Raw genomic sequence first — 946,582 nt, 5'->3', positions numbered from 1 at the left:
TTAAAATATATGGTAAAGAGAAGCAGCAGCTGGGGAAAATAGTTTAGGAGATGCACTGATCCATTTTTTTCCCTCCCATTACTCCCTTGCCCTATAGGGAATCTGATCTCTTCAGTTGCCAAAACACTAGCACTTCACTTTTTCATTTCCTCTCATTTACTTAGAAATAACTCCTTAGAAGACCTTGCTCTGGAAATTCCAATCAGATCTCACTTCCTAAGTTTAGCCTTCATTTTCTGATTTCTCCCACTTGGTATGATCTATCCCTCCTTTAAATTCTCAAAAGCTCTTTATTTTTAACTGTCATATACACTTATAATTCTCACTTTGGAATTTGAATACAGTACTTATTTATTTCTCCTACTAGAGATGGTATATTCCCAGAGGGCTCATGCCTTATTCATGTGAGCCTCCCTTGCAGTCTAGCACAGTGTGTTATTGGGGCTCAATAAATATTGAAGAGTCTTTGTTTTATGGATAAGTAGACAGAAAGCTAAGGCAGATGAGTAAGGAGCTTTATTTCTATCCATAAAGCATAACAGAAAAATGTATTATGAATTTTTCACAAGTATTTGCTTTAATTAATTCCTCATTTCCACTTATTTTTGGACTAAATTTTTGACTGAAATTGTGGAATGAAAGAAGTAAAATATTGACAGTGAATGTCTTAAATGTTAGCATTTATCTGATGGGTTGCAAATTATTTAAGAAATGATTTGCCTATAAAAAGTTACAAAACATACACTATTTAAGGGACACTACTAAAATATTTGTTAGTATACATTCCAAGATATTTGAGTTCAGAATGGTGAGGAATGCTACATTTCTCTTTTAAAGAGATGAAATTAATTTAATCCAGGGTCATTTATTTTCATAATTCTTGTCACGCATCGTCTCTGGTCCTGCTCCCCACACAAGAACGCAGGATATGGCGAGGCCAAAAAGGAACACCAATGGAGCCATGGATGGGGGGTTCATACCACTATAGTCTCGCTGGCAGCTGGGTTGGAGATACAGGAAGCAGGAGCCACATGATGTGCAATCTCCCTTCTGCATCTCTGCCAACCAACCCGCCAACCAACCCCACATGCTAGCTTAGCCACGGCAGTTGTATTAGTGGCTAATGGCTAACTGATTACAGCTGATAGCCAACTAGTCACAGCTGATGGTCATCTACTACCTGAGCCATCACCTTTCCAACGTGAGGTCGAGAACCTGGAAACTGTTCTCTGGGACTCTGTCCCCACAATTCTTATACATTCTAGTTTACATAGTATTTCCTAGAAATTAACTGGGTTTGAAATATTCCTAAAACTGGTTCATCCCTGGGCTTGTATCCTTATCGGTGAAACAAAAAAAAAAGAGTAGGAATAGATGATATTTAAGTGTTAAGGGAGGTTACTGAGAGAGGATGTGACCGCTGGTTGACCCAGGAACTGGTCCCGGGCAATCAGAGGCTTCTTCCCCCCTCTCCTGTCCTTGGAATGTACATTCCACCCAGTTTTTCCATACTTGGAGCCACTTCAAGGAAGCAGGCTTGAGAGAGTAATGTTATCGAGACCACCTGGACTGTATATGTGAGTGAATCCTGTTAAAGCCTCTATAAACTCTTAGAATTTTGGCAGCAGGTGCAAAGATCTATTTGACAACTGCCCAAGATAAGCCTCATATATAAGTTCCCCGCCATCTACCAATCTGGAGTGGGTGCCTCTTTCTTTGGTTTCTCTTTGTCCTCTGTGTACAGTCCAGTTTCAAATTTCACCAGGGGAAGTTTTGAGGTTTTGAACTAGCAATAAGGTCTTTTCTCTATGTCATTTCTATGTACAGATAGAAACCTTAAATTGCCAATTTTGAGTAACTCAGCAAAGGTCACTGAAGTTAGTGGAGCAGCAAAGCATTCTAATATCCATTATCAATAACCCTTTAACACAGATTGGTTATGAAGTGAATGTAGTTCAGGGACACAATTGTACTTTAATATTTTTAGCAAAATTTTATTCAAAGTTATTCATTTGAGGGTAATATGAATGAGAATTGATGATGATAACAGTTTTCATTGTATGTGGAAGAAGTGATTAATGAGTGCCTTATAATAAGAATATTGTGTTTAATAGAATAAATCATCTTCATTTTTTTTTTTTAGGTATAGCATGGACTATATTTTTAGTGGTGCCATCTGAGGATAAAGTTTCTGCCAAATTATCATTCAATATAATAAAACTTTAATTTTCTCCACCTAAATAAAATCTCACAGCTGAAATGGCTTTTTAAAACTAACACTCTATAGGTTTCTTCCTGGTTTCCCTTACTATAAAAAGAATCTATTCTTACTTTTAAATTTGAGTATCTTAAATATGCAAAAGTATCTTATTTTTCATTCTAGTTGAGAAGAATATACAGATTTCTATAATTTGTTTTATTTCTATTTCCTAGGCAAGATTATACTAAAAACATAACCAAATGAGTAATGGTTTAGTTTTATTTACTTAAGTGTCAGTAAATTTGATTTGTATAAGTTTTTGTATTTTATTTAAAATAGGTTACAAATGAATCACAAATGTCTAACTCCAGGTAAGTTTGATGAAACTTTTTTAGTGCAGTATATTATAGTGACTTTCAAATAACAAATTAAGTGTGTGACATATATAATTTTAAATCAATCATTTGGGATGATATAAGAACTTGAAATCTGCTATTTAACAACAACCTTCTGTATTTACATATGTGGTCAGTATTTTATAATGCATTCAAAAGTTGCTAAGTCACTATACTGTTTCTTCTATTATTTGTTTTATTTCTTCAACAAAACACATAGGATTAAATTATGTTGGTGGAAGACAAAGAAACATATTCTGCTTTTTACATCTTCTAGGAGAGATTAGTATAATTATGTGTAAACTCGTTAATTCATTCAAAATATATAGTATATTACCTTGGGAAGTTGACTGTGTCATGTACTGTGAAAAAATACTGAGATGAATAAAATGGTTAATGTCTTCAAAGGGCTTACAGTGTAGTATGGATATAAAAACATATACCTACAAATTATTGTAGAGAAAAGTTAATAAAATTCTATGGAAGTCCAGAAGAAGAAAACAAAATTTTAAGAAATTTTATTGAACAGATTAACATGAATAAAAAGCTTTAGTGAATTTTCTCATTAAAATTATTTCCTAAGTTTAAATCTAGCATTTTGTGAAGCTGCACAAATTCTTTCAGTCTCTAGGGAAGCATCTGAAAAGTACTGTCATGATTATCAACAATAAAAATAAGCATTTGTAGAGCAGCTGCTTTACATGTGTGTCATGAAACATGGTCTCAAACCCTAGTGACTTTTTCATTTAATTGGGAAGGTAGTACAATACATAAAAGGTAAATTATAATGAGTTCTGTGTGATGAGATCCAAAGGACCGGCATATTACAGTAAATATGACCGGAAATAAAGGAGGAAGCAGTCTCGAGAAAAGCCTCACAGAATAGGTGGTGTAACTACGCTTTGAAGGAAGTATAAATGACTGAGATGAGAGCTCTGTCATTCTATCATTGATACAACCATACACAAATGGATGTGGATATGTTCCCCAAAAACTTTATTTATGGACCCTAAATTTTCTATTTTCATATATCATAAAATATTAGTTTTTTGCTTTTCAAAATTAAAAAATGTAAAAACCATTTTATTATAACTTGCAAGCTATATATACGAGGTGTGATCAAACAATACAGCAAATGTTTAAATAAAAAAATTATTACAGTAAAAGACACATTGCCATTAATCCCCTTCAAAATACTCCCTCTCATTTTGAATATACTTATCCCATCATTCTTGCCACTTTCTGAAGCAGTTCTGGAAGTCCTCTTTCATGAGTGTCTCTACTTCATCCTCCATCATGACAATTCTCTGTGTCACACATCACTTCTGATACGGTAATTTCTGTCAAATGAAAACCTTAGGGTGTGTCCTCATTCACCTTATTCACCGGAGGATTTGGCACTGTGTGACTTCTGGCTCTTGCCCAAAGTCAAAATGATTCAGGATATGGAGGCAGCCACAATAGTGCAACTAAAGACACTCACGAAAGAGAACTTTCAGGATTGCTTCAGAAAGTGGAAGGAATGATGGGATAAGTGTTCAAAGAGAGAGGGAGTATTTTGAGGGGGGATAAATCGCAATGTGTCTTTTACTGTAATCGTTTTTTTATTTTTTTATTTAAACACTATCATAGTGTTTGATCACAACTCATATTTGGCCCAGGGGCCACAGATGCCAACCTCTACTCTAGAAAATGTTTTGCAGGAAATCTATACAAGAAAGCTTATACAATTATTGTTTGTAATAACAAAAAACTGGACCTACCGTGTTTCCCCAAAAATAAGACAAGATCTTATACCATATTTCCCCCAAAATAAGACTGAGTCTTATATTAGCTTTTGCTCCAAAAGATGCATTAGGACGTATTTTCAGGGGATGTCTCATTCTTTCATGTACAACAATCTACATTTATTCAAATACAATCATGTCTTCTTCTTCTGGAACATTGTCATAACGTACTAAAAGCATCTATCTGGCTGACGATCTTAACTGGGGCTTATGTTTGGCATACATCTTATTTTCAGGAAAACATGGTAGCTCAAATATCCATTGAAATAGAATGACAAAATAAATTGTGCAATGGAAAACTAAACAGCAGCGACAATAAATGAGTCACAGCTATTAGATAAACATGGATGAATCTCAAGCACATGTCAATGAAAAGCCAAGACACGAAAGAATACATATACTAATAGTCTATTACACAGGTTTCCAAAACAGACACTGCTAATGATATAACCTTTAGGGATACATGCACGCTCTAATGAAAGGAAAGGAATGGTAACGCAAAGTTTAGTACATTGGTTATCTCTGAGTGAGAAAAAGAAGAGGAGATAAAAAATGGGCCCACAGAGAGCTTCAAAGATGTTGGTGATAGCCTACTTTTCCCCCACCAGTTTTATTGGTATATAATTGACATGCAGCACTGTGTAAGTGACTTACTGTCATGATATGATCACCACAACAAGTTAACATCCATCATCTCGTATAGATTAAAAAAAACAAAAAAACCCTCCATTTTTTTTTTGTGATGGAACTTGATTTGCATTTTCATAATTGGTCAAAGTATTTTTGAAATACAAGTTTTGGACTTAATTCCAGAGCTAATTTATGAGCTCCTCAGGTAAATAATTTTCATAATTGCATAAGGACAAGACACTGTTTTTGTCCCTTTGTCAATGCTTCACTCAGATTATCTCTCAGTGTATTCTTTAAGAGATTGAGTTAGGTTGACAATATCAACACCCCCAAGACCACCCCAGAGTAATTTAAACCAATAAGAAATTGTATTTTGTTCTCTCATGAAACTGGAAATAAGCAGTCTGGAGCTGCTATGACAGTTCAAAGGTGCCCAGACTTTTGTGTCTTCTTTTCCTGCCATTTTTAATGTATGAATTTTAGCTTCCTCATCATAGATGGCTCCTATGTTCTCCCGCATCATTGATATATTCCTGGCAGGAGGAAGAGGAAAGAGGAGAAAAGGCAAAATCTGGGTGCCAATTAAATCTGTTATATTTAATAAACTTTCCCCAAAGTTCTAGCAATGATTTCCTCTAACCTCTCATTAACTAGTTCTTGCCATCTGGCCACCCCTTGCATGGTGAGAGTCTGACAAATGTAATTTTATATCTGGGCACATTTCCCTATTTCCCCCACAACAAAATTGGGATTCTATTACCAAAGAATTAGGGAGTAATGTGTTTTATGTAGATAACTGGCTGTTTGCTACACCCGTGTATCCTTTCTACTTTCAGTGTTTCATTTAGAAGAAAGGAATTATCCTGGAAAAGAGAAGAAATGAGACTTCAGAAACCAAAGGACAATTTGAAAGGCAACATCAGGAAATGGACTATCTGACAAAAGTAGGTATCTTTTAGCCTAATATAAGTACCATGTTTCATTGGTTAAAGAATCTCTTGAAGGTCAAATGGCAGTAAGTTAAGAAGTGCCTTTATTTAAAAATACTATAATTTGAAAGTAACAAAATATCAAAATGTAGTGTTGATTGTTATCTTGAATCTGTTATATTTGCAGCTGCAAGTGCTAAAAATCACTTAGTCTAAAATTAGTTGTATCAAGAATCATGAGCCAAGAAAATTTGCGTCATTTGTGTAATTTGTGTTTAAAAAAATTCTCCTGACCCAGCAACTGATCTTAATATAATCAAATAACAATTTGTTTCATTTCAAAAACCATAACTTGATCAGTCTTACCTATCTAAAAGAAGACCAGAGTAATGAATTCTTCCCATTTACCTATTCAACCCCTTCTGAGTGCATATTTCAGCTCTAGAATTAGGAAAAGGGGATTCTGGAAAAGAAAGAAAGAAACATGGAGGCATTTTAAATAGCACATCAAGTAGGAAATGTGTTTTCTGTGTACGTTGTTTCAAATGGAGATATTGATGGGGGCAGAAAGATGGAGACAAAGGGAGACGAGGCTTTACAATGTTAACAGACTAGGGAAACCTTTCAATTTACCTTCATTTTTGTCTCCATTCACTTTCGGTCCAGTATCTTTTTACGTTCTTCCCTCTTTTTATTTCCCCTTTCATTGTTAATTTTATATCATTCATTTTTAATTTAGTGTGAATGCATTTCTGAACCTAAGCTAGAGTTACCGGAATACTATTTGAAAGAGCTGTTTGTTCTGTTCAAAGGTCATTCTCTACTGCCAGTTGCAAATACACTGGAAGAAAAAGGGACCTGGAGCACATCCTGCGAGGGCTCACGTTGTTATTCTCCTTCCTAAGGTCCCTGCTTTATCCATCCTTGGCTTCTCCACCATTTTCCCTGTCTTTCAGGCTTCTTTCTTCACACCCGTACCTTTACCTCAGATGTTCTGCTTTTCCTCTTACACTGTATAACCACCCACTAGTCTAGCGCTTTGGTCTCGTTCCTCAAGCACTTTTCATTTTGAATCATTTGGCATCCAGAACGTCTGAGGGCTGAACCTTCTATGGATAGGTGGGATGCATATGAATGTAGTTCTCAGAAACAGCACAGGGGGGCTGGGCAATAGGTAACTATGGATCAGAGGGTACCTTCTGACTAGCTGGAGGACCTCAGACATGTTTGGCAAAATTTCCTGATAGTTGGCTACTGGGGAGCTGGATTCAGGATTTAGGTACTTCAGTGCCTCATATTTTTAATATTTTAACATATGTGATTATAATAGTGAAGATTAAACTGCCACTGTGGGCACTCTATAGATACTCAAAAAACAATAGAGAAGACAAAAACTCTAAGCACTATGGCATGGACTTAGGTGAACTTCTTACTGTGTTTTAGTTCATTTACACAAGAAGTTATGTAAAGCTACGTTAAGTAAAATATGTATAAAAATGCTTTGTGCCTGCCTAGTACATTGCAGGCACTAAAGATGCAAATATATAATTTCATTATTATATATTGATAATTATAGTATGAATATTTTATATTTAATGCATTATATCATTTTATCATAAGTGCTTTATGCAATTATCTCATTGTTATAACTTTAGTGTTCACGGGGCAGAGTTTTCTATTTATACATTTCCCAAACTGATGGGAACATTAGTGTGGATTTTTATTAAATCCTACAGAGAATTATAAGTCATATATTCACCTAGAATTTGTGTTCTAAGTTGCTATAATTGAAAATATCAGAATAATTTCTGCCATTGACCCAGAAGTTGCCTCTTTGCCTACTAGTTTCTCTGCTGTTGTGTCTGGATTTATATTTAAGCATTGGCTTTCATTTTTATCTCCAATTCAGCCAGGCTGGAAGAGTTGAATAGTAATACCAGCTGGCATAGAGTTGAGCCTGTATCAGCATATTGATGTTCCTGCATCAGCATATTGAGGCTAGTGACACCAAAATGTCTCTCTGTCTCACTAAACGGCCTCACATAGGCATTAAACAAGTGTGGTGACAAAAAAGAGCTGACAGGAATCACACCCTAGAGTGGATGAACTGTTGCTCATTGGAAAGGGGGAATGTTTCACAGTGAGGCGTGCATTAGCACAATGACATGAAACACATCCATAGATCCCAACTAGTCATAATCAATAAGAATGAATATGTGACTGTCTCCTGGTCTTTGATGATTAGCTATTGAGACCAGAACACTTTTGGTTCTGAATGTGATTAAAAACAAATCTCCCTGGGGTGAAGAGGTTTATAAAATAAAAAACACAAAAAATAAAAAAGAAAACAGAAGCTGTTGCTCAATCCTGATATGAAGATAAGTGGCTAATCAATTATTTTTTATTTAATTATATTTTTCATTGAAGAAAAGCAAATATACACAGTACAGCTCAGTGGATTTTCCTGCATCTGTCGTATTCATGTAACCATCACCAGGATTGCACTGGCAGTATCCTTCTTGCCTCCTAACAGTCATTCCCTACTGCTTTTTCCCCAAAGCTAACCACTAACCTGAACTCTTACACAGATTAGTTTTATTGGTTTTTGAACCATAATTCTATGCTATTGTTGAGAGGGTTTCAAGTGGGGAGTATATTATCAGACCCATGTGGTAGAAAGATTATTCTGCAGCAATATGTAGAATAAACTTGAGGCCAAAGGCCAAGAAAAAGATGATTGAAATAGTTCAGGGAACAGAGGATGAGGAGTCAACAAGAGAGAAGAGTAGGGCTGGAAAAAATAAACACATATGCATGTCCAGTTCATCTGGAGAATGAGGGATGCAGACTGACATACCATTTTCTAGCTTTGACAACTGGATGAATGTGCAATTCACTGAGAAGATGGAGGAGGTTGTAGGGGAAAAGACGTGAGCTCAATGTTGGACATACTAGTGGGTTTTGAGGTGAGATGTGGCAAGGAGATCGGTAGGATTCAAGACATTAGGAAGTCAGAATGCCAAATCCTCGTTGATTGACTGTGTTGGGGGAAAGACACATTACAGAAATAACCCTGTGAGTGACGCTCCTCGGACTCAGACTGGGGCAAGCTGGCGAATAGGGCTGACATTCACTGAGCCAGGAGCATTGATGAGTTTCGGACACACCGAACTTGAGGCACTTGTGAGGAATCCAAATAGAGACAGGTTATGGTTCGTTAGCTATATGGATCTGGGTTCAAAACATGGATCTAATTTGAAGAAGGGTAAAATAAGGTATTTAAAAGCACTCTGGAACATTCAGAGTGCTCCATAGACTACTATTAGCTATTATTTTCTGTTGACTCAGTTTAAAAAGGGCCTGATAGTGATATCCAACTAGTCCCTGATTAATTGCTGGAAGAGAAACATCATTTGTGGTTTTGTGGAGGTAAAAGAAGACATCAGCATTTTGTCACTGGTAACAATGGCATCGGGCCAGCCTTAAAAGCTCTTTCAGCCAATGTTCCTCAGAAATTTTAACCATGAGGCCGTTCAATTCTGTAAGACAAGAGTGTTAATTTATTTTAAAAAATTGGTTACTATCAATTGTGACACTAAAAAAAATGCCTTTAGTTGGCTCAGTAATTGGTTGGAACTGAAGATTCTTTTATACAATCTTCAATAAAAAGCTTTGTCATCAAGACAAGTTCTTTGCTGTGTCACAGAAAACTAGGAATGGAACACTGTCATAACCTTCATTTTCTTATCCCAGAGATCCACCTGGGAGTCAGGGAAGCACCAATAAGGAAGTAGTGTAGCACTTGATTTTGAAGTGTGGACCACGTAGATAAGATCTGAAAAGTCTCTGTAAGAATATCACTGGATGTTTTACACAAGTACAATATCTTTAAGATCCCTGAAGAGATTATTCTTTCTCTTGAAAGAGAGCCCCTGGATTCTCTAATAAGTATGGAACCAAGAAAAGGTAGAACAACCTAAGTGTCCATCAACAGATAAATGGATAAAGAAGATGTGGTACACACACACACACACACACAATGGAATATAATTTAGCCACAAGAGGTAAAGAAATCCTGCCATCTGTGACAACATGGATGGACCTTGAGGGCCTTATGCTAAGTGAAATAAGCCAGACAGAGAAAGACAAATACTGCATGGTATCACTTATTGTGAAATCTTTTTTTTTTTTTTAAAGAAAGTCAAACTCATAGAAACAGAAAGTAGAAAAGTGGTTGCCAGGGGCTGGGTTGGGGGGAGGGAAAAGGAGAGGTTGGTAAAAGGGTACAAACTTTCAGCTATAAGATAACTATATGTAGAGCTCATGGTGACTATAGTTGATAACACTGTATTACATAATTAAAATTTCTTGAGAGAGTAGAACGTAAACGTTGTTATTAAAAAAGAAAAAGATAAATATGTGAGGTGATGGATATGTTAATTAAGTAAACGGGGGAAAACCTTTCATAATGTAAACATATAGCAAATTATCACGATCTACACTTTAAATATCTTATAATTTTACGTGTCTACTATACTTCAGTAAAGCTGACATAAGAGAAAATGGAAAAAAAAAGAAAAAAACGAGAACAAACTTGAAGGAGAATGATAAACTGGACAAGAGAAATAACTGATTCATTACACCAGGCCCTATACTGAGTAGTGGGGATATCAAATATAAATATGTCTCGTCACTCAGGCTCCTGATAGATTAGTGGAAAGAGAAGCCTATAAATAATTACCATGCAAAAATATTAATTATGATAATGAAGAGATAAGCAACAAACAATAGAATAGGAGAAGAGGGTACTTAATACTCCCATTAAAAAATACTTCATAGATAAAATGGTATGAAATAGGAATTGAGGGATGAGTTGAAATGCAAATAAATAGGAACGCTTGAAGAGGCTCCCACTAGCCAAATTTATAAGTTGAAATAAAAACTGTCCATAATTATTTAGAGTACTTTGAATAAAAAAACATCCTCAGATCCATAGTGATACTCAAGAAAGAGAGAGTAGAGAAGGAATAGGAGTGGAGGTGGTAGGAGATGGAAAGCTAATAAATGTAGAAGGAATGATAATACATTAGAAAACCATCATATGAATTCCCCCATATAATACTTGATTCAGACATGACTTCTGAGTAGATGCTAAAACCATTGGGTAAAATAAGTGTGGAGAATGTGATATTTGAACAGTGCCAAAGTATCACTTCAGAGTTTACCTATTATTACAAAGGAAAAATTGTATCTTTACAACAGAGTGACCTGGGGACACTGCCTTAACTGAGTGATCAAATTTAGTCCCTCATAGAGTGAGACAAGGTGATATCATGTGCCTTTGGATGAGGTATCACCAGATATACACATCACTTATGAAGTATTTTGGGCCCAAACGTTAAACCTGAATCTATTCAAATCTCCAAGCCTACCTTCCAGTTTACAGGAAACACAGGGAAGAGAGGAACAAGTTTGGCAGCATTATGAGAAACAATCAAATTCAGGATGTATTCTACAATACATTCTACAATAAAACTCTCCTGAATTTTTGTGGCATAATGTCTTACAGAGAAAATGCTGTCCTAGATTAAAATAGATTCAAGAGTCATAACAAAATACAATGTGTGGGCCTTGACTGGATCCCTGTTTGAAAAAAAACAAATAGCTATTAAGGACATTTTGGGAAAAGTTGGGAGAAAATTTGAATATAAACTGGATATTTAGTTATGTCACAGAATTGTTCATTTTCTTAGGTGGGATACTAGAACTACAGTTATATAGGAGGGTAGACTTATTCTTAGGAGATCCATAAAGTTTAGTCTGTGACACACTTTTAAATGATTCAGCAAAAAAGGTGTATATTTGACATGTTAAAAGTGTTGAAACTACATGGAAGATTTATAGGATTTCATTGTACTATTATTTCAAGTGTTTTGCATTACTAAAATTTTTCAAAATAAAAAGTTAAAAATATTATTAGCTAGAAGAGAGTTTAAAATGATATTTGATCCTAACAAAATTACTTTTGTTACTCCACATTTCTGTTTCATGATGTTTATAAATGAACCATAAGCTCTATCCATACTAGTTATTTCCAAAATTCTATTTGCACAATTTACTTTTCCTGCACAGGCATACTTAATGCTCCTTATATGATATTATGAGTGCACTGTTTCATAATGACGATGTATGTGGGTTAAGTTCCCTTGTCTCTGTTCCTAAATTCCATGAACAGGGACTTTGTTCCTTTCACTGCCATGTCCCCAGGGCCTAGAACACCATTTGGCCCACAGAGAATGCTCAAATAATACTTTCTAAATCATTCTGAAAATTTTTCAGACTTACAAAATGTTGCAAAAAACAATACAGATTTCTATTTACTCTTTGTCCCCAAATGTTACATCTCACATAACCATAGTACAATTTCCAAACCCAGGTAAATGACACTGAAAAATGCACAATCTACATCAAATAATCCTTTTTGAATGAATGAATTTGTAGAACAGACAAAATAACAGTTGCTACCTCAAGCACATAACGCTTAGTAAGGGTTCACTATCATATATATTAAATCATATCATTCTGATTATTTCTGCCCTTCTAAAGTTTCTATGTAGAAGGGGCATAGGGACAACAATCTGGTTGGGAGGAGAACTATGGGGCTTGAAGACGTATTAAATAGCGAGCATTATTTGTATTTAGTTTATTTGGCATTGTTGTCATGCCTTCCCTGTCAAATTGTCTAGGTCCTGGATCACTCTAGATTTAGGCATAATAGGGAGCCATCTCCATTATGTATTCAACATTTACTGAATCTCTACTATAAGCCCTGAGCTACTCCATGGGGGTTCAATAATAAATTATCAACCAACCAACCAAATATAGAAACAAGTATATAGAAGCCAAACAAAAAACAAACACAAAAATCCTTCCTTTCAAGGAATTAAGTCCGATTGGAATGAAAGATAAACAGCCAGTGATTAAAAATAACTGATAAAGCAAATGTGCTCACAGAATTACTGTTATAAGACCCTCACTGAAACAAGTGTCAGGTAGCAGGAAAAGCTGCAGACACCACTTAACAGAAATTGCCGAGAATTACCAGAATTCTGAGAAAGTTATACTCACGTTTCCACCAAAACAAAGTGGCACCGCCTCAGAATGTGGAGCATCATGGTCTCAGAGGGATACTGCCTCCAAGATAAAATAGTCTTAAACAGTCCTTTTCAGGCTGGCCCAGGGCTTCCTGTGTCAAATCTCTGGCTTGCTTCTGATTTTACGGTCCCAGACTCTCGGTAACAGCCTGCTCTCCATGGCCTGACATCAGATCTTTTTGAACCTTAGATGAGTGTGAATGTTGGCCTGTATTACTATAACAGGGTGGTTTTAAGTCGCTCCAAGATCTGCCTAATATTGCCTGAGCCCATTCCAGGCTCCAGTCCTGGGTCCACTGTGGGACAGCAGAATGCTCAACATGTCACCACAGTGTAATGTCTCTTAACGGACATCTTCAGACTTTTTGTTGTTATTGTGGGAGACAGTTCTTTTCTTAACTTTCTGTAGATGGCTCTCTCATGCCATGTATAAATGGAGACTCAAGCAAAAACAAGACAAGCAAAACTCAGCAGTAACGTTATTTTCCGTTTGTTGCCATTCAATGAACCACAGCAATTTCTGAGTGCAGAATTTCCAGAGAATTTAGGAACGACATATTGCCCAAGTTCTAGTATCATATAGAGATTTTAACCAAATGAGGATTGAGGTTTATACCCCTATTAAAATCATCTACTTATATATTTCAAATTCAGTAACACAAAACCAAAAATATACTAGTAACTAAAACCAAAACATTAAATCAGGCAATCAGGATATTTGATTCATGCTTTGAGAAATACAATAAACACCCTCTGATTATAGATAGCATTTCAAATTGGTAGATTACAAGTCCCTCATGAATTAAATTCTTTCTACTCAAAAACATTGAGTCTATATAACAACTTATCATTTTCATGATTTTAAACAGAGCATTTAAGTTGCAGTGATTAAATCATCGAATCCATGCAACCTCTTAGAGTGAGCATGACTATGGTGAACATATAAAAATTACTTTTCAATAATGCAAATGAACATCTTATACTTTTTGCATTAATTTGAATATGTAAATTTTTCAACTGAGTTGATTTACATGAGGTCATAATTATAAAACATCGAAGAAATGGCTTTTAAATCAATGCAAAATATAAAAGGCACACATGAATGAATATGTATAAAAAACTGCAGCCACAAGCTATTAAACATATAATTTAAATGATTTATTGCTTTTGCTTTCATTTTTTTCTATGTTATTGAATCGTTATGGGGATCCCTTGAGTTCAATTATAATTACACACATACACATTATCATGTTTCACATATATAGAGTACATATATGGTCTTTAAAGTTGAATTAATGTAATATATATGCAAATTTAAATGTGTAAAATTCAGGTAATTAAAAGTTATGATTCCCTAAGCAACATTAACATTCAAATAGTTATGAATCACTTCATTGTATGTTAAATTTATATCATAATACATCTTTCTGGCAAGGTGGATTTATGGTGTATGTGTGAATTCTTTAAATTTCATAACTTACATTCTTAAAGTATTAGGCATACATTTCTAAGTATTAAATTTTTTATTCTATGTTTAAAAGCTTTCCTTGTGTCCTGGACAGCCAATGTATATACTTGTCAAAATCCTCAGTGTTGATTAAGATTGAGGGCTTTGCACAAAAAACATTAGGTAACTCATTAGAATAATCATATTTGCTCATTGATTTTCAATGTAAGATTCAGAGAAAGCTGAGCAGTGGGTAGATACAACAAAATTTTTAAAAAGATAAAAATAAAAGAGCTGAAGCATGTCAATAGGGGAATACTACAATAAATAGGGGACTACTCCATAAACTCTTGTTCCCTGAGGTGGCAGCAAGGTATACTAGTTGCTAGAGCAGGTCCTAAACAACCTTCTAGGCCAAAGTCTGTTTTGCATTTTATTGTATCTCCCAAAAAGATATGTTGAAGTCCTAAGCCCTGATTCCAGTGATTATAATCGTATTTGGAAATAGGATCTTTGAAGATATAATCAAGATGTGATGAGGTCATCATATCTTAGGTTAACCTAACTTAATATGACTTGTGTTCTCATAAGGAGAATCCCATGTGAAGACACAGATACACAAGGGAAGAACGCCATTGGACAATGGAGGCAAAGATTAAAGTGCAGCAGCTGCAAGCCAAGAAATGCTAAGAATTGCAGGCAAATGACTGGAGGCTAGAAGGAGGCAAGGACGGATTCTCCCTTACAGGTTTCAGACACCTGGACTTCTGACTTCTAGCCTCCAGAGCCATGAGAGATGCATTTCTGTTGTTTTAAGCCACTTTGTAGTACTTTGTTTAGGAAGCCCTAGGAAATGAATCAGTCTCTATGAGTTACCTTGAGCATGTCTTCTGTTGTAACGACTGGTTGTCTGAATTCTGGATTCCAATATGGCTGATCTTTACATTTTCCTTATTTCCATCTAATATGAAGTGAACTGACTTTTTGTTCCTTGCAACCAAAATATCAGTATCAACTGGAACAGAAGGGGGGCTGTATGCAACCGAGGCTAATAGAAAATGAAGGACACATGGGATTGGTTATGTTGAGGATGCAGTATCATGGGCAGTGAGAATTCCGGCTATATTATCCATGAAATGTGGGTAGCCTGCACGTTGCAGTGATGGAAGAATTAATTAAGCCATAGCTGTTGTCTTCAGATACTTAGATAATATACCCACCAAGTCTTAGAGGGTTTTTGTAACTCTATAGACTAGGTCCAAAAAGCCTGTAGAATTGTAGGGTCAGATGAATTCCTGATTAGTCCATATCTCCCTGTAAAGATTTAAGACATAATTGGCACAGTTTGGAATCCAAATAATGAAAAAATCTGAGAAATAGGAGAGATGAAGTGATTTGCTTAAGATTGCACCAATTTTCTGTTATGGCCATTTTACTGGAATTAAAAAGAATAAAAAATAAATAAATGTGCTCTTCTTATTATGAGTCAGGCAAAAAAAAGGTAAAGAAAAGTTAGTTATTGGAAATGTAAAAGGATGTATTGAGGATTGCATGTATAAACATTTAAGCCTGAGGTAGGAATAAGATTTGTGACAAAGGCCTCATATTCTCCACTGAGTGTGAGCTGTTGGACCAGTGAAGGACTTGTTCCTACAGCAGTTTTATTATTTTAATGAGTGTTTTGCTGAAATGTCCCACTAGGGCATGGGTCAAGAATTGAGACTAATCTAATCTTTATGATCTTCACAGAATGGCTCAAAAATGGAGAATGTCGTACCAAATCTAATACTTTAGCATTATTCATGGCATCCATGGGGGAATAAAGCTATAAAAATATATGGGGACAATGATCAAATACTTATATGATTTTTAACACTTTGCCTGAAAGAACTCACAGAATTTGGTTCAACACTGTTTACCTAAAATATTCCTCAGGAGAATCTAAGTTTCTACACTATATATTCCTGGTCTGGTCCATGCCTTAAATGGAGGATTCAAAACAAAGTGGAAACCTTCAAATTTGTCACATACTTTGTCCCATTCTCTGAGTGATTATACATAATTAAATACTAGACCTAAGTTTGCGTTATTAGTTTGAGGAGTAGGGAAGATAAAGGATTCTCTGGTCTTCTTTTGGCAGAATAAAAATCACACCAAGTTTTGCCCCTACACCAAATAAGCCAACAAACAAGGTAGCAAATGCAAGTACTCACCTTAAAAGCTTCTGTGCTTCTTTGAGCATCTTCCAACATTATGTAAAGATTAGTCCCACTCTAGACACAAGTTTTTTACTCTTCACCAAGAACATGCAAATGTTTGGAAGATGCTAACTGGTCAAGTATAGGCAAGGGAGGGAAAGAGGGGAACATACGTTTTTCAAAGGTCAACTCTTCTAATCCTTTCAATCCCACTGTGATATGGGAAGACTATCTCCATGTTGCAGAAGTGAAGATGTTTATTTACTCAATCAAGATCGCTCAGCCGGTGACAGAGCCTGCTTATGTCTGACTTCCAGCCAGGTACTTTTCTAGTGCATCACCCAGCCTCTGTATTAAGAGAACATTTACTCATGGATAAAGTGATTTTTGCTTAACAATTTCCATGCATATTCTGTTTTCTTCAGATCTTGCAATCCTTTTCTTAGGATAACACACACACACACACACACACACACACACGCACACACACCACAAGTTATGAAAGTGACAGTGGTCTGCTAGTTGGTTATGAAAGTGACAGTGGTCTGCTAGTTGGTGATTCCCAAGTTTCGTAGGTGTCTCTGATATTCTTAATAAATCAGTTCTGCCAATGAATACCTGTTTAGACATAGAAGCTGGATGTTACCTATTTTGAAACAATGATGATAACCAATGATAAGACTCATTGAAGCTCTCTGAAATTTGATATTATATAAAGCATTCTCTTTGAATTTGGAAAATCCATATTTTCAAATGAGTGTGTGAAGTCTTTAGAAAGCTGATCTCAGTAAAAGGAATAGACCACTATTTAATCAACGAATATAATGCAAACTTTGCTATTTTAATTTCACCATTTCTGCTTTCTCTTTTGCTTATTAATCAAAAACTATTCTGTTTTTTAGCTTGGAGGAGATGATGCTAACAAAATGTACTGTAATTGTTTAGAAGTGATTTTCTCAAGAGATCCAGGAAGCTTAAGTAGTTGAGTTTCCTATTACTTCCTGCCCCCTGGGTTTTATATTAGTTCTGCACTGACTTTCTTGTGTTGCGTATTTGTAAGAGTAAACAATTAGGTAGGAGAGGCTCCAGGGGACTATTCTTGGCAGTAGCAGGTTGTGCTTAACCACCTCTCCTTGCATGCACCTGATGCTTTTGGTTATTAACAGAGTTTGTGGGAATCAATGACTACAATATCTCTTCGCTTAATAGGTGTACGCGAAGGAAAAAGGAATGTAATAACATTTATATGCAGGTGCACCCTATGGTCTTAATCCAAGAAGCAGAATTCTGTGGCCTTGTTGACAGCTGTTTTACGTGTTCCATGTTTTCACTGCACAGGTTGATCCATGAATATTCAAACCATGATCTGCCTGACTATACCGCCCATGGGAAAAATCAACAAAAAGCGATGTATAGGGTAGAAAGTAATGGACAGCAAAGGCTATTGCCAATGAAGTAGCAGGAATCAAGTTCAAACCAACCAGAATGATGGGAGAGACAACAAGTGGAGGATTTTTTAAAAATGAAAACATGACACCAGTGTTGAAGTCATAAGCTCAATGAAAGCTACTGGATACTTGGAGGACATTGGTGACCTCCAATTCATCCACGTTGTCTGAAAGCTGGAAATTAAGTCAGGTCTGTTCAGAGAAAATTTAAAGTGTGAGATTTTGTATACTTGCCCTGCCATCTTTCTAGGGAAGAAATGACTTACTTTTATTTCTCTCTCTTTTCCTTTCCTTTATTACCTACCTTCCTTTCCTTTTCCTTTTCCAGCTCTTCATCCTCTCTCTTCTTTTCATCTTCCTTTGGTTCCCTTTTTCCCCCTGAAGCTACGAGGCCTTCTTTGCTGCAGGTGTGTGTGTGTGTGGGGGGAAACCGGATGGCTCTTTACGATAAAAAACGAAGGAGACATTCAGAAGAAAAAATCAAGTTGATGGGTTAGGGACAATGGCTAGCCTGCGTATGGGAGAAGGAAAAGGAGGAGGGTTTAGGTGGGGAGGGCTGCAGAAGTGTGAAACTAAATTGTACATGGGACTTCTGGAGGAGAGGAAATGTATACTAAAGGTTTGTTGCTATGGGATGTATGATGTAATCCCTGTATCTATATTTCCAACCAAACTACTGTAAAGGTCAGACTGCGTGTGTGTGTGTGTGTGTGTGTGTGTGTACACATACACATCTTTTATGTCAACACATGTGGCTGGGCATTAAATAAGAGGAAAGATGACCCACTAAGACCCGAGAAGGAATAATGTGAGGAAATTATTGAAAAGTAGGAATCACTTCCTTTACTGTCCTCTAAATGATCTTTTACAGCCAGATGAGACTACTCCCTGCTTCCTGAACTTTTTGCCTTCTTACCTCTGCACTTTTGTGCTTGCACTCTCTCAGCCTTAATATCCTCTGTCACTTCCATTCCACTCAGCCATCAAAATCCGACTGGTCTTCGAAAATTTAAATGCCATCTTTCCCTTAAAGCCTTCTTCAATTCCCTGGCTGGAAATGATTTTTCTCTAATTCCTATTCCTGCAATATGTTTGCAGTTCTTTTAAGTCCCTCATCACCCACTGCCTTGCGTTAGAGCCACATAGCGGGCCTCTTTGCTGAGAGAGCGTGAGCTCTTCTTGTGAAGGGTTCCTGTTCTGTTTATCCCTGTGTCCACCTACATCCTGGGTCAGTACATTCAGCAGGTGCTCAGTAAACATCTAGAGAACAATGCAGGCCTGGCTCATCAAATATAGTTTTTTTCACCTGCATTTTCTCTTGTAATTCATACGTTATTTTTTTAAAAGCTCTTTTGTGGGTAAAATTTCCTTCTCATAGTACAGCATTGAAAGGTAATATTGGTAATAACCACAATAGTCAACATAGTTCTAAAACAAGCAAGATGAAAAAATAATCAAGAAATCACTTGGAAGATACTACTGTATTCCAATAACTAAATTACAATAGGTGCACATCTATTCGAGAAATGCATTTACAAAATAAAATTGTGTGGAAGTAAAAGTCAGAAAAACGGTCGTTCTAAAGATGTTTATATGAATGGAAGGGCTCCATGCTGCTATCTATCTTTGTCTTAGATTAAAAGATGAATTGTAAAATGCAGATTATTCTAGAATCAGAAGATATAAGTAAGCTGAGGTAATCATTAGATGTGGTTTCCACATTTCCCTTGTAGAAACAATGGATACTGACGCTGTACACATTTCTCTGTTTTCATATTGTTTCCATGCCCTATGGCAAGAAGGAAGAATAGAAATTCTGATTTGAGACACTGCTTGGAAGAAATAATAGGATCCCAGAGAAAATGAATGAACAATAGTTATATATAGTAACATAGATTAATCTCAAAAACACATTGATTAGTGAAAAAACAAATTACAGAAAAAATGTACAGGATGAATCGCCTTACATAAAATTAAAAAAAAAACCCAGATAAAACAATATGTTGTTGAGAGATATATGTATGGTGTTAAAATAAAGAAAATAGAAAATGTTAATGCAGTTTTTAAGAAGTGAACTTTATACCTTTGAAGAGATGGAAAGGAAGGGAAATTTAGGAGGGAATACAGGGGTTTCAAGGATACAGATAACATTTTATTTCTTAAGCTGGGTGATGGATTTTTAAAAATGTGCCTATATGTCATATATACTTTTGGGTATATGATATAATTAATGTTGAAAAATGAACATATACTGTAACTTCACAGCCCCATTGTAAAACTGGTGTATATATAGCAGTCCAGTAAAGAATTATGTCAAGGGTTATGCAAAACTACAAGATAGATATAGCATTTGGGAATATCATTTTTAGTCAAGGTGTTGGGAAAAAACATTTTAAAGTTAAAGCATACTGGGAATTTTTATGGAATAAAACAAAGCATTTGCAAGACGTTTCTGAGACAAAATCCAAGCCTTGCCAGGAAAGTTGTTGTTTACAGTGAGCCATTTTAAGCTTGATCCCAAACCACCTGGGACACTCATTCATTATCCTCTCTATAGTAATGGATGGTGCAGGGAAAGAACTGGGGAAGCCTCAAGGAGTCCAGGAGAGGCATTTAGCCTGATCCAACAGGGAGAGTAGACTCATGCCTTATCTCAGAACACAGAAAAGGGGTATTTAAAAATATAACTCTATAGCATATGGTGTTGTATGAGCTTGCTTTCTTTTGCTATTTTAGAGAACAGGGAGCAAATTCCTTTAGAGGTCTTTGCTGAAATAGCTGTTATTTTTGGTGCCCCCTAGAGGTTATTGGGGATACAGTAATAAGTTAATGTTTAGTCCTTCAGTGACATGCGTACTAAACTATTTCTAGAAGAGTGGGTGAGGGACTCCGGAGAGCTTATGGGGGCAGATAACACATCTAAGGCACAAAAGGCTATGAAAAAGGGAAAAGAGTTTTTAGGACACAACCAGCAGGCATCCTTATAATGCAGGAAGACTATTAACTTCCTTTGTCCAAAAGGAAACTAAACTATCTTTTGTCAAAAAGAGGAGTGTCAGTCTTCCTAATATACATACATCAAGAAACAGTAAAAGCTGTCTCTCTAGAGGAGCAGGGTAAGAATATTCAGAAAGCTTTGTTTCATTCATCCAGCAAATATTTATTGAGAGCTCAGTCTGTGCTAGACACTGTGCTAGCCAACGGAGTTACAATGATGAGTAGAAGTATGGTCGCTGCCCTTTGAAAAATATGTCTAGGAAAGAAGAGGGAAATTCGTCGGGTGACATACAAATAAATACATACTGAAAATAGTTAAAAGGCTATGGCATAAAGGTACATGGTGCTAGAAGAGGAGGTGTTACATAAGAAAAGGATTAGATACAGTGGTGGAATGGATCAAGAAGAACTTCTCTCAAGAAGTGACACTTGAACTGAGATCTGAAGGATGAGTAGAAATTAACTGGTTGGATTGTCGGGAGGGGAGGGGCGTTGTGTTCTAGGAGAGAAAGAGTATATGCAGAAGTCCTGACATAGGATGTCATATGCATGGTATCTTTTAGAAAATAAAAGAAGCCTGGGTGACTGTAGTGCAGAGAATGAGGAGAGCAAGGTGGGTATGGGAAGGGGCTTCAGGATTTAGGTCATTGTCTTAAAAGCAATAAGAAGCCATTGAAGTCTTATAAACTGGGGAATGATATGATCAGATATATGAAAAAAATGTTATGACTGCGAGAATAGATTGAAAGATGCAGAAACAGGGAGACCAGGTAGGGTGAACTGTGAACCAAAGCAGTGGATAATGGTACCTTAGCCTATCATGCTAATGGATAGAAAAATGTTCTGAGAAGTACCGAGGAGGTAAAACATATAGGACTTGAAAATGGATTGAATGAGGGATGAGAAAGAAGAATTGTCAGGGATGACTCTCAGGTTTCTGGCTCAAGAAGGCTTTGCCACAGACTTAAGGCATACATAAAAGAAAGGTCGTAAATTTGATTACGGACATGTTGAGTTGAAGATGTTAGTAAAACAACCTAATAGAGAGATTGAGAAGGCAGTTGGTTACATGCAATTGCAATTGAAGAGAGAGGTTTTGGTTGCAGGGAGAGAGCGGTCCGGGAGTCATTGGTGTATAGGTGGTAGATTAATGCTGGGGCCCAGGTGAGGCTTTTGGTGAAGGGTGTTAGAGTGAGAAGAGAGGAGGGCCTACGACTGAGCTTTGAGGAGCTCTAAGAAAAGAGTGAAAGGAGTGGTCACAGAGCTCATCACCTACGGCAACTGTGCATAACCCAGCCTTTACAGCCCCAGCGGAATACATGGCACATGAAAATAGTCATTTAAAAATCACATATTCATTCTCAAGAAGTACCTCCTGAGTGGCAGCGATTGAACTAGATACTAAAACAAATCCAAAGAAGAGAAAGTCATAGACTCTGCCCCCAAATATCTCATAATCCGGGTTAGGGGTCATAGGGGCATCAAGATGTCGGGCTCTAGCTCCTCTAGTTGATGAGGAAAATATGGGGCCATGGAAAAATCCATATCCCACTCTCAGAGAAACAACCATTCCTTCCTGCTGAGCCTTTAGGTTTCCAAAACACATTGCTATTATCCTTCTTGGACAAGGCTGTCACATTGATGCTTTGAAGAACCAACAGTCAGCTTGGCAATCAACACCCCCCTGGAGACGTCTGGGCCTTTTCTATGCAGGATGGCCACATGGAAAAAAGGTCAAGTCTTGTTAGAGTGTGGTCCTCAACCTTGCCTTGATTTTGGAATCATATGGGGAGTTGAAAAAAATTCTGATGCCCAGATCCTGACTTAATTGGGCTGGGATGCAGCCTAGGTATTAGGATTTTTTTTAAAGAGTCCGCAACATGATTCTATTATGCAACCAAGGTGGAAAATCTCTGGTTTAGAGCAATTAAAACCCAAAAAATTACCCTTCCTTATCCCTACCAGCTTTTTCCTTGTATGCTTACCTGGAACAGACCTTTGATTGTCCATCAAATCTGAGCTTAAATCACCTACCGATCTTGAGTCCTGTTCATCACATTTTTATCTAATACCTGATTTCATCATGTCTTTATTCTTAGCAAAGCCCATAGCTACAATTTAAGTTTCATTCCAAATAAAAACAATAATTACACTTCTGCCCTTGGCCTCCATACAAATCTATATACTTTATGTACTCTGAAGTTTATTACAGGAATTTCTGCCCCTCGTACCATTTGGGAACGGGGACCAAGGCATTTCAAGCAGTTTGTGTACTGGGGCTTTGGAAGGGTAGAGAGTTTGGGGAGCTCAGGAATGGGGAATGAGCAAGGGAACCAAATTTGGACAGTGATTCATGTCAAATTAGCAGCAATCCTAATTTGATGCTGACTTACCATTGTGATACTCAGTTGTCTCCTGACTCTGGTCACTAATGGATGGGAAAAGCAGCTTTTCAGAGTTTGTATCTAGATAAATCTCAAGTCCCCTCAACTTTGAAGACAGGGGTACTTGACTGATACAAACTTTTAGATTCAGTTATTTTGATTTTGACATGCCCTGATGAGGCATCACTAAATATTCATGGCCTCTAACATGAATACCTTCAGCCCTGTGGAGGTCCACTAGCTGGAGACCACAAGAAACACACTTGTAGTAAACCAAGATCAGTTTATTGCTTGCTGCAGCACACTGGTAGTCTACCTGGTAGCCGGTAGGCCAGCTACTAGCTGACAGTTATCAGGACTGTGTTTTCTTTCTCACCAGACAAGTTGGGGTCAGGGTAGGGATGACAAAATGATCAAGGATAGATTACGGATGAGGAATGGAATGGACGTTAGGAAACAGGAACAGAAAAAACTAATCTAAACTGACATACTATGTCTGCCACATCTGTACAATTCACAAATTCACAAAGATCCATCAATCATTCTAAGAAATTGTATATTCATTGTCTAAAATTTCATTTGTACTTGAGTGGACCATAATACAAACACTTCTTTTAAATAAATTGTGTATTTCTTTCTCCCTCCTCTCTTTTACCTCATTCCTCCCTCCCTCCCCCCCCTTTTCCTTCCTTTCTTCCTATTTTCCTTCCCTCCCTCCTTCCTTTCTTCCTCCTAAACCTCATTCATTAATTCAAACCATCTGCCCAACAACCAACCAGCCAATACTTTATTATGCACCAGGCACTGGCCTAGTGTATTACTTTTCTATTGCAACATAACGAATGACCACAAACATAACAGCCGAAAATAACACAGTTTGCAGGTCATAGTACTGTAGGCCTTAAGTCCAGATATTTCATGACTGGGGTCTCTGCTTAGGGTCTCATAATGCTAACATCAAGGTGTCAGCTGTGCTTACTGCCTGTCTTGGGGTCCTGAGGAAGAGTCCATATCAGGTTTTACAGAATTCGGTTCCTTGAGCCTGGGTGATTGAGGTTTATAGGTGTTGGTCAGGGACAGCTCTCAGCTCCTACAGGCTGCCTGCAGTTCTTTGCCATGTGGTCCCCAGGCGCAGTTTACAACGCTATTATTGCTGCTGCTTCCAGGTCAGCAGGAATGTGTCTCTCTGACTTCTTCCTCTGCAGCCAGCTGGAGAAAACTTTCTGCTTTTAAAGGACTCAGGTCTAACCAGGATCACCTCCCTTTTGTCATATAACATAACAGAATTGCAGCTTCTGCCCACACTCAACAGGGTGGGGTTGTATAAAAGGGCAAAGATCATTGGGAGTCTCTTGGAATTCTGTCTGCCTCAGCTAGATAAATACAAATGTCAATAATCAATAATACCTGCCTACAAGGAGTTCAAGGTCTCGCTTAAGAGTCAGTCACATAAACATAATTTAAATCCACAGTATAGTAATACAGCTACATAATTGTAGAGTAGTGGAACAGATGAGGGAATATTTAACTTAACCTGAAACAGAAGGATGATGGAGTATATCCAAATTGCTTTATAGAGGAGGAGATGTTTCAGCTGAGGTGAGTGTGGAAAGCAAGCTGGATCATATCTATCTATCTATCTATCTATCTATCTATCTATCTATCTATCTATCTATTATCTATCTATCATCCATCCATTCTTCCATCCATCCATCCATCCATCCATCCATCCATCTATCTATCTATCTAATCTATGATCTCTCTTATAAGAAATCAAATGCCTAAAGCAGATATCGTAGATAGTTCTTCTTTCCTCCATTGGGACAGCATCTCCCAACAGCACAGAAAAACAGATCATCTGAATGCTCTCTGAGGGCAGACTTGAAGTGGGACTCTTTTTAAAGCACTTAGCACAATGCTTCACACTTAATAGGCATCTGAATAAATGTTCTTTGAGTAAGTTAATAAATAATTATGCTGTCCTTTTAAACTGCCAAATTGGGTTCCACAAACGCCCTTGGTAACAGGTGCCTAGCCTCAAACCCCCAACACTTCTTACTCCTGTCTTATCTAAGGTGAAATGGGCAGTGACTCCTTTGGCAAATCATTCAATATACTCCTACTACTAATCATTGTCTTTTTAGCATGACCTTTTGCTACCATTTCAACTGATGTTCCTAGGTCTGATGAATTGTACCATACAAAAGTAAAATTCTATCGTATATATAATATATTCATTTATCAAAATGACTAGTCACTTTGCCATGGAAGCAGATTAGTTATCGGGCAAAGTTATTTTTACTACCTTCTAGTGGTTATTATGTAGAATCTTATTAGCTTCTAAGTTTTTATAATTGTATTTGTAACCAGGCAATGAATACTTATTATCCTCAGAGCATTTTCTTAAAGCTTTGAGTTCTGCTTATATTGTTCCAGTTTTGTACTTTATCAAGGGAACATTCTAAAAGTAAAAATACAACAGTTTAATGTACCTACAAACCTTCCTGTCCAAACCCAAGTTAAGGTCCTACACACAAACTCAGAAATACATATCCATTTTTATTCAATTAATTACTGTAAGTATTTGTTTTTAAAATCATGTGGTGAAATAGATAGCTTTTTATCCAATTAATTTTAGATTGTGCTTCAGACATCCAAATTCAATATACACTTTTTGCACAAAAAGTCATTTTGAAACAGTTGCTGTTTCATTTTTCTCCCTCCATGGATTGCCGTTGTTTACTGATCATTCTTTCCTGTCAATTGCTCTTAAGCATTTAATGCTAATTTTTCCCAACTATTGTTAGTTAAATGTTGTTCTTTTGATTTTATAAGGCAGTCATATATCATTCAAGTGTCTTAATGCTGACGTGCTGTCCTAATGTAGCTAATGCAAAAATATCTCATTCCCCTGAAGAAGAGGAAAAAAATAAGAATCCAAAATATCTGTTACTCTGGGCCTTTCTTGTGAGAAGTTCTACTGGTTGAAAGCCCAAGATGGCAGGGCAAGATAAAATGATGTCCTTCACATGATGGCTACTTACAAAAATCCAGTGTACCGCACACAGAGGAGTGGGTGATGGAGGTTTGTTTGCTTGTGGGAGTTAAACCAACACTAGATCTTTGATGGCTGCTCTTTCCTGGATCTGTTTCACCAGCTCCTATGCTATCACTTATCTCTATGTTATCTGTCTAGACTCTACTATCAGCTCCCTCTTCTCTCTCTACTAGACACCAATAGCAAAGACCCATACCTCCCCAACACACACACACACACACTGCATCCCTGGCAACCTTCCATCAAGAATATTTTCTACACATTATCTATCTGTATCTATCTATCTATCTATCTATCTATCTATCTATCTATCTATCTATCATCTATCATCTGGAGACATACATGAGCAGTGAGAGATATTGAGAGAGAGAGAGAGAGAGAGAGAGAGAGAGAGAGAGAGAGAGAGAGAGAGAATAAAATCCATTGCCAATATAGAAAAGACTAGCCTTACAACCTGATTTATCATATGAAACATTAAAAAGAGAGAAAATAGTCTTTACAAATTGTACTTTTACCTAGTCTTTTCTTTCCAAAGCTAAAATTAAACTAAGGTTATCTGTCTTGCTACAGAAAAGTGAAAGTATATTTTTAAAGCTTGCCTCCTTAAAATGAAATGTAAATGTTTTGAAGCTTAAACCCATTTGAAAAATGCAAACATTTCAATTTGCTGAGAGAACTAATAATTATCTACATTGATTTTGCTCCCAATCCTTTATCTGTGTCTCCTCCCATGTTAATGGCATTTCCATCCAGGTAGTTTTCTAAGCTAGGACACTTTGAGTCATCCTCAATTTCCTCCTCTGTCATCCCTTCATACTTAGTCACTAGATCCTATTTATTCCACCTCTGGAATGTATCTCAAATTTCTGCTGTTTTGTTCTACTGCTATTCCTTTTATTTGTGTCTCATTTTTCTCTTGGACCATAGTAATTGCTTACTTAGTCTTTCACAGATTTTTTTTCAACAAATATTTATAGAGCATTCACCGCTATGTGTTACCTATTTTTTAAAACCACCATCATTTCATCTCCCATCTAATAATATGTAAGCTCAAGATCCTATATCCAGCTATACATTTGATATCTCCATTCAGCTGTCTCATTAGTATTTTACACTTTATCCAAAGCAGAACTCAGAATTCATTCCTCCTGAGTCCCCTGCTTCCAAACTGGTTTCTCTCTCAAGACCCCCTTTTCAGTAAATAGAACTGTCAGCTCTCCAGTAGCTCAAATGATAAACCTCAGAAACATCTTTGATTCATCCCTTGTTCATTCTCCCTATCCAATCTTTCTGCAAGTCCTATTGATTTGGTTTCCAACATCTATCCTGAATTAGTCTCTTTTCTCCATCTGTGAATCAGACCACCTGGATCAAATCCAAGTACTGTCATTTACTAGCTATGTGACCTTGGGTAATTAATGTCTGCAAGTCTTGGTTTCAAATGCAAAAACCAGACCTTTTAAGAGAAAAAAAAAAAACAGGTATTATTTAAAAAAGCATTCTAAAAGGTGGCTTTACTTATCAAGAGCCAAAGTCTGACTGAGTGGGGAAAAATGTGTACTGATTTGGCCTTTTTATCTCATCTAAACTGATTTTTCTTGACAGGGGAAAGAAAAGGGTGTTACTAGATTCTCAGTGGGAGTGGTACCAATGCCTAAGGGGGTGTTTGGGCTTCTCACATGATGGGGAATCTCTATTGGCATTTATTTGCTGGTTGTAAGGATAGAATTGTCTTCCTTTCCACATGACTTTCAAATATTCTAGTACATTAAGAAATTGCATTAACTTTGATGTGTAGTAGGATATCAAGATAGAAAGGAGTTTTCTTGAGATAGTTTGCATTATAGAGAAGTATTCTGACCTGACATTTAAAAAGAAGACCTAGCTCATTTATCAGAATCATACTTCCCTGTTTTCTTTCCTCCAAAAATCTGTAATTTGTCATCTCTGCTTCACTTAAGGTTACTCCCCTCTTTTTTTATCACATGTATATTTATGTCAGGTCTATTCTTATACTTATCCTACCATTATTTTTAATTTTAGTATCCACTAGCACCTCTGCTCTTTCACTTTCTTCTTGAAAGGAATAGCTCTGAACTTATTTCTCTTATGTCCAAACAAGTTATTTAAAAGACAAGCATTGGACTACTTTATGTTGTCTGCTGTAGTCATGTCTGAGCATTTACGTACACAGTATTCTATTATTATTTTCTTTTTATATCTTCTTTACATTGCAATTAGGGCATTATGTCAATTTCTGCAAAATTATGTGTGTAGGTAGGTTCTATTATCTATGCCATTTAACTTGTGATTATTAAAGGGATTATTTCAATGTATTTATTCAACGAGAACAAGTGCTAGGTCTGATGGGGTTGAAAGCCACTGATTCAGTTGCAAATATGCCCCTAAAAAAAGGCCGGAGAAGACCTGAAAGGGCTGTCAGACGAAAAGGGCACAGTTCAGTTGAATAAGATGCAGATCAGGGGGACATGAAGGTTGAGGTCATAACACAGCAGCAAAGGAGCCTGCAGAAATCAAGAGGTACACCTGATTCTAGCTGAGACTAACTATCTGTGGGGCAGGGAGCGCTCTGAGAAAAGGAAACTCCTCACGGACCACATCTCCCTCAGACAATGCAGAGATGCTACATAAAGTCCCTTAGCTTAGATCACGCTAGAGGAAGACAAAGCAAAAGGGCAGGAGAGAAGCATACATTTGAATGTCTACTCCAAAGAGACAGGGGTTAACTGAGAAGTGACTGAGTTAATTTAAGTTGGATACTTTTCATTTTCCTCTATCTCAGGAAATGGAATCTTAAAGGCAAAGTTTCATTCTGTTATTAGAAAACGAAGGAAGTTATATCATTCCATATTGAGTTTGTGGACTGAGGTCTGTACATTATTCTCTCCACTCGTCCGTGTCCATGCCCCCACCATCTCTTGCCTGGAAAACTGCACTAGCCTCCACCTGGTTTCCCTGCTTTCTCTCCTCCTAATCCTAATCTACTCTTCATGGAGCTGAGTGAGCTTTTAATATCCATCAGTCGTGTCTTTTCCTTGGTTAAAACTACCCACTGGCTCATTTGAACCTGTTATCATGGCTCCGAATGATCTGACTCCAAACACCCTTTCTTACTGTTTTCTCTATCTCTAGCCCGACAAGGTCTTTCCCATTCCAGACCTTTGCACTTGTTCTGCTTAGAAAACTCTTCTCTAGGATATTTGATGTGGCTGATTCATTCTAATCCTTTGGCGTTCAGCCCTTTTGCCTCTGCATAAGTCTTTTCTGACTGCCCAATGGAAACAACTGCCTCCTTCTCACCATCCCTGTCACTTATGTTTTGTCACCACCCTCCTTATTTACCCTGATAGCACTTGTATTAGTCTTTGTTGACATCCCACTTGATGGTAACTCCATCCTTCCAGTTGTGGAGTCCCCAAACCTTGGCATCAACCTTTGTTCTCACTTCCTCTTATACCCCACATTTATCCCACCAGGAAACACTGATGGCTCTGTTTTGAAAATGGGAGCACTCTGACCACTTCCCACCCCCTTCTCTGCTATCACCCTATTTTGGTGTGAGCCACTATCATCTCTCACTGGGTTACAAAACCACTTAACTGGTTTTCCTGCTTCTATGTTTGCCCTCTTACCGTCTGTTCTCAACAAAATGACTGTCGTGCAGGGTCTCAGCTCCCACTCTCCACCCAAGAACGCAGGACACGGTAAGGCCAAAAAGGAACACCCACGGAGCCATAGATAGGGGAGTCAAACCAATATATTCTTGCTGGCGGCTGGGCTGGAGACACAGGAAGCAGGATCTACATAATCTGCCTAACAGCAGTCCGCGCTTGCCAGCCACCATCTTCTCGCTAGCCCACATTCTTTTTTTGCTAGTGTAGCCAAAGCCATTATATTAGTGGCCAATGGCCTACGGGTTACAGCTGACGGCCAACTAGCCACAGCTGCTGGCCATCTGATCACAGTTGATGGCCATTTACTACCCGAGCCAGCACCTTTCTATGTGAGGCCGAGAGCCTGGAAACTGTTTTTTTGGGGTTTTGTCCCCACAATGACCCTTTAAAAATCCTCTAGTGGCTCCCCATTCCTTTAGAGTAAAATTCTTACAATGGCCCAGACACCCAACTATTTTACCCTGCTGCCATTTAAACTCTAGAGAAAAAAAAATATAGTCTTTATTGTTCACTAAAGTATCTCAAGTACCTAAAAGTACCCGGTAACATAGTAGGAGCTTAATACATATCTTTGGATTAAATGAATGAATCTTGTTTACTGATTCATTGTTTATTTTTCCACTGTTGAAATGTAAGATACTTTGGTCTTGTTTAATTTTGTAGCCAAAGCCCTCAGAACGGACCTGGTACACAGCAGGTAATTGACAAGCTCTTGTTAAAGAAATAAGTGAATATCTACTATGAAAAGATTATTGCATCTGCTTACATTATATTGACTTAATGTATACTTACATTACGCATGGTTTCCATTCATCACGCACAGGCAACTATCTATGGTGAATGAAGAGTATTATACAATAAAGCAAAGAATAAACTTTATATAAATAGAACTTTATGGGAAGCAAGCAGTATGTAGGATTAGGGTTGCCCCAAAGTTACAATCACGTAGGGAACTGGAACACATTCAGTATATATTCCTGTTCTTTCTGCAGTTTGCTCTGCCCGTATAAACTGTCTGCTTAACTTCCTCAGGAAAAAGAAAGCTACTGCTTTACTGGTTATTTGTAAAACTGCTTACCCTGAGGCATTTTTTTTTGGTTGTTTTATTTTGTTTTTGTTTTTGGTTTGTTTACAAAAATGAAAAAAATGTCACTTCTGTGTAGAAGCGCACTTTGTATTCTTGAAGGAGAGATTCACACTTTCAATCACTTACATAATCTATTTTGTTTTTCATGTGGATTGAAAGGCATTCGTATCTATCTATATATTCCTGTGTGCAAATGCAGGGGATCCAAAACTATTCTCTGTGATTGTTTGGATTGTTAATCTCTCCAGGGTTTCCTCAAGATTCTCGGAGACAGTTTCTGGCACCAAAGGGAAAATGGAGAAGTTGAGATGCAATTTTATCTCCCAGTTGAACTTGATTAAATGGGGACTGTTGTAATCAAAAGTTTGAATCCTAGGGGAGTGCAGTGTTGTTAACGGGTGTGAGAATATTTGAGAAGAAAAGGGAGGAAGAGTACTGAAGTTAAGGCAGAGAATCAGGCAAGAAAATAATTGTAGTAAAGCTCATTAAGGCATAAAATTAGGTGAACAAATTGCTTCACAGATAGTGTTAAGCTCACTGCTAGACTGGCAAAGGAAGTGGAAGAAAGCTATTTGAAAACATTATTTTTATTATTTTAATAATTTGTGTAGGAATTGTAGTAACCGCAATCTGTTAGCTAGAAACAATTGCCAGCTGGTGTCATCGTGGAGTAACTATAGTAGGCTGAATGCAAACATGTTTTTCCTTTTTACCTGGAGAGCATTCAATTGTAGAGTTTCTATTTATTTTCACCTGAATGTGAGGTCTGCCCCTGTAGATAAGAAAATCTGTTTATTGCATGATTTAAGAGCTTTAATTAGTTTCCCACCTAGTTCCCTAACTTGATAGGGAGACCACACCTGGGACAGATAGAGTTCACACAACCAGAGTTACCTGTCATTAAAAACGAATACTTGGGTCCAGGCCTGAATGATTTGTTTCATTGCTTGATTCTATGCATTGCTTTCCTTGTGGTTACCTCCAGGAAATTGTGGCACTTCGTTAGGTATTTTACTGAAAGCAAAAACAGATCTTCTGGGATAATGTTCTTTGAAAAAGATTGAAGGGGCCCTTATTTATAGGAACATACAGTTTGTTAGCAACATAGCTGTTTTATTTGTTTGTTATAATGTTTTCTTCTAAATAATTTCTTTTAACAATGATATCATCATGTTAAGTTGTTATTGTCTTTCCCCTGTTTATCTGGAAACTCACAGAGTAGGTACCAAAATACTGCAGGAAGTAGAGATTGCTCAGCTTTGACTATCAAGCCAGAGGGAGAGGGAAAATAATTTAATTGTCCTATTGCACTTCCATTGTCTCTTCCTGCCTCTTGACTCAAAAGGTCTCAAGAGGGGAGAGAAGAAATTATGGGCTCTGTTGTTGATATTCATTGGATTTCTTCAGCAGTGATTTGAATGTATTTCAGGCCTGTTAGTGGCTTCTAATCCTGGCTCTGCTTTCCCCTAGCTTTCCTTGGTTCAGTTTCCTCATCTCTGAAATGGGATATCATACTCCTCTTCTCTCCTTAGAGTGTTGCTCTGAGAAGCAAATGAGATAATGGCTAGGAAAGTGCTTTCCACCAGACTAATTACCATCAGTGCTCAGGTTATATACACATCTGGGTATCTAACAAGGTTATAGTTTTCCATGTAATATCAAGTGATTTTATGGAAAACGAGAAACTTCTCAAATAAAATAATATAAAAGTATGATACATTTTTACTTTGCTAAAGCAAATGTATGTAGTATAAAATAAGTAATACCATTAACTAGATACATTCAGGAAATAATTGTTGGGTTTTTGTTCTATTTCAATTTCTTGCTTGCAAAAGTAGTGTGATGCCATTAATAGGATTTTAAACTTTAAGTGAAAGAAAAAGAAATAGAATCAAATAAGCTTTAAAGAAGCTGATTCATCTTACCTAACACCTTTCTTACTAATATAGGCTCCTACAGTATCAGGTAGGGTACCGTTTGTGGTTGTTTATAGAATTGGAAAGAGAAAAGGAAGCAGAGGAAGAAGCTTCGATGTGAAGAATCTCACCTGCCTAGAACAATAAAAATAACTTCCTATGGGCAAGTGTTAGCGTCCTTGAAATACATCTGGATCTTAATTGACAGCCGTGAAGGAGACAGTCTGACAAATGGAAGAGATCAGCATAGTGTCTCAGGAGGAGACAGGTACCTCATAGATCCATAAGGAGTCCAGGTGGGAAAGTTGTCTGCTGCGGAAGCATGGCTGTGCCATGGAATGCCAGGAGTGGTGGACTGCGACCGACCGGGAGGGTAGCAAGGAGGGACATGATGACCTGGGCCAGGAAATCAAACTGTATTGTCTCCAGCTTCAACACACGCCACTCCCTACCCTGGTCAAGAAAATCCAGGAATTTACTCCACTTTGATGGTACTAGGGTTTCCAGGCTGGAATTCCTGCCTGTTCTCAGGAATTCCTCCCCCCCTTTCCCGTTCCCAAATCCCGAGATATAAACTGTTTTCTGTTCTCCACGAGGAATCGTTTCCACAAAGTGAGGGCCGATACTACCAACCACCTGGGTTCAAGGAGCTGATTTTCCCGATTAACTTTTCTCAGGATTCAGGAAGGGAAAATCGAAAAAAATCCCCGAGAAAAAGGGAATTCCCGCCCGGAAACCTTAACGATAAATAGGAAAAATGTCTAAAAGATACGTTGTGAGGAGTACGTCTATTGCCCATTGTGGGTATTACTGGGTTCAAGGAGCCGATTTTCCTGATTTCCGGATCAACTTTTCTCGGGATTCGGGAATGGGAAAGTGAAATAAATTCCTGAGAATGGGCGGGAATTCCCGCCTGGAAACCCTAGATGGTACATCCATTCATTATCTGAAAAATAGAAATTGCTATTACATAAAGATTTGGTTCTTAGGTAAACGCAAAATTTAAATGTTTGAAAAAGTTTTTTAAAAAGCGGCACACAAATAAGAGTTTATTTAGCTTAAGAAATACAGGTGAAGTGTAGGTCTTATCAACCACATCGGGGGGAAGGGGCGAGTCTTGCACACTTAGGAACTCAGTATGTATTAGGTAGTATGGTGAATTTTAGGAGGTGATCCCTAAACTTCTTCCGTCGCAAGGCTGTGGGCAGGGCTGTATGGTGCTGGAAGAAATGAAGTGTGCATTGAACACAGAACCTAATACACGGTGGGGCCTAATAGATGATGGTGTCTCATCATGAATGGATGCTGGTTGAATAAAGTTGTACAGCTGGACACACTAAGTGTGTAGTTAAAGGACTGGAATAAAACTTGAACACCAGTTAGCATGCCTTGGTAAGAAATTAAAAGCAATCTGGAGCCAATTTCTCCCGCTGACAGGGGACCAGCTAACTCATGTGGAGCCCCGTTTCGGTGCGTCTGCCCAGCGGTGTGCAGGTGTTCTCCCGGTACACAGGCCTGCCGATTTCTGTGCCTTTACAGACTGAGAAAGCTGCCGATTTAGAGGTCTCAGATCCGCGCCAGCGACGCTCTCCGGGGGCCTCTCCTTGCTCTGCCTTTGCTTTTCTCCTAAATCTCTGCACACTGGAGGCAGAAGGGATTCCCATCCCCAGCTGCATCCCTGAGTCCCGCGGAGCGGCGGACTCCTCCCCTGGAAACTCCTCCGGGGCTGGGGAAAGCTTTGGCGCATGCTCCGTACCTAGGGCAGGTTTTTTTGCTGCGGGTAGCAGGGCTCCTGTCACACCGGCTGGCGGGTTGTGGCGGTGCCAGCCAGCGTGTGAGAGTGCCTGCGTGCCCGCGCCTGGGCGGACCGACCCGGAGCAGCAGTGTGACTCGCCAGGACAGGCAGCTCCGCACAGGCACCTCGCCCGCAGCCGCCGCGGGGGCTCCTCTGCAAACTTGCGGCGGGCACCTTCCACCCTCGCGGCTCCTGCGCGCCGCGACCTGAAGGCAGAGGCGCCGGCGTGCGTGCGGGGCTCGGGGCCCGCGGCGGGCCGGGGCGGCGGGGCCGGGCCGCGCCTTCGCCCTCGGCCGGCGCCCTGGGGAGCCTCCCGCAGCCCCCGCGCTCGCGGCCGCGGCTGCCCCGCCGCCCCGGGCAGGTCCCGGGTCGGAGCCGCGCTCACGAGCGCCCGAGCGCCTGAGCGCGGGCGGAGGGCTGCCCCGCGCCTGCCGAGAGCGCCCGCGGCGCCCGGGCGGGAGCCGGAGCGGGCCGAGCCGGTGCCCCGGGAGTGCCGGGCGCCCCACGCCCCGCGCCCCACGCCGCCGCCGCCGCGCGCGCCTCCCCGCTCGGTTCGCAGGCCCAGCTCCGCCAGCCGCCAGGGCCGGAGCGCCGCGGGGCCGCCAGCCAGCCGCACGCGTCGGCGGCGGGGGCATGGAGGAGCGGCGGGCTCGGAGCCGCGCCCCGGGGTCGCCCAAACTTCCGAGCCGGCGCCGGTCCGCGCCGCTGCCGCCGCCGCCGCTTCGCCTGCCGGCCTGAGAGCGGGACCATGGATGAAAGGTTCAACAAGTGGCTGCTGACGCCGGTGCTCACTCTCCTCTTCGTGGTCATCATGTACCAGTACGTGTCCCCCTCCTGCACGAGCTCCTGCACCAACTTCGGGGAGCGGCCCCGCGCCAGGGACGCCGGCCAGCCCGCTGCCCCGGAGCCCGCCCGCCGGGCGCACGTGCCGCTCGAGCACTGGCAGCGGCGGCCCCAGCTGCCCCCGCCACCCCGCGGGCCGCCCGAGGGGCCTCGGGGGGCCGTGGCGCCCGACGACGAGGACGTTGAGCCGGGGGACCCCGAGGAGGAGGAGGACGACGACGGGGAGGAGGACGAGGAGCGGGACCCCGAGGCCCCCGAGAACGGTTCCCTGCCGCGCTTCGTGCCGCGCTTCAACTTCACCCTGAAGGACCTGACTCGTTTCGTGGACTTCAACATCAAAGGGCGCGACGTGATCGTGTTCCTGCACATCCAGAAGACCGGGGGCACCACGTTCGGCCGGCACCTGGTGAAGAACATCCGGCTGGAGCAGCCGTGCAGCTGCAAAGCGGGCCAGAAGAAGTGCACGTGCCACCGGCCGGGCAAGAAGGAGACGTGGCTCTTCTCCCGCTTCTCCACGGGCTGGAGCTGCGGGCTGCACGCCGACTGGACGGAGCTCACCAACTGTGTGCCGGCCATCATGGAGAAGAAGGACTGTCCGCGCAACCACAGCCACACCAGGTACTGTCCCCTGCCCCGTCGCGCTTCTGGCCACCTCCCGCCCTTGTCTCCCTAGTCCCGACCTCGGGCTGCTCCGCGCGTGCTTGCTGGTCCCCCAGCGTCTTCCCGCAGTTGGGGCAGAGGCTTCGATAGGGGCATAAGAAACCTCTGGCGAGGGCCCTGGTTTTGAGCTCGCTCCTCCCCTGCCCGCATCCCTTCCCGTCACCCCCCTTTCACCTTCAAAGGTTTCCGCAGCCGCCGTGGGTGCCCTGGCTTGTGCCTAGCCCGGTGTGGCGTCCCTCGGCGCCGACAGTCGGAAGACCGTGGGAGGGCGGGGAGGCCTGGGTTAGACACGCGAGGTCGGATCCTGGGCGTACATTCTGCGAGTGGAAACTCGAACCCAGTAAGAGGCAGAAGAAGCTGGGCGTGGAGAGGCAGGGCAGGAGTGTTCCAGGATGGCGAAGCCGGAGTCTAGTTCCTCTATACGTGGCTCTTGAGTGGCTGCTGGCCAGCTCGGGAAACAATTCTCTTGGTGGCACTTTGAAGATACACGTTCAAATTCCTGCTCTACCTCGATAACCCTAATTCTGGAGATGGTTTTTGTTGCTGAGCAATGCCAGGATTTTGACACATGCTGCTCTCAGCAAGATTTCCACTCCCCCCACCCCCCACGCCAATCCATCAACTCATTCCACAAGTATCTGTTAAATGCCTACTGTGTGCCTGGAAGTGTGCTAAATGCTAGTTGAATATAAAAATTTAATAAGTAAAAACCCTTCCTTTCAGGAGAGAACGACATTCTTCCCCTCTCCCCCTTTTAAACCGTAATACTGCTGAGAATTAGGAAAGTTTGACATCTTAATAGCCAATGAAACTACTCGCATTATTAACATCCGTTGAGAGAGGCATGGGCTTAAGACTTTGGTTGAATGTTCTTTCTGCCCATTGCAATTTGAAGATTAATCTGACATACTAGCTCAAGGGACTGAAATATTAAAAGCTTGGAACACTACTTTATTGAAGTTTTTATCTCAAAGGTTTCAAACAATTTGGTGTAAGGAAATAGGAATTTAAAAACTCAAGCTCAATATGTTGATATCAGATAGCTTTTGCATTTGATGTTATGGAAAAGCTTCCTTTACTGGCAGCTACCCAGATTCTGGAATTCACCACCACTGAAGCATCTAATTCTACTTCATTTCTCCAAGAATGAGCAAAATTTCATTATGGGATTTTTTTTACTCTGGCAGTTTTTCAAATGCTTTCTCTCCTCCCTGCTCCTTTCCCTGTTTAATGGAAATTGGTTAGACTGAAAACTTGGTTAGACTTGGAATGAAGGCGTTAGGCTTCTTTCTTAGTATATTTTAAGGAACTTGCACTTTTAAATATTTCTAGTTGTGTAGTATTGTAGATCCTGCCCCTCTATTTTAGTTTAAAACAGTTTTTTTTTCTTTTTCTTAATTGAAAGGTAGGCTTTATTTTAAAATTTATCTCAGAGATGCTAGTAATTGTATTTTACATCTCTCTCACTCTCTCTCTCTACACACACACACACACACACACACACACACACGCAGAACCTATTTTCCAGGTCTTCATCAAACCTAGACCTTACCATTTATTTATTTGTTTATTTATTTATTTTTCAATTACTGTTGACATCCAACATTATTTTATATTAATTTCAGGTATATAGCACAGTGGTCAGACATCCACATAATTTATGAAGTGATCCCCCCATCAGTCCACAACCTGGCACTATACATACCACTTGGCCATAAAAACAGTTTTCAATTGATTATACTTCCAAACTTCCTAACAAACAAAACTATTATTTTAGTGAGAGAATCTCTGCCATATTTTACCCAAAATTGTACTTTTGGGATTTAGACCTTTATGTATTAATTTCTGAATGATCCCAATGAGCTTGATAGTCTGATTGCCAGCTTCCATTTCATCAAAAACTAGAAACTTTGATTATCACATGGAAACATCTAATGACCCTTCAGTGGGGATCAGCATTATTTTCTACTGATGTATATAAAAGTTTTAGTGAACAGATGAAAATTTTGGAATAATTAGAGATTATGGAATCTAAAAATAATGTGATTTTTGCTTAGTGGTGAAATGCTGCTGCAGCTATAGACCCAGCATAGATTACAGCAGTAAGGTCTCATTTCTATAGGAAATACTCAAATCTCTCTACTCTGTGACGTAGGAAAATCCCATTTTGGCTATTTGAACACATGGTTTCTATTGCACAGTCAAATGTTTGTTTGTTTGTGTAGTGATGGACCACAAACATTCATTTCTTCCTGAATCACAAGTTATCAGATAATGACCCTGCAGTGGTTTGCTATTATTATTATTTTTTTTAATTTTGTGGTAGTGATTTTTTTGGGGGCGGGTGTGAGGTGTAGCTAGCACATTTTATAATATTCCTTTTCTTCCTTACTCTCTCTCCCCTTCCTGATATTCTCAATTGCTTTTATTCTCTAGATGCTGTAGTAAGGAATAGTTGTGGTTTATGTGAGGTGCCCTGTGTCAAAAGCTATAGAGAAAAAGTTGAAGAGATGTTCAGTAACATCTTCCTCACACAGAAGATTGAATTAGTTGTCTGTCATTGGACTGTCTGTGTACGGCATTCTACAGTCAACTAGATTAGGTTGGATAATGGAGGGTACATTTCCACAATGCAAAATGGCAGATAATCTATTGCTACATAATGGGAACAAGGTTCTTCAAATAGGGCTGACTCTAAGCAAAATCAAGATGTAGATCATGTTGATTTTAGTTCCGTAGTCTCTTTGTTTTTGGTCCCCCCTCCTCCCACAATATCCCCCCTTCCATTTCTCACAGGGATCAGTGCCCTTGTGAGTAATGTAATGGATAAGAGCAAGGATTCTGTAGTCAGATGGATATGGTTCTTGTGCTTAATTACTAGCTGTCTAACCAGGACTAAGTTACTTTTTTCTGAGCCTCAGAGTCTTCATCTTTAAAACATAGGTAATAATTAGTACTTCTCCCAGAGAGATGTTATGAAAACTAAGAAAATGCATGCAAAATGCTTAGGATAGTATCTATTCATATATAATGTGCTGGTATACAGTATTTAATGCTTAATAGGCAGGGATATAGTAATACTTAGACATCAGTTGTTAACTATAATAAGAATATTTTCCCTAATCAAGACCTTCTTTTGTAAAAGGAACTTGGGTCAGTTCCTTAGAGCCGCTCAGTGTAAATGGGTCAGAAAAAGTTTTAGTAATGCTCTTTTATGATTGTTTGTATTGAGACAGAATCCTTAAGTTCCAAACATAAGAAATAAATTGAAAATTATGGACATGTGGGCATCAGCGATTTCAGGGGGCAGAATGGGAAACAAGGATGGAGGCACACAATTTAATTGGGTGTATCTTCTGTTGGTGACAAGAAACTCTGACTGGACTGGTGAGGGAGGAGGTGGGTAGTGGGAGATGCATGGTGGAGTTGAAAGAGCCATCATATGGATTATATGAACCCAGGAAGGGGCAAAGCATGGTGACTGGCCGTTTGGATTTAGCACAGAGGGCATTTCTGACCACGGAAATTGTTTAGAATAAGACAGAAAGCTAATAGGAAGATGGCACATCTGATTACCTCCTTTTTCATATCACTGATGATTTCTTCCCATTACTTTTCTTTTGCATTTATCTCCAATTACGTATTTCTTTGTTATTGTATGTTTTCCTCTTTTATCTGCATGCCCAGGTCTTTAGAATACTCCTCTTTACTATTGTTGAGGATAGAATCATAACATCTTAGGGCTAAAAAAGACTGATGAGATAATCTGGTCCTAGAATTTATATGGCAAATGGGTAATCTAATTTTACGGAGGTGAAATTGTATGTCTGAGGTTTTCCCAGGGCACTTGGGTCTTCATTTTAGTAATTTATATTCAATGTTTTACATAGAATTTCTTCTGTTTACTATGAAAAGTATGGTGGAGAATGCCTTAAGCACCTACTATGTGCCAAGTACTATGATAGTCCTAGGAATGCTGTTTTGGACAGTGTCAGCTCTAAGAGCTTAGGCTATTAAGGAAAATAGACCTTGGTATTCTTTGGAGAGTACCATTCTCATTCTTAAATAATCCTGGAAAAAGATTCAATTGAAACCTTTTGTAAGGTGGGATGGCAATTTTTTCTCTTTTATGGCCTGCGTTCTCTTGGTCCTGTTAGAACAGTTGGAATCTTATGAATATTATATTTGATAGGACACTCTGTGCTGCAAATGGTACAAACTTAACTCAAACTCAGTTCAGCCAGAGGACTTGATAACTAGACAATAGGACAGGTAGCGGTAGAGTTGGTTTCAGGAATGACTGACTGGAACTGGAGATTTGGGGTCTTTCTTGTCACATTCTTTTGCATATTTACCTCATTCTGTCAAAGTGGTTTATTCCACAAAATGGGTAAATGGGTGGCATATCTAATAACTCCACAATTTGAGAGGAAAGCAGGTCTTCTTTGAGTTCCAGTTTGAAATCTTGGGGAATGACTCTGATTAGTTCAGGTTGGAGCTTCACTATTCTTTCAGCCAATCAATGTGGCCCGGGAGATGAGGTTCTCTGATCCACCTTGAATCACAGAACCACCTCATGACTGGTGGTGTGTGTGTGTGTGTGTGTGTGTGTGTGTGTGTATGTGTTATCACAAGAAGGGGAGCTAGCATAGATACAGTTCCTAGGTGGACCAATGGGTTCTAGATGGTCTTTCTACATGTGTCAATTATAGGTGTAAATAAATGAGAAGATCTCTTCCGTACATTCTATTTAGAAAAAAATTTAAGTCAGACCACAACTCCAGTTTATTTGCAGCATCTGGGAACCATGCCACAAGAGGACTAATTGAAGGAACAGATAATATTTAATATAGAGATGGGAAAAATAAAGAGACATAAAAGTTGCCTTCAAATACTCAAAGGAGGAAGATATGGAAGATGGAGGATGCTTGTTCTGTATTTCTCCCAAGGATTGAATTAGGGTAAGTGAGACAGAAATGATGGGATAAAGATTTCAACTCAGAGTAAGAAAGAACTTCATAAAATTTGTAACTGTCTAAAATGAGAATGAACTCTTTTGTGAAGTGGCAAGCTCCCCAGCAGTGAAAACTTTAGACATGGCCAATTAACCACTGATGTTGTAAAAGGAAATCCTTCCTGGGAGAGAGCCTAGCCTGTATGGCCTTTTATTTTAAGGCTTTGTGTTCTCATCTAAGCTGAGTTCAGAGTATCTTTCTCCTTCCCTTTCCTGCCTCATCTAGAGAAAACAAAACCAAACCCCAAAGAAAAAGAGAAAAAAAGGATTATAAGTGAACTAGTCAGTTCTCAAACATTTGTAAATATTTTTCCAAGGAAACTTTTGGTCAGGCACAGTCTGATGGCATAGACTGTTTTATATATTCCGGGCCAAGAGCAATAAATGGGTCTTAGGTACTAGAACGTTTGCTTCTTAATAATAAGCATAAAAAGGTAAGATGAGAAAATATACCACAACTTGCCACAAAAAGCCATAACCACTTTGAAACATCACCTGGTTATTGCTTTTCCTTTAGGCAGCAGGCTAAAATATATAGGGAGGCTGCAGAGCTCTGTTTCAAAGACAATCTAGAATATTGTGGCCCATACTGCTTTCTAAAGCATAATCTTTTTGATGTCTTTTCTAATTAGAAATGTAGAACTGCAAAGAAGGTTAATTTTCACCATCAGGTTTGTGTGCAGTGTAAAACTAAGGAGATACTCGATTGTTCTGTCTATATGCCATATCCACTTACATGTTACAGGGTCACTTAATGTATTGCTTCTGGTCCAAACCACCAATATTTGCTGTAAATCAGAGGGAGGGTGAATTAAATCCATTCAGTTTTTTTGAGTTGTGGAAATAAGACTGAAACTGGTAAACTAGTAAATGGTAATAGATGATTTATTTATTTTTATTTTTGGCCTTTTTTTTTTTTTTTTTTTTTGCTGGTTACCTTGGGATTTTTGAAAGGGTTGATTTTTAGAGAAATATGAATATTCATATAATAATTGGAAGCTAGGTAAATTCAGTCGCTAACAAAGTAGATTTGCTTAATCTTAGACTCTTATGTTATTATTCCCCAAAGCTAATTATTATCATCTCATTTTGACTAAGGACAATCAGAAGCTTATAGCATTTGAAAGTTATTTATGCTTGATAATGAATTAAACAGGTTTAATTGAGACTGGCAAATCCTAATGTGATTTTAAGAGTCATGAAATAAATTAACTATTGGGCCAAGAAATAGGTTTAGTATGAAAACAATTAAATGGGGAACCCAAATTAATATTTTGTAGTTATCTTGTTTTTGAGTTTGTTAAATTATGGATGCCATAGTACTCTGCCAATATACTCTGTTGATTTTAATTGGCTAATATAACTTTATTTTAATTATAGCTAAGCATTTATGTTTTGGGAGGTCTACTAAACATGCAACTTAGACAATGTTATTTGTTTTTATCTTCCTCTAGCAAATACAGTTGCTCAGTGAGACACATATAAAGTTCCCAGCACAGAGACTGATTTACAGAAGATGCTCAATAGATGTCAGCTAAAAGTATATTGTGTGTTCCAGGTTATCTTATAAAAATATCAGCATAATTTGACAAGACTGTGGTTTTTTAAAAGGTGGAATTATCTAATTTTTTGTGTCACGATCTCTTATTTCAGATGCAAATTCTTATGTCTAATATAAATTGTTAGCCGCTGCCTTTCACAATTAACAAGATGTCACGTCCTCTGATTCTCTAGATGAGTAAAAGTCAGTATGGTGGCCAGGGCTTATTGGATCACTCAAAGAGGTTTCCACTCTTGGACGTTATGCCACAAATCAGAAATTCATTTGGATACAAACAGATGTACTTGCCTCTTGGAAAGGCTACTCTTACCAGTCATTTTCACTTTGGGAAAAATCAGCTTAAATGGAGAGCATGACGACTATGATGTAGGATGGGAGGATAAAAAAGCATAAGTAATGTAGATGTTGGATTACTACTGGTCGAGATGTTGTGGAGAGCAACGGGAGGAGACCCTCAGTTAGGAAAAAATTTTCAAGAGAAATTGGAAGAAGTCAATGACAAATTTATCACCTAACTGAAAATAAGTAAAAATCGTGCTGATGCCCAATTTGTGAATGTAATTAGGGTAACGCTTAAGAGCATGGACTGTGAAGTCAAGCTAGCTATATTTTAATCTGGCCCAACCACTGTCATAGAAACCTGAACAAGTCAGTTACCTGCTCTGTACTTCAGTTTTCTTCTCTGGAAGATGGGAGGAATAATAATACTATCTGATGGTGAGGGCTGATAGTACATGTGGTGCTCTAGTACATGTGGAACTTTTGAACAGAGACCTACACATAGAAGAGTGAGCTATTATGTTCTCATTGGACTCGTCTTATACAGTCATGCTGTTTTGCATAAAAAGAAAAGTGATAGATAAACCTGTACTATCCTTTTGGAATCTGAAACTTTTCATCCTGAATGATGCAAAAATGAATTTGCAAGCCTTTAAAGCTATAAATGATTAAAGTAAATCTTAATTCTTAAGATACCACGGACACTCAATGGGTACTTAATGAATATCGCTGCATGGACCAATATTTCTTCAGCATATCATTTTATTTTTTTGTGAGAAATTCATGAAACAGCAATAAAAATGTTTAAGCACATACAATTAACATTCGTAAATGAAGCGATCTTGCATAGAAATTGAAATAGTTGCCTGTGGGAACATAAATATTGGTAGTTCATTGCTATTATTCGTATCTTACTGTGCTTTCATTGCTAAGTGTTGTGTCATTTGTTGTCAGAACCTTGCATTTAATACCAGATGTTAATGGTTGCCCCTGCATTCTAGTTTCTTTGTAAACACGGGGGTAGAAATGCTAACCACCTTGATGTCCTCCATATTTATTTGTTAGTTTTACAGAATATTTCTTCCAAAGAATTCAAGGTTGTGGATGTATGACTTGTAAACCTGGATGATAGCTTCTATATTTTGTGGACTTCCGTTAGGAATTTGTAGAATTTTACAGGAGTACTTCAAAAGTGAAAACATACGCCTAGACAGAAGAGTAAATATGACCTTAGAGATAGATATGTAGTAACTTAACCTGTGTGTGGAAATTTCAAGGTAAGATCAATATAATACAGTAACGAACAAGGTGACATGCCAAGAGGAGAGAACAGACGGTGATAATGCAGGATGTAAATTAGGAGAATGCTACAGAGGAGGGAGAGAAGGACGAAAGTAGTCAAGGTGAAGAATGAAATCCTAGAAGAACCAAATCAGAAAAGGTAGGGATGACAGTACAGATGAGAACTTTTTCTTGTGTGCAGTGTTTGTCTCATTAGTACATTTATGAGAAGTCATCAACTTATGAGGCTGTCTGACTTGGGGCACTGGTATTTAAATCCTGCTGATGTTCTTTTATTATATTTACTTATGCATTTTTTCCCTGTATCTGGTTGCTATTTATCAGTACCTGTATTAGTTAGAGCCCTGGGAGTAAACAGAGGCACCCTGGGTATTGCGAAAAGACCTGGAAGGGGTAAAGGCACCTACATTGGACTTGAGGTACCTTGCAGGTAGTAACATGGGGAAACTGTTAACCATCCTGCTCCTGAAGTGGCAGAGGGAGATAAGTGTGTTGGCAGCATCCATTGTTTATAGAAGCTACAGTCTCAGTTGTGGGAAGGACTTCCCCATAGGAGCTGCTGCTAGAAGTATGGAGCTGAGGTAGAGAGGAAGGGGTGGGGGAGGAAATATCCTGAACACCGTCTCCTTCCACTAGCCCATCTCCTTCCATTGTCTTCCATTGGCTGAATCCACCTGGAAGCTAAAGGACAAGAGAGCTAGTTGAATACATTTTATACACTTCAGCAAAGCAGAAAAAGATGGAGAATAGATTTGGGGTTGCAGGGGTAGAAGGTATGGAAATGGAGAATAATTAGTGCAGTACCTTAAAATAGTTTGAAATTTCTTCTCATTCATTTTATGAATGCCCCATTCAGTTCTACAAGTGAGACTGAGAACAAATGCCCTTTTAGTACCTGGACCACATGTCTTCTGTATGGACCATTAGTTTCCACCTAAGGAATGGTGAATGCAGCAAAGGAACTTAGCAAAGGAGCAATCACCACAGCCAAGTGGCTTTTTTGCTGAGTAATAAAAAATAATGCTAACTTCAGGTATTTTGTCACTTTCGACCCCAGAATCAGCTGGTAATAGTGACAGATTTGGGGAGTTAGATCTGTAGTATGAAGCATAGTATACAACACACATTTTATATTACATCTGTGTGTGGTCTTTTATGAATTTGGAGTTATATAACAATATTAGTTGAGGCATGACAAAATAGTTTGCAAAACTGGCTGTAGTTTGCAAAAGCGTATTTATGAGATGCTTTCTGTTGCTTAATTTTCTTCTAAGGACATTAAGAATGTTAAGAGTGATATTTGTGTGGCTTTATGTCTCTGAAGGTCAAAAGTGAGAGAAGAAAAGTTATTCTATTATATTTCAACTTGTTCTAATGTTTTCAGTTTTAAATGGCTTTTAAAATACTATTTTTATATTTTGGAGGAGATATGTGATGCTTGAAAATATACGTACTTGCAACTCTCTGTGTAAAACATTATGAACCCTGAATCTCCCCTAACATTAGATACTGAAAAATATTAAATAAAGTTGGTGTCTGAGAAAACTTGACACAAGAACTATCAATTCACTGCTTTAATTCCAACAGTCAAAACACCATGAACAAAAAGCTGTTCAACATGTGTACTGTAGATGACAAAATAATATTCGGTGCATTACCTGTACCTAGTACATCTATTGGGATTGCTGTGGATGTCTTAAGTTCCTTTCTCCAATCCATAAGAGGGAATTTTGCACTTATGGAAAGAACATCATTCATGAAGAACATACTAACCTCCATCCTCTTTTTCAAAACCCCTCCTTTACACACAATGCTCATTTTTGCTCTCTAGGACACCATTTTGTGAAATGGCTGGAGTCAGCGAAGGTCTGTAAACACGAGGATCGTCTTCAGGCCCTTACTTCTGTATGAAAGTTACTTGCCATGATAAAATTGCCTTAGAAATTGTTTTCTGCTGGCTGTGAACGTTATTAGCTCTAAGGAACCTGTGCTCTATTCAACTGGATTTAAGTCCAGTTCACTCAGAGCATCTGGGAGAGGTGTCAGAGAAGCTTTTTCTTTCTCATGTAGCTTCACTGTTTGTCATTGTAGCTTCCATAGATGCAATAAAAGAGGTAGATTAATAAATAGTTGTATTTCTGATATATCTATTCATAAACATTTTTATCAATACTTCTATTGATAAATAAATATCAAAAGATTGTGTATAAAAATATCGGACAAAAAATATATCGGACAACATGAAGAAATTTAGGTATACTGGAAGTTTCAAATTTATTATCTGATGCATTTAAAAAATATTTATCAAGTACCATGGCCCATTCTTTGTCTTTTAAATTCAGACTTAAGCGTACAACACCGCCACCGATAAATTTCTTTGCCCTGAAAGTTTTATTCTCCAAGTTCCTTATGTGTGCTATAAAGAATAATTAATGTAATGAAAAAATCAATATTGTGTATAAATTATTTAGGCTTTACTATCATTGTAATTTTCTTTTCTACACCTATTGATTGGCAACAATTCATTTGTTAATTTCTTCCTAATAAGATATTCGTTGTATTAGGTCTGTAGTAGTGCTGTCCCTGCACTTTCACAAATAAGTCATGAATTATTAATGATACATGGAACAAGTTAACTTACTAGTGAGTGCTGTGAGATAGAAAACGGGCAAGGGGGAGTCATTTGAAATGCTGCCTTGTAGAGACACTCTGTGGGCAGACAACTGCTGGTAACTAAATGAGTGGATTCTTGCAGGATATTAATTTATATTTTAAAATTTTATGTGTATGTTTCTTTCCAGGTATATATATGTACGTTTCCTTTTTCAAGTTAATTTTTAAATCCACAGTTCTCGTGTTTTGGGGAGGTGGGGGATGGCCATTCATCCCCAACTATCTGTAATAGGGCTCTGAATGTGTTTATTAAATGCTGCCTTGGCAGTTGTCCAGTGAATTACTTCAGAGGAGTGGGAAAAATCTGAGACCTTTTGGAAACCCAAAGAGATTTGAGTCTAAGAAATTGAACTGCCAAAATTCATGGCAAAGAGAACCTTTACATCAGCTAATTTTGACAAGAGGCAGAATAGTATCCTGAAAAGAGCTCTAAATTTGTGATCAAGCAACCAGAGTTTGAATCCAGGCTTCCTCATTGACTTGTTTACTCATCTATTGTCTGTGTTGTCAAAATTTAAGTTTCCTGGAGATGGTGACTGTTTTGTTTCCTGTTGCATGATCAGTGCCTAGAATAGTGCCTGGTACATAATGGCTGTCAAATAAATGTTGACTGAATAAATGAAAGAAAGCAACCATAAATAAATGTACTAATTTATTGGACAATTGGATCAGAATATGTGTCCTATCTCTTTTTTCAGAGTTGTTGTGGTTTAAGGAAATGATTATGAAGGCAATTTGTAAAGCATAAAGTACTATACAAATTTAAATTTACATTGATGGTGAGAAGCCTTTTGATATAGAATGGAAAAGGAAGGAAAGTTGGATTTTGGAAATGCAATGAATATATAATTCGGCTTTTATAGAGTTTCAAAAATTGGAAATGACAAAGATGCAATTGAAAAATATGCAAAATATGCATTCAGCTCAACTACTTGTTAGAGTAATGAGCAGTTTCTTTTAAAACAGGATATAATATATCATAAAAGGCTTATCAAAATGCATATGTCTTTTCCTTAGACCATCAGAAAACCTTTTTTCCCAGGATTTGGTGCAGATCAAGGTACAAACGTGTTTTTTTTTTCTTCCATTGCTTTACCTTTTTGAGAAAGTTATCCTAAAATTGCTATTTTTAGTTTTATATTCATAACTTAATCATTATTTTCACATGACAGCTATAAATTATAGCTATCAGTTAACATGTGCTGAAAGTGAGCTGAGACGATAACTCTTCTTCATTTAAGCTGATTTAGGATGTGATACTCCACTGAGCTGTTCACTACATACTCGATTGTGCAGTTAATTACAAAGAAAGCAAAAAGGTACGTTAGAAAAGAAAATCTTTCAGAATCTAGAGTTTGTGTTGCAATAAATATCTATTAGCAGAATAGTTTTGCTTAGTAATGAGATGGTTTTTATATGTGAGGCATGCCTGGTCACTTTCAGGAGGATATACACATTTTCATGGGTGTGGAGCTCCTTGGCTGTGGTGGAGTTTTGAAAAAGCTTACAGTAAGCTGATGGAAAACCAAGAGGTGTGATGACTGGCAGTAGAAGGTGATCCAGAAGAAGAAAGAGAGAGGCATTATCATTTATTGAACTCTTTATCTTCACAGCAACCCTGTGAGGCTTGCAGAAGTATCTCCATTTTACAGATGAGGAATCTGAGTATTTATTAGGATATTTATTAGGATGCCATCAGTGGCATTCAGCAAAACACTCAAAGTCAAATTGGCTTAATAATAAGACATTTTAAATTTCATGAAAAACCCAGAGAGAATTGGTTGATTCTGTCTCTAGCATTGTCCAGATCCAGTGAAGCAGAGAGGCAAAGAACTTAAGTTCTGAAGCCCAACTGTGGATATAAATCCTGAGTCTACCATTTATTACTATGTGACGTTGCACAAATTGCATAAATTCTTCAGGGGTCAGTTTCTCAATTTGTAAAACAATTATGCAAACATTTTTTTTTGGGGGGGTAATGTTTCTCTTTTTTTTTAAATTAGTTTCAGGTGTACAAGACAAGGTAATACTTAGACGTTCATCATTTATATCCCTTACACTGTGGATCCCCCTCCCCCCATCCATTATCCCTCCGACCTCGCACCGAGCCATCACATTATATATATAAAATTATAGTTGGCATTCATTATTGTTTACCTTTGGTGTACAGTGCCATGATCGGGCATCTACAGTATCCCTGAGGTGGTCTCCCAAATGGGACACGTGTCCATTGGATAACCTACAAAATCTTTACAACATTATTGATTACGTTCCCCAAATTAATTTTCAAAAACCCTGAGGCCATCTTGTGGTTACCAACTGTTTCCTAATCCCTTCACCTTCCCCCTTATCCCCCCCCCACCCATCTAACAACTCTCAGTTTTTCCTCTTTGTCCCCAAAACTGTTTCTGATTAGATCATTCACTTATTCTTTTCTTTAGATTCCGCATATAAGTGAGATCATATTGTACTTGTCTTTCTCTTTCTGACTTATTTCACTTAACATAATGTTCTCTAGATCCATCCATGTTGTTGCAAATGGTAAGATTTCTTTCTTCTTATGGCTGCGTAATACTCCATTGTATAAATGTACCACAGTTTCTTAATCCAGTCATCTACCGATGGGCATTTTGATTGTTTCCATGTCTTGGCTATTGTGTATAGTGTTACAATAAACATAGGAGTGCATACAGATTTTTGAATTGGAGTTTTGTATTTCTCTGTATTCAACGCAATTCCTATCAAACTACCAATGACGTTTTTCACAGATATAGAACATATAATCCTAAAATTTATATGGGACCATAAAAGACCTTGGATAGCCTCAGCAATCTTGAGAAATAAGAACAAAGTGGGAGATATAACGATACTTGACTTCAAATTATACTACAAGGCTACAGTAATCAAAACAGCATGGTACTGGCATAAAAATAGACACATAGATCAATGGAACAGAATAGAGAGCCAGAAATAAATCCATGCCTATATGCCCATCTAATCTATGACAATGGAAGCAAGAATGTACGATGGGGTAAAGACAGTCTGTTCAATAAGTGCTGTTGGGAAACCTGGACAGACACATGCAAGAAAATGAAGCTGGACCACCTCCGTACACCATATACAAAAATAAATTCAAAATGGCTTAAAGTCTTAAATGTAAGATCTAAAATCATAAAATATCTAGAAGAAAATATAGGAAGAAACTTCATAGACATTACCCGGAGTAAGATTTTTACTGATATATCCCCTCATGCGAGGGAAGTAAGAGAAAAAATAAATATGTGGGATTACATCAAACTAAAAAGTTTTTTCACAGCAAAGGAAACCATCAATAAAACAAAAAGGGATCCTACTGAATGGGAAAGGATATTTGCCAATGATATATCTGATAAGGGATTAATATCACAAATCTACACAAAACTCACTCAACTCAACTCCAAAAAAACAAACAACCCAATTAAAAATTGGGCAGAGGACTTGAGACATTTTTCTAAAAAGGACATACAGAAGGCAAACAGACATATGAAGAAATGCTCAACCTCACTAACCTTCAGAGACATGCAAACAAAAACCACAATGAGATACCACCTCACTCCAGTCAAAATGGCTATCATCAATAGATCAACAAACAACAAATGCTGGCGCGGATGTGGAGAAAAGGGAACGCTAGTGCACTCTTGGTGGGATTGCAGATTGGTGCAGCCACTATGGAAAACAGTATGGAGGTATCTCAGAAATCGGAAAATGGAACTACCCTATGATCCAGTAATTCCACTCCTAGGCAAACATTTTATACTTGGCACTAGTGATGAGGATCATGTAAGTTAATGTGCACAAACATTTAGAGGACTACCTGAAGCACTCATTAAATGTCAGCTATTGTTATTTTACTGAGGACCCAGGTATTTTCCCACATCTTTTTTCTACCACCTTGAACTTGCTGACTTGGGCCATAGGCTACTTCTCCTATGGTTGCAAGAAGGCTGCAGCTATCCAAGTGGCTGCAGAATTTACTGGCCAAACAATGACTAGAGCAGAAAGAGTCCCATTCTTTCTTCATTCCTAAACCAATCACTGGCAACAGGAATGGGACCTCCTGGATTTCTTCTTGATGGGAATAGGATTACCCTTCCTTGAGTCACAAGGGGACAGCAGAACAAAATTGCAGCTCTCTCAGCAAGGGAAAAGGGGGATGTATATTGGAGAGGCTACCAATTGTATCTCCATCCTGTTTTAGGGTGGAGATTAAATTGTAATCTCCACATGGGATTAAATTGTAGAGCTAGATTTCAAATCCAGACTTTAGCTTCCAAGTTCTAGCCTGTCAATTATTCTGACTTACATCTGCTAAAAGTGTTGCATTTGTATGATTGGTCAAAGAACTGGGGTTATTGATTGATTTTTTTTCATTCATTCATTTGTTGGTTCAGTCAACTTCAACATACATTTATTGAATGCCTCCTCTATATGGATCACATATAGAACAGTTTCAGAGAAATCAGAGGGAGGAGAAATAGTGTATTTGACAGGTATTTGAGCTGGTAGTAAGAGTACCAGCAGGAACAAGGCAGGACCAAGGTAGACCTTGTGCGTTACTATAACCTTGTTTTCTAGTTTTTGTTTTTCATGCTTTGACATCTGGGGCCTTACTGACCCTGAGAGAACTGTCTCATTTCAGAGTTAGCTAATTCCTAGAGATAGTAAATGAGCATGCCTTTCACATGAAAACCAACCAGTCCAAAGCCTATACCACCAGCCACTTCCTTTATCACACTCTTATACTACAGATCACTATCCCTATGTCCTAATCACCTCAGGGCCAGTTACCAGACAGATTGGGAGCACCCTCTATACTCCAGAGCCCCCTAAAATTATTCAAACTAGCCAATTGTAAACTCCCTTCCCCTGCCTCCTTATTCCTTCCGTTGGAAACCACAATAAAGTCTCTCACCCCCATTTTCCCCTGGTTTCCTCTGCCTGCTGAACTTCATATTGCTTCCCATGAAATCCTGTGTGGCATGCTGTGTCTCCTATTTCTAGGTATCTGAGTGTAAGTCAGTCATTTTTGTCTACCTGTCTTACCATCACCGATTAAAACAAATCCTGAGTATCCTTAAAACAATTACCAAGAATACAACTCAAACATACGACAGAAATTCTAGTTAATTGGAAGCATTAAAGTGGTAAAAAGTGGGTTCTGAAACAGTATAGAAACCAGTTTCCAGACAGGTGCAAGGTCACGTTGAGACTAGGTCAAGGATTAGGCTAATCATTGCCCTCACACCCATTGTCAGGATTGTGGACTCGTTCGGGGACTGGAGAAGGGCCAAGTCTTAAAGTCAGATGGTTCTAAGGTGTAGGAGACATGGAAATAGGAAGAGGAGGGAGAGAAAGGAACGGTTGTAGAGTTGCAACAGCAAGCAAGACCGGGGACAGCTGATTCTTTACCATTTAACAATGTTGTACAAACGTTGACTGGTTGAGAGATATAAAAATATCTACTTTTATTTTGAAGTCACTTCTTTCTATAGCTCGCTAGCTGGCTAGATTGATTGATTCATTCATGATTGTACAAAGCCCAATACCAGGCATTGGGAAGTACACAGATTGAGGAGACTTGTCCTGGCTCTCAAGGAATGAAATCATAGTTAGGTAAATCATAGACAGAAATGACCTGGAAATATTTACATTACAACATTTAAGTCAATTCATGGTATTGTAATCAGAACTATATATAAAAGTTCTGAAGACGGTCTGCTAAAAGAAAGGAAGAGTGAATATTTGTAGGAATGAAGAAGGCAAGGCACAAAATAAAGGCATTGAATTGGTTGAAGAGACAAGGTGATATTGGGATGGACATAGGTCAGTTTATAGAGGGCCCTGAATATATACTGCACTGAGAAAATTATTTTTGATTCACTATCAAATTTAGAATAACTTTAAATTCTTAAACAGTGATGATTTTACAAGTCTGGCCATAAATTCTCTGATGCTCTTCAAGAGTTAAAGCTTAATTCCTCTCTCCACCCCCAGTATTGACTTCAGTGACTTGATTCTAATGAATAGATTATAATCAAAAGGATGAGCTGCCACGTCTGAGGTTAGGTTATAAAAGGACTGTGGTTTCTGTGTTGGTATGCTCTCTCTTTTCTTTCTCCTGGATCCCTTGTTCTGGGTGAAGCTGTGTTCTGAGCAGACTTATGAAGAGGCCCATGTGGCAAAGAACTGAAATTTCCTGCCGACAGCAGTGTGAGTGAGTTTGGCAAGGGATCCTTTAGCCTCTGTCTAGTCTTCAGAGACTGCAGACGTGGGCAACTGCTTGACTGCAACCTTGCGAGAGACCCTGAGCCATGTTTGGATGCTAACAGGTATGATAAAGCAAGGAGAGGTAATTGTAGGAGCGATGTGTTTAAGAAGATGAAAGATGATCTGATTGCAGAACACAGGTTTTCATCTACTTCCCTTTTTAACAGAAATGAAAGCAGAGCATTTGAGTGCAGATACAGGAAGGTTGGAGAATTAATAGTTGAAAGATGAAGTTGTTCTAATCTTACGGCATCGCCTTTCTCTATGAAGTATGAAGCAAGGTCATTCATTAGCTGAGATTGGGGAGGAAAGGAAGGAACGTTGGAAATTTGAGGAGAGCAGAGAAGGTGTGAATAATTATCTCGGAAGTTGGGAAAACAAATTCCCTAGGGAAGTAAGCTGTCTGGCAGTATTGAGTTCTGTTTTGAGACCTGTGATTATAAATTTGAAACCAGTCCAGTTAGCATGGTTCTGTGATTTTCTTCAGCAACATTCAGCTGTTCTAGTGGAGGCACGGAGGAAGTGCACAGTTGGATTTAACCAGGTTTGGGGTTTTACCAAGGGAGGAGCAGGGAAGTTATGGCTGTTTGCCAGGGAACATTTATAGTTCCAGATCATGTAATTTAGGCTGGTTAGGAGATAAACAAGGATACAAGGGTGGGTGACAGATAAGAAGAAAAGTGGTAGGGTCAGTAGTATGTGTTAGGGTGCATGGTAGAGGTCTTACTGAGGTTAGGGAATTGTAAGAGGTGCTGGTGTAAGTTTTCTGGACTATGGGATGTGATGGACAGAGAACAGGGTGTTTCAAATGGAGATGCTGGTATTAGAGGTCAGGAGGTCCACGGTGATATCGCCTTGGGTAAAGGGTTATGAATGACATACACTCCAGAAGACTGTGGGAAGTTAATTTCTCAGTACAGACTGCTAGGCTGTTGAGTTTTACAGAACTGTGAGGAACCAAGAAGGGCCAAAGGGGAGAGAAGAGAGCAGAAAATAAAAATAGATACATAGAAAAGAAGTAGTGATAGGAAGTTAAAGAAAGAAGTAGAAGAACCCAAATATCCCTCTGCAGAAAAGGAGATCAGTTCCCTAACCTTCAATATTTCATTAGGACGTAGAAACTCCTATGAAAGGAGATCAGAAGGCAGCTTTCCATGAAAGATTGTCTCATGACTTTCACCACCTTTCTATGAATCGCTCAATCATAGTTATCAAGAGACAGTTTTATTCAGCATTCTCTCTTTATGAAAGCAGAAATGGGAATAATATTTGTGAAGTTTCTGTCTAAAAGCATTTTTTAATTTAAGCCTTGATACCAAAGGGACTGAGATTCTGTTATCTAAAAGCTTCCCTTGTGAGGGACAGCTCTGTCCCTATGTTGACAGAGAAGACAGAGTTTTTCAATGGACAGATAACCTCACAGGACATATAATCTGACCATTGGCTGTGAGCTGGGCCCTCGAATCCGGAAAAAAAAACACACACACAAAAAACAACAACAAAAAAAACAAAACCTCGTGAAACCATGTGTCAGTATATGAGTAGATAGGTTTCTGAGAAATAAACATTTCTTGAGGACACAACTCAAGAAAGGAGGATTAGACTGTTTCAGACCACTTGTGGTTTGGATGAGATGGGCTGGGAGAAGGATGCATTAGGGGATAATTACTATGGTTTCCAAAAGGTTATGCATTGCTTATACGTAGAAGGGGCCTCGTTCATTGGTAGACTGGTTTGTGTTTTGTCTATAGCTTGATTCTTTTCACATTGGTCGAGCTACTTCCATTTATTCAGAATATGATATCCTCTTTTTCTATTCCGGAGAAGGATTGCAGGCAGTACAATAAGTTACACTGGTGATAGTGACTTTGAGATATCAGAAAGGTCAAGAGGGACCAAGGAAGGGCCTAGGAATGAAGATCCAAAAGTAACCCCAAAAAGCTAAAATAGGGAAGTACAAACGGTGGATGTGCACAGCAACTAGCATTTATTAAGTCTAACGTTTGGTGATATGACAAGTTTGAGCACGCAGAGGTGGCTAAAGCCCTGCTGATTAAAAAAGCTCACTTTCTTAATGGGAGACAACAGTCTGAATGACTAAGATACAAGATGAATAGGTTGGGAGTACTAAAGACTGTGTTTAGACACTGGAGATAAAAAGGGGAATCAGATATTGTTTCTGTTCTCAAGGTACTTACAGTGGACAAACTGAAAAATGGACAATTGTAACATGCCTAGGAATGTGCGGTAACATAGGTGAAGTGAGAGCACAGTAAAGGGATGAGGCATAGCCTGCGTGGGCAGGAAAGGCTTCCGTGGAGGAAGTGGAGCATTTTTAAGGGTTATCAGAACTCAGAATAGAGTGGTTAATTTTGCCTAACGGGTATGACAAAGACTTCGGGAACTGTGCACGACTTAACCTTGTCAAGCAACTTCTTCAAAATCATTTGCTCACCATTCCTCACCAATTTGTCTCCTGGATATGTACTGAGGACATGCTGTTTGCTGCACTTTGACCAGTTATTAAGTTGTACCCTACGTGATTTATTACTAAAAATATTGGAAGCACCAAAGTTTGTGAAAAATGATTACAGTTTTCTTTAAAATTAAAGAGGACTCAAGGTGACCCCGGGGATCACTCTCATATTCTGTAAATGCTTTCTTCAGTGGGATACAAAGGGGTAGATTTACAGTGTGTCCCGAAGGAAAAAGGTTGATTACTCCATTTTTAGCATATATAATTAGGAACAGATGAACAATACTATTCAATTATCATATAGCTTAATTACTTCTGAATGTGCATATTAAGGTACATAACCTTCCTAGGCTAACTGCCGACCTCCAAAGACAATTTAATGTGGATTCCAGAATGAAAACAGGACAATTAAAAGTATGAGTAAAAATAAATAAATAAATACATAAATAAATAAAAGTGTGAGTAAAACCAAAACCAGTTAAAAGGAACAGAAAAATGTGTGTGCCAGGCATCTAACTTTAGTTCATTTGTGCAGTTAAACGTGAATTTAAGCTTTTAGTATTTTGGCTGCTGTGGCAAAAAATAAAATACTTAGAGAGCTTTTGTCATTGGGTTAAATTTTCCTCAGGAAAAGAAAAAGACTCTTTTTTTGACCTCTGCAAGGAATTTATTGCTTAAAGGGACGTGGGTTGACATCATGAACAATGCTTTCACAATAGTTTTGCAGAAGATACAGAAAAATTCTTCAAAAGGCTGTTACTTATATCAACTCTATAAAACAGAGATATTGGTATATCAGCACTAAGTGACTAAAGAGTGTAATGGAAAACATCTCAATCACTATAGTTGACAAAGATATAAAATACTTTGGAATTAGGTGTTTTAGGGATCACTATGACCTGTGTAAAGAAAACTATAGCACTTCATTGGAGATATACTTGAAGCATGAATGAATAGAGACATGTTTCCTGAATGGAAAAATGAATATTGTAAAGATGGTAAACTTTTATTGTTCATTATAAACTCAAGAATTAAAAAGCTAGCCGGCCTTTATTTGATCAAATCATTCTGAAACATTCTGAAAAAAAAATCACAGGATACCAGAATGTTATTAGAGAAGAAAAGTGATGAGGTAGAGTTAGTCCCAGATATAAACCATGTTAGAAATGATAATTAAAACTGCATCTATTGCAGTATACACAAATAGGGTGGAAAAAAAGGATGGAAAGCCCAGAAATTGGTACAATTATATTTATGAATTGAATGTATGATGTAGTAGCTATCACAGAACAATAAAGAAAGGAATACTCTTTTAATAACCAGTTTCTCAACCACAGTGAGAAACACAGCAAACTCTCTTAGGTCCATGTTTCATATACTATAACTGTATTTCAGATAAGTTCAATAGTTAAACATAAAAAGTATAATATAAGCTTTGGGATAATACCAAATTGGGCATATTTGAGTTTATTGAATAGAGTGATCCTTTCCCAAATACAAAGGGATAAAAGAAAGCCCAAGGGAAAGCCTGAAAGTTTTATCTGTGTTAAAAATGTGAACTGTATACAGTGAAAACAACATACAAGTAATTGAAGTAAATTGGGAAAGAAGAGATCAGAGTTTCTGTGGGTCTGGGTTGGCAGGAATACCACAGACATATGTACTCCACGGTAAGATTAGATTACATTCCCGATTTTTCAGTTGAGGATACAGGGTTTTATTGAGATGAGGAAGTCATACGGAGCAAAAGCAGGTGCTATGGATTCCACCAGCTCTCTTCTGTGTGTGGAGTTTCTAGTAAGGTGGGTGTGCTGGGGCTGCTGCTGGTGGCACTGTCCCCACGGGGTGGGGTTCCTCCACATCTGAGAAGCTCAAGTCTTGCTGTCCCTCAGCCCTTTTATACTTAGGGCTTAAATCAACTCCCAGGGACAAAATGGATTCCCTTAAGTTAAAGGAGACATTTACAAATATCAAGCTTTCCTGGTGCTTGAGTGACACTTAGCCTCTTCAAAGTCATAGCTTCATCTATGGGGAGAAAGCCAACTCCGAGCCCAGGTGTCACCAAGAAGTAGTTTAGCACCTTGCTTTTCAGAATCATGTAATGCTCAATCCACAGTAAACAGATTGAGGAAAAACATACAGAGTGTGACAGAAAAGAATGAATAACTCTCTTAAAAGCATTCAACGCAGTAGAAAAACTATTTACAGTCTTAATAGGTAATTGAGGAAAACTTCGTACAGACAATTTTCTCATTAAGAATCTCAGGTAATAATTAAACAAATAGAAAAATATTAATTTCATCTGTAAGCAATACACCTAAAATGTAAATTAAAAAATAACAGCAACTTAATACCTACTAAATTAGTAAACGTTGAAAAATGTAGGCATAATAGCCAGTCCTCATGAAATTGTGGTGAAATGGGTTCATTTGCAAGTTTGCAACCTGCCATTGCTGATTTTTGGAAAGTAGTCTGACTACATATCAGGAATAAACCTGCTCATAGACATTTGTGCCAGGAACCTCACCCCTGGGGATTTAGCCTAAGGAAATAATTCAAGAGAATAAAACAATATTTTCACTAAGTTATTCCACAAATATTTTAATGGCAAAGAAATAGAAAACCAGGGAACACCTAGGAGTTTGGGTGGTAGGAAAATGGTAAAGCTGTGGCACAATAAATTGATGGAATATTCTTTCCCCATTAAAATGATAATTATGAAAACCAAAAAAAAAAAAAAAAGAAAACCAGCAGAACAAGAATTTTTGAGGCATTGTTAAATTAAAGAAGACACAATCTATGTCTTTTCAGTGATAAGCTTTGTATCCCTATTGCCAAGTTATACAAGGGAATATAATAAAATGAAAAAACAGTAGTGAAAGTGTGGGCAATTTTAATTTCATTCCTGTTTTCTTTATTATTATTAAAAGCATCATGGAGTAGTGGTTAAAAATGTGGACTCTTAGATTGCTGGGTACATATGCCAGGTCTTCGACTTACTAGCTGTGGGGAAAGTTACTTACCATATTTGTGCCTCATCTGTAAAATGGGGATAATAATAGTGCCTACATTATAGAACTGTGAGGATTGCATGAGTTGTAGTTGTGACATGCTTAGAAAAGCGCATGGCGTACGTAAAGCATTATGTCAGTATTAGCTGTTAGTTGATTCTAATAAGATATAGAAGGATATAAAAAACCCCAAATAGGTAAAACATTGTTCTTCTCACAAAATACCATTACCCAAGGCATGACAAATCAATGTTGACTTCTGATAAGTCTGTGTAGAGAGCAGAGCTGTTGGCTGGACTGTGAATACAAGGAGTCTAATTTTACCCATTTCTATACCATGCTGGTTCATGGTCGGCAATCAGTAAATGTTTATTGATGGAATTGCCCGGATATATGGCTTTTTGCCAATCTGGGTTAATAGCCAGAATTTAGGTCTCCCTAGGTTGTTCCTCCTTGACCTTGCGGCTATCTTCAGCCTTATCCCCCTCTCCTCCTCTGTGCCTTTTTTCAGATTACTAGTTTTTCAGGACTCAGTACAGATTTGTCTGTTGAGGCTGGATTAGAAGCTCTTTCTTGGCACAGACATGAAACCCTGTTGATATACGAGTATCTGTCAAAGAATTTATCATATTGTAGTTATATTCTTGCATTAGTTGAAGCTCACCTACTTCCTACTGGCAGAAATCAATCTAACTAGTTCACGCTAAAAGTTATACTTATTTAAGATGCTGGCAGGCCACGGTGACATCTCTGTCAATAGAACAGACAATAGAACAATAGTGTCAGGAAGAGTCTTAAGAATCTGGTCTTCTGGATATGGGAATGCATGACCCCTCATTCTCTGTCATTGACACGACTACATGTTCATCCATTGGCTTCTTTTATACTGTCACTACCTAACTTGTTCTGTATAGGTCTAATTATAAATTTTTGGCTGAGAAATGTGATGGGCCCACCTCACCTGCCCCAACTGGAGTGTGAGGGTGGTAGGAGGGTGATTGACGTGCACAAAGCTGTCTTGTAATCAGATGTAGTCTACAGAAGGTTCTTTGAGAAGGGACTAACAGCATGGCAAACTTCCCAGAACATGTTCAATGTGTAGCAGTCTTCACTCCCCACTGGATTCTGAAACCATAAGGTTTTCAATGGCAGATGGGTGTCTTATTCATCCATGTATTCTAAGCAACTGGAGTAGTTTCTGGCATCAGAGAGTGCTCAATATCTATTTATTGAACTGCAATTTCAAATATCTGCTAGTTCACTCATCATAGCAAATGCTAAATTGCAGTAAAATTTCCAGTGAATGCCTGCACACTGTTTTAAACTGTTGATTACAGAGGAAGGCTAGGGAGGTGCAGGTGAGAGAACCACCATCCTATTGTGATTTTGTTGGCATCTCTTGTATTTTCATCATTTCTCTTATGCAGGGTGGCTCTGGCTCTTGAAGTTAGGTAAAAATGTATGAAAGGATCAATGGGAATGTATATGAAGTCATGGGAAAACATGGGTTTTGGAGTCTACAAATTAATTTTAACCTTGTGTTTTATCATTTACTACGTATATGAACTTGTAGAAGTCACTAGGTTCTCTTGAGTCTCAATTTATTCATCTGTAAAATGAGATAAATAATTTAATCTTTAGGATGATTAGGATGGGATAAATTTTTAGGATGGGGTAAATTTTTAGGATGGGGTAAAATGAGATTGTGAAATGAAGTTTCTAGGATGTAGTAAGTATTAGTAATTTAATTTCTTTTCCTTCCTCTCTCCTTGCATCTTACCTCCTTAAATGCTTTGAGAGTTATTCAGAATGGAGTCTTAAAAGTCCTGATTTCTGTAGCATGAAAGAGACTGTTTTGGCCTGAATATTTCATGAGACAAGAACTTCCAGGAAACTGCTAAAAGGATTAACATTGTAAGATGCCTCCTGTGGTCTAAACATATCAAAATAATAGCAGAAGAATTACAAAACATATAATAAGTGTCACAAAGGGAAAATAGCCTTTGAAAACAATAGATGAAAACTTAAAAAAACAGATCTCACTATGGAAGTATTTTAACACCACAGAGGAAGGACACATTTGCAGGGCCAGGCATTTGCACTGGTTGAGATAGAAAACAAATATCAAGAATCACAAAGAGATAAGGTTGAATAATGATATCCACTTGAGAAGATAGAAAAGAAGACATAATATCTATAAAAATATTCAGTGATGATAAATGACTGCAGCACATGGAAATGCTGCAGAAATACCAAAAAACAAGACAGGCTACAACGGATAGGCTTAGAGCACTGGAATAAAGATTTACATTAGTTGTACGCTGTAACACTAAGTGATTGATTTAAAAATACGTAATGGACTGCATGATCTGGAAAATAGATTGAGATAAATCTGTGAAGAGGAGGGACACGGTTATGGGCTGAATTGTGTCTCCTCCGAATTTATATGTTGAAGTCCTAACCTCAGCACCTCAGAATGTGATTGTATTTGGAGGTAGGGTATTGGAAGAGGTAATTAAGGTTAAATGAGGTCATTGGGGGTGGGGGGTCACTAGCCCAATATGACTGGTGTTCTTATAAGAAGAGATTAGGACACCGACACATACAGAGGGAAGACCATGTGAAAACAAAGGGAGGAGATGGCCATCTACAAGCTAAAGAGGCCTCAGAATGGAACCAGCCTTGGTAACACCTTGATCTTGGATTTCTTCCTCCCAAATTGTGAAGCAATACATTTTTGTTGTTTAATTCACATATTCTGTGGTACTTTGTTATGGAAGTCCTAGAAAACTAATATGGTTACCAAAAGAAAAAGTGATCATGAAAACTATGGGAAGGAAATTGGGACTTCTTATAACCTGGAAAAGAAGAAATAAGAACTAGAAAAAATGTTGAAATGCCTTCTATCAATATTCCTAATTAATGGTATTAGAGATGCTTGCTGCAGGACTATGAGTGGAAAAAATATGAATGACTAGATGAATAACTTAATGTTACTAAATGCATACATGGTTATGTATATAGAAAACCCTAAGAAATCAGCTAAAATTATTATAGTAATAAGAGTTCAGCACAGTTATCACATAAAATAAATCCGTAGTTTCTAGTGCTTCGTAACTTATAAAGTGTAATAAAAATTAATCTCTTTATAAATAGTAAAGTAGCATTGAATAACTGCCAATTAATTTGATGCAGGATATGAAAGCTACTTAAAAGAATTTAAAATAATGGGAGACAGTAAAAAAAGCTGGGAAAAAGAGAGTAATATTTTACTCTGGAATGATCCTATTATACTAAGTATGCTAATGATTGTAATCTTTTATTAAATATAATTTAATATAATAATAGACATAGATGTGCTTTATAAATTACAGAGATCTGAATGTTAAATATTGTTCTATATTAGAGTTTAGGATAGCAAAGTTAAGACTCAAGATGAATTTTAGGGGAAAGTGTATTTTAAGACAGTCTAAAATATTCAAGGATTGAGATCAACAAAGAGTGCCTGATTGCTCTGTGATCAATCATATTGATTTCTTGATTAAATGACATTTGCATTGGATCTGTCCCATTTCCTATTATAGAATATTGTTATTCCCAAAGTCTGTGGAACCAACGGGCTTGGTGGCTCTTCTGTCTTATATTTGGCTGTCCTTGGGTAATTACATATTTCTGCTCAACTTTCGCTCTGTAAAATGTGGATGGGGTTGTTGTGAAAACTAAGGATCCTGAAATATTACATCATAATTAAAATCACTTTCATAGACTATTTTCAGCACAATATAATAGCAACAACAAGAAATGGGAACTGTGGGGTAGTGTTAAAGACTGAATTATGCCCTCTCTCCAGGGAAGTATGATGAAATACTCGCCCTTAGTACCTCAGAATGTGACTTTATTTGGACATGGAGTGGTTACAAAAGTAATTAGTTAAGATGAGGTCCTGCTGGAATAGAGTGGGCCCTTAATCCAATATTACTGGTGTCCTTTTGAGAGGATGGCCGTGTGAAGGCAGAGAGACACACAGGAAAATGCCATTTGATAACGAAGGCAGAGATTGGAGTTATGCTACTGCAAGCCAAGGACCGAGAAAGAGTCCCAGCAACACTAGAAGCTAGGAAGAGGTGTGAAAGGATTCCCCCACACATTTCAGAGGGACCGTGGCCCTGCCAAAACCTGGCTTTCAGATTCCTAGCTTCCAGAACTGTGAGAGAACAAATACCCATTGTTGTAAACTGCCCCAGTTTGTGGTATGTTGTTATGGCAGCTCTAGGAAACGAACCTAAGGATTATGCAGTTTTTGCAATCATTTAAAGCATATTCTTGAATATTTTAAGGATATGAAAAAATAATCACAATATATTAATTACTGAAAAAGCAGTTTATAAAAATATTCTGTATGTTTTGACTCCTATTATCTGAAAAATAACATAAATATACATATGTTATATTCCTTCAATTTGTCTTCTGTCCATCATGTTGTTAAAACTGGTTTTCCCTGGTTAGGAGCATTTTGGACAACTTTTATTCTCTTTGTTATATTTTTATGAATTTTTCAAATTTTATAAGGAGACAAAAGTCTATAAATTTTAATTTTTTTGAAGAAAGAATATATTTTACTTGATATTATCTTTCTGTGATTTAGGCAGTTATGTTCCTTCATGAAAAATGCACAATTATAAGCATTTTTTCAATTTAAATTTCTATTCATGGAACTTGGCAGAGCCATTCCCAGCTCTGTCACACAACAGGCCAACGTGAACAAATTAGTTGAAATGTATAAAATATGGGAGGCTGACATACCTAAAAGACATGTATTACAAAAGCATTAGAAAGTTATACATTAAGATATAGCAAGTAACTCTCATCTGGAAACTGGGTAAGGTTAGGAATGAATGTAGGAGGTTCTGAAGCTCATGGAGATTTACTGGCCTATAATGAAATTATCTGGCCATGACTGGGTAGGAAAACTGACTAACAAAATTTGGGCACCAAGAATTTCGTTTTCTAAATCTCAGACCTCCTAAAATAGATACTGTTACAACTAGTCACAGAGGCTTTATACTTGTTTGCACACCTATCTTAAGACTATTTTATTTGTAAGTATACTCCCAACCATCCCAAGATTTAAAAAAAAGTCTTCATTTCCCTTTGGGAATTTAAAAGTATGTCATTCGGAGTTACTGATTTACTAATTGAATTTAGACATATTTAATTTAGCTGAATTGAGATACACCCGAGTAGGTTGGTTCTGTGGGATTCTTGGTACAGCTTATTAGGGGCTTATTAAGGAGCCAAGCAAACGTAGAGTGAGACTAGGAGTATTTGGGGTGAATGTTGCCCTGAGAGGTGCAGAATGGAGATGTCGGTAGAAAAGGTTTCTTGTTGCTACTACTGAGTTATAATGTATGTTGGCACCTCTTGGCCATCTCCCTTCCTTTTGGGCAACCAGAACCTCTTTGAGGCCACCAAGGAGTGGAGAAGACAAATAAGGAAGTAAATGGCCACAATTGCTGATAACCCCAGCCAATTCATAACAGCCACATAGCAAATGAGTTCTGTTCTCTTCCAGTCCAAGGTTTCTTCCTGGTAGCAATGGTTATGTGTGTGCCATTACAGAATCATGAACACTTGGCTTATTTTTATTGGCTGCAGTCACTGTATTTGGAGGAGCAGCTGACCCTGGGCCCCAAAGTTTTCCAGTTGCTGGACCCCCTGAATCACCTTTCATTTGCCACCTAAGCCCTTCCCCAAATGAACTCACTCTTTGTCTGGCACTTAAGCCCTCCCAAATTCTATCCCAACCTTGAAAAGGAACTCACAAGATTAAGTACTTCTCCATATTGATTGCTTATTATTGTTTTACATGCTGTGCTTTTTATCCATTATAAGGGCATTAGCATGAGATGAGAGTCTCATTACCATACCAATGAGGAATAATGTTTGTGCAAACCATTGTCACCCATGACTTTGTTCCCTTTGTCATGTTCTAACTTTCACTCTTTCTTTTTCAGTAGCTAAAGAATGTAAAGTGTTTCCCATAATCTGGATATTTTAAGACACTAACATTCTGATAATTCCTTCAATCATCCAAATAACCCTTACTGGTAGGGTTGCTATTATTTATTTTATTGCTGTTATCCCTGTTTTGCAGATGAGGAAATTAGGGCACAAAGAGGAAATTTGCCTAAGGTCACAAAGATAGGAGGTGATGGAGCCAAGATTTGATTTCAGGAGTCTGTACTCTTACCTATATGTATTTGCATTAGGCTCAAAAGCCCAGAAACTTAGCTATGTGCATTTGCTTCCTTCCAATATGTCTTTAACTGTTACCTTCATCTGTCACAAAATATTCAAAGGTATACTCTTCTAAGTCGATTATAGTATAATATATTTCTATTAGCATAATCTCATGAATATACTTTTGCAAGCCCTCTAACCAAATATATATATTTTCTCCTTAACCTAATATATTTCCCCACTCACATTGTTGTATGGGAAATTACACCAGTGCAATGGTAGTCTCCCAGTTGATGACCAGAGACAACTACATAGAAGGGCTTGTGGTTAAAATTACGACACTACATTCACATGGTTTATTAAATCAGTTAAATGAGAATCAAGAGGAAAAAGATGGAGTAAGTTAATGCACTTAGGATAATATGCAAAAGGAAACCCACAACCTGAATTCTGCGTTATGCAGTGTTCATATGTCTTATCTCTTTCTTTGCTGCATCAGCCTCCAAACTGGTGATGTGATTATGAGGATGAGAATGGGCGTTGAGTAAGAGACCCCAGTGGACAGATGGAAGGTGTCTGGGAGCATACTTGCTCTATCAGGGAGAAGCAAGGTCAAGTACATAGTTGTTAGCCCAGAATGGTGTGATTTTTACTTTAAGACTTGTTCTTTCTGAACCTTCCCATCAGAAGTAATACTTCTGCTTGTTCCATCATACATTCCATTTATTCTATCTTTAATATGTCTTACAGACAGGGTTTCCAGGTGGGAATTCCCACCCGTTCTCAGGAATTTTTTTTGCTTTTCCATCCCTGAATCCTGAGAAAAGTTGGTCAGGAAATCCGGAAAATTGGCTCCTTGAATCCAGTAATACCCACAATGGGAAGTAAACGTACTACTCACTATGTATCTCTCAGACATTTTTCCTATTTATCGCTAGGGTTTCGTTCTCGGGAATTTTTTTCACTTTTCCATTCCTGATTCCCGAGAAAAGCTGGTCGGAAAATCGGCTCCTTGAACCCAGGTTGTTGGTAGTTTCGGCCCTTACTTTGTGGAAACGATTCATCGTGGAGAACAGAAAACAGTTTATATCTCGGGATTCTGGAATGGAAAGTGGAAAAAATTCCTGAGAATGGGCGGGAATTCCTGCCTGGAAAGCCTACTTACAGAGTACTAAATTACTATCTATATTTAACACACAAGCTACTCATTATCGATACTAAGTGTATCCTATGACTTTTGCCTCTTCTCTTAAGCTGTTAGCATGCTTATTATCTATGAATAACATTTCTTGAGTTTCCTACATTCTATTTGTTTTGCTTGTTTTTTTTAAAGAAGTATTGAGTACTCTTAAATAATAGAGCAAGTGTGTATTATTCAAGTGCGATAGATTTACTCGCCTGCCATCAACTAGTGAGTAAAAAGTATCCAGATAGAATAGAGTGAGCATTGCACAAATGGTCTTGTGAATGGGTGACTTTTTTGGTGGAAGTATCAGGAAAGGTTTTGGAAAAGGAGAATTGGAGTCAAGACTCAGGCTTTTCGTACTGGCTAGTTTGTTTTGAACTGCTTCCTGTCAACTCATGAAAACTTTCTGTCTTCCTTATCCAGAGCTATAAAACTGGGAAAGAAAACTTTCAACTAGTTTCCATTATTGAGGAAAACCATTGCGGAAATCAGGTTTTGAGTATATGACTAGGGTATATATAAATTCTCTTCCCTGGAAAGGGTTTGAAATTATCAACTAGGGTTTATTGCCCTAGGAGTTTTGGCGTGATGTGAAAAGGGCAAAACTGTTAAGGCCACAATCGCCTTTATACCCAGCTGTCTCTTAATTTTCATGAGTGAAGGATGCAGATAAAAGGTTTGTTTATGTGATGAAAAAATCGTTTTGAAGGTTATTCCAGAAGAGCTAGTTTGCTGAGAATTCTACGAGGAAGTACTGTAGATCAGGATTCTCTGTTGTACCTCCCTCTTGGAAACGTTATAGAAAAGGAACACTTATTTGTTTTAGAAAATTAAAAATGTGGAGTTTATGGAAATGTGAGTTGTATGCATGGCCTGATTAGGAGATTTGGCCTATAGCATAAAATTAGGCCTTATGCCTAACCTCATGGACTTAAGTTCTCATATCTGTCATGAAGGAACGGAATCATCCCAGATATTAAAAGGAAGAAAAGCAAAACGTTCAGGAGCTCTCCTTAATAGTTTTTAGATGTGGGGCTATTGCGCTCTTGATTACAGTTTCTAGCCTGTTGTTCCACTGAATTGCCAGGAACAAAGATTTTAGGTGTGCAGTTATTAACCATCTCCAGAGGGCCATCCTTTAGGACAAGGAGACCACTGGGGACTTGAATAGGAGAACTGATTCTAGGCACTAAAAGTTCCTGTGGACAAAATACACTTAGGATAAGATGCAAAAATATCATTTAGCCAAACTCCTTTGGCTGACAGGCCCTGTCAGTCAGCTTCCTTATTTCGGCACTCCTTATTCCTTGTTTAATTGAATAGATGTGAAAGAAATAACTAAAATAAGAGAAATGAAGGGACAATAATAAAGCAGATGTGTTTTATTCCCTTTCACTCATGGAATGTGTAAGCAGCTTTGATCTAAAGAGCCCATAAGCATGTAATGTCAGTGAGGATGGATAATGCTTTGGGATGATGTTTGGGGTTACTTTGTATTTCTACTCTTGACTAGGATTAATTAATTGCTGGTTGAAGTTATTATGCTTTCCTGATTCTCCCTGAATATTCCCTTTTTTCCTTTCTTAAATTTTCTTTTTCCTTCAGATGACCTTCAAATGTTGGTGTTATTTAGATATATGTTCTTAGTTCTGCTCTTATTCTAGACACTCTCCTTGGAAGATCTCACACATCTTCATGGTTTTATCAACCCCTTGTGTGTTTTTTGGTTGATTGAGAAGCCAAGTGAGTCCACCTGAACATGTATTGTCCTGGTGACTTGGACGGCTTTAGAGTTAGAACATAGGGAAGTACAAGGAGGTGACAGCTAGCATAGTCCTGGAGGTTCTGAAGTAAGATCTCACACCTACTGCAACAGAAACCCTTACATATATTTGTCTAACCCTATCTGATTTGGTATATTTGAAGTAGGGCCTGAGAATCTCTGTTCACACATTCCTGAGTTGCTTCTGATCACATTTATTGAGTGCTTGCTGTATGACAGGTCCTGTGTGCTATGTTAGGAAAGCCAACCTTTTATTCTGGAAATTTAAAAGCCTTGTCTGTATTCTCTAGTTAACACGTCAAGTTTCTGGCTGTAGTGGGACCCACAGGCAGGATCGCAACTTTGTTCTAAAAACAGCTTTGAATGTGCTTAGAATTAGTAGAGTTGATTAATTATTAGTTTCTGTCTCATGAGGCATTAGCAGTGTGGTGGCCGAGTATTTCAAGGACAGGGATTATTTTGATTTTCCCACAGAAGTCCTCTCACGGACAGCCGCTGACTTTGAGCAGTGCTGTGTTGTGGTGTACCCTGGGTGGGTTAGCTTTAAAGTGCTTCCTGAGATAACTAGATGGAAGAAGTCAATTCCTGTAGCCCAGATGTAGCTGAGGAGCTCCTCCTCCCTACTCCTCCAGGAGACAGCTGATGGTTTTGCCCCACATGGGTGCAAACCTCTGCTTTCAAGTTCCTGGAGCCCCACTTCCATTTGTTAGTTTATGGGTAATTTAGGGGTTCATGTGGGAATTACGTCTTATACCATGCAGTCTCTCTACATCTCCAAGTTCTCCCCCTTTTCTGTCTTCCCTGCTTCCCATTCCCTCTCTGTTAAGAGCTACATACATTCCCCTCGTTTAATGTAGAGAGCTTAATAACAGTCATTTTTTTAATTTGAGTATGCTTGGGGACTGATCTTTCCCTTCATCCTAAGAGATTTATCAAAGTATTTTTTTTCTGTGCGCTGCCTAAGAATAACTTTAGAAATAAAAATTGCTCTGTCTCGCTTTCTAAGATGTCTCCTTCAAAGCTGTTTCTTAAAAAATGACAGTTTGCGTAGTGGTACAGGCCCTATTGTGAGTTTATTCTGGCCACGATTGGTTTAGTTTCTGCAAGAAGATCATTTCTTCTCAGGGAGGATGCTATGGCAGGCAAGAATGAATCTGGATAATCTAATAACTAAGTTATGGAGTGGGGAAGCTGCAGCATGGTTTTGCTTTATATAATTTGGGGTTTGATTTGTTGAAACATTGTCTATTCTGACTCTTGTGGTGATATTATAATAAAGTCATTTAAAATGCTTGGGATCTGTATCTTTGTTAGTTTGTATGGAACCAAGAATGATTGGGAACCAAGAATCAAAGTTAATATGGAATATTTAGTCCTTTCTTTAAAAGAGTCATCTGAATGATTACCTTAGGCAGTAATAATGGTCGTAGGTATAATAGTACATGTTATGGGTCGAATCATGTCGCCCAAAATTCATGTATTGCAATCCTCACCTAACCCCGAGTTAGGACTCTGAATGTGACCTTATTTGGAGAGAAGGTCTTTTCCAAGTTAAAATGAAGTTACTGATGGTAGGCCTTAATCCAATAAGATTGTTGTCCGTGTAACAAGGGGAAATCTGGAGATAGACTTGCATACAGAAAGAACATCACGTGAGCGTGAAGATGGCTGGCTACCAGCCAAGGAGAGAGGCCTGAAACAGGTCCTTTCCTCGCCGCCCTCAGAAGGAACCAACCTAGCCAACGCCTTGATCTCTGATTTCTAGCTTCCAGAACTGAGACAATAGGTTTCTGTAGTTTAAGCCACCTAGTTTGTGGTCCTGTGTTATGACCGTCCTAACAGATACAGTATGTCTTGGCAGTTTTTATGCAAAGTGTTAGACTGACTAATCCAGCTCTGTAGTTTGAGAGGAGAAAATAATAGCCGAGTTTTAAAGATATGTCCACCAAAATGAAGAGTATGTAAGTTGGGGGAGAAGGATGGTAACTTTTTGATAAATGCAATATGTTGTCCTACCTAGTCTTTTCTAAACCTTATTTGGCAGGCAGTCTTTTTTTTAAGTTTTAAAGGAGATAATTGCAGAACTGCTTTGCTTTGGTTGAAAGGGCATGTATGTATATAAGGAGGGAGCTGGTTGCTGTCCCCCTCTTCACCCCTCCCTCGCTTTTAGATGACCTGGAACCCTGGGTCTTTTAAGAGACAGCAGGAAAACTCTTGGTTCCTACTTTGAATTGACCAGAAGGAATCATGACTTAGGGTTAATCAGACTCTTTGTGTGCTTTAGGATTTTCTACCATTAAAACCAGTTATATTGTTTTATATATATCAAAATAATTTTTGGGAAAGTGATTAATTATAATATATATGCTATAATGGGGGAGATGTTATTATATTTAGCTGGGGAAGGTTTTAGGATCTATGAAACATGGGGTGAATGCTATGGGGAGAAATAACTAATTATTGTGAACTCGGTCTTTCCCTGATTCCTTTTTCTTGAAGTAATGCCAGAAGCAGCTATATCCCCATATCTGCATTCATTGTTGGCCCTATTGGTTAAGCTTTGGGCTTTTCAGTGAACTCTGTAGTATTGTATTAAAAACTGCTTATAAAAGGATTTACATTTAATGAATTTCTCTGCAGCTTTCTCTGAGCTCTTTATCCTGTGCTATCTAGTCTGGAACTTCCCCCTTCAATTATCGCTGCTCTCAGATTTTCACCTTCCTTCTCTCTGGTGCCTTATTCTCTGTAGTTATTTAAAATGTTCAAGCCTTACCCAATTTACCAAACTCTCAAACACCCTCTTACGGCCCTGCAACCTTTCTCAGCTACGTGCATTTTTAAAGTGATTGCCTTATTTCGCTCTTCCTACCCTCAAGCAAGGCATTTGAGGGCTAGTTGATATCAGGGCTTGGGAGAGCATCTGCCACGAGAAGTGTGCTGTTTCTGATCTTTCTACGCTTTCATCAGCACACTGCCATCAGCTTTCCTTTAAAAGCGTCTTGATATCCTTTGCCAGGAACTGTAAGTCTTGGAAGGTCAAATCTGCAGATCTGCTGTCTTTGCAATGAACTCAAAACAAGTTCTTCCTGCATCTTACTTTACTATTTGAAGAAACTATTCTAGTCATTCAAACTGCTTCTATTTATTATCCTTTAGATTGTTTGTCTTAGTTTAATGCTTAGGATATTTTGTCTTTAAAATGATCTTTTTGCTGTTTATTTTTGTTATTTTATGTATCATATTATTTTTTATTGTTTGCATTTTATTGCAGAAAGAACAGTTAACATGAGATTTGCCCCCTTAACATTTTAGGTGTACTATACATTATTGTTGATTATAGTTACAATGTTGTCCAACGGATCTCTAGAGCTTATTCATTTTGTTTGAATGAAACTATGCCTGTTGATTAGTAATTCCCCATTTTCCTTTTCCCCAGTCCCTGGAAACACTATTCAACTTCTTGCCTCTATGAATTTGATTATTCTAGATATCTCAGATAAGGGGAACCAGGTAGTAATTGTCTTTCTGTGAATGCCTTTTTTCGTTTAGCTTTATGTCTTTAAGGTTTATCCATATTGTTGCATATTGCAGAATTTCTTTTTTTTTAAGGCTGAATAGTATTTGATTCTGTGTACACACCCCCCCCCCAACAAACCAGTGTCTTTATCCATTCATCGTCTGTGGATGGGCATTTATGTTGTTTCTACATCTTGGCTATTACAAATAGTGCTACAATGAACATAGAAGCACTAATCTCTCTTTAAGATCCTGATTTTAAATCTTTTGGACAAATACCCATAAGTGGGATCGCTAGATCATTTGATAGCTGTATGTTTAGTTTTTTGAGAAACCTTTGTACTGTTTTCCGTAGCACCTGTACCATTTTGCGTTCCCTCAACAGGGGGCCAGGGTTCCAATTTTTCCATATCCTTGTTAATACTTGTTGTCTTTTTTTAAAAAAAAATCATAACCCCCATCTGTCTTGTGAAGTGACATCTCATTGTGGTTTGATTTGCATTTTCCTGATAATTAGGGATTTGAGTTTTTTCTCATGCACCTGTCGGCCATTTGTATATCATCTTTGGAGAAATGTTTGCTCAATAGCGTAAGCCATTTAAAAATCGAGTTACTAGTTTGTTTTTACTACTGAGTTGTAGGAATTTCTTAACATATATTTTGGATATTAACCCCTTATTAGATATATGGTTAGCAAATATTTTCTCTCATGCCACAGGTTGCCTTTTCACCCTGTGGATTGCTTCCTTTGCTGTGCAGAAGCTTTTTTGTTTGATATAATCCCTCTTTTTTTTTATTTTTATTTATTTTTTTTGCCTCTGCTGTTGGTGTCATATCCATGAAATCATTGCCAAACTAATGTCAAGGAGCTTTTCCCTGATGTTTACTTCTAGGAGTTTCTCAGCTTTATGTATTTTTAATGTTTGAATTTCTTTTCCTAATTCTTTTAATACTCTATATGGTAATTATTCTTTTTCACCTGTCTTGTTTTTACTCCCTCATTTTTTGATGCTCTGGTTTTGTTTTCATTTATGGTCCTTTAATTTTCTACCTTTGATTTTTTTTGTCTTTTATTCTGATTATTATTTTTTACCCATTTATATTTTAGCAATGTGATGAATTTTTCTTTTTGTTTCTTTTTGTTATCTGTTTTATAGGTTTTAATTTTACTAATACTTGCACTGTGATATTCAAACCCTTTCATGTTATTTGTCTGTTTCTTATTTTCCTCTTATATTTTATTCCTTTAGTTTCTTTTATTATTATTTTTAAAAATTACAGACACCTAATCATTGTGCTGGGGATGAACATTGCAGGAAGTTCTCAGTAATCACACAGGGTTTGGATGGTTTTCTCCTGCCTGTCCCAAACAGTTGCCCCTTTGGGTTTGTAGAATATTTTTTTGTTTCATTTTAGTGTTGATTCTCCAGGAAAAAATGATATCCAGGATACCTGCAGAGTCGCATATGATACATTTCTTATCCAAGGGCTATAACGATCCTCTTTATGAAAGAGATACATTTTATATTAGAATTAGTAACATTTTCTCTCCTTGCATCTCATATCAGTCAGTTGTTTATTAGGAGCTAGATATTCTCACATCTATTCTCTGACACAAACATTGGGACCAGCAGTTTGCTCAACAGTGTGCCACACAAGTCAGCAGGGGAAGGCCCCTCTGAAGCCTGGCAGTGCCGAGGAAACTTCCAAAAGACCATTCTGGAAGGAAGCTTTATAGTGAGACCACAGTCCTGCTTCTGAAATATGTTTTACCTCAGTCTACTTAGTATGTAAAGCTTGACCTTTCACACCTCTTAGCAGATTTATGGGAGAATTGTGGGTATGTCTCTCTTCTTTCTCACATTACTGGCTACATGTGAGCTGGGATTATCACCAAGATAATTCTTCTTTTTTAAAAAAACATCAAATAGAAGTATGGATGAATGAAAGTAGACTTTAAAAATAGAAAGGTGAGGTAACTTAAAAATCATGCTATAGGAGGAACAGTTGAGGGAATTGTTTAGTCTAATCATAATAAGAACTTAAAGGAAGTTGTTTGCTGTCAGCAGATATCCTTGGGGCTGTCATGGGGGTTGCTAACTAGGGCAGAACTAGAGGCAATGGGTGGAATTTATAGAGAACCAGCTTTGGCTGTGTTTATGGAAGAAAAACAATTTAAATATGAAAGCTGTTCAAAAATACAAAATGCTGCTTCAGAGTGGACCATGTAGGCTAATTTCAGAGGGAGATTAGAAGACTATGATTTTTTTTTGGTCTTATGTTTATTTTTACCTCTGCTTTTATATTGGATTTTAAGTGATCTGGTTAGCTTATTTCAAAATACGGTATTTGAATTTGAAATGAATTTTCTCATCTAATTTTAATTCTTTTAATAGTGAAAAGGAAATCCTTTCTCCTCAGTGTTATCATTGGTTATAAGTCATCCAGGTGGTGGTTGTTGTCCTGGTAACCAGTAGGATTCATGGAATGTAAGTTAGGGTCATGCTAGGCAAAAGATATAATAAGCATTGGATTCGAATCATTTTAGAGCTAATCCTTAGCTATCCAGAGATTTATGTTATCTCAATTTTCTTTAAGAAGGATAAGTAAATATATAATAAAATACACGATTTCAAATGTTTAGTGTGATGAGTTTTGACAAATATATACACCGATGTAGCCACTTCCTGAAAGTTCCTTCATACCTCTTTTTAATGGATTTCTCCCTCCTCCTGTTCTCCCCCCCCCCGCCCCGCCAATAGATCAACAACTTTCTGACTTCTGTAGCTATTGATTAATTTTGTCTGTTCTTGGGCTTCATATAAATGGAATCATACATTTATTCATTTGTGTCTAGTTTTCTTCACTCACCCTAATAATGTTTTGGAGGTTTATCATCCATGTTAACTGCATTTCATTGTATGAATACATAGTTTATCCATTTGCCCCTCTGGAGATTTTGTTTTCTGAAACCTAGAGGAACAATGCTGAACATATCCAAAAGACTTTGAATTTTGTAGGTAAGCTTCCTCTTGACTTCATTACCTAATATTGTCATATTTTTACTTAATTTTGCCTATTTTTATTGAAAGAAACAAATAAGAAGATAATTGTATAATGTCAAATGCTCATGGAAAGACTTCAGTGAACGTTAGCTTTAGTGATAGCAATGAGCAGATTGCCTAATTTTGCCCCCAATACTTTTTAGTTCTATAAGATAATTTTTAAAACTTGGTTTTTCTTCAGCTTCATTGAGGCATGGTTGACATAAAATAGCTCCAAATATTTAAAGTTTATAAAATTTGATATATTTTGACATCTCTTTGTACCATGAAACCATCACCACAACCAAGATAATGAACATATCTGTCATCTCCAAAAGTTTCCTTGTGCCCCCTTTTAATTTTTCTCTCCTGCTCTATCTTTTCCCCAACTTCAGCAACCACTGAATAGCTTTCTGTCACTCTGTCACTAAAGATTAGTCCACATTTTGTCGAGTTTTAGTAAGGGAATGTTAAAATAAGTTATGGTATATTTATATTATTAAAATTAAAATAATGCTTTGGAAGAGTATTTAATTCCAGGAGAAGTACTCATGATATAATGTTAGGTGAAAAAATGACATCAAATTACAAATATAGATCAATTTTAAATTCACACACACAAAGTACCTTTAAGATGAATAGAAAAAAGAAACATTAAAATGTTATAGTTATTTCTGGATATGTGGGATTACGGGTGATTTTATTTAATTGATAATTTTTTACTTTCTAAATTTACTATAACAGAAGACCTTTTTATCCGAAAAAAAAAAAAAGAAATCTGTGAACTATATGATCTACAACAAACTCTTTATAATTCATTTCTACTACGTATGCTGAGGAAACTTTCACTTGGGGATTTTAACTGTAAATAGTTAAGCATGTGTTCTCTAGGCTAAAAGAAAAATTCTGATAGAGAAGCATTTTTTTCCCCCTGTAAGTCTTGGAGTGTCTTGGATATTAATATAATTTCTCTTGGTAATCATGTTAGTAACTATGGTATGTAAAATCATTCCTACAGTATCTGACTGCTTATCCTCCTGGAACTGAACTGAAAGCATTAAGTGAGCTCTCATGGTAATGAAGGGCACAAATCAGAAGAAAGAATACATGAGAAAAGGATTAGAACAAAAAGAGCTAAAACCAGAATTCTACATCCCTGTTATAATGAATCCTATAATTTGACAAATGTAAGCAGGTAAAAAAATGGCGCTTAATGAATTAAGGATGAGCTGCTGTTCTTTATTGTCAGTTGGGAAGAAAAACTATTTTTGCTTGAAATATGGAAAACTTCAGCAAAAAGAGCACATATAAATTAAAATATTTTGTTAGATGTAAGCAAATTATCATTTTAAAATAATGTTCATAGTAAAGAGTAATTTTTCTTCTAGGATTTTGCATAGGACTTATAGCATGTCTAAGTTAATAAGAATTACAAAGTTAATATATTTATTTTTACCTCTCAATTGAAAAAAATAGTAATTGCTTATCATGTGTTAGTGGGACTCTGCTCGCCACTATGAAAAATGCAAAAATGAGTAAGTAGTGTTCACAAGGCACAGGGAATTTACTGCATTTTTTTGGGTGTGGTACTTGGGCTTTAAACCAAGTACCCATTTACATCAATACAGTTATCAATTCCATTAAAATTAGAGTTTAGGTTGTTTTTTTTTATGAAGTCAGAATCATGTTTATAAACATGTTAATAAACAGAAATCAAATGCACAGAATTGACTCCAAAATGGCTGAGAAGATAGAAATTGATATTTGTTTAACCCACATATGTTGGAAATCAAACAGCAGGTTAGTGTTGCCTATTAAAAAAGCATTGTGAAGGATCTAGTATTTTTAAGGTCATTTTTAAAAGATTGTATTCTATAAACAATACATGAAAATAATCACACATTTTTTTTCCTTCACTTATTTTTCATAGTGTTATTTCCCACTTTTGGATAGGTCATTCTAGAAAACACTTTTTCCAAAGAAGTAATAATTTACTATTTTGCCTCCAAATTCCAGGATTAGTGTAGATAAAATGGGACTGATTAAAAAGACTCTGGGATCAAGTCAATAACTCCTAAGGCAATTATTTCAGTACTGAACCAAAGTGTAAAACTGATGATAGTACATGCAATACAATATTCACGAGGCATGGATGGTACCTTGCACAATCAGAAGGGTATATAATTTTTTTTTCCCCTGTGGCAAAGGTGTGTGAAATGTGGCTATGGGCAATTCTGATGCACATGACCAAATCTTATAGTATTTTTCTGGAAGTTTATAAATGTGGTAAATATATGTCAGAAACAATGACATATCATGAAAGTACAATTAATGCAGTTAAATATTTTATCCTTCTTTGTGCTTATAGTCTGTTTTTCTTCACAAATCCTCCCACTTACTAAAGTGAACTCATTTTCAGGGATGCATTATAGAAATCAAGAAACAGTAATATATTTCAGTAATGTCTTTACAAAAAGATGTTTCAAAGTTAAAATGCCGATGCTTTTCTGGGAGCTTAATTGTATTTAAAAATAAATGAAATTCTGATGACTTACATCTTTTACCTCCCCCAAATCTTTCTCTAATGTAAATGCTATTTCATATAAAACTCCTTAAGCAGAACTTGACATCTTTTAAAATCATTCACTATCATAACATAATATAGTCTGCAAATGTTTTTCACTTCATTTGAAATGTTTCTATGGATGAACACAGATCCTATTGATAGCAGCGATTGAATGCCTCACTCTGATTGCATAATGAAACTAATATCACTATGAAATAAAATAATGAGTTCTCAAAATTTACAGTGCTCCCCAAAACTTTTCACAGATCAAAATAAAAACTTGTAGTAAAAATAGTGATGGAGTAAAAATGTTCTTCAACCACTTTATATGTAGGCAAGTGACCCCATATATATGTAATATATTAACAGACAGGGTAATTTCAAGAATAACCTTAAATGCTTGTAAGTGGTTTACTGCAAGTGATTAGAATTGAATCTCTAAATTATTTAATTTGAGGAGATGTCAAAAAATACTTATTATGATTTAAGTACTTGAGATTATTTTTTGTTTTTATAATGAATATAATTTCCTGAAAAAATAATGGACTGTTCTTTGTAATTGAAAATGAATTGTTTTCCCTTTCTAGGCATATTCTAAACAAACCATTTAATTCAGATGGGAGATGATAACCCAGTTTGTAGGTTATTCAGACCCTCTGTTTCTCTTCTTTCTCTGACTGCTATCTGCCTTCTGTTCTCATATTAGTGCTTACCAGCATCCTAATGGGATTGGGTGATAGAAGGGCCTGAAGAAACAGGTTAGATGAGTCAATATTTTTCTTATTAACGTTAGGAAAATGTTTTGCCTGAAACCTGTTAGTTAAAATCAATTTTCAATGTACTGTTCATTTTAATTTATAGTATGTGTCTTTCACTAACTTAGGTGATCCTAAACTTAATTGAAACTAAAGGCAGTTTGATAATAATGAAAAACTTTGAAATCAGACACAGTGGGGTTTAAATCACAGCTTTGCCATTACTAACACCAAGGCTCTGATAAGATACTTTAATTTATTAGCTCTTATTTCTTTACCAGTTCGTGGAGAATAAAATATTTGTCATACAGAGTTGTTATAAGAGTTAATAATAATTTATGTTAAAATCTGGTGTATAACGTATTCATGGTTTTTACCTCTGTGTGTCTCTCAGTATATTAGAGCATATTCAACCTCAGAGACCCATTATTTGTTATAAGACTGCTAAGTATACTATGAAAAGTAGTTATCAGAAATATCAGTGGCCAAAATTTTAATGCATAAGTGGAATTTGTTCATATAATTCTATGAAGATGATAATCCTAATCATAGAAAAGTACTCATAACTTTTGTTTAATGCACCGATTTTCACTACAATTAGGAGGTAAAAACAGGAGAAAACGTTCCAAGTGAGTACTCTAGAGACCTCAGTTTTAATTCAGGTTGTGTTCACTGTCAAATAGTCCCGTATAAAATATCTCAATTTATGTACTTTTTGGACTAGATGTGATCCTGAAATTGCTTATAAATAAAGGTCTTTTTAAAAAGTAGACATTTAAATAAATTAGAAAATCTTGATGTTCAAGGAAATCAGACAGAAACTTTTGATCGATGTTCCCTTTTATATTTTTGGATTTCTTTAAGATACAGTTATAAATCATGTCACAGAGATTATGTTTCATTCTTCTTATTCCTGCCTGGTTCTGCTTGCCAAGAGTCCTATGCTAGCGTGGGAAAAAAGCGATTTTATAAATGAATTCATATCCAGGTTTAGTCACCTGATACAGAAATCTCTTGGAAAAATTGTTTTTCAAGTATGTTATGGTTTATTTAAAGTTATTTTAAAAAATCCAGAGAACACAGGGCTTAGTGCTTTGTCATAAGGAGACACTTGGATTAGCTAGTGTTGATCATTAAATGGAGTTGAACCATGAGTCAGGAGGGAGGTAGCTTTGGGGGAATCAAGCTGCAAGAGAAAGTTGTTGTGCCATCTATTATCAACAACACAAGTAAAGTTCATTGTATTTTCCAGATAAGGAATAGAGATGCTGAGAAAAGAAAAACTAACAAAATGGTTAAGTATGGTTGAGGGACTATTTATTTATGTATTTATTTATTGATATTTCAATGACAGTTGACATACAGTATTATATTAGTTTCAGGTGTACAACATAGTGATTAGACATTTATGTACCTAAAGAAGTGCTCACCCCAATAAGTCTAGTACCCATCTGACACCATATATGCATATCACAATATTATTGACTTATATTTGTTAGGCTGCACTGTACATCCTTGTGACTCTTTTTAGTAACGGGCAATTTGTACTTAATCCCTTTCACCTATTTTACCCATCCCCCAACCACCCTCCCATAGTGTGACCATCAATTTGTTCTTTGTATTTATGAGCAATCTTTTAAAAGTCAAACTTTTGTTTTCTCAGGTTTCTGTACTCATTCCCATATATTTTAATTGCAAAAAGCCACCTGTGTTTTGCCATTCTTGATAGTGATCAATGGAGCACATAATGAAGGATGGATTTAATTCCTAATCACTGTAGGGAGTGTCATTCATAAGAGATCCGCTTTCATTAATAAATTAAGGCTGTGTGTTTGCCCGGTTTGCCCTGTGTTTTTCAAGTTACTCCGAATCTCTTATTGATAGCTAACCTGCCCTTTGACCAGTTCATTAACTGTGTCTTACAGATGATGCCAGGTTTCAACTGTCTTGATAAGTCATAATGAGACTGAAGGCTCCCTAACCATCATCCTAAGTGCATGTTGGACAAAACTATTTATCTAATGAGAGAATTATGGCAAAGTTAATGGATTAAAGGCTGGAGTGTGTGTATGGAACATGGTCAAGTAGAAACACCTCTGAGTAAGGTCTGGGGAGAGAGACAGAGCAAAGAGAAAGGTGAGATTATGCTGGTATGTAGCTGCTCTTGACTTCTGACTTGCATACTAAAGCTATTTCTTTAATGAACATTTAGATTAATTAAGAAAATGCATTTAAAGATTGGTAGTCTTGTGTAAACTTCAAAAAAGTGAAAACAGCAATCCAAAGAAAATGAATTTCAGGAAAATCAACTTTAGTAAGCATAAATAAATGATAAGAAAAGGCCCTGTAAGTGGAAGGATCTGTACAAACTTAGATTAATTCTTAAAGCAACACTTGTAAGGGTGATAAAAGGATGAGGAGAACAGGATGAAACACGGTAGCTACACAGAACTGCAGATTTGAAATGCCCCAAAGAATAAGGATTAAAAGGGAATATTAAACTAGGAATAAGGCATATCAATGATGGCATGTAAGGATAAAACGAGGAAACATAGGTGAATAAAAGGTGAAATGCACCAAAAAGGACAGAATCTCTTTAGGCATGTATGAAAAAAAAGGAAGATTGAGAAAACATATCCTCTTATTAGATGCAAAGAAGAGACTTGCAGAAAAACAAAAAGCAAAGTTCAGTTGTTCTTTAAGAAACCTTAGCCTTTATAACCAAATATAATGTATAATGTAAAATGGATTAGGAAAACATGGTTGGAGGGCAGGGAAACAAACTAGACTTGGCAGGGAATTGATCAACGATCATTTAAATAAACAGGTCCTGATGACTTTCCAATCAGAATGCCAATTATTGATGATTCTGGCTCTGAGGTGCTAAAAATAACTTTTTTGTTACAGTAGAAAACTATACTTAGTGATTTTTCAGGTAACTGTGAACTGTTAATACCAGCTTCATTATGTTTTATGTCAAAGGACACAAAACAAAAAGTTTGTGTTTATTATGAGTGTAGTTCATGATCATTGAAAAAAGGGCCTTCATTTGTATAGCTTTTTTTTTCTTGTTTCTTTACAGCCTCAGTAGTGTGACTCCCCATTTTCCTAAATCAAGATACTATGGAGGAAAAAAAGCGCATCTCATTTTAAAGTGACTTGCAATCACAATAAGAATTATCAGTCTGTCTCAAGTGAGAAAAGCCAGTCTTGTATTTCCCAAAACTTCCAGGGCATCAGAGAGGAATAAATCAAAAGATGAACCCATGCCAGCACCCTAGTCTTATTTTTAAAAAGTAAACATCTTATTTGGATCAATTAAATAAAATATGACACATGGCATTTCAAAAAACTATTTAATCCTCCCCTGAGGAGACAGCTTTTTATTATATCCACGACAGACTACAATGTACAACTTTATATTTTACCATTACGGGGATTTGAAGAAGCTCACAAACTTCCATGAAGAGCTGCAGAGATTACTGCTGAATAATGACTATACATGTAATTGAATATATATTTTCTCTTTAGCTGCCTGAGACTGCACTGACTAAATCAATCCAGATAAGACATGTTACCTGAAGACAACTAGTTATCTGAAAACAACTAGTATGACTAGCAGTGAACCTCTTACTGGTGAAATTTTGATTGAATATATATATTTTTTGAATAAGTTAATAAAGCAAATAGATTTCTGGTGAAGCTCTACACTTTATCTGGAAGCTTCAGAGGATGTTCCCCACCAATTTAAAGAATAGTTCCTATGTTATAAAAGCAGCACATTGAGCAGTAATAGCATTGGGAATGAGACGGAGTTCCCATCCTGTGATTTGGGACAGGACACTCCATCTTCTATCTTCATGTTACCCTAGGCTTACATGCCCAGGAAGCACCCTCTCAGGCACTCTGATTCTCTTTTGAGTTCTTTTTGAAGATTTGTGTTAAATAATCTAAGTAAAAGACCTAAATGCACCAAACCATATATATATATATATATATAATATATCCTTATATATATCCATATATATGTATATATATATATATATATATATATATATATATATATATATATATAATCTCCTTAAGGGGAACTTGAGTGAGGAAATGTTGATAGTAAATCTATCATTCCCTTTTGGCATGAAGTTTAATGACTTGAACACATTTCTAAGTTGATGCCTTATAGACACTAAAGGTGTCCATCAATAAGAAAAACATGCATCAATTATTATTTTAAAAATCACTGTATTAGTTTCCTAGGGCTGCTGTATCAAAGCACCACAAAGTGGTTGGCTTAAAACACAGATATATATTCTCCGAGTTCTGGAGGCCAGGAGTCTGAAATCAAGGTGTCTATAGAACCATGGTTCCTCTTAAACCTGTGCGCAGAATCCTTCTTTGCCATCTCCCCACTAGTCCACCTGGGGTTATCATACACATTTTTTCTCCTACCACATGGGAGGTGGGTTGTGAAAGTGGTTAGAAGATGAAGCAATTGGTTCAATTTCCAGGACATCTAGTTTGTCGGGACTAACCTAATGTTCTGTATATAAAATATATCAAAAACAAGCAAAGTGTTGAATTTGAGAATTTTATATTTCAATAAATGGAATTTCTGCTATTAAAACTACCAGTATGAAAAATTCTGTTTTAAATTTTAGTAAATTACATAGGCTAAACTTAAAAAAAAAATGTAATCAGTAATGCTACCTTTATTAATGGCAGTGTCATTTGAGGAATTTCTAACCAGAATGTACTAAATGAGCTTGATAAATGTCCTTTTATAAGTTTCTTTTAATCAGGAGTAGTTAGTACACATTACTGCACTGGTAAAGGCTGCCTGAATATAAGGCCAGGTGCTTAATTTTGAGGGACACAAGCCCTGGCTTAGCATTCCTCCCTGTCTTTTGCTCGCTGACTGGTTTTGGCCAGATAGTTCGCCATTCTGAACCCACATTTTCTCAATTGTAAATTGGAGCGGCTAATACCTACTTCAAAGATTTGTTTCGAGAATAAAATGAGACAATTTATCTAAAATGCTTTGCATGCTGTGTGGCACTTAGTAATTTTTTAGTGAATAGAGGTGATTAATAATAATGCTAATGTTAAATAATGTCAGATAATTTGCGATTTGGTGTAAGCATCAGTTTCAGAGTGGCAGAATCATCAGTTTTATTTGCATTCATTGAATTGTTTCAATAATGCATTAAAAGGTCAGGGGAGGTATAGGGAATAAGACAATTTGACTTCAATTGGTTAGTGTGCCATGTTTGGAAAAAAAAGCCCTTTATTTATTTTAATTTCTAAAGATAAGTATAATTATAACAGGTAAGTTTCAGTGAAAGTAAAGACTTTTAAATCCTCCAAATTGTTCCTCAAATACTGTCAGAACTTGGTGAACTCTTCCTAAAATATTTTAATTTTCATTTATTATCGACTGATATCACTATTCAGCTTAGTGTAACATCAGCAAAATGTCGAGGATCCTGCTAATATTCTTACGTTTAGTGCTAAGTAATTTTATGAGTAAAGGAGATGGCCTCATACAAATCAATGAAAAAAGATGAGGGTTCTAATAGATGAACAGATAAAGATAATGAATAGATGATTCACAAAGGAAAAGTTAAACTGGAAAATAACCAAGAGAAGAAAAATGTTCTTTGTAATAAGGAAGTAAAAATTAATACAGCAAAGTATTTTATTTCTTGCCTATTGTGATAGGATAACCTTTTGCTACAGAGAACTGGGGTCTAGTGACACTGATTATTCACCATGCTTATTGGTGGCAGTAAAATTGGTGGAACCCTTTGAAAGGCAGTTTGAGAATATGTGTCAAGAGTCATATAAATATTTATACCTGCAGACCCCCCAATTCTACCTTTGGGAATTAACTCTAAGAATAGAATACAAAGATATAAAAAGGTATATGCAGGAAAATGTTCATCACAATGTTATTTAAAATGAGGGAGACTAGAAGCGACATTAATATCTGCCAGCATCTAAATGATTCAATTAATATTTCATTTATATATTGTGTAGTCAATACATGTGATGTGTGTGTGTATATATATATATATGTATATAATTTAAAAATGCTTGTAGTAGTGTTGAGGAAAACAATATAAAATTATTTGTATACCATGATCAAGGATATGGTGATGGAAGGAGAACTGACTCTGGGTGGTGAACACACAATGCAATATATAGATGATATATTATAGAATTATACACTTGAAACCTATGTGCCATATTTGCTGTGTGTATCGTGCACCCACGTTTTCGGCTCAAACTTTCAGGGAAAACTTTCATTTCAACTTTTTAATTGAAATTTTTATCTGTTACACTAGGTATTTGTTTTTTGTATTGTAAAGGTATTTTAGCATTTATTTTTTTAACATACTTATGGTACAAGAAATTTTACGTAACGAATAATTACAAAACACAAGAACAGATACAAGAAATTTTATGTATTGGTAACAAATTTACAATATTTATGGATCATTGAAGGCCAAGAACTCCTCATCGTTGCAAGTTTGTTGTAAGTTCAACAAAACCGATTATCATATTCCAGAGTATTATTTTGCATATGGATATCGTTATTGATTTCTAGAGTTACACTTTTAAATCGTAAGCATAAATGAAAGAATTAAAAACATTTATGTAGATATGGAATTAGTACTACCCATATATAATGAGCATCCTTATTTTTCCCTCACAAATTTGGGCAAAAAAAGGTGCACTATAAATGGGAAAATATAGTAATTTTACTAACCATTGTCACCCCAGTAAATTTAATTAAAAAACCGCAAAGAAGACCACACTAAATAATTAGAATACTAAAGAGAAAAAGAGTTTTATAAAAATATGCATGAAAAAAACTTGAAGGAAAACCCAAATAATAGTAATAATTACCTAATTACTATTTTCATTATTTTTTCCGTCTATATTCTCCAAATTTCTTCGCTATAGTTATATTTTATATAAAATGTTTTACAAATTTTTTTTTAAAAAGGACATTCTCATCTCATTGAGATTTACTATTGGCAAATGTATTCTTGCCTTGTGGACAAGTTTATCTTGGCCTCCAGGGTGAAAGCTGAATGCTTAAATAGATATTAATTAGCCCTAGTTTCAGCAGTAGGGGAAGATGATGTCAGAGGTTAATACAAATTTTGATTGGGATAATTTATACAATGAAAATTCATGTCCATGCTATTCTGGCAAGTTTTCCTTTAAAAAAAAGTTAAGATTTTTTTAAAAGGCTGAGCATGGCAGTAATTTTTAATAATGGAAAACTGATAATGGAAAAATATTTCTGTATATACTAAGTACTAGCTTTTATGGCCAACAGCATAAGTACAGTTAATTTATCTTGGTCTGTAACTTATCATACTATTTTTTTCTGTCAGAATGTATGAAAATTAGGATTGCATTTGATCTTCCAAAAATGTTTCCCTGAATAAATAGAGAGGAATCACAAACATGCTACATTGTTTGGTGAATAAGTCATAGAGTCATGAAAACTTTTTTAAAGCTCCCAGAAGATGTCCTTTAGTCAAAACCTAAAGGTGGTTTTTTCAGTGACTCTTACGGACTGACTGTTTGTGTTCCCCCAAATTTTTAAGTTGAAACTTAACTCCCAGTGTGTCTGTTATAGAAAGGGGGCCTCTGAGGAAGTAATTAAGATTAAAAGAGGTCATAAGTGTAGGGCCCTGATCAGATACGATTAGTGTCCTTATAAGGGGAGATACAAGAGTTCCAGCTCTCTCTCCCTGTACTCACACATTGAGGAATGGCCATAGGTGTGCAGAGAGAGAAAGCGGCCATCTGAAGCTCAAGGGGAGAACAATTACCAGACACCCACCCTGCTGGCTCCTAGATCTTGGACCTTCCAGCTTCCAGAACTGTGGAAAAAATACGTTTTTGTTGTTTAAATCACCTCGTCTGTGGTATGTTGTTATAGTAGCCCAATATAGTAACTTTTGGAATGATCAGGCACGTGATTTCTCCCTCTTTTAAACATGCGGAATTTCCGTTTAGCTTCCATGAAGTTACATCCTTGTGTTTTCCTTCTGTTTACCTCATCTTACATTATAGAGTCATCTAACAATCTGCAAAATATCTACGTAGTATTTATTGAACTTTATATAGTAGGCACTATTTTAAGCACTCTATAGGTATTAACTCACTAAATAATTGTGGAAGCCCTTTGAGGAAGGTAGGGCCATCATCCCTATTTTGTAGATGAGTAAACTGAGACACAGAGAGGCTAAATGACTTGCTTAAGTCACATAGTAAATGGCAGACCTGGAACTGGAACCCAACGACCTGGTTTTATAGTACAGGGGCTTTGCTCCTGTACCCTCCTGTTTTGTTTTTACAGTGCCCCTCAGTGCAAACAACAGCTGAAAACCCAAATGTGGATCCGTAAAGGTAGTCATTCCTATGAGAAATCCAGAGAGTGAAAGGTACACAGCTAGCTGATTAGGTGGCATGCAAGGAGGGTGTTTCAGAAGACCAATAGGATTGAACATGACTTGTTAAAAGCAAATTTCACAATGGTAGTGTCAAGTTCCTGGTGATATTCTCAGGCAAGATCCTGGTGGTTTAGGGCTGGGTTTGCCATGTTTACAATTAAAGGTGCAGCGGAGTTGGTTTTGAGAACACTGTCAGCTCCACTAATGGAGACTTTGGGTATTTTTCTGAACTTCATGTTCTGAGCTTCATTTCCTTTTCTGTAAGGCAATGCATAATACTGCCCCCTTCATGCTCATTCAGTATTTGTGTGGAAAAAAGTATTAAGTCTCTTAGCACAGTGCACAGGCAAATATAGGATTGACGTTCTGCTCGGAAAAAAGGTGCCTGACAAGAAACCACATGTCAGTGAGCAGAGGCAGTGACCTTCAGGCAGATCAGTATTTCCTGAGAAAATTACTTCAGATCACTCCAACATATGGCAAGGAGCTACCATTTATTATCTGGGTATCTTGAGCAATTACTGAACCTCTGAATCTCAGTTTATTGATCTGTAAAGCAAGGATAATTACATTTACCTTGCAGGTTTTTGATGAGGATTAAAATTAGTTAATAATGTTTTTAATTGCTAGCCTACTCTTATTTTTAAGTATTTGATGCCATTTAGTAAATGTTATTGGTGGAAAAATCTTTGGCTGTGATTTTTCAAGTTTTCCTTTTCATTTGCCATCTTACTTGGAACTTAATTTTTTCTTCCTGCCATTCCATGAGATAATGAAATTATAGAGATTTTAATTCCCCAACGTTTAGAAATTAGAGGCAGTTTATCAAAGAAATTGTATCCTGAAAAATAAAAGAGGAGAAAAAGAAATTTATAAAGCAAAATGTAAACTGGCAGAAAGAGATATTTCTATTGGTTTAAAATGAGGCAAAACTAAGTAGAAATAGGCATTAGTACTGACATTCCAGAAAGCAATGAAATATTTGCGCAGGGACCTGTGAGATAATTTGTCATTTTGGACTTTAAAGTAGGAGTTAGAAAAGCACTAGTGAACAGCTGGCTGACTTTGGAAAATGGTGTTCTCAAGAGAAGATGTTTTATATGTCAGAGGAGGTAGTCTTCTTTGGACAAGAACCTTAAAGGGTCATAATTTGTGATAACATATTTGTTTCAGGAAGAAAAAAGTAAAAATGTTATATTAATTACCTCTTGAATTTTTTTGATGTCTCATATAACGAATTATTAGTGTTCACATGGACTGAAAAAATCACTTAATATAAGCCCTTTCCTCTGACCGGGATTGTATATAAGCCATATTAGACAGATGGGTCAGCTCAATGAAACAGACATCTTTGAAGACTTACTATGAAACTGACACTTGCTCAATGTTACATGACGTAGAGAGGGGAATACACCACAGTCCCTTTTGTCAAGGAACAATGAAGACAGGAACAGGAATGAAGGGGGAGAGGACTAAAAGTTATTGTGGCACTAACATGGTACATGCTGTAAATTATTGGTACATACAGAGTGCTTTGGGAACATGAGGAGGAAATGAAAATTCTTAGGAAGAGTAGAGAAAGTTTCAAAGTATGTGACACTTGAGCAGAAGGTTAAGAGCTGTATCAAGTAAAGACAGCAATATGTATAAAAGTATAAATGCTGTCAGCAAATGCTGAGGACGCTGGTGTGCATTCGTGATTGTGAGGAATGATGAGATGAGGCTGTAGAGGAAGGTTGGGAAAGGATTTCAAAATGATTGGGTGGTTTTCACTTGGGAGATGGAATGGATCCAAGTTAGGGCACAAAGAGGGAGTTGGGTTTGAGGAAAGAAAAAAACTAACCTGGTGTTGAATATTTTGAAACGGAGTACCCTGGAGTATATTGGGGAGGGAGGGAGAGAGTAGGGCAAGAAGCAAGAAGTTTGAACTCTTATAAGAGGCCCAGGGAAAAAAAGCCTGTGAATAAGATGGAGGAGAAAGGAAGGCTTGGAGAGGAACATTCGTAGAGGTAGGAAGGCAACCAGGAATGTTGCGTATTAATGACTTTGAGAGAGAGCGTTGGAGGAGGGAGCAGATAACATTAACACAATCTAGCGAGACATCAAGTAGGATGAGACAGTAATTAGCAGGTAACTAATTGGAGGCATTCCTGAGAAGGATTTCAGAGATGCAAGGGCAAAAACCAGGCTGCTTTGGGATGATGAGTGAGTGGAAGATGAGGAAGTACGGATAAAACATGTCACTTTGGCAGGGAGAAGAAAAAGAAGGGAAAGAGTTCTGAGGGAAGGGCTTGTGTGTATGTAGATACAGGAGATCTGAGCATGGTCATGTTTGATCTGAGAGCTAAAGCCAGGAGGAGGGTGGATGCAGTTGTGGCTAGAGAGGGAAAATTTATGGAGGAATTTTCTAGAGGATGTGACAGAGGTTGGGATAAAGAACACAAATGAGAAGAATAGTTCTTGAAGAAGCAGGACACATTTTTCTCTAAGACTGGGAGGAAAGACACAGGGATCAATGAAGGTGAAAAGGATGAGAGTGGATTGATTGCATGAATGCCCTAGTTTTTAAACTCTCTTACCAAAGGGAGCATTTGCTAGCGTTTATTTTATTTTATTCTCTTTTGTTGGAATTATTTAGTCTTTTTGTTTGTGTTTTAAAGGACATGGAGATACCATGTTAATACATCATTGCAGGTTTGCAGAAACTAATTTTTGTCCATAGCTCCAGCATCTGCTGATTTGAAATTGGTTTTCTTAGGGAGAGAATTCCTGGCCACATCTTTCCAGTGTGTTTCTTATATTATCAATCTGCTATCAGAATTGGGAAATTACTTATGGGATTGCCTGGAGTTTATGTCTTATTGGTTATACTGTAATTTGTAATAACAGTAATTTCAGGAGTTATTAAATATGTGCATTGTACAAAATAAAAAGAAAAGAATCTATTGGCCAGGAACCAGAAGCTGCAGATGTTAATATCTTAGGTTCATTTTATTAGGTTGAACCATTTGACCATTTTTGATGTACAGAAATAATTTCTTACAGTTCAATGTGATAATGTCAAACTCATGAGAATATCTGACCAAATACATCCTTCCAGTGGACGGATGCAGGGCAGTGCCCATAATGGTTAGGAGCCAGGACTGTGTCACCAGAGAGCATTAGGAACTATTCCCACCTCCATTGCTTATTAGCTGTATGACCTTGTGTATATTATTATTTCATATCTTTGGGTCCCAGTTCTTTTAAAATGCAGTAATGATAGTACCTAACTCATATTTTTAAGAGAAGTAAATGAAATAATTTTTGTAGCTCTTAGCAACGTGCATGGCACGTAGTAAACACTCAATAAATAGCTGGTAAAATGAATAATTAGAGCAATAATAACTTAAAATCTAAATAGCTATGTGAGATTTTAGTAGAAGCATTTTGTTTGTAGTAGAGGATGTTGTATATAATGAAAATGCTGAACATGCTAGAAATCAACATACACTAAATCTGGTGATATTTATAGGTTTTTAAAGTCCTGAACAGTTTAAATTAATATGGTTGCCCTGGACACCTAGAAATGATTATGCTGTGCTAATCAATGTATGGATGACAACTTAGTTTATAATATTAGTTATGTTCTGGAAGCACTTAGAATTGAGTGAATGGATGGCACAGAACTCTGTGAGTTATTTAAGGGTCAGTTTTATTCTCTAAATGTGAGGGCTATTTCCTTTATGTAAAGAGATCCAAGTCGTCCCATTCTTCTATTCCCGACCGTGGGATGCTACATATTATGTATGAGTATCTAGAAAGGTGGTGATTAATTTCAAGAAGAGCAAATTCTGCTAACAAATTCTTTTCCCCTGTGATCATGAGTTCATTTAACTTCCATTTACTCTCGGTTATCTATTGGAAAATAAGAATAATAACAGCCTTCCTTATAGCTTGGAGCTATTCTGAGCACAAATAAGGGAAAATGTGGTATTTAAGCATTTGTTTAGTCAACACTCTTTTATTTATTCTCTGATTAACACTGTATCTGGTTTGTGCTCTCAGAGGGGATATAATCTATAGTAGGGTGGACAGATACACAGACAGTTGCATTTTAGGTGGTAAATGCAATAAAAGAGACATGCAGGCTTGCAGTAGAACCCAGAGGACTGGGCTATCAATGAAGGCTTTTGAGAAAGGGAGGTGGTACTTGAGGCTGGTATAGGTTCAGAATTTCAGGAGGAGGAAATATCTTTTTTCTACAAGATAAAGCTATGATTGTGAATCCTAGTTTGAATGTCTTTACTTCTTTTAAGTTTAATTCCATAACTCCTTGAATTTAATTTTATGAATATATACATTTGCCAAATAACATTTATAGTCATTGAAACAAGGGTCATCTTTCATTTTAAAAAAGTTGTTGAGTGCCTGTTATATGCTGAGCATTGGGCTAGGTGCTGCTTGAAATATGGAAAGCAATAATACATAACTTTTGCCCTCAAGATGTTATGGCCTAATTGGGGATTCTAATGCATTAAGGCAGAATGAGATGAGTACTCTAATAGGGGTATGGGTAATAGTTTGTGAAGCCCCAGATAATGACATGTCCATCTTATATGGAAAGTTTCATAGAAGAGATACTAGGACTTTTTCTGGATCTTGACAAGAGAATGGGACATGGAAGTGAACTAAGCTTCAGCAAAGGCAGGGAAGCATGACATTGTACCGATTCTCTGAGTAGTTGGGATGGATAGAGAGTAGTGTTTGTGAAGAGATGCACTGGAGAAGTAGGTTGGAAAAGGATACAGAGCGAAAATGTAAGGGTTTACCCTTTACAGTGTCTGCTAAGATCCCTACTATACTCGTGGAGTTATTGTTTCTCTTGGGAGTGCAGGATCTAGGAACACACTTTACTGCTCTTTAGTTAAAAGAATGGGATGAAAACTGAGTGATCAGGTCCTTAGCTAAACCTTTACGGATGGCACTCATTGTGACTTGACAGGCGAGGGAGGAGAGAGAAAGTTGGAGGCTGTTGCCAAGACCTCCTGAACAGGTGATAAAAGGCCTTTAGTCCAAGATGGATGAAGAAAGCATGTACGGAATCTTCCCTTCCCACACAAAACTCAGAGAAATATGTTAAAGGAAATATGTATCCCTGCTGAAAGAAGTAAACAGATGGGATTCAGCAGAAACACATTAGAGGGCAAAGGAAAATTCTCTCAGATAAAAGAAGTCAGTAGGGAATTACAAAGACCTGAGCAAGGCCACCATCATGAAAGACATCACTTTAAGAGATTACTTAATCCAAGGATTTGCTCCTGAGGAAATAGAGATAATAGAACAGTCTGAAAAAGGCTTTAAAAAGAAAATATTTAATATCCTCAGGGTGATAAATGTTTTTATATTCAGAATACAAAAATATATGTTTACAGCATAAGAATAGACATTTAGGAAAAACTCATTTAGAGATCTTGGAAATAAACATTAAAATTATTAAAATGAAAAACATAGCTAGTGGGCCACATAACAGTCTGTAAACAGCTTAAAAGTAAACCAGTAGTTTGGAAGGTCAACTTAAGGAATTTCCCAGGATGCAGCAGAGATGAAGATATGGAAAAAATTGTAGAAAAATTTAAGAGATGTGAAGGATGGATTCATAAATTCCAGCATCTATTTAACGAGAGGAAAGTACAGACGGTAAAAAGACAAAAAAAGGAGGAAAAATGGAGTCATGGGAATATAAAAGAATCAACTAAATTGTTGAATTGATTGGTTGAACATGTGAGAAACTTGGAGCACTTGTCAAATATCTGGGTATAGAGTGTGACAACTGAAGAATAGAAGAGGATCCTAAAAGAATAAATAAGTAGGTGATGGGGTTACAGAATAATGGAAGGAAAAGAAAGCTATGGGCAAAGCATTTCAGTTTGGTTTTGGACCTTTAGGTTTGGAAATACAGGAAAAATATCTATGTGGACATTCAAAGGAGAGGTAGTGAAGAGATCTCAGAGGCAGTGCTTGAAGAAATTCAAGTGCATAATATAATGGAAAATGTGATAAAATGTGATGTGAAGAATTCTATTTGATTTTTATTTTTGTATTATGTGGTTTAACGTTACTAAATCAAAGTTGGTTGTGGTACAAAGAGGTCTGTTCCATTAAAAATTTATCACAGTTAAGATGAAAGGCAATGTATTTTATGTCATCTAGCTGTTCTTTCTCATATTTTGTATTTGGATTATGTTGTTGAGTTAGTTTACGTTTGATATGTTAATTAACAATTGTTTTTAGTTATTCTTAATGTTTTTCCATATAAACAGTAATGTGCTTTTTTTGTTCTATTCCACACGCTTCCTAAAAGAAATGTATGATTAAGTCGTCATGGCTACTAAATTACTCAAGAAGTCCCCCAAATAATCTGATGTCAACATAAATAAGAGATGGGAGGATGAATTTATAAATTCTATCCATATTTTAGGATCTGACACCAAACTTCAAACAAGGCTAGAATTATCATAATCACAAATTCTTAAGAAAGGAGGAGAGTTACTGATGTTATAGAGTTGTTCTTTTTTGTTTAGAGTAACATGCTGCTCTCATGGGGCAGTGAGCATATAATAAGTACAATATTTTTTCGTATGCCATTTCAGTGTATGTTGGTATGTAAATCTTTCTGAGATTTTTTTTTTTCCAAGCAGACTAGTATGCAATATTTCTCTTGGTGCCTATCCAGGTAGTATGTTAAACTATAGTGCTCTTTTCAGAAAATGTCATCAAAATAATACTATAGGATTAATTTATGATTATCTTTATAATGATAATTAATGTGTCCATAGCTTAATAAAAAAACTTTTTCCCCGCTAGCCTGGGAATATATTATTATTAAACTGCTACTGCATGCTATGATGTACATAGATCATCCTATTGTGCTAAAGTTCTGAATCTACCGGTGTTGATGGTTCTTTATTCAAAAGTATAGTTACTAGCAGGGTGTTTTTTTTTTTTTTTTTTTTTTAGTTGAAGAGTTTAGATATATTACCCATGAGTTCTTAAATATATATAAAACTGGGAAAACATTTTATGGTCTTGCTGGCACTCTAAGATACATGATTTGAGTTCTGGGAACACAATTCTGAGTCTTTAGTGGTGTCTCAGGAACAATTCCTGGTGTTTTACTGTAGCTGCTGTGGATACCATTGCAGTGATGCCTTGCCCCTTGGTCTCAGGGAAAAGTCACTTCAAATGGGATTAGGTTTTCTGCTCAAACTTGTCTCGTGAATCCAGAAAGCACCAATGAGAATTATCATGCCCATCTGCTTGTTTGTCACATACACACCAACTGTGTTTTATATGTATATAAAACATATTCTTTAAACAGGGCATGCACACTTTCCAAGCATGCATGGATAGTTCTAAGAATTTGTACTAACATGCTGCTTTCAAGATTCTCAACTTCCACATTTATTCTTTTCTGAAATTGCCTGAGAAAGGGCCTGCTTTTGTATATTTCTTCCCTCATTTTACAAAATACAGGCCTATTTTTTATCTATGTGCAATATTAATATAGTATTGCCCCAGGATTCGAGTCCCACCCCCCATGCACCAAAGGAAGGGATGATTAGAAATAGTAGTTTTGGAGGAGGGTGTCTTTAATGATTAATTAAGGAAACTTAAACCTGGTGGGTTTCTTGCCTTTCTGTATGTTACATATATTTCTGATAAGGATGAAGCTGGGCTTTGCAAAGCAGGTTAGTGGGGCTGATACTTTTAAAAATAACATGTGTTTTCTAAGACTAATAAAGTTTTAAAGATACATTGGATAAAACTACAAATATGTATTTCATGTGGTTCCATTTAGATTCAGTGTAGTTTACAATATGATAATTAAAACCTGTTTTATCAAAACGTGTTATAAAACATTGATTTCAGTTAAAGTCAATCCTTGTCTTATTTTGACTTACAAAATTTTTAATATTTACTATATTTTATTAACAAAAAATTAACTTTTAAACTTGTAATGACAAATTTGAGGTGAGAAAAATATGCAAAGAGAGTGCATAATTTTTTTCAAAATTCTTTTAGGGGGAATTTTGAATAACAGAATATTTTGAATAACACTGAAAAAAGGCCTTTTTGAAACGTCACCTGGTATTGTCTAGAGGCTTTGATTGGCCCCTTATTCATACAACCTGACCTCTTTTGGTATAGTACACAGGCTGCTTTTAAAGGCCCACAGTGTACTCTGTATTCCCTCTGCACTGTCTTAACCAGCAGGACTTGTGAAGCTCACCACTAGTTTATGGAAGGCAATGCTTCTAGGAAAGAGTGCAGGCTTCTAGAAAAGAAATGGTTTATTCCAGAACTTCTGTTTTGCAGTGCCACTTGCCAGAAAAGGTGTGTGACTAGTCAAGACTACTGGCTGTACAATGGTGACAAATGATACCAACATCTTAGTGCCTTACAACTGTCAAGATATAGTTCTTGCTCATGTTACATAAGCACACCTGGGTCAGCTGTCATTGTACTGTTGTCTTTACTTGAGAACTTGGATGGATCAGCCTCTATCTGGGAAAGAGAACACTGGGAAAACTATAGAGGAGCCAAAGGTAAATGTTCTTAGTGTACTTTCTCATAGTTTGTGAGGTCTCAGAAATGGCATGTCCCTTCAGCTCACTTTTCAATAAGCAGAGCAAGTTCATTGGCCAAACCTGGTGTCAGTATGGTTCTTTTTTAAAGAGGGGCAGTGAATATTGTCAAAACAAAATTTACACTGGACAGAATTAAACAGGGAAGGCAGGTTTCATTCAAGGCTATTGCAATAGGAGAGAGAAAGATACCTGAACACAGTCTGTATTCAACTCCACTGAAACGAAGGGCGGGAGAGTTTTAAGAGCTGCAATGGGGGGACAGGGATTGTTGACCATCTGTGTTTGCTAATTGGCTTTACCAAAAGGAAATGTAAACTTTCATATCTTTATGACAAGGGGTAGTTTCACAAGTTGGAGCAAGACATCCACCTAAGTTAGGCTTCTATCTCTACCTTTTCACAAAGGCTGGGGTCTAGGGGCATTATCTTTCTTGAGGATTATATTTCAAAGAGGTGACTCCCAGATCTTGAGAAATCATTCCAGGGTTTTTTAAAAAAGGGCAAGAGGTTTTCAAAAAGTTTACATCTCAAAGGGACAGAGAAAGAATTTACAATTACAAGTTTTCTAAAGTAAATGCTTCCAAGCAATGAGAGGTCAGGGGCCTAGATTCAGAAAGAAGACTGTCTAAAGTTTAGTCAAGTTGAGAGGAATGTTAAGGACATTTTGGTCAATATTTAAGAACAATAATACAGTCTACCACTGTGTTTTGTATGTGTGTGTGTGTGTTGCTTGACTAAAAGCAACAAAAACCAATGATGGCTGCCTTAATCAGAAAAATGCACAAAACTGATGTGAACTGAAGAATCAGATTTGAAAAACGACCTAGCAGGTCCTAAGAAGGCAGCCCCCGTTTTTTGGCAGGAACAATACAGTCAGAACTTCTACTGCTGGGCAAAGATGTGGCCACCACCAGATGCTTCTGTAGTTTCTATGAATAAAGGCTGGCCACTCCTTTAATTTTGCTCCAGAGTCAAAGCCTGGGTTGGAGTATCTGACTGGCAGACCCAAGGGCAGTGATAGATACAAGAGGATTTGAGAACTTCACTCATCCACTCATCATACATCAGTGGAAGGAGCTTAGAGGGGAAACAGTTTCCTCCATGTGGTGATGGCTGACCACTCGGGGACCAATGATAATCCCCTGGGTAATGAAGTGGTTTGAGCTCTCGCACACATCGATACCCTGGCCTTGTGTATTGGGGAAAGAGTGAGCTCCCACTTTGGGATGGTAATAGGAAATGGGGTAATGCGTTCCACAAAGACTGAACGTAACTGGAATTAACCTCTTACACACCCACTTAAAGGAAAAGTTGAACAGACAAAACAAAACAAATTAAAGCAAACAGAACACAGAAGAAATGTGCAACCACTAATGTCCACTACCTGAAAGATGAAGTAGCTGTGAAGAAAGTTGTAGCAATTACTTACCACTTCTTTTCTGCCTCTTCTGTGGCCCCTTTGATGGCAAGAAACCCCAGCAGACTGCTCTGAGCACTCGATTCCTACTCTCTAATCCCTGGGCTCACTGGGACAGCCTCACAGGTCTCTAAGTGGTCAGCCATCACCACGTGGAGGAAACTCTTTCTCCTCGAAGCTCCTTGCACTGTGATGTGGTGAGTGGATGACTGAGGCTCTCAAATCCTCTGTGTCTATCAAGTAGGAATATAAACATCTGTCTTAACATATTACAGATTTCCCAATTTAGTTTCTTTAATCGCGAGGCAAGGGGGCAGCCTTTGGAAGTTGCAAAAATTTGAAGTTGCAAATACTCCCTGCTTCTTATCCCTGAGCTTCAGCTTTCCCATCAAATAAATGGTATTTGTGCACATTTTGCAGGGAGTTTTGGAGAAGGTATCAGATAATGTCTGTGGAGCAACAGCACCGGTACATAGTAGGCATGAGTAAATGGTAGCAATTATTAGGAAAGGGGCATCTTTAACTCTTCTTCTTTGCCCTCTTTCAGAGTTATTTCTCCACAGCAATAATAATCCCACTCTTTGTTCAGGAGGAAGGGGCTCCTTTTGAATTGGCTTCTGGGGGCTGCAGAATGCCATGCGCTCTTGCTCTGTCTTTCCTCATAGCCTGAGGGTTTCCCATATGACTTGCCTGACCTAAATCAAACAGGGCCAGAAGGGGCTGGATTTTGTGCAGAACAGATTGGAGCATTTCTGCCAGGCCGCTGGGTCATTGACTGAGCTGCAGTGCTTTGCAAATACGAAGCATCTTGAGGAACGGTTTATTAGACAATTTTTACTATGTCCTCACACTAATGTTGCATTAATCATGCTGCATCGTGCAAGTACCCAAGTGTTTCCTGAATAGGTAATTAATTAAAATGTTATATGCAAGTGTCAGGTACTATGTGAGGAATTTTATGGAAATTATTAACATTTCTATGAAAAATTCTTTTTGGGCCTATTTATAAATGTATGCCGCAAGATGTGGCATCTCTGATATATAAATATACTGTGTGTGCATGTGCACGTGTGCGTGTGTGTGTGTCAAGTGCTGGATGATGATTAAGATTTTATTGGTGTGGGCTTAGATTATAAAGCTGGAAGTCAATACTGAAATTTTTCCCAAGTGTCATTAAAACTTAACACCATTTTTTTTTTCAGTTTTAAAGAATAACTGCCTTTAAAAAATTGAACTAATTGGAAAGTTTTATTGGCAGTAATAGTGTTTCTGGTTGCCTTGGTTACGCTTGGAATATTAAAATAATCTGGGCTTTTAGACAGTGATAACTAGTCTCCTATTTATTTTGGGCCCATGATGGTGCTAATTAACTCCTCTCTAGGGTGTGTGAAGAGGAAATGTATGTCCTGTGTAGAAGGAGAGATGGCTATAGCAGCCAGCACTTTGGATAATTTCTGAGCCCCAAAGCAAATAGCACTATTAATATGGTGAATCATTATCTTGCCGACACATACATGAGTTCTGGATGTTTCTGGTGCACAAAGGCACATGTTTGACCAGTCGTTTCAAGTTACGGTTTTAGGAGGGAGCAGGGAGCCCCCAGTGATCCTAATCTACATCTGCTATTTTTTCCTTTAGTTCTTGTTCTCCACCCCTACCCCTTTCTCAGAGATAACCCGTGCTGAAAGGAGTGATGGTCACAGACCACTTCTGAAGAGGCAGTGGTTCTCACGTGATTATTTATGGCCTGCACGTGGACCTAGCACTGTCATGGGCTGCAACCTTATCCTAGAATCAGAATTTCAAAGCTGAAATGAAACGTAAAAGTTTGTAGCTCAGTCCACATTTTTTAGATCAGGTGACCGATGATCCTAGAAGTGAGATTTCCATTCTGAGTTCCTGATTTCCAGTGCAGTGTTTTTCTCTCATTCTGGGTTAGACTGAGAACCGTCTCTGCTTTTCATGTCAATCAATGTTCCTTATTTAAATAACACTGCTACAGGAAAATGGTGTGGTACTGTTGGAATTTTAGAAGTTGTCTGGGTAGAGGTATGGAATCACAGAGTGGGAAGGAACCTTGAGGAAATATATAGTCCATGCCAGTTCCAGGTCCACCAGGAGTGTTTTTAATACCTCACATGCTTTCTGCTGATCTCCTTCCAGTGATGAGCTCTCAAAATGTGTGGGGACGCAGTGTGAGGAGAGCAGGGCTCAGAAGCCAGGCTATCTGTTTAAATAAGCCTATTTTGCTTATTTAACATATTTTCGTTAATCTACCTCGTTAGACTTACTGACTGTAGGATTGTTGAAGGATGAGAACACGGCTATGAGGAAGAATTAGAACTTGCTGGTGATAAAATAAAACCACCTGGTTTTGATTTTATTGTTTCAGGACCATCACATAATCCATACTGATAACTGAAGTGTTTTAATTGATTAGCAGGTAATTAACAATATCTAAAATAAACAACACAAGAATGAAAAAGGGAAAAATGGCGCTTATACCGTGTGCTGTGTTCTACCTGTCACTCACTTATATTCAATTTTCACCATGAGGTGAAGAAGGTGTTATCATCATCATCTTACTCGTGTAGATGAGGACGTTGGGAATCAAGAAGGTTCAGTGTCCTTCTGAAGGTGACACAGTTGATAAATAAATGGTGATGCTAGGATCTCAACCTAGCCTGATGCCTCCCAGGGAGAGAAAACTTCAAATGGAGGATAGCAGCTTGATATTGGTGCAGTTCCGACTACTGGATGTTTTCTTCCTGTTGCCTAAAAATAAGTCATTTCATGTGATCCTGTTAGTGAGCTGTTTCTGCCGGAACAAAGATGTAGCCAAAGAATTTTCTTAAGTTTGTAGATCTCCTGAAGTTTACAAAGGATGGGAGAGTGGATTTTTTTTTTTATTTTTTTAAAGCTAATGACTAGAGAAAAGCCAATGAGTAAGAAAAAACTTAAGACCCAGATCGATAAAGGCCTCATGGCACGGTCGGGGAATGCAGTGCTATGGAGGAGGAAAGTGGTGATGAGGGAATAGTGAACCCATTTGACTGCATAGCTGATGGGTGTGGGAAGTGGTAGGAATACTTGCATGTTCCAGAAGCCTAAAAAAACCCCAAAGCGATTAATCAGGCAATTGATAGGAAGTAAGGCCTTGATGTAGGACAGAAACTTGCTGGAGGGAACTGCATTGAATCTCTGAAAAGAGGAACAATAGATTAAGGGGTTTGTATGATTTAACACACGTGTGGGGCAATGAGATTGTATTGAAAGTATTTAAAAAAAAAAGTCAGAAATATGTAATGTAAAGCCAGGCTGTAATAAGAAGGACTTTAAATATATCTACATAGAGATTAAATGAACACCTTTTAATGAAGAAATGTAGAACTTAGATTTTTGGTAGAGACTACTAAATCATATAGTTTTAGGATCAGGTATGACAGGAAAGTCTCTGATGTTGAATTAAAAAGCCAATAGTATTTTATTAATATGAAACCTTACAGAACGTGGTTGAAGGCAGTGTACTAATGAGCATGAAATCTTGAATTTTCACAAATTTATTATCAGTCTCCTCCCTCCTCCTTCCTTCTCATCTCCCACCTCTTGGATCTGTCTTGCACGAGTAGTTTTCCAGTTCAGAGTTGGTATGGTGTGTTCAAAATGCCTCTTCTTTCTTTCTTTCTTTCTTTCTTTCTTTCTTTCTTTCTTTCTTTCTTTCTTTCTTTCTTTCTTTCTTTCTTTCTTTCTTTCTTTCTTTCTTTCTTTCTTTCTTTCTTTCTTTCTTTCTTTCTTTCTTTCTTTCTTTCTTTCTTTCTTTCTTTCTTTCTTTCTTTCCTCCCTCCCTCCCTCCCTCCCTCCCTCCCTCCCTCCCTCCCTCCCTCCCTCCCTTTCTTTCTTCATAGGGAAGCATGGCCCAAGCTGCAGGGGTTGTTCTCGTGGCACAGAATACCCTCCAAGAGTTTAATTTGCCCCCTCTTTGAGTCAGCATCCAAGAAGCGTGCTCAGGCCTCTCCAGTTACTTGAATATCTTTTCTTTGACAGTATTCTCAGTGGGCCACCAGCCAATCTCACAATACATTAGAACTTCTTGGCAAATTATAACTTTTGTTTTCTTGTCCGCATGTGATTGTGTTGTTTGTCTGTAACTCATATAACAGAGGGGCCCAAACTTTATTGGTTCATAGAGCCCTCAGTTTCTCAGTAACTTTTTCATGTTGCCCCTAGGCAAAAAACAAACAAACAAACAAACAAACAAATAAACTTAAGACAGTGAGGGGGGAGACTTAAGATAGGAGACTAGTCCTCACTGTCTAAAGGCCCACTGATTCTGCTTATTAAGTAGTTGTTAAGGGTTCAGACAACTTAATGAACAGTTATGTCCTAACAGTGCTAAGCATTTTATATATATATTATTTCATTTTAATCATTCAGCAGTACTTTTCATTCATCCATTCATTCAAGAATCATTTACTGAGCAGTTATTATGTGCTAAGCATTGTTTTAAGTGCTGCAGATACAGGGATGTGAGCAAAACAGATGGAGCCATATCCTCAGGAAATTTGCAGTCTAGAATCGGAGACAAGTAATAAACAAAGAAAAGAATAGATATGTAGAGTAAAGGGGAAACAGAATGATGGACATGTCATTTTAGATAGGGTGGTCAAGGATGTAATTGTGAAATTGGTGGTATTATCCCCATTTAGGGAGGAATGAAAAACAACTGACACAGAGATTAAGTGTCTTGTCCATTCACCTTAGCACAGTTTTAAAGAACTTAGCTGGGATTCAAATCATTCTAATCGAGGAATTGATGCAATAAAACTAAGAGCCTTAATTAACTCAAGGATAAAGTTAATAACATTTGTTGAAGTATGTGAGTTGAGATGTCATTGTGTTTGAGTACCTGAAATTTTCTAACATGCATTCCCACCTATGAGGAACTTGAGAACTACAGAAAGATCAGTCTCATTTGCATACTTACCAAGGAGATGAAACACATCAACATAAGGGTGGTATCCCTGAATACCTCTTTGAAGGGGTAAATTCTGAGGATGGGAAAAATTGGGGTCTAGAGGATAACAATATTTATTTAGTTCAAAAAAAATATCATTTTTATTTTAATTGGCAGCTAGTAAATAAGAGAAAAATCGATTAGGAATAGCATTACAAATTAAACAATTTAATTTCACTTTATGTGAAAGAAAAGTAAAATATTACACTCACCTGAATTTTGAGTATAGGAAAGAGATCATATAATAAAGACAACATATAAAGGATAGTTATACATTTTAATTATTATTATGACCAGGTAATTGGAAAAGAGAGCAAGAGTTTGATGGACAGAGGACGCTGAGCAAGCTCCAAGGGGAATATGTTAGCGATCGGTAAATCACTTGTCACACTGTGTTTTGGGCATCAGAGTAAATTATCACCTGCTAATGCTACTCTTGGAAAGTTTTCAACAGGTAAGAATAGTCTTCAGTTCTTAGTGCTATGGGAAACACGTTGCAAATGAAAAGCAGATAAATACCAGCTCACATTTATTTATTCTTTCTCATATTTGAGTTTTAATTTAAATATGAGAAAGTTCTAAGCATGGAGATTGGTATTAAATAAAAAGTACATGGCTATCCAATTCTAGGACTACTCCCCAGAGGCAATCATTTTCAGATTTTTCTGTTTATACATTTATAATATATATATACATATATATACACACATATATATATTCACACACACATATGTGTATATATACACACACATTATATATTTATATGTTTATCCCTAATTTGTCAATTTTAGACAGTACCTATTGAATCCCCAATCATGAAAGAAGAATTTATCTTACAAAGTTGCCCCTCAAAAATTTTGTATTTATGTAATTTTATAATTTTTAAAATATATATATGTGTGTGTATATATATATCTATATATATCTATATATAGATATATATATATAGTTTAAATTTTTATTTTGAAATTGAGATATAATTGACATATAGCATGATATTAGTTCCAGGTATACAACATAAAGATTTGACATTATAATATACTATATATATTGTGAAATGATCACAGTAAGTTTCATTATCATCCATAACCATACATAGCTACAAATTTTTTTTCTTATGATGAGAACTTTTAAGATTTACTCTCTTAGGAACTTTCAAATATACATATAGTATTATTAACTATAGTTACCATACTGTACATTGCATCCCCAGGACTTATAACTAAAAGTTTGTACCTTTTGACCATCTTCACCATACATACTGTCTTAAATCTTCAGTTGGAGTTTGTAACTTTAATATAAAATTAACACCTCTAGACAGTTTTCCCTCTTTTCATTTCTAGTTCAATTACTTTTATATTTCAGGATTTATATATTTAAATAGTTGAAAACCAAAAACCAGTAAACAACGTTTACAATGTTATGACCAACTAAGTATTATTCACTGTAGAATTAACTCTGTGATTTGACCTTCAGAGAAGTATGTAATCCTGTGGAATGGCACACTTGCTTCTCAAAGGAGAATGTCCAAGAATTATAGTAAAAGAGAAACTTCTCTCTCTTAAAAAAAAAAAGAATCGGTATTAGTTCCTCAGAATCAGGCTAAAGTTTCAGATTGCTTCAAATTTAGAGCATAACTTTCTATTTTTCCTGGAGTTTCTAATTTTGCTTGTTGACACAATGAATATGTTTTCTTTACCATTCCATTAAATATTCCAGTGTAAAAAGCATGGGTTTTATTAAATTTATTCTTAAAGATGTTATTTTTGGGTTTGCATACCTGCCATCTTAGAAATTTTTTCACAGTACTGCTAGGTAAAGTTTGTTTCTATACTCCTTTTCTTAAAGTCCTTTTTGTAATGTTTTCATAATTGTAATTTTCATAAAAGGCATATGGGGATACATGTCTCTGTCCTTCATTACTGTAAATGTCTTTATTTTGTTCTCTTATTTAATATTTACTTTAAATATTTTATTCATATTTAGGTGGGTGGAGATGATTGTAATACACAATTAAAGAAATTAGTAATTTTGTTGGTGTTATTGAGGACTGGGATTTTCGGCATGGAGAATGGGTGTTAAGAGATATAAGATTAATGAAATTAAGTTTAAAACTCTGTAGTCCCAATTTTGAATTAGAAGCATTATTATGAACTCATGAATAATTATGAAGTATTTGTGTGTGCATGCATTTATGTGTATTAATGCATACATGTATGTGTTATTAGTTATCTCTGAAAAACTGCAGAGACAGGACCAGTCAAGTAGCAATGAAAACCCCCAGCACCTGGGTTGTTGTCTCTAAGTGCTATTTTTCACTAAGATGAAAGAACTAGAAGAAATGGTCGATTCCTGGTTAGGGGTAAGAAACAGACAAGGGAAGCCTACCATATCTTGTCATTCTAGAAATCAAGGAAGCTATCAAAGACTGCTGGGCCATGTCAAAAGGGTTCAGGAGCCAACTTGTATAAACTTCTGTGGGACAAAACTGGGAAACTGGGATGGTTTACACATCAGAAAGAATAACTGGAATGAATTTAAACAGGGATTAATCCATGGATTCATAATAAAACAAACAGCTCTCTCAACGATTGCCCTCCCAAATTCATGGAACACCTTTGTAAGATATGAAGCTCAGGGTTTTGTTTGTTTGTTTGTTTGTTTTAAAAAAACAGGTGAATAAAGGTAAAGAATTTATCATTTATTTTGCCTTTCTTATGTAAACAGTATCCCAGGATAATCAAATATTTGATGAGAGGAAGCTTATTTTTATAGAAGTATTCCAGATAATAGATGAAGAAAGAGTAATAGAACGTAAATACCATCTTTATGCAACACTAATGGATGACTCGATGTAGGCAGTGACTAACAATGGCTGCTAACTTTACAAAAAGAGACAACCAGACATTATGTACCTTCTAATGGAAGCACACACACACCATGTTTGAAGTGGTGTTGCCAAAAAAAGAATCATATTAGATCAAGCTTTTATAATAATAACTCTATCAATGTACAAGACATGTATAATAGAAGAATGTAGTGAATGATGCCACGGAGAAGCAGTCAGCAAAATACAGTCTTTGAGAAACTCTCCAGGATAAGCAATGTGATTTCTTCGGCAAATTAACTTGCAAGGAAGAAAAAAGAGATGGAAGGGAAACCAAGAGGCTTATCAGCCATTCATAATATATGCTCCTTGTTTGGGTACTGATCCAAATAAACAAATTGCACTTTAAAAATGATCATTTATAGAGCAATCAACTATAAATGCTCTATATAAATGCTGGGTAATGATATCAAGGAACTGATTTTTGGGAGCTGTGACTTGGGTATTGTGGTTGTGATTTGAAAGGGGAATCCTTGTCTTGTAGAGCTACACACCTGAATGTGTACTGATGGAGTATTATACTGTCTGGGAATTTCTGAACCATTATGTGGATTGGAGAAGTAGGTTGGGGTATATAGGGAACAAGACTTGCTATAAATTAATATTTTCGAAGCTGGGCGTTGGGTACATGGGGGTACACTATACTATACTCTCTACCTTTGTATATTTGGAATTTTTCATTATTAAGGTATAGGAGAGTAAAGAAGGACAAACAAGTTTGGGTTAAAAAATAGAAAGCCAGCATGTGCTTTTTTTTTTTGGATTCGGAGACGCTTTAGCGGTAAGATCTCTTTCCTCTGAGGAGGGCTGGTTTTGAGCTCCTTGTAGATGGGTGGGGAGTTTCAATGGGCAGACTTCACTTGAGGATGTGTGGGATACGCCTGTTCAAATGCTCAAAGAAGGCGGGCTTCACTTTGGGGGCACCCACTTCTGCCCTGGAACTGTAATCTGCCTTGGTTGATTCTTTGCAGAGCAGATGTTAAGTTTCATTTTGAGGCAAATGTCTTGGTTATCAGTGTCTGTGAACGTAAAGAGTGTTCTGAAAATGATCTTCTAATAGATTCGCCTGATTATCATTATATAGCCCGCTGGGGACCCAGTCAGCCTGAGAACTCTTAGTTTGGAGTGAATTTCTCTTTTACCAAGCATGATTCCCATCAAATGCCCAGGAAATGGCTCTGTCCTTGCTCTTTGGAGGCCAAGAATACTTCTTTCCAGGTAGAAGCAGAGAATATGAAGGTTGGAATTCTCTTCTGAAAAACGACACTATTGCTTCATGAAGTACAGGTCTGATGAAGTTAAAACTAAACCTGGATCTTTATTTTTCTAAAAATTACTGGCCAGGTCTTACATAGAGGAATATTTTGAAAGCTAAATTGTATTTGCTTTGTGCCAAATACTAAGAAATGGAGATCCTGGCTAACACTAAGGAAATAAGTCTCTCAGTAGATGAAATTAGTGGATTAATCAAATAAAATAGTAGAGCAGTTCAGATTTTTACATAGGTAGTTAGGAAACAGGTTTGAACGTGAAGTTTCTAAATTGGGAAATGACACAATCATCTGAGATGTAAAACGGTAAGATGGTAAGGCTAAATGGATACTCTCCAAGGTAGGAGATAGAAATGGGAGCATTGAACATGAGTATGCCCTGGGCAAAGCAACTTTAAAAAAAAGAAATCCAGACTACATTTTTGATAGTCAGAATCCTATTTAAACTGGGTCCTTTCACCACTCTAAAAGACTGTTCTGTTGAAGGTCATTACTAACTCTACTTTGTAAAAACATCAGCAAATCACTGCATCAGTAACCAAACTCTTTATCCTTGCCATTCTCCCTGCTGCAAACTAGCATTGTGTTTGTATTGTCAATTGAATATCCTCGTAATGCTGTTTTTTCACTCCTTGGGCTCATAATTTTAAATCATTATTTATCCTGCCATTCACTTCACACATATTTGTCAGTGCCTGCATGCACCAGGCTCTGTGCTTGGTGCCGGGATTACTTGTGAAGGAGATAAACAATGTCCCTGCATTCATGGAATTAAGAGTCTTGCAGAGATCATCCTCGGCCCCTTCCTCTGTCTTGGGCCAACGTCCAGGGGACTTCTACTAAGTCAGCCTCTCTCAATATTATCATTTTTTCCTTGGCATCTCTAAAGTAGTACTCACCACAGTCCGCCTTAGATTATAGTTAGGCGTCTATCTCTTCCATTAGGTTAGGCGTCGATCTCTTTCCCATCTCCCAAAGCCTTATTTATATGTTTTATGTTACCTGGTTTTAGGATGCAGTCATATGACTTCTTAGACACACACACACACACACACACACACACACCATCGAACCAACAGAACCCTCTTCCTGGGCAGTAGTGATGGCCCCCAAAGCAGGTGACTGGATGCCTTATGCTCCACTGTGGCTCTCAGCCAGCAGCTTGATGCTTTCTTCTATAATTGTCAGCTTCCTACCAAGAGGAGAGTGAAAATTAGGTCTGCCTCCCTTCTCTGATATTGAGCATTATTGTTAGAACAATTCCATCTCAATTACATTTTTTTGTTGCTTTTGAAAATTAATAAAAAGTAGCTTTTATTCATAAAACTTTAGGAGTTCCTTCTGAAAGACAGAAATAAGACAGGGTTAATAAATATTTATAAAAAAAACTTTTCAAATGTTCTTAATGATATCAACAGAATCTTGAAAACCGTGATTAATTGCTGCATGGCAAGCATTTGACATGTGAACAATAAGAATGATTGAGTACTTGTATATACCTGGTACGGAGCCAACTCTCTTATATGTAGCAACTTATTTAGTCTTCAGAACAACTCTATGAGGAGGTACCATTCCTATCTGTATTTTACTGGAGATTAAGACCCTGAGGCTTAAAGATATTAAATAATTTGTTCTTAGTTATCAAGTGAGAAATCTGAACTAACCATAACAATCGTATCAAAGTATTAAATATAGTATTTTCTCCCTCTCTCCCTCCCCCCTTCTTTCTTCCTTATGGTGCTATCGAGAGTTTATTTACCATGATACACTTAATGTAAAAAAATTCTGCTTAAGTTAAACAGTAGTGGCTGATTGGATTTCAGTTGTTAAATTTTACTCTGCATGTAGTAGAGAAATACGTTGTTATTACACGTTAAGATAATTGAATTTAGAGATTTCATTTTCTATGTTTTCTATAAAATTCTAAAAAAGTTTCCTACTCAAAATTTGTGATATATTACAGAACATTTCTTTTTTAACTCGCAACTATGAGAAACTTTGGAGGCACATTTCCTCAGAAGAGGAGCAGTTGGTCTTTGACTGTATGCCCATTTATAGTTCTTACTGCAAGTCATTTACATTTACATGTTTTAGCTATTGAGTCGTGCTCTTAAAATGTCAAACGTAATTATCATAGTGAGCAATGACTGGAAAAACGTCCCTCCAAATATTTTCCTGAGGAAAGAAGAGATTTTTTCTGCCTTGTTTGAGTTCAGTAGCCAGAAGCTTTCAGGTTATCTAGCTGTCCTCCAACTTCCAAACAGACCTCCAGCAGAGTTGCACACGGTCTGCATTTCAGAATCTCTTGCTGGCAATCCCCATCTTGAAACTACACAGGAGGTATGATATGCTCTGGAAGGCTGATGATTCTAGATGGAGATGTTCACTTCCATTTCAGAACACTTGTGACCACCCCACAGTCTCCTTGAACAGAATCTACACCTCTGAACCAGCCCTGGGATCCTTCAGACTGAGAATGATTGGGAGTTGGTAGGCCCTCGACCCTTTGAAAGCTGTTTTCCTAGACTAAAACAAGACCCTGGATTTATAACACTTTAGTCCTAGTTTGTTTCAGTTTATCTAGTTATTTTTCCTGCAGGCTATCCTAGGATTTTCCCTTGATGATTTTTTACCCAGTAGTTATTTTTACTTAATAATACCTTATAGATTTAATAATTTCTGGTTTTGAAAGCACTTATCCCTACGATGTTTTGTTTTATCTGCTCCATAAGGCTATGAGTCAGGAGAAGCAATTTTGTTAGATGAGAAACTACAGCCTGGGAGAAGTTCAGGGACTCGTGAGGACACAACCAGTTGGTGAAGGAATCAGAACATCAGGCTTAGATTTGGGACTGTTGGTCCTGAGACTAGACCATGCTGTTCATAGAAAACATTTTCAAAATCACACTTTTCATGAATTGATTCCTTCAATTTGAGTTTCTGAGGCTTTGCTGTACTGTCAGCTCTTGACTTTTGCTGAAATGATGTCGAACCCTGCATTCGTTATGATTTCTTGGGCACAATGATTCCAGCAGTTGATAAAAGTATGTTGAGCCATCAAGCCAGTGTCTTAATGATTTAAGACAAGAATCCTTTATTCCTAAAATAATTCTGCTCACTAATGTGATCAGAGAGCTCAATTTCAGTTTGACAGAGGTTTCAAAATAGAACTGCATGAAGGAAAACTGCAATTAGATATTCATGGCTAATATTCTTAAGCTTGTGAAGTAGAATGCTAATGAAGGAGTATTGATTTTGTTTTCCTTTAATTATACTACATTTGCTGTTGTTTCTGCTGCAGATTGAAAAGTACTTGATATTGTTACTTTGCCTTTTCTTCTGGTTCAGTACCTGCTGTGAATAAAGGCTTGGAATTCTTTGCAAACTGCAGCGGACATCACAGTTAAATGTAATACACCTGTTGTGAGTCAGCAACTACAGTTTTTAAGAAAATTCCTCCGACCATTACTTAGTTACAAAATGTCATAGTCTTACCTTCTTATCTTTGAAGGTTCTCATCTGAACTACAGACATTTGTGAGATTAGGAATCAAAATAGAACAGCAGAAAAATAGCCAACCCAGTTATTCAAACGTAAATTATTAGCTTCCTTTGAAAGTTCTGTAATTTTTTCTATATCCAATATTGGGAGATTCAGGATTTCCATTTTGTGGAAGAGAGCTGTTGTCAGTGAGCTCCTTCTGGGTGAATGAAGTGATAGACGTTGTGTGAGAACTGATTCTAGATGGCAATAGAGACTAACATGGAGCACAGCCCCGTTGTTTTTCTGTTACTGAATGTTGTGGATAATAACAATCATTTTGATAATCTCCATTTTCTTGGAAAATGATCGAATTGAAAATATATGTTAGCAAATTACAGAGTGCTATGTTAAAGCCTTTGTGGGGGGGCTCGTATAGAAGTTGATTTTTCTTCACTTTAGCTATTGTCTACGTCCAACTTCATGATCAGTGAGAGAGACTAAAGTGAAATACGTTGATTTCCACAAGGTCTCACCTCAGTGGCTGTGACCTGGGGAAACTTAGATGCTTCAGGGGGAAAAATCACTGGATAATCTTCACTTTACTCCATGTGTCTTAGAAATGGCTGTGGGTACCTGGAGCTGTTTTACAATTCTCCTCCCCAGTCCCAAGGGTTATAAATAAATAATTCAGTTATAACCGCATTAGAGAGCATAGCTGAGCCCAGCTCTTCTCTGTCCCTTTCAGTTTGAGGCCCAGATCATGTGTTTCAGGCTCTATTACTCTATCCATGGCCACATTGTAAAAATATCTTTTTCTAAAGGAAATTCTGACACACGCTACACCATAGATGAATCTTCAGGACATTATGCTGAGTGAAATAAGCCAGCCAAAAAAGGGCAAATACTGTTTGATTCCACTTAAAAGAGGTACTTAGAGTACTAGTCAAATTCATGGAGATAGAAGTAGAATGGTAGTTGCCAGGGGAGGAGGCGGTGAGGATGGGAACTTATTTACTGTATGTGGAGTTTCAGTTTTGCAAGATGAAAAGAATTCTGGAGACGGATGGTGGTGATCGTTGCACAGCAGTGTGAATGTACTTAATGTCACTGACCCATACACTTAAAAATGGTTAAGATGGTAAAATTTATGTTGTGTATTTGGCCACAGGTAAAGATAATTTAAAAAGTCTATTATACCATCTATTATACTTAGATTTTTCTCTCCTTAACTAGATAATCTCACTTTTTCTCATTGTTACCTATAAAACATTCATACTGGCACTCAAATATAAAATTTGGAAGTTCCCTTCCTCTCATCCAATCCAGCCTCAAATCTAGGTGGTTTTATTCCTGAAATACGTCTGTATTCCATCCACTGCTTTTAGTTCCTGCCACAGGGGCTTTAGACTAGACTGCTCTGCTCTCTCCCCTGGAGTCCTGTGACAACTCCTAACTGGTCTCCAAGTCTTTTCTAGATTTTTTTGGTGCTCCTTCTGCATGAAATGTTCCTCCTCCCTTGTTTCACTAGGCTGGCCTCCTGGTGTTTGAGGCCTTCCTGCAAAGGTCACATTTCACAGATACCGCCCTCACCATAGATTCTAACAGGCTCTTGTTCCCCTTCTACCCTAGCTTCAAGTATTCTGTCTGTGTCACTCCTCTGTTTTTTTCAGCACGCTTACAACATGAGGTCCGTTTCTTGTTTGCTTGGTCCATCAGCGACAGTCTTTTCTAGGAGAAGATGAACTGCATGAGGGCAGGGATCTCATCTTCTCTGGTAAACCCCCAGGGCTCCAGCACAGAGTAGAGAACATGATAGACATTCAATGAATTCATTAAATGAAACAACAAAAATTTGTATTTGTACAACCTTTCTCACTTTAACAGTTTTAAAATAATTTCTATAAGTGTTTTAGATATATTACATAGCTCATTATGATACCATAAAAACATGGATTTGAAAAAATTGTTCTTGTAGTTTGTTTCAAAGGTATTTTAAAACATACACTCTTAATAACTAATAATAAAAGTGGGGAATTGTACTTTCAGAGAAGCAAGCTAGGATCAGCCAGTTACCAATTTGGATGTTGCAGAGTATTGTTTGTCACATGACCACGCTGACTTTTTTCCCTGTGAAATTGGGATGATGATACCTGTCCCATTCACTGTAGAGTAGTTATAAAGATTATTTTTCTATTTTTTTATTTATGAAGTGCTTTAACATTTACAAAGTGTTTTCTTATTTATGCTTCATAGCAACCTGGTGAAGTAGGTATGATTAACTGCCTTTTATAGTAGACAAACTTCATTTCTGATATTCTAGAATTAGCGAGTGGTAAAGGTGATACTCAGACAAACAGACAAGGTTCATTGTGTGCATGTCTTTATTCTGTCTTTGGCATGATAGCTGCCTACTCACTGTACTACAGATGAGGGACAGAGACCATTTTGAACATTCTGAAATGCTATCACAACATAAATTTTGACTTATGATTTTTAATCATGGTGAGTTTTACCTATATAAGTTTGCTGCATTTTCTTACAAATTGATAAGCACCTGGGCAATATACAAAGTCACACAAATATATGCTTCACATAATTTTTCAGTAGCAGTAGTTCAATTCCAAAATTGTATATTTTGCTTGAATTTAGAGATGGAGAAAAAGGCACTTGAAATTATTCAGCTTTCTGAATATGGCTCCATGTCTCCTGCAGTTTGCTTTTGCTGAATATGCTTTAGGTCACGTGAGGTTATTTACTATGTGATATTTCCAGTTAGAAACATTTATTCATACATATAAGAGTCCATGCTAAGAAAAGTGGAATAGGTCTAAATGAAGCCATACACCGTATGTATATGCATATATATATATATATATATATATATATATATATGTATACTTTATGTGTATATATGCATACATAGTGTATATGTATAGATGTATATAATGTGCCTATAAGTATACACACAAACACACATCTATGTATGTATTCATATATACGTATGTGTATATGTAACTTTTCCTTCTGACAATGAGCAAAATAGTCTGGCTATTTTTCTTGAGGCATCATCTTTTGTATGTGCAGTGAAAACAGACGAGGTTCTCACAGAGTGTGCCTTTTGTGAAAATAAAAGAAAAGAAAAGTAAGATGGCTCAGAGCACAAAGTATACGTGCTCCATCATCTACAGTTCACAGTCTGAGGACGGTGGAGCTATAAAATTTCATTAGAATTCACCCTATTGGGTCGTCTTGATAGGAGGAATTCTGAAAGAGAGAGCACATGTGGTTGTAGACGATGACTGAATGTTTCTTTAACCTGTCTCTGGTGACCTTTCTTCTGCTGAGCCTTATGGCACACGTACACAAGTTTAAACTTTGGCTTTATATTATTATGCACCCTGTGGTTGTTCTGTGGATGGGTCTTGAAAGTTTGATGTAATTCCAAGTAATGCCTGGATGCTTTTCCACTAGGGAGACCTTCGTGTGTGGGTATAAAACTCCCTAGGTTTTTAAGCCTTATCTAAAGATAGTGGAAAATCCAAGTAAATTGTGTACATCAGGGTCGCGATTTTCTATTATTTTTGACTCTGTGGACAAATGTGTAAAACACTTCTGAGGGAAGCTGTATTTTCCCCCCAAATGTTCCTTCAAATATATGTTTTTAATCAGACTCTGATATGTCTCTTCCTTTTTCTAGGTCTCTGTGTAAATACTCATAACTTCCAGCGTATGTTCTTCACCTTTATTCACAATGGTCTGATGGAGCACTTTTTATTTTATTGTCCTTCAGGTTCGAAGGAGATGCCGCCCGTGATGATGGCGGCTGTGAGGGCAGATGGGATTTAGGAGGCCACTGTGATGAGCAGAGTCTGCAATGTTCTTTGCTCTGAGAACTTTCTTGGTTTGTGGCACGAAACTGTCTTAGCTATGATCAGAACTGATTTACTGGGGGTCCAGGCTTTCATTCTCACAATCTATGTGACACCATTACTACAAGGGCGGCCTCCCAACACATTCATTCTTTCACCTGGTAGCAGTGGCAGGTGCTGCTTATTAGCATTTTTCAGGAAAAGCACATTTTTGAGGTTGTGCTTCAGTGTGCCTTTAAGACACTTTTCTGCTGTCTTTTGTCACCTTGCATCAACTTTTGTGACATCACGTTTCTACTCTATATCTGGTTAAGAGTAAATATGCTGCTGAGAACACCACTTCCAAACTCTTCAAATGGTTAATAATATAAACAACTTTTACTCATTTACTGCGTCTCTGCTAAGTGCTAGACATCTTACCTATGCTATCTCTTTATTCTTTGTCAGAAAGGTAGAACATTATCCTTGTTTATCCTCAGAGTGTCACTTTGTCCGAGATTTCCCAGCTAGTCAGTGACAGAGCCAATTCAGGACCCACCGGTTTTCTGTGATGTTCCATAGTGCCCCAGGGATTCACATTTGGGGTACATAATAGGTTCTGACACTTGACTGTTGGCTCTATGACTCCTCTTAGTGAAGTATGACTCAGTGATTCATCTGACCGGTTTCCAAGACTATTTTTGGCAGATCTCCACCACCTGGATTGTGGATTTGACACCAGGAACTACCTTTTGATTGGTAGATTGATGCCGTGTGGGTCTTCCGTCCTGTCTGTTGACTTTTCTGATTTGGCCGGCTACTTCTTTATCTGTCAAGCTGCTGTCAAAGGGCTTGCTCCCTAGGTAGCAGAATTCAGTGACAATTTCTTTCTCTCCATTGATAATGAATACCTGGAAATGAGTTTACATTCTTCTAAACAGAGGTTGGTATCTACATTGACCTCTTCTGGCAACTGCCAACTTTTAACCACTCAAATTTCAATCATTTCATTTGTAGAGTGCTAGTGGTTATACACAGAATTACTGAAAGTATGTGTGGTATTAAAAAAGAGGTAGATGCCTATATTCTGATGTGTCCCCTTCCCTCTGTCGCCCTGGGTCATGGAAATAGCATCTGGCTTCTATCCCTGGGATGATCATTTAAATCATATCATAAGTGATGCTTACTATATGTTATTTCATTTAATAAACTTGAGAGAACTTGACATAGTATGATATATAGGGCTATAGTTTAATAAATGTGATGTTCATAGTAACTTTTAGATAAAGTTGAGTATCAGTCAATTTATATATAACAATTTTTTGTTTCAAAATTGGAGTAAAATTTCTAGAAAATTAAGTAAAATCTTGGTTAAGTTACTTAATCTTTTATTTATTTATTTATTTGCCTCATCAGTAAAACAGAGATAATATTCACGCTTCTTATTTAGGTATTGTTAATGAAAGGCAGTATATAGAAAGTGCCTTGTTTGTCATCTGGAACATTATTCCTCAAAATGGCATTTCTCTTCCTCATAAAGTATGAATGACTGCAAAGTAATTCTTAATCCATTTTCTTTGTACGTTTGCTTTCTCATTAGAGTTATCAGTATATAATTGTTATTATTGTTATAAGATGACTGCATTTAGGGTATTTAATTGGAAGAGTTCATTAAAGGATATGGATATAAGAATCTGTTACTTGTGCACTAATTTAAAAACTTTCTCCCAACATATTATTTCATATTTTATTTAACATTTGATAAGATTAAGATCCATATTGTCACATCATTAAAGTTATGTAGCTGTAGCCAGCAACAATATTCTTCTTAATACAGGTATTTATATTGCTTTATTCAAGGGAACCATTTTAATTAAGCAAGAATGAAAAATGTATTTCAGTTCATGTTTCTTCATCTAGGACTTCCTATAAATAAAATTTTATGGCTTGATTAAATCTATAGGGATGATAGGACTGTAAAAGAAATGAGAATTGATTATTTAATTATCATTATTTTAATTTTAATACTCCTTTGTGTTTATTGTTTTATTGAGTTTTCTTTCAGAGGTGCTTAAGAACTGTAGACTTGAAAATGAAAATGTTCAAAACAGGTGGTAAATGGGGACAAAACACAAGATGGGAAAATAGACCACGGGGGTCACAATAGAGTCTGTAATAGCAGATTCAAATCAAATCCCATTTAATAATAAATATAAATTCCTGGATTATCCTCCATTAGTTTTCAGCCTGACACTTTGCACTAGGTAAGGTAAAAGTCACATTTTGGCTTGAACTTCTTTCTAGGAAGGGATGGATGTAGGGCTATTTCTCAAGAGTTGTTGGATAAGAAATTTGTCTATGAGGTCCTTCTCTTTGAGGGCCACACTTTCTTACTTTCATCCCAGAAGCACTCTTTGTCTCCTGGAGGTTCAAGAATCAGTCAAATTTTGCTGCCGTAATAACCCTCACGTCTCAGTGGCTGATACCAGCAAAAATTTGCTTCTTGCTCGTGTTACTTGCGGCTGTGGATGGGCTGTGGCTTTTGTACAGGCTGCTGGGTGACTGTGGGCCTATTCCGTGCATGTTATTTTGGAACACAAACTAAAAGGAGCAGCTCCTATTTGGACATCTCCTGGCGATGAGTGTGAATCCTAGAGGCTGAATCAACTATGCAATTGGATTTAAAGCCATGACATGATGTGATATACATGATGTCTGCTCACAGGCCATTGGCGGAAGCAAAGCACATGGCCAATCCTGTAGGCCAGAGGTAGGTCAGCGGCAAAAGGAGACAGCAGATATGGATTTGTGAGCAGTGATGCAATCCACCCCACACGGACCCAGCTAGAGGTTAAGGAATAAATTAGGTGATGAAAATTCATATGTATTGTGAATTCCCTCATCTGGCATTTATGGAAGCATGTAGTAGACTGTAAGTGTTAAAAAAGATAAATGGTCCAAATTTGATGTCCAAATGAAAGTTATATAGAGTGTGATAGGATCATATGTGTATGTAAGTATGGATACCATATCCATCCATTCATTTGTTGGTTTCTGCAATAAATATGTATTAAGCATTTACTGTGTGTCAGCTGCTGTTCTAGGTACCGGCTCCCTTGCCTTTTTCCTGTTCTCTGCCTGAGCATCCTATCCTCCTTTAGTCCCAGGGCTTCAGTTACCATGTCTATGTTGATGCCTGAATTTATTCTCAGGCACAGAGTCTGTGCTGAGCTCTACATTAACTATCTTCCAGGTGGATACCTATATTTTATTGATATGTACCCCTCTAGTACCTCATGTCAAAATTGAAATCTTTGTGCCTCTCAAGACTTACTCTCCCTATGAGCTCCCCACTCATACGTTTAATTATTGGTTTATTCATTGATTTACTTATTCAATCAATATTTACTCAGTACTTAACCATATGCTAGGTGCTGCTGGAGGTGTTGGGGATTCAGCAATGAACAAAACAAGCTTCTTGCTTTTATAGAGCAGACGCTTAGAAGTGGCAAGATGAGACATCAGTAAGCAGGTAATAGGTAACAAAGAAAGTACTGATAGTGAGAAGTACTATAATATAAAATAAAATAAAGTGACGGACAGGGTGGTGAAATAAGGTCTGTTGAGGACGTGGCCTTTCATTAGGGACGAAGGAACCAGCGATGTGAAGACCTGGGAATAGTCTGCTTCAGGTACAGGGAACAGTGAGCGCAAAGATCTGAAGATGGGAACAAGCTCGAGGTATGCAGTAGCGTACAGGAGGCCAGCCTGGCGAGTGACACTAAGTAACTAGGTCGGGTTGGAGAGGTGGCCAGACTCCAGACATGATGGGCAGGTTGCAGAAAATGTGGTCCTGTGTGATGAGAAGCCCTTCATGTGGCCATCCACTAAGCCAGAAGCCTGGGCCTTATCTTGGATACCTCTTTCTTCTTCATTCCTATGGCTAATCAATCTCTACCACGTTCACTTTTTGTTTTCCAAAAACTTCTTTGTTCATGCCCCTCACTACCTTCCCATTGCCACCTCCCCAGACCAACTTTTTTTAAAAAAGAATTTTAGCTTTATTGAGGTATAATTAAAAATAAGTACTTAAAATGTAATCGTGGTGATTTGATATACATATACATGGTGAAAAGATTCCCGGACCTAATTAACACATCCATCACCTCGTATGTTTATCTTTTTTTTGTGTGAGAATATTTAAGTTCTACTCTCTTAGCAAATTTCAATTATACAATACAGTATTATTACCAGAGTCACCATGTTTTATCTTAGATCTTCATACCTTATTTAAAGCAGAAAATCTGTACCATTTTACCAACCTATCCCTGTTTCCCCAACTCCTTAGTGCCTGGCAATCACTTTTCTTTTTTTTTCTTCTTCTTTTTTTTAAATTTATTGGGGTGACAATTGTTAAAGAAATTACATAATTTCAGGTGTACAATTCTGTATTACATCATCTATAAATCCCATTGTGTGATCACCACCCAGAGTCAGTTCTCCTTCCATCACCATATATTTGATCCCCCTTACCCTCATCTCCCTCCCCCCACACCCCTTACCCTCTGGTAACCACTAAACTATTGTCTGTGTCTATGAGTTTTTGTTTCTCATTTGTTTGTCTTGTTCTTTTGTTGTTTTGGTTTATATACTACATATCAGTGAAATCATAGGGTTCTCTGCTTTTTCTGTCTGACTTATTTCGCTTAGCATTATACTCTCAAGATCCATCCATGTTGTCACAAATGTTCCTATATCATCTTTCCTTAACACCGAATAGTGTTCCATTGTGTATATATACCACAACTTCTTTATCCATTCATCTATTGAAGGACATTTTGGTTGTTTCCATGTCTTGGCTACTGTAAACAAAGCTGCAATGAACATTGGAGCACACGTGTCTTTATGTATAAATGATTTCAAATTCTTTGGGTAGATACCCAGGAGAGGGATTGCTGGGTCATATGGTAATTCTATTCGTAATTTCCTGAGGAACCTCCACACTGCCTTCCATAAGGGCTGCACCAGTCTGCATTCCCACCAACACTGTATGAGGGTTCCTTTTTCTCCACAGCCTCTCCAACACTTGTTGCTATTTGTCTTGTTGATGATAGCCATTCTGATTGGGGTGAGGTGATATCTCATTGTGGTTTTTATTTGCATTTCTCTGATGATTAGTGATGTTGAGCATTTTTTCATATGTCTATTTGCCATTTGTATGTCCTCTTTGGAGAAATGTCTCTTCAGGTCCTCTGCCCATTTTTTTTTCAATTGGGTTGTTTGTTTTTTTGTTGTTGAGTTTCATGAGTTCCTTGTATATTTTGGATATTAGACCCTTATCGGAGGAACTGTTTGCAAAAATCTTCTCCCATTCAGTCGGTTGCCTCTTTATTTTGTCGATGGTTTCTTTTGCTGTGTAGAAACTTTTAAGTTTCATATAGTCCCATTTGTTTATTTTAGCTTTTACTTCCATTGCCTTTGGAGTCAAATTCATAAAATGCTCTTTGAAGCCAAGGTCCATAAGTTTAGTACCTATGTTTTCTTCTATGCAGTTTGGACTGTTATCTGTCACCATGTACCAAAATTAATTCAAAATGGATCAAATACTTAAGCATAAGGCAATCACTTTTCTACTCTCTGTTTCTATGAGTTTGGCTTTTATTTTAGACTTCACATATAAATGATACCATGCAGTATTTGTCTTCCTCTGTCTGGCTTATTTCATTTAGCATTGCTTTGAAGATTAAATAAGATAATGCAAGTACTTAGAAAAGTACTTGACAAATATTACCATTGTTATCATTAGTACTAAAATAGAGATATGAATATTTTTATCAAGAGTTATCATGACCAAATATGATGCTTTTTAAAAGGCAGTATTGATAGCAAATTAGTATAGAAATATATTCAATTAGAATGAGTATAAGGTTAGGAAGAAGTGAAAAATGGGACAATATGTAGCAAGTTTGCAAGAAAGAGATTTTCTGAGCTCTTCCAGAAGTAGTATGACACTATAGAGCAGGGTCCAAACTGCGGCCCCCGGGGCCAACTGCGGCCCATGATCCATTGTTAATTGGCCCACAGCAAATTCCAAAAATTTATTTAGTTTACTTAAATAAACCAGGTGAGGCAATACGTACTTCATCTGGAGTGAGTGGCCCGGCTGTTTGTGTATTTTACCACATATGGCCCTTGGTGAAAAACGTTGAAAAAAGTTTGGACAGCCCTGCTCTAGAGTCTTCAGAAAAATCTTGGAACACTTTTCTGCCTTCTTCGATGCTACTTATTTCTCTGTCCAGCAAATTGCAGAAATGCCAATTCCATTACTTCCTCCACTCCAACCCTATCTCTAGTGCTTCCTCTGGTACTTCTGATGCTTTTGGCTCCAGGTTTCTGTTCAGAGCCAAATGAGAGAAATCAACCTTGTCATGGCCCAGAGATCTCTTCTTAGGTTCCAGGCAGGATCAGATGAGCCCAGTGGATTTTTCCACCTCTACCCTGTCACTAACAAAGGTGCTTGCATGGTTTTTTTTTAAATTAAAATTATTGGGGTGACAGTGGTTAGTAAAATTACATAGGTTTGGTGCTTGTGTTTTTACTGCTGGGATAGGATCATCTACTCAAAGCTTAAAGAAATCAGAAGGAACATTGCTTGACAGTTTAATTCCATTCCTGCATTTTTAAACTCCCAATGGGTACTAGATTCTGTATTTCTTGCAGATGTCATTAAGGTAGTGTAAATAACTAAGCACAAGGAATAAGTGGTTGAGTAAAGGCAGAGGATACAAAAAGTGGATGGAGCTTTGGTGTAAGTTTCCCCGGGAGAGATGTGAAACAGGTGATGGGGAAGCTAAGGATAAACAAAAGTGTTGAATTCTCAGAATGGCAATTGGTTATGGTAACATTCTTCAAAACTTGAAAAGATGTTACAGATTTTCAAAAGAAATGAGGGGGTGCAGGGAGTTAGAGAGAGAGAGAGAGAGAGAGAGAGAGAGAGAGAGAGAGAGAGAGAGAGAGAGAAGAGAGAGGTTGAAAATAATAAAGACCTAGTTTATGTCATAGAATTGGAAGTTGCTTCAGTAATATTTGAGTGTGCATTGCATAAGTGTACAGAGAATTTAGAAAGAGGGGTAATGAAGTTTCTTGGGGATTTCAGTAAGCCCCTTTCTAGCCATCTTATTATTTGGGAAATTGAATAAACTCTTCCAGGACACAGAACTAATTAATACACCTGATAATCTGCTACTTCATTAAATGGAACTCCTTGAGGAGCCCATGAAGCTTCAAAATGTGCACTCGAGGAATAATTTCATTGCTTTTCAGTAATAATAACAATTGACATGAGCTATTGGACAGTTACATGTGCTGGGCCCTGTGCTCAATTTTATATAATTCTCCTTTAATCTGCACAGCAATCCTAGGAGGAGGGTTTTCCCCAGCCCATTCCCCCTTATTTGCTGCCATTTCACATATTGCAACAGTTTCCCTGACATCCTCATCTCATTATCTACATTATATTGTAAAATGAAAAGGACCTAAAAATGTGCTCACAGGAAATACATTGTGTCTGCCTAAGAAGATTGCCTTGAAGCTAAACCAAAAAGTCAGATGTAAACAAGACAATATATTTGAAGGTATTCAGTCCTGTTCTCTCAATATTCAAAATAGCTTCTCTGATACATTTTTGTCAATTATAAACTCAGGGAAATATGGAGGGTCTCTATTTTCTAGACTTGTGTTTTTACCCAGAAAATACATCATATTGTATTCCTCGTTTCTTTTTATTCTATTTAGCCTTATAATAGTTATCTATCATTCCTATTAAATAAATTGATCCTATTTCCAAACTTTAATTAACATTTTGTTATTGATTAAACCTAGAGGTCATGTGTTAGTCATGGAATTAATGTGAATATTATGTTTAATGGTTATTTTAAAATGCAATTTTATTGATTCCAGATATAAAGCCATTCCTTCCTTCAAGAGAGCAATATGTTGGTGGAAGTAATGCCTTCACTGTTACTAGTTCAAGATGCGCCTGCTGGTTTCAAGGATTTTCTTTTTGAAATGTCAAAACTAAAAAGGGAAACAAAAATAACATTAACAGACCCACGTAGGAAATTATATTATTTGAGGATGTCAAATTGGAAGATGGAGCATGTTTTTCTGCAGACTTCCCTGCTTCCTGAAAATAGCAATGAATAACAGAAAATCTTTAATGCCATCTTTGAGCTTTTGCTTGATAAAAGGAACTACCGTAGAGCTTCGAAGATTTAAAAAAAAAAAAAGAAAACTCTTTGCAGAAAGAGTTTATCCTTTCCAGAGCATCTTCTCGTCTCTGTGCATAAGTGCACTCCCAGTGGCAGGCTTAATCCATCTTCACAGCCCTACATATCTTCAAGTGAGCACATAAATTCTGTCAGGAAGGAGCTACGACCTCGTTGTGAATAACTGCAGGCAGCACTGTGTGTGTGGCTCTCGTGCTTGATGTAAAACATGGCTGCGGATGATCACTGTACTTTGGTTTTTAGGGTGATATGATAACGTGGGTATGAGCTCTTTGCCGAGATGGTCAACATCACTGATCAGTGGTTGTCAAGCCAGTGCCCGAAGAGCATCACTTGGCCCATTTCCGTAAGTTGTCATCCAGCCCTCAGTCACTCCTCATGTTCAGAGATGCCTTACATTGAACCCCCCTGTGCCTCAGTTTCCCTATTTGCCAAAGAGGGATATTATTGTATCTCTCACGTTAAATTGTTCTGAGAGTAAATGAAACAGAGCACCCAGCACTTCTTGTGCAGTGTGTGGGACATAGCAAAAGATGCTCTTGATAAATGTTGGGTTAAGGTAATTTTTTTTTCTCTTAAGACTAGGCTTGAGTTCATCAATCTCAGGAACTAAATGATTTCTTTCTATTTTAGATCTGCTTTTACTTGTGTGCTTTGTCCTGGAGTGTAAGGCATCATTTTGTACTTTTCCCCGTATAATCCTGAGAGCATAGATGTGAGTGAAAGTGAAGAGTGATTTAGTGCGAAGTGTCACACTGGGTCAGCACATTTACTGCTTCCTCTGTGCAGTCCCTATAAAAGGCTGACATGGCCATCACTGGTGGCCTTCCACCCTCCTGTTCAAATCTCTCCTCTTATTGAGTCTCTGTCGTCTTTGTCCTTGTCACTTTAGTTTCTTAGCTGGTCTGTCCCTTTTGGCTTTGCCTATTTGAATTGTGACCCATATAAATTGTCCGCTGGGGTTTTTGATTAGCATCTCCCTAAGTGCCTCCCCTCAGAATGTTTTCTTGGCTCTGTACTGTCTGGAAGGTAAAGCAGACAGAGAGGAGAAAGGTGTTGTGTTGACTGAAATCCTCACAACAGACCGATTGGGTTGGCATTTCTTATCCCCTTGTACAGTTGGTGCAAAACAGCATAAGGAGAGTAAATAACTTCCCAAGGCCATAGGACTAATTGATTTGCTGGGTCTTGAGGACCGTGTTGATGGTAGTTGGTGACTTGGTAATTGTGCAGCTCGAAATAGGAACTTAGGAAGACAGTACTCACCCTCCAGCATGGTAGTGCCTGTGCGGGGAGAACCCTGCTAGGTAGGCATCAGAGATCTCAGAGGGACCTTTTGCAAGAGGATGGTGAATGAAACACAGGTCTTCAAATGTGGCCAGCACAGTTGGTTTCTACCCAGTCATCATTTGTCCTTCTTTCTTTGTTATAGGACCCCAGTATTTAGCTACCATCTGAATCAGATGGCTTTTCTCCAGCCTCCCTGGCAGCTAGATGTGGCCATGTAACAATTTTGGTTGGGAGTTGGGGGTGAAGTATTACATGAAGCTTTTGAGAATATTGCTTAAAGGGACCTGACTTAGTTCAATGCCTATCTCCATTCTGACTTCCCTCCTTCTGGCAACTCAGACGTGATGATCTTGAGGGAGGAAGCCATGTACTAGGAAACTGGTCCCTGATGACACCCTGAATCTATCATACCAGACCTGAACTGCCTCTCTGAGCTACTTTTATGGTGGAAAGAAATTTCTGTCTTTTTTCACCAAATGTAGACAAGAAACACAGTTAAGTCTATGTTAACTCTACAGTTCAGCAGCACAGCATCGAGAAGAAAACTATGAAAATAAAAGATAGGAGAGAAAAGTCCTAAGGGACAGTGCACACAGGTGTGAAGGGCTAAACAAACACCAGAAAATCTGCCAAGGACTCAGGTCCTGAGGAAATGACAGAGGGACTCTGGGCACTCAGGAGTCCAGGGTATAAAGGGGACAGGCAAGCAGGCTGCTTGTACCAGCCACCACTGGGTCCAGGATACAGGAATCCTGTCTACACTGGTGGCTCATCCATTCATTGTCAATCCTGAGGCCACTGAGAGTGATAGCCAGGAGCCCCGCTCTGGGAAGTGCCAACCAGGTGTGCAAACAACTACCATTTGTGCGAAGGGCCATATGGCTTATATTTGCTCATTGCTACCAACCACCACTGCAATGGACCCTGGGAAAATCAAAGCTCAGCTTCGCACCATTGCTGCTGGGCCTTTGGTGTGGGCCACAGTGGAGTCCTCTCAAGCTTGGTTGTTCATTCATTACTCCTAAACACCATGGGGCTGAATTTATTCATGCTCCACATGCCTGCTTTCCTTTGATCAATACTATAAATCCAAGTCTCCCTGGTCACTCATCACACCCAAACTATTGTCTTCATGAACCAGCCCAACACTGTTCTCTCTCCATCTTCTTTTTACGTCCCCAAATGTGTTCCCATCTCCTTGACTTGAAGTGCAACCCTAAGGACGTGGCTTCTCCTGCAGCTCTCTCAATGGTCAGCTGCCAATCCTCTCACAGCCTTTGTTTCTCAGGGTCAAGAAGTGCCTTCCTGGCTCTGAAAAGCAACATCCTGACCAGTGTTTCTGCACCATTCTGACGTTCATGTCGCTGGCTCTCTTACGCTTCATGTGACACCCAGATGGATCTATATGATTCATGGAGGACTGGTTCATTGACAGTGATATGACTGGTGATCTAAATATATTTGATAAACAGATGATAAAAGCTTTCTTTGACTATTAGGGCTAATGTACATCTAGATGCTATTATATAATATATACATTAATTTGCTTTATTGAGTTAAAATAGGTCTTTGGCAATATTAAGTTGTATTGTCCATGAATATGGCTGAACAATTAAAATGCAGGTGAGATCTTGCATCTAGAGTATAGATGGCTTTACTTCAAAAAAGAACAATCACAGAGGGTCTCTTGATAGTTACACATTTTCCTTGGGATCACAATTATTACTTTTAAAATTAATTATGAGCTCACCAGATGGGAATTAGCATGCTATTATGTAGCCAAGTGCCTAGTCAGCATTAATTCATTTTACTAACTGAATATTAGCTATAAAGAAATGAGAACCATTATACGTCTACTGATTTTTTTGGTTCTGATGTTGGAATCACTTCTGTGTGTATCATTTTATTTTTAATTTAAAAAACCAAAACACTAGACTATACATTGTTCTGAGACAAGGCTGAGGCTCTTGCAAAGTGTAATGTGCTTTATTTTAAAATTAGACCTGAAATGTCGAAGATAGGCCTACCAGGAAACAACCCATTGATAATCTCACATTTGGTAAGAAAAGCCTAGAAATGCCTTTTAGTCAGCATCAGTGTCAAAGAACATGCAGGTTCTGGTTTCATGTGATTACTTGAATAGCTTGCTAGCAGGCCAGATGCGAATAAGATTAAAATTACATTTTCTCAGAGTAACAGACTTCTGTACTCCTTGTAGAAATGGAACAATATTTCTGACACTGATAATGAATTACATCTATGTGTTTTAAGTCGTCAAAGAAAACCTTCTCAGGAATTATAGAGTACGCTTGGCTCCATACTCTCACTTAAAATTCACTTCCCTTGACATAAAGTGTTAGAACTGGAATGGGCAAAGATATTTCAGCTCTGTGCTTCAATGCCCAAAAAATCTCCCATATTTGAGGGTGGATCCAACAAGCAGGTTTAACCATTAGAGCTCTACATAGAGTACACTCTGTAATGGGTATCCACTTCCCTCACAGTAAAATCCAACAGCCCAACAATGGTTTTCAAGGCCCACATGGTCTGACTCCAGTTGCTTTTGGGACCTCATTGCCTACCAATGTCCTGCTACCCAGCTTCTTTCAACAGGCCTGGCATGTTCCTGCCGTAGGACATGCACTGGCAGCTCCCGCTAACTGGAAATCTCATTCCCTGGATATCCACATGGCTAATTGCCTTAAGTCTGCCTTAAGTTGATGCTCAAGTATCGTATTCTCAAATTAAGACCTACCTGGACTGTCCTAACTAAAGTTACAACTTGCCATCTTTCTCTCCCTTCCCCAAACCCTGGCACACCCAGTCCTCCTTATTTTGCTTACTATTTCATTTTGCTACATTACTAGTTATTTTATAACTATATTATTTTCCTGTTTATTATTTCACTTGCTTTGGTACGTCTCCCTCAAGCGACACCAGGAAAAGATCTTTGTTTTGCTCACTGATGTATCTCAAGTACTTCGAACAGTGCCTGGCTGTATTTATTGAATGGCTGACTACAGAGTATAGCGTACGTCCCATCCAGGATACTTCTTATTTTGAATTCTCCATAAGTTACCTTTTGTTCAATATGTGATCCAACTTTGCCTTACTGTAACGTTCATTCATCCCTAGTCTGATCCCACCATCCCCTTTTTGTGTGTATTCTACTGCTACCCATGGGCCTGTCAGGACAGAACCCAGGCCAAAAAAGTTATGGCTGTGAGTTCATGGCAGGTGGCCATAGTATTCTGCCGAGTTATCTCTGAGATTAGAGACGTAGTTGATCAATGACAACCTGCCAAACATCTGTTACCACATCCCAGCTGAGCATGGGACTGGGTGTGTGTCCCTCAGATGTCTGCATGCAGTGCACCTGTTTCACTCTGAGCTCTGGTGTGTCTCAGAATTTCTGATCATGGTGGCTAAATAGGTGAAGCTGTTTGGGACCTGATATAAGGGGCAAAATTCCTTGCCTGAAAGCAAGCTTGGCCTGCAAAATAGGCATCATTAGAAATTCAGATGCGAGCAGATCTGCTTTCCAATTAGTTTCCATTTCAAATTTCTAAATCCCTTGCATGGAGGAAGCCATTCTAGATTAGGCTAGTTGGAATAATGATATCTTCCGCCCCAGGTTTCTGTGACTAATATTGGTATTTACTTGTGAAATCCACAAGAAACTTAGCAAAATAGGAAAACTTAGAAATTGATACAGAAAGTGAAAATCCATCATTTTTATAGAGAGTTGTGTTTTGGTGCCATTACATGAATGAGGCTACATTAATTTTTAATTCCTGTTGCACAGGGTCCCTTCCAGTGCTCAAGGTATGTGGTTCTATGAACCGTATAACATGTTGGTGTTAGCACTATTATTAGAGTGTAAGCTTCAAATATGAATGGAAAGATAGTAAATGATGAGCTGAGGACTCTCTGATTCACTTGATTTTATGGCACTTAGCAAACACCATGTGGAAACTATATGAATGCTTTTTCATGAGATTGATTAGGATGGATATTTCATATTTATTAGGTAGTAAGAGTAGCAGTTTCTATTCAGGTTTCAATATAAAATTTATTTCTATATATTCGTTGAACTTATTCAGTGTTGTAAATGCACAAAGAAATACTTGTGTGTGTGTGTGTGTGTGTGTGTGTGTGTGTGTGTGTATGTATATGACATGCAGGGTGTCATGCGGGGGTCTCAACTCCCGCTCCCCACATAAGAGCTCAGGATGTGGCCAGGCCAAAAAGGAACACCCATGGAGTCATAGGTAGGGGAGTCATACCACTATAGCCTCACTGGAGGCTGGATTTACACGACGTGCGACATGCTGTCTGCTTTTCTGCCAACTGACCGACTCTCTGCTCGACTCGACTCCCCAATGCAGCCACGGCAGTTATATTAGTGGCCAATGGCTCAAGGGTTACAGCTGATGGCCAACTAGCCACAGCTGACGGCCATCCAATCACAGCTGATGGCCAATTACTACCCGAGCCAGCACCTTTGCATGTGAGACCGAGAGCCTGGAAACTGCTCTCTGGGGCTCTGTCCCCACAGTTTATATATATATGTGCATGCATGTATGTATATATGTATGTATATGCCAAATACTGGATGCTGTATCAAATAAATTGTGACTTGAAATTAAGAATTTTTATATTGTGAAATAAAATGAAACATTTAAATTTAAAATTGTTATGACTTTGAACAGCCAAACATCTCAATATAGATCTGTTTTAAAATAAGCACTCTAAGATGAACACCTGCGTATTGCTGAGTACTATGATACACTGCAGTAGCTGTAAAAGATTATTTCATCCCCTAAATCTTCCTTTTAATGTCTTTTAAAAAATGAATTGATCTGACACCAATGAAACTTGTTATAATGAATCACACCAGAGAACTGTGTTTTAATGCCTTGATGCCCCATGAAACGGTTAGAGGGGGTGAAAGGGAAACACATTCAGGTACTCCTCACTTTCATTTGAAATTTCTGATCAAAGGTTTTAATGCTTTCTGTCTACTGTCCCATCTGCATCCACTTCCTCTTTCTGTAACTGCACTGATTTCATCAAATGCCTCAGGTCTTACTCCCTGCTACCCAAATCATCTACAGCCATCAACAGTGCTGTGTCGTCTCTTCCATCCCATGATGCTATGGCACTTGGCTCACTATCCTGTGATAATTTGCCCTTCAGCATCCCTGATAACAACCTTGAGATACTGAATTGGAACATCCACTCCCATCCAACTCCTCCTTTCAGGATGCCCCTAAGAAGGCAGACAACTCGGATCTGTTACGTTCATTCCACCATCTCTAGCCTCCCAAGAGCTCTCGAGATTTTACACCTCTGAAAATTTTGGGAACCGATCTCAAAAGTTAGATAGTCCAATCTTGCCTTGATCTGATGGGGATTTAGAATTGACTTGTCTGTTGTGAAAATTACTCAGATCACCAGAGTAGAAAGCCTGCACCAGTTTCTTGTAATTCTCAGTTCTGCTCTTTATTACTGTGTCTCTGACTTTCCAGAGATCTTTTTCAGCATGTGAGAAGTTCCAAGATGAATTTGGGAAGCAAGTTCATTGTAGGTCATGGAGAAGATTCAAGAGATTGATCAATGATAAAGGCCTCCTCCCATTTATCAAATTTATTTATTTTTTTCTTTTTTTTTTTTTCTTTAAGGAGGGCGCAGCTCACAGTGGCCCATGCAGGGATCAAGCCGGCAACCTTGATGCTACCAGCACCATGCTCTAACCAACTGAGCTAACCGGCCACCCCTAATTCATTTTTCATCACTCACTCATTCATTTTACTGTCTGTCTTTGACTCATGGTGCCAGCCACATTTCTCCTTATACAGGCATTTGGGGCTTGATTCTTTTCTTTAATATAAACCCCATTCTGTAAACTATTTTAGACTACATTTAGTCTGTTTTAAAGTTAATTTATTTCTACCATCTGCTTTCTGTATTTCCAAATTAGAGCTTCACACCCCATTCTGACTGGGACAACTTTCTTGTGAGCTGACTTGTTGACATGGGAAGGATGCTATTGTGTTTCCCTGAAAATAAGACCTAGCCGGACAATCAGCTCTACTGCGTCTTTTGGAGCAAACATTAATGTAAGACCTGGTCTTATTTTACTATAACATAAGATGGGTCTTAATATAATATAGTATAGTATAGTATAGTATAGTATAGTATAGTATAGTAATGTAATGTAATATAATAAATAATATAATGTAATGTAATATAATATAATATAATATAATATAATATAATATAATATAATACTGGGTCTTATATTAATTTTTGCTCCAAAAGATGCATTAGAGCTGATTTTTCTGGCTAGGCCTTATTTTTGGGGAAACACGGTAGAAGCTATACACTCTATACCAAAGACCTTGGATGAAGCTTAGAGGGAAACATGGGCAATGGATTTAGTCTTGTATACTTTCTTAGTGAACGTGAGTTCAAACCAGAGTTCATAATTATAGTATTTGAAAAATTTATAAAATATGAAATGCCACGCAGAATTCTAACCCCTTTATTGGTACTATATAAAGAAATGAAATAAACCAGAGCCTCTATACATCCCTTTAATCTCACATATCCAAGATTACTATTTGTGTAGTATTTATATTCATAACCATATCTTAAAGTATTATATATGATTTTAAAGAAAAAAAAGAAGCTGGACATCTATATCTATCAAAAGGAATCCAAATGAGTACCAGGTGAAGAAGTTTGGGTACATTCATACTTTAAACTTATGTGATTATTAAAGAAAGGCAGTATTAAGGTTTAAAAGGAAGTTTTAGATTAATATGTGCCATAAGATTTTGGATAAAATGTGCATATATTGTCAAATCATTACAAAAAGGAAGAGATGACACACACCAAACCAAACTACTGCAATAATTTCTTCTGTTGCTTTATTTTTGAAGAGTTCAAAAATATATATTACTTTAATAATTCTAAAGTAATAAAATATTAAAAGACTGTCCTCCACATATTCTTTATTATTTCCCTTCAACACTTAATCATGTTAAATATATTGGTCTTCAACTTGCATTTTTCATTTACTATATCATAGACACTTTCTCATTTAAAAATCATTCTTTTCCTGGCTACAAAGTATCTACTATATGTATTTGTCACATTTTATTGAATAATTTTGCTGTTGGTGGACTTTTAGGTTGTGTCTAAATTTTTGCTATTACTAGCAGTGCTTCACTGAACAGTATTGTCTCTAGATATGCACATATATAAGCTATTATTTCTGTAAGATGAATGATCAGAAATGGGATCGCTAGAAATGTGTATTTAACATGTTAATACCCTGCCTAATTTCCTAGGGTTCAACTGATTCTCCAGAGACTAAATGGTATCAAGTATTTTAGAATAAAATATTTTCTCTCAATCAGACTAGGCTGCTTATTGTTGAGGCCTGAGGATTGGTAACTCTATTTTTTGTTTAATGTGGTTGACTTTGAGAGGAAGCACTATAAGTATGCAATTTCCATATGGTTTTTTACTTAAAAGACAACATTAGCCAGTGTTAAATGGTGGTGATCCTTTTATTTTCTATTATATAAATAACATACTTTGGCATCTTCAGTTGACAGGTCACTAGGTGAACTGAGAATTATTGTTCTTTGTTTACTTCCATTATTTTGGAAATAGTTGTTAATACCATAGGTAATAAGGACAACTCTTTCCACATACAGTCACCTTCTTGCAACTAATTCCAAAAATTAGCAGGAACGCTTTTTGGAAAATGGAACTACTATTTTTTAAAATTACTGCTTCACTAAACCTCTTATTAGTCCCATGAGTTTATACAGTCTCCAAAATGGTATAAGAGAGCATATCTGATATTTTAATTTGCCACAGGATACAATACAGGTGACCCTTGAACTGTGCAGATCCATTTATATGTGGATTTTTTTCAATAAATAGGTACAGTATGGTAAATGTATTTACTCATCCTTAAGATTTTCTTACTAACATTTTCTTTCCTCTAGATTACTTTATTGTTAGAATACATAAATACTGTACATAACATACAAATTTGTGTTAATTTACTGTTTATGTTAGCAGTAAGGCTTCCAGTCAACAGTAGGCTATTAGTAGTTAACGTTGTGGGGAGACAAAAGTTATATGTGGATTTTCGACTGTCCGGGTGATGTTGTTCAGGGTCAACTACTATCATAGGCTTTTCAACTATAGAAAGTAAGTCTCAGTACAGATTTAACTATAGCAATGGAGACGTAATGCTGAAATCAGTAGAGTGATATAGCTGGAAAGACATTATCTATATAATTCCTTGGTCTTACAAGCAGTGGAATTGAGAAATTGAGATGCTAAGTAATTCATAGAAATAATGGGTTAGCAATACCGAGGATTACACTAGAACTGGGTCTTTGACTCTTAGGCCAGTGTTCTGGCCACCCATACATACTAGATTTTGTAGGGAAGGCCCGAGGTCACTGAGTAAATGCAATAAAAGGACACCGTTGTGTAACATGTGGTTGATGCTTTCCAAGAATTTGCTGGTTGCCCAAGAGGAAAAAAAAAAATATTTGGTTATTGTTTATTCCGAGATTGTACTCCAAGCCCATCATCTGTTATACACAAAGAGCCATGAAAATAGATGGATTTAGGAATAGTGGATCTGCCAGTAGCAAAAATAGCTGATATCTTTTTGGGACAATTTGTGGCAAGTAAGTAACATTTGTCCATAGTGCTATCAGCACCCCGTGTGGCCCTGATCTTGTCTCATGACACCCACCCACCTACCCAGGCTTTTATATTCCCAAATACTTCAATCTTGATCTAGCCTAAGGATGTTGTACTTGCTGTTTTCTGCTGGCCATACTCTGCCCCTAGAGGCAGCATGCTGTTGTCTCCTCTGTATTCAGGTCTTGGCTCTCATCTAATTGAGAGAGGCATCTGTGACCATTCTGTACACAGTAACAGTGCTATTACTTCCTGCTAGACTTGATCACATTGCTCTTCTTAATTTCCTTTGTTGAATTATCACTGTCTACGAATCACGTCTATTTATTTGTTTGTTAATTGCCTGCCTCTGCTTAGTAGATTGCACCTCTGAGAGAACTGCCCTTGTTGGTTTTGTTCAATGCTGTAGAATACAGTGGGTGTTCAGTACATTTCTGTTGAGTGAATGGTCTGATGGAATAGTGCTTTGGTTGGGATATCTCTCTTTTTCCCGGTGTACTGTTTTGTTACACAGGTCAAACATGATCTGCCCAAACTCTTACTAATACTTGGGACAAGTTTTCAGAAACAATTTCAAAAGCAGAAAATAATTTATATTAGGAATTAAGGAAGTGACAAATATAAGCCAAAAATGTTTCTAAATATTTTCATGTTTCTAAAATTTCTAATGTTGAACGTCCTTCACCCAACTGTGGTTACTAGGAAGAGAAGAGATTTTTCCTAATAACCTTCCTGGGGAGTGCATTTCACTGCTAGCCATTGTGGAGTCATAGTCAGTTTTGCCCTCTCTGGCATGTCTGGAGTTGTGATCTTGGATTTCTGAATTATTCAGCAATCCCCTGCTCATATACCATAGATAAACTTCTAACATTGGGCCTTACCACTATCAATCCTTAGCTAGTCCTGCCTCATCTGCCCACTTATTCCAAACAATGGTCCATGTCCACCCCTAGTGATTGCACCATGACTACAATTCTCAGCTTGCTTTTTCATGTTCACATAAATATATGTACAACAGGTTTGTTGAATCCGACCTTTTTAGTTTGCACAACTGAATTAGCTGTTCCAATTTTTCAGAGATCAGATTTATCTATTGTTTAAATATCTTTTATATTGTGAGAATGTCAAAACCTTTTAAATATATTGTTCTTTATTTTATTAGGCACTTTTTTTTACTCTAAAAATCTTTATTTTCTTCTCCTCTAGGAAAAAAAGAAAGATAATAAAGAGAATGTTATTTTCTTGTGGAAGTATGACGCCATCCGTGGCTGTTTTTATATTGTGGTTCTGGGAAACTTAAAATTTTACATTCATGTTGCGTGGAACTCACCTAAGTGTCTACACATTGCAGTGATATACTGCAGCTTTTCCTTTACTTCCCTCTTTTTTTTTTGTCAAGAAAATACAAAACCTTTTATAGACATTAACTCTCAACAACCCCAGAAGACAAAATAAAAGGCAATAGAAAGAAAGTTATAGAATGGATGGACAGTTTTCTTGACATCATATAGTATATCAGAACAAGAAAGTTCTGTTCATTTCACAATTTCTCAAACCAAACTATTTCCTGATTAGGATGATTCTACCAATTTGGAAATTTTCTACTAACTTAGAAACTTACATCAAAAGGAGCTTTTATCTGACTGGCCAATTGCTGACAGGCACATTAATAGGAAAATATCTCCAGGGGAAAAATTAAAAGAAAGCTTTTTGTAGAATTTTTGAAATATTATAAAAGAGGAATATAATTGAAATACTGGCCTCAGTTTTAATTCAGCAAATATAAGAAAACATGAAGTCATTATATATGCTAGGCATGTAGTAGGTATTTAATATGTACTTCATAGTTTGGAAAATTCCTATGAAAGCCTATTTCCATTGTGCATTATATGTCTATGTTTTAAAACTTGAAATCATCTTAAACTTATTTTCTTCAAAAGAAATGTATTATTAGGGTCTGATAAATTTCAGTGTGTATCCGTCTTCTGTTATTACAATGTTTTCCTACAAAATTTAAGAAAATTAGAAAAATTCTCTGTATCTGTTTGTTGATTTAATTCATATGTGTTCAAGTTATATAAATGTAGTCAGAGAAAACCAAAATACATTCAGGTTTGAAAATGGGTTTCAAATGCTAAGTTACTTCCTAAATTTGAGTTGTTTTATTCTTTATTGGCTGATGACATTTTTGGGGGCAAAGAGGGCAAGAAGCTGGAAAGCAGGGGGACAAGTGGTGAAGTGGGCTGAATCAGAGATTTAACACAGGTTTGCTATGTCAGTGGTGAAGAATTCTGTTACCAAACACGGAAAACTCACATGTCCAAACAACAGTATTTCATTTTTTTATAGCTCTATACAATAAGTGACTAGATTAACTATTGAAAATATATTTTCTCTCTCCAGAATCCAAAAGAAGAAAATTTCACCAGCTAAATTTATTAACTTGTACTGCTAAAGCAGATGGTATGATAGGAAAATATTGATTTTTTTCTATACGGACAGAGCAGCTGATAACTTATTTTTGGTTTGACTTAATGTATAAACTGTGAGTTAGGTCGATGGATTTCTTATGCTATTTTATACTGGCTTTTCTTGGACTTTACAAATCAACATATTGACTTTTCAAAGGAAAACAATCTAATTTAACCCATTGGGATTTTCAAAAGACAGTTGCAGATTTTTCTTAAAATTTAGCCCCCTTGTACATGCACTTGTCATCTATTTCCCATCATATAGCCGTAAAAAGGGCATGATTCAGTATTGGGACGCACCAATGCCGTGTCCACACATAATACTTTTTTTGTGGTCCCTGTGTTTCTTTGCTATTTCTTGTGAATTTACAGTGGGTACATTCTTAACTGTTTGCCCAGACCTACAGATTCTGCATTATGCTTCTTTGGAGGTCTCCTTTTTCCTACTTGTGATGATAGTTGAGATGAAGACCATGGTAAATGAATTCATGTCCCCTACTCTGTGAGCTATGACTGACTCCTGCCTGCCTCAGTGTCAGATATTTTGATATCAGTGAATAGTGAATCTCGGTGTATATCTGTCTCACTCAAAAGCATTGCCCCTCTACAAAATAATGGTTTTAGAGAAATAAAAAAACTTAGGGAAATTACTGGAATAGCTTTTGTAGGTGGGTCTAATACATATATTTTTAAGTTATGTGCGTTTAGTCATTTTCAGAGATAAGCAAAATACATTAACTTTTGCAAATAGGTTTCCAAATGCTAACTTTGGATATTCTGATAATGGAAGAATGTTCCAGAATATATGTGTCATAGACCTCTATGTTCTATTTCATTACACTTACCTTGATTAGTGGGCTTCTTTTACTCTGTTTTTTATTGTGAAATATTTTATGCCTGTAAAAAGGTATAGAGAATAATGTAATGCTATCCTTAAATCATCATATGAGGAGTAAAACCTGAAAAATACAGTTGAAGATCCCTGTGGATCCCCTCCTGTTCTCATGACTTTTCTTCCGATGCAATCACTATCTTCAAGTGTTTATGATCATTTTCTGTATATTTTTATATTTTTGCTATGTATGCATGTGTATCTAAGCCAAAATGAGATGAACATTTTGAATATTTTAAAACTTCATTAAAAAAGGCATTGTGATACCTGCCACTTTCACCATCTGATTTTCAGTTTAACATGGTGTTTTAGAGATTGATCACACTAAAATATATAGATATCATTTATTTGTTTTTATTGCACTATGCTTTTGCATTGTATGAATTTACCAGATTTTGTTTATCCTTCCTCTGTTGATGGGCATTTTGATTTTCCCAATATAGACAGTTGATACAGTCTGCATTTCCATGTACACATGTCTGAGATTTTCTCTAGGGCATTGATCCAGGAGTGGAATAGCTGGGTCACAGGGCATACATATCTTTAACTTTACTAGTTATTGCCAAATTGCTTTCCAGTTTATGCTTGCATCATCAGTGTATAAGAATTCTAGTTACTCCACATCCTTATAGCAGTGTATTTTAGACTTTTTAATTTTAGTTGTCAATCTGGTGCACATAAAATAGTATATCATTGTATTTTGTATTTACTCTTCCATGGTAATAAGATGAATCATCTTTTCATATTATTATTGATCATTTAAATTTTTTCTTCAATCAATTACTTTTAAATAGCCTTTATCTTTTATGGTGGTTGTCTTATTTAGGATGCTATAACAAATATACCATAGACTGGGTGGCTTATAAGCAATGGAAATTTGTTTCTCACAGTTCTGGAGGTTGAAAGTCTGAGATCAGGGGTGCCAGCACAGTTGAGTTCTGGTGAGGGTCCTCTTCGAGGTTGCAAATTGCCAACTTATTTTGTCCTTATGTGCTGGAGAGAGAATGAGAGAGAGAGCTCACCAGGGTCTCCTTTAAAGAGCATTAATCCCATTCATGAGGGCTCTACATTCTTGACCTAAATACTACCTCCCAAAGTCTCCATCTCCTAATACTATCACATTGGGGGGTAAGATTTCAACGTATGAATTTTGGGAGTACACAAACATTCCGTCTATAATAATGGTGATCTTTCTTTTATTGATTTGTAAGAATTATTTATGTATTCTGGGTTCTAATTCTTTGTTCCATCTATGGCAATGGTCTTTTCCCTAATCTGTGGCTTCTCTATTCACTTTAAGAAAAATGGTGTCTTTGGTTAAACTATAATTCTTACATTTGATTAATATATTTTATCCATCTTTTTCTTGTAGTTTCTTGTTTAAGATATTATGCCCTAATTCAAGGTCATTAAGAACCTCTCCTAGAATTTTACTTTCTGTTCTTTCATTTCTATGGTTTGTATTTTTCTGGGTATGTTCTACTTTTATAATCTTATAAACCTGTGTTACCAGTTTACAAGTCTGCACTAGTCAGGCCAGGATCCAGAATTCCCCCCATTAACCATTTCTACAAGAAATTTACTAACCCTTAGCATTTTTGTGAGCTAGTAACTTTTGCAAAATTTCATTTAGGGATGGGGTGTGTGGGAGCTCTGGTAAGGAGGAATTACATGGAGATACACTTGCTCACGCACCCCACCAAGCGCCCAGGAGGTATAATGTCACTTTATCTCGGACTACTTCTCTCTTGAGGAGTCGTCTTGCCATTGTTTCCTCCAGACACTTAGAGTTCTGGTAATTAAAATTTACCATCTCATTACAATAAAAATGTTATATTGTTTATAAAGTCCATAAGGTTGGGCTACCTATCCCCCAAAACCATTATTTTAAAGTTGATTAACTACTGTGGCTGTACATTATTGAGGGCCCACAACTGGTAGAAATGGACCTGAGCCCGGAGTTGTGAGTAGGTAGCTTTGCTGTGACCTAATAATTAGGAGACCTACAAATAGTAGAAATATGAGTATCTATCTCTAAAATATTAAAGGGGAAATCAAACGAAGAGGTTTATTATTTGAAAGTAAATGAAGATGACCATTATAACTTTTAAGAGCAAAATTAAGAATTTGAGGTATTCATCTTTGAAATACAACTGAATTCTGAGAAAAAGAGAGACGTGCTGCTTAGAATGTAAGCTCAGCACTGGCAGATGTTTGGTTACAGCCTCCATGTAGCTTGTTTGATGAATTGTTTGTGATCCCCACCCCCTCCCTCACTCCTACTCTACCATGAACCACGTTTTACTGTAGTGGGAGGGAGGGGGTGTTCAGAGATGAAGCAAGGTTCCAGGATGGGGGAAGGGTGGTGGTAAAGGCAACTTGCTTTTCAGGCCCTTCATCTCTCTTTCTAAATGTGTGCATCACAACAGCAGCTTCAAAATATCCTAGACCTGTTTTGTCTGATTTGTGATGCTGCGTACCAGCAATATTCTCCGTGAAGCAGGACTCCGTTTTTGTGATGTATCATGTGCCTATGTATGGCTTTCTGTTCAGCCAGTGATTAGTAATTCTTGGTTGTTAATGGGTAATGAGATACAAGTTGGATAGCTTGGAGAGAAAATCATTGGTCATTCCATTAAATTGAATCCTAAATGTGAACTGCCGATGGCAGTGAGTTTATCCAACCAATCACATAAAGAAATGTTGCCTTTCCCAAGGGTTACCAGTCAAATTTATTTCTTGGTGATATAAAATTGTATGTATTATAATAATGTGAGAAATGCATATTAAAAAAGACTTAAAGGGAAGCTATTAAATGGGAGCTTCAATTTTGCTTTTTATGTAAAATGTTATTTTACTTTGTAGTTTAAATTTTTTTGTCGTTAAAAGTAGCTTTTCTTTTGTGGTTTTTCTTTCTCCTTTTTTTTTTTTTTTAAATCCAAGTAGTACATGCTCATTGTAGAAGATCTATAAAATAGTGCAAAGAAGATGAGCTAATAGAACTTGGACTATAGAGGGAGATTTGATTGCTCAGTTTCTGGCTTTGTGTTTTTGGGTGAATCACTTTGAAGTCTCTCTGCTGAGGTTTTCATCTTCATAACAGGGTTAAGAATAGCTACACACAGGGTTGTTATGAGTATTAACTGAGAAAATTGTCCTTAACAATTGGTAGCTTTTGTTATTAGCCTATTTATGGGAGGTAGTATACCATAGTAGTTAAGCACATGCTTTTAGAGCTAACTAACTGCCTGGCCTCACATCCCACTTCTGCCACTTGCTAGCTGTATAACCTTTGACAAGTTTTTTAACTTCTGTTTCCTCATTTATAAAATGGTGATAATAATAGTATTTAATCATACTGGTATTCTGAGAATTGAGTAAGATAACACACATAAACAACCTGAAACAAACACTACTATGTACATAGTAAGTAAATGTTAGCTATTGTTGTGCAATTTCTGGGCAATTAATGCAGACATTCTAGCCTATTTCATTTGTTTGTATTGCATGTAAGATTTTTTTCTCTATTCTTTCACATAACCGGTACACTATGCAGTCCTTTCAAAGACTACACAATATACCACTGAATGAGCACGCCATGATTCACTGAAACTCAGTATTGGCTATTAAAGGCTTCTTTCCTTCTCTCTCACTAATAAATAATAGTGAAATATTATTGTGATTACCATTTGTTGAAAATTCTGATTCTTTTCCAAGGGCTGAGTATTGTATTCATTTTTACAATACTTCATATATATAAAGAAGCCTAGAAAATAATGAGACACTCATGACTCAACAACCAGATTAACACAAGCGAATGTGTTACCATATTTACTTTAGATTTTTCCTTTGCCAAGAAATATGTCATCATGGAGCGGGGAGAGGTGAGAAAGGTGGTGATGACGGACACAATCTGTCAAATGTCTCCTCTGAGAAAGACTTGAAGCCTTCCTCCATCCTAGTCCCCTACTTCCTACAGTAGAGGTGACCTCTGTTACCATATATTATCCTAGCCTAAGCATGAACAGTCTGCCAATTCCTGTTTTCTCTAAGCACACTAAGACATGTTATAATTTCAAAAGGAATTTTACTAAAAACAAAGGGAAAGCTAAAAGCAAAGGAAAAGAAAACAAAGAGCTTGAACAGTCCAATTGTCGTCAGTGCTTGTGTTATTTTCCTGCCTTTGGGGCCTGACTCTCCTGGTCCCCTCTGCCTACAGAGTCACCTGTATCTCCACCCTGTCTTCTCTCTAATTCTGGGATCCACTTGCAACTCCAGGATGTGTTTCTGGAACCCTCCCCGTCTAGGTCTTGGATGGCTTATCCTTTCCAGCCTTGGTCCAGTTGTAGGATGTCAGCAAGCAAGACTGAAACCAGCAATTTTCTAGGGCTCAGTATAGGAGAAGCTGATGTTGAAACTATACCTAGTCAAAGAAGCAAGAGACCTGACTTAAGTAAAGGGATAGAAGACAATGAGCATTTATTGAATGACATATCACCTAGGTGTTTTACATATATAATCTAACTTCATTCTTCCTCAAACTGCAAGATAGGGTTTATTTTCCCTCATTTAATAGATGAGAATCTCAGAATCTTGTGTTCAAGATCACCACCGCCTTTTATGGGTTAACCAACCCATCTTTTACTCATCTGTCCCTCTCCATCGGAGTGCAAGTTCCAGGAAACAATAAAAATTGTTCCTGTTTATTCAGATCTATTTAGGCTCTTATCATTAAGGACTTCATTTATATTATCTTAATCTTCTCGATAACCTAAGGAAGTACCTACCTACCATCCATCTATCTATCTATCTATCTATCTATCTATCTATCTATCTATCTATCTTACTTTTTATTTTATACTGAGGCATGGAGAGGTTAAGCAAATTCTCACATAATCTTGCAGTTAAGAGTAGGGCAAGAATTTGAAACCAGATAGTTTACTTTAGGGTCTGTACTGTTAAAAACTATGTTATACTACAGAGAAGCAGTAGGGGTGTGTGTGTGTGTGTGTGTGTGTGTGTGCATTTGCTGCATATATATATATATATATATATATATACATATATATATATATATATATATATATATATATATATATATATTGCTGTTTTATTTATTTATTTATTTATTGCTGTATTTCTAACACATAGAATAATTCCTGGCACACAGTAGGAATTTGCTGCATGAATGAATTTGTATGTCACGGTCCCAATATGGAAGATATGAAGGACATGGTGCTCTCAAAATAATTCAAGGTGAATTTATTTACGAAATAACTCATTATAAAGATACAGGATAGAAGATCCATGATAATTTGGGGACTTAGGTCTGGCAGCAGCCATGCTCTTCACCCTCTCTTTGTCCCAGAGATAAGGAGTCAGGGCAGGAGCCGAGGAGGGGGGCGGTTACTAACACCAGAGGAGAAAGAGAAGTGTAGAGCAGTACACCTTGAGGACCAATGACTGTCAGGGGAAGGACACAGCAGTTAGGGTAGAGTTAGGGTAGACCCTGTGTAGAGCGAGCCAGGAGAATAAATATGCCTCACACTCCTCCCTCCCTCCCTCTCGTGTCTAGCCAGGGCTCCCCATCAGCCAAACCTAAGTGGAAGCCAAAGGGAAGGATCCTCTTGCTGTTGTCCCAACAGGTAAACTTCCAGGGTGGCTAGCAGCTTGGAGAAAGGTGGAAAGACATGGCGGGTAGGGCAGGGATGAGATCTGGCAGAGAACCACTGTGTATGATGCCTGTCTCTTTCTCTACTAATCTGGCTATTTCCAGGACCTCACGTTTTCTCTGGGAACATGCCAGTTACTGGATGTCAGACACCCAAGTCACTTGTTGCTATGTAGGGAAAAGATAAGCATTAGGGATATGTTTAAATGCATAAGTCAGGAACTGGCCAGAAATGGAGACTGCAAGGAAGAAATTTGGCCTGTCTTTTAATTAGTAAGGCGCTGTTAAAAGACTGTGGTTTAAAGAGCTTCTGAGTGATTTGTCTTGTGCTATTTGCTGTCCATCACTTGACAGATGGGCTTTCCTGGTGCTGAACCAAGCCTGAATATGCACCATTCTTTCTTTATCACGGCTTTGATTGCTCTTGGCAGGGATAGTCTTCATCCCCAATTTTGTTTTTCCCTCTAATCCCCAGCCCACAGTACTTCTCAGTGGACATTTTTAGTTAAGAACCTAGAGCTGTTGCTCATGGTTGAGTCCTGTGTGCCATTCCCCCCCCCCCACACACACACAAGTACCAGTGGAACCCTAAGCTATCGCCGTACAGGGGTGCATCTTTTCACATGAAGGTGTGCTGGGCACCGGCTGTGACCTCTGGACAGTTCCTACCCATCTTCCCTCTGAATAGCCTGCCTAAATTAAGAACCTTACATATATGTATGTATGAGGTCAGACAATTAAGTTGGAGAACTCATCCTAGGAAAAGTGCTACATACCTCATTGCTGAATATCACTACAGTCACCTTTGAAGTACTCCCCTTGGGAAGCTATGCACTGATGCCAGCACCTAGTCCACCCTTCAAAGCAATTTTGGAACTCTTTCTGGGATCTGTCATTGTATTACACTTGACGTCCTGAATGTCATCAAAATGTCTTCCTTTCAATTCCTTTCAATTTTCTTTATCTTCGGCTAAAGAAAGAAGTCATTGGGGGTCAGGTCAGGTGAGGAGGGAGGGTGTTCCAATACAGTTATTTGTTTACCAGCTAAAAACTCCCTCCCAAACAGTACCGTATGAGCTGGTGCATTGTCGTGATGCAAGAGCCATGAATCGTTGGTGGAAAGTTCAAGTCGTCTAACTTTTTCATGCAGCCTTTTCAGTACTTCCAAATAGTAAACTTGGTTGTTTGTCCAGTTGATACAAACACATAATGAATGATCCCTCTGATGTCAGAAAAGGTTAGCAACATCATTGCAACAAGCTCGTGACTTTAATTGTCAGACCTCGTATTTCTAGAATGACACAAACTCGAATAGCTTGCTTGGTTCACTGATGGGCTTGTTCTCTTCCACTTCTTGCCTAAAGTTCCTACCTTGGATAATTGCATCGTTAAATTCTTGGCATTTTCCTTCTCTTCTTTTTTGTCTATTTTTCCTTCCAATATAGTTTTATGTACCTTGTGAAGGTATTTTAAACATAGAGCACTGTCTATATAACATGAACAAATTGCTGTAGGTGACAGAGGTTGCATTTTCTGAGAACAATATTTTGTGATTATTTCCTGTGACTGTATTTTGAGACCTATTCTTTCAACATGGCATGTTGATAAAAACATGGATATTGGAGGTAGATAAACTGAAGCTCACAGTACGATAGGTAGGATTTTTAAATTCTAATAACTTCATTCATTCATTCATTCATTCATTCATTCATTCATTCATTCATTCAAAGAACATTTAAGGAGTGCCTGCTAAGTGTTATGCACTTTTTTAGGCTCTGGCAAATTGGACATGGACAAAGCAGACTGCAGAAGCCTTTATGAGACAGTAAAAATAATGCCTATTTTAGAGAGTGGTTGTTAGGATGAGATGAGATAATATAGGTAAAGCAACCAACATAGAACTTACACATAGTAGTTGTTTAATAAATCTTGTTTGTCATTATTTCCCTGCAGACAATCAACATGATATTAGATGCATTTTAAAGATTTTTGCAAAAGTTCATCTGGAGGGAACATATTTTTGAAAGACCTTTTTAAATAGACAATTTTAAAGCATTTTAAAGCTTTACATTTTCTGATTTGTTTTCTTGGCTTGAAAGTTGTAAGGAAAGACACATTTTTTAAGGGTGTAAGTTAGAGTAGTTATTTCTAGACATCTAAAGTCACCTTTCTTTTTTCTGCCACTTAAAGAGCTTTAATTAGAAATGGTGGTGATTTTCCTTACCTCTAAACTATCAGCTTATTAGAGCTAACTAGGTTATTTGTGATGATCTGCTCCATATGGGTACTTTATCTTAAAAAAAAAAAGGATTTTAAATTCTTTTCCTGATAGTAATGGTTTTATATCCCCTAATAAATCTGTGACATTTTATCTGCCCTGGGACTTCTGTAAATTTATGTAAATTTACATATTACACAGCTAAACCATATGATGTAAAAATTTTAGGCTGTTTCACTGGCTTCATGAATTTAATCCTGTAATTGTTGGAATTAATGTGGTCTGACAATGTCATGAGTTTCCTATTTTTTATTCCTTAGGGTCAAAGCATCTTGCTTGGGATAAGTGTGTGGATACTGAAACTATGGCAATCTACTGCAAAACACTAATTTCATTAAGAAATTAAATTTCAAGAAATATTCTTAAAACCATAAAAATATCGGAGCACAAATGAACATTAGTTTTACCAACTCTATTAAAAGTTTTTACTTGGCTGTTAATGGTTTTTGCAAGCTGGCAAAAAAATTTATGGAGGCCTTCTATCCGTAGGTGGCTAAAGGAAACTCAGTATATGACATATTTAGCAAGAACACATTTTCTGACTGAGTTAATAATTGAAATATCAACTAGTTCATACTTTGAGCCATGCTATTGATGACTTTTAAGTTATAAAATACATCTGGTCATGCTGAGTATTGTCTGCTTGCCTTGTTAGATCCTCCGCTTTTTGCCCTGGCTTTTTTTCCTTTTGTATTTACTCAATGCAGGCTGCCACAACAAAATAAAATAGACTGGGTAACATAAAAAAACAGAGATTTACTTTCTCACAGTTCATGAGTTGGGAAAGTCCAAGGTCAGAGTCCAGCAGGGTTTGGTGTCTGATGAGGGTTCTTTTCCTGACTTGCAGGTGGCAGCCTTCTCACTGTGTGCTCACGTGGCCTTTTCTTGGTGAGTGGATATGGAGAGAGCAAACTCTTCAGCGTTTCCTCTTACAACAGCACTAATCCCATAGTGAAGGCACCACCTTCATGACTTCATTCAACCCTAATTACCTCTCACAGGCCCCATGTCCAAGTACCATCACATTTGGAGAGAGGACTTCAAAATATGAATTTTGTAGGGACCTAAACATAACACCTCGGAAACTGATTTGTACAGACCACATCAAATCATGTTTTGCCTCTGGCTTACTGTGGAGTTTGGCCACTGGGGAGCATCAGAGGAAGATGGGGAGACGGAGAAAAATGAAGTCAAGGGTTGTCCTGAACTGGCTGTGTCCCTTGACCCAAGGTCACAGTGCTTGTCAGGCAGAAGTCCATACATCTTCTCTCTTTCAAGGTCCCTGTAACCACTCCACCTCTCTCCATTCGGGCTCAGTTGTGGTAACAGCCATATATGACTGGTCTCAGGGTATTGCCGTACCCCTGTGCTTTCTCTGTTTGCCCTGCATCCTGGTTCATCTTTGTAAGAAGTCACTTTACTCAGCCTCTCTCATATTACTCAATCTGAGTGATCTGAGGGTTCCTTTTGTTTCTTGCTACAATCTGATATACTTAATTTAAAATATTTTAACATTTGAACATCTTAAATATTATTATACATTATGTTGAAGTGAACAGACAGAAATAGCTGCTAAGAAAGAAAAGAAAATTTGCATTCCCTATGTCTCAAATACTCCTGCCTTCCTCCACCATAAAACAAAACAAGAAAACAAAAACTTTCCCCCCCCCCTTTTTCTGTGGAGAAAATAGATGCTGCTTTGTTGATGGGAATCCAATTTATGACACTGTTTCTTTCGGATTGATTGGAAAGCAGTTAGCATCAGAGGAAGTATTTTGGGGAGATAATCAAATTTTTACCTATCTATATGGGGCAAATATGACAATTATTCAAATTACTGTAGGTGATCATCACTCCCTGAAATTGTCACTTATTTATTTCATTGCTTGTGTTTTATTCTCATCTGTAGCATTCAAGCTAGGGATTATGATTGTTTATATACTATGTAGTGTTCTAGACACAAAGCACAATGCTCATGGTAGCTTCCAATCAGTATTTTTCCAGTGAATTTTTTATCCAAATTCTATTGAACTGCAGTTGGAGAGAGGGTGGGGAGGTAGGATTGTGGGGAATGGAGTCAGGTGAATGCTCTAAATCAAGTTCATTCAGTAGGCAACAAACAGTAGAGAAAAATATGGTGCAGACTGTAAAGAGTGGGATGGGTAAAGTGGTGCCTCTGGGGTCTCGCAAGGTGATAGATGGTTCCCAAAAATCTCATGGATCAGAGGGAAATAGGCCATAGACCCTTGGCCCCCTGGAACTCTAGACAGACAGAATGTTGATGAGCAAAGCTGTAAGATGTAAGCAGCCTGGCAGATTATATGCACATATATGCCGGTATACAAAAATCAATAAGATATAATCTCTTACATTAAGTTAGTTGTCTCTTTAGCTCGGATTACTGGAAAAATTATTATATTCTCCCCCTCAAAATGGAAAAAAAAATCAATCAACGTTAGGTATAATATTAAATTTTCTATTAGATCGATAAATTATTTTAAATTTTATAATTGATTCTAGATGGCTGAACAACAAACTATGACATGTTTACTTTAAAATTGTTCAAATTCTGAAATACAGGTAGAGAAATTGACAGTGCAATTGGATAAAAACAATGTTACCTTTTTGTGGCCACCCCTAAGACATTAATCTCAATTCTTCATCTAAAACTTCATAAGACAATTCTGAGACGCTGAAGCAAATATGATTTCCCCCTTGCCACTTTCTGATGTAATAGGGAATAAATTGATTTCCTTTCTAAGGAGGCACAGATCACGTAAGAAAAGGGAGTAGAGTCCTTGAAATGGACTTTAATAATTTCCAGGCCTGAGAAGACGGTACAGATGATGAACAACATTTGTTATGGCACAACATCAGCTTCATTTTCTGTGGGCTGAAGATTAAGTACACAGGAAATTAAAGAACGTAGTAAAGCTCATAGAAAACCAGAGGCAAAACAGCTAGAGCAAGGTTAATATGCAAGCAAAGAGTTAACAAGATCAGTGAAGGCTAACAGCAGTCTCTAACTTGCTTTCATGAAAATTGTCCACTGAACTCATACTAGGTAAACGAGCTCAGTCGTTTTACCTCAGTCCTGGAGGATGTAACTCTTAGAGAGCACTGCTCTTTATAGAGGGGCATGTTATTAACAACTAGTAATCGCCCTGATGGCTGAATCAGTAATGGTATAATTAACATGAATTTATTTACAGAGAATTATTGTATGTGTTAGCGAATTTTAGATGAGTAATTAGGCCATTTGAAACTTGGGACCTCTACGCCATTACTTTTTTTTTGATTTCCATCTCTTTCCTTTCAGAAATTAATTTTTTGTTTATCTGGAAATATGCGTTAGCGCACACAGTTTAAAGATAGAGCTCTTTTTTTGTGGAGGGGATGACTGTTCTTGTAGCTTGTGTGTGTCTATTTCAGTGGGGTTATGGATATGAATTTGGTAAAAGGTGTCAAACTAGGAGCTTTTGTTGCACTGTGGTATCTTGAAACTGCAAAAATTGACGGTGTTATGTGTTTCAGTTTAGAAATATCATGTAACCGTGTAATATGCCTTGGTATTTGTTGATGATTTATAGAATGCATTTTTTTGTTAAATAGCCTCTTACTGTAAGTCGTGGTTGTTTTGAAACATTTTATTTCATCAAAGCAAAACAAGAATTTTTTTTGGTTTGAATTTTCAATATTAGTATGTCAGTTATACAATCCAATCAGGACAAGAATGGGATAGTGAGTGAAGCTGATGGAGAGACGCAGTGATGGGTGGGATGATGAGCCACCCTTATTTTGCAATAGGAAGTGTAATAGTGGCTGTTTAGCCACTATTATATATATAATAGTGGCATCAGCCCTGTTGCCCAGGTGACAACACGTAGGCATTCTTGTTGCTTTGGACAGCACAGCACCCAACTCTAGAAGAAGACAACCAGTTCCAATGCCCTTCACAATATGGTTGTCCCCACAGTGGCTCAAACCCACCACTGACAACATTCAGCTAATTTCTGCCTCGGTGTAGACAGGGTTGAGGTACGCAGAACACTTTTCTGATGCACTGGTCTGGGTCTGAACCCAAGAACCATCTCTCGTATTGACATTCATGGATGGGACCAGAGCAATTGCTCTCAGAACAGAAAACCTATACTTTGTGGTGATACAAAATAACCCTTTGAATGTTTCTTCTGGAATGAATGCAGGCAAGAGCCTTTATGTTTTCCATTTTTTAGGTCATTCCTTTATTTGTATCTAAGTTGGGGGTTTGTAGGAGAAGGAAGAAAATTGCTTAGATGTTGTAATAACATATACACTATAATTTTCACCAATAACTATATGACTGACTGAAAGTTGCTACCATATAAAGGTACAAAATGCTATCCTTGGATGTCTAGTTGAGGAACTTTCGTCTCTCTCTCTCTAAACTGTGACAATTTCTTTTAGATGGAAGTTAGTTCTTTACATACTCTCAAGCAAAATATCCCACTTTCATTCTTCTTTTTTCCCTCTTCTCCTCTTCTTCTTGCAGAGTATAAATTAACTGAATATATAATAAGAGCAGGACTCAGCCTAGTAGCAGCAAGCTGTCCATCCTAGTGGCACACATAACTCATTTCACATGTTACCTGTGGGTTTTCAAGATATTCTAATTTCTATGTCAGGATATTAGCCTCTACGGCGCTTTCACTTATCCTGTGGCTCTTAAGGCTAATGATTGCAAATGAGGCTCGAGAGCCCCATCACTGTGAGCACTGCTGGTTTGGATAGGAACAGTAAGATCTTGAAGCTTGCACCAAATTCTAACATGAGAAATTTGAAATCAGCTGTATGACACCTATTAGAAATTAACAAAATACCCTTGCATTTTTATGTACTTATATGTTCACAGTCCCATATTCTAGGCAGAATATAAATTATCTCTGTTTTAGCATAAAGGAGTATAAGGTTAGAGATAGCCAGTGCTTGGCCCAAGGTTACAGGGTCAGCTAATTTCTTCCTGATTCTCTAGACCAGTGATCTTTCTACCGGGTTCTTCCGGTAAGAATCTTACACTCTCTGAAAATGAAAGTCCTCTCCGTCATGCATTACTTAGATTTCTTTCAGTCTATTCTTAAATAATTTGGGCAGACTTTTATGTGTGTTTAAGTGGAGCAGGTTTTGCATTGTTACTGGGAATGCATTTAATTTTTTCAAAGGGTAATTGAATTATTCCAAAGTTGAAAGCATGGTTTATACATAGCAATATATCAGCTTGTAAGTTGGCAATTGAGGGAGTCACTAAGAATAAAACATTTCCTCTAAGCGTCATAAGTATTTTGGGAGCTTAAAATGTGAATTTTGATCACAGGCATCCTTTGTAGACAGTAGACTTAATTGGTCATACCTGACAGCTACAACGATATGCAAAGCCATTTGAAAATTAAATGTGCATCAGATAGAGTTTGGCCTAATTAAATTATCTGGGGGACATAAGTATGTAGAAATGCTGATGCTGTTACTACAAATTACCTACAGTAGGAGGTAGAGACAAGTTATTCTGGGAATATTCCTCTTAGAAACCTCTTCACGAATTATCAAATAATTTCTAAAGTCTACAAACTAAGAAACAGCAGATTTCAATATTCTAAAAATAGTGTGTTTTTTCCCCCCAAAGTGGAACATTTTTACTGGAAATGAGCATCATACTTTTTAATGGTTTTCTCACTGCATATATAGGATTACTTCAGGTAATTATAATATATTGAATGCATCTCCCTCTCTCTCTCTTTTTTTTTTTTTTTGGAAGGGACAAACCATACATACAGAGAACAAACTGATGGTGGCCAGAGGGGAGGGAGGTGGGAGGATGGATGAAAAAAAAGAAGGGTTTTAAGAAGTACAAATTTCCATTTATAAAATAAGTCACGGGGATTTAATGCACAGCATAAGGAATATAAAAAGTAATATTGTAATAACTATGTATGGTGATAGATGGTTACTGAACTTACTGGGCGATCACTTCATAAGGTGTATGAATATCTAATCACTATGTTGTACACCTGACCTTGATATAATATTGTTTGTCAACTACAGTCTTTAAATAAATAAATAAACAAGCGTAAATAAATAAATGGATTTGGTGGACTAACTTACAGAATTTAGAGCATTTAAAGACACGTAACAACTGGATTTATACATATTTCAAAGGAGAAATACCTTGAGCAGTTTCAGGATTTAGATGAGAAAATTAAGACATTACATTATCTTTTGTTTTGTTGTTGTTTACATTTTTGTCAAGAACTGTGAACTTCCTTCTAAACACATACTACTTACATGGAACAACACCCTGTAGTTTCAAATTCTGTCATATACAGTGTGATCTTTTCCTGTTTAAAGTAATAGGATGGCACAGTTATGTCCTTTGAGACCCTAATCTAGGTTAGACACCGTGGTGTGAGTGCCTATTTGTGGCATATACAGAGAGTAAAAAAATATTAAACCAAGATACGAAAGGATGTTTTTATCAGGTACACTTCAGGCAAAGCACTTTAAAAATGGATGTGATGGATAAGAGTGAGCTCATCTTGAGATCGTGCACATTAATCATTGGCCTTTAGACAGCCAGTAGCTTTTGGGTGCTCTGTGGTCACTGTATCTAGTTAATATTTTGCATACGTATTTTATTAATATATTGAAATTTTTAGTGAGTTAAACCTGTGGTTGTCGGGATTCATTGCTTTAACTTGACACAAGCAAAAACTGTTTTTAGCCAATGTCTTTGAAAGGATAAGCCCTAAAACATTGATTTTGCAGGATCCCATATTTTGCAGGTTCCATAAAAGAGCAAAATAGGTTTATTTTTACCATTTAAGTGTGGATATTCTTTGCGTATCAGATGTATTTTTCCTGTCAATGTACCCTATTTACTACAATCATTGGGAAAAATATTTATCCATCTTTTGGTCTAAAAATAGCTAATAGCAGCATTTGTGGAGATCCAGCCAAACAACAGTAATCAATTTGATCTGGTCTCTAAAACAGGTGTCATTTTGATAAATAGTCCTAATTAAGCTGAGATTTCAGGTACAAAGCTGACTGAGTTAATGTGTTGGTACCTATATGGCCATGGCCGGACAAGTACAGATGTTACAGTGGGGTAAAGGCAGCACTTTATTAACTCACTCAAGTCTCCAAGTTTTGCATTTCTCATTATTTGATTCAAGTTTCTGTGCTATGACAGCATTGGCTTTAGGTTTCATTTATTCAGTGTTGCAGGAGGCAAAGGCAGCTATGGAAGTTTCAGCTCTTTCGGGTCATTTTTACTGATCCCTATCCTGCAGTGAGAGACAAGTGCATAAAAGTGATTAATTAGACAAGAAGCCTCATTGTTTCCAATCCATGATTCATATTCCTTCTGCACAACATGGGTTTAAACTGCTGAAAACAAAGGTCTTTTTATGTCTCCTTACATTAATTTCAGAATAGATTGTCTAGGTAAAGAATGTGCAGGATGCCTTCACTACTTGCTGCTTCACATTTAGACAGACTTTTTGTGCAAAATGATACAGGGACATGACCTTCTCTCCTAAATTCACATTGCTTTGTGATCTTGCAGTATCAGATTATACCATGGACAGTTTTGCAATTGAGTACTCCAAGAGAAGATTTGTGATTTCTTTTTTTTTTTAATTCTCCACTAAATCATTTTTAAGAATTTGAGGGTGGGTAGTGACTTTGGGGGAATATTTTAATAATCTCAGTGAACTTAATTCAATTGCTTCAACTTTCTAATGCAGAGATCAGCAAACTTGTCCTCCAAAGGACAAATATTAAATATTTCAAGTTTTGTGGGCCATCTGGTCTCTTTTGCAACTACTTAACTGTTATTGTGACATGCATGCCGTCATCGACAATACATACATACGTAAGGATGGCTGTGTTGCAATATAACTTTATGGATACTGATATATGTATTTCATAGAATTTTCTCATGACGTGAATATTCTTTTTTTTTTTTTTTTTTGCAACCAATTAGAAATACAAAAAATATTCTTAGCTCATGGGCCATACAAAAACAATCAGTTGGGTGGTTTTGGCCCGTGGGCCAGTTTGCTGACACCATTCTAATGTATTTCATGAAACTCTGTGCTGCATAAATAGTACTGCATTTTGTGCTGGAGTGGACACATAGGAAATATTAAGTGTTGTCCCTGCCTCCAAGGAACTGTTCATTCAGATGAGAAAAAGTCAATTGCATAAAAACACATCAATGTTATAAAACAGAATGTAATCAAATGCTAAAACGCAAACCATTATAGCCAGTCCAGGAGAAGGAGGAGGAATCAGGGAGAGGGAGGGATGAGGTTAGAAGAAACTATTGCCATAGAAGAGTGTGGGTGTAGGTGCGAAGAGAGTGATGGGGGTTGGCAGGGAATCCTGAGAAGGCAGAAGTCTTGGGAGATGTGGAGCTCAGACAAGAACTAGTAGAAGATGCTTTTTGAATTTAGAAAAAGTTTCACGAGGTGATAGTGAGAGAATGAAAACCCAAGCTACTTGGTTTCACTCTTTTCTATAGCCACAAATATACCCAGAGTCAAGATGAATTATAAGTTCCATGTTCTATGCTAGAAAACTCAGGAGAGGTACTGATTTTTTTTTCCCTTTGATTTTGTGAGGCTCGTCAGTTGGTTGTTGAATGGCACCTGCCATTTTCATTGCTGTGTATACCTTTGGCCATTTAGTAATCACTTATTATACCGCCTTCTGTGAGGTAAGAACTGTACTGACATATTAGTCAGCTTGGGTGGCTATAGCAAAATACTATAGACTTGGTGGATTAAACAATAGACATTTATTTCGCACAGTTTTAGAGGCTTGCATGTCCAAGATCAAGGCACTAGCAGGTTTGGTTCTTGGTGAGGACCTCTTCTTGGTTTGCAGATAGCCATCTCCTCACTATCTTCACATGGCGAGAAAGAAAGAGAGAGAGAGAGAGAGAGAGAGAGAGAGAGAGAGAGAGAGAGAGAGAGAGAGAGAGAGATATCTGTCTCTTCATATAAAGGCATGATTCCCATCCTGAGGGCTCCACCTTCCTGGCCTCATCTAAACCTAATTACTCCCAAAGGCCCCATCTCCTAATAGCATCACAGTGGGGGGTTAGCACTTTAACATGTGAATTGGCAGGGGTGGGGAACACAATTCAATCCATAACAGCGGGATAGTGGGAATATAAATAACAGGATAGGACATAATTACAGCCTTCTAGGGGCTTGCTATATCAAAAGGAGACCCCATTTAGGTCTTAGTACCATAAAGTGCTAAGTGCTAAAATGAAGAGAAATATTATCTGTAGGAGAACACACAGGAAGAAGTGCTTAATTCTGCTTGTGGGTCTAGGGCAAGGAAACAATTCATAGAGGGGGCAGTATTTGGGCTGTGTCTCAGATGATGAGTATGAGTTAACCAGGTGTAAGAGAACAGTGTGAACAGCAGGGCTAGAACTGGGAAAGCATGTGGTATGTTCAGGAAATGCAAGTAACTCAACATGGCTAGAGCATAGGAAAACATGTTGGATTGGCAGGAAAAGAGTGTTAAGCGGTATAAGAGGTTAGGATTTTGAAAGTTCTTTCATGTCATATTAAGGAGTTTGAACTTTATCCTGGGGTAATGGTGAGTTGTTGAAGGACCCTGAGTAGAATAGTGATAAGACCAGATTGCTCATCTCTTTGGGCAAAGTATGTAAGATAGATTGGCAGGGAAACAAATTGAAAATCCATAGTTTTAAACCATGCAAAAAGTGATGTAAAGTTAACAGGCAGTGAGAATGGGAATGAAGAGGGTAGCAGCAGGGGATGAAGGAGTCTTAATAAACTGTCAAAGCACTGCTTTGGAGACTGTATAGATTATACGATCATCAACAAAATGGGGATCAGTGGATTAACCTGGTGGGATCACAGGTAAATTCAGTTTTTGGAGATGCTGATTTTGATATTCCAAGTGTAACTACCCAGCCCCTTGGGTGAAATATGGGCCTGGAAACACATATTTGGGAGTCAATCAGTATGAAATTATAGTTGAAGCCTTTAAAGCCGAGGAAGCTGGGCTGGGAGGATGAGCTGTGTGAGAATGTGAGGTCTTAGCATGGAACCTTATTGGAGGCCAATATCCAAGAAGAGCAGAAAAGCTGCATGGAAACCAAAGGAAGACAGAATGGGAACAGGGAGTGGAGGCACGAGTGGAGACACCGTTCAGGAAAACCGAAGTAACTAAAGAGAATGATTAGGTGGTGTTTGGAGGAAGATTCAAGGTCAAGAGAGGCTTTGTAAAAGATGGGCGGATCTGAGCATGTTTACAGGCTGAGATGATGAAGACTGTGAAGAGTAAAGACCAATGGGTTCCTGGTAAAGCAGAGAAAGGAGATAATTCATGGCACAAGGTCCCAAAGGGGTTTGGAGGGAGACAAGGAAGTACCTTGGATAGGAGGGGAGTTTAAGGTGAACAAAAAGAGATGAGGATACTAGAGACTGACAGCTTTGGAGGTTGGGGATGAAGCAGCTAAAGGAGCTCCCGCCTGAAGACCTATATCTTGTCTAGAAGAGACGTGGTAAGCCCACTTCCTCCAGGTGAAGTGGAAAAACAGGTGTAAAGCGTAAGGTGGGAATACCAGGTAGCAGAGTGGAGAGGGGACTTTGCCCAGGAAGGCCCCATAACCTCTAGATAGTGTGTGTGTGTTGGGGGAAGGATTAGAGAAAAGGGCGGGGGGGGGCGAGGACAGTGCCTCTCATAACCTTGAATGTGCTTATAGATCATCTGGGGATCATGTTAACGTGTAGATTTTGACTCATTAGTTCTGGGGTGGGGCTTGAGATCCTGAAATGCTTACAAGCTCCCTATTCTCAAGTGATTCTCATGCTACAGGTCCAGGACACTAAACTGAGTAGCAAGAAACCAGGGCACTTTCTAGAAGTTGCACTTGCATATACTCACTATTTTTACTTAGTTGATGTGTTTATGAGGGGGAGGGGCTTTGATGAGGAATGATGATGGAGAATATAGGGGGATCAAGGCCCTCTGAGGCGTGCCTTGGTCTCTGGACTGACCAGTCATAAAGGGCAAATAAAAGATGTTTTCCCCCTTAAAACTAGAAATGAAAACATTTTTGGCACCAACGTGAATGATTGTGTACTACTCACAGCAGTGTTTTTCTGCTTGGGTGTAAGTGAGGTGACCATAGACAGTTGGAGCAAAGTGGGATGTGGTAGGACAGTTGAAGAAATATGCCATGTTGATTCACTTTGGAAAAAGATAGAGCTCGCGGTCCAGGGAAGGAGGTTTAAGGTATAAGGGGGAGGAAGTGGAATGTCAGGAGATGTGTTCTCTCGAGTGTGAATTAGCAGTATAAGATGACAGAGGTAAGATAGCTTGAGAGATGACAGTGGCCACAAGTACCTGTCAGGGTGGGTTGCTAAAGACTTGTTCCAATAGATGGCACAGTTGGGCACTAGAGAAAGATAGATGCCGAAGTCCTCTCGGTTGTGTGAATGATCATAGGATCATAATAATGATGTAAAGATGATGTTGAGTGTGGGATAGGTAGATATCATGAGTCTCTGAGGAGAAATATGATACAGGATGGGAAAGCAATGGTTTGGAAATGGCAGAGAAAATGCTTCACAAGAATGATTGTATATGTACAGGTGTAAGAGAATGAGTATTCTCCATTAAAGAGGGCTAAAAGAGGAAAGTGAATCCTCAGGAAAGCAGGATCTACGTAAGGTAGGGAAGACTGAGCATTATGAGATGAGCCTGACAATATGCAGTGGAGGGCGTGGGCAAGAGTGGAAGTGGCCAGGGGTGTTTTCAGAGAGCCCAGAGAAATGGACTGGGTGGGGACTGGCTGTGGGAGGAGCCAGGAGGAACCAGGAGGAAGGGAAAAGCAGTAAGAAGATGAGAATGGGAGAAATGATTGGTGTCTAAAGAAGAGTACCCCTGGGGAAATGCTGAAAGATGACAACAAGGAGAAGAGGCAGAGATCCTGTTGATTGGTTTTGGGGTTCTGACTGAGAGTTGGGTAAAAACATTTTTGGAAATGAATCAGCAAACAATCCAGGGTGGTTGTGTTGGGGTGTGTAGGCCTGGTATCTTTCATACTGTGTGGTTTTGGTTGGCCAAAGAGGTCAGCTTATTTATGTATACCAAACAAGAAAAATTTAAAGGATTATTTCTAGAATCTTGATAGGTATTAGGCATTCCTTTTGAGTGACACTGCAGAAGAACCTATTGCGTGATTGATACATCTGTTTTCCCTTATTAAAATATTGGATTTTATTTAGATAATGCTTTTCCCTCTAATTGTGGTGTGGAAATATTTCTTGCCCCTACAAATTGGAAAACAGAAAATTACAATAAAATGAAGTTCTTACTTCCTGCCCTAATTGGGACCACTATCAGGCTATCAAGAATAGAATTTTCATCCAGAAAAAGGCCCTTTTCTTTTGAAGCCGTATAACATACTGCATGTAAAAGGCTTGCCATGTTTACCAGAATGAGTAGGATATTACAATATTAGTTCTTTGTTCTTTTTATTCCTTTAGTTTTGTGTAGTAACTATTACTGTTCCTTTGAAAACAATAGCCAGTGGGAAATGTAATATTGAACTTGACAAATACAGAGCATTCATTTTATTATAAAGGGTTTGAAATGCCTAAGAAAGAAACTATAGTTTAAAGAGCTCCAGCAAAATAAATCTGAAATAGAAAGAGATACAGTGATGAAGACTAGAAAAGATACCTAACAAATCAAAATGAAACCAGTTATGAGGAAAAAGGAAAGCAGAAGGAAATTGGGAAAATAACAAAAGAGATAATGAAACAATAGACAGGATGTGTGTTTACCTGGAAGCTTTCATCAGAAATTAAATTTTATAGGAGTGGAGGAGTTTGAGAGTTTGGAAAGCAAGCTCATAATAACTTTGTTCTGGGAGGTTAGGAATGGGGTCCCTGCAAATCTGTAAACAGGAAATATGAATTGTGAAGGAATTTAAATTTAATCCAGGGAGCTTTGGGGGATTTTGTGTAAAGGATTGACATGGTCAAAATGACAGCAGGGAAGACAATTAGCATTCAGGCTGCAGGTGCAGAAAGAAGCTAGAAAAGGCATCTTAGGGGAAGTGTATATAGGAAATATGGTTACCTACTGCGTGTTGGAACAGACAGGCCTTGGCACAGCAGCACACCCAAGTTCTGGAATGGATGCTGACTTAGGAACAAGACCCTTCCTTTTGGGTCTTTGTTTTTTCATCTATAGAAAGAAAGAGAGAGAGAGAGAGAGAGAGAGAGAGAGAGAGAGAGAGAGAGAGAGAGAGAGAAGAAACAAAGAATTCACCCAAGCCTGGCAAGGTAGAAGGAAAGTCTTAGATATTGCTTATAGTCCAGACTTTCTTTGAAGATAATTGGATGATATATCTCAAAAAACTTAAAAACATTCATTTTCTATGACCAAATAATACTGCTTCAAGGAATTTATTATCAATAATAATAATTAGAGATGTCTTTAAGATTTATGCCTATGGATATTCATTACAGCATTATTTATAATATCCCAAATTTGGAAACAACCTAGACATATAACAGTAGCACGTTGCTTAAATAAATCTTAGCTGATGTATCCAATGTAATGCATTACATTTATTAAGATCATGTTATAGAGGAATATTTAATGTTGCTGGAAAGTCTTTATGGTGATTGTTAAGTGTAAAAGAAGCACTTCCACAAATAGTTTGTACAATATAGAGAAAAGGTGTGAATGGATGCTAGATATTTTGTTACTATTTAAGGTTACAAATAGAAAAATGCCTATCAGAGGACTATCTGGAAGTCTGGCTTTTAAGAAGTCCTCCGGTTGAACTGGCAGATAACCAGGATTTGTATTATGTAGAGTAGGAAGTCAACTGATGTTTGAAGATGGGATTCTCTATAGCACCATCAAGCAGAAACTGTATTTTTACTCATAGCTTGAGTACTGCAAATACAGGGCAGACTGTGTTGGGCCCAGACATGAAATCAGCATAGAGGAGGCCATGTGCTGGTTCCAGCAGAAGTATGATGAGATCACCCTTTGTGGCAAATGCATTTCTGTTTCTATTCAAAAGGCCAATAAAAAAGTTTTCAATGAAATGTTAAAAAAAAAAAAAGTATGGGGAGGCATTGGTTGTTTTTTCCCTTGTTCTCAGACTAATACCCCCTTACCTACATCAAAAACTCCTAATCCTTTGAGTTTCACACCAAATAGGTAGACCACCTTCATCTCCAAATCCATGTTGTCATCTACTGATTTTCTGGTCGTCCTTCTTCATTCATTGACGATTTTAGCTCCTGATTCTTAGTCTTATTCAGCTCCTCAAACCTGTGTATTTCTATTCTCAGTGACTATAGCTCCCATCCATTGATCCTTCTTTGTCCTCTACCATTTCAAATAATCATCTCTTCCACTGCACTCTCCAGTACATTCTCACTGTCCATTCATTACCCCCATACTCTCTTCATTTTTCTGCTTATAGCTTAGATTCCATGATTGTCCACCATTATCATTCCCTTGAAACATCCCTCAACTTCTTCTACCGTTTTTCCTTTGTAATTTATCTTTAGGAAAACTCTGACACTGTGAATCTGTTGTTCACTGTCTCCTTGCCAGTGTCCAAAGGGCTGACTATTCCTAGAGGAAAAACAAACAAGAAGACTGCCTGGTTTAATTTTAAACACACGATCACAAACATCAAATAGCCAGTCAGTGCTAAATGGCTATCTTACTAAATTTCTCACTTTCCCACTTCCTGAAATGGCTATTTCATATCATCTGCTCTCCTCAAAATCTCTTAGAACACTTCTTCCCACTTCTTTTATATCTGATGACCTTGGGTCTTATGTTATTAAGAAGATAGAAGCCATCAGTAAGAGACTTATTTGTCTTCTCATTACCAAATTTATAAACCTACTTGCATTATTCTTCCCTCTTACACTGTTTCCCCAAAAATAAGACCTAGCAGGACAATCAGCTCTATTGCGTCTTTTGGAGCAAAAATTAATATAAGACCCGGTCTTGTTTTACTATCATATAAGAGTCGGTCTTTATAATATATAATATAATGTAACGTAATGTAACGTAACGTAACATAATATAATAAATATAATATAATACCGGATCTTATATTAATTTTTGCTCCAAAAGATGCATTAAAGCTGATTGTCCAGCTAGGTCTGATTTTCAGGGAAACATGGTAGTACAACGGGAAATATTTCTCCGCTTCCTATCAAAACTAATTCTTTTACTTTCACTGGATTCTATTCCTAATTTCCTGCCCTCTGAGGACTTCTTTCTCTAACTTATCCCTTCTCTCTGCATCATTGATCTGTTCCTCATTACCAATACAGTGTGTAAAAACAAACCTAAAATCTTTGGCTCCATGTTCCTCTCAAACATCTGTTCCATTTTTGTTTTCTTAGCAATCACCCTCTTTAAAAAAATGTTTCCATGTTTTATCTCTACTACTTTACCTCCAATCTTGTTTTTAACCCAACACTCAGATGAAACTGCTTTTGTCAAGGTCACACATTACCTTCACATGGCCTAATTCAGCGGCCACATCTTTGCTCTTTTTGTTTTCAGACTTCACTGAGCACTGGATTCAGTTGACCACTCCCTTCTTGAAACTTGACCTCATTTTGGTTTCTTTAACCTCAGACTTTCTGTGTGGTTTTTTTTTTTCTTATCTCACTTGATGACTTTTCACTTCTCTGCCTCAAAGTTCTGGTGTTCCTATCAGCTAAACCTGGGCCTTTTCTCTGTCTTCTCTCTATCTATACTTCCTCTCTAATAGACCTCAAGCTCTACCCATGAATTTATTATTGTCTCCAACTGCCATCTTCACATCTCCAGTTGATTGTCTCTTAGACTTGTCAAGCTTAATGTGTCCAAAGTGGAACCTTGGACACCATCCTCCTCCAAATATGTTCCTCTTTTAGTCTTATCTCCATAAGGACTACCAGCATTTATCTAGTTGTTTGAGCAAAACATGGGGAGTCATCCTTAATTCGTCCTTTTCACCTCTCACATTCAATTGATCACCCAAATCTATAGCTTTCACTTTCTATATCTCTCAAAACTTTCAACTATTGTCTATTTCTATCAACATCCTAAGCCATGTGGCATAGTCCCTTACTTGGACTACTGCCACCGTCTCCTTACTCTCCTTGCTCCCAATCTTGCCACCTTTCACTCATCGTCAACCAAAAGTGTTTTATTTTTTAAATTGTATCTTACTTTGCCTCTTAGATGAACTATGGGCTCCTTATTATGGCCTACAAAACTCTTTGGTCTACCATTCCAACCTTATTTTGTACCTCTATCCCCTTTGCTTCTGAGACCTCATTCTTTAGGTCTCAGATTAAATGGAGTTCATTCCAAGAGGCTTTCCTCAACCTCTTCATCAAGTAGAACTTCTCTTCATCACTATTCTCTGGCACCGAACTATTTTAGTTCTCTTTACAACACTTAGGATCTCAAATTATGTGTATTTCTATGTTTATTGTGTGTCTCCTCTACTAGGCTGGAAGCCCCCTGAGGTCCAAGTTGAAGTTCTTCTGATCACTGTTTCACCAGTACCCAGCACAGTGCTTGTGCATAGTCGATAGTATATTCCCATTAGATATTTGTGAAATAAATGAGGATTTGCCAAGCATTGATTTTATGTGGTGTCGACGTGAGGAGAAAAGATTAAAATGTTCCAGATTGTAAGGTGATTCCTGTGACTCCTGGGTAACACAGGATAAGTGATAAGAATTGGTGGCACATTATGAGGAAATAGAAAATACAACAGCAATGTTTAGAACTTGAAAAATGACAAAATGATTGTATCTTTGCAGGGATGAGGAAATAGGGCAATAAGGTCCAAGGAAAGAAAACTAGGAGCTTAGTATTCTCTACCTTTTATGGGAGATCTTATACTTAAAAAATCTTTTCAGGCAAACTGACTCAAAAATAGAATTCATAAAACTAGTCAGGATAGAATACAGAACAGAAACCACAAAGACGTGAAAACCGAGAAAGTTTGTAGAGATACCAGGTCCTCAGTATCTACATAAATACAGTGAATATATGAATGCATGCCACAAAAATGGTTAATTAGAAGGTTAATTATTTTCATGACTGCTGCTTATTGATTATCAAAGGATTCCCTTATCGATTGTCTTATGCCTTAGAGTGTTGATATGAAAGGCTACATGTGGCTACAGAAATGAAATTGATCATTTAACAGCAGTTGGCTTATCATATTGCACTACTTTATGTGAAAGATGCTATCCGTAAAGGCAATTGTTATGGGTAGTTTAATAAGGCAAACACTGTTAGAGAATACAATTTAACTGTATTCTTAGCAAATACATTAGTTTTTGCAGTGCATTCATTTGTTTTATTAAAGCCAATTATACATTTGTTTTTACTAATTTTTACTGTACAAAAGAAATTTAAAATACTTAATAGTCAATTACTGTGAGTATACAGATAAAAATAATGAATGTTATCACACAAAGAGTTTATATAAAAGGTAAGGCAGACTCTAATATAGCATACGGAAATTTGTCAGAAATTAATAACTTCTATTTTAAGCTGTTTTAGAGCTTTCGGGGGGAAGGAAAGCCTGTAAATCAATGACATTCCTACCTGGGTCCAGGTAGATGGCAGACATGATTCTATCTAAATGGAATCCTGGTAAAAGCCATAATCAGTGTTCTCTCAAGAGAGCAGCCTTTTTCCTTAATAGCACCATTAACACAATAGACAAGCAAATTCTTCATGCTTAGATCTCTATATTTAGTCACTTTGAAATATTTGATGCTTTTATGAGTCATCAGAAAGGAGCTCTAAACTTGCCTTCAAGTGATAATGTAGAATGACATATTTCAAATAAATATCGGGTCAGGGAATGGTGAATATACTGATAATAAAATCATGGTTAGGAGTTAACCAGAAAACATTTTTTGTTCACCAACCTTTCCTGTAGCACTTAAAATATTTCAAGTTCAGTACTAGATACAGAAAATATTTCAGATTCAGTACTAGGTATGTACAATAGATGTAGTCCTTACAGTATAAAGTTGATAGTCTCAAGGTGAAATGAAGCATTAAACAGGTTGTCTCAGCAACGTGTGACACTTGCTGTGACAGAGGAATTAAGAGTACCACAGGATTCGTCTGTGTGATTTTTTACCTAGCATAGGGATCAGGGAAGGCTTCCTGGAGGAAATAACAGTTAAATCGATCCTTTCATTTAAGTAGGAGTTGGGCAGAAGGGACAGAGGAAAGAGCCTGTATTTAGGTCCTGGAGCCTTTGAAAAATGGAAAGAAGTCCAGACTGCCTGGAGCTTGGAGTGTTAAGGAAAGTGGCAGAGCTGAGTTCGGGAGAACAGATTTGGATGGCCTTGTGAGTCATAATAAAGGAGTTTGTAGTTTATTCTAAATGCTGAGATGCCACTAAAGATTTTAAGGAGGGTTAGAAAATGATCGCATTTTATTTTATCCTTTTAACTATTCTAGCTGTAGTGTAGAGAATGGTTGGGAAGGAAGTAAGACCTGATATAGGTAAACGAGTGAGTGAGGATGTTTCTATGGCATTCCAGGCAACCGAGGATGGAGACTTTCTTGGGCAAAGGCGGGGGTGGGCTGGGATGGGGGTAGAGACCAGTGGATAGATTAAAAAACTGTTTGAGTTAGAATGACTGGTAGGCTGGTAGATAGATGGTTCTGAATCTCAGAAGAGTGGACTGACCTGATATACGCATATGTTTGAGAGTTATCAGCATGAAGATATACTGTAATTGAAGTCATGGGAATCCGAGGAAGGCCTATAGCATGGGTCTTCAAACTGAGGGGTGCTTCTGGGGATAGATTAATAAGACTCCAAGTTTTAGGTGGGCACACAAATAATTTTAAAGGAATCTAGTCGCTGAATTTTCAACTTCCATATGTTGTCTTCCTAAGATCAAGATTCCTGAGAATCCTTCTGTGGTCAGGAAGGTTCTTCCTCCCCACATCTCCTCTCACAGAATTCTCTTCCCTTTGACAAAAGAAGGGCAGACCTGCAATTTATTCTGAGTTGTTGTGGTGCCTCTGTGGGCCCCACACAAAAGTGGTAACATTTACATGAAGAAAGTGAATGACCCAAATGAGTAACAAAGGTAATAAATCCTTTAGCACTTTGTTTTTTTTGTTTTTGTTGTTGCTTTCCATGAAATGAAAGGAATGACTGTCAGCTGATGTATCATTAAAAATAATTTTTGATGCTAGATCACTTTGATTTTTGGTATATGATTTAGAAGGAGTTTAAAGAATCGAGTGACATTGCTATAATAAAACTCCTTCCATTTCTATCTATCTACTTATATAAAAATGTTCTAGGCACTTACAGAAAAAAATGAAAAAGAGGAATAAACTTGATGCAGAACATTGATTCTAGCAATAAGTTATATTAATCATAGGCCCATGAGATAATTGAAAAAATAAAAGCCATTTTAATTAATTAATAGTTCCATCTAAATTCTGTTTCATACAATTAATAAATATCTGTCAAAATATAAAGTATGCTGCATTGTGTTTATCAATTGTATATAATGGTAGTTTAATGAGAACTCAATCCAGAAGAAGAATGTTACCATTTAGAAATTTATGGTCCTGGGAGATTAAAAAAAAATTAAGTTTACCAACATATTTCTTTGCAGAGGTGTATGATAAGGTGATTAATAAAAGAGTTTCAAGCATAAAATATATTACCTTGGGTTGAAATTTTGTTGAAGTAGAACAAAATTATGAGTTCAAAGAGAAAAAGGAATGATGTGATATATTCTAATGTTAAAGAACTTATTTATATATTTTTTTAACTGGATCAAGGTGGGAATGAAATCACTGTGGTGACTACATAATTTAAACATTGGACATGTTTAAAGGAATGAATGGTTATATCTTTAAATGGTCATATCTTTAAGTGTTCTTAAAAAATTTACAAATTGGAGGCAATTATGTTCTCTGTCAGTGATATCCTATATAAAGTTATGTTGTAATATTTGGATGTCAACTTAAAAATGTGAGAGAGGTTTTTCAAAATCATTTTAGAGGGTAAATGAGAACAAAAACTTGAGGACCACTGGCTTAGAGAAGGAAAGTCGGTGAAAAGAGAAAAGGGCACAGGTTTGGTCTCCAGAAGCATCTTTACTCAAGGATCCTTCTATCTTCACCTGTGTAATAAGGAAAGGAGAAAAGGCTTGGTAGGTGTAGGTGTGTGGGCTGTCCCTATGGAATTGGAGAGGAGGCCACCTATGAGAGTGCAGGGAGGATGGGGGAGAGGTCGCCCAAAGAGAGTATAATATTTGAATTATCTGTTGTGGAGAGCAAGAACATTGCTGATGGGTGAGAAACCATTCTTGAGGTCAGCTGACCTTGATCCCAGAGTGATATCAGTCTCTTTGGTATGTGATATTTTTATTGGCAGGAAGTTCTTAGCGTCAAGGGATAACATAGGCATTAAGAAAAGTACTGGCAACTACATAATATTAAGGGAGCATGGACATAATTGGAGGCAGAGATGATAAATCATTTACTCAACGTTAACTTTGGGAATGGCAGATAGAATCTCAACGTCTCACTTTTCCACTGAAGATTTTATAAACTTACCTGTACTTCTCTATGGTACCTCTTACATTGAGTTTGCTTATAAAGTACACCAGAAGTGAGATGAAAAGTTGGGAAAATGGTGTGTGTATGCCACACTGCCTGATCCTAAACTTGATCTCAACCCATAAATATCCAAACCTGAAAATGCACTTCCAGGCCAATTTCCCCTCTGTGCTTGAAATTTAACATTTCATCTCGTTCCTGGAATTTGTCTCCTGCCTACTTCCACCTATATAACTAAGTCCTCTGGATCATTTAAAGGCCAGTCCCTCCGTGAAATTTCTAATCTCTACTTGTACTTATAATTTATACCAGCCCTGTCCAGGAGAAAAAGACGAACGACAAATGAGGGCACATATATAATTTTTATTTTTCTAGTAGCCACATTACAAAGGTAGAAAGAAATAGTTGAAATTAATTATAATATGCTTTATTTAACCCAATATATCCAAGATATTGTCAGTTTAATATGTGATCAATACAAAAATATTAATAAGATGTTTTATATCCAGTTTTTGTGCTCAATCTTCAAAATCCAGTGTATATTTTACATTGATAGCACCTCTCTATTTGGACGAGGCACATTTAACTGGTAATAGCCATATTTCAGCTGGTTGCTGCTGTATTGGACAGTGAAAAATCTGTATGACAAATATTAGTGCTAAAAATACCATTTTTACTTGCTGATTTTTTTTTTGAGTATTCTTAGTTTTCTCAGCAGACTATAAGCTCCTTAAGGACAGGGATCATGTTTTAAACTTCCTTGATATTCTCAAGGTGCTCAGCATAATGCACAGCCACAATAAGAGGTCTCAATGTGGCCTCAATCTACCTCGTTCATTGAATTATTTTGAATAATGAAACTTTTTGTTTAATCACCTTACCGATACTAGTCTGTTGACTGGCCCTTTGGAAATAGTATAGCACTTTTTGGAATAACAAAGCTGTCAGTGTTTTAAATGATGGACAAGGCTGCTAATTGCTGCTGCTCGTATAATTAGACAATCGTTTAAATTTGTGAGCATCCTGGGGGTGGGACGGTGATATCTTTTCAGTTACATCCAGTCACGACAGCTTTTATTTTCAGTATGAACATCTTTACATACATACAAATTAATAGTTCTTTGAAAGGTATGAGATATTCTTTTAAAAAAATTATGAGTTTCAATTTTCCCCAGGGTGCTTGTCAACTTGGTGAATATGTCACACTTATATTTGACTTATCTGAGAACCTAGCTTGAAAATAAATTGGCTTAGCTGTACCAACTGGTCCCTTAGAAACTTTCCGTTTTTTGAAGGGGGCGGAGTAGAGGGGTTTGCCTCCATTCTGGAAATGTCATTATCTCCGTCTGCTAAGCCTTTATGTTCAGAGCTGTGGCCTTCAGGATAAACAAAGTGAAAACCAGCCCCTTGAGAATCTTAATTTGTTCAAATTAAAATGAATGTGGGAAGATAATAAAACTGCTTTAAAAAGTTAGTCTGAACTTGAGCACAGTATTTTAGCCATTCCTTTGGGGAAATCACATCACCCTTACATGTAGGGTCAGTAGGAGAACAGTAACTATTCTAAGTTGTAGGAACTTTTTTTTAGCCTTCACCATTGTAAATACAATGATACTAATTCAGTAGTGCAAATTGTTGAGCTGCAGCTCTATGCCATTAGAAAATCTCTTAGGCATACTGAGTCGGGGGGAGGGTTGAGAAAGTGATCAATTTTTTTTCTAATGACTCTATGCTAAAATAAAGTTATTATATCAGAATCAGTTTTGTAGTAGAAATCCTCATAGCAATTGCTGAGAAAAGAGAACAATTTTTCATGAAAAGAGAACACTTTTTTCCCCACTGTAATTATGACCACTGTGTTAAAGCAATCAAGAAGGTGTGCTAATTTATTTCTAACTGATACAATTGATTTCCTAAAAGCTTTATGGGGGATAGAAGATGTCATTGTGATGAATTCGAAATGCTTAATCCTATCACAATATAAAGCAAATTGTAGTCCATCTATTTTGGTATTAATCAAATGGAAAAAAAATCCCAACTGTTTTCTGCATCTAGTTCTAGGTGATTCACAGATGGGAAGAGGATTATACAAGCTAGTTTTAAACATTTACCAGAAGAAATAGAATTGAAATATGAAGTCTCTGGTGCTAGTTATTGATGTACATTCTGCTAGGAATTGAAGTCTATGGGTGGCCCACAACAGAAGTCTGCCAAATATGATATATTCAGGACATAATAATGAACTGTTGTCAGTTTCCCTCAAGGGAAATTTGGATGTATTGCACTTTCTCTCTGAGGTAGGTGTAACTGTGTTGGAAAATAAAATTTTTGTTACTGCTAATAACTCTTAACTTTAAATGTTAGTCAGTTGTCTATGCTAGGAAGTCAGCATGTACTGAACATTCATTTTAATCTCCTTCAGCAGCAGTGAAATTTTACTTCATAACCCACTTAGCCGAATGCGATCGGCTACTGTGGTGCTAATTTTGTGTGCTATTGCTAAATCATTTCAGAAGCTTGAAATCAGGCTTCTAATGCTGATTTGGAGTCACCATATAACATTGCAAACAGTGATTCTTGGATTTGACTGATAGCAGGCCCCTCGGTCATCATGTCTAGTTTAGACCTTACTTCTTAGGTAAGATTTAGATAATTGAATCACTCAGAGAAAGTACAAGAGGTATGACATTAATATCACAACTTTAGGGGCCCTGAAAGATGTAACAATTTTTTTTTTTTTAATTTCAAGTCTTTTGTCAATTTAAGGTAATGGTTGTCAATTCAGTTTCCTCAGTGCATTCATGATTTCCACTTTCTCGTAGATTCCAGTTAATTGCGAGGGATCTTGCTAGTGCCAAGACATGAAGGTCCTCTCTGGTCCTTTCTCTGAACCCTGTGTGTTGGTCCCTACAGCTTGCTACAAACTTTCCTTGTTATTATTATAACGTCTGTGGGTCTAGCACTCCCTCAGTACCTCACTCGGCTGGTATTCCCTGGACTTATTTAGGGTGCTTAGACACCCCATGCAAACTGTGGCAGTCTCCTGGTCGGGTTGGAAAACAGCATATTTTTCTTCCAAGTAAGTCTCTTGTCTATATGAGGGCCTTGGATTTTCAGAGGCAAAAGTCAAGAATTTGCCTCTTTGATTCTTCTCTGAAATAGAAACTCCCAAATGCCTACCTGTCTCTTAGATTGCAATAATGTGGGAATGGAAGAGTGTCCTGGGCTAATAGGAAATATAGAGGGAAAAACCACATCAGTTACTATGTCAAAAATATCATTCTCTATAAGAACAAACTGAGCAGAGTCTTGGAAATGTGAAAACAGGTCAGAATTGGTCAATCTGAGTAAAAGAAAGCAATCTACAATACTAATTATTTGTATCATGCGTACATATGTGAATGACTGTTTTGTTTGGCTTATGCCAGTCATTTAGTTTCTCTCTTTTAGAGCAGAGCCGTATTTGTAAGGATCACCTGATCCAGCCATTTCTTTTAACAGCAAACAGGGACCCATACATAACTAGCATGAAGTCACACAGCAAATATAGGACATGAAACCAGGTCCTCTGACTCAGAATTCTTTGCCCATCTATTCCCTCCTTGCCTGAGAATGGTATTATTTTGCAATTGAAGAAAATTAGGTTAGCTAGCAGGATAAACTTTTTGATGCTAATAGGTTGAAACATTGAAATACATTATCAAGGACATTTGCAGTAGTTATTTTAAAAAATGGTTAGGCAGCTACCTTTTTGCTCTGGCCTGGGGACAGTCCTGTGAATCAGGGACAATATGGCTTATTGAAGTCGATTTCTTTACCCTGGTTTGTAGATTACATGATTTTAAGGCAGATACTTCCAAAAGGGTTTACAGATATAGACTTGATTGATATATTTACCACAAAAGCTGCCCCTGTAGTTTCCGTAAATTCACTGTGTTTATTTCCTTTGTGTATGTGTGTATTTGTGGAGGGAACATCAATTTGCCCTTTCAAGCAAATGTAAGGATTTTTCAAGATGTTTAAAAACAGAAGAGTGAAATTGTGTTCAGTTCCCTAGAGAAGATTGGACTGCGTCTTCCTCACGATGGAATAGATTTCTGTTGGGAGAGGATTTATAACTTTATGGGCCAGATAGTGTAAAAGATGTGACAAGCTTCAAAAATAATTTTTCAGTGGGACTATTTCTTGGGAATGGTAATTGATTTTGCTTAGTGTCTGTTAAAAACAAACCTGGAGGACTCTGTTGCATAAAAAGAAAAGAAAAGAAAAGGCTTGAGCAAAGTATTCACGTATTCATCACGTTTTTTTGTGAGGATATGTAGAGATTTAGACAGATTTTAGAGAGATTATTTTGTATTTCATTACTCCCTGGGTGGGAGAGATACATTTTGGAAAGCCAATCAGACACTGTCTTTTCCTATGGTAATATTTAAAATCTTACTTTTCAAAAAAAATCTTCCAGAAGACGTTTCTTTCCCATTCTGCACCCTGAACACCTCTCCATTCCTTGGGTTCTTCCCTTTCGGTGACAGTATATCTACTAAACACTATTTGCGGTAGTGGAAACACCTGTTTGAATGCAGCTCCTTCTTTCTTTCCTTCCTCCCTCCCTCCCTCCCTCTCTCCCTTCCTCCCTCCCTCCCTCCCTCCCTCTTTCCCTTCCTATTTTGTAGTGAATAACTTTGAACTGTCCACATCAAATAATGTGACAGCACAACAGAGCCTATTTCCACCCCTAGCTTTCCTGAGATATAAATGACATCACATTGTGTAAGTTTAAGTTGTGCGACATGGTGATTTGATGTACGGTGTACTGTAAAATGACTATCAACAATAAGGTTAGTTAACACATCCATCACCTCATATAATTACCTATTTGTGTTTATTGAGAACATTTAAGTTTGACTTTTTTAGCAACTTTCAAGTATGCAATACAATATTGTTAACGGTAGTCACCGTGCTGTATATGAACTAGAACATATTGCTTGTATAACTGAAAGTTTGTACCCTTTGACCAATATTTCCTCATTTCACCCACACCCCTGCCTCTGGAAACCACCATTCTCTGAATTCAGCTTTTTTGTAGATTCCACATCTAAGTGAAATTATACAGTATGTGTCTTTCTCTATCTCACTTATTTCAGTCAGCATAATGCCCTCAAGGACCATTCAAGTTTTTGAAAATGGCAGAATTTCCTTTTTATGGCTGAATAATATTCCTGTGTGTGTGTATGTGTGTGTGTGTGATCTCACATTTTCTCTATCCATTCATTAATAACAGAGGCTATGTTTAATATGGTTCTTTTTATTGAATCTGAGAATCTAAAGTAAATACTGCATACTGCAGCTTCATATTTCAGTATACTCAGCTAGTTGAGGGAACTCTTAAAAATTTTGTGTAATCTTTTAAGGTTATAATAATAGAGTATTAGTTATGTTTCAGATATACCTTCCAGCTGGATCCTCACTCTGTGTTAACTCTAACATTAATCCCACAGAGATAGAACCTAAAATTTGTTTTTTATTCAGAATTAACATAATGCGAGAATATTTAAGATTATCACCTAATTTCCTATAGTATGTTTTCCTTTTAAAGTTTACAGGTGTATGTAAACTTTCGTTATTCAAATATTTGCCATATGGATTTGTAGACACTTTTCCCCTAAACTCATTGTGAATCAACATCTCACCATAATCAATATGTACGTGTGTACAACAAAAACACTTTGTTGTTGAGACTGATCTCAATAGGCTGATCTCAGGCAAGAGGATGTAGACCGAATGGGCTGCAGTCTTAAGTCCTTTGTTCAGGTTGTTTACAAAGTGTTCACATTGTCTGTAATGATCTTTCTCATCCTTTTTCCCCCGAGCATTTGTCCCTTCCTGAGTGTCAGTTCCTTTCTACCAGGAGCTGGGAACGCTTCCAAGTAGGGTCTCATTTAGATAGCATCTTTACTATATCTAACATGTTATGTCATTGTTTATTCACATTACAGTATATATTCTTTGAACATGTAAAAGGAAAATATAATTCCCATTTGATATTGTAAGGAAGAATTCCTTGTGCCTTCCATCCAAACATACCCTCCAAACACTTCCTTATGTGGTGAAGAATTAAGTAATTGGTGTTTCAAATGATTTAATTTATATTATTTGGAAATCCTGGGTGGATTTGAATTGCTATAGAGATGTTTACAAGTGTGTTATTTATATTCAGGGAAACCAGATGGGTAATTTGGATGGGAACATACTAGTTTTCCCAATTAAAATAATAGAGTGATAGGTACCCACCACCTGAAAATTGCCATGCAACATATTTTCATAAAAGAATTGCCTATATTTCTGTTCTGAGCACATACACATATAAATTCTATAGTAGCCTATACTAGTAAAGTTATCTTGAAACCTTTTGCATGACTAATTCTCACATTTCCCATCGAGTATAATTAATGTGGCTATCTATTCTATCAACCAATACATTTAAAACCTATTGTGGATTTCTTAGCAGTTTTCTCAAATGCTGACTGCATTTCTTCCTTCTGTCTCTAAACTGTCATTGTCCTGGGATCCTCTCTTTCCTTTTTGCCCTGAAGACAACTTTTATTCTCATTCCTCTGCTGAACTCTTCTTTATCTCAAACCCTGTTCACTTTCTCATCCTTTTATCTCCCATTTTCAAGTAGCTACTTTCCTGCATTTGTGTCCCAGTGTCACTTCAAATGTGACATAGCAGGAAGGAAAGGTGTTATCTTAACAGCGAGCCCCAGAAATCCCTTTTGGGAGGCAGTGGACTTTGTCTAGGAAAATGCCCTGTAAGTCAGTTGATGCTGCAAATTGAGATCCTGAGAAAAAAAGACTGACAGAAGACAAGGTGAGAAAAGTAGCTGAATCATCCTGAATACACGATGAACAGAGATTTGTGGATTGAAGGGAAGGAGAGAAAAGGAGTTGGAGGAGAGCTAGGGAAGGGAGAAAGTTACTGGAAAACTTACAGAGAAGTAGAAACAGAGTTGACAGAAAGGGCCAAAGGACTTTATAAGGACAGGTTGATTTTGTAGTCAAATTTAGGTTGTTTATGTTCTTTGCAATATGCATGTTTTCAACTCTCCAGTACCATCTGCTACATACACAACAGCCTTCTATGGGCATATTTTTCCATGTCAAGATCTAGAGACAATTAGATTAGAACAGCATTATTCACAATAGCCAAAAGGTGGAAACAATCCAAATGTCCATCAACACGATCAGTGGATAAACAAATGTGGTATATCTACAAAATGGAATATTACACAACCTGAAAAAGGAATGAAATGCTTATATATGGTAAAACATGACGATTTTTGCAGACTTTATGCTAAGTGAAAGAAGCCAGACACATTTTTGCAATATTTGGAACGTATCCTTCATTTTCTGGATGTATACAGACTATAAATATAAATATCCCATAAAATGGCATATTGCGTAATATGCTTTTTCCTTTCAATGAATATGTAGTAGACACCTCTCCTGATTAGTACCTAGTGATCTGTCTTATTTCCAAAAAGCCTGACCCTTTAAAAACACAATCTGTAGTTAATCATTACAGTTCCTGTTGGAAAAGCTCAGTTGGAATCAGTCAAAGAAAGTGATATCATTTTAGGCCTCTAAGTTCTAAAGATGTGGAAAAGTTCAAAGGGATGGACAAACTCCAGACAGAAGCTCAGAAACTGTTTAGCTGGAGGAACCAAAGAAAGGAGACTTTTTGCCTCAAAGGAAAAAATTTTGCTTTAGAAGAAGGAACTTAAAGTTGTTCCAGAAAAAAGCAGGCTGTGTGTTCTGAAAACCTGAAGATAAAAGCTGACTAGGTTCATTCCTGACCTTGTAGCTTTCTCCATAGCAGAGAATAGGAAGCCAACATTCAGCAAGAATTAGAAGTGGATTTCAGCTGTTTAAAAACCAATTGCAAAAAGAGTGAGTCAAAGTAAATGGTGAAAGTTAGGTTAGAAAAGACATTCTATTTTTCTTATTTTGGAAATATTCCTAAGTTTTAGATTTTTAAAAAATGTATTCAACAAGCATTTAATATCAGCCACCCAGCTGGACAAAGGGAGACACTAAAGACTCAGGTAAACCAATCTACACAGAGAACCCATGGTCTTAAACGAGGGCTATTTGACCTCCTATACCACAGACATACTGTGAGAGCAGTTTTCATTTCATCCTGTTTCATTGCAGAATGTCTTCCTGAAAACAAGGATAGAAATCATGTAGAAAAATCTGAGTAACTCAGACTGGCACATTAAGAGCAAGTAGTTTAGAAGAGACTCCCATACAATGAAAAATGTTATAAAATCCCTAATAAGGCATTGAGTATGGTATATGGGTCCTAGGATTTTCTTTTTAAAATTTAAAATGTATATATGTTTGTCTAATATACTAAAAACTCTATTAAGCATTAAATACATGCAACTGAATTTTAAATCTTAATAGTAATAGTAAATTTAATAATAAATTGTAAAATTAAAAATAATTTCCTACTTAAGATTTTAGGTCTTTCAACTTACTTGGCATGACTTCAGGAGATACCGTGTTTTTCCAAAAATAAGACCTAGCTGGACAATCAGCTCCAATGCATCTTTTGGAGCAAAAATTAATACAAGACGCGGTATTATATTATATTATATTATATATAATATAGTATAGTATATTATATTAGTATATTATATTATATTATATTAGTATATTATATTATATATTATATATTATATTAGTATAGTATATTAGTATATTATATTATATTATATTACATTACATTACATTACATTATATTAAATATAATATAAGACCCGGTCTTATAGTAAAATAAGGTCTTATTTTTGGGGAAACACGGTAGAAGAAATGTACTGTAACAGTGTGGCAGGCTTTCTGGTTATAATGTTTTAGGGGATTCAGCAAACAATTTTGATTCTGAGTTTAATGGGGACTTACCAACTTTCATAAAAAATTCGCTCATAGAAAGTTGAAACTCGCCTTTGTCTCCTCTTGATAAGAAATCTGTAGAAAACTTTATTCATATCAACAGCTCTAGGATTCCTGAATTGCTTTTTGCATCTGAATCACTTGCGTGCTTTTCTGATATTGATTCTTAATCCACAGATTTACAAATCTCTCCATTTATTTCTACCCCTGTACCTCCAATTGTAGACACAGTGTTTGACCTTAGTTCTATCATTTTGGGTATGCCATTGAATAATTGCTACTTCCTTCACAAATACACTCACAATTGACCAACTCATGTCCCAGGAGCTTTTAATGTCTTTCTTTTTGTATGCTTAATGATAACACACATTTCCTAAATTGTTTTAGTAGTGGTATGTATATTTTCATCTTTCTGTCTTCCACTCGGCCATATAAAAGCAGAAAGAAAAAAGCCTAATTATTCAAATACTTACACAGATGCTGGTGTACGAACAGTGGTAGTGCTGTCAGGCCATCCCTCAGCCAGATGTGATACACATCAGGTGATATACACACACAGAATTGGTACTAGAGAGAGGGTGGAGTTTCACTGTATAATAAACGAAAGTCAAAGTTATATGAATCTTGAAGACTCTTGTCATGTGTATATTAAAACAGTCTGTCATCTCAAAAGTGCAGTAGGGATGGGAACTAAAAATTTCATGTTATTTCAACAGTGCCCGAATTATTAATATACCGTTATCTGTTGTGACCTCCAAGACTGTCTTTCTTTTTCTAAAAAGAGGGTACTGATTTCTATCTCACAGAGTCACTGTGAGGCTTAAGTACTCTGCTTACAGGGCGGACTCAGCACAGTCCTAGCTGCATGTGGGAGCCAGCAATGGAACTTCAGCCTCTCCTGAGCCAGTGGATAGCGTGTACCTGGACAGCAAGGATGGTGTCTTTCATGCTTATGTGGCCTTTGTACAGGTTGCTACATAATTAAACATTATTTTTTATTTGTTAATATCGCCCCAGTTAGGATGTTTAAGGTGATTTAATAATTAAATTGAATTTTAGATGAAGAGTTGTGAGACAGATACAGTAAGTTTATAGATTTTTAGATAGGCTGTGCATGCTCTTTGCAGAGATAATTCTCACTTGGATGTATTAAGAGTTACAACCAATCCTTGGTGATCCATGGTGACGGTTGCTACATATATTGTCACCAAACTAGAATGCTTTTGAGAGCGAAAGAACATGCTATGAATATTTACGCCTGGATCATAGGTGAAATCTGGAATTGTCCCCGGCAAATGGAAATAGATGGTCATTCTATTCGTGACTAACTCTTCATTTGGGATCCGGTTTAATTTAAGGTGAAGCAGTTCTCAAAAGGGCTTCTTGTTTCTGTTGAATTAATGAAAAATAAGCACATTCTAGCATAAGTTGACTTTTTCTTGTGGATGGCCTTTCTCATAGTCATTAAGGATCCTTCTGGAGGCAGGTGTTTAGCACCCCTTGACTGTTCTTAATTGAACAATGGTACCAGGACCTTGAGATTAAAGGGTTTATTAGAGGTCAGAGTATTCCCTTCTCCAATCATAATATCCTTGGCCCTAGAAGAGCTTTCACCATCGACCTGCTGCATATCCACGGGAGGGGTATAGTTAGTCATGCAGTTGCACGTGGAATATAAAGGTCTATGATTCAAAGTCAAAGATAATCCAAAGATTATCTGCAGTTTTCCCCACGACCTATGCTAATGTTTCTTTCCAGAAGTGCTATATGGATTACCATATTTATCTGAGAAACAGCCTAGCCTGGTGGTCAGAGCAAGGACTCTAGATGCCCGATGGCCTGGATTTGAATCGTTGCTGCACCCACTTACCAATTGTGTGACCTTGGCAAGTTCCTTAAATCTTTCTCTTCAATTTCATCATTAATAACATGGCGATAATAATAGGACCTACCTCACAAAAGAGCTGTGAGGATTAAATGAGTTAATACTTGCAAAATGCTTCAAACACTGTGATGCTTAGCAAGAGCTATATAATGTTTGTAAGTAAAAAAATATAACCAACTTTTCTACGTATAATCAGATACTGGTGATAATTAAGCCGAAAAGGCCCACAGGCATAAATATGGGAGGAAAGGAAAACAAAAGAACAGTGAGGGCTATAGATAGCACTGGGGCTTTTGACAGAACAGTAGGAAATACATTTGTCAGGAGATTTAAAGATGGAAATATCTGTGTTATAAGAGCCGGTATTTTATTGGGATAATTAACCCAAGAGACAAATGTAATTTTTCCTTTCCCTTTATTCTTTGAGTGCCACTGAATTTTGCAGGGATGCCGCTGTGATCATTTTTGTTATTAATATTGTCATCACTATCATTAATATTTTAATCATTGTCATAAAATGTTAAATTCCATTTGATTTTGACAATTCACTATATCAGTTCAATGCGGTGATGCAGCCTCAGACCTTAGAGGTTTTGAAATGATGGTTCTTTATTGAAGTCTGGATGAGACCATAGTGGATTTAGTATGTCTGTAGTTGAGTTCTCAGAATAAAACCGGAAAATGAAAACATTCATAGAACTGACAGCACAGCATCTGGCAATGACTGCTTCTAAATCCTGGACAGAATGGTCTGAGAATCACTGCTACAGAGTGATCTGAGAAAGGTCATCTTATTATCTAGTTCCCAGTTCTCATGTCAGATGTTAGAAAAAAAAATTAACAACAAAAATCAAAAGTTTAAACATTAGAAAAACACAAAGCTACAGAGGGATATGGGCTTTGGAATTAGGTAGTACTGTTAGGAGCCACATTTTGGCTCTGGGATCAATTGTATGTGCCTCAATAATATGTTAATCTCTCAGAGTTTATCTGTGAAATGGGGTTGACACTCCATCATACAAAGAAAGGATTAAATGGGATCCTTTATATCAAAGCAGTTGTGCTTAGTGGCACTTGCTATAGGCAAGTTCCTTTTGCATCCCGGTCACTAGACTGTTCCTTGATCATAGAGACCATGCCTCTTTATTAGCATATCCCCAAAGCACCCAACTCAGTGTCTGACATACAGTAGATAGTAAGTACATATTTATTCAATATTGAGTGAATAATGGTCTAACTAAATCCATTAATTCATCAATCATTAATTAAATAACCATTCTGTCAGTTACTATGCTAAGAACTTGAGAAACAGAGATGAACATGGCATGATGACCTCCCCATAGGGACCTACAGACTGGAAGAAGACAATATACACTATAATGTAGTGTCTGTATAAAACACTAGGTGCACACAGATGAGGAAGTGCCTCACTCTAACTGGGGAAGTCTGGGAGAGCTTCGCAGAAGAGATATTTGAGCTAAGTCCACCAAGCAGATAAAGTGAGAAGAAGGGTACTCTATGTAGAGGGACTTATATTTGCAAGAACTTACAGGCAGGAGAGAGCATCCTGTATTCTGTGAATTGCAAGTTTTTCACTTATCTGGAAACCAGAGAGAGAGTGTGTGTGTGTGTGTGTGTGTGTGTGTGTGTGTGTGTGTGTTTGTGTCTGGGGAAGGTATGGGTGTGATGGAATCTGGAGTGAAAACGAAGGCAGAAGGATAAATCAAGACAGGTCTTGTAAGACATCTTCAGGGCAGGCGCCTGAACTTTATCCTAAAGGTGATGGAGAACCTACAGAGCATTTTACACAAGAACAGACAGGACCAGATTTAGAAAGGGCCCCCTGGCTGCCACGTGGACAGTCAGCTACCAGTTGCCTTGAAAATAAGACCTACCCGGCCAACCAGCTCTAATCAGCGTCTTTTGGAGCAAAAATTAGTACAAGACCCGATAGTATAGCACAGCACAGCACAGCACAGCACAGCACAGCACAGCACAGCACACCTTAGCATATAACACCTGGTCTTATATTATACTAAAATAAGGCTGGGTCTTATATTAATTTTTGCTCCAAAAGATGCATTAGAGCTGATTGTCCGGCTAGGTCTTATTTTTCAGGGAAACATGGTAGGTGACTATCGTGATTTTCCAAGTGAGACAAAAGAGGATGTCGGAGCACATAGCAGCTCTGGGAAGAGCAATGGGATAAATTTAAAAGATCTTAGGATATGAGAATGATAGGACTTTGGGACTGATTAGATGTAAAATGTAGAGAAATCCAATCACGGTTTGACCTCTTGTACAAGTAGAGATTCTTCTGTATTTTAAGAGCCATGGAAAATATTTTGCATTCCCTTAAGATTTTCTAACATAATTATAAAGATAGTGTTTGAACATCTGAAGGTCACCACTCTAACATATCATCAATTTATTTATTTATTTATTTATTTATTTTAGTTTTCATTTTTCCCTAGCTCATGTCTTTATAAACATTTAACTTTGATTATTTAATTTTGGATTTTCCATCCATGTTACTTCTCCCTTTTCTACCAGCAGTTGTTTAAATTGGGGGGAAAATAAGTAACTATTGATGAGCATCTCTGTCAGAGAGAAACCACAGACAAAGAGGAGATAAAATTTCTGTTTCTTAGTTCCAAAAATTTTATATTATTGTATGAATAATATAATATATTATTTTATATTATATAAAATATAATTTTATATTATTGTATGAATAATATAACATATTATTTTATATTTTATTTTATATGAAATTTTATTTTATTGTATATGTAATATAATATATTATTTTATATTATATAAAATATAATTTTATATTATTGTATGAATAATATAATGGTTATACTAAACTATGATTTGGATATATAGCAATATTTTCCATATAATATTGTTTTCTTGGTAGTGTCTTGACTTGAGTGGTGACAATATTGTTTCCATCTGTGTTTTGTACACTGAGAAAATGAGTCAAGAATCTGACTGCGCCTTTCATTTATTGTATCTTTTCTTACTACCACCAAAAACAAAGCAAAACATTTAATACTACTGTATGTGAATATACTTTGATGTCCTTGCTTAAATCATTTAGTTGCTAGTTTGCTAAGATCTCAGCTTGAATGACTTTTAAAATATTTTCTTTTCATTGTGTGAATTCTCTTATAGTTCAGTCTGTTTGTTTCTTATTTTAATCTCCTTTTAATGGGTGACTTCCTGGGCTTTAAGGTAAGAGCCAAATGGGATTTATTTATAGGAACAGAGATTCATATATTTGAGCACTTTTTCTTGAAGATTGTTTGATTTAACAAATCCATTACATTCAAAATGTTTTTGTCATAGCCTAAAATTTTTATATTTAGTTACATAGAAATTCATTAGTAAATAACAATACATTTTAATAAAATATAACAGGAATTGGTTCTTTGTTTAGTAGTTGGAAAGCTACTGTAAACACTTTAAACTAGTATATATTTTTTCAGGTGTATCTTTGTAAGCAATGTTAGGCTTCAAATTGTTGGGCTAAAATAAGATATAGGAAAGTACTAATTCCAAAATGGGATATGGAGCTGTGAATGAAAGATAAATAGCTTCACCACCCCCAATAAATAAAAAAAATAATAAAAATAAATAAATAAATAGCTCATACACTGTTGTTTTTTAAATGTTAGTAAATATCCTTGATAATAGTTTAATAGTCCCCTCCCAGTATTAAATGTCCATGAATACAAGAAAACACAGTGGTTCTAAATTGAGGATGAGAAGATGGCACAGTGAAATGAAAAAAGCGCAGGAAACTTGTTTTCCTCAGCTCTGGCAGCTGAATAATTTTGCATGAGTCACTCAACCTGCTTAGGTCTAACTTTCTTATCTAAGAAGTCAGGGGATTGAAACAGTTGAACTTCAGGGCCTTTAAAAATGTTATTCAAAGCTTTGTAAGTACTGTAAGGATAGAAATATGTAGAGGCTGTAGATCTATGGGGAAAATGGTCCTTGGTGGATTTTTGTTGTTGTCGTTGTTGTTGTTTACAGTGAAATATGTAAATAAAGGTATTTTATGGTCCTGTCCTAGTGGACTAATCAACTTTAACCAGTTCTGGTGAATGTGTTAGAGATTTACAGCAAGTACACAGGTCACTGGGACTGTTTTGCACTGAAGAAATGGAGAGGGATCAACTGTGTTTATAAAGGTACAATGAGAGTCCTAGAATCATTTTAGAAAGTAAATGTACATTACCATGAAAGTGAGAAGACTTATTCCTTGTGGTTTTTATCTGGAGTGAATGAATGTCATCTGAATAGTGAATCACAGTGTCATTCAGGAATGTTTCAAAAGTATGATGTTAACAGCATCACAACTAGATACCTTCATCCACAGACATTGAGAAGGGCCATTTAGCTATTTGGTTACACTGAAATGAAGGTGAGGGAACAAAAAAGATAGTAGCAGCTGAAAAATATTTAAAAAATAGGATGAATAGAAGGCACGCACTTTCTGTTTAAAAAAATACGTGTGAGGGCAGAGTTTTGACATCTGTCCATCTTTTGTCCTAGCCCAGATGTTTTTGGCTGAACAGTCAGTCAGACAGAGGTGTGTACATGTCGGGTAAATCTGAAACCATGAAGCATCTAGGTGGATATTTATGCCCTCTGTGTCCGATATGTCTGAGGATAGTATGTGCCTTCTTGGGGAAAAATCAAGGAAATTATGACCAAAACTAGATTTTAATTGCTCTTTGATTTGGTTCTTAACCAGACTTAATGAAATGAAAAATCAGGCGGCAAAAAATACAAGAGTAAGGTTCTCTGTGAACAGTCTTCATAAGCAGCACAGTCAGTGTGCACTCCTCTACCTATCATGGGTTCATCACAGCCGAAATGAGTCTTTAGTCAGCCTACTTGACTATTGTACCATGCATCTATCAGAGAACTGGGAGCGGTGCTTTTTCACCTCTTAAAATAACTAGAAGTAATGGGAATCGAAATCCACAGTTAATTCAAAATAGGATGCCTGATATTATCAAATGCTGTTTATTAAAGCATTTGAGTATAGCAAGTTTTAATTTTGTGTGATCTCCCTGCATGTAGTTATGTTATTAAATATTAGTGCCTAACAGTGATTTTTAACCTGTTCTGTACCTCGGACCTCTTTTTTGGTCTGTAAACGCCTGTGGATGACTTCTCAGACTAATGTTTTTAAGTGTATAAAATAAAATACATAGGATTTCAAAAGAAATAATTGATGGTAAAGTACTATTTTCAAAATTGAACAGAATGAAAACGTGATGTGGGGTAGATGTCTTAAGTACCAGGATTTTCAAGTAATGATGAATGTAATTGGTATTGTGAGACAGCTGTTAAACCTAATGTGGTATGAAAATATATGTTAATTCTATTGGTGACTCAGTAACAGGATTGACTAATACAGTGATGACTAGTTGCAACATTTAAAATTGAAGGAAATGGTAAATTTCCACTGGAGCTAGAGAAAATACAAATGCATTTATTTATTTTTCCTATTCAAATGAATGAACTCCCTGGGCTCTATCCCTGGTCCCCTTGAGAGTTCAAGGACCACAGGTTAAGAACCATTCATTGAGGAGGTTTTCCTGGTCTGCATTCTACAGTTGACTTAACTTTCACAGAGCACACAAAAATGGATATAAATGCCCACATTAATATAATAAATGAAACATCAATCGATCCTGCAATATTTATTATAATTAGAAAATACTAGATCCCAATGGAAAATATTGATGTGCTCGGGTCTATCTCTCCAGGCCTAACCTTGTCCTTAAAATATAAGACCATCAGTTAGTTAGAATGGAAAATCATTTAAAAACTGTGAACAAACTTTCAGAAAATGAGGATTTTTTAAATGCCTGTGATGGATCATTCTTAAGTATTTAATGAAACAAAAGATTTGGTTAAGATTATATACGGCAGGAACCAAGATTTAGACATTTGTTACATGGAGTAGACTGTTGGCTTACTACAAACAACAAAAAACAGATTTGGAGAAACATTGAACCACCATTGACCCAGGTCCAGGTCTGAATATTTCATTATGATTTATAATGTCTTGATGAACGTATTCCCAGGGGGAAATCCAGCTTCCCTGACAAAGAGCTCTGAGTCATTGAGGGGTCAGGGAATTCACTGTGGTGGTAGCCACATGTCTGGGCTCAAGATGGAACTTGGTCTTCAGAGGGGTGAGAACCACTCCTGACCCACCTCACAAGGCTAGGAGCCAGCTGCAGTGGGAGACAGCCCTTCAAGCTCCTCTCCACTCTTAGCTGTATGAGAATCTTGGAGAATTAGTAGCTTTATCTGGGTAGTGTGAGGGGGGTACAGTTGGCTGGACATCATACCTGGAACACAAACCTATGCCTATGATAATTTTGTTTGTTTTAATCTCAGATCATACAATTCCTCCTGGTAAAGAGTCTATCTTTCACATTCTTACACATATCACTGTGGCTCTCTGCAATGGCTGTGCAAATATTAGAAGAGGTGTGGAAGTGAGGTAATGAATGAGATCTCCAGAATAAAGATCACAGAAGGAAATGTGCCTCTTGTTCACACACAGGACCATTTTTTAACTAGCTTTCACTGAAAGGTGCTCCAAAGGCTGTACAATAAATTTCCAACTTCTCCCTAGCTACAAAAAACTTTCAGATTTCTGTAGAAGTGTTTTGACTGGTCATGACTGGTCCACACTTGAGGGGCAATTCACATGGCACACAGGCCACAGAAAATTAGATTACTTCTATTTCCAGTACCACCAACTAATGAACAACCTGGTTTCTCTTTAAAGACTCCCTATCTATAAAGAGGAGTCTGCCCCGTATGGATGGCTAAAAACTAAAAGTAGACTGGTTAACTCTGAGCTCAAACCTGTGTAACTCCAGGTCAAGCCCTTTCCGCAGCTCTATTTACAGTACAGGGCGGTGAGTTCTGGTGAGGTGAGAAGGTTTGAAGTTCTCCAAAGCAACCCAATGTTGCCATGGGTTATTTCTAAAAAAACAAAGGTATAAGGATGACTTTCACGGCTTTTAAAAAAATTATTTGCAAGTGTTATAAGTTGATATTTCAAAATGCTGAAATTTGAAAATAACTTTTAAAAAGTTCTAATTAAGCAATAATAACTGGGAATTGACATTTTCTACCATTTACTGAGGAGTTACCCAGCTAATAACCCCCTCTTTTCAAATTCCCAACCCAAAGTCATTACATAAATATAGAATGACATTGTGCTACAGTGTAGGAAATTGGGGTCTCAGCATCTAACCTACTTCCACCCCTCTCTCAGTCTCCCTGCAAAGCACGATTGGTATCACCCTAAACAGAAAAAAGCTTTACTGTTTCTAGAAAATTTTGAATAGAAATTGGCATTCTTTAAGCAATCCTAATTTAAGTAATACACTACAGCTCTACTGACTCGGATTCAGTTAGAATCCTTGGAAACACTCCAGTTACATTCATAGTACGCAAAATTAAAATTCCTACTTAGGAATTTTAAGAACTCCAGATAGAACTACACATAGGCTGATCCAAAAAGCAGTAAAGGTTTAAGATGCAATGATTTAAGATTATGGTGAACTTGCAGACATGCTCTGTTGGAGGGAAGAACAAGGGACAGGACCAGTGTGACCTTCTTCCAGTTTTGTCCAGGACAGAGCCCGTTCATGCTTTTTGTCCAAGTTTTGCATTTTCAAAAAGTTTCCTCATTTGGATGATAAAATGGATGTTTACTCCATTTAATTGTTCAAGGAATTCCATAGTTTCTCAAGATGTAGTAGAGGGAGTACTAAAGTATTAGGTTAGTACACAAGTAATTGCGGTTTAAAAGGTTAAAAACAATTGCAAAAACCGCAATTACTTTTGCACCAACCTAATAGAATCAAAATATCTGGCTTCAGACCTCTACTAACTGAGGAATGTTAGGCAGGTTGCTTAACTTCTCTGTGGCTTTTTCTTTATCTCTAGAATGAAGATAACAATCCCTACCTCACAGAGTAGTCCAGGTGTTTAAATAATAACTCTGTATGCAAGATCACCACAGTAATTCTTGGCGAGAAATAGGCGATTTAGTTTGGTTGGTTTGAATCTACTGCCAATTACTGGTCTCGGGTGCTCATATATTGATTCATCTGATGTTCTTGGGAAAATGTAAGTTGTTAATTCTTCTTCCTTGGGCAGAGTTCTATGGTTGTTTAATTGACAGCACTTAAGACTGGGAGAACCAAATTTCATGTCTGCTACTATCTCCCTGTTTGACTTTGACTATGGGCATATTACTTGAGATTTCTAAGATCTCTCACTTTCTTTGTTTTCCTTCTCTTTAAATAGTTATAAGAATTGGCTAAAGTGGATACACTATAACTAACATATTTGACTTCAGATTTTGATTAGTCATTTATTCATTCAACAAATATGTATTGAATATCTATTCAACAAATTTCTGTATGCCACATACATTGCAAGTACTAATAAACCAAAGGTGAACAAAATAAATATGGTGCTCGCCTCAAAGGAATTGTCAGTCTGGCTATCCAAAGTTATATTTTCTAAACATTCATGATAGAGAGGACTCTCTCTTCTTACATATCAACAGGAAAGAATATTTTAGATTTCTTCACCTAATCCTATATAACAATTTCTAAATCTTTAAATCTAACTAAACTTCCTCTGGTATCTACTTAAGTATTTTCCTTTTCTGCTTTTTCTCAGCGGGAAAGGAGAAAATCTATTCTTTTGACTACATGAATACCTTTTATGTTATCACAAATCTGTTAGGCTTTGTCAAGGCACTGTATAGTGTAATACCATGTAGTTGCCTTAACTACCATGATGAACTCAACTATTAGGTTCCATCTTTTAATTTTCTTCATGTTGATATAAACTGTTTTATAAAATTTAAAGTGTGAGACTGATTTTGTAAGTGCTATGTTGTAACATTTGCAAGGTAGTTCCTGTTAGGGTGAGAAATTGTGTTAAGTTGAAACATCAAGAGGAGTGTGTGTGTGTGTGTGTGTGTGTGTGTGTATGGGGTGGGACATATTGTTGTCTCTGCTGGGAGATTTGTTACTTTCACTATGAAGCTGGGAGGACCTTTTTGATAGAAAGGAATGGATGTGAAACAGATTCTGGGTATTTACATCATGAAAGAGCCCAAAGGAATGGGCTTATCAAAGGCTGAGCTGTGAGTGGAGAAAGAATCAGGCCTTAAGACAGATAACCAGGTGTAGCTGGGTTCCCATCTTTGACCCCAGGACACAGTCTGGTTGCCCTTCGCTGCATTTTGACAAATCTTGCTGGGAGGAAGGGATTGTGTGCAGAGAGCCAAAGACCAACAAGGCTTATCAGATGATTCTCCCAGTGGCTGAGGTAGCTGATTAGAGCAGAGGGGCTAAGTTCAAGGAAAAGATAAAATCTAACATAGCTGTGTTCTGAACTGCCAACAATTACCTACATTTATCAGACTGCAAAGGACATCGGATCATCTTGTTTATCCTCTTGCTGCAACAAAATTGCACATTAATGATTCTGGATGGAGGTGTGTCTCACATATCAAATCACTGTAGAAAGAAGGCTCAGCTAGAGCTAAAGACAATTTTCCTTTGGGTCTAGTATTTCCTATATTATTTTGTTAATTCCATCCTGGTGCTACTTCAAGGAAATGGACATGATTTTTCTATTATAGGTTATTTAAATAAATAATCCCAGAGATGCACGTTTCAGAACAGGCAAGAACAAATGTTTCATAGAAGCAGAGCAATGACCACCTCTCCCATCTTTGGTTTAACAAGATGTCCATGTTTCTCAGTTGTATGCATGAGGCAGTCGCATTTTATGTGAAAAATAGGTTCATAAAGACCTTACATTTTTTAAAACACATAATTCAACACTAATTTTTCTATTGTAATAAATTGCAATGCAGGGAGATGCATTTTCGGACTTTATAAATCTACTACAATTTAGAGTAATTTTACTTTTAAATACACTTTTTATGTATCTCAAAGTACAGAAAAAACAACACATGAATAAATAAACTATAAAACCTTGACCCTTTCCATAGCTTTTTATCACATCTAATTTCACTGCACGGATCTTGATTTGGGGGCACGTTAAACGGCATCACCATTCGTTGCATTTTGGGATATTGTTATGAGGGACAAAAATAATTATAATGTATAATAGCACTGAACATTAAAATAATAGTACAATAGTCACAAAATTGTGCAGGAATGATCCCAGGCTGTAAAGCCCAGGGTGGTTCATGGCATACTTTTATTTGTGCTATTTCTGCGAACCAGCTGAAGTGCTGCTGCCTTGCAGAACGGCAGAGATGCTGCTGGCTGTGGTCAACCAGCTCAGCTGGCAGCTTTGAAGAAATGTGATTAATGGATGGTTTTGAGAGAGAGAGAGAGAGAGAGAGAGAGACAGAGAGAGAGAGAGAGAGAGAATGAGAATGTGTGTGTGTGTGTGGGGGGGTTGTATTACTTTAAATTTTTCATGTTGTTATATATAAAATACAAGATGTAGTATATATAACAAATGGTATAACAACATTATACCATTTCAAGTTGGCACATTTCAATGTTATATAATAAAGTGTATCTTATATCTATATCCACTAATGGCCATCATGATTATTGATGTATTTTAGAAAGGATTTCTTTGTATTCTCCAACAAAGTATCTTATATATGTTCTTATACTAAACATTATTGCTGTGGACGGAGTTGGGCCACACACACCCTCAGTATTCACATACTGAAGCCCTAACCTCCCATGTGAGATGCCAGAAATCTCTCTCTCTCTCCATATGTGTACAAAGAAGAGGTCATTTGAGCATCCAGTGGGGAGGCAGCTGCCTACAAGCCAAGAGAAGAGGCCTCAAAATGAAACCTACATTGCCAGTACCTGATCTTGGACTTTCCAGCCTCCAGTACTGTGAGAAATAAACTTGTGTTGTTTGAGCTCTGACTCCCCTCCCCCCACCAGTCTGTGATACTTTGTTATGGCAACTTGAGCAGAGTAACACACATATCATCTTTTAATATCAAATATATCTAAGTCATTACTTCAGTTTTGAGTCTTCTCTTATAGTAACTGCTTATACATATTGTCTCTTTTCACTTGAAACCTGTCATTCTTATTTAATTTAAAAAGTGGAATTATGAATTTTATCCTTGTTTCCAGGAGGATATTCCAACTAATAAACATGAATATGTTTATTGAGATTGGTATTATAAGGATTCATTCAATCACTCATTTAGAAATATGCTCCGGGTATGTAAGGAGCTGAGGTAGGCACCTGGCAATGGAAGATAAAGAAGACATGGACGCTGTCTTCAACAAAATTGTTGAGTGACAAGGGAAGAGAAACAAATAACATTGTAAAGCGGACCATTGTGGCTGGCAAGAAAGGAGGTTTGAACAGAATGGAGCTAAATGACATACTCTCTCTTTGCATTCTGTCCCATCAGCTTTTCAGTTCTTTGCCAGGACCAAAATCTGCCCTCTCTTCACAAAGGGAAAGTTCATATGCTTTCCTTTTCCCTGGGATGCTTTTCCCCACCCCTACACCTAACTGACTTCCAGGGCTCAATTTAGGTGTCATTTCCTTCAGGAAGTTTTCTTGAAACCCATGGTTATGGTGGAGTCTCCTTGTTCTATGCTAATATTTACTTATGTTAATATTTCTGGTACTTATCACAATTACTACTAATGTTTTGGTAAATCTTTACCTACCAGTTGTACTGGGTGGGGGAATGCCCTGATTTTGTAGTGTTTGCTGATTTCAGTGGTGTAAAACTCCCAGTGTAGTGATAACATGTTACCAATGTGATGTCCGTTGAATGTAGAGTTGAGAAGAGAAGCAGAGTAGCAAATCATTATATAGAATTTTCACCATAAAAATGCAAATATGTATTTAAGTAATTCAAGGACATAGAAAGAATATAGGAAATAATGTGCTTAAAATATTTATTTTGTTTTTCATATAACTAATCAAATGTTTATGTAATTTAATTTTTTTATATTGACTGTATTTAATGACTGGCTTGCAAAATTCTGACAATTTAGCAAACAGCTCTGACAACTGGTAGTAGCTGGCTCCTGCACCCCACAGACACTCAGATAATTATGTGTATAAACAGTTATTTAATGTCTGTCTTCTCTATGAAAACGTAAGCATGTTAAAGCAGGGACTGAGCTGGCCTTGATCTGTTAGTCAATTTTGATTGGGAAAACAAAAGCCATTTAGGAATTCCAAGTAGAAAAAGTTTTACACAAGGAACTAGAGGGTTACACCACCTTGGAAGGTCATGGAAGCAGGTGGTTGAGTGCACTTGACATGTAGGAAACTACCCAGAAGCTGAATCAGCAACTCTCCCAGTCACAGTGGGTACTGCCACTGCTGATTTTAGAGATTCTGAAGAAGTAGCCTTTTGTCCAAGTCAGCTTGCTACTGCCAACAGGGATGTCCAAATCCCATGTGTGCAGTTCTCATTGGATGACTCTATCCTGGTGCCTTGGTGGGAAGGGCATTCTGAAGAACGTGGTTTCAGGGTTTTCTGCAAAGCACAGAATCTGCATAAGGGAGCAGAGATGACACCAGGTTGATGATAGACAATCTCTTTTGCTCACTAACATATCTCCAGCACTTAGAATATTCTCTTGCACATAGGAGGCGCTCAGTACATGTTGGTTGAATGATTGAGGCCCAGGTGTTGAAAGTATATAACACAGCCATGATAGTAAAGTGTAATTGACCTGAAAGCCAAGGATTTATTTGGACGTCTCACTTAATTATCCTGACCTAGTACTTGTAGCATTCAGATAAACAACTTAGGAAATAGTATCCTGAAAAGTAATGTATAACTTAGTTGCTTGGAATTTAAAACATATTTCTGCCTATAGATGGGAGTGAGATCTCTAGACTGGTCTATAACAGATCATTTTACTCATAAAGTTGCTGTAATATCACACTAATAATGTAATAACTCACTACCTTATAGAATATTTTGCAAGGGAATGCACTGAAAGTTTCAGTTCTGGTGCTAGATCCACATTCTCTGCTTTTGCATCTCTGGCAACAAGTATATGAATTCCTCCTCCCCAGTTCCTGTTTAGACTTTAAGGAGCAGGAGTAGGAACATTGTGATGTAGTTTCAGCATTAGTTGTATCGGGGAAAGTGAGGTTCTGAGTGCCCCTGTAGTAAGAGATAAAAACGTTTTGGATGTAGAAGGGAGTTCTAGCATCTATAACGGAAACGTACATTCTTTTCAATGTAGGGACATTGAAAGTGTTTTATATTAGGATTTTCTGTATTATGCTTATTAAATTAACATCAGAGTTTTCATTGCAAAAGAATAAGCCATATAGTTAAAATTAAATTAGGAGAATAAGCTATATTAAATTTGCATAGAGATTTTTGGTAGTAGGTCTTACCAGGTGAGTGAAACATACCTTGGGGATATTAACTCTGGCAGTTCTTAAAAGAATCACTTTGTAAATTACTGGCACAATGAACTAAAAGATACTCTAAAGAATACTAAAAAGTGCCGTAAGTTCTTGGGGACAGGGATCATGTCTTATTCATTGTATATCCTTCAAGAGTTAGCACTATTTTACAATGGTTGCCTATTTAACAATCAGGCAGCCAATGAATATCAAATGAAATAATGCAGATTGTAAAAAAGATAAATTTAGAAAAGGAAGCATACCCTAATCTAAACTAAGGACCCACATGATATTCCACTAGAAAAAAGTGAATAAGAATTAGATTTATAGATAGGAAAATGGATATACGATAACAGAGAATTAGAGTTTGGAAGCGAATACTGTTCGCCAAATAATTCGAGTTTTTGTTTTTTTGGATAGGATGGTCCTCAACTGGCCTCCTTGCAATAAAGTGGGGCTGTGCCTAGCTCTGGCCAATGATTTGTTAGGAGATGTAATGCTTCTAGGTGATGCTTGTAGCCTGAAACATTTAATTTTATTTTAAGACACTGGAACTCTCTTTTTCCTTTATTATGTTGAGTGGTAATGTTTCTGATGGTGACCATTCTATCAGCCTAGGCCTCATGCGATGGATAGGTAGTATCACTGAGAAATAAGCAGTGTGACCATCTGATTTATCATTCAAACCAGATCACTTTTGAGGCTTACAGTAGGCTCTATTAATAATTTAGCTGAGGCAATAAGCATAAACCGGAGCTGTCCTGACCAAACCAGGACATATGGCCACTTAGAACTAAACCTTTGTTATTTAAACCACTGAGATTGGGTTGTTTGTTTTTGCAGCATAACCTCCTATCCAGACTGATCCATGGATTCAATGCCAAAACTGAAAACAACATTCTCTTTTCTGATTTATTGACTTTAAATGAGTGTGTATGTATGATTTGGATTGCAAGTGACAGATACTCAACTCAAGTTCATTGGGGCGAACACAAATGAATCTAGCAACACTTGGAATCCAAGAAAGTTTAGAAAGTAAAACAATAAGAGGGTACAGATGGAGCTGAGCCTCAGGAACAGCAAGAGCCGGGGGATCAGATTGAAGGCTGCTAGGCCTTCTGCCTCTATTTCTCTCTGTGTGGAAGCCTTGCTGCTTCTCACTAAAGCCAGGTTTCCTCCACAGAGGGGCAAATCAGGGCCACCAGCAGCTTCTTTGAAATTCTAAGTCTAACTGTTTCCATCATTAAGAGGGACAGATTTACAGATAATCTCTGAATTGTTCTCCTCTTAACCAACCAGCCGAGACCAGGAGGTTGAATCATGTGGGACCAAAGCAGTGTCCCTGGGAACTACGTTGGGATGAGGAAAAGAATAGAAAGGCTGGGGTGTGAGGAAGACAAAAAATCCTACATATTTACTTCATATGTGCTCATGGATACGGGCAGACACTATTAATAATGCGCTTACTTAGAGCTTTTTCTGGTTATTTCTGGAATTTGGAAAAACTTATAACATTTTTTCCCTATATTCTCTTTTGTGGTTCCTTTTGGATAAAAGCCTCACGTTTGAAAGTATCTGGGTGGAAAAATGATGAGTTGTGGGGCCAAGGGACTGTGTAAAGCTAACTGACCCACCTGGGCATTGAACCAGAAATTCTGCTCTCCATAGAATTATATTCTAATCAACTGAACTGATCTGTGGGAAGAGAAATTACACAATGACATTCAAAGTGACTTTTTGAAGCTGACCATAAACTTCCACTATCTGCAATTAGCTAACTTAAGTTTTTTTATTTTTATTTTTTTAAACACCCCAAACTAAACAGTTAGATTACATCATCTTAAGGCAAAAAACATCAAAGGTTAGATTGTGGGGTCTATGATTTGGTTGCAGGCACGAGCAATAGGTTCATATCCTGTTGTCCTCCTCTCCGGCCTCATATGTTTAATGTAAATTTTGGGGCTATAGTAGAACGCCTGCTTCCAACAAGGTTATGAGCCAAGCTCGCCTATGGCTCGGAAGGTACCTGTGATTAAGGGCTATGTCATGATGAAAATAATTGCTTTAATTAGCCATTAAACAGGCTTCAGGGTCAACATGACGATGGGTTTCTTTCTGTGTTTGATTTAGTAGAAGCAGTTAATGATTTTGTTTTTATTATCTTTACCCCCTGCTTCAGAATTATTTACTTAGCACATAGAAGGCAACAGATATTTGTTATTATAAAATCAATTTCATGCCTGACTAGACCATCTTTTCCACCTTTGTCATTACTCTTTGAGCTTTGGGTGTTATCTTGGGCTCATTTATGTTTATACAAGTAGATGGCAATGGGCCCTACCAATAATTATTTGGGGAATTTGAGTCATACAGCAACAGGCAGTGCATTTTCATTCTCAATTTCAGAGAATTTCCATGTATTAATTTCCCCCCATTTCTACTGAAATGTTTAATCAATAGAATAATGTTTCTAAAGTAGGAGTATCACATCATACTTTCTCCAGTGATCTCCATGATGTTAAGAATGGATCATGTATCCAGAGTAAATATTCAATATGTAAAAAGAGTGAAACACACATCCATCAGCTATCATTTTGGTTGAAAGCATTGTTCCTTGAAATCTTTGTTTACTGAAGTTGTGTTCCTTTGTTGTTCCTAGCTTTTGTGTAAGGCTCGAGGTGACAATCATGGCTTTTCTGAAATGTCAGTAGCTGTGAAGTTAAATAATGTGAATACCACTAACATTCTTCTTTTTCTATTTTTCTTTTTTCTGGTGGTGGTATTGGTTCTGAACTAATTAATTCCCAAACATATGTAAAATTAAATTTGCAAATCTCTTCATGCATATTAAGCACATCCTGGATCTAGCCTTGAGGGTATGGGGTAGGAGTGAGTTGGCCTGGTTCCTTTTGGATGTGCCACTATTCTCATCATGCCTTGCCATTCCCATCATGCTGTGATAGCATCTACCTGCCCTCAGTCACTGGCAGGGGAGCTTTGCCTGTTTTTACAGTTTCACAGGGTAGAAATAAATTTCTACCCCAATTGTTTAAGCAGCCCACCATTTTCCCACTGAGTCAGAACTCCTGCCTTCCTCCATCCCCTATTTCCTGCTCCATGGTGGTGGAATCATAATACTCGTCTGCCTAATACCCTGCTCCCAACAGGCCATTTATATGGAACCATCGTGCCACTCTATGATCCCATCGCAAAATCTTTTCCACTGATTAGCTTTGACCTTCAACACTCAGCGAACATTTATCGAGCAAGTACCTAAACCTGGCTGGGAGTTCTAGCTCAGTACATTAGTGACTGTATGATGCTCAGCAAGTTGGAAACGGTTCTGAACCTTAGTTTCTATTTTTATAAAATGGGACTAATATAAATGTTCACCTTATCTACATCACAGTTGTTGTGAGGACTCAAAACAGTAAAGCATGTGAAAGTATCTTGTATACGTTGCTATATAGAAGTTAGTTATTTCCTTTCCCTGGAGGTATACACCTAGATTTCTGATGAAAATTAATCTCTGTAATCTTGGTCAGCAAATTTGTCCTAAAAAATTCTATACTGATGTTATAGTTTAACATTTGATGTAGGTTATGTAGAAGGTTCTTATGCTTTTAAATATATCAGAATCATCTGGGGTGCTTTATAGAGGTGTATTCCTGGGTCCTAGGCCCAAAGATTCTGGTTTTAGGTTTGCTTTGGGGCTTAGGAACATGCATTTTTAACAAGCACTGTGGATTAGTTAATTGTGACTGATTCATAAAAGGTACCGCAATCTGGGAGGGTTGCAAAAGCAGAAATTTATTGTGTCACAGTCTGGAGGCTGGAAGTCTGAGATCAAGGGGTCAGCAGGGTTGGTTCCTTCTGAGGGCTGTGAGGGAGAATCTGTTCCAGGTCTCTCCCTTAGCTTCTGGTGCTTGCTGGCAATCTTTAGTGTTCTCTGCTTTATAGATGTATGAACCCAGTCTCTGTCTTCATATTCCCATGGCATTCTCCCTATGTACATGTCTCCAAATTTCCTCTTTTTATAAGGACAGTCATATTGGATGGGGGTCCACCCTAATGACCTCATCTTAACTTGATTATCTGCGAAGACTATTTACAAATAATGTCACATTTCAAGGTTACTGGCAAACTTTAACATAGAATTTTGGACTTTGATATGTGAAGTTTTGGGGGATACAATTCAACCTATGAAATACCTTAAGTGATTCTGATCCAGGTGTGTGTTGCATTACATGGTAAGAAACAGTGTACTGCGGACTGCAGGCTGAATGTGAGACTAGTGGCTGCACAGAGCTCTGTTTTCTTTACACTAGAGAGGAGCAATGGAGAATGGAATGAAGAGTTGGATAGTATAGCTGGAGAAGAATGGCCGCGTATGAATAGTAGATGAACTGAGATCTTAGAGATTGCTTCCGAGGAACTCTGGAGGAGGCATTATTAACACTCCTGTTAACACTGTGAAAGCTGTTGGGCCACATACTCAACCCTGCAACAGGCCTGTGATCTTTGGGCACTGAGCCCAGAGTCCACGCTCAGAACCTCAGCCTACTCAGACAGTTCTGAATTTTTTGGTAATTTCTTCCATAGCCCCATGTGTACTCCAGAACCAGCAACTACCATACCTAAGTGTAGGCCTTTCCAAAAATATCATCTCTCTACCAGATCCACATAGATGAACTACTTATGTGAAACTTTGAATATGTGGTGGCCAGTCTAGAGCTTTCTTCATTACGTCAGTTATCTACATCATTGAGCGAAGCCTAGGGTGAGAGTTCTGGAAGATACCTGAAATAATTGGGAATGCTTTATTCTTAGCTGGCATTCATTTGGAGACCATTACTTTATATTTTAGAATTGCTATTGAGGTTATATTTTAGCTCTAATATCGCAGAGCATATTTTCAGGAATATTTCCAACAAAATTGAAAAGGACAATTTATGGATACTGTGGTCTAATACTTGAGAGTAAAGAGGATTGTATGTACTTCTCATACACCATGGTTCTGCTTGGGCCAGATAACTAGAGCCTTCTATCCAGTGCTTCGGGAGAGGGCTATTACACTTGAGGGGACATGACACATAGGCATTGAAAAATCATGGAAGATATAATCGTGAGAGAGACTTCGCCGTAAATGTATGAAAGAAACAATAGATTTGAAAAAATGCATTATTGTATAAAACCAAGTTTTATAGGAGATGTAGGTCTTAGGAGATGTAGGTCTTACAGAATGGAAAGAGGAGAGGAGAATTCAGGAACAATCAAGGTAGATGGAGTCAATTCTCCATGAGAAGGGGCCCTTTCCTTCTCTCACCCACTTCCTTAGGTTAAGTCAAAATCTAAGACCCAAACATTTTTATTTTTATATATTTTACTTTTATGTCTGTGTTTACTTTTACATGGTAGTTGTTGATATACAGGTTTATATTTTGTGTTCTACTTAACAATATATGATGAACATTTTCTAGGTTGTTCATATTTTAATGTCTGAAAAAAAGACCATCAAGTGGTTGTACTCTAGTTCTGCAAGCTGCACCTATGTATTGCAGTGACTGTAGTGAAACTACACAATAGAAGGGAAGGGCCTAATGGATAAATTGGTACAGGAGGAAATACCTATAAGTCTTTACCTCCCCTCCCACTATTGTTGGGCAAACATTGATAGGGGAGTGGGTTTACTCACCTACCCAGTTCTCTGTCCCTGAATCCTATTAACTCTTACTACTGGAAAGGATGAAATATCCATTTACAGGTGCAATCTTGCTTCGGTCTGGGACTGCTTCCACCACTGTTGCCAAAGCTTGTGTTTTGACATATTTATGTAACCTTTTCGACTTTCTGGAATGCCCTTCCTACATCTCTCTTCGTATTTCCAGGCCCCACACAAGTTCAGTCTACCCAGTGGAGCTTTCCTTAACTAACTTAAGGCATCTAGCTTTCGCTGATGTCTTGGTTGAGTTTTCTCCTCTGTTTTTGTCTTATCTGATCTGCTGTATTAATTGGTAGCAATCAGGGATCATGTGTTATGTTTCTGGCTTTTTCTTACCCCTTCTATTATAATGTGGAGCCTCAAATAGGTGCTCATTAAATACTGTCTTTTTGTTTCAAAGCTATTTTAATATGAAGGCAAAGATTGGAGCTCTTAACTAGTAACTAAGAAGTTTAAAAAAACGAACATCTTCAGAATGGTGACAGATTTTCCAAATGTCCCTGGAATAGAGAGATGGTTAAGTATATTGTATTAATTACATGGAATGTATGCATTCATTAAAATTGTATCAATGATGATTATGTATCAGCATGAAAATATTGCAAATTCTATTTTAATTTTAAATGAAGAAAACAGAACATAAAATTGTATTTTTACTGCAATTACAGCTGTAGAAAAACATGAATAAAAGCTGTGAGAGAATGCAAATATGAAAACAGTTATATTTTGGTGACAGATTAATAAGTGAATTATTTTCTTTTGGTACTAGAATACTATTTTTGTAATAATTGAAAAACATACAGTGATAGTTTGGACTGTGGTCAGCTATGCGAAAAAGTACTCAGTTTTTGAGAATGGAAAATGAAATGAGTTATATGGAGACTTCAAAAGCCTTTAATGCATAAATTAATTCTGATAGCCTGTGCTTTTAATTTTTATATGAAATGATAATGAATAGTCACTTAATATTTAAGATATTTTAAAAACATGGTTACCATGTCTTAGGAGAATCATCTTGAAATCCTGCCACTTTTCCATACATATATATATACACCTATAATCAACTGCACATTTCAATTTGCCCCCAAAAGCAAAACTGCCAGTAGGATATCTAGAATTCAAGACTTACAACAATCTTGATACCTTATACTTCTTTTATTCAAAATCCACATTTTTGGGGAGGGCTCTCGTATTTTTGTTTGTGTGACGAAAAACAGTTTCTGGTGTTTGAATCATCATGTCCTTTTCGTACATAACAATGTCCCATGGGGTTTTCATCAGGGAAGAAAAGGCAGCACACTGGCATAAGATTTTGCGATGATTATCTCATCATCTCCTTTCATTTGCAATGCCATTGGCAAAACTCTTTTTAAAAGAAGGTTCAGCAAAATGATTGGCACTCGGTAAGTGGTTGATATTGAACAGGGAAAGCCAAGAGCTAACTTGAAGTCTTTTTATAATGTTCTTTGTTTAAAAAAATGAAGAGAAAAAAATCCAAAATTAGAATACTAAGAACTACAGCAGTCTCGCACCATACTGTTTTAATTGGCTGTTGCTCATGAGGAGAATCAATAATGTCTTTTGAAGTTTCACATCAACTGCTTAATTTTGATCAAGTCTTACAATTAATCAACTTTGAATAAAATGAATCAGCTATAATTTCAACCTTAGTTTGTTTTTTTAAAATAGCTACAGTGCGATAAGTGATGTATAATCTAAACTTATTCAAAGCCTTATAAATTATTTTAGCAGTATTTGGGAGGAGCTGCAACTTATCAATTAACTCATGAATTTCAGCAATCACATTTTTAATACCTTTTCGGAACATACTTATTGAAATGTTAGTGTAATTTTGGGTTCTTTCTTCAGGTATTTTGCCTGTTCTGTTTTAACCATTAAGTAAAAATTATAGTAGTATCCAGTATATTTTCAACACTGTGCCGGGCACCATAGAGGCAGAGAAGTGAATCAAAAGCATCATAGGGTATGGATTCCATTTTCAAAGAACTTACAATTTAAACACAGGAGCAGGCAAACTGGACATACACAAAACAGAGAATAATTGACTTTCAAAGTGTCTTGTTAACTGATTGTATGTAAGGTAATTTCAGAAAAGTAAGAAAGCTTGAGTCGTCTTGAGCTACTTAGAGGACGTGAAACTTGAGTGGAGACTTGAGAGATGGTGTGGCTGAGACTGCTAGTTTTACTCAATATTTGTTATTCTTTATTTTAGATTGGAACAGAATTTAGCTGCCCAGCTGAAGGCTACACTTCTCAGGCCTCTTGTATCTAAGTGTGCCATGAGACTGAATTCTGTACAACGGGTTGTAAGCAGAAGTGTGTGTATGTAGCTTCTCGATCATGCTATCATAGCAAGAAGTGTGCCCATCCCTACTCCTCTTTGTCTGTTTTACTGGGTGAGACACAAATGAAATAGCTGGGAGCTGGAACAGCCATCTTGGGATATGATATTGAAGTTGGGTAAATATGGCAGATAAGATAGAAGGAACCTAAGCCCTTATTAACCTCATCAAACAGAATTGTCATGGCAGCCAAGAATTTATACATAAGAGAAATAAACTAATATCTAGGTTAAGCCATTGTTATTTTGGGTCTCCCTATTAGAGTAGCTAACCTATATCGTAACTAATATAGATAGATAGAATTTAAATCAGCAGAAGAATAAAGAAGGACATTCTATGTGTGGAACATGAACAGAGGCCCTAGATGGGCATTAACATGGTGAAACTGAGTTATTAATTCTTTACCTCAGCATGTCTCCACTTATATTAAATAGCAAATAAAATTATAGGTATGACTTATTTAACTTCACTGTGGTCAGGGAATATACTTTGCATGATTTGAATCCTTCTAAATTTATTGAGACTTGCTCTATGTCCTAACATATGGCTTATACTGAAGAATGTTCCCTGTACTTTGGCAGAATGTATATGCTGCTGTTGAGGTGTATTGCGTTCTACAGATATCTGTTAGGTGTAGTTTGTTTATAGTGTTGTTCAAAAATTTCTGTTGCTTTATCTTTTCCCGATTTTTCTATCCATTATTGAGAGTGGAGTATTGAATCCTCCAACTGTTATTTTTGAATTGTCTATTTCTCCCTTTATTTCTGTCAGTTTTTGCTTCATGTATTGGGATTAAGTTCATGTATGTTTGTAATTTCTTATATTTTTACATATTATTATAATTTCTTATAATTTAATATGTTTTCTTGATGGATCAACACTTTTATCATTATAAAATATTCCTCTTTGACTCTAGTCACAGTTTTTGTCTTAAAAATTTACTTGATATTAGTATAGTCACTCCAGTTTTCATTTCATGTAAACCCTACCATATCAGTTATTACATTAAAATTAAGTGGATTGAATACACTACTTGAAGGCAGAGATTGTTTTTAATTTTTAGGTTTCTACATATCTTGTTTTTGTTTCTCTCTCATCCATCTCTGCTTTCTTTTGTGTTAAACATTATCTAGTGTACCATTTTAACTCCCTTGTCATTTCTTTTACTGTATATTTTTGAATTATTTTCTTAATGATTGCTCTCAGGATTACAATGAACAACAATTAACATCATTTATACCAATGTACTTTGGATTAATACCAATTTAATTTTAATATTATAAAAAAATTTAATCCTATATAGTTGCATTTTCCAACCCTTTCCTTATGCTGTTTTCTGTCTCTGTCTCTGTCTGTCTCTCTCTCTACACACACACACACACACACACACCCACACAAACCCATAAACACAGATTGATTATGATTGCTTTATGCAGTTGTTTTCTAAATCAGGAGAAAATGAACCATCACCAATAAAAATATATTTATGTTGTCTTTTATTGTTATTTATGTAATTTTATTTATTAGAATTCTTTATTTTTTATATGGATTTAAGTTCCTTTATTTCATGCTGAAGAACTCCATTTATTATTTCTTGTAAGGCAAGTCTACTAGTGATGAATTCTCCCAATTTTTGTTTACCTGTGAATGTCTTTAATTTCTACTTTATTCTTGAAGGATAGTTTTGCTGGACATAGAATTGTTGTTTGACAGGGTTTATTTATTTTTTTTCCAGCACATTGAATATGTCATCCCACTGCCTTTTTGGCTGTCAAGGTTTCTTATGAACAATTGGCTATTAATCTTATTGAGGATCCTTTGTTCATGATGAGTTGCTTCTCTCTCTGTGCTTTCAAGATTCTGCCTTTGTCCTTTGAATGCTTGGTTATGATGTGTCTAGGTGTGAATCTCTTCGCATTTATTCTACTTAGAACTTGTTGAGTTTCTTGCATGTGTAAATTAATACTTTTTGTTAAATTTGGAAGCTTGAGGCAACTATTTCTTCAAATATTTTTCTGACTCATTCTCTCTCTCCTCTACATTGGGACATTCCATATACATGTATTGGTATGCTCAATGGTGTCTCACAGGTCTCTGAGGCTCTGTCTATTTTTCTTTTTCTTTCTTTCTTTCCTTCTTCCTTTTTTCCTTCTTTATTTCCTTCCTTCCTTTCTTCCTTCTTTCCCTTCTTCCCTCTTTCCGTTCCTCCCTCCTTCCCTCCCTCCCTCCCTCCCTCCCTCCCTCCCTCCCTCCTTCCTTCCCTCCCTCCCTCCGTCCCTCCTTCCTTCTGTCTCAAACTGGATAATTTCAACTGACCTATTTTGAAGTTTGCTTATTCATTCAATATGTTGGAGCTTTTCAAAGCTTATATGGACATCTAATTCCCCAGATTATCCTGTAAGGCCTTTTCATTGGTCTCTTATTTGCCCCAACTTTTGTTCATCACCTCAGACAACCACAAAGTTAGACAGTTTCCTGTAATTGTTATTGACAAACACCCTCAAGATAAAAGGATTCAAGGGAACTTTTTTTTTTCTTTAGTGGATGAGCTTTGAGTCAGGTCAAATACAGAAGAACTTTCAAGTGGGATTTTTCCAAGGAAGCACTGCCCAGGTCAAATAATGACAATTCTTCACGATGTAGCTTTGAAAGAACTCCAACTTCCCTTTGGTGGCTGCAGGCTGCTGATTTTCAACCCAAATGTGAACTGCAGGGCAGGGAATGACATATCAAAATGCCACAAAACTCTTAGTGATATTCAGCTCTTCTTGAAGAAATGCTCCCCAGCTTCTTGTAAGCATTTTGTTAATTTTTAGAGTTACAAGAAAGTTGACAATTTTTGTTAGTTTTCTCATAGTTTTTATGGAGAAGAAAATTTTCAGAGGTCTTTACTCTGCCATTTTTGCTGGTGTCACGCTCTCATTTATTTTTATGGATTTTTCTGTGTTGTTACTTGTTATTGGTTGTGTACTTTGAGATAAATTTTAACAAGTTATTTGAAATCTCAGTGGAGGAATTTTGCTTTTGTCCTTTAGAATTATATTGGCTGGAACATGTCATTTTGTTTGGAGTTGTAGTCTGTTGTACTGGGAATACCAAATTTGGATTCATAGGTAACATATTTAAAAATTCAATTCTTATTGTTTACAAGCAAATATAGTCTTTTTAAAAAAATTTATTTATTGGGGTGACAATTGTTAATGAAATTACATCATTTCAGGTGTACAATTCTGTATTACATCATATGATCATTTAACTAATACTTATATAGTGATTAATTTGACTATTCATTCTTCACTTTACAAATATTGGTGCCATTCATTCTCAAACCCTGTGAGTACTGTCCCATTATTAACCTCATTTTGCAGGGGAAACAGTAACAGATAGGTCAATAAACTTGCCAGAGTTCATATAGATAGTGAATGGCTGAAACAGAATACAAATTCAGGCAGTCAGGATTCAGAGTTTTTGCCTTTAATCATTATGTTATGCTGCCTCTCCAAATAATTACATTAATGATTATATTCAATTTATTCTGATATTTATGGAGCATATAGTATATCCTAGGTACTGTGTATATTACAGTGAACAAGATAAGTATGGATTCTACAGTTATGGAATTTATAATTGAGGGGCAGGAGAATATAAACATTAAACAAATAACTATACAAATTATAAGTGATACAAAAGGTAAGTTTCAGGGTGTTGTGGAAATACCCTGAAAGTATTATAGGAAAACTTAATCTTGTCTGCAAGGGCCAGAAAATGTTCATTTCAGAAACAAATTGCCAAATTGAGAAATAAAAGGCTGAGTAGGATTTATCTAGACCCCAGCCACGCCATTCCTGAATTGAATTCTGCTACTTCTGTCAGTTCCCAATCTACTTTCTTCACTGCTTTGTTCCCTTTTCTTCTTTCTTGCCTTTTTAATCTCTTAACTGCTCTTTTGTCTTTTTGAATATCACATAAAAGGGTAGTCATTGGCATTCAGTCAGTATGTTTCTTTCATTCTGTGTTGGGCATAATTTGGCAGTGGTTGGCAATTCCCAATTGTGTCTGCAGTGGTTTGATGCTTAGGGATTTCTTCTCAGTGTCACCTCATAAAACTGTATTTGTGTTCTACTTTATTTTCAAAGATTATTCATATTTTACTTTTCCAAGAGGCCTAGTACATTTTAGGAAATGGTCAAATTGTATAAAAATGGCAAGAAATTATAAGTCCCTATGATGTTGTGATTTTTTGCTCTTGGGCTTCAGTTGTTTGTGGACATTGCTTCTGGGTTTGTCAATTCTTTGCCTCGGTGCCCTCAGACACCGTATTACAGCTGGGCACCGTATTACAGTGATAGGTTCTTATTGTCTGTCAACACAAAGCTTGCTTTGTGCACAGTATTAGCTCCTGGATGGGTCTGCAAAAGTGATGTGTCACTGAAATTTTCTTTTTTGACATGTCTTTTACCTGGTGGTTAATGGTTGTGGGGAAGTATTTTTTTCAAGAAACAAACCGTTTCTCTTGGCCCTATATTCTAGTCTTTGATGATATATTTGGAAAAAAAATTGCCAATGGAACATTCTTTTTTCCTGTCCATTTAAAAAATATCTACCTTTTCTCCATTCTAGGTTTATTATTCGTATCAGTGATGTGTAACTGCAGTCTATCAGGTATTACATTGTAAACTGATTGATTGATTACCTTTAACACAAGAGACTCACTGTAGAGAAAGAAGAGATGACAAATTCAGGATGTATTCCATTCAATAACAAATGAAATAGAAAAGTAAATTTTCACTAAATTGTTTGGACAATCTGAGTTGCGAAAGAGTATATATTTTGTAATCAATATAAAATTAATTATGTGTTTGTCTGTCTTGTATCAAATAACACAAAACCCCCTGAATGTATTTTCAGCTGAAGAGTAATCTAGAGGATAGGTGTAGTATCGTCTATCTTAAAAGAGGCTTTGTGACCTAAGTGAAATTTATACTGGTGTACTCCAACACAATAGTTATTTTCTAAAGCAGCAGCTAATACTGAGGGAGAATAAAAGGTCTATGTGACTGACATTCCAGAGAAACAAACCACACATAGTCAGAGACCATATCTTTATAAAACAAATGGTGTTTGTAACATAAGATTCAAATGAAAGTATTCAGGAGAGGTGCTGTGCATATTGGATTCTAATAGTGCAGCTTCTAACTGTAGGTATTGGATTCTAATAGTGCAGCTTCTCTTAAGGGCAGCTCTGTTTAGCATACACCACGGTCACAATGGGAATTAGTATCTTTAACGGTGGTTAATGCTTTGAGCTCTGTAAAGAAAACCAGCCAATTTCTTATAAATTTGAGGATTGTAGTCATGAGGTGTAAAAACAAAGGTGCACACTTTTTTCAGTACCAACAAAAGAAAACAAATGAAATTGCAATAAAAGTGATTTAGAAAACTGTGAAGAGAAAGACTGTTAGTAATATCACTTGAACCCTACAACAGAATTCTGAAGATCATTGTGAAATTTTTGTCCTTATGACTTTAAAAACAGCATAGTATCAGCAATCTGAAGTGGTCAAATTGCTTGCACTAAGAAGTATTTGCTAGACATTATAACATTACTGGAATTATTTTTAGACCGAGACCTGGATTCTAGTTCTGATTCTGGTAGTAGTTATATAATAATAATAGTTATAGGCATAGTTCCCCAAATAAAAAACAAGGAAGTTATATTGGGTTCTGCTTAAGGTTGCTTAGAATTGTGAGATCTTTTGGACTTCCCCCATAAAGAATCAGGTAACTACGGTTATATTCTGTATAACTATTATTCTAATGGACTAATTAACACTACAGGGGAGCTGAGAATAGTTGTAATAAGAATCTTCCAGTGGGTCCACTTGGTCACATGACTGGATTTAGGACTGCTGTCTGTGATAATACTTACGTGAAGTTCTAAAACTTGGTGATGGTTGGGAAAATCATTTATTTTAATAAATGTTATGAATCCTTTTGATGGGTTAAACACTGCTGTACTTTAATCTTCTAATTTTCTCAGTAACTATTCTAAAATTTTCAAAATGCCTTCTAAGTGTCTACTTTGGTCTGCAAAATGAGCCTGGGAATAAGGCTTGTCGTGAGCCCTCCCCCTTGGCCAATCATGCATAGGTATGGGAGGGTCTGAACAGGGGTGGAGGGAGGAGGTGACTATTCTGGAGTAAGTGTCCCTTGGGAGAGAGAGAAGGCCAGTGGTCAGGAAGTCCAGTCAAGGTCAGGTGTCCAGGAGTCCAGCGGGATGTGCTTTGGTAGAAGCATAAACTAATGACAGGTGAAGGTGAGTATCCAAGAGTTCAAGAGGTCGTGAAGTACATGAAGATCAGAGGAGATGTTTCAGGAGCTATATCCATGCCTGCTGAACATGGGGTCCATAGGGCAGAGGAAAAGCTTGATATACTGATTTAACCAATGAGAAATGCATGAGAGTTACGGAATGAACCAACTTACCCAAGGTTGTTCCCCATGCAATGGGACCAGGAATTAAACTTACATCCGTTGAGTATATCTGTTTAATTCCTTCTCTCCCTCTCATTGTTAAGATTAGGGTGCTCTATGTATGTTAAAGAATATATAAATTTTCATGTAAAGTTTTTATGTGAAACATGGGATCCTATGATTTGAAGACTCATTTTCTCATGAAGTACCAGACTTGAATGCAAGTTTGTGAAACAACGTCCTGGTTGGGATCATGAAAACCTAAGGCTGCATATTTGCTCGCTCATGTTCTTTCCTTGCAAGCAGAGCGTTAGAATTCAAGGTTTACACAAAGGGCTGTTGTGAGCATGAATTTTTAAAATGTGTTATTGTTTAACACAAAATTGCAAATAAGCAACACATGCTTGGTTACCTGAGGGCATCATTGTTGGCTAGAAAAATCCATTCACTCCACAGCTGTCCCTAGTTCCAAAAGTCCCTGATGGATAACCTGGCTCAGCATCTCTTGAACATCTCTTCCTCACTGTGCTCCAAGCAGCTGCTATCTCAGACTCACCATTTGCTTCTCGCGTCAGAGAGATGCTAATGATGCAGGATGAGTTGGTTTTTTCCTTGAAGAAAAATGCCAACAAATGTTTGATCTATCAGTTTATTCATCTATTCATTATTTGTTACCTTTTTACTTTTAAGTAATAAAGCATTCTTATTACCCATCTGGATTAAATCATTGTTCTTCTTGCTTAGTATCACCCTACAAGGCTGCAAAGTAACTCCCTGTCAATTCTCGGATTTTGACTAGTATGATGCACACTTTATTTTTGCCCAAATGTGTGAGGAAAAACTAAGGATGTGCATTATACATGCGTAGGACTAATTCTGTATCTATATAAATATTTTTAATTTTTTTATTTATGTTTATGAATTAAAAGTGTAACTCTAGAAATCAATAACAATATTCACATGCAAAATAACACCCTGGAATATGATAATCAGTTTTGTTGAACTTAGGATGAACTTGTGACGGTGAAGAGTTCTTGGTCTTCTACGATGCATAAATATTGCAAATTTGTTACTGGTCCATAAAATTTCGTGTGCATCTGCCCTTGTGTTTTGTTACATAAATTTGTAATTACATAAATTTGTAATTATTTGTTACATAAATTTCTTGTACCATAATATGTTAAAAAATAAATGCTGAAATTCCTTTATAACATAAAAAACAAGTACCTAAATGTAAACAAATAAAAACTTGAATTAAAAAATTAAAACGAAAGTTTTTTTACCCCCTGAAAATTTGGGCCAAAAAAACGTAGGTATGCATTATACACAGGCGCTCCTTATAAACAGCAAAATACGGTACCTGGTTTACGCAAAAGTGGTTATTTTATAACTACAAAACATTATTTTCATGATAGTTGAGGTTTTGTTTCCTCATTTTTGGAAATGTTTGTGTAATATTTGGATATACAAAATATATGTAGCATAATAATAACAGGGACACCTGTGAATCCACTCCTTCAATTATGAACTAAAACAATACTATTGTATCTTGTCCTTCTTTCTTACTCCATCTCTGTACCTCCTCTACCTTAAAAGTCAGCAAAACCCTAAATTGTTTTTTTAATTTATACTTTTATCACATAAGCCTGAATCCCCACACACTATACAATTTAGTTTCTTTTATTTTGTAATCTCAAAATGGGTATTGATGTATGTAATTTTCTATGATTTGCTTTTTTTCTGACAAAAATGTTTCTAAGAAATTTCTGTGATTTGCTCTTTATAGAGCAGTGCTTTTAAAACTTTATCGTGTACACAAATCACCTTGGAAGCTTGTTAAAATCTGGATTCTGATTCAGTCCATCCATAGTGGGACCTGCGGCTCTACATTTCTAACAGGCTCCCTGGTCTTGTTCATCTTGCTGACTTATATCACCCTTGGACTTGCAAAGTTATAGGGCACGGATTATTCACGATTAATAGATGGTACCTTACTTTAAAATAAATAGTTTGTTTATTAAGATCAGGCATGCTTTCCTGGAAACGTACATTTTCATTATGTTTATTTCTCCCACCAAATGTTCATGGAAAGATGGAGTTTGTGAAAATAATTACGGGGCTGGCTTTCTTTGACCTAAGAGCAACAATGAACCATGTGCTTGTCGAAACACCACTTGAGTAATCTTAAACCAAGTTTCCCACTGGAGATGCTTGGTTGGGTTTTTTTCTTTCACAATTCCTGTGGATAGAATACTGGTCATCTTTTTTGGAAAACTGGGATTTTTCAGGTCATGGTAATGTATGTTGGCTATGTATATCTTGGTTTCTTGGGCTCTGGGACTTGAATGTATATTTTTACTTAGTGGTCTTGCACTTTATCACTTCATGAACCTTTGGCTTTGGTGAAGTCCTAATAGTCTAAGATAATCCACCAGTAAGGAAGGAATGGGAAGCTGCCTGGCAGAACTTTGAGCTGAAAGATCTCCAATTCTGATAATGCGGATGATTTATCATCCCTGTGCTCTCCAGCCCATAAATTTTAAGGAGCAGTTGACACTTTTGATTCTCTTAAAGATATACTGTTTAGCAATAATTTTACTTTCAGAGAGTTTAAAAGATACTTGTTACTTAGTGCTATTTAGTCCAGTTCTGAGTTCACAGTGTTTAACTATGAAACTACAATCAGCTTCCACTTTAAGAAGAGCTATTTAGCCTTTGAGAAAATGGAAAACATGGCCACATATTACATGTTATTTAATAAAGTATTAGAGAATAGGGACTTGGGCTTTTCGGTTCTAATAGTTGTCTACCTTAGTTAGAGAAATTAGTTTCTGAGGAATGTCATGAATTATTTCACACAATATTTACCATTACTCTAAATAATGGTAAGTGTGGTGTAGATTTGAAAGTCTTCCTAGCTTGTTTAGAGACAGCACAGTTGAGATTTAATGAAAGTGTTATGAGAGAATGGGTTCTTGTTTATGCCGCAGGAAAGAATTCAATGATGCACTGAATAAGCTGAGCCTGTGGTGAATTTATTGAAAGAAAGAGGATAGGACAGTGTATACCCACAGGGTGGGAGTGGGCAGGCTGGGAGAATAACCCTTGGGCCAAAGAGGGTTGGGGCTTGGGAATTTATTATTTTCGAAATGAGGGTGCAAAATACTTAAGACTTAGGGGTGGCCTTATAAGCATTCCCAGACCAGTATTTGCTGATCACTCCTTCCTGTTGGGGGAAGGGTTTTTTGTCCTTATTTGGCCATTGTCAGAACTGTCATGGCAACACAGGGGTTGGAGATTTTCCCTCCCTGTAATGCTAATAACATTATAATCTATTACAGTTAGCTAAAGTTCACCTTGAAGGGCAAGATGGCTTCCTGGATCTGCTGTCAGCCCCCGAAGTCAAGTTGTCTGCTCTGTTAGCTACACCTTTTCTTAAGAATGATCTCATCTCCCTTCTTTGTTTTCCCTTACTTTCACCTTCCCTTCCTTCCCACTCTCTCCTCCTGGCCCTGTTCTTTCTGCCTAAGGTAACAAAAGGACAAGAGGTCTTTTCATTTAAGTGAAAGATATTCATTTCAAATCAGTTTAAGCCAAAAGAGGAATTTCTGTGCTCATGCGACTGGCAAATTCTTATGGTTCTCTAGCTTCAGTCTTGGATAGATTTAGGGCTTCACCAAGTTATCAACTGCTTCTCTTTCCACAGCTCGGTGCTGTTTTCCTTGGAGTTGGCTATATTTTTCCCAGGGAGTGGCCAAGTCGGCCACCTACAGATTGAGGTTGACATTGTCTAGTAAGAGGCAATCTCAGAGAGCATAGTGAGCTGCCTTCTGAGTAGCTTAACTAGTTGGTTCTTTCCTTCTCATCTATCCTTTATTTTAACTTCTCTCTCTTATTTAACTATTTAACTCTTAATCCATTAACCCTTAAATCACTCTCAGTTAGAATGTCCTCATATTTCCTTCCTTAATTACAGTCTCTCTTTCTCTATATACCTAATATAATTGAAAGCTCTGGGTATGTGTGTGTGTGGGGGCAGCTGGGGCTTGTTGATGCAGTCATTTAAAATAATATTATGTAATATTTAACATTATGTAACAATGTTCACAATACATTAAGTTAAAAGGCAGATCCCAAAATAGCTATAGACTGTGATACCTTTTAAAACACATACGAGTAGAATACCTAGATCTATAAGCATAATGATATGTAGATAACAGCAATGATATCCAGTAGGATATATTCCAGAGAGTTAACGTTGATTCTAGCTAAGTAAATGATAATTCCAAAAATTTAGCTTAGTATCCTTAAGTGTTTTCTGTTGGGCAGTTTATCCTTTCCAGAAAAGGCCCCTTCACAATCCTCATGGGAGATATGCTGACATATGCTCAGTACTCATGGGTACTGAGAAGAGAGCAAGACTGGGAGTTTTAACACTGGGTACATAAACTTCCACTTAATACTGATTTCAGGATGGCACAAATGCCTGCTCTTCACTATGCCTGAGGAGAGATGATGTGTGTGTGTGTGTGTGTGTGTGTGTGTGAGAGAGAGAGAGAGAGAGAGAGAGAGAGAGAGAGAGAGAGAGAGAGAGAGAAAGTTGTGGGGAGGAGTTGCTAGGTTGAGATGTACAAAGCAGAAAAAGATGATCTGGGAGAGCAATCAAATCTCCCAGCTCCCGTGGCAGCTCCATCAGGGCAGAGCCTCTCTCTTGAGGACCTTGGAACACAAAGAAATCTTGTTACTAAGGCACAACGAAGTAGAAATTGACTCCAACATTCATATCCTCTAATCCCCAATGTTTTCTCATAAAAATAAATCAGATGAGCTTCCATATAACATTCTACAAGTCCCTGTCCAATTCCTAATTAAAAATCTAAATGAATCTTTTTTATTAAGGTGTACTTCCAAATGTATAATATCTATGAAATAAATCTGAGGTATTTCAAGTGGTCTCAACCATAAAAATGTATGGGGAAATCTTATATAATATCTTGAAATATTTTAATATTTGGCTATTTTAAGATCCTTAAGGATTATTATCGCTTTAGAGATATTTTAAGATCTTTAAAGAGCATTAACCACATACAGCTCAATATATCGTTATTTAATATTGAACTATACTGTATCTAGAAAGTAATTTAACAAAATGGAATAATACCTAACATGAAATTTAAAGTAACATTGGTGGTCTATTTTATTTTTCCTTTTAGAGAATTTAAGACTCCGGGCTGAAAGTCATTACAATATATTATATCCTGACTTTATACAGGGATGAGTCATCCCAACAGGTATTGGGTGCTGTGTCAGTCTTCCTTCTTCTTAGCTCTTATTTCTTCCCTCTCCCTCTTTTTCTTTTTCTTGAATTCTTTACTTTCTTAGTGAAAATAACAACAATTTATTTAAGGTTTATGAAGTGCTAGTCTCCATTTAAATCCTTTGCATACATTAGATAATTTAATTCTCACAGTAATCCTGTGGGGTAGGATAGTCATCTCTATTTTTCAGATACTGAGGTTAAACCTTCAAAGTTTAAGCAATTAGGAAGTTTAGAGCTTTGTCAGCTATACTGCAGAGGTTCTCAAGATGTTGTCCCTGGACCAGTAGCAGCAGCAATGTTTGGGAACTTAAAATGCAAACTCTTAGGCATCAGCCCAGATTTACAGAATGAGAAACTTTGGCAGGGAGGGGCGTGCCAATCTGTTTTAACAAGTTCTTCAAGTGATTTTGATCCATGCTTATGTTTGAGAACCACACATGCCACTTCTTTCTGATATTGATCTGAAAATGATAGTCTCTGTTGTTGACTTTCCCCCTTGCTATAAATATACACATGTGAATTTGTTCTTTGTTCTATTTTATCCTTAATAAATTACCGAAACTTTTTGGATTTGAATAGATTTCTTATCATTTATTCTGATGATTTTTAAAAAAATTATGTTTTGGACTAAATGAATGAAAAGTTACCAGCTAGACTCCAACAATGCGGTAATATATCTAAAAAGTGTGCACTAAGTTTAATTCTAGGAATATAAGCATGATCAGTTATCTAGAAAACTGTTGATATGTTTACTGGATAAACAAACTAAAGGAGAAAAATCCATACATGAATTGAAAAAGTTTTTGACAAATTCAGCAGCCATGCCGAATAAAAAATTAAGCAAAATAGGAATGAAGGAAAAATACTGCAGTATGATAAAAACTATTTGCTAAGACCAATTGCAAACGTAATCCTAATAGTAAAACATTAAATCAATATCCACTGAAATCAGGATAGAGAAAAGAATATATCCTATTGCCATTATTATTTAGCATTGTTTTGAAGTTTGAAGTAAATGGAAAAAATCAGGAAAATTAAATAACAGCTCTAAATGGTTTTTAAAAGTAAGGTCTTTGTCTTTTTTCTGATGACATTTCTTCTATACTTAGAAACCCAAGATATGCCAGTAAATATGACTAGAGTTGATGAGGGAACTTTATAAAGAGCCTAGATATAAGAAAAATATTTTTAAAAATTATATACTATTAATAGACATTTAAAATGGAAATAGTAAAAATATCTCAGTCATAGGAATGGCAAAAGCTGTAAAATATTTAGGTATAATTTTTAATAAGACAATCACAAAATCCATATAAATAAAATTACAAAGTAGTATTGAAGGATGTGAAAAAGATATAAACAAAGAAAAGGACTAATACCCTATTCATAATATGTAAACATGATGAAATTTTATTTAAAATATCAAGTGATTTTTAGAATTTAATAAAAATATTCAAGGTTAGGAAAAATCAATAACTGAGTAAAAATTAAAATATGAAAAAGAAGAATAATTAAGAGCTGTTTTTCTTACCTGATACTAAAACATATTATAAAACAACTGTAATAACAACAATACAGTGTGGGAATAGATGTGTAGACTAGAATAAGTACCCTGACAGAGATCTCAGTATATATGGAAACTTAATATATGCTAAAGTTTCCATTTTATTTTACTCTGAAAAGGTTGATTTATTTAATAAATTTTTCCCGCACAAGTGGAAATCACAATAAACAGGTACCACTACTTCATACATACATGAAATTAATTTCAGTTGAGTAAAAGACTTAAATTTAAAAATAAAATTCTGGAAGAGAAATCAATAATTCATGTGGTAACATATACATTGTGGAGACCTGTCTAAGCAAGACAAGAAATCTAGAAACTACTAAAGAGCTTTTGGCTACATAAAAATGAAAAATTTGAGTGTGGCAGATGCTACAAAGACACTACATAGACCATAGCTTTAGAATTTATTTACAGTGTATAAGGCATGTAATAATAATAATAATAATAATAACAACGGTGTCTGACAAATTGATGGTTTTCGTAGCCCACTTTCCCAAGAAAGCAGAATCTGAGGCAGAATTAAAGAACTAATGCTTTATTTGTGAGGTGCAAACCCAGGTTAGCAAGGATGATGATTAGAGGAAGGGAAGATGTGATGTGATCCAAAGTGATGTGTTACTGCTTCACAAGACACAGTAAGACACAGGCAGTTCGTTGGCAGGTGTATTTGCTCAGCATATGGGACTTTGCAGATGAGTTGCAAGGAGAACTCAGCTTTGGAAAAGTCCATGGGAGGGAGATAGGAAGAGAAATTATCTGCCTAGTTCCCTTCTGTGTCTTGTTTCCTATTGGTCAGTGCTTGCCCAATGGGCAGTTAGCTTTCCAAGTGTTTCATAAGACCACTTTTATGGCTCTTCCACATGCCATTTCTCATGCCCCTCATTGTTTCATTCTAGTTTGGAAGTGACAAAGGATCCAAACACTCTGAGCATGCAGCTAGTTAGTCCAGTATAGTAGTACCTAAAGCAGATGGCCTGACATGCATGGCTGATTACTGGCTGGAACCCAGTGGTGCCAGTGGGGTCTAAGAGTCAGATAATATGACCAATGGGATCTGAGGAGGAGCAGAAGATTTGCATCTATTAGGTGAAATGATTCCTGGTACTTAATGTCACCAGTATCAGTTCACCCCAGGAGTGGTGGGCCCTGTATCACCTGAAGGGAATATTCTTGTCTAGATAAATGAACCAAGTAAGTTTTTTTACTGCTTTGGATTATACAGCTCTTAAAAAACACATGCCACGTGGCTACCAGCCCCCTGTGTTAGCCTTGCCACTTGGCTACAAGCCACCTGTGTTAGCATGGGCCACTTGGCTGTTATATAACAAGCCCCATTCCCTTTTGGGAGCAGAGATTTACAGTCCCGCTGCTGCCCAAAACAGTGCTTCTCTCTGTAAGTTCCCTTAACAAACTCTTGTAATTCTGGAGTTGTCAACCTCTTTCTTCAGTCTTCTGCCCCCAAGAAAATTTTCCAACAATATCCACTACAATAGCAGGGAGATATAAAAAAGCGTTTCAAAGAAGTTCCAATTCAAATGAACAATATGACAAGGTGATTGGCCTCCTCAACAGATTTGTTATTCAAGGCATCTGCCCCAGGAAGAGTGTATAATCAAGAAGTGTCAAACCTTGGAGTTCTCTGTGTCTTACACAAGATTCTACTACCACTGATCTGGTTGAAGCTACCATAATTTCTCTGCTGCCTGGATTAGGAGAATGTAGACTTTGAATGGGCCTCCCTACTTTACACTCTACCAACTCTGAGTCTATTCCCGTTATAGCAGCCACGGTAATCCCATTGCAGTGGAAGTGAGAGCACTTCATTTCTTTGCTCAAGACTCACATATGGTTTCCCATCTTCCTTAGACAACAAGCTAAAGCCTTACAATAACCTGTAAAAAGCCCCACATGACATGGTCTGTTACCTCTCTAATCTCATCTTCTACCACTCTCCCTTTGTTCTTTTAGCTTCACTCACACTGACCTCCTCACAGGCCAAGCATACTCTGCCTTGGTGCCTTCGTACTTGCTGAATGAGGCCAATGATGCCTGTTTCCTGGTTCTCTGCTTGGCTTGTTTTCTTTCTTTCTCTTCATTTACACAGAAGTCACCTTTTCAATGAGGACTTTCCTGACCACTCTTCAAAAAATCTCAATTGGATTGTTTGTTTTTTTGTTGTTGAGTTGTATAAGTTCCTTGTATATTTTGGATATTAACCCCTTATCGGAAGTGTTTGCAAAAATATTTTCCCATTCACTTGGTTGCCTCTTTATTTTGTTGATAGTTTCTTTTGCTGGGCAGAAGCTTTTTAGTTTGTTATAGTCCCATTCATTTATTTTAGCTTTTACTTCCCATGCCCATGCATTGGGAGTCAAATTCATAAAATACTCTTTGAAACCAAGGTCCACTTTGGTACCTGTGTTTTCTTCTATGCAGTTTATTGTTTCAGGTCTTATGTTTCGGTCTTTGATCCATTTTGAGTTAATTTTGGTATACGGCGACAGATAGCAGTCTAGTTTCATTGTTTTGCACAGGGCTGTCCAATTCTCCCAGTACCATTTATTGAAGAAGAATTCATATTGGTGCAGCCACTATGGAAGGAAGTGTGGAGGTTCCTGAGAAAGTTAAGAATAGAATTACCATATGACCCAGCAATCCCTCTCCTGGGTATCTACCAAAAAAATCTGAAAACATTTATCCATAAGACATATGTGCTCCAATGTTCATTGCAGCTTTATTTATGGTGGCCAAGACATGGAAACAATCAAAGTGTCCTTCGGTAGATAGAATGGATAAAGAAGTTGTGGTATATATACACAATGGAATACTATTCTGTCACAAAAAGATGAAATAGTACCATTTGCAACAACATAGATGGATCTTGAGATTATAATGCTAAGTGAAATAAATCAGACAGAAAAAGCAGCGAACCATATGATTTCACTGATATGTGGTATATAAAACGGAAAACAAAAGAACAAGACAAACAAATGTAGAAAAAACTCATAGATATAGACAATAGTTTAGTGGTTTCCAGAGGGATGGTGGTGGTAGATGAGGGTAAAGGGGATCCAATATATGGTGATGGAAAAAGAACTGACTCTGGGTGGTGAACACACAATGTGGTATATAGATAATGTATTACAGAATTATACACCGGAAATCTCTGTAACTTTACTAACAGTTGTCACCCCAGTAAACTTTAATTAAAAAAAAAGAATTCAACCTCTACCCCTGGCATTTTATATTCCTCCACCATGTGTATTTTACTTTTAGTTTTAGCATTGAGTAATACAGCATACTGTGTGTTTTACTTACTTATTTTGTTAATTGTCTGTCTCCTTATTGTATCTGTGTCCAAGAGGGACCTATGCCTTTCATTCACTACTGTATCCCCAAGCTTTAGAACAGTCTCTGGCATATAGTGGATACCTAATAAATATCTGTTAAATGAATAAATGGTACAAGAATAAGGACTGGATACTGCCAAACTTAGTGTTATTTAGTGTTGGTGACAAGAGTTGGTGTTTGTATGAGGAGCTCAAAAGAGACACTCATGACTTCAACTATCCCTAGTGTGGCCCATGTTTGAGATATGATAGGAACTGTTATCTTTTTGAGCATGGACCAAGAAATAAGGAAAATCTGTGTTAGGGGAAAGGTGGAGAAATCTTGCTGGGAAAATGAAGTGTCTAATTGGGATTTATTAGATTGATGCAAAAGTAATTGCGGTGTAAAAGGTTAAAAATAATTCCAAAATACACAATTACTTTTGTACCAACCTAATAGTTTGATAATAAACTTCTGCTTTCAATAAAAACATTGACAGACCTGACAAGTGAATAAGATAAATGCATTTATTCAAAAAAATATATTCTCAGAAGATAAATATTTCTTGATCTAATGATATGAAGAGTTATTGAAATATTGTTTTGTGCTATGACAGACCTTTCTGTTAATGACTTAAAGCTGGGAAAAGAAGTGCTGCTAAGAAAACCAAAACAACAATGTGATTGATTTTTGGAAAACTCATTGAGGCAGGATTTCAGTCAAATGAAATTGATAAAAAATAATGATCTGATTTACCATCCAGGAAGACACCAATGATTATTTTTTTGGCAAAAAGCACATTTTGGTTCTTACCATTGGGTATTTATTGAGTACATACTTTTTGTCTCATTTGTCAAAGTGGTGTTCATTGGAAAGCTACATTACAAGAAGCTAAGAGCTGTGCTGCAAAAAAATTTTTTTTCTGTGATTAAATATGTTTAGAAAACTTTAACTTCTCAGATTGTAAATATTTAAGAGGATTTTTAAAACTATGTTATAATTCCCATGTCATGGGAAACTTTTATTATAAAACACTTGTTAACTTATTTGAGAATGGTATTCAATGCAAGCCAAATTAGGACAGCTAGCTATTAGGATTGCTAATATGAAGTCTTCAAAATTCAGAGAAGTACATATGTATAATTTTAGAAGGCTTACATTATTTTAAAGTGACAGTTAATTTTAACTTTTTGATATTCATTTAGCATTTCTACCTAAAAAGAAAAACATTCTCTGGTTATTTTATTTTAACAAGGTACATTTTGGTAAAGTAATTTAAAATATTTAATCCTTTCCAAGGAATGGAATGATTCATCATGGATTTGGGGGGCTATGTCTGTTCAATGTTTGTTACTAAAAAGAGCCATTTAAATTAAAAGTGCTTTATCAAAGCCAAACCATTTTTGATTATTAAGGACATGTAAAAATTCGTAAAAAGAAATGGATGTATTTTAAATTCTTAATTTTAGTTAAGTTTCTATTAAGTTACAAAATTGTATGTACAGTACTTTAGCTAAATAGCCAGTAGATTGACACATACTTCCTGAGCTTGCCACTGTGCCAGCACATTATAGGACGGGAACCCAGAGAGATAAAATCTTTGTCCCTGAGGCGAACTTGTTCTAATGCAGAATTCAACTTGGTGAATAAAAGCAAGATTATTAGAAGAACTTTAATCTTCTTTCTAATTATGAACTATAAAAGAAAAGCGATCTTTCTGATTTGTTCAATTTCAAATGATTTCAAATTTTAGAATGGAAATTATAAATAACTTAAAATGTTTCTTTGACAAAATAATTTATGCTAAACATGAATTGCTGCTTTTATATTCTGTATTATTATGTCCTAATTTTCAAGCCACGGATTTATTTTACAACTAATGGATGATGACTTTCAGTGACAATGAATCCCATAGTTTCTCTTTAAAAATGAATGTAGAGATATTAAGAAGGTATGACACCCTTCCCCCAAATCAAGATTTATATTATTGATAAGATATAAAACAGATATTTATGAAACAATAGTGCCTTGCAGTAGAGCAAGAACTACTTGTAAAGTTGTTAATAATTAGGTTCAATTAGGAGTTTAACCATTCAATACGTTTTGGAAATTTTATCCAACAATTATTTGATACTGCTTTAGAAAATAAAATAGCAGCTCTAATAACAATTTCTGAAGGTACGGACTACTGATGGTCACCTACTCCTGTATTGGGGCTTTTAGAGTTTTTCTGTGATCTGATGCCTTATTTTGGAAGCTCAGAGCAAGGTCAACCAAGAACATTGGTAGATTTCAACACTTAATAGTTGGGCATATCCAACTTAACATTTTAGGGACTCCTTCAGATAGAGAGAGAGAGAGCATCATATAGTGACCTTAGGTGAACTGATCTCTAGGTGACTCTCATAAGAAATTTCTATATTTGTATACGCATAAATTTACACATGTCTCACCTAAGTCACAACTAGTAATATACACACAACGTATGTATACATATACCTCTCACATTTTGCCTATATAGAGGTATTTATCCAGAGTTCCATTGTCATTAATGTAATATTGAATAAATATTAAATGTTTTTCTTTTAATAATATTATGGAGACTTGATTCTCAGATATTCATATCACAAGCAGCTCTGAAGCAGTTTAAGGTTAATTTTGGTATTGCTTCTGGAGAATATCGATACGAAAATAAACTGGAAATTGTTCAGAAACCATTGTTTCTACGAAGCCGAATGGAGGAGGCTGAGATGTAAGGACTTCCTTTAGTAGTCCTCTGCTGTTATCACAGGAAACTGATGCCTACATCACCTCCATTAGAAATTCCCCCGATTAAGGAAAGGGGGCGATAGAGGGCATTAGTTGTCCATGTTCTTTTCTTATCTTGGCATTTTTAGGAGTCTTTAGGTTTCCTAGACTCATGGTGGTGGCAGTATCTTTAAATTATAGTTCAAAACATAAGATCTATTACAGCTTAGGGACCCAAAAATGGGACTATTAATGTCTAGAGGAATGACATTACCTTTCTTGGGTTTTCAAGCTTAGATTGATTTGGTAATGCTGTGTTGGCATTTATTCTGTCTTGTCGGTGGGCAAGACTCTATGCAATGAGAATTCTACACAGAAAATGACTTACATACATTATTCTAATGTGAATGGTTATTTAGGGAACTGATATTATGATCATTATTTGTTACTAATACAACGTTTAGGTTAGTTTCAGAATAGTTTCTATATAGGTATCTTGAACTCTTTCTTTTGATATTTCAGGTAACATGTCCTAAATACATTCCTAATTTATGGTATAAAGTAATAATTCAATGCAGCTACAGTTACTGCAGTATTATTTCTTGGTTCACAAGCTATACCTTAAAGGAAAAAACAACCAAAAAACAAAATTTTGTCATCCCAGTGGAGTTAAACTAACTAGAACAATATAGACAGGTAAAGGAATTGATGGACATAATATTCATATGAGAGGTTGTGAAAAAAAGCCTGCAATTATAAGCTTATAAGCTTATATAAAATAGCCTAAAGGAGGTTATTTTATTCCATGGCAATTTGTAGGGTAACTTGACTTTTCAGACTCTTTAAAAATACTTGAAAAATACTTTTAGACTCTTTAAAAATACTCTGATGTTATGGACTGTATGTTGCAGGTACTAAAAATGTGGATGTTGGTAATGAAAGTAGGCTTTTTCTTTTTTTTCTAAATGAGGTGTGTGTTTATAGAAATACCATATAGAATGAAGGCATGTTATAGAAACCCTGCCTGATCTTTACTAGGATTGACGTAATTCTCTGTAATTTAAATTTTCCTTTGCTTGCTGTGTGAATAGAATGAGAGTTATTTTAAAGGAGTTGTAGCAAGAAACAAAACAACTGGATTTTTGTAATCAGTTGTTTTTTTATTTTTTTATTTTTATTTTTTATTTTTAATAAGTAGTATGTGGTTAAAACCAGGGTCGTAACAATCACAAAGGGTGATCAATAGACGGGGCTTTACTCTCCAACTGTTTCACCAGATGGCCATAGACTGATATTTTGTACCTTTTAAGCAGGCTACGTATAATAAATAGAATGAAGATACTTCCGTTTAAACTGTATTAATTTGATGAAAATACCTCAGATATTTTCCTTTTTTGGTTTTTTAACAGAGATAATATGTCTTTAGTATTTAATAGTTTATGCTCATTTAAGTTTTTTTTTTCCCCCCACAAAGACAAATATTCAGTGTCGGAACATAGAGGTGTTTTCTTTTTTTTGTTTTTCCCCCCAAGTGTCAGTGTGATTTACAAGTGGTTGCTGAAGAGAAGCTATGTTAACATAACAACGGTTGATGCAATTGCAAATCTTTTTGTTTTAAGGCTCAGGGTTGTCTCCAAGGAGCAATTCTGGCCTACGTGCAGATGTTGAGTTCTCTTTAAAAAAATAGTGCTGAGCCTGATACAGATGTTCCCACATTGCCCAGCACTTTGATTAACCTTTTATGAAGTATCTGCCTACAGAAATCTGGATTAGTAAGTTCCCATGTGTCTTATTAAAAGCCTGCCAGGCTTTATTGAACATTGTGTTTATACTTTTTGTTCTATGGACAGCTTTGGTGTCTAGTAAGTATAAAATGGAAAGCATTAGCATACATTAACAAGGATGTCTGATGTTGGCTGCTGACTTGAGTTTGCAGGGGGAACCATCATGGTTTGATTAGCTGCTTGTCATTAAAGGATGACTGTAGTTACACAAATAGGAGGGGCTATGATTTCCCATATACAAGTTACTAATGGAGGACCTATTTTACTTCCTTTGAAGGCATGTTAATAGTCTTCTGGTGTGATCAAATCCTTGTGGGATTGAGTTTTCAAGTGTGTGCCCATATTCTAGCATAGATGGGAGCCGCTAGCCATATGTAGTTATTTAAATTAAGATGAATATTAAATACAATTCAAAATTCAGTTTCTTAGTCACAATAGCCACGTTTCAAGTGCTCAGTAGCCATATGTGGTTAGTGGCTACTGTACTGGATAATGCAAAGAACTTCTCTATTGTTGCAGAAAATCCTATTGGTTAGAGTTGCTTTGTACTTTAAATACATGACTGACACATATGCTAGAGTTTCCATTTACAGTCTACATTCTTACAAGCATTTCTTCAATGGGCTTGTGATGCCTTTACATTTATAGTATTAAAATCAAAAGTATCTATCAGCTTTTCCCTAGAGGAATGCTCATGTCTTCCAGCTTAATATTTGACTCCTTCGGTGAGAATTTAGACTTAGAGATTTAAGAATAAATTCTTGGAATAATAGCTAAAACTTTTTTTCAGATACTTGGATAACCCTCAAGAAAAGACTCCTGAGAAGTTGATTGCAGTCTACATATCTTTGTGATCTGCAGAACTATGGAGAGAAAAGTTGGCATACAATTCCCAGTGTTTAGACAATACCAACACTTTCCAGGCTTTTTTATAGGATGTGTAATTAATAAAATAATTTACTATTTACATAATGACTTTAATGGATGAGCTCGTGATTACTTTACCCTGAAATTACTTTTCTTTTTTGCCTATTTTGAGTGAATGGGTTCAAGTGCTTTCATTTTCCCAACTTGTATTTCTTTTATAATACATAATATCTTTTCAGGTGATGTAGGTTTAAATGTTTTACAAAGAACAATTTCACGCATGTTGCTGGATCTACCCTTCTCCATATTTTAAATTGATTATCCTTTGGTTTACTAATTACACAATTAATTTAATATCCTCTTTTCTCACCTGTTTATTGCATCATCCTACAAACTGATTTTGTCGTCCCCAGTTTATCCCTTCTTCTGTCTACCCTCAATGCTGCTACTGGGGTCATCTTCCTAAAATGTACATTTGATCATGTTTTGTTATATTCCCACAGCTTCCTTGTCCCCACAGTAATGAAGTCAGAGTCTTCAGCATTTTGTTCAGGGGCTGATCATAGACTGTCTCCTATGTATCTTCTAACCTATATTTTCAACAAACTGTTTGTTTAACCTTTCCTCTTCCTCTAACGTGTTCCTAATAAATCCACAAATCTTGATAATGAACACTTCCCTTTCTGCATAGGTTCCTAACCGCATCTGTGTCTAGTTGCTCTCTGCAATGACTATTTTATTTCACTGGAAAAATTGAGGTTGTGTTCTTGAATTCTTTCTTTTCTACCTCTAACTTGCTCTATATTTCACCTGTTTTCTTTTTCTTCCACTCTTCTCAGAGAAAGACATGTCTCTTCTTTTGTCTCATTCAAAGTTCACATTTAGTCCTGATCTAAAGCTGAAGTCTGAATTCTTACTCAAAAAACTTCTGTGGTTTCCCCATAGAGTGTAAGTTAAAGTAACTAAAGCTCTTTACTTTGCATTCAAGGTGTGTCATGATTTGGTCCACAGTTACTTTGCCAGTGTTCATTTGAATGGCGTTCCTTTCTTTAGTGGTCTGTGCAAATGAAATTGATTCTCTATGCCTTGCTTTGCTTACTCTCTGTCTTGCCTCACGCTCTTTCTTTTAAATGGCGTGTTTCTCTCCCTCTTCGGTAATGATTTTTGAGCATCCGCACAAAAGCTGTGTCCCAGATGAAGGCAATTCTGATTGCCCCAGTGTGCAATGCTCACGCCTCGTCTGCACTCCTAGAACCCTTTATCTTCACTTCCACTGGCGTCCATAATCCGCCTACTGGAGGATTAACAATTGATTGCTGGTTCAGCTTTTCCTATTCCCCACAATACCTACCTCATAATCTTGTATTCAGTACGTGCTCAAAAAATGCATTTTGAATGAATAAGTGAATGGAAGCACTTATTTCCAAGCTTAAACATTTTCTTAAACATTATTTACAAATCTACACCTATTTTAAATGAAAATTTCTTAAACACACCTGCTAATTTAGCTGTTGAACTCTGGATTAGGTTGGATTAGGTTGGGGAAGTGATTAAATTCTTAATTTTAGCTGGTTAGATATGATGTGTTTAGACAATGACTGAAATGTTCAAGTTTGTTAGATTTAGACATGGAGCGATATCTTGTTACATAGTGGTTATTTCGTGGAGTTTTATTTGATGTGCTTAAAAACTATGGTCTCAGAATTTTCAATAGAGTGGAAATAGAAAGTTTCAATGAGATAAACAAAAGTGTGTTTGCACTCATGTGACCATGGTTTTGTATGTGCACATACAAAACACATAGTATATGATGGGAGGAAGGATGTGGAGAAATGGAAAATCAGAAAGGCAAACCTCATACAGTTATGTTATTAGAAGGCTTAATGCTAAGATGAACAGTATGAGGTATGTTTTCCTCCGTAGGCTCACTGACAAAGGACACTGTCTCTGAGATCAAACACGTGATCTGATTGTGTTTGTTCATTTCACAGAAGGCCCTTTAAGGCTGAGTGCTTTGTCCTCTTCTGGTGAACATCCTATGAATCCAGAAACATCTCTAATAGTCTGCTACCTAAATAAAGATAAAGCAGCACCCAAATTGTTCTACAGCAATAGCAATTTTTATTTTTCAAACTACTAAAATCCTTTTCACCTTTATAGATATTAGTTGACCTACCACAAGAAATGAGGTTATCCTGGTTGACCTTTGTGTCCTCTGCCTATTTTAGGGCAGGAACGAACAGCTCAGCACAAGTGAAGCTGAGAAGCCAAGTTCCTTTTTTTTTTTTTTTTTTCATTTAGCAAAGTGTTTTATTCAAAAGCTTCTCGGCACCATCTAATTGTCAGAAGCTGAGTACCTATTCTTTGTGGTGGCAGCTTACACCTCTACCAAACACCTACCTGGAATTAATTGGAAGAAATTTCATATTGCAGGGAAAAAATATAAAGATTCATAATGCGTATTGGAGACAAAGGAAAATCAATATACCTTTTTAACCTGTAAGTTCAATAGTGGTAGAGAAAACTGTATTTTGAAATGTTTAATTTTTTAAAGTAAGCTAGAAGATTTATCCAACTTAATTCATTCAACTCTCCTGTTTGAATAATTGTTTCTGATTCTTTTACCCTGGGGAAACTGAAAGACCAGATGTCATATTTCTTTGGGCTCTTTCTCATGGTAGGTTAAATGCCTGCTAAATTCCGAGCCTTAATCCAGGCCCTGGGAAATTCAAAGACAAATATGAAGAATCTTTGCTTGCATAGAATTTGCAATCTGTTGAGCAAGGTAACCAAGTAAAACAGTAATGGAAATATGGTCACATAATGTAAGTTTAGAATGCAAAACTCCATGAAGGCAGGATTATGTCTATCTTATTCACTGCCGCATTTCTTGGTTTCTGGCACAATTCCTTGTACGAGGCAGATGCTGAACAAATGTGTTAGATGTTATTCAGGATTTTGCAGAGACGGATCTTGAATAAGCGCTACCTGGTCCAGGTCATAATGGGCTTCCCCCACATGGTGCCACCTGAGCAAAGTCTATAAGAATGTGTAAAAGTCACCATCCTTAGAGAAAATGGCCCCCAGATGGGACTGATTTGCAGGATGATGGAACAGAGTAGGAAAAGCAAAATAATGTGAGGAAGCATGCAATGGATCTGTTATATGTAATGTCAAAGGGTAAGGATATAGAGGCAGCAAATCCCTATTACGAAAGGACTTGGGGGATAAGTTAGGAATTGTACTTTAGAATGAAGGTTGCCAGGAGCCCATGAAGCTTTTAGCAGAGTGGAATACTTAAGTTTGTACTGAAGAAAAAAATCACTGTGACATTGATATTTTGAAGGAAGACAGTAATGGGATAACTCAGACCAGACAACTAAAATCTTCCAAATTGTGGAATATTGGTATCTGGCACAATCTCACCTACAGAGACAGAATTTCTAGAACTGTTAAATCAGTGGAAGGAATTCATCTTTCTTTCATGAAGAAAAATTTAGAGAAAATGAGTATTTACTATTTATCTGATGTCTTTTTTGTCACATCACTTTGGTTTTATATAAAAATATATATACTTCAATATGTTCACAGAGTAATCATGTTTGTCCTATTAGGTTGCAAAACTAAAAAAATAATGATAGAAATGAATCATTGATTTTGAAAGATTTTTAATATTAGTAAAACTATAATGACTTCATGAGAATTTTTGTTTTAGAATGTTGATTAGACCATACTTTGCATAGATGTTGAAAAATGCCAGAAACACCATCAGAGAGAAGTCATTAAAGTCTAGTGTTCTAGAAGAAAGAGACATTTGCTTTTTCTATGCAGTGGTTCTCAAGTATAGCTACCGTGTTTCCCCGAAAATAAGACCTAGCCAGATAATCAGCTGTAATGCATCTTTTGGAGCAAAAATTAATATAAGATCCGGACTTATTTTACTGTAAGACCAGGTATGATATGATATGATATGATATGATATGATATGATATGATATAATATAATATAATATAATACCCAGTCTTATTTTACTATAAGACCAGGTATAATATAATGTAATATAATAATAATATAATATAATATAATATAATATAATATAATATAATATAATATAAAGACCTGGTCTTATATTAATTTTTGCTCCAAAAGATGCATTAGAGCTGATTGTCCGGCTAGATCTTATTTTTGGGGAAACAAGGTGTGATTAATGGGAACATTTTTGAGAGTGACAGGGCATGCTGTTAATTATGCTCAGCAAGAGGTATTAACTGAGGTAGTCTCTGGCCAAATCTAGATGGACGGTTATCTCTTAGAGCAATCCATATAGCATTGGATATATATGTGTTTTTGATATATTTGTTATTTACAGTGTTAGCTTTTAATTCTTCTCCAGTATACAAACTAAACAAAATTAAACATAAAACAACTCAATATAAAATTTGCCTTTGTACTATATTTTGGTCTGAAACACTTTGGCAAGAGGAAAGAGCAAAGGAAAAAGAAAGTTTCTGGTTATCTTGTATTTAAACCCTAAATAATAAGCTGAAGTAGAAACAATATCTGAGCCCTATCAAACTGACCCAAATGTACAGGTGATATAGATGGGTGATGTGGGGTTACCACTGTAAAATGGAAAGAGCTTTGACCAATCAGCCAAAGACTCAAGTTCTGGTCTGGGTCTGTCTTTTCTGTAACTTTGTGACCGTGAGACAATACTTAACCTCTCTGAACCTCAGTATCCTCCTTGTCTTTCATGTGAGAACTGAAATTCAAAAAATAAGGAATAATATTCTAAAATTAGAAAAATGTTCAGTCTTTCCATTAATGCAAGAAATACATGTTAAATTATAATGGGATCACCTTTTAAGCTCATCAAATTAGCCAGTATAAGTAAAAGAAAGAACATCATCAGAGTGCATGGCAGTGTGTGTTGCAGTTTACTGGTGATGGAGGGGTAAATTGATAAATATACTCAGGAAGACATTATGGCAATATGTATCAAAAGCCATAAAATTAAAAAAAAATGTTTGTCATACTTTTTCACTTCACAATTCTTTTTCTAGGAATTTACCATAGAGAAGTAAACAGATTGTCACAAGGAGATTTATGCACAAGGAGATTGCATTGTTTAGTTATTTATAATAGCATAGCAACTGGAAAGAAATGTCTAGTATTAAAGGATTAAATAACTTATGGCATATGCAGCTGATGATAAAATTACATAGCCTTTTAAAATTATACTCTGGAAGATTATTTAAGGACCTGAGCAAATGCTTATAAAAAGTTGTTAAGTAGATAAATGATTCACAAAAATTGCATATGTAGTATGATAATTACTTTGCAAGAGAGTACATATATAATATGAAAAAAAAACATGAAATTTATACATATGAGATTTATCTGTAATGACTAGAAGGATAAACACCAAAATGTTAACAGTAGCTGTCTCAGTGTCATGAGATTAGAGGTGACTTTTGTCTTCCTCTTTATTCTTTTTGTTTAGAAATCTTCTTCATTGAAATGTTGTTTATGTATTTTACAAAGGACAATCATATAACAATTTTGATTACACAAAACTTTGATAAACTAGATAATTTATAGTGCTAGCTCTTATTCTAAAGTTTTATAATCTATTAATTGTGTTTTAAAACAGATTGACACACTGGCCCTCAGACCTACTCTGGCCTGCTACCTCATTTGTAAATAAAGTTTTATTGGAATGCAGCCATGCCCATTTGTTTACATATTACTTATGGTTTTTTTTGTGCTACAGTGGTAGAGTTGAGTAGTTGTGAAAGAGAATGTATGACCCACAAAGTCTAAAATATTCACTATCTGACCCTTTACAGAAACAAAACAGAAGATAGACTCATGGATACAGAGAACAAATTAATGGTTGCCAGAGAGGAATGGAGTAGAGGGATGGGCAAAAAAGGTGAAGGGGATTACGAGGTACAAACTTCTGGTTATATGGTAAATCACGGGGATGTAATGTACTGCATAGGGAATATAGTCAATGACATCGTAATAACTTTGTAAGGTAGCAGATGGTCACCAGATTTATTGTGGTGATCACTTGTATATAAATGTTGAATTACTATGTTATACACCTGAAATTAATATAATATTGTATGTCGACTATAATTAAAAATTCTTTTTCTGACTCCTATTCTAGATGTTGAATTGGAAATTTCCATCTTTAAGAAAATACACTAATTCTTTTAAAATATAGTTTCATATCATTTCAGATATATTTTGATGCTTAAAAGTCTATGAAGGTCTAAACTTTGTTTTAATAATGTTGTGAATATTAAATTCACAGGGCCAGGAAAGAGCAAGATCTAGCTTGACACTACTTTTATTGAAGAATCAGAGAAATTTGGAAGTTTAGATCTAGAGGGGCCTTAAGAGATCTGAACCTGCTCTCATTCTTCTGTGTCCTGACCTTACAAGCCACACACTGTTATTTCCAGTCTAGTTTTATGGGAAGGAAAAGAGGCTATTTTTCTTTTTTTCGAAATGGCTAGCCCACTTTCCAAGTGAAGGTGAACTATTTCATTCATTCATTTCAATAACGAATATTGCGTGAGGCATTCTGTGGCTGCAGTGGAGGATGAATGAAGAGTTCCTTACCTTGAGCAAAAGGAAGAAACAAAATGGAGAAAGAAACACATGCTGGATATGGGGAAATCAAAGTGCCAATATGGCACTGGAAGGATATTTGAGAACTGAAGAAATTGTGATGGGTCTCTAGGAATTTGAAATATGAAGGTGAAGTACATGATAAATCTGTGAAAGAACTGAGTTAGGGTTTTACACTGATTTTCACCATGATTTTTTCTCACCTTGTTTTGTAATATTTTATCAGATTTGCCTGAGCTTTTAATAAATAGAACTAGGAAGATTTAACTTAAAAATGTAATTTTCAGTGTTCAAATATATTTAACTTTGACCCATGTTTTCTACCTAAAGCAAATTTCATTTTGATTGATGCTCATATTACTATTTAGTCACGGAGGAATTACATTCCTTGATGGATTGTTTTGAGTGTGGAGTTGCAGATCATCTAGAATAAATAGCAAAGGGCTCTACAGACCCCCCTGCTTCTAGATATAGTCTCTTTAATTCTCCATTTAGACGTTTATTTGATTTAAAATGTCTTTCCTTCAGAGACATGATTAGACCTAAGGAGCATTTAATTGTTATATAGTAGTGCCAAGGTCTAATCAAGTGACCATCTAATAGACATCTGCCTTAGTTAATGGGAATAATGATGGTGGAAGTATGGAAGGTTGATCATTTTGAAGCTGGAGATCTCTTTGGAGGGCACTGTGAACTCACTGATTGCCTGGGGAAGAAGACAGAACAGAGAATGACATATAGGTTGGAAGGCTTCAAAGCTCAACTGCATGAGTGTCATTACTGGATGATTTTCTAATGATTTTCCTGCTCTGAGTTTTCCATATTTCCATCCTTCCACATACATTGAATTTTTAAAGAGATTAGATGTATCTAATAATTCTTCTGAAATTAATTTCCATCTATAGATTATGAGCATTGTGAACCTGGATCTTTTTATGGCTGGAAAACCTAATGGCTTTTTTATTTGGAAAAAAAAATTATGATAACACTATTGACAATGATAAACTATGTTGTCAAATATTATGATTCATATTTACCTGCTACATTTATAAATATTTCTGAAAAATCCATATTTATCTCTTAAGAAATCATTTAGTTTTGAAGCACTTCATGAATGTTTTAATTTTTATATTTAAAGACAATATACTTTGATAGCAGATATTTAAATACAAAGAAGATAAAAATACATAATTTATGGTTATGCATTATTCTTTATTCTTGTCAAATCTTAGGCAACTCTGTATTTGAAGAAATTACACAATTTATGCTTTAGGATCTATATAGATCATACCATGTAAATATACATATTGCATATAGAATTTTTAATATATGCATAGGTGAAAATAATGTAAGTTTTTTACATTGTTATATTTATATAAAATAATATATTTAGAATCCAATACCAAATTCCATATAAATCATTCATACAGTAGTTTCATATCCTTTGCAATTGTTATACATAAAAATATTTTTTTTGTGGTATGTACTGTAATCTACATGCAATCCACAGAATGTATATAATATACCTTGGAAATACATAATTAGTTCAAGATTGGTTTGTTACTAGCCTTGCTATGAATTGTCTTGGTTTACTATTACCCCCCTAGTGAAAATGAGTCCAAATTAGTTTTGCTTGGAATGATCTGCCTGAAGGTGAGTTAAGTACTGTCCCTCTTAGAGCAAAATTGCTAGTTAGTACTTTGTCTTTTCCAGGAGCATCACAAGAGTGCCATTGACCGCTGGTGAGGGACTCCTTGCTCTGAATCAGTTTCTTTGTTCAGAAGCCTGTGTGCTTGCTCTGCACATAGGCCCTTCCTGCTTCAGTGTGCAAATCCATAGCTCCTTTTTGTGTTCCAAGATTTCTGTCAGGAAATGTTTAACCCAAGTAAATAAGCTCTTCACATTTAAGAAAAAATATATTTACCTCCCTATAAAATTGGATTCTAGAAGATAAGAAATGTTGACTTTAACACATAATTTTTGTCATCATCATTTATACCAAGCAACTTTGAAAGTGCCTTATCTAGAGCTGATCCTAGTTGGGTGCAAAGTAGACAGGAAACATTGATTCAGATAAATACAAGGAAGATACAGACAGTTCAATCAATGTTAAAATAAAAATGTATACATCAAATAGATGATTTAATAGCATTTTAACCCTGAGGGGAATAATTATGGAGGAAAGGGTGGTAGTAAGCCATGAAATTTGTTAGTCTTCTAAATTCAATTAGTCTAAAGAGGCTTAAGAAAGATGAGGGGTTTTAAGATATGCTTCAACAAAAGAAACGCTCTCTCTAATATATCTTTGGTAGCAAATTATTATTTCAATGTTTTACCTGAATTCATAATCTTGGGATGTTATTTAGACACATAGACATAGTTGTTCTTAAAACCTGAGGGAACAATAACCATACATTTCTGCAAACAATAGGAGTGATTATTAAATCTTGTTTCCTGGGAAAATTGGAAAAAAGAAAACATATCTCACTAAAAATTGGTAATTTCCTAATTGTGGAAAATTTGGAACACTAGTTATTTTTTTAATGCTACGTTTTGTTTTTACACGTGTGTTGTGAGTCTGTTAAAAAAATGCCAAGGTATATTGTTAATATAATACATTAGATATGTTTGAGATTATTCCTGAGGATGAGATCTATTAATTTTGTTCTTTTCATTGATTTATTGACATAAGAAATGATTTAATGTATTTTGAGTTATTCAAAATTTATAATAATACGATAGCTTCTCCAGTGGGCAGTATGTATAACATGAATATTAATTCATGACACAGAGTGGGATTTAATAAAATAAAATTTATCACCAAGAACAAACTCCTAGTTTATATACATATTTCCTTAATTTACATTATATGTGATACTGCAGGAATGCTATAATTTGCTTTTTGAAATTATAGCTCTTCACGATGAGAGGGAAGCTTGATTTGATTAATTATGCTTACAAGCTGTTAGGGAGGTGGGTGAATCGGTTTTGACTTTAGTTTTTGCATAATTGCTGCTTTTTGGATTTACATCACTTCCATCAGTTGTTGAGAAATGAAGAACTAATTTATTTTAAAGAGCGATAAGATGAAGAGTCGAGGGTATTAACAGTAAGAAGTCATGACGTTGAGCTACTACTTTAGTATAGTGATCAGTAAGGTGGGGAGAGAAAGTATTTATTAAAATGCTAGTGTCATACTTTATAGATACTTTTCAATCGTTAAGTATTGAAAAAAGGCCCTTCATATTTAGAGGGCTGATTCCTTAGATGATTTTCACTTTACTTAAATGAGATGTTACATTAAAAGGAACACAGATTGATTCCTTATATACTGCTTTTTGAAAGCACTTGTGATGATCTTTCTATTTGGCATTCATTGCCCTACTACAAGAGTAATTGAGATTCATTTCAGTTTTTCTTAGTCAAATATTATAATTAGACAGAAAATATTTAATACTGGTACCAAGACAATGCTGTAGATGTGAGGCATTAGGAAAACAGAAAATATAGGCAACCCAATATCCCAAATGAGGCACCTGAGTGGCAGACAGTTTAAAAATTAGTATAATGGTCATTAAAACAATCAACATTGTTTCCTCTTTTCTGTCTGTAAGTAGGTATTGCATCAGGTGGCAGACGTATATAAAAGACAGTGCAAGACATTAACTCGGGGAAGCTAAAGGCTATGTTTATTTCTCAAGTGCCATTTTTATTCTTGTTTCCATTTCCATTCCAATCTTATTCCTTTCTTTTATGTCGGGGATTCAGCAAGAACCCCTCTGAACAGCTATGTTTAACTAAGATTAGCTTGTTCTTTCCAAGTTCACAGCGTCATAAACACGCATGCTAATCTGGGAAGCAAAGATTCTGTCCATGACAATTGGCTGTCTTTTGGCATGCATAATATAATCTGTTACAAAGGAGAAATTGTATACACGTGTTGACTGAAGAGTTTTACTGCTAGGAAATCCAGGAATTTCCTGGGAAGATTACGAAATTAACCTTTGTCTAGAGGGAAAGAAATTATATTTGGCATGTTTCTCCTACATTTGTACAAAATATTTGCACAGTCGTCAACTGTGGAAACACTAATTTAAAATATTTTCTAAGTGAATTAGCTGCTCAAACATATACTTGGCACAGTTTGCGGATATTTAGTTTCCTCACATTTTATTCTAATATTGTTCTAGGTTACACTGCACTGTGACGCTGTAGCACTTAGACTTTTAACTTCTCATTTATCACATTCTGGCATTTTTGATTTGTTTTTCTCCTTCTTTACACATTTATGAGGGAGGGGCATTTATTTTAGCATCTACTTGGTTCCATACTGAGCATGGCACGTAGATAGTGCTCAACAAATACTGTCTAATAGAGAGATGACAGTCAAACTTTATGATAATCTAAATGACTGGAGGCTTCATTTTTAACTGGGATAAAAATGTAACATTTTAAGAGGTTGGTGTTAATTTGTTTATTAGAAGTCTTTCATTGAATTCTTCTTCTGACTACTATTAGTTTATTTAGCAGAAATTTTCATATATGAGGTGTGACAATTAAGTTCGCGAACTCATCCTAGAAAAAGTGCTACATACCTTATTGTTGAATATCACTACAGTCACCTTTGAAGTACTCCCCTTGGGAAGCTATGCACTGATGCCAGTGCCTAGTCCACCCTTCAAAGCAATTTTGGAACTCTTTTTCTGGAATGGACATCCCAGCTGTTATCATATTACTCTTTGATATCCTGAATGTCATCAAAATGTCTTCCTTTCAATATTTCCTTTATTTTGGGGGAAAGAAAGAAGTCATTAGGGCCCAGATTAGGTGAGTAGAGAGGGTGTTCCAATACAGTTAATTGTGTACTGGCTGAAAGCTCTCTCACCGACAGTGTGTTGCATTGTTGTGATGCAAGAGCCAGGAATTGTTAGCAAAAAGTTCAGGTCATTTTCATCTTTTTTATGCAGCCTTTCAGCATTTCTAAGTAGTAAACTTGGTTAACTGTCCAGTTGGTACAAACTCATAATGCATAATCCTTCTTTTTTTTTTTTGAATAATCCTTCTAATATCAGAAAAGTTTAGCAACATCATTGAACATCATAAAAGTTTGCGAACTTAATTGTCAGACCTCATATGTCTGGGTACTTAAATCAAATTCTGTAGTACAGTGGGACTCCAGAGATGGGTTGAATATAAACACAAACTTTTTGAAATAGTTTGCAAAATGTTGCATGCATGTGCATTTTTCTGGAGAGAGGATCAAAGCTTTTATTGGATTTTCAAAGAAATCTGTGACTTAAACAAGATTAAAAATTACTGAGTTAGAGAGTAGTTGTTTTGGTGAAAAGTCCAGATTTTGTCAGTTATCACATGTTCTTTCTGTGCTTTGTCATTTGAAGTAAATTTTGATAAAAATTTCCATAAGAATATATGTTCCTATTCAACACTGCATTCACTGTTTTAAAATTTAAAAACACACCAGTGTCCTTACTTTTAACTATAATAACAGATTTTAAACGAGAGAAATAGTGTCCGTGAAAATCAATAACTAAAAATATTAACTGAGAAAGTAGGTTACAAAACTTATATACGGTAGTTATATTGTATATAATTAAATGTATGTCACATAAATAAAATGTTTCTAAATGTATAGAATAAAACCAAAGAAGATAGCCTCCAGTTATATGCAGTGATGATCTCTGGGTGGTAAGTCTTACAAGATTTTGTTTTCTTCTCTTGGCTATTAAAATCTGCTCTTCAATATGCATTTTAAAAAATACACCCCTTTCACCATGTGAGAACACTCTGATCTTGGACTTCCAGCGTCCAGAATTGGGAGATAGAAATTCCTGTTGTTTGTAAGTCCCTTCTCCCCTACACACACACACACACACACACACACACACACACACACACAACACACACAGTCACTAGTACGTAGAAGGTTTTTCTCTTTGAAGGTCTTTGCATTTTATCAGGCCACTTATCTGTCTTCCAACATTTATGTATAAACACAGGCATACACACATACTCATACATATACATGTGTCCAACAGAGAGCGCAATCTTTTTCAATGACATTAGAATAAATTAAACATCACTGATAAAAAGTTTTATTTGTCACTTTGTTATGAGGATCGTACACTTCTATTGTTTGTGAATCTATCCTTTGCTTAAAAGTCCTAGGTTGGCAACAGGCTGAACGGATAGCTCAACTTTTTGGAGTACAAGTAAGAATTTGGGAGGATTCCGGATGTAGATGAGAAGGAGAAAACAAGTTAACTGTACCAGCCAGTGATGAAAGCCATGGAGGGTGCCCATATTATCCATACAATTAGCAAGGGCAGTGGAGGGAGGTCTGTGGCTGCCTTCCTTTCTCCCCCCTCATGCACGCACAAACGCATGCACACTTGCAAACATGCACATCTGCATACATGCACACAAAAGCACATGTGCACACATATATCCACATCTCTCCACATCCTTCAACATTGCATGGGGCACATTTTTGAGTTCTTCCTGTCTTTTCCCTTTAGAGTTACAATTATCCTTGATATTCATTTAGCTATAGTTCACTTATAAAAAGGTGTCTTGTTTGTTGGAAGCTAGAGGGTTCCCAGCAATTATTATGTTGCTTTGTGCTGCACCTACCCTTCCCAGTATAAATTAAATGGATCCCTGTAACCATTCCCCACCTAAACAAACAAACAAACAAACAAATAAATAAATAAATAAATCTCCAGTAGTTTTTTTATTTTCATCAGCCCGTAAGTTCCTTTTTTTGTTTAATCTACCTTGAGGGTTTGGGTTGTTGTTGTTGTCTACAGAACAACACAAAATCATATAATAAGATTTATAAGTGGAGATTCAGAAATATTTTTACCTCAGGTCCAGATACTAATGAAATCAAGAGGACAAAAAGTATCCTAGTGAGAGAACTTGATAGCTAATTTTCATATTTGACGTTAAGCTGTAAAATATCACCATATTATGCATCATATTTATGAAAGGAATCCAAGTATCTGACTCTAACTCATTGTTAGGGAATCACCAGGAAAGGTAGATTTGTGAGCCTTAAAGAAGAACCTTGGTAACGTTGACATCCTATGTGTTCTTTAATTTCTGTCCTCCTATTTCACCTGCCACAGCTTTATAACTGTGGAATGGCAACACACATATATCTCTCAAGTCATCAAAATACATGCAATTTAAACTTTGGCAGGGGATACTTTCCAGAAGTCTTAAGATGACAAGTTAGGGATGGAGTTAGACAAAGAAAAGAGGCCACTGCTTCATCCATTCTTTGATACTACCACTGGAGTTGTCACAGGAATCTTGGGTTTAAAGCAGGTTGAAATGGTTGTTCATTTTTAGGCTGGCTTGTATCCATGCCCCATCTTGTTCAAAGTAAACTGATTCTTTTTTAAGAAACCACACTCTCTCTTCTGCACATATATCATATATTTGAAGTCCATATATTTGATGTGGACATGATTCAGGCCTGCTCAAATAGGACATTTTGCAATGTCCTGTCCAGAGAATTGATTCAGAGATGATACACGAGATACAATGTGGTTTTCCTGGGGCTGGTGAAATCTAGGGAAAATGTGGGTCTCTAGTTTCGGACAACCATCTAGCTACAAAGTAGAAGTTGCAAACCAATGTGTAAGACGGTGGGCTTCACGATGGAGAGAGAGTGGGTTCTGCGGACATTGTTTGAGCCCTTAAATAAATCTCGGTTAGCTTTTTCATTTTCATCAGCCAATAAGTTCCTATTTTTGTTTAATCTACTTTGGAGGTTTTTGTTTGTGTTGTTGTCTGCAACACAAAGATTCCTAAGTTATATAAACCTGTCCCCTCCTGAAAAACACACATCCCTGTATTAACTGGAAAGTAAAATAGAGCTCGTTCGTGCTCCATTACAGCACTGTGTCATCTGACCCATCACTGACTTTTAGCTTCTTTGGATTTTTTTCTGAGAAGTTTCTAAATTCTTAAATTAGATGCTTATAGCCGAATAATATTCAGCCCTTCTTTTCTAATACAAACATTTCGGGGTTTAAATTTCTTTCTAAGTAATAATTTAGTTGGACTTCTCAGGTTTTGATATGTAATATTTTCCTATTTCCATTATGATTAACGATGACGTTAGGGTAGGGTTGGGTAGTTGCTGGATGGAGAGCTCACTTACCACCTTGGATTCTTGTTTTTGCTTTCTATTATTGTCTTAGGATTTCCTTTATTTTCTTATTACCTTGCAAACTCAGCCATGCCCTAGAATGGATTTTATTTTTAAGAATTTAATCCAATATTTCAGGAAGTTTATTTTATCTGCTATCTTGTGAAAAAAAGAAATTATCCTCCATTGTCTGCCCATTTAAGTCCTTATCATTCTTAAAGGCTCTGAAACTATCTCTTTATTAAAGAGCTCTTCCGTCAGACAAAATTAATCATCCCTTGCTCTAGATTCCCATATTACTTACACCTCCATGGAGTACTGAGTTCATTCTGTCATAGTCAATTCTCATTTATATATCTTATCTCAGATGATTTTTCTCCACTTTGCCCCAACAATATCTTCCCTCTTTCTGCCCGTCTTCCTAAATGTCGTAGATTCTTCCTAAGTTGGATACACATTTCACGTCCCTCATGGTTTCAGATATTCTCCTCCTCCCTGATGTACTCCATTTCTGAACTCCTCTTGCTTTCTTACCTTATGTCACAGAAATAGCACATTATGATCCATAATCTTGCCTTGTTCTCTAATTTTATGATGTTCTCAGATAGAAACCAGAAAGAGGTTAATATAGTGTTGTTCTACCTCACCCAGTTGGAGTCTCCTTCACTTTAATTGTAGATGAGATTGGCTTGAACCACCATTGCACGCAGAGCACACGTTCAAAACCCTCACCCAGCTTTTAGGCCTTTTCAAAGCTGGAGTAACACTGTGGCTACTCTGTCTCCAATCTCCTGTTTTCTCAGGTTAACTATTTATGGGTCATATGTACATGCCATGATTGCTGTTTTTGTTCTCTCCACATCAACTCAGGAGTGAAATTCATTCTCTTACTTAATTTCCACAACGAAACCCACTCACAAAAGAAGGCAGTGATTGTCTATACTATACCTTACTAAGATACTGGGAGGTTTGTATCCAGCAGTGCAAGGAAATGGAACTTTATTATTTTAACTTTATTTCCATACATTTTCTTAAAAATCATTCCTCTGTTTCGTCATCAGGAATAATTTTCCTGAATACTGTTACGCCAAATGTTGCTCAGCCTTACGTCAAATTCTTGGCTTCTCTTTTTCCCTGAACTTTTATTCTAGTACCCCCAAATTCTGATTATCTCTAATGCTAAGTATTAGAAAAAATTTTCCCTTTATTCCTGTAGATGCATACTCTCAGGTTCTCACTAACCCAAGTAACCTACCGAGTCATTTTCCTAAACCCAAACCTCTGGGGCAGCTGTCTGGAGGATAGTATTTTCATTCACTTCTGCCCTAATTCACTTCTGGCAACTCCTAGCTAGCTTCACGCTTTCTTGCAGGCCCTCTTTTTAGCAATGTGATCACTAGGAGGTAGTAACCCAGATGGCAAGATGCAGCCGTTGCTAATTATTTGGGGTGGCACGATTGAGCAGGAGAACAGACCTCAACAGCAAAATTTTTTAGCGTTCTCTCAGTTGGCTCTACCTGTTTTCTCAATCCTAGTGCTTTTTTGTTGTTGTTGTTCCTAGCATTCCAAGATAAGGAAAATTGGAAGAGCTCTACAGGGAATGGCTTTTTTTTTTTTTTTTTGAGGGAGTCATGTGAAGGTAAGATGCAGAGCAATAGGAATAAAGAGAGAAAAGGAGAACTGTATATTTCATGTCCTTGAAGTCATGTAACTCCACAATCCTAGGTTCAACAGACTGCAGCCAGTCATCTAATGCTTATTCTATTCCAAAGAGGCAAATCAGTGTATACGTTTTTGGAAGAGGTAGATATTTTGTGTGAAAAATAAACCAACATCATGAACAATAGTTACCCACGTTTACATTATGGAGTGAGAGAAACAAATCTTAGAAGACGATAGAATTAGTATTATTCCATTTAAGTAAAATATAAAAACAGGTAAAACCCAACTATGTTTAAGGTTACATGCAAAAGTAGTAAAAATAATTTTGGGACGTATGGGTATGTTTTACTTATTGGTATTGAGAGTCAGATGCATGTATTTCCTTTTATTATCGTTCCTTAAACTATACAATCACATTTATACATTTTTCATATATCTTTTGTATGTATGCTATATTTCAACATATAATAAATACATAAATTAGACGACAAAAAAAATTAAAAATACACTAAAATCAACAAAGCAGAAGGTATCAGAAACTCAAATTTGCCTTCTGGTATTAGATCTGTGGATGAACAAATCTTATCTAAAATCTTATCTTGACCTTGGGAAAACATAAAGTACAATTGCTGCTAAACAAAAAGTATTTCTTCTTGTTAATATATCAACTGTAGAGGAGAAAATCAGTGACTCATATCATACTACACCCAGTGTCTGCACAAAGGATTTAGATTAATTATTCTTGGAGGTTCAGGCATATTTGTCTAAGATCTTGACAACTGCTATTGGTTGGTTATGACCCAAGCCATTACAAAGAAAAGTAAAGAAACAGACCCTCATAATTTCTGTGGAAATAGAAAAGTTGAAATATAGTCAATTATTAATAGCTGCCAAATAAATAAGAATAAGCATAACACATTATTTAACCTGATAGCTAAGGAGCTATAGCTTGAAGTGCAAGAATATGCTTTTAAACACTTTATTTACATTCAGAACAATAACTGCCACTATTTACATTTATTACATTTAGGTTTTAGGTGAGATCCTCTTTCAAAGATTAAAAGTGAAAAAAAACCCAACAACCCAACAAATCTTTTTGTACAGAATATGTCAAAGCTCATGATAAAATTAAAGCTTTATGTAGTAGAGAGTATAATTTCCCTATTTGTATGCATTCATTGCTTTTTTTTTTTAAATTTATTGGGGTGACAATTGGTAGTGAAATTACATTGCCTTTTTTTTTACTTGGTTCCCCTTGTTACCCAGTATAACAAATGAAAATACCATTTTGTTTATAAAAGACTGTTTGTGTTAATCATACAATTATATGTACTTTCACAGGCTTAGGACCTTTCAGATGAGGATATTTGTATTCCTCTGCATTTTCAATAGCAAGCGTGCTAGTCCTTTGAATAGGCAAAAGAATACATACCCAGGAGATATGTGACTTTTTCCAAGTTGCATATGAAGTCAATGGGTTTCCTTTATTATAAGACCGTGTTCTCTTTTTCCCTTTTGTAAAGCAAAGCAAGAGTTGACGCAGTTGTGGAGCAAACGAGACATGCTTCAGCACTTGGCTTCTTTCCAGAACCCTGGAGTACTCACTTATGTTTGTATTTTTAAAATTATTATTATTGTGTTAATATTTACAGTTTGTATTGAACACATACTTGGAGCTCATATTTGTGATAAGTGCTGTCTTCTTAAACCAGTGCTTGTGGACCACTATAGGTATAAGATTATATACATGCAGATATACATACACACACTGCACACAACCATGTGTGAGTATGATGGTGAGTATGTGAAAGTCTCTCTTTAAGAAAGAATCAAAAAAGAATAATCAACTAAAGAAAAAAACACAATTCCCCAACGTCCCAAGCTATCCCAGTGTGCTCATCTCCATTTCCTCCTAGGGCTTTCTCCACATACAACTTATTGGTCATGGATTTGGAAGATGTGGGAAGAAGTGTCATTCTGTCAGTGGAGAGGGTCTTTGTCCTGCCCAAACCTAAGGCTGCTCTTCAAGGAAGAAGCCCACTATCCGAAAGTTACCATTTGGCCTCTTCTCTCCTAAATGATGAGAAAATTGCAAGTCACATCCAGTTTGTTAGTTTTATTTCAATTATGATAATTTTAGCTGAAAGCTAAATTAGAGCTTAATTTTAGTCACAGCCAGCAGGAGCAGATGCTACTTTTCTGGCTTCTGGACATTTCTTCTCCTCAACAGAACAAACACATCTACCCCCCTCCTTCTCTTTTTTCCCCAACCTTCTCTATTACATATAAAGCAACATGGGAAAAAATGGACAGGCATTCTTAAATCACAAAAAATTACTCTTTAGATGTTGGTTACCTGTTAAGTCCAAATTCTGATGATGACATTCAAAGGAAGAACAACTTTTAGAATACAGCTATTTATAAAGGAAAATGGTAATTCTGGTTTAATACCTGTCCTTAGCTTTTTAAAATAATAGCTTTATTGAGATATATTATATACCATACATTCCATCCATTTCGAATGTACAACTCAGTAGTTTGGAGTCTATTCACAGAGTTGTATAACCATCACCACAATTAATTTTAAAACATTTTCATCAGTCCAATAAGAAATCCCATTCCCATTACAAGTTTCTCCCCATTTCCCTCCAGCCTCCCTCAGCACCAGGCAAACAATAATCTACTTTGTGTCTTTATGCATTTGCCAATTATGGAAATGTAATACAAATGGAATAAAACAATATATAATCTTTTTGTAACTGGCTTTTTAAATTTATCAATGTTTTCAAGGTTCATCAGGCTATAGCACATATTGATACTTCATTTTATTGTCAAATATATTCCTCTGTATGGATAGACCACAGTGTATTCATCCATTCATCAGTTGATGGACATTCAGGTTGTTTCTATTCTGGACATTTAGGTTGTTTCTGTGTTTTGAGTCTTATGAATAATGCTGCCATGTACATTTATGTACAAGTTTTTTTTTGCATGGTATATATATTTATTAATCTTGGGTGTATACCTAGGAATGAAATTGCTGATTCACGTGGTAACTCATATTATGTTTAACCTTTTGAGGAACTGCCAGGCTGTTTCCCAAAGCTGTCACACTGCTTTTCATTCCCAACGGCTGTGTATGAGGTTTCCAGTTGCTCCTTATCCTTCTCTTTGAACTGGGTTTTTGTTGTTGAGCCACACTAGAATAAAAGTCTGTACTTAGGCTCAACATTATAATGTCAACACCAGAACCAATAATTATCAAACTTGTTACAACTTTTGCTGGTGCATTTTAAGGTTTAGTTGTATAACACTTGAGAAGTCTTTCTAGGGCTCCTTGCTAGGAATCAGAAAATTTACCAATACTAGAGCTCTCTGAACACTGGCTGCACCAGAAATTGCTTTCTATGAGTCTGTGGTTTTGGCTTCTGATGAAGTTTGCCCTGAGTGATTCAATGGCGAGGGCATTTTTGGTTACTCCAGAAATGACTCCTTTTTAAAAAATATATATTTTTTAAAGAACTCTCTGACATACTGCCTTGGTGTTGTGTATTGGAGAATTAATATGCAGCTTTATGTGGAATGCTCCTTTTGTCCTTAAAAGTCATTCTCATGCCTAAGTGAACACTTTCATCTTTTACTCACTGTTTTCTTAGCAAGACGATTGTCTTATGTTCTTTCCCCTTTGGATTCTGAAATTGTTGTTTACTTCTCATTCCCAGCTCCAAGTACATTTGAAGGTGTTTCTTGACCCAAAATTGAACTGTTGGAGGAAGATAATCCAAACCTTCACAGTGCCCTGTGTGACATGTATATCGTCTCCCACCCCAAAGCTTTCATTGGAAATGTGAGAACATTCAGTTCTAATAAGTTTTACTCTTCACAACTGTGCGTAGCTGTGTGGTTATGGACATAGTCCTGCTGAGGCATTAATGTGTACAGAAAGCTGACAGAGAACTACAGAACGTTGGAAAATGGGCCTTGTTATCTTTGAGATCGGCTTGAGATTCACCACAATGTGGATTCCCACTTTAATTTTTTGCTGACATGAGACTGTGTCTTATTGATTTTTGTTCAGGACAGCATTTTAGCTGACTTTAGTACTGTCAGCAGCCGCCAGCTCCTGCACAGCCCAACAGCTGGTTGGGGGCTTTCAGGGAAACAGCCACGATTTAGGGAAGAGCGAGGATGTGGGGTCCCCGATTTCCTACCATGAGTGGGATCTTGGGGCAATCTGTTGTCTAAAGCATGTGGTGCCTTGGTGAGTCTGTTTCTTCACAGAGACTGATGCCTCTGTGCCAAGACCCATCATGGTAGGTCAGTTTGGTATTTGATGCTGGTCCATATGAGACCAACCTTTGCCTCACACTTTCAGATATTATAATCTGGATTTCTGACCCTGTCTGAGAGCTGAGGAATGCAGCAAGGATTTTTTTTTGCCTTGGTCTAGGCCTTGTTCTCCCCATGATTATTCCTTATTATTGATTCCTGGTTATGATGATAATCAGCATGCTTTTTTGCTTTTTTTGACTCTGTATTGTAAGTTCAACTTTCAAAAAAAAAAAAGACAGATATAGGGTTGTCTTCTTTTGGTTTTCTTATTTTCTTATTTAATGCAATAGAATAATAAGAAGAGAATGTTCTTCAAGACGTACTTTGAATCTTCCAGTGGCCCTTTCACTGTGTTCCAGCCACACTGGCCGCGTGGCTGTTCCTGGAACACAAACCCTTCTCAGGGCCTGGGATCTTCATATTCCTTCTGCCAGGAGTGCTTGCTATCATACCTCCTTCCAGTCTTTACTTAGCATCATCTTCTCTGAAGAACCTACTTAAGGTTGCAATCTGCTGCCTTCTGGTACTTTCTATTTTTCTTCTTTATTTTGGATAGCATTTATAACCATCTAAACATGGTATATCTTTTATACCTTATCTTGTTTATTTTCTATCCCCTTCCCCCAATAGAATATAAACTTCTAGTCAGGGATTTTTGTCCATTTCGTTCAAAGCAAAGAACAGTGCCTGGCATAAAAATAACTCAATATTTGCCACATGAATACCATGTGGATTTAAATTGGGTCTTCTTCTTCCTTATTATAACCTACTTATTGGCACAAAGTATATGAGGTGACAAGTCTCTTTTAAGTGAACCACACTGAGAAACTAAAGGATACTTTATCAGTCCTCCATGCCCCTACGCCAGCCATGAAAATCTGTAAGCAGAAGGTAGAAAGTTAAACTCCAAAAGGAAACTGACAGAGGCAACTGTTTAGCAGGACTAGGCTGACGGAAGTTGCAGAAACACCTTCTGTAGACATCTTCAAAAACTTTATTGTGTGGCTTTAGGATAGGGGTATAAAGTACCCTTTTCCTTCATTGTCCTAAATTAAAGAATTCTAAGGGAAGTACTTAACAATGCTGCTGGATATCACCATGTGTGGTTAGTACCTGTTATGGGTTAAAATTTTGTCCACCTCCCAAAAGAGACATTGGAGTTCTAATCCCCAGTACCTGTGATTGTGACCTTATTGAAATAAGGTTTCTGCAGATGATCAGAAACCCTAATCTAATAGGGACTCTGTGCCTACAGGTCAGGTGAGCCCTTATCTAATTAGGGTGAGCCCTAATCTAATAGGGACTCTGTGCTTACAGAAAGGGGGAATTTGGACATGGAGACACATATAGAAGGAAGACTGTATGAAGACCCAGGGAGAACAACATCTACAAGCTAAGGAAGGCTGAGGCCATTTATATTCCTTTCCTAGACTCCAAAACTGTGAGACAATAAATTTCTGTTATTTAAGACACCTAGTTTGTGGTACTTCGTTATGGCAGCCCTAAGAAACTAGGACGTTTTAAAAATTTTTATTACTGTATATTGCTTGGGCATATATATTATTTTGGAACTGATTATTTATTTAAATCTAAGAGCTTTAGATTTTAATTATCTTGAGAAAATTTCCATCTATCACTTATTCACTAGTAAAATTATGATGTGTATGGTAACATTCTTAGACATTTAATAAAAAGTATAGTTTTACTGCTTTTTTAAGTGCATAATTTAGAAGGCCGACTTTACGAATTAAAGGACAGATTATGTTTAACTATTTAATGCTAGACTTTAAAAAGTATTTTTGTTAAATACTACTTTATAAATGTAATTCATATAAATGACACCCCTTCAGAGTTTTCTGAGGTAAGGAAATATTTTTACACAATCTTACACCCTTACGTTATTGGGACTATGAATGGAGTTTGGAAGTAAGGGTTGTTCTTTGAGGGGCTAAATTTGATCATTTAAATTGGTTGAGAAAGTTTTTAAGACATTGTGAAATTCATTTAAATTGACAGACTGCAATGTTAGTAAGAAGTGGGTTTGTATGTTGAAATCTTTTCCTTCCTATATTCATTATGCATCTTAAGATATGGTAATATATACACAAAGCTGTATTTTTAAAATACTTAATTTAGTTTGAAGTTATTGCAGCATAGAAAAGATCTAAGAAGAGATCAGAGGCTTAAACTTCCATTATGGTAATGAATTTGGAGGGAACCTTGTATACTAAGTGAATTATAGACAAGCCAGTGGTAAAACTATACTCAAGTAATAATACTGAATATCGTCCAATTTATTTATGAAGACCCGTACTTTTAAACATATCTGATATATTTGGTTGCTTTGTTTCATGTTTCAGGTTTCTTTACTCAGAATTTTATATCGTAATTTAAAATTTTTTTACACTTAAAAATACGTGATAGTTTTGTACAATACATAAAGATTGTATTGTAGATATATGGCTTTTATAGGCCCTGTAAATTTTGGATCTTAGTTATAGGTCTAATTTTACTACGACCTAACTGGTGACCTTGAGAAAGTCTCTTCATCCTTTTGATTTCATTATGTCATCTATAAAACTCCATCAATCTATTTAATTTGCCCCTTGACAGTCTTTGTGTAGCCTGATAAAGTTTAGATGTGTGCTATTTTCTCCCAAGAATTTAGCATCTGTGTGGTGCCATTTGAAATGTTCTCTTGGTTTCAGTGGGCGTTCTATCTTGTTCTGCTACTGGCTTTAGTTTCCCTTGATCATGAGAGGCCCTCTCTGGACATCTCATTTGAAAAAAAAACTCCTTGATCTCTGAGAATTTGGAGAATGCTGTTATGACTTAAGGGATTGCCACAAAACAAATTGAAGGCACTTCACATTTTGTAAGGGGATTGCTTAGTATTTAAAATATGCATTGGATTGCACAGTGACTACATGTTCTACAAGGAACACATAGGTAAACATTTATTTGACAACATCTACTTGAGAAAAGGAAATGGAAAGGCAGGCACCTTCCTGGTACTTAGTTTGGGTCATTGGCTAATATTTAGGACCATAGCTGCACATATGACAGCTGAGCTCAGAGTCAAAGCAGAGGAGGCTCTCTGCAAAGATTTCAAATTTATAATTCAGACTATGGTGTACAGGTGGCTTCCACAGAATACCTGTGTCCTTTCCTGGCAGATCATTAACCTAAAGTGATGTAACACTATAGAGTTATCCACTGTAAGGACTTGTGGTAAAGGTAAGATACAAGCAAAAGAAAAGCGATCAGGGGAAAGGGACAGTCTGGGCACCAAGTCTCTCCTTTCTTTTTTGAAGTCTGCATTGCTGGATGGTTCTGAGGGGTTTGGGGAAGCCCTTAGCTTCCCCCAGCTGCTGACATGCTTTTGGAGTAACAGTAGTTCTGGGATTTTCAGGATAAATTGGCAGGGGTGGAAGCCCTAGTTGTATCCAGGGTAGAAGTATTCAGTGCATCATCATGAGCAAATTCTGCATGATGTGGATTTTGGGGTAGGTGCTTTATAAGGTTTAAAGACTCCTTTTATGGCAAATCATAGCACATTTACCCTCGGATAGATGAAGGCGGAACTCTTTGTTACTTACAGCTCCCCCAAAGAGCAGACTGCTAGGCAGGGCCACACATGGGGTTGTTCCCAGGGACAGGTTAACAGCAAGCTAGAGCTGCAGGAAGCAGCTTATGTATGTATGGCAAGTGGGGTTGGCTTAGCTAGGTTTCATGGGTTCTTTGTGGATTCGATAATTTGAGTAATTTTTCAGCTCGAGGGCATTGGGCAGGTCCCTAGTTGTCTGGTACCTGGCCCTGGGGCAGTTAGAGCAGGTGCATTGTAGCCCAGGGTGTGAAAGCATGATAGGGGCTATGGTTGGGGTGTGGACTTATTCAGCTGGGAAAGGAGAGCTGACTGGCCTCTAGCCTGGGCCTCAAAAACGGATCAATACAGCATTTAAAAAACAAAAGCAAAAGTATGTTACAGTAGGTATAAGTTCTTTATAATTGTTCAAATACCTAACGGATGTTTCTTAGCTCTGCCATGGGTTGGTGAGTGACAGGGGAGGAATAGTATTCAAGGACTCAAAGACGTTAAAAGCACCACTCAGCATCCCCTAAAACTTGTGTGCACATTGGTCAATGTATGGTGTTGGGCATCTTGACGTCCCATGGAGGCTGAGGAGCTTGTTGACACGGGAGGGTGTTGGTTGTTGCTATTTGGGGGTAGCTTGTGCAGGAGGTGTCATGTGCTTATTGAGAGTTATCCCCACAAGTAGGACAGCTTTGAGACCATGCCAACAGATAAGGTGGAAACTATATTCAGGGTAAGGTTTTGCAGGTTGAAAGGAGTTGAAAGGTTTCTGGAGTCATTGAGGTCTGTTCTTGAACAAGAGGTTCTCCCAAGTGATGGTATATTTATCATAAATGCCATACCAGTCATTCAGTGATTTGAACAGATGTCAGTGATCAGCCCGGGTGGTATTGTGCCCCAGTGACACACTTGACTGCTGGCTTTGCCGACTGAGCAGCACAATAGCTAGTCCCAAAGGAACTGGACTCCATTTTCATTGCTTTTGTCTTTGGTTCTCTGGTACCACTGTCTACTTACTGCCTACACCAGCTGTCTTTTAGCTATAGCTGGGATGAAGGTTTCCATGGTGATTCTAACTTTTGAAATAAAACATCTCTGAAGGGGGAGTTTGGGCTGGTACACATGGCCCCAGTTGACTAAAATCTCTGCTTATGGAGCATAGTTTTATAAATCAGATGGGGATTTGTGTAATGCTCCTCTCTAGATTTATTTCCCCCAGCCTCTTCGATGTCTTGCATAATTCACTCTGTTGGTTTTTTTTCAAAAGATGTGTAGAAAACAAAGAAATATACTCTTCAAGTGTGTGAGTGCTAGAATAATCTTTGATCAGGCTCATGGTGTCTTATGGACTTGGCCTTTCTTTAGATTATTCGTATCTGGGAAGTAATAAACCTGTGTTTGCCATTTTGAAACACTGTGAGTTCTCATTAGTTTATCACTATTTTCTGAGTCATTTATTATTACATAAATTATTACATTCTGAATCATCTGGTAACAAGCTAACAGTTTTGACTAATTGGTAATGATATACGAGTATTTTTGTTTATTATTCACATTATCATGATTATTTTTATATTGAAACACTACAATGTGTTTATTCTTACTGTATTTAAATGTGTGCTTTAAAAAATTACAACTAGTTCTATAAGATTTTTAACAGAAAAGTAATTCCTTCCTTTTCCCACCTGATTTCTACTCTGCAGACACAATTACTTTGAATGCTTTGAGCTGCTTCTACTATTTGCCTCCATGTTTATAATAACACGATTTTTCAGTTTTAGATTATTACCTACTGACCTCCTGGTTGCTATGAGCTGAATTGTATCCTCCCAAAACTCGTATGTTGAAACCCTAAACCCCAGTACTTTAGAATGTGACTATATGAAGAGAGTGACTATATAAAGAGGTGATTAAGATAAAATGAAGTCCTTAGAGTGGGCCCTAATTCAATCTGACTGGTTTCAGATCGGGACTTCTAGCCTCCAGGTCTGTGAAAAAATACATTTCTGTTTAAGCCCCCAGTCTGTGGTATTTGTTAGAGCAGCCTGAATAGGAAAAACACATCCTGTGTTTCTCCTTTAGTCTCAAATACTGCCATACTCACAATACTTCTGACACCAGAGGTGTGGCTTTTTTCCCCACACAAAGCAATTCTCTGTGACACTAGTTGTCTCTTTGCCTGGCTTTTCATCTGTATTCTTTGTCACATCCTGTATTATATAATAAACTGGTAAATGTAAGTACATAGGAGTTTTCCTGAGTTCTGCAAGCTGTTTTACCAAACTGTTGTAGTCAAATCCAAGGAGGTGGGGTCTGGAAGTCTCCATAAAAATCACAAAATTATGGAGGGTAGAGAGCTTCTGGGTTGGTGAACACATCCGCATATTTCAAGGATGAGGACCCACCCTGGAAGAAACTAGAAGGGTTCCTAATGCAGGAGCTTTATTACATTGGCGTGATCCATTATTAACTCAATCTTTAGCCCTCCTCTTCCTGGAGCATGAAGGGTGTTGTGTAGAGTTCCAAGTTTCTAATCATGGCTTGGTCTTTCTGGTGACCAGCCCCTACCCTGAAGCTCATTAGAAGAAGACACTTCTATTTTTGTTTATTATTCACATTATCATAATTATTTTATGTTGAAACACTTCAATTTATTTATTCTTACTGTATTTAAATATGTGCTTCAAAAAATAATAACTAGTTCTATAAGATTTTTTAACAGAAAAGTAATTCCTTCCTTTTTCCACCTGATTTCTACTCTGCAGACACAATTACTTTGAATGCTTTGAGCTTCTTCTACTATTTTACCCAGGAAATTCCAAGGCATTTTTAGGAGTCCTGCATCAGGAACTGAGGTCAAAGACCAAATGTTCAAATAAAAGATGCTCCTAGTGCTCTTATTACTAAAGAAATTCCAAGGATTTCAGGAGCTCTGCTAGGAATCAGGGGTAGAGACCACATATATATTCTATGTATTCTTATTTCTCACATTACTAGCAAATTAATATACTGGTGTAGAAGAAAGGTAAGATATTTAGCCTTGTGTCTCTATCCTGAATTTGCATGTGCAAACATCTGCAGTTATTTTTGTACGATCAAGTCAATCTTTGGAATTGTAATGTTATTAAAACCCATTACTCACAGGTCAGCCAAGAAGTATAGAAGTATAATATAATTACATAGCCTTTTGTTCTTCCTGAAATTAATAATTATCTCATTTTTCATTTAGTCAGTGTTCTACGACCAGTCACTACTTGATTCTCAACTCTGATGAAAGTATGAATTTCTTTACTATATGTCCAAACACGTGAAATAATGGATGATATTTATTTTTCTCTTGAAGAATTTTCTTCTGGATTTTTCTTTCAGCTTCATTCCAGAGTTCCTGTTTCGCATTATGTCAGCAATTCCCATGACCTACCACTTATCTTGAATCCTCTATTTCTAGGTTTACGTCCTTATTTTAGTAGAACACATCCTCTAGTATCATCCTGAGAAAGGATTCATGGACTGTAAAATTTTCTTCTACTCTTGTAATTGATTCTGACTTGGAAAGCATGTTTTCATTGTTTCTGGTTTCCAAAGTTGACATTGAGATATCTAAAAAATTTTTGAATTTCTGGTCCTATGTTGTGACCTCACTTCTATCTTCTCTCTTAGAACATTACAGTTCCCAGTGTTCTCATATTTCATGATGATATACACTAGATGATGCATTAGATGTTGTATTATTACATGACGTGCATTGGGGTATATATTTTTTTATGTTTTTAGCTCTATATTCAGTGAGTTCTCTCATTTTGGAAAGTCATCCCCCTAGAATCTGGACAATAAAAAATTTTTTTTCTTTATTAATTTCTTCCTCTCCATTTTCTTTCTGGCTGCCTCCCACTAGCTTCTTTAGTTACACCAGTGCTTTTCTCTTCACCTCTTTTTAATTGCAGAGCTATATAATCAGTACACCTTTCTTGTCATTTAGTGGGATTCAGGAAGGAGTGGCAGGACCCGTACGGGTTCCATCTATCCCATTTCTGGAGGAACATCATTACATTGAAATTCTCTTGTAAAACAAGACTCACTTTTGGAGTATTGGATAGTGAAGGGTAGGGAGTGGCCTTGTATTTCTGGATTCACAAATTGGTGATTTTCATTATGTGTTTGCAAAAGAGGTACTGTGCCTTGGAATACAAATGTTGTACCAAACCAAGGCTAGAGGATTAGGAAAATAGTAGGGAAAATTCAGAGTGCTGAGTATGCTGGCTTCTCTGTGAAATCTTTGGTGATATCCTACAAGAAAGAAAAAAAAAATGAGCTGAAGGTGATCTATTAAAAAAAAAGAAAAAGAGACACAAGAATAATCAGTTTTTTAAAAAGATACTGTTCTTGGCTAGGGCCTGAAATCTGTGTTGATCGATTAAAAAGCCATATACTCGCCCTAAAACAAACAGAGGTGGATGTTTATCAGGAGCTGAAATGGAGAAAAAAAAATGAGCCTGAGCTTTGAGGATCTCCCCAAATCCTCTCCTTAAGCATTTGGACCTGCAAGGTGATAAGGCCGCAGGGAAAAGAATGTACTGTGTGGGCTGTTTCCTTGCCCACATGGTTTCTAATGGCCTCGGAGGCCTTTAAACTAGAAGCCTGTGGCCTGGCAGGGTGAGGACAGTTCCTAGAACCTCAGACTGTCTAGAAATCAAGTAGACCAGGACTTCCAGTTTTTGAAGAAGTGGGTTGCCAAAGAAACTCATGGTAGCCTATGACTGTTAATCTAAAACAATCCTCAGCCCTCCCCTTGTCACTCCTCAATTTAAACTAACAATTAGTTACTATTGTTTTTCAAATCTTGAGAAGGTGTTCTTTATAGTCATCTCATATGTGTGGAATTGGAAGACAGTGGAAAAGAATGATGCTCTGTTTGTATGACCACACTCTGGAAGACAGAGGATCAAGAAAGTCTTTCCAGAGAGCAGAACTGGGGTTGTTCAATTTGCTAATGAAGAAATCTAATATCCAGGGCAGAGTCCTGCTGTTTCTATCCAGCTGGGGATAATTTTTTTAAAATTATAGTTTATTGGGATGACAATTGTTAGTAATGTTACATAGGTTTCAGGTGTACAATTCTGTAATACAACATCTATATGTCACATTGTGTGTTAACCACCCAGAATCAATTCTCTTTCCATCACCATATATTTGATCCCATTTACCTTCATCTACCACTCCCCTCCCCTCTTACCATCTGATAACCACTAAACTATTGTCTATGTTTATGAGTTTTTGTTTCTTTATTTGTCTTCTTCCTTTGTTGCTTTCAGTTTTATATCCCACATATCAGTGAAATCATATGGTTCTCGACTTTTTCTGTGTGGCTTATTTTGCTTAGCATAATAATCTCAAGATCCATCTATGTTGTTCCAAATGACACTATTTCATCGTTTCTTATGGCAAAATAGTATTCCATTGTGTATATATACCACATCTTCTTTATCCAATCATCTAGCTAAGGACTCTGGTTGTTTCTATGTCTTAGCCTCCGTAAATAAAGCTGTAGTGAACATTGGAGCACATACATCTTTATGAATAAATGGTTTCAGGTTTTTTAGAGTAGCTACCCAGGAGAGGGATTGCTGGGTCATATGGTAATTCTGTTCTTAATTTTTTGAGGAACCTCCACACTGCCTTCCATAACGGCTGTACCAGTCTGCATTCCCACCAACAGTGTATGAGGGTTCCTTTTTCTCCACAGCCTCTCCAACACTTGTTACTATTTGTCTTGTTGATGATAGCCATTCTGACTGGGGTGAGGTGATATCTCATGTGGTTTTTATTTGCATTTCACTGATGATTAGTGATGTTGAGCATCTTTTCATATGTCTATTGGTCATCTGTATTTCCTCTTCGGATAAACGTCTATTCAGGTCCTCTGCCCATTTTTAAATTGGATTGTTTGTTTTTTGGGGGATCATTTTTAATTATCTGTGCAGTGTTTTCCAGTTTTCTTTTTTGAATTACTATTTTTTTCCATTTTAAAAATTGCTGTTATTGTGTCCTTATTGACTATTGTACATTAGGTATATTGGAAATAGATTCTGTATTTTTTAGACAGACATGCAGTTGTGCTAGGTACTGAGATGTGCAGAACTAGGCAGGTGCTGTTGGGGCCCTCGAATCAGTCTAAGGTTTCCTAAACACTCCAACACTTCAAAGTGTTGTTTCGTGTATGTGTCTGTTTCTCAAACCCTGCACATCAAACCCTGCACATCAAACCCTGCACTCTCCCTGCACATCACAATGCATTTTGTAGCTCTAGGTTCATGGCTTTAGTCACACAGTGCTATATAATAGATGTTCAGTATATATTTTTTGAATAAATATTGTGTTTCTCCGAAAATAAGACCTAGACAGACAATCAGCTCTAATGTATCTTTTGGAGGAAAAATTAATATAAGACCTGGTCCTATTTTACTATAATATAATGTGATATGCTATAATATAATAATATAATAATACCCAGTCTTATGTTATTTTTTGTTCCAAAAGGCGCATTAGAGCTGATTATCCAGCTAGGTCTTATTTTTGGGGAAACATGGTATATATAGTTATCAACATTTTCATTCTTAGGTCAATATTTGCAAAAAAAATGTTTTGGATTTTCTTAGCTTTCAGATTGTATTTTAGAGATATTTTGGATGTTTTATTCTTAGACATAATGGCTAAATTAACAAATAAAAAAGGTCTTTGAAATTAAGTCTTTTCTGGTTATACGTGGAAAAATCAGCCATCTGTTTCCAAGTGTGCTTCTACAGTATTGGAGGAAAATGGCATTCATTTTTTATGGAATAAAAATAATCTATAAAATGCTCTTTTTTTATTTAGAATCTATAAAATGCTCTTTTTTTATTTATTTGTATAGAATTTGTCCAGTTTTCAAGTGGGGAATATAAATCTGATGCATTGCTTTGAAAAACATTTACTATGTTTAAAAAAGTGATTGAAAATGTTAATGGTATTAATTTAAATTACTGCATAGTCAATGTATACATTAAAACAATAAAATAAATTAAAAAATTAATCTGATTAAAAATTATTTTGAACCTGAGGCATGCTTTTGTCTGCTATTGGGAGGGCTCTTATTTCATTTTATAAGACTCGTTTTTCTTCAGTGTGTGTACCTCCCACCATGCAAATCTTAAAATGAAGCAATTTATAAATATATGTACATACATATATATGGGTAGTTTTCAATATATCAGAAGCAGGCCATATACCGTGTTTCCCTGAAAATAAGACCTAGCCGGACCATCAACTCTAATGCGTCTTTCGGAGCAAAAATTACTATAAGAGCTGGTTCATATCATATCATATCATATCATATCATATCATATCATATCATATCATACCTGGTCTTATAGCAAAATAAGACCGGGTCTTATATTAATTTTTGCTTCAAAAGACTCATTAGAGCTGATAGTCCGGCTAGGTCTTATTTTTGGGGAAACACGATTTAAATTTATCGTACTTTGTAAATAACTTTATGTACAAATTCCTTTCAATGAAGAAACCACACCAACAAGTTCTTTGTGATGCTTTTCAAACTGAGATACTCATATCTTGGAGATCGATGGTAATGTGGCAGGGGTATTGTGAAGCCCTGGGATGACAGGGAACACTTGCCATGTTTATCTCGGGAGTCATTTTTACTGTAATTTTTTGTTTTTGAGGTTGAGTGTTTATATTAAGTATTCCTTCCTTAAATGGTAAGTAATTAAAACATTTTTATAATTAAAAACATTATAATATAATGTTTATATAAAAACATTTTCATAATAAAACATTTTTATACTATGTTATGGAATTGGACAAAAATTCTTATGGACTTTTTAAAGCTAAAAGTTGAAACTTAGAGCGTATGTCTTGATTGCTAAGAGTAGGGCTCCCACACTCTGTGGCATGCATTTTTATTCTCCTCTACTGTTAGTATAAACTTTTTAAGTAAACTTTGCTAGAAGTAAATATTTAATATGTCTATTTTTAAAATTTTACTGGGGGATATTGGGGAGCAGTGTGTTTCTCCAGGGCCCATCAGCTCCAAGTTGTTGTCCTTCAATCTAGTTGTGGAGGGTGCAACTCAGCTCCAAGCCCAGTCACCGTTTTCAATCTTTAGATGCAGGGGGCACAGCCCACCATCCCATGCGGGAATTGACCCAGCAACCCTGATGTTGAGAGCTCACACACTAACCAACTGAGCCATCCAGCCGCCCCTCTGTAAGCTCAGTAGCAGCTCGTTGTCTTCAATCTAGTTGTGGAGGGCACAGCTCACTGGCCCATGTGGGAATCGAACTGGCAACCCTGTTATTCAGAGCTTGTGTTCTAACCAACTGAGCCACCTGGCCACCCCATCGTATGTCTATTTTAATTACCACATGTAGAAGTGACTTATAATTTACATATTTTAGTTGATATAATGTTGCTATAAATCAAGAATTCAGATGAACATCCTGAAATTTAATGCATCCATGTGTATGTTTGTTACCCTCTCTCCTACTGAATTTTCCTAATATCAAAAGAGAATTGCACACTAGTAGAAGGGGTTTGTTACTTTTCAGCGTCAATAGCAACCAGACTCATTAGTTTTCCACCCAAAAAAGTTCCATGATTTTCATCAGATTCATGAAGGTATCTATAGTGAAAATAATATTAATAACTTACTGATTTAAAGTTAAATTTTTAAAAAAACTTAAGTATAGTTGGCATACGATATTATATTAGTTTCAGGCGTACAGTATAGTGATTCAACATTTACATATCTTACAATGTGATCACTAAGTCTAGTAATCATGTCACAGTGCAAACTTATCACAATATTATTGACTGGATTCTCCCTTTTTTTAACTTTGTCATTCACAGATTGCGACATCTATAGGCATATGGTTACTTCCCATATTGGAAATCATTGAAACTCAATGGCAGTTTGTATTTCTTTGCATATTATTTGTTTTATTTTAGTTATTTGTTTACCACCCACATCTCATTTTTCTGGACTATGAATTTCATGAAGGGTAAGGACTGCATCTTATTAGCTTTCAAGACTCAGTAGGTGTTGAGTTGAACTGGATAGCAAACACATTCATTGAAGCATTGCCCTTGTAACCAATAGAACATTCTGTTGCATATTAGTTTGAACTTAAATGATTCAATTATCATGTTTGCTTGCTAATGTCATCCTTCAATTGTGTTTTAGAGTTGGATGTTTTGAAGACAGAATCCAGACAAAGCAATAATCTGTCTTTACTCAACCCAGACCTAAATGTTAATTCTGATTTAATTTAATTTTCTTCTGCTCATGGCACTGAAATTTTCAAATGGTTCATTTAGTGCTTAATTATCAGCTAAATATTTCACCCTATCTAGAGAGAAGCCACGCTGTGTCAAGTACAGATCATTTATCTGGGCACATTTCTGTTCTCACTATTGTTAGGCTTTGTGTTATTGAAGAAGAAATGCTTCTGTCTGTGACTCTAATTTAGAGATAACTGATATATTTCAGAAAGGATTTCTAAGTATTTTAGGGCTAAATGTCTTGATTTCAGACTTGACATCTGTGTGCAGTATACTCAATATTGTACTACTTCTTTCTTCTCTTAATGGGACTTGTCATACTGCCAAATTAGCCAAACGATCATGGAAACTTTCCTTTCATCCGAAGGGAAATATACAGTATTAAAAGGAGTTCTTACTCTTCGTCATCAGTGGCAACTGGACTTATTAGTCTGTTCCTTTTCTGCCTGAGAGATGTGCTATCTTGCTACTCCTCACCTTTCCTGTATTAGTTCCTTATTGCTGCTATAACAAATTGCTACAGAAGTAAAAGGATCAGAAGTCCAACGTTTGTTTCACTGGGCTAAAATCAAGGTGCTGGCTAGGCTGCATTCTTTTCTTAAAGCACATAGGAAGAATCCATTTTCTTACCTTTTCCAGCATCTAGAAACTACTCTCTTTCCTTGGCTTGTTGGCTCGCTTCCATCTTCAAAGCCAATAATGTGATGTCCAGTTGTTCTCTCTGGACCTCTTCTTCAGCCTCTCTCTTGCATCACTCTGACCTCCTCTTCAGCCTCTCTCTCTTCCACCTTTAAGAACTCTTGTGATTACATTGAGCCCACCTGGATAATCCAGGGTAAACTGTTTTAAGACTAGCTGGTTAGTGATCTTAATTTTCCTTTGCCAGGTCATGTAGCATATTCATAGGTTCTGTAGATAGGACATTGAGATCTTTGCTGGGGGTTGGGGCAGGGGTACAAGGTTATTCTTGTGACTACACCTCCCATTATCTTTTCTTTCTAACTCTTAAACATTCAATTATCTTTCTACTTCCCTTATTTTCTCCCTGTTACTACTTATTCATAGTATCTCTTATCTGTTTATTACATTTTGTTTCTTTCTAATTTATTTAACATACACCTATATAGTATACGTTATATAGGGGTGTGTGTGTGTGTGTGTGTATGTGTGTGTAGGTCCAGATGAAGCTTTTTAAAAATACTAAAGCTTTAATCTTCATAAGAACTCTATAAGGTTATCCTAAGATAGACACTATTTTCGTCCTCATTTTACAGATGAGGAAATGAGTGTCAGAGAAAATAGTAATTTGTCTAATTATTTAACAATCAATGTAATCCTTTATTCATACAATTTACTTATGATTAAAATAAACTGAAAAAACTGTAGAAATAATCAGGAGTAAAGAAATGCTTATTTAAATGTCTTTTGTGAGGTAGGTACAATTGTCGTCATTTCTAGGTTGAGTCTCAAAAGTTAGCAGACTTGTCCAAGGTCAGACAGTTGGCAGTTGATAAATAGTTGGGATGTCAAAACTTATGACATTTGTATAGTACTATACTATCCTGCCTGATGAATATTTATAGATTTGGTTATGCATTGCCACCGCTCTTTCTCTTTGTTATCGATTGCCTACTTTTTAAACATAGTAAGTGGGCATGTTGCATTTTGGAATATGTTTATTGAATATATATTCTCTCCTATGGTGGTTCATAGCATACCCTGATCCTACATTGCCCTCTGTCACAAAGAAGTGTTGAGTTTGTATTTCAGTTCCTCCTGTTGATGTTACTTTCACATTGGATGTTTCTGTTTCATGAAGGTCATTGCCTGTGAACAGTGTCCTTGTGTTCTGGAACACCATTCTGAGAATCAGTATGATGCGCCTACTGATGGAAGTGTTATGTGAATGCCTGTTGTGTCCATAAATAGATGAGGAATCTTAGGATGTAATCTTTTGTTTTCTCCCTTATTATTTGCTTGTCCACATGTAAATAATAAAGACAAAATATGCAATTCTTTTTCAATTGTGTGAGAATAAGATTTGAACAAAAGTCATAGAACACGGTCACATTTTCTAGTAAAATTATCTTCATATGTTATGTTGAAGAAACATTTGGGTTAGTAATAATATCACCGCACAGTATGGAAGAAGGCAGCATTTGAGAAACATACTAGAATAAGGAGTGCTAAGAGACATTTTGCTGTTTGTTTTGTTTTAGAGACATATTTGCATTGAATTAGGCAGGCTTCAGAGAAATCTTCCTTAAAGTGAGCTCACAGTGCCTTGTTTCTCATAAGGCTATCATCAATCCTTGAAAAATGCAATTACTTTGAAAACAAAACATAGCCTCTAGCAATTTACCTGAAATATTCCTATTCATATTGTTCTTTCAGAGCTTTGTTGTTATCAGGCTAGACAGCTTTTTTCTAAAGCATGTCTATCTTAGTGACTAGATTAATTTGTGTATGTGTGTGTGTGTGTGTGTGTATCTAGTGCCCAGTATTATTTATTGGAACAGTATAGGAGGTCATGTTGCTAAATGGTTTCAAAACCACTAGGTGTGCAAGAATTTCATTTGGCCAGTAGAATCCATTTCTGCCACACCCATATTTACCATTTACATTTCCTAGTGTTTCATTCATGTGTACTAGAAGACATTGTTTACCATTTTGTATTGAATTGTTCATTTGTATTCTATACTGAGAGATTAATGTATATTTGATTCCTTGTCTACGATAAAGTTCTCTGTTGGAACCAGCTGTGCTTGTGACCATAGTAAATATTACTTAAAAAAAAGGCAAGAAAAACAGGTACTGTAATTCTATGGTTGTATAGTCTTGCTGGAGGATTGGAAATGTGCTAAAACTTGAGCACATTTTACACTGACCCAACACACACTAAGAGTGGACCATCAATCAGTCTATAAGACAGCCTCTTACTTGGCCCCCCGTAATCCCAGGCTACTAGTATTAATGGCCTTGTGTAACAATCCCCTCCTCGGAGTAACTTTCTTCTAACTTACGGAATACGGTAACATTGAAGGAATTTCAATTCCAATATTAGGTTATAAGAGAATGCAACTGCTGTCTTGATAGTGGATAAACTCTATTGGCTTCTCTGCTTGTATGCTTTGATGAAGCAAGCTGTCATGTTGGAGAGGTCCCCATAGCAAGTAACTGAACATGGTTTTCACACAACAACCAGCAAGGAAAGCAATCCTGCAAACAACTACATAAGCTTGAAGTGGGTCCTTCTTAAGTCAAGGCTGCTGGTGAGACTGTAACTTTGACACCTTCATTATAGTCGCTGAGAGAAGCACAGGACCCAGATAAGCTGTGCCTGAATTCCTTATCCACAGAAGTTATTGTTTTAAGCTGCTAAGTTTGCGGCAATTTGTTATGCAGTAATAACTGCATACAGCAGATAACTGATACAGCCTGTCCCTGGATTTATCTGTCCGAGCTCCATTCTGTCGTGAAACATATGGTGACATTGCCAACAAAAGCATGTGATAGGTGATCATTCCTCCGAACCATATTCATGCCTCATTATGTTCTTTTGCTGTCTCTTCTTCACCTGAGACCCAGACTTGATGAGATTAGCATTGTTTTACCAGTCATTGTTCAGAAAATTGAATTTCATAAATGGAAGTAGCAGTCTGATGAAAGCATCCCTGTGTACATATAAGTTTGCAATTTGGGGATATTGTAAAATGTTATACTATGGGATCTTCTAATATTTGGAATCTGTAATAAATTCCTTTCTTCGTACTGGACCACAGATTAACATTAATAGACATCAATAATATAATCAGAAAAGATTCTGGGCAGTGATACCACATTGTTTTTGGCTTTAGAATTCAGAGGAACAGAGCATATATGTTTTCTGTGATTAGGAAAAATTCCACTCCTCCTTTTGCTATAACTCTTTTTGCTATATCTTTTTTCCCCCCAATCACCTTTTAGATCCCAACTAAATGACTCTCTCCAGATACTTTATACCTGTCTCCCTTCTTCACTTTTCCGCTTCCACTATGACGAGGCTGGGTACCTTCTCTATTTGTTTTCCTTTCCAGAGTGCTTATACTGAAGAACTATTTTTTAATTATCGCTATCTCCCAATAGGCTTCCAGCCCATTAAGGAATAAATCTCTTATCCATCCTGTATCTCTAGCACCTAGCACAATCTTTGGTATAGAGTGAGCACTCAGTAAGTAGTTTTTGAAGAAATAAATAAATTTGAATGTCAATAATATGCAATCAGAGAATTTTTACCAATGAAGTCAGCAAAAATGTGGAAGGAAGTGCTTGTTCCAGAAAATCTACAGATCACGGAAAACCACTAACACTTGCTTTTTTTTTTTTGCAGTATTATCATAGCACTCTACTGAAAGATTCGAGAATTTAGGATATAGATTCTGCAAAGGAGAAAGCCATCTAGGGAGGTGTAACATTCAAAATCCATTAGAGTCAGGTTGAAGACCTACTATCGTAGTTTTAATTACTGAGCATCGGGATGTATTGGCTATTCACATAACACTGTAAGCCGTGGGTTGTCATATTTAGAGATTCTGAGGGAATGTGCCTCAAAGTACTTCAGCATTTGAAATAGTACTAATCAATGACTCACGATGTGAGATGAAACTTAACTCTGATTGTAACCTAATTGGCAAATGTCTTCCATAGCAATTTTTCCTCAGAACTATTATATTTGTCAAAGTTACTGAAACCAATGTGTATACTTGTGGATTTAATGAAAACTCGCTGAATGTTGCGTTGTGAAAGGTCCCGCACAGAATGACCTTGAGTTGTCTTCACGAGCACTGCAGGCATGTATTCTGCCAGCCAGAGAACCAGCACCCATGGCAGTTTGAATAGCGTAGCTTCAGTAAGTCCTCAGCTGATTTCCAAGACACTCTTCAAAGTTCTGGGTACTTATGGAAACAACCAATCTCTTCATGTCTAGATGTCTGGAGGACACACATACTCTTGAAGTTTAGAGTTTTTGCTCAAAGAGGAATAAAAGTGAAGAAAAGCCTGATAACTAATCAAAGTGTCCTTAGTCACACATGACAGTTAGGTTTTAGTGATTATGTCATGGATAAAAGTCAGGGGTGTTTGAATGCAGATAACCAACAAGCTAAGCGATTTAAGAAGTTCAGGGTTTACAAAATTAAAATTTCATGACAACTTACGACCTGGAACACTCTGTCTTTGATTGACTACTGATACCCTAAATGTTTTGCTCTCCATAAACAGAAATTTGTAAATTTAAATGAAAGATCATTCATTAACATTCGTTCTAATATTTGACTCTAATTTTCTTCCAAATATGCAATAATCTTAAAGTATTAGTCCAATTTTCAGTTAACATTTTCTGAGTTTTTAATGGGGATTGGTCTACTAAGTTAAAGTTAACATGTAAAACAAACTAGTCGCAGGTTTTTTTACCTTTTCCCATAATTTAAAATAAGCAGGTCAAGAGTCAAGTGTGTTTGTATGTTCTGTGTTATACTTTTAAGGAAGTTATTGTGGGGATTGGTTTGTTTGTTTTAGAATCATACTGTTCTTTGCTTAAGTTTATTTCTCGCCCTTTCCAAATAACTCTATCCAAAAGTGCTGCATAACATTTTCAAAAATTGAAATAGAATGTCACAACACCTTCTGAAAAAGGAAATATTCAGGGATGTTATATTCCAACTCCATGAAGATTGAGATTCATTCAATTTCTGAAAATAATACCGATGGTGTAGATTGGTACATGTTTTAGCTTGCCAGTCATCTTTCTTTAAACCAAGTTTATTTTTCAAATATGTGTTGTTGGACTTTATCACAATGTAAGACAAAAAAATTAAACCATCTTGTTCATTTCGGTTCTGCAAAAGTAAAAGAGGAAGAAAAAATAATTAAAATTTATTGAGGTGAAAATGGATAGTAAAATTACATAGGTTTCAAGTGTACAATTCTGTAATACATCATCTGTATATCACATTGTCTGTTCACCACCAGAGTCAGTTCTCATTCCATCAAATAAAATAGGGTTGAATTTTTAATGCTGAGATCTTGATATGTTTGTTAAATAAAGACTAAGGAGAATCTATTAATATGGAAATGTTGGTCTAAATGTTGACTGGAGTAGTCGTAGAGGGTACAGAAAATGAACAGTCTATTTATTTGAAAGGAAATTATATAACCCCAGTTCAGATGGTATAATAAGTGAAGATAAAACCTTCTCTCCTTAGTTGTTGACTAAGGTGCTGCAATAAATCTTACACTGTGCATCTGAAGGGAATAGGTGGGTATTTGAAAAGAATATCCTACTGTGTTGTAAGTGTAGACTTCAAATCAGTCATAACCATCAAAATTTCCTTGCCTGGATTAAATAGTATTTCTTGTTCTTGCAATTATTTATATTAATCCTATAGCTACATTAATCAGGCCACTGAAATTAGTATCAAAATAAATCCAGTTCCCCAAATATATTGTTTTTCATCATGCTCACAACAGATGTTAAGTCTTGAAAAGGTATGAGCTGATCACGTCTGTGATTCCAAGTTAAGCACAGAAAAAGCCAGCTTACATGTTACCGTCACGGTCTGTACTCTTGTGAATCCCTCAGTATTTGGTGTGAGATGATTCCGCCAGTGTTGATCAAACCCGCTTATAAATCTGGCATTGTGATAAGTCACTCTGGAAAGTCTTGGTATAACGTTTGTCTGTAAAGCACAGAAGAGGGTCCTCTCAAGTGGAATTATCATTTGTTAGCAAGATGATGTTTCTAGAATTAGAATCTGTAAAATGTTCAGTCTCCAACTATTAACTTACATGTTCGCTTTGCCTCCTATTTAGTGCTACATGGTCTTCTGTTAGACATAGATAAGAACAGAATTGACACTAAACAACTCTAGGTAATAATAAACTTTTACTTACCTAGATGTTATTTTGGCTTTCCTTTCATTCACATAGATATAATAATGAAATTGAAAATTTTTGAGGGCATTTTAACACCTGCTACTGTATTCTCTTCGTCCAGCACAATGAAGAGAGAGGGTTTACAATCCTCTAACATAATTAAAAATCAATTTATTAGTTACGCTGTAGCATTCTCATTTTCCTGAGTCTCAAAAATGTTCCCTGTTACCTGCTCCATATCCTGTTTTATCCTGAAATTATTTTTTCTTCCTTCCTTTCTTCCTTCCTTCCTTCCCTCCTTCCCGCCTTCCCGCCTTCCTGCCTTCCTGCCTTCCAAGGAATTGTTTAAAAAAAAAGAAGTTTTAATGAGAGCCCTAATCTTTACAGATATGGTGAGATAGGCTCCAAAATGCAGCTTTGTTGAAACTGCTCCTTTTAAAACATTTTTATTAAATTTATTGAGGTGACATTTGTTAGTAAAATTATATAGGTTTCAAGTGTACAATTCTCTAATATATCATCTATATTTGCAATGTGTTCACCACCCAGAGTCAGTTCTCCTTCCAACACCATACATTTGACCCCCTTTTTCCTCTTCCACTACCTCTACTCCCCCCTTACCCCTGGTAACCACTAAACTGTTGTCTATGTTTATGAGATTTTGTTTATTTGTCTTGTTCATTTGTTCCTTTCAGTTTTATATCCTATATATGAGTGAAGCCATATGGTTCTCAACTTTTTCTGTATGACTCATTTTGCTTAGCGTGGTAATCTCAAGATCCATCCATGTTGTTGCAAATGGTAGTATTTCATCTTGTCTTATGACAGAGTAGTATTCCATTGTGTGTGTGTGTGTGTATATATATATCACATCTTCTTTATCCAATCATCTATTGAAGGACACTTTGGTTGTTTCCATGTCTTGGTCACTGAATAATGCTGCAGTGAACATAGGGGTCCATATATCTTTATGGATAAATGCAGACTTTTTTTGGTAGATACGCAAAAGAGGGATTGCTGTGCTATACAGTAATTCTACTTTTAATTTTTTGAGGAACCTCCATACTATTTTCCATAGTGGCTGTACCAATTTACATTGGTACAGTGTATGAGGGTTCCTTTTTCTCCACAGCCTCTCCAATACTAGTTATTACTTGTCCTGCTGATAATAGCAATTCTAACAGGTGTGAGGTGGTATGTCATTGTGGTTTTAATTTGCATTTCCCTAATAGCTAGTGAAGTTGACCATTTTTTTATATATCTGTTGGTCATTTATTTTTCTTCTTGAGAGAAGTGTCTGTTCTGGTCCTCTGCCTATTTTTAAATGGATTGTTTTTGTTTGTTTGTTAGTTTTCAGTTGTATGAGTTCTTTATGTATTTTGGATGTTAACCCCTTATCAGATGTGTTATTCTCTAATATCTTCTCCCATTTGGCTGGGTGCCTCTTTGTTTTGTTGATGGTTTCTTTTGCTGTGCAGAAGCTTTTTGGTTTGATACAGTTCCATTCATTTATTTTTGTTTTTACTTCCCTTGCCTTTGAGGTCAGATTCATAAAATTCTTTCTGAACGCAAGATCCACAAATTTAGTACCTATGCTTTCTTCTATGCAATTTATTGTTTCAGGTCTTATGTTTATGTCTTAAATCCATTTTGAGTTAATTTTGATGTATGAGTCTGGCGATTAGTTTGCGAGCTCATCCTAGGAAAAATGCTACGTACCTCATTGCTGAGTATCACTATGGTCACCTTCGAAGTATTCCCCTTGGGAAGCTATGCAACAACGCCAGTGCCTAGTCCACACTTCAAATTAATTTTGGAATATTTTTTCTGGAAAGTCGTATTACACTTGATGTCCTGACTGTCATCAAAATGTCTTCCTTTTAATATTTCCTTTGTCTTTGGGTAAAGAAAGAAGTCATTGGGGGCCAGGTCAGGTGAGTAGGAAGGGTGTTCCAATACAGTCATTTGTTTACTAGATAAAAACCCCCTCACAGACAGTGCAGTGTGAGCCGGTGCATTGTCATGATGCAAGAGCCATGAATTGTTGGTGAAAAGTTTAGGTCATCTAACTTTTCATGCAGCCTTTTCAGCACTTCCAAACAGTAAGCTTAGTTAACTGTTTGTCCAGTTGGTACAAAGTCATAATGAATACTCCCTCTGATATCCAAAAAGGTTAGCAACATTGTTTTGACTCTTGATTTGGATTGACGGAACATTTTTGGTCATGGAGAATTGGCTGACTTCCATTGTGCACTTGGACACTTTGTTTCAGGGTCGTATTGGTGTTTCATCACCAGTGGTGTTTCATCACCAGTGACAACATGGCCCAAAACATCGTCTTGCCTCCCAAAAAGGTCTTGGTAAACTTCAACTCTCATTTGCTTTTGTTCATTGGTGAGCTCCTTCAGGACACCTTTTTTTTTTGCACACACCTTTCTCATGCCAATATTTTAAGTTAAGATTTTCCTACCTGTTTCTCCATCAAAGTTTACTTGGTCAGCTATGCTTCTCACAAGTCAGCCTACAATTTTGAGGCACAATTCGATGAATTTTTACAATGGTTTCATCAGTTCTACTTGTTGCTGGCTGCCCTGACCTCTCTTTATCAATAACACATTCTCTCCCCTCAGGAAAACATTTAATCCATTTGCATACTGCCATTTTCTTTATGGCATTATCCCCATACACTTGGACTAACATGTCCCTGATTTCACTTTCACTCTTGCCAAGTTTAACAAGAAATTTAATGTTTGTTCATTGCTCTAATTCAAGCTCAGGCATTCTTGTGATGGCACACAAAAACACACAACAATAATGAATGCCACTCATCAAGACACCGCCACACTTCGACACGAACACAGGTGTGACACACTGATATACCAAGGTTATGAAAGATTACCAAACTGTTTGTACAATGCTGCCAATGTAAGCACATCATGGCAAGTTCACAGACTTAATTGTCAGACCTCGTATTGCCATATCGCCCTTGAATGTACCTGATCTAATCCGAAATTGTTTTCCAATTTAAATATTTCAGAAATTACATTGAAAAATTTTTCATACCACTTTGTTTTTAGCATTAGTAGTTTATTGAAATACAGTACCCTGAAATAAACCCCATTAAAATGAAATTAAAGAACTACTTGCTATCAAATATACAATGTTATATGTCAATGTTTTCAATTGTACTACTCCAGACTATTCTGATTCAAGTTACGTTCAGATGCTCATGAATTTACACAGCAACCTAAACTATGTAAATAGTTCGTCATAGAAAATATCAAAGTCCATTTAAAATGAGAGTCCACTGAAAAATTTAAGCAACTCAACAAAAAAACTAACCAAAGTGATTATGTGTCCACCTTTAGGAATTGGGATGAAGTGGATATAATTGGTCAAATTTGGACAATTTGAACATTGAAAAAATAAATATAATAATGGATTACAACACATTAAATAAAAAGTAAAATCATGAGTCTATAGTGACATGTATGTATAATGTATATATATATATATATATGTATATGTATATGTAGAGAGATCCTTTTTTTACAGAAGAATGCTAACTAGTAATTATAGAATAAAAAAATAACAGTGTTGCTCCCCTCAATTCAACAGTTGATGAGTCAAGGATCATTAGTGGATTGTAAACCTTTTGGAGAAAGGTGGTTGGGAACAGAATACACACATGTTCTCAAAGTATGTCATCACAGATTACTTATCTCTTACAAAGTGAAAATTGTACCTGTTCAGTGGAGGTCGCCTTATCCATGTGATCAAACTTAGTATCACTAGTAGTAGAACAATCTCATATGTCTGCTTATTTGATGTACTATCACCTAGGTGATATTCTTACCAACTATGTTAAACTGAATCTAATCTTGAGGAAACAGACAAATCCAGAAAGTGGGACGTTGTGACAGCTTGCCTGGATTTAAAAAATTAATATCATGGAACATGCACAATAAAAGAGAGAATATTTACATTAAACAGACTGAGAAAGACCTGACAACCAAATGCAATGCATTAAATTTAGATGCTGGACTTAAAAAAAAAAAGAGAGAAAACTGCAAAAAACATTTTAGAGCTTTGGGAGCAATTTGAGCAATTTGAATAAAGACTATATAATGGATCATAAATTGAATTAATGTTAGTTTTCTTAGGTGTAATGATGGTTTTCTAGTTACTTAGGAAAAAAATTTTAGAACATGCAATTGGTAGGAACAATACATATAAAGCAAATGTGGCAAAATAATTAATGAATTTAAGGGAAGGGTACTCTGGTGTTTACTATATTGTATTGTCTAGGTGTCGGGCGGGGCGGCAGGCGGGGTCTCAGCTCCGGCTCCCCACATAAGAACGCAGGACATGGTGAGGCCAAAAAGGAACACCCACGGAGTCATAGGTAGGGGAGTCATATCACTATATTCTCACCGGCGGCATCCACCTCTCTGCAGTCTGCTCTTGCTAGCCCCCAATCTTTTCTGCTAGCATAGCCACAGCAGTTATATTAGTGGCCAATGGCTTACGGGTTACAGCTGATGGCCAACTAACCACAGCTGATGGTCATCTGATCACAGTTAATGGCCATTTACTACCCGAGCCAGCACCTTTCTATCTGAGGCCGAGAGCCTGGAAACTGCTTTCTGGGGCTCTGTCCCCACACTAGGTTTGAAATTTTGCAAAATGAAAAGAAAAATATTAAGTGTGGATTAATGGTGTGCATGCTCTCTGATAGATGCTTTAGTAGGTCCTTGGTGCTCACTTTGTCTTTGCCTTCAGAGCAAAATTACAATGTTTGGAGAAGGGTCTTTGGGAAGGTCTTAACTAGTCAAAATGAATGGGACTCTAATTTTCACGAGTGTGAATGTACTTTTTTAAAATGTAAATTGTACCATCTGATGACTTTTTATTTTATTTTATTTTTTATTAGTTGCAGGTGTACAAAACAATATACTAGTTAGACGTTTATCATTTATACCCCTCACAAAGTGACATGTAGCTTTACCCATGGTCCTGTTGTCCTCCTAAAATTGCTTGTATATTTGATGCAATTATTTGTGCTCCAGAATTAACTGGCAGTCAGAGTATTGAATAGCTTACCATGAATACATTTAAAAATTTTTTGATTGGATTTCTGTGTAGGAATGTGGAAAACTATATATGCAGGTTAATTAATGAGTACATATTTAGAAAACCTGGGTTCCTCATTAAAGTTTTCCTCTTAACCATTAACTGGTTCTCCAGCTGTGGTACTCACACCAGCAGCTTCAATATCACCTGGGAAACTTGTTAGAAATGCAAATGAATCAGAAACTCTGGGAGTAGGACCCTGCAATGTGGCTTTAACGAGGCTTCAATGAATGATATTGACTTGTCTTCTCACTGACACAGATTCTGGAATTCTTCATACCACTGCTCTGAATATGCTGAAAGCACTGAAAAATTCCAGGAGATTTGGACTAACAAGGAAGAATAGCAGAATGTGGGTTAATACCTCAAAAGATAACACGTTGCAAAAGAATTATATCCATTATTCGTCTTCAGCAGGGGTTGATAAATCTCCTACACCCTGGGCCAAAGGAAGACTTGGCAGAAAAGATGCTAGCCATAAAGTAGGAGTGGACATGAGGTACAGGAACAGGGACACACTATCGCCACCCATCCTACCACTGGGCAGGGCTGAGGCTCCATGGGAAAGTCTGGGAAGTGACTTAGTCAAGGTCATCCAGATGGAAAGTGAGGACACACTTCAGGAGGACAAGGTAGAGATGAAATCAACAGGATGCCTGGCCAGCTCACAATTGCTCTTTAACAGAGTCTGGGAGAGTAGGAGTGTGGGGACAGAGCCAGGAGTGCAGTTTCCAGGCTCTCGGCCTCACGTGGAAAGGTGCTGGCTCGGGTAGTAGCTGATCATCAGCTGTGGCTAGTTGGCCGTCAGCTGTAACCAGTGAGCCATTGGTCACTAATATAACTGCCGTGGCTACGCTAGCAGAAAATGGGGGCTAGCAAGAAAAATGGGGGTTAGCAAGAAGATGATGGCTGGCAAGCGCAGATTGCAGTTAGGACGGCAGGTTGCGGACAGTGTGTCTCCTGTTTCCTGTGTCTCCAACCCAGCCGCCAGCGAGAATATAGTGGTATGACTGCCCTATCTATGGCTCCGTGAGTCTTCCTTTTTGGCCTCACCATATCCTTCATTCTTATGTGGGGAGCGGGACCAGAGACCCCGCAGGCCGCCCCACATGACAAGGAGCTAGACCCATTGTTGAAAGATTGGGTGCTGGTACAATCCAAGGATAGAAGGGGAGGTTAAAGGAGACTCTACTTTGAGGATAAAAGAGGTTTGGTGTTTCAGGTGAAAAGAGACTCCACCGTGTCGAGGGGGAACAAAAAGACCCAGGATACCCTTAGTGTGTGGGCCAAAAGGGTGGGCACCCTTTGGGTGTTTTGTTGGAGTTACGGACAAAAATAAGGGAATGGGAAATATCTTACTTAGTGCCCCTTTGTTGAGGTACAGGACAAATGGGATTAATATTGAATCCTTCTGGTGTTTCCTTTAGGAAACATTAGACCTTCAAGCTGGTTGTGGGAAAGGAGCAGAGGAGCAAGGCGAATCTCTAACATTAATACGGGCAGGAGGAGCCAGTGAAGGCACTGAATAAATTTCAATCACCTACTGTCTAAAAGAGAGTTGCTAATATCCTGTCAGGCTAGGCTTCTGTTGAAACCATGGTAGGCCAAAGTTTGCGGGGGGTGAGCCATCGTATGAACAGCTATGGAGAGGTTAAGCAAGGGAGGGAACATCATGGTTCCCAGGAAACAGACAAAAATCTTATTGGAAACACTGTACAAGAATGGTATACTAGTTAAATAAAAGTGATAATTATGAAAATTAGGCTATTAATAGAAAATGAGTTGATTATCCCAATTTAGAAAGTGCTTTGATATAATTATTGGATGTGGTACAGCTGTGAGTAGTGAGGGGCACACTTTTATCCCCAGATTCAAACAAGTCCTAACAATAATTAAATGACCTGACTCGTCAGTTGAAGACTATGATTTTAGCCTAGTCTCTTGATGACTTACTTTATCACAAGGCTCTGCTGATCCTACCATAAAAAAAGAAAAATGTTATTGAGTGACTTTATTAATTTTTTTTTAAGTTTTGAGTAGTGTATAATAGAAAAAATGTGAGAAGTTTTTAAAGATTCCCTCTAAAAAGCTGTTAGGGAAAGGAAAGATGGTTCATCCTCCCATGTCTGAATTTGGATCTCAATTCACCATTTTAAAGTAACACCTTACGACCCAGCAATCGCTCTCCTGGGTATCTACCCCAAAAATATAAAAGCATTTCTCTATAGAGACACGTGTACTCCAATGTTCATTGCAGCTTTGTTTACGGTGGCCAAGGCATGGAAACAACCAAAATGTCCTTCGATAGATGAATGGATAAAGAAGTTGTGGTACATATACACAATGGAATACTATTCAGCATTAAGGAAAGATGATGTAGGAGCATTTGTGACAACATGGATGGATCTTGAGAGTATAATGCTAAGTGAAATAAGTCAGACAGAAAAAGCAGAGAACCCTATGATGTCACTGATATGTGGTATATAAACCAAAAACAACAAAAGAACAAGACAAACAAATGAGAAACAAAAACTCATAGACACAGACAGTAATTTAGTGGTTACCAGAGGGTAAGGGGGTGGGGGGTGGGTGATGAGGGTAAGGGGGTCAAATATATGGTGATGGAAGGAGAACTGACTCTGGGTGGTGAACACACAATGGGATATATAGGTGATATAATACAGAATTGTACACCTGAAATCTATGTAAATTTACTAACAATTGTCACCCCAATAAATCTAATTAAAAAGAAAAAAAAATAACACCTAACTAGCCTTTTTCCATCTGACAATTGCAACTATTTGAAAACAATGCAAAGGTGAATTACCCATCCCTGGACGTGCTAAACGCAGAGTGGATTGCTGGCTTGTTTGGGTTGTAGAGGAGATTCTTGCTTTGGGAAGAGGCTAGATTGATAACCTTAAAGGTGTGATTGCCCACATTCCATGAGAAGCTGGGAGCAAGTGAAAACAAAAATAAACAGCAACAAGAAAACACTTGCACATGAATGTTCATACCCGCTTTATTATTCATAGTCTCCAAAACTTGGAAACAACGCACACATCCTTCAGTGGGTAATAGTATGAGGCACCCATACCATTGCTACTCAGCAATAAAAAGCAATCAACTATTGATACATGCAACACATTTGATGAACCTCAAAGGTATTATGCTGAGTGAAAAAAGTTGGTCCTAAAAGATTACATACTGTATGATTCAATTTATAAAATGTTCTTGAAATAACAACATTACAGATATGGAAACAGATTAGTGGTTGGCAGGGGTTAGGGATCAGAGAGGCAGGTTGTGACTATAAAGGTGTAGCATGGGTGATAGAACAGTTTGGTGACTTGACGGGAGTGGTGTCACCACCATTACATGAAGCTACACATGTGATAAAATTGCATAGAACTACACATACACGCAAATGAGTGCTTATAAATATGAATACATTTGATGGATTGTACAAATGTCAATTTTTAGCTTTTAATATAGCTTTAGAGTCATGTAGGATGTTACCAGTGAGAAAGACTGAGTAAAAGGGGCCATGGAATCTACCTGTACATTTTTTTTTGTAACTTCCTGTAAATCTATAGTTATCTCAGAATTAAAAGTTTAAAGAAGAGAAGCTTGACCCAGAAGTGGCACACATCATTCCCTTAGGCTTAATTGAAGAGGACTAATTGCATGGCCACACATACGAGTAGTTGTAGAGTGCTGGGAAATATGGAAAGGGAGAAAGGACTTCGGTAGACAGCTACCCTTTTCTGCCACAATAAAATATGCTAGGAGTTACTGCTTAATGGATACAGAGTTTCTGTTTGAGATGATGAACAAATTCTGGAAATGGATAGGGTGTTGGTTGCAAAACAGTGTGAATATATTTAATGCCCCTGAACTACACACTTAAAAATGGTTAAAATGGGAACTTGTATGTTATGTATATTTTGTCAGAAAAAAAATGTTGGAGGAAAAATGTTGGAAGAAAAATATTTTAAGACTTTAAGTCAATGACTGGTTGTGCTCATCCTAGACAAAACACAGGATGATGTCAGACCAAGAGGAAGGAATAAATGATCTCAATTTATTTTAAGATTCACTTATAATCTCCCTTGTAGATGGTAAACGTTGTATAATACAGAATTTCCAAGGGCTGTGAAACTCCTTTTTTGGATTTTATAAATACTTATTTAAAGGGACGTGCTACAAATTCTTTGACACAGATTCTTACTTCTCCTCCAAAGTGATCCAATGGGGTTAGACTTGTTCCTCTCCTTTGCTAGGTCAAGTTTAAGCCACGTTTTTGGTTAGAAGTCTAGGCAGAGATATTTGAGATGTAGTTTGCTGGCACGAAGGGGTGGAATTCCTTTATTCGACTTTCAGATTTTCTACCTTAACACACTCATTTTCAGAATATCCCACCCCTGTGCTGCCGAGGCATTGAACATTGAGACTCTGGGTGGCTTAATCTAAAAGTATGTCTTTTGTGGTCATGCGTGTTCTTGTAGTGTTCTTTTTAATCATTCCATGCCAGCCTGGCACATTGGCACTGGAAGGGTATCAGGCATTAGGCCTGACCTCATCCAACAAGTATTGGTGGCATTGTCTCTCTTTTTCTGCTCTGTGCTGGGTACTGGTAAAAAACAAAGGACTATAAATAAGGAGTTCAACATCATACTTGATATACTCTTCTATTTATATTGAATGACACTTCTTTGTGAAGACACTGTGTCAACCATGACACGTAGCATGCACTATGTACATGTTATTGTTTCTAAAACTATCATTTGTAACTGTCTAAAATAGGAAGATTAAGGAGAAGTCATGAGTATGCAGTGTATTTTCAAGTCTAGTAGCTTTGTCAGGCCAGAAACTATGATTTAGTTGTAAAAAATATGGTCATCATGTATATTGAGGAAAGAACAGATATTTCAAGAAGAAACTGGGGTTGTTGTGTTCCAATTTCACAACTTACTGGCTAATTCACTCTGGGTGAGTCAAAGCCCTGAACCTAAAATTTGCTAGGTTTAAATGATCATCATTTAAAAATGATGATCAGAGTAAGACTGCATCACAAGGTTGATGTCATATTAAAAGGGATAAATTACAAAGAAATCCTTTGGACCACTAACACCCTTTAAAGAGATATTTAAAATGATCATATCTACTCCTGAATTAGTTCTGCTCCTTCTCTAGAGAGAGGATGAAAGGAATGGAGGATCCTAAATTGAATGTCTTTTAATCCTTTTCAGGTATATGTAAATCAAAAACATTTTCTCATACTCTTATAACTTACTATTTTTAAGAATTACCTGGGGACATTGTAAGGCTGAAGAATCTAGGGCCCCTGCCCAGAAATTCTTCTTTAGTGAATCTGGAGTGGTGCTTCTCAATCTTGAGCTCATATCAAATCACCTAGGGAGTTTTAAAAATTCTCCATGCCCAGGCTGTACCCTAGACCCATGATATCAGAATTCTGGGATGAGACCCAGGAATAGGTACCCCAGATGATTCTACTGTGGATGGTCCAGGAACCAGCACTTTAACAACATGACTTTAAAGAGTAAGTTGCTAAATTGAGCTGTGAATAATTATTAATACGACTCGCATTTTCCTGTTATATAAAGGAAGATTAGTACTTGTTATAACATAGAGTAAGAGCAATATTTAAAAATAGTATTGTAAAAGAAAAGTGAGGTAAAAAACATATCTTCATTCTATATTCTAAAACTTTACATAATTCTAAGATTACACTCTTAGACAATGGTGAGATAAAACAATATTTATTGAAAAAATGAATGATAAAAAGATTTGTATTCTCAAATCTTTTGATTACAGGATGATAGGGTTTAAATTTATTACTGCAAGTCTGATGTCTGCATGTTTTGTTCTCTGTGCTTAATGTGTTTAATTAAATATTGATCCACACTTTACTTAAATCATAGCTGTTGACTCTGATGCAAGTACAGTCTTATCATGGTTATTTTCTGAGATAAACTCCTAATTTCCTGCTTCTGAATTCTTACTGGCTCTTTTTCCTGTTCTTTACCACTGTCTGCTTCTGAGATGTTAACAATGATGAAAATGAAAGGGATGCAGATGAGGTAACATTAAAGCTCTTTGCAAAATATAAGAACAAAAACATATATTACCCATTAGTATTGTTTATACAAACAACTCATCGTGTTCTAGAGCTCAGTTACATTGAGGTCACAGAAGAGGAGTTAGCTGGTAACACCCAGCCTGATTGGCTAGGCTTGTGTTAAGATCCAGTATGATTTGTGACCTAATCCCTTTACCAGTTATCAACTCTGCTCCCCGCTCCCCTCTAATGACTGTCCTGACTCTACATCCACACTGAGAAGCACCTTTTAAAAAAGTTTCTATTGGTAATTCAGTGAAAACTCATTCCATAATTTTTAGTCCCCCACCCACCCTGTAAATATATGAGGTCAAAGAGAATGTTCAAGGAGCACAATATGTCACTCTGAAAACTTCCACAATGTCCCACGTGTTTTTGCTCAACATTCCCTATGGTGGCTTCACCTCCACCCTCACGTCACTTCTTTCTACCCCAACCCATTTCATAGAGCCCAGCATTGCCCGTCACTTCTTTTTTGCTTTCCTCACACAATCTAAATTTCTATCTCCTTTATTATGTGTAGTAGTTCATTAAACTAAGGTTCTCTTTCTGTACTTGCAGACTGAAACCTATTACCCACTCCAAAATCAAGGGCTCTCCAGTCATAGGGCCACTCTATTTGGGTTGAAGATGGGGTGCTTATAAATAGCAATTTTTTCGGAACTCAGTAATAAAAGGAAGCCTGCCTTGTAGCAAGGATTGTCGTCTCTAAATGCCTATTATATTAAGGTTTACTGTATTTGAAGAAATGTTTTCAATCCAGCTGGTAGACATGTTCAATGAAAAAAGGACTTCTCACATCATAAGCATTAATCCAGAGTCAAGCCAGCAAGCCTGATGTTCAGAGCTTTTAAAAAACCATAATTTTCTCCTTCATTTTAAATTACATGGTATAATTCAGGATCTAGAGTATAATTCTTCATTTGAAAAGAAACATAATAAAACTGAATAAATATTGGATTTTTGTCAGTCTATTTATATATTTTCTCTCCGTAGTGAACTATCAATTATGGGGATTGTTCCATCTATTTTCCTCTTTCTTTTTCATTTTTGAGTTTGGACAAAACATTCTGGATTCACAAGGGAAAGGAAAGGAGACTAAATTTGAGTAAATTAGTTATGATATTGGAAGGATTGTGTAAAGGTTCAAGAGCGTAACATATCAAAACTGTTGACACGTGTCAGTGTTTTTTATTACTAACAATCCAAGTCTTTACAAATTTCCCAATTCCCACTTCTTGGCGTAAACATGTAAAGGACAGATTTTGCTCCTAGGAAACATTTATCTTATTAGCACTGGAATCTAGGAGAGACGTAAAACTCCATCACTGTGTGCCGCGTTTGGAAATAGGATGATTAAATCTGTGAGAGAAAAATGGTGCCTCCTTGAGTCTGCGTATGTGGGGAGTGGGGTGTGTGTGAATGCACAATCATAGATTTTGATGTGGACTCAGTGCATTTCAGCACTGTTATCTGTTTCCTGGGAGCAAAACCCATATTGTCTGGTATTGGGGGATAACCCTCTTGCCGCATGTAGAGAGAAGGACTGAAAACACTTCAAGCAAAACCATCAAGCGGCCACTGGTTGATTCCCGTCAGGAGCAACTGCAGGAGAGTTCAGAAGGATATTTGGTTATTGAATCAAAAGATCAGCCCTCCTTCCCCAGTTTTCTGCACAGTGAAGCAGAAAGCAGATGCCTTTACATACCCAGTTGCCTTAGGTGTTGTTAACAGCTGGCTGATGACTCCGTATGCGTATAATCTGGGATCCCATGATATGGCCATCGTTTGAGCTGCCACTGAAACCTTTCTGGGAGAAGCCTAGGGAAAGAAGATGCTGAAAGTTATATTTTTATCTGTGCTCCTTCTAGCCTGCCAGGCACATTTGTCAGCACCTCACTGGCCTCTGTCTTCTGGGTAGCAGTCTCTCAAAAAGAGTGATGAGCACAGGGATGAGGCTGTTAGATCTCTCTTCAGTGTGATTTCAAGGGCTTCACTACACTTCAGGAAGTACACAGCAGAGCCACGGACATAAAGCAGGGTGAGTCCCCCACCCAAGAAAGGGAAGGAAAAAAAGAGGAAGCTTTATAACATTTTTGCCTGGAGAAAATGCGTGGGGAAAGCCAGAATGCCAGAGCACTGGGGACTATTTTCCAAATGAGATCTTTTAAAACGTGTTGTGCTTTTTCCAGTTCTTAAAAAAAAAATTAATAGAAGTTTGGTGAAATTTCCTGACAGTATAATTATATTGATGAGTTTGTAGATGGTTAGAAGCCTGGGGTCTCGAATTAATATGGCAAGTCACTTCTCTCTAGCCTCAGTTTTTCAACAGAAAATAGGAGGATTGATCTAGGTCAGTGATTTGTCACCCGGGCTGCACATTAGAATCATCTGGCAAATGGTAAAGGCAAACACAAAAGAAAACAAGCAAACAAACCTATTGATGACTGATTTCCAGCCCCATGAATCTTAATTTATTTGGTCTCAGGTCGGATGGGTCTAGGTATTGCTCTTTTAAAAACTCTCCACCACCCCAAGTTGATTGATTCTAATGTACAGCTAGGTTGAAAACCACAGGTCTTATAGCTAATTTTCAGCAGCAATATTTCTTCCTGGCTTATTTGCAACTTTTCTTTTCCCTTAGAACAATGACATTTTATCAGTTCTTTTTTTTTAATTCTTACTTTTTATTTTAAAACAGCAACATTTGCAACATATGAAAAATTTATGTAAGATGTATGTAAGTTATGAAACATAACAATAATATGAAAACCCATGAATGAATCTTTCAACTTAAGAACCAGAGTATTAGCATTACTATTGAAATTGCTTAGGTGCTCCTCTAAAATCACTGCTGATCGTCTCAAGGTTAATCAGTGTTGTGGATTTTGTTTTCATCATTCCTGGTTTTAAAATATTTATTATTATTACTCTATGCATATATGACTAAGCAATATTTTGCATACCTTTGCTGGATTTTGGGGCATTATGAAAATAATTTTATACTCTATGTCATTTTATGCAATTTGATTTTTTTCACTTGAAATTGTTTCTGAGTTATTCCTGCTGTGCATAGCCGAATTTCATTCATTTTTACAGGTGTGTAGTATTCCATCTGTGTGACTGTAACACAGTTTGATTTTGTCCCTCCTGACTCTGGGCATTGGGTTACAGGTTACTCTATTCTATCCCGTATCATGAACTCATACTACTGTAAGCCTTTAGAATTTTTGCCAATCTAATTTGTATAAATTTGTATTTCATGGTGGTCTTCATTGGCATTTCCGTGATTATGAAATATCTTTTAAAATGTTTATTTGCTATTTGAGTTTTCACTTTCATGAAAGGCCAGTTCAGGTTTATTCCTCTTTTTTCTAATGGTTGTTTTTAAATTTCTTCATCAACATGTAGTACTTCTTCATACATTTCTAACATCAATTCCTAGCAAGCAATATATGTGGAAATACGATTTGTATATGTGGCAAATATAATACTGTGGTGGCTTCATGAGAAATGATTGATTTCAACAGTCAAAATCATCAATATTTTATTTTATAACTATGATTCTGTACCTTCTTTAAGAAATTGCCCAGTATCCTAATGTTTTATATCCAGCCATCTTACTAAATTCAGCAGTTCTAACAATTTGTAGATATTATGGGGTTTCTAGATAGGTAGTCATATCATTTGCAAATTATTCTAATTTAATCTTTCTTTTTTTTCTATCCTGTATTATCTTATTCTTGTCTTCTAGTGCTTTTAGGAATTCTGGTATAATGTTAGATAGAAGTAGTGACACACGTTATTTTCTTGCTGCTGGTTTTAAAAGAAATGCTTGTTGCTTAAATAACATTTCAACAATGAAGCATGATGTTTGCTGCAGAGTTGTGACAAATGCCCTCTATTAAATTAGTGAAGTCCTTTTCCATTTCTAGTTTGCTAAGAGCTCTGTTTCTTTGTTGATCGGTTTTATCAGTTTATCGTGTTTATAAAATGTGTTGACCATGTTTTATCAATTGACATTTTGGCTGTCATATAAAACAAAACCCCATATACTTTCTTCATGTTTACTGCCACTTACTCATGTTTATTCCTAAGACCTGGAACAGTGCTTGGTAGTTAGTTGCTCAAGAATACTTGTTGGGTGATTGAATGATGGATCTCTCTGCATGATTCAAGCGATATATATATATATAATATATGTATATATATATGTATAAAGTAATTTATATATATGTTATATATATATTTGCATCACAAACACCTAGGACTTGTTTTTGACCATAGCTGAAAGTCATTTATTAATAATATAAGGATCAGTATGGATCTTCAAAACTTGCAAAATATTTAAGTAATATATGGTGTGTCAATTCAGTAGGACTTAGGCAGAAATTTAAATGCATTTGAAAACCATTATGACACAATGAAAATGCTTATGGTATAATGTATAGTGAAAAATGTACAATAAAACATCATGTGCATGGTTTGAGTACAACAAAGTAATTACAATATATAAACAAGGAGTCAACAAGAGTAGGCTAAAATGAAAATACCTGTTATATTAGATTGTTGAGCATATCGATGATTTTTCTTGATCTCCTGGCCAAACTTTTGTTTAATGTCACAAAATGTTTTTATAATCATTAATAAAAAGAGCAGAAAGATGCTACTAGGGCTACTGTAATAAATGACCACAAACTTGGTGGCTTAACCTAAGCAAATTTATTCTCCCGCATTTCTGAAGGTCAGAAGTCCAAAGTCAAGGTGTCAGCAGAGCTGTGCTCCCTCTGAAGTCTCTAGGGGAGAATTGTCCCTGCCTCTTCCAGCTCTTGTGGTTTCAGGTGTTCTTTGGCTTTTGGTTGCATCATTCCAGTGTCTGACTTCAGTCTACATATGGCCTTCTTTTCTTCTCTCCATATTTCTCTTTTGTATGTCTCCTGTAAGGACACTTAACATCCAATTTGGGGCCCACTCCCATAATCCAAGATGATCCCATCTCTAGGTCATTAATTGTACTATCTGCAAAGACTTTTTCCCCTGAAAAGATCACATTTACATGTGCCTGGAATTTAGGATGTGGACATATCGTTTTGAGGACCACCATTAAACCCACTGAAGACATCTACCTTTCTGAAACTAAAGTACATGATCTTCAAATGTTCCAATATTTGGGGACCATATATAGTGTGCACATAAATTGAAAAACATAATATATATACTTTTTGAAAAACATTTTTAAAAAGGATTTTGGCTCTGTATTACTTTTATTTAAAAAAGAATGAGTATAAATAGTAATTGTTGCGTAAATAATTTATAAATCTAACATTGGTATGAAGCTTTATGAAGGGTAAGCCTTCTGTTTTCTGAGTCTCATTACTTGAAGTCCTCACCCATTTGAAAATAGGGCCCTTTAGATTTTTATTCATGTTGTTGACAAATATGTGATTTAAGGAGATGTAAAAGGACTCTTTTATGTAAAGCTGTGAGTGTTCAGCAAAATCTTCCTCAAGCATTCTCTACTTATTTCAATCATGTCTGTTCTCATCAATTTGATTGAAATAAGTGACTGGGTTTTTTCCCCAATGTAATCCCTGGGGTATACAAAACATGGATTGCCTGGCACACTGACGTCGACATTAAAAACCTGCTGTGTCTGAGTATCACTTCTAAGTTGCAGTTATCTTATTTTGTCATGATGTTTAAATCTGCCTTCCTTCTCTTATAGAATTTTGACCCCATTAATCATGCATTCAGGGAGAAATAAATGAATTAATTTTGTTAGAAGGAGCATTCATTACAAAGTGTGTGATCCAGTTTCTTGCACCCAAGCACGTAAACATTTTGATTAGACCAGTCCAAGTTCTTTCTGTCTAGAGGGAATGGATCTCTCTTAACCTTTATTAGTCTTTTCCTAAAGCGAGTATCCTGTCATGTGTCCTTACATTATTATATTATTGTTTTACTTTGTATAGTATTTTTGTTTGTTTATATTGGTTAGTCAAAAAATAAAACAAGTCAAACAAGGGCTTTTAAAAGACATTGGGAAGAGGCTCTGACCTAATTGACAATCAGTAATTAGAGATTTTTTTTTAAAAATATTGAATTTTTAAGGTTATTTTAATGTGCTTTTTATGTGTTCTTTTATACCTCTGGCAAACTTCATGTCTTTAGCAACTTTAGCTATTGGTATCTGCTGCTTAAGGTGGGATTTCCTGTTTCTGTGATTTCATCAGATTTCTCCTTCTTGTGTCACTCACTGAATCTTTGACCCGTCTCTCTCTGTAGATCCTATTCAAAGCTGTAGGTTTTCTAAGAAAGAAAAATTGTGAGGGCCTTCAAGACTTTCCTACAGGAGGAAAGTACATGCAGTACCTCTCTCTTGTTCATTTTAATTTCAGTATTTTGAGAAAAGCTTGGGTAGCTCTCTTCAGCCACTGGATATTTGCTATGGAACAAAGACCTAGGACGAAGCCATTGGAGTCTCCAGTGATAAAAACCATAAGCCTTTGGGTGTCATGAAATAAATGGTCAACAGATGTCCGAGAACCTGGGGTCCTGACTCCCCTCTTCAATGACACCAGTGTCCCCTTAGCACTGCCTCACATTCAATAGCTATGAAACAAGGGGTGGAGTGTAATCCATACATTTCCTTCCAATTCTGAAATTTTATTGTTTTTCTTTTAACTCACTTGCTGATCCAGATAGACTGCGTTAATTTTATATGTCAACCAAGTTACAAAGAACTGTTACTTATCGTTATAATTTCAACATCTTTATTGTCACACAAAGAAGATCTGCCCCTGCACCCTTCTTTAACTTCCTTACATGCCAACCTCCTCCTTGGTCACCATGCTCTAGCCACACTGACACCTTTTCTTTCCTTAACACAGAAAGCTCTTTCTTGCTTCTGGGTCTCTGCACTTGTTCTTCCCTCTGTGTGGCACCCCATTCTTCTGGCTCTTCCCTTCCCTTTTCACTTCTCCTTCTTTAAGATTTAGCAAAAATGCCACCTTCTCAATAGCATTGCCGGAGCACTCTGTAAAGACCTGCCCCTTCATCCATTCACTTAAACTCCTACTTGCTTCCCATCACTTTGCTCACTTTCTTTATAACCTTTATCATGATTTGTAAAGATCTTCCTTCCTTGTAATGATCTTGATCTTCCTTTCTTTCTCTAGTCTACTTCCACTCTTCATTCCAGCATGTAAGTACTTTGAGGGTAGAGTCTTCTCTGGGTTATTCCTGCTGTATCTCACCGCCTAGCAGAGTATATAGATAAATGAACAAGAAAAAAAAGGTGGTTTTTTTCCCCAAAGAGATCAAATTATTTTTCAATAAAGCAGATTTAATAAATTATCATGATCTCTCTAAGAATCTCTGTCTTCAAGTCTGTGACCTGAGTCAGTTGCTATAGCAGGGTGCTTATTTTGGTTCTCAATTATTTGTCTTTATTAGTTATTAATATCTCTCAACATGAGATAAAAGCCAATTAACATTTACCACTTAAACTCTAGAAAATTACAATATATTAAGTACACTTGACCTTGAATGAAAATTGAATGCTCATATTTACTTGATGTGGAAAATATACTTTATGGACTTAGACAACTTAGATGTTACTGGTGAAGGTTTTCCTGATGGGTATTACTATTTGTGATACTAACATTCTATTAATGATGTGAGCAACTCTAGGAAGATAAAAGCTTCTCTGGGTGTATATGTTTTTAAGACTATATTTCAGTAATTTCTGCCAACACTTCTCTCTGGATTTATTTACATATTTTGTCTCTAGTATTTTGAGTTTCTGGCATTTTATTTCTTTAATAATCTGTTTTCTGAGCATTGCAAGTCAGGCAATATGGTAACCATGCCCCCAGAAGCATATGGAACTCTGAATGATCAACATAATTTAGGCTTCCACTAAGTAGGTGGTGTGACTCAAGTCATAAGAGCAGATGGAGTTAAAAAGGGTGGATAATAATAATATCCAAGAGACTAAGCTAAGTAGAGAAAAATAAACTTGCCTCCATGGCTTAACTAAGATACATGTGTGTTTTATCTTTTACGGAACAAATGTGCAAATACACTACAAGTACCATTTGTGCTTTTTATGGATTGATATTTAAAATTGCTTTTAGAAAATTAATGACAGACGCTGATTTGTTGCTGTAAACTCCTTTAAGAGGCTCTTGGTAAACAGACATATGCTTGGGAGCTATTACGTTGTTCTTCATGTCAAGCGGTTAGACAGCAAAGTGATTCAGTCAGGAGATAAGTTTGTTCTTTAGTGTCACATTGATATGACACTAGTATATTATACCCTCAAAATGGACTCTAAGTTTTGGTAGGAAAAATTTGCATTTCTTCAAAGTGTCCAAGCCTGGTAGCATGGTAGGAACCTGACAAACCAGGGATCGAATCATTGATCTGCCTTTTACCAGTATCTATGACATTTATTGATTATGACATTATCTATGATCTTCAGCAAGTTTCTTAGCCTTTATGAAGCTCCTCATCTATAAAATGGGGAGAATAATACCAATGTCACATAATTATTACGAAGATGTCGTGAGAAATATTATAAATTCCTGGAATATAGTGCCTACTCAATAAATGTTTATTTATTCCCTGTTCTCTGCTATCCCTCTCCCTAGAAACTTTGACTTTTGAAATTTAAGGGGTTGTTCTTTTTAAGAAAATGTAGCTTAATTTTAAAATAAAATAATTACACACCCATATGTAATTATTGGTGTTAGTTCTCAAGTGTTTTTGCTGTATTTAATGAGATCTCCTAGGCACAGAGTTAAAAGCACTAACAAATAGTAGGAGTTCAAGTAAGTAAGTAAGTAAGTAAGTAAGTGAGTAAGTAAGTAAGTAAGTAAGTAAGTAAGTAAATACAGTAGTTCTTGAGATATTTTCTCTAAATAAGGAAGCAATGATTCCTGTGGTGGATATAAAACTTGTAAATTAATGAACCAAATGATACATAAAGGCAAAGACTTAGCACACAGGTGCTGGCATCTGTGCAGTTTCCATCTGACACACATCTTTAGTCAAAAAGGTTTAAGCATTTTTATAAAAAGAACAAGGAAATTAGGGACTGTGACCAAAAGAAGTGACACCACTGAAGAGGGAGAGAAATTCCAGAACAAAGCAACTTGTTATAGGGCCAGAGTTAATCAAAATCAGACAAATTTTTGTTATAGGATAACATGCAACTTAGGGTAACAGAAAGAGAGATACATAGAATAAAATGGCTGGTAGAATTTAACTTTTCCTTTTTTACAATTGGGAAATCTCCAAAGGAAGCCTATTTTACTTTTTTTGCTGAGTTTTGATGGGATTAATAGACTGAATCATTACTTATAAAGTTAGTCTTGTTCACGTCATTTTACAGTGTTGGAGAAGGTTTGAACAGCGACAGAGAACCCCAAATCATGTTTCCACAAATGAGGTGAAGAGTATAATTGAAGATTGGACTTGGGGCATCAGGTTAACAGTGTACCAGGTGCTGTCCAAGGTGCTGAGCATACTGCAGTGAATGAGACCCATCCCAGTTGTCTTCCATCTTTCAGTCTTGGCAGGAGTTACCTGAGGTGCTGCTGTGAATCCCACAGCAAAGATCCCCACAAAATAGATCCTTGTTTCAGTAATATCTGATCAAGAGAGGAGGTGAGGACTTCCATGAGGTCTCGGGGGGCCTTTTAGGCAATCAGTGTTAGATGGATTCATCATGCATGTAGGCAAACCATCCAACAGTTTACCTCATGATTCCTGGGAATCGTTCTATCCTGTGTCTTCCGTTCTACTTTAACCATACATTCCCAAGACCATGTCCTGAATCTTAATTAGTGTCTCTCTGGATGAACTGCACATGATGCTTTGCAAGAAGGCCCTTAGTTGTCGAGTGGGTTGGGGTTTAAATCGAGCCTTTGTTATGGTTCCCCAGCTCCGGGCCCTGGCACAGGGATATGTCTGTTCACAGACAGGAGCACCTTTTAATTTGCCTAAAGGAGTGTTTCACTTACTAAGCCATGCCTAGAGGAATACTTGTATTTCACAAGTAGTGACTTTTTTTTTTCTATTTTTTACAAAGATACTGTATGAACTAGCAATATCCCTGCTGGCTTGCACAGTTCCCAAACTTGACTGATAATCAGGAACAGTCTTACTTCGTGGCATCTCCAGCTAGTCTATCTCTAAAATTTGAATTCTGGAATTTAAGTTGTCTTTCAATATTCCTGGTCTCTCACCCCAACTCTCTCTACCACACTTTGCCTGACTATTGCATTACCAAGCCTTGTTGATAATTCAGTATTACTCTTGCAAATATTTAACCTCTTAAATATATTTCTTACTGTTCTCTTTCCATCCTATGCTCTTCTTCAGTCATTGCATAAACTTCATCTGAATTATTATAATGGGTTTTCTTGACTGCAGCTCCTAAAATCATTCTCCACATTGCCATAAGTGGCCTTGCAAAAATTTTACTTTTAAGTTTGCTGTTCAAACTGACCACATTTTCTGAAGAAACATTTTCCAAGTGTGGTTGACACATCCCCCAAATCAGACAGTACCCAATAAAAATGCAGATTCCATAGTCATATTCCAGATCTACTGGAGTACAGTCTCTGGTGTGGGGTATAGTGGGATTTAGGACCTAACTTGTAATAGCTTCTTTAGGTGATTCTTACAAACTAAAAAAGTTTGAGAACTGGTAAAATATTGCCTAGAATGGGTCTGGGCTTTATCAAACAATTCTTGCAAGAAAAAAATTTCTAGAATTTTGGACACAGTCTAGTACATAAATGACCATTTTCTCTTTCTTTCCTTTTTTTTTCTTTTGCAGAGAATCAAGGGGAAAGAAGGACATTATTCTAAAACAACTCTTTATTAGAGTAATAAGGAGTTGGTGGTTTCTGTAAAACCATAGTCTTGTAATAAAAATTGCTTTGAGAGAGAGATTGGATTCATCCTTTACTCAGGCAGAAATGTTCTTTTTCACATCTTTTAATGAGTGGCTGTCAAGCACTCCAAAGCTCACTGATTCATAGAAGATTTGTTTCAGTGTTGGTCATTAACAGTTTCATTTTCTTGAACTTAAACTTTCATGTGCATGTACATGTGTGTTTGTGTTCATGAACAACATATGAATTGTATAACAGATATTAGTTCCAAATTGTCACACTTTTTAAAAGATGACAAGTTTAAAAAAATATTTTTGGGGACCTGCTTTATTACTTTATATGAAAACTGTAAGTTCTATTTAAAACATTTGTCAAAATGTTCAGGAAAAGAATCCAGCCTTTAAATGAAGAACTAATTTGGGGCAAAATAAAGTAGCTACAAACACCTTCATATTTTGAAAAATAAATGCCTCCTTGCTTGACTTTATTAACTTTTACATTCATGTATTTGTTTATTTTCAAAGAACATTGAGGTACTAAGCTAGATTTTGGTGATATAGAAAAGAAATAAGTATGACATTGTCACTACTCACAAGCAGATCATCATCTAGTTTGGGGAGAAAGAAATGGACATAATGAAGTGTGCTAAGTTTAAATCTGAGATGTTCAGCAGGTCAGTGGAGTATAGGAGCTGTGTTCAAGGAATCTGAGCAGTGGTAGCTTGAGCTAGACATAGCATTGTGTATAATTTGATCTGTTTGAAAATGAGTATCATGTAGAAAAAAAAGAGGACCTAAATGATAGTAAGCTGTTTTCCAACATTTAGTAAAAACTACGACTGCAGAAGCTAATGATATCTGCATTGTGTGTCGCTCTTCGTCAAGCATGCTTGAGGCAAGCCTGTCTTTCAATTTGTATAATCAGTAGACACTGCTATTTACTTAGTGGTGATTAGCAGAACTCTCATCAGAGTAACCTTTGAAAACCCAACTTTGTATTCATAAAGTTATATTTTTCAACTCTTCATCTGATGACAGATTGTTTATGTAAAATTCATTTACCAGAGGACTCATTCCTTCTGAGGCCAGTAGCTCTTTCGGCAGTGGGGTTAAAACTGCAGGCTATGGAATCCCCATTCCATCACTCACTAGGTCGTTACTCAACGTCTTTGTGCTGCAGTCTCATTGTAGTACGGGAAGAATAATTATACCTACCACACAGGAAAGTTGGGAGGCTTAGAAGAAATAATTGATGGAGAGAACTCACACAGAGTGTGGCCCATAGAAATGTCTCCCTCCGTGCTCACCATGTGGTGGGGACAGCTCTGGGGGAGTGGAGTAGCAGTGGCTGTGGAGTCAGAAAGCCTGGCTTGGAGCATCCCCTCTGCCATGTGCTTGTTCTGTGCTGTGATTGCCTCCTCTTCACCTTGTTGCTGAGGGAGAGATCCCTTGCCCTAGGGTTATGGGGACAACTGACACTGGAAAGATGAGACTGAGAGTAATTTCTTAGTTACATACACTCACAACCCAGGGAGGAGGACAGTATACCCTGCAGGGGTCACACAGGGCTTGCACTCAAGAACAGAATAAACAGGAGCTGTGTGGGAGGCAGGCTTTGTAGTACCAAGAGGGTGGGGTGTCTCCTGCGCGAATGGGAGGATGTGATTGCCTTGTTTGAATAATTTTGTGGGCTGGCAGGGAACTGAACCCTGCTACTCAGGGAGAAACAAGAACTGGATTCGGTGCCCTGGATAAGGAGGGTTGCTCAGTTAGAGGACCTTTTCTACAGATGCAGTGTGGGGAGGGGAACTTGCAGTGAGGCCATTCAGTTTTACCAAGGCAGCACGTAATATCAAACCTTAATTTTAGGCCTTACACCATAATGTGACTCTGAGAAAATTCACTTTCATCTCATTGCAACTATGTTTCTTTCATTGTAAAAAAAAAAGTAATGACTTTAAATGAATGTGCCTTATGAACGAACGACATACTCCACAAATATGCAGTGTTGTTAAACAAGCTATTACTGAATATTGATTTAGGAAGTTTTGCCTGTATTCTGATTGTAATTCTGGAAAAAATACCTTGGTAAATGCCATTGTATAAGTCAAGGTCTCTCTTAATTTCTTGTTGAAACTTTCTTTCTTTTAGAATCAAAGACTATATGTTAATATAGAAAATTAATGAGTTTTAGTAAGACTTGTGATAATATAACCAACATAACTGTCAAACTTAGTCATATCACTTTAGTAATTGAAGCCCAAGGGCCATGTATTTCTGGTAAAGGTTGAATATAATCAAATTTACCTTATAAATAGCAGACATCAGTTGGTGTTTCTGACTAATCATTCTGATTTACTTCTCAGATCAATATTTGCATTTGACAAATAAGGTCAAAGTTATGAAGAACTTTACAATTGAGGATGTTTCTTCTCTGTACTTATTCACTTCCCTCAATCTAGGATTTATTTAGAATTTTTTTTTGACACAGTCTGTTAATGGGAATAAATAGCTAGGCTAGACCAAAGTGAAGAAATACATACATATATTTAAAAAAATTTGCTGTGCATGTTTGTGTGTATGAGTGTGTGTATAATAGCATATTCTTGCTGAACCTACAGATTAAGTGTGAGTAATTCACCCCCATAGTGTGGTATGTATTTGTACCAACTGATTAATATAGGGCTAAGGGGCCTAATCCAGAAAAAGAAAAAAAACCTCAATGTCAATTATTGAGATTCAATCATACAGATTGAGATTCAGCCAGATAGAGGCAAGTCTGAGAGGTGGTGAATAGGGTGAGGATGGGAGAGAAGGACACAAAGGAACCTAATTGCAAGGGAGATGTTAAGAATCCATTCTGGGAGAAGTTTCTGGAACAATGAGCTATACTTGGCAACACAGGCTGAAGCTCAGAGAGGAACTGTGTCTGGGTCAGGTATGTGGTAGTTGATTGACCCTTCTCTTTGCTAGGCAGGCCCTTGATAGTTTATGTGTACCTGAAGGGTGAACCCTTTTGGTATAAAATCTAAAAGGGCCAAATCATGGGGGCCAAGCAACTCTGTAGTGTGACCTCTGAGAGGAGAAAATAGGGGAAGAGGAGCAGTTCCCAGCTGGCCAAGAGCAGTGAACACAAAGTGGTTGGGAAGAGCGAGTTGGCTTTGGGGTGAGTATTCCTGGAACAGTCGTGTCTAAGGGAGATCAGAGCATGCCGAAGCCTGGCAGGGCCTCGATGCCTAAGGCAAGTCAATATAGTCCCAGAGCAGCGTGAGAAAAGATACCGAGGAAGGGAAGACAGTCCAGGGCAGATGGTAACTCACAGCAGTGCAGAGGTGGCACTGAGACAGCTCCTGCAGGAGCTTAGAGCACCTGAGAGACACCTCTTAAAAACTCCTTGAGATACCAGAGGCAGAAATTAAGCATGAAAAGTAGAGGCTATTTGAGACCCTGAAGTTATATTTGAGAAAAGGGACCTATGGCTGAGCCATACTTAGATCTATTAATATAACCATATTTGGTATTACAATGAAGTGTCCTTAGTCTTTTAGCCTGTGAGGACAAAGTTATATTTGTTTGAGTATTCAAATGATAATAACTCTGAGCTCCTACCTTGCTAGCAGTAAGTCTAACTGTGCTTCTCAGGAGCTCCTCCGAGGCTGTTTCCAAGATAGGCAGGGGGTTTACTGAAAACCAAAGGCCCGTTCTCATTAGTCTAGCCTTCTCCTAAGTGCAGGCAGTTAGAGTATGGTTTCCGTTGCCAGCAAGAGTTTTTGCTGTTGCTAAGAAGCTCTGTCTGCTGCTGTGGCTGTAGCCATTGGTAGAAATATTCCTTCCCTCACCTGGTGTTAAGCCTAGCCAGAGCTGTTCTTCTTTCTTATAGTGAATTTGATCTCAGGGGCTTCTTCATCTTGGAATTCGAGCTAACTTGGCAATGTTTAGTAACATAGAGCATCAGAGAGCTGGCTGTGAGTCTGCAATACCTTTCATCCCAGAAGACCCCTAAGATGCAACTGTGTACAGCTCCCTTCCTACAACTTCTAACCTTCAGATGCTGATGGCTATGGGTGAGGGACAAAGCGATTCTATCCACTTACTTACCGTCAAGCTCAGATTCTAGTTAAGTTTAAGTCTCTTGTATTACCCTAAGGTAAAGCGTTGAGAACTTGCTTTGGATTAATTTAATTAAAATGAGGTTTTAAAGTGTTTCTTTCCAGGTTAAAATAAATTTTCCCTACGGAGAAATTCTAGCTCCAAAAAAGAATATGTGCCAATATTTGTCAAAAGACACTTCACTACCCTTAAAAAAAAATAGTCTTCCCCTGCCCCACCAACTATTTCATGTTCATTAGCTCTCCATTAACATTTGTCTTTGCTAACTTGTTCACATTGAAGCATCGTATTGGTTGTAGGAATGAGTTAAAATCTAGTAATTCCAGCTCTCCTCCAGCCAGATAGCACTATGAGAAAGTGGATAAAGCACTCCCAGGCTTGGAAGACAGAAGTCCCTGGATGGACTAGATGTCTACCACTTATAAACTGTGTGACTACAGAGAAGTTACTTAATCTCTATGGACATTTATTGAATAGTGGGGTTTGGATAATGGTCCTCAAAATTTATATAATAGTCAAGGGTCCTCCCTTGGTTTTTATGAGAGACTTCTAGTTGGCCTTCAAATCATTCCTTTTTCTAGTGCTTTCTGCCAAATGCTGTTATATTTATTTTCCTGCCATGTGAAGTCATTGTTTTACTTTTGAGCCAAAGACTATTGTGTATTCTGTGTCCCTAGCATTTTTCCAAGTCAAGGCCAAGTTAGTTTAAACTAAACTAATTTAATTAGTTTAACTAACTTGGAAATTTGGTTAAACTAATTTAGTTTCAATTAGTTAAAATTTAAACTAAATTTTAAATTTTAGTTTAAAATTAAACTAAGTTTAGTTTAATTTTGAATTAAAGTAAATTTAATTTCAAACTAAATTTGAAATTTTTCAAAATTTCAAAGAATTTTGAAAGTCTTTGTCATGTCTTACTCTGTAAGTGAATAGTAATGCTATCAATTGTCACAGGATTATCTTATATAGGGAAGTATAATTATTACCAATGACAATTATGGTGGTAACAAGAATTATTTTTTTCAATGCTTACTGTTTTTCAGGTACTGTAATTTGCATAAATTATCTTATTTAATTAAGGTGTGCATGAGGTATGTATAGTATATCCATTTTATAGAAGTTAAGTAACTTGTCCCAGTTATTTATCTAGCAGGTAGCAGAGCTGGGATTCAAACACAGGTCCAGCTGGGCTCTTAGAATTCTGTACATATGAGTATACTGCATGCAGAAAAATACACTAACCAAAGTTCTAGTATGATTTGACTGTAAAGACATTTAATTCTAAGCAAAAATGAATTAGGTAATAAGAAAAAAACTAGGAATAAATTATTTAGAAAAGGAAAAAAAAAGATCCATAGGAGATAAAGAATCCTGGAAAGTTGTTTTATAGTGACACAGATTGACCAAATGCCTTCCGTGACAAAGCAACAGATCAATTTGTGTGAAAAAGTACTGATTTGACAGGAAATCAGGCAGACTAATTATGTGAGTAAATATATCCACTGTTTTTTACACAATGCCTCACCGAAAACAGTCTGGGAAGAAAACTCTTATTGCAGACAGTTCCTGACATAACTTGGGACTTCTCCATTCTACTGACATACTCTCACCTCTGAAATAACGTGGAGAATGATGCCTTCACCCCATGTGAGCTCTCCTTCCAGATGTCTCCATTTCTCTCAGCCTCCATGGTGGCATCTCACAGGCAGTTTTTACCTCCTTCTCTCCTCTGACTCCTGTTGGTTACTTGCCTTTTGATTCTTCTGTGGATGCTGGGCTTTGATGTTGAACCAGACAGACACAGTCCTTGTTCTCCCGATGCTTGCTGTTCCTGGACGTCACCTGTGGCTGAGGCTTTGATTCTTGTGAGAAAGATCTCAGCCAGAGTGGCGTCTTGCTATAGTCAAATTCTAGTGGAATCAGGGGAGACAATGAAGTCTGCCTTAGACTTAGGGGAGGCTGCTGAGGGAAACAATCCTAGATGAATTCATCATTCATGTAAGCAATCCATTCACCTTTGTTTCCTACTGATTCTTGGATCTTTACTTGCCTTTTCATTCCTCTGCTTCTATGGACCCCAAGCTTTTATTATGTCCCCTTGGTTATTATGAGAGACTTCTAATTGGCCTTCAAATCATTCCTTTTTCTAGTGCTTTCTGCCAAATGGTGTCATATTTATTTTCCTGACTTGTGAAGTCATTGTTTTACTTTTGAGCCAAAGACTATTGTGTATTCTGTGTCCCTATTATTTTTCCAAGTCAAGGCCAAGTTCCTCATTTTGTAATTCAAAGATCTCCATCAGTTGTTCACCCTGTCCCTATTCACAGATCTTAGCCCCAGTCTTATCGCTTTTCAGTGTCATCCATCCACTGAATCGAGTTCCATCTGATTCATTATTTCACTCCCCACAGCCATTTATTTTACTGATATTCACCACAGCCCTGTCTGCTTTAGCTCTCTCTTTGAGGGTGTGTGTTTATTGATAGATTAATTTTTTTACCAGACCATTTGACACTAAGTTGTAGGCATGATGCATCATCCCTAAACATTTTAGCTGCATCTCTTCAAAACAAGGATGATCTCCTACCAAACATTGTCACATCCAAGAATTCAGCACTGATTCGATATTACCTTAAACTCAGGTCTGTATTTACATTTCTCTGATTCGCGGGGAAAAAAGTCCTATGTAGCTATTTTCCCCCTCTCTAGGATCTAATCAAGGAATTGCATGCATTAGGTAGTCAAGTCTCTTTAGGATCCTTTAATCTAGAACACTCCCGCATGATGTTTTGTCTTTCGTGACATTGATATTTTTGAAGAGTACATGTCAAGCATTTTGTAGAATGTTCCTCTATTTTGGATTTGTCTGATGCTTTCTTCACCATTATGTTCTGGTTAAACATTTTAGCAAAATATTATATATTAGGTGATATTGATTGGTTTACTTTTTTACTTTTTCTTTCCTCATCTTGCTCTCTTGGCTTGAATGTTCTCTCACTTCCATTTCATGATTACAAACCCTATTTTCCTTCAGTTCAGAAAATTCCGAAAATTATTATGTGACCCTTGCGCTGCACCAGGTGACCTGGGTGCACGAAGGAAGTAGAAGATTCTTCTTCCAGGGCAGCGCCCTGATCCACACCCTCCAAGGAATCTTCTCTGATTAATTCTGCTTACAATGATCTCATCCTTCCTGAATTTCTGTAGTCCTATAGTCTATAAACTGTAAACCTGTTTTCATTATTAACGTTCAGCCTTATTGGATGCTATAATATTTTTGATGTATGTGAGTCTTCTTGTCCAACAAGACTCTAAGTTCCTTTAAGGCAGATACATGTCTTTTACCATTTTATTCTTGTCCGTTAACAGCACTCAGCACTGTGCTAGACCAAAGGCAAGTACTTAAGAAATAATAGTTGAGTGTTTTCATAATGCCTTCTTTACTTTAAAACTCTTTGACTATTTTTTCAAATGTAGATAATTCTTGGTAGTCTTCTGCATTGAAAGAAGCTGTGGTATAGACGATACATTAATATGTAGCTTTAAAATGAATTACATGACTTTTGAAAAATCATCCTTTATATCATCCTTATTATGTTTGACCATGATCAGTTTGTGTTTCCTGAGAATAAACTTGAACACTGTGGAAAGATAATCAGGAGTGTATTGTGATTCAGATTTTTAAATTAACCATGAATGATCTTCAAAGCAAATAATCCACATTTTCAAAATTAATCATTTAAACCCTTTGCTTACATATAAAAATAGATGGTTGAACCATCATGCTATTCTATACAGGAATCATTCTTCTCATGGAGCTATTTATCATCTGTCTGTGCATGTTGGTTGAAACATTTTCTCTTGGAAATCAAAATGATGGCTTGGAAGGCAGACAATTATAGTGTAGCCAAAAACCATGTTGTACAGAATCCAATGGGGTGGCTGAGGTTTTATAAAGGTTTCTTAAATTTTGCATTGTACTTTATTATTCTAGATGGAGGGAAAAACATGTTTATAGTCATGGACCACCTGGATCTCTCCAGTTACCCCAAGGCCCCAAATATTGTCTGCCCCATGCAGAATCAATCAATTATTAAGACTAAAGCTTTTATACATCACTGCTTATTTGCTTGTTTATTCATTTACTGATTTTGGATCCACCAATGCACTGAAGCTTTGCATGGGGCAATAAACAGGGAGTTCCATAAACCCTGTCTTTTCTTTAATTTTGTGCATTAGGTGACATTTTCAAGTGATTGTGCCGGGTCCGTTGATTACTAGCCATCTGGTGTAGCCTTGGCCTCTGAGTTTTAGAGCCATAGAGCCCCCAGCAGTAGATTTACCAACAATTCTGGTATGAAACAACCATTTGGCCCTCTTTGATGGCCTTTAAAGTGTCACTACCCTCTGGTCTTGACTGCCATAGTTTCATTTGTGATTTGTTTGCTGGAAAATAATTATCAAGGTATTATTTAATCATATACTTTTGATCACATCCAAATTATTGTTACATTTGTGTTTATGGAACTTAATCACAGAGCAAGTGTGAGAGAATTCTATATGGATGTCCAGAAGAATCAAAATAGCTATGTTGAGTTAGTAGTAATAAGTTAGACATGGTTCTAAGAGTAGTGAGTCCATGGATTGTAATTAGAAGAGTTTAATGTTCACAAAGATGGCTTGTTGCATAGTTTCTGAAGGATTGCCATCACATTTCTGCCTAATAAATTAAATATATTCTTCATGAATATAATAAGGCAGTATTAATTTGCTAAATGAGAAGGTGGTTATAAGGAGTAATTAGCTAAAATGATTTCAAAAGCCTCTGCAAATAAAACTAGTTGTATAAACAAACCTTCAAATTACAGTGGGCCCTCGTTCCTAGAGCTAATGAAAAATGTGATCGTACCTGAAACTTTTGACAATAGGAAAGGAGAAAATGTCATTCATGCTACGCTTTTTAAAAAGTTCCTGAAACTTCTTACCATTGGCTACGTCCTTATTTAATGTAGCTGGGAAAACTTTGTGGAAATCTTACGGATTTGTTAAATATTTAATAAACTTATAGGTTAGAAATAAAGAGGTATACCAAATTGATATAAATAATTGGTAATTATTTTAAAAACCTGCCCCAGTAGGTGTATATAGGATTTTATTTTTCTCTCTGTATGGAATACACTGATATGGAGGCCTAGCATTAAAAAAAAAAATATTCAGGCTTTTATCTAGTGAGGTAATTAGTGAATTCCAGTCCCTAAACTTACCTTTCCTCTACAGAAAAACACTATGCATGAAAATATGAGTATACAATATTTAAGCTCTTAATTAGCACAATGGATGAAAACTATTAGAAATGGAAGGGATCTGAAAAACCATCTAGCTGAAACCTTTTGTTTTATAGACGAGAAAACTAACTTAGGACTAGGTAGCTGAAGGTGCTTGACCAAGATTTTAACACTGATAGAATTAAGATTTCAACTCTGGTTTCCTGTCTTGTAAGCCATTACTCTTTCCACATACCAAAAGAAAACAGAACATTTTAAATAATTTTATGCTTACTGAGGACCAACTCAGCAAGGAGGTCGATAAGAGGTCACCAAACCAAACTGTCACTTTTGAACTTGTCTTGAAATTTCTTTTCCTTGTTCCTGCTCTTTCAGGTATTGTTGATGACAGTAGCACTTCAGGGCTGAACTAATTTATTTATTTATTTTTTTGCCATTTGAATTTCAGTGAAATTTAAGAATGCCTTTAGTATAGATATAAACCAAGGCTTTTATTTTAAATTATCTGTGATTTTATTATCATTTGAAATATTGCATAGGATATTAGTTATGTCCAACAAGCATGAATTGAATGATCTTTCATGAGAAGCTCATGATCTGCACATAAGAGCTCATAGATATTAAAAATATTTGTAGATCGTTAAAGGGACCATACAATATGCTAGCTCCTTCTTCCCCTCTTAAATAGACTCTTCCCTTTTTCTCATCTACCACACTTGATCTGCCACCAAACCCTGTTGATTGTTACCTCTTAAGTGTAGGCCAACATGTGCCCTTTTTGACCCTTTTCCCCAGCCGCTCTGGGGGATTCAGGCTGTATTACCTCTGAGCTGACTGTTGTGACAGACTCTTAACTGGCCACTAGTATCTGTCATTCTCATTGACCCCATGCAGTTCAGCTTTCTTAACATCACCACATTATTTTTCTAAATTTTCAATCGCTGCATGGCTTCAAACCTGTTATTTGTTCCTCTTCATTGAGAGGCTAAATTTCTAGCTCCATTGCACCCACTTATAACATTCTTTGCTTCTTTAACACTATGTTCTACCTCCTAACCTGATTCCTGTACCTAATACCCCTGTCACCCCCACATCTCCGTTCATGTGATCTTTTTGACTAACTCGCCAATCCCCTCTCCTCCTCACTCCCACCAACAAGGCCAGCCAACACTTTCATATTCAAGATGCACTTCTTCCTCTACGCTCACTTGATAGAAATACATTCATATTTGTTACTTTTTATTCCCAGTATGTATAAGTTCAGAGACCTATTTTTTTTTGGCTATGTATCCCCATCACCCTGCACTTTGAGGAGTTCAAATATCATTGATCTTCATTCTTTGTGGATTCCATATTTGAGAATCCCCCTTAGAATTTATTTGAAGCACCCAAATAAATACTCATGGTGCTTTCATGATCATTTACAGACATGCACAGAGTGACAAAAATTTCAGTCACTTGAAGTGCACATTTCCTTCTTATTAAACAAGGTGACACTCTGCTTTATTTTTTCAGCTCTCAAATTGTAAACAAATGTCCTGTTAGGAGTCCAGTGCCACATTTTTACATTTTTATGCATTTTGTTGGTGATTTTCTTGTTTAAAATGGCTGCCAAACATCATGCTGAAGGTCTGTCTATTGTACCCAGGTGCAAAAAGACTGTAATGTTTCTTATGGAGAAAATACTTGTGCTAAATAACTTTTGTTGAAGAATGAGTTATATCCTGTAACAAAGACCCTTTTTCTTAGAGGGTGGGTTTGAAGGAAGGGATGGCATGCTGAAGAAGTGATATGTGATCTGAGATCTGAAGGATTAGTGGAAGCTAAGTTGGTGAATGAAGTTGGAATGAGGATAAGAGAGAGTTTTGACTTTATCAAATGGGTCCATAGCCTGCACAAAGATTCTGTGGCAGAATGGAACATGGCACATTTAAGGAACTTAAAGTAACTGCTCTGGCCAAAGAGCAGTGAATATAAGGAAGATTGATAGGAGAAAAGGCTGGAGATGTAGGAGGAAACAGACCCTGAAGGACTCAAAGACAGGATTGATGATTTGGATGATTACCCTACAAACAGTACGAGGCCGTTCAGGGGTCTTATCTTTCTATGTTTTTTATTTTTTATTACATTTATGGGGGTAACATTGGTTATAAATATTATATAATTTTCAACTGTACAAGATTATAATTTGACATCAGTATAATCTATTGTGTGTTCACTACCTGAAGACTAGTTGCCTTCTGTTATTATATATTTGAATCCCTTCATCCGCTTCACCACTCCCAACCTGAATGAGACAAGGTATTTGCACATGATAGTTCTGATTAGGGGTTAATATAGAAAATATGTAAAGAAATCATTCAAGGATTTAAACATGGTAGTGACATAAGCATATTTGTGTCTTAAAATGATCACTTGGCTTCCAGGATGGAGAATGGATTATAAAGGGGTGGAAGTAGCCAAGAGAATGACCTAGGAAGATCTCAGATAGGAGTTTATTGTAGTCATCCAAGAAAGTTCTAAGTGTGCCAAGGTTTACTATAAAATTTATAAACACTTAAGTGAATGATTTAAACAAATTTAAATTTGTTGCCTTTAATTTTAAAGGCTCAATTTTTTTCTTAATAATTATTACCTTCCTACTGATGCTATAAATTTTGAAATAATATTCATGGACAAGCATATATTTTTGAATAAAAAGGATGCTTGCTTGCCAGTAAAATTCTTGATCATTCCACTTTTTGAAGAAAGAGAAGCAAAGCACTTCAGAATTTAAATTTGTAGTTACTTTTAGTTGTGGTAGTGAATATGCAGTTACTCTTTTGGAAAAAGAACTCAGCCAGCGGAATCTGGGACAAGAAAGGGAAATAGGCTTGTTTAGAGAAAGCGATAATAAAATCTCCTGTCATCTCATGTAAGGGATATTAGTCCTGAACTTCCAAGTTAAAAATAAAAATTTAGGGGTTGGGTGAGGAAAATGAGCCAGCCAGAGTTTAAAAAGGCCAAGATGTTCTCTGAATGGAAGAGGTCAGTAGGTAGACATCCCAGATGCTCGTAACCGTTTGTAGCTTGTAAGACCAGAAAATTGTTCAATAACGAAAATAATTGTGGGGAAGGAATGATCTCAGTCTTATGTTCTATAAACTTTTTAATAAGGAATACATTTTAAATGATTAGGCAAATCTAGAGAAACTGAAATGTGTTTTTTTCAGTATTCTCAACCTCACTTACAGACTGTAACTTCTGTGCTCTCATAGCTTCCTCTCACTATCGTCACTGAGGAAGCAGGGTAAACCAGATGTCTGGTTGTAGCTGCGGCTCCTTTACTGCTTGAATTTCTTCACAGTTTTTCTTGTGGTCCTTAATGCCTACTGAGAGGAGTGCTTTAGTTTCAGATAGACTCAGCCAGTTTTCCTGCCTTTTTCTAGAATGGAATAGCCACAACTTGTAATCAGGAGTTCAATAGTATTTAGGGCTCTAACATGCCTTGAATAAGGGGATATGTCAACTCTTTCAGGCTCTACCAAGGGATCAAGCTTCTCTTCCAATCTTAACTCCTGTCCTGCTTTCATTTTGACTTTTGACAGGGTAAGGACTCTTCTATAGTTTGAAGTCTCAGTTTTAAAACAGTATGGTATCATTTTTATAAAGCTATACCTAAAGTCTGATAAATTATTAGGTTGGTGCAAATGTAATTACAGTTTAAAAGGGTAAAATTAATTGCAGAAACCATGATTAATTTTGCACCAACTTAATAACTTTAGAGGTGAGACACTGCATATCTGGTAGAAAAATTATTTGTATAAAACTTTTTACTCCTCATTGTGTAGAACACGAAGAAAGGAATGGATTTAGCTTTTTGCCAATAATCTTTGTAATGAAGAATTTAGAATGTGATCCTGTTATTTCAATGTTTCCTGCCTTATGGTACATTGTCTAGTACTATGATACAGAGTAGAATACTGCAAATTGAAATTCATTTTTGTACAAAGTGAGACTTAGATCTTTTAAAGAAAAAAATATACACAAAGATGAGAGAATTGTGATATCAAATATACAAAATAATTCAGCTTTTCTATCCTGTGTAAAAACTAATGGATACTTTTTATGATTTTATTAACTGTAGGAAAAATTAAGTATTGGAGGTGGCTGAAACATTAAACTATTATTCCCTCTCCCCATTTGCACCAAGAACATCTTTCTATTAAGTCTTTATTTGTCCACTTATTGCTTTGTGGTCTTCTCAAAAAGAAGGCTTTAGGCTAATGCACTTATATTATTGGAAGATATTCGTTTGCCCCACAGGATGTTGGGGAGACTCTATTTCTTTTTCCAGTCATCTGAGTTAAAAGATAAATTATGTTTTTGTAATAATAATACTATTGTAAATTTTTTCATAGTACATACTCCTGAAGAACAACAAAGAGAGGTGATATAGCATCCCTGTGAGGTTTCTAGCAACTGTTTTTATAAAAAAACAAACTAGTTATGTCAAATTTATCTTTAATAGCAGACTGAACTCTATTCTAAATTCAAAGTAAAAAGTCTAGTGCTAAGTCTGCTGTTATAATATTAATATGTTTTCTCTGTCTCTTTTGGGTCCCACGTTCTTTCCTCCTAGCAAGCCAAACTACCATTGGCAATGCATTAACAGACAGCATCCAGAGATCAGACTTTTAATACTGAGTTAGGTAGTAACCTCACCTCATGTGTTCTACCTCATTGTTTCTTTTCACATTGCTATCATTGAACTTATCTCATTAAAACTGTATTTTTTGTTTGTCTTGACCCCTGCCGTCTCCCAGTCTCAACAGCGTTGACTCCTTGAAGGCAGAATTTTAAGAATATTTATTTACTTTTATATATCTCATTCTAGGCACACTGCCTTGGACGTAGTAAAGAGTAGATGAATATTTAGTGAAGGAGAGCCATCAGGGATAGGACAGAGAGAAGGAGGGAGGAAAGGAAAGAGAAAATGAAGAAAGTAAGGAAGAGCTATGGAAGGGACAAAAAGATGGAAAGATCCACCATGTACTAGCTATAAGGACGTTTGCCTGAACTTGTTTTTTGTTTGTTTGTTTTTAATTGGTAAAATGGGGGAATGATACACACGTTCTGTGGTTAACCAGGGATTACCTGAGATAACACTTATAGAATATATGTACTATGGTTAATTATAGTACTTTCTTTCTAATCCTTCCCTTTGAAAAATCCTGTATTTCCTCTAAAAGTCTTCTCAAATCAATCCTGGCTAGCCCAGTTTGGAAATTCCAAGACCTCAGCATATAAATATATAGGTTATACTACACTAAAGTGAATGTTTTCTTGATGTCGTCCTTTAGATCTTTCCACTAGAGCCATGTGGTGTGCTGGAGCCATTTTTCCCCATCTCCTGATCAGTGACATCCTACTGGTAGCTTGAAATCAGTCATGGAAATTGACAAACACATTTTCTCCCCAGAGATGGGTTGTTAAATATTTACCAGCACAGCACTTCTTTTGTCCCTCCTGCATTTGTCCTATAGGTGGCTCTTGGGAAAGAGCAATGGGTGTCCCATTTTTCAGTATCCCTATGGTAAGTCAACACTTATAAATGGGGACAACATTGATTTGACTAGGGACAATTACAAATGAAAAGAAAATGTATGGTAAAGGCAAAGCCAAAGAAACCAAGGAGGAATATACAGTCATTGCTGTATATTCTCAGAAATATCTTTTAGACTAGCCAATTTACAATATAGCTATCTAATTTTAAAGCATTCTGTAGATTTTCTAAGGATGACTTATCTTTTATAATATCCTGTAATGTTATTACCATGTTATTAAATATTTCTGAATATCTTTTTTTTTCTTTGATCTACCTATTCTTTTGAATAATCCATCTTTGTCTATCTTAATACATTACTTTTTAACTAAGGCTAACTCCAACATTCTTATCAAGCATATAAGCAGTCCACTCTTTTGACCCACCAAGATGAATTGTTTAAAAATGTCCTTTACAATTCAAATTATTTGTGCATAAGATACTTTTATTGCTTCTCCTACAGAAAGATAGATGGAATATTCATTCTTCTTTATTCATTGAGGGCCTTTTAACCATAGAAAAGTAGTGGGCTGATTGCTAGAGAATCCTGAAATTTTCCTGCTAATAAAAACAAATAAGACATAAACAATTATTAAATTCAGCATCTTTGCCTGTACTTTCCCATGTATAATACTTTAGAGTTTACACAGAGCTTAAACAGAATAACAATGATACCACTTTTTAAGCATTTACCAGGTGTCAGTTTTAGGGTAAATTGCTTTATAGATATTATTATTTTATCCTCACAACCACCTTAGGTGATTTTTAGACCAAGTATCATTATCTTCTTCATTTTACAGATGGGAAAATAGAGGCTTAAGCCTGTTATGATTTTCTGAATAATCTAGTTAGATTTATAAAACTACTAGACATGCTCTTTGCTTTTGTATAGGAAAATACATTTATGTCGTTTGAGCAGGTTCTACCTTTTTTCTAGTTGACCTTGTGCAAGCCACTTTACTTATCTTTGCCTTCCTTTCTTTACTGTAAGGTGAGGATGATTATCCAACCTCATAGACCTATGGTGACTATTAAATGTAATGATGTGCACAATGCTCATTACATACAAGTGCTGAACATGTGCTTTCTACTCTTGTTCTTATCACAGCTCCTGTTATAAAAAAGTTGTCCAGTAGCATTCATGCATTCTCATTTTAGTTCTGAACTATCCATTAATTTTTTGTTTTGTTTTTAGTTGACTGAAGGAAGTTAGGTTGCTGTAGTAACACCATTGTTTTGCATTTCACAATTTTGAAAACACACTCTAAGGTGACACCCCATGAGTCATGTCCTTCTATAATCCCTCACCCTTGAGCAGAGGGTGGAAGTTGTGACTTTCTTCTAGTAGCAAATAAGATTTGGGAAAGGTGATAAGATGTCCCTCCTGTGGATATATTATGTTGTAAGGCTTCGCAGATGGGAGTGTCAGATACTCCTGGTAGCCCTGAAGAAGCGAGCTGACGTGTTGTGATAGGCCAGTGGAGAAGGCCACGTGGCATGGAAGTACAGATGGCCTCTGAGAGCTGAGAGTGGCACTCAGATGACATACAGCACGTAGATAGGGACCTCAGGAACTGGGTGTTATCAAGTGCCAATGAGTTTGGAAGAGGACCCCCAGTTCTATAAATGAATGTAGCCTGGCAGATACCATAATTGCAGACTGGTGAGGCCCTGGGCAGAGGACCCAGTAGGCTGTGTGCGGACTCCTGACCCCCAGAAACTGCCAGATGATAAATGTGTATTGGTTTAAGCCACATTTATTGTCATTTGTTACACAGCAGTAGATAACTAATACACACATTGATTGAAATTTCTGAATACTTAAGTTTGACCTATTTTTGCCACATTGGTATTGGATATTAAGGTATACCTGACACTTAATGTGTAATTAGAGCCAAATAAAAGCTAGCTTTTTAATTTTTAAAAGAACTATTAATACTTTTTAATTATCAACAAATTTAAAATATGAGTGAAATTAAAGAGATAAAATAGATCCTTTCAGACTCAAAGAGATGTTAGGGTTAGTTTAACCCTTTTATTTTACAGATAAGAAAATTGAATCACCTTTGCACTACATTCCATTGACTCTGTATATTATGAATATTTCACTGAGATTTTTATAAGGTTGCACTGAAAGACGTCTTTAATTTATATAAGTATTCCTTATATTGTTTATTTATAGAAGTGAGGGAATGCATAAAGTTGCGTTGTGCCAATACAAAGAACATACTTTTATGTTTGGCTTATTTGTATGAACTAAGACCCATACCCATTATAGAGGATCAATAGTTGTCAGTGTGGAGGTAGCCAAGAGTCAACCATATCCACGGACTGGTGCCATCAGTCATGCCATCCCTCTTCTTAAGGGCTGACTGACTGACTTCTGAGTTAGGATTGAGAAACTCAAGTTTATCGAGTTTACTTGTGTGTATACTGTAGAGTTTGCAAGCTTTAGTTGAGTCATAGACTCATTATGCCTATGGAACAATGAAAACTCTACACTGTGCTATTTGAGGATTTTCCTCAGTGATCTGGCCTAATTTATTGCTTCAGCTCTGTGAGCCTCCACGCCAGACTCAATGTTTCTTATCAAGGGAAGCTGACCTTATATCCACCTCTGGGTTTTGTTCACATAACTCACTACAAGTTTGAAATCCATTTTTTTCTTCAGACAGGGAAGCTCAAGTCCTCCATCTTTTCAATGGAGGACTTTTCAATGGTTCTGCTCATCTGAGCCAGAAATGCTCCTTTTGATTTGGTAGTGCTAAAGAGACACACACACATACACACACACACACACACACACACACTCATACACTCACATACTCACACACATACTCTGGACTCCCTAAATAGACTATACATTCCCTGAGTTTAGAATACCATATACCAATTTTTATCCCCACAGTATCTAGTTGTACCTTGATAGATATTAATTTAATGTTTGTTAACTGGTTAATTCATCAATTACTGTGGATAAGGAAATGGGTAATGGATATACTCAGAGGGGTGATGTCAGGAACTTGTTACAGTTGGTGAGAACTATGGAGTTGGTAATGGCTATGATTAGAAATCTAATAACAGGAGCATATCTGGAAAGGGATGTTGATGGGAAGACAAGGCCACAGGGAATAAGTGACATGAGAACAGGTATTGAGACTTGAATGCCTGAAGGAAAATCCCCCAGTGGAGCAGGGTATTATGGTTTTGGAATTGGGAGAGTTGCATAATTCTCTTGGAAGGAGGAAAACATGGTTTGTATGTTCCACTCCTTATCACTAAAATGTGTGTATCACTAAAATGTCCTTGAGTTAAAGCCCATCAAGATTTCAGGGTATTTTCTTTTTCTCCTCCTGAGCAACCTACCTCTTGGTTTTCAGACCCAGAGTGTTAATTTGCAAAATGTGAAGACAGTGTAAAGAGCTAAAATCTAAAAAAAAAAAAAAAAAAAAAAAAGTCCCCTTGCTGGATATCCCTTAGTAAATTGATAACTCCCACAGAGCTACACACATCTGTCCTGCCTCTACAGGCTGAAAGTGCCTGAATATACTCAATGAATCTTGGTGAAAACTATCGTTCTCAGTTTCATATAGCTTTATTTGTCGACAGCTGTAATGATCACAAGCATACACGTTCGTGAATCAGAAATACCTTATCATGACTTTTTAAATTTACCATATAACTTTGTTTAATAATATGTATATTAAAGACCTCATTAATCCAAACTCTCTGAACTACTCAGAAATCTTTAAAGTGGAAATAAACATATGTTTATACATATTAACTGTCTATATAAGGTCCAGGTGGATGTATAAGCTGTAAGACCTTGGATTTGTTATTTAGCTTCTCAGATTCTCATCTATATAATGGGGATGATAGCATTTACCCCATAAGACTGGTAGGTGGATTAAGTGAGATAATATATGTAAACTGCTTAGAACAGTCTGATATATATATACATACTATATGTTTTAGTTATCATTTGGTGGTTTGAAATGGTTGATGTTAATGTGACTGATCATTCTTAGGTCTATTTGTTTATTGAGGCATGATATACATACAATAAAATGCACAATTTTGAGTGTGCAGTTGGAAGCCTTTGACAACTGTATACACTTGTGTTATTTACACTCCAGTTAAGATACAGAACATTTTGTATCACCCTGGAAAGTGCTCACTTGCAGGCAACCTCCTGTCTCCCAGAGAGAAAAATATATTCTTGTTTCTGTCACCAAAGATTAGTTTTTCCTGGTATAGAGCTCCAGATGAAGGGAATCATGGGATATGTACTCTTTTGTGTCTTGCTTCTTTTCTGCATCATATTTTTGACATTCTCCGATGCTGCTGCATGTGTCATTTGTTCAGTCCTTTGCATTGCTGAGGGGTATTTCAGTTAATGGATATGCAAGTTGTTTTTTCTCCTCTTGATGGACATTTGGGTTATTTCTAGTTTGGGATCTCTTAAGAATGAAAATGCAATGCGTATTATATACATCTTTTTGTGGATACATGTTTCCTTCCTCTTTGGTAACACCTGGGAGTAGAATCACGGGATATAGGTTAGGTGTATGTTAGCTATTAAAGAAAGTTAACAATTTCCAAGACGGTTTTACCATTTTTATATCCTCACCAGCAATGTATGAGATTGCCAGTTGCTCCATGTCCTCACTGACCTCAGTCTGTCTGCCGTTTCAGCCATGCTAGTGGGCATGAAGTGGATCTCAGTATAGTTTTCATTTCCATTTCCCTGTTGACTAATGATGAGGAGCTTCTTTTCGTGTGCTTATTGGCCATTCATACATCTTCCTTTGTGAAGTGCTGATTCAAGTATTTTGCCCATTTTAGCTTGTTTGTTTTTATTATTAATTACTTTGATGTGATTTGAATACGTACATACAATTAAATTATTTGTATCCATACAGAACACTTGTTATGTGTTTATTCCATTTGTCAAGGGAAGGAAATCATTATCAAAGTAGCGTACTTATCCTCAGATAGACTCAGTAAAGTATCAGTACCTTTGTTTGAGAATTTCACACAAAAACCAGAGCCCAAGCAGGTGTTGCTACCATCTGAGAGAGATAATAATTTGCAGATGCTACATATGGTATCTCTAGTAGCTCAGATTCTACATTATGTAGCTCTCTACATTTTTACACTTTTGTGACTTAATCATTTCCTTCCTACACTTGTTTTAATTTGTCTCTTCAAGGAGAAAAAAAATCCCTGTGAGAATATAAGAATAATTAGTTTCTATGAGTTGGATATTTGAAACAACTATTTTTTTAAGGTTTGGGGAGCAACTCTTTTTTGCAGGGGCATTACCTTCTATGTACAATAATGTAGTTGTGCAAGTTGAATGCTTTCATTAGCTTATATCAGGGTCATTACAGTAGTGACGGCTAAGAAATGTTAATACACACTTAGAAAATGTGTTTGTTAATGGCTCTCAGGCAAAGACTGTGACAGAGCTGCCCCTAATTCCATAAACATAAGGCATATTAATCCCTTTAGTTGACAGGTGCTTAAATGGGCAGATTGGATGAGTAATTGGGTTGTTCTCCTAATCCTTAGCTTTGAATATAAATGAGAAATATCTGGATGTTTTTATTTGTCTTCAGTAATGTCTTCTAATTGATTTATTTTAAAATGATCTGTTTCTGTAGAACAGTGATTTGTTTCAGCATCTGTTGTTCATATGAGAGGAGTTGCAATTATAAAACGTTTCTAAAAGTTTATACCTTTTAACACTCAACTCTCTTTCCAAATCCCATATAAAGGACTGGTGAAGTCATCCTCCAGTTATTTCATTTTTAATAACATTATTTTGGAGGGAAACAAACCTATTCCCCAGGAATAAGATGAATTCCTTTAGAGGCTGCTCTGTGCCTTATATGCCCCCAGGATACAATTGAGTGTTATACTGTGTGACCCAAAAATTTTGAGGTATTTTCCGAAAGAGCCTTAATATGCTCTCAGGAGGCATCACACCTGTCCTGGAAAGACCCAGCTCAATATTCCTCTTTACTTGACAGTGGAAGACATTAGTTAACATTTTAAAGAGTGGGCTGATATGTTTCTGAACCTTTTGTTGCAGACGCTCATCTGTCAGTGTGATGAAGAATTGGGGAAAAATTAGAATAAGTGAGAATTGTGGCATGAGAGGAATGGAAGACATTTTATAGAGCAATATAGAAAGAAAAGTTTGGAAGGAAAAGTTGGGGAGTTCTTCAGTGCCAAATCCAGCCAACTAGCCAAGAAGCTCCTGAAAGGTCAGTACCCTAAAAATAGCAACAATGCAGCAAACACCTTTCCCTGGAGCCACAGGGCTTTAGAAGACAGTGGATAGCTGGGGGAAAAGGTCAGGTAATAAAATGTGTTACTATATCCAGAGAGACTCAAGGGGAGAAAACACCTGAGTAGCCACATTTTGTATATGTAATTTTTTCTTTTCCCCAAATTTAGGTCTCTTTCTGTATTACATGTCCACACATACCATAATGTGGGCAAACATTTGAAATCTTAGTTCATACAGTATCTGTGTAAATTTTTAATATATTACCATTTTTAATATTAACATTAACGAATGTTAATGTTTTATTTGGGGGGAAGGTGAACGACATGTTACTACATGTGGCAATATGTTGTTACCATTTTTGTTCGTGATTGTTGGGAACTCCTAGAGGGAAGGGTCCATCTCTTTCATTTATGTAACTCCTGGATCTGCCACCTTGGGTTCCTTCTAGAACATCAGCTGATGGAATGAAATTTGATTCAGGAGCTTTCTACCAGACTTGAGTACTTCTTAATTATGATCTTTTCCACAGAATTCTTCAAACCTCTTTTCTCAAATAGTAAGTACATCCACAGGGGTGCTACATTTTCTACCTCTTTTGCTGGTATACATTGCTTTTCTCATGGAAAAAGATTGCCTATAACATAGCAAGACAGGGATTTTTGGAATGGCTGTTCCCACTGGTGTTAAAAGGCCTGACTGTATGGTGAGAGACAAATTTGGAAGAACAGTAGGACATTGGAGGATTGTTCACATTTTCTTGCCAGTGCCTTTAGTGCGGTCTTTAGTTACTTTTTAAAGAGATTCAAATCCATAAGCTCTCAGGGCTAAGTTTTGAACCAATTTACTTTTCCAGCAAGAAAGGGAAACTTCAAACTTTGGAAACTTAGGACAATAGGAACAGTTCTCAAGTTTTTTCAATAAAACTGGGAACATTTTTTTTTTCCAATTCACTTTTCAGCTATGTGATTAGTTTCCTTGAAATTTGTAATCCTTTTATGCTAGGTTCCATGACTGTTTAAGGAGCTGGAATACTAATGGCATTAAACTGTTTTGTTGATTTTGGTTAATTGAGTTTAATTACAATTTCAGCCTTTAATTGGTTTAATATTTTTATTCAGACAATCTAGTATCATACGTAGATATTAGGACCTCTCTAATATGAAAAAAGAAATAAAACAAAAAATGTAGCTAGTACTTTGAAGAATATAAGACCTTGTACCATAATTCTTAGGCTCAGTGATACTGATTTATTTTTTTTCACATTTAAAAAATGTATTACATTGATTGGGGTGACATTGGTTAGTAAAATTATGTAAGTTTCAAGTGTACATTTCTATAATACATCATCTATATATTGCTGATTTCTTTCTTCTCAAATACCAGTGAATACAACCATTATCTATTCCCGTAAATTTTACTTAGCTTCATGAAATTATAGTACTTAGTTTTTTTACATGTCTGTGAAATACCAGTAGTGTCCATTAGCTGTAAACTGGATCAGCGAAGTGCCCTGTGAATCCACCTTGTATGGGAACTTTGAAATTAACAGAATGTTTTAGCTTTCATTTGCATTTCACAACCAGGGAGCTGTTCACTGTAGATAAATCTAACGGTAAGGTAGGAACTGGATCTCAAATTATTCTCAGTTTTCTTTGGAATGGCTTGATCTTTAAAAATGTGAGTGTTCTGTTCAGCTCAAAGAATTGTAAAATATAAAGAGCAACACTGACATTTTATTTAAGCAAAGCGTATCTTGATGCCTTAGAGGGTGCGGGGAGTGCAGATCTTCGAGTTAGATAAAGATGCATATCAGGTATTTAGAATCTTTTGTTGTCAGAAGTTACTATTAAATAGGTTTTTGATTTGGCAGAGTCCACACTATTTTCTTGGGATATTGTGGAGGAAGTCTCCTGTGTCCTCTTTTCATATTGACTCATTATGTCAACATTTATTAAACTTTTTCTGTAGACAAGATACACATATAACTGTACAATTGAGATACAGTTTTGCTTTTTTCCCCCCAATGGAAGCTGCATCCTAATGATTATTCTCTATTTCAGCCTCTAGATATTTGTATTAACATTATACAGAATCGTATACCTGAAACCTATGTAATTTTACTAACAATTGTCACCCTAATAAACTTTAATTAAAACCAAACCAAACCATTATACAGTGTAGTAACTTACAAATAATTACAGTTTTATAGTATTTGACTTTCAATCCAGGGAAGGTTGAAATGGATATATTTGTTAATATTGAAACTTAATGTACTTTGCTTATATTGAAACTGAAAATATTCTTTGAGAAATTTGAAGCTTAAAAAGAGAGAGCTATTTATAAAGTTTCTATCAATTTCATCTGATGAAAGATAAGCGATAATTTGTCTCTTCAGTGATAAATACTTCCATACATCTGTAGGCAGGGTAGTATACTGGTGAAGATGTTAAACGTGGCTTTGTGTAGATCGGGATCGTGTCTTTGCTCAGTAATTCACTAGCTGTTTAAATTTAGGCGGCTTTCTTAAACTTTTTTGTTTTTGTTTTTTGTTTAAACTGGTGAAATGGGAATCATAATAATATTTACCTCATGGAGGTAATAGAGTTGTGATGATTCAATAAGCAAGAACAGGTGAAGTGCCCAATATTGAGCACATATTAGGAACTCAATAGATGTTTATCATTTGTATCCCACATCTGGCACAGTATCCTGCACGTACTCAAAATTACTTATTGAATAAATAAATCAATGCTTTAGGTTCTGAAAACAAAAATTGATTCTGAAACACCTGGCTGCATAAGTTTTATTCTCTTTGGTAATCTGTTAAACATATCCCTGAATAAAGTGCTAATTACTTATGTCAATAAGATTTTTGATGACATAATGAGCTCAAGACACTGCTCTAGTTGCTGTGGGACATGAAAAACAGAATAAGAAATTATCATTGTCCAAAAGGAATTTACATTACAATTATGGGAGAGGGGAATAAGACCTGAACATTTGAAAAATTGAAGAATAATGTTGAATTTAACTAACAAGTGAAATGATAAAAGAAAATGACAAAAAATTCTAGTAAGTGATGGAGATACGAATTTTAGTGTTTAAAATTTCAAGTGTCAGGATTCAGGGAAGATTTAGTAACAACTCAAAACTTTAATATTCATAATACTTGTGATTTGTAGCATTCTTTTCAATACTGATAATGGTAAATATGTTCTATTCTTATCCCAATATTCATATTTCAAAGTAGATTGTATATAAATAGTACAACATTTATGCTTCACTGCACAAGGGCCAACATGGCCTAGTTGGATATGCAAAAACAAATGAAAAATAGTTCTCAACCAGGAGCACATTGCACAGTTACAAACATACTGAAATATAAGATGCACTAGAAGTTTATTCAACTAATGTATCTTAGTTGAGGAAAAACTGCACATCATTTGTATGTACTTATTATTGAATGGGTAGTGGTTTGCTAGGGAAACAAAGGTGAGAAAGCTATAGCTCTGACCTTGAGGAGGAAAGGGTCTAAATGGAGGTGAGTGACAGATACGCATACAGATAAACACAGTGTTAAGACATAAATGTTCTAACCAAATTTGTGCCTCACAATGCTTTGTGAGGCCAGAGGAATTTGCCACTTGAGTTACTATAAAAAAGAAATGAAGAAAAACAACAAGACTATTCTGAGTAAACAATGACCTCTAATGGGGAAATCATGGAAGACATCATGAAGGAGAGAAAGTATTTGAATTGAATACTGAAGGGAGGTTATCTCAATGAATCCCCCAAATAGGAGATATTTGTTCATATCTGACATACGCAGGGTCAGATTTTTATGAGGAATCCTGTATAGAATACCCCATGATTTTATTCAGCCCCTAGCACTGTGTGTGATCATACCAGGTGTTAATAAATATTTGGTTGAATAAAATAAATATTGCATTTACATTGTGCATAACAGAAACAAACTGGGGTTAGAAAAATGTTGAATAGCCCTCTTATTTCTCATTTATCTTTGAATTCCCTGTAGTCCCCAATACAGTGTCTTGCACATTGTAGATCTCCAGTATTTTTAAAATTTATGACTATTGGAGGAAAATTGTGATAATTAGGCTTTCGTGATAATCAGTTTTCCATGGCTGCTGTATCAGCATATGGTAAATTTCAAAATGTGTTTGTCATTGTGGTACTGGCAAAAGATGAGAGATAGATCAATAAAAAAGTAAAACAATACATAGGAACGTCTACTTATTGAGTGCTTCTTACTTCCCATGTGCTGTGATAAGCATTTCATATGAATCCTCTCTAGTCTTTAAAATGATCTGCAAGTAGATCTAGCTTTCTTTGCAGATAATGGAATTAGATATCAAGAAGTGAACTGACCTATTCACGGACACAAAATCAGTAAGACCTGAAAATAAATCCAGAAACAGAATTCTCCTAAAAGGATCTATTAAACAAAAGAAAATAGTCTACGGTAATATGGTCTTCAAAACAAATGCAAAAATAAAGGTTTAATTAGTAAGTGGAAATGAAGTTAGTTTTAGTGGGGAAAAAAGTTCATTTCTTACTCCAAACAGTATTTCAATGTAAATGCCCTATGAATTACAGATCAAATGTAGAAAATAAAAGGAAAAGTATGAAAGCAACATAAGGCTAATATTTTCCTCATATCTGTATGTAGGAAGACATTCTGTATATAAAAGCAGTGAAAGGAACAACAATGAAAATCATGATGGATTTGACTGCATAAATATTAATAGCTTCTATAAATCAAAAGAATCGAGATACCATGCACAAAGTTGTAAAGCAAATGGCAAAATTTGAAAAACACAAAATTTCCATCAGTAGGTTAAAATCCATGATATTATAACATAATAAGAAAAAACCCAAATCTCCCAGTTAAAAATGGACATAAGAAATGAACAAGTAATTTCCCAACGAAGTACAAATTAACAACTGTGTAAAAATATGTACAATCTTACTGATATTCAATAAAAGAAAAAAATAAAATAAAGAATTAAAGCCATAATGAGATACCTAATATTCTCTATCAAATTGGTAATCATTGAAAAAATAACCTTTGTCCTGGGGAGAAATTGTGGAAAAAGAAAAACACTCCTATACTTTTTGGATATTTGTTACAGTATTACCTCCAATTATTAAAAAATTGAAAAAAAAATAAATGTCTGTAATAGAAAAGTGTTAAACTGTGGTTTGTTAATCATAATTATCGTTAGCCAAATTATTCCAATTATATCCAATAGAATGCTAGTTTAGCCATTTAGATGCTAGTTTTACATTTAGATATAATATTTAATGATACAAGAAGTGCCTCATAACATTCTGTTTAATAAATAACACATTCATAGATAATGTCACTTTGTTAAAATAGAAATATAGATAAATAAAACCTAGAAAGAAATACATTTAAATGCTAATCATGTTAGGCTAATATTAGTTACATTATGAAGGTCATATTTTCCAAATTCACTATAATTAAGAAATGATAAAAGAATAAAATAATAATTCTTTTTTAATAAGTAGCGAAAAATACTTTGCTACACAATTCGAAATTTTATGTGAAACTTAGCACTCATAGCTAAGAGTGAACATATTGCATTTCTAGTCGAGTTCTTCAACCTTACTATCAGAGAACACATAAACCATCATTGGTGGGATTTAGGCAAATAAGGCAACCAAGTGAAGGCCAACCAAAGTTCAAAGGTAAAACTGAGATGCACAGTAAGTTATTCTAGAACAAGAAAAGAAAATGTTTTATAGAAAGATCTACATGTTGAAGACATTAACCAATTTTAAAATTTAATGAATGAAATGTGAAAGATTTTGTTTGGAGGAAAGTAGAATACAAATCCCCCTAACATTCAGTGAAGATTATTATGCAGCCAAGAAAAGCAGTGAGGAAGCCGCTTCTCTAGTACCCCACTGCCAGTTAAGGAGCAAATGGTTGCAAAGAAGAATGCTGCTAAACCACACACAGGAGTCAAAGAGTTTTCATGGAAAATATGTTAGGACTTAAATAGACTGATATGGGGAGAAGAACATATTAAACAGAGGAAAGATATTTTCAAGTGTTCAGATGGGTGAGGTAATATAGAAATTCTGGGAATGCAAGAATTTTGGTGGGGCTGGAACCAAAAAAAAAAGATTGTGGGGGAATGGCAGGAGTAAAAGAAGTGAACAAGGACCAATTCCTGTATTGAATTAAGATTTCATCTTGCAAGATATGAGAAACGATTAAGGTTATATGGAACAGGAGTGACACACTAAGATTTATGTTGTAGAAAGGCCATTCTACTACCAACCTGGAAGATGAATTAGTGGGAAATCTGTTTAGAGGCAGGATACTGCAGAAATTCTAGTAAGAAATAATAAAGATGGGAATAAAGGAAGGGGCAGTGGGATGGATAGAAGATGAAATTCAAATGTAAAAACGTGATAGAAATAACAAGACTAGATGAAAAATGAATAAGGGTGAGTGTGAGGAGCAATGAAGATGACTTGAAGTTTCAGGGTTTGGTGACAAGGGAATGTTGGGTTTTTTTATACAGACAGGACATGTAGAAGGAGAAACAGGTTAGGAAACAGAGAGAGGTGGTGTACGTGGCGCAGGCGTGAGATGTCTCTGACAGGTCCAGCAGAGGACTGAAATATTTTGGGGGCCCTGGAAAATGATCTAGATTGGAGGTAAAGATTCCAAATCAAGGGTTGGAAGGAGAGCATATCATAGGGAGAATTTCGGTAAAGAAAAGAGGATGGCTGTTACAACTGTGAGAAACATTAACATTTCGAACAAGAAAGATTAAGAAGATTCTTGGATAGAAATGGTCAGGTGCAATGTCCAGAGAGCTAAGAAGAGGATTAAAAGAATCTATGAAGAAGTCATACATATGAAAGTCTCCACAATAAGAGAGTGTCAAAAGCCATAGAGAAAATGAGTGAGAAAAGTATTAGATGTTTTCAAATAGATGTCTTTCATTCAGTAATTCATAGGCATTCAGTAGAAATTTCCCCAGCTCTGTTTGAAATTGTTAGTTTTTATAGGAAAGGAATTCACTAAAACCTACAAATTTCCATTTCAGAATATGTTTTTGCATGTCTTTACATATATATGTAAATGTAAGCCTTAGACATAGTATTTAATCAATATTTATTGAATGACAATTGAATAAAGAAAGTAGAAAGAATGAAATATAGAGAGAACTTTCATGCGGCTTCCTCTCTTCTCACTTTTTTTGAAATCACTCTCTGCCTCTGTTACTTTCTATGTACTCTTGAGAGTGATAATGTACTGTCTTGTTTTTAGGCCCAGAGAACATGTCCATCAATGAGCTGTAGACACGTACTACACATGAGCATATTATGAGTCCTCCCTTATTTGAGGGGCCTTTTTGAAGGGGTGCTTTCTGTGTTTCACTCTCATTATCAGCTGGCGTTGTTTATAATTGAAAAATGAGATTCCAGCCTTGGACTCATTGTTACATCTCTTTATTAGTATTATTCATTAATTAGTCAAAGTGTTTTTTAAATTCATGAATAATGGTACTATGAACACTTCTGAAAATAAAATAATCTGGAAATAAAGTGAAAGGGTAAACTGGAAATACAGTGTAAAATTTAATTGCTTAAAGCACCTATTTTTATCTTTAGAATGAGCAGAAAATAAACTGGTACCATTGTGGCATGAAGGATGGTTTTAGTAAATGTGGTCAGAGAGGAAATTGGGGGTGAAACAGATAGAAAACCAATATATTGTTTTATGCAATATACTTAAGAATTTTCAAACTATCCATTAAGTCTTACAGAGTATTAAGTTTGAGAATTTATAGAGGATATTGGAGCAAAAGTATTTTAGTGAAGAAGTAATCTTTACTATTTAATTTTAACAGCATTCAGTTATTCGCTACATATTTGGTTTTGTGTACCTCCCAAATCCTTCTTGAATTTGCTTTTAAAGGTTACAGTTGTGCAAATAATATAATATTTGGTGGATATGGAAGGCTTGAATATGTGTTATGTTACAATTGTTATGATCTGTGTTTGGGATCTAAAATGATCTAAGATATACAAACATCAGCAGCCTAGAACCTTACCAGCTAATGATGCCTAATATAGTTGTCCTGTAAATAATTTTGATTATGGTTGCTGTCTAGCATTTGACTTACCAAAATCCATGGTGGAATTCCTTTCTTCCTATAGCTAATTTTTGATGAGCTGAAAAATAGACCATTAGAGCTTATGTTTAAATTATGAATGCATATCATATTTACAATCATGTTAAACACAAGCAACAAAGTGTTACATGAATTAAACTGGGCTATAGCCAAATTTCTTTCAGAAGATGGCAAAATCAAAACTAAGAAAGTGACTGGATGTTTCTTTAAACCTATATAGCGAGTTTTGCTGATATTTCTTACAGCTCTAAAATTCTTGACTAAAGGCCTTGTTTAGTCATACCTTTAAGAAATAAGTAATATTTTAATAATGCATTTTAGGAGATAAATTAAAAAATAAAATTACAGGTGAAAATTACAATCCTGAACCATATAAGGATGGTTCAGTAATGGCAAATCAATCAACGTGGTACACTACATTAACAAAGCAGAAGATAAAAATCGTGTGATCATCTCCATAGATGTAGGAAAAGAATTTTACAAAATGTATGATAATAACTCAACAAAACTGCAGATAGAGGGAACATGCTTCAATATTATAAGGGCCATATATGACAAACCCACAGCCAATATCATACCCAGTGGTTGAAAGCTGAAACCTCTTTTTCTGAGATTGGAAACAAGAAAGGATACCCACTCTTAGTGCTTTTATTCAACATAGTATTGGAAGTCCTAGGCACAATAACCAGACAATAAAAATGAATAAAAGGCATCCAAATTAGAAAGGAAGAATGACATATTTGCAGATGACATGCTACCATATATAGAAAACCCTAACGATTCCACCAAAAAACTATTAGAACTCATAAATGAATTCAGTAATGTTGCAGGATACAAAATTATTATACAGAAATCTGTTGTGTTTCTATTCTCTAAAAATGAACTACTAGAAAAAGAAATTAAGAAACCAACCCAATTTACAATTTCATTAAAAATAATAAAATATCTAGGAGGTAAAAGAGCTGTACTTAGAAAATGTAAGATATTGAAGAAAAGAACCGAAGAAGACACAAATGGAAGTACACACTGGGCTCATGGATTCAAGGAATTAATGTTAAAAAGTCCATACTACTCGAAGCAATCTACAGATTCAATGCAATTTCTATTAAAATACCAATGGCATTTTTTTTTTTTGCAGAACTAGAACAAGTAATACTAAAATTTATATGGAACTACAAAAGACCCTGAATATCTGAAGCAATCTCTGGCTAGAAAGAAGAATAAAGTTGACAGTATCATGCTCTCTGAACTCAAACTATACTACAAAGCTATAGTAATCAAAATAGTATGCTACTGACACAAGGACAGCACACAGATAAATGACACAGAATAGAGAGCTCATAAATAAACCCATGTTTATATGGTCAAGGTGGCAAGAATATACAATGGGGAAAAGACAGTCTCTTCAATAAATGGTGCTGAGAATATTGAACAGATACATGCAAAAAATGCAATTGGATGACTTACACCATACACAAAAATAAAATGTATTAAAGACTTCAATGTAATACCTGAAACCATAAAACTTCTAGAAGAAAACATAGACAGTAAACTCTTAGACATTGATCTTAGCAGTATCTTTTTCAATATGTCTCCTCAGGCAAAGGCAAAAGAAAAAAATGGGACTACTTCAAACTAAAAAGCTTTTGCAACAAAACCAAAAGGCAACGTACTGAATGGAAGAAGATATTTGCAAATGATATATCCAATAGGGGGTGAATATCCAAAATATATGAAAAACTCATACAGTTCAACATCAAAAGATTCCTGAAGCTGAACAATAATGAATGCCAACTATAATTATATATATGTATATATATGTATGTATATACTTACAAGAAGCAGAGTACAGCATTAGGAATAGAGACAGTGGAAATGTAATGGCTGTGTGCGATGTCAGAGGGATAGTGGATGGGGGGAGGGGGGTTCACACAGTGTGAGGGATATAAATGATAAACGTCTAAGTAGTACTTTGTCTTGTGCACCTGAAACTCCTGAAACTAAAACAAACAAACAAACTTTTTAAAAAATCCAAATGCAAAAGTAAACGTGCAATCACTCATCTTGATGTTTTGCTTGTATGTCACTATCTGAAAGTAGAAGTAAAAACTCTGAAAGACAATATATATATATATATATACACACATATATTAGATTAAAAAATGGGCAAAGGACCGGAATAGATATTTCTCCAAAGTAGACATACAGTTCACAAATAGATACAAGAGAAGATGCTCAGCATCACTTATCATCAGGGAAATTCAAAGCAAAACCACAATGAGATACCACTTCACACCGATCAGAATTGCCATTAGCAAAAAGACAACAAAGAGTGCTGGCGAGGATGCAGAGAAAAGGGAACCCTTGTGCACTGTTGGTGGGATTGTAAATTGGTGCAATCACTGTGGAAAACAGTATGAAGGTTCCTCAAAAAATTAAAAATAGAACTACCTTATTACCCAACAATTCCACTCCTGGTTATTTATCCCAAGAAATCCAAAACACTAATTTGAAAAGATATATGCACCCCTGTGTTCGCTGCAGCATTATTTCCCATGGCTCAGATATGGAAGCAATAATGTAGGTTTCCTTTGATAGGCGAATGGACAAAGAAAATGTGATATATATATTTTACTTGGCATAATGCCTTCTAGATCCATCCATGTTATCTCAAATGGCATGATTTCATTCTTTTTTATGTCTGAGTATTATTCCATTATATATGGATTTTTATAGGGAATATAGTCAATAAATCATAAAAACTTTGTACGGTGACAGATGATCATTAGACTGGTAGTGGTGATCACTTTGTCAAGTATGTAAATGTCAAATAACTATGTTTTACACCTGAAACTAACATAATATTGTATGTCAACTATGCTTTAATAAGAATGAAATAAAATGAAATTTTCACATGGATCACTCCTGCAGAGAGAAAAAAAAAATATTGTAGTTTACTAAGTGTTAAATAAAACAATTAACAAATGATTTTTATTCATATTGATCCTTAACTGATTAGAATAATGGAATTTTGGACTTTGAAGGGATCTTAATATCATTTAGTCTGTTTTTTTTTAATTTGTGTATGCAAAATATGGGGTACAAAGATGTATAGTTATTCAAATTCAAATTTTAGCTAGGTTAGTGATTTCAGCTTCAATTCTTGCTGGGTAAATATGGGCCAATTTTCATTTTGCAAAAAAGTGACTGTTAGGTGTTCGAAAAGTGGCATACTGTGTAAGAAGTGATGCAGCTTTTCTTAGAACCCTGTGATATTTGAGCAAGAAATTAAACTCTCCATCTCTTTCAAAAAAAAAAAAGATTAAAATAAAAACATGTTTTGAGGAGTCAACATATTTAAATTTTCTTAACTTAGCCTCCATAGTTATAATAATTAACTACTCAAAAAGGTAGATTTAAAAATAGGATATTTTACCCTGAAAAAAATTCAGGCTAGGATATTGCTGCCTTATAATTATGGTTCTTCAGGGAATGGGACGACCTGCTCAACCATTTTGAATCTTCTCACAGTGTATCATTAATCAGAAAATTACAGTTCCTGAGGGAAGTTGTCTGGGAACATGATGTTCAGTACAGATGGGGTGGGAGCAGATGAGGACAGGAAGGGAGGTAGAGCCATCTTACTCCTTCCCCGGAAAATCTCAGGAAGCAGTGAGGAGCCCCCAAGTCATGTTGATGAAAAGGACACAGTATACAACTCTTAAGCTTCTCATAGCTCAGTGATGCACTTCCACTATCCTAAGCTACAGCAATGTTCATTGATTTTTGAAGGAAAGGAAAAATAAAGTGCTCTGCTTTTGTTTGGAATGAAGAGCACACCATTTCTGAACTCTGTCTTTGCTGATTTTGCCTAATGAAGCAGCTTAGGCACCACGTGACTTGACTAGCTGGAGTTGGGGGAAATAAGACCAGCTTGCATAGCTGTCGAGATGTGCATATTGGCACAGAAGACGTTTGATTGGCTTTAGAAAATAATGGTTGATGTTCTCTGTGGATCTTGTAAGAGAATCTTACTGAAAAAAGACATGTTTCATTTATGCCACTTCCTTCTGTTACTGGCAGCCCTGCAAATGATCTGGAACAGGTGGGCATACCAATAAGCAAAGAATGTGCTTTATAGCCTGTCATACTCCACTTATCTTATTTTGATGAAGATATATAAAGGGAAAAGTGCATTTGTACGTGCTCTTGTGTGAGGAATCTCTAAAGCACTAACGCAGTAAAAGGTGCAATTTCTCTTTGGTAAGTTAGTTGACTATTCAAATTGAGAATAATTTTCTTGCAATTGCACAGTGCTGTTTTTCATCGATGGCACTCATCATTTGGGACAGGGAAGGGAGAAGCACTCTATCAAACACAGATAAAGAAAAGCCACACCACAACCTGCTGTTTCTGCTCTTTTGGATGATCGAGCTTGTGCGCAAATGAAATCATGACAGATTCATTTATATGAAATGGCCATTGCTGATCTCCTTGCCAGAAACTAGATTGCTTTTTTATTTAGGAGATTTGCAGAGCAGTCCTTAGCATTTTTAGTTAGTGGCAAAATGGCACCTGGCCAGACTGCCTCTTCTAATCCAGTTGGTATTGCCAGTATCTTGGGATGCATGCATTAAAATATATTCGCAGTCAAGTAAAAAAACATTTTTTTCTGTTTAAAACTTTTAATATTTTCGATACTTGGATTGAAGGATGCTCTATTTAGCCCAGTATTAAGATTAATAGCTGAAATGGTATAAATTGTGCAGTTAATAAATATAGGATTATGAATAAAAAGACAACAATGAAAACAACCTATGGATGATTTTTTTCATTATTGGTATTGATCATCTCTGACGTGCTTAAAGTATTTTCACTGCTGGTTATACAGGTCAAATTTATGGAGCAACAGAACTCAATAAATTGATTGATTGGAGAACATAAAGGTATTAGGTAGGCACAAAGAAGAATCCTTCTTTAGAACAGTGAACCAGCCCAGTGCTCTTTTGGGATTCTTCTTTTACTAAATCCCACTGTCCCTTAGGGGGCGTCCCTGCTTCCTTATCGCCAGAGGCATTGGCTAACTTTTCTGTTGCCGGCACACATTCAGAAATTCTTAGCAAGGGGACAGGAATTAGAGGAATTATTACCAGAGGAGTGTAGCTGTTTTATAGTTTTATTTTGCACTTTGCTTCTGCTCCTTCTGCTTATATACCTACTGCTGGTGTGCTTAGTGGACCAATATACATTTATTTCTTTATTGAGTGTCCGCTATGCACAAGGTACCTGTGTTAGGAGCTCGGGGTTCAGAGTAAAACAAACAAAGATCCTTGCTCCATTGAGCTTATATTCTACTGCAGCACTCTTCTTTCTTGCCCTATTTCCTAGCCAGTTGAGAGGGAGGGAGAGAGGGAGGAAGGGAAGGAGGGAGGGAGGGAGGGAGGGAGGGAAGGAGGGAGAGAGAGAGAGAGAGAGAGAGAGAGAATCAAACAGTGAAGATAAACACATCAAGTTTTACTACTGATGAAATTGATTAGAGAATGCAGCTTTCAATTTAACAGCCCAAAGGGGCTTGCTAATGAATATTTTACTCCTTTACTAGACTTTAAGGTCCATGAGAGGTGGAGCCATATCTGTTTTGTTGACTACCATGTATATAGGGCCCAGCATACTGAAAAAAATATAATATCATGTAACATAAAATATGTATAACAATATAAATATGAACATACATATAGATACATATATGTATCTATATGTATGTATATATAGTCAATTTCAAATAATACATATATGCATGTATATATGTGTATGTTGTACCTATACATTCATATATCTATATATCTATATCTATACAATGAGTATCTATATCTAGAGAGAAAGTCTATTCCCATTATTTGTGGCAGTTGTATTCTATAAAGCTGCTATGAACACTGAATTAGTGAATACCACTTGCTCCTAGGGGAAATGCAGGTTTAGATTCCTACAAGCCTCTGATCACCACATTTTTATCACCTGATCAATACACAACCCTGTTTTATGTTTGTTTCAGTATAAAGACACCTTGTTTAATATCTATTGTTGATTCATTAACATTGTACTCAAGGCCAACAGTACTATAACTCATGCCTGAAAGAAAGTTTGTCTAACACACGTCTTTTCTCCGTAAGGCACATCACAGCCTTTTTGAGCTTAGGAAACAGCACTTCAGCATTACACTTGGGGGTCATTTTCAGCAGTGAAGTGACCAAAATAATAATAATAATAATAATAATAATAATGCACAGAAATATAAAAACACATGGCACTAGATAGAGCATTGAAAAGACACTTATTTGCAATATGAAAGTTGAAATAAGAAGGAGTGTTGCCTTGTTCAACTTCAATTAGGGACATGTCTGTCGGGTAACTCAACACACCACTCTGAGCATGAGGTCTGAATGATGGCAAAAGCACTGCAAGTATTGATTTTGGCATTACAAATAAATTTTAGCAAATGGTTGATTTTGCACATATGGAATCTGCAAATAATGAGGATTGACTTTGTATATAGATACACGATAAATTGTGTCTTCTTTCTCAGTGAGTTCTGAGTTGTGGATTTAGCTCTGGATGAGTTGTAATCCCGAACTGGAAATGCAGTTTCAGGCTCAGAGCAGGGAGGAAAGCTAAGCCCTGCTCCCCAAGTGCTGGGCTCAGCAGTCTAGACCTCCTCTCTCTGCCATATCCCAGTAGGCACCGTAAGAGATGCAAAGGGTTCAGTGATTCCATCAGCCCACCTGCATGTCCCGACCATTTCCCAGGGGTTCTGAATAATGGGCTGGAGATGAAATGAGTGGAAGAGAGAACCCAAGCAGCACTAGTGTGTGTAAACATGAGAAAACAAGCTGTCTGAGTTCTCCCAGGCAGCAGTAGGGCTTCGCTCTGTTTTGGGCCGGGTTCCTGTTTCTCGACTATGACTCCAGTCTTTACTGAGTCATTGCTTACTTTAGAAACCTGCTGGCCCCAGCATTCTGAAGACTAAGCCCTTCCTAGCTGGCTGGCAGTCCTTCAAGGAGGTGGGGACCTGACCCGTGTCTTCATCTTTGCAAGCCTAAAGATCAGCACCAGGGCATGGAGGGTCCCCCATAAACGCCTTCTTGATTGATTAACTGTCTTGAGGCTTCTCACAGATTTGAAGTCAGACTTTTTCAAGTGTCGGTTGAATAGGCAGATGCCTGCAATTCCTTTATTGAGGAGAAAAGCCTTTCATTCGGTAATTATAGAGGCAAAGAAAATATCATAAAAATATTCAGTTGTAACAATTTAGTGTGAATGCTTTTCAGTTAAAATGTAATTAGTCAATACATGTAAATTCCTAATTATGAGTTCCTTTTCTGTTTTGATGTGAAACTATCCTTCAGGTGTCTGTAGCTCGAGGAGACCTTAATACTGAAGCTGCATAAAAGTGCAGGGAGAAAATGGAACAGCCAGTTTAAAAAAGAAAAAAAGAAGTAAATCTGACGAGTTTGCATTTGATTAGGCCTGAAGAAGGTGTAGTATTTACAAAATCACCAGCTCTACTTGGTATGATATTTTGATGATAGATAAAGAGATCGAGAGATAGGTAGGTAGATAGATGAAGTTGCATGAGAGAATGTTTTAGTTTTCAAGGGTTGCCCTAAGAAAGCACCATAAACTGGGTGGCTTAGAGCAACAGTCTGTTGTCTCACAGGTCTGGAGTCTAGATGTCCAAAGTCAAGGTGTCAGCAAGGTCATGCTTCGTCTAAAGCCTATAGGGGAGAATCCTTCCTTTCGTCTTTTAGCTTCTGGTATTTGCCAGTGATTCTCGGCATTTCCTTGGCTTGTAGTGGCATCACCCCAATGTCTGCCTCCATGATGACATAGCTGTTTTCCCTCATGTGTCTCTGTGTCCGCATGGTATTTCCCTCTTCTTATGGCACAAGTCATGTTGAATTAGGGCCCGCTCTAATGACCTCATCTTAACTTAATCACATCTGCAAAGACCCTATTTCCTGATAAGGTCACATTCACAAGTATCAGGGTTTAGGACTTCAACATATCTTTTGGGGGACATGATTCAGCCCCATAACAGAAGGTTACTACATAGTTCATGAAAATCTTGCATTTAATGCTGGGGCACATCCTTACTGTCACAAGTTGCCTGTGGACTACTTCTCCATTCCTCTTCTCCTAAGTGTTTTCCTCAAGCTCTCCAGCCAACAGCAGCAAACAACACAGAGCTGACAGTTGCCTGTTCTGGAACTTTGTACTCTCACTAACTTCATTTTGGCTAGGCTGGGGGAAGAGTCCTGGAAATTACCTGATGAGTACCTGCATTTATATAAGGGGATTTATGATACACCTTTGAGGGGAAAAGAGTCATCTTTTTGTGTCTGGGAGGGTCTCTGTGTTAGATCTACTTTCCTGGGGGCTTTGTACAGCGTCCTCTTCCTTATCATGCCTCCTTTCTGCCATCCTGTTTCCTTATCAGATTCATGGTAGACTTACTGAATGCACTTTAGCATTACACTTAGATGGACTCTAGTGGACAGGAATGTTATTCATTTTGCCAGTTAGTGGGTATTTGGGAAAGAGCTATCTTTAAAGCAACAAATGCACCCTTTAAATATTTAAAAAGCGCTTATAATTGAGGATCAAATATGCACTCCTTTGGATTTATGACTGTCTTGTGACAATAGTGCTATGTTTGCACTTTTTACTCCTCCTTATGTTCTGTACACTGATATGTCGAGCAGATCTTCATAACCTAAACTAGAAAAGCCATAGAAATGACTCTTTTGTGCTTTTTACTTATAAGCATGTTTTTTCTTTTGTTTGGGAACCAGTTCTCCATAGTCAGAGGGCAGTAGAGTTATTCCCACTCTGCCTGTGTAGAAAGAAATTGAGTGAAGCTACCTCCTGAGGTTTACACAGTTAGTGAAGGAGAATGTGTTCTGAACCTCAGTTTTCACCACCTCTCATGCAATGTAACCTGTTTTTCTCCCACTTGTAAGAAAATTTAGCCACGAATACTAGTCTTTTTATGATGCTTTATTGGGAGTTCCTGACAAGTACATACTAGACTTGTCACATTAAATCTGCTGGAGGTTAGTTATGAGTGGAAATCTGAGTTGCATAAGAAAGCTAATAACAAATGTTAATATTAATTATCACTGAATTATTAAACCCCCTTTTTTGAATTGTTGCGCAAAAACACCCTTTCATAGGTTAGCTGTAAAATTACGATTGCTTTATTACCACAGATAAAAGAGAAGAGAGATTTGTAAAATATTAAGTCATCCGTTCATTCATGACTTTCTCCTCTGTGGAGAACTTTAGGGTATTGTGAATGCCCCACATTCTCAGGGACAGTACTGCTTTACAGTTTGTTAGAGTTGGACTTCATTAGCTTTCCAGTTTACTCCAGGTAAAGACCAAGCTCCTACTTAGCATGGTATATAAAGCCTTTTACGATCTGACCTCTGCCATACTTAATGACATGCGGTCATCTGAATGGACCATTTTCCTTCTCACCTTGGTGCATGCTGTTCTTTCTGCCTGGAAATCCCTCTGATTTACCCAACAACCGACACTCATCCTGATTCACCAAGGAGAATTTAATGTCTTTCGTCTCCATTTTCCCATAGTATTTTGTAAACAGCTCTAGTACAATAGTCAACATATTGTTTGTTTGCATATCTGTTTTCCATGCTAGATTGCAAGCTCTTCGAGGTCAAACACAATGCGTTCTCATCTTTGTATGTCTAGTTTATAAATTTAGGTGTTAGTTGAGGGCCCCCTCTGGCACACAGATAGGTAAATGTTTATTGAACGGATACTTGTTTTCATGCCTTAGCTCATTTTCTCCACAATTCAGTTTTTCATAACTTTACATAATTTATTTCATCATTTGTGAAATAATTATCACTGCCTTCTGAATGTATTGCATGTTTCATGCTTCCCTGCATAACACTGATTCATTTTAGCACAATTTATCTTTGAAGTATTTTTGTAATTAAAATAAAATTACAGCACACTGTTAATATATGCTCTTTCCACATACTCTGGGCCAGTGAGAGCTGTGGCAGGCTGTACTGTACATTCCTGGCCAGGCGGCCTTAGCACATCATACTGTAAACTCGCTCAGCCAGTGAGCCCACTGCACTATTCTGGGTTGAGTGTGTTCTGTAACACATGTGGTTTGGTCTGCACAGTTCTCTGTCGTTGTCACGTATTTTGTACTTTGATGAACTTTTCTGTAAAGCAAGGGTATCCTTTGGGATATTGAAATGTGAGTTTTATAGTGACATACGAATCCTCCAAGTGATGTTCTAGACAATAGGACATAATATTTATCAGAAAAGTAGGGATTGTTGGAAGTCCCTTGAAATTGTAAAGGGTACTTGTACATCACTGCCGACTGGGCAGGATGTTCAACAGTTAAGAGTGATGTCTGGAAGAAACTACGGAGGAAAGTGTGTCATGATTCCAGGAGATTTTGAGGAGGATGAAGGAGCAACTCCCACTGTGTGATGCATTTCCATAAGGACTTCACGTTATGTGACTTGCATTAGCACGAATTCTCTTAGAGCTTCTATGTAGGTATGCACACACTGTCCCCCACTCCTGTCCTCTAAATGAGGTTACGTATACTCTTGGAATTGAGTGCAAGCCAGTGCAGCACATGAGAGGAGGGACTCAAAAAGATCATAAAACAAACTAGCAAGAGGTAATAATGAAAAATAAACACTCCCATTTATCTTTTACTTTTAAAGCATGTTTTCTCTTTATTACTTGCTTTCTTAAGCATCTAGATATACCACTTAGCTTATGTAATAACTACCATAATATTATAAGTAATATACTTCTAATGTGGACATTAAAGGAAGCATACATATTTAACAGTAAATAAGGATATGGAAATGAAATAAATATGTAATTGAAACAAAAATTCTCAATAGGTAATAGAAAAAATAGAAAAAGTCTGTCTTTACTATTTTTTTAGGAATCCATATATTTTTCCCAAAGTTTTATGGGTTTTTTGGAAGGTGGTCGTTCAGATAGAACCCATGAATTTGCAAGTTGTGCTTTCTTGAAGGATGAGGGTCGCATCTTTTTATTCTAATTCTGCTATTTCACTGGAAATCAAAATGGGCTATCCATTCATAGACTTTAACTCAATTTTTCAGATTCATTCATTCATTCCAAAATTTTTTACAGAATGCCTGTTACATACTTAGCACTGTTCTGGGTTCTGTCCCCACTTCCACCCCCCCAACTCCCCCACCCGCCCCCAAAAAGTCCCTGACCTCAGTGAATTTATTTTCTATTGGGAAGGCATGAAACAAACTTAAATGGTACATGCATTCAGGCAGTGAAAAGGAAGTGAGAAATAAAATGGGTCAATTGGCTGAAGAGCATGCTGGGGTGGGGTGAGTAGGCAAGGTCTCTGAGGAGGTGACATTTGAGTACCTGGATGAAGTGAGAGAACCAGCTATTTGAATTTCTTCGGAAAGACCATTCCAGGTAGAAGGAGCAGCAGGTACAAAGGTTCTGTGATGGGAGCCTACGAGACAAAGGTAAGGACTGACACTGAGCCCAGTATGGCTGGAGCAGAAAGGAGGCTGGGCCTTGTTGGCACTGGTAATTTTACATTTTGTTCTTCCTGTGATAGTACACTTCTGGACAGTAGCTAATGTAAGTTATGTTTTACTGGCTGTTGTGTTCAGAATAGACTATAGGAGTTGGATAACATGGAATTAGGATGGCCAATTATGAGGCTACTGCAGCACTCCAGGTGACTGCATAATAACATAACCTGTGGGGTTCCAAACATACTTCATTCCCAAAACACACAATTATATCTTGGCTGCAATGATCCAAATTATTCATGTGCACTAAATACACTAAACCTGTATCCTAATTTTATACTTCATGAAGACTGGATTCAAAACTACCACGGGGACTCTTCCTATTCATATTACCAGTGTATATTTCCTATAAAGCATCATCATTCTCCAACTAGTTTAGTATGATGAAATCCAATCACGATGACCACACTTATTAGAGATAATGGTTTTCCACCATTGACGTTACCCAACAAATGAATTCCAGAACAGTAGACTATTTCCAGTTAAAATTAAGACATCTCAATTCCTATTCACTCTTATTTTGATAAACTTGCATCCAGCCAATTCTTGTTTAATGAGTATACCTGTAAATAATTTCATTTACCAGTTTCCAAACACAAACCACAATCATATAAATTAGAAGAATTATAAGCTCTAATGTCATTTGCTAGTATTTCATGTAGAAACACAGTACACATTCAGTGAACACAGTCTCATGTGGTTTTTTTTTTTGACAAGTATTCTTTACTTTACACGATAAATTTGCAATAAACCCTGAACTGATAAATGTAAGAAAAGAAACTTATAATGTATGCCTTATGGAAGATTGATGCCTCTTGTGTTCATCGAGCCATACTCCAGATAGGTCCTATTAACCGACTACACACATCAAAATAATGTACGACTGAGTTATGTAATCCTAGAATAGCGTGTGGTTGCATTACAGCGGGTTGGCTGGCCTGGGCTACCCTGTGAGGCAGGCGAGTGGTGAGTCTGAGCACCGGCTCTGGGGGAGACCACCCGGGACAGAGCCCGAGCTTGGCCTTTTAGGAAGGTGTGACTTTGGGCAAATAACTTAAGGACGCCTCTCCCTTCCTCACTTAAATGGGAATAAACACAATATCAGCCTGTTAAGGTTGTTGTGAGGATTAGATAGTTAATATGTTTAAAGCGCTAGAACAGCAAACATGGCAAGTACTAAATAACTGTGAGCTTTTATCGTTATATCCTGCAGTTTGCTGCCTGAAGCCTTGGAGAACTTTGCGATTCTTCTTTTGAATGAAACTTCCTAGCGAAATCTCTCTTTGGCATATATGACAAAAATCTGCCAAGTCCACATGGAACTTTTCAAAGATAATCTGTTTCTATGACATAGGGGTTCATGCATGGGTTTTCATTATTTAAAAAAATAAAAGATAACTAAGAACAAGTTCATGCCTTTGTTGTGGCTTGCTCTTGTTTTCCAAGATTTTCTTTCTTATATCTAAAAAGCTGAAAATATCAAGCATTAGCATTTGTAAGTCATGGATATGTAAAATAATTAATTACAATTAATTATTTTTAATTTTTTAATTTTTATTAAATTTATTGGAGTGACATAGATTAGTAAAATTATGTGGGTTTCAAGTGTACACTTCTATAATACATCATCTACGCATACGTGTTACATTATGTGTTCACCGCCCAGGGTCAGTTCTCCATCACCATGTATTTGATCCCCTTTCCCCTCTTCTGCCATCTCCCTTCCACCTTTACTCTCTGGTAACGACTAAACTATTGTCTGTGTCTGTGAGTTTTTGTTTGTTTATCTTGTTCATTTGTTGCTTTCAGTTTTATGCCCCACATGTGAGTGAAGTCATATGGTTCTCAACATTTACTGACTCATTTCACTTAGCATAAGAATCTGAAGATCCATCCTGTTGGGGCCAGCCTTCCCTGATAGACAGGATCATTCTTCTGTCAAGAATATACGAGTAGCTGCTAGAACAAGCTCATGAGCCTTTTTCTTTTCTTTTTTTTCTTTTCCTTTTTCTTTTCCCTTTTTCTTTCCTTTGGCTTTGGCTTTGGCTTTCTCCCTCCTTCCCTCCCTTCCTTCCTTCCACAAATATAGGTAGAGATCTTTAACTCCACCCCACTGGCCTTCTAAAGCCCTGTACGAACAAATCAGGAGGGACAGTAAATAATCATCCTCTATCAACCCCAGTCAGCTGATGTGCACGTGTAATTTGGTGTCAGGGCCAATTAGCAGAATGAAATTTTATTTGGAATATATATCATTAGTGGTGGTTTCCAAAACTTTTCAATTGGTTAGATATTAGAAAATGCAACTTTTTTGTTTAGGTAGGTCAGTTTCATTCATTTATTGCATATGACTTTACTAAGTACCTTCTATTATTTACGGCTCTGTGGTTGGTATTATGCATGTTTCAAAGGCTCTATAAAATAAGTATATGCCCCTGAGAAACCCAAGGGATATAAAGGAAATCTTTATATTGTAACTCAGGATATAGAATTGCCATTTTTGTAGGTCAAATATTTGCAGTTCCATATGATTCAACCCAAATTGTGTGTGTGTGTGTGTGTGTGTGTGTGTGTATATATATATATATTTAAAGCTAAAATAAATTAGTGGCACACTTGCTCTGACACCCAATACTGAAGAGGAGCGGAACTGTGCTTCAGGCAGGGGTCTCTTCAACCTGTCACAGCTGTGTAATTATGTAAAGCTAATAAGCTTCATAACCTCATTTCAGGGTTACTATTGTTTGCATTGCCTTTATTTGTGTTTTTAGAATCCAGCTCATAAACCCTATAATTAGGAAGAAGTATCAAAGTGCCTACTTACACACTTTTTATTTGTTTTCTAGGGTTGTAATTGTCTGTAAGTGCTTGCATGGCTGACAATTCAGCAAACAGAATGGATTTCAAATACCCTCATTGCAGCCTTCTTGATAGTGCTTTCTGTTTCATTTCTCACCTTGAAGCTATTCAGTTTTTCCTAGCTTTAATTCCACTCAAAAGTAGGAAAATGTTTATTTTTCAATTAGTCTTATATAGCTTGATAGTTTCCTTTTGCCGTTTTAAAGGGACCAGAGGAAATTAAAATCAAAGACAGTAAGTCATTTGACTTCTGGTAGTCAAAAGATTGCTACTTTCTTCTCTGTATTGGAAGAGTTTTGAGATTTATTTCTTAAGTCAACTGCCTCTAAAATCTTGGCACTATATGCAATTAGCTGATGACAGCCCTTCTAAAGCTGGTCTCTGGTTCTCCATGTGCCTTTTAAAGAATTTCTTCTTCTCTTGTTGTTCCCATAAAGAATATGTTGCACAAATCAATTCAATTGATTTTGATGATATGCTCTTAGTCCTGGAGAAATGATAGATATGATGACCCTGTTTTTGGGAGGTTTTAGTTCTGTTCTGTATGACTTTAACATTGAAAAACCAGTAGAATTGTTGTTCTCTACATGTTGAATTATCTGGGGAGATTTATAAAATCCTGAGATCAGGTTGAATCCAAAAACAATTACATCAGAATTGCCTTGGGTAGAACCTGGGCCTCAGGAGCTTTTACAACTCCCCAGGTGATTCCATCGTGTAGCCAAGAAGGGGAACCATGGAATTAGAACATAGATAATTGGATGAATGTTTAGTTGGTTGTGACATATAAATTGTTAACCAATAGAAAAAGCATGGCACATTGGATTTAAATGGACTTGGGTCTGAAATTTAGGTCTCTCACTTGTTATGTGACCTGGATTAGTTACTTAGATAATTTTGAGCTTCTTTTTCATCACTTGTTACATTTTACAGAAGACAGTGTTGCTATGAGGATTAAGTGCATGGGAGTATCATCTGTAAATCTCAATGAATATTAGCTTCTTTCTCAAATACAGAGTTTATTTCAGAGGATACTTCAGTGATTAAATATGTAGTTTTTCTTTCCTGGTGGTTATTTATTGGTTCATTTATTTTATTTATAGCATGCATTATTTTATAATATATATTTATAATATATAATTTTTATAACATATTATTTATATTATGACATTGTTATTTTAATATTTTACTTTATGTTAAAACAGTTTTAGGATTGCAAAAATATTGCAAAGATAAAACTGAGAATTTCCATATACTCTTTGCCCAGATTTCCCTAATGTTAACATCTTGCATAGCAATGTCTTATCAAAATCAGGAAATTGACATCGGTCCAATGCTATTAACTAAAGAACAGACTTTATTTCACCAGTTTTCCACCAACATCCTTTTATGTTCCAGGATCAAATCCAGGATCCCACATTACATTCAGTTGTCACATTTCTTTAGTTTCCTTCCTTCTGTGGCAGTTCTCAGTCTTTCCTTCCTTTCATGACTTTGATACTTTGAAGAGTACTGGTTAGTAATTTTGTAGCATGCCTCACAATTTAGGATTGTTTTATGCCTGTTTATGGACAGAGTTGATGCAATTTTAGAGTGATGTGCCGTTTTGATTATTAGGGTAATGTGTGCAGTTCTTTAGGTAATTAATATAGTTAGTGAAATGAGACATACTATAAGGAGATGTATTAGTTTCTTAGAGTTGCCATAATGAATATTACACACTGGGTTGCTTAGACAACAGAAATTTATTTTCTCAGCGTTCTGGAGGCAACAAGTCTGAGATCAAGATGTTGACAGGGTTGGTTGGTATCCTTTGAGGCCTCTCTCCTTGACTTATAGATGACAGTCTTCTCCCAGTGTCTTCACATAGTCTTAACTCTGTGCATGTGTCTGTGACCTAATCTCCTCTTCTTGTAAGGGTGTAGTTATTGGATTAGAGCATACCTCAATAACTTCATTTAACCTTATTTACCTTTAAACATTCTTATTCCAAATACAGTCACGTTCAAAGGAAGAGGGGTTAGGACTTCAATATATAATTTTGTTGTTGTTGTTGTCGTTGGAAACATACAATTTAGCCCATAACAGATGCCTCTCAAATAGGGACATGCACTAAAATAGAAGAGGCAAAGGATTTTACCAGGGTGGTAAATGATCTGCAGTGTTCCTTAGACATAGAAGCAGTTTCTTGGCGAATTGAAGAAAATAGTCATAGCAGACATAATGAAACTCAATGAGTACAGAATACTCAATGGGAGAACCAAGCTGTTTAACCATTAAATAGAAAACAGTTGGTTAAAGAACATAACAGAGATGAAGGGAGGTTTGGTCCTTGGAGTTATAAATGACTTTTAAAAAATATCACATGCCAATATTCCAGCTGTAAAAGTCAACATGATATGGGGATACTGCAAGATATTTAAAGGTATAGAATTTTTAAGGAAACATTGGAAAAAGACTTAGTCAGCCAAAACAATAAATTATGGATGGGGGATCTAATTATCTCCAAGTACTGTATGTGAGGGAGTTCTGAAACCAAGGACAGTGACCAGCTGTTTCAAAACTTCACACGAACAGAGTTCAAGTAAACAGGCCTCCATGGTAATGAATAAGATTTAGATTAGAATACAATAAAATTTTTCTGTTAGAAACAATGGTTAAATACTGGAAAGGTTACAGAGGAAAGAAGCGCGATAATTATCAAAAGAACATTGGTCTTGGAGTTATGTTTTAAATACCTGCTCTACCATTTAGCTGAGTGATCATGGACAAAGAACTAACCCCTGTGATAATACCATTGGCCTCATTATTTTCGAGGACTAAATGAGCTATTATAAGTAATTTTAAAAGATTTACTACTGTAAATATAGCAGATTGAGAAAAGAACTTATTGCTCAATAATTGTTAGTTTGATTGATTGTTACTTTTATTTCTTAGATGTATCTAAAGAGTACAGTCAGTATTCTCTGCTCAAACTGAACTGGTATATATACGGTATTATTTGAAGTCCAGGGAAATGATGTTACCAGTTCTTTTAGCTCTAAAACTTCACATTTTCCATCACAAAGTGGTTTTGGGGCTTAACTTCCTAACCCTCTAAGAATCCAAGTAGAGAAAATATGCTGTAGAGTCAATGGAAAATTATAGGGGCTAGCTAAACTCTTTGCTGTCAGAAAAATGCAGGGGGTTGTGTTTGGGAGAAAGCATGAATTATTTGACAAATCATAGTTTATAAAATTCAGCTATGGTTAACCACTGTGTGTTACTGGATTTCACAGGAATATTTTTCTATTGTAGATTTACAATGCTTAACAGATAATAAACACTGACAGACAGTATGGAAAATCTAGGGGCTCATTCATGGAATCCAAATTGACGTCGATCACTATGCTTTCACAGTTCTGATGTAGTGTGCCTGCTGTGTATTCTCTCTCTGAGACAACATTGCAGCTAGTGTCTAAGCATAGCTGTGAACGTTAGAAGATTTGGGCTCTAATTTTGGGTATTACCCTTTTTAGTTTGAGGAAATCACATAGTCTTTAAATTTTCCATCTAGGAAATTAGAAGAACCCTAATTTCTGATTTCATAGGAGTTTTTTTTTTTTTTTTTCAATATAATGCAGATGTCTCTCACGGCTCACTAGCATGGGAATACAAATGATGTCACATTTAACAGTTAAATTCAGACTGTTCCTCTTGTCTGGACTGCTGTAGTAGGTGAACACTCTCCCTTCTGGAGTCTTTAGGATTACCTAATATTTTTCCAGGATGGTGTCTCCATCAGCCTCTGATGCCACATTGGGCACTGTCTGGCCCTCTGCTCCACTGCAGAGAGCTGACTGCAGCTCCCTTGGGGCTACAGTCCTCACCATGGCCATGATTAGAGCTTCCATCCAAGCATCTGCTTGTGTTGCCACCTGAACTCCTGCTGCTGCACCACTGCTCTCTGTGCTAGTCTCAGAGGGTCCTGCTCTTCTGTTTACCACCTTGGACTTCTGCTCATTCCCTACAGTGCAAGCTCAGTCACAGCCCAGGAGAAGTCCACCACCTAGACCGACTGCTCATTGGCCACTAGCTAGGGTTCCTTTTAGAGGTTATAGGGCCATTCAGCCACTGCATCTGAAGCTGCTTCTCTGCTCAACCACATAATCGCCTTGCTTGATCACAAGGTGCCCCTTTGCTAGCCCCCCGCCTGCCTACATGTTTCAGAGGCATATTTCCTTCACTATTTAGGAATACCCTCGAGGTAGATTCCTTTGGATCCAGGTCTAAGAAAACAACACTGTGAGAGGATGGAGATCCCCTCTTCCCAGTTTAGTCTCACTCTCCAAATCTCACTATCTGTCTCGCCAGGGTGATTGACAATGGGAATGCCCAATCCCTTTAGATTCCACCCTCTGTTCACAGTGGTTATAACTTTTCCCTCCCAAAAAAGTCACATTCCAGAAAGCTATAGTGTGACATTACTAAAACTCCTCCTCATATCTTCTCTCTCTAAATTACAAAACAAAGGACAGGCCTTTTAACTGAAACATTTCTCAGTGTCTATGAATTTCATTTTTATATAATGCCATGTTTTAGACTTCTAGGATGAGCTTTGTCAACACTAGTGTAGTTTTTATCCAAAGATCTTCCACCATCTCAAAGTTCTCAGGCTCTGCTTACCTGTGAGCAAACAGCTTGAATAAACATACACTTGTCCACAAGAACAAACAATGTTTGTCAAGGATTGTTTCTCCAATTAAAAGACTGTGTTCAGAGATGCAGCTCTTGCCTATTACATAATCATCTTTTTGCAGGCCAGCTTAGTTCCTCACAGCCCCGGCTTCTAAAACTTTCCACTGTACATATATGGTGTTTTTTCTTTTTGTTTTTCATTTGCATAACCCAATGGTCAGCACTTGTATCTTTTCCAGAACAAAAGCATGGTGCGCCCTAAAGGCAGATTCCACTCTACCATTTCATCCCTCCACTGTATAAGCTTTGAAATTAGTGATTTTTCCCCTCTTAAGATTCCAGGTTTTAATCCCTCTTCTGAGAAGAGTGTAATTCTGCCCCTCCCCAGCACATGTCCTGGAAATAAGACCTTCCATTTCTTTTTCTCTTTTTCCGTTTACATTTGGAACTAAAATATTTGCCAGAAATGATCCCTTATTCCCACCTTAAGCCAGCTAGTGTGCTCTTATATAATAAGTAATAGATTCACAAAGTTCTTCAAAATTATGGCAAATGAGGCCTGTGTGAATATGCAAATTACCTTAAAGGATATAGATTACATTGACTACATATTTTTAAATGCTGACCCAATACTGAAAAACTTTATTGTATTTTATTTAAAGATGTAAGTCATCACATCTTTAACAAATAATGAGAAGTTTTATTTTTCCTTTCATCCATTTGTTATTTTCATTTAAATATCTTCTCTAGTATATTGTTAATAAAGGGGAAAACCCATTGTATTGAATTATGGTTCATTGGCTAAAGGGGGCTCCATGTTGTTTGAATTATTTACTCTTTTGTAGCATTTGCATTGTCCTCTGATTTTAGAAGTTTATTTGTAATGCAGTAATATTATAATCAGACTTACTCTGAAAAAGCTAATGGAGCTAGAAAATAAAAGTTGCACAGGTTTCAATCAGGAGGATTTCATCAGTTTCTTCCTGCTAAATCTTCTTTAGCGAAAGGTCAGCAAACTCATCTTCATTCTTGTAGAATGTGGGCAGAAATGAGAAGAAAGTGAGAGAACAAAAATGAGAGAATGAAAATTACTTATAATTATATCTCTCTGCAGTAATAATAACTTTATTACTATGTTGCATATGTGGCTTGACATTCTAAATGAGCTGTATGAAATTAAGACCAGTAAAATTATAAAGACAATTCCTGGCAATTGTATAAAATAAAAGGTCTTAAGCTCTTTTTAAAATATTGAAAATCATAAGAGAATAGTGCATGGCAATTTTTTTTTCCCTGTTTGACTTTAAATCCTAACTAGGCCTATTTGGCTAAGAAACAGTAAGGAAAATGAATCTGGGAACTAACCAAAGCTGCAGACTATTTGCTCTTTTTCAAAAAAAAAAAAAAAAGAAATCACTGATTCTGTATTCTACGTTTTTATTTCAGGTAAAATAATTGTATGACAATAAAATTCTCAGTTCTGATTAAAAACATAAACAAAAATAAGGGTCTGTAACAAAGTGGTACTTAATGTTCTAGTTCCTTGACTCAGCGATGGTGGCATCTTCATTTAGTGGAGAATGTCATCTAAATAAATATTGCTGTATTTTCCAAAGCTACATAGGTATGCCTGTGATTAAGTTTTGATTAGGAGATTGATTACCTGGTATTTTTTAAATAGAATCCTGTAATTCAATCTGACGTGTCCTTGTAAAGAGAGGAAATTTGGGCATCCAAAGAGACACCAACATTGTGTGTGCACAGAGAAAAGACCATGTTAGGACACAGTGAGAAGGCATCCGTGTGCAAGCCAAGGACGGAGGCATCAGGAGAAATCAACCTGCCTTGATCTTGGTATTCCAGCCCCCAGAACTGTGAGAAAATAAATTTCTGTTTTTTAGGTGACCCAGTCTTTGGTATTTTGTCATGGCGACATGAGCAAACTAGTACCAACCAGCAGCAAAAGTCAACACTCAAATATATTTCTTGATAAAGTTGCAAGTGAAGGATATTAAAGCAGGGAGGAGGCCTCCACTTTCCTTTCTGTTTTTCTCTTGTAACTCTTCTTGCTACCCTCATAAATTCGTTGTGGAAACACACCTCAGGTCAGTGCAGTGGTCTAGAAGGCCATGGCAGTTACCAAACATATCACGAGTGTTACTCAAACAGCTCCAGCCACCTGTGATTCGTTCCCTCTTTGTGTGTCTCTTCTTACCCACCTTTAGTTCTGCTCTTTGAGTGCCCAGCTTACAAACACAAGATGCCCCTCCACCCCAGCGTCTTCACGCATATCCAAACCCGGCCAGTTCTGCAGCACATTCATTTTCTTTCTTTCCTGGAGATTTCTCTGATTACCCCATCTACATTGATGTCTTCTGCTCCAGCCTCAATCCCTTGTTGTTCATGTTATTCCCTGAAGTTGCTTACTTATTGCAAAGTATCATTATCAGTTTCAGTTCATTATTCGACCTCTTCCATGTTTTGTCTTCTTCGGCTTGAAAATTTTGTATTTTCTGAAGGCAAAGAGAGTGCTATCAGTTCTTTTTCTCATTTCCACTGTTCCCCATCATCTTCGCTATTTGCCCATCCCTGAGTGTCTAGGGTACCACTGAACACACAGGGATTGAGTTAAATTCAGAGGATTTGACAACTCTGATTTCTCATGACTGTTTTGGGTGGAAAGAAGTGATCAGAAACAGGGTGGATAGGAACTATCAATATCTGTTTTTCAGATATAAAGAAAATGTTTGAATGCAAATATAGATTTATTATGCTAGATTAAACTTTTGCCTTTTTTTACACAGTATGTTTCTTGCTGTAATCAGTTCATGCTAGGGAAAAGAGAACTGCTGTTGATGGTTTAATACATCTGATGAAAAGGCACTTCAATTATTTCAGGAGAATTTTTGTTTTCCCATTAACTCCACTGGGAATATGTCTCCTGTTAAAAAGTATGAGGATTGGTCTCTTTTGTAATTTTTCTTTCTTGCTTGTGTAAATGCACAATAAATTCCTTTGACAGTCAGAGGCCCAGACAAATGTTATTGGAAATCTCTGACCTATCTTAGGGAGGAGTAACACTTTTAACAGTGAACTCACCGGGGGACACTCTGTTATGATGTCATGACTTTTTACTCTTTACAAATGTCAGCAACATTCATCTTTTAAGAGTTTCACTGCTCTAAACCTGTATTTCTTGCCACCGTTCATTCATTCAATATATACTCCACTGTGTCCAGGGACTTATGTCTATTTTCAGCTCAAGCTGGTTCCTGTGTCTTAATACACTCGATTTATTGTATAATAAGTCAATTTCCTTTTTCCTTCACCTTTGGTATATGCAATAAGAGCATTTTGTAGGTTTAATATATGCATACATTTTAAGTATACTCTGAAAAAAATCTCAGATTGTGACTTCGTATTTCATCATGTTGCCTGTTCTCATGTGAAGTTCTTATTTTACAGGTAAGGTCCACAAAGCTGAAATGACTTATTTAAGGTCCCATAGCTAGGTAAGGATGGAACTATAATCCATATTCAGATCTCGTAACTTCCGATATTGTATTTCCTTTGCTCTCTTTTACTTTCTTATTTGGCTCATGTTTGACCCACATTAGCTCATCATAGAATAGCTACTTGGGTATTCCAATGTTATTTACATTTCTTAATCAGAGAAATTGGCTTACCATAAGCACCACTTCCATAAAAATATATTGACTCCATTCACAGACTTCACAGTTGTTCCAGACCAATAACATCTGTAGGTGATTCTAATGAAACTTCTCAAGCATCTTGAGAAATTATCTGTACAGCCTGGTGGTTCAGAATTCTTAGGCCTTTCCCGCTCTAAAATATTATAGTTTTATGTGGTCTCTAGAGGCCTCAATTAAATCTTGTGTTTGAGTGCTCGTAACATCTTCTAGCGGAAAGAGCAACGGGATAGCACCCAGAAATACCACGGTTCTAGTTCTGGCTCTGTCACTATGTGACCCTGGTCTTCTTTATCTTCTAGAAACATGTAAGAATATCCACAGAAAGCTGTTATTAAGATCCAGTCAGATAACGTGTGTGAGTGTTTCTAAAAGTATACAAATGTAAGGTATTATATTTGACCTGATGTGGTAATCACTTAAGTTATAGCAAGATGCATTTTAAACATTATCTGTCATTCCATTTGTCATATGGAAACAGAATGGTAACTACAGGTATACCTCATTTTATTGTGCTTTGTTTTATCGCACTTTGCAAATGTTTCATTTTTACATATTGAAGGTTTGTGGCAACCCTGAGTCGAGCAAATCTATCAGCGCTTTGTGGCAACCCTGAGTCGAGCAAATCTATCAGCGCCATTTTCTCAACAGGCTCGGATAATGATTAGCATATTTTAGCAAAAAAGTAGTTTTTAATTAAGGTGTATACATTGCTTTCTTAGACATATGCTATTACACACTTAATAGACTACAGTATAGTGTAAATATAACTTTCATATGCACTGGAAAACCAAAAATTTCATGTGACTCACTTTATTGCAATGTTTGCTTTATTGTAGTGGTCTGGAGTCGAACCTGCAATATCTCCAAGGTATGCTTATATAATTTTAAAGGGACATATGCTTTGTGGTTTTTAAAACAATTCAAAAAATGTATTGTAAACCACAACAAAGAGACATTGTGCATACGGGATGAGGACATAGAGTCTGGGGCCACACTGCATGTATTCACTTCATGGCTTTTGTGCTTAGCTGCTGTGAGACGATGGGCAGGTTACTCAGCCTGTCTGTGCCTTAGTTTTCTGAAAACTGTAAACTTGGAATAATGAGTCCTTACCTTGAAGGGCTATGTGAGAATTGATCGAATTAAGATATGAAATGCTTGGAATGCTGTCTGGCACAGTGCAACTGTTAGCCCTAACTTACAAGTAGATATGTGAGAAGAGTTTGCAGGGTTACATGATTATCTAGTTAGATTTGCTACTATAACAACCTAATTAGATGATTCTGCAAATAAGAGGATTCTAGTTATGTGCTAAATTCATGTCAGCCAGTCTGGGTCATTTTGGGTAGTCAGTGGTCAATTTCCTCTTTTGCTTTGGATGGGTAGACACATCCAGACAAAAACAGAATATATATTAGAACTCTTTTATGGGTATGGTGAATTGGGACAATTTTCAAAAGGCCTGGGGCTGATTTGCTGATGTATTGATATGCACCCCTTCATACCAGTAAGCAGTCTTCAAGCTGATGTCGCCTGTCTGTGTCTTCTTTTCATCTTTGAGGCTAGCTGTGAAGTTTATTTTCCCTTATACAGAAACAAAGGGGGTTCTCAGTTCATGATGGCAGGCTGAGCACATGCTGTTATCTCCTCTTATTGCTGAGGATTTATTAATATACTACGGAAGAAATAAGAATGGCATCATCACATACAAGTAAAGAAAAGGGAATAGAGCCTAATATTGGACACTGGAGTTCCACAAAGATCTACATGACCTGAAACGGAAGAAGGCTGTCTAATCAGAGCAGTGGATGCTGCAAAGGGTTGACCTAAAGAACCCCAGCAAGACTGTAGCCTGAGACGCTATAAGAAGGGGTTGGGAATGAGAAATGCAGCTAAAAATAGGGACCACTGAGTAGATTAATTAATCCCTGCATATGTATTGCATGTGTACACACACACACACACACACACACACCCCTACCTTTTCTCCTTTTCACTTTTCTATCTAGATAAAAATAGAATTGAACACACGCACGCCACATACACACCCCCATTTTTGGGGTATGGGAGAACCAAGAAAACAAGTAGAGAAATTGTTATGCCACAAAGTAAAGCTTTCCACGTGGTGGTAAATGGGTAGCCATTCACGCAGTGGCTGCTTCTCACTTGCTCATCCTAAAGTGGAATTTTCCAGTTGACATGGCTTACCCATGAACACAGAGGCCCCATTTGTTATTATGAACGAACAGTAAAGAAACCCAACATAGCTAAGGAAACCTTCAACATTACAGAAAGACAAACAAAAACGTGTAAAGGAAGCAGGTGATTGAGATTTCAGAACACATGGAAAATGCAAAGTTCTTATTGATATCCTCAGAGAGATTTAAGATGTTACATTCATAAAACGGGAACAAAATTCTGTAAAAGTGAATACTCATAGAATAAGAAAGAGCTCCTGAAAATAAAAAAAATACTATTGATATGCAAAATATAATAGATTTGGAGGTTATATTTTAGGGAATCTGCAAGAATGTGGAACAAAGACAAGAGACTGGAAACATGAGAGAAAGATAAGAGACATAGAAGTCAATTTAAAATGTCTGTCTAATGTTAAACTAACAGAAATTCCAGGAATTAATGACTGAAAAATTTGATGGGAATAAATCTTATACAATATAAGAAAATTTCCCAGAATTAAAAATTATCACAAATTTTCACATTGAAGAGAAGGCTATGCAGAGAGAGTAACAATGTCATTTTAAAATCATACTATATCAAGTTTAGTAGAATTAAACTTATATGTAGAAGATAAAAGAAGTCCAATATTTCTCTGACTGCTCATCAGCATACTAGATCCTAGAAGTCAATGAAACATTGACTTTCAAATCTGAAAGAAAAGATTTCCAGCCAAGAATTTTATATCCTAATAAATTATCAATCAGGAGACTAGGATAATTTTTAGACTTGCACTCCTAGAAAGTTACTTGACAATGCACAGCAGTCAAAAATGGGTGAGACATTATAAAGAGTTACAGGTTTCAAAAAAAGAATGCATCCAAATGTCATTGCACGATGACATTTCTATAGCACAACCAGGGAGACCGGATGGTAGAAGAGAAAAGAGGATGTCACAAGGGAGGAATCTGGGAAAATGATGGAATCAATATAACAGAATACGGTTAACAGCAAGAAAAATATTTGAGAATATGATAAAGAAATAGAGCAGAAAAATTAAATTTGAAATTATCAAAAAAGTAAAGTCACAGGAAAAGTCATATTCAAATATGAAATAACTAGTCCAAATTAGATTAGGAGATTAATTATTGGGCTTCAAGAAAAACGGAAAGGTTTCAATCAACAGAAAGAAGGAATAAATTGAATGGTGTTAAGGACAAGGTGAGAAAAGTGTACTTCCAACAAGAACAAAGTAAGGAAAATATACAGGAAAGTACCATATAAATATGAAGCCAACTAAAACGGCTAATTTGGGGCATTATGAACTGTAAAAAAAGGAGTAATTCTTAGCATATTTTTTTCAAAAGTCACAGGATATGACAGTTGAACCATAACACCAATTTCTATTTAAAATTGTGTTATTCACTTGTTTACTTATTTATTGTTCTTCCTTACTAGGATGTAAGCACTAAGTTGGTCTGGTTCCCCACTCAATTCACAGCATGCAGAAGCGTATTAGCCCCACAGTGGGTACTCAGTAAATACATGCTGCCTTAATGGAGAATAAACAATTTCCCCCACAGTCATAACAAAGTAAGTGCTCTTTACTAGGGTTCAGCTCCTGGAGTTGACCTGTAGGCAAAGACTTAATGCTAGTTATGGGACAGAATATAGCTCTTTTTCATCCTGACACTGTAAAAGTCATCAGCACCACTGATTACATGTACAGAGTATGTACTGGGATCCTGACACTGCTTGGAGTGTTTACATAGATAAGCTTACAGACCCCTCACTATGAACTCCCTGCACTATTATCATTCTCACATTACAGATGTCTGTTAACATCTGGGCGAAACTGATGAGGACAGGTAGAGACAGTATAGAATGTAGGGCAGCGGCCTCTTCTTGTTATTATAGGTCCTCTGGGCTACGTGCTTTTTAAGTCACGGGCATGTATACTTTGGTCAAAATTTAAAAAGAAATGGCCTAGGTACATGGAGTTGGGGTGTAATGAAGGGAAGTGCTACATAATGTAACACAGGTAGACTTTATGACTTCTTGAGAGTGACCAGAGTGATAGCCTACATCACATGGCATGCAGATATCAAAGCACTAGCCAGGTATTTTGGAGTGGACCCTAATGTGGGAACAAGCCAAAAAGGGAAGTTTTATTGTAGTGAGGATTTCCCACTAATGAACATTATATGTTTAATTAAAATTGACTTAAACATTGAGGTCTCACTCTTGTTTCTGTGAGCTGAAAATATGTGAGTGTCAAGAACAGCCTAATAATTAAGTCATTATTAATCTTAATTTCTTAAACTAAAATCATGACATTTTAAATTTTATACATAGAACACAAGTGGGTTTGTATGTAGTGACATCTTATACTGTGCTTTCTGGGTTTAGTATGATACCTAAATGATAGGGCTTCTTCTGTAGGAATATATTTAGTAGAGTTCAGCATTTTATGGGCAATAAAAGGATTTGAACATGATCAAGTGTATAATTATATGGTATATTAAACAGATATTGTTACTCTGCTATTTATATATGTGACATCTCTTGGGGTAGTGATGTGAGACCAAAGGTTTCATCTGGTAGTTTCTTATAAATAGACTGAATGGATGGCATTCGCTGAAACAGCATTTTTAAAGATTTTTTCCCCTCAGTTTCAAATTGCACTTGCAGCTTGTAAACATATTCTTTCAAGATCACAAGATGTAAAGCATACTATACGCTGTCTAAATAAAAGAATAATCTAAATGTCACAGCAAGCTGTTAAAAAAAAAGAGGGGTATCAAATCTAGTGATCGACCGCTGCCTTGTTAGGGGTCAATTGCAGAATCAGAAATGAATTGCCCTGCATTAGAGATGCTTGATGCTACAATAGGTTGTGGAAATTGAAAAGAAATAGGTAAAAATAATAGGTCAAACCTATTATATTGGCCTTTCTTTGGCATAATTTTGTGCTGAAAAGCATTGAACCAGATATCACCCAATGTTTACTGAAGAAGAAAACACTGAGGCTATTATGTTTTTTTATGAAATAAAACAATCAGTTGGGCAGAAAGTGTGTCAGAGGGATGCTTGGCATCTGTGTTGGTAACCAGTGTCTATGACAACCAAATAAGTTTTGTTCATTTCTATTTAACATTTATGTTTTGTAAAAAATATTAGTTTGAAATCTTGTAGATTATACATTGTAAAGCTAAAATGCCTTCTTTAAAGAGCAGTTAAATCCACTATTATCGAAGCATTGCTTATTAAATGGGGACTTACAATAAGCCCCAGGAGAATACACTACATTATATATTTCCCTTCATATCACTTGGGAGAAATAATAATTTGAAAAACTTATGTTTATTTTTTAAATGCAAGTCAGCTGTCAATTGTAATATCTATACTTTTTATAAAAAATGTGTTCCAAAGTAAGCTAATTATTATTTTTTTATGTATAGAATTTCTTTTTAGACCAAGGGATGGAAACTAAATTTAATCAGCAGCATTTTATTATGTGTATTGACCAACCCACCAGTAACATCTTCAAATATATATGCTTTTCTATGATCACTGCTATTTAATAATGAAAGAATTCTCTATGTGGGAAAAGCCTGATGCAGGGTTACAAGTGGGAGTATTTTTCTCCTCTCATAATGATAAGGGAACATGGTTGACAAGATCTGTGATGTGACCTCCATCTTAAAAAATAATCCTTGGCACTCCTAACACCCTTGAACTAGGCTTTATTAATCTTATTCCAGAGATTTCTCTTTTATTACATTCATACAAAGCTCTGGCAATGGAAAAGAGTAAACATGTTGATGGGTCCAGAAGAGCTGTGTGGGTGAGATCCATTAGTTGAAGTGGAATATTTTTGATGCATTCTTATTCCAAGAGACCGCCAATGCTGGTGTGGACGTTAGGGCCCACCAGAATAGTGCCTTCGTTGTATAGATGTGGAAAGGAAACTGAAGTCCGGGAAAGCAAGCAGTTTGCCCTCTAAATGTGGTCCTTCCCCTGCATTCCTTAGTTCAGTTAGTGAAATTACTATTTACCTCTTTATCTAGCCAGAATCCTGGCAGTGCTCTCTTTTTTCACACCTCTTTTTCTAAGCATTCCCCAAGTTCTCTTTTTATTTTTTAATTTACTGGGGTAAGAATTGTGAGTGAAATTACATAGATTTCAGGTGTACAATTCTGTATTACATTATCTATAAATCCCATTGTGTGTTCACCACCCAGAGTCAGTTCTCCTTCCATCACCACATATTTGATCCCCGTTACCCTCATCTCTCACCCCACACCCCACTTACCCTCTGGTAACCACTAAACTATTGTCTGTGTCTATGAGTTTTTGATTCTCATTTGTTTGTCTTGTTCTTTTGTTATTTTTGGTTTATATACAACATATCAGTGAAATCATAGGGTTCTCTGCTTTTTCTGTCTGACTTATTTCACTTAGCATTATACTCTCAACATCCATCCATGTTGTCACAAATGTTCCTATACCATATTTTCTTACTGCTGAATAGTATTCCATTGTGTATATATACTACAACTTCTTTATCCATTCATCTATCGAAAGACATTTTGGTTGTTTCCATGTCTTGGCCACCATAAACAAAGCTGCAATGAATATTGGAGCACAGGTGTCGTTATGGATAAATGTTTTCAGATTTTTTGGGTAGATACCCAGGAGAGGGATTGCTGGGTCATATGGTAATTCTATTCGTAATTTTTTGAGGAACCTCCACACTGCCTTCCATAATGGCTGCACCACTCTGAATTCCCACCAACAGTGTATGAGGGTTCCTTTTTCTCCACAGCCTCTCCAACACTTGTGACTATTTGTCTTGTTGATGACAGCCATTCTGACTGGGGTGAGGTGATATCTCATTGTGGTTTTTATTTGCATTTCTCTGATGATTAGCGATGTTGAGCATTTTTACATATGTGTATTTGCCATTTGTATGTTCTCTTTGGAGAAATGTCTCTTCAGGTCGTCTGCCCATTTTTCAATTGGGTTGTTTATTTTTTTCTGTTGAGTTTCATGAGTTCCTTGTATATTTTGGATATTAGCCCCTTATCGGAGGCACTGTTTGCAAAAATCTTCTCCCATTCAGTTGGTTGCCTCTTTATTTTGTCCATGGTTTCTTTTGCTGTGCAGAAGCTTTTAAGTTTCACAAGTCCCATTCGTTTATTTTAGCTTTTACTTCCATTGCCTTTGGAGTCAAATTCATAAAATGCTGTTTGGACCCAAGGTCCATAAGTTTAGTACCTATGTTTTCTTCTATGCAGTTTATTGTGTGAGGTCTTATGCTTAAGTCTTTGATCCATTTTGAATTAATTTTTGTACATAGTGACAGATAGCAGTCCAGTTTCATTCTTTTGCACGTGGCTATCCAATTCTCCCAGCACCATTTATTGAAGAGGCTGTCTTTCCTCCATTGTATGTTTTTAGCTTCTTTGTCAAAAATTATCTGTCCATATTTATGTGGTTTTATTTCTGGGTTCTCAATTCTATTCCATTGGTCCATGTGTCTGTTTTTCTGCCAATACCATGATGTTTTGATTATTGTAGCCCTGTAGTACAAGCTAAAGTCAGGGAGTGCGATACCTCCAGTATTGTTCTTTTTTCTTAAGATTGCTTTGGCTATTCGGGGTCTTTTGTGATTCCAAACAAATCTGATGATTTTTTGTTCTATTTCTTTAAAAAATGCCATTGGGATTTTGATGGGGATTGCCTTAAATCTGTATATTGCTTTGGGTAATATGGCCATTTTAACTATGTTGATTCTTCCAATCCATGAGCACGGAATGTCTTTCCATTTCTTTGTGTCTTCCTCAATTTCTTTCAAAAATGTCTTATAGTTTTCAGCATATAAATCCTTCACATCCTTGGTTAAGTTCATTCCTAGTTATTTCATTCTTTTTGCTGCAATTGCAAAAGGAATTGTTTTTTTGTATTTCTTTTTCTGAGATTTCATTGTTAGTATATAGGAATGCAATGGACTTTTGTACGTTGATTTTGTAGCCAGCAAATTTACTGTATTTGTTGATTGTTTCTAACAGCTTTTTAGTGGAGTTTTTAGGGTTTTCTATATATAGCATCATGTGATCTGCCAAGAGTGATAATTTAAATTCTTCATTCCCAATTTGGATGCCTTTTATTTCTTTCTCTTCCCTGATGGCTCTGGCAAGGACTTCCAACACTATGTTGAAAAGCAGAGGTGATAGGGGACAGCCCTGTCTGGTTCCTGAATGTAGAGCAAAGGGCTTCAGTTTTTCACCATTAATTATGAGATTAGCTGAGGGTTTGTCATATATGGCTTTTATTATGTTAAGGTATTTTCCTTCTATTCCTATTTTATTAAGTGTTTTAATCATAATTGGATGTTGTATCTTGTCAAATGCTTTTTCTGCATCAATTGATATAATCATATGATTTTTGTCCTTTATTTTGTTTATGTGATGTATCACATAGATGGATTTGCGGATGTTGAACCATCCTTGTGCCCCGGGAATGAACCCCACTTGGTCGTGATGAATAATCTTTTTAATGTATTGTTGTATTCGATTTGCTAGAATTTTGTTTAGGATTTTTACATCAGTATTCATCAGAGATATTGGTCTGTGGTTTTCTTTTTTTGTGTTGTCTTTACCAGGTTTTGGTATCAGGGTAATGTTGGCCTCATAAAATGAGTTAGGGAGTACTGTCTCTTCTTCAATTTTTTGGAAGAGTTTGAGCAGGATTGGTATTAGATCCTGTTTGAAGGTTTGGTAGAATTCACTAGTGAAGCCATCTGGTCCCGGACTTTTGCTTTTGGGAAGATTTTGGATGACTGATTCAATTTCATTACTCGTGATCGGTCTGTTTAGATTTTCTAGTTCTTCATGATTCAGCCTTGGAAGTCTATATGTTTCTAAGAACTTGTCCATTTCTTCTAGGTTATTGAATTTGGTGGCATATAGTCCTTCATAGTATTCTTGCATGGTCCTTTGTATTTCTGTGATGTCCATGATAACTTCCCCTTTTTCTTTTCTGATGTTGTTAATTAGTGTCTTCTCTCTTTTTATTTTAGTGAGTCTAGCCAAGGGTTTGTCGATTTTGTTAATCTTTTCAAAGAACCAGCTGTTTGTCACATTAATTTTTTTCTATTGTCTTTTTGTTCTCTATTTCATTGAGCTCTGCTCTGATTTTTGTCATTTCCTTTCTTCTGCTGACCTTGGGTTTTACTTGTTCTTCTTTTTCTAGTTCTTTAAGGTGTAACATGAGGTTACTTATTTGGGATTTTTCTTGTTTCTTGAGATAGGCTTGTAATGATATAAATTTACCTCTTAAAACTGCTTTTGGTGCATCCCAAAAATTTTGGTAGGATGTATTTTCATTGTCATTTGTTTCTATGTATCTTTTGATCTCTCCTCTAATTTCTTCTTTGACCCAGTCATTCTTTAAAAGTATGTTGTTTAATCTCCATGTATTTGTGTTTTTTCCTGCTTTCTTTTTGCAGTTGATATCCAATTTCAAAGCCTTGTGATCAGAGAATATGCTTGGTATGATTCCAATCTTCTTAAATTTGCTGAGGCTGATTTTATGTTTCAAGGTATGGTCTGTCCTTGAGAATGTTCCATGTACACTCGAAAAGAATGTATAGTCGTGTGTTTTAGGATGAAGTGCTCTATATATGTCAATTATGTCCATTTCATCTAATGTGTCATTTAGGGCTGCTATTTCATTATTTATCTTCTGTTTGGATGATCTATCCATAGCTGTCAATGATGTATTTAAGTCCCCTAGTATAATTGTGTTTTGGTCAATTTCTCCCTTTAGTTCTGTTAGTAGTTGCCTGGTATATTTTGGTGCTTTCTGATTGGGGGCATAAATATTGATGACTGTTATGTCTTCTTGCTGTATAGTCCCCTTTACCATGATGAAATGTCCATCTTTGTCTCTTGTTATCTTTTTCACCCTGAAGTCTGTTTCATCTGATATCATTATGGCTACACCATATTTTCTCTGGGTACCATTTGCTTGGAGTGTCAATTTCTACCCTTTCACTTTGAGTCTGTGCTTGTCCTTGTAGCTGAGATGTGTCTCTTGGAGACAGCACATGATTGGGTTTAGTTTTTTGATCCAATCTGCTACTCTGTGCCTTTTTATTGGTGAGTTCAGTCCATTTACATTTAGGGTGAGGATTATTGATACGTGAGGATCTCCTGTCATTCTATCTTTAGTTTTCTGGTAAGGCTGTGTCTCCATTATTTCTTTGCCTTTTTGTTGTTGTCTATTATTTCTGTGTGGTGGTATTCTATGATGTTTCTTTCTGTTTCTTCTTTTATTACAGTATATATTTTAGTTCTGGATTTTTTTTGAGTAGTTACCCTTAAGTTTATGTAAAAGAAAGTGTGATATTTAGAGTATTCCATTTTCTTCAGCACCCTTACTTTCTCCATTTCCATATTCCAGTTCAGGCCTTTACTCTTCCCCTTTTTATGTTGCCACAAATTGTCCCTGTTGATGGTGGTCGAATAGCCTCCTTTAGTATTTCTTGTAGTGCAGGTCGTGTATTAGAAAATTCCCTCAGCTTCTGTATGTCTGGAAAGGTCTTTATTCCTCCTTCATATCTAAAGGATATCTTTGCTGGATATATTATTCTTGGCTCATGATTTCTCTCTTTCAATAGTTTGAATATTTGGTTCCACTTCCTCCTGGCTTGTAGAGTTTCTGCTGAAAAGTCTGATGATAATCTAATGGGCTTTCCTTTGTAGGTTACCGTCTTCTTTTCCCTGGCTGCCTTGAGGATTCTTTTTTTTGTCATTGATTTTAGACAGCTTCAATACAATGTGCCTTGGAGAAGGCCTGTTGCGATTGAGGTAATTAGGTGTTCTATTTGCTTCTTGGATTCGAGGATCCAGTTCTGTCCACAAGTTTGGGAAGTTCTCATCAACAATTTGTTTGACTATATTCTCTGTTCCCTTTTCTCTTTCTTCTCCTTCTGGTATGCCCATTATTCTTATATTGCTCTTACTGATAGAGTCAGAAAGTTCTTGTAGAGTTCTTTCATTTTTTTTAAGTCTCAAGTCTCTTTCTTCTTCCATCTGTGTAATTTCCAGGTTTCTATCTTCGATGTCACTGATTCTTTCCTCCATCTGGTCAACTCTACTACATAAGCTGGCTATTTCACTCTTAATTTCTTCTATTGAGTTCTTAATCTCCAGAAATTCTCTTTGGTTCTTTTTTAAAATTTCAGTCTCTTTCGTAAAATGCTCATGTTGTTCTTTGATTGTGTTTCTGAGTTCATTAAATTGCCTTTCTGTGTTTTCTTGCATCTCGTTGAGTTTTTTCAGAACTGCAATCTTGAATTCTCTGTCATTTAAGTCACATGTTTCCATATCTTTAAGTTCCTTTTCTGGAGACTTTTCACTTTCTTTCTGAGCTGTCTTGTTGCCTTGGTTATTCATGGCAATTACTGATTTATTATTTCTCTTCTTAGACATCTACAGGAGTGGCTTCTGCAACAGGTTGATAGGAAGAGGTCTTTCTTTTGTTTTCCAGTACTTTTCGGTAGAATGTTTTATTTTCTCTCCGACTGTAGCCTTTTATTTCCTCTTTCACACAGCAGTGCTATGTTTTCTCTGCACTATTCCAGCTTCTCACACAATGGGGGGGATTCCCTGGGAAACAGTCTTCTCTTCTGTTAACAGTTTGCGTGAGTCATCGGGCGCCACGTCCCTGTGGGGATGCGGAGAGCTTTTGAAGTTCCACAGCTCTTTCTGCACCAGATTCAGATCCCACATGTTTCAGCTGTTCTGTTTACTCCTGCAGGGATCCGCCCAGATAGGTGGGGCCAGGGTAGGGGTGAGTTGAGAGAGGTGGCCCAGAGCAATGGCGGTGACCACCACCACAGCTGGTCCCGCTTCCACAGCCCCCTCCCCTTTGCCAGAACTACTTGGGCTGCGAATCTGTGTCTGCTGTCCACAGTTCTCAGAACAGCAAATATTCTGGTGTTTGATCCGACACTGCTACTGGTCTGCTTCCAGCACCTGGCAGGTAGGGGCGGGGCGAGCTCTGGGAGGGTCCGGAGGTGGCGGCTAGTCTAAGTGCCTAAGGCTTCCGTTCTCTGCTTGGCAGTGAGGGCTTAAACCACCGTTTTCAGCCTTCTTCCCTCAGTCTTTTCTCCGAGGTCTCTACTGTGAGCGTTGGGTTCAGTTATGTTATATGCTGCCCCCTCAGCCCTGTGGGCCATAAGCGGAGCCCTAGTAATCCGACTTCTTCCCTCTCCCGCAGCTGCGGTAGTTCCGGGATGCAGCGAGCTCGGAGCACTGAGCTAGGTCTGCGTCCTGTGCCTGCACGGCGAGTCCATGCACTTCTTCCTTCCCTCCTTCCCTGCTCACATGATTTGCCCCCCTTTAGGTGAATTCAGTAGTGGGCCTCTTCCTCTTGCCTGTCTGCTATGCACGGAGTCTTTTGTGGAGTTATTGTTGTTCGATTAGTTGTAAATTCCAGGGAAGATTTACAGAGGCTCACCTCCTGCCGCCATTTTGATTCCCCAAGTTCTTTTTTTTTTCTATCTCTTTAACTTCCAACTTGTTCATTTCCTAACTAAAGCCCCCAATGTCTAGACTATTGTAGTAGTCACTTACCAGTGTCCTTTCAATAATCTGGTTACCTTACATTCTATTCTCCATGTTCCATGCTTCATACTCCATTCTGCACCTCTCCTGGTCCTCAGATAAGGACTGAGGAAAGTATTAACTCCTATTTTATCCCCCTCAACAAGTTTACCAACTGAGAGATTTCTAGAGGCAGAGCTCCCTGGGTCATCAGCTTTCCTGCATTCTCCCGATTTATAATAGTCCAAAGTCAGTCCCTTCCTCTACCCCTTCTTCTTTTCCAATTCTTCCCTTCTGGTCTCAATTTTCTGCTACCAGAAGGCCTACCCTCACATACTCCTATCTCCAAAGTGTTTTTATTTCCACCTTATTATAAGAATTGGTGCTCTTCTTCCTGAAGATGCAATTGAGTTGAACTGTGAAGACTCTTCACCTAATTGGCCGTGGTACAGTAAATACTTCTGGTTGAAGCAAGAGCTGTTACTCTTCCCACATCCATTTATTTTTAGGAATGGCCTAAAAACTTGAGGCTTATATAACTTATTTTCTCTCTTGGCACAAAGCTTCTGGGTTACCTTTACCAATTATGCCACTAAACATACATTTTACAGTCTTCAATTCTATTGTTGAATAGATCACATAATTGTATCTGTTCCTTAAATAGTCAGCCGTTGTCATCCCCATATATGGCACCAGAACATCTCTTTCCAATGCAAATATAATTGTATTTCCGCCTTGCTTAAAATTCTTCAATGATTCTTAATCACCTACACTACAGATCAAAATACTTAGCATGGTACCCCATGCTTGTCTTAGTTTGTCTCTGGCTTAACTTTCAGTCCTCATTTCACACCATTCTCCTGAACGCAACTTTCTTATGGATATTTCCAGTGTCTACTGCAATGCATGGTACCTAAGACATACTTAAGACATACTCAAAGGAAATTCTTATCCACCCTAAATCACTTGTGCTTGTAATGAATAATGTCCCTGAAGCTTTTGCCTCTGTCATTCTTTGCCCCTGTGCCTTTTGTGCCATTAGACAGAGGTCTGTCTAACGGTCCTGCAGTTTCATATCCTCCCCATCCATTTGACTTTCTAGACTCAACTCTCCAAATGGCCTTTCCAGGGGAGCCTTCCAACCCAACCCCCAAGGTTACACAGCAGAATGCCCTTCCCTTTATTTCCCCAGCTCTACTGTAGAACTTAGGTTGTACTGCAATGGAGTGTGCAAGACACTCAAGTCTGGCTCCATTAGACTATGGGAATATTACTTTTGTTCATCTTTCTATGTCATACTTCCCACGTTAGCAGACATGAACTGAGCATAATTGTTGGATGAGGTATAGTTTTACGTCTTTTTCTCCCACCTTTGGGATGAGTGGATATAGTCTGGAAGCCTTTAGAATGGTCATGCTGAGTATGAACTATTGTCCGTAAAAGATCCTCTCTCACCTTCCATTCCAGGAAGACACTGTGAATGCTCTTTATGACATTTACATACCAGGCTGGGAGAAATAAAAATTATGTCTGTGCTATGTATGATTCCAATTTTTGTAGCATTCGTATAAAAGAGGATGCATGCTTCTTGTGACTCAGTGTTCCATCTCCCTTACTCAAGTCCACCTTGTGTGCAATGGCTTCCTTGTTACCAAATAATACTACTAAACAGACCTTTTTATAGTATGGACCCATATTAAATCTAAAATAGATAGATAAACAAACAAACAAACAAACAAAATACATTTATCTCCAGAAGACCATATTCCCATATGTATATATGTCTATCTATAGATCCATCTCTGTATCTCTCTGTCTATCTATCTACTGTCTATCATCTATCTTTAAAATCTTCAGAAGACTATACCAATATAGATGTCCTTTAGTAAAGAGAATGCAGGTGATGGGCTATCTAACTATTTATCTTGATAGATTTACCTTTTAGCGGCAGGCCCAAAGACATTGAACAACAATGGGTGCTTCTGTTGAGCTTCTCTTACATAAAAAGAGATCATAGAATTTGAAAGTTAGAATTTCTATACAGATCAAAGGTGTCATACATTACATTATATTGCTTGTTAAAACTCAAACTGGACTTATGAAAGCTATAGATCAAGTGTAGATCTGGATTTAAAAAAAAAACACACATCACAGAGCAGCCCCAGGTTAGGGAGTAATTTTTATTCCTGTCCTTTCCCCATGTTTTTGCCTTCTGCTTCCAAAGACCCCTCTGGTTCTTCCATGTGGTGTCTGCCTTGCTTTGACCTCAAACAAATGTTTTGCTCAGTGGTAGTTCAGGGAATCTGGAAACCTGTTCTCTGAGAGATAGGTACATGTAATAAATTTGAGTTGTCTGGAACAAAGTCATTTTGGGGGGAGGGGTGTACGATTTTCTTTTTATCAGGTTTATGAGCCCTTTTGATGGACTGATACTTTCTTGATTTCCCACTGGTATTTGCCATAGGAACTTTTATGATTTATTTTGGGACTTATTTAAAAACTTGTCTATTTATCTCAACAGAACCTTGATGGTGGTATATGTCACCATAGTTGATTTTTTATAGAATTATTGTAAGATCCACTTATTTTTAGATAAAAGTATCTTTATATATTTTGTGTTGACTAGAGACCCCTGATTGCTTACTTCTGTGCTTTTTTTTTTTTTTTCTATCCTGGCTGGACTGGAATGACTATTGTATATTTTTTTCCATACCTTGGAGACTGGCCATCTCTCTTTCATTCTTCATTACAGATATTTAGTCGTCCCACAAGAAGTTGAGACAATTGTGTTAAACGTAGAAAATTCTCAAGCAGTTTCTGGCTAACTTTTCCTTAAAAACTGTGCCTATGATTAATAAGAAATTATGCTGTAGCAATGTTTTCTCTGCTGAGAGAAAGGCAATAACTGTCTTTGCTCATTATGAAAGAGCTGTGTCTGAAAGTACAGTTGTGTCCTGTCATAGAACCTTTGACATTTTTGCTGAAGAGGTAAAATTATGCTATGGGCAAAACAGTCTGAGTGGGGTATCAAGTATGCTGGTGCTAGACAAATGCTCTGATGAAACTTGTTAAGTTATGAGGGGCCCTTCAACCCCCTATATGAAGGCCCTCGTTGGAACCAACAGCCAATTTTTGCCATGACTAAAGACCAAACAATACTATGGAAACAGATTTAGTCTCCTATAGCTGCAATTATACCTATGCTATTTTATTTCTGGCTTTTTCCGAGTTCCATAGAACAGTATTTACTCTAACATTAAAAAGTCACCTGATTTGGGGGGGGGGGTAGATGGTCACATTACCCATTATTCTACAACTTCAAAAACTAAACTCAATAATAGATAATTGATAACATAATTTATCCTTTAAAAAAGCCAACATATGCTTTTATTTTGAATTTCTCACATCAGCAAGGATGGTTTTGTATCTCTTTATGTTTTAGTTTTGCTCTATTTAAAGGGTAACACACATAGTCATATTATCCCTCCTTGAGTGTTCATGTCAAATCTGGGAAATGTAGAAATGTCTTATCTTTGCTTTCTAAGCAATGATATTAGTTTAATTCAGATGCTATACTTCAGACTTTTAGCTAAATATTGAAGTGTGCATTCTTGGCTCCAGCTTCATTAGCAGTGATTAGCTAACACAAATACATCTCTGATTTATGCAGGTCTGAAAATGATTCTGAGATGCTGTCTTGAGCAAGGTTGATTGTTTTTGTACAGTTTTGTCCTCCTAGGACATCTTCTTTAAACACTCTGATTAAGTCCCACCTTTGGGACATGACACCTCTGGAGCAGACTGCTTGTACTCTGCAAATTAACATTATAGATGCAGTTCAAGAAATTGAGAAGACTGAATTTTTTTTGTGATAATGAGAGATTGGGACTAAATTTACAGAAAAGCACATTTATACCCGGAGAACTTTTTTTTTTTAAGAAACTGTAACTTGTAAATGAATTTCTGACATTTTGAAATATTTTGACAGCCCTTCATTTGTATAAAGTTTTATGTGTGGCAGTCTCATAGACTTATTTTTGTTTAGTCTGGTTTTTATGTGATCATTTTTAACTCTGTTGAATTGGAGAAAAATAATTTAACATTTTTTTTTTTGTGTTTTAAAGACTCTAGCTGGCGCAAGAAAACTCCGAATCCAGCCAGGGATTTTTCTATGGTCTAATTTGTGCATTGCAATAAGCATAAAATTTGCATCTAGTTTCATTTTTCACTCTCTTTACTGGTATTTATATAATGCAAAATTAAATGTTGCAGAGCGTTAATTAACCAAGGAGAACCATAATCATCAGCAGAATCTCTGTAGTAAACCTATGAAATTCTTATAGGCTCAGAACTTGAGGGTAAATAGCCATCTTTTGGAACAATCTCAATTGAATTTGTCCTCCAACCAAATGACACAGCTGAGCAGTAGAAACCCAAGTGTTGAAGGAAACATTTTTCCATACTGCGGGGAATTATAAAGGTTCCCCTTTCCTCCTTCAAAAGATTGCCAAAAAAACCAACGACAGGAAAATGATTGAGCTTAATTTTATTATTTTGTGGGCAGACTGGAAATTAACATGGGATAATGAAAAAAAATCTGACTTTTAATGTCATTACAGTTTTCTTTTTAAAAATGAGTTTTTGGAAGATTATCTTAGTGTTCTGAACAAGTCTTAATTTTATTTGAATTACCAACTATTTGGATTCTGTCATGAATCAAAAAAGGAGTCTTGTGTCTTAAAATAATGTACATTTTTCTAATGCACAGTAAAGGGAATTGTTAGATTATTTGGGGGCAATATGGCTGTCCCCAAGGTCTTGGAGAAATTCTTTTTCACATGGCTATTTATTCTCCCTTTAGTACCAGAACTATCTGTATTGGGATAAAACATATTCCTATTTCTTTGCCCCTTCCCCCAATGCTTAGAAAATCCATAACAACTTCCTACCCTGCTATCTAGGAAGATAAGACTTGACCCTTACAGGGATGAGATTTTACTCTACTTGCAAGCTCACAAGTCAACCTGCCACAGTTTTATGGATGCTGGCAAAAGACATGAGACCCTGGGGTCAGACGCAAAGGACTTCATTACTTATGGCACAATAAGCAGCATTGCTTATTGTTGGGTATCATAGTATCGTAGTCACTTTGGTTCCCCTTCTTCCCTCCCCTCCCCACCAGTATCCACCTGCCCTGCCCCAAGTTCCATGGAGGTGATGAGGAGTGGCCCAGGTAGATGATGTGCACACAGTTAGTTTGTAGCACAGCTGAGGACCCCTGAATATACAAAACCCAGTGTTTTATGATGGACTCTGAGTAAACCTGACTGACCTTTGACCTGGAGGGAAACACTATCTTCGTCTTCTGAAGCTGTTTGCAAGACAAACACCCTTGAAAAGTTAGGCTGGAACCAACGCTGATGCACGATGTGTAGAAACACCTTGGAGAATTGTCTCTCCACACTGCCAAGTCAAAATGATGGCTCTGCCTCAATCTACTTCTCCACAAATAGTGTATCTGTGGTGTTCTTTTAGTAGCATGTGGGGGTAGAAGAAAACTTGTTCTATATAATATTTTTATTGCAGACATAAGTTATCTCATGAACTACTGGCTGCTTTGCTCATTTGAAAGGCTTTAAATGTCATCACATACCAGGAAATCAATGATGGGAAACTAGGATTGCATCACAGCACCCACCTAGCACACCAAACTTCTTCTTACCCCTACTTCTGGGTAGTCTGGAAAACTTAAGTATTTCAAGAACAACTTTTGCTAGTTATTGTAAAGAGTCAGGTTTGGTCAAAACATTGATACAGAAAAAAAGTGCCTTCAGGGTAACTATACTTTCCTTTCTGGGTCTCCTCCCCTTAATATTACTCTCTATTATCTTTCCTTGTTGGGTATTATTGGAAGGAATTATATAAGATCTTTGATAGACAAGGGAAAGACTCTCTCCCTTACTCTCATCCGGGCTCTCTCACCCCTAACTAGCTCACCTTCAGCTTTTGGAGCACATGGTTTCCACCATCTTAGTAGTGTTGGCTCTTTGGCCAGTGGATGCTATCAAGAGTTGAATGTGTTACACTAGGTGCTTTCATGGGGTCAGTGGATCAAGGGTCTAGGATTAGGGCATGTGTTAGGAACTGATTGTACCTCTCCTCTGAACCATTAAGGAAATCATAGTAGCGTCTTTAGTGATGCAGAGTGGAAGTATCCACCAGCCTCGAGAAACTAGTGTTTGAGACCTTGGCCTTTTTAATGTTGGTAGAAGAGGTACCGTATATGAGAGCAGCTGTTTGATTTGGGGGATAATTTAATGACAAGTGTAGTACTGTGACAATTTGATTTTGCTGTGTAAACCTCACATTAATTTTAGTCATTTATGTGAACGACTTAGCATTTATCTCTAATTGCCATGCAGCACAATGATTATTCATAATACTAATAAGTGTCAGATCAATGTTTTTAAGTTGCATTGATTATAACACTAAAATCTGCTCATGTGTGAAGTTCCCTCTTCATTTGGATGGGTGTCTACTAAAGTAGCAGGGCTTTCTGATTACAACTTAAAACATCAAGTTTTTTTCTTTAAGTAGATGGACTCGTTTGCATTAAAACAGGTAACATTGCAGCCAGTTTATGGATCACGATGGACAGTTGAATCCTCCTCTTGAGGACAGTGGTTAGAAATAGCAGGCATTTCAAGACGTTGCATCTCGTAACTAAGTATCTAGTTTGCCTCTTGTTTCATGTCTGCCACTTCTGTTATTATTGAGGAATGAGATTATTGAACCTAAAAAATGCCATGTCTGCCTTCTTGCCAGCCAAGGAGAGGAGAAGACAGTTTGTTTGATATGCTCAAATGAATTGAAGTTCAAGGAATTAACTGTGTGTAGGAGGAGGCATGATATAATTTCCTCCATTAACTGCTTTCAGGACACAGCTTTCTCCTCTACATTTTTGTCTGTCAGTCTGACTATTTGCTTTAAAATTTATTTATTTGGCATTATGTTAGAATGAAAGAAAACTACACAAGGCATGTTAACAGGGTAAGAATATTAGCCCCAATAAGTGTTAGCCCCATAGAATAATATTTTCACCACTGCCAGGGGATGACTAAACATCAATCAGTCTACCAAATATTTATTGAGTATCTACTATGTAGGCAACACATTTGTGTCCTCGGCACCTGATAGATGAAACAAGTTTAAAATAAATTAGGTACTTATAGGGCTTTTACTTGGATAGCTGGCTAGTTTTAGTACTTTCAGTATAGTTTTGAAATAAAATTTTACTGGTTAGAGCATTTAGAACTTTGTATTTATTAAAACCAACATGAACATTTATCCACAGTCAAGTTATCTCCTGGATTTTATGTCAGTTTAAAACTCTTTAATGCTGGTTTTATAGTGGAAACAGAAAGCCTGTACTTCTGTGAAACAGATTTAACCAGGCCAGTGGAATTACTATAGAAAAATATCTTTTAAAAGCTGATGGCTAAACCTAGGCCTCTTAAGTTAAGTACAGTCTCTAAGTTGTTCCTGACAGAATGAAGAAACTGTGTTATCTTTTGTGGAAGTCAACTTCTCTGAATGCTTTCTTTTTATTAAAATATAGCTGACATACAATATTATGTTAGTTTCAGATGTACATCATAGTTATTCAACAGTACCCACCTGGCACTATACAGGGTTATAACCACCTTATTGATTATATTCCCTATGCTAAAGAAGTGTCACATGATAAGTCCAGCAACTATCTGACACAGTACCACGCTATCACAATACCATTGACTATATTTCTATGCTGTATATTACATCCCCAAGACCTGCAACTTTGAACCTCTTATTCTTCTGTATGTTTCCCCCTTTTTAACTTTTCAATTAGAGTTGACATTCAATATTATTTTATATTAGTTTCTGGGGGGTTTGGGGTAGGGTAAAAAAAGTGAATGGATTAAGAAATACAAATTGGTAGTTACAAAATAGTCACGGGGATGTAAAATATAGGGAATATAATTAATAATATGGTAATAACTATGTATAATGCCTGGTGGGTACCAGTCAGGGAGATCACTTCCTAAATTACCAAATTTTGCCATGTGTAATGCGCCCCTGTGTATCATGCACACCCACGTTTTGAGCCCAAACTTTCAGGAGAAAAAAATCTTTTGTTTTAGTTTGTTAATTCAAATTTAATTTGTTTACATGCAGGTACTTGTTTTTTTGTGTTATTAAGAAATTTTAGCATTTATTAATATTTTAAAACATATTATGGTACATACAAGAAATTTTTATGTACCAGATAATCACAAAACACAAGAACAGATACAAGGTGCAAGAAATTTTAGGTACCAGTAACAAATTTAATATCGTATCAAAGAAGACCAAGAACTATTTGATGTTGCAAGTTCGTTGTAAGTTCAACAAAACCGATTATCGTATTCCAGGGTATTATTCTGCATACAGGTATTGTTATTGATTTATAGAGTTACACTTTTAACTTATGAGCATAAATAAAATAATTAAAAACATTTATGTAGATGCAGAATTCAGAATTGGTACTACCAATGTATAATGTGCATCCTTATTTTTCCGTCACAGATTTGGGCAAAAAAAATGCATTATACACGGCAAAATATGGTATATAATTGTCTAACCACTATGCTGTACACCTGAATGCTTTTTACTATGTGTACGTTGGTTGGACGCTGAGACTTCAATGGAATTATAAAAACTCAGCTCTTCTAGGTAAATATTTGAGAGAACAAATTTATTTTCTCTCTTATTATCTGGGTGTGGTGGAATGAATACAGTAAGCATATCACGTATAAAGTGACTATATAATCAGTGTTTTGCTCCTTTTGTTAAAATTACTGCTTTATAAAAACTGGAGAAGACTAGACTGATCTAGTTGTATAATCAGCATTTTGACCCTTTGCTATAAACCATTTCTGCTGTGTAAAAATGAAGATGAGTAGATTAATCAGAACATGGATTATCCATTTGTAATCAGTTTTGAGATAAGGCAGAGTTGCCCACTATACCCAGATTTGAATGTCCAGAAGCCCTCTACCCCAATTACACAAACTACTGATGTGTAAATGCATTTTCCTAAGTGATAATCAAGTATATTTTTCTTAGTGATGATTTATACAATATTTAGTCTTATTTATATATTCTGTAAATATCTACTGTGTGTATCTATTATACATGTTTCTAACTTTGTCAACTCTAATAGTCTTAGATTTTAAGTTCCTAGAGGACTGTTTCACTTCTGTCTCATTTATTTTAAAGTCATCTGAGGTAGTGACATATAATTAGGGACTTTCCAAAAGCTCTCCCCAACCCCCTCAATCACCAGTGATGGTGGTATTTAAACTGAGTTTTTCTTAGTCTAATCTGCCTTTCCTTATGACTTCAGTTATATGAAATTATAAGACTTCACTTATATTTACTTCTAATTTTTTTGGCATAAATCATGGCTATTACATACAGACCTGATTTTTAATATTTTTTTCAGTTTCATATGAAGAACTTGGTTGCTGTCTAGAGTTTTTCTTTGGAAAATGTAGCCATTGTATATATTTATAATAATTGCATATATATGAAATAAATTATTTTTTAAGAATTATTACCATAACAATCTCAGTATATACCAATAATGTTTAATCTCTAGAATTTGTATTTGAAATATTTTAATAAAGGAACAAAACTGTAGGCAAATATGCTAATATGTATAACTTTAAATTCCATGAGTTACAGCAGCTTAATCGCTGGTTAGAATCCCTCCTCTTATTTTGTCCTTGCTCTGAAGTATATTTCACTTATTTTTTCTTTTAATGGAAAATTTCTGTCATTTGAATATGGCCAGATTGACGTTTATCTTTAAAGCAGTTAGGGGAAACACTTAGGTTAAATTGCAGAAATGCTTAACATCACAAGCTTCATAATCCCAGGATTGGCCTCTTTAAAAGAATCTCAGACCTAAAACAACATAAAGTGATTTCTTCTTGCACCTACTGGCAGCTCAGGTACTAGAAAGAGGAAATGGTTATTTGCTTGGTGACAACGTGGCAGTTACATAAATGTGATGTACAAAGTGAACACATAAATAGTATTTCAGAAAGAGAGAATCATCTGGGTCCCTGTTGATTATAGTATAGGTGCTAGACATTTTAATGGAATTGCTTCTTAATTACCGAACTCTCTTTGATAACCATGAAAAAAAATTGGATTGGACAGTATTGATTCCAAGCAATTCTGTTCCTCTTTAGGGATTGTGAGCTGGCAAAACACATACAGATGGGCAGACAAGACTGCTTAGTTTGCCCTCTGCTGAATTTGATCAATAGGAACCTATTTCTGTATCAAGGAGAAGTGGCTTTGTTAATTTAGGCCTGGAAATCTCATCATTAGATATTCTTGAGTCAAGAAGATTTAAACTATTTTAGTGATGATATAAATTGCTTGCACACATTTTTCATGGTAAAATTTGTTTTTCTTTATGTTCTTTTCTTTTAAAATTTGTCAAGTGTTACTTTGAGTTTTTTATTTTTTTATTTTTTCCTCAATAAGACTGCTAAGAGGGCATTAGCTAGTGGATAATACCCCTATTCCATGTAGTCTGCTAGGTACCTTTTCTTTACTTTTTCTGTAGTATTGCTTTCTATATGCAATACTACAGAAAAAGTGAAAAACTGAGGGAAATAGAATAATAAAAAGAGAGTCATTTTGGCAAATAGCATAACAGTGTTTTTTCTTTTATCATTATCCAGGTTACAGAACTCCTGTTTGGTATTATGTATTCTCATACTATGATCTTACCTTGAGTCATTCAAAAACATTTACTGAGCCTTACTGTGCTCAAGGGTAACTAACTGGCTGACAATTTGGAATCAAGAATACATTGCATATTAGGAATGCAAAATTATTTTTTCTATTTAATGCATTTATTCATATAATCATACTTGTGGTAATAAAATTACATAAGGTGTATGGATGGCTGTGTGACATCTGATTTATGATAGTTCCATCTTATAAGAAAATACCAAAAGAAGTTTTTTCTTAGAAGTTTTCTGCTCAGTTCTTCTAATGAAGCCATTTCTCTGGGTACTGAGATAAAATTCAGACTCACTCAAAGGAGCAGGAAGTAATCGAGAGGAGACAAAGCCTTGGCAAGCAGGTGCGTTTCAGACTCAAGGTGCTGTGGCTCTGATTTGACTTTCTTTTTTAACATTTGGAATAGATTCCAAGAGACTGTCCTCTCCAATCTGTTACATTTGTCAGGTTCTCAAGACAAAAAAAAAAAAAAAAAAAGGAAAAAAATGATCTTTGAATTGCAGTTTGAGATTTCACATTCCCAGATCGTATTCCATTTCCTGCTATACATACCCTGAGGGAGCTGGGACATTATTAAAACCATCAGGGAAGTGGAGACTGCAGTAGACCCTGATAAAAATGAAGGTATTTGTGAGAAAGAAGTGATGTGACAAGGGGGAAAACATGCAGGAGAGACTGGAACATGGGAATAAGTACTGTTCTGAGATTATAAATTCATACTCATTTGACTTTTATTAATTTTATCATAATAAGGAAGAACAAACAAATTTCTATAGGAGTCAGCAAGTATGTGAAGAAAATTATGTACATTTTGTCTTGTTTGGAACCCAAAAGACCTGAATGACCTCACAAAAGGGATGCCAAGGTCATTGGGTTGATGATAATGCAGATCACCTTGGTCATTGCATTGGAAACGTCCAACTAACTGTGAAAGGTATACTGGTTTCAGGGTAGAGTATAAAGCAATTAGGAGAAATACTGAGTATATCTGAAAATAAAGGTACAAGTCTAAGTAGGTCCATTTATATTCCTGATACCAGGATGAGGCATGCAGTTTTAGAATAAAGATGAGGTATCAGATTTCTACTGTTGCTGTGTTGCATTGTGTTCATTCCTACATATTCACTGGGATAAAGGGGTGATTTCAGTTTTCCTCTTGTTTTGAATAATTCTTGTAAGATTGCCTCGTATGTTCCTTTCCTATCTTTAGGCATAAACATGGCTCCTAACTCTTCCTGAGAATGATACCCTCCATGGCCTCCATGTAGAGATTGATCAGCATTCATATTTGCTTTTGTGACTTAAAAATGATAAATTGAATAATGGTGTGATTAAGATCTGCTTTAATTAACCGGTTACAGCGTGTGCATATATTTGTAAACCACCTTTTAAAATTCAGTGTTTGAAAGTTGTAGGAGTGATTTGAAGTTTGACCTGAGAAACATTTTGAAAGGTTATTTGCTTGATTCTCTTTGTAACTGTAATGATGATTAATGAGCAAATCCGTTTACTTTAAATAGTTTTGAAGAGCTAAATGTACGATACTGCAATTAATGAAGGCAGGATTTCATGAGATTCTTTTACCTGGAGCTCAAGCTAGAACCAAGTTATTATACATGACACAAGAGCCAACAAATAATTCGCGTGAAAGGCTGTTATTTTCCCCAGGATTGACCCATTCTTCTGCATGTTTTAACCCAGCCACTGTGCCATTATGAATCTGGGAGTAGAAAGCAAACCCAACAAAGGACAAAGAAGTCTGGCTTCAGACTCTCAGACGTTTACCAGGAATTTAAACAAGTTAAAGAAGTTTAACGGTGAAAGTAATTTCCTTGTTTGGACTTCTTGTTTTTTTAAGTTGTTGATCAGTTTATATATAGGGGAAAAAAATCTTTTAATTTGGTGACTAAGCTTCATCCTGGAACACTTTCCTTCTCAGGGCTAATAGGCTTTCTGTAAGACTCCATGATGGTTTGTAAATATATATTTTGTTGGTTTGCTTCTCCGAGCCCTGCAGTTTAGGAAGCATCTTGCTGTTTTCAGACTTTGAAGACAGCGGGGTCACCCAGCCACTGGTCCGGTCTGTCTGTACGCGCTCCAAGACAAGACGCTGGCAGTTATTGGAGGTGCATCTGTTTTTCTTCTGAGAAATACATGTCTATGGGTATTGATTTTTTATGTCTTGATATTTCATAGTCAACTGTGGGAGGCGATTGCTTCGTGTAACAGTGGCTGTAAGAATTAGACAGTTTATACGACTCTAACGTCTGTTTGCAGGTAGTTTTCCGTTAAGGAAATAGTGCTGGCAGTGTGCCAGTTTAGCACAGGCCTCCTTGAATCCCTCTTTCAATGGTGAGGTTCAGAGCATCTTGTCAAGAAGTATAACTTATGTTCAAATAATGCATGTGAGCTGGATGTCTGCTGCCAAAACCCAGCTGCCTGGGGGCAAAAACAAAAAAAGCATCATAAGTACGATTGAACAACTCACTGTAGGCTTTTAATTATCTGAGATTTACATAAGCAACTCTATAAAATGGGAGATACGCCCAATTAAATGACAGTAAATTTACTTTGCTGCAGAATTCCATAATTTACATTTTGGTTTCCCTGAATTGCATTAATTATCTATTTGGTAGCATATTTAAAAGCATCTGGGTAAAATTTAGCCTACATATATTTAAATTAACTACAGTGATTGATTTATCTGTATATTTATTCATTATATTTATGTGCTAGACCTTGGAGATAAGAAGACATAAAAACAGATTCACATTCTTCAAACATTGACAGTTCAACAACGGTGATAAACATGTAGGTAAAAATTATAATTTATTGTGATAAGGAAGACAACAAAATATGTTTAGCGTGGTTGTAGTATTCATTTGTTCATTTAATAAATATTACCTGAGCCTCGACTGTGTGCCAGAATAGACATGGCGTATAGTGGGTGGCCTTGAGTAGAAATGGCCTCAGAAGTAAAGGCAGGTCAAATGTTATTAGAAGAACATGATCACTGGCATACTCATTTCTAACACCATGAAAGACCACCTGATTAAAATAACCACATACTGGTGAAAAAGTGTTTTTAAAATCTTGTAAAATGCATTGCTAAGCTAACACAAAGGGAATGAATGTGAAGAGGCCGAAACTAAAGTGAAAGCTAGAATTCTGCAAGTGGACAAGCTCTAAATTTTGCTTTCATGCTGAGGGTATTTGCCAAATCTGTGATACCTTGAACTTTCACATCAGGGCCATGTGGCTTTACCAGACAGTTGGGGAACGGGTAATGCTAATGTTATATAAACTATTTCTGAGAAGAAGAGAGAATAATCTTAAACTTGTTCTATGAAGCAAGCATAACCATGATATAGGAACTGAGCAAGAGAGCAAGGACAGTAGAAGAAAGAAAAATTATAAGCTACTCTTCTGGTGAACAAAGACGCAAATGTCTAAAATTTTAGCACAAGTAATCTAGACATATCTAAAAAATGTTGCATATAATGTTATCTCAGGAATGCAAATTTTATTTAATATTAGCAAATTGATTAATGTACTGTATCACACAAAACACTAAATAATTTTTTTTAATTCAGATTTTTAAAGAACAGATTCAGGAAAATAATTTAATAAACTTCAGCATCTATTTATGAATTAAAAAGAATAATTGTTGGCAAACTAGGAGAACAATGAAACTTCATTAGTCTGGTAGAAGGAACCTGTAGAAAACCTACATCAAACATCCAACTAATGGTGAAATTTTGAAAACATTCTTTTAAAGGTAAAGAACAAGATAAGAATGCCCATTGTCCACACTTCTATTTAACATGCTAGAGGTTTTAGCCAATGTAACAAGACAAAAAAAAAAAAAAAAAAAAAAGAGAAAGAGAGAGAAGAAGAATTGGAAGGAAGAAACAAAACTGCCATTGTTCAAAGCTTATATATGTAGAAACCTCAAAAGGATATATAAAAAATTACTGGAATGAATAAGATAGTTTAGCAAGTTGCTGGATATAAACTCATTGTATAAAATCATGTTGTATTTCTATGTGTTAACACCACGAAATTATATAGCAACACATATAAAGTCATAAGAAATAAATGTGCAAAAGGTTTCTAAACCTATATTCCTATTTGAACAAATTGAACTAGGGAACAAATATAGAAGATTATAAATTGTACTGCAAAAAAATAAAGAAAATCTTAATAAATGGAGAGCTTTAACGTAGTCTAGATAGGAAGATGTTAATTTTTGAGAAGGTGATATGTAGATTCAATGACAATTTAATAAAAACTTCAACAGAGTTGTGTACATTTGTATAACTAAATAAAATTTTTAAAGAAGTTATTTGAAAAAGGAAAATGTGAGAAATACCCAAGATAACTGTAAAGAAGAACGAGGTGAGATAGACTCTTTTAAGTAATCAAGCTTATTAAGTCTACGAGATCCGACAATTAAATTCGCGAACTCATCCTAAAAAAAATACATACCTCATTGCTGAATATCACTATGGTCACCTTCAAAATACTCCCCCTGGGAAGCTCTGTACCAAGTCCACCCTTCAAAGCAATTTTGGAACTCTCTCTGGAATGGCCATCAGAATGGTCGTCATATTACCCTGGATGTCCTGAATGTCATCAAAATGTCTTACTTTCAATATTTTCTTTATCTTCAAATAAAGAAAGAAGTCATTGGAGGCCAGATCAGGTGAGTAGGGAGGGTGTTCGAATACAGTTATTTATTTAGTGGCTAAAAACTCCCTCACAGACAGTGCCATATAAGCTGTTGCATTGTCATGATGCAAGAGCCATGAATTGTTGGTGAAAAGTTCAGGTCATCTAACTTTTTCACGCAGCCTTTTCAGTACTTCCAAATAGTAAACTTGATTAACTGTTTGTCCAGTTGGTACAAATTCATAGTTAATAATCCCTCTGATACAAAAAAAGTTGACAACATTGTTGCAACAAGTTCGCGAACCTTTGTGTATTCCAGTTTAGATATGCCCACCACTGGAGGTATAGAACTATGGAGTAAAATGCAAAGTGCCTCAACAAACTCAGGCACTTATGAAAACTTTATTTATAGAAATGGCAAACAGAATGTATTGCAGAATGGGGTTAAATGTAAATAGTAATAGGGCAAATGATTAATCACGTGATAAGATTGAAACTGGGTGCCTGTCGCCTTACAAAAAGTAAATTAGAGTGATTAAAATTTTAGATGTGAAAAAGAAAACTATAAAATATTTAGAAGAAAATATAGGATTATGGTTTTGTGACCACAAGGTACCAAAAGATTTCTTGAACAAAGACACAATAATGCAAAACAAAAATGCAAAGCACTGAGTAACAATTTAAATTGACCATATTAAAATTAGGATATTGTTTTTCAAATGACATTGTAAATAGGGTGAAAAGACAAGCCACAAACTGGCAACACATAAAACTGACAAATAACTAGTATCCAGATGACATAAAAGAACTGCCTCAATTCAATTGAAAAATTAAAGACAATCCAACAGAAAAAAAAGAGAAAATTAAAAGACTCACAAACATATGATAGGATGTGAAATGAAAATTGAAAACAATGAAATGAAAATTAAAAACTTTTATCCACCCACTAAAGTTACCAATCTACAAAGTAAGGTTAGGTTGTGATAGGAGCAGAGAACCCTTATTCGTTTCTGGTATTTCTTAGTAATTTTAAATACACACTGTCATAATTCTAAATACTATTTTTAATATACATCATAGAGAAATTCTTGCACACTGTTGTACAGAAATGTTCACAGCATCATAGTTTGTGTTAATTATTGTAAAAAGTGGAAACAACCTACATGTCTTTCAAGAGTAGAACATATAAATATATGGTTATATATTTATATTATGGAAGAAGAGGAACCAGTTTTCAAGACCTAACAATGTAGTTAAGAAGTAGTCTCAGTAGAATTAGATTACCTGCTGGAAGGTAGAGTAATGGAAAGTGAGAAGAGTGCAATGATTTTGAATTCTGATTTGGGCAGTTATGTCAATTGTGGTGCCATTGACTATGATATATATTTTTTAATCATTGCTATATGTACTTCAAGTTTTAAAGGCATAGATGGCCAGAGAAGCTGTCTGTCTTTTCTCAATTAATTTGAAAACAGCATATAATTATCCCTAGTATCCATGATAAATATTCTATTATATTGGCAAGCAGTTCACAATCGTGTGTGCGAGCACCAAAGAGAGAGAGAGAGAGAAATTTGAAGGGCAAAGCTAGTAATAGAAAAAAATACTCCCACTGAATAGTCATCAGTATTAAAACTGCACACATCCACCAGATTGGTAAAAATTAAGAAGCTGGATGATACTTGGAGTTAGGTGGTAGATGGGGACTATCATCCACTTGTATTGGGAGAAGAAATTGGTAAAACTAGTCTGGAAAACATTTTAGTATTGCTTAGCAAGTTTGAACCTGAGTGTAACTCTTGAATCCAGCCGCTTCATTGCTATGTGGAAACCTCAGAGAACGTTTGCATACTTGTACCAGGAAATTTACATAATAATATTCTTAACAGCGAAACATGGAAACAACCTAAATGGCCAGTCAGCAGTAGAATCAAGAAATACATGGAAGCTTACTCATTCAATGGGATACTACACAGCAATGAAAATAACTGAAACACAGCTCATGCCTTAAACATGGATGAATCTTAGACAAACATAATGATGAATGAAAAGAAGAAGGCCTTCAATAATACATAGTTCATGACTTCACTAATGTAAAGTTAAAAAACAAAACTTTAAGTATGTTATTTAAGAATGCAATCCACAGGTGACAAAACAGATGCTAGGCTCAGGGAAAGCGGATGGAGGCATGATGAGAAGGGTGGTGTGATTGGGGTAGGAGTAACAAGAAACTTCTAAGGTATGGTACAATAGTCTAGTGTTAAAAGTGGGTAGTGCTTACAAAGGTGTTTATTTTGTTGTAATTCTTTAAAATGTGCATATGTTCTCTCTATATTGTGATCTATATATTGCAGTCAATTTTACAATAATACAAATTGTGAAATGAAACAATAAACTGAAATATTAATCTCTGAGCTGTAGAATTACAGATAATTTTAAATTTTTTGGACTTTTTGGTTCTTAAGTTTTTCAGATAACGATGATGGTCTAAAAGAAATGATACACATCATGTGATCATTTTTTAAATTGGAAAAAAATTTGAGCGGCGGGGCACATGCATCACACATGAAAGCTTCCTGGTTGTAGACAAAAAGGTGGTGCCCATGAGTAGAATTTAATTTTTGTATGCATCTTAAAAAATATTAAGGAAAAGAATTAGACAAAATACGCAGTATCACTTGAAACTAGTTTCTTTGTTTCAATTGTTTAATCTTTATATGTTTGTTTTTAGTTTGTTCTTTCTGACTACAGTTTGCAAGTTGAATGGGAGATAAGCTTATCAGAACTCAGTGAGAGTGGAGTTTTCTGGGGTTTTTGCTTTTTAAATTTCAACTTGACATCATGCCGTGCTTTTCATTTTGGGGGAGAGAAAAGGGCACAGTCTGAGTACACATGAGTTTGTCTATCAAGAGGTTTTTTGCATAGCAGTGGTTGTATTTATCAACTTTTCCCCTATGTGTGAGTCCACTGTGCTTGCTTGCGTTTAATGTATCACACACATGTACCTCATCCTTGTTGCTTCTGATAAGTTTCAAAATGTGATTTTACTTTCCCACTCTCTTTGTGCTCTGTTTGCCTTTGAATGGAAAGGTATCACTCAGGCATTGCCACTTGATACAATGTGAAGGAGAAAGACTACAGGACAATTTGCAGGAATGCCATACTGGCACTGTCCTCGGCTTAAATCTGCCCGTAGTCCTATTTCTGTTTAATTAATCTTATAGGAAAAGAGAAGCAAGATCATGCTACCAAATGGGATCCTTTTGGATTTCTGATTATTCTCTTATGATTGTGTACCTGGTCCTGGTCATTTTTTACCTTTTCCTGAGCAGAGTTTCTAATAAAAACCAGAGGCTAGACAGGCTTAATTTATTGAGCACCTACCATGTACAAGGCATTGTTCAGACTGTACAAATATACAGGACCTCCTCTTTTTCCTCAAGGAAGCTATCATCTGAAAGGACAAAAAGGCATTTAATAATAATTATTATTGTGAATGGTATTGCAATGAACATGGGAGCACAGATATTTCTTTGAGGTACTGATTTCATTTCCTTTGGGAACATACTCAGAAGTGGGATTGTTGGATCACATGGTAATTCTACTTTTAATTAATTTTCTGTGTGTGGAACATCTATACTGTTTTCCAAAATGGCTGTACCCATTTCCATTCCCACCAACAGTGTAAAGAGTTCTTTTCCCCCCCACATCCTCGCCAAAGCCAGCACTCATCTGTTATCTTTTTGATAATAACTATCCTAACAGGTATGAGGTAGTATCTCATTATCATTTTGATTTACATTGCCTGATAATTAGTAGTGATGTTGAACACCTTTTCCTATACCTGTTGGCCATTTGTATGTCTTCTTTGGAAAAAATGTCTATTCAGGTCTTTTGCCCATTTTTCAATTGTGGTGTTGTGTTTTGTTTGTTTGTTTGTTTTGCTATTAATCTATAGATTCCCTTACATATTTTGGATTAATCTTTCATCTGATATATAGTTTGCAAACATTTTCTCCCTATTCATTAGGTTGCCTTTTAGTTTGCTTCCTTTGCTGTGTATAAGCATTTTAGTTGGATGGAGTCCCATTTGTTTATTTTAGCTTTTCTTGTCTAACGTTTTAGTGCCATTGCATCATTATTCACAAGAGCCAAGATATGGAAACAACTAAGTGTCCATCAACAAATGAATGGATAAAAGAGACTGGTATATTTATGCAATGGAATATTATTCAGCCTTAAAAAAGAAGATCCTGACTTTTGTGACAGCATGGATGAAACTTGAGGACATTATGTTAGGTAAAACGAGCCAGACACAGGAAGAAAAATACTGCATGATCTCACTTATATATGGAATCTAAAAAAATTGAATACATAGAAACAGAGAGTACCAGTGGTGGTTAATGGTGCTGGGAGGTGCAGAAAATAGGGAGATGTTAGTCCAAGGATACAAAGTTGCTATTATACAGCATGAATAAGTCTAGAGATCTAATGCACAGCATGGTAACTATAGTTAATAATAGTGTATTGTACATTGTGTACTGGAAATTAGCCAAGAGAAAATTCAGGTTCTCTTATCATACAATTACAAAGAAAGGTATTGTACACCTTAAGTATATACAATATTTATTTAATATAATAATTATTATAATAAATGGTAATTGCAACCACAGAATTAATTCAGCATTTCCTAGGTGATAGTCTTCATATATTAACTCATCTAGTCTTCATAATCAGTACATCACATGGGTGTTATTTGGCACCATTTTGCAAATGAGGAAATTGAGACAGGAAAATGAAATCATGTGTCCAAAGTCATACACCTACTACAGGGTACAGTCAGAATTTAAAAGCCTGATTTTTGACCCACTGTTTGTACCCATTTCACAGATGGTGTTCAAGTTCACTGAGAAATAAAGCACAGAACAAGGTTGGTGCAAGGGCTAGGTATGGACTAAGAAGTGTGCTACTCAACATTCCAACTAAAAGCCAGGAATTTAGAACTGACTTCATTGAAGACCCCTGCCCGAGGTGGTATATTGAGTGCTATGCAGTTCTGTGTTTCTTCATGTTCACATCCAACGGCTGTGTCTTCCTAATGATTACATTTTCTGTTTTCTTTCAACATACCTTATCATTGGCTTTCCTGAAGCTGTTTGCATGTTAAAATATCAGAAATTACTGCACATGTTCCTAAATGAGAACATCTAGCCTTACGTTTAAGAAAATCACAAATCATATTTAGAAACAAATGTACAAACAATATATAGAATGATGTGCTAGGCATCTTGAATGGGCATTTTTTTCCTCATAAATTATGAGAAGGCTTGGAAAGTGAGAAATTGCATTTATTTAAAATGAAATAAGTGTGAGTAAGTACACAGAAATCGAACTGATGGAACATTTATTTGGTTATGTGGTCATTTAATTGAATAATTTTGTATGGCCATTTGAATTTCATTTAACAAGACACACACACACACACACACACACACACACAGACACACCACTATGTGGTCAATTTCATCTCCTTTTTCTGCAAGGAAAACAAGAACACTGAAAGTGAAAGATATGCTAACACAAAACTGGGTTTGAATGATTGTTCCTACTGCAAGTTTAAGTCCACCCAACACACACATACTGGGGGAAGTTCTTATCATCATAAACAACAAGAAAAATCTGTAGATATACTATGGAGCCCTTTTTATAGAGACTATGGAAGCCATAATTTAGAATTTTAGACGTTTTTAAGGAGTAAAATATTTATCTTGGGTCTTTTGGCATTAAAAGTAAAATACAACAGTTCACAGGAAGCTACGCCTTCACTGAGCTCCTCTCTTTGGCAAGACCTAAAAAAGCCATTTTCGATTAGTTTTCCATATTGATCTCCTTCAAGGCAGCTAGTAAATAATTTCAGCACCACTGTTTTCTTCTTGTTTATTCATGTCTTTTACTAGAGAAAAGAAAGATTTGCTAATGGAAAAACAAAAAAACAAAAAACAAGAAAAACAAAATATTTACAGCATGCTGTGCCTTTCTTTTGACAAGGGCAAATGTGGTAAGGAAGCTTTTTCTCCCTCATAAAATTGTTTACACGAAACAGTGGGAAAGAGCTAAAGAATAACAGTTTTTCTTTAACAGCTGGAGGTTGTCTGAATGGAGCCTCAATTCCCATGCATGTTTTGTAATGCAGATTTCTTTGAAAATGGTCTTGCCAGTGCACCTTAAATACATTTTAGAATTATTTTACCATGAAATTAGTTTTCTCCATCATTGGCTTAGCTGAATCCCCCCACCCCTCGCCTTTTTTTTTTTTTTTTTTTTGATCAATGCTGGGACATTAAAAATAAAGCCCTGGCTGCACATGCTATTTTTGTAAGTTCCTATCAAAAATTCATCCTGCAGCAGGCCAATGTGCTTTGAGAGTCAGGTCATTGTTGCAGGTTGGTTACTTGGTATCCTGCTCCCCCACCTCTCATCCTGAGTTTTAATTCTCTACTACTAGCCTTCCACTGGCCTACATTTGGGTATTTATTTTATTTACTTTACAAATAGAGAAAAAAAGGCGTTTCAGGAGAAAAAGTAGCACAGAACTTTGTTGCAATTGAATGAGTCATATTTAGAATTTACTGCTTTAAGAAGCAACTCATGATTTGGAAATCATACTAGGAAACTAGATGGTGGTGATGATATTGGTAGAGGTGGTGATGGTGATGGTGGTTTTGGTTGTAGTAGGAGTGATTATGGTGGTGGCAGGGTCCTGGCAGTAGCTTTACAAGAATCTTATTTAAGCTTCTAGGAAATATGGTTGGTTCAACACTTTTCTTCATTTCTGCTTACTTCACAACAGATAGTTCTCTTTCTATGCTAATATTTCCCTGTGTTTAATAACACAATTTTAATAAGGGAAAGCTTTGTCAAATATGCTACATATATATCAAAGATTCTTCAAAGTCAACAAAATAAATTCCCAATTATTTGTTTGGTACACATCCAGTATTCTTGGGAAATGAGAGTTATAAACAGGAAACCAACCCGTAAATTTAGTGTTAAATTTAGTGTTAAAAATCTCCCCATATTCACTTTTCCAATTGCTGTTGTACTTGAGAGGATTGTCTCTGTACCATTACTAGTTATAGTTAGTACATTTTTTTATTCTGCATTTTGAAATATGAATCTATTACAGAAGGACCACACTGGTGAGGCATTGGAGATGAATAAGTTAGGAGTAGTAATTAGTTTTCAGGTATTCCATTTGAGGATGGCAGTGCATTTTTCCCCCAAAATAATTTTCTCCGAAGCAGTTGGTTTATAATAAGAACAGTTTAGTTTGATTTGCACATTCTGAGTGCACTGTCTTTATCTTCTTGACACATTATTTCCTAATTACATTGTACTGTTTTTTTCTGCTCATCATTTTCACAAAAGATATCCTTTTCTAAATATGTCAGCCTGTGACACCTACTCCTCATGTCTGGAATGTGAAGCCCTTCCCATGTCGACAACAACAACAAACAACCTCTCATTCATTCCACATACCCCTTCACCCAAAGCTGTGCCTCTTCCGTAATCATGGTTCTTAAAGGTGTTGTAAAAGGTGTCTGCTCTTGTTTCTGTTGTCCCATTCTTCTCTTCAACTCACTGCAGCCTGGCTTCTGTCCTGACCACTCCACAAAATATCTCTCAATATTAGCCGGTGACCTTTTTTCTCTACTAAGAGGCCATTTCTTGGATCTTACTAGCCACCTAGGTGGCATTTGATCTTGTTGTTTATACCCTTTTTGGCAAACCATTCAACTGTTGTCCAGCTTAAATATCAGTTCTTCCAAGATGATTTTCAGGACTCCTCCAAGTCTGGGAAAATACTTCCTAGCATCTGCATTTACATCATGGCACGTACTAGATACCTGTTTTCCTCGAGTTTCTTTTGGTTTCAAGTAACAGATCTATTTTACAGCTTAAGGAAATGGAGGATTTATTATCGTAAGTCAGAGTTACATCTTGGGTCAAAAAGCAGGAAGTGCCGCCAAGCCCTGTGGGGACTTAACAGGAAGAGACAACTGTAGGAACCAAGGCAATTTATCTTGGATGCGCTTTGTCCCCCGGAGCCAAATAACTACTGCTTCTTTCTGTATTTTGGCCCTACTTTTCTCCCCTCTACAGATAAGCTTTCCCTGCTTATTGGCTTCTATTTCCCTCCTCTGAGTTGATACATACCCAGTTCCTGTTCTCTATTCCAGGGCAGAAGGAACAAGTGGTAGAGACATGGCTTCCGGCTTGCACCCTGTGTGAGCTGTGGGCTGCTTACAGAGGAGAGGGGTCATGAGCTGGGCAGGAGCACTAATAGATGTCCATTTCAGTGCTCACTTAACAATCTGGTGAATGACTAACCTTCTCTCTCCCAGTATTCTCTCATTTTCTTAAGCAATCTAAACTCTCAAAACAGGACTATTTCTCACTGACAAGAAAGTGATTTTATCCAGGATAGCTTCAACATTCCTCTACACTTTCTTTATTCCCACAGTGGGATATATAGGCATACCTCATTTTATTGTTCTTTGCTTTTTTGCTTTTCACAGATATTGGATTTTTTTTTTTCAAAGTGAAGATTTGTCACAACCCTGCTTTGAGCAAGTCTATTGGTACCATTTTTCCAACAGCGTTTGCTAACTTCATGTCTCTGCATCACATATTGGCAATTCTCTCAATATTTCAAATTTTTCATTATTATTTTATATGTTATGGTGATCATTGAGCCGTGATCTTTGATGCTGTGATTGGGGCATCATGCACCATGCTCATATAAGATGGTGAACTTAATGAATGTGTGTGTGTTCTGACTGCTCCATTTACCAGCTGTTCCCCCATTTCCCTCCTTCTCCTCAGGCCTCCCTATTCCCTGAGACACAACAACATTGGAATTAGGCCAATTAATAACCCTGCAATAGCCTCTAAGATTTCAGGTGAAAGGAGGAGTTGTGCATCTCACTTTAAGTCAAAAGCTAGAAATGATTAAGCTTAATGAGGAAGGCATATCAGAAACCAAGACAAGCTAAAAACTAGGCCTCTTGCACCAAACATTTACCGAAGTTGTGAATGCAAAGGAAAAGTTCTTGAAGGAAATGAAAAGTGCTACTCCAGTGAATACATGAGTGATAAGAAAGCCAAACAGCCTTATTGCTGATATGAAGAAAGCTTTAGTGGTCTGGATAGAAGACCAAACCAGCCACCACATTCCCTGAAGCCAAAGCCTAATCCAGAGCAAGGCCCTAACTCTCTTCAATTCCCTGAAGCTGAGAGAGGTAAGAAAGCTGCAAAAGGAAAGTTTGAAGCTAATAGCTGTTGGTTCCTGAGGTTTAAGGAAAGAAGCTGTCTCTATAACATAAAAGTACAAGGTGAAGAAGCAAGTGCTGATGTAGAAACTCCAAGTTTCTAGCTAAGATAATTAATGAAGGTGGCTACACTAAACAACAGATATTCAGTGTACATGGAACAGCCGTGTATTAGAAGAAGATGCCATCTAGGATTTTCATAACCAGAGAAGAAAAGTCAATACCTGGCTTCAAAACTTTAGAGAAAAGGACTGACTCTCTTGTTAGGGGCTAATGCAGCAGGTGACTTTAAGTTGAAGCCCATGGTCACATACCATTCTGAAAATCCCAGGGCCCTTAAGAATTATGTTAAATCTACTCTGCCTGTGCTCTATAAATGGAACAAGAAAGCCTGGATGACAGCATATCTGTTTATAACATGGTTTACTGAATATTTCAAGTCCACTGTCGAGACCTACTGCTCAGAAAAAGATTTCTTTCAAAATAGTACTGCTCGCTGACAACACACCTGGTCACCCAAGAGCTCTGAGGAAGATGAACAATGAGATGAATGTTTTCATGCCTGTGGACACAGCATCCATTCTGCAGCCCATAGATCAAGGAGTAATTTCAACTTTCAAGTCTTATTGTTTAAAAATACATTTCATAAGGTTATCGCTGCCATAGATATTCCTCTGATGGGTCTGGGCAAAGTAAATTGAAAATCTTCTGGAAAGGATTCACCGTTATAGATGCCATTAAGAACATCCATGATTCATGAGAAGTGGTCAAAATATCAACATTAACAGGAGTTTGGAAGAAGTTGATTCAGACTCTCATGGATGACTCTGAGAGGTTCAACACTTCAGTAAAGGAAGTAACAACAGATGTGGTAGAAATAGCAAGAGAACTAGAATTCGAAGTGGAGCCCGTAGATATGACTGAATTGCTGCAGTCTCATGATACAAGTTTAACAGTTAAGGAGTTGCTTTTTATGGACAAGCAAAAAAAAGAAAAAAAAAAGTTTCTTACATGGAATCTCCAGTCTTCACTCCTGGTGAAGAGTCTATCAAGACTGTTGAAATGAAAACAAAGGGTTTAGAATATTACATGAACTTAGTTGATAAAGCAGTGGCATTGTTTGAGAGGATTCACTCCAATTTTGAAAGAAGTCCTGTGGGTAAAATGCTATCAAAAACCATCACATGCTACAGAGAAATTGTTAGTGAAAGGAAAAGCCAATCGATGCGGCAAACTTCATTGTTGTCTTATTATTAGAAATCGCCACAGCCACCCCAGCTTAGCAACCACCGCCCTGCTCAGTCAGCAGCCATCTACATGGAGGCGAGACCCTCTACCAGCAAAAAGATTCCGTCTTGCTGAAGACTGAAATGATGGTTAGCATTTTTAGCAATAAAGTATTTTTAAAGTATGTACATTGCTTTTTTAGACACAATGCTATTGCACACTTAATGGACCTACAGTGTAGTGTAAACATAAATTTTAAATGCACTGGGAAACCAAAAAGACATTTGTATGACTTGTTTTATTGCGCTATTCACTTTATTGGGGTGATCTGGAACCGAAGCTATAATATCTCCGAGGAATACCTCTATCGTCCTTATCGAAAGAGCTATTTTTATCTAAAATGAATTTCTTACAGAGTCTTAGCTGACCATCATCTTACTATTTTGGTTTAAAAAGTGGGGAGAATAGAATCAGTTATTGCTACAGTAAGGCAGTGTAATAAACAGTGGCCCAAATCTCAGAGGCTCACAATAGCGTGCGTTGTTTTTCTTGCTCGTGGGTACGTAGGAGCTGAGGTCTGGCTGAGTTTGGCTGAGCTTGGTTGGGTTTGGTGCAACCAGGTTTGGGTTTGTTCATTCCAGGAAATGGGCTGAAGGGACAAGGGCTTCCTGGGACTTGCTCTTCTCAGGCAGAATCCCGAGCAGAAATATTAGATGCTTCTGCAGGTCTGGGATCAGAAGTGGCAGCTGTCCTATTCTATTGCTTAACCAGAGACAGGCCAAGTTCAACGACTGTAGTCCTAAATTGCTTAAACAATTTCAACGAAGTTTTCCATTTTCCGGTAAAGTTCAAATTCCTTAGCTCGGTATGTGAGTTCGTGAGGTCTGTAACTGCCTCTGGCTGAAATCTTGAGTCTCATTTCTCTTTGTGATTTGTTCTCACAGATGTATAGTTTAGCTCAAACCGAATTGAATCACTGTTGAACCTAGCATGTTATTTTGTACCCTCAGTTGTGTGCTCTTGCTGATTTTCTTTGCCTTTATCTAGCTCACTCCTATTTAACCTTTAAAACTAAGTTCAAGAAAAGACCTCCTCCTAGAAGCCCTCTATGATTCCATTTCATAAATGCACCTCCCCGGTGCTTCTTAGCATCTTGTGTTTCCCTGTATCATTGTACTTATCCTTCTGTGCCATATCATGGCTTTAACTATCTGCTTCTCCAGAAAGAATTGCAAGTTCCTCAAGGTCAATGGAAACACCTTAGTGAACATGTGTGTCCCGAGGAACTACCACCGTGGCTGCCGTTTACAGGCTTTCAAACAATGTTTATGAAAGGAAAGGAGAAGAAAGAAAAGGCGAGGAGGTAGAAGGATGAAAGAGAGGGAGAGAGGAAAGAAGGAGAGAAAATTGGTTAGTTGGGGGACAGTTCATTCACTGGGTTCATCCCATAAGCTTATATGTTAGGTATTTCTTTTATTTTTATAATTAAGAGATGGTAGACCTTAACCAGTACATCATTGTTAGTTCAGTTTTGTAGGCATTATTTTTTCATTGAGAGCACCTAGATATTTAGTACAGTAAGCATATGCTCAAACCCAAAGTCCCTCCCCAAAGCCAAGTTTGTGCGCTTCCCACTTCCCTGGTTACTGCCTTGCCTGGTGAGGTCTGCCTGAACATGGGCAGGTCTAATTACACAGGAGCACTCTTACCCTGTTATTGACTGATATAGTTAAATGCACAGCCTTGAGTGCCCCTGCTAGAATGCTAATAAGGAAACGAAGACTTAGTTGTTATTAGGTCATTTTCTTACTGGAAAAAACAAAGAAGGATGAATGTAGCCAGGGTTGAGTTCCTCCATATTCTAGGCATGTATCAAAAGGAGTTTATCTGAGCTTCTCTAGAGCTTAAGTGACTGCATGACACATCATGGTAAATAACATCTTTAAAAAAGTACATGCTGATTTGTTTTAGAATGCATGTGCTGTTTAAAAATAGGTAGGGAGTTTGACACACACCTGATTGCCTCAGAGATGGAATCTGAAGTGTCTGGCATCCTCTTCCGGGAAGGTTTCTCATCACCTCACCTCTCGTCTCCAGCTGCTCGGGCAGCAGTTAGGTTACAGAGGCAGCGTCCAATTACCCAGAATATCTGCCCCTGATCTTGGCAGGGACTTACACTTCCTGGCTTTTGCAGATGATGGATGGCACTTTTTGTAAAATGCGATATCTCTGAAATACTGAGAGGTGGAGTCCAGAAAAGGGTAGGTCTTTGTTCCCACAGGACAGTGTACCTGAGAACGTGGCCAAAGTCAAGAGGCCACTGACTGAGGGCTGAGGTGTGATTTCATCAGAATCCAGAGAGGACAGCCTTGCTCACAAATGTGTTGGCTGCGATTAACTCTCATGTGAGAACCTGTTGTTGTTGTTTCCTCAGTGTGAATTTCTTCCAGTACCTGATTACAGCCTGGTGGAATGGGAAGCACCTGGCCCAGTGTTGGGAGCTTCCCCATGTTGTCACTTGGTCTCCCTGATCGCTGCAAAGGGAGCAGAAATTTGCAGACATGGCTGTCGACATACAATGAGCAGTGAAAGTCAATGAGAGGAAAATGGTCCAGTTTTGCTTCATTGATCTTTGCTAGTCAGTGAGTCCCCTTCATTTTATATACCCCCCCTTCAATCTTTTTCTTAATGTTACTATTCTGCATCAAGCACTGAAGTAAGAGTGCCAGTTCCTCTAACCACAGGAGGTTGCTCGTGAATGCAATGTGTTAGGTTTGGAGAGGAGCACAGTGAGATGAAACTGAAGCCAGGGGGAGAGGATCCTAGCTCCTGACATAGAGACAGTGTCTGATGCAAAGGATAGAGGGTAAGGGAGTGATGGACTAGTATTGAATAGGTTAATTTAGAGATGGAAATGATTGTGTTCCAATGGATAGGAACTGTTAAAAAGAAAAAAGAACTGGTGACAGGTCCCATAGATGAAGAGCAAGTGTAGGTTCCTGGGAAAGGAGTAGGGCCAAATCTGTGTGGGCCTAATTATAGGATTTGGGAGATATCTTTGGCTTAACACAAAGTTATGGCTGTTTTTGTGAGAATACAAAGAAAAAATAGCATTCAGTCTACAGTAATATAAATGTAATGTAATAAGTTAACCATTTGGAGTTCTTTGCATGTTTTTGGTCACCGCACTAGGTAGAAGAATAATTTGCCTATAATGAAGAGAAATCAGAAACCTAGAAATCATGACAAATTAATATGAAAACGATGAAAGAAAGTTTTAGTAACTTACAATAATTATTATCTCAAGCTAGAACTTGTTTTAGTTATTTCTTTTAAATTACCATTGGATTGCTCTTTATATTTTAGATTTTCAGATGATAAACTAAGGCACAGGATTTTTTTTTCTTTAATTGTATAAGATTAAATAGAAGCTAAATACAATGCTTGGATGAAAACTCAAGCCCTAAGTGTTTTGCCTATTGATTGGCTACTGAAACATACTGCCTTGTAGGGATGCTGTTGACAGTTATTAGAATTTCTCCAAGTAGGAAAGGCAAGGTTCAAGGTTAACGCGCAGCTCTGTCTTCTCACCAAGGAGGCTATTGTTTTGTTCTTAAATAGGCCCTTTCATTTATATTTTGCATTTGGAAACTCCTGCTTTGATATCCTATACCAAAATGTCCTGCACATTCTTGGGTTTAAGCTGTGTGCAATCCTCTGAGCTACCATTACTCTTTAGTGTTCTACTTTTTTGCTTTTGACCAAGAAGGTGAGCAATGACTTACAAGCCTTCTCCCTGGTCTCAGCAATGCCTTTCACCAGGACAGGATGGGCTCATGTAGCTCTGGGCATAGGAAACAGGGATAACAGGAGGTTGACAGTTATTAAAATCAGTTCCATGAATGCATGGTTTCCTTAAGGCCTTGGGCACTAATACAAACATAATAGTTTAGTTGCTTGATAATAGATATATAATGTATCCTTCAAGCTAGGTTTTGCAAGTTGTTTTTTATGTCCCTGTAAGCCTTAGCCTGCTCCTTGACCATCAGCAGTCTGTTAAGGCACATGTCAGCAGAAGCTATTTGGCTAGAATATAGCCCTGAGAAAATAGCAGCATTACCCATCAAACCATTATCGCAAAGAAAAAACTAAAACCCTCCTGCATTGTTCTGAATTTATTTTGCTAATGGTATGTGCTAGTTAATTAGGGACTTTGCTCATTTCACAATGGTCACAGAAAAAACAAACAAACAAACAAAAATCATTTGAAATCATTGTGACTTTGTCTCTTGGTAAACTTGGTAAGGCACAAAGACATCTGCCATCATATTCCTAAAGGAGGAATTCAGAAGTTGAAATGAAACTTATGACAATTAGCTCAACCTCATCCAGAAATGGCCAAAAGGAGGAAAGGCAGGAAGAACCATGAGATAAAACAAACAGACAAATAAACAAACGCAAACAAACATCAATCTGGTCTCTCAGCCCCGATCCTCAAACTGCTTTAGAAGAACATTTCCTCACCTGGTGAAGTACACAGTGATCTTGGCAGCTGGTAGATTTTTACTTGAAGAAAATAACCACCATCTGAAAATAAGATTTCACTACCCTTTTGGGGAAGGGGATGAATGGTGCTTCTTCCCCTTCACCAGCTTCCACATGAATAGCTGGTGAAATAAAGAATAAATATGACACAGACATTATAAAGAAGAGGCTATCTTCATGTTTGCTGGAGACTTAATACTCCAGGAACACAGATGATTAGGTTAATTTTTCTCCACAGCTACTCAAAATTCCTAGATAAATATGATGGATGGATTGTCCAAGGAGATGGGGAGCTAAGGCTTGAATCATTCCTGGAGACCATTTACTACCTGGGGTGACATTAGATCTTGTAAATGTTGCTAAATGTGGCTCACTAGGAGGGGTTTCTTGTGGTGTGATATCTTGAATCATAGAAAAAGAAATGTATTCATACTGTTAACGATGGGAAACCAATCTCTGAGGAAGAGTTAATATCAAAGGAAGGTGGAGGGAGCTTCCCATGACAACACCTTGATTTGATACTGTCCTTGAATTTCTCTAAATAATTCAGAGCATCTCACACATACCAAGGGTTAGAGAAAGGTATAAGGAGGCATTTTCTGAAAGTGAGGCCTATTTATTATTGGACATAAGTTATTGAGAAACATTAGTAACTTGTCAACTTCCTGTGTATTTTTTTTTAATAAACTCCTTTTAGTAAAACATTGGTCATATAGCATTTCCTTCCATTGTCCTCATGAGGACCCAGAGACTAACAGAGGCCAGTTTCTCCCACATATCATACTCTAACTAGCACTACTAGAAGTAAGCCTTTGGCATTCCCCACCAGCTTACTCTCCGTTCATATTATTGCTTCATTTGGTTTATATGGAAGGCAGTATGGATGGATGGGATAAGAAATGAGAAGCATATAAACTGACTTTTTATTTTGATCATCAGATCTCTTTAGCAATGACAACGTCAAGTTATGCAAAACAAAAAACTTAAAAATTACCATGTCCTTTAATATGTGACAATTCTCTATGCTTTATTGACACCTGTGAGATTTTTAGGCTAAGGAAATGTGTGCATTTATGTAGATCGGTTTAGGTTCTTAGAGTAGCAGAACTGTCATTGCTGCATTCATGCCCGTATGGTTCAAAGGAGTGGCTATTTTTCGTGACTAAAAAGCAAGTCTTATATATGCTGAAAACTGTGCTATCAGTTTGCTACATTATTTATTAAAAACAACAACAATATCATCAACAACAACAACAACAACATATAAACCCCTCTCCCTGCCTGAGTATAATGAAGGCCTGAATAGGGAAGGGGACTAGCTTTTCCATCAAGAAATTTTATTCTAATTAGGTATGGCTATTAGTTTGTAACTAATTAATGTTTGTTTAGGAAAAAAATAGCACCTAGCTTGGTGCCTCAGGCTTAGATCAATGAATACACTCAATCAATGTGTGTCGAATAAATGACAGATGTGGACTTTTGAAGACCTGGGATTAAGACTTACTATTTTAAGTAAGGATAGATGGCTCAGTCTTACTAGTATTCACTAACAGTCTTCTTCTTGGCCAGGGATATACAAAAGGGAAATTATGCAGAGAGGAGTACGTATTAAGGATGAGAAGAGAAGGGAGCATGGAAAATGGAGAAGGCAAGGAATAATGTCAGGAGTCCTAAGAGGGCGGAAGAAAGGAACATTGGGAGTAGCTTAATTGTAAGACAATTAAGTTCACAAACTCATCCTAGAAAAAATGCTACATACCTCATTGCTGAATATCACTATGGTCACCTTTGAAGTACTCCCCTTGGGAAGCTATGCACCAACACCAGTACTTAGTCCACCCTTCGAAGCAATTTTGGAACTCTTTCTGGAATGGCCAACCGAGCTGTCATCGTATTACCCTTGATGTCCTGAATGTCATTAAAATGTTTTCCTTCCAATATTTCTTTTATCTTTGGGTAAAGAAAGAAGTCATTGGGGGCCAGATCAGGTGAGTAGGGAGGGTGTTCCAATACAGTGATTTGTTTACTGGCTCTAAACTCCCTCACAGACAGTGCCATGTGGGCTGGTGCATTGTCGTGATGCAAGAGCCATGAATTGTTGGTGAAAAGTTCAGGTCGTTTTCGTCTTTTTCACACAGCCTTTTTAGCACTTATAAATAGTAAACTTGGTTAACTGTCCAGTTGGTACAAATTTATCATGAATAATCCCTCTGATATAAAAAAAAAGTTAGCAACGTCATTGCAATTAGTCCGTGGACTTAATTGTCAGACCTTGTATTTAGAAAAATATAACAGATGAGGAGGACAGTGGAAGCTGGCAGGGGAGCTGAGTAGAAGTCCCTTATCCCCCATATGGTTCTTTAGATTCATTTCCAGTCCAATTGTTTACTCTTTGTTCCTGCTTGGAATGAAGGCTGATCTCACTTTCAAGTAAGTGCATTTCCATTGCTGCCATCAGGCTAGTTTTTATATGATCAATAATAATAAGAAGAATAATATTATACCTACTATTTATGGTTAGCATTTGCTTTGTGCTTTTCACTCTGTTTTATGTTCACAGCTCTAATTTTTACAGCTCCATAATGGAGATGTGATTACTCCCATTTCACAAATGGAGATTTGGGGGCGAAGAAAGATTAGGTAATTTGCCTGGGGTCACACAGTTTCTAAGTGATAGTGGAAGAATTTAAAGCCAGATGGATCAGACTTTAAGTCCTTTCTCTTTCCATTTGTTTTATGCCTGACATTACAGAGAAGGGAATAATAACTGAGAAAAGCAGCTATGAGAGAGGTGTCTTGAATTTCAGCACTCATTCATTCATTTATTCATTCATTTCATTTGACAAATACTTGTTAAAGGTCTACTGTGTGCTAGGCGCGGAGGGTGGAATGTTGACAAGAAAGCAGTCCCTGTGCCAAGGAGCTCTCACTCTAGCTGAAGAGTGTCAAGGAGACAGACCATTATGTATCCTAAAGAAATGATGGTTAACAAGGGTGAGTAGAAAACTCTGGAACAGTCAATTCAGCCTTTCGAAGTCCGGAAAGGTGGTGTTTCCTGGACTGGTTCCTAAGTAGTTAGCCTAGAGGAAGTTGGGAAGGATAGACAACAGCATTATAGGGAGAAGGAATAATGAGTCTACACCTTGGTAGGTCCAGGGAGATCATATATCTACAAGCACTGAAGCATAGAAAGCAGAATACTGAGAGATGAAAATGGAGAGGAGAACAGAGGTCCAATTTTGGAGGGTCTTAAAGGTCATGGAAAAGAGTTTGAATTTTATTCTCAGAGCAATGGGGACCATTGAATGATTTTAGATACACAAAAGGCTCTGGTTTGTACTTTAGACTGATGACTCTGGCTGTACAGGGAATGGAGTAGAATGTATTAAGACCAGAGGCAGGGAGACCTGTTTCATTAATACAGGTAGGAAGGAAGGATAACCTGATTTAAGGTAGTGGCAATGGTTAGAATTAGATGGATCTGAGAAATATTGATGAGATGGAATGAATAGAACTTGCTGATTAATAATATGGACAAGTGGACTGATTAGTCAGCTTAAACTAATTTACACTGCTATTAAAAAACAGCATCTAAATCTTTGTAGTGTAGCAGAGTTTATTTCTCTCTCACATAATGTCCACTGTAGGTCCAAGCAACTCTTGCAGGAAATTGTTCTACATACTCAATAATCTAGTTGCTCCAACCTTGGGATAGCTCCATCTCCACATGAGAACTTCTCTGCAATCACATGACAGGGGGAGAGGAAAACTCCCCCTGTTGTGCACATGACGCACTTCATTTTGCTCCCATCTCATATGGGCTCACCCAATGACAAGGAGGCACTGATATTGTCTACCATGGCGACTAGTAAGTCCTGCACTTTAAGAATGTACGTGTGTGTGTGTGTGTGTGTGTGTGTGTGTGTGTGTGTGAATGGAGCAGAGTTTGTGTGGCAGCAATGAATCAACTTTCCAAGTTTGGGGCTGGTTCATGAGCTGAGAGAGTGCATACAGGCCTTGGTGGCTTTTAAGAATTTGGCTGCTTTGTCCTGAAGATAGTACCGATGTTGATTAGAGTATCTCTTTGCATGTCACTGGCTGTTTTAGGCTTTTGGAGCTTGCCCTCGTCACGTCACTCCTACTCCCTGCTTCCACTCTTGCCCACCTTCTGCCATTTTGGCATAAGTTTTCCTTTAAAAATGGTTTGTGGCGAAGATTTATGCACTCTGGGAAGTGACTCACCAGCAATCCTCAGTCATTGGGTGGGCTGATCCAGATTCGGGGTTCATCTGAATGTGGCCCCAGTATATTCTGGAGCCCCCAGTGCCCAGGTGCTTATGAAATGTTTACATGCACTTGAAAATGGCAGTGTGCTGAAGAGAAACTAAGTGATGTGGATACCTTTTGTTTAGATTCATTCTAAATCATAAATAAGATTGATTATTCACAAAAACTTTCTTCTTCTAAAAACCTTTATTTTCTATTTTTAACATGGGATTTAGAGTTTAATGTGGAGAGAGAATTTCTTTGTTTCCTCTACCACCAACTACATCACGGACATCTTTGTCTTTTGCTTTAGATACCAATTAATTTGAAGTTATACGAACTTCTTTCTGACGTTCAAGAGTACATGGTCTAGAATTCTTTTCAAGGTCGTTGAGAAAAATGTATGATATAAAGTGATAATTGAAAAGAAATGTGTGTGTTGATTACAAAAGGCAATCACAACAAAACCTGTGCTTCTTGCCTTTCTTCCTGCAGAAGCCAAGTGGGAAGCGGTGCGTTTCTTTAGAGAGGATTCAGGGTCTGCTTTTCTCTAGAGAAGGCCCACAGTAGGCTTGTAGTAAACGTTTGTAGAATAAGTTAAGAGTAGAAAAACAAAACTTAAAGCGTTTCTCATTTTCCACCAGCAGCTATGCTTAACCCCCAGGCAGGTAATAGTACCAGCAGTTACCTCAAAATGTAGATTTTCTTAGTTGCCCTCCCCAAATGCACGCTGCTATCAGAAACACCTTGCAGACTCATCCTGTTCCTTGTCCGGTTCTGGGATTTTGAGCAATTTGCATCCTCTCTGAGCCTCCAGTGATTAAGTAGAAAAGAAGAACCAGGGTGGTGATCCCTGCCTGGTCTGTCTCTTAGGTTTCATGGGAGGCAGGATGAAGTAGTGTGCACGAAGTGCTTTGGAAACTGGAAAGCACTGTCTGACGAGCTCTAAAGGGAAACTAATTATTTTTTAAAATTCTCCTGTATCCACAGTTTCACCTCGCTCACCTGTGTGTCTTTTTTCCATTCTTTGTTCTCTCCATGTCCTCCTCACCTCTGCGCTCTTCACAACACGCTCACTTCCTTGCTCTTAGATCTCCACCCTCTGTACTTCATCAACTCCAAAAATAAAAGCATACAAATGGAGGAAAATACCCTTACTACTGCTGAAAGTTTCAGCAATATGCTCTTTTCTCTTCCTCCCGTCTTGTCCTCCAGCATATTATTCCGAGTGCCTCCCATGCACTGTGGAGGCTTTATAAATATTCCTATTCATAATAACACAGAGAGTTATCTATTCTACACCAGTGATGATATTTACTAGTTCTCTGTAACACTGATCTTCAGGGTCCTTTCTCCTGGGGCAAATGCAGGCTCATTATTTTGGTCTGTCAGTCTGCTTTCTTTGCCATGCCTCCCAGTGGAGACGGATTTGGAGGCTGGTTATGATCCTGAGATCATTAGCTTTCAAATGTGGCTCCTTGAAACCAAACAGAATATATGTTATGCTCATATGACAATATTTTTCAATATCTTAGGATTCACACTCCTACTTTTTCCATAAAGCTCAGCTTGGATATAGCATTGTCGGTCCTATGGGGACTAACTTTTTATTTGGTCTCCTCAACAGTGCTGTTAGAAGCCCATAACAATGAAATCACTTGATTAAGGTCATTTCCTGGGCTGAGGCAGTTTAATCTGTCTAGATCCTGAGGAGCTTTCAAAATGACTTTGCTTCAATCCCAATAGTAATGGTCTTTTCTCCACTTCAAGTCAATCAATCATTAAGTATAAGGAAGTAGGCAAAATAGAAATCTATGTGAAAGTAGAAAACTAAACAGAGAGATTATTCTGCATGCGTATGTTCCTTTTGGTCATTGATATTATAATATTCAAAGAAGAGCCTAGGAAAAATTGGGAAATAGAAAAACATTTACAGGAATGCTCTTGCCTTAAATACTGATGACTTTTTTTTTTAACTTCTTTGATGTCCTCCAACAAATGTTTATTTTTTCTCTAACATTACTTTTAGCATGCCACACACTAACAGAGGTTTTTAATCTATCGATAGATTTGGTAATAAACAACGTTTATTGAGCACTTACAGTGTGCCAGTACTAGGCACTGAAGATAACATTAAGCAAAAGCAGATGTTGTCTCCCTTTCATGAACTTATAGTCATTAATGAGATAATCATACTAATGAAAGTATAAAAACAAACTGAGATCTAAATTCTGAAGGAAAGGAATTTGGTTTTATGAATGTATTTAATCACGAAAATGACCAGATTTTGAGGAGATAGCAGTCAGGGAAGTGATCCTAGAGATCTAAAGGGTGAGTAGGAATTACCCAGGTGAAAGGTAAAGCTTAGCAGGAGAGTAGCCCAGTAAGAGGAAATAGCGGGTGCAAAGGCCCATTGGTGGTAAGGGCCTTTGAGGAACTGAAAGAAGGGCAGTGTGTTTCCAGCTCAGAGCACAAGGGGCCAGTGATTTAAGATGAGGGTGGGGAGGTGGGTAAATCCAGGGCACCCAAGGAGACTTATGTAGACTCTTGATGCAAGATCATTTGACGTGACTAAAGCATTTTCAATAAGGATTGTGACGTAATCAGGTTTTTACTTTTAAAAGAGATGTTTAGCTTTATAGTTAAGGAAGGATAAAATATACTCTCAGAATTATGAAATATATTAAATGTGAGAAATTTTGGAGTTCTTTGGCTCACTATCACATCACCATTATATTATATTACTGTGTATCTTTGTGGGCTATTTGTCTCGCTCAAGATATGAGCATCCTTGAGAGAATATAATTTTTCCTCATATCTTTTTACACATTAGTGCCTAACACAGTGCCTGGAACATAGTGGGTGATCATTAAATTGTTTTTGAGTAAATGAATGGATGGATGGAGAGACATGAATGAAAGAATTAACATTAGTATTATAAGCACATATGGAGTTGTTCTGGCCTCGTTCATATACTCGATGATAGTCTACTTCCTTGATAATTCTCTGTACAGTAGGAATCCCTGAAAAGATAAGTTAGAGGTACAGAATGATTAATATCAGTGGTGGGAGCCTGGAATTAGAGCAGCCTTCATTTAATCTGTGATGTTCTCTACTGTAAAGCCAGTAAAATGGGATGATTAGTGCTCAGTAGCAAAAATGCCACTGGGTCAGACTTTACACATAGGCAGAATTTCCAGTATAGGGAATGTAAATTCTGTCCAAAGTTGGATAAAGGGAGAGAATAATGACTGGGAAAGAGATAAGACAGTATCTGGAAAGGATCCGTATAAGATGAATACAGATAAGGTGGATGAGATTGGACTCTCTTCAGTTATGCTCAGTTTGTTGTGAAGTATCTCAAACACATCAGAGTTGAGCTTTGTTTGTTCTTAAAAGGAAATCTGACTTCTTTTGTGTTATTTTTTTGTTTTCCCTCCCAAAGAAAATAAAATTGCTTAGAAAAAATAAGAAAACTCTAATAGAGCTATGTTAATTAGAAAGGTAAATTGCATGGGGATATTTGCGATTTCCTGGAGCACATGTTGAGTTAACATTGGTTTGGGGTTGTGAGCTATTTGTCTTAGACACTTGATAGGTGACTGCTAAATAATCTTAGAAAATACTCTGTGCCAAATTGCATTTCTAAATGTGATATCCCTGCAAAAATAAATAAATAAAAATTGAATTTTAACAGGGACTGATGCTTTTTGGTGGGGTGGGTCTCCAGGGGGAGTCTTCTGGAGATCTCAGATTCAGAACTCGTGGATGATCTACAGTTCCACCCATTTAGATGATATGAATAAATGATATGAATGTCATATTCATGTAGAATATTAGATGTTAAAGGGTCATGAACAAGGGCCAAGTTTGGTATATACACGCCATAGCTCCTAGCATTAGCCTTTACCTTATTTTAGAGCTGTAATCAAAATTTTCCAAAAGTGGAGCAAATAATGAGATCCTGCGTCACGTTCAGACTATTCACATTTGGCTAGTAATCGCTTTTCAAGGTGATGTTTAACATGAGTGCAGAGTTTCTGCAGCTGACTTTGTGTATACATTGATATTATAAGGCATGTTTGATGTTTTCTGCTAGGGTTTTCTATATTGTTGAATTATGTTTAGAATGTAAGACTGATTTTTTTCATGTGTCATTGTGAGTAGCTGTGTACCACTGACAATGTCTAGTGTGAGCGGTCCACAACATTACATATTAACTCAAGTTTACGTGGCAGGAAAAAAACATGATTTAACCGAACAAATCCGCACAATCAAATGCTTTCTGTGTAGGAGATAAATGGTTTTCTTTGCAAAATGTTTCATTTTTATTGTTACCCACACTGATCCTTTGTGTCTTTTTTTGTCTCCCTTTGGCTTCCTCTCTTTGGATATGGACGAACCCTGTAAACTTGGCTTCTTCTCCTGTAACAGGTAAGAATGAGCGTTTTGCTGCTTATATTTTCTGTGCTCCAGTTATATTTAGTGAGAAACATTATTTATCTCTTCCACTGCTGTACTATAATATTCTGAGAATATGTGCCTGAACTTGAAAACAGAGACCTTTCAGGATGCCTCACAGATGAAATCTCTAAATTATTGATGACATACACTGTATGGTATTATTTAGATCATGTGTTGGTATTTGTATATCAAGGTATTTTAGTAAGAGTGACGGGCTCCTGAAAATTAGGCTGTAAATTGGTTCTTCATTCCCCATTGACTTCTGTCATAACTTTTGATGGAATGTCCATTGGCAATGCTGCCTTATCTTCTCAAAGCTGAGCTTACTCTGATCTGTAGCTTCATCGCCATCAAGTTGTTGGCTATTTTAAAGATCTGGAAAATGCACTTAGTGAGTAAGCACGTGGCCCGCGAAAACTTTTGTTGATCAAATCATCTTTTTTATTGTGAATAATCACTACCATCCGTATGGTAGTTTTTCTTTTTAAAGCAGAACACACATGTAACTAAAATAGTATTATTGGTCACTTGAAGTCTTCCACATCAATCTTACTTTTAGTGCATGTGAATATGTTTCATGTAACTCATTACAAAATTTTGGAATCCTTATAAAGCATTTTATTATTATTATTATTATTATTATTACTTCTTGGGGCCAATAGGTACAAAAAAATTTCAAGAATGTGTGCTAATGGTACAATATGTCAAAGACAGTATATGTGGCCTTTGGTGTATGTGTGCCTTATTTATTCAGGAGGCAGATTAACATAGTGTGTGATGCTCAGAAATATTCATGAGAAATAATAAATGATATTGCAAAGGACATGTTAACCAAACCATTCCTTTAGGTTCTCTATGATGTATCTTTATATCATCGAAGTAAGAGGAAATAACATTTCTAGCCTCTATTAACTTTCGTCCCCAAAGAACTGCCTTTGAAGTTATGATTTAATGTTATATCTTCAGCTTTTATCCAGGCTTTTTATAGCAAAATGACTACTTACAGAACAAACTACAGTTAGTAAATAGCTCTTCATGTTACTAGATGGCTCTTAATTCATCAAGACACACAATAAACTCATAAGATTTTGCACCACAAATTTTTTTTTCTGTATAGACAACATAAGTTTTTTCTCAAATTAGTAAAAAGTAAAGAAAAAAGATGGTGTTTCTAGTTTTGATTATCAAGTATGAGACTTATAATTTAATTTTGTTCTTAATTATAGTAACTAGCTCATCATAGTTCCTGTTTTCAATATTTTTCCATGTTTTCTGAAAAAAATACCAATATATTAATAGTTCTGCTTATGTGTGTTGTAGTGTTGTGAGTCTCTGTCTTTAGCAAACAGTGTAAATGATCAATAATGTTAACATGAATCATAATAAGAGCTAACGTCCTTTAAGAGTTTTCCAAGTGCTAGCACTCGTGTTAATTTGTTTAAATCACATACACATATATATATACTCATACTCCCATACTTCCTATCTGTTTAGAGCAGATTGTGTTGATTTGGGGGTGAAAGAGTACATTTATATCCTAGCATGTCAGATAATACTATTCTTAAAATGTAACTCAGCCAATCTTTTTTCTCTTTCTCATCATTTCTGCCTGTTCCTTCTTATGTATAAATATAAATCGCACTCTATTTTCTTGTATGGAGAAAATTAGCTCCATTTAACCCTTCTACTCATAGGCAATTTATTAACCTTCCTTTGCATTTAAAAAAGAAACCCAGACATGCCTTAAGTAGACTCATATAGGGACAAATATATTACGTTTCGGAGGATTAGGTCTTTCAGGTATATAGACAATACTTAATAATACCAGTTCATGGAATTAGATTCTTTAAAACCTATTTGAATTTAGCAGCAGGTAAGCTTAATTCAATAGGGAAACATCCATAATTAACTCAAACCCAGAATCTTAATCTGGAACTGTTGCATGTTTATGATGGACAACAGAATAAGAGCATTTGACATGTGTTTTCATGGTAGAATCCTAAAGAAGACAGTAGAACATAACACACACTGATCTAAACCTGAGAATGAATTGAAGTCTGAATTGCTGCAAGGAGTGCAACCATAAACAAATATTATCAATGCACTTTTCAGGGTCATAAATAAAACTGAATGTACAGGGAAGAATTTTAGGGGTATTAAAATGACTAAAATTAAAACAGCGTTACAATGCTGAAAGAATTATGAGATGACTATTTTGCATTGACCAGACTAAGAATGCATTTAAAATATTAATACATGTATCACAGTGCTGAACATGCAAGGATATTTTTAAATTTATTTTTATTTATTTTTCAATTACAGTTGACATACAATATGATATTAGTTTCAGGTGTATGACACAGTGATTAGACATTTATATAACTTATGAATCGATCACCCCAGTTAATCCAGTACCCATCTGACACCACACATAGTAATTACAATACTACTGAATATATTCCCCATGTTATACTCTCCATCCCTATGACTATTTTGTAGCTACCAATTTGTACCTCTCAAGCCCCTCCTCTTTTCACCCATCCTACCAACTCTGCCCCCCATTCTGGCAACCATCAAAATGCTCTCTGTATCTATGAGCATTTTTTCTCTTTTGTTCATTCATTTATTCTGTTCTCTAGATTCCACATATATGTGAAATCATATGACATTCGTCTTTCTCTGTCTGACTTACACCATTCAGCACAGTACCCTCCATGATTTTGCAAATGGCAAAATTTCATTCTTTTTTGTGTCTGAGTAATATTCCATTGTACATATGAACCACCTCTTCTTTATCCATTCATCCATTGATGGACACCCAGGACACATCTTGGCTATTGTAAACAATGCTGTAATTAACATATGGATGCGCCTGTCCCTTTGAAGTAGTGTTTTGTTTTTCTGTGGATAAATACCCGGAAGTGGGATTACTGGGTCCTTCTTTGTCTCTTAATATAGCTTTTGTTTTAAAGCCTATTTTGTTTGGCATAAATATTGCTACCCCAGCTTTTTCTTTCTTCATTTTCACGAAATAACGTTTTTCCATCCCTTTACTTTCAGTCTGTGTGTGTCTTCTGATATGAAGTGAGTCTCTTGTAGGCAGCCCATGTAAAGGTCTTGTTTTCTTATCCATTCAGTCACACTATGTCTTTTGATTGGAGCACTTAATTCATTTACCTTGAAGTAACTGTTGATAGATAAGAAGTTATTGTCATTTTATTATTCATGTTTTTTATCTTTTTTTTTCTCCTCCTTCTCCTCCTCCTCCTCCTCCTCCCTCCCTCTTCCTCCTTCTCATCCTTCTCCTTCTCCTTCTTCTTCTGCTTTTTCTTGAAGTCCCTTTAACATTTCTTGCAATACTGGTTTGGTGGTGATGAGCTCCTTTAGCTTTTTCTTGTCTGAGAAGCTCTTTATCTGACCTTCAATTCTAAATGATAGTTTTGTTGGTTAGAGTAATCTTGGTTGTATGTCATTGCTTTTCATCACTTTATATGTTTCATGCCAATCCCTTCTGGCCTGCAAAGTTTCTTTTGAGAAATCAGCTGACAGTCTTATGGGGGCTCCCTTGTAGGTAATTGACTGCTTTTCTCTTGCTGTTTTTAAGATTCTCTCTTTGTCTTTAATCTTTGGAATATTAATTATGATGTGTCTTGGTTTGGGTCTTTTTGGCTTCATCTTGTTTGGCACTCTCTGTGCTTTCTGGACTTGTATGTCTACTTCTATCACCAGATTAGGGATGTTTTCCATCATTATTTCTTCAAATAGGTTTTTAATTCCTTGCTCCCTCTCTTCTTCTGGTACCCCTATGATGTGAATTGTGGTATGCTTCATGTGAACCCAGAAGCCCCTTAAACTATCCTCATTTTTTTCTTCTTGATTCTTTTTGCTGTTCTGATTGGGTGTTTTCTGCTACCTTGTCTTCCAAATCACTGATGCTGTTCTCTGCTTCATTGAATCCAGTGCTGGTTCCCTCTAATGTATTTCTCATTTCAGTTATTGTATTCTTCATTTCTGACTGGTTCTTTTCTATGTTTTCTATCTCCATTTTTATGTTTCCTATCTCTTCATTCAAGTTCTTCCTGAGATCATTGAGCATCCTTATAATCAGTGTTTTGAACTCTGCATCTGGTAGATTGCTTATGTCCATTTTGTTTAGTTCTTTTTCTGGAGCTTTGTTCTTTTTTTTTTTATTTGGGACATGTTTCTTTGTCTCCCCATTTTTGGAGCCTCTCTGTGTTTGTTTCTATGTATTAGGCAGGGTTGCTATTATCTCCTGGTTTTAATAGAATGGCCTTATGTAATAAGTGTCTGTGGGACCCAGTGGTGCAGTTTCCCTGGTTACCTGAGCTGGGTGGTCTAGGTGTGTCTTTTGTTTGGGTTGTTTGTGCTCTCTTGTTGTAGTTGAACCTTGGGTGCTGATTGCAGTCAGGGGGAGGGATGGACCTTGAGGCTGATTGTTTGTGAGGACTGACCCTACAGAGCAGGATTTACTTCAGCAGGGTTCTGGTGCATGCTCAGTCAGACTTTTGAGTGTGTCGTTTGTAGAGGTGGTTGGGTGATGCTCTGGTGTGGTCTGAAGCTGGCCACTGGGCGTGTTGGTTCTGGGGCCTCTTGGCAGGGGCTGTGTTGCAGGCCAAAGTCAGCCTCTGCCTGTGCCCTACCCAGGGCCATATAGGTAAGCTACAAAGTGATCTGCAGATAGCTGTCACTTCTGTTGGGCTTGCATGTGCCTGGAAAAGGCTAAGCTGCAAACTAAGGCCAGCTTCCATTATTGCTAGGCTCAGGGCTGCTCAGCAAGTGGTATGGGGCACATTAAGGCCAGATACTGCTTGCTTGGAGTTTGTGAGAGATTTAGGAAAGTCTGCAGCATGAGACAAGATAGACCCATCATATGGAAAAGCCACTAGAAGTGGCTTGGATGGGCCCACAAGTTGGGTGGGGCATGAGAGAATCACCAGGTAGGGCAAACAGTGTTATCCGGTTTAATGGAGACTTAGATACAGAGTCCATTTGCGCTGCCGTCTGGGTCAGGTGAGGGCTCAACAAAGGAACAATGGTGCCTGCCAGCACTTTTGCCTGGGAGAAAGCTGCCCCTCCAGCCCTTGCCCTGAGACCAGACAAGTCAGTTCCTCCCTGTGTGTCCCTGGCGCCTTTTGATCTTCTGCCCCAGTGCTGGTGGTCAGAATGAGTGAGGCCATCAGCACCTAAGTCTGTGCATGTGCCCTTTAGTTGGAATGCCTGGGACTCCGCAGCCTTCTGTCTTACTCAGCCCTAGTCTCTACTGATTTTCACAGCCAGAGTTATGAGGACCTCTCTTCTCAGCACTGTAACCTTGGGCTGGGGAGCCTGGTATGGGGCTGGAACCCCTTGTTCTTCACAGAGGATCTTTTCAACTGAAATAGCCCTCTCAATTTTTAACTACCACACTCAGGTGCGGGACAAGTCTGTTCTATGTTTACACCCCTCTACCAGTCTTGGCATGGCTTTCTCTGTATGATCTTAGTTATAGGACTTCTCTTTAGCCAGACTTCAGGTGATTCTCAATGTTATTCTGTAGTTTACTTGTAATTTTGATGTCGTTGAGAGAGGAGGTGAACATAATGTTTTCCTACTCTGACATCTTGATTAGAACCTCAAAAATGTTGAGCATATTTAAATGACATTGTTATAGACTTTGTCTTTCCAAGTACCAAATTATTGTATTTGATGGTTATGAGGTCACTTGAGAGACATATTTTATTGTCCTACTTGTATCCTCTGGTATATAAATAGAACTCTCCAGAATATCTACAGAGTGGTAATCCACTAAATATAGGTTGTTTTTCTCACAGCATTTGCAGGGTAGTAGGCAAATTTGTAGATAACCTCACACTCTGTTTCTATTATTGTATTAACACAGTCAGGTTATGCTGCGTCAAATCTTAGAGCATGTTGTGCTAATTGTTGTCCTGGCAATAAATACTGAATAAAATCTGGACAGCTTGAAGGAGACATCTATGTGAACCATACAAGGGCCCTTTCTGCTACTCTGTATTTAGGATGTGAGTGTGTAGCTTGTGACTTTTTGTGAGCCATTCTGAATACTTACCATAGTGAGTTTCTTGAGAAGTAGGCTAGGGGGACCATAGGGTATAAGTTAGTTTTTAACATAATTTACCTTCTTGGACCAGTTCTGAAAAAGACCCATGTTAATCTGAATATAATACTTGGTAGCTAATTAAGTTCAAGAGAGATTCCATTTATTTAAGGGAATTATCCCATTGTTTTTTGCTAACTTAAACACATTTTTTTGAGAAGCTAAAAATATTTGTGACCATTGCTGAAAGTTGTTCCCCAAACCATATGCATACTGCTTGGTATTTCTTCCCATGGTTACTGTTTCAGTGTTCTGTGACAGGTCAGAGGGCCTCAGTGACACATTTCAGACTACCATAAATAAAAAAAAAAGCAGGAAAAATGGAGAGATATTTTGCTTTTAAAGGGAGAAAAGGGATTTTCCTATAACAGAGTTATTAATAACTTTATAATTGTCATATTAGTGTGCATAAAATACCCAGGACAGTTTAGAGTATGGTTGTGAGACTTTGAGAGGAGCATGGTAAAAGTGGGGGTTCTCAGTTGTCTGCCCCTGAATGTGGCATCTTTCATAAATGGATTATCTGCCACCACCTGCCTACATCTCTAGCTTGCATACTAAATGGTGTGTGGGCCCCACTAGGGCAGTTCTGGTAATAAGTTATACTTTAGCTGTTAGCAGTATTTCCTACTAGCCAACCCATATAAACAAGCCCGCTTCCAGACTCAAGCATGTGCTAAATAAACCCTTCAGTGAGATCATAGTTATGAGGCCAATACTCATTCTGCTCCCATTTCCAGATCTCTCAGTTCCAGCCACTTGCTTATAGGTGTGTCTCAAGGATATCCCGGACAACTTTGTTTTTATTTGTTTATTGTCTCCCACCCAGATAATTAATCCGTTGTACAATATGAATCATAATTAATGTTTATTAATAAATCCTTTCATGGTACTTCCCCAATTATTCTCCTTACCCAGGTAATCAATATAAACAAATACACACCTTACATTTTGTTAGAGTCATGCCTCATTCTAATTTCTACCCAGTACTTGGCTATAGCATTCAGCATTCACCCAAGTTATATTCTCACCTTGTCTTTCTTCCTTGTCTGTGCCTCCTTTGGAAGTGCTTGGCACGTAGTTGTGCCTGGCACATACAAAATGAATTGATTTTAACTGAATTTAATATCTCTTATACATGTTCTTATTTAGCACTGAAAATCTCACCTCTCTCTGAAAATTGCAACTGAGTACTCTTGCACCGCTCTTCTGCTTTCAGTGTTGTTGGTGTATGAGCCATAGAGGCATGATAGCCAATTGTTAGTAAATTAGTCACATTTAGCAGGTATTTTTTTGTTTCAGACTAGCTACCTAATACGGTGAAGCTATGGCTTTGGGGTGAAGGCTACTGCCCTGTTGGGTCATTTATGTTAATCTTCACAGTAGCTTAGTAGGCATCATCACAAATTATTTATTTCTCCCAGGTATGACAGAGACATTACTAAACTCTTACTTTCTAAGTCTATACCCAACAGAAAAATGAAAAACCTATCTAAGAATGAGATAGGTATATCTAGCTTCAGCCCAAATTTTGTTACAAGGGCTTCAATTCTGGCTCCGCTTATGAACTTATGAGGGGGGTTATCTTAATGACGGTGGGGGTCCCTACATTTATCCTTCTCAAAGGTGTATTTACATTCTAGAGGATGAAACTTCCTGATTTCTTTTTTCCTCTCTAAGCTGTGGATTGTGGTAAGTCAGGTTGTTTTTTTTTGTTTTGTGCTACCTGGTATTTCCTCTGTGTCTCAACTCTTATTTCACAGATGCCACCCACATTGGGTTAGCCCACATTCACCAGGGACATGGTTTATTCCTGCTGCTTTTGCTGCTAAATCCACATGGGCATCCCTCTATTCCCTAGGCAGTAACACTTTCTGTAGCAACTGGACAGACTCTTAGTTCTTTCAACAGACTTTAGAGAGATTAGCATCTCATTTTACTTTAAACTTGTTCTATTAAGGGACAGTTGTCAAGAGGCTGGGCTTAGGGCTATTGTGTGATAACTATTCTGTGTCATAGGTAGATCTCTGTCCCTGATCCTGACCTGGTCCAATGTTAGGGTGCATAGCTTTCAATTTCTTCTTACCGTGTTCCCCTGAAAATAAGACCTAGACGGACCATCAGCTCTAATGTGTTTCTTGGAGGAAAAAATAATATAAGACTGGGTATTTTATATTATATTTATTATATTATATTACATAAGACCTGGTCTTATATTATATTAAAATGAGACCGGGTCTTATATTAATTTTTGCTCCTAAAGATGTATTAGAGCTGATGGTGTGGCTAGGTCTTATTTTTGGGGAAACACAGTAGTAAGTGGAGTACTTTGCCTTTTAGGGCATTCTGTATCTCTCTTCTTCCTTGTAGAGTTTTGAACCTAGTGTCTACAGATAGATGATTAGTCCCAAGATATCTTTACCATTGCTAACAGGGAAATTTTTCTTTTTCTTTTTTTTAAGAATGGCCTTTACTGAAACCCTAATACATATATGTGGCTGTATACTGAATTTGAACTCTTCTATGACTTTTAAACACAAATTAAGATTGATTTGAATCTTCTTATATATTGACAGGAAGTGCAGTAGCTTTTCTTTTGGGGATCCTCCCTTTTTAAAAATTTTCATGAAATCTGAGGGCTTATTCACCCCAAATGGAGGCTGAAAGTTCAGTTTAATTTCCATTATAAAAGAAGAGAGACAGAATCCTCTTCAGTTTGCTAATGCTTTTACTTGTGGCTGCCAAGTTGGGTAGCTGTTGACAAAATCAAGCTCCCTGCTATGACAGATGCTGCTAATTCACATCTCCGCACTGGCCAAGGGCACTCTGCCAATGTTGACTTTTGAGGGAGGACAACTTTAATTTCTCAGAGCCATGCTCAGAGAAAGTTGCCCTTCACTTGTCTTCTCAAGGTCATTTTGTTGTTGTTGATTGTTTGTTTTATTAAAGGTTATAGGTGTGACAATTGTTAGTAAAGTTACATAGGAGATGAAAGGTCATGGTTTTTGCTGTTCAATTCATTCAGTCCCTTTTCAGGACGAGATCGACTGTTTTCTTAATGCCCCTAGAGACCTGTACCTAGAAGTTGGGTAGCTTTTGTCTTTCTGTTCTTAAAACACAAAAGGTCTGACTACTGAGGGAGATTACCTTAATGGCATTTCTCTATTTTAATTTCTCAAGGGTTCCCTTTGAGATTTCAAAGTAATTCTCTGACACCTCTCTCAATGGAATTTATTTTAAAAACACAATATGAAGCACTTTGCTTCATATATACTTATTAATCATTAGGCTTTAGAATATTTTACAGGGCTTAAAGTTACTCATTATTGCATTTATTCTTTATAACCATCCTCGAGATCTGTGAGATCATATTCCGTTGTGACAATGTATGGCACAGTGTGGGATAACTTTTCTTCAGAATGGAATTGGCACTTATAAGTTCAAATAAATTAGTATTACCCTCTTTATAATGATGGGGGAAAAATAATATCTCAATTTATGAACTTAATTATGTTTCCTCAATACCAAAATATTAAATATGCTGTGGTTTTGCCTTGCTAAATAACTCTGTAAAAAGGGTAAATTTTCTCTTTCTTGTTTTTTTTTTTTTTTTTTTAATGATCTTGTCTTTTTAATGTCAAATGACATGCTGGAAATCAGAGGAGTAGAATGATAAAAAGATAGAGGCAAGTATAGATAGTTATGAGAGATATTGTGATTTATTAAAATCCGAATGTCAATGTCTCACATTTTTAAACAAAGTATTCTTATAATTTTTCAGAATGATTATATGAATTACCTAAGATCTCATGGTCATTGCTTGAAAGCTATTAGTACAGATTCAGATTCAAATATACTGTCCTTAATCTCTGTTCAAGTCTTTCCACTGTGCCCATGATTTTCAGTATTTGTGATGTATCAGAATAGCCTCTGGAGCCTATTATGATTAGAGATGCCTGGAACTGCCATATATTTACTAAATCACAATCTTTGAAGATAGGTAGGTACTAGGAATTAGTACTTTTATCAAGCTCCATTGGAAATTTTATAACATCAAGTTTCAGAATCACCCAAACACACATACATACGTACAAGGGAAAGGATGAGAAAAGGAGAGAGTATAGTTTTGAGCATATGCCCCAGCACCTCTACTAGGGGAATCCTGTTTGTATGGGTATTAACATAGAGGTAATAGGATGACTGCAGTATTGCTACTAGTCCCAATAATAATCTACATGTCAGCATAACAGATATTGTTAGGAGACCTTTCTTTGAGACTTCTCTTTGATTCATGCTTAAAGTATATACCAATATAAAGAATAATTGGCAATATCTTTGCTCTAAGAACTAGTTGAGTTTGACTGCATACAGTGGTGTGTCTAGTTACTTTACTCCAACCTTTCCATTTCTCGAAGCCTCACCCCTGTTTCTTCCCCTTCCCTAGCTGCTCTGCTGCTTTTCTTCTCTTATTTGGTGTTAACATTTCACTCCTCCTGACTGATATTATATTGTTTTCTTTTCCACCGTCACTTGAAGAGAGATTTTTATGTTTTTTTCCACATCCCATTTATAATACCTAGTTCCTATTAAATAGATTCAAGAATTTATTGGTACAGAATTTGTTACTGGAATGAGAATTCCCTCTTTTTCAATACTAGCATAGAAGATGCTATGTCATGAGGATTTTTGTTTAGAGGGCTGTTGCCACTTGTAAGAAATTTTCTTCCCTTTGGTTATTATTTTTTGGTTCGTTAGCATTTGCCAATATTTTATAATAGACTGCATTAAGAGAAAGCTATTTTACAATTTCCTCCTCAGAATTTTAACAGTGCCTTAAACACTAAGAGCTTGTGGTTTTCCATCTTGGTGGAAAGAGTTGATGAGGAAAATGGCCACAGAAAGAAGGGAGAGATTGTTTTTGTTTTGTTGATGGCTTCTTTTAGTGATTACTTTAGTCCTGTTCAAGCTAAGATTATTAAGAGTTTAATGAAAAGAGCATATTGCCTCTTTACTTAAAGAACCATTTAATGAATATTCTAATATCATTCCAGCCCAGGGAATGACTTCAGAGGGCCACAAATTGTTAGTTATTTAAATGTGTGGCCAATACCTGAATCTTCATCCATTTGCATACCTCTAATACTAGATTTGTAAAAAATTATACATATGGAACAATGCATGCTTTAAAAAAAAACTCATTAAGAGTTGAACTTATTTTCAAATACTTGCTACCCTTTTAAACAGGGAAGTGGTTTCTCTCACCCCTTCAGAATAAGGCTTGAACACCTACATAGCAGGCATGAGCAACCTGCTCCAAGATGTCCTTGCCTTAGCCTCCTTGGTTTCCTGGGCTGTCCAGGGGCAATGGATAGGGGAAGAAGGATCCGTAAGTGGAAGGTGGTCCCAGGACTGCTTTGCTGTTTGGGCCGCATTAGAGGAAGAGGGTGAGAAGAAAAGGCAATGAGCCAAAGAGCACGTGCCACAGTTAAGAAAGCTCCAAGGACCGGGCTGCTTTCCAATCCAATTCTACATGAAATCCTTTTTATCTCATTCCTAAATGCTGTACCCCTGGTTCTGATGGCCACATTTTATCCCGGCTATTCGTTTTTTTCTTTGAGTTTGGGCAGATTTCATTCTTACTGGGAATGGAGTGAAAACTATGGGGAGAGAATGTCTAGAGTCCCTAGAAATTACTCTGCGAAGCTCTGAGACCTTGTTTCCAAAGGTCGCCACCATCAAGTCCTTCCCCTTTGAATGCTCATGCTGCTTTACCCATAGGAGGAAGAATCTATATTTCTTTTCCTTGCATGGGCTGGCCTTCTGCCAGGCTTCAACCAAACGAATGTGGCAGATGTGACAGTCTGGGTCTTCTCCCCTCTTGAAAGCTAGCTGACAAGTAAGAGATCTACTACGTGAGACTAAGATGCCCAAATGAACCTCATAGAAAGGCCATGCAGAAAGCTATGGCTGCTACCACACTCCTCTCCACCTTTTCTAACCATCCCAGGTGAGGCGCCATACAAAATAAAATCTGGGCTGGGTTCAACTGGGTTGTGCATTTTCTGCTCCATGTCGTGTCTTTTGGTATTGAATGTCTCACTAGATTTGCCTACTCTGGATGTTCCACATCAATGGAATATGTGATCCTTTATTACTGGTTTCCTTCACTTAGCAACCCTGTTGTAGGTTTTCAAGGTCCATCCATGTTATGACATGTATCAGTACTTCATTCCTTTTTATTGCCAAATATTTCATTGTATGGAGAGACCATAGTTTGTTTATCCATTTACAAATTGGTGGACATTCCACCTTTTGGCTATTATAAACAATGCTGCAGTGAATATTCATGTACAGGTTTTTGTATGGATGCATGTTTTCAGTTTTCTTGGGTATACACCTGTGAGCAGAATGACTTCTGTTTTAAAAGTATCACTCTGTCTGCTATGTTCAGAATAGACTGAATTGGGTCAGAGACAGAGGATATTACAGTAATCCAGATGTGAGAGAGTGGTGACGGCAAGGATAACTGTCTTGACCAACCACAGGTCCAGGGACACGGACCCTTGGTGACAGCCACTGCTCAGCATGAGTGCCATCGCAACATGTCAACAAGTCTGCCTGCCATCCTGGAAATGGCACAAAAAGCCTCATGTTTAATGGATTAGCACTTTGTGGCATATGTTTTCTAGAGAGTTTCTATTCATAGATTTAATGATACTGTACCAGATCAATATGAATTCTATTAAAATACAACAGTCCAATAATATTAGAACCATAAGACATAACTGTAGTCGGCTTGCAAAGAAGAACGTTGTGGGCCGTATTATTTAAATACTTTCACCCATTGTAGCTTTCCCAGATGTGAAATGCATCGCAGCTTAGGACAGCTCTACGCAATCTTTGTTTTCCTACGGTAGAATGAAAGTTTGAGTAGAAGGAATTGTGGCAGGAGATAGAGATAGAAAAAAAGAGCCCACATATCTTCTGACTACAAAATGTCTTCTAGAGGTATTATGAGAGAGAGAGAAACAGAGGGGGGGGGAGAGAGAGGAGAATGTGTCACAATTCACATTTGTCAAGTTCTCATGTTCATGGTTGATAAGGTCATTGGTATATTTGCTTATGCTGCTGTTTACAACCTAAAGGTCTGTTTGCCAAACAGAAGGGTGTCTATTCCTTGAGTACACATAGGACATAAATTGGTTTCTAAATAAGGGAAAGTGGGGGAAAATGCACTGAATGCTTGCTACTGTGTATATTAATCCTTTTCATGCTAACTTCATTAAGTCTTCTGAGTGGATGCTGTGGTTAAGGGAATGGATCTTGGAGCCAGACTCTCTGGGTTCACATTCCATGTACTGATGCATTAGCTGCTGTCCTTGTGCACATGATGGAACTGTGTGGTGCTCTGTTTCCTTACCTGTAAATGGAGCTAATATTAATAACTTACTGCACTGAGCATTTGATTGTGAGGACGAATTACATTCAAAGCATTTAGAGCAGAGCCTGGCTCTGAGTGAGTGCTCCCTGAACCAATATGAACTAAGTTCTTCCAGAGAGCCTGAGTTCTTTCCATTAAACTCACATGCTGCCTTTTCCCAACATATATAAGGATAACATATGATACACGGTTTATTGCTTTCCTAATTTGTCTATCACACTTCTGATATGCTACGAAATCCTGACAAATGTAGAAACCTAAAGTTCCATAAAGCATCAAATGAGTCCAGCTGAATTTATTAGGAATTGAGCCAATTTGTGAACTTGGCTTTTGACCCATACATACCACAAAACTTTTGTCATCAAGCACAAAATTGTAATGTTGGATGAAGCAAAATTCCAAGGGCAATGAGACGTAAGTCATGTTGTTTCTTATACTCTTACTTAAATTTGTTCCACATTTTTCTTCTCTCTTTAGAACTATAACCAAATATTTGGACCATAAATTACGACTGTGAAAGCTCTCTATGACAGATATCTAACTTTCCTCCCTCAAGAAAAGCTGGAATAATAAACAACAGTGTTCTATCAACCCTCAGGTACCCTAAACTCACTGTAGGGAGTGCAGTATTCAGTTAGCTTACCATTCCTGACCGGATTGGAGATTTATTTTAGGTGATATCTGAAATGCCATTTTCTGATATCTTATAGTTTCACGATTCTGGGCACCTAGCACTTAGTAAGTGTGAGTATGATTGATTGATTGATTTGATATCCACAGCTTTCTGTTAGTGAAGGGCCAGCATATTTTGCCTTGTCCATGCATGTACAGGTTTGACTCACATTCTTTTCTTTCATTTGCAGTTTTGGACACTCTAAGTGGGAATAGATCAGAAGTTTCAACATGTAGAGGGGAATAGTTCAAAGTACTGGGTCCCTCCTGACATTTTCTCAAAAATGAGCTTTTTTACTATTAGTATGAAAAGAACCTATTTATTAGCAAGCAGGGACAAAGCAGACATACAGTTTGTTCTGCAAGTTTGATGAAGTCCCAGCTCTCCATTCTTTTAGGGTCTACAACCATGACCTTGCCAGACAGAGTCACTGGAATCAGATAAACAGCATTCCAAAGTACGGATTCTATAGAAGTTTCTGTTGGTGGCTTTTTTGAAAGAAGAGATCATCCAATACCATATCTGGAAACAGGAACAGAAACTGGCCTACCTGGTGCAAGTTAGAGACCTCAGTAGTTTGTTTGTTTGTTTGTTTAAATTTAAGTTTATTGGAGTGACAATTGTTAGTAAAGTTACACAGGTTTCAGGTATACAATTCTGTAATACATCATCTACATATTACATTGTGTGTTCACCACCCAGAGTCAGTTCTCTTTCCATCACCTTATATGTGACCCCCTTTATCCTCATTTACCACCCTCTCCCCACTTACCCACTGAACTATTGACAGTGTCTATGAGTTTTTGTTTCTTTGTATATCTTGTTCTTTGTTGCTCTCAGTAGTTCTTATACCTTATTTATTCAAGGAGGGGACTCTTTCTAAAATATTTCAGCCAAAGCATGTATCTTGAACACCAGTGAGAGCCCAAATCTAACATCCTTAGTGTGGATGAACAAACCATGAATTTCACCAATGAAAATCAATTTCTGATATTCATTATACTAACTAGCAAATCTTCTGGTATTGACTGAGGCATGGATAACTGACCTCTATATGGTGGTTGGACCAGTGAGAGCTACCATTCCTGGAGTGGGGTTCCTGATTGGGTCAGTTCAATGCAACTGGAGTATAACTTAACCGAATCCCTAAATCACATAACTAAATCTACCAACTGTCTATGTCACTTACAAAAGAGCGTTTTTATCTTAAATGAGCTCTGAGTGAGCTCCATTTTGTGTATATTTCATGTGATGACAGGAACTACTCTGTATGTATAGCTTGTTTTCTAAATGCTAAGATTAAATGAAAAGAGAGAGAAATTTTGGAAAGCTTCATTTTTGTTGTTAAATGCACAACAACTCCCTTTTCCCAGGATGTTCATAAAGCAGTGAGTCAGCACTTGTTTGGAACTACCCACTGGTCGACATCTGCCGCATGAGACCTAGGTCAGGGTAGTGTCTGTGCTGATGTTCAACTATGAAGATAACATATATACATGGAAAAAAATTAGAGTATTGCACACTAGAGTATCTAATTAACAATGAAAGCATATGAGAGTGTAACAGTACAGAGGAAGTAGGGGGAGATCACTGGGACTTGACATATCCCAAAAAGAGCTCATGGCGGAGGTGAGCCTAACAGAAATGGTAGGATTTATAACTACAGGAACAGGGGAAGGCATTCCAGCCTGGTAGGATAGAGATCATCGTTTGGGTTTTCATGTGTGTGAGCATGGTATGTCCTAAAACAGTCAAGAAACCATCCTGAATGGGTTAGTAGAATAGAGGAGGTTTGGGCTAATAATAGTAGCTCACATTTATTATGTGCTATGCCATGTGTGAAATACTTTATATCTATGAATACATTTAATGATTCCCAAAACCGTATGAAGTAGTTGCTACTATTATCCCACTTCTCAGAAGATGAACTAAGGCATGTCAAAGTTAAGTAACTTGCTCAATGGTCACATAGCTGATAAGAGACAGAGGTGGGATTTGAACCCAGGCCGCGTGACTCTAAACACTGCAACCCTCACATTTTAACTATGACCCGATTTTGCCTGTCCTGTGGCTGGTGACGGTGGTAGCTGATGTCCGAGTATTATGGGCACTCTCGGAAACTGCAGATATTTGAAGCAGATTCTGAATGGGTGTTAGCAATTGCTTAGCAATGGGTTGCCAGCAGAGATGAGCAAGACTTCGGATGTAGACTGGGAAAGGAGACATCAAGTGACACAGAGACAGAGTCAGAAACAGGGAGAGACAAAAAGAAAGTTAACTGAGAGAGAACCAGGAGGAAAGTGGTTATGGTACAGTGACAGGATGGCATACGTCTTCACCTCACTTACACTCAGTGGCACATGCTCTCTATGGATGCGATCTAGTCCCAAAGTGCCTAGCGTGATGAAATATGACCTTTGCCCCTTCGAAAATGAGGCTTATTTATTATTTTGCTCTTAATGTCTTATGATCATGTGTGATGTCAGACCCCAGCTCCAAAGAAGTTCAGTAGTGATAGAACAGCTTACAGAAATCTATGGAATGTATAAAATTCTGTTGTACACTTCTCATGCAACAGAAATAAAATAACATTAGAATTTCAAGGTGAAACTGTAAAAATAAAATTCAAACTAATAAATGACTGACAATCTGGCTTCTTTGTCTGCTGCTTTTGGGAAATACTGCCCCCAATGAGAACTCTCTGACCAAAGTACTCTTTTATACACTCAAGTACTAAATTTTGGTGATATCCTCTCTATGAGGGTGCAAATGATGCTTATCCAACCTGATAGAAACATTTCCAAAATTTTCTAAGTGATCTCCCAAAGCAGCTGAAAATATCTTTAATGTGGAACAAATTTATTCCTTTGTAATTGCCTCCTTACATCCCATGTAATCACATGGGAGAATTCCCAAAAGATTGGCAGGCTGCAGTTTAAATTCATCAAAAACATGTGAGAAAATATGAAGAGACACGCTTCCATTAAAATGAAAAAGCACTAATAAGAATAGCAAGTAGGTCATGAAAGCGGGCCCCTTTGTAGAGCTGCTCTCCCCACTTTCCTCCCAGTAACGAGCCCTTTCAGGTGGAGCTCTGTGTTTGGAAGTTATTTCTAAGAATTCTCAAAATGAAACTCAGGCTGTAAGTTGGAATGTCCCACTGAGTGTTCTCTGGCTAGCCGTGGGGCTGTCCAGCTTAAACGTGCCTTTTGGCCACACGTCCCCCTATAGCCCTCTCTGTCACCCAGAGAATACTGACATATGCAAATCACTCTGAAAACACTTGGATTTAAATGAATTGAGGGAAGTACGTTTACAGGGAGATATTTACTTGCTTTCATCTATTCTAAAAAACAACAACACTGTAATCAAGACAGCTTCATATGGTTAGACCTCTAGTTATTTAATGAAGAAATTTTGGGGGCTCTTTTAAAAATCAAGCACACAGAGAAAATATATACATAGAATTACATCTCTCCTTTCCTCTCTAAAAACATATGTCACATCAAGACATAAAACGAAGGAAATGGCAGAAAAATGGTTTATGCATACTCTTTCCACATAGAGCTTGTCTAGGATTTTTACTGCACTAGTGCTTGCAATTAGATATATATTTTTATTTATTTATTTTTAATTTAAAGCTGCTGGTTCAGGCTCTTTCTGATATTAGTGGTTCTGAGTTTCACTTTGCCGCTGTATCTGTGGGATGTTGCACATGTAGAATCAATATTTCTTTCTTTACCTGCTTTGCCATTGTGTGACCTTGAGGAAGTTTCTTATTCATTTTAGGTCTCAGTTTACCCACCTCTAATAAGGAGCTAAATAATGCAGGATTTTTTTTTATAAGACTTGAATAATAGATGTCTGAAAAAGCTTTTAGATTTAGGATTTGAAACCACTGTATAGTTGGCAGTGATAATAATAGTAATAGCTTGGATTAACAGAGAACTTCTCTTCCAAAAGCTCTAACCACTTTTATATCATTCTTTCATTTGTCCTCAAAATACCCTGAAGAGGTAAGAATGAGAAAGTATCAAGCGTCCTCATTTTGCAGATGAAAAAGTGAAGCAGAGAGATGTCGGGATGAGTACTAATTTTTCAAAAACGGTTTCGGATTCCAGGAGCTGTTCCTGTTTTTAAAATGGCAAACGTGTTTCCATTGCATGTTATATATGAATGGGGAGCCTTCCCATGTGCCTGCCACTAATTCATCCCTTAAATAGGATAAGAAAACTTTCTTTGCAGTTATCACTTATTTTCCTATTGAATGCTGCCCTTCCATTTAGACGGTGATCATTATTTCAGTGCTCAATGCAATCAGGGAATGGAGTGATCCATATTATTTCTGTCCCCTGTGAAACTGATTACATTGTCATAGTCCTGGGTAAGCACTTGTAAGATACGCACAAATATTATTATGCTGCCACACAGGTTATCCATATGCTGGCATTATGGCTTTCAGATGATTTCCAGCTGTAGCAGAGTGTAACTGAAAACCAATCACTCCTCTCCCGAGAACATCACAATTTCTGCTGCTGAAATGGAAATTGACAGGAGGAGTTAGATACAGCTGTACCTGATTGTCGAGGGATAAATTATTTTGTGTAATTGTTAGAGCCTTGCTAAGACCTAATGGAATGAACATGTTGTTTTCCACACCTGTGGGTAAGGCTAGTTCTAGCAAATACCGTGTGCTTGGATTTAAAGATACGGGAGACTGTCAGCCTGTTGACAATGAGAAAAATTAATTTAAACTGCTGATAAGGAAGCAAAACATACACAATGAATTAAATTTAATAGACTGAGAAAATACGTTTCTCCTTACTGTTTTCCATGTGGGAATATGTCAGACTTCATTTAACTCAAATAACTGTGGACATTAAGGACTGCTACACTGCAGCCTGTGTTGGAGAATTCTGCGTGGCAATTCGGTGCATCAGCCATGGATGGGCACTATTTTGGTTAGCCTTACCTTTTAATGTAAAACGAAATGATGTGTGTCCTGGGCCGAATCGAGAGTGGTTGGTTGTCGGTGACAAATTTATTATAACATCGATCCTGCTCGCTCTCCCTTGTGGTTTTGCCTTTCAGGTAATGAACAGTGAAGTAAGGCCAGACCCTGGTTGGGCTATACCTTTCTGAGATCTTAAGAACGTATGTCTGATCTGTGGACGAGGAGGTAGAGTTTTAAAACTAGGATCTCAGAATAACATGTTTGCTTTCAATTTACTGCAATTAATATACGGTACTGGGAAATCTTCACAAACAGAGCTTGACTCTGTTTTCCTAGCTCTCTATTTAGGTTTCTAGCATAACATCTAGTAAGCAGGGTTCTAGCCATCGTCACCACTTCCTCACTATTTTCCTCTCATTTTATTAGTAATAACTTTATTGTTCTGTAAAATGGTACAAGCATCTTAAAAATTTAAACAATTGAAAAAGACAAAAAAAAATGAACATAAATATACAGGTATAATCATTACTATCATTCCAGATGTTTGCCCTAAGCAGGTAGGTAGAGAGATTGATAAAAATAAAATTGAAATCACTTTAGAATGTATTATGACATATATACTATTTTAATATTAACTATTCAGTTTAATTTTATGTAAAGTTAACAAAAGAAGCTGAATAAATATGAAAGAATTGAAATTCAGGCAAATCCTTCACAAGGAATATTGGAACCTGAAAGAATCCAAAGTTAAAAATAAGAGTCAATGAAGAAATTTAGTTTTTAATTTATTTTTTGGCAAATTTGAAATTACAATGCTTATTATACATACATGTTTAAATTTTAGACTTTATTCACTCCCTGCTATGAAAGATGAGGACATTAATACATTTTTACTCTTTTGTACCCTACCACCCACTATTTTTATCAGTTACATGATTAGTTTTTACATGATTGAGGTTTATAACATTTACCTTTTGTTGGGTGATATTAATTCCCATGGTTTCATTACTGTAATGGGACATTTAAATTAATAAAATGTTCAGTTCAAGCCTTTATACTCCCGGTTTTCCATTTTCTGTTTTTTGCTTTGATACATTTCATAATCGGCTGGATCCATTAAGTGAAGCAGTAGCCATCCCCCCACCTCTGTTGTTTTGGACCTCAATTCTATAGGATGGGTTAATCTTGTTTCTTACTCAATATGACACAATCTCCCCTTTTTTAGAAGAAGTATTATTATTTTATTATAGTTGTTATTGCTGTTTATTCTTTTATTCCCTAATTTCATTTTCCTCAAACTACCCTATATAATCATTCTAATGTGTTTGATGAATATCCCATGTGTTTCATGTACATCCTTGTAAACATGTACTGTTGTATTTTACATAAGTGACACTGTGCTAACCTAACTGAATTTCTTGCCTCTTCACTCAATAAGATATTTTTAGGTTTTATCTATGCTTCTGCATGTATACACTAGTTAGGCACTTTTATCTCTGCATAGTGTTATGTGTAATTTACTGTCCAAAATAGGACACTTTTGAGGCTAAAATGGCCCTATTAATAATAATTATACCAGGATACAGTAGGACTGACCCAGGCCACCGAGATGTGTGGTTACCTTGTCTTTAGTGTATCTTCTCCACATTTTATATTTTTAGAGCTATATTCATGGAAACTTATTTTGTGTCAACTTTGTACCACCACTCATCATGCTGAGACTGACATGTTTGTATACGTCCCTCATACATCTGTGAGAACTTCTCAGGAATTTATATCTAGAGGTTGAAGAGTCAGAGGTGTACATATGACTGATTTGTCTAACCAGCCAGTTGGTGCTCCAGAATGACTGCAGCTGTGTAAACTTCATCAGTAAGGAGAGCATGAGGATTCTCAGATTCCCATAGCCCTCCAAGAGCTCACATTAGGCAGCTCTCAAGTTTTTGTCAGTCTGCTGGCTTTAAAGTAATGTTCAATGTTATTTGAATATGATTTTCTCTAAATAATAATGAGTTTAAACTTGCTAGCCTTTGAGTTTCTTCATCCACTGAATTGCCTATACATATACATAGCCTGTTGTTATTATTATTATTATTATTATTATTATTATTATTATTATTGCATTTCTTGCTTTTCTCTGTTCGATTTTGATTTGTGGGCATTCTGGATGTGATTTCCTTGTTGGTGTTAGTGCAGACATCTCTCAGTCTATCTTTTTTGTTGTTGTTAACTTTGCACATGGTAGCATTGGTTGAACAGAAATTCTTATTTTTATTTGATCAAATCAATCAATGTTGCTTTACGTCAGTGCTTTGGGGTTATGTTTAAGAACTCCTTCTGCATTCCTAAATTATTGCAATCTTCTCCTACATCATTTACTATTAACTTTATTATTTCCTACATTTTGATTTGAAATCCACTTTTGTGTACACTGTTAGATAGGAATACAGTTTTATTTTTCAATGCATAGTGTGTTAATTTTCTTAACATTACTCAGTATGTAGACTGATATTTATCAATTGATTGAGGTACCAACTTTATTATATAAAAAAGATATATGATCATTAATCTCTTTTTCTTGCCTTAGGATCATATATTTATTACTGACTTTGTTTTAAAAATATCTTTTCATCTAAGTTTCCTGTATTTGCTTGTGTTTTGCAGTATTGAACTAGTTATTATGAAGCTTTTATTGAAATTTTACAATATTTTATTTATTTAAATTAAAAAAATTAATTACAGTTGACATTCAATATTATTTTATATTAGTTTCAGGTGTAGAGCATAGTGGTTAGACATTTATATAATTTATAAAGTGACCCCCCCCAATACGTCTAGTACCCACATGGTATCATACATAGTTATTACAATATTATTGACTTATTCCCCATGCTGTACTTTATATCCCTGTGACTATTTTGTAGCTACCAATTTGTACTTCTTAATCCCTTCATGTCTTTCATCTAGTCCCCCCAACTTGCTCTCATCTGACAATCATCAATTTGTTCTCTTTATCTATGAGTCTGTTTTGTTTGCTCATTGATTTTGTTCTTTAGATTCTACATATAAGTGAAATCACACGGTACTTGTCTTTCTCTGTCTTTTATTTCACTTAGTATAATACCCTCTAGGTCCATCCATGTTGTTGCAAATGGTAACATTTAATTGTTTTTTATGGTAGAGTAATATTTTATTGTATATATTTACCACATCTTCTTTATCCAATCCTCTATTTGATGGACACTTAGGTTGCTTCTATATCTAGGCTATTACAAATAACGCTGCAGTGAGTATACGGGTGCATATGCCTTTTAGAAGTAGTGTTTTGTATTTCTTCAGCTAAATACCCAGAAGTGGAACTGCTGGGTCAGAAAGTAGTTCTATTTTTAATTTTTTGAGAAACCTCCATGTTGTTTTCCATAGTGGTTGCACCAATTTGTGATCCCTCCAACAGTGCATCAGGGTTTCTTTTCTCTGCATCCTTGCCAACAATTGTTGTAGATTGAGTTTATCAAAATCTACCAAAAATTCAGCTGGAATTCTGATTTTGATCGCATTTTTTAAATTTACCCTTTTAAGGGAAAACTAAAATGATGAAAAACTTGTATCTGTCACAGTGAGCTTCCCAATTCTTTTTGTGTGTGTGTGTGATACCCCTGATAAATCTAGTACTCACCTGGCAACATACATAGTTATTACAGGATTATTGACTATATTCCCCATGCTGTGTTTTCCATCTTGTATTGAATTTTAGATTGTTTAGGGGAAGATTGGCTTCTTTTTAATGTTAAGTGTTCCTAACCAAAAAAGCATAACTATTTATCCGTAATGTCTTCTGAGGTCCTTCAATTGTATTTTTTTGTTTTTTTTTTCTATTTAAGGGACTTATGAATGCTTTTAAAATTTCTAGATACTTCTTAAGTTTACTGTTATTGTTAATGGTATCTTAATTTTTAGTTTATTTTCTAGTAGTTCATGGTTGTGGTAGATATATGCTATTGTTTTTGTTACTTGATCCTGTACCTGTCAACTTCACAGAACTCTCTTATTAATTCTAGTAGTTTGTTGATTTTATTGATTAGTCTGTGTGGGCAAAAGATCATTTCTTTCTTTCTTTGTTTGTTTCCCATAGTATTAACAGATCTTCCACTACAGAAGTAATGATAGTATTGCTCAATGGTTTTAAGAAAAGCTTCATGGAAATTGTCCTCCCTTTGTTCTTGTAAACTTGGGAATATATTTCTGTTACTTCAATTGGATGATTCTAAAATTATTGTAAAGCCTTTCCTTTCCCTTGAAATTCTGTGGGCTGCTCCACTATTACATAGCAATGTGTATTGCTTTGAATAAATCTGAGATCAAACTGTATTTTTTTCCTTTTAAATGCTTCTCCCCCCATATCCAAGACTTTTATTGGATATCTATCTATATCTGTCCTTATCCTTGAAGTTCAGTGACTTCCCTCAAAACATTTTGGCCTTGATCTTTCTGCATCCTTTTTTTCTGGGACAAAATCTGAATATTCAAGTCTTTATTTTAGGAACATTTTTTTCTATTATATCATTGAAACTTTTTCCCCTCATTTATTCCTTTTGTTCTCCTATTTCTGAATACCAATAATACTCATTTGGAGTTTTCTTTGTTTTCATGTTTATGCTCAATTCCACTATCTCTGCTAATTTTATTTTGTTCTGTGTGATTTTCACCATGATTCTGACTTTTTATAAATGTGTATTAATCCTAATTTTTGTAACTTTTTATGTTTCTTTTCCTTCAACTTCTTGTCCCAGCTCTGCCAGCTTATTGTTTATTTCCTTATGTTCTTTTAATTATTCTTTGAACTCTTGAATCTCTTTCTTGTGCTCTTTTCTTTAGAGCCATCATGCTGTCAATAATTTCTTTGAGGCAACAGAGAACTCTCTGAACTCTGCTTCTGTGCCCTTAGCTATTACCTTTTGTAATGTATATTTTCCAGATGACTTGCTATGTGTCTTTACTCCTCCTTCTCCCAGATCTTATGCCTAATTGTGCTACCAGATCCTCTTATGTAGATGTTTGCTCATGCAGTAATGGGGGTAGCTATTTGCTGAAGGAAAGTACATGCGGACAATGAAGCAGAGTGATACATGAAGCTGAAACAACCTGAATCCTCTTCTCACTCAATCTCACTGAGGATGCTTCTCTCTGATGGTAACACAAGAGATTTCTGTGGCTCCTTTACTTGTCTGATTTCTGTGGCCTATCTTACTTTTGCCATGTAGCTCTTGCATATGTATCTCCTTAATTTCCTTAGCTTTATATGCCCTGGTCTCCCAGAAGAAAAGATGGTTGATAAACAATCGAAATAGGTTTGTGGAATGGTTTCTCCTTCAGCGTTCTCTCCCTGATTTTCTGTGGTACTTAATTGTAATTTATAGGATCATTACCTGTCTTCTGTGTGGGTGGCCATGACTTTAGATCTCATTACTCTAATCCAAGGACCCGTGAATATTATTTTCAAGACTATCTAGGTAAGTTAAGAACATCTGTATCCTGTTTTAAGTCTAAAGAGATATCTGTCTGCTCTCAGGTAGACCTCATCTTGGTCTGGGCTTCAAATTACATAGATGTGCTCATAAAATATATTGCACATTTTACACAAATTACACTTGTGTGAATAAGGATATATTTATGTGAAACTGTCAAGTCCAGTTATTAGAAAATTATAGGTTAAAATAATGTTGGTGCATTATGTATCACTGCATATTGTAAGACTAACCAAGAAAACCTAATAACCTAAATCCATTCATTTATCAAATATATATTATTTAAATAGATAGTATGAGCTAGGAACTGTTCTAGGCAGAGGGTATATACAGGGAAGAAAAAGAAAGAGGAAGAGGGGGAAGAGAAAGAAGAGGAGGAGGAGGGAGAGAAGAGGGGAACCTTTCAACCTTGTAAAACTTTCATTCTAGTGGGAGTAGATAATAAAACAAATAAAGAAATAAGTCTATTATATTAAGTAGTATGAAAAGTACTGTGGGAGCAAACTAAAGTAAGCCAGCATTTTAAACATGGTGAAGAGGGAAGTGATCTCTTCACCTCCTATAATCAAAGGAGGACATTTTTGAATAGAGTCCTTAATCAAGTGAGACGAAATGAAAAACGGTGTGTGACTATCTGGGGAAAAGATTCCCAAGCATAGGGGTAAGTTCAAAGGCCCTGAAAGGAATGTTCTTGAAATGTGTGGGAGAGTAGAGTGCAGAGTGGTTTACTGAGGTGAGTGAGGGGACAGTGGGAGGAGATGGAGTTGGAAGGGTGATCAGGAGTCTGCTTATGAGCCTTATGAAATGTGGGTAGGATTTGGATTTCATTCTCAGCAGGATGGAAAGCCAGTGAGGGATGTGAGTTGGGGAGCAACATGACATAACTTGTTTTTCCAAGGATCACTCTGGCTGCTGTGTAGAGAATAGATTCTGGGAGAGCAGTTGTGTAATGGGGGTGGGAGGAGGAAAACAAGGAAATAATTGTAGTAATCCTGTGATTGGGTGACACTGCCTGACCTAGGTTAAGGGGAGTGGAGCAGGGTAGAATTTACTGGATTTGGGCATACATTGAAGGTAGAGCCAGTACGATTTGGTGATAAATTCAATGTGAGATATAAAAAGTTTGAAAGCAGTCCAATTCTAACATTTTTCTTGGCCTGATCATTGGAGTGAATGGTGATGCAATTTACCATAGGTAACTGCTAAGGATTGAGTTGTATCCCCACCCTCACCCCCATTCATATGTTGAAACCCTAACCCACAATGTGACAGTATTTGAAGATAAGACCTTTAGGAGGTAATTCAGATTAAATTAGGTCTGGATGGGGGTGGATAATTTGATAGGAATGGTGGCCCTATAGGAAGAGGAAGAGAAAGATCTCTCTCTCTCTCTCTCTCTCTCTCTCTCTCTCTCTCTCTCTCTCTCTCTCTTCTCTTTCTCTCTCTCTCTCTCCACCTAAACAAAGAAGAGGTCATGTGAACATACAACTGTATAGTAGCCACTGGCAAACCAAGAGAATAGGGTTAGAATGAAACCAACCCTGCTTTACCTTGACTTTGTAGTTCCAGCCTCCAGAGTTGTGGGAAATACCTTTCTGTTATTTTAAGCCACTCAGTCTGTAGTATTTTGTTATGGCAACTGAAGCCAACTAATACATAACCCTGAGTAACGTATCTTTCACTTATTTACTCAGTTATTTTCAGGAGGCATTTTAAATCAAAGTATTAGATTTTTCACAAGTTAAATTTGAGATTCTATTGGATGTGCAAGTGATATTGTCTAGTAGCAAGCAGTTCAGGGGAAAAAGTATTAATGAAGGCAAACTAATGGTAATTTATATTTTAAAAAAATCTAGAATAGCAATTGAAAGTTAGCTATCTCACAGCAACACTGATTATGCACTAAAAATAAAGCATCTTTTCTGAACTTGGTAAGAATTCAATCTATCTTTATGTGAACCTTTGCCTCGGAGGAAAGAGTTTTGCAGTTGGTGTGGCAGCTGGCCTCCTGACTATACTCCTTTACTGGAGTTCACATTCACGTTAGCTTTAAGAATAATGTTTGTTTCTGAATACCAAATATTGGTAAACCTGAATAAATCACTAACATGCAACTCTAGTAAAAATAAGATCTGTGGTATTTCTTAAAATTCCTTTATAGGAACTGAAGAAAGCAGTTATATTTATCGAATCAGTATGCAGCCCACTAGGAGTATTCCCTTTGTCCAACTGCTATCTCCTCTAAGAGACTGTCCAGACTCCCTAAAGCAGATACATAGAGCCTGTGTGTTATGAACTCTTATTTCACCTTTGAGCAGAGTTCCATTTACTAGTGATAGTATTGCATTACTGTTATAACATACTGTACTGTTTGTCTCGATGATGATGATGATGATGATGATGAAGATAGTTACAGCATTAACATTTATATCATCCTTATTATGTGACTGATATTACCCTATTTACTTACCCTATACCTCTCATTTTTATATTCCCACATCTATTGTGCACTTAATAGATGCTCAATAAATATTTATTAAATAGAAAAACATTTTCCATTCCTGATATATTTTGATGAAATTTAAATATTCTTAAATTTGCATTTTTTGAATAAAGATTTAACTTATATTTTCAGGGTATTTTTTTCTATGCATAGGGAAAAAAATAGAAGAATCCTTATTTGTTCAGAGCAATCATTTGCATTAGAACTTCAACAAACACACTGAAAATAATTACATTTGTTCTAGTCTTGATGGATTCACAACCTAAATAGATTTCAAAGTTATTAGGTATTAACTTTAACTGTTGACACAATAATGCAGTGTAACAAACTACTCAAAAATCTAGTGGTGTGCGACAAAAAGAATTTTTTTCTTACAGATGGATCTGTGGGATTTCTGGGATTCAGTGATCAGATCTGGGTTTAGCTGGTTTTGGTTTGAGGCCATGATGAGGTGCAGGTCAGTTCCATATATTTGTCATTTTTCTGTGACCAGCGGATTGCCAAGAATATGCTCTTTTCAGGGCAGTGATTGGAAGCTCCGAGAAGGACAAGAGACCTTGCTCAGAACTGGCATATCATCACTTCCACCTACATTCCATGGTCCGAAGCAGATCTTATTGCCAACTCAACAGTGGGGCAGAGAAATATACATCTCACATGAAGGTCAGGGTAAGGGTTTAGACCAGAAAGTGGGGACAATAATCAAATCTACCACAGTGGGCTTTTAAATTTTTCTTGACATAGAAGATTGGATAACTGTAGTGGCCCATGCACCTTTATTACAGCCTCTTTTCTCTGATCATTTTGGATATTCTTGAAATGCTTCTTTTCCCATGATGGATATATCATCTTCTAAACAAATTTTTATTAAAAGAAAGCAATGAGACCTAGAATATTCTGAGTTTTTTCCTGATTAAAATCATTCAAATATTAATTTAATTAAATGTCTTACATGAGGTAGTGGGCATGTCTACTAATTAATTCTTATTCCTTTCTTATGGAAAACAGTTGTAATAGCACTAGTTAATTTAGTTTCTTAGAGCAGGGTATTCAGAGAAGCAGTACTGTTTAATCTATGTAGTATATTAGGTACCTGATAGAGCAACTTTGAAACTATTTATTAAAAAGTATCGCAAAATAATATTGTCTTGTGTACACACCACCATATCTCCTGCCTCCCCCTCAGGTGGCAAAAATAAATTCTGTAAATGTTCTCTTGTATTACTTTCTTGGTATAAGCAGCTATTAATCTTAAATGAGTAGTTAACTGGATACTTAAATTGTAGAAATTAGGATATCTGGATTAAGGCAGCAATAGTTAAATTATTCATCTATATTGTGTTCCTATTAAAAACAACTGTCATATGTAAAGGAAATGCCTAATAGCATTTTTGAACTTCTTATTTATTGGGCTGTATTTTATAATGCCTGCCTATCCTTCGTTCAAAGTCCTCTTATAGTTTTCAGGTTGTTTTATGAAGCAGCATTCACGCAAAACTCATTTCACTTATTTCTAAAAAGGACAAGTTTCTATTTTCTGGAACATTTTCCCTATCCTTTCTATGTACAAGCTTTCAGAAAACATTTGTTTTCATATTTTGGCTGAAAATGACTTTAGAATAGATAGAGAGTTTATGATCCAAATATGTGCATTCTGTTTTATTGTATTTTTTTATTGGTAGGTTGTCTCAAATGATAAAATACTTGTTTAAAAGCTATTTACTTAGCACAGGGTAATGGAGTTCATTCTCCCCAGGTTTCAGATGTGTTCCTAGTGGGCAGTGAAGAGAAAAGCCTAGAGAATCTCCTGGGTCTAACGCATGGTTAATGGTGCATTTGAGTCACTTTGTTAATGACTGGTGGCTCAGTTCTCGTTGACTCCAACGTTGTCCTAGTTGGTTGGTAGGAAATTGGTAGCATTTGATAGTCTGTCTGCTAGATAAGAACTGTCGCTTCAACCAGTGATCTATACACTCCCCCTAAATTATAGGACAGAGATTTGCTATTTTGAGGTAGGTCTTGTCACTCTGCTTCGAATGACTACATCTAAATTGAACTCTTTCTTGTGCTGACCTACCACTGGGAGACAGTGGAGCACATGAATGAGTATTTCTGGGCATGGCCCAGAAATGGGCATGGCTTCTGACAACGTGATTAGTAGCGAGCTGGCCACTGAAGGATATATAAAGATGAATAACAAATAGTTCTGTCCTTGGGAAGTTTAAACTTACTTGAGGAGACAATGTTTAGTTGTCCATTTATAGCTTAGGATAGAGTATGGTGCAATGAATAGAAGCACAAACTTTGGAGTTAGGCCAAATGGCTGATATACTACCTATGTGAGCTGTTAGCTGTGAAACTAAAGGAAATTACTTACCCTTGCTGTGCCTCAATTTCCTCATGTGTAAAGTAGGCAAAATAGTAGCATTTACCCTACATAGTTATTCAGAAAGTGGAGTTCCTGGTTCTGCCGGTGGTTAAAGTATAAGCTGATACACTTAGATCTCATTTTGAAAATTTTGGTGCTACTTTTTGATCTCTTGATGTGAAAACATAAGGATTCTTTGATGCCCCAAGCCTTACTTCTCTCTACTTCTCTGAACTAATGATTGTTCATTATTAATTTATTATATTATATTAATTCATATTATATAATATGATATAATTCATATATATAATTCATATAATTCATATTATTATATAATTCATATTATTAATGAGTTCATATAATTCATTAATTCATGTAATATATTATATTATATTAATTATATTTATTAATTCAGCTTATCTTTTAATTTGAACGTCCATTCCCTGTTTCATCAACGTTAGGCAATATTTTATGATTCTTCACTATGAAAGCTGATGGAAATAACATCTGTAGACCTTTCTCCATCTTTTCCTCTTACTCCCCAATTCTGTTAGTGTTACCATTATTTTCATTTCATCATGGTTTATAAAATTTACCTCCTATTCTGAAACCTTAACTTAAATATTTTGTTTTGTCTATAAGTTACTTCTAAAGTTATGAAAAGTTATCAACATCTATATTGTGATGGTTATGCAAATGTGGTTCATTGAAGAATCAAATAGTGACTGATCTCATAGAAATATGGAAACTGTTATCTCTAGTTTTATACTACGTTGGAGAGTATATTTCAGGCTTCAAGATCAAATGCATTTCTGTTTTAAAAATGACATTAGATGTTCACAAGCATAACACATTTTATTTCATTTCTTATGACTTCCTTGATTAAATTATTATTATTATTTGGGGGGGCATGTCTAATTACCTTTATTCCCCTCATGTACACTTTTCCTTACTACTGACATTAAAAATGACACTAATTCATCTATCTATCTAGCCATCATCTTTTGAGTTTACTTTATATTTTAAGACACTTACTTAAAGCCTGCCCATCTGCTACTCCAACTTGGTTGGGATTCTCTTTAGGTCTGCAGACCAGTGTCATGCAGGGAGCAACGTTCAATAATATCCTGGCTAATATCTCCTATTCTTATTTTTCTTTAATTTTTGTTTTTGTTGTACTTTATTCAACAAGTACTTTTTGAGCATCAACTATGTGCCAGACACTGTTTCAGATACTTTTGATACACTTCCATGTAAAACGGACAAAATCCTTATCTTTGTGGAACTTTCCTCGAAGTCGGTAAAACAGAAAATAAACAATAAAAATCTAGGTAAATTATATAGAAATATTAGGTGATGAGTGCTATAGGGAAAAAACAGACAACGTAGATGAGGGTAAAGGAAACCAGCAGGGCTGGCGAAGGACAGGGTTGCAATTTTCCTTTTTATTTAATGCACTTCATATTTTAAAGAAGATTAAGGTTTATAAAAATGTACAGAGTTCCCATGTAGCACCTCCCCCACAGTTCCTCTAATTATCTTGAATGAGTGTGGTACATTTGTTACAATTGAAAAATGATTATTTATTATTATTAACTAAAACCCACAGTTTATATTGTTTCACTCTTTCCTCGATCATTCTGTGGATTTTGATAAACATATGGTGTCCTACATACATCATTAGAGCATCACATGGAACAGTTTCACTGCTCAAAAAATCTACTGTGCTGCACTTATTTCCTTCCCTCCCTTGTCCCAAACCCCCAGTGACTACTGATCTTTGCACTTACTGTCTCTGCAATTTGCTTTATCTGTAACTTCATATTGTTGGAATCATATAGTATGTAGTCTTTTCAGACTGGCTTCTCTCAGAAATAGTTATTTATTTATTTAAGTTTCCTTCATGTCTTTTCGTAGCTTGATCACTCATTTCTTTTTACCGAGGGTTGCCATTTTTGATAAAGCGAGTAACGCAGGTCCCTTTGTTGGAGCACATAGTCCCATAACTTCCTACAAAAATGTGCTTGGGGAAGAAGATTTTCTGCGTCCTTGAATGCCTGAGCGTGATAGTGTTTTAACCTCTGATTTGGTTTGGCATAAGCCTCTAGTCTAATGGAAGATCCCCTCAGTACTTTGAATGCACCATTCCATTGTCTTTTAGCATCTAGTGTTCATAGTGAAAAATTTAACACTCATTACTTGGTAGATAATCTTCATGTTTTCTTTTTGTCTGGACACTTGTAGGACTTGCTTGCTAATCTTGATTGTTCTGAAATTTCACAAGGATGTGAAGAAGGAAAATTTTATTTTCATTCTGGTCTTAAAATTTTCTTCTGTTATTTATTTAATTACATCTTCCCTGCCATTTTGTTTGTTCTCTCTCTTTTTTTTTTCTGGAACTCATATTGGTTCAATGTAGACGTCCCGAGATTGAATACCTTCTTCTCTTAAATTTTATCTCATGTTTTCTGTCTCTATTCTAGAAAATTTCCGAAAAGTAATTTCTAACTCCTTATTTGAATTTTTGCCTTGATAATTATTTACTTGTAATTATAAAAGATGATTATATTTTTCCTTTTTGTATATGAGTCTCATATTATTCTAATTTTATTGTATCATGGCAATAAATTCTTCAATATCTACAGGGATATTAATTCATTTTTGAAAGTTGACTTTTGTTGCCTGATTTGTTTCTTCCAGCATCAATTAAATTTAGAGTGTTTGGGTGTGAAATAGGCTAGGAAGTTGACCCTCAATCCCCCTCTCTATCCACACAGTTTCCCACAGGCAAATTATTTAATTTCTATAAAAGAAAGAAGTCTTTAGTTTGTTTTGCCTTGAGGTGAATTCTGAACTGCTCATTGTTGGCAGCTATTAGAATGGAAATGGGAGATTATGGGCTGGTATATTTTTTGAATTACTCATCTTATTTTCTGTTTTACCCCAATCCCTGCTTGGTTACTAGTGGATTCTGAACTTTGTGGTTGCTCTGGGGCTTTACCAGGAAGATTGGCTCTTACCTCTGCAGCCAACAAGGCACTCTAGCTACTAAAAATATATTGACACAAAAGCTTTGAACATGTTCCTAATGTTTTATACTAAATAAACACACATGCACAACAAAACAAGATACAAACAAACAAACAAACAAACAAAATGCCTCTATTTTGGGCCTTTAACCATCTGTTTTAATATTATTTCAGATGTAATCTGTGACTTTGAAAGAACTTCAATTGGAATTATTATTCTGCCTAGTTAGAATGTTTTTGTCTCGTTGTCCATTTTATTTTGTAATGTACCTATTGGTAATAAGTGTGACGAGAATCAGTAAGTGACAACAAATCTAAACATATTAACTCACTTGTTCTATGACTGTGTCTTATGTAAACTCTAAACCGGGCATTTTGTTAGGCTCTGGGGACAGAATAGTGAAAAACATTGTTCCTGAGCTCAAAGATTTTGTATTTCACTCAGCAAGACGTACAAGTAGAACCACACTTACCATTCTGTGTATTCACTAAGCTAGAGGTTTCCCAAGACACTATAGAAATGCAGGGGCCCATCCTTAGCTAAAGTAGGTGTTAGGAAAGGTTTTTGGTAAGTTGCTGAGTTGAATTTGGAGGATTTTTAGAGTTAGCCAGGAAATAGGAAGATAGAATATATACTGGGCAAACGGAGTGGCTCAGCTAAAGATACAGAGGTTCCTGATCTAGAGGATTACACCTTGTTTATTGTGGTGAAACTGTGTGATGCAGGGAGGAAAATGAAAATGAAGGTAGATGAAGACCAGGCAGAAAGCAGGAGGTCAACCACAGTGAGCCTGTGTGATGTGCTGACGAGCTTGGAATTTCTCCAGAGGATGAGGTGCATGAAGGAGGGATTAAAAAATAGGTGAGTGCCATGATCAGAATTGCATTTTAGAAAGGTCACCTGGATGCTGTGTGGAGACTTAGAATTATTCCCTTGAATCAGTGTGGTGCTGTGGAGGTTTTATTTTATTTCTGCTGAGATCCAGCAGTGATAGTTAAGGGCTGGACTGCCTGCTCACCTCCTCCTTCTCACCTCCTCCTTCTCATCCTCTCCAAATTGGGAGGTATTAGTGAAAATTCTCAGCACATCGGTAACTCATCCTTTCTCTAGTACCAATTGTAGGGAATGTGGTTGGGATGGTTAGAAACATAGAACTATGACATAAATTTCTGCCTCATTCATGGGAACCATTTTGCAAAACTCATGGTATTAAGTTGAATTTTTCCTATATTTGGTTGCAGCTGGTAATTATTATTGCTACTGTTATTTGCTACTGCTTATATTTTTTGTCTTTATTCTACTAGAAAGCAAGTGCCTTGTTCTAGTTTCTCCTCATCTTGCCTTAGATTGCACTCTCCAATTCAGTAGCCTATAATCACGGTGGCTATTGAGCACCTGAAATGTGGCTAATCTGGATGGAAATGTTCTGCAAATGCCTTATTTTGCTTAGCGTAATAATGTCAAGATTCATCCATGTTGTTGCAAATGGCAGTATTTTATCTTTTCTTATGGCAGAGTAGTATTCCATTGTGTATATATACCACATCTTCTTATCCAATCATCTATGGAAGGACACTTTGGTTGTTTCCATGTCTTGGCCATTGTAAATAGAAACAGAAAAAGTCGAGAACCATATGACTTCATTCATCTGTAGGATATAAAACCGAAAGCAACACAGGAACAAGACAAAGGAACAAAAACTCATAGACACAGACAACAGTTTAGTGGTTACCAGAGGGAAGGGGGTATGGCAGGTGGTAGAAGAGGGTGAAGGGGGTCAAATATATGGTGATGGAAGAAGAACTGACTCTGGGTGGAGAGCATACAATGTGCTATATAGATGATGTATTATAGAAATGTTCACTTGAAACCTATGTAATTTTACTAACCATTGTCGCCCCAATACATTTAATTAAAAAAAGAAATGTTCTGTAAATATAAAATACACACTGGACTTTAAAGTGGACTTTGAAGTGTAGCTACTAGAAAATCTAAAATTATATCTGTGGCTCACATATTTTTATTGGACAGTACCCACTCAGAAGACTCTGTTATTCGCTGAAAAATAACATAGCAAGAGCATTTAAGGGATTATTTCTTTGAAGTATATTGACTTATTCATAAAATAAGTATTTATTGAATATGTGAAATGGCAAACACTTTTCTAGGCATTGGAGCTGTAGTGGTAAATAAAACAAAGTCCTAGCTCTCATGGAGCTTATCTTTTAGTGAGGGAGGCAGACAATCAACAAGTAAGCAAGTGAATGTATAATGGCATTCTGGTTAGTGGTAAGTGATATGACCAAGTAGAATAGGAAAAGGAAGGGCATAGAAAGATTCCTGAGGTTCTGTTGGGGAAAGATGGAGCCTGTTGTGGACAGGGGACCAGCAAAAGTGTCTTGGTGAGATATCACTTAAACAAAAAACAGAATTGATGAGGAGCAGCCAGCCTGGGTAAATACTGAAGGTCAGAGCATCACCAGTAGAAGAAACTGCAAATGTAGATGCCCTGAGGCAGGAACAAGCTTGGTGTATTGAAGTGGCAAGGAAGCCTTTGTGGCTGGGGCAGCATGTGGCATGAGATACCTTGGAAAAGTAGGCAAGGTTGTTCCCAAAGTGTGCTTCACAGACCCCTGGGGGTTCCAAGACCTTTCAGGGGCATTTGCAATGTCAAAACTATTTTACTGTGTTAATATTTGCACTCCTGATAGAAAAGCAATGATAGCGCCTTGGTGCCTGTCAAGGCAGGAGCACTAAACTGTATTCTTCATTGCCATTCAGGACCAATCTACATAACGCCAGGTTTGCTTCAGAAGGACCTTGCTAAAGTGGTGTGATTAGTAATTGTGTGAAATCTCGAGCTGTGAGCATGCATCTTTTTACCATTCTTTGTAATGAAATGGGAAGTACTGTACACACTAAGCAATTCTGCAGCAGACTCCAACATGGTGGTTTTCCCACGGAAAAGCACTGGCACAACGGATTGTGAGCTGAACTGGCAATGTTTTTTATGGAACGTTATTTTTTTATTTGAAATAATGTTTTTCAAATGATGGTTATTCAGACTTAGGGATTTGACAGCCATCCTCAAAACTGAACCTGTTGCTTCGAAGGTGAGTCTATCACCTCAATGAAAACAAACAACATTATTTGTTGCTAATGGTAAAATTTGAGCTCTCAGGAGAAAAATTACAGTTTTTAGAAAACCAGTGTCAGTCCCCATGACAGGTGCCCAAAACTTAAAAGACTTTAGTGATGAGGGTGGTGGTAATATTATGTAATGAAACATGTCAACATTTGGAGGTTCCTCATAACTCAGTGAGCAAATAGTTTCCAGTGACATAATGTCAAAAATCATGCCTGATTAGAAGATTAATTCAAAGTGCAAGACAGACCATTGTATGTTACTGTAATACCTTACAAAATGTTCATTGATAAAGCTTCAGATTCCACATTGCTGCTAATCACGAAGACACCACCTATCACCAAGTTTTCATGATACCAAAGAAGTGTCCACAATTATATGAAAGTGACCTTAAAATAATTCTTTTTTCCAACTGTATATTTGTGGGAGGCCAAATTGTTTCATATCCTTTAACCAGAATAACATCAAAACAGATTAAGTGCAGGTATGATAATCTAGGTGTATTCCTATTAAGCCAGGTATTAAAAGTGATTTGCAAAACATACAAGAATGACATTTTTCTCACTGATTTTTTGGAAGTTACTATAGTTTTTTTTTTTTTAGTTTGTTACGTTAATTGGCAATAGATTTATTGCTTATAAACACATTAGTAAATTAATATTTTAAATATTTTTCAGTTTTAAACTACAGTAGATATCATTAGATTTAATCCACATAAACAAAAGCCCTTTGGGGGCCCTCAATAATTTTTAGAAATTTATTTCTTGCTAATGGTAAGATTTATGCTCCTGAGACCAATTTGAGAATTGCTGATCCAGAGTTAGGAATTTGGATTATATTCTAAGTATAATGAGAAATCGTGGATAGAATTTATGCATAGGATATGACAAGATCTCATTTATATACAGAATATTGCCGTAGCTACTGGAGGAGAGAATAGCTTGCAAGAGAGGGTATGGAGGCCAGTTGGGATGGAGGCCTGAAGTGAGAGATGGAGTCTTGGATCAGGGTAATTGTGGTAGATGTGGCAAGAATATGTTGGACTCAGTGTATTTTGAAGATAGAACCTATGACATTTATTCATGATTCAGATATTAATAATATTTTACCTCATTCATATATATATATATATATATATATATATATATATATATATATGCCTTTCTATCTTTTGATCATATGCATACATGCATTTATATAATTGCAACCATAGTGATCTTGCATTTTATATATATTCTTCATTGTTTGGTTATCTTTTTATTGTAAAGTTTTTTCCATGTGAAGGGCTGATCTTCATAACTGTTATTTTCAAGTTTACATATTACTCTGTAAAATAAAACACCATGATTTTTTAAATGATTTTTGTTTGTAAGACATGTAGGTTATTTTATTTTTTTAATACTATAGATATGTCACATTGAACATGTTTACATTTTGTAACAGCTTTCATCTATTGAATTATTTTCTTAGCATAAATTCAGATAGGATTGCCCCCACCTCTTAGTTATCCAAGAGCAGATTGCCTATAATAAACAATGCTCACTTCTCTCCATTATTCTGGAGATTGCCAATAATAAGGCCAAGTACGTCCAAGTTTTACCTGTCTTAATATCTCAAGGAAAAACGAGTCCAATAATAAAAATGGTAACAGGCCAGATGTTAGAGTTGAGACTGATCTTCAAATCGTATGATTCAAACATTTCTGAGATAATTAAAAAAATATGAAGGATTTTGTGTTGTTGTTTGTTTTGCAAATAAAGTTTGGAAGTAAGAACTCGAGCAATGACCACCTGACTTCTTCCTTCTCACCTTGGTGGTTCCTAAAGCACCTCTTTAGATCCCTCGGTGTTTGTGGAACATAATTTAAAATTCCGTGACCTAGGTAGAGCATGCAGTCATTAAATTTATATGAAATGTACTCCTTCTCTGTCCAGGTATGAATATAAGGTAAACAAACCTTTCTTTGACATATAACCCAAGATGGAAGCTCTAGAACTTCATCTTAAATCTTTCTTTACACAGATATTCTTTATCTAATCAATTTCCAAATCTATTCTTTCTATTTCTGATATATTTCAGATTTATTCCCTCTATTCTATTCCAACAACTGTTTGGTCTTTATCATCATCTGTACTATTACAATAGTTCCACAATTGGATGGACCGGCTGTGGTCTTTCCTTATTGATAACTTATCTTCATACATTGTTGGTTCCCCACCGCCCAACAAGGCCTGCTTGAAACACAGATCTGACAGTACCAATCCCTATTTTTAAAGCCCTAGCCAGCAATGCTTCTCAAAATTTAATGTGCTTTAGAATTACCTGGAGTCTTGTTAAAATGAAGATTTTGATTCAGTAGATCTGATGATTCTGCATTTCTAACAAGTTTTCATGAATCCTATGCTACTGGTTCATTAACCACACTGAGTAGGAAAGGTATAGATCCCACCTCATGGCTTATCCATGCCTCATCTTCAGGGCAGCATTCAATGCTGATCAGAAACTATCTCTAATCTATGTTTCTAGTCATATCTCTTTCCTCTCATCTTTCTCTCTGCTGTCCTCATTGTTCTAGTCATTCTCCTAATAAACAATGAATTTATTTGCAACAGAGTAAAAGTTTGCAAACCCCTTTCTCCTACTTTGTCCATATAGCCAGGCTCTGAGAGATTCAAATTCTCCTGACTTGGTAACAAATTGATATTTGGAAAAATGGGATTTTCCTTGGATTAAACCATGTTTTACAGATGTCCCTTCATTACCTTTCAGACATACTGTGGAAGATGTGATTCTTTTTCAAGTGGTAACTGTAGATCATTTTAAGCTCAAACTTTAGAAGAGCAGTGTTCTGGGAATACCGCAGTTTTGTTGGCTGGATGTTCGTTACATAAATTTCAATTCCCGGTCATTACATTAAATCTTTATTATTATTATTATTATTATTATTATTATTATTATTATTGGTTTCAGGTGCACAAGACAAGGTAATACTGAGACGTTCATCATTTATATCCCTCACACTGTGAACCCCCCTTCCCCATCCCCTCTTCCACTATCCCTCCAACATCGCACCGAGCCATCACATTATATATATAAAATTATAGTTGGCATTCATTATTGTTCAGCTTCAGGTGTACAGTACATTGATCAAGCATCTACGTCTTCCCTGAGGTGGTCTCCCAAATGGGACACGTGTCCATCAGATACCCTACAAAATCTTTACAACATTATTGATTACATTCCCCAAATTATTTTTCAAAAACCCTGAGGCCATTTTGTGGTTAAATCTTGAGCTATTTCTTATATTTATTGCTCTCCCAGTGCAGGTCAACAGGGCAAAGGGTGGACTGTGATCCATTAGTGGCATTGTAACTAGGACCATCGTTCTGGCTATGACAGTCATTTGCCAGTCCTTGGCCATCTTTACAGTAAGCATTATGGAAATGCCAGCTTCCTTGTAGGGGCAAGTGTTGGCAACCAAAGGCTTTTGAGTAAGAAAAGTAGCACTATGGCCTGAGGTCACCGAAGCTGAAACAAAAACTTACATTGAGAAACCCAAGGGACACTCAGAACCCCGGAGAGTGATAAAGGGATCCCACTCCTCTTGGAAAGACATAAATAAGAAAGCAGTATTCTTGTGGAAAGTGCACTTGAGGGAACATTACAAAGTCTGGCTTTTCTTGTCTTGGATCCTACTAATTTTGTGAACTTGAGCAAATCACCAAACACCTATGAAACTCAGTTTCCCCATGTGTGAAATGGAGGTTTTATTTGCCCTACCTGCCTACCTGGGGTATTGTGAAGGCTAAATGAGACAAGAAACATCGCTGTCATTCTGTATCTCACAGAATTACTTGTTTACTATTAATACTACCAGGAATGGTGTAGCTGCTATGTGCTGGTCATCATTGTTTGGGGGTAATGTATACAATAAATAATTTGTGCTGCCTCTCTCCTGAGTCCTTTCCCCTTTAAGAAATAAACACAACTGTCAGATATCAGTTTTATTACAGGTAAAGCTGAGAAGAATGCAACTTGGACTCGGGGCCAAAATGTGATCTCTTCTCTTCTGAATCAAACATACCTACCTCCAAAAGCCAGTGAGCCAGACAAATAACTGCAGGCCAGTCCAGACACCCCAGCCTCATGCTGTCCTCAGCAGGGGTCGGACCCTCTCCAGCTGGATCCAAAGAACAGCCAGGTCACCCCTTTTCTGTGGAAAAGCAAGAATGACTGTAACAAGAGGATTGATAGCTGGTTCTCTTGTACTTCTGAGAGGCCAGTTCCTATGATGGGTCACAAGGGGTAGCTAATGAGGGAAAAATGGTTTCCTCTACACATACATTATTCCACTTAATCCTTGCAGCTGCACTTTGATATACATACTGTGTTTCCAGTGAGACGAAAAAGGCTTAGAGAGCTTTAAAAAACTTGCTCAAGTTCTTTCAGCTAGTGTGAATATGCAAGTGTGTTGCACACCCTGAGCTACTTAGTAATATGAAAGGTATGATATCTGTGGGTTCCATTAGCAAATATATTTCACAATTATGGAGATGGTCGGCAAGGAGTTGGTTCAAAATGAGGGTGTTGGTGGAGGTCCAGATGTCCTAAGAAGGGCTCACAGAAGGCTGAGAAAATGCTTTAAAAGCACCAGAAGTGAGGAGGTATGAGTTTGGGAACAGGGCTGGAGAGGAAAAGTTGAAAAGTTGTACTAGAATGACAGAGGACCTTTCCTAATATCACAAAGAACCCCGGTTTTATACTTACACCACTGATGGGACACCAGAACAAGCATTGTAATAGAATCACATTCTCTACCACTTTTGCTGCCTGAGAAGAAAGCTCTCTGGAGTGTTTCCCCCAAAGTGAAAGCCTTTTCCAGGAGGTGGTCTGCACTCAGCATTTCTAGGCAGGAGGTTAAAAGCTCAAACATAAGATGCATGCTTAACTTGATTTTCTGCTTCATTCTCCTTTAAAGATAAACTGGGGAGCTAAAGTGTCAATGTTTGTAGCTTCATTCTCTGTTGTAATTGGGTGATGTAGTTTGCATTTGAAATGGGAGCCAAGTGAAGTGAGACTAAAAACTTCTTAAATGGTGCTTTGATTCTTCAGGGGAGTGGGGACCTGGAGAGTGATGAGTTATTTGGACCTTCCTAGGGAACTCCCCTACCATTGTCAAGCCCTCCACGTTTATTTACTTAAAAACAAGCTTCCCATTCCTCAGAATTTCAAAAATGATCCTGCATGTTATTGACAAATAATAATTTAATGGACAGCCTGATTAGATGGGCACAATGAATTAGCTATCAGCCTGACAGCCATGTAAGCATTATGTTCTGTATCTGTTTACTCAGCACTAGGTGAAATGCAGAAGTCTATTCAAAATCAGATTTCCATGCTGCTTTGTCAAAGCAAATTTAATCACAGCCAGAACATGTGGCATCCATCATTTCCACTTCAGAAGGCATCAACAGGGACAGAGCAGCCACAAGGAGCCTGGCTGCCATGGCTGTCCTCCACTCACAGGAAAATTAAATTTAACTATAGATCCTTGATAAATGAGGCCACCGAAGCCATCAAACATGATGACTAAGTGCTCAGTATTAACGTAATCCCCAGAGGCCCCAGATTGGAAAGAAGTATAGTCTCGTTTGATCTGGCCTTGAGGTCTTTGCACACATTCACACCTCTGCTATGGACGGATAAATATGGGCTTTAGCACATAGCCCTAGGGGTCCAGAAATTATTTCTCTAGAAGTCTTTACTGGGTCTTGGCTTTTCTAGAAGTTTCTGTCAGAGCTTTCTCTGTCACCCAATCTATCTTTCCTTATATACCTGTTTCCTTTCTCATTATTCTTTATCCTCACCAGACATTGATTATCCAGGCCCTAAAATGACTATCAGATCTTGATTGCTGTTAAAGTGCTCCTTCTCTACCATCATAGTTATTCTCTCCCAGGCAGCAATTTACGGGAAATAAGACTATAGGTGTGATTTTGTGGAATGCCAAGACTTTGAACTGTTTGAGGGCAGGGAACATATTTTATTGATTTTTTTTTAATCCTCAGATCTTAGAAATTAGGATGTGTCATATAGAGGTGACTTGATTCGTGTATATTGAATGAATGAATGACTAAATGAATGCTCAGGAAACTCCATTGATCACAGGACTAAGAGCCATGTATTTCTGAATGTAATCCCAATGTATACACTGACTGTATTATTAAATATCTCAAGGACAATTATGGAGACCTACCTCTTTGAAATTCAGTTTTAACAGACGAGCTTGTCAAACTGACCTTCATACGCATCCATTTTCTTGTGTTTTAAATGGTACATTGAATCACCTCTCTCCCATGTGGTTGTCATGAAATTTAAATGTGATAATTTATTAGCATGGGATAGGCCAGGGCTGGCCACATAAGCGAAGGATCAATATACGATAGTTACCACCATAGTCACAGCCTTCACCTTCGTGGTTATCATTATTTACATGCTCTTTGCTCGCCACTAGTCTTGGCATTGTGGAGAAGGCAAGAGACATACAAAATTAGCTCTTTTCCCAGAAGGAATTTCTGAGTGCCTGGGAAAGACAAGAAGAGAGACACACATACAGGAACCATGTATCAGTTAAATGCAGAACAGAACATAATTGCATAGAATTTCAAACATGGGCCTACCCAGGTGTGTATGGAGAAATCGGACTTAGTGGGAATGTATGTAGGTCTTAGAGGGCAAGCCATTGTAGCAGGGAGTCCTGAATGACATGGGGAATGGAGGTGTACCTGTAAATGGGCCTAGGGGGATATTAAGAAGACTAGTCTAACTTGAGTAGAAGGTTTGGTTGGGGGTTAGCAGAAAATTAAGTTATATAGGTATGGTAGGAGCTAAATTTTGTAAAATCTTGAAAGCTCAGTAGGATTGAAACTTGTGGCTTGAGATATATGCATCGAGATCCATTTTAGGTTCTTTACAGGGAAGTCACATATAAAAGTGAGGTTCTTGAAAGAATTATTAATATGGATTGGGTGTGAGAGGCTGGGATGTGAGAAATGAGCAAAGCAGGGTTTTACAGCAATCAAGTGTTAGTTATGGAAAGCTGAATAAGGGACAAATGAGCATCTCTCTGCATCTCTCAGAGGAAGAATCAATATGATCCTTTAGTTTCCATTGCTGGACAATGGAAAACACATCGCTGGTCAGGAACAAACACCCTTTCCTAAGGCCAGCAAGAGAGAGGGGCAAGATGAGTTCACATTGCTCCAAACTGATTGACTTGCTGGATTAATTTTAAGTGTTAGTAATTGAGAATAACTTTACAGCCTGAGAGCACTCTGCACGTGGAGGTATATTTATAACTCTTCTTAACCTCATCAAATGCCAATTTAAAAACTTATAGTCAATAATCAAGCACATATTAACTCCCCTGAAAAAAATATAATGTGACTTAGGCATACCCCTGTCCTTAAATTTTCTACATGAAGCATTCAAAAGGAGTTTGTACTGAGTAAATGTGCTGTCTACCTTTTTAGCAGATGTACATATAAATTTTTCAAAGTTGTTATGAAATTGTTGAAGCATTTTCCTGGTAGCTCTTGAAAACACTTAGAAGCATTGGCAGAAATTGTTGTCTTTGGTCTAATCACATATTTCCAAAGGCAGTTTACAAGCATGTTATTTTGCTATTTACTAATTATATTTATTTGATACACCAATGACTTAATAGCCTCTGGCTGCATTTACAAACAGTATTGAGAAAACTTCCACTGTTACACTTATAATTTATTATAGACAACATAAAAACAAGATGCTCTCTCTCCACATGCATAACACACACAGTAATGCATAGAAAAAAACTCTCTACAGATCCTGAATGATCAAATGTAAAGGGCATTCTTAGCTGAAGGCGTTCATTTCTTTCTAGACAGCTGGAGATTGTGGCTCGTCTCCATTTGTGCTTGGGAGGGGGGCAAAGTAATGTCTGGAATGCTGACTTTGGTTGGCCAAGCAAGGTGGAAAACTATGGTGCCCAGGGGACAGGGTAATGCTTGCCATCCTCATTTTAGGACATTCTGAAACAGCCAGGTAGAATGTGATCCTAGAGAATCTCAAAAAGTCTGTAATGAGTAACACTTTCTCCATGGATGATTGTGCAAGAGAAAGGCTGTCCCATCGGATGCTATCTGAGTTGTGTGGTTTTAGAAGGATATCGATGACCTACTTATCTGTACCTGGCCCTCTGTATTTTTAGCCTTTTCTCATTTAAAAAATCATTCTTTAACCATTTAGCAGGCCCTTTGCTCTGTGTCTGATGTGAGATGCTGTTGAGAAGCTCATACTCTGGTAGTTAGACTAGACCACTTCTCTCTTGCCTCAAAGACCCAATTGAAAAGCGATCTCCACTCGCAGTTACATCTACTCCATGTTCTTCCCATACGGGGCATTTGTTTTTCTGTGCTGTTTCCTTATTCCAACCATTCATTCTATTGCTTATATGTGTTTGTTTCTTTCCCTATAGATCCTATTCTCATAAACTGCTCTCAGGACAAGGGACATGTTTCATAAGCCCTTGTATCATTGACTTATCTAAACTGGTAGGGTGCTATTCACATAATTAAATGTTAATTCAGCTACAACAGGAAAAAAAATCATCTTAGCCTGGATCAATTAATTGTATTAAGGCATCTCAAAAAGCAAGGACACTGATAAATAAACCAATGCTAAGACTGATAAATTTTTGAAGGTAGGTCAGATGTCAGAAATCTGTTTTATAAATGAGAGTGGGAGAGAGTCTGCCTCTGTTTGCAGAGGCTTACGGTAAGATACAAGTTCAGCTTGGTGCAAAGGGTGGGTCAGTAGTGGCACATTCAAAGGGGAAAGAGGGACATCAGAAAAAAATGGGTGAGTGAGACAGACTCTTCCCTTCAACCTCACAATTCTGCCAAAGGCCTGGCATGCCTTAAAGGTTATGCTCTACATAAAATAAGTGAGGATGAAGCAGATACAAATGCAAGTGTGAAGCTCACACTGTTTTCTTCAAAATAGGATGAACCAAATGCTACTCGTCACTTGAGGTGCTTTGTCTTATGTGTTATCAAAACGACATTTTAAAGGAATTTGACTACATGCTCCAAATGAGTAATGTGATTTATGTAGAAAAAGATGTTTTTTTATTATTCTAGTAGAATATGTGAATAATTTAGAAGTAATTTAATTCACACAATGAAGAAAAAAAGACAACGGTCATGCCTCTCTTCTGCCATATGTATTAATTATAGAGATCTTTTGCATTATAAATATATTAAGAATTTGAAAGGAAAATAGTTTTTGTTTTAAAATATTATGAGCTCTCCTAGTGAAATATTAGAGTATGTGGCAATTTTAGCAATATTTAGATCATATAGAAAATTCAAGATTTAAATTAGGAAAAATTGTCTCTCTAAATTTTTACCAATTCTACTTTCTCAGTGGATTTTTTTTTAATCAGTTCCACTGCTTCCTGGGGAGGATGGGTTACAGAGGACTCGGATCAGAGGAGATCCTGCATCTCCAGCTGGTCTATAAGTTCTATTTGGGCAGGTCCCTTGTTGTATATTTTTTTCATGATCTCGACATTTTACGGGATCCAGTGCCTCCATGGGTTGATATTATCACAGGCTAAAGAATGGCTTACTCCTCTAAGATTTCTCAGCAGAGTGTTTAGCAAGAGAGAATGATGCTCAGGCTATTTAGAAAAGAGAGCAATTGACCTAAAGTAGATACTTTATATATTGGGTACATTGGTTTGGGAAATAGGGAAATTATAAACTTTTAAAAAGTCCTTATCAGTTTATATCCCGATCTAGCCCTGACTGTATCACTATGTTTATTTTAAAATTTTAATCTGAGATCAAATTTGTATCGTATGACTGTAATGACAGAATCTACCTCAACCATGACATTTGAAGAACTCAATTTGAGTGTCTATTTTAAAGTCTGTTTATCTTCAAGTGATCCTTCATTGTTTTCCTTCCATTTTAATGTATTCCTGGAATTGATGGATAATTGGCTGATTAATAACAGATATTGCGTTCCCTCGGGTAACCACTCTTGGGTTCAGAAAACCACACTGGCTCCTTCTTTCATGTCAACACATCCAGTTGTTTTACTGGTTCCCTGGATAATATTCTGAACTAATATTCTGATTTTGCATTTCCCACTTCCCGCTCACCCAAGCCCTCTCCCTTATGGCCTACACCATAAATGTGCTGGGTATTTGCCTATAGCCCAAGGCCTGGACCTTCTCTATATGAGAATCTACTTTATTCCTTTACTCTCAGGGTCTCTCTGCTATGTAACAAGAACAGAGTGTTGGGTGTAGGTCATTGACAGGCTCGGCAAGGGGGCAGTGGCAGCTGGCTAACAACCACTTTCCATGGAGAATTCCTTTATGGTGACAAGACATTGAAAAGTCACTTTGGGGATGGCCAGGCAGAGCTCTGAAGTTTTCCAGCAGATTTGGTCTTGCTGTGTGCGGAGCACTGCTCTGAACCTTAGTGCACAATGGACTCTTTGGTGAATTCAACCTGACTGCCTTCCTTCTCAGATACTTTCCAGTGTATATTTTATATTTATTTCTTCAAAGCCACCTTTTAACAACAAATTCTCCCTTTATCGGAATGTTCATTCTAAGGTCTTTATAGCAGTTGGGTATAACACTTATTCAGGATTTCCCAAATATTCATCATGTGCTGTCAGGTCATACATTTTTTTTCTTTTTCTTTTTTAACTTGCTGCTTCACCTAAATGTGTGACTCGTTTTGTCTGCTAAATTATAAGTACATGAAGGGCAGGAAACCTTTAGGGATATTTTATGAGCCCCTCTATCTAACCCACTATCTCCAGTTCCTCCTCAGCCGAAAGGACCTTGTCAGCATTGCTTAAATTTGGTTAATGGATTCCTTGCTGAGGATAATCTCTTAAATTGACATTTTAAGCTATGCCATTAATTGCTAACTAACATGCTCTTATAAGTTAATGCCATTTTCTTCACTTTACTCTGCAAACCATTTTTGTTCTAAAATAAATCTCATGAAGGAATCATTTCTCTTTGCTTAGCTTGGGACATCTAAATTAGCCCTAGGCATTCCTATTTATTTCTGGTTCTGAGGACCTTATGGAATTAGATTTGACATGGAGTTCTCCACAGGGAGCTGTCAGCTGGCAAGCAGCAGGATGGATGATACACTTAAAGAGTGTAGCATAAGAGTGACCTCAGGAACAGATTAATCCATATCTGTGTGCAGATATATGTCAGACACATCTTCCTGAGAGCTCTGATATACAAAACCAGAAAATCTTAGAGCTGAAGAGGATTTAGTGGCCATTTAGTCCAATTATGACATTCCAGCCATGAGAAGACTGAGGACCTGAAATAAGAAGTGACTTCCTCTAGTCACAAAGCCAATTAGGGGAAAAAACGATATGAGAACCCAGGTCTCCTGGTTCCTGAGAATGTACACTGGTTTGAGTGTTTACAAGTTTCAGTTCTTCCTGCTGATTTTAGGGTTTAACACATAGGGAGAACTGAAAGTTAACTAGCAAAATTGAAATGACTGTAATAAATTAACAATGTATAGTGCCTGGGAGCTATCATTACAGGTGCTGTAAAAATGCAAAATGTAATGGGAATGATAACTTTACTGAGAAGCCAATGAAAATAGGATGATATGATGTCTGCCCAGGGCCAGATGGGAGGTACCTTCTCAAATAAACCGATACTGTGTGACCTCCTGAAATCTATAGGAATGTTTGCCCATTATGCCATGGCTTGCAACTGTGATGCCCAAAATAGTCACCTGGGGCCTACCACATAAAGTACCTTCATCAGTGCTAAATTATTCATGAAGTAATTTTCTTCGTAGACTACAACTCATTGTATCATTTTATTTCGAGGCAGTTCCACAATTTACCAATTGTGCTTTGTATGTCAATTGAAATATAAGACTATGGGAGTAAAGTTTGACATAGTGTACATTACCTGAGAGTTTTTTGTTTTTACTTTGTTCTTGGTATTATTAGATCAAAATATGTTTCAGCTCCTGTGGATTGCAGATGCGTATCTATAAATTGGAAAACCTTTTTGATTCAAGGACTCACAAAAACCCCTCTGGAACAAACACTTAACAAATTATGTTTGAACAATTACACAAGAAAGAAATGGTTCCTGGCTCATTTACAGGCTCATGACAAAGTTACTTCCTCGTATTTCTGGATAGGATTATTGGACTGGCAGATGAGGGTAAAAACCGTAAACCATAGATACAGTATACCTGATTTCATTAAGATATCCAGCAGCTTTTCTACCAAGGTGGATATGCTTCTGGTGAGCGGGGAGAAATTGTGTGGCACGATAATAGAGTCAGATGTATTCCTTTGATTGGACGCCTATATATAAGATGTTAGATTCATGTCACCTTCCAGGTAATCTGTAGTCCCATTTGGTATTTTTATTCATGATTTTGTAAATGCATAATTAAAGGAAGTAACAGCCTCCCACTTCTTTAAGAGTCTACCTCTTCTGGCATAATTAAAAAAGCAGAGCTTGGTCTCATATTTAATGCAATCAGGGGCATTCACTTCATTTCTGGTCATTTTTCTGACACCTCCTGACCTCAGTTCACTATATTTTCTACATCTTCCTTCTCATGAACTTTAGCTGAATGGTAAATGTGGAAGTGATTACATCCATCTCTATTACTTTATCTCTTTACTGCTTACATCCCTGCCACTCAAAGCTGTTCAGGTGTCCACTAAAGGGAAAAGGACCAATCAGTTTCAATCTTTAATAGATATTTTCTCTCAGTGACATAGTCTAGGTCCTTGCTCTGCCACTTTTAAGTCCCTCCCTGTTTCAGTCTGTCTTTTGCCATGTTCTCATAGCCACACATAGTAATTGAGAACATTTCTGGACACTATTCTAGATGTTAGGACACTTGAGGAAAAAATATGATGGTGGTCCCCGCTCAAATAGGGATTTACATTTTGATAGTATCGGAGAGGCAATTAAAAAAATCAAATCAACAAAATGCTCTCAGATAGAGACTAGTGCTGTGAAAAAAATACACTATGGTTTTAAATTCCTTACATATCCGTATCTTTATATGTCCATCATTTGGCTCCCTTTAGGGAATGCCTCCCCTACTCACAGATAGGAAATCTATCTCTCTCTTCCCATTCTTTTCCCAGACAATCAAGAATGCAGACTCCCCTAGCAGTGCATTTCTCAATACCTGATTTTTCAGTCTAGAATAATGTCCTGGGAGACTTTAACCAACCTGCTCTCTCAGATCTCGTTGGTGTAATGTCTTCTTACCAGTGTGTGGTGTAATAGGTCTACTCATGTTGGTAATCATCCACTGAGTAATCACTGAACCCAAATAGGCTCTCAACCCTAAGAACTATTCTTACAGACAGCAAGGTCAAGACACATGTTGAGAAAAAGAAGCCAAATTTCCTTGACCAGGACATTCTTCTGTGATCTTTATATGTCGAGAGTTAGTTTCCGGATCTATTCTTCTTCTGTCCAAGTAACATTTCAGGAAAGTGGGGTGAATTGTACTTCAGTTACACATAGAAAATATACTTCTGAGTTCTGTGTAAGACACAAACTATGAAGGATGGCAAATACATTTTAAAACTCTCATGTCTTCATAAGAGTTATTTAAAAAATGTTGAACAGGTCAAGGCCGAGAGTAGATGACAGAATCAAAATTTTTCCTTAATAGGATGGAATGATGTATTTCAACCACAGATATGAAATATGACAAGAATGAATATAAAGTACTCAATTCTAAACCTTATCTGCATTAGTTCAGGGTTGGAAAGACCCAACAGGGCTCAATGACAGTTGATGTGAAAAAAACCCCGAGGGCTTCAGTAGACCATGGCTTTACCCTTTGTCCACAGTGTGACATGGGAACAAAAGGGCAAATGCCCAGAACAAGGGAAGGTATAGTCCCATAGATATCTGCACTGGTAAGCTCAAATCTGGAATATTGTGTCTAATATGGAGACAAACTCACTGCTAGGGATAATTATAAACCAGAAAGCATTCAAAGAATGTTGAATCCAATCAAAGGGCATTTGAAAACTATAATACTGTGAACTCTTTCTGAAACCAAGGAATTTAACACAGAAAGAGAAGGCTTATAACAAACATGATTAGTTTCTTTAAATATTTACACGGCTGGCATATGAAAGAATGAATAGACAGAAACTGTTGTGCAAGAGAACTGATGGCGGACAGACAAGAATTCGCTACTAGATCCATTTAACAGTGGAACAAACTACTGAATAAAGTGGTGAGTGCTTGTCGCTGAAAATGATCAAGTAGGGGCTTGAACAGATCTCTAAAATGTAAATTACTGTTAGTTTTCTTTATATTGTTTAAGTTGTTCTTATGATCTTCAAGACCCACAATATGGAATCCCCCAAATGTGAATCTTTGCCAGCACTGAGTCCTTCATCTTTTTACCTTCTTGTGCATTCATAATGTCTGCTTCAACTTTGTCCATGCCGTCTGTGCTCGTGGATGTCTGACGAAACACGACAAGTTGTCCCCTCTGGCCTGGAAGTTTCAGGAATCTACCTGAAGTGATCCGGACTCTCAAGAAAATCTGACTCATTGCACTATTCAAAATTAAACCTTGTTAGAAATTCACACATGTATTGCTTTGAAATGAAGCTTGTACTAGAAGAAATATTTGGAAATTACAACAATAAGGAAACTTCTTTCAAAATTGGTGTTCTAGAGAAAATCAAACAGGTCTTTGTTAATTAACAAATGGAAAATGCAGTCCTTGCCTGGTGAATATATAATAGAAATGTTTGAGAACATCTCTGTATACCACTCGCTCTCGCAGGCACTGTTTCTGCACCTTGTGTCAGCTATGAGAAAGTTGTGGTGCATTCCATGCAGGACTAAAACGTGATTTTCTTTGGAATCAATTCTTGCTCAAATTTCTGCTACTTATTGGCATTGTGAGTTGGATAACACTGCTCATTGTGCTTATGTTCTCTCATGTAAGAATGGGACAATTATTTCAATTTACCTCATCAGACCATTGTGAGCAGACTTCTCAGCTGAATATAGTCAAGAGAAATTAAGTGACATCCTGCAAATGATGCTGGCATAGTTACTATTCTGCACTCCATTTATAGCCCAAACTACTGTTTTGAAAAGCTTAGGAAATATTTAAAGCTTATCTCAAATTATACTCAAACCTACCTCAATAATCATGGGAAGGAGAAGAATGATATACGTCAATACTTCTGATGGAGATGAGACTATTATCTTAAGAGTGATCAGCATAGTTTGTGCTGAACTTTTATTTTTCTCATAAACTTCCTAATTTTTTCATAAATTATCTTAAGGAGATAATGTGTTTTATTTACATTGCGGGTGATTCTTTGAAATGCTAATTAGTTTCAAAATCAGTTTATTACCTGTGTTCTTATTGCCATTATAAAGATATATGAGTTAACTAGTTTTCATCTGTATTTGTAAGAAATTTAAAGACCGATGTTCCAAGTAGAAAAATCTGGATTCCTACTTTAAGAACCACCTGATAAAGTCAGGAAGTATGAAGTACAGGTAGAACATTAGCTAGAATCAGGCAGTACAAAAAACTATCTATAATTATCTGCTGAACTCTACTCTCTTGAGTACAGGGCATGTCTGTCTCATTTATTCTTGTGTCTCCAGGACCTACTGCAGTGCCTGGCACATAGTAAATGCTACAGACATATTTGTTATACATTTTTAAAAAATTGTTATAAATATTTGCTGTAACTCACAAATTGCAGGGTGAATTAGACATGAAACACCTTAACAGCATGGCCTCTGAGTTTACTCTTTAAGTTATTTAACAGGGAAGATTTACATTTCATGTTGTAGCTTGGCCTAAGCAATCTTAAAATGCGTTTAGTGTAGTAGATCTCAATCTGGAGTGTACATTAGCCTTATCTGATATCTCTGAAAAAATCTCAATGCCCCTTCAAACCAATTAAAGCAGACCCTCTCGGGGTAAAACACAGGTATCAGTATTTTTTTTGGGTTGTCCAGAAAATTCTAGTGTGCAGCCAGTTTAAGAACCATTATAAAAGGGAGGTATGTATGTGTGCGTACTTGCGTGCGTGTTAAAGAATTCAAGCATTTAAGCTATTGTGAGTTTCACCTGATAGCAGTTTCTCTCCTGCGGCAGGAGCAGGTATTGGGGGTCTGGCAGGAGCAGGTATTGGGGGTCCATAAAGGAAGAAATCGCACCAGATTACAGAAAATGTATACATATTTATGGAGAAAAAGCTTTGGTTGCTATAAATCATTTCATCATTAATTATGCCATGTCCTGTTTTTATGTTCACTCTTCTTTATAAATGAGATGAAATAGCTTTACAATGTGCCTCACATCGTTTTAAAATGCCACATAAATTCACTCCTGTTTTTATGGGGTTGAGAAATTTTAACACAAAAATAATTTGCTTAGCTTGAAGTATTTGCATAAAACCATCGTAGGGGTGTGTTAAAAATTACTCTTCTTCCCTTTAATGTAAGAGCACAAGACAGGATGGAGGATAGATTTCATTCTTATGATACCCCAGGTGAATCTCCCATTTGCATATTAAAGATTCAATTTAAAATAAACTCCCAAGACTCAATGGGCATTTATCCTGGAATACATATTTCAGCATCAGACTGGGATGGCACCATGTAAGGAAAATTCCTAGAGTGCCAGCAATGTCCACAGTTGTTCCAGCTATGTGGTCCTTGTGTATTTCTTTACAAATAATAGTGGGAGAAGAATATGACCTGGGTAACCCATGCCTGATGCCAGACAGAAAAACAGTAAATTACAGAAGTGAAAAGGTATAGCAATCTGCATTTTAATTCTTAGTCTTGTGGTATCATGATCCCTGGCAAGAGGTGGCCTTTTTTATGGCAGCAAGTTAGATGAAAGCTTACTGTTACTAACAAGTGCTGTGGGAGCAGAGTGGAAGTGAGGAGATAATGGAGAAAGCTCCTCTCAGGAAGATACCATAAATATTTTCCAGAAGAAATTAACCCTAGAGAGAACAGCTGGGTGGTGTAGGAAATGGGTGAAGGTTAAGGTAAGCTCAGGCAGCTAATAACTTTGGGACATCAACTTGCTACCAAAATCAGCTCATAGTAAATCCATCAGCAATTCTGTTACATCTTTCCTCCTTTTTCGGTTTGTCCAGCCTCTAAGTCTAGTATTTCCTTATTCCTTAAAAGGCACTAGATATCTCTCATTAGAGTCAAATTAGATGTATTATATTAATTTGGTATTAATTACTTTATTAGTATTGCTTTTGAAACTTAAATGAGATAGAATACTTTTCCTTAAGATGAACCTTAGTGTTCCCCTCATTGTCATTTGTGAAAAGCCTACAGAGAGAGAGAGAGAGAGAGAGAGAGAGAGAGAGAGAGAGAGAGAGAGAATTCAACTTAGGCATTTTAATTAATTCTGCCCCTTATACAGTCTGAATGCTTTATCTGCCACCTTGATTGTTTTTGCGTCATCTTTATTTGTAGTCTGAGTTGTTTGGGGTTTGGCCAGTGTATCAATGAGTAGTGTTTACCTGCTACAATGGGGAACATTCCATTTTTAGGTCTTTGTGCTGCTTGGTCTGTAGTTTGCTTTTGGCTTAAAAGATTTACAGTACCATGGGTGTTTTAAGGCCTGAAAAATCATTTTTTTATCCTAAAGATTTGCTAGAAAGATGAAGCTGTCACAGAGGCACCCAAGGAAGTCATGACAATTCTCCTCTACTGTGTAGCTTTATTTAGGAGAAATGCAGAAAAGTGCAAAAATTGCAAAATTGTCATGTTTGGAGACAGGCATATCCAGTCTTCTTCCGTTTTCTTCAATGGTTTTGTTTTACTTGAAGTGTGGCTCCCCCTCCCCACCCTGGCCAACCTAACTTTTAACTCAAAATATTTCCCAGTTTTGGTTCAAAATATTTCCTAGTTCTTGTGATTCAAAATAGGTTCACACTTGGCTTCCGAGTGGACTGGAACTGGAACCTCTAGACTCTTGCTCCTCTAGGTTATACAACTGCATCCAGACACATCTTCCAAACCATTATGCGAATTACATCCCCATCTCACTCAAAGACATCCGGGGCTGTGACACCTACATGTCGAATGCCATGGCCCCAGTTTAACGGTTTCATTTTCATCTCCACAATGCGCCTCTAGGAATTCTACTTGTGGAAACTGGCCTGTCCACTCTTACCCAGAAATGTCTTATATTTTCTCAACTTTTCATATTTTCTCATAGTATTTCTCCTTCATCACTACTTTCTCTATTAGTCAGGATTCTCCAGGGAAACAGAACCCATAGATTTTCTATCTACCTACATCTATCTATCTATCCATCCATCCATCCATCCATCCATCCATCTATCCATCCATCTGTCTCCATTTATCTTTCTTTCTTTCTTTCTTTCTTTCTTTCTTTCTTTCTTTCTTTCTTTCTTTCTTTCTTTCTTTCTTTCTTTCTTTCTTTCTTTCTTTCTTTCTTTCTTTCTCTCTCTCTCTCTCTCTCTCTCTCTCTCTCTCTCTCTCTCTCTCTCTCTCTCTCTCTCTTTCTTTCTTTCATCTATCTTCTAAAGAGATTATTATAAAGAATTGGCTCACATAGTTATGGAGTCTGACAAGTCCAAACTCTGCAGTGCTGATATCCCAGTTCAACTCTGAAGGCTGGAATCTGCTGTAGAAGTAGGCAGAGCTGATGTCCAGTGGAAGGCTATCAGGCAGCATAATTCTTTCTCACACAGGGAAGGGTCAGTCATTTGTTCTTTATAGACCTAACGCCCCTTTCCCCCACTAGGGTGGGCACTCTGCATTACTTAGTCTACGATTCAAATGTTAATCTCATTCCAAAACAGCCTTAGAGAAACAGCCAGAATCATGTTTCACCAAATATCTGGGTACTACTACATGGCCCAGTCAAGTTGACATGTCAAATTAATAATCAAACTTTCCCTACAACATTTGAAGACAGTTATCATTATTCCTTTAGAGATGCAGTGTTTCATCCTAAACATCTCAGAGCTTTAGTCATTCCTCCTATAGCTGAGTTTAACATATACTAGCACCATAGGCAGCCTCCTGTGAATTTCACTATGCCTTGTCCCCATCATTCTATCCTAAAGGGGGAGGGCTTTTTTTTTTTCCTCCTCCATTTCTCAGGACTGACCAGACCTCCCTTGTCTTTCCTGTTTCATTCTGCAGAGGCACACAGTAGAAATGATTTCTAGATGCGTACGCAAAATAAAGAAACTTGACAGCCTCCAAGAACCACTGTTGATTTGTTGGTTGAATGCATATATTAATTGATTTGTGGGTTTTTGTATTTTGTGGGTGTTCCTTTGTAGTACGCTGTTGAGATCATCTATCAGACTGAGGGAAATGGTGGCATGAGGTTTGGAGTTTTTGATGCTGGCTTTTTCAGAATATTGAAGATTAGAATCTTAAATCCTCATTACATCAAGAAACAGCTGTGGCTCTGATTTGGTTTCAGGCTTATATAGGAATTGTTAAACTATTTTTCTGGAAGTAATCAAAACCACTAATATTTGAAAAGAAAACTCTTAATTAAACTTTAAAAATTATATATTCTATTTATTATATATTCAATTATATATATATATATATATATTGAATTATATATTCAATTTATTCTATTAAATAATTGTAAAAAATCAACTTTAGCCCAATAATAATTGTCTTTTTTAACATAGATTACTTGCAGAAGCACTGTTTATGCCTAGGTAACAATTTATGAGAAAATCTGAGAAAAATCCTGATTGTGTCCCCAGCACTCTTCAAATTTCCTTGCCAGCTGTACCAAAACGTTTGTGGGTTTAGAGCTCGCCATGTTGTCTCATGCTTTCCTGCCTCAGCACATGCTGTTCTGTCTGCCTGGAATATCCTCTCATGCCTGGCATGAGAATGCTTCAGCCCAATCAGATCTACTCTGAGAGGCCTTCTCTGGCTTCTGCAGCCAGACTTAGATGTTCCTTGTAGGCAGTAAAGTTCATTGGGCATTTCTTCATTATCTTATTTGTCACAATGGGTGTTGTTTGCTGTTCCCATGTTTGTCTTTCTGCTATACCAGCATCAGCATCACACATTAATACCTACTTCTTAACACTCCTGACATTAGGGATTCAACAGTGCACAGCACAGTCTAGCTCCTACTCTCAGGGAGCTTCAAGCCTAATGTGAACCCAAGACTTTTGCTCTTTGTAAATACCAGTGCTTATTAAATCAACAAGTCAAAAACTGACTCCCCTATTAGCATCCTCAAGAGTAGGGACAATATATTATGGATTTTTTTTTTTGCATCCCCAGAACTTACTATAGTAAACAACACACACCAAACACTCAATAATTATGTGTTGAGTGAATGAAGGAATGATTGATTTAAGTAATTTAATTGTTGACTTTAAATTTCATATGAGCAAGTAGCTTTTCAGAAAAAAAAATCTCATTTAAAGGTTTATGTTAATTTCTTTTCATAAGTGCTGTTTTGAAGCTGATAATTTTAGGGGTAATGAAAACTCAAAAGTCAGGTCATCTCCCTGAAGAATGAGTGGGAACACATGACACTTTTTACCAACAAAGATATTTAGACAATTCTAATCATAGTTTCAGTAATTATAAAATTATTAATATCAACTGTCACTTATATTTAGACTTTCAAGTTGAAGTTTAACCTTTAACTCTGTCCAAATATGTCATGTAAACAAGCTAAATTAACTATCCTTTGAGATAAAAAACTAATATCTTACAAGGATTTATTCAGTGTGCTAATTCTTTGAAGCTTCCTGGAAAGTAAATTCAAATTCAAGACAATTAAATGTTAATAAATTTCTAGTTATCAGAGAGATGGATACAAGGAAGATTAATATTCTTTCTCATGCTTTAGAGACAGACTTTCAAAATGATAAAATAAAATGTCATCTTTGAAAGTGATACCTTAAATTACAGTGCTTGGATGTCCTTATATATTTAGTGAACAAGCAACAAATTTTTTTTTGAGCATGGAATAGGTGCTCAGGTTGGTGAGCTCCCTTGAGAGGGTCATAGTAGGAATAAAAATGTATTCATTCCTTCAACAAAGTTTTATTGCGAACCTGCCATATGTGTTATTCTCGACACTGGGATTCTGGCCATAAACAAGGAAAGCAGAAATCTTGTCCTGTGGAGCATGACCCTGGGTGGGTTTGGAAATGTAAATGCATAGGAAAACAAATACAAATTAATTACAAAATAAAGACACAGTTATTTACAAATACTCAAGAGAACATTGTATTTCACATTTCATATTTTGCCATATCTTCAGGAAGAAATTTAGCCAGAACCGTAAGTTGAGGATTTGCCTGTAAATGTTTACTCAGGATGAGCTGTTTGCCCAGAGCATCAGAACCACAGCCCAGCATTTGCCTACTGCTCGGCTTATATCCCCAACTCCTAGATCCCACTTTCTCACTTTAGGAAATAAAACTAATGTAGGAAATACCTAACTTCAGCTTTCTGCCAGCTCTATATTGACCTTGTATGTTCAGCTCTGTAATTTTAAGGCTTCATAAGTATAAAAAATGCTTACTTTTTATCTTCAGTTTGGCTTTAATTTCTCTTCTCTGTGAGAACTGTAAACCTGCCAACTTTATGTTAGTTGATCTATTTATTCTGAGCTAAAGGACTACACAACATGTCAGTTGTTAGTTTTTTTCTTTTTTTTTTGTTGAAAGTTTGAGCAATTTTAACTGATATTCTAGGGAAAGAGTTTATTGTGAGCATTAAAAATGAAATTTGGTTTTATTTCAATGGCTTTGGAGCCATTCAAAGTGCATATATTTATGGCTTAAATGCATGCTATACACCTATTAGTATAGCAACTTATGATGATGTTTTCAATATCTTTCCTCTTAAAAATGTTCCAGTTTTCTGAAGAATGTTCCTTTGTATTTTTCTGATCACAGCCTTACAAGGTCACTTGAGGGCACATCCAGCTAGAGGCAGCAGCTGATCCCAAGTCCTCTGAAGGTGGCATCTTATTTGTGCTGTGTGTTTTTGGGTTCTCTACAGCTGACCTCCTGCCATCTTATCATCTGTGGTCATAGCCAGGTCAACTAGAGCAAGGAGGGCTTGAGGGCAAGGGTCCAAGGCGCTAATCCAGACCTTCCCACCTGGGCTATGAGCACTGTGGGCATACATCCAGCTGCCTGCTCTTGGAGTTAATTTAGTGGGGCTGCCAATGTAGATATCCAGGCCAGCAAGAGCTGGCTAAAGGGGTACATCCAAATAAGAACCACTAGGGCATCTGGACAAGTAGCTGGAGCATGGCAGTGGCTTACAGGAGGCAGGCACTTGGTATAAAGAGCTATTTCAACAGGTAGAGGGCACCGGGATGAGGTTCAATGTAGGAGTTTATGCTGGAGGAGGTATGAGGACAGCACTGAGAAACACAAACTAGAATTCAAGCCTCAGGGGACTTGGGACAGAGAAGATTAGTAAGGCATAGCTATAGCATAAAACAAAGGAATCCGGTTACCAAACGGGTGTATTAGGCAGAAGAAGAGATAAGCCCACTTATAATAACCAAAATAAAGATGTAGAACAGAACTTATAGCAAAGGCCCTTGGAGTTGAGCAGGGGTTTGAGTTGACCAGATGTAGGGACAGGAGTGAGATAGGACTGACAACGGAGGACCCTGACAGTGGGTTCTCCCTCGGGTGTGGACATTGGGATCACAGAAGATACTTGAGTTCATGAAATCCAAAGTGTATTTGGCGTTCATCATTTATATCCCTCATACTGTGAACCCCCCTCCCCCCATCCACTATCCCTCCGACCTCACACTGAACCATCACATTATATATATAAAATTATAGTTGGCATTCATTAATGTTTAGCTTCTGTCAAAGTGTATTTGAAGGGGTTCATGTAATTCGCACATGCACAGATTATTTTCTTATCTCCTGTCAGTTCTGCATTAGGATTCCTCGGTTTATAGCATCTCTTCCCTCTTCCTGGGAACTCAAATACCTATTGTTCAAAATTCAGCATGTGCTTACTGAACAGCTATTATGTATAAAGCCATGTGCTGGATGCTCTGAAAGCTTCTGTGGTCAATAAGGCAGTTTCCATCTCAAGATGTCGACACTATGGTGGTGAGGTAAGACAAATGTGCAAATGAGGACAAGTCAAGGCTGTGTGTCAGGGATGTGGGATGAGTAGTCTAGAGCACCACAGCCGTTTCGGGGCAGAAGTGATGGTTCCCAGGAAGCACAGAAGGCTTCGCAGAGGAAATCTTGTTTGAGCTGAGCCTCGGAGGAGCATAAACTTTCAGTAAGTATAAATGAAGGGAATAAGGCTGAGGAAAGAGCAGCTACACAGATAGGGAAGTATTCACTAGGCTTGTTGGTATTTAGGAGAACAAGGAGACCAAAGGTTAGAATCGAAAAGTAACTTAGCCTACATTTGGTAGAATCTGAAGTGTCAGATTCCACTAAATAACATTCAAGCTTCATGTGGTAGTTCCAGAGTTTTATTGAATATTCTATGCATAAGATGCATATAGTCAAGAGGTGTTTGGTTTTATGCAGAGTGAATTAAATGGAGAGCCACAGAAGGCCACGTCAGAAAGCATATGCAATTGTGACGCCACCATGAAATGCCTGTGATGGTAACAAATGGGTGATGGAGAAAAAAAGAATGATAAATGGCTGTGGGTTTGACTCTGATTGACTCAGAATATTGGTACAGTAAATACCTTTATGGAAATTAGAAGGAGGAGTTGGTGCTGAGGGTGTATGTGCATGAGTGTATGCGTGCATTTCACTAGGCTAGGTAATGAATGCCGAAGACTGACATACAAATAGGCTGATTAGGCAGCTAGCTGGAAAAAGAGGTGAACGTGTTCAGGTAATTAGTATGGAGTGCCACAGCTTAGGGGATATGTTAGGGATTAAGACAGAAGATAGGTCAGAACCTTGGAGTTCCTACTCATTTAAGGGACAGAAGAAAAATGAGGAATGACAGAAAGAAACAGAGAAAGGACCTTCAGAATAGATGAACACCAGGAAGTGTGTCATCACTAAGCCAAGAGATGAGATTTTCATGGCAAAAGTATATCTTGCTCTCCATTTTGTGTGTGTGTTTGTGTGTGTGTGTGTGTGTGTGTGTATTTATAATTTAAATATATATATATATATATCATATACGTGTGACTTGATTTAAAATATATATAGCATATATACACATATCATCTGTATATATTATATATATATATACATATGTATGATATATATATACGTATATATAGATATGTATATATATATATATATATATATCATACATATGACTTAAACATATTTGGGTAAATTAAGTACAATGGAATGTAGATAGAACAGTAAAAATCAACAAGTAGGATGAATAAAAGTATCATAGCCAAACAAGCACATGCATTAATATTCATTTTTGGCATCCAAATAGCTAAAAAATAAATGAGAGAAGTCCCCTGTCTCTGCTATAACAAAATCAGTGTTCACTGCACAAATTAAATTTATTTGGGTTGTCTGGTGAAGAATCTGGGCACAATCTTCTTATATGAGGTCTTTGGGTCAAGGAGCGAACCCCGTAAAATGGCCTCAAAGCCCATTCTCATCAACTTCTAGGCATAGGAGCCCCTACCTCTTTCATCTGGCATGCCTCATCCCAGAATGTAGCCCAACATTGTAATCCCAGCCTCCTTTAGGAACTTCCCATCATCAGCTAGAAAAATGCACTCTGGGATTTAATGGAGTGTGATGTTGAAAAAGTTTTACAATCTGCAGAATAAAGCAGATGCTATGTGGCTATTTATAGGTAAATAGTATCAGATGTAATTCTCCTTCTGCTTTTTTGAACACCAATGAAAACAGAGCCAGTGGTCAAATGGTCCATGATAAAGGAACAATGGACTGAGAGCAAACTTTCCAGAAAACATATGCCTTAAGCTTCAAATAAAATGTGTTTTTAAAGCCAACAATGAGATGAAATAGAGATGTATAATGAGAGTAAAATTGCAACCTTACTGCAGAGTTCACTAGAATTAATGGAAACTCTAGAGTTGCGTTGTATTCCACGTTATCAGAGCTTGTCTACTGGTGATCTCGGCGTTAGCAAACATGGCTTCCGTTATGTGTGAATTACTTGGGTACATACTTGCATGTAAATACCACTTCTCTATAGAGGTTAGGTTCTATGTTAGGTTCTGCCTAGAGCTCTATGAATGATTTGTTATTAGAAAATTTATGATCTGTAATTTGTAGACATGTCAAAAGTACACCAAAAGGAATTAATAAAGTCATTTTAAACAGATGGTTTTTAAAACAACAACAACAAAAAATCCTGAATGGAATACAGTGCAGTGAACTGGAGCGAGATGTGGAAGACAATGCATTCTTGTATGAACATCTTCACAGATGTCAATGACAATAAATGCCAGACAGAGACAATAAATTCTAGATTTTTTAGCAAGAAAATTACTTCAGAGAATTTATTTGCTCAGAATCTCAGCCACCTTAAGTTAGCACCATAGATCATTATACCTCGATCTCTTGTGCATATGAATTAAGGGGAAATGGAAAATTTCAGGAAAGCTCTGAAGGTGCAGGTGGCTCAATGCTTTAGCCCCTTGAATCTAGACCGTTTTTAGTACAATGGCAGTGAATTTTGGATCAATACGCTACTGAGTATGTGCCCTTCCCGGGCTATTCTTAAATTTGGAGAGAGGTAAAGCTAGGCTTTTTTGGAATTAGCGTAGCAGGCGCTTGGTTGTCCATAAAGTGATAGAACTGCCTTAGGTTTTCATGTGCCTATTTTACAATGCTTTAAAGACAATAACACTGAACTTGGAGGAAAAAGACTGGTTTTTAATGCTAGTTTTTGTACTAACTAGGTGTGTAACTAGATTGTTTAAGTATGGCTCCTATTTGCTTAGCTTTAAAACAAAGCTTTCATCCTTTCCAGCATAAGGTATATATCATTTAAGTTTTACCATTATTCTTAGGTATCCATTTCTAGAAACTGATATGTAAGTTTCCATAATCACTCTATGAGTTATCCAGAACTCATTATCTCTAAATTTATCAATTGGAATTACCCCTTGACAATTAAAAAGAAAAATCCTACTATACGTTTGACACAAAATTATTTGTTTTGAAATTATGAACGTGTTTTCATCCTTGTCAGTGAGGCTTGATTGGAGTATGCAGTACAGGAGAAGCCGTTTTGACTCTGATTCTGATAACAATGTTTTTGTGTGTTCCAAAGTATCTACTTCTATGAGAGGAGTGAACAATAGTAACTGCATCCCAGGCACACGTGAGTCATTACTCATAAAAATGACAGAAAGCAGTTTCCTAATGCTAAAAGTGACATTAATGATATATAATAATGGTCAAGATATTTTGGTTGCACTCATTTTGTCGGCAGCAGCAGCTGCAGCAAAGCGTCGTTGTTGTATATGCTGAAAAGAAACAGCCCTATATCTGATGTCACATCCAATTTTTTGAACTACTTAATTCAGGTGATTTATAGGTCATCTCTAAAGTTGAGACGGATTCACCAACAGCAAGGGTCTAGAAACAGTCAGTCGTGCTATTCATAAGTAATATGAGCTACCGATGTCCTGCTTCAGCAAATGTTTATAGAATACCAGATATTTTCGCAGGTGTAATCTCATTGCACCTTTGCCCCTTCCCTGGCAGGTAGATGCTGTTGTACCAATTTTTACAGATGGAGATGTACTCAAGGATGTTAAATGTCAAGGAGGTTAAAGGTCATATAATTAGCAATGGTGTAACCTGGTCTGAACTGACTCCAACTACAGAGCTGATACTATAGGGCTCCATCCATTACGGTCTGTGTGGTAAAAGCAGGTAGTAAGATACATGCGCTAAAGTGGCAATGCTTACAAGTAAGTAGAGCAAAGAATAGCCTAGGGAAAATTCTGAATGATGCCACACCGAGGTGGAAGCCTGGTAAACTCTGCAGCCAGCTCTTCCAGACCGCCCTGAGCTTTCCGTGGAAGGATGAGCCTCACAAGCCCATTGCTTGGAATGGATTGCTGGGAAAATTCGGTGTCAACCACTCAACCTAAGTGATCCCTCAGTGTCACAAAGAACAATGTCTGCGTTGTAGCCTCACGGTCCCAAGCTTTCAGTGACCTGCTGCACCAGCCTGGGTATGTCCTAACCATAGCACACTCAAGTGGTTTTTGTCTTCAAGACAGACATCTTCTGGTAGAGTAATTGAGTATTTTCAGTACTCAGCCTACCTCCCTGCTGCCTTTAACTCCCAGCTCAGGCCAGGAGCAGGATAGCACAGGAATAAGAGCACAGATTCTGGAGTCAGACAGCCAGAGCTTGAATCTCAGTTCTGTCCCTTACTAGTTGTGTGACCTTGGGTAAGATACTTAATCTCTAATCCCTCAATTTGCTCTTTTGTAAAATGGGGACAATAACAACATTAGCTATCTCTTAGGATTATCAGGAGTATTTAATAAGTATAGAAACGCTCTATGCTTTGGGCCAGTCAGTTGTCATGCGTAGGCTGATACATGCATATGTGTAGGTATCATTTTTCTTTAAATTCTTCTTTTTTGATATCCTTTAGCCTTTAACTTTTTGCTCTTTTCCTATCTCTGTCTCCTTCCAATACTCTTATTTCTTATTTTATAAATGAGAGTGCCATCAAGTTCACTCCCCACTTATTTACCTCCAACAAACCCATCTTTGAAAAGAAAAAAATCTACATTTACAGCTTTCATTAGCATGTAGATTCTGATAATGATCAAACTGAGATGCATATTAAATAGGTCATTTTTGAGAACTCACTACATGCCAAGTTGGTGAGGGTCTCTCTGACGTGCTATTTCATTGATTTCTCTCAAAGGCAAGTATATTATTATTTTGATATTAAGAAGAGAAAGTTAAGTTTCAGAGAGATTTACTAACTTGCCTTAAGTTTCACAGCAGGTAGATAACAGTTATCAGTGCCTGCTGCCTGCTGAGCTTAAGAGGTTCATTTTTCACAAACCATTTACAGATTCATTTACAAAGCATGTAATAATGTTCTGGAGAATCTGGGCAGTATAGCAAGTGCCAGGTAAGGGGAAATTTTTAACTTAAAAAATATAGCGTAGTATAAAGAGCCCAGGGCCAGACTGAAATTCTGGCCTGGATCCTCTCTTAGCTTTTAGACTCAATGTCATCTAAAGCAAGTCATGTAATCTTTTGGATCCTCATTTTTGTCATCTGAAAAATGGGAATCATAATATTGTTGATGTGAGGATTTAAAAATGGAAACAGACATGGAAGTTGATTGTGAATTTTATGTCGCAATAGATAGGTAAGTTTTATTAATTTTATTATTCAGATTTCTAGATTTTTCAGTTGCACCTGTAATCTTAGCTGTGGATTGGGAATATTAATTTACTGTTGGTCAAGATTCGTTCTGAATGTGTGATATCCTTTTGACCAGGAAAAGATAAGACTGGTGGTGGGCTTCTGCTTTTTAAAGTTCATGTTCTGACGTTAGAATGCAGCTCTATTAGCGTCGAGATGAATTTGGGGACCACATTGACCAATTTGTAAGTGAGAAAATATAGTCAATTAAATTTTATTAGTCAATAAAGCTATGTATCATTCCACTCCTCTAGTTCCCAACCTAGTTTATTGCACTGATATCTACCTAACTGGCTTTTGAAGATTTCCATCCTAATGAAACTAGGCCACAGGAAGACTGTGTAGATTATATCTTTGGTTCATTTAATGGGCCAAGAAAAGGGGATGTAGCTGTGTCTTTAATCAGCAGACCTGAGGATGTGTCAGTGAGAATAAGCCAGGTGCTGATCCCCTTAATGATGACACTATGTTAGAAAGCATTTTAAACACATTATACTGCAGATTCTTCTTTTTTTTTTTTTTTTCCTAATGGAGCTGTCCTTGAAGGACCATTATGCCATTTCTTTCAGATGTTTAATAAAGCACGAGATTATAATGATCATGCTTGGGAATAGGTTTTGTGCAGCTGGGAATTGCAATATAGCAATCTTCTATTAAATCATCAGGATGCTAAAATGTATCTTTAGTGGAGTGGTGATGGAGGTTTTATTAAATTGGTCTAATCAGTATTCCCTATGATCGTTCCTACAATTTTATTTTTAATTATTATCACCCTAATCAAAAAGCATGTATTCAAGATTCCTTTGTGCGTATTCCTGAGTTGAGGTCTATGAGAGTTCTAGCCCAGACCCTCCACAGGCTTATGGTTAGAAACAACCCCGAAGCTTATTTAACCTGTAAATGACAGATACATTTTTCTTAGATGGTGTTGGTGTGGGGGTTTGAGTGTAGGCTCCTGAGTGTGCTTGTTTGGGTTCAAAGACGTGCACTGCACTTACTAGTGGTAGTGTGTTGGACACACTATTTAATCACCTCTGAGAATAATGCTAGCTTGTGAGAATTAAATGAGATTTGTATTAAGTTAGCCCTTAGCACCGAGCCCTTAGAAAGTGCCCAATGAACGGTAGCTCTTTAAAAACGAGAAGCTGAATATCAGAGATAATGTTTAATAATTTTAGTCTTACTTCCCACACAATTTCTAAACAATCTTTATTACATTAGTCTTGACAGATCAAAATTTTAACATGTAGGGTCAAGTTCTGACCAAACAAGTTGAATCTCTTGGAGAATCATATGAGAAGGAAAAAAAAAGTCTACCTAGCCATTGGGTTTCAGTAAAACAATCAACTGTGTGTCATCAGGTACATCGTATACAGGCCCGGGGGGGGGGGGGGATGGTGTGACGGGGCTCAGCATTCTTTGCTCAGAGAAGTTAGGAGCTAGGAGCCCTCCATGTACCACATGGTGGTTGGGGTGGGAAAACTTCAGGGACCTTAGCACCCTGGAACCCTGTTTGTGGTTCACAGGGGAGCAGAGAGAGAAAGCAGCAAATGCTGAGATGGGGCATCCACATGGAAAGGCTCTGGTATCTGAGTGTTGGTTAAGAAAGAGGAAGCAGGGGCTGCCCCCTGAAAATAGGGATGGACTGAGCAATGAATCCAACTAGAAGAAACAGCAAAAAAGCCTCATGATGGAAAGCTAGTTAGTGATTCAACCAGTAAAACATTTGCTATTGATATTAATTTAATTTTTCTAATAAGTCAAACTTCTAATCATCTTATACAGAGAATTGAATAAAAAAGGATCCCAGGGCTAGGTCTGGTGGTGGCTTAGCAAGGCTAAATTTCTGTCTGTTACATTGTCTCAAACCCCGTAGACGGGGAACCTGTCACACTTATGTGTATTATAAAGGATGAAAAAAAAATCCTTAAAAAGAAATCAAACCCCAGGTGGCTTAGATGGTGACAAAGCAACAGCATTTGTTTTGCATTGAATGTTATTTTGATCTCTGCTTCTTTAGAATGAACACCCAGAGTCTTATTTTTTATTTATTTATTTTTTTAAGAAAGCTGTCCCACCTTCAGATACTATCTACCTTTATTCTTGAAGAACACTTGTAGCCATGGGGGAAAAAAAAAAAAACTGTTCAAGTTACATTAATGAAGACTCTGAAGTATATAAGAAAGGGGAAAGAGGGCTGGTCACAATCCACAGACCTTCCTGGCAGAAGCTCTAGTGGTTGTAAGGATAGGAAACCTGTGATAATCCCACAGAATCACGTCACTCTATATAGCTGCTCAAAGTTTTTGGAAGTGTGCCCTGCTCTTTACTGTAGCCTCCCAGCATGATAATGACACCTAATTTAATGATCAGGATCCATTATGTGGCATGAAAGGAGGGATTCGAAGGAACTTTGTTGTGCACCTGTTAAGTGCAATGTATTGTGCCTCCCATGTTACACGGATTATATCTCTTAGTCTTTATGGAGTGCCAGTGAAGTATCTGTTATCATACCTTTTTCTGTTATAACGTTAAGTGCCTTGCTAATGGCCATGTTTGGGGGAGGTGCCTGATGCCAAAATTCATCTTTCCTTTATGATACAATCTCCTTCTGGGCTGACGGGTTGTTTTAAAGAACTGAGCCCAAGGAGCCTCCCATACACATCTCCGCACCTGCTTCTATCCATTGCTTTGGCCCCAAACCTCAGGTCAGTGCCATATCAGTATGGCCTGCCTGTGTGCAAACACCATCTTGACTTTTCTCTTTCATCTATTTGTTGCCCTGCAGATAACACAGGAAAAAATATAATTGGTTGTAACCTCTTGAGATATAAATGATAATGATACATATCTAGTTTGTGACCTTACTCATTTTTCACTGCCCAAAAATAAGAAAAAGATACTACTCTGTTGTTCCTTGAAATTGAAAATATACTAATAAGTTCAGCAAGTGGTGTGAACTGCATTTTGAAAGTTTCTGTAGAGCATGAGTAATTGAGCAATTTAGCACAGTACTTCTGGCTGATGCATTTTGTGGAACTTTTCTTCTACCTATTTCAGAACTCGTTATTTGGGGAAAAATTCAGACTGCATGCAGTTTGTGTGTTTTTAAATGAAAGTAGTACATACTTGCTATTCTTTTGTCTTGTAAAATTACTTGAGATTATTTTTTTCCCCTTTGTAGTGTTGTTATAATCTGTCTTGGAAAGTACTTTTAAATACCAAAGATGAAGTTATATTTCCTTCACAGATCAGTGGGTGCTTTGCCTTAGCAACTTGTGTAATGAATGTCTCATTGGCTTCCTGCTTCAGCATCATTTAGTCACAAAATCAGAAGAAATTCCCTTTTTGATCTGGAGTGGCTCTTTGAAACCATAGAAGTGTACATACACATGAAAGTAAAAGAAAAGAAAGCACGAGGTCATGCGAATTAATGTGGGCATGCTTTCTCAATAAAATAATCAGAGCAAATCTATAATAAAGAGCATCCTAATGAAATTTACAGAAATGGCAGACCGTCTCACTTCACTGAATCTTCCCTCATCCCCACCCCTAGTTTGAAAACAAGTAAGCTGTTCCTTATGAACCTAAAATAAGTGCTCAGTTGCCCGCTGGAATAGTGCTCAAATGTATCAAGAATAGAACAAACAAGCAAACGAAAAACCCAAATTACTTAAAGAACTCATAGTAACTAAATTTCCTACTAAGTTCATAGGGGAAAATATCCACATTCCATATGCGTTTCTAGAATAAAAGAGTTTTCTCCACCTGTCTCTTTGATGAGAGAAGAAATTAGAAGTGCTATGGTAGGTGATGTATTAGAGGGGCAGGTCAGCGGCCATGGTGACATTCCAGCTGCAGCTATAATACTTAAACCAACATAAATGACAGGGTGAAGAGGGTCTTCAATATGGAGAGCTCAGGACTTCTAGATGACATATGGGTTGGTCCATATACATTTATCTTCTCTCCCCTTCCTAACCCTTATAAAACGAGAATGAAGGAAATCAGGAAGTGATTTGGAGCCTCCAGCTTTGTTCTTCTTTCTTAAGACTGGCTTATTTATTTGGGGTCTTTTGTAGTTCCATATGAAGGATTATTTTTTCTATTTCTGTGAAAAATGCAATTGGAATTCTGATAGATTGTATTGAATCTGCAGATTGCTTTGGGTAGTGTGGACGTTTTAAGTATATTTCCTCCAATCTATGATCATGAGATGTCTTTCCATTTATTTGTCTTCTTCAATTACTTTCATCAATGTCACACAGTTTTCAGTGTACAGATCTTTCACCTCCTTTGTTAAATTTATTCCTAGGAGTTTAACTATTTTATTGCTACTATAATTAGGATTGTTTTCTTAATTTATTTTTCAGACAGTTCATTATTAATGTATAGAAATACAGCTGATTTTTATATATTGGCTTTTGTGTCCTGCACCTTTACTGAATGTTTATTCTAACATATTTTTGTTTATTTGTTTTTTGGTTCAGTCTTTAGGGTTCTCTGTATATAAGATTGATCATGTCAGTTGAACTTCTTCCTTTCTGATTTGAATGTCTTTTATTTCTTTGTTACAAAACTATAGTAATCATAACAGTTGGGTACGGGTATAAAAGTAGACACACAGACACATAGGCCCAGAAATAAACTCACCATATACGGAGAACTTGGTTTAGTTCATGGTGCCAAGCTACACAATGGGAAAAAATAGTCTTTTCAAAATGGTGTTGGGAAAACTGGATAGTCACATGCAAAAGAATGAAATTAGACACTTATACCATACATAAAAATTAACTCAAAATAGTTTAAAAACCTAAATTAAGACCCGAAACAGTAAAATTTCTAGAAGAAAACATACAGGAAAAACTTCTTGGCATTGGCAATGATTATTATTATTATTTTTTGATATAACACCCAAACCACAAGCAACAAAAGCAAAAACAAACAAGTGGGACTACATCAAACTAAAAAGCTTTTGTATAGCAAAGAAAATAATATCAGGGTGAAAGGGCAACCTAAGGAATGAGAGAAAATATTTACAAACCACATATCTGATAAGGGATTAATAACCAAAATATATAACAAAATCTTACAAATCAATATCCAGAAAACAAGGAAGCTGACTAAAAAATGGACAAAGGACCTGAACAGACATTTTTTTCAAAAAAGATATACAAATGGTAAAGTAAATGAGAAGGGGCTCAGTAGCACTAATCAACAGTGAAATGCAAATCAAAACCATAGTAATATCACAAAAAAATATCACCTCATACCTGTTTGGGTGGCTATTATAAAAAAGACAAGTGATGGGCCGGCCCGGTGGCTCAGGCGGTTAGAGCTCCATGCTCCTAACTCCTAAGGCTGCCGGTTCAATTCCCACATGGGCCAGTGGGCTCTCAACCACAAGGTTGCCAGTTCAACTCCTGGAGTTCCGCAAGGGATGGTGGCTGTGCCCCCGACAACTAGGGGAAAAAAAAAAAGGCAACTGGACCTGGAGCTCAGCTGCGCCCTCCACAACTAAGACTGAAAGGACAACAACTTAACTTGGAAAAAAAAAAAAAGTCCTGGAAGTACACACTGTTTCCCAATAAAGGCCTGTTCCCCTTCCCCAATAAAATCTTTAAAAAAAAGAAAAAAGAAGACAAGTGATAACAAGTGTTGGTCAGGATGTGGAGAAAAGGGAACCTTTGTATATTGCTAGTGGGAATGTAAATTGGTACAGCCATTATGGAAAGCAGTATGGAGGTTCATAGAAATATTAAAAATCGAACTACCATATGTTTCAGCAATCCTACTTCTAGGTCTATATCCAACAGATATCTGCATTTTTGTGTGAGGCGATGAATGTGTGAATTAACTTGCCTGTGGTAATCATTTCACTTGAACCCCTTTAAAAATCATGTTATACAACCTAAACATACGCACAATTTTTATTTGTTAGCCATACCTCAATAAAACTGGAAAAAAGAAAATGGGAGTAAAGGAATAAAAGAGGCTTTAACCCACAAGAACCAACATACATATGAAAACCTTACAAAGTCCATAGAAAATATCCAAACAGAAAAATGAGCAAACAGAAAAAAATAGGCATTTTTCAGGAGAAAGGCTTATCATGGCTAATGAACACACAAGAAAATGTTTAAGATTAATCTCATTGGAAATCTGGGATATGCAAGCGAAGACAAAAATGAGATGCCATTTCTCACCCACCAGATTGGCAAAAATGAAAATGTCTATTCATGTGGTGTGTTTATGAGAATGTAGTGACACAAAAACTCTCATATACAGCTGGTGGGATGTAGCACAACCATTTTGGAAGGTAATTTGGCCGCATTTATGAAAATGAAAAATGTGCATACCTTATGACCCAGGCGGAGTTCCACTAACAGGTCTCCAACACAGAGAAACTGTCACTCGTATGCTACAGAAGTCATGTACATGAATGTGGCTCCAACATAGCAGAAAATGTTGAGATAGAGACTTTATTAGACACTCTATGATGTATTCATACTGCAGTGTTGTTGTTTTGTGTGTGTTCTTTTTTAAACAAATACTACCATTTGATTCTGTGAATGTTTACATTTAAGTGCCTGGATATTATAGTTACTATTTCATCTCACATTCCATTTTTAGACTGTAATATAATACTTACCATTTCAAAAACAGGTCATAGCTGAGAATCGTGGGTTTGGCAATGGATTATACATACCATCTGCCATATATTTTTAATCTGTAGCAACTATCATTATATTTTGGTGTTATACTATGTTTATCTTGCTGAAAATTTTATTCTAGATATCTCAAAGAATTATAGGTTGTAATCCACTACAGCCTAAAATGCGCCAGCCTTCATTGCTGAGCTTTAGTCACTTCAAGAACCAGGTCAGTGGAGCCTATGATAACAAATTCATTTAAAAGATCATCCGTAAGTATGGAATTTAAAAGTATGGAATTTGCTCTGCTGTAGAAGTAAGAATAAGGTAACTGTCTAATCATACCTGGAGAGGCGGCTAGGACTGAGTTACCTCATGGAAAGAGAATGTCTGTCCTGCTTTAAGGCTCTAAAACAAATATACTACATTTTCTGAAGTAGTCATTCTGTAGTGAAAGACTGACTGGGTTTTCCTTTATTCTTTTCATTGTATCATTAACAGTTAGTTCCTAGCATCACATTAGACTTCTACTAGGCATTCAATAGCTATTTGCCAAACTACTTTAATAATAGGACGGGAGAAGATGCTTTGCTGAGCTCTTGCCTGTTAGCTTAGAGGAGAATTATGATGTCTTCCCTGGAGACTTGATTTTCTGATTTTGGTTTTCCTTCACATTCTTCATTGTGCCTTGGACCCAGGACAGCCCTTGCTCCAAGTTAGAAGAGGAGACTAACACCCAGGATGGCAGAACAGAGAGTTGGAAAGAATCTGGGTCCTCGATGATGTCTTTCACCCTTAGCCTATCCACACTCTGGATATTCTATTACATGAGATGATGCTTTTGCATGAAGTTAGACTTACTTGCAACTGGAAGCATCACAACGGGTACTATTTTTTTAAATAAACTGACTTGGTGGCTATCAAATGCGCTGAAAATTGCAAATGTTTTTTTTATCAGACCACCAGCATTATCCTCGGAATAAGAGCAGTGACAACAAATCAAATAAACCCTAGAACTAGAAATGATTGAATATTCAAATTGAAAGGAAATACAGATAAACTATTCTAGCACTTTTATTTAAACAGGGAATTTTAAGCCTAGAAAAATATAAACCTTGCTCAGGGTCACTTAGCAAGTTTGCAGCATGTCAAGATTAGATCTCAGGGCTGGATGGCCGCTTAATACTGTCTCTATATGATGTTGGTGTCAAAAAGAGAGGGTGTTTAATGAGAGAGGAGACTGAGGTATTAACACAAAGGACACCGTTTCTGAGTGGTATGTCTGCCTATCTAAAACTTCCCAGCATTCTTTCAACTGGGTCATTAACTTGAAGGGATTGTATAAGAATGAGGCATGATTATTATCTTATTTTTCATTTTATAGAAATATACAGTGTCAACACTTCCAGTGTTGTTATAAATAATTAATAATTGTAGATACTTTAGAGAGTTGAGGATATTTTTTAAGCAATAAATGTACCTCTGGTTTGGTTTACTTCTTTTCTGATTAATGCATGACCTCTGACACTTGTTTGTTTCATCCTGTTATAATTGTGAAATGTTTTAGCCCTAATTTTGGCCCTGTGTTTTTCACACAGTACAGTTTCTTTACTCATACCTCTTTGCCTAGTTAATGTTTAATGCCATTTATATTCTTACACCTCTGAATATTAAGCCACAGAAAGGTTTTCCAATGATATAAATTATAGCTTCCATCAGGAGTGCTGGTGGAATTAATAACCCAGAATAATGTAAGGCTGAAATGTGAGTGTATAGCATATTAAAAGGATGAATAAAGATTTATGCACTCAAGTTTGCAGCCTAAATGAAAGGTCAGGGAGTTGAGACTTTGAGTCACCACATTATGTTTAAGAGAGTTTTCAACACACACACATCTAATTACCCACTAGAACCTGACTACCCATTGGCCACACCCACTTTGGTTCACTCAATAAGCCTTTATAGAACACCTCCTCTATGCCCGACAGTGTACAAGACACTGGGAAGCGCATTGGCAGGGGGAAAACTTCTGCTAAGGAGTAGCAGAAATCTAATAAGGGATAACACAATGACCCTGGCCATGAGGAATGTGCCATCTAATAGGTGAGGTAGCTAATCAAGTAATTAGTACACATGATAGTTAGTGCTACACTAATGGTTTGACCAAAATACTTTTGAGTATAGGTGACTGTATGTTTACTTAGGGCTTCTCTGAGGAGGTGACATATAAGCTAGGTCTTCAAAGATGAGTAGAATTCTATAAGTGGAGAAGACAAGGGAGAAAGGGGATATTTCAGTTGAGAAAACATCATCTGCTAAGGAAGGATGTTAATCAAATTGTTGAAGCAAAACACGACTAAGTAGTTTAGGGGATGTGGGGTAGAGAATATGCATGATAAGAAATCAAGCTGAAAACTCGAGATGATAGAGTGATGTAAGGAAGGTTCACTTAATCCATTCACGGAATTATTTAAGGCTTCGTTCCTCCTCCCCATGCATGTTGGTCAACTCTCCTTGTTGATCAGTTGTTAATCGATTTGGTTCTCCTAATCTGCTGTCTCTGGGCAATTATACATGTGCACCCACATCAATCAAAAAAGACTTTTCTTCATATACCAAGGCTAAAAGTTGTCATTTCTCCACTAAGAACTTTCAGACTGGCCCTTGTTTAAGATCCTATCTATGACAATGTAAGTGAGGTCAGTAATAAACATAATGCTGACATATACGATGAGGTGAAAAAGATTCTACAGCTGAATAATAAGTGCATGTTTATGCAGCTTCTTTATTAGTAAGGTAACAAACAGTATGAACACTTTTCCTTACCATGCATGTGCTGCTCCATTTATCAAATCAATCTCCAAGACTTTTTCTTTTGGTGTCTCTGCTGTCCTTGCCAACTTGAGTCTCCTGGTAATTGTTGTCTATGAAGAGATTATCCATGAGTTTAGGTCTCGCTGATGTTAATGGTAGATAAGGAGCTATCATTTTTCTTTGTTATTGGAATGACTAAGGGGTGGCTGACTCACTTTCCTGGATAAATTAAGTAGTGTTTAGGAAAAAGAGTCACTGGAAGCAAGAACCAAACTATTCAAGGATAGTTTGAATATGTGTGCCCACGTCTTATCAACAAGGATCTCAGGTATTGAACACAGGTACTAATCCATGAAACACTTAAAACAACGCACTGAAGGGAAGTGCAGAGTCCCTGAAATTCAGTGAGTTTAGCTCCTACTGCACATAGTAGGTGTAATGTGCACCTTTCTCTTTGAGGTCATGGTCCACATTAAAGCCATAGAAGTTTAGACCCTGAGAGGGAAAAATGACATTAGAGCTCATCTGGTCTAATCCAGAACACTGTGCTCCATCATGAGGAGCATGTGGGAGAACCTAAGGGTGCTTAGCAGTGTCAGAGGTCCTGGGTTCTAGTCTAGGCCGTGGAACTTAGTGCTGCTAGAACTTGAGCCAGTCTCTTCACTTCTATGTACCCTTGGTGCACAGAGCTCTGTGAGTGCCCAAAGTTAGAAAATACATATGGACACCCTATGAGGAGCAGAAGTGAATTATTATTACTATCATTGTCACTTCTTATAGTACTAAGAGCATTATAACTATGAGACTTTCTGATAATTTAACTAGAACCAGACTAAATTTTACCTCTGCTTTCTGTAGGGAAAAGTTTTCCATGCTAAGTTTGTAATAAATAAGATTTAATGGCATGTTTTTAATGTGCTAATGTATTTTCGAATGCTTTCAGATGCTATTTTCATATAAACAATTTGTCTGCTAATACAGATGAGTTACTCAGTTATTAAAATAAGCCCTACTGGGTTTATATTCCCTAGCATTTAAGTAGTTACTTTTTACTTTCAAAACGATTAATTGGTATTTCTTTAAAATTACTTAATTGCAGATATTGTTTTTTACCAATTCACGTGCCCCCACCTCATACCCCATTCCGTCCAAATCATCTGAATCCATGAAGTTTTAGTGCATTAATTCAGCTAGTGCTTGATACCACTTTCAATTCTAAAGTCTGTAAGTTGTTGGTGCTGCCTGAGTCCCTGTTTGCCCATGATAAAATTAAAGACATTTAATTTTGTGCATTGAACACATGTGAACAGTATACTAAGACAATGGCTGTTTATCCATTCTAACTGCAAAAAAGCGATAGTAGGCACACTGTACAACTACACCGAATAACTGAAAAATTATCTATATCAGATTTTGTAGTATGGTGTTTGCATTTGCATTTATTATGATTATTTTATTCAGTGAAAAATTCCTTTTCAATGTTGCAGTGAAGCCTCACCCTGAAGACACAACTCGAGAATGAGGTGCATAGGAAAGAACCCTAGACTAGATGGGTAGACTGGATGCTAGTCCCATTTTTGCCACCAATTAGCTGGGTAACATTGAGTAAGCCATGTCACGTCTCAGGACCTCACTTTGCATGTAGACATTAAGATAAAGTTGACATTGAAAATCTCTTTCTTACCTTCCTAGTCCTGTCCTGTGCTCAGTACCCCCCAGTCAACTTTTGATGAGAATAATATTTTTGTGTTTCTGACCAAAGGGCCTTTGAAATCTCTCCAACTTTCTCAGAACAGATAGAATATTTGGCTTAGCCTTTTGTTTAAACAAAGAAACCCATAAGCCAACATGCAAGATGTCATTAGGGCAAATAATTAGCTCAGCCAATTCAAGAAATATCAGTATTTTTTCTAAACCAGGAAGCCTAAGTTTTACCCCTTTCTCTGTCACTGACAAATTGAGTGACCTTAGTCAACTCACTGTATGGGATTTCATTGATGGTATTTCTAAAGTGACAGGTCTTAGACACTCATGATCCCTTCCAAGTGCTAATGTAATAGGATAAGATTCTACGCAAATGTTCTGGGGTCAGTAAGTCTTGTGCTTGGTAATGAACAATATAATCTGTCTTGGATAATTAAGGGCAGCTGTCTTATATCTGAGTTGATCATTAACTTTCTCTATTTAGTGATATTTCACATTTTGTTTGATGATGTCATTCATTAGATCACATCTTATGATTTAATCTAATCAGAAACTAGTATCTTTAAGTATTTGTCCCCAAAATTCTTCTGTACTGCCTCCAAAGATTCAGTTTGACTAGGAATTTTTTTCCTTATTTGTTTATGAATAGCATCTTCCATGCTTAATATATATGCATGTTATGAAGAATGCAATCCAATATTTCACATAGCTTATTAACATGAGTCTTTCCTAAAAGATTTGTCTATAATATTATTTTCATCTTCACTAACTGACTCTATAATGGAAGCAGCTAAGCTATGCATGTTTGCTACGTTATTCTTTTTTTTTTAAATGAAATGGTTGTACCTTATGGATGAGTTCTCGGCGGTAAGCCCATTTAAAATTTGTCATGCCTCATGATCCTGACAACACATCAACAGGAGCTGATTTAAGGAAACACAGATTGTTTGCTAATTCCTACTGTGAGTGGATTTCTTACTAATTATTTTTTGACTTTGAGCCTTTTAAAAAATTCTTTACAGTTAATTATTGTATGGAAGAATTTTTTTTTTTTATTGAGGAAAAATTGGTTTTTAGACCTCTCTCTTTAAATCTTATTTTTTAAAGTATATGATTAAAGTAAATTATTTCAAACTCATTTTTTTCAGACTAGTTTAAATGAATTTTGATATCTGCATATATAGTTAGAATTGTTTTCTTAGAATTCAGACTTCTCCTTTATTCTCTTGTTTACAATACATACAAAGCCAGAGAATGCTTTATTTCCTCAGTTCAAGCCTTTAACACTTAAATAATCAGCCTTCTTAAAACAATGGAAAATTGGATCTCTGCATTTTTATAATCTCATAAGAAGTAAGAGCAAAATAAGTGAATTTTGTAGTTGTTATTGGTCATAGAATCAAATATATCTGTGGAATAAATGAAATAGTATACCTTAATAGAGGAGCTTTATTAAATTGCTTTAAAAAGAAACTTTAAAAGTGCTGTGTTAGTTTCAATTTCTTACATACTGTTTTTTAAAATAGTTGATTTCACAAAAAATTACCAGTTTCAAACCATACTTGTATACCATTTGAAAAAGGAATAAATTCAGGGTCACTTTTCTCTTTATATGCTGATCAGAGTGCAGTATAGTCATTTCATACATAGCTACTGTTCAAATCCCTTTGGGATGCCCAGAACTGCTCGAAGAGGTAGCAGAGAAGTTCCTGTCTGTCCTCAGGGAGCTGACACAGTAATCTTGGTGAGGTATGCATATAACAAGTAGGTAAGAAATACCTAACGAAAATGTGCCAGTTAACTTTCAGAAAGAAAATGAATGTAATGAACAATGCTGTTAAGATTGTTCCGGAAACAATTTTAAATTTGCAAATCAAAATAAAGAAAAAAAAATCTAGATTGAAGAAGAGAAAATGTGGGTTCAGGCTCTCCTGGCTATTGGAGGAGAAGGATCAGGGGACAAAAGCAGACTGTGGGAGCTGTTGGCCTGAAAGTGTGGACTGAAGTGAGGACCAGGAAAAGAGCTTGTAGAGATCTCCAATGCTTGGGATAGAGGCATTTGAGGTCATCCTACTCCAGTCTCAATGTCAGGTGCCAGCCAAGTCACGTAAGCAGGTGAGGACTTATATGTTCTGTGTAAAGAAGAAAGTTTCTATTCAACTTCAGCGGTGTTGGCCATGAGTAAATACAGATCTGGTGTGGCCAGTAGTTAGATCTTTCCAATGCAGCCAGACACCCACATTTTTTTTTAAATGCTCTTAATGTTAAATGTTGACACATAGTAAAACTATACTGTGTGAGCCAAATTAAAAATAGGCTCATACGCTGGCCTGTTACAGCCTAAGAATCACCAGTCTAGGATCCTTACAATGATAAGGAACATTGGAAGGTTTAAACCTGCGAATGACACGATGATAATATAGAATAAGAGAGAGGGTCCTGGTATCCATGCAAGAAATGGTCAGGAATCAGATCTAGACAAGAATGGAGCTACGGAAACTAAAAAGGGGGCTCAAATTTAAGAGAAATTGCAAAAGAATTGACACAACTCGGAAATTTTATTAGTTCATCTATGAAAATGAAAGTCATACAATAAGCCTACCCCAAGATTTTAGAACTTGGGGTTCCAGATTGATGGGGTTAGAAAACACCTTAGCGGGCCACGAAACCCAATGTATTATATATTTTTCCACTTTCACTGACATACTGCAAAGGGATCACCTGAAGCTGGTTGGAGATTTTTAAACTAATCAGCAGGAGCTATGAATGTGAAAATTGATTAGGTATTTAATTGATCTCCTTTATAAACAATATCTGTTTGAACACATCCCTCTTCCACATACAGAAACCATTCATGCAGAATCTTTTATTTTTGAATTTGAGGAATACAGCAGGTTGGCTTATTTTCCAAACATATATTATTCTATGTTTACCTACGCAGATACTCATCCATTCATTTATGCAGAGGGTTGCCAGATTTTGCAAATAAAAATACACGATGCCTAGTTAAATTTGAATTTCAGATAAACAGCAAATTATTCTTCGTATAAGTACGTCCCAGCTATTGCATGGGATGTACGTATATAAGAAAGTTATTCATTGTTTATCTGAAATCCAAATTTAGCATGACATTCTTTATTTTATTTGGCAACTCTATGCACAACAGCATCCAGCCCATCGTCAGCCTATTTCTCCGGGACCCCAGCACTGTGGATACTTTGGGTTGGATAATCCGTGGTGGGAAGGGGTCATCCTGTGTATTGTAAGCAGCGTCCTTGGCCTTTACGTCCTAGATGCCCTCCCTTGTGACAATTAAAAATGTCTCATCATCACCAGGGACAAATCACCTCTAGTTGAGAACCTCTGAGGAAACCAGCCCCCTTCCTCTTTATTGCTGTCACATGGTTCTGTTTTCTTAACTTCATAGCACTTATCACTCTCTGCAGTTTTCCTGTTGGCATTTGTCTGTTACTTGTTTATCATCTTTTTTCTCTCTCGCTAGAAGAGACACAGTGTGTGTAAGATTTGGTCTGTGCTATTCACTGCGTTATTCACTGTGTTATTGTCCAGAACTACGCCTGGCACATAAAGGTGATCAATAATCATTTACTGAATACATGCCAAATAAATTCAAATGACCTTTATTGAAAAGCTAACATGCCCCAGGTGCTGCAGGCTGAAATGGAATAACAATGAACAAGCCATCATGCCTGGTCTCTTGTGTCGGACCTCTAATAGAGAACCCTAGTCATGAACTCCTTCCTGGCCGTATGTACTAAGAATTACAGGCCCTACGGCCTACAGGCATCTTGTGTAAGGTCCAGGGAAGCTAACCAGGCTGCAGTACATGGGTCAGTCCCATACAACAAAGAACTGTCCTGCCCCAATGAGAACATTGTTCCAGAGAGAAGACTGGCAGAGCTTGGGAGACCATCACTGGTTACAAACTACATGGGGGAGAATCAGGGAAGGGATTTCACCAGTGAAAGTTAGGTTACTCAGCAGAAGGAAGAAGATCCAATGCTTGAGTGAAACACCACACATCTTCCATAACAGGGAAAAGCTGTCAGTGAGAAGCTATTGAGGACTTTCTTTGCATATGGAGGTTGGAGAATTTTACAAAAAATATCTAGATAATATTTGTTGTATTCTATCACTGGTGTTAACTGTGATGAAATATGGTTCTTGCTATTAATCATGGCATAATTTCTTCACTGTTCTTGTCACTAATATAGAGGACTTTTCTTTTTCTTTCGTAGTGTTTATCTTCTAAAGTAAACTTAAAAAAACTAAAGTCTATCATACCTACTAAGAAGTTCACAAATCATAATTGTGCAACTCAATACATTTTACAATAGCAACCTACACATGTAACAACCACCCATATACCAGGAAACAGAGCATGGCCAGCACCCAAACAGCCCTCTTCCTATCCCATTCAGTGTCCCCACTTTTCTCCCCAGCAACCTCGATGCTGATTTCTATCTTCAGAGTGATTTTGTCAACCTTTGACATTGATATAAATGGAATTCTACAGTATATGCTCTTGTGTTTGCCTTCTTTTGCTCAACTTTATGTTTGTGATACTCACTCATGTTTTTGTAGCAGTAGTTCATTGATTTTCATTACCCATATAATACCATTGTATAAATAGGTCACAATGTATTTATTGATTCTATCCGAGTTGTTTCCTGATTTGAGCTTTTACAAATAGTGCTTCCATGAATATTCGTGTCCGTGTCTTTTGTGGGTATGTGTATGCATTTCCATTGGGTATGTACCTAGGAGTGGAATTGCTGGGCCATAGAGTATGTATATGTGTAGCTGGAATAGACCAGCTGAGTGCTTGATTCAGTTTACTTGTGTGAGAGTTCCATTTGCTCTACATGGGGATAGAATTTTTTAAGAGGCAGTAACTTATAGGATTGGGATGTGATGAACAAAAATAGTGTTGCCCTAGGAGAAACAGTGCTTGCTTACTCTGTAATAATTTTATGTATGCTTGGCATACTTCTGCTTTTATAACAAAGCTGATCACTTCCTTTTGTGAAATTTTACCCATGTGCCTACTTGAACCTACTTCAGACCAGATAATGATGGCAAGGATCTACTGAGTCTAGGAAATTCAAATTATCCCCAGACTATTGGGTATGTGGGAATAACTTACTCTGTAAGTGTACAGTGTTCCTTTAATCAAATTGCAAAATCATTGCTGTGTTCTATGAAAAGTTTATGAGGTCACGTGAATGCTTGCTTACTGTGCATATGGGAAGAGCTGTGCATTTCAAGTTAAATATAGGAGCAGTTCTGGCTGTAAAGAAGTAGTTTAAGAAATGGAGAGAAGTATAAATGGCCATCTGTGCTCTTCTCCATGTTTATTTGCTGAATTAACCCAGTGCAATATTTTAATGACTAATGGGTTGGTATTCCATCTGCTCATTAATTTTTTCACACTATACAATAATCCATCATTTTTACTGAGTGGAAACAATTTGCTACTTTGTAAATATATTTTTTTAAAAAAAGAGGCAGTGGGTGTAATTCAACTTTCCATTAATTTCCACTGTATTTTAGAGATGGAGATACTGAGGTCAGGGTCCTGGGAAAGAATTCAGTTCCTTGGGATGATACGGCATACTGGGTGATGTGTGTATCAGATACATATGTTGGCTTTATTTGGAAAGAATTAAAAAAGAACCTGTCTCTGTATGACCAAAGGCTGTAGAGATGTAAATCACATCCATGATAGTATAACACTTTGGCGAAAAAGAGTGTAACAATTAGTTCTTTAAAAAAAATAATGCAAAACATATGTCACTATCAGAATGGAGCTTATGGTATTCCAATTCTGTCCTCAATGCTATGAATCTAAAACAAGTTGAGCATATTAATGTGTGTGTATGTGTGTGCGCATGCATGCATGTGCACACATTTACATTAAAATTTCATTTAAGTCTTTTAAAATTTTGTTTCTGTTTCCTCATTTCTGTCTTTTTAGTTCTCTTAAGCTCGCATGGCACATAATGTGCTGCCGAGCCATTTAAGGTTCACGTGTCCAGGAGCAGATGTCAGTTTAATGGCATCTTTAATGCCTGCTGTGCCACTTCCACAAGTAGATTCCCTGGAAGAGAATTTGGCCAGAGGGTTCAAGCTGACATTTGGAGAATTGATGGATGAGGTGAGAGGTGGAGAAGAAAAGACAAGAGGCTTTAGAATATTCCAGTATTGATAATTTTTAATATTTTTAAAAAGGATTTCTATATCATTTACCAAATATTTTCTCTCCTGATGGTTTTCTAGCTCAGTCAATTTTAAATAATTTATCAACAGATTTTTAAAAGCCTCCACTCTACTTCTTATAGGTTCTGGAACCGGAGGGTATTCTTACCTATCAGTAGAGATATATTATTCCCTTTAAAGATAAGGGGTATGTTCTGCAGAGGGAATGGAAAATAACTAGTAACAATGTTCCTGTGGATTACAGGAGGCTATCATACATTAATATTATTTTGAAATAATGATGGAATTCTGAAAAATATGACAATATGGTAATCATCATTCTAAAGTCTAAAGTAAATGAACCATCTTAGAGGCACACATTTTAATCCCATCAGATTTCACTTGTATCTTCTTTCTATTGGACTGGATGAATTAAAACCATAGCTTTTTATTTACCCTTAAAGTTTGTCTGTGAAATATTATATGTTTTCTTATGGCTCTTTGGCTCCATGCCTTGTCATGTGATCTCCCACACTCAATTATTCTCCATATTACTAATTAGAGTATTTAGTGTAAATGGCACTATTCTATCCCAATGCACAAAGTAAATGATATATTATGAAATTTTTTTAAAGAGTAACTTCCATTAATGACCAAACAAAAAAGAAACTCGAAAAAATTAAATGTCAATATTTTAAATGGTCCAATATAAGAAGTCAAGGATTTCTGTTTGGTTGAATATAAACATAGAAATGTCTGGATGGATAGCACCAAATTCTAAAGAGAGGTTTTCTCTATGGGTTATACTTTGGAGCATTTTTATTTTTCACATCCTCGTAAAATTTAGTGTCAAAACAGACTGCATAGATGTCTTTGGGAAACTGTGTTTAGAGGGATGACACTGCAAAATGTTTTCATGAGCTACAAAGCATAGATTATAGGTGAGTGATTATTGACAACCATGTGTTATAAACTGAGACATGCATGTAATGTATATCTTATTATAGAGGACCAACTTCATCATGGCAGTGCCAAGACCAAAACTCAGCTGGCATTGCCTCCTAATATGTGCCAGCAGATTCATCAGTAGGTCCTTTCAGATAGAGTTATGTATTTTCAAGATCATAGGGACATTTTGTTCAATTACAAAGCAGGACTATAACAGGGAGAAAAATCATTCTGTTCTATGAAAATTTACCTGTGAATTTAATGGAAATAATTCCATTAAAACATACTTTAATTTGAAATATACAATACTTTAATGTTTCTAATAAAATGGGATGATGGAAAATCACCTAGGAAGGGCAATATAGCCTTCCCTTAAATCTTCAAGAATGCATGCATGACAGGAGCCATTTTCCTCTCTCTCTTACCGAGCTATTAGGTAACGTTAACGAGAGCAGTGACTGTGCGGTTCTTCACCGGTATATCCCCAGCAAAACACAGTGCAGGACACACAGACATAAAGGCAGATCTCAGGAAATAGACAGTGACGGAAAGTAATGACTCTGGCCATGGATTAGGGCATCAGATAGCCTGGGTGCAAATCCCAGCTCCTATAATTAATGACTTCTATAGCCTTCGGGAAATGACTTAATCTCTCCAAGTTTCAATTTATACATTTGCGGGAAAAAATTAGCTACCCTATGGGGTATTGTGAAAATTAAAATTTTATATGTGAAATGTTCAATTGCCTGCCTGCAGAGCGTGAGCTCAATAAATGGTAACTTATTTCATATAATGAAGCTGGTGATCTTTTTGCCCTAGATAGAATTATTTATTTATTTGTAAGCAAAAATTTGGGATTAAGGGTGAGGTTTATGCATGAATATCAAAAATGCTAGAGGATTTCTCAAGCCATTACTGATTTCTAGTGTCCCCAATATGATTTATTCTAAGCAGCACCCAGAAGAGTCTGGGATGGGTGTTATTCCCTTATGGAATTTCAATTTATAGCTACTTTATAAGTTAATGTTAGGTTCTTCCTTTGTTCTGTTGTCTTAATTGTATACTTTAGTGTCCAGAAAAGAGAAATAGGGTCAGAAGCTTGAAATCCATCAGAGAGTAAAGAATATTTAACAAAATCCATGAAGAATGTTCAATTATACAATCAGTTCCCATGAAAGGCCTTTGTTGATCATTGTGTTAATTAGAATACCTTCTACTCCACTGAAATGTTCTATACAATCAATGTTTTACTTCCTCGCATCTCAAAGCACATATTTTGTAGTTTCCTGAGAAGGAAGAGACAGATAGTATCAAATTTTTGTGTTATAGCTGGTTCCCCAGAGAAGCTTGTAGCTGTGCTGAAAAAAAAAACAAACAAAAGAAACAGAAAAAACAAAAACTTAAGACATATTGCCTGAACTATATACTAGAATATCATGGAAAAAAATTTAACCTTATCATGTAAAACTCATGGGAATTACCTAAATAATCAGCCAAAGAAATGTATCAAGCTTAAAAACAAAAGCAAAAAACCAGAAGCACATCAATTTTCCCTTTCTTTATTCTTTTCTTTTCTTCTCCAATTTACCTATCAACATATTATAAATGAAGAAAAATTTTTAAATAGGGATTTATTTCATGAAATAAGAGGTAAAATTATGAAATTAACATATTTTAAAGAGAGCACTTAGTTGTTTTCATATCAAAAGATATTTCAAGAGGTACAAATACTTGTTTTTATTTCAACAAAACTATGAATGCTTATTTGATGCAAGCATGTGTTAGGAACTGGATCTACAGACATAAATATGACCTCTACCTTCATAGAGCTTTTAGTCTATTTGATGAAATAGGTCAATAAACAACTATGTAAAATAATTTAAAATGAAATGAAATATGTGTGATAAGAGTTCAAAGCCAAGAAGTATCAAAGAAGGCTTCATTGGAGAGTTGGAATTGTGAATTAATCACTGAAGAATTTAGTAATCTTTTCTTTAGCACACAAAGAGGAGGAAATGCTTCCGGGAAAGGGAATGTTATGAAAAGTCATCACTTGTGAAGGTCGGGGACCATCATTGGGTCAAGCTTGGCTGGAGCAGAAAGAGCTTGGACAAAATGGACATAGGCAAGACTGTGGTGTCAACAATCAGGACCTGGAATAGAACAGCCCAGGGACTGGACACACCTCACAGAGCAAGCAGGGGGTTCACTGAGGGCCCCTGAGGAGGAAAATTATCTATGTGAGATAAAACTTTCTCTTACCTTGCACATCTCAATTGATAGCAGCTCCATCATTGCCGAGGCTTGTGCCAAAACCCTTGGAGTCATCCTGGACTCCTCTCTCACCCTACATTCCTCAGTTGGGAAATCCTGGGGGAATACGCCTACAAAATAACCGGAACTTGGCCACTTCTGATGTTCTCCTCTGCTGACCATATTCGTCAAAGACACATCATCTCTCACCAAGACAGCTGTTTCCTCACTGATCTTCCTATTTTACTCTTGACCCCACTCCTTAGAGTCTCTACATCACAGTCATAGTTGTCCTTTTACCAAAACAATCCAACATTACCCCTCCATTCTAAATCCTCCCGTGGTTTCTCTTCTCATGCAGATTATTATAAAACGTATTGTCCTTCCTATGACCTGTAAGGCCTCGCTCTGACCTGGCCTCCAGCCATATTTCTCACTCTCCCCACTTTATCAACTCTTGTTAGTCTCCTGTGGTACTTTCAATGCTCCAAGCATGCTTCCTCCGCAGAGCACTTTGGCTTATCAGTCCCTCCTCCTGTATGCTGAACCCAAAAATGCAGGGTTCCTCCCTCATTCATTCAGGTTTCTGCTCAAAAGTGACATTAGCAGAGAATCATTCTGAGTGTGGCTGCTCTATATAAAATAGCAATGACCTCCATCCTCTATTTTCTGGCTCCTCTCACTTCATAGCAGTTATCACCAGGTGACCTGTTATGTAGGTGTCTTGTGTCTGATGCTTTTTGATAGAATTTAAATTTTGTCAAACACTTGTATCAAAAATGCCAGGCATTCTTTAAAGAACTTTACAAATCTTAATTCATAACATCCCCATGACCCATGTAGTAGTATTCCCACTTTATAGACTAGGAACTTGCAGGACAGAGAGGTGGAGTCAATTACATCACACCTCACAGCTCCTACCTTATGTGGTGCAGCTCAGATTGAAGCCCTGGCCGTCTGTCTTCTTCGCCACCACTAAGTTTTGTGTCATTTGAAAGCAGACACTTAGTTTAGTTTGCTGTTACGCTGATTCTCTGGCTATGTTTTAATTTGAGGTGGTAATATAGCATCTCTTGCCTGTGTTCAGAAACCAATACTTATCAGAAAGATAAATATCAGAAAGCTTCTTTCTGGTCAACCACCATATACTATTTCTTTTGAGAATATCACTTTTTTAAAAAACTCTGTATTTTCCTAATCCCTTCACCTTTCCCCTTATCCCACCCCCCCCCGCCCATCTAACAACTCTCAGTTTTTCCTTTTTGTCCCCAAAACTGTTTCTGATAAACTAATTGTCAACATCATTTGTCAACATTTAATTTAAAAAATTAAAATAATAGAATAAAAACAATAAAGTAAAAAAACTCTATATTTTTTATCAGCCTGCATGATTCCATTTTCTATTAAAACACTGTTATTGTAAACTCAGCAGTAAATACTATTAAATACTTGACTGCTTTTTTATGGTCATGTGCTGAATTAAGCAAATTAATCAAAAGAAAGCTTGTCTCTAAAATGTCCTCCTTTTAATTGCACTGTGGGAAATAGTCAATAAAACGATATTCGGTGAGGAATATTCGTTTTGTCAAAATGAGCTTATGTTGGTCATGGTGAGTGCCAAACACTGTGCAGTGAGACTAAATACCTATAAGGTATTTCCACATCTATAGGGGTCACAGTCCAGGAGATAGACTAGTACATAAGTGAGTTCAAAAATTATCACTAGGGTACAGCAGGAACATAGAGCTGTGTGTTCAGAGAATTGGGTAAAGAGGGAAAGGTGACAGGAAAAGTTTGGTGGAAGGGGGGAGTAATGGGTGTCTTAAAACATTAGTGAATATTTGCAAGGCTGACTCAAGGTGGAGACAACTTAGGCCTAGGGATATTGGTAGCAATGGTGGGTAGAAGACTTTCCAGACAGAGAAGAAAGCATGAATAATGGAAAGTTACTATGTTGTGAACCTTTGTTCAAGTTAGTCTTTCACAGGGAAAATGTCTATTAATTTTTGAGAATCCAATTTCTTATCAACTCTATAAATTGCTATAAGACCATTGAAAACTCAGAATTTGATATGTGTGTGTGTGTGTGTGTGTGTGTGTGTGTGTGTGTGTGTGTATATATATATTTATTTATATATATATAAATTGCAGGCATGAAATAAAATTTTATTTTGTAGGTAGTTTAAAATGTATTTCCTTTTAATTGTGAAAATGTAAAATTATGGTTTTATTTAATTTCTTCCTCTTAGAATTGACATTTTGATAGCAGCCAAATTTTTACAAATGCTAGTTGAAATTTGCTGAATTTCAAGCTTGTTTCCATCTCAGATACATTTTTGTAATAAGATTACTCTTAACATTTATTTACTATGTATCTTTAAAATGTGTCCAGTCTGTGTATTTATGGGTAAAATTTGGCATAAATATTTTGTGGTATTCCATACATCTTTGGCAAGACATCTAGATTTTTCTTAGAGAAACTTTTATATAATGATGTCCTAGGTTTTATGATCTTAAAAATTCCTTACATTGGTATCATGCTTTACAGTTTACAAAGCCTGTTACTTTGTTTACCTACTTTAGATCAATTCATCCTAGCGATAGTTCTGTGACTTAGACAAAGGGTAGCTAGTTCAGAATTCCACATACATATTCCTGCTTCTCTTTATACTTGTTCTTCGAATGACTGGATGCAATGCACTCAGATAGCGGTTGAGAGCAATATAATTCCAAAGAAAGTGTCAGGACACCATACAACACAATTGATCAAGTGGCATAGGGAGAACAACACCTATGGACAGTGAGTCATATGACCAGGGTTTCAATCAATCATGGTCCTTTCATCACCCGATGGAGACACTGGACATACCACTAGACTTTTCTGGGTCTCAATAAATCATACCTAAAAATGAGCTGGAAAGGAAGAGATTAAATCATCTCCAAGGTCTTTTCTAGTTCAAAGTTCTGAGACTTGATGTGAACTTGAAAGTAAATGAAGCAGAATAAACATAACCATTAGAGGAATCTGTTAGATTTTGGTGAAGCATGAAGGTTTTAAGACCTTGTGAAACTTGTGAAATGCATTTGGACGTGTCTTCCTAGGCATTCTGCAAATGGGCAGCATCTCCATATAGAATGTACTAAAAGGTGGTTTCATATCGACATTGGCACTTTTTGATATATGTGACCTGAAGTTTACTTTGGTAAGGCAGTTCCATCATTTAAGTGATTTACTTCTATTAAGAATCTTTTTATTTCCCTTAATTGTACTAAATAATGCTTTCTGCTAATAAATTTAAGAGAGGATCAAAATAATTATTTCCAGATTTTGTAAATTAATAGAAACACAGTTGGCACTGGCTAGAATTTTGTTGTTGTTAAACAGTATTTTTTAAACCATCTGCCTATGAAATGTGTAATGAAAAATATATTTATAGAAGCCATTTTTAGAAGCCAAAAATGGTTTCAGATGTTGATATCATAGAGCATATATTTATTTTCTTATGGAATCTCTTGTATGTAAAAATGCCTGTAGCCTATGATAATTGTTGGGAATTCATTGTTTTATTGTGTACGGATCTATAAATTAGATAGTTAACTGGAGATCAGAGCTAAAATTTATTACCACTAATGGTACATTACATTTTCTAGGAAAATACAGAACTATTTTATACCATCTTAAATCAAAGGCTAACTTTTATTACTAGTTCCTCAGAAAATCAGTGGTTCCTTTTCTGAAAATCTGTGTTTCTATTTGAAAAAACTCTTAATGTCTTCTCATTATCAGTACTGTCGCCAATCCCTACTATTTTTAATTTATTTTTTAAATTAAATTTATTGGGGTGACATTGGTTAATAAAATTATATAGGTTTCAAGTGTACAATTCTACAATACATCATCTGTATATTGCATTGTGTGTTCACCACCCAAAGTTAAATCTTCTGTCCTCATATATCTGACCTTCTTTACCCTTTACTACCTGTCCCCCCTCCCCAATTAAAACTTTGGTAACCATTCAACTGTTGTCTGTGTCTATGAGTGTTTGCTTGTTTGTTTGTCTTGTTCGTTTGTTGCTTTCAGTTTTATATCCCAACTATGAGTGAAATCACATGGTTTGACTTTTTCCATCTGATTTATTGTGCTTAGCATGATGTTCTCAAGATCCATTCATGTTGTCACAAATGGAAGCATTTCATCTTTTCTTATGGCTGAGTAATATTCCATTGAATATATGTACCACATCTTCGAACCAATCCCTACTCTTTAAACAATTCCTATGTAAACACCAATGTACATAGGATTTGTACACCAATGTACAAATGCCTATGAACCTCTGCTCCTGAAAGCAGAAAATATTCTAAACATGGCCCATAGTTGTAGTATTTTTTAGAAATTAGTCTCTTCTCCAATATAAAGATCACTATGTTAGAAAACTGAACCTCTGACCATCTGTTTCTATAGATTACATGGAACTGTTAGCAGAAAATCTCTATGAACCCAAAGCTCAAATTATTATTGTCTGTCTCTGAGATGACTTATTAGATAGTTGTACTCATTCTGTTTCCTTTCTTCAAGTAAAGTAGGCAGAGAGAATAATGCAGTTGACTAATTCTTTGAAGGCTAGATCAATATCTTATTAATTTGTATACCCTTGGCACTTACTAGGTGTCAGTAATTCATTGGTTAATAAACAAACAGCCTCATAGGTTTCCAACCACAGGACAAATCCACAGGATGTTTACTACAGAATAACTCATGAGATACTCGTTGCAAAGGGTCATCTCTTCTTTCCGTACATGTTCAAGAGATATACGAGTTCAAAGTGAACTGAAGTCTTCTAAACCTTAATATACCTAGTGCTTGCATCTTTAACTAATTTATGAATGTGACTTTTGTAGTATATCATAGAGATAATTTGTCTACAATCATTTCATAAGCATCACCGAATAGCTGTCCTGTAATAAAAGCCCACTATTATTATATTGAATTAGACTTAAATACAGAATGTAAGTTGTACTCTATTGTAGAATGCATTTAAATACCTTGATTAAGCCTTGCTAACTCAATGTCAAATAACATTTCGTGCCTTTAGTCTCTTAGGTATTTCCCCCCACACACTTGTTAATTCTCTTTTCTTGACTTTCTCACCATATTCATTGAGCCTATTTTTCTATTAGTTTACAGAAAAATTAGGATATTTATATACGTTTACATTAACTACAATTACTTAACAATTTTAAATTGTGCTATATAGTTAGACTAATTAAAATACATTGAGTTTATCATGGTTGAATTGCAGTTTAAAAATCTGTGCTTTCAACATAATCCTTCATTAATGGTTTTCCTTTTCAGCATCTTTTGGATTCCAGCCACATTAATCCAGGCCAAAGCTTTCATGAAGGGAAAGGGTTTAGCGCCATTTTAGCTAGGCTAGAAAAGTAAACCTGAACTACAGTAATTGTGGTTTCACTGGAGGAAGAGAGTGGATGGACAGAATGCTAGTTTCTCTAGGTGAAAACTAGTGATTAAAAATATGGTCCCAACAAACAAAAATTCATAGACACAGACAACAGTATGGTGGTTACCAGAGGGAGAAGGAGGGTGGGAGAGAGTTAAAGGGGGTCAAATACTCGTATATGGTAACAAAAGGATATTTGACTTTGGGTGGTGAACACACAATGCAGTATACAGATGATATATTATAGAATTGTACACTTGAAACCTATGTAATTTAATAACCAATGTCACCCCAATAAGTTTAATAAAATTTAAAAAGCAGTATGGTCCCAAACCAGCAACATCCACAGCACCTGAGAAATTCTCAGATTGTACTCAGAACTACTGAATGAGAAATCCTGGAGATGGGGCCCAGCAATCTGTGGGTTCACAAGCCCTCCAAGTGATTCTAATCCATGCTCAAGTCTCAGCTCCACTGATTTTTAGGTCTTCCCTTGATGTGGAGAATTCTCTAGGGGCTAAAACAACTAAGAATACCATTGCATCTCAGGGAAGTCCAGGTAATACAATCCAAACCTCGATTAATTTAGACTGAAACTCAATCGTATACATGGGTTTCAATGTAGACAAACTTGAGCTTGCATCAAAATGAGCAGATTCCTAACTCAGCCATCTAGGGTAACCCATCTGGTTACCCTCAGGTAACCTCCTCTGCAAACTAATGCTGACCTCTTGGACTGTTGTGAGGGTTAGAAAAGACATATGAAAAGCAAGATCCTAAGATGCATTCCTGTCATAGTACAATGCTTGACACATGCCAGAAGCTCTATAAGTGTTAGTTCTGTTGGTATTCAATCTATTCACTATTCCTGCCACTTTTTGTCATTGAGATTTGAGTCCTGAATTGTATTCTGGGACAACTTACCAGTAGAGCACATGAGCAAGGTAATGAGTACATGGCCCACATTTCTGGATAACAATACGGTTGAAATGTATTTAGGAAACAAAACTTAAGTGCCGAGAGGTGTGGTCTCTCACAAAGCAAAAGTCTGCTTGCTTGTCAGGTCAGGCTCAGATTCCTGCCTCTCCATTTCTACTTGTCTAATACATGGCAGGCAAAGCATATGGAGAGCTGCATTTTTTTAAAGACAAAAACCTCTTTAAAGCTCTGTGAAGTTGCTTAAGATTCAAATGACAGCTCTCTGAAAGTCAGATTGTATTCTTTGCCCTCTCTTTGACAATGATTATAGTAATTGAACAGAATATAGTCTTCTCCACTGAAGTGTATGAATGTAGACATTTAAGGTTATATTTCCAAAGTAGCATATATAGACTTAGCCATGTGTCTCTTCTTAATACTGATGGTATCGTGCACGGTGCAAGGAAGTACTTTTGCTCATTGGATTGAAAATGTACCCCCATCATATTAATGCAAGTAACCTTCAGCCCTATCAATTATCCCACTTCTCTATGACTTCTTTTCCATTAATTTCATTCCAGAATGTACAGTTATTTGAGTGGTGATTCTGTTGTTGTTGTTAATGATAGCAGTGCTAGTATTTTCAGTTATTTATCAAGTGCTGACTGGATCTTTTTGTTGAAGAGCTGGTTAGGAAAACTACTATCAAGTTCATTCTCCACCATAGTAACCGAATTTTAATACCTTCTGGGGTACAGACATTTATATAATCTAACTCCATGGCACTGAGGTACAGTGTGTGTAGTGTATTTATGATTGAACAGAAAGTTTCAAACAGCAGCCTGTGAAATTGGATTTTAGATGTAATGTACCATAAATAAGTGCTATAAAGATTGCCTTTAATGCTATAAATCAGATTTTATTGGTTTCAGCTATCTCATTCTGGTTATTGTATTACCCACAAAATCAGAGGAAATCAAAGAGCTGGAATATTTTTTATTTTAATATCTCATATTCTACAGTAATGGCACCTGCACCCTTACAGCTTCCTTTTTGGGCAGGTTGGACAAAGTTGACAGGTGGCAAGCCCCAGCATCATATCAGTGGCAGGATCAGTGTAAACAACTAAACTTTTGGACTTGAAACCTTCTCAAATATCGTGTCTAGGAAACATGCACGGCTGGTGAATTGGCAGATCCCTTATCTTCCTGAGAAGCTGGTTGTCATGTTCTTCATGTAAGGCTGACACCTGTAGAGATTGGCAGGTAAGGTGCCAATCTCTTTGCGTCTTGTGCAAAGTGGGAGTTTTGTGATGAGGCTATCTATTGGGGATGGGGGATCTCCATGCATGACCTGTGTGAGTTATTTAAAGCACCCCACACTGTTGCTATAAAAGAAAGTTGTGTCCTCAAGCAATCTCTCCATGTTCGATTTAGAATCACCCCCACCACACATATTTTTTGATATTTTTATTTAGTGTGGTTAATTCAAGAAAATTGACACAGTTGGCATTTTGAAAAATGCTTAGAAAAACATACACATGGACTGATAGAGCTCAGGGGACTCTAGTAGTCTAAAGCTGTACTAGTTAGGACTAGAACAATTTTCACGCTTCTAAAAACACAGCTGTGCTCAGTTTATGTGTAGTTTTCCTCAGTGTTTACTTACAGTAGATACTCTGAGTACTTGACCCAGGCCTTGCGGGTATGACTTTCATTGTTCAAGGTCGAAGCTGTCGGCCTGAAGAAGGCAAGAGAGAAAGCAGGGGTTTCTTTAAACTAGGCTATCAGAGAGCCACTCGTCATGCTTCACGTTTTAACTTATTTTTATTGCGGCATTACACCAGGTATGTTCTCGTTAGTTTCCCCACCTGAAAAATAACCATGCCTAGCAGTCAGAGAGGCACCAAAATGTTATGTTTTGTCTTGATTACAAAGAAATCTAATTTCCACAAATGCTTGAGTAATCTTGAACCCCTTGGAGATAAAAGCCATATAGAATATTCGTACTGCTAATATTATGCTAATCCGAGTTCAGCAATTATTATTATTATTTTTTTTTTTCCAAAATAGGAAATCTTCCTGATGCCACCTTTACTGGCTGTGAACTTAGCTGGAAGAAGTAAGGGGATTATGCTGATCAGGGCTTGACATTTATGACTGCCAGTTCGCTGCTGAAAATACAGTCCAGGAGCTCAGCCCTAGACTTGGGAAGCAGCTGGATCCCAGACTGTGCTTTGGCAATTGTTTTAGGCTGTACTCAATTTTCTGGGAGCCCCGTGGGCTGCCTGCAGTGAACGAGGAACTATCCTTGTCTGGAAGTGTATGTGCAGCTGCAAACAGAAGCAAGGGGGCTTTTTCTTTAAGGACTTCTGCCACTAGTGCCCTGTTCTTAATAAGAGCATAAGGGTGCCTCTTTCTCTCTCTCTTCAAGACTAGCCTTCTCCAAGAAATTAACCATCCCTGAACCATCACCCTTTATTTAGTTTCAGAACCAGCACGTGACTCTATTCTATTAGTTACCTCTTTGTATTCACCTCTATATAAGTCTCTTTATGCAAATGCTAAAAATATAATTCTTTATTTCAGTTTATTTGTTTGATTTACCTTGTTTCCTGTTCTAGCCCAGTCACTCTGAAATTACCAGAAACTAGCTTTTGTTCAGCAAAATCAGGTTATTGTGCCATTGCAATGGGGGAGACCGCATGTCAGGCAAACTGTGGGGCATCTTACCAAACAAACTAAAAGAGGCTATTATAGGATTTTGAGGGATAATGGAGTTTAGGTTAAATATTAATAAAGCAGTGTTTGAATAAGCTCAAAGCAAAGTAGAGCTGTGTGCAAAGTGTTTAACATCAAGTCTGGACTGTGAAGTGTATCTGAGGTCCTATTTCTTTGAAAACTAGTTAAGATAGATGTATAATGTTGTGTCTAGAAACCCCATATTTGAAGCTCTGCAACCTGGATTGGAAATTAAAGCTACCTCTGTGTCAAAGTGGCTTAGATCATCTAGGCAAGAGTGGGATGTGTTATTTTTCTGATTCGATTTCCAAAACACAAAGTTTTTCATAGTTAACGATTTTAGAGAGCAAAGCATCTGAGTGAGTAAAAAATCAGTAGTCACCCAAAGTAGGGGTTGTTATGACACTTTACAGCTCTAGTATGTACTTGGGAGCAAGGCTGTTTCCTGTTAACTTTCACCTGGTTTCATCTGTGTCTATTATTCCAGATGTTAACGTCCGGTACTTTTTTTTTTTACACTTTCTCAGTCTAATTTTTATTTTCTTCCATATCACGCATTTACTAATATCTTCGCTCAGAATCCCATCTTGCACTTCAGATTTTCCATCTGGACTAATTTTTTTTCTCCTGAAGTGTATCCTTTAAAGTTTCAGTCAGGGATGGTCTGTATATGACAAACACTTGCAGGTTTTACTTCTCTGAAAATGTTCTTATTTTGTCCTTGTTCTTGAAAGTTAGTTGTAGTGGGTAGGAAATTCTAGGGTGATGGTTGTTTTGTCTCCATGTATTTGCACTCTGTTGTCTGGTATTTATTGCTGAGCTAAGAAGAAAGCTATCAGTATAATTGTTCCTTTGTAAGTGATTTTCTTTTTTTCCTCTGTTTCCTTTAAGGGTCCCTTCTTTATTTTCAGTGTTACAGTCATGTGTTGCATAACAACATGTAGGCCACTAACTGACCGCATACAGGGCAGTAGTCCCATAAGATTATAATGGACCTGAATTTCCTGTAAGAAATAGAAGATGTGGTTTAGAGGAATTTTTTTGTTTGTTTGTTTGTTTTTCTCTAATGGGAGCAGTATCTGTGGGACTTTGCAATGGATTCCCTCTCGCTCGCAGTACCTCAATTCTGAGTGTATAGATTACATCCCAATCAGTCAGCCACTGACCAGTTTCAGCACAGAGGAGCCTGTCCCCCAATGCTGTGTAGTCTAGGGCTCTCCAGCCCACCCAGATCTAGCAGATGGTCTTCAGAGCACACTGCTGAAAATCCTTTGTTGAGGACCTAAGATCCTGTACAAGGACACAGGTCCACAGGAGCTACCTTAACAAGGATTAAGTGCCACTGTCACTTTAGTAAAAGCTTTCTGTGGTCGTGTGGAGTTAGCCTGTCCCAGTCTATTGAAAATATTTTCAAGTTGTAATGGTGTAAAATATAGGTAAGTTTTATTTCTTCCATCAATTCAATGCCAGAGAGAGTCTTTTGTGCCAGATAGAGTCCATGGAACCAAAACCACATTTTCAAAGTCAAAATATTGAGTCCCCAATTTTATACCCTCTCCATGTTAAACACCCTCTTTTTCTTATAAATGCCACCAAGTTCCTTAATTTGACCACTGCTACAGCGTGCAATAACCAAAACCACATTGTTGTGACAATTTCCTGTGCCTTTCTCTCTCCATCTTGATTTCTTATTCCTACCGATCCTCAGGCCACCGTTCACTCCCTCCTGACAGTGACTATTATGGTGATCTATGCCTTACCCACCAGTTTGTCCTCCATATTTCCAATCAGTCCAGCCCACATCCCTGCTCATGGAGCAGCACTGACAGCTCTGTTGTGCTATTTCTACCCTGTCGGAAAGGAGCAGAGGGAGGGCTTGTGGGACAGTGTATAAAATGTCTACAGTATGTACAATAATATCCTTGGTGTCACATTCAGTCACCACTCACTCTGTGACTCACCCAGAGGAACTTCCAGTCAACTAAGTTCCATTAATGCTATGTGGCCTATACTGACTGACCGCTTTTTATTTTTTATACTGTATTTTCACTGTACCTTTTCTATGTTTAGACATGTTTAAATACATAAATACTTAATATACATATGTATAAATACATAAATACATTACATACGGTTAAGTACAGTGACATGCTTTACAGTTTTGTAGCCTAGGAGCAATAGTCTATACCATAGTTTACATGTATAGTGGGCTGTACCATCTAGGTTTGTGTAAGTACACTCTATGATGTTCACACAATGATGAAATCACCTAACAGCATTTCTCAGAACATATCCCCATTGTTAAATGATGCATGACTGCATATATATATATATATATATATATATATATATATATATATATATAAATATTGAGTCCCTAATTTATATATATACTTTTGCTTTCATTGTGTCTAGTTGTGGATTTCTTTTTTTATTTAGTGTGCTTTGAAATTATTGAGCCTCTTGGGTATGAGTTTAATAGCTTTCAAAATTTTTTGGAAATATAAATTATGTTTCCAATATTTCCTTCTCCCGGTTTTATTCATTACCTCCCTCTGAAACTCCACTTAGATGTATTTCAAACTTTATTAGCCTATTCTGTCTCTTTTCAGCTTTTTAAGATTTTTAATATTTTTCTCTCTAGGTTGATTATTTCACATTTATTTTCAAGTTCATTAATTCTCTCTTTAGCTGTTGAATTTGCTGATTTAAAATTTTATTTTAAAAATTAGTGTGTCTAATATATGCTTTTAAAAATTGACTTATGTTTTAAAATATTATTTTATTTTTTCATGTTTTTGAGTCTTTTATTACTTAGAGTATATTAAATACATTCATTTATGAGTATTATTATGTATTCAATATCTGAGCTCTTTGTAGATGATTTTGCCATCTCTCATTCTTAGCATGCTTCTTTTTGTGTATGTTGTGATCTTTTTATTATGATTTTCTTATTTTTCTTCGAATTAGAGTTCTAGTTTGGTGCTTAGTTTCTCTGGAGAGGATGTGCAGGATTACTACCATTCTGGTTGCACATTTAATTATTTTCTATGCTTGCAGTTTTTCAACACATACAGGAAGCATAAATGTGGGTCACAAATCCCTTTCTCTATAAGGATTGCCTTGTGATTACTAGTAGGTTGGTGCAAAAGTAATTGTGATTTAGAAGATTAAAAATAATTGCAAAAACCGCAATTACATTTGCACCAACCTAATAATTCTCTGGGAGATTTATTTTTCTTCATAACTAGCAACAAGTTATGACAGGCAAGTTTCTTTACTCTCCTTCCCTGAGGGTGAGGATTGTTATCATTTACTCTTCCATTTTGGAATCTCCGATTTATGTAGAGCTCTGTTATATTCCTTAATCTGGGTAACCCCTAGCTCTTATCTCTTACCTCTTATACTTTGACAAGTCATCAAAATTGAGAGTCAAGGTCACAAGTTTTGGCCAATACCCTCAGGGTAGCTGAGGCTTTAATGCTGGCTTGCCTTTCTGGAGTCTGACTTTTTCTTCATTTGGGGGATTCAATTCATCGGGGATGCCTTTTTGTTCTTTTTTTATTTTTCTCATGAGCTCTGAGATGGGTTTAAAAGCTATGTTTTATCCAATCATCTATCAAAAGAAGATGTGATACATATATACAATGGAATATTGCTCGGACATAAGATGAAATACTGCCATTTGCAACAACATGGATGGATCTTGAGATTATCATGCTAAAAGAAGTAAGTCGGACAGAAAAAGTCGAGAGCCATATGACTTCACTCATATGTAGGATATAAAACTGATAGCAACAGAGGAACAAGACAAACAGACAATCAAAAACTCATAGACACAGACGACAGTTTAGTGGTTACCAGAAGGTAAGGGGGGAGGGGGTGGTGGAAAAGCGTAAAGGGGATCAAATATATGGTGATGGAAGGAGAACTGACTCTGGGTGGTGAACACAGAATGTGATCTATAGATGATGTATTATCAAATTGTGCACTTGAAACCTATATAATTTTACTAACCAATGCCACCCCAATAACTTTAATAAAGAGAAAAAGTGCTATGTTTTAAAAGTGACTTTATTTTATGTTTTTTGAAGCTTTTAAACAGGAACAGAATATTTACCTGGCCATATTTTCAGAAATAGGAATTCCTCTATAAATGGACTTTTCCAAATATTTCCTGTTGGAATAGTAATGTGGATAAAATTTATTTTATTGAGTTTTATATTTTTTAGAAGGGCAGCTCACCATTATAATTAGAAATCAATGTTTTTCAGTACTTTTAAATGTAAAATCAAGGCAGAAACATTCTCAATGTGAGAGGGCAAATGCATATGAGATAGATTCTTGCTAATTTCCTATGAGGAAATAAAGGTCTTCAGAAGTGACTTGTAATCAAATGAGCTGAGGAGGTAGTGGTAATATTTCAGGCAGGTCCTTTTAATTTCCCGGCGCGGGGTCAGGCATACTCAAAACAGTTCATCTTTTCCCAAGCATTCCTAAGTCTTTCAGAGTGGTTTTATTCAGCATGGATTATGGACCTTTCTTTTCCTTTGTGCCTGTGTATCATCTATCAATTCTTAACCATTTCTAAAAATAGAAGTTTTAGCAGTCCATGGGCCTATTTAGATCAAAGGGCATAGCAATAATAAATGTTTTTATTAAAATTTAATGAAGTAACCAAGAAAGTTCTAAAAGTAAACAATGTGTGTGTGGGAAAAGAAATAGCTACTTATTCTATTTTTCTTTTTCTTTGCACCAACTTAACTACCCATCATTCTATTGGAAAATTCTTTTATTGCTATGGACTGGTTCTTAGCCCCAGTCTGTAATATCTTATAGTTATCTACTGATATCCCAGACATGTTGCAAAATTCCTAAAATGCCATTGATTTCAGTATACTTTGGTTATATGTCATATTTCTTTAACACCAACTCAAGATTTTCTCCAGATAGTTCCAGATAATGTTGCAAATTTCTTAAAAAGCCAACCAACTTCAATTCAATTTCAGATATTTCCTCAACATTTTCAGCAATGGTAGAATATCAGAATCAGTACTATGGGGCTCATGAAAATCTCCTTGAAATAAAACCAAGGGAACGATGACTGCCAAAGCCGAGTGGGAAGTGCTGTCATTTGGCAAGCCCAATGGAGATGTATCTGAAAATACACACAAGTTAGAGCTCAGGTTAGTTGAAATAGGACTGAGTGAGCTATTCCATCAATTGGACCCAATGGAGAGCTCTTTCTAGTCAAGAATATCAAATGATGGGCAGTTATCTTTTTTGGAGGACAGGGCAGAATATCAGCTAATATATATTTATTTCTGAGCATCAAAATATTGTTTGCTTTCTGCAATTCAGTCTTTTGAAATAACTTTGCAAAGCAGTTCCCAAGCCCCAACCCTTGGAAACACTTGGAATTTAGGCAACAGTTCAGGGCTTAAATGTTTGATATCAGTGAAGGAAGATGGGCTCTGGTTTTGCCATTTCATCACTACCTGGTGAGCTCTGAGAACAGTATGTAATATAAACAGGATCCCTGCCCTTTGCAGCTTCCATGCTGAAAACAAGACAGTTTTTCAACGGCAATACCATTTCTTTTTATTGTTTGTGTTGGTGATGGAACTTTGATAGTTCAGGCTGTATACTACACTACGGAGGCCTCTGACCATATGGTGCTTCATCTGAATACACCAGGCAAGACATTAGTAGATGCAGAAGTCTGGGCATATGTGAATGAGATGTGCCTGGCCACAGTGAAATCAGCCAGGTCATTTGCTTGTGTTTCTCCTCTCACTGTGTTGCAAACCACACTTGTAATCAGAGCCTCTTCTAATTCTTTTCATATTCTCTCATTTTGCTTTCCTGTCCCTCTTCTAACACTGGAAGCTACAAATTTGGCAATGTGCCTCTTCTCTGCCATGAGTCAAAATATGGAAGAGCAAATGTCGGTACCAGTTCATGGATCAGTCAGCATGGTATACGCATTGGCCTGGACTGGTGTTTCTCAGTCGTCCAGAGAGAAAGGCAGGAATAGAAAGTGAAGGCCTATGTACAAACACAACAGGGAAAGCAGAAATGAATAGAACTGCAGAAGGCAAAATGAATCTCAGCTTTGTTCAGGAACAAACAGTCCTGTTTGCTTAAGAATAAAACTTACATTCTCAAAGGACTGAATTAGCAACTGGAATTTTTGTTGAGCACTTACTGAGTGACTGTAGTATGCTCCAAAGGCATTAGACAGTGACGACTCTAGAAAAACTTAGAAGTGGAAGAAAATGTAAAATTCAGTAGTCTATTACTGCAATTCAAGATGGAGACCTAGAGATATTTTTTATGGACTTAACTCTAGTCACTGAACTGGGCAATGAAAGAGCTGGTACTAAAACTCTGACCTCATGGCATCTGGTTCTCGGAGTTTCTAAACATAGTCTGTTGACGAGTGACCCCAAATGTACATGTAAAGATGGAAGTGGGTCCTATTTGTGATAAATGATGAAGGGAGCATATCTCTGGATTCTGCATTTCCACCTCAGTACTTGCCTCATCCATTATTGCTAATATGCATAGCAAGGGGTATGGAGGAAAAAAGTCAGCAAGAAAAAGCATGAGACAGAAAGACTTGTATCACCAACACTAAATAAGGGTTAATAAGGCTAGAGATTTGGGCTCCTTTGAAACTCAACCTTCAACCAATAAATGATACCTAACTCTTCATGTCTTAAGGTAATAGTCTTAAGACATGGTCTCATTCATTCATTCATTCATTCACATATTTATTAAACAATATATATGACTGTCTTTGCTACAGGAAATGTCTTCAAAGATTTCCTTATTGCCAAAGGTATTAGACATTATTCAACATTGACATTGAGGTTTTCCCTTTTCTATGAAAAATCTTTACTGCTGAGCCTCTAGGATCTGCCCCTCTCTTTGTCTCACATGTAGGTTTCTGACATGACTTCTCAACATCTTTGGAGGTAACTGCTCCCAGCTCACCCCCTACATGGTGTGTGTGTGTGTTTTCCCCAAAAGATTCTCAGCTTTTGCTTCTCTTCTGAGAAGAACAAGAAGAACAAGTTTTTCCTGAGAAATGTCATCTTCTCTCAAGGATTATTTCTACTGCTATAAATTTAGAAGTTGCATAATCTAATGTAAGTCCTCTGAGTTTCAAGCTCACATATCCTAAAGCCTGAGGAGTATCTCATGATACTCACTTCCTGCCTCTAACAGAGGACAATGCCCTTCACATGCTGCTTTGTCCACGTTTCCTGCTTAGCCTTACTCTCATGACGCTATCCTAACATGGGGTCCTGCAGGCTTTCACCACGATGATTAAAATTGCTTTCCCCTTGGTCTCCCTGTGTTGAGCCTCTCCCACGTACGATATGAGTGTGCGTGAAATGTGGAAACCACCAAACCAGCCTGAAGGAAGAGAGCAGAGGGAAGGGTCAGAAAATACTCCTCAAATGAGGGTAACCTTCAGCTCTTTTCTTCACTTACCCTTTTCTGCACTTTTACTTCTTCAATTAAGGAAACGCAATCTCTTTAAAACCTGACTGAAGAGGTATCGCACCCCTTCATTGACAAATTGATGAAATTCAAAGCTTTCCGTGGGAGCTGGTTCTTTCATCTGGCTTCTGCAAATGTTTAAGCCAAGAAGAAAGTACACTTGTGTCTGCCAGAGACTTGCAAAATGTGCTCCTGACTGGCAAAATACAAAAAGCTTTAAAAAGGGAGGAAATTGTACAGCAAGCACTGCCATCTGATAATAGCAAGCGGGCTCACATTTGTGCAGAAATTGGTAGAAAGGCACCTTACGGCATAGTATGTGGCCAATAAGGGAACTAAATGGCTCTGTTGCCAAATGTCACTTTTAGATACACACTCCACGCCTACTGACTTTGGATGAAGTTGCCTACCCTGAGCTGAGGGGAGAATTTGGGTCCAAGTGTGCAATTTGGCCATGGCTGTAGCTTTGACTATTGAGAAAATAGCAGCATGCAACCGGAGGTATGGTCTGGGCCCATCAACTGGATTTCTCATCCTATCTCCTGGGCCCCCTCGTGCCCAGAGCACAATGGGAGCTATTTTATTTACTTCCAATGCTTTGTGGTGCCAGAGTTGCAACAGTCCAGCCCTGACGGAGAGCTCAGTGTATTTTTCCAAGAGTTCCTATTGCTAGAAACTCAGAATGGAGTTGATAGAAATCTAATGAAACGAAAGAGCTCTCTTCCCCTCCCCTGAATCCCAGAAAACATTGGCATTTGAAAAATTGTGTTCTAAACGAGTTGACAAGGGCAGGAGTTCAGCAGAAGCTCACTATAAATTTATATATTTTTGAAGATTTCTGCTCTCCTCCTTCTCTAGTGTTTGAAGATAAATTGAATTCAGCTTTAGGGATTTTAGCTTAAATATCATGAATATACACTTGAGGATTCTCTTCAAAAAAAAAAAAGAAAAAAGAAAGGAGAGGTTTTAGAGCCGTGTTGATTATGGACAATACAATATAATAAAATAAGAAATTAAAAACAAAAAGGAATGAAAGTGGTTTCATTGGTTGCCTCCTAGAAATTAGAAGAAGGAAAAAACTGGCAAGTTAAATGATTGAGGACTCAAAATTTGCTGGTGCTTGATGAAATCAGAGGTTACTATTACAAGTACTGTAGCTTTACATAATTCTGTGTTAACTTGAATTTTATTAATTAAAGAGGGTCTCAGATGAGACTGCATTTATACCAGATAGTAAAAATATTTAGTTTACTAGATTGGTATGGTAAACTATATTGGAGGCATGGAACAGTGGTCTATATAAGGAACATTTGTTAAATACCTGATATTTTATGCTTTACACTGTGGATACAAAAATACTTCTAGCCGCAAGTTTGACGGAGTTGAGAAATTACAGCACACACTTGTGGAACAAATAGAAATTAAATTTGAGATCTTGGACAAGTTGTTTTATCTCTTTAACCCTCAGTTTACTCATCTAAAAAATGGGAATAACTACCTCAAAAGCTTGTTCTGTTGATTAATTGATATAACATTATGTCTGTGATGTTGTGAGTAGTTTATACTATTTACTTTTATTAATATTAAGGCAGGAGAATTCAAGTATTAAATCACGACAGGTAATAGATTGTGATTGAGAACAAGGCCTTAGAAGTTACGTGGTCATTGCTTCAAATATTTATTAAATACTCACTAGGTATTAGGCATTTGCTAGGTGCTGCATATTCAAAGGTGAACAAAAGCACAAAAACGTGAGGCTTCTGCCCTTAAGGGATAAATAGCTTCTGGGAAGAAGCAGAATAAACAGGTAAACAAACAATAATGCATTCTCCCTTCCTCCCCAAATGGTAATGACTTCTCACAGAGTTTCTGTTTTTGTTCAAATCCTGGGCTAAAATCCCATCTTTGTTTAGTTTCTACATGGTGTTTCCCTGGTGACTGAGATTGGTGCCTTGTAGTGGGCAGACACATATACCCTCCTCTGGTTGAGAAGCTACTTGGGGTTATTGTAAGGAAGAGGGTTGGCTGCGGCAGCCTTATCTCCTAGGTGATAGCTCTTATCATTTATCAAGGGAACACCTAGTTGTGTGGCATCAGTGAGGAAACTTTTGCAGCTTGTTTATTCCTTTGTGTGACCAACCACCCTGGTTGGACATTTCTCAGTACTTGGAACTATCAGTGTCAATCCCAGAAATGTCTCAAGCAAACCAAGATGAGTTGTTCACACTACTTATCTTACCCATTGGTCCATCTTCTGTCCAGGAAATACGTAATTTTACATTGTGGAAAGTTCTATGAAGAAAGAGAATAGGATGCTGCAAGAGTGGATTACAGTAAGGACCTTGTATAATTGGGTGGAAATTATCTCCTTTGCTGGACATTTGTCCTGTCCAAAACGTCTACGGTCACATTTGGTTCATGCCAATAAATCCTTGAAGTTCAGTTCTGCCCAAAACATTCACAGAGATATTTGACCCACAGTTAATATAAATCCCACTCTTCTGCAAGATTGGGACCCTACTTCATTTACCTAACCCCATGTTCCATCACCAGCTAAGTTACTGAGGCAAAAAGGGTTACTATTGTCAATACATCCACAACATAATTATTGGACCAAAAACCATGATAGTATTTTTCATGTATTAATCCTATAAACCAAAAGCAGATATAAATGTTATGGGCTATTTGAATCCAGAGACCTTTACCAAGCGTAGATGTTTTGGACAGGACCCAATACCAAAGGGCCATTCAGTATGGACAAAATATACTCACATTTTGTTTACTGCTTGCATGATATATCTTGTTTACTTCCAACCTATTTGTGTCTTTGAAAGTGTGTCTCGTAGACAGCATGTAATTGAATCATATTTTGTTCCTCATCTATTCTGCCAATCACTGTTTCCTAATTGGAGTGTTTGATTAATTTCTGTTATATGAAATTACTGATAAGGTAGAATTTACATGTATCATTTTGCTATTTATTTTCTATACGTCTTATGTCTTAAATGTTTTTCTCATTACAGACTTCTTTTGGTTTACATGGATATTTTTTAGTGTACTATTTTAATTCCCTTGTTACTTCAACTATATATTTTTTGCGTTATTATCTTAGTCATTGCCCTGGGGATTACAATTAACATCTTATTACAATCTATTTTGGATTTATACCAATATGATTTCAATAGTATACCAAGCTTTGCTCCTATATATTTCAATTTCTTCTCCCACCTTTGTGCTATTACTATGCTAGAAATTACATCTTTATCCATTTTGTGCCCAGCAACACATATTTATTTGTAAGTATTACTTTATGCAGTTGCCATCTAAATCAAAAAGGAGAAAAATTGGTTACAAACACATAATTTATACTGTATTTATATTTACCTGTGAGCTATCTTTACCGGTGTTTTTTATGTCTTTACATGGATTCAAGTTGCTATCTCACATCCTTTTATTTCAGTCTGAAGGGCTTCCTTTAGTATTCTTGTAGGGCAGAAAAGCAAGAAAATAAATTCCCTAAGTTTTGATCTGTGAATATCTTAATCACTACTTCATTTTGAAAATAGTTTTGTGAGCAGTAGTATTCCTTGTTGACAGTCTTTTTCCTTCATAACTTTGATTATGTCATTTCACTGCTTTCTGGCCTCTGGGGTTTCAGATGAGAAATCAGCTGTTGATCTTATCAAGGTATGGTAAGTCACTTCTCCTTGTTTTTGGTTTTCACCCATTTGATTATGATTTGTCTTGCTGTGGATCTTTTGACTTTATCTTATTTGGATTTCTTGAGCTCATTGGATGTGTAGAGTGATGGTTGTCTTTAAATTTGGAAAGTTTCACCCATTAATTCTTTAAATATTCTTTCTGCCCCCTTTTTTGCCTCCTTTTCTGTTCCTCCAAGACTCCCATTATGGACATGTTGGTCTGCTTGATGCTGTTAGTCAGTGTTTACTTTCTTTTATTCTTGTTTTCTTTCTGTTCCCTAGACTACATAATGTCAATTGACCTTTCTTTAAGCTAACTAATTTTTTATTCTGTCTGCTTAACTCTGCTATTATGCTCTTGTAGTGAAATTTTCATTTCATTTATTGTACTTTTAATCTCCAGAATTTTCATTTGATTCCTTTTACAATTTCTATCTGTTTATTAACATTCTCTATTTGGTAAAACATCAATCTCATATTTTTCTTTACTTCTTTAGACATGGTTTGGTTTAGTTCTTTGACCATATTTAAAATAGCTAATTTAAAAGTCTTGTGTAAATCCCAGCATTTAGACTTCCTCAGGGACAGTTTATATTGATTGCTTCCTCTCCCCTCCCCCCGTGTGTGTATCAGCCATGCCTTCTTGTTTTTTTGCATGTCTTGTAGTTTAGTTGAAAACTCAATATTTTAGTTAATATAATGTGTCAGCTCTGGAAATCTGATCTCTCCTAACCAGGGTTTATTACTATTTATTGTTTTCTTTTTGTTGTTTTTTTTTTTTGGTTTTATGGGGTTTTTTTAGTGACTTTTCTGAATAAATTCTGTATTCTTTTTTGAGTGTGACCATTGAAGTCTCTGCTTGGTTAATGGTCTGCTAATGATTAGACAGAGATTTCCTTAAATGCCTGGGACCAATAAGTCCTCCAGTCTTTGGGAGGGGCTCTGTGTATAGTGGGAAACAGCTTCAACACTCAGCTAGGCTGCTTTTTCTTAGCCTTTATTTTCTGCTAGCACAGAACCTCAAGTTTAGCAAGTGGTTAGACTGTATTTTCTGCTAGCACAGAACCTCAAGTTTAGCAAGTGGTTAGACTGTCTTAGGTCTTCCTGAGCATGCTACAGTCCAGGACATATGCACAGCTCTACAAATTTACATGGGCTTCTAGATTTCCAGGAATATTTGGGGGGTTTTCAAAGACTTCTATGAACACCTCATTACCCATCTTTTTCTTTTAAGCTTTTGTTTAGCCATTGTCTCAGCTCCTACCCACTGCCTCTGGTAGTTGCAATATTAAACATTTGCCTCTGATACACACACACATATATATGTACTTTTAATGTCATATACATATATATATATATATATATATATATATATATATATATATATATGAAAACACCCTAATAAAAAAGCATTTTCACATTGAGTGAGCTTCAAGTCATATCATATAAAGACAGCCTCGCAAGTGGAATATTCTAGGGATCTACTAGACAGGACAAATAATGACCAACTTGCTAGGAAGGGAGATTTGAAGAAGCTCCAACCCCATTCTACCCCTTCCAGTGGCTGCCAGACTGCTGGTTTTAACTGTGATTCTGGCTGTTGGTTTTCAAACTACTGCAAATGTGGGGGTGGAGGGTGAGAATAGGGCAAGTTAAAACACTGTGAAGCTTGCTCTTCTTAATGAGATTTATCCTTTTTTAAAGAACGATGGTCTATGAATTGCTGTGAGCCTTTATCTAATATCTAATATCCAGTTATTAAAAAAAGTCAATTCTGATAATTTTTGCCAGTGTTCTCACTGTTTTTATAGAGGAAAGGCTTTCTGGATGTTCTTATCAGAATTTTCACATATGCTTTCTCTCACTATTGAACAACTCAATAAATGGTGTTTGTTTATTATTATCAGTTAGCTCAACAACCTCAGGAGATGAGCATTATTATCATATTACGAATGATAATGAAGTAAAAAGGAAGCAAAATATTTGGTGTTTCCCACCTCCTTTTCCTGCAGTTTTCCCATTTCACCTGTCAGTGAGCTCCTCATCAAAGCCCGTCCTCAGGAAGGGATTCGATATTAATCAGTTATGTCAGATGAATCAATTATATAGATTTTGGGTCAGATGTTTCTTCTCTGTGAAAAAATGTGTATTGAGTCAAAGCATGTCTTTATTCTCTTAAATGAATTTGAAGCATCAGTGAGAAAAGTGGAATTTTGTTTTTAAAGCAGGAAAGCCCTCAAGATCCCTGAAATAACATCACATGGGCAGAAGACGTTCGTCTTGTTAGTGGGTCTAGTTTGTAGTCCACCGTTGCCTGTGGGCATGGAGATCTGCCAGGGCTCATGTGAGATGATTAGGGTACTGCCTCAGGCTCTGGAGTGCAGAGAGTGGAAGTAGCCCCGAAAACTGATTGACATTCTTGGTGGGCTATAGTGAGCACTGGTTTCATAACACGTGGCCAGAAAACTCAAAATTGGATGTGAAAATCAATAGCAGAAACCCACGGCTGTACCTTAGAATCAGAAATGTCATAGGAGCATCTTCTCAAGGAAACAAAAGTGGTCTCTTGAACCCGCTTATATTTGCTTGTTGGTATAGTAAATAGACAAATCATGCTTCAGAAAAGAAATCCCTGGAAATGGTTTTCTCCATGGATGTTTCTGCAGGGATGACAGCTTTTCATAAATGGCGATTATTTGACGGCTCACCTCAAAGAAAACTCTTTTTCAGTTGGAGGAAATATTGTGCCTCATAATCTAGATCAGTACTGTACCAGAAAGACTATCTGTTCAAATTCTAATATGTGTGTTTTGGTCACTAGATGTAAACCAAGAAGTTATTCGAAAACCTAATACTAATTTAATGTTTATTTTTAGAAATTTATTGTTTAATAGGGTTCAGGGCATCATCAGAGGATTCAAGCATGGGATAACCCTGTAGTGCTTCTTGCTGGGGGCTAAATGCTCTCACAGTGCTTGGGGGAGTAGGCCTGTAAAGTGGAAAATTCAGTACCATCTCTGATATACATACACTAAAGCAAGTAGTGTCCTTGTTTTCTTTTTTGTTTTGTTTCAGGAGAAGGGGGAGCAAAAGTCTGTTGTTAACCTGGTATTTACTTTCAGGAGCATAGACCTACAGGATCTTATGACTTCAGAAATAATTTTGTGAAGGTGGAGTTTAAGCGCAGGGAATTTGAGTGACTGTAAAATGGAATTTGCGAGTCAAAGAGCTGGAGCTTAACCCCACCCATCTGATTCCTTTTATCCAGTGTTTGTTCCATCTTATTGCTCTGTCTCACATATTCCACGTTGGTGAAATATAATATTGAAGTGGGAGAGCCTGAACATACATGGAAAGCTCTGTAAGTTTGTTTGACTTTATTATATGCACTTTGTTTATAGGATTCAGACTATCTGAAAAAAAATCGAGCACATATAATAGAGAAACCACTTAGTGTGGACACTCTGTTAACACTATACAATCTATACTGAGCTATATATACACTTTTACTTCATAAATAAATATATTTAGGAATGATGGTTTATCTTGATTGTTGGTTTTGAAATTAACTCCAATTCAAACAAGAGAATTTGGACCCCATTTACCAGCTTAAAGGTGACAAAGCCATGCAAAGTGCTAAGAGAAGTTCTGGATTTGTTGTACCTGCAAATAGTTTATAAGCAATCTGGTATTTTTTTTTTCCCCTTCTAGTTTGGTTTGCTCATTGGTTTACTTGGAACTAAGTGACCTTTCAGATTTCTTCAAAATCTATGATTCTTGATTGGATGCTATTACAAAAAGGATTTGTTACTATTCTAATAGCCAAGATGAAATTCAACAGACTCAGAAAGATGATCTCATGCAATACTTAGGATTTTCAATGATACAAAGGAAGACACAGAAGGACCAGTAATAAACGCACTAGTTTAGAGTGTTAAAAAGTAAGTAAGGTAGCCATGTTATGCATTGTGATTATAAACTGCTGAATTGGCATTTACTGTGACAAGAGTTTCCAATTTATTGGATGCATGTCATTGGAATTTGCCCTTTCTTTTTATGTGTCTTTCCATGATGAATGCTAGTGCTGGGAAATGAAGAGCTCTTACCCTTTTCATACTTTGCTGAATGCTGGCGAACTTGCCAATTGATGCTTCTATAATTTTTGCCTCAAGGTCACCTGAGGGGACAGAGTCATCCAAACAAGGTCACTGGCTATGTTGAAAGTTAATAGTCGTTTCCTGAAAAAAAAAAAAAAAAAGTCAGAAAAACCAGGACACCACAGATATAATTACTGTAAGATGGAAAGTGGATTAAGAGAATATTTTCATTTAATAATGCAATTCATTTAAAATAAAAGGTGATAAATAGTACTTGGACAACTGAGGTCATTTGGTTTGCTCTCAGTAATTCAATTACGAGAAATCTGAAAGCGGTAAGTGTTTGGTAGGTGGGAGCTGTAAAAGCACTGGACTGTTAATAATTTGAGACTTTCTCATCCCTTTATGCGGATGAAAGTGGATCAATTATGTGAACATGCAGGTCTCCGTATTGTCCTCGTTTCATGGATGGGCCCTGCGGGAGATGGCTCAAGGGCCCCAAATCGGGAGGCAGCTCTTTGCCTTTTGGAACAGGTTCACTGTCTTCAACTTGAATTTCAATCTGGGAACAATGCAATAATTGGCTTTTTTTTTATTATTTATTTTCAAGTCATCATTTCAGTGTCCTGAGAACGCAGAACTCTTGATTTAGAGTCGCCACTAAGAATGAGGACGAACATTTCTCAAACCGCAGTTTGAGAAAACATTTAGTATTACAGCAAAGTTGGACCAGCTGAGCTTTCCTAAGAGTACAAAACCGAGGAGTATGTGGGTTAGGTTTTTAGTGCATTTTTCACAAGGAATTCTTACATTGAGGTAGGCTTCTCTCCACCACCTAGCAGACATCGGGGGTGGAATCTAAATTTAATTTAGCCCAAAGCAAATCTGCTAACAGTCTTCATGTTTTTCTTTCTTTTTTTTTTAGTCTTCATGTTTTTCAAATGAAAAAAAAAAGAAATTAGAATAAAGAGTTTGACAATTACAAATACATTTATGAGGATAGAGACTGTCCTGAGAAATTCTAGAAATGTGATTAGCACATATATATACCTCAAAACTAAATACAGCTTTTAAAAAGATAAGTCATATGTGTGATTGTTGCAACATGTGTCTACTTATCCATACTATAATTTGTATCTGAATAATTAAAACTTAGCCATACTCTTTTGATTCTGTTCTTCATCAATAAAGTTGCACAAACAAAAAGCAAATTGTCTAGATACCACCTTTTCCTAATGGCTTTTCTTAGTACTAAACAGGATAACATGCCTTTTAGCTAAGTGTGAGGCCTTGTACCAAATGCCGACTAACTTTAAAAAAAAATTTTGAGGATGTCTAGGAAGCCACATTGATCATTTGGAAAATCTAAATGATGTGTATGCTGGAGTATGTAAATATCTTGATGATATTTTATTGCAAGGTAAGCTGAAAGTGAGTAAAATTATTCTTAAAGTTCACACTGAAATCCTTATGTAGATATGGTGAAGAACTTGTGTCCATTCTCTGAGAGGTTAAAAGGAAAAAAAAACCTTATCTGAATCATATGCGTTTACTTACAAGGAAAAAATAGAAAAAAAAGAAAGGAGATACTTTGCAACAGTAGTAAAATGATTCTAGCTTGGAAAATCGTTCTGGAGTTTAGCATCTGACTTTGTTTTCTTTATTTGAAAGTCTGAGCCCCACCGCCTCTGGATGTTCACCCGCATCTTGCCTTTAGTTTTTTTCCTGTTTATCATGATTATCCTCTGAAGATTTCATCCTTTCCGATGACTTAATTATCCCCTCCCTGCAGGTGATTTCTCAAAAATATATTTAATAGATTTTTGTTTTGATCTTTAGTCCTATATTTCCAACTGCCACTAAATGCAGTGACTTCAAGTTGGTAGCTCAAAAGTGGCCATGATGGGAGTATTTACACCAGAGCAGTTAGTAGTAAGTGCTACAAATTATACTCCCTTCCCCTAGAGTCGGTTGTTAAATTTTTACCAGCACACCATTAGCTGACACCTGAATTTCATAGTTACACGTCAAACACAACATGTAAAACGTGTAACTCATTTTATCCAGCCAACTGTCTTTCACCATGCTCAGATTTCCTCTTATTTCCTTAGGTACAGTACCATTAATTCTATTCAATTGCTTTATGGTGAGTGCTTTTCAGCCTAGTCCTTGGTCCTCTACTTTCTCTACCACATCTATACTTACTCTTTTGGTAATCACAGCCTGTCTCATGGCTTTACATATAGTTTATATGTTGAACACTTGTCAATGTATATCTCTATCTCAGACCTCTCTGTAGACCCTTCTGTTGAATTGCCTACTTAACATCTCCACTTGGATATCTAATAGACGTGTCCAGCTCGGCACGTGCACTGCACTCCTAATTGTCTGCACAAATATGCTCCAACTACAGTCCTCTCTATCTCAGTTTATAACAATTCCATCTCTAGTTGTTTGGGGAAAACAAAAATTGACTCTTTGGACAACTCTCTCTTTCACATTTCCTATCCAATTGTCATGAGGGAATTCTGTTGGTTCTACCATGAAAATATATCCCAGTTCTGCTCACTTCTCACCACCTAAGTGCTCTGCCCTGGTGTAGGTGTCATCATGTCTCACATGGATTACTGCAGAAGCCTCCCTGTTTCTACCCTTGCTCCTTTATATGTTTTCCTCAACTCATCATCAGAGTAATCCCTAAAAATATAAGTCAAGATCATATTAGTCCTTGACTCACGTGCTCTGCTATTTCACTCAGAGTGAAAGCCAAAGGTCTTACAATGGCCTGTAAAAGCCTATAAGATTTGCCCCAGATTTACTGTGATTTCCTGTCATACCTCCTCTTGCTTACTCAGAAGGAGCTATTCCGGCCTTCTTGCTGTTTATGGAACTTGTTAGACAGGCTCCTATTATTCCTTCTGCCTGAGATGTTCTCCCCTGAGATACTCACTAAGTCCCTCCATCTCTTTCAAGGCTTTGCTAATCTCTTTCCTCCCCGTGAGGCCTATCCTGACAACCTTATCATATAACTTCCCTCCCCACTTCTTTTTGCCTCAATGCTGATTTCCCCATACCCTGCTAAACTTTTCCATAGCACTTACATCTTCAAACATGCTCCATCATTTATACATTTATCATGTCTATTGTTGATTGTCTGTCTCCCCCACCTGAAATGAAGCTACACGAGAGCAAGAATGCTGGCTGCCTTGTTCTCTGATTTATATCGAGAATGAAGAATTATAACTGGCACATAGTGGAAACTCTATAAATATCTATGAGTGAATGATCTGTTTTAAAAGGCGATTCATTTTGACTTTTATTTCCTTCCCACATCCAATCTATACTGAAGTCCCTCCTCTACTAAGCCCTTCCTTGGTGGGTTTACTCCTAGAGGCTCAAGGAATGGGGTAATGTCTGAACAAGTGGCTTACCTTTGGGGTGTTCCTCCAGGGGCTAAGGCTGGGATGAAGGATATGTTTACCTGAAACAACCAGGAACACAAAGAGCACAAGAATGAGTGCCGAATATCAAGTCAGGGAAGCAGAACTTACTTTAAGTCCAAGAGGTACATGGAAACTTGCCTGGAAACAGGCAATAGTGCTGAAGGGTTAGAAGACGGAAATACAAGGATGATGAAGGAAGGAAAGCCAAGTGTGAGGACCCAAACAACAGCCAAAATAGGCCTGAAGGTCTGTGGCATATGTATATTGGCCTAAATAGCCCTACTATGTGTGGGCGGATAAGACTGGTAAAGCTATGTAATAGTGGTAGATAGTTCTGCCTTTCTGATATTTCTGCTATTCCTCCTGTGCATTGAATTCCTACTATTACCTAAATCCCTGTTAACTTTAGTCTGTGACAGAAGAGCCTGTTTGCTCCGATACCTTCTGTCTAATTCATCCCTTATCTCACTACCAGAGTTATCTTCCAGATGGCATGTTGGTCCTGTCTCTCCTTCCTTTTAAAATCCTTTAGTGCCTCCCCACTGGCTACTGGACTAAGCCTGGACTTTTTAGTCCAGTTCAAGGTTCACTCCAAGCCAGATTTTGAAACTTCTTTCTCCATGACTTCTGTAAGGTCAATCGTTTATTCATTCATTCCGCAAATATTTATCGAGCTCCTTGTATGTACCAGAAATGAGCAAAAGTTTCTTATCATAATTGTACCATTCACCATTCCCTAAGTCCACGTTAGATGTTCTTATCTCTACCTCTTTTCTAATGCCATCATCTTCTCCTGGAATATTCTTTTTTATTCCACCTCTGACTATAGAAATCACATTTATCTTTCAATACTTAGATAAAATGTCCTGTCTTCCACATTATCATCTGTGATCCTCTCAGTCATTGCCCCATTTTCTGACCTAGACTCAGCCTGGTATCCACACAATAGACAACCTTGCCCCTCTTGTTATCCTGGCTTGGCTGCTTTGCTGCTGCCTCCTCTCCAGAGAAGTGAATCTATGTGCCATTCCTCTGCATACTTTACCCTCCTTATCTCATGCCCTGGTTCATATTTCTCTTTGGGTTTGCAGAACTCTTACTCCTTCTCCAGTTGTTAAAATGAGCTCAAAAGCATCTCCTTCAAGAAACATTTCACTGTCTCATGTCACATTCGGACCATACCATAATCATCCTTCCTTCCTTTAGTTGCTCGGCACCTGCTTTTATCTGTATCATGGTGTTTGCTTCATACTGTTTTTAATTCATTGAGTTATTTATATGCCTTTTCCCTCTTGTGGCTTAGAACTCACTTGTATAAGAAAGCTCTCTAGTTAACTAACAGGAAGTTCAGGCAAAACATCACAGTGTTATGGCTGTCTAATGCAAGACATGAGCACATGTGTGAAAGCACTTACATGTGGGTGATGTTAGCACAGGCCCCTTGGACACCTCTTGGCACAGGGGACATGCTGTGAACTGTGAGAGTGTCCCGTAGGCCTCTTGATGGGGGCCAGAAACAACAGCATTTTTCCAGTTCTTGTCCTCATCCGTTTGTCACAGATATTTTGACACTGGGTCTGTCAGTTCATCCCTCTTATTACTTTTTAACTCTCTTCATCTTGGTAATCAGCCATCCCTCTAGGAAGAGGTTAGGCCTTCTGGAGTATTGCAAAAGGTGGTATGCTGTGACAGCTAGATGAGTCTTCTGTATGAAGAGCAGATTTCGCTGAGTATAAATTCATTCACCCTCATTCTGATGTATGTAATTCACTCCCTGCCAGTCATCAAGCCAGTAAGCCTCCATCTATGACCAAAGGCCTAAGAAGAGATATACAAACAGACTTTCCCTTTCCTTTCCTTTCCTTTCCTTTCCTTTCCTTTCCTTTCCTTTCCTTTCCTTTCCTTTCCTTTCCTTTCCTTTCCTTTCCTTTCCTTTCCTTTCCTTTCCTTTCCTTTCCTTTCCTTTCCTTTCCTTTCCTTTCCTTTTTCATTCACTTCTCTTCCCTTCCCTTTCATTCTCTTCCCTTCTCTGCCCTCCCTTCCTCCCTCCCCTCCCCTCCCCTCCCCTCCCTTCCTTTCCCTTTCTCTTTCCTATGTTTTCTTTTTCTCTTATTTCCTTTCTTCCTGTTCTTCTCTCCCTTGCTTCCCCCCTTTTGTTTATCTGTCCATCTCTTGCTTTCTCATTTTTTATCTTTAAGTTATGACTCTGCTTCTGATGTACTTGGTACATACAATACAATGCACTGATGGTTAAAATAAGCATCATCACCTTGTATTGAATTGTTGATATATGGGCTTATGGTTTGAAAGCATGTCACCTATTTGTTCCCAGTTGTAGAGTGCATTGGAACAATTGTTTTGTATGTTCCTTCAAAAGGAAGATTGAATTCAGCCAAAAAGGTACTTAATCTGTGATGTGAATTATGCCTCCCGTCTTTGAGGCCCTTTGTGGGGACATGGATCCTGAAAATATCGCCGCAGTCACGAATGGGACTCATAATTACTCTAAAACTGTACATGTTAAAAGGCCTTGCTGGGCCATCTTTGAGCTCATATTTCATTGCTCTTTAGAAACGCTATTGAAACAAGCCTCTCTGATAGTGGTAGTGAGGAGGATTTTCTTACGCTATCACAAAATTCCAATCACATTATAATAGTTATTAATTTATGGCCCAATTCTGGTGGTAGACTGTTTGTTCTACAAGAAAATAGAAATGTTCTTTTTAAAATAAAATTAAAACCCAGTTGTCTGTTCACAGTGTGTGTTTGATTTTAACTTCCACTCCCTCCCAAAGAAACAGAGGCTGAATAATAGGCTATATATAAAATCTTTTGAAATTTTTGTGTTTGAAATCACCACTTGCAAAAAAACAAACATTCTGATTGAAACAAAAAACACATATAATAAATCAGACTCTCTATGGTTAATTTGTAATCATCTATGTAAGAATACACATCCCATCTTTATCTTTTTCACACATACTAGATCTGCCTGTGAGTAGCACCATTGTTATTAGAAAAATGCCTGGAGTTAACATGTCTGAAGTGATTATTTAATTTGACAAGGGCAGTACCAATTTTCCCCTCCAGAGTTTACATTATGAAATGTTGAAGAAGGTACTTCTTGGCTGTCTTGGCTGGCTCACCAGCAATTTCCGTTATTTTTAAGGTGTTTATAAGTGGGGGGAAAAGATCACCTGAGCCCGTAGGACATTGTTAAGCTTATATTTTCTTTCTGCCAATGTCTGTCAGGGGAGAGCAAAATGAGCATCTTAGTTTTTTATTTTATGCTTTTCAGTTCAACTGAATTTCTCAATCTACCACACTCAAGAGAAACTGCGAACCCTCTGCAGTGAGTGGGTCATCAACTTTCCTTAAGGAAGCGAAACCAGAGGACATTGTAGATGTGTTAGAAAGTGTGCTTTAAAGTCTAGTATAATGGGGAGTAACGCCAAAGCATTTGGAATGCACGAGATGATTGCTTATCTCTAGGAGGGTGAATGAAATAGAAAATATCGTCATCATTTTGAATTCAAAACTTGTGAATGAGCTGTCAAAGGGAGGACTGCTGATTTTTTGCTTAGGTGTTTTTCCATTTGTATGTATCCCAAACTAGTTAGTCTTCTTGGAAACAGGTATCAAAGAGATACTCCTTTCATTTATAAGATTGTTCAAACACCCTCTGATATATCTGAAGGAGCTTCGCCAAGAACATTCTGATTGTATGCTGAAGTGTGTACCACTACTGCTGGTGCTGAGCAAAGCCAGGCATTGCGGATAAAAAGTAAAATGAAACGACCAAACACCCACAGATCTTGTCGCTGTCACATTAACCAGATGCACATTTTGTTCCTGGAAATTGTGTAGGGATGCCTGGGAAAGAAGGAGAATGAGACAACCCGATGGCAGAGAGGTGTCTCCTAACCTTGTTTACTTTTCAACCTTCTATCAAGCTGCACATGTCTCTCTCCATCTTCTGAAAAGAGATCCCACATCTCAAGAACAAAAGATTAGGCTGAGCATAGTTAATAGTAGTAAAAGATGTCGCTCATTTTTATCATTATTATGATTACCACAATTATAATTCAGAATCTGTGGTTGCCAAGAGGAAATTGGATACTGTATAAAACAGCAGTCGATACGATCCCCTTGGGAGCTTCTAATTTAGACTAATATTTCTGTGTCTTTGTTCATAACCTAAGGGAATTATGAGGATTGTCTTTGATCTACCTTTGAAAAAAGCATTATTAAAAATAACTCATTTGATATTTTAAAAATTCAAGAAAATAAATTACAATAATGGGCCTAAATGCCAGGATATAGTGTAAAGTTATCTGCTGAGTTGAGCCGAGCAGACCACTAACGCAATTAGTAATTTACTCTCCAATAATGCTTTCCGTCCATAATTTCTCGGGCTGTTTTACAACATCCCAATTATGTCATATACCCCTTCACTTATTAAGGGAAACCTCATTTCATTCCAGTCACAAACCAAAAGTTCAAGTCCAGAAGTTGTTAGATAGTGAACTCATCTTCGGAAAGATAGACTAAAAATAACATTGTTGGAACAAATTTGACCATATTTCAAACTTCTGCTCATTTTACAACTGAAATAAAGTCCAGCAAACTAGAAAGGCAATGAAACTGAATACTGTTGTATGGAACAAGTGTGTTTGGGGCCAATACTTTGGGCTGAAGGACAGAGCTTTGATAAAGCTTTCTCCTTTGACCAGTCCTTCACTCTGAGCCCCTCTGTAGTGGAATGGAAGAAGGAAAAGGAGTGACAGAAAAGGTGGTACAGGGATCCTGGTTGGAATCTTGGACAAACTGGCTATACTGAGAAACTAGGGCTGATACTCTGGAGCTCCAAGCTTGAGGTGTGGTCTAAACTTTAAATTTCATAGCAACCTGACTGGTTTTATATATGTTATATATAAAACATTCCTGCAGTTGCTTTCAAGTCATATTTGGGATACAGATTATCAAATGAAATGCAGGTTATCAAAACCTAGATATGTCATGGATTATTCTAACTTATTTTTATTGTATATGTATGACTGGGTATGTGTATCTGAGAGAGAGACAGAGAGAGAATGCATGTGTCTCTGTGTTTTTGTTTTATTTTTCTGGGCCATGCCTGAAATGGCAAAGCAAGAAGAAAAGAAAGGTAGACCCCCCAACCAGCTCTAATATTTATTTAGCACAAACAAAAGGAGACATATTCTTGTCTTATTTTTACTTATTGAAAAGCAAAATTATAAAAGTAACAAGAATAATTTGAAAAAGTAGAAAGAGATTATCTAGAATTCATTCACTGTTAAGATGCTAAGCCTGGAACTCGTGTGTCCAAGTATATCCTCTTACCATTGTTTCAAAAGAAATGTTTTAGAAGTTTGAAAACTGCTTTGCTGTGAGTGCTAGTGGCTTAAAGATGCCATTGGTTAGTTTTGCAGAAAGAGTTTCATAAAGAAGCTGCTCAACTATGGTCATGTTAACACCAGAAATATTCAGTGGAGTCTTTTAAAACCTGACCTGAAAGTAGACATGGAAAAAGAGGGAGGGAGATGGAAGAGTGACTGTTGTTAAACTGTTTTAATCATTAAAAATTCAGTATTCAAAATGACGATACAGAAAATTGTGAAGAAAAAGCAGCACACCATAGCTGGTTGCTCCAGTCAGACTTTAACCCAATGAAACAATTAAGAGGTATTGGCCATAAGGAAGCAGCACCTTGAAACTGAAGCCACACCTGACTTCACAGTTACATATAATTGTCACCAAATCAAGATCAAGAACATTCCTGGCATTCTAGAATGTTCCTTTGTGTCCCTTCTTCCTAGAAATAGCAACATGTTTTCTGTTTGTTTGTTTACTTCGATCACCATTGATTAATTATGCCTATTCTTGATGGAATCATACCTTATGAGTGTTTTTTTCTTTGTGTGCTTGGCTTATCAACATAATGTCTGAGATTTATTCCCATTATTTCATCTATCATTAACTTGTTCAATTTTAATGTTATCTGCTATTCTGTTGTGTACCACAACTTATTTATTCTTTTTTTTTTTTTTTGATTCTTCTATTGGTAAATATTTGGGTTGTTTTCAGCCTCTGGCTATTGTGAATAAGGCTTCTGTGAACATTCTTGTATATGTCTTTTCAAGGATATAGGTACTTGTTTCTCTTGAGTTTATGCCTCAGAGTGTGATTGCTGGATCATAGGGTAAATGTGTAAGTGGCTTAAGTAGATAATAGCAAACAGTTTTCCAAAGTTGATGCACCAGTTTTGTCTTTCTCTAGCAAAATACAAATGTTCCAGTTACTCCACGTTATTGACAACAAGTATTATTTCTCTTTTAGGTTTAGTTATTCTAAAGGGAACGTGGTGGTATTGCATGGTTATTTTCATCTGCATTTCACTAGTGATAAATTATATTGATTTCTGCTAATTTGTCATTTGGATATTCTCTTTTGTACAGTGCCTGTTTAAATCTTTTGTCCAATTAAAAAAATAGGTTTATTTGTCTTTTTCTTATTAGTTTGTAAGAATTTTTTAGATACACTATATATTAACTTTTTGTTAGATATATGTGTAATAAATGTCTTTTCTGCTAAAATTATCTCTTTTATTCTATTCCTGGTATCTTTTGATAAATTAGTTCTTAAATTTAGGAAACTATAGTCTATCATCAGTCTTTAATGTATATTGCTTTTGTGTACTAATTAAGAAATTGTTTTCTACCCTAAATTATGAAGATATTCTCTTTTCTTCTAGAAATTTTATTGTTTTTTTTTTCCATATTTAGGTTCATGAGCCATTTCATGTTATTTTTTAAATATGTTGTGAAATAATAGGGGAAGGTTTATTTTTTCTTATATACATTTCTAATTGCTCCAGAACCATTTATAGAAAATAAATTATTTTCCTACTGTATTTTAATGACATCTTTGTCATAAATCAATTGACTGTGTATAGGCACATCTATTTCTAGATTGTATGTGTGTTTACACATAGTTTTTTGTAAATTTATTGATATTTTTCACTTAGTATATTATGGTTATATTTTCATGGCAATAAATATTCGACATTATGCCCTTTTAATGTATATGCAGGATTTAATTTATAGATGAACTAAAATTTACTTAATCCCTTATGAATTTCAAATTCAATTGTTAAATTTATTTTCTCTTTTACATATGCAAAATCATTATGCACCCTGTTCCACACAAATGCTGTAAGTATAGCAAGACAATTAAATTTTTAATGAAGAGAACCTCTGTTATATAATGTGAGGTCCATTAATACAGCATCATGAGAACTGAATTCCAATCAAGATTCTGACACTTATTAACTGTACAGAATAGGTCTCAGCTGTAATTTGGACACACTAACATCTACCTCCCAGAATTATAAGAATAAAGCATATCAATGGACATGGGAGTGCTTTGAAAATTGTAAATTGTTATAAAAACATTTTTGTTATTGGTAAAAAAATAAAAGTTTGACAGGCATAATAACATAATTTTAGCTTATTTGGTAAGCATAAGGTTATGTTAGCCTGTTCATAAGGAAACAGACCTTATCTGGGGCAAGCTTCTAATTCAAAAGAGACAGCCATCCTAAGTCTCTCATTGTTGGGTTAATTAAAAAAAAATGATTGTGAAGTTTAAAGAGGAGCTTTCCCTGTGCTCCTTGTCATCACTTGATGAGACATGGTAGGGAGACTTGCTAGCCTATATTGCAAAAATTAATGAAGGTATGTCAGATACCAATTCACAGACCTGGGAAAATAATGAGAATAAAACAGTCCATAAATTGACCATGGTTGGAGTCAGATAGTTATGCATTGCTTGGACACTAGCGATCTCAGCAATGACATTGCAGAAGTATGATCTTCTTAGACATTTTAGAATAGTCTGTAGGACACATGATGACACTGACATCTTTAGTCTGCTCAATATATAGATTAACAAAGAGGTGTCTGTCTTTGCTTATTCCAAGGTGTTGCTCCTGATATTCAGCTGCATGGATATTTCTCAGTCCCACCTTCCTGAGATTTAGATAAATATGGATTTATTCAGAGCGTTAGTCCCAGCCCAGTGACATTTTAGTCAACACAGTGTCCTCCTTATTAAACAATGTAGGAAACAATGTAATTCCTAAAAATTGAGTGATTGGAATTGCCTGCATTTGGATTAACAGAGATTGTGATGTATTATTGCAAGTGTTTCGAAAGCACAGACTTTGGGAAGAGTGTAGGTGTTATTGGTGAGCAAAGAGAAGATGAAATGTCCACATGTGGTGCCTACAAAAAAGCGGTGAGTCATAACTAACTCTTAGATGCAGTGTTCAACAGAGTCATGGAATTGTTAAAAGTAAAAAGTCTAATACCTGCTCTGTTGGTATATCAGTCACTGATCTGGTTACACTATTTTAAGCAATAAGAAAATAGTGAATTCTCCTTCAATTTCAGTGAAGGAATAATATGATATAAATAATAAAATGTTTTTAAAATGTCCTTGTGTTCCTAGAACTAATAGGGTATTCTAATTTGTCAAAACAATGCTGAGAGATAAAATGACGAAGAGACTCAAAATCATTTATCTATGTTCTCCCAGAAAAGTTCAACATTTAACTCCAAATTGCAGTTACTTAAGAGCAAAAGTATCCAAAATTCCCAACGAATACAGTATTAAATCTTCTGTATCTCATTACCTATTCTTACAACTGCTTAGTTAGGGTATATGGTGTCTTCATTAGCTCTGTAACTTGAATCTTCAAAGTGTTGATTAAGGAGAAAAAAAGTCAAGTTTTCTTTGGTGTTGTGTCATGTTTATGCTGTCTAGCAGAGATGAAACATAGGTGCAAAAATACAAATAGCTTGAGAGTATAAAGTTGGAAAAAAGATATACCAAGAAATACTCACCATAATTGATCTGGAGTAGTTAGTTATATTAATATCAAACACAATAAACCTTGATATAATAAATAACATTAGAACAAAAGAGAGACATTTCACAAATTTAAAATGGTCAACACATTAGAACGATGTAACCATTATAAATGTGTATGCACTTAAGAACAGAGACCCCAAATACTTGAAGCAAAAACTAATAGAATTAACAGGAGAAATGGACAATTAAAAAAATAGCAGCTGGAGATTTCAACATTCCACCCCAATAATTGATATTACAAGTAACTCCCCAGAAAATCAAGGGTATAGAAGATTGAACCACATTCTCAGTCATTGTTACATAACTGACATTATAACACATTTCACTCAGTGACTGCAGAACACACATTTTGGGAATAGAATATTCTTCAGGACAGATTATGTTCTTAATACATTTTTAAAAATGTAAAGCATGCAAAGTATGTTTTATGACCACAGCAAAATTAAATTAGAGATCAGCAACAGGAAGAAATCTGTGCTAAATATTTGGATGCTAATACATTTCTAAATAACCCATAGGTAAAAGTAGAAACCAAAAGGTAAATCAAAAATTATTTTGAGTTGAATGAATACTAAAAAAAAAAAAAAAAAAATGGAAATTGTGGAATGCAACTAAAGCAATGCTTAGAGGGAAATTTATAACTCTAAATGTTTATAATACCAAAGAAGAAAGTTTCTAATTTCAATAATCTAACCTTTAAAAGTGAGAATAGAGGAAACAAAATCCAAAGTAAGCAGAACAAAGGAAATGATAAAACTTAGAGCAGAAAATTGCATCTACAAATTACCAAACTGGACTCAAGAAGGAATAGAAAATCAAAAAAGACCAGAAGTAATTTAATTAGTAATTTCAAATCTTGCCACAAACGAAAGCCCAGCCTCTCATGTCTTACTTAGTGCATTCTATCAAATATTTAAAGAAGAAGTACCAGTTTTTAAAAACTCACAAAATAAATGAGAAGGGAACGCTTCTCGCCTGATTTTCTTTAGGCCAGAATTACCCTGATACCGAAGCCAAAGAAAAACATCACAAGAAAGGGCAACTATAAGTCAACATCCTTCATAAAGATAGATGTAAAACTCCATAACAAAATGTTTGCAACACAAATTCAGTAGCATGTAAAGATTATATATCATGAACATGTTGGATTTATCTTAGGAAATTGGTTTTACATTGAAAATCAACCAGTCTAATAACCATATTAATAGAATAAAGAACAGAAACCACACGACCATCTCAATAGATACCGATAACATATTTGACATGTACAATTCTGGTGGGGATATACAATGGTACACCTACTTTGGAAAAACATTTTGACATTTCATAAAGTTATTATTACAGATATATTTAAAAATTTAAGTACAGTTGGTAAAATGTGACACATAATCTTACCACAGAGCCTTGTAAATCCAAATTCCACTTCTAGGCATTTATACTATAGAAGTAAAAGTATATGTTTACACAAAGAATTGTACATGAATGTTCACAGCAACATTATTCATAATAGCCCCAAACTGGAAACAATCCAAATGCCTATGAATTTCAAAATGTGGTGTGGCTGTATAATTAAGTGCTATTCCACAGTAATAAAGGAACAAAATACTGATATATGCTACAGCATGAATGAACCACAAAAACATTATCCTAAGTGAAAGAAGCCACACTCACACAAAAATCTCTATACTACTTGATTCCATTTATCTGAGATGTCCAGAAAAGGCAAATTTATTGAGACAGATAACGGATCGTGGTTGTCTGGGTTTGGGGATTGAAGCAGGATTGAGTGCAAACGGACTCCAGGGAATTTTTTGGAGTGATGAAAATGGTGTGAAACTGAATTGTGGGGATGGTTGCCAACTCTACAAATTTATAAAAATCATTTAAGTTTACATATGCAACGGGTGAATTTTGTGGTATGTAACTTAAATTATACCTTAATGAAGTTGTATAAAAAAAAAATCTCAGTTTCTCATCTGTAAAAAATGAATCCACGCAGCACAGTGTGTGCGTGTGTGTGTGTATAGGAAATGCTTGAGTTCATAGGAGTAGCTTTGCACAGTGCCTGACAGGGTAACAATGAGTCACTGTTTGTAGTCGTCATCACCATCACCATCATCATCATCTTTATACTGAGTGTAGCCATCTGTCTTAGTTGGTTAGACCCTAGTTGCTGAACTGTGCTGCTGAAGAAAACCACCTAAGCCAGGGGGTAACATTTGTAACATTACAAATTCATAATCTCTGAATAATTGATGCTTCCTGGCATTTTTGTGTCTCTCACTCAGTACCTTCTTCCATTTTCTTCACTGAACTCTTCAAAACCCTGTCTTGCTCCTCTCACTCACTCTTACATGCCACTTCCTACTTGACAGAGAATATCATGGTTTTGAAGGGATCTCCTTGGAAAATGTTTTTGCATCTACAATTATTTTTTTTTAATCTTCTTTACTATCACAGTGTCAGGATGGTTCTTCCTTTACTTGGGCAATCCTTGCTCCCATGCCTGGGGTCAAGACCTTTGGTATCCTCCAGGACCTTTCTCCATCTCCCATAATTTCTCTACCACACTTTAAACTGTCCAAATGTTACTGTGATTTGGGCATATGACAGGTACTTCTTTTTCCTGTGGAACATTTTGTCATTAATAAACAAAACCAACAAAAACATTTGCCAATCCAAAGCTCTTCTTCATTCTTTATTTATCCATTCATGCGTTCATTGATGTAGCCACCAGATTTTTTTATTGACTGTCTCCATTGTTTGAGATCCCTTATTAGGGATTAGAGACATAATGGTCAACAAGAAAGAAATGGCTCTTGCTCTCATGAAGCTTACCCTCTAGTAGAGAAACAAAAGCTAAAAATAATTAGAAGACTAATTAACTTTAATTAGTAGTAAGTACAACAAAGGAAAAATATCAGAGTACTAAGAGAACATACATTAGACTCTCCAGGGACAGTTCACTGAAAAACATTATATTTAAAATGAATGTGAAGAATGAATGGGGTTTAATGGGCAATTGGCGATTTAGGGTATGAGAGTGGGGAAAGAATTCCCAGCAGAGGGACCAACATATACAAATGTCTTGAGACCAAAAATATGAGAATTGCTTGGGTTTGGGACTAGACAGGCCTAATTTGAGTGCCAGCTCTGCCAGTGACTTTGTGCCATGGTGTGGTCATGGGCATTGAATGACAGAACTTAACCTGAATATCTAAGGGAACAATATAGTCCTCCTACACTGCATGAGGAATATAATACTTTACATAAACTATCTTGTTTAGTCCTAACAGTATCTCTAGGTATTATTACCTTCACTTTAAATCGTGGGATCAGAGATTCATAGGTTTTGGGTCACCCAAGGACACTGCCTAGTAAGTGTTAAGACAGATCTTAAACTACGTCTTTTGAATAAGTTATGTCACTGTGATTTTTGGCATATGGCAGGTGTTCAATATTATTTTTCTTTCTATTCCTTTCTTTTGCTGTTTCCTTTGATCAGACAGCACGCTTATCAATTCATTTAAATACATCCCATTCATGCTGATTCTTTTTCTGATACACTTTTCTTTCCAACATTTTTGTTAGGTTAGATTTCAATACTATTAAAATAGGGCTGTGGTTAATGTTTAAATGGCTGCAGATATTTTCATTTTCTCTTTACCAATGCTGTTATTTGATACCACAGTAGGAATGTTACAGCAACATTTTTGAACTTCAGCTTCCTTATTTCTAACATAAGTGATTTCAACTAGATAATAACTATGGTCATTTCCATCTGTAATAGGCTGTGAATGTATATTTCTGGATTTTCTGTATAAATTGATTTTCAAAATTATACTTCTTTATTAAATAGTAGTTGTATTTTATGCCTTCATGAAAATAAGTAAAGGAAAGGCATTCATATAAGTATTTTATCTCATTTCAAGATATGGAATATGTAAATAGGACAGTGCATCTAGTTTCGTTATGTTTTTATGTAGAATAAGTTTACTAGTCAAAACATTAGAAATTCACACTACAAGGCATTTAAATTGTCTTAAAGGTTTATATTAATACACTTTAATTATATGTCACCTGTGATGAATTATGCCAGTATATTTGCAATAATTTTTTGTTAATGTAGGATGTCATGTAATCATATAGTCAAAAATATCTTTCTCTTTGTAAGATAGTCTTTCAGGCCAATTTAAACACCAAATTCCCATTTCTATTTGTTTTATTTATGATACTCATAAGATAATATGACTGCAGATTGTGCAAAGAGTAATTTATATTTTGTTAATACCAAAATCTATAAACGGTATTGAATACAAAGTAAAACTACATTGTAAGGCAATATGTAACAGAGAAAAAGATGACAGAAAAATAGCAGACAACTTCAGGTAGATTTTTCTGTTCTTTTCCTATCTAACTTTAACTTGTAACAAAATCTTCTGAAAGGGTCAGTATCCAATTAAACTCTTGTACTAAATATTGAATACAGAAGCAGTTGTTTCTTTACAGAAAATACGCCTTTTGGAGACTTCTATTACGTATGTCATCTTTTGAGAATAAAAAGCACATTTGTTATCCTAGTTCAGAGATAATTGCTTGCCATTAGGTTGGTTGGAACGTAAATTTTACTCATTTCTGTCAGCTAGTGTGTCAACTTCCTAAACTCCATCTCCATCTGCCCCTCCAGTGACAAGCCGAATATCATTTTGCTTTCCACCAAAATGATAATGACTAGGAAATGTAAATTTTGTTGAAATCACACATGCAGTAACATTTATTAGTTGTTTTTTTGTTGTTTTTTGTTTTTTGGGTTTTTTTGTTTGTTTGTTTTTTGAATAAAGGAATCAGATGGGTTGATCTTGGTTCAGAAACATTATTTTTAAAAATCCCATTTAAACTCATTTGCTTTTCTTGTTAGAATGATGTAAACATATTATTGAATGGTGTAAACATATTATTTCTTCCTTTTTCTCTCTTTTTTTTTGCAAGAATTATACATGCATTTGGCTGTCAGGACTTTAGACATAATAATGTCACAGAAGGGGTACTTATTACGCCTTCCTCTAGGATGGGAGGAGGGGTGGTGAGACCAGCCAGCCACCTGCATGTGCCCTGGTGCCAGGATTCTTGTCTCTAAGCCCAGAAGCCACATTTTAGCATCGTAGACTGTGACTCTTGGGAAAATCCTTTAATAAAAATATCTGTTATTTCCAAAGTAACTACTGTTGTTGTTTTTTTTGTTGGTTTTTTACTAACATCACCAAGTCTTTATAATTTGCCAAGCTCTGTTTTAAGCTATTCAACATATTAACTCATTTTAATCTTCACGAGAACCCTTTGAGTTAGATACACTTATGATACCCATTTTGCAGATGAGAAAACAGAGAGACAGAGAGATCTCACATACACTAACATACTGCTGTTGAGAGGAGAAGCCAAGATTTGGACCCAGGCAATCTGGTTGGGTGGAACATACCCTCTTATTCATGGCTTGCTTTGATCTCCTAGCATGTTACCTTATTCAGTCCTGAGAAAAACCTGATCAGACAGCATGAGGAAAGGGACACTCAAAAAATGTCCTCCAGTGCACACACTAATGTTACTAAGATGTGGGCAAGCCATGTCTGGCTGATTCTAGAGCGCATGTTCAGAATGCTTTAGGAGACATGCCTCCCACACACCCATTCCTTGCAAGGCGTTGATCTACTTTAGGGGGCAAGGGAGGAAAAACCACGTGCTGCTGCCTTCCAGCCCATTCCTGGCGCAATCCGGTGGGAGGGCTGCAGAATGGGTGGGCACACACTCACTGCTGTGCCACACCAGTTCTGGAGAAAAAGGAAGACCAGGGGGCTGAGCACACAAATAGAAACTCTCTTTTTTTTTGTACTAGGTACATTTGGTATTATGCACATCCAACCTGTTCATCTAGCTTTTTCAAAAAGAAAATAGAAAGGCAATGTAGTTTTCTTATAAAGATATGAGGTCCTGGCACACGAGTCTCACATTTACCCTTGAGGATAAGAATTCTTGCTGCTAAGTAGTTCACTATAAAATATGGATACCATGTCTCAAGTATTTAAGGATAAAGTGATAAACATGCAGATGGGGCCATTAATGAACATTAATTGCTTTAAATTAGGTTTTATTGTGCAGTGGGTAAATTGGAAAGTACACATTTGCATTGGTAATAGAAAATTAATTTAAATGCTTCAGGAAGCAAAATATCACCTGATGTGCCAAAACCTGTTCTTTGAGTAGACTGAAAAGGAAAGTTGAAGGGCATTGTCTGTTTAAAATAAAATAAATCAAACAAAATAAAATAAAACTTCTGGAAGCACACACATGTGTGAACACCTCCTCAGGTGTAAGCTCCGTACGGCCACTAAGTTTGCTTGGGTCAAGAAAGATCCCAGATGTGACCGGGTGAATGTTACATGTGTACTGCACGCTGTGGCCACAGTGGAGCACTGCAAGGGAGCACCGTCCATCTGGGACTTATATGGGCCCTCAGTAGGTTATTGTATCCTTCATCCTCCCTCCAGGGAGGGAGGACGTTGTCTTGAAATCTTCCAGAACAGATTGTTGCCTACCCAAGTCTTGTAAGCACTTGGAGGGACATTGGTCTCCTCCTTCCTCATTTCGAGCCGGGACCCATCTGGACTCACATGGAAGAATCCCTTCCTCGAGCCTCTCTCAGTCTCTCCAGTGATGCTTTAAACCTGTATCTTCTCATTCAATATCTGAAGAGCCAGTAACCAGAGGATACTCGTATACATGACTTGATGGTTTTTCAACGTTCTTGTACTTAGAAGTAACTTTTTTTTTCTCTTTAGCACTTAATTTTTTTTTATATTTATATCATTATTTTGCTCTGAAAGAAAAAGCATTTGAAAACATTTAAAGATCTCTACTAAGAACGGTGCATAATAAAGACCTTATATTCTAAGGTAAAAGTAGTAAGATATTGTCATCATCGCTGTTAGACTGACTTAGCCAATTGCGTTCTGTTCCTTAAGACAGGCAAGAATAGGAGAGAAGAGATATTAGGAGGAGGGGCAGGAAATCGATGCTTAAATAGCATAGAATACACTGGTGTAGAGTTGAAGAGACAAACTGAAGCTAGAGATCTAAGTTTGAGAGCCATCACTCTACAGATTACACTCAAAGACACGGGATTGCATGAGATCACCTAAGAAGTAAGTGTGGAAAGTGAAATTAATATAGAAAGAACTGAGCCTCAGGACACTTTGGCATTTTGAGGTCAGGGATGGGGGTGAAGGGGAATGAACCAGCAAAGAAGACTCAGAAGAAGCAAAGCAAGAGATGAAATAGAAAATTAAGAGAATGCAGTGTCCTGGAAACTACATAAAGAAAATGCTTTAAGAACATGGGAGCGGCCAGCTGGGTTTATTGCTGCTTAGAGGTCAAGTAAGAGGAGGTCTTTGCTGAAGTCCTTGCTCGAAAAGTCATTTTTAGTGGTGTAATAGGGACCACCAAAGGTAGATCTAAGGTAGATTCAAGAGACAACGGCAGATGAAAAGCAGAGCTAGTGAATAGAGACATCGTTTTCAGGGAGTTTAATATAAAGAGGAACAGAGAACATGATGATAGCGGAGGAGAATGTAAGATCAAGAGTAATGTGGCTTAAAATATGAGATCTTATAGCAAGAATGTATGCTAGTGGAAGTAATTCAGGGCAAGAGAGAAATTCTGTTGCTAGAGAGAAAGGAAGTGCCAGGGAGGAGACAGTAATATCCAGTACACAGTGGAGTATTAATCCTAGATCCATCCAGGGCGAGTTCATGTGTAGTTATTGGATGGGAGCTATACAAGTACAGATGGAGGAGGTTTAGAGATTTGTTTCATCAAATAAAATATCGAACTGTTCTTTCTATATTTGAATCAAATTTTGTTTCAGGTAATTAAACATTTTCTTAGGCCTTTGAAGAATCCATTGGCCCTTGGAAGAGGGCCCGCTATGCCAAACAGATAATGAGCAGCTAACAGAAATGGAAAATGTTGTATTTTGTGTGCAGCCAAAGATCTTGTAAGTGCTTTCTGCTCGGCATAGCTGGCCTCCTTGGGAGACCAGCACTGGTGCTCCACTCTGGCTGTCTCTTAGCTGTGCCTTTTAAGGAACAGAGCCCATGTGCAACAAGAACAGACTATGAGGGTTAACTATGACCGGTTAGCTCAGTTGATTAGAGCTTGGTGCTGATAACACTAAGGTTGCCGGTTCAGTCCCCACATGGGCCACTGTGAGCTGCACCCTCCTTAAAATAAAAAATAAATAAATAAATAAAACTGTTTAAAAAAAATAGGCTATGAAATTTAGGAGGTGTTTACTGAACATTTAGGGATCATGAAAGTACACTGGCAGAAAGCAGCTTATAACTACGTGTAGAGGGGATGCTGTCTGTCCAAATCTGATCATAAGAGAATCTCAGCTGGGCCAACTCCCTTCCTGCTTCCACAGGGGTTGAGGGAAGCTAGCTCACCTGATTACTAGCAATGCTCCGAGTGTTTTCAGACCAGGCCCACATGCCGTCATCCACCCGCTCCCAAATCCTTTAGAATTCAGATCAGAAGGAAGTCTCTTCTCCCTTGTATATTTCAAGGACTGCACATTTTCTATACCAGGATTTACCCTTTTTCCAGGATGATTGACAGTGACACTTCTCTTCAGCTGAATCTGTGCCTAACTGCAAGGGTGTGTCCTAGATCCATGTCACAACAGGACAGTTACCATTATGCAGTTCCCAAGTGTGTTAGTTTGTTAGTGTTGCCGTAACAAAATGCCGAATACTGGGTGGCTTAAACAGCAGAAATTTATTTCTGATGTGTTTGGGTGTTAGTTTTATCAGTCATTTTGTTTTGTAGACACCTTGTGGGAAATTGAATCTAGAAATTTGTGTTCTTTCTTTTAGGGATATTTATTGATTCTTTGAAATTTTTTTCTCTTGTATGATTCCTATCTTTTTCAAGAATTCCTATTTGTCAGTCGTGCCTTCTATGTGAGTCCTCTGGGTTTTTTGTATTTTCTCGTGTGCTTTTTGTTTCTTGAACTTTTTGTTCCAGTTCCAGGAAGATTTCTTCAATGGACTCTATATCTTCTAACCCTCCTATTAATATTTTACATTTCTGATATTAAAATTTTAATATCTAATATAGTGTTCTTCCTTTTTATATTATCCAATTATTGTATCATGACCACAATATTTTCTCATCTCTGAAAATTTTTTAATTAGTTGTTTTAAAACTTTCTGTATCATCTCTTTGTCTTCCATGTGCTATTTTTTTTTTTTAAGAAAAATTCAGTTTGTTTTTACCTCTATCTTTTATGTGGGAAGATTTCTTCAACTATAAAACTTATAAGTGATCACTGAGTTAGCTGTTTTTGTTTGTTTGTTTGTTTGTTTCCTGGATGACCTCCAAGTGTCGATTTCTCTTAGTCCTTATTAATGATTGATTGATTCCTTTTACAATCAATGATATAAGTGATCATTTTTCTCAGAGAGAAACCCTCTATCTTCCTCTTGGGGTGTGTGAGCCAGGCTGCTGGCATTGTGGGAGTTGAGTGGGGAACTTTCACTTAGTTCCTCCACTAGTCCTCTCCTACATGGCCCTCAAATGGACCCCTTGTTCTTAAGTTCACTTACTCTGATTTAGTCTCAGAAGAAATAAACATTCCTTCCTCGGAATGGGGAAGAGCCTTAGAAACACATGGCATCTCCAGTTTTTGAGCCTTTTTGTAGTTTATCAGGGCTCACCTGCTCACTTCCTCTTGGCGTAGTCCCATCCCCATTTCTCCTTCCCACACACTACCGAGTTGGATTTCAACTCTGCCTTCAAATATTCAGGTGATGTCTCCTTATTATTTTTGTCTTCTTTCCCATTTGCAAGAAAAATGTCTTTATTTAAGCCCTTTTTATTCCTTTACTGTTTTTTTAATAAGAATTTTAAAAATCATTTTTCAGGAGAAAGAAATAAATGCTTGGATTCAACTTACCATGTTTAACCTTAGTTTGAAATAATAAATGTAGCATTGAAAAAATCCATTCCAACTTTTGCTACACCATGTCCAATCTTTCCCGTAGAATAAGATGAAGAGAAGTTCAGGTCTGCATGCCTTCATTGTAGGAGTTCAGTCTCCATTCCTCATCTTTGGAAAGCTAATGCTTGAACAAGGATGTAAACAAAACAAAACACACAAAGACATGAACACACACACACACACACACACACACACACACTAGTATAAATTGTAATTTTAAGTATAAATTTTATTCAATAAATTTAGACCTTCCTAAAGCTAAAGCTAAATTCAGATTTGAGAAAATTGAAAACTTTATTTTCTAATTTGAAGGGAAATAATTCTTCACTATATTCTAAATATGTATATTCTATTCTATATATACAGAGGGTACTAAAAATGCACACACATTTTAAGAAAGGAAAAGACTATTAAAATTGTAATACTCAACATATACCAATAACAAAAGACGAATACAAGTCACATTTGACTTCTGCAATTACAAGAGATGCTCAAAATGCTTACCATCAGTGTAATTTTAATATACTTTTTTTCCTTTCTTAAAATGTGTATACATTTTTTGGTGCCGTGTGTGTGTGTGTGTGTGTATCCTATGTTCAATTTCCAATACTAAAAGTTACATTTTCTATTTCATCTCAGGGTTGAAATATATAGGGTTTCCTCAAGAATAAATATAGGGGTTTCCTCAGGAATAAAATGGTAAAATCGGCAGAAACTTTCTCATATTTGCAAAATGAAGAGGTTTCACTTTTTTTGAAGAGAAAAAAAAAGATTTATTTTCAAATAAATAATGATCTCTCCCAAAAGCAAATCTAGTTTAACAAGCTTCTTCTTCTACCACTTGGAATAACAGTTTTTGCCATTTCAAAACAATGTGAGATCAAATCTCTCTTGGACATCTAGTTGCATAAAAGTTTTTAAGAAAAGGAGCTCAACATCACTAACCACTAGGGAAATCAAAACCATAATGACATATCACCTCATACCTGTTAGAATGGCTATTATCAAAAAGACAAGAGTTGAACATGCAGAGAAGCCTGTGGAGAAGAGGGAACTCTGGTGTACTGTTGGTGGGAATGTAAATTGGCACAGCCAATACGTAAAATAATATGGCAGTTTCTCAAAAAATTAAAAATAGACCTACCATATGATCCTGCAATACCAATTGTAGGTGTATATCCAAAGGAAATAAAATCGCTATCTTGAAGAGATAGCAGAAGGCTCATGTCTATTGAAGCATCATTCACAATAGCTAAGACATGGAAACAACCTAAGTTCCCATTAACAGATAAGTGGATAAAGAAAGTGTGTTATATACACAATGGAATATTATTCAGCCATAGTGAAGAAAGAAATCCTGCCATTTATGACAACATAGATGGCATTATGTTAAGTAAAATGAGAGAAAACAAATACTGTATGATCTAAGAGAAAAAAGGTCTGAGGGTATAATGTAAAACGTGGTTACTGTAGTTGATAACATGTATTGTATAATTGAAACTTGCTAAGAGAGTCGAACTGAAATGCTGTCACCAAAAGTAAGTCAGTCAGTCAGTAAGTAAGTAAGTCAGTGAGTAAAAATAAATAAATAAATTTGGGAAAAAATAAAAGCAGTAAAGTAGGAGAGATTATTGTGAGCCTAAATTAGAATTGGAATTAGATTTAGAAATCAGTCTGAAGCAACTTGAAGGACTTCACCTCTCTCTACAATTTTCACTAACAGCCCACATGGTCTCTCCCTGTGCTGTGTGTGGCTTTCTTCTGTGTATGTCTGTACCGTCTTTAGATTTTGACTATCAATCCACTGTATCCACCAGTGTGAATGCTGATCAAGTCAACCTGGTTGGATAGCTCACTATCATTGTTCAGATGGCCAGAGAGCTGTGCTCGTGGCCACCCTATAGGGTTAATCATCCTATAGATGAGATACTCTCGTGTCATTTTCCAATCCATAGTCCAGTAACAGCCAGCTGTGCACCACAGTGAACCCACATCGGCTTCTTGGCTCAGGGCCAAGTGTTAGTTAACACAGGGCTCAGTGTTAGTTTTCAGGGCTACTGTAACTGAGTACCACAGGCTGGGTGGCTTAAACATCAGAAATGTATTTCCTCACAGTTCTGGAGGTTAGAAGGCTGAGACTGAAAGGTATTGGAAGGGTTGGTTCCTTCTGACAATTGTAAAGGAAGGTTCTTTTCCAGGCCTCTCTCCTTGGTTTGTAAATAGCCATTTTCTCCCCATGTCTTCACATCACCTTCCCTCTGTGTGTATGTGTCCTAATTTCCTAGAAGGACACCTGTCCATTTTGGAGTCCATCTGATTTTAATTGAATTACCTCTTTAAAGACCCTATCTCCAAATGCAGTCACATTCTAAGCTACTGTGAGTTAGGAAATAAAATTATGAATTCTAGTGTTGGGGGGGGGGGTGGGTTCAACCCATAACAGGCTTTATGGCGGCAGAGCTGCTTGAACCAGAAATGAACTCTCAGGGTGCAAACACCATAACTGACACATCCAGTGCAATGCTCAACCCCATTACAGTCCCATTACACAAATATATGCTTCCTGAATTAAATGGAATTGAATTATCTAAGATAGGAATCCCTCACATCAATTGTAGGTAGTCCAAGGGTCAATAAATTTCCCTGATAAATTGCTTTATGTTTCTCATTCCACCCCCAAGAGATAAAGATAACTATTTTTTTTTTTAAGACCCCATTCCCAGGTTGTGATTGTCTACTTCAGTGAAGTCTAACTTATAATTTCCTAAATTATTTACGATTGTGTTCTTCAGAAAAGACCCACAAAGTCAACAAGTCTTGTGATGTCAAGATAAATGGCACCTTCTGCTCCCTTTCATCTGTGAGACCCATTACTCTGTCAGAGGAGTAATCATAGATGGCTGTGATTTGTTCCGCAAAAAAGTTAGTTTGGTTCTTCCAGCACCCTCTGCTTGGGTTGGGTGTTGTGATCAGTAGGTTTTCTTAGAAAATTTCTCCCAGTGAACTAGAAAGGGGAGGGGATTGAAGGTCATAGTAGAGAAAAGTTGGCTTTATATTTGTCATATACTATACATCATGGGGCATGTAGCATATCTCTCTGAGGTAATACACAGGTCATCTCTATGGGCAGGGGACGGGGGGCAATTTTCCAAGTGAAAGGAACAATTACTTGCCATGTCAATGGGGTTTTAGATGATATTATGTGGTGGGAAAGTACAAGAATATCTATGTTGTTGTCTTGTGAGAGTCCTAGTTTTCTGTATTAAAGCAGGTTGTTTGGGTTGATTTGCCTTTTGATAGGGTACATATTTTCTACCTGTAAAGATGAAATAAAATGTAAGCTAAGAAACACCATTAAAAGAGGGGGTTAATGAGTCAAAATTCTACTGATTACATTTAGGTTGACTTTGTGTCCCCCTGTCCCCCCATTTTTGCCAGCTGATGTGGCATCTGGCTGAATTGAAAAGGTTTTGTTAAGCAGAATGGGGATGGCTGCTCTTTTTACAGTAGTGATGAGCGTTTCTTGGCATTTTAAATTCCATTTAGATTGTGTGTGTGTGTGTACATATATTGTACACATATCACACATTTTTTGGTTCAATAAAAATTAAAAGAGATTACATATCATTTTCATTCCCTGTGCTGTTCTTCTTTTTTAAAAAGATTTATTTTCAGGATATTGTTAGCAACTCTGTGCTCATATCACTTTGCACTCAATTTTCTTATATGTCTTATGACATTGTGTTGTAAATATTTGATTACATCTCTTTTGCTCTCCTGGAGAATGTGAGTCATACTAGACTCACATAAAGTTCATTCCACATTTAAGTGAATATACTTCATCAGCACATTTATTTAGTGTTTGATACTGAGTTTTGTAATGTAGAGAAATAGTTTTAGGACTTTGGCCTATGATATTTGGTAATACTCCTACTTATAATACATTATTATAGCATTCTAGCTAATACTTAAAACCAGATAAACGAAAGATTGGCATGAAGAATTGACCGCAATATAGAATTGCTTCAATTCAGATTTCGATTTAGCTCATTAACTGTGTACCTGCTAATTGCCACACTATCCATTTCATCATTTATTTATTTTTCTTATCAGCTCAGCTGTTGGTACAACTCTCATCATTTTTTTAAAGCACATGACTTCCTATCATTTGTTTTCTTTTTATATTCACCGTGCTCAGTAAAACTTTGGCTCTTGAGGCTGAATGTTTTATTCCTCTTCTATGTTTAATCTATCTTTTGTTCCTATGTAATTATGTTTAAAGATTTGTAGGAACACAATCATTCTTTGATACAGGCTATATTATCAGAGGAAATCCAGCTGTAAAATGGGGCAAATGGAAGAGAATGACTTGACTCCAGAGGCCACCGTTGACTCGCAGAGATCTCAGTACAGTTGATGGTGCGTAGATCCTGGAGCCGCAGTACCTGGATTTTAGACCAGACACAAAAGAGACTTCATAATAGCAAATTTTGTTCATTAAGCTAAAGTGCTTAAGGTGAATTCATGGTGGAAACCTCATTAAAGGACAATAATGAAAGAAGCTCTTGTATTGATATTTTAAAATAAGTGACAGGTTTATTTCTTTTGTCTTGATCGGGATGCAGCCCTGCATTAGTTGATGGATTTTTCCCATGTCTTTTGTTAGTACCAAATGAGAAAATAATTCCAGAAAAGCACCTTGTTAGCGTTACAAAAAAAAAAAAAAAAAAAAAGGAAAAAAGAAAGAAAAGAAAAAAAACCCTTGACACACTGTCAGAAAAAAATTTTACATCCTCCCATTCTTTTTTATAAATGAGAAATTACCTTTAGAAATTCTATATGAAGCTTTTTCGTTTTTTATACAAAACCCTACATGCCATCAGAACTGATTTCATGAAGGTTTGTTTGATACAACAGTGTTGTCACAAGGTTTCTTTGCTTGCTTGTGTTATTCTAGGTGCCTTGTATATTTAAAATATCTGCTTATCCTTCTTAACATTGACAATGCATTTGTGATGGAGCATGCAATATGTAGTTTATGATATTTAAATGTCAAACATTTGTTCATCCAGCTAGAGTCCAGCTATATATAACTGCTCTCTTTAAATCTGTCTTCTCTGTGCCTCAGTTGGAAATGTCAATTAAAGAAGGACTCTAATTTCATTTAAAAAGCTCAGCGACAATGCCATGATATTCACATTTATCTGTCAAATTGTGTTTCTCTCCCACATTTTGATGTTTTAATTAAACCTTGGTGTACCTTGGTAGAATTTTTACTGATGGAGACAATTCTCTAAAGCAGTCTCCTTTTTATTGCATGTCCATTAAGACATTGTAAGACCATGAATACTAGCAGGCATTATTTCATCATTGGCTTAATACTTTCATAATTCAATTATTGTTGTCACTTTGTTTCAAGCAAGAGCTAGCTAGCCAAAATACTGTGAAACAAGATTGGCAGCCATTCATACTAGTAGATTTGGGTTGATTTGGCTAAGTCATTGTATTGTTGTAAATCAATCTTCAGTTCTGGGGAAATACTCTTTTATCATACGTTTAATTTCTACTGGTGTTACTTTACTATCACTTGCATAAGAAAAAGTCTTACATTTTTTCTGAAGAGGAGAGAACCTTCGGTAATGATAACAATAAAACCTAAACAATTCCTAAGTCATTTAGTATAATAGATCAACATTACCATTATCTTCAGTTTACAAACACTTTGCGGTATAAGAATTACCAACCACAGAGAATCAAATCAATTGTAATGTGGGTGTATGGACTTGAAGACTAGTGTTTGTTTTTAATAGAAGTAGGCATTTCTGTGCTACATTACTTTGCATACCTCTCTAATTGAAATGATCTTTGCATAGTGAATAATATGAAAGGTTAAGTTGAGAGCTAAGTGACTTTCTACAAATACATTAATATTTACTTACCTAAAAATAATTAAGCAGTTGTAATTTGGGAGAAAGTAGGTTTGGGTAAAACAGGTTAAACACTGATTTCACATGTATATTCATTGCCCCAATAACTAAACTATCTTGCTCAGAGTTAAAAGTTCTAAATTTTCTATTATTTGTAATATCTAGGAACCAGGCTTAAATAATTATGTTTTTCTCTTCATCTCCCTTTTGTATATTGATTTTTTTTCCCCTTCATGTATCTGTTCATTGGTTTCTACATGGATGCTTCAAAAGATGGTCTGTTTTTTTTGTTTGTTTTTGTTGTATTTTTTTAAAAAGCTTTATTTATTTTAAGTGTGTTTTTCCAGGGCCCATCAGCTCCAAGTCAAGTATTTATTTCAATCTAGCTGTGGAGGGCACAGTTCACACTGGCCCATGCAGGGACCGAACCGGCAACCTTTGTGTTATGAACATCACGCTCTAATCAACTGAGCTAACTGGCCACCCTAAAAGATGGTCTGTTTTAAACTACGCTTTTGTATATCCAGAGACACCATTGCAGGGGCAATAAGAGGCGTCTAATGTTTGAACTGTTTTAAGTATAATAGCTGAATTAATTGTTGACATTAATATTTGATACCATCCAACACTTTTGAAATGAAGTCTTTACTTGCAGTCAGAAATGTAAGTGAAATCAGGCCTGGGAGACTTGTGTGTAGTTTTAGAGCCTTCTCCAAACCTGAAGCCTAAAAATTCTCAGTGTGCATGTATAGGTGAGGGGCATGCCAGTTGATCCTACAAATAAATATTCTTGCAAAGGTAGCCTGTTGCTTGATGGAAGACCAAACTTTGACTGACTTCTGGGTTTTGAAGTATTTTCATTGTTGTCATCTCTGCACTTAATATCCTTTCATACTCTCGACACTTGAACTGACAGCCCTAACCTGTTATCACTTGGTAGTGCAGCTCCATGACATGAAATGTGCAGCTAATTACAATGCACTTCACAATGGTATATGACAGCAAGGGTGCTGGCAGAAGACCCATTCAAGCAAGAAGTTACTAGATGTATCTATGAGCTGCTTCCAGGACAGCCGCATTAGAAACATGTATGTGTGCGCGTGCATGTGTGTGCACACGCTCGCGTGTGTGTGTGTGTGTGTGTGTGTTATAGTAAATATACATATGTACGTGTAACCACACATAACGCAAACGTATTTGCACAGCACTTTTTATTTGCTTCTTTAGCTTGCAGTAAAAGCATATGGGTGAAAAAATTGATCAGTTCATAAAATGAGTGTTTAGCACACAGCACATGGAAATGACTATTTGGCAGGCGTTGGCTCTTTCATTCTGACAGTCTTCTATTTTTATTTTTAATAGGTAAATATCATTTGACTATTATTCTCTCTGCCATGATCCCAAAACAAGCCAATGAAAATTGATAATGCAGGTCAAACCTATCATGTTGCGCTAAGTAGACCAAAAATTGATTATTTTACTTAAGTCAAAAGGATTCATGTGAAGGTAGTTTATTTCTCCTATTACCTCATTCTTACTTTTTGTCATAAAAAAAAGATGGAAATAGGATATCTGATTACGATTATGGAAGGAGTGTTAATTCTTAAATATCTGGCATAAGAATGTAGAAGGACAAAATCCAGATTGTATTTTCTGGTTTTATTCAAGTTTACATCACTAGCACAAATTTATGTTTCTAATCATTTATGTAATGAGGTCTATGCCATCAGTATGTAGTATGTGTGTTAGTGCATAGAGAATAAACATGTCATCAATACACTAATTCAATGAACGTATGCTGAGTATCGAGAATATTTGAGGCATTCTGCAGTTGCGATCTCCCATGCTCTAGGAGTGTGACAAGTGGAATTATACTTGAAGTAGATAAAATACCATGTCTTAAACACAAACACACCATGGGAAAGATGACAACGACTGCATGTCATTCCTGTTTTTCCTCATTTACCCAGAATAATTTCCCAGAACTTCGAGTAGCTGAGAAATGTGATCCATATCAATGTCATGTTGTCTAACTCCCTGCCAAAGTGTAAGGGCCAGAAAGTAATTCAGAGAATGAGACGTTCATTGAAGGTGCTTGGTTGATGACAGTGGCAGACAAAATTGCAAGTATATACCATTGGGGTTATATTTTAGACCTGAAAAAGATTTCATTTTTGGAGTGTAAAACTTTACTCACCTAAGTTATTACTTTCTCATTGGGAAAGTAACCCATCATTAAATTTTCATACAAGGAGGAAAGTGTTTGCCTGCAGTTACATACAACTCATCATCACACTTTCTCATTACCATACACATCTTCTCCAATTTAGGGTCTCATTTCCCTAACAAACACAGCTTGAAAATCTTCCTCTTCACCAGTTCAAGCAAATGATGATCTTTGGAGCCAAGAAAATAACTATCACAAGAAAAAATATATTTTTATTGATGTGAAACTCAGATTGTGGTTTAGCCTGCAGCAATGCATGTATTTCCCTTTAATAATTACAGCTTATTACCTGTGTAAATAATGCTGAAATGATGCTAAGTACACACTGCTTAGAGGCCAAAGCCATCTAAAAAACGTCTTAGTTATTGTGGTTTTCTATGGAATGCAAGGTAACTGAACCTATTCAGGTTTAATGTTCCATCTTGTGTTGGCTGGGCACATCTGAGAAGGATTGATAGTCATTTTTTTTATTGCTGTTGTTGTTCTTTTAATTTAGTACATCGAATAACCTCCATTCCTAAGATACTGAATGCACAAGACAGCCCCTTCCATCAAGAAGCTCATGATCTGTGCAACTAAATAATAAAATAGAAAAGTCTCCTTGATAAAGCAAGCATGCTTACAGTCAAGAAAAGTTAAAATGCCATATGTTTGTTCCAGTTCAGTAATCGTTGTCCGTATGTAAAACTACAGCTCTAGAGCTTAATTTTTTTTATTGTGGAAACAGTCTTAGAAGATAACTGTGTAACATTGGTGCTAAGAAATGGGACTCACAGCCATATGTTACGGATACATTTTATTTGGCATCTCTGGTATACAGGTACTTTTTACACCATTCCCATTGTGGAGTTCAATTCATGCAATAATCAGATATATTAAAATATGGGTTTTGGTATTTAATATTCACAAGAGATAAAAGTGCAATTTAATTTATGCATGCTTGCTGCTCCCTTTCCTCCAGGCTCTCTTTTCTTGTTTCGTTAAAGAAACATTGAACAAATACCAAATATGTCCTGAAACAGCCAGCAGAACCTTTGTTTGTTTGTTTATTTATTTATTTACAAATACGATGATAAAGTATTCATTTTGTGAATATTTTCAGTATAACAAATAGACAAAATAATTCTGTTAAAAAATAATCTGTGCAGTAAGACAAATTTACACCCTCCATCACCAGTGAATACATTATTTTTATCCACAGCAGAATATGTGTGTGGCTTCAAAGCAGGCTATCACAAGTTTCCTTGGGGTGGAAACTTCTCAGTTTGGGGTGGATTTTCATGCTGTAACACATGGTGTGTTCTTTTTTTGTGATTTGGACACAGTTGGCTGAAAGTCAATTACTTTGAATTTAGGCAACTTATGTTTGTAACACATCTAGACAGAGTGAATTTAAAGAATGATTACAATATGTGGAATGTCTCTAAACATGCACTCAGTTGAGCTCACTTTGGTATTTTAGATTTTGTAGGAAATGAAGGGCAGAAATGATTATATATTTCCAACTCACATATCAGCCAATCTCTGAAAAATCTGAAGCATTTTCCATCCCTAAAATGATCTGTTGGTGTGCATGTCAATCCAAGAGGCAGTTCAGATGATGGGCTGGATGTATCCAAATATTATCCTGGATTTGGGCAGGCATGCTGGCTGGTGGCATTGGGAATTGCCTAGGTAGAGGTTGAGAGGGAATGTCAAAGATTGAAACTCTCTGTCTTTTTAGTAGCATGGGCAATAAACGAAGAAGCAAAAGCCAGTGAGACATGATGAATAACAGTGCAATTTCTCACTAAAAATTGGCTAAAACAATGAATGAGATAGTCAAACCCTGGATTAGTCCTCATGAGAATCATAGAATAAATCTATGAAAGGAATTGACTCTCTCTGGCTCCAATTTTGTCAACCAAAACCTTTCAAACCTCTCCCTGGTAGTACTAAGCTAGGCTTGGGAGTTCAGCTGGATGTGGCGCTTTTATGTGTAAATAAAATGTGTTTTTATTTTTTAATGGGTTTTGTTATTTATGATTTATGTGGCTTCCTCCAGCTGGTGGCATAAAGAGGTGGGATGAGTTTTGTCCAAATTCGAAAGATGGTAGATCGAAGGTAGCTTTCTTTCTTCTGTTTTTCATTGCTGCCCCCACATTTTTCAGGTCTTGAAAGATACTGTTGAAGGAATAATAGAGAAGAGATACTCACATGATAGAGAGCTTTATTCTGTAACCATACCAGCTGTCTCATTCACAATCACTGAATTTAAGTGTGTTTGTGTGAATGAGTTTTTCTTGAACTTATGAATTTGTCGGTGGTGTATGAACCCACTCTCTCCTCTAAGGTGTTCTATTTAGTGTGATGAAATAAATGTATTTCTCATCTTCACTAAATAAGCTGCCCATCACCATGCAAAGGGCCCCACTAGTCCCTGGTCTATATCCTTTGTCTAGCCACTGTGGTTAGCTTAGGACATACCAAGAGTGCTTTGTCAGTCCTCATTGACCCAAGACCCGCAATTTAAGCATCGTCCTACTGCTGCCTGTTTATTTGAATCCTACTTATGCTTCAAACTCCAGCCAATATCCTGTCCTCCTCGAATGCTTGCCTATTACCCCAGTCCCAAAAGCCACTGTTTACAGCGCACCTCTTATTTTCATGCCTGTGCTAGAATCTTGTATTTCCTGTGAGAAAGCGGTGAGATGAGGTAGAGCCATAAGTATTGATTCCTGCTTTAGAGTCTGAGTTCTGCCACTTACAAATTGTGTGACCTGGGCAAGTTATTTCACTTCTCTGAATCTTACATGAAATGCAAACAATCAAGGCACAACCTTCACAGGGTTGGTCTGAAGGTTAAATAAAATGGCATCTATCAGGCTTAGCACGGCAGGTATAGTCAGGACAAGCAAACGATTATCACTCCTAGTCCTCAAACGGGTCCTGGCCGGTAGGCATCACCACTGTCGTTGGCAGCTAGTAAGTGGAGGAACTGAAATTTAGATTCAGATTCGTTCGACCACACAATACAGGCTCTTCTTTATTTCCCGTATTTTCCTTCATCTAAGTTCTTCAAGTTCTGATCTGTAGCAAATTTAGCTTTCTTATAAACTATATTCTAGTGTCGTTTATGTATATGCCTTATGTCCCCAACTATATTGCCAGTGACATAAGGACAGACACAATTTCATATCTTACACTTAGTCAAAGGGTCTCCAGAAAAATGGGTGAAGTGAGTGTTTCATCATCAGGATCATCAGTTGTGTTTGTGGATTTTTTTTTTCTTTTTGGTAATTGTGTGGTTGATTGACATATAGAAATAAGTATCCCTACTTTGTAAGTCTGAAGAAAACTCAGTAGAAACCTGGGTTTCTCTTCCTCCAAGAAAGAGATAGGCTGCCTTCTTGGTTCTTCTTTCTTTTTTCAGCATCCTGAAGTTTGTCAATAGTTGTTTGTTGCAAAATATAATATTAACTTCAGACGATGCTGGATGCAGGCACTTCTTTTCTTATTAAAATACGCAGCATTCAGTTTTGATTTTCTATCAGTGTCAATAATTTAGCTATTTTGTAGACATACTATTAGGTTGAAGATTCGCAACAGGTACAAATGGGGACAATTGGCCCATTTTGAGCAAAACCTTGGGTGTCCTTTAATTGCTCATGTTTTGAATTACAGTGAAGGAAACCTATGATGGATGCTATGGACAAAAATCACCTCTTTAGCATTGAACATGGCTGAGTTATAGATTTTAGATATTTGACTCAGCCCTCACAAAGGGGGCCTTCATACCGTTTCATCTTATATTGGATTTAAAAGCATGAATGAATCTTTGGATTAAATTAAATAGAAATGTAAAGAAATTTATCCTTTAAAAACTGGAAACAAAGAATTGATGGACTCTAAATATTAGGCAAAAGTACAAGAATACTAGAGCATTTGGTTTTATTACTCAGGTTATAATTTATATGCAGACATAGTGCACTGTGTACGATTTACTTTTCAAAATGCAATCAAGTCATCTTTGTTTAATAGATTGGTGTTTTGAGTTTTCATAAGAAAGCTTTTCTAGACACTATTGCATGACTCCCTTCCGACTTGGTATTTGAAACCAGATAATGGGCGATCTTATAAATACAACACACACATCTCTAGTGTGCAACTCAGGACCTTCATGGATCATCTGAAATGAAAGTCATCTCCCAGGCCAGGAGGGAATACTGAGGAAGTCCTATTGGCTGTGGCATCTTGCAATGTTTACCTCCATTTACCTAAACAGAGATTACCCTTCAAGCACTATCAAGGACTTCTGAAACTGTTGAAATGCATTTTTTGGATCACTTTTCAAAGTGCCTTTGTGTAGAGATCATTACTCTGAGTGGAAACTGCCTAAGGATAGTGAAATAAGAAAATCTATTCCAAACACATGAGAAGGTCTTTTCCCTGGAGAAATGCATGCCCACAAGAGATGTTAGAAAATAATCTCAATATAGCTTTTATTCTTGTTATTGTCACTGCTCAGCTATGATAGGTTTCAAATTTTTCAACTCCTAAATTGGGAATACATGCCTACCTAATAGATAATTACAGGGAAATGTAAAAAGCAAAGTGCCTAACACAGCCCTTGGCACACAGCAGGCCCTCTATACTTTCCAGTTCCCTTCCTGTCCCACGGAGAATCCATCACTTTGATCAACTGTTACTGTGTCTGCAAAACAGCAAATCCTACATCAGAAAGTAATACATCAACACACATGATTAGTAGCCTTTAATGGATCTGCTTCATTTCACATCTCAGCAAAATGTTTATTTCAAATTAATGTGTTCTGACATAAGGAGGGGGTGTTTTCAGCCAAAATATTTAATTTGCAGCTGTCCTGTGATTGATAAGTTGTCAGAGGGCCATGTGTAAATGATTGCTCTGGTGACAGGCTACTGAATATAAGGGATTTAAAGCAGATTGTGAAATGTAAGACTGGTAGCCAGCTTCCATATGACCCTTGCTCATTTCAACTCCATAGTCTCTTAAATTGTTGGCCAAGGAAGGAACCCTGTTGTATCTTTCCTTACTATTGGTAGGCACATACAGATAACAGAAGGAAGGGAGAATTGGTAGGAATTAAAATAAACATCTTATAATTTAAGTTTTTGACTTTGTAACATGGCAAGATTGGCCTAGAATTTTGAAGTTACTAGCCAGCTCGGACAATGTTGCTTAGTTTTTCCTTTCCTTTCCTTTCTTTTCTTTTCCATCTTTGCTATTTCTTTCTTTTCTTTAATCTTCATTTTTTTCTTTTCCTTTTCTCATTCTATATCATCAGAACAATCTGAACATTAATTCAGCAGAGAGAAGATTTTAAAGAAAAATAGCAAATTTGGTGGATATATGCCCTAAAAAAACTCTTACATGAGTATCTGCTCTTAACTATTAATAACTCTTAATCAAGGGATTGTTTCATCTCATCTAAATCTTACTGTAATTAGGGAGGTATTAATATTCCGACTCTACCAAAAAATAATAATAATGGCAGAAGTTAAACAATGTATACTAAAAGTCACACTGCTTGCAAGTGAGGGAAACAGCATTCAAACTTGAGTCTAAGCCTAAATACAATGTACTTTAATTCCAACTGCCCTCCCTGAGCTAAATTATGGTTAGTATGACGAAGGGAAAGACTAATACTTAGAATACTAAAGATTGATCATTCAGTAGTAAGCTATTGAAAATTTTAGATTCATTCAAACAACAAATATTTCTAGGAAAGAAATAATTTCTTTATTTCTGCAGAATTATATAGCCTTGGGGGCCTTGCCAATTTCATAGTAAATTTAAGGACATTTGACACTATTAGGATGGCTACAGATTCCCAAATCTGTTGGGAACTTCAATCACAGATTGCTTTCAGAGAGCTTGTGTAAATCTTGAAGATGAAAATAATTAAACTACATTAAGATTCCATACTGAATGATTCAGCAGCAACTATTTCTATATGAATATTAATAATGTTTCATGAAATAACAGATGTTCATGTTTCATTTCTTTTCTTAGCTATTATTGATAAAATTAGTAAACAAAAATGTATATTTTTCCATTCACTTATTTACTAATTTTGGTTCCCTATTAATTCTTTGTGTTTTATATATCTGATATCTCTTATTCAGAATTATGCAAATCTAATTACTACTCTCAAAAAATTACTGTATAGGAAAAAAGATGTTTTTAGGCTGATGCATTTCTAATGTGCTATTTGAATGATATAGTATGGTTTATATTTTACTGAGCTCATGTTGGAATTTTTGTTTGAAAAGGCCATTTGTAGACAAATGATAATCGTCATTTGAAAAATTGTTTCATACTGAGGTACAGTGATTCCCAAGGGTTGATGTCCATCTATAATCCCAATTCACTATTTCATTTTAATTTTCTAAGATTGAAATTTACCTTTCATCTATTACCTTACTTGTATGCAGAGAAAGCTGCTTTCTCTACAAGTGACAGCAAGAAAGCTTATTGTTCTGTTTTACCTGTTTTTAATAAAAGTATAAAAACAGAATAACAACCTCATCATTGAATACAGAACAACCTTCTCTAATGTTGGATATACGTGACTTTGTTATGCTACTTTTTAAAAATTAGCCAGATTCTTTCAAGTTGTATTGTAGTTCCTGCATGATCCAAATTGTTTCAGCTATTTATTCTCGAAGTAAAATAATGATTGGCTATAAGCGCAACTTGGTGAAAATCAGACAGAGCTAGTGTGTGTGACCTCACAGAGGTTAAAGACAGAATGAACTGCTTTCATATTCACATTCTCAATCTCTGAACATCTTTCATTTGGAAATTGGCTCCAGCCCTGTCATAGAGACTACTCTTTAAATTAAAGTTACATAGGCCGAGATTTGACCCTGAATACACATTCACTTCTGCCTTCACTAACCATTTATAACCTACAGACCTAAAGCTCTAAAAGCAACTGAGCTTAAGCAGTAATATCCTTCTCATGTCTGCAGGCAGTCATATCTTTTTTCCCTGTCTATAGTTTTAAATGTTACAGGAACAAAAAAGAAAAAACCAACTTGATGTACCAAAATAAGGGACACCCTCTCCTCCCCCCCACCCACACGCTAGTCTGCACAGAACATAGATACTTGGAAACTGGGTTGAAAGTATTCTTAAAAAACCTTTTGTTTCAATGTCCCAGCAAGATGATGCTTGCTGCATACCAGCTACGTGCTTAAACAGGTCTAGTGATGAGAAAACCCATTTCATCTAAGGATATTATTGCCGTTTCAAAAAAAAATATTTTAATTATTAGTTTTAATTTTTTTAATTTAACTTTCTTTCCCATGTTGTCCAGGAAAAAATCTCTCTCTCTTTAGATTATACTCATTGATCCTAGTTTATTCCTTTGAGGCAAAATATTAAGACTGTTCTCATGTACCACTAGCATCTTCTCTAGGTCACCACCCGTAGTTCTTCTGAACCACCCCTATATATAAGACACCTTCCGATTCTGTTCTTTGTAATGGACAGTGTAATTTGAAGGAGTTCAAGTTCCATGGCCCTTCAGAAAGTTTAATAGCTACTTTTACATATAGCAGGCAGGAATGAGAAGTAGGCATGAAATTCCTGGAGGACAATTTGGCAATACGTAACAAAAGATTTTAAAGTGTGTCTACTCTTTGATCCAGCAATTCCTCTTATAGTGACTTAGCATAATGAAATATTGACGTACAAGGTTCATACACAGTGATGTGCAACACAACAGTAATAATAATAATTCTTTTTAAAAATTAAAACTTGGGAAAATGTTATTATCCAAAAGTAATGAGTGTATTAAATAATCAGGTGCTTCTGATACCAAGTCACAATAATTTATTAAAATATAATAGTATAGTATAATGGTCTATCCATATCGTTGCAAACTGTAAGAGTTCATTCTTCTTTATGGCCGAGTAATACTTCATTGTATCAATGTACCACAGTTTGTTAATCCAGTCATCTACCGATGGGCATTTCGGTTGTTTCCAAGTCTTGGCTATTGTGTATAGTGCTGCAATAAACATAAGGGCACATACATTTTTTTTGCACTAGCGTTTTGGATTTCTCTGGATAGATACCTCTAAGAGTGGAATTGCTGGGTCTTAAGGTAGTTCCATTTCCAGTTTTTTGAGATACCTCCATACTGATTTCCATAGTGGCTACACAAATCTGCAATCCCACCAGCAGTGCACGAGGGATCCCTTTTCTCCACATCCTCGCCAACACTAGTTGTTCGTTAATATATTGATGATAGCCATCCTGACCAGAGTGATGTGGTATCTCATTGTGGTTTTTATTTGCATTTCTCTAATGATTAGTGAGGTTGAGCATTTTTTCATATGTCTGTTGGCCATCTGTATGTCCTCTTTAGAAAAATGTCTCTTCATGTCCTCTGCCCATTTTTTAATTGGGTTGGTTGTTTTTCGGTGTTGAGTTGAATGAGTTTTTTATAAATTTTGGATATTAACCCCTTATCATATGTATAATTGACAAATATCTTCTCCCATTCAGTAGGATAAATGAATAAACTAATCAGAAACTGTCTCAGAGACATAGAGAAAAAAACTGAGGGTTGCTAGATGGAAGGGGACTGAGGATAAGGAAGAAGGTGAGGGGATTAGAAAGCAAAAATTGGTAACCACAAGATTGCCATGGAGATATGAAAGACAGTTTGGGGAATATAATCAATAATGTTATAAAGATTTTGTAGGGTATCCATTGGACACTTGTCTTATAAGGAAGACCACTTCATGGACGGTGTAGGTACCTGACCACTGCACTGTACACCTGAAGCTAAAGCTAAATAATAATGAATGTCCACTCTAGTTTTATATACATATACATATATATATATATATATATATATATATATATATATATAGTCACAGTCACAGGATGTGGAGTACAGCATGGGGAATAGTGTCAGTGGAACTGTAACAGCTACATACGCTATCAGAGGGGTAGTAGACTGGGGGAGGGGAGGTTATCACTTTGTGAGGGATATAAATGTCTAACTGTTACATTGTTTTGTACGCCTGAAACTAATAAAAAATATGATAGTATAAAAATATGTGATATATGGAAAATATATGATAGTATAAATCCATAAGAGTAAAAAGAATGTTCAACAAATTTCTAGATATGTTAGCCAGGGTCCAACCAGAGACATAGTAGGAGATATATATTAAGAGATTTATTGCAAGGAATTGGCTTACACAATTGTCATGGCTCCCTAGACAGGTCGAAAATCCACAGACTAGACTGTCAGGAAGGGCAGAGTGTAGCTCAGGCATGGGCTGAAGCAGCTGTCAACAGGTAGAACATCTTTCTCAAGGAAGCCTCAATTCTGAGGCCTTTCAACTAATTGAATCGGGCCCATCCAGATTATCTGGGATAATGTCCCTTATTAAAGTCAACTGATTGGGGAATTTTAATCTCATCTACAAATACCTTCATAGCAACTGCTAGATTAGTGTCTGATTGAATAACTGGGAACTGTAGTTTAGCCAAATTGACACATAAAATGGGCTAGCAAACTCAAAGATAGAAAATAGATGGAAGAATTTACTTTGATAAATCAGAGAGAAGAAAGCCCTGGCATATATAATACACTGATGGAGTTAAAGCAGAAGAGGCAGCTGATCGGCCTGAAAGATCCCCCAGGGTGTTATTGAGGCAGGACTGGGAGTGAGGCAGAAAGTGGATATTTACTGAAGATCTACTGATCTCTTCTTATCTTTCTTTCTCCCTTGTGCTCTGATACAATAGCATACAACAATCCTTTCAACCTGAGCACAAAATTGGAGAGTTTTTCTTTTAAGGAAGCAGAACTACTATCTGGGAAGAATGAGGATATCCAACATACATGCTGGCACATGAAAGTAAAGCCTGCTTCATTTGGCATTTAGAAGCGACCCCTACTCTGACAGTGAGCTCAAAAAATCTTCTCACACTAAACCAAAACATAAGGAACAAGTTCAGTCGGGCAGCCCCTCTATATCCTTGTCCTTTTCTAGGTCAATTAGAATTTTCAGACACTTGAGGAAGAATAAAGCAGTTTTAGAAAGAAAGAGCATGTAGAAAAACTGCCCCAGAAAAAAAAAAAACAACACACAGAATTCAAGAACCAGGTAATAACTTACAATAACTATAACTATTATATTCAGGGAAAATTGCGAAGATAATGCATTCATACAAGAATAACAAGATGCCATGATAAGAAAAAGAGACAAAAATGTGCCATTGGATATTTGTGTGTGTGTGTGTGTGTGTGTGTGTGTGTGTGTGTGTGTAAAGAGGAAAATATTAATATATTGTAAAAATAGTAAAAGTCTAATGGTAGGAAAATATGAGATAAAATATTGACGTTAAAATTGATCTGTGCACTGGGACATGTGACAAAAGTTCTACCAAAAGAGAAGAAAAAATATAGCAGGAGAAACTAGAAAAGAGAGAATGCAAGAAAATTTTTAGAGCTAAAAGGAGACAAGATCTTTCCAATTAAGTTTCCACTGAGCATTGAATAGCATGACTGAGATAACATTCGCAGTTAAACATGTCAATGTGAAATTTTAGAACACCAAAAATAAAGACAAGATCCTAAAAGTTTCCAGACAGAGAGAAAATGTAAACAAAATACAGGTAACCTCCAAAGGAGGTCTCATCAGCAACAATGCCTGCTTAAAGACAATGGCCTTTAAACTCAGACGATGAAGGAAAATGGTTTTGATCACAGAATTCTGTTAGCTAATGGTCTTTGGATGGTGAAATGATGGGTTATTTTTATTTGTTTTTGGAGTATTTTTATATCATACTCATATTCTCCAGAGACAGAATAATACATTTTTATGCTTTTAAAATATGATGCACAGAAGCAAACACAAAATACCATATGTAGCCTAATCAGTGCTGAATACTGCAGGTTTATTGCATAATTCCTTTTAAATACTTTATTTCTACTGAGCAGTGGACTAAGATTGCATTAGCCTTTTTAGTGACAAGTAGTTTTTTGCTGAATCCTAGCGAACATATTGGCAGTCTAGGCCCCTAAACTAATTTTTTATTTATATTTCCCTAAGATGTATCTCCCTTGCTTAGGACCTCAGCATTTATTTCTTATTTATTTGTTTGTAGTTGTGTCGAAAGTTTTACATTATCCCTTTTCAATTCTTTATATTCAAACTACCCCCCATGTATGTTGTCAACATTCTTGTGAATGCTGACTTTTATCTTAATATGAAACCTAAACTAATAAATCTGAAAGAAACAGCTTGAGTCCCGTGCTCGTTATCTTACTTTATCTGGGTCCGTGTAGGAGAGGAGGAAAAATTATCCACTGTAAGGAAGAAGAGGCCATAATTCCCCGTGGCTCCACAGGGACTGCTTGTTGTACTGAAAAAGGTCATTTGCAAAATTGTTTCCTTTTGGCCTAAAATAGATGACACATTTTCCCTAGAGGGAATGACTCACTCTTATTTTATTGGGTTTAAACCTTTAGGCTAGATAATGACTTAATGAGTGTAAACGCCTTACTCTTACAAGACAAGGGCATTGGGACATCTAAATGTCATTTAGTTCACCAGAAGAAACAGTGGAGCTCATGGAAATTCACCTCCTGTCTTGACGTGATCACAATCTAAGGGTGAATGGTTTACTCACAGAGTTGTTTTAATCATCATAATAAGCAGAATGATTTTATTTTAGCTTATTTTGGGAGAAGAAACATGTTGGATATTAATAATCAGCTATTTTAAATAGTTGGGTTGATCTATCAATCAAAATTACCACCTACCAAAAGAAGTACTATACTTACCAAAGTCACAACATTTCTATCATGACATCTGGCATGGGGTATTATTAAAACCAGGCTTTCACTTTGTTTTCATTTCACCTAAGACACTCTGTGTAATTTGAGGCAGGTGAAATGTTAATTACTGGTCTGAAGATGCAGAGAATGACTAACTGAATAATGTGGTAGCTCATTGAGATTCTACATTATGTATAGACAAATCCTAATTGTGGTATTTAAGAATAAAATTAGAAAAGAGGCTGAATTTTAAATAACTATTGGAAGTGGTTAAATATACATTTTTTTTTAACTTGCCTTAGATTTTTTTTTCCCCCTTGGCATAGAACTCACAGAGCTGGGAAGGAAAGTTAGTCAAAATTTAATACTCAGAGCACTTTTCCTGGATACTGGACACTTGGTGGAAATAAAAAGGAATTCCCATGACCAAATTATTTATAATGTAATGAGAAAGACAAAAAAGATAGAAGAATTACCTGTAAGCAAAGAGAGGTGAAGAAAACAATATAACACAGACAATGAATCTGAAGGTAGAGGCTGGATCACGTGATCACTGAATTTCACAGACTGATGATCGGAGAAAGGATGTGAAGAGAGGATGGTGAGAGGAATAATAAGTATGCTTGTGTGATAGCTGTAGAATTAAATGTCTGGGTGAATGTAGAGGCAGTATTGGTTGTTTGTTTAAATTGTGGGGAAGAATCATAAATGTAGAAGAGACCATTAAAGAACACGTAGCCCATCACCCTTGTGTCAAAAGCTATCTGCAGTCATCCCAGTATGATAATGCAGAAGGAATCTGGTTTATCTGAAAGGATTTCCCTGCTTTTATTCACACTTTTTGGGGTCTTTCACATAAACCATTCTGGTGGTTCCATGCTCAGAGTGGCTCTTTGGGGACAATATTTCCAGGTAGTTCACTTGTCACTTTTTAAAGGAAATAAGTGTGCAATCAATGAGTGTGCAAATGAACCCCATCGATAATACTAAGCAATAGGACATATTCTTACCTTAATTTTAAAGTGTAATGTGGAAACTACCAGGGTACAATGAGGATAGGCCACTCCTTTCTTGCTGATACCAGCTCGGGCATCAGCACAGCTGTATCAAACCTACTGTCCATTTTTGTATTGAAAATCTATCCAACAGCTCACTTGCTTGTATATACAGAAAAAATAAATTTGGAGGGTTCGATCTTTTAATTTCGGAAAGCATCCCAGAGAAATAAAATGAAGATCATTTCATTTGAATCTCTTTAAGTTGCTTTTAAATATCTCCCTACCATGAGTATTCAGGTTGGCAAGACATATAACCTAGATATGGAGCAAAGGGAGTGAGAGATGAAGGAGGTAAATGACCTGAGCAACTCAATTAAAATCTGTAGCCTCAGTTTCCACAGCAGGAATGGAAAGTATTTTTAAACTGTAAAAGTTAATGAAGCATAAGTTACTATTTTTGTTATTTTCTGCTCTGTCACTTTGAGCTAGCCCATTCAACTAGCTTAAGACTTCTTTCTTTGTCTAATAAAATGATTCAATTGTAGGATCTCAAAGGTCCAGTCTCTTCCAGTTTTAAAATATTTGCTCTCTGCATTGCTTACACCATATTTCCCTGAAAATAAGACCTAATTGGAAAATAGGCCCTAGCATGATTTTTCAAGATGACATCCCCTGAGCATAAGCCCTAATGTGCCTTCTGGAGCAAAACTTAGTATAAGACCGGGTCGTATTTTCAGGGAACACGGCATTAACATTAAAATCAAATTCTAATACTGGGCATAAGCTCTGTTACCAGGAAGCATTTCTGTTTCCAAATAGCAAACCATGTGTGTCTATGAGATAGCTTCCACTAAAGACTAACTTTTCTAAATGATATATTGACATTGGCATTGCCCATCATTGATGCTTTTATTCAGCTTGCCTAAGAACTATATTTAACAAATGGCCCTGAGAACTTGTAGTGTTAACCTGTGAAGCAGCTCTGCTCATCTGCATGTGTTAAGGCTGTGAGAAGAGTAACCAACCTGTAATTTTCTGGTGCATCCTAATTAAAAATGGAGAATGAAAATAATGTTATGCGCTCATCAGTGGCACTTAGCCTGATTGAGCCCTTGCTGTATGTTCAGCATAAAATCGCTGCAAATATTTTCACAGCTAAAGTGAGGATAACAAAGAAACTGTAGCAAATTCACGGGCGTCAGTGTTACCACCACTCACTGACAAGCTTTCTATTATGTCTTTGTTGGATTTGTTGGGATTCCCTACTTTACTACTGGGGAGCTTAGAAGATGCTCGATATCTTCTGTTATTAAAGAACTTGGCTTATATAAGTATGTCGGTATTAGTCCTTGCACTCAAAGTAGTTCTAAGTAGGCACTTCTAATTAGCTCCGCATATCTCAAGCAAATCCACAACCTGCCCCAAAGCAAGTGGGTCATAATATCAGCAGACAGTAAGCCCTGTCTCTGGTCTCACTCAGATCAGATGATATTCTGCCCCTGGCACTCCTACGGTGTCTGCCCTAGAGTATCTGTCTTTAGAATAAATCTCAACCTGAAAGTCTTTGATTCTTCATACAGGATCTGGATTGAATCTAGAGAGTTTGTAGGACTCATTCCCAAACTAGCCTTGCCCAAGACAAACACCTTTACCCAAGACAAACATCAGTAGTTAGATCAGTGAAATTGATGTGATGCTGCAAGTGGGAAGGTAAGTATAGATTAATAAATTATAATTTGATCAGGAGCAAAGACCAGAAATTAAGATTGTTGAATCTATTTAGAAGCAATATATCTAAAATTCTATATTGGAATTAAGATGTTGCTCTTGAGTTGCGTACTCTGAGGTCCGGGCTGAAAAGCAGGCTAAGAAACCAGGTCTAGGCCATCTGCACGAAGAGTCACTCTCAGAGGGCTTCGCAAAGAAAGAGCCAGGTATAAGGGAGCAGGATGAAAACTGGGACAACAGGCTAGAGGGAGATTTGAGTCTGGGGACTAGAACAGCAAGAAATTCCCCCAAGTTCCTAATTATCTGAACCTGCACATAGCTTTATAGGCAACCTGAGGTCTCTGTCAGGGATGGGAAGAGAGCTGTTAAGGGTCCTAGTTGCCTGAGATCCCATGGAGTGCTATCTGGCCTCTTTTCAGAACCTGTTTAAGCAAATAATTTTGTTTAAAAAAAAAAATCTCTACTAGGTATTTTTAAAAAATAGACTTTATTTTTTAGAGCAATTTTACGTTCATAGCAAAATTGATCAGAAAGCACAGAGATCTCCCAAATACTCCCAGCCCCAACACATTCATCGCCTGTCCCATTATCGACATCCCCCACAAGAGTGGAACATTCATTGCTACTGATGAGCCTACACTGACACGCCTTTATCACCCAAAATCGATGGATTGCATTAGGATTCATTCTTGGTGTTGCACATTCTGAGTTCAGACAAATGACATGTGTCCACAATTATTATATCGTATAGAAATGTTTCACTGCTCTAAAAAAGCTCTGTGCTCCACCAATCCATCTCTCCTTTTCCCCTAACTTCTTAGGACTTTTAAAATTGCATGTGACCAAACAACATAAGAATCACTTTTTAAAAAATTAAATGTATTGGGGTGACATTGCTTAGTAAAGTTATACAGGTTTCAAGTGTACAATTACATAATATGTCATCTATATAATGAAATTCGTTTGCCACCCAATTCTCCTTTTGTTACCATACGTTTGACACCCTTTACCCAATTCTACTAGAATAACTTTTAGAAAGGTAAAAGTAGTCAAAATAATGATTTCGATGAACTCTTCTGTCAATGTGAATTTTCCTCAAATTCTTCCAGGTGATGTCTTTTCTGGAATACTGTACATTTTAGCATATTTTCCTTCCTGAGAGTGTCTGAAATCAGAAATCATACAAGGGTCCTGTCAAAAGATACTGGAACTCACCTGGTCATCCCATTCTCTCAGTGTTCCTCCCTGGCACCCAAATGTTGATGGCCTTTCCATGGGTCACCTCGTGAAAGTGGGAGGTGGGTGGCTTACAGCGTAAGCCTACGCCTTCCATCTTCAGGGAGCGGCTTTGTGCATTCCCCACCACCACCAAAGCAAGCCCTTGCCTGCAGTGCAGGAGAAATCTAATAGGCAGGCACAAAAGCAGCCTGCTCCATCTCCAGCAATTCACTGAGTCATCTGTCTGTCCCCTCCACAGGTGCTCTGCACACCTCCATGAGTGGTGGTGGTCTCATCGAATCTCCAGCCATCGGTCTCATCATTAAACTCTTGCTTATTCCATCCAAAGGAAGGTGACAGTGGCAGACACTTCTCACTGGCCCTCACCTTCTTTTCTTCTTTTACTTCTTCTAGATATCTGGCTAGTTCTCTACCTTTCAGTACAGGAGTTTTCCAAGCCCAAGCTCATCTAGGAGTTTTTTCTTTTGGACTAATCCATTGGTTACTTTCCTTGCATCATTTTCCACAAAATATTATCTCAAGTTTTCTTTTTTACTCGTTACAAGTAAGGAAAATCACTTCTTTAAGTATGTTTGTCCCCAACGAGCAAAAAGGAAATGAGTATGCTTTTCTTCGCTCAGGATCTTTGGGGGCAAAAATGAGCAGGGAGTCCTTGGAAGATATGTTTGGGGTCATGTGTTATACTGCAAATGGACTGAAGAGTAGGCAGAGCTGTAGTGACCTTGGTCTCCAAACAAAGAGACATGAAAAATAATCTCTGAAAGCTAAAAAAAAATCACTGGAAATGTAACACCAGGGACAAATCATAGCCATAGTCCTGGGCATGTGCCCAGATAGGGCGGATGTGGTACTAGGTGCTTCAGTGGGTAAACTGAGGTGGGGTGCAGCAGGAAGCTGAAGGGCAGAGCAGGGGTGGGCTCCAAGGCCAAGAAGCCAGTGATGGTGCCCACCTGTGTGGTGCCCCCCATGGTGGAGCAGATTCTGAAGGACATGTGGGGGATGCTCGCTGGGGACCTGATCTGCACTGCCCTGGCCCCAGAAAACTGTCCAGGCTCCTCCGGGAGTGCTGAGGACCCTGAGTCCCAGCGGGAGCTGCTCTATCAGCAGAGATGGCCTACATGGCTGTCAGCCAGTGGATACAGCAGGCGGGTGACGACGAGCTAAGACTGAGGTGGGAGGACCTGTGGAGACCTCGCCAGGAGCTGGAGCAGGACACTGGCCAGCCTGGCTCTGCCTCCAGCATGAGGACCCAAGGTGCGTGGTCTGGATGGAAAACCACAAAGTCTCACCCCTCGAAGTCATCACCCGTTTGGAAACAGAGCCATGTGGAGCAAGATTCAACAACTCCACTTATTAAAGGTGCACATAAGAACAGTGAAAGGGACTGAGCGAGGGAAGGAAGGAAGGAAGGAAGGAAGGAAGGAAGGAAGGAGGGAGGGAGGGAGGGAGGGAGGGAGGGAGGGAGGGAGGGAGGGAGGGAGGGAGGGAAGGAAGGAAGGAAGGAAGGAAGGAAGGAAGGAAGGAAGGAAGGAAGGAAGGAAGGAAGGAAGGAAGGAAGGATCTTACATTGACCAGGAAAGTTACCATGTAAGTATAGGTGCTGAGTTATATTGGGTGGTACTGAGGCCCTCAAGAGGCAGACTTTGGTAACAACTAATGATGAAGTAAATTTCATCTCAGGACAGTGGGTTCATTTAATTGCAGGACTTTTGTTTTGCTGGGGGGTGCAGGGGCTATGAGTTTGGGGCCAGGGCTGAATGTCTCAAGATAAGGAACGTAAGGCTGACCACTGTCCATAACAACCCATCTCCTGGTATCCCCTATATAACAGTCTGCCTCTCCCATATATAAATGTTAAAAAAGAAAAAGAAAAGTCACAGTATTTAAAGACTGTTATGTTAGAGGAATATTAAAATTAACCTGCTCAAAATGCTCACAGAACTGAGTAGTCTGGCTGTACCAACAAGTAATCTTCTTTTGCATTCCAACTCTTGCCTTTTCTGAACAGTGGAAAGATGTCGAAAGCTTTCTATAACAGTAGTTTTCAAACTTGGCTTTGCAGTAGAATCACCTGAGTACCTTAAAAAAAAAAAAAATCCTGAGCTCCCCTTCAGATCTACTGTATCAGTATCTCTAGAGGTGGAGCTCATGGCTCTGCATTTTCAAGCCTCCCCAGCACATTGCATCCAGCCATGCCTGAGCCCGAGGACCAACACTGGAGAACGAGCCCGGGTAGGTGCGGACTGCTGCCGTGGTCCACGTTGGCTGTGCCTCCTTTTGGCTTTTTACACAAGTGCAGTGGGAGCCAGACACTGAGTATTTCCTCCTTTGCGTCCTGTGCTCAGCTCATGCAGAGATGCCCTGACAATTCCAGGGCTCATGTCCATCTAGGAAGGATTCAGGGTTCATTTATGTCACTCTTTTCTCCAGACATTGCCAAGCTAAGCCTGCAGTGAAAAACAAAGAAAAAGTATTCAGTGTCAGTCCTCCGAATGAAAAGAAATTAATAGTGAACCATCGCAGGTCCTCTGCTGACCATTAATGTTGTAAATGAAGAAATGGAGTTAGCAATGTGCGTTGATGGCATAATCAGCAGTCAGTCAATGAGAGTTGCAAAGGAATAAGGGCATTCCAGATGGGCTTGAAAGATAAGAAATCTAATGAAATAACTCCTAGGGATATTGGATTTATGAACCTTTCAATCATCCTGCAGAAAACACTAAGTGCTGGTGTCATGAGTTCCAGAAAACAGCATCCAGAAATCATTCCAGGACTCTTGTTTACATGTGTGCTATTTCACAGTATTGTGGTGGAAAATGAATAAACATTGCATTTAGAAGCCACTTTACTTTTTTCCCCCATAATTATCTGAGCACAGCTAATGACTTTGGATTAGGTTTCTGAAAAACATGAGAACATATGAAAGTCTGGACTTTGTATTCATAGCATGTAACAGGGCATTTTCAATAATAATATTCTGACTCTCCAAGGCATGGACAGTCCAATTTGAGAACGTACCAATCTCTTTCCCTCACCTCTGCCAGGGTAATTGTCTCATTGAGGAACGTCAGAAAAATATTGATGCGTGATATCAGTAATATTCAATTTGCTTAACATATCCCTTACTTATTTCCTCATTGCCAATATTACTATGCTCTCTCTTCCCCGGCCTCATCTGGCCCATATCCTTTCCATACACGTAGGTCAAACTTTTATTTACCCACGCATCCCTGACACACAGCCTGGAGCCTGACTCTTTGCAGAGAGATCTGTGTCTCCAAGAGAAGAATAGACCAGTGGTGAGGAACTCCGGGATTCTGGGCAGACCATACCAACTGAGTTAGAGAAATGGGATTGTTCTCTTCAACTCCTTTGTGGAGCACTTCTCTAGAGCGGTGAATTAGGGAGAAGATGCAGAATGATAAGCCTATCAAAGAGGAGAGGGACAAGGAAATGGAAAGCCAGTGTTATAAAGTAGATGCTGCTTAGCTTTTCATAGGATGGAAGAAAGGATAGGAGAAAATGAAAATCTCTCTCTGTCTTTTTCTCTCCCTCCTTCCCAATCTCTCTGTTTCTCTTTTACTTTTTCTTTTTCTCACACTCATGCATACACCACACATGACTACAGTTTCTTTCAGCGTAGGAATTGTGTTTTATTCATCTTTGTGTCCCTGAGTAAGTGCTGTGGACTAAATGTGTTCCCCCCAAAATCCATATGTTGAAGTCCTAATCTGCACTGTGATGGTATTTGGAGGTGGGGCCTTTAGGAGGTAATTAGTTCATGAAAGTGGAACTAGCGAGAATAGGATAGTGCCCTTATAGAAAGAGACAGGAAAGATGATTGCACAAAAAGGTGGCTGTCTGTATCATAGGAAGGGATCCTCATCAAGCCCGACCATGGGGTACTCTGATCTCAGACTTCCAGCCCCCAGCCTGCAAAAAAAAAAAAAAAAAAAAAAAAAAAAAAGTTTATTGTTTAAGTGATCTGGCTTATGGTACTTTGTTATAGCAGCCTGAGCTAAGACAGTCAGCAATCAATAAATATCAAATAGGTTACTCAAGGTGAACCATTTTAAGATACTCTTTAATTTTAATATCTATGTGAAGTGGTAAACTGAAATAGAAAACTCTGTCTTCCTTATTATCTTTCCCATTTTGTGACTTGAAGAAGACATAAAGAAAATAAATTGTAATGTAAAGGGCTCTAAGTGGCACAGCTGTATTTAAACCTGAGTCTACAATCCTCATTCTTAACCGCAACTCTATACTGTGTCTCAGTTACTTGGAGAGGTAAGGTAGGTAAGGCAGCTGAAACAATTCTAGTGCATAGAAAATAACCATTTGGTGGTATTAAAGTCTATTGCAATGACTATTATTCTAATCTTTCTGCTATGTTAACTTAGACTACTAAATGTACAATTCAAGATTTGGAAAATGGCTAAAAAGGCTGCCAAGGAAATAAGACAAAGTATTAAGCAGTGTTGTCTAATAATAAATGTAGATATTAAAACAGTGCAGGAGCCAGTCTGAACTGGTCATACTCATTTGGGGGCCTGAAGGCTGCTGGCTCTGGGTCACCCCCAAAAGCTGCACTCATCAGCAAGGCTTCCTAAGCTCAGCTCACCCCAAGCTGACTGCTTCTGTTCCCAGAGACCAAAGTGATAAAATTGGGCTACATCAGGCCTTGGCCTTTCTTGGGTGAATGCAAATGACAGTGGGATTCTCTCTGCACATAAATATACAGATTAGGCAGATAATTCATTATTTCATATGCTATTCAACTAGTGTTTATTAAACACCTACTAAGAACCAGGCACAGAAGAGAAGCAGACAGACCCCACTTTACACTTCACATCCTAGCAGGCACTGCCTCCCAAGCAACCACCCCTCACAAATCTAAGCAGACAGACCCCTGATGAAGCACAGGAAGTCCTCTGTGTGCAGAGAAATGCTTCCCTATTGGTGGTGAGGGCCTCATGGAGAACTCTGAATGGAAGCTAAATAAATCTCCCTCTGTTCTGGGAGGCCACACCTAAATAAACGGTCCCTATTATGGAAGATGAGACAGCAGTAAACTTAGCTAGTTGGACCTGGGATGAACCATGCTGGTATCAGAATAGCACATTTCTCTCAGACTTCCCAATGATCCCATAGCTTGACAGGTATTTCGCTTGTCTCACCAACAAAAATTTACCTTTTGTCCTAAGTCTGTCCTACATCCGAACCTGCCTTGTGAGTAAACTGCCCAGTCCAAAGGGAGGTGAGCAACATGTGTTTCACACTTTCTTTCTTAGACTTTCTTAGACCTTTACCTGCACTGGCCAGTGACCTCAGCCTGATCTGTCTCCCCACCCCCATTGCCAGACTTCAGCCTATATCCCCTAACAGCCCAGCTGAAATGACCCACTCTCCCAACTTCTCAGAGCCAGCGAGAACAATAGCAGTCAGATACTTAAGTGGGAAAAGGTACTAAAGTACATTAAACTAGGTACTTTAATAATGCATAATGCATACTTTCCTAATAGGTGTATAATTTATTAATAAAGTAATATATGGTAATAAAGTAATAATAAGATAGAAACATTTTAACATTGAAATGAATCAACTTGATTGTGATAAATATATACATTTGCTAAATAAACCTCTCTGTGAAAATAGAATATGAGAATTTATGACAATATGGTCGTCATCTTTGCCTATCCTATCTTTATTCTCTCCGGCTTTTGTCAGTTCATGTCCTTTTATGAACCTTTTGGTTTCTACTTTGCATACATATATTTTTTTTCTCCTAACTTCTAAGGATGACTCCTTAGTAAGCCACCATCCTAAACATCAATCAAACATCTGTGTATCCATAGAATTTTTTCAGGACGTTTTCCCACATATTTTCTGTTTATGTTTCATTGAGTGTCTCTTTCCAGACTTTCCTTGTTTCTCCCAATATATTTTGTGTCACACTCTCTCTGTGGGTTATTCTTTATGGCTCCATGTTTATTTATATTCCTACCTTGTGATTTTATAACCTAGGCTGTGATCAACCTGAATTGTTTTATGAAAACTCTGCTAGCTCTATATAAAGAATGATATCAAAAATCATTGCAGTAGATTGAAAAGATCAGTTAGTATTCTGTCTGTGAAGTTAAGATTTCTTCTCATGATTCTCTGCCTCAGTCGAATATAAAATACACAAATTGTGTAGAACTCTAGCTTTCTTGGATACCAGATGCTTTACTCTAATATGGTATATTTGTCCAAAGATACATAAGTCAGGAGTAGTCTGATTTCATTTATTATCTATTGCATTAACCGGTCCTGATTTTTCTTCACTTCAGTCAGTGACCCACAGATTGGGTATTGTGTTGCCTAGATGCATGAAAAATAGCTAAATTGAACTGATTCTAACTGAGGTGAATAGTAGAGAGAATTAAACACAGTTTTAGGGCATGAACACTAATGAGCATTAAGAGATACAAATTCATCTTTCTTGACACAAGTATCTGTTGATACTTCATGATGTGACAGCCTTGTAAGAACTTAGGACATCAATAGAGCCGGAAATTGATGGATTAGGCAGCCTTGGGTGATTTGGGGCTATGGAATTTGAGTTTCATGGTGATAGACTCTGTTAGATTGGAATTCTGTATGCTGAGCTCAATGAGATATCAGGCTCATCCAACAACATACAGTCCCTATTATTCCACGGTTAGTTTTGAGGGGTGGTATTGTGTGGCTAGAGAGTGTGAGAAAGAACTAACCACCGGGACTTCACCTTAATGATGTGGGAATGTCAAATAGCCATTTTTCCAAAGTAAGACGTGTTGACTTATCATCCAAATCAATGAAGGTGACCCCATTCTACATGTTCAGAAGCAATTATTGGGTAGCTTCCAAATGTCCCCCACAGTTTGCTGACACTCCTTAACCAATAAAGGCCTTCTAAGAATCTGATAAAACCTCTAGGTCTGTGTCATCCTCTCCCTCCCTAACACACCTGGTGCATTTCAGGCATTCAGTAGGTATGATTCAATTCTTTCATTCAAACAATACAGTGGAAATGTAAGTGATTCTAAAAGGAGAAGAGAACAGTAATAGAAACCAAGGCCTGTACAAACTAAATCAAATGAGATTTTTAAAAACAGTAAAGCTTCAAAGCTTATTTTCAGAAGGAATTGTCTTCGAAATGACTCTTGCCGAGTAACATAAAATAAAAATCCATTTGAGGATATAAAAAGGATGTACCCGCTTTCCTCATTTGGTACCACAACTTTACAGTTGTGAAATGTCATCTTTTTCTGTGCTAAATTTTCTTGGCCTGTTTTTATGTGATGTTAATGGGATATTTTCAAAATTCCACATCTGTCCCAAGCTACAAAGAAGCATTTATAACCATCAGCTTGTAGGCCTTCGTGTTATAGGAATTTTAAATATAGACTCTAAATACTCTACATCTTTCAAAACCATTGATTGCCATTGATCAAATAGAACTAAACTGCTTTTTAGTCTCTTTGGATCCCTTGCATAAATACATATTGAGGTACTGTTTTAAATGTCCATTAGATCTTAACATTTCTCTTTGGAGCCATTACCGTTTATCATATGACTGTAAATATAGATTCAGGGATGTTTAAAACACACATTATTTACCTGGCAAGGCTTAATGGCTCCAGAAGATGCATTAGAGCCCGTTTGTAACTCCTCTCCAAGAATAGATCGTGAACACCTCCCATATATGAAATTTATTTTATACCAAGGGAGAAGATTAGGCTACTGAGAAATTTACCCAATGTTTTAAATAAAATATATTTTTCAAAGCATGTGCATTCAACAATGTTGTGACTGTTTGTAAAAGTAATTTACTTTGAGTGGTGCTTTGGTAGAAGCAGTCAGACATGGTTTTACTGAAAGCACTTAAAAAGAAAAAAAAGAAAAAAGGAAAAGGAAAATTCTTTATCTTTAGAGTAAAAATTGATTAGATTTCTATTTTTATTTATATTTATTATTTTGAAGTTAATATACATGTATAATTAAAATCAATATTTCAAGAGACCTGGTGGTGAAACATAATGATTACTGGAACAAAATCAAGAGCCTAAATACCTCCTTCACATGTATGGAAACTTGGTATGACCGGGATAGCATATAAACCAGTGTGGAAAGAATGGATGAGGCAGTAAGTAAGTGGTGCCAGGATAATTGGTTATCCACAAGGACAACATTAGACCCTTACCTTACACTGGGCCCCAGATACCTTCCACGTAGATTAAAGAATTAAATTTGAAAATGAAAAACTTAAAACTTTTAATAGAAAATATCACAGAATGTGTTTTGACTTCTGAGTAGGGAGACATTTATTAAGGTACAAAACCCCACCAACTTTAAAGACAAAGATAGATAAATTAGGCTATATTAAAAATGAATAGTGTCTATATAAAATACACGATAAACCAAGTGGAAAGACACTCTTGAAAAAGACATTTGTAATGTACATTACAATAAAGGATTACTATCCTGAGTTTATAGATAACTTCTACATAGTACCAAGCAAAAACACACAACAGAAGTGAAAAGTGAGTAAAGGGTCTGAGTAGAATAATCACAAACATGAAAACATGCTCTCCCTTACCAATAACCAGGCCAAGGCAGAAGGAAGCAAAGCAATGTCATTTTACCTCATCAAGTATGCAAAATTAAAATGTTTGTGAATGCTGAGACTTGGAAAGATTGTGCAGCAACAGGAACACTCGTGCTGCTGGTAGGAATTTTCATATGCACTGCTACTTTAGATGGATTGATTTGGCAAGATGTAATAATGTGGAAGGTGTGTATTCCCTACTCTCTAGCAACTCACTACATAGCCTCAAAGGACCTTCGCCTATGTGTTATCAGTACACAAGTATCAATACACAAGGATATTCATTATTGTTTATAACAGAAGATTTGGAAACAGTCCAATTGTCCATTTATAGAAAGATGAATAAATAAATTGTAGAGTAGTCATAAAATGCAAATAGCATTTTGCTAAATATACCAACTAGCAAAAACAAACAAACATTCTGAATGGAGTGGAGCTAAATCTGTCAACATGGATAAATCTGAAAAAAAATAATGTGGAAGGAAAAATTGACAAACTGGTAATTTAAAATTTGGAAATATGCAAAGTAATACCATGTATACCATGGATTTATACTTGTGAAGGGAAAAGCAAAACATTCAAGGGAATGAAACACCAATCTCAAGCTAGTCTTTAACTTTCTGGATGGAGGGTAATGATGGATGAGAGAGGTACATTGGGTTCTTCAATTGTATTTTACTTTTTCTTAACTAAAAATTTTAAAACATTTTTAAATTAGAAAAAATTTTGGAGCAAATATGGAAAAATACTAAGTATAGTAAAGCTGGGAGTACTTGGATATTTATTAGTTATCATGTTATTATCTATTTTTTGAATTCTTGAAAGATTTCTAATTTTTTTTCTACTAAAGTTTTTTGGGGTGACAATTGATAGTTAAGTTACATTGGTTTCAGGTGTATAATTCTGTATTACATCATCTGTATGTCACATTGTGTATTCACCACCCAGAGTCAGTTCTCCTTCCATCACCATATATTTCATCACTTTTACCCTCATCTACCACCCTCCTCCAAGATTTCTATTTTAAATAAGAAAAACACATAATAGTTCCCTTCCTGACTTCTTTCCATTGTATGTATCACTTCTCAGAGGCAGCCATTATTAAGCACCGTTAGCTCTTTCTTCTAGCAGTTACTGCACTATCTCTAGTTAAGTTGAAAATACTACTAATTGAAATATTATCTATTTACCATAATGAAAATTAATAATTGTACTCACTTATACCACTTCTTACCTTTCCTCCACAATTTTGAAACACAGTTATATTAAGATGTTTAGTTCCTTTATGGGTTCATATTGAGTTTTAAGAAACATGCTATACTTAAATCTTAATTTCTTCTTCCAACAATTATAGGTAGCATTTCTTGCTCCTGTCCTTTCTTGGTTTCCTCTTACCACATTCCTCCCCTTCTACCTCTGAGATGTTTTCTTTTGCATTTTTATATTATTCAGATTGATGACATCCACATTCTGTTCCATAATTGTAATTAAATCTTCTGTGCTTTGTCTCTGAGCTAATTCTAAAAGATCAAAATCAATAAGGAATATTTGTATTTTTGTGATTATTTGATGTGGTCTAAAACAGATCCACGCAGAGAATCTTGGTGTTCTTTCTTTTTTCATAATTGCTTTTTCTGGAAATTTTAATTTCCTTTATTTCTTGAATTAACTGCTGTTATTATTTCTTCGAATTGTTCAAATGTCCCATAATAATAAGTATTCCATTTGAGGGGCTGATATGATTAGGAAAGATTTTTTTTTTAAGTAGAAATGAATCTGGAGAGATAACTGAAATATCTGAGTCTAAAGCCTGGGAAAAAGAAACTACTTGAAAGCCAAATCCATCACTGTTAAATGACACGTTAAAATGACTTTTTGAATATTTGAGTGTATATTAACCTGGGGTTGAAATCTTTTTGGAAGACATAACAACCAAGTGTGCAACATAAATTTTGTCTCTAGTAATAACCAAGAAGGTATATACTTGGTCTAGACTTATCACCATCTAGTTTTCCTGTGACATGTCACTGGGTAATTTCAACTCTCTAATATTTTAATTAATGCAAAATGCTGGCAGTGATGTCTGTCTGTCTGTCTGTATTAGTTTTATGTTACTTCATTACAAATTACCACAAATTTAGCTTATATCTCTGTAGGTCAGAAGTCTGGGTTCTCTACTTAGGGTCTCAAAAAACAAAATCAAAGTATTATCTGGGCTGGGTTGTTGTCTAGAGGCTCTGAGAAAGAATCTGCTTCCAAGCTCACTCAGATGGTCTACAGAATTCTGTCTCTAGTGTTTTTAGGAATGAGGCCTCATTGCTGGTTGTCACCTAGGGATTACTCTCTGCTCTTCATTGCCACCTATATTTCTGTTCTTCTTCAGAAATATAGACCTACTCTATCTTCAGACTTTAAACCTATGACTTCTGTTGTAAGCTGAAGAAAGCTCTCTGCTTTGAAAAGCTGCAGTGATTAGGTCAAGTCCACCTGGGGCTTTGATTACATCTGCAAAATCCCTTAATGCAACACCTAGATTTGTGCTTGATTGAATTACCAAGGTAGGAGAATCTTGGGAGTGCGGGCATCTATCTCTAGAATGCTATCCACATCTTTATCACCTTCCTTCCTTAATATCTATATATCTATGTATCTTGCTAGCTAGCTATCAGCTACCTAATAGCCTACCTAATATATCATCTGTCTGTCTAGCATCTATCTAGCCAGCCAGCCATCTACCTAAGTATATGCCTATCTCTATGCCATTTTATTTCTTTTCTTGTTCCAGAAAGGACACATTGTTGTTCAGACTTTTCAAAGACAGCATACAGTAAAAGTAGAGTAAAAAGGAAAAGAAAAACATGGGTAAAGATAGCAAATGCTCTTGATGCCTCCATTGGTGTGGGTAAGTGGGCCAAGAAGAAGGGCAAATGTTAGCCACAAAGGCAGTGAACTAACACCAGACTGTAATGGAAGAATACCTGGTGTCACTTTCCTCAATCCAACTGAGCCTGAACTTTGGGTCCAGAGGCAAATCCAAAGTCTGAAGTGGGAAATTACAGGGAAGTTGGGCAGCACGAGAATGTCTAGTCCTTTATGCCTGAGATGTCGGTAAATATCCAGGAGTAATTTGTGAGCAATGTATTTCACTCAGTTTTTCAATCCATAAATCTAAAAAACATAGTCAAGAAAGAAAGAGAAAGTGCAGTTTCATAGAGTAGGGGCACTCAGTTAGTGGACATTTAGTCCTGTCCAAAACATCCACACAGACATTTGGTCTCCACAAAAAGGTCCTTGATATTTGGTCCTGTCCAATACATCCACAAAAGACATTTGGTCTATGCCAAATGGTCCTTGATAATTTGGTCCTGTGAAAACCATCACACTTAGGAAACATCCCAGGGTTTAAATAACCCATAAGGTTTATTTATACTTTAGTTTATAGGACTAAGACATAAAAATACTATCATGTTTTATTGGTTTAATAATTGTGTTGTGGTTGTCTTGCCAATGATAACTCTTCTCTCCTTGGTAGCTTAGCTGGTGATGGCACATGATCAAGTACATTTTGGCATGGACCAAATGTCTCCATGGATGTTTTGGACAGGACCAAGTACCAAGGACCTTTTGTCATGAACCAGGTGTCTCTGTGAACATTTTGGACAGGACCAAATATCCTGGGAACACTTGTGGCAGACCATATGATTCTGCTGTCCACTTGCATGAAGCAAATATCCAACAATGCACTCCGGGGAATAGTGTTTAGGTAGGCAAAATGGAAGCACATTAGCTCTTCGGTAATTGAGAGATTATACTTCCAGAGGGAGCAGGTTCTAGGAAGAATAAAGTGTCTGGTCCCAAGTAAGTGTGAAGTACCGTAGTTCTCATGCTTTTACCAGTTTTTGTTTCTGCCTAATATTTGTTGAGAGTATACCACATTCTACACGCTTACACAGGGCACTTAATCCTCACGCCAACCCTGGCCAGTGGGTGTCCTCATTCCTGTTTTGCAGAGGGGTAAAGTAAAAAGAGATACGGCAATGGAAATGTAACATGTATTATGTGACTATCAGTTACGAAGTACTTAGCAAGGTGCCCTTCATGTTTCATTTTATTTATTCCTCACAACTCCATAAGGTAGCCCTTATTGCTTTCATTTCACGGGTGGGAAAATCAACACTCAGAAATGAGACAGAACCTGCCTCAAGCTACAGTGGTGAACTTGGACTTAGCCCTGGTGTGTGTCCCCAGGAACTTCGCTGATGGGAAGGTGGCAGTAAGATACCAGAGAAGTGCTTGAGGGTCTACATATGTGGGGGCAAATTTCATGTTTTGACATTATTTAGCTGTAAATTAAAAATATAATAAAATATACTCAGAGGCATGATATCCAACTTTTAATACTTCTAAGATCAAAACATGTGACTCCCCTGCTTTGCAAAAGAAAAAGTGATACTAACCCACTATATCCTGGATTCCGTGTCTCAGGCCCCTCTCAGTTGTTCTTGGCACTTCCCTCTTCCCAGCCTTCCACACTCAGCCAATCATCCAATCCCGAATCCCTAGTCTGGGTCAGCATCCCAGGTATACAGTCACATAAGACTCTGTAGCACTTATTACAATGATTATTAAATAATAATTTGTGTAATGCATTTTGTTTAATGTCTGTCTCCCCTGCCAGATTTAAATTTGGCAAGGGTGACAAAGACAGTTTCTCACCACGATATCTCTAGCAGCGGATTATTGAATCTATAAATAAATGCAAGTTAAATCATTTTTGTGGAGACATCAGATCAAAGCTTTTCTTCCACCTCTATTTAATTGAAGAGTACCCTGAAATTACAAGACATGCTGTCATGCTGTTAAGGAACTATTACCTACTGTGACTCCTTTTTGGCATGAATCGAGATTTTTTTTTCCCTACATTATGCAACTAACGACAAAAAAAGGAGGGGCAAAAATAAATTGGATGCTGACTTCTGTAACTACCAATTTTAAATTTGGGGGTTCATCAAAATAGCCATATAGTTTGGTGATTTAGTATACAAACTAAAGATTATAAACTTAAGGTTAGGACATACACCTACCTACCTTCATAAAATACCTCTTTAATCTGTTTTATATTGGGAGCTGTAATATGATATTTAATTTGAAAAACAGTTGAACTACTGATATAACTTCCAAAAAATAATGCTGGGCAAAGAAGAGGTCCTAATTTTTTGTTTGTTTGTTTAATGAGGGAATGAATGAATGAATGAACATATGAAAGAATGACGTTAGATTTGATGTTGTGGACTGGATGTGCCCCCTTCAAAATTCCAATACTGAAACTCCCAATGTGATGGTATGAGGAGGTGGGGCCTTTGGGAGGTAATTAGGGTTAGACGAGGTCAGGAGGATGGGATTAGTGCCCTTACAAGAGTCACAGAGAGCTTGCTTCCTCTCTGCTTTCCGCCATGTGAGAATACCATGAGAAGTCAGCAGTCTGAAACCTGGAAGAGGGCTCTCACCAGATCGGATAATGCTGGTCTCCTGATCTGAAACTTAGTCTCCAATCGGTCAGAAATCGATTTATGTTGCTTGTAAACCACCCAGTCTACGGTACTTTGTTATCACGCCCCAAGTGGAGGAAGATGTTTGGTAAATGCCTGCCTTAGTCCTTGTGGGTACTGTTTCTGCTTTATTTATCGGCCATCTCTGTCTCTTCTTTCTCTTTAATTTTTACCCCCTTCTCTCCTCCCAGGTACAATATCTTTCTTTAAAAACTGAAGCTTTTTAGTAAAAACCTTTAGTAAAGGTGCACCTTTATAAAGAAACTTGTTCTTTAGAAATAGCCTATCCAAATTACCATCCAAATTTCTCTATGAAATTTTTTCTCTGGAATGGCAAATAAGAAGCTCCCATTTAAAGAAGCCAGAAATGTGAAAGCAATATTTATTCTTGGTTTAAAGACAACAGTAAAAGCAACAGAGAGAGACTGTTTTATTTTATCGGTCTTTTTTTTAATGTTTGTGTTTTGACTTTTAAAATTATTAGAATTTTCATAAATATTTGAACCCTGTGGAAATAATCTCATCAACATTCTATTTCTAGGTCTATAAAGCAATTACAAGCTTGAAAGTGCTATTTTTTTGTAATAAAAAGGAGAGTATTGGTGATATGTGGTTTGTGGTTTATTAAAGCCAGCTTGCTTAGACTTTCAAATGAGTAATTGCCAGCATAATTACTGTTTTACATTATGTGTTCTGCACTCGGCTTTTTCGGTGAATCAGTCTTTCTACAGGTTTATGGTACTCTTGCTTACAGGACTAAAGAAAATGGATTAAATAATTTAGCATCTATGGGTTACCTAGAACTGTGAATCTCCCTTCCACAGAGTAGTCCTAGAGATTATTTGAGTTAAGCCCACAAGAATCCACACACATTCTTGACTGCCTTGGGAATCTAGTCTCCCTAGTACCAATAATCTCTGTCTCTTCCTTCTCTCCTATCTGCTGAAGACCTCACATCGTCACACCTTTACACACAGCCACATTTCTTCCTGGACTTCAGGAGGCATTTTCTTACCCTTGCTGGCAAGGTGCTAGCAAATTGAAGGTGTGTGTCTTTGGGACCCCAGATGCCAACGCGTGGGTTCTGGCTCACCTGTTTTTTCCCCACTCCTGCTTCTACCTGTTTTTCTTGTTAGGTCACCTGGATACTGGAGACAGTGATCAGAGAAGTCACCCAGATTCTGGAGAGTCCCAAATAATCTCCCTCTCCTGTTAACGCTTATAGTGTCTATTGGTTGAAGGCCCAGTTGTCACTCATGTGTACTGCCTTCTATAGAATTTGTTTTCTTCTACTTTTATCTCAGATAAGTAGAAGATAATCTCCCCAAGGGCACGGTTATCTTCCTCCCTTTTGTATAACTCATAACAACTTACATACCATAGGTGGTAATGAAATACAGAAAGGAGAGATGAACCATCCAGTCTGCTTCTGCTTAGTCTTAGGCTACCCCTGAGAGCACCCAGGGCATCCATTCTACCGTCCTTAGGTTTGTACTAGCTTTCTTTTGCCTCCAAGTTTGTGGGGGTCAGGAGAAAAGTAAACCAAAAGGGACCCTTTTAGTGACATGTGAGTGGTTGTCTAGGTTCTAATTCACTTTTCAGTGAGCTAACATCGCAGGTTAGATACCAAAATCATCACCGATTAATTTACTGGTACCCTGTTTTGTTGCTATTACACCATCCATTGCTTTTATCTTCATCCTGAAATGGTAAAAAGGCAGTGTGTATTGTGAAAGGAAATTTCTTCTATTGATGAAAAGCAATATAGAAATAAGGATTTTCTGCCTTTGTTTATAATCCTCATATCTTGATGGGCGACGTAGATACGGCTTGTAGTATTTTGAAATTTGCTGCTCACTTAGGAAATAGTGTTTTATGTCATTCATACTGCATGTGTAAGAGTGTCATTAGAAGAACAATTCACATTAGCACATCTTCCTGTTCTCTGTTCATTGCATATCTTTGTAACAGCTCAATGAAAGACTATGATTTGATAACCACTGCAGGAACTGAAGAAAAATCATACAATTTCTAGAATGACACATGGTAAGCAGAGAGTGGAGATCTAGAAACTATGAATTAACAAGCAGTCTCTGCAATAAAGTTTTAAATTCTTCAAAACTCTCTCACGCTGATTGCCTATATACCAAGTCTAATGATAATTCCTCTTATTGAAGAACAAGGTGTTTTTATGGTGCATATAATCTGAGCGCCAGGTGCTTAGACATATTATTTTAGAACAAAACAGTGTTTTTATATCTTTATCTATATAATGGCCTCATATTTGACTCTGTGGATGATTTGTGTTCCAGTTGGGGGTCTTCAGGGATTAACCACACATAAAGTGTTGTCTCTGAGAAAGATTTTTTTACAACCAAAGATAGCCAAGCTAATTAGAATATTAGCACGAATCACAATATTTATCTAATAATATCTTAGAAATTTATATTATGGGTGAATTTACAGACACGTTGTTTTTATGGAAGAAAGCACATCTCAGGTATTGATTTACTGAGCTAAAGGAAAATGAGCCAATATGGCATAGACTAATAATAATATATTACACATTTATGAATTTCTCAAGTTGTCCCCATCTACTTTCACAGATACTACCTTATTTGACTTTCAATAGTAAAAAAAAGTTTATATAGTCTACATTACTTAATCTGAACACTTAGGGCCAGATGTATTTCTTAAACAAAAAGTTTCAGATTTTTAAAAATTTTTATTAAATTTATTGGGGTGACATTGGTTAGTAAAATGACAGGTTTCAAGTGTACAATTCTGTAATATATCATCTATATATTACATTGTGTGTTCACCACTCAGAGACAGTTCTTCCATGAAATACTGCCATTTGAGACAACATGGATGGATCTTGAGATTATCATGTTAAGTGAAAAAAATTCAGACTCTTAAGGGTAATATTGTACCCCTTGTATACCATATATTACATAGCATCCAGGGGTCGTGTAGTAGTCCTTGTAGTCAAGCTCATTACTATTGCTACAGAAAAGTTATTGTCACAGAAAATAAGTTAAATAATAAATATAAAGAGTCTTACATCAGTTTAAATTAAGTTTTGCCAATTAATGATTTAAGGAAAAATTGTTTTTTAGAGATTGGGTGTTTAGCATTTATGTAAGGGATTGTGAAACTATGTAAAATACATTTTAAAACTCAGATTATCACTAACAAAAGCCAAAAATACTCCATAAACATCACTTATCAATTTCTTATTTAAAAAACAAACACAAAATCACGACCATGCTGTCCTGTGTTTATAATAAAATTTTAGTAATTTTGCTTGGGTCTCCTATCTCTTTTTTGCATTCACATTTATGCTCTTCTCAAGACTCTTTCCCCCAGATCAGAACTCCTAAATTTCCCATTTTTAACACTGAAAACAATATGTGCTAGACATAGACAATTGGGAGCCAGACATATCTAGATTTTAATCCTGTGACTTTCTGTAATTTACTTGGACTTTTGTTACCTCTTTTTATTCACCTCTAAAGTGAAAATAATGATATTTATCTTTATTATCTTAGGGTTTATGTGAGAGCTTTTATATATATATATATATATATATATATATATATATATATATAACATGTATTATGTATTATATGTTATATATTATGTGATATGTAATATATTATATTTTATATATATTATATATTATATTATGTTATATATAATATATAATATATATATTATTTTATATATTATATTATATATACATTATATTATATATAATGTATATTATATATATTTACTAATATATATTATATATTGTGCATATATATAGTTATTTATATAAGCTATTACATATACCCTATAAGACAAGTATTACTATAAATACAGTGCTTAGCCTAAAGGAGTTTGTGGCAAAGACTGCTAATTTTTTACCCAGTGTCTCTGTTCTCCTTGCTTAATGATAGGAGCTTAATTTTAGCTGATGCATGCCCACTATAAATGATGACTACGTCTCCCAAACTTCTTTGAAGCTGGGTATGGCCATGACACAAAATTGTAGCCAATGAAATGAAAGCAGAAGTGCTAGTGGCACCTTCCAGGAAACCTGAGGAAACAGTGGGTATGTACCCTTGTTCTTTCTTTCCCCTTTGTTCCTTCCTCTACCCGGAAGTCCCCACAGGGTGGTCTCGCAGACATCCCTGGACCATGATGAAGGGTTCCATCCTAGGGATGGTGACATAGTGAGCAGAGGACACCTGGGCAGCTTCCTGCTACTCTGTGGAGCTGACCTTCCAGCCCTGTACTGACATCTTCTTGATTCTATTTACGCAAGACAGAAGCCAAAGCCCATCTTCTTAAGCCATTTTTATTTGATACTTATAGCTTAACTCTAACTGATAAAGCTTTCAATAAATGTTGCTTCTCTTGTGCATTCCTCAAAACCCACTTTTTATCAGCACCCATAAAAGCTCTTTACAGTTCTGAACTTTCCAGTTTGTGCTTCTGGTTAATTCCTCTCCTGCATTGGCAGCCACCTGCGGCGGACTCCTCCCCGTACACTGACCTGGCAGTGACTTCTGTCTCTTGACCCTTCATCATGATCTTGGTTTAACCAGCACTTTGTTATGTAAGTCTTTTTCCATGACATTTCTGTTTTATCCTATTTTCACTTCCTGCAGCCTCTTAAAGATCTTTTTAATGGTCTCATCTTAAATTCCTTTCATTCCTATTTTATAATTCTAGACCTCTTTTGATGTTTTCTTGTGAAATATTTTATTAGGCTTTCTTTTTACCTCCTCACTCCCAATTTCTTCATCACATCTTTCTTTATGTTTCGTCTTAAGTCTTCCACTTTAGAAAAAGTTTGCTCATCATTGTTTTATTCCCCTCTTGGGATTAAATTGGCTTCTTCCCAGAAGGCAGTACAGCTTCAGAAGTGAAGATCATACGTCCTTCACAGCACACTGGAGAGATTAAAGCCAATAAAAAGTTATGTGCACATTATACCATGACCACTTACATATACTTAAAACGTACACAACAGTAGTATATATTGTGTAAGTACAGAGAAATGTAGGAAAAAATGTGTTGAATGGATACTTATCAACATTGATAATGATTATATATGTGGAAGCAGTGAGAGAAGTGGTGTAAGGTAGGGGTTTGGGGTATACCTATACCTTTTTAAGCAACGTTATTGAGGCATACCGGTCATACCATAAACTACACATATTTAAAGTGTACTGTTGGATAACTTCTTGCATATGTACACAGCATGAAACCATCATCACAATCAGGAGAGTGAACATTATCCATTATCCCCAATCTCCTCACGCTCCTTTGTAATTCCTTCCATTGGCTCCCCCCTCGCACCCTCATCTAGGCAAATGCTGATCTGCTTTCTGTACTATAGATTAGTATTCATTTTTGAGACTTTTATACAAATGAAATTGTAGAATACATACTCTTTTTGGTGGCCTGGCTTTGTTCAGTGAGCCTAATTATTTTGAGATTCATCCATATTTTGTGTGCATCAATAGTTTATTCATTTTTTTTATTGCTGAGCAGTAGTTTATTGTATAGATAAACCATAATTTATTTATCTGCTCACCTTTCAGTACACAATTTAGTTGTTTCCAGTTTGGGGATTTTATAAATAAAGCTGCTAGGAACATTTTATGCAAGCCCTGAATGAACATTTGTTTCTATTTCTTTCGAGTAAACAATTGGGAATGCCATGACTGGATCATATAGTAGGCATGTGTTTAACTTTTTCAGAAACTGCCAGAATATCTCGTACAGCAGCTGTACCACTTTATGTCCCAAACAGTAGTATATGAGAGTTCCATTTACTCCACACTGGTCCCAACTTTTGGTACGGAGGATGTATGGTATCTAATAGATATACAGTGATATGATTGTGGTTTTAATTTGCATTTCTCTAATGGCTAATGATGTCAAATATCTTTTCATGTGCTTATTTGCCATTCATATAACTCCCTTAATAAAGAATCTCTTCAAATCTGTTGCCAATTTTTAATTGTTATTTATTTTCTTACTATTGAGTTTTATGAATTCTTTATATATTTTGGATATAAATTCTTTGTCAGATATGGGGTTAGTTAAGACTTTCTGTCAGTATTTGGCTTGTCTTTTAATTCTCTTAGCAGTACCTTAAATAGCGGATTTTAAAATTTTTGAGTAAAATTTAGGATTTTTCATTGATGTCATTTTGGTGTCCCATTTATGAAATCATTCCTAACCTATGGCCAAAAAGATTTTCTTCTATCATTTTTTCCTATTAGTTTTTGAGTTTAAAGTTTTACATTTAGGATTATGATTCATTTCAGGTTAATTTCTATACAGATACAAGATGTGGATAAAATTTATTTTTTTGTCAGAGGAATATCCAATTGTTCTAGAACCATTTGTTGATAAAGCAATTCTTTCTCTACTGAATTTCCTGTGTGTGTGTGTGTGTGTGTGTGTGTGTGTGTGTGTGTGTAATGGGAGAGAGAGAAAAAGATTTCTGAAATAAAGAATTTTATTCTATTGATATATTTTTCTATCTTTATGCCAGTATCTCACTGTCCTAATTATTGTAGCTTTATATAATAAGCCTTTAGTTCAGGTAATGTTAGTCTTTCAACTTTTTTTTTTTTTTTAATCCGATGTTGTTTGGCTTTTCTAGATCCATTACATTTCCATGTGAATTTTAGAACAACTTTAAAAATTCTATAATAAAGCCTTCTGGGACTTTTACTGGACTTGTTTTAAATCTATAGATCTATTGGGGGAGAATCAAAATCTTAACAATAGTGATTCTTCCTGTCCATGAACACTGTATAACTTTCCATTCAATTTCTCTCATAAATATTTGGCAATTTTCAGTGTACTGGTCTTGCACAATTTTGGTCAGATTTATGTGCAAGTATTTTATATTTTTCATATTATTCTAAATGTACTGTTGTAAAATTTCAAATCTTCAGTGTTTGTTATTATATGGATAGCAATGAATATCTGGATATTACCTTTTATCATGTAACCTAGATAAACTCAGTTATTCTTGTAGTTTTTCTTGTAGGTTCCGTTGGATCCATTAGAAAATCCAGTGGATTTTCTACATTGACAATAATGTCATTTGGAAATAAAGACAATGTTATTCTTAATTACTGTGCATCAATCTATATTGTCCTCTAGTGTCATTTTCTTGTGCCTGGAAAACTTCCTTTAACATTTCTTGCAGTGAGGGTCTGCTGGTGAAAAATTATTTCACCTTTGTATGATTGAAAGAATAGTTTACTTTTATTTTTGAAAGATATTTTCATTGTTGCAAGTTTCCCCCCCCCCCAGCATATTAAGTTCATGGCTCCATTGGATTCTTATGTGCATTGTTTCCAAAGAGAAATCTATGGCCATTGTTTTATTTCCCTCTGTATGTTTTGTGTGTGTGTTTTTTTTTTCTCTGACTGCTTTTAAGATTTCCTTTTTACCACTTATTTTGAGCAATTTGATTTGGAGTGCTTTGGTGTAGGTCTCTTTTCTGTTGTTGTTTCTGTTTTTGTTTTGTTTTGCTTTATGTTTGATATTCCTTGAGCTTCTTGGATGTCTGTTGAAAATTTCAGCCAATATTTCTTTAAATATATTTTGTTTCTCCTTCCCCATCTTTTCCTTGAGTCACTACAATTACATATATGTTAGGCCTCTTGAATTGTTCTGTAGCTCACTCTATTCATTTCATTAAAAATTAATAAGTATAGTCTTTCTCTCTTTGTTTCCTTTGGATGATTTCTATTGCTGTATCTGGTGATTTACTAATCCTTTCTTCTGCAATTTTTAATCTGTGGTTAACCCCATCCAGTATAATTTTTCATCTGTAGTTAATCCCATCCAGTAAATTGTTGTTTTCATGTCTAGAAGTTCATTTTGGGTCATTTATATATTTTCAAAGTCTGTACTTAAGTTTTTGAACACGTTCGATACAGTTATAGTAATTGTTTTGGTATCCTGTCTACTAATTTTAATGTCTAGATCCATATTGGATCTATTTTGATTGTTTTTTCTCCTCATTATGGGTGGCATTTTCTCACTCCTTGCATGCCTGTTAATTTTTGAGTGGCTTTGAGGCATTGTCATTTTTACTTTGTTGGGTGCTGAATATTTTATGTTCCTTTCAATATCCTTAAACTTTCTATCTGGATGCAGTTAAATTACTTGGAAATAGATTCTTTAAGACTTGCAGCTAAATTGTTTTAGGTGGGATCAGAAAATAGTACTTTATTCAATAGCCTGTGGTTCTGAGATTACTAGTTTGCCTAATGGGAAGAGGCACCAGAGCCCAGCACTGAGTGAGAAGCCAAATAATGTTCCCTCTCATCTTTTAGGATGTTTCTTTCCTTGTTCTTGAATGGTTTCCTTACATGTATTGTCTTCACCATAACTCCAGTTATACTGACTGTAACTGTTTTTGTTTTTGTTGTGTTTTTTTCCCCTGTCTCTTTCACTCATTGTAAACTTCTTGAAGGCAAGGACAATGCTCATCTAGCACACAGCCTGGCCAAATGTACCAGCTCACTAAATACTTGTTGAATAAATTAGTAAACTAAAGTAGGAAAGACAAATAAATAAACAATATATGCTTTCATTATTATATAAGTTCAGAAGTAGGAAAGATTACTTCCAGTTGGTGTTCAATAAATATTACTGAAAAAAATTTAGAAGCCCAATATTATATTCGTTTACCTAATTTGTATCAAACCCATGTCTGCAATTCAGGATTCAGGTCTTCAAGCTTAGAGCATTTTTCGTGGCATAGCATCATTCTGTGTTCCTAAAATATAGATAACACAGAGAGATACCCTATAATTGAGATTAAACATAAATCAGGAAATGCTTTAAATATTTATATAGAAAATGTTCTTTTTTAGTATTTAACATTATCTTCTTCCGAATGCTTGAGTATTTTTCTAGATGTTGCACTACACTAAATATGAATATAATAGTGAGTCCTTTTCCCTGTTATGGAGTCACTGACCTTCATTTTTAACCGTTTTCATAGTATGATGAGCTCAAATGTTGATAAGCTTTATCTGGGAACCCAGTGAACATAGAACCTTCCCATAATCATGATTTAAATCACCCATTCCTGGTCCAATACATGAAAAACAATCACGTTCAAGGAAGGACCACAATTTTTCTTCTGGATCTGTTAAAAGAAATGCTTTCTGAAAATGGTGTTGGTGATCTTTATGTCTTGTGTGGGACATGCAAGAGCTAATGTGAACAAAAAGCCTGACTTATAGCTGTTGCCAAATAAAAGCTAGTTCTGCTTAAAGGAAAAAAAAAGTGTTTTATACTATTCAACTTACAACCAAACTATAAAACAGAGTGGTAGTTGTAATGGAAATTATTTCCTCCATTTGGTGTAGGTAAGACAGAGAGAGAGCAAAAGAGCAGTTATGTGTTTAATAAGAAATTTTGAGTTTTTATCTTTAGGTGAGTAATACATGCCTTATCAAGCACTGTGAATCATGTCTTGTGAGAATGCACAGAGGTTGCTTGAAGATCAAGGCCTGAATCTTTCTTTCACTGTCTACTCCAGGAACAAACTTAGATAATACAATTAGTGTATCTGAGAGAGAGAAAGAAAGGGTTTCTAGATTCAGTGGTTAATGACGGTGCCCATGATGGATGTGGGTGTGTGGAGAGCATTTCTCCGCTAGAGTGATAAGTAGAATGCTCGCTCTGGGCTGGAATCCCAACCTCCAGGAGTGCTTTGAGCACAGAACCTTTGCTGACTTAAAAAAGAGTAGGCAATTCTTGCATCATCTCAGCTGATATGGATGCAAAAAGAGGCTCTGTCTTCAAAGAAGTAGAGAGGAGGCATGGACTATTCTGTACCCAAACTAGATAAAAAAAACAAGGAGATGGAGCAGAACCTGCATAGCATGAGATGCTTAATTCCATAAACTCTTTCAGCCTTGACTTCTGTTTCACTATTTGAGGCTTTTAAAAAAGGGTTTATACTTTCTATACTAAAGTTAAAACATCACAAAATATTTCTAATCCATTTGGTTAGCAATTGGTTATTCAACTTCCTCTCCATTTTCTCTCTTTCTATAACACCGTGGTTTCTTTAGATTTTATAGTTTTCCTGGTTTCTCTCACCTCAGGTACATGCTCAATCTAATTAGCATTATTATTGTTTTATTTTTTTGAATCTTTATTATTTGTGTAGAATATGATGGTCTTTAATGTGGAATTTCATGCAGTTAAATCTTTTCTGATTTAAATGCCTGACCTTTATTTCTTGCTATTATTAGCCTTCACACATACTATTATATCTCTGTTTTCACTGGTGTGCTTGACAATTCTCTATGTAGTATCATTGAAAATTTCATTAATGTACATCTTATTCCCGATTGTTTATAAAGTTGTACCTCAAACTGAAGTTGACATTCATTTTTCTGGTTCCCTTCTGGTCATCTTCTTGTAGCTCAACACGTTGCCCTTTTACATCGCTCTTTTTTTTTATTTATTTATTTTTTTTTGGAAGATTTGCCAGCTATTTTCCAATCCTGCGGATATTGCACCTACCCAGTAGTCACTTTAAATTAATTCTGTGATTAGTGTTTCAGAATCTAGTAGACTGCCTTGCACATAATAAGCACTCGATAAACATGAGTAGAACTAAATTACGTCACCAGGCCAGCCGTTTGCTTTATTCAGTGTGTTTGGCTCTCTCCAACCCTACCAAAAAAAAATAAAAATATTTTTTGGTCACCTACTTGTTAAAACAGCTTTTAACTACTTTCTGTAGTCCTTTTAAATATTTAAGGATACTACATTTCTCTTGATAATTTAGACACTATCATAACACAGTGCTGATATAGACAACAAGCAAGAACAGTGTCCAAATACTATCTATATTCTATCGCAAGTTTAATATTAATTAGTTTTAAAGATGTCCTTATAAGCCTACTTAATTCTATTAGGATTTGAGATATCTTTTAATCAACCCATATTTACAGTAAGACCAATGCCAATTATCATAAGACATTAAGAGAAGGACATAATTTTAAAAAGTCCTTTTAAATCATATCAAGAGTGACAGAAGAAATAGAGTTTGAGTTTAGAAGCCAGAATAAGGTTGAATTCTGACTTTATTACTCATTAGATAAATGGCCTCAAGAGAGTTATATAACTCCTTTCAGCCTCAGTCTCTTCATCAGTGATATGGGGATGATAATATTTAACTGTATGAGGTTTTGTGACTTCATAGATAAGGTAAATAAGTCCCTAGGAAAATTCTTAGCCTATGACGGACTCTGGATATTTTCCTGCCCCCTTTTTAGGGAAAGGTGATTAGGATCTCAGAAAATGGTTCCCTCAACCCATTACTCAAGCCAGAAATTTAGAAGAAACCTGTGATTGGCTTCCTCTTTCACCTCCATGTCCAAACAATAGCAAGTCCCATTGCCACTTTTTCAAGAATACCTCTGATCCACCCACTGCCATCTCAGTGCCTTGCACCTGGATCAATGCAATAGACTTTATGTCTCCCTGTTTCAACTCAGCCCTCCTCCAGTTCACCGCCTACAGAACAGCCAGATTTTACCTTTTCAAAGTGCAAATCAGATCCTGTCACTCCATTGCTAACACGTTGCAGGGACTTCTCACTGACTTGAAATAAAAATCCAGCCCCCTTATTTATTTATAATCTGGCTGCTTCCCTTAGACCACAAGCTTCAGAATATTGACCAATCTGTCATTTCAGCCTATACTCTGCAGTCTCGGGCACATTGCCTAACACACAGTAGGCACTCACCAATATTTGCTGGATGAAGAAAATACTCTACACTATTGCTGCAAAACAAAAAGAAAGACTGTTTTCTCCCAGCTTGGTCACAGACTCTCTTCCTAGGTCAGTGTTCTAAAATAGATTGCTCAAAGATGTCTCGCAATGAGAAATGGTAAAACTATAATTGCTCCTACATCGGACCCACCTTCATTATCCAGACACTGACATTTAATAATCATTGAGTATTCAAGAATGCAGTTCTTATAGATTAAAGTAACTATTTGTTAAAAAGGAGGGGACTGAAGTTAAAATGGAGAAGTCTTTGATGAGCAGTATATGCAAATCATTAGAATTTCATATAGATGTAATTGCTCCCTCAGAAATAGATTAAATATACACAGCATTTTAAATGGCATTTTTACATTGTTAAAGCAGTTGATTATAAATTATGAGTATTTTAACCCAGGCATGTTTTCTCTCCATCAATCAGTGTTATCATAGCCATCTTTTTAATAAGATTATTTGCTAATGCAAAAACTAAAATGAGCAATGCCTGGAGCCGCATTAAAGCAGAGAATGATCAAGTGACAGCATACCCGCCATTTGATTCTCTCGCCTGGACATGGTGTCTGGAGAAATTTGTTTTCCTTCATTCACACACACTCCAGTGTAGCTTCTGCTAATGGGTATTTTTTTCAGATGAGTCATCAGTGACTCTAAGTTTTGAGGTGCTAATCATTAGCAGTCCAGAAACATCTTAGAAAACAAACTCTAGCATTCTCCCCCAAAGCTGAAGGTTGAGATGCTGCAGGGCTATTTTGGATGCTGGATTTTGACATTTATACTCATTCAAGTCAGGAACATAATATATTAAGTTGACAAAGAAAGCAAAGTCATCAAGCTTTCAGTTGAGCAATAGACTGCTCAGCTGGGTACATTAGCCAAAAAATTCTAATGTGCTATTTACCTGCACTTTTTTTTTTTTAGAGCCTACGTTAATGTATGATGAAAATTGCCTATGGCAAAACAAACAAACAAAACAACAACAACAACAAAGGAACACACAAAATTTCTAAAAGCAAGTTACTTTTATTTTACAAATATGAAAAAGACTGATGTGTTTTGTGTGTTAAAGGTGGGAAACATGGGAAGGGAGCCACGCACGTTCAGAAATGCTGAGAAACATATTGGAGAATTATCAGAAAAGAAACACGTTGAAAACTCTTATCATAGGAGTTACCTATACCTATTACCAATTAAATAATTCTTATTTATTGTAAGCATTCATTATAAAGGAGGCATCAATATGTATGTGGAAGGATATTAAACACAAAATGGGAAAATTTGTTCAAAACATAGAAGGCATATTGGATTAGGTCACAGTGTGCTATATTCTGAGGTACAAACAGTAGAGAGAGCTAAGATCTTCATACTTGGCATTTATACTTCTTTTTTTATGCGCTCAAGAAATATTTGCAAAAATTAATATACTGGCCATAAATAAAACTTCAGCAAATTCATCAAAGTTGAAATTAGGTTCAAAACCATTCTTTGATCAAATGACTCTCTCAGCCACACAACAGAAAACCCATCTACAGTCTGTATAAAAGGAAAACTCCTAAAATCAAGTGACCGACAACAGGAGAAAGTCACAGGATAGGCAAAAACATACAGGCAGATACGAACAAAAATAAAGCATTGACCACAGGTTGCTGTAGGATGAATTTGAATCCAGGGCAAATTGAGGCAAAGTATGGCACTTTATTTATAAGGGTAGAGTACAGCTCACCATGAAGCTCTAAGGATGTAAATATCTCATCGCTAAATAGCACAGCATCAAGATCCATTAGAAAAATCACCAGAAATATAAGGCAAAATTGGAAAGTTTAAGTTATTTATTATAGTCATCAATAAACCAAATAAAAAAATAATTAAGGCTATAGAGAACCTAAATAACAATTAATAAGATGGAACACATACATCGTGTGTGTGTGTGTGTGTGTGTGTGTGTGTAAAATCAGACCCACAACCCTGAAAACAGAGATTATCTCTTTTTCAAGTACTCAAATATTTGCAAAAATTAATATAGTGGCCATAATTAAAACTTCAGCAAATTCACCAAAGCTGAAATAGTACCACAAACATTCTTTTACCAAATACAATAAAATGAGAAATTTCAAAATATATCTATATTTAAAAACAACAGAAACATAGCCATGTGGAAACTTCAAAAATTTCTCTTAATCCTGGAGACAATAAGAAAATCAAAACCCAAATTGTATCGCATTCAAAAGAGATTGATAAATACACAATATGCTAGAACCCATAGCATACAAGTACATCTAAAATCATGCTCAAAGAAAGTCATAGCATTAAATAATTTATTATTAAATAAGAAAAATAATTTCAACTTCGACCTAAGAAAAGTAAAAAAAATGGTTAAGAAGGAGAAAAATAGATTTTAATGAATGGGGAAAATAGAAAAATTATAGAACTGATAAGTAAATCTAAACACTGCTTCACAGGAAAAAGATAAATTAATAGCTGACTTATACAGAGAAAACAGAAAGCAAAATACAAAAAAAAAATTGACAGTGACTGCAAGTGCAGTAGAAAGTAAAAGAATCCTAAGAGACTGTTTTGTTCAGGCCTATACAAACATAATAGAGAATATGGATGAAGAGAATGATTTTTAAGGAATCAGAATATATAGAAAATATATACTGACTAATTTTTATAAGAAATGATTTCAAAGCACAGTTCTACTGAAATGTTAAATAAAGGTAATTCTAATGCTGCACAAATTATAAAAATGGAGGAAAGTTTCTATTATTGCTAGGGGAGAATCTGTTACTTTGCCTTCTCAGTTTCTAGCGGAATTCACTTTTGTCTAGTGGCCCCCTTCCATCTTGAAATCCAGCAACTGAGTCACTCTGACCTCTGCTTGTTATGATTTCTCTGCACATCCCTTCTCTGTTTCTCCTGCCTCCCGCCTTCACTTATAAGGACCCCAGTGATTACATGTCCCCCCCCAAATAATCTAGGATAATCTCCCCATTTTAAGATCCTTGAATTAATCACAAAGTCCCTTTGCCATGTAAGGTAATATGGTCACAGGTTTTATGGATTAGGATGGGCATCTTTGGGAGGCTTCTATTCTGCCTCCCACTCCATATTGCCAAAGATTAATATATTTGCTAGCACCATATGTCGGATGAAGACGATCAACAAGCACACTCCGACATTGCTGGAGCTTGGTAAAATCTTTATGCACAGTCATTTGAATTATCCATAAGATTACAATTGCACTTTCAGGAATTTCTCTTACAGATTCACCTAGGCAGGGTAAAGAGGATTGTATATATACAAAGATATGCACTGCAGCATTTTTATAACATCAGAGAATTGAAAATAAGTAAATCATGACCAAAAAAGAACTAGTTAAATCAGCTATGGTACACTGACAAAATGGAATATGCTGCAGCCTTTCATGAAAGATGTTTTTCTCTTTGTATTGAGATGGAAAACATCTCCAGGATGCAGATCATATGTCATTGTTTATAAAAGGAACTTTATTTTTAACATTTGAACATCTCTGAAATCAGGAAGTGTCTTTCAAATAATAGTCTGTCATAGTTTAAATGGCAGAATAGTTTTTTGTTTTGTTTTGTTTTTGTTTTTTAGCTTAGGACCCGTTTATATAAATTAAAAACATACATAGCCTGGGTTAAAATACTCATAATTTATAATCAACTGTGCTTTAACAATGTAAAAATATACAACTACACGATGTATTATTTATGAATACAAACACGGATCAAAGGTGTCAGACATGCGTGGGAAAGGCCCTCCCCTACAGAATAGAGAGGACTCTGGGGAAAGGGGAGGGAAGACATGAGGAGGTGGTGTTGGATTCTATGTAACGGCAGAATAGAGGTATTTTTTTTGTTGTTGTTGTTGTTTTTTTATTTCATAGTGGTAAAATAATAACGGATGTGTCTTCTGGTCAGTGAGAACTTAAATTTGATGGAATACTATCATTAAATAGAAAAAAGTTCAGATTAGTGTGTAACTGTATCATGTGTGCAACAAAAGGAATATGTGTAAACACACATTTTTCCCTCTTTATTAGATCATTACCATCAGCATTCAAAGCAGCTTTTTATTTCTCCCATTAAAAAACAAATCTCCTTTTGATCACATTTTCTTCCTCTAGTTATTACCCTTTTCTGAAATGGCTCTCTTTTACAGCAAAACTCAAGAGACTTAATCTATACTCATTTTCTCCAGTTTCTCTTCTGCTTTTTAATCCATTCTAATAATTCTTTTTTGTCCCACTAAATGTCTTCTCATCAATATTACCATTGACCTTGATCTTGATAAATCGTTTAGCAGCATTAGACACAATTGTCATGCCTCCTCCTTGAAATATTTTTCTTCCCTTGTCTCCCAGGACACCTCACACTGGTTTTCCTCCTCCCTGTTGCTGCTCCTCAGTTTCCTTGCTTTTTCTTCCTTAACTCTTTTACAACTAACTATTGGAAGCTCTCCGGACTCCATCCTTGCTGTCTTCTTCTCTATTCCATTCGTTTTGTACAACTCTCAGCTTCGAATAACATCTATTTGCCTTTGACTATCAATGTCTTATCTCTAGCTCAGATCTGTTCCCTGACTTTGTGCTTTTATATCCTACTGTCTGCTTAACATCTCCAGTTTAATGTCTAATGAGCATCTCAAGCTTAGGATATCTAAGACTGAACTTTTCATCCCCACCCCCACCCCTTCAACTATTCCTCTCTCAGTCTTCCTGTTTCAGGTAATGATACCTCCATTCTTTCAATTCTTCTGGTTAAAATCCTTAGAGCCACTCTTGATTTCTGACTTCCTCTCACATCCCACATGCAAGCCCTAGTCTATTCTTGTTGAGTCTACCTTCAAAGTATATCCAGAATCTGGCAATTTCTCACCACCTCCATGGCTGCCATCGTAGTCTCTGTCACCAGTCATCATCTTTTGACTGTATTATTAGAATGTCCTTTCTTCACTCTCCCAACTCTTGCTCCTCTTCAGGCTATTGTCATGAAAGCATCCTGGATATCCTGCCAAAAAGTAAGTCAGATCATGTCACTCCTTGCTCAAAACTCTCCGATGGCTCTCTATTACCTTTAGAATAAAACCCAAGTTTATCGTAGTGACAAATGTCAGCCTGATTCGGTCCACTGTGGCCCTTGACCTTATTTCCCACTCTTTGCACCAAAACTCACTCTTCCTGGATGTTTTTTCCCGGTATTAACAGAACTTATTATCTCTCCTCCTTCAAGTCTGCTCAAATGTTATTTTGTCCATGGGGCTTTTTTAACCACTGTTAAAATTTTTCACCGATTTTTACACCTTCCCAAGACTCCCTACCCCCTTCCTTGTTTGAATTTTCTCCATAATATTTGTCATCTTCTAATAGACTATAAAATTAACATATTTATCTTATTTATTGCCTGTTTCCGCACACTAGAGTGTAGGTTTCTTGAAGGCAAGGAATATTGACTTTTGTTCACTGACATATGCAGCATGTTCAATGCCTGACACATATTGAGTGGGAAATAAATATTTTTTGAAAGGGTTATTAATTTCTTATATGGGAAAAGCACAGTTCTGGAAGATACATAAAAGATTGGTGACAAAGGCTTCTCTGTGGAGGGGAACTGGATTTCCAGGGGACAGATAAAAAAGGAAAATGCTTTTTATTCTATACATTTCAATCTTTGAATTTTATGCAATTACATATTTATAAAAATCAAAATAGATCATTTACAAACAGTTTAGAAATATTAGGTAAAGGCGATAATCTCAACTGTGAGTTATGATGGAGTAATAGACTTTAAATGAAGAGAGTGAAATATCCCATACTCATTCGAAGTCACCCAACACTGTCTTTACTATTGGATGTGTCTCCACTAATCAAATAGTAATTTAATATGTCGATAAGGAAGAGCATTGGTGATATTCTCCATCATGAGTTCATTCTTTCCCATTCCTCAGCCCTGCTTTGTAAGAGAATTTGCAGAAAAGTAGTGTCCAGATAGACAGGGCTTTTGAGATCAAAGACAAATTAGCTCTTGAGCCACAGCAACAAGATTTCATCTCTATTCAGGGGGAGAGAGAAGCCAGCCTCAGGTCAGCAGATGGATAGCTGCTCACAAAATGGACCAACTCAGTGTGTCTGGCAACAGGACTGGAGCAGAAATAGTACTTGATTAGACAAGCACCAGATATCCACCAGCATGTAATTGTGGGAAGTTAAAAGTAGCAGTTATGATGTTGCTAAGCAAAAGTGCTTTATTAGCATTAGGCATTGTTCCCTTCAACTGAAATATAAGGCTACAAGGGGAAACAGTTCATTCTTCATTATTTTTAAAAGTAACTTTCTGTCTAGAAAACAATTTGCCACCAGAAATATGTCTTCTTTTAGAAAAGTATGTAATTGGCTGCCATTTGACATTACATGGCATTATTAAAATCTTGAAATTCTCTTAATGTGCATTATTTTTCTTACCACTGAGCAACATTTTCCCAGTCCCAGAGATTCCCTAATGTCTTACCCAGCCTAAACTATTTTGAGAGCTTCTCAGTCAGAGATGATTTTGAAAGAGTCAGGTTCTTGTTACAACTTTGTAAGATTAAATAGATCAGACTAACATAAAGATGAAATGTAGCCATGGTTATTATTACTTTTGATTAACTTTCATTTTGCACACTATCAAGGCCTTGTCAACTAGTACCTGAACCATGGGTTTATAGAAATGGAGACGTCTACCTCCCCCCCATTCTAGTACAACTATCTTCCTCATGTTGGCAAATATTTACAGATCACCACTATATGCAGAAGTGTCCAGATAAACCTTGCCCCTGCCATTGTGCTTCATCTTCTTCTGAGAGAGTGCTTGTTAGAAATGCAAACACCCAGGCCTCCACCATGACTGTCAAACTTACTCCGTGATTCTGATGCTCACTACGGTTTAAGGACTACTGAGTGAGAGGATGGAAAATAAATAGAAGACAATATCTTTGTTCCTTTGAGATGTGCAATATAGTCAGTGAAGACAAACTCCTTATATATAAGACAATTTGGTTTTATGATCCAGCAATATGTCAGTGCATGAGAGGAACTCAACAAAGACTTGCTCATTGAACATATAGCTGACTGGATGAATGAATTCAGTGTAGACTCAGTGTGGGAGCATGATGGATATTCCTGCTTCTCTCCTATGCTGTTCTGCCTTCGGTGTGATTCTTTGGTTTCACAAGATTGACAACATCCCATGTCTCCATAGGCAAGATGGGGTTTTGTCCCCTTTGACGTTACACCAGCAGCCCATAGAAAGAAAATGTATAAAGCCAATACAGAAGGTCCTCACATTACAACGTTTCAACTTAGGATTTTTCCATTCCACGATGGTGCAAAAGTGGTACTCATTCAGTAGAAAGCGTACTTCGAATTTTGATCTTTTCCCAGGCTAGCAATATACAGTACAATGCTTTCTTATGATGCTGGGCAATGGCCTAAAGATGATTTTGCCCAACTGTAGGCTAATGTAAAAGTTCTGAGCATGTTTAAGGTAGGCTAGGCTAAACTATGATATTTGTTAGGTTAGGTGTATTAAATGCATTTTCAACTTATAATATTTTCAACTTATGATGGGTTTATTGAGACCCATCATATGTCAAGGAGCTTCAGTACTTATGATGACGTTGAAAAGTTCAAAGGGCTTCACTCACTCTGAGTGAATCTTAATATAAATGGCCACTAAAGAATAGAAAGAGAGTGTGTCATGCTCTAACTCATGGCAGGGTGTGGGAAGTAGAATTTAAAAATTTGAATTCAAAGTATGAAAATATGGAAGAAAGTGAGAAAAATACACATAGCAAAATTCTGAAGAAATCGGAACAGTTAAAAGATGATTGGAAATGATTCCCAATATATTGATCATCTCAATAAGTATAAGAGGAACAAGCACTCTAGTTTAAAAATACAGAGCTATCAGGTTAAATAAAAGGAAAACAATAGTCAGCTATATTCTGTTTACAAGTGACATATAAAATGACACAGTGAAAACATAAGGACAGAGAAAGCTTGAAAGTAAAGGAGGCAAAAAATACCAGGAAGATACTAACAATCCATGCACTTAAGGCTACCGCAACCACATTATTCTGTTACCCACAGCTATAAGATTTCCAGCTTCTGCACATTTTAAAGGAACACATAATTAAATACCACAATTTCAGGTGTATGATCTTTCAGATGAATATTCAGGCTTTTTAAAATCCTTTGGTCATTTTTTTTCCTAGAAAATGCCAATTTCTAAGTTAATTTTCATAAAATAGAGTTACATTACTATGATTGAGATATTAATTTCATTTTCTTATTAAAATGCAATAGATGAAGACACATTCTCTATGAAACATGTTTTAGTAGGAAATTGCATCCTGTTTTCGCCATATCTCATGAAGTTGAGTCATGAAGCTGCAATCTCAAACCCAATAAAATGTTAATTGAGGGAATGCTGAGCACTGGCAACTTATGTGATAAAACCCAGTTCAGATTGCCAATGTTGGGATGGAGAGAGAATCTTCCCAGGAAATATGTAGTATGCTCTTTTCTTATCCTCCAAGATTTATAGAGAAATGTGACTGATTTGTTAAAGCGGTAATACGTTTCCTCATATGGCTGCTGTAAAGAGTATGAGATCTTCAAAGAAACCTCCAATCCTGTTGATGATACATTGCCACCTTTGTATGATCAGGCCTGATTTTATTAATTGTGGGGAAGGTGATAGGTTTCCTAACATTCAAACCAGTAAGTGGTTAAGTTATGCTGCATGTCTCAAGCCATTCTGTTCTGAGTAACTCATCAGGGGTGTCTCAACAGTAAGTCATGAAATGTGGAAAACGTGAGTTTGAAAAAAGTTGAGAGGTTCAAAATGTGTGCTTTCAAAATAGTAAGGATATTGAACAGTAAGTTCAGTAATCCTGATGTTGACTTGCTCTTGCCTCTTTGGCAGTCTTTGTACTGAGCATTTGTTTTGGGAGGGAAGGGCTCTGAGACGACAGAGCTTTCCCCGGAGAACACGGCCATTAAAAGTCCCCTGTTTTTCTCTTGTAGGAGCGCTCCATACTGAGAGTAAAATCCCATGATGACAGTGGAAATCCTGCTTAGTGAATAACTGATATTTCCATGCTTTTTGAAGTGGGGAAATGGGGGCATTTTTTTAATAGTTTTTCTGGAGCTCTGGTGCTATATGAAATAAACCCAAAACACAGCGTATGGTTGTTCTTTGTTAGTTTGACAATGAGGGTGCTGTGAATCAGGAGATTTCAAGACAGCTCTCTGCTGTAATATACATTTGGGGGTAGGGACTAATTTTTGAAGATTTATCAATCTGATGCTTGAAGAGGCATATCACAGGAAATGCTTTATACCTTACAACTCCTTTTCCTGGCTATGATTTATTGGGCGATGGTACTATAAATCACGCTTTCTGATTCCCTCTTCTCTTTCTGAATTAAGTGACTTGTTCTAGAGAGCCAAGCTTGTTCCTTTTTCTTTTTCTTCTCTTCTTCTTCTTCTTTTTTTCATTTTCACTGAAAACCTTGTTTTCTCATCTGCCCCAACGATGTACATGTCATTTTTGCAGTTAATTCTCTCATTATCTGAGAATGCTCATTTAAAGACTATTTCTGTAAAAAATCATATCTAGGAATGAAAGAGGTAAAAAATTTAAAATATTTGAGTCTTAAGACAATGCATACATTTCAATATATAAGCCATAGTATTGCTTGGAACATGAGACAAAAGAGATTTTATCTTATTTTGATTTTTTTCTCTTTCGTAAAGAGTATAATTTTCTCTGGACTTGGAAAATACGAATTCAAATTACAAGTCAGATTGTAAGCAATGTTTATTTTTTTAAAGCCAAACTTCTAGACAACCATTAAGAAAATAATCATATTTTTACAACATTTCAGGTAAACAAAAAACATATTTGGAAGCTAAAAGATTTTAAAGTGAACAATGGGGTAAATCAGTAACTTCCACATGGAGGGAAGAAATGATTTTCTATTCAGGATGTCAAACAAAACTAACGAGGTATTAATGGCTGAATGAACAGGCTTCCCATTTGCACTTGCATGAGGGGGAGGTTAAGGATTGGCAGTTGCTCATATAAATCAAGTCTGGTAAGAACCATATGAATAAGTGTTTGACATTTTCAGTTGGAAAGGAGCAGCTTGTCTTCAGTTCTGAGAAGCCTTCCCCTCGTGACAATCATCTTTTTTCTTCTTTTGATGAACCAGATTTTTAATATCAACTTTGCATAAGCAAATGCACTGTAATCCAGAGGCCAGAACTTTCTGAAGTGTCAAAGTAGCCAAGATGTAAGGGGAAAATATGACCACACTTGCCCATCAAAACCAAATCTGTTGCCGGTGTATTTGCCAGCATATTTCAGTTAAGCTCTTTCCACTCCCTTGTGCTCTGTTTCACAATTCTCAAATGTAAAGAAAAAGGGAGAAAATGGTGACGTATAAATAAAATTATTTTCTACATTACATCTTCACAGAAGAATTTAGTTTCTTACTGATCACATGTCTTACATGGCAATTACTTGTTGAACAACTACTAACCCAAGTTTTATTATTAGAGAGCTACTAAGTGCCCAGAAAATTATCTGATTCGTATCCAAGAAGATAGGTTGCTTTATAAGTACAAAAGGTCGCTCCAGACATCTGAGCTCTACTTCTGTTTTTACCACTAGTCGTATGACCTTTGCAAGACACCTGACTTCCTAACCTTTGTAGAAATGAGGAAATTTAAATAAATATTTTTTAATGTATCTTCTTGCTCTGACATGTAGCCTCAATTAACTTAACTGAATCCACTTACTGACCTCTAAAGGGGGAAGTACGAGGAGATCAAAAGGCAAAAAGAGAACAAAGTGCAAAAGAGTGGTTGTAACAAAATGTTTTAGGATTTAAGGTAGTGCCCAACCAAGTCATTGTAAAAGCAATGTCTTCTCGTCTTGCAAGATATGCATGACTCCATGTCTGTTTAAAAGAGATGAATCAATTCTCCCTGGGAGTTATGTGTCAGAACAGAGCTGGAGACACTTAAGTTTCAGCAATGCACCAAAGTTGTGAAAGTAACCTTAACAGAGTCACTGTTTCTTCAGTGAACTGGCTTCAACTTGATGGAAGAGGACAAAGAATTTCCCGTATGAGCCAATTATAGTTCATGCATATTCAGTATCTCAGAACTCATTTCAATGCATTAAGTTAGTTAGGTCGCTGGCTTGCCCCATACTTGAAGTGGTTTGATGCCCCTGAAACTTTCTACTTTCACTCCAATATTGCTCTTACAACCATCTGGCTCCTTGCCATGATGTGGAAGCTAACTTCTTCTGGATCCTCGCGTCTACTTGCTTGGCCTTGTTCCTGCTGTCTCTTTCATTTTCACGCTTTTCCATTGCTACAGAAAGACAAAGTGGAAGTAGTGTGTTGGAGCAGCAGTTTCTGGTTGAATTGGCCTTCCTCACAGGCATAAATTGTCAGCTCTAGTAAAACAAACAAAAAAAAAGGCATAGGTAGGGAGTCAGTGTCCCTGTATAGGCCCAAGAAATGCGTTAGACTATTGAAGATGCAAAACTCCATTTGAAATTTGTTCAGCCCCCCGCCTTCCACTTTAAAGAGAGAGAGTATTGTCTTGCCAATACTGAGGGGAAGTAAGGGGACTAATCCCGGCACTTTTATATAATTTTATATCGTCTTAATTAGTCGTCTTAATAATTTTTAACATTATTTAACATAATTCCAACTTTTCATTGAGGAATTGAAGGCTAAAAAAGATGAAGTAACCTGTCTAAGTTCAAAGACTTCATACACAGTGGAATTGGATTGAAACCCTTGATCTCAAAATGTTGTGTTTTTTGTTTTTTTTTTATCACCAGGCTATCTCTTTTAGAAATTACATAGAGTAGCAATTACCTCAGTTCCTCTCAACATCTAAAGATCAAAAGAGTTTAGTGAGTAAAAGATATACACAAGGCAGTTAGAGTGGAGCAACTATATAGAGTTAACTAGTTTACACTAGTTACTTCCAATGCTTTGGGTCGGATGATTTAAACATTTGCTCTGTAATTAAATGCTGTCTTGAAAATTCCACCTTCAGGTTAAGATTTCCCCTGAAACTCTAATCTAATTAATGGGTGTATATCATTTGATTTAGAAAGTGATTTTAGGAACCCAGCTGCAAGGGAGTCATACCAATAGCCCTGCAAGAGCTAACCTGATTGATATAAAGTAAACAGCTAGTGAACATCTCTGAAGACTGTAAGGTTCTAATGCCATTGATTCTTGCCGTGGTACTAATAGATGTTTTTGGTTTGATGCCAGATGTTTTTCAAGGAATTATAATAATATTTTTCAAAAAGCTTTGCTTTGACTTCCATTATACCGCGAGACTATTTTTTCCCCCAACCTCCCTACCATCTGTCTTGATTCTACATTGGAAAATCTCCCTGATATTCCATCCAGAAGGACTGAGTGAAATCAATATGGCAACAGCAGATTGCTGATGGATTCCAGTTTTCAAGTGGGATGTTGTTATGATTAACAGTGGCCCAGCTCTTTACCTCTCTATTATCCCAATGCTATCTCAGAACATTTCAGTCACTCATCACATTAAATTCATTCTATATGCTTCCCAAAAATGCAGCATAAGGCTAAAATAAATGTGAAGGGGAAAAAAAAAGGACCAATTATATTTAGCTTTCAGCAGGATTGGAATGATATGGTTTTCCGTTTTTGTGTATTTTGGATAAAAACTGATCAATATATAAGAATATCATGTGTTTTAAAACAACAGCAATGAAAATCATGAACAAGATCTATTATATGCCATATGCTTAGCTAGATATTGTATAGAATACTTCAGCTTTTTAAAATATTACTACCCCAAATAAATAATAATCTTTTAAACACTTTGTGACACCTAATTATATTATAAAATCTGTCACTGTTGTGTTTTTTTTTATAGTCCAGCTAGTAATGGATATGTGTATTTCTATAATTATTAAAGGATAGCATTTCCTAGTGTGGCAGTTCTGAGTAATGACAAGCATCTAATAGTGGTTGAAGTAGATGGAGATTCAGGGCCACTGAAGGCAGTGTGATAAAAAAAAAAAATGTGATGCTTGGGTGTTGCATGAATCATTCATCCACAGATGTAAATCTCTTAGGAGCCGGGTAGATATTTGCAAGATATGTTCAGGAGACATTTAATTACAAGTGTCAGAAATTTTAACTAAGGCAAAAAACAAATTCGTTGGCTCATGTAAGTGGGAAGGCTGGAAGTAAAACCCACTTCATACACAATGTAGGGTATTTTTCTTGATCCATCTCTCATCTTAGCTTGTATCTTTCATTCTTGTGTTTCCTTCATCCTCTCCTCTTACAAACAAGCCTCACCATATCTCCATGTGGCATGAAAGATGGCCATGGGCATCCCCAGATTTCCAGCTTCCTTGTTTAGCAGAGTATAAAGAGAACTTGTAGCTCAAAAAGCCCACATACAACTCCCAGGACAAGATTCTCTGTAGCCCTGCTTAGATCCTGTATCCTCTTCTGGACCAATCACCACAGATGGAGAGATGGGGATCCAATGCAGGCTTGGGTCAGGACTATACACCCTTGTGACCCAGGGGTGTGGGGTGTTATGAAGAGGGGAATAACTGGGGCAAAACCTAATAATACAGATGGAGAGGAAGACCACAGCCAAAAGTGAAAGTCCTCAATTAATATGGAGGAAAATCTTTTGGTTCTGGCCAATTAATAATGGCTATTCCTATTTAAGATCAATCAATCTAAGTCATGCAGTTATATTTAGCTACTCAGAGCTAAGCAAGTTTGCAAATGTCTCTCAAGCAGTGTTATGCAGTCTTCTTGTAAGCCTTCTTTTTCATAAATTTTTTGCCTCATCTCATGAATTACAATGTAAATTTTCAAGCTTCATCAAAGGTATGTGTCTGGTCTATTGCTCTGCCTGGCTTATAGTAGAACCTCAAAAACATCTGTGAGATGAATAATAATAATCATGCATTTTCTTCCTTTTGTGGAGCAACTGGTAGAATCTGGTTCGTGCTAGCTGCTCTGTAACAGTATAAGTTCTTGTCATTTTAGTTGCTTCCTTTGCGTTGGATTTAGTATCCTCCCTCAAATTGCTGGTCTCACCTCACCTACGCGGTCTGACAATTAGGTTCACAAACTCATCCTAGAAAAATGGCTACATACCTCATTGCTGAATATCACTACAATCATCTTTCAAAGTACTTCCCTTGGGAAGCTATGCACCGATACCAGCACCTAGTCCACCCTTCAAAGCAATTTTGGAACTCTTTTTCTGGAATGGCCATCAGCACTGTCGTCGTATTACACTTGATATCCTGAATGTCATCAAAATGTCTTCCTTTCAGTATTTTCTTTATCTTCAGGTAAAGAAAGAAGTCATTGGGGGCCAGATCAGGTGAGTAGGGAAGGTGTTCCAATACAGTTATTTGTTTACTGGCTATAAACTCCCTCACAGACAGTGCTGTGTGAGCTGCTACATTGTCATGATGCAAGAGCCATGAATTGTTTGTGAAAAGTTCAGGTCATTTTTGTCTAATTTTTTCACGCAGCTTTTTTAGCACTTCCAGATAGTAAACTTGGTTAAGTTTTTGTCCAGTTGGTACAAATTCATAATGAATAATCCCTCTGATATCAAAAAGGTTAGCAACATCATTTTGACTCTTGATTTGAACTGACAGAATATTTTTGGTTGTGGAGAATTGGCTGACTTCCATTGTGTACTTGGACACTTTGTTTCAGAGTCGCACTGGTACACCCATGTTTCATCACCAGTGGTAACATGCCTCAAAACATCGTCTTGCCTCTCTAAAAGGTCTTGGCAAACTTCGACTCCTTTGCTTTTGTTCATTGGTGAGCTCCTGTGGGACCATTTTGGCACACACCTTTCTCATGCCAAGGTTTTCAGTTCAGATTTTCCTAACTGTTTCTCTATTAATGTTTACTTGGTCGGTTATACTTCTCACAGTCAGCTGAAGATTTTGATGCACAATTCAATGAATTTTTGCAATGTTTTTGTCAGTTCTGCCCATTACTGGCTGCCCTGACCTCTCTTTATCAGTGATGCGTTCTCTCTCCTCAGAAAAACGTTTAATCCATTTGCACACTGCCGTTTTCTTCATGGCATTATCCCCATAAACTTGGACTAACATGTCCCTGATTCCGCTTCCACTCTTGCCAAGTTTAACAAAAAAATTAATGTCTGTTCATTGCTCTAATTCAAGCTCAGACATTCTTGTGACAACACACAAAAACACACAACAAAAATGAACACAACTCAGCAAGACACCACCACATGTGGACATGAACACAGCTGTGAGACCCTGATATACCAAGGTTATGAAACCTTACCTAGCTGTTTGTACAGTGCCGCCAATGTAAGAGCACAGTGGCAAGTTCACAAACGTAATTGTCAGACCTCGTAAATGGAGTGAGTCAGACAGAAAAAGACAAATGTCTTATGATTTCACTTATATGTGAAATCTAAAGAACAAGGTAAATGAACAAGCAGAACAGAAAAAAGCTCATAGATACAGAGAATATTTTGAGGGCTGCCAGATGGGAGGGGAATTGGGAGGGATAAGTGAAAAAGGGAAGGGATTAAGAAGTACAAATTGGTAGTTACGAAATAGTCACGTGGATATAATATACAGCATAAGGAATAGAGTCTAAGTATAATATTGTAATAACTATGTATGGTGTTAATGGGTACTAGATTTATCAGGGTGATCACTTCGTAAGTTATATAAATGTCCAATTCCTATGTTGTATACTTGAAACTAATATAATATTGTATATCAACTCTAATTGAAAAATAAAAAATACGTATAGTTTTAAAAGGTATTTTCCAATGCCTTGTTTTTTTATTGTTTGTTTGTTTTTGGTATTCACTTACAAAATTATCTGGATTTATAGTCTGAATTCTAGGTAGAGATTTGACTAAATTTTAATTTAACCTATGGTCATTTGTTCGTTGAATTATTTTAAATTTTTTGAGCCAATTTTGGTAATTTATATTTTCTTTAAAAATTGTACCTTTCATGCACATTTTAAAATGTATTTGCATAAGCTTGTTTATGATACTCTCTTACAATTTTTAAAATCATTTGTGTATTTGTAGTAATGCCACTTTTCCAATATTGTATTTTCCTATTTTTATCCGATTGGCCAAAACTCTGTGTATGCATATCTCACCATTTTATTTACTTAGTTCTATTGTCTTTAGGTTTCTAGTTAATTTCTGCTTTTATCTGTTATAATTTTACCCCCCTTCTCTCTTTAGCTTTATTTTGTTGCGTTATTTTATTCATAATATCCCTAGATATCATAGTCCAGAGTTAATAAGTAAACTAATTGATCAATTACCCTAATCCATGGGCATAAGAATAAATCAAACTTAAAACTCTTGGCTCTCAGTATATTATTACATAATTAAATTGTAGAAGATATTTCGTGCAAAGAGTAACTTCAGAAATCTTCCACAAGTGTTTTGCCCATAATAAATGCCATCATTTTTTAACAAAAAAAGACTGTTGAAATAATCAGGAGTTCCAAATATCCTCGCTTATATATTTGAATTACCCTGATACCATTGAAGAGAACTTACAGCATCGCAAGGCTGGCAACTGGTTTAAAAAAGTGACAAAGTTATAGTTACACGGCCCAACTAAAACTACCATCTTTTGGAAAGTGCTTCTATACATACCGCCTAGCTCTATACAAGCCCTGGGGAAAACAAAGGACTGTAAGAAATGCAATATTCCACTGCTGCAGCCTCCAGTGACACAAGACTGATGGCCATGAACTTGGATCCAGTCATAGACCTCCACTTCCTCATTGGGTGACCTTGACACAGCACATCCCATCTTCAACACTCCTGTCTGTCTTTGACAGTGAAGTGAAGATAAAAGCGCCTGCTACATACCTCCTCCCAATAATTATTTTATTATATCAACAGGAGTGTTACTGTTACTGAGATAATGCTTTAAAAATGCTTTGTATGTCTTTGACGAAACAAACAAACAAAAGGGTATTCTTAAAAGAAGAATTACTGCACTGGCGTTGGACTCAGCTCTGAGTCTGACCCCCATACCTTCTGCTGAGAGGACATGATTAACCATGAAGACATTCAAGGAAGCCTGGAATCTTTGCCCAACAGGCAGGAGATCAGCCATGACATAGCATACTGTGAAATATCATTAGCTTCTTTTTTTTTTTTTTTTTTTTTTTTTTTATTTATTAAAATTTTTATTGTGGTAAAATGCATCTAACATAAAACTTACAATCTTAATCATTTTAAGTGTACAGCTCAATGGTATTAAATGCCTTCACATTGTTGTGTAACCATCACCACCATGCATCCCCATAACTTTTTTCACCTGGTAAAACTGAAACTCTGTACCCATTGAACAATACCACCCCATTACCCCCTTCCCACAGCCTCTGGTAACCAACATTATACTTTCTGTCTTTATAATTTTGATTACTCTAAGTACTTCATGGAAGTGAACAGCCCATCCTAAAATTCATGTGGAATCTCAAGGGACCTCGAATTATTTCAACAGTCTTGAAAAAGAACAAAACTGGAAGACTCATACTTCCTGATTTTGAGACTTACTGCAGAGCTACAGTAATCAAAGCAGTGTGGAATTGACAAAATGACAGACATAGTTACACCAATGAAATAGAATAATGATCCCAGAAATAATCCCTCACATATATGGTCAAATAATTTTTGACAAGAGTGCCAAGACCATTCAATAAGAAAAAGAGCATCTCTTCAACAAACAGTGCTGAAAAAACTGGATATCCACACACAAACAAATGGAGCTGGAACTGACCTAACACCAAATACAAAAATTAACTCAAAATGGACTAAAGACCTAAAACAATAAGACTCTTAGAAGAAAATATAGGACAAAAGCTTCATGACATTGGATTTGGCATTGATTTCTTGGATAGGACACCAAAGGCACAGGCAATAAAAATAAAAGTAGACAAACTGGACTTCATTAGCTTCTTTTAAAATTCTGTCAACCTAGGTTGAAATGCAGGAGCAGATTTTAAAATATAAAGAAAAAGCATATAAATAGCATTTTAGTTTCAACATGAAAAGAGCTTACAGTTTTTTGTTTAGAAAACATTATAGGTTCATCAAAACACTTTTAAACACAGAAAAGTGTAAAATTAAAATTGTTTATTTTCTCCCACACAGAATAATAATCTGGTCCATACCCTTTTCAGACATCTACGAGTAGGTATATTTTATCTGTATTTGCATTAAGGCATCATATAACTGTTTTTCCCCTCATCATATATTGTGAATATTTTCTCAGACTTTAAAATAATATTTAAAATAAAATGGTGTGGGTTGAAAGGTGCTCCTCCTTCCAAGATACGTCCATTTGGAATTTATATCTATGACTGTATTTGGAAATTGGGTCTTTGCAGATGTAATTAAGTAAAAGATGTGGAGATGAGATTATCCTGGATCATATAGGTGTGCCATAAATCCAGTTTTGTCATTCTATGAGAAAGCCATAGGGACCCGGAGGAAAGGGAAGGGTGAGATGGAGGCAGAGACTGGAGAGATGCAGCTTCAAGTCGAGGACCGCAAACAGCCACCAGAAGCTGCAAGGGGTAAGGGGCAGATTCTGCCCTGGAGCCTGGAGGGAGCACAGAACCAACACCACCTTGATTTCAGACTTCTGGTCTCCAGAACTGTGAGAGAACACATTTCTATTGTTTTAAGCCACCAAGTTGTGCAGCCCTACAACATTAATATATCTATATACACATGGGAATTAATATAAGTGGATACATTTTTAAGTGGAGCCTGAATTTCTAATATGTTCAAAAAGTAGGCATGTTATTAATAGTTAATGCAATGATTTTATTGAATATTGTTTAAAAGAATAAAAGCTGATTTCTAGGATAGTGATATATATTGTATACTATATCCTCCCTCTTTAAAAAATGTGATATATATGCCATATATATGTCATTTTGCATTTTAATATACATTTTAGAATCACCAGGGTAAGTTTCCTTTTGAAAACCATTATGGGGTTTGGATCTTTAAATAAATATGGAGAGAATTGTAGCCTTTATGAAAGTGAGTCTTCCTTCTCCTGAACATGATATATTTGTTCATTTAATCATGAGTTCTTTAATGTTTTTCAATGAAATTATAAAATAGTATCCATAGTGTTTAACAATTTTTGTCATATTTTTAGATACTGTGTATTTTTGTTGCTACCGGTATTTTAAATGCTATGTAAAAAACCCCATACATTCTCAATTGTTATTGATAGTATGTATATTAAGTATATTGATCTTATTTCTAGCCAGATTGCTAAGGTCTGTGAAAAATTACATTTTTTTTCCTATTCCAGTTCTTGTATTTTAAATTTTATTTTCCATGTGTAACTATACAAGCAAGGACCTTTGATACAACTTGTGTAGAAGTGGATAGTGAACATATTTCTCTTTCTCTTGATTTTAAAGTGATTTCCTCTAACATTTTACTGTTAACAAAGTTTTTAATATAGGTTTTTGAAACTACTCTTGATTGGGTTAAGGACGTTCCCTTTTTTTCCTAGCTTACTAATGATATTTATTATTAGTAAATCAATTTTATCACGGACGTTTTTCTTCATTTAGTGAGAGAATACGTGAGTTTTTCCCCCTCCTTTTACCTATTAATGTGGTAAATTGTATTTAAAGGCTTCTGTCAAACCACCTTTGTAATTCTGGGAATTTTTTTTAATGATGAATGGTATTAAATATTGTCAGTTTCCTTTCTTTATCTATTGAGCTCATTATATAATTTCTTTATTTATTTATTTAATGAATATTAAGAATTACATTGGTTTACTTTCAAATGGTAAACAAATCTTCCATTCCCTGACAAACATAAAAAATATTTTATGATGGTATATTATCTTTTAATATATATTGTGGGGTCACTATCACATATATGTAGAATCTAAAAAAAGAAAGAAAGGAATGAACAAACAAAAAACAAACAAGCCGAAGTCTCACAGAAAAAGGATTAGATCTATGGTTACCAGAGGCAGGGGTCAGGGAGGGAAATTGTAGGAAGATGGTCAAAAGGTACAGACTTCCAGTTATAAGATAAATATACTTGGAATGTAATGTACAACATGAGTATAGTTAACACTGCTATATGATATAATTGTAGGTTGTTAAGGATGTAAATCCTACTTTTCCACAAGGAAAGAAAATGTATTTAGTTTCTTTTTTCTCTTTTGCTCTTTTATTGTGTCTATGCGAAATGGTGGCTTCTAATTAAACTTATTTCACAACCTACGTTATTTCACAACTTACATTAAGTCAAACGACTATGTAATATACAGAAAACTTATACAGTGATATATGTCAATTATATCAACAAAACTGGAAAAAAAATAAAGTGTGTTTGTAAAGTACATATATATGTAAACTAATGAGATTAAAGTCACATTGCTTGCAATTAAAATATGTAAATATTTAGATATATCCCATCCAATCAGAGTGGAGTAGCTATTTTAAAATGTACTAAATTTTGAGAGTTGTTAGGACACAAATTCTAAACCTTTCACATCGCACTTATTCAGCAATAGAAGGTGATGTTTGCATTTGTGCTGATCTGTCTTGTAGGCTGGTTCTCTGTACCCTCCAGCTGGAGCCTTAGTCTCTATTCTTCAGGTTGTCCTTGCCGCCCTGTGAAGAAAATTAACAAACGATTGTTCATTGGCTCAATGTCCTCATTTAAGACTGCTCCTTTTGGCAAAATAATGTATATTTATTTGAAGTCTACCCTGTTCTTTAACCACTCAAATCACCGACTCTAAACAATGAACACTCACTACATTGATCTTGTGAGAACTGAACATTTTACGAGGCTTTGCAAAGCTCACAGGTATTGCATCTTTCCTACGCTTCCTTATTCCTTTCCTTCCCCTGTTCTTTCTCTTCCTTCATTTATCCCTTCCACCTCTCTCTTTTCTTTCAGTGTGCCTTCTTTCCATGTCTGTCCTTTGAATGTCAGCACCAATGTACTCTCCAAATATGATCCTTCTTGTTCCAGTGCTGGTTCAGCTCTTTTTGAGACAAATGAATCGTATAGATGAGATGATAGCATCTCATTTTGTGGCCCATTTCGATTCTTTGGAAATGCATTGTGAGTGGGAATAGAAAGTGTGGGGAAGGAGAACTGAGAAAAAAGGGTGGCCTACTAAAAGTTTCTTCAAGCCAGTCAATTTTACAAAACTTATTTTTCAATTTGACATATGTGTATATCTAAAATGAAGCTGCACAGCCTGATGGGTAAGAGACCCAGACTGGCTGGGTTCAGACTGTCAGGAGCTGCATGGCTTGGACAAGATCCTAAACTTCCATGTGTATCAGTTTCTTCCTCTATAAATTGAAGGCCCTAATCATACCTACCTCCTAACATTATTGATTAAGTGAGTTAAAATTTGTAAAGTGCTTATTAGAATAGTGTTAGACATATAGCAAGCACTATATAGTTTATTAAAGAGATAAAATAAAAAATAAATAAGTGAGAAAAATTGGACAAGAAAGTAAAATACAAGTCGTATTGCAACAATATGCTTTTCAAAGATAATTATTCTTGGGTAACCTTGAAAATGGAAGATAAGCCAATTTTCAAAAGGAAACATGGTGTGCAAAAAACAGAAGAAATTAAAGAAATTGCAGTGACTTGCAATTATACCTACAGAATCACAATCATTTGTACCTAATTAAGAATAGTTCATGGTATTCTTAATTCAATGTTTACTCACATTCACTTCTTTAGATTCTACGACTTTCTCTCATAGTCATTCTCTCTTTAAAAATATTTCAAAGCCTTTTTTATTGAGTACATGAACAACACTAGTTTTTGCTCCAGTTGTTATATTTTCAAAAGCTAACAAAAGTGTTAAGCCTGACTGACTGTTTTCAAAGAATGATTCTATAACAAGAAACTAGACTGTGGTTTGAAAGTGAATGGTCTTATTAACTGAAGAGAGAAGTATGGCCTGATGGAAAAGGAAAAAAGGAACAAGTGATGATTATATCTTACACTTTCATCTTAGGCTTCCCAAAGCACCTGAAACCAAGTCTCATTATCATTTCTTTAAATAGTGGAAGCAAGTGAGATAGCCAGTTAGAGTGTGCTTCCCAAGGTCACACTCCAACTTGCTAACATAGTGATAAAAATCCAATATACTTGATCAGCATCCGCTGCCCACTTATCCTCTCACTATCAATATAATGCATGAGAGGAAAGGAGATGGGCAGGATGATCTCCTTGGTCTTTCCATCCCCTCCATCTTGCTCAACGGCTCCCCTCTTATTAATCGTTGATTGCATCTTGACAAGCTTTCCTTCACACCTTTTTTGTTCAGGCAGAATTCTTGCTAGTTGAGAGGTCAAAATGACAAGTCTGTCCCCTGACTGTTCTCTTGTGTCACTCCCACTCTTTCTCATCATTTTAGCTCCTGAGGAAGAATTTAAGTCCTCACAAGTGTTTTTGTTTTTTGTAGGTCTTTGTTTTATTGATCAGTTTCCCCTGGACATCCTGTCAGGTTTGTGGTTGGTTTCAGAAAGCTTTAAGGATTTCATTCATGGTGAATGACTTTGGTCTTTTTAATTCTTTTGACTTTTAGCCCATTGTCCATGTCTTTAAACCCAACTGGAGAGAAGGGCCTCTGTGTTGTCCAGTAGGGTAACTGCTAGCTATATGAGCCTTTTGAAATTGAAGTTGGAACTTAAAGTAACTAAAACTTAAAATTCAGTCAGTCCCTCAGCTGCACTAGCCATATTTCAAGCAGTCAATAGCCACACATTACCTCTCTTAGCTTCAGCCTCAGCCTACTCATCTCTGGAGTGGAGAGATTGCATTATATGACTTTAAGATCCCTCTGGCACTAGCATTCTGTGATTTTCCAGGGTTTTCTTGGGTTTGGCAGTACTATCTTGGATTCTGTGAGCAGTGGCTCTCTCTGTCAATCTGTCTCTCCATCTAACAAAATGTACCTCTCTTATATTCACCTTGTATGTTGAAACCAAGTGCTTACAAAGAATATGGTAATGTATTCAACAAAACCTTTGTGTACTAAATATAGCCTCAGAACTTTAAAGGATATTTTTTTTCTTTTATGAGTTTTGGCAGCTGTTTTACTATGAAACAGGTATCAGAAAGAGATGAGGACACATTCCATTTTGAGATAAAAGTTTCATCTGAGTTGTAGAAATGACACTGTAATAAATGCTATTACAGTTAATGAAATCAGGGCAGCAGCTTATTTTTATTTGATTGTATGAGGCAAATTCTTCCAAGTTTCCATGTACACATTCTGAGTATAAACTAGCAGTAGAGCCTATTGTCAATCAATCTGAATTATACGTTGGTCTCTGCTCCATTCTTTTTTGTAATCCTGAGGTTGTAAGAAAAAAAGAGTAAGAAAAATAGAGTTTAAAATTGTAGAGACTAGAATTTCCCTTTCTGTTCCTACTACTTACATGAAAGGGCAACAATTCATTATCCAGTGAGAAACGTTTATGAACCTTGGTTTACAAACTAAAATTATTTTTAGAATAATGCAAAATTTCTGTTTATATCTCTTTGAAAAATAAATGTGACAGTGTAATGTTGATCATCTTAAAAAGTGGAATTTTAAAACCAACATGGCAAATTTTCAAAGTGCTGATTATATGTGCTAATTGTGTTTTGCTTGTTATTTCAGTCTCTTAACTAGGAAGCTTCTTAGTGTATGTCTATTTTTCCCCCTACTTCCTTCAGGCAGAAGTTCCCTTGAGAGAAGTTGCCTGACAAAATCATTAAGTAGAAGTTTTATGAGCCTAGGTGGGATAACATTTGGAGATGACTGATTACACGATTGCAGCTAATTGTTTATGGGGCTTGGAAAGTCTCTAACATCTTTAAGGGGAATCCTTTCCCTTGTAATCCATCATAAGAATTACAGTGTTCTCTAAGGATAAGCTTCCTTTGGGGTGTCATAGAGAAATATTTCTGAGGTAACCTTGCACCAGCTTCCGTCTTTTTATTTTCTGAGGCAAATAATCCCTCTTTTGTCACGGAAATACAATTTATAGCTATGAGGCCATCCTCAGCTAGGATGTTTGCCCTTCAACAAGATTATTTGAGACCTCTTCTGGTTACATGCAAGAAATTATATACTAACTTTGCCCCATTAGAACTCTACTGATCTGAAAGAATTAATATACTTGCCAGAAAGATGTAGCTCACTCCAAGGGTATCTTGCTTTTTTTATTGTTATGAATGATATTGATTTATTGATGCATTTTTAAATTTTTATTTATTATCATAAGAACACTTAACATGAGATCTACCCTCTTAATAAATTTTTACATATAAAATACAGTATTGCTGATTATAAGCACAATGTTATACAGTAGATCTCTTGCTTTTGAACTGAGCTAATCTATAAGTGAAGTGCTTCAAGCATTGTAACTTTAGTGAATTTTTGTGCAGAGTGTATTATTACCTATTATTTTTTGGCATCTCTTCATTAAGAGCTTTGAATTGCTTTACTAAGTTACAGTTAATAAATAACCATTAACTACGAGACTACAGAGATGCCATCATGCCTGGAACCCTCAGCCCCATGTCCTACCATGGTCTTCTTTTTTTATATGTACTACAGGAGAGTGCTAGTTACATAGCAAGTATTCAACAAATATTTTCAATAAATCATTCAACAAACACCAAATACTTCCTGTATGCAATGCACTGTGACTAACACATATGTACACACCCACGCATATGTATGCACACATACACATATATACTGGCACCCCAACCTGAAGGTTGAGGATAATGAAGATCATCTATGTCTCAATCTATTTGACAAAATCTCTGTCCACCTTATTTTCATTTTCCCCACTGGGTGGAGAAAATGTGTGCTATTGAGCAATTATGGAACTGTGGCTTTGTTGGAAGATGGGGTGGGAATTGCGAAAACATAAAAAAATGTTGCTTGTTTGTAACCTATTACCCATTCTGTACACCATATTGAGCCGATAAACTCTTGATTTGCAACCCTGAAATAAAACTGGGCATGTACATGTTGTGGCAAATAGGGATTTGACAAAAATTCTGCCCATTGGAGGTCTGGGTGATGTTTGGTGATAAATGGTGCGTAAAACCATGTGAAATGGATCAGGATGAAGAAATTAAACTGGGAACTGAGAACTGTAGGCTCAAGCACGAAGCTAGCCAGATTCACATATTGCCCAAGTCTCCATCAACCCAGGAATTAATTATTAAGCATGGAAGAAATCGTACAATTTCTTGTACCCTGTGCTTAAAGTGAAAAAAGAAAAGCATCAATGCAACTTTACTGAATAGACATCCATTACCCAGGCCTAGCTTAGAAACTGGAATGCTTGGAGTCCTTGGAAAGAGCTAATATTAAAATCAGGTAACTTCTTTGTTCTTCTGTCCCCATCGGAAGCAACAATATGTTTGCTCTCCCATTTTAGCTAACGAAGATGAAGTGAAGACCCAGAAAAGAAAACATCCCTGAGGTCATACCTTACCTCGGTTTTTGTTCTCTCTTCTTATTCAGACAGACACAGAAGGGTCTTAGAGACTCATCCTCTTTTCTGAGAGCCTGAGAAGAATGCTGTTGTGGTTTTTCTAATCACTAGCTCCAGCTTCTTCCTCTCTCTGTTTACCTTACTGATGCTTGGAAGGTAGTCACTCTTGCTCAGCACGCAGATACCATTCTTAACTGCCTTTGAGGCAACAGATTAATAGAAAGGGGAATGAACACTGATTGCAAAAGGGAGAATGTTTAGTGCCACTCCCTTAGCTAGTTGACAGTGTAGAAAAGTAACTGCCAACGGTGACTTGGGGCCAACATATTGTAGGCAGTACATTTAAGTGCATACGTTAGCCTTTCTTGATCACAAACTACAACTATGTCACTTGTATATTCTTATATGTCTTCTTCTGCATTTCTCCTCAGACAGTTGTTCTATGGTATAGAATTAGAACATGAATCCTCAAGCTCCATTTCGTGTACTCTGGCCATGTACAAACTTTTATTGTGATTAAACTCAGAATAAAATGAACTCTTTCCTGCTACATAAGTCACAGTGCAGGAGGTGGAAGGAAAAGACCCTTCAAAGCACTTGGCTTTTTGATTCCTATGAGCATGCCCTTCATAAAAAGCAACATCAAACTCTTCCATTGGTATACAAAATGTCACTGATCCTATGAGATATTTGTATAAAATCTAAATCACCAGCAATCACATTATTTAGTCTCTGACATCTGCGTGGTTCAAATTAATTTATTCACATTACAATATTGAATCAAGAAAAACTCCAGACCAATACTTCAGAAACTTTAGTGAGCACACATTATCACCCACAGAGCTTGTAAACACAGATTCATGCTGCGCTCCACTCCAGAAATTCAGTAGGTTGACTGTTGGGGGGACCTGAGGTTTGCAGCTCTGACAAAGGTGTTGCTGAAGCTGCTTGTTCACAAACCACTTGAAGGGGCACTGTCCCAGGATAAAGGGCCCACATCGAGCATGCCTTACTATCAGGTACCTAAAAGCAACACACACACACACACACACACACACACACACACACAATCGCCTTTTATTTAAGGCGGGAGATTTGGTAGGTTCATTTCAGTGTGGAGCAGTAACACATCTTCTTTACAAGACATTTCAACTGTCTTCAAGGAAATAGCAAGGAGAGTTAGAGGGCCATTAGGATAGACCATTGAGAACATCCCTGAGTTTAAAACCCCAAACAGAGGAGAAGCCGCTAATGCAGACATCCATTCTGTGCCTGCTAGGAACAACAGTGTTGCTGACACATTGCTTTAAAAGGGCCATTTAAAACCTCTCGTCAGTGGGTCATTATTAATGTTTATTACTGCTCTGATGAAACCCCCAGTATATATTTACTTTCTAAAGGTTGGTGATAAAAGCAGATAAACTGATAATCAATTAGTCATTTGGGGGATTTTCCCCCTGTTTAATTTGCTTCTCACTCTTATCTCCCTGCTCTGCTTGTGTGTGTGTGTGTGTGTGTGTGTGTGTGTGTGTAGAGTTTTGAATAGAATACATATATTAGAATAGAATCTATACATAATAAAGATATGTTTATAGTATTTAATATAACATATACTATAACACTATATAAATGCATGTATATATATATATGTATGTATATAGTAGTTCTTCTGGCAAAGTTATAAGGAAGAAATAAATTACTATCTCTATCCCTTTCATATTTGGAGCTGCACAATCATATCATTAAGTTAATTACACCAGTAATTAAGAAGGATCTAGATATTTGGGAACAGTTATTCAGAGTGAACTGTTCCTTAAGGCCTATACACATGGATTGGCTGGATGGGAGAGCAGGAAGTCTAGGTCAGTGCAATATTTCTTGTTGCATTTTGCTGTCAGAGGCTTTTACTCCTGCCCTTGAAAGGCTCAGAAGTAGTGGATAAACCACATTATACCAGTCCTTATCTTTCTTATGGGTATTAGGGACAGATATTCTCATTAACTCTCAGCTTGTGAATTATGAGCAGACATGTATTGTTCAGAATAATAAATTGTCGACAACTATGTGTGTACATAGATATTGGCTCTAAATATTGGCTTCTCTACCCAATGCAGTTTGGCTATTTGTAGAAGCCAGACTGGAGTTGGAAGAATTTATTAATTGAAAATGGATCCTGATTGCATGTCTTGCCATTGAGCAATTCTCAAACAATTTCTCTTGAGTATAATTCTAATGCTGGTGTGTTCTCCTTTTTTAAATGACGAGAAACATAGTAAATATAAGTGGGATCTAATACTTTCATGTTTTATTTACTTGCCTGCCTTACAAAACCAAGTGATTCTCAATTGAATATTATCTTTATCTCACACGAATAGTGGTTTTACGAGGCAAAAACTTTCTTGCTGTAATATGTAGAAAACTGTAGTGCAAAACAAAGAGTACTTGGTTTTCTTGATGGGGATGAAATACAGGGAAATATTAGAAAAAAACACACAAGTAGATTCTGTGGCACAACCATCACTCAGTAGATTAGTATTGAATTATGGATTGATTAATTATTTTGTAGTAACTTTCAGAAGTCAATAGAAGAGTTTGAAAGAGTACTCACTTTTATCAAATTTGAGTTGGGATCTAAGGTCTGAGGTCATCCTTTAGGGGCCTTTTCTATGTAGGCTCGGGTCACCCTATCAAGAGTAATCTTAATGAGGTTACATTTTTAATCAGTGATTGTCTCTGAAAGTAGGTTAGCACCATAGTCAGAAAGTTTGATGATATATTGACTGTGAGAGTCATTGTCTTAGGAGTTCAGGAAACCTAGATAAACATTCTAATGATGTGATCATACAATTATTCATAGAAGTATAAAATAAGCAGACCAAAAATGGATGAGAGGTTGGGGAAAGAGAAGCCTCATGATTTCAGCCCCAAATTAATAGAGTAGATGTACACTTTAGGAATGTTGCAATAAACAAATATTCATTGTTTTCTCTATCAATGTGCCAAGACTTCCAAGCTTTTGGCAGCTTTATTCTGTCACACAGCAGGCATTCAATTCTCTCCCAGACAGTTAGAGAAGACCCTGACATGACTACTTTTGATATTTGTAATCACAACCTGACTGAAAAAAATCTTCAATAGATTAGGCATTGACCTGAAGCAAGACTATGAGAAAGTACTGTGTACGAAGGTCGGACAATTAAGTTTGCGAACTCACCCTAGAAAAAGGGTTATATACCTCACTGCTGAATATCACTATGGTCACCTTCAAAGTACTCCCCTTGGGAACCTATGCACTGATGCCAGTGCCTAGTCCACCCTTCAAAGCAAGTTTGGAACTCTTTTTCTGGAATGGCCATCAGAGCTGTCATTGTATTACCCTCGATGTTCTGAATGTCATCACAATGTCTTCCTTTCAATATTTCCTTTATCTTCAGGTAAAGAAAGCAGTCATTGGGGGTGAGATTAGGTGAGTTTGGAGGGTGTTCCAATATAGTTATTTACTGACTAAAAACTCCCTCACAGACAGTGCCATGTGAGCTGATACATTGTCATGATGCAATAGCCATGAATAGTTGGCAAAAAATTCAGGTCATCTAACTTTTCACGCAGCCTTCTAAGCACTTCCAAATAGTAAACTTGATTAGCTGTTTGTCCAGTTGGTACAAATTCATAGGAATAATTGCTTTTACACTAAAAAAGGTTAGCAACATCGTTGCAACAAGTTCATGAACTTAATTGTCAGACCTCGTATAACTAGTGTTTTGCAAGGAGGCATCTTCCCCTTAACTTCTAGTTCTACCAAGGATGAGCGATAAACAGTGACTGTGAAATACTGGGTATAAAATATCACAAATCTGTATGGTATAATCATGACTGAGTTCATGTTTCTTGTATTTTTTTGTTGTTGTATTTTTGTTCTTCTTTCGTATTTGATGAAATCTTTTATTTTAATTCAATGATGTTTCAGCCTTGCTAAGGGCTAACAGGGGAAGATATTTGGGTTCATGCACAGGGCAGAGTTTTATATGGACAATAGCACACATCTGACAGCTAAGTTGGTGCAGGCCATGCTAATCAAAGTGAGAGAGACCCAAGTGGGTAGTGAAACTCGGCAGGGCTATCAGAATCCGTGATACTAGACTAACTGCCTCTGGCATCCTGTGCGTCCCTAATCTGGAGATTCACCTTCCAGAGGTAAAGGGTTTGCCTTATTTTAATAGAGTTTGTGATATGCCTAATTCCCGTGCACACCAAGAATATGGATGGTGGATTCCAGTGCTATTCCATACTCTAAGCAAACCCAGTTAAACAAGATTAAAGAGAGCAATGTTAGATTAGAGGCACAAACTGGACCCCATGACAAAAAAAAAAGAAAAAAACATGTGGTTGTTGGGCCATAGTCATCAAATGCTTAGAATACTGCACTATAGATATATTTATAATAAATAGGGAAAAATTAAAGATTCTGTGTTGGAATCAAATACTTAAAATCATCCTAATGGCACAAGTATGAGGAAATAAAATGATATTTATTAAGCATCTTCTATTAGCCAAGCACACTTCTGGAAACATTATATGAACAATCGCTAAGAGATGTTAGGGAATTCACTCAAGTTATACAGACACGTCAGTGTTTATTAATGTGCATGGAATAAGCATTCAGTAAGAAGCGCGTCCATCCAAGTTACTGTAATGTTGGCTAAAGTGGGGTCCTTCCCCCTGCAAGAGGTTATGGTCTTGAACGCCATCTTGAGAAGTTTAGAATTTGCTCTATAGGAAGGGAAGGAATTTGGAATTTGTTCTATGGTGATTCTTTCTATGGGAGTGGAAAGAGAATTCACTCTATGGGAATTTATTCTGTGAGAATGGGGTATTATTAAAACTTTTGGAGCTAGACAATTATATCAGACTACATATTAGAAAGATCCCTCTGACTATAGTATGAAAAATGCATCTAAGTGTGAAGGTCATTTTGGTAGAAGACTGTGAATTAAGGGTTTGGACATTTTGAGTATGAGGCGCTAGCAGAACATCCATGAGAGAACAGATGTGATAGCTGTTGAACATGCAGGATGTACAGAGATTAGAGATGAAAATGTAGACCTGTGGAGTGCTCCACACATTGTGCAAGAGTAAACATGAGGTCAGATTAGTGAACACGGGGAGATAACTCATGGCTCTTTGACTTTGGACTTGCCCCAAGGTCAAGCAGGCATATTTGCTGTATCAAAACCTCTGATCTTACACTGTTGTCGTTTTGTTTTGTTTGTTTTTTTGCGAGGTCATTTGAGTCCTTGTGGTCTAGTTCACCAAGGTGGTGATTCAAGTTGCCGGACTCGAAGGAAGCCACAATGAATCATAAACTGCAGGTCTCAATGACCTGTTGTCCATTCCCAGGATGGAAATGTGGTTATTGGAATGTATTGCTGAATAACATGATTAATTTTAAAAGTCTGTGTTTGATCCTATCAGTATGAGTAGAGCAGGAGACCAGGGCAAAGAACTAGGAGCAGCAGATCAGAAAGCAGAGTTGGCAGAGGGAAAACATGGAATACAATTCCAGAGGCAGCGCTCAGATCTGGAACTGAAACAGTTAGAGCAAGGGGGAAATGGACATAACAAAAGGAAAAAGTAAATAGGTATCAAGGACTAAAAAGCTGGGAAGAGAGAGTAGATATTGGGATTAAGGATCCATGCAGAGAGACTGACAACACATATAGAAAGCAACAGTACATACTCCCGATACTATGCCACGTATTTGCTTCAGCTCAAGGTAGGAGTGATTGTCCTGCATCAGTTAAGAACCAGAAGGGAAGTTGGACAAACCAAGTCTTATAGGAAGAGATAAATAGGAGGCAAAGAGCTGGACAAGGCAGTTCTTGACACAAGAACAAGGCAGTTCATTCCAGATAAGAACTCCATTTCCTGAAGTAAGGGAGAAATAATCTTTCTTAATTCCTTCCCTTTCTGTTCTCTTAGTCCAGAGCTGCAGTTCTTAACCTTTGAGTGGGAAGCACTTTCAGAATTGAGTGAATGCTAGAGACTCACTCATCAGAGAATTGCAAAGACTTACGAACCCTCAAATATTTCCTAAAATTATAGGAGTGCACAGACTTCTCTCAGCCCTGTGGCTAAGAACACTAGTCGAGAATGAGACCAGGTCAGCTGTTCGACAGCACACCCTAGCTTCTCTTGGGAAAAGGTAAAGGCTCTGCCTCCTTCTTATGTATGTATAACAGGCAGAAGACAGAGTGGAGTTGAGCTAGTGCCCTTGCCTCTTGAATATTCCAACTGCATTTGTATGTATGGATGAGCTGATTTTGCCAGAGTGACAGTCTTACTAAAGAGTAAGGGGAAGGAAGAGATATTAATCATGGCACAATAAAAAATACCAGAAGCAACAGCAACTGCCACCAAGCATTGCAGGCCTATTAAGTATCAGCCACTATATGATACCTTGCTACATGCACATTATTACTCCTAATTTACTCATGAGGAACCTGAGACTATAAGGAGTTCCTTTGGATTTATCCATAGGCAGATATCTATGCCTGTCTTACAATAAGGAATTCTCCCTTCCATATGTCCGATGCCCACATCTTGCTTGTAGAGACGCTCTTTTTTTTCTGCCCTTTACAGAGCAAAAATTAATCTTAACATTGCAGAATCTTCTTAGTCAATGTTAGCTGTCAAGTTAAGTAAGGGCCACCACTAGTGCATAAATGCCTCTGTGAAAATCAGTAAAAGGCACGCCTTCCAGGTGGATGCAGCCCGGTGCCAGGGCACACGGCTGAGCAAGCAGAGCATGGGTCAGATTTTAGCCCCTTTACCCCCTGGCCAAATGCCCTTGTGCAGTGAACAACCTATGCAACTCTAAAGAGTAACCTGGATCCAAATTTTCCAAAATACTATCAGAGGTGAAGAGCCAAAGGCGAAGTTTTGCTCTCAAAAAAAAATGGTAGTGTATTCATGACAGTTTCATAGTGATCTTGAAGTTCAATAGCTGTAGCTTCTTAAACAAATTGCTGTGGAAGTTCACTCTTTTGAAAAAGCATGTACTATAAAAATGGAAAAATAAAACTCTCAACAGGAAATCAGGGCAGATCATAACTCTGTCGCAGTTCAGCAAATGAAAATATATCAATAGAGATGAAGCCCAATTCAAAGCAGCTTATGTTGTCTTTGGGCCTCAAAAATAATCTCTTTTCCATTATTAGGGAAAACGTGAATCTTTTTTTCTCTTCTCACAAATTCAAATCTTGTTTTCAAGAGACGATCGTGTTTAGCTAAAATTGTTTCCACTTAGCTATTATACTGGAATGACAAATATGTTATTGTTGGTGTTTATTGGCATTATTATTAGTCAGTTGTCAAACTTCGAAGGAAAAATCGTGGACTAAAACCCTGAAAAAATAATCCTATTTTCATAAATATGTTCCCGAATAATTATCTTATGTCCAATATCCACTTAGCCTTCATATAAACTTCTCAGATGAAAAAGGAATGGTTGTAGATAACTTAGATATCTGTTAGAAAAATAAATAGAAATGATAAGGCATATTTTGTGATATATTAGCATCCATATTGACCATGAACTTTCAAGCTTGTTTGTTTTTTTCCAGAATCTGATGGTTTTCTTCAGAAAACATAAACAATTTACCAGTTTAGCCCTTGTGCTGCCCCCAGTTTCCTCTGGTTATATATGTTAATGCTTCAGCAAAGAAGGCCATTGAATAATTACTTAAGAAACTGAAAGCAGTGAAATTATCCCAGAGTTTGCCAGTTTTCTTCATATTCTCCAAAATGGTTGCCATGAACACATCACATCGTTGCCAGATAAAACGAATTTTCTTTGTTCCTATTCAGCTTTAGTGTCTTTCCTTGCTTGTGGATGTATAACAGCGAGTTGCTAAGTGGCCATTAGCCAGCTCTAAAGTGGTGACCATACAAAGGGTTTGGAATTTGGGAGGCTGTATTGAACGACGCTCGTCTGATATTCACTTAAAATCATTCAGTTTAAATAGAGAAAGAAAAAAAGTTCTCCAACTACCTGAAGCTAGAATTTCTGGGTCTCTTTTATAAAGGGAGATAAAGAAAATAAGCAAATGTTATCTATAGCAGGGAAAATAAACTCTGAGAGGCCAGAAATTCTATGTGTGAGAACAGGGAGAGGCACCAGACCCAAAATAATGTACACGTAAGTCCAGTCAGTTGTTTCAAAGGGTGATTAAATGAAGGCAAAATCGAGAACATTATTTGTTGAAGGAACAAGGAGTCTAGGAACTAAGAGTCTTAGGTGGATACTTGAATAAGACACAAAAATATAAAAATAGAATGTATGGCAACAAATGAGCCCTTACTCTCAATGCACAAAGCCTGTGTATTAGGACCATTTCCTTCTTAGCTTGATTAGAATTAGGAATCAACAACTATAGCTAGTCTTGTGCTTCTGAACTTGGCTGATTTGTCCCCCTATTGGATCATGACTCTGCTTTCCCTGCCTCTGGTTCCACTAGGACACTGACACCTAAACATCAAGAAAGCTGGCAGAATTTTTCATTCTTTATCCAGTGTTTTAGTGTTATGCAGACGATGGCAACCTCTGACATTTTTCACCTTGTCTTCATTTCCGTCTCTGAGTTTGAAATTCAAAACAGTGTATATTTTTCTATTAAGAAATTGTGAATCACAACCGATTACCACTCCTGACTCCCGTACCTATGGGGTACTAGAAATATAAATATATTTTTTTCTCTCTTGTGAAAGGAAGGAAAGAGTCTTTCAGAGGCGTAGGCACCAATACCTCAGTTAATGTACAGGTTGGAGCCAGTGAATCTTTCTCAGGCAATTTGAGACAATATAAAGCAATTCCTTTTACTGGGGGATGAGCAGTGCAGTTTTCAGCAATGAGAACTCCTGAATAGGAAGACAAGATGTGATTAAACCGAGCCTGGAAGGAATGTATGTAAGAACCTTGCATCACGAGATCACATTAAAGCTGTTATTGATTGGGCTGAGAAGAAGGTGCCTTAAAACCATCATATTCAGTGTGTCATTGATCTTCAGAATCTTTCACCCTGCGGCATCCCAGCACTTCCCAAACAGCTTAATGACAACACCCTGAAGAAAGACTCAGTAGAAAGAGCAGAGGGCAGCCAGACCCTGAAGGCCTCCTGAATCTTAGTATTGTCTAAATTTTCCAGCGGTAGCCATTTGATTCATCACTATTGGGAGATTGGAAACTGAGGTTGAAATTCACTTCCTGATGAGAAGAAAGATTTGATATGAATAAAGAAGTTGCATGTTTATTTGTATCGATATATGCTTTATTTATTCCGTCATGAGGATCTCGGGACAGATTAATGGTGGTAATGAAAGCCCTTCCAAAATGAATATAACTGGCTTAACTGACCTGTCTGGTGAAAGTCAGTGCTTCAAGAAGTGGAATTAGCAAAAAAAGGGAGAAAGGGAAGGAATTACAACCTGCTATTCAGGAAATGAGCTTTTGAGATTTGTAAGCTTTTTTTAAGTTTTACCTATTTATTTTTGTCAAGGGATGGGTAGAGAACTGTGTAAAATAGCATCTACTAAAATATAGTATTATATATACGTACAGTTGTAGACAGGGTTCAGTTAAAGCATGATAATGTTTGTTATTCTTGCTTGTAGACAGATAAAAATGCCTTGGTTTTGCTTAGAAATCAGAGGAGAATGGATTCCTATTTCAGACAACTAATTAGTGGGCTAAAACGCATTGTTCAATATGCATTTTATGGATATTACATATTATCCTCAAGGAATTATAAATGAGGTGCCTCAAATTGAACATGAAAACTAGAACTTTATCAACTGATTGGATTAGTTAGACTAGATTCTCTAATTTCCTTGGACCTTTTATCAAGCCCATTCTCAAGGAAGTGATAGAAATAGTGTTTCATGCAATGAAACTATAAAATTTGCCGAATAAAAAGATAGCAAGAATTGAATGCTTTTGATATAGAGTGCTGTATTTGGAAAAGCGCTTTTGCATATTGGTGCTGTCACTGTGACTCTGGAAAGAGCCTCTCTGCAATTTGTCTCCGATCCAGGCAGTGTGCAGGAGAGATGGATGCTCATTTATACCTGTGAGAAAGGGTGTGCCTTTGATGAACACAAGCTTGATTAGAATTACAGAATTTAGAACCCAAATGTGTCTCAAAAATAATCTAATCTCAAGAAGATGAAGAAACAACTTGGATTAGTGGTGATCATGGTTTAGTGCACTTCAGAGCTGAATCACGTGAAATTGGTTGAACCTCATTCAATCAATTTTGATATACCAACATAGCCATTTCATGTGGTTCAACCAAACAGAATCTGAGCTCTTTCCCAACCTACTATCACAAGTGGGCAAAGGCAGCAGAAACCAGTCTTTGACTGTGCTCATGCTTGAGGACTTGCTTAGATTCTCTCTCCAAGGTGAGAGAGTAAGCAAAAGATGGAATGGCAGAAAAAAGAGACAAAACTGAGGGGCTCACACACAGAGAAGCAATAAAGGGACACCCATACACAGAAAGGAAGAGGCACGTGGAAGAAGGGAAGCCATATTTTACTGACCATCTGCTATAACTGCACAATTCTAGACATCTATATGTCTACATCTATATCCATAGGTAGATAGGTATAGCTAGATAGATAGATGATAGATAGATAGATAAATTGATTGATAGATAGATAGATAATTTCTCAAAAAAATATTGTCAATAAGTATTATCTCCACCTGGCATGCAGAAACTGAGATTCAGAGTTAAAAGAGCTTTCCAAAGGTCACATTGATAATGTAAACCAGATCATGGCCATTCCCTTACTTAAAAAACAACAATAACAACAACAACAACAACAACAAAAATAATGGCTTCTCATCGCTCTTAAAATCAACCAGACTTTATGCCGTGGCCTATGAGTCTCTACGATGTGGCTCCTTCATCTCTCTCCTTTCTGCCCCTCACAGCACTTCAGCCAGGGCATTTTATTTACATGGGCATTTTATTGTTCTCAGAACATACCAGGCATTTTCTTACTGCGGCTTCGTTACACTCACTATTTGCAGCAAGGGAATGCCTCTTTCCTACCGCTTTGCGTGAATGGTTCATTGTCTTTCTTCAGATCTCAAATGTCCTCTCAGCCCCTCCTTCATTCAGCTCTAGCTTGTCACCCTATTTATTTTCTGAGATAACACCACAGTGTATAGTTGTTTTATTTATCTACTAACATGTTTATCTATTTACTCTTTGTTTTCCTCACAAGATAGTAAGTTCCTGGATATCAAAACATCTGTTTTATTTACCATTATATTCCTAGAACCTAGTACATACTTGGTATATAGTAGGGACTTAGTAAATATTGACTAATAATTAAATTCTTGTGGAATTTAAATTCAGGTTTCCCCCAAAGCACATGTTCCTTCTACCAGACTGTAAGGATCTCTTATTGGTGGTTACACAGATGAATAGAGCTACACACAGAGGCAAAACACACACACACACACACACACACACACACACACACACACACACATAAAACATGCACATTTACATGGGAAAACATTATAAATTTAGGAAATTTTGACATAAGATTCAAAAAGACATTATTTTTTTATTTTTTAAATTTACAGTAAAATTGACCTTTTTTGGGTGTACAATTCTGTGAGTTTTAGCACATGTGTAGGTTCTTCAAACAGTCTCCACAACCAAAACACAGAACTGTTTCATAACCACACAAAATTCCTTCATGCTGCTCTTTTTAAGTCAAAACTTTACTCTGATCCAACTCCTGGTAACCACTGATCTGTTCCCCATTATTAAAGTTTTACCTTTCAGAATGACATAAATGGAATTATATGTAACTTTTGAGATGGGCTTTTATCCACTTAGCACAACTCCCTTGAGATCCATCCGATTTGTTGAGTATATGGATTGTTTGTTCTGTGGTATTAAAGAGTGATATTCCATCATGTGGATGTGCCACAGTTTATCTGTTTACCTGTTGATGGACATTTGGCTTGTTTCTAATTTTTGACAATTATGAATTGAGCAGCTATACACATTTGTGTTCAGGTTTGTGTGTAAGTAAGTTTTCATGTCTCTGGGTAGGATGCCTAGGAGTAGAATGGCTGTGCCAGGTCATTCTTACCACAGGAGTAGTAAATGCGTGTTTAACTTATTAAGAAACCATAGCACATTTCCCAGAGTTGCTGAATCAGTGTGCATTCTCATCAGCAGTGTATGAAAATTACAGCTGACTCCATCCTTACCAGCTCTTGGCATTACCATTTATGTATGTATGTGTGTATGTATGTTTGTATGTATGCAAGTGTGTATGTATGTACATACTTATTTATTTTAGCCATTCTAGTAGATGTGTAGTGGTATCTCATTTGGTATTAATTTGCCTCTCTTTAATGGATCATAATGTTGAGAATCTTTTCATATGCTAATTTTCGTCTATATGTTTTCATGACTGAAATGTCTGTTCAAGTAGTGTTTTGACCATTTAAAAAATTAATTTTGTTGTCTAATCATTGCATTTTAAGAGGTCTTTATATATTTTGTAATCAGGTTATTTGTGTGACATGTAATTTGCCAATATTTTCCCCCAGCCTGTAGCTTGTCTCTTCTTTCTCTTGTCAGTGTTGTTTGCACTTCAAGATTTTTCAATTTTAATGCAGTCCAGTTTATCAATTTTTCTCTTATTATGCTTTTGGTGCTATAGCTGTATTATGCTTTTGGTGCTATAGCTGAGAACTTCTGCTTAACTCATCAGGAAAGTTTTTGCCTATGTTTTCTTCTATAAGGTTTCTATCTTTGTGTTTCATATTAAGGTCACTGACCTATTTTCAGTTAATTGTTGTATAAGGAGTCAGGTTTAGGTCAAGATTCATTTTTTTTTCTTTTTTTTGCCTAAGGATGTCCAGTTGCTCCAGCACCATTTGTTGAAAACACTGTCCTTCCTCCATTAAATTGCTTTTGAATTTTGTCAAAAATCAGTTTAGCGTACTTGTGTGGGTCTGTTTCTGGGTTCTCGTTTCTGTTCCATTGACCTATATATCTATCCCTTTGCCAAAACCACCCTGTCTTGGCTAATGGCTTTATGCTAGTTGTTAAAATCAGATAGTATGAGTCCACCAACATTAATCTTCTTTTTCCAAATTGTTTTAGCTATACTGTTTTGCCTTCCATTTAAATTTTAGAATCAGCTTGCCTATTGCTGTAAGACATCCTCCTGGGATTTTGATTGGAATTGTAATTAAATGCATAGGTGAATCTGAGAACAATTGGTATCTTGACTATATTGAGTAGTCGAATCTACGAACATGGTATGTCAGGTCAATTATTACTTGTTGGATTTCTTTTATCAGACTTTTGTGGTTGTAAGCGTGTAGTTTTGTTGCTTTTTATGGGGGTTCTGTAAATGTCAATCAAATCTATTCATTGATGATGTTCACTTCTATATTGTTGCTGATTTTCTGTTTACTTGTTATAATGACAGATGAGGGGAAAGTTTTGAATTATGGATTGTCCATTTTTCCTTTCAGTTCTATCAGCTTTCACTTCATGATTTTTGAAGTTCTATTGTTAGATGCTTACACATTCAGGATTGTTATGTATTCTTGGTGATTTGACCCTCTTCTCGTTGTGTAATTTACTTCTTTATCCCTGGAATTTTTCTTTGTCATGAAATCTATTGTGTATGAAATTGATATAGTCCCTTCACCTTTCCTTTGATTAGTATTTGTATATTTTAAAATTCATATGCCATTATATTTAAAGTAGGTTGTTTTAGACAGCATATGTTGAGTTTTTTCTTTCTTTCTTTCTTCTTTTTTATTGGCCATGCTGGCAATCTTTTCTTTAATTGGTGTGTGGACTATTTACATTTGATATGCTTGGATTTAGGTGTACATTTATTTATTTATTTAGGTGTTTTATTCCCTTAGTTTTACATTCTCTTTCCTCATTCCCATCTTCTTCTGTATTACTTGAATATTTAGTATTTCATTTTAGTTTACATATTGAAATTTTAAATATTTCTCTTTGTATTAATTTTAGTGTTTGTCTAAGGATTACAATATACATGCTTAACTTTTTACTGTCAACTTATAATTAATGTTTTATCACTTCTAATGGAATGTGGAAATTTTACCACCATAGAGCCCTTCTCTCTTTATTTTGTTGTCATCATCATCCATGTCATTGTAATCATCTTTATATATCTTTATACACTGAAACCTCATTTAGACAATGTTATGTTTGCCTTCAATCATCGTTCATATTTGAAGAATAAGATAAGAAAACTCATCTGTTAACCAGATATCTACCATTTCTGTTGTTCTTCCTTCATTCCTGAAGTTCCACGTTTTCCACTGATATTATGTCTCTTTCCCTTAAATAACTTTTGTCTTTTAGAGCAAATCTGCTTCTGCTGATGGATTCTCTTAGTTTTCCTTCTGAGAATGTCTTTATTTCCCTTCATTCCTGAAGCATGGTTTTGCTAAATGTAGAAATCTAGACTGACAGTTCTTTTCTTTAAACATTTTAAAAAATGCACTTTCTCCTAGCCTCCATGTTTTCTAATGAGAAATCCATAGACATTTGAGTCACTCTTCCTTTTTATATAATATAGTGTTTTTCTCTGGTTGCTTTTAAGATTTTTTTCTTTGCCTTTAGTTTTTAGCTGTTTGATGACGATGTACATAGGTATGGATTTCTTTGACTTTATCTTCTTTGGGATTTATGAGCTTCTTAAATCTGTAATTTTCTTTTCTACCAAATTTGGGATGTTTACAGCCATTATTTCTTCAAATAATTTTTCTGCCCCAAACTTTATCCTCTCATTTTGAGATTCTGATAATACAAAAACACATAATATTGTCCCAAGGGTCCTTGAGACAATGTTCAAATTTTTCAATGTTTTTCTCTCTATTTTTCAGATTGCATGTTTTCTGTTATCTGTCTTTAAGTTCACTGACGTCACTCTGTCATCGCCTCTCTGCTACTGAGTTCATCCAGTGAGTTCTATTTTACTAGGCTGTTATATTTTTTCATTCTAAACTTTTAGTTTGTTCATTCCTTACATCTTCTATATCTCTGCTGAGACATTCTATCTTTTCTTTCATTTCAGTAATATTCACTCTACTTCTTTGAGCATGGTTATAATAGTTGCTTTAAAGTCTTTGTCGATAATTCCCACATCTGTTTTTATCTCAGGGCTCTCATTTCTTGATTGTCTTATTCCTTGAGAGATGTTGAGATTTTCTTGATCCTTCACATGTTGAGTAATTTGGGAATGTACCTTGCCATTTTGAACATGATCTTATGGGACTCTATGGAGATATGTATAAGAAATGTTGATGTTTTTTTTATGTTTGTTTAGCAGGCAATTAACCTGATTATGTTCAGGCCAAAAGTTCCCATATAACTCTGGTTCTAATATTAGTTCATTTTTCAAAATCTTTGCCGTGTTCTTCAGATTTGAAGAGAATAAAAAGAGGGTTTCTGTTGGAGATTTTTCTGTTCGTACCCAATGTACAGTTCTGGATGTTCCAGACAATTGAGTATAAGCCAGGAGAAACCAGAGGCAAAAACCATTGGGAAAGTCCCCACGATTTGATGGTATGTCCAGATATTTTTTCCTTCCCCAATCTGCCTGCTGTTTATTTTTCAGACTCCTCAAGTTGTTGCTCATGTATTTTGTCAAAGATTTCATTGTATTCAGTCAGAGAGATGGGGAGGGTTTGCTTAATCCATCTTAACCAATGCTGGACCTCAAGAAAGACTTTTAAAGTTCTGTTATATTTTTGCAATTGTAGGTAAACTAGAACCAACAAGTCGGATTAATTTAAAATAAGTTCTGAAACCAGTAAGAGTAGATATTGGTTCTAGTCCTAAGCAAAAGAATGCAAGCAAGCAATGAGCTTTGTTAGGAATCTTAAGTTGCAATGTTTCCTGCTGAGATCATCTCATCGTTTTAAAAGTTGTCAGTCTGAGTAGCGGAAACATTACACATCCCTCTTCAGTGATAAGCACTACTGCAGACTGACCACTCAATGGACAAGTACTTTTGTCTTTTAAGATTTGTGGTTACCTGGAAACGAACTCCATGATAGGATTATAAAGCACGCACACGCACGATTAGACATTCATTCACACTTGCACATCTTCTATACTATATGCAACACCTATAATCCTTGCTAGAAATAGGGGGGAAAAGTTAGGAAGTCCCAAGAATGAACTCAATGAGGCTAATACTTAAAATGAGGAAGTCTTGCAAACTAACTTAAGATTCAAATTCAATATTTATGGAGTCCTGACTGCATGTTAAGTAACATACTACATGAAATATTTATAATCAATTTTTGGAAATGAGGGGAAAATGTAAAATAAGGAAATCCAAGCAAGACATTCTAAATTAAGATTCAAATTCAACCTATATTGATTTAGTTTGTACTACCTACTAAGTACTGTGCCAAATTATACAGAGACATGATTATTTATTTATTTATTACAAAACCTTGCCTGTCCAAATTTAACTTCAGAAGACATTCTGAAAAACATTGTTTGTTTTCAATACTGTCTCTGTCAGAATCTCTTGAGAACATAATCAAATATACAGTCCTGAGCCCTATGCACAGTGGCTTACATAATATGGCCTAACAACTATTTCCATAGGTGATTCTGGTGCCCCACCTTGATTCAGAATGACTTCAGCTATCTCGTGATTTAATTCCCTCACAAAATTCTGATAAATAGGTATCTAACTTTGCCTTGAATGTACCACTCCCTTCCCTTTGATTTCTTTTTTCTGTAGTATTGCAAGAGCACATATACACTTAGATCCCCTAAATTGTTATTTTTATTCATGAACTAGTGTTTTTAGAGGTCTTTTCCTCCCCGATACTGCCACTGCTATTGGGTACAATTCTGAAGCAGCATCTTCCTTTAGCTCTTAGTGGCTACATCTCGTACTGAGTCCTCACGTTTTGCGATGTAAAATAGATTCTTTTAGGTTAAGAGATGTCTTCCTCATGCAGCAGCACTTCCTTCAAGTTATTGAACTTTGTTCAATCTCTGTTTCATTAGGAAGCTTCTCTTTGCTGTGTTGATTTTCACCATCCTCTAAGTTCTGATCTTTGGTTTTTTGGCATCTTTTATGCTAATATTCTATTCTTTATTATCAATAATAAACATTCAGTAAGCATCTATTACGTACAGAGTGAATCATGGCAAGTATATGTTGGGTAATCAACATCTGCCTGACTTACAGCCACAGCAGATATTATTTTTTGATTTTCCCTGATCTCTTCGAGCCTAGATGTAGCTTCAGGGTCCTTCTCAACACAGAGGTCCAGGCAACCATATCATACCACCAAATTTGACAGATGGGGTGAAATTTAGATGCTACAACTATGCCAGGCTATAAAAGGTAATAATGTGTGTAATCGGGGAAAATGACACCTATTCTCATTCTTATATGAAAAATCTTTATGCATATGGCAAGGTAGAGCAGAGCAGGTAGGAGTGTCTTTATGTTGACAAAACAGCACTGACCACCTCTTCCTTTCTCTGTCTTTCTTTAATCTGCTTTTGTTTCATTCACAGTTTGTGCCAATCTATAATAACATCAGGTAATTTAGATCTCTGACATTCTGTTCCTGATAACTGTTTTAAGTTAATGGCGAATTCCTGTAAGTCCTTGGTTAAGGGTTTGCCTGTCTAGTACTCATCATCATAATGGTTTTATGAGGCAAAATAATATGGTTATTTTTTCCCTGTGTCTCTATATATTTTATATAAAAATAGTATGCACAAATATATACTATACCATATGTATGGTAACATATACATATAGCATTATATCTGTATATAAATATATCTTTATATACATATGTATGTGTACACACACACACACACACACACAAAACCTTATGTCTAAAGTGAAAAATGAGTTGTCATTCCACTACAAGTTCAAGCAAATGGAAAAATTTTAAATTATCTTTTGTGGACAAGGAGATTCAATACACTGTTTTCGAAGCACTTAGCTGACTTTGTGAAAAGAGCTTGCCCACAGTTTCACAGTAAGATTTAAACTAATGCTCAGTGATAAGTTTACACACATGAGCTGTAGAATGGAAATATATTTTGATCCTGAATTTGAAACACAAACCATGGCTCAGATGGTTCCCTGGAAGCTCACAGGCCTGGCCCATTTTTCCATTCTGAGAGAAACTAAATTTTGAATTGACTGTCCGAGTTCCTCTCTGGTGTTCCACAGAATACTTTCTACATTTATCACCACAGTCTTCAATTTTTGTGTAGTTGCCCTATGAAACTGTTGCTCTCTCCAGGCCCCTGGCCACCAATTTCTGATGAGAGAAATGCTTGGCCTCAGGCATTAATTTAGAGGCCAGGATGTTGCTTTGGTCCATATGAGCACAGGTTTCCAACCGAGAGGAAATTTTATAACCTGTGTTTTGGCCTGAACAAAAAACCTCTAGTCCATATTCACTTTTCCAGAAAGAGGACTATTTACCTTGGGCATAAAATATTTCAGGTGCAGTAAGGGCAGCTTTTCCTATCTTAGCTCGCACAGCTTTGTTTTTCTGGAGAGATTTTGCTCTGCAGCCGCCTGGCAGTTTGACTTGAAAATTTTGATTTTCCATTATCATGCCTCTTGTAATGAGAAATGTGTGGTGACATATGTTTATTAATCTTAGTTAAAAGACACCTGCCCAGATGGTTTATACCTGGAAAACATTTGCAGTCATCAATCCTTCTCTAATCAGCAATTTTTCCTTCCCTCCTGGCACCACACCAGTTTGTTGAGATATCCAAGAGTGGCTTCTCTTGGTCATGTGTGATCTATGCCTTGTAAATTATGAGGATGGAGGGAGATGAAGCAAATAGCTTAGCTTTGAGAAGCAAGTGAGCTTGTATCTCACAGACATACCCTAGTAGCCCCAACATGTAATTGAAAGAATTCATCTCACATTATTTTTTGCCTTACAGTCTGAAAGTCATGATAATGAGGTGCCCTCTCTGTACCCTCCCATTTCAACAGGCTGCATGAAGAAGTACAGCTGCGCACAGCAGGGTTCTAATCACCACTTCCCCCAAAATGGGGAGGACGGACAAGGCAGGAAAGTAGGGGTTGCTTTTGATTGGAGAGGCTCACCTCTTCATTCCAGCACCCGTTATCACTGCTTCCCTGGAAACTCCTGGGTGTTTGTTTCTTGCCACAGAAACTAGACTTCTAGAAACAGAAACATTATTCTGAGGTGAAATTAGCTAAGCCATTAAATTGATCAATGTGATGGTGAGCAGACCTGGTAGTTGGGGGACAGAGAATAAGCAGCAATCATCTGTGAAATACAAAACAGCCCAGACATTAGGGAAAGAGAATTCATGAGTTGTGAGCTTGCCAATGGTAACATGATATTTCCCTGCACCCCATTATGTCAAAAGGGAATTTACAGGATTTTTACCTCATGCTTCCTTCCAGCGTGCGGGCCCGGAGAATTGCAGTGTGCGCTTTGGTAATTTAAACAACCATCATTAGGCATTGCACATTCGATGTCTAATTAAATCTCTCATACCGCAGGATCACAACCACACTCCATCATCTGGGGATCTTTACAGTCTGCTCGGCACCATAGCAAGCAAAGATATATAAATCTACAATCAGGTCTCAGAAGGCCAGAGAGCTAAGAATTTATTTCCACTACAATACTCAGGAACTTCTATGTCAGTATTAAGTAATCCCTGGCGAAGGAATAAGGATATTATTATGGTTCTAAGAATTACCTTCGTCGTAAAATATTGTCTAAAGATAATAATGCATTTCATTTTAGTCTTGCCGTCACCCAAATATTTCCTTGTTGATTGAATGCAATGACACTGTAAGAAGGAATGAAGTCCTTGAGGAAGATTTAGGCATGAATTTACGTGACTAGTTCAATTTCTACTGATTTTGCACTTATGACACCTTCTACTCTCTCAGACAAATGGCAATGGGCCACTGGTTTTCTTTTTCTGAGGAGACCAGAGACTTCAGTGTCATCCTTCAAGCGTCAGTTCTTTTATCTCAATCCCTGATGACAGATTAAACAGTAAAATTTTAGACACTCACCTGTACGAAAATGTAAGCCCTGAACTTATAATTAGGCAAATGAGTTCTGTGTGTGTGAAACCATCTGATAAATACGCCTTCATGTAGATTACAATTCCAGGAAACCGTATAATGAAAGATTGGATCATATGCCAAACATTTACAATCTATAAAAAAATTGCCATCTTTTAACAATGAAGACTCTTTCTAATATTTAGAATTCCTGAATATTTATAGCCAAGCTCCCAAAAACTGTATTTTAAAATATTCCTACATGACTTCAATATTCTGAAAACAAAAATAAATCTTCTATTTGACAAATTGCTTTGCCTGCAAATAAGATATTTAATCAAGTGTGTGTATGTGTGTTTCTCTCTCTCTCTCTCTCTCTCTCTCTCTCTCTCTCTCTCTCTCTCTCATTTTTTGGGCTGATACATGGACTTATATTCTTGAATTCTGGTATTGATTTCTCATAAGAACTTGAAAGGTGAAGAAAGGAAACAGGCTACATTGTGGCAGGTTTTGGTCACTGTACCATCCTCTGAAAAAAAATAATAAACTAGGATGAAGAGTGTTGTTTCAGCCCACAATTCTTTATTTGATGTATAAGGTCATCAGATGAAACATGAAGTAGAGATAGGCTTTCTAACCATCTGTGTATTTTGGTTCCAGCTGACTGACAGTACAAAGAAAATGTGTCAGTCATGAATATTAAGTTTCTTTCTAGCATTTTTCTTCCAGATGGAAGCAACATGCACATTGTAGCAATGCTTCTTCCAGCTGATGAATTTTCTTATTTATATTTTTGGCAAAGCATATTGATTTTCATCTGTGACTTTCACCTTAGTACCCTCCTGCGGGGTTTTAAAAATGTTCAGTTGTTTCATTTAAAAGACCCCACCCTCCAAAAAATCTATTTATATCAAAATCATTCCAGCACAGGCCCTCTTATTATCTCTCAAACACTTCATTCTTTTTTGTCCCGTTTCCTATTTTGGAGTACATAGTATTATAGACCTACCTTTCTAACTGATTGATATCATTATTTCCCGATCTTGTCATCACAATACTAGAATAGTAATAATCAATTTAATATTAAAATCTGCTATTTTAATCTTGTCTCTGTGCCAGGTATTTGTAAAATGCTTGATATTCATTATGGCTCTTTATTCTTCCAAAAGCTCTAGAAGTTAAACACCATTATTTCTATCACATGGTTGAGGAGACTAAAGACAAAAGAGGTTAGGCAACTTCCTCAAGGCCACATAACTAATAAATGGTAGCAGCAGGATTTGAAGCCAGTCTCTTTGAATCCCAATCTCAATCTCTTAATTGCTAAACTATCAAAATTTTATAAACTTGATGATTCTGTTACTCATTCATTAATATCTGCCTTATATTTTCAAACAAAAATGTAATAGGAATATAACTATAAAAACAGTGTTTAAAGATTCTGCTCTGACTCATTTAAGTTTCTGAGGTTTTGCAAATTATTTCCAGCCTGGCCCCCAGAGAGCCCAAAGAGAATCATATCTAAAGGGAAAGGTTTTATGTTGGGAGACCAGTTTTTCACTGAACAGCTCTTATCCCCATGGCAACAAGCACCTGACTGAATTCTCCTTTGCAAGCTCCACCAAATGGCAAGAAGGTGCACTTCCTGGAGTGGCTGCTGCTTGTAGGAGATGAGGCATAGTGGTCCAGCACAATGATACTAACGGCACATGTCCAGCTGTGGTCTTTGTTTCCTGATGTATTTGTTGATGGCTTTGAGATGGAGGAAAGGAAAAAGGCAACACAACCCCAAATTGCCATCATTGTAATCGTTGACGTTACCATTACTATTGATAGAAGAACTATTTCTAATCTGTCTGTTACCTTTCAGAAGCATTAAGGGTCACATATTTCAAGCAGCAGTCACCATCTCTAATTTATATGGCATTTATTCAAGCTTTAGTTTGTTTAAGTCAATCACTGGAAATGAAATCTTGCCTTTTGATTTGTTGCTGGCCCTTATTTGAATGGGAAAAGGGAAACTTCACATTTGAACATTTCAAGCCTCATCATATTTTCCTTTTCTACATGACAGCGATAAACAGATCTTGGCAAAACCTCAGACGCAAAAGAAATTTTTAAAATGAACCACACTGTCATTTCTTTTGAGTGATATGGCAATAAACCAATAATTCAAAAGATCACTGAATATCTAGACTTCTAAAGCAGGAGAGTAGCTGAGATTGTTGGTATAAGAAAGCACCATTTAATTTAATGAAATTTAAAAGCGTGACTTGTTAAAGAAAATTCATATTTTTGGAATGTCAGTGATGATTGGCTGAGAGAAAACTTTTATAGAGTGAAAAGATATGAGCCTTGGAGGTGGAGAGACAATCTCGGATACTTTATGAGATCTTGAGTACATTACTTAAATTCACTAAGCTTTGGTTTCCTTAATAATGAGGAGAAGTAATAATTGGCAGCTTGCCAGGTAATCATAAGCAATAGGACCAAAGTATGTAAGAATATTTTTAAAAAATGCCTTGTCGTGTAACAGTTGCTCAAGAAACTATCTACCACTATTTTTCTCTAGCTGTTATTTTCTAATGGGTAATGGTATTATTACCTGTCTGGGAGGAGAGCTGAGTGGATGACCACTTTTTTCATTAGGAGACCCTTGGACAAGTGAACATTATCTGTTAACTTTCTGAATGTGAGGGTGTGTTCTTATGAGTCTGAGGACCCTGGCTACAACTTGCCAGACATTAAACTATGCAAATCAATAGGCTGAGGACATCCGCAACCTTTCAAAACCTCATGTTTTAAAAAATCCATTTATGAAACGGAAAGGGTTGGCTCTCCAAGGGAGGACACTCAAAGACTGAGATCCAGTTGGATAAGCCTTTTAATTATATTTATTGACCCTTCAATTGGAAGTCACCCAGTGACCAGAAGTGGAGGCGCAAGGGAGATTTGAGGCTCCACTTTTAATGGAAGTGAAATGCTACAGGCAAAAGAAGAGAGCACAGATGTTTGCAAAGCCATGAGATCCCAGGCTGCACTGACATGGGTGCCATCTGACTGCAGTGCATTTCCAGTAACTGGGTCCTGCTCAGAGTTCTGATCTAAGCACCTCATTGCAGAACTGGTGAGCCGCAACCCCTTAGAGTGATCCCAGCTGAGATGGGAACAAAGGCGGAAAGAATAAACAATCTGGTTAATTGAGGTTGAATGATGGAATTGCAGTGAGGGACCAATAAAAGGTGCAATAAGAAACATGTTTAAAAACTCTAGTAAACCTTGAACAGATAGTAGTGTTGTGCTCTGGAAATAATAACAGCAAAAAGCTATGGAATCATAGCATGTAAGCTAGGAACCTGAGAGTGTGATTATGGGAAACAGAAAAATCAGTTGTTTTGTTTTTTTGGTTTTTTAAATTTCTATTTCTATGACTTACATTTTTTACAATTACCATTAAGAATCATCCTATAATTGACATACATTTTGTAAGGATTTACCTGTCATATGTGTCCTTGAGGAAGTCTCTAAGTCTCAGTGTCGTAACATGAGGATAACAATACCTACCTTGTAGAGTTAAAGGCAAGAGATTATATATAAACTAATGCAAATATATGTGTATAGATTAATTTTTAGGGCTGCTATGGCAAAATACCACAGACTGGGTGGCTTAAGCAACAGAAATTTAATTTCTTACATTTCTGGAGCTTGGAAGTTCAGGATCAAGGTGTCGGCAGGTTTAGTTTCCTGTTAGGCTTCTCTCCTTGGCCAGCTCCTCTCTATTTTCATGTAGTCTCTTCTCTGGGTATATGTGCACCCCTAGTGTCTCTTTGTGTGTCCAAATTTCCTCTTCTTATAGGACATCAGTAATATTGGATTAGGGCCCACCCTAATGACCTCAATTTAACTTTATCATCTCCATAAAAATCCTATCTCCAAATATAACCACATTCTGAGATACTAGGTATTAGGTCTTTAATTTATGAATTTGGGAGGACACAATTCAGCCCATAACAGTATATATGTTGAGTTTAGAATTACTGTTCCACCGTAAGCACCCAATAAATAATAGCCTTTATTACTATCAGGGGTATTATTATTATTAAGCTCACATAATTTGATTTTCATATCAAATATGTTAGATACAAATTACCATAATAATTTTATATGTGTATAGGGAAACTGAAGTGCAGAGAAGGTAAAATATTGGCCCAATATTGTGTTATGTATATCAATGTTAAAGCTAGGAGTGCACCTCATTTTCCGTGACCCCAAATTGTTTCCTTACTACCACATTGTGCTGCCACCAAGTAGCTAGACAATGGTCAGAGCATTCATTTTTCTTAAATTCATGACTCTCGTGACCCAAAACATGTATACTACATCTATTCCAAAGAAGCTATTCATCTAAGTGATTCAGTATCTTAACAATTAGGGTATTCTCTAATTAGAGGCGCATTCTATTCTTCATTCTCAGAATTCAGTGCTTTTATCCCAAGGTGAAAACTTTGAAATCTAGAACAAGGTAACTGTGTAAGACTTTTCCATGTCTGGGAGATTCTTTTCTTTCTTTTTTTTTTTTTTTACATATTTATTTATTTATTTATTTATTTATTTATTTATTTCTGCGTTAATTTTTTTATTTTTATTTTTATTTTTTATTTTAGTTTCTGGTATACAAGACAAGGTAATACTTAGATGTTCATCATTTATATCCCTCACACTGTGAACCCCCCTCCCCCCATCCATTATCCCTCCGACCTCACACCCAGCCATCACATTATATATATAAAATTATAGTTGGCATTCATTAATGTTTAGCTTCTGGTGTACAATACCATGATAATGTAGATTCTTTGTCTTTTGACTTTTATATCATATTGTCTGTTTTCCAGGATGGAAGCCAATAGAAATCCACTCATCTTCCTATCACCCAGTTCACCAAAGTATGTGCTCCTATCCACACTTCCATATCGCCCATCTTATTTAATGAAGAAAGTCTCCCAGCTCCTACCTAAGGCTAGATGTCTCATCATTATCTCTCCTTCTAAAGCACTTTACTTTCGTGATCATTTCCCTTCTCTCTGCTCCATCAATTTCTCCCTCTTTAGTGCATCACTCCATCCGCATGTAGACATGCTTTAGAATGTCATATCTTAAAAGAAAAAAAAACAACTTTGGTGGTCCTCTAGTTACTGATCTATTCTTTTTATACTGCCCTAGTAAAATGTAAAAGGTAGATATAGTCATTGTCTCCAATTTTTCATCCCTCCTTTACTTCTCAACCCACTCCTATCATGTTTTCTCCACGGAAATGCATATGTTTGCTTTTCTTACAGTATTTGGTCTCTTAGCAGTATTCAACCCTGTTGTCTACTCTTCCCTTCATGAACACTTCCTTCTCTTGGTTTCTAGGTCAGCATATTCATTTTATTCCTGCCCTGATTATATCACTGGTTACTTCATCTCAGTTTCATTGTTTGATCCTTGCCTGACAATCTCAAGGACCCTAAACTTTGAGTACCTCTCAGATTCTAGGTTCCTAAGAGATCTGAGAAAAAATACCAATATTTTTGCAGTTAATCCTGTATTAGATGTAAAAAACCAACCAAACAAACAAACAAAAAATAACAAGCTTTAAGTCTTAGATGTTGTCCAATATACCATGTGTCATTCTAGTTTTATTTATCTTGATGCTTGAATGGTATTTATTTTCTCACTTGATTTATTTCCTATTTGAAAACAGCTCTCAGAATTGCTTGTAGAAGGTATATGTGTTTGTATTTTAGATATTATCTATTGAGTCCAATTTGCATGGATTCTCTTACATAAACATTACAAGTACCTATGAGAAAGTGGTTATTTTCCCTTAATAGACACAAACTGGAAGTGTAGAAAGTTCCAGGGACTTATGCAAGTTTATTCAGTCAATGGCACAGTCAGGATCGCACCCCATCTCTGACTCTTTTGCTGATAGGCTTAATAAATGTACAATGTTCTATTTAGCAGTTCTAAAGCAAACAGAAATTTGGGATTTGGATATGGCCATTTTTGTTTTTTGGGATTTGTAGAGTGTCTTTTTCTGTAAGCAACAGCAAACAGGAATAAATAATGAGATTTATCATCCAATTAAAGGAACTCCAGACTTATGTTACAGTAAGATCAGTAGCCCAAGAACGTCATTGAGAATCCAAGTCCCTTTCAGCTCTCTGCTTTGCCATGCTGTGTGTTGGCTTCATCTAACGACTGTTTCTCCTTATAATTGCAAGATGGCTGACGTAGTTATAGCAGCACACCAAAGTACAATATCTCCTGGTAATAATAAAAGAGATGTTTCCGATGATGAAATTTATCAGGAAGGAAAACTTTCAGAAGCCTTCCAGTAGACATTTTCTCACATCTCATTGACAAAACTGGCTATATTCCCACCTGTAAAATACCCACCTTGGCAGCAAAGGACCCATCTCTAATGGCTTAGACTTGCCAGGATCTATCTGATTCATGGGGAAGGAGGAACATCGGAAACCAGAAGAAAATCAGGGCTTGAACATCATGAAAGGAAGATGATTATCGCATAGACAACCAAAATGGTCTATTTTATTTCTCCAGGATTATATCAGCCAAAAGATCTGTGGCTGCACATTAGTGTTTGTTTATGTTCTATTCTGAAGCCATTTTCCATTTTAAAACCTCACTTTGTTAAGAACTTTTCAGCTGTTCTTCAGACATACCTTTTTTTTCCTCAAAAGTCTAAGTAGCTGCTTTGTTGGCAAGAACCTTAAATAAAACATGCTTTCTGTGGTACCCAGGAATGCTTAATTATCTATCATTTGATCTGTGACTGTGCTGTGTAGGATTTCCAATTTTTCAGAATGTTCTGGTATGCTAAGGGGTTGAACACATCCCCAAATTGTCCAGAGGCTCATGCAATTTTAAAGTTTTCTCTTTAGAAACAAGTTGTCTGGGCTATACAATCGCTGATCATAACGAACAATTTGAACATATTCCAATGGCTTTCTCTTGTGAGTGTTATCAGTAACTCAGATGCCCTCGTTGGTCTCACCTCATTCTTATTTATAGAATATTCACATTTTTTAATATTTTCCTCATGCTCTTTTCTTTGGCTTTAAAGCAAACTATACTTGCAAATGGCATTATAAACTCTCACCATTCTGCATATCCAGTAATGCTGCAGATGAAATATCACTACATAATCTCTCTCTCACTCAATAACATGGAAACTGACAGTGATTCTACTGCCCTTATTCTTAATTTTACTTTAGGACAGGTGCTCTCACATAGAAAACATTTTTACATGATGGATTCCAATCTCTTCCCAACCACTCTGGATGCCAGAGGTACCCATGGGATATAATTAATGGCATAATCACCTCACTCCTCCAGTAGAGGCTGGACAAGAGTTTGTTGGCAAAAGCCAACACTGCCTGTCACAATCATCCAGCCTCTTTTAAATCCTCCTAACATCGACTGCCCAATCCTCCAGAATTTAATAAAGAGCAAAATAACAATACTTCTCATCTTTGCAGAGTTGACAATTAATTAATTAGCCCATTAACTCATTGGGCCAGATTTGTCCCAGTAAGTTAAGGGGTTTGGGAGGTATATTATTTCTTTAAGGCCACTGGAGCCACATTTGCAGCTAATAGACCCATCTCCCTAACTTACTACCAGGAAGGGGCTGAAGTATTGTTAGGATATGGAAGCCATTAATCCTCCCTGTACCTAGAGGGGCAGGTGAGAATGAGTTTGCACAAATTGATAAGAAATTGTGCTTTGTTTTGTTTTTCTCTTTCAAAACCAAAAGATGACTCTGAATTGAAGCCAAGATTGGAACTCAATATTTTCTGGGCAACAGCTTATATTCAAATTTGAAATCTTGCCAGAATTTGTTTATTTTTTTACACTTTTAGACCCAATACTGAGAGTAGGTAGGCAAGTTTTATGCTGGGGCAAGGATAGTTCTAGCATCTGGAGACTTTGACAGCAAGAAAGGAACACTGTGATTCTGTTTCTATTCTATCGTCTGCTCAAATAGGCACTTATTAAGTCATGTGGAGTATACCTCTAGATGGTGTGTGTGTGTGTGTGTGTGTGTGTGTGTGTGTGTGTGTGTTGGGTGGGGGGAATGTACAAAAAAAGACATTGCTAACACGATTCCTGTTCTGCAGAACCAGACTGTGGGAGTGAAGTGGACTCTGCCCTCAGTAGCTGCAGCTGCAGGTTATCTGAAGAAAAAGTATTTAGGACTCATCTCTGCCTCTGACTTTCTCAGGAGGCAGAACATTCCTATTGGGATATCCTGGGAATCTTGGCGGGGCTTAGAGGGTACCACCTAAACCACACCGTAGAAAAAGCCTGAAGGCTGAGCAGAGGAGCCCCTGTTTGTGTCAGCTTTCCACGTGGGGTTTTGAGTTCTCCTGTGGCAAGGCACATGGTTTGAAGTCGAGTTACCAAATCTAAATGGAGAAAATGTGAGTGTAAAGCCAGAGATGGGGGTGGAAAGATATGCAGATAAAGTGGTTGGAACAGAGAAAAACCAAGATCTGTAGAGAAATCAAGGGCAGGTGGCAGCCCCAACCATCTTTTATGTGGATTTCTAGGCCATGTGGCATAAAGTGGTGATGGGGGAGGTGTCTTGAGTGTTTAAGGGTATAGCCTGGGGCTTACAAATGTATTTATAACTTTATGTTTATTTTACATACAGAGCCATACATCTGTGTCTGGCTGCTCCCCCTTCTTAACCCCACAGATTAATGACAGCTACTTTGGGGAATAAAGAGAAATTGACTTTTTCTTTCTTTAAAAATAATATTAATATCCCTGCTTATATCTGTTCACTATGAGATATTTAGGTTACCTCAGCAGTATATAACACTCCAGGAATCTTTTCTCCCTTTCCAACTATTGTGATCTGTTCTCTCATCAATGCAGTTTCTTTGTCAAATAAGAAGGAATGCTTTCATTTCAACAATAAGTAGAAATAAGTGGGGAAAAAATACAGCAAACTCTTTGATGGGAGGGCGTAGAAATTCGGAGAAAGAGAAGCTTCCGTGACCTTCTAGAGAAAAAAGGCCTAGAGCTAAAATTTAGAACACAGAGATTTTTTCTGCTTTGCTCCTTGGAGTATAAGTCATTTCACCTCTCTGTGATCCATCTTTACCCCTTGAAAACTAATGCATGTATGTATGTATGTATTAATAACTCGCTTTGTTCCACAAAGGTTGTAAGCCAGCATCTCAAAGTGTAAACAAAAATGTGCTTAGAAATATGTGAGAAAATTGGTTCAAGGGAAAAGAAATAGTATGATGAAATTAAGATCATTTTGTCCATAAAGTAATTTGAGTTGGTAGAGGTGGTCAGGAATGTGCCTGGGTGTTTTCCAATCATAAATGCCAAGAGGGTAATATGATGGTGATGATGATGAAGGCAATGATGATGGTTACAAAGAGTCAATACTTATTAACTGCTTACTGTGTGCCATGCACTGTGCTCAGTAAGCATTTTATTGGTATTATTCCATTTTATCTTGTTCCAAACTCTGATAGAGATACAATTATTGTCCTCATCTTTCAGATAAGGAAACCAAGATTTAATGTGATAAAAATAAACATTTTCCAAAAGAAGTAGAGTATGGAATTAGATATTGTTCCATGGGTCACCAATAAGAGATCACAATGCCATGTAGGGATAAATACCCTCAAAAATATCCTTATGATGAATCTAATTGAGCTGAATAGCATTAGAAAATCTATAAAGTTGTTACAACGTTACCTTTATATCCAAGTGAAATTCCCTGTAGGTGTTCTATAAGAAGCTATACAGTATTGTTCCAGGAATGCAGGATTCTCATGCTTTGGCTTAACCCAAGGATTTATTTTAGTTGATCTACAGGCATGAATAGTTTTAGCCTCAAAGCAATGCTCCACGGTTTCTATCTCAGAGCATTTATGAAGTATTTAAGCTCCCTGACAAATACCTGGAGTTGCAGATGTCTGTATCACTTGTTAAATCCAGCCCATTGCTAGAGGTGGGATTGATTCCACTTTACAAATGTGGTGGAGACGAACAAGACACATAAGCAAACAGATCAGGATAAATTCATCCACAAAATGGCCGTCGGCAAAACCAAACATTCCTCATTAAACAATTTTGAAATGTCTCTAAGCCCCAGAATAATGAATAATCAAATTTCAATTAACTTATATATCCATGTGGTCATAAATTTTTTATTGAGATATGCTAAGTATTAGAGGCATAATGGAAAGAAAATAGATCCAGCCCCTCTGGTCACTGAGCATATGATCTACTAATAGATATTGATAATTAAATAAGCAGTTAAAATAAAGCATAGTAGAACACACAGAAACAGGCACACAGGACAAATGCCAGTTGAACTGAAGGCAGAGATTGGAGTGACGTGTCTACAAGTCAAGAAACACCAAAGATTGCCAGCAAACCTCCAGAAGCTGGGAGAGAGGCCTGGGATCATTCCCGAGTACCTTCAGCGGAGTGCAACACCTTGATCTCAGACGTCTGGCATCCAGAATCGTGACTCCATAAATGTCTATTGTTTAAGACTCTATGGTACCTCATTATGGCAACCACAGGACACTAATACACACACACCCCACGACCCCTTTCTCAAGGCAGAAACCTGCGCGCCATCCCAAACTACCTCTCCCTCTGTCTCAACCCCCACATCCAGTCACCACACTCTGTAGTATCCCTAGCTCTCTATCTCATACCTTTGCTGAAAGCCTCCTTTGGCAAAGGCCTAGCTCAGCTCACATATACAGCTCAGTCAAGATTCAATCAAGAAAGCAAAACCACTAGGCGTATTAAGGAATTTATTGTAGGAATAAGAACTTTCACAATTGTGGAAGGAGCTTGGAAAGGAAAGATCTGAAAAGGAAGTTTGTTGTGTTTTGTTTTTTTTTAAATCAGAGGAAAATCACTGAGCAGCTATGCTATGGATGAATGAGTTGAAACTTAGGAATCTTGAAGGTAGACATGTGCAGCTGGCACAGTGTGGCCATGAGGTGGTTGGCGTAGACGCCTATGGAAGGGTTTTGACTTCCTGTGGCTTCTTGGCTCTGGGCTCTTCATACAGGGTCTATCATGGGTCTGGTGGCACTGAGGGTCAGCAGGGCCAGCTGTCAGGACTGAAATGTGGGTGCAGACTGGGTGAGAGGGGCCCCAGAGGAGAACCTGCTCACACCTCTGCACATGTCTTAGCTTCTAACCAATCATGACCTTTAGAGTGTAAGGGCTGCTGCCACCCTGCCACCTCCCAAATCTCACACAACTTCACTTCGGGGAATTCTAACCTGGGGCCATGCAGAGAGAGGGATTCAGAGTAACTTCACTCCTAAACTGACCATAAAACACTATAGCTCAAGCTGTAACAAATGCCTACAAACTTGGCAGCTTAAAAAAACAGAACTGGGTTCTCTCTCAGATCTGGAGGCCAGAAATCTGAAATGGGTATGTCAGCGGGGCTGTGCTCCCCGGAGAGGCTCTGGAGGAGAATCTGTCCCTTGCCTCTTCCGGCTTCTTGTGGCTGTCATTCCTTGACTTGTGGCCACATCACACAGCACCATAATTTTCTGTTTATTGTTTGTCTCTCCTATGAAAATCTGATCTCCTCAAGTGTGTGGACCTGTCTTTCTCTTCCCTAACAGCTCAGTTTGGGCCATTAGACATGAAATCAGAGTTTGGGAGATTATCCCTGGTCATGGGATATATTAGTTGATGTTAATAGTATACTCCCAGATACACTGGTTAGAAAATGCTTCCTATAGTTGTTTCCAGGTAGCTATTTTATAAATCAGAGCTTCCCACATAGGATGATCTAAAATGATTATGCCCTCAGTTTTCCACGAGTCCTAATAGGGTTTGGATTTAACTGGAGTTGGATTTACCTAAGCAGTCTCATCCATTTATTCCAAAGGGCTTTACAACAATGATCATTTTTTACATGTGAAATTACATGAAAGAAGTTGTGAAGCCATGTTCTAACTAAGGAAAACTTAGTCCTATCTTTTATAAATAAACTCTTTATCTTCCCTGAGTTCCAATATAGATTAAAATATACTATTATGTGGTAAAACGAATACAAGTTTATGCCTTCACTAACTCTGTGTTGTTGTTTTGGTCAGTAACCTACCTAAGACTTGGTTTTCCCATTATGAATTGAAAATAGCAGTCATACCTACCCTAAGGGATCGTTTATGTGGAAGCACTTGCTACATTCTCATGTCTGATGTCAGTGCTAATAGTAGATTGTACTGGAAATTTGCCATTTGGTTCATTCATTACTCTTCTTATTTGGGGATCCCCAAGATGGACATAAGCAGAACCCTATCTTGCACAATCAGGCATCTATGATACAGATATGTGAGAAGGCTCGATCAGGCTGGTACCAGCTCATCAGTTCTTGAGGAAGTGGCTCACAGTTCCAAGCAAGGTGGAAGATGTTAGAGAGTCACAGCAAGGTATAGAGTTCCAAAGCTGTGGATCCAGGGGCCAGAAGGAAGGGTATAAGGTGGCTTCCTCGGCAGATTTTGTGCCATGAGCTGCAGCTGGGCCTTACCTCCCTGAGTTCCTGCTTTTCCTTTATGAATTCATGCTTCAGCCAGTTCATCATTTCTACAAGGTCTCCTTTACCTCTTCCCTTCCAAAATTATCTTCTGCTTAAGTTTCCTAGAATTGGCTTCTCTTGATTGCCATCAAGAACCCATCTAGAATAATAATTTGAAAGTTTTAAAAATATCAATTCTACCTTAAATAAAACAATATCCTTTTAATCACATTGATAAAAGAAATTTTTATTTTGTACAAGTATATTATACTGCATTGGGGTTTGCCAGACTTTTCTAAGCTTCAATCAATTGCTTCATCTGTAAAATAAGGATAATTTCTTTTAGGGCCATTTGAACATAGAATGAATTATTCAACAGATATTTTTTGGGTGTTTATTATTTGTCAGGCACTGCCCTATGTGTTCGGGATACATGTAAAGCATTAAAAAGATATCTAATGAGTGTTTCATAAAATATAAGTGCTGGATGAAACGGACAAATAAGGAAATAGTGTGTGAAATGATTGTCATAGAATTAAACTGTATAAATAAGGAATTTAAAGCTCTAATATATAATGGTATAAAATGAAAGTATAACGTGATAGATGCCAGTTTTTAAATGTAATTTAGAAAGGTAATCAATGCTCAGATATGCTATTAAATACCTATTATGTGCTCTTAACTGGTAGATCAGGTGAATGATTTCCAAAATGACACAGTTTCTGGTCTCAGGGGAGATAAGCCATATGTACATGAAATAATAACTTAAAATATGTTGAGATATGACAGTGCCATACAAATGGAACAAAAAGTAAAGGTTCCAAGAGTGAAGGGAAAAGACACCACTGCCATCCAGCTGGACTCTGTGGGAAAAGCAACAGAGGAGATATTGGAGCACAGCCTATAGTATTGATAGGATTTGAAACACTACTGTCACTAGTTATGGACACTGTTCACCCATAGTTTTTCCCATTTGAGCCACTGGTTGGATTGTACATCCTGACACCATTATGGTTGGGTGGGACCATGAGTGAGTGGAGAGCAAAAGTGACATGTGTCACTTCCAGGTCAAAGCATTTAATTGCCAACCTGAGTCCTATCAAATCCCCTTTATCCTCTGACTTAACAACCAGCAATGTTCAAAATGGCTACTTCATCCACTGACTCCGTAGTGTGTAAGATGAGGCCACCCACCGGTCCCCCCCACCCCCATCCCACCCATACTAACTCACCATAGGCACATGACTTGCACAAAAAGTAATCCTTTGTTGTTTCAAGAGTTAGAGGTTGTTTTGTTACTGCAGATAACCCAGCCTTTTCTTACTGATTCAGCATTGGTAGGAGAAAAGGCAAAAGGGGAAGCATGGATGTGGGAATATAGACTCTTAACTAGGTCAACTCCTTAACAAAACTTAATTTTGAAAAGAAGTAGATTCTATTAAAAAAAAAAAAACAAAGAGGGATCCTAGACTGTGGAGAATTTTGCATGTTGGTATAAGAAGCAGGAACTTCTTTCAGGACCCTGTTACTGGTTTTGAGTATAGGCCAGATGTGAGAACTAATTTGATGATTCAGCTGAAAGCAGTGGAATTAGAGAAGGGAGCCCAGTCAGACTACTGAAGATGCAGATGGCGTATGATAAGAAATATTCTTAAACTGGTGGCATTACTCTCCTTTAAACAAAGAACAACAAAAAGTTCCCAAACAAATTACATGCTAATCTAGGGAGAATTTATAGATTCACCTCTAACCATTTGAGCTATTGGCTTAATATCTTAGATTCAAAGAAAAAGCTCTTGGACCTCTGATTTCACATTCATCGTGCGTGAGTAATAGTTCTTGTTAGCCCTGTAATAATGTCCTCTTTTTTTTAAAGTGAAGCTTAGTAATAAAATTTTTATTGTAATCCAATGCTTACATGATTCTTCCTAACTAAGAATTATGTTTGGTGGATTTCAGCAACCCCAGAAAATACTCAGGCGAAGAATTTAGAAATATACGTTTGGCAAAAAAGAACACCCTTATGGACTAATGTTTTAGGGAGATTTCCTAAGAATATGCTATTTCTTATTATTTTGTCTTTTACTTTTAAATTTAAAACTAGTACTTTCCAACTTTGAATTACTTTAAGAATCGCTTGGCAACATATTAAAAAATACAGAACCTGGGGTAGCAGGTTAGCTCAGTTGGTTAGAGCCTGGTGCTTATAACACCAAGGTTGCCAGTTCAATCCCCGCATGGGCCACTGTGAGCTGCACTCTCCTTAAGAAAAACAAAACAAAACAAAACAAAAAAACCATACAGAATCCTCAGGTCTATCTCAGAGGGATTCTGATTCAGCATGAATAGGGAAAGTGACGAAATGTTTGCATCTCCCCTCAAATGCATATGTTGAAATCCTATCCCTCACTGTGATGGTATTAGGAAGTGGGTCTTTGGGAGGTGATTAGGTCCTAAGGGTGGAGCCCTCATGTATGGGATTAGTGCCTTTATAAAGAGACCCCAGAGAGCTCCCTCACCCCTTGTACCACGTGAGGATTCAGCCAGGAGACAGCCATCTATGAACCAGAAAGTGGCCCTCACCAGACACCAAATTGCACTTCACCTTGATCTTGGACTTCACAACCTCCAGAATTGTGAGAAATAAATGCTTATTGTGTAAGGTACCAGTCTGTGGTACTTTTTGTTGTAGCAGCCCAAATGGAATAAGATGAGGGCACTAGGATCATACACTTTAAGAAGTAACTCAGGTTACATGTGAAGGGAGTCTGAAGACCACACTTGGAGGGACATTATATTGACTTTGAGCCCCTGGACTCAACTGTGAGCTATGTGAAGACAGGGCTGTATTTTAATTATCTTCGTGTCCCTCGTACTTATAATTCCTGGCACATACGAAGTCTGACAATTAAGTTCATGAACTCATCCTAGACAAAGTGCTACATACCTCATTGCTGAATATCACTACGGTCACCTTCAAAGTACTCCCCTTGGGAAGCTATGCACCGACACCAATGCCAAGTCCACCCTTCAAAGCAATTTTGGAACTCTTTTTCTGGAATGGAAATCAGAGCTATTGTCGTATTACCCTTGATGTCCTGAATGTCATCAAAATGTCTTCCTTTCAATATTTCCTTTATCTTTGGGTAAAGAAAGAAGTCACTGGGGGCCAGATCAGGTGAGTAAGGAGGGTGTTCCAAGACAGTTATGTGTTTACTGGCTAAAAACTCCCTCACAGAACAGTGCCATGTGAGCTGGTGCATTGTCATGATGCAAAAGCCATGAATTGTTGCTGAAAAGTTTAGGTCGTTTAACTTTTTCACGCAGCCTTTTCAACACTTCCAAATAGTAAACTTGGTTAACTGTTTGTCCAGTTTGTACAAATTCATAATGAATAATTCCCTCTGATATCAAAAAAGGTTAGCAACATCGTTGCAGTAAATTCATGAACTTAATTGTCAGAGGCAATGTGTCCGTACAAGACTTACAGACTCTGTCTTTGCAGTCAGACAGACCTGGATTTACTTGCTGGCTCTAAGACTTATTAGGTGTGAGACATGCTGTGACCTCTCTAGACGTAACTTTGTCCTCTTCAAGTGGAAGATAACGACACCTTCCTCTGTGAGGATTCCGAAGCTTACATGAGGTTATGTTTCCATAGAGTTTGGCACAGTTCCTGGGGCCAGGGATTTAGAGTGAGATCTTGGTACTGTTACGATGGTGTTATGACAGCACACAAGAATGCTATGACTGGGGTCCCTTACCAAGGAAGGAGTGCCAAATTGGAATCAGAGCTCATCTTTATTAAGGGCTGAGGCTGCATCCAATACCTATCAAGGTTGAAAGCGGGTCAAAGCTGATTTGGAGAATGTGGTATGGACCTGGAGGTCGTAGTGAGGCACCCTGGCTCCCCAACATGAAAGAAGGAAGTCCAGGGTGATCTCACCACGATGGCTTACTTTGAAAGTTTGGTAGCCCATCGTGTCAGAACACATGGCTCCATCATGTTCCATCCTCTAACCAATATTATTAGAAATCTCTTCTCCTTCCTTCAAGGAGGGAAGGAAACAAAGTGGTAGAAGAGAGAAAGAGGAAGCAGAATTATTTCCTCACCTGCCAAGGACATCAGAAGTGTTCCATTATAGGTGTTTGTTTGGGTTGTCATTTATTATTATTATTATTATTATTATTATTATTATTATCATTATTATTCTCCTCCAACTTGGTAAATGATGAGGATATCTAACCTTTATTTAATGCTTTCTATGTGATACAGGCTCTGCGCTAAGAATATTCCATGTATCACATCACATCCTCACTGGTTGCTACTATTTTTATCACCATTGAGACACAAAGAAAGGAAAAACAGGAAGGTTAAATAATTTTTTCAAGGAAGTGAGGTCAAAGCGTGGGTTCTGTCTAATGAGCAAATCTTAAGACATTGTTAAAAGTGGATTAGTTGTTACATTGAAATAGAGGGAAATATGAGATTCCCTGAATTTGGAAATTCGCTTCCAACTTAGAGTTTGGGTATGTGTTTTGAGGTGAAGGAGTCTGCTTTGCCTTTACCTAATGGAAAACTGTCCATGAAACACAAAACAAAGCAACAACCAAAATGTAGCTGAAGCACTTAGGTAATGTCTCTATTACTTGTGTTAGTCAAAAGTAAGAAATTATAATTCAGGTTTTTCTGCGGCTTAATTATAGGCTTCTGTGCTGCAAACAATGCACTAAGTACTAATAATAGGGGCCATCCAAAAACAAATTCTCTAGAGACCTCCCAACTCCACTGGGTCTGTTTAGGGCAAGTGATAAGGAAACAATGTTCTGTATGAAGGAGCGCAGGGCCCCTAGACAGTGTGAATCTTTTTCTTGTTAATGAAGTAAAATGAACACTGTTACTGGTGTAAAATCAACAGCAGAAATGAAAAGCCATTCTTGTTACTTACCTCAGGGCTGCAAAGGAGATATCCATGGAGCATGTTAGCTAGGAAGTGATAAGGCACCATCAGGAGACGACACTGCCTGCCATCAGGAGGACCAGGAAGAAATGGTCCTATTTTCAAAGAGCTTTTCTACTGATAAGATTTAGGCCTGGTTCCTAAATCATCTTTAAATCAGTATAGCAATTCCTTTTTAACCACTTGGCTAAGTGTTAAAGAATCTTTGGGAAATGTTCAATAAATGTCTTGAGCTCTATGTAAATATGAAAAACACAGTTATTTGTAAAAAGAATATCAAAGGAAAGCTTAATATTATTCAACCTATTCCATATTGGAAAGCAAATAAATTTATTTCAATGTACAAAAGGATGGAGTTACTTCATAGAATATCCAGTGGCTGCAGCATAGTAGGCATATAAGTATGTGTTGAATGAATTAATGAATAAGAAACATATGAATAAAAGACCTCATTAAAAACAAATTAGAAAGCTGAATGCATGTAATAAATAACCATTTGTACCTACCAGTTTAATTTAGTCTTTTGCCACCAAAAGAAAGCCTTGTTTATTTAGAATATGAAGAATATTAAGGCTTGAAATTGAAGAGGAAGCATGGAAGAACAAACAATCGCTGGGTCTCAAGCCCAAGTCACAGCCATACTAGCAGATTCAGTTTCTATTAGATCAGAAACAATATGCTCACAGCAGAAGGAGGTAATGGGGAGTTTTAGCCAGAGAGTGAATGTCCTTGGGGGCTGAGGCTGGGGCTACTGGGTGGGCTGGGGTGATAGTTAGACTCAGGGTCTGGGGGATGGGAGCACATATCCTTCCCCAAATTTTCAAAGTCACATTTTGAAGGTCACCTTTGACTCTGCCAACCTGAATTCAGTGGCATTCCCACCTCTCCAGCTACAGAATTCAGCCTCCTTTCCTTGATTGCCCCGCTCCACCACCTGTACCGGATGTTTATATAGCATACTTTATTGCTGGTTTGGGGTTGCAAAGAGGACTTCTGTGACAGATTCATGCAGAATTTAATATTAGGCATCTCTGTTCTTCAAATTTGTCAACCACTCTGCCACCAGAAGCTTTTTGCTGGCCAGTATTTCCTCACCTGCCTCCACTGTGATGCTTCACCCATCACTCCCTTTCTCTTTCTGGAAATTTGTCTTTCTTTCCTACTTCCCCTAAGTTCAAGGTAGTTTCTTCTAGAAAGTATCTGAGTCCTTGCTTTATGTGGCCCCAGCTCCTCCATGCTAAGCACAGAGTCTCTTCTATATAAAAACACATACCGATGTAGATACGCGACTAAGTAAAAACAGTTCTCCTCCTGAGAATTCTAAAGTTCACTCTTAAAATAACCTTTCAACATTATTGTCTTCCTCACTAGCACATGAAAGCAATGACGATTACACAGGAGTTTGCCTGCTTTTCATTCTTCAAGCTTTGAGATATTGCCTACTCTATTAGGCAAAGCTCTGATCATTATAAAATTGTCAATCAGTCATAATATACTTCTAATTCCAATTCCAATGGCTGGGGGGTTTCCCACACCGGCAAGCAATTCTCCCATAAAATTGGGTGTCCTACAGTTCAACTCAACTGTGACACTGTCTACCTAGAGATGGCCTCAGATCCTACAGATTAAGGGCTTAGTCCTACAAGAGTGCTTCTCCCCACTGCACTTCAGATGCCAACTGTAAGCTCACCTACTCATCTGGGCTTCTAACCAACAAGCTAGATAGATGGTGACTTCTGACAACCCCCTCCTTGGGTTCCATTTATTTGCTAGAGCTGCTCTCAAAATTCAAAGAAATTTATTAGAATTACTGGTCTACTTTTACTTATTTTACTTATTTTACTTAGTTTTACTTATTAGATTACTGGTCTATTAGAAAAGGATAAAACTCAGGAGTAACCAGATGGCTGAGAAGCACAGGACACAGTATGGAGAAAGGGCATGGAGCGTCCATGCTCTCGGAGAGTGCCACTCTCCCCACATCTCCACTTGTTCACAAACCCGGAAGCTCTCCAAACTCCATCATTTTGGCTTTTCATGGAGACTTGATTATATACACATCATTGATTAAATCATAGGCCGTTGGAGATTGAACTCAGTCTCATGTCCCTAATTCCTCTCTTCTCCCCAGCGAGTAGGGTTGGGGGTAAATAGGTGGGACTGAAAGTTCTAATCACAAGGTTGGGTCTCCTGGCAAACAGCTCCCATCCTTTTGTTACCTAGAGGCTTCCCAAAATTTACCTCATTAACATAACAAAAGACACCTTTATGCTCTCATCACTTAGGAACTTCCAAGGGTTTTAGGAGCTCTGTGTTAGGAACTAGAGAAGATCAAATTTCTTGTTATAAATCAGAGTATCACAGTAGTATCTTTCCTCATGCATATGGGAAATTAGCTTTGTATTTCAAAGTGAACACACACACACACACACACACACACACACACACACCTACCTCTTAAGTATGGCTGATGGACAGTGGTGACATATCTTTGATATCTGATTTAGGATTTGCTGATAGGTTTCATGTTTTCAGCAACTCCTGCAGATTTGAGCCTGAAGGAATCTGGTATAGGGTTATCAGCTTCTTATCATTCATTTCTTAGGACTCAGGCAATCACAGGGCCTGCTTCCTTCTGTTCCTCTTCTCTGATTGCAGTGCCTGTGAGATCAACTCTGCCTGCCCTCTAATCCTACTTCTGGCCTGCAAAGGAATGATATATTAAGCTCTTGCTTCTGATGCTAGTTGGGTATCAAGATAAATTTTGCAATTTACTCCCAGATAGATAGTAGCATATCTGCAGGTTTACCTACCCTACAGCTATCCTAGGATCTGACAAAAAGAAATGAATGCAAAAATAGGAAAGAAAATGTAAAAGACATAGAAAAAGGGTATGGTGTGAACTCTATACCCACCTTTAGGAGAATCTGCCCCACATGATGTGATTTGAACTGAAAGCCAGGATGGTAAAAGGTGTCAACATGAATCTCTCCTTCTTAGGAAGGATGTACCCCATCCTTAGGCTCTGTTACTGATATTGTCACTGTCCATTTAGGAATAAGACCCCGGACCATCACCTCTTTACTGTTCTACTGTTTTTAGTTCTGCCTCTGTGATGTGGAGGCTCAACAAATATTTGTACTTAATGAATGAAAGCTTTGTTTCTTTCTCAGTCACCCGGAGATGTCTTAACTTTCCACTATGGAAAATGAGGACATTAATGCACATTTAATCCTTCTGTATCCTCCTCAATTCACTCCACCCTCAACATCTGTTGGCCTTCTTTTCATTCGGAAAGCCTTTTGTGCACATTTGCATTCCGGTCTTCAGTGTAACATAGGCTTCTGAACTTGTTCTATAGGATGATTCTAAAACTGAAAAATTAAAAAGCCAATAAACAACATGCAAGATGTGACCAGGAAAATATTCACAAATGGTGTGATTGGACTCAGAACAAAAGGAAATGTACACTGGTTCTTCCAATCTATAGCAAAGTCAAAAGGATTCTCCTTTCATACATTCTATCCAGTCCTTAAAATATTGCCATTTTAGTTTGCTTCACCTCTGGTTGTGACTTTCTCTTTCAGCTTTTTGTTTTTCTTGGAATTGCTAGTTGTCTTTTATCTTATGGAAAGGAGAATTCTATGCCTTTTTTATCGTTGTTATCTAAAATATTCAATTTTTGAATCCTGGTATTTGTTGAAAGGGAACCACTTTCTCTCACATATTCTTGGAGATATCTAAGTTTTCATTCTTATAAATCTTTCCCTTACAGATTGTTAATACCAGTGTCTTAGATCCCACCTCATTTTCATGGATTCTTTTTTACTTATGTTGAGATAGTTTCTCAAATACAATTTTCTTTTTCCACAGAGAGTGTAGAGGAGGTAAATTCTCTGAGCATGTCAATATTTTATTTTAGTTTATGCATACATTTGATTGATAATTTGACTAGGTAGAAAATTCAATGTTTAGAATTATTTTCCCTTGGAAATTTGTTATCATTGATCCAATTGTCGACGAAAAAACATCCAGCCTAAGAGAAAGCTTATAAGAGTTTATTTGAGCCAAACTGATGACAATTGCTGGGAAGCAAAATCTCAACAGATTGAGAAAATGCTATGCAAAATGGATGTTTGCAACTTATTTTATACATAGAATCAAAGGAGAAGAGTTACATGAAAGCCATTGGTGGTAGAGTAAGGGGGTGAGAGAAAACGTGGGGAAATCTCTGGGATTGGATAAAAATAATTTGGAGAGATGAGTACGTCTTTCATATAGGTGGGTACAGGATAGTTAATTGTTCACTTTTTACAGTACATAGAGATGGTAATCAGGGGACAAGAATAAAAATGAGGGAGTCTGTAGTTTCCTGCTCTGGTCCAGAAAAAGGGATTACTGACATTCCAAGGGAATGCTATCCTTGGAATGATGCAAAAAGACAATAGACAGATTTACTTAAGGTAAAGATTGACCTTTGTCAAAGAAGCTACAGGCTAGATGTGACTTCCCTCCATGGCCCACCTTAGTTACGATTTTTTATGTTCACATCATCCTATATGGTTATTTTCAGGCTCCTGAGCTTGTCAGGTTTAACCTGTGACCCCTTTTCCGTCCACACAATGTTTCTAATGTTCAGTTTTAATAAGAAAATTGTTGGCAATTTGATTTTATTCCATGTATCTAAACTCTTTTTAGGTCTCTCCTCTCTGGAAGCTTTTTAGATCTCTTTATATTTGGTGTTCTAAAATTTTATTCACATCTCTTGAAACCCACAGGTATTTTTAATTTGAGCATTCATGTTTTCCACCCTTAAGGGGTATTATTTTTATTTTTATTATTTCTTCCCTTGTTTCTTGTATTTCTTCACTGGAAATTTTTTCTAGGTGGATATTAGACCTATAGAATACATTTCCTTGCCTCTTAACTTAATTTCTCATTTTTTTTCACATCTTCTCCCTCCCCATCATATCTGGAAGGTTTCCTGGACCCCATCATTTGTCCCATCTATTGATTTTTTGGGGGGCCCAGCATATATATATATATATATATATATATATATATATATGAGTGTAAATTAATCCTAAGAAATTATTTTTCCTACTAATCTGTTCTTGTTTAATAGATCCATTAACTTCTCAGGATAGTCATAATAATATTTCAAAAGCCATCTTTTGTTTCTCAAATTACCTATTTCCAGGAAGTTATTCTGTTTATTTTTTTTCTTAAATGCTTTGTAATCCTTAATGGTCCATTCATAATTATAGGTAAGAACTAGGCTAGCGTGGGTTTTCTCTGCCATTATGTTCATCTGTTTCTTCAAAAAAGTCTTTTTGTATTACTTTCCCAGGGCTGTTGTAGCGAACGCACCACAAACTGAGCGCTTAAACCACAGATACTTATTTTTCTAACAGTTCTGGAGTCTAGAAGTCCAAACCAAGGTATTGACAAGGGTGGTTCTTTCCTAAGGTTGTTCAGGAAAATCTGTTCTGGGCCTCTCCCCTTGCTTCTGGTAGCATCACACTTTCTGGCTTGTAGATGGCCATCTTCTCCTTGTGTCTTCATTGTCTTCTCTTTTCACATCATCTCTGTGTCCAAATTTCTTTATAAGGACTCTGGTCATATTGGATTAGCGCCCACTCTAGTGACCTGAACTCAAATTGATTCACCACAAACAGCCTTTTTCCAAATGAGATTACACTCACAGGTACTGGGGATGAGAACTTCAACATCTTCTTCAGGGCTCATCAATTCAACCCATAACACCTCTCTCGGTAGCCGATCAATAATGGCTTTGGTATTGAATAATAAAAACTAGCAGTTGCGCCGGTGAATTCTAAATTGAGAAAGACTAGTTCTGCAAAGCCTCACCCACAACCCCACCCGATTACAGCAGATTGGTTAGTCATTTAATTTCTTTAGAGAGCAGGTTTTAGTACGGTCAACGACCATTGTAATCAGATACTCTATGAGAGGTGGCGGATGGTGGAGAAAGGGTGCCTTATTGTTTTCTAAAACAGCCTTTACTGTCATAGTCAGTTCATGCTATTTTAACAAGATGCCATAGACTGGGCGGCTTAAACAACAGGAATTTATCTCTCCCAGTTCTGGAGGCTGGGAAGCTCAAGATCAGGGTACCAGCAAATTCAATGACTGGTGAGGGCCTTCTTCCTACCTGGTTTACAGACAGCTGTCTTCTTGCGTCCTCACACAGCAGAGACAGTGAGCTCTGGTTTCTTTGTATAAGAACATTTTGGACATACCTCGTTTTATTGCACCTCACTTTATTGTGCTTCACAGATGTTGTGTTTTTTATAAATTGAAAGCAAAACACCCCACCAGCAAAACAATTAAGACTCTTTATTTCAGTGATATGGAACTGAACCCACAATATCTCCAAGGTACGCCTGTAATCCTATTATGTAATCCCACCCTCACAACTTCTACTAATACTAGTTACCTCCCAAAGAGCCTACCTCCAAATAGCATCCCATTGGGGATTAGGGTGTCAACATATGAATTGTGGGGGGACATGTAGTCTATAACATTTGCTTTCTGCTGAGAGGTGAGAAATTTCTTCTCTTTACCAGGTTGAGTTATTTTAAGCATACAGATCAAAATATATTTCAAAAAATAAATACTTAAACTCAAATAGATGTGCTTTGTCCAAAAACAAAATGCTCTGTGATCTGTTAAGGATCTCGATATTTCTACCTGCTTGATGCTTGATCCCTGTGCTTCACAAGGTCTACCTGTTCTTCTGGAGAGGCAGGGATATGAGTCAGGACCCAGGTGCAGGCCTTCGTCTGCGCACATAACCCCTGCACTAAACTTCAATCCCAGGTCATGGCTGGAATATGTTAACAAGGAAGGTCCCACTAGAAGTCAACATTTCGAGGGTACATGAATGAGAGAAAGTATTCTAGGACAGATGTGGGTAAGCACAAATGTAACTAGCAAAGTGATGAATAGGAAGGATTTAAATGGAAGTCTGGATTAGAGTTGAGAAAAAATAACAAAAGATTCCTCTTAGAAGGCACTTTTTGAAATTCTAAAAGGAAATGATTAAGGTAAATTGAGAGGGGCTACTGCTATTTGAACTGGGAATTAATCTTAAGGAAGCGCTAGCTCTAAAAACTGTTAGCTAAAAATCTACACAGTTTACATCAACTTGTTATTGGGGCATATGTTGAGCAATGTAGGATTTCATGAGAGAGAAGTTCGTTTTTTCGGAACATGCCTATTGGGTGCCCAAGTCAGAAGCAGAACACTGGTCTTCCTGATCCAGGGATTTGCTCTATGATAATTCTTAATTTCAAAAAACAGGTGAACGTGAAGCATGATGTGGGGAAACTCTGATCAGGAAGGACAATTGTGCTGCTCTGGTCGGTGTCTCCCTCCTCCTTCACTGCTTCTTGTTGTTCCAAGTTCTAGGAGAGCAAGCTGCCCAGAAGAAGACCATATCCGCAAAATGCCATAGAAGTACTCCTGCCCCTATGGCAGAGCTGTTACCAACCCTTATCTATCTTTGGGAACACTTATCGCTAGAGAAAAGGCAGTCTTCCATAAGCCATTTCATATAACAACTCAGAGGTGCTTTCTGAATGTGTACAAAGGCAATTTCGATATTTTCACTAATCTGACAGAATGTTTTGGGAACACTTTTGTTCTGTTCCCATATTTTCCCTGTGGGAGGGGGTGATAGGTTCTATTCTGTCTTCTGCCACATTTTGGAGAACACTGTATTTCCAGTCTGTTTTATTTGCTGAAACCTCCTAATCTTCCCAACTGTTGCACTAGATTGTATCCCTATCTTCTGGCTTGAATAGAAAATTAAAATACCCCCTTCCCTGCCAAGTGGCTGTAAACACCATCAACGCCATCAAGCTCCCAGCATGAGTTGAAAACCTCCAGAACTAATGGCTCTAGCAACTTCCCACTACCCCAGGAGAGGGTCACTGCATTTTAACTTTCTTTTCTGTGTCAGCCTCCATGGTTGTTTTGGATATGCATGATGTGACAGAAGGCGGCGGATAGCCTTTAAAATCCATCGGAGGTCAATGTATTCCATTATATACACAGTGCGTCAAATTCAGTTTTAACCTTTGATGAAATGTGCAATGTTGGGATTTTTTATGCTAGAGCAGAAACAGAAAATCACAGGTGCAACTCATTTTGGTTTTGACTTACAATCACTGTGGGCACCTAGATTTTTATAGGAAATTCTCTCTTTAACTTGAGTGTAAAGTGTCAGAAGTCTGTAACTTGTCTCTGTAATGTACATTAATAGGTAATATTGATTTGTGGAAATTAATTACTAGAAAAACCGCTCTCAGCACTAAACCTAGTGTTTGGAAAGATTTGAGAGCCCCCTTGTGGCTATAATAAATCCAAACTGAAAACTGATTGAAAGCTTTTAACTTCTTTTTTTTTTTTTTCTTCTCTTTTTGGTAACATTTGTTTGCTTGCTTTATGGTTTTGAATTGTTTTTCATTTTACATTAGCATCAGCATATGTCATGTTATTTCACGGACTCAGAGATGGTAGCTGGTGTCAATTTTAAACGAACAAGCTACCTTTTCTTCTGATTATTAAACTCAGATTCTTATCACCTAGAGAAATAATAAATACAGAGGAGGCGCATTTAGGGAAGTTCACAAAGAAAGGGAATTACAGTTGCATTATTCTGTTTCTTAAGAGATGCCTCCCCTTATTTTTAATCTGTGTATTGATTGCACAAAAGCCACCTGTAGCAGCCCCAAGCTACATTTATTTTGAACATCTTAAAGATTATTTTCTCAGATTTACATACAGCAAAGGAAAGTGGGGAAAATAAGTGTCCTCATCTGAGTGTTTTGAAAACCTCTAAGAAGGGAATGTTGAAAGCTTTTACCTCTCTGTTGCTTCAATCATGCCTGAAGAAAAATATTTGCAAGTTAAGGTCACTGTGCTCCACACTTGAATTGATGAAGGGAGCGCTCAAGGTAAAGTTTAGACAGAACGAATTGATTTTTTGGGGGGAGATTTAAATTATCATGCATATATTTTTTTCTAAATTTCTGCCATTTCTTTATTAATTAGACAGAATTATAGCAATGCTTTGGAACCCACTGCTGCTGGAAGATCCCACTGAGTGTCCATGTAGTAAGCTGGGCTTCTGGAAGGAACTCAGGCTATTCTCATGAATAAGTGGATTTTGGAGAAAACCTGACTAGGGCTCCGTGTTACTTCCAGCATGATTTGGTTTCTCCTATGTTGGTTTGTGGTGTGACATTGGCATCTAGTCGCAAATGAATCACTAGCCCTGCCTGTTGTTCCTAGCGTGAAGGAAAGTGTCATGTATGTGAGCTTAAGAAGAAGAAGAGAAGGAAAAACGAAAGAGAAAATTGCTGGTGTTTGGGCCTAGATGGTACATATGAAACTTAAAGATGGCGTCCGGTGCCTGTCCCCTTCAATGCACAGGTGCAATTAGCACAAACAGCGTTACATGGCTTGGTACAGAGTGAGACAGAAGATTGTGGTGCTCAGCCAAGGCTGGCCAGCATCAGATACTGAGCAGCAACCTCTTTGTTCTTTAGAAACTGTAGAAAATGTCAAGTTCTAGCACCATCTTTTTTGGTCTTTTGAAATATGGTACTTTTGCAACATGCAAGATCCTTTAAGAATATGCATACATGGCTAGAAGGGTTGTATCAAAAGGATTTAGTGTCCATCTTGAATAAGCTCCTACTGGCCCCAAATTAAATAATTTGAGCATCAATAAGGATAATGATTGCAATGTATTGAAACATATTAAATATGCTTAGATTCATGAGCTCATAATGATGCAAAGCAAACAAACAATATCAATAAAAAAACCTCTTTGGAGGATTCTAGGAAAGTAACCTATTATTTTGAAAACCAGTAAAGAAAATGAGTCCAGCATTCATCTACCTTTCCTATGTGAACTATATCTTGGAGTATCAAATAGTTGACAAGAGGAAGTTCTAGCATAGTGTTTGGCATCAAATAGATAATCAACAAATATTTTAAGTAAACAAATGAGTATAGGAGCTGAAGAAGAAAATGGAAAGTGCCACCTCCATTAGTGTTTAGTTGTTTAACGTTGGGAACATCATATCTCTGAGCTTGGGTTGTCTCATATGTACAATTCTGCCTCTAATATAGTCTTGTAGTGAGGATACAATGAAATAATGGGTGAGAAAAGTGTTTTGCAAACTGCAAGTGTTTGTATTTTACACAAATAGGAAAGGACTGTCGGCTGTTTTTTTTAAAATTATTAGCACAGCTTATTTAATATTTCAAATATCACCGTATTTGGGTAGTTCCTGAGGCTCTGATATTCATGGAGGAAGGGAAGCTGTTGAAGAGGAAAGTGTGCCGTTTTGTTGAGGACATGCCATGCATTAGTTACTGCTGAACGCTTTATAGTCACTATTTTATTCACTAAATCCCACAACCCTATAAAGTAATCATTTATACCCTGGCTATTTAGATAAGGAACTAAGGCTGCCAGAGATCATATAAGCTAACTGAGTCACACCAAATGGGAGATGGACCTGAAACTGAAACTCAGATCTAACTTCAAACTCGTTTTCTTTCCACGGCATATTAAGTAAAGTTTCCAACATGTTTGAAATTATGTGCTCATCCTCCTTCCAAGTGAGAAGACCTTGACTTCTATTTGCCTTGAATCTTCTCTTCCTGAAGGATGGCATTGGAACAGCCTACTTCAGGATTCAGTAACCTCCTTTGAACACATTTGAGTCTTCATTGTATCGCGTTTAAAAAAAGACCTATTTTAAAGCCACAAAGTGAATTATGGCATTGCATGAGCTTTGACTTTATCTGAATTTGCTTGCATCACAATTTCTAACCCTCCTTTGTTGTTCTGAGATTACTACAACTTTTAGTTTCTGGATTCCTTGGGAGTGTGAAAAACGAATGGAGCTGTAGTAATTCCCCCTCATCTCTAGTGCCCTTTTCTCAATTGTCAATTTGCTAGGCAGTTTTGTGGGTGTGCTGAGCTAAGGAAAATTGTTTCTAGGACATTTTCTACACTGTAAATATCTAGAGCACCCTCTGGACCCATACACTCCTGAGGTTGAGAAAAGCCGGATGCTCTCTGTCCCCCTGACCCGGCAAAGTGTTGCTTCACTTTCATCTTCTGCTGTCTACTCACAGGTAAACACAAATCCCTTACCCCGAGATGTTCATTTTGCTTCTAGATATTTGAGTTCAAGCAACCCTGGACCACTGCAGCATTAAGTCACAAACTGCATCTCTAAGACACCCTAATGTTTACAAGGTGATGGAAGAGACTGAATGTTCATCAGTTTGTAAAATTACAAATATCATCTAAAAGCTTACATAAAGTGTTGTTTTGATGACTAAATTGGTTAATAGCTCCTAGAACTGTCCACGGACATAGCATGCACACAATCAATGTTAGGCATTGTTATTATTGCTATCAGTTTAGTTTCACGTGGAACTTTCCATATTTTAGGTTAGCTTGTTCCTTAATCATGGCCTGGGGGATAACTTTCAAGGCACTCTCTTTGAGAGCTGGCAAGGGACAGAATCAAGTGGGGATCTCTCGGGTATTTTGTTAAAGATGCTAAAATGATTCCCCAGTGCTGAAAGTAGACAGAATCTTAGGAAGATTCTAACACAAAATAATCCTTTACGGAAGAGAATGGCAAAATCTGGACAGCGATATTTTTTTGTTTTTGTTTTTGTTTTCCAGTTCTTCTGATGTTCTAGGAAAATCTGCATGAAAGCTGTGAGATATAAACCTAAATCCTTGCTCTTAAATATCCCGATTTACTTCTTTTCTTTTCCAAATTGGCTAACACAAAACAATTGCAATGGAGACACCTGGTTGCTTTTACCCTGTGTAATTCTCACATTCCCTAAAAGCAGCGCCTGAGAAATTAGCTAAAGAGAGAGCACGGCTGAACACGAATGGACTGATAACACAATCTGAGTGTACTATCTGGTGTTCTGCCTTGCCCTGCTGGGATTAGAGCTGCAAGTGAGACTGAATTGGGCCTTATCTCACTCTGGGGCGGCTCCAGGCTTCAGCTGAATGCCCACATGCATAAGCCACAGCTTTGCAGAGCAGAGCGCCTTGTGATGTCCTCATGCCCAAATCCCAGTGAGGCCATGCAAAGCAGGGCGCCTCTGAACCAAATAATCACGGAAGTCTCTGAATAATGCATGAGAGTAGGACCTTCCCTGGCACATTGGAAAATGTACTGGGAGGAACTGTGCTCAGCAAGATAGCAAAAACAAGCCCCTGGAACACGCATTCCCTGAAATTTATTCTTGCAGCAGCCACTTGGGGGAAAGTGAAAGCAAATATGAAAACCACCCGAAAATCATGGCGTTTTAGTGAGTTTGAGGCTCATCGGTTTCACATCAATATAAAGCAGCAACATGACAGGATTTAAAATTTTATCTTATTGATAAATACTAACTCTTCCTCTGGAGAATTGGGGGGTGGACTGATCATCACTGAGAAATGACCAGCATCGTCTGGGAGCCTCTAATTACATGCCTTTTTTTGGTTGGTTTAGTACCATATATGATTTCCCTTAATGAAAGTTAGCTGATACCTAAACATTGTTTTTAAAAAACCTGCCACTCAGGAAGCTGTTTCTTTGAGGACCAGAGCTGAATATAATCGGGTGAGGGACCTCCATCTTTCTGGTCCAGATGTTGGCTTTAATATAGCCGCAGTGCTGATGAATAGGATTTGAGTCCACAAAAGTTTAGTCTCTAATTTGACATTCCAGCTGCTCATTAAGAGCAAAATAAACACATCTTTTTGGAAGACTGTTTCCTTGCCACCGTAGCACAAACCCCAGCTGGCTGTCCTGGAATGTCCAGGTTTGGCTCATGTTCTGGGCAGGGCACCTTCCTTGTTCAGCCAAGAGGGGGCAGAGACAGAAACCTGTTTCCCAACCCTCCCTTGGCGCCCGGGTGGCCTTGTCCCCTGGTGCTTGATGATGTCTGGCCTCGTGCAGTGGCCCTGTCCTCTCCTACATTGACTGTGGTTGGCTATATTTTGGCATTGTGAAAATGGAATGAGGACAGTTCTCTTGACTCAGAAATTCTACTAGCAGTTTATACTCTGAACAATTATTTATGACCTAGGATGCTCATCAGATTATTGTTTATAGGATACCCCTCTAAATACAATCAGCCTCTTTGTCCAAAATTGGGAGCTTGGTCACATAAATTATGGTACATCCATAATTAGAATATTATGCTTTTATGGAAGAATATTAAATGAAGTGGAAAAAATTGTTTACCTTGTATTTTGTGAGTTTAAAATACAGGTTAAAATATAATGTACATTATAATGTCAAATTTGTAAAAGAAAAATATATAGATTTAACTGATTATATCTGAGTGAAGTGATTATAGGTAATTTTTATTTCCTTTTCTACTGTTCTGCATTGCTTATATTTTCTATAATGAAAACGTATTGCATTTCTAACAGGAGAAAGGGGGGCAAATTGATGATTTAAAAAAAAAAAAAAAGCTAGAACAGCTACATCCAAAGGATTCTCCCTTTAATGTTATCAGGCACACAGGTAAGAAAAGGGCGACGGGACCTCTTTCCTCCTGAGGGAACCGCTGTGGGCATTCCTCTCCCCTCTTTCTGGCCAGTTGAAAAGAGTCTAGATCTCTGGGTAGTAAGTAAAATAAAAATCCCTTAGCCTAAAGGGTCTGGCTGCTTTGTAAGTCACTGTGAAGGAGGAGGTAGTGGCAGCTGGGTGTATGGTGCGGGAGGAGGGGTGCATGGCTTCTGTGTGAGGTAAGATAACAACCAGCGCGTGTCTCCATTTTCTCATCACAATACCGGACATCCTTGGAACCGATGGCTTTGACATATACCATTGTTGGCCTCTAAAGTTATTTATTATGATACTTAACAATCAGAGTTCCCAATTTCCCATTTGCTTAGAACATCATTTTTAAATTCCTCAATTTGTTTTCAAGGCTTGATAAAAGGCCTTTTCATCAGTGTGTCAAAGGGCAGTCTGATTGCTAAGCTCTAACTGCAGCAATTCCCCCATCAGATACAGTATAGTATAGATAATGCTCTATTGAGATAATGAAGAATGGGTAGCCCATAATGAGTGCACAGCTCTAAAGAGAGTCAGGAAATTAATTCCATTCTGAGCATTTGGAAATGATTCCAGCACACAGAATGGCAGGGCAGAGAGAGAGCTAAGTTTCACTTTTTGGAAATACACACAATAGCTTATGTTGAAGATGTACTGGCCGTCTGTGCATACTTCGTGGTGAGGCCCAAAGATCTCCTTCAGAGGCCCCCCCCAAGTACACCTTAAGATCCCTCACAGTATCTTTGGAAGACACTGAGCTTTGGCAAGACTAGATTATGTAGGGAAAACTCATTTCAAAGTCTATAGGGCAAGAGGAAGGAGGAGAAATTATTTCCCGTGTATTTCATAAGGTCTAGGCAAAAAGAAACCCTTAGCCTGGGCCACTTCTGTTGGTTAAGGCATCAACCAGTTCAAATTCCTGGGGACATTACCATCAGAATTCCTGAAACAATGGCTGATAAAATTTATATATTTATTCATTCCACAAATATTGAACACCTGAACATCCATGATGTATAAGGTCATGTATCATATGCTCTGGGGTATGAAGGATGAGTAAGACATAAAGACTCTTCAAGGAATAAAACATTCACTGGTCACTGAAATACAGATAAAGCATAAGAGTACATAAGAGGTCTGACAATTAAGTTCGTGAAGTCATCCTAGAAAAAGTGCCACATGCCTCATTGCTGAATATCACTATGGTCACCTTTCAAGTACTCCCCTTGGGAAGTTATGCACTGATGCCAGCACCTAGTCCACCCTTCAAAGCAATTTTGGAACTCTTTCTCTGGAATGGCCATGAGAGCTGTCGTCATATTACCCTTGATGTTCTGAATGTCATTCAAATGTCTTCCTTTCAATATTTCCTTTATCTTTGGGTAAAGAAAGAATCATTGGGGGCCAGATCAGGTGAGTAGGGAGGATATTTCAATACAGTTATTTGTTTACTGGCTAAAAATTCCCTCACAGACAGTGCCATGTGAGCTGGTGCATTGTCGTGATGCAAGAGGCATGAATTGTTGGCGACAAGTTCAAGTTATCTAACTTTTTCACGCAGCCTTTTCAGCACTTCCAAATAGGAAGCTTGGTTAAGTGTTTGTCTAGTTGGTACAAATTCATAATGAATAATCCCTCTGATACAAAAAAGGTTAGTAACATTGTTGCAACAAGTTCGCAAACTTAATTGTCAAAATCTTTCGTATATACAACGGAATGTTATTCACCCCCAGAAAAGAATTAAATCTTGACATTTACAACAGCATGGATGGACATAGAGAGTGATATACTAAGTGAAATAAGTCAGACCGAGAAAGACAAATACCATTTGATTTCACTTATATGTGGATTCTAAAGAACAAAATAAATGAACGAACAAAACAGAAACGAACTCACAGATACATAGAACAAATAGATGATTGCCAGATGGGAGAGGGTTTAGGGGGAAGGATGAAAAAGGTCAAGGGATTAAGACGTACTACTACTGTCATGGTGATATAAAGTACAGCGTAGGAAATATAGTCAATATTATTGGAATAGCTATGTGTGATATCAGATGAGTACTAGACTTTTGGGGGTAATCACTGTGTGAGTTATATAAATGTCTAATCATTACGTTGTACACCTGAAACTAATATAATATTGTATGTCAATTGAAAAAAAATAAAAAATAAAGCATAAGAGGCACAGGTTTCGGGGGGCAGCAATCTCTTTCCACCAAGGGCATCAATGAAGGCTGGCTAGAGGAGTTTCTAGTTGAGCTGGTTTTTATGAATACATAGTAGTGTGGAGTGTGGAGATATTAATTTCCACACTGATTTTATGAGAGTTAAGCTAGTAGTGAAAGGAATATGTTTATTAAACCTCCCCTGTGAACCTAGCATTTTGTAGGTTCTTTCACATGTGTTCTTGTTGGCTAGACAAGTTATAGCCTCATAAAAGTGATTTTTTTTATTAAAGTATAGTTGACATACAATATTATATTACTTTCAGGTATACACATAGTAATTCTTCATTTATATACCTTGTGATGTGATCCCCATGATAAATCTAGTAACCCTTTGTCACTGTACAAAGTTATATTATTGACTACATTTCCTATGCTGTACATTACATCCCCATGACTTATTTATTTCATAATGGGAAGTTAATACCTCTAATTCCCCTTCATCTTTTTTCACCCATCCCCTACCCCTGCTCCCTTCTGGCAACAATCAGTTTGTTCTCTGTATCTGTGAATTTGTTTCTGTTTTATTTTGCTTGTTTGTGTTTTTAGATTCTACATATAAGTAAAATCATATGGTATTTGTCTTTCTCTATCTGATTTATTTCACTTAGTGTAATACCCTCTAGGTCCATCTGTGCTGTCGTAATTGACAAGGATGTGGCGAAAAGGGAACTGTTTTGCACTATTAGTGGAAAACAGTGTGGAGGTTCCTCAAAAAATAAAAAAATAGAACTACCATATGACCCAGCAATTTCACTTCAGGGTATGTATCCAAACGAATGAAAATACTAATTTGAAAAGATATATGCATCCCTATGTTCATTGAAGCATTATTTATAATAGCCAAAATAGGGAAGCAACCTAGCTATCCACTGATAGATGAATGGATAAAGATGTGAATTAAGTTCATGAACTCATCCTAGAAAAATTTACATACCTCATTGCTGAATATCACTACGGTCACCTTCGAAGTACTCCCCTTGGGAAGCTATGCACTGATGCCAGCGCCTAGTCTATCCTTCAAAACAATTTTGGAACTCTTTTTCTGGAATAGCCATCAGAGCGGTCATCGTATTACCCTTGATGTCCTAAATGTCTTCTTTTCAATATTTCCTTTATCTTCAGGTAAAGAAAGAAGTCATTGAGGGCCAGATCAGGTGAGTAGGGAGGGTGTTCCAATACAGATACTTGTTTACTGGCTAAAAACTCCCTCACAGACAGTGCTGTGTGAGCTGGTGCATTGTCGTGATGCAAGAGCCATGAATTGTTGGCAAAAAGTTCAGGTCGCCTAACTTTTTTTTCACATAGCTTTTTCAGGGCTTCCAAATAGGAAATTTGGTTAAGTATTTGTCCAGTTGATACAAATTCATAATGAATAATCCCTCTGATAACAAAAAAGGTTAGCAACATCGCTGCAGCAAGTTCACAAACTTACTTGTCAGACTTCGTGCACATAATATACACACACAGTGGAATATAATTCAGCAATAGAAAAAGAAGTGAATATTTTTTTAATCACACAGGCAGAGTGATTCTGGCGACTTACACACCTCCTTCCACCATTTTGATGAGCACATTAGCTCTGCCTGTTTTCCATTGCAGAATTGAAAGGAAAGGATTAGATAGATAGCAGAGAAGAAAAAAAATGCTGAGGCAAAAAAGGTAGTGTAGGGGAAGCTGACGATGAGGAAGCGGGAGAACACAATGACAGATGGGTGTATGATATTTCCTGAATCTGTCAAACATTGCTTCTCATCCACACCCACATTTTTGGTTCTTCCCTACTGGTCTCTCACCAAGGCTGCTTGATGTCTCTCCTGGCCTATTTTGTCCATCCTCAACAGTGTTGCTGAATGAATCTTCCTAAATTAGCATTTTTCCTCTTTCAGCAATTCACAGTTGCTTTCAGAGCCCATGACAATTTGGCCTCTGCATCATGTTCTAGTTTATGCCCTCTTTCCATTTATTCATTTGTTAAACAAATGGTTAGTGAAAAATGCACAACATGAACTTTCTGGTCTAATTAGGCCACTTTGCTCTCTGTACATTCATAAATATTCTTTATCCATTCCCTACCTCCATGACTTGCTAATTAATGCTTTTTTTCTTTTTTTTTTTTATTTAAAATTTATTGAGGTGACAATGGTTAGTAAAACTACATAGGTTTCAAGTGTATAATTCTGTAATACATCGTCTATATATCACATTGTGTGTTAATGCTTTTCTCTAATCTACCCACCTTACACCCACATACTTGAGGGCATTTTATGTTGTCAACATTCCTAGAGAAGCTCCTTACACCTAACAAACCCTCAAAAAACATGTGTTAATTAAATAGCTTGGTAACTAAAGAAATGAGCAATTATACAAAAAAAACTGCTTAGTGACATACAGTTTCTGGAAGCAGTAGGGAAGAAATCTAGTAAGCTTAACATTAAAAAAAAACACACAAAAAACAAAAACAAAAAAAAACCTCATGGCTACTAATTACCTGTTGTATGAAACATCCAACTTCTTACCCAAAGTGTGTATTGACTGTCTCTCTCTGCATACCAACCATCATTATCAAATGGTGGATGTATTAGAAGACTATATCTCTTTTTATTCTTTTCACACATTTTAAACATTCAAAACTCATATCAGAGTAGTTTTTAAGAGAAGAAAAGATATATTTATCAAAGGCAATATTAACCTTAGTCATTAAAATACATTTGTCTTGTAGGACGATCATTTCTTTCACATAGCATCACTAAACATTTGCTGTGGGCAGGATTTTGTGTGAGGGGCTGAGGGACACAAAGCCTAAGGTCCAGTTAGCGAAAAGGAACATAAAGGGTAGATGACACCACGACTTCCAGGTGCAAATTAAGAGGGCGTGCAGTAAGTGATGTGGTACATCCTAGAGGCTGGAAAAGTCAGAGAAGATGGATATGAGGCTTGAGCTGGGCCAGGAAGGATGAGCAGGATGCAAATGAGCAAAGAAAAAAGCAGACTGAGGAAGGCAGGAATGAACGCTCTTATGCTGAATTTAGAATTCTGTAATACGATTATCTTACAGCCATGTAAGACACTAAAGTAGTCCTAAACCACGGAAAAGTGTGTGTTGTGTCTTAGAATGTTAGTAAGCGGTGATGGCCCACATGTTAATTATCGGTGACAATGATTATTGAACTAAACCAAGGCGCCAGAGCCCTCCTCTTCCTGACTACTAGGTATTGGCCATCATTACCCTGGGGCCACAGAATGACAATGCTAAAGAACTGCAATTGCTCTACAGACATTCTTAAATGAATTAACCCAAGCTCTCAATGAAGTAGGTGGCAATGGGAGACTTGCTGACAGGATGCTGTCACTGAGACAAAGTTATCTGTCTTTGGGATTGTGCTGGTCCAGGGAGATTGGCAGAACATCTACTTAACTTGATGGTTAGAATTTCTCTCACTTTACCAAAGCATTGGGTGCCTGAGATCTCCTTGCAGGAAATGTCTTAGTCATCTCTGAGTCCCCAGTGTCTAGCCCCAAGTGCTTGGCAAACACAGGGTGTGGGGGTGCCCAATTAATGTTTGGAGAGTTAATGAATGAATGGATAAATGAAAAGGAAAAATAATAGTTTACTTACTTATATTTCCAAACCCTGGGGAGAGTTTTGCAAGGACAAATATATGAACAGATGATGCTCTGCCTAGTCTTAGGAAATTGAATTGAAAGGAACAGGAGTCCACGAAGGCCTCTGCTTTGTGGCCATAACAGGCTTTGCTTGAGAGTTTGCCCTTCCTCCCTTTTCTTTGTTTTACCCTCCATTGTGCTGTTGAACAAGTAAGGCCTGAAAAGGAAAGTTGCAAATTTTAGTAGTCCTGAAACCTTTAAGTATTTTCCTTAGAAACTGAAGTGGGAGTTATGGGAACAGAAAAAAATGTTTCCATTGTGGGGAGGAGATTCATGAAACTGGAGCAAAGCGTGTGTACAATGCAGGCTGGGTGTGTGGCCTGGATGTAGACATTATTGCATCAGTGATTTTTGCAGTTCCTGTCTGAAAGTAGATAAGCAATTGAAAGTAGGAAAAAAAAAGAAATAGAAATGAGAAATATGATTTAATTAATCACATTTTGTGTTTTGCCCAATTAACAGGGAAATAATAAATTTTCAGTTTGTGGTCTTATTTGACCCAATACCAAGATCTCGCTGATTTAAATACTCCTGTCCTGATGCCTTTGGCATCCTAATAATGATGAGTTGCGTCATCATTATTGTTCCTGTATTTATTATGCAATTGTTTTATGAAATAAAAAAAATCAACCTCGGCTTGTAGAATTGAAAAGTGCACAAGTTCCAACATAGGACCATCGCAGGATTAATAATGACATGCCATATAATGTTCAACCCTAATGACATCCTCTCTGAGCAAAACTTTACCATCAACATTTCTTTGTGGAGCCTAGAAGCTGTGTCAGTCCTTTTCTGCTTTCCTTCCTGACCTTTTGGGAAATTTTCTTCCACTGATGGAATTGTCATTCTGTCACGGGAAAAGACAACAGAGTAATGTAAAATGGTGACTGGCAAAAGCAAGGGCTCAGGCTGGCCTGTGTGTGACAGTTCCAATAAATTCCTTCTCCTGATTTAAAGGGAAGCGAGTGTTACTTAAGATTTTGAAGTTTCTTTAGCACATTTCAAAACTATTTGGCTAGACATTCTAAATAACTGAATACAGTAAATGTATAGTTTTAATTATTATAGTCCATCCATTCCTTTTTAAAGCAGCATAAAGAACATGGTACCCTTAGATTTCTTATTTTTGTCATTGCTTTTACTAGGTATGCATTTTTTGGGGGAAAAAAATCCAATTTAGGTCGGCCAAGGAAATCCTTTTCAGAATTTTTCAGGACCATTTTGTCTGCACAGGAGAACTCTGCATGTCACTCCTGGTGACAGAAGTGGGGCAGTCAGCTCATTCCATTGGTAGCTGCTCAAATTATGAGAAAGATTTTCCTCATTTTGAATCAATATTTGTTTTCTTGTAATGCGTACTATTGTGTCTTTATCTGTCATCTTTTCCAACTCTTTTCTTGCCTTTTTACACTTCTCTTCCCCTTTTAAGCCAGAGGCCCCCTGTCTGTACCTGATCATTCTGGGGCTAACCAATTCAAAATTACATTTCTCTTCCATGTTCCCTTAGGTGTCACTAGATGAGATAAGACCTATGATTATAGTAACCACAGCACCTGACAATTAATACCATTCTTTAAGTTTTAGTTACATCTTTGTTTTTAAAGTATCAATATGATACACAGGAAAGCATTGGGCTTTGAAATCAAATAGGCCTAGATTTTATTGCAGTAAAAGTATTAACTTGCTCTAGGATTTGGGGCTCTATTTTTCACCTTTCTCAGTCTGTCCTCGATTTTTTTTTTTTTAAGTAATGATAAAATCCAGTTTACAGAGTTGTGTTCAGGATTAACTGTGCCCATATCCATAAAGCACCTAGCACAGTTCTACTGAATAGTAGTTGCTCAGTAAATATTAATCTCCACGCACAACACATCCTCCCCCCAACCTCACCTTTGTAATCCAGAATGGCAGTGTAAACAGAAAAAAATAGCAATCTTGGCTTCCAGTTTTGACCTTTCTAGTCCCAACACCTTGGACAAATCACTTTACTTCCTTGAATGTTTCCCTACCATATAGTCCTATGTCTACTACAAAAGTTTATATAAAATATTGGATTGGTAATAACTCAAATATCATGGTCTGTTCCCTTAACGTAAGGTATTGCTATTGCTGGTAGTAATCTATCAGTGAATAATTGCTTAATGAATGCATGATCTATTCCCCCACACCTCCCTCCCTACATTGGAGCAGGGAGGAAAAGCCCAGCAAACTTAACATTGAAGACCAGTCCATGCATGTTTACGAAAACATGCATATATGGGAGTATTTGCTTGATCAGTGCAAATCCAGGCACGCACTCTCACAGGAACATTTGGCAGAAGAGCCATTGCTCAGTGCTGATATCAACACTAGAAAAGTTCAGAATCCCAGAGTTGTAATTGTCAATGACTGACACTCTTCCTTTCATTTCTTCCAGGAATTTCTATTACATTACAATGTTGCGTGATCCAGTGTCTCGGTACCTGAGTGAGTGGAAACACGTCCAGAGAGGGGCCACATGGAAAACCTCCCTCCACATGTGCGATGGGAGAAGTCCCACCCCCGATGAGCTGCCTACCTGCTACCCTGGGGATGATTGGTCTGGGGTGAGCTTGCGGGAGTTCATGGACTGCACCCATAACCTGGCTAATAACCGCCAGGTGCGTATGCTGGCTGACCTCAGCCTGGTGGGCTGCTACAACTTGACTTTCATGAACGAGAGTGAGAGAAACACCATCCTGTTGCAGAGTGCAAAAAACAACCTGAAGAACATGGCCTTCTTTGGGCTCACGGAATTCCAGAGAAAGACACAGTTTCTCTTTGAGAGGACATTCAACCTCAAGTTCATCTCTCCCTTCACACAGTTCAACATCACACGGGCTTCCAATGTGGAGATTAACGAGGGGGCCCGCCAGCGAATCGAAGAGCTAAACTTCCTGGACATGCAGCTGTATGAGTACGCCAAAGATCTGTTCCAGCAGCGTTACCACCACACCAAGCACCGAGAGCACCAGAGGGACCGGCAGAAGAGACGGGAGGAGAGGAGGGTGCAGCGGGAGCATAGGGGCCATCGGTGGCCCAAAGAGGATGGGAACACAGAGGGGGCAGTCACTGAGGACTACAACAGCCAAGTGGTGAGATGGTGACCCCCTGCCCTCTCCTCCCTCTGGATGGGGAGGCTGAGCAGGAGACTGACCTTCTGTGGCATGGCCATTCTGAGGGCATATGGCTGTATGTGGCTTGATTTGGACACCTGCTTCTTCTTTGTCTTCATCTTTATCCAGCGGGAGATGATTGGTCTCGTGCTTCTTTTTTTCCCTGACATTTTTCAACCTGTGATGTTGAGTAGGGTAGGAATGCATCCAGTATAGACCACTTTAGAAGGTCAAGGAGAGAAGCACCAAAAAGGAAACTGTCTGTGCAATCTCCTTTACGGCAGCATAGGTTAGAGTTTGGGCAACTGGAACCCACAGAGGCGCACATGAAAAGCCAAATAATGGCTTGGATATTTGGCTGAAACTGGTCTATTTTATAATATCTCTGTAATGGAAACATTGGTCTATTTAAAGAAAGAGAAAAAGAAGTCCCTTACAGCCCTTTCATGAGATTTTAGGCCAACCTTCACTCTGCTGTTGGCTGTCACCTTTGAACTCTATTTGAATGTGGTTTAAATCGTAAGAAGAGTAATGTGTTTTGTTGTTGTGGTCTTTTAAAACAAGATTACCCTACTATTGACCATTATTATTGACATCCCACAAAGCCCTGCATCTTAGCCCTGAGACATGCTTCCTATCCCACATTTCAGGGAATGGGGAGTGGATTCGGGATTGGGGTGCTTTTGGCTCCTGAGATGTGAGGGTTGGTAGGGGCATTTAGGAGAAAATGTGCTTATTAACTAATGTCTAAGGAGATTACACTTCACCAAGTTTTATTTTCAATGTAAGGAATGAATGATAAGGGAGAAAAAGGCGGGAAGATAACTATATGTCTAATATTTCCAAACTGGCTACAGAACCTGAGTTTTTAAAAGAATAATTCTGAGTTATACCTCTTTGGAGCAGTCATTTTCTTTGATATGGTATTGCCCAGTTTGAAATTCTGCAATCAGAGAGGAAAAGACATTTAAAAACAATTTGGCCTGAAGAATAGGACATTAGCTAGCAGGTATCAAAAATACGAAATTGGAAGTCCCTAAATAAATCATAATTTTGATTTAGGACAGGAGAAATGAACACAATAGGCCAAGAGTTTAAAAAGACTGCGTCCTGAAATCTTGAATGTTTCTAGCCTGGTAACTTTTTCCTCCCCACATGGTCTTTACCTGTTGTTAGACTGTGGCTACAGCTGCTGACTCAGGTGAGAGTGTGTGAAACGGAACCAAAACATGTGCTACATTGCCACGTGCTTCTCATTTCCACTTTTTCCCAACCAACTACAATCACACAAAGGTTTTGAATAATAAGAGGAGAAGTACAGAAGAGGAAATCGAGATCCCTTGCCTCACAGTCAGTAGGATCAGAGTGAGTAAAAAGTCTCACTACAGATTGATCTGATCAATCCTCTCAAGGAGCTGAAGGAAAATGAGTGAAACTCCTAAATCAGAGGGAAAAGCCTATTTCATTGATATCCAACATGTTTGATGTTTAAGCCAGTTTTGTATAAGGCACATCTCAACTTTCAGAATACTCTTTCTGGGGTTGAGAGTCAATCAACCCATAAGCATTCATGGAGTGGCTGCCTGCATGGAGGGGAGCCTACTGCCTCCATCAAAGAGAAATCTAGAAAAGACAATTCTCTCAATACCTTTGACTTCATCTGTCATGTGAGGGAGGCGTTATTGGGAATCTCCCTTTGGCCAGAAACTGTGGAAGGCCCTTTTCATACTTTAAATCTATTCACAACAAGGTATGTATTATTAGTCCAAATTTCACAGATGAAGAAAGTGAAACCCACTAACGATAAGTGCTTCCTGGTGGATTGTACGCTAGGTCTGGCTGACTGCAATGGGCAAGCTCTTTTTACTCCATCATGTTTTCCATATGGGATAAAAGCTTCCTGCCAATCATGCAAGAATCCAGCTGTCATTGCCTAGAAGTGTATGTCTCTATACCGTGTGGCTGCCACCTCTGTGACAGCACCAAGTTGGCAGTGACTCAGAGCCATGCTGCCTCGAGTAAGTCCAGCCCTCTCCACATCACCTACCCATCAACGAGCTGAGAGATTAATGGCATTTTAGGTAATTGTACTTTTTGAGCCATATATGAGGGTGAGTTAAAGGGGCCAAATAAATATTGCTTGTTAGTTTGTAGAGATTAGTCCAACAAAATATTGTTTCCTTTTCCAATGATTTGTTCCTAAATTAGGGAAGGAAGGAGGATTACAGCTGGGATTAATGAGCAGCTCTCTCTCTGTCTCTCTCTCTCTCTCTCTGTCTCTGTCTCTCTCTCTCTCTGTCTCTCTCTCTCTCTCTCTGTCTCTCTTTCTCTCTCTCTGTCTCTCTCTGTCTCTCTCTCTCTCTCTCTCTCTCTCTCTCTCTCTCTCTCTCTCTCTCTCTCTCTTCACATTTTGATGTTAGGATATAATGTTCTGTCTAGAATGGCAGGACAGCAAATTATCCCTCTGCCTGCCACTATGACACACGCACGCACACATGCACACAAATAACAATCCAGTGTTTTGCTATGGGGAAAATCAAAACAGGTTAGAAAGTATTCAGATTGTTTCTTTGAAACTCATTTTAAATTTTTGGCAGATAATTCATGCATAGCTGAGACTTGGAGGCAGCCTCTGCTAACTTCACACTGTTCCTTAGGCAACACGGGATTTATAGGAAAAGGCTTTCCACGGCCTTGCTGCTAAAGGCGTGATATATGGTGCTCCACTGGAGACCAGTATCAGGATGTTCAGAGGAGAGACCATCTCTTTGTGTTGGCCTGAGGCCAGTGCTGAGCAAATTAAAAAAGACCAACAAGGGCTTCCTCCTCAGGTCATTTTACTGTAAAGCAGCACACTTCTCACATCCCTGGGGTCCTATGTTGATAGAAACGAAGAGGTAGGGACGCAGTTTGTTCTTTGAACATTGACTGCACACCTACCTGCTGAATAAAGCTCAGGGAAGTGATGCCTACAGAAGGCATCTGGGCGTAAGGATCAATGGGAAGTCAGCAGCCTTAAGATCCCAATCCAAATCAATTCCAAATACATTAGTGTTAAAAAGCCAAGAAGAAGGGAAAAAAATTTCCCCGGGGAGTTCTACCTCCCATTGATTCCTGCAACACCCAGGTAGATATTCCCCTTCTTCTCTTGGCAATGGTGGCTCCAGTCACCAGATTGGGATGAGGTGTCTGTTTAAGTAATTGTTATTTAATATTATTATTGACTAAGGTACATACTACCTCCTTCTCATTGTTTGGTAGCCTTCTCTTGGTAACTGGAGGAAAACTGCCCTGAGAATTATTTAGATTCTCTTTCTAATAATTAACAACATTAGTAATTAGTGTTAGGCAACAGTCAAGGATAATCATGTGTGCCATAAAAAAATTAAGAAAATGTGCTTTTTATTATATAAAGGCAGTAACTTTGTCACAAATAGTTTGATCAAAGTCTTGAACTATGAGGATTTCTTCAAAAGTCTGTCTAGAGGTCTTCTAACTCTGGGAAAGAAGGTCTACCAGCTAGACCTAGCAAAGAGGTGAGCACAGATCCCTAAAAAATAAATATAAGTCCATTGGATAGGATTCCCATTTGGAAGAGGAACTCAAAATACTAGTGACTGCAATAAGATTGAAGTGGGTGCTGTCTGACTTAGAAGACAAATTTGTTGGTCACACTGGTGTGTGACGTTCCCCGAAGCCCTTTCTTGATTTCTCATCCCAATGTGCAGCTTCCAACCCATGGTCCAAGATGACTGCTGCAGCGCCTGCCATTGCATTGGCGTTTAAGACAGCAGAGAGGGAATGGAGAGTGTATATATATAGATATATCACTTCTAGTCACATCTGATGGGCTAAAGCCTAGTCATTAGCTACATTTGCCTGCAAAGGAAGCCAGGAAGCATCTCTATTATTGGTTGCCATGTGCCTTGATAAATATGAGGGTTCTATTGTCAAAGAAACAATGTGAAAATTAATACTGATAAAAACTCAATATCTGACACAAAAGGGAATCGAAAAATATTTCAAGTGCTTTTCAATGTCATCTGTTTTGTCATGTTTTACAAAGGATACGATTAAAATTCATTTCTTTGTATAGTAGTTAATGCTTCTCAAAACATTTCCACATTTAGTAGCTCAGTGGTCTTCACTATACGCTTTTATGTTAAATGGGACTTCTAGTCATTACCCATTGGTTAGTTTGACACAGAGATTCAGAGGTGTCGAAAGATTTCTCCAAAATTCTAGTTTACTATCCAGAAAGTTGCTCATAGCCCCAGTCTTTAAATTTCATAGCCTTTCCTACTACTTTATGCTACTCGCATCAGTATTGGGGTTGGGAATTGAATATGAAATCTAGAATATGAAATCTAAATCTTTATTGATATGTATCTTTCCTTACCTTCTCATGGAACGGCAGTGACTTAGATAATGCCAAGGAAACTGGTGGAGTTGGCCCTTCACCCCCTCCTCCAGTGAAGGAGCCTGTTTTTTGGAGATCAAGAAGCATAGGCACTCACACACCTCGTGTTGGATGTCCACCCCATCCAATACAAAAACTATTCAAGATGAAGGCTGAGGACATATGCTCACACCTCCTTAGGGAAGCTCAGTGTTAGAAATATTTAGAATTAGTAGGAGCCTGAATAGTGAAGCATAAGGGGTGATCAATAGAACCCCTGCTCTAAAAATTTCCCTTCCTCTCTACATTTTCCCTAGGTTCCTGGAATTTTATCAGCAACTTATTGCTTTGGTTCTTAGAGGTGTACTTTTTTGGTGTTAAATGAGTCCCTTTGCACAATTGCTGGAAAGAGGAAATGCTTTAAGGTGTCATAAGTTAACATCACACCGAGGGTTTATCTGATTCCTTTTCAACTATGACTTCCAGCTGAGAAGAAAGTCCTGTATAATGGGATCATGCAGAAGTGGAGGTTAGGGAGTGTAGAGGTAACTATATTAAAAAACAAAGGAAGCGGATCTTGCAAAGGTAGAAAGATGAGGAATTACATATGTACTAGAAAATATTGAAAAATGGAAAGAGACTAAAATACAGCTTCTGTTCTCAAGATCAAGGGGAGGCTGGAGACTAATTCTTTTGTCCATTTAAAAGAGCAAAAAAGAGGACATGAGGCTCCTGAAACAGAACCAGAGCATTGAGACAGTTTTAGGGACTGAAGGAAAGGCTGACTGAGTTGAAGACATTGGATCAAAGAGAAAGCTGGGTCAGACATAGGCAGAGAATAACTTGATCCAATCATAGTGGTGTCTCCAAGGTTTTCCTTTCTCCTTGTGCCTCCACCAGTCATCAGAACTCCAGCTGAAAGTCTCCAAGCTGGATGTCAGGGCTGGCTGAAGTCTAATAACTACCCAGTTGTGTCACCTCTGGGGAACATGCAAAGGTTCTTTCTCCAAGGCACTTTCAGTTTTTCTCCTTGACCCCTTCCTCCATCTCTACTGGACATAAACCTGCTCTTCTCTCATCACATTCACCTGGACACATCTGAACTGATTCCCAAAACTATGAAGTAAACTTCTGGGCCAGTGGGGGAAGGGTTCTGAGAGCTGTGTGTTTTGTAGCCCAATGGATGGAATGCCCATGGACCCATCTTTATGACACATTGACAGACCCAACCGACCTTGCAGAGGTGCTGAGATTTCCAGCGGACTGGCCTCACTATGAACACTATGAATATCTGCAAGAGAAATGCCCCCAAACTTCCAGGCAAGGACTTGAGGTAACCTCACAGAACTGTGGATCTGAGAATATGGAAGCACAGATGTTTCTTGAGCTTATATTCTAAGTTGTCTCTGGAAAAGAGTGCAACTGTCATCTTTTGACACAGTGAGTGGAAACTCTGTGAGTTCCATGTTCTGCTGTACTGTCGGAACTCATCAAAGGGCCAGATGTCAGTGCTGAAACATTTCAGTTCCTGCCAGGGAAAACCGTGTTCTAAGGAAGCAGAGTTTGTGTGATTTAGTCATTGTCAGAGTTGTCTCCCACCAACTTGCTGTTATTTTTTTAAATCATGTGATTATCTATTCTTTCCTTCTTTTCGCCCCCCATCCCCGGAAGTACTTTTTTGGGTTTTGCTTGCATTATTTTTCATTTAATGTATCAAAGGTTTAAAAAAAAATGTTGGAAAGAAAAATCTGGTGCCCCATTTTAGATGTAAAGATAGTTCTTCAATAGATAGTAAATTATTTCTTCTAAGAGATATTTCCTTTTGTTTCTGTGCAATAATATGTATGAACTTGGGTACTAGGAGATTGTATTGTGACATTATCAATCCTTATTGATATTTAAAAATGATAGTTTGTAGAACTGAGGATTTCCATTGATGTGAAGCACAATTTAATGAATAAGTTAATATATTAAACTGTTGTGGTGTCAAAAACAATTGTTTCCCCCCACCCCTTAATTTTGTCAGACGTTTTTGCAAAATGAGAAAAGCTGGTTAAATACTTTAAGGGATTTGTGGAAATTGAATTCACAGGATCAGTTTCGTCAAACTCAAAGATTCATGCTTTGGATACAAATGTAGTTATTGGATGTGAAACTTTAAAAGCATACAGAAAGAAAAGAAAATACAGATTGAAGCAATTTAAAATGTCTGAGGCCAGGGAGGATTTCACAGGCTCTCAAACACGTAAGCTTCTAAAATTGTGGTTCTCAGTAACTCTCACCATTCATTGCATACTCCAGGACATTGAAATTCACTGTGGAAAGTGCAAAAGCAACCTGAAGATGAAAGAATGAGGAAAAGATTTGAGAAAGAGTGGTAGGAAAGAAAAACAGGAATTGGAGCAAAGGATTTTGGAACTGAGTCTACAAGGAAGGAAAAGAGATAGGGAGGAAAGGGAAGAGAGAGAATTTGGAGCGGGGAGGGACAGAGAGCAAGAATGGAAGAAGAAAAACACAACAGCAATGAAAATTAACATGGGTTCACAATTTCAAAGCGTATGGTTTGTCAGAAATTTTAAAACATATGACTAATTCCTATAAGCAAAGAAAAAGTGAATAAATAAGCTAACATGTTAAATTGTACTGTCTAGAAAAATTGTTTTTCCCCTCATGATTTTGTTAGACATTTTTGCAAAATGAGAAAAGTTGGTTAAACACTTAAAGGGATTTATGGAAATTGAATCCACAGAATCAGCTTTGTCAAACTGAAACTTCGAGTACGGAAAAGTTCCTTCATTTAAAAATCCCTTGAATTATGCAATTTACTGTTTTGTTTTCATTCTATAGAAGTGGTATTGTGGATTTCTTCCTTGCTTATAGATGAGTGAAGTTAGAAAAATCTCATTTCACTATATCCCTCTAACTAGTGGGAATCATATGCAAAGGGAACTTGATTCTAGAACAATTGAAATAGTCATAGGAAAGGCTCCAAAAATAATAGAAGTTAAACACAAACATAGCTGCACACAGGCACACGCACACATTTTGGGAACCCCTATCTTCCAAGAAAAAACTCAGATAAGAGAAGGTTGAAGGAAAACTCAAGATTTACTTTTTTCCTTCATTCATCTTGAAAATAGTGTTGAAAATAAGATTTAAAAAATGTCAAAATATTGAAAATCTGCTCTCAATCTAGTAAGGTTTCACTATCACAGATCAGTTTTTATATCAAATATAAATTTGAAAATGAATGAAATCTAATTCGGTATAATTATTTCTGTATTTTGTAAACAATGTCAATTTTTTTATGATTACAAAGTAGTACATGATCTTAGATAATTTGGAAAATACAAGCTATTGAAAAATCCACACATTTCAGAGCCAAATCATGACATTATTTTTATGTATTTTTTCATGTTTTTATTTATTAGCAATTAGAATAAAATTTTAAATAACCAAATTTTAAATTACAAATGTTTTAGGAAATTAGAATCATACAATCCAGGCAATGTAAGTACATATGTTAGTATCTTAATGCCCATTCTTTGAACACAGCATTTTAGTAGCTGCATATAATTTTATCATTCCCATATTTTAGGGCATTCTGGTCGTTATCATATTTTCTAACATAAATAACACTGGAATGAATATATTTGTACATAAATAGAATCTACATAAGTGTCTTTGTATACCTGTGGAGAGAAGACAGTGAACTATTTGATTGTATCTTCCTAATAACTCCAAAATAAAAAATACTCAAGAGTGTCAAAACTACGTAGATGCAGCTAAATGAGTTGGAAAAAAAAATTGAACTTATCCATATACTCAAAGAAAGTTCTATGTATCTCTCCAGAACCACTTTCCTGGCCCTGGGCTGAAGGTCTCATTCCCCCAAGATGTTGGGAGTGTTGGCTGCTGGCTAACGGCTCTCAGCTGATTCTCCTCTCAAGGACTTTGCCTTCCTGCAGTCACGTCACCTTTTGGGGCCAGGCCATCTAGATGACACTGCTACGGAGGCAAAGGCCAGGTCTTTTGACTGGCGATATCTCAGCTCCAAAGGACCTGGGGGCAGCACAGGACCCCAGGTCACTTCCTGCCTCTGACACTCCTGTGGCCTTCACTCCCCCACAGCTTGCCCCCAACCAGCTTTCCACACACACACATCTCCATCGCAGACTCTCCTCTCCAGGGACCTAGGCTGGCCCAAGTTCTAGCCTCCACAGCCTTCTGCCGCATTTCTTCTTCGTTCTAGCACCTGCAGATTTCCCTTCCTGTCTTTTGAAGTTCAGCTTTGTTTTGAAATTATATTTTGTCATCTTTTGTCCAACGTTTCCACTTGTTTACGGCTGAAAGAGGAATCTGTGTAGCCCAGTCTGTCAAGTTCCTAGAAACAAGTCTGTTCTCAAATTTTTGAATCTCCTTTGATTCTGTGTTTCTGTTGCTTTTTCATTACTCGGCACTTCATCTCATTCTATTTCAAGACTCCAGATTTTCACAATTACATTTCACCCCTTTTCTACTTTTGGGGACTTTACTCTCTGTTTGCTTATCTTTTTCATAAACCTCTCTCTCTCTCTTTGTATTTACTCCCTTTAGTAATATTTTTCTTTTCTTATTTGTGCTTACATTTTATATATTTTACTTTACCTTTCCAATTCCTTTTTTTTAATTTATTTTATTTTTTAAGATTTTTATTAAAGTATAGCTAACATACAATATTATATTAGTTTCATGTGTACACCATAGTTATTCAACATTTACATATCTAAAGAGGTATTCACCATGATAAACCCAGCAACCATCTGACCACTCTATCACAATATTATTGGCTATATTCCCTATGCTGTACGTTACATCCCCATGACTTATTTGTTTTATACCTGAAAATTTGGACCACTTATTGCCCTTCACTTTCCCCCACACTTTTTATTTAATTTTTCAATTGCAGTTGACATTCAACATTATTTTATATTAATTTCAGGTGTACAGCTTAGTGGTTAGATTTTTGTATAATTTAAGTAATGATCCCAGACTAATCTTGTACTTACCTGGCACTATACATAGCTATTACCATATTATTGACTATATTCCTGTGCTTTACTTTGCATCCCCATGATTATTTTGTACTACTAGTTTGTACTTCTTAATCCCTTCACTTTTTCACTCTGCCCTCTGACGCTTTCCCGTCTATCACCCCAACAATTCTAGTATCCATCTGACACCATACATAGTTATTACAATATTATTGACTATATTTCTTATGCTGTACCCTACATCCCCATGATTACTGTGTAACAACTAATTTGTAGTTCTTAATCCCTTCACCTTTTTCACTCCATCCCAATTCCCCTCCCATCTGGCAATGATCGATATGTTCTCTGTATCTATGCATTTGTTTCTGTTTTGTTTGCTTATTTTCTTCTTTAGATTCCACATATAAGAGAAATCACATTGCATCTGTCTTTCTCTCTCTGACACTCCACTCAGCACCATATCCTCCAGGTCCATCCATGCTGCCACCGATGGCAATATCCCATTCCCTCCTTTTCTTTATGCTCTTCCTATTGGTTGTTTTCTGCTACTTTGTCTTCCAAATTGCTGATTCATTCCTCTGCTTCATGTGGTCTGCGGGTAATTCCTCCTATTGTGTTCTTCCTTTCAGTTATAGTATACTTCACTTTTGACTGGTTCTTTTTAATGTTTTCTTTTTTTTTTTTTTAATTGGGGAATATTGGAGAACGGTGTGTTTTCCCAAGATGTCAAGTTGTTTTTTCAATCTAGTTGTGGAGGGGCACAGCTCAGCTCCAACTCAAATCATTGTTTTCAATCTGGTTGTGGAGGATGCAGCTCACTGGCCCATGTGGGACTCGAACTGATGACCTTGGAGTTATGAGCACCACGCTCCAACCACTGAGCCAACCGGCTGTCCACCGGCAGCTCAGCTCCAAGCTTAAGCCGTTGTTTTTAATCTAGTTGTGAAGAGAGCAGTTCACTGGCCCATTTGGGAATCGAAGTGGCAACCTTGTTGTTAAGAGCTCAAACTCTAACCAGCTGAGCCATCTGGACACCCCTTTAATGGTTTCTATGTCCATTTTTATGCTTGCTATTTCTGTTGAAGTTCTAACTAAGTTCCTTGAGCATCTTTATATCCATTGTTTTGAAGTCTATGTGTGGTAGGTTGCTTTCCTCTATTTTATTTAGTTCTGTTTCTGGAGTTTTCTCTTATTCTTTCATTTGGGATGTATTTCTTTGTTTTGGTTGTCTCTCTGTGTTTGTTTCTAGGTATTAGGTAGATCTGCTATGTCTTCCAGTCTTGGCTGAGTGGGCTTATGTAGTAGATGCCCTGTGGGGCTCTTGGCACAGCCTCCCTGGTCATCTGCTGTGGGTTTTGTGTGCCCTCCTGTTATAGTAGAGCCTTGACTGCTATTGGCATGTCAGTGGGTGGGACTGACCCTCATGTTGATTGGCTGTGGGGTTTGGCTATGTCCACAGTTTACAGACTTCTGGTCAGGGGTCTTACCACACTAAATGGGATTCATCCCATCAGGCTCTGGTGCCTGTTGACACTGCCCTTTATGTGTGCTGCTTGTGGGGCTAATGGGTGGTGCTCTGTGGTGGTCTGAGACAAAATCTAAGTATGTCAGTTCTGGGGTCTCTTGCAAGGGGCTCTGTTTGAGACAAAGGTTACTCACTCCCTGTGACCAACCAAGGACTACCTGGTAGGAGCTACAAAACCATCTGCAGTTGTTCGCTGCATGTGCTAACCTGGAAGCATGTAGGCGGTGCCATGCTTTGAACCAAGGATGTCTTCCACAAGCACCAGACCTGGAGTAGCTCTGCAGGACACCCGGAGCCCTGCTGCCACCTGCTGGAGCCACTGAGAAAGCCTCGTGCAATACACAAGTTGTGTGAGACAGGGTCTCAGGGAGTCACAAACATGGGAGGAGTTGTCGTCAACAGCTTAATGTAGACTCTGGTTTGGTGCCAGTGCTAAGCCTAGAGTGACTTAGCAAAAGTCTCAGAGCACACCGAGGCCAGTAGCTGTCTGCCTGGGGCCCCTGAACTCTGATAGTTTTCCAAGAAAGAGTGCAATACAGGCGGGGCTGGCTGCTCTCGAGAAAGTGTCTCTGGAATTGGGCTAGTTGGATGGGGTGGGATCCCAGTGAGTCAGTAGGATGGAGCAGCAGAGCTCACCAGACCAATCAGATTCAGATTTGGCCTGTGTGGGCGGGCTCAACTCAATAAAGATGGTGCCCACCTGCTGGCTGCATAGAAGGAGGAACCTCACACAGGGAAATTGGCAACAGTCTTCCAGCCCTTATCTCGGAGCGACACACCTCAGCTTCCCCCCCGCCCCCGTATGTCTCTGACACCCCCCACCTGTACTGTACCACTGCTGGAGCCCAAGGTGAGTGCCTGGACGTGAGAGAGTCTGTGCGTGGGATGTTTAAGAGGATGTCTGGGTTTCCTGCAGAGTTCCATCCCACCTGGATGGTCAGAAATTCCATTGTTTTTCACAGCCGTATGCTGTGGTGGCTCCTTTTCCCAGCACCAGTACTCCAGGCTGGGGAGACTGGTTTGCAGCTGAGGTCCCTCATTCCTCGTAACATCCCCACCCAAGATATCCCTCCTGGTTTTCAACTGCCACAGGGAGGTTTGGGGCTAGCCTGTTTCATGTCCACCCCTTCTATCAGTCTTGACGTAGCTTCTTTATATGCTTGGTTGTAAAACTTCTGTTCAGCTAGACTTGAGATGATTCTCCAGGTTGATTGTTCTGTAACTTAGTTGTAGTTTTAATGTGTTTAAGGAGGGAAATAGGCATATTGTTTATTTACTCCGCCATCTTGGATCTCTTACCGTTCCAATTCTAATTTTCATTTTCAAGTTTTAATCTTACATTTAATGCTTGGATTTTTCCTCTTAATTTTCTTTCATTTTTTAAAATTTTTGTTTCCAAATGTTTATTTGGTCTATTTTTTAATCTTTTATTTTAAATCTCACCAATTTTATCTATCTCTTACTGCTTAACCTTTCATTTTTATTAAAAGTTTTTTATATTCAATTTTCTATCGAAGCTTATTCAGTTTTTCACTGTTGGTTATAACCATATCTTTCCTTTATTTTGATACAAACTTACTTTATTCCTATTATTTTTAATCAGCATGTTGTGCTCAGGTGATTCTGCTTGCACTATTTCTACTTTCCAAACTATACTTAGGTTACTTTGGGGCTTTGTGTGTGCTCATTTTTGTAAAAATTTCATGGATGCCTCAAAAGATTATATGCATTACATTATTACTATATATATATATACATATATATATGATATCTCCAATACAAATATATATATAAATAATGTATACATATAACTATGTATTACATATATATCTTTGTATATAATCATTTAAATATAATACACATATGTATGTATACACATATATATGCACTAATATATATTTATCAAAGATAGTACATACTAAAATCTCCTTCTATAACTGTGCTTGTATCATTTCATCACAGTTTCAGTTTATATATTTTGGTGATTTGTTATTTAATGTTTATGACTTCCATATTTTTGATTGGTGAGGCTACCATTTTCAATATAAAATGACCTATTTTGTATCATTTAATACTTTTAAAATTTATCTTTTATTTTAATATTATCATTTTTTGTAATTTGCAATTAAAATGTAGTTTAATTTCTCTTCACACAGTCTGAGTCTCTTTTAGTTTGAGAATTGTTATGATTTATAGATTGCTATCTTCTGTTGTTTATGATTTCTATTACTTATGCTTTTCTGTTTTATTTTCTGTTTTGATAGGCTACAATTTCTTTGGAACTAATGTTAAAAATGCAGCTATATTTGTTTGACTTCCATTTGTGTACTTTGAAGATGTTTACATTTTTATGCTTTCCTCATCTTACTTCCAGTTGTTGGTTTCAATTACCTAAAGTAACAACCCTGGATTAAAAATAATCTGTGACTTTAGATTCATATTGTTATTGTTGTTGTTATACTGTTATAGTTAGCATTGTAACTATACTAAAAGGAGATGGAAGAGTAAAGTCTAAGCAAACAGTTATTCTCATCCTAATCCGGAAATAATGAGTTACTTTCAAAGTCAAAGCCCTCATACTCCTGCGTGATGCTTTCATATCTGATCATTTCAATTATTCAAACAGTTGTTGCATGTGAAATAAGAAAATATGAAGATAAAGAGGAAATTAGGACCTTGCAAGTTGGTGTTTGAAAGCCATGGGGACGGCTAGGTTTCAGGCTGTCATTAATTCCTGTGAATAATATGTTTGTTCAGTGAGGGGAAAAAATTAAACAATTGAAAATTTTATAAGGACTCTAGAAATTGTTTTCAAGTTTAATTTATAACTAACTAAGCCTATCATAATATATGCAAAAGAGGGAAGGTGGAATAAAGTGGCCTTTTGTATAGATAGCAGGAGTGTCTTGAAATTTAACAATATAAATTAAAAATATACTGACAATCTTAATATCAAGGTAAAAGTTTTTGTTTTTAATAAATATAGCATAATGATTCTCTTCTGGAAAAGAAAGATAGTGCCTTCACAAATTCCTGATGCTCACGTTATCTGGGGCACAGCCATGGGCTAATACCCTTCCCTCTTGTCTCTATGCCTACATGTGTGAGACATAAAGAAGTATTAAATCCTTGCATATCAGGATGTCACTCCCAGGAGCTTTGCCAGAAAGCCTGCCAGTTAAGTTTTAAGCAGAAACATATATGTTCCTATTCTTCTGAGAAGCCATTGCTGATGGTTAGTATTCACACATGCAAGTCACTGCCAGTAATCTCCTGCCACCCCCATACTGCTCTGCATGTGAAGGTAGAAACAGAGCACTGTGTATTAGCTCAGTCACCTCTGAAGAGCCACAATCCTCGTCTAATGTTATTTTCTTTGCTCTCTAGAAGACAAAAGCATCCCTAAGTGAGATTTTGAAACTTAGAAACGGTACACAATACATTGAGCACCATACTACGACATTATACATCCTGGTGTTATTATTTGCCAAGTTTCCTCAAAATCATTGGACCAAGTTTTCATTAATATTCAACAGTCCCCAAACCCAGATGACGAAACTTTTTTTCCCATCTAATAATTTCTGTGACTTGGTAGAGGGTCAGGATAGATTTTACAATATCTTTACTACCTTCTAGAGCTATAACCCAGAATGATAGTAATTTAGCCCTTTTTAATGTCTCCTTCTGTCCTTTCTTTTTATTCCTTTGTATTTCCATTCTAAGAAACATTCACTAAGCATTTTCTATGAACCAGGTACAATGCTAGAACCTGAATTTAGAAGAATAGGGTCCTTCTAATTCCAGACACTGGAATGTTTTTAGCCCTGGAAACGGTACCCTAGAAAAGGCTCTGGCCTTTTCCCTCAGCTGTTCCTTGGGGAATCTCTCTCCATGCTCAATCATTTGCACAACGCACCTTTCTCATACTGTGTTGTACACAGTTGATTCTAGATCAGAATTTTTCTCTGTTCTTAGATACTCTCAGCCTGGGCAGTCATCCCTCCTCCTTGTGCCATGACCCACAACCACAGATCAGCTCTGTCAAACTCCATGCCCACCTCAGCATACTGGCATCCAGCCCACATACAGACCTGGGATCTGCTGCCCAGGATTGAAGGGTAGGGGTTTCCAAGGACTTCTTTGATCCTATACCATAGACATAAGATCCTGAAGGTCAAGGACAACTTCTGCCTGTTCACCATTGTTTATTAGCACTTAGCCTGGCACATAGGAGATAGTACATAGTGGATGAATAAATTAGTAGGTGAAAGAATCAATGAGGGAATTATTCCAACTTGTCCTTTTGGGCAAGCTTGCAAATCCCACAGTGCCTACAGTGACCTATATTCTGATAAGTCCCAAGTAGGCAGTGCTCTCTAGATACCCCTTTTTAATGTGCTAATGAATACCGACATGTCTTTTACTCACTCCCTCAATTCAGCTTATTCAAAATGAAACTCATTATCTGCTCCTTGTCATCTGAAAGAAAAATCTATGTTTCCTTCTGTACTGCCTTAACCCCAATTCAGTCATGAGCTGTATAACTTACAGCGTCACTCAAGATAGAACGCTTGGTTTGTTACCCTCAATTCCTTTTACCAATCCTGGTGATACTGTCACCAACATCCATCTCCTATTCTCCATTCCCACAACCACTGCCTTAGTTTACTCCTTCTTCCTTTCTCATCCAGTTTGCCAATAGGAGCTTCTAATGCATATTTTAACCTTCACAGCAACACTATGAGGCATTATGACATTTTTCTAATTAGAAAATAGAGTATCAGAGAAAGTAAATAATAAATAAACACTAAATGGAGACATACTTGATAAATATTGGAACTAGGATTTGAAGTCAGTTTTGCTTCTACTCAAGGCCCAAGTTCTATTATGAAATAATTGTTCTTCTAGCTTCCCAAACCTTTCCTCTCAGCCTGACTGCCTTTGCAAAGACCTGTGTATAACGTTTCTCTGCTCAACCTTCTTAATGATGATCCATTGACCTTAGGACCAAGTAAACATTCTTCAGCACCTAGGACCTACACACATACACACACACTCCTGGATGGCATCTTGCTCTTTCCAAATCTGTCCTCTATTCTAGTCACACAGAAATCCTGCAGAATTCTCCCAAATGGTCTTGGAAAAAAATACCTATGTGGATCATCAGATGCGTAAAGATGGAGTTGGTTGGGATAAGGGAAGAAGTTAAAGGACAGCAGAGACTTGGACATTCTACAGGTAGAGGCCACGAATCGCAAAATAATCATTTTGGCTGAGTAGGCAACTATTGTTCTACTCCTAACACAGAACGGAGAGCAGCGAAGACTGAATTTCTCTACTGAAAGAGAATTCTTTAGAGTGCTCCACATTGTAGAATGACAGTAGTGGAGAAGAGTCCAATCTGAGGCCGAAGTTCTATCAGAACAATGAAACCATAAGTTATATGCAGGAGGCCATGACTACAGGGATATTTCTGACTCTCCCTAATGAAAGTTATTGTGTGCCTGTCTATGGTCATAACAAGGAGGGGACCACCTGGGGACATCTTGTCCTAGTTTTACTTCTTAGCCAGTCTTTGGAAAAGAGAACCTAAATAAATATTGGCAACTTAAAAAAATAATTAAGACAATCTGCCAAAATTACTGAAGTTGGGGTCAAAGAAGAAGGGATATAATTATATCTAGCATAATTTTAATACTTCCCTATTTAATTTTGTAAGGACAAATAATCCTAGCTTGCCATTCAGTAAACCAGAATATTTATATTTCCCATGACACTGTGAGCCTAATTCTTTTGTCTGAATAAGTGGGAGTTTATCGTGAAGCAATATCTTTGACTTTGAATTTGGCTTTTTAGTTTGTTTTCCTACTTTAGGGCTCACTATCTTGTTAGCATGTGGTTCCTGGACTGTCTCCGAATTTCTTTGATGAAAGCCTAAAGGTAAATTGGTTTGCTTTACCTCCTGAGATGGTAATTTAGATAGACAAGAAAAATCAGACTCTTGAACACTTTCACTGGCCTTTCTTGATCAGATCTTCCTGTAAACAATCAGAAATATGTACAGTGGCGGATTAACCCCTTGCTGGCAACAAGAAACCTGTAGTAGACTTGGGATCTTCCCGTCTCTAACCTTAGCTCTACTCTTACCTCTTAGAATGCCCAATTCATGAGCCTATCTCCACATTTTCAGGACCAGGGCAACATGCCAATTGTGGCCCTGGCCTGCTGACCATCTGCTCCACCTCCCACCTTTGGTTTGCTCCCACATTATGAGGGTTGGTCTCAAGTCTGTGGACAACTCAGGCCAAAAGTCCAATCTGTAACTAACTCTCAACATGCAACTCTCACTCACTCTCTATACTAACTCTCAACTAACTCTCCCACCAGGCCAGATTGGATCTTGGAAAAAGCCCTATGCAGGCCCCCGATGTTGTTGTAGGGCCCATGGGCAGAGTATTCGGGGTGCTGAGTACCTGGAACATGGAGTAGAGGGAAGGAGGGTCACAAGCTTCCTTTGGATACACCCTTCCTGGCCCTGCAGACTCCTTCCCCAGAGGGAGGGGCTTACCTGAAGGAGGACTAGAGTGGGCCCTGTAAGCCCACTGGATGCCTGGATCTAAGGGGATTCTGTCAGTCAGTGTTCATCTGTAGACCCTCTTCATCTCTGCATTTCCAGGCTCTAAATATGTACTTCATACGTAAATGTTAGATACATGTAATTGAACAAAGATCCCTGGTTCAGGTTCTATCTTAAGGTCTTTTAAACTAACATCTGAACACAGAAATAGATCGGACTCATTTTCTCCCTGAAAGAGTTCGCCAAGAGGTGTGGAGGGGCCAGAATGGAGAGGGGTCTGCGTACACTGTTGGTGGGTGGGCTGATGTGACAGATATGGTCACATACCCATCCTAGTAAGAAATGACCCTTTCCTAAGCCTCCAGGTGGGGGCAGGCAGCAAAGCAGGAAAGGACAGCCCTGAAAGCGGCACTTCAGCTGCAGATTCACCTGACTATCAGATGTTTGCCAAAAAGGCACACGTGGTTGGTGTGTGCCTAAGCTCCCAGAAGCTATGGAGACAAGTCAGTGCTCACTACTTGGTTAGCTATGTTCAGGGATGTGGAAACATCTACTCACTCTGTTCCCACCACACGGTCTCTGTTTTGGTTTCAGTTCTATCTGTCCTATTTCACGTTAACTTGAAAGCAGAACCTGCCCCAAATCTTCCTGGAAGGAGGTGAAGTATGAAGTCTAAGTCAGGAAGTAAATATCTGAAATTTATCTGTATGGGACAGGCTGCATGGAATCAAAGGGGAAGCGATGGGTTCTTATTATTTTTTCTTTGTTTGTAAGCAACACCATTTTATATGATAAAGAAGCAACGTGCACTCCAAATACACATGGAGAAGTCATGTGTGCTGTCCTCGGACAGGAGCAGTCCTGGGAGAACTCGGTCCCTGTGTTCTTTACTTGAGGCCCCTGGCCATGTGCTGCTGTGTCAATACTGAACATCTTAGAAATGCTGTCGTTCTTAAGGAGAACCATGTGGTCCTTTGTCACTAGCAAGTTATTTAATTCTCTCTTCTTTTCAGCAAACAAACAGCAAAGTGGGACATTTTAGTACCTACCTATTGAAGACCATAAGCATTCGCCTGTGTCTTTGAACCACTCCCATATGTGGAACAATGGTTTGCTATCTGTGATAGGAGGCCAGTCCATATAGCTTCCTCTTTTGCAGTTGCTAGCATGTTAACTTGTGGTCCAGGATTTCAACATGTTATTGATGGCCAAGTCCAAACATCATCTTCTAAGTTGTGTCTTCCAAAGCAAACACTATTGAGCCTATCTTCCCCTTGCCTCTGCTTCCAACAGAAGGCAAGCCCAGGGACCCACAATTCTCCATCTATATCTATATTCACCATCCAGGGTGAGTAGACCACTGGCAGACTTCACTCACTTCTGCAGCACTGAGGATTGAGACAAAGAGCAATGGAGTTGACGGTAGACTGTGTAACTATTCACCAATGTCCTTGCCCCTCCCTCCACGAGCGTTATACTTCCTTACCCTGTTGAACTCAGGCATGGTCAGTGAAATGTGTCACTTCCAGGCTGATGCTTTAGGAGCAAGCGTGTGTGTGTAAGCATGCTTGACTTTCCCTCTGACCTACCAGTTAGCAATGCTCCAAGGAGCTGCTGCTCCGTCAGCATGGGTTTCAGAGCACAGATGATTATAGGGGTATTAAGTGAGGAGAGCCCCAGCAAGCCTGTGGTAGACATGCAGCGTGAGGAAAAAATAAACCTTTGGTTTTTTGAAGCCATTAAGATATTCATAACCTATCCTGAGTGATATAGAGTCCAATGTTAGTTATTTCACGAAGAATGGAAAGTATATTCAAGCTTTGCCTCGGAATACCTGGCTTTTAGTTCTGCCTCTTCCTAAAAGTTCAATTTTAGCCAAGTTAATTAAACGTTGAGAGTCTCTGCCCAGCCTATCAATCTCACAGGGTCATTGGAAGGAAGAAAATCAAGAAAGTGAGATACTTCTGCCTTACAGAGATGAGTGTTAGCACGAATGAGGATTTTCTTCAACCTGAAAGAGCAAGGATTAGGGTTCTTTAACTCCCTGTGTCCCATCCAGGACCCTCCCTTTTTAAGAACTTTGGAGAAGGGGTAATGTCCAACTTACATGTGACAACAGGAGATCTGTTGAGAATTGATAGGAAGATGACAAAGGAAAAGAAGGAATGGGTCCTGTTCTTAGGTGGCTATCCCCTAGAAGGAATAACACAAAATGTCCAAGAAAGGTCTTTACGGCACCTTCAGTATAACACTGAGTGGGGGAAAGTGTGGATCATTGTAAAGAGGCGCTATCACTCATAAGGGGCATGTTACAAAAAAGATGCCAGATTGGAATCAAGTCCATCAGGGCAGGCGTCTTGGGACATGAGGTGAGAAGGAAAGGTGCCATTTTTCACTTGTGTGATCTATGTGCTGTGTACACACAAAAACATTCTCTCTCTCTCTCTCTCTCTCTCTCTCTCTCTCTCTCTCTCTCTCTCTCTCTCATACACACAATTTTCTCCAGCACTCAGTGATGTCATTGTCATTGTCTTTATATTTTTCAATGAGAAAACAGGCTCTGAGAGACGTTATAACATTGCTAGAATCAGGATCCCAACGCAGGCTTCTAACTTCAAAGCCTGTGTCTCTCCCTCACCTGACATTCCTGCCTTTTTTGAGAACTGTATCAATTGGTGCGTCCCACCAGCTGTGGACCTGCAAGTGCCAGTGGCATATTCCATTAAAGCCTGAGCCCGTTCTCCTTCCCTCCCAAATTCAGTGGTTAAATTTTCTCTTCACAAGGCGTTTGGCAGCTTTTACTGCCTGCGGGCCTAATTGAGCAGAAGTCTCCTGGGGGCTCTGCTCTGCTATTTCCTGATGAGCAAGGGGAGAAGAGAGCAGAGAATGACACCATTCTCATTAAAGAGGGACCCCCATTTATCATTCCTCTTATCGGCATCATCACTATTTTAATTAACAATCTTTGCCACTGGGCCTGCAAATAATTTTTTTCTGCATTGTTTAAACCACTAGAATAGGTACCTTTAAAGGTACAGGCTTCCCCCTCCATCAGCCATTGCTAATTAGAGCAGGGGAAGCTTTAACTCTCTGCAGAAGGCCTTCAAGTCAGGTAGGATGTGACCCTCATTAGCACCAGCAAGATTGCAAGCCCTGCTGCTATTATCCAGGCCTCAGACCCCTCTGAAAGTCACTGCTTACTAAGAGGGAGTGTTGGTCTGATGGAGATTTTTGCCCTACAGACCAAAGTTGCAAGATAATGTTTTACTCTAGCAACAGGATGAGACAGCGTTTACCTTCCTATGTGGAGCGTAATTTCCCACTTAAGCAGTAGGTAAAAAGTCAAAGAAAAAAAGAAAAGGAAACCTCTCCACAGTCTGACTGTGAAAAAAGATTGCATTAAAAGGGGTCCAGTAAAGAAAGCTACACCGCAACTCGGGATCATGGAGGTAAAGACTCTCCCGGGACTGTTTCTACCAAAAGAATTGCAGTGGTAACAGTCCACTTAAATGCTGGCTCTGTGGAGAGAAATGTGACAGAAAGCAAAGCAAACAATATGAAAGACTGTATTAAGTGCATTGTAGAAATGGCTTTGCAAATCTGCTTTCAGATCCATGCAATGAAAGGAGAAATAGGTGTGGCTATAACATGGTCACAAGCACTTTAAATTGAGCCAGTGGCTTGTCATGGGTCCAGATTTCTGAAGTATGGTATGGCCGAATCTTCCCCTGTGGTGGATTTATCTTTGAGCCTGTGAAAAAAGCAGCAGGTTCTCCTGATCCCTTCTTTTGTGACTAGGCAGGTCGTAAGTCCATTTATGGGAATCTTCTTGATTCAGTTCAGGTACTCCATTTCCTCATAGCTACTCTTCCTTCTGAGAAACCAAACATACAAATGGACAAAGGCCAGACAATACATAAAAATAGAGCTCTGATTCACGATCTGTAGTAACCAGCCAGGAAGTCACTCCATGATATGCACCTCAGGAGCCAGCCAGGTGGAGGTCAGACTTGGAGGAAGTCAGACCACCATCTCTAGCAACAATCCAGAAAGCTAAACAATAACCTCTACAATGACAGGCCAAAATGTCCAGGATTTGAAAAATAACTGACACCTTCCCTAATTTTTGTCTTCACTTCCAACTTAGGACCAATCAGAGAAAGCCAAATATGCACTACTAACCAACGGCATAGGACACCTCACTCCTAATAGCCAACTTCCTTCTTTCCCAGGCCAACAGCCTCTGATAGAGCACTTCTGGAGCCTTTGCTTTTCCCATTAGAAAGCTCTCCTGCTCTTCTGCCAAGTACAAGTGATGGTGGCTGACTCCCTGCTACAACGGGCTTTGAAAAAGTACACTCTGCCTGTTCTTATTTGTTTGACTTTCATTTATTTCCACACATTGCTCACTGTTCTCTTCCCTGTGCTTCTTGAAGTCATTTTGTTTGTTTGTTTCCTTTTCTTCCATTTCAGGGTCACATGTTTAATCACTTCCTATGTTCACTATGTAAGACCCTTCATTTTTTTCTTCCAAAACCATCTCAGGTTACTGCAGATTCGTTGGTATATTAGCTATCTGTTGTGTAAAAAATCCCAAATCTTAGCAGCTTAACACAACATCCACTTATTATCTTACAGTTTCTGTTGGTCAAGAATCTGGACAGGGCTAAGCTGGATGCCTGTGTCCCCAGTGTCTCTCAAGGCTGCTGCCAAGGTCTTGCCTGGGGCCGCGGGTCTCTTGAGCCTCAACTGGGGCACTATCTGCTTCCAAGCTCATTCAATAATAGTAGGTGGTCTTCAGTTTCTTGTACTTTGGCACTTGGGCCATCAGCAGCTCCCGGGCTATTAGCCAGAGGCCATTCCTGGCTCTTTGCTACGTGGGCATCACCATAAGGCAGCTCTCAAAATGGCAGCTGGCTTCATCAAGGTGAGCAGGTAGAGTGAGAAAGTGCCCGAAGATGGAAGTCAGTCTTTCATAACCTAATTTCAAAAATGACCTCCCATCACTTTGGTCATCTTCTGTGTATTAGAAGCAAGTCACTGTCCAGTCAACAATCAAGGGTAGGAGATTACTACACAAGGGTAGGGAGACCGGGAGACAAGAACCATTGGGAGCCATTTTAGAAGGCTGCCAACCACAATTAGCCAGGCCTGCTCTCTCTTTGAATCTGTGTTTCCTTTTGTGCACAAAACTTCCTCCATCCTTGAGCTGGTTTCTCCCTTTCTCACCTCCCAAATATTATCAACAAAATCTTCCTCTTCTCCCTTTTCAGAAAACATTAAAACACTATGTTCCTTTTCAAATGATTTCATAGGTACATTCTCACTTTTCCCTCACTGTAATTTTGTGGGTGAGAGTGGCCCTTATTGCCTATAGACTCTGGGGACATTCTTTTTCTTGAGGCCAGTGATGACAGAGCCAGGACTGGAGCTGAGGTTCCCATTTCTATTTTCAGAGTCCTTGAATAACTAGAATATGTGACACTTCTGCCCAGTGTCCTGCTTTAGGCTGTTGGGGGATCACATGGGTCAATAGCTGTGAAAGCCCCCCAGAAGGTGGTGGTGATTGTTTTAGGGCTGCCAAAATTGAGCGTTCTTCCCCTTTCTGGGCTAGAGTTGCTTTGATTCTTTTAGTTACACTATAATGGAAATTTCAACATTTAGATGAAATATACAGAGTTCAGCTCTCTAACAAAGGTAGAATTCTTGGACATCCTGAATTGATCTGGATTCCAGAGCTGGTGTAGCTAAATGATGGGGTGGACACAAAGGGATTTTGCCTCCAGCCAACAATCATCATTATGAGTGACAATGGGGAATTCTTCTTACAGCTGAGGGGATGTCCTCATCTTTTTAAATAATCTTCCCTGGGACAAAATCACTGCCCACAATGAAATCTATTAATAACCTCCCCCATGGTTTAATCCTATAAGGCTCATGGCAAATTTCCATTAGATGTTATTTTTAATTTATTTGGAAAACAAGGGACAAGTCTCTGTATACAAATTAACGAGAAAAACTTCCCCCCAAAAAAGGAACTTCAAAGAAAGAATTTGTATGTAGTATTCATTTGTCTGTAGCGTAAAACCACAGACATAGGAAAAGTGGCATTGACTTCTGTCTACCTTGATCAAAAAAACATTTATACTATTAATAGCCTCTGATCCTTCTAGGCACAATGGGAAAAAATAATGCCAGGTAGCTCATATTAGGACTCCAAGGACCGTTTGAGAATTTTTTTGGGGATCCACACAACATGCTTTAAAACTGCAGACAATTTATGAATGTGTATTACACTTATGCAAAGACAAAACTCGTGAGTAATGAAGTTTGTCGGTAGTGTATGGCCATTTCAAGGAGGCTGGGAAATTTCTCATAGACCGCACAATTCTCCTCCACCCATTCCCAACATTCAGGCTCATTCTTACAGAACTGTTTTATCTCCCTGTATTTACAAAGTTCCCTTGATGCTTAAATTTAGAGATATGAGCACTATGTATTGCAGACATCGTTATCCTTGTCAAGACCTGGAAATCTCATTTTAAAATTAGTGCACAGTATCCAAAATCACTAGCTTTCTTCACAACTTTTCAGCCACTTCCTCCTGCCTAAGTGGCAGAGCTAAATTCCTCCTAGTCTTTTGCTGATTGCTCATCCGAAGACCACAGACATCTCAAGATTAACAAACCAAAGCCAAACACACCCTTTCTGCCACCGAGAATCTGACTTCCACTCTCTCATTCTATCATGCAGCAGTCACACCAAAAACATTTAATTTGCCACCAAAGTTTGCAGCAGGTTATTCTAAAACTTCTCTCACCATGATTTCTTCTTTGGAGCACACAGACCCAGTCTTGGCCAACCTTTCTTATCTCCTTTGTGCCCTCCAGGTGAAAACCAGAAAGATATCATCAAACCATAGATCAGGTAATGCCATTGCAATGGTTTCTAGAATAAGGTCCACGATACTCAACTGCCTTCTTTCTTTCATGCCCCATATCTACCCTTTTAGCATTCTAAAAGACAACATGAATTCTACCGTTGGTACCATCTGGGCTGCTTCCACCAACACTTAAGCCACATCATTTCAGTGGTCTCCTTTCTAGTTTCCTATCACCTGCCCTTGGCTCCCACATGCCGTTCTCATCACAGCACTCAGAGTGACACATCTTTAAACAAATACCAGATCATGTCACTCCTCTATTTAAAACCCTCCAGTGCTATTCCTTTTCACTCAGAAAAAAACCCCAAGAATCCATCCAGATAGCTTAGAGAGCCCTTCTCAGTCAGGCCCCTCCCTTCTCTGCCTACTGTCCCCTTGTTAACCTCATCGCCTACCACTCTCTCGTATTCACCTCAACTCTACACACTCTGGCCTCCTCTCTGTATTGCAGAGGGATCAGGCAAATTCCAAGCTCAAGGCCTTTCCATTTGCTTTTCACTCTGTCGGGAAACTTCTTCCCCCACTGGGTTCCCTCCCTCACCTCGCTCAGAACAAGAATCAAATACCACTTCTCAGCAAGGCCTCATCCATACACAACCTATTCCTCTCCTCTATCTTTTGCTTCTCCTTGGCATTTATTATCATCTGATATCCTTTATATTTTATTTGTATTGATTTTCTCCTCCCACTAGAGCATAAAAGCCAAAGAAAGCATTTTGAAAAGTTAGTTTGGAACTGGTAAATCACCAGAACTGTCCTGAACCTAAAACAGTGCCTGACACCTAACAGGTACTTAATACCCATTTGTTGAATGAGTGAACAGGACATACAAGGACATTAAAAGAAAAACCCTTAGCAGATCAGTTCTTCCATACTTTACCATAGATTTATACTATCATCATGCTGTATTACTTGCCCTACCTCCAAAGGGTCATGGCTAAAATATATGTGTACACACAGATATACATATGTATATTCCTTTGCTCGTGCTCGTGTTCTATTTTTTTCTGTAATGTGATCCCAACGAACAAACTCCTATTCATCCTTCAAAACCCATTTCATAGATCCATTGATCCAAGAATCATTTCATAGATTCTTCTTGCTATACATTTCCCTCTCTCTCCATTTCAGCCAGACTACTTGCTCCCTTGTCTCCCTGATCAGAATGCTTTGTACAAAACTTTATTATATTATCATCCCATGCTATTCCTGCATATTGTTTAGCTGTCTGTCTCTCTTGGCTTCTTTATCTTTGTTACTGCTGTAACACACAGCCCAGCCGCTAAGGCTTTCAGTAGAGTAGGTGTGCAGGAAACATGTGTTGCATTCTCCATTACATTGAGTTCCTTATGCTCTGAGTATATCTGACTGAACTTAATACAGTGCTAGACACATAAACCATAAACACTTCAGAAGTGTTTACAGAATGATTAATGCAGTGTTTCCCACACTTGCCTGGTTATAAAAAGTTACCGAGAAACTTGTCAAAAAATACAAATTCCTAGGATTCACCCCAGACCTACCAAATCAATGGTAGGAGCCAGAAAACCTACATTATTAACAAATACCACCAGCAAATCCTATGGCTAAGCATGTTTGCAGAAACCATGGATAAATCCACTGCCACGAACACAATGGCTTACAGTGTGTATAAACTGACTTTTATTCTATTGTCTCACAAATTTGTTTTAGATATTTTGATGGATAAATATGGGTGAAAGTTTTCCTAACAATATTCAATCTTGATTCCTCCCTTAAAAATTCTAGACCACTACTCTGAGCTGTTTGGAGCTGAAGCACAGAGGAGCAAAGAAGCACAGGGTTTCCTTAATGTTTTCTTACTGATTCATCAGTTAACTTTCAAGGACTTGCCTTTTGTTGGCCTCAGTTCACCCATCTGTAAAATGAATATAATGCCACCTCCTCACTAGAATATTGGAGGGTTGAATTATATTTTGAAATTCTTTGCATCTGTCAAAGAGTAAAGACATGCAAGGTCTAATTAGGAGAAGTGGGTTAGTAATCTTGGATTATCATGTCATTAATGTGATATCTGCATTTAAAATCACAAAGAGCCCTTGGTTTTCATTGTAAATAACTCTTTTCTACTCTTGCTTCCCATTGTGTGTGGGGGCACTATCACAGAATCCCTCTTATGCCGAGGTGTCTGAGCTGTGTCATTTCTTGTTCTATCATTCCTGGAATGTCTAGTGGGCCAGCAGTCAGTGGCTCCAATCTGCCCGCTGACATTTGGGCAAACTTTCAACCTCAGTTGCCTCACTTGCAAAATGGAAAAATATTTACTCCAGAGGGCTATAAGTGAGTGTAAGAGACTAGAAACTAAATTAATGGTAATTATTTTTGTGCTTTTTTTTCCTCTTCCTCTTCCTTTACTTATTTAATCAATTAATTAATTTGTATTTCTCTTCACCTTTCCCCCCTTTTTTATTTTTCAATTATAGTTGATATTCAGTATTATTTTATATTAATTTCAGGTGTACAGCATAGTGGTTAGACATTTATATAATTTAAGAAGTGATCCCTCTGACTACTCTGGTATCCACCTGGCACTATACATAGTTATTACCATATTATTGACTCTAGTCTTTATGCTTTACTTTACATCCCCATGACTATTTTGTAACTACCAATATGCACTTCTTAATTCCTTCAGCTTTTTCATCTTGCTCCCCAACCCTCTCCCATGTATCACCCCAACAAATCTAGTACCCATCTGACACCATACATAGTTATTACAATATTATTGACTATATTCCTTATGCTGTACCCTACATCCCCATGATTACTGTGTAACAACCAATTTGTACTTGTTAATCCCTTCCCCGTTTTCGCTGACCCCCAACCCCTCTCCTATCTGGCAATGATCGATACGTTCTCTCTATCTATGAGTCTGTTTCTGTTTTGTTTTTCTATTTTCTTCTTTAGATTCCACATATAAGCGAAATCACATTGCATCTATCTTTCTCTGACAGTCCACTCAGCACAATATCCTCCAGGTCCATCCATGCCAACACAAATGGCAAAAACCCATTCTCTTCCATGGCCGAGCAATATTCCACTATATATATATATATATATATATATATATATATATATATATATATATATATATATATATATATATATATATGTTATATGCACCACCTTTGTTTTATCCACTCTTCTATTGACAGACACCCAGGCCACCTCCACATCTTGGCCTTGTAAACAATGCTGCAATGAACATATGTATGTACATGTCTCCTCGAAGTAGTATTTGGGTTTCTTCGGATAAATACCCAGGAGTGGAATTACTGGGTCCTTCTCAGTCTCTCGTTATAGCCTTAAAAAAAATAAAAATAAAAATAAAAAGTCTATTTTGTCTGGTATAAGTATGGCTACACCAGCTTTTTTGTTTGTTTGTTTGTTGGTTTTCATTTTCATGAAATATCTTTTTCCATCCCTTCACTTTCAGTCTGTGTGTGTCTTCCAATCTGAAGTTAATCCCTTGTAGGCAGCATATGGAGGGTTTTATTTTCTTATCCATTCAGTCCTCCTATGTCTTTTGATTGGAGCATTGAACCTGTTTACATTGAAAGTAATTGTTGATAGACGTGTAGCTATTGCCATCTGTTATTCATAATTCTGATCCTTTTTATTTCTTTCTTAAAGAAGCCCCTCTAACATTCCTTGTTAAAACTGGTTTGGTGGTGATGAACTCCTTTAGCTTTGTCTTGCTGGAAAGCTCTTTATCTGTCCTTCCATTTTAAATGATAGTCTTGCTGGGTAGAGTAGCCTTGATTGTAGGTCCTTTCTTTTTATCATGTTGAATATTTTGTGCCAATCCCTTCTGGCCTGAGAGTTTCTGTTGAGAAATCGGCTGACAATCTTATGAGATCTCCTTTACAAGTTACTAGTTGCTTTTCTCTTGTTGCTTATAGGATTCTCTGTCTTTAACCTTTTCCATTTTAATTATAATGTGTCTTGGTGTGGGCCTGTTTGGGTTCATCTTGTTTGGGCCTCTCCTCAATTCCTAGACTTCTATGTCTATTTCCTTCAATAGTTTAGGAAAGTTTTTGGTCATTATTTCTTCAAGCAGGTTCTCAATCCCTTACTTTCTCTCTTTTCCTTCTGGTACCCTTATGATACGAATGTTGTTACATTTCATGTTGTCCCAGAGTCTCCTAAATTATCCTCACTTTTTAAAATTCTTTTTCCTTTTTGCTTTTTGCTGGGTGTTTTTTGCTACCTTGTCTTCCACATCACTGATTCGATCTCCTGCTTTATCCAGTCTGCAGGTGGTTCCTTCTAGTGCATTCTTCATTTCAGTTATATTAGTCACTTCTGATTGGTTCTTTTTTATGGTTTCTATGTCCTTTTTTAATGCTTCCTATCTCTTTATTGAAGTTCTAACTAAGTTCCTTGAGCATAATTATAACCATTGTTTTGAACTCTGTATCTGGTAAGTTGCTTGCTTCTGTTTTGTTTAAGTTCTTTTCTTAGAGTTTTCTCTTATTCTTTCATTTGGGATGTATTTCTTTGTTTCCTCAATTTAGTTTCCTCTCTGTGTTGGTTTCTAGGTGCTAGGTAGATCTGCTATGTCTCTCAGTCTTGGCTAGGTGGCCTTGTGTACTAGGTGCCCTGTGGGACCCTGTCACAGTCTCCCTGGTGACCTGCTCTGGGTGCTCCAGGAGTGTCCCTTCTGTGGGTCATGTGTGTCTTCCTATTATAGTTGAGCCTTTATTGCTATTGGCATGTCAGTGGGTGGGACTGAGCCGCAGGCTGATTGGCTGTGGTGTTTGGCCACATCCACAGCTTACTGGCTGCTGTGCAGGAGTATTACCCCACTGATTGAGATTTCCCCCAGCAGGCTGTGGTGCCTGCTATGACCACCCTTTTGTGTGCAGCTTTTGGGGCTAATTGGGTGGTGCTCTGCTGTGGTCTGAAGCCAACCTACAAGTATGTTGGTTCCGTGGAATCTTGGAAGGGGCTCGGGTTCAGGCCCAAGTCACTCATTGCTTGTGACCAGCTGAGGACTACCTGGTAAGAGCTACAAAGTGGTCTTTAGTTGTTTGCTGCTTGTGCTAAACCTGGAGGTGCATATGAGAGACCACGCTACAAACTGAGGGTGTCTGCCACCAATACAGGGCCTCAGGTAGCTCTACAAAATGCCAGGACACCTAGCAGTCTACTGCCTCCAGCCAGCTCCCTTAAGGTAAGACACTGATTAAAGCCTCAGTGATATGCAAGTTGGGTGAAGCAGGGTCTCAGAGAGCTATCTGCTGGAGGAGAAAGTAGGAATTGGGTGTGAAGGGGTCCAAATGAGTCAGCAGGGTGGAACAGTGGAGCTCACCAGGCCATTTAGATTCAAATTTGGCCTGTTGGGGATGGCTCAACACAGTAAAGATGGTGCCCACAGGCCAGCTGCGGGAAAGAAAGAGCCCACACAGAAAATGGCAACTGTCCTCCAGATCTTTCCCCAATGCCTGACACCTCAGTCTGCTCTTTGTATGCCTTGGATGCCCCCCTCCCCCACGCCCCAGTGACCACCCCGCTGCCGGAGCACAGGATGAGTGCCTGCAAGTAAGTGAGTCTGTGCTTGGGCCCTTTAAGAGGACGTCTGGGTTTTCCACAGCCTCATCTCACTTGCATGGTTGAAATCCCCATTGATTTTCACAGTCAGATGTTGTGGGGCCTCCTCTTCCCAGGCTGGGAATTCTGTTGTGGGGCTCGGGTCCCTCACTGCTCTGTGGAGAATCTCCATGGCTGAAATGTCCCTCCTGATTTTCAACCACCCCAGAGGTTTGGGGCTGGCCTGTTTTGTGTCTATGGCCCTCCTATAAGTCTCAACATGGCTTCTTCTTTATGTCTTTATGTATAAAACTTCTGTTCAGCTAAACTTCAGACGGTTCTCCAGGTTGACTGTTTCATAATTGAGTTGTAATTTTAATGTGTTCATGGAAGAAAGAAGGTACAATGTTTTTCTACTCCACCATCTTGGATCTCTCCCCAATGTATAATTATTTCTAAAGAGAAAAAGAATGTTAAGAGAACAAAGATTGTGTACTGAGCGGAAGTTTTATTCCCAAGCCAAGAACCCAATGCAGTACAGGGTCTAGGGTGCCAGGGATGTGATTTGAGGGAGGAAAACCTAGGTAGGTAGAAAGATCCTGAAATGTCTCGTCATATATCAATAAAGTCCTTGAGTGTTGGCGATGTTGTGGGGTTATCGGGCAGCTTGCTTATGCAAGCAGTAGGGTCACTCGAAGGGGTCAGGAATATGGGGCTTTATCTCAGTATTTTGGTTCCCAACTCACCACTGCTGTACTTGAGTTGGGATTTGTCTTCTAATGATAAGATAGCTAGGTTGGGCTTTATGAACATTATAGGGGGGTTACTCATAACATCACTAATATAACAAATTATCTTCCTTGTATCTTTTTGCCTTCCTTTTAGGCATCCTTTCCAGCTCCTGTTTCATCCTTTTAAAGTGCCTGTATCTCAGGGCTTATGAGTATCAAAATATAACTCCATTTTTGAAAGTCAATGTCATGTCTCTCTTTTCAGGGTCTAGGGTCCAGCTAACTAACCTGAGCAATTTGCCAAACTAATGGGTAATGAAACTTCGATGGCCTTATTTCAGTAATGTTGTCCCTCTCAGTGACTTTCCAAAACAAATTTGCAGGCTAACTGGTAGATTGGGGGATAAAGACAGGATGTTTGGGGATGAACCCTATTTGGCAGCTCTTCTACACACCTCCTGGGATCAGCATGTCTTCCCTTTGCTATAAGAGGAAGATACTTCAATGTGACAGGGTTCTCCAGAGAAACAGAACCAGTGTGTGTGTGTGTGTGTGTGTGTGCATGCGCATATATGGTAAGAGTTGATACTGTGGTTTTCAGTTCAACATCTGCAGGGTAGCAGGCTAGAAACTCAGGCAGGGTTTCTATGTTGCAGTCTCAGAGAGAATTCTCTCTTCAGGAAACCTCAGTCTTTGCTCTTAAGGCTTCCAATTGATTGGATGAGGCCCATACACATTATGGAAGATGATCTGTTTTACTCAATCTACTGTGATATCGTGATGCCTAACAAGAATTATACATTTAGTCTTCAACCAGTTCCTGGCACAAAGCTCCTAAAACCTTTGGAATTTCTTTAAGTGATGAGAGCAATAATGGTGTCTTATTATGTTGATGAGATGACTTTTTGAATGCCCTTATATCAACTAAAGATGGGGACTTGTCACCAGAGAAACCAACCATGTGATTTGAGATTTGGAACTTTCAGGCACCCCCTGACCTCTGGGGAGGGGAGAGGGGGCTGGAGATTGAGTTAAACCAATAGCCAATGATTTAATCACTCGTGTAATGAAGCCTCCATAAAAACCAGAAAGGATGGGGTTCTGGATGTTTCCAGGTTGGTGAACACATGGGGATTTGGGGAGAGTGGTACACTCAAAGAGGACATGGAAGTTCTATGCCCTTTCCCCACACCTTTTCCTACACATATCTCCCCTCTGACTATTCCTGCATTATGTCCTTTTACAATAAACTGGTAATCTAGTTAGTAAAATGTTTCTCTGAGTTCTCTGAACCACTCTAGCAAATTAATTTAAGGAGTTGTGGGAACCTTCCGTCATTGACCAGTTGATCAGAAGCACAGGTGACAACCTGGACTTGTGATTAGCATCTGAAGGGGTGGTGGCAGTCTTGTGGGACTGAGCCATTAACCTGTATGATGGGATGCTGTCTCCAGGTCGGTAGTGACAGAATTGAGTTAAATTGTAGGACACCCAGCTGGTTTCAGAGAATTGCTTGGTGGTGGTAGAAAACACACACATTAGAATCGGTGTCAGAGTTTCAGGTATTGATTTAAATGTAAATCACATCTAAAAAAATACCTTCACAGCAACATCTAGACTTGCCTTGGACCAAACAACTGGGCGCCATAGCCTAGACGAGTTGACACAAAATCACCTATCACAATGCTCAATTCCATTCTTATGCTGCCATCCTGCAGGGCTATAAACCAGTTGCTTTCCTTTCTTTCTCTTAGTTTTCCAGCCTTTTGCTTCTATTAAGGCAGAGTATGACTGCAAGAGGAAGCATACAAACAAACAGATGGAGGGAATGAGGGACATTATAATACTTATGCTACTGTTATTTCCAAAGTGATACCACGCCGCTTTTTAAATTATAAGCTTTTTTTGTTTCATTCTCAAATGTGGCTAATTCAGAATGTCTGTCCCCACCTCCACATGGCTCCAAACCTTTACACTTAGAACAAATTGTCTGAGAAGGGCTGGAGAAATTGTGGTTACTTCCTCCAGGGAGGAGCTAACATAATTTTTAATGTGTGGCAAAGGATGAAAATTGGAATTCAGATGAAATGCAGGCAGACTTTGGCACACTGTAAAAGTACTGCTTGTTAAGCATTTAGCTCAACTCTTTGTGAGGTAAAGGCACCACCCAGCCTGGAGAAGAACAATTCTCTTATCTTGTCGGGGCAGCTGGCTTATGGCATTCTCCAGGCAATAGATCACAGAGAATTATTTCCAGCTCTCAACTTCCAACCAGCAACCCATTGGCCTTCCTACTTCCCCCCTGCCTTGCTAATTCAGCTTCCTGCACTGCCAGTTTTCAAGACGGGCAGTGCTGACATGATTGCTGATATGAGTAGCCATGGGTGTTCAGCCCCATTTTGCAGATGAAAAGTTGAAGCACGGTGATGAGTGGCTCTTGTATGATGGAGAAACAGCAGCCCGAATAGCTGATCTCCTCAACTGATGAATGCATTAGGCCAGGCTCCTGACCTAATTCAGCTACAGCTAAACTAAATTAAAGTTCTCTGCCATCCAGACAATAACCAACAATCACTGGGCTCATAGCACTTAGCTACTTGCTCGTTGTCTGGATGTAAATGGTGATGCTGCTGCTGGTAATAATGATGATGATACTACTTATTGACCTTCTCCTCTGTGGTGCACTAACTCATTAACATTCCAAGCAATGAGTTTTAATCTCTGTTTTACAAATGAGGGCACTGAGGCCCAGGGTCACTCCCTAAGCAAGAGTAGTAGACATGGATTCAGACTTAGCCTGAATGACCCACTCTCCTAAGCTCCTAAGACCACTGCTGAATGTCTGACCCCCTCAGGCACTCTGACTTAATTGCTTTTGAATCTATGTGTGCAAATTGTACATGTTCATCCATCAGGAAAACTAAGGTTTATTTACCTGATTTTGAATTTACCACATTAAAAACTTGTTTCACACAACATTTGACTTCAAATTGGAGGGATTTTCAAGATAGAGTGTGATATCATTATTAATACAGATGAAGCATGCTATTGCATCTCAACTTCATTATATACAGAAGGTACCAAAGCCAAAAGAGAAGGGAGGGAAGCCAGGTTTTCATAGAAATGTGTTCCCTGATTGAGTAGAGGAGAGACTAAAGTTGGGAAACCTAAGCAAATACATAATAAATGAGGTGGGAAGTGACAACCAGAAGCATACGCTAGTTGTTCTAGGTACAGTAGTCCCTTCTTGTTCTTGATTTCACTTTCCATGGTTTTAGTTACCGACAGTCATCCAGGGTCTAAATATTAATTGGAAAATTCCAGAAATAAGCAATATATAAGTTTTAAATTGTGCGCTGTTCTGAGTAGTGTGATAAAATCTCGTGCAGTCCTGCTTCATCCCACCAGGGACACGAATCATCCCTTTGTCCAGTGTATCCACACTGTATATGCTACTCACTTTTAGTCACTTAGAATGTCTTGGTTGTCAGATTGTCATGGTATCACAGTGCTTGTGTCCAAGTAACGCTTGTTTTAGTTAATAATAGCCCAAAGCCATTCCCGTAACTTTTATTACAGGATTTGTTTTAATTTGTTCATTTTGTTATTAGTTATTGTTGTTAATCTCTTACTGTGCCTAATTTATAAATTAAACTTTATCATAGGTATGTGTATTTAGGAAAAAACAGTATATATAGGGTTCAAGACTATCTGTGGTTTTAGGCATCCACTGGGGGGCCCAGTGGATAATGGGGGACTACTATGCTCTAATGTTTAGTATGTCATGCAGTTAACCATCATCTTGTGCCTTTCATCATAGAAATATTTCTTTTTAAACTCTCATTTATTGAAGCACTTTTCCCTGTGAAGACACCCATTCAGCTTCTTTTGAGAGTTCCCATAGGAAACAAGATTTCCTTTTACCAAGCAAATTGCTTTAGAGTTTTCCACTGGAATACATGTGTTCTGTTAAATGATAGATACTAAGATATCTTGGTGAGCTCAGAAATTAATTTCCTTTATGCTTCGTGGCCTTGCACACTGGTTCCCACTGTTGATTATTACTCATATATCACTCTCTCCAATTATGAACACTGCTTGAGAACAACTTGCTGAAGGAAACATAAAAATAGATCAATCATAACATTTATACCTCCTGGGAAGAAACTCATTCCATTTTCTTGGCTCACAAATACAGTATTAAATTAATTTTTCTTTAATTCGTCAAATGCAAGGCATTTGTTCATTGATACATTCAACAAATACTTATTGAGTATCTACTACATATCACACACTGTTGAAGTGGCCAGAGAGAGGAGCAGCAAATTATATAGTCAAATATCCCTGTCTTCGTGGAACTTACATTCTAGCAACACACACACACACACACACACACACGCTCAGTTTAATTTAGATGTGAATAGATTATAATCAAAGGTTAAGACCTAAGGGATTAAGTTTATTGTTTAGCATATTTGTTTTTTAACTTCCATAGCCTTAATAATTTTAGGTAAAAATTATTTAGTGAAGTAGAATATATTTATAAAATGTGTGCAAGTCATAAGTGTACAGTTCAATGAATTTTCACATTATTATAACTATTAACTAAATCAGTAAATAAAACATTACTAGTGTCCCAGAAATTCCTCCTTTTGCCTTGCCTTACTCTGGTAACTAACCCCTTTCTCTAAATATAACCACATTTTTAACTTCTAACACGGTATATTAATTTGTCTGTTTTGGAACTTTATATAAATTGAATCATAAAATAATTACTACTTTTGTGTGTGTGTCTCATTTCATTCACTTTTTTTTTATATTTCTCTCTGCTACTGTGTGTAACAGTAATTTGTTCATATTTGTTGCCGTATAGTGTTTCATTGTAGGACTATGTCGTAATTTAGCATAATATGTTCATAATATGTTGGCATTTGTGTTGTTTCTAGTTTGGAGTTATTAATAATACTGATATGAACATTCTTGTACATCTATTTTGGGACATATACCTGTTGAATAAAAATCTAGAAATGAAATTGAATGCTGTGTCACAGGTACATGCAGATTCAGCTTTCGCAGATACTGCTGAATAGTTCTTCAAAATGATTGTTGCCGTGGACACTCTCACCTGCAGTGTATAGGAGTTCCAATTGCTCTGCATCCTCCCCAATACTTTGTTTTGCGTCTTTTTATGTTTAGTCCTCTGGTTGGGCATATAAAGGATTTTCATGTGGTTAACATTGAAATTTCTCAGCGATTAGTGATTTTGAACATCTTTTTATATTAGGCATTTGGATATTTTGTAAAGTGTCTCTTTAAGTCTTGTGTCCAATTTTCTATTGTACTGTCTGATATTTTCTTGCTGAGTTGTGAGAATTATTTGTATATTCTGGATATGATTCCTTTGTAGTGTTGTAACTATCTTTTTACTCTGCAGCTTACATTTTTCTCTCTCAATGTGTTTGGCTCAACACAAAATTTTCAATGTAAAGCAGTCTAATTTTTCAGTGTTTTTTTTTATGGTTAGTGCTTTCTATGTCCTGCTTAACAATTTTTTTTAAGCTTTACCACAGTCCTGAGGATATTTATTTCATTTTCCTCTGGAATATTTGTTATATAAGCTTTAGTATTTATATCTACAATTTACCAGAAATTAAGTTTTGTATATGATATTAATAGGAGTCAAAATTCATTTTTCCACACTTGGATATTTTGTATTGATAATTTTTGTGGAAAATTAATGAGAGAAATAGGAGAGGCAGCTTAAAATAGTATCAATATTTCATAGCAAAAATAGCAAGCACTTTACATACCATTTATTATGTGTATTTAGTGCCCTACACATCTTACATATGTCACTCATTTTATGTACTGTGACTTAGATACTATTATTATGACTCCCACTTTACAGATTAAGAAACTGAGGCTCAGAGAGGTCAAGTAATTTGTCTAAAGTCGCACGGCTAATAAGTGGCAAGGCCAACATTTGAACCAGGCATTCTGACTTTAGAATTGGCCCCACTAATCACAAGGCAAGAAGTCTTACATTGTTTGAAGTCAATTATATAAGTGGAGTTAAAATGTCTAAATTTGGACACCCTACTTACACAGTGCAAATTATATAACTTTGGAGCACTTAAGTAATAAAAGAACAATGTGGAGTTTCAAGGTATCAGCTGTGCTTTTCTTCCTCCACCCTCTCATTTTGCTCTGATTTTAGTGTCTCTTGCTTACATTTCAGATAGACAGTACTAGTCTCTGAGCAATCTTTTTATTTGATTTTAAAGAGTGTGTTACTGTCTTAGTCTTCAGTACACTGGGTATGCTAAAAAGGAAGCATTTATGTCCATTTTCCCATTATATACCTTTCCCTCGGCAGTTACTGCGATTTAACCCAGAGCATCAAGCACAGTTTTCATCTCAAATTTCTTTGTTTCTGTGGCTTGAAGCCAGCCCTTTAAAATCAATTTCTCTTGCCCTTGACTCCAGTGGTTGAATTTCTATTTGATTTCTTTTTCTTATTCTTTCTGTCTTTTATTTAAGTCCTGGCTTCCATCCAAAATAGGAGGAGAAATGAGCCTCAGCCTTTGAGTACTGATACCACCAGCAGGCTATAAAGTTTTTGTAGCCTGGAACACTGACTTGGAACCTACAGAAACTTACCTAGAGTCATTGTTGGACGCTGGCTTGCGTGGGGCAGCTGCTGTAAACTACCTCGATTACAACATTCACCTCAGCCATTAAGCAACGAGAAAAGGCCAAGGAGCATAGTATGTTATTTGGCTCTTTTAGGGGAAACGCATCCTGAGATGGAATCAACAAAGGAACCTGGTGAGGAAAGTGTCATTGGTCCTTCACAGCAATTAATCAACCTGCCTCATATGAAAATGATGCAAATGTTTGGGGCAACCATACCATAATGCACAACTTTGATTCGATTCCAAATCCAGTGGCCAATATGACTAAACAGTTTATAAACAGAACTTCAGATGTAGAAAACAGAAGCACAAAGCATAAGTTATGACTGACTGAGTTCAATTTAATTAAAAGTTCTTTGAGGTGGTTGTGAGGAAGTGGTTTCAGCTCAGATACCTGGGGAGACAACTGTTAGTACTTCTGAAGCATAAACTTCAAAATGCTGGAAAAATTCTTATACTAAGTGGTGGGGGATGGAAGAAGCCATTGCAAAGTTCTAGGAAATATCAGCATACTAAAGGGAAATAGTGAAACCCAGAACAAGCTTTTCATAAGAAAAAGAAAAAGAAAACAAACAAACAAACAGGAATTTTAAACTTTCATTTTGACCAAATGTTGGAAGGTGTTTCAAGACCCTGCCATTTCTGTGGTTTGATGGGCTTTAGCTTCTCTAAACCCCTTAGAAAAGGAAGGTCATTTGAAAATATCAAGGATTCTGCTGTAACTCAGCCTGTCATTATTATATGTGTAACCTTGAGAAAGTCATTAACTGCTCTTTCTCTGACTTACAAGCTTCTCAAGGGCAGGGGCACGTCTTCGTAAACATGAGCTCTAGCAGGTTTAGAATTGTGTTCAATGAAAGAGACAATGAAGGAAGAATGAAAGAGATGCTATGAAACGATATCTAAGCTGCCTTTTGATATTCATAGTCTATATTTCTACATTCAAAAATATTTTACAATGAGCAATTTGGGAACATGCTACATAAACATGGTCATATACTCAAGCCAATGGTTTGATTTGCCCTGGCAGAGAGGAGTATTTGAACACTGACATGGTTTAGAACAGCAACAACAGAGGTGATAATACAATGAGTGACTTTATGTTGATTTCACTATTGTTTTAACATTGTGTAGTGACAATCTACCCACTTCATGGCAGCTCCCACTGTCCTGTGTCTCCCACTGCCAGAGGCTCCAGCTTCTTCTCATCTTTTTTTTATCAATATCACCAACTTGATTAAAGTTTTTCATAGAGGCTTTCCTAAGAAAAATTCAACCAGATGATACGTTTATTCTTTGAAAGACAGAAATTCTGTGGCAGAAAGATGGATGGATATACCGGCATTGATAGGATTCTGGTGATATGATTTGACTCACATTCATGAAAAGGCTTCCTTCCACAAACAAATATATTCTACCCAACACACACACACACATTCACGCACACACACCCCGCTAAGGAACAAGTACATTTTTAGTGAGTTTGACACATATTACCTGGCAGGGGTAAATGCATTGCATTGATATGCTTATTTATCAGGCCCTCTGCTGGCCCTGGGCTCTGACAAATAGCATGGAGCAGTAAGGCTAGCAGCACAAGTAAGTTGAGCCAGCACAGAGAAGGAGGAATTCTACCCAAGCACATGAGCAAGACTTCCCGGAGGGGGTAACAGTTAAATTGAGCCTTAAAGAAGGAGTCTGATTAATCCCTTTGAAGAAGTGCATTACTATAGCAGGAATGAATTTACTGGTTTACTTGATGAGTCCATTACCATCTGTTGTAACTGAGGAGTCCCAAATTAAAGACATGCAAGATAGGGTGAGATTTACTGAGGGGGTGAAATTGAGAGTTCAGGGTGGTAGTCGGGGCCCTTCTAGGGAGGGGTTGGGGTGGGTAGAGAAAGCAAGTGAGCTCACAGGGGAGAGACACACTTCCCCGGAAACTACTCACAGTCTCTGTGGGATGGAATGAGGTGGGAAAAGTTTCAAAAGCCGCTTCACAGATTTCTTTAGTTCAAGCTCTATGGAATCTAAGACTTGACTGTTCCCTACAAGAACAGATCCAAGTCATTCTGTATAGGATTCAGGACTCTTCAGTTTTATCAACCACATCTCACTATTTAAAAAAAAAAATGTTTTTAGATGAAATTCACATAAAAGTAACCATTTTAAAATGAACAATTCAATGACATTTCATAATTCACAATATGGTGCAACCACCACATCTATTTAGTTCCAAAATATTTTCAGCACCCAAAGGGAAACCTCATACCTACTAAACAGTTACTCCCCAATCTCCCCTTCCCAAAACCCCAGGCAACTACCAAGCCCTCTGTCTCTAAGGATTCACTTATTATATTTCATATACATGAAATCATACATGTAACCTTCTGTGTCTGATTATCTTCACTTAGCACAATGTTTTTGAGGTTGTAGCAGATATCAGTACTTCACTCTTTTTATGGCTGCATAATATTCCATTATATGGAATTACCACAATTTATTTATTCATTCATTCATTGATGGACATATGGGTTGTTTCCACCTTTTAGCTGTGAATAGTGCTGCCACAGACATACATGTATATATTTGTTTGAATACCTGTTTTTAATTCTTTGGTGTATATACCTAAGAGTGGAGCTGCTGAGTCATATGATAATTCTATGTTTAACTTTTTGAGGAGCCACCAAACTGCTTTCCATAGCAACTGTACCATTTTAAATTCCCATCAGCAAGGGTCCCAATCCTCATCAACACTTGTTATTTTCTTGTTTTTGATCAGAGCCATCCTAGTGATTGAAAAGTGCTATCTCATTGTGGGTTTGATTTGCATTTTCCTAACGATTAATGATGCTGCGTATCTTTTCATGAGCTTGCTGGCAATTTGGAAAACTTCTTTGGAGGAATGTCTATTCAAATCTTTGTCCATTTTTAATTGAGTTGTTTATCTTATTGTTGAGTTGTAAATGTTTTTTATATGTTTACATACTAGACCTTTATCAAATATATTATTTGCAAGTGTTTTCTCCTATTGTGTAGGTTGTCTTTTCACTTTATTGATAATGTCACGATATGCAAAACTTTTTAATTTTGATGGAGTCCAATTTATCTATTTTTCTTTTGTTTCTTGTGTTCTTGGTATCATATCTAAAAATCCATTGCAAAATCCAAGGTTATGAAAATTTACACCTATGTTTTCTTCTAAGACTTTTTTGCAATTTGAGCTCTTCTATTTAGGTCATTGATCTATTTTGAGTTAACTTTATTTATAATATGAAGTAAGGTTCCGACTTCATTCTTTTCAAGGAAGGTATTTAGTTGTCCCAGGACCATTTATGAAGAGATTATTTTTTGTCCATTGAATGGTCTTAGCACCACCCTTTTCAAAAACCAATTGGCTATGGAAGTTTGTGTTTATTTCTGCATACCTATTTTTATAGAACTTTCACAATAAAGATTTCAGTCACAAATTTCATTTTGCTCATTTTTCTTCGTTACTAGATTTTTGAAGGATTTTCAGGCTACATAATCATGCCTTTATTTTTCCTTCCTCATTCAGTAAAGCATTTCTTGTCCTCTTTTCTTCTGATGCTACAAGAGCCCAGTCACTGGAAAACTGAAAAAAAAATTTTTGAGTAGTTTTTAGATAATAAATTTGGCCATGTGATGATGTAGCACATATAGTGCAAAGTCCAGGATGAATGAAGGCCCTCAAACATTTTTTCATTTGTTCTCTTGAGTTCCCTTGAAAACAGACATTTATGGGAATTTAGATTATTCTACTTCAAAGCTCCTCTTCTGGCAAGGTTTTAGTCTTATGAAATGTCACTTCTGTAGTTTTCCTTTTAAATTTACTCTACCTTTGACATTCTGTATCTTACTCCACATTTGTACGGTTTTTTTTGGCCCACGCTCTCTGACTGATTATTCACTTGTTGAAATATTTACATTGACTCTTTGAGGCCACAGCTGCTCCTGGCAGAATTACCTTTTAGCCCCAGTGGGCCAGTCTCTGAACTTTTTCAATTGAAAAGGTCATGCAGTTATGGGTACTGACAATTTTTAATTTTGTAACCTCTATGGGAAGCTGAAGGGGGCAGACTTGAACAAATAAATTAGTGTCAGCTGGCCACAAAACTCACTGAAAACTGCCATGGGAGGAAAGAAGAGGCAATTTAACTCCAATAAACAAAGAGGGGTACTGGGCATTTCTATGACAGCATTGAGCTGTGTCATAATGTGAACTGAAGAAAATTTGAGGTATTAATCCCTTAAATCTCCTGCAGGCCTTGTGCAGTTAAGAGCTCTCAGCTGAGGTTCACTCAGTTTATTCCAACCCAAAGAAGATTATTTACTGATTTTCTGATGCCTCTTGAATAAGGTTATCTTGAATAAGAGCCTTACAGTCAAAAAGCTTCTAGATGTCTTGACCACAAAGAAGACTGCATTGGAATTTTGTCTAATCTGAAGCCACTTCCTTGTCCTGCTATGAAAGAGGGAAACATGTACCTACTATGTCCCATAGGGACCTGGGCCCAGGCTGAAGAAATGCTGCATAGCCAAGGGGAACACCAGATAAGCTGACTACGAGAACCACCACCCGATCACCCCATACACAAACATGCAGAAATAGATGATTATTATCTCCCTTCTACCCATTTATACAGGTGTTGAAACAACTATTCCTCATGCACAGTTGATCAAGGTTTGACTGCTATGTAACCTTCCTGGGATGGTTGATGGACAATAATGAGAAGTCCACCCCCTGGACCCAAAGCTAAGGCCCAAACCTGGTTACCAAGCAAGGAGCTGGTAAAGAAAGGCCGTCACTTTCAAAAAGCCTGTTTTCCCCAGGTTATAAAAACAGCGAAGCAGAATTAAGAAACTGCCGTACATTTATACAATGGAGTATTACTCAGCATAAAAAAGAATGAAATCTTACCATTTGCAATGATATGGATGGACCTAGAGAACATTATGATAAGTGAAATAAGTCAGACGGAGAAAAACAAATACCATATGATCTCATTTATATATGGAGTCTAAAGAATAGAATAAATGAACAGGCTAATCAGAAACAGTCTCAGAGATATAGAGAAACAAACTGAGGGTTGCTAGATGGGAGGGTGGTGGGGATAGGGGAAAGGGTGAAGGGATTAGAAGACATAATTGATAACCACAAAACTGCCACAGGAATACGAAGGACAGTTTGGGGAATATAGTCAGGAACATTGTAAAGATTTTGTAGGGTATCCGATGGACACTTGTCTTATTGGGGAGACCACTTCATGGACGGTGCAGGTGCCTGACTGCTGCGGTGTACACCTGACGCTGAAGCTGAATAGTGATGGGTGTCGACTGTGGTTTAATGTGTATATATATAGTCGCAGGATGTGGAGTGCAGCCCAGGGAATGGGGTTAGTGGAAATGCCACGGCTATGTGCGACATCAGAGGGGTGGTAGATTGGGAGAGAGGGGTTGTCCCTTTGTGAGGGATGTAAATGTCCAACTATTACATTGTTTTGTACACCTGAAACTAATAATAATAAAAAGCAGCCAAACAGAGCCAGCCCCACTCAGTTTGGAGGACCTTCCTCTTCTCTGTGCTAACTCCCTTATGCTCGGGTATAAGCTTACTTAATAAAATATGTCTAGAAATTTTTCTGGGGTTTCTTCTCGATGTCTACCTTGGGAAACCCAAGAAGACGAATGCTGGTAACACTGGAGCAACACTTCATTGCTGCAGTTCTTGAATACTTCCTATGGACAATGGGGAAGGAATCCAAGGTGTCCAGCTCAACAAGCAGTGAAAATAAAACCTCTGTCAAACATTTCGTTGGGAAGAAGGTTGATTCTTTTGTATAAAAGAATATAAATACTTTTGTACTCCTGACATTTAGTCTTCTGGGATTCATAGGACAAATTTAGAGAAAGAACTTTGTTTAATGTCACAGAGGAAGTCACAGAGCACCCAAACTACTATTTCTAATGTATCTAGACTTAAGAAATGTAGAGTTGGAGAATGCCTTATAGTACTTCACTTCCCTATCATTTGCTCCTTTTATAAAATCAGATTCCCCACTGCACCTTTCTGCACTAATGAATCTGTTCTTCTCCAGGCTTCCATACTGAAGGCCGTATGGGCCTTGTTTTAAGTCATCTTGAGCTTCCTCCCACACTTACCTGTTCCTTTGTGAAATATTTGCCTCCTTTGAATTCCCAAACATCAATCTCTTCTGCTTCTCTTTTTTTGATTAGTGTTTCTCAGTCTTTCACTAATGTCTTGTTTTTTGACCCTGAAGGTATATTTCCTCCTATATTCTGAGCTTAATTTTCTCCTCTTCTTAATCTACTTATTCTTTCTGGATAACTCCACCTCTGCCAATGGCTTTCATTAGCAGCTATGTCCTGGTGTCTCTCAAATCTGTAGGTCTCACTTATCTCCCAAACTCTAGTCACATTTCCAGCTGCCTTCTGGACACTATCACAGGAATACCCTATAAAGTAGTTATACTTTATAAATATCTGCAACATAACTTTCTGAAATCTATAGAAGACTTTCTTCTTATTCTCTGTATCTTACCTTGGTTAAAAGTAGTCAACTGTATTACCACATTCTCTCATACCTCAAGTTTTAACATCCTATTAAGTGTACTCCCAAAATACTATGTTTCCTGTCTATTTCCACTGCCATTGCTCCATTGAAGGCCAAATAATCCTATAGTCTTCTAACCCGTACCCTTTAAGGTCTGTGAAAGCAGGGATTTTTGTCCGTTTTGTTCACCATCTAGTTTCAACACTTAGCACAGTACCTCACACATTATAAGCAATTTATAAATAATTGTTGAATAAATGTAAAATTCTATTCCTAGATTCTCTCCCCTTTCATTCATTCTATAGAACCATCAGAATTAACCAAAACAAAGACACAATTTTACCATTTGTCCAGAACCTTTTTATGTTCACCTATCGGTTGCTATTGAATGAAACCCACCATTTCTGATTGAAACACTCAAGACCTTTTGCAGAGTGTTCCTAATTTACTTCTGAGAAGTCATTACCTATCACTGTCTGCCAGGACCCTACTCAGAGGTCAGACTAAACTATTTCCATGCCTTTGATATATCATATAGATCCCCATCTCTTCAACTTCGCTCTGATTTTTCTTCTAGAAATGTCCTTCTCTCCTTTGTATCTGAGATGACATGGTCTTTTATCTATGGTCCTTTGAATGGTCAAGTTTGAAAAAAAATCAAGAATTAATAACAGAAAAATAAAGTTAACAAAATGAAACTGTGGGGTACAAATAAAGGCTAGGGAGAGACGAAAAGGCTGGCATTCTGAATCAGTATCTTTAAAAATTACCATTCTAACCTTTTCATAAAGATGGTGCCAAAAGCAAAGAAGAAAGCCCTTGCCTCACCCAGAGCTGAAGCCAAAGCAGAGGAATTGAAGGCAAAGTAAGCAGAGCTGAAAGGCGTCCACAACCACAAACAAAAAAAATGATACACAGGTCACCCACCTTCAGAAGGCCCACGACCCTGTGGCTCTGAAGGCAGCCCACATATCCTCGAAAGAGCGCCCCCAGGAGAAACAAGCCTGACCACTTTGCCATCATCCAACTCCCGCTAACTACCGAGTCAGCCATGAAGAAGACAGAAGACAACAGTACACTTGTGTTCACTGTGGGTGTCAAGGTCAGCAAGCTCCCGATCAAACAGGCTCGGGAAAAGCTCTATGATATTGACGTGGCCCAGGTCAGCACCCAGATCAGGCCTGGTGGACAGAAGAAGGCATATGTTCAACTGGTTGCTGACTAGGATGCTTTGGATGTTGCCAACAAAATTGGAATCATCTAAACTGAGTCCAGCTGGCTAATGCTAAATATAATTTTTTTTCACAATAAAAAAAATTAGCATTCTAGCTTCCTGCACTCTTAGGACCCAAAGTTCCCCTGGTACCCACTCCTACCAACTCAACAGCAGACACAAAGGGAAAAAGGAATAGAGTAACTCACCCCTAAGGTCTCTGAGATGGAGAAGAAACAGTGAAGAAGCCAAAGAATGGTGGCCGTCAAGACTCCAAGGTTTAGGGAATGTTAAAAAAAAAAAAAAAGCAGGTTTTAGGGGCAGGGTAGGGAATGGGGGAGGGAAGGAAAGAGGGAAAGACAGCATCTTATAGAGACTCCCTGATGCCTGGAGTGAGGGACAGTAAACATGCTGGTGGAGGCACCAGGGAGGTGGGAGTAGGGAGACCCTGGGTAGGATGTTAGCAGACGTAAGTGTACATGAGTCTCTCCTTGCCAGCCTTTTACCTTCCTGTCTTTCTCTGGCTCTATATAGTGACATTCTACCACTGAGAACTAAAAGCAAAGCACTTCACTTTTTCTGGAGTGTGTGTGTGTGTGTGTCCTTTGTATTGTGCAATGGATGGCGAATAGATTGTCACCTCTCTCACCCCTTATATTTCACCTACAGGCACTTGAGATTCAATGTAGACAATGAGAATGAAAAAGAGTAAAGCAGGGGGTTCACCCAGCCAGCTAACCAGAAAATCCGATTTCACTGACTGCTTCTGGAAGCCTTCACTCTGAGCCCCCAAGAAACAAAGGCTGCATGCCTTTCAATTTCCTTCTCACACTTCATCACGCATTGCTTCCCCAGACACAATTGATGGGCTCTGTGCTCTGGCTCTGACCATCTTTGTCTTTCATGGGTCTCTTTGTTCTGCTCAACTAGATCCTGAGTTCGCCAAGAGCAAGGCTGTTGACACTCTCTCTATACCCTTCAGAGCTTCACTATGAGTCTTGCGCCTTGTGGCCCCTCAATAAATATTATCAACTTGGCTTTTACAGATGCTGTCACTGAGGCCCAAAGCAGCTAAATGGCTTTTCCAGTACTCCATAACATGTCAGTGGTTAAGCCATGACAAGACGGAAACCTTTTCTTTCCCCCAAAAAGCTCACTGTTATCAGTCTAAAATTTCCAGCTTTTTGCTTAGAATGGAATTCTGGAATGTGTACAGTGCTTATTTTCTTCAACCATGTTATAATCTAAAGTATCGAACAAGTTTTCAAACAAGAGGTGCTGTCATCCATACGCACAGACTTCTGTTTTAGATGTACCTTCTTTAGGAGCTCGGGGGGCAAGTCCTATACCCCCTGAGCTCATTTTCCTCACCCGGAAATGAGAATACTAGTACCCATGGCCAGTGAGGCTTAAGGATTAAACAAGACAGAAGGCAGTTGAACAGTTAGCTATTCTTCAAGTGTATCCTTTGAGCACCAACTATATCAACTATTTGTTAGCTCTGTGTTTGTTTATTTGTTTACAACATGAAAATTTATTCAAAATGAGAAAAGAAATCACAACAAATTACAAAATACAAAAGCTAAAATTCACCTCAAACATCAAAACATCCAGGAAAAACATAATGCAATATTTATATTAACTCTGTGGCACACCTTTATAATACTTTTTTCCTGTATATTTTGTCTAAATACTTTAAGAAAAAAATTTTATTGTGGTAGCACAAAATTTGCCATTATAACTATTTTAAGTGTACAATTTAGTGGCATTGATTATATTCATGATGTTATGTAACTATTGTCACTATTTCTACATTTTCATCCCCCCAAACAGAAACTCTACAGCCATTAAACAATAACTCCCCATTTCTCCTCTCTCCCCACCCTTGGTGACCCCTAATCTATTTGTTGTCTTATGAATTCACCAGTTCTAGGTAAATGGAATCACACAATATTTCTCCTTTTGTTCCTGGCTTATTTCACTTAGGACAATGTCTCCAAGATTCATCCATGTTGCAGCATGTGTTAGCACTTCCCTACTTTTTCAGGCTGAATAATATTCCACTGTATGTATATACCACATTTGTTTATTCAGTCATCTGTTGATGGCCATGGGTTGTCTCTGCCTTTTGGGTACTGTGGATATTGCTGCAATGAACACTGGCATACAAGTATCTGTATGAGTCCATGATTTCAGTTCTTTTGGTTATTTATCTAGGAGTGGAACGGCTGAGTCATATGGCAATTCTGTGTATCTTTTCGAGGTTCCACCAAACTATTTCCGCAGCAACGGCACCATTTTACATTTTCACCAGCAAAGCACAGGAGTTTCAGTTTCTCTACATCCTCACCAACACTTGTTATTTTCCATCTTTTGTATGATAGCCATCCCAATAAGTGTATTCACTCATCTTATTTGAAGGTTTTTACTATGAGTTGGAGGGATTTTGAAGTGTAATTTTTATTTTGCTCTAAGGTAGTCAATTCTACAATTAGAGATTCATCCTTTTGGTTGCAGATTTCTTGCTTTCTATTAAAATGCTGAGAGCAGGAGCATCTCGAGCCTTTTTGGTTATTTGCAGCACAGCACATTTTCTGTCATGTGGGCCATCATCGAGCAGCTCAGACATCTGACAGGAGCTTGCTAGGGGTTGATTTCTGACAAGCAAGTCCTCCTTCTGGCTCCCTGGGCCCTTTCCACCATGTCACCGTTGTTCTCCTGGAGCCCAGGCTTGCAGAGCTGCTCCTTACATCCAACTGCTTTACTTCCTCTGTACAATTAGTCACCAAGTCCCAGAAACCCTACGTTTACCCACCCTCGTTCCTGTTTCTGCTCCCACTGCCTCCATTCTGATTGACACCTAAAGTCACTTCACAACTATTTCAATGCTCTCAGCTAGTCCTCTTGCCTCCATTGCCCCCAGTCAAACCCACGACTGTTATACTCATCTCCCCACATGGCTACACATCTCCTGCTGCTGTAAAATGAGCAGGGGCACCTCCTTGTGGCCAGAGAGCTCTCTGCAATTTAATCCATCCTTACCTTCTTAGGAAAATCAGCTCTATCCTCCTCTTCTTTCCAACCAGAAGTTTCTTATTCTGTTAAGAGAGAGCCAGCACTTGCTGAGCATTTACAAAGGGCAAGACTCCAGCCACCCAGCCACTGCCCCAGCAGCCTCTGCTCCTGCACATTTGTTAATGCCTGGGAGAGCTATCCCCTCACATGATGTGAGCGATAGCCCCTTGAATTGTGTGGTATCAAGGCTAAGGCGTGCTACCTTCTCTAACTTTCAAGCTTTGGCACTATTTTTCCCTTTGTCCCAAACCCCCTATTTCAAACCCTTCCACCTCTTTTTCTTCTTGGACTCCTTCTCAATTTTCAGCTTCACTCTAGCTAGATATTTGAAACCTTATGGAAACCCCCAACTGGATGCACTTCCTGTGTGCGCCTACTCAATATTTACCCGTCTATAAAGCTTTTTGCACTATTTTGCTTCCGTTGGCCTATCTGCTCTTCTAGACTTGAGTGCCTCAGTCTATTCTTTAAGGGGCAAGCATTGTGTAGTGCTCACCCCTGAATTTCCCCCATGCATCAGACTGACACTTTGCGGGTTTGTGTAAATAGCTGATGAATGAGTCAATGGAATGACCCATCATCTACCAGGTCTTACCTAAGGACTGCTTGGAAGTTTCCTTTATTCCATATTATTTCCCTCGAATCCATTGATCCTTTTATCAAATGTTTATTAAGCATCTATCTTGGAACTAGAGCAGAGAATAGGAAACAAAAATCACTAAATTTGTGGAATTTGCACTCTAGTTGAGGTGTGGAAGAGAGTGTATGGAGAGACAGAAAATAAATAAGTAAAATATATAGTATGCCCAACAGATCCATTGATGATAACACATATGTACTTTAAAAATTCAAATATGATTTAGACAGGGAATATTAAGTTTGAAAGAGAGAAAATATTGGAATATGAGGTTCTATGATAGAAAGCTGGGCATGGATGGAGGTGTATCAGAAGGGGAGGTGTGGGCATCAGGAGAAGATTGAGTTCTTTGCCTGGAGATGGAGGGGAGGAAGACCAGGGAAATGAAAAAGGGGCAGAAAAAGGGAGGCAAAGTACTGGAGACAATCAGTATTACCAATGTCTGGCCCTGGCTCTAGAATTAAGTAGGGGGAAGAAAGAGGGTGGAAGACCTGTGGGGTAAGAACTATGCAATAGTTACCTTGGGACTCAAGAAGCTAGCCAGAAAGATGTTCCTTAAGAGACAGTTACCCCATAATAAATCTGACCTTTCTTTCCAGCTGCAGAAGAAAAAGAACACACAGTATAACTTTTTAATTGTTAAGGGTAGTTGTCTGGGAACACAGACTACCATGAAATGTGACATCTATAGCCCTAGAAATATTCTTTTAACTTGAAATATAGAATTAAAATATCTATGTCAAAATAACTACATTTAGACACTCTTCCAGAGCAAGACTGTGAGCTGTCTGAAAACAGAGCAGTGTTTTCCTTCTCTCCTGCCCAGACCTCAGCACAAGACCTAGGTCAAAGCAGATAAACAGAGACAATGTGGGTCTAGAATGAGAACCATTTGTTACAAGACTTTTCTTAGAAATACCTTGCCTCTGTGTTGGTTTTTTTATGCTTGAGACTTTTATTTTCTAATTTATTGTAATGTTTTTAATTATAAAGTAATAAATTTTCTTTCCATGTAGAATGCTCAGAAGATAGAGAAAATATGTAACAGATTTCTCCAACTCATGCAACCCAAAAGGCCAATAATTGTAATAACTCATATTTTATGTGGTTCTTTCTCTTAGTTCCAAATGCAAGTTCTCAGATCCCTGAACAATTATTATTGCCACTCCAACACACACACTGTCTCATTTCCAGACTATTAGAAATCCGAGGGAATGGCCATCAGAGTTGTCGTTTTACCCTTGATGTTCTCAATATCATCAAAATGTCTTCCTTTCAATATTTCGCTTATTCGGGGAAAGAAAGAAGTCATTGGGGACTAGATCAGGTGAGTAGGGAAAGTGTTCCAATACAATTATTTGTTTACTGGCTAAAAACTCCCCCACGTGAGCTGGTGCATTGTCGTGATGCAAGAGCCGTGAATTGTTGGTGAAAAGTTCAGGTCGTCTAACTTTTTCACACAGCCTTTTCAGCACTTCCAAATAGTAAAGTTGGTTAACTGTTTGTCCAGTTGGTACAAATTCATAATGAATAATCCCTCTGATATCAAAAAAGGTTAGCAACATTGTTGCAATAAGTTCGTGAACTTAATTGTCAGATCTTGTATGTCCAGGGGAGGAATTTTGGGTCATGTGTTCTCACAGAGTAAAATTCTTTAAGTATCACCATTCGCTTTGCAGTGTTACTCAAGTGTTCCCATCTTCTCAAAACCTGAGCGACACTTTGCATTCTGTGCTTTTCTAATTTTTGCTATTTTCATACCTGTAAAGTATCTCATTTTTATTTGCATGTGTGTTTTTGTGATTGCTACAGAATTTTAACATCTTTTCATATACTTGTGTACCTCTGAGGCTGCTTCTTCTATGGAATGTCTATAACTTTGTCCATTTATCCTACTTTTGCACTTAACATTACATCTTGAATATTTTTGATACTCTTCATGAACACTATTTATAATGGGTTTATAATATTCCACAGTATGCCATATGTTGTTTAACCATTGCTCTTTTTTCAGACCTTTAAATCGTTTCCATTTTTTTGCTAACTGTGATAAGCATCTCTGAAAATAAACCCTTGTGTACACATGTGATTATTTCCTTTGGACCATGTCGTGAAACAATAATGACTGATTCAAAGGATATGAAACATTTTAAGTCACTTAGTATATACTGTGAAATCCCTTCCCTAAAAGATTAGCCATTTACAGTTCCCTTTACTGTACGTCCATAAGAGTTCTTGTCTTACCATGCAATCACAAAGAGCTTTAAAATCATCACCAACCTGACACATGAAAACTTAGCTCATTTTTTTTTTTTTACTTTAAATTATTCACTAGTGACACCTGGATCTGTTTAATGTAGATTGAAGATGTGCTTTTCTTCTTCTGTAAAGTATCTGTTTGTGCTCTTTGCCCACTTTCTCTGGACTATTTGTATTGTGTCATTAATTCACAAGATTTCTTTATAGAACTAGTATTTATGTCATATTGCTTTTCATATCTACGGCATTTGGTGATAGTTCTCATACTTGAAAACACTGGCAGTTGTTTAGGGTTTGTCTTCTGTGGATGTCTACGAACATTGGATGGCAAGAATGCTGCTGGACATCTGCAAGAATAAGAAAAATAGCTGTAAGGACGGGAGGAGCTTTGGACAATATTTCTGCATTGAAGGAGCATAGCCATGCAGGCTGGTTGCCCTGTCTGCCCAGGAAGGGCTGATTATCACCTCTCAGTAAGGGGTCCAGAGAATTCCCTCTGCTCTGCATCTTATTTCATTTCTCCTTTACCCCTGCCCGTGTTTGTCTCTCACTAACTACAAGTTAGGAAGCTCATTGACTATAGAAGTCTTGGGGCCTTTGAGGGCAAGCTGGGATAATGAGGGTTCAATAAATTTGACCTTTAGGACAAAGGCTACAGGCACAGGCAATCTTTTTTTAATTCTGTTTTTAATGTGAGTCACAGATCACTCCATTTTATGTAGTTTCCAAATCAGATCTATTCTACCATAACCCTATTTGTAATTCGTGAGTAGTTAATAACACAACACCTTATTCTGTGCTGTGTCAAAACTTGCTGAAAGCCAGTGCATTAGCCTCCAGAGAACTATTGAAAACTGTAACCAGCACTCTTGTTTGCACTTAAGGCCAGACACATGTAAGGCTAACCGTAGAACCATGTAACCATTATGATGCAAAGAGCACTAAATCCTACCTGGCTCTATTTTACTTCAGGGACAGCTTACCCTTTCTATTTGCCACATGGCTGTAGCGTATATATCTCATCTAAGCAGTGCTTAACACTTGATTTCTCATCAAATCCTCAGCTGGGTATACGCTGCCCAGTCCCAAGCCCTTCTTTCTTGGATACAAATTATAGAACCTATACACAAGAGCCTCTAGAAACTTTTAAAAGATCAACATTTTCCATTGGGCAATAATGCGTAATCTTCACCACTGTGTGCATTTCCTTATAAGTATGAAAGGGAAGATGTTCACCTGCCCAAAATAGTCAGACGAGATATTCATCTCATTTCTATGAGCCTGATATACTCTCACCATTTTCCTTTTATGCCATGGCTTTAAGTTCTTAATCCTATTACTGCATATCCTTACAGAAAGGAAGAAGGGGGCATTTCTTTAAAATGTATATTTTTAAATTATAGAGGTATACAATAAAATGCACAGATTTAAAATGCAGTTTGAAGATTTTTGATAAATGCATCTGTATTACCACTACTCCAGTACAGGTATAGGACATTTTCATCACCCCAAAAGTTCCTTTATGCCATTTCTAGTAAGTTTATCTCAGTCCTTGCTACCTTTCTGATTTCTAGAAGCATGGATTAGTTTTGGTTGTTCTAGAACTTTGTACAAATAGAATCATACAGCATGAATCCTTTTGTTCCTGGTTTCTTTGACTCAGTATGCTTATGAGAATTCATTTATGTCATGTGTATCAGCATTTCATTATTATAGTTCAGTAGTAATCCTATGAAAATACCGCAATTCATCTATCAGTAAATTGTTGCTAGACCTTTGGGTTGTTTCCAGTTTTTGCTTAGTATATCATTTTTTGGAGATACGTTTTCATCAGGACATAAAAAACACTAACTAGAAAAGATTGATTCAATGACTGATTCAAGAATTCTGTTGATCAAAAGGCATAGTAATAGGGGAAATGCAAGCTGCAGAGTGAGACAAGATAGTTGCAATACTACAAAGAATTCATATAAAAATATACAGAGGATTCTTACAACTCATATCACCTCTTTTGAGTACAAACCTAGGGATGGAATTCCTATGACCTAGGTTGTATTTACATTGGCTTTCCACAATGATGTTAGCTGTATGGTTTTTGTAGATCTCCTTTATCATATTGAGGAAATGTCCTCTCCTTAATTTTCTGAGAAATAAAAAAAACAATGTTTTTGAATGGGTGTTGAATTTTGTCAAATGTTCTTCTGTACCTGTTAAGCTGACTATTTAACTTTACCCCTTTATTCTTTTTTTTAATTTATTGGGGTGACAATTGTTAGTGAAATTACATAATTTCAGGTATACAATTCTGTATTACATCATCTATAAATCCCATTGTGTGTTCACCACCCAGAGTCAGTTCTCCTTCCATCACCATATATTTGATCCCCCTTACCCTCATCTCCCTCCCCCCAAACCCCTTACCCTTTGGTAACCACTAAACTATTGTCTGTGTCTATGAGTTTTTGTTTCTCATTTGTTTGTCTTGTTCTTTTGTTGTTTTTGGTTTATATACCACATATCAGTGAAATCATAGGGTTCTCTGCTTTTTCTGTCTGACTTATTTTGCTTAGCATTCTATTAATGTTGTTAATTCGATTGATTTTCAAATATTGAATGACACTTGGATTTCTCAGATAAAATCTACTAGGTTGTTATGTAGTATACTTTTATATATTATTGAATATGATGTGCCAAAATTTTATTTATAAAATTTTTATCTGTGTTCAAGGGAAATTTTGTTCTATAGTTTTCTTGTAATGGCTTTTTCAGGTTTGAAAGGGTAATACTGGCCTCATAGAATGAGTTTGGAAGTGTCCTCTCTCTTTAATTTTCTGGGAAGTTTCTATGGAATTGATATTGTTTCCTCATTAAATCTTTAGTAGCATTCACCAGTGAAACTATCTGGCTCTATAGTTTTATTCGTAGGAGGACTCTTAACTATGAATTCAATTTCTATAATAGGTACAAAACTATTATGTTACCTTCTTGAATGAACTTCAGAATGACTTTCAAGCAATGTGTTCATTTCATGTAAGTTGCCAAATGTATTGCCATAAAATCATTCATATTATTTCTACATTATTTTTTTAATAAATATACTATCAGTAGTGATGCCCCTACTCTAATTCTTGATATTGATAATTTGTGGGGCTAATTTCACTTTTTTTTTTCTGACAGTATGGCTAGAAGTTATCCATTTTTTATATCTTCCCTAAGACCCAGTTTTGATTTCATTAATTTTTTTAGTTAGTTTCTATTTTATCAGTTTCTCTTCTTATTTTTACTTTTTTTTTCTGCTTGCTTGGTTTTAATTTGTTCCTTTTCTTTAGATTTTAGGGTGTAATCTTAACTCATGATTTGAGACTTTTCTTCCTTTCTAATTTTAATGTTTAGTGCTATAAATTTCTCTATAAACACTGTTTGAGCTTCACTCCACAACTTTTGAATGCCATGTTTTCATTTCTACTCAGTTCAAAACAATTTCTAATTCTCCCTGGGATTTTTTTCTTTTATGCATGGATTATTTAGAAATATGTCGTTTAGTGTCCTAATATTTTGTGAGTTTCCACATATTTTCCAGTTGTTGACTTAATTTAATTGTATAGTGGTCATGTAAGAAGTTTTATATAATTTGGATCTTTTAAATTTCCTATGGATCAGTATATGACCTAACTTGGTAAATGTTCCATGTGCACTTGCAAAAAAAAAATTGTTTATTCTGTTGCTGCTAGGTGGAGTATTGTACAAATATCAATTAAGTGAAGTTGATCATTTGTGTCCTTCAGGTCTTATGTCCTTACTGATTTTCTGTGGAGGCCAATATGGCTAGAGTGGGGAGAGTGGAGGAGAAGCAGCAGGAGAAGAGGTCAGAGTGGTTGTAGTTGGAGGTGGGGGAAGCCGATCTTATTATAAGATCCTGAAACTCATTTATAAGCATTTTGGTTTTCATTCTGAATTACACAAAGGAGTTAAATGTTCCCATTTCTGTTTTTAGCAGGATCCCCTTAGCTATTATACTAAGAATACAAAGTGAAGATGCAAGGGCAAATGTTAAGAAGACTTTAAAATAATCCAGGCAAGATATGATGGTGATTAGACCCAAAGAAATAGCACAAGAGATAATCAAAAGCAGCTAGATTTGGGTATATTCTGATAATAGAGTTGACAGATTTTGTTATTATTAAGTTATAGACTTAAGCAATTTTTCCTCCCCCCTCAATTAGGACTCAATATTACCTTGTAATGTAACAAATAGATGAATTAGAAGGTCATGCTCTACATGCTGTTTTATTGTGCGAGGCGAAAACCCTCTGGGAGAGTCTAGAGATTTCCTTTGGAGGCAGTGATAGAAGCACTGTAACATGCTTCTCCTAGCAGTATAAATCTGCCATTGTTCTCATTTTCATTACACACAGATCCCAATAAGTCTGTTTGGTAGTGCTTTTTGAATACCTGAAACAGTAGGAGGACTATTTTTTTAATCAATGTATACATAAATAGGAGTTTATATTTTCTTCTGAATTTGACCTGAGTATTACAAACAACTAGGTGGCATTTTAAAAACTGTCAACAAAACATGTTTTCATGTACTTAAGCTTTTGGAAAATGTTCTTATTCTGTTTTTAAACTGACCTGCATTTGAGAATATTTGGTTTCAAAATGATTAATGTACTGCCTCTGGTTTGCTAGCTAAGTCAAATATGGTTGTTTTGACAATACTTCTGAAGGCTTGATCAATTCTTTTCATTTAACAAACATTTATCTAACAACTATTATATGCTAGGTGCTGTGTATGTGCTCAGAAATAGGTTATTTCTAATCCAAAAATTGCAAAGTCCTAATCCTAATGAACTATATTAATATGTATGCATTATATAATATATAACATGATAAAAGTTACAAAAGCTGGTAGAAACCCTGCTGGTATGAGAAAATTTAGGGGAATTTTTTATGACAGCTTCAGAGGTGAGTACTCCTGAAGTACCCCTGAATGATTGGTAGTGCAGGGAGAAAGGAGTGAAGAGTAGATGTTTGATGCAGTAGCAGTAACGTGCATAAAGGCTGTAGGATGAGAGGAATCACAGTGCTTTTAGGATCTGCAAGTACTTTGGCATGGTTGGAGCTCTCCATTAGAATACGAGCAAAGAGACTGAGGAGTCAAGCACAGGGAAGGTTGTCGACTCCATGCTAAGGAGTTTGCATTTTAATTGTAGAGCAAGGAGAACCATTGGAAATCTCTTTTAGCAGGAGAGTTGTATTATGCTTTGAAAGGTCACTCTGGCTGTGGTGTGGAAAATGGAACAAAATGTTGCAAAATCAGAAGCAAAGAGACCTATTAGTAGGCTCCTGCAGTAGTTGGAAGAATGATGCTAACAGCCTGAAATAAGCTACAGCCAGAAGCAGAACTGGAGTGTTTCAAGGATAACATGAGAGACTCTAAAGAATACGTGTGGTTGGATGTGATGTGTGGAAAATTAAAGAGTGAAGAAGAATCGAAGATGTATACACTGGGTAAGATAGCAGTACCATTGATTTAGATATTGGGTATAGATGGAGAGATAGATTTAGATTTTTCATGATGAATTCAATTTGGAACAAACTAAATTTGAGATGGCTGTGGATAGCTACCAGAAGACATCCATAGATAATTGCATATATGTAAGTCTAGGAGTCAGGGAGCCATCCCAGCTTGACATAATTTTGATAGTCATAGCATACAGATGGTCATTGAAACTTTAGAGTTGGAATAAATCGTAGAAGGATTCATAGAGGATTGAGGATGGGAGTCTGAGAAACACTGATCTTTTAAGAGATTGACAAAGAAAGACTAGTCAGCAGAAAGACTATGTAGCAGCCAGTGAGGTAGAAAGAAAACCAAGACAAATGGTGTCAGGAGAATGGGAGCTGTGGAAGCTGAAACAGGTGAGCTCTTCCAGAAGTCAGGGTGGGTCACCAATGGTAAGCCCTGATGAAGAGTCAGGTAAGATGAAATCTGTCGAGGTCATTGTATCTAGCAAAAAGGAAGTCATCCACTGTTCTTAGCAAGAGCAGTTTCAGTGAAGTGGTAAGGGAGGAAGCCAGATTGTGGTGAGTTGAGTGAACAGAAGATAGAAAGTGGAGAGAGCTGATTTAGGCAGTGAAGGAAAAGAGAGTGTGGGACCAAATCTGAAGTGGGATCTGAGGTCCACGGAAACCATTTGTTTTGCAGTTGTTTCTTGATATGAGAGAGAAGTGAACTTGTTTAAATGCTGATTATAAAGAGTTGATATAGAAAGAGTGATTATAGTTATTGAAAAGAATGGTGGTGCCTGATTGAATGGTGTTTCTGAGAAAGCAGGAATATTTGGACTTCAAAACATCTATAGGGGGAGTAGTCACACAGAAGAAAAGTATTTCTGAAAAAATTAGTCATGGGATAGAGATGGGAATCTATGGGTTGATTTGTGTCTCTCCAAAATCCACATGTTGAAGTCCTAATTCTCAGTATCTCAGAATATGACTTTATTTAAAAATAAGTCATTGTAGATATGATTAGTTAAGATGAGGTCATACTGGAGCAGGAAAGGCCCCTAATGTAATATGCCTGGTGTCCTCATAAAAAGGTGAAATTTTGACACAAACATGCGTAGACAGGGAGAGCACCATATGAAGCTGAAGGCAGAGATTAAAGTGATGCAGCAGAAGCCCCCGAAGACGGCCAGCAAACCACCTAGAGTTAGGAGAGAAGCCTGGAACAGATCCTTCACTGGCACCTTCACATTAACGTTTCATTCTGGTCATCTGGCCTCTAGCACTGAGACAAGTTTCTGTCGAGGAAGCCATCCAGTCTGTAGTGTTTTGTTACAGCAGCCCCAACTGACTAATAGAGTACCACGGACAGCAAGTTTGCATGTGAGGCAGGAAGTTGAGGGAGTTCTGACCCGATGGTTGTTACTTTTACTTTGGCCTTGGACCCGAAGTCATCTTTGGGGGGTCTGTAGGGGAGGCAGCATGGGGTGCTTGGAGATAAGTGGAGAAGATTTGAAATAACGACTCTGGACAATGGAAGACAAAGCAGTCTAAAAGGACATGTAAGTTTGCCAGGCAGTACTGAGACCCCAATTGAGTTTGAATCTCAGTAATACTCGTATACAGTGTTTTTTCTTTTAATAGTTTGCCCAGTGGCACACCACAGCTCAGTGCAATTATTTTGAGAATATATGTTCCACCACTGAAGTCAAAATTGTATTTTTCTGCCTTGCCTGCCTTTCCTAGGCCCTAGTCCTTAGCAAAGGTACAAAGCAAAGAACTATTTTATTCATAGGACAGGTCCTTAAAATTATTCAGCAGACTGTTTGCCCATGTGCCTCTCACATTCTTTCACCACCAAGAGCTAATCCCCAGGGTTTAGCTTCTAAAATCCATGACTAAAAAATGTTTTTGTCTTTCATCATCACCTTTCTCACTGATTCGGTTGCTCTAAGCCGTACTCTGGAGCTGAAATGTCTCCTCAAGGCATTTTTCTTCATCCTTAAATTCAAGGATGTATTAAGAGGCTTGTTTTCTCTTTCCATGAATATGAATCAGGCCTCAGCAGGGTCTGTGACTAATCATTCCTGAAGAAGTGCAGAGACAGGGCTGATGGAGGGAAAGTTTCCATTGACAACCTTGCAAGTATACATGTTTTTCCACACAAGGCATCAATTTCTTAAGGTAAAATATGGCAACCCATGTGAATTACATGAAACTTATGTGAAATACAATGGGAAAAATGGGACTTGGATCCTTATGCAATTTGTATTATTACCACTGCTAAGTAAGCCAGTTTTATTTTAGATCCCATCCTCAAAGTAAGCAGCTAAGTTCAAAGCCTGCCAAAAAAGGTGATAAATTTATCAGAGACATTGTAGGAGAATTGTACTTTCTGGACAATATTCATTAGGGAAATGGAGGAGAAGATCAGAGCCAGGATACCTCCAGGAGGAGAAAGAATTAGATAATGGTCAGAGCAGGACAAAAGTGGCAGTGGGCTGACCATTTGGCAGCAGAAAGTCCCATCAGATGGCTGTGACAAAGCCTCTTGTGTATCCTCCTCCCACTGAAGAAGGCAGCAGCTCACGAGGGCCTTTCCAAGCTTTAACTGCTCCTTGGGGAGGAAACCTGACGATTGGGAGTTCTTACTGTTAGTTTTGGAGTCTGACTAACTCCAACCCCAGTGGAACGAGGCCCAAGCCTGGGGCAGGATTTACTCCCAACTGTCACATGTAAAATACTTTCTGTTAGAGGGAGAAGGGAAGATGGTATTCCTGATTCTCACTCTTCATCAGACCCTGTGCGATTACACATGTGCCTCAAACTCTGAGCACCCCATCTTATTCACACCACTCTCAAACTCTGATTCGACCATAATGATGAGACCCTTAAAGACACAGGTGGAATCACAGAGTAATAAAGCTACAGTGTAATTCAGAGATAATCTAATCAATCCCCTCTCCTTCCCTCTATACACCAACATTATCACCATCATTATTTCTTAGTAAAGAAAATAAACACTGTAGTCCAGGGTTTAAATAACTTTACATGTGAGGAGGGCCTACTTGTTTTGCAAAACTAGTGTTACACCTGAATATGTTGATCCTGGAGTCAGAGATCTCTCTACTGTACTACTCAAAAGGACCCATAGCCTAGAGTTCAGCTGATCAGAAAGAAGGGCCAATGGAACAGACTCAGTAAACCCTGATGTCATGAAAACAGCTCTGATCTGCAAGTTAAGAGGGATGAAAGCAAGGATTTATAATGGTCTCTTTTAATCTAGTCAATTTCTATTAAGTATTTAATAAGAAGGATTTTATTTTATTTATACTTCATAATTTCAAAGCCCTTTCCTACACTAAATTTCATTTAATCTCTTCAAAAAACTGGTAAGGAAGAGAAAGAGAAGTTTGGAATTATTCAGTATTATTATCTCTCGTTTAGAGATGAGAAAAATAAAGATCAGAGAAAAGTGATAGAACCAAGTTCACAAGGCTAAACTAATTATTAGAACTCAGATTAGATCACAGCAGTTTACTGACTTCTAGCCCAATATGTTCCCACTATTCAACAGACAATTATTAAACTCCCTCTCTATATAAGGACCTATACCAGAGCCTGGGCCATTTGAGATCTAACTAGAAGCCATTTGATTTCAAGGTCTTGGGAGCCTGGTAGGAAATTAGCTTAGGTGAATTATGTTCAGTGGAAAGAAATTTATTAACTTATGTCCACCAAAGTTGTTTACTGTGTTTCCCCGAAAAGAAGACCTAGCCAAACAAGCAGTTCTGTTGAGTCTTTTGGAGCAAAAATTAATATAAGACCCAGTCTTTTATATTATATTATTATATTATATTATATTATATTATATTATATTATATTATATTATATTATATTATATTATATTATATTATATTGTATTATATTATACCCTGTCTTATACTAAAATAGAGCTGATGGTCTGGCTAGGTCTTATTTTTGGGGAAACACGGTTACTATTCTGAGCTTCTATTTCCTCGTATGCAATAATAGCTCCTTTGTGGAGTTATGTGGAATATATGTAACAATATTTAAAATTTTCATTTTAACACACCCAATATTATGAAGAAGTTTGGAGAGCAGGTACAAGATGCTAACATTTGGGGGTTGTGAGTTCGGGCAAGATTGCTCTGACAAAACAGAAATTAGTTTCACTGAACTTAGAAGAACCAACTTCCCACTGACTAATACAATGCCCTCTAAACCCCTGTAATCTTTGGTGGTAGAGACCAAAGCCTGCAGCGTGCCCTGAGCACTATAATAGATCTTGGAAAGATGTATTATAATTTGAAATTTGCTCACATGCTGAATGAATAAGAACAAATTGCTTACTTTCTCTGATTCTGGGTTCCTGAGGGGTAGAGAAGCATAATTATCCCAATAAATAACATGGCATTATAAGTCAATAATGGGATGACATCTTCCTGGCAGCTAGGCTGTAATCACATGAATTCAGACCTCGAATTTGCCAAGGTGCTTGTTACTGCAGGGTTACCATGGGCTTATTATATTCTTTTGGTCTTGAAAATGGCTGTCTCTACAGCTGAGTTCATTAGGTAAACAGCTGGGGTAATTGATAGTGTGAATACCATTTCATTTCCTGCTGTTCTAAAAGAATTTGCTCTGAGGTAGAAGAAAATGGCCAGTTCTGTCACTGTGAGTTCTGGCCAGCTTTCCTTGAGGACCAGGCTTTAGGCTGTGTCTGCAAACTGTCTTCTTTCCTTTAAGAGCAAAGACCATGGGAGAGACCTATTAGTTAGTCTCTTTCTCATGGCAGTGCTGGGGTTCCAAGGTCAGATCTCATTTGGCTGTGAAGAGTTTTACAGAGAGCTCCATGGTCCTCACTGGAAAACCTCAGCAATGTCAGAAGGATCACTGGCTCCGCCAGGAGGAAGAAAGATGAGCCTTTTCACTGCTGTCAGCCTGGCCTGAGATTTCCAAAGGTCAGAAGAAGGGGTGTCCTGGTCTTGTGGGGCTTAAGACACATTCGATTTGGAAGATGATGCTCTTTGAGAGAAAAAGAAAGGGATATAAAATTCTACTGCATGGAAAGAAATCTTTCCCTCCAAGTTAATTAATTAATGTAAAGCAATTCCAATAAAAATCTCAGAAGGACTTATTTAGCTTGACAAAATTATCCTACAGTATATTTTAAAAAAATAGTGATACCATAGTAGTCAAATTCTACAAAATCAAAATAATAAGATACAATTTGCAATTGCAATAAATAAAATACACTATCAATCAGTAGTTATTTAAAAATGTGTTTCTGGGATTAGAACAGACACATGTATCACTGGAAATGAATGATCCAAATGAAAGGAAATTCAAATTCATATGGGAAACAGTGCAAAATAACACTATTTTACGTTAGAAATGGCTATCAACAACTTTCACCTTCTTGGGTAAGGACAGTGGGAGGGACAGCAGCGTGACTGGTATAATTCAGGTAATTACACATCTATTTAATAGCACAGAATACTTGGAAGAGACTTGGGAATTTCTGACTTTTCCTGTTTGTTTGTTTTTTCCCCCTTTATTGGGGTAAAAGATGGAAGCATCTGAATTTCCATTAAAAAAACAAACAATTAAAAAGTGTATGTTAAACTGTGAAAAATATTTCTAACATATAAAGCGTTAATGTCCCTAGTATACAATGTGCCAAAAAAAAATCAGGAAAAGATAAATACTCCAATTTTTAAAATGGGCAAGTGACCTGAAGATGCAGTTCTCTCACACACACACACACACAAAGACAAAAGGCACCAACACTCATAAAACAAGTGCATTAACTTCATAAAGTAATACAAAGGGAAACGACAATATTATTTTTGCTTATTAAATTGGCAAGCATACAATAGGCTTTTAATAATCATTGTTGAGGAAGCAACAATATGCACATCTGATAGAAATATAAATTGATACAACACTTATGGATGATGAAATGTTGGAAATTTAGAAAATGTTTATGTCTTTTAACCCAGCAAATTCTTTGCTTGGCATTTGTTATTTTAAATGTTCACAAAGATTTATGTGTAAGAATTTTAAACACAGTGTTCATGATTTAGAAACAGTAAAAATGTCTGTCAATACGGGATTGGTAGTATCATACAAACATACAGCAGAAAACTACACAACTATTGAAAAGCGTAGTGTAGAAGGAATATTTCAATGGAAAATATTCCTTAGTAAATTACTTGGAAAGAAAGTTTATACTCCTACATGATTACAATGATTTTCTCTTGGTGGTGAAATTACTGTGATTTTTTTCCATCTCTTTTATGTGCATTTAAAATTTAGAAAACATGATGTCCTGTTATATTCATTATCTAGAAACCTAGTACAGAAATATTCAAAATGTGTTATAGTAAGAACCTGAAGTGGCCATCTATTGGTTTTGTTATGGTGGCAGTGGTTATTTGTGTCTGTCGACAATTATGCTCTATCTTCCTGGAAAGAACCACTTTCTGCCATACTCCTGCTCAGTCTTCAGGACTGCAGGGAACTTCAGGTGGAGACTATTCCCATTGCAATGCTAGGGTGGACCTAGGCCTGGACCATCAGAGCATCCCTTCTCTTGCCAAGATGTTGGGTCATGAATAAGTCAGTGACACATCCAGTCCATCAGCTCCCACCAGGTCCCAAGAGTTTTTGCCTGGGTGAGCAGAAAGAAGACCTTCTCTTATTTTGTTCCACTGGTCTTAGCGCTGTGAACAAAATTCTGCCAAAAATGAGGCCAACACAAGGGAATACAAAGCAGAGGGATGGGAAGACACTCAGTCCCCATGACATCGCCTAAGTCCCTGGATCAAATAAAACCTAAAACTCGATTGACTCCTACCTCAACAACAATGACAACAACAACAACAACAACAACAGAATTTTCAATTAAGTAAGGAAAATCAGTACTTTTAACTCACTGCCTTAGGCTGGTTTTGAGTTCGTTTCTATTGCTTAAAAATGTAAGAGACCTAGTCAACACAGAACTCAAAATGCTCAGAGCTGACAAGTCAAAAATGAAGCGGGAAAACTTTTAAAGATTGGGATAAGGACATCTCCGAAGTGAGAGCAGGTCATCTTTACTTCCTGCCTCTTCTGAGCTAAAACATGCAACCAAGCTGAAGGGACTTGAGCAGGCTTCCCAGGCTGTTTCCATTTAACTAGTTCTAACAGGGTAAAAAAGGGGCACTCACTGAAACTTACAAGACCTCCTAATCACCTTAAATCACTGCTTGAAAAACACATGCTTCACTCAGATATATAATTTGCAATGCTTTTGATTAATCATGTATAAAACCTAGGCCAGTACTTCCCAAACTTGAAGGGTTAATTAGTAAGAGTTGGGCCAGTAAAGCAGAACCACCATGAGGAAGAGGTTTATTATAGAAATTAGAACCCCGAATTGTAATTGTGGGATGAACTGTGAGGTAAGGTCCAGTAAGTGGAATTGGGGAATCAAAAAAAGTCACTAAGGAAACTTCCTGAACCTTTGGCATGCATAAACAGGTTGGAGCTTTTCAAGGAAATCTCGGAAACCAGTGGCAAGGAAAAGCGATGCTGGTGAGGTCTACGGAAGGCTGTTGCCTCCACATCTGGAGGTGGAATTGCAGGTCCTTGATTAGCAGGCTGACAGTCAGGAAAAAAAGAGCTGGGTGTGGAGTGGGAGAGAGGGAGGAAGAGCTGGAATCCGGGTGCATGCGTTTGTTCATCTTATGGCAGCTAGAGGACCCTGCGAGACAAACGGATGCAGCTCCACTTCCACCTGTCAATCTCATGCAAGTCTCACTTTGGCCAACTCTAATGATGGTCCTACAGGGAACATGTAGTTCCAGCTTATCAAAATGGACAGTTATAAAGCCACAGCAGATATATATAGCATCCACCTGGGGAATCTGTTAAATGTAGATTCTAATTTGGTAACTTTGGGAGGGGGCCTGGGACTCTGCATTTCTAACACGCTCTGAGAGATTCAAGGGCCGCACAGACTGCACTTGGAGTAGGAGGTCTTGGTTCCTTTGACGAAAATGAAAAAAAAAAAAAATGCCCCTTCATATCACCTAAGCAGCCTCATAAGGCAGTAGAAAATGGGCTTAGTTGTGCTGAACAAAGGGAATTTTTAAAAAATGTCTTAATCTTTTGCTTTGCACTACATCAGAGACTATAGGGAACATTGGTCTCTACCCGAGACTGGATATTAGGGTTTATCATTGATCCAAATGGCCCTTTACCACCTGGCATAATTCTCTGTGCTGATCTTCAGCTTTCCTCCTCTGATCAAGAGCAAAGAGGCCAAATGCAGAGGCCTCCTGTTAGCGGTGAAAGGAGACATTTTTTTGTGTGTGCATTTCATCAACTTGCTTCTTTGTGAGCAGCTGTCCCAGGTTTTGATTTGTGGAGCCCATGACCAAGCGGCAAATTAGGACACAGAGACTATATTATATGAGAGATGAATTATTAGAGTAATAAGCACGTGTAAATAGCATTTACATATTTAATGATCATTTTATTTTATGGCAATTTTGCATTAAATATTCAGAAATTATGTTCTCTTTACTCATGTAAGAGCCTTTTGGCAAGTGCATTATTATTATTCTGGGAAAAGAAACTCGATTGTGCTATTATGCAGCATGTGATGGCATTTAAGCTCTGGTTTGTGTGTCAGTCACCTGGATGTCTTCACCTCAGCCAGCCTTGTGGGGTCACCTTTTACTGTGAAATGAGATGGCCGGAGCTTCACTCTCACATGAGAAAGGAAAATCATTCTCAATATCTCCATCCCCACCTGCCATAGGCCAGCGAGTTTCAAGGGCTTTTGTTTCTTCTGGTCTCTTTGCTCTCTGATTTATTTCAGTTTCATTCACAATTTCCCCTGAAGCTCACATTCTGTGACTACTCATTTCACTTTACTTTCACCCCACTATCAACTCAAGTAGAGAATACTAACCCTTTTTGGTTTTGCTGTGATTTCCCTTCAAAACACCATTTGCGAAAGCCACTTGTGTTTACAGAGATTTTTACTGGTGCATTTGGTGGTGGGGTGAGTGAAGGTGAGGCTCTAGATGACAGCAAAGCAAAGTACAGCAGATAACTTTAAACAGAGCATTGGGCAGACCTATTCTACAGTGAGCTTCTGCCTGGCAGATTTCTCTCCCCAAGTCCCAGAGGCACTCATCCTGTTTTCAACCATCCCTATAGCATCTCCTTTTATCTCCATTCTCCAGCAGGGCATGCTATCCATCACGGTGACTTCCTGAAACTCACATCGTCTCCCACTTACAGGACAGAGCAAAGTGGATCCCTTTGGTTTACCCTGGTTATCTAGGCCATGCCTGGGTGCTCACTCACTCTGACCAAAACTACCCATCAAGGTATCTTGATACAAACAACAGCAACAACAAAATTCCTCATCCCAGTAGGAAAGAATTCTGCCACCTGCTGATAAACACCAACAATCATTGTGTGGTTTTTATTTTTCTGCTCTATTCTCCTCGCAGCAAACTCTTTACAGCCCCTGCGAGAGCATCTACCCTTCAAATTTTTCCCCAAGTGACATTTGGGGATGCAGGAAAGAAAGAAACACATCATTTACTTGCAGAACCTGAATAATTGTTCACACGGATCCCCAAGAGAATATGGTTTACACACATCAAACACTGTGTGTGCATCGTCCATATCTTGTAGCCCAGGAACAGCATGTTTAAGCATAACTATGAAGTGAATTTCTTATACTCCCCAAACAAGATATCTTCCATGGCAGCTTTTATTCTCTTTTTTTCTTAGGGGGTCCTAGTTTCATATTAAATGGGAGTTTTCATCAGGTTTTCTGTCAGGGAAGGTTGAGTGTTCACTGGGCTCGGAGCCAAGAGTAGTCCTCACGTAGAATATGGCTGGCTCTGTCTCCACCTGACATTGTCCTCACATCCCATTGCCAGCAGGACAATTCTCTTTGTGCTCTGAATGCTCTGTCTGGCCAGCATTCCTCGTTCAGAGCTCTGCATGCTCTCTCCACACCTGGAACCCTAGCCAGCCTGCTCTGGGACCATGCGGAGTCCCCAGGCCCTGGTAGTCCTGTCCCCATTCTCCTGACTTTCTTCTACTCCATACAGACTCTGGTTCCTAAGGACAGGATCACACAGTGAGTTACAGCTCTCCTACGTATCGGCCTCACAGTTCTAGTAGCGTGTGGACAGTGCCTGGACTGGAGGTCAAGATGGCACAGCATCTCTTCCCTCACTGACAGGAACATAGTCTCCTATCTCGACATTTTACCTACAGTGACTCTCACTTCCTGTGTCTGCTTCAGACTTTTCATGCTGACTCAGCTGTTTTCAGTTTTTTCATGAAAGTGGTCAATTCTGCCTCCCAAATTCCCTCATCCAAATTTAACTTCCCTGGCAAGGGATTCTTGTAAATCTCTTATACCACCCCAGTTCATTTTATTCCAAAGAGTTTCACAGTGAAATAGTCTCAGAAATGCTTTGTTCCCCTTCTATATTGAACAGTTTTTCTTCTGTACTTCCCGTTGCAAATATGTCTCTCATAGAAGTATACATCTCTCATAGAAGTATACATCAGAAGTATACATCAGTTTTCCGTCTTACTTTTGGTCATGGAGTCAAACTTTACACCTACAAGTTCTGGTTACATTTCATCCTAACAAACATCCATGGGCTATGGGACAGATGCCTCCTTACAATGAGGCCTTTGAAGTTCTGTGCCCAAGACTTTGATTCCAATATCGGGACTCACTGCTCTACTGTCTCCGAGATGTGCCAGTGTTGTAGCACATCCTTGGTATATTTTGTCATGTTTCAATAACATCTTTCCCAATTTCTGCCATTCCTCAGACAATCCCCAAATTGGGGTTGTATGTAGTCTGGATCACTGGGCTAGTCCAGTGGGGATCCTATTCCAGATCAATCTGAAGCTTTCTATCAGGTTGGTGCAAAAGTAATTATGGTTTTTGCAATTATTTTTAACCTTTAAACAGCAATTGCTTTTGCACCAACCTAATACTATCAGAAAAGGATCGTTTTTTTCTTCTGTAAGAAACTCTATGTCTATAGATATCGGATTATACTATAACATCAAAGGAATTTGTGATTAACTTCTTTCTTGGAATTTAACTGGGCATTGTGTGTTCTGAAACACAGCATCCTCTGCAAAGTTGGAAGACCAGTTTCAGAGAGGATCACAAGTGTCCATCTCTGCATTGAGACCAAGGTGAAGCAAGTGAGGTATTTGCTTCAGGCACAATGTTGGAGGGGACGCCAAACTTTTCACTAATAAAGATAAATCCTGTTTTTGATGAATACTACATAGTGCAATATATTAAACAATCAAAATTAATGGAAAAATCCATGATGAACTTAATGGAAAAGTTTTAAATAAGGGCAGAATCTGTATTACTGATTTTTCCTTCTGCCTCAGTCTCTAGTATGGTTAGACCACACCACTGTGACTAATCCTGTCTTTGATATTTTTTTGATTATAGATTTTATTTGCTTTCATTTCAATTTTTTAAAAAATATTGCATTAAAATATTATTTATCTTGATTACTGAGTTTTTTGGTGCTTAAGGCAAGTACCACACTTGCCTTCCCTTAATCCAGGCTCTGGTCTAGCTTCCTTTTGGGCAATAACTCAAGGGCCAGCCTAGCCCAGGCCTGACCAGTTGAACTTCAGAGAATTGTGATGGAGTACACATTCCTTAAAATTTGGGGGCAACAGCGAGGTATGGCACTGAAGAAAAATAGAAAACTTAATATTGAACATCGAACATCTTAGTTTGTACCAAAGGACTACTCACTCTTCTTTGTCTCCCATATTGCTGACCATTTTTGTTCTTTCTTCCCTCATATTAGGGATACTTTAGTAGTCATCTTCCCGTAACCAAAATGGCAAATGAAGAAATATAGCTAACCAAAAGATGTTATTCCACTTGGGAATTAGACAAGCAGTTTTTAAGCAAGCATATATTTTTTTACTATGGTACATTAATTTAGCAAAAGTTTGTGCCTGCCCACTAGTGACAGTCACTAAAAATGCAAAGATAAATAAAATTCACATCTGGCCTTGAGGAGCTGGCTCTCTCTCTCTCCGTGGTCCTCAATCAGACCTTGCCGAGGTCTCACCCAGACAAAATGAAATTGAGTCTTTAGGGGCAGTGCCCGGGCATCTGTGTTGTGATAAGGTTCTCAGTTGATTCTGAAGCACAATGAGGATTGAAAATCACCCTCCTACCTGAAGAGGAGTCAAAAGTAATTGCCAAAAAATGTGCTGTATAACAAACGGCCAAGTAGGATGGGAACAAAATGGAAGTAAGGATTAGTTCTACCGGGAGGGGTTCGGAAGTTTGTCACAGAAGACGCAACACTTGAGTGAGACCTTGAATGGTGAAAAGAAATGGCTCAGTGAGACCACATAACACTATGAACACTGGGAAAGCGTTTGCTTAGATATGGCAGAGCAAAGTGACTGCACCAGCCAGAACCAGAAATTATGCTCAGTTTGCTCAATAGGATGTAGGTCATACTGAATGCCTGTGTGTCTGTGTGTGTGGGGGGGGGGGGCGCGCGCGCGCGCGTATATGTGTGTTGGAGTGGGGGGGGTGATTCTGTAGCCTGACGCATCTTAAAAAGGCTGCATATTTATTTATTTTCTGAGAGAATCAAGTTCTATAACAGCATATTGAAGGTTCTAGAAACTCTACAGTGACACTTTTGAGATCAAATGAATTTAATATTTATTTGGTCAAAAATCTTTTGTTTGTTTGTTTGCTTGCTTGCTTTGTTTTTTTTTTTTTGGAATGCCTTAACATCCTAGACCTAACTAGTATATCTAAGTACATCTAGTATATCTAGTATATCTAGTACATCTAAGAAGCATTGTAGACCAGGGATTCCCACTTGCCTCTCTACAGAGCAGGTCTTCCAGAATTAGACTCCAAGGAAGCCACAATAGAACAAATAAAAACAAAGATCAACCAAATTTCTAAAAATGAAAATATTGGTAAATATTTTTTCGTTTTTCCTCATCCTGGTACATATAAATACATTATTTAATATGTAATCATACCATAGACAATTTTTGTGGTTTTGATATTTAACTGTAAATCTCTTTTCTTACTGTTACGTGGTTTTAATAATTATTATTGTTAATAATCTATCAAGGAAATAGCACAGTTTACATACCATTCCCCTTGTTTGATACTAAGATTGTGCCCAATGATCCTGCAATTATAAGTAATTTTTCTGCAAAGAACAGGTAAAATGATATTTTCCTTCCTAGAATATTTCCTTAGAATAAATTCCCAGAAGTTTGATAACAAAGTTATAGGATCTGTATCATTATCCTGATGGAAATATTTGGTCTTAATGGATTTAATAAGTTTGTATCTCTGGAGTAAAGTTAAGAAATGGATGAGAAACAGTTGTCAAGCCACCTCCTACATGATTTACCTGCTGAAATCAGATTTCCCAGTGCTCAGACTGACGATACAGAAAGAGTGAGTCCTCACATTCAGAATAGTTTTACAATACTTTTTCTTTTGCTATTTCATCTATAGAGACAGAAAGACACATATTTGAAACCACATAATTCTCAGACAACATGCCAACCTCTGTCCTTGCTTTCTTCTGGTCTCCTTGACCCCAGGAGCCCTTTTCTGTTCTGGCAGGGAGGCACTTACATGCTGCTGCCCACTCCTTAACTCTGGAACTAGAGATAAATGTCAATTTGGGATATATCTTCAAAATAGGAAACTACCCATAGCTGGAAAAGGTTTAGCACTGTCAGTCAGCTCTGTAGTTATTCAATTTCAGACCTTAAATCCCAAAAGAAAAACAAAAACCAAAAACATGTTATATCTCCTTGTGAAAAATCAATCTCAGCAGAGTATGTAGGTACATGGATATGGGTACAATTGCACTTTAAGCGTGGGTTGCCAGTAAGAAAGTTTGCAATTTCAATTGACAATTCCAAGTGGTCTTTTTGATTCTCTGGAGTTGGTGAAAGTGAAGCATTCTACCTTATAATTCCAGAAAAGAGCAGAAGGATCAGGAACACTGATTGATAGTCTGAGTCAAGCTTTTGAAGGCACTAGTAGTTCATGTTTTGTGCACTGATTTGGGTACAACGATTGCATACACCTTAGCGTTAAGGATTCAGTGACACATCCGTTCTTTCCTGAGACTTGGGCTTAACCACAGTTTTTGAGGTAGAATAAAACCTTGAACATGGTCCCCTACAGCCACAAAAATTGCTCAACCCACATGGCCACAAAGGAGATATTTAAACAGAAGAGTATCATGTCTATTTCAAGAGTTTTAAGACATTTTTGGAGTCTTGCAGGTTTTACCTGTTTGGTTTGTTTCTTTAATCCTTCTGGAGAATCTTTTGACTTACAATGACTAGTGGAAAGAAAAATGCATAGACTGAGGTAGAAAAGTGAATAAAGAAGTTATGACTGAAACATTATACATTCATGAGAAATTAAGAAAATGAATGTTCAGCATACTTAAAGCCAGGACACCACTAACAAGAAATCTTTGCCTGATTTCAAAATACCACCATGTAATTAAATATCCCTAAATACTCCAGGGACAAAAAGCAAACGATAAGGAGTCAGAGTGACTTCAAACTTCTTGACACTACCAATACAAGCTAGCAGATCGTGGAGTATCACCTTCACAATTCTAATGGAAAATTATTTTTCATCCAGAATTCTATACGCACTGAGTGATGAATAAAGTGTGAGTAGGTAGCATAAAAGCAAGTTCAGACATGCAAAGTTCTAATTTGTCTCTCGTGCTGCCTTTTTTAGAAAGCTGCTGGAAGTTGTTTACAGCAAAAGAGAGAGGCAACAGGCTGGATAAATACTAAGATAATAAGACAGCTTCTGCCCTCACTGGACTGTAAGATTCTCCAATGATCGGGCTTCCGAGGCAGCCCCATGTTCTCTGAGCAAGATATGTGGAGTGTGTTTGGAAGATTGCCATATCACCACAAACACTGGAAGGTTGACACCATGTCAACTTAGATTACAGGTGCCCAGATGAGATATCAAGGCTCCCTCTGAACTGCAGACAGGGGAGGATGCTGTCAGCCCAGAGTGGATCTGCACACACACTCACTCCCAATAACTGAGTGGGGCCCCACTTGAGCCTTCCCTTCGAGTCAGCTCACAAAGTAAAGGGTAGAGAAAGAAGGAGGAAAGGTGGCAGATAACTGGAGGGTTTGGGAATTCAAAGACAGAGGAGCTTCTTCCCTTGTGGGTAGTGTTTTCTGCTCTCAAGGTCCAAGGTTCAGCCGTGGCTTTTGTAATGGTACTAGGTCTGTGGGAGGAGAGGTGACTCTTAAGCAAATTTGCTAAACAATCATGTGTGCCTTCATTGTCCCTCCTTCATCAGTTTCTCCCTTTCAGTCCCAAATACCCTGGGAAGTTTGGATGTCCAGGCTTTGACATCACACTCGCACATACCCTCTCAGCACAACACCCCTCCCCATTCCTATCCTCAGTTCAGTATCTTGGATCAAAATGACCTCTCACTCCTTTCTTTTCACCTCTCTTTCCCTCAGTGAAAAACTATGAACATTCTAATTCATGAACTGATAGCAATTATCAGAAAGAAAGCAATTCAATTAAATTTATTTCCACTAAGTGGTGAATATTTGAAATGCCCCACTCTCCTCCATTAATTCTGCATTGAAAAGGAGGATTGTTGATGGAAGTAAAGCTCCAGTTAGCTGTATGTCCTTCTTGGTTACTTACAAAAAGTGGGGAGATCCGCTTAATTCTGCCCTCCAGGGATCCGAGAAGTGAGAGCCATAGAACTTGAGGACCTGAGTGAAGCTTCTAGGTTTGCTATTAATCTTCCTTATTTTATAGCTGAGAATAATGAAGTCCAAGAGGAAATCCCAACCACAGATAACTGTTTGGTGGCAGAATCAAGGCAAAGATCTGTTTCTGACTGTCCAGTTCTCCTTTTTCTTTCAATGCCATCTCCACTTCTACTACTCAAAACTTATTCTTACCCTCCCATTACCCCTTACCTGTCCCCAATATCACTAGAGAAATGTTCCCACAGATGCTTATATTTACAAAAATATTTACATATCACATAATATAATTATCCTTCTAGAAAATTATTTCAAATTATTTCTTGAAAATTAAAAAAATAATCAGGTACAACTCTTTGTGTTTTTTGTTTTTGTTTGTTTGGTAAAGAATAGTGACTACCAAAAATGACTGAGATCATTTTTGATCAATGACTGAGATCAATAAGGAGTAGCTACTCATCTAGAACCTCACTACCAGATAATAGGGAGAGCATGTTATAAATGCTAATCCACATGCAAGGCATGTATGAAATCAACATTAAGCAAGCAGGCAAAAAAAATGCACAAAATATTCAGTAAACTCAATGAAGTTCCAGCCCTCAGTCTGTTTAAGTCTTCTGGCCTTACTTTGCGTGAAAGGTTCTCTTCAGCCAAACACAACAACATTACAGAGATTGTATTCTGGGCCATAAAGTTAAAGTCAGACACCAGTAATTCTCCTAACTGATGGCTGGGCCAACGACCATTTAAGGATCTCAGGTATAGAATGCCTACACAAGCAGACTACAGACCTTGCTAAGTTTTATACCCTGGTCATGCAAGATGTGAGGGATGAAGGGCATGGGGGGGTGTCTCTAAAATATTTTAGCTCATCTACATATCTTGGAAATCTTGAATTTTACCAATGAAATCCCATTTCTAACACTTTTCACACTAGTCAACGCATTAACATTTTTCACTAATAAAAACCCATTTCTGACATTCAGTATACAAATGAACACAGTGTAAGTTGATTGAAATTTGGCTACCAGAGGTACATGTAGTAGATGTCTCCAAAATGTGTCATTTTCCAATATAATGCCAGCTGACCTCCCTCAGACTGTGTACTCTTCAGTAAAGCTATCTATTGCACCTAGAGTTAAAGATGTACTTTACTAGCACATTCGTAAGTTCTCACTATCTAAGATGAAGTACTTTAGAGTCTATTTCAGACTTCCTGACAAGGGAGAATCTCTTAACCTTAAGTCCTGTCTCCTCTACTGCACCCTTCCAGCTTGTTATCTTGTTCCACTGTTTTGCTGCCATGATGCTTACGCTGTGATTACTAGTTGACCTTGATCTGTGGTTTCCTTTCCCAAGGTCTGAGCATGGGATGGGCCTCCCTTAAAACACAGCCCAAGGAAAGCCATCTCCAAGTTTCTACATATTTTACCCAATTGGGAATTTACTCCTAGGAATTAGCATAGGTTCTTAGGCAGAATGCTAGAATTTCTGACATTTTTATCAAGCTGCTAATTAAATTCTTTTCATCATGATTCATGTTGGCAGCTCTTTGCTCATGATGTAGACGCATAAGCAGGGAACTGAGTCAAAACAATGTAATGGCCACAGTAGGACACATGGTGTAAAAGGAATGATCTGTAGCATGAGATACGAGTGGGCCTTAACCCACTTTCACATGCATAGCAAATTGTAGCCCAATATCCTTGGACCTTGGCCTGTGAGGCTGAAGCAAGTACCTCCACCACAAACTAACTGATGGGAGGCTTATACGGCCAGAAATGTTTTCCTTCCACTTAAATTTTCATGATGACTTGAAATGCAAATAGCCCCAAAGGGTAGCGTTTGAAACCAGGCAACAGACCAATAGTGGACGTAGGTTTTGTGGAGGTTGGGGGGTTGGACAGAAGCCCTTCTCTATATCCCACAAATCAAACTTCATAGTTGCCTCTTTTCTCAACTTGCTTGTAAGATTAGCGCTGATAAGAAAAAAGAACCAAATCCTCTTACACTGCCATATACAAGTGCCTTGAGATAAGGGATCAAAAGGAGTTCAGGTAGATTTGTACTCCTCAGGTATAGTATTTGCCTTGACTAATTTGTCATTATACACAAACATTGAATATTATTCCTATGGCCAGTAGAAGGGCAGAAGCCTAAGCTCTGGCAGAGAGTAGGTAACATATTCTACAGTGACAAGAGAAGACGTTAAAAGCTCATAAACAAGTAGTTGCTGCATGTGAAGCCCATCCTTATGATTTACAGCATTAGCGCTTGCTGTGTAGCCCCTCCCTGTAATTGGAAGCTGACTCTTCTTTAAAATGGGAAAATTGTGGTCGTTTTACAGGCTTTATTGTGTGTTTGAGGTGCACATTTGAAAGACTGAGGCCTGGAAAAATGGCACTCCCGGCCCACAGTGCTCAAGAATGTGGTTATCTGCACAGGAGTCTACGACCCCGGCCTTTGAGACAGCCCCACATAGGGTCTGGGAGAATGCAAGGACCAATTCAGACTCCTCATGCCAAATTCAGACACTGCTCTCTCCATGCTCCACCACTACCACATAACAGACCTGCCCACTACCACAACTCACCCCAGGAGCTCTAACTGGATTTATCTAACCTCTAAGTTCAAGTGTGGGAAGGGTCCCTGTTTGCCATCCTGCAGGTGTCCAAGGAATTCTGGGAATGTGTGTGGTTGTGGGTTGAAGGGTAACGCAGACAGCAATGTGCCAGGCAGTGTTCTAGGAACTTCAAACATATGGACGCATTCAACCCTCACAGTGATTCTGCAAAATGCACACTACTCTTAGAGGAGGAAGTAGAGCATAGATGGGCAAAGCTAGAAAGTAAGTGGTAGAGTCAGTATTCGAACCCAAGAAGTCTAACCTCAGAGACTGGGGTAGAACAAAGGCCAGTGGCATTGGTAATCTGTTGCCCACATGAAAAGCTAGCTGGTTCCTGCTATCTCTAAGTATGAAGTGTCTAGTCAGCTGATGACTGGGTGTGTAGTTGAAGAGGAGTTCTGAAAACTTGAACAAGGCCCCAGGAACACTATATGGGCAACCCTCAGGCAATAACCCCAAATGTGGACTATTCTTTCATCTGGGGTACAATTTCCTATCTCTCCTCTTTGGGCTCTCCATATTCTCCCCTTCATCATCCAATATTAAAGCTTTTGTCTTCATTTCCATGTCACATAAAGGCCCAGGAGAAAGAAACAATTAGTCTGTGATGCCAACAGCTGGTCTGGCACTCATAGCAGGCTTCAATATTCTCTTGTTAAGCACAATGCATCCTACAGACCACAACCTTCAGGGAAAGTGATGAAGTAAAATAAAAATAAGACCGGTTTGTGATCACATCAGAACACAGACCAAACCACAAAAATGGTCAAGCATACCCTTCTGGCAAACTTGAATGACTGCCTCTTCTTAACCTCGCTCCATTTTTTCTGCTTCTAGATAAAATTCATTAAGATATCCAATCATAGAATTACCCCTGTTTTCTGACAGTGTCCTATTCAGAGTATATCCCCACTTGCTTGAACTCTCCCAAAAATCATCCTACAGAAGCCCAAATCCTATACTATAGCCCACGAAACACTCTCTTACTGAGATGGTCCATGGTTCCCCATGGTGTGCAGTCTTGTTTGCTGCATTAAGCATCTATCACCATCGTTTGAATACAGGTGCATTTCAGATAAAGTGTGCTGATGAAGAGCCTCGACAGCCATTATAGCTAAAACCCAAGTCATTGGGAATAATACAGATGTACAAAACACCTAGTTCCTCTAAGGGCTACAGTGGCTCAGTCTTCAGTAACACAATTAGATTCTCCACTTCCTAGATGAGAGGGATAAGTTGTTTCCGATTTATGTTTTGCCCTAGAGAATGTTACCAACACCCTACCACCACTTTGCTAAAAAGGGAAATGAGTCTTAACTGATTCCTTGAAAAAGCCAAAGGGAAATGACTATATTTGTTTTCCACACTGGCATTAGTGACTGATACCCTTATAGATTTTTCAACTATCTACATCTGGACATTTTATCTGTACCTAATATTTTTAAAGCATTTGACAATGTTACTTGTAGATATAAACTCCAAGTTGTGATACAGTGCGATAAGTATTATGATAAAAATGAACCCAGACAACGAAGGAGCACAGATGAAGGGAATTTTTGTTGACATGGAGAGGTCAAGGAAGACTTCCCAGATAAGGTGATTATTTTGCAGAGCTGAGTAGTTCTTAGCTAGACATGAAACTGCAATTACCAATGTGTCTTCCTTTACCTTGCAGTTCACATGTCTAGCTAAGAACTACTCAGCTGCCCTCAGGGTGAGTTAGTCTGTTTTTCTTTTAGGAAGTTTGTGAACTCATCCTAGAAAAAGTGCTCTATACCTCATTGCTGAATATCACTACAGTCACCTTCGAAGTACTCCCCTTGGGAAGCTATGCACTGATGCCAGCACCTAGTCCACCCTTCAAAGCAATTTTGGAACTCTTTCTGGAATGGCCGTCAGAGCTGTTGTCGTATTACCCTGGATGTCCTGAATGTCATCCAAATGTCTTCTTTTCAAAATTTCCTTTATCTTTGGGTAAAGAAAGAAGTCATTAGGGGCCAGATCAGCTGAGTAGGGAGGGTGTTCCAATACAGGAATCTGTTTACTGGCTAAAATCTCCCTCACAGACAGTGCCGTGTGAGCTGGTGCATTGTCATGATGCAAGAGCCATGAATTGTTGACAAAAAGTTCAGGTCATTTTTGTCTAAGTTGTTCATGCAGTCTTTTCAGCACTTCCAAATAGTAAACTTGGTTAATTGTTTGTTCAGTTGGTACAAATTCATAATGAATAATCCCTCTAATATGAAAAGAAGGTTAGCAATATTGTTGCAATAAGTTCACAAACATAATTGTCAGACCTTTTATTTATATACAACATACTAGGATAATTTTCTATGTATTTGTCTCTTGCACTAGAGGGAATTTTCTGGAACATTCCTGCTAACAGTATGGTATGAGCCTGAGAACAGAGCTTTGAGTCATACAGAAATGGCACTGCCATTTATTTACCATGAAACTTAGGCAAGCATCTGGCAACACAAAGCCGGTGCTCAGAAATGTTGAATAAATATATAAAGTCACTTGATCCCTTTGAGCTTTAGTTTCTTCATGTGCAAAATAAAGATAATACCTGAATGGAAGCATGGGACAATCGAAGGGCTACTGGACTAATCTGGAGAAGTAGATGGGGTTTGCTTTCAGATGGTAGCATTAACAATGGAGAGAAGCAGATTGATTCAGGATGTGTTCTGGAGAAAAGGCAGTCAGAACCTTCTAATGGATTAGATACGAGGAATAAGGGGAAAAGAGAAAACAAAAAAAATTCCATCCTGTTTTTGACTTTCAATTCCAACTGTCATTGATATGGAAAAACTGGAAGATATTGCTAAGTAAATGTATCTACCCTGTTTTCCCGAAAATAAGACCTAGCTGGACCATCATCTCTAAAGCATCTTTTGGAGCAAAAATTAATATAAGACCCGGTATTATATTATATTATATTATATCATATCATATCATATCATATCATATCATATCATATCACATAAGACTTGGTCTTCCGTTTTCTCCACAGCCTCTCCAACACTTGTTACTATTTGTCTTATTGATGAAAGCCATTCTGACTGGGGTGAGGTGATGTCTCATTGTGGTTTTCATTTGCATTTCTCTGATGATTAGCGATGTTGAGCATTTTTTCATATGTCTATTTTCCATTTGTATATCCTCTTTGGAGAAATGTCATACACTGTTGGTGGGAATGCAGACTGGTGCAGCCGTTATGGAAGGCAGTGTGGAGGTTTCTCAAGAAATTACGAATAGAATTACCAAATGACCCAGCAATCGTTCTCCTGGGTATCTACCCAAAAAATCTGAAAGCATTTCTCTATAGAGACACGTGTACTTTAATGTTCATTGCAGCTTTGTTTACGATGGCCAAGACATGGAAACAACCAAAATGTCCTTCAATAGATGAATGGATAAAGAAGTTGTGGTATATATACACAATGGAATACTATTCCGCGTTAAGGAAAGATGATATAGGAGCATTTGTGACAACAAGGATGGATCTTGAGAGTATAATGCTAAGTGAAATAAGTCAGACAGACAAAGCAGAGAACCCTATGATTTCACTGATGTGTGGTATATAAACCAAAAAGAACAAGACAAACAAATGAGAAAGAAAAACTCATAGACACAGACAATAATTTAGTGGTTACCAGAGGGTAAGGGGGTGGGGGGTGGGTGATGAGGGTAAGGGGGTCAAATATATGGTGATGGAAGGAGAACTGACTCTGGGTGGTGAACACACAATGGGATTTATAGACGATGTAATACAGAATTGTACACCTGAAATCTATGTAAATTTACTAACAATTGTCACCCCAATACATTTAATAAAAAAAAAATTAAAAAAAAAAAGACTTGGTCTTATTTTACTATTTTATGGTAAAATAAGACTGGGTCTTATATTAAGTTTTGCTCCAAAAGACGCATCAGAGCTGATGGTCCGGCTAGGTCTTATGTTAGGGGAAACATGGTAGTAATCAATGCATTAGATGTAAGAGTCTAGCTCTATATAAATTTATCTTTTCTACTGCTGTTGCTATTGAATGTGGGTTGTCTGCACCCTGTTGCCTGAACTTGAAGTTCTTTCTCAAATGCCCTCTCTCAGCATGTACTTGTGAAAAAGGCACACATCACCTGAATGAGTTAAAGTAACCAAGGAGACCAAAATGATTCTTGCAAAAACCTTGAATGACATTTTTAGGGATGCAATCCTACCTTCTTCCTAAGATGGCTGTATAAATTTATAGGTTTGCAGGGTCAGAAAGCCCATCATTACAAAGTCTCAGAACTAGAGTGTGGGAGTGGGGAATGAGGGAGGTAAGAGGCCAAAATGTAGAAGAGGAATCAGAATAGGCCACCATGCCCCTTTGCTGTTTGAACCCCCAGACAAAGGGAAGTTCATCTGCTGCTCCTCCCAGATTCTCTGGCTCCTTTCTTGGTCCCCATGGCCCCAGGAACAGTGGTTTTACCACAGCTCTCTTTTTTATAACAACTTCTGGTGAGAAACAGGTGAGACTCTGTTGATTCCAAAAATCTTTAATGACCTTCTGTAATGATTAGGAACTTTCATTACTCTCCATTATAATTTTTGTTTTCTTTTCCAACAGATATGTTCAGTTTTTTGTTTTGTTTTTCAATGCCCCCCTGCACACAGGACACTTGCAAATAAAAATAGCAAACACATAGGCATCTGTGTCTCTATTTAGAAGTACCATGAGTGAAAAGAGGGTGCTCATTGCCTGGGGCCCCTTTTTATTCCACTTAGCCTGACTACTGAACTGGCAAGTGCAGGTAACAGCTTTCTCCCAGAGTCTCTGAGCTCCGTGACTATATAATGACAGCTGTGGTAGGAGGCCCCAAGCTGCCACACAAATACATTTGCTGTTCCTGAGAAAATGGTATGTGAATTGGATTCTTTGAGTCCAAGAAAGAGAAGACTGAAAGGTCCTTTAATTTAAAGTCTTCCAGTATGTGAAAGTTGGTTATTTTTTTTCCTCCTACAGAAAATAATCACTCTGACTGCCTACAACACAACCTGAAATAGTAAACTTAAAATAGGAACTCTTTCCTCTAGGCCCTAGAAAGCATCTCCTAACCCCTATTCCTTGTGGCAACACTCAAATATGCTCCAGAGCAGATATGCATGTCTTTGTCTCCAGATACAGCAAATGTATGCTCAGTAAACGTAGCTCCTCACCTTTCTGAGTGCAGGAAGCAGGGCCACATGTTTTGCCAAGGCTCTTCTCAGTGCCTCTTTCGAAGTGCACCCAACTATTTCGCGCATCATAGAGTTAGCCTGTACTTCCTCCCCCATTGGAATGCCCATCCACCTCTGTCCGATCAGCATGGCCTACTTTCCTCTCCAAGGAGAGGGAGAGGGGTGGGACCTAGGTTTATTAAACACCTATTAAGTAGGAGGCCCTGAGGTGAGAAAACTGAGATCAAGAGGCATGAATTAATTTGTTCAAGGCCTCTAGCCAGTCTGACTCCAAACACTGCTATGGGCCACTCTGCAGCACATTTCTGAAGCCTTTAAAATTCACAGCCTCCTGTTTTTCAGAGACTCTCTCTGCCTGGCCTATTTGTTCCAGCTTGATGGCGGCTTTATTTAGGTGATAATAGAAGAACCCTGCAGTTTTATGAGGCGATAATCCAAGCCCTGTTTGGTAACTATTCTTTTAGGTTGAGTGGTTTATCCCTCTAATATAAAGAGGTAGATTATTGTTCAGAAAATCCAAAGTCTTCTTTTCATCCTTGTATTAGATAAAGACACTGGCGTATTTACTTTTAGCAGAGGCCTCAGAGGGAATTCCAAACTGAGATGAAGAGGCCAGGCTGCCAAGCAGACACATGGGGACTGTTCTTCCTTAGCTGTTAGCTGAGATTGGAGGAAGTCACCTGCAATTGTTGGGATTGATTTCTTTTCCTTTTATTTGAACTTCTACAGGGGTCACAGGGTGATCAACTGCCCCATCCCCCCACTCCCCAAGGATCCTTCTGGCTTTAGAACTGAGAGTCCTGCATTCTTGCAAACCCCTCAGTTCTTAACAAACCAAAATGGTGAGTAGCTCTAATTCAAACTTCACCTGGAAGAAAACGTACAAAGACAAAAAAGATTGGTAAATAAAAACTAAAGCAGAAGTTTGTTTAGAATAATTTGCTGTCCCTAGGCATTTGAAGCCATTTGCACATTTTTCATACATTTGCTTGTGACACAAGGAGATCTTTTGAAGGTCCAGAGAAACCAACTAAAAGTCCATTAAATAAATTTGGTGACTCACTCACTAAAATACAAGAGAGCCTTAAAAGACAGGAGAATAAATGGATATATGACCATATTGAATAATTTCCAAGATTGGGAAAAATATATGTAAATCTTTTGCATATGTATACCATTTATGAAAGGGTACTATATTAATTTTCTATTGCAATATAACAATGTTAGCACAAACAGAACAATACACATGTATTATCTTGCAGTTTCTATGGGTCAGGAGTCAGAGCATGGCTGAGCTGGGTTCTCTACAAAGATACAATCAGGTGGCAGGCAGGACTGTGTTCTCATCTCAGGGTTTGAGTGGACAAGGATCTGCTTTCAAAGTCACATGGTAGTTAGCAGAATTCACTTCCTTGTGGTTCTAGGATTCAGGGCGTTACTTTCTCAGTGGTTGTCGTAAAGGCCACCCTCAGCTCTTAGAGGCTACCTGTAGGTTTTTGTCACATGGGTTTCTCTATGGCTGTTTGCTTCCTCAAAGCCAGCAAGAGAGCAAGAAACTCAAACAAGCTAAGAGCTACAATCTTATATAACTCAATCATGTACTTGGGCAGAGATTGACTTTCTTTTTCCAAAGTTTAAATTTATTTTGCCAAGAGCATGATTTACTTTTTTTATTAAAATAAAACACACACACACAACAACAACAAACTTTCACTAATGAGTTAAGAGAATAAAATATAAGACAAGGCACAAAGCATTTTTGTTTGCTAGGCACTCATCATCACACCCTCTTACCCCAGCACCGTATGTGCTCAGTGACAGCTCGGCATCACTGGCCAAGACTACATGATTTCACCTATACGTGAAAAATCAGTGTCTTATGGCAACTTTAAGACTTCATAAGGAAACTCTATTGTATCTCTTAAAAACATTGTTATGGTTACCAATTGAGTGGAGAGGGTAGGCTCTGATAGTGGTCCATTCACTATTAAAGAGTAGAACCAGCCAATTCCATTCACAGAGTATTTGAGGAAACTACAAGCTGGCTAATGGATGGGCACCAGGAAACTACAAGCTGGCTAATGGATGGGCACCAGAAGCTGCCTGGAAAGCAAACAGCTACTAATATCTCATGAATCCCCAAGGTGGTCCACAGACCAGCAACATAGCCATCACCTTAGAACTTGTAGGAGATGCAGTGATTTATTCCCATCACAAACCTACTGAATCAGAATCTGCATTTTAAAAAGATTCAAATGCATGTTAAAGGCTGAGAAATTTGGGGCTGGACTACTCCACACTAGAGTACAACACACCTGAAAAAACTCACCCACATCTTCACAGGAAATATCTACATAGGAATGTTTATTCCAGAAGTATTGTTTATAATAGCCAAAGGAAAAAGAAGGAGAAGGAGGAGGAGGAGAGGAAGGAGGAGGAGAAAAGGAAGGAAAAAAATGGAAAAAATAAAACTAATTGGTCATCTGTAGAGAACTGAAAAATAAATTGCAGTGTATTTATCAGAGGAACACAATAAGAAGTTAAAATGAACAAAACGCAACTACATACATCATGGCTACACCGAGAAGTGGATTTATGGATAAATCCTAAAATGATAACGGTGATCCAAAGCAAAACAAAAATAAAACAACCACGGTGCCCAAAGGAATATATAATTTCATTTCTGTAAAGTTCAAAGACTTGGTGTATAAACGCATATGTAAGTAGTGAAATACTCATTAGAATGACAAACACCAAATTCAAGACAGTGGTTTCATCTGGGAGAAAGGGAATAAGAAGGAGAAACATACAAGGCCTTTTCAGTGTGCATTTTTCACACTGGGTGGTAGATGTATAGATGTTTGTTATATTTCCCATAGTTCTTTTATATACTTGAAAATCTCATAATTAAAGAGAAAAAACATTCAGCTTTTCCAGATGATAACAATTTTTTCCCCCAAATGCACATGCTAACTTCTAATCCAACAAGCAGTGAGCGGGGATCCCACTACCCCACATCCTCAACCAGTCTTGATCCCTCAAATTTAATTTTTTGCCAGTCTGTTAGACAAGCATGAAATGGCATCACATTGCTGTTTTAATCTTCTTTTCTCCCTTTATAAGTGAGATGTGCTTATTGAGTACCAGCTTTCCTGTTCTGTGAATTGCAGCTTCACATGGCTTACACATTTTAAAATTTATTTTCCCTTATTGATTTATAAGAAATACTAATTAAAAGCAAAGAATGTAAGTTGATGTTCTTTTCTGTTTTAGTTGTAAGAAACTGTCTTTCTTAAACCGGAGAGAGCAAAGGCTAATGGGAAATGTCTAGTAAGACTGGATACAAATTTGGTCACTTCTTCGGTTTTCCTCCCAATACCTATGGTATCCCCACGTTTATGTCACTCTTCTTGCTTTTAAAAATACAATAACAACAATCAATAAATCAACTAAATGCATAGGATTAGAAACTCTTTCTATGTTTCTCCATGATTACCTTATTTTACCTTGCAGAACTTCACGGTTTTATTATTTTCTTGCTTCAATATTTTTTTGGGGGGAGGGGTGAGAAACAAAAGTGACATAAATTATCAACATTTCAGATTTTCCCAGTCAACTAAAATTTGTATTAGTCTTTTTTGGGGGGAGAGGTGGGGGTACTTTAGGAAGATGACAATCTCTGGAAATCACTTATTGGAAGAAATTCCTTTTTGTGTTTGATATTGTACTTCTATAGCTGTCACTGTTTATATCTTAAAAGAAAGACACATTTTCTTATTTAAACTGAAAGGAATCGATTTCTTTAGAATGCTGGAAAATCCTTGTGCTTAAACGATTAGAAAATCTCATTTATGTGATGGATGTTCTTAGAAAATTTTTGGTAGCGACCCAAAGAGAACTGTAGTTCCATTTATAATGGGAAAGGTGGTATTGCCTTGGTAAGTGAAACCTACTACTTTAAGTAATAATGGGCTTTCTCTTAGCACCATAGTGTGAGATTTTTAAGCATTGCAAGAGAAGTCCCACAGATATGTGTTACACTGCTTAAATCTGAGGTCGACCCCTGTTTTCAGGGACTGGCTACATTATTCTATTTCAGCTATGTCTACAGACTTCAGGGACACTTGGCCTCAGTCATTCAGTCATTCTCATCCTTTAGTACTGACGTATGAGGGTTTTGTTGTTTTATTTCATTTCTGTATTGTTTTGATTTTTGTTATCATTGTGTATTCATAGATTTAAATATATTTACTGTGTTTTACAGACTGAACGTGATCCCCCAATATTCATATGTTGAAATTCAGCCTCTCAATGTGATGGTATTAGGAAGTGGGGCCTTTGGGCGGTAATTAGGAGTAGACAAGGTCAGGAGGGTGGAGCTCTCACGAATGAGATTGGTGCCCTTTTAAGAGGCAGGAGAGAGCTGGCTTCCACTCTCTGCTATACCCTCTCCTTGGATCCTCTCTGTGCCATGTGAGGTTACAAGAACACATCTCACTAGACTTGACCATGCTGACACCCTGATTTTGGACTTCCAGCCTCTAGAACTGTGAGAAATTTCTGTTCTTTGCAAGCTCCCTTATCTATGGTATTTCAGTTATAGCAGCTCAAATGGACTAAGATATTGTCATACTCCATGATATTTAGTCATAGTCAAATTTACATATTTGGGTAGTAGGAGCTAATTCAGTTAGGTTGTTTTGATGTGAAAAGATATTCCAGGCTCATTTGGAGCATAAGTTGCCTCACCTAGGATAATTTATTTCTCCAGGACTTCTGTTTACTTTTAGTATTTCTGGACCACATGCTAGACATTAGTGGTATCATGGCAAATGGGTTGCTCATGGTTTCTAAACTTCTCAGTGGACACAGTAGGAAATAATCTGTTTTTAATAACTGAGGCTTAGATTTATAGTAATAGTTCCAGTTCAAATTCAGGCCTATAAACTTTCCATTTAACCTCATCATCATGTATTTGTATCTCCTTTCAACTCTGCTGAAAAGCTTACATAATTACTTATTTGATATTGTTCACAAAATGCACAGAAAAATCTCAGAATAATTAGTCACATTTCCTCCAACAAAATGATTGCTGAAAACAGTTTAAGATTTTTTTCTTTTTTCTTTTTCTTTTTCTTTCTTTCTTTCTTTTTTTTTTTCTTTTTTTTTCAGTGCTTTTTTTCTTCTGGGTGTCTAGGGTCAAACAATCATTTTTTTTTTTTAAAGTCATTTGGATTAACTCATCTCTGGGTAATTTTGTCACCAACCAGAACGTGTTAAGGCCATTCATTTCATTTTATTTTCAGTTCTAAGTAACTGCCTTTTAATTTATTTAAATGCTATTGAGATAAACTATTTAAATGGTTCCAAAATAAAAATTATAATGTAGGGGATATTCAAAGCAGTCTCGCTTGTATCTTCCCTCTCCTGTTGTTCCCCTTAAATCTGTCTGGACCTTGCACTTTTCAAAATTCAGATCCGGTCATCCCTGCCCTCTGCTTCCTGCTTAGAAATGTTTACTCATGGCTTCCACCACTTTACAATGCTTAGCTGGGCTCTGCATGAGTGAGGCCTTGCCTGCTTCTCCACACTCATTCTCTACCCTTACTCTTGGTGCTTCAACTAAATGGAATTCATTCAGAGCTTTGAAAGTACCAAACACAGCAGTTTGGACCTATGTCAGACACTTCCATTGCCTGCATGTTGTCTGAGTCTGTCTAAATCTTACTCACTCTCTGCCCTCCGCCTGTTCCCTCTCCTTTCCCGGAAACCTCTACCTGGATCAAAGTGCCATTTGGGCGCCTGTGACACTCTCTGTACATAACATCCAGCACACTGTTACATGATTGCCTGCTAATGTGTCTGCAACTTCCACTGAAATGTAAGTTCTTTTAGGACTGGGACATTCTCTATTCTGTTCATCATTTTGTCCCCAGAGCTGAAAATGTTTTCTGACTCTGGGGCCTCCGCTAACCCACTTGGTTTCTTCATGAGTAGCCAGGTACTTTTGTGCAGCCGACACACTTGCACAATTTTACATGGCAGTCCTGCCTGGCACAAAGTATTTACTCATTAAATATCTATTGAGTTAATTTAGCTGTCCCTGGTTTTGACATTTACTTACGAATAGCTTTACTGCTGATCCTTTTTTCCTTTTTAAATTTTATTTTTAGAGTTTCGAGCATCTTTTAACAATTAATTTCTTTGAAGATGGTGGCATGACCATTTTCTAAACAAACAAATGGAGACTTGCAGCATAACTTCCTGAGGGAAGGAACACAGCCCACTCCTCTTCACCAAGGTGCCCCCTAACCTACCAAAACAAGGACTTCTGCTTTTTGTTTCAAATTTGACTCCTCCTATTCTCAGTTCTTTGAAGAAATAAGTGAGCGGTGTAGGAGAGGACACAACTGGAACAATGACATTTATTCTGCAGACAGTAGACTCTGAACTTCATCTATTCCAAAGTGTGAGAGAGTTTGGGAACAGGATATTCATAATCACTACTATGCAGTTTGACCCCCATTGTTCCTGTTTCTTTTTTTTTTAAGTTTCAGGTGTACCAAACAATGTAATAGATAGACATTTACACTTGTCTTATTAGGGAGACCACTCCATTATTCCTTTTGTAAAGCACCTTGTTGTGGTTAATTTGTTCTCTGGAACTCAGAACTACCTCCTTCCTCCTGAATTCCGAAGTGCCCTGCCTCACTCTGGGAGAAGACCCTCTCCACATACAGAATCTCTTTTTAAAAAATCAAGGAAATAAGTCATTTGAACACAAAATCTCCTTTCCTCCATGTCGTTGAAAGAATTGTTCAAACACCACTTTTGTCATAATCAAGGTTCTTCAAAATACCAAGATATTCAGTTTGAATGCTTCTTTCCACCTTTCGTCACAACATAGCCCTGCACTATAATGAGAATGCCAGGCCCCATCACACGCCACAGTCTAAAGACAGGACTGCGGTTCTGTCAGCCCCTGGCTGGGCCTGTTTTAGGCCCTCTCTAGAGTACACTTCAAATCTGGAGAGATGACACTGATGAACTATTATTGGAACTGTTTGGAAAGAATACAAAGAAAGACTTTAAGTGTTGTAAAGTAAGAATCTGGAATTTAATCTAGCTCCTCTTCAAGAATGTATTCTGAGACTTCTTGTATTACTTCCAGAAATATAAGATCTTGACTTATCATAAAAAAAGTCTGGGATGACATCATCAAACAAGCTCATCTCTAAAAGGAGATAAAAACTCCCATGGATACTGAGATGGCCAGCTGCCATTCTACATTTAGATGTGTTAACAGCAGTAAGCAAATATTAGTGAAAGCAGTTTTTCATTGACTTCAAGAATTGGGCAACGACATGATCACAGAAATAGTTATGTAAAGAGTAGATTCCAACAAAAATTTTAATGGTCAAGGAACAATCATATTTTTTCCTATTGGTTATTAAAATCACTTTGCGTGGTTTCAGCTTGCATCTGCAGTGAGGAGGACTTGTATTCAAAGGAATCTCAAAAGTGAATGAGTGAATAGTAAATGTGCTTCAGTTATGAAACCCACACTTAGATGATCCAAAGTGTTAGACAGCTCTTTTCAATGTATATCAAGGAAAAGGCTTAAGGCTATTTCATTATCTTACAAGTCCCACAGAAAAAAGCTGATGGCATGAGAAGAGGAAGGTACAAGAAGAGAGCTACCATTAGAGAACCAAGAACCTGAACTAAATATTAGCTCTTTCACTCATCTATTCCACAGTCATGAGCACTCATTTAATAGCTGAGGCTTTTCCCTCATCTGTAGAGTGGGGATGGTAAAGCCAACATGGCATGGCAGTTCTGTATATGAGAGACATATGAAGAATACTGTGCATAGTGCCCAGCAGATACTAGAGACCCAACCAACTGTTGCTATATTTTATACAACCACAAGAACAAAAAATATAACTTGTAAAATTAAAAATCCAGTGGCAGGAGCAGTACAGCCTTTGCCGCACTCAATCAAGGATGGAAAGCTACCATTTATTATGGGCTTAGAAGATGGCAGGGACTTTAATGGACATGATCTCGATTCATCAGTACAACAGCGTAGCAAGGTGTGGCAGAGAGCCCTTCCTAAGGCAGCCTGCTGATGTCAGTGACTGTGAACTTCCTCCTTTAGGACATTGCCAGCTCTGGTGACTACTGTTAAGCCAATACCTAGGTTAATCTATGGGTACCTTGGAATTTCTAATAAAAATTTTCAGATATTTCAGAAATAAGTTTCAATATCTACAGTTTCTTTGCACGTCTAATTACCTTCCTGATTCCACATTCATAGAATATGGACTGTAGCTTCTCTGCTTCTCATTTTGTTTGAGTGCACTACAAAGAAAATCAAATTTTAATAACTACTATTATGTATGTAAATATAATGAGGCTATTTCCATGTTCTCACAGATGGTCTAAAATAACTAAATGTTATTGCAACCAGTTCTTATGAATGTGGAGTGTCTCCACGAGTTTCTTTGATCTCTACCAATAAAATATTGTTATTTTGATATTTATTTTTATAATCAATGTTATGCTACACTGGAAATTTGCTGGAATCGTATATTGTTCATGTTTTTTTGCAGAGGGGAGTGGGAAGAAAGGTTTAGATGGTGAGAATGCGCCTTTCTAGATGTTAAGTAAATAGATTTAGATAGATCATTAGTTATCTGGGATCTAAAAGAATTGAGTGGATATAAAGTCGACCTTGGAAAGAGTCTTGGCTCCTGCTTGTCTCTTCAGCTCATCTCCTGTCACTTCTCCACACATTTTTATTCCATCCTGAGTTAACAGTTCATTTTCTTAATGTGTCATGTTCTTGCTGGTGTCTGTACCTCAAAACAACGCAATAGTCTAAGAAAAAGGCATAGCAGCCTGGAGTAAGATAGTACCAGACTGGATGTAAGTTGATTGGAGGAGGGGTTAAAGAACCAGAGGAAAAGGTTGTAGTACTTTGTGCTCCCCATCTAAATAATTTATCAGGACATAAAAAAATAGAAACCTTTTGCGATCTTCTCCTACACTCACATGCCTATCATTTTCTCCCACCATCATAGGAACCATGACTTTCAGGAACTCACTATCCCTTACAATTTGCCACTTGTTCTACATTCACCTCCAGGTGACTATTTGCCTGACATGCTCGGCTCCCCAATCTTGCCTTCTTCATTTCTCAGAATAAGTGTTGCCTTACTTGCCCTTCCCTCGTAGAATTAAGTACTTTTGCTTCGTTTATCAAAATGCCATTTAACTATATTTAACTAATTATGATATAACTAGGTAAAAATATATATATTATTTTGTTGTTGGTGCCAGAGTACCTATCAAGTTAAGAACAGTTTTTATTTAGGAAAATACACTAAAAAGCTGTAGCTAACAGAAAATAAAGCCTCAAGAGGATGGGTTAGCAGGTACAACACAAAGACAAATTAAAGAACTGTGACCCCAAAAAAGCCATGTGGAGCTGGGAGAAAAGAGAGGGGAGAGAGGTTGGGGGATAGGCTAAAGAGATGAACAGCACTTGGTGGAAGGTGGAATTGTACATTGCCAGAATTGACAGAGACTTGTATGAAAATAAGAATCTAATCAATTTAAATTCGTCTGCCATATGGCCAAGAGATACAATCCCCCCTGCTGTTACTCCCATGTATCCCCAGTGAAAATCTGCTCCTTCTGGTGGCGTCATGTGAGTGGAACTTTTAGAGTATGAAGGAGACAGATCTGTGATCCATATTTCAGTTGACACCAAGACTGAGAGAAAGGGACAGAGACCAAAGAAAGCAGAACAAAGAAAAAAGAATTCCAAAGAAACTAGGTCATCAGAGTTGGCAAGGACATTTAGAGAAAGAAATAGAAATACTACCCTTCCTCCTTTCCAAACCCCTGACTCCCTTTCCCACTGTGAACCGTAAGCCAGTCATTCCCTCACCTGTTAAATTAGACAGACAAGCTAGATGATCCCTCAGGGCCCTTCCAGCTTTAATATTCTATGAATCTAAGCTTGTCACTGAGCTTGGGGAAACTAATAAAAGTTATGTCCTGGTGTAGAAGACTATTTGGTACCTTGAGTTAACTTGATTAGGCACTGGAGATGACACAAATAATGATAGTCGTTTAACACCTAGGTGAGAACAAAAAACAGAAGCAAATTAAGAGAAGTATTCTCTTGGCACCAAACAATGGCTTGTTCAGATTCTTCTGGCGGTTGTGTAGCATCTGTTCTAAAAATTACAATATGTTTTGAAATTACTATTTGAGTGTATATGCAGTGTGTGTCAGACATTTATGTAATTATGTTATTTTTAAAAAAGGTTCCAGTATCTGTGGATAAAAACATGCCAATATAAACAAAAATATTACCGTAACAACATCTCATTCTCTCCAACCCTGGCATTTTAAAGATGGTCAACATAGGCTGGCAGGTAGCAATTGAAGATGAGGGCTTCGTCCACTCAACTGATTAAAATGCAATTATTTGGAAGGAAAATATTAAGTTATTTCTGTTTCTCTTCCAGAGTCAATTATCTGATTGTGTTTAAGAAACTTACAAGTGAAAGGATGGAGCGCTCAGGAGTGCTAAGTCACTCCGCTGAGAGCACAGCGATAGTGAGTGGGTTTCAGGATCAGACTCAGGTCTGTGGACTCCAAGCCTAAGTCATGGCAGTGAAGCCTGGCACCTGAAGCCAGGATAAGGCATAGAGGTCGGACCACTAAGGCCAGCTGTCGGAAGCAGAAATCTTTAAACTCTTTGGTCTTAGGTCCACTCTATATGCAAAACTAGTACTGAGGACTTAAAAGAGCGTTGGTGGGTGTGGATAATATCTAACAATATGAAGCATATTCAAAATTAAAGCTGAAAAAATTAAGGTTCTTTATTCAATTAAAAATGACAACAGTAAACCCATCATACATTGACACAAATATATATGTTTCTGAAAAATAATTATATTTACCAAAGCAGAAAATATCAGTGAGAAGAGTGGCATTGTTTTACAGTTTTTTGCAAACCTTCATGTCTAAAGTATTCTCTGAATGAAATGATTAGAAAATTTCAGGTCAATGCTCGGCTAAACTCGATAGGCAAAAGGTGTGAATTTATATAATTTGACTAACTATAAAATCTATATTTTGAAATGTTTTGTTTGAGGGGAGGTGTGATAATAGATAAATTAAGCCAATACAAACAGTGCCACATTGATTTTTCCTCAAAATTTTCTGGTTGGAGGGTGTCTTTAGTTTTAATCAAAGTCATAGAATTTTTAATTAAGCTCTACTTAAAAATGGTTAATGGGAAGAAAACTTATCTTCAGAGAAAGGTGCAACACTACATGACATCATCCTGTTAAAGTTTCTGAACTTCTTGGTGAGAGCAAATCTTACACAATCATAAGTATGAGGACAGACTTAGAAAAGGCAAAGAGAGATGTGAGAATGAGATAAAGGAGGAGATGAGAGGTTGAATTGGTGACACTAGTAGCTGAACTTGCCTTTTTCTTATTGCTCCAAATAAGTCTTTCCAGGAGACGAGGAGTCTGAAAAATTATGGAATATGTATTTCCATTAAATATGAAGAACATTGTTGATATCTGTTTCCTTAAAATTAACTATTTGAAGTACTACTGTATACTTAAAGATAAACAATCTGGATGAAAATATGTACAGACAACAAGAGCTAACATTTATCTATGCTAAGTTTTATGTGAGGCATTCTCTTAATCTACGCAGGGATACAAGTCAATTGGTGAAGAATACCTCAACTATGTAAGTTTACAGATTACTACATTTCATTCACACAACACTAAATGCTAATGGATATTATATCATCATATCATCATATATCATAGTATATTATGTTATAATGATGGACAATAAAAATGCTAGCTAAGCACATTTATTGGTCAGAGAAACAGTTCACCCATTGATTAAAATTGTAACCCCTGAGACAAATTGCTTCAGTTCACCTCCATTTCCACAGTTTACTACTTGGACAAGTCTCCTAGTCTCTGTACTTCAATTCCAACAGAGGTTGATGATAGTAACTTCTAATTCACAGGGTTGTTGTAAGGATTAAATGAGTTAATATGTGTGAAGTGCTTATAACCAAGCATTATAAAGAATTTGCTATCATCATTGCCATCATCATAATCATTGACATCATTATTATAACATGATTTCATGATTTATCTCAATAGTGACTTGAAACTTCTCACTGTAGTACATGCCCAGCCAAACACACAGTCAAGAATTAAACACAAGGACTGCCTTCTCAGGAGGGATCTTAACCCTCACAATTTCTCCTCATCAGGGAGCCCTCTGACATCCAAGGGAATTTTAGATGAGATGCCACTGAATTCTTTGGTCTGGAAACTATACCTGTTGCTGGAGATTAGCATCTCATCCAAAAGCTTCCATCTGCCCTTTATTCATGTTTCTGTTTCTGAAGACAAAAGATAACAGCAGTCTCCAGGTTGAGTGTTATGAACATACATTCTGTTATAACAAAGTGTCTCCTTTGGTTCAGTTTTCATTCTCCTTTTACCTTTTAATCTGCCGCAAGCTCCATTTAACCAAATAACTCACAAGACAACTTTTTACTCTTTCTTGTCAATTTCTCCCTTGACTTCCATTTTCCTGCAAGTTTAAAACTAATGATTATCTGTTGGAATAAACAAAACTTCCCTCAGCCTCTCGTCTCCAGCCCACACACTCTGCGCCATCCTTTCCCAGGCAGGTGCAGCCTCAGGCTAGGGTCTCGTCTTCTTCATGCATCAATGCTTATTAAGAGTTAGCCTGTAGCTCTCAGCTGTTTTGGTAATACACAGATATGTTGTACCTCAGTAGACATAGAGAAAATGAAGTTGTAGCACAACCTAGCAATTCATTTCGATCACAAAGCAGGGCTGAAAAGCTGATGTGTGTTTCTTACATTCTGGAGAGTGACACACAGACACTAGCTGAAAACCGCCAACAATGACCCCAACTGCAACCATGAAAACAAGGGCTGGAAACCAGCCAGTTGAAGGCTCAGCTAGCCACTGATAGTTCTCTGATATCCCTGTGAGCCCAGGGCACAATCAGATTCCTAGCTAGAGCAGAGGGTCCCACTTTTTCCCAAACAAAATCTCCACACACTAGACCCCCTGTCTTCTGTCTCAGGGCTCCCTTAGAATCTTTTCTCAGCAGAGGAAGTTACGCAAGCGTTGATTTTGTAAGCCAGCAGTACTGCCACTACATGCATTTTTTTTTATATAAAGAGCCTTTATGGATGGAAATTAAAGAAGAAAAACCAATATACTGATACATCTGTGAGCTAATCTAAATTGTAAGGTAGGTTAGAAATTGCTTCACATCAGTGGGAAAATATGTACATTTACTAATTTTGCCAATTTAATTCATATTCGAAAAGGAGAATCATATTTTATAAAGAGATTGTGTCCTCATTTTGCCTTTCCTAGCTATATTTGGCTAAGATAGCATTTCAAGCTTTTTATTTTCTTCAGGTACGGATGGTTTTCTCTGGGGTGCTTTTATTTCTACTAAGGTTTTCTGTGCCCTCTAGTGGTTGTTTTGTTTATCGCATTTGAGGCGAGGTAATGTACTCTTAGGGAACAAAATGTCGCTTGAGAGGATGGATAAAAGGGCTGTTGCTGTCCACTCATTGTAGTAAGTGAAGTGGTTTCTGGAGTACCTTCACTGAGAGGGGAGTTCTAGGACAAATTCACCTTATGTTCCATAAAGACAGGGTCAAACTTCCCTTTTATTTTTCCAACCTCTTTTCCTGTGCTCCCCAGCATAGGACTATTAGAAATAGTACCTCATGTAGGCTACATTTTACAGTTAGTTATAAGGATTGTTTATTTTAGTTTCAAAATTCACAGAAAAGAGCCTATTTCTGTCCTTAAGTTCTGGCTCTTGGAGAGGAAGCGTTCGCTCCTCTGAGAAATGGAAAATGGGTCGTGTCAGTTTTTAAGGCCACTGAGTAGAGCCATATGGCATTTTGTGGGCCCTTCTTCCTGCTTTCGAGTCCAGTGAACTTGGTAGGAATCAGGCTCTCTTCATGCTCAGGCTTTCAAAAAGCCAAGGTGATTGGAAAAAATTATGTTCTGAGCTGTACCAGCTGCAGCTGCATGGTCAGAAGCAGATTTATTTTGGTACCGCTGCCAGGCCCTCGTAGTGCCTTCTGTAAATTCTGATCCCTGGTAATTATTGGAAATGACACCAACTCTTCTTAATTAACCCCTCTGACATAAACAGAAGGTGTGCTTCTTCCGTGGGTTGCCTCCAGAGGACTGCGTGTTGAAATGGAAAAGATCTCATAGCTCTGCGCTCTCACTCTCTTATTCACTAATTCTCAAAAGATAAAAATGATGAAGTGGATGTATTCAGATTGGCATTTCATGTTAATCTAAGAAGTAGGGTTATCATTGCTTATACAGTGACGGAAGAAAGATGCAGTTCTAAATAGGTAGACAGGATGAAGAAGCAGTATGATGTGTTACAAAATGTGTCCAATGCAGTTAAGGTGTGATCACCAAGACCATCTTTTCCATAATTCTTCCATTACATTTTTCAAAATAGCATTGTTTTAAATGTTCATAAACAGATCATGCACACACATGTACGCATGTCTATACAGTTAACTATTGATTAATGAGAAAACAAATGCCCCTGTACCCACTACCTTTATGAGGTAATGCCAAACTGTTTTACAAATGAGTGTGTAAATGTGTTTTCCTAACTGTACTGTAAGGGAATTCACTTTGCTGTATAGCCTTACTGATACTTCATATTATCCAACTTTTAAACACCTACCAATTGATAGATGTGAAATGGCAGCTCATCTTAGTTCAATTTTGCATTTCCCTTAATTCTAACAAGTTTAGGCAGTTTCCATATATGTGGGGGCCATTCGTTCCACTTCTGGGAAATACCTATCAGTGTATTTTTACTTATGGTTTTTAATTAATTGTTTGTCTTTTTATTCACTTCAAAATATTCTTTGTATAGTCTGGATATGTAGGGTCAAACTGTTTATATAGCAAATATCTAGCTCTCAAAGACCATTTGAGGATTATATTTTTGTTCCTTTTATGCTGTATTTTGATGAATAGATGCTCTTATTTTTTTTATCTAGTTGAATTTATCAATAATTTATCTATGGTTTATATTGTTTTGTGGCTTATTTAAAAATTTATTTCTTCACATCTTTTAAAAAATAGCTTCTTATATCTTTAGAGTGTTACTGTACTTTTTATACAAGGAAGAAGTGGTTAGCTTGAGAAAAGAGATGGAAAGGAATGGAGAGAATCCAGAAATTTAGAGTTTCCAGGATAGGCAAAGCTGTTTCTGCACTCTAAACGAGGATTTAAAAATTAGAATGCAAAGGACTTTGAGCAGAAAAGGTTCATTAGGAATTCTCAGTTATATAAAGGCATTAGGCCCCATGGCAAAGATCAGGTTAAAGTTATTTCTTTCCAACTCAAAGTTAATTTATGAGATGACCTCATGGTACCTGCCATTGTGCAAGATACACTGAGAGAGGCAAATGCTAGAGTTGGAGAGCAGAAAGCAAGCATATGAATCAGAGTGAGCGCTATGTCTAGGGAAAAACTAATGTGGTTATTCATGCATGGAACTTAATAGAAGCAAATAGATGAGGAGCCTATTAAGTATCTGTAGGAATTATCTTGCTAAATAAACTACAATCTGACTTTAAAAAGTCTATGACTATAAAATAGCCTTCATGCCTCCAAATTTACCGCAGCAGGAAGTTGGTATTGAAAATGGAGCCCCCTTAAGGAGTACCTATTGCTTCAGGCCACTTCAGATGGGTTGTTAAGGCAATGGTTCTCCGTAAATGTGGTCCCCAAACCAGCAGCCTTGCCATCACCCAGGAACTTGTTAGAAATGCAAATTATCCAGACTCACTGAATCAGAAATTCAAGAGATGGTACCTAGCAATTTGTGTTGTAACAAGCCCTAGAGGAGATTCTGATTCTTGCTAACACTTTAAACCATTCTTTCTTCCTGAGGAGAATCAGGAAGAATATCCTGGACAATGGGAAACAGTGAAAAGGAATTTTCTTCTAGAGAACAGACTTGCACTAACCAAGAAACTTCCACCACAGCCAGGGAACAGGGTTTTCACAAAGCCTACAGTAGGGCAGGGTTTCACAATTCCTGTGACTATTGTCTCCTTTCCTTTCCTTTATTCAAAGGAGCTTTTATACTGAAGTTATCTTTAACTCCTGTGCCTCTATGTATTGTGGTTGGGAACAGTTGCCAGATAACTTGCCTTTTAGTTCCTAAATAACCAGATAATGACGATCTACAACCAGACCATTTGGAGAAAACAGTGACCAGTTATTGCTAATGGAATGTGAAAAAGGTGGTGAAGAGATAATTAAAAAGACTGTGAGGCCTGAGACAATGGAGGGGTCATGACTGAAAGGCATTTGGGTCCCTAAATCACTGTTTGGACAAAAGCTATCTTCTGACCAGGAACACTTACACTGATTTTTTTTTTTTTTTAACATGAGTAATAAACTTCTATCATGTTGGAAAAATTTCTGTTTTTTTTTCTTTCATTGTTATTGGCGTATTCCATTTTTTTATTTCCTTATAAATTAGTAAATTGTTTTATATTTTAGATGTGTCTCTTTAAAAGAGCATAGATTATAATGCTTTAAAGTGTAGTCTGAAAGGCTTGTTTTTTTAACTGGAATATTTATTCTTTTTACATTTATTGTGATTGATAACCTATTCGTATTTGTTCTTTCACCTTATTTTATGGCGTTTGTCCCACTTTCTTCTTTCCTCTTCTTCCATGACTTCATTTGGATGAACTAATATGTATTTACTTATCTTTTATAACTCCCAGGCAAACAGAATTGGATTAATCATAAACCTTGATTTATGACATACAGAGGGTGCCAAAAAAATGTATGCACATTTTAAGAAAGGAAAAAACTTTTAAAATTGTAATGTTCAACATATACTGATAACAAAAGGTGAATAAAAGACACATTTGACTTCTGCAATTACAAGAGGTGCTCCAAGTGGTGCTCAATGTTACTAGAAACAGAAGTCTTTTCCCTCATCTTCAAAGGCAATGCAAACATGAATTTTCCAAAAGCAGAAATTGGCCAAGTAAGAATTAGGATTAAAAAGCAGGTATTTCTCATTCTAAAAGAGGCTCATTTTTGTTGTTGTTTCTATACATCAGTGTCCAGACACTTCTGATTACGGCCAACTACTTCTTGAGCAACGTTGACCAAATTGTCCTCTTGTGTATATTTTTTTGACACTCCTGGTATTTTCATCACTGTTTTCTGCAAAGCCTTCCTTTGTGTAATCCACTTGTTAGCTTCTTTACTAATACAATAAATACTTGTAACGTAACTACCCAACTGCTTTTGCTTTTTCCACCGATTCTCTTTTTTATCTTCTTCGGAAAAAACTGTTCATATACATATTGAAACTTCTCACCCTCTACTTCAGGTCTAACTCTTTCATATTTTTTACTTTCTTGTTTTTTTAGATTGCATTCCACATTGTTTTTTCTCATCTCCTTTCCAATTTATTAGCTCTCTTTTTGCTAAATTTAATCTCCTGTTTTACCAATCCATTAAAAAATTGTATTTCAATTTATTATATTTCTACTTCATTTGTTTTTTAATTTGCTTAATCATTTTATAGTCTCATTTTTATCATTCTTCTTCTCAAGACTCTTAATTTTTTAAATGAAATAAACATTCTATTTTACAATCAATCTCTGATATTTCTTACATATAAAATCTTTGACAGTTTAATTTTTCTATCCTCTAATCTTGACTTATTTTGCCCTTTGTGCCTTTTTGTTGGCATTTCTTATTATTTCTTTTTAAATGTGTTTCTCATTTTCCTTAAAAACTACCAATAGGAAGTTTTGGAGACCTAGGTTAAAGTTGTGTTCCTTCAGAGAGGTTTTGCATATGCCTCTGCTAATTGCCTATTGGTACTACCCATCTGGAAATTACTTTAAATTCAATTCTCCACTTGAGCTTCCATTTTAACATGCAGGTAACAACAAATTAACGTAAGAGCTTGATGCCGACTATGATTTCTCAGGGGAAAGTTCATTTTCCTTCTATTTAACAAGTAAATGTAAGCTATTTTATCTTCTGTTCCCTTCTGCTTCAGAGCTTTATCTATCATTTACCCTAGCAAGAAGAGTAGAGCTTATTGATGTGCAGAGTTTTGCAAGGATCTCCCTACCTTTTTGAGTTCCATACATTATGTGCTATCTCTTATACTAGGATGACCGTATATTATTACAGACTCTTTTAAGAATAAAAGTGGGTGCTATTAATAATTATACCAGGGCAACAGGCATTAACTAGTACTGTCCTGGGTAAACCAAGAATGTATGCTCACCCTTCTCATCCTCACACAGATATTGAAACTGAGTTTCAAGAATACCAGGATTTTGCAGATACAATTTGGAAAATTGCTGCTTTTGCTGCCTGTTGACTTCTGGTTTCCCACCTTTATATTTATTTTTTCCCTTTGTGGAGTCTTTGGTTTCTTATCAGTTCAGTGAGCATTTTTATAGGTGTTTATGAAAGTATTTTATTCAGCCATTTCTATTGTTTCTGATTAGGAGGTTGTACAGTAGGTTTACTCTAGAATGTTACCAGAAACAGAAGCCTTTTCCCTCATCTTCAAAGGCAATGCAAACATGAATTTTCCAAAAGCAGAAATTGGCCGAGTAAGAATTAGGATTAAAAAGCAGGTATTTCTCATTCTAAAAGAGGCTTATTTTTGTTGTTGTTTCTATACATCCTACCTCCTAGTATATTGTCAGGAGCTAGAAACACAAATAAATGTGAACACGCATTAGAGCACCTAATAACACTGGGGAGAAAAACAACACGTAGACATAGAAGAGTGGTAATCCAAGTCCTATGTGATAAAGTGCCCCAAATGGCTGATGAATAAGAAAAAGAAGTTGTGGAACCGGCTACCCTGGGCTGGGCGGGTGGAGAAAGATGCACCAAAAGAATGTTAGCAGTACTTTCACGAATGGTTAGAATTTAGTAGGGACTTTAACATTGCCCTTGTTTCAATTCTTTAATATAAAGAATATTTTTGATATAATATAAGTAATAATTTAATGTAAACAATAATTTTAAGACATTGATTTGCCCCTGAATTTAAAGGAAAAAAAAGTACTATTATTTAAACTTTTAGATGAACTCAGAAAACGTTTTGCAAGGAGTCAGCTTGTTATTTGATAAAAGAGCATCATTTGTGATGCCTTTGTAGATTCTTTTCTTGGCTTTCATGGTATGCGATTCGATACTTATAATGTTGCTTGTGAAAATGGGATAATACTAAGTATATAATACCAAATACCATCATACTGTTCATCTCCTAAGTGGATTAAAACAGGTAAATGGGGCATTTAACCATGCACAATTAGCGCCCTATGATATTTCTGTGAACTTACTATTTAAAACACACTTTAGGGTTATTGGTGAGAGAGATTTAGATAATTGTATGTGTTCCTGAAATGCTCCCGTTGGATTGAGCTTTCTAGAATAATGATAAACAGTAACAGCAAAAAGATCTGAATAAACATGTCATTGAATTTGGGTAAGTAAATGCAGCATTACATTAACACTCAACCTAAAGGGCACATATGGATAGTGAAGCTAGTATGCAAGATTGTAGTATCTTTGAAAGTAGAATTATTTATTACTAAAGTTTGTATCTCTAGGGCATAGCACAGTTCTTTGCGCATAGTAGGGGTTCAAAGATGCTGGTGTTAGTTTACTGAAAAAGGAGTTAAAACTGATATTACAGTCCTAAATATGTAGGCCATACATTTATTTGTTCTATAAACACCCATGTTCAACAAAGATCTAAATTGAATGAAAAATATTTTATGCATTTACATTTTACTTTTCAAGTGTTTATGGAAGGTATTGTGGTTAATCGTAAAAACATCACTTAGAAACATTAACGTAGTGTTATTGAGCATTTCCAGAAGAAAAACAATGTGTTCAGGCTATGCATTTATTTCCAAATCATGGAAAACCAATTATATGCTATTATGTAATCATATAAAATACATTCCTATATCATATAATATGTAATCATAGAGACAAAATAAAAATAAGGAAATAGAGCAACTCCTAAAACTGGTACTTTAGGTTCACTTTAAAAAACCCCTACTTCCTTCACACCTCTGAAATGCACAACAAAAAGCAAAGAATGCTTTACCTACACTGAAATCAGGAGAAAGCTCTAGCATCATACTACCAGCCTCTAAGAGTTTCTTCTAGATAACAAAGAGTTAGAATAAACTGAGAGAAGATGCCAAGAGTACTCCCAACTTCTCAGTGAAAAGTATTTATTAAGTTGTAGATAATTTGTGGAGGGCAATTGAAATAACCCCACTATTCTCCCTGGTTTAATATCCAAGAGCTCTTTTTTTAGTTCTTAGAATGGTCATTCCTGTAGAAACTCCTGGTCTGTTTCAAGGATGTCTCTGAGAGTATTAATTATAATATTTTTGGAAAATTTCTTATGCTCCCTATAGTTGTATCTGTTATTGCTATATTTCCCATTTCCCTAAAGAGGAATTCACCAATATTCTGATAGCAAATGTAAGCATGAACTGCCAGTATGATCAGAGCCAAATTATTCCATCCAGTATTTAGAACCTCAATTTTACTCTGTCTTTAATTGCATTTATTGTCTTCAAGTCAAGAATCTTTCTGGTTCAACATCCCCAAAATGAAAAGCCTAGAATTCTGTTGGTGGGAAAAGGGGCAGTCATTGGCTTGCATAGGATAAAGAAGAATATCTAGGGATGTAATTGTTTCTTATTCAGGTTTTAAATCAAGTCTCCTGTTTTCAGTACCACTTATAACCCTCTTTCAGAAATAACTGGTAGTTCTAATTCCTGAACATTTTGCAGTTAAGCAGAACACATTAGCCTACCTCTGAATTCCCCCTATTACCAGCTTTGTTTTCACTTGGTGTCACCACTCATCCACCCTCTTCCAGTTTCCAAAATTTCTAATACCTGTATAGTTATATGCCCGTTGTCATTTTAACGGAGGAGACAAGTGGTTCAACTGTCATGTTTAAAATGAAGTTTCTCCCATGTCTAAAACATTTGGAGCAAGGCATCAATGATGAAGTAATCATGGAGAGAGTCAGGGCAGAAACATCTGGAGATTCCTTGTGATTCGTGGGCCAAAGGCTGTGTGTGCAGGGAGAAACTACTTGAGATTAACAAAAAAGAGGCTGTGATGACATCAGACATACCATTAAGTCAAGCAGTGCTAGAGAGGAAAAACACCCCATTAACACCACATGAACTCATTTCAGTGAGACAAAAGAAGACTGTACCTTAGAAGTAAAGACCACATCCCAGAGTAAGATCTATTCTACACATTCTTTTAACAAAAGCCTAAGACCAAGTCTGGACAAGACCAGAAGAGAAACAGAATTTGGCATTTGGGTCCTGCTGTGTTAGAAGGGCTTAGAAAACACCTTGGGCTTCTCACAAATTTGTTCTTAAAAAATTATAAAACCAAGTTAGTGCTATTTCAAGGTGACAAGCAAAAAAATTACTGTGTCTAGTAGAGAAAAAGTCAACAATTTTCAGGGAACGATAATAGAATCTAGAGTCTCTACAATGATTTATTCACAATATCCAGTATTCAGTAAAAATCATTAGACACACAGAACAGAAAAATGTGACTCATAGCCAAGAAAAGAAAACCAATTTAAAACTGACCCCAAGGTCACTTTATATTGTTATTATTGTTACTTTAGCTAGTTGTCCTTTAAGAACCCACTGTGGTAGGCTGCATAATAGCCTTCCAAAAACGTCCTCTTCCTAATCCCCAGAACCTGTGAATATGTTACATTACATAGTAAAAGGGACTTTGCAGATGTGATTAAATTATGGATTTTGAAATGAAGAAATTATCCTAGATTTATCTGGGTGGGCCAAATGTAATTGCAAGAGTTTCAATTAAAAAAAAAAAAAGGTAGGAGAATCAGGTCAGAGAAAGGTGATATTTCGATAGAAGCACAGGTCAGAGATATTAGAAGATGCTATGCCACTGGCTTTGAAGATAAAAGAAGGGGTCATGAGCCAAGGAAAGCAGGTGGCTTAAAGAAGCTGGAAAATGCAAGAGTGGCTTCTACTTCAGAAGTAAGGGAGAACTGCCAACTCCTTGACGTTATTCCAGTGGAACTGAGCTCAGACTTCTGACCTCTGGAAGAGAGTAAGTTTGTGGTGTTTTAAGCCACTAGATTTGTGGTAATCTGTTACAGCATTCAGAGAAAAGTAATACAAAACAGATGCCGGATGTGATAGACAAAGATGTGAAAATAGCTATTCAAATATGTCTAAAGAGTTAAAGGAAAATCTGTATTTAGTGAATAAGGGGAAGTTTCAGAAAGAAGTGGAATTAAATGGAAATTTTACAATCGAAAAGTAAAATAACCAAAAAGAAACCTCTCAGGTAAGCCTTAGTGATACTTTCATATGCAATTTCTGTCATTCAATCAAAAATTAATAGATATGCAAGGAGACAGGATCATATGAGCAATGTGAGGAAAATGGTAGACAACAGAAGAAGATTAAAAGGCAATCCAGATATTGAAATACACAGATAAAGACTAAAATAACTATGATTATTCAGTTCTAGAAATATGGGGAAAGGCAGACAAAATAGATTAGAAGACAAAGAAATTCACTGAAATAGTAGAATTCATAAAGAGAACAAAACATACATTCTATAAATAAATACAATATCTGACATTAGGAATTCAATGGATGAGTTTAATAGCAACTGTGTACAGTATACGGCAGGATTAATGACAAACAGATCGATGGAAAATATTTAGGTGAAAGCGCTGAAAGGAAAATAAAATTAAAAAACAAAAAACAGATCAGTGCATATTACAATACGCTTTCTTCCTGAAAACTCAATAATGGAAGGAGCTCTCAACTTTCAGGTGTTTTTTTACATTGCTGGCCTTGTATCATTTGATATCATTTAGGCACATTGTATAATATCACATCGATTATATTGAATAGTGTCGCTGGGTAAAATTTGAGAATAAAATTAGGACAGGAAGTGATGTTTGGCCTCAAGTGCTACATGGCCCTGTAAGTTATTGAGCCCTTCTCAGAGCCTTTGTAGGAAAACCAAAATGAACTGCAGTAGTCCAGGAGGCACTGAGGTGGGTTTGGAAGAGAAGTATGGCAGCTGTAAGGCCAGCTCCCCTGATAGCGTCTTTCCCCAAGGGTGCAGCTCCAACTCTGTGGATCCTATGCATTGCTGTTAATTTTGTTCAAGAACAAAATTTGGCCCAGGTTGAAAGGAAATTCTGTCAACACTTACATACACTCAAGGAGGAAGTGCTGGAGAGGCAGCTCCTCTATCTCCTTTCATCTCTTACTTTAGTCTTCCCAAAGGAGGAGGAACAGTTAAATCTGATCAATGGGAGCTATGTTTAGAGTGGAAGGAACGAAGATAGTTGATGAGTCAAAGATCTTTATAGGAAAGACATAACTATTATGACAAAAGCAGAAGAATGTTAAGATTTTAAAGTCGCCGTTGTGAAAGCCCAAGCAGATTGAGAAAACAAAAAGCACTGAGCAATAAACTATGAAGGCTAAGGAGGTTCAAGAACCTTCTGATGAAAGGATCAGGCTGATACATCCTGAAACCACTGCTTAATCACTAAATGGAATGTAGTCAGACACTACACATCTCCTCAGATGGATTAGTGCTTCTGAAACAGAAAAGAGAGGAAGGAGAGAAGGAAGGAGGGAGGGAGGGAAGAAGGGAGGGAGGAAAAGAGGAAGGGAGGAAAAGAGGGAGGAAGGAAGGAAAGAGGGAAGGAAGGAAGGAAGGAAGGAAGGAAGGAAGGAAGGAAGGAAGGAAGGAAGGAAGGAAGGAAAGAAGGAAGGAAGGAAAGAAAAGAATCTGCATCTAATCTAACCTTCCAATTTAAAGCAAATAAGGGCATGGAAGATCATGATAAACAATAAAATGGAATTCAAATAGCCAAAACCACAATGTGGAAAATCCTACAAGAAAAACAACTTGATTTCTTCAGTAAATGAAAGGCAATAAGTAAAGGGAGGGGTAACTCTAATAGAGTAAAAGCAATTTAATTGGTACATCAACCAAATGTAATGCCTAAACCTTGTTTGGATCCTTATTTGAACAAAACCAACTGTAAAGAGACATTTGAGGCAACCAGGTGAATGAAAGTACAGATTAGGCATTAAATAATTTGAAGGATTTATTTTGTTTTGGTTTTGTGTGTTTTGAAGGAGGTCAATGTTGAAGCATTTATGAGGGAAATTACTATGTTGTGTAATGTTTGGGTTTAAATATTCTAAAGGAAAACAAACAAACATGGGAAGGGATAGATGAAACCAGAATGGTAGGATGAATTATTGGTGAATTTAAAGCACAGGTACGTGAGGTCACTTTGCTACTTTCTCTAATTTTGTGTCTACTTGAAAATGTCCACGATATAAAGTTAAAAACAAAGTGGAGGGTTTATTGTGTCTCCACAGTTTGGAGAAGGTTTTTCTGGAGTCCCTGCACTCGGATGCAGTCAGCCTGAGTTGAGCTTCCAGTTCTTATGTGGGGAGCAGACCAGGCAGCTCCCTCTCTGGCAGACAGTCAGAGCTCTGGCTTTTGTTCTTGTACTTTCTCTGCCTACAACTGGGTGTCTGAGGCAAGGTCATTCAGGTCCCATTCTAGCCTTAGAAGTATCATCAATCTCTTTTTTGGCCTCAGTTCCAAACTGCATCCTCCAGCACAATTAGCCCTGAACTCTTTATTTTAGAAAATAAAACTTACCCTTTGAATCCAATTTAGCTTGGATCTTTGTGATTATATTCTATCAGCAGAACCCTGGAGGGCAGACAGTCATCTGAACCTGACCCATAACTGCAGGGTACTAGTCAGATAAGAGGATGACAGAACAGCTGAATTGAGGGAAGGTATTTTGAGGATAAAGGAAAATTATACATGTTCCCAAGCTAAGGTCAATTATCCAGGGTAATAGAAATGTTTAAAAAAATTGAGAAAGTAGAATTAAGTGTCAGAGGAAGTTCCTAAGAAAGCACAATAAGGATCAAAGGCAAAGTGGAAGAATTAGTATCAGAAAGAGAGATGATTTATTGTTCTATAAATTGGTAGAAAGAAGGAAAAGGATTAAAGAAGCTACAGAGACAAGTTGAAATAGACATGAAGGAGATTGAAGTGTTTTTTTCTCTGCTGGATGAAACCTTAGGAATAAAAAGGAATAGAGAGAGAGAAAGGAAAGGGAATTGTGCCCAGGGCTAGAATAATAACAGCAGTGGTATAAAGGCTCATCTGGCTACACTTTGGTGATGGCCCAGGAGCTGGGCTAGGAATTACAGAGAGGAGGGAGGAGAGCTGCCCAGCTTCCAGGTTCCAAGAGGACCCTTGAATTCTACTCCATACTGTGCAGTCACATGGATGGGCAGCTCAGGCCGCCTAATGAAATTCCACATGCTATAGAAAGGCCCGGGAGAAGATGCCTCAGTAGATGATGGGTGGAGAGAGTGCTATCATGCAGAAAAGTTCACACACAGAACCATTGGCTTTCCCGTTTCTCCCTCCCACCCCCCACACCTCCCAGGATGCCTAGCAGAAGTTCCCGAGGAATATCCTCACTTAAGTCTAAGTAGGAGGTAATGTCCTAGAAGAACCTGAAAATCACGAAGAGATACTACAGTATCCTTTCTTCTGCTCAAATCCTCTATTCCAGCCCCATCCTATAACTGATTCTTCAAATTAGTTTTGTTCTCTAAATACAGAGAACATAAAGCTTCATGTAAATACAATTGTGGCAAAGCTGTATTTTCACAGAAAAATCTTACCAGCTTCTTCAATTATTTTAAAATGAGTTTATTAATGATATCAACACATTTGCCGGGGTTTTAAATATTCAGACTAGGCAGTTTCTCAAATATTTATATTCACTAAATATTGCACACACACAATTCAAAAATAGCTTTAGCTATTACAATAGAGAGCATGTGTTCATGATAGTCACAAAAGAGAAAGTTATCTAAAGAGAATTAGTGTTTCCCTGAATATTGTCCCACAGACAGAAGTCAAAATTATGTTGTATTTTATTTAATACCTAATTTATACATGATATTTAAAAGTACTTCTGTTCCCCAGGGCATGCTGATAATGACTAATATAACTTGGTAATTTCAATAGCAACTTTGAACATGATCTACAACAATAAAAACATAATACCCCACGTATCTTGCAGGTATTTATTTTAGCTATTTGCATTGATATCTTTGAATTGTCTCAAGCATATGGTACTGGCTTACTTTAATCTACAAAACTGACTAAAGCCTAGTAAAATATACAGTTTAATAATCTCAAAATGAAGTTTGAAAAAACGGCTTAAAGATACAAAATGTAAAAAGAAAAAGTGAATACTGAAAAAGATACAAATAATGCCCTGAATAGTATGGGGGTTCAATACAAATAGGACCGACCCAGTATGAAGGTGTATGAAACTATGAGTGAAAAATTAGCTTTCTCCTATCTTGACACTAACTTACTGAGAGACCTAGGGCGAGCGTTCTCTGACGTGGCCCTGAGTTCCAAGAGTTCCAGTTTTACATTTGAAAGCTTTACTGATATGCATGTATCCCATTCATATATCTACCCATGGGGGGATCCCAATAAATGGATTGCAAAGAACTCCTAGCTGTTCTGCCCTGGCTTTGGCACAGAATTACCTGAATACACAGTATTTACTGAGAGTCCCATGGAGGGAGATAGTCTAGGCTCCTTTGAAATTATAGGGAACGTGTCAGCAGGCTTTTCTCTTTGGTTGAGTAAATGAAGTATGTCAAGGGTTGTTTGAGCAACTGATTTTCTTTGCTTGCTCCAGGCCCCCATTGGCTTTGCATCTGACCACTGAGCAGATGGCCTGCTGAAAGTTGTCACTGACCACCACATACAGCAACAGGTTCCCAAAGGTGTTGAGGGCAGCTAATGGTCTAGAAACGATATAAGCTTCATGGATCTGATTCTCAATGGAGCAGCTGATGGAAAGCAGGCGAGATTCAATCCGAATGACCCTCAAAATATGGAAGGGTAAAAAACAGACATAAAACACAAGAAGCAGCAGAATGGCGAGCCTTCGAGCTTTCTGCTTAAGGCAGCTGTGCGTCGGAGGTCCTTGGGTTAGGGTGTAGATGATCATCGTGTAACAAAGTGTCACAATCACCAGGGGAAGGCAGAAAGTAGTGGTGGTCAAGATTAGATTGTACCACTTGATCGTGGTGAGGTCATCCGAACTGGTGATGTCCAGGCAGGCAAATCTATCGGTCCTGGTGGTCGATGTGATCAAGAAGGTCATGGGAATGACAGCCACCAGGGAAATGATCCACACCACAGTACAGGCCACCACTGCCCAGCGAGTTTTGTGAATGGAAAAGCAGCTCATTGGGTGACTGATCACCAAGTATCGGAAGATGCTGAAACAGGTGAGGAAAAGGATGCTGCTGTAGAGATTGAAATTGAAGCTGAAGCGGATGAACTTGCACATGAAATCCCCAAAGACCCAGTTTTCGCCGCTGGCATAGTAGTGAATCAGGAAAGGGAGGCTGGTCAGATACAGCAGGTCTGTGCAGGCCAGGTTCAGCATGATGACGGTGCTGCTCTTCCAGGGCCGCATTTTGAAAATGTAAGTGGAAATTGCCACGGCATTCCCTGGAAAGCCCACCAGGAAGATGATGCTGTAAATAACGGGGAGATAGTGCGTCTTGAGTGGGATTTTTTCATCGGTGCAATTTCCAAAAGCAGCTGCATAATCGGGGAAATCAGAAGCATTTGCAAAATTGTCTAGTGGCTCATTCATGGTTGTCTCCTTTCATCTTGCAAGAAAACAAGAGAGTTTCAGTGTGGCAATATGAATTGACTGAGAAGTAACTCACTGATAAAAGAAAATAGAAAACATTAATGATAGGGTAATGAAAACAATGATCCACTTTTAAACGAAAATTGCTCTAACATCCTCAATTTGCCACTTTTTTTTCTTTTTAATCTCAAAAGAGATCCTGTGGAGGAGAGATTGAATTTCTAAGAAAATGGCTGTGAGGCGAGTTACTAAAGACATCTAATAACAATATGAAAGTTAAATTACCATGAGAATCAGAATGAAGGATTGGCAAAAAACCCACATGGAGCTGTGGGAAGCAATTTGGCAAGGTTGCTGTTTGGGCACGCCGTTAGAGACTTAACAGCAAGACCCACCATTAATCAAGTGTGAGGCCCTTTACCTCTAAACTTGACAAGACATTGAGAAATATTTCTTATTATCTCTCTTTCACAGAAGAAACTAAGACTGAGGGGGGTTATGCAACCTGTCCCTGGTAATACCTCTAGTGGCGTGGCCCAGATATGAACCCATGCTTATCTGAGTGAAAACCTATTCTCTTTATACCTTACTTCACTACGCTGCCTCTGAATCTGGATTACCCTAAATAACTGATGGAACAGGATGTGCAAAAGCATGAAAAGATGGAATACTGGGAATTTTTTAACTGTAGGTTTTTATGCATTGCAATATTATATATGTGGTAGATTACATTTCAAATGTCAGTTCTTCCAACCTATTTTAATAGTTTGGAAAAAATGTAATTTGTTCTTGGGTTTGGGGTGGAGGGGTTGCAGAAACAGAATTTGGACAGCAGCTGTAAGAGTTTGGGTTCTATCACCAGACAGCCTGACCTTGATTCTCTGTTTAACCAGTGAGTAGTCATGTGTCCCTAAGCAAATTGTTTAAGCTCTCTGGGGTGGGAGGAGTGAGATTTTAACTTCCTTCTTCCTGCTTATCAGTGTTTTCTAAAAATTTGAGAGTGAATTTCTGCAATGAGAAAAACATGAAGATTATATTTTAAAAGAATTACTCACAATTAGCTTATGATTTGAATGTAAATAGCTATTGGTAAAATGCATCCACTTACACATTTATGGAGTGCCCACTGTGTATTAATTAGGCACTCTGTCAGGTCCTGGAGATACAAAATGAATAAGACACACAGATGTACAACCCCTATCGCAGTCTACTGAGAGAGATGTACATCGAAATAACTGTACCTCATGGAGCCGTCAATATACTAAACAAACAAACAAACAAAAACACTTAGAACACTACTAGGCACATAATAAATCCTCTGTAAATGTTAGGTAGTTGTTAACCACTAAGTCCTTTGGTAGATGAGTGGTACAAGGCTAAGATCACCAGGAAGGGAGGGAACCTGGAGAATAGTAGAGGGCACTGAAGGAAGGTCATACAGGAAGAAACATTTCCATACAAGAAGCTGACACTAGCAACAGAATGAGAAAGGCATTCCAGGCAAATGAAAGAGCATGTGAAAAGGCACCTAGATATGACAGAACTGAAGAGGTCCAAGGGAGATCTAGGGAGCTAAATATGGCTGCTATACTAGGGGGCTTTGGGAGATGAAGCTGGAACAAAAAAATCACTAATAATAAAAATAACAGTGCCTCCGGTGTACAAAGCACTCCTCTAAGAGTCTTAAAGAGGATTAAAGGCATTTAATCCTTATAGCAACCTGGTGAGAGAGAGCTGTGATCATCCATCCCCATTTTACAGATGAAGAAACTGCGACACAGAGCAGGCAGGACTTGCTTAAAGTCACACTGCTACTAATAGTTAGTACTGAACCAAGTTACAGAATGGGACAGGCTGTCTGCCGAGCTGGGATGCCTCTCAGGAGTAGGCAAGAGGCAAATAAGTGCCCTATAATAGCAAAGATGAATTAGACTTTATTCCAGAAGAGCTCAGTAAATCAAAGTCCTAAAATGTATGAAGTAGGACTAAAATATCAATAATAATAGTACCCACCTCATTAGGTTGAGAGAGGATTAAATGATATAATATACATAGAGCATTTTGAAGGATGTTCGTGCCTGCCATCATTACTATTATTACTTGGTGCTAAAATCTACACTATCAAGCTTTTCCTCAGCATAGCACAGAGGTATATTTCAGATTGGCCCAATGTAGTGAATCTGAAATTAGTAGACTCCTTCTCTGTTTATTGGTCTGCAGTGTACTCTTCCAGATCACACTTAGGGTACAGATCAGAATGCATTTAAACATTTCTTACTTTTCTTCTGAATGAATTGGAAAAAGAATAGCACAGAGATGTGAAACTTGCCATTGGGCAGGTGTTAGGAGAGGCCAGTGCTCCCTGAGACCATGTATTACCTATAAAAAGTGAATGTTTCTCTCCTTGTCAGGTTAAGGACTCTCCTTGGCAATGCTATTCGTAGAACTATCACCTACACAGCACTGGAGGGGATAGGAGTCAGGCACTGCTAATCGGCAAGGGTACTATGAGGCCATAGCTCTTTCCTTGGCCAACGCCTTAAATGGGCTCATGCACAGGTAGGAGGCTGCAATTTAAACCTAAAGAAAATGGTCATGGTCATAGTCAGGGAGCCCCTGAAGTGATACTTCCTGAAGTCAATTCTTAGCAAATCAAGACTCAAGTCCACACTGCTTGCCTGTCAACTCCTTGAAAGCAGAAACATGAAGTCACGTTGTACCCCAGGGTCCTAACACACAGAAGGTATTCTATAAATACTTGCTGTATACATACAAGAACAATGGTTAACATCAGCAAAATTTATCTTGTGCTGAAGGGCTAGTGAAGCAGCAAATATTATTAAAAAAAAAAAGTTTCGTTCTTCAATGACTTTTCAAGTAAGGAGCAAAATTAATTTCTGCCTTTGCCAAATGAACCCCTGCTGTGTTATGGGGCCGTTTTAAACAATAATCCTATCAGGAAAAGACAGGTTGTGGGTAGAAACAACCACCTTATTATTTTGAAAAACAACAGTTCAGCTTGGGATTTAATGAAGCTGATTGACCAATTGTAAGGGAGGAGGGGCTAACTAAGAAACTTAACCCCCCTCCCATATATCTCACCAAAAGAATGGTTTGCGTTTACAAAATATGTGCGACATTAAGAACAGCAGACGAAAACTGTTCTGGGCTGTGAGCCAGGCAGAATGAGGCCGTTTCTTTCCTCGATAGTCCCAGGGTCCTCTGCAATTCCCTGCTACCACCCAGAGCACCAGATGTCCACAAAGGAACCATTTACATTCAAAGGACATTAAGGAATAATGTGGTGTATTCCCGATTCTTTGCTACAACAGTGGTTCTCAGTTGTAGGGGGATTACTGACCACCGAGGCCTGATGGACTCTCTAAATTAGAAATAGTGATCTATTACGCTTCAACATAACCAGGTGCCATACAAATAAAAGCAAGCACCAAAGATTTACAAAATTTTTATAAAGGCAAAAAACAATTTTACCCTCTTTTTCTCTCTGAAGTTGGGAAGTGATTGCTTGAGGCTAGCTGCAAAATATCAGTGTTTTGGGAGCACACAGCTTGAAGACCACTATCCTGATGCCAGCTTGCCTATGAACCTCACACTAGGATTCCAAGCTTTTGTGGATAAAGAAAGGCAGGACCAGAAATGGTATCTATTCAAGTGACAGTGTCTATGACTTTATGTCCATAGAGTATTCTTGCCCATTTAGTGGGAACAAGTAAAGTGGTCTTAATGACGAAGTGATTTTTCTAGGGTATTTGCTAATTTGGTAGTAAAGTCCTTATCTAGCACTCCTCCCCCTCCACTGCAGCACACACACACACACACACACACACACACACACACACACACACACACGCTTGCACTTCATTTTTCTGGTGCCCTCCAACGCTGAGTTAACATCCAGTCTCTCCTCCTTTTCTCAAGCTGCCAGTGGACCAGAGAACTATAAACTTAGAACACGGCCACCTGTCACCTGCCTCAGCGTTCTTGGAAACTCCACAGCTGGGGTCACATTTGGTTACCAAGAAGAAACTTTGATAGACCTTTCATTCATAAAGACTCATCTTGGTTTCCTTCTCTACATATTTGTAAACTGATTTGATTTTCTAGTGGAAAACAGACCAATTCTTAACCTAGACAAAGTTGTGACTTGGGCAAAGGTTTTTCTCCCTGAGCCCTGAAGGAATCTCTCCACCCAAGTCTTCCCTGAATCCCAGCTCTCAAATGAGAATCTGCAACTCAGGGACCCTGAAGACTTTTAGGACTTGCCATGTTGATGGAGCCCCAAACTTTCATTTTAGCTATTTGATCTTTGGGAGAATCAAATAAAATAATGGAAGCTCTCCCCAGAAAAATGCACAAATGGACACAAAAATATACAATATACAGATTGGAGGTTTAGAGACAATCCAAAACGAGTTCTCTTAATCTATAGCAATGAAACAAGACAAAAGAAAGGGATTTCCGAGGACAAGGTTTTGTCTGCTCCTTGGAGGATTGCGGGGCAGTATCTTTGGGCATTGATTAACACCAGAAAGCTCAGAATCATACAGTACGAACTAAGAACGCACCAGAAGGCGGAACCAACGGAGTTCAGAGATGAACTCTCTGTTTGTCCCCAAAATGCCACCGAAGACCCCACGTTTTGTCATGAAAAAGGCAGGAGATCATAGTGCAGAACTTCTCCAGATCTCCCTGAGACAAATCTCTGGCCGTCCTAGGATGTTATTTTCCCAGAATGCGCCCCTGCGCCATCCCCACACAGCATGGGGGGTACCCCTGCTGCCTCCGGAAAAACAAGTTGGAGGCTCCAGCTCCGGCCACCCCCCACCCCCAGGCGGCGGCAGGGACTTGCCCCAAGCTTTCACCCACACTCTGGGCACTCCAAGTTCCCACTCCCGGATCAGCGAAGGTCCCCGCACCCGGCTCCCTCAGGCCTGCAGGGTCCCGCTCCCCAACCTAGGCTCACCTGGCACCCCGGAGCGGCCTCCATGCGCCCCGAGTGGCCGTGGGACCGGCTGTACCCTGGCGGCAGGGGTCCCAGCAGAGGCCCTCGCGCTGCGCCTGCCCCTCCCACCCCTTCGGCCTGGGGGCAGGTGAGTGCTGAGGTCCCGCCCCAGCAGACAGTGGACAGCATCCTCCCTCGCCTGCTTTCCAATCTGACCGACTTCCAAGGATTGCTGGACATCCTCCAAGCCGCTTTGGAGCAAAAGTGCCCAAAGGTAGTATTTGCAGAGGTGCAAAAAGAGCCTGGGAGGAGAGCTCTTGCCCTAGGAAGGTTGCAGTCCTGTTTCTGGGTCCAGAAATTTCACCTGTTTGCCCACAGTACAAGGCCTTTCGCTTAGCAAGAGATGAAAACAAATTAAATTCTGGCTCTCTAAATTAGAAACGTCCACTGAAATGTCTTTTCACTGTATCCACTTAAGGGCATGCCCTCCATTGCTCAGCAAGGTGATTTTAAAACACTATATAACTGTGTGGGGAGGGCATATCTGCATCTCCAGATCTAGGACGTAGCCCTCTTGCCATAGGACTTGGGAACAGCCTCTTCCCTTCTCTAAAACTCAGCTATATCTTCTCAGAGAATAGGATTCTGAATCATTGGACTCTAAGTTCCCTTCCAGCATGAAAAGACAAGTTTTCTGTATTGCTTAGTGAAGACGAGTGGAGAAAGCCACTTTTATGCTCAGCCATGGATGGGCATTGAATGTCCCTTCTGCCCTGTTATGTTGATGGACATTAAAACAACCAGGGCATCATCTAGGCAGGCCAGCGTGCAGGAGCAAGAATGTTAAACCAGGCATCCCAAAGCCCAAGCGAGAAAATCCTTGCAACATAGCTGACGGTTGGGAGAGCACTATATTAGGTGTTTTTATTATTATGCTTATCGTTATTATTTGAGTCCCAGTCTCTCCTGGGAAATAGCTACAGAAAAATTATTCTCCAATTTTACTGTTTTTAATCACTTTCTCAGTTTGTCATTTGGAATTATTGGACCCTATTTTGTTCCACTCTGTCCACACAGTCACTCAATAGCCATTTGCTGCTTGATTATTCTGCATTGGTCACTGAGGAGACAAAGAAGAATAAACGTGATTTCTGCCTTCCCAGAGCTCATGTCCTTGAAAAAAATATTAATTTAAAAGTGAATAGGGTTTAACCCTGGTAAATAAAGGTGTTGTAAGTGAACATAACCCAAATATAGAGAAAGAGAGGTCATAAAAGGCTTTCTGGGGTGAAAGATATTTGAGCATTTCTTTTGATGATCAAGATTTCCAGGCAAAGAGGAAATGACTTAAAGAGATTCTTTAAAAAACAAGTATTGGTTCCTAGAATTTTATAGATGTGAAAGGGACATTTTAAAGTACCCACTCCTGTTAATGTAAAATAGTAGAACCTCTATGGAAAACAGTACGATGATTCACCAAAAAATTTAAAGTATAATTACCATGTGATCCTTCAATTCCACTTCTGGGTATATGTCCCTGAAAAAATTGAAAACGGACTCAAAGAGATATTTGTACACCATGTTCATAGCAGCATATTCACAAGAACCAAAATGTGGAAGCAACCCAAGTATCAATAGGTGGATGAATGGATAAACACAATGTGATATATATATATATATATATATATATACATATATATGTATGTATATGTATATATATACACATATATATGTATGTATATGTATATATAATGGAATAATTCAGCCTTAAAAAGGAAGGAAATTATGACACATGCTACAACATGGATGAACTTTGAGAACATCACGTTAAGTGAAATAAGCCAGTCACAAAGGGACAAACATAGTATGATTCCACATATATACAGTATATAGAGTAGTCAAATTAGTAGAAATAGTAGCATCATGGTTGCCAAGGGCTGGAAGTAGAGGGAATGGGAAGTGTTTGTTTAATGGGTGTAGAGTTTCAGTTTTCCAAGATGAAAACAATTCTGTGGATGGACAGTGGTGATGGTTGTGCAACAATGAGAATGGACTTAATGCTACTCAACTGTATGTACACTTAAAAATATTTAAGATGGTAAATTTTATGTTATGTGTATTTTACCACAATTTTTAAGTTTTGTTTGACAAAACCCAGTCCTATGGTCTCACTTTACGAAGGAGGACACTGAAAATTATAGCGGTCCAAGTGACAAGTGCCTGAGAGACCTGGGAGGCCTGTGGAAAGCCTCTGTTCTTACTCTCTGGCTGGGCCGCATTATTGAAGCCATTTCTCTATCAGAAACAATGTGCTATAATCCAGCACTTCAAACTGGCTCCCTCCACATGATGATTGTTATGAGCTAATTGTTTTTTCACATTTTCTTGCTTATCTGTAAATATTACTTCTTACTACAACTCGGACTCCTATGAAATAGTCATTTACGGAGGGGAGGGGAACTAAACGAAATATAGATCTTAAACATCTCTGAATAAAGAGAATAATATAATTTATGGACAAGTATATTTAAAACAACTTGCATTAGAAAATTATGTCACTAATTTAGACTAGGTTTTAAGCTTCAATTGTAGAACCTTGAAGTTGTGTTTTAATAACCCTAAGTCAGACTTACATAAGGCTAACATTCAACTTCCATTTAACATTGGTCTCTTGCCCAGATTCAGAAATGCACTTTCTTCTTTAAAATGAGCACCCAATAGAACAGAATTCCAGCACTTAAATTCACAGCTATTTGAGCAGCCCAGGTGTCACCTGCAATGTGCTGCAATTGCTCCTTTGAAGCAGGCAGAAAGTCTCATTTCCAGAATAATCTGAAGACTCAGAATTTCTCTAATTAGGAAGCACTGACATCTTAAAGCCTCCTGCTCCAGAAAGTCCTGTGGAACACTGCAGAGAAGGCAGACTCAAGTAGCATTCTCCAAAGAGCTATTAATTATTGAATTGGGGGTTGGGGGTGTGGGGGAGAAGAAAGAGTAACATTAGTGTTAGTTCTCACTCAGAGCTGAGTAAGAAAGCAACAAATTATTGGTGACAATGTGGACCATTTTGTTTCTTTCTTCCCTAGTTATCATGTCTCATCATTCCTGACCATTTGTATTAATCAGGTCTATTGTTTTCTATATTCTGGTGCTTTGATATCTGGGGCCTTAGTGACTTAAGAGAGACTGCCCTTCCCCTGCTTAGCCAGTTCCTAGAGATAGTCAATTCACTAGAGTGTATTGTCAAATGCAAACCAACCATTGCAGAGCCCATATCCCCAACCACCTCCTTTATTGGCCTCTCATACTCTGGGTCACAACCCACCTGCCCTAATCACCCCAGATCCAGGTTCCAGATAACTAGGGAGGTAACCTCTATGTCCTAGAGTCCAAAGAAATTATTCAAAATAACCAATCCAAAACCTAATTTATTTGCTTCGCCTATTCTTTCCCACAGAACTAAGGCTTTTGCAATAGTTCCCCCTCTCCTTCTACCTCTTGACCAACCCTAGTGCTTCCCTGTGTACCCCCTGTGGTGTGGCACTGGTACTCTTGGGATCTGTGAGTATAAGAAAAGGAATCTATTCGATGGTACCATCTCCTGTTATGTTATCCTCACCATACCTGAATAATAACAAACCTATTTTGAAACACCATGTATGACCTTGTCAGACTTTTTGTAACTTTAGCCACAATAATAATACATCTTGGCATGATAGCAGTATTCTCACGAGATGAATCGCCTTGATTAAAAAAAAAAACAAAAAACTGTTAACTTGTTTTCTAAAATTGATTGCTCAGTAAAGATCTGTTTAAATAAATAAAGAAAAAATAATCTATACTCTACTAGGCAACAAATTCAACTATCGCAATACCTTACAAATTCCTACAATATTTCTTCAGTGAGGAGGAAGATAGCGTGGCAGAGTCCCAGAAGTTTGAGGGCTGAATTTTAGTGTTTGGAAAGGACTCAATTAACTGGGAAAGGAAATTCCCTTTCCAGTCCTCCATCTAGGAAAAGTGGAGGTTGGACAAGACACTCTCAAAGTTCATTCCAGATTAAAGGGATCTTAGTTGTGAAAACATAAGGGAAACAAACTCAAAGCTTAGTCTCTTAGAAAAGTGTGTATGACATTGCTGTGCCAATGTGAGTCACCTGCTGTGGTTCTATGTAAACATCATTTGATGATTTGTAAATGTTACCAAGATTATGTGGTGTTGTGGACATTTCTTTGAAACAGGGCTTTTCTGGGGCATTTAGAGAACTATTAGGAAAGAGACTGACTAGATTGTCCATCTTTAGATCTAATCCCAGGAAAATCTGGGAGATGGTTAGAGTCTTTTAGAGGCGCATGAAGACCCAGGCGTTAATAGAGCTAGAATGGTGGGCACAACTAAGGATGGGATTACTAGTCTGCTCAGGAAGAATTTTAATGAGAATTATAGTGACCAATGGAAGCAAAGAGAAATGGAGTTTGGAGACTAAAGTAAATGTAGTAAAGAAAAGGAGTATAGAAAAGCCAGAGGATAGAGAGAGCCATCATCAAGAAGTTGAGCTCTTTGCCTCTGCTGATACAGGGTCCCCTGCTTGGACCATCCTTCCTATCCCATATTTCTGACCATACTATAATAACTATTCTATGAGTATCTTTACCCAGAAATACTTTTTTTCTCTTCTGAATACCTGTTATACTTATAGTCTGTAGCTTGTGATCCAGTGTTTATTCATTTTGGAACGGTTTAATAGTTTGACAAACTACAATAGTTTTATCAACTTTAGTCTTGCCTAATCAGCAAGATTGTCTACATCTCAAGAGAGATCCACTTTGGATTTTATACAGCACGTTAAAGGGGTACATAGTAGGCAATAATAAATGCCTGTTGTTGTTAAGCAATTATTACTATAACCGTGAATCAGCTTCCTCATTTGACGTTAATTAATACTAAGTTCTCTGAGGTTTTAGTTCCTTGTTGAATCCAAGCTGTCTCCCACTGGCCTCTGTCCAAGCAGTTGAGTATATAAAAAAGAACATGGGGAAAGAGTGGTCAATAATTTATCAGAATGAAAATTAAGTTGAAAGATTGAATGAGGCAATTAGGAAATCGTTGGTGACCTGAGAACCATTTCAGTCACATGGTAGGGGCTGAAGCTAGTTTGTACTCACATAGAAGAGTAAAATGGGAAGTTACAAGTGGTTGGGAGTGATGGGGGAAAAAGAAATAAGGATGTAGCTTGAAGGATGACCTGTTTACATAAAAGTTTTTATTAAGCATATGGTAAACACTCATAAAATAGTACCTATTATTAGGTCAGGAGCACAAATGAAAAGGAGAAAGGCCACCAATTCTTCTGAGATAGGAAAGAAGGATGGGGGGGAGATCTACATGAACTTGAAATGGAATTCCATCATCTCTGATGCTAGTCCAGAGGTTCTAAATGCTGGCAAAATATTAACATCACTTGAGGAACTTCCAAAAACACCAGTGCTTGGCTCTCACCCCAAGCCAATTAAATCAGAAACTGTGAAGGTGGGCACAAATATTGGTATTTTTTTAAAGCTCTCCAGCTTGACATACTATACAAAGTTGAAAATAATCAGGATAAATTTTGATTCTCAAACTTGACTACACTTTATAAAAACTTCAAAAATTTTAAAGACTAATGAAGCCAACCATGGATGAGTCTCAAAAACATTATATTGAGCAAAAGAAGCCAGAAACAAAGAAACCCACTTTGTATGATTCCATCTGATCCCATCGAGATCAGGTACACACACACACACACACACACACACACACACCAATGAGGATAAAAATCAGAATAGTGGTTGCTTCTGAGAGGGGAGGAGGGTTGACCTGAATGAGCAAGAGGAAACCTTTTAGGCCGATGAAAATATCCTCTACTTTGATTAGGGCACTGGCTACTGAGGTGACTACATTTGTCAAAACTTATTGAACTGTATACTTAAAATCTATGCATTGTACTGTATGTATACTTTGACTAAACCATAATTAACACCAAAAGAACATTTGATTTAATTGGTATGGGAAGTGGGTTGGGAACTGGGATTTGTATAGGCTCCCCTAATGGTTGTGATATAAAGGAAAGTTTGAGAAGCACTGTGCTAAATCATCTGCTGAAATTGAAGCAGGAATGGAGATGCCACCTTGAGAAATCTGAGAAAAGTTTGAAATTAAAAAGTGGGTTTGAATAAGTATAACCTTGTTTCTCATGGTGTGATCCTGGATTATCTGCTTGAGAGACCCCTACAGTGCTTGAAATAAATTGGTAAATTCCTGGGGCCTACACCACTTGTACTGATTGACGCACACTTTGGAAGTGAGGCCCAGGGATTTGCATGTTAATGAGCTTTCTTGGTGATTCTCATACTCTAAAGTTAAAATAATTCCTGAACAAACGGACCAACTGAGGATGAGAGCCAAGCATTTCAATGGAGAGAAGAGGATTGAATGGAGGGCAATTCCCAGCAGGTGACGGCAGCTCCAACTTGGAGCAAAGAAAGTATTTGGAAAACCAATCACAAGACAACCTGGACAGCCAGTTAGCCCTATGAAACTGAGGAGGTGATGTAGAGCTATAATAATAATTTTTTAAAAATTCTGGAAAATCAGAGGAAAGGAAAGGAATAATGAACTGAAGAACTGGTCTGGAGTCTGAGGCTCAATCCACAGACCAGTGATCTTTTGGGATGTACCTTGTGAGCAGCAGGGAGTGCTTTTTAAAGTTGATTCCTCTGAAATGAACTGAAAATAAGTGTCATTTTGGTTTCATGATTGTCATGGGCAGTATTAGTCAAATGTTACATTTCTAAAAGGAATACAGCACACATTTGAGATAGATCTTGGATTGGATTTAGAGAAGGTTAAATGTTATTAGGAAGGAATTTCAGGAAGAAGCATCAGTTTATGCAAAAATGTGGAGGCTGAGAATTGAAGGAAGTTATTGAGGTAATTGAAAGAGGTCTAGTTTTCATGGAATATTAAAGAAAGAAAAAAAAGTACATCTAGAAGAGTAGTGGGAACAGGTAAGTCCTAAAAAGTAGAATGAGAGTATATTGTGGAGAGTTTAAATTCCCTCTCTCCGATCTTGGCTCTGGGGAAGCAAGCTGCCATGAATCATGAATCCTGCAGTTTACAAGGAAACTATTTTTGCCAATACCCCAGGGAGATTAGAAGCTGATCCTTCCACACTGAGCCTTTGATGGGAACCCAATCCTGCCCATCAGCTTCATTGCAGCCTGGTGAGACAGTAAGCAAAGGACCAGCAAAGTCATGCTTAGACTTCTGACCCTGGATTCACAGAAACTATAAGGTAATAGTGTGCATTGTTTTAAGCCACTAAACTTGTAATAATTTGTTATGCAGCAATGGGTAACTAATACAGATTTTGGTGAGGAGGCTGTATCTAATTACACAGGCAGTGGGGAGCCATTAGAAGTGTCTGAGCAAGAAAGTGTAATAAAAGCTAACTCAAATGGGTTTAGTACCTTATTGTCCACTAGTTTTTCTGTTGGGCAGGCATTTCATTTAAATATTTTATCAGGAGGTTTCTACTAAGAAAGAAGGATATCCCAGGAAACTATTGGAAGAGAGTAACCAAGTTGTTGCTACCTTAAAAATGTAGTCCTTCATATTTCTTTTATAATTTATATATCAAGTTATATTTATGATATATTTTGTTTTGGTTATTTGTTCAGGTTTTCATCTCCTGGTGTTTACTTTTGTGGTTAGGTTTTATTTCCTCATTTTCTTCTTTGGACCTTTGAAACTACAAAAAGAATGTTGGATCAGAATCCCACGGTTCCTTAAGCTATTTTCTCATTTTATGGAAGACAACTAGATTCAGGAGTCAGTGCCAAGTCTCTTGCCAGCTTAAGGGAAACACTATGCTATACCAGCATATCACACAAACATCATCTTTGTCTTCACCTCTACGATCATGAAGGGCCACACCCGCTGCCGTGCACACACTCAGACACTCACCAGGTAAAACTATTCTCTCTTTTGCTGAGGTACCCATAATGCACCTTGGGACTGTTGTGGGCCCCGGGGGCATTACTAATGACCAGCATAGGATGGTTTAGTTTGAAGCAAATAGAAGAAAATTGTCCCAACAGTGTTCTCAACTTCTGTATCTCTACCTTGTTCTACTTACCATGTGAACAGAACATTAATCACTCTTACACCGTGATGGGAGTTCAGAGATTCAAATTCTTCAGTGCTGAAGTAACAATTCTTTGCATTTTCTATAACAGCCAATGCTGATTGCATTACTTCCATCTAACACTAAAAAATAATAATTTGTTACCAGAGATTCATTTCCCTTCTGACCTGTTAGAATTTCTCTTCTTTCACTAGACTCTTTAGAGAACATTAGGCCATCATGAGCTGTTGAAATTTGAATGCCCACCCTGCTAGTGTCTTACATCACTTCCCTTTCAGCAATGACATTCAGCAATATCATCTTATTTTCTTTGACATGCTTCTGAGTTTGAATTAAAGTGCCGCAGAAAAACACACAGCAGGCTCTGTAATTTCTTTATTATAGCATTTTCAATGTCTTCCTTTTGACCTTTTGAATTGCCTTCATGATTAATTTTTTCTAGGGCCCTGTTGACACAACAGACCACTGTACAAACTTATTAATCTCTGAAAAATCAAAGTTGAAATCTGATTTGAGTAAGAAACCCCAAATAGTTTTCAACTAGCCTGGGCTTTATGAACAATATGCAGATAAGATTATCTCCGTAATGGACAGGCTCTGTGTTTGGAACAGTTGGTGTGAATAAGAGGAGACTGAAATGGAATGTGATGCATCTAAGATACAAACGTAGCATTGTGTTTAATCTCAGAGTGGCTTGTCTTAGTGCTCACATTTAGAAAAAGTAAAAACGCAAATAACATAATTATAGCAGGTGTTTCTTTCTTTGACTAGAGATACTCTTCAGGAGTTTTCTGCTTTGTGTCTGATGTATGATTGTTAGTTAAAATCGTTAAGCTGTTTATTGTTCCTCCCTTCCTAATTATATCAGATTGATATTTCTTTAGATTGAAAAAAAAAATGAAACCCTTTTTCATTATAAATCCTGCTTTAATCCTAATCGTGAGATTAACTGTATCCAGACTTTTGTGAAATTCTTATAACCATTCAGTGACAATTTTAGAGAATCTGTGCTCCACGTTAATCTCTCTTTAAGAAGAAATGACTCACTCATCTGTACTCCATCTTCAAATGTAGTTTATTCCAGCCTTTCCAAACCTCCTTCATCCTCTTCTCCATATCAAAACATACTGATCACTGGTCTTGCTGTTTTAGCTGTCTTTTGAGTCCTTATATCTGAGCTTTCTGCTTTATTTTATTTTTAACTGGGGGCAAATAGGTTGCCAATATCCCAAAGTGTTATTCTTTATATAGATCCTTATTTGGTTATTTATTATAGATTTATTGGAAAAAGAAATACAGCCTCTCCCTTCCCTCAGAAATGCTTTCAAACCTGATTTTCTTTAGTTTCTGTGGTCACATCACAGTGGTGCCCATGTGGGCAGAGAGCAGGGGTGTGAAATTGTGCAAAGATGGAAGCGAGTGTTGGGAGACTTTCCTCCTTAAGAGCAACCCTGCAGACCAATTATGATAAAAGAGCAGCTAGGGGAAAACTTGTACGTATCATAGATTTACCCAGGGTTTTAGTCACTTGTACTTTGAAGACTGAACTCTTGGACAGTATTCTCTCCTGACATTAGCACCCGGAGTAGACACCTCTTTTTGCACCACAGACCCGTGCACTTAGTAGGCCTTGAGCAGGGCCAGCTATGTAAATTTTAGGGCACATTCCAATATAAAAATATGGGGGTCCTTGTTTAAAAATCAGGAGAAGAGTGACTTTAAAGGTATTAAAATATAAGCTTTTTCCTTATTCCTCAGTCTCTCTCTTGATTTGTAATGGTGTGTTGTTGTTGTTGTTCTTGTTGTTTTTTTAATTTGCTATTTAATATCATTCTAAATAAAGAAAAATTAACATTTTAAATTATTAGCATAAGTTTTACCGTTCATCTTTGTATGGTGTAGTGCCAGTTTTAAATGCAAATATAAGAACATATGAGTCATCTTCAAAATTATACAAGCCATATTTCAAAGCTCATACATGTATGTGTATTTGGGTTTTACCCTAATAGAAAGAACACTGCACAAAACTAATTCAGCTGTTTTTATTTTACTTTTTTTACACACACACACACATTCTATGAACTCTATGCTCAGCTTACTGATGAGTAACAAAAGACTGAAAGAAAAATGAACTACGGGTTGTGCTATCTTTTTCTTTCTTTTATGTCCTCATTTTCAATATAAGTCATTGGCTTATTCAGGGAAGTAACACAAGTGAAAAATAATATGGTAGGGTTCCTTGCTCATTAGTGTTTATTAGAGCACAATTGTATTCGTTCTGGGTCCGAAGCAAGTTCTGGTTCAAACAGAAAGCACGACTTACAAAATCTGTCAATGCCCTCTCCCCTAGTACCCAGTCATAAACCTAACACTTACCTTACACTTGCTTTAAATCCCTAAATTCCCACACTCTGTGGATCCACCAGCAGTCTTTTTTAAATTGAGTGTTATGAAAGCTTTTTGTAATTAGATCTGCAAGGAATGGTAGTGGACATGAATACTGCACGTAACTCTTCTCATATATATGCTCCATTGTGACATCATATTTCACTTACAAAACACAAGTTCAAAGATAACATTGTTAAGATTTCTAAGATAGAAACAACAGAACATTAAGCCAAACGAGGGACCCTTTTGAGCATGTACACTGGAATACTGCAAAGGTCACATGTCCATGAAGTCGATCTGTGAACCGAGGCCAGCTGTTGCTAGTGCCAGCTGGGTTTAGGCCTGCTCAGCCAGAGGTACAGGACATGTTGAAGCCAGATTCTGCTTGATTGGGTTTTGTGAACCTTTCAGAGATTTTTAGAAAGTCCACAGCATGAGTTAAGATAGGCTTTTTTCTAAGGAAAATCCAATGAAAGCAGCTTGGGTGTGCCCATTGAAGAAAGTTTGGTGGGGCAGGGTCTCAGGTTATCACTAGGGTGAGGCAGATGAAAGGTGATAGTCAGTTCGATGAAGACTCGGGTATGGTGTCTGTGTTCATGTGTCTGCACACTGGGAGAGGGAGGACTCAACAAAGAAACAATGGCTTCCACCAGCTCCTCCATCAGGGAGAAAGTTGCCCCTCCAGCTTTCACCCTGCAGCCAGACGATTCAGTTCCTGCCCATTAGTCCCTGGTGACTTTGGAACTGCTGCCCCAGCACTGGAGCTCAGATCAAGTGATTCCATCAGCAAGTAAGTCTATGTGCAGTCCCTTTAATAGGAATGCCTGGGAGTGCAGCCATCTACTGTCTCACTCAGTGATAATGTCTGCTGGTTTTCACAGCCAGAATTTATGGGGAGTTCTCTCCCAGGCACTGGAACCCTAGGCTCAGACACCTAGTATGGGGCTGGGACCCCTTGCTCCTCTAGGTGGAGCCTTCTCTGAGATATCCCTCCCCATTTTTAATGGTCACATGTGGGTGTGAGACCAGCCTGTTCCGTGTCTCTGCCCCTCCTACCAGTCTCAAGGTGGCTTCTTCTGTATGTTCATAGTTGAAAGGCTTCGGATCAGAAAGACTTCAAGTGATTCTCAATGATGGTTGTTCTGTAGTTTAGTTGCAATTGATGTGGTCCTGAGAGGAGGTGAACACAGCATTTACCTAGTGTGCCATCTTGACTGGAAAATCTGTTCTTTTTTTTTTTTTTTTTTGATTCTGTTCATCAGGATGGTTTCTATGACCTCTGGTTCCATGTTCTATGCCACAAAATAATTTAATAATCTGTGAATAAACTGGATTATCTCTAGTTTCTGGTACAGATTATCTCTCAATGACTGCATCCATGATAAGCTTCTCAACTCATGGAGTCTCAGGTGCAAAGCCACCATCTTTTACTCATTCCAGGTCATTCTAGTTCAGAGTCTTGAATGAGGTTGTCTTTTGGACACAGGATTTGTACATGTGTAATTTATTAGTGGATGGCCCTCCATCTATACAGGGGCAATATGTAGATAATTGTGCCTTGAGAGACAAAAGGGGAACTGTGGAGAAAGACCTTCACATATTTGCCCTAAAGGAGCCATATAGTCATTCTGCAGTATTGTGTACACATTGAAAGAGAGAGAGAGACAGAGACAGAGAGAGAGAGAGAGAAGCAGTAACATGCTTTCCCTCTTCAAGGATTTAGATAGCAAGCTATCTGTTTTAACTGACATTTTTTGAAGCTGTCTGTATGCACAGTGCAAGCTTTTCTCTTTTAAATTACTGGAGATAAGGAGGATACTAGAACTTTCCAAATAATCTGTTCTTCTCAGACATAACAAGACATTGCCAAGCACTCCTAACTTCTTTAACTTATTTCAGAGAATAAACTTGTTTCATAGTCACAGAAATAACTGTGGGCCACATGTTTCTCCAGTGAGCTGCATTCAAGCCACAGTTTTCTCTTTGTGTACTGTGGTGGTCTTAGGAAATAAATCCTCACCCCTCTGCCATTTTCTTGCAAGCAAGGAATGAGATCTATATGTTACATTTAGGGGTGCAGTGTGCTGGGCTCTGAGGTCCAAGCAGTAGCAATCATACTTTCCTTGCTTGTCCTTGTGCACTGACCTTAGCCACATATGTGTGCAGGGCTAAACAGAAACCAGCTTGGACCTGCCTCTGCTCTTGCTGTCAGTCTCTGTGTGTGACTTATCTTCAGTTGTAGCAGGGTGCCAGAGGCATTGTACCTGAAGCTGAGTGTCAAGTAGGCCTGTCTGAGTCTAGAACAGTATAGGAATGCACTATATCCTCAGTGTCTTGCAAATCCTTTTGGAGGAATCTCCCCAGGCACCCAGCATTTGCCATGACATGTGTTCCCATCAATCAACCAAAACAGGCCACAGATATTAAGTGGGAGCCTTCTAAAGAATATCCTTGTGATATGGACAAGACAGCCACTGAGTTGGAAATAACAACCATAATTCAAAATCTGGCTCTGGATCTTATTAACTGGATTAGCTTAGAGAAGTTGTTTAATTCTGCAGTCTCCAGTTTTCTCAATAGTAAATTAGAGATAAAAATACCCCCTGGTCTACCTCAAAGTTTGTGGAAATATTGAACAAGTTTTAAAAAGTTTTAAAATGCCATAAAGGAAACTGTGAAGGGCTATTGAAAAGTCAGGCATTACCAGCAAGTGCCCAATACCATACCAGGCAGTGTGGAATAACAATATCTATGATTTCATGCTATGCTCACAGTCTAGCTGGGAGGAAAGGCTATATATGTGATACAAATATGTTCTATATCTCCACATTATATATAGTTAACAACAAATACCACTTTATCCTACGAAGCTGGTTCTATTATTTATCCCATTTTATATATGAGTTAGTGAGGTGCAATGATCTTGAATAACTTTTGCAGGCCACATAGCTGTAGGAAAATAGCAGATCCAAAATTTGAAACCCATGAAATCTCACTCCAGAGCCCAAACTTCGCAGACAATAATTAAGTGGACTCAGTTATGGAAGAGATCAATGTGGTAATCCTTGCAAAGACCCTATGTGAGTCTCTTTCCCTCAGAGCTCTACCTTTAGCTTTATGATAAGTCATAGTAATAGCCTAAACACAAAAACGAAGACTTCTTAATGTGCTCCCCCTCTGAAAGTTCTCAAAATCTATCAGTCTATTTAAGATGTAGAGCTTCTAATGAATATCTTTATGGAACACTCAAGACTGGAGACTGACACCTGCTGGAGAGAGTGTCTTCCAGGAAATCTCCAGGCATGCCCTATAGATGCCAACATCTCTGCCCACACTGGGCTGGTTCTGCCAATGTACTCCATATGTACTGTATATTTTATTAGGACTCTCATTGTGTCACCTTGCTCAAAAGTATTGATCTATTGCATAGTTCCTTTGAAACAATACTGGTCCCATGCATAATGAAATCAAATTTAATAGCATTTCTGGCTTTTGGTTAAAAATATATGTCAGATGATAAAGAGCAATTTGAACACACCAAAGGGAAGCACAGTTAAAAAAGGAAGAAGAGTCCTTAGTGAGAAGGCTGTCCTGGAACAGAATGTAACAAACTTGAGTTATCCCCTATTCCTTCTTCAAATATTGTAGAGAACTCCCTGGTTCCTGAAACTTCATTTATGTCTTTTGATGCCTCCTTCCAAAAATAATGGAATCTTGACATGATTATCCCTAATTCTGACTCTGTTAATGACTATCTTGTGTTCATTTCAGCTCTGTCACCCACACTGCCACAGAACAAAAGAGGCCATATTCTAATTGCTTAGGATAGTAATGTTAAAACTTCATAGATCTCTTGATATCAGAAAATGGGTATTTTTATTCCTGAATGTTTTTTTCATGGGTTTTCATTTAATGTTTTAGTATTGAAGAGTGGTCTGTTCAATCAGGTTCCCAGCACACTTTATTGGATACCAATCTTGTACAGCTGAACTTGGTGCTCTGATACCCACTTATGGGTGGACTCTCACCAGTCATATAACATCTCAGAACTCTCTTAGAGACCTTTACCTAGGGAGAATGCTCCCTCAGAACCAGACATCACAGGGGGTGACTCAAAACCAGACAATTTCAGAGCATTTTCTTAGGTGAATTTCTAAGAGATATGGAGCAAGTGGACATTTGACATTCAGCCAGGGGTGTGACCAAAGAGCCTCTGGCAGCCAGCAGAAGTCAGGTACCCTGCTGTGTGCAGCCATATGATACATGCTGAGCTTTGGATGTTTATGCTGCACAAGAACAGGCTTGGACTATGACAAGCCCTTTGAGGACCTAACAAGGAAACACAGGGAGTCCCAGGATGACCTGAACACTAGTGTTTTTGGAAGTTCTAAACACAGCTAGATGCAGAAGGATCCAGCAATTATTGGTCTGGGTTTATCTTTCCCACTAGGCTATTAAGTCTGTGTCTTGCTCACCACTCTTTTCCCTATGTCTAGTACAGGGTCTGGCACACGGTAGCCATTCAATAAGCTAAAGATGTTATTTCCAGGGATGGGTGTCAGTCAGGACCAAGCTACAGGATCTCATGTGGTGACATCAGGACCCAGCCATTGCCCTGCAATATACAGAGTACCTTCACAGAACCCAAATTTTCATGCTGCCCCTCTCCTTGGGATCAACTCTTGTGAATTCTGAGCATGAACGTGCTTAAGGAAGACAGAGATAAGTCTGTATTTCTGTAGACTCTTTGAAGTTGTTTCCTTGAGCAAACTTGTTCCCACTATATTCTAGAATGAGCCCCAACTTGTTTTTACTTTTTTTTTTCCATTTTAAAACTTAGCTCATTACCATAAATGGAAGGGAGTGAAACAGATTCATTAGTGACCCTTAGTTGTATGGGAAATGTGCTGCGTATTCAGAGAGCAATAAAAATTTCCAACCCAGACAAATTCAAGGCAGAAAAAGGCGTTCTCTGAAAGAACTACAGCTCAGTATTTTTGGTGCTGGCTTTGTTGATGCTTGTTGTATAATATACCTTTTTTTTTAATTGACTGGTTTTTTTTGTTTTGTTTTAAGTTCAATTTGTTAGTAAAGATACTGAATGGATTAAGGATTTGTGTTAATTTAGATATTTTGGGGAGTTATTTCAAATGTATCATCTTTTGGCTGGATAGATTTGTAGGGATTACAAATGTGCACCCACTACCCATCTTCAGATGCAGGGACTTTAAATTGTCATGAGAGTTGAAATTTTATCATGCTATTATTTCCCCAAAAGAAGAGTATGCGTACCATAGATTCCCTCAGAAAATCAGGCAACTTTCCTTTTGGTTTAACTCATGCTAAAAATATGAAGCATCTGAAAAGCCATCTTATTAAGGGCTGGCTTTTTGCAGATACTAAACTCAGCCAACTATATGCATTTTTACCTTCTTATAACACCCCTATGAGGCCCCACGGTATTATTCTCCCTGTTTTACGTGTGGGGAAACTGAGCATCACAGAATTCTTTGTCTTGACCATGATCTCCAAGCCTATACAAGTTATTATTTTAATGCCTCTCAGCAGCTCCATTCTCACTCTTCTTTATTCTGCTTTGGGGACTTCCACAGATCTCATATCTGCTTTGCCTGCTAACAGGTAGTCCTGGAAGGAGGCAGCAAGTCTGGAAGAGGAAGAAGAGACTCATACCGTGTTTCCCTGAAAATAAGACCTAGCTGGACAATCAGCTCTAATGTGTCTTTTGGAACAAAAATTAATATAAGACCCGGTATTATATTACATTATTATATTATATTACATTACATTATACTATATTATACTATACTGGGTATTATATATTATATTATATTATATTATATTATATTATATTATATTATATTATATTATACCCAGTCTTATATTATAGTAAAATAAGACTGGGTCTTACATTAATTTTTGCTCCCAAAGATGCATTAGAGCTGATTGTTTGGCTAGGTCTTATTTTCGGGAAAACACGGTATTAGTTTTCTAGCACTGTGGTAACAAAGTACCACAAACTGGGAGGCTTAGCACAACAGAAATGTAGTCTCTCACAGTTCTGGACGCTAGAAGTCTGAAACCCAGGTGTTGGCAGGGCCATGCTCTCTCTGAAGTTTGTAAAAGAGAATCTGCTCCAGGCCTCTCTCTCGCTTCTGGTGTTTCTGGCAACCCTTGGTGTTTCTTGGCTTGTAGATGCCTCACCCCAATCTCACATATTGTCATATGGCCATTTCCCCTCTGTGTGTCTGTGCCTTCACCTCGTACTCTTTTCTTTGTGTGTGTCTGACTCTGTGTCTCTTTTTCCCTTCTTATAAGGATGCCAGTCATATGACGAAGGTCCCACCATACTCCAGTATGACCTTGTCTAATCATACTTTTTAATTCCTTCTGCAAAAACCTTATTTCCAAATAAGATCATATTCACAGGTACCAGGGGTTAGCACTTCAATAAATCTTTTGGGAAGATACAATTCAACCCACAACAGGACTATTCTTTTTTTTTTTGCTTTTGTTTTCCTTGTGAGATCCACTCACAAAGCAAACAGTGATCTCAGCAAAGTTCTTGAAAGTGGCTGTTGCTCTCAGGGTTCCAAAGCAGGTAGTCTCCAAGGACTGTCTCCTCTCAGGATACACCCACCACGCCTTCAGCCCAGGGGTCTGAACCTCTGCTCAAAGTTTCCAACCTCCTTCCTTGTTCATGTTTCTCTCAACCGTCATGTTTGTAACTGCCATCTACGTTGCTGCCCCTGTTACGTCTTTAAGTTATCTTTTATTCTTTCTTATAGTTCACCACTTTTTACTTAGCCAACAGTTCTTTCCATTAAATTCTCTCTGTTAAAATGTCAGTCTCCTAACTGGCCCCTGATACACGAGTGGTAAATTGGAAACTCATCCGAAAGGCAGTGTGGTGTCACGTTTAAGCATCTGAGCAGTGTCTTAGGAGAAAGCACTGGAACTCTGAACCAATCCTCAATTTTCCACCGTCTTTTGAAATGACATAGATGAAAATCACCTATGCTAGCTAGTTCTGACGCCAGGGAAAAAGCAAATCACTCTTAGAACCTTCTTGAAATGTTTTTCTAGTCTCCAAACGTCTACAAGTGGTGAACAGCACAACTGCTATCCTACTTCTACTTATTATTAGCTATGCACTGCGTGCTACTCACAGGTACCCTGTTTTCATCTCCTTCTAGGAACCTGGCTTACCTCTTTTGACACTAGCTGTGACCCTGAGTTCCTTTGGCCAATCAAATGTGAAAGGAAATAGCCTATGTCATTTCTAAGCAGAGTTTTAAGAGCCAATGCATGAGCATGACGTACCTTTTCCCTTGCCCTGTGAATCATGGAAGTATATATCAAAATAGAACTGCCACCAGCCCATGTAACTACAATGAATGGAGCACCTAGCCAATGAGCTGCACATGCAGCAGGAGTGAGAAATGAATGTGGCTGGACCATTTGTTCCTCCAGCTACCAGAACCTGGCCTGATTAGCACACGCAGACTCTACGTCCAGGGGCAATCTCTCAAGCTCATGCATTTTAAAAAATAGTTTATTCACTTATCTCCTGGGACATTGTGCTTTTCTGGTGTTCCTTCAACCCAGCTGGCTTCTCCTTTTTTGCAACTTTGCTGGATCCTTCTGCCATTCTGTTTTTTAAATCTACAGCAGGATTCAATCATCAGTCTTCTTTGCATCTCTATCGACATTCTCTTCTTAGAAAATCTTACTCAGGCTCATGGAAAAAATTTACATCTGCCCAGAAATCTGTCCTAAAACCTAAACCCATGTCATGAACTATCCATTAATTATCTGCACCTTGCTGTCTCATGGACAACTTTAAATTTCAGATACCTAACAGAAATTTGACTCTGCTCCACACCTGCAAAATCATCTCCATCTCACATAATCACACCAGCATTCCTCCAATTGCTCAAACCCTGAACCTAGAAGTCATTCATGATACGACTCTTTCTACCACCTCTCCCAAGTCCCATCCAATCCATCATTAAGTCCTATTGAGTCCAATTCCAGAATGTTTACCAAATCTGATCACTTACCACCAACTCTCCCTCACCCTCCTAGTCAGACTCCCCCATCGGACACTGAGGAAACTGCCATAACCTCTTAATCAGGCTTCATGGTTTCATTCTCAGACCACTAACACCCGTTTTACAGACAGTAGCTGCAGTGTTCTTTTAAAATTAAGAATTACGTTATATTGCTCTCTACTTTAAAAACCTCTGATGGCTTTCAGCCACACTTAGAATCAAATCTAACTTCTGTAGAAAGAGTAAATTCAAAACCACATATTTGTTCATTCAGAAAATGTAACTGACTTTAGAGGCCACAGGTAGCCTTTCAGTTTAATAAAAAGCCTTGACAGAATGAAAGACTGTTGACATAGGTGCCTTGAGAAGAAAAACTGCTTAAGTAGCATTATTTGTTAGATAAATAAGAGAGAAACATAGCTAATATTTTTACATATTAGCCACCCACAAATTCAAGTGAACCCTCCACTTATTCTTTTGTCTTCATGAGTCAGTTTCCATTTGTCTATTTGATAAGGAAGTCAAAGAGCTTTGCTGAGTCTCGAAAGGGTTCTTAAAAGTTCTGGGACTGACATGTGTCTTTGAAACTAAAAATATCTATTATAAGATAACACATATGTAAGATTGTTTTGTTGTAAAATAACCATGTTTGTTCACCTACAGTTATTAATTTAGTTTGTCATAGGAGACTGAATTTTACCCTTGTGATTAATATTGTTGTGTCCTCCATCATCTAGTTCTAATGAAACTATCCAATATAAAAGAACTATGCATATTTTCTAAACCTAGGAATAAATCTAAGAAGAATTTCTTCCTTGTACGAATTTGTAAGTAATAATAAATTGCTTTAAAATCCATTAGCATGAAAACACAAAGTAGAATCTCAGTCTCTCTTTCCTTGATTCACAAGGCCCTGTGGGATGAGACCATCGTGTACCACTGTGTACTCCACTCCTATCATTCTTTTCCAACATTCACTCTCTCTAAACACTCTGGCCTTGTTGATGTTTCCAGAACACAGCAAGTTCATTGTAAAATTAGGGCTTTTAGGCTTGTTGATTGTTCTGTCTGGAACAGGTTTTGCCTCATCTTCCCATGACTTACAATTATTCAACCTTCAGTTTTGATTCAAATGCCACCTCCTCCAAAAAGTCTTCCCATATCACTCCATCTAACCTTCCTCATAGGCCTATAAACTCACTTTCTCATCATGCTGGTTTTGTTTCCTTTATTTTATTTGTTGTATGAAAGGGTGTTATTTGTTACTTGTTTATTTGTCCCCTTCCATTAGAATACAAATTCCATAAGAGCAAGGACCTTGTGTGTGTTGATCACCCATTTCTCCCTGGCATCTTGAAGTCTGTCTAGTCTACAGTTGGTCATATAAGCAGTTGTGAAATCAATGAATAAGCTCTTTATATAACTGCTTATAAAAATATAAAAAAACATTATCCTGCATATCTTGATGAATTAATGCCAAGGACAATTCTCTAATAAGAAAGTTGCCTGGTTTAGACAATGTTTAGCACACATCATTTGTGGACCACACCTGTAAGTAGGTTTAGCTGATGTGTTTTGTATCAAAGACCAGTTGCAAATTGCCTATATTGATCCGCCAATGAATTAGTAAGAACTCAGTTCACAGTTCCAAGGTTGGCAGGTGATTCTTGCTGCTGTACATTGTGGAATTAGCCTGAGCCAGTACAGTACATAAGTGCAGTTTGTAGAAATTAGGATTCCGTAAAACCCTCCTGCTAAGAAACTTCTTAGCATGTCTGTCTGCAGATCAATAAACTGAGCCTGAATAGAACCTAATGGATGCAGAAGGTTGTGATCTCATCTATTGGCTTTAATTGGATCAACAGTTCTAACACAGGACTCACTCCTTGAAATGGACCCGGTCTGAATAAAGGAGACATAAGTCCAGGCTGATATTTGGCCCCCAGGGATGGATGCATTAATTGAACTCTGAGACAAGTTGTAGAGAAAATGGGATAATCTTCCAATATGAGTTAAAACTTATATTGTTTGTTATTACTAGTGGGGATTCAAAAATGGCTTCATGAAACAGTAAAAGGAGTACTTGACTGCTATTTGCAGAAGACCATGAAGACTGTCTGTTCCTTAAAAACTTGGTGGAATGCATTTTGGCCTGGTGTTTCTGGTTATTACGTCAATATTTAAAATGGTTTACAGTCCGTTTGTATTTTATATTTCTATTTCTCCTTATGCCAATTTCTTTTTAAAAAATCATTTTGCTAGGAATTTATTTTTTTTTTTAATCTAGGTTTTCAAGGTTGTGGTGATTTAGTCATGATATATATGTATATACATATATACATACATATATGTATATACATATATACACACACACATACAAACACAAAATATATACACAGAAGATTCCAAAAACATGTATACACATTTTAAGAAAGGAAAAAACTATTAAAATTATAATACCTAATATATACTGATAACAAAAGATGAATAGAAGTCATGTGTATAAATTTTTCAGCACTCCCATATGTGTATTTATATAACATGTATGTACTATGCTTGTATGTATTATATATAATATTTAATATATATATAAACTTTGAATATTTCTTATACTTTTAGTTATTTCTCTTTGGAGTCAGCATTTTGTATCACTCTCCCTTCATCAGTCTCCATCCCTCTTCTGGAATCTTCAGGGCTGGCCCGACTGTGTCAGGGAACTGACAGCCTAGGCTTAGTTGAGCATCTCATCCAGTGATATCTTTGCTTGCTTTTAAAAAGGTTTGACAAATTGTTCTATTTTTTATTAGCCATTGAATATACTGAAAAATCAAGAGAGACATTTTCTGATGGATGAAGCAGTAACTGCTGGATGGTTTGATGCAGGGTTTCCGGTCATAGATGAGTCTTATCTGTGGATATCTCTTTCCCCTTTCCCATTTTAAAATGAGTTTAATTAGAAACAAACAACAAACCCATACATTGGGTATTTTACCATGAAATTCTTTACAAACGGATCAAAATTATTTTATATCAAAAAAACAGTAAAACACTAAGAACTTCATTTCCATGTTTTCATTGAAATACTGTAAAAATTGAATTAACTTCCGTTTATCAGTAGTTGTTCAAGTATATCCTTGGAGCACAATTAAAATTAAAATTTGTCGTTTGAGTTTTTTGATAGGACAAGTATTTTTTTGATAGGCTGCCTCTTTTAGACATTTTTAAAACAGATTTGAAGGCACTTTAGTGCAAACTTTCATCAGTTTTTGCCCTTGTAAGTGTTTGTCTTTCAATGTAATTCTGACACTGACCTGAATTAGTCCATTAGACAATATGGAGATGGGCAATTGTGCTCATTTTGTGCAAATGTTTGGTAAAAACTTAAGAATACAAAAAATCCCCCAAATTGCTGACTTAAAAAAAAGATCAAAGTGTTGACAGAATGTTTTTCTGTTTCTCTGTAAGTATGTGTACCTTCAACATAGTTCTACCTTTAGGGGTGTGCGAACTTCTGTTTTAAAACAACAAAGAGCATAGGCTGAATCTATACTGGCAGCAGGGTGACTCTGTTAATTTGGTGGTTATTGTTGTCATTGGGTTTTTTTCCCCCTCTTAATAGAGGGCACAAAATATTCTTAATCAAGAAACACTCTTGCAGTGGTTGTTTGTATTAGGTGAAGTTGCAATTATTGTGACTCAAATGATTCCATTAAATATGCTGGTTTAGGGGATCTGCTTGTATTTAAGATTTTATATTTAATTTAGAGTTTAATATCTGTTAATATTTAAAATATAAAGCTATTTTTTCAATTATAAAATCGAACCATCTGGAATTGTCAAAGAAATTATCTTAAAGCAAAAAATAACTTTCTATTTTTTCTCTTGATTTTTTTTCAGTATATTCAATGGCTAGAGAATACAAAAACAATTTGTAAAACTTTTTTAAAAATAAAATATTTCTAGTTTGAAATTGGCAAGGTTCATAATTTTTACGATTGCTTGGCAGATTCATTTTGCTTTTATGTCAATTATGATGAAATACCTGACATTTCTTAAGTTCTTTGTTTTATTTATTTATTTATTTATTTATTTATTTATTTATTTATTTATTTTATCCCAACCCTTCTCCAGATACTCAGACAGAAAAAGCAGAGAACCCTATGATTTCACTGATATGTGGTATATAAACCAAAAAGAACAAGACAAACAAATGAGAAACAAAAACTCATAGACACAGACAATAATTTAGTGGTTACCAGAGGGTAAGGGGGTGGGGGGTGGGTGATGAGGGTAAAGGGGATCAAATATATGGTGATGGAAGGAGAACTGACTCTGGGTGGTGAACACACAATGGGATTTATAGACGATGTAATACAGAATTGTACACCTGAAATCTATGTAAATTTACTAACAATTGTCACCCCAATAAAATTAATTTAAAAAATATTATATAACACTATTGAAATAAAATAATAATACTTAAAACTCATGGAGTGATTACTATAGTCCAAGGACCATATTAAGCACTTGTACATATTATACTCATTTAATCCTCATGACAATCCTATTAGAAAGGTATTATGATCTTCATTTCTACTTTATACACAAGAAAACAAAGTCACTGAGAAATTCAGTTACTTGCCTAAGGTTATAGCTGGTAAGTGGTGGAGTTGGAATTCGAAACCGGGGCTGACAGGTCTAGAGTCCAAATATCTAATCACAATTCTACACCACCGTGGTTGTGTGTGATAGAGATGTATTGTTTGTTTTGTGCCGTTGTAGAACTAGAGGTTGCAACTTACTCCACACAGTACCAAAACAACTGGCAAGTTGAAATTTTTCGAATTTTTAAAAATCCAAAAAAATGTAGCGTCCTCAAGGCACTTCCCTGACCTGCTCACCCATTTTGGTTAGAATCTCTTATAGTGACTCAAATAATAAATATCATATACTTGGCAGTGAACATATACAGTTTTCGCCAATTAGGGATGAGACAGACCTCTTATTGGTCAGTGTTGTCTGGACCTGACTACAAAGAGTTTCATAAACTCTAGGAGGAAAAAATTTAGCTGTGGCTGAAAATGTTTCCGTTTGCCAGCAGATGTCACTGTTACCACTTAGCACTGAATGTTTGGTGTCTGGAAGATAAAGATGGAGCACATGAAAGTTATTTTACTAAAACCACTGTAAGTCATTGGATTCAAACAATACTGCTTTGCCATGAAGAAAGACAAAGACATTTGCAAAAGGGGGAGAGACTCTGTCTCCCCATTCTACGGAGAACACAATCTGGTACCCCTCTGCTATCTCAGAGGCAGCAAGCTGTCTGGAGGAAGGCTGAGGAATGCGGTGGAAGGAGGTCCTCGGTGACCAGCGGCACAGAGCCATTCTCATTCCCCCAACCCAACAGGACTCAAGGAGACAAGTGCTAGAAAGCAGAAAGCCAGCGCCACAGGGCGGTAGTGAATAGAACTTGTTTGAGAGCTCATACAAGGCACTCTCTAGTAATGCCTAGAAATAACTGGGAAAGAATTTGCAGTGAAGTTCCTAGACGGGCAGGTGAGACCAAAGGTAGTGGACAGGAGGCTCACACAAAGGTATACTAAGCCTCTGCCGGCTCCGGGAATGCAGAAGTAACCAGACACTGCTCACCCTGCAGACAACCGAAATGCAAAAGCAACTCTGGCACACCAGAAAAAAATGACTATGACCTGTGTACATTTCCCCTCCGCCCCAAAAAACAATAACGTACTACTCTGAAAAACTGCTATGATTATTGCTTTCAGTAATTTTAAGATAAAATCATTAATTATTTGAATGATTCCTTAATCAAGTAATAGGTTACCTGTTAAATTACAATTGTCTGCAGATATATCAATTATGTGGGGGTTTTAAAAGTTATCTGCTCCTCAAAAAAACACAAAACACATTTATTTATATTCCAGTAAGTTCTGTTGCTCAGGATAGTCAGGAAATAGGTGCTACTTACATTTTAAGATGTTATTTTAGGGTTCATTATGGAAAACTTTTAAGTTCAATCAAAACACTCTTTAACGTGGTCCTGTATTTTCAGAAACTTGTTTGAGAAAAATAATATGTCCGTCTTTGCTTCTGTATGCGTGCTATGTTGTGGTGAAATTGGTTGGTAGTAAGATGACAGCTGGAGAGTGATCCTTATGATAGGAGCACAGAGGTCCCCCTGGACTTAAACTGATACTCAAAATTGTATCTCCTGAGAAACACTAATTCCTAGGTCATAAATGGTTTGAAACTGAATGGCGATGCCTACTTTGTGGAATGATTCTCTAACAAAATTAAAAATTCACAGTTTTTGTTCTGCCCTGGTCTTTAGGCCAAATCTTTCTCTTGAGTGTCCAACCCATACATTCCAACAGCCTAAAAAACATTACCATTACAATGTCTGAACTCATAGGGTTACCAGATGTATCAAGTAAAAACACAGAATCCCCAGTTAAAATTGAGTTTTAGTATTTAGTATTTTGCTAGTACTATGGTGAGCATTTTAACTTGTATGTTCTTGGGGGATATTAGCCTGTAACTTTTTTTTCTCATAAAATCATTTCATTTTTAGGTTTTGGTATCTGGGAGATAGTGGCCTCATAAAATGAGTGAGGAAGTATTTCTTCCTCTTCTACTTTCTGAAAGAGTTTGTGTAAGGTTGTCATGATTTCATCTTTAAACATTTGATATAATTCAGTGAAATTATCTGGACTTGAAATTTTCTTTGTGGGAAAGTTTTTGATACCAAATTCAATCCTCTTAATAAAATTTTCTATTTCTTTTGTATCAGGTTGGGAGGTTTTGTTTTTCCTTTGAGTTTTTTAATTTATTGGCATAAAGTTTTCAGACTATTCCCTATCTATCCTTTTACTTAATTATAAACATTTATATCCTTTTAATTATTGTAAAATTGATAGCGCTTTCATTCTTGATATTTTTTAATTTTTATTTTCTATTCTTTTCTTGCATAGTACTATTTCTCAATTTTATTAATCTTTTCAAAGAACCATCTTCTGACTTTAATTTTCTCTATTGTTGCTCTTGTTTCTTTTTCAGTGATTTCTACTCTTTACTATTTAATTTCTGATACTTTAAGATGCCATTTTGTTTCTAGCTTAGAAAGGTGCTTTTAAATCATTGACTTAAAATTTATCTCCTTTTCCAATATAAACATTTCTCAATTTAGCATTACTTTCACTGTATCCCTTAATTTTTGATACACTGTATTTTATTATTAAAATATTATTGAAATATATTCCAATATCTCTTGAGATTTCTTCTTTGACCAAAGAATTCCAAATATCTGGGGCTTTTTACATATATTATTATCATTGGTTTTAATTTAATTGTATGTGGTCAGAGAACATACTTTGTAAAGTTTTGAAATTTATTGAAATTTATTTAATGGACCAGCAATGGTCTATTTTGGTGAACACTTTATGTTCTTTTGAAAAGATTGAATATTCTTCCATAGCGAGTGTAAGACAAAGTTGGTAATGTTAAAATCTTCAATATCTTTACTTATTTTTTGTCTGGATCTATCAATTTTGGAGACAAGGGTGTTAAGACTTGAATTTTGATTTTATGTTCCCTATTCTTCTTTTCGTTCTGTCTATTTTTGCTTCATGTATTCCGAAGCTCTATTATTGAGGCATATACATTAATGACTGTTATGTTCTCCTGATGAAATGACTCTTACATGATTATGGCATGTCCCTGTGTACCTCTGGCAATACTCCTTGCTTTGAAGTCTACTTTGGCATTAACACAGTCACACCAGCTTTCTTATTTTTCACATTTGCACCGCATAACTTTTCTATTTTCTTTGAACCTTCCTGTATCCGTTTCAGTTATACATGTGGGGGCTGAGGAAATTACCACTGTGTGATCCATAGACCCACTGAGAGCTGACCCTGGACTAGGATTCCACTTATTAAATTACCCCATATGTTCTCATTCCAAGAGGGGCCATGATGATCCTTCCTTATCTGTATTAATCACCCTGTCCCTTTCCAAAGAAGCCTACTGACATTGCAAAGGTATCCATGCAGCAGGAAAGGGAAATACCTGCACATCTCAAGGAGTTTAGTCACACCGGACTACATGGTCTTGCAAGACATGACCCTGCCTACCTCTCCAACCTCATGGCCACAGTCTCCTGAGACATTGTCCTCCTACCACACTGGCTTCAGACATGAGGCCTTCGTGCATGGTGTAGTGCCCTGCTGTCTGCCTCTATTATCTCTCTCATATTATCCTGGGATCTCTACTGTTAGGCACTATTTTATTAGGCTGTTTTGCTCATATGCATACACATAAAAACTGTATAGCTCTCAGTGTCTCTAATTTAATTCAGCAAAATCACACAACTCAGTTTTCCTTTTTTTTGTTTTTTTTTAATTTTAATAAGTCACCTAGGGTTTTGTTGTTGTGGTGGTGGTGGTGATGGTGGTGGTGATGGTGGTGGTTTTGCTTCCTTGTAAGTCCTGCAAAAAAATCATTTGACGCCTCAATCCCATTTGCAAAAGACTGTCACAAAACTAGGCTTGTCTGCCCCCTAGTGGCAGCCTCAGTGATGCCCACAGAGGCCAAATATTCGGACGCAGGCTTTTTGTTGGAGTTGACACAAAATGGCCCTGGCAGATATGAAGCTCCTGATGGTTTTAATCACCAAGCCATGACCCTTAATCCCTGTCTAATCTTCACTCTACATAAAGAGGACTTTCACTTTTCTCTTTACCAATGTGTGCTTTTGTTTATACTAAGAACGTACTACCTTTGTGGAGAGAAAATGGAAAATATTTTCAAAAATAACTTTTATAACAGCTTTGGTCTTGGGAGGTCTGTCCCACGAAACCATTGTCATAGAGAAGTTGTAAGACTGAAAGTAATAACATGTCATAACACATTGGAAAGAATATAAACATCAAATGTTTTTTGTGCAATTTGGAAATATGAATAGAGGATCATATTATGGTCTGATTATTCTCTTTGGATCAGGCACCAAACCATGTTCTAACATGTATCCAATCTATTGAAGTTTAAAATAGGGAGTCTAAAGTAGGCAGAAGGTTCCCCTTTCTTTAGATCAGATAGTTTTAATCCCTACTTCATTTTGAAAAACATGAAAATCTCAGCATCTTTACTCTCTCCTCGAGATTCATAGCTGTCATCCAGAAAGAATTTCCTTTCAAGCTTTATCATCTATAGTTTGTATCACAGAACAGTAATTTCCTTTCTCTTGTTTAAATACAAAATTGCATTGATTATTGCCTTGCCTGCCTCTGACCCTTCCCACTTCCCACACAACTCAAGGCATATTGCTCAAATGGCTTTAAAACTCTGATTACATTAGCTACAGATATCTCTGCCCTTACTGATCTCAGAAGGTACCATGAATAATTCTAACCAAACTAATATGCACATTCTCAGTTATCATGAATGATACGCATCTCAAAATCTCTGCTGTCTCCCAAGGAAACATAGTTCGTGCTACATTCATTTTTACTTAGTATATTGATTAACGTGCATGGTTGACACATGATTGCAGACTTTGTGATTTGTTTGCCAGATGGTGTGTAACCCCTGTGTCGTTTCTATCACCACCCTGGCCATGGTGGGAGGCTCAGCAATGATAAAGACTGAGGGATGCCTGATTTGCATAGTAGTTGGTAAATGCTAAAGAGTTGAGAATTAAAATTTGTTTAGTCTTGTATATGGCTACCCATACAGAAATTTCACGTAAGTCAAAGATTGAGCTTATGAGAAGGTGAAAATTTCAAATACTCTAAAACTTGACTGGTTAAATATAAGCTTCCAAAAAAGGGAGATAACTTTTTTTTTTGGGGGGGGGGGTGGGATGGGAAAAAAAAACCTTGTGGAGAAGAAGAGTTACTTAAGGTAGGCTTTTGAATTTTATATTCTAAATTGCAATTTATTTAAAACGTGAATTTTAGCCCATTGAAAATTAGGAAAGCCACAGATAGGGGAGGTCATTAACAATTACTAAGACTCTGTGTGTGTGTGTGTGTGTGTGTGTGTGTGTGTGTGTGTGTGTGTGTGTTCCTGTATGCAGGTCAGGGGTCTGATGAAAAATGAATGATTTAGATAATGTGATTTGGATAACATATTTTAGGGTAAGTCACTGAAAAAACTATTTACTTCGGATATGAACTCTAGCTCTTTATGCCTATGTTACATATGAGAGCCACAAGGTGGGGATACAACATAATCTGCCTTGGCTCATGCTACTGAAAAGAAGAAAAATCGAGAAAGAGCAGGGTTTCAAGCAAGGCAACTCAGTTCCTACATTCATAAGACGTTTCCTCCCTGTTTTCCCTTAGAATGTAATGGCAATTGTAACCCCATATCTGGTGCAGAAATGTGCTTGTCAAAGACAGTATATATTTTTCAAAATCACTTGCTTTTAAAAATAATTGACACACAATAGCAACCACAATCTGCCTCCCAGTTTTAGCCCAGGTCAAGACCGTAGAATTCTGGGGTCCCTGTGCTTTGGGCAAGGCCCTGGTGTGCGGGTTTAACACTTTAGCACCAGTGGGCATTCTGGTGTTACCCAACGGAGTCGTCCTTTCAACAGTCATCCTTCTTTCCTTCCCTAGTTTTTGCATGAACTTCTCATCCATTATAGGAGTATTGTGTTTAATCGAAGAGTTTTACAGAATATTTAATTTAAGCATTGCATAATATGATGTAACAATTTTTTTTTTACCACTGTAGCTTCCCAGAGTTTTACTGTCCTTGTGGAGAGTTTATAGGAAAATTAGCACTATAGACAGAGCCAACTTGGTAAACAAAAAATAAAATAAGGCATTTATTAACCACAGGGAAACAAAAATATGTGCAAGCAAAGAATTATAATAATTGCACATTGTGGCTGCCTTGTAAATAATAATTATGGCATAATAATAGAAACCATGACTATTTACTTAATAAAGAATCGTGATTTAGGCATTTTGGGAAAATGGAGAGTGAGGTGATAGAGAACTAAATTCTTATCTATCATAGTAAGAATCCATGAATATCTAAAATTTTAAGAAAAGAAATAACATTGTGACACTATTATTTTAAAATATGAGGTAAAGTCCTGAAAAATAATGCTTACAAGATTTTTAAACAAAGGGTAAAAAAGACAGGAAAAATAAACAAAAATTCATAGACAAAGACAATAGTATAGTGGTTACCAGAGGGAAAGGCGGGGAGAGGGGAGGTAGAAAAGGGTAAAAGGGGGTCAAATATATGGTGACAGAAGGAGAACTGACACTGGATGGTGAACACACAATGCAACCTATAGATGATGTATTATAGAATTGTACACTTGAAACGTATATAATTTTATTAACCAATGTCACCCCAATAAATTTAATTTTAGAAAAGATTAAGACAACAACAAAAAAAGAAAGGACAGAAGATCTCTGTTTTTTCTCATCTGAAAATTTAACTCTTAAGAGCATGTACATGTTTTCTTTCGATGCAAATTAAACTAAAATACTTATTTATCCATAAAAAAAATTGAAGAAAGCATTGAAACAGATCTTCTCTAGTTGCAATAAAGGAACTATGAAAGCAAAAATGACTATTTAATGAAGATTTGTTTCTATGATCTGGTTTTCTATTTGTTTGTTTCCATGGTTTTTGAGCAAATATTTCTGTACAGTCTGAAATGGGCCTGCTAAAACCCCCTACAAAAAGTAGGTGTTTTGAAACATGAGAAAGGTTTCTGACAGGAGAATTTAAGCATCGCATGAGAAGAATTTGCTGGAGAAAAACCTTTAAAAAATCTAGCAATATGTATAATAACCTTTTATTCAACTCATGTGCTTTCCTTCTTTGGAATACAAAATTATAACTGTTCAATTAAACAAAAACTTTCCATTAAGGGACAATCTTCACTCTTTTATGGCTTTTTAATAATTTGACAATAATAATTCTGGAAATTTTATTATGCCTCATATGAAATACTGTTTTCTGGGAAAGGCTCTCATGGAAATTTAGGTATGATATTGGAATATAATGACCATTTCTATTTTTTTACAATATAATAATATTGAAATTATGAGTTTATGTTAGATCACATGGTTATATTTTAAAATAATATTATATTTTAAAAAGGGATTGTGTGTGCGTGTGTGTATGTGTGTGTGTATGTGTGAGTGAGTGGGGTGAACAAGCAAAATAATTTCCCAAGTTGCTCTTTTAATTTTAATGAAACAAAAGATAGCTAGATAAGTGTACCAGGGGTATAGTAACATGGAAATCAGAATTAATCTTTTAGAAAGTTTTTGCCTTGAATCAATTTAGGTATGCTTCCCTATTCCCTTTTTCCTTCCTTCCTCCCTTCCTTCCTTCCTCCCTTCCTTCCTTCCTTCCTTCCTTCCTTCCCTCCCTCCCTCCCTCCCTCCCTCCCTCCCTCCTTCCTTCTTTCCTTCCTTCCTTCCTTCCTTCCTTTTATCCCCATGCAAAGTCAAACATTAACTCTGTGGAAAAAGTATATTCAGTGATAAATTCGTGAAGATAGCAATTATATTAATTATCTTAGTTCATCATCTTAATAGAGACTGGAATGATAATCCTGGTTATATCTCTCTCAGGAAAAGCAATTCCTTGTTCAGAAAAACCCTTGGGAGGGTTCACCACAATAAACCAGATTTCTCCTAAACAGTCCTGTTTAAGAGCTTTGTATCTTTGCAAGAATCTCATCTGGGAGAGTTTTCTTCCTAACCTATCAGGCAAATCTTAATCATTTTTTTAACTTGGCTTGGCTTGCACTCCCCTGACATCAGATGGTCTCTCTTCACAATCTGCACTCCCCAACTCCTCGTATTAGCCAGCATGCCCCTTGCTCTGTAAAATGCCCACAGCACAGCCAGAGCCACCTTCTCTGGGGTATTCTTTGGCGCTCCAACTGGCTTTTCCTATCATCTGGGCATGTGCTCACCAAGACTCACTTCAAACTACTTGTACCAGCCTGTGTGTTACTGTACTCACATAATTTAATTAAAGCTTACACAAACCAAGAAAATGTCCATGGGCAGAAGATACATTTCTCTGAAAACTAATTTGAACGCTCTTTTGAGAAGACTCAATGAAGGAAAGTATTCAAATACACAAAAAATATGTGAAAACTAAATAGACGAAATAAGTGTACATCTGGGGAAAATAATGTAAAATCTAGAGGGATAGAGAACTCAGGTGGTTCATAAGAGCTTTTGGGGTTCAGTGCTATGTAAATACATTGAAACTGGAAATCATTATCAAAGAGTCATCATAAATGTGCTTTACACAAAAAAAGGAGGCCTCAGTTTTCCAATCTGTGGTCTTAGACACACAAAAAGACTTGAACTTTTCTCAGAGCATTGACAAAAAACAACAACAAAAGATGTTTTATTTTGAATAAGATACTTATGTTTGCATGTATTCTTTTAACTACTCACTCTGACTAAACTCTGATTAACCAAACGTCCTTGCTAACATATAATAAAGAAAAAGGGCTTCTGTTACAAGCAACTTCTAATCTGCAGCACTTTTGTTCATTAATAAACTAAACATTTATTCAATATAGTCAATGCTTTAGGCACTAGGCTAAGTTCTGAGAATATAGCTGTGAAAAAGGAAAACGTGGTGCTGCTCTTATGGGGCTTAAAATTGTTCCTAGTTATATTATGTTTCAGCATCTTACTGAACAATTATATAAGCATGTGTTTACATATCTGTCTTCCTTACTGTTTGACAGCCACCTAAATGTCAGAAGTGTAATTTCCATTTTTGTATTTTCAATGCCTTACAAAGTATCTGGGATTTAGTAAAACTGAAAACTAAAAAAAAAAAAAAAAAAAGTTTGTTGAACTGAATTCATAACTAAAGCCTAAAACGTTATTTTATCTAAAAATTCTAATGTCTACAAGCTCGTAGAGATCAATATTGTGACTTATAATTTGCAGATTTACCTGCTGGACAAACCGATAGCTAGAATTGTGTATACTTGCTATACACAAGTATAGCAATGATTTTTAATGGAAAAAATGACTGCACAGTTGCACAGTTACTTATTAATTGGGGCATTATTCACCTAGGGAAGTACTTACACAGCAAGCACCTACTTTCAGAAATTTTCACTGTAGTCAGTCCTCAGCAGTTCTTCCGCACAAAAGTTCAGCAAGGAAACAACCTCACAGTCATGCAAGTGCTGTTTAATGAATTTGTCTGCACAAAAGATGAAAAGATGAGTCAGAGTAACAATTCATTTCTAGTTGGGGGTGGGGCTTAAGAGGCAATTCTCCAAATGCTGCTGTGTTCCCCCTCAACACTTAACACTTTAATCCTATAGTAACAGACTGGAATAGACATAAGGATCCCTCAGAATAGCTTGCACTTTTAACAGTTTTTTCGGCTAAAACAGCTCTTTATTCCCATCCAGGAGAAAAATTAATGAAAAGTCATATATGAACTCTTAATCAATATCACTGATCATTTCATTGGAAAATCTAAATGTCCCTCTCTGACTCTGTGACAGAACTTGATATTTGTTTCTAGGATTTGTTGCCCGAATGATTATAGTCATCCAAATGTCCTCAAGTATATCTGCTCTGTCATCTGGTTTAAACGTTAGTCTTTGATGTTTCTGTATTATCCATGATTTCTTTGACAGATGGTAGAGTTTCACACTTCCAGGTTCTCAATATAACTGGAGCAGATATCTGGGCAACGTGCAATCATAATTTACTAAAAGTACAGCCATTCTATTGTGTTGTTTTTCTTGAGAAATTTAAAAATATAGAAAAATACAAATAGCACATATCAAATATCCATGAACCTACCACCCAGTATTGAAAGTTGTTCACATTTTTGAAATATTTGATTCAAATTTTTTAAAAAATATATAATAAAGTGTTATGAATAAAATTGTAATCTCTTTGCTCTCTATTCCCAGTCTGAATTCTCTCTTTTCCAAAGATAATTTCCTCAAAGGTAGTAGCCCTAGTCATGAATTTAGTATATACTTTCTAGTCCGTAAAAAGAAATTACACGCATATATTTGCTTCCAGGAGCATGAGAGTCTTGATTTTTATATGGTATTTTAAATTAATCTAAATACCATATTATTCTTATTTTTCTTTTTATATTCAAAACTGCATACTTTGGATGATTCATGTATAAATATATATATAAAATTAATTTCACTGACCGTGGTTTTCTGTTAAATCAACATTCCACAATTTATTATTATCCACTCATTCACTCTTGATGGACTATTGGATGGTTTCTAATTTTTCATCATGACATGCTATAACTATATATATATATATATATATATATATATATATATATATATATATATATATCTCCAAATTTCTCTAGACTGGTGCTACTTACCGTATGGCATGGCAACAAACTAGCTGTTTATCCACAGTTATTACAGTCCGTGGCAAGATAAGGAGTCTATGACAAAACAGGTCAACTATGTAACAAAGTACACTTTTTAGACCACTTGACATTTCACAGCAAGACATTTTCCAGGAAGGAAGTGATGCACGATTTAAATTCTGGTGCAAGCTCTCTATCTAATCGAGGATTGAGAGGACTGCTCCAGATGACACACATAAAAGTGGAATTTCTGGGTCAGAGTATGTGGCTTTTCATTTTAATATATACTACTAAATTGCTTTCCACAGAGACTGTCCCAATTTTCTCATCCATAGTATCTGAAACTTCTTATTTTTCCCCACATTCTTACCCATGTTTTTTTCTAAAAAAAAAAAAGAAAAAGAAACACATTAGTTTATTACAGCTTTATTTATTTAATTCACTCACCATACTGTTCACCCATTTAAACTGTACAAGTCAATGGTTTTTAGTATATTCACAGAGTTGTGCATCTATCACTACAGTTTTCAAACATTTTCACCACCACCCCAAAAAGCCCCCCATACCCTTTAGTTATCATCCCCCAATCTTCCCATCCCCCATGCCTAGCCAACCACTAATCTACTTTATGGCTTTACAGATTTCCCTATTCTGGACATTTCATATACATAAAATCGTACAATATATAATCTTTTGTGACTGTCTTTCACTCAACGTATTTTTGAGATTCATCCACGGTGTAGTATGTATCATTATTCCCGTCCTTTTTGTGGTCAAATATCCCATTAGAGTCAAGCAACCCCACATGGTGCCCACCTGTGGGAGATGTGGCACTGCACCCAGGGCCTGGCCCTGCCTTCTGTGTGCAGCACTTTGTCTGGGTGAACCCAGTACCACTGAGAACTGGCAGCCACGCTGCAGTGCAGCTAGCACAACATTGAATTGGAGCACCCCAAGGACGTGCCCCCCTGGAGCTGGCTGTGTCCTTTGACACAATGCCAATGTGGGCAAAGAGAGCTGCCAAGGCTGGGCGAGTCCTCCATGAGTAGTCATCCCTGAGGACCCTGACATGGGGCAGCTGGTGCTCCAGTATCGGGACCACCAGAAGGCCACCGAGATGCTGGCAGGCACTCCGGAAGTGCTCAACAAAACTCCAGGCTCGGACAGTGGAAATGTAATGGCTCTGTGCGATGTCAGAGGGATAGTGGATGGGGGGAGGAGGGTTCACACAGTGTGAGGGATATAAATGATAAACGTTTAAGTATTTGTCTTGTGCACCTGAAACTAATAAAAAAGAAAAAATCTCCAGGCTCAGAACCCTCTGTGTAAATGACGTGCGAGCTCCCCGGCTGGTGCCCACCCCCATCCAAGATATGCCCGAGCCACGTGGACCATGTGTAGAAACGGGACAGGGTGGGGGCCTGCGCTGGATACCAGTCTCCTGGGCTTGGAGCACATGACGTAGCGGAGTGGCCAGAGGAGCTTCATCTCCAAGTGCCAGGAGGCAGGAGCCTCGGTGATGGAAGTGAACCACGAGCTGCAGGTCTTGCTCACAGACACGCTGGGGCTCGCCCTTGTTCACTGGAAGTGCTGCTGGCCCCACTGCGGCCCAGTGAGGAGCATGTGGCCAGTGGCCTCACCTCTACTGTGGTCTCCACCTGCCTGGGCACACTTTCCAGAGGTCAGTTGGGGCCTGGCCACATCAACCTTGAGACTCTTGGTTTAGAGCTGAGGGAGGCTGTCAGGTGGGGCAGGGGTCACTGCAGGCTCAGCCTGCTCCCAGAACGCCTGCGGCTGGTCCGACTCCTGTGGCAACCTTCCAGCCTACACATGCCCGTCTATACTGGCAGCTGTCTTCCTAGGGGAGAGGCTAGGACAGCGTGTCCCCAGGGTCTTGCCTTCTGATCTCACATGTTTTCCCATAAAAACAAGGATTCGGGCTGTGGTTCAGGGCAGCTGTTTGCACCAATGTTGGCTTTTCAGGAGTACAACTGTGTCTAAGCCAGAGTCCTCTGTGGGTAGCCCAGGAAGCTGACCCTTTCCCTAGAGTGTTATTTATCTGACAATATATGCCCCAGTTCTAATAACATATTTCAGAAACAACAATAACAACAAAAAAAAGTTTTGTTAAGATATAATTTCATATACCTTAGAGTTCACCTATTTAAAGTGTATAATTCAATGGGTTTTAGTATATTCACAGATAAGCAACCATCACCACAGTCAATTTTAGAACATTTTCATCAGCTCTAAAATATACCCCCTGCCCTTTAGCTATCATCCCCCCACCCCCTATCCCCTCATCCACTCCTCCAGTCCTAAGCAACTACTGTTCTACTTTTTGTCTCCATAGATTTCCCTATTCTGGACTTTCATACGAGCGGAATCATACAACACACAGTATTCTGTGACTAGCTTCTTTCACTTGGCATGATGCTTTCAGAGTTCATCCATGTCGTAGCATATAACTACTTCATTCCTTTTTATGGCCAAATCCATTATATGAATATACCACATTTCATTTATTCATTCATCCATTGACAGACATTTGGATTGTTTCCATCTTTTGACTATTATGAATAAGGCTGCTATAAACATTCGTGTACAAGATCTTGTGTGAACACATATATTCATTTCTCTTGGATGTATATCTAGGAATGGAATTGCTGGGTCAAATGATAAGGCTGTGTTTAACATTTTGGGGAACTATCAGACTATTTTCCAAAGTGTCTATACCTCTTTACATTCCCACAAGTACTGTAAAAGGTATTCTGACATCTCCAACACTTGTTATTATTTAACTTTTTAATTATATTCATCCTAAAGGGTGTGAAGTGGTATCTCAATGTGGTTTTGATTTGCTTTTTCCTAATGACTAATAATGCTGAGCATTTTTCATGCGGTTATTGGTCATTTCTGTATCTTCTTTGGAGAAATGGCTATTCAGATCCTTTACCCATTATTTAGTAGGGTTATTAGTCTTTTTATTATTGAGTCACATGAATTCTTTATGCAATCGAGATACAATCCCTTATCTGATAAAGTATTTGCTATTTTTCCCCCAATTAATTTGTTCTATTCATATTTTTACAATTGTAAATAAGGTATGATATATATCACTAAAGCTCAATTAATATGTAAAATTTAATATACAAAATTTGATGTGCATTACATATGCATGTATTTGTATATATGTAAGATATCTACATGTACATCCTGCTAATACAATATATTGCTGGATTTGATTGCTAATATTTTCTTAAGGCTTTTGTGACTATTTTCATTAGGAATGTAGGTCTGCAGTTTCCTTTTCTTTTGGGCTTGTGTCAGTGTGCTAGCCTCATAAAGTGAGTCATTTTTCTGAAGAGTTTGTGAAGGATTGGTATCATTTCTTCCTTAAATGATTCATAGAATTCAACAACGAAGACACCTGGGCCTGATAGTTTTCTTTTGGAAGAATTTAATTACAAAGTACATGTGAATTGGATGTTAGGCATAGTGGACTTTACATTCTTGAGTTCTAGGTTTTATCTTTCTGTAAAGAAAGACTGTGTTTAAGAAGGTGCTTTAGTTACTTGTGGACCAACTGGTGATTTTGAGACGTTTGTATTTCGTGAGGGTGGGTTTAAAATAGTCTTTACTCTAGTTCTAGCTTAGTCCCACTACTAAAGCTTGACTTCTCTGGTGTTTTTATTGAATGCCTGCGTGTACAGCAAGAGTTTTGTACTCTGGCTGGTTGGAATTGTAAATTCTCTCACTCTGAGTTCTGACATTTGTTCAGCTTCAAGTTCCCTGATAGTTCTTTGGTCACTACATAGTGTTCCCAACACAAGCAAAATTTAATATTCAGCCTCAGATTCAGGGGAAACCAGTGCCTACAGCTAGAGCTGTTATTCCATGTAGCATTTTCCTCTCCATGACTTTGTCCCACAAATTCCAGATGATTCCTCTTTCCCAAACTCCAGTTTCTGTTGCCTCACCTCAGAGAGACAACTGTGTTTGTCTTTAGATGCCCCCCACCCCCCCACTCCACCCCTCCCACACACATTTATCCAGAAAGTCTCTCTAAGAACACAGCTGAGGCTCACCTCATTTGTTTCTGTAAGCTCACATATCACAGTCCTGCACTGCCTGTTGTCCAATATCCGAACATAGTTGCCTCAATCATTTTGTCTGGTTTTCTATTTGGTTATGGTGGGAAGCTAAGTTCATTTCCAGTTATCATGTTATAGCTGAGGCATAAGTCTCCACATAAAATCTAAATTAATAAGAAAACCAGCTTTTATCCAATGAATCCAAAGAAATCCATTCTTTCTTCCCTGGATCCTTTTCTTGTAATAGTGTTGCACTCTTGCTCAGTCCCGAGGGTTCAGTACTGATTTCTGTGACCTGAGATAAGAACAGGAAATGTGCTCAATGCCTTGAAGACTCTGGCTCAATCTTCTTTTCTCGCTGCTGTCACTGTAATTGCTCCAAGATGTTACCATTCTAACAGGAGTCTCAGTATTAGTGATGTATTTCACCCCTGAAATGGGTTCTTTGTTACCACCCCTACCTCTGTACTACACAATTATCTTTAGTAATTGTCAGGAAGGGAAATGGATATATTTCATATGTGAAGTAAAATTTTCAGTTATGAAACAAAAATATTCGCCTTTCAGTGAGCCACAGTTTTATATTCTAAGAAAAGGCCCCAGAGATTATATAATGGATAGATTTGAAATAAAATGCATTTTGTTTATTTGTGTTTGTAATCACTGCACTGTCCTTTTTTATTTATAATTTACTGTTTAACCGCAGGAATGTGTAGTACCACTGAAGTTGGTGATACAAACTGCTCCTCAAGCAAGCTCAGAATTTCCAAACCATTACAAACTTACACTTGAAAAAATCCTATGTAGCTAATTCTGCATGTGTTGACACCTGACTGTGTAACTGGAAGACTCTGAATTAAATTCCATGTAAAATGCAATGTTTATTAAAGGATAGGTAATAAAAATATATACACACACACACATATATACACATATATACATATGTATATATGTGTATATATACCGGGGGTTCCAAAAAAATGTATACAAGTAGACACTTTGGTCAACGTTGCTCAAGCAGTAGTTCGCCGTAATCAGAAGTGTCTGGATGCTGATGGTAACCACTTTGAGCACCTCTTGTAATTGCAGAAGTCATAAGTGACTTGTATTCATCTTTTGTTATTGGTATATATTGAATATTACAATTTTAATACAGCTTTTTCCTTTCTTAAAATGTGTATACATATTTTTGGCACCCTCTGTATATACGAGTGTGTGTGTGTGTGTGTTTGTGTGTGTGTGTGTTTCCAAAAGGAACCGATGTTTTTCACAAAGGAGCAGTTTATCACTGACATTGTTTAGACTCTCAGACACATGGTGGTAATATAAAGCAGAGTACCTTGTAGCTGTTTATATTATTGCTTTTCAGTTATCCACAGTCAAGGAACTCCCTTATTCACCTGTACTCTGCGTGGACCAATCCCACCACTCCTGTTGATACTCTGTCTTCGACCACCCAGGGCACAAATACACAACCCCACAGTTTGGGCCAAGCAGTCCAATCTCAGTGCTGCCCATCACTGAGACTTCTTTGCTGCCCATGGCCTTCATATCCCTCACTCCAGCAGAGGTCCTTCACGTTGTCTGGTGTGTGGGCAGAGGAAGTGATCTCCATCACTTCTCTGAAAAAGTAGGCTAGGTTCTCACCATCCAATTTCTTAGTGACATCACTCTCGAACACACACACACACACACACACACACACACACACACTCATGGCTGGATGAAATCTAGCCTGCTGAAAATAATTTACTTAGCATTGATGTATTCATTTATATTCAAAGTGATTTATATTTATTTTCAAAGTGATTGGTATATCCTTTTTAATAACAAGCTGTCTTGTTTTAGTATCAGTGATGTGTTGTAGAATGAATTGGAGATTTTCTAGCTCTCTGTGCTTTAATACAACCTAAATATAGAAGGTCTGCTCCTCAAAGTTTTATTAGACCTCACTAATAAAATCCTCATGCCTGGAGCTTTTTGACTACATATTTTTAATAAAATAAAAATAAATGTAGTTCTTGATAATATATGCCATTTATAAAAAATTCCATTGATGCAGAAAAGGTACAGATGAAAGCAAAATACTCAGATCCTGTCATCTATGAATAAGCATTAATAGTTGTATTTTCATAAAAACAACATGTATTTTTCAAAAAAAGCATTAAATGTAATTTATCTGAATATTATAGAAGAAAAATAAACTGAAGTGAAATGAGTGAGATCTCTTAACCTTCACATAAATGTTTCTTCACTCCATGAGAGATTTCCCAGCGAAAGATCGCTCTAAAATTAAGGAAAGATACTAAGTAAAACATTGAGAGTGTGTTGTCATTTTGTCTCATTAAATAGATAATATAATTTTAGGAAGTATCAGCTAATTACCTGCAGGGCTACTGCATTAGGAAGAATTTCATTCTTCCTCTTATTACCAAATATTCATTCTGTAACCATCATTCACAAAGGTGTTTAGTATTTGTTTTATATAGAGGTAAATTCAGTGCTCACCACCAGGGCAGTGTCTTCATTTCTAAATTCTCTGTTTTACTCCATCTCTGGATTTTTGTCATTAAGTAATTTGTGGAAGAGGTTTCACACTGTATTTTCTACATATGCCCGAGTGTTTCCTTTATATTAGAAAGCAAGGCTGGCTTCGTTAGTGTGCAACCTGTGCTACTACACAGGGTCCCGCCCTGAGAAGGACCCTGTGCTTGGTTTAATGTGATGCTGTCACAATCTTATAATTCTTAATATTCTTTTAGATGAGGGGCCCCACATTTTTATTTGCTTTGGACTCAGATTATGTAGCTGGTTGTGCTTGAGAGACAAGGTGTTTGGGGATACCAAGTTCTCAGTCACTCTTTCCTTCAGAACATAGCACCAATGTCTTCTGGCATGCAACCTCACTGTAGAGAGTTGGAGGCCAGCCTGACAGCTTTCTCTATTTGGGTGAAAGGATACTACTGCCTGGATGCCTAAAGAAATCCTTCATCTTTGAAGTTCAACAACTTCACCAGGATATGGCTCTCTGTAAAGCTTTATTATATTCCAGTTTTTTGGAACAGTGTGCTCCTGCTTCAACCTGCAGTTTTGTTTCATAGGATAATCCTTCTATATATATATTTTTTTTTAAAGTAAGGAGGCTGACCTGGACCTCCATATGCCCTTTGTTAAATTGTTCTCCTCATGGACCTCACACTTCCAGCAGCAGCAGCAGTGAAGAGGAGTCTCAGAACCTCTTCCTCCAGGAGCCAGGGGAGAGATCCCTTAAAAAAGCAAAACCAAACCAAACCCTGACTTCAAATCCCTCTCTAACTAATTATAGTAAAGCTGCTTGAAAAAGCTGGCCATGATTAGGGATCCTCGCTTTGGAGGGGTGGTGTTCTCCTGCTGTTGCTACTCTCTCGGCTCAACAATACCCATCTGTCATTGCAGCTCATCATCCATCAAACGTGTAACCAATTTCTTGCGCTAAACCCCATCACCCTTGTTTTAAAGACAACATGGTTTCTGTTTCCTTGATTGGCTCCTGACTGTGGGTGAATGTTTTCGTAATATCCATTAGATCGCACTTATTAGTTGTGTTGTTTAAATCCTACCGTGTTTCCCGTCAAATAAGACCTAGCCGGATCATCAGCTCTAATGCGTCTTTTGGAGCAGAAATTAATATAAGACCTGGTCTTATTTTACTATAAATAAAGTATAGTAAAATAAGACCTCTTATAGTAAACTAAGACCAGGTCTTATAATATAATTTAATATAATACCAGGTCTTATATTAATTTTTGCTCCAAAAGACACATTAGAGCTAATGGTCTGGCTTGGTCTTATTTTCCGGGAAATACGGTATATATTTTCTTCTTTTTTGTCTGCCTGGTCTATCAAGTACTCAAGAATTGAAAAGTTTTCCACTGTATTGGCAGGTTTGTCAATTTCTCCTTATAGATCTGTCATTTTTATTGTTTTATTATTTTTATTACTTATTATTAGTTCTGTAAATTTTATTATTCAATGCATACAGGACTTAAGTTGTTATATTTTTCAAATTGGAAATCAGAGTCAACTTCTGCTCTATGAATTATGTGAGTCCTTCTGAATTTAAGTGGCCAGAGGGCATCAAAAGGGGGAAGTGTGGTTTTAGTCTGCACATTTTTTTTCTGTGTGTAACATTTTTCTTTCACTGGTTTCTATGCCCTTCTTATCCACTCTGCTTTTCCTTCTAAACATTGTTCCAAGTTTATGGTTCTCTAATTTCACACTTTTTTCCCAGCAGGTTGATAGATGTATTCTTTTTCCTGTGTGTGTGTGTGCGTGTGTGTGTGTGTGTGTGTGTGTGTGTGAGAGAGAGACAGACAGACAGACAGACAGACAGACAGACAGATTTCCATTTCCGTGGAATGACTAATGTAGCTTTAAAGGGTTTTCCTTCCCTCAACTGTCTTTATGGTACTGAAATCATCTGTTTAAGAGGATTGGCTGCTAAAATCATCAGGGCTTATAGTCTCTTTGAAAGTAATTCTTTGATAACTTTTTCATTTTTTAACAGTTATTATTTTTCCAGGTTTTCTATTTTTTCTCAAGTTATTTTGATAAATTATATTTTCTGTAAAACTGAAGTTTTATCAAGATTTTTTAATCTACTGGCATTATATTATTCTAATTCTGATTTAATTTAAATAATTTAAAACTCTGCCTTAGTAGTCACAGATATTAACTCCTCCTTAATTTAATTTCTTTATGTGTTCTTCTGCCTAGCTAAAGAGAGCCAGTGGTGTATTACTTTTATTGGAACTTCTATTCTTCTATAAATAAAGAAATAATTTAAAATTAAATTTTAGAAACATATTTTTTAAATTTATTTTAAACACATTAGTAAAACATGTTTATGTTTCATATGAAAAATACAAGGTGCATAAAGAAAAAGTTAATGCTCTCTCCCCATTCTACCCTTTATTGCACTGAGATAATACTAGCAGCTTGGTGATATTCTAGTTCAGTTCTGTTCTGCATGCTTGTGCAAACACAAACACACATACATAGGAAAGTTTTTTGCTGGTTTGCTTTTTCTTATTACAATGAAAGGGGGTACATTATACACAGTACTCTTTAACTTCCAGTTTGCAATATTTAGGTATAGTGGACACCCCTTCCAGTTGGTAAGTTTTGTTCAGCATGAGTTACAGTGCCATTAGCTGAGTTCAGTGTTAATGAATCAGTAATATGTATTAAATAAGGTGTCTTTAAACAAAACACACATAAAACAGAGTTACATATTAATCAGTTGATGAAAATGTGACCTGAGACTTACAGGAACCTAACCTCATATTTCTCTTAGGAGCAATGATTCCGTACCCACTAATAATTCAGTGTTCACAGTGACTTTATGAAACATAACTACCAGGAAAAAACAAGAACCTGCTGTATTTCAGAGAGGTGCAGATTTTGACAACAACTTTGTGACAGTCAAAGCATTTTTAGCTGTATTCACACAAAATAGATAAAACAAGGTCTGGCTAGTTACTTTCTTCAAAATCTCTCTCTCTCTCTCTCTCTCTCTCTCTCTCTCTCTCTCTCTCTCTCTCACACACACACACACACACACACACACACACACACACTCCCCAACTGATAACCAAATTGGTGTTTTAATATTAGCTAAGAATCATCATTGCCTCTTTCCTACTGGACGAATCCGGGAAGGAGAATCCTGGGCTACTGAAGGCACATTTTCAATTGAAGCTGTGAGGGCAGTTATCTTAGAATTTGGAAGCTGTGAAAGCTGCCTTCTAAAATTTCTTTGAATTCTGCAAAAGCCATCCAAAATGGATCTATTTCATGAATCATTCTTTCCATTTTATTGATGTTGAAAGTAAAACACAAATTATCAAAAAGGATGTTTTGAGATCTACTGTCTATTGAACAGGCACTATATTAAAAACATGTATGGCAAATAATCCAGCAAGTCAACACAGAATTAATGACTGCTTTTGGAGTAGAAGAGGATTATTATGTATGGTATCATGAGCATTGCAATGATGATCATTATTAAGAACCTAACCCAGTTATCCAAAGTTCTGTTGAATACATACACCTTCCATTACTTTATGGGGCATTTAATGAAACAGTAAATGGGGGTGGGGCATGAGTGTTTCATTATGTCTTCAAAATGTAAGTGCAACAACCACTGTATATTAACTCTGAAATGTCCCCAGGTCAATTCAAAATGTGGGTGCTCACGTCTAAGTAATACTGATAATAACAGAAAAGATACAATAGATAACTTTTCAAACTATAAACACAATTAGGTTTTGTGTTTATTTTTACACTTAAACTTTTTTTCTCTGCTATTATAAGAATGAAATTCTCAGTTTAGATGGATAAAATGCATAGTTCGCATTACTATTAATTGTAAAAGTTGATGTACTCTCTTTGGCAGCACATAAACTATTCATTGTAAAAGGTGAGGATTTAATTAAGACTACATTTATGTTCCTCCATAATTCAGGCCCAGCCTTCAATCTCTTTACCACCCTTCTAATCACTTCCCATCCCCTTTATAAATCTACCTCCCACCACCACCCATTACCTAAGAATGTTCTGGGCTTGGACTTGTTATTATCTTACCTGGAATGTCTTCCTTCTATATTGTCCTTCTAAATCCCATCTACTTCCTAAAGCATTCCAAGAACCAACTGAAAATGTTTTCTCCCTTCCCTGACTACCAAATTGTGCCTATAATTTGTTCTGTATATTTTATTTTCAAAAATAGCATTTCACTTTATGTGTGTGTGTGTATGTTTAATATACCTGTACACTTTCACTTGTGTAAGTTCTGCCTGCCCAGTCAGATTTTTAGAGAACAGGCTTCTTGTCATATTTTCTTTTCTGTTTTCCTGAACATTAAAACATGTAAATACACGTTTTACAACAAATCAAGTATGGGAAAATTTGACTAGATGTGGAGGGAGATTTACCAGGAGGAATTGAGAATGAGACAAGAGATTAAATACAAAGAAGAATTTTACTTCAACTATTTAAAAAGAATGATGTGATTCAAATGCTCCAAATACCATTTCCTCCCTCTGTGGCTTTTCATGGCCTCCGGCCTTTGCACAGTCACACTGTGCTGATTCAAATCCCCATTGCTCTACTTAAGAGCTGCAGAAGCTAGGATGGGTTACTAGACCTCTCCAAGTCCCAGTTTCCTTATCTGAAAAACAGGGATGATAATGGTACCACTAGCATAGAATTTCTGGAAATAGCAATTAATATTAATCATGCGAAGACCCCCCACCCTCACCATCCTTTAAGGCAATGTTTACCAAATTATAAATGACAATCCATTGGTTGTGAAATAAACTTCATGGGTTTTAATATGGTTTTTGGTTAAATAAAAATAAGTGACATATGGCAGTCTAGAATAGAATATGACATAGAGTATATTGGCCCATAATAAGGGAAAATATTGCTTCGTGAAATTTTCATTTCATATATATATGAATAGACGTACTGCACTGTGACATGAAATGTATTTCTCATGGAAGGTTCAAGAAGGAACAGTTTTAAAAACACTAATATCAGTTTAAATTGTATATCATTCATGAAACCTTCTCAGATTGTATCTCCCAGAAATGAATTTTCCCCTTTTGATTTTCTTGGACTCCTGTTTTGCAGCCACATTCTAGATAGTATTCAAGTGCTTTTGTAAGTATCTAATTTTTACAGTTTTGTTCATCTCTCATACTTGTCATGGCTCTTAGCATATTTACTTATACATTATAAATGCCAAATACATATTTTGTTAATAAATTACTAAGTTTTGCCCATATTTACAAACTGAAAGCAACAAATGGACAAGGAAAGTCTAGAAGAGAAACTTGAAAAAAAAAATTCAGGAATTTAAGTTCAATCAGGAAAAAAAAAAAAAGAAACATATCTACTGAATTGTTTTGATGAGGAATAACTACCCAATCCCACTGAATAAAATATTTTCAAACTTTTGGAAAGGGGATTTTTGTGATTAGATAAACATTTCCCTCTTAACCTATACAGGGCAGAATTTCTTAAGCTGGGCTTAATGGGTTAGCTTTAAAAGTACATAAATTATCTGAAATTGTATGTAAATCTGTTATGTGTATGTACACACATACACACACACACCAGAGTGTAAGAGAGTCCAAAACTTTGTATTTTCCAAGGAGGTGTTCCATGATCCAAGAAACCACAAATACAAATCTATGCATTCCTATCAGCAAAGAAGAATTACCCATCTAGATGCAATTACCCACCTATCTGCAATTCACCTATCTGAAATAGCTTCAACCCTCATTCCTGTTGTCTTAAAAATCACCCAGTTAGGGTTAATGATTCAAATTCTCTCCCTGGTCCAAATGGCACCCTCTGCTGTTACATTTGGTACGGAGGGAAGGAGGGAAGCACTGTCATTCTTTCAGGCCATTAGGAAATAATTTAGTCCCTGATCTCTTGGGTCCTGCTCCCTTTCGTCATTTCTTATTGGCTTTCCACAGCAATAAATCACCTGTTTGCTCAGCAGCTGGACAGTTCTCAGAATATGTGATCATCATGCCTAATCGCCCTCCTCTGGTGTTATAGAAACCTGATGGGTGGTGCATAGCGTCACTAAAGTTCAGTTTGCTTTTGGTCTTTCAGCTTGACAAGAGATGAGCCCAAGGAAAGCCACTACAATTAATGGCTATTTGGAACCTCCCACGTAATGGGCTCCCTAGGCAGGGGAGCAAGAGTCGCTGTGCCCAGAACAATTTGCAAACGAATGCATCCTGTGTTTAAGTGGAATTTAATGTCTGCATTTTTGTTTGTAGCAGTGCGTTCTGATTCCCCCCACCATTGGGACTTCTTCCAGCACACTACCCAGAATAAGCAGGAATGCCTGGGTAGCCGTCAGGGGAATGTAAACACTGTGGATATTTGAACAGCTACTTCCCTCTGCCTTGAAGCTCATCTTCTCTCCTTCATACTAATTTCCACCATTAAAACTGACCTTGCTTTCCAGAGATGAAATGCCAGAGCCCTGGGGAACCTGACCTAAGGTTTAAAAACCAAGTAAAGATTTCCAGCCATTCAGGAGTATCACAGACAACTGACCCTCTGATTTTTCTAGAGCCAAGCATGCCATCTCTGTGAAACGACACTATGATTCCATTTCAGTAGTTCTCCAAAGCTGCCCTTTTAGGCCTGCAAGCCATCAGCTGTAGGTACAGGTTGGATGCTAATTCAGGGCAGCTAGCTTCTCCCACGAGCAATTATGTGGAGGACAAGAAGCATCATTCTGGCAAGTTAGGAAACAGTGGATCCCTGATTTTTTTTTTTTTTCTCCTGCATGGGATCTAAAAGCCTGAAACATTAATCTCTTCAAATGCAACTGCCCCTCTGCCTTAATTGAGCACTTATCGTATGGGCAAACAGTTTAGTGGTGAAATCAAATCACTTAAAAAGTGACTCTTTTTGGAGGAGAGCATCTTAGGACACTACTGATCTCTGCTATCCATTATCCATTTAACGTGCCGTTTTCAACTCTTGGCTGAGTTTCCATTTTCCCCCACTTCCCAAGATACTTCATACTGTTTTACTTTCCCCAGCAGCAGCCACGTGCCCATCTGAATGTGGCCACTTCTCTTTTTTGCCATCCATGAGAACTCCCTTGCTTCTGGATAAGCAGGATATTAATTCTCCACATGTTTCCTGGTGAATTGAAAACACAGCAGGTGGAATCCATTTGCCAATGAACTCGCTTTGACGAATGGTCAGTTTGCAAAGCTGTGTATGCCAGGACCCTGATTTCTCATACAAACAGGAAAGGAGGTTTTAAATTTCCATCGCTATTCTCAGCCCTCAGCAGACAGGAGTCTTGTCTCTCTTACTAGCCAATGGCCATTCTAATCAGTGACCACATGAGTCTGTTATGCTGTGAGCTGATTGAACTTCCATCTGACCTGGAAATATTAGTCATGTTGATACAATTATGAAAAAAGGTTTTTGGCAGATACCTGTTCTTCCTGTTTCCTAGCTCTTAGCGCTCACTTCAAAAACTTAGTAAGCCTATATTTGTTTCTCCCTAGAGGTAGTGATAAGCAATGCTTGACTGCGAGGTGTGCACTCCTCTAACACCATTGCCCCAGGAGCCTCCATGCCTGCCTTGGGCAGAGTGAAGCACAGCTCAGAAACTTGCCTGCTCCCCTTTCCCCCTCCACCTTGTGCCCCCACCCCAGCCCTCAACCTCATCAAAGAGTGGAGAGAGCCCGAGAACTAATCTCATCATGTCCACTGCTCCTGTTTTCTTAGAGCACCACAAGGAGCCTCCATGTGGCCATGTCCTTCTTCAACACCTGGACCCTATCCCCAAGAGGACCCTAACCTGACCCCATCATAGATGCCTGCCCTCCACTATGCCCTCTGAATTGGCCACTCCGTAGCAAAAGCCACTGTGTGCTCAGTCTCTTGCTCTAAGCAGATGCCATGTGGTCTGCCCTGAGGATAACACTTCCTGTTAGCCCCCTCTGGTGGTTTTCTCCCTCTCAGCTGTCACAGTCCTGGCCTGGGCTCCTCACTGCCCCTTTCAGACCCTTCCCCCTCTTTATCTTTAAATCCTATGTATCAGACTTTTCCACCACGTCCTCCACCTGGTTGAAGTTTCCTTATACAATGACTCTGCTGTGGTACTACAGCTATGTTAGCTCTGGGGCCTCTTGGGAGGGGCTCTGGTTCAGGCCTAGGTCACCCACTGCCTGTGACCAGCCAGGGACTACCTAGTAGGAGCTACAAAGCTATCTGCAGTTTTTTGCTGCCTGTGCTAAACCTGGAGAAACATGGGAAGTGCCACACCATGAACCAAGGATGTCTGCCACCAGTACTGGGCCTGGGGTAGCTCCACAAAAGGTATGGAGATCTTCTGCCACCTGCTGGCTCCCTTAAAGTTCAGCTGCTGATAAAGCCTCATGTGGTATACGAGTTGGGTGAGGCAGGGTTTCAGGGAGTCATTAGAGTGGGAAGAGTTGTGTTCACCAGGTTAATGTAGATTCTGGTCTGGTACCAGTGCTGAGTGAGCCTGGAATGATTCAAGAAACGTCTCAGAGCACACAGAGGCCAGTTGCTGCCTGCTTGTGGCCCACGGACGCTGATAGTTTTCCAAGAAAGGGTGCAATGCATGCGGGACTGGATACTCACCAGGGAAGTGCCTTTGGGGAGTTGGGTGGTATGGGGTCCTAATGAGTTAGCAGGGTGGAGCCCTGGAGCTCAGCAGACCAATCAGATTCAAATTTGGCCATAAACGTAGGGGGTGGGCTCAACACATTAAAGATGGTGGCAGCCTGCTTGACTGCATAGCAGAAGGATCCCACACAGGGAAAATGGCAACTGTCCTCCAGCCTGGTCTCAAAGCCGCACACCTCAGTCTGCTCCCCATATGCCTCTGACGTCCACCGAGTCACCATCCCTCTGCTGAAGCCCAAGGTGAGTGCCTGGGAGTGAGTGTGTCTGTGCGTGAGCCCTTTAAGAGGATGTCTGCATTTCCCACAGGCTTCCGTCCCACCCGGATGGTTGGAATCCCCACTGTTTCTCATAGCCAAATGTTATGGGGGCTCCTCTTCCCAGCGCCATTACTCCAGACTGGGGAGCCTAGAATTGGGGCTGGGGTCCTCCACTCCACTGGGAGGAACCTCCATGGCTGAGGTATTCCTTCGTATTTTCAACTGCCACATGGAGCTTTGGGACCAGCCGTGTTCACATCTGCAGCCCTCCTGCATACCAGGCTTGACGTGGCTGCTTCTTTATATCCTTAATTTTAAAACTTCTGTTCAGCCAGACTTCAGATGGTTCTGCAGGTTGATTGTTCTATAATTTACTTATAAATTTAATGTGTTCATGGAAGGAAGTAGGCATGGTGTTTATCTACTCTGCTATCTTGGGTCTCCTCCTCTCCACCCATTTTCAATCCATTAGAAAATCGTCCTCTACTACCAAAATATATCCAAAATGTGTCTACTCACTTTTTACACATTGATTCTTAACACTCAGTATTTGGAACATTGCTGCCACATTGAAAGGGTTCCATGATTGTTATTGAATACTAAATACCTTGAGACCACATTGAAGGGGTAACTTATAATTTTATAAATTGAAAACAAATTAAGTGACATGACATCATCAAACCTTTCACAACAATTATTGTGGATGCAGAAGTGAGAGAATTTCATGGTGGGTATAGTTACTATGTCAATATCTTGTCTCCACAGCAATCTCACAGCTTGCTTCATTCACATTATTTTCTCAGCAAAGCAAAAAGTTCATATTTTCCCTTACCCCCTTATCAACTACCATTTATTTTTTAAAGTGGTATACCATTAACTCAGATATACTGACAGACGGGCCTATAAGAACTGTAGATAATTTGCAATATGAAGCCATGTTTACAAAATTTCAACTTTATTTTTGACTACTTAAATTCCAAGTAATCAAATATTTATTATTCAATCTTTACAACCCACTTCCTTCCACACACTCAACCCTTCAAGATGATTAATCAAATGCTTAATTGCATTGATACCCACAAAGGATAGCTCTGCGTGCTTTCAATGTCAGACTGGAGTATGTGTGATAGTACTGATAATCACAAAAGTTACTTTATTTCCCCAGTAGACGTTAAATGGTTTTGTCTCTAACTCAAATGGATACTTTACTACTCCTGGACACTTGACTTATTTTCAGTTTGGGATTATTATGAATACTGTTTTTATGGAATTTTTGTAAATGTCTTTTTTTGTACATGTGTAAACATATACAGGAGTGGAATTGCTGGGTTATAGGGTGTGCCTATGTTCAGTTTTAGTAAGTACTGCTAAAAAGCACTGTATCAATTTATACCACCACCCACAATGTACATGAATTATTGTTAATCCATTTTGTTATCAACATTTGGTAATGTTGGGTTATTCAGTTATTATAGTCCACCTTCTAGGCGTATAGTGGTATCTTGTTTTAGTTTTAACTTGCATTTTCCTGTGGAATAATTTTTTATATGCTTATTAGCCTTTTGGATATCTTCTTCTTTTTTTTGAGATGCCTGCTCACATCTTTTTTTCATGTTTTGCTTGAGTTGTCTGTGCATTTCTTATTAATATGTATAAGTGGTTTAAATATTTAGGATATGAGTTCTTTGTAATGGAAAATAATTACCTTGTTGTGGTTTGCCTTTTCACAATTTTGCCTATTCTTGGATAATACTTTGGAGTGTAGGATATTTGAAGTTGAAAGTCCTAAATATCACATGTAGAAAAACTATGCCAGTAGATACCAAAATATTTGTTTAACTTAGAGCACACACACACACAAAACTTCTATTAATTTGATAGTTTGGTATCATGTTGACCAAATAAATGAATGATTTATTTTATTTTATTTTATTGGGGAATATTGGGGAATAGTGTGTTTCTCCAGGGCCCATTAGCTCCAAGCCATTGTCACCGAATTTAATCTTTAGTTGAATTGAATCAGCAACCTTGTTGAGAGCTTGTGTTCTAACCAACTGAACCATCCGTTCACCAGAAGCTCAGCTGCAGCTCTTCATCTTCAATCTAGTTGTGGAGGGCGCAGCTCACTGGCCCATGTGGGAATTGAATGGGCAACCCTGTTGTTCAGAGTTTGTGTTCTAACCAACTGAGCCATCCGGTTGCCCCTATTTTGACATTTTTGACTAAAATGGTTCAGTTGCCAGTTTGGTTTTGGCATTGTGAAAACAGCAAAGAAACTGAACATGCAACCCTACTTAGAAGAAGAGAGTGATCTTGAAATTGGCTTCTGGCCCAGACATAATTACTCCCAAGATACACCTATTAACAAAATTGGGCTTGATTTCCTTAGTCACCTCTTATTATGATTATAAATTCATCATGTTCCTGGCAGGGACCTGAACTGGGTCCGTTAAGTTTCCTCTGACTCTAATATCCAAAGACTCCCTGCTTCTCAATTCCAGGCAAACCAGCTGATTAATATAATATTAAAATGCAAATAGCGTTAAAATACCACAGACCATAACAGATCATTTAGATTTTATGAAGGAGGCAGGATTATTTTTTAAGTTCCTTTAACTCTAAGAGTTGACATGTATATGTGTATGAATAAATAAACACACATATATCAATATACCATACTTATAGACATACACACATAACACATTTTGTGTGTATATAAATATATAAATATAACCTTAAGAATTAATTAATAATTAAAAGATTTCTGTGAACCAAGTTGCTTTATTGTTTTTTTCGACCTGTACCATTACTAAAGTAACCTAATATTTAATAAAACCTCGAGAGTAACCATCTGTAATTCTACCACTCAGATATTACCAATTTTATCATATTAAGAATTTTTTTAGTCTTTTCAAAATGTTTAATGGAGAAATATGTTTACTGGAAAAATATCTATAAATACATTTTTTCTACCTGTTGCCAAATTTTGTGAAAATTTGGAGATAGCAGTGGGATGATTTAACTTAAAATATAGGTAATGAAATATACTCAAAATTCACTTTGTTAGAGTTTGGGCGTGGGGTGCAATGTCTCAGAGAGCTTTATAGTTGTTCTCCAGAATAACTGATACTGAGGTCAAATACAAGAGATATGACTGCCAATCAGGTAAGTCAGGCCAGGGTCTGTAGAGATGCCATGGTCCAAGCAAGCAATACTATCTTTATACATGGGCCCCAAATCAAAGTCATGAGCAGAGATGACAACACTGAAACTGAGCAGCTTCTTAATTGGGCAGCTCATACAACAGCTCAAAAGCAGTAAGCATTTATTTAGTCAATGGCTGTCAAGGCTTCTGAGAGTCTCTAGGCTACGGGAGGGAGGAGCTGCTTAGTTGCAGAATCACTAAACTAGTTAAAATACTAGCCACGGTCCATAATTAAATTATTATCAGTTCCCTCTCATGACTGAATTTCCCTGGTGGTACTCTTAATGCTTGTTATTTATAAAATGAAGAGTTCTAAATCTTTGGGAGTAGACTTAGTATCAATTCCTCTATCCTCTGCCTCCAACCTATTATTCTTCGTCCCAAAGTAACCAACTTGGACAGTGGGGCACTTGTTTCTAGGATGGAATTTAGATGGGCTGTCCCTGACTTCTCTTACTTAGACTGTCTGAGCCCCATTTTGTCCTTGTTAGGCTTGAAATTTATATAGGGAGTATGTATTCACCTGGGGCTGATACCGTAGTAAACATGGTATACTTTGTGTATTCGAGTTCTCCAGAGAAACAGAACCAATAGAAGAGATGTAGATGGATATAGATATAGATACTATAGATAGAGATATATAGATATAAATGAGATAGAGATAGAGAGATAGATTGTGTGTGTGGGTGTAAAGAGATTTATTAGTAGGTACTGGCTATACAATTATGAAGGCTGAGATGTTCCACCAACTGCCATCTGTAAACTGGAAACCCAGGAAAATCAGTGGTGATTTACACCATTGTAAAGGAAGAGAGCCAATGGTATAGATTCCAGTTCAACTCTGAAAACCTGAGAACCAGGAGTGCTGAGAGCAAGAGACTGATGCCCCAGATAAAACAAACAGAGAGAGAAGGTGAATTCAACCTTCCTCCACTTTTTAGTTCTATTTAGGCCCTCAACAAGTTGGATGATGCTGATGCCCTTTGGGGAGGGCCATCTGCATTACACAGTCCACCAACTCAAATGCTAATTTCTTCTGGAAACACCCTCACAGACACACCCAGAAATAAAGTCTGGGATACCATATATCTGGGTATCCCATGGTCCAGTCAAGTTGACTCATACCTTCATCATGACACTTAGAAAAGATGAAGCAATCCTTTCTTCTCATCAGGACTTGTTATCTACTGTACTTTGCACCTTTAGCCTCCCTGCCCTCGCTCTTGTCACTTTGGTCAATTAGAAGCAAAACTGCTTCTTACCGTTCCATTTCCCCCATGAGTAGTCTATCTATAATAAGGCCTCACTGCTTATTGACACATTTCTCCTGAAATTTGTTTGAAGGAGTGCATCCTAGGTCTGATGGAGTATGGCAGATACCAACTAGGTCTGCAACTCTCACTTCAGCTTTTACAGGCTGAGATCTTGGGCAAGTCGCTGCACCTCGCTGTACTTCAGTCTCTTCCGGAAACTAGAGATAACATTAGTATCCACTTCACAGGGTTGTTGTGAGCATTTAATGAGTTAGTAGATGTGTCTGACACATAGTAAATGTTCAATAAATATGAACTATCTTTTATTCCAACTCAACTACTATTTCTTATTAGGAATATAGTTCATGACAAATAGTGAATAATGCCCTAGTCCTACTGATCAATGTGAAGTTACTTCTGATCCACTGAGATTTTTAATGTAAGCATACATATTATTTGAACTCTAAGTAGTAAGTATGACTTTTGCATCTATTTGGTTAGAAAAACCCTAACCCTCCATTGAGCACCTATATTATTTTTGAAATCCCAAATCTGTAAGATCACTCAAAGAGGGTTTTTTTAAAACATAATAGCTAAGAATAAGGCAAATGACAATTCACATATAATTGTGTACTCAAAGATAATCATAATTAATATTTTAGTGCATCAGAGTACAGGCTTCTTTCTAGACACATGGGTATTAGTCATGATAATTAAAGTTTGCTGCTACAGCAGACAAGCCCTTAAATCTCAGAGACTTAAAACAACAATGGTTCATGTCTAATCTCCCAAAATTCAGTGCGAACCAGGCAGCCCTTTGCCATCTCATACCACCTTTTGGAACATTTGTCCTCCAATGTAAAAAACTTGAGAGCTAGAAGAAATGGAGGAGAATATATTGAAAGTGCAGTTGAAGCTGAGAACAATGAATTGATAACTGACATAATTAGTCACCACAGTTGGGTTTTCTTTGCAAGATTTTTTTTTCTTACTCATTTAATTTCTTAAATGGTTACTAGGTCTGACAATTAAGTTTGTGAACTTGTTGCAACGAGGATGTTAACCTTTTTTGATATCAAAGGGATTATTCATATGAATCTGTACCAACTGAACAAACAGTTAACCAAGTTTACTATTTCGAAGTGCTGAAAAGGCTGCATGAAAAACTTAGATGACCTGAACTTTTCACCAATAATTCATGGCTCTCTCATCACTACAATGCATCAGCTCACACAGCACTGTCTATGAGGGAGTTTTTAGCCAGTAAACAAATAATTGTATTGGAACACCTTCTCTACTCACCTGGTCTGGGCCCCAATGACTTCTTTCTTTACCTGAAGATTTTGAAAGGAAGACATTTTGATGACATTCAGGACATCAAGGACAATATGATGACAGCTATGATGGCCATTCCAGAAAAGTTCCAAAATTGCTTTGAAGGATGGACTAGGTGCTGGCATCAGTGTGTAGCTTCCCAAGGGGAATACTTCAAAGGTGACCGTAGTGATGTTCACCAATGAGGTATATAGCATTTTTTCTAGGATGAGTTGGTGAACTTAATTGTCATACCTCGTAGAAGATTGTTTTTGAGTCAGTATTTTTAGTTTAAATCTTTTCTATGAATTTGTCTATTTCATCTAAATATTCATATTTGGGGCATAAAATCTCATTACAGTATCCTTTTATGAAAGGAAAAAAGAAAATGATCCCTTTGTGCTATACTCTAGATAATTTATTCTACTTTATCTTCCACTTGAGTAATTCTCCCTCTTGATATTTCTAACTTGCTGTTAAAGCCATCAATTATTTCTAAATGGGCTGATTTCTTTTTAACTTCTGTCTGGTTACTTTTCAAATGTAAAATGTTACAGTTTTCTGTTTTTGTAGGTATCTTGAAGCTTATCTGGCATTTCTTTATAATTAGCCTAGTTGTTTTACAATCTGTGTCTAATTGTGTCCAAAATGTATGAGGCCTTTTAAGATATTTTGTGTTTGATTCTGCTGGTTTTCCTCATGAAGACTAATTCTCTAGGGTATCTGCTTATCTTTGGTTATGTGTTATATTACATGAGAAAAATTATTTGTCAGAATTACTTGAGGCATATAGTAAATGTGCTTCCCTCCAGAAAGAATTTACTTTTACTTCTCCAAGGGTTACTATAATATCATGACCTCCTTAAACCAAATCCAGGCTTTACATTACCTGTATAACCAAAGGATTGAAGCTAGTATGAAATTCCCCACAGGCTTTGCCATTTTTATTTGCCCTTATCTTTGAGTAGATGGCCATTTGGAGTCTCAGGGCTAATTTTTTGAGATGATGGAGAGAGTTGGCCGCAGAGAAGTTCCCGTAGCACGCTCCATCTGTACAGACCCTGGGATTCCTTTTAATCTCTTCCCACTTAGAATTCCATCAAAAATAAGATTCCAATATATTGGGATTGCCAAATCCTCAGGACAAAAGAGACTTCCATGCTTCCTTAACTTTGGAGGTACTCATTTATTTATTATTCGTTTAGAACTTTTAATACGATACCTTAAGAGTTAATCCAATTTTTTTAGCTCTTTTCAGCAGCCAATGCAAATAACAGAATGAAACATTCCTTGGCTATATTTGGGGACAAAATTTAAATTTGCAAGAATATTAAATAAAATAAAGGTTTAAAATACATTTTTGCTTTGTTGTGTTTTGTTTTATTTTGTTCGTTTGTTGTGGATCACTTGATATTCTATACCTGGTCAAAACACTCCTTCCCTATTTCTCATCAACTCCTCCACTCTCCACTTCATATACAGACATGTGTACAAACATATATTTATTTCCAGTTACTGTTTTTCTGTGAATGTATGAAAAGAATTGATATATATATATATATATATATATATATATATATATATATGCATATATATATACACATATGTATATATATAAATAAATAGTATCACTTGGATCTATTCTCTTTGCCTTTTATATTTTTCTTATAGTCATTACTTGTGGGGGGATTTGTTTGTTTGTTTGTTTTGTTTTTTGCTCTAGGAGGATTTCTCCAGCGGTTTGTCTAATTTCTTGATTTCCTATTCATTTTGCTTTTTTAGGACCTCTACTATATTTGTCTTTTTAGTACAACAACGTCCCTCTGAGAGTCATCTTCCCTGCTCTCAATTCTTTTTTCTTTTTCATTTATATAATATCTTAGGGAATCATATTGAGAACATAAATTAGATTTGAAAAACTGTTTTCTCCTGGATTTTGCTTGGTGCATAATCTGTTTCATCACAGAATGTTTCCTCTGATATCTTAGATGCTGCACTTCTTTTGAACTACAGGATTTTTTCCTATGTAATATTTTCTTTGTTTTCTTACCCTTTCAGATGTTTATATACATCCTGTTGTGCCGCTCAAACAACGCCTTGGAAATGTATATATTGAATATGTGTTTATATATTCAAATATTTTTATCTTTAAAAAGGGAGAATCTGTCTATCTATCTATCTATCTATCTATCTATCTATCTATCTATCTATCTATCTATCTATCTTATATTTATCTAACTACCTACCTACCATTTATCTTATGTTTTTGCCTAGGTATAATTTCATCTACCTGTTAAGAGAGTTTTTCAGGAGAGAATCCCACTGCTTGTTGAGCAACTTCTTGGCTGTTTTTGCGACTGCACTGATCTCACCAGCAGTGCCTGCTACTCAATAAGCACTGGCTCCATCCTCGTGATCTCTGGGGTTGCAAAAACAGTTTCTTTCCCCAAACGACCAAATCAGGTTTTGCTCACGCTGAACATTTCTGATGATGTCTACCAAAGCCCACCACTAAAGAATATTTCTCCTGTTCACTTCACGCATATTCTCTGTACAGTGCTCCCCGTCCCTGCAGGTCCCCTCTGGAAAGTCCACTGTAATCTCTTCCCTCTGGTGAGACTTTCACAAAAAGCAGGAAGAGTTGAGGCCTTTTGTTTTCAGCTCTTCAAACATTTTTTAGGCAAGAAAATATTAAGGGCTTTGCTATGTGCTTGAAATGGGAGAAATAAAATATACAGGAAGCAAAATAAAACTTAATAGCTCAAGAAGCATATGTTGTTATAAGGTATCTGATTACCAAAATATAGCAAATAGAGGTCATGTTTAAATACATATTGCTTGAAACAAAAAAGGAAATAAGAAAAGAAACATACAGAAAGAAAGTCAGTTATTCCTTTCCTTCAGGGAGCCCTTTGACCAGTATTAGGCCTGGCGACTGTTTTATTTCGCCTGTTAAAAGAAATCAAAGCAAATGAGCACATAGTTATTTTTCAACTATGTGTGCTAAGTGTGATGAAGAAAATACTTTCACCAAATGTATCAAGTTATTCTATCACCATGATGATATTGTACTTTGTAAAATCGGCATACTTCCTTAAAAATAGTATGTGTAGAATTTTTACGTATCAGGTTTCATTTTATGTGTACTTGATAGTTTACTTTAAAAGCTTTGTGAAGAATTACTTTCTGAAGTTTAAAAGAAACAAACAAAAATCTTGGCAACTCTGAAGTACTCAAGAATTTGAGTTTTACTCACTGAATGGGTGTGTAAGTTATGACAAAATAACAAAATTGAATAATTGTATTGAAAGTCAGGGATCACCTGTGTATTTTTGGACATTACAGTGGGAATGTGGGAAGATTCAAAGTGCAACAGTGAATCAAAATTTTAATGTGGCTCTGCCATCACCTTTCAAAGCTGTAGGAAATAAAGAGGTCATTAGGAAAGACAATAATACTGGACAATACCAAAGATGCCCACCTGCTTCTTAAGTACTGGATTAGAACTCTCAAGAACATATTATGGCATTGCGTCTACCTCATATTGAAGTTAATAAGAGACATTAATAAGAGACATCTTCCTAAAAATTATTTGAACACTTGTCTATACAATTTAGGATGTTCCTATAGAAGTGTAAGAGGCAATAGATGCTTTCATCTTGAAACCATGGCCAAATCTAATGCTGCCCATCTATGAGACAGAATAGGAAAGGAGGAAGCTAAGTTGAAACTAAGTGCATCTATTCAGCTGTGGTAAGCCATCTTAAATAGCTTTACCAAACAAGTTGGACAAATTTTTGAGATGGTAAGCTACTAGATTATTTTTAAGTGGGAGCATGCTCTTTTTGGCTCCTTAAATTTTGTTGAAAAGTGTAAGAAGCTCAGTTTATCACACGGGTAATTGGAAACTGCCAGTTCAATCTTGTAGATCTGAAAAATTTTGATTATTCAGTGCAACTCCTGGTACCCAATGCATGATGAAGAGGACCCATATATCTGAAATACACAGCCTCCAATCCAAATATTGAACCATGAAAAGTGTGAATAATTATTGGCATGATCTTCATGATCAGAAAAGTTAATAAGGTAATAAGAAAGTTTCAGTGCATAACAATAATAACTGCCATTTACTGAATGAATGCTTTATAAAAGCTTAACATTTGTGGTCCTTCACATTTTTCCCCTCATTTAAGCCTCATAACAACCTATTACAAAATGGGAGATTGAGATTTAAAAAGATTAGAAATTGACGTTAGGTCATATAGTGAGCATGTATCAAAGCAGGGATTTGAACCCACATTTTTCTGATTCTAAAGTTGGCGTCTTTTTCAATTAAATCATATTGCCTCGTGCATGGGCATTCTATGTAAGGATCTCTTTTACTACAGTACATTTACATTTGAGGTTTTTATTTTCTCGCCTTGAGGTGGATATTTAAAAAGGGTAAAAGGCTGTGCATAAGGAATTTTGACATAATATCAATCTATCATACTACACACCCTTAAGATAAAGTCACACTACGTTTAAGGAAAATATTGAGCATGTTTTAGTTTAAAATGTACAATGAATCTGTAATAATTTTGAATGTGTAAGAACTGACGAATGCTTTGAGTTTTAAGAGTTAGCAGTTGTCTTTTGTGCAAGATAACCGATTCAATAATATTTACCTTCCTGTGACTCTAACTGTGCCTCAGGAGAAAACTAAGTCAATGAGAGATCTTCCCCAAGCCATGGGGAAGAGAAACTGCAGGATCAAGTGGTGTGTTAGACACATTTTACACTGTCTTGTAAGAGCTGATGAATAAATTTTCAGGGATTTTTGTGAGCAAATTAAATGCAGCCCTTATTAAAAATCAAGTTATACAGTCTTATAATTAAATTACATTAAAAATAAAGGTGTCACTTCCTAATTATTTTATTACACGTTAGTGTTATCTATGGTCTTACAGTTATTTCTATTGTATCTCTATGATACAAATATTACGTATTGCTCTGCTAGTGCACACTTCCTCCCAATTCTGCATTCAGCAACATTGCATCAATAGTCTGAAATTGACCATGATGGGAGTATTTGCTCCAAACAAACTGGCAAACTCTGCATCTCAAAGCTTGATTCTTATTTTGCTAATTATCTAGATAAGGTTTGTAAACAATAGCCAGTGGGCCAAATTCAGACAATGGTCTGTTGTAAAATTTTATTGGAAAATAGCCATGCCCATTTGTTTATATGTTGTCTATAGCTCTTTTTTCCAATAACAGAGTTGAGTTGTGATAAGAGTGACCATCTGGCCCAAAAACCCTAAAACATTTACTATCTGGCCCTTTACAGAAAATGTTGGCCAACCGCTAATCTAGACTTAAGAAACTGATGGAGAAGATACTAACAAAACAAGTAAAACATAAAAGGGCATGATGTGTATAGGCAGTACATTGTGACTCGCATAAAAACTTGTAAAAATATTCTTCCAGAATCCCAAACCATTATCCAATTCAGCAAAAAATTTGCTAGAGTGATTGACAAATGAGTGAAATTCCCATATATGTAGTGCTGAAAAGTTTCATCTCGGTGAATATTTGTTTGAGGCTGAGAAATAGTTTTACAGTAGGCTATATATCATATTTAATGACAATAAATGTATTAGAAAAAGAATTAGCAGATTGGGATGCAACTTTGTCAAATCATGATTGAATTGCAGTAATAGGTTGCCTACGGATACAAGAGTTTGGCAAAAAATCGATGAAAGCATTCTGTGAGAATCAATTGGCAATTGTATGTTTTATTATTTGTAAATTATTTGCTACATATTTTAATATCAGTAAAATTAATAGACTTGTATATATATATATGTATATATATATATATATATATATTTATACACACACACACATATATACATATATAATTTTTTTTCGGAGAACCAATTGTTAAACACGAGTACACCCACCACCAATCAGGCTCCAACAAGTGTGCAACTGTTATTTGTCCCAATGATGTAAAGAGACCCAACTTTTTGCTAATGATCTTCCCTATAGACCCAACAAAGCAAATGAAAATTTGACAGTAGGCAGTAGTAAAACTGGACAGTAATAAAAGTGGACAGCATAGTAGACAAGCCCTGGTCCCCAAGGAGTCAAAAGCATCATGTTCTTTACAGCTGCAGCCAGCTGCAGGAGCACCTGCTGTGATTAACCTACCTTGAGACTAGAAGTGAGGAAACTTGGGTATCAGGATACCTGTGTTGATTGGGAAATGAAAAAATGCTATTATAGAGAATTCCAGAAGTTCAGTAACTCAGTTTTATTTCTTGCTCACTTCACAGTCCAATGTGGTTTGAGGCTTGGAGGTAGAGGGTCTGCTCTACCATGCAGGCTTTTAGATGGTCCCCAGGTTTTCCAGTGCAAGCATGTTGCTTGGGAGACTGTGGGAAGGGTGAGATATTGAGGTTAAAAGGATTTACTCGTTCGGACAGAATTGCTTTTCAACTTTAACTTTACAACATAATTACTCCAAGTACTTGGCCAATTAATGCATATGTTTTTAGGTCAGAGCCTTACTTTATGTTATTGCAATCTCTAATTTTTTTTCAAAACTTTATGTGTATGTGAGGGAGAGTGGAGATAAAAAGAAGTATTAGGAGAACTATATAAAGGAGATGTCCAAGAATAGACACCCTACAGACCATAACTGCATTGTTACAATAGCAAATTGCAAAGACAAATGTTCAACAACGTGAACTGAGGATAATGTGCTTGCATGTGTGCATTATGTGTTTGCGTGTGCGTGTGTGGGTGTGTAACTGACTGGCAGAACTCTATTTCTGGAGCATGAGTCTAAGGACTGCACAGTAGGCATGTGTTCCTGGAACAATGTCAAGCACACAGGCAACCTTCCCCTTCCCAACCTGGGTGCCAATCATGACATATATGTGAGGGAGGTGCTTCCACATGCCTCTTCCCATCTGCTCCTAGGCTTTGAACAGAATGGAAATGCTGAGAGGCATGGCAAAGCCAGAGCCACTGCTGTCAGTTGGCCCAAGGACACCTGCCCTCATAGTGTTTGGCACAACCCAAGTCATCTACACTTTGATAAGAGCCGCAGTCTAGGCCTGTCCACTACAGGAGCTGCACATGCACCGAAGGCTGTTTTTATTAAGTTTCTCTCCTTAGTAAAGCAAAGAGGCCATGAAAAGTTAAAGACACTTGAGAATCAAGAAATCAGGGTGAAAGGAATATCTAGCATGCAACGGGTCTCATTGTTTAGTCCTGTTTCATAGCCACGGAAAGGCTCCCACCTGTGGAGTGCTTGCCTGTGTTCCTCTTCTGGGTGTTCCTGGTGTAATTCTTCCATCTGTCATATGGAGTATTCTAGAAGAAGCCTCCCTACTCCTGCAGCCTGCAGAGGAATGACAGATGAATGTGGGGGCAGGGAAAACACATGGCCCACCTCTCTGAGTGGGTGTGTGTGACTTCAAGTAAAGCAGAGCTCATTGCACAGGAGCTTTCAAAAAGAATATACTCCCAATGTGAAGGGTTGCATCTTCCCTACTGTTTCTGTTTCCCATCTATCTTTTTTCCTTATTTTTTGGTAAAAGGAGAGAGTGTCGCTCCGAAAGGAAGAAAGGAAGGAAGGAAGGAAGGAAGGAAGGAAGGAAGGAAGGAAGGAAGGAAGGAAGGAAGGAAGGAAGGAAGGAAGGAAGGAAGGAAAGAAGGAAGGAAGAGAAGGAAAGAAGAGAAAGGAAGGAAGAAGGGAGGGAGGGAGGAAGAGAGAGAAAGAGAGAGAGGAAAGAAAAATATTGGACATATGGGTGGGGGAAAATTTGACAACAAAAGAGCAGCACAAGGGAATTTTGGGGTTAAGAGAATTGTTCTGTATCCTGACTTTGGTGATGGTTATATAACTCTATACATTTATCAGAATTCATAGAACTCTATGTCAAAAAGTGACGCCTGCTATTTCTAAAGTATAAAGTAAGTTTATAAAGATTTTCAGACCTGTCAGTAGCCCTTACAGCTCCCTTTATGAAAAGGATAATGATGTCAATTAAGGGGACATGAAAATGTTTATTGAAATTGACTGAATCGTCCTATTCCTTCCAATGTAGTAGCCCCAGTCACAGGGATGTGGACAGAGCACTTGAAATGGATAATTAAATTAAGACATGCTGTAAGTGTAAAACACACACCAGATCTCAAAGACTTCATACAAAAAAAAGAAAAAGAATGTAAATCAGCTACTAATAATTTATATATATTGATTACATGTTGAGATGGTAATTTTTTGGATATATAATTAAATAAAATATACTATTCAAATTAATTTCATTAGTTTATTTTAACTTTTTAAAATAGGACTACTAGGAAATTTCAAATTATATCCGTGGCTTACATATTTCTATTGGACAGCGCTGGCTGAAACTGTGTCCAGGTATAGGTAGGTGCATCATGAAATTAGTAATTCATTTAGAGACTCTCTTGCAAGCTGCCGCTACTCCAACTAATTTTGTACTCATTACCCAGAGCGTTGTTCTTAGCCACCAGCTATTTTTTCCTCTAGGTTCCATTTCTTATGGGAACTGAGACTTAAGCATAATCTTTGATCAAATAACTTTGATATCTCTCATCCAGCATCTTTCTAGACCAGTGGCTCTCCAACCAGGTCCAATGTCGCCACCCCAGGGAATAACATGTGGCAATGTCTGGATACATTGTTCGTTGTCACAACTTGGGGAGTGAAGATACTACTGGCATCTAGTGTGTAGAGGCCAGAGATGGTGCTAAACATCCTACAATGCACAGGACAGTCCCCACAACAAAGAACTCTCCAGCTAAGGTTAAGAAATCCTGACAAACATTTGATAAAGTATATCTGGGTCCTGCATTCACCAGATTTACAGAAACAAAACATTGGTTTGAACAGAATAGGTAATTAATAATGTCATAATAGAATGTCTTAAGAAGAGATGGTGGTAAGTGATAAAAGTGTGGATGATTTCTCAATTATATTCTTTGTTTCCAAATGCTGACATGATATTTCTACTTGGATATCAACATAGCTAACACTTAAGTCATCAACTTTCCCTTTAACAAACTGTTTTCTGAGCATGTCATTACTATTTTAACCTCCTTGGTTAGAAAATCAGGGTGTCCCTTTGACCATCTCCTCTAGCTTCTCCATCTCTTATCAAGATTTTTAAAAATTCCTCTAATTTAGTCAAAATAAAGAATCTTGCTTACTTCTTTTCCGACTGTGGGTAAACAATTTTAGGGTCATATCAGTGCATTAAGAAGTATAAATATATAATGTGGTCCCAATGTGTAATCTAGTGGAGGAGGTATATTATGTGATCTCTTGTAATGCCAAAAAAGACGACTATCACACAAGTAGTACATAAGTGACAAATAAATAATAGAGATAAATGTTATTGAAATTCTGAGGAAAATAAGGTAAATATAAAAATATGTCTATTCTAGATTTCTGATTCCTCTATTACTGAAATAGTTCCCTCTACCTCCTGCTTTAAACCCCCATGAATTTTAGTTTAATTTTCCTGAAACACTTCTTTTATTGTGATATTTCTCCTGCTCCAAAGGACTTCTTCTTCCTTAAGGTGTTAATACCCAGCTCCTCTCCCCACTTTTAAAGGCATCCTACAATTTGCCCCAACTCTACCTTCATTTCTCCCTATCCTCCAATGTGCTAATACCTCACTATCCAACCAGGTGGACCTATTCACAAGACCCACCCCATGCTTTTTGGAGCTGTCCCCTCTATTCCTTTGCTGATATCAGCCCAAGCTATCTTTTCAGGTCCATCTCAATCTCCTTCTTGAAGCTTTCCTTACCTCTCTAAGGGCTCACTCTTTCCCTTCTTTGAATTACTTTGTACTCAGACACTATCCAACATTAAACATTTTTATCCTCTGGAAGTTGCATTCATAATCAACACTATCCAACACTGAATGTTCTTACTCTCTGGGAAGAAGCCATGTCGTAGTGTCTTTTTAACACCTAAATTCACCGGAAACAGTCCCTAGAAGATATTGATTCTGCTCAAAGACAGAATCACTGATGTTGTACCTTTGGAGAAATCTTACTAGCATTCTTCTGTGAAGAAAAAGGTACATAACTGATTCCTTCATGCAAGCAAATGAAATACCCCTTCCACATAAGTGTTGAATTTCAAAGCAATTAACCTGAAGACTGCACATATATTCTAGTTTTCAGACTTTTCTAGTTCTCCCTTTTAAGAACTTTAAGAGCCTGTGGCACCTTCTTTCATATATTCAAAAACTGTAAATCTCAATATGAGGGTGAACTTGGTTTTTTAAACTGGTATTTAGAGCCATGTCAGAGTATTAAGATGAGTGAAACTGGGTAGTGTCATAAATGGTTTAACGAAGAGGAGTGAGTGGAATCCATAAACTCACTTTTCCTATTGATTTTAATCTACATAGTTTTGCATAAGTGCTAGAATTCTGATTCCCAGTGAAAGAGCTGTGTCCTGCACAGATATCATTGGCAAAGCCAAGATTTCTGACCACCCTGTCGGCTGCTTTGTGCTACTCTTCACCTCATGCCAACTTTCCTTCAGTGATAAGTCGCACCCTTAGGCAAGGAAAATGTGATTTGCAACACCAGGAAAGCCCAGCTAATTCCAGGGCAGCCACGATAATCGACTGAGTGGGTGGGAGCTGACTGCAAATGCAGCCCTGTTCAAGTATTTATGGACAAGTTTTAGGATGCAGTGACCTCTCAGTGAAGCTGAAAGGTGGTAAAAGACGGTAATCAAGACTTCAGAGGTAGAGTGAACAATGATGCAAAGCGGGAGCTGCCTTTGCTGGGGAAGATGATAGTGAATCAGTCAATCTCTCTCTCTCCTCTCTCTCTTTCTCTCTCTCTCTCTCTCTCTCTCTCTCTCTCTCTCTCTCTCTCTCTCTCTCTCTCTCTCTTGCTTGCTCTCTCTCCCTCCCCCCCCTTTCCTTCCTCCGTGTGTGTGTGTGTGTGTGTGTGTGTGTGTGTGTCTGTGTGTGTGTTCACAGATATGGGCCAGATTAACTGAATACTATTTCAAGTACCAACATTTAGACTTTTATCACTACATATATTCAGTACCCATTTGTCAAACTCGCATCAGAGTTGGCTGCTTTGGTATATAATAATAGATTACATTTTAGGTCTTACGTTCCATCCCACTCTTTTTTTGAGCACTGCTCAACCTTATGATCTGGTGCATAGGCCTCAAGCAGAGGGGAATAGGTGCTTTATTATGTAGATGGTTCTTATCACACATTATTTCTTTTAATCCTCACAGCAACTGTCTGAGGTAAACACAATTGTCCTCATTTCCACAAGCGGAGGACGCAATCTCAGAGACTTGAAGGATCTCGATCGAGGTCAGGCATATAGTAAGTGTTTGAGTGGAATGGAATGGCCAGGTCAGTTCCCCCCCCCCTTCTAGAAGATTCTAAATCCAAATGTGAGAGTCTTCCTGAAAAATCTGCTGATGTACTGTTAGCAGAGTTATGTATTTGTGCTGAGTCATCTTCAGAATGATGACCTGCTTTGATAGACAGCCAGGGTTTAGAAATTCTTTGAACTGGAGGCTCCTTTCATCCTGTTGAACGTTATCAGTCGGTGTCTAGTGATCCTTCCTTGTTTCCTAAGCTCTAAATGAGAGAGAACAATGCAGTCCCATTTTGATATTCTGTAGATTTTCTCTGCTTAGTCATGCCACTAAGCACCTTGTTGTGTGAGAGGCAACATATAAGCTATTTGCTGAGTGCATGAAAATGAGGCTCATTTTTCTCTAGAATTTATAAAGCATTTTCACATGTAACATCTAACTTTATTTTATCTTGGCAAAAGAGAATTCACTGAGGCCAAACATTTCCACAGCAGTGGTTAATCAAGGGTACTTATTTTAAATCATTATTTATCTTTGCACTAAAGGATAGGCATGAAAGAAAAATGCCTTTAATAACTTACTGACAGGGCAAGCTGGATTTACTAATCTGAGTCTCTAAAGGTAAAGTCTGGGAATCTGCATTGTTTTCAAAAACTGTCCTGTGAATCTTTTATATAATACTTTTTACTATGGTTGCCCAGCCAGAGTCTTAAGATGGAGGCCACTGAACAGCACGATGCTGTAATGTCCGTCTGGCGCTATTTTCCATCTGCAGGATGCAGTTCACTGGGACATAGGTGAATATTCTTCCAGCCCCCTGAAAGAGTTAATTAAAATAAAAGAATTGATTTTTAGACTACTTAGTGTGCAACTGTCTTTCTGAAGCTGCTGTGATCTGATTAGTTCACTTATAGCCTCAGAGCTGACACTGACATGGATTTGGGGTTATTTTTAATTAGAGTTTTTTTTCATTCATTATCCAAAATTAACACAACTAGATTCTTCAGAAAACGAAAGTGTTGTAGATTTTGAAGGAAAAAGTTAAATCCTTAATCACTGAGACATTGATCCCCACTCCATCTTTGCATTAGCTTCTATATAAAATGAAACACCTTTAGTTCCTGGACTCCAGGAGAGTAAATGCAGCTACATTTGGTTACCAACCTAACTAAGCCAACATGTGAAGTAGTACAGGGGGGAAATTCTCAAATAGGGCATTCTATTAGGTAAAGAGATATTTTGACTGCTGAGAAACATAAATAGCCTTGACCCACTTCGCTAACTACAACAAAATGGCCGTTGCCTGCGAAGAACCCGGGAGACTGATGTGCATTGTGGAAGTCTAACTTTAATCTTCAAAACAAAGAAAAAGACATGCATACCAATCAGCTTTATCTTTACTGTAAATCTACACCAGGGATTCTCAACCTCTGCCCCTCCTGATATTTGGGACAGGAATATTCTTTGTTGTGAAGAGCTGTTTCCGCTTTGCAGGATGTTTAGCCGCATCCCTGGCTCCCATCCCTAACTGCCAGCAGCACTCCTTCCCCAGTTGGGAGCCCCCAAAATTATCTCCAGAAGTTGCCAAATACCTTCTGGGGAACAAATCATTCCCAGTTTAGAATCATTAATTTCTATGCACTAATTTCTTTACTTTTAACTTCTGCAATAACATTAAAAAATAATTTTAATTGAAGGAATTCCTTAAGATGTGCTTAACATAACTAAAAATAAATTTGTTTAAATATTTGAAAAGAACATTCAAAAACTATTTTAAGATCACAGATGTAGGAAGAGGGTGAAGCTTTCCAGTTTTGTATATATTGAAACAAATTTTATTATGCAGGTGATGCAGGTTTACATCAGCCGTAAGTGAAGACCCATACTGTTGAGATTGAGAGCAAGATTAGTTTAAGCATCCTAGAGTTCCTGCCTCTCAAGCAATAAGACAAGCTTTTGACATGCAAAATAGACTTTGATATAATCAGAAAAATGGAAAGGGCAGTTGGAAGAGCATGCAGTCTCCCCATTTTAAATGTGTTCTCTTGTATTTCAAATGTATACATCTCAAAAAGTATTTTGCGTCATCCTGAACTTAACTCCTGAGTATATCTGTGTTTCTGTGCCAAGGAGTTATCTCCCTGCCCATTCTCACGCCACTCCCCAAATCAGTGGAACCAAGTGACTTCACTCCACGTCACTCCTTACTTCCTCTCAGTTAAGTAGCCTGTAAACCAAGAGTCCCTACGTCCCAAAGCCTCAGGCAGTGGCCAAAGAAATAAATTTCAGGGAGAGTTGAGAGTTAAGAGGGGTAGAAAAGGAGGCACTCAAGAATGGAACTGTGCAAGTACCAAAGCATCCTACTAGTAAAGCCTCTTGAGGAATATTCATCAAAATATATATTTTTTCTTATAATTATTTTCTTTTAGGACCTCTAAGGATTAAAAAACATTAAAAGAAGATCTAATTTGACCCAGCAATCTCTATTCTGGGTATCTACCCAAAAAATCTGAAAACATTTATACATAAAGACACATGTGCTCCAATGTTCATTGCACTTTGTTTACGGTGGCCAAGACATGGAAACAACCAAAATGTCCTTCGTTAGATGAATAGATAAAGAAGTTGTGGTATATATACACAATGGAATTCGGCTGTAAGAAAAGATGATATAGGAACATTTGTGACACCATGGACGGATCTTGAGAGTATAATGCTAAGTGAAATAAGTCAGACAGAAAAAGCAGAGAACCCTATGATTTCACTGATATGTAGTATATAGACCAAAAACAACAAAAGAACAAGACAAACAAATGAGAAACAAAAACTCATAGACACAGACAATAGTTTAGTGGTTACCAAAGGGTAAGGGGGGTGGGGGGTGGGAGATGAGGGTAAAGGGGATCAAATATATGGTGATGAAAGGAGAACTGACTCTGGGTGGTGAACACACAATGGGATTTATAGATGATGTAATACAGAATTGTACATCTGAAATCTATGTAATTTCACTAACAATTGTCACCCCAATAAATTAAAAAAAAAGATCTAATTATTTTGCTTTTCTGTATAATATGACCATCTATGTGGTATAAATTCTTTAGCTTTGCCTATGCTTCACCTTTATGTGAATAGAATCAATCATATGTATATACATATATATATGTATAACAACTTGGTGTTTTCAACCAGCATTAAAGTTTAAGATTCATCTATGTTGATGCTTATAACTAATTTGTTTTCCCTGCCATTTAATATTCTACTGTAAAAATCACATTTATTTATTTATTCTATTGTTGATTTTGGTTATTTCCAGTCTTACCCATTACCTAGATAAGACATCTATGACTATTTTAGGTGTCCCTTGATGCAGGTGTTCAAGAGTTTTTCTTACTGCTCAGGTGAGGGTGAAAATTCCAGATATTAGTAGATGTATGTCTCCAAATGTCTAGATAATGCCAAGCTGTTTTCCAGATTGTTTGTATCATTAAATTCCTCCAGCTCATCATCTTCACCAACACCTGTAGTTGATAGGCATTTTAACATTTGCCAATCTGATAGTGTGAAAAAGTAGTTCATTGTGGTTTTAATTTACATTTCCATGATCATTAAAAAGCTTGAAATCTTTTCTATGTTTTCATTGAATAGTTATGTTTCCCCTTTAGTCAGAAAATTTTGTGCATTTTGTTTCATTATTTGTCTTTTTCTTATTGTTTCATGTGTGTTTTTTGTATATTCTGGATCTAATTCTTTCTCCAGTTCAATATATATATACCAGTTAGTGATTTATCTTTTTACTCTGTAGAATTTTTTGATAAACAATGGTTCTTAATTCTAATGTAGTCAATTTTACAATACTTTATGTTTTGTACTTTTATTGCCCATTTTAAGAAATTTACTGTCCCCTGAGGTGCTAAGCTACTCTCCTATATTTTCTTATAAAAGTTTTAAAGTTTTGCATTTTACTTAGAAGTCATTAAGTCACCTTGAAGTGATTTCTTGAAATGGTATGTGATATGCAACTATTTCCATTTTTTTTCCATCTGGATAACCAACGGCCCAATGTCATTTATTGAAATGTCCATTCTTTCTCCACTAATCAATCTTCAAACGGACAGGTTTGTGCAAATTGGAAAAGTGTGCCCTCTCTGAGACAGTCAGATTGAAAACATCATCCTATTTGAATGGGCCAACTAGTCAAAAAATAAAAATCATTCCTCTAAGCATGTGTATTAGGAAAAGATTCCCCTTCCTCCCAGAAGATGATGGTTTGACAGGCACATGGCCTATTCTGCTTGGTCTGTTTTCATTTCTACTTGAGCTGAGTGCCCTCTTGGCATGTGCCCTTCTCTATTGGCCAATATGTCTATCTATATATCAACACTGTATCATCTTAACAATTATAGCTTTGTAATAAGTCTTGGGTTTTGAGAGAGCAAATTTCATTTGTTCTTATTCAGTTGTTTGGCTTTTTTTTGGACTCTTATTTCCACATGAATTTTTTAATTAGATATCATGTTCAATGAAAAATCCTATCTGTGATTTGGTTGGAATAACATTGAATTCATAGACCCAAGTGAGAGGAATTGAAATTTATTTTTAATATTGAATTTTCTTACCCATAAATACAGATGTGTCTCCATTCTTCTAATTCAGTTTCATAATTTTTTCCTTAATGGTCTTTATTTTGTGATATTTCTGTCTAAGATTCTTAGTATTTTTGCTGTCTTAATTTGCTAAATTATTTCAATTTCATTTTCTAACTTTTTGTTGCCAGTGTATAGAAACATTTTTGCTTTTATATTGATTTGTTATTTGGCAAACTTGCTAAACACTTATTCTCATTATTTGTCAATAGTTTGGTGGGAGGTTCTTTGTGGACAGTCTTATCTGCAAATTATGACAAATTTGCTCCTTCCCTCCCAATTCTTATAATTCATTTTATTTTATTCTCTTACTGCAATAACTAGTTATTGCAGAAACCAACTCTTTACCAAACCTGTTTTTCCACTCTTCATGAGAACCCACAGCTAAACTATAATGCATTTCCTAATTTCCTTTGGGATTAGATAGGTCCATATGACTAAATTCTAGCCAATGGAACGTGAGCAGAAGGGAAGCATACCCATTGAAGGACTGTCCATTAAAACCTCTCATGCCTGATCCTCCTGTTATTTCCCTTTCTACTAGGTTGTGGTACATGAACCTGTCAACTATCAAAGCTGTGTATGAAAGATAGCAAAATCCACAATGTGGAGGGAACCCCAATCCCTAAAGCAACATACACACACAAAAGAGCTGCCCATCAATCTAAAACACTCATATTGGACTTTATTTAAACAGAATATAAGCTTCCATTATATTTTATCCATCATACTTTTGGGGGTTCATTTGCTTTTTAAATGTTAGTCTTACCTTCAGTAATATACTGTAAATTCTAGTATAGAGTAGAAGTAGTGACAGTGAGCACCCCTGTCATCTTTGATTTTAAGAAGAAAACTTTTAAAGTTTTACAACAAAATATAATGTTTACTGTAGGATTTTTGTTTTCCTAGTTTGCTAAATGTCTTTTCATGAATCATTGACTTTTATCAAGCTTTTTCTGAATGTATTTAAATGCCTAGTTTCTTTTCTACATTTAATTCTTTAATAAATTTGGAATTTGTTTTAGCCAATGTTTTTATGTAAAGATCCAAATTTATCTTTCTCTTACCAGCTACTCGTATGAGTGAGGATTAGGTTTGGCTACATACAACAGAAGAACCAAAATAACTGTGACTTAAACAAGATGGGACTTTATGTCTTCATGATTTAAAAAGTGTTTAGAGGTAGGCAGTCTAGCCCCATATGGCAGTTCTGTCATCACTGAGAATCCCGGTTTCTTACATCATTTTGCTCTACCATTCTAGTCATGACTTCCAACTTGAAAGTCCCCTTATGACTTATATAGATATTGAAGCTCAGCTATCATTTCCATATTCCAGCCAAAGAAAGAGGAAAGAAGAGTGGAACAAAAGGATCCATTTCTGGCTGAGGCAGTTTCCTTTAATAGTCTTCTCAAAGTCCCACACAGCACTTCCACTCACATCTCATTGGTTAGGGTTACTTTCATGACCACAAATAACATAGCTTGATAACAAGGCACTTTACCACTCCTAAAGAATTGAGTCTCTGATGCTAAGGAAGAAGGGGAGACTAAATATTGGGTAGCAACTAGTGACTTCTACCACATTAACTAAATTTTCTGATTTTAGCTATTTTTAACAACTGATGAATGAGACTGTCTTTCTCTATTGTCTTGTGATGCTTTCTTGATTATTTATTTACATTATATATATATATATATATATGTATATATATAAAATGAACCTACTATTGTTTCATTAGTTCAGCCATATATTTTTTCAATAGTGGTATGCTGACTTATTTACTATCATTTGTGCTATGCTTTGCTTTTGGACAGGAGTAGTTAATCCACCATCATTAGTTTCCCTTTTCATTATTTTTCTTGGTTATTTTTGCTGTGGATTTTTGTACGTACTCTAGGATCTTTTTGATAAATTGCGAAGAAAATCCTTGGATTTTAGAATTGGATTTGGTAAAAGTCTTTAAATCTTTACAAAATTGAACCTTCCCCTATAGAATTATATAGGTTTTTCCATTTATTTAAGCCTTAGTATCATACATTCATATAGGTATTACATATTTCTGATGTAACATTATTTTCACATATTTTGTTTTTTTTGATTCCATGAATAGTCTTTTCCTTATATTTTAAATTACCTGTGATATATGAAAAAATGCATTTTTATACCTTTGTTTAATATGCATTCATTTTACTGTCTCTCCATGATTTATTTTGGATAGGCATATCCCTCAAGTAATTATAACTTTTACTCTTTTACAATGGATATTTAAATGTTATAAATCAATACATTGCCCGTATCTTCCAGAATACTTTTAATTAATGATGACATGTGTTCGTTTCACTTGGACTGATTTTTGTAGGAATATATCTAGTTTGCACTGTTACATATGTATGTTGTTTTGATGTAAACGCTCTTTATATTTTTGAGAAGTATCCTTCTATTCCTCATGAATTTTTTTAAGAAGGAATCCTCAAGCTTTACTGAACACCTTTTCAGTATCTACTATGTTTATATGACTTGTCAATATAATGTGTTATGTCATTTGATTTTCTTATCTTAATCCATTATGATAATTTTAGTTATAGTGAATTATTATTTTGATACATTTTAAATTTTTATTTACTAGTATTTTTGGTGGGACTTCTGTAGAAACTTTTAAATTTTGGTTAATAGTTATATTTGCATGTGAGAGACAGGAGGAGAAAAGAATGGAGGGAAGGAAGGATGGGGAATTTGAGAGAGAGAGAGATGTTTGGGGAATTTTTAAAAGATTATTCTGGTTTCATAAAATGAATTGGGTAACATTCTATATTTCTCTGTTTCCAAGAGAAGTTTATGAAACATAAGAATTGTATAATTAAGGATTTGAAAGAATCCACCTAAAAACATTTCGGCCCAAAACTGTTTCGGGAGGTAGTGCTTTGATAACATTTTTAAGATCTCTGGATAATTGAATTATTTAGGTTTTCTGCTTCTGCCCATGGTGATAAAAGTTTCTGAGATTACAAAGAGACCTAGGAATGCATTTCAGAAAGCAAGAAAGAGAGCAACATAGCCATGTGCATGTGCTTTGCTTTTTCTGAGCATGTTTCTAGCTTGGATAACTGGCATCCTCCCTTCCCCTTGGTCCAGCCTGCTTGAGCACCTGGAGGCCAACGCCTCATCTGCACATCTACCAAGAGCCTTATGTTTATTTACACAAGTCTCCTACCCAGCAATTAAGAGTGTATCTATAGGACAGTCCCAAAATAAATTAAGTGACATTGGAGAGGTAGGCCTGACCTATCAAGCCAAAAACAATGAGGAGGATGGACCCTGACATGGGGCTGAGATGTCACTGAAATGCATATTCTAGTTCCCGACCTTGCCACACTCCAGACTTCATCACCTTTTACCATTAAACTTCTTAATCTTCTACTCCCCAGCATCACCCCGTGGTCACCAGTTCCGGCTGCCTTTACCTGCAACCTTCCCTCCGCCACCCTCTCTTCTCTCATACTGCTTCGAATCTGCTTGTTTATCTGTGTCCCTCTCTAGATGGAAAATGCCGTGGTAGGAGGGAACATGTCTGTGGTTGTACATAATTGTACAACCTAATTGGTCCTAATTGGACCCCTGCCCAAGTCATCCATTTACCCCAGTGCTCAGTGCCTAGCAGAGTGCACAGCACATGATAGGAATTTCATTTGTTGAATGAATGAACGAATGAACAAATGATGTTCTTTTCCAATTAAGAGTAGACCGAACCTCTAACGTTTTGGAAACGCCAGCAAGTGGCACCTCAGACCCCAGAGAAGAAAACAAGAGACTTCCTTCCATGTGATCACTGTCTTCTAGTAAAAGCTCCTTCACATCTGTGATGAATCAGCCCAAAGAGAAGTCTTCTGTTTTCTTAACTGAAAAACTTAAAATTGTTTGCTGCCAAAAGTAGGCTAACTTAACTCTCGCTGTGGTGTGCCATAGATGGGTTACAGGTGTGATATCAGTCCCTTCAGTTCAGAGTGAAACGACCTGGGCTAGCTGGGCCCCTGCCCAAGTCATCCATTTACCCCAGTGTGTCACACAAATGTGACCCCAGGACATCTAGGGTGGCTTTGAACAAGCTTGCAAGCACTCATGACCACTATGTTAGCATATTGGCCTGTTATTAACAGTTTTCAGCCATTATGAGTTCTTACCTAGATGTGTCTTGAGGTGAGAAGTCAAAGGAAGCACCATATTTTCAGGCTCTGCAGAATTTAGCAGCAGTCCTATCTCCCTGAAGTCCTGGGATTTCTCCAACTTAAAAAAAGACAGAGAGAGAGAGAGAGAGAGAGAGAGAGAGAGAGAGAGAGAGAGAGAGAGAGAGAGAGAGGTACATGTTATTAGTGGTAGTAATAGTAGTAAAAGTCATAGCAGTAGTAATTGTAATTGTAGTAAGTAGGAGGAGTAGAAGTAGTTGTGATAGCAACAGTAGTAGTAATCACATTTCCAAAGGCAAAAATTTTAGGTGCAATGAAATGTCTAATCTTATATTTTTTGTACGTGGGACCCAAGAGGTCAACGGTCAATAGCTGGAAGCAATCAGCTGCAAACAAGGAATTTCCTTAAAATCTTGTGCTTTACCTTAAAAACCCATGCAAATTTACTTGCTACTCCATAACAATTCAGTATTATCTTTTCCTCCTCCCCCCTTAAAAACATGAAAACTATTAATATGAGTTATAAATATGCTCCCGGAACATGGACCAAGTTCATCTTGCAGCTTCAAGAACCCCCCTACCCCACGCCCTCACTTCCAAACACCCTGGAGTGCTGAAAATTCATGTGTAGTTTCTTTACTGCCCAAGAAGGCATGAAATAAAAGACAAGCCACAGAAGTTCCATGTGAATAGGGAGAATAACGGACGGGACAAAAAGAAACACCCAACAAACAAACAAACAACAAAAAACCAGAATGAAATGGTGAATTTTTTGTTTTTTAAGGAAATGGGAGTAAGAGTTTTCTTCAGGCTGTGAGGACAGCATTGTAAGCATGCCGCTGGACCTCCCAGTATCACCCTGTAATTCCAGAACGGCTGGGAACCTTGTTCTGACGGCATCTCAGTCTGTCAGTGGTCCATCATTGTTTATCATACTCACGTTCAATTACGCTTGGCATGTGCTCTCAGTCTGGAAACTCTGCCAAATACCGTCTCTGACTGCAACTTGGTTGCCTCTGAGTAAGGAGGTTTGATCAGTGTTTGAGCAGTATTTTATCATCAGTTCAGGGGAGGACATCATTTGGGCCTTCTCAGATAATGTGAAGTATAGTGTTTTGATGAGACTGGGGTAGCCTCCCAGGCTCCATGTTCAAAGGAAAGGCTCTGGAAGAGGTGCTAATATAGTTTTGGCACTGGACCTGACTTTCTTAGCTGGTGAATATTGTAATGAGGCTGAATCCTATCTTTCTGATGGCTGCCCTGATTCTGTGTTGACTCAGCTTTCCTTATGCCTTCTTGTCAATGTATGAAAGGTACCATCTAGAGTCTGGGGAAAGAAGCTCAGTCCATCTCTATTTATTGTTTCTAGAAAACTATCTGTATTTGGACAAATAGCTCACACTGTCATCTATAAAAGGAAATAACGGGATCATATAATCTCTGAGGTGTCTTCCAGTTTGTGTGTTTTGGGATTTTGAAATTTTCCATTATGCTGTCTGAGAGGTAGAGATGCTTCATTGCCCCATGTGGAAAAAGAGATCCTTAAAATATTTTCTGAGCTGAAGATCCCAATGAACTAGAAGAATGCCATAAGTCTATATCCAAACAAGACAGGACTGAAATGTCCACCCGCTTTATGCCATCAAAGAACCAAACTAAAATTCCTTGAGAATTGATTCAGACGGAAAGCAAGAATGCCTGAAATGAATGGTAAATGGTAAATGCTAAATGGTAAAACAAAACAAAACAGGGTGGGAGGAAACTTTTGGAGGTGATGGATAAGTTTATGGCATTGAGTGTGGTGATGGTTTTGCAGGTGTATACTTACCTGCAAACACATTAAGTTGTTTTCATTAAATATATACAGCTTTTTGTATGTCTGTCATACCTCAACAAGCAATTAAAAAAATTGAAAAGGTAAATGGTCCCACCAGCTCATTCAGTGGGACCTCAGGGACTCCCCCTGGCAAATATAAAAATGCTCATCTCTCCTGGGCTCTGATGGTCTTGGGGTAGACTGCTCAGTTTGTAATATTTCTTCCCCTGCAACATCAACTGTGTACCTTAGGGTGTACATAGGGTGACTCTTTGGTACATTTTTTCAATGGTCAGATTTTAAAACCTTGACGGCTTGTTTAAAGAACACAGCTCTAAGCCTTTGACATAATTTGGAAAAGGATGGAAGCCAAGTAGCATCTGGAGAATAAGGGCGGGGACCTGGCATGCTTGGGGCTGCAGGGTGGGTGTGCAAGTTGTCTCCCAGTAGCTTTGCTTGATGAGAAATGCATGGTCCCCCTGGGAGAGATGATCCCATAGTTCATATTTTTTGCAACAAGAGCAAATAGTAACAAAGGCTTGTACTCGGAATGTGAGAGCTGGAAGGGAACTCAAAGTTCACCTTAGTCAACCCTCATTCTGAAAATGAAGAGCACCAAGACCAAACACGACTGAGTATTTGGTCCTGCTCCCAAGCTAATTAATAGCCGAGCCAGCTGTGGAAACCTGGTATCCTGAAGTCAGAAAGGCCCCAATTCAAAATCTGCCTAGGTCTCTCCCGGGTTATGTTCCCTTCACTAACGTGCCCAATCTCTCCTGAGCCTCAGATTCCTCATCTACAAAACAAGAACGATTCTCTCCGCCCCCCAACCCCCGCTTTTTAGGGTTCCTGCGCAGACTGAAGTCATGTATAATACATACACTAATTGCTCAGTGCCCTCTATGTTGGAGAGGCATTTGCTATTTTCTTGCCCTCCCCTTCTCTTACCACAGGTTTACTGTGATTTCCTTTTCTCAAACGTGCTCTGGTTGCAATCTGGTGTTGCATAACCTGCTGGATGAGGACACGGCTCCCCTGGGAGCTGTAGCCAAGTGGCCAGACACGCTGGCGCGGGTTGGGCGTTCCGTCCAGCAGAGGGCAGCAAAGCACGGGCTCCTACGCAGCCCCGTTTGCGAACAGCCAGCCATTATGTTCCCCTAAGGGAAAGGCCTAACGAGCTCTTTGCAGTGTGTTCTTTTCAGTGGAAGCATTTTTCCTGTCTCATTTCAGTGAGGACACAGTGTTTTGGTAACTGATATGTAGTCAGACTTTTTTTTGTTTGTTTTTTTCCAGCTTGGCTTTGTTTCGTTCGGTTTTGCTGGAGGGGTAATCAGTCAATTTATTAGTCATTTTTCTCCCATGCATCAGGCACGGTGCTACGCACCTAATATTCAGTATCACAAGTATGCCCGATTTAGTAATGATGATTGCTATTCCTATAAGTTTAGTAACGTGTAAGAACAAAAGCTGTTTCTTAACCAAGGATGGGGCTGGGATGAAGTCTCTCGTCCAAACATAGTCGCCATTTATTAAGTACCAGACATAAGTTAGGCACTTTTATAAATGCAGGGCATCGGGAAACAAAAAAGAATATGGCGAGTCATTTTCTTGATTTTGAAAACGATATACAATTTTCTCCTCTGAGCAACTATTTTGGGAGGAGGTGGGGCTTGTTAGGAATGGGATTCCCAGCCCCCAACCCAGAGCTGCTGGATCAGAATCTGCAGGTTCACAAATTCGTAAGTGAATTCTGAGCACTTTCAAGTATGAGAAGCAAGGCCCTGGAGGGCAGCCAGTAGCTGCCTTCAAATATTTGGAGGGCCAATATTTGAAAGAGGGAGTGTATTTGTTTTGCTTTGCCCTAAAAGGCAGATTTAGCTTTAATTAATGTAAGCCGCAAGAGAAGGAGGTTTCCAAATCCTTAAAGAGCAAGGCATTTGGAGTTAGACTTCATCCCACGCCTTACTAGCTCCCTACTAGTCACTGGATGAGTTTAAGCTGGAGTAGCCCAGCTAAACTGCTTCTCAGTATCTATAAAATGGGGACGTTGCTATCGAAACAACTAAAACTGCTTTTATTATTATTATTATTATTCAATGAGATAATTGAAAATGATTTGTACATTTGAAAATACTGTACAAATATCAGTCACAACCATCAGCAGGGGTGGTCCAAGATGAAACAGACGTGCTGCCCTGTGAGGTGAGCATGTCCTCATGAGTTGGGGGACAGTGAGAAAGGATGCGGGGACATGTGTCTGGGACTCTTTTTAAGAATTCAGTACAGCTGGACCATATGGTGTAAATGGGGATGGGGTGATGAAAAGCTGGATGGGGGAGACAATGGCAAAATGAGGAGGAGAACCCAAAGTTCACTCATAGCATATTTATTATGTCAAGAGGAAAACCAGGGTCTCCCCCAGCTCCCTACCCTTCAAACGCTTGGCTCTTTAGAATCAATGTTAGGTGGCATCGGGTTGAGTAGGAGCCTTAGGAACAGCCTAGACCCTTCGAGTTAACTACAGTACAGGAGAAAGCAGTCTGTTTACTGTTTCTCACTGTCTCTGCATCCACACAATTAGGAGCAAATGCAAACAATGCCAGGAAGTGTGAGCTTGTAGCTTGCTCACTGGGTGACCACTCATACCCAAAGCTGCACTTGTCTTGTCAGCACTGTGTTATTAAGCAGGAAGGGAACAGTGGCCTCTTCTGGGAGGCAAGTGAGCCTAGGAACTCTGAGACACTTGGCACTTGGGTGCCCCCCTTGCAAGGCAGCAGAGGGCACAAGAGTGATAAGAACAAGCATGGGGTCCACACTCTGTGCCTGGGACACAGTAGGCGCTCCATAAATGCAGGTGGAATGAACGAGTGAAGGAATGACTGAAGAGCACAGCCAACAGCTTGTTTTCATCCTTGCACACCCTCCTCTACACAGCCTACAAATCACCCAAAACAAAGATAAAACTTCCATTAGCCTGGAATAGGTTAACCCTCACAGGCCTTCGATCTGACTTGAATGGCATCTCTCAAACACTGAGATAGTTAAGGAAAGGGCATACTATACAGAAACCCATTGTATTGAGTTCTGCCTCAGAGAACGCTCATTAGCCTGACATAATTACATTTCTCATTGTTTGCTATAGTCATCCGGTATTGGATACTCAATCAAGCTTAACACCACAATCACTCCAGGTTTGAATTCTGGTTTTTAAGCCATCTCCATCTAGTATTTTGTTTCCAAGGGTGGAGGGCTGGGGTAGCAGAGGAGCTGGGAACTGTAATATTTGTTAATGAGGAAGGGGATAGGAGCTTGAACCATCTTTGGTAACATGGTCCTGGTCAAAACAACTGCTCATCTATTTTTGAGGCCTGTTTTTTACACTCAGACAGTTTCTTCCTAAGTCAGAGGCAAGCCTTCCTCCCTCCCCTACTGCCTTACCTTCTTTCCCTCCGTTCTCCCCCTTTACTTTCCCTCCATCCCTCCCCAGATTTTCTGATTACTTTTGTTAAAGCATGGTGCCTCCTAAAGAGTGTGGAATTTGGATCAGGCTGTCTGCATGCTATTTCCAGCTTTGCCCCTGACTGGCCGAGTGACCCTGAGGAAGCCAGTCACTCCCTACGAGCCTCAGTTTCCCCATCAGTGAACAGAGACCTTGCCAACCTCTCGTGATTTCTATGAAGCTATATATGAAAGAGCTTTGAAAAGGTGTCGTGCATACGTCTCTCTCATCATTTTTTTTGTTTAGTTCCTCTCTGTGTCATTTCATTTGCTTTCTCTAATGTTCATCTCTTTTCTCTCAAAACTGACATTTTAAAAACTGTTGCTGTTAAAATGAGTACTTGCCTCTTAAACATCTTCAAGTTGCTAAGCAGCATCTACCCCCCCCCTTCCCTTTTATGCAGCCTGGTTGCCATAGTATCATCTGAGCATGGTAACAAGAAGCAAAGAGCAATCATTTTTCACTAAATGGGATTGGGCAGATAGATAAACACACTGAAATATTTCCTTACAACCCGTCTCGAAGAAACAACCTGGTTTCTTTAGTCAGCTGCTACCTGGATTTCCTGCTCACTTACAGCAGTTTGGCACACCTGTAGCTCCCGGGATGTCTTACCACCCCTGGCACGACACTTCTTACAAAGACTTTTGAAGGGCTGCTGCTGCTACTCCCTTATTTGTAGCTATTTAGGGCTAAATGCAGACTCAGATCCTTCTCAGATAGTTGCTAAATATAGAACATTGAACATGAATCAGTATTGTGACTAAAGGTACTCATGTCGTAGCAGATTTGGAGTAGATAACAAATAAACGTCATCAAAGTGACATCAAGGGGTGCTTTTAAAAAAATGGAAAGGATTAAAACAGATATAAAAATAAAGAACCTTCTTGAAATCTACCATGTATTTAGGAAATATACATCCTGGACTCCTTCCTGTTTTTCAACTTAATGCTGATAATGTCAGGTACTTGATTACCAACAATATAAGCTGAGACACCACAGGAAGTGACGTTTCCCCTTTGGCCCATGTAATCCTGGATGGTCAGGTCTCCACAGCCAGGAGGCACAAGTATAGCCTGACTGTTAAAGCAATTGCAATATTTCTGTAGTGGTTGGTGTTTCTTTTAGCTCCCAGAGTGTACGTTTGTGGCTCAGTCACCCATAGGCCAGTTCCAGGACCTTCTAGGGCTCCTCACAGTCCAGCATCTAAGGGGTTAAGTCTGGCATGAAAGGGGTCTCCAGGAACACAGCACTAAGGCCAGTATTTGTGCTGACCAGTCCGTGTCCATATCATACTTTTTAAATATTTTGAGTATCAACTCTTAAAGCTGCCCTTCCGTACTCCAAAATTTTTTCTAAATAATTAAGTCCACGTTTTCTTGAGGCAGCACAATTTATTCTTCCAGATTAAGCCATCAGGGAACTCTGCTGCCTTCTAGGAAAAATGTGCCTGCGCTCAGTCTTCCTGGGGAAGACAGTGACTATGAAGTTGGGTCGCAGGAGTGAGATGGACAAGCACGGTTGCCTGCATTCTCACGCTTGGCTGCCCAATGACAATGACACACAATTGCTGGGCAACTGGTTAAAAGAGGAAGTGCATTCCAGGGCCCCACAATGCTGTGTGTTGATCTCCTGACCCGATCCCTAAATCTTAAACAAACATGGCTCAAGAAGGACTTAGAGAGGCCATTTCAGGCAAAGGTAGGCTTGTCCCAGGCTCATTTAGACAAATCAACTTTTTCCTCAAGTTGGAATGAGACTTCCTCTATTGGTCTCCCCGGGCCTTTCTTATTCTGTGTTTGACAGCTTTTACTCTCCCTCCACCTTACCGAAGTCTTTCCAGAGGAGTCTGAGGACGAAGAAAGGGAGCAGAGATGTTCCAGTCTTTGCTTTATCCAGGCAGGGGCTGCAGACACCACAGACAGATGGTATCCATCTAGGACCTCTCAGAAAGAGCTGCTGCCACGTCACTCACTTACTCAGGCCAGGGCTTACTGATCCTTGCTCTAAGAAAGTTCTCTGTGATGCCAAAGGAATGTGTTGTTGAAGCCCAATTTTCTTTTGTTTGGACTCCAGCAGAAGCAGAGGTTAGCTGTCAGAATGCCCTGTAAACTAGTCCTTCTGAGTGCCAGCTCTCTTGGCTCTTTCAACTTTTTTCTTTCCCTGCGGTTCTTAGTCAAGTGAGAAATGTTCCCCAAGTCTGAGCAGTGCCTGCTCCCTGGTACTTCCCTCATGGACTCTCAGATCCCTTGTCCATGGCCATGTCTTTGACGACATGACAAAGGTGTGTTTTCCAAGCACCACGCTCTTTCCAGATTCTACAAACTTCCACCTAGTCCCTAACTTGACCCTGCCCAGAAGGCCAGTGATCAGAGCTTCATAGGGCTTTGGCCGTTTTGCTGGCCAAATGATTTTTGGATTAAGTTCCAGTGGTGTGTTGATAAATGTTTTATAACTGGATTTCTGGGGAAAGAAAGAAAGACCCTGAGTTGTGGCATTTGCCAATTTCTATGCTGCAAATACTCTTACTGTGGCCAATTTCAAGCCACTCATGAAGTCACTGAATGTAGAATTGGGAAGAGATGTGCACAATTGTTTCTTGTGAGCTGGTACATACGAGCTGGCTCTAGCACATTGTTGAAGTAATCCCTTCTTCAGGGGAATATGACCAACGGTCTTTTTTCATGTTTCTTTCTGTATCTTATTTCCATCTAACAGTGGTTTCCAAATTGTTTCTTGGCCAAGGGTCTTTATGTTTATATAAATAAATGAACTACGTAAAAGCAGTCCCAGCCTGATTGAGAGATTGGAGAAAGTTTTAGGCGCCACAGTATCCTATAGCTATAGAGAATACTGACAATCACTACTTTCAGTTTTTCCCACTTTTTGATGATTTTAAACAGACAGAATTATATGGAAAATATGACATAGTTCTTAACATATGATTGTTTTCTCGAACTTTCTGGAATAGGTTGAAGTGAGCAATATTTTTGGTCCACTTGGAACCATTTGTAAAACCCATTGCTTTCGGCTGGGAGGAGCTCTCAGGAGCACTATTAATCACCGTACCAACAATGACCTCATAGGAGCTATCGGACAGGCCAGTGCAGCAGGAGCCCATGCTCTACCAGGATGCCTAATTTAAGTGTTTGCAGCGCTGAATGTTCTCTGGCTTCAGCTGTCTACCAAAAACTGAAAGCTATGAGTCACACCACTTAGCTGGCCTGTGGGTTTTCAGCCCTGCTTTTTTTCTCAGTCAATACCTTTCTCTGTCTTTTGTTTTCTCTCTCTCTGGGTTTTCTCACCATATTATTTCATGTGATTTAGATAGCCCTAAAAGATTCTTTTATATATTTCCCTTCCAATGGACTGCTTCCATTTTTATTAATCTGTTTTACGATGTAAATCACCGTTTAATGAAGATGCCCCATTCGTTCTTAATGGACTCCTGTTTCCATCTGATGAGTTCCTTTCATTTCGGTGGGAGAAATAGACTTGGAATTTTCTGAGACTTCAACAATCAAGTTATTAACAAGAAAATAAAAATTCTAGAGCAGGAAAGGAGCTTGTGAAGACAGAAGAGAAATTTTAGAAATGCGCTCTCTTCAAACTCTACAGTCTTTCTATCACTGGACTGTGTAAAATTGAAAGGTTCTTCTATTCCCAGTTCTTCCTAGATCTAGCAGCAGTAGTAACTGGGACATACAAATTCTCAGTAATGTTTCAGGCTAATGGTGTCGGAACTGGCAATCCCAGTTTCCCGTGCTGCAGGAGGCACAAAAGTGCAAAAGTTTAAAGGGATTTGACTTTAATCTAACAGTGTGAAGTGCTAATAGTTAGATTACAGACATCAAACTTTGTTAGGAAACAGGAAAATGGAACATCCCAAATCACACGTGTAGGTTATTGTTACTTCCGTCTGCACATAAGGCCTAGTTTGTTGGTCCACCTGGAATGGGGAAGACCAACCAGACCTACCATCCCCATCTTCAGGTGTCTCCATTTAACATCCTAGCATGCTTTGCACTGAACAGCTCCAAAATAGAACTACTCAAATCCAATTTTTAGTTGGTGCTTCATATCTCAATTAGTGGAACCATTCACAAGGTTACTCAGATCACAAACCAGGGAGTCCTATTTGGCCTCTTTCTTCTTGCTGCTTTCCACTGATTTGTGTAGTCCTATCCACTTCCTTTTCAAGGTCTCACATTTCTACCTCTTTTTTTTTCCCAATTCCAACACCATTCCTCTAATTCAGGTTAATTTTTTACCTCATCTGGAATAATATTTTCTTTATAAAACATTTTCAACAACTATAAGCTGAATGGCTGGGTTACTATAGAATCTGCCTCCTAAGTTGCCTACCCCCAGTCAATTGTGCTTTTTGTCTCCCATTTGTATGTCATACTGCATTGAAAGTTCTAAAACACGATATGGATTCTTTCACTCCTGGAGGTCATAACATTATACCTGCCATGTTCCTCCTCCTTGGCCTGTCTCTCCTCACCTGGGCCCACACACTCTTAAGCCATTTTTTGAAGCATTTTCACAATAGTCAGCTGCCTCCGCAGAGACTACTGGACTTTGCTTCCCCAGCATCAATCCCACCCAGACTCAGCCATCCCAAGAGCCCGGTCAATCTGACCCATTTCAGGGAATCATTTTAGGATCACATCTTCACTAGGAAGCAGGATATTACTGGTGTTTCTCACTTAGGCCTTGTGTCATAGCATCTCTCCCCCACCCGTGTTCTTCCTGAATCACATGGGCTACAAAATCTTGCTACATTTCCCAGAAGTCTTGCCAGAGGTTTCCTACTTACATTGTGCCAAAGAGAAAATCTCCAGGGGGGACTGAAATGTAGAAGAGAAGTTGCCTTACCACTGTTCCTATAGCAGCAATACGCAGGTTTGGAGGCTTTCCCAGAGGACCTAGGTGAGACTTTGAGCATGGCTTCCAGGAGTCCTTCTGCAGATCATCTGTGGTGCTGTTGCAGGCATCCGAGCTCATTGACCAAAGTTTCTTGCAATTCCTACACTTTCTCATTTCCTAAATTCTAAAAGCACTTTTCACTGACCTTTTTTTCCCTTAGCCTGTCAAAGATTTCACAAGCCTTTAATTCCCTGCATTCAATCTTTTCTTCTGGAAATATCTGGAGTAGTTTCTACTTTCCTGATCAAACCTTGACTAATACAAATCAGATAACCAATGATTTGGTTATGAATTTAACCAAGCCTCAGCTTTGAGCTTACCAAGATATCACCTTTCTGTACCACCGGAAGTTTCATGAATCTACAGGATTTCACTGCTGCCTCAGTTCCTGGGGTGTATTCTGAATCCTCTGCAAGAATTAATCCCTGAGGTAAATCCCAGCTCACTTGGCTAAGACCCTGGTACCTTCCCTAAAGTTTGCTGGCCTATCACATTAGGGAACCCAACTCTGTGCCCTTATCTACTCTACCTCTTGAACTTGTGCCCCAAATTAGACAACCTTTCTGGAACCAAAGAGCTCCCATCACCCAACTTTGATATTCATTATTGCCTGGGAACTTCTCTCATTATTTATTCACTTTTTGGCTTCAATCTGTTTTTTGGCTCCAATCAATGTTAGTTAATCATTGAATCCTTGCCCCATTTCTCCAGGGGACAAATCATACAGCCAAGTTTGTGCCCGTGGACTGGGTCCTACCTCATCACTGTTTTGTCCTAGATTTTTTTTATTTTCTACTTCTAATCTCCTCTTGTAGTCCCAGCATATCCCTCAGTTGCTCCTGTCATGGTTATTAAGCTAATAACATACCAACTGCTTAAAAGTATACCATTTTGTCATCCCTATCATTTCACTTCAAGTCCTATAGTACCCAGCTTCAAGTTAGAGTATAACTCACAAATACAAAAGGAAGTCACTAGGGTCATAATGAATAGCTGTTATATTATTTGTCATAGAAACACAGATTAGTTCGTCTGGTCAGAGCTACTCATGACAGATCTTCAATCCCTATATATCACAGTCCTTTTATCCCTATATATTACAGTGTGGCATCTTACATCTTGTTTTACTTGTTTCTCATATATATACTATTTGCTGTCCTGAAGAATCTCTTATTCCAGTTTCAGGTATCAGAACTTACACATATACTTTGCTTTTGAATCAGCCCTCTGTAGTTTCTTTGCTGCTGAAAGAGTTCTTTCTTTTCTCTGGCATGCTCTTTGCTTTTCCTCTCTGGAAAATTTTTGTAACCACATGTGTACGTTTAGTACTACAGAGTCTTCTTTAAGAGGTAATTTATGGAAAACCAATCCATGTGCATTATGTATGCCAATGTTATAAGTCCATGTAATCATATAATTTTGGAATTTGTTTGAGCCAGAAACCAGGGAAATCAATCTTTGGTATGCTTACACAATCCTCATGTCCATATTCAAAAGGGAACACTTAGTGCAAAAAAATCATAGAAGCAATTGTTTTACCTTTCTCTACCCTTAATATTGAAGTGGAGAATTAATTCCTGCTAAATATCAGATATGGATACACTACCTATTCTTTTTGGAAATCTTTTAAAAGAGATTCCACCCACCTGTCACATTGTTCTGCAGGATGAGTCATGAGCACTGCAATGCCACAAAAGGAAGATTCAAACATTTACACATAGATCTCCTGGCTGGACAGACTGGCCTTTCAGATCTGTCATGCTCCAATCATGTAACAATGATGTGTAGTTTCATAGGTACAACGGTGGTATGATGACTCCATCCTTCTTCAGTGTCTGACTTCATTCTGGAGCTTCAGTCTTTCCCCCTCTCTTGCCATCAAATCTTGCTTCATCCAGTTTCCAAAATCCAACTGCCTGCTTTCTAATGAGGGTTTCCATGACAACTTCTGTTTGTGGTGGTGTTGACTCCAGCACTTCATTTCATCTCTCCTTTGTGGCACTGAGCTCTTGTTTCCTAAACATCCCTGCTTCCTCTTTGTTCTTATATTGAGCTTGATTTTGACCCCAGCCTCTCAGAGTTCAATGTACATATGGGTGAGTTTTGTTGTCAGATATACCAGAGAGAATCAGAATCAAAGTCATAGTTTTAAACCCACCCCATCACAGAGAACTAGATCAGCTCAGGAGTCTCCTACCTTATAGAAGTGGTAGCCATTGATTTTCTGCCCTGGAAAATAAAGACTAGATATGAAAGAATCCAGAGAACTTCCTCCACCACAAAAAGAACATATACATTTACAAGGTCACATTTCAAAATAATTCTACATGTTTTACCAATTGAAATCTCATTTAAGGTCATAAGTCTCTCTCTCTCTATCTCTCTCTCTCTGGTACATTCCTCTAATAGGGAATGTCTATTAGTCATTCACTCCTTAATATCAAATGACTTTATTACTCAATGACAAATTGGCAGTCCTATATAGAGGTGGGAGATTGAGGAGAAGGGAGTTTATTTTTAAATGTAGACAACTGAGAGGGAAGAAGGGAAATGATTCTGTAGGGAAATGTTCCAAAAACATAAGGATCCTGGAGCCTGAGGAAATGAGACAGCACTTTGTATGAGCTGGGGTGCTGTTGATAAAGGGAGGGAAGAGGGCAAAATCACATATTTTGCGGATTTCTTCAGCACACTGGTGGCAGCACCTACAACTGACCACTGTGAAGCATTCCAGCCCTTGGCATATGGCAGTAGGTTGCTGATGCCTCTGTGTATGTGCGTGCTGTGTGTGTGTGTGTGTGTGTGTGTGTGTGTGTGTGTGTGTGTTTTATTTTACCATATGTAATTTAAATCCTCTTTCGTTAGTATTCTTAGAGGACTAGCAGACATACAGGCGCAGCTCTATTACACTACTTAGGACATGGGCTCTGCTCCTTTCTCATGGTCATCTTCCTTTTTCCTCTCCACTTTAATCTCTTCATGAAAAGGGCTCATTAGGAATCAATCCCTTGAAGTTCTCTTGGATGCCTTAGGGGTATGGTTAATGATAAACATAAAAAGGAGAAATAGACACACAGTCTACATAGTTACATAGGATAAATACGTCTTTTGAAATCTTTGAAATATAAAGTATCTTAATATACTGGAGAGAGTAATCGTTCTGGATTTAGTGGGGTCTGAGTGTGGTCCTTATCCTGACTCTTATCTAGCCAGATGACCTTGAGTAAGTTATTTAACCTCTTGGAGCCTGAGGTTACCCAGCAAATGGGAAATAAAAATATCTCCCTCCGAATGTTGTGAAGATTATGAGATAAAATTTATAATGTGTCTGGCAGAGGGCTAAGCCAAATTAAATTTTAATAAAGGATATCTTTAATATATATATGATGGGGGTGGAAATGAACACATTTTTTAGTTTTCTAGAGATTTTGTCTAGAAAACTTTCTGTCAATATTCATGCAAAAATTCACCCGATAAAATAATTATTGAGTGATTATATGTGCAAACTAGGGTAAAATGTAATATAATTTCTTTTTATGGATTTCAGTTGAGGATGTGACATAGATTTATTTTGAAACTAAATCTTTGTAACAGAGTCAGCTTTATTAGACTCATAATATCTGTGCTCTTGTTGGCTCCTTTGGAATTCTACGTGTGCTTACCCTATTTGAATAGCCAGTCGTGTTTCATTTTATAGTCCAAATTCTCTTCAGAGCCCTCAAACCCATTTGCTTCAATGAAATCAGTGTTTATGTGCTGCTTTCCATGTACAGAGGGCAGTGCTAGAATCGGGGCGTAGTTAAAGAAGAATAAAACACTGTTCTGTTTCAAGGAACATTAAACATGGCTGAGAGCCAAAGCATCAGGCAAGTGACTAATAGAAAACAATGAAGTGAATGCAATGAGCAACTGATAGGAGAAAGGTGAGGAGAGAGGTCCATTCTGGCAGGGGAACCAATTAGTGGATGAGGTAGCATTTGTACATGGCCTTGAAGAATAAGCAGCATCTGACCAACAAGATGGGAAGAAAGAAAGACCTGTGCAAGCAACGAAGGTTGAGCGTCTAGGTCGCATATTTAGGGAGAAAATGTACTTGGCTAAAGTTATAGCTTTGGGGCAGCTGAATAGCTCAGTTGGTTAGAACACAAGCTCTGAACAATAGGGTTGCCGGTTCGATTCCCACATGGGTCAGTGAGCTGTGCCCTCCGCAACTAGATTGAAGACAACAAGCTGCCAATGAGCCTCTGGAGGGGTGGCTGGATGGCTCAGTTGGTTAGAGCACGAGCTTTCAACAAGATTGCCAGTTCAACTCCTGCAAGGGATGGTGGGCTGTGCCCCCAGCAACTAGATTGAAAACGGCTACTGGACTTGGATCTGATGGGTCCTGGGGAAAAAATACACTGTTCCCAAATAAAGTGCTGGAAATACACACTGTTCCCCAGCAAAGTCTTGGTCTGCTTCCCCAATAAAATCTTAAAAAAAAAAAAAAAAAGAAGTTATAGTTTTGGAAACATAGAATCACTAAGTTTTATAGCTGAAAGAGACCCAAGAATTTAATCCACTTATTTTAGCAGCATATATTGAAGGGAATTATGTGAGATATGTTTAAAATGACATGTTGGATTAATTCATGGAGAACCTGTTACTTGAAAAGTCTGGACTTCTTATCACAGGTAGTGGGTATTTCTAGTAGATTTGAATGCATTTGCAGCTCTTATTCAAGTTTTGGATTCTTTTATAGCCGTGGTTCTGGATAAATACTTGGAGAGCTTGTTAAAACATTGACTGCTGTCCCCCACCCAGAGTTTCTGATTCGGTAGGTCTGGGTAAGGCCCAAGAATCTGCCTTTCTAACAGGTTCCCAGGCAATGCTGATGCTGCTGGTTGGAGATAATACTTGGAGAACCATTGTTCTACAGTATTGTACACTATTGGTTCTCAACTCTAGATGTCCATTCAAATCATCGGAGGGGCTTTTTAAAAATACTGAATCTCATGCTTTAGCCAGACCAGCTGACCCAGAAGCACAGAGAGAGAATGGCCCTAGCTGTTGGTAATTTTTTAAAATTCCCAGGTACTTCTTAATTTGTACACCTGAAACCTATATAACTTTACAAACAATTGTCACCCCAATAAGCTTTAATTAAAAAAAAAAATTCCCAGGTGCTCTCCTAGGTCAGCATTTTTCAAATTGTCTTGTATCTGTGAATCACTAGGAACCTTGTTAAGATGTATATTCTTTTCTAGTAGGTCTGGGTGGAGGCTTGAGATTATGCATTTCTAATAAGCTCCCAGATGAAACTGCTGCCGGTCAATGAACCACATTTGGGGAGCAAGGTTCTAGAAAGTCCAATATTATTTTTTTTTCTTCTTACTTTTCTCTCTAAGCTTCTATTCAGTGATGGACAGATTCAGTCTCTCTTTCTCTGATCCCAATGCAATGTAAGAATATTCCACTCCCAAACCCCTGTTTGCATTGTGCCTAAGGAAAAAAAAAACACAGAGGGACTGGGTGAAGAACCTGCGTTTGGGTTTGGTCAGCAGGTGAGTGGACCTGGAGATGGGACTCGGGGCACACTCCTGCTGGGAGGCACAGAGCCCGATGCAATGCAGGTGAGCGTGTGGCAGCAGCTCAAAGCTGGATGTGTCCATCTGAAGCCTTCTGTCCCTCCCAACTGCTGCGCGTGGCAGGCCACCCACATGCCTGGTGCTCGCCTGCCTCACAGCTCTTCCTTACGTGAGCCTGAGCTTCGCTTGCCCTCCCTCTCTCAGCAACGTGCTGTTTTGCACAGATTACTCTTTGTTATAAGCACAATTCCCAAAGAGAGAATAAGATGCTTTCTGGCATATCTATTAATCATGAAGGAGATGGAAAGCTGCAAATAAGGAAAGGGAGAAAGAAATATGTAAACTAAATGGAAAATGTCCATTCGACATGAAGATCCCCTGATAGTCCCCTTGGTATGACCTGATGTCCGGTCCATTACCTTAAATGCCTCCTCCCTTTTCTTTGTGTGTGTGTGATAGGGGCTTCAAACAAAAGGGGGGTGGTCGGGAGACTTTTCCCCTTTACTTTCTTTAGCGAAATCTGACGACAATTGGAAATGCTCTTGGCTAGAAAACTAAACGAAAACTGAATACATTTCAAGGTTATAAGGCAAATCTGTTACAGCCTTGGGTAGATCGACACGAGGACACCTAAATTATTTCAATTAAAGGAGGATATCTGAGTACAAACTGCACTGTGCCATTATTGAACAAAGAAAGAAAACAGTAATTGTTTTGCTAAGCTGTGTTGATATTAACAAAAGCCTCTGAAAGAGTTTACCCCTAAAATTCTTTTTCCTGGGACCTTGGGATATTACCACTTAGAAGCAGGAATTGATACTTTATTTACTGATTACATGTGGATGCGGAAATTTTTGCAAGGGTTCCAAGAGTGACTTCCAAATGGACATTAATATAGAGACATGCAGAAGGTACAAGAATTCAGGCCAATTGTGATACTCTGCAATACTCACAAATTTAGGCCACTCTCTCAATTAGTTTAGCTCCTCATCTGTGTGAGTACAGAACTGAAAGCTACTTGGAGCCGTTGTGGGTTGGCAGACCATCTTAAAATACCGTCCTAAAGAGGCAGAGCTGTAAATTCAAAACAGACTTCCAAAATAAACTCCACCGGGCAGCACTCTGGGACTTAGCCAGCCAGGCCCCTGACCACTCCCAGTTCTAGGTGTTTGAAACTTCAGTATTATTGACTGTTGCAGTCCCCCTCATGCAGCCTGCTTCTCCTGGGAGGAATCCATCATTCTAAAATACAAGACTTCTGCCATTCCAGATGCAAGCTTTCATGAACCCTCCACATGCATGACCAAGCTTTTCCTTGTGATGGAAGTAGGCGTATGTGGTGTGCTAACGAATACGTGCTCACGTGAAAGCCAAACATTGGACACAGGAAGTCAGAGGAGGACTTGAATCTTGGAAGTTGCCCAGGACATGGGGTGATGTACAGTAACAAGTACAATTCTGTCAGAACTAAATCCAAATTCTGTCCTGTTTGTTTCAGCCATTTCTGCCACCAGAGCAAACTTTCATGTTTGGGAGCATAAGTACAGATCATCTGTTGTACTTTAAAGTGGGAGTGTTTTATTTTTTTAAGAGCTAATTTAGTTGTGCAATACCATCAAGAGGAGCCACTTGTAGATTATATTTAGGTTTGTGTATGTTCTTCCACTTGTGGTTGATGCTGAATCATATCCATCTTCATTTGATTATGTAACTCCACATTTACAAGAAGAGCTCCAAGACCCTGCCATGCTGGAGAGGCCCCTTGCCATCTATGCTCCACCCAACAGAAGGGTCTTAGCTCTTCCCTCCACCTGCCCTGGCCTTATAATGGGGAAGAGAGTGGAGTGGCCAATTCGCCAGGTTTGCTAGAAGTTTCCTGGTTTTAACTGAAAGTTCTGTGTTCCGGGAACTACCTACTCCACTTGCCCTTTTAGTCCAAGGCAAACTGGGACAGCTAATTACCTTACCAGTTTTGGCTATTTGCCCATTTCTGGCCTCAGGTGATGAGTGTATGGACATTTGCATTGGGTCCTGATGGAGAGGACCTGATCTGAGCATGGAGAGGAGGACAGTTCTCTCCCTCCACAGACAGGTGTTAAGGAGCTCTCCTTTGCCGAGGGAGGTGATGGCCCCACAGGCTAAAGTCCTCTAATTCTATTACGTTGGAGTAAGACTGAGGTCAGGACTCACTGTGTATGGGGTAGGGGGAGGTCAGTGGGGTGGCTACAGATCTGGGATGGGAGGGAGAACACAGGCTTTGGATCCCAACTGGGTTCTAATATTAGTCACGGCACTAATTCATTCTGTTTCTGGGGCAAATTATTGAGCCTCTCTCAGCCTCAGTCTCCCTGTCAGTAAAATAGAGACCATGACTCTTAACCCTCAAACTTCTGGACAGTATTTTCCCTATGAAAGGGAAATCAAATTCCAATTTACTTGTCCTGGACTTCAGAATAAGGCAGTAACCTTAGCTTTTTGACTAGGTTTTTGTTATCTCTGGAAGGATATTACATACATTCAGTGGGCATAAAATGTATGCACTGTAATTAAGATGTGTAGGAATGTATTTAATTTCTATAATTGAATTAAATTTCCTCATGAACCTTCATTTCCACTGAGGGAGGGCGAACAAAATATTGCCTCTTGAGGATGGTTCAGCTTAAGACTAAGGTGAAACCCTTAGTTTAAATCCAGTCTATTGAAGACCATGCTCTAATTTTTTGTATTTCCTTCTCCTCTGGTAAATCAAGGTATACCTTGTGTGTACCACTGTGTATACCACTGCCTCAAGAAGAGATGTCCCTTCAGAGCCCTCTTTTCTAGCTCTTCCTGGAGTGTCCCCTACAGCTTTGTGTGAAGGCCACTGCACCTGCTGGGGATGGCTGGTCCCGGGTGCCGTGCATTTGTATCTGCTGTTGACCTCCATAGTTCTGCTGCAAACCCAATCCTGGGGTCCATGTATTTCTTCTTAGGCTGACCCCAGCCCTCTGCAGCCCACTGACCTGCTTAGTATATTGGCTGTCTTTCCTTACACTTAACAGAGAAGAATCAATGAGCCTATCTCGAGCCCTTTTTGCCTACACACCCAAGGCCACTATGTTGGCTCAGAGCATAATACAAAGTGCTCCAAATCTTCCAGTGTTCCAATTAGATGGTAGGCATAGCACTGGAGGTTATGGATTCCTTCTTAACCTATTTGGCATTTCTAATCTCTCATCTAGCCCTTCTCCGACACAATTTTGACTGTAAAATGGGGCTAGATCAGGGACGTCAATCCCGTTCTAATGCTCTTCTATGAAACATTCCTCATGGTTCAAACCTCAGCCATTTTTATGCAGAGGAAACTGTTTATATTGTGCTTATATAATGCCCTAGGTATTTCCCTCTTCGAGACTTATTGTAAAAATTCTATGGTCTGAGTCTTACAAGCTTGCCTTTTCAATCTTCTAAATGAAACTCTTTTCAAAACAAAACCAGCTCTTGCTTTTTCTTTCTCTCTCCTCCCCTCTCCTTTCCCCTCTCCTTCCTCCTTCTCTTTCTTCCTCCCTCCCTCCCTCCTTCAGCCTATCTCTTTCAAATCTAATGTGGTTTGGCATTTAAGTAATTCTTGCTTTGTGTATGCATTAAGTAAAAACCAGTGTCATAACAAATAAACCCCTAAACGTCAATGGCTTTAATGCAATAGAAGTTGCTTTCTCACTTTTGGAACAGTTTGATACAAGTGACAAATGGGGTGTTCTGCTACACGTGGACATTTAGGGACAGCGGAACACTGTCATCAGCACAAAGTTTCTACACTAGGGTGGAGAATGGACATCACTTGTCTTGGAAGGGACATGTATCAGTAGAATTCATGTTCAGTTGGGAAAACCAGTCACATGGCCCCACCTAGAAGCAAGAGAGGCTGGGAACTGTAGTCCTTGCCTGGGCAGACACTCTCCAGCTACAGTTCTCACTAGGAATTGTCCTTCCATGTACTGACTTCGGCAGAATTCTAGAATGTATGAGGCACTGTCCTGGCTGTACAGAATAAAAAGATGATTAAGACATGGTCCTTACCCTTGAGAGGCTTACCTTAAATATAGGTAAGCTGTTAACTTTTCTATACTGCTCTTTACTGGCCTGGAGCAGTAAGATTCAGCTTTTTTGTTTGTCTGTATTGATTTAAGGATGATGAATACAGAATGCGGGGGTGGAGGAGAGAAACTAAGCTAACAACCAAATTAAAAGCTGAGAGGAGTCTTGGAAGTCATCTGTACAAAAACTTTTGTCCGTGGATGAGAAAATGTGAAACCCAGAGAACTGAAATGACTTACTCAAATTCTCCTGCTGATTAGTGCCAGATCCAAGTTAAAGTCCTGTTCTTTTCATCTTCTAGTTCTAAACACTTTTCAGAATCTGATGACTGAAAAATATAAGAGTGTGTGAGATCAGCTCTTTTGAAAGACATTTTTAGGCAAATGGAGTTAATGGTAAATGGAATTTCCCAGTGTGGTGTGCTGTTCATAGATGATGCATTCAGCATTCACCATTATTCCTATGGAAACATAAGGGCATCATTGCTTCTTTGGAAAATTATGGTGCCCTTTGGAGTGTTATCTTTACATCCACCCTGGATTCTCCCTGCATTCAGCAACATCTCAGTTCATATGCCCAAAAGCTGTCAACTTCTCCTTAGGTAATAATATCTACCAGGTTAAATTTGTCCAACGAGCAGTCTGATGGGTCTCAAAAGTTGCAACAATGTTTTGTTTCAACATAGAGGGATCTCTACCATGTACCCAAACCTACTGGCCATCTATATAAATTTGTTTAGCTTGTATTTAATAGCATAATTATTTTTACTTCTCCCAAAGACCCAAGTACATGGCTACAGCATTATGATCTGTCAGCTGTGATTGGATTGGCATTGTCAGCTTTTACACAAAGATATAAGGGGGTGTAGGGATTTCTGAGAATTAATCCTGACCTGTGAATCCCTGGGCAGGGGGCATACCTGGTATATAACGTAGTATTTTCCCTAATGGAGATTTTATTTAATGGACATGCTTCTGACCTGAAAATCTTAACTCCAAAAACTCTCAGACTGATGTATATTTCTCAGATGGACGTTGACCTATGAGGCTGGAACTCAGGCTATTCCTGAAGATTCCCACTCTCCATCCTGGAGAGGTGGTAGTAGTGGAGATATGTCAGAATAAAGTGGAGAACACAGTTTATCAATACTTAAAGTAAGTTCCTTGAGAAGAGAGGCCATATCTGAATTGTCTTTTTATTGTTAATACCCCAAAGTGGAGCTATTCAGTGAATTCTGATTCTAGTCCTAAGTCTGGCAATCAAGGCCTTGGAGAAGCTTACTCTGGGTTTTTAAACTAAAGGAAAAGGTGTATATACTGTGCAATTATGACAGTAGGTCTACTTTGAACCAGAACACAACTAGAATTTCTAGTTCCTTGGACACTCTGGAGAGTCTCAGACTCTACTGCAATCTAAAATCATGCACTCAGCTCTTCAGCTTTAAGAAACAGTCAGACAGAAAACTTAATTTCTTAATATATAAGTAAAATAAAATTTTCCTTCAGTCCTGGACTCGGATATTTTAGTTACAACGAAGTATTTACCTATATTTCCCCAGAAAGCTACTAAGACACCAATTTACATTTCACAGATATATTTTAGATTGGCCAAGTTTCTTCTAAGTTGACCAATAAATAAACAAACAAACAAACAAACAAATAAATAAAAATTTAATTATATTAAATTAATAAATAATTAAAAATCCATTCCATGTGGCTGGAATCAGGCCAACTGAGGTTTTTCACCTAGAGTAAAATGACCTTGTGTATATATCAAAAAACAATTGGAAAGAACTGCCTATATGTTTTTGCACTGATATCATCAGACTAATGGCATTCCAGTCAGTTGACATTTTTCTTTTTGGCGTGTATAGGCAGAGGGGCCCAAGAAAACTGTCCCTTCTTCTGGATTCTAAATTTGAATGTATAGTTTAGGTTTTTGTCCTTTCACGTTCTCCTGGGCTGACATTGGCAGACTTCATCCTACTGTTCACTCAGTCAGTTATTCAGCAAAGAGTTACTGAGAGCTTATAATATGTGGGGCACTGTGCTGGGCATTAGAAATTCAAAGATGAGGAAGGCATGCCCCTTACTTTTAAAGAGGTTATTAATGTCTGAAAGAAGAGACAAATGTTACCTGACTATATTTATGGTGGGAGAGTAGTCAAGATCACTTAGGATGGCATGTGGTGCTGCTATATTGCACACCTCCCGGGATTATGTTAAAGATTTTCTTTGTGAATGACAGCCCATAGGGTACAATGTGCGTGATATCCTGGAAATGTGTGACATGGCTGCTCTGGGAGGAGCAAAAAAGGATTCATAGAGGATGAGACACTTGAGTTGAACCTTGAAACAATGAGTAGGTAGACAAAACATAGAAGGATAATTCAGGAAATGACCTAGACAGAGGGGCAAAATATGGATATGATAGGACTAGAGGTAAGTAGACAAGAAGAGGTATGTTGGAGATGAGGTTGTAGGAGAAGCTGGAAAAGAAATGTCTTACATGCCATGTAAGGAGTTTGAAATGCATTCGATTAGTGCTGGAGAGTCTTTAAAAGGCTTTTAATATGGCAATGACTTGCATTTTCGAAAGCTTACCTTGAAAGTAATGTGGAAGATGGACTTGCGTACATTTAGGTTGGAAGAGTGGCCTGGAGAACAGGGAGATAAATTAGGAGGCTATTGAAAGAGCCCCGCCAAGAAGTGATAGAAATTTGACTTGGGGTGATGAGGTAAACAAGGATTCAAGTCATTTAGGAGGTGAAATCCCTAGGTCTAGGTGACTATTAAGAAGTAAGGGATAGGTAACGGGAGTTTCTGGGGATGAAAGCCGTATGGGTGAATCATAAATCACTTAACCAGAGTAGAGGATCCAGAATGAAGGTGACTTTGGTCACAAAAATGACTGGTTTGGGGTATATTGAGTTGGAAATTGGGACCACCAGGAGACCTGCAGAGATAAAATTGAAGTTGAGAGACATGTGAGTGACAAAAAGCAATTTAGAGCCATCAGTGTTTAGCGTATGTTGAAAGATATTCCCCTAAATTCCTAATTTCTCCCTTTTCTCCACCCTAAAATGACCTCTGATGAACTTTCCTGATGACTTCACTTTTTCAAGCCATCAACTTGGAATCTAGTAAGTCTTAGCTGTCAGCTGGAATTACCACAGACATGGCCCAAGTCCCTTGCTAAGGTTTTTCTGCTCTTCTGTTTCCCTGATTGGTTCTACTCATATAGTTCAATAGACTTTCTCCTGGGCTCTGGTCCAGCATTATTCAGTGAAGAGATCGTAAGTCTGATTCTCTGCTTTACCACTTTCAAGTCATGTGGTCCTGCGCAAATTACTCAGCTTTTCTGAGCCTTGATTTATTTGTCTTCACAAGTGACTATATAATAATAACCTGATCACAATTCTGTTTTGAAATTTAAATGAAGTGCTTAACCTGCCCTGTCAATAGATGCTCAACAAACATTAAATTTGTTTATTCATCAATTTTGTAAATTTCAATCTTTTAAAGTTGGCAGAAAACTTCGAGACTCTCTCACCTAATTCTGTCAAATTAAAGATGAGAGAACTGGAGGATGAAAATGACCAAGGTTACTTAGCAAGTCAGTGGCAATCTTTGGACTCCACATCCTCATGTTTAACTTTATACCATACTCCTTCCTTCCAACTTGTTTTGTAAGAGTCTGGCTCCCGATGTATCACCATGACTCTATTGGGCTTCCTTCGGGGAGAAATGAATATGAAGGCTGTATTGGCTAGCTATTGCTGCATAACAAATTACCACAAACTCAGTAGCCTAAAACAATGCATATCTATTAGCCACAATTTCTGTAAGTCAGAAGTCCTGCTGCAGCTTATCTGAGTCCTCTGCTCAGAGTCTCCACAAGGCTATAATCAAGGCGTCAGCCAGGCTTTGCTCTTATCTGAAGGCTCAAATACGGAAGAATCTGCTTGCAAGCTCACTTGGGATGCGGGCAGAATTTGTCTCCTTATTGTTATAAGACCAAGGTGCCTGTTTTCACACTGGCTGTCAGTTGGGATCCACTGCCAGGAAACACAGGTCACTCAAGGTTGATGCCATCTGGCCCTTTCACAGGTCCTCTTACAACATAGCATCTTACTTCTGCAAAGCCAGCAGCAGAGAGTCTCTACCTGTGTACTAACACGTCATGTATACATAGTTATGGGACATAGTTGCAGAAGTGACATCCCACCACTTTGCCATATTCCATTGGTTAGAACAAGTCCAGATCCCATTTGCACCTGAGAGGAGGTAATTGTACAGGGCATGATACCGGAGGTTGGAGATCATGGGGCCATCTTAGAATTCTGCTCTCTGCAGATATCATGGCAGGTTTCATTGTGAGAGTGTCATACTCACAGCGCACAGTCTGGTTGGCTCTCAGACTCCTCTAATCACAAGCCAACACATTGCATTGCTTTTAGGGGAGCTGGATCTACAAGGGCTCTGAATGACTATAGGAGCCAGACACAAAGTGTCCTCAGGAGACCCTGTCAGACCCCTAGTGGCACTTATAGTGGCCCAGAGTGTTGCTGTTGGGAGGAGAAACTATGTGTGCATGCATGTGTGTATGTATATATGAGTGTGTGTGTTTGACAGAGGGTCCTTCCTGAGAGTACATAAAGAGATACTGCCTGCCCTTCTGGCATTTTCTGAAGTGGCTTTTCCCTGAATTGTTGGTACACTCTGTGACATGAGTCATGCTGCCTCTTTATTAAAAATCCATCTTCTCCAGCTGAGGCAAAGCAAATATTTACCCATGTCTAACTCTGGTTTCAGCCATGGCAAATGCCTGGGCCTTCTCCATGGACCTACCCCAACCCACTGGATATGGCTAAAAGAAGGAAGACATTCTGTTTTTCCTTAATCTTTCTGGAGACTGCAAAGCTGAAAGGTGCTTTCACCATCTCCAGTCCCCTGCCTGGAGCGAATCCTGCCCATGACCATCTGACACCATTTCTTTAAACTGCTTTCACCATGCTACTCACTTGCTCTTCCTGTGTTCAGTTTACATACTCATTTTACCCTTTGATCCATCAAGCTTTGTAAGCCACTCCACCACCACCACCTTTCCTCCTTACATACTGCAATTTACCACAGCTACTCAACACCTAGGGCATGTTATACCTGAACAATATAGCAGGTGCCATACATCTACTAGTGTAGTTCTACTGTCACCCTCCTATCCCACCAAAGTCCCCTTCTTCCATTACCAACTGTCCAAAGCATGTCAGGCTTCTAAATCGAATCTTAATTATCCCTGCCTCCCTAGACTTCCTGCAGGCAATCTGCACCAACTCTGACCCCTTCAGTCAGTTTACTAACTGAATCTAAGGGCCTATTTGGGGCAATTTATTGTGTTCTGTGTTACATTATTACTTATTTCATGGGAGTATGTCTTGTTTTTCTAGTGAGATTATAAATCTCTTGGAGGCAAGATTGACATTTTTCTACATTTTTTTTCCCTCTCTCTCTCTCTCCCTCCCTTCTTTTCTTTTCATGGTGCTTAAAATTCAGACCAGGAGGTTAGATGGGCCTGTATTTAAATATCAGCTCCACCACTTTCTACCTGTGTGAAACCCCTGTTATATTCATTTTTGTCATGTTTAAATAAGTATAATAACTACTTCATATTGTTGTTGAGAGTAGTCAGTGAAATAATGTGTGCAGAAATTAATGCACAGTGATGTGCCTGGCACATAGTAAGTATTCAACTCACAAAAGGTATTATAGAATCTTTAATTGAATATTAATGAAAATATTTGTTCAATCCAGCCCGACGTATTTGAACACCTTCCATGAGCCCAGGACTGTGCTTAGGTGATGGAGGGATGTTAAAAAGCCAAATGATCATGCTCTTATGCGCTGTAGAGGATCTTAAGGCTTCCAGTAGTCTGTGACTGCGACCCAAAGTCTTCAAGTGACCAAAATAGGCAGTAATAGTTTTAGACAATTGACAAGACTCCCCTCACTATTATTTCATTTTTAAAAAGCCCTTTCAGTGTATACTCATTAGCATGCATGAGGAGAATGGCACAGGACTTCTGGTTATGGGTTTTTTGCCACTTTCTCCTGCAATGGAAATGGGGGCTGCCTCTGAAGAACAGGTGACCAGATGGTGCTGGTTTGACGAGCTGTTAATGAGCTGAAAGATGGATGCCTTCCCATCCTGTTATAAGGTGGGGAGGGAAAGGTGGAGAGGGCTTGATCACCTGCAGTGTTTTCCTCTCTCCTCCAAGCTCACCCCTTCCCCACTTATGCTCTTCATGCTTGTTGGAGAGACGGAAAATGTCTCATGATTCAATTGCCTTCTAAAGCTCCTGGGAGACCTCAAGTAAGAATGGGCACCAAGGTGGGTAATGGAGTGAAGGCCTAATAAATGTCTGCTGAGCTGAGTGTCTCCTTTTTCTGGTAGCTGATCCCTAGATCTTATAGAACCTCTCCAATGGAAGGGGATCCGCCATCCTGACAAGGCTCTGCTGCAGTGCAAGCTAAAAATGGAACTTGGGAAAGTTGTTTTAAAGCTGAAATGGAAATGTTTGTGTGGGCTATTTTGCTTGAACCTGAGCTTTTAGAGGAATTCAAGGCTTTCTCCACTCCCTTTTGTGGGTGGCTCAATAAAATGAGAAAACTTCCACATTAATTCCTGTCAAAGTAAAACTGCAAGTGGTAGAATTCATTGGTTTTCCCTTTTACAGAGTGCAGAGTGCCTTGATTATTGAAATGAAATACCGCATTATGAAAGTCCCAAAGGAACATGGGATTTCTTGTTTGAGAAGCGCTCACTGAGCCAGTTGTAGCAGAGGAGAAAGTGGAGAGCATTTCAGTCTCCACCTCAGAGGAAAGGGAGAGCATTTCAGTTGAGTGTCCCACGGTGGATGTGCCAACCCCTCGCCTTGGCATTTGGAGATTTTGTGGCCTTATTGCCCTTGTCCCGGCTGATTACTAGGTCCAGTGACGCCAGTTTGTGTCCTAAACTACCCTTTAAGCATTGCCCTTAGAGCTGACAAATTCAGGTAGTGTCCCCTAGGGAGCTTGAAGGGAGAAAGAACTTTGGGCCCTTTGAATCCCGTCAACTCTGTGGCCACATGGTGAAGAAGAGTATGAGGAAGTTATGCATCTGAAAAGATCCAGCCCTGTGACTTTGAGGGGAAAAACATTTTCCATTTTAACTGCTCTGACCATCCTTGAATTAGGTTGGGCTTGACTAATTCAGGTTGTGGAATTTGGGACCAATATTCCTGACCATACAACTGCTGCTTCTGATGGCTCCCCCTCATTCATGGCTTTCTCAAGAAGTCTCCTATAAGAGTTTAATGGACAAAAGAAGGACAAGCAAATGGCTCCTTAACTCACTGCAAGATTTAGTAGTTGGAGCAACCTCTATAGATTGATTTCTCACTGTGTGTCTGGCCCTGTGCCAAGCATTCTTCACACATTGATTTGCCCAGAAGTCTTCCTAGGAAAGTGCCCTTATTATTGGTAGTTACTGGTGAGGAAACAGGGCCGAGTGAAGTTAAATTAGGTTTCCAAGAACACAAAGCCAGACAGTAAGAGAGCTGGAGTGTGAATCCTGGTCTCCTGGTTTCAGAGTTGAGGTTCTCAGGTACCATGCTATATTGGTTTATGAGTTTAAAGCAAAAGTCTTCCCAAGTTTCTAATTTTTATTTTGTTTCTTCATCTCTTCATGTCACATAAAATTTCCACTTTTGTGCTCTCTGTCCTGCCTACTGCCCTCCATCTTCCCTTTAAACCAAAGACTAGCTGATATTAGTTTACTGTAAAATATTACTGTGTCTTGACACATGAGGTGTTAGAAGTGTATGACTACTTATAGCTATCCCTTATTCCTGCCAATCATGTGGCAAGTACAGGAAACGGGGAATAATAATCTCACAGTCTGGCCCAATGGGTCAGGTCCAAGAAAGGAAAGAATGGTGAAGCATGGAGAGCATGGCTGAGGGACCCTTCATCCTGGACTTATGTCTGGTGTGAGCATGGAAAAGCTCAGTGGCGGGCAGTTCATTAAGTAGGTAAGGACATTGAGGAGTGGGGTTTTGCCAGAGCTCTGTACCTCAGATTACCACATCTTAACCTAGTGATGTGCCTTCACATCACGAAAATTGTGACAACTTACGGATCTTGCTGAAATTTTCTCTGAAGTGTGTAGCGTCATCAATGAAGTTGTTTTGCCAAAAATGTTTGAACTGGGTTTTATTTAATATCTAGCTTATAGAAAATGTAGGGGTTAGGAATCAGGTAAACGACTCAAGGAGCAAGTAGTCAGACTAATCTAGAAGGCAGGACATCCCATAGGACCTTTTTTTTTCTCTTCTGTTAGGCAATAACATGCAGAAAACATTGCAGAGGTAAGAGATGTGGAGGGACTCTGCAAGATTCAAAGGAAATAAAGAAATGTAACAACAAAACATAATATGCGGACCTTGATTGGATCCAGCTTTCAATAAATGAGTCATAAAACACATTTAGGGGACAGTAAGGAAAATTTGAATATGGAACAAGGACTATATGATAGGCAGGTATTGTTGATAATTTTGGTAGGTGCAATATGGGGATAGTGATTACGTAGGAAAATGTCCTTAGTTTTTAGAGATGCTGCCAAAGTCTTCAGGAATAAATATGTCATGATGTCTAAAATTTACTTCAAATACTACATCAAAAAATACTGCAGTACATGTGGCAAATGCTAAGACTTGTTCAATCGTGGTGATGGGTGTGTGTTGTTCATTGCTCTGTACTATCGTGACTATGATAAATCTAATGAAATGGAAAATTACCAGCTTGGTTTGGCAGTGTAAAAGCAATGTAGTGATTTATCAGACCTATTTGCCAGATAATTGCCCCATGTACAATGGCTATTAGGCCTATTGTGAATATGTCAGATTCATTTTAGTGAGCCTTTTTGATTTTCCAACCACCGTGCTCAAGTGCACTTGATGGTTGTTGTACATGGAGTGGAAAGAGCCTTCTCATGTGATGGGATCCAGCTTAAGAAGTACATGGAGGAGCCTTGTCTGAGGCTCTGAGGACACCAACAACCAGACAGTTGTATGGCCCTTCACTGGACAGATTTGGGTGGCTGACCATCGCACGTCAGCCCCTTCAGAGCAAGGAGCAGCCGCAGCCTCTATGCCTGGGAGGGAGGGCGCTAGTTCCCATTTTGCCCTTTTGTCATCTGCTCCTCTGACCCTCTTATCTCTCAGTCTCCACTATGGCTGTTACATTCATCTACTTTCTCACACAGAGGCTGGACCATTCTCTGACAGTTACAAGAAATCTATTGCCTAGCACTTTTCCTGCTTAATTTTTGCAAGTCAGTGCCACTTCTGGATGTCTTCCACCATTTCAACTGTCCTTTCTTGAAGCTTTTCTTGTTGAATTTTTATGACTCATCTTGTTTTTTTATTCCACTTAAGAATTTTATTGTGATTTATATTGCGGTTCTCTATTTGACAATGTTTTTTTTCCCCCTAGTACCATCTGCCTCTTTGTAGAGAACTGGTGATTGATACACATACAGATTCACACACAAACATACACACACACACGTGGATGACTGTTAAATTTGAAATTGTTCATGTACTAAGTGACACGTAGGAAAATACTTGGGAAAAGGTAAATGGTTCATCAGCACTGGACCATATATTTATCATTTGGATCATGTCAGTGAGTTTCATTTCTGTTTGCGGTGGCTGTATTTTCCTCTCAGTTGTAAGAATGACTGGAACTTACCTTCCCTTACTGCCCAGTTCTCTATTCATTTCCCTCATGTTGATTTGTTTGGGATCATTTAGCTTTTGAGCATTCTTCTCTTGTTAGAATCTACAATGCCTTTTTCTAAATGCAAATTCTTTCTTCAGGATGCCTGAGAGCTCTGAGGCCTCTAAATTTACATCTGGATAACAGATTTGCTACAAAGTTGGAATACTGAGGTACTGCATTCAGTGTTTCAGAAATTTTACAAAGAGTTACATTCCTCAAGGTCTCATCCAGTGCATTCCTTCATCAGGGACAGATGGTCTATTTTAAGGATGATCAGGAAGTTTCAGAAACATGACAAAATGTTTATCTCTTAAGATTTTTCTTTTTGGTTTGGCTTCTGAGAAACAGTCCCTACGCCATCTCAGTCTCTCTCTTTCGCTCTTTCTCATACACACAGAGATTCGGATAAAAATAAGGTCTAGAAAGGTTTTTGCCTCGCCTTTGATAAAGAGAATATATTTGCTTTTAATAATGTATATTGGCTGTACTTTACCATCTTGAGAGCATAAGAACTGTTTTACTCTTATGAAAAAGAATATTCTGTACTTAAAGCAAGCAAATAAACCACAAGCTCTCTGAAAATGACTATTATAGGAAAAGAACCCAAAGGTAAGCATCCTGACTCTGAGTTGTGATCGAAATTGTCCTTTATACCTGTCCTATCTCTGACATTTACACACAAGCTCTCGCTGCAGTCTCATGAGCGTCTCCTAGGATGGCATTTAACAGGATGGATCTCATGACGTGATGCATGTTCAGTGATTTTTAAAAATCTGAAATGCAAATCAATTTCAAACCATCTTCATAAGAGTAGGAAAATGCCCCCAAACCCAATCGTGTCAGTTCCTTTGAGGCAATAGTATTTATTTAGAGGCCATAATGCATGTTAGAATTCTTTCCATTGCTTTCTATGCTGAGTGCTCTTCATTTAAAAGTAGCACATGTATCTTTTTTCTCCTGTCTCAAAATGTAAACATATTATGCCTACAATTTGTTTGAAGCATCTGTGCCCACTACAGTTTACACACACCAGTGTCACTCTTCCCTTACATTCTGTAGATCACAGAATGTAGTTCAAAGTCCTCAAAGCTCCTGTGGGGGCAGGGGGGTTGAGAACAAGAAGAGCAATGATTATGCTAAGCCTTGAGTGTTAACTCCCTGGCAGTACAGAGTGACTCACAGCCTCTATGACACGAGTCACTCCAATACAAAACTGGAGTTGTCAGCTACTACACCGCCTGGCCCATGGCTGTTTGTTTTTTTTCTGGAGGCAGATAGAAAAGGACTTCTGCAGGCGCTGGAGAGCTGTGCCTGAGGAGCCAGGGGCATTCCCTCCAACAGAAGCAGCCTGAGAATGTGATCCCATTTTCTCCTTGGGTTTCATATCTCAGAGTTCCCTAAAATAAGGTGCTGCCATTGTCTTTCACCCAAGGAAATGAGAGAGAGGGAAGGTGAATTTGAAAAACGTACAAGAAAAAGTTAAATAACAACTCTAGGTAGAACATGGATGTGGGGGTGGGAAAGAAAGCAAAACGAAAAAGATAAATGCCCAAGGGATATTAGCTTGTTAGCTTTCTCATTTAAGAAGAATTAATGCATGTGATTACTGTACTATTTATTGTTAATTTTATACAAAACATTAGAAAGTGGTTGATGTAAAGGGAAAGTTTGTTAAAGAAAAAGTATTTAAAATTTTGCACTTTGTTCATTCATTAATCAATGGTACTTGATTTCCTACAAAGAATGGAACTTGGCTTGGCTTATTGAAGTAATATATCACCTCTGATTTCTCAATTGTAAATAGAATAATCAAATGCTGAATGCAAATGCCTTGTCTATTAAAAACAATTCCCACCCCAGTTATGTATTTGAAAGTGTTTGAAATTGCTGTAAAAATGCAACAGTTCTCAGGTCTCAGTTCCTCCAAACCTAGAGTTGACAAAGCCAGACACACCACCCTACTATCCTACTGTACTATCCCCCATTGAAATAGTCAGTGGCTGTCTCAGCGTGGGTCCCACACGCACCCACACCTGCACTGTGCCACCAGACCTTCCTGTAAGCATCTCTTCCCAGGCTGACCTCCACTTCAGCTTCCTGTCCTCTATCTCAGAGCCAATGACGTGAAGGATTGCTCCCCAGCAAATTGTAACACATTGACTTACCTAAGGGAAAACCTTCGATATATCTAGTGGCCCAAGGAATAGGACTAACAGGCAGCTTTGGAAAATTTAGTTTTGTTTCTGTATCATAGAAAATCTTTCTAGTTTGCCTTGAGAAAAATCAGAGCTGTTCCTCAGAAAAAATGAGAAAGTGCTCAGTCAATCTTGTCTTGGGTCCTTCTGGTTTCCCAAGAAGGACCAAATACCTCCTCTTAGGACCAAGGATTCTTCACTTTTCCCACATAGCTACCTGGTCCAGATTTATGCTGTCAATTAACTCTGCAATATGGTGTTAGTCAATGGTGGCGTAAAAATGAGTGTTGCTTTTCCCTGTTAATTGTTTTTTTTTATTGGTTCTTCTGAAAACTAAACTAAATAAATAAATAAATAAATAAATAAATAAATAACTTTGTTCCCAAAGAAATAATTCTCTAGAAACAGTATATTGACCATTGAGGGAGACATTTGAGGAACTTTCCTTGTGTCCTTTATCATCTCATGGAAGGATCCATTTGCTTGTTAACACTCCCAATGGTAGACCAATTTGTGTGTGACAATCCCACATAGTCTTTAGCTGATTTGAATCAGGAGCATTCCAGGTAACACTATAGAATTTGTTGAAGGACCTTCCTGCTGTCAACAAATTCCTCAATAGCCCGCTGCTATTGACTGCTACTCAGGAAGGAAGTGTAAGGTACAAAATTGCGAATGACTCTTCAGCAGGTTAGGGCATAGGAGATAGGTATTGTAGTCATATTGGCTTCTGGTTTACTGGTCCCCAGTGCTCTCTGACTAAGCAGATGAAATGAATGCCATCTATACTCAAATAAAACATACTTACTTTTCTTCAACTTCCAAGTAATGTTTTATTGATAGCTATGATGTGGCTTTGGCTTAGAGATTTCCTTGTAATTTTACAATGCAGCTATTTCCTAGAATCATTCTTACGGTAATTGATACTAAGTAAACCCTCCTCTTTACATTTTTTGCTTTGTTTCTTTGCTATGTATTTTGAAACTATAGTGAGAATAGTTTTACCCTGACTTATTTTGGGACAGCTACATCAGATGGTTATAGAGAAAGAAAGTTGAAATGCATATTAATATGGAGCCATGTGGAAGGGGGAAAGGGACAGTAAGCTCTGAGTGAGCCTGAAGCAGCACAGCTTTGAGCATTAACTGCTGGGAAAGACCAATGTCCACCAGGACTCCATCTTTCAGTGAAGCGGGGGCCTGAACCAGGGCTCAGCAGCTACAGGCTCCTGACACAGCCTTTGCTTCTGCTTAGAGGACTATCATCAAGTTACCCCATTATGCACTGAAAACTATGACACTCTTCTCTCGACCTCTAAGAAATGATTCCTGTGACTGTCCTTGTTGCTGCCATCACATCATGGGCTGACGACAAGGAAGAAATTAGGAAGGATCTCAAACAAGGACAAATAAGGAGAGCAAGGGACAGGGCTGGAGGGAACTTAGAAGCAGAGGATTGGGGAAATTCTGAAATAGAACTGTGGAGTTTACATAATGACTGTGACCCTCACCAGGGTCACCTGCATGTGGTTGGAGTCTCTAACTTCACAGGCACATGGCAGAGTCCACTTTCCCCACCAACTTGTCTCCGTGTAACTTGCTTTGACAATGGAATATGAGGGAGGTGATACGTATTTTATATCTAGGTGGAAGCTTCTGGACACAATGTATGCTGCCCCACGTTCTCTCTTTGCTCTAGCAACATCTGAGAAAATGGCTGCTTCATCAGCAGGGATCCCTGAGTGACTACCATGAGCAGAGCCCCCTGCCAAACTATGATGGATACATAGGATTGAGAAATAAACTTTGTTGCTTTAAGCATCTGAGACTTGGGGGATGTTTGTTATTTCAGTGTAGCCTAGCCTGGCCTGAAGGATCCTGAAGGAGCAGATAAAAGCTGAGAAAATGCCAAGCACAAATATATTAAGAAAGAAAATGAAAGAATTGATGATGAAGAAAAAGAGGGAAGAAAGAGAGATCAAAGAAGTGGTGAGGAAAATGAGAGCATGAAAGGAAATATAAGAGAGAAGAGTAAGAACAGAGGAGGGTGAGAAGAAAGAGAATGAGAAAAGTGACCCAGAAGAACGAACCCAGGTAACCAAGAGTGTGCTTGCCCACAATATCTGGAGTGATAACTTGCCATATAAAGTTAAAGTATGGGCCTAGATATTAACTGTGTATTTTCCTTTATTCCATAAATAGTTATTAGGTAATATCCTCTTAGTTATGCCTCAACCTGTATATTAAAACCAGCATTATTTTTACATGGAAATAAACTAAAACACATGGGCATTGGATGGTGTTTGGAACTGGAATCCATCTTTATTAGGAAATAATAGTTTGCAGCAGAAGACAGCCTGACGAATCTAGTTCTGAGTTCTTCAGTCCTCGCCCTGAAGTACTCTGAGGCTTTCCCAAGGCTCTCTCAGGAGCTCACTGAAACAAGGCAAGGTGGACCAAGCAATTGATCTATCCTGGTTTCGACCAGAGCAGTTGTACTTTTATCTGATGTGTATAGCACACTTGCACATAGGATTTTATTTGAAGAAAGTGTTCTCATTAAAAAAAAAAAAAAAGTTTCTAACAACAGATCCAGTCCCTCATGGCTAAGATATCACACATAACTATTTCTCTAATAGTTCATGTGAGCGTCGTGTAGGAAATTACTCTTCATTTGGAATGATATAAGGCTTGCAGCTTAACAATATGATTTATTAATGGAAGATGGCTGTTGGCCAGGGACTTCTTGATCAGGGGTCCTTAAGAATGGACAGAGGGCAATGAAAGATCTACAGAGATCGTCCTATGGAAACAGGACACTTCATGTTTAGGCGATGACCGAAATAAGAAACATCCTGAAGCTCTGACTTTACAGGAAGGCTGTTTCCTTTTCAGAATCCAAAACCACATTCTAGCATTTTCATTGGAATGCATGGCAAATCTCCCCTCCTCCAAATCAAGGCCAGGAGCAGCTTCCAAGGATGCCCAGGATGTAGTTAGTGTCCAGGGGACGATGGCCAGTCACCCAACAATCAACAACAACACAACAATCGTAGGTGTTATTGACTTCAGAGGATGAGGTGGAGGAGACCAAAGCAAGTTCTTACAGGCTACTTCTGGTTTGGGTATCTCTTTCAAAGGAATCTACACTTGCCATATCTCAGTTGAAAAGGCAACTCTTGGGTTTGCAGGACTGTGGGGAGGGGTGGGGTCCTTCTGTACTGTGGACCACAGCAGACCCCTACTCATTTTGGATAATTTGGTAGAAATGAGGAAGAGGGCAGCAGCCTCTAAAAGAGAGTGTCGGACGCTAGATTATATTGGAAAGGGAATAGAATGGCAGTTAAACAAACAGGGAACAGACACAAGAATGGCATCTGGAAATTTAAAGAGTTATATGAACTGCTAGGGTCGTTCTCCTGTTCCTTTGGTTACTTGTAAAGTAGGAAACTTGCGTGAAGCATGAGAAATGCATAACTACTTCTATGGCTGAATGCACTATCTGTTCACTTTATATTATCCCAGACTTAGATACTTGCAGGAATGTTTTTCCTGTGGATTGGTGAGATTTCTAAATTCAAAATGTATGAAGGTAATTTGAGCTGTGTTTATATAATACATGTTCATGTTGGCAGTTGTCCCTAACTCTATTTCCATAATCCTGCCTCCCTGCCCAGCACTGTAACTTTGGCAGCGTGTAAAGCAATAGCCCACCAGCAGCTAGGAATGGTCCCACATAGACAATCTAGAATGATTTTTTTCCCTCACTATCTAAAAAAAGAAATGCTCATATGTACCTGGTTCTTTGGCTCACAAATGAAATAATCCATTTCTCATGTTGGTTATAGTTTAGAAGATGTCTGGCATTGTAAAAATGTAATGGAGCCAATGAAAATTAGAGCTGCTTCTGTCCTTAACATCGAGAGAGGAAAGAAATAGCATTAAAATCATCCTCCTTTTGGGTACCCAAGGAAGGGTGGCAGAGGTTGCTTCATCTGATGTCCAGGACACGTTTCTCATAAGAAAAAAGAAGAAATTTGGTTTGAGGATAAGAGAGGTGCCTGAAAAGGAATGAGAAGATGACTAAGCAGGCAGCAGAGTTCAGGGGCAGTAATCAAAGACACAGAGTGCAGAGAGTAAGAGAGGAGAAGGACAAGGGCTGCTAAGGACTCCCTGGCTCTGATCAGGGACAGAAGGGAACTAGAAAAAAGGAAGAAATGACTGCAAGTAGGCACGGGCGAAGGCCTCGATTACCAATGTGCGACCTTGACATTGGAAAGAATAGGAGGCCGCATGGTGGAGAAACAGGGATACTGAACAGCAGGTTACAGGGAAAAGAAGAACAGTGCAGTCTCAGTCCCTGAGAACATATTCATTTATGGATAGTGTTTTTGTTTTGTTTTATTTTTGAGCTTTCTGTGAAGAATTTGTGTTGTTGGATCTTTGTTATATCATTAGAAAATGTTCTGAGTAGAAAGGTAGCTCTATGTTTGTTAGCTGTGACAATTCTGTCCATGTAACCTAGAAAGGAAGATCTCTGTATTAGTGTGCTATTATTTCAGTTCACTAAGGTCCAAAGAACTATTAAAATAATCTGTGGACACGTGTCATTATACATTCGTCAAAACTTATAGAACGTGCAACACCAAGAGTGAACCCTAAGGTAAACTATGGACTTTGGGTGAGTATGATGTGTTGATGTAGGTTCATCAATTATACCGAATGTCCCGCTCTGGTCAGGGATGTTGATAATGGGTGACGCTATGCATGTGTGGAGACACAGGGTATAAGGGAATTATCTGTACCTTTGGCTCAATTTTTCTGTTAACCTAAAACAACTCTAAAGTCTATTTAAAAAAAAGAAAGAATTTTAAAAATCTGTGATAATATACACAAAGGGGCTGCGTAAATGATATGGGTCAGTGTTACTTTATTACATACTATCTTCCATGAACATTTTCAAGATTTTTATGCTAAGATATAGTCCACATATGTGATATTTTCAGTTAGTGAATGTCTTGCATAGGACATGATGGAATCCAAAGTGATTTTCTATAGTACTAATGACTTTCATTAAAAGTAAAAATGGGCTAAATTGGTCCATTAGTGTGAGTCCATATGCAGTTACATGTGCACTAGTACACACATGCTTCTGTTTCATACACAAGAGTCTCACCATTCAGAACAAATTAAAAACTCCTAGAGAGGAGCAAAGACTCAAACCCAGCTTTGAACTTGGGAAGTTTCCATACAATATGTTTGCTGTGTGTATGGATTTGATGAAACATGCCTCTGCTCAAGCCAAGAAACCCTGTCACTGTGGCTGTTTATCTTGGAGATGAAAGGCTTTGCCAGTGAACTGTGTGGGTGTAAAACTGGGGGCAGAGAAAGAGATAGGGCAAGATTCAGCCCTGGCAGGCATTAAGAGAATGTAATATGCTTCCCAAGGAACCCTCTCATTAGTGATTAAATGAGGGCATGTTCATGCTTCAGGTGGATGTTTAATGCCTTAAGTTCAGTGAAATGTTCCTGGAGATAAATCCATCTGCTTTCGTGTATGCTCTAGATGCTTAGTAAATATTTAATGTCAACTCTGTATCTTCCTCAGGTTCCCTAAGTCATTCTCTGCTTTCTCAGGGTGCAGCCCTGGCACGTCCCCAGAGAGCAGGCCCTGCTCTTTGATCCATACCTTCAAAAGTAGCCACTTTGGTACAATCCTGAGCTGACTGGCGGCAGACATGCTACCCACAGTAACAGCCTATAATAACACCCAGTTAGGGAGCTTATGAGCCAGCCTGTGGGCTACCTGCTTTTTTTACGTCCTCCTCCCAGCAGTTTCCCCAGGTCGTTCTTATTAGTATGTTTCATTTTACCGAAGAAGATGAAGTTTAGAGAAGGTCAGTTGCTCAGAGACAAATGACTAGAAACTGGGGAACAGAGGTTAGGACCCACATTATTTCTAATTCCAAACGCATATTCTTACAGGGTGAACAACTTACTCTTCTATCCCTAAATAGCATCATTTCTTCCTGACAGAATCACTGACCAAATTGGTTCCCACACTTGAAAGAAAATTCTTAAGGGGATGGATGCCTTTCCCTCTTGATTCAGCAGGGGAGTTGTTTTCCCAAAAATGAATTCAGGGAGTACATTGAAATGGCTGGCCTAAAGTGCCTAACCATAACACGTACCAGCTCACTGTGAACAGGGTCTCCTGAGAGCCTGAGCCAACCATCTAGAGCATGTTTTGCGATTGTACTTTGGCTTTGCATGGCTGCCTGCAGTGACAGGAGTGTTTTTTTGTCTTGGAAATTGTTACCAATCTTGTTACCAAAAGTAGAAAAGTTTTCCAATCCACAATAATCAGCCATCCTACACTCACTGCTGGTGGGTCCGCTGGGCACAGAATGAAAGAAATCAGCAAGGTTTTTACCTCACCCAGCACACGTTTTTGTTAAGTGATCTGCCCAGAAATGCCATTTATTCTTCAGATTTATTCATGCTGAGATGCGTCCTTACCTCTTAGAGCTGAAAAACTGAATTTAACAAGATGAATGGCGTGAACCTTGAGACTGCATAAAACAAGAGAGAGATTAGTTATTTCTCAATTGCCAACTAAATTCTAACCAATTTATAGACCAACAGGTAATGGCTCAAATCCACAGGACCGCTTCAGGTTGCCCTGGTTCTCAGAAACTTTTCCAAGAGAAAATATGTATGTGGTTCACAAAAGCCAATAAGAAGGAGTTTTTAGGAAGTCACAAGTACCAGGTTCGTAGCAGTTGGCCATGCCCTATAGCACCAGGCGAATACTTAACAAATACTTGGTAACTCCATTCTCACATAATGTGGTTCTGACCCTTCCCCCAGGGGTGACCCTGACCTGTGTATTATTAACTGTAGCCCAAGAAATACCACGTTGGCTCTGGTGCTGCCCAGGGTCTTGAAAGGTACTTCTGGGTGGACCACTGGGTGTTTCTGGACCACTCAGACTCGGGGTCTGCCCATAACACAATGTTAACTCTTCAGTTGGACTTTCAGAGTAAAAGGCAGATGGAGTCTGTGTTTACTTTGCTCCTCCCTCAAACTTCTAATAGAACTGTAAAGGGTTAAAAAACAGATATTAGCCCTCAAAAAAGAAGAGACAACAGAAACCTAATTTTGCACGTTGGAAAACAGATGGATGAATGGCCACCGACTTGGCAGATCCCAGAAAAGCTGAAACCTAAGCCAGCAGCAGGTTAAGACAAGAAGCAGCCTGATTGTGCTTCAGAAAACCGGAAGTGGTAGTGCCAGGTGCTTTTCAAAATGGGGGTGAAGAGAGGACTGAAAACAGGAAAATGGTTTGAAAGCCTAAGAGGCAGTTAGATACTAGATTCCCTCTCCTTCTCCTATGCTGCACAATCCCGTGAGCTTGTTCCCTTCCCCCAGTCCTGGCAGGAAACTAAAAGTGTATTTTCAGAGGGGCAAACCAAAGGAGTTCTGGCATGAGGAAAGACCAGACACAGCTGGAGGCAGCTTAGTGTGCTCCATAGAGCACTGGTAATGTTAACAATCAGTTTGGGCTGGGGTGGGGTGACAATTTGTAGTCATTACCAATTTCAGAAGTATAAATACTCCCACCCATGCTAATTTCAAGCCAACAACATAACTCTGATCATGGAGTTTGGAAGAGAGGCACGTGATCACCTTTTTGTGAACTGGAGCAAGCTGGTTCCAGGATCACCGAAAATGCTAAAAATAGATAAATTAAGTGGAATATTACACAAAAAACTGTGGGATGACCTCCACTTTCATCCCCTTATGTATGTGGTACCCATAATCAAGCAGCCAAGATAATTCCTCATAGACAATAGACTGGAATTTTCCCCTACCCATCTTGGAGAATCTGACTGGGTGGTAAGACATAAGAGGTACCTGGAAATTCTTATATCATCAAAGGCCACCATGAAACAACCAACCCGATTGATATATAATGAATTTTATCTGACAATGAGCCCTCCCTACAAAGATTCCAATGGCACTTTATAGACCCACTCATATGTAACAGATATCCAAAGATGACCAGCTATTTAGGAAGTATGCCAACTTGAAAGTCAGACATGAAAAAAGAAAATAGGAGAAAAGGGAATTTGGAATTTAAAAGACACAATGTAGAGAGAAGAACACTTTTAAAAATTGAGATGGATTAGTAGAGTCATGAAATAATAAAAGAAAGCCTTGATAAAGGAACATTCAGAAAACAGCAAGGAATCTTAAAAATTAAAAAAGTCTGATAGGAAAGCAGAAAAATCTCAATAGATGAGTTGAAAGATAAAGTTCAGGAAAATTTCTAGAAAGGAGAAAGGCAATTAAATGAGAGAAAAATATTTTTAAATAGATTATTAATCCAAGAGGTCCAAAATCAAATAATAGGAGTTTCATAAAGAAAGAAAGAGAAAATAGACAGAAGAAAATTATCCAAGAAGTGCTACAAATAAAATTTTGTAGAATGGAAGTATTAATTTTGACATTAAAGGAACTACCAAATATGAGCAAAATGGATAAAAAAGGCCAAGGCCACACACATCATTGTTAAATTTCAGAACACTAGAGACAAAAATAAATAAATTCATAAACCTTTCAGGAAGTAAAAACAAATTAGCAAGATTCAAAATAGCATTTGACTTCTCAATATCATATTGGAAAGTAGAGATAACTGATCAATGTGTGCTTTCAAAATTCTGAGGGGGATATGATTTCCAATCTAGTATTCTATACCCACCAGCACCATCAATTAAGTGAGAGAATAAAATAAAGATGTTGTCAGACATTCAAGGTCCAAAACACTTCCTTTCTTGTACCTTTTTTTCAGGAAACCACTGGAGGTAGAAATCCTCTAAAACAAGGGAGTATATCAATAAAAATTACATTGGATCCAGGAAACAAGTTATCAAACACAAGTAGCCAAGGGAATCTCCAAGGATGATGGTGAAGAGAAATCCCAGGATGACATTTCAGCAGTAAATCTGAGAATGTTAACTCAAGATTGGAGCATGAAGGCAGAGGGCTCTGGAGGGATGTCTCAAAAAAGAAGAATCAGTATACTGAATGTGTATAGCTGTTAAGAGGACATTTACATTTATGGTAAGGAGATTAGAGATTACTCAGTAACAGGTACATAGAAAACTAAGCAGCCCCCTCCACTAAAGGAAAAAAAATAAACAATTACTAACTCTGGGGACATAAAAATGAGTATAAGAAAGGAAATGTAATAACAGTTCACTACATGGTTCAGCTGTGAATAATATTCTCCAAACTCATAGCAATGTAAAAGACCATATTTGGTTTAAACCAACATTGTAATGTAATTATATAAGAAGAATATGGACAGGGGAGTGTGTGTGTGTGTGTGTGTGTGTGTGTGTGTGTGTGTGTGTGTGTGTGTGTGTGTGAGAGAGAGAGAGAGAGAGAGAGACAGAGAGAGAGAGAGAGAGAGAGAGAGAGAGCATGAGCTGTGAGAGGAGGGCTGAAAACTTAAATTCTAGTCTTCTATAAAGAACTAGAAAAAAAGTAACAGAAACAGTATGAACAAATTATTTAGATAAATGTAAGTATAAGCAAAAAAATATAATCAAAAGTTCAAGTAGCTGGGAAGCAGGTGAGGAGAGGCTATTGGGATTTTTTTAATAAGCCATGTAGAAAAAAAATCATTTTAATGTTATGAACACATATAATTTGGTTAAAAGTAAATCTAATACAAGAAAGAAAATGAGTATATTTAGAGAAAACAGAAAACCTTTAATAAAACCTGAACTATTTGTGAACACCTGAATATTCTCTGATTGGAATAAAGGATATTATTTATATACAGAAGCAAACCGTAAAATAGTATGCCGAATCCAGAAGTCTGGTGCCCATATTCAATGGAGTGGTAACAAAGTGACCAATGACTTGACAACGTCCTCATAACCATGAGATTTCCTAATATGTGTAAAACTTGCTAGTGTGCTGGCTTCCAGATAAATTGTGCCTATAAATTTTTCCTATATACTACGACTACCCTTTGACATACTTCTATGTAGAAGGGACTGAACCAAACTCTAATAACCAATTTCTGTGTCTGCCTCATTCACTAGAGATTGACTCTGTGAATTCAGTTTCACATAGCAAATATTCCTGAAGGACAAATATTTTATGCCAGACTGCCGGGTGCTCAGGAATCAAAGGCATTCCTTCCTTTCTTCATTCAATATTTGTGTCTAAAATGTCTAGAAACTGGGGAAGTGTGATAAGTGAAACAGGCAGAATTTCTTCCTCCTGGAACCCACAGTCATAAAGGAACTAGATGTGTAACAAAATTAGGTTGGAGATGGACTAACCTGATTTTCACAAGAATCTTGGATAAGGCTTTTAGTTTTCACAAGAGGACGTTACCCCTCTTTTTCACCTGGTTGAGTTTCTGAGCATATGCATTAGTATTAGCAGTGCAGAAAAGGGAATGATTACATTTGTCTGAATATAACGAGGGAGGCAACATAGAATTGTGTCTTCTGCTTTTATTCCCTAATGCCTAGCAGACACATGATTGGTACTATGTAAATATTTCTTGAATTAATAAATGGTGGAAGGATGGATGAATGGATGGATGAGCTGATTCATCTGAAATTCACCTTGGCGAAGAGCAGTGGGACCATATTGGAGACTGTGTGAATAGGTAGTATTGATTCCAAAAAAGAAATCTTTGGACAGATATGCTTCTATGGCTTCTATGCAGGAGGGACATGGTTGTTCCAGACCTTTCAGCTTCCATAAATACAATTTTGAGATGAGCCGAGACTTCCAGAGGCCACACTTTTTCTAAAAGGCTAATTTTTAGAGCTGTTTCCTTGTTTTAAATTTCAGGGAACCATGAGACTAATACACACATGGACTTTAGGATATTTTTCAGCTTTTTTTTTTAAAGAAGATCCAATTGTCTTTATTAATTTTTGACAGGTTTGTTTGTTTGTTTAATTTATTGGGGTGACATTGATTAGTAAAATTATATAGGTTTCAAGTGTACATTTTGGTAATACATCATCTATATTTATATTTGCATAGTGTGTTGTGGGGACAAAACCCCAAAAAACAGTTTCCAGGCTCTCGGCCTCACATAGAAAGGTGCTGGCTCGGGTAGTAAATGGCCATCAACTGTGATCAGATGGCCAGCAGCTGTGGCTAGTTGGCCGTCAGCTGTAACCCGTAGGCCATTGGCCACTAATATAACGGCTGTGGCTACGCTAGCAGGAATGGAATGGGGGCTAGCAAGAAGATGGTGGCTGGCAAGCGCGGACTGCTGTTAGGCAGATTATGTAGATCCTGCTTCCTGTGTCTCCAGCCTAGACGCCAGCGAGAATATATTGGTTTGACTCCCCTATCTATGGCTCCGTGGGTGTTCCTGTTTGGCCTTACCGTGTCCTGCGTTCTTGGGCGAGGAGTGGGAGCAGAGACCCTGCACGACATGTGTTCACTACCCAGAGTTAGTTCTCCTTCCATCACCATATATTTGACCCCCTTGACCCTCTTCTACCACCCTCCTCACCACTTATCCTCTGGTAACCACTAAACTGTTGTCTGTGTTTATGAGTCATTGTTTCTTTCTTTCTTTGTCTTGTTCATTTGTTGCTTTCCATTTTATAGCCCACATATGAGGGAAACCTTATAGTTCTCAACCTTTATTGTCTGGCTTATTTCATTTAGCACGATGATCTCAAGATCCATCCATGTTGTCATAAATGGCAGTATTTCATTTTTTCTTACTGCCGAGTAATATTCATTGTGTATATATACCACACATTTTTTATCTAATCGTCTATCAAAGGACACTTTGGTTGGTATCCATGTCTTGGCCACCACGAATAATGTTGCAATGAACATAGGGCTATATATACATCTTTATGGATAATTGTTTCCAGATTTTTTGAGTAGATACCCAGAGGGCAGATTGCTGGGTCATATGATACTTCTATTCTTAATTTTTTGAGGAACTTCCATACCATTTTCCATAGTGGCTGCACCAATTTACAGTCCCACCTGCAGTGAATGAGGGTTGCTTTTTTTTCCAAAGCTTCTCTAACACTTGTTATTACTTGTCTTGTTGATAATAGCCATTCTAACAGGTATGAGGTGGTATCTCATTGTGGTTTTGATTTGCATTTCCCTAATACTGTGTTTCCCCGAAAATAAGACCTAACTGGAAAATAAGCCCTAGCATGATTTTTTCAGGATGACATCCCTTGAACATAAGCCCGAATGTGTCTTTTGGAGCAAAAATTAATATAAGACCCAGTCTTATTTTTGGGGAAACACGGTAGCTAGTGAAGTTGAGCATTTTTTCACATACCTATTGGCTGTTTTTATGTCTTCTAAGGAGAAATGTCTGTTCAGGTCCTCAGCCCATTTTTAATTAGATTCTTGGGTTTTGTTGAGTTGTATGAGTTCTTTATATATTTTGGATATTAGCCCCTTATTGGAGTTGTTATTTGCAAATATCTTTTCCCATTGGGTTGGTTGCCCCTTTGTTTTGTCGCTGGTTTCTTTTGCTGTGCAGAAGCTTTTAGTTTGATATAGCTATTTTTGAGTTAGAAACACATTTTCCATGCTCTTATTCCAGGTTGTTCTCTTTACTAATAGTTTATATATATTTATATTATATATATTTATATTATATATATTAATACATATGTATATATATACATATATATGTGTATATATGTACATATATATTTATTTATATATATATATATATATATATATATATATATATATATATATAGAGAGAGAGAGAGAGAGAGAGAGAGAGAGAGAGAGAGAGAGAGAGATCGAGATCCAGGTTTAAAAGAATTTTCTGTCCAAAATAAAGTTCTGTTCTACTCATTCTCACCCTTGTCTAAATCTAAAGTCATTATATTTGCTGGGAAGGAAATTATTATTTTTATTTTTAAAAAATGGTATAGCTGTTAAGAGACAGATTACTGTTATAAAATTAACTCAGGGTTGGAAAAGGCCTTTGGAATTAAACAGTTGTCTCTAAAGCCAGTTGTGTGATTTAGGCTGAGTTGTAAGGAAATCCCCAGCTGCATTTAGCTCAGGGAACCCTTGCTGAGCCGCTGCTTCCCTGCTACTGTAGCTGCAAAAGGCAAGAAGACCCTCCTCCCCTCAAAAAACCTCAGATAGCTTTCACTGAAAGGAACCATTTCTTCAAGGTAAGAATAAATGTAGGCTCTCTCTCCAAAACAGGGTGACTTCTGCTTACTAGAAACAAAGAGCAGACATTTCTTAGTTTATCATTATATTTAGTTTGCACTTAGTAACTCTGAAATCAGTGTGGAAAATGAGGTAGCACTAACTTCAGTGGCTTGATGGCGAGGCACCTAAACGTACAACAGACAAAACTATGCGGGTGGATGCATGAATATGCTTAGAAGGGATATGGCCGGCATAGCGGCATCTTTTGAAAATGAAAAATATTACATCCATCAATTCTGTTTTGGATTCCTGCACTTAACTCTCTTGGCTTTGTAGGTGAGTAACTCAAGGCAGCATTTGGACCATTGTATTTATGGAATATAATTTATGAGGCAATAACAATTCATTTAAGCTGGTTCTCAGCCCCATTATTCTCTGAGCATGGATGTGCTTTACCACTTGCTCTAAGGGCACCCATCAAATGGGCGTTGGTAAGCTGTGCAGCCCTGCCTGGCCAAAGTCCATCTGCCTATAGTATTCAGGCTCTTTCCACAGCCTGGGTGGCTGCCCTTCTACTTCATTAGCGCTGAGCTCACCATATTTATTGGCAATGGTTTTTCATTCTCAGGGGTAAACACCTTGGAATGAGACTCAGGAATCTCAGCTTTCCAAACTTGCTCTTATTAACAAGGGTGAAGCCAGTGATTGGCCTTACAGCCTGTGATGAGGGATTTGTTTCATTTCTCTCAACAACTCTTTATTTCTTTAAAACCTATATTTCTGATGTCATAGTTTAGGCAAAAGTGAAAAGAGGCAATTCACACTTAATTTTTCAACGTGGATGTCATGCAAAGTTTTCTCTCAGATTGGAGATGGGATTTTCTGTGGTTTGCTAGAAAATGTTTGTTGGTTCTTGTACTCAAATTGCGGTCTGTGGACAATAGCATCAGCCTCACCTGGGAGATTTTAGCCCTCCATCTTCTTTTCACAAAATACCCAGGTGATTCATATGCACAGTAAAGTTTAAGAAGCACTGGTTAGGAAGTTGTCTTTCACTGAAACCAATGCAGATTCATTCTAAGGGCATTGGCATCAAAAATCGATCCAGTTGGACTTCATTGGTTTTTAAGAACCCAGCATCTTCTTTTGTCTATCTACCTGTAGAGACTTTAGAGTACTTGGCTCTGTCCTCATTGCTTGTTCATTATAATCATTATCTCAGCTCCATTTGCAGCTAAATTTTACCTCCCCATCGAGGGTGAAGACAGTCTTTGGGGAGGTTCCATGGTAGTGTTGCACTTGAAGGTATGAAATTCCCAGACCACATTGGACCTTTCCGTTTTGTAGTAACTTTTACTTATGTAACATCCTGAATTCAAATTGTTTCAGACAAAACCTGTACAAATAATTATGAGTTTTCATTATAACTAACATAACTAATATTTTTTATGTATGGACAAGTAAGATTAAGCATCACCTTGAAAGTGTCTAAAATATGCTTTTATACAGTAACATGCTCTAGATGACCATGAATACTATCGTAACACTCAGTACATTGACAGAATATAAACATTCCTGATAAAACTGGGAATTTAATAGCAGCTGACAAATGAGTTGCCACAAGCTGTGAGAATTAGTTGGAATTGATAGACACATTCACATGGTATTCAGAATCCCTTTTTGACTATAATGATTAACTTTTTAAAAGATAAAATGCATATATATATATATATATACATATATATATGTATACATATACATATATATACACACACATATATATATATATACACATATATATATATATATATATATATATATATATATATACACATATACATTTCTTTTTAAGGAGGGCGCAGCTCACAGTAGCCCATACAGAGATTGAACCAATAACCTTGATATTATTAACACCACACTCTAACCAACTGAACTAACCAGCCAGCCCAAAAGCCCTATATTTTAACACAGGGACACAGGGTCTGAGGTGTACATCCAACTGAGACCTGCATCAAACTGACTCTCAGAATGAAAACCATGGTGGGAAAACAGGAAACAGACTGTGTACAAGGCTCCAACCTTGGATAAGAGAAAATGTTTGGTATATAAGCAATGGCTGATATGTGAATTCTTGCAAAAAGAATGCTCCTATGTGGAAGATGAGTGTATTTTCTATGTAGCACCTGTTACTTTTAATACGTGCATCCATATACATATGTTTCCTTGTCTTACAACTGCAGTTCCTGCTGCTTATGGCTTAAGGGGATTATGAAGCTATGAAGGGCAGGTCCTAAAAGCCTGCAATAGATGAATATCTTGTGCCATGCGGGAGCCTGGGAGGGACCTAGAACACATCTGCTGGGGTGAGACAGGGTGGGAACTGGTCCAGGCATCAGACTCAGGGATGGCCGACTCAGCAGATCCTGGAAGGGGACAGAATTGTGGAGTGTCGGGCCAGGCAGGTGCCCCTTCTCCACACCTCCCATTTCCAACTCAGGATTCCAAATCAGGCAGTTCTAAAAACCTCTCAGAACTTTACCACTGGAATGGAGGGGGAAGGGCATGTTACAGTTCCCAGAGGAAGCCAGCCTGCCTAAAAACCCACCTGGGTGATTTGTGTGGCCAACCTTAAACAAAAGCACCCACTCTTCCTGTGATTCCCACAGGCAGAAGCTGTAATTGTCTCCTCCCCCTGCACATACTTGCACACTCTCGGCAACCACCCCCATCCTCTGCCTGGGGGCCCAGTGTGCTCCCTGCATCCTCTTTGGGTAATTCATATTTGCTCAACTGGTTAACAACTTGCTTTTTCTTTTTTTCAGTGGAGGAGAAAAATGCTTTGTGTTCCATTGTTTCAGATATGGGAAGATTCTGAAGTGTGGGACCCAGTGCTACATCATTCTCACCCAGGTTTAAGGTACCACTCTACTGTCATCTGATTCCATTGTCAATAACAAATTATTTTTGCTAGTGGTGCTGCCTTTGCCTGGAATGTCCATCATCACCAATACACACACACACACACACACACACACACACACTCATCATGTTATACACCATTTCGTTTTTCTTGGCAATTCCTCCTCATCCATCAGGACCCAGATCAGTTTTTATCCTCTCCATAAAGGAAGTAACTAACTATTGGAGCCCTAACCCCCAGTACCTCAGAATGTGACCTTATTTGGAAACAAGGTCCTTGTAGATGTAATTAGCTGACATCATACTGGAACAGTATGATTGGTGTGTGTATAAGAAGAGAAGAGAGACACAGATAGACACACAAGGAAGAGAGTCCTTGTGAAGGCAGAGATGCACGGGAAGACAGCCGTGTGACCATGGAAGCAGAGATCAGAGTGACGTATCTACAACCCAAAGAATGCCAAGGACCACTGGCAGCACCAGAAGCGAAGTGAAAGGCATGCAACAGATGCCCCCCAAGAATTTTCAGAGAGAGCGTAGTCCTGCCAACACCTTGACCTTGGACTTCTAGTCTCCAGAATCATGAGACAATACATGTCTGCTGTTTTAAGCCACCCACTTTGTGGTACTTGTTGTAACAACCGTAGGGCATTCACACAAGGACCATTCTCCAAAATTCCAAACACAAGTTGTTGGAGCTCCCTCAGTTTGGATGTTGTACTTTACTAAGGCACTAATCACGTGGGGATAGTTAGGATTTACACGCCTGTCTGTATAACTAACTTGTGATTCCGTAAGTGCTGCTACCCTGCCATATTAATTGGTACTCCTCGCACAGTGCCTGGCACTCAGAGGTACTTAAAAAATACAGAATGAGCAGACGAATGAGCAATTGAGAAGGCTCATGAAAGAGGGAAAAAAATTTAAATACTTAATTCCAAGTTTTGGTGAGGAAGAAAAGGGAGAGGTAAAAACAGCACCACAAATATTCTTATCGTGCTCTGGCCTACTGGGAACTTATTTATAGTGTTGCCTTAATTTTTAGATTTGCCTTCTTTTAGACAGAGCCAAATTTAGATAAATTTTTACAATTAAAAAGCAGGCCATTAATTTCCTGTTTCCAAAATAAATGCCAAGGAGAAGAATGCTTCTTCATTCCAGGGAAACCCAAATTTTTAATTAAATTTATTGGGGTGACATTGGTTAAAAATTATATAGGTTTCAAGTGTACACTTCTATGATCTATCATCTGCATATTGCATTGTGTGTTCACCGCCCAAAGTCAAATGTCCTTTTGTTGCCATATACATTACCCCCTTTAGCCTTTTCTGCCTCCCTTCTTTCCCTGCAGTAAGCACCATACTGTGGTCTGTGTCTATGAGTTTTTGTTGTTTGTCTTGTTCATTTGTTGCTTTCAGTTTTATATCCCACATATCAGTGAAATCATATGGTTCAACTTTTTCTGTCTGACTTATTTTGCTTAGTATGATATTCTCAAGATCCATTCATGTTGGCACAATGGCAATGGTAGTCTTTTATCTTTTCTTAAGGCTGAGTAATCTTCCATTGTACCACATTGGTACGACATCTTCTTTATCCAATCGTCCATCGAAGGACACTTCACTTATTTCCATGTCTTGGCCACCATGAATAGTGCTGCAATGAACATAAGGGTACATATATCTTTATGAATAAAAGTTCTTAATTTTTTCAGTTTGACATCCGGAAGAGGGATTGCTGGGTCACATGGTAATTCTATTCTTAATTTTTTGAGGGACGTCGTACTGTTTTCTATAGTGCTGTACCAATTACATCCCCACCAGCAGTGTCTGAGGATCAGGGGACCCCAGTTCTGACATGATGCCTTTAGTGACCAGATCTTCTTGGCCATGTACAAAGTCTGCCGTGGGCCTCCTGGGAGCAGAATCAAATGGTTCTCTTTACTTCCCACACTTAGAAAAAGAAAACAAGCTCCATTTCCAAAACAAACTCGAAGGAGCTAAAACATAGCCTGAGGGAAATAAGAGATGAAGGTTTTGATCATAATCCCTTAAAAGGGGAAATGTCACCTTAATTTAATTGGGGCTTTGCTATTGCATTTCTTCTCTATCTGTGACATAATTAAACTCTATTATCTAAAGCACTGACCCAAGATGAGCTACCTTTTCTTAAAAAAAAAAAAACTTTCCTGACATTATTTTTCCAATGTCTTTTCTGAGTCTTCTGGTTCTGAATTAATTATTCAGATGAAGAGAGAGTGAATCAGAACTTTAGCTGGAAGGTGTGGGGCATGCATAGGTTGAAAAACATACTCAACATTGTAATATAGTTTTATTGCTAGAAAAAAATTCAAATGTTTTAATAATACAAGCTATGAAAAGTAGAGTGACAACTCCTTAAAAAAGGAGCACATGAAAGATAGACATCTGGGTACCAGCAACTCAGCAGCAGTAGGACACTCCCCTGGGAAAGTTGCTGTTTATCAGAATCTTGAACTTGAGTGCTATGTAGTATATTTATGCTTATTGAAAAGAGACATGTACTTTAAAAAATATACCACCATGTCTAATATTTTTATTTTCTCTTCATATAATTTGTGCTGTTCATGAGACACAGAGTCCACCTTTGGGTATCAAGAGGCTTAAAGTCTGTTCCCAATGCTGGGAACTGTAATTATTACTTTTGGTAGACTTCCTCCATCATTGAAATTGTGCTTGCCCCACCCCTTATGGCTACTGTTTATCAGTTTTAAGACAAGTAACTAGAAAGCCCTTCTAATCATAGGGGATAACTGCTAACGGGAATGGAGAAAACATTGCTTGAGTCTCTTTAGAATATGAAAATGGTATTCCATGTTGCTGAAAAACAAATATTAGGGACAGGCTGGGTGATGTTTTAACTTAAGAGATGTATTGTTTAAAATGTTTCCTCCCCAATTAAATAAATTACCAGGCAGCATATAAGTCATATGAATTAAAAACGTCCTTTTAGAGAGACTATTAACACGTTCATGTTCTTACAGTAGCAGATGCCTTTCGTCTCCACCGTAGTGTCAGGTGTGGACGAGACAGGTACATACGGCATAAGACATCCACATGCTGCCTCCGTGTTTTCCTCTTCTGGGTAATTCTGACTGCAGCATGCAGGTATATGGGAATCCCAGCAACCTGAAGGATATGCTGCCCTGAATGTCTTGTTCTACCCTGACTCCTCATTGCACTCAAAGTTGAGATGAGAGAAGCGCCTTGGATGTGACCCAACACAGACCAAGGGCCCAGTAATATTTGTTGAGTTAATGAATAAATGCAGATTAAAATAACAGGCAGTAACTTACCAATATTAAGAATAGTAATTGATAGGATAACGTAGCAAAGTATCATTCAATTTGAAATCTCAGGAATTGCAGCCAATAACCAAAATAACAAATAAATCAAATAGAACGTATATAGAAGAATGTCTTTCCTTTAAAGAGATAAGTTTAATCCTTGCCAGAATTGCCTCTCAACTGTAGCATTTGCCTTATATATATATGCTCCACGATATTGCCATTATTGTTGTCCAAATGTGGGAAGCTCAATCAATTATTTTTAAAAAGGTGGATCTGAGAAATGAGAACCAAAAAGTAGAAATTCTTATAGGAAACCCTAAAAGGTAAAGGGAATAAAACATCACACACACACACACACACACACACACACACACACACACAAAAACACTCTAGGGAATGAATTCCTTTTAGTTTATGAAAGTCTGTATGTCATTTTCAAAAAGTAAAATTAACTTCAAACTGGACTCATGCATCATATTTTATTTCAATTCCTTCAACATATTTAGAGAGGTTACAGCTGCATTTTATATTTAATCACAAAGCTGGGTATTCAGCCAAAGAGCTTCATTCTACATGGATCATAGACACGGTTTGGGTAGTAATATTTTTCCTATCCTTCCAGAGTTTTTTGTGTCTCAATAAGTAGAGACCTTTTTGAAATTAGAAAATGAGATTTGAGGAATGAGTGCATTCTACTATGTCTCAGAAACTGTATTATTTGTCCCTTAACCTATGCATTTGTCAAATTTTAAATTGACTAATTTCTTGTGACATTAGCATATACATTTGGCAGGAAAGAAAAGAGAGAAGCTTCAAAACTTGTCAGTGTGTGCTTTAATTAAAAAAAAAAAAAAAGTGGTCCAGAAGTTAAAAAGATCAGCTTCAAAACTCATCAAACACAATAAATCCCCAAATCAACTTTATTTCCCTTATGGCTCCCCAGAATTGTCTACAAATGGAAGAACAATGAAGAAAAAACAGTTATAATATAAACAAATGAAATTACAAATATTCTGTAAATATTGTACTCCCCATTCCTACTTTCCTTTCCTACTTTATTTTTCCCCCATTGAACTTGAGATCTTCTAAGATTTCGTATAATTTTTAACTTTATTGATTGTCCTGTTCCCCTGCTAGAATGTAGTCTCCATGAGGGAATGGGGTTTTTTGGTTTTATTTTCTGATGCCTCCTTATGCTTAAACAGTGCCTGGCACATAGTAAGCCCATTATAAGTATTTATTGAATCAAATAAGCTTAATGAAGGACCTCAGATATCATGCAAACAGGTAACAGCTCAGAGCCCCAATTTTCTATCCATGTTTATTTAGAACATGTGGTACAGTGTTCTCTCAAGGACTACTAAGTCATCCTTTACAAAAACAGTAAGCTAAATAACATTTGTATGACACACAAGCAATTTACAAAGTGCTTTCTCATGCATTGTCTCATTTGATCTCTCAGTAGCCTCTTGGGGAGCTTTTTCCTATTCTTATCATGTCACAAAGGCGGTTATTGAATCTCAGACAGATTAAAGGATTTGTGCCTAAACACCAAAGACAGAAAATGCTAGAGCCCAGATGAAAAGCTATGCCTTTTGAGGGCAAAGATTATTTACTCTCCCCTCAGCCACACGACTTCTTATTTCTGGATTCCTCTCAGGCTTATACAGGCTGCACCCAAACTGTCCTCTCTACAGCATCCCTATAAATGGCCATTCCAGTGACCAATGACTTTTTATCATAAATGTATCTAGGTTAGATTGTTGACTATAACTTTAATTAACTCTTACTTGACAATCATGTTCCTGTAGTTCTTACTGTAGTTCTTTGTCAAATGAAATAGAGGGGTAATTATCTAAGGTGGTTTTATTTCCTTTCATTCATATCCCCAAAACAATCTATCAAAGACAAAGTAATGCAACGTTGTGTCAGGTGCTCTGTTATACACCAGGGGTGCAGAGGGTGAATAAGAAAGGCTGTAAAAAATGATGATTTCCATGATAAAAACTCTCAGTAAACTAGGAGTAGAGAGGAACCTTCTCAACTTGAGAAAGAATAGCTAAAAAACAAACAAACAAACAAAAACCTATAGCTAACATACTTGATGAGGAGGAGCTCAAAGCTTTCCCACTAATTTACGAGGTAACAATTTGCCTTCTCACCAATCCTGTTCAACATTCTACAGGTAGTTCTACCTAATACAGTAAGATAAGAAAGGATATAAAAGGTACGCCAATTAGGAAGGAAGAAATGAACTGTCTCTGTTCACAGAGGACATGATTATCTATGTAGAAAATCTGAATGAATTGACAAAAACAAACTCGTGGAACTCATAAGCAATTGTAGCAAGATTGCAGGATACAAGGTTAATATAAAAAAGTCACTTTCCTAAAGACCGGCAATGACCAAGTGAAATTTGAATTTAAAAACACAACACCATTTTCCTTAGCATCCCCCAGAATGAAATACTTAAGTATAAATCTAATAAAATATGTCCAACATTTATATGAAGAAAACTACAAAACTCTGATAAATGAAATCAAAGAAGAACTCAATAAATGAGCTAATCCGTGTTTATAAATAGGAAGACTCAGCATTGTCAAGATGTCACTTCTTCTGAACTTGATCTATAGATTCAATGCAATCCCATCAAAATCTCAGCAAGTTATTTTGTGAATATCAACAAATTGATTCTAAAGTTAACGTAGAGAGGCAGAAGACCCAGCACAGCCAACAAGACATTGAAGAAGTACGAAGTTGGAAGACTCGCACTACACTACTTCAAAACTGACTATAAAGCTACAGCAATAGTGTTTGGTGTTGGCAGAAAACTACACAGATTCCTGGAAGAGAATAGAGAGCGCAGAAGTAGATCTTTGACAAGGAAGAAGAGGGTATACAATGGAACAAAGATACCTTTTCATTGAATGGTTCTGGAACAACAGAACATCCGCGCGCACGCGCGCGCGCGCGCGCGCACACACACACACACACACACACACACAACGAATCTAGACACAGACTTTATACCCTTCACAAGAATTAAGTCAAAATTGGATCACAGAACTAAATGTCAAATGCAAAACTGTAAAACTCCTAGAAGATAACCTAGGAGAGCATGTAGATGGCCTGGGTATGGTGATGCCTTTTTAGGTATAACACTGAAGACACAAGCCGTGGAAGAAATAAGTGATGTTAGGCTTCATTAAAATTAAAAGCTGCTCTGAGAAAGACAGTGTCAAGAGAATAAGAAATCAAGCCACAGACTGGGAGAAAATATTTGTAAAAGACACAGCTGATGAAGTACTGTCACTCAGACTATACAAAGAACACTTAAAACTCAAAAATAAGGAAACAAACAACCCAATTAAAAAATGGGCTAAAGACCTTAATAGACACCTTACCAAAGAAGATATACAGTTGGAAAACAAGCATAGGAAAGGCTCCTCTGCATCATACGTCATCAGGGAATGTCAATTCAAACAATAATGAGATACAACTACACAGCTATTAGAATGGCCAGAATCCAGAACTCTAACAAAACCAAATGCTGACGAGAACATGAAGCAGCAGGAACTCTCATTCAGTGCTGGTGGGAATGCAGAATGGTGCAGCCACTTTGGACGACAGTTTGGTGTTTCTTACAAAACTAAGCATACTGCTACCATATGATCCAGTAATCACACTCCTTGGTATTTACCCAAAGGAGCTGAAAACTTCTATCCACACAAAAATCTTCACACAGATGTTTATAGCAGCTTTATTAATAATTGCCAAAGCTTGGAAGAAACCAAATATCCTTTAAGAAGTAAATGGATAAATAAACTGCAGTATATCCAGGCAGTGAAATATCATTCAGCACTAAAAAGAAATGAGCTACCAAGCCATGAAAAGACATGAAGAAAACTTAAATGCATATTACTAAGTGAAAGAAGCCAATCTGAAAAGGCTGCATGTTGCATGATCCCAGATATATGACATTGACATTCTGGAAATGGCAAAAATATGGAGACAGTAAAAAGATCAGTAATTGCCAGGGGTTGATGGAGAAAGGGGAGAGGTAAATAGGTGGAGCATAGAGGATCTTTTAGGGCAGTGAAAATACTCAGTGTGATAGTATTATGGTGGATACATGTCCTGATATGTTTGTCCAAACCATAGACTGTACAACTACAGACATAGGGAGACAATGACGTATCAATGTAAGTTGATCAGTTGTACCAAAAGTACCATTCTAGTAGAGGTTGTTGATAATGGAGAAGACTACACACGTGTGGATAGGGAGTATATGAGAAATCTCTGTACCTTACCTTCAATTTTTCTGTGAACCTAATACTGCTCTAAAAAATAGTCCTTAATAGATGTACACACACACACACACACACACACACACACACACACACACACACGCACAGTAATGGTTTCATTTCTACCTATCAGTGCTTGGGCACTTCCCCAGAAGTGTTCAACCAGAGATAAATTAGGTTGGAAATTTTGCAAAAACAAGATTTCTCTGCTGTCATAGTTTTCTGAGAAAACTCAAGCTGGCTGAAGCCAAATGTTTTACCGTATTTTGAAAGCTTTTTCTGTCCTTAAATGCCATCATAAATGCAAAATGACCAGGTAATTTTCTTTTGCACTTAAAGTTCTTTCTTTCCTGGGGTTTATGGTTTGCATGTCAAAAGTCAAGTTAGAAAGTCTAATAACAAGACCAACAGTCTTCCTTTCACACTACTCCTGCAGCCAGCCCTCCCATATATGACTGGGACCACCCTTTGCAAACTTCATCTCATAGCTATGCCTAAAAGGAGCTGCCCTATTTTACTGGGCTGCTGACCGGGTGGTGTTCTGGGAAGCTATTTCCTGGCAATGCTGCCACATCGTAGCCATTCAACATGGGACTCACATGGTGCATACAATTTTATGACTTTAATCCCAATGAGATGGCTTCAATTTAGCACATTTGGGGAAAGAAATCCAATTGCTAATAAAGAAGCATCTGGTCATTCTTTACTTACATTGCCACGACATCCTAACAATTGCCTAAATTATTAGAACTTCAAGGCTGAAGTTCTCACAATTTTAACAGGTCATCCTGACATTGCATTTCCTTCATAGGGTTATTCTGACCCCTTTCCTTCGGGATATTATTCTGTGATTAGGATGTCAATTTTCTTACTTGCCTGAGTTCATTCTAAATTCTAAGTGCTAGATGTTACATACAGGTTTGTGATGATACTGAAAGCATGTGTGTTTGAATGATACTAATAATTATCATTCCCATTTATTGAGTACCAACTATGAACCCACCTTTATGCTAGGTGTTTTATATGTGCCATCTCATTCAAAACTCTCGTAATAATTATTGGACACAATTATTCCCAAAATGAGTACGTAACTTGCCCAAGGTGGTGCAGTGAGGGTGCTGGATTCCAAATGTAGGTTGTCCGATCTCAAGCCTGACACAGCCCTGCCTCTACCCCAACCCCAGGATTTTCTCCAGAGTTCAGCCATGCTCACGCCATGACAATAATAGTTAATGCATAGCACTTAGCACTCACCATGAGCCAGGCACTATTAATGTTTATATATCATCTCATTTAATACTCATAAATAAGGTAGATGCCGTTATTATAATTGAGAAAACTGAAGCATAGAGTATTTAAGGATTTTGCTAAAAGTCACACAGCTTTTAAGTTATAGAGTTAGTATTTGAAATCAAACAACCTACTGCTAAAAGTCTTGCTGATACCCACTATGTTATGTTGGCTTCTCAGCTTGACAAATACCTTTGAAGATAATTTTGCAAAATCATTAGACTATAAAATGTTCTTTGAAATTACCTAAATGTATTCATGTGTACACACACACACAATTTGCATACTTCCATACTTCACACCCATTCTTGAAGTCATCACCATGTGAATCATTTAGAGTTTGAAACTTACCAAGCCAAATATATTCCATCTGTCTAAAGAGAATACATCTAAAATTTCCCCCCTTTTCCCACCTGACAAATTTACACAGCTTCCTATGGACATCAAAATAAACAGGATAGAAAGGAGAATCAGGATAGAAAGGAGAATCAGCCTATCAATTCAGTTTTAGCCTGCCATTTCATTGCCATTGGTCCATTCCAGGCTGAGGGCTGAGAGCTGTTTCTGTGGCATCTGGGATCACGGATACTGCTCCCAGCTACAGAGCACTCAGGGCACTGCCCGACACGTAGTTAACTGTGTGAGCTCTAAATAGCCCTGCTCCTATTCCAGTGTCCTCTTCCACCTAGCCCTGGGGACATTCCGATTCTCTGTTTTGTTCTCCATGAAAAGTGCTAGCAATCTATTTAGGGCAGAGCTCTGATTTGGATGTCAAATAAAACTGATTGATTTTATGATTCCGTAAAGGTTACCTTAAAAGGTGAAATGATTTCTGCTGCAGAAGAACACCCATAAATCCAAAGTATTTGTGACAAGCCTCATCCCATAGGAAGAAGATGGCTTTTTAGATCTGCATCTAAATCCTAGAGAGATAGCAAATTTTCCATTAGACTTGGCTCAGGAGCCCATGCCCTGTAGGTATCAGGGAAGCTTACATGTATGAAGACAGCATGGTTAAATGAGAATTTGCTGTCAATTGGTCCTAGAGTAGCTCCATGAGAACGAAAAATGAAATCATCATGCTATTCCTTTGGCAAAAATGAAAAACACATCTCACACCTGTGAGTTATCTCATTGCCATTAGTAAAGAGTCCGAGAACATGTTGCCTCCAAATGACTGAGAAGGCCAGTGTGGAACTAGAAATCTTCCAACTCTCTCAGCTCTTCCAAAGCTCCAGGAGGGCAAAGAGTTTCTTTGTTTGGTGTCATAGAATGGATGCTCAAAACAATTAAGTTGAATAAATACATAAATTTCATAAAATTTTTCATACAATTTGAATCCCTGGGTACAATCAAAACTCTTTGGGATTCTTGGTACAGCAAATGGAAGATAGAGGCAATGGGAGATGGTGAATGTGGTAGTAAAGTGAGGGAGTAAAGGGATGTATATTGTGTGTGTTTGTGTGTGTGTGTGCGTGTGTATACTTGTCTAGAAAAATAATGTAACAATGGGTGGATTGGTTATGGTACATACTAATCTAAAGCAAGAAGATCCACTAAGCATATTTATTTACCACATGCATCGTCCTAAAATAACTACCAAACACAAGACAGCAGGGAAAACTGGAAGTTACTTAAAGACATGGAGTGAGGAAAGGGAATGAAACTAAAGCTGTGTGATAAGCCTTGTGTTAGGGGCTTCGTGTGATTGTTCTCTCTAATGCACAGAATTACTGCAGGGTGGTGAACGTGGTCTCGCTTTGCAGGAAAGAAGCTGAACATCGTAATGCACAAATGATTGGTAGAGTAATGATTCCAGCTCAGTCTTTGGGTCCAATTGCCACCCTTTTTCCTTTCAATTCCTGCTCTCACTCACCTGGTTCAAATCCTCACTGCCACCTGCCAGTCTGTAGTCCTCATGGCCTAAGTGATGTTTCTAATATCCAAATCAGACCATGTCACTCTTCTCTAACTCCTGGAAACAGCACCAAAGGACTCTCTATGATCTAGCACTTGCACTTGCACTTTGCAGCCTCCTGTAAGACGACTCCCAACCTCCGACTGTGCCCTCTGCCTTCTGTTTCACCACGTGCAGCCAGGTATTTCCATCACCACACACTAGCTATTCTGTCACCCACTTCTGGAATATCTGCCCCCTACCTTTGCCTGCCTGACTTAAAACCATCCAACACTTAGCTGAGACCTCAATTCCTCCAGGAATCTTTCCTGATCCCCAGATTGATTGGGGGCCCTCCTCTATGTTGCCATGGCACTCTGAATTCCTTTGCCATAAAAATGTACCACATTATGTTAAAAGTCATCTTTTGACACCATCTTTCTCACTAGTTTTAAACACTTTAAAGGCAAAGGCCAAATGCTATATGTTTTCGTACACATAGGGCTTTGTATACAGTACCTGTAACAGTAATTTTAAAAAAAAAATTCACTTTTCTCTATCCTGTATAAAACACATACAAAAGGGAGATCTCTCTTAAATAGAGGGGGAATGTCATCATACTATAAACTGCCTTTGGAAATGACTACCTGTGGCAGATATTAGTGGGTGGACAGAGGGTATGAGAGAAGATATGCTTAGAAGAGCAACCAAATAGGAGGGCTTTCCAAGGAATGGCTTCAAACCCCAACTCTCCAGCCATATATTTATCCCTGTGTGTACCCAATGCTTTCTGCCTTTCTTCTGGTCACATGGGAGAGTCGGCCCTTCTTTTGACTAAGTTTTATCACTTCATGTCTAATCCCATTTTCTTCTTCTTCCCATGGGGCCTCATAGATTATTCCTGTATTCTCAGCTGATTGAGGCTTCCCATCACAAATGAAATGTGCTCCAGTCTTGGATCTGCTAGTTAAAGAAGGCAGATTGTATATATTCTTGACCTCTTCCAAACCCATAAGAATAAAGGAACACAAATGACCTACTAGGGAAAAGAAAAACAGAATGAAGTCTACAGTGCAGAAGTATCAACCAAGTTTGGAAGATGGACATGGGATGGACAAATGGCCATTGACTTAGCAAAGGAACAATAGCTGAAAGCTACGTGTCTGCCCAGGAAATGTTAGCAAGAAGCATATTGATTTGTGCTGCAAACCCGACCATAAATTGAGGGATTGGAAGCATGAGTTGTCTTAGAAAGCAGATTTATAAAGTATGCTTTAAAACAGGATTCGTTATATAGGGAGCAGTCTCCTAAATTTCACCCTCACACTTTGCAGCCAATTCACCACCCTCCCTTAGCTCAACATTAGCTTTGTTTTCCTGAAAAATTGAAGCAAAGAACCTTCAGACTCAGAAATGCTACAACCAGGGGAAAGAGTCAGTGAGTCATTCCCCTAAAAACAAGGGACTCGGTAAAAGTGCACAAACTGATGATGCTATCCTCATTCCCTTCTCCTACTTAGCTCACAGATTACTGGCAACCAGCCTTGGACCCCTAGAAAGGAGACTACAGAATTCTTCTGTTGAAAAAATGACTACCTGTGGCAGCTATGGAAGATTTTTTTGAAGAGAATGTCCTGCGGAGAGTATAGTCACAATGAGACGACATGTCCCTGGGGTTACATCTATCTAACGACTGACCATTTCAGGGCTTCAAGCACAACAGGGAACATTTCCAACGGGCAGTCTTTGCCCAGAGGCTTCTGACAGCCTGGCCAAGACACAGTGAAACTGCACTGCAGTCTTGGGCTCTTCCTAACACTGAAGGTTCTTCTTGCCAACTCCTACACCCTCCTCCTTTATTCTTCACAGGAATCTCCGCAGTGAATCTCTTAGACATCGAATTCTGTCTTGAGGTCTTCTTCTTCTTAGAGGATCTGAACTGACAAAGTGGTACTAAGAGTGGTCCTTGAAAAAGGGCTAAGATGGAGTTTGGAGACTCGCTTGTTCACCACCTGTCTGGCAAGGAAGGTTCGATCCTGAGTGGACCATGGAACACAGTTAGTCTCTGGCATTTTCTGATGCAATGATTCCAGGTAATCAGGCATTTAAAAGCTAAGAGGGAAACTGTGCCCACAACCACAGCAGAGTTGGCTAATAATTACTAGTTTGTATTGACACTCTATAGAGGAACGATGAGAAACTGAGGACAATAAACACATAGTTAAAAGCTAAGTGTGAGAGCCAGAGGAATGATCTGGAATGTTACAAAGAGGCCCTTATTTTGCTGCAATTGAAGTGGACACTGCTAAAGAGCAGACTCAGGACCTGATAGAGTTGCAGACCTCCAGAGACACTTACATGGAAACAAAGGCAGATTTGTTATGCTAAAATTAAGGCCCTGGTTAGGAAAATCTGGAATCCTGAAACATGGAATAGGAATATCTGGATGGATGACCCCAATGATTTTGGCTCTGCAGATACCCCTAATCATTCACAACCTTCTAAACCCTCCCATCCCTAGCGAAAGCTATTACATCTGTCATGCTGGAAGGTGCTGTAGAGGTTTTTCCCCTTCAAAGCAACAAATACCTTTCTTTTCCCTGTCTACCAGGTGGATAATCAGAATTCAATGCCAGCGTAGCCTGCTTGGGGAAAGAATGGGTCTGATAATGGAGGGAAGAGATTACTCACTAAAGAACTTAAAAGAATTAGCTACCATGTACTGGGAGGAGCACCCTGGGTTTAGATTTTGAGGGTGACTGATCAAGGGGGGCAAAAATACAGGTGGCTAAGCAAGGACATTGATTTGGGGGCACTTTCTTGGAACACAGGATTAAACTTTCTGGCCAGCATCTCAGGGGTTGGGGCAAACCCACTGTTAGACATGCGTGAGCATCTGTGGCTCACACTGAGTAAAGTGGACATGCCTGAAATTCCCTGGCAGACAGTCGATGAAGGCACAGAAGGCGGGGAATGCAAGCCTGCTGAAGTAGATATATGACCTGAGGCCCGAGTCCCTCATGAGGATTATTCTCCTCTAGAAGGCTCGGAGGATGTAACAGTCACCGAGGCCACCAGGAAAGCATTGGCAAGAGTGTACACAGCATGATTCAGTGCAGCTTGTGCTGTGTGCGTTTGCAAATGGTTTGAGGGGAAACGTCATAAAGAATCCAAGGCTTACCTTAAAAAGTTCCTCTCCTCTCAGAGACCTTGGTCCCTCAAGACCTGGCTGACTTAGTAGGTTATGATCCTCCTAGGAGGTACTTTATGTATGTTGTCATCTTTTTTCAGTGATGCTTTGTGGAGAATTAGTCTGCAACCAGCTACTTTGCCACTACAGAGGTGGACATCCTCCAAACAGCCTTTTTATTACCTAAATACAAATATGAAGCAATAAATATTAGTAGAGACTCCACAGACAATTGAGAAAATTCACTAACTTGAGAGGCAGAGACCAAACAAACAATAAAGGTAAAACATCTGTGAGAAATGAACATGAAGCAAGGGGCAAGAGAATAAAATCATATAGCCATCTTTATCCGAGAAATAAAAGAAGCTATTGCGACCACGAAAGAATGACAGGATACCATCAAAATGGAACAGCTGAAGAATAAATACAAGCTTCTGAGCTTCAAAAATTATTGTAGTACAAATCAATAACCCCAGAACTTTTGGAAGATAAAGTTCAGGATAAAGCAGAGCAAAAATGTGAAAAAAATTTTCTCTCAAATAAAAGAGAAAAATAAGAAAATAGGAGGTCAATTCATTAGGTCCAATGTTTCAGAAAAAGAAGAAAAAAGTATCAAAGAAATAGGAATATTTTCCCAAAATTAACAGAAATGTGTTCTTAGAAAATGCCTGAAAGACACAGTGACTAAAAATCTAAACAAGACACATTGTCATTAAGCTTCAGAACATGAAGGATAAAAAAAAAAATATCTCAAAAACATCCATAAAGATAAAATGTGTCACATATAAAGGATCAAGAATTAGAATGGCATTAGAATGGCATTAGAATTAGTTACAATATCAAGAGCTAGGGGGAAAAATGGAACCATGTCTTCAAATTCTCATGAAAAATAATTTTCCACCTAGAATTCTTGAAGAAAAATATCAATTAGGTATGAGCATTAATTACTTCAATGTCCAAACATTTAAAATCTCAAAAATGTACTTTCTATTTATGTGTTCTTGGAAATTTACTGGAGAAGTTGCACTACCAAAATGACAGAGTAAACCAGGAAAGAAAAAGACTTGTAATCTAGAGAATCGGGGCTCCAACAGAGAAAGAGCTGTGGGAAATAATCCACAGGATTCTGTCAACAAAATTCCAGGATGATAGCCCTTTGTCATAAGTAAAGAGCAACCAGGGTGGGTGGGGCAGGAGGATGGGGCATGAGAGTCAGGAAGTCTTCAATGACACTAACACCTATGAAAATGAAACTGATTTATTTATGTGTTTGACTATGCTGAGAGGAGTATACAATTCTGTTGGCGAGGCTAGGGAAGAATTAATGATCAGCACAGGGAAATTTAATGGAAAAAACACATTGTACAAGAAAGAAAAAGCAATAATAGGATATGTTGTGGCTCAACATGAATAATAGTTATATATAAACACTGGATATTTATTTAAATGAAAAAATTGTTATATAACTATTTTGGGAATCTAAAGAAAAAGAGATATGTGTGGGGGGTACATAGGATTTCTCTGAAAATGCTTCCACCTCATCTTTCATAGTAGGAGGGCCATAGAAATGTCCAAAATGAGCATTACTTAGAAATACAATGGCAAATATCAAAATAAATAGCTAAAAACATTGAATGTGTTTCTAGGAAGTATTAGAGATGGAAGGCTAAGACAGGGGAATTGTATTTTATTAGCCTTTGAGCCATTTGATATTTTAAAACTGTGTATGTATTACTTTGATTATATATATATATATATATATATATATATATATATATATATATATATATATATATATATATATATATGTAATTAAAGACCTAATCATTTCCGCAATAAGTAAGTCACAAACATTTTGGCACGGAACAGTCTCTCCCATCTTAAAACAAAGAACAACACAAATCTCCCTTGACATTTTGGCTTCTTCAACCTGCTGCTCCATTCCCTTCTCTTTACAGAACAACTTCTTCAGTGGTAGTTGTCCTCACTGTCTCCAGTCACTTATCCACCCCCCATTCTTACTGACCTCTTTGGTGTTCGATCCCATGAATTTTTCCCTTGTTTGCCAATGTTAGCAGACTTCTCTTTTGTGTGGCTTACATGCCACAATTTCTCCTACTCTGTGTGCTCATCTGGTCACTTCTCATCTACTCATCCCTCCAAAACTTCTGCTTATTCCTATTTGACGTGAAAATGTGCTCAGAAAACTCTCAGCCTATGTAACTGAATTCCCAAGAATTCCCCAAGAATTCCTCAGAAGTTCCCAAGTTACTTCTGGGGCTGAACTTTCAGCAGTGTCTTCTCCCTGCTTCCTTGGACTTAAACTGAAAACTTACTTGCTTCTTTTACCTGTTCTCATCAAATAGGAGGTCACCAGTTTCCCTTGAATTATACCCTGAATCTCTGGGCCATTGCTCACTCTTCTGCCCAACATCTCCTGAAACTGCTGCTTGTCAAGATATCCAGTTCCTGCTTGTCTGGGCAAAGAGCATATGTAGCAACCCTAACGAGGGAAGGAGCATGACATGTCAGAGGGACAGGAAAGAAGTCGAGGGTGGCTAGGAAAGAGAGAGCAAAGAAAATAGTGACTAAAGATGAGGATGGAGAGGTATGCTTGGGCTACTTGATACAGGGTCTTTTATTCAACTTGAAGGTTTTTGTTTTTAAGACCAGTAGAAAATCACTGAATTGTTTGGAGCATGGAATAGGTGTGATCAGATTTCCATAAAAAAAATGAGTTTGGATGAAGTGCAGAGAATGTATAAGATGTGGATGAGAGAAAATCAGTTAAGAATGGTGCAGATGAAAGACAATGGTAGTTGGATTAGGGAGGTGATGGTGGAGATGAAGATATATAATTGAAACAGAGATTTAGAGGGCAAAATGAACAAGATTCCATAATGACTTCATTACGGGTGATGAGGGAAAGGCATCAAAGATGACCCCCAGGTTTCTGGCTTGAAGAGTTGAGTAGCTGATGGCAGCAATAAAAAACAAAGAGAATACTGGAAGAGGACCAAGTTTTTGGGGAGGATTATAAATTTTTGAGTTTGAGAAGTGTTTGAGACACCTAAGTAAAGATTTTTAAGAAGTCATCTGGATATATAGGTCTGGACCATAGAAGAATTATCTGAGTTGGTAGATAAATATTGTGTAGTCACAGTTTCCTAGCACTACTATAACAAATTGTTATAATCTACTAGTGATTTAAAACAACACAGATCTATTATGTTACAATTCTTGAGGTCAGAAGTCCAAAACGGAGATCAGAAGTCCAGAATGGGTTTCACTTGGCTATCAAGGTGTTAGCTAAAATCAAGGTGTCAGCTCTTAGGGAGAATCTGTTCTTTTGCCTTCCCAACTTCCAGAGGTCATCTTCATTCTGCATCCTTGGCTTGTGGCTCCTTCTTCAGTCTTGAAAGCCAGCAGTGTTGCACCTTCAAATCTCTGTCTCTTTCTCTCTGTCTCTGCCTCTGTCTCTGATTCTCTCTCCCCTGCTCCTCTCTTTTTCTTCCTCTGACTTCTGTTTCTATTGTCATTTCTCCTTCTTTGACTCTCACCCTCTAGCTTCCCACTTATAAGGACTCTTGTGGTTACACCGAGCCCATCCAGATAATCCAGGATATTCACTCTATCTCAAGATTCTTAACTTAATCATATCTGCAAAACCCCTCTGTTACGTAAGGGAACATATTCATAGGTTCCTGGATTAGGATGTGGACATCTCTAGGGGGCCATTATTCTGTCTACCACAGGTATAGAGACACAACTCTGTAAATGTTTATTTAATAGATGATTTTAAAAATGAATTAAGTATTTTAAAGATGTTTTCTTCTAATTTGAAAGAATCAAACTCAGAAAGATAGGGAAGTATAATTGATGAACCAAGGGAATAATGGAATTTACAGTACTGCTGAAATCCAAGTTGTTTTTACCCCAGAAGCTATAGGTATTTTTGCCCCTAAAGAAGAAATTGTCCTTTTTGAACATTTGTAGGAAAGAGAAATTATTCCTGAAACCTGTCATCTTGAGAATTTGTTCAGCTTTTTTTTTCTTCTTCTTCTTTTTTTTTTTAATGGAGGCATTCTAACCATGAGTTTGGTGAATTGCAATTTATGGTATATCAATTTTTGTTAGGACACCGTTCAGTAAGGGGACTGCTTTTCCTGATCTTCTCACTCCAGGTACTAGTATCTTGACTTTCTTTGACATGGCCTCAATACACAGAGAACACAGCCCCCATAAAGGTAATATACCTCATGGTTATATCCAATGAGATACTCACAAAAGTTTTGTTTCCTGCTCCTGTAACTCTGAGATGTACTGCTTAAGAGGTTTTAATACCCAAGAGAGTTATACTTCCATCAGGAAACACAGCATGGTTCCAAAGGAGTAGCAACTTCCTTGTAACCTGGTTATTCCATCATGTCACTAGACAAGCAAAAGAAAGGATAGCATTTAGGCTGATGTATTTCACCCTGATTATCAAGGAACAATAGGGTGCTGCCACACAAAAGTAGAAGGAAGATGTACTCATATAAATGGAACCCAGGAAATGCTGCCTTATAATAACCATTGTAATATCCATTGGATGACTCATCAACATAAGCAGAGAGATCACCTGGGCTCAGAAATATATGCATGGCAAGGGACTCCAGTTAAAGAGAAATTGAAGTAAAAGGTGGAAAAAAAGTCATGAATACTCAGTCACCACCCCATGACAAGTTACATGCGTAATTGCAACTATTACTTATTTTTCCCCTTTGCTATACTATATACTTATTGACTATTTTACCTGGGTACTCTTCTCCTTCCTCTCCTGCTCCCCACTATCTTATACAGTACACATCAGCGACATATATTCCATTTGGTTCATAAGTGGAAGACTATTGGTAAAAACAATGAAACAGAGTTGAACAAGAGGTGGCAAAACTTTTGGTTACCTTCCTTTTGAGAGAGGAGCTTAGTGAACTTTTGATGTGTCAGGACAGTTAACTTATGTTAATCAGTTTGAGCCATTTTTTGAACTGTCAAGATGAGAAGAAAGATGTGGTAGATTTTAGGCAACAAAACTAACTATATTAGGCATATATTTTGCTGTTGTTGTTGCACAGCACCATTACTTTTGAATTTTTTTCTGGTGAATTAGTCCCCCCCATTGTGTATTTCATCTTGATAAGGAAACTGGGCTGATCTTGGGACAGAGAATATATGCATGCTGGCAGCCAAAAACAAAACCAAAAAAAGGACAAACTTCCGTTGCAAGTTCCACCAAGTATACATACACCCATTTCCATATTCAGAGAATAATTAAACTCAAGACTTTTACAACGTTAATATAAATGTCTGATTTTTTTTCACCACTAAAAAACTGAAAGTATATAAAGTTTACTATACAGTTACTATATAGTTAAGTCAAGCATGAATGCAGGTATACCAAAATCAAATGTTACAGAGTAGGGATCTCTTATCAACTCTAATCTCTAATTTCTTTTCAATAGGAATTGAAAAAAAGTTTAATGTAGATATGGATACATGATACCTCTCCAATTTGGTTTTCTCTTCTGCTTTGATTCTTCAGGACCAACGATTTTCCTGCATGTCTCTGTTTGTCCCAACTATTCCTTCCTTCTATTATAATATTTAACAGAAATTGCAGCAAATTCTCTCTCTCAAAATTTACCAGCTATGTTTTTTGAACTCTAGTTACCTCTGTTCTTGATTACACAGAACTTAAGATTCCTTCTGTTTCCAGTGTACCCCCCAAAAATAATCCCTTTGCTTTATTTACTGTGTGAGACTAGGTAAAATGTGCAGCCTCCGCTGTACTCTTTTATTTCTCCCCTTTAATTTTTCTCTTAATGGTAATTTTTTTTAAGGACATGAAAAGAAAATGATTGGAATCTTAATAGCAATTTCGGATCCTTGCCTAGGTGGATGGTGTTTACTTACATTCTGCTGTCAGTAAAAGGAGGAATGTATTGTCCTACCTCCACTGGCATTACCAATTGTTTTTTCTTCAGTTGTTGAATTGCTTGCATGAAAGTGCTTCTAGGCAAGTGAGCTAATTGTTTGGCCTGGTTAGGAACCAGACAATTGGATATGAAACCAAATCCCCAGTCTCTTTTTTACACCTTTGGGTTGGGTCTAATCATTCTGATGAGAGGGTGAAACTAAGACCTTTTAAATGGAGCTAGAGATTTCAGAGATGGGTATAAAATATTACAGCTTAAGTTATCATTAGAGAACATCTGATCCAAGCATGCATGCTAAAAATGAGGAAACTGAGACTCATCAAATAGAAATATCTTTTCCATAGTTAAGGAGAGAAAAGACTATTTTCACATTCATGCCACTACCAGGCACTGCTTCTCTTTCTTGTAAGATATAGAGAGTATCATCTGAGGAAAATTTAAAGTGCATATTCAATATAGCCTAGCTCTTGCTACACAGCTTTGCTTGGTGCTTTGGTAAGAATGGAGAATCAGCTCTCTTCTCTTAAAAAACAAACAAACAATAACAACAACAATAACAACAAAAACCACTTTACTTGCTTTAATGCTCTCTGGCTTCCATGCTGTTTTGCTCTTATTTTTCCCTTCGTAACCAGTGATCTCCCATTGTTATCCCTGTGGTCTGCTATCTTGCCTTCATTCCTACCTCACCCCTGGAGCTGCTCTTCCACCACCCAGCACCATCCAGTGACCATCTCACTCCCAAATTCTGTAACTCGTCCATTTCCATCATTTCACCTCCTTTCTGCATTTGGCATTCATAACTTATCTCGTCATATCTTCCCAGAATCAGACTCATGGATTCTTTGGTATGTCACTTTTTTAAAAACAGTTTTAATTATTATTTTTTTAATTATAGGATGCTTGAGAATTAGAATTAGAGAAAAGGACCCAAGTGTGGTTTTTATTCCCATGTTCCTAATGAAACAATTATTCATTTGATATATTTCATTTTGGTCTATTTTCACATTTTACATATCTCAGTTACTTTTTAGTATGTTCCTGCATATTTTTCATGCTTTTATTTGTTGCATAGTATTCAATTGAATTCATAATTTAATTTACAATGATGTTTGATATCCATAATAAAGAACAAAATTCATATCCAAGATATCCTGAATTATTCTAAGAAAATTTCCAAAATGGGAACTAAGTACAAAGTATGTGACTGCAGCTGGCAAGCAATATTATTTACTGAATAAATAATAACTTAATTTTATAGAAGAAAGATTTCTTGAATCGGAAATGCCTCTGACTAGGGTTCAAGTATTTCCAGACTCCCTACCACGACAGTAGGCAGAATAATCACTCCCCCAAAGATGTCCATGTCCTAATCCCTCAAGCCTGCAAATATGTTACCTTACATGGCAAAAGGGACTTTGTAGATGTAAGTGTATGACCTTGAGATCAGGGGATTATCTTGAATTATTCACACTGAGATTAATGGCATCAGAAGGGTCTTGATAGGAGGGAGGTAAGGTGTGAGAGAGGGTAATCTGGCCATGAAAACGGAGGTTGGGTGATGAAAATGGAAGAGGCCACGAGCCAAGAATGTGGGCAGCCTATAGATGCTGGAAAAGCAGGGAAAGAAATTCTTCCCTGGCACCTGTAGAAGGAATGCAGGTCCTCTAACAACCTGATTTTAGTGTACAAAACCCATTTTGGACTTCTGACGTCCAATACTACTATACGATAATACATCTGTGTTGTTTTAAGCTGCTAAATCTAAAGTAATTTGTCACCACAGTCACGGGTGAAGTACCCAAGGCCAGAACTTTAGGAGCTCCATACAAAACCACCATGGGTTTGCTCGCTTCCTTAAGATCTCTTTCCTAACTTGACCTCCTGCCTAGTATTTTACTGCTTCTTCTCTTTACACCACTTTTGTCCCATGTCTTCTTGTTTGTTGTTTTGCTTTTTTTGTTTTTTTATTTCGACATCCAGACACATAGGATTTGGATGAGTAAACCAGGTTGACTTTTACCTGGATGCTCTTTCTTGACAACTTAGCTTTTGTCTCATCAACATGTGGCCTTAGTACTTGGAATTCTAGGCCGGGAACAGCACTCTGCACTCAGCACTTGTCCAAAGGAAGCGATTAGACAAGAATTTCCAAATCTATAAGACATGGGCAATTTATCATTTGCCTATAACTTTCCTGAGTTCTAGACCCATATGTTCAACAATTTATTGCACACTACCTGCATAGATCCATAAACTCAACATGTCTAAAACTGAACTCCTAACCTCTCCAAATCCTGCCCCTTGTCTTGTATTCTCAGTCCTGGTTATTGACAATACCCAATCATCTCCTCTTCAGAGTTCTTTTAGATTGCTCCGTCTTCTGATGGAGTATATTCCATTCCCACACTCCAATATGGAAAACTGCTCAGTTGTTTACTTTGAGATGTTTACAGTTTACCTTTTCATCAAGGACTGTAATTATAGTAGACATCAGCTATTATTTTAATATTATTTAGCTATTATTAGCTATTCATAAAAAATACATATAATATTTAAACTGTTTTTTCAATTAATAAAACAGGCCAGAGTGAATATCTAACTATATGCAATGCATGAGTTCTTAGACACATAGTGCTATTCCCTTTATTAAGTAGAAAACTTCAAAAGGCCTTCCCCACTCTGATAACAGGCTCTTTCCTCACCCGTTGTGGGTACTTCAAATTCTTCTGGAGGTCACAGAGAATCAGTGTTTTAGTATTTTGTGCTATAGACAGAAGTTATTCTTCTTTTCAGATTACTCTGATAATAATATGAAAAATTATCACTATAAATCATGATATGGGCATTAACATTTTAATCACATGCAGAAAAAGACAGGATGGCCTTCCACACTTATGACCTCCAGTGCTCAGAAAGTGTTTGCCGGGTTAAAATGATATAGACATATTGAAATCAGAAACCAGGGGCTCCCCAAGTGATCACTGAAGGACTTAATCTTGTGGCGACCCACTGACTTCCACTGCCTTATTTTCAACCTCAGTTAGAATGGTAAAAGGTCTGTCTCACAAGGAATTCCTGTCCTGTGCATTTTGTCCTAATTGGGATGAGATTTTTAAAGATCTCATCTAATATTTTCTAATAGATGACTGGTTAGAACTTAGTGCAGGTGATACAGAGATGTACAAACCATGTGCTTTTTGTAATGCAGGTTAGAGAGTATGTGATTTTTATTTTTCCAAATAGGATCCAGCCTTATTTTTTTCTCTGATATATATATATATATATATATATATATATATATATATATATATATATATATATATATATATATATGTATATTAATATATGTATAGTAATATATATATTAATATCATATTCACATATGATATTAATATGTTGTTATTTACCATATGCATTCATTACAAAGAAATAAAGATAAGTATAAACTAAGAGATATAAAATAAATACCATCTTAAATCCATTACTGAAATATAACCACTGTTTACATTTGATTCATATTCTAGGATTTGTCTAAGTAGAAAGTAACTCAGAGACTTTTGTCTGTGCCAGAGGGAGAAAAATGAAACAGAGAAGCTAAAAGTTTCAAAAATAGGAGAAGCAATCTCCTATTTGTGCTGTGGCAGCAAACAAGCAATCAGAGCCCAGTGCCATGCATGATACCCCCTAATGTCATTAGGAAGCCAATCCTATGTTTCCTTCTGCCACTCAAACTATGCAGTATGAAAAAAAAAATGAAACTGATACAATATACTTCCTTAAATACACTGAGGACGACAACATTAGTCCTTAATCCATGGAGAACTGAGGTAGCCCTAATTTACTAGAAAAATCTGCTGGGGAACAATTTTGTTTCTCATCACCACCACTGATAGATTCATGCTTAGAGCAAGGCTGCTGTAGGTTGCAGAGGGAATATTTTCTCTAAATTCACCCACAGAGTAATTGTTCTTAAAATGAAGTTACAAAAGGTGAGAGCCTCCTTAGGAAGCACTTGGGCTGATAAATAGCTCTGCTGCAGCCATTATCAAAGAAACAAAGTAATGCCATCACCTCTCCAGATCCTGACTCTCTCCTCTGCATAGTGGGGCTAGAAGTCCATGTTCAAAACACCTCACAGGATGCTTCCCCAAATAACATCGTCTAAGTGCCTATAAGGGCACTCTAGGATGACAAGTGTCATGCACAAATATCCCGAGTTATCATCACTCCTGCGGCCATAATCATACGCATCATCTCAGAGTGGTGAATGCTACTGGGGGACACGCACACTTGCCTCTCCTCCTACATTTCTGTTCAGATCACAGGTCCACATCTGTCACACACATATTCAGATACATAATGTCTTTTCCTTAACCTGGTCTACTGCTTCTTATAGCTTTCTGAATCAATTGGCGGGGAGAACCAACATCTGCATGCTGCTGAAGCACATACTCGTATGTCTCTAGAATACTGATACACATGAAAACCAAGCCAAGAGCAAAAGAAAAGAGAGTAAAAGATAATACATACCTTTGAATCCTTGTTTTTCACTAAACTCACCCTGATTCCTTGGGGCCATGGATGGGTCAGAGCTTTCTTGAGCATGCACTCTAATCTCCTCATTGTGATATCTGTTGTTCTCCATTACTTGATTCCTGTTGATCTCTTCTGGCTTAGCTCTCAGTGTCCAATCCCTATCTCACTTCCCCAGCCCAGACCTCACTACCGTCTTCACTCTCAGCCAACACTACCTGAAATTCCTGAAGGAGCCATTCCCCTCAGGTTTCTACACCATTGCCCACACGTGTTCATCTCTCCCTATGGTACTCTTCTCTCGCCATCTGATAATACTATCCTATCCTTTCAACAGCTGTTGCAGCCCTTGACCTAGGAAGCCATATCCATCACTCCAAACTGAGCAATGTGCTCTGTGCTCTTTGCACTTACCCCATCAAAACCCCATCCACTGAATTCTAGGGATGAATTTAGTTTCCCGTGTCTGTCACTGTTGGAATGTGGGACTTGCTTTCTATGGTTGCTGTATAGGTACTTGGTGCATGGTGGTACAGTAAATGCCTATTCTAGGGAAGGCGGAAGGAAGGAAGGAAGGAAGGAAGGAAGGAAGGAAGGAAGGAAGGAAGGAAGGAAGGAAGGAAGGAAGGAAGGAAAGAAGGAAAAAAGGAAAGAAAAAAGGAAGGAAGTTCTAGGTGTAAGAAGTACATTTGGCATTGTTAAGATAAAATTGAATATTTTGGTAGGAGACTACCCCAAATAGTTCCTTTTTTCAATGGGGAAGGGCACACACAAGACACACACATACACAGACACCGTATATATGGGTGTGTATACACATACACATATGCATGTATGTGCATACATATGTGTATATGGGTGTGTGTATGTGCATAGGCATATATGTGTATATAAGTATGTATAAATATATGTATATTGTGCCTGTATACATGTGTGCATGTGTATATACATATACATGCATGCATGCATGAAAAATACATACCTACTGATTCTAGTCTTCCTGGGTCATCCAGCAGCATATCTATACAACCCACAGTACATGCAAATGAAATTAATATGATGGCAACTTAAAGGGACAGATAAAGACTTTTTAACCAATTTTCAGCAAATGGTCGTTGATGTTTTCTTTAGAAACCACGTGCACAGCATGTGCAGCTGGTGATGCTGTGTGGGCCACCTGCTACCTAGTGTTTCTTCAACCATGTTTGATTACAAGGATGAGGGAGAAAAATACCAGATAACCTACCCTGATATGTATTGTATCACTTAGTATCACTTGGTCTGTTTGGGCCAAGGAGTGCCAACCAAGCGTGTCAGCAGTATATAGGATGGCATGGGGCTCTGGCCACCTGCCGCAGGAGATCCCTTGCTTAGTTTCCATGTGCTCTGATAGCATGACAGAAAGCAAATCCAACTGGCCACAGTAGGTGACAGGAGCTAAAGGCTCAGCCCTTCCTGAAACCTACCCATGGCCTCACTGATGCTGACAGCATTCGGAATAAATTTTCCAGTTCCCTTGTCCTGTGTAAATAAATGCTATAAAAGAAACAATTATCAGCAGTGATATAAAAATGCTTTCTGAATTTTTGACCAGGGTGGTTATACTCTCTTTCCTTTTGATGGCACTTCACAGTTTGTTCAGTGTTCCATACACATCATTTTGTTCGCTCCCTAGAATAGTAGAGAAAGGAAGACAGAATGAGTTTAAAAACAAAGGAAGAAAATAAGAATGTAGAGGTAAAGTTACTTTCCCAAAATTACTCATGATAAGCCTTACAAAGTCATGTTTATTTTGGATCACAGATTTCTTACAAAAGTGCAACGTAGTATAAAAACAATGGGCTTAGAAGGTACATGGTCTTTAAGTTCATCCACATGCATCTATAGGATTTGGGCAAGTCATTTGCTTTCTCTGGGACTGAAATTCTCATCATTAAAAAGGAAACATCGCCTCTTGCATGTCCAAAGAGATGGTACACATGAAAGAATGTTGTGAGTTATAAAGTGCTAATTCCTATCAATGATGACCACCACCATGGTGAATGGTTATCATCTGCTCTGATTGTTGTTTTCTAAAGGCCACCCTAATAGAGTTAGACGCTAAATTATGGCATCACTGGGAGATATCAGCTCCTAACCCCCTATGCAAAAGGAGAACCAGTTACACATTCATAAATCACAGACTGGTTTAATCTTTTATTATAACTTACCTGTCGGATAAAATAACTCCTGTTGCTTTGATTATGGATAATAACACTTCGTTTTAACGATAGACAGACACTTTCATTAAAATTCAGTGAAAGAAAATGGAAAAAAAATTCATTTACTTGGAAATCAGTACCTGTAATGAAGTCATGCTATTGTGTATAAAACAATGAAATGACTAGCTCTGATACAGGAGTTATCACCTGAACCCTCTGTATGAGCATTTTTCAATTTACATGAATTGTTCACTTATAAGTTGGTTGTTGGAAATTTATAACTCAAGTCATACAGAGAAACATTTTATCCTTGTCAGGTCAACCCACCAATGCCTATTTAATCACAGTGGGAGCAAAATGTAAGAGTAATAATTCTATGTTTTGGATTAAAAGGAATTTTGTGGATGAGCATGGTTGTGTATTCATCATTCTTGTGGGGAAATATACTCATGAATGGTCACTCAGGATGCTTGGAGTACACATTCCCATTTTCTGAACAGTTGGGGAAGACAGCCCCTGCCAATGAGAAGCCTGCCCTGGGGAATGACACTCCCTCTGCAGCTTCACTGGGCACTTGGCACAAGATGAGAAGGCAGTTCCACCCTCTGTCTGTCTGCCATGGCTTCTCAAAGGAAAAGAAGAAAACATTGCACCCACGCTTTGGGGCTCAGTACAGGACATGCCTAGATATAGGACATTCATAATTTAGGTGTTTATAGGTCAGGGAGTGACTATGATGCATTTCCTAATTTTTACTCCCTGCCATAGACATCTAAGACAGAGAGTCTTTAACTATAAAACTTAAAAAACAGAAATAACTTGGCGCCAGGGTGGTCAGCATTGTTACTATAGCAGCTTTGTTGGCCTTTTCAAGCATAACATTCAAATCCTCAAATGGAAGAAAACAGTATAAGAGACTGACATATTCAGAAAATGAGGCAGACATGATATTAAAGGATGTTTATTCAGGAATTAAAAGAGAGAAAAATCTTCATTGTTCATGCTTTCACAAAAATGTACCAGCTATTTAATTTAGCTTTGATCTGACCCCACGCCTATTTTTCCAGTGTTATTTTTGCTACAAGGATGGATTTGACCCTTGGCTGGACCTGAACTATCACTAGAGAAGATAAGACCTGATCCATCTAGTAGGTGTGAAGTACAAGCAATGAGAAGAAGAAATGAGACTGAATAATTGAATTGAAGGTCGGGCTAATCCAGAGCTTAAGAAAATAATTAATACTCCAAGAGTTAGACCAGTTGGAAAGCATAGGGACTTGAGCCCCTCAGTGTAGACAAGGGGGCCCAAGAGTTGTTGAATCTGAACAGGCTCATCGGTGCCCAGTTGAGCCACCCTATTTACTGTCCGTGGAATTAGGAAACAAAGATCCTGAGAAGAGGCCAGGAAGACCCTTTCTATATCAGAGGTTAGAATTACCTTAGACTCACTCCACCTACAGAGATTCTGATTCCATCAATTAATGGGGGACCCAGGAATCCATGCACCCCACTTAGAAAAACACTCTACTAAGGCATGGTATTAGATTTCACCCCTAAATAAGTAGGTCAGCTGTGGCCCAACAAGGGAGGAAGTTAAGATAAAGAGGAGGTGAATCGAGAGTGTATGGATGTCCAGTATCAATCAACAGTTTCACATGAGGGTTGGAACAAGCCAAGAAAACCAGCAGATGAAGAATAAAAAGTATAACCATTCTGGGCTTTGGTCCCAAAAAAATTTAATCAAGAGGGACTTGGATATTTTGCTGTGATGACTCTGTCCCAATAGGCTGTCCATTTCCCACCCAAGTCTGAAAAGCCCTGACATGTTTTTCACTGGGAGGTTAGATAGAGGACAGAAACTGCTTTGAGAGAAGGTTGCAGGCAGGGTCCTGGTGTGGAGGGCTGGACCAGATGTGGAGTGTCAGAAGAGGTTGGCAGGGAGAGGGAGCCAAACTGGTAAGAAAGAAACAGCAGCACCACTGTCCACAGGATGGAGATGTTCTCCTAAGTACTTTCTTTCCTAGGCAAACCAGCCCTGGGGAAAGATGCACTCAAACAGCTGGATTTGGTTCTGCCAGCTGGGTGGTCACAGAAGCGAGATGTGGCAGCAGTCGAAAGGTAGGACACTGAAAGGCAAGACACGTGGCATGGTGGGGACACATGGACTTGCCGGCGTCTATTGGGATTACATCAGACAGAGAGAGAAGGAAGGAGAGCGTAGGCATTCCAAGACAGGTTCTGCAGCTGGACTCGGATGGCATCCTTGGTGTTCTCACTCCTTGGCTTGAGAAACTGGGCAAAATACTTAAATCACAACTATTTTATCAGTGAAATGTAGATAATTTTAATTTCTACCTCGTGGGTTCTTGTGGGGAGTAAATGTGATCATCAAGGTTAAGTGACTGGAAATTATTGGGTTAGTGCAAAGATAATTGCGGTTTAAAAGGTTAAAAATAATTGCAAAAAAACGCAATTACTTTTGCACCAACCTAATACACGGTAGAGGCTACCTATGATGCATGTTGCTATATTAAGTTCTCTGTCTTCTCAGGCCTTGCTCTATCCATCAACCGTCCTTCTTTTCAAATGCTCTGACCACTGACCCATTCCTCTTAGCATATACACATGCTGCAGTTGGCTCCATGCTTTAATATTCCAACCCAACCTTGCTTTAAAAGGAAGCTGCTGGAAAGCTTCATCTATATTCTGTCATGTCCTCACCAACAATGCACCCTGCCCATCTCCCTGCAGCTGCTATTGCCAGGGTCTCTCCTGATATAATTGCCAAATCTATAGGCACATCTCAAAAGGTTGCATCAGGGCTCTTTGTCACCCACTGCCTTCTTCTTGGGCATCTCTGCATCCTTGCTGGCCATTCTACTAGGACCACCTCTTTCTCCATCTCATGAGCAAATCGTACTTTTTCAATGTCTTGAAGCTATTCCTCCATTGTACCACCCTTCCATTGCTTTTGCCAGGAGTGCCTCACTTCTCACCAAAGTTTGTCCCTCTTGTAGTCATTTTCTCAGTGTGCTATGGCAGGCTTCTGAAGCTTAGAGTGCAAAATCTTCCAGTGTCTGGAAGTATCCCTGCCTTTTCCCCACCTCCCACATGCCCCACGAAGCTTGGTAAATCTACCAAATCACAAGTAAGATTTTATTGCTAACATATATCTTTTTTTATGTTTCTTGTCCCACCCACCCACAGTTGTCCACCTTTCAGTAAATGGCTTCATTGCTGACATGGTCATCCTGGCCATAAAGCAAGGAATCATCTGTGATTAAATGCTTTTCCCCGCTTTCCACAGCAATGGTATACGAAGACAGAAGAGTGCCACCTCCAAACTGTACCTGCTTCTTGCCATCTCTTCTGCCACCACCTCAAGTCCCAATCACCATGACTTCTTTCCTGGACAACTGCCATATGCTTATTCTTCCTGCTTTCATTCTTACCTTCCTGCAATCCATTCTGTACTTAGTAGCCAAAGTCATGTCATGTCACCTCACTGCTCACTACCTTTAAATGCCTTCTGAGAGTATCCTCAATGATTTGCCCTGGAATTCCCATCCTCCCAAGATCTGACTCATGACCACCCCTCCAACATCATCTTGGTTTACTCTCCTCTCTTGCTAGGCTTCAGCCTCGCTGGTCTTTTAATTTCTGTAGTCGATCTAGCTCTTCACCATCCTTGGGCGTAACATTACCTGGAGCATCCTTTCAGAACATTCTTCTGCCTAGAACATTCCTCACCCTGCTCTGGGTATGACTGAATCTTTCTCAGCGTTCAGGCCTTTCCTTTTATGACAACTTCTTAGAGAGGTCTCCGAATACCCACATCCAAAGCCCATTCCCCTGAGCCACAATTCTCAACATCAGCACTTTATTTCCTTTCTAGCATTAACAATGATTTGTGTTTATTTTACTCTATAAAATTATTTTTCTTCCAATGTCCACCCACTACACCTCCTTTAGAATCTAAGTTCCATAAGGATAGGGACCCTTTCCCTGATATCCTTAATGTCTCACATAGTACCCCATACATAGGTAGGCTCTTTAAATACTTGTTAAATGAACAGATGAATTAAATTGATTATAAACTTCAGTGGTCTCCAGAGATTACACAGCACAGATTAAAGCCCTTGCCCACCCATCCGGGCCCTTCTCCTAACATCTCTATTGCCTTGGTACTGCAGCCATAGCAATCCCCAGGCAACCTCTAAATGGAGTACTCTCATGGTAGTACTTCTATCAGGACTATTTTGCCTGTGTCCTTGTCATCCTAGAGAACTTAAGCATTATCTCCTCTATGATTTTAACCATCCCCCAGTCCACCCCAAAGATGCAGCTCATATCCCGATATCCCCTCACTGCTCCCTATTTGGAACTATTTGTCTCTCCCAGACCTTCTCTTTGGACTGTATGTGCTTTAAGCACACATTATTTATCACTGTATCACCAGAATCTAACACGTTACATGGCATATAATTGGTGCTCAGAAAAATTTGCCAAATAAATAAGGGAATGAATGAATATCCCTCTCTGGACGGTTCTTAGAATAACTGTATTAGACGACTCAATTATTAGTCTGACTAAAGTCAACATGTCGCTAATTTTAGACTAGAAATTCAATATGGCATATAGGGTGAATTGGCATGATGTAAACCATGGTAATAAAATTATATATAATAGCATAATTATACCTGGTATCAGATAATTAGATGTGATAAGTGACTTTAAAAGGTTTTCAGGTGCATTTTCACTAATGGTTCATTCTTGGTAATCTTGGCCATTTCTAATATTGCCAATTGACATGTGACTTACTAATGATCCATTTTAGTTAAGAGAGCCCCATATTCTGCAGCATGTTGTTTTTCTCTCTAACAGTACAGCAAATGTTACTTTATACATTCATTACGCTGGACAGCATCAGTCAAAGCTAAGTGGAAGATCATCTCCAGGGCCTCCCATAGCCCCAGCAAAATAAATCTGTACGAGTGGCTGCATTTGTTTCAGCCTAGAGAACATTCGTTTTCAAAGAATTTTGACCTTAATCTTTCCCTTGCCATGTCCTATGTCAATTCCATAAAACAATAACAAATATAAACCACCTTTTTTGTGCCTTGCGAGGTTGAAGCTCTGGGCATGATAGAAAACCTCAAAGACTGAGAAAGGACTCTTTTGAGGGAGAGGTGGATCCAGTTGATATAGGAAACAAACAGCTTTGCATAGAGTCTATACTGCACCAACAATTTTGGCACGGATATATTAAAATTGCACTGCAATTGAAGTACCACAGCAGGTGTTCTGGGAAGTATGTGACTATATACAGTCCCTACCCTTCAATGTTTTGTTGCCACTTAAAAATTACTTAGCACTCTGTCGTTTAGGGAGGCAGAATCCAATGTAAATGGTTCAGTAGACCAGACAAGGGACTATCTACAAAGGTGAAAGCAGGGTAAAGGCAACCTATAAGAGAGGTTGAGGCACCCAGAGATTAACAACAGTGGGAAACCATTATCACTTTTAAGTATGAAAGAGCGAGGAGAGGAAAAGTGTTGCTGGGGCCATGAAGGAGGAGCCCAGGACAGAAGCTGGAGCTATGGAGTGTTGCAATCCCATCCAGAAATGCGACTCAAAACAGGGAAGGAAAACACCTCTTCCCGGGTGTTCAGATGACTCAGTTCATAGCATATCAACTCCAGGGCACAGAAAGGGGGGGATGAGGGAGAGACGAACGGAGACTAGCCAGCTAAATTCCACAGTTTTAATTACAATGATGTCCTCCACACACTTCTGAACCTTCCACGTTTCCAAGATATTTTTTTGCTTCCAGGAAGGTTGTTCATTGAGAACCAGCAGCCTAGAAACATGCAAATTTAAATTGAATGTTCCTCTAATGTCTCTTTTGTGATCTTTGTTATTTGGATTGTTTACATAGACCAAAGGTCACCAATTACTTTGCCCCTAGAGCTAGATTGTGGAATGCCAGGAAATTGCTTTCAGTGATACTGCAAATTAAAAAAGCAGAGTCACAGCACCTGAAAAGGCATTGATCATCCAGCCGCCTACTTGACTGAGGGGGTCAGATATCTCCCATATTAACTCTCCTATCTGTAAACTCAATGAAGAGTTTTTTCTCTAGCTTAACTAACAAATACATTTTATTTTATATATAGGTAAATTGTCTTCATATCGTGTTTCTACTTTTATTTTAAAAATTACTGTTCTTTGCATGCACAATCATTGTGCCTTATATCCTACCTGTTCTCCAAATCAGAAGAAACCAAAGAATGAATAATCTGTGCAATGGATTCATGTTTTTATCAGAGAAATTATCTATTACCCATGCTTGGTTGAGACAATGATTTCTTGTGTTCCTACTTACTGAATTTCTATGTTTATTCCATTAGTGTGTCAATCTCAAATTTATGTTTATTCCTTTTCCTGGAATAATATTGATAATCTCTCAAATGTTTTCTGCTACAATTGGTTTTCTTTTTGTCCTAGAGATAGTGTTTCATTTGTTCAGGCATTTTTTTGGTTAGCCATTTTTTTTTCCAGCCAGTTGTGCTCATTCCCTATCCTCTTTCTCATACTTAATTCTTGATGAAAATCACATGAACAGTATATTCCTGTTCTTTGATCTACAAATCTACTACTACTTATAATTTCTTTAATTTTCATTTCAGTAATGTAATGTTTCTATAGAGGATAATATTAATGGGTATTTGAATTATGTTGGAATCCAACTAAACTAGTTAAATTTGCTAACTCCTTAAACATTTGCCTGCTTTTTATTCTTAGTTGTTGGGTTGTTGTTTTGTTTTCCCGCTGTGGTTATATATGGAGCCCCTACTTCTATGCTAGATACAAATGTTAAGCAAGAACAGAGCCTACTCTCAGGAAGATTTTCATATAAATAAGACTCACAAAATTGTATCTCCTGCCCAACTCATTCCACTGAACCTCAGCCTCACATTCAGCTGCCTTCTCTTGAGGGCTAATAGATATGTCAGACTGAGCATATCTCTAACCAACCTTTGACTTCCCTCCACTAATCTGCTGCTTCTATAGTCTTCCTTTTCTCAGTAAATGACAACTTTACCCTTCCAGGAACTCAAGCCAAAATTGTTGGTGCCACCCTGGGCTTCTCTTTTTCTATTATATTCCACAACAATCCTTCAGAAAGACCCCCCTGGTTCTATCTTCAAAATATATGCAAACCCTCCACCCTGATCCAAGCCACCATTGTCTCTTGCCGACTGCAATAATCAATAGCTACCTAATTAGCCTCACTGCTCCTACCATTGGCCTCCATTGTCTGTCCACATTGTGTGTGGGATCATGTCACCCCTTTGCCCAAAACCTTCCAGTGGTTCCCCATGTGACTCAGAGTAAAACCAAAGGACTTACAAATTGCTTGCAGAAAGTCCAACATGATTTTCTCAAGCTACCACTCAGGCCTTACCCACTTCCACCTTTCGCCTTGCTCACATGTCCTGGTCCTACTGGTCTCCTTGTTGTTCCTAAAATGTGCCAAACTCCTTTGCTTCAGGTCTTTGCACATGCTGTTATCTCTTCCTAGAACACTTGTCCTCCAGAGCTCCAACAGCTGGCCCCCATCTACTTTCACATCTCTACTCACGCATCACCTTGTTAGAAAACCCTTCCCTTCTCATCCTATTGGAAGAGCAATTTCTCCACTTCACACTGCCTATGAATCTGATCCTTCTCTGTAGTGAAAATTCCACCTCATATATTATATATGCGCTCTTTAATTTGATATCTTCTCACTAGAATGTGAGCTCCACTAGGGCAAGGTGTTTGCCAAGTATGAGGAACCAAATAGGTTCTTGACAAATATTTGTTGAATGAATGAATAAACATGTGCATAAATGATCAGTGTTGAATGTCAAATGTATAATTGCTACACAAGTCTTATGAGGCAAATGCTGTGCATGTGGAAATGAGAGATTACTTCTGGCTAGAAAAACCAAAGACAGTTCATACCCTAAGAACCGCTGGTCCGCTTTTTGATAGAATGGAAGGCTGAAGGCTGACAGCCACAGTGATTGAAAGCTCAGGCTTCCTGTCAGACATGCCTGGAATCAAATCCCAGCTTGCCACTTAGAAGTTAGATGACCTTTGGCACTTCACTTTTCTGGCCTTCTATTTTCTTAACTGGAAATGTGAGTAATAATGCCTATCTATCCTAGAGTTCATGTGATTGAAGGATTAATATTGTCATGTTTATCTGGAGCCTGGTGCAAGAGGCATGCCTCGATGCAGGGTCAATCTTATTAGAAAAGCGAAAACTGGAGGAGATGTCTTGGGTATAGAGACCAGGGAAAGCGGATATGAGAGGCAGAGAAGCAGAGGATATAGCCTACAAAAAGCAGAATGGTCTGATCTTTCAGAACATGGGAAGCATGCCCAGGGAACATGAGATAAAGATGAAGAGGAAATGGTTTTGGCCAGACTGTTGAGGACCTTAGATGGCACCCACAAGTGTGAACTTTATCCAAAAACACCAGGGAGACATTGAAGGCATTGCATAGGAACATGGCTGGAATGTCATAGTGCAAAGAGACTTATTCTAGTTAGTATGAAGAAAAGATGGAGATATCCATATGCAAGTTACTACTGCAGCATGGGATTTAGAATGAGAAAAACCTGGGTTCCAGCTCTGTGACATTCTAGCAAGTTACTTAATCGAAGACCTCAGTCTCCTCATCTGCTTCCTGGAGGCAGTAATGGTGTTGATATGAAGATTAGATGAGTTAATACATATAAAAAGCTTAGACTCTTTTGACATATGGAAAGTACCCTGTTAGCTATTTTCAGAGCCTTATTAGGTAGTGAGATTGGGAGAGGAAAAAAAGGACAAATTCTAAAGACATTTCACAGGTAGATGAAAAAGGAGTCGGATCTTGCAACTGCTTAGAACTGAAGAGGATTCTCTTGTTTCGCTCTTCTTATGTGTTTCCATCAACCAGGGTTCTTCATTGCAAGTACATAAGAGAATCTGTCCTAATTGGATTAGGCACTTACTGTATTTTGCTGTGTATAATGCACAGTTTTTTACCCAAGTTTGTGAGGGAAAAATAAGGATGCACATTATACGTGGATAGTACTAATTCTGTATCTATATAAATGTTTCTAATTCTTTTATTTATGCTTATGAGTTAAAAGTGTAACTCTAGAAATCAATAATGATATTCAATGCAAAATAACACTCTGTAATACGATAATCAGTTTTCTTGAACTTACGACAAACTTACGATGAAGAAGAGTTCTTGGCCTTCTATGATGCGTAAATATCGTTAATTTGTTACGGATACGTAAAACTTCTTGTACCTGGTCTCTGTTCTTGTGCTTTGTACTTACTTGTTACATAAAATTTCTTGTGCCATAATATGTTAAAAATAAATACTAAAATTTCTTTATGATACAAACAACACATACTTAAACGTAAACAAATAAAAATTTGAATTAAAAAATTGAAACGAAAGATTTTGTCCCTGAAAGTTTGGGCCAAAAACATGGGTGCACATTATACATGGGAGCGTATTTTACACAGTAAAATATGGTGATCCTGCCCACCTAGCTCATAAAATCTTCAGAATATCCAAAGAATCAGACTTGGAGATTATTTAACAGGAAGAGTGCACAAAGCATACCTCAAAAACCCTTCTGTTGCCTTAGGGAGAAGGCATACCTCGGAACTGGGCAAGGGAAGCCAGAACTGCCATGCTTGCTGTCCTGGAAAGCCAAAAGCATGTGACACCACCATTGCCAGAAAGTGAACTCCAAACAGTGCCTACTCTCTACCATTCGTCTCCTCGAAGAGGAATTCATGCCTGGCTACAACTGATGGGGATTGCCTATGTCAAACAAGTGTACCAGAGCTTCAAGGAAGACCAGGAAAGAAGTGAATTTCAAAGATGCTCGGAGGCTACGAATCATGACATATCAATGTCTACTGTTAAGAAATATTAGGAAGTCAGGACAAAGAACACATTTACTCTAGGGTGAGGAGGTGTTGAAAAGTTGAATTTGGGGTTGATATTCCAATGGAACATTCAACAGAAGACATGTGGATTTGGGGTTCAGAGTGGCGTTATGATGATGGTCCTACAAATGTAGAAACTGCTGAAGCAATGCAAGTGCATGAAATTCTTTCCTAAACTCCTAATGGGTGGTTTTTGAACATTTCTCTTTGAATTTTTCTCTTTAATTTTGAGAATTTCTTTATAATTGGTAGAGTAAAAATACACAATGAAGCTCAAAAATCTGATTTAGATGTTGTTGTGAGAAGTTTATCTTCCTGTAAACTCTCTAATGGTCAAATAATTATTTAATTAAAAAATTAAATAATTTTTATTTAGTGGTCAAATTCATTATTTAATTTTTGAATTAGAATTACATAATGTTTGATTAAATTATTTAATTTAGAATTATTTAATTTTTACAATTAATCTATATTTATTTAATTATTATTATCAAATAATAATTATTAGAAATAATTAGTTATTTATAATTATTTGATTTTTTGGTTCATTTAGTCTTAATGAACAGAATATTGATTAATAAACGTTTTGGTGCATCAAGAAAGATCAGATACAATTTTATATTCAACATTCAAATCATTTGCCAATTCAGGGGCCTTTATATATATAAATTTTGGAGGATTATTTTTTCCTTCAAGCACTGAAGGAATTTTAGTTTCTGAATAGTTTTCCTACCTCATAGGGTTGTTGTATCAGTCAAGGTTTAATAAGAAGCAGAATTGCTATGTACAATAAAACATAAGGGATTCATTATAAGGGTTAGGCCCATATGCAAGTGTAGGAACTGGTGGTCCGGTCCCTGCAGGCTGTTGGCTCTGCCCCTAATATTGAGCCTGAAGTGTGCAGCTTTTGGATCAGCCAGACTGGCAAATGGAGAGGAAAGCTGGATGTGGTTGAGAGCAAGGGCAAATGGGAGACTGCTTTGATAAACTGGAGCCCCACGCAAGCAACTGCAGCCTGTGAAACAAATTGGAACCTGCGTTTGTGTCCCACCACCTCCATCCCCAATACCATGGGGGTGCTCAAGCAGCTGGTGTCTTTGAGAACAGAGGTGCACGCACACCCACACCATGCCCTGGAAAAGCTGAAGGAGCAGGTCTTATAGGAACTGGAGACAGGATGAGTGGGGGTGCTGCACCACACCAACCAGGCCAGCTAGTACATCAGCCATGATGGGTACAACCTGCCCCAGTGCCTGGAGCCTGGCACTGACCTTCAGCTCTGGGAGGGAATATGGCTGTTGTTTCACTTCCACATCTGACATCAGATGTCTCTCGTGGCCAGCACTAACCCAAAACCATATAAGGAAAGGAATCTAGGGGAACATAGTTCCAACTTAGCTAAATTGACACAGCCCAGTTGTAAGAATTTCTACCCACAGTATTTGCATCTTGTAAGTTTTCTCTCTGTATAGAATATTAATAGACATTGAGCAACAAATTCTTTTGGATTACATTTTTCATGATTTTGACGGTAAACAGTTTTAAATACGTTTTGGCCGCACCTCTTTAAAATTTGCAATTTACTGAATCTCTTGAATATTACTTGTATTTGAGTATTTTATTTAATAGTCTACACCTACAAACAGCGCTGAAGGATGAAGGAAGCAATTGTGGAGCATTTTAAACTAAGTAGACCTATTGAATTTCTGTATGCTAAAAAAGCACACTGCTCTGCCCTCTATTCCTGGAGACAAGATCCATATACTTTAGGGAAGTGGGCTAAATGGTTCCTTAGGAAACCTAGACTGCCTGACCTTCCACCCAAGGTCCTGCAGTAGTACCAGGCTCTTATTGTTTTTGAAACTCTACTTTTGCTTTTTAAAGTTCATTATTCATCATCCATCCTGTTCTTTTTGACTTTAGACTCTTGTCTCTCTCTGAGATTGTTTCCTCTCTCTTGTTCAATAAGCTAATAGCCGAGAAAGTGGGGGGAAAAAGTCCTTCGAAAGACACTTCTTCCTTGAAGTCTTTGAGTGATGAGCTATTACTGATCTATCATGTTCTTCTTGATACAACGAGGCTTGGGGTCAGAGTCATCTGCCCATAAGAAGAAAAGTGGAACTTCAGAGACCATCTTATCTTTAGAAACACTTAAGCCCTCCTGTCTGAGTCTCACCTGAATCTGCAATCATTTCTTTTCTCCCCATATTACATAACAAAGCAATAACACTTATAATGTTATAATTCCCGTGCTTGACTGTTTTGTGTTCTGTGAAAAATAATAGTTTCTTTTCATGTGTTGTAAAGAACTACTTATAGGCATATGTCTTGCTAGATATATAAGTGGGCACATAGATTGATGGATGGATAAATGAATTCGTGGATTGATGAAAGGGTAGGTAGACAGATAGATATACTGAGTGCCAAAGAGGAAGAGGCTATTTGAAGCCATTTACCTATTATTCCTTTTTACACCAATGATTCCACTTTTCAAGTTTAGAAAGATTTTTCCACTAAGGAAATCTTATTTATGAAATAAAACCCCTTTCTGGCATTATATATATGTATATAAATTATAACCTTCAGAATGTTCTAAAATTTGAGAATTCTGAATTATAACTCACTGATGGTTCAAATCCCTCATTTTATATACAGGAAATGGAGGGCCTAAGAGTATAAGTAATAAGCATAGAAGCCAAAACTTGAACCTAGATTTTCTAAGTCTGATTGCTTTCTACTATACCACTTGAAGAAATATATGGCCTAAGCGACTTGCATGTAAAATAGTCTCATTTGATCAAACCCCATTTAAGTGTTAATGCTGGACTACAAATGATACAATTAGTGCGTTGGAAGACGTATTTCTTCATCAGCCACAAATCATATTACACCTGCAAGATTATGTATGGCCTTGCAGTTAAATCACAGCTTGAGACTGGACATTTGATGGTTTCGATGCATTATTGTAAATATTTTTAGATGTGATAATGGTATTATGGGTCATTTTTTTGAAAGTTCTCTTTTAGAAATACATAGTGAGATATTTATAGATGAAATGGTCTGATGCCTTGGGTTTGCTTCAAAATAAAATAATGTTGGAGGAAAAATAGATGACATAAGACTAGTCTTATTTAGTAATTATTGAATCTGCGTGATGCACACATAGGTGCTTATTATATCATTGCCTCTACTTCTGTTCATGTGTGAATTTTTCATAACAAAAATTTAACTGTGAGAAAAACACACACTACCACTGGAGCATTAAGGTAATGGACAGAGGCTCTGGCGTCCAAATGAGGGAGGTTTCCAGTCCAGGTTTGCCACTACTGGCTCTGCATCTACAGGATGGGTGTAAAGTAGCTATCTCATAGGGTTGTAAAATTAAAGGAGCTAATACGTGTAAACCCCTTAGAACAGCCCTCCTAGCACATTTGTAATGACTCCGATTTTACCTAAAACATTATGACTGTTCTTGTCATTATTTGAAAAGATGCCTTGTCTCCATAGCTTTCTGTTTCCCTCTACAGCTACTGCAATGGTTAAAAAAAATAAATGTTAAATAAAAGATGTAAATACCATTCTCCGAGGTTTTCCGATAGAAAGGGTGCTCCCTAAAGTTTTCAGATGACAAGCAGAAAGGAATTCAAAAGTTTAGATTGCAGAACGCAAAAGTAAAAGAAAAATTCTCTCAATTATAAAGATGAATCTTTACAAAAATGAAAAGAATCTGATATCCTTCAATTCAGCTGAGAAGTGGGCACCTCAGGGGGCTTTGACCTGGGGCTGGATGATGTGCTGTCTGTCACAGCTAGGAGATTTTACTCATGGCCAAAGCAATTGTTCAATGTTGGCTGATTCCCTTTGGCTATTCTTCTGTTTCTTCCTCATTTCTCTTTCCACTGCAGATCTTCTTACCTTTTCTTTATGGAGAAGTGATAAGCTTAGAGTGATGGGCAGACCAGAAGGATTTATCTATGGTGGCTATGCTGGAGATGGGAAAGCTATAGGAAAGGATGCCTTCAACCAGAGTGAAGTAACCATCACAAAATTCATAGCATAGACCACTTTTTATAGAAAGGTTAAGACCCATTGTTTTGCAGAAGACGTTTTGGGGGCCATCAGTATTTTGCTAGTGCCCATTTTCTTTTTTTAAATAATTGTTCTATTTTTCAATTACATTTGACATGCAATAGTATATTCATTTCAGGTGTAAAACAGTGATTAGACATTTATATTACTTATGTAGTGATCACTCTGATAAATCTAGTACCCATCTGACACTATACATAGTTATTACAATATTATTAACTATATTCCTTATGCTAACACTGTTAAGTGCATGGATGTGGAAACAAAAACCTGGTATTATTAATTCACATATTCATTAATAAATACAAAACAGATTAATAACCCCATGAATAGAGGCCAAAGTCTTTAGAATATTAAATGAATCTATACACTGTCTGGAACACACCGGCCATCACCTCCACCCCCACATTGTAACTACTTTAACCTCTTCTCCTACCACTTCCATGGTCTCTCCTATGGGTTCCAGGTGAGCATGTCCTTATTTCAAGGTCTTGTGCTTGTTTTTTCTTCACCTCAAAAGCAGACCTCTCAGGTACATCTCTATTGCTTAATTCCTTCGTGTTTGATCAAACACAACCTTCTTGGTGTGGTATCCCATGACAATCAATTAATACTGTAAACCACTGCCCAAACCTTCATTCATTATCCCATTTCTCTGCTTATTAGTCTACATAGCATTAACATCTTTTAACACACTATTTAATTTATTTACTTAATTATGAATCTCCCTCCATCCCATGAAGATGTATATTTGTATTTGTTTTCTTCTCTAATAGATATCTAATGCCTAGAATGCTGCCTGGAACACAGTCAGTATTAAATGATTATCTAGTTAACTGAATGAATGATAATGAATGAATGAATGAATGAATGAATGAATGAATGAATAAGGGAAATAAGTACTGAAAGAAATGTAAAACTTGTCATTACAAGGTATTGCTCATTCATCTTTAACTGACAAAGGCCAGTTCTGTCTCCAGCCTACCAATCAGGTCTGTCTTCTGAGTCCCAGCTATGTCTGAGGATCTGTTTACCCCAGACATTCATAACAGTGACGAATGTCCACTTTTTGGAATAATGCCATGTGACCTACAGCCCACAACATGAGATCATCTTCTCAATTCAGTAACTCTTCTTTCACATGAAAGACACACATGTGGGGTGGGGTCTGCAGTTTGTTATAGGACACCAGAGCTTGTTCATGGAGAGTTTTAAGGTCTGTGATTGGATTTAGTGCCTTGAATAGTTATTAAATGTGTTAGAAAAAGGCTTATCTGAAGTCATAAAACATCCATTTTAAATATTTTGTCTTTTTTTGTATTAATTAAAGCTAATTGGGGTGACAATTGTTAGTAAAGTCACATAGATTTCAGGTGTACAATTCTGTAATACAACATCTATACATTACATTGTGTGTTCACCATCCAGAGTCAGTTCTCTTTCCATCACTATATATTTGATCCCCTTTACCTTCATCTACCACACCCTTACCCTCTGGTAACCACTAAACTACTGTCTGTCTATGAGTTTTTGTTTATTCATTTCTTTGTCTAAAAAAACTACACCAACAAATTTGCAAAATATATTCAAAAGAAGACAATTTTGTTAATTTAAGTACATAGAAACAATTCAAGCTGTTAAAGTATTGCCAATAAGAGAAAATCCTAGCTTTGTTTCCTGAACACATAAAGTTTATTTATTGTGGAAGCATTTACTTGCATAAACTTTTTAAATTTACTGTTTAAGGAAGAAAAAAACTATACTTTCTTAAGAATGTTGAACATTTTTTTAAAAATTATATAGTAGTTGAATGATGTATCAGTTTATTTAGGAAATCTTTTCTTCTGAAGTAGTAGGAAGGGGGTTGCAGCTCAATTCACTTCAGCGTGTCTCCCCAAACCTTTTAGATGTTGAGTTCTCAAGTCGACGCAATTGTGTATAAAGCAATTCAGTGGTTCCCACAGAGTAATGTTCTGCATCTAAAGTAAATGACAGAAGCACGCTGTTCTCTTCCCTTCACCAGTGTTCTTTCTTAACAGTAAGTTAGGGTCATTACGTCCTGCATTTTATAACAGAGTATTCTCTTAAAAGACTCTAAATATGACATTTCTGTGGATTGCAACCTATCAACTTTCCTCTTGTAAGAAGAAAACTCTCACCCTGAATGAGATTTGTCAGAAGGTGACAGCTGTTTTCTTGTTGGAGGTAGATTTAAGTAAACATTTACGACAGTGAAGCTTTTACTAAGATGATTTAATAAAGCTCATTAATGTGGTTAATTTACATAGCTGACCCGAATAGAATGCGAAATTCATCTCTCTGCTGCAGTAATATGTCATCAAAATACACTGTTACATTAAACCCATTACCAATGTTAAATTTAATGCTAAATTTAATGAAACTTGTTAAGACAAAAGACAACACAAAGGGAGAAATATTGGAAATATTGGCAAAATAGATTCAATTTATTTTCCTTTGTTTCCAACCCCTGTAAAGTGCTCAGTCTACCTCATCGAAAAATGTTAATAGCATTTGCACTGTTACGAGAAAAAAAAACAACAACACTGAGTTATTTTTGAGATTATAGATCAAAGCTATTAGATCAATCAATATAAAAGCCAATGAGTATTTAGAGCAGGGCTTTAGCTCTCAGTAAAAATCCTCTCATCTCCATCAGCTATATTCATAGTAATGAATCAGCAAGAAAGCATTTGACCCAGCAAAATTCATCCTAAGTCTGAATTGTGATTCATACAATTCTGAGTCTCAGCTCACAAGTGACTTGGATGTTTTTGTTTTGTTTTCTGCTGCCATTCTCAGTTCTTTCGCTCTTCATTCATCACACAGTGACTAAGAATGTCATACAGCCTACTTGATAAGCATGTGATTTTTTAATATATATATTAAAATCTCTTAGACCTCCTTCAGCTTTATGGGAGAGGAAGGAGAGAAGGATTATGTTTTACGTTGGATCCCAATAGTTCCTGAAAGTTGATAACTAGGTCTTGGCTATGAAATTTGTTAAATGTGACAATTAAGCTGTGAATAGTGATGATAAAATCATTTAGCAATATCTTTTGAGTATTTATTTGAATGTTGACAGGAAGTATTTAAAGTGTTATATTTTCTGAACACCAATTCCTTTAATCCCCTCAGCAACCCTACAAGGATTACTATCCCCCATTGCAGAGATGAGGAATCATATGCACAGAGGACACCAGTAAAGTCATATGCGTGCTAATCAGTGGGAGAGTTGGGACTTACATTTGAGAACTACTTGGAGTCTACACTCAACAGCTTTCTCATAATGCTTTTTCAATAGTCACAATGTTAAAAAAAAATAATGTGATATTATGTCAAATGAAATGAAATGAAAGAGCATGGGCTATGGACTCAGCAATATGGGTTCAAGTTAAAGCTCTGTACCAAACTAGTAGAGTGAATGAGAGCAAGTTATTTAACTCATCTATGCCTCAGTTTCCCAGTATATAAGATAGATTTAGTAAAACAAGGACAGGTAGCAGGCTTACCTTCCTCAAGTTCCCTTTGTCACCCATCTGTGGCTCCTTTTCCTCTACCCACCTCTGTCTCCCTAACCCCCTGGATTCCTTCTTTTCATTCCTGCAAGCAGACCATTGAGAAGCTCAACTCATTACCCAGTGAAAACCTGTAAAGTGCTCAGGAAAACCTGTAAATGGTAAAGGTGTGCTTGATATTATGGATGCTAAAAACTAGCTAACCGATGAGGGTCAGATCAGGGAAGAGTCTTAAATCATGTAGAGAAGCATTGTTTGTAAAACTTGTTTTTCTGTGGATTTGTATTTCCCAAAGTTCATTATTGATATTAGTAGGAGTTACCAAAAATAAATAAATAAGTTTGGGGATAAACAAAATTCAACAGGTTATTTCTTGCAGGACTTTTCAGAGCCTTCACTATGCTAATACACTATGCAAATCTTCAAGTGAACAATGTACTATGCAATATTTCTCAAACACATCTAAAAAGGAATCCTTTTTTATTTTCCCAGACTCTCTTGCAGGACTAGTATTTAGCTGGAAACAACCGGGGAAAGTTTTGGACACCGGTGACACCAATCAATAGATGTAGGAATCAACACTTGGGATTGTTTCTGCGACTTAGGGAGTTGGGCAATGAGACTAGTCCCATACCTCTGATTTCCTTTGTAGAGGAACTGCAAAGGAAACTCAAGCCTTTTGAGGAAGCTGCAGTCTGGCCCAGATCCTACAACAAAATTAGATTGTTCTTAGAACTCTAGAAGTAAAAGCTGATTCATGGATGTATCTCACCAATTTCCTGGGATATAGAAACCCTGGTTACTAATCCTTAGGCTGTTAGAGGCAGTGTAGAGAAGTTGCCCTGGTAGATGTGTATGAGTCAGGGACTTCAGAAATCATGAGGAAATCATGAGAAAATTTACGGAAGACTAGAAAAGAGTCAGAGAAGAAACACAAAGATTATCTAGAAGTGGTGAGTCTGTGAGTATCTACCCACCCTGAACTTAATCTGGAGATGTTAACTGGACAGAAGTGTATGGTTGAACAGGTTGTATATTGCATAACTCCAGGGCTGCACATATTTCAAGAGTGATGACTTCTAGAATGTTGGTGATGACCTGTGCTGGAGATTTGCCAGGCATAACCTCCCTGGTCATGCACAGTGGTCCTGGACACGAACCTCAGTGACTACATAAACTAACTGAAAATGTGTTCTGACAAAGTAGTATTTTTGTCTGTCAAGCGGTAGCTGGATTGTCCAGTAAGCAGAATTCTCATATAGAGGGGCAGAAAGTCAAACAGGCCACCCAAGCAGCTAAAAACATGCAAAACATGAATTCAAAATACCAAAGATATGATTTGGGTAATTCTGAATTTTTAAATTAATCCTCTATATTTCTTTTAGAACATTTCAGGAAGGTCTCTATATTTCCATGTTTCCAAGACAATCTCTTCCCTTATTATTTTCCTCTACATGAACATGGGAACACACCAAAATTCGCTTGCCAAATCCCTGCCCAAACATGTCAATTGAGTATAAATCTTTGCTCAACTTTCAGGATTAGAGGGTCTGAGTATTTGTGCCATTGAGGACTAAATTTCACACAGAATCTTGATCCATCACTCACCTCAGCCACTAGATTCTTTAGAGACCCAGGATGAAGTCTTCAGCCTTCTGTGCCTCAGTTTCTCTACTTGTAAAATGAAGATAAAGAAAGTGACCTCCCAAATTGAGTACGATTATAAAGTGATAAATTAATGTAAAGTGCTTTTCAAAAGAAAGTGTGCAATGAATGCTTAATAACAATCTTTCCAATATTGAAGACATACAGCTAAATTAGGCAGCCCTTTTGTCTCCTCTGAGAACAATGATAGAATCCGTATTTGGGTATTAGTCAGTCTAATTAGGACAATAAGTACTTAATAGTTGATTCAGTATGAAAAAGTGTGTTCTAATTGCCCATTTGGTAAAATTTATGTTTTTCTAAAACTTTGGAAATCTTTTGTTTTGCTATTTTCAATATTAAAATGTCCTTTAAAGGGAAGATATTGACTTCTAACCAAAAGCCGATTTCCTTGTTATATTTAAACGTGAAATCTTGAGAATAAAGAGAGTTTTATAAAGTTTGGTCCAAATTATTAGCTCAGTGAATTATATAACTCGAAGTATATATAAGGCAGAGTTATAAATGCTTAATTATGTTAAAAATAACTTTAAGATTAAAATAGATTAAAAATATCATCTGCACTTCTTAGTCAGGGATCCAGCAAATTAAGAACTTTTAAAATTACTTTTGGAACACGATGGTTCATGTGTGATGAAAGCTTATGAAGGAAGTCTTTGTCTGCGGCATAGCTTGTGGTTTTGAAAGCTGAGAGTCTGATTTTTGCCCAAGTGTCGTATGGATGTGGAGAGTTTTCAATTCATTGATAGGGAATTTTTCCTGTCAATATATACAAATATTTATTACTGTAAACAAAGGTAACTTAAATGATTCTACACAACTGTGAATTTTTAAATGTTATTTGAATCCAAAGGCAATATTTAAACTTCTAAGTAGGGCAGTCTCAGTTCAGTTTCTGGTGCAGGAAGGATTTCTGGCTGCTGTGGTTCAGTGACTTGGTGTATGGAATTTTTGTGTATGGAGGAGAGCATGGGGAGGAGGGGGGAAGGGGGCAGGGATTGGGGGTGGGGGAACGTAACACGTGATACACAGTCTGACAACGTGTGAAAATCCTTGCTGAAATTCTGAGGAACCACGAACTTCCAGAGGGTTCAAATCTTTTCTGGCTTTATAAAAGACAAGCATTGTGCTTTTGTCTGTTTCCCTGCCTTCAAACAAGGGTCTAGAATCTAGATGAATAGTAAGATTTCTTCCAGCCCTAAAATCCATGATCGTAATCTCACCATAATCGCCTCAGGACTGGACTGCTTTGCAAAATAAAATAATTACATGTGTAAGTGACCAGGCTTGTTGGGCAGGCTGGTGATCTGATGGATTGGGGGCACAGAGAGGGAGCGTGGGGGTATCAGCCTGGGAGATCCAAGGGTACAGGCATAGCTGTAGCGAACATTGGAGTGGAAACAGAACAATTCTCATTTTGTTTTGCTGTAGAAGAGAGAGACCTGCTAACAGAGTTCAAGATTGTAATGACTCAGAGAATATTTAAATATGGTTCTTTCTTTTTTTATTAAGACTTCTAAATGCAGAGATTTATAAAGCTTTGAGATTTTAGAGATTTATAAAGGTTTGAGATGTTAGAGAAAGAACACAGTGACATGAGACCGAAATGATGTAAGGTGATGACATGAGCATGAGAACACTGTTGCTAAGGTGAACATGTTTTTCTCTCTCATCCAGATGGAAGGCTAAATAATTGCCCATTTCTGGAAAGGAATACATCCATGACATGATCCCTTTTCTTTGACAGATAAAGCCAGATGCTTTCTCTTTGTACAAATTATTTTTAAAATAAAGATAAAGATTTTTATTATAAAACATAGCACATGGCCTTGGAAGAAAATTCAGAACATTTTATTACATTTGAAATGTTATTTTATTAAGACTCTATACTGAGATCTAAATGGATATGAGAATGAGATAGTCTGGTGAATCAACCTGAATAGAGGAGTATTTTGAATTTAGTGAAAAGGGAGATGGGGAAATATCTAGAAGAAAGAAAAGTCTGTCACCGTATGATTGTTGACAGAGGGAAGGCGGCATAGGGAGTCCTGGGTTTGAAGACAGAAAGATAGTAGCAGTTGTTTTATGGCTGTTGACTGATCCGAACTGAATAATGGATTATGCCATTAGTACAGAGAGAAGAGGGCGTAGCTGTTAAAGATTGGAGGCCAGAGCAGTTGAACACAGAAGTCCCTCCCACGTGAACGTCTTCCGAGTTCTCCGTGGACTTCGCATTTGCTGCTTGGAACATGCTTCTGCAGTGTTCCCATGGCACACTTCTTCACCTCTGCAAATCTCTGCTCAAAGGATTCTTTCTCAAGGGGTCCAGTTCTGCTTTACAATGTAAGCCACAAGTATTCCCTCCCAACTTCACCTCAGGTTGTCTGATCCCCCTAACTGTGTCCTACTTTTTCTTTCCCTTTTTTTTTACTTAACACTTAACACCTTCTAAATTACTGTATATTGTTGTTGTTGTTATATTTAGAGCCAGTGTGGTATTGTGGTAAAGAAAATGGACTCTAAAGCCAGCCTGCCTGAGCAAATGGAATCTACCCCTGGCTAGCTAGCTGTGTGGCCCCGGAAAGGTTACTAAATCACTCAGGTAACTTTTCTCATCCCTAAGATTGGGATAATAAGAACATGTATTTCACAGCATTGTACTCAACACACAGGAATTGCTATGTAAATGTTTAATACATAAATTATTTCTCCCCTTCACCCCCAGGATTATGGAAACTCTCAAGAAACATGAGTGGCATTTGGTGGAGGGAAAAGTAACACATTTTTCAGAAATTGATGTTTTCATTGGAACATAGAATTTCGACAGGGTTAAAATTCGGAGGGTAGTTATGCCCATAGGTTACCACTATACAGCCACCGGGGGCCCTCTGCTGGCCAGAAAAACCTGGGCAAATGGCCTCTCAGATTTGACTGAGAAGGAAGATGGTGAAGGTCTGGTCCAGCCAAGATATCCTGGAGCCACTTGGAACCCAGGTTAACTGTGGTTCCAAGAAATGAAAAGAAAGTACCATTGAGACATGGTAGATGCCTCACAAGTTTTGGCAAAGTTGAGAATCTGGATGAAGTAGGAATATATGGCATCAGATAAAAGATGTTGAATTGAATGAGGTAAGCAAATATGGACTTGGCCCAAAGAACAGGAAAGAAAAAAAAAACATATTTATCTGGGCCAGTGCTTCCCAAATTGCGTCCCCCAGAATAACATACTAGTTAGATGCTTTTTTAACTAAAAAGGTCTATTGTAAAATAAATCCTCCAACATAGCAAACTGTATACCTCTTTTTGGAGATTTACAAAGCACGACCACAAAATAAAAGCTCTGCGAAGTCCTTTGGCAAGAGCACATGTTTAATTGGTTATCCCAACATCTCCCAAACTTAATTGGCTGTTTATCCTCTTCCTCAGGAACATTTTGAGACTAATGTCCATAGATCTGGCTTTTGGGATCACTGTATAATTCTTCAAGCTCATCTGGGTCAGGTCTGTGTCTCACTCATCTTTATACCTTTTATGTCTCAGTTGGGACCAAAATACAGCAAGTATTTGATAAATCCTAATCAGATGAGTGGCAAAGTGGATCCAGGTAGGGTAGCAATCCTGGGAGACACAAAAAGAGATGGAGATGGGAATGAGAGCATTGAAAAGATTTTCATCAAGGAATGCTACATTGTAGTAAAGCAAAGTGAATTGCATTTATTGTTTAAATGCAAACTTGTAATCGAAGCTGCACTTACTATACACACATGCCATACTTTATTTCCCACATCTAGTTCACACTGTCACTCCGCAATGACAGTATCTCTCCTAGTCAACACGCTCACATACTCCCACTGTCACAGAGGTTTGCCCATGATCTCACCAAAATTTTTTTTCTCAAACCCACCAACTTCTGAGCCTTTGAAAAAGAGTTTATTCCCAATCTACTGAAGACCCTTTCTAGGGATCTGTGCTGCTCCTTGAAACTCAATAAAACAATAAAACCCCAACTCTGCAATAGCATACAACTGTCAGGTAGCACCAAAGCTGCATTCTTAATTGGTGGTTTGGACCCTTTCCTGGTTTTCACATATGCAGTTCTAATGACCCTCGGAAGCCCCTTAGGTGGTGCTACTCCAGATTTGATGCTTGCCATTGTGTTTCAAACACAATTTCCTACTCATCCTGTACTATATTTTAGTCCTTCCAAATTTTATTGATTTGTTTAACAAATATTTATCATCAGTCCCATGTGTCAGGTACTGCAATAGGCACTTGAAATATGCCTATAAACAAAACAGAATAAAAAACCCAAAACACCTGCCCATGGGGTACTTACATTCTAGTTGAGGAAAACAGGCAACAAACAATAAACATCAAGTAGATTATATATTATGACAAAAGGTGGTGGGTGCTATGGAGAAGAAAGTAAAAGTAGAGCAAGGTGACTAGTACATCTCTTTCCATCCATTCACTACTGAACCCAGCCTGACCCTTAATTCAGAAGATGCGCAGGAGATAATGGATGGGAAAATCCTTCAAGTAATTCAACAGAAGGTAGAACATGCCAGCCACCTCTAGCATTTCAGGTTTAGAGGATTCTCTTCTCTGTCAGAAACATGACTTTAATACCAGTAGTTGGACACAGGATCTAAGAATACTCCTCCTTTATTATGGGAGAAGGATCAAATTACAGTGAACACAACAGTGAGTATGATGGAAGCATGGTGATGCCCCCCCCAACTAGCCTTCGAGAACAGTGGAAATGAGCTGCAAAAGATATGTGTAGTCTTAATGAGAGGGACAAGAGGAAAACGACTCATTCTTTTCTCTTTGCACCTATATTTTCAGAATTCACCATTTTGAAAAGCAAACGATCCCAGGCACGTTCCCCTTCCATGAACAGCTGGCAGTATCAGCATCTTTTTTATCTCACCATGTTCTTCTCTCTTTGGCCCACAAACATCTGAAATTGTTCAGGAACATAGGCTTCCAGCCCATCTCAGAAGCTTTTGAAATGACCTCAGTTTCAGGGCTGGGCATGTCCGGTAACCTCTGGCCTGACCTTCTCTCTGCAACTTCAAATGCCCTTGGGCCTCAGGACAGGAGGCCTGATGCAATTACCACACCAGAAAAAACAATGGGACTGTTGAGGTTGACCAACCCTTTGGGATGCTTGCCTTGGCGCCATGATTCCCAAACTGTGCTATGAGTCACACTGGGCAACTACAGTGGACTCAGAGGGGTTCCGTGCGATATTTTATGTTTCCAGGGGAACCATAGCAGTACTCAATATTTGTCAGGCACTGTGAAAACTACTAATTCAAGGGACATCAGTTTCAGTATTAGAATCACACTACATTCCTTTTGATGATATGCATCTTTGCAAAGTTGGATTTTCAGCAGTTGCTAAGACAAAAAGCAAATACTGTACAAAAAAAAAAAAAGGACTGCAGGAAATGAGAGCAGTGGTTCCAATCTGATTTCAAGTTTTGAGAATTGTATGCGGTGCTCAATAGGCATTCACAATCTATGAATAACTAACCAGGGTTATTTAAAGTGAAATAAAATACTGTTTCTTTTCCCAAACATTTTGTATTAACTTTTCAAATAGCTCCTCAGTTGTTAAAACAGAAACACTGAGTTGTTAAGCCCTAATTACTTAATAAATAAAACAATTCAGTATTTCTTTTGGCCCGAGGAGCACAGTGAATAAAAATAGTGAACATCAAGAGCACCCAAAACCAAGAAATTTTGGAAATCTCTATTTGAGTCCATTACTATTACAGCCATTTTGACATAATAGTAATTGCTCTTCAGTGAACTCTCATTAGAGTCTAGACCCTGAGAATCACGATGATGATGATGATGATATAACACCAGTGATGACAGTACTAGTTAACATGTATCGAGCATTTATTAGGTGCCATATTCTATGTGAAGAATTTCTTAGACATTATTTCTTTTACACACTTTATGCAATTTATTTGATTTGATTTTCCTTAACCCAGAAATGTTGGTCCTAATTTTTCCCAGAGTCTTCTGACCCTGGAACATATGGAGAAAATTTAAAAGCCAGTTGACCTTTCTTGTGAAAAATTCAATGGAAAACAATTTTCTGACAATTATAAAACCAATTTTCTATTCCTTTCTGCATTTTCAATAACCCACACATTAAAAAAAAGAATTACCACTCTTTTCCAAAGTATGCAAATTTTCTCCAGAATGCTAAGTAATAATCCATCAACCAAAATGAATTCAGTACTGTTCCATGCTAGGCAATATGGAGGATACAAAAAAGACTAATATATGGTCTCCGCCTTCAAGGGACTTCCATTAGGGTTTATACTAAAACATCCAAGGGAAAATAGGAAATCGTACACGCTGAAGGACTAAGTGGGGAAATATAGGCTAGAAATATTATGTTCTGAGAGAAATGTGCCACATAACTGAACTGTCACAGACCAAAGCCACCTGCAACTTGCCTTCCTGTCTCATTTCTCTCTTGCTGTAAACAACCTTCTCGTCCTTTCTAGCCATCTCTTCTGGAAAGTCAACACTTCTGTCTATTCTAGGATACCTATCCTTTCCATCTGAAGGAAAACTTTGTTTTCCTGTGGAAATCACCTACATATTAAACATAATTTTCTTCTTGCTTATAAGCTTGCTGACTTTGGCGTATCCAATAAAGGAGATGATCTCATAACTGCATTGTGCTTGTCAGTTTTTATATCACATCCCCTTTCCCTTTTCTAGTATAACTGTGATGTGTGTGTGTGTGTGTGTGTGTGTGTGTGTGTGTGTGTGTGTGTGAAATCCATTTTCTCTATGGGTTCACTATCAAGTTTTTGCTTGAGAATTGCTTTTGTCTTTGCCCCTTTATTACTAGTGCTATTTTCAAGTTTATCCATTTATCCATTCCGTAAATATTTAGTAAGCATCTGGTATTAATATCACTGTATGTTCTACATACTGGGGATAAACTGATGAACAAGAAAGACGTGATCACTTCTCTAACAGAGACTAGTGACGTTCATAAACAAGTAAGACGTATTTACAATAGACTGTGATCATTGCTACGATGAATAAAAATTCAAGGTGCCAGGGACATCATGGTGGTCAGGGAAGGCTTCCTGGAAAAGGTGTAATATACACTGAGTATTGATATATAGTAGATGTGAAATGCGTGTAAAGGTGTAAAAGATGTTTCACGCAGAAGGAATCCAGGCTATAAATTATATGAAATTCACGTGTGGCCAGTAACTGACGACTTCTATTGGATAATTCCAAAGGTGTTGTCTTTTGTTTGTTCTCCTCTGGCCACCTCCTTTATTTTGACATGGTTTAATCAACTTCTTGGCACTTATTCTGTTTTGTTTCTCAACCCTTCTCCTTCCTATTTAGTATGTCGTGACTTTGATAAATATTAACTTTCTTTCAAGGGTTTCAAGATTTTTGATATTGAGTTACAGAAAGAATAAAAAGAAGGAGAAGGAGGGGAAGGGAAGGAAAAGAGGGAAGAAGAAGAGGAGGAAGCAGAGAAAAAAATAAAAAAGAAAAAAAATGAAAAGTCCAGCTGGGATCTGCAGTTAATGTATTGCCATACCTTGTAAAAATCGCTATAAAGTGAACAACATCTACAAAATTTTGCTACTCAAAAGAGTAATCCGTGGACCAGCCACATCAGCTTCACCTGGGAGCTTGTTAGCAAAGCAGAATCTCTGTATCCACCCAAGAACTACTGAGATACAACGTGCATTTTAACAAGATCCCTGTGGGATTTGCATGCACATTGAATTTGAGAAGCGCTGCTCCAGAGTGCACAGGGCTGTGAGAGAAAACAACAGGTTTTCTCTTCAACTTATCTTGGGGCGTCAGGGAAGAATTCCCTGAAGAAATGGCCTCTGATTAGGCTACCAAGGTAGGCAGGGGACAGATAGCACAGAACCTTGTAGGCCATGTTGAGAACTTTCATTTCTTTCCTAAGAGTAACTCAAAGATGTTTAAAGGTTAGATTAGTCAGCTCAAGCTGCCATAACAAAATACTATATAGACTGAGGGACTTAAACAACTGAAATTTATTTTCCAGTTCTGGAGGCTGGAAGTCTGAAATCAGCTTGCGAGCATAGTTGGGTTCTGGTGAAGGTTCTCTTCTCGGCTTGTAGATGACTGCTTTCTTGCTGGGTCCTCACTTAACTGAGAGAGAGAGAAACGATCTCTCTGCCTGATGTGTTTTGTTATAAGGGCACGAATCCCATCATGACAGCGCCACCCTCGTGACCTGATAACCTCCCGAAGGCCCCATCTTCAAATACCATCACATTGGGTCTTAAGGTTTCAACATATGAATATCGGGCGACACAATTCAGTAGATAGCAAAGGTTTTAAGCAAACGACTCTGGAATAATTAGAATTCTGTTTTTGAGTTCTTATTCTGGCTGACATATAGAAAAGGCATTGAAGGGGTCAAGGATTTATATAGGAGACCAGTTAAAAGGCTGTTTCAGTAGTCATGGTGAAAGACACTGATAGATTAGACAAAGCTGCATTGGTAGAAATGGAGCAAAGTAAAACACTTCTAAATATTTCAGTGCTAAATTTGACAGGCTTTGATAATGGATTCACATGATGGTTTCGGGAGGAGGGTCAAGAATGACTGCCAAGTTTTTTGGCTTGTGCAATTGGACGGGTATGACATCAATTCTTGAGATAGGAATCATGAAATCAACAAGTTTGTGCATGGCATTTTGCTAAATGCAATGAGTAATAGCCATCATTTAGTGGGGATTTATCATGGCCAGCCACTGTGTAGATGTTTTATGTATATTATCTTAATATACTACATAAACCTAGCCTTCTGAGATGGAAAGATCAAATCATCGCTAAGGGTATAATGGTATGGTAAAATGAACAGTTCAGAATGCTTTTAAAGGAGAAGAACATAAGAGAAGACAGTGTGAACAGGGAAGCCATAGCAGAAGAAAGAGAATACATGCTGAGATCTAAAGGTTGGGTGAGATTTTGTGAAGTGAAGCTCTTGGGAGTCGCGTCTGGGGATGGAATGTAGGAGCCAGGTCCTGGAGAAATATTCATGACTCCATCAGAATGTTCACTTAGGAAAACACTGTAGAAGAAGTTGCATAGAAAGGGAGGGGCCAGATTATAAAGAACCTTGAAAGTCTGTAATTTATATTTTATAGAGAGAAGAATTTAAATATGAAAGGAACATGACTTTACATGACAGGAAAACCTGTCTGGCAACAGAGGAGCTTGAACATGGGGAGGATTGAGTCACAGAAGCCAACTTGTTCGCATTTGTATTATCCAGTATATAAGTCAGAGTTCTGGACGAGTTAGGAGGGAAAACTCAGCAAGACTTCTTCCTGTCATTGGATGAAAATAGGAGAATGAGCCAACGATAACTAAAATTTCAGGAATGAAATTAAGAGAATGCTAGTTTCAAAGTCAGAATCAGGGAGATCAGGAAGACAATGTTCATAAACCTGTGATCATTCACAGAGGTGCAGCATAATACTGAGTATATTGATATTTTAAAATAATTTTCTACCTGTTTGACCACAGAGATCATTTAAATTTCCAGAAAAGCTATACTAGACAAATGCCTGCAAGCTACGATATATGATGAATTTACATGGGGATAAAAAACATTATTATAAGTTTTGAGTGAAATAAAGCATGGTATTCTATTGAAGAAATATCCTAAAATCATATGAAACATTGTGTTTTTAAAATAGAATTGGCAACATCAAAAGAAGCCAGTACATCCCACCCCAACTATAACTTCATTACAGATGTACCAGACAGTTGCTTATAGACAATGGTGCCTGGGGTTCAACCTTTCAGATGAATGGGGCTTTGTTCTGCCTTGGTCTAGTCATATAGTCATGACACAATTTTGTTTTTAATTCGAAATGTTGTATTTTGTGGAAAGAAAATGTATGCTTTTTGTGCTTTCCAAATGCCATATTTTTTTTTCAAAGCATGAGAAGCACTGTTGACAGGGAATAAAGTAAATAACCTTTACTAATATTTCCAT

At 37.5% G+C, this 946,582-nt stretch overlaps 2 protein-coding genes and 1 long non-coding RNA gene across 4 annotated transcripts; 1 reads left to right on the top strand and 2 right to left on the bottom strand.

Annotated features, from left to right (window-relative positions):
- Positions 1–35,750: 35,750 nt before the first annotated feature.
- HS6ST3 (heparan sulfate 6-O-sulfotransferase 3) lies at positions 35,751–662,072 on the top strand. The gene is made up of 2 exons (XM_081045964.1): positions 35,751–36,581; positions 652,660–662,072. Exons 1-2 carry the CDS (start codon positions 35,869–35,871, stop codon positions 653,366–653,368), a joined length of 1,422 nt encoding a protein of 473 aa, XP_080902090.1. The 5' UTR covers positions 35,751–35,868; the 3' UTR covers positions 653,369–662,072.
- A 97,789-nt stretch (positions 662,073–759,861) lies between these two features.
- Positions 759,862–767,087, bottom strand: OXGR1 (oxoglutarate receptor 1). Of its 2 annotated transcripts, none has more exons than XM_081046822.1 (2): positions 766,839–767,087; positions 759,862–761,870 (listed from the first exon to the last, which is right to left on the bottom strand). In XM_081046822.1, the coding sequence occupies exon 2, from the start codon at positions 761,852–761,854 to the stop codon at positions 760,841–760,843; it is 1,014 nt and encodes a 337-aa protein (XP_080902948.1). In that variant the 5' UTR covers positions 761,855–761,870; positions 766,839–767,087; the 3' UTR covers positions 759,862–760,840. The 2 variants fall into 2 exon arrangements, with proteins under 2 accessions (XP_080902948.1, XP_080902947.1); XM_081046821.1 differs by having other exon boundaries at positions 759,862–761,929; positions 766,839–766,957.
- A 61,063-nt stretch (positions 767,088–828,150) lies between these two features.
- Positions 828,151–854,576, bottom strand: LOC308496706. The gene is made up of 4 exons (XR_013993213.1): positions 854,365–854,576; positions 842,469–842,571; positions 829,530–829,630; positions 828,151–828,656 (listed from the first exon to the last, which is right to left on the bottom strand). It is a non-coding gene; the product is annotated as an uncharacterized lncRNA (long non-coding RNA).
- Positions 854,577–946,582: the final 92,006 nt, after the last annotated feature.

Source organism: Rhinolophus hipposideros (genome assembly GCF_964194185.1).
Source record: "Rhinolophus hipposideros genome assembly, chromosome: 4".
In the NCBI taxonomy this organism is placed as follows: domain Eukaryota; kingdom Metazoa; phylum Chordata; class Mammalia; order Chiroptera; family Rhinolophidae; genus Rhinolophus; species Rhinolophus hipposideros.
This window is presented reverse-complemented; position numbering and strand designations above follow the sequence as displayed.

Bases quoted from the DNA above. Each gene is read 5' to 3' on its own strand.
- OXGR1 (XM_081046822.1), bottom strand. From the start codon at position 761,854: ATGAATGAGCCACTAGACAATTTTGCAAATGCTTCTGATTTCCCCGAT.
- HS6ST3 (XM_081045964.1), top strand. From the start codon at position 35,869: ATGGATGAAAGGTTCAACAAGTGGCTGCTGACGCCGGTGCTCACTCTC. The intron at 36,582-652,659 runs GTACTGTCCCCT...CATTTCTTCCAG, and splicing joins CGCAACCACAGCCACACCAG to GAATTTCTATTACATTACAA.